We start from the raw sequence: 1,115,284 nt of genomic DNA, 5'->3' as shown, positions 1-1,115,284 counted from the left end.
ACAATGTCTTGGTGAGGCAGTTAATTGTTATTAAACTGGTTTATTAACTTACATAGACATGTTTAGCACACATCTCCATGGCATCTGGACATCTTACCTTATTCAAACATCTCTCTAAAATTAAACAATACTTTCCACATAGAGTAGGCAAATGCCCAGTGGCTACAGTGTTAGCCCAAATGATATCTCTTCATTGACATTTTAAAAGGTTCAATTAGCCTGCATAAACAAAGGCATCTTACTGAAGCTTGCCAGCCACTGGCTCTGGTGAACGTTTGTGCATGCATTTCACAATGATGTTGATGACCAATGATGTTGATGACCAGCGTGATGCTGTCTTTTATTTGAGACTTCACTTGACATGACACTCTTTGGTGAACTAGAATGTAAATACCAGACCCAGAAGGTCCCTGTAACTCTTATGCACCCCATCTGTGCCCTTTGCCACTTGGCACTATCAGGTTCCTGGGTCACATCTCTGCAATAGCTTTTGATGCACCCCATAGAATCTCTCATCATCACTATATAAACACCCTTTAAATCAATCAGTGTATGTAAATTTGCTATAAAAATCTGCAACATGCTACTCCAGAGAAAAGTGAAAGGCTTAATTCTAATTTCACGCAGATTTTGTATGGGATTTTTGTAATGGATTTACTCCTGGATTATACTAGCTAAGGATAGAATCAGACCCTAAATCTGGAGTCTGTGATGTTGTGATTTAATTAGGTGACAGTGAAATCAGATACATTTGGAAACAAAAATACTTTCTATTTACAAGCTGCCTTCCACAGGAGGTGCTTAAGAGACCTACATGTGGAGTCTCACAAGATGCCTGTGAGTGGGTAGAGGCAAGGCTGACAGGAAGCCCAGTTCTCTGTCTGTCCCCATCCGCAGGTGCAGGATAGAACAGCTCTAAACTTAGAGCAGCCCTAAACTGTTCAGTGGACTGTGATTCCCTAGGCCATATATATTACTTGAGGATAGCTGGAGTGCATCATGCTTCCTACCCCTGCATCAGAGACTGTGGAGTGGGAGGCACAGCAGCTGGATCCAGGTGCCCACATGGCTCCTGAATATTTCCACTCCCCTTGCCTTGGCTCACTATTATTATTCCTCCTGAGATAGTGAAGAGTTCTATGACTTTCTTATGCTCAGACAAGCTACCTATCACTGAGTGAGAAACAGAACCCTATTCTCCCAACTCCTTCTCCTGTGCCTTATTTACAAAACCACCTTTCCTGAGTAAAGAGCTATTAACAGAGGCTACTGGCACTGTCATTTGTAAAAGAGAGTTTTAAAAAACCAAGACTCTTCTTAGACAAGTGTCTCTAAGATCAATAACTAATGCTAGAATGTACATTACTGATACAAATTCGCAGTTTAGCTCAGGAATTATGTTACTAAGAAGGATTGTAGCATTCTGGAGTTAAAGTGCAAATAATCGTGCTTCCCTGTGTTGGATTAGATTTGTAAAGGTTAATCTCTTTACAGCCACTACCTTTCTATTTTTAATACAGAGCTAGATCAAGAGAGAAAGATTATCCCGTAGCAAAACTCACCTATCTTTATACCAAAATAATTCTGAGGAGATCTTGTAGACTCAACCCTTCGTGGTACAATCTGCATTCCCCCACGTGGATATTTTAATCACTAAAATTCAGTATCTGATTCCTATGCTGAGTATTTTTACTTGAACTAATAGTTTGCCTGAAATCTGTCAGTGAATCTAACCAGAGGGTGGCAGTATTCATTTCAACATTCAATTGCTCTGGAACTAAAACTATTTGTATAGCTGTCCTGCTTCTCACTCATAACCATTAAAAGTAAACTCAACATCTATTTGGCAAGGAAGTTTAAACCAGTCCACCAGTCAGTATAATATGAAGTGCTAGAGTCAAACATACAATAAAGGTCACCTCAAATAAGCAAGTTTTCAAATACCATTATTTATAGGCCATCATTAACTAGGCCACTGCTTTTTGCTGAGTGGTCAGGTAGTACAGGTTTCACTGTGCTTTCAAAATTAAACAAAATTGTTATTAAAATACAGAAGAAACAGGCATTCTGATGACATCAAGAACCAGGAGGGTGGAGCTTGAGTGCTTTGTGTAGTCTGCACAACTTCAAGATGGGAGGATAGTCCCATAATTCAGAATGATCATATTAACTTAATATAATAGTAAATTTTAGCATATATACAGTGCTTTATATCTTCAAAGCATGTAGGTTCATGTAGGTTCATGTCCCGGATCCACTGCCTTTCAGGATTGAAGCCTTTCTCACCTGCAGCCTTGCCCCAAGCTCCTACTAAAGGCTTCAGCCCAAATATTTAAAGGTATTTAGGCATCTAAAGATGCAGATAGGTGCCTAATGGGATTTTCAAAAGTGCTTAAGGGCTGAACTCACTGAAATCAATAGGAGTTTTGTGCCTCAGTGCTTTAGAAAATGCTATTAGACTCCTATCTGCATCTTTAGGTCCATAAATGCTTTTACAAATCTGGTTCCTCTGCTTCTTCATCTTCCTCTACTGCCTCTCCCCTAACCTTCCATGCACAAGTTGCACCTCTTTAATTTACATTGATTTTAAACCAATTTAGTTAAACTGGTGCAAACCCGTGTAGACGCTCTGATTTTTGTTTAACAGTGGTTTATTGGGTTTACACCTGTTCATAATTGATTTAAGGTAAACTAAAAGAAGACTGGTTCTAAACTAAAATAGGTGCTTCTACATGGGCTTCTGCACTAGTTTCACTAAACTGATTTAAAATCATACCTTAAATTAAATAGGTGTGACTTTCTTGTGTAGAATCTCATCTCTTACAGAGGTCCATTTTTAGCATAGGAATTGCCAAACTAAATCAGCTCTGAGGTCCATATAGTCTAATGTCCTGTCTCTAATAGTGCCCAATACTATACGCTTCAGAGGAAAGTGTAAGAGCCCTGAAGTAGGCAGATATAAGATAATCTGACCCACATATTAAGTCTCATTCTGATCGCTATTAATCAGATATTGACTTAAATCCTGAAGTTAAATATCCCTCTCAGAATTATTAGCAATAACCATTATATGTGGATAACAAGTAACTCCAGAGTTATATGTCCACCTCCTTTCTGAATCTTACTAAGTTCTTGGCCTCAACAATTTCCTGTGGTGGTGAGTTTTGCACTCTTATTACGCATTGTGTGAAAAAGTATTACCTTTTATCAGTGCTGAATTTGCCACTTTTTAATTTAATTGATTTGCCCCTTGTTCTCATGAGACTGCTGCTGGAATACCCCTCTATCATTCCTGTAGATTCATGTCTACTTTTGCCAGAGTAGCTATGTCTTACAATTATGGTAGTTCAATCACCATCACCAGAATAACTTTGCCATTCTGCTCCTGCAATATGACTGGCCTTTGGAGAAAGTACATCCTGCAACTACAAGGAGACTGCAATTCCCAGTAGCTTACTCAGTGGAACACACACCTTAAAATTTTCATGAAATTACATGTGTGAGAGCCTGTTTTGATGTTTGCAGAGGGTCTTGTGTTAACTTGGCCAGCCCTATCAAGCTCTGGTAGAGGTGATTTTTAATATGACTTTTTTTTTAAGGGATTTTTTCAGCTAAACAAGTCTGAACTTCTATGGCAAGCACCACTCTAGAAAAATACATTCTCAGCCACAGTATGCTCATGATACTGGACCCCTCTGATCTGGATACAAGAAAATTATAGGTATTGGTGGCAAAGATTTCAGTTGTGTTAGATATAAAAGAATCAAGATTTAAACCTCTATTTACTATTGGCTGATTAATTATTACAGAATCATTGCCATAGAAGTGAGAGAAAAAGTAAAATTGCTACACCTTGGATGAAACCCCAGGATCTGAAAGGCTGATACTAGCACCATTTTCTGAACAGCAGGAAGTGTGTATTATCTCATCTGCTCTTATCTCCTTCTCACACTGTAGTAATATTTTTGCAAAGTGGCAGAAAACATTTTCTTTCTTTATTGGTCAAAACACGAGAACTTCTTGGATTGTTGCACTGTGTTCAGAGAAGCAGCAGGTTCTGAACCAATGAATTTAAATGAAAAGAACCATACACCTGCAACCTATCATCAAATTTCAGTCTTCTAAAGTTTTTGGAATACTATAAAATATGAAGGAAAAATTCTGAACATGTAGCTTGGAGATTCTGGCCTTGAAATTTAACCTGTTTTTAATATCAAAATGTAAATTACTTTTATTTCACTTTTCATTGTACAATACATATCCCTAAAAAATCTTGCATGTAATAGCGAGACCTGTGACTGTAGAGAAGAGAAATAATATCTGTCATTGCAGGTGGGAAGAAAACAAGAATGTTTACAACTACTCTTAACAATCTATATTATATATTTTAGTGATTGGGTTTTGAAGAAAGATAGTGAAAACTGTCTTCAGCATCTGTTCAAAGGCTCTGCTAAACTCACTTGCCTCATAGATAAAGAAAACTGTGTTGGCAAATTTGGGGAACACTTTAAACTGTTCACTTAAAAGAAGGTGGCATCTACTGGAGGTGGTCCGTTGTACAGGTTTCACTGTATAGTACTTTCTGTGTGAGTAACTACAGGTACCGTGTTTTACCTGAGTATATCTGTAACCTGCATTCACTAGTGCCTAAAAAATAAGTGAGATAAAGGAAGCATATATTGATCTTTGCATATACAATGTTTAGACTTAGCCATTGTATTCTTAGGAGAGGGATGTGGTTAAATGTCTTTGTCACAAGGAAAAAGACTATTGATTTCACACTGAAACTCTGTAACTTAGCATTCGACAATGCCTAGTTACCCTAAAATGCTAATTGGCAGAGAGGAAGGAAACTGCAGGTTTTTCTGTCCTTTATAGGAACAAATGAAAGGAGATCACCTGAGCAGGGATGGGACAGATACACAGGAGGGGGGGTGGAACTTAGCTGTAATACACATTGCTGGAGAAGAGCAACAAGCTAAGTAGGTAGATGTGATCAGACCTGATAAATCAACTTTTTTTTCCTTTTATTTTTACAGTAGTGGAAGACTCTGAACAATTTAACAATAAAGAGAAAATTATACTATTCCTTTCCACTTCTACAACACCTTCTGCTTAAAAAGCTCGACACATTTGGAACACCATAAATAAAATTAGCCTGCTAATGCCTGTGAGGTAGGAATGATTATCAGCCCTATTTTACAGATGAGGAACCCAAGGCACATAGCACCAACTTTGACCCTCACAAACCAGGGCAGCACTGGACCCCTGGGCGATAAAAGGCCTGAGCTGCTGACATCACTGGGAAGATGGATCAGGCCTTCGCTCACTTATCCAAAGCACCACAGAAACATAGGGCAAATTCCCAGATGTGGCGGCCAGAAGGGCCACTGCATTGTCCTATCCATGAGCAGGGCTATAGCATGGGCCAGGCCAGACAGTTTGAGCCAGCTCTCCTGGGGCATCATCCCGTGCCTCAGCCGCACCAAGACGGCTCTGCCAAGCTCTAGCCCTGCGGCCCTCTATGGCAGTGGTTCCCAACCTTTCCGGCTCAAGGGTCAAAGACTCAAGGGTTGTCATTTTTACAAGCATGAAGGACCACCTGGTCTCTGCCAGCAGCCCTACCCACACTGCAGCCAGACAAGGAGTTCAGCCAGGGGGCAGCCTCCTCACTGATCTCCAGTCCCCCTGGCTGCAGCAGGGAAATCGCAGGTAGCCCTGTGCGCTCCACCTGGGGCCCTAGGCAGTGGCTCCCTTCTGCAGCCAGGGGGGCAGGAGATCAGTGCTCCCCTCCCTCTGGTCCAGCTGGGACCCCAGCACCTATGGGTCTAGGCAGAGCACTTGGCTGTGCTCCCTGCTACAGCCAGGGGAAGGGAGCACTTGGCAACCCGCTCTGGCTGGGTCCTTAGGCAGCGGCTCCCTTCTGCGGCGGACGGGAGCCCCCGCTGCAGGCCACAGGTCGGGAACCCCCTGGTCTATGCCCCACAGGGCCGGTGTCGTGGAGCGCGGCCCGGTTCGGTCGGGCAGTCAGGCCTGTGCAGCTGCCCACCGAACCCAGGCCTGGCCCGGGTCACTCACGGGTGTCCGCCCCCGGGGACACAGCTCAGCACAGCGAGGGTTAAACCCAGCGGGGGCCGAGGCCGGTGCCCCCCCACGGAGGGGCTGGCGCGAGCAGATGGCGGCGAGCTCCCGGCTCCGCGGCCTCTCTCTCTCTCTCTCTCTCTCTCTCTCTCTCTCTCGGCGGCGGGCGAGCTGCTGAGCTCGGGCGCGCGCCGCCTTGAAGGGGGGGAGGGGTGTGTGAGGCGAACCCGGAAGTGCATGTGGCCTGCGGGGGCAGCGCGGAGCGGCGGCCTGAGGGGTAAGAGCGAACGGTCCGGGGGGCACCGGGCGGCCACCTCCCGCCCGGAGCGAGCGGCCTGGGCCCGCCGGCGGGGCGGGGGCCGCCCCTGTGGCAAGCGCGGGGCAGGGCCTGGAGGCGCCGGGGGGCGGGGCGGGCAGGTGCTGTTGGGGGGAGGCGCCCTGGGGATGGAGGAAAGGGGCTGAAGGCGGGAGGGTTGGGGGCTGAAGGTGCCGCGTCGAAGGCGCGCTGCGGCCTGGCTGGAGTAGGAACCATCCCCCCCGGCTTCAGTGAACCGGGCGGAGACTGGGAGCCCTGGTGTAGACAGGCCCCTGGCGGCAGGGCAGGCAGCGGGAGAGCCGGGCGCGGCGCTGCCCTGAACCCGCCGCTGCCCGCCGCTCTCGGCTAGCACTGCCGGGGTGGGGGTGCCGCTCGCCCCAGTGCATCGAAACAGAGCTAGCGGGGGTGGGGACAGGCCGACACTGGACCTCGTTTAGACAGGATTTGACAGGAGGGCTGGACGCTGCTCCCACGGACTCGGGGAGGCTCCGGCCTGTGACTTCAGCGGGGGTAGTAACAGACCCACCCATGGCTGGAGAATGATCCCCGGCCGGGCCAGTGCTACATGACTTCCCCGGGTAGTTTGACTGCAGCCGATATAATCCCCCGCCCCTGCCTGTTGGCCGCTAGTGTCTGCGCTGGTGGTGACCTCTCCATATACATTTGCCTCCCCTAACTGAAAGACCAGCCAGGAGGGTAGGTGGCTAGCACTGGAAGCAGAGGCAGTCCCTACTCTCTAGGAGCTACTTCTATGGGTAACTTTTTATTCTTCTTTGTCCCAGCATCTTCCTTTTTAACTGAAGTGAATTTTAGTGCTTGTGAAAGGGCCTGGCATGGCCCTGGCGTGTGAAATCCACCCTTACTCTCCCATCACCTAGACTCTAGAGCAAGCTACTTCACCATCCTCCCTCACCCCGAGGGACCACCTCTGGGAGAAGGAAGTTCATTCTCCATGACCCCTTCTGTCCCTGATCTCTGCTGAGCCTACCTCAAGGGTGCTATTTATGGTAGTTGTTGGGGGACACTTGTCTGCTAGCTGTGACACTTGAATTAATTTCACACTAGCCCTGTTCAGTAATTTGACTATTGTTCCCTAATAATACGAGCTGGATTTGAACAGGTGTCCTACTGGATCACGGTAGTGTTATCTTGTGACCATTCCACTTAATGGGATCTATATTTTTTGCCTACCAAAAACGTCCAACAGTAACTGATTGCACATGAATATTCCACTAAAGGCACTATCAGTCATGGGGGTAGAAGTGATTTTAACCATCTGAACTTTTTACTATTATCTAATTTTCCTTAGAGCATCTTGTGTGGACTGTCCCTGTCTCTTGAAACTCTGTCAGCATTGAGATCTCTTGTCTGAAAGAATTAATCCAATTAGGGAACAGGCCTTGCCAGGAGCATTCAATGAACTTCTTGTGCTGTTGGAGGAGGGAATTACTTTGACTTGCACCATGACTGCCACTTACTAAATGTAGGTTTTCTTGTAGTACCCATCTCCATAGTACCTAAACCATATCTAAAATCATGACAATACTAAAAAACCACCCTATCACCTGGGAGTCCACACCAGACTGGAGCACTTTAGGTATATACTAAAAAAACCAAATTGCAAGTTGAAGTAAATCTTTGAGGCCCTATTTTTGCCACTCCTTGTGGTCAACTGGCTTTCCCCATTCCTCTTCAGGACTGCACTTAGCAGCTTTCTCAGCTGAGCGCTGTAGGATAGGTATTGATTTCTCCCCAGTCATCTCTCACAGGCGGTCAGAAGGCTCTTTCCTGAATGGACATATCATAATGACCTTGCCTCACAACAATCTGAAATTCAAATAATCTCATTAAGAACGGAGATAAATCAAACTAAAGCCAAGGAGACAGCACACAACATATCTAGCCCTGTACATAGGAGGCATTAAGATCACTAGATACAATTCATGCTGTTACAATTAAATATATAATAGCTTACATTTCTAGGCTGTGGAGCCTCCTTTCTCCTTGTTGCATGGGCAACCTGTAAGAAGGTAGCTTCTCCCCCTCTCAGTTGGTTGTCTTCTTCCTCTTGTCATTTAAAGTCCATGAAAGTGATTAGGTGATTAAGTATCAGGTTTAGGCACCCAAGTCCCTGTTTTGGCTCCACTGTGACCCACAAAATTCCTGCCATATCCAGTAGGCACCTAAACTTGCTCTGTGCTGAAATTGTCAAGGTAAAAGTTCCCTAGGAACCAAGTTTCTGCCTTATGGCAGCCACACTACTGCCTCCCTCTAAGCAGTTGAATGCCTTTCTCCTGCCTAAATCCCCAAATGATTCACAAACTGGGGGAAGATAGGTGACCAAACACTGAAATCATATGAAGAGCCTGATCTGGTAGGTGTACTCAGAGGCACCTTACTTAATGAGGTCCCATGCCATCTCTCTTCAGCGGAGGTGGTGCCACTGCTACCCATCTTATTTCTAGCCTAGTGGTTACAGCTCTGACCAGGGATGTGGGAGACCTAGGTCAGAGGTCTCCTCTCTACCAAAGGGGGAGAAAGGACTTGATCTCCCAGCTCTCAGAAGAGTGCATGATCCACAGGCCTAAGGGCTTTACTAATGTGAGGGCTCCCTCAGTCTTTCCTGTTGAAGCCATTCCACTGTGGTTAAATAATGAAAGCATGACTGGGGCAGAGGAAATTGGTCTTGGGTCTCCCACCTTCCAGGTTGGTGCCCTAGCCACCAGACTATAAATTAATTTTCACTCTGTCCCAATGACTATTTAAGTCAAATGGCATCAGAACATGCCATAGCTCATTGGTTAGAGCACACAGAGACAGGAGCCAGATACGTAAAACTCATTTTGTGTAGTGTCAGAAATGGTGTATATAACATCACCTAGTATAACTCCTTGCATAGCACTTGTCATCTGTACATCTCAAACCACCTTACAAAGGTGGGTAAAGATCATTATCCCCATTCCCCTCCCTCCCCAAAAGAAGCAGCTTACCCAGTCACTTAGCAAGCCAGTGGCACAACTGGAAATAGAACTCAGCAGTTCTGAGGCCCAGTCTAGTGCTCTGTCCTCTGGGACACACTACCTTTGTCTGACAGTATTTCATATTTGGTACTGATGCTAGGTAGAACCCTGATAGAAGAGTCACTCAGTTATATATTTGGATGATTCTAGCAGTATATAATTTTCTATACTACCTAGAAGAGATGTATTTGACCTGATTTACAGAGGTACTGAGTAATGACAACTCCCAGTAAAATAGGCCAATCTAGCCTATTCTACAACTTAAAAGTTTTGCTACTATAGCTATATCAGTAAATCCTCCTAGGGAAAATGCAGTTTACCATCAAAAAAGTTATTTTGATAGTATGGCTTACAGCAGATTCGTGAGCTGAATAAGCTATACTAGGAAAAGCACTTCTGTGCCAGTATAGAGGTTTAATGGAAAAATTACACCCCTAGTTTACACTAGACTCTTCTGACAGCATAGCGATGTCAACATGGCCTTACTTTTCTAAGGATTTATGGACCATAATGTTGCAATTTGTGGAAAAAGGGCACATGGTTATGCAGTGGCGTGTTCTAGATTATAGGTCTAGTGCACCTCAGTTTAGCCTTGTGGAAAATTACAGTCTGTGTTAAGGCAAGAGGTAGCAAAACTACAAAAGATAATAGTTTATCCCAAAGAACACTAGACCAGTATAGCTATGAACAGCATCAACATGGTTTGCTTTTTAGAATAGTTGTGGTTTATGCAATAAACTTCTTCTAACAAGAATATAAGTAAGGGTGAACCCCAATGTACCAAGACTATATATACTTTTAATTTCAGAAATTAATTCCAGTACTAGTCAGCGTTGCCTAACAAAGCAGTGAGCAGTTCCAATCTGTTTTGGCAGTAGTTCCTCAACAGCAGCAATGCAGTGCTCCAGCCTCTGCTCTAGCTGCTGCTCCATGAGCATACTGATCTTATTACCTGCGAGATAAGACCCTCATGCTAACTTCTCCAAGAGAAAAATCAAGCCCTGTTTCTTGTGGGTACTCTGATTCACTAGGCTGTTTCTTGCCCTGAGGTCAAGATCTTCTTCAAAATACATACACTCTGACTGGATACAAAGAGGTATTCCAGGAATAATAGCTATATAGAAGTGCTCCACTACAACTCCCTTTTGGGACTCTGTACATTTTAAACAATATTCAATCTCTTGAGCCCCTCTGTAGGTGTATCTTTCTCTTGGCTTGGGCTGTATCTCAACTAAGGTAATGGCTAAGAAAAAAGTTATTTTCCCAACTGCAGCAAGACCGAGGACTTGTAAATGTGATCAGGTGCTGGCATTTGTTGTAAGGGATAGGGACGAATGTGGTGGTTTTACCTGCTTTCCTGTTTTCTTTCAATGTGGGTTGTGGAGTCTCAGAAGTAAGACAGTTGACTGAGATTTCCCTGAAAGCTTATCGCCACTTAAATACTTGATGGAAAATCTAGAGAGCAACATATCTCCATTGTGTGTAAAGAAGACTGTACATACATTTGGTATTTTAGGAGATCAAACAAAGTATAAGCAAGTCAGAATTTGTTAAATTCCAGTACAGAGCATGAAGAGAGTTTTGGGAGCCTTAGGAAAGGAACACATCCTCCTGTGTAGAAAAATGGAGGTGCTAGACAATTGTCATAGGGTCTTGCTACTCACTGCTTGGCGGCACTGCCTCATGGTTCATCTGGGGAGTTAGCTCCCCACTGTCAGTACCCTGTCCGGTAGTCAGCTAGGCCATTCCTCAGTCACTCACTCAGCAGCTGCTCTCCTGCTAGTGAGAATCTGCAGTGCCTCTCCTTCATGGCTGAGCCCTCTGGCTAAGTCAACATCATCCTTCTCTTCCAGGCTATTATCAGAGTCTCCTTCCTCAAAGTGTCAACCCATCTCCACTGTGCTGACTGCTCCACTCCTACAGTGGTTGGTAGGGGAACCTGGTCCTTCCGCACCAAGTTCAAATCCAGGGGCCTTCAAACCAGCAATTCATCTCTGTCCATCTCAGGCCTTACTGCTCCTTCCCTGGACTGCTTCCTGCCCTGTCTTTCTCACACGCCTACTCTACCCCTTGTATCAGAGAGTGTGACTACAACCCAAGTCCACCCTCAACTCCTAGGCTTTATAGACACCCTGCCTGTTCCAACCCAGGTGAGCTTCATTCTCAGTCTTATTGCTCCTTAGCTCCCCAGCAGGTGCAGCCTAAGTCTGATTGGCCTCTCTTGCCATTTTAACCCCATTCATGTTCATGTGGGATGAATGCCCCATCATAACAATATTCAAAATAGAGGTCTCTGTACCAAATAAGGAGATGCCAAAAGCCATTATTGAGAGCCAAGCTCTTTTGAAACGGTCATTAGAAACAAAATTTGATCGATCCTTGAAAGTGGAGAAAGTTCATTAGATCCCACTTCTGGTGATAAATGTTTGTCTCAGAACCTCCTGCAGATGTGGTTTTTGATAAGCTGTGTAAGATAATGGAGGGGAAATGCAGAAGTATTGTTTATCCTTTACCACTCTTAAGAATTGTATAGCTCCTAAGGAGGCTGAATAAAAGGGTTTGTGTTTCAGAAAGGCTTTACTGTTTGTCCGGTCACTGGTATTAAAATGCATGAATTTGCTGTACTTGTGTGTGTGTGTAGAGTTTATCCATGTTGATGCAGAAGATGAATTACTTTAGGTAGATCAAATCCCCCTGATTTTCAGGGTTGGAAGACAAATTATTTGTGTGTTGGTTATTATGATGTTATGGACTCCTCCTACTCCTAAGGGATTCTGAGTTTGTCTTGTTTTTATAATTTTAAAAATAATGCTGACCAAATACCCGCAAGTACTGGAGACTTTTCAATTTGCACATAGACAGCCTTTCCAAATTGGCAAATTTTAGACTGCTATACCAGTTTGATATTTCCAGTTGCAGTAGAGTTCCATTTTTGGAGAATAACTCTATGCAGTTCTTCTTTTAGAAGGAATTTTAAAGTGAAAATAGGATATCCTATTTAAACACCCTTCATTGTTACTGGATCCCTGAATAGATCTGTATCTAGGCTTAATTTAATTTTCTCATTGAAACTGGTGAGTATCCAAAAACCATTGACTGGATGCCACTGTCATAACATGTGCATGATTTCTTCATATTTGCTACATCTATAGATATATCTTAAAACATCATTCCTCAGAGTCCAGTCCAACCTTTCCTGTTTGTATTAACCTCATTCTGAGATCCAAGGTTAATTTTTTAATCAATAATAATCCCAGTCTTGAGCCCATGTTATTAATGATTTCTGGACCAATCTCTTCACTGCAGGCAGTGTTTTGTTGTTAAAGGCTGCTTTTGGATTGCTGCAAGCCTGTTCTTTTCAGCTGGCTAAGATTGTGTGGTTTATCTGGCAAACTTGATTGGGTTAAGATCTATAGTTTGACTAACAGCATTTCTTTCTGTGTCATAGATAGATTCTATCAATATTACATTTCCTTTGAAGTTAGGAATATCCTATACAAATCCATCTGTGTATAAATGTCCAGTCTCCCAAATGCACTCTTGAATTCAGTGAGGACAATATACTTTGTGCTGTTAATCTTGATTTCTGGATCCATCCACATGGATGATTTTATATATTCATCCAAGCTAAATTGCAAGGATTTAAACTATATAAGACAGACTTACCTTGTATAATAGATTGTAGCCACGTGTATAAATTATTACAGTGTATTGAGCTGAGAGTTACATATAATTGTACAGATTTTAGACATTTCTTCTCAGTCCTTAACCAACCAAGCATTTCACTGGTACTATTCCTTAGCTAATATAAGGTTTGTATTTGTGTTAGTACAAGCATCGTGGTATATGTCATTAGGAAAACTCTTTTCCTCACTTCTTCCTTCAGAATATTTAAATATAGTTTTAAAGAGATAATTAGCATTTCCAGTTTTATTTTTAAGATAAATTATGGATTAAAAAAATTTTAGGCTGATTTAATGGTTGGTTTAACGAGCAGTAAATTAACCTATTTTTTCTCCTTTGTGGGAAGGGAAGATCTGAAGACAAACTAGTCCATACAAAATTGTCAGAACCCTGGCCTTGATGGCATCTTGGTGGAATTCCACAAAGGTTACAAGAACCAAAGGTTAACAACCAGTTTATTATACATTTATGAACCAGCAGTGAACGATAATTTATGAGCACTGAGTGTAGGAACTCATCTTATCTCACTGATTCCAGTGCTCACAAAGGACACCGAATGATGGATGAACTATAATTTCCCTGATAAAGATTGCAAAATCCTAGCTGAATTTCTTGCTAATATATTTTAGTCAAATCTGGTAAAACTTGTCCAGCTAACAAGGCTATTTAAGAACAGGCTATCCAGCAATTGTGTCAGATTGCTTTTAGATCTGATTAATTTACACATGATCATAATATATAGAGCAAATTATTATTTAGTAATTTATCTAACCTAGTACAAGTAATGTCTTCATTTTTCTTTTAAGTGGAAAAGAATATTGGTGTTAGGAATGTATTTAACTTGTCCCCATTTTTGTTTGGTTACTGTTTTTAACTTTTTCCTGTGTAGTTTATACACAGATTTGGGAGAATGTATTCCAGGCTTTGACTTACTGATCTCTCTTGAGGCTATGACAGGCATGTTGCAGTAGAATTTTGACTCTTGTTTTTATTTTAGTTTGATGATAGAAAATCTGGAGTTAGCATCTCTTGATCATGCATTTTACAGGATATATTTACTCAAACACAGTTTATTTGCATTGTAATTAAAATTATAGACTAGTATAAATTACAGTATAATTTTCTTAGTAATTTCATCTGAATGTTAAATGAAATTATTTCCCAAGAGACTCACTTACATTTTGCACTAGAGGATATTTTTACACTTTTTATTCCATGTCTTTTAGCTTAACATGGTTTTAATTATTTTTCTAAAGGGCACTGGACACAATGACAATCACTGTAGTGTATGATAACTCTGAAGCTATGGAGCTCTGTGCTTCTCAGCATCTGTATCTTAAACCAGTAGCAAAACTGACTATCAATGTGGTGTTTCCAGAACACACAGAATCTACCCGATCATTCTCTAAGTGGGAAGTGATGGACAAGCTGAAGAACATGATTTGTCCAGACCAGTTTACTACTGTTAGGGTTTCAAAAAGCACTAAGGATTTCATTCGATTTGAGGGAGAGGCAGAAACTAAAAGGTTGATCCTCACACTTAAGGAAAAACTGCATGGAAAGGTAATAAAACTGAATGGTTTTAAAGATGACTTGAAAGTGATGGCCACTGAGGCACATGCTGACTTTCCAACTCCACAAGAGTGGGCATCTTACCTGGATAAGAGAGAGAGAACAAATGAAGACCTTACTGAGCAAACTGGTGATATTCCTGATTGCATCTATTTTGAAGGGCTGCCATGCAAATAGTTTGCACTAAAGGGCTCAAATAGCGAAAAGCCAAGTGAAGATGTTTTAAGAGTGGTGTTCGAAAGTTTTGGAAAGATCAAGAACATAGATATCCCTATGCTTGACCCTTATAGAGAAGAAATGGTGGGAGGAAATTTAAATAACTTCCTTTTTGGAGGTCTACAGACATTTGAAGCCTTTGTCCAGTACCAAGAGTACACAGCTTTTGTGAAAGCTATGGAGTCACTTAGGGGAATGAAGCTGATGTTTAAAGGGGATGATGGAAAAACTCTGGCATGTAACATGAAGGTAAGCATCACTGGCTATATCTTTTGATACTGCCAATGCCATATTTGCCCAAATACACTACCATAAAGACTTCCATAGCAGTCCTTTATTAGTCAAAAACCACAAAAGGGACAGCAGAAAAGTCCCTGGCCAATCAAGACTTAAATGCTGAGACTGCTACAAAGGTCATTAATGCTAATCGAAATCTGCTTTTAAAAAAAAAGAAAAAAAAAGGCAATGTAGCCAGTGTAAATATTTAAGGGATGGATACTTGAGGAGGGAATTTATATACAGAAACAGAGTGCTGCCATTTGCGGGAGGAAGCGAATGGACTGGTACATCAGCTATTCATCCTCAGTTCCCATCTATACTCTGGCTTTATGTGTAGTCCATTCTCATTGAGTCAAGGACCACAGGTGAACCAGCCACAAAGCTGGTCTTTAGAAGCAGCATTCTGTCTGGTTTGTTTGCATAAAGTTTTTGCTTTGTATGGATTTGTTTCTTGGTTGAGTATTGTTGACCTCTCAATCCAGATTTTAATCCTTTAGTATGACTGACCTGGAAAAAGTCTTTGCATGTTGATTTCCTGAAACCTTTTTCTCCATTGGTAAAATAAAAGTAAAAAGTTATCAAGTTTATGAATCAATTGGATGGGCATTGGAGCTGATAGGTACTGGGCGGTCAGGACCTGGTGGAGCTGTTCTGAAGACATTGGTTTCTGCATTGGTAAACCCAAAAACAGTGTCAGCAACAGCCTTCCTTTCTCCTTTTTTACAAAAGTGTTTGTAGTCACTTTGATCTTCTAGTATGACGCATCCTTGCTCTGCTTGGCATTGTGCTTTGATTAAGGTAGATACAGTGAACAGTGTTGGAGGATGAATCAGTTTGGGGCAGACCCTGCGTTACATTGTGAAAGAAAGTGGGAGATTTGCATGCCTGCAAAAACTCTATTAGCTGCTTTAGCAGTGTTCATCTAAAACTTAGATTTAGTCATTGAGATATGCCTGTTTTCCCCAAGTATTTAGCTCAGCACAAAGCATGCAAATTATCTGTGATTCTTGAATATGTAGCAATCATTAGATAATGGTTTAGAAATCACGCTCCAAATGACTTGGTTTTCCAGCTTGGATAAAGTGCTGTTTGCTTGGATGTTTTCTTTCCATGTGCCCCCAGAATCACATTGAGTTAAACAGTTCTCAACAGACAGCCCCCTTGCTGAACCAACAAGCCACCCGTAATCCACTGATTGCCTGTAGTCAGGCAAATGCTTGACCAAGAAGATGTGGCTCACACAGTGCACTGAAAATCAGTAAACTCAGGCTCTGGCAGAGGGAGAGAATTCCACAACTAGGAACTCCCCACTGAAAATGCCATGTCTCCAAACCCCACAAGTAACACCTACGGCTGTCAAAGGCATGTTGACACAGTTTATGAGCCACTAATGGCACAGGGTAAGGTGACATTTGTAAGTAACGCTTATAGTAACATTTGAAAATAGGAGGTAGCTATCAGTGTAAATTCTGCAGGTTGTAGTCAGTGTGCTAGGCTAAAAAGCAGCAGAAATAAATGCTCATATTTCAAATATAATTGTGCAGAAATAGAGTGGAGGTTTTCTAAATTGTATACACTTTATGTTTTGTGTAAATAATGTGACCCAGTCAATTGACAAGTTCATGGTCTTTTTATAATTCATGAACAACCCTGCCTTCTGATTCTGTTTCTTCTGGAACAGGTGACTTTTGATACAACCAAACATTTCAGCAAAGGAGCTATCAAAAAGAGAAGGCTGGAAAGCCAAAAGCTGCAAGAGCTAGAGCAAGAAAGAAAAAGGGAAAAAAAGAAAGAGGAAGAGGAGGCTGCAAGGTGAGAGACTTGTTTTCAGTGAGTGTTCTACTTTCTTTAAATTTACACCCATGTCTGCTCCCAACAAAATCTCAAGAGAGGAACACCAAATACAAAATCCCCAAGCCTAGATAAGGGTAGAACAGAAATTGACACACACTAGAGAACTCAAACTGAAAACGGAATATTGTCTAATTCATCAGGTGTAACAAAAACAAAGGCAAAAAAGCATAGTATCTTCAATTATGTAGACATCAGATGAAGGGGACTAGATTAAGAGAGGAGTAGTAGACCTATACAGTGCGTGGAAAAAGAAGATTGTGATTGGAGAAGTGGTCTTAAGCTGTCTAGACACCAGCTGGACCTTCTCAATTACAAACACTGTGTGCCCTTGTTGCTCCCTCTGCTGTATCTCTCCTCTTACAGATCCATGGTTTGTTTTTCTTTCAGTCACTCTAGTAATCTATCAAATTCCATATAAAAGTTTGTTTTAAACCATGTGAAGGCCTAAGGAGTCTTTTCTGCAGTGGAACTGTAGATCAGTAAATAGCTGAGAGCAGATCATCACAGGAAGGTAGCAAATCATCATCCTGGCCCTGTTTCCAGTGGCTGAACATATAGTTACAGAAATGTATTGACTGCTCAAAGTTTAAAGGTAAAAGCTTAGATCAGTTGTATTACTAACAATGTGTGCTGTAGTTGGAAAGAGCAGCAAAACAGTATTTTAACAGTTTTAACAGAGAGGGTAGTCTGATGTCAGGTTAGATATGTGGTAATCATAGAAAAGTGGGGCTGGAAGAGACCTGGGGAACCCAGGAAGCCTGGTGGCTTAAGATCTTGTTTGTGGTATTATTTCATGATTGGTGTAACACCTCAAAGTAGTAATATGCAGCCTAGTTGTGTCCTGAAGTAAAATAAATATACAGTATAGAACACATGACAGCTAGGATTCCACATGCCTCAGTGTTGGCTGGAAAGTCCCAGTGTATTAAGTGCATCCTCCCTCATTGCTATTATCTTGAAAGCAGTGTTTTCAGATGTATCTGGACAATTATAACACAGTACTAAGTTCTTACTTCTATAGGGAGTTTTTGCCTGTCTGCCATTGGAAATTGTTCCAGGAACATACCCATTCATGTAGGAATGGTAGCTGAAATGGTAAATCTAGCAACTCTAATGCAATATCTTTAAATCTGGAACCAAACGTAATACCCATATTATTTGAATCTTTAAAACATTTAATTTTTATATGCATATATACATTTTTATTCCTGGAATCTGAGACACTGTTTTTTGTGTAGTAAAACTGTTTTCTGTAAGACTCAAGTGAACTTAATGTACAATCCTCAAGTTTCCAAAATGGTGATAATTTCAACTTGAATTCCTGGGAACTATCCTGTAGTCTTTAACATGAGCAAAACCCCTCTAACTTTTAGGAGAGTTTTGCTTGCATAACGACCACAGGACTGGGTCCAAAAGTTTGTGTTATTAGTGTTAACTTAGTTATTGGTGTTAACTGAAAATGAAGGGGAATGGTGCAAATTATCAGCTATGACCTGGAAGAGACTATAACATGAACAACCTCTGTGTTCTTTAGAGAGAGACAATTTATTATGAGAAAAGTCTAAGAATACAAGAGATTTCAAGAGAAACACAAACTGTCCTAAATCTCTGCATCTATTGGATGTATGTTGGATGAATGCCATTGACTTTAAAACATGCTACCCTAGGCACAAGGATTTCTTGATTGAAACAGCAAATAGATTCCTAGCATTGACTCACTTGCTGTTAGCATACTAAAATCCTACTTTTCACCCTCCAGGGGTTAACAAGTAAAATGAGTGTCATCTAAATTGTCCCATATTAATAATTACCTAGAAAAAGACGTGATGATGAAAAAAATGCTCGAGAAAGAAAAAGGAAGGCTAAGCTCAAGAGGAGAGAACACAGGCAGATAGATCGGGATGAGAAACGCCCAAGCAAGCAGCAGAAGGTAACAGCTGAAGAAGAGCAGTGGCCAGAGAATATGCCTGAATGGGAAGAGAGGAAATATCTACTAGCTCAGAGAAGAGTGGAGTCTATAAGGCTGCTTACAGTGCTGTTAAACCGAGTAAAAGTAAGAATATTTTTAAAAAAATATTCTGTTTTAAAGGATGTTTATAGTAGGGCTTGAAAAATTTACCAGACACCTGATGGCCAGAGGTTGATAAGAAGGATGGCTTGGAGTTGGGGAAATGCTAACAAGACCTAATAGCAAACTCCTAGTGATGATCTAGCCTTTCCTCACAGGTGCCCATAAGGGAAAATGTGTTGAGATTCTGACCAGAGAACTGTTTCTGGTCCCTGTTTGAGGCTACATCTTTTGTATCAGTCTCTGTCCATTGGGTCTGGTAAATTTGAATCAGCTCCCTGGTTTTCATTACCATGCTGAAAAGGAGAAAGGTTGGAAGGGTATGTATATCTACTATTATAATCCTTCCCCAGCATCCTGTGAGAGAGTCTCTGCTATTTTTGGGCCCTCTTCTCCCATGAATAGTTCCAATTACTGCCTCTGCTGCTCAGAGCTTCTCCAAACAGCAGAATAAAATTAACATGAATCTTGTCAGTTTCACTGCTGCCCAGAGAGTACAGCATATCCAAAGTGAGGCTACCACAGCTTTTGTCAGTTACACTCTGCTAATGGTGAGGAAAATCTGAGCAGCAGAGGCAGCACTGGAGGTGTTTGTCTACATGCTCACTTCGTTGATTTGCATTTGAAGGATTATCTTCTTAGCCACATGGACTAGAAATTTAATTAAAGGTTAAATACTGCAATAATTAACTTAGGCGCCTTCACTTGCCAGGGAAAGCTTGCTACCAGTCACTGGCAAGTGAATTTTTTCAACCCCTGATGTTTAATATTTCTTACAGTGCTTTGGAACATCCCTCAACAAGCACCAGCCAATCTGTGTGACATAGTGTTCTTTAAAGCTAACTGACAGCAGAACATTTTAAATTCTGCAGAAGGAGAGGGGTGTCTTAAATAAACCTTTTTAAAGGCAGAAAACATTTGGAGAGAGATGGAGGACCTTTTAATTCCTTGGTTTCATGACCTGTAAAGTTTTAAATTAGTTATATTTGCAGCTGCTACAAAATATTGTAATTTAAAGCCATTTATCTAATAATTCTTAGATAAATATTTCATTTATAAAAGTGCAGCACTTTAGCATAATTAGCAAAGTTAGTACAATGCTATAGTCAAAGGGATAAATACATAAAATGATTTTTTAGTGGTTGCAAATCAGTTAAAAGCAGCAAGGTTAGCCTAATAATGTAGCCAATGACATTTATTGTTAAGGGCAAATATTTTAGTTTATTAAGTGCCCAGTCCTGTGAGGTAGTGAGGACCCTCAGCTTTCACAGAAGAGCTGCAGAATCTTGTATGATCATGGCCCGAATACAGTAGATACAGTAGGTCAAAAGTCTGCCCTCAGTTACACCTGGACAACTGCCCTGACTTGAGCAAAATTGCATTTGCCTGCAAGTTAGTTCACAGTTTGGCTCGGTATAGTTTCTCTGCACAAATTTTGTCTGTTCCATTCAAGTGTAATTTTCTCTTTGATTTTATTTAAAGGATTTTGCACAGTTGACCAGCCAAAAAGTGGAGCCCTTGCTGGACCCTGAAGATATAAGAAAGGATTGCTTTCCTGAAACAGAGTTGCGAAACACACAGACAGAGCAGAGAGAATCCTGTTATCTTCTACACAAAGAACTGCAGGATAAGAAAAAGTTTAAGAGTCAGTTATTTCAAACAGATAAAACCTCTCTTAGTGAGGAAGAGGTGCCAACTAATCTACCTGCATCACCTTGTCATCTTGTGAGAACTATCTTAAATGATCCAGCTACAGCAGCAAGCACTGGTAAATTAACTGGCAGGGATGAGTACATCTTCTCTGACTGTGGGTCTTTACAGATTACAGTGACTCAAGACTGCAAGGTCATAGAATCCCTTGAGAGAGAGGACTGTCCTCCTTTGACCGTAGTGCAGTCTGGAAAAGCATCTGATACAGGGTACTGCAAAAAGCAAAAGATTTATGAAACGGACGAGTTTATACATTATTTATTAAACTATTATCAAACCCCAAGCTACGCACGTGTCTGCGTCGAGCCAAAAAGCACTGTGAGCAAGTCCTGGTGGCAGAGGGTAGTGTCTGATAATGGGAATGACTTTCAGATCAACTTGGAGAACAAACATGGGCAACGCTCTACAGAAGTGAGTTTTGTACAAAACTCTGACAAGGGAAATTGTAGCGGGGATGATAAGTATAAATGGGAGATCACGATTCGGAAATCTGAGCCTACAGAGAGTGTGTCAAAAAACAAGGCCTACGCTGGAGGGTTTACAAAAAAGTTCCAAGTACAGTGGAATGACTCATTTGACATTGCTAATTTACCATATGCTGAATGTAATAATTCCTTCTGTGGAGGCACCAATACTAGTCACGATAAAGAATCCAAACAAGACAATAACAGAAGAGAAGTTGCCCCACCATACAAATCCTCAGACTCTGCAAACAAATTAAAGGATTTACTGGAAGAGATCAGTAGTGATTCTGAGTACTTTAGTGAGGCACTTGGCAGCTCAGCAAAGAGAAAAGAAAGAAGATACAAAGATGTTTACAGTGATAGCAATAAAGCATGCGCCCTCTCCAGAGAGATGGAGAGAAAATTCCTTGTCTGTGTTAAAAATGTAGGTCAAAATTATCCAGAAAATGAATCCAGCAAATGTAGCTTCTGTTCAAATTCTACCCATGGTGGCTTGGCAAAGCAGTGTAGACATAAGCTTAAAAAATCACACAAGAGGTGCAGTAGTAAATTAAAACATGAAGGGCAAAAAAGTGAGTGGAAATCCAACAAAAAGGTGAGAAATACCCACAAAAAGAAGAGAAAAAAGTCCTCCCCTAACATTTTACCTGATGAACATGGCTTCTCTGAAACAGACAGTTGGAGACAATTGGAGTCACTAAAAAAGATACAGAGAAAATGTAGCAAAATGTTCCACCATAAGATGAAATTCAAAACATTTCATGTGATGGCAGCAGCATCAAAAGATGCCATCCATGCTGATGCCTCTCTGCTGCAGGGATCTCACCAAAGAGCAGGTGAGATGGGGGAAGTGAAATAGAACCAAGGTGACACACACCTCAGTTTGAAAGGTTTAAGGATTCTGTGCAAAATTAAGGTTACTGACACACTTGCTCTGGCAGTCAAGCTCACCTAACTGTTGAAAGTAGTTTAGGAGGAGGAGACACTAATTCCTCTGACACCTAGACAATCGTTTAGTTCAGCAGCACTCTTTGGGGCGGGGGGCTGCACCGCAGCACCATGCCTGATCTGTGCAGGGTTCCTGTTCGCATTTGGGCAGCTGTGAGAGCATGCTGTAACAATAACCGTGTGCAGGGCTCTTGCTCTTTATGCGCCTAAGCTGCCAGGTTGAAGGACAGGAGTGCAGCCCCCCCAGGGATAAGCAGCCTGGAGATCCTACCTTTGTCTAGGCACTGCTTCTCCTGGTGGCAGAAGCCACCATGATTCTTCTTCATCGTGAACCTGGGAACCTAAGAAATCCTTCTGCTGATGTTGAAGTGGAGCAAGAAGAGGCTCCCAAAGACCTGAGCTAAGGTTTAAATTAATGAAAGGAGAGAGCGAGGGGCCAATCAGCTCTCTTCCTCCTCTAGCTGGCCAATGGATGAAAGAGCCTCCAGAGGAGGAGGGGCTATCTGCATTCCCACAGCATCTGCTCCCCCTTTACTTCTGAGGCTGTCCCAATCATTGTCATCAAGTTTCCCACCTGTTGAGCGGAGTGAGTAGCAGTCTTTTCTTGGCAGCAAAAGATTTGCAAAGAAAGATATAAAAGCTGAAAAGTATTATCTTTGTCCAGCTAACTGGAGGGCAATGTCTGTATCTTGAATACATGCACAATAGCCAATACCTGCTATAAATGCCTATCTTGTTACTCCTGTTGTGATCTATTGGAGATAAATTGTGCACAATGAACAGCTCATCACATTTTGGAAGGAATATATGTGCAATTCTGAAGATCAGTAAAATAATGTGCTTGCTAAATAGTTCTAGAGCCATACTACTGTGGAAAAGTTAACTGGGAAAGAACAGTGTGCAGCACAGATGGGGATGAAAGTATTGTTTGAACTGACTGAGGAGCTATACAGTTGGCCTTCTGATCTTCCCACAGGAATGAAATTATTTTCCCCTTTGAATCCTGATTCAGTCTACTATGCTATAGTTAAATGGTGGTTACATGTCTGCCTCACTTCAGCATTTTTTTTTCGGGAAACCCACTTCAAATAACTTTTTTTTCTCATCTACAGGAGATGAGAGGAAATTAACGTTGAGGAAAGAGATGGATGCACATGTTGGAGGATGTCCTCTATTTCCTGTTGAGATAATTCAGACAACTCCGTACCCAGATGTTGTCTGTGGAGCAGAACCCAAAAGAGAATGCTGAATAGTTGCTGGTTAATGGAAGTGGGGTCTTGAAGCTGCTCATAAAAGCCAAAAAAAAAAAGGGGGGGGGTGAGAGAGGGGCTTTTATATGGCTCTAAGAAGGGAACTTTAAGGCCTGGTCTTTAGTGATTATAGGCAGTCTAAAATAGTCTATTTTGTTTAGACTCCTTTATGCATGCTGGAGTGGTAGGACAATACAAGCTACAAAAACAATCTGTATGGATTTGGGATTGATATGAAAAAAGACCAAAAAGTTACCCAAGTGCATGACACAAGCTATTGTGAACCAATTGCTAAGAGTTTTGAAGCTTAATGAGTTGAAACCTTTGAGTGGCACCCAGCTGAGTCCAGGGGAGCCATAAAACATTTGCATTCTGGTATCTAGTAATATACAGATAAATGGGTGGTGCACAAAACTGTTTATACATAGATGGAATAAATCTTAAAGGAACTATACATTCAAAGTGCCTCCTTTGTTAAGGTGATGGTTTGGCAAGAGGTGGTGTGGTAAGGGGACTTGCTCTTCAGTTGTCAGGAAAAAAAAACAGGTGAAAACTTGCTGTGTGAGTTTCCAAATTTGAGAACACACACCCTAGTACTTTGTAACCTTCTCCGAGCAGCTATACTAGCTAAGTTCCTCAGCGTTCAGTTAAAATTCTAGGAACAAGGCAGAAAACGTTTTCTTGGGCTGGTTTAAATCATTACACTGCTACTAGATTTAGCATTTCTGAGATGTTGAGTGAGGCTATTCCAAACAAAGCTCTAAACTTTGAACAATGAAAGGATGATTTCAGCATGCTAACCATCAGCATGAAGGTTACCTTCAATACAAGATGAAAACTGCTTGCAAGATTTTGGAAAGGTGCCTTTCTGGAGGCACAAGCAGTGAGATAGCTACTTATTCAAGGGAGCTTAGAGATAATTCCCAGAGAATACTACATTTTCAATATGTTGCTAACTTTTATAAATCTCTGCTGCATGCAGACTAGAACCTTGGCTTAATATCTACTTTTCTATTTAGAAGATTGTGCAAAAGCAGCTGTGGCTAAGTCCCTCATGAAGATGTAGATGGAAATGGAACAGATTCTGGTCTGAATTTAGGACAACATACTTACTGTTTTAGCTTTCATTTTAGTATGCTTTATTTATTACATGGTAAGATACTAAATTAATGTGATGTAGCTACCTTCATTACATGGCGTATCATTCATGTTGGTAACTTCTGCTCTAATAAAGTAGTAGTAAAACATTTGCAGTTATCATTCATGTTATATTGTGTTTTCCACCGCATCGTTCAATAATGGTGATTTCTACAGCCTTCTAAACCAGGTTTTACCCCAGTCTAGTCTTATTGTTAAAAACATGTTCATATGTTGAGTGCCTTTTTCAGGTTCACAGTAATCAATGACAAACGGTTGCTACTCAAAGTACTGTTGTGTATGACACCTTTTTGTTTGAAGACAACTTCTTGCTGAAAATATTGTCTGTATACTTTGGAAAACTTGGGCCTCCTGTCTCTTCAGATTTTGCTTTTTGCTGTTTTATATAGTTGTAATGAAGACCAACTATTGCAATTGTTTACCATGTAAATATTTCTTTTCCACTGTAGTGGCATAAGTGTTTTTTCTCTATGCAATATTTACAGCCACGAAAAGCAAACTTTTCCCCATTGATCCTGAAATGGCTATTTATGTGCATAGGTTTATGCACATATATAATTCACACACTTACAGGTAAGGAAGTGACTATATCTAGAACTGGAACTAAATATTTCCTTAAGTGTAGTTTTCTGATGTTTTTGCACCATTCTGTCATACTACTTAAAAGCAAATAAATATACTGATTCTATACATGCTCTTGCATCACTTATGTTCTTTTACAAACAAGCAAATCCTGAATTTGAACTTTTCAGTTTAGATGGTAAAACACAAATAAAGTGAATAAAATGTAATACATGCACTTTAAAATGAAAAATGCCAATCTGATTTGTTTTACTTCATATTAACCTATGAAATAACTCTAGGCATAATTTCAGCAGACCCTTTCCTTGGTAGGTTATAGATTGCATTCAGATTCCACCCCTACGTATTTTCATATTATCAATTTCCTTATCTTTCTTCTTAGGCACACATTATCTGAGCCCCTCTAGTTCCATAGTTTGGACAGTTCAGCATGATTTATTTGTGTTTCATGGCTTTTGTAAAATAACGACAGAATTTTCTAAGATTTTGCTTTTAAACTCAAAAGAAGTTTGTAGATGTTTTCTGGTTAAACATGTATATTGATGTTGCTCAGGAATAAGATGTAATGTCTTAATTATGGAAGTTAAAGAATAAAATATGTTTTTATTTTATGTAAATCTCTTAAATGTTAATTTATAATATATTGAACTATGAAAACTAACTTTCAGATGGCTAATGATCAAGCATGCACTAGTTTCTTGCATAATTCCATATAATTCAGTTATTTGTATTTCATTGGTGCCTATCATATATTAGAACCCGTCTGCTGTGTGCAGTAGAAACACAGAACAAAAAGATGATCCCTGCTCCCAAAGAGTTTACAATCTCAGTAAGATACTTGCATGAAATGGTTAGAATACTTGTACTCCTATTATAAATTGGGCATTAAGGACCAGCTGCTGAGGATTTGCCACTCCCGTTGTAGTCAGCTGGAGTGTCTAATGTTCAGCACTTCCCTAAGATAGGCGTGATCTACTGCATAATTATTGTAATAGCTAGGGTAATGATCCTGCAAAGATTTGTGTATGTTTAATTTTACAGGCTGTGAGTAATCACACTGAAGTCAATTGGACTACTCACAGTGTAATGTTAAGCTATAAGTCTATTTAGGAGAGCTGCCTAAAATGTGTTAGCTAGATCATAATGCATTTGAAGGCTAATACATCATTTTACACAGTACCTGGCTAGTGGGTTGTGCCTCAGTTTAAGATCAGATCCTGAAAGTATGAAGTCAGTGGAAATTGATGATCTGGCCCTTTTTAGAAGTGCAAATGGACTAAGCACATTACATACTTGCCCAGCTTGCTTTGAAATAAAGCTAGCCATGTACCAGAAAAAAAACTTGTTTTGTATATAAATAACGTGATTTGGGGTAAGGAGGGAAGTAAACCTAACAGACAAAAATGCTTACTGTGGTTCTGCCAGACACCAGCAAAGCTGTGACTGGAGTACTCAGGGACCAAGCAGACATCCGCTGTCCATCTGTACTGTAATCTCTTTGCAAGCAGCTGCACTCAATTTCTTGGCTGCTCCCCACTTGACTGTTGGTGGAGAGCTGGTGTTCAGCTGACGAAGAATGAGAGAACCTGCCTTCCGCAAGTCCCCACTCACCACTCTTGGACAGCTCTACTTGAATTATCGACTTAAATTTCCAACACTTGCTGCATGTTTTCATACAGCAAGGCAGCTGGTTAAATAAATATGATTTAAAACCAAGGTAGCCGAGAATCTTTTATTGGATCAAATTTTGTTGGTGAGAGACTAACTAGCTTTCAAGCTTACACAGAGTTCTTCTTCAGGCCTGGGAACCTAGCACAAAGTGTCACTGATAAATAGTAGTTTGTGTTAACTACTTACGCTAAACAATCTGTTCCATTTGTATTTAGCTGTGACACTCTGAGTAGGTTTCCCAGACTGGAAGAAGAGCTTTGTGTAATCTCCAAAGTTTGTCTCTGTCACCAACAGAAGTTGGTCCAATAGAAGATACTACCTCACCCACCTTGTCTCTCTGCTATCCTGGGATTGACACAGCTACCACACTGCATATTTTAAAACCAAGCAATATGATTATTTTTATTGCATTTCTGCTCTGCTTGAGGAGACATTTCCTTTTAACTTTTTCGCTAGTTCTGATAGGATGTTGCATGGCTCAAAGACAGGTGAATCCAGCGAGACAGAATTTAACCTTTACCTTCATTTATCTAGGTACAGCAATCATGTTCCCTTTGTGAGTAGCAGCCTGAGTATTGAAAAAAATGAGAAAGTAAGGACTAGAGGTGTGAAAAAGCACCAAGCTTACACTTGTTTGAAAGAAGGGAAAACTTAGTTATAATGAGGACGTAAGGTTAATGGCTGTGGCATTTGTTCTCATCTACCACTCAATTTACTAGTCAAAACTTTACAGACATTTAGATACAAGTGGGAAAACTTATGTAAAAATGACTGGCAAGATTTCTTTATCAGCTGTTGCTACAATGATTTAACCACCACTTTCTGAGTTGTCTTAGGCAGGAGAGAAGAGGGAAGAAATAATCCAGGTTCTTTCCACATGACCGAGTACCATTCGACAAACATTTGCCTTGCATTCAGACTCTGCCTCTTTGTTGATTTAGCAAAAACACTGGTATCAAATTGTGCAATCAGAGTACAAGAAAACATGGGGCAAAATGCTGAAGGGTAGCATGTCAAACTGAATTCATAGCACACAAGGTACTAGGAGGTCTGATAAATAAAGGAGGGTTTAGATCTCAATCCTTGTATTTATAATCCAAACAATGCATACAAACATCTAGCCTTTCAGTTCCACCTTACTCTGGTGTGACTACTTACATAACGTTCAGTGAGCGCATTCATTACTGAAGCATACTTTCTGATATAATTGAAAGCTTAAAGTGATGCCTAGTTACAGGTAATTAACAAGAGGTAGATTCAAGCTTTTGGAGGTTTCTGAACCTTACAGAGCAGCTGGAAGTGAACGAAGGCTGCTTGGTGACAAGATTCGAGGTAGTTCTCTCCCCCCAGAATTCCACAGCTCTATGTATATTATACATGCCCACATAGTTCTGTCCCCATCCCCCAACAGTTGAGACTAGGGTGATCATTAGAAAGGCTCAACAAGTGCTTTTCTGCACATGATGCTCTGCCAATATGAAATCTATTAAATTAGCTGGAGTGTTTCTTAGTGCTTAGTCATAGTAGCTGGTGATTGTTGTCTTCCAAATCTTCTCCCTTCCGTTGAATTGCCTTCATTTTGCTTAGACAGATCAATACTTAAATAAGTGCTTAGTTCTTCCAAGCACTTTACAGAATGAGGGTAAGTATCATCTCCATTTTATAGACAGAACTGTTAAATGACTTGTGTAGGTCTCTGCATACAGTGGTAGGCCAAACTACTTCTCACTGACACTACATTACACCCTCAGGATGATAGTTACAAAACTTGTTCTCATGCACATCACCATTCAGAAGGTTTTATAATTCTGTTGCAGACACCACCATGCTGGAATTGTGCCCTCAATTCACACATGCCAAACGTAGACTGGTCTTCTGTACAACTTACACAATTTAGGAGTACTACTCAAAAGCTTCTTACCTGCAGCCACAGGTTGAACGGGAAGGCTCTCCCACCCAAGAAACGATGGAGCAAGGCTGGGGAGTTAACTTTGGAGGTGCAACGTATCAAACGCAGAATAATATTTTTTTTGCATTTGAACTCTAAAAAGGGTAAAGTTAAAATCAAGGAAATATTTAGGCCCAAGGCAACTTCTTGGCCAGGCAAGTCCTGGCGCCAGAGCAGGGAGTTGCACACATCAGTCCTGCCAGCTCTGCCTGAAGTTTTTATTGAATCAGACCAGACAAGACTACAACTGGAAACTCATCTTTACAGGTGAGCCAGCCTGAGATGTTGGCACAGCTCTGAAGAGGCTTGTTAACAGCTGCTGAAAACCCAGGTCGGGAAGAGGACTGGCTTTGGTAGGTGTACATGGACATTGTGTTTGCAATGTTCATTCTGATTTTTGGTGATTTAGTTAAATTAATGCTATTTTCCTTCAGTTCTCTATAAAATCTGGCCTCCCCTCACTTCTTTAGGGGCTGTCAGCCAATTTTTAGCATTCCAAAACCCACTGTGGCCAGTGTGTCTTCTTCGAAAATACGTTATTTTTGCTTTAATCTATACACAGAAGTGCATAAAACTTGGTTTATTAATGTTTCAGCAGTGGCGTAGAAGCACATTAGATCACTTGGAAGTACCGACTCTTGGATCACATTAAGATCACTTGAAGGCATCCAAACCTTCAACTTCTATGTTTTTCCTGCAATACACAGTTAATGATTACTTGAACCTTTTTGTTGCAGTTGTACATCTGTAACAACAAAGCAGATTGTGTAGCAGTGCTGGAGTATAGTCTTGTCAACTGTACATTCCTCCATCCAACGTTCGTTAAAATTAGTATGTTTCAAATCCCATCCAGAGACATTCAGCTCAGACTGGCTCAGGTTGTGTCCAAAGTGAAGACAGCAGGTTAAGCATTGTCCCTGTTCACACGACTGACTGGGAACAATACACATGAACACCAGAAATTCAGAATGCTAGGGACTGAAAAGTTGCATTTAGTTCTTTTAGACAAAATAAAGAAATACCACCACCATGTAATAATTTTATTTTCTGCCTGTAACAAGTAAAAGCACTTTTCTGATTTGAGGTAAAACCATCAGAAGTAGTCTGCAAGGAGTATAAATGGCTTTAAAAAGCAACACAAAGCCCATGATTAGGTTTACATTAGCCTAGCTCCTCCCTAGATGGTTCATACAATAATATTTTAGCAAGCTACCTGTGCAAACAACTGGACTCTTTGTTTCAAGGCCTAGTGTTACTAAAAGACAAATGCCATCAAAACGGTTCTCAGAATAAGGACTGAGAAGAGTCATTCAGACTACACACAGTCTCAGGTGCTTTTACACACTGCACTAGTTTGTGTTTACAAAAGCTGCTGCCTCTAATGGAACACTTTCTATTTAAGAACAATTTTGCCTAGTTTAGGGACTGTTTCTCTTTTTGTGAGGGGTAAACAGCCACACTCTGCTCCTCTGCCTAAAGTTCTTGTCTACATTTGTAAAACATTGGGCTGCTCTGGCAAACAGGATCAACAGCAACAAAGGATTTTGCAACAGGCTTGAGCTGCCACAGAGCCTGTTTTCATCCAAAAATACGTAGTAGCAGCAGCACACATCAAAGCTGCCCGTGATAAAAAGCCCATGAAGAAGACAGCTAAGAAACTGCATAAGACTACTTAGCCGTTCCATGGAGGCTCTCTAAGCATTTTACATGAATGAAGCCAGGATCAATCCCTTGTGAAGTAGGTATCCATCCTCCTTTTACAAAAGGCGAGACTGGAGCACAGATAGTTGAAGTGACTTGGCTCAGCCTACAAATAAGTCTGACCCCAGGCCTGTGTTTAAGCCACCAGACTTTTTCCTTTTCAGTGCAGGAATGTGCCCATTGTAGATTAGGAACATGGTCTTGAAATATGGTATAAGACCCCACTTGCGTGCCCTTTACAATGGCACGAATGAAGAGCTAAAACACTACTGTTGCTTAAAAAAGAAAAATATGCTGCAGGCGAGTGGATGACTAGAGTTCTGCAAAATTGGCCTGCTGCAAACTCACACAATCTGGTTTAAAGTCATGCAAGGTAAAAAAAACCAAACACCTTACAATTACAAAAGTCAACTCAGGAAAAGACACCCCCACACCCCAGCTCAAAAACAGGTGCCTCTCTTGGGCCAGAGGCCTAAGTGAATAGATAACTTGAACCGTGTCCTGAAGGCTAATGAACTCAGGGTCTATTTGACTAAGAAGGGAAAACTAAAAATCAAGGGACCCGCACTGACTTGCTTAACTAAATCCAACAGCAGGAGCTGACAAAGAGGGAATCAAGGAGAACCACAGAGCACACAGAACAGCCAAGAAAAACGTTTTCACAAGGAATGCACTCCATGACGGATCAGTGGGTCATTAACTCCTTTACGCTGCCACTAACAACCTGAAATATTTCTTCAGTGTCCTGACAGCATGTTGACCTTCCTCACTAGGCAAAGGCATTCTCCATTCCCCCTGTTGGTACCTGACTTGGTTACTCAGTAAGGAAGAACCTGCTAAAACAAACCTGGATGTGAGCTATGAGACAACGTAACAAGCTAAAAACAATTCTAAGGCCAGCTCTACAGTAGAAAGGGTTGCTGGTGCATTCATGTCAATTAGAGGTTCCATGGGTTTTCAAGTGACATTTCTAAACCAACAAAGGCCCCAGGGTAGATGCAGTTGTACCAGCAATAAAGCGCTTTACTGCCAGTACAACTTAACTCTGTTCAGGGAACTGGTACAAACTGTACCAGATATAGCATTCTTTTGCTGGCATAAGCTGCATCTACATTAGGAGGTTTGCCAATAAAACTATAATCGATAAATCTTTTCTCATGTAGACTAGGCCAAGGAATCAACAGCAGTTGTTCTCCTCCTTTCCCCTCTCATTTAATTTCATCTGGATTAAATTTCAGGATCAGTCCCTAGAATAGTTTTGATCAGAGGAAAAGCGAACGAACAGTAGTCATAGCTGAGTCATGCCTCTCTCTAGGAGGGAGGTCCAACTTAGAACCAGTATCAAAACCTTTGTAACATTTCAGATATGCTTTAGAGATAAACTCAACAAAAATCATTAATCCAACGATGTGGCTGTAAACACACATGGGATATCTCTACACTGCAGCTGGGAGTTGTAATTCTGTGCCAGGTAGACATACACATGGTAGCTCTGAGCAAGCTAGCATGCTAAATTAACGTGGCTGCCTTGGCACAGACAACGAATGAGGCTAGCTGCCCAAATACATACCTAGGAGCTTGGCCAGGGGTGTACTCTGATGGCTAGCTGGAGCCACTATGGCCACACTGCTATTTTTAGCATGCTAGCACAGGTACATCTACCCGAGTTGGGAATTAGCTGCAGTGTAGACATAGCCTAGCTGTTCATCAGTCCTTGAGCAATGACATGGGGATCTGTGCTTCATTTGTAATGAGAGAGGTGCTGGGGCTCAAGCAACATTTTTGCTTTCATAACTGATGCGGCAAGCCCACGGGTGCCAAGGCTCAGTGCTGGCAAGTCCTGGTACACATTAAGCACTGATGAGTACCTAGGAATGATATAGCCTCTTTGAACACAAAAAGGATTTTAACAGCAATCACGTTCAGTGATTTGCCTGTAAGCGTGCGTGTAAATCTTTTTAAAATGTCTGCCACTAACATTATTATGTATATAGCACCATAGATATTTATGATGCTTTATGGACACAGTCCCTGCCTCACAGAAATTATAATCTAAAGCCCAGATCCTGCAGCACTTACACTACACTGAACTCAATGGAATTACTCACATGTGTAAAGTTACTCTTATGTTTAAGTGTTTGCAGGATTGGGGCCTTGGCCATTAAAGGAAAGCTTTTTTGATTTCAACCTACACTGTGATTGAATAAACAACAATAACCTTTTAGTACAAAACTGCAGTTCATTTTTTGCACTGTTAAGGTGCTTTTTGTCACACAGTACGTTCAGGTCACACAGTTTTTATGGAAGAAGGTCAATCTTGTTTATGTTACTAGTAAGTTTAGATTAAGAAGTGTTTTAAAAACTATCTAATTCACAGCAAGTCTGTACCTTTTCTAACTATTGTTGATGTTACAACTTGTAAAACAGAACTGGAACGTTACATATGGTCCTTTAAGATATAAAAACAGATTGTTCCTCACTGCATTCCCTAGTCGCTCTTTTGATCTTTAGCATCTTCTTTTTCTTCTTCTTCTTCATCTGAGTATACAGTGGGTTCCTCTCCTTCCTTCAGCAGTTTGCCAACGTAATGATACTTAACTGTAAATTGAGAAAAAGCACAGAATATAGGTCATTCCTTTGCCTTGTGCAACTTAATGTTTTCACTAAAGCAGAAACAGTGGTTAACGTAGCGCTAACATTAAAAATCAAGAGCCACCAATTCTACATTCATTTTGCACACAGACAAAAGTGATCAACTTGCCAAACTGTTACTGCTGTGGATTTTATGTGAGAAATGGGCAAAATGAATGTAAACAATACAATTCTTCTCCTATTGCCAAAATCAGGAGTGAGTGAACGTAAAGGTATTCTCTGGTATTTTGTGGTCTTCCACTTTTTCAGTTTCAAGGCCTCATGTCAAAAGGGAGCCAACTATCAAAGTCAAGAAATGAAATCACCATTTTGGGGAGGAGTGGGAAAGAATACTCTTCCTCCCCTCATACATTTGCCTACACCAGCTCTAAAGATCTGGAAGTTGGCATCCTAAGAATATTCTCAGGGAATTTCAAGAACCTCTCGAAGGGTTTATATTTTCAGAGATTCATGATGTAAACAGGCACTGGGAAAGAGGAAAAATGTTCTCCCCTCCTGCATTAGACATGGCACTATAGGAATTCTCCCACTATGCACCCAGATAGGCTTTATTCCCATTCGATATTTTGTTGTGAAGCATTTTGAAAAGTAAGACATATGCATAAGGAAGAAGGTTATGAAGCACAGCTCTCCAGATCATCTTATGCAAAGTCTTAGCAAGTGAAGGGAACTCTCTCACTATACTGCCTGCTGTATTATAGTTTTAAATATGAGTTTAAAGGCAAATACTTGCATAATCTGCTAGAAATTTGGGAACTAGATTGCAGTTGTTAAAGTACTACCACTTCACTCCTGGAAAGATTGATTCAAATGCTGGTTTTTGATCACACATTTGGTAGCTTAATTTTGGTCTCTAGGACATACATGTCATATAATTACCATTCAGCATGGCATGTTTAGTAGCTTTGTTCAAGACATGATGAGAGTAAAGGAGGCAGCAGCGTCTACATTAGGAGGTTTGTTAATATTGCAATATAGGAGCAAGAAACTGACAGCATTATTGGGGGAAAACTTGGCTCTTCATGTTGCGCACAGAATTAAAAAACATTTTTAATTCCCACTGCACAACAAAATACATTTCTGAAACTGTTCACAAATAAACACTGTTTTAGGAATAGAGGAAGTAATACTGTGGAAAAAGATCCTTGTCTAATTTACTTCTTCATTTTCTTTTAAAGGTTTTTATCGTAAGAGGATTATTCCCTTTCTCAACTATTTCTTTTAAAAGGGATTCATTACACTTAAGCACACTGAATAGATTATTTTCACATGTACTGGTAAGAAAGATCCTGACAGAAACACGAAGTACACAACATACAATAGGAACATATGAAAATTATTGACTTCACAAGTTGATGATAGTGAAAAATGTCTTGACACGGTACGGAACTGCCACCCTTGCTTCTCCGCTGCTGCTGGTGGTGGCACGGCCTTCAGAGCAGGTTGGCCAGAGAGCTATATACTATCTACTTAAATGGCTCTCTGGGAACCAATGCCTTACGGTTTTTAATATTAGTGAGATTTGCATGTTGATTTTTTTTAAAATTGGTATATGTACCTGTATGGTAGGGGGGATGTAAACTACTGCAGACATAGAGAAGGGAAGTGTGATCAAATGAGTTTGAGAAGCACTACTGTAGAGGATCATTATATAATAAATCAAACTGCTGGGTATAAGAGGCTAGCTGAGCAATTTTTTTTTTTTTTTTTAAACACAGTAATCATAAAAACCTGGACCACAAAGCACCTATAATTGCCATATTAACACTGAAAGTCTGTAACATTAAGAATGGCAAAACAAAACAGGAGAGTGATGACTATATTGCCCAGATTATTCATTCCTTGGATATAAATATACAATGATCTAAAAAGACAAGGAAAGGGATAATTGCTTTAAACTTATTTTGTTGGCAAAGTCTCCGGATGTGAGCACAGTTAGCAGCCCATCTCCCCTAATTCTGAGGCTGCCTTTCTTGAATAACGCTGCACAGTTAATTCAACATATACAAAATCTATTCATTTCACTCAGTATTCAAAAGCATTGAAATGATTTTTAAAATGCAACTAAGGCTTCTAAAAGTCACATCGGAGCTTTTGAAAATTTTATTTCTCTGAACCTTATTTTATAAATGCTCAAATGACAGGAAAAACAAAGAGTAACAAGTGGAAAACATCCAGTTTCCCAGCAGTAAGATTCCTTAATCCTTCAGGACATTAAAGGACCAGAATGCTCCCAAGCAATGCCACCTAAACTTGACTGCCTCAAAGAAACACTCTCCACTTGCAATCAGGTCAATTAAAAAGTTACAAGCACTTTCATCCTCTTCCTGTTTTTTGTAGGTTTACAGTTACATTTTACTGTCTGAAAAAGTAGTTTAGTCTCTTCTGTTGCTCTGTAAAAAACCAAAACCAAACAAAAAACCACCACCCAAATAAGAAAAAATGACATTTTTCCCCCTCTAATCTTTCAGTTCTAATAATCTTAGGCGTTACAACAATAAAGAGTACAATATGTTCAGACAGAAGCTTGTTTGCAATGTTGCTGTAGTCATGTTGGTTCCAGGATATTGCACCAACTCATGTTGGGGAAAGCAACAAGCTTTTGAGCTTACACAGAGCTTTTTCAGGTCTGGCTCAGGTCTCCCCAATAGAAATTGGTGCAATAAAAGATATTACCTCACCCACCTTGTCTCTCAGATAGAAATTTGATGTTTAAGTTGATGTGTCCCATTGAATGACTTGCACCATTATACATGGAAGTTCTCTACTTCACTGACAGTGGATTTGAAATAGCTTACAAGTGAATTGTGATTCCCAGTCTCTCAGGGTCTCTTGTTGCGTAGCGTTGAGATCAGACAGGTCATCATATTCGTCCTTCAGAGCCTCCTTATCCAGGCAGAAGGTGGCAAGACCTCTGGATGCATCCCTTCCAGCAAAAATTCCATATGGGCCCTCTTTGAAATAAAAAATGTCAGGGTAATTATTATATAGTTGACATATGTTGCTGTTTCTCTGAGGACCATGCACTAAGAATCAAATGACATGCTGATCCCCTACCCTGAGAACCTTATGTAGAAGTCTCCAGAACCCCTGAAATAAGGTTAATATTTTAAAATTTGTCCTATTTGGTAATATTGACCCAGATATTTTCCAGTACACCAAGAAACACTACAGAAAACAGAATCACTCAAGAAGATACTGAGTGTGCTGGGACATCCAGAAGAGGAAACAAATGCTGGCATGTAGAGGGCACAGCAAAAGAGAGCTAGGCACAGGAGATGACAAGAAGCAAATGGGTTTCCTGAAGCAAGCCTGAGACACACAAAATTGGGTGGCACCTGTGAAGACGACATGCAGGAGGAGTCAATTATGCGGGAAGAGAAAGGGAAGAAGAATTCAGAAGTCTGAGGAGAAGAAGTGCAAGGCAACAATATGGCTTTCTTAGAGATCTTTCTGGCTTAGAAAGTTGATCCCTGAAAGAAGAAGGACCTGAAAGGTGATTGGTGGGCTTGAGATGTGGAGGAGACTCTTGAGATGACATTACATCCAGGAAAGGGATTAGGCTAGGAGCAAGTGCCTAGTAAAGATAAAATTTACACAAAATGCATTTAAAGGACAGTTCATAGAGAATAACTCCAAGGGACTGATGTGTGCAATTCACAGAGGGTCAGAGGTAATCTTATCAAAAGGCACCGCTGCTAAACTTCATCAATCATTAATTTATTTATAATAGTAAGCAGAATGTTTTATCTGTACAGAGGTAACAGAAAACTGGGACAGCACATGTTCCAATTGTACATTAAGGCCTCTTAAGAGAGCTGAAATACCAAGGTCTGGTTACTTTAGAGGCAATGCCACCCTACACTGGGAGGGAAGGAGCCTTTTCAAAGTTTCAACAAATGGAATCACTTTTCTTTTCATAAAAGCAGAGACCCAATTTCATCATTACATTAATAAATATGACACACAGCCTCTCATGTTCTGACATGTAACTCATGAGGAGGTTTTTTTAAAGTTTTATGCAGAGAGAGAACCACACATCCAAATCAATCATGTATACTACCTGACTGGTCTAGGACTTGAAACCCCATCTAATCTTTTTTATTACACTTACACACACTCACACACACACACGGCTCTGATCCTGACTGAGAGCAACTATAATATAAAAAAGTAGCTGTTACTATATTATAAATGTTAAATGAATTAAATAACAGAACAGTTTCCATCGAAAAGAGGGAATGTAAGGATGAAATCAACAACAGACTCCACATGGTGCCATCTTTGACCTACAAAGGACTCCTGTGCCAGGTGAGTTGCATGAAGTAAGCAAACCTGCCTGCTCAATCAGTATGATCATTTAAAGAGCATGGAGCATGACACTAAATCAAAATAAAGTGATACAGGCAGAGTGTGTACAACTAAAAGGCTTGGTTCTGGAACCCCTGTACTCATCTGAGGAACCCTGATTATGCCAATTAGTTTACATGAGTAGGAGTTGCCAGACTGACTCTTGTACTCACAACTGTATGATCTCATTATTAGTTAGTAGTAGTATCACCCCAAATTAGGCATGAGTTTACCAATTTTAAAGACAACCCAAACTCCAATCCCTTAGAAGAAAAAAAAGAGATTTTCAATAGGAAACTAGAGAGATTAAGCATTAATAAAGAGCACATTTTCCCCACGTGTTGTGCAGGGAATACCATTCTAAATTGCTAGCTGTCCAACCTGCAGACAATTAGTGTCTATTGCAAAGCCCTGGGATAGGACACCTCTCGCCTTGGAGAGCACAAATGCCTTGGATCTCGGTCCTTGGTCCTGGTCTTCCCCCCATCAGGGTGAAGCTCTCTACAGGTACAGCCCTCAGTGCAAGGGGAAACTTTTCCCATGCTCCGTAAGTATCTTGTCGCTTGTGCTCTGGAAGGAGGCACTGGGTGCTGTGTAACTGAACAACAGCACAGATCACTGCCTTGCTCTGCCATCAGGTCCAGGAGCTGAGGAAGAGGGGCTGGTCTGGGGTCCTAAAGTGTGACAGAGCACAGAGGGACTTCCCCTCCAATTCAGTGTCCCAGATATAATCCTCTCCACAGACAGGATCCACTGGTTCCACAGGAAAACAATAAACAAGCAGCAGCTGGGGCATGATGGGTCAGGGAGCTCTGCCAGCTAGATGGGAACATACTGGGAAAGAGCCCAACACTTTGTGGTCTGATCAAACTAGGCCTCCTCACCACAGCGCTCCCCAGAGCCCCCCACCGCACCCCCTCCCTCCCCACACTTCCCCCAGAGCCCCCCACCGCACCCCCTCCCTCCCCACACTGCCCCCAGAGCCCCCCACCGCACCCCCTCCCTCCCCACACTGCCCCCAGAGCCCCCCACCGCACCCCCTCCCTCCCCACACTGCCCCCAGAGAGCCCCCCACCGCACCCCCTCCCTCCCCACACTGCCCCCAGAGCCCCCCACCGCACCCCCTTCCTCTCCCCCACAGTTCACCAGAGCCTCCCCCTCCCTCTCCCCCACAGCTCCCCCCTCCCCCACAATTACCCAGAGCCTCCCCCTCGCCCCCACAGCTCCCCTCGCCCCACACCGCACGGCAGCACCTCCCCTCATCCCCCCAGAGCCTCCTCTCCCCCCCAACTCGTTCCCCCTGCACCCCTCCTCCACGCTGCTCCCCAATCCCTCCCCCTTCCCCCCCCACTGCGCCCCAACTTCAGCCCCCCCGCTGCCCCCCCCGGCACCCACCGGGCCCGTAGAACTTGGCGGCCCGGCTGACGTCGAAGACCTTGCCGTTGATGGCCATGAGGATGCGCGGGTCCTGCACCCCGTCGTAGGGCCGCAGCTGCGCCAGGGTGAAGTCGCGGCGCTTGAGCTTGGGCGGCGGCGCGGGCTCGGCGGGCTGGCGCGGGCCCCGCTCGCCGCGCAGGATCTGGTAGAGCAGGAAGAGGCAGAGGCCCAGCAGGCTCAGGTTGAGCGGCGAGCCCAGGATCTCCAGCAGGAGCCCGCCGCTCTCCGCGCCCTCCGCCGCCGCCTCCTCCTCCTGGGCCATGGGCTCGGCTGGCTCCGTCCGTCCGGGCCGCGCCGGGCTGCCTGTGTCTGTCTGTCTGTCTGAGCGAGCAGCGCCGCACTGCCCGCACACACAGGCGGGGAGGGAGGGAGGAGCAGGCAGCAGCAGCCCGGCCCGCCCAGCCGGGGAGGAGCGATCTGAGCCTTCCTGCCCAGGCGGCTCGGGTTTCAGCAGCATTCTCCTCACCTGGGCTCTCCCAGCGCCTAGGCAGGGACCTCCCCACCCCCCCCCGCCGCTCCGGGTTTGTGCAGCGCCGAGCACGCGGGGGCCCTGCAGAGCCTGGGCTCAAGAGCTAACAGCCTGGCCTTGGCACGTTGCTCTGGCCCCCAGCAGGGCCAAATGCAAACCTGGGCAGCCCAGCCTGGGAGCACAACATCCACACTTAACAGTTAGCTGCTGGGGGCTGACACTGGTGCCTGCCTGGCCTGCTGAGTGAGGCTGGCTCTTCCTATGCCCTCCTTCCCCATGAGCTGCTTTGTCTGGGTTCTGGGACCCACCCAGGGCTAAAAGGCCCTTCTCCCTCAGCCTAAGGAGAGGAACCATTGGACCCAGACTCAATTGATTTTGGGGGACAACTAATGAGAAAACCGGAAAGGGCGTTGTGATGCTGGGCCCAAAACAGCCAAGCAACTTTGCAAGTTGCAGGGCCTAAATCTGACCTTTCACAATATATTGTAAGAAAATACAAAGGCAGTGAGAGGCATTCCTTATAAGTAGACTAAAGCTTTGTTATGCAGGTGTATTGTTGGTAGTTACTGCATGTTATTTACATATCTCTTGTTAGAGGTTAGCCAGGTAGATAAACTGCTTTCCTGTCTGTCTCTGTTCTATTGATTAAGAGTTCAAAGGGACATTTGAACATTTAGATGGAATTTTGAATATAACAATACTATTGTTTATATTTCTCTTTGAAGTTTAAGTAGTGAATACCTGTGAATGGTTGTAAATGGCCAATTACCTTGTGCTAATGTTACTGGTTACCGGTATGCTCAGGACATAGGAGATGGTACTTCAGAATCCCAAGTAATCATCTATTGATTGTTCAAGGAGATACCTGCTGCCAAGAAACTATCGGTCAGCCTGCATGGATCTATAAAAGACTCTAGGGGACTGATCCTTTTTATCTCAAATCTGTCCCAGCTTGTCAGGGAAAGTTTGGATCACAAGATTGAGATCCCAGCACCAGCCTGGAATCACCCTTCTAATTCTCATGGGAGAATTTGAACAAACTGCACATGGACTATTTAGTCTTCCTTCCTCTGGATCAATTCATCTATAACTGAAGCTGTGAATCAAAGGACTGAGACCATCCAGGTACTGGATGTTCACCAGAGGGACTATATAAGCCTGCAAACTCCACAATTCTCCTAGAAGCCTGATATATATGGACTTTCAAATCAATTGTATGTGTCTGATTGCTTTAATCATTTAACATTTCTCTTATAGTTTTTCTTTCCTTTTGTAATAAACCTTTAGTTTTAGTTACTAAAGGATGGGCTGGCAGTATGGTATTTTGGGTAAGATCTAAACTGATCTGGTACTGTGGCTGACTCTTTGGGGTCAGGAGAACCTTTTTGGTAAAGAGCAGGGAGTTTTAAATAACTTATCTCTTTACTGGACCTAGTGGCTGATTGGGAGCCAGAGACTGAAATGCAGTAAAAAGGGCTGTGTATATCTTTATTTTAGCTTTTTGATAAGCAGTGTGGGGAATCAAAAGCATTGTTTCTGTCCCCCTGCAGAGGACACAATCCATTGAAACTTCTCCCCCGTATTATTTTAGTATCCACCAATTAAACATGAGAACATCCCAAACTGAATTTATAGTTAATTAGGACATTTGCAATCAAAGGAACTTTCATATCTGAGGGTAGTTCAAGACATTGTGTGTTGTACTTAGTTACACTCTGTGTGGCAATCTCCAATAACTGTAATATACTTTTTAAAAGACATTTTTTAATTGCGCCACCACAATGCTATTCACGTCATATTATCCCCTAGAAAGTGATCACTTTACATGTTGAGGTTTATTTTGCTCTTAGCCAGTGGTTCTCAAACTTCATTGCACTGTGATCCCCTTCTTATCAGAAAAATTACTACACGACCCCAGTGCCCTCTGTTACTCAGAATAGTTAGTATTTTAAATAAAAAAATGCATTACAAGTCCATATCCACAAAAAGTCGCTACTAAATATTTAAATTCACAATATAATCTTTATATCCATCAGTTAAAAATAAGTATGTACCTAAGGGGAGGGATGAGCTTGTATTGATGAACACAAATCCTTGAAGTGGTATTCTGCATGGCTGAGGTAAAGACGGAGGTCATCTTCAACAGTGATACGTGCCCTGAATTTGTTTTTCAGCAAAGTCATCCAATCATAAGAATGGCCATACTGGATCAGATAAATAGTCCATCTAGCCCAGTATCCTGTCTTCTGACAGTGGCCAATGCCAGGTGCTTCCGAGGGAATGAACGGAACAGGTAATCATCAAGTGATCCATCCCATCACGCATTCCCAGTCAATGCTGAAAAGCCAGCTTCACACAGGAGGATGAAAATGGCATGAGCGCTTTCAAAGCTGCAGATGTATTCTTCTCACACACAAATCCCGAAGTTAGCAAGAGGTTGCTCAGAAAATCTCAGCATCAATGTCTTATCACAAGATAGGTCCATTAATGGTTTGTTTGTTTTTTGCTGTAAGTGACATAACAGCACTTGCAGTTGTTTCTGCATTAAAGGGATTTCTAATCCACACCTTTTTTTCTGATCCTGTTCAGGGAAGTACTTCTGTTCCAGGTGGCTGATGATAATGTGTTGCAAGTCACGCTTTAGCAAGGCATTTTCATCCAAAAAGGCATCTAGTAAAAAAAAAAAAACAACACTTCAAAACTCCCACTGTCCACACAAGCTTACCACAAGGAAAGTTTCTTGATCCAACTTTTGATTTTGTCAGTGAGAGAAAAGATGGAAGCGAGGTGAGGTATTTAACACATTTAGGTGTTCAAAAATGCCTACCAGGTAAGCTAACAAAGCAAGCCATTTGATATTCGCAAACTTTTCGGTCAGCAGGGAATCTTTGTCTGAAAGAAAAATTCTCACTTCCTCTCTGATTGAGAACTTTTCCCAAGACAGCCACCGAACGTCTGTGTGGTGCTCAGCTCCCATCTCATCACAAAACTCCAAACAGACGTACGCTTGTTGAGAGACTCTTGATGAAGCTGACTGCGAACAGCTTAATCAAGAACTCGTTTTAGAACAGGTGGCAATTTTTTGGCAACTAGGGCTTGCCTGTTGTAAAAATACAGTGAGTCCAATTTGCTTGCAGTGCAACAGCCTGCGCTTGGGTGACTGACAGAATCAGAGACAAAAGCATCCAAAAGTGCAGAGCTGTTCCCCTGTAACACGCTGTGGTAATGGCCAGCAGATCAGAAATTCGTCTTGGAATTTTTCCTCGTTGTCTAATTTCACATACGTCAGCATCTGAGACATCTATCATTTTGTCTAGTTGAATGGGAAAAGGAATGACTTAGCTTGATTATGGCATCACTTCAGTCATGTCATTTTCCATATTGTGAATACACCTGGCAATAGTGTCATTAGATAGGGGAATCAAATCAAGTTGAATAGATTCCAGAGGGTTAGCCGTGTTAGTCTGATACAGCAAAAACAACGAGAGTTCTGTGGCACTTTAAAGACTAACAAATTTAATATTTGCAGGCATAAGCTTTCGAGAGACTTCAGTTGAGTCACTGCACCTTGCCCCAACATAATCAAAACCATTTTCTTGGCATATGGAAGAAAAAAATGTCTCCGGTTTTAGCTATGTGGTATGACACAGCAAAAGATGCCTCAAGGGCTTTCTCATTCGCTGTACCTGCCATTCTCAGTAGTGTTTTATGGTCATGTAGCTCTCCCAGCTTCCACTGAAAAACTAGTGGTTATGTTTGCAGAGAACTGTGCTGCGTCTGCAAGTGCTGCAACATTTTAGATGGTTTTCAGCTCTCCAGAACGTCACCACCCAACTCCAGCCGTGGGTTCTCCTGAAAATCAGTCCATGTAAATCAATATTCCAAATATTTTGGATCGTATTTGTGGGTTCTTTGTGTTTTACTGCTGTTTGGATCCTCGTCAACCCTTCTTTTGCTGCAAGTGGCAATCGACTCTCCTTCATTACCTTCCTTTCCTCCACTTTTCTTCAGAAAATGGTCCTTTGCTAAAATTATTTATATGGCAATTTTTCAAACTGGTTTCAGAACAACATGTGCCTGAGTACAGGAGGTGCCTCAGTACAGGAAGTGAACAAGCGATGCACAGGGCTTGCAGGGGATGGGAAGCACCAAAGCGGGGCAATTGCCGGGGCCCCACACCACAGGGGCCCCCATTAAGCTAAATTGCTCAGGCTTGAAGTCCTACCCAGGTGGGGTTCGGGCTTCAGTCACCTGCCATTGCCAGAGCAATGGGATGGGGCTTCATCCCCCCTGCTGCTGCTGGAGCTCCTGCCTGCAGGCTTCTGCCCGGGCAACCCCATCAAAATGGAGTCTCGCGACCCACAGTTTGAGAACTGCTGCTTCTTAGCAATGATGAGAAGGAGAAGCAGGGAGAGAGCTGAGATCGGGCCCTAAGGCATTTTCTAGCTACATTGCCAAAAACTAACACTAGATGGTGTTGTGAGCAAACTAATGTTTGCAGTGTAGCTCGCGCTGTATTTTAGAACATCACCCTAGTCTCTAACCATAATGAATCAATTAGATTTCAGAGATGCTCACAATGAGGGTTTCATCAGAGCGCACTTTAATATGATTTAGCAGCCAGTAAATTGTAATTGCCTTACAAAACAATACAAAATATCAGCTCATTCTCAGACTGATTTGGTAAAATGGAAAGGCACAACAGCACAGATACAAAGTGCTGGACACTGAAATACAGAGATGTGACCTTACATACAGGAATGGAAAGCCACAAGTGGAGCATGGCTTGTTATATTACAACCCATCATGAAAGCTGCATAGCTAGTCTATTAGTAAGAATCAGACATTCTTTCTATGCATTTCCTAGCATTTAATATGGTAGAAGAGCTCTTTTCTACTGGTTTAATCTTGTGCAAGTGCATTTTTTTGATCACCTGCTTTAAAAATGAATGATCTATGTAGTATTTACTAAAGAGAGCCCAAATACACCTGCATACCTGCTTCTAAGGGGGCCGGTCCCCCTGTGCTCACCCTTTTACTATATGAAGAAACAAAGTGATACATCTGAGAGTGTCTTTTACAGGGTGCTCAGCAACAGAGAACTAGCTTGCACTAAGAGGTCCAATCTTGGAATTCCTTACTCAGTTTTGATTATAATAGGAGTTTGGACTAAGTAAGGACTTCAAGATGGGGCCCAGTGAGGCTTCTGGTATTACCAGTTCTGATTCCTCAAAATTGTGTGCTCTTTCCTTCTGCTCTATTCCATCCATTGATAGTGTTGTTAAAAAGGAACTACTGGAGTCTAGACCATCATTATGCACTACTAGTTGCCTATGTCACCAGAGAACTGAAGGAAGAAAAAAAGTAAATACCGAGAGGACTGAACTGTCATCTCCTAGCACCTGGTGTGGTACTGAACTGCCCTCAGTTTAACTGAGCATGGTGTCTACACATACACATTTTTTAAATCTTACTTTAGACAAAACTCTCTTGTGTCTGATGCAACCCTCCACCCCCCGGGCCTACTGCTGCCTGGTTGGCTCCCCTAGGTCTTGCGGCTGTCACTGAGTAGAGGTGGGACAGGCAGCAGCGAGGAGGAGCAGTGCCGGCTCTCCCACTGCACACTCGGGGCCAAAACTGAATGAGTGGCATTGAAACCTGGTGCTTGAGGGTCAGGCCCCACTGTTCCCTCATCATAATGGAGGGGCTGCAGGGCCATACCTGAGTGGACAGTGGGACAGCCAGCACTGTTCCTCCTTGCTGCTACGAGTGGGGTGGCTCATGCACCCATACCTGAACCAGACTAGCTGAAACTCAGGTTGGGCCCACCTCACGAATTGGGCCTGAGGTTGCCTATGCCTCCATCTGACCCTGGCCACGTATACACAGTGCATATGGCTGCGGGCATCACTGGGAAATAATTTTACCCTTCTGAGGGCCCCTAGGTTGCTATTAAAGAATACTGTATTTTGTAGGGCACCCCCGAGACTTGTCTAGGCATTAAAATGCCCAACAGAACTTACTCTATCCTTGCAATGTAGAGATTTTGCTTCCACCTACTGTCCAATTTGGGATGTTCATTTGTTTTATTGATCTGGATATTGAGATTGTTTGGAGACAGCCATCAGGTCAGTTCGTGTAATCAGAAGTGGGTCCTGAGAACACCATATCTCTCAAGGCTTTCAAACTTTAGAGTCATTTGAATCTGGAGCTGTATCACACAGATAAGGCCCATCACTGATTCTAACAGGTCTCCACTGCCATGCCATATTAGAGACAGAGGTAATACAAACAGAAACACAGTGTGAAATTTTCCTTGCATTGTTCATAATATACTTTCATTCCAGAAGAAAAAAAGCGAAGAAAGTGGAATCATATGTATGCCAGATGTTGGGAAAAAAACCCCATGCTTGTGCCTAATATATAGGAGAAGCTATTCAAAACCAATTCATCCTTAGATTAAGATTAGTCAGCAAGTATTGCTAAGATCCAGGAGAGACCTTAGGTTATCTGCCACATAACTACTAGCAGTGCATGTTCTAGATGCCCAACTTGAAACTTTTATTTCACTTTACAGTATACCCAGAGAGAAAGTTACAGCCCTTTCAGAAAGTGTCTTATTTTACACAAATAAAAAAGACATTTAGAAAATGATAAAATACAAGCTTATAAACCAAAGAGAGTGCCATGAAGTGCAAACCAGAAGTCTCTACATCCCTGGGGTCCTTTGTTTAATGTTTTCTCACTATCTGGCTTTTGCTTTGGTGATTATTCTCTTAGCGTGTAGATGATTGGAACCAAAGTTCTACTCACAATGGGTTCAGAATTTTCTTAGCTCCGGTTACATTTACACACAATTATTTTACTAGGCTAGGGATGAGGGCCCAGATCCTCAAAGGTACATAGGTGCCTAACTCCCATTGAATGAGAGAACTTGTGAGGTTGAGTTAGTATCAGTAAAGTACCATATAAGGGCTTTATTAGCACCAAAAACCCTTCTGCATCAGCCATGCTGAGAAGAGCCCAATCTTTCTGTCTGGAAGTAATTTCTCCAAGCACAGATAGGATTTTGATAAAGCCATATAATAATTAATAAAACCTAGCTCATTTCACGTTTAGATCTCAAAGGAGATCAGTATTATTATTGCCATTTTACAGATGGAGAAACTGATGTACCAGGAGAGACATGACTAGCCCAAAATCATCCAGCAGGCCAGTGGCAGAGTTGGGTATTGAACCCAGATTGCTTCAGTTTGCTCCTTTCAGGGCTTTATCCACTAGGATATACTATCTCCAGGTCCAACTTACCTCACAAGGAACATAAATGGTGCAGAAGCTCTGATCTCACTTTTCCCAAGTCACTACTGCCTACATAGACCAAAAAACCAGACTCCTTTCTAGTGCTACAAAACTCCAGGAGGTGGGATTTATTACAGGCATCCTGGGAAGCTTTCATATTGTGCTGTACTCGGTGGGTGAATTTCACCCCTGTGCAGAAGGCCGGCAGAAAGGCCTGTGCATCACTTAAATCACATTTAAGCCCTGCTTTGAAGTTTTCAGTGATGGATTATCCCTGAGTTGGGCCCTCTGCACAGGAGTGAGTTTCATCCCATATTCTTTCTTGGAACCATCCCAACTGATTATTCTTCAGTAGCATCCTCTCTCTCTCTCTCTCAAGCTGCTAATTCAAATGAACTCAATGGTGGACTACATGCCTCAGTGTTCAGAAGGGAGAAGAGAATGGTGATAGGTGCCAGAGAAAGCGAGCTCTCCAAAGTGAAGACTGTGAAATATCGACAGCTATCAGGATGATCTCAGTACTGGAGATTAATCAATCAGAACATCTGCATCCTGAGAAAGCTCCAGATGGAACCCATTACAGACTTCTGGAGAATGTGTCAAAGAGATGAGGACAGACCATTTAGCTGGAGCAGCTTGGCAATTGAATTTCCTTCCTGAGAAACATATTGGTGGAAGCTTGCTACTCAATCTGATTTTCAAACAGTTTTCTTACTGCAGTTGGCAGTTATGCTGCCAGGTCTGCTGTTTCTGAATTGGTCCTGCCAGATAGGTTCCTTTGTCAATCACTGTGACAGGAGAGCTGCTGGGCTAGTAGCAGCTACAATAAAGAGGTGTTTTAGGGCCTGGTCAGTGATTTTTAGGTAAGCACTATAGATCCAGATATGAATTCCAGGTACGGGCTCTTTTCCTTGGAGGCAGCAGATACCAGAAATGTTGTGCAGGGGATACTGCTGGAAGGCTTAGTGTGGGGCAGGGAGAAGGGAAAAGACATAAAATTTATGGCTGTTTCCTTGTCCTAACGTTCCCAGTATTCTGATGAGAACATTCACAGTGATGTTAGGGAAAGAGTAAATAAAATCCCTGCTCTTCCTAGAAAGTAACTCCTGGGATTTACTTGGAGTTGAGATGCACCAAGAAGGTTTTCCTAAATATGGAAAGTAATTGGAAAACTCTACATGAAAGACACTGAACTAGCGCACACACCTAGACAAGATACTGTTGCAGATGGTGTGAAATGCTAACAACTCTATTCCTTTAGTGCTAGGGATGGGGGAGAAGAGAGTACACAATGCATTTAAATGTGTTATGGGTTGTAGTCTTCAGAAGGACCAATTCCTACTGACGTGTAAGTTACTCACTTGGTCCTAAAATTTCTTAACGCAATTGTTGTCTGTACTAGTGCCATTGTGCCCCCAAAAGAAGGGCAAGTTATATCTGTACCCTTCTTTTTGTGTATGTCCCTACCATTATATTAATCTTCCCCATGAGTGAAAGAGGGTAAAGGAATACAAAGAAAGCAGGATAGAACAATTGTCTTCACACAGACTTGCACCAGTTTAGGTGAACTGATGTCACACACAGGCTGTGCAGAGACTCATATTTCAGAGGAGCACTCCGGGGAAGCCATGGAGCCTGGGACTTATTTCTGTTCAGCGTACATCCGTTCCTAATCTATTTAAAAGACAAAGCAAAATAAACCACTCTTAACCAAAGCAAGTGTGCCCACACAGCCTTTTGCATTGGTTTAACCAGATCAGTTTAAAACAACTTCTAGTTAAGCTAGTGCAGCTCTGTGTGTAGACAAGCCCAGAATCACCAAGAGAAGACAGAATGATGGCCAAGTTGAAAGTGAGGAGAAGAAGAAAAAAGTGGTGGCAGATGGGGAGGGGGGTAGCAACAGCAGAAAGAGTCATGTGGAAGGCATATCTTTCATTCTCTTAAATCATCTCAATGTCTAGTGCAACAAAATAAAATCCAGTTTTGATTTGACACATTTCTAGGTGCAAGCCAAATTCTTGTCTCATTCCACAAATGATCCTTTTTATCATCAGCTATCTGATTTTATCCATCATTTTAAGACAGTTAGCTCATGTTTGGTTTTGACACAAAGTCAGACTGCTAAGTAGTGGTCTGGGAGCTAGCTTTCAATGCACATCAAGAGAAGAATCAGTTACTTTCCCAGTCCTATTCACTTCCAGTTGATCTAGTTATACAACATCCTCACAGGGAAATTCTTTCAGCCTCTTAAGATCATCATCATTCATTTCTGGTAGGCTGCATGGGAAATGCTACAGAAGTTATAAATATTTAGAAGAAGCCTTGCCCCACACCCAAAATCCTCGGTGCATCTAACACAATGTACTTCAAAATATACAAAACTTGTAATGAAAAAAGGCAGCCAGGATTAATAGTTACCAGAATAGTTTGGAGGGCAGGGGAGGTTGTGGGCAGGAAGGGAACGAGACCAACAAACAAACAGAAAAGGCGCTACTACCAGCGAACCAGCAAATGTAACTTTGTCAGGTAGGAAAACTTTTGGTACTACTGAATATTTACTGGCCAGGTTTTCTTCTGCACCCGGCAGGGGAGCTCTCAATAAGCCAATATTGGCCCCCAAGTCTCTACCCCAGCCTCACCACAGATTAGAGCAGCCTGGAGGCTGCTCTAAATTGCCTGCTGGGAATAGCCAGAGTGAGTATGTTCTAGCTGCTCCCCAGTCTGCCTTGACATGCATCCTATGCAAGGGTCCATGGGAAGAAGGCACAGGAGCAGCTATGCTAGTTCTACACCTGCCGGGGACTCCACTCCTTTTGAGCTGTCTGAGAGGGGCAGATGGAGCACAGACTGCGATATTCAGATGTATTAATTATACTTTAAAATGATTTTTGGGGCAACATATTTCCATTTCTAACGCTCTGGTTGTGCTTTATTTTAGGAGCACTGTACCTTGGGAACTCCTTGCTCAATTGCCCTCAAATCCGTACTGATAATTCTACCTGAACCGTGGTGAGGCACGGCAATTCTCAAAACAATCTGAGGGCTTGTGGTCAGTACAGCGCCGCAATAGCACTTTAGTGAAGACGCTACTATGCTGATGGGAGAGTTAATCCATCTCCCCGAGAGGCGGTAGCTATGTTGAGGGGAGAAGTTCTCCCATCGACATAGCAGGGTGTGAAAAAACCACACCCCTGAGCGACATACGTTTTGCCCGCATAAGCGCTAGTGTAGACAAGGCCTAGCCCTGAGCTTCTCCCACCGACAGAGCTTCTGCTGCTGGCGGAGGTGTTTTCTTATGCCAATGGGAAAGCTCTCTCCCATCAGCATAGAGCATCTTCACCAGAAGCTGTATCAGTACAGCTGCGCTGCTGCAGCATGGTACATATGGACACGGTTATAACACGGTTATAGTAACAAATTAAACCAAGTTAAAGCAAATCAACCCTCTGGAAACTCTAGCCTGAAAAAGAGAGAAATGAGCTCACATCACACTAGAATATCATGCAATCAAAATATACAGCAGAGCCCAAAGAGAACAGATACAGTTAATATAGCCAAGTTATTCCATATAAAAGCACTTGTGGGGTTAGACCTTTAATTTCAAGTTCCTTGCCAGAGTTCTTCAAAATAGTTATTGTTCCACATGGTGAAACAGTACCTATAAGAATCAAGAGCTCAAGTTTATATTGTCCTAAGGACATACATGCTCATGACAAACAGGAAAAGCTATTAAAAGAGGAAGGTTACTGTACATTTGTCAAGTGAAGAATTCAGAAAGAACCATTACTCAAGACCTTTGTTTAACGGCCCAAGCAACACATGATATAGAACTGACTTCCATGGAGTGGGTAGGATTTTTGGATAGATGTTTAAAATCAAGTTTCTGGGTAAGCGTGAAAGATCCTATGGCACTCACTGTTCGTCAGAAATCTTTTCCTGGTGTTCTTAGCCAAAACTGCATCTCTCACACCCCCCTCCACCGTCTGCTGTTGTGCATTGTGCCCCAGCTGCCCACCAGTTCACTAACCACCACCCCAGAAGTGGCTGCATTTCAATGGCAGTTATAGATATCTCTGCATAAAATTAGTGGGAGACATTCTGGTTGACAGGCACTACAGACACGAAATTATTGCATGCTTCCAAGAAACTCACAGCTTATTACTTCAGAGGGCTTTTCCCACCATTTCTTCAGATTTCCTCTTGAGGAGACTTTTCCCACAGCCTCTTTTAGTTGCTGAGACTAATCGACATCCTTCTTGCTGCAAGTCCCACTAAAAATAATCGAACCTGTATAACTCAGCGCCTCAGAGGTACCCGGGGGAGTGATTCCTATCGTTGTAAGTTGCGCAGGGGAGTCAGGGTCAGATCAGTGGCCCGGGAATCAGGACTCCTGGATTTTACCCCCGACAGCCCCCCCCGGTCGTGGTGTCCTTGCGACTGTCAGTCACGTCTCGGTGCCAGCTCAGGGTCACCATTGGTAAAAGGAGGACAATAAAAAACACCCGCCCGGGGGCTTCCCAGAGCCCCGCCCCGGGCTGTTGCTGGAGTGGAAGTGAGGATCGGGAGCCGGGGCTGGGAGCCCCCAGGGGAGCAGACGCAAGGCTGGGGTGGAGCGCGGGGCTGCCGGCAACGAGGGGACGGACGGACTGACAGACGGACGGACTCGGGATCAGGCCTCCCCTGACTCCACCCGCAGCTGGGAGCCACCTTGGGGACACGCCCGGCTCTGCACGTGGGCCTGTGCGGGGGATCCTCCCGCTTTCCAGACGCTGCCCCGCCCGCTAGGCTGGGGAGGCCACTGGGCGGTGACTGGCCGCTCCGGCGGCGGGGACTGGAGCGCACGGAGCCCCGGCAGCGCCTGGGGACCCGGCCGGTGAGTAGGGGGCTGCGGGTCCCGGCGGGGCGGAGAAGCCGGGCTCCCCCGGGGGCACGGGCTGCCTGGGCTGCCAAGCCCCCTCCGGGGACCCGGCGGAGGGGCCGTGCCCCAGCCTGCGCTCTCGGAGAGCGGTGCCGGGCAGAGCCGGGCGGGCCCCCGCGGGAGGCTCGGACACTGCGCGGGGGCAGAGGGCGGCGCCTGTGCCGGCTGCAGGTCGGGTCTTGGGGGGGCCCTCGCCGGGCCGCAGGTGAGGAGCCCCAGCGCCTATGCGGCCCGCAGGTGGGGGGCTGTGGGGCCAGGGGTCCTGGGCGTGGGGGGCCCCCCAGCTCGGGCGAGGAGGCAGGCTCGGGGGTGAGCCGGCGAGGGGCCCGGTGGGTGGGGATCGCGGGTTCTTTCTTCACTCCGCCGCCTTTTCTGTTTCATCTCGGGGGAGTGCAGCCGGCTCCGCCAGTGTCAGGGCGTCCACAGGCTCCGCCAGTCTATTTTAAGCGCCCAGGGAGGCGGAGAGATTAGAGTCGGAAGCCACTGACACCGCAGGGCTCGGTACCGCGCGCCCTCTGATTTCCTAGTGCGGGGGGGGGGTGAGTGCCTCTCACTGCCTCTCTTGCGGGGATCCTCCTAATTTCAAGCACCCTGAAATTTTGAGCCAAGAAATATATGTAACCATCAGAAACCCATCTTCCGGGGTCAGCAAATTGTTCAGTGACAGGATCTCTCCCCCCCCCCCAACAAGCCTAAACATTCAAACCAAAGGAACAGAGAACAACTGAGAAAAAAAGTTCCTAATGTTCTAGCTGAAGGGCTATCATTTCCTCTGCTAGTCCTGCTAGTCCAATATACTTCAGAAGAGCTAAATGGCTATATCCTTATTCTCTCCCCCGCCTCCTCCTTCTCCATGGCCCTCTTTAGTGTCCCAATCCCACAATGAGCTCTGTGCAGACACCATCTAGGCCTTAGCGCTGTCAAATGTGGCTGTATGTACATGTATAATTGTGCGGTATGTCTGTGAGACTATATAATATTCTATCAAGAAGGCATTCCCCATCCTATGCCAAAACCCAGCTATGTTGACATAAACGTCTCATATTCATCTTCAGCCCCCAGGTGTGTATGCAAAGTTCATTCCAATTCTATTTAGCCACTGTTAAGTTGTCTGTAGGCTGCATCTCTGCACATGCTTATGCATGTGCTTAACTTTACAGAGGAGAATAGTCAATTGAAGTCAATGTTACTCACATGTGTCAAGTTACTTTCAGACAGAAGTGTCTTCAGAATTGGGGCTAGAGTTTGGATCTGAAGTTGGCCTGTTCATATAAGAAAAAATTGGCCCTTTCCCTAATTTGAAGGGGAAAAAAGTTTCAGAAATAATAAAAAGTCTTGATGAGTGATATTGGGCAAGTTGCAGGTATATCACACTTAACTTGCATGTGTGGATGTTACTTCCCTTACTGATTCAGAGCCCAATTCTGTAGCATGTACAGAATGGATGCAACGTCGGGCCCTTAACTAAACACCAAAAGGGGTTTAGTGCATCTTCACTGATGAGCACCTTATAATTCACACATGAAATCAGCCAGCCTTACAATTCATTCAAGGAAATTGGTGGGTTCCACCCACTCCTCTGCAAAGATTTAACTGTGGGTTACTGTAGTGAGGCTTCCATTAAGGCTGTTCTACTAAGATTTTACTTTGCTCATTACAGGACACTAATGTTTAAGTGCGATGAAGTAAAATAAATAATTAAAACTAAATGATATTTTGACAAATAAATGAACAAGGTACATCCTGTGAGGCACTATCCTTGCTTATATTCATTGCTCATGTATGGTGCTTGTTAGTGTCTCCCAGGGGTCTGTACTGGGACCAGGACTGTTCAACATATTCATAAATTATCTGGAAAAAGGGGTGAACAGTGAGATGGCAAAGTTTGCAGATGATACAAAATTATTCAAGGTAGTTAAGTGCAAAGCAGACTGCGAAGAATTATAAAGGGGTCTCATAAAACTGGGTAGCTGGGAAACAAAATGGCAGATGAAATTCAATGTTGATAAATGCAAAGTAATGCACATTGGAAAACGTAATCCCAACTATACATATAAAATGATGGGGTCTAAATTAGCCATTACCATTCAAGAAAGAGATCTTGGAGTCACTGTAGATAGTTCTCTGAAAACATCCACTTAATGTGCAAGGGCAGTCAAAAAAGATAACCAAATGTTGGGAATCATTAGGAAAGAGATAGATAATAAGACAGAAAATATTGTATTGCCTCTTTATAAATTCATGGTACGCCCACATCTTGAAAACTGCATGCAGATCTAGTTGCCCCATCTCAAAAAAGATCTATTGGAATTGGAAAAGGTACAGAAAAGGGCAACTAAAATGATTAGGGGTATGTAAAAGCTTCCATATGAGTAGAGATTAATAAGACTGGGACTTTTCAGCTTGGAAAAGAGATGACTAAGGGGGGAGGGATAAGACAGAAGTTTATAAAATCATGACTGGTGTGGAGAAAGTAAATAAGGAAGTGTTATTTACTCCTCCTTATAACACAAAAACTAGGGGTCACCAAATGAAATTAATAGGAAGCAGGTTTAAAATGAACAAAAGGAAGTATTTCTTCACACAATGCACTGTCAATCTGTGGAACTCCTTGCTAGAGGATGTTGTGAAGGCCAAGACTATAATGGGGCTCAAAAAAGAACTCGGTAAGTTCATGGAGGATAAGTCCATCAATAGCTGTTATCCAGAATAGGCAGGGAGTGCTGTTTGCCAGAGGCTGGGAATGGCTGATGGGATGGATCACTTGATGATTACCTGTTCTATTCATTCCTTCTGAAGCACCTGGCATTGGCCACTGTTGGAAGACAGAATATTGGGCTAGATGGGCTGTTGGTCTGACCCAGTATGGCTGTTTTTATGTCATTTGTGTGAATTACTGAGGTTTTATCATATGTAAAACTGGCACCATCTTTCTCAGAATATTGGTTAATATGTCTTTGAGTCAGCTCCTTGTACTTTATGCCCTAAAGAACCAGTGTTTAACTTATTTTAGCCCAGCAGGGCCAGTATGCTTATTGGTGAATGAGTTGGATTTTATTCTGCCTCATGCATCAAAATTATTCATTGTCCATTAAATCCCAGTTGTATAATCATTAATACCATTCTGTAGTACAATGAAGCAACCCAACTTAACTTTCAGATCTCAGGAAGCATTTGCCATGCAGATGTTAAGAAAAATCATATCATCCTGTAAACTGAACAAATGATCTGTAATCACAAATGCTATGGAATCACATCTACGGTGTCACGTGTTTAACCATCACTTTTCTGATGTGATCCCCCTGTAAGAGCTTGATCATTGCTAAACCACCCATTCTGTGGGTTATTCCTTAATTCATGTAAATTGTTTTATTGATTTCAGTTGGAAATGCTTGTGTGAATAAGAATTACACATGTGAGACAGGTCTCTTAGGCACATGTCTAAGTATGCACCATGTGTATGAGTAGCAAGGTCGCACAAATTTTCCTCAGTATGGCCCTACTTCAACCATTCCCTCTGTGTAATCATGTGTAGTTACACCACGTTCCTTAAAGATAGCACTTGAAGGGGTCCAACAGCCCTGACAGCCATTCTGATGAGTCCCAATGTCGCTTAGATCTTCCTGATTCAGCAAAGACCTCGGTGTGGGTGAACCTCTCGACCTACATGGAGGACTATGAAGACAATGTAGCTCTGCATTAGCTCGTTGCAGAACTGGGGCCTTATTAGTTTTGCGGGTGGTACACAGCTTTGGAGTGTGGGAGGGAGGAAATTGCTCCTCCAGGGCAACCCTGTAGTTTCCTGCCATGGCTTTTGTTACTTTCCTTTTGATCTTTGGTTTCTGCCTGCTAAGGCATTGGCGTCTGAAGCTTCTCTAGTTTTGCATGGCTTAGAAGCAGCAGGTTCTGCTAGAGGGGAAGTAATGGCACTAAAATTGCTTTTCTGATATTTGTATTGGCAGCTTCAGAGACTCATTATTTCCACTCTTTCCACCACAGAGGCTCCCCAGAAAAGCATGTAATAATCCCTTTGTATGCTTGCAGGTGACGTGCTATGTTATAGGAAATGTGAATATATAGGTGTTATATTGCTGCAAAATGAATACAATGAAAAACAAATCTGATTTGGGCATGGTCACACATGAGTGAAATCACTTTCTGTGAGTGGGTGTTTCCATCAGCAAAATGCTGTTTGATTATTTTTTTGCATAACACTGTACAATGTGCACTGCTGGGACTATTGTTGAACCAAATACCTTACTTTGGGCTTGATCCTGAAAGGTACTGAGTAGTGCCATTGACTTCAATGAAATTGTTCAAATGCCTCCAGTTAAATACATCTTCAGTGCTATGCTGCATCAGGTCAGAGTCCTCAGAACTTTGCAGGATTGAGCCCCTAAATACTTTAATCAAAAAGACCACATTCTCACAGACTGGTGTTAAATCTCGGTGTAGGATTCGAACCCATCACTCTTTAGCCCACCAGTGAGAAGAGCCCAAATCTGTGAAACTCTGAGTTCCCTCAATTCTTATTTGCTTAGTGGGGAATTGCTCAGCACATCGTTAGCTTGGGCTTTATACATGCATAAGGTAAAAAATGTACAATAAAGATATATTAACAGTACAGTGCAGATTGCACACTGATTGTCACCATGTAACTAAACTTTAATATAATATGTTCCATGAGCAGAGATTAAATATCTTCATGAGTTTATCACTATATCAGTTGAAAATGAGATGTTTTTCTCCACTGTTGTTTGCTTGAGTTTTCATCCCAGTGTGCAGAGAAATTTTCTTAAAACCAAATGTTTAAGATTCCTACATGCCCAATGCAGATTTGATTACGCAAAAATTACTTGTCCTTTGGGACCTGTAACACTGTCTTTTCAGCCATTTGCACATATTGTGCAATCAATTTCCACTCTTCCCGGTCTCTCTGGGATCCAGTAGTCATGATAAATTAATTTTGTTGGCTTAGTGTAAGCCTCAGGGCTTCAGAAGATTTACTAGTGCAAATATTACCACAGACTTCAGTTTCAAAATTAATGTTTGTCTGTTCTCCACATTTGCCTTAATTTATCAGTTAGTGTGTCTGCTCCAGACAAAATACAGCTACAGAAAGGCTGTTTAGCCTTTTCATTTACAGAAAGGGGCTCGGGGGGGGGGGGGGGGAGGAGATGGGCAGAAAAGAAGTGAAGACTGGTCCTAGGTTCAAAGCCTTTGTTGATTGATGCCAGAAAAGTCTATTTATTTGGAATGTTTCACAACAAGGTGCTGCTGACAAATGGAAATGTCAAGATCGTGAATAACAGCTGGGGAAAGGGTTAGAATGTTACTTAATTCTGAACAATGAAGAAAATTAACATTCACTGAACAATATTTGTCAGGTTCTCATTACATGATTATTCTGGATGGTTTCTATGGGAGAAAGTCTAATATGTTTGGTGCTAACAAATAAACATTCTCACATGTTTAATCGATATTGCCTAATCTTTGCTTTAATTCCTCTAAGCCTTTGAGTCAGGATTTTTCATCCGTATTGCTGAATCATTTTGAAACATTTGAAAAAAACTAAAGAAAATGAACAGTGTTCAGCAAGCCTGCTAAACTGTTTTTCTGAGGATTTTCATTAATCTTCATCTTTATGCGACAGCCTGTGTATACCATGTGGTTGGTTTCAAAATCTTTAGTTATATAATGTGAACATCAAGCTGTGTAATGACACATCAAACACAGGACACAAAGAAGTTTGATAGAGTCCACATTATACACCATACTGGGCCCTTTGGGCCCAATCCAAAACCCAGTGAAGTCACTTGAAAGACTCCCATTGATTTCACCGGGCTGTGGATCAGGCTCAGCCTGAAGAATCAGTGACTGACTGCATCAGAGTGCCCTCAGTGTTATGCTGAATCACGGGTGTGCACACACTCTAAATCTGAAAGAGTTTTCAAAAGCAGTGCCAATGACACAGGCATAGACTTCATTTGAAACTGATTTCAATCGTAATTAGAACAATTTGAATAAGGTTTGTTACTTACCATCGGTTTTCATTGTAAAGCAGTTGTTCCAATAAGACTCTAACAAGTTACTGTCTCTTAGTTAAGACCAATCTACAGTGCAGTTTAAACAGAGAGACAGATAAATTTGTCTTGAGCTGGGAAGGTTTATGGTCACACCTTTTGCTGATAACTTATGCCAGCGGTTCCCAAACTTTTCTCTGCCAAGGCACTTTGATACCTTTAATTATTTTAAAAGCACACCACCGTATAGTCTCCAAATGAACTCACGAATATTCATGAGCCAATTCAGAACTCTTCAAGTAGTTTTTCAAAAAATTCTGTGGCACATCTGCTCAGGCCTGACGGCACACTGGTTGGGAAACGCTGACTTATACATGCAATAGACTAAGTGCTACAGGTTACAACTGGAACATGCCTCCTCACATAGCTGCAGATGAGATCTGCAATTAACGTCAGTAACAGAAACCATTTTAAACAATATTATTCCCGGAGCGTTGCCAATGCCTACAATTTTATCATGTGTCTCTTGATATTTGGTGTTTTTCTTAAAGCCTCAGCTCTTCCACACAAGTGATTATATGGCAATCAGAGCTTTCATTAAAAACAAGAATATCTTAAGTTTCAATCCTTGTGGAGAAAGACTGCCAATGTGAACTGAATGTACCTTCCTAAAGGCTCAGAAACGAGAAGACAAATTCCACGCCCATGTTATTTATTTATTTATTTATTGGTTTAAAAATCATGAGACATTTTTTAAATCTCATAATTTTGTTGAAGCCTGACTCATGGTTTTTAGAGGATTAGAGTTGGCAGTATTGCTCTCCAGTGCTTTGGGCGTTTATAGTAATGTGGACCTAATTTCACAGCCTCGTTGTAAAATGCTCCTTAACTCTCCACAGGCAAAACGGATGCTGGTGCAGGTGAGTTTATTTTTCTGATGGCTTTGACCCCAGCCCCACACATGACCTCATCTGAGCTATGTACTAGTGAGTTATACAATCCGCACTGTTTTCGCAAAGCCATTTTCTGTAAATACCAGATTTGCATATCTGGCTCTATTCATTATTTTTCTCTGCTGCTATATGTCTCTCAGTTCAGTTTAAGTGAAATTGACTAACAAATGCAGGTGAACGTAATTCCTAGGGGTCGGTTGGATATTATTGCCTATGTTTGCTGGAAAAGTTGACGTAGCATTGGTTGGAAGTAGAGTACGTCCATCAAATCAGTTCTGCCACTGCAGTTGGCTTTTATAAGAATGGCCTAATGTTCCATTGATTTAAATGATGCCGCCTGCTAGCACTGAAGGGGTTAATTCACCTGACCCACTTTGCTGTCATTTATTTTACCAGTTTGAATGATATTGAATAGTTAGGCGGCATTTAAAAGATTCTCAGCTTCCCTAAGAGAGTTAGATGCAGCCTTGACCATGTAATGTTGGGAGCTTTGTCTAGTGTTACATTATGGAGCTAGGAGTCAAGCATTCTGGCTTCTTTTCCCAGCCCTGCTCCTAACTTGCAAATCACCTTAAGCAAATCACACAGGACCTGCTACTTTTCCCATGACATCTGTCATGTACTTCTTGTACATGGTAGGTTGCAGGTCAGACTCTGTACCAGTTGTGGGCTCACCACAGAGCTTCCATCCTAGAAAATTTCAAAGATACACAAGACGTTCATTCTAAGACCCTTTCATGCACTGCCCATTGGATGTTTCTCACTCCAATACAAAACAGAAAACAAAATTGTTTCCACCCAAAATGTTTAGTTCAACCCAAAATGAAATGAAAATGTTTTATTTGACAGAAAAGACTTTTTTAGTTTGGTTTTCAGTGTTAAAATGTTTTGACTTTAAAGAAAGAAAAGTCATGGTTTTTCAGTGAATAACCTTTCTTTGCAAAGCTTTGTCCAGCTCTCCTTAGAATACCCATCTGTAAACCCACAGCCACCACCACTGTCTGAGAGGCTTAAGAGGGAGACGTTCTCCCCTCCCCCTTTTTACTATCCACTTTGACTCTCTCAAACCAGTTGCAGGTGTTAAGCATTCTACTGCTACTATCCGAGACCCACGTCTCTTCTAGTTTATGTGGTAGGGTCACCTACCTCACGGAGAAGTGGGGTGGGGTGGTTTGCAGTGGTGTTGTAGCCATGTTAGTCCCAGGATACTAGAGGGAGATACTAGAGGGACAAGGCAAGGTAATGTCTTTTGCTGGACCAACTTCTGTTGGTGAAAGAGATGAGCTTTCAAGCTACATAGATCTCTTCTGGTGGGTGGTTGTGTGGCTTCCTTAGTGGTTGTGAAGTGCTCCGAGAGCCTCCTTTTAAAGGAGCTCTAACAGTGCAAAGTTATGCATATAATTATCCAGGAACCTGTACCAAACTGGGGAGTGAATGATGCTTTCTTGATGCCATTTTTGGTTCTCTAGCTATATGTTATATTCAAGTCTAGCATCAAATGATTTAACAGATTAGGGCACCACACAGGAAGCTGTAGATTTGCCTAGCTCTTCAAATCTCAATTTAAAAAAAGAGATTGGACCATGCAATACAGAGAGTGGGATGTGAAAAATCTCCTGTCCATTATTAGGTCAACAGAAGGTTGATTAGGTCAACAGAAGACACCACATAGTAACTGCCTTAGGACAGCACTTATGTAAACATCCCCCCAGCTTTTCCTTTCAGAAGAATTAAGAAAGACTGTCTACAGACTACCCCTCTGCACCTGGCCTTTTTAAAGTCTATCCCTTATAATTGCCCCCAGTGTCTGTTCCTTCTTTTTGAAAATGACGTAGCAATTCAACATTAGAGACTGGAATTGAAAATCTCAGCATAACACATTGTCCAACTGCACCATATTCCTCCTCTCCACTGTGTTTCATCGGTATAGGAACAATAACTACCCAGGAAGTGGAGGAATGTTAAACTATTTATACATGTATTATTAACTGCCAGCATATGTTTCTTTAAGGGTTTAGGTTTCAATACAAATTTCCTTTGCTGGAATTCATCTTTTGTGTTTTCTTATCTTACCATTTTGATGACTGAAGAGTGGATCTAATGAGTGTGAAGCCCCTAAAGCTGCTAGGCTAGTGGGTTCTTCAATAATGAAAAATGATAGCTTCTTATAGAAGAAAATATATTAAAATGTTAAGGTTCTTATTATAAGTCATCTTAAAGCAAGGGAAATCTGAGTTTTATCTCAGAAATTCTTGCTTTAGCTGATTTGTCAGATCTCTAGAATTATGTTAATATGTTTTTATATTATCTTTTTAATTAGAAGCATCTTAAATAGGGAGATGATGAGAAAGAAGGAGAGCAAGCCTGCCATTGCTACAGTAATGGATCTGAAGAATCAGCATTAGAAGTTATACCATCCCCATTTTTGTGAATGTGAGTGGGGTTAGAAAAGTTACTAATGAAAAATGGCATTCTTTTACTCACCAGATCTCCCCTCTCTGTGTATTAAGAGTCATATCCACTGACTTTTGCTGTCACTAAGGAGTCAATACAGCCATGGGAGAGTGAGCTGGATTCTATTTTAGTTCATGCATCACCATTAGAACTGTTTGCTAAGGTCCCAATCCTGCAAAGGAATTGTCAGTAAAGGCGTGATTTTGCACCATTGGAGTTTTGCCATTGACTTCAGTGTGCGCAGGATCAAGTCCTGAGCCTCCATCCAGGTGGCTGTAAAGATGGATGGATGGATGGATCCTAGGGTGGATCCCTTTGCAGAATCAGGTCTAAGATCAGATTGCAGAATCCTTTTTGCTGATGATGACAGAGCCAGAAAGCACACAGTTGGACTTTCAGAGCCCAGGATGAGTTAATAGGGTTAGCAGATAGGCAGGAAAACGTTTCTACATACAGAATAAATTAGATTTCTTGAGAGACTATAAACCAGCAACTTTTAACACGTCAGCAGAGCCACTTTTTCAGAGTGGAATCAAACTTTAGCTTTGTAAGAACTCAGACCATGTTGTCACTTTACATGATGTGCAGTTTTGTTAGTCTGTAACACTCTATTGTATTTCCCTGGGGGGTTGGAGTGGGTTTGTAATGTTTTCTGTTATATTTGGCAAGAATATATCAATTCATAGTGAGAATACTATGCACAATCCTGGGAAAAGGCCGGTATTGTTGCTGATCTGAAAGACTCATTTATTTAAGTTCTTAGTTACATATGTCTCAGTGAAACCTTGAACCTTACCCATTATGTGCAAATAGTATGATAGAATATTGCGATACCGAATGTAACGAGCAATAAAAGTCCTTCCATAACTTAACTTAGCAGTTGTGGGTTTTTTTGTTGCTTTAAAATACTAGAAGGGCCTACAATGCAAATGATATGTTAAAGGCCTTCAAAACATTGAGGATTGTCTGAGAATTTTCCTGGCATGGTGGGGAACTCTCAGCTGATGCAGAGCCAGCACACCTGGTTCTTGCACCACTTCCCATACCCGGCCTCTACATAATGGCATTAATACTTTGCTCTGTCTTATACCCAGGTGGTATATAGTCCCTCGAGGACCATTGCCAGCTGGCATAAATTACAGCAGCCATCAGGCTACTCTAATCTATGCAGGGAAGAGTTGCCTTGAGAATATGACTCCATCTCTCAGATGCACCAAGTGAAAACTTCTTGTGAGAGAGAATCTGGGCCTAATTTTTTTAATGGGAGCTAATAAAGCCTGAAGGAGGTAGAGGAAGACTCTCTAGCTAAATATGACACTAAAAACTCCTCCTCCTTCTGTTACCCTCAAGTTGATGGTTGAGTGGTATCTCACTGTATGGAAGTTACTTTATTAAATCTAGTAGAAAAGAATCTGTAGCTCAAGTCAGTGTAGCTGCAGCTAAAGTTAATCATGTTACCAGGACTAATTGAGCTGATTCCTGTGCATGCAGGGGGAAATTCACTTGGGGAGCTCGAGCAAGGCTCTAAGCATCAAGTAAGCCCCACATTAAGACACTGAAATACTAAAGCACTAGGCATCTAGGTGGAGTGATATTGATTGCAATCTTCTACACACAATACAGCTTCTCCGGTCAATAGCTAGGAACTCATTTCAGGAAGGTACTTAAGCACATACCTAGCTCCAACATGGGTAGTCCTATTGAAATCAGGGGCCTGAAATCAGGCATGTACTTGAGTACCTTGCTGAATGCATGCCCAAATTTGCTAAATAGTTCTAGGCTTTAAAACACTCCTGAAGTTTCTACTTTTCCTGCACCTGGAAATTTAGTAGAGTACTTTCTCTCCCCTTTACTGTGGGAACAATGCCAATTTATTTAAGAGATGGTTGGGAACAAACCGCTGATCTTTCAGGATTCCCAGAAATGGAATCTGACTAATCCAGCGTGCTGCTGTGTGAGATCCTCCATGAAGTTGTTTCTGTACAAGGTATGTTTTATTATATAACGACTTTAGAACTCTCAACGCAAGGGGACACTTGCTCAGATGAAGTAGGTCGGTGCTGCCTCCTTGAGTATAATTTAATTCAGCAGTTTGGTTAACTTTATTGGAACTATGACCCTTTCACCAGCTGGAGATCTGGCCCATAGACATAAATCTTTCTATCTGCTTTATATTTATACAGTATTTAGAGGGGGCTCATTTCTGAAATATCTCAGTGGTACATAAATCTTTCTGATTGATTGTCTGCATGGATGCAGGCATGATGGAAGAGGAGGTTGAGAGACAGCTATGGTCTGAGCACAGAGCTGGAAATCAGGAATTCCTTACTTATTCCCTTTCTGAAACAGATGTTGGGAAAGTTACTAAATAATTCTTCCTCAGTTTTTCCCATCGGTATCAGTGGCAAGGAGTAACCCTATATACCACACAGGGTACTTGTGAAAATTAATACTTGTAAAACACTTTGAAGATATAAAATGCTGCATCAGTGCCAGGTACTATTATTACCCTGTACACTTTATGTATTTAGCAATTTATAATATAGGCCAAGTGCTAATTTCTGAGCATGTCCAGAAGGAATGAAACAAAGAAAACAAGCCATTGTCCAACATAAACTAATTTGATTCAAACTTGAACTAGATGCAAAGGTTTAACTGTTATGTCTTTGCTCAATTCCTTTTCTCTGAGCAATAAAGCCTGACAGATGAGACTTTCTGGGAGCTTATTGCTCTTCTCAGGAGGTCAATGCTCACTTTATAGTCAGCTCTGGGTTTGCAGGAACTGGAGTTAGACAACCTTTCCCCAGAACTGAGCTTCCTTGCCTTTGTGTATTATTGCTTAAATCAAGGGCTAGTGAGGCATTTACTTGAGACATGACCACCTTTGAATACGTTTTTTCTTCAGTCCAGTTAAAATGCAGTATGTTGATGGTTATAAGGAGATTCCAGACACATGAATGGTAGGGAATTGATTCTCCACTCACTCAGACTGGCGCAAATCAAGAGTAATTCCACTAAAGTCAATGGGGCTATATTGGTCAGAAACTACTGTGAGAGGAGAAGCATGCCCATTAAACTTCAGATAGCCTTTTACAGAATTCCTAATACTTGCATGAGCATTAGCAGTATTAAGGGCCTGATTCAACTCCCAGTGGCATTAGATCTGCCACTGGAAGTGGAATTGGGAAGAAAACTTAACTTATTTACATCCTCAGAGACATAGTAGAGCCAGGCTAACCCCCAGTATAGACAGCGCTAGGTCGGTGAAAGAATTCTTCCATTGATGTAGCTACCACCTGTGGAGAAGGTGCATTATCTACAGTGATGGGAGACCCTTTTGGACTGCTCCACTGTAGCGTATTAAGTGTAAACATAGCTTCAGTATTCAGCTTGGTAGTGCCTCAAGACACTTGACTGGTCTCTCACAAATATGTTGCCTCTGACATTCTACATCTAGATTATGTAATGGTCCACATGCCTTCACCTATCTACTGCATTCTCACATTTCCTTGCAGATGGGCTTGATTTGTGTTTGACTGGACATCAAAGAGAGAAAGTTGTGTGGTTACAACGTAGTGGTTTTTTAACATTATATTTTCTTAAGAGAGTGTTGTAGGTGTAGAAATAAAGCTGCTTTGTTCAGACTCTGCCATACATATCTTTAAACAAAAGAACCATATTTTCCTAATGTATAGAATATTCATGGTGCTAGTATTTTTACAGGATATACTAATCTCTTTAACTGTGTCAAAAAGTAATCCACTTTTCATCAAGACCCATTAAAACCTTGGATTTTTGGATTTATAATTGTGTATGAAAAAACAGATTTCAGAAACGGAGCGTTTCTTCTTACTAGGACCTTGGCATTTTCCCGATAAGTTACGTTTTTATACATGAATCAATATTACTGAGTTTATCCTCTGTAAATTAATAAAATCCTAGTGAATCTACTAGATATACTTGCACGCACATATATATTATTTGTATGGAGATTAATGTCATGTGACACTGAGGTCCCAGGTTATATCTCTGCTCTGATTGCAAATCTAAGGGAAATTTCCGGTTGAATAACACATGGCATGACCTTTAACTCCAAATACTCCAAGAAGAGTTTGTCTGACAGCTCATGCATTGAGGAGACCCAGACTACACAGGATAGATTCAATCTGTTTTTCTAATATGTTTTAACAGTTCATTGATAACCTGGATAGGACCTGCTGCATTTATCTCAAATCCCTTGATGGAAGTCGAGTGTTCTATGGTATGTTCTGTAGCTGGCCATAGTAGATGGTTCATGCTTGGAAATAACTCCTGGCATCAAAGAATATTTTGCTTTTAAAAAAAATAAGTATCCTTGGTATTGAAGGAGCTTGTCTTACACAGACCCTTCCAACAGGGGAGTAACTGAAAAGACATCTTGCACTGAGACTAAGAAGAAGTGTAATTAGATCAATATACAGCAATGAGACTCCAAAGTAAATATCCTGAAAAATTCCCCAGGCTCATATACATGAATAAAGAGCTGATATGGACACGTAGTCTAAGAGACCCAGAGCTGGATTTTCAGTGACAGGATTTGATCTTGTTTTTTTCCAATATTAAGCACAGATGGATACCATAGTGTGTAAACTATGAAAGGCAGAAATCCTCTTATCTCCACTTGTTTGTTTCCCCCAGAACATTGTACCTTATTCCAGCCCTGCTTCTTTAAAGCTCTGTTGTTGCAGCATGTAAAAGTTATGCCTGCTCAGCTGTCTCTATAGTAATGAAGGGTTTTCAGTGAAAACTCCTAAGCCAAGCTCATTTGCCAGCAAGGGAATCTCACTGCTGGATCTGTTCCTACTTCAATAAGATGTTTCCTGAGTCATGCTTATGTGAGCATGCAGTTAAACAATCCAGGCCAAATGTAAAGAGAAGTGTGGCATGATTTGTGGAGAAAGCGATTTCCAAGGGTACATTTAGAATTCTGCACATTGTATTGGAAAGGTGACTGTATACGCAACTCCACTGGAAAGTCACATTTTAATAAATATTTTGGTAAGACCAAGAACAAGGCGAAATCCATCCTGAGCGTGAGGAGGATCTCTCCTCTGCCAGTCGAAGATATGATAATACTCAACTAATGGAGGCTAGCTTGCCTTGTGGTTAAGGTGCAGGATGAGAAGTTAGGGGACTTAGGTTCAAGACTTTGCTCTTCCATAGATGCTTCATTGGCAAGTGACTTATGATTTTTCAGAGAGGTTGAGGTTAATGGAAACAGCCGATGTTCAACACCTTTGAAAACCAAGCCATAAATTTTTCCATGCCTCATTCTGCAGCTCTCTAAACGGTGATGGTATAGTTAGAGCTAAATTAACTGAAGTTTATAAAGCACTTTGAGATCTTTAGTTGGAAGGTGATATACAAGTGTGCAATGTTGTTTGGTGCTCAGATATTATGATGATGCAGACATTAGAAATGCATATAGATTTCACATATTTTGCTGCTAATATTTTTGCTGCTGTAGTCTCACAACAGCAGAACTTAACAGAGAAAAAAGTCACGATATGATTTCTTTATTTTTCTTGATGAGGAGGAGGGGGAAACTAGGGGGGAGAGAGAGAGAGCGAGCTAATAAAGAATGTTCACCCTAAGGACTGTATAGATTACCAATGGCAATCACAAATAAACCCTGCAAAGATTATTGCAGAAGAGAGGTCAAGGCTATAAATGAGAGAGATCAAAGTCTGCTCTTTTAATGAGAAGCCATTTCAGAGATCCCAGAAAGCAGAAACGTTAAGGCCTGAGGATGAACGCCGGTTTGCTGTAAGGTTTCTGTTCCTCCCCTGGAATTGCTCAATGTAAAATTCACATGACATTTTGGCCCTCTCTACCAAACCCTCCTCCCCCAATGTTTAAAACGGTTGCAAAATATGGTTGTGGCCCAGCTGTGTCTGAAATGTGGTATCTTCTGTGGACATTTTAAAAAAGTTTTAACTATGTGGAGTTTTTTTGTTTGGTTTTTTGTTTTTTTTTAATCCCAGGTTCCCATAGAGAACTAGTTGCAAGAGGCTGCTAGGACTGCAGTACTTAAGTTGGATGTGAAACATATTTCTGATTCTTGGCTGTATTTGCAACTTCCAACACCTCTGTAGTAGAGCTTAAGGTGGATGTATAGGGTAGGAAGTGACTGTGGAACTAAGCCAGCATGTCTAGCTCTTTTTGGGTTCCCCTGTTGGATTTCATTTTGCTGCTTGATCTCTGACTTTGAAGAGGCTTCTGCTGTGTGTGCGCTGACATGTATCAGTGTGTGAAAATGCCCCCTCTTATTTCAGATGTTACTTTTTAATACAAAACATTTCTCCTTAACCCCAGATGACAAAGATGGGCTGGTGAGTAACTGGGCTTTGCCTGGACGTGCCTGCCTCATTCCCTCTGGGTTTGTGCAGAAGTTAAGAAATTTCTGAGTAAACTCTACCTCTGATTCCCCAGTGATGCTCCTCCATGCTGAGGCAGCATCCTTCTTTAAATTAGCTATGACTCAGCAACTTGCCACTTGGAATCCTTGTTCTGCTTTCACACGCAGGGAAACAACGCACTGATAGATTTGGGTGCCCAGTGTCTGTCACAGCACAGCACCTGCCTAGAGTGATGCTTTGGGGTCAGGCCACGGGGAAGCAGCAGCAGCAGCGAATGTTATTTTAATTAAACACAATGCATGCATGAAGGGTTGTACTTGAGTTAGCACAGCCAAGGTACTCCAGAGTCAAGTGTGGTACATCATTCTGAATTAAAATAGACCTGGACTGGAACACTGCAGCTAAACCCAACCCACAAACTTTGGGGAAATCCAGATTTGATTCTTGATGCAAATGTCTAAAATTGGGTACCCCCACCAGCTTTCATAGATCCCCTCAGCACTTCAAAGGTCTGCACGCTGCTGTCATTTGGCTAGTATGGTGCTCCCATGTGGCCAAGTATAGCATTTTTGTGAGTCCCAGTTGTGTTTTAAGGCTTGCTGAATTATTGGAAGGGGAGTGATCCGTTGGTAGGGTACCAAACAAGTGATCTAACCTCCGCTCTGCCACTGATCTGCCATGCAGCCTTGGGCAAGTAACTTACCCTCTCTGTGCCTCAGTTTCCTCATTTTAGAATAAGAATGAATACAGCATTTGTAAAGTGCTTTCATATCTACAGCTGAAAAGCTTAATATAGGCTCTCTAGATGCTACTCAGTAAAAATGATAAAGAATAATAGCAGTAAGTAGTGAGTACTGTTTTAAAAAGAAAAGGGTTTTACAGACATTGAGGCATATGTGTTTATAAAATGTCATCTTTTGGAAACTGGACTATATTTTGGCTAAATAAAAACTAGCAGATGCAGATTTTTGTATTATAATAAGTAACTTCAAGGCAACAGCAACAACAAAGGTATAGAAACACAATTTCCTGGGGGGGGAAGCTCATATCTTGGGAGGAAAGGTAAGAGGAAACCTACTTCATATTAATGAAGGGTCTGATCCATTGAGGATTATCAGCCCAATTCTGCATCTACTAAATGAATGGAGTTTTGCTATTGAGACCACTGGGAGCAGAACTGGGCCCTCCCACTGGATGTTGTCTTTTTTTTTTTAACTGAAATTCAAATTTCTGATGAGGTTATCTTCTTTTCTTCTTATAACTATTGCAGTTGGCAGCCTCTCCTGAACTGAATGCTAGACAGATTTCAGACAAGATCCTAATTCCAAGTTTTCATAGGGTAACCCACTCATAAAGTTTCATAGTAATCTCTTGGAATTCCTTTTTGGGTGGTTGCTAGTCAGTAGCCTGAGTTTTGATTTCAGCATTCTTTCTGTGCGCTTTCCATGCTAGGTGGAGACTATTTGTCTCTAGCCAACTCTTGTTTGTTTGAATTAGGAATTCAACATGGAGTCATCTTGACAAATGCACTAGTTCAGTGCAACAATTAAACACATTAGGTTAAAAATGTAACTGGCACTGTCCGTGTGTGTACATTATGCTTCTTCACATCCTCCCAAAGACTTGAAGCATCCACCTGCTGAGCATGGGTTTGATTTTCAATTCTGTTATGGATCATAGTGAATTCTGTTGTACGTAGCACCTTTCCCTTTTTCTGATAAATGGATTTTCTGCTATCACAGTGGGACTGGAGTGTGTGTCTGTTTGACAGAGCGGAACCTGTCTGAATGATTATTCATTTGTTATTATTTTAGCATTTGTATACAGCATCTTTGTCCCGGAAGTAGAAGGCACTGCCAGGAAATGATGCCCCTATGACTGAGTTGGTTATGAGATACATGCATATATACTCTTTACTTGGTGCATGGTGCCTTACAGAGAATGATGGTGTGAGGCTTGATTCCCAAATCCATTCAATGGTGTTGCACCATCATTAAACAGGTGTAACAGAGTGGGATATTGGGCCCATGATCCTTATCCCAAGGGACTTCAATTTGGGCATATTTGTCAACTCTCCTAAATTTGAGGGTGTGTGTTTTCTCTTTGCAAGTGGGGTGTCAAAGTAAATTTTGCTTCTCCACACTCCATTGTTTACTCTTTTCACAGGGGCTGGTCCACCATAGATCTATTATTGCCCAGCACGATTCTCAAGGGAAATGCCTCAGGAAATCCTATTTACAGCTCTGCCAACCTCAAGCTTCAAACACCACAACTCTGGCCTCTAAAAATCAAGGGGGGTGGGGGAAATACATGTGCAGTTCTTTATTTGCTTTCTGGCTTTTGATCCTTTAGTCATCACATTTAAATCTTTTCTGTGCAACGCTGAGGACTACAAACTTATTGTTATAAATTAAAAAACAAAAGTAAACTAAGATTATTTTCTAATCTCATGACTCCAGGAGCTGGGTCTTTAAAAAAAAACAACCAATTATCACAAGATTCATGATAAAATTGCAAGAGACAACATCGCTCTTCTGATCATTTTTTTCCATTGTCTGATACAAATATGCACTATGAGAAGATTGTCGTACATGTTAAAGGGCTAGTTCTGCCCTCAGAAATACTCTCACCTTCCTGATAACTTCAGTGGCATTGGGCAAGTATAATCAAGGGTGGAATTTAGGCCAAACATGGTTGTTTTTGTGATGATTTGTGACAACATCACCCGTTATGTCCATTCTTTGGGGTTGAAGTCCTAGCTCTGCTGAAATTGAAGGCAAAACTCCCATTGACTTTAACTGATCCAGGGTTTCTCCTGTTGGTCTCCTTTAATGACTTCAAGAAGTTTGTTCTGTGACTGGCTTCTGAGATTTCCCAAGCATGGGCATTTTAGGAGGTGACATGCTCAGGCAGTACTTGCCCTTTGATCTCTCTGCACCTGCTCTAACCTCAACATCTGGGTGCATCCAAATTTAGCAGACCGAGGGAACATTGGCAACTCTCCAAGATTGTGAGAGACCTGCCTAATTTGCATATAAATCTAAATATTATTTAATGTCGGAAATAAATACATACGGCTACCGTATCTGCTTGGACCTGTATCAGCCCTGATGGATGAAACTGCTTGTTGTTTGAGTTCTCTGGCAATAAAAGGCAGTCGTCACTGAACTGTGTCCTCCCTCACAGTGATGGTGGCAGATGCCCCTTGGCTACGTATTCATAGAAGCATAGAAGATTAGGATTAGAAGGGACCATAGGAGGTCATCTAGTCCAACCCCCTGCTCATATTAGGATTCCGTAGGCTGTGATTTATTTATTTTTGTCTTCAACTTTTTAAAATGGACCCTCTGGGACCCTTCCTCTGCTCAGGGTGTCTGTCCCATAAATTAAAATCACAACATAACTAAAGCACTGCTCATAAATATATCGGCCTCCGCCCCTTCCTCCACAGGGAGAAGAGAGGAAAAAAGAGGGGCTTTGGGTTGTGCCTGGAAAGTTAACAAATGTGGGGAAGCGATGGAGGAAATGTCTTCCAAAACTGAGCGAGAAGGCCCTCATTTATACTGATGGAGTTCCAGTGTGAACGGCCCTGTGGATCTCCACTGCATCAGTATGGAACCTGCGAGAGAGGTGTCTCTAAAGCATCCAGGTCCCAAACAATGTAGGGCTTTATAGGTGAAAATCAATCATCTGAATTCCACCTGGAAGCTTAATGGGAGCCAGTGCAGATCACGTAGCACTGGTCTAATGTGCTCCCAATACGCACCTCCACTTTCTAAGCAGGCCGCTGCATTCTGCACCAACTGCAGCTCCTGTGTGGTCCCAAGGTATACTTCTGTATCGATCAGAATGCAAAGGTATGGGTAGTCATGGCAAAGCCCACATGGGAAGAGATGGTTGCACTCGTTTTGCCATGCACAGATGGGGTAAGAGTGCTGGTTGTCACAACCACCACCTGGACTCAATGACAAGCCCAAATCTCTCAGCACACCTCTGTCTTACAAACAGTGGTCACGCTCCTTCAATGAGGGGTGGGGATATAACTTCGGCCCACTCTGCGACTTGCTTCTCACAGCCCAACAACATCTCAGTCTTGTCCGCACTGAGTCAAAGCCAGCCAGCTCTCATCCAAATCCCAAGTTCATCCAAGCACTGGGTAGTTAATTTAATTGCTCTGGCTGGAGTAGGTCTGATGGAGATGTAGAACTGGATGCTGTCTGCATGCTGCAGCCTATGTAACCCTCCCAGCAGCCATGTGGAGCAGAAGAGGTGGCAGTAGAGATCCCTGCAGGCCCCAGCACAGAGGAGTGAGTGTCCACAGCTACCCTTTGGGTTCTTTCAGAAAGACACGACTAGAGCCACTCGAGCAGCTTAATTCAGCCTGCTAGTGTCTGCAGTTGAATCTCATGGTCAGCAGTGCCTAAGGCTGCTGACAGAGCTAAAAGAATCGACGTAGACAGCTTTGGGCGACACCGTTCTACCGTTAGTCTGGCTGAATGATAGAAACTTGGAACCCACTAAAATAGTTATCTGTAAAATAATGCTGATGGGACAGAAAGCGAGACATTCTGGATAACATGATCACAGTTATTACTGCATCTGGCATCTATATTAAATGACTTTCATCATCAAAAAGCTTTTGAATGTTTTGGAGACAGGGAGGCTTAGTCTGAGCACAGGACTGGGAGCGGTGAACTTCTGAGTTCTATATTCCAGCTGGGTCACTGACACTCCCACTGTGTCTGAGTCTGGGCAAGTCTCAGCTTTCCAGGTTGAATACTGGGGAAAATGGGAATATTAATACTTCAGTTACCTCACTTTGTAATTGGTTGATTAGTGACCCCCCAAAAGCCCCATATCAGCGGTGATGAGTATAGTGCCATGTAGTGTGGCAGTGGAGAGATCCAGTACAGCTCCGAGTGTCTCATAAAGACCTTGGCAGGTAGTCCTTTTCTAATGTGTGTGTTTGATATTTTAAAGTCCAAAGTAAATTCTGTTAATATGCAAAAGTAAACTTTTTGGGTGAGTTTACAGTGGTGGCATGGGATTTCCTCATCACGTACCTAGCAGCTTGTTGGAATAGAAATGTGTTATACAGAGGCAGCATGATGCCAATTTTTGCAGTATAGATGGTATGCCTGAAAGGATCCCTTGCACCTCTTAACTGCTGGAGAGTGACTGTTTGCTTTTTAAAAAAAATATTATTGCTGTTCCTAAGCTGTTGACGCTGTTTTCCGGCTGCCTTTTTCTGATTAAAAAACCCACTGTTATCTCCTCAGGGCTTCTTCACATCCTAATTACAACCGAGTCCCTCATTAGCCTTGTAGGGAGACCCAGTCAAACAACATGTGGCATTTTGCACTGAGGATGCTGTGGTTACCAAGAGTTGGAGAGAGACAGGAAAGGGGGGAGGTAACATTTCATAACCATTTATGGAACAAGCACAGCCCTCCTTGGACCCAGTTCAGCAGAGACTGTGGGCCTCAGATCAGGAACTTTATCTGGCTAGTAATTGCATCGGCATGCTGGCTTTCTTGTGTATGTGTGTGGGCATTTGGTGAGCAGGATTCTAAGCTGCAGAACCTTTGTGCTGGCACCCACACGTGAATATGAATTAAACAGATCTCACTTGACGGACCATGGCTGGATTCTACAACTGCCTGAAAAGTAAAAAGTAAGTGATGTTCTAGCCCTTCCCCCTCTACCTTTTCTAAAGTTAGTTGATTCTAGGGGATATTTTAAAATTCTGTCTCTGATACACTGCATAAGACCTAGCAGCACTGAATAAAATCTCCATGCTCCCAACCAGAAGGGCCATTCTTAATAACGAAGTGCAGGATAGCTATTATGAGTGCAAAGTTAGATTAATGAGAATTGGAAATATTTTTTCTTTAGTGGAATAAATGTAGCTGTAAACACTTACAGGATTTTTCTTGTCCGATTATATTGAAAGACGAAAAATCTCTTCCTTCCAGATTAGCTAAATTGCTTGTACAGTCATGAATAAAAATAAGAAACACAGAAAAATGCACACTAGTTTCAAAAAGCTATATTAATTCAGCTACAGTCATAGTATTAGATGCTAGTTAAGAAATTCATGTGCACAGTTTTTGTACATAAAGGCTGAAGGTGTTTTTAATTTTTGCTCTCCATTGTGTAATGGTCCTTTTTGATTTTATTTAAAATGTCATTTTGGTGGCTATGCTGTTATGGTCTATGGGGCAAGCTGTGAAGGGAGAATAAAATGGAACACTGCATGCTTATATTTGTGCTTTAGACAACTGTGACAACACCTTGGTTTGTCCACTGATACTCTCCCTGCTAAGGAATGGAACAAAGTGGTTCTGAGACTGACATTTTTAGTGAGCAAACCATAGAAGGCTTTATGCTTGCAATACAGTAAAAGATGTACTGGAGGAAAACATAGCAGTAAAAGGCTAACAAAGTTACATCTTGAAGCTTAAGATATGCACTCATGATCCTTCTGTCATGCATGTTATGTTATGTTAAATATGTGAGTGAAATCCTGCTAATGGCAAAACTCCCAATGACTCCAGTGCGGCCAGGATTTCACCCTCTGTTCCTGCTCTTCCATTGGATTTTTAACTTCCTTATGTGCCTTTGACAATCTCAACCAGAATCTATAAAAAGGTTCTAAATATTTAGAAAAGAAAGTAATACCCACACAAAGAAAGAGAATGTGCCCAGAGCTAACAAAATAAGCTAAGAGGGAGACTTGGTGAAGAGGGAGATGTTTCCACTTGCATTTGTGAGAAAACTCCCTTATGTTGTCTTAAATTAGGAACCCCCAAAAATCTGATTTTTCAGGGCTAATATAATGGACTATTTCCATTATTAAAACACCACTCCCCATACTTAGGCTAGACAGTGATTTTTTTGTTTCATTGCCACTAAAACATTTTTCTCAGGAATCATTCAGCATCCAATGTGGCTGGGGCAAAAATGGATCCCGTAGCCTGGAAGAACACTTGCGAAAAGAATTGCCAGATGAGGCGTCACTGACATAGGTTATGATCACATCTGAATGTTTCCCATTGACTCTCTACCTGTGTAATGTGGAGTAATAGGCTGGTTGCATTTGTTTCCTTCAAAAATCCCGACTTTCTTTATTTTGGGTGCTGCACAGGGTTGATGTTTCGACTTCATTTCATAAGCTGTCATCTTAGTCGTGTGATCAGTGGCTGGGTGGCTTAGTGCAATTATTAGCACTTTGCAGTCTTCACTTTTGATGTTCATGTTCTACTTTGGTCTTGACTATTGCCAATTAAAACCAGTATAAACCTCCCCCCGCCCCCATTGTGATACAGTTTGGAGCACAAGATTAAGTTTTTATGTGGTTTGTTAGGATTTTGACCTTAAGGGCTTGCCTACATAGAGCAATTGAGCAGAATAGCTATTGTTGTTAGGAACAATATATAGAGCTCCCCATGTGTCCCCAGTGTGGAGACACTACTCCAGATTAAAAGTCACTGTTTCAGAACAGAATGTCTACTCTGGGAGCGATGCTGGAATAACAATTGTGGAATAGTCGACCCTGTGTAGAATAAGACTGGAATAGTTTTTACAGCGTTGTCTCACATCTATCCAAATGTAGTAACTTGTACAATTACTGCACCTCCTTCCCCAACAGTTAGACTGAACACACCGGTACATGTGTGTATACTTCTACTGGGAATTGTAAAAAGCTGTCAGAATACCTATGAGGAAGAATGACCATTAGATATCCAGAATTCTACTGCCCTGTTACCTCCAGCTGGAGGATGCAGCTAGTTAGAGGTAACTGTTTGGAATCACTCTGAAGCTACATTGTCTGAGTGGTCTAGTTAGAACCTGATGAACCAAAATCTTATCTTCTCCAGGTCTCTTTATCATCATAAGAGGATTTTTGAATCATGCTGACAGACAAATTCATAAAAGAAACACAATTGTAGATATCAGGGAATCTCGTTAGCAGTGGAATGGTATGTTGAGATGATTCTTATTTTATTTTATTGGAGGGGACCACGCCTCCCCACATTAGTTTCAGCACAGTAGCCCCTCGAGGCCCCAGCTGAGATTGAGACCCTATAGAGTGAGGTGCCGTACAAACAGAGAGAGAGAGACAGACAGACAATTCCTGCCCTGAAGAGTTTACATGCTAAATAGACAGGTTAGACAAAGAGTGGAAGCAGAAATAGAGACAAAGATAAGTGTCTCCTCTAAGAGCACATAGCAGGGCAGTGGCAGAACTGGGAACAGAACTGCGGTGTCATGAGATTGAGACCAGTACCCTGTTCACTGAATTGCATTAGAATTGCTGAGGCTTTGTCCTGACTATAAAGCACTCCTGGAGCCACAGGTATTCCTGAATGCATTTTGTTAGACTATCTTTGTTGCTATTTTACTGAGCGCCTATCATACTGCAGTGAGGTTAGACAATGAGACAGGAAGAAAATGATGGCAGGTTAAAATCTTTTTTGCTGAGCGCTATGTGTGAAAAGCCAGTGTAAAGTCCATAGTAAGGAGCCTGACAATGAGTCAGAAGACTTTTACGTTGCTGAGGCACAATCCAATAGCACACAGTGCCTGTGTGATCACAGGTGACCCTGTGAGTTGTAGGAACTTTTCCCCCCAAGACTTTGGGTTCACATAATGTCTCACTCCTGGGAATCTGTAAACATACATGAAATGTGTACGGATGATGCTAAAATAGAGCTCTGTGCCGTTTTGTCAAGAACAGACTGAGAGGAATTTGCTTTGAGTAAAGCAAGCCGATGAACAAGATGTATGGAGCTTTAATATTTGTTATCACACAAATAACTCCTGAGCCGTGGCATATAGCTACCTTAAATGTAACCCTTCGTATAGATACTGCTCCAGGAATCAAGCCATACACCCTGGAAGGCAATGGGCCAAATTCATTCCTGGTGTAACTCCATGTACTTCACTAGAATTAAGCCAGGGATAAATCTAGTCTAAAGTATCAATTATTTGTTTGGGGTCCTTCTCCCAATCTTATACCGGGGCTTGCAGAGCAGTAACTCACCATGTGGACAAGCCCTTAGACCAGTGGTTCTCAACCTGTGAGCCGCTTGCTGCCCAATCAGCACGCAGCTGCGGCCCATGTGACATCCTCAAAGCCATACAGGTAGTGGATATATTGTGTGGATGCAGCCCACATGACACAGAGAGCTGCATATGCAGCCCACAGTGGTAAATAGGTTGAGAACCACTGCTGTAGACAATGGGAGTTTTGTTATTGACTTCAGTAGGGCAAGAATTTTGCCCAGATTTCTCCTGAATATCCCTATGAAATTGCACGTTTCCACTTCACCCAGAAGCAAAGTCAGGTAATTAGCGTTATCCGGATGGTAATTTACTGTTGAACAATGCCCAGCATCACCAATTCCCCTCCAATGTTTGCAAAGAAAGTTAAGGGTGCACCCTTCCCAGAGTCACTGTGTGGTTTACTACACGCTCACATGATACTGTGACTGGACAGCTGCTACACAATCTAAGCGGATCTTTAAAATAAGAGACTTACTTGGTAAAAATCAATTGCTCGCAGCAGTTATAACAATAAAGTATTAGGCCAGCTAGTACGTTATGGCTCCGAAGAGTTTGTAAAAGATTGCTGCCAAAGTCTGTCTGTCTCTTAAAAGTCTTGATGTAACTCAAGTAGCTTCGTTCTGCCTGCAGAGCAGGCCAGCAGGAATTAGAGCTTGCAGGGAAAACACCCATTCTGCTGAGTTCAGCAATCTGAAGAGTTCAAAAGGTAAAAATGTGCAGCTTCCCACCAGAAATAAACTGTGAAACTGGTTCAGAAAAGTGTGATTGCAGCTGGCAATTAAGCCCAGTAGCCAGCACCTTACTGGAAAGCAGCCTGGCTGGGAACCGAAGGTCAGGGAATGGAAAGTATTGACAATCAGGGAAGGGGGAGACCACAGCTATTTATTGCAAATATTCACCATAATAGATTTTAAGCAATAGGGTCTTTTTACACCTCAGGACAGAGAACTTCTTTTTTTAAATAAAGACAATCCTGAACAGTTGGCTCCCATTATACCTGTGTGAAACCCAGATGCCTGGGTTCACTGTCATTTTGCATCGCCCCAAGTCCCTTGTTAGCATGAACTCCAATTAACAAAGGATGAAATCCTGTCCCCACTGAAGTCAATGGTAGCTTAGCCACTGACTTCAGTGCATTTCATCCTTAGGGTGTGTTGTTATGCTATTGGCTTATGCCTGCGGAGCACTGTTAGAATCTAATGCTTTCAAGCCCTGAAGAAATGCCTCATCAAGCTGAGAGTGGAGTGACTTATTGCTGTCGTAAGAATCTGGCTCATTAATTTTACTCCTTATTTTTAAAACATACTTTAAACATCATTTTTGCAGTTATTTGTGTAGAGCATTCCCCTACTACAAAAAGTAGTTCCTAGTAACAGGATGTCTCAGTGCATTCCTGGGGAACATTTGAGGCAGTGTTTCCTCCAAATCAGCTGTTGGTATGGATGGAAAATGGATAAGTGCGTTCAGCTGGCTGGTGGCTTTGTACGCCATGCAGATGTAAGAGAGGTGGGAGGGGTTCCCTATAGAGAGAGGATCTAGGGGGTGGGTTGGGTAAGTCCTGTGCAGTAATGCTCCCTCATCAACGTTTCCACATACACTGAAAATAAAAGCCCTAAGGATTAGTTGTGCGTGTGTCACTGAGGAGTCCCCCAGCTGTGCACAGGGAGTCCGTGACTTTCCCAGCTGACTGATCAGAATGGGGCTTTCACAATCAATGTTCCCAGCAACACTCTTAACTGAAATTAAACTATGAATGCTGATGAACTTTGAATGGTCTATCTGACAGTCATCTGAATGGGTAATGAGATGCAGTAACAGACCACAACTCCTAGCAGGGAAACACATTTTACCAAATGTCATAGAGCTTCATGGTTTTAGCAAATATGAAATAACACAGAATAAAACAGAAATATTCACCCGGCAGCAGTGGCTCCTGCAGTTCGCATCCCGTAGGGCTGGGCCCAGTTCCCCACTCTAGGGATTGCAACCTGGAGTACAGGGGCGCAGCATCCCTTACTCAAATTTGGCCATCGGGATGGAGGGGCAGCTGAGCCAGATCTGAGCAGCACTGCAACTCCATGCTCCAGGTTGCAACACAAAAAGCCTGGCCCAGCCCCGCAGGACAGGACCTGCCACCACAGAGTGAATGCAGGGTGGATTTGCTCTGCAACCTCCACCCTCACCCATGCCAAGGGCATCCTTCACCTCACCTCCCAGACCCTGCATGGATAAAATGAAATCACATGAAACTCCCCAAAAATATTTAAAAAGAAAAAGAATTTCACAGGCTTCAGTCATATTGGTATTATAACCCTTTTCCTCCAAGGATCCAAAATACTTTAAAAAAACATTGTGAACAATCTCTTAATCCACTTCTCTGCTGTCTTCTGCAAAGGCAGCGTCCAGGTAATAGTGCGAACACCACTTCACAACAATTTTGGATCTGACAGAGAAATGCAGTACCCTAAGAAAAGTGCAGGAGAATCAAGGAAGGCAGAATATACTTGCCCAAACTGGATTTTGGGCCAGGACATAGGGGTTAACACCCACACTCTTGTACTCTTGGAAAGCACTGAGAAATCTTCAGTGACCACATTACATGTGGACAAGTTGAATGCACTTAATTGTAGTATATTATAGAAATACTTTCTAAGTTGGCGTGCAGAACTTTCAGCCAAGTATTTCAAGTCACTTCTAACATCTTATATTTGTCTCTGAAAATTGCAAGTTTGCAGTGAGCCTCAGGGAATGTTACTATTCAAGTAACTAAATTATACCATGGTTAGCGTTACAGACTACATGTTTAGTAATATTGAAAACTCAAAGGACAGAGATATGAACCAATACCCAACCCGGGATTTACCGAACATGGTCACATTTGGCCCAGGGCTGGGATTCCTTATGGCACCACACTCAGGCCTGCTACAATGAAACTTTGCTAAATGAGGATGACTAGCTAGAGGCCTTTTAGGAAGAGGAACTCTGTAAAGCAATTCAGGCTACCCATACTCACCCTGTTAAAAAGAAACATTGTTACTAAGATCAAATGGAACTGTTCTCAGTGCAAATGGTGACCCGACCCTGCAAACAGCTACTAGTGAGCATTTCACAGTGAGGCTACTCACAATAGTGAGCACCAGGCCTGGTAAATAAGTATTCACAGTTGTCTTATATCAATATTAAAAGGGAGGGCATGGGGTAAGAGAGAAGGTCCTTTCGTGGATTAGTAACTGGTTAAAAGATAGGAAACAAAGGGTAGGAATAAATGGTCAGTTTTCAGAATGGAAAGAGGTAAACAGCAATGTCGCCCAAGGATCTGTACTGGAACCAGTGCACTTCAACATATTCGTATGTTATCTGGAAAAGGGGGGTAAATAGTGAAATGGCAAAATTTGCAGATGATACAAAAGTGCTCAAGACAGTTAAGTCCAGACGTGACCCCAAAGACTTACAAAAAGATCTCACAAAATCGGGTGACAGGAAAAGAAAATGGCAGATGAAGTTCAGTGTTGATATGTGCAAAGTAATGCACATTGGGAAACATAATCTGAACTATACATACAACATATTGGAGTCTAAATTAGCTGTTACCACTCAAGAAAGAGATCTTGGAGTCATCATGGATAGTTCTCTGAAAACATCCGCTCACAAAATGTTAGGAACCATTAGGAATGGGGTAGATAATAAGAAATTAAATATCATAATGCCACTATATAAATCTATGGTATGCCCACAGCTTAAATACTGTGTGTAGTTCTGGTTGCCCCATATAAAAAATGATGTATTAGTATCAGAAAAAGTACAGAGAAGGGCAACAAAAATTATTAGGTGCATGAAACAACTTCCAACTAAAGAGAGATGAAAAAGACCTGGACTGGTCAACTTACAAAAGAGACGATGAAGGGACGATATGATAGAGGTCTATAAAATCATGAATGGTGTGGAGAAAGTAAATAAGGAAGTATTATTTACCCCTTCACATAATACAAGAACCAGGGGTCACCTGATGAAATTAATAGACAGCAGGTTTAAAACAAACATAAGGAAGTATTTCTTCATACAACGCACAGTCAACCTGTGGAATCATGGCCATGGGAAGTTGTGAAGTCTAAAAGTATAACTGGATTAAAAAAAGAATTAGACAAGATCATGGAGGATAGGTCCATCAATGGCTATTAGTCAAGATGGTCGGGGGACGCAAGCTCATGCTTTGGGTGTTCCCAAACCTCTGACTGCCAGAAGCTGGTACGGGACAACGGATGGATCACTTGATAATTGCCCTGTTCTGTTCATTTCCTCTGAAGCATCTGGCACTGGACACTGAGAAGACAGGCTATTAGGCTAGATGGACCATTGGTCTGACCCAGTATGGCCATTGTTATGTTCTTATGTTAACAAATGCAGATGGTAAGGGAAATGGCAGAGTTGTGGCAGTGTAGATGATTAGCTACAGTTGGTACAAGGCATACTGTTTTAATAAAAATGAGGTCACTGGTATATTGTTAGTCACTTCATCCTATTTGCATCATCCTTCCACAGAATGTTCAGTTGCTAATCTAATGTAGGTAGTGAGTCACTCCATATCTCCTAATTCTTTCATTCCATTCACCCTCATTTCCGTGGATGGTCTTTGTGTTTGCAGATACATTTATTGGTTGCAGTCACAAACGTTCTAAATGGGTATTGTCTTTATTCAATTTCAGCAGTAAGGACATTTTCCTAACATCATACCAATGGAAATTTGAGGGATACACAACTGAAATAATCCTTTTCTCAGTTTTTTGACATCAACCACAACTCTTTCAGGTAGACACAATCCCAAAAGATGTGACGGTGATTCCCTGTACTCTGGCATCCTTTCTAGCATTTTGCTGTGAATTCTGTGTTTATCTTATTTTAGAAGACTGAGGTGTGAAAATATGTAATCATAGTTTCCCATTGGTGTTGTCTTCACAGAAGGGAGTTTGTATTGCCCAAAGGGTATATCTACATACAGTCAGATGTGCTCTTACATCTTGGATAGATGTACCTCTGGTAGCTTTAATCTAGCTAGCACAGCTCAAAAGAGCAGTGAAGATGTAATGGCATGGGTTAGCAATGCGAGTACATACCCAGGGCTCCAAGTGGGTTTGTATAGCCTGTGCCAGAGACCGTACCACCACGTCTTCACTGCTCTTTTTAGCTATGCTAGCTAGATTAAAGCTATCCTGGGTACACCTTCTTGAGCTACAGTCACACCTCCAATTTGCAGTGTAGACACGCCTAAAGTATCTGGCTTTGTATCCTTCCAACCAGCTGGAGAGATTTGATGGTAATTTCCTTGTCATATATACAGCCCCGGAGAATTTAAAATCAGCAATATGATGGCCTAGACTTGGCTTTAAAAGTTGAAACCTTGCCACAGCTACTTACAGTAAAGGGTTTGTTGGGTCCGATTTGCACTTCAAATGCAGGACTTGATCTTTCTACACTAATTCAATTTAAAGCCAGTTACCACCCAGCTTTCTTTGATACCAGAGTAAATCTATCACTGGGGAAAAGGAAAACAGTACCTATAGCATAATATGGGGCGAAGCTGTAATTCTGAAAGTTGATGCTCAGAGGAGTATAGTTATAAGAAAGTAGTTAAACAGAAGACACATAAACTCTACTCTGATATTAGACAACCTTTCAGTACTGAATCAAATCGTTTCCAGTTCACATTTCAAGGCTGGTAAAACAATAATGAAGGCGTTTTAATAGATAAAATATTAGAAAGACATTAATTTCAGGCCTGTTGGCTTTTCCCAGCTCTTAACTTATTATTTTATTGTCATTAATTATTGTTATCAGGGTAGCACTTAGTCATGGACTGAGGCCTTTCTGTGCTAAGCAGAGTACAAACACACAAAAATACAGTCACTTACAGTTTTATCTGATTTTGCCTTTGCTATTTACAAACTCTAAGCAGTGATTACTGATTATTATATTTGCAATTAAGACAGCTCCAGCACTTCAGCTTTTCCAGAATGACACAGATTAGAAAACAGAGGCACGGTCTACACAGAACTTTTATGCTAGTTAGGAGGATGTTTTTGGTTTTTTTGTTATTTTTAAATCTAATAGTTATACTGATAGTGTGCAGGGCCAGTATAGTTCAAGTGGTATAACGTTTGTATGTAGCCAAAGCCATGAGTTAGCTTTGGCATGAATGGTTAAAGAACAAAGAGGGTACTCCAGGTTACAGTTTTTGTTGGGGCTGTTTCTTTTGGCCTTGTAACTCCAGAAGTCTGGGGCTAATTAGTGAATCATGCTCTTTGACTCTTATTCCTAAAGAATTCACTAATGCTTATTCATTCTAAGAAATATGCAGCTATGTGTTTGCCAGACAATGTACGTATAACTCTCGTCCAACTGTGTAGTTCTTGAGTCAGACAGTCATTCTGATACAAGTGGGATGTATTTTGAGAAATGCTTGGCTCTAAGGAAAACGCTCAGAATTACACCAAAGGCAAACGTGTTTTCCATCAAACAACATGTCAGTGGCTAGAGACCTGATTGGGATGTGGAGTGATTTTGCTGATTCACTTTGGCAACCAGGTGAGGTTGCTTCTGGTAGTTACAAAAGGGGTTAAAATGTCTTCCTTTGAGCTAGAGAGAAATTGAGAGTGGTGGGTGGGTGTCCTGGTTGGTTCTCATGCTGTTGCTTGGACAGCATAGAGGTGGGTGTCCCTGGAGGGAAAAATTCTAGAAACAGCCAAGCTCAGGTGAGGTTTATGATTTGGTGTTTATATTAACAAGGTGAAATTCAGGAAGTGAATAAGTCTTTGGATCACACCCAAGATACAGGTGAACAGAGGATGCTGATGCTGTCATTCCACCCACAGGTCCTACCTTCCCTCACTGGAGTACTCTGGGCTGCTTGATAGACTAAGAGGGATGTCTTGTAGGCTGCTGCATCCTCCCAGTTAGTGGCCTGCTTATTGTCATGAAGTGGCGGCACTCTGAATTTCAGAAATCACCAGTGCTGCTTACAGTCTCAGGCTTTTGCCAGCAGGGTTCTTGACTGGCTATGTCTCTGCAGAGTCACAGCATGGCGTGTAGCTGTGTCAATATAGGGAAGACGTCACAATTCTCTTTTTCTGCATATTGCACCTTTAAATGTCTTTCTAAAAGATGCACTCCGGCTGAGCTGTGAGTTATTGGTCTTGATACAAGAATGACTGGGTGAATTTCTATGGCCTGCGTTATGCAGGAGCTCAGATTAAATGATTCTGGTGTTCCATTCTGCCTTTATAATCTATGTAAGGAGTGTGCCTGCCTGTCTGCTGAAATGGCAGTACTCTGAGTTGTCAGTATGAGTAACGCACTCTGTGTGTGTGCGTGCGTGCGTGCGTGCGTGCGCGCTCTGTCTCTCTCTGTCTGGTGACAAGGGCCATATAAGTATCTAGATAGACATCTTTCATAAACTTTTTCATTCTTTTCCTTGGGAAGAAACAAAGCTCCCAGGATGAAAACATGGCTGTTTTTTGCTTACAAGGAAATTATATGTGGCCTTATTCCTCGTTTTTGTGTCAGTCTGGTTGGTTTTGAGTTACTAGACACGACTAACAGGATGGCTGACATGACTGATCAGTCATAAGACCATTTGACTGGCCTGATCTTAAAACTAACTTCCGCCCACTTGCAGGGCGTAAAAGGCTACATGCCATCATTATAGTGAAGTTTAATCCGAATCTTTACTACATGGTGTGAGTGTTTGATATCATATGGAAGTGTGACCTCAGACACTTGTTTAATTCTGTGAGGCTTAAATTAGCCAGGCTAGGCTCTGGGGCATTTGTTCATGTTAGCATGGGTACGAAAGGCAGACAGCAGGAAAACATGGTCAGAGCTCAGTGAGCCATTGAGTAATCACCATGATTAAAAATATGAGCCTTCAATCACATCAGCAGTTTGGATTGAATCCTGTGTGCACCCCTTGTAGATCAACAAGGGGAAAATAATTTTAAGGTAAACAACTGGCTTTCTGTTTCTGAATTTTACTGAAATGAACAAAGTTGGACAATTTTCTCCTATTTCCCTACAGATGAGAGTTGGTCTATCTATGTGGTTTAGGTTTTATATTCTAGAGTATGCATGATCAAAGAAAGGGGCTGTGATAAGAAACAGCTCTCTGATCTTTTAGTAATTCTAAAAAAAAAACCCCAGAAATCAACCTATAGATCAAATGAATGTCCTCCTTCCCCAGACTGAGATCTAGTGTTTGTTCAACAGCAGGAATTTACTAATTAAATAAGACCATAATTAATGGTACACAAAGCCCTATAGTTAGAAGAATAGCCCACCAGGTGGAATCCCTCTGGCTTTGTAAAAAAAAAAACAAAACAAATGTTATCATTGCTGCCCACCTCATAGCCTGACCGCTAAGACTCTAGCATTCTGCCCCCACCTGTCCCTTCTTTTTCTAATGCTATTTATTTTCAGTTCTTATTTCCTCCTACTCCCTTTCGCCCCTTCTCCCGCTATTTGCTTTGCATTTTCGCTGATGCACCATCTACAGACTCTTGTTTATTTCCACTGCACCATGGGCTCCTCCAACTCTAAAACATACAGGGCCAGATTCTTACCTGGTATAAATCATCAGTGGTGCCATTGATTGACTCCAGCTGAAGATCTGGCCCCATTGTGCCCATGCAATGTCGCCCTGCTGTGTTTGCTTCTTCATTGGCCATCATCCCATCACCATTTACTGGGTGAAGTGATTTTGGCTCCCACTGATGGAGTTCTCACCTCCACATCTGCCTGTCCCTGGCCGAGCAATTAATTGTGGGCCCTCCCCACCCCCGAATGGATCCTGTCCCCATCCCCATCCCCCATCCTATTAATTCTGGCCCCTCACCTCTACTCCTCCAGGTGTTCTTCACTCACCCAGGCCTGGCGGCGCTGCAGCAGGGACCCCTCTCCCCCTTCCAGGCTGGGGGGCCAACTCCAGGAGCTCTTCACCCCGCCTCCCCCACCCCTCCCGCCCGTGCTCCGTCCCAGGCAAGGTGCTGCAGAGGGAGGGAGGAGAGGCAGTTGCCCTGTCCAGTTCCTGTTGCTCACAGGAGAGGAAGGGGAGCTGCCTTGAGCCGCTGGGCTATTTAGCTTCCTCCTATGAGAATGGCTGCTGAAGCGAATGGGAGCAGGACGGAGCTCTTCCAGGAGCAGCTCTGTTTAGTTCTCAGCCCCAAGGGGAAGGCAATTGGGGAAGGCAGCCAATTTGAGGGGGATTCTCCCCTCAGGAAGGGCCAAAACTCACCAGAGGGTTAGAGCTTCTCTGTCTTGAGGCTGGGCTCCAGACCCAGCCAAAATCCTGTCACGGTGAAAACGTCACCAGAATTGGCCACACTGAGGACTTGCAGTAGATGTTACCATCAGTTGGATTGTGGGAGGGCAGATGAAGAGAGATTTCCCAAGTTTACTGCCAAGAGCAGCATCTGAGACCCTCAAGCCTGCATTTTATTTGCACTCTCACAACCTGAAGAAGGCTGACTATATTTACTAGCGTTTGAGCCCGGGATTGAATTCTTATGGCACAGTAAAATCTCTGAAAGTATCTGCCAGCATCTCCTTTCCTCAGTGCACTTTGAATTCCTGGACCACTAAATATCTGCATGAAATCCTCTTGGATTCAAATGTGACCAGGGAAATTCAATCTATTTTCCCCTGCCCCCAGCTACTTTGTAACCTACCAATTGAGGGATAATTGACTGTTTTGGAGAGGATCTAAAAAAAGGGTTAGACACACCCTTAATATCACGTCTTAAAACTGGTATTTGGTTCACTGTTGTTTCAGTCCATTTTCCTCACCATTGTTAGTATTTATGAAGTTTAAGTCATTATTTAAAAAAGACTCCAAAATCTCTCTTTTGGGCCTGTGTACTTTCGATTTTGTTACCTAGAATAAGATTACGCCTTTCATTGAGATAAATGTGAGACTCAGACGTGTAGAAGTGGCAAGGATGTAGACCACCAATACAAATTATTTATTGTTGTTGCCATTTATAATTTATCTTGTGGTAAAATGCGTAGAGGCCCCAGTCAGGGGCTGGAAGACCATTGTGCTAGGCACTGTAATTGTTATAACAAAACCTAGCTCCTACATACTGCTTTTCATCCATAGATCTCCAAGTGTTGCAGTATCATTACCTCCATTTTACAGATGGGAAAACAGAGGCACTAGGTGATAAAAATCAAACCATAATCCAGTGGCAGAGGTGGGAATAGCATCCATGTCTCCTGAGTCCCGACCCAGTGGTCTATCTACTAAGCTATCATATAAAAGACAAATCTCTGTCCCAAAGAGTTGACAGTCTAAAAATAAGATGAGATGCAAGCGGTGGCACTAAACAATTGGGGTGGGGAGGACCAGGTAACAGTGGAAGGATCATATTTAGTACAGTAAACAACAGCCCCAGCATGCTCATTGTCTAGCCACTGGAATGTTTGTTTGTTTTTAACCATATGGAATACCTGACACAGGCAGTTGGTTTCATCCTGATACCAGAGTTTCTGGCGTTTCGACTGTTTTGACTCCGTTAGCATGAGGAATGTCTGCTGCTTAGCGATAGTGGCTTGACATTTCCTGTTGCTGAGCTCTTGAAACATCTCCATGGGCATCAGGTCTTTCTAGAAGTGTCCACTCCCTAACGGGTGAAGTCAACATTCTACAGTGTCCTCGATGATCTTAAATATATATTGGCCAAGCCATCCCAAAATTTCTTAGCATCAAGTAGCTTTGAAAAGGTCACGGAAGGCCAACAATGCACTTGAGTCTCCGTCCAGTGCAGTTGCTGGATGCCTCTGCTGATTCCCATCCTAAAATAATGGATGTTCAAAGTGGAAGAACAGGACAAGTGGGGGTGGACAGCCTCATTCCAACTGTCTCCTAAAAGTTTCCTGGTGGTGGTTTAAAGAGGATGAATTGCTGCGTGGAAAAAAGTTTTGACCAATTTCTAATTGGCTACAAATCAGCATAGTGCTACGGAGGTCAGTGAATCTGTGCTGCTTTACAAAACAGCAAAGGATCTGGCCCATGATGTTGGTTAAAATCCTGTCCACACTGAGGTCATAACTATATGTGCTTCGATCCTTTTTAAACCTGGCTGCAGCGCACTTTTCCTAACTTGCGTGGACAGGGTATTTTTCCCTGTGAAATGTCTCGGAGACAACATGCCATAGATTGTTATGGAGGGGGTTTGGCTAACCCGGTTGCAGCTAGCACAATTAGTACTAGTGCAACCAGCTCTGTGGAAAGGCTAGCGTTGAAATCAATGGAACTTAGGAACCTCAATACTTTTGAGGATCTGGGCCTAAGTGATTTAGCAAGTCTCATGGTTGGAGAGAGGGGAATGAACTGATGGAGATGATGCACCATACAACAAAGAGGCATTACTATTCCTCGTTCCAGTATTAACAACACTGGGTGTGTTTCCACCCAGTTTTTCAAGGGGAGCTTGTGAATGTTTTTGTCTCATTTTGCCCTTCCCCCCTTCTCATCCCTTTTGGCTTTTCACACAATTACAGACTGAGTCTGTGTGGCTGTATGAAAGGCATTTCCTCCTGTTACATTAAAAAAAACAAACCCTAGAATTCAGCATACCAGCTGCTTTCCATTAGTGCTACACAAACGCTCAGTAGGAGGGCAGAGTGTGATGCTTCTGACACTGTTGAGTAGCAGAAATCCTTCAAAAAAGCCTCCTGAACGCAAACTGTGTGGCTTTGGGCCCTGCTCAGCACTCTTTACTCAGGCAAACCTCCTCACTGAGGTCAAGTGGGGGTTTGCGTGAATCAAGAAGAAGAAAGTGGTGAATAGGGCCTTTTATATGAGCTGTTCCTTGCTCTGGAGATCTCTTTAGGGCTGGAGTTGAACACAGTCTGAGGCCTCGGAATTATGACCCCTTGCTGATCCTCAGAGAGCATTTTTATTGATATTAAATGTCTTACTATTTATCCAGATTTCCTGGTGGTCGTTATTACTTTATTATTTGGGATCCTTGGGAAAAGGTCTTTACATTTTCTTACATTTCAGGATGAAAACACTCTCTCTCTCTCTCTCTCTCTCTCTCTCTGCATGCAAAATAACCTTTATTTGGGTTCTATCACTCATCAGCTGTTACTAGAGGTTTTTTTCTTAAAACTTCCCACTGTCACTATGACCAGAGATGATTGCAATGTAAGTGCTAGTGGAAGCCACTGGTGTTTTAACTACCATGCTGTTATGCCTGCTTAGAGCAGCCAGTGGCCTTCTACATTGGTGCTCTCACTGGTGATGTTAGGAACAGTGGGAAGCATTTCACAAGACCAATCTAGTGTAGAAGAGGCTGTGGATCCATTTTTGATATCTGGTAACTTAAGGGGATCAGAACCTGACCCTACTTGTACCAGCAGCTGCCTGCAATAGGACTATTTGTGGAGTCAGATACTACTCAACATGAGTAAGCGGATCAGAATCTGGCTCTCAATGTGCAGGTTTGCTCTACTCATTGTACAAAGCGCACGGCGAGGTTTCACGTTTGTAGTGTTTCAGTAGTTTCCAGGTCTTGTTTTCTCAGGAGATCTGAAAGTTAAGCAGTAGTTTTGCTGGCTCCACTACGATTAACTCTACAATCCTCTTCAGGGGAGGGAGGATGCTGGAGAGGGGAAACTGAGGGCAGCATTTGGCCCTTTTGGTGGAATTTAGTTAACAATTCCGTTGATGGCATGTAAGCAAGAAGAGAACACAGCTCGGTGCCCTGTGTTAGCTCTGCTTGGCTAACAGGCGGAAAAGCAGCTAAAATGGATTTCTGAAACTAAAGTCAGTAAATGAAATGCTGAATACTCTTGCAAGAAGCAGATCTTTGGGGTAAGAAGATACTAATACTTCCACCCCCACTTTTCAGAGCTGAAATGTTAAAAAAGAAAGTCAGGCTGGAATTTAACCTACCTGTTATTTTCTGTTGAATAACACCATCTGAATTGCAATGATGCTTGAATCCCCCTTTCTCCTGAAATCCACCAAACCCCTCTCCATTCAAGACAGTGGAAGAGTGCATGGAGAAAAGGTACAGTGCCCCTTTGCAGAACAGGCTGTTCCTTAAAGAGACAGTATTTTCCCACCCTTGCACTCTTTTACATGGGCCTACAAAAATGGTTGAATTTTTCAAAATGGTTCTACTACAGCTCGACGAGTATTTTAAGGAGAGCATTGAGGGAGGTGACAGCATGGAGAGGACCAGGTGACGGGCATGACCCTCGAGTATGCGGCCCCATCTCATGATGCATGGCATGGGGCACAACAAGAATCAGAGCTTGACTAAAGCTGACATGTTTGTTATCTGAAGGAAAATGGTTTACAAAGCTGCAACCAAACCTTGTATCTCTTGTCCTGGGCCAGTTTGCAATCGTTTTCCTTAGGAAAAAGGTATCTATTTCCCAGGCCTGGACAGAATACGTCACTCTGTATTCATGAGACTTTATCCTGGAGAAAAGGGACACCAGGCAAGGGGTCAGGATCTCCTTTGCCTTGTGGATCTCTGCACCACAGAGACTTCTTCCAGCAGGTCCATTCAGGGTGTGTGGCTCAGGACAAGTTGAAGAAGGATCAAAGACCAGGCAGATGCATCAGCCATACCACCCCTACAGAGAGGAAATTGGTGTGGCCCTGTTTATTCCCCAAGCCCCAGAAAAATACAGTGCCATTTCTTCTTCAGACTTTTCTATATAAAGAAAATACTAATCTCATAGAGCACTAATGACACAGCTGAACTTAAAAACACGATACAGACATCAAGGAAACTGTGCTCACTTGTCCTTTTATTGTCTGTTTTACGAATGTGTATCACCTGGGCATGTCATGTATTTAGCTGGAGAAGAGGAGGAGTCTGAACACAGCACTGCTAGGAACCAAGAACTCTGGCTCTGTCACTGCTTCCCATTGTGGCCTTGGGTAACTCAGCTAAATGCTCTGCCCTCAACTGCACCCATTTGTAACATGGAGCTAGAGATCCTTGCTTTGCTCCTCCATCACAGAGGTGCTGGGAGGCCTCCTTAGTTCTTGCAGCTGGAAAGCTCTGTGTAAGTGCTGTTGCTGTGAAAAATGTTGCAGTTATTAATGGAAGCTGCATATTGAGGGGCGTGGAGAGCAGCAGATATAAGCCAGTAGACCCGTGTTGGCTCTGTAAACTTCCTACAAAAAAGATGAATGCAATGCTGATTGGTAGGCAGTTCCTATTGACTGCTTCAAAACTAAAAACTCTGCGTCTCAGCAGGAGATTTATTGGTTTAAATTATGCCCCTGTGATCTGCACGCCAACTGCAAACTGGATCAAATAAAGTCAGTTTTGTTTTAATGTGTACAATTATACAGGAAACTGGCTGGCTTGTGCTTAATGCAGGTAATTCATTAATTTATAGGTTTAACATTCTATCCCGTAGTTCTGCACTGATTGTGCCTGGAGTGTTCAAACTCCTTGCTGGTATCCTTAAGCCTTTAATACTTTCAGTTCTCTCTCTCCTGTGCCCATGGGAGCAGAGGGGCCAGGACATAGAGAAACCAATATGTTGTTACTATGCATTTTGGGGCTGGTTTCTGACAGACCTACCAAGGGGTCAGCATCTCCTTTGCACTGTGGATCTCTACACTGTAGGGACTCCCACCAGGCCAGTGCAGTGGGGGAAGGACTGTGGGGGCAAGTTGAAAAAAGATCAAAGACAAGGCTGGTGGATCTATAACTAAGCACATGCACCAACCATTCCCAACAGAGAGAGAATGCAGCAGCCATTGGGGCTCTGGCAATCCTGTGTCCCCATCAGCATCTGTGGAGTGGTTCTGCTGTTGCTCTGTCATAGGAGAGGGGAATTCCTTACCCCTGGTCCCTATCAGTCCTGGTTTGTCCCACTGTGGGGTTACTCAGAGTGTGCAATGGGCTCAGGACTCTCCCTTTAGTTCTGTTTGCCAGCTGAGGAATTTCACACAGCTCCAGAGAGAAGCTATGTCGTTCCTCTGTGAATTCCTTCTTTCCCCTGCACTCCGGTGTCTCATGACACGAGAGGTATTGAAAATATTGCTGGAAAAGGCAATGCTTTTATTTGAGCGGATATTTTTATCAGCAAAAATCAATATACATATTGTATTTTTAAAAACACTTTCCTAATGGGTTAGTGCCACGGGAAAGCTTGCATGTTGCACATGGTTAGTACAGCTGATTGAATGACCGGCAACGGTACATACGCTGTATTGATACACCAGCCACGGCACGGTGTCTGTCAGCTCTCATTACACTTTAGAAATGGTGACTCAACCAAGGATTCAATCAATTAATGCCTGTACTCTCACATGCATTTCTATTGATAGCTTGTCATTTTCTCTCTCCACATTACCATGGCAGATACCCAGAGTTCACAGTATATTACCCTAATCTTTGACAGCTGTTCTTTCTAAAGTTCAAGAAATTTAAAACACAGCCAGTGGACTACAACCCTCCTTGACTCAGATTCTTAAATTCCAACTCCCTTAAAATATTTCAACAAATATTTTTCTGATAAAGCTGATTGTTTTTCATTTAAATATTTGTTCACTGAAAGCTTGGAAAAACTCTTATGCTTCCCCTCCCTCCCAAATCACTGTTTTACACTTCAAACAATAGTAGCTATGTAAACTAGTGCTAGATGTAGCAAGCTTTTAGGTTCTAAATGGGGCATATTCACAGATTCTTTATGTGCCCTTGAATAAGACACTTGACCTCCATATGCCTCAGTCAGTCCAGCTGTAAAAATTGGGTAAATGCAAGAGCTGATTTGACTGTAGATGCTGCCTATCAGCTGCATTGCTTTGCAACCATAGCTGTACATTTTTAAAAAATTACCAAATAGGAAAAAATGGTTAAATTTAGAAGCAACAGTCAAAACTGTTAGAAGGATTCTTAGTGAGCAGATGAGATTATAAAGTGATTATGTAAATGTGTAACACAGAAAAACTAAGCAGGAAAAACTAGCCAGCATGAAATCAGCATTTGGATCTCATTTGCAGTGGTGTAAACAACTCAGAATCAGGCCCATTCTGTAAAAATGAGTTGAGACTGGGGGACCTGCAAGTTTGTCAATTTTAGTTTATTGAACACTTTCGTGATGCATCATTTCAAATAAATTTTCCCCTACTTGAAAGAAAATCTAATGTAACAAATGTTTTCAGTATATAAGATATACTTACAGTATATTTACAGTATAGAAGATATAAACTGGCTATCAGGAAGTTTAGACTTGAAATTAGCTTTATCATCAGAGTGAAGTTCTGTATTAGTCTTTCAAGGGGAGCAGTGCGGGCAAAAAACCTCGTTGGCTTCAAAACTGAGCTTGATAAATTTATCAAGGGGATGGTATGATGGGACAGCCTAGTTTGGCAAGTGACTGATCTTTGACTACTGGTGGTAGATATTTCAATGGCCTGTGAAGGGATGTTAGATGGGGGTTCTGGGTTATTACAGAGAATTCTTTCTTGGGTGTCTGGCTGGTGAGTTTTGCCCACATGCTCAGGGTTTAACTGATCGCCATATTTGGGGTTCGGAAGGAATTTTCCCCCATAGCAGATTGGCAAAGATGCTGGGGGGTTTTCACCTTTCTCTGTAGCATGGAGCACAGCTCACTTGCTGGTGGATTCTCTGTATCTTAAAGTCTTTAAACCATGATTTGAGGACTTTAATAACTCAGTCATAGGTCAAGGGTCTGTGACAGGAGTGGGTGGGTGAGGTTCTGTGGCCTGCTTTGTGCAGGAGGTCAGACTAGATGATCACATTGGTCCCTTCTGACCTTAGAGTCTGTGAGTCTATAAGGAGCAATGGAAAAATAGGACAAAACCTCCTTCAGTATGAATCCATGTGAAATCCTATTGATCATCTCTTTAAACAGAATACATGGGAAATGTAGACATTACAGAAGAGAGAACATGATGGAACCTTAGGAAAAAGAAAGAGAAGAGATGATCTGAAAGATATAATGCCTCTCCATAGTCTCAATGAAAATATCATGGCAGCCGGACTTGCATAGTAGCATTCAATTGTGATTATTATTGTCTAACAATTATTTGAAGACTTCCTCAAAACAGCTGTATTTTTAAAGAGGTTTAATTAAATCAGTGTCAAATACAGGACTTTTCTATTGACTTCAGTGGGCTGGTACGCTCACTAGATGCTCATACCTTTGGGGCTAAATGACATTAGTTTACCCATCTGTAAAGTTGGTATAAAAATTCTCGTCTCACATGATGTTGAGAGTCTTAACTAATGAATATTTGCGAAACACTTTCAGATAGAAAATGGCTAACTAGAGATCAGATTGAAGTCAATAGGAGCAGGTTTTGCGTCTAAATGAATATTATTATTTATTAATAAAGACTTCTTACTCCTTAAGTTCTGGCACATTGTATCATTTATCTTCCACAACACAAGACAAGCTTTTTTTGATTGTAGAGCTGTCTTGCTAAAACTGCCATATTTCCATTGTTCCTTGATGTTTGAACTGTGGAGCCATTTAACTTTGTATGATTTTAAAAATTGGATTTAACTTTTGTTTTAGTAAAGGGGAGAAATGATGCTATCAGCTAACTTGGTTGATCAATAGCCCTGTTTGCGATAGGCCTTTGAAGTTTGTGGCTAAAAGCTGATTGCACTGAATCCAAAATAGATTTGGTCTATTGGCTGAACTCCGCTTCCACGTGTATTGCATAGACCAGCATGCTCAGGTTCAGTGCTGATGCTTAATTTATTTTTATAATGCTGACAGGGTGGCACTGTGGCTGACTGCCGTAGGGAGACACCAAAGGATGGGAGATGTGAATTCTCAGCAGCTCATCTCTCTTACTCAAGTTGTGTTTGGACCAAAAAAAAAAAAAAAAAAGCCAAATTGGACCTGTTTGCATTATTTTGACAGGATTTTACAGTAGCATGGAGCTATGTCTGTTTAGTAAATAGCAATTGTAAAGATTCAATATTCTGAGGCAGGGAAATGTTATACTCTTAGTTGAGTATGTTTAATGGCTTCTTTCCTTTAATGCAAACTTTGACCCTGACTTCCTGAAAAGAGGGCTGTGCTGTGGAGAAGCAATGCTGCTTTGTTAGTTTTGGTGGCGTGGAGAGAGTTGTTATTGAAAAGTGAGGAAAAGACTTGTGGTTGGAGTGCAAAATATATGTGCAAGCCCTTTTTGGCGATTAGTATCTGGGATCATTCAGCAATGTTCAGTTTCCTTGCTGGGTAAAAATGAATCTGTGTCTCTAACATTGCTGAGTGCACTGACTAAAAATTAACAGACTGTTTTATCTTTATTTCAGTCACTATATCATGGCTACAGGGCCAGCAGATGCCATACAGCCACCAGAGGCAGGGGAGACAACTGAGGAATGTGCAGGTAAATAACTGCTCTTTACAGGTCTAGTTAATTTGGCAAGCTGTTGGAAAGCAGGATTTGTTTTTTTTTTTAAATGGAGCCATAATTGAACTGTTCTTTGGAGTCTCATGCGTTTTCGTAATGGGAAGAAAGAGCCATGCTTTGTATGCAGGGGAATCTTGTTGGAGAAACCAATGTGGAGTCCTGCAGGGTCATAAATGTGTGGAGGATATTAATCTCAAATTCTAATCTTGGGTGCCTAGCAAACAGGGCTGCATAGTCTGCAGAACTGGCTGCTGTGCATACTTTGCCTGGATCTTTCGTAGAATCTGGTCCTGAGTGTATGTTGTGGTGGTAGCTCCTGTGTAGGGAAAAGGTGATAGGCCACGTCACCACTGTAGCACTTCCTCATAGTTGTTGAGCATCCATGTTTGCTACAGACGTCCATCCACTTGCTTATTCTCCAGTCTAGGGGTATGGATTGGCACTCTTGTCAACCCCAAAAATGGGGGGATGGTTTAAGGAGAGAGGAAAATGTCTGGTCCAGTCAGAAGATCTGTCTGTCTTAAAAACAAAAATCCGTTTGCCTTTATTCAAGTTGTTCCTTAGGAGACGTGTATCAGCAGCAGTAAGGTGGGTGGGCTGAAGTAGTTCAGGAGCAGCAGTTGTAGTATCACCTATTGATGGATCATTTAGTTCAGTACTTCACAGATGATAACAGTCATCTTGCTTTATCAGGTGTAAATGCAGTTACATCCATCAGCATAGCCCAAACGGTGTGCTGCTGAGACCTGTATGCACACAGGGCACACCCCTGCTAGCTGTCAGAGCAAGGAGCGGTAATGTAGCATTGTAAAGGCTGCAGATAGGTGCAGATAAACACAGTGGTTATGTTGAAAGACTAGACAGCCTGGAAAAGGGACTTCATAGAGAAGCACATTTTAGAACAATAGAATGTCTCTTAATTGATCCATGAATGAGTGGTGGGGGTAGGAAAAAGGAAGGAGGATGGAGGATGGATGCTCAACCAATAAACATACTTTTTAGTTTATAAATCTGATTTGTGGAAATCATCCCAGGTTCCTCATAGAACACAGTGTGAAAGCCACCTACTGCATGGAAGGCCTAAATTCTAGCCAGCTTTACTCATTAATACACATCGCATGAGTGAAAGCCTGGACTCACTGAAGCCTGTGAGAATTTTGTCATTGATTCCAAGGAGGTCAGGATTCGGCCCAACGTCTGCAGCTGAATTGAGCCCAAATATATATGTGGGGTCTGAAAAAACCTCTGAATGTTTTTGTTTCTGGCTTAACCAAGCTCTAAAAAGGTCAGGGGTTGCTGTAGCTAATACTGAATCGTTTAATGAGACAGGCCCTGAACAGAGCTATCCCATTTCTTTGGTTTTACAAAAGACCCTTCCTTCCTTGGCTCCCTACAAAATGTAGGATTACATAAAAACCTCCTCTTTATAACTTTAATTGGGGTGGATTTCAAATACCTGGGAGACTGAGATTCCCAGCATTTATGCTCCAGTCAATTGAATTACTCCACAGGCTTCGGGTTGTTTTTTCCATCCGTAGCAGAGCGTTTTCAGTATATGCTGTTCCCTGTTGATGGCTGTGATGACAGAGAGAAGCCAGACAAGCTGACTCTCTGAGGCCTTGTCTACACTAGCACTTGTGCTGGCAAAACTTTTGTTGCTCAGGGGTGTGAAGAAAACACCCCCTCGAGTGACATAAGTTTTGCCGGCATAAGCGCCTGTGCGGACAGCGCTATGTTGGGGGGAGACGCTCTCCCACTGACATAGTTACCGCCACTCGTTTAGGTGGTTTTACCGATACAGCTGTGCTGCTGTAACTTTTAAGCGTAGGCTAGCCCTTATGCTTCAAGTCACAATCTTACCATTGCCTGCTCTTGCAATTTTATTGCAAATCTGGCAATCACTTCAGTGCTGACATCCTCCTTTGCTTCTGATCAGTCAGTAAACCCGCCGCAAAGAGATTCACTCCCCTGCCGTGGGGGTTGGGCAGAGCAGGCAGACAAATACCTCTGTGTCCTGCATTGAGAGAACAAGCCCCGTAGCTGCATCCTTGGTCGGGTGGAGTAGGAAATGCCTACTCTAGCCATTGGGCACACTCCAGTGCTGAAGGAGCTGTTGGGAATGTGGGAGTTGAAAGTACTGGCACTTGTACTTTTCTTTATAAATGCATATAATTAGCACCCTCATACGTGTACCTATAAATATTTCTGTAATGGTACACTTGGCGCTTAAGTCCTTTTTATCAGTACATATGGCAATACTGCAAGTGAGATGGCCCTGTATCTTCCCTGTCCCAGACACTAACTGCCCTCCAGGGACATCTTCCTTCCTCCCAGTGACTGCTTCCTTTGCTTCCCTGGGCACTTGGAATGGGGTAACAATTGCCTGTATCTTACCCTGTTTCAATGTAAATAAATCCAGTTACACTAGCAGAATACCCAGACTCCAAATCACTGATTTCTCCTCCAACAGAAACCAACCTGTAAGCCCCTCACATCTGCTACAGCTCAACAGGGGGGTGACAATATTATTATTTGCTATTGCATAGAGTAGAGCCTGGAGTCATTGTGTATTTTTCAAAGTGACTATTGTCTGATGCAAGATGCAGCTGGATGGTGGCACTGCTTCAGCCCCAATGCTTCTGAAATAAATTCCGGTACGTGCAGGGCACACGCTGAGACAAAGCATTGCTGACTATCTTATCGCTGAGAGAAGACAAATAATTGTACTGAAATAATGCCTTGTTTATGAAGAAATCCTCCAGCTGTGTATTACCCTGGAATATGAATTGAACAATGATTTGAGCTCCAGTACCTTGCACTGTTTTTGCATTTTTACTATGTCAGAGTCAAGTCTGAGGGTACTTAGTACAATGGGCTTTTACCAAAGAACCCAAACTGTCATTAAAGGGACCCTGTCAACTTAAAAGTCAATAATAAAGAAATAATAGTTAGGTCTTCTGTTCTAAACAAACACATGAACTATGCCACCCTAAAATACATTGGATTAGTAAAAAGTGAAGAAATGTAAAAAAAATTCTAATATGTGTCTCGCTATTTATGCTGTTTGATATTTTGTGTATTTCTCTGAGTTTGGACAATAAAACAGTGAAGTTTTTTGTTTGTAGCCAGTTTCACTATTGGATTCTTAGGGCTCCAATAAAAATTGAGGAGACTTTTTCTTTTGATTTTAGGATTTATAAAAGTGATTAAATTTGGGCAAAAATTTAAGGAAGTGTCCCTTTAAATGCTATACTTTTTATGAAATTGGGTGAAAAGTCCAGGGCTAAATTAAGCTAATTGAAGACTTTAAGAGTTTAAGATATTAGAACATTAAAATGTACTTTATCCTTCAGGGTAAACCAAATTCAATTTACATAGCCAATGTGCGGGTCTGTAGTGTTTGTTATATATAAGCTGTGTTCATAACTGAAACCTAAAGAAGTATCAGAACCATCTGCTTATTGTAGGGATATTTCACAGGCAGCGCAACTAAGAATTACAGTTTTGCCTTTCACAGGATTATTTACAAAGTTGCTCAGTTAAATGAATGGACTGCTGTGGCTTGCATCTCTCTAAAGGATCCCTCTGTGGTTTTGGATAGAACCTTCTCCATGGTAAGCTACGCCTGCACCCTTTGTAAGATTTTGTTTTCTCACATTGCAGGAAAGAAAAAATCCAAATTTCAGACTTTCAAGAACTTTTTTGCTAAGAAGAAGAGGAAAGAACCTCCAACTCCCAAGGGGGAGAGTAATTTAAAACCAAGCCAGTCCAGCAGCGATGTCAGCATCCCTGCACTCGACACTATTGTGCTTCATTCACCAACTGAGCCCGGGTAAGCTTGCAGTGAAACACAAAAATTGCCAGGTTGTGCAGACATTTTGCAGCAATAGAATGAAAGCATGAGCTGGCTCCTAAGGAGCAGCCTCTGTCCAAGTTTGTGCAAAACAAGTCCTAATGCTGATGATGGAATTTCAGGAATTTCCTTTTTCCTTTGCAACAGGCTCTAAAAGTCAGCACAGGAGGAAAAATATATCCAACTGTTTAGCCTGTAAAACTGCAGATAGACCAGACTTTATTGTTTGGTGTTTAAAATCCATCCCAGCAAGTCTCATCAGCAGTGACTTTAGCTTAAGTGGTGATTGGAGTACTGCCGGTTCAGAGAATGCACATGAAATCCAGTGGTTCGCTCTTAGCATAAATGGAGTCTTTGTGGATTAACCTGCTTCGTGACTGGGGCAAAGGAAAAGAATTTAGCCGCAGAATCTCTGCATTAGAGATCTTATGACAAAACTGCCAATTGGGGCTACTTTATTTTTTTAAAAGGCCTCTGATTTTGCACCTGCAACTAGTGTAGCAAGGGAAACACTACACATCTGTGTTGGCAGCCCCTTGCTTTGAATCTCATTCCGAACATGGTTATGTCCCTGCCCAAAGGAGTTATTATATTTTAGTTAAGGAGACATGCACAAATCTATAGCAGATACCAGTATCCTCAGGGAGAGGTATTGCCACAGTATCAGTAAGTCATACAGTAGGATCTAACCATCAACAACCAGCATGAAATTTTCAATTTCTTTTAAAAAAAACAAACAAACAAACTTGCAAAAATATTAAAATCAATGTGCCCTCTTGTTTCAATACCTATAAATATAAGCATTTAATCCAGGGGTGGGCAAATCTTTTGGCCTGAGGGCCACCTCTGCATATAGAAATTGTATGGCGGGCCATGCCGAGGGGCAGGGCTGTGCGGGGGGAGTGGCCGCTGCGCAGCGCTGCTTGGGGCCAGAAGCGGATCCAGTCAAGGTGCTGCTGGGCCCACATGGTGGGAGAGGGGTGGGGGAAAGGGGTGGACCTGGGAGGGGGAGCTGCCACCGCCAGGCCACAACCACTGGTTGAGCTGGAAGGGCTGATTAAAAGCTCGGACAGGCTGTATGCGGTCCGCTCACCCCTGAATCAGAACTCTGTTGAAATAATCCATGTCATTGTTTGCTTTCAAACCCATTCTGGAACAAATTAGTTAAAAGTCTCTCTTTAGGGGACCTGATGAGTTATGTATGCATGCACCACATACTGGGCAGTAGGCAGGAATTTTGGGATCTGACAGGCCTTCTCTTGTTAGCATAGAACCGACAGAAAGAGTGATGATTGTACAGTCCCGTGGGGTAAGAGGAATTATATCCATACAACAAACCTATCAATCCTTGTTAGCAGAGTGGAGATGGCAAAGAGTCATAAGAATGTTACTGTCTGTTCCAAATGCAAAAGCAAAGAAGAAATTTCTCTCTTGCAGTTAATCCAGCACACCATAGTCAAATGCTCTTTATTTCAGCACTACCATCCACAGATTATAAACTGAAGTTAATGTTGTGCAAAACGGGAGATTAGGAAGTGAGTAAAACTCTGTTGTTATAAGAAATAAAATTGAGTTGATTGTCTATCAAAAAATTAGGTGCTTTATAAATACCTAGAGAAACTGAACAAGCTAATTCTTTAGCTGGTCTGTTCTTGAATTTGCAAAGGATTCTGTTGAAGCCAATGGGAATTTTGCATGTGGAAGGCTTGCAGAACCTGAGTTTTATAATTCCTGGTATGCAGAATACTAAAATAATCCTGGCACAGTGGATTTGGTGGTGGTAGTTGTGGCAAAAAGTAGAGGTTTTCCTCTTTTTACCATGTCATCTTTTTTATAATTCAATTTAAAAAATATTAACTATGAGCTGAACGCTGAGAGGTGCCGAGTTTTTCCCATAAAAGCCAGTGAAATGGTAAGGGAAGTCCTGGCGGAAGAGCATCCCTAGCCCAGCTGTTGGTGGGAATTAGTGAGGCTGGCTGGCAGTGGGAGCCGAGGTGCCTATGTGTTGTTGCCCCTTGAACTCCTGAGGTTCATGGAATGAACATATAGGATGGGAACCCCTTCTTGATGACAGAATTTAAAAGGAAACTCCATGAGTTGGAGTTTGCTTAATTTCTGCTCCACTAAGTGGGTAAAACCAACAGAGGGGAGAATCTGGCCCTAAATAATCCTGCTCCAAATGAAATCCATTGGGCTCTTGAATGTGAGATGGTGGTTTAATCTCAGCATGGGGTGTGCGTGTATATAATGCATACTCTCTGGTGGGTGACTGATTGATGCTTTTATGAAAGCAGCATGTTTGAGCAGTGGTTGGAATGAGGAGAGGGTGGTGCACAAGAAAAGAGGGTGAACTTGCAAGAGTAAGGGGTAGAAGAAGGTGCAAAACAAAAAGGGGGGGAATACCAAGGGGATATTTGGGGTGGGGTGACATATTGCTAGCTTTAGAATTGGGTCTGTACATTCATGCTCTTGCTGCTTTAAGTAACAGCATCTCTGTGGGATGCATGTGGCTGAATGATAGATACATTTATGTAGGGAAACCAGGGCAGAAGTATAATGGCTAAAACATCTGGTTTCTCTTTTTGTGGCTAACAATGCAGCTTTAGTTTTGGATGCAAATATAAATACACTGCATGGGATTACACTGTGAATATACGATCTGCAGGAAAGCTTGCCCTATACTCATCTGTCCTAGACCTGCAATTAATTCTAAAGTTCCTTTTATCCTCCTCTCGTCACTGCCAAAAGAAAATGTAGTAAATCTTCTGCAATTACATATCTATTTTTTTAACTGGTGGTGGCAGCAGCGCTGTCTCCAGAACAAGCAAACATCTGCTGCTCTTTCTAAAGGAGTCCAAATAAATACAGTAAGAACAGCTCTGTTTTTAAAAAGAGATTAATACCTGGCCAGACACAGGATCAGTTCTAAATTAATAAATAAATAACAATGAGCATCAATATTAGTTTATATTAATTAAAAACCTAATTGAGGCCATCTTTCTAAACATAGCATAATAGCTTGAGTAGTATCTTGCCTTGGTATCGTCCCTTTCATCCAGAAAGCGCTTGTCTAAAAATCTACATACAGAGTGTAAAGCTTATGGATCAGCCGTGCGGCGAAAGAAGGCAAGTATTTATCAGTACACAGCAACACTACGCAGCAGTTCGAGATAGACATTAGCTAGCTGATAATGCTAAAGCACAGGGGAAGAACATGAGGTCTGGCTCCTGCTTTTTAGCGTAAGAGCACAGATTAGTTCTGCACAGGACAGTAACATGCAGCAAGATTGCTGCACATGTCCAGGGGGAATGTTTTGAGCCTCAGCCTAAGCATATGATTGGCTACATCTCAAGTGGCAATGTGAAGTTAGCCAAGCAGCGCTGCAAGTGTCGTTCCAGAGCAAGTGTTGGATCCAGTAGGAGATTTTCCCTGACAGGGTTTTGCGGGAAGTCAATTCCATTTACCCTGAGTCAAACTGCTAAAATGCAATTTGGCAGTGCTAGGCCAAGGGGTTTAGATCTGGGTTACAGGTGTGACAGCAGGAAACAGCTCTGTGTGTCTAATTAATTGCTGATGTGAAATTTTGGTGCAGCTCATGTTTGTCTTTTAGACAGGGAATGTACAACTACAACCTGTCTACACAGCATTTATAACGGAGAAACCTGGCTACAACTCTGTTAATAGCTGTAGCGTGTACAGGAGCTAATCATCACCCTTAGCCAGGCTAAACCTCTGGAGAGCATAGAACCAGACTCAGGAGGGGACCTAGGTGAAATTTTTCATCTGAATTTTTTTTTTTTTTTTTTTTGCAAAAAAAAATGTAGGTTTGGCAACATGGAAATTCTTCACTAATTTGTATCAATTTTCCCCCAAACTGTTCATGTTTGAGGAAAAAAATTCTGCAAAAATCAAAAAGTTTGTTTTTAATTTTGAAATGACTTTTTGTTTAGAATTTTCTGTCAAGTTTATTAAAAAAAACCCCAACAATTAAAAACCCAATAACCTCAAAGTGAAATGTTTTGTTTGACTTGAAATGATTATTTTTTAAATTGCCACCTACCTAAAAAATTGGTAATTCACCCAGCTGTACTGTGGAGGTGTAACTGGGTCCCCCTGGCTCTAGTTATATTGTAGATGGAGCCTGTTCATAGTTCCCATCTATGTTTTTAAATATACTTGTGGTCCATTCATGTTAAAAAATTTCTCTTTGCCTATGTGGACAGGAAAAAAAAACCTGTTAGGGGAACCATATTTTAACTTCTATATGTGCTAGGATTTGAGTGAATGAGAGAGAGAGAGACTGTGTGTGTGTGTGTGTGTGTGTGTGTGTGTGTGTGTGTGTGTGTGTGTGTGTGTGTGTGTGTGTGTGTGTGTGTGTGTGTGTGTGTGTTTTCTCCAAAACCAGGTCTGGTCTGACCCACACCCAGCTATGAAAACCCCAAGCGGCTTTTCTAGGAGCTACCAGACTGCGGGATGCCCTCAGTCCCCTGCAAGGCATGGTGTGGAGCTGCACACTAGCTTTATACCACTCAGAGATAACCGCTGTGCTGGAGGAGTTTCCCAATGGCTGTATTAGCTCTCTGCATGGGTGACGTGGCATTAAAGGTTTTATTGGAATGCAGTATTGGGCTCAGATCCTGCTGTTCTGATGAATTATGGGACGTGCAACCTGCTGGCCTGGACTCTGAAGGGAAGGGTTGCATTAAAGGACAAGAGTGTCTAACAATAGTGTAAATGTAACTTTTCCTCAAGTTAGGGGAGCAGGGCAGGGCAATACATGGAGTTGCCGTGGAGAAAACAAAAAAGCAAAGAAGCAGTGAGGAGGAAGCGAAAGATTGCAAAGAGGAGTTAGCCTCATGCTTGTCTTTGAAGCTTGCTGGCCAGGCCTAAAGTGTGAATCAAGGAGTTTTATTCATTATTAATTATTATTATTACTACTTGTATTCCGGTAGCAGCTAGAGGCCCAACTAAGGCCAGGGCTTTATGTGTGGAAGGGGCTGCACAAAGATATAGTGATACAATCCCTGCCCCTAAGAGCTTACGGTCTAACTAGACAAGGACCCACAAAAAGCAGGAGAGAAAACAGAGGCACAGAGAATGCCTTGCCCAATGTCACCCAAGAGGTCAATGGCAAAGCTAGGAACAGAACCCAGATCACCGGATTCCTAGTTAAACATCCTGGCCACTAGACTACTTTGCCCCTCTTAAGGTGTCTGAATACATGAATGATATGAAATTTTGGAGGAGTGTAGATAGCGGGCTCAAAGATCTTCCCTCCCTTTCAGATCCAAAGGAAGCATGGGAAACAAAGCCTTGTCACATGATAGCGTCTTTATTTTTGAATCTGCACCAGAAAACACGGCTGGTGACGTGTCCTCTCAGGAAAACATACCTGGGAAAGTGAAAACGTTACAGGTAAGAGCACGTTCCATGTTCACGATGCTGGCTAACTTACTGCTTGTTAGCTGCCATACTTGAAAACTTGCTTGGATCTGCTCTCCACTTGATTCCTCAAGGCGTATGGCAGAGAGTTGGAAAATAGATGTGCTGTTATTTGAACCTGTTCTGTTGCTTAGAAATACATATTTATTCAGCAGCACGTGTGCTTAACCTTGTGCTGGTAACACAGTGTGACGATCCCTGCTCCCAAGACTTCACGACTTATATTTTTCCCCACCGTGAGCAGTTCCTCTTTCCAAAGGACTTTCCATTCTTTATTTCATAGCTTCTGCCTTTTGGTTAAGGCTATTTGTTTATTGTGAAACATATCCATTACACTGATATTTTTTTAAAGGCATCCCTCTGCTACAATTCTTCCTTGAGATGTTTTTTAAATTGTTTTTATTGTATTGTGGGATGACAGATGAGTCAAGGCATTCTTAATAACAGCTTTATTTATATCATTATTCTTCCTATTGCTGTCAGCTGAGGACACTCTGTTCTGCTGGGTCACTTCCTTCTTCCAAGGCACACACTGAACCCTCCTTGGCATCCTCCTTATCAATCCTCGGTTACAGTAATTACACTTGGATAGCTGCCCGGCTTAAAACACAAAGATAAAAGTTTAAGGTTTTCCCCCGGGGTTGAAGCAAACTGTTGATAACGCAGACCAAGGCCACCTATAGGTCTTCATTGGTCAGCATGAACTGCTGCTGCAAAACAAGCTTGCATCACATGTTAAATAGCAGAAGATGCACGGAGGGACTTCGTCACAAAAATGCAGATGAGGCCAAGTTTCAATTCCGGATATTATTTGCACAACAATGGGAGCAGTGGGGGGAATGTTTTCATACATCAGGAAAAGCTTCTTTCCATTTATTTGATCTGATTCTGTTATCTTCATCCCCTTGACTCCTCTTCCCTCAGCTCTGCACTATGCTGCATAGTAACAAAGTGCTTCAAGGCACATTTTTATAGTCAAAGGGAGAGGGTCTGTTTCCTTTAACTTAACTCTCATATGGATCAAAAAGCTGCGCATCTATAAAACCAGATATTTTCTTAGTCACAGTAGATTAATTTCTGCCAGTGCAAGAGAGATTGTACATTTGCCATTTCTCCTATAATGTCTTGCCCTCTGCATTTAATACAGAAGGGAGAGTGGGGTTTGTAAAATATTAGGGAAACACATTTTACTCCCACTTAGGGAGTAGATGTGCAGATGTGTTTTGGATCTCATTCGCCTGCTGCATTAATTGCATTCTTTGGGCAGCTTATCATCTGCCTAGCTTTTGCAGATTGCCTTGCTTCTATTTCTCTGATTGGTTTAGGGTAAATTTGTGGTGCGCTTGAGCAGATGTGGGTGTATCTGAATAAAGAAGTTGTAGAACAGACGCTTGACTTCCTGTTGCCCTGTAATCATTTACACCCATACATATGAGAGCAGTGCAGCTGTAATATGCTACCACATCAGAATAGTAGCATTTTACATCCATTCTGCAGATGTGTAAATAACTATATAAGATGAAGGGCAACAGAGACTCAGCCCCTAAATCTTTGCTTTTTAAACCAGGGTTGGGGAGTTTACAAACGACCATAAGAATAGGTCCTGATCTCTGACAGGAGTACTCAGATGAGCCATTTTTAGTTGAAGGACCTTGTCTGTGTTTCAGCCCTAACATAGCTGACTCCAAGACCTTCAGAACTGGTGTTTCCTGAGATTTTGTTGTTGTTGTTGTGTGTTTTAAGAGGGAACATCTGGCCACTTGTGAGGTTGCAGACTTTGGGTTTTTTTCCCCTAGGATCTGATTGGTCCTAGCATTTTTTGGGCAGCCTGAAAAAACAATTCACATCCTCTCTTACAAAGAGCAGTGAGTCCTGTCAGCCACAATCAGTGCCACTATGCCCAGGAGTGTCCTGAGGTTTTGGGGGTGAGATGAGCGTTTGGAATGCCCCACCAATTTTAAATGACTCCCTTTGTATAAAATGTCTATGTGAGAGCGATTCTTTGGGTCAACACCTCCTTCTTCGTGCAGACGGGGGGCTCAGATGCTGGTTGTGCTGTATGTAGTAGTCATTATTTTTTGCAAAGAAGTTTTTTTGCAAAGGACAATTGTCCAAATAAATCACGTTTCTAGGAGCCACCAGTCCTCCAAACTCTGGAAGGGTGTGTGCATTCTGGTGAATGCCACTGTGACCATCTGTGCCTAGGGTAGCCCTCCTGAAAATGCCAAGATCAGGGCAGGCTATAAAAAGAGATCACATTCTCCCAGAACCGGTGGCTAACACTAAAGTTAGATTCATCAACAGTGCTTCTGATTTCCCCACACTGGTTACCAAGAAGCTAAAACAAGAAGTTACCCAGCCCGCTTTATTGCATTTCAGTCTCTGGCTCCCAATCAGCAACGAGGTCCAGGAAAGAGATAAGTTATTTAAAAACTCTATTAAAACTCCACATTACCAGATCAGTATGAATTTAGATCTTACCCAAAATACCACGCTGCCAGCCAATCCTTTAGTATCTAAAACTAATGGTTTATTATAAAAGGAAACAAACAAACAAGAAGAGAGACGTTAAACAATCAAAGCAATCAGATACATAAAATGACTTCAAAGTCCATATATATCAGATTCTTAGCAGTATTGGAATCTGCAGGCTTGTACATTTCCTCTGGAGTACATTCAGTACCTGGATGGGTCTCAGTCCTTTGTTTCACAGCTTCAGATATAGAATTGTTGATCCAGAGGTGAAGCAGGAATGAAGAAAAAATGGAGAAGATAGTGCAGCTGCATTTTATAGTCTCTAGTGGTGTGCCATGTGGCTTGTTTCACACACAAGCTCACAGCACATGGGGAGGGAAAAGCACTTGCAATCCCCCTGACCACAGGCATGTCCCTTCATGTCCTGATAACTCATAGGCAAAGCCCTGGCTTCTCTCTCTGGGCTCATTGTATAGGTGATGGCTCTCAATGAGTCATCAATGCTGACACTAATCTGCCTGGGGGGTGTAACCCAGTAGCAGAGCACAAGTTTTTGGATACAGATATGTCACACATATCCATAATTTATAGTATAAAGATGATACATGCACATAAACAATATCATACTTAGCAAATTATAACCTTTCCAATGGTACCTGACACAGCATACCTTGTAAGAATCATGGCAATTTTGTCATATTGGTATTAAATAATAATATTATAAATAGTCACCCCAATCCAGACAGTGTCACAGGCATCACTTGTAATTCTTTACCAATACTAGCTAATTAACCATCAGAACACCTCCGTAAAACAGGCAACTGATATCCCCATTTTAGTGATGAAGAAAGATTAGCAGCTTGACCAAACCTGCAGAGGTAGGTCTGAGAGTGGAAGGATGGTGGGAGTTGACTAGCGGTTGAGATATAAGCTGTGAATTCAAAACAGTATTGGGATGTACAGCATGGACATTGTGTGTTGTAGTAAACTGGCTGTGGTTCTGCTGGCAGCGGTGAGATGTCAATCTGTAATTATCTGCTGAATTAAATAGTTCTTTCAATATTTTGTGTAGCAGTCAATGTTCATGATGGGTCTTTGAAGAATGTAACTAAAATCAACTTTACTATTTACTAAGCTTTCTGGATGCCTTTTCCTTTGTATACATCTTTTCACTATAAGATTCTGTCTGGTAATTGACGTAGCTTGGGTAGAATAGTATATAATGAAGGTGTGTCTCCTACAGTTAAAGCCATTTTAAGATTGGGCATTATGCTTCCCTTCGCCCCACAGCTCCAGTTACAAGAGAACATCAGACTTGGATCTCCTCCTCTTGTTATATTTGGCAGAAAATTGGAGGATGCAGGTGCTGTTTCAGAAGATGATGGATTACCTAGAAGCCCTCCAGAAATCTCTACTCTTCATGAAGTTCTAACATGTTCACCAAGCAAGGTATGTTCATATCACCTCAGTACTAGAGGAATAAATAGAATTTTCTGTGTAGATTAAAGGTGGTTTGTTGGGTTTTTTTTTTTTAAGTCTGAAGTCAATAAAATGCTTTACCATAAATTATTACTCTTATTTCCATGTCCATCTTTTACATGTTCATTTGTACAAAACCAGCAGTTCTCTGATTTATCATGCATGCTGGTTTCCCTCTTTTAAATTCAATACCAGAATCAGAAAGAAAAAAGAGACCATCTTTCTTTTTATGTTTGCAAGTCAATGGAAGAGGAATATTATTAAAAATTGGTTTACAAAAGTTGTTATTTTTGGAAGCATAAAAACCAAATATATAAAATGATCAAAACTACTGTAGATAAAATCCAAAGTGGGTCGAGTGGGCACACAGAAATGATGATTGGTTTGGGTTTTTTTAAACGGATGGAACCTTATAGAATTCTAGGTCAACAATGGCCCCTGGTATATGCTTCATTGAAGACCCATCACTAACTTAGAAGCAGAAATGCTCAAGCTCCAGTGGTGGGAAAGAGGTTTGTGCAGCCACTGAATGCTGGTCTACACTGGCAGCGGCAGTCCACGGGAGATATGCAAGCTACGTTATGTACCAGCGCGTCTTCGTGGTGCTGCGTTGATGGGAGACGCCCTCCCGTCCATGCAGCTTTACTCCTTTCGGGGAGGTGGAACTAATTTAGTCGACCAGAGTGTGCTCTCTGATCGACTGAGCGGGTCTACACAGACCCACTCAATCGATGCTGCTGCATTGATGCCTGCTGCCATGGCAGTGTAGACATACCCTGAGTGTTTAAAGGCTATAAACACTTTAGTATTTGTGTGTAATTACAACAAATCCCATGGTTAAACAGATCTAAAGATAAGCAGGTATTTTCGGATACTTGTGGATGTGCACCTGCACCATATTTAAATCCTTGTCCATTTTTGTATATTGCTACAAAAGATATTAGTAATTGAGAGGATGCTCCTGATTCAATTTAAAATGTAAAAAGTCCCGTCTTCAAAAACCCTTTCTTTCCACTGTATTATATCCCAAAATATTATTATAATAACCATCTACATCTCCAAATGTGCAGGGATGGACAAACAGTCTTCAGAAAATACCAGCCATGTAATAATGGCCCCTGAAATACACAAGAAATGAGAATGTTCTCATTGTTCTGTGCTTATCTCTTAAAGAATTACTCAAAAGCGTTAAGGATCAGGTTAGAACAAAATGTGCTCCTAATAAGCTTGAAATCCAGCAGACACGCTGAAAGGTGAAACACTGCTAGGAAAGATTAAGGCAGTTGGCAAATTTATATAAAATTCATAAAGACAACAAAAAAGTACATTCATACTTCAGCTCTGAGTTAAATTAAGGCTGATGGGAAGAACCACACAAAAGGATTTATGTAGCTGATGAAAACCGAACCATAGCTTTTAATAACAGAAGACTCTTAGTCGGCTTGAAAAGCTATCTAATGAAACATGGCACTATTTGAAAACCCCTGATTTGGTTGATGCAATACATGAGGGGCCAAATTCAAATCTGGTATAACACAGTTGAAGCAAATGGGAGTTCTGTCTGCTTATGTCAGATCTGAACGTGGCCAGAAATCTCTAAATGCTGCAAGGTACTGGAGCAAAGACGTGTCTGTCAGTGGAAGGCCAGGGCAATATTCAATTTGAAAAGCCTAATTAGAAGATAGTCAGAGCACAGATGTGCTATCCCAGAAAGGGCTAGCAGGCCTAATTTGGACTCCTCTGGCAGTAGTCTACAATATATCTACTGCCTTAGAGGATGGTGGAAAAAATTCTGTATGTTCCCATCCAGTTGTGCAGTGATAAATGTAAGCATGGTAACTTCAGAAAAAAAGGCAGAGCAGGGAAAAAGAGTGGCTGGTTTGCATTAGGAGACAGGGAACACTTCCTTTACACCAGATACCGCATGAAAAATAAAGCAAACCCAGAAATGGAAAACATGTTTTAAGGAACTCAAGTAATAATGAATAGGCCACTTACAGATGGAAATACCATACATGTAGTAGAGGACTTGGTCTCAATGATGGGAGGGAGTAGCTAAGACTGTTAGTGTATGATGATTATCCACTGATCAGAGAAATATATTTGAGTCAAATCTCTTTGCAAACTTTGGACTGAATGATTGATCTGCTGTCATTCTTTGGTTCATTATAGTCTTATTCTTTCCACAAGTGAAAATGTCTCAAACTTCTAGAAGGCAATAGTTTTAAGCCTTCTCAGTTGTGTTGAATTGTGCAGTGGTTGTTCTTATGTAGGTCATCTAGGGAGAGGAAGAATGGGCCAGTGGTTAGGGGTCTAACGTGGGATTTGGGAGACTTGTGTTCAATTCCCTGCTCCCACCGCCTTCCTGTGTGACTATGATACAGTCACTTAGCCTCTCTGTGCTTCAATTCTCCAGCCATAAAACATGAATAACAGAGCTTCTGTACCTGACCAGTGTGTGTGGTATGAGGATAAATACATTAAAGATTGTGAGGTGCTCAGATGCTTCTGTCATGGAGGCCATAATAATTCAGAAAGATGATCTCTGTTCACTAGATTGAAATAGCACAGGGATGAAGGACACTGGCAATTTGGCTGAACCCATATGTGTGCTATGAGACATATTTTCATCTGAATCAATCCGATTCAAAGTAGTGGGTGGGATCTTTTTTAAGAACTTTCTTCCTACATTAAAAATGCTTCAACAGTATTTTAGTGTGGATGGAGGTTTATTTGAGTGAATATAATCATAGTTGTAAAGCTGAATATCTAACAGTGGCAGAAGGTCAAAGTAACTTTTAAAATATCAGAGGCTCAAATCTCCACTAAGATGTTCGCCCCCTTACTGCATATATATCTAGGCACTGCGCTTTTGTACACTGTAGCCCATCTATGCAATATGAATCTGATAGCAGGATACAGATATAAATGTACGTAAGTTCCTGTCACTTTTGTCTGATCACTGATGAGGAATGAATGACTGAGAGCCTATGTTATGAGTCAGAGATCCTGCGATGACCCCTCCTATGTTTTCCTTTTGTATTTTCTCATAATTATGCTTTTGTCTTCAGTCCCAGGTAACTGTGTGTAACACTTCCCTTGACTTACCCTTTTCCTTATTTTATCCCACAGTCCTCCAACCCTGTTCAGCGCCATAGCTCTTTGAGTTTAGGTGGAACAGACAGTGAAGATGAACAGGTAAATAGTCGCTCTTCCTGTTACTAAAGTTTCCTGAGAGAGTGCATGTAGGGTGTACATGAAGCCAAATACATGCCACATACTACTGCTATATCTCTTCTGGGTAGAAAATGTCAGAGTGAATTATGAATGTCCCAGTGCATGTGCAATCCAGAGAGTGACATGTGCGCACAAAGAGACGTGTCAGAGTTTTGAACAACAAACAAATTCATAAAAATTTGAAGTCTGCTTGCAGATAATGCACAAACAACAAGAGGGGCTGAATTGCACCGTAAGTTGTTCATGTGACTAGCTTAGCCGGCTCTAGTGACACACTACCTACCTGTCAAGTTACACAACAAAGTATTGGTCAAATTAGCAGGCACAATATAATATTGCAAAACAATTCATTCCCCTGTATACACCCTTACACCCTAACAGCAGCCACTGCTCAGTGAGTCTTGCCTGTCATCAGACACTTGTGGGGGGACACCCTACTCCTCTCTGACAAATAAGAATGCCTAGAGGGTCAGCTTGTGTAAAGCTCCTGGCGCTTTCTAAACACTAGGCACCCCAGGGAAAAGGGAGTGAGCTAAATTGCCGCTGGCCTTTAGTGTATGATCATTAGGAGCAGCTGGTCTTGCCAGCATAAGGTATCCCTTATGGGAATGGGAAGGGCTTAAGCCAGCTCTCTTCACCAGTATATGTACTCAAAGAACAGGCCCAGGTGACTTTCCCCCAGGCTATCCCTCCTGTCTTTTCCACTGACTGCAGCCTACTTTAGCCATTGAAGGCAGATCTATAATGATGCAGATTTGCCTTTCCAGCCACCCCACTCTCCAAGCAGTTAATAAAGTGGCTGGGAAACTATCCAACCCTTCCCAGGTGACCTCAAATGCCTATTATGAGGGTGGCCTTATAAATAGGGCTGCAGGGGAGCTTAGCTACCTCATGAGATAACCACTGCCTCATGGGAGGGTTCTTCCTACTCCCTTGCTACCCTCCCCAGCACCAGATAGCTCCATCCCACCCTGGTGGAGAAGAAAGGGAGGGGGCATTTCATGGGGTCACAACAAATGCTGATGTTCTGGCTGGAGCAGTGCTCTCTTCTGCACTGCCCACCCCATATAGGAAACCTGCCAAAGAAGAGCAGAATTAACTCTTCGGGTGTCCAGGAGGAACTGCCAGGCCAAGGCAGCAGGGTGGCTAGAGGATTGTGTACAGCCCCATGCACCCTGCCTGGGGGGTTCCACTCACAGGGCCCTATTCAGGCAAAGCAGTGTCTCCAAGGCCATACACTCAGTCTCTAATCAAATTGCTCAGGAGGCCTTCTCTTCCCTTATCGCCTCTCCTGCCAGCCTCTGAGAAGGTGAGACCCTTCTCCTCAGATGGACTCTGCTCCTCTGCCTGTGGTTGAGAGCAAGTACTCCCTTGCCTGCTTGTCTCTAGCTTTATGGCTTTCTGGAGTGGGGGGGATGGCAGGCCTCCGCTTTCTTCTTCCCCTCAGTTGCTGCTCCCCCCAGCAAGCTATTCCTCCTAGCGGGTCACAGACTGGACTGGGCAAATAATTCTAAAGCCAAAATGGCCCAAGTAACTTTCACTAGTTTTTTTAAAAAAATCTCATTATGTGTATTGAATTCTTGGTTCAGCTAATGTTTTACCAGCTCTAATCAAAATCAGTCGCTTTGCCCATTTTTATTAGCCAGACTATCTGTTCCGCAGCCTGGCTACTGGTTGTTCCTTTAACTGTTTCATATAAAATAATGTAAAATGTCTGCTTCTCACTGACCATAGCTGGCCATGAGCTCCTTCCCGCGTACTTTACCTGTTTCATGTCCTGGTCTTCTGTGCAGAAAGGAAGGAAGAAGAGAAGTAACTTTCCGTAGTGCAAAGAGTTCCACTACTTGTTAGCTCCTGCTTTCTTCCTCCTCTTGCCAAAAAGCTGTATAGGCTTTTTCTCCCTCTTTACAATGCAGCATCTGTCCCTTCCCTCAAAAGATTTTCTCAGCAGCCTAACTTGGTGTTGCATTTACGTTTATCTAAAACTAAAATGCCTTCCTTTAAACAATCATAATTTTTACAGTAACATTCTTACCCTTTGGTTTAATATCAGGCTATGAATTAGTAGAGCATAAACTGAACAGAATAACAATTATAAATCCAGGGATATTTCTGTTTAACAGAATTCCTTTTGTTTTGTGCTAAGTAAAGAACAAATAGACTTGATCACAGTCCTGGCTTAAGAGCATTTCACACAGCATGTAATGGTTTGATTTTAACAGTCTGCTGGGTTTGCTGAAATGGATGGTAACTTGACATTAAGGCTCCCACTAGTTTCCAGGATTCTCTGAGTGCTTCTGCTGCTGTCTTCATCTTTGGGAAGTTCTCAGATGGCATGATGTGTGACTCCCATCAGTGGCCAAAGTTTTTATATATGCACACTTCCTGACTGTTTAAAAGATAAGCATGGACTGTTGCTCCAAAAAACATCACAGCAAATTTTTTTCCCTTTCCCTCTTCCAGAACTTTACCCTGGGCTAAGCTCCTTTGCCAAATGGCTGTTACAGCAATCTAACTTCCCTGTTGGCTGCTTTAACTCTAATTAATTAAAGAGCAAAGCAAAGTCCCAACACACAAGGAAAGTTTCTTGGCCCAAACACTTCTCAAGGAAAATTCTCTCCAGTGGTAATATTTTCCTTCTGCTTGAATTCCAGTTACAGCACAGATGTCTTCCTGAAGTTCCCGTAATAATCTACTAAACCAAACCTCTCTCTTTTACCTTAAAACAAAGCACTAAGGAGACAGCTTTCTATCAACTCTTCTTTAAATTGCTCTTGAGAAAAGGAAATTGCCATCCAATCAAAGCTGGGGGAGCAAAACATCCCTTCTCCCACTCAGAAAGCAAAACTGCACTTAATGTCCCTTAAATATCAGGTTTACCATCATTGGAGGCAGGTCTTCAGCTGGTGTAAGTTGTCACAGCTATGAAGTCCCTGGAAAGACTTCCTGTGGCCTCAGGTTTTAGTGAAAGTTGATAGACTATGAAAAGAAGATGGGTCACTGTTTCTTACAGGACAAAAATAGGCAATTCCATTGTCCACAGATAAACTAGAGTTGCAGAGTTTTTGCCTCTTGAATATGTTGTCATGCAATACAGATCTTGTAAAATGAGGTACTGGTGCACATATAAGCACAACAGCTGATTTTGCTGTATAAAACAGCAGGTTACTGACTGCTGGATCAGGCCTTTCAGACATCAAATTCAGAATACCACAGTAATTTTAAAACTGTCAGAGGGAAGAACTTGTATAAGGGAAATGAGCAACAGGGTTACTGTTTTTCCTAAGATCTGCTGAATTTATTATTATAATTCTATGAACTAAGAATAGTTTGCTTCTTTACTTCTTTTAATTTCTCTTGAATTTACTGTGAAAAACAGAATCTAAAACTGACTTAATAAATTGTTTTGATTTTGTTTTAGCTCAATTAACTTAAAAAATCAACAGCAATTAAGGGGGACTTGCTTTGCTTTTTCTTAAAATGAGAAGCATGTAGTGTATGTATCTAGACTAATACTGTAGATCAGATGGGGAAAGCCTTTTATAGCACAGCTCCAATCTTGCATTTAAAAACCACGCTGAGGAGTACATTCTTACAATCAGAGTTCAAGGATTTTTAATAAATGTGTAGACAACCAGATGCAACCTGATGGTTTAAATTAAATCTGATGGGCCCTGGCACAGGCCAAGATTGATAGCAGATACTTTCGTAAAGTGGCGGTACTATGTACTGCTGGAGGATCTCATAGATTATGATTCTTCTTTAATGCAAAATATTGTATTTCATCAAGGTAACCAATATTTTCATCCCAAGCCTTAAATCTGACTTTCTGAGCACAGCGCATGTAAAAGATTCATTTATTAAATAGTTACCCAGAGGTCTTTACAGTGGAATTTTCATCTGAATGGAGCAATGTACCATCCTTATAAGGCTGTTTCCCCATGCATTCTCACTGTCTGATGTATTCCTCAAGCCCCGAGATTGAAGCTCTATAATAAAACATTATAACTTCCCCATATTATTTGTAATGTGGCAAACTCTGCACGTTCCCTTCAGAGAGGTCTGTAGGAACGTTTTATTTGATCACCTTAGATTACTCCTTCTTGACCCTGTTTTAAGTTCAAACAAAGCCAAAATCAGAATGCCAAACTCAGTCCAAACTGCCATGTTTCACTGGGTATTCAGGCTAGAACCATGGAAGAGGACAGACCTTTTCACACTGATAAAGTTTGCTTGAATTGTCTGTGCAGCTTTGTGAACCTTCCAGCACACCTGGCCTGAGTTTCAAGTTTGTAACAAAACCAGATGAACTTTGCATGGTTTTGGGTTTCACTGCACACATTTCTCCTGACTCCCTTTATAATAGCATCATTTCTTGCTCAGGCTACAAATATTTGGTCCTCCAGCATAGCAGTGTTGTGGGGGTGGCATCTGCATATCATATTTATCTCAACGCTTAATAGAGGATTGCTAGATGGAAAGGGACACGTGAATTCTGTTGTGAGTTTGACGGGGAGGGAAGAGTGAAAGAACAAATTGATTTACAGTAACTTTCTTAGAAATAGAGTTAGTGAGGAGCGGAGAGCAGTCCTTTTTCCGTGACCTTCAGCAATCATGCTGCTGCAGGATATCTGCTCGCTGTCTTGAAGAAAAGCGAGAAGACCTTGTTACAAAAACTGCAGCAGTGTCTCCTGCTGGCACAAGAAGATATTGCTAACTGCTCATTCAAACAGGAATTGGGAGAGGAATGATTGAAACTGTTACTTCTGTGTACAATGCCATCAATCAAACACAACTGAATGTAAATGTTAATTGCAAGTAGACGCTGATAAAACACACACTCTTCCACGAGGTGTCCATTGTTCTATGCCAAAATAAATTCAGCTGTTAATATTTTTATACATTCAATTTTGAGTGTATTTGCTTTCAAACCAATCTGGTGAGATGGGCAAGAGGACCCAGGATAAGATACATAGAAAATCTGAGCAAAATAAATAGTAATGTGTTTGTGTTTTGCAGATACCCTCTGAAGCGTCTTCTAGACCCATCAGCCCTTTGTCCTCAATGGTGCTTGTGATTCCAGCCACACAAGCCAGCAGCTTGCTTCCCGTTGACTTCAATACCCCTGCCAGTCCCCTGGGCTGCCTGGATACCTCTGCAGCTAGGCACAGGATAGCAATAAACCCACGGAAACAGAGAGTTTTTCCCAATAAGACTCACCAAACCCCTGTAAGTTCCTTCTGGAGGCTGAGTGCAAAGCAGAAGGAAATGGGTGCATAGTGTGTGCAGCCTTTGCTGTTCTCCCCTCCTCTGGAGTTCACGAATATATTAAATGGGAGGATAAATGTGATTAAAGCCAATGGGAAAATTCCAATTGCCTTTAATAGACACAGGAACAGACACCTAGTCCTGTTTTGGCCTTAAAACTCTGACTGATCAGCCGGGAAGGAGAGAATTTTGCTACAGTGAGAATTAAACTGTGGAAGTAGAATTTGACATGGGAATAATTAATAGAATAGAGATCTCTGTAGCTATGTCATCTCTGTAGCTGTCTTAGAGTTGGTCAAAAAATGGGAATTCTTTTCCAAGGAAATTTTTGAATGAAACTAAAATTTTTGTTGGGTTTGGAATTTTTCACTGTAATGGTTCAAAATGCATTTGTTTTGTTGTTTTCATTTAAATTGAAACGACATTTTCTCTTTTGTGTTTCCCCTCATTTCTCCATTGGAAGAAGGAAAAGAAAGGGGGGAACCTCAAAACCAGATTGGTTTTGTTTTCAATGCTATTTGATTTGTATAAAATGAAGGGTTTTTTTTGTTTCTAATTGTTTAATTGAAAAACTTCAGATTAAACTTTCTGTAAAAGAGTTTGTATTATTTGAAAAGCCAATTTACATAGTTTTTCTACTAAAAAATCTCAGACCACCCATATCTGTCAGAATTAGATAAGTTCATGGAGGATAGGTCCACCAATGGCTTTTAGCCAGGATTGGCAGGGATGCAAAATTATGCTCTGAAGTGTCCCTAGCCTCTGTTTGCTAGAAGCTGGGAATGGGTGACAGGGATGGATCACTTGATGATTACCTCTTCTGTTCATTCCCTCTGAAGCACCTGCCATTGGCCGCTGTTGGAAGACAGGATACTGGGCTAAATGGATCATTGGTCTGACCCAGTATGGCCATTCTTATGTAATCTTTTTCATCCCAAGGAGGGAGAGTAGTAGAGCTACTGTAAGCAGCACTGGGCTGATTTTCAGTCCTAGCAGCTCCACATGTCTGGGAATCTATTGCTCAGACGGATGCATGTAATATGTAGAGACTTGCACTATGCGAAATTGATGGCTCTGGGATGGGGAATCTGAGGGCAAAAGCAGTATATCTCCTCCACTCCCAGGAAATCCACAGAGCCATGAGAAATAAATTGTGGTGCTGTGGCCCATAGGCTAGGAAGAGAGTGATGGGGAAGAGTGGCAGAGATGGGGAACAGCTATTCTGTGCAGGATGCTCCCTTCTGCAACAGGAGCATTTCCCTTAGAAAACCTGTTCTGGATTTACTGCTGCTAGGAGGAGTATGAATTCCTCTGAGTAGCTTTCTGCCCCCCTGGAGACAGGAACTGCTGCCCTGCTGTGTGGCTAGGCTTCAATGGCAGCACGGCTCTTACAGACTCTTTATTTGATGCTCTTTGTGCTGCAGCAGATAAAACTACAACAGTGGAGAACAGCTAATTCTCCTGTGGCATTTCTAGTGACCTGATCCGTTAATGACATCTCTGACTTGTTCTGTTCTATACACCCATAAAGTTACAATACAGGGATTTTCTCTTGTGTCTGTATACATTTATATTTTTCAAAATGAAGTTACATACAGTATAAGTTTTGTGCACAAGTCTTTACTTTGAACCAACCAAAGTGTCTTTTTAAATTACACTAGGTGGAACAACTGGAAAAGGAACAGTGTCTTCCTGTAACTTCAGAAAGGAAGAGTACAACAAAATTCCTTGATGCTGACCAGGATGAAATGTGGGCAGGTCAGGCAGAATTCTGAAGGCAGAATTGTTAAGTCTGTTAACAGAATTCAGTTACAGATTATAGACTTGAATTTGACTGAAAGCCCCTTTAAAACTAGGCAGCTTTTATTTTTTTTAAATCCCAAACTCTGTCCCCTCTGTCTGAGAGTTGGCAGACTGCACTTGATAGCAAGAAAAGAATGATGTGTTCTGCTAAACAGAATGACGATGAACTCTTTGGAAGACATTAAAACAGAAATCAGACTAGGCGTAACATTTTCAAAAGCACCTATGTCACATGGGAGCCTAAATCTCATTGCATAGGACTTATGCTTCTAAATAACCTAGGCACTGTTGAAAATTTTATCCTAAGTCTGTAAATATTGCCTCAGCACTATACCTTTGGAACAAATCATCTTGTGAGATGGTGTGTCATGTGACTTAAAAGACTTATGTACAAGCAGGTCCATCTTTCCTCTGTTTGATAATTGATTCTCAAGGCAATAGTAAAATTAACTGACATTTCTCCCAAACAGCCCATTTTTATAATCCGTGATTTTGATCAGTGCGTTATAAAAGCATTGGTTGATTGTAACTTTACAGCATAGTAAGAATGTCAGTGTTTTGTTGTTAAACCAAACTCAAGGCCTGATCCTGCAAGAGGCTAAGTGTTGCCTATGAAGTGCTTAGTGTCTGCAAACCACATTAAAGGGAACAGGGATTGAGGGTTCTTAACATCTCACAGGAACAGGAGTAAAATTCAGGAGTGGACAAGCTCTGCATGGTATGTAGTCGGGCATTTCTTGGCCACTATTCCCAGTGTATTTGACGTTGTCCATGAAAGCGTTCGTGAAAGGGGGCAGTTCTAGAGGTCAAGGTTCCCTAGCCAAAGAACAAGAACAGTGCAGATATCAGCTGAGCAAGCTTTCCCATGCTGCCATTCCAGATATTGCAGCCCTGAGACTATCAACGGCTATGGTGATTTTACTGATATGGATACTGGTACACTAGGCTCTGAACTGAAAGCAACAACTCATTTGGCACACCAGCTGCTGAGCAGGCATCAAGCTACAGCAGCTTTCAACTACTACTAGCCTTGGCTATATTCCTGCTGGAAACCACTGTATTTTGTTACCAGTCTCCTTAGCCAACCAGTTCATCCCCCATTTTTAAGTGTGTTTGACAGCCTTGGGCTTCTAGTAAATGGCATCCAGATAATGGGAAACTATTAGCAGATGACCGTAGTACACAGAACGAATTACAGCCACAGGCGGGGTGAGGGGTACATGAGTCTTCATTGTAACCATAAAACATTGTTTTCTTTTGTTCAACAAAGGTTCATTGGTCTGGGAAGAGAATAATGGAAAAGGAAGTGGCCCTAAGGAGACAGAGGCCATAGCAAAGACCGACAGTTCCACAAGTTATCCTCGGAATTCTGTATCAGATACAGACATAGTTTGTACTTTGCTAGAAGAGGATGTATGCCCTATAGAAACAGCTCATCACTATGAAGTAACTGCATCCTTTCCAAATGTGCTGTCTTCTCTAGCAACATCTGAGGAGGAGAACAAGGCAGAGGACATACTGGTACCTTACTGCTCTGATGAGTCTATTGATGAATTCAAACTGCTTCAGCAAAATACTGATGAAGTAATTGAACTTGCTGAATCTCCACAGACTGAACCAGAAGTGATTGTTTTTCAGGACACATTAGCATCTGACTTATGTGGCACTTCCATGGAAAAGGAGGACATACATATATTGGCAGATGACACACAGGTATCCTTAAAACAATCTGTAAGCCAAAGTGACAAAGAGCCTAGAGACAGTGGTGTGACACTTGTAGGAAAAGTGGACGATCATCCTTGTATTAATGAGAACAACTTCATCTGGCCTGATTCTGATCCTGCCCTGTGTGATTCACAGGTTCATTTAGCCTCTTTGGAGACTTCCGCTGAAGTAGAGTGGGTGGCTGTTTTGGTGCCTGAAAATACCCCAGCAGCCAAAGACGATAAAGAAATGTGCAAAGTTATGGAATTTCAGCCATCCGAAGATCATATCAATTCAAAAACGTTCCTGCAGAAAGCCTCAGTTGTGTCTATGTCAAATATAGATTGCGTGCTGCCTCAGAGTAAAGTGAACAAGGAACAGCATTTCAAACCAGAAATGCATTGTCCAGTTTCAAAGGCTAGCCAAAGGAATCAAGAGATAGATGCATCCAACAACTTGGAAAAACTTTCTATCGAATGCCTTGCCTCCTTGAGTTTGGCTGGTTTCAAGAATTTTATCCCTCCTAGTGCTGACGGTAAGGAGAACCAGTTAGGCGGTGTAACTTTCCAAGAGAAAACAAGGAAAGAAAGCAAATCTCTAGATGAAAATGTGAAAACTCCACTGAAGTCTGCTGCTACAAAACCAGTTAGATTTACCATTGCTCCTGCCTGGCAAAGATCTCTTTCGGGGGTTCAAATACCAAGGAAGATTCCTATGCTAGAAGCTCCCCATCCTCACCCATAAGACCAGAGTTGTTTGAAGGAACAGCTTTCTTAGCTACAACCATGCAAGACTCTACAAAAAACAACTCAGAAGGGTTTGAGAGGGATAATAAGAGCAACGAAGCCAATTTGAATTCTTCCATGGAGGGGGCTGAGCATGAAACACAGAATGCTGAAAACCCATTTGGAGTCAGACTGAGAAGAACATCCTCTTTGCTCAAGTACCACACTGAATCTTCAAAGCAGATTCCATTAGTCATTCACACCACCCCTTCTGGTTCTGTCAAGGAGGATCAAAAATCAGTAGCCGTTGGGAAGCCACCTCAAGGCCTTCCAGGCAGCATAAAAGCTTCAGCTAAAAAATCAGCTGTCATGGAAGAGAAAAATGCTCCCAAAACAAAACCTGAAGAAGTCTCAAAAAAGCAACATCTTACACTTTCAGGTATTTATGTTATACATGTACCCAAAGACTGTTGAGAACAATGGCAGTGCAAGACCATTGCAAAAAGTGGCAAGCCAGGGGTATGTGAAAAGGGTATAAATTTCTTTAATAGCCTAGAACCCTATTCAGCCCTAGTGTAACTCAGCTAGTGTCAGTTTGGACCTGTATCCTGAGTTTAGGCTATTCAAGAGAATTCTTAGGTTCCAACATACAGTATGTTCAAGCTAGAATAGCAACAGGGCATTGGAAATACAAAATGGGCCATTTTGTTCATACGGAGGTGTTTTTGCCCAGATATATGGAATTTATTTTGCAGCTAATTGTCAGGCTGATGCAGTTTAGAATTTTAACCAGGTATCACCTTAGTGGTGGTTTTGATCTAAAATATTTGGGAATTGAAAAGGCAGTCTGTCTCTAACTGGATTATGTAACAGAACAATGGTCATCATTCTACACTGAGCCTGTTCTGGAAGGATGTTGCTTTGGGGGCTGAATCCTGCCCCCAGTAGATAAAAAGGACAAATATCCTTGCCAAGGAACAAGGACAGAATCCTCACAGAAATTAATGTTATCCTCACCCTTTTCAAAGTGTAGTCACTGAAGGATTTAAAACACAAAACTGTTTAGGTTTTGCCAGCCTAAATCCTAAATCCTTTCTCTACTTCCAAAATGCTTCTTTTGTAGAAAAAGTCTCTAGTCTGCATTTGGAAACTGTTTCCTCTGAACCGGCTTGGGTCTCCATGGCAAAACTAAAGCAGAAAGGTTTCCAGGGTCATCCTCTTGCCAAAGGACATAAAAGGAAGGACAAAACTTTGACCAAAACGGATCAAGAGGAGGTATGGTACAGCAGGATTTCTGGTGGCTGGTAGACTAAAACCATTGTGAATACTGTGACAGTCTGAATGGATTCCTGTATAAATAATAAATTCGATGTTCTTGGACAGCAGGTTTTTAGTAATGTGTATGGCCAAATTTTCAAAACCAATTTCTAATTCTGTGCCTATGGACAATTGCTGGTGCAAATGAATAGATGTGTATTTGACCATATTTGTAACTCAGGTACTTAGAATTTTGGAGTCAGATGCTGCAATATGCCTTTCCTACAATAGTGACCATTGCACCTCTTGATTTTGAACCCTGCAAGGGTCCTGCCCAACCCAATTTAAAGAGCCACAAAGCTGCTTTAAGTTATGGCAATTTTCCACAGCTTCTGTTCTGAAGCCTCTGAGAACAGTGGTTCTGGCACAGGACTTGGAGACAAAAAGTTTGTGGCTCATCCACAGATTTCCTGTGTGACCTTGGGTAGGTCATTTGACCTGTGTCTCACTTTCTTAATCTCTATATGGGGATAATTGCCCTCGTTGCAGGGCTGTTGGGAGGGTTAATTCATTAACATTGTAAAGGACTTTGTGATCCTGGGATATATGGTGCCACGGAAGGACAAAGCAATATTATTATTTCTGTGATCGTAAGTGTATTACAGGGTAAGTGGATACAATATCACAAGTAGTGATCGTTATGCCACTGAAAAGCGGTAGAAAGAGAAAAGCACCTGGCCTGCCTTGGTATATTCCACATAGCACTTGTGCCTATTTCTCTTTTGGTGAATTCTCAAAGTCCATCTCAAAGAGACGTGGTGGCAATATTAGTGGTACTGATAGAACTTCAAAGAGGACCTTCCTGTGTGCGTAGTTATTTACACATGCTGACTACCTTATTTGCATCCTTTGTTTTTTTCCTCAAAGCGAGTGACCTGTGCCAGTGAGCAGTTATTGAGAAAGAATGTAGCCCCCAGCCTGTGCGCCCAGGAGAAGAAATCACAAATGAAGATCACCATGTCTGCGGCAGCAGGTATTTTTTTAAAAGTCTCTCTCTCTCTCTCCTCTCCTCCTTCCCTCTCCCTCCCCCCCGCCCAAGATTTTCACCAATGACTAATGCTTTTTTGGGTGTGTTCGTTTTTGGCTGCCCAAACTGAGAAACCTTTCAAATGGGCACAATCTTCAGAGGGTGGATGCTCAGCATTTTCACCCATTAGGTTGGTTCCAGGCATGTAGGTAGGCAGAGCAGGTGGGTGGGGACTGAGGGGAGCCTAAGCTGCATCCTGAGCCCGCTTGCCAGAGTTCCTGAGCCAGTGTGTGGACGGGGTGGTTGGTGGTGCACGGGGGGCTGGAACAATTTGTATAGTGGGGGTGCTGAGCTCTTGAACCAAACTATAAACCCTGTATATGATGGAAACCATTTCAAGCCAGGCGGTGCAGCAGCACCCCCAGTTCCAGCACCTAGGGTGGTGTAATGACTCACTAGGGGTAGAGGCCAGTAATAAATTACAACCAGCAGGGAGAAACTGTGGCTCAAAGAGGTGTGTGCATCCTGGTGCTTTCGGAGGAGACTGCTGGGCTGATGCAACTTATGTTCCACCCCTTGTTCAGGGCTATGCCTAAAATCAGAGTCGAGCTGTAACTGTGCAGACAACACAGTTCAGACGTGCAGCTAAAAGTATATTTTACTCAATGAAATCTACTAAACTTCAAAGCTTTCTTGTCAGTAAGTGAATAGACTTTCTCGCTTTCTCCCCCCTGTCCTGGGTGGCTAACGTAGCAATGGAGGACTGGCTGAGGAATCACAATGACATAGCAGTGCTGGTGTTAGCTGCTCTCTCAGCAGTGTGTAATTCAGCTACAATCATTTTTTTCTTGAAGAATTCCATTATGTGCCAGCTTTCTTCCTTGGTAAACTCAGTAGAAAGTTAGAAAATAGTAAGCGGGTAGAAAATTTGAGAAGTCTCCTTTTGGAGTACTGTCAGGGATAGGCTGAAAATTAGTCCCATGCCTCTGCTGGAGTCACCCTCGCCGTTAGAGGCTCTGCCATATCTAATGGCAATCCAGACACAAGCTGTGTACTTCAGGGCCCTTTCACTTTGTACTGTCCCTTCTTGGCTGAAATTCATGCCACCCTTGGCAGTTGCAGCAGCACTAAACCTTTCTTTGCATTGTCTTGCCCTACGGATCATCCTGGTGGCCTGGTATACAATGTCTTTCCCCAACAGTGGTAGAAACTGTGGTCACTCAATTCTTTCATCTCTTGAAAGCTACAAATCTCTCTGACTAATGTTGATGTTCCCAAGAAAATCACCATTGCACAATAATTCAGAAAAACACCACACCCTGCTGCTGAGGGAATAGCCAGCATTGTCCCCACGTGATCAACAGAACAGGAAGACTTTCAAACATTAGACTCCCCTTGTTTTATTCCTGTTAAAGGAGCTAATAATTTGACTTGGCTAGGGGGCAAGGAGTGTATATAATTTCCAGAGCAAGTCTTAACCTTGGACACTCTTTTTGTCTCGTAAATGGCTGTCAAAAAAAGTTTTCTTCTATCCTTGATAAGTGATTGCGGCTTGTGTGTGTGACACACACAATCCTGCACAGGTGAGCAGGTGTGGCTTGGTGCATGTATAGCATGACGTAAAATGGGATGATTAGGACAGCGTTCTGAGGAACCAGATCCTGCCTGGAGAGCTGCTGCATTGCTCCTGTCTCAGGAATAGCAAATGTCAGACTTGAAAGGGGGTTGCTTAGCTAGGCCACCCATTAGCATGGTGAAGTTCATCCTTAAGCCCGCGTCTCCTCCGATGGGCCCATTCTCTGTCTGCACTCCACTACTTTTTTTGACCCTGTGCTCTTGAGACTGACTTTGGTTCACTACACAGGAACATGGGTATAGTCTTCATAAGTGTCCCAAGTCCCATTTTTAAAAATGATTTAAGCACTTCAGAGCCTAACTCCCTTTGAGACTTGAGGCCCAGATTTTTAAAAGGTATTTAGGCCTTGCTGCGCTCACTGTTGCCATACCTAACTGATTTAGGAGCCTAAAATCTTAACTGTCAGTGGGATTTTGGCTCCTAAGTGCCTACTTTCCTTTTGAGAAATGAAATGTAGGCTCCTAAATCACTTAGCTATTGCAACACTGAGTGCAGCAATGCCTGAATACCTTTAAAAATCTGGGCCTAAGTTGCTAAATCACGTAAGCACTCTTGAAAAGGTTATCCTACATCTGGAGCTTGACCTGCTCTTATTAAGGGAGTCTGGTCCCTTCCGCTATAGCCTGCCACCTGCAGGGTACAGCCAGGGATATCTCAGGCTGATGCCCAGTGACCTGCTGAGCTGATCTTGGGCCTCCCCAGCTTTGCCTACAGACATTATCAGCGTGAATGGGCATTTTTTTTAAATGATTTCAACACAAGCAGGATCAAGCCCCTTGGGCTTAACCTTGCTGGCACCCATAAATAGCCTCCATTCATGCTTGTGCTGAAGCACGGTTGCCTTGCCCCTCCTGCATGCTAAGCAAAGGCTTGTAGATACTAATTAAGCATAAGAGGTTTGGTTTTTCAGGCCCTGGTTTATGCCTCAAAATGAAATACAATCTGTTGGAATGGAAGGAGAGAGAGAGTGCCAAACGGCAAATGGCTTATGAATGAGATATTTCAGCTGCTTTATGTGCAGGGCTGCATTCTGTCCTGTCCCATTCCATGCAACCTATCTGAAGACATCAGTCTTGTATATTTTCTAAGATTGATAAATTAGGCCTCTTCTAAATAGTAACTCAGAGCCTCACCTGCAACAGTATCAACATTTCTTAGTCTTGACCAATACCACCAGGTTTGCGATAGTACTGGGTACTGGTCTCTGGACCACCCATCAGACCTAGTCTGGCAATTCCTCCTTTTGTCTCTGTTGCTGTATGAAATTGTGTCCCAGGCACTTTGTGTGTAAAGCTATTGGGTTTTGTTTCACCTCTAGGTGACGTCACTTTAAAGAGCAGGGGGAAAAAGTTAGCATAAGTTCTGTCTAATTCTCCTGTGTTCTGATAACTGACTGGTATTGTTCTCAGCAGTTACACTTGGATCTATGGCTCAGGAAGCTGCTGTGGTTCCCACCACTGAAAAGGAAATGAAACAATCCTGTAGTCTGCCAGTGACACCGTGCAGCTCTGTTGAACCACCCTGGCTGTCCTTGGCCAAGAAAAAAGCCAAAGCTTGGAGTGAAATGCCTCAGATTGTTCAATAGCAAATGACAAGCATGTCCTTGTCTGTATTGCCAATAGCTGTACTAACTCCATAGAGTAACTTCTTCACTGGAACCATTGGGGGGGGAATGAAATAAGCCGTAGAACTTTCAACACAGACTGTAGCTGTGAATATATGAAGAAGAAATGCCATTCGAGGGTCAACCTGCAGTAACCACCAGCATTAGGAAACTGAGCATTTTCCACAACAAAATACTATGAAATTCCAGTTGACGGATTCATACTTACTATATGTTTGACTAAAAGACAGTGGTGCTCTAAGAGGCGGCGCTTCATGACTTGGAAGCATTTCCTTTCCAAAAGGGGAATTTAAGGTACCCTGCACACAATTCTGCATGATTTCACTTTGAACATTGAATTTGTTTGGTGTCACAAAATGGTTTGAGCTCTGCACTGTAGCATCCAGCCTGGCTGTCGCTGATGTAGTAACTCTTATATCTCTAATGCTTGGTCTAGGGCAGGTCTCACTGTGTTTCTGATTTTTAACGTATCCATTTCATAATAGAAATAAGACAGGCAGCAGTGCAGGTTTAGGGGATTCTCATTTCTTAGGTGGTTAGAGTCACGGTGCCTCGGGCCTCGGGCCCTATATTACACCACCTGCTGCAGTGGCCCAGAGCTGCACTGCCTTTGTGTCCTATTGCTAAAGTATTTTAAAAAAATCAGTATCTTCTTAAGGGCTAGATTCTGCTCGGTTACCCATGTAAATCTGGAGTAGCTCCACTGCTCTTAATGTAGTTTGGAGATGCTGAATTTGGTCCTTATACCTAAGCTAAAATTTCTCTTTAATTTCTAACATATAGCAATTTCTGTTCCCGGGCCTCTTTAGTGAAGTGTTCCTACTAAAGGCAGAGGTGGGGAAGGTTTGAACCAGTCTTGTTTGCAGCCTAGAAGGATGTCTGTTTGCAGCAAATAGCACCACCTTCTCCATATTCTTGGCACTTTTGTTTTTTAGACTTTCCTTTACAGTTTAGAAAAAAAAGATGCACTTAATATCCACTGTTACCTCTCCATACATACCTGAAAGCTGAAGCTGAACATCTATCTAAAGACACACTGCTGGCAAACAGATGCTCTTTTAGGGTCCAGTTCTGCTGTCACTGAAGTCTCTAGGAATCTTGTCATTGACTTTTATGGGAGCAGAATCAGATCCTTTAAAAATAAACCTTGAAAAATGTCTTTGACATCAGTGTCATGACCACTGAGCTTCACCTGCCTGTACCTTGCACATTTGCAAAACATTTTCCATTTACAACCAATGCAAACGTTGAAGTCTGACAGATTGTCCTTAGCAAACAAGTTGGGTATCATTTTTAATTTTAAGACAAATGTGTGGCAGTAGGTCCAAATGTGAAATAACACATTTGACTTTTGAGGAGCTCATTACCTGGACTTCCACCTGTTGGTTGGTTTTGGCTTGAAATTAAAAACGTAACTACTTCTGAAGTCTGTACCCACTGCTAATGAAGAGTGTGCAACTCTTCTTCATCTGGCTGAACACTTACACACACAGTCCCACTTAAGTTAACAGGTCTGCTCTTACGAGTCAATGCTAATTAGAAAAAGTAAAAAGTTCCTCAATCGGTTCAGTAAAACCGGCCTGTTTTACTCCTTGTTTGTATCTGTTCTAAGAAGTGTATCTCCTCCTGCACCATATTGAAACATGTATTTCTCTAAAGTTTGAGTGTTATGTAAAAGAACAAACTAAACATTATCTACTGTGGTTTTCTACAGCTGACATAGGCTTACTGATCCTCTGTTTAAAATATTCACTTTTCTATATAGTGCAATTTCTCTCCTGTTCTTTGCCAGTCTGGATTGCAATCCCACACCTAAACTACTGCAAATGATACCAGAATCTCTCTCTTCCCTGGTTGCTTTTACTCTTGATAGTATCGCTCTCATTTTCTGTATGGTATGTATATATGTTTTTGTAATCCTCATCTTTGGAGGACCTCCTTTTGTATTCTATTCCCATATTTGGTTTACTATTAAACACTATTGTCAAGATGGAATTTTTCAGGGTTTGGATGAGTTGTGATTCCTGGAGGGGAGGTCTTGAAAGGTGGGCCTCATTAGGGAAGCAGACCTTTAAGAGGAAGTTTGTGTGCTGGGTGGGTTGATATACTGTATAGATTCCAGGCTGAGAGAACTCTGCCTACGGGGCTTTAGACTGAGCATCATGGGGGTGAGAGACTGTATTTAGTCTTCTTTGAACTCACGGGACAATTGGCGCAGTCTCTCTTCGGGCATGGGGGTTCTTGCAACGATTTCTGAAAAATCTCTGTGTTGTGCCTTGCTCTGTGGACCTTGAAGTCAGCAGACCAAGGGGCTGGCGCAGGAGCAGAGACAGGAATGGACGTTAAGGTCTTCATGATCTGGAACATCAGCAATTATTGGAGCTTTCTTTAATTAGTTGATGAGAAGAATTTGATGACCAGAAGAGACATTCCCTACTCCCTGCAGCAGAGCTGATGCCGTCTGGACAGGAAGCCACTCTAGAAGTCCTTATTATATGTATTTTAACTCTCAATGAACAGGATTCAGTAAACTGCTATAGTGTATTTGTTTATCAAAACCAAGCAACTGTCCCAACAAAAATCAGTGTATAGGCTTTATATTAGGCCTATCAGCCTCAATCACATCCCCTAAAAACAGCACATTTAAACATCCAGCTGCTACTGCACTTGCCAGCTGGTCATGCCTCATGATGCACTGTGGGGGACAACCATGGAGCAAACACCTTTGGCTGTCAAGGGGGATGGAAATGCTACAGACCGTTTATCCAATATGTAACTTTGCAGCATCATTGGCATCTATCTTATATGTATCACGGAGTAAAGATGGGAATACTAAACATACCATCCTCCTTGCTCATATCTTCAGTAGTTGTTTTGCTTCCTTTGTTACATTAAATAGAAAAATATAAGCTTGGACAAACATTTATCTACATAAAGCAAATCTCCACTATAGGGCATCATCTACTGCTGTTTGATAGCAAAATGCATGAAATTTCTCTCTCTCCTTTAGTGTATATCAGCAGATTAGGGCCCCAATCCTGCAAACATATACGCGTGCATAGTCTCGGCCTCCAGGAGGCCTACTTGCATGCTTAAAGTTGAGCACAGGTGGAACTGTTTGCAGGATTGGACCTAGGGGTAGATTGGCCATGCTGGACTCCTTGCTCCACCACGGTTTGTGAATTTGGCCCTGCTGCCTCTCTTCCCAGCCTCGGGTGTCTCCCTGGTCTTGGTGAACTAGACCATATTTAGCCTAAATGTGTCCCTTCTGATTTATGTGAAAGTTCCTATACACTAAGCTTTGCACACAGCTGATGCTACATTATGAGCTGTACAAGGCAATCTGAGTGGGATAAATGTGCCTTGGGCTGTCTGTGTTAACTTAAGATCTATTAGCACTAAAGTAGATTTATTCGTAGTGAGACATGTTGGTCCCTTCTGAACCTTCATACTCCTGGGCATAACAAAACGAATGGAGTTTCCTTTCAGCCACGCTTCTCCTGCTGATGGAGAGTGAGGCAAAAGATTGTATCCAAAACGCAAACACTCTGAAATTAGAGCTTGTCAAAAACTGAAAAATTAGTTTTTTGAAGCCTTACACAATTTCAGAGGGTTTGAAATGGATCCATGTTTTTTTCCCCAGCACTTGCTCTATGACAATAGAATGTGGATCCAGAACTGTGGCCATATTCAGCGTCACACAGCACACAATGCCACCTCTAACAAGGATACCATGTAAAGTGGCAGGTCCAATGAAGCAGATTGTAATAAGCAGATCCACTCTTATTTTTATATTATATAATTTTTATATACTTATTGTAATTTAATCAGTTTATGCCTATGCTGAGGCATTTTAAGTATGGCTCAATAAAATCAAATACAAAACTTAATCTTGCCCACAGCCTGTGAAATCTGCCACAAGGACATATACGGCAGACAGCCATCAAGCAAAACCATCCCCTGCTCCCAGAGATCAGATCCCAATTAGAGGGAGGACTGGGGAGACCAAAAGGTAGCCTATGGGGAAAAAGTCAATGGGTGGAAGCTTCCAAAAAGCAGTAAAAACTAGAACAAGGAAAATAAGACTAAGCGCTAGCGAGGGACACCAATGTCCCTCCTTCGTGGGGACTTGACCAAAACAAAAAGACCTGCTCCAGCCCTGTCCTCGTTATACATAGGGACCAAGAGCAGACTAACTCCCCTCCCCCCACGACTAAGTGCCAGGTAGGAGAAGAGGCAATCACTTCTGTATATAGTACCTAGATTATGAAGCACTTTATAAAGTAAGTCAGAGGTTCCCACACTTTCCCTTAGGACTTTTATTATAGAGATTACCTCAGGGAGCACGTCTCCTCTTTTGTGATCAGATAGGCCACCTTCCCATCAGTAATGAAATAATATCCCTCTGGTACTACAGCACTCGCTTACATGGAGAATTAAAATTAGGAGACTGGTATATTTCAGTTGTCTTGTAATGCAAACGAGGAGGAGCCAGCATCCTCTGACCAGCCAGCAATCCACTGCAGTGGTTCATGGAGTACAATTCGTAAGCCAATATACTGATCCGGAATATTACTGCACACAGGAGAACTGAGCAGCTATTGCAAAAAAACAGCATTCACCAAAATTCCTTGGATTGAAAGCCATGACTGGGCTCTAACAGTGTTTACAGCACTCTTAATGAGCCTCCTACATGCATTTGTGACTCTGGTTTTCTGGTCCTGGGAAACCTTGCAAAAAGTGATGAGAGTAGGTTTTGGTATTGCCAACTCCCTCTCCCCCCTTTAAAAAAAAAAAAATCATAGGATTGCCTTAAAAATAATGGGCTTAAGAAAATACACTTGGGGTTCATTTTATTTGCTTTCTGGATTTTGAGGTGCATATTTTCAAGCTTTTCTCCACTACTCTAAGGGATAGAAACTTGCTTTAAAAAAGTTGAGTCTCCATGTAATCACTTGACTCCAGTAGCTGGGGCTTTAAGAAAAACACCAAATATCACAAGATGAGAGCTAGCAACCTTCCTGTTCATGCAGGTGTTCATGCAACCATTTTAGTATCTTTGAGTTTCATTTTCTGTGCCCATCACAATCCTGACTGGGTCTTTGGACCTTACCTCTTTGCAAAGACCACATGACACAATAAGCTTACTTTGTTATTTTTAAAAGGTTAGGATTACTTTTCAAAGCTTGTAATTTAAAATAAACTGCATAGACACACAGAGATGATTGCAAAATGCAGAGGGTTTGTAACATGATGGGTAATTAGGGTTGGGGGCTTTTACTGACAGAACTGGAAACTTGTCACTGAAACGCCACATATATGGCACAGGTAGCTGGCTTTCGGCTGCCTCCTATACTGCTGCATGGCAGCAGAGGGTGCTCGTGCCTTCCCTCAAGAGCAAGGAAGCATTCCAATAACTATGAGTGGCAGATTCCTTTACAAACTTGGTGGCATTTATTACAATACGGAGGCTTTTGTTAGTCAAAAGAAGCATGGGTCTGAGAAAGGGGAGGGGCATTTCTATTTATGACTCAGTGTTTATTTGGGAAGCTACATAAAAAGTGTGTTGAAGGCTGCAGCTGCTAGAAAGACACTGTAGCCCCTGCTGCTGTTAGAAGCCACTGGGACCAGAGGAAGGTTGAATAAATCATCATACAGAAAATACAGGAAGTTTTATAAACAAATTATGTAAAGAGGGATATGATCAATTGTGAGGCTGCTATGTAGTTCAGTAAATCAGTCTGTAAACAAGCAGACACACAGGTGAGCTATATACTCAGCTTGTGGCCTGGGGTGAGCTAATCTATATTCAGAACATGTTAAAGCCATTAAATATGTTTTCATAAGAGCAAGGTTCCAAATAAGCGAAAGGGGAGTGGCTGGACCAGCCGCCTGTCCCCGTTTTCTTAGATGATTCACACCTACTGCAAGACCAGCCTACAGGATGTCAAACAAAAAGTCTCTGTTTTAAATAGCTTGGGGTGTTGGCGGTATCGTGTCACACTGTGAGGCTGTTGTTCTGTAGGACAAATCCTGAAATGTGGAGGGGAACAGACTGGCTGCTCACAGGCAGTGGCGATTGACATTTAAGACTTGTCTACATTAGAAAATTGTACTGCTTATACTGTATCAGTCTAGTTAAAGCAGTATAACCCCCTTCATACAGACAGTTATATAGATATAAAGATGCTTTATATTGGTATCATTTTTCTCATACGGGAAGGGAAATAGCTATATACATTTATACCAGTATTACTGCTTCTACATGAGAGATTCTACTGGTATAACTATATGGGTATTTAAAAACAAACAAACAAACAAAACCCCAAGCCTAAGTCATACCAGTTCAAAATGTGTGTGTAGACCAGGCCTTACTGAAAATAATTGTCTATTCAGTTTATTGAATTTTCTTTACATTCATAGTAAATTCATAAAAATCTTGAATTACATTTAACAGAATATACTAGTGCAACAGCACGTGCTTGACAAATATTCTGTATTTAAAAGTGTCATTTGCAATGTGACTCTCCAAGGAATGTCTTCCTTTTATCCATTTCAGAAGATATTTGTCAGTGCTATAACTTAGCTCTTGCATAGCACTTTTCATCTGTGGATCTCAAAGCACTTCACAAAAGAAATGTACATATAATCAGCCTTATTTTACAGGGATGTGAGGCACAGAAAGGTGAAGTGACTTACCCAAGATTACACAGCAGGTCAATGGCAGATCCCAGATCTCCCGAGTCCCAGGCCAGGGCCCTGTGCACTAGACCACATTGTCCAATTAGATCATCATCTAAATTGAGCTAATGAATTCAGACGTGTTCTGCAGTGGCCTCTTTCCAGAATAGAAGAGTGAGGCTGATTGTTTAAATTTAGAAACTTCCACAGCATTTAGGTAACTCTTTCCAATTTACAAAACAACAGCAGCAACCTCTGGGAAAGACTCCAAGTCATGGGGGTCTTGTTTATTTTAATGGTTTGCAGTGACAGCTCTCTGCCGATTACATCACCAAGTGCAGCTCACATCTGATGTTTTGGAAGAAATGTTTATTGTCTGGATTGCAGCGTGCAGAGTTGTTCCTACTGGGTTGGGTACATACTATATTGCCATGCCAAGCTGCAGCACATGCAGTCAGAAGCAATGGGCAAGTGGACATTCTTCCCGGACATGCCTTCCAAGGGGGCAGCATTTTACAGGTCAAACTTGGTGGGGTAATACCACAGTGGTTGATTTCATTAGCTGCAAAGATACCTCGTTTTATTGGTGGAAAGGAGTGAAAGAGTTACTTTGCGTGTCAGCTGGATATAAAACCTAGGACATATCCACACTGCATTTTTATCGGTATTTAAAGACAGTCTTTTCTCCATTTGAATCATGAACCTGATGCCTATTCAAGACCCATAATGCACTATGGTTTTTTTTTTTAAAGTTAGAATGCCACATTGAAATCAATATGAAGTTCTCAGTTCAAAAAAGTATCATGATGTGTACCCATGTTAATGGAAGTTATAGGTATTTGTTAAGTACACCCTCAGTGTACTTTTTTTTCAGGCTGAGGAAGTATTTTAATGTGTAAACATCCATAAATTTACACCCACCCTAATAATATATGTGACTTTTATAATATGGTCTTCTTACTGCATGACAGTCATAAAACAAAAATTCTGGTTTTAAGGAATAGTGTATGCTGTGTTGGGCTAATACAACAGAAAGATAAGTACAGTATACTTAAAATGACAAAGGAAAAAGGTGCTTTTGGTTAACTAATTACAACTGTTTGATGTTTTCTTCTCACTATACCTTCCCACCAACAAGATCCCGCTTCAGCAAAGCACTTGAGCACAAGCCAAATTGAGTAGTCTTTTTGGCTGCAATGGGACTAGTCACATGTTTAAACTTAGGCATGTGCTTCATTATTTTGCTAAATTGGGGCCTGTGGGCCCAGGCCTGCTCCCACTGAAGCTAAGGCAAAACATCCATTGACTTAGGTAGGAGCAGAATTGGGCCCCTAGAAAGGAAAGTTTAACTAAATTGATTTTCAGAAATGATTGCATTAATTTGGTAACCTAATTAGAAGCATTACTCAGCATGAAGAAAAACTGTTAATCTAAATATTGAAGTATGTCTGAAGCTCAGAAGATGACAGTCCTGGACTGGTTTAGCTATGTTTTTATTTTTCCACTTGATCCCATAATAGAGTGTCTCCTTCCAGCTTCATTGTTTACTTTGATGCTTGTTGAGATGCATCCTTTCATTCCTAAGCCTGTCTTCTGGAAGGAACACTATTAAATTGCATTATCTCAAAATTTGATCTTCTTTAAAAATAGGTGTGATACAGATTGCTTTTGTAAGTAAGTAGGCTTGTTTCCCACTGCCATCTCCAACAGTGACTCGTGGTGGGTTTGCTGCACTTTCCTACTAACGTGAATCTTTGTTTCAGAAAGTTTCCAAGGACTCTCAAAAGTGCATGCCTTCCTTGTGCTAGGAGAGCACGACTCTGCTGGTGACGCTGCTGACGTAAGATGCATTTGAGCAATCTAGCATGGGGATTACAAACTCAAGAATAACTGTAACAAGGTTCATAGTTGCAACCTTTAGTCCCGTTGTAAATGAAAGATGTTATGGGTTACCACTGACTCCTAGGAATCCAAGAGTGGTGATGGATCCAATATGGCTCTGAAACTAGGAGTTGGACAGTTCAGTCATATACCTCCAACAGAACATACACGGAAAGCCCTGGCCCACTCCCCTGCTATTTCCCTCTGCAGCATTTTAATGTCATGGATCTCACTGTCTGTCCTTTCTTGTGTAGGGCATCCTGTTTTAATAATTTGACAAATGTGACTTCACTATCAGACAGTATGGGATAGGTATTTTGTTTCTTTAAGGGCAGGTTTGGGGGGGGGGGGGGGGGGGGGGGGAAGAGAGCCAGCTAGCCAGAATAGCACAGTTGCATCCGTGCCAGAAAGAATCTTGGAAGCTATGTAATTTGCTTCACAGGTAGGCAGACAGACAGACACTCCCTCCAGCCACAGAAAGCAGAGGAGATGTGTCTGCAGCTTCCATCACTTCAGGCAGTTTCATGAGTGAGTTGCTGCTGCCACTAATTATCCAAGTGTGCTCCCTGGTTTCTTGTGGCGGTCAATTTATTTAGCAATTTATTTATTTTATTTAAAACAAAAAACTCCGCAGGCAACCTAATGACTACCGGCTACTAGCCTTGTACATGACCTAAATGTAATGAACCCCATCTAGCCTTGCTGTAAATCCATTGAAATCCATGGAATAATACCAGGTGTGAATTTGACCCTTTAACTACCTCTCCGCCACCCTCTGCATTTGTTTGAAGTTTTTCCTCCAGAGCCTTTCACACAGATTTCTCCTTTTGATGAATATGTTCTAGTGACACCCACTGTAGGTGGCGGAGGTGCTATCACTGGCTTCTCTTCAGACAGGATCCTCAAACGAACATCTGTCATGTAAAGCTGAAGAGCCAGGCACCAGTGGAGTGTTTGCACTCTGAAAGCTTTTAAAAAAAATAAAACTCCAAACAACAATTTAAGATTTACTAGCACCTACAAGTTTCAATGAAAGCTTCTGAATCTGGCCAACTAGCCTTCAAATATCTACACAGCTGGAGCCTTTGAAGTTCACCTAGTCCAGCAGTGCTGCTATTCTACTCCTTTAGAGGCCATGTGAGCCAATAGAGAAGCAGTGTTGTATAGTGGGTGGAGCACTGGACTGAGACTTGGGAGACCAGGTAAGATTTGATTCTTGGCTTTGCCCTGCTGTGAGACTTTATGCAACTCAAAATTTTCCTTTTCCTTTTCACCTCATCTTGTCTATTTAGATAAGTTCTTTGGGGTAAGGGCTGTCTTACAATGGGTCTGTACAGTGCCTAGCACCACGAGGCCCTCATTTTGGTGCTACTGTAATAATCCTTTCTGAGAGAGAAACATTCTTGAGTTAACAGGACTTACTGTACTTTCCAAGTAATGTAACAAAATAATTTAGCATTTTCAATACCAATTATTGCCATACAAACATAGGCAAAGCAAATGGCACCATTAACCAAGTTCCCATGTACTGAATTAAAATATAGGATCCATAATGTAAAGGTGCTGATCTACAAGAGATAATGGGCCAGATTCACAGCTGGTGTAACTCCACTGATTTGCCCCAGCTGAGGAACTGGCTCCAGTATATTGAACAAAATAAAAGGAAAAAATTCTCAGACACGAACAAGCCCCCTGAAAACAAAGAGTTTGTCTTCACTGCAACTTCTGTTGCCCCTACCTTGAGTTCCATCCACACACAAAAGTCCTTCACTTGAGAGTGGGGGTGATTTAACTTGAGTGGTTTGGCTCATTTGGGGAACAGGCTAAAGCTTGTGTTAGCAGCTGATGAATGATGCTAACTCAACTGCTCTTTGTAGCTGGAGTGTTATTTTGCAGTCTGGCTGCTCTTAACATGAGCGAGTCTAAATGTAGAGGAGTTAACTCTGCCATGAAGCCACACGCTAACTCATTTCCCCTGCTAAATAAATAAAGCCAACTTTGAACCTCTCTTGCCTCCATCACAAATCCATAAAAATGCACATATGACCAGCAAGGCAACAGGATTCCCCCAAGCACAGCCTGTTCCAGTCACATTCTCTGAATTGCCAGCCAGCTGTTGCTGAATCCCATGAGCTGCTAACCAGCCGGGCTCTGGGTAGTGACTGATCACTGCTTTTAGCTCTGGGTCACTCAGGCACAGGCCCTAGGTGCAGACCCTCTGTCTGACACCTCTTTTTGGAAGTGGGACCCACAATCCAGCCACCTAGACACTGGAACTAATGCTGCAGCTCTTTCATCAGCCCCTTGACCCCCTTCATCAGTGGCTTAGACCTAGTCTCTCCAGCATTCACGTGGCTGGGTGAGCTTTGTTTTCACTGTTTGCACCCTTCGGGGACCCCATGACAGTTAAAGGCTTTGTAAAGGAACTTCTAAACACACACATACACTTTATACTTAGCAAGCACAACAGAATGACAGATGTATGGGGGGAAGAAATGCTTGTAGAAGGGCTGACTCACCGCTGGGCATGACATAGCAGCTCTTTCCTCCTCCTCATCACTTAGCACTCCCTGCTGATGGTCGCTCCAGCCCAGCCATTGTTTGCCTCCTCTAGTGACTCTGCTCTCCAGCCAGATCACATTTTAGTTCCACACCCCTTTGGTAAAGGAAAATTAATTCTCTGATTCGTTTACCCTGATTGCCAGATCTATCACCGGGGAATTGACTGGAAACAGACCACTGATAGATAATGAAACGTGACTAAGGTTTATTGGGGTAACCCCAAAACACTGGTATTGAGAATAAGTGATGGGGAAAATGAACCCCAGGTCCCTTACCACGAACACAACCCTTGGTTTCCCACAGTCTGCAATAATATTTACAATTGTTCTTCGCTCCCTCCCAAGGGAGTGTTGGTCACGATCCCCAATGGGTTGGTCGAGCCGTCTCGATGTTGCCATCTGCTTCTCGGCCTGGTCTCGAAGCCGTGCAAATAAGCTGACACCCTCCACACTGCCACTCAGATGGGCAGCAGCGTGCTGTGGCGCTCACTGCCTTATATCACCTTGGTCTGGTTTTCTTTCACCCAATCAGCGGCCAGGGTTTTTCCCGCCTTGCCGGGTTGTGCACACGGCACTCCTGCCTGTGCACACGGTACTAATTTGTGCACTCGGCACTAGTCCATCAGACTTCCCGCCTTTTCTTGCTATCACTAGACAGATCTCAGCTCTTGGCACTTTGCCAGCATCAGCATCCTGCTTTTACCAACATGGACCCTAGAATCCAAAATGGAGTTCCAAATAACTCAACCAAAGCAGGGTTCCTCAAAACATTTAAAAACATTCTACCTAACCCCTTCAGGGTACTGCAGTCCCCAGTCCCATAAAACTACCTATTATCCAAAGTTCCAGTCCCTTCAGCCCCTCTCTGTGGCGTTTACGAAGAGTCAAAAGTCCTACCTGGTATCTTCAACGTGGACCTCTCAATTAGCTCTCAAGTCAAGTGCTTCTACTCCCACTCAACTCCCAACACTCCAGTCCTTGTCTTGGGCGTGGCAGGAGATGAAGGATTCTCACCGTAGCATCTTGTTTCTCCTTTGGTCTCAGCTCCATAGTGAATCTGCTTCTGGGCCCAGTACAGAGAGAATCACCGTCTCCAGAGTTAACTAGTGTGGGAGTTACACAACCTGTTCCTGCCTCTACGCCTCCCACCAAGTCTTTTGGTTCTGGCAATGGCCTGGGCCCCTCCTGGCTAGAGAGCAGTTGGATGCCTCTTCCTGCTTCTCTTACACTGGAATAGCCAACCTCCAACCCCTCCTTTGGGCTGCTGATCCTAGAGAGTCATTTACAGTCATTGGCTCTGCCCGTAGCCCTCATGTTCCACCCATGGAGGGCTAGTTAATCCTCTTCAATTTTCAGTTTCAGTTTCCTAGACTGAGGGCTTGTCTACCTGGTGATGTAGACCAGAGTATGGGGGTACAAACTGTAGGGTGCGCTAACGGATATGCACTAACTGCTCTGTGTAGAAACTGCTGGTGCACATTGATGTAGTCCTTAGGAGAGAGTTTATCCACAGAAAGGCTTGTTGAAATCGCAGTGAATGAACCCCCAGCAAGTCAGAAAGGCTTCTCAAAGAGTCCCATTATTTTATGTGACAGGATCTGTGACAGGGCAGCCCCCCCCCCCCCCCGCAGCAGCCTTCAGCACAACCAGTGCACCTGCCTCAGTTTCCCCTTCACTCAGCCATAAAAAGACAGTCTCTCTCTCTCTCTCTGTGTCCTTTCAAAGTCCCATCTTTGGGTATAAATTTATTCATAGACCCAAAATAATCCACAGAACCCCCATAATAAAACCATTCTTCCTGAAACACAACGGAATCTCAGCTGTTTCTCATGCCCCCCTCAGGGACCATTTCCAGCTCATACGCCTTAGAGGCCATCTCCAGTCTTTTGTTGGGGTTGCTCCTGGGCTCCATGCTCCAGGCCAGCCACCTGAGAGTGCCCAGATTGGAGAAAAATGGGTGGAAAAGTAGCCAGAGGAGCTCAAATCAGGTATGCCATGAGAGTGTTCCACTCAGCCAGGCCTCCCTCCCCACAAATTCCACCACTGCTCCCAGGAGCCACCCTCCAACATCAACCCCCTCGTGTCAGGCTTGGCTTCCCTTAACCAAACTGGTTCATTCCCTTGTTCCTAGGAGCCTCTGTACAAGCTCTCCTGTAACTCAGCAGGGTTCCTCAGCTCTTCAGGCCTCACCAACAACCTTCTCCACCCGTTGTTCTGCCCCACAGTCCTCTAGTCCAGCATCATAGCAACTGCTGCTGTTTTCTCTCTCAGGCAACTCTGACCTGCCTCTGTCCTGTTTCCCTTTTTATACAGCCCACAGGCCTTTCTTAAACCCAATTAAGCAGCTAAAGAGTCACAGGTGCACTGGAACCTCCCTCCACAGCCCTTCACTCCTGCTTAAAGGGGGCCAGTCCCCCTGTGACAGGATCTATATATCATCCTGCACCTTGCATCTAGATTAAATACAGTCATGGAGAAAAGGCGACACCCCTTTTCCCTCACAGAGTGCCCCAATGTCAGCGTCTCAAGGATACTGCTTCAGTGTATAATAGCGGTCCCCAAACTTTTGGGGTCATGTCCCCCCTTACCTGGTCCATGCCCCCCACAGGATTCGCAATCAGGAGCCGGGGCTGGGCCAAAGCCACAGTCGGGGGCCGGGATCTGGGGCCTGAGCTGCAGCTGGGGCCAGGTTGGGGACTGGAGCTGCAGCTGCAGGGCCTAGGGCTAGGAAAGGGCCCAGGAACAAGGCTGCAGGGCAGGGCCGTGAACGGGGCTGGGAACCAGGATTCCGGGCCAGGAACAGATCTGGGGCCTAGGCCAGGAACAGATCTGGGGCCTACATGTGGGACATGGTCAGAAATGAGGCCTGGGACCTGGCTGCAGCCAGGACCCAAGGGGTGGGGGCTGGAGCAGAGATGGGGGCACAGTGGGGCTGGGTTGTGCTTCCTCTCCGCCCCCGTGGGGGCTGGCCTAGGCTCTGCCATGCATCCCCGAAGGTTCCTCAGGGCATGCCCCACAATTTGGGGACCTCTAATTCAGAATAAAGGCAGTACAACTTGTTATTTTGGTTAAGACTTCCCAGTTTCATTGGCACTTGTAACTTCTTTGAGGCGAGCCGTGTTTATTTTTCATCTCCTAGATCTGTAGATGTGTTATTAATTTTAAATATGCACACTGTGGCATCATCTGGGGTAATGTGCTTTAACAAGCAATCAGTGTTAGGTTTGACCATATTAATTCATTCCCTGTAGGGGAAACTGAAGCAACTTTTCATATCTCTGCATTAGTGTTAGATCACCACAGGAAAATTCACTTAATCAGAACATGAAAATTAAAAAAAGAAATTCTGTGCTGACTGACACCTACATCATGAGTTCTTTGGGACACAGACCATCTTCTTACTTGTCTGTACAGTGCTAGTGCAATGGGGCCCTGATCCTTGACTGGGTTCTTAATCATATCTGTAATAATAACAACAAGAATTAATAAATAATTCAAAGCCATATTTTAAAAGTATTCATTACTATTTCAAAATCTCTAGTGATATCTGCTGAGCTGCCATTATAGTGATAACGCCAACAAACAAAGCATCCCAGTAACATGTATCAAGTCAAGAAGATGAGCATTTCAGCCAGAAACACAGGGGACAGCAACAGATTCCTACAATTCATTTTAGGTACGTTCTGTATATTTCTGATTAGGTTTAGTGGGTGGAAATCTGGCATTCTCTGTGTCTCTGGCTCCCAGCACTGATCTTCCTCTCTTGATGCAGTCTTCTCAGGATGACAAGATGGTTTCTTCCTGTTTTATTAGTTCTTTATAAATAAAGAACTTTGAAGACACAATTAGTAGAGATTTAATCCTGTTTACATTGGATCCAGGGCTTGGACCCTATTTTTTTTTTAATTGGTTTCCTGCAATGCAATTAAAACATGAACAAAAGAATAGCAGGTTGGAAAGGTCTAGTAATTTTCCACGGCGTAGCTATCGTGTAGCGTAGCACAAAAGGTTTTGGTCATAGGCATCGTTTCATGAGGGGCATCTCCCCCAACCCCACCCAACCATCTTTCAACTGGGGAGGATTATTAATAGATTTCGCCTCACCAACTTTCAGCCCCCACCTGGAGGCAGGGAGCAAGAGGGAGACAGCTCTCAGCACTCTCTCTCTCTCTCTCTCACCTTCCCCTATGATCAGCAATCTGTTGGGCAGGTGGAGGAAGCTGCAATGTCATATTCTGCTTCTTGGGGTTGCTATGTCCCTCCTGGTTGCTCTTAGCATCCATCTTAGTCCTGTCAATGGGCACAGGCCCTGAGTGCAGACTGAGGGGCCACTCTGGGAAGGCAGTGGGCTGGGCCGACTCCAGGGGAAAGAGCCCAGGTGAGCCCTGCCCTGCCCTGCCCAGTAGCTCCTTCCCTCCAAAGGAAATTCAGGTATGGGAAAGGGGAACTAAGGGGACCCAGGGTTGAGGGGAGCTTTGGGGGAAGAGAGCTTAAGGGAAACCTAGTCACAGAGATGGGACTTTTTGGGGTAGGGGGGCACAGTGTCTTGGGGGTCTGGGCATGAAGACACATTGTGAGGGAGGGGAAGGGCCCTGCGGAGGAGAGCTGAGGAGCTGTCTGCCAGGCATTTAGTACACAGAGCTGCCAGGTCCTGCAACTTTGTCACGCATATCACAGAAGTCGATGTTCACTTAGCGCCGTGGTTTTCAACCTGCGGCCCACACAATTCAATCAGCACACACCTGCGGCCCATGTGACATCCTCAGGGCCATACAGGTAGTATCTATCTATCTATATATATATTGTGTGGATGCATCCCACATAACACATAGAGAGCTGCATGTGCGATCCACAATGATAAATAGGTTGAGAATCATCTTAGCACCTCAGCTCCTGGAGTCATGTGATTACATGTGTGTCTTGGCTTTGGCTAAAAAAAAAAACGGTTTCTGGCCCTCCCAGTTACAGAAAAGAGGAGAAAATGTGAGCCAAAGGCATGCTGCAGGCCCAGAAACTCTGATTTTTAACTAGTCTCATGATGTTTTGGGGCCCAGCTCATGGTTTTGAAACATTTGAAGTTGGCAGGGCTGGATCCTCTAGGGGTCAGTGCATCCCCCATTGTGGCTGACAATATTACTCACTGTTTTGGCTGATCCTGTGAACTCTCAGGTCTTGCTATTCAAAGCCCCTGATTTTAGCTGTGTGAGAGGCTGTGCAGTCAAAACGAACACCAGATGATAGAAAGGACAACCCTGCCATCTTCTTTGCTCTAATGCAAAAAGAGACCACCTGTGCCAATATAACCAAGTCCATTGCATAATAATCTTATCCTCAAAATTAATTCCTCCTGGCCTGTAACATATGAAATAAGTAGGGCCTGATGATGTTGCCAAGTACCTGGAAGTGCAACCACAAGAAAGTCAGATTTCTGTGCATCAGGCAGGGAGTTTACTGAAGAAGAGACCTTAAGAAATCCTATTTGTTCTGGATTAACCAGATAAGAACAACAATTTTTCAAGTACGTAGCTAATATTTTTGCTAGAGTTTTGCATCCATCTTAATTAGTTATATGGGTCTGTAACCACATTGCTCCAGTGAAGAGCTTCCCTTCCGGGGAATTACTGCAAAAAGAAGAGATTTCATGCAATTTTCCAAACAAAATGTAAAATAACAGGAAGGATTTCAGAACTAAATTACACATTAGGCTTTCATTCTGATTTTACTAACAGTTCTGTCAATCAGGAATAAATCCACTGAAGCCAATAGAATTATGTTGATGTAAATGAGATTAGAATCAGGTCTTTCGTCTCATCGAGACTCAACAATAAACTCGAGAAAAGAATTTAGGGCCAAATTCTGCTTCCAGTTATGCCAGCATAAAACTGGAGAAATTCCACTGAAGTTAGTTGAAGTTATTCCAGATTTACACTGGTGTGTCTCCCAACAGAATTTCTTCCATAATGAACAAATGATTAAATCAGTGTCTGGGTTTTCTCTGTAGCACCTCCAGAACTTGGCCCATAATTAATGTCTTTTTCATACTTTAAGAGGTAATTCTGTCTGGTTTTTTTGTTTTTTTTTGGCGGGGGGAGGGGTTGCTCTAAAGATTGTCTCTCTTATGAAGACCTTTCAAATCATGGTTATTCACACTGTAGTATGATGGACCCACGCCACAAAGTTTGACTATGCACCGGGATACAAACATTTCTAAAATTCAGACAGGGTTCAGAGCCAGGCTGGTGGTTCTGCCATAGTGGACCTGTAGGCTAGCTGCAATGTTACATTCAGATCAGGATGCATGCTGCCCCAAAGTTTGGGAATGTTTGTAGCTGGGATTCTCAGTCATGCCAATCTCTAAATTATGCAGCTCCATTTATTTTGATGCCAAATATATTGGTACACATCTTAAATGGGGAGCTACTCCCATTAGTTATTGTAACAACATATCCTTACAGATATTTCTGCTAGTTGCCCAAGTCTGTCATTCTAACTTCAAAGTAATTAATCTCTATTTGTTTAACAATAAACTGTACCAGACCGTCAGTAGAAAAACCTTTCAGGCTTATGCAATATTTTTAAATTGGTGAAGCTGTTGAAATAAGGATTAACATTGCCCTAGGGCATCTATTAATCCCTTGTCCAAAAGAAGAGTAACATGCTGAATTTTTGAGATCTTCATACTAATTTAACATCTTTGTCCTTTTTATGGAGTGAAATGTGACAGTTGTTAATTACAGCATGGATACTGGCTTGGAACCTTTGGGTTGCTGGAAACTGTTTGGCACATGAAAGACAGTATTGAGGTAAGGCTTCCTTTAGTCCCACAAAGCTTCAGTATTCTGGGGTCTGTTGCACTGGTCAGCTAACAGATGTAGGATCAAATTGCAGATAATAGCTGAATCGCTCAATAACGCCAGTGACCACTTACTCTAACATGGGTTATAAAATGCTATCAAGTTGTTACTGTCATTTCACGTGTATTTGGAGATATAATCCTGGTGTTCTCATTTTGATCATGACCAGCTGGAAAGGGGTGAGAGTAAGAGACCAGACTCATTCTTCTTCCTAGAGCCATGGTTTGAGCCTTGTGGCTCCCCACTAGGTCTGGAGTGGACATAAAGTCCTTGCCCCATTTGTAGGTGACACACTTGCTTCCCTCTTCCCCATTCCCTTGTTGAAACCTGCCAAAGTGACTTCCTTGAGATGAAGGAGGGCTGCGCTTACTCCCCAGCATTGGGTCTCTCCAGAGGGGTCCCCAGAATCTTTTCTGCTGCCTTTACGCCTTGTGAGACCACACAAGTCATTTAAAGACTTGGTCCAGGATTCAGTTCTGTACCAGTAATGAGGGTTCAAATTCAATGGCATTCTTTCAATGTCACTAATAACACAAGCCTTTGCCGGGGGAGCTCCTGGAGGAATCTGAGGTACATTTGTCTTTAAGGAATGAGGGAAGAAGCTGAATTCTGGCACTGGCAATGAGACATTCTTATTTAAACATTGTAGAGCACATGGGTAAAGAGAGTGCTCTGATCTGATACACTGAAATACATTTTGAAAGAAACTAACCAAAGGGAAGATTAAAATACTGGAAAAAGGGTACCACTCCACTTGGAATTTAGTGTTATAAGTAGGCTTGGAAAACAAGGTTACTTACCAGTAACTACAACGAAAGTTCTGTAGCACTTTAAAAACTAACAAATTTAATTTCAGCAGGCATAAGCTTTCGTGAGCTTCAGCTCACTTCCTCAGATGCAGTTGGTAGAAATGATACAGCAAATAGGTAATATATATATATAGGAGGCAACATATACATATCCAAGGGCATAGATAATAATGGGGTAGGTGGATAAAAGCTGGGTACTTGAGGCCTAATGACAACCATTGAGTAGGAGGCGAGAATGGGTGATCAGAGCAAATTACTTCTTGTAATGAGATAGTTACCAGTAACTGCTATTCTTTGAGATGTGTTGCTCATGTCCATTCCACTATAGGTGTGTGCATGCACAGTTACCCGGAACTTTTTTCCCCTTAGCAGATCCCACAGGGCCGGCTCTGGAGCCCCCTGGAGCCCCGTGCACATAATTTTACTCAACCATGAAAAACGTAAATTGATACCAAAAAAGCTTAATAATAAACATCAATATTATCTGTCAAACTTATAAATAAATAAAGTTCTGCCAAGCCTCGTTATAAGCACTAAAAATTTGCTTACATAACTCAGTTATAAAATCTCTATTTCTATTCCTAAAGGCTTATTGGTCTATATTGAATTACACATTTAAAATTAATCCACGGAGGCAGCCCACTGAGATGCCACTTCTTATTTAGTAACTCCACCAAGCACTTTGTGCTTCATTTGGGGACAGCGAGGAGCGTGCTTTGTGCTATACACAGAAGCAGGACTGTCTTGACTATTCCATGGGATTTGAAATAACCACCCCTCTGCTTTTCTCCCTCTTAATTTCCAATAAGATTCTACTCTTGACTCTTATGACATTCATGCAGCTTGACTGAAACTGACAAAATCTAACCAAGGCATGTCAAATTCTTGAGGGGAAGATTAATGGATTTTCTTAAGGGATCAGGAGCATCTGCTTTCAAGGACTGCCTTGGCAGGACTGTGGGAAACATGACTATAATGAACAGAAATACTTAGAGGAATCAAGATTTTATAACAGGAGCAATAGAACAAGTCTTCAAAGTCTTTTGTCTCTGCAGTGATCGGCTTCTTGTTACCCTAGCCCCTTCACAGGTCTTAATAGCTAGGTGTTTACCCAAGACAAGGCTTTGAGTAATCTATGTTCTTCGCCTCTGAATTCTTCGAAGTGCGGTTCTGCTCTGAAAAGTGTCTGTAAATGGCATTGTGGGTGATTGTATATCCAGATGCTGATTGTATATCAAGATCAAATTTGATCAGGTTAAAAATAAAAACAGTACCAGCACTGTAAACTCATACCGGGATTTGAAATACAGATTGGGCCTCTTCCAGCTCCTGCATTACCACCAGGAATAAGGATTTTGCAGGGCAACGGCTGCCCTTAGTGACACCTGGGCAAACCTGTTGTCTTCAGAATCTGTTCTCAGTTGTACCTCTGCAAGCCCTGAATATATTTTAGAACAAATATCTATCAATAAATACTGGTACTGAGAATATGATCTCATCCCCCAAGGGTGCTCTTTCACTTTGTTTCTGTGTTTACACTCTGTGTTTACACAGCACCTCCACCGCACTAATATCTGAGAATCTCTTGAGTAATTAAAAACAGAAATAATGTAACAATCACTCTGTCTTGCTGTCATCCATCCCAGCCTGTAGGAGAATCTGTTTGATTGGTTTGGTTTCATTTACTCGTGTGTGTGTGTGGTGTGTGTGTGTGTGTGTGTGTGAGAGAGAAGAACTTACTGGAGCAAAGCTAAGTTCTGGAAGTGGTTAGTTCTTCTGTCGTTTTTATCTCTTGTGAGATGAGTTACATAAAATCGATCCAGCCAGTGTGAAAGGTAAGTCTCCTGCCGGTATGAGCCACCCCTATCGGTTGACAGTTTTGTAGTTCCGATGGAATGTTGTTGTCATGGAAGGTGAGGCTTGTGGAGGGAGATATGCGGTCCCTCAGCTAACTAGGACCCATCTCACTGAGAGCTTTGAATATCAAGATAGAGACTCTAATTGGATCCTATTTTCAATGAGAAGCCACTGCAGAGAGCATAGCACCTCTGTAGGTAACAAATTATTTTTGTGCCTGGGTATATAACTTGATTATTTTAAAATAGACTCAGCATAACCAGATCCACCAGAAACTGAAGTTACTAAACAATGATGAGCCTTTCTAGAAGAAAAACAACATTGATTAAAATCTGAGGGAATTTTTAAGAAACACTGCTTTAAGGATACGAGTAGATTTTTATTTATGCTTAGACTGATTTTGTTCTTTTATTTCCCCTTCAATGTACATTTTAATTTGTGAAAAAGCCATGAGTTATGAAACCTATATTTTTGTTCTCTGTATTCTGAACATCTGTGGCTATAGTCAATTGCAGTTTTCATCTTCAATTTGAAGAAATGATATTTAGCCTGAAGACTAAAATGATCTGTACAGTGAAATCAGCTAAATAATGTGGTTGAGGCTCACTTGTTAACAGAATTCACACATGTGCTGGGTTATGAAATTGCATTTGTTTACCGGGTTAAATATGGCTAAGAATATTCCAGTATTTTTAACACATTGAGGAAAGAGAAATAACACACAGGAATTTATAATGGTAGAGGAATAGGAGCATAGGAGTCGGGCCACATTGTGCTATCAATTTTTAAGCAGAAAGCCACACTGATTTCAGTGGAGTAGTTCCACTTAAATATTGATGGCATGATATGGCCCATAGGCAGGAAATAACAAAATGAGATTTGACCTGGAAAACAAATGCAAACTAATTCAGCTGAGGAAAAGAGAGTCAAAGAGAGAGAGATATAGTACTTGAGAAGAAATATTGTTTAAAAAAAAGCCCAAAGAATGATTGTGGACTGACAGCAAATTACACATGAGCTTGCAGTGCAATATACTGGCAAAAAAGGATGGGGGAAATGTAGAGCTTCTTATGAATGAGGAGTTCTGATGAGATTATACTTAAAATAATGCACGTAGTTCCAGGATTCTCAATGCTGAGAAAGGATCAACACACTGGAGGGAACTCACAAGACACAGACAAAACTAATGAAGGGTCTGGATTAATTGATTTACAGGGATAGATGAAAAGCGCTAAATGATGACTATCCTGGGGGAAAATAATATTAGTTTACATTAATGCTCCATTATGGCTTCTAATACCTGAGTTTGGGGTTTCCAGGCACCAATAAGTGGACCGGAAAGGGTTGTATAGAAGGCAGGATGCATATAGGAAAAAAGAAAGTACTGATGCTCCCCCAAATTCCACCTACCTGCCTGAGGTACCCAAATGAATCTTCCCTCACAATAAACATATATTATCCTTCTTGATTGATTTAATCATGATTTAAATAGCTTACAATTGCCATTAATCCAGGTCAGAGTTAACAACCACTCACACCATCCTCCAACGAATTATTTCAGGCTGCTTGCAGATGAGAGCAAGCATCACAACATCAATTTACACTCAAGTAACATCTTTCCAGTTATCTTTGCAACCATAAAGGCTGGAGAGTGTAGACTTGATTTTCAAAGGTTCTCAGGACTCACAACTCCCATTGAGTTCACGTCAAGTTGCAGCTGAGCCTGGGACCAGCTAGTCCCACCTCCCTGGTGGAAGGTGGTCATGGTGAGCAACAGAGGCCTAGCAGCTGAATCACAATTGGCTTGCAGTAGAATTACTTGATTGGCCAGACCATCCAATTGGCCAGGAGGAACCAACAGACCTTCTGAAGCCCAGCAGTAGCATTAGACTAACAGCTAGCTGTGCAACACTTACACCTGCAACAGTTCTCAGGCACTTCTGTGCCTGCCTTGTTCCCAGCCCTGCTTGGTTTTTGACCCTTGGCTCCAACGACTAGGCATAGCCGCCCACAGCTCTGATCAGTACGCCTGGCAGCTGATGCCCACCTCCATGACAATTCAGGTGCGTAGCACTGTAATTTGACCCTTAATTTGCATTTTGAAAGGAAAGTTTAGGTTAAGGCGTAGAAGATAGCAGCCTCCTGAAACAAGTACTCATTCACTACAGCTAGCCTAGTTCAAACCCTGCTGGCAGCATAAAGCTGTGGAGGCATTCTGACTCTCCAAATGAAACAGAATGAGTGAGACCATGCACATGAGGGAGGCCATTACCACACCTTTCACACATCATAGCATGTACATCCCCACCACAACGCCTCATCCTTGACGTGGAAAGGTCCTGTTGTGCTCCATCACACCTCCTTTCTGGGTCTAGCATTGCTGCTGCTGCAACTTGCCCTGTACTTTTGGAGAGGAAGAGGTTTCAGAATTAGAACTGGGAGCTAAATTTTGCACGTGGCCCCCGTATATCTGAGGGGCTGAACCAAAAGGTCAGAGCCAAGCACAAACACTCCCGAATGCTGAAGGCTTGAAATTCAGATCCAGATCCTAATCTGCATTTTGTGGTACAGAAAGGTCTGTAATCTAGCACAGTAATCACAGAGATGTGGGAGGTGATTAAAGGGCCAGGTGGAAAATTTACAGGGTGAGACTAAGGTATATTGCTCAGAGGGTCTTTTTGGATTTTTAAAATTTTAGGGGCTAAATCCTATTCTGAGGTACATGTACTCAGTTCCCTTCCATGTCACTCTATATCAGGGCAGAATGAATTTCTCTTTGACCATGTCTGCACTAGAAAAAAGGTGCATCCACTCATTGCCAATCTCCTGGTGAAGACAAGGCAAGTTGTAGTTTTAACAGATTAGCCTAGATATTAACTCAACCAGTTGTGTGCTCACCCATCAGCATAGATAATCCACCTTCCCAAGAGGTAGTAGCTAGGTCAATGGGAGAATTCTCCTGTCGACCTAGCGCCATCTACACCGAGGGGTAGGTTGGTTTAATTGCGTCGTTCAAGGGGGTGGATTTTTCACAGCCCTGCTCAATGTAATATCATAGTTTCCATCAGGCCTAAATTTCTTCCCAGCTGCTTCTTAAGTATGTTATCTGGAGATGTTTGCAACATATTGCAGGTCATTTCACATTAATGGCCTCTGGTGAACTCTCAGTTTGGCTCTGTAGATGAACAAATGAAGCAATAGGAAGGATTTTTCGGAATACAGATGTCATAGAAATGATCTGCTTGTGGTTGCCAAGGCCTCCCCCTCTTTCCTCCCTTTTTTAAGGGACTGCTTAAAGACATCAGCCTTAGAATTTCCAAAATAGTAAGGACATTTAAAAGAGAATAGATTATTTACTTTGAAGAAAATAGACTGTTCCCAAATATGGCAACAAATTGTTCCCCAGCTCTTTAACTTAATATGATAGCTGGAAATGCAGAGGAAGCACCACAATATCGGGTGAACCTGTTTCAGAACATTGGCAAAGGCCACAAAGCAAGCAATTAACAAGCTGAATGAAGCATTTAAGCCTACGCCTTATCATTTATGTAACTAACCTTTGAGTTCTGGACGTACTGATATGCTGCAGTGAATCCTGCGCAGTGTTTCGTTTATGTCTATGTACTGAACAAATGTGAAATTCATATTCTGCCATTTGCTTTTCTCATTTTCAGCACTTATCAGTGTTCTCTGCCTGAGTGATCGGATTTTGCAGAGATGTTCATCCTTCAGTCCCATGTCTGTAATGCACTGAAAAGCTAGACGAGTCTTTGCCTTGGGAGGTAGGAGGCATATTCTGCCCTTAAAGGTGCTTTTGAGCCTACGCTGAAGCGTGATTAGTAGCACCTAAAAGGAGTTCATTCCCTGCCATTGCCACGCTTCCCCAGAGAAGTGAGAAGCAATGAACTGGAGAGGGGTCCTGCAAGCTCTTTATTGACAACAGAGACGGCCTTTGCAAATAGCCTTGAAAACATAAAACCAATGTAAACCAGTCTAAGCTGATTGTAAAGGCTGAAGGGAAGTAGTCCCTTGACCTCACGGCTGCAGGTTGTCTCCCTCGTCCATGCCAGGAAGCACAGAGAGCCACACACTCCTGTGCTCCCAGGTAATAACATTGGGTCCACATGGCATCATTGATACTTAGTGGTGGAGTCACTCATCTCCACTAAGTCACCTCTGCAACTGGGGAATGAGTCATTTTGCTCATTAATTCTTTTTTTCCTTCTTCTTTCCCCCATCACTTTATAACCAGATTAATTTAGAAGCCTTTTAAGACAAACATGATTTCTCCTTAGCAGGAGGGAAATAAAATAGCATACATAACATGGTTATATAACACTGCCACTCATGCCTAGAACGAGGTCATTTTGGTTAATGTATTTATCTGGTGTGCAGTTATAGCGGGTGATGTAACTGTGATAAAAGCGCACCATTTTAGGCTTTTTTCAGCAGAGGCCTCAGCTTTTTAACTAATTTTCCCAATGCTGTAGCTTTACCTTGCATGCTCTCTCTCTTTAAACCCTGGGAAGCCTTTTGATCTCTAAGAAAAATACAGTTTTTGAGAAGTCAGTCACATTAGGGCTGTATAAATGTACAGTAAAATAGTCTGTCCTGAAAAGTTTACAACCTAAATTAAGCCAAGATGCAACAGCATGATGGAACATACAAGTGGAGGGATGAGAACTGTAAGAGGTACTTGTGGTTATATACACTGTATGCACAATTGTGAGGTTTGCCAGGGTTGTTTATAAAAATGCTATAAATAAAAAGAAATTAGTGATGGCATTAACCAATGCTTGGTACCTGCCTAAACATTGTTAGTGGGCAATTTACTATAGGTGTCATGGGAGCAGTGGGTTTTGTGGAATAAATGATAGGGTTGTTGCTTTACACAGCGTAGCAAGGTGAGCATAAACAGAAACATGAAAAAAAGTATGACGGCGCGATGTGGAAGAAGCAGAAAAATGGGCTTTCAACGCTGGCATTGTTAGGTGGCGTGGAGGGGTTTGGGTTGAGATGATAAAAGTGCATAAGGAGCAGCCACGTTGTGCCAAGCCTTAAAAATAAGGCCAAGAAGCTGTATTTGAGGCGATGATGAAGGGAGAGCCATTGAAGAGAATCAAAGGGCCGAGTGACATGGTTATAGTAATGGGCCAGAAAGAGAGTCTTAAGCAACACTGCTTTGAATGGGTCCATTCCTGCATCAATGTAAGATGAGGTCTAGTTCTTGCTTGTGGGAGTGTGGTGTGTATTTTTTTTTCCAGAGTGTTGAATTCCTATTCTTCAAAGCTTTGACACACAAACCTCAGGTTCTCTCTTAGTTTAGCAGCTCCTAACTAGCCCTATAACCTCTTGCTGCTGTGCAGCAGCTGGCCTTTGGAAATACTGTGTGTTTATTTGTCTTACTGGTTCTGGCAAAAAGCTCGTTATTCAATGGCTCACTCTAACCTTTAGTTACCTTTGTTACATAATTGGGCAGTAACTTCCCATGATGCACTTCTCTGATCCACTGGTGCCTTTCTATTAAGTGATTTTATGAGTTATGAAAGGTGTGTCTGAAGTTGCTATAGAAACATTTACTCTACTGACCCATTTTTTCTACCATTCAAAAGTCACTAAAGAATGTAGGACACAGAAGAGTGAATTGTGAGAAAATTGTCAGTGACTACTCACTTGAATTTAAAAGCAAATTTCAATTCAATTACATTCTGAACCCCCTGTGAATTCTTTCTGCAAACACTCTACAAGCTTGAGCTTCTTACTGATGCAAATATTTATGGAAACCACATTGACGCTTCAGAATTCCTCAAAATGCATTTCAAATTGTAGTGTACCCTTTGAATTTCAAATGGTAATAGGCCCAGTTAATGGGGTGTAAGTTAATTATACAAGTCACTCTCTCAGGGAAAGAAAAAATAGCATGTGACTTGTTTAACTAACCAACAGTTGAATTGTGAATAGTCACAAACTTTCTGCACACATCTGCAGCCCTGCAAACATTCCTTCATAATTTCTCCTCTCACCCTAAAAATCTTTCAGGATAGACAAGAACTGAATTTCTAATAGAGAAACCATACAGATAGTAATAAATATTTTATCATTGCTGTTGTTACTTTAAAACAAAACACTTTCCAGGGCTTCTTTGTGCCTTAAAAAAAACAAAACAAAACACATCCACCCCTCATCCACAAACAAAAAAGGCTGAAGCTCAATTTTTCTCTCTTTTCAGGTCACCTTTAAAATACATACATAGAGAAAGCCTGAGATTCTCCTTTCATTTACAATTATGTAAATCAGTAGTGCCATTGACGTTAAGGATGTTGTACTGGCACACTATGTATCCATGTTAACTATGATTAGCATCATGTGAGAAATAATCAATACATGACTGAAGAGTCCAAATAACTGTTATAGTAGAGAAATGCAATAGGTAGGACCACTGCTCCAAATTTCACATGTAAAGTGTAAATGCCCAAATTCCTATAACTTAGCAATAGAAAACACTGCAGCATTTTGAATCAGAGGTTCCAACATTTCATGGCATATAACTTTTGGTAATTAAAAGCATATCACAGCTGAAAGCTAGTGGTTCTCAAAGCAGTGGCAGATAACCACCAGAAGCAGTCCTATAATGTGGTATTCAGTTCACTAAGAAGCATACCCTAGGGTCTTTACCCAAATCACATTGAAATCAGTGGGTGGTTCTGGATCAGGCATTATAGCAGGACATGCTGTAGGTTGATTCAGTAATTTTACTTACGTTGGCTTGCATACATGGTGTTCATTAAGATGATCATTAAAATATTAGGCCTGATTGTGAGTTCACTTATGCGGACATAAATCAAGACTGATCACAATCATGATAATGGAGATACATTAGGCAGGACTTGGCTCACTTTACAGCAGTGTATGTGACAGAAGGGAAAACTATTTTTGAAATGGTATTGGACTCACCACTTATGGTCACACCATATTAGTCTAGAGCCTTATAATAAAATGAGTAGGGCTGGGCTCAGACCATACTCATTTAGGAGACCTACAAGCAAAGCTTTGGTGTTGTAGGAAATGATGTTGATGACTGAGTAGTTGAAACTTTTGGCTTTAACAGCATGGAGTTCTACACTGGGGCTGGTTGACTTGACAGAGCTAAAGGGTCTGACTTTTCCTTATACTTAGAAACACTTGTATAGCTGGTCATGCCAATAAAGTCTCACTGAATTGAAAATGGAGCTGGGGTTGCTGTTCCAGCATAGCATTAGGGGATGCTGTGTGAAGGGAAGTGCTGGCTGTTAACTGACATGTAAAATTGAGCTCTCTATCACACAGCCATTCAAAAGCCCCTGGAACTCTTTGCAAAAGGGGAGATATTAACCCTGCTGGCCTGTTCTCTTCAATCACAAAATCAGCATGGAGGCAGTGAGACACAAACCAACCTTTGTAAGGAAATTGAAGGCTGTTTTGATAACCTGTCCTTTTAAAACAGTAAATAAAAAAAATTCTTCATGAAACAGAGTGTACAGTAGGAGAGAACAATCCCATGGAATGAGCACAGTATTGGGAGCCAGGAGTTCCTGAGTGCTGATTACTGTGGTTTTATAGTCCAAACTGAGCTAGAGCGGTGATGGGATTTGCTAATGCTCATACATTCATGCAGTTTAAGGGTCATCAGGTCACCTAGGTCTGACCTTTTATTTATATAATATATACATAGATTTTTTTTTAACTATCACAGGGCACTAAACACCAACCACCCACCACACTTAGACTGAAGTATTATAGCCCTGAAGGGACTAGAGGGCCTAGAACACTTGACAGAACAAGAGAGATCAAGGCACGCCAGCGCATAAGGGCCCTGCAATGGGGCATAGGGTTTAAGCCAGCGGTTCTCAACCTTTTTTCCCCCCCGAGTACCACTCGGGCCAGGTACAGTCAGGTCAAGTACCACTTGACCCGACTGTACCCGACCCGAGTACCACTTGGGAAAAAAAAGGGAGGGGACTTGCAGCAGGGTTTCGCAGCGGCGGCAGCAGGGATTTCCAGCGGGGTTTCGTGGCGGAAACAATACCCGCCGCCTAAACCCTTCCGCCATTTCCCCATTTTCGGCACCAGAGTTTCGCAAGGGTGGGTGGGACGGCCCATCCGGCGGCGGCGGATTCAGCGCCACGCGTACCACCCAGCCCTCCGGTAAGTACCACCGGTGGTACGCAAACCGCTGGTTTAAGCAAATTACTTCCCATTTATGTCAATTTCCCCACAACCCTTGCCATGTTGAGTGATCTTGGACAAGTCACTGTGCTCCTTTGCCTTCGTTTTCTCATCTGTAAACTGGGAATAATAAATATTAAGCACATTAAGTGCTCACTTTTAACTCTGTCTGTACAGTTTTGAACATGGGAAGTATTAGGTACTAATCATTAATTATTTTTCATCCGCTAATAAGACAGCAGCAGTTTTAATTGCTCACTGTTTGAATGTTGTGAGGATTCTTATTAAAATATTATTGAATGAATAGCAAATTAAACTTTGAGGCAATACAGCAAACTGAACACATGCCTACATTAAGCCAAGTTTGTAGTGGACCTACTTTACTGGGCCTGCACATTTTGTGACTCATCTCATTTGCATGAGAAAAAACCAGTGCCTGTGTATGAAAAAAGTCACGTCCAATATTTGCATGGAGAGCGTGTGCGCATCCACACATACATTCATAAGCTAGCCTTACTCTACCCTCAAATACACATATACAGGTCCCCGGAAATCAACAGATGAATTCACCTATCTTATGCCAGAATTTGGCCCACTTTGTGTAGTCGTCCTTTGGGGATGGGAGAGTTACTCGACAGAGGAAAGTATCTGTCCTTAGAGTATAAATGAATGTCAGGATCTCTAGAGACTCTTGTTATAACCCCGCCCTCAGAAAAACTTCCCTATTCAATCCCTAGGAAATAAATGGAACTTAAGTAACTTTCCTGCATGGGGGGGTGTTGTGTCTGATTCAGTGTCCACTGCAGCCAATGAGAATTTTCCCACTGGCTGCAGTGGGGAGCAGACCTTACAAGTGTCATAGATTCAGTTAAGTTTTCTCTGTCTTTATAATTTCTTGTTATCAGACAGATCAAGAGGGTAAAGAACACAAATTTTAATTAGTAACCACACTATCCACAGAGACTTTGCCCATACAACAGTTATTAGTACGACTAGATACACATACAGGCTGACTGGACTATGAAATTTTTTATCTTGAACAGGACAACGTGAACTGGAAAAAAAATTAAAATATGTCAATGTCAGAGGTAGCAGAATAATACTGCTTTTCAATTGAGTTTAATTTCACTTCAAGTTCATTACAGTGCAAGAAAAAAAAGGATGCTTTACAAAAAATGGAATATACAAGCCCCCAAAAGTTTGTAAAACCATGACATTGTTTTTGCTACAGTGCTGCTCTGTAAATCTGTGTTCCTCAAATCTGGTGTAAAGAATTAAAAAGGCATGTGGGGAGGAGGTTGGGCTTAGCAGGGAAGAAATACAGGCACTTCTATTTTAAGGTTATTTTAGACCTTATGAAACTCTCAGACATGAGTTAATCCTTCTTGACATGATAAGCCCTCAGTTGTACATCAAGGTGTCTACCTGCCAGTGCAGTACTGACTACAGGGATGTGAACTGTAGACTGTGCTAGCTTGTGCTCTAACTGATCCTATGTGCTCTGCTGGTGTGAACTAAGTAGTACTTAGTCCTGATACATCTTCTAGTTCACACGAGCAGGGTCTATCTAGTTAGTGCTGCTCTAGTCCTGTTTCAAACAGGACTAAGTACTACTTAGTTCACACCAGCAGAGTACATAGGATCTGTTAGAGCACAAGTTAGCATACTCCCAGTTCACATCCCTATAGTCAGTACTGCACTGTCCTGTAGACAAGACCTCAGTGTAATAGTTTAGCTTGTTTATCATCAGCCATTTAATAATTTAATCCTGTATTCAACATGGTTTCTTGTATATGGACAGTATTTATTCTGCAAATCTTTGCAGAGTATTTCATTTACCAAGAAGGTACTTTTCTGCATTTTTCCTGATCTTGCAGTCCTTGCAGGCTTGATCCAATCTCTAATGAAAGTCCATGTGAATCTATTGACACGATAGATATTGTATTAGACCCTAAGTGCATATAATTCCCATTAAGTCTTGCACATAAAGGAACCGTAGACTCAACAGTTAGTTATATATATGCAAAATGCTTATTTTCACAAAGGAGTTGTGATTCACTCCCCCCATTATCCTCCAAACAACAATACATTGAAAAAACGCTTTGCCCTCATTAATTAGCTTATACACTGGTAAAATTCCAGTATAATAGAGAAGTTACTGTGTGACCATCTCTAAAATATAAAACAGTTTATAAACTCTAACATCTATACCTCACTATATATAATGGATTGAATCAGACCCAGTAAATACAAATCTGTCAAACTCCATTTTTACCAAGATTTTAATCTTTGGATCAACAAATTTGTGGTTCAAATAGCAGAGAAATCCCAGCTGTCACTAAGAGCAAATTAAAAAAATAGTAAAAAAAAAAAAAAAAAAAAAAAAAAGCAGGGAGAGTTGGACGGGACCCAGTGCTATCACCACACAGCTAACCAGGTCTGACTTCCGAAAGGGTCTGCTGAACCTTCTGCTTGATTCTGTACTCATCAGTTTTACGCTGGTGTAATTCCATTGCCTTCAGTGGAGTTGCTTCAGATTTACACTTATGTCAATGAGATCAGAATCAGGCTCTATCTACTCAATTCAGTTCTCACCCATAGTTTCTTGTAGTCAAGACTGAGCTGGTCAAGAGAAAAAAATACTGTATTTTTTCTCTCATTCATATATTTTCCCATAATCATTTTTGGTTAGTTAGACAAAGTAGCATACAAAGCAGGAAGGAGTCATTTAGCTTGAGTCTGCCTTGACCTTAGTGTCATGGAAAAATATAATTCACTGAAGAAACATGACATGAATATCAGAGGAGGGTGCATGTGTATATCATTAACACACAGGAATGTGGCATATGACATGACTAACATTAAGTTATTTATTTTCATGCATTTGCACGAATCACTTCTCCTCACAAATGGTGAAGGTCCCAAATGAACAAAATCACCATATTAAACAAGTGTAAATAAATCAAACTTTCAGGAAACCCATGCTAGCTTTGTGCTATGGCTTGCCCTCTGATGCTGGTATGGTGGATGGCTTTCATTTATCTGTAGTTTGATCTTTTTCCTCTCAGCTGATTGTCATTATTAGGGACCAATCAAACTCCCCCCTGAAATAGAACTTTTACTGTTGACTTCACAGCTGTTGAATTGAGCTTCAGTGGAAATTTAACTAGCAAAAAGGCTACATATTGTTTAAACCCTCAAAAGGGGGGCTAAATGGGATTTAAATGGACTTGCTTACACAAGGGTGAATTTTACCCTACACTGTTAAAGAACTATGAACCCAATCCTGTATTTGGTGTGCAGTCAAAAAAACTCCCACTGATCAATATTTTGGGTGCACAGGTAACAGGACTGAAGTCGTATGTTTTTATTCTACACTAGGCCAATAAGCCTAGTTATGGGGACAACTTGATGGCTGGAATATTAGAAGCCAAGTTTACTTAGATTAGTATACTGTTTGATCAATGTAGTGTATGAAATTTAAGTGAAGGTACTGCTAAAGGCATTTTTTCACAAGATGCCAAATTTACAGTGTATCATGTGCTCATTATAATAAAAAAAAAAAAAGCACTACACAGTGGTGTAACTAGAAACTGGTGGGTGTTACAATTAACTCCAAGAGTTGAAACTTGGTTTCAACTCACCTGAGGCTGATGGAAAGGACAATGCCTACTTTTAAATTCCACCAGTCAAGTGTCATTAAAGGACTCTCCCTAGTTATCTGTGAAACAAAGACATGAATCCATGGAACAGAAATTCTGGCATGCCAACGAGAGAGCAATAAAATCAGTGAGAAAGCAGCCTAAAAATACAAGAGATCCTTAGACTGAATCTTGTTCCCATGGATGTGAGGGCCAAAAGCACCCACTGACTTCTATGGGAGCGGGACTGGGCTCTTAAGTTGTACATTACTAATACAGAAATGGCTTAGGGCAGAATTGCATTTAATGTGACTTCTCATGGTTTTTATTTGCAGGTGAACTCATTCTTTGCTAAGTGACTCATCTGTTTTCTTCCTTGTGAAGACAGATGCCATAGCAGACACCAGCCACCATGCATTTTACTGTTAAACTGGTGTACACAATACATATATAGGGCTTCTGATTTTTGGTTTTGACACAGATAAAACACCCCAATAAAAAAGAAAAGAAATTGGTGTTTATCCAATAAACACTGGAAACAGTTTCACAATTTGTGTTGACTTCACCCCTTCCACAGTGCAATTTATTTATATAGGGGATGTCCCTGCTCCTTGGCTTAAGGATTTGCCAACAAAAAGCAGTAATATGAACTATGGGGAGCATGATTTCTGAAGTTCACTAACGTGTTGCACATTAAATGGTCTGTGTAGACCTGAGTTATTCACACAAAAGGTTCCCTACTGTCCTGTAATGTAATGCTGTTTGAAACACTACTAAGAGACAAGCCCAATTTTTGAAGACCTACACAGAACTCAAAACTTGCTGAAAACAAAAACGCCAATAAGTGAAGTTAATAAACCCTCAAAACAGAAGCCCTATGCCTATATTATTCACACAGTGAAGTGGCACTAACAGCATGGAAATGAGTTTCCTGTGGTATTTACAAACTAGCTAAAGCACAAACACAAAATGCACTTTCAATCTGCATCACTAGATTGTCACACATTTCAGTTTTCCATTTGTTTCTGTGGCACTTACGGAAAAGTAGTGTAAAATTTAATAGGGAATGAAAAACAGCATTCTACTGAAACTGGACAGGGTTGTTCATAAGTTACTCTATGAATTATAAAATTGAAAATATTCTCTCAAACCCTAAAATGGTTTTAAAAACCTAAAGGAAAGATGACAATATTCTATTAAATTCTATAGGCATCTTCCAGAAGGGTATAAAATAATAAATACTATTTTGGGCAATAGTAATCATGAATTTTCATCCATCCTACTTGCTCGCCAAAGACAGAAATCCATAGTTTAGAACAGTGTTTCTCAAATAGTGTTCCACGGGCTGAGTTGAAGGGTTCCGCGAAAAAGCGGAACCGCGCCGCCGAAATTAACAGAAATAGTGCACCGTGCAGAACAGCCTAGAGAGCGTGCCACGGAGAAGGGGAAGATTTCCTGGACTTGTCGGCGAAATATAATTGAGAAACTCTAAACTTTAGCAACAAAGACCCAAACCTGCTCCCCTTAAAGTCAATGGCAGAACTCCAATAGACTTTAATGGAAATAAGATCAGACCCAAAATGTTACACAAAGCCACAAAAGATGCAGAAGTAAAACCCACTTATTTGCCCCAGAAGTTTTAACCATTAGCTATGAAGCTGCTCACAGTCCCTCACAGGAGGGATGCAGAGATCAGGGAGGGGCTTGTGACTAATGGAAATTCTAGAGGTTGAATAAATTTGGTTTATTAAAATACCTTCCTTCTTGGGTGCCCTCCTGGAGCCCTACCTAGCAAAATCAAATCATAATAATATTAATTACCAATAGAACAAGCTCTTAACATTTAAGAGGATTGATATCAAAGAGTCAAATATCCTGAAGTGAAATAAATGCCCCTATCTGTAGTTGTCTTTTGTGAAAGGTTGCCTCACACACATCAGCTCAGTGTTTGTTGGTAGCCATGATCCTCTCATAAGAACTCAGATAAATACAATATTTTACTGCAAGTTGCTGCATAGTGCTACTCTTTAAATCTGTGCAAAATTAAGGGCTGGATCCTTCAGTCATCTCTCTGGGCAAACCCCACCTGAAGTTAATTACCCAAAGCCCCAAATCAACAAAACAAGCATTCGCTTAAGTGCTTTGCTTGATTGGGGACCAAGTAAAACAGTAGAATCAAGCTCTAGCCAACAACCATGAGTGAATTATTTCAGACAGAGCCTGCATATTCATGGGTAGCTATCTTGGGGGCAATCCTTCTTAGAATACATAACACTGGAGATAAGTAGAAAAAACATTCAAAGTACTCAAACACAAATGTATTGAAAAATGATCAAAGTAATAGCTTGTGTATTCCTAGTATCTTTTCCCCTAGTCATTCATACATGGTAAGACACCATAAATAAATAGAGCAGCTTACTTTCTGTGTAGAGAATGTACACATAAATAATTACAATATACATCTGGAAACCCCCCCCCAAAAAAAAAAAAAAAAGACATTGTAGTGCAAAATTAAGTGATCAAACAAAAGTCGTGGACAATACACAATTCTATATAAAAACGGAACCATTTGGAATAAAAGACTTTGCAGTTCATTGAAATAATGCATTAACATTATCAGTATTTCTGCTTCACATTAAACTGCACAGATTTCATTTATCTACTACTACAAAAAAAAAAAACCCCAAAAAAACAAACAAAAAAAAAACAAAACAAAAAAAAAAACCACACCCCAAACTTTCAAAAGGTTTATGGCAAACAAGATCACTTATGTTTTGTTCTGTTATATGACACCAATGCTAATAATCTAGCAGTGCAGCAATTGAATACTCGTCTCAAGAAAGTTTAGAGTTCCAAATGGATACTACTGAACAATCTGTGAATATCCTTGGCTCTTTATGCTTTATTTCCTTTGAAAGCAAGACTTCAAATTTGTCCTGCTTTGACACGCAAATCTGTAAGACATTATTGCAGTTTGATATAGTTACAAGAGAAACTCCACAGTCAAGTCAAGTATTGCAAGAGGCTTCACAGGTCTTTCTCAGCATCATCGTGACCTTGTACGGGACATAAACATAAGGACACGTTTGATGCCATTCAAGCGGTCTTTCAGGGATTTCATGGCAAGAAATGGGAGCTGAGCTCTGCTCTCAAGTGGAAGGACAGCAAGGATCCACCAGCACCAGGCAGGCCCATTGGGGTTAGCCTGCAATAGAGAACACCACACATACATTAAGATGCAGAAGCTAAGATTCTGTCAGACTGAAAGAAAAATCTTGGTGTGGAGCAATACATTTTTACTGGCAGTCTCTTAGTAAGAGATGCCTACTATATGGTCCCTTCAAATGCCATTTTAATAGCATCTCGTTAGACAATAGCCTGAAAGAGAAAGTTTACAACCAGATCCTAAACTTTTCTATAATTTGCAGTTGGATTAGACCCATTTTTTATTCTCAGGGAAAGGCTTTTGTCAATCAAAGGCAGTTTTTTTTACACCAAAAACAGTGGTGGTGTACAAAGCTGTCATTCGGCACCTGCTCAACCTGTTGTTGAAACATTCTGTGTTGCCATCCAGGTTGCTTGTGTAAGGTTTCATGAGTCTTATCAGTAAGGGGTAAAGGCTGGGTCTCCCAGGATCACTATGGGTATCTCGGCATTCCCCATTGTAATCTTTTGGTCTGGAAAGAAAGTCTTCGCTTGCAGCTTTTTGTACAGACCAGTGTTCCTGAAGATGCAACCTGAAGATGCGTGTGTCATGCACCTTCCCTGACCAACCCACGTTGATGTCAGTGAAACACTCACGGTGATCCACAAGCATCTACAGTACCAGAGAGAAGTACCCCTTTCTATTGATGCAAGAGGGCAGCTCTCATTCTGGTGTCCTTGCGCCGCACAGAGTTCCATGAAGATGGCTGTGCGCATTCAAAAGTTCTGCAGCCACTGCTGGTCATCCCAGAGCTGCATAATGATGCAATCCCACCACTCAGTGCTTGTTTCACATGCCCAAAACGGGCGGTGCACTGTGTGCAGATGCTCCGTGAATGCAAACCGTAATCCGGCATTGTTTGCATGGCACACAGCAGGTCAGGCGCATCAGATTCCTATTCTGAATGGGAGCTCATGATATATACTGCACGATCAGCCGTGATGTGTTCAGAACACAGACAGCAACAGTGGAGAGCAGTGCAAGCTCCATCTGAAAGGATGGATCCTATGGGCATCCTATGGAAATGGGTCATTGAAAAATGCCACAAAAAGCACTCGGAACGGAAATCATTGCATCATGGGACGTTGAGCCTGCACCCATGATGCACTATGATCCTCTCTGCCTTCCCACAACTCCTAGCGACAAGGTGGTGAGTTGCACAATGGGATAGCTACCCACAATGCACTGCTCTCACTGTCAGTGCTAGAGCACTAACTGTGGACATGCTTCAGCAGCAGGAGTGCTGTGCGAACAGGCACAAGCACTAATTCTAGCGCTTTTTGATCATTGCTGTAACTTGTGTCAACATTCTCTAGTGCAGACAAGGCCGAAGTAATCTTCATGCTAGGTCATTGTGGGCCCAATGCTATGAGGAGTTTGGTATCCTAAGTTCTCGGATACCTGTTATGCTCTTAGTACTGGGAGTGTAGGGTCTCCAGCACCATGCAGTACTGAGTCCTGTAACTCTAGCATCAGGTTTGTCCTGCAGTTGTCTATTTTCCACCTAACTTTGTGATAAATTAATTTACATCGCAAAATGGTGCGCATCCAGTGAAATCAATAGGGATTAATTTGGTCAATATATTTCTCAGCAAGTTAAAAATTAACTATGAATATTGTCTTGCTCAGAGTTACTGCCGCAATAGCTTATGGCAAAATAATTCAGATATGTAACAGTTTTTACAGGATCAACGAAGATGATTAATATTTTCTTCAACAAATTAGAAAATTCTCCTTGGTTTCAGTGTGTGATTGCCAATGCTCCTGTAATCAATAAAAACAATATGACCTCTATTCCTGGATAAATATAAAAATCACATACCTGTGGGTCAGGATCCTTAGTTGGCATTGGACCAAAATGACTGAGAATTCGACTCTTGAGTGCTTGTTTGAGTGAGTTAAACCACATATAAGCCTGATCATATACAGAATCATGCAGAGCAAGTAACTCAGCATAGTCCTCTCCTTGCACCTGGAGTTAACACACAGAGAAAAAGGGTGAGGCTGGAGTTAATTCAGTTTACATTTTCAAAAGGCACTACACACATTCTTAATTCTTTCGAGAACTCTAGGGCAGATCCTGAAAGTTTGGTCTTGAGTTTATTTTTCTGGAAAATATCTTAATCACAGTTTATCTCCACCTTTGTCATCACCCCTATATTCTAAAACAAAATCCATTTTCAGAACAAAATGTTTGTCAGGCTAAATCCAACCACCACTTACGTATATTTAACTGAAACATTGGTCCCCAAATGGTTTGTGTTGAGGTCTTTTTATATGAAGACTCTTTGGGGCAGGAACCGTCTTCCTATAGTACAGTATGGGTTTGTACAGCACCTAACACATTTTGGGTGTGTGTTATAGAATCTCTCAATAAGAGTGTACTTTAAACTATTAGGCACAATGGTCCCAAATCTTGCTCCCACTAATGTGAATTTGGTCATTGATTTTAGTAGGAATAGGGCTTGATCCAATCTGATTACTGTACAAAGCAGCCTTAAAGTATCCTATCAGGAGGCATGGCAAGATCCCATCCCGATAAACATGTTTTTTTATAAAAATAAGAACTCTAGGAAAATAATCTTAGGTAAACTCACCTTTTGATCCTCAATGTACTCGATATCTGCTGTGTTGTATCCATCACGCTGGCTGTGCTCGATCACCTTAAACCTCCTTTTGCCAATGCTGTCTACAACAGAGCGACCATCAGCAAAGAATTCAACATTTCTTATCTCCAGAATGCAGCCATAATCAGCAAACCTATTTAACCAGAACAAAAGCAAATAAACTGGCTGTATTCTTTCCAGCCTCAGTTCTGTAGATCTATTGTACAGCCACTCCAGTAGAATACAAAAATATATTTATCAGGGTCAATTTAGTGCTATTTACAACAACATTACTTTTTTTTTTATTATTCTCCGTCAGATTACACAACACTGGTTTTCAAAACTATCTGACCAGTTGAACATCCAACACCATTATTGTAAGGTTGACTTTTCTACGTTCTCTAAAATAGAGGTGCTCAGTTGGCTTCATTTGAAATTTGGCGTGTCTCAGGAAGGTGCACAGTAGACTTTGTGACCTAGAATTGGCTCTCCAGACCCCCTAGCCCAAATGACCCAAAACTCCCCTCCTCCACACCAATAGCCATTTTTCAAAAAGCATCTAGGTGGGGTTCTTTTGCATACAGAGCTAGAGATCAAACTATTAACATGATGCAGGTCAAAATGGTCTCAGTTTTACTCAAGGTAGTGCACAGCCCCTACTAAATCTTTGGGGGACCCAAATTGAGAACAGCATTTAAGAAAATGTACTTTTAACAGCACACATGCACCAATACAGAAAGGTATGCCTCATGGGGCACAGGGTAGAGTTAATGATCCAAATGTGGGGTCCTTTGACCGAGGGGATCCAAGGCCTCAAAAAACAAAAAGCACATACAAAACAACCCACCAAAAAACAAAAAACAAACAGTTTCCTTCTACTACCTTGTTCTGTTAAATTGAGACTTGCTAATGGCTGGATGAATCCTAGAGCTTGCTAATTGAAGGGTGAGTTCACAACCATCAGTCAGCATAAGCTAGAGATCAAACTATTAACATGATGCGGGTCAAACTGGTCTCAGTTTTACTCAAGGTAGTGCATGGCACTACTAAATCTAGTGCTATTAATCACAAGCCCCACATCTAAAGACAAAAAGAGATGTGGACTGAGTGGCCAGAGATGACTGCGATTTGTGAGTAACGGGTGGCAATTTTATTTTGTGGGGGAATGTAATCAAAGTCTGGGGGGGAGGGAGATGGGACGGGACATTAAACAGGTGAATGCTTCCTGGGAGGAGATGGCTCTTGGGGAGTTAAGGAATTGGGTAATAGATGAAGGGTTTGGGGCTGCAACAAGGGAAGGTTTATGGGGAGACTGATTAATGGGGATGGGTAATAAACAGCTAGTTCAAGGCTTGCCTGGGAAAATTTGTTTTTCACTAGCCGCTGGGCAAGGGGTTGGGTCAAGTAGTTACTGGGGCAGATTAGCGTGTGTATTTCTTTGGAAACAGCACAGAGGTTAGGAACGGACAGTGCAGGCATCATGTTTTGTTCACTCTGCATCCTCTAACCAGTGACTGAAGACTGATCTACTGGGCATTGTGGTGATTCACTCGGGCAGAAATAATCCGGGCCTTATTCCTGCTGTACATCTTATACTGCATCACAGATACATGGCCAGGAGCTAGGATAATTTTCTTCCGAGTTTTGTCCTTGAATAGTGTTCGATGGAATCCTGCGGGTGAGTGAATGGGATGTAATAAAGGAGGTGAGGAACTTGCACATTTTGGCAACTGTGGGGTTGGCAAAGTAAAAGGCATGTGTAGTCACAGGGCATATTGGGGCATTGCTGAAAAGTGGCAGGTTTATGGTTGCCTGGGTAACCTTAACTGGGCATTTCCTGGTTTTCAGAAGTTTTGAGTATTGCTCAACATTGTGCAAGGGGACGACATACTACGAAGCAACTTCCTTTCTGTTAATGTTTTTGCCATTACGTTTTAGAATACTGAGAATTTCTTGTGCAGTGGAATCTCTTATGTAACCACAACACTGTACTATCGGAACTGTTCTAGAATAGCAACTCACTTTCTATTATTTAATTTACATTTCAAAAGCAAAGAACTTCAAATGTTCAGTGAAAACTCTATGGCCTGTAAGATTGAGGACAGTAAGAACTACGGCAGGACAATGAAATCTATGAAGAAAAATGTATCAAACATTATAGTAAGCTTTGTAACTCCTATATTCATCATTCATATAAGATTGTGATATTTCATACAAAGCATGCCATGTAAAATATCATATGGAAGTTCATGATCTGCTGAAACCCACTGTTCTGTCATAACATGTATATCATTAGTGTGCAGGAAGATACGAGATTTTGCTCTATGATTAGTTCCAGAGGAGTAACCGTGTTAGTCTGTATACAGGAAAAACAAACAACGAGAGTCCTGTAGCACTTTAAAGACTAACAAATTTAATTTCTGCAGGCATAAGCTTTCGTGGGCTGCAATCCATTTCGTCAGGGTATGCCTCTGCACACTGGTGGCTAAGTGATTACAGCACCTGGAGGGGTTTGCTGTTTGTCACTGGCAAAGCAATGAGACAGCCCAGGCTGGAAAGTTAAGGGGGCACAGCGGTCCCACAGTTCCAGGTTGTACCCAAGGGGTCCCCGTCACACCATCATTGGAGATTTTTAAGAGCAGGTTGGACAGACACCTGTCAGGGATGATCTAGATAATACTTAGTCCCCTGCACTCAAGGCAGGGCTAAACTAGACAACTTCTCAAGGTCTCTTTCCGTCCTACGATTTTATGTCTATATGACCCGATGACAGTTTCTTTTGATAGTAAAATTAGTTAGCATTCCAGCTTAGCTGGCGGCACAAAAGAAAGAAATTTAAAACTAGTAAGAAAATACTTTCTCTCAAGCCATATCTAATAAAGTTCTGTGACCCTCTGCCACATATTACTGGAGCCAATAACTTAGTGGGATTAAATATTGGAATGAATAATATCTGTAGTTACATTAGATAAGATTATATCCCATTTTTTACCCTATCTTCACACTGCAATACATGAGCCCACCATTAAGCAACATTTTCAGGAAGAAACATCTTCCCCTTTTCTTCCCCCACCCCCGGCCTGTTATTCCACAGTTGTCCATCATGGGGCTTTCAACACCTTCCTCTGAGGCAGCTGGTACAGAGGCAGGCTACTGAACTAAACATATCTTTGGTCTGCTCTAGGAAAACTGCCACCACTGGCGTGCACCTGCTCACTCACCCCTTGACAGGATCGCCAATACACATTCCAAATTGTTTGGTGCCAGTCTCCATGCATCTTCGAATCATCAGTCGATAACATGGCTCAAAGATGTGCAGAGGGCAAGGGACTGTAGGATACGCCATTGTGCAGACAAATATGGGAACATTCTTATTTAAGCTGTAAGAAAAAAAAAACCAAACACCTGCTACATTTAGGAAAACATGCCATCTTCCAGACAGCATTAGAGAGGTACAAACCACAGACACATTTTATGCAGTATAATGCAATTTTGAGATGTTAGCAAGATAAGGCATCCTCTAAGTGCTTTACAATAATATTAAATAGCAATCAAGATTTCTATATTATACAAAGGCTGGTAACTATTTTTGCTTTCATCTTTCCAGATAATGGTAATTGATATTCCATTATAATTAATGGAACTATTTTTTTTTTTAGTTATTCTTCCAGCAAAGCCAGAAAGTTATCACCTCATCTTTCTAGGTTGCTTTTCAGCTCAGATGTTCCTCAATTCTCCCCCTTTCCCATACAAAGGTTTCCAGCCCTGGTGTACTGGTGAACCGCGCTCATCTTATGGAATTCCACTTCCAGCCACTGAGACATGTGCCAACGTCAACAGAAAGCAATGTCATTGCAATGCACCTCAGATTACTGGCCTGGATTTCCTCTTGTTTTCAAATACAATTTGAAACCAAATTATAAACCAGAGTCTGCTACCAGATATACACACGACTTAACTTCAAGATAGCCTGCCTTCTTGAATCATGTAATACAGAGCAAGTTCCTTTATCAGTACCATAGGACATGTTCCAAAGTGAAAGGAGCCATTCAGTAGTTAGTTAAACTACTTTTAAAGAAGAAAAAAAACCAAAAAAAACAGCCCACACAAACTGATTTCATACTTGGAAAGCTCTGCAATTTCCTCTTCATAAACCTTTCTTCTCTCCGTGAGTTCCTCTGGAAGATACTTCGCTATTAACTCCTCCATCAGTACAGTTTTGCAATATTTCCTCAAAGCCAAGCACTGCAAGAAGAAGGCATAACTGAGCAGTTATCAAACAATCTAAAGAAATGTCTGCCGTGCTAAATTTCACTAAAGCCTCCTCCAATGTAGCCTTTTAATTGTATTTTGTCACGTCCATTGTAAATGGAAATGGTTTCTAATCCATTTCTCACCTTGCTTTCTGACCTGCTTGTGACAATCAAGGTCCCAACACCCCAGGAGGAGAAAATGGGGTCTGGACTCCAAATTAGCAATTTAATGAACTGATTCTGTACAATATTATTGTACTATAAGAGTGCATTGAGTATTATCTTTTTACTAAAGCCAGTGAGACACTGATGATTAATGTTCTTGTGGGATGTATGTACAGTTAACACATCAAGTGTTACGTGGCTGTGCTGGAAATGTGTCCGGACCAAACAATCCAAGTACAACTTGGACCAAGGAATCTAAGTACAACTGATAAAGAGGTCTGCCCTAGACAAAAGAATATATATTGGCCAGTCTGCCTGCATCAAGCTCTGTAAGCCAGAGACAATTAAAGTACATTAGCACTTAAGGTAAACAAAGTAATCAAGCCAACAGAGCCAATTAACATGAGAATGAAAAAGGGTCATGGCACCTGCACCCTGAGGAACAAGCAGCAGGGGTTACTTTTCAAAAAACAAATTTCAGAGGCTCTCTCAACTATAAGAAGCAGGATGCCAAAATTATTTCCCTCCCCCCCCTCCCCCCAACCCCCAATCACCTAGGGGATAAAGGGAAAGCAGCATCCTTTGAGTGTATGAAAAGTGGATCCTGGGAGGCAAGAGTAGCTGGAAACTGACTATAAGTGAGAAACCTGCTTAGACAAAGATTGCAACTTGCTGAAATTAAGTTTTAGTCACTAGGAAGTATGTTTTGTTTTACTTGTAAGCAGATGTATCTCTTCTATTCTTTCTTATCACTTAAATATCTGTTCTTTGTCAACGAACAGGCTCTTGTTTTATTATAAAAACATCTCAGTGCTATGCTTCAAACTGAAGGGGAAACGCCTCAACTAAACTGGCATGCACCAGTGTGTCCTGTCTCTTTGGAGGCAGCAAACTTGACAAGCGCCTGTGAGGTTCCAGTGAGAAGGACTAGACACCGCAGGAGAGATGGTTGGGGGGGAAGATTTGGAACTGGATGGGATGTTGGGGTCACCCTGCAAAGGTGAACCAGGCTGGCGGAAGCCAGGGTGAAGCCACTGTGCTGTGAGCAGGCTCCTAGTGTCAGGGCTCTGAGCTGTACCCAGGGTTACAGGGTAGGCAGTGATCACCTCTCCCTACAATACTTGTGAAGACCTGGGAAGGGCACAGTGATTTTTGAGAAGACTGTTCAGCAAGGGGTTTAGTGAAGCAATATAGGAACAGCATTACAAGACAATGTCCTACATGAACTTTATGCAGTGAATTGATGTCCTGGGGAATTCCACGCCCGGAGCTTGCAGGATTGGGCCTCTATTATTCCTGTGCTTGGTATGGATAACCTACCCAGACAGTAACTAAAAAAACCAAAAAGGAACTACCATGTCACTTTTTTGGGGGCTGGCCATTCCTTATAGCTCTCGTATTTCCCAAAGACACAGCAGAAATGTCTGGATAGATGAGGAGCTTCAGCTTCATTATTTCATTCACAGTGGAAAAATTGAGTGAATAATTTATAGTTTCCTGTCTTTTACATTTATTCACTCAGAAGACAACTTTCCCTACTGATTTAGTCTGTGTCTCACATAATATTTTATATATTGATGTGTTTCCCATGGAGCTTGAAATTAACTTTACTCATTGTATTGACTTTTGGTTGATGCAGCAGCAAGTAAACACTAGTGCCATATACATAACTTATCACAGAGCCAGAAAAGGGAACAAAATATTATTGAATAGACTTTACGGAAACCCTAGCTACTCTCTTCCCCTCTCCACTACAATTAAAAATCGTTAGTCCCTGGGAATTTACCAGGGCTAAGCATTTTGAAAACCCTCCCCTTGAAATTTTTATATAAAACTTTTAAATAATTGCAAGTATGCATTCCTTCAAAAGACAAAGAGCAAGAATTGAACAGTAAACCAAACAGAAGAAGAAAGCATATCAAATCCTATCAGTGAAGGCCACAAATTTAATTTTAATCCTGGTAAAAATTAGCACCTAAGGTACTTGACAGTATCCTTTCAAGGCATGAATTATTAACATAACTGAAAAAGTTCAAGTGGACCATTGACAAGTAACATCTTAGCCCGGTCGTGTGCGCCACATGAGCTGACCAGGCAGTCCTGCTGACCTCAATGTGCATCTACCCACACTGAGCTCAGAGCTGGATCAGGGCTTTGGATCTTAAGCGTTTAAACATGTTACACTTATGCAATAAACAGCAGGATCTTATTCAGGGGACAAGGCAGTATGACACATTTATTATGTAGAGAAAATATTTTAAAAACCAAATGCCACACACACACAGTTCTGCAGGAAGGATATAATTACTAGCCTTTGTGTTGCTCGAATCACTGGCCAGGTGACTCAGACACAAGGATGGAGCCAGGCTCTGTCGGTCACGAAACGATGCTTCTTGGGGTTTGCAGAACGAGCCTAAAGTCCAAGTTTCTTTACCCCATTTTTATACTTATTTTTATTTGGGTCTATGGATTTTGTTATCTTAGATAGTTTTTTTGTTTGATGTAATTGTTAATTACGTTGGATATTGCAAGTATGACAGCTTTTTTATTATTTTTTTATTTTTGTTTTATATTTTATATTTCAAATACGTATCCATGGTCCAGGCCTGCTCTGGTTCAGGCCTACATCACAGTGCCAGGGCCTACAAACACATAAGACTACGTGAGCTCTCTGAGCTTTAGCAACACGTTTAAAAAGGTTTCTTCCCCAAATCACATGGGATTTACCAATGGATTTCTGAAAATCGCTCTAATTCCCCCCTCCCCTCCAGTTTATGCCAATTAAATTCATGCATCATTACCTCAGAAAGACCTTCTTTGCACAGGGGACATTTTGGGTTGTGATCTAGGCATCTTTCGAGACATTTCAGGCAGAAGGTGTGCCCACAAGGTGTGGTGACAGGTTCATAAAAAAGCCTGGAATGGAACAAACAACAAAAAAGCGACAATATCGTGTAGCAAGGATAAGATAAAAGGCTACTTCCTAACAGCTTCTTTTCACATCTATTCAGTTACAGTTCTGCACACTTGAGTCAGAAATTTGTTTCTCATTTTTCATGGCTTTTGTATTTATTCGGCTAAGGAACTTTGCTATTGCCAGTATAACAAAGAAGGCACTGAAATCCTGGCTCCACTGAGGGAGTTTTGCCACTGATTTCTGTTTGAGCAAGATTTCACTCATGCTACGGTGATGAACAACAGTAACATAAAATAATAAGATATGTTTTTCAAATTAAACTAAGGACTGATTAAAAATAAGGCCCTGATCTTGCAAACCCTAACTCACATGGGTAAAGTTAAGCATAAGTAACTGTTTGCAGTTTTGGGACCTATATGATTAATAAAACAGAAATATATTATTGTTACCATATCTACCACTGGAGAATTTAATTTCGTGTGAATTGATTACATGGCTTGTAACTTCCAACTGAATGTTCTCCCACAAAATAAAGGCACATTAGATTCATATTTCATCGAAGCATTGTACACACTGTAATTCTGCTTTTCAAATTTGTCATCATTTCTGGCTAAATCCATTGGAAGACTACACAATTCTAAAGAGATCATTTTTTTTTTAGGATGCTCATCAGCTAGGAAAGGAGGGATAATATTACCAAAATCTCTTTATAAACATTAAACTAGAAATGAGAATTCAAAACCAACTACTTTTGATCTTAAACAAATACTCCATATGTTGTAAGGCCTCATAAGTAATTATATCAAACTAAATAATATAAAAGTTCACTTTATTAAATTAAAGGTAATTTTTAAAAGAAAAACTTTTTTCCAAGAAGGTAAATCTGGGTGCTACTGTCCATGCATAAAAGTATAAAACTTATAATTTCAGACTTATTTTTTCAACATGCAAAGTACATTTAAGAACATACTGACTCTTAACGAAATAGCAATAGCCAGTTTATTGTCATTAGTTGCTATAAATACAGATATTAGTGAGGGAGCATATAAAGGAATATTTAAAATCCCGTTGATTGTTCAATGAGCAGAAGCTTTGCTGCATAATATTACTTGTTTTGTTTCAAAATAGTTCTAAAATATCTTTCAGTAAGTGTTTGTTTGCATATTTAATCATCTTATGATTTACTTGGACCAGTGGTTCTCAACCCATGGCTGCCTGCAGCCCTTTCAACACGCAGCCGCGGCCCACGTGACATCCTTAGGGCCATAGAGGCAGTATATATGTTGTGTGGATGTGGCCCATATAACAGAGCTGCAAATTGGAGATGGCTATATGGAGACCGATTTCTTGCGATCGCATGAAAAGTGCAGTATGACAACAGCAACAATATTCATCCCTCCTCGGAAATACCTGCTCACTTCCCAGCAAACACAGAATCATAGAAATGTAGGGCTGGAAGGGACCTTGAGATATCATCTAATCCAGCCACTGGGTTAAGGCAGAACCTAATATACCTCATCCTTAGCAATTTGTCCATGTTTCCACTTTTGTAGGGTTCCTTTTTTATTTTTAGGACATAAAAGAGCGCCTGATGGAGCCCTATTGGCCTCTTACTATTCTTTCTATCTTTTTCTTTCTTTCACATCAGGACAGCTTTTGCTCTTGCAGCCTTAATATTGCCTTAATATTGTCTCTTCAAAAACAGCTCTCCAGATCGGTTTTCCCTTATAGAAAGAGAACCTTACCTACCAGTTCAAGTTTGTAAAAAGCCTGCTTATTTGAAGTCTTTGTCCTTATTCTGCTGCTCACTCCTTCCTTTTCTTAGGAGTAATGAAATCTATCATGTCATGATCACTTTAATCCAAATTGCCTTTAGATTTGCAACCAATTCCTCCCTGTTAACAGAATCAAGTCTAAATCAAGGCTGTCCTGGTTACGTCTCCTCCACCTTCTGAAACAAGAAATTGTCCCAAGAATTTATTGGAAATTGGTGTTTTGACATATTACTTTTTAAAACAGATGTCTGGGTAGTTAAAGTCCCCCACTTCTAGCAGGTCTTCTGTTTTGGATAATTATCTGTTCTAGAAATGCCTTATCTACCTCCTCTTCCTGATTTGATGGTCTATTGGAGAGCTCTACCATGACAGCAGCCCTGTTTTTATCTTCACCCAGAGACTTTAATCTAGTATGCCTCTCACCTCTTTCTAGAGGAGTGCATACATTCTTGATGTATAACGCATAATTCATCCCTTATCCATTTGTCCTACCTGAGCAAGCTGTACCCCCACATCAATACTCCAGTCATGAGATTCATTCCATCAAGTGTGATGCCCATTAAAGCACAATTTAGCTAATGTACTTCACACTTGCATTTCTCCCTACGTAATCCCCATATTGTTTGCATGTGTGTATAAATGTCTACAATATTGAAGCAGATCCCTCCACTGTTTTTCCTCTTGTAATTTTCTATTCTTCACCTCTTCCCAATATCTAGCCCTATTAAGGTTGCCTTTGTTATATACTTACCTGCGGGCTTTTGTCACCTGCCCCCTTTGAACCTAGTTTAAAGCCCTCCTGGCTAGGTTGGCAAGAGCTCCACAGGTGCTCTTCTTGGTTAGGTGGATCATCTCTTCCCAGCAGTCCTTCCTGGAACAGCATCCCATGGTTGAGGAAGCCAAAGCCCTCGCCTTAATGCCACCTGTGCAGCCATGCATTCATCTCTAGGGTGCCTGTGTCTCTGCTGGGGCACTTCTCATCCATCCTCCCAGTTGAGGGTACCACTGTCTGCGCCCCCAGCTCTTTCACCTCACTTCCAGAGCCCTGTCGTTGCTGCTGAGCTGCTCAGGGACACCTGGCAGTATCATTAATGCCCACATGAATGAGCAGCATAAGACAGAGAAGTTGCTGAGGCTCATCTGACCACTGTGATATCTCAGATGCAGACTCTGAGCAGGCCACACACCTGTGTTTTTGCTCACATGCTCAAGGTCTAACTGATCATCATATGTGGAGTCAGGAAGAAATTCCCCCCCCCCAGGTCAGATAGCAGTGACCTTGGAGGGGTGGGGATGGGGGTTCACCTTCCTCTGCAGCAAGGTGTCTGGGTCACTTGCTGGGATTATCTGTGTGTAACTCATTCCCCCCCATGAATTCCAAGGCCAGAAGGGACCATTGTGATCATCAAGTCTGACCTCCCGTATAACACAGGCCATAGAACTTCCCCAGAATAATTCCCAGAGCAGGGCTTTTAGAAAAACATCCAACCTTAATTTAAAAATTGTCAGTGGATGGACCATCCACCGTGACCTTTGGTGAGTTGTTCCAGTGATTAGTTATCCTCACTGTTAAAAATGTACACCTTTTTTCCAAGTCGAATTTGTCTAGCTTCAACTACCAGCCACTGAAGCATGTTATAGCTTTCTCTGCTTGACTGAAAAGCCCATTATGAAATATTTGTTCTCCTCTTAACCTTTTCCTTGCGAAGCTAAATAGACTGTGCTCTTTGCATCTATCACTGTAAGGCAGGTTTTCTAATTCTTTAATCATTCTCCTCTGCACCCTCTCCAATTTATCAACATCCTCCTTGAATTGTTGACACCAGAACCAGACACACACATTCCACATTAGTGCCAAACAGAGGTAAAATAACCTTTCCACGCCTACTCAGGATTCCCATTTATGCATCCCAGGATCACATTAGCTCTTTTGGCCACAGCATTGCACTGGGAGCTCATGTTCTACTAATTATCCACACTAAGTTCCCCAAAACTTTTTCCAGAGTCACTGCTTCCCAGCATAGAATCCCTCATTTACATAAATATGGCCTACACTTTATTCCTCGATGTATACATGTACATTTAGCTGTATTGAAACACATACTGTTCACTTATGCTCATCTTACCAAGTGTTGCAGATTGCTTCGCATCAGCTACAGTATGACTTTTCATTATTTACTAATCCCCCAATTTTTTCAGGCACCTGCAAACTTTATCAGGGATGATTTTATATTTTCTTGCAGGTCATTGATAAAAAAAAATGTTAAATAGCATAGGGCTGAAAACAGATCTCTGGGAACCCCACTAGAAACACACCTATTTCCTATTTCCAATTACATTTTGAGTAAGCCAGTTTTTAATCCATTTAACATGTGCCATGTTAATTTTACAGGATGGCACAAAAATATTTGCAGGCTTTTCAGTCAAAAGAATGAAGCAAATCCAAATTTCTGCAGGCATGCATGCCCAGGAAAAAAACAAACCCCAAAACCAAACAATTCATTTAAAAGCTAAAATCTAATAGGAGATTAATCCAGAACACAGCTAACTGGTTTTGTGGATTTTTTTCCTGGAGTGTGACTGTGTACCTGCCAGAACCCTGAAAAGTCAACTCCAGTACATTTCTCAACTCCTCATCCTTATGGTCACATTTCAAAGTAATCATCCTAACTGAGAACTGATTAAGTAACTACTGAAATTACACAAACTGACATACCTGTGAAAGGTGCTTAAACTTTATAATGAACATTAGAATTGTGTGCAGGAAATGTATTCAGTTTTACTATATATATTTTAACAAAATCATTTTAAATCAGGTTGTTCTACGAGAACTAGATTAACCTCTTGTACCTGAACTCTTTTCATCTGCAGTCTACACTTGCTTTCTTATTGACCTATAGTAGATAAAGCTTAAAAGCCTTGTATGTTGCAACACTGTCATGCACTGGCTTGAAGACATGTCATTTGGAAGAATATTTTACTGTGTATTTCTAAATGTTAGTTTGACAGAGAGGTAAATACATCTGCCCACGTTTAGAGGAACATACAACACCAATAATAAAGCTGATGTGTTAGGCAACCCCCATTTTCATGCTCAAGTTAGAAGCATCTCCAAGGAAAAAAAAAATCAGTGATATTTAACTGTGTATAGAATGATGAGCAAGTGTATATTGCTCCTGTGTTAATCAAAATAAGTCAGCACAGGTAACCTAAGCACTAGAGACACACAAAGGACTTCTAGTCACTTATAAGGCCTTTACTATTACAACACACTACTTTTCTACACAGTGACACTATTTTACATCAAATAAAGTATCTTCATAGAAATTAACTTTTCAAATATTTCAAGCATAATATACATACATGGCCTATGTCTTAAATTAACTGCAAGGTACTAAGTGTGGACTTCCACATAGTGGCTGGTAAGAAGAAATCGTTCAGGTATGTTCACTAATCTACTTAACCTTGACATGATGGGTCTTTTGCCAAAATTGTCATTGGTTCGGGGCACATCAAAAGCTTTCAGACCCAGTCCCATTCACAGCCACTTTTCAGAACCAAATAACTAGAAAGGAGGGGGGAAAAAAATCCAACCCCTAAACAAACAGCTTCCACATGATAGAAAAATAAGGGAATAAATTAATTAGGGAATGCTGTAGAATAGAGATCAGTGAAAAGCAGCTTCAACATAAAAACAAAACATTCATTAGAAAATAATGCGTACCTCATACACAAAGAACAATCCAGGTCAGATGGGTCCGCAAATTCAAATGGAACTCTGTGTCCAGCACTAGATCCCTTGGCATCAATTGTATCTATTTATAATTATAAAAAACATATTAGAATACAGAGCTGGACACAGCCAGCCATATTAGAATGGTTTAAAATTCAGAGAGACTGTTTTATTGTGTGTTCACAAACAGCATCTGATTTTTAACATTAGGATTATGTGCAAACACCAAATTCAGCCTGACCATAAGCGGGCACAACAGGATTGAATTTGGTTTTTTATTAAACAGTGCATGTCACAACAATGTTGTCATTGTTGGAAATATATTAAAGGCCAGATTCTCCTGTCACACTACTGTAAATCCATTGAGTGGAGGAAGAATCAGGCCCAAACACTTCCATGATCTCAGTGATGGCATGAACAAACAATATTCATGCTTAGGAAGTATGAATAAAGCAAGTCAAAATGTTCTGAATTTAATTAATTAACTGTACTATTACTATTGACAGAGTGCCATAACTGTACACAGCACGGACACTTCTCATGACTCAAGGCTCAACTGGTAAACAAGGGCTTGGCCCAATCTCTTTTGTCCTCATTCTAGATTTATTAGTGCAGTTACTTTCACAGAGGAAGGGGCATTCTCTGAAGGGCCACAGCAGTTAAAGCCCTGACTAGAATCCATAATGATTAGGAGAGATAATGAAAGTCAAATTTAGAGCCCAGCCCCGCACTCTTTACCTACTCAAAATTCCAGCTAGAATTAAGGATCCAACTCCACATTCCTTATTCAGGCAAAATTCCCACTGATTTCACAGCACTGGGTCAGCCCCCAATTTTATTAAACATTTACCTTTCTTCATGAGTTTGCAGGGCACCTCAGCATTTCTCATCTCCTCAGAGCAGTGCTTTCTCTTCAAAAGGCTACATTTCTCAGAAATGAGAAGGGCAGACTCGGGGGTGGAGATGTGTTTGTTCTCATCTGAGCAGCCTTTTTTACTTTCTATCATTTGAATGGATTTTCTCAGACTGCCACAGTCAGTCATTTTTTGTTCTTCCTGAGCAGGGAAACCCTTTTTCTGTTCCACATTTACCTGTGCAAAAAAAGAGAGCGTTGTACATCAGGACTACTGTTCTCTAGCTTGGTGAATTCTGCAGCCCACTTTGTAAGAGATCCCCTCTCACACACCCACTATCCTGCCCAGCTCTCAAAAGTTGTCATATTGTGGATCACCAGGAAGGGCTCTGCAAACCAATGGACCACAATTTGAGAACCACTGTGTCAGGGCTTTATTTCAGTAAAAATCCCACCTTCCTACAATACACAACAAAACGAGCACACCACCAGTGTTGCTATTATCACCCTTCATTTAGAGGAGTCTATAACTTAGCCATGATATTTGATTCAGGCAGTAATTTGGTAAAGTCTCACCCTGTAAAAGTCATCCCCTGAAGTATGGAAAAATTCATTCGACTGATTTTAAGTTAAGAGTGAAAAATATTTTAACTAGTTGGTTTAACACTGCTGGTTTAAAAGACATATGTTCTTTATTCTAAGGGAGGAGTATGAGAATGCACAGAACAACTAATAAAAGTAGTAGTACATATAAGAGGCTGCTTCAGGGAGACTGATCTCTTATTCAATAACTAAAATGAGCTCCTAGTTCTTGTGTTTATAGCAGTCACAATATCCTGGACAACAGGTCATAAATTAAAGAAATTTTACTGCATTATCCTCAATCCCACTGTTGCCATATAACAGCCTGTTAGCAACCATTACATAGGACAATGCCTACCAGATTGCCAAACCAAATGGAGAGACTGATTCCCCTGGTGAATAGGGACGTAGATTCAGATGGCTCATGGTCCATGACCATCAGTGACTATGGTACATGGTCAGGCAGGGTGTAGGGGTTTAATTGTCTCCTCTTCTCCAAAATGACCTACCTCAGTCAGGAATGGTGATTTGAAAGGGTGGGAGGGGGGGGCACCTTTCAGGAGACTTAGGGGTGCACTTGAGCAGAGCTATGCAAAAGCCACCATTTAGTCTGCCGGAGTTGTGAATTCTCTCAGGAAAGCTTTCCACCTCAGAGTTTCAGGTTTGAGCGAACTAAAGATAATCCCCAGCCAACCCCTGGATCCAAAGGTCCACAAATATTAGTGAACTCTGGATCAAAAGCCAACCTTGTGGCTGGCCCATATCCTTATATTGGCAAAGGCCCCATTATCTCCAGTCTGAATACTCCTGAACTTTTGGATCTGAATCCAGGGATGAATTTGCTCACTGGCCTATCACCAATTATGGGCCAAACCAAAACCCTTGATCTGAACACCTTCCTAACTTTGGGACATCTGGATCCGAACTTTACAACTCAGGCCCATTTCTGCTGCAAACCACGTAGTAGATCTAGAATTTCTGTTAACAACGGGCCCAATAGGTAAAGGGATTAATACGGACAAGCAAGAAAGTAGTATCCAGTCCATAAAAGAATAAAGCATTTTTTGAAGTCCAACACCCTTCCTTCTTTTTATTCATCACTGAAGCTGAATCCAGTAAATCAGTTTGCTGCATCTTTTCAATCCCCAAAATGGTCTTTAGAGCTCATCTGTATTAAATATTCTGATTCTCAGCAAAAACAATCTGGGAAAATGTATTATTCAATGTCACATACAGCACAGCAAAATTAAGAACCACACATCAGAGTTTAGCTTTACCTTGAGCAACCTTTGTAGGTTATGGCTGGTGTCTGCAGATCCCACTGAATTTAGAAGGTTCCCCTTTAATCTAGAGTGAGGTGACAACAACTGCAGGATATCGGGTAAGTGTTCCTGAGCATTTCCCGGGATGGGTGAAAATAAACTAAGTAGAAGCTGTGATATAAAACAGAAAACTTCACTACTTAGTTCTTCCCTTGCAATCGCTAAAGGGAAAGTGGGTACGGTTAGGAAAGGGATGGCTGACAGTTGCAAAGTCACTCAAGAAGCTCTGAACAACTAATAAGATATACAGTGAACTCAAAAGGAACAAACAAAAGCTGGTGTGATGCAGGCTCAGAACAAGCAAGAGTCATTTTCAGAATTAGATGTGCTGATACGTCAACTGGTTTGTTCTTTCGGACACCACCACTGACACACATATGAATGATGTTCTACAGTCTGCAGAGTTCTATAAAACCATGTCTGCAGCTACTGCCTGAGGAATTTGATACAAGTTTATGCTATGCACCCTGAACTCCCACTGAAGTCATTGGGAATTGAGGGCACTAACCATCTCGCAGGTCCAGGCCTAATCAAATTTTTCTTATGGTACAAATAATGGGTGTGTCAAGAAAGAAAAATTGAGACAGTGACAAAAAGCTGCAGGCATGAAAAACATGCAATGGCTTCACATCAACAGAAAACAAATGAATTTAAAATCCACTAGCAAATTGTTAGCCATTAGCACAGTGCAACTCACTGACTGCATTAAAAAAGAAGAATTCCATGTGTTTTAAAAGACTGCAATAGTTTCACTGTACTCCAGGCCTGGGTCCTGCAACGCTTACATACGTCTGTTGAGCACATGACATATTAACAATCAATCTATGGTCCTGTTAAAATCAAAGAGGGACTCCTCTTGTGAATAAGACTGCAGGATTTAACCCTCAATGTCAAAACTAATTTCAATTAAGATGGTCAATTACAATGAGCAGAATGCCAAATTTTCACTTGAAGGACTTTCACAAAGAGTGGCAATGTCACTGTTATGCAATCTTGGAAATAATCAATAGAACACTACCATTGGATTCACTCTGTAGCGGACAGAAAGAGTAGTTTATCTTCATGAGCCTATTGCTTAGAAATTAACAACATTCTTGGATAAGGATACTTTGAGCCTGAATTTAGAAACGTATCAGTTCATTACATCTTGTTCTAGCCCACAGGAAGATAACATTACTACAAAAATGATGCATGAATCAATGACAATGCATGAGACTGCACTTTGGGAAAGGAACATGCTGGAAATTCAGGAAAGGGGGGAGAAGCCACAGAAACGGCTACCATCAGTCACACAATTTAAAAATAAGACTGCAAGACAAATGCCCAGACAATACCGTGTCAACAGTTATCCCCATCAATCGCACTTACATTAGCAATTCCACTCATTGTGCTTTTCGAAAATGCCTCCTGTTGTGGTACTCCACTGAACAGCCCTTTTCCTCAGTCCAAACCCTCCCAGTCCACTAAACCACAGCCAAACTGGGCCATGAACACTTTCTCACAATCAGAGCTATGTTTGTTTTCACTGCAGGGGCCACTACTGAAGTTATAATTTATATAAGATTGCGTGTCCCAGCAAGGATTACTTTCAACCACAGAGTGTCAAGCATACATACACAAACCCTAAGGTAAGTGCTAATATCTGGAACAATTATCAAACGTATGTACAGTAGGATTAGCAACCTTGGCAGCAGCTCTTTCGAGAGAAAGGGAACAGACAGCTGCATACTGTAGCTAAGGTCTTGTCTACACTACCATTTATGCCAGCAAAACTTTTGCCACTTGGGGTGTGAAAAAAACATCCCTCCTCCACCGAGCAACGTAAGTTTTGCCAGCATAAGTGCTGTGTGGACAGTGCTATGTTGGCAGGAGACACTCTCCTGTTGACATAATGCAGCTACACACGCGCGCTTACAGTGGCACAGCTGTACCAATACAGCTGTGCTGCTGTAAGTTTTAAGCGTAGACTAGCCCTTAGTTTGCTACTGAAGAGGCTCATTATAGATCTGTCACATTGCCCATTTATTGTTAATTATGAGCAACCTTTTGAAACAGTTTTTAAAGAAAGACTCTTCCTTTGTTTACTCTAGTCCTTCCATGCCTTCTCTGCTGGCTGATGCTCACAGCACAGCGGCTTTAGTGGCTTTGAAAAGAGCGATGCTGCTCCCAAGTGGAGGGCTGGTGGTGCTGCTCAGTGTTCTCACAGTCTGAGTCATCGAGCTGATACAAATAACTAGAGACTCATTTCTGTCCCAATTGATAGCATCAGTCTACCTGGTAATAGGCTAGGAAACAGATCGGAAGAGTGATTGCAGGGAGTCTAGGAGTGCAATACTAACCACTCATTGATATTTAACAACTCTGCTTTTATCTCGAAGTTATACAGGCGACTCTCTTACTGATATGAAAGACATAAGACAGCTTTTCCACACACCACATGCTGTATGTGTTTCTTGTTATCGCCACTGAAACTGTATTTTCAAAGTATAGCCATGGACAAAGAACAAACAGGATCCACCCCTAGGCCATCCCCATGTAATAATCTTTACTTTTAAAAAAATTTATTTACACAAAAGAGAAAAAGGACATCTTCTAATTTCATTTTCAATCATAACAGCGTTGCACAAGGTCTAAGAAACTCACCTTCTGAGCCTCTGATTTGGCCGTCTTGTTCCCAAAATCCAGGGCAAGGCAAAATAGAAACTCTCTTAAAGATTCTTCTATTTTCCCCACATTAGCTAATGCTTGTCCTTTCCTTAAGTGACCCTGAAAGCAAACAGATCCACAGTTCTAGTTTATTTCCTTTTACCACATTTGAGCCTCTTTATTAAAAGCAAGATTACTATGAAAGAAATTTGAAATACTCCAAAATAAAAATAGGCACAAGGAAGCTATTATGATAGTCTGCATTACCTCAATAAACATGAGAGAGAAGAGAGAAATATAAAAAGTCTGATTTCTTAACTGCAACAGGTCCGAAGATTTTTCATAGTTCGTTCTCTTCAACACGTATCACATCCCTACTTCCCCATCCCCCCCCCCAACAGATACACATAAAAGTTTACTCTCACATCCTCTGGATGCAGTTGAAGGCTGGTGTCGTTGAAGTCTTAGGGATCCTTCATCTCTTCATTGGACAAAGCCTCTTCCCACCCACCCACAACTTGATCTCCTAATTCTCTCCTTAATAAAGATATAAGCATTGCACTCATTTTTTGACAGGTCATGTGAGCCTGAGCTCCTTAAAGGTCAGTGACTATTGTCCATCAGCCTATGCCACCTAGCCCTTCTCCCCAGCCAGAGAACTCAATCCTATTACTGTGGAATGTGTTTGAGTTCTACTGATCTAAAATGTTGAGACATCTCTCAAATTCGGTTCTCCTATGCCACAGTATTTGCTAAGCCACCAGCCTGGCCAAAGAGGTTCTACCCTAAAAACACATTAGTTAAAATTAGAACTTACCTTTGACCAATATGGTTGGAGCCTGCATGCTGTTTCTGCATCATGCAATGCATCTTCATAAGATTTTAAAGTAGAGTTAATCTGGGACCGGTTGCTATATAATAAATGATCATTTGGAGCTGCAAGTAATGGAAACATTGACTCAATTACTAAAACATTGTTGACATGGGCCCTATTCTTTACAACTCTTTCCTTAAGCAAAAGCCTTCTTCCAATTGTCTCAAGGCAGCAAACACTCGTTATTTAAATAACTATGTACAAAAATCAGATACGACAATCTCACTAGGGATTTCCAGGCACAAAGGTGTCAGATTTGCATTATACAACTGCAGTAAACACTGCAAACATAACATTCACAACAGCTCACAAAATAAATCACCAGCTCAGACAGAGGATCAGATTGGTCACAGAAGCCTACCAGAAAGATTTAAGGTGTCATAACTGTATTATCATGGCCCCATTAATGCTGCCACAGTATAGACAGGAGTTTAAAATGAGAAACTTTTCAAAAGGTTTAGGATTAAAACTTGTAAATTGCACATAAAGGTCTTTTGAATTTATAACCAAAGGAAATTAAATGACAACCTGAAGAGCTCTGTGTAGCTCAAGAGCTTTTCTTTCACCAGCAGAAGTTGGTCCAATAAAAGATATTACTTCATCCACCTTGTGTCTCTAACAACAGCAACCATCAGATAAGTATTATAGCAGCATAGACCAAATGACCTCATTGTGCCTAGCTGTTATAGCATATAGTAAGTAAGTGAAACAATGTGATTTAAGAAAATATTCTGATTTCTAATTAAAGATTATCCCAGACCAAGGAACCTTTTTTAAAAAAACAAAACAAAAAAACCATTTTAGGCAATACTGCTTGTTTTGAAGCCAGATTATAGTTAACAAGTAATAAATCACAGTTTTCATCACAACCATGTGTAATGTTTATTACTGGCTTGACAGTGTTAAACTAAGCTGTATTTACAGAAAAACTTGTTTAGCTGTTCTGTATTATTTTAAGTTCCTGTTGGGTGGGAAATGCAAGTCTTCCATGGCTTTTTGCTTTGCTGTAGAGAGAATATAAAACCGACATGAGTTCTAAAAGTGACCTGTATATATCCTAGGATCTAGCACTAAATCTCCAACACCACCATTTGACAAGCAAATCCATCAACAAATTAAGCCAGGGTATTTTAAATCTTTTCACTCATTGCAACAATGTCCACTAATGATTCACCACGTGCTGCTTGAGTTAGATTTGTCAAGAGGGTGGGAAAGCCTTTTTTAGGCAAAAAGCAGCAACTATCTCTTGAAATAAAGCATATTCCACTGAACACCATGTAATGGGAAACCACGACAATGACAGTAGTCATTCTGATAAATAGGATCAAACCTCTGGGATGCTTTCAGAAACATGACCCAGTTACTTGTTACTTCACTGGTTATACAACCATTCCAGAAGAAGGGGGCAGGGAATCCAGACCAGAGTCGCAGGCTAGAAGCTTACGCAACACACTGTTCTCCTGACCTACTTTCACTTCGGATTTAAAAAAAAAACAAAACAAAAGAATAACACAGCTTCCTAAAAATTATCACTCCCCGCAAAAGAACTGGATGGAGAAGCGATGGCCAGTGATTTACCCTGTCGAACTCCAAATAACCAAACACAAAGAACACCGTTATGTCATATGTGCTCTGGTGCCCGTACCTACATGACCAGCCTGTGGTTTGCACAGGGCGAACTGTTTGGTAAGCAGATTCGGATTTTAAACCGGCTCTAATACACCCAGCCCTCTAGAAATTAATCACGTTGCTTCTTCAGAAAGGGTTTAGCTTTCTAACATCCCTCCGTACAGCATGTAAACGGGCTGCCACACCCACCCCAGCAGTACAGCTCCGAATCCCACCCAATGGCTGCGCCCGGGAGGAAAGGCTGCAACTTGCCCTGGCCAAAGTATTTGGCAACTAGGTTCAGATTTCAGAGCAAGACGGTAAATGACACACACAGCCGCATTGGAAGGGGAAATGTGGCTAGAAACTTGGGCTTTTAACATCCCCTCTGCCTGGCTGGGATCAGCCGGAAAAGTTGCAAATAGGGGGAAAAAACCCCCAAGTCCTACGGAGTTAAGTCTAGGAGCAGTAACCCCCTTAACTCTGACCCTGCCAGTGGGTCGATGGGGGATCATATGGGGAGGAGAGGGGGGAAGAAGGTCATTACCTAGGCCGACGGCTTCATTGTACTTCTGTAGGGCAGCCTGCAGCTTCTTCTCCTTATATAAGAGGTTCCCTTCGTGCCGGAGCTGCGACGCCTTCACCTGGCCCGGGAACCACTTGGTCAGCAGGTTGCTGAGGACGACGTTGAGGCGGAGGGGCTGCCCGGCCGCCAGGCTCCCCTCTTCCTTGCACAGGGCGCAGTGGGACTGGGGGGGCCGGTCCCGCTCCAGGCACTTTTTGCAAAACGTGTGTCCGCAAGGCAGAGAGACGGGCTCGAAGAGGAAGCCCTGGCATTTGCGACAGCGAAAGAGATCCCAGTCCCGGGGCGGCGGGAGGCCGCCCCCGCCGCTGCAAGAGGCGGGCAGCCCTTCCCGCAGCCGGATGCCCTGCGCCAGGCACGCCACCAGCTTCTCCAGCTGCTCGGCCCGCAGCTGCTGGTGGCGGCAGGCCAGCTGGTAGAGCGGGAAGGCTTCCTGGAGCCGGCCCCCGGAGGCCAGCGCGTCGGCCCGCTTGAGCAGCGCCTGCCACTCCGGCCCCAGGCTCGGGGCATCCGGCGGCAGCGGGCTCCCGCGGCGCTCGGCCGCCAGCTCGAAGCTCTGCGCCTGGAACGCCTCGGCGGCGAGCCGCAGCAGCAGCTGGCTCGGCGGGTGCGAGCCCATGGCCGGGCCGGGGCCGGCTCTACAGGGCCAAGGGGCGCGCGCGGGGCGTGCGCGAGGGGGCGGCTGCAGTGGCAGCGGGTGGGTCCGTAGGCGCCCGGCTGCGCCCGGGCCGCTCCATGCTGCTGCTGTCACAGCTCCCGCCCGGCACCCGCCTCGCGCCGCTGCCGCCACCGCTTATATAAAGCGGGGCGGCACGTGACCCTGCGCGGCGCCGCTCATTGGCCGGCGCCTGCAGGATGGTTACAAAACGGGCTGGTTGGTTTTATAACCGCGTGGTGGCGGCGGCCCCTGGTCCCCTGCCCCGGCTCCAGTCACACCCCCCCCCCCAACCCCACCGGGCTGTGCGGCGTGCAAGTGCTGCGCTCCGGGGGGGGACGGGACAGCCCTATAGCGGACAGGGCCAGGCTGGCTCTTACGTAAAGCCCGGCCAAGCTTTGCAGCGCTGCGGCCGGCGAGGGGGGGGGACAGGCGCCTGGAGAGGCGCCGTGCCCGCGGGAGGGAGCAGCCTGGGACGGGCTGGTGCAGGAGGCTGGCTGCCTGGAGCGGAGCGGAGCGGAGCAGCGCCTCTCCGGCGGCGGTGCACGGCAGGCTGTGGCGGGGCTGCCGCTGCTCCTGGAGAGGCTCCGCTCTCTGCTCCCTGCCGCCCGCGCTCCTTGCTCGGTGGCTGCGGGACTCAGGGCACGACGAGCCGTGGAAAACAAAGGGGGCGCTGGTAAAAGCTGCTCCGAGCCCCGGCCGGCGCCGCCCAGGGGGCAGGGGCTGTGGCGAGCTGCGGGCAATACGCTGATGATTTAAGTCATAGTGAAGGGGGGGGGGGACCTGGTGTGCCCCGCGGGCGCTGGCCTGAGCGATCTTCCTCTCTCCTCCCTGGGTGAACAGCGGCTGCTTCCAGGCCCGCTCCCCTAACCCAGCCACAGCGCCGCCGGGGCTGAGAAACAATGAGGTGGGGCCCTTCCGCGCAGCGTCTTTCACCAACACCCCAGCGCGCAGCACCCCGGGCCGGGGGCCCCCTACTGGCACACGTGGAGCGATCAACTTCCTAAGCGGTGCCTGACTAGGCTCCGATCAGTTTCCCCCAGTTCAGTTCAGTTCCCCTCCCCACCCCACCCTTCTGCGGGGTTTCGATCCACACTACAGAGCCTGGCCGGGTGTCACTGAACAACTTCTCCTTCCTCCGCACCCAGAGCTCGGTCGTTGCAAACGGGTTCATCTCAGTTATTGTATTTATTTTAACTGGTGGGAAGGACTATTTAGGAACATGTTAGGAAGAAAAAAAACCTCACCCAAACCACCACTGACCATCCCATTTAAAGCCACACTTCTGTAACTCCTTACCCACTGCACAGTGGTGGTGAGAAACCTGATCCGTTAAAGTAAAGATACAATGCCAACGACCAGCATCATTGCAAAACAAAGGAATCAAGTCCCCACCCCAGGACAGAAATGGAGTTATACAGAGTTTAATTATACAGTTCGGAGTAATTCTTTATAAACAAATCCACACAACTTTCAAGGAACTATAGAGAACATAGTTACATTTCACCACACTTAGACTAGCCAGAACATTAAGTGATAAGTAGCAAAATGTCTTATATACTTGGTCTTGTTCAGTCATGTATTATCTCATCTTGGATAGATATATGTATGACACATCAGTTTTTAGATGAAAAAAATTTAGGTATAGGTAGCTATTACAAAAAGCTTATATGAGGTTAGATATGTTGATCTCTTTACTGTAATTTGCAGTAATACCCACTGATTTGCCTAGATAGGTCTTTAGGCTAAATCTACCTCAAAGAATACTGAAAGACATTTTAAAAAATCAACTGTACCACCACATAATTAGTTTGTTTTTACATGCATTTGCTTCAAAGTAAGTTTACTTGATTGCGGGTTTTTTGTTTGCAATTGTTCATAGAGCTAGAGCTGTAGATTGCACATTTGTAGAAACTCACCTACATATGAATACAAGCCATTGTCATGTTATCTCCATTCAGTAAAAGAGACATGGATGTTGTCTCTCGGGGAATTGCAAGGATACAGCCTTGTACTTCCACAGATAGCCCTCCATTCCCCCACAGGTGATCAGGAGAAGGACTGAAATAATCAGGTTCCCATTTAGTATTCTTACTCTTATTACAGTAGCATCTATAAACCTCAACCTAGATGTGCTAGGCACTGTACAGACAGATAGCAAAAGACAGTCCCTGCCCTGATAAGTTTACAGTCTAAATAGACAAGACAAAAAATGGGAGGGGAAATAAAGGTAAAGTGATTTGTACAAGGTTGCACAACAGGTTAGTAGTAGAAACTCAGGGACAGATCCTCAGCTGTCTTTAATAAATGAGTTTAGGCTTGAAATTAGACAATGGTTTCTGACCATCAGAGGAGTGATATTCTGGAAGAAACTTCCAAGGGAAGCAGAGGCAAAAAAACCCAAACAAACCCCACAACAAGAAAGTAGCTTGTTTTAAGACTGAGTTTGCGAAGTTTATGGAGGGGATGGTATGACTTTGGGAAATGGCCCATCTCCATCTGCTCTTAGTAATTATCTCCAACTGGCAGAGATGAGACTGTAGATGGAGAGGGCTCTGATTTACTACAGAAAATTCTTTCCTAGGTATCTGGCTGGTGGGTCTTGCCCACAAGCTCAGGGTCTAACTCAGTGGTTCCCAACCTTTTTGGCTGGAGGGCCACAAATATCACTTTTACAACCCTGAAGGGCCACCAGTCTATCAGCTCATAAAAAGGGTATTGACTCTGGCTCCAGCAGGGACCCCAGCGCTTATGGACTCAGGCTGAGAGCTTTACCATGCTCCCTGCTACAGCCGGGGGGAGGGGGGAGCGCTGATCTCCTGCAACCTCTTGTAGTCTCAAGGCAATGCACTCCGCCTGGATCCTTAGACAGCGGCTCCCTTCTGCTGCAAGAGGGAAAGGACCGGCTGGCCACTTTGAAGGTCCCCACAGGCCACGTTTGGCCCCCAGGCCACAGGCTGGGAACCACTGTTCTAACTGATCGCTTTATTTGGAATCGGGAAAGAATTTTCCCCCGAGTCAATTGTCAGAGAGCTTGAAGGGATTTCACCTTCCTCTGCAGCGCAGGACATAGTTCAAACTTGCTGGTTTGAACTCATGTAAATGGTGGATTCTGTATAACTTAAAATATTTAAATCAAGATTTGAGGACTTCAGTAACTCAGCCAGAACTTATGGGCCTATTGAGGAGGGGGTGGGTGAGATTCTGGGGCCTGCAATATGCAGGAGGTCAGACTAGATCATCATGATGGTCCCTTAAAAATATATTTTTTCCCTTTAGAACTCAGGATAGCAAAGTTTCCTTTTCATTCTTGCAGTAGCTTTTATATCTTTGTGATTTTTATAACTATTGTCCTGAAAATCACTATGAGTCAAAGGGTTCTGTAAAGGAAAGTGACCTAGCCTTCAGTAACTAGCAGTGCTGTAATAATGACTTATGGGCAGTGGGACATGCTAAGAGTTTACATATAGTAAACACCAAAGTGGTAGAGGATAGTAAGGGGGTACAAAGTAGGCCTAAGGGAATGAAGCTAGGGAAGGGAAATTTTCATAACAGTGAGATCTCTTTAGGATGTGCTGGAAGTCCAGCCACTTGGGACTTTTAAAACTAGCCTGATGAAACACTCTGAAATGTAACTTGAGGAGCAATCTTGCACTAGCAGGACTATAGATGGAAAGCTCTAAAGAAGGGAGGGCAGCTATGCAAAGGGGCCACTCCAATGGTGGAAGCTGCATGCTCATAAACATTCAGAGCACAGACCCTGACTCCAGAAAACAGTGCCTCATCATGGAAGGCCTGTGGCGCAGAATCCATGTGAGTTCTGAGGGAAATCCCTACCATCTAAATCCCACCCAGCAATCCCTGTGCCAGCTCCAGGGTTGCTGGGATGTGCCTGTGCATACTGCCAGCCAAAATTTGGTACCTGCTAATGTGGTGCCTGGGGAATGATAAAATGAGATACGGAGATAGTCTTACTCGCTATACTTTCAAGTATTTGAATGGTGAAGATGTTTACTTCATTACTTACCAAAATGTCAGAGAACCACAAATATTTGGTCCCGAACCCCACAGTCCAGCAAAGCCACACCCCACATTAGCAAAGTGCAGCTCTACAAATCAAGCAGACACACCAGATTCCAAGATTTCCTGTGTAACAGAACCTGAAAGTACGATGTAGAGTTCTGCATTCATACAGAGATTCATGGATTCAGAGCAGCAGGAGGTCATGAAGTGCATTCTGGTTAGCAAGCAGAAGAGAAAGGGACCCCTGCCTACTCGCATTGCTCATGAGATTAAGAAAATGATTTATCCTATACTCACACAGAAAAAGTTGAAGCTAGCAGGTGACTCACTCTGAAAAACACAAATCTCCCTTGTATGATTTTTCTACTAGACAAAAGTAGTTTCTGTTTTTTAAAGACAGGGAGTACAGAACTGGTCCTTCTCAAGCAGTTAATGACTCGTGTACGATGAAAGCTATGAACTCTGTGACTTTATTCTTGAACTTTCTATTAGATTTATACTCTATTACTGTAATTGAGAACAGGAACGCAATATATACACTCCTACAGTGTTTCTTCTGTATTCAAGAGATTAAAGACAGGGTGGAATTCTGTCCCATTGAAGTCAATGGCAAAACTCCCACTGACTTCAAGGGGGACAGGATTTCACCCATACTGTTAGAGAAAGTCACCTAGCTATTATGTAACTGCAACAGCTTTTTTTAGTCTACACACTCTCTTTGTAATAACCAATAGGCATGAATATTTTTTGTCTGCTGACTCGGAGTTCAGCCAATGCATTTTTTTTTTAAAGGAGGGGAATAAGAATCATTCCTGTACATCTGATCTCATGTGATGGGAAGCAGCATGGACTCCTAATTAGATAGAGTCAGGACATGTTGGTTCTATTTATCTGTCATTCTGGCTCGTGCGACCTTAAGTAATTCCCTTTAACTCTCTGTGCCTCAGTTTCCCCCATCTGTAAAATACTTTCCTATGGTGTGTGCTCCTCAGTGCTATTATAGATGATGAATATTACTTATAGTAAAAACAATCAAGTCAAATTTCCATTTTGATTATTCCCATTGAGAAGAAAGGCAACAGTGGAAAAATTATTTAAATATTACGTTTCATTGTTAGAAATTTTACAATTAAAATCAATATACAGAAGTAAAGGCAATTGTGAAAAACAGTTTGAGTAGATTCAAGGGATCAGCAAACAAAAGACAATGAGAGAAGTGAGATTTGTTTATTCAGGGAAAACAAATGAAATCTGTGAAAATCCTTGTTACCTATTGATCCACGAACACAGTGTAACAAGTAAGAAGCAGCACCCTTTCCATGCAAGGCTCATATCTTCGTAACTGATGACTGACTAGTGATCATCTTGACAAAGCCTTGGAACTAGCAAAATGATCATTGCATTCAATTCCATTTTGAACTAGGTGATACAGAGGACCTCACAGAGTACTGTGATAGTCAAATCTAGAGCTGGACAGAAAATAAAATATCTGTTCCATGGGAAATCCCAATATTTTGAAATTGGATTTCATTCCAAAATGGAATAAAGTCAGTTTTTTGAAATTTCCCACGAAATAGAAATTCCAAAAAATTTCAATTCAGATACAAAGTGTTTTGTTTAGATATCAAAACATGAATATAAAATATCAATTACATAAATACATTAAAGTTAGTGTAAAATTAATCAAAATAAAGTTGAACCACAACATTTTGACATCAAAATGAAAAGGGAAAGTTTTTTTTTAACTTTTTCCATTAAAAGTGTTAAGTTCCAACAAAATCTTTCGATTGAAATGAAACTGCATTTTCCAACCAAAAACTGTTGTCAATTTTTTTTACCAGCTTCATCAAATCCCATTTGCAGTGCAGAAGATGGACAATCCCCATTTGTTTCAATACACCGTGATGTACAGATTATATTTTTGCTTACACCAAACCCTGCTTAAAATGACATTGGTCTTCGGCCAGTTAGACTTTTGGAATGAAGGGTCGAGTGTCTTTCAGGGGACTGTATACTGTGAGCTTGCAGAAGGATTTTCTGCAAGAAGCATTTTCATCTCTGTTGAACATGGGAGTGAAATCAGAATCAAGTTTGATTTATAAGTATCCAAAAGATTTTCATAGTTCCCTTGAGCATCCTTGTGTGCCTGTGGGTAAGACGGACCATCATGTGAAGCCCACAAGACTTTTGAGGTACAACAGAGTAAGTTTGAATGTAACTATCTCAGCATAGTTTATATGGGAGACAGGAGAAGCTTCTCATCCATAAGTGAGGAGTAAACTATTGGTTTATACTACACAGGAGAAGTATGAGAAATCCATAGAAACCCCAGTTAGGGCTAATCATTGGATTGGGGCATGGATGGCTGCAGCTACAAGAGAAACCACTGACACCATAAGGAAATATAGTATGGAAGGAAGAAATGATTTACAGATCCTTCAAATTTTGATGCTAACCTGTAGAAAAACTGCCCCATTGTCCTATTTAGAATGGCTCAAATAATTGCAGAATAACAGTTTGTACTGGCAGTTTTTACAAACGTGGGAGATATTGAAAAAGAATTAATTAATGACAGCTCAACTGAGATTTAGATTTTCACTTTAAAAGACATTTATGGCTAATATTCAGAGGGAAACAATTAAAACAAGAGATTGTAGGAACCCATGTTTTGGATGAAGATGTAAGAAACTTATTCCAATAATCAATCAGTTAGGACTATCTTAAATCAGTCTGTGGAACCAAAAATGAGACATTGATTTAACATAACCTATGGGCCACCTTGAGCCAGAGGGGTTTCCATGCTTCAGTGTCCAACTCCTTTTTTCTATCAGAGCCTGATTCAATGCCAGTTGGAATCAATGGAGAGACTCCCATTGACTTCAATAGGCTGTGGCTCAGACCTTTTGTGAGAGGTGCCTGTCAAGAGTCAGAAGGGCTGGATCTTAATGGAAAAAGGACAGTAGGTGGGTGGAAGGCTGGATTCTTACCTCCTCAAATCATAATCCACTGATTTGTCTGGCAACTTACAATACAAACAGGTATTTAGATTTCAATGACTTGGAGGATATTTTTTGTGGACTTGGACAACTCACCTTGGAATTCAGATTGTCTCCCCTCAAAGAAAACTCTTCCTACTCTTCTGAGACATTCTCCTCTAAAAGCATCAAAGACCTGCCAAGGTAGGTGGAGCAGTTTGGACTTGCTTCACTAGCCAGTTGGAGAGATAATTGTTCTATAGGGACTGTGATGGGCTGATATGCTGGAGTCTGGCACTGAAGGAAACTGATAAAAGAGCTAAATTTAAGCGGCATGCCCTCTGTTATTAGGGCATAGGACCAGGATACAGGACTCTGCTGTTCTGTTGCCAGCTCTGTCCCCAACTGGCTTATGACTTTGCACAAGTCAATACCCATCTATGACAATTGACCCATTTGATAAATGGGCCTACAAACACATACTGCCCTCGGGACATCATGTGTGGCTTGTCTGCAAAGTATTTCAAGATCCTCAGATGAAAAGTATTATTAACGTTATTAATATTAATTGTGGTGGAAATGCTTGAGACAGGCTACTCCCTATCAGCTATCACCGTTCTTTCAGTCAGAGCCTCAACCCAGTTCCTATACCTTGCACAGGGGAAGGGAAATCTTGTTATACTGCACTCATCTGAGATTTCTTGGGATTCAGAGGCACAAGACTTTCTTTTTAAGCAGCAGCTGTATATCTTATACCACAGAAAACGCTAATGCTTCAAATACATTTTTTCCAGTGAGCGAGAATTAGAGAAGTCAGGGATGTGATTTATTAGAGATAGAGCTGTACGATTTATGAATTCTGATTGATATTGTGAAGATATAGTCTGAAAAACTGTAGCAGACCAGGCAGGAAAAATGGGAAATACTTAAGGTTAATGACGGTACTTAGACCTCGCACAGGTTATGCTAAAAGAAGCTACATCCTTAGAAAAACCAGTTTAGCTGATTCCTCTGAAGGGATGGGGGGGAAGGTAAGAGCTGTGGAAAATTTACTAGGAGTAAATCGAGAGACCAGGTGCCCAGAAAGGCTTTAAATAACGAAATCACAGGAACAAGAGAAGTGAGACAGGAAGAGGAAGTGTGGGGCAGGAGCCAGCGAGATCATAGAACTTGTAAGGGGCTCCCACCAGAGGGAAACACCAGCATGCAACAACCTGTGTGAGGAGGGGACACCTTACCTGCCTGCCTTCCCGGAACCATCTAATTCTTCAAGGGCTCACCGGGGAAGGATGAGCTAGAAAGCAAGGGACATGGTAGTTTCAGATGTTTATTGTTTGGTATGATCTGTACTCTCCTGTGCCTCACATGAGTAAGTACAGAAGAGCACAAAGGTGCTAGACTAAGTAAAGTGTCTCTCTGTATGTTGACTGTTGCATAACTGCTGCATGGCCCTGAGAGAGAAACTCTAAATCAGAAACTTCCCACCTTTGGGGCTGAGTGCTGGGAGAGGGCTGTAGGGTACCTTGGGAGTCAGTACTGGTCCCTGTGGCCTACAGCAGGTGGACTGAGGAGCCCTATTTCCTTGAAGTAGTAACAGATGAGAGTCAGCATCCAGGAAATGTGTCAGAGAGACCCAGGGAGGAACCAGTCCTGCAGCCTGCTGAGGCTCTAAAAAACTTAACACACCCACAGATCTAGAGCACAGAGGTATGGATTCCCCTTCCAGCTGTCCTAGTGGCTGGCTAGCAGGGGACACTTGCTAGGATCTGGGACAGACAACAGCTAGAGACATTAGTCATGTTAGAATCCTTTAGCACCGAGCAGCAGGAATACAGAATGAAAGCTATTTTGTAAAAAGGGCTCATAACAATGTGGTAAATTGACCATGATGACTATAGTTGAGTCACAAACATGATACGGAAGCAGTTATACATCCTTCTAAATATGATCCTTCTCAAAGGACTGCACGTTCCCATCCATCCCCTGCGTGCTACTGTTAGACTTTTAGCTCTTATTTGCATTGGACTTTCAGGAGGAAAACAGAACATTTGGATACAGGTCCAGGTCCCAGATGTTATCCTGCAATCTGCAGATATTCTGATTCATTTTAGCAGGATGTCATGCTGTCTAAAATAATGCTAGTCTGAAGTAAGTCCAACATCATATTAGTGTATTTTTATGCCTATTGTGGTTCTGAAAAACCAAGAACCCAGTTGTCCTCTCCCACACACAAACCTGTGGGAGTGAAAAAGGCCTTCTTGAATCTCCAAGCATTTAATTTCAGCAGCAATCAAGGTAGGGGTGTGTGAGTGGTGGCGCTACTGAGCCAGAAGATCAGCAGGCAGCTAATTTAAACTAGCACTTAAAAAGTACAATACACGCTCTGTAAAATGCCTTTGACAGGTAAATCCCAGGGTTCCAAAGCCTATGCGCTGTGTTGTCTTCATGCCATTGCCCAGCCTCCACATCTCCACAGGCAGCAAAACTCACTCAAATCTGGATTCACGAACACATGCATTCCTACTCTGCAAAGCACTTAAACTCATGCTTGCGGTGCCATTGGAACCAATGTGACTTAAATGCAGGCCTAAAGTTAAATAGGTGCTTAAGTGCTTTTCTCAAAAGGGATGACTTAAGTGCTTTCCTGAATCATGCTATCAGGTTCCAGGGCCCTACCTTTCTGTTCATGAGGAGTAGGAAACAATGTGCAACAAGAGGCATGGATTTCTGCTTGGAAGTCCATCAGGTAACCAGAGCCCATCAAACAGCTGCCCACCTACGGCAACCTGGTGAGGGGCTCTTACAGGCTCATGTTCCACCCCCCTGCTGTTTGTACAGCTCTAGTGGGCTGTGCTAGGATTTCTTCCTCCTTGTTCCACAGGCTCCCAATTTTCTTTAAATTACCTTTTTTAACCATCACTGCACCTCACTCACTTACAGAAAATGTACATATTTTGAGAACGCAGACAGCAATCTGACTTGTATGAAACGTGCTCAATTTCATATATTTGTCGTGCTGTTTACAGTGAGTATTTTTTATTTCAAGCATTGCAAAGCTTTTCTTATGTTACATAGTGACAGGGCTTTCCGGTAGCAAGCTTTCTAAAATAATTAGAGAGATGAATCATAATCATGAAGCAATGGTTCTTACATCTATTAGGACAGTTATTTTTAAAATGTTTTGATGAATCATACAGAAGTTCTCACAAACAGTGGATTATAGCATGGTCATAAATATATTTCTTAGGAGAAAATAAGTTTGAGAAAACAGCAGAAGCTTTTAACATTTTAATTGAAAAATATTTACAGCAGATGTTAGAAATGTTATGTTACAATACGGATGTATGCAAAACGGTGCTGGTTCTTTATTTTGCATTTTGAGATTTTCCAACCTCTTCTGTTAATTTGCAGTTTGGAACTGTTCAGTCCTGGATTTTCAGAATGCTGCTTTTCTCCAGATCGTTCATTTCCTTCAGTATCAGGGCAACGTTGTACCTTAATTCTTGAAACTTTGCAACTGGCACCTGAAACATAAGATTTGTTAGAATTGTGACTCATCTGGCTAATCCACCCATACAGACAGAAAACATAGGTTCAGATAACAGTTTCATAGACTTTTAAGTAAAAGATTAGAGGCTAACAAAATGCAAGGTAATAAGAATGGCTGCAGTGGGTCAGACCAGCGGTCTATCTAGCTCAGTATCCTTCTTCCGAGTGGCCGGCGCCAGATGCTTCAGAGGGAGTGAACAAAACAGGGCAATTATCAAGAGATCCATCCCGTGGGCCAGTCTCAACATCTAGCAGTCAGAGGTTTAGGTGTCGACACCCAGAGCATGGGGTTGCGTCCCTGACTATCTTGACTAATAACCATCGATGTACCTATCCCTCCATGAACTTATCTAATTCTTTTTTGAAGCCGGTTATACTTTTGGCCTTCACAACATCCCTTGGCAATGAGTTCCATGGATCCATATGTTGTGTGAAGTACTTCCTTATGTTCGTTTTAAACCTGTTGCCTGTTAATTTCACTGGGTGATCCCTGATTCTTGTGTTATGTGAAGGAGTAAATAACACTTCCCCATTCACTTTCTCCACATCATTCATGATTTTATAGACCTCTATCAACCCACCTCAGTCATCTCTTTTCCAAGCTGAACAGTCCCTGTCTTTTTAATTTCTCCTCATATGGAAGCTGTTCCATATCCCTAATCATTTTTGTTGCCCTTCTCTGTACCTTTTCTAATTCTAATACATTTTTTTTGAGACAGGGCAATCAGAACTGCACACAATATTCAAGGTGTGGGTGTACCATGGATTTATATAGTAGCATTATATTTTCTGTTGTGTTTTCTCTCTCTTTCCTAATGGTTCTTAACCCTGTTGGCTTTTTTGATTGCTGCTGCACACTGAACAGATCTTTTCAGAGAACTACCCACAAAGACTCAAACTTTTTTCTTGAGTGGTAACGAGGTAATTTAGACCCCATCATTTTGTGTGTATAGTTGGGATTATGTTTTTCAATATGCATTACTTTGCATTTATTAACACTGAATTTCATCTGCCATTTTCTTGTCTGGTCACCTAGTTTTGTGAGATCCTTTTGTAACTTCGCAGTGTGCTTTAGATTTAACAGCTGAATGTGTGTTGGCCAAATCAACCATGTGACCATTACAAAAAAAATCATTACATTACTTCTGTGCAGGAAATCAGTCTGGGAATACAGGGGTGAATGCAACATATTCCCAATCAGGCATTTCCACTGGACAAGCTGAAGTATCCCATTTCCCTGAGGGGGCCACACAGCCAGAAAAGCAAAAAATATAGGAGTTTAAAAAGAATACAGGAAAGGAACAAGACAAGGCAGGAGAGGGTAGGGAAAGAAGTCTATGGACTGATTTATTTGGGGGGAGGTGATTCTGTAGCTTCTCATGGCTCTGTTAAAAGCAGCACCATATAATTTTAACAACATCAGTGAAGAGAGGAAAAATAGTTAATGAATTACTATTTTTTCAGGCACATATGGAAGTTGTGCTGTAGGAAGTGAAAGTTGTGTGTCCTGTTAGGGTGCTTTTGGCAAAGCCAAGGAATTTCTATAGAGAACATCAAGAAATGCAGGGTTAGCAATGACTAACAGGAGAGCAAGCTTCCAGAAAACACCCACTGAACAAAAGGAAAAACGAAAATTACAATAAGATCCATTTGCTAAAGCACAATATACAATAGGTGCTGCAGATTTTAAGGCTGGCAACAGCATTTTGCAGATGCCAGTGTAATTTGAAAGAATGCGTGAGCTGGTGACGGGACTGCTCAGTCCCCAGGAACTGGGAGAGTTGTGACACTGTGACAAGTAGGGAGGAGCGGCTCTAGGGAGTGGGCTGCTGCAAAGTGGGCCTTTTGAAGGACTGGGAAGAGGGTAAAGGTGGTGAGCCCAACTAGGCCACATCAGGTCAATCAATCATGATTTAGTAAGTTACGTGGTGCTTTGCACTATATTTGACACAGGTTTAGGCAAGCAGAAGCACACCAAAGCTGTGCCGATTATAAGATGCCTTTGTGGCTCTTCAAGGCAAGGATGCAAAGGAATCTTTGGGGGTTCCCTGGCGGCGCTGGGTTTTATGTGCCCCCGAGACTCACTTCGGTAATCTTACGACAGCACAGGAAGTTGGAAAAACCCACATAAACGGAAAGCAGGGCTGAAAGATTGAGCTCTTGGTGCCAAGAAAACATGGTCCAGACTGGGTACACCAATCCCTTGTGACGTTCCAAGACCAGGGTATCAGCTTAGGAGAGCATTTCCAAACCATGCTTCTTCTGTGTATAGAGAATGCCGAGTGTTCATAATGGCCTGATGACTACGACTGGAAGTTTTTTGCTATTTTCTATTTAAAACTATTGGCAAAACAGCTCCTGTGCATGCCTATAAACGTATCAGTAGCTTAGAGAAATCAATACATCCAAGCCCAGGATCTATTCTCAAGACTCCTCTTACTCTGCACTAATAGGAAGAAAGGGTGGGGCCAGGGATACAGCATAGGACTGGAAGTCAGAGAGACTTGGGTTCCAGTCCCAGCTCTGCCACTGGCTTGCTGTGTGAACCCAAGCTCTCTGTACCTCATTTCATCTCCTAAATGGATATTATTTATTATCTGTATTGCCGCAGTGCCAGGCAGCCCTAGTCATGGACCAGAACCCCACCTTAAGGACCATAGCTGGAAAAAGGACTATGCAAGGGCTAAGTATTGCTAGTTTGATCAAAGGAATGTACCTGGAAAGCAGGTATGGGGACATACTTATAAGCTGTGAGAAGGGAAAACTGAGGCAGTGGGAACTTCACAGCAAAATCAGAGCAACATGAGGACATGCTGTGAGATTATAGCAACAGGTCTGCCCTCTGCAAGGTACCATATAGTAAACCCAGATCTACCTAAAGAGAATTACCCATCCCCTCACTCTACTCCCATCCAGATGCTATCAGCACATGAAAAACATGAGAGTAGGCAGATTACTTTATGACTAAGTCATCTTAACTAACAGAGCAGTGTCAGAACCAGATGCGGGAGAAATGTTCCACTGCAGTGGATGATTAGCCTGCACTTCATACAGCTGGAAGGCATAATGAAATCTATGAAGCAGCGAGGGCAGTCCATGAAAATTGTACAATGCTGCTCAGCACTGTAAGAGACTTTTCCTTAAGCACTTTGAAGATCACATACTTCCAAACATCAACACACTGGACTATATGGAGGTAACCCAGCAGTACAGGAACACCATCCAGTACAAGCCTACCGAATGGAGAATTTCTAGTGAAAGAATATCCTTCAGAATTGCTTAGTTGACCAATGAAACATTCCAAGTGTGCACTAATTTTGACACTAGCTGTGGACAATAGAAGTTACACTCGTTTTAGACCCAAAGGATCCAATGTCAAAAGAAGAAATACTACCAAAAAAATTACATTTGCATTAGTGGCAGAGACTTCCAAGCAGACCATCCAATCTCAAAATATTTAACATACGTACTCTTCCCTGACCCCCAAAGGACCACAACCAAAACTGACATGACAACTATCTTTTCTGGTCTCAATTAAACCCACTCATGGAAATTCAGACTTAAGCTATTACATTTTTTGTCCCATCTACACAAATTTGATACATAAGTTAGTAAACACACAGACCACCAGCTATTAGAGTGCCACCAGCAACATGGAAACTCTATGCAAGAGATTTTTGGAAACCAGTTTCCAGACTCCTTTTTCTGCTAGTGTGACAATAAGAAGAATAACTTACATTTTGCTTTTTAAAATTAAAAGTTTTAAAAAATGTCAACAAGTTCACACACTTTGGGACTTTAAGGAATTCACATCCTGTTTTTAACCACCATAAAAACCTGACACTGGCCTCCACTATGCACAAAAGCAGCAACTTTTTATTTTTAGAAGCAAGACAATGACTCAAGAACATCAAATATATTTAAAAGCAAGGTTGTATTTTTTCAATAATTTACATTTTACAGTCTCAGCCAGAGAACTTTCAGACTGTTTGGATAAGTATTAGAGGTAAAAAACTCAGTCTATTCATGTTCTGTAAATTGGAAAGTAGTTATGGCAGATAATGCCTTAGGTATAATAATGCAATTACATTACAATGGTGTACTATTAAGGCAGTTATGAAAAATGTGGCTGTAAGATTTTATATAAAATACACATTCAGATAGCATTAAAAACTGAACGCTGGCTGTATTCCCATTTCCCCCACCCTTCTTCTAGAGGTGAACAAGAAGGTTAAACAAAGTTTTCAGATCCCACTCACTTAATAGGATGTGTTTTCAAAATACAACAAAATATATGAGAATCAGTTTCTCCTTCAAGTTATCTTCCAAGCTGAGGTTTCTTTGTTCCCTGCTAGTTAGAATCCTAACAACCAGAGGTATAACCACCAAAAGTAAAATCCGTTCATCAGATCCATGGGCTGGATTAGAGATAAGCTGCAGAAGTGACTACTTATCCTGGCTGAAATGTACTAGGATGGCTTACCCAGATGTTTCCATGCTCCAAATAAAGATCCTTGCAGCCTATGAATATTTCTACAGGCCCCAATGGATCTTCAAAAGGGCATGTGGTCTGGCTAAAACAAAGGGCATTGAGTCCATAATTAACTGAATTGCAGGTGGTATAGACACTACACTCCTTAAATCTTGTCTTCACTACAAAATACTATTGTACTAGAACACTGCTGCGAAGAGATTGATTAGGATGTGGACCATGATTTTGCACTTGGTGTACATAAGGGCAATTCATGTTCAGCGTCATGTCAGCCCCATCATGGTTAAACCTTGAGGCTTCACCATGACTAGTTGACATGATGGAGATGACTTAGCCTTGTCTCATATTCATGGTCAGCATTGTTAGCTAATTAGACTATTCACAGTCATATTCTAACATGACATTCACTAGTGAAGTGATGCCCTTAGAAAGAATAACTCAGTGGTTTTTAAGCTTTTTTCATTTGCGGACCCCTAAAACATTTCAAATGGAGGTGCAGACCCTTTTGGAAATTTTAGACAGTCAGATCACAGGCTGAAAACCACTGGAATAACTGATGTACAGTAACCACCTTAGATGCAAAGACCCTGGTAAAACAGACAGACAAATGTGTAATATAGGTCTGCTAATGTCAAGGTCTTACAGCAAAGGCTAGCCAAGCAGGTCATTAAGTAGGTTGCAGACTGATGAGGCTGAGGCTATGTCTACATTACAGAGCGACTGATGCAGCTGTGCCGCTGTAGTGCTGCTAGTGCAGACGCTCTAATCCGACAGGCGTGCTCTCCCATCGATTTAATTACTCCAGCTCTCCCAAGCAGCAGTAGCTTTGTAAGCAGGAGAAGCTGTTCACAGCGGTGCTTAGATCGGTGTAACTTACGTCACTTGCGGGTGGCTTATTCACACCTGAGTGACATATCTTACACCAACGTATTCTGTAGTGTGTACATAGTCTGTGAAACCTCACCTCAAAACCAAAACAGTTAAAGAGAGCCTACAGGCCCAGCTAGCCTCACCCTGCTATACCTGCACCCAATGCCAGGCCTGCAGTGGGACGAGAAGGAGAGAACCTGGCACAGAAACAGTTCAGGACTGACTGGCGAAGAGGCAGGAACTAGCTGCCTCCCTGCCTGAGGGGAGCATCACTAGTAGCCTGACAGCCACCGGGGATAGAAGCACTGCATCCCTGACTGGGAGACAGCCGAGAAGACCGAGCAGCACCCAGCAGTGAGTGAACAGAGTGATTTAATTATGGAGACTGTGGGGTTCAGCCCCTCTAATCTTACACCCTCCTCACCCAGAGCGACCCGAGGCTGCGGCTGGATACCACAAAAGGTCTACGAGGGAGCGATATTTCAGGCAAGTCACTACAGACCGTTCAGACTATAGGGGCTGCACTCCAAACTGCAGACTCAGAGGTAGGAAGTTGCCCTGGGCAGTAGACTTAGACTGTCTGCCAGGAGGATTCTGACAGTGTTTCTCCACACAGGGCCCTGCGCTGGGAACTCAGAAGAGAGGGAGGGCCCAGGTCCCTCTATCACACCTCCTTAAGGAGTGAGGCACCTTGCCAGAAAAGCCAGGGGCTGGAAGTCAGGCATGCCATCCACGAGCCCGTCCAGCCTTCCGAGCACCCTATTACACAGGCACTTCCCAGAAATCATCTTTTCTAAGATCTTGTGATTAAATTGGAAGGTTCATGCAAAAACTGCACCCTTGTGTCTCACTTCACTTGGAACAGACTAATTATTCAACATGAAGAAACAAATCTAATCTTTACCACTGCAAACCCCAAGGAGCCAAGTGAGGGCAGTGGCCTATTAAATGCTGCCATACCCATTGTGAGACTAAAAAGTTCGTTCCACAACATGAATCTCCTATCACACATTTACAAAGCATAGTATCGACCATCTGTGAAGTGAGAGGAATTCAGCACCTGATTGTGTAGTAAGTGTCATGTTCTTTTCACTTAAACGACACACATGCATTGTGCCACAAAATGTTGCGGTCCCCGCCTTTCTTTGTTTAACAACTAGGTGCCAGCAAACACAGCTTGACAGAGGGGTTGGCAGATCAAAGGGCATGCAACCTTTCTGTGTGTGCAATATAAGAATGTTAAAGCACTGTTCTTTTGTGGAACAATCCTTTGGATTAATTATCTTGGTCTGCCGGTCCAAACACAAACATGCCCCAGCTAACAAGTCACTCTGTGTGCAAGTTTGGGGAAGAAGAAAACGAAGAAGTGGAGAATGTTTGTCTGCCTGAATAAAGCATTTTGAACCAAGAGACAGATTTACCCCCAGATCTGGTACCACCTATTGGAGGGGCTCTGACCACGTGCAGAAATCCTGCTCACGGCCAGTTCCGCAGCACCCAGATCTAAGTGGCAGGTGGATTAGGATTCAAAATGAGATATGCTGCTTGTGCATGGTGATCTGCATGCACTGAGGTAGACCCAGCCATCAGATCTTCTTGACAGGATGGCTCCACCTTAAAAAAGGTGCAGAGAGTTGCATTGCTGACTGCCTTTTGGTGTCTGATGTCCGCTCTAGAAAGAAAAACATTGAACCCTGAATCCAATTTGGCAGTTAAGGGAAGGAGGAACTGATTTTCCAATAGATTTTTGAAAATAATTTGTAACTTTCAGTTGTGCTCATTTATTTGGGTATAGTGAAATTCACCCTTGTGCAGAGGGTTAGTACAAAGTCTATGCACCACTTAAATCCCAGGCGAGACCTCAAAGTAGGGTTTAAGTGGAGCACAGCCCTTGCGCTGAACTCTCTGCACAGGAGTGAATTTCATCCTTTGTCAGGTAGCATCTTAAAGACTTCACAATGCAGCAAATCACCGTTAGGCCTTTTCCAAGCAGCTTTATGTTAAGTCTTTATGTGAAACAGTTTTCCATGTTAAACACAGTGACACTAAACATTTAATCCAATACCTGACACACAACCTCCAGATAACTAACGTATGAACTGAAGCCAAAAGCACTAAAAGGTGAACTACTCATGCAACACAGTAGTTATGGAGGGCAGCATTCTATTACAACGGTTAAAAGTACAGACAAGTTCATGCCATTTTTCTGGCAAGGCATTATGTACGATGTCAAAAAGAATGCCCCTGCCTAGTTTGAAGTAACAAAGGCACCAGAGCTTTCTGCGCTCTTTCGGGAAGCAGGACGTGTACTAAAGACAAAATGAATAAAGATACCTGATAACTATCTTCTGCGGCAAAAGTAACAGCCTTAGTGGTGCATTTCATAAATTTCCAGCCATCAAAAACCATTGTCGTGTTTTAAGATTAAACTTGATGATAAAACTAATCATCAGAAATCATCATTAATCATCAGAAATTATGCAATAGTACTTTGGAGTGATTAACATTTCTTTGGAAAACAAAGTTTCAACACAACATTCCCAAGAACAAGATATGAAATTATTTTGTCTGGAGTTTTGTCATATACTGAGTGAGGCTGCACAGAACTCAAAATATTCTAAAGAAAAGAAAAAAAAAGCCAATGAAAATAAATTGTTCATGAAAGCTTTAACGTTTTTAATAGCAATTTAACTTTCTAAAAAGAATATAAAGTGGGTCTCTCTCTTTATCCATTAGGATAACAATACTTACTTCAAAGCGATGAGCTGTCCCATCCGAAAGTTTCAGCAGCATTAAAATGGATGGTTGCAATGCACGGGCCAATGAACTGAAATTATTGACATTATTAGTATTAAAATAGTACGCATTTGCAGCGCTATGAATATAGCATTATAAATTAATTCTTTCAGGTGTCAGAGAGGTCCTATATAGTCCATATGAATAATTTCCAAATATTTCAATCAAGCATTCACATTTGGCCGAGCAGGAAATTCAGAGGAACACAAATTAACAGAGCCCTATCAAATTCACTTTAATATTGAGGTAGCAGACTAAAAAAAGAGCTTTTGTATTTAAAAGGAAATTTGTTCAAACTTGGAATCATTACAGATGATAAGCCGAAGTCAACTCTGGTGTAATTCCACTGATTTCTGTGGAGATACACTAGGGATGAAAACAGCCCAAATACTGTAAGCAAAAAAGAACCCAGCCTATCTTCCTATGTGTCTTATGCCAAGCAGCACAAAGCCACCGTGCCCTAATGTGCTAAATGTTTCCATTCCTCCTGTGCTCTAAATTGCTGCCCCAGCTGGGGAATCAAGCTCTCCTGGAAACTGAGCTAAATTTGTGGCTTGCTATTTTATTTCAGAGTCTATTTGGTGACCCGAAGAGTGAGAAATGAGTCATCTCTGTGCTGCTTCCATCGGTGGAAGCTGCCAAAGCCAGGTCAGATGTTGACAGGCATCAGAGCTGGAAGTCTGGGATCACTCTGTTTCCACATCTCTTAAGCAGAGGTGATCACCAGATGATAAACAAGAATTCCTGGGGGGAGGGGGGAAGGTGGTGACTGGAAAGGAAAATAAAAGGGAAGAATCCATAAAGTCGAAGGCACACTGTTCCTGAGTTGTTTGGAAAGAGTCATGAGGCTATTATGGGGCCCTCAAGGCATTGAGGCTACAGTTATTTATCTGCATGTTTTGCTCTTAGAGAAAGAATTTGCAGTGTACTGGTACCTGAGTGGAACACAGCTCAGGGCACTTCAGTTGTACCTACACCCTGTCTGCTTTGTACAATTCAGTTCTGCCAGTGGCTAGTGCCTAACTTCCTCCTCACTCGGAGGAGTTGGCTGCCCAACTTATAGTTAAAAGTTGCTGGCTTCCAACAGTTTGCTGCCTCTATGGATGCAGGGTAATGTCTCGAGCAGACAAATGCTGTATCTTCTCTGGCTGCATTTTGGCCAATATCGCCCATTTTGGGTTGCTACAGTGCACCAGACCAATGTGCCTCTTGATTTGTAAAGGACATCAGTGAGACAGCAGGGCCACTGTTGGTGGTGTGCCAGTGTCTCTTTGAATGAAGGGAGGGAGACAGCTTCTCAGTGATGCACTGGGCCACTGCTAAAGAAATGATCTTGATCCCAGCAATCTCAGCTACTGACTGATATTGTATCTGCCTCTTTTGGGAAAGATTACCAAGAAAGTGTGGCCAAACAGCTACGCCAATGCCTCCAGACTCCATATTGCCTTCAGTCCGGTCAATCTCGGTTCCCTCTGGACTGAGGGACAGAAACTGCATGAGCAGTAACTGGTCACTATCTTCTCCTGGCTGCTGGTCCCAAGGGGCAATTATGGAGGATTGTTTCTCCACCCAAGGGCTCTCTCATGTAGGATACGGCAAAGGTTCCGATCTGTTGCCTCTCTTAGTCAATGTGTAAATTAAGCTGTAAGGAGGGTTAGTAAGGAGACAAGAGCTGCTGTGTCTACAGCGTGCAGATACTCCGCTCCACTCTTCTCAATCACAGTTGATCCCTCTAATAGACCTGAAAGGATAACCCCACATCCACAGAAGACTGGGGTACGGAGGGTGGCTGGCTGACCAAGGCTCAGTGCAGGTGAGACAGAGATAATGTTAGAAATTTGGGAGAAGCAGTCAAGTGAACTGGCTTGAGTTCTAGCTCCAATGTGTGCTGGGGCCATTATCTGTAAATCAGGTGTGCAGTTTAGACTGCAGTTGGAGATGCAGGTAGCAGCTGTGTCAGAGAGCATGTTTTCCCATCTGCTTGGTAAGGGGAGTTTGACCTTTAGTTTCAGATATGGATCATGATACACTTATCCACTCCTTTGTCACCTGGAGATAAAGAATGCCATAATGCACTCTACTCAGGGCTACTCCCTGACACCATTCAGAAACTGCAGCTAGTTCCAACGCTGGCAGCCTGCTTACTAATAATATACGCTGGAGCTCATAGTACTGGTGCTCCAAGAGCTGCACAGGTTGCCTGGGGGCTTCTAGATGAAAGTCAAGGTGGAAGTCTTGGGTTTTAAGGCCATAAATTGATAGGCACAGGTTACATGAGGGACCACCCCTCCCCTTAAACCATACAACCATAGTTGCAGTCAGTGGAGGGGCTAGAAGTGGAACTCCTCTGATACAAAAGGAAAGGGAAGTTTCCTTTTCTTCCATGCTTGGCCTGCCAGAGTCCAGATTTATCAGCCTTCTCCATAGACTTCAAAGTTCGTATTTCTTTGTGGCATTTGGGGACGGTGGTTAGCTGTTACATGATGTAATCACATATTGGATTGGATTACAATTATGGGCAGCTGGCAGGGGACTAATTAAGTTTATTACTGTGCATTTTTAAATATTGGAAGGGGTTCACAGAGCTTGGGAAGGGAGCTATTAGCATGGATGTTTTAGAAATCAAAACAAACAACAGAAGGCATAAAAATGCATGACTGTATTAACAAATGATGCAAGCATTTCCAACAGGCTGATTTTATGTAACAGTAGCCTTGTATATAATCTGATTTGTGTTACTCAAGGTTATCTCCATACCGTACCTTTTAATATTGCATGCAAATCTCTCATCGTGAGATATATTTTAACATTGAAAAGTGGCACAGCAATTAAGGTTTAGATTTGGGAAACCTTTCCACTGGCCCTGCACACTTTTATTCCTTACCTGGTGGATATAGCCACATCCACTCTCCACTTGATGTCATTAACACTTGGCAGCCTATTTCCTTGTTTCAGAGTTGTGGCTTCAACAACAGGACGTCTGGAAGATAAACCAGAGAAGGGATATTGTAATGCACATTGCAAGGCCAAAATCGAAAGGGAAAAATATCCCTCAGTACAAACACATTTTCCTTCTGCGTCCGGCATCATTCACAGCAGTCCAAACAAATGAAGGTCTTTTAAAGGGACTCCATCTTGTGCGCAGACTACACACATGCTTCTCGCCTTTCGTTGCACTTTTTAACAGAGAATTTATCGAGCTACAGAAGGTAATTTCAGTAAACTGAGGTCACATTAATGTTCTGCCAAAGGGTTATGAGAGAGACCCGAGTATTGTAATTGGAATCAGAATAATACATAAGTCAGTGATGCACAATTAACAACTGCCAATATACTTTTATCTCCATGTGAGGCCAGCACTAGCAAACAGGAAAGGAAAAGGAGGGTTTAAATACAGAAATTAGGATGTGCCAACACCCTTCTCCCCAATGCCCTCCATAGCTGCAGCAGAGCACGCCTAATGTCAATTAGCATCAAATTTTAAAAAAAGGTAATTTTAACAGCAGGGAGCAGTCTGAAGCATGCAGTAAAATGTCATCTCTGTGTTCTTGCTAGAGTATGTAAAGTGGATTTGGATTAAAGTTCCTTATGTAATGCTCACAGCAAGCCCCAGCATGGCTTTATTGATTTTGCCTAGTCTAATAAACAGAAATTTTGGCTTCTTAGACATCGTCTTTTGCAGCAAGAGTCACACATGCTGAGTACAAGTGTTACGTTTCTATGAGAAAATGCAGCTGATGGTAATTAAACTTCAGATGCCTGACAGTTTTTAAAATTTTAATAAGCATCTTAAACTCAGGGTAAGTAAAGAAGCCAAAGGTGATATAAAGACACCACCACTCCCATCCCTTTTTAGATAGTTTTTTTTGAGTATATCTCCAGAATGAGGTCATTCAGCGGGCCTGCTGGGGAGACAGTCTGAACTTTGTGTTACTTTTTTTTTTTGGGCTAAGCTTCTTGTGCCAGTGGAAGTTATTTATGGTACATTTCAAAGCTACTCCAGCCAAGGGCTGGACGATGCTTGACATAATCTAATTACATACTTTATTTCAGAACGGATTCCTCTTTTCACAAACTAGGATACATTCTGTGGATGGTCTAATGGCTGTCCCTACTCAGATACAGGCGTACCGTTTGCTTGGTAATCTGCTTCTAATTTGTCCAGAGAAATCAGCAATTATACAAAGGTGTGTAACACTAACAGGCTACGGTAGTATGATGCTCTCGTGTAGACCAAAAGCAAAAAAAAGAGTACCACGGGTTATTTTTAGAACTGAGAGGCATCCCTGGTAGTGTGGACAAAAACAAGAGCAGAGAAAATAGATCAGCTGGCTCTTACCCACTATCAGCCTGTGGAGAAGAAGTAGGTCAACACAGCTGGGTGCAACCATGAGGAGTCAGAACCTAGAAATGAGCATTAGCAGAACCCTGACAGGATTAAACAATATAAACATGCCTTTCCCTCAATGGTGAGCTGCCGCAAGGAGCTCGCCTCGAAAATATCCATGCTGCAGTTCCCTGCCTTTGTACATGTCAGTCGGTGGAAAACACTCCAGTCAGGCAGTCGAATCTTGGGGGGAGAGGTGGAATGGGAAGGCTTTTCCATTTTCTAGGCTAGGGGCGGTTGGTGTTAAAGGTTTATAGGGCAAACAAATAGGCTGTGAAAAGACTTAGCTTCTGACTCTCACTTAGAAGTCACAAAAACTCTTGGTCAAAGCTTAGACCTTTAACTTGGTGCTGAACTGAGCACTGAATAACACCCTCTTAGGAAAAGGTTAGGATAGATATTGATAGCTATAAACTTCTCTCTGCAAGATAGTTTCATTTTCAGTCAACCCCTTCTTAACCCTCTCTACCTAGTATATAAATGCAGCTGGAAGTGGAGAAGCAATGCATGAGAACACAGCAAAGATGGGAGAACACACAGCAGCCAAAGTGAAACAGAATGCGGGCATTGGTGAGCTGAAGCGTTTATTCAGACTGCAAACTAAGACACCTCTGACTTCATAGAGTCTTCACTGCTCCTGCAGGGACTCTCTCCAAAATTACGGTAATTAAATAAAAAAAAATGTTGGTAAAAAGTGCCCATCAGTGACCCCAAGTATTCTCAGTACACAACACTGCACACAGAACTGTCTGGGAACTTCTGAATGAAGGGACACTGGGCAAACTGGGATGCACCACGTTACACTTAGGGCATAATGGTATTCATGGCAAATAAGAGTGTCAGAGAACTCTAAGCGAAGTCCATTAAAGCAGGAGAGCAGAGTTCTGGAACTGTCATTTAATGTGCAAAATTGTGTGGATAGGCCAAAATGCCTGGAAAACCATAAAAATGAGGGGTCAAATGTTTATCTGATATGGATTCCCCTGGGATATATAGTTCATATGAGTTCTTAATTAAAAAATTCTAATACTTCTCACTCCATCCTAGTCATGTACTTAGAATGACCATACATACATTTATAATTCATTAGGAAAATGTAGGATTAGTGTTAGCTCATGCGGCAGATTTGCATGAAAATGAAACATGGTCCTACAAGCCTCTCTGTTCTGGTTCTCAAATGTGAAGCCAGATTGCATTGGATAATCACAGCTGGAGTTAACTTGTTTGAAATTAAAAAAGCTAAATTCTCTAATACAATACTGGCCTGGATGACAATAGATAAATCATGCACATTCCACCCTCCCTTCACATGTCTCTCCATCGCCAACAACATTTCACTTGGCACCTACATCTAACATTGTGTAATTCAGACAGAAGATTACAAAAAGGAAGAGAGAGGATAAAATCCATGCCTGCTCCCAAGAAGTCTGTACTTTGAGCAAAGAACCTAAACAAGGAAAATTAATAATATTTTGAATTTTCTCATTTATTTGGGGTGAAACAAAAATACCGAGAACAAGGAGAAAAGAATTACATCAATAACCACTCTGGGCTTGATTCTGCCAGGTGCAGGTACCCTCAACGCTCCGTGAGGAGCACTCTGCACATGCAAGATCAAGCCATTTATAAATATGGGGAGAGGTTAAATAAGGGTAGAGGATCCATCTGGGAGAAAGGACCCTGCAGAGGGAGAGAAAAATAGGCTGCTCTAATCCTCCTTGATTTGATGTAGCACACTAATCTATTAAGCTATCAGGTACATGAGTTCTGACTAGTGCAGCACCAGCTATTAACCCTTCTAGAGTATCATCAAATCACCTGGATTGAATTCTCAAGTCAATTTAATCATAAAGCTGGATGACTGAACTTGATCTAGGAAAGCCTCTAACAATTACAGCATACGGCAAGGTATATGTGGTTAGACTATCAATGAAGCTTGCTAATGAATATGCTCTGTACAATGCAAGTTATAGCAAACAATGATAAATAATCATAGAAGTGTAGGACTGGAAAGCACCTCAATAGGTCATCCAGTCCAGTCCCCTGCACTCAAAGTAGGACTAAGTAATAACTAGACCATTTCTGACAGGTGTTCGTCTAACCTGTTCATAAAAACTTCCAGTAATGGAGATTCCACAACCTCCGTAGGCAATTTGTTTCAGTGCTTAACCATCCTGACAGATAGGAAGTTTTTCCTAATGTCCAACCTAAATCTCCCTTGCTGTGATATATGCCCATTGCTTCTTTGTCCTATCCTCAGAGGTTAAGGAGAACAATTTTTCACCCTCCTCCTTGTAACCACCTTTTATGTACCTGAAAACAGTTATGTCCCCCCCACCACAGTCTTCTCTTCTTTGAAAAAATTGGGTTTGTTTAGTTTAATCTTCCCTCATAGGTCATGTTTTCTAGACCTTTAATCATTTTTGTTGCTCTTCCCCAGACTTTCTCCAATTTGTCCACATCTTTCCTGAAATGTGGCACCCAGAACTGGACACAATACACTGGCTGAGGCTTTATCAGCACGGAACAGAATGATAAAAATACTTCTTGTGTCTCGTTTACAACACTCCTGCTGATACATCCTAAAATGATGTTTGCTTTTTTTGCAACAGTGTGACACTATTGACTCATCTTTACTTGTGATCCACTATGATCCCCAGATCCCTTTCTGCAATACTCCTTCCTAGGCAGTCACTTCCCATTGTGTGTGTGTGTGTGTAACTGATTATTCCTTCTTAAGTGGAGTACTTTGCATGTGTCCTTATTAATTTTCATCCTATTTACTTCAGACCATTTCTTCAGTTTGTCCAGATCATTTTGAATTTTAATCCTATCCTCCAAATCACTTGCAATCCCTTCCATCTTGGTACCGTCTGCAAACTTTATAAGTGCACTCTCTATGCCATTATCTAAATCATTTATGAAGATATTGAACAGAACTAGACCTAGAACAGATCCCTGTCGGATCTCACTCTATATGCCTTTCCAGCTTGACTATGCTCCATTACCTTATCGGGTACTGAGGTTAAACTGACTTGTCTGTTATTCCCCACGATTTCCTTTTCCCCCTTTTTATAGATTGGCAATATATTTGCCCTTTTCCAGTCCTCTGGTATCTCTGCTGTCTTCCATGAGTTTTCAAAGATAATTGCTAATGGCTCAGTTATCTCCTTAGTCCCCTTGAATATTCTGGGATGTACTTCACCAGGCCTTGCCAACTTGAAGACATCTAACTTGTTGAAATATTTTTTAACTTGTTCTTGCCCTATTTTAGCCTCAGATCCTAGCTCATTTTCACTGGCGTTCATCGTGTTAGACATCAGCTTGCTACTAACCTTTTTGGTGAAAACAAACAAAAAAGGCATTTAGCACTTTTGCAATTTCCACATTTTCTGTTACTGTCTTTCCCCCCTCATTGAGTAATGGACCTACCCTATCCTTGGTCTTCCTCTTGCTTCTAATCTATTTGTAGAATATTTTCGTGTTACTCTTTATGTCTCTAGCTACTAGTTTAATCTCATTTTGTGCCCTGGCCTTTCTAATTTTGTCCCTGCATGCTTGACTTAATTTTGTCCTTACATACATAATGTTTAACTCTTACATGGCATTTCCATCCGTTGATCTCAATGCACTTTACAAAGGAGGGAAAGTATCATTATCCCCATCTTATACACAGGGAAACTGAGGGACAAACCCCAAATCATTCTTCCAAAGAAACTGCTGGCCTCCACTGTACCAGATTACTCCTGCTGGAATTCTGTGCCACTGTGCAATGCAGAATTTGTGCGAAATTAATGTTCCCTGCAGAATTTTATTTTTTTACGCAGAATTTGTGATTGCCACCAAAATGCTTCCTTTTTCTGTTTTTGAGTATTTCAAATGTATTAGTTATGTGTACACGTAATGTCTTTGCTTGCACATGAGTGTGAACCCACCCCGCTTCACTCCCATCTATCACTGCACCCCACAGCACACCCGCCCACACCTGGCACGGGGGCGCACATACCACCTCCAAGATGAAGAGGTGTTGGCTGGCGAATCATGTACCTGACCCAACCGACACAAACGAACACACATCCCGACACACACACTCTACCCTGGGTCTCCCTTCCTCATGCTAACCACATGCTGTCCTACAACTAAACTACTGCTAACTCATCAACCTCCCTCCCACTACAGTGGTGTGACCCCAAAACCTCACAATATACATAGAAGCTTGAACTTGGACAAGACGTGAGACAGACACAAAACAGTCCTTAATGACACTAACGCCCTTTGGCCAGGTCATTTCGGTACCTTTGTATAAAATACTTTTGTATAATGACTTTGTTTAAATGAAATATTTAATTTTACTGAAACAGAAGATAACTGTCTACAAAGATACATCAAGTTCTGTATTAATATGCCAAGTAAGGAATCTATTTGTCAAAAAACATTTCCTGAATCCTTTTTTGTCGTCTGTATTGTTCCAGACATACTTGCTGATGGGTATTTTGAAATAAATTATTAAAATAATTGAAATTGGTGTGATATATTGTGTTATTTTGACAAATAAAATATGCAAAATGTTGCAGAATTTTAAAATATCGTGTGAAGAATTTTTAATTTTGGGGCACAGAATTCCCCCAGGCACAAACAAGATCTGGGATTTCACCACTTGCCCTCAATTGCAGATATACTAGTTGAGATTTTCAAGGCATTTCAAGAGATTCAGTTACAACATCCTCTATCCAAGCAGTGCAATGAACTGTACCTAAATTCCCTGCACTGTTTTGAAAACCTCAACCATTATTTGAATTGACCACAGACATGCATGTGTTCATCATGGAACAGTGCATAAAAGTAAATATGACCCTGATTAATACAGCTTACAATGTAAATGATAGTACAGACCAAACAATCATATCAAGCAGAAGACAGACAAACTACATATATTGAAGACTGAACCTTCACTGGGGGTTCAGGGATTTGGGGGGAAAAAAAATTTAGATGTTCAATATTTGGGATAGTGGTGAGACATCAATGAAAGTCCCTGTGACAGCAGCATGCCTTGAGGAAGGGTTTAAATGTGGCACGGAAAGCACCTTGCTGCACAGAGGTATACTCTTGAACAGTCACCTTACGTAGAATCAGAGTTATAGGGGGAAATCCTGGACTCACTGAAGTCAATGATAATGTTGCCATTGATTTCAATGGGGCCAGGGTATCACCCAGGATTCTTTAGACCAACAATTTTCAATCTGTGCTCTGCGGACCCCCAACTATGTCTAAGATTTCCAAAGGGGTCTGCACCTCCATTTGAAATATTTTAGGGGGTCTGCAAATGAAAAAAGGTTGAAAACCACTGCTTTAGACTTCTGATGAGAGCATGAAAATTGATTTATAAAATTACTAACCTGTTACCAAAGACTACACTGGCAAAGTCCACGATGAACTCTTCTTGTATCCTTAAAGAAAAGGTCAACAATAAAAGACAAATGTGTAAGTATTCTGTAACCACAGATACACACCCTTCTCTCTCCAAGTTATGTAAACCATTATATATCTCAAAACAAATAGTTTTATCAAGTTTTTACATTTTTCCTCAAAACTGCCAACAGATTTTAAGTAATCACTTAGGTACAATCAAACTGAGAGGAACGCAGCCTAACAGGATTCCATTACCATTTATAGCAGGAGTTTTAGGAACTCCATTTCACCTTTCCCTCCTTCCTTGTGCAGTCTTTATTCTCTAAAGCAAATGGCTAGATATAGCAAGTGGAATTTCAAAGGTGCTCAGCACTGATCTAACTCTGTTCCTGGTGAAGTCAATGGGGATTTTACTAGTGTCTTTAATGGGAGCAGAATTATGCCAATGCTGGGGGCTTTGGAAAATCCCAACCAATACCTCTTTTTGATTTTACTTCCATCTTAAAGTTTGAGGGAAAAAGAAGGAAAAGATTTGCAAACAACAGCACCTCAGAAATTACATGGAATCTCTGGAATAGCTCAGAGCACTTATTAAAAAGCTGCATGTTACATGAAATGTGCAATATTATTAATCATTCACATAATGCCTTAATGCACAGAGCAATTGTACTAAAGATCAGAAAAATCAGGAAACGTCCCTGGCCTGAATGGCTTATTGGCGGGATAGAAACAAACAAGAACAAGGTAAGAATTTATACAGAGCTGGGTGTGGCCACTAGATCTTGAATGCTTAATGGAAAAGGTGGATTTTAAATAGTTTCTTTAAAGGGAAGTTTGATTTACATTAGTGGGGAGAGTATTCCAGGCATATGGAAACACATGGGAAAAAACACAGAGAGGGGGAAGTGGGCAAGGGACACAGAGGAGTGCTTTTCTGGTTGTGTGCGCATCTCCTTCTCCATGAATGACAAAGGTCCTACAATACAAACACTGCCTAGATTCTCTGGGCAAGCATTTCACCTGAAACACCCCAGCAAGGAACAAGGTCCCATATAGCAAACAACTCTTCCTAGCTGCTCCTTCATAAGGGCTGAACAAAAGGGACCTAACAGTACTTATCAGCGCACTGCGTTTATTACCTAGTGTGGATGACTCAAACACGAGAGGTACTAACACCACCTTTGCAATTGAATTATTTTTGCAATTCAACTTTTTTTCAAGAAACCAACAATGTGCAGTCACTGTCCCTGACTCAAGCAGCTTACATTTAGTGCAGTCTTGGAAGGAAGAGATCAGACACATAGTGCTGAATTAGAGACAGTGTAAGTATCTAGCAGTGATCATTTTTCAAAGGATTTGTTGAAAAGAATGTTTCAAGAAGGGATCTGTGGGACAAAGAGAAGGCTGTGAGGACACCGTTATCCAATGTTACTGGACAGTGTGCTGGCCTGAGCTACAAAACCACTAAGTATGCAGAGAAATATTCACGGCAGTGGTCACAGCCTCACTCCTCCTGGCTTAGCAGCTTCTGTATTGCCAAATGAAAGGTGAATTTGAGTGCCTGTGATTCTCTCTGCCACCAAGAAATGTATGCCTGGAGAAAACCTGTATGTTGTGATACTGGATGACAACTAGAGACACAAACAACAGTGATACAATCAATCCTAAATTGGCTTGCCCTCCCCGCCTCCTTTACCTCCACTAGAGCTATTGAGGAGAAGACCTGTGGTAAGGAACTAAGGACCATAAAAGTAGCTGCCAAGATGCTGAGAGTTACAGGATCTTTGCCTGTCTGATTCCAGCCAAAACAGTTTTCAGCCTCACTGAAGGAAATTGTAAAGGATATGGGAAGGCAAATGCAAATAATATGGCTCAAGCCCATAACCTCTGGAGGAGAAATGATAGACAACTTGCTGTCTCTCTGCACTGGCAGAATAGCATGCCTGACCAAATTCTGGCAGCTAATCAGTACAAGAGGGTTGTAGCTCAGCCAGGTACATGTATTCTTCATGTATGTGGTCATGGTGCTGATGAGAAATCTTGGCCCAATAACCAAAGCCAGTTGATGCAGATGGAGAAATTTCTTGGATAAATAATACATCCCCGTGGGAGTGAGCATGGGTTTTGTCTCCAGCTCTGATATGTTGTGCAACAATACAAATTCATTTCCCATAAGAATCACTGGAGTTGTGAAAAGAGCCAACACACCTGAAAAATAACTTTGAAAATCTCTCTGCACGCCATTGTGACCAGAAAGATGTTATTTACTCATTTAAAAATCTAGCCTCAAGGTGAGCAGAGACAGTGATTTAAAGAAAAAAAGTCATCCAGAGAGGAAAATGCTAAAAGACATCTCCTCTTAATTTAACTAGCATATCAGAATCTCATGAGTGTACCAGACAAGACTACCAGTGTAAACTTCTAGGTCTGAGGGCAGCATGAATGTACAGGCAAGTGAACTTTTATGGCTAACCACATTATCAGCACCAATGAGGCATGCGTATGGTCACTCCCATGTACTTTTTTTTTTTTTTTGTTAGTAATCCAGGTCAATCCTGTAACAAGAGTCACCTAGGTGGAGTAATGAATGTGGGGAAAAGGGTTGGTAACAACATGATTTATCTATTAATGGGAGGGGGAAAAAAACTTTACAAGTGTGAGGCAAAGGCATTGTGGTCAACTGGCAAAAGCAGGGGACTGGAAGTTGGGACTCCTGGATTCTATTTCCAACTCTAAGACTGACTTGAGATGCTTTGTAAAGTTTCATTTCTCAACCTCAATTTTCTCTGTACAATAGGGATAATATTTACCTACTCACAGGTGGCATGGCGGTTTTATTATTTCTTGAGCACCTTAATGCACTTTTTAACGTACCACAAAAAGAAGACAATGCTCATGCCCCATTTGAGGGCAGAAAGGCAACCAAGTTCAGACCTAGTACGCTAGATGTTCAAGGACTGGAAAGTCAAATATCCAAATGGTACAGATTTTTTTTTTTTTTTAAATATGGGATAATATTGACAAGGCTTCTCAGAAAAATGCAAAGGAGACAGGGCAATAGATTGGCCTAGAATGAAGATGGAGACTGTCTCAAGCAGTGGGGGTAGTAGCATGGAAGGAGACAGAAAGATGAAATGTGGACAGGATACAAAGGGGGTGGGGGGGCTAGGCAGGAAGCTTGGATGGCATTAGAGGATAACTGAGAGGTCAGCAAGTCCTGCTAGTGACTAGGATGGGATTGCCAACAACCTTGATGAAAGTGGCTCTGATGGAGTGAAAGAGGCAGAAACCAGAACACTGAGGAACTAGGAAAGAGAATGTAAAATAATTTGAGATCCTGGTACAAAAGGCACTATACACAGAAGCACAAAATATTAAAACAAACAATGCAGGGTACAGGTTGCATTTTCTCTTATTTCTCCTATTTCCATGTTCAACAACACACCACGAAGATCACAACTGTGCAGTGAGGATTGGCTTATAGATCTGAACTTCTATTCAAAGATAATATCTTTGAATAGACTGATATGGATTTTGACTAAGTCTTTGTAACAAACGTTGTGCTTTGCTGGCTAATTAGCACAAGTGATCACAGCTAAACAATGCAGTAGGCTTTTCATGTGTGTTATATCATTGTCCTTTCAAAGCAAAAAAGTAGGACAGTTCCTCAACTTCTGAAATGTTGCCACTGTCGTAGCAAACATACAACAACAAAATGTTGCACAGTGGCTATGCGCGCATAGATCATATTTGTATAACCTACATTAAGGAGTAAATTATGCTGTCTCCCCAATGTGTGAAATTTACTGCATGAGTTAAATACCAAATCATATCTTATACAATGCCTGAATAGTTCTCCTGGCTTCACCTGACCTCATTATCAAAATATTACATGCAGATTGCATCTGAACAGAACCGTGTTACGTTACACTCATTTCACACAGCTCAGTTGATATAATGGTAATAATCGAAGTGGTAATCAAGCTCTTTTAGGAAGGGGGTTGATGGATGGAAGGGGTGAGGCAAGGACGAAGTGGCAGATTAAGCTTTGTGTTATCTTGCATTTGAAGGTTTAATTCAATCCTTTAGAGAGTTCTCTCAGCAGGTCCATGGGTGTGATGTTGTACTGATAGCTCTGACATTTAAACACAAACCAACTCTGAAGAATTGTAATTTTTTTTTTTAAAAGTTAGTGTTTTTTGAAAGCTTCTGGTCTGAAACCCTGGAGCCCCAAATCCTCTATCTACAGAGCAGTTACAGTCAGACAGCAGCAACACAAGTTCCTTTATACCACACTTTTTCAGTGTGCCTCAGCCATGATCTGGAAAAACCCTGGCTATGGTGGTGGCTAATTTTACCTTTATGTTCAATCCCTGGAGTCTCAACACTGACGGCCAATCATGGTGGTGCTTTTGTGATGAGGTTACTTGTTCATGGGAAGCTGGACTGAGACCACCAACTCATTTCACAAAGGTTGTCACTAGATATTATCAACTTTTAGATTATACTGACTTGGACTGGCTTTCAACTGGTGACATAAAGGAGACTGGCTTGAGAAACTGGTAATGAGACATAGAACCTCTCCTCTCCCCCCCAAAGAGCAATAACATTTAAAAGGCTGATGACAGCAGCCAGTTCCCCTTCAGGGAAGCAGCTGTACAAAAACAGTTACAGTGAGCAATTTAGGTTAAATAAATGGACATACCTAAGATCCCGTAGATCTTCCTTAAAAACCTACAAAGACAAGGAACATGCAATTTACATACTGTAGACTTGAAAATTGATTGCTCCTGAAAACTGATTGTATTCTGAGCTAATAGTCCTGAAATGGCAGAATGGATGCTGGATCTAAGTGACTTCAGAGCAGAAGTCAACATTCAATGGGACTTGTGCACCTAAATCACTTAAGGTATAGTTATATTGCACATCATAGGCAGCAGCATGTATGGTATGTGCAGCTACCTGCCACAGCGAAAGGCAAGCTGTGTTCACAGTGTGATGTATAGCTACTTGAATCAGTGAGAGGCACTGGCGGGGGCGGGGGGATTGGTAGGCAGCAGGGAAAGGCTCTGGCGGCAGGACACTACCCTCCTAAAAACAGCAATGTAGATGAAAGAGGCACTGCTTAGACATGTAAAGAGCTGTATAGGGTAATTACCCACAGGGTTCAGGTGTCTTTACTATACTTGCCTAAACAGTGCCTCACCACTATTTATACCTGAGATAAGGGATGTGCAGTGTATGTAATCTACACACTGCCATAAAGAGTATGCTTTGTAGATGTACTCTTAGACACATTTGAAAACTCTACCCACTGGTTTTAAGAAGAACTTCTGTCATTCCATCTTTATTAAATATACATGTTTTTCCTTTGGGATCATTTTGTGATCTCTTGAAAACATATTAGGGGTGCTTGTTTAAACTAATAGAATAAAACAAAAGTTGCAAAAGAGAAATTCTGAGCACTGAAGAAACAGCCTCACTATAACCATTATGATGAGAAATCCCTTGACACAGAAGATGCCAGGAAGTTAAAAATAGGCACATTTAAAATAGAAAATAAAATTAGACAAAGGAAAAACATAAGTTAAAATTAAGCAAAAGATAAGGGAAACAAAGTAAAAAAATCATAAAGAATAATGAGGGGAACTGAGACAGAGAGATTAAGTGACTTGTCCAAATTCACATAGAACCTGTAGCAGAACCAGGAATAGAACTCAGGTATCCTAGCCATAAAATTATCCTTCCTCCAAGATACACATACAAAGAAAAGGAGGTGTGCAGCACAACTTCACAGGGTTTTTTCTACGCATATACGAATGGGTAGTGTGCAAAAAAAGTTGATGGGAAAATAAATGACAAATTACCAAAAAAGAGAGAGACTGCTACAATATGAAGACAAATAAAACCGACAGGCACAACAATGCAAGCTGCTGAAGTAGAAATGGATGCAAGTCTTTTTCATAAACTAAGCTTTTCCATAAACATCTGCTGTTAATGCAGAAGTATCTTGCAAATCTGTACTTCAGGTCTTTTTTTTAAAAAAAAAAAAGAACAAGATCAGTAACAACAAATGGGTTCCCAGCAGAGATCCTTCTACCAGTTTCACCTGACCTTTTCCAGTTGTGCTACACACCCCTGTATGCAGAGATTTATGCAGTAATTTTCAAGTGACACAACCTTAATTTATCAAGGTACTATGCACTCTCAGTACTTACTTCTTGTTTGAAAGTGGATATGGGAAGCCGCAGGGCTTCTCTGAGAAGAGTATACATGCCAGAGATGAGAGAAGTGAGCTGCTCTTCTGACAGATCAGCACTTTCTGCAATTGCCCTCATGGATTCTTTGCAATCTTTTCCTTCCAATGCACTAACAACAACTGCAACAAGAAATCAACAGAATGCTCCTTTAAAATGGGGAAAGCACAATGTGTGTGTGGACATTATACACATAAATATTTCCATAATTTTGCTTGGATGAGGAGGCTGGTGTTTCTCCCCCGTATGCATATATCACTCCATGTCTTTGTAAACAACTGATTGTCCACCAGGTCTGCTGTGCAACATTTTGCACACAAAGCTCAAGTTGATGGAATAAGAATTACATTTTAAAATGGAACTATCAGCAACAGTTGGGGAGCTTGATTCGCTCAGGGAACTGGACACGGGATACAAGCACTTTCATCGTTAGGTCACCAGTTTAAATCTGACATGGGTGTGTAGTGACTGAAAGTCATGCATGTCACAAGTCTGGCTGGTGGTCTATCTACTTTAGGATTATCTGTAACTCTGACACCTGTTTAGCAGAAGCAGGACTGAGAGAACTAACTTGCTTCTCATAAGCTTTAGATACCACAGAGAGTCGCAAATGACACCTGGTTGCAAACTCAGCAGAGAGGTTAAAGATTGAATGGAAATAGAGGTAAAGCTAAACTCTTACTCTTTTCAGCTGAACGCTCTGGGTCACTATCAAGACACATTTCTGGAGCAATTTGCACTGTTGCTGATGGTGCAATACCAGCACCAAAAGTCAGCTACTGTCAGCTAGTACAAGATTTCCCACACCGTCGGAAAATGACTCAGCCCAAAAGCCGAGGAATTGTCTGTAAAGGAGAAGGGGAAGATTCCTTCTTCACTGAAACTGCCTAAAAGAGTGACAATTAGTATCAATACTGATGATGTTTTCTCTGTTAATGTCTGTCTAGTAAGTGCGCATCCAGTCTAGAAAAACAGGTTGTGTTTTAAAACATATTAGCTAGTTGTGATCAGCCCTAGCAGGGGTATGAGAATGGGGGGCAGGTGGTGAGATCAAGCTAACACATTTTTAAACACAATTTATCCAATCTACACTAAGTGCAATGTCTTGTTTAAAACTGCGTCAGTTACAACATATTAGCTAATATGTATTAAAACAACCTGTTTTCCTCATTTGGACATGACTTATAAATTGGACTGAGATCAATAATCAAACAAGCAGCCACATGCCAACAAATGATCCAAGAAGTGAAAGGTTCCTGTTCTCATTTCCGAATCCTATGAATATTTCTCTTCAAATCCATATGATTTGTTTTATAATGTACATTACACCACCCTAAAATGCATACTGATTAATCCAGCACATTGTAAAGAACAAAGTAGCTTTACTGGGTTGACTGGAATGCTGGTAACCACTTTATAGGAACATTTCCAGTTGATACTTTTTGAAGACTGACTATTGATTGGTAGGCAGCATGTGCAGTGGACCCTGAAAGTGACTCACATGACTTCTCTACACTTTAGTTTCTCCATCTGTCAAAATGGGAGAACACTGAGTCCTAAAATCCCTTATGAGGTAGGTAAATTAAATGCGGATTAAGATCAATGAATGGAACAGGCTGTATAAGTGCAAACATTGTTTTCAACATGAAACATTTCGTCACACATCCAATGAGTCAGGGCTAACATGCCATTAGTTTATGCTCTCAGACTTACATTCAGGGGAGCTCGTAATCTTTGGCAGGATAACCTTGAGACTCTGGTTTATGAGATTTCCAAACCTTCAACTCAGGGGATGTATGTCATAGCATATTATACAGTATGATATATAAACAAATTCACCACACCTTCCAAGGCTGCCAATCCTTCAAAGGAATAATAGCTTGTAGTACATGTATGCTCACCAGCATGTCAACAAGAGGAAAAGACAGGTAAAGGGAGACTTGTGCTAGCTTTGCTTATTCTGAAAAAGTCTGTTTTCTTTGATTGTAAGTGAAAATTAACTAACAGTTTGGGAAGCCAATGGAAGATTGTTTACATGTTCTAGTAGTTTATGCATTTTTGAGAGACTGTTTGCTCCACCTACAGTAGGGAGGATGTACTGCACAACGAACTTACCATGAAATCTTTATGATCAAGTTAAACCAGTATGGGATTTAGGGAGAAGTGGAACATCTTTCTGGTGTTACTGTGGTTTCCTAATCTCCAGTCTTCCCTCAATAACAGTGGGCTGAACAGGGCTACAAATATGGATCTGCTTCCAATTTTACTTGGCTATCCAGTGAATCTGCCTATTTGTCATTCAGTCGCCTACGATTATTACATAAAAACGAGAGTTCTGTGGCACTTTAAAGACTAACAAATTTAATTTTTGTAGGCATAAGCTTTCGTGAGACTCAGCTCACTTCGTCAGATGCAGAGGTAGAATGATCATTACATAGCTGCAGATCTAGCTTCAGTCATGAGCTGGCTGCTCCATTCTCACCCCAGTACAGTGGCACGTTGAAGATCCCTAATGCCAACTAGGGCCAGATCACAATCTAACAGCTGTCTCCTGTCCACTCCTTGTTCTTCCTTCTATTTTATTTTGTATTCAGGCTCAACACTGGCAGTGACTGGTTTGATCACAAGAAAAAGCATGTGGCTTTTGGTGCCAACAATTGTTTAGAATCCACAACTGAAGTGATGTCGGTTGGATATGAGCAGTTTACACCCCACCCCATGGTGGGAAGAAGGGATGCAGGACCGGGGGGGGGGGGGGGGCAGGATCCCCTGCTCGTTGGTGGAGCGGTGCCGGACCCGGGGGGGAGGAGAGGGGAAGGGGATCAGGGCCTCTCTGCCCCTTGAGGGGAGGTGGGGCAGGACCCCGGAGGTAAGCCAGGTCTCGCAGCCCAGGGGGTGCGCTGCAGGATTCCGGGGGGGCTAGGGCCTCATTGGCCGTTGGTGGGGGGGGCCACGACCCCTGATCGTTGGGGTGGGCGCAGAACCCCCGAGCCCGTTGCTGCCCGTTAGGAGGCCCACGCAGAACCCCCCCCCCCCGTGCCCGTTGTGGGGGGGGGGCGGCGGCGCAGAACCCACCCCATGCCCGTTGTGGGGGGGGCGGCGGCGGCGCAGAACCCCCCCCGTGCCCGTTGTGGGGGGGGGCGGCAGCGGCGCAGAACCCCCCCCGTGCCCGTTGTGGGGGGCGCGCGGGAGGAGCCCCGGCCGTGCGGAGGCAGGGGTGGGGGGGGGGCAGCTCGGGCCCGAGGCCGGCCGTACCTGTCAGCAGGCGGCGGAAGGTTTCTGGGCCCAGGCCCCGCAGGGCCCGGACCATCGCCTCCACCTCGGCGGGCAGCCGGGCGCCCAGGAAGCTGACTCTGCCCAGGCTGCTCTCGCCATGCACCGGGTGGGAGTAGGGCGGCGACCCGGCCTTCCCGGCGGCAGCCATGGCGGCCCGAGCGCCCAGGCGGCGGCTCAGTCAGCTCCCAGCGGCCCGGCCGGCGGCGGGACTCCGGCCCCTGCGTGTGCCCAGCGCTCCCCCTGCTGGGCCGAGGCGGGAACGACAGCGGCCTGGCGCGGCCCGGAAGCAGGCGGAAGGGGGCGGGGCTGGAGAAGCGCGGGAGTGGGGTGGGATTGGGGTGTAAAATGGGGTGTAACACATAGCCTGGAGTAAAGCACTTGTTCCTAACCCCAGCAGAATATTCTGCAGCGTGCAGGGCATCGCCTGGGCGATTTCAGGCCTGGTGCGGATGTTTGCAGCTGTCAGCTGGCTGCAGCTTCCCCTTGAACCCAGTTCAATGTCCATTTTTCACAGCCAGTATTTTTAACAGCAGAATTACCGATGGGTGCAGGGAAAAGGCACTGTCTTCAGGTGCTGTGCAGCCCGGGCTTTCCCTGTAAGCTTTATTGGGGCTGTAGGGAAGGCAAATACGGAGAGAGAGAGAAAGACAAATGAGAAAAAGAAGGTGACCCCCTCTACAATAGCCTTGCAGCCACCTTTTGGGTCAGGACCCCCAGTCTGAGACACGTTATGCACTTTTGTAAGTATAGCATAGGGTAAAAGTACACAAAAGGCCAGCTTTCATGGGGGAGACCAGCTTTCACAGCCTGTGATGCATTTTTCATGGCTGTGAATTTGGTAGGGCCCTACTTATGCATTATTCCAAACAGTGTGACAGTGTGTTGTTGGATATAGGATGGGTGTGGGAAGGAGCCTGTTGTTGGGTATTGTGTGTGTGTGTGTGTGTCTGGGGGTGTTTGTGTTTGTCTGGGGTCTTTTTGAGTAGTGTGTGTGTTTGAGGGGGTGTTGTATACTTTATGAGTGTGCCTGGGGATGTTGTTGGGTACTCTGTGTGTGTGTGTGTGTGTGTGTCTGGGGGTGTTGCTGAATACTGTGTGTATCTCAAGGTGTTGCTGGGTACTCTGTGTATGTGGGTGTTGTTGGATACTGTGTGTGTAACTCTCTGTGGGTGTTGCTGAGTACTGTGTGTGACTCAGGGTGTTGCTGGGCACTGTGTGTCTGTGGGTGTTGCTGAGTACTGTGTGTGTGACTCAGGGTGTTGCTGGGTACTGTGTGTCTGTGGGTGTTGTTGGGGTACTGTGTGTGTGACTCAGGGTGTTGCTGGGCACTGTGTGTCTGTGGGTGTTGCTGAGTACTGTGTGTGTGACTCAGGGTGTTGCTGGGTACTGTGTGTCTGTGGGTGTTGTTGGGGTACTGTGTGTGTGACTCAGGGTGTTGTTGGGGTACTGTGTGTGTGACTCAGGGTGTTGCTGGGTACTGTGTGTCGGGTCCTGTGTCTCTCTCTCTCTCTCGGGGTGTTGATGGTCTGGCGGTCACCAGGCTGCGTAGGGTCCGTACTTCCCCTCCCACGCAGCAGGGGGCGCAGCCTCGCTCTCTCCAGTGTCCCGGAGCCGGAAGCGGCGGCTGCCCCTCCCGCCGCCTTGCCTTGCCCCGCCCCCTGCGCTGACTGAAGCCTGGCACCGGCCGGCCTGCAATGGCGGCACCCGCGGCTCGGCTGCTGTGTGTGTGAGCGAGCGAGGAGCGGTTCTCCAGGCCGGGCCCTGTCCACGGTGGCACCCGGGGCCAGCGAGCGCAGCAGGCACCTGAGGCTGCCCCTCCCCCCCCCCCCGCCGGCCCTGCCCGCGGCGCCATGAGCGAGGCGTTGTACGAGAAGTTCCTGGCGCCGGACGAGCCCTGCCCGCTGCTCTGCCACCAGCCCCCGCCGCGGGCCGCCAGCCTGAGCGAGGAGGGCTGCCTGGACGTCAGCGACTTCGGCTGCCAGCTCTCGTCCTGCCACCGCACCGACCCGCTGCGGCGCTTCCACTCCAGCAGGTGCGGGGCTCGGGCTCGGGGGCGGGCTCACGTCTCTCCCCGCAGCACGGCTCCCGCGGAGCCCCCTCTAGGCAGCACGGCCCCGGGGCGGCCCTCTTCCCCTGCGCGGGGCGGGAGCCCCCGCCTCTTCGTGGTGCTTTCCCAGCCCCAGCCCCCTGGTCCGTGCTCAGCCCGGGACCGTGCCTCTCCCTCCCCTAATCCGACGGATGGTGGTGTCACCTGCTAAATTGTAACACGTTGTCCTGAATCGCCCCCCCCTCCCCTTCGAGTTAGTGCCATGGGGTTAGCTTCATTGAACCAGGGAGATAGCCAGAGTGTAACTGACGCTTTAGCCTGTTTTTTGGCAGGCAGGGTGATAGTTTAGGCGGGAGTGAATCTATTTTAGTTGAGCCAGCTGGGTTGGGAAATAGCACCCATTTTCCTAGTGTAGACAAGGCCTTTCTGTGGATTAGTTCCTTTCTAGTCCACCTCCAAGAAATTTACAAATCTCTGTATTACTGCCTAGCCTCAATGGTATAGTAAGGCCTGTAAGCCTTCACTAAGCTAAAAAAACCTTACTGTGCTAATAACTACTTGCTTCTCCTCCACCCCAACCCCAGCATGCTTGTAAAACACACAATTGCTCCAGCCAGTGTACATGCCAAGTACTGTTTGGATTAGGCTTGCTTTCTGCAGGGCAAACTAGTTTAGTGACATTATGGCTGGTACTAATAGTTAACCTCTGGTGCGCTTGTGGCCTTTTTGAATCTTCTAGAAATAATTATTTTTGGGAACTGGGATGGTTCAGAGGGTGGTACAGCTGAAATAATTTAGAACAACACTAGTGTGGGCACAAAGCAAAACCTACAGAGGTTCAGAACATGAGTCAGAATGGCTAGTGTGGATGAATGGAAATGTTTCAGATTGAATTAGTGAAGTTTTCACAGTTTGGTTAAGAACTGTTTGATTTTGTAGCACAAACGCAGCCCTACGGCACAGGTCAGGAGGTGTAACTTCCAAAAGTGCACATGTAGTTTTCCTAAAAACTACTACTTCTGCTTATCACAAAATAGAAACCAACCAACCCTCAAAACAAACAGTTATGTCTGCTCAAGAAGCTGATCCTGTACACGTGTGCATGGAGGTGATTTTTTGTATGTCAGTAGTCAGTCACATTAAACAACAACTTACAGATCTGGGCCTTAGGTGTGAATTCAAGATAGCTTTGATGATGATTTTCAGTTTAGACTTAAATGTTTTTGCATTACACATGTGTATCTAATTCCTCACACTACATTTTTTGACTATTTTAGTGTAAATATGGTATATACTTTGCAAAGTTTGCACTGAGACTGAGCAATAACATACCAATCTTCAGCTCAGTTTACATTAAAATAAGTTAATTTAGAAACAATGGAAAAGCTAACAGGCCCTTAATCATAGCATTGCTAGCCATCAATCTAGTAAGTATTTACAAACGTGATCCTGTTTCCATTACTCAATATGAATTCAATTACATTTTCTCCCTCTGGGCTTTTGCACTATGCTATTGTGAAGTCTGCATGTGACCTGAACAGTAGGTTCATGTATTTCTGATCAATCTTTGGATGAATGTGAGTGGCAAACTTGTAAATTTATTTTGTGTAGACCATTTTTAAATGTTTTGCCCTATAACATACCTGTAATTCAAGTTTCTGAGCATGTTTAACTAAGCCTCTGTTAATTAATTAGCCAATGTTCTGCACCTTGAGCTGGTTCCTCATTTCTTCGGGAAGGTGCATAACTTGTCTTGATTTTTTTTAATTCACTTTGTCCTTCGCATTCTTTGGAGTATGTTACTTACTTCCATGTTGTCTGCATCTTTTGAGATTTCAAGTAAATATAGCATAATTCCCATTTGTAATGTACTTGCTTAGGTGTACTATGTTTAGCAGCTGCCACTGTTTCACTTTTCTCTTTATCAAGTTCTTGAACTATTTTGGTGTTTTTGTTTGATCAAGTGATCAAGGAGGTAAGCAATGGCAGCACCAACTTCCTGTAGGAAATGGCAATTACAGTATTATTTAGGTCACCCATTTTTAGTCATTAATGACTTAAGACAAATATTTGGCCTATTGGAAGTTGCAACATGCCATCCTAAGGGCTGGTCTATGTTAGAGAGTTTTGTCACCTGAAGTCAGCTTTTTTTGGCAAAACAGTCCTGGTGTACACACTGCAATCACCCCTCCCTGCCAACAAAATTGCCCTATTTTTTCAACAAAATAAAATCACCTCAATGAGAGGCATAGAACTTTTTATAGCAAAGTTTAAGCAACAGAGCATCAGTGTAGGCACTACCCTTGGTTATATTGCTGTAAATGGTTTCTGGAGGTTTCCCACAATGCCCAGTCCGGTAAGCAGTTTAAACTCTACTGCCCTGCAGCTATTCACCCCTCCCCTTTCAAAGCCCTAAGAAGTTTTCAAATAACTCACCATGGAGAACTCACTCCACAGCGGCAGCAAACACAGGCCTGCCTGCCTGCCTGCCCTCAACTACTGATGTGCTGTGCCCAGGGAAACTCCTGTGTGTGCTGTGCAGAGCCAGGTCTGTGCAGCAGGCATCAGGATTGGTTGCTTCCAGCTGCTGCTGTGTTGAAGAGATAATGTGCCAAACTCACTGTACCCAAACACAAACTGTGTGTCTCTCTCTCTCTCACACACACATTTTTATGGATGCCAAACTATGCCCATGGAATGATGGGACACAGATACCTTCATCATGTGATGCTGTGCCTGCCCATGAGGCATTGCAAACCCTTCCCAAAACACCCTGCGTGCAGTTGCACAGTGGGATAGTTACCCACGGTGCACTGCTTCTTGTGTCGACAAAAGAGCTGATAGTGTGAATGCATTCCACTGACACAGGGAGACAGTGAAGACACACAACAGCGATTTAATTACAGCGGTAGCTATATGCCGGCAAAACTTGTGTTGACAACTTTCCAGTGTAGACACAGCCTATGAAACAGAGGTGTTGACAGGCAAGCATGTGCGAATCAGGTACTGAGGCATGCTTCCCACATCAGAAGGTGTTGCTCTTCAGCGTCTGTGTCTGTGATTAAAGGGATATTCCAGTAATTAATATGTCAAATGACTAAAACTTCACAGGTTAAAGATAGCTTGTATGGCTTTGTACAATTAATTTTGGAAACCTTTGCATTTTCTAGACACTTGTGGGATTGGACCAGAGTGCAATTGTGAAACATAGTCAAGTCTCTGCTCATATTGGTGAAAAATAATTGAGATGGTGAAACAAATTTCCTGACCTTGCTAAACTTCATATGAGTAGGTCAGCAGAGTGAAAACCTGTTCCACAGCTTTCTTTGGGACCAGACAGACTTTCCAGTTGGAAATATTTTTTCTCTGATTAGCACAATTAACTAATTTGTAATAATGAAGCTGTGGAGAACATAATCCTTTTAAATTGTTATTGATTGAGGTATTGGATTTTTTTCATGTGGATCACTTTTTGTATTCTCTCTTGTCCTGTCATCTTTAGAATGAAAAGCTCGATATCCTATGTCTTTTTTGGTTTTGAGAACAGAGCCAAAAATATTGAGTAATTGAGTCCTAGATGTTTTCCTGGCAAGCACTGACTTCATGGGGTCTACTCACATGAGAGAGAGTTATGCTTGCTGAATACCCGTTCTGTCTTTTAAATGCAAGACCTTCCTCCTCCCTCATCTAGTATTGGAACCTTTTAATTTTATTTGTCAAGCTTATTATGGGAATACTTTTCATGGAGGCTTAAAAAACTGGAAATCATTTTTTAAAAGTAAATTTAATTAGAAATCTGAGTGAGACTCAGATATGAAGAAATTATGGCTCTCTGGTGAAATTTTTCATTACGCTTGGATTCGTCGTGTCTGAGTATTCATCTTTAACCTGGAATTTTTCATGATTTTGTGTGTTTAAATAAGATGCATTTTAATAGATATTAAAGATCAAATTAGATGAATTAACTTGTTTCCAGCAAAATCCACATGTAACAACTGATACAAAGATATGGATATTTTAATGTATAGCTTCAAAGGACAAAGCATTTTTCAGGATGAACTGTCTGTGAGTGTGTGCTGCTGTTGATTTGTTTGGTATGCTTTGCAGGTGGAATTTGACTTCTTGTGGAACAAGTGTAGCCAGCTCAGAATGCAGCGAGGAGCTGTTTTCATCAGTTTCAGTTGGTGATCAGGATGACTGCTACTCTCTATTGGATGACCAGGAGTTCACCTCTTTTGATCTGTTCCCAGAGGGTAGTGTCTGCAGTGATGTCTCCTCCTCTATTAGCACATACTGGGATTGGTCAGACAGCGAGTTTGAGTGGCAGGTAAGCTATTTCTATGGTTCACACAGCAGATGAAGTGGGATCTACCAGCTGCTGTTTGCAGTTTTGACTCAGAAGTGAATATTTGATGCTTTTCAATGGCATGATAAACTCCCACTGCATATACTGAGAGTCAGCAACAAAGGAAGTGTTTTGAGTAGACTATTTTATTACAAAGTTCCCATCTAGAATTTTGATGACAAAACACGATCAGCTTCTAAAATAGGGCTATTGCATATTATGGTCACGTTCAGTTTTAGTAATCAGCATATCTTGCAGCTTTGAGGCCCAATCCTTTTGTGTGGTGCATGTGCACCTGTATTGGAATCTGGTTGTGTATGCCTTGCATTGACATTTCAGTGTGGCTGGATTCAGTGCCACTGTGTTCTTAATTCCCATGTGTGATTTTGGTCCTGTGGGGCCATTAGTAATCACTGTGGACCAGTCCTGTGTTCTGTGGTCCAAGGAAGGGAAGAGTGCAAAGGTGAGCTTTGTGTTACCTTGGCTCTTTCTTCCCAATTTTTTATGTGTGATTCGGTCTGCCCTCAGAGTCTAATCCGGTATCTTTACAATTTGTAGTTTGTTTTTGCATATAGCAGTCTTTCATCTGTGGAACGTGCAAGCGTTATTTGTGATAGGTTTAGATTTGATTATTTTAATTGTAGTTACATTTATGGAGCATGCTGTTCTAGGATAAATATAACCGTCAATTAAAAGCACGATGCTCCCTTTATCTCTCGGGGACTTTAATCGTGTCATACAGTGTGTGTAATGCTCTGTTACCATAGAATATACCATCTGTTCCAAATGTGATTTAACTCTCCCTATCCCAAGTTAAACATTCCACGATGAATTAGGGATGGTACAGATATCCTGCAAAAGAGAAATTGTAAATGACACTGTGTAGGATAGCATTCGCTAAACGTAGCTCCATGTTTCTTATCGCAGTTTTAGAATCCCAATCTCTGAGTATATTTCTTCTACAAAAAGAATTCCAATTGCAGTTACAATGCAGCTTGTAGAAATATCTCCTCAGAAAATTACCTGGATGATTCACTGCTTCATTGAGTTGTGACATGTTCATTGCCTGGTGAACACAGTGGGATTATAATTTTAAAAGAAATTTTCCTGGTTATTTGATTAGCCGGCAGCTTTACTTTTTAACTAGCCACTGGAAATATTTTTATAAGCATTTGTTATAAGAGACATACTTGACTGGACTTGTAGAACTTTGGAAAAGATTTTTCATTGCTTTGACAGCCTTACAGAGCAAATTCAGAAAATGAGTAATTCAATTGTCACATTTAAATTTGAGGTGAGATCAGAAATTACATGTCAGTTGTACAAATGAAGCTAGTTAAAATTCTGCTGTTGCTTACAGGGAAAAAAATAAGATGCAGTTAATTGTCTTGTGTAGTTACTGTGTATAGTACAAATAAATTGGAAATCTATCTTGAAGAGCGCTTCCTCAAACTATACTTTTAGAATAGAATGTTTGTTTATTTTTTACAATGGAAAATATTCCCAATTATATCATTTCTATTAAACACCTGTAATTATGACAGGTTAATGATGGGTTCCTGAGTACACAAACTTGCAAATAATTAGAACTGCATGGTTCAGAATGATTTTTTAAATAAATAACTTCATTACAATAAGAAGTGTGATTTGATAAACAAAAGGTAGCAGTAAACTGAATTTTATTTTGGGTATCCCTTTGAAATTTTTTTATATGTGCATACATTTGTCTTTGTAGGATTTAAACTATCCTAAACTAATCTTTGTAGGATCTAAATTGCAAGCCTTAAAAATGAAAATAATGGCATTTCTGCCACATTTGGACCATATGGGTTTAAGTAAAGATGTAGTGCCATTTGAGTTTTATTTCTAAACTGTCAAATAGTCCTTTTTAAAATGAGTATTATTTATGCTAATAGGAATGAACAAAAAAAATTGTCCATCTTTTTAAAATAAGCCTCCAAAACATTTATGTATTAACACTTTTTTTAAATATGAAAAACTCAAATTCCACATGTTCCAGGAGTTGGTATATAATAACTAACACATGCAATTTTGAAAACCAAAACCTAATCAGAGTAAACTTAAATCCATAAAATCAGTTTAAACCACTTGCAGAAAGCATTTTAAAATTAATTTACTAATCTGTTGCTTCCCTGCTCTACATATCTGAGTACATTATTTTATAACAGAAATTAGTTATAACAAAATACCAGCTTTTCAATGTAAAGGTCAGCAATTAAGCCATGTTCCTCCACTTCCTATTGTTAAACTAAATAAAACATTCTGAGAAATTTGACTAAACGGATGTGTATGACACTGCCTGAAGCATGTTAAACTTGGGTTGTGGTGGATTTCTAGAAGGAACAAGTTTCAGAGGTACTGTGAATGCCTTGCCATGAGAAGTTTAAGCTACATAAATTGACAGCTCCTCATGTAGTGGAGGAGAGGGGAGGGAGAAATTCCAGATTACGATCTTGGATGGCACTCTGCACAGAAGTGAGTAGGTAGCTGTTGTGGACAACAGGTTTGTGCTGCAATCCTGCAGTAACTGAAGTTTTTAGGGACTTTCAAGGCTAGCCCCAAGTAGTGTTATGTTGCATAATGCAATCTGGAGGTCATCAACAAGGATCACTGTTTTGGAGATGCATTAAAAAAGAATGATCACAACATCCAGGCAGCCATACATGAAAAAAGATGGTATGTGCTACAGCTAATAGCTGAGATCTCAGGCATAGTGATAGAATTGTGATCTGCAAACTGTTGGCAAAGGTTGGACCTACAACCACACAAATGGAAGGTGTCTTTTTCACCTTTGCTTGTTCCGCCCACATGCTTCTCCTTAGCCATCAGCATTGCTTCCCTTGTAGTTGGGTTTGGCCTGAACCAGTTTGATTTGTGCTTACAGCATCTAGTGAAGGTGACAAAACAGACATATCGAGACTCAACAAAACACAGAGATATGTGTCAGTGAAACGTTGTGGATTGCAATCTGAGTTTTCAGTTATCTGCTTTATGGGGCTATGTACTGTATGCACATTAAACAGGAAGGGTGACAGAAGAAATCCTGCAGAACCCTATATGAGAGTGTCCTCGAGGAGCAAAAGCTAGTAATTGTTACTAACCTAGGGATTTTCAAAACTACAGGTAATGACATTGCTACTGTCCTCACCTCTGAAGCCTGGCATTAGTTGAGGGCACCCTCAACTTCAGTATTTGGCTGAAGTTTCTTTAGTACCACTCGATCACTGAGCTTCCTTAAAATGGTGAATAAGCAACTATCCAGTAATTGACTAGTGGTGATTTCCTGAGCAGGAACTTATCATATGCTGTTTAAGCATAGCTAGCACCCTGGCTTCACAAAGGGAAGCATTATTAATCCTCAGTGAAGGATTAAAACTCTTCTTCTTTGAATTTGTTAGCCATGTGGCAAGGATCTGAATTGATTTAGTAGGCCGCAACCCATCCAAAACCTCACTGAATGAAATTGGACAGAACTCCATTAGAGAAGGCAATGTGTTCATAGCTAGCTGTTCTAGCACTACTCCAATAGTGTGGGGTGAACCAGCTTGTATTTGGCTGATGTTTTTAAAAAATTCTTTCCGGTGTAAAAGGTTTGACTCTAATAAAACTAAAACAAATCAAGTTCACTTGATTTCCCTTCACACTGACCATTAATAGAGAACATACCAACATGTCATGTTAATGGATAAGGAAGAGTGAAATGCTGCATAATTCTGCCATTTCCCAGAATGCAAATTGAAAAGGGAAATCATGAAGTAGAAAGCAGTGTAGTTTGAGTTTGTTACACTACTGCAGATGGTTCACACAATTAAATTTTGTGCTTTGGAGTTGTAAATCATTGCTGGGCAGTTGTTAGTTTGCTTGGAACTGAAACTCTGCCAATTTGACAGCATATTTTGCATGGTTAATATTATAGGTCTGATTATTTTTCTACTCCTACCTAGCATATTTTGAGATTTTGTTCTGTTTCTTTTTATTTCTTTGCACACCTACAAGTTGCCTGGCAGCGACATTGCAAGTGGGAGTGATGTACTTTCTGATGTCATACCTAGTATTCCAAGTTCTCCATGCTTGCTTCCAAAAAAGAAAAACAAGCATAGGAATCTTGATGAACTCCCTTGGAGTGCAATGACAAATGATGAACAGGTAAGATTTTTATTTTTTTTGCATTGGAGAGAACCAGAACAGATGTACAAAAGAATGAAATTGCTAGCTTTAAAAAAGTTCTGTTGGTTACAGCAGTGTAAATATTATTTTGATCAATTGTATATGACTATTGAAGTGAGAGAGCTAATTCCTTGTCAAATTACATGTAGAGAAGGCTAACTTTTTCCTTTACTTTTCATGCTGAATTTTTATCTTAGATGGTACTCAACTAGGTTGAGTCAAGAATCATAGGAAGTGCAACATTTGAGGGCATTTCTTTGATCCCAAGTAGTACTGGTTCCTTCCTTTTACTTCTGCTTTGACTCCTGTTAAGAGCTAGTGGTTTTTAATAAGTTTGTGCATTTTGTTTTTATTAGGTTGAATATATTGAATACTTAAGTCGGAAAGTCAGTACTGAAATGGGTCTACGAGAACAACTTGATATTATTAAAATTATTGATCCCACTGCTCAGATCTCGCCTACAGATAGTGAGTTTATTATTGAATTAAACTGTCTCACAGATGAAAAATTGAAACAGGTAAGTTAAGATGTTTGTGTTTCTTGAATTGGAATGACCGTTGTCCACTGACATGTCATATGCGTTGATACTTGTCTTGGAAAATCATCTATTAGGTTGTGACTAAATTTTTCCCCATGTTTACTGAGTACCATTGGGCAGGAGTATGTTGTTGAGCTTTGGCTTTCATGCTAGTATATGATTTGGGACCTTGTGTGAAACACATTAATTACATAAACATGACTGAAGTGATAAGTTAGTTCCAACACAGTTTCAGACAAAATATTCACCAAGTAACTTTCAAGATTGTTCCCAATCCTGCAAATGTTTACTCTGGTGTGTAACTTCACTCTTATGAGTAGTCCCGAAGTAGGGGTACTGCTTGTGTGTAAGTATAGTCACACCTAGATAAGCGTTTACAGGGTATTTAGCTGAGGTTAGTCCTGCTCTGAGCGGGGGGTTGGGCTAGATGACCTCCTGAGGTCCCTTCCAACTCTGATTCTATGATTGGGGCCTTAATTTGCTTGCAAAAACTAAACTGAACGTTAAAAAAAAAATTACAAAGGCACATATGGAGTAGCAATGGATTTAAAGGCTAGATCATTACTTTGGAAGTAGCTTACCCTTTTTCTTTTGTGTTTGGATTTCTTGTTCTTACAAAACTCATTCTCATGAAAGATGATGTAATTCTTCTGATTGATTTGGCAGCTTTCTAAATGAATATTTTTTGGGAAAAATCTTACTGATATGAGAGGATTATTGGCTTTAGAAAACAGAGCAAAAACAACTCTTCACTGCGTGTGCAGAGAAGCTACTTAGCAACACTTAGGCCTTGTCTACACTCGTGGTTATGCCAGCCAAACTTTGTTGCTCAGGGGAGTGGGGCCTTCTTTTATCGTAACTTTTGTTTTCCTTCCATTTATATTATTGCTAAACCTATTTTGGGGCCTGATTCTGGCATAATGACAAACTCCCTCAGCTTTTATTGAATTCTATCAAAATTGAGAGCACTCAATCCCCTCACAGGTTCATGCCCATTTCATATTTCAAACACTTAAAAAACCCTAATCCTAACCTAAATGGGTAAGAATCTACTCTGGATATGTCTATGTAGCAAAATAAGTTACAACTGTAATTTGCTTAAACAAATATTAGTCTTTTTTTTCCCTACTATGGCTGGCCTTTCTACATAGTGATAACTTTTGTTTTCTGCTGTTTTGTAATGCATTAACTCAAAGGGAAAGCATGTTTGTTTATATTAAAGTAAAAAGAATGTCAGGCTTAGTTAACTTTCCTATCTTAAAAAGACAGCCAAAGTGAAGACATTAGTAGTGGTCATTACAATAAATAATTTGAACTGGTTAACTGAATTATTGTTGGACTATTCTTGACTTCCTAGAACTTGTCATAATAAACATAAAATATATAGCTTTTCCATTAAGCATACTGTCACAAACCAGTGCAGTACCTATGAAGCTTTTACCATTTTTAATGTTTTGTTCTGAAGGTCAGAAACTATATCAAGGAACATGGTCCTCGACAACGGTCTGCCAGGGAAAGCTGGAAGAGAAGCAGCTACAGTTGTGCGAGCACCAGTGGCGTGAGTGGTGCAAGCGCCAGCAGTAGCAGTGCCAGTATGGTCAGCTCAGCAAGCAGCAGCAGTTCCAGTGTTGGCAACTCGGCTTCAAATTCCAGTGCCAACATGAGTCGAGCGCACAGTGATAGTAATTTATCCACAAGTGCTGCAGAGAGAATCCGGGATTCAAAAGTAAAACTTCTAATTGTCTGTCTGTCTGTGTGTGTGTGTGGGGGGGGGAAGCATCAATTGTTTCTTAAAGTCACTTCTGTGAACTACTATTTTTACTGAAAGGAAAAGTATTATTGGTAGTCACGGGACCTGAGGAAGTTATTTAACTAAAGAATTGCCCCATGACGTGATGATAAAGAGTCTAAAGGTGTACTTATATTTCTCCTTATCACTTTTTACAGGTGAAGAATTATTTTGAGATGTGTGTATGTGATGGGGCTTAGACCAGTTTGACCGGTTTTGTTTGTTTGAATAGGGCAAATATTTAAAGAGCTGATAAATCAGCTTGACCTTTTTAATGGTAAAAGCATGTGTTTTTTGAAGGTAAGATCCATTTAATCTTTCAGAGCACAATGCAGGAATATTAAAGAATATCTTGATCTTTGTGATAGAATTTGTCTGGTTTCCTAATTTCTTTTTGTTTTTCTGAAGATTACAAGTGTGGTCATACATTGAGAAGTGATTCTTTAAAAGTAGCATTGCGGCATCTGTGTCTCAATGATTTCTATTATGCATGTGTGATTTCTTTCTTCCAGTTTTGCAAACTCAGACTGACTGGGTTTTAAAACTGATTTCTCTTGGTCTCATGGCTCATCACCTATAATTAAGGTTCTTCATGTCTAAAGCTCAGTTTTACCTATGCATCCTCTTCCAGTGGCGTTGCATGAGTATAACTGATAGGTACTTAAACAGTTTAGATGATGCACAACATAGAATAGATTTTGCGTCTTGCTCAATTTTAGCTGCATTGGCTCTGCATGGCTAAACAGTAAAAAGCAGTAAAAATTGCTAATTTTAGTGACAAAATTGAGTATGATTTTGAATACCATTTTTAGTCACTTCTCAGAGCAGAACCTAACTTTACACAAATTTGTTACCTTTTAAATGTAGATTTTAGTGAACGTTTCTAATAAAGGACCATTTATTCCAGTAGTCTAGATATATAAGAACTCATTTTGCCATTTGTCTTTATTTTGACAGAAACGTTCTAAGCAACGGAAACTACAGCAAAAAGCTTTACGCAAGAGACAGCTGAAAGAGCAGAGACAGGCTCGTAAGGAAAGACTGAGTGGATTGTTTCTTAATGAAGAAGTGCTCTCTTTAAAAGTGACTGAGGAGGACCATGAAGGAGATGTGGATGTTTTAATGTGACAGGGATGAATTTATCAGTGTTCTTTCTAAGCCTTAAATGTATTATCTTTGTTTACATACATTTCTTGACCAAAAGTTTGATTAGGGCTGAGCTAATGTTATCTCAAACAGAACCCTCTATCAAGTGTAATTTTAATAATTTGAACATTTATAATTTATTAGAGTGAGCTAACTTTTTAAGACTAACAGTTTTGACTGACTAATTGAGACTTTCAACAGACAATTTCACAGTGACTGTAACAAGTTGCTGAGAAGATAGTGTGTTTATATAAAAAAAAAAAAAAAAAAAAGCCATTGAATTAGGTTTCTATGGTATTTGCTTTGAAGAAGCTAACTGCAATGGATTGTTCTGTTAAATGGGTTGGGATTCTTAAAGACACACTGGTACTGATAGCAAATGGAAAAAACTTGGTATTTAGAAACAACCTCACTTTTATCTTATTCCATGTGTTCCCTTATTTCTTATTAGGAGGTCTGTTTTCATGAAAACAGAATCTTAGTTCTATAAAATACTCTGTCCTTGACCCTCCGCCCATATCAAATCCTAATACTTCATGAAAATAAATTTTTCTTTTTTGGAAATGATGGTTATGATTTCACTTAAAGAATTATGAAGTCATTGGGGAGTATTAAGCAGAGGCAGACTTCTAACCATAAAAAGCTGTAATGCAAATGTCAGCTAGTAACAAAATGTAGAAGAAAATGATCTTTTTCAGAAGTAGAATATTTTCTAGGAGGAATTGACTGTTCGTTAAGATGTGAAGCTTAGTTTCTAAAAAGTTATCTTGCTCAATGTTTGAATGGTTATTTTTTGGTTCCTTTGATAGTCTTATTTTTGTTGTTAGTGGTTAATCAGAACATCCTCATTCTTGATAAGAAAAAAATGAAAATCTCTTAATGCATTATGATGATATTACGGTTGAGTCATAGGATACCATTCATATTCTTAAAAATGTTACTGGAAACAACTGATTCCTAAACTTGGTAGATATTTCTTTACAGCCAAAACCATATGTAAGAATAACTTCATGCTGTTGCTGTTGGCAAGAGAACCTAAATATTGATGCAGCTGTGAATTATATGCTGCCAATTTACCACTTCCAGGTCAGTTTAAGGTGATGAAACTTTTTTATGAGGTGTATCATTGCTAATCTATCACACAGAGTTCTGTTTTTGTTATGTAGCATTTTGAATAAATGTTGCTGAGGAGAACAAGACAAACCTTTAATTTGAGTTTTCAGGTACTTGAAGTAAAAACTGAGATGGTTTTATTGCATTACTACTCTTGACAATTTGTAAACCAATTTCTGACTTTATTATGGAAATGTTTGTTGTTTGGTTAATATTTTGTTTTGGATAAAATTGCCGTGTTCATTCAAATGTAACTATTAGAGGTGAAAAAGGTGACTAGAATTACCAAGTTCTGAATTCAGAAAGGTGACTTCTCTGATTATATTGGTACTTCATGAATATTATTTAGATTTGTTCACTCTGAAGGCAATGAGTTTTACTGTCAATTTAACATGGCCTCAGAAAACAGTACTCCTGAAGTGTGCGTTTGCAAGATTGGGCCCTAACTTTGCTCATGAATATCTTTACACATGTGAGTAAGTCCTATCAACTCAATGTGACTATCTATCAGCTTAAGTGTTGGCAGAACTGGGCCCTAAATTATTTCTGATAGCAGAAGCAATAAAATTCTACTTAACTTTATTTTAAATCCTGGTGGGCTGTGAAAGTTAAATTAAGGAGAAAAAAATTGGGGGACAAAGAAAATGTTAACAATGATACTACAGTTGATCACACTTGAGTGGAAGATCAAAAGTAAAAACTTTACATGTATGTGACGACATAGGTTTAGACTAGCATCTTTGAAATTGTTTGATAGTAAATGACATAGGTATATTACTGTTCTGACTACAAACTCCAGAACAGGGACCCACCTGTGGGTTGTTGTAAAATATATTAAACATCTGAAATGTCTAGTAAGTATTTATGCCTCTTAAGAATTTATAATGCCGTGAATCAAATGAAAGAGCTTCAATAAGAGAAGGTTCCACAGTCAGAATAATAAACGTAAACTCTTCTTCTACCCAGTTGATTCTTCAAAATCACTGACAAGTTTGATTGCCCACTGTCTTCAGTGGCAATGAAAAATACCATCTTAATTGTCAGTTTTAAAATTCAAATACCTGCTATGCCATTTCTCTCTGGTCATTTGAACATACTGGTAACTTGTGCTGGATGGTGGGCTCTTTTTTTATTATTATTATTTCTTGAGTATTATACACTGTTGCAATAGCAAAAACACAAACAATTCACAAAGGCTAATAGTAAATCTTGTTTGTAGTGTTAAATGTAACTCAAACCAAATAATCCTTTATACTTTCTATTAACAAGCTTATAAGAAGGAGGATAGATTAAATTGTATTATTGTTAATTCTGCTAATTTCAGGGTCCAATTATTGAACACTTGTAGCAGAAGTTCAAAAATTCATCATGAAACATTTCACGTAATCCATATAGACATCTATCACAATTCAGTAATACAACCTTTATTTTCTACAGTGGCTTTGAGATGTGCATCTTTATCTAAAGAAAATTGTACATTGGTTGCCGGAGAGAGCATTGAAACTCTGAAATTAATTGTAAGAAGGGTGCAATACCTCAATGTGGGGGTGTTTGAAAGTGTTACTTTATTATTCGGTCTACTCTTCAAAGTGTAAAATCCTTAGTTTTTGTTGCAAGTGGTGACCCCTCATTTGATGAGATGCAACTCTTTTGAGTCACTTATTACCAGCTTCAGAGTAAATGTTAATGGTAGCTCCAAAACAGTTTATCTCCTTGACTTACCAGAATGGCAAGTTAGAATGGCAAAAAATGAACTAATAGTTAATTTTTCTAAATAATAAATACCTAAATCTAAACTTCAAGTTGTAGAGCAACTTTAGGGGAAGACCTTGCTATTGTGATTATGTGCGGTAGCAGAATTCCTATGAAATGGGAAGCTTCACTGAAAAGAATGGTGGCCTGAGGCTTTCATATTTTTAATCCGTTTGTCGCTTGGTACATTTAATGAAATGCTTCACTTATTTTTATAATTGTTTTGTACTGGATGTCATTCAGAACATTAGTTTTTGTTTAAAAATATTAGAATATTAAAACAAGACATGCTGTACTGGTTCCAAACTTTAACTTAAGTTCTCACTTCTGTATATAAGGATGTGTATATCCCCATTGATCACAATGAGGATATATCACTTTAAATGTGCCTTAAAGTGAATCTCTGACATTTGTTTAAAATTATGTATGGAAAAAGGAAAATATAAAATTAAAATTATTATAAAATTAATAGTTTTAATTAAAATAGATCCCTCCTATAAAAAATCTGTCAAATCTTTAAAAACAGAGCAGAACGAGTCATCAATTTAAATATTAACCAATATAACTCTTCGTTAATATTTTACAATACGAAATGAGAAGAGAAGAAATAGCATTACTATCCTGGTATGTTAGTGGTCCTATGTAAAATAAAACGTAAATCTAAATTTAAGTTTTAGTGGTTAAATAGTTCTCGTTTTCATCAACTTGAATGAATAGTTTCCACAATTATTTGGGCCATGTAGTGGTTCACCACCATCTGGAGACTTCAGATCCTCATTGTATAATTCGATGATGGTAATCAAGAAAGGTGGAGGAAAAAGTGGTTTCCAAAAGTTGCCCAAATGGTGCTGCTTTAATAATTTTTAGCATCCTGTAACTAAAGTAAAGCCTTACCTTATTGGTTGTTCAGTTTTAACTTTGTGGTTCTTTGGTCACCAAATTGAACATTCTTAATTTCTTTATCTCATGTACCTAAATGTTTTGACTTTCTTATCTCTGTCTTGGAAGCCAGTCCCTGGGAGGTTGAGTGCTCAGCACCTCAGAAAATAAGACTCTGGGTAATTTCTTTGCTCTGAGATGCTTATTTACACTTTGGGATCGTGTATCTGAGTTAGAGGCATAATAGCTCGAAGAATGAAGGGTGTAATAGAATGCAAAAAGTTAAATACTTCCATCCCTTCATAGATTTCATTTCTCACATTTGAACAAACAACTTTTCCAGCACCAGCATTTTTTGTCAATGATTTTGTTCTTTTCTTATAAAATGCAGTGTCATTCTCATCAGGTTCTTCCCCTGGTGTCAGTGTAACTTATGGGTTTGTAGTTGAAAAGAATATTTAAATTTTGCCACATGGATATTAGGTACTACTGCTGCAATTTGTCATCCCATCAGGTCTTTGCAGGACTGATATCGTAGATATAGAAATAAGCCAAAGTGTTAAAATTTTAGCAAAAACGAGAGTCCTGGAGCACCTTAAAGGCTAACAGATTTCTGCGGGCATAAGCTTTCGTGGGCTAAAACCTACTTTGTCAGATGCATGAAGTGGAAATCACAGATAGGACGTATATATATACATCCAAGGGTAAGAAACAACAATGGTGAGGGCAAGCACTAACAAAGTCAATTCAGTTAGAGTGGATGAGGCCTATTCACAACTGTTGATCAGAAGGTGAGAATGTGTGAACAGTGGACCCACGGGAAAGAGTCCCTCGAAGAATTCCATCGGGATTTCAATATTTTCCACCTCACCATCAACCTCAGCCTGGACCAGTCCACACAAGAAATCCACTTCCTGGACACTACAATACAAATAAAGGATGGTCACATTAATACCACCCTATACCGAAAACCAACTGACCGCGATACATATCTTCATGCCTCCAGCTTCCACCCTGGACACATTACATGATCCATTGTCTACAGCCAAGCCCTAAGATACAACCAGATTTACTCCGATCCTTCAGACGGAGACAAACACCTACAGGATCTCCATAAAACATTCTTAAAACTATAATACCCTCCTGGAGAGGTGAAGAAACAAATTGACAGAGCCAGACAGGTACCCAGAAGTCACCTACTACAGGACAGACCCAACAAAGAACAGAACACCACTGGCCATCACCTACAGCCCCCAGCTAAAATCTCTCCAACACATCATTAAGGATCTACAACCTATGCTAGCAGATGATCCCTCACTCACTCACTCAAGCTGTGGGAGGCAGACCTATCCTTGCTTACAGACAGCCCCCCAACCTGAAGCAAATACTCACCAGCAACCCATAGACCATACAACAAGAACACTAACCCAGGAACCTATCCCTGCAACAAACCCCGTTGCCAGCTCTGCCCGCACATCGACTCTAGTGACACCATCACAGGTCCTAACCACATCAGCCACACCATAAGGAGCTCATTCACCAGCTTATCTACTAATGTAATATACGCCATCATGTGCCAGCAATGCCCTTCTGCCATGTACATTGGCCAAACCGGACTGTCACTATGCAAAAGAATAAATGGACACATCAGACATAAAAAATGGTAACATCCATAAGCCAGTCGGAGAGCACTTCAATCTCCCAGGACACTCTGTAGCTGACTTGAAAGTTGCCATACTTCTACAAAAAAACTTCAAAAACAGACTTTAGCGAGAAACTGCAGAGCTGGAACTTGTATGCAAACTTGACACAATCAGACTGGGTCTGAATAGGGACTTGAAATGGTTATCTCATTACAAGAAGTAATTGTCACTGTTCACACATTCTCACCTTCTAATCAATGGTTGTGAATAGGCCTCATCTACTCTAACTGAATTGACTTTGTTAGCACTTGCCCTCACCATTGTTTCTTACCTTTGGATGTGTGTGTATATATATATACCTCCTATCTGTGATTTCCACTTCCTGCATCTGACGAAGTGGATTGCAACCCACGAAAGCTTATGCCCGCAGAAATTTGTTAGTCTTTAAGGTGCTACAGGACTCTCCTTGTTTTTGCTGTATACAGAGTAACACGGCTAGTCCTCTGTTAAAATTTTAGTTCTTTGAACTGTTTTTTTTTTTTTTTTTTAAAGTCCAATCCTTGCTTTTTTTAATCCCTTAATGAAAAGTTAAATTTTGGAAGCAGTGTAAAAGTGGAGAAGGAAATACGGATAGCCACAGTGCCAATACTCCTGTAACCAGATAACTATCTTGGGCTTTGTAACAGCTGTGATATAAATGTAATCCATTTAAACTCTGTAAGAACATTAACAGTTTGCTTCCCTGGGAATCATTTCTCTATAAAGGCTTAGAAGGAGCACTGAAACTGCAAGAGGACTGTATTTAAAAAAAAAAAAAAAAAAGAGGTGCGGAGTCTTTAGCATGATGAAATGTGAAGAAGAAAGAGCTGCCTGACAGACCTGTTTACTTTTTGTATATGTAGAGCTAACTTCATCTTCTGTTTTGTTTGAAATGGATTCAGTATTTTCTTCCTTTAACAGTCTAGCAAACTTAATTAGATTAAAAAATGATGGTAAATTTATGTTCAGTACAGAATGCTTATTGAGAACAGTGAACAAAAATCAGATATGATCATCTCTTGGTTCAATATTTAGTAGTTTTTTAATGTAAACTTTTTTATATTGTGGTCATTAAAACCTGTGGAGATCTTTCTCTGGAAAATACTGCTTAAATTTAGATATATGCATTTAAACTATTCAAGAGTACATATTACATGTAGAAGAATGTGTATAAATTTGACATCAACTTACGCTGATCTGAGTTGTTTATATTAGATGGCCTGAAGTCTTTACTTTTCCTATATGGCTGCTTGAGCTTCAAAAGTAAGTTGACATCTTGGCCTTTAAATATTAGAGATTTCTAAAAATTTGTTTTAGGTGTCTGAAGCATCTTGTTAGGCCACGGTTCTCATGGCCAGCATTTAAAACTAGCTGGCCTAATCATCACTACTTTATTGACTATTAATCCTGCAGTTCTTGTGCATTGAAAATTGAGATGAAATGGGTTGTGTGCCTAAAGTATCTATTATTGCAGCCTTTAATGTGTGAAGTGCAGATTTTAGCCAAACCCAAATCTGATTTGTTTGACAGTTTGGTCTGAATGCATCCTAGCCAGAGAAGAGAAATGCAGAGACAACATTTCATAATGTGGTTTAAAAATTTCAGATTAATTCATTTTTAAAGGTCAGTGATTTTGGAACCCTGAGACTGAAGGTTGTAACTAAAGAATGAGGAAGTTGTCTCATTTGAAAAATCTGCTTCAGATAGTCTTAAGAATTATCATGTATAGAACTGGTAAATCAGAGCTATTTCCAGGCTTTCTGCTACATGTATTGCTGCAATGCACTTTTGTACATAAAACTGTTCTCTATATATTCTGTACCTTGCCACAATGTTTGTAGAAAGTTTTTTTTTCTGAAGTTGTGAAGGACATAACACTAGCTGCAACACTGGTGACTGACTTTATTTTGAGCTCTTCATTGTATTTGAAAATAGTCATGTGAACATCAAAGTACGGGTCGGAATTAAAAATAACAACATAGCAAAGATGTGCTGATGAAACTGAAAATGTGTCTTGTTTTGAGCAATAAACCCTAGGTCAAACTCTGTGCCCGTTGCCCAACCATTTGGGCACATGGCACAAGTGCAGTGTGTTTAAAGTGCCTTTGGTAGTAGGCAGCGTATAAAGCTCTGGTCATCCCTAATAAATAACCCAGTGGAGGTTCCTAGTAAAACATATACACTTGATTAAAGCAGATGTGCTTTCAGTTGAAAATTGATGGATCAGAGGAAATGAGGTACGTAACCTGAGACCCTCTACCAAAAATGTTTTGGCTTTAATTATTGACTTTGCACCTCAGACTATTACCAAAAGTTCTCATTTATTCACTGTGGTCATGGTGGTGTGCATAGGGAGAGCAAGCCTGTGTAAGAGTACATCTTCACTTCAGAGTTAAACCATCTCCTCCTCCCTCACGAACCTCTGATCTGAGTTTAGTGTTGTTTTCAACCCAGGCTAGTTGACCCATCCTGGGGTATAGGCTAAAGACCAAGAGAGGCTTTCAGTCAGGCAGATAACCTATCTATTTTACAGTGAGGACACAGGCAAAACCACTTGAGGGTTGATAGTCCTCCATTGCTTTCCCACAATTCCCCTTGTATGCCCAGAAGGACAGACAAGTTCTCCCACAATTCACTGGGAAAGAATCAGTGGCTGTACTGTGCACAAAGAACTATGGGACAAACCTCCAGAAGTTCTAGTGCCCCACCCTGTTGAATACAGCACTAATGAGGATTTTGCAGAGTTGCTGCTCACCTGTGGACTAGGCTAACTTGGGTGCTCAGGCCTGGCTGCTGATCACTCAAGTTAACTCTGTAATGAAGACATCCAAAATAGATCTGTTCAGAACCATATCGGCAAGGTCTTGTGTATTATGCCATAGTGCAGAATTTGTCATAGAACGCACCCCTTGTCACAGAATTGGAGCTCCAGCATCTGTTTTCACTATTTTTTTAAAAAAAAGTTACTAAGTTGCTAGAATTCAGCGTTTTTGTTATGGACTTTGCCTTTTTTCTGCAGCCAGACACCCAGTTTGTTTTCTAGTTGCCTGCACCTGCCTCTTGCTTTCCCCACCACGGGGAGTTAATTGGGTTACAATGATATTCTGTGCAATACTACCATGGAGCCAGACAACAGATTTCAGATCCAAAAATGGAGGAGTCCAGCTTGAAGCCAGAAGTGCAGACTGGCTAACAGGGCTACCTATAGAGCAGCACAACTGGTGAAGCTATCTACAAGCTTCCCCACTCGCCTAGCATACGTGACCAGAAGAAGGTTCTGAGCAGTGCTGTCTGGATGATATGTAAGCTGAGGTTTAGAGAATGGAGTTGACGCCTCTAGTGATTATAGTGAAAATATCCTTAAAAATAATCATTTGACAAATGTTGAGTATTTAAGCTGCAAGTTGTACTTGAGGGGTTTCTCTGGGGTGGGGGAATGGGAATGAAGGGTATTTCATGATACTAGAATAAACCAATGTTGCCATGGAATTTGGCTCATCATACTGTGGAACTCACAAGGCTCTGCATATAGGACTTTATCAGCTGGTACCAATGACTTAAATTACATCTGGAAGCAGATAGGAAGCCAGTACAATTCATGAGGCACAAGTGTAATGTGCCTGTTCCAACAGTCTCACTAATCACATGGCAGTCACCACATGGTGCATGATCTAAAGCTTCTGAGTGGACTTCCAAAAGCTATCCCTAAAGATCACATCGCAGTAGTCTCTTAGGGAAATGATGACTGCATGGGTGATTGGTGAGATCTACATCACGAATGTCTGCTTACCAGTAATAGTGCAAATATATGACAAAAATAAAGCACGCTTTATAACTTTTTTTTTTTAAGATTCTTCTCCACCACCATTTTTGCTTATTTTACGCTTTCTAGTTATTTCCTCTCCCTCAGTGTGGATCAAGCTGCAGCACAGCTGGTTGCTCCCTTGTATGAGTTCTAGTAAGAGATGGACACAAACTGAATCATAGGTTTGAAACCATCCTCTTCCTCCTGCGAAGCTTTGGAGAAAGGCTGCTCTGGTTCTGAATTTGCTGACTCAAACTTCCCTTCATATTGGCCTGCAGAAATTCAGATTTGGCTCTCATTTCAGTTTTGTGATGTATAGTCCATCTCCAGTGCTAACCTCTGCATTGCACATGCCAACCGGAATAGAAAAAGGTTGTTTATACCTCTTACCACAGAGCATCTCTCTCTCTCTCTCGCAAGCGGTTGCTTTGGTTCCTGGGTAGCTGAAGCTTCCCACATCAGTGGATATACATTTCTAAATGGGTGCTGCTGAGAATGAGCCTCTGAAAATGAATTCTCCATAGGTACTGTGATGATTTATGCTGGCAATATGACTTACATAAAACATTGTCAATCTCTTCTTTCTGATAACTTAGCTAAAGGTGAAATCACTACAGCCTGGTATGTCTGGGTTATTCAGCTTGGTTTTGGAGTGTTATTTCACACTTCAACTTTATGATGTAATTTATTACTATAAAAACCTAGGTGGGGTCAAGGTAAATTGACTCCTTGGTTTACCAATTAAAATATAGCAATTCATCTCCAAGTATTGCCATTGCAATCTAGAAAAGTGAAGATTTTAAACTTGATTTAAACGATCATCTGTTTCCACTAGGGGGAGTTCTGTGGTTGTATTATCTACCTTCTCTGACAGCACAGGTTAACAGACTTGTTCTTTAAACAATGTTCTTTATTCTTCAAAGAGAAAAATTATACTTCTTGTTAGGATGACCGATTCATGCTCTAGAATGTTTTAGTAGAAGAGAGAAGCCTATACAGAATGTGCTGTCTAGCCTTTTGTGTGTGTTTTTTTTTTTAATTTACACATTTCAAGTGCTTTTTGTAGAAGTTTAATTCATTTTTTTTATGAACAAGTGATATAGCCATTATTTTTCTCTGTTGATGGCCCTTGTGTTTGGGAGTAGGCTGTGTATCCTACCTGTAGCCTATAGGGAACATATTCTATAGATAGATGTATATTAAAAACTTTTAAATCTCTAGGTCTTTGGTTCAAATCTAGCACTGCTAAACACTAACTGAATGGCTCGGGGTGGACGTGAAATGAAATAGTCTGAATCCAGTTGCTGCTGGGCCGGTATCTACATCAACATCACACAACTCAGAACGTGGCAGTTGGTGCCTTCAGAAGAAGGGCAGGAGTGCTGACCTTTACTCTCTCACCCTAGGAATGACTATTCCAGGTAAAGTTTGGGGCACAGTGGTGGGTGATGTGGGGAAACTGGGATTGCTGCCTCTGCTGAAACCCGCATTTTAACAAAATGCTTCACTTTCTCGTTGGGTCCGGGGGGCGCCCTTTACCCACATTGAAAATCTTTTCTTGATATATACAACAAATGCTGCAGAGAGTGTTTTTGCCTGGAGTATCAGGGATGTGCTTGGAGATCATGGCCCTGCTGTTCTTGTACAGTGTTAGCAAGGCGCTGTGTGTTAGAGGGTGATTATGCATATGCACCAATGGTTATATCGTTGTACTCAGGATGCTGCATAAATGGCTAGCTTAGCAAGCTAAACAAAATTCAGGCAGCAGAGGGAGATTTTCTGAGGGAGAGACTTGCCCAGAATCCTTGCTTATGCAATGCTTATGAGCTCTCCGTTGCTCTTCAACCCCACAGACCCAGATCAATTTAGGTGCCTAACTTCCTTTGATTTCAGCAGCCCTGAAGTGCAGAGATGCTCCCACCTGGTCACCATCTACTGTGGAGTCAGGTCAGGTTCCTGGGGGTGAGCGTGGGGCTGGCTGCAGCCAGGGAGGTTTCTGCCCATGCAACACCTAAGCTCCAACAGAGCAAAGCAATGTCTCGCCGTCTGAGAAGAGTTTGGGTGCTCCACACAGGGAAGACCCCACCTGCTTGAAAGCCTTGCCCCTCTGGTCAGGTTGGACTTTAATTGCTACTTGGCAGCAGGCCAATTCTTACGCCTCTTTTCACTTGGACTTAATTCTTAGGAGACCCCCTAACTTTAAACACACAGACCCCAGTCCTGGTTTCTACAAGGAAAGGAGGGAGGAGCTTAGATCCTATTAGTAGCAGCAGGCTGGGCCTTACTGCATGATTAGAGTTGGACATGCTGCATGTACGAAAGGTCTCGAACACAACACACCCTTTAATTTCATGTTCAGCTGAAGTGCTTTTAATTACCTTCCATTCTTAAATCCCTTTGGATGAATGGGCAGCTTGGTAGAGCAACGTGGGGGAACTTGCTTTAGCTAAATTATATCTGGCTGAGGGACAGAGAACTCTAGTCTCCAAATCTCAGTCCAGCACCCTCCATGAGCACAATATATACCTTACAAAACTTGGGAACCATGCAAGCCTATGCCTTCAAAGTAGCCTAAACTGATCCTTGCTTTATATCATGCAATCAGATAATATCCTTAGTGTAATCAACAGGAATGTGAGTGCTTTCTAGCAGTGGACCTGATTACCAACTAGAGTTGGTTGAATTATGAAAAAAATGATTGGCCTAGTAATCTATTTGAAAATATTCTACTAATACACTATCTGTTGACTACTACTTGGCCATCTCTGTTTTAAATAGAGTAGGAAGTTGGCTACCTATACAGTGTACCTAAGCTACACAGTCTCATGCCGCTCTAAACAGTCACTCTTGTAGGTATGGAAACAATATTACCAAAAACCATTTATATTGGTTTATTTGGTGGGCAGATGAAAGTAACATGTATATAAATATTTTCATTAATTCCAAGAGAAAATGTATATTGACATGAAAAGGAGCGTGCCCTTTATGAAATCTGAAAGACAGCATCCCCATCTCTGTTAGCGCTGAATAAGGTGAGTTTGTTTACCAAATAGAAGCCATTCAAAGCATAAGTACGGCTTACTAACCTATTACTCTTAACAAATCCATGCGCTTCCTCCTGAAAGGATTTAGATTGTAAAACTGTTTGTTTGAAGTTACAAATGTTAGTCAACCGAAAATGAAGCAGCAACTAAAATCTTAGTACAAACCCATTTGCAGGCTGATAAAATGAGTATAATTGATAGTTCTAAATACCTTATTGGCATATGTATTAAAATTCTAGTATATGTCTATTTTTCTTAGTATTGCATTAACCATAATTTCTATGTAATGCTTGAATTCATTTATATATTTGCACAATACACTATCAGATAAAGAAGTGCCAAAATGTGTATAAGGAGGCCATCCCTTTAGCCTAATTGCACACAAATTTCCTGCACACTCTGATGCTTAAGACCAATAACGAGACTGCTACAGCTAGAATAAATGCATTAGCTTATAAATTTAGAGCTTCTACCTGCTTTGCAGAGGGAGAATCGTCTCTAAATGAGCTTAGTAACATTGATTTGTGATTAATCATTTTACTTAGTGACTCATCTGTGATCGCAGTACAACAAAAATGCCATGTTTGCTTAGTGGCATTAACTCCATTTATCTTCTGTGCATTCAGAGAATTGCCTTGTTGTCAATGTGGGACTGGGAAGATGTCTGAACAATACAGTCATTAAAAAATTTGATGTCAGAGTTTTTGATAGCACAGAATTGGGGCTGGGTTGAAAAGGCAGTTGATTTAAAATAATATCCCAACAACCAACACCACCACCTTCAAATTTAATAATTCCAGTTGGGCAAACCAAAGTAGTATTTGAAGTAATGCTCTTGCATTTGCAAAGCCAAATAATTTTACCCTGAAAGTGAATGCGTCTTCCACTCGCTGCTGAATTCTTCATTTAGGTTTTTCATAGTGGGCCCAATTCTGCAAGCTGAGGTGTGCTCTCAACTGTCTTTAGATTTATTAGATCAGAATTGTAGGGTTCACTTGCTACATTAGCATCACAATTTTACCAATGGTTTATCTGTGTTCCCCTTGACTCTAATCCAGCTGTGTCCTTGCCCTTCAAACATAGGTTTCTGAAAACGCATATTGGAAAGGGAAATTTGATGAGTTTATGGAAGAGGATTCTGTCACCTTCCATAAGGAAATCTAGGTGGAGAACTGCTACACGTTGAAGAACGTTGCCAGAAGGAATAAGAGAGCTCGAATATTGTCTGATAACTTTTGCGTTGGCCAAAAACAGAACATTTTTATAGCACCTCTTATCCACAGATGTTATATTAATGGTTATCTTCATCCCATGTCCAGTGGATGGGCCACAGACTGAGTGTCAGGCTATCTGGGTTTTCTTCTTGGCTGTCACTCTTGATGTGCATCCTCCAGCAAGTCACTTCACCTTTGTCTACCTATTCCCATCTTTTGTCTGTTTTGACTCTTCTAGGCAGGGACTGTTTTTTTCTGTGTATTTGTACAGTGCAGAGCCAGTGCCCTGCTTTCACCTGAGGCCTATTGGCACTACTGTAATGCAAATAACTAATAATCCTACTTGTTACACATCACCCCAGACAGATGGAAATAGTGAACATGAATGCACTTCTTAAAGGCAGCACTGAGTTTTAAAACAGACTTGCAGAATTCTACTCACCTAGGGTAATTTTTTTCTTTTTTTGAGGGATGAGCAAGGCTATATCTACGCTGATGGCAGCAAACTCGCCGCCGTCAGATTGACTAATGTGGATCGCCTGAGCGGCCAGTGTAGACCCGCTCAATCGATCAGGAAGTTGACGTACTAAAACCACCTCATCAAATGGTGTAGCGCTGCGTCGACAGGAACGCCATTCCCGTCGGCGCAGTTCAGTGAAGACATCGCGCAGAACAGAAGTACAGCAGTCTACGGGAGTTATGCAAGATAACTCCCGTCGACTGCGCTGAATCACCGGGTAAGTATAGACCAAGCCTAAGATATTGCTAGTTTTTATGCTGGTTAAGAGAAGGCAAATAGATTTTGTGAGCTGGCTGTTAAATTTTCATGAGAATTTTGCTGGGCTGGTTTAAGGGCATCTCATTCCTATCTTCATAAGCAAGAGAAAATAATAGTGTGAGCAATGGCCAGCACAATAAAGTTCTATTTAAAAAAAAAAAAAAAAAAAAAGATCCTCCCCATGACACATGTGCAGAAAGTTCAACAAGCAGCATGTTGGTGAAATACACACAACCTCATTGTATAATTTTGATGAACATTTAAGTATTAAGGAATAATGAACAAGGATTGCTACCATATTCCCATTCGGCTAAACTATTTCTTTATGGCTGACCTTTTCTCTCTTGCCTGGTCTGAAATATTGCACAGTGCTTTCTAAAGTGTAAGACTGACCAAACACAGCTGAGTAGAATAGTCACCTTAAAAGTGGCATAAGACGATAATGAACATCAAAATTGCCATGGTAGCCAGTGATTTGACAAATATAAAGGTATTTCCTTTTCTTGTGTGTCAGGTATTCTTAGCACACAAACAGCTTATGCGGAGCAAGAGCTCATTGTGATTGGTGGCCTAGGAAAACATTACTTACAAACATTCATGCAGCTAGACACCACTATCTCCAAAATGTATTTCTACTGCTGAGAGTATACTGCCAAGAAGATGAAAGGACATGTAGTGAGTCAAATCTGGAACCTCTGAAACCCGTTGTGATGTATATCTGGATTAACAACCAACATGTACACCAAGATCTTCAGCAAAGTCACAAAATTCACAGCTGCCCTGTTCAGAAAGATACACAGTATTTCCAGCCCAATGTTAAAAAATCATGAACTAGCATTCAAAATCATATCAACTTAAAAATCATGAACACTTACAGATGTGTGTATATGCTGTGTGTCATATATATAATATAAAATAGTGCCTTCTGGCTTTTAAGTCAGTAGGGTTTATAGTCAAACTTTTCTATGCAACCATGAGGTCTAAAGAACTTACTTTTTAAAAAAACAAAGCTCTCTGAAAGTGTCACGTTACCTCATGACTTCAGCATCTGGGGTTTTAATAAAAACCATGAACATAAGGAAAGTTGGTGACCCTGGATACTATATCTGGAGAAGGGCTTTCTCTGTGACTAATCCTGATTTTTAAAAGGAACTAGTTGTGTACACTTTCAATACTGCTGCTATATTTTCTGCTGATAGCAGTGCTTCGAGTAGGCAGGTTGGAAATCAAATGACTCTTATTCGGCTTTTCAATTAAGACTTAACCACTTTACATGCACCTTAGTGATGATCAGGAGGAAAATACTGACACCTAGAATTGTTTGGATAAAGTAATCTGAGTCATTGAAGTTAATCTACATTTGTTTGACAAAATGGGGCGTCTTGCCATCTCATGACTAACATGACATCATGACGTTAATGCTCAGTGTGTAAGCATAAATCATTAACTGTTTAGTTTTGATTTAGAAAACTGAGGAAACTAAATGTTTCACCAAATGTGTATGTTTCTCTCTTTCTATTCTGAGCCAGCCATCTCCAGGGGATTTAGGATGCAGTAGAAAAATGAATTGAACGAAGTCTAGCTTCCATGGTCCAGAAAAACTCTTGCAAGCAAAAAGCTAAGCAAAAAACCAAAATCCCATTGTGATCGCCTCCCTTGCCCGCTCCAAACTATGAACAGGTGAAAGAGGAAAATGAGTGCTGCTGTCTTAAATGCTGTCTTTCTCTATGCTAGGGTATTAGATGCTACACTGCAACTTGGAAAAACAACAAAAGTTAAGAGGAACACTGAGATTTTGGTGTTTGGAGGGAGGGCAGAAATTATGTCCCGATCCTGTAGTAGCTTTGGCATATGCTTAATTTTACTTTCTTGAATAGTCAAGAGGTTTACTCGCATGCTCAAAGCTACTCACGTGTACAAGTGTTTGCAGGACCAATTCAACCCAGCTTTTCAGCATATGCTTGAAGTCACTGGGATTTAAGTATGTGCCTAAAGCTAAGTGTATGCTGTGTTGAAGAGGGATGAACTGGTGAATCAGTGCTGAAGGGAAAAAAAAAATCTCACCAGTGTGGGCATATCCCACACAATCACGTTCCTTCAAGTGCTTGGGAAGGAATGTGCAAGGTTCTTGTTATGGCTGCCATCTTCCATGTTTCTAACAAATATTCTTAGGCAAGGAATAAGGGCCAAGTCGTCCCATGTGCAGTAACGTGACATTACAATGACACTAATGTGAGTTTCCAAGTCATGTTACTCACTCCTGATTAATTCACTGAAATAATGGGATAACTCATACTGAAAGAAAATATGATAGTTGTGAAATTTGAGGTTAAACTGAAGACCTTTAGGATTTCCTTTCTTTGTTCCGATTCTTAGCAATAGGCTTTGCATACCTCTTCTTAAAGTTCCCAAAAGACTATTTTGACTTTAAGACAGGACTAAGGAGAGATTATAAAGCAGAGTGGGTGGGAAAGGCAGATTTTTTTAATGAGTCAGAAACAATTTTGTTCCCGAAACTTGAGGCTTTTGAATTACTAAAATGAATGTGTGTTTTCATTTTATAATACATTGTACTTATATAGAAATTAAATCTCAGGTGATTTCCAAAACCCTAGTTAAGCCTCTCTTCATCCCTTCAGGAAGTATGAATACCCTGTTTTATAGATAGGGAAATGGAGGCACAGAGCAGCTGTGAGCTGACCAAGGTTACAGAGCAAATCAAGCAGAACTGGGGACTAGAACCTGGGAATCCTGCTCTGATCTGACCTGACTTGACCTCTTCCCTCCTTTTTTAGAGTGTTAACACATTCTCACGGAGGGCCTTCTTGTTCTCTTTCAGGGTGCTCATTTGACAATGCTGATATGAACAGCAGCAGCATTAGGTACACGTAAGTAAAACCTTTTATTTGACCCATTTCACTACTCATTCAAACTCTGGAAGCATGTTGCTAATGTTCATTTTGGCTGTTTTGGAGGAGCAAGTATTTAAGCCAATGAGATTTCCCATTTATTAATGAATCCCCCCCAGATGGACTTCAGTTTCTTACAGAATTTATCAGTTCAACCCAGTTTTCCTTTTTTTCTGAGCCTATGTTGATCCAGGATTTCTATTTTATAAAGCACATATTGTGTCTTTTAATATTTTATTGGTTTTTACACATTTGAGGGAAACTGATCCACCTTTCAAGAAAAGCTTTGCTTTGAGATGTGTTGGTATTACATATTAAAGTGCTTCAGTTATGTCCTGATTAAATATATTTGCAAACTTTAGCACTAAATATATTACACTCCAGCTCTATTAATTGAAAAAGAAAACTAATTTGCTGTTCCAGATTTTCATGCTGAAACAAAATTGGAATTTTTTTTTGCAAAATAAAATATATTGATATATTTCATTCCTCCTTGCCTTTCTTTTCATGGATACTGCGAAGGAATTAGGATCTATTTTAAATATGAGACAAACCATAACAATATTGTCATATTTTGGCTCAAAACCTAGACAGTGACGTTTGAGGGATAAGTTCAATATTCTAAGAAAGATTTGTTTCACTTCATGTAATAACTTCATATAATAAGTTACGTGGTATAATAAAACTCAGCAATTATTTTTCAGCTAGCTTTTAGGGGCTCTGTTTACAATGAACAATATATTCTTTGGAATACAAAAGTTCCTTTTCAGAAAGAGAATTTTCATTTTATTTTAAACATCTGAGTGGCTGTAGCTCTAAAGAATTCAATACAATACCAACCTCTGCCCAATTCAAGCCAGTAATCTAAGTTTTTACAGTTGCTAATAGCAACTTATGTGGCGAACATAATTACAGCAATTTAGAGGACACTGTGGCAATATGAATTTCTTCAAGTAGTTAAATACTAATGTCTTTCACGACAACATCAATGTCAGCCCCCTCCAAGTCAAAAAAGTGAAGGACAAATGAACTTACCGTTTTTATTTGCTGTTTTTGAAATGGAAGGTTTTCAGAAAAGTGACAGTAGACCGTCTGGTCTGTAATTTGAACTTGATTTATTTGAATTAGTGAAATCTTTAGTAAATACATCCCAGTGCACATCTTAAATATTTCCCCCTATAGATCAAACATCCATTACGTTTTAACTTCGCCTAGTGCTCATACACTTTAATTGCTGTGCCTGACAATCTTCTTGAAAGAAAGGAAAAGATGAAAGAGAAGGAAAAGGTCACTTATGTACCAGAACCATTACAGCAAATGGGGAGCATTGGCTAGCACATTTTACCTACTAATCTAAGCGATAGGCAGAAGTGTTGATCCAATGAGAGGTATATCTGAACTGTTTACTTTGGGATTTTTTTGTGCTGATCAGAGTGAAGAGATGGGCTTTTGCTTGGGAAGCTATTTTCCAGTATATTATCTCTAGCTGTTGACTCATCTGCGTGTGTATGCAGGAGTAGGTCTGCATTTATTAGTTATTCACAAAGAAACATTAATCTCAAGTTAAAATACCTGGGCAATAAGGAAGAAAGGTCAAGGCAGTACTGAACTGCGCTTCTGGGAAGGATGTGGAGGGATCTTGGGAGTAGAATGCAGGCCTGACAAATGAAGAAGAAAATAAAATGACATCCAATAGTTAATGTGCTCTCTTGGGGTGAAATCCTGACTTTGACCTTGATCCTGACTTTGATGAAGTCAATGGAATTTTTTCTGGCCTGTGTTTGAACCTAGGATGCTGGCATCCACACTGCGGTGCACAGACCTGAGCCAAAGTAACTATATCCCGGAGTCCCTAGCGCACTCCCCCTTCCCCACCGAAATGTGGCTGCTCTAGCCCTCGGAACATGGTGCACTGTAGGAAAAGTTTACTGCCCAACCTGCACATTACCAGGAAACAACTGGCTTTGCAAAAGGCTTGATCTGTTCGCTCTCTATTGCAAACCCCAGAGACTCTCTGATAGCGTGCTTGCAGACTGGTGATCTGAACAGACCAGGTTACTGCTGAGCTGAGCTGCTGCAGTTTGCCAAGGGGGGGTGTGCTTCTGTTTTTAATAGTGTGGATTGCAGATCGTTAGGATAGAGAGGTCTAAGGAAGGTATTGCATGGAATTGTGGGATGCTTCTGAATTACTGCTGGGACCTGACTTAAACGGGACTGCGAAGCAATAGGGCTTAGACTCTGGATCCCAGCTTGACTCGAGCTTGGACCCTCCAGCCCTGCAGGGTGCTGGAACCCTAGGTCTGAGTCCTGGGTTAGCACAATTGCAGTGTAGACACGAGGTGGGATAAGCCTGGAGCCTGTGCTCAAGCATAAGCTTATATTGCAGTGTAGACATGCCCTCACAGTATTCACAGACCACTGCTTGCAAAAAACCAGCACAAGCCAGTTTACTAGTTCCACCTCAAATCACTGCTTCATAAAGATCTATAACCTATCCTAGCAGATGATCCGTCTCTTGCTCAGGCAGTGGGCGACAGCCCCCCAACCTGAAGCAATACTCCCCAGCAACCATACACCCTACAAAAAGTCCAACCCAGGAACCTATCCCTGCAACAAACCCCGTTGTCAGCTCTGCCCACACATCGACTCTAGTGACAACATCACTGGTCCTAACCACATCAATCACACCATAAGGGGCTCATTCACCTGTACATCCACTAATGTTATATATGCTATCATGTGCCAGCAGTGCCCCTCTGCCATGTACATTGGCCAAACTGGACTATCACTATGCAAAAGGATAAATGGACACAAATCAGACATAAAAATAACATCCATAAACCAATGGGAGAACACTTTAATCTCCCAAGGCACACTGTCACTGACCTGAAAGTCGCCGTACTTCTACAAAAAAACTCCAAAAACAGACTTCAAAGAGAAACTGCTGAGTTAGAAATGATCTGCAAACTTGACACATTCAAACTGGGTTTAAACAGAGATTTGGAATGACTCTCTCATTACAAGAGGTAAATTGCTTTGCTCTCCCATTCTCACGTCCTACTCAATGACGGTCATTAGCCCTCAAGTACCCGGCTTTCATCCACCTCCCCCATTGTTCTCTATGCACTTGTATATCTATGCTTCTTATTTACTGTATCATTCTACCTCTGCATCTGACGAAGTGAGCTGAGTCTCATGAAAGCTTATGCCTACAAAAATTAAATTTGTTAGTCTTTAAAGTGCCACAGAACTCTCGTTGTTTTCACTTAACTCAGAGCACTTAGATTTGTTTATAGTGAAATCAAGTATACATTTATTTAACAAAGTATGGAGATTCAAGTAATAGCAAGTAGATATATTGGAAACAAATGGTTACATATAAACCAAAATCATTACATGCATTCTGGAGTCTAGACTTGATTAACAAGATTCTCTTATGTCTAATAAAGTATTGCTCTCCCAAAATCCTTACAGTGCTTTACTGCTAGACTGGCTGTAACCCTTCTTTCACGAGGCAAGCTGTCAGCTTGCCTCCTAGGTGTGTGTGTGTCTCTTTGCATTCCAGGTATGCCAGACCAGTTCTTTGTCTTTTTTCAGAAGCAGGACAGCCCTCGGCTGTTTATTAATTCCCATAGATTCCCTCTCTTGAAGATTTTGCAATCTCTCGATTTGCACCTGCGTCAGAATGCAGATAGGCTTACAAAGCAAGGTACACAACACAGATTGGCCAGACAGGGAGATAGGTGTTAGTTACCTTCAGCCTGAAAGGAACATCTCCCAAGGTATGTCCCAAGATATGTCACCTCTTGGTGATCTGTCTCAACTCCAGCACTTTCAGAACATAATTTTCAGTAGAGATACACAACTCCTTAAATATTATCCATACATATATTTTGCAGTGATTTTGATGATCATTGGGCTACTGGCTCGCAATAGAGACATCACATGCAAGTCTTTGGTGAACTATAATACAGATACCCAACCCAGGGAATCCCTGTAAAACCCTATATGCCCTCTGTACGCTCTGCTAGTTGGTACCAAGGGGTCCCGGCTGTGACAGGAATGTATCTAACTTCAGGCCATTTCAGATTTGTACTTCCAAGTCTAAAACCATTGAAAAAGGGTGGCAATATGATAAATAGGAGAGAATGGCTTCCTTAAAAATAGAGTTTGGGCTCATTTTCAATTGAATTTTAGACTAAATCACATTAATTAAACTTCCCTGATCATTAGACTCCCAAGTAGGGCTTTGTGTTTTAGCATTTTAGCTGGACATTCACGAAGATGAACCTGGATATTTTCAGGGCTCTCAATACTTGCGAAGTTCACAAATACATATACATTAAACTATTTTAATTCTGGTTAGAGAAGAGTTGGATGCCAAATGCAGATACCTTGCAGAATACTCTCTCATGCTTTTATTTTGATGTCACTCACTGAATTTCCACCTTCTGGAAGCAGGGCTTCCTGGAACAAAGACTTAGTAGCAGCCTCTGTGTCTCCAATGTTGATAGGTCATTTCTGGGAATAACTTTTTCGGTTGACACTTTCATGAATCATGGCCAAAGATAGTAGCTCCTGCAGTTGGGTAAATGTTGCATAATAAATCACTGAAGCTCTCTGGTCCACAGCCATTTTGGAATGTAGCCACATTTTTCGAAACCTGTCCGTCTCCCTCCAGTTAAGATTAGTGATACGTCTCAAACTTGACTTCCAGGCATAAGAGATAAATAGGGCAGAGCAAAATTTTTCATTTAGAACTTTTTTTTGATGGAAAATTGGTTTTGTGACCAAATGAAAATTTTCCTGGGAAATGTCTGCTTTCCTCAAGAACTTTTCAATTCTTATCAGAAAACTGAAAACCCCAATCCCAAATATTTTTTATCAAAAGTTGAAATTTGTTTGGTTTTCACAAAAAAACTTGAAATTTTCAACAGAAAATTTCAACAAAAACATTCCCTTCCACTTTTGTTTAAATTTTCCATGGATGGGGGAAGCCATTTTCTGATAAATGTCTGAGATAAATCATAGGTTGAGATTGTCCTTTCTCAAGTCAGTTTAAGCCACAGACCAGACAGGAGTTTCCTTAGCCACTAGGGAAGGTTTCTTATGCAGTCACCTCTCTCTAGGTGAATGTAAGGACTCTGCTGTGGTCCCTGTGGTGATCCATGACATGAGCTGCTCCAGGCTGAGGTCTGTTGGCATTTCCAGAAAGAATGAATTGTGGGAGGCAGGGAACTCTCTTCTTTGGAGCTTCTTTAATCCTTTTGGCTTTGGCTTGAGGGCTTTCCTTCCCTTGGGATAAACTAATCTCTCTGAAGAGGCAGCATCCTGGCTTCCTGGGTCTTGTTCAGCTCAGAAGGCTGTAAATGTGTTTTGGCTGGAGAATGATCAGTTCAATGGAATAAAATCCACTTAAAGATTTTTTTTCCCCCAAGATAGAGAAATCAGTTACTCGGGAAATAACTATTCCAGGCTGGAGGTTTTCATGTCAGTGTAAGAAAGGTCTGCAGATGCTGCAGTGTTCTCTACTTCCCCTTGGGAGGGTTATTTACAAGTTTTGATTTACAGCAATGAGGAATAGGCCTTCCCAATTCAGTGTGCTGAGGAAATCACAGCCTCGAGATATTGCTCCTAATCTGCTGTGTCCCGAGAAACATGTATTCTCTGTGCCTGTGTAAGGTTTCTAAACAATCCCCATGCATGCTTAACTGACATTTCTTCCTAGTCTGTTACAGTTTCCAGAATTTTTAACTGGGGAGGAGTTGCTTGTTTCTCCATGGCCAGTATTTTCAGGTATAATTGGGGTAGAAAATGTGCATAGCATTATACGTCTAATTAAAACCATGTCAATAAAAAGCAGTTGTGTGCTACATAAAAGATACATTTGTAGAAAATTGGCCTGAATTACAACTGCTTTATACACATTAATTTGCTTTGTCCATACAAAATGGAGTTGAATGAAAAGCATGATTGTTTGACGAGGGCTGAAAAGCAGCGCTTGCCGTAAGTAATTTAAATTGAGCACTATTATCATTTACGGATTTATTCTGTTTAGAATCAATAAGATGAAAAAGCCCTGAAAGCTTTACACTAATGCTAATCACTCTTGGTTCAGTAATTCCTTGTGTTTGTTATGTATTATTTTTTTTTCTTCTCTCAGTAATTGTGGCTACTTGGCAAGCAAAATATTTAAAGTATCTTCAACTGGGGAGAATCCCCCCTTCCCCTCACTTCATGGACAATTTGGCATCTTTAAATCTTGTTGTGATAGAGAAGTTCCTTTAGAGGTTAGTGACGCCATACAGGAGGACAAAAGAGACGTTCTGGAAAGAAACTGAGCTCAGCTTACATGGACAATGTGTTGCTTTTATTTTTGGTTTACAGGGACACCTCCATGGTGGTTGGAGACTCCCGGACTGAGAGCTACTGGAACATGATTTTGGTGAACTTCTGGGCTTGAATGCAGCCCTGGGGTAACTTCAATAACTTTACACATGGTTCCACCACCACTGAATGTTGTTCCTTTCTGTTTTTGTTTTTTGTTTTGTTCTCTTATTTTAGTCAGGGCAGAGGCCATTTGTCTGCAAAAAGGAAATACCAAGGGGAAGTGAGACAAGGGCGGAGGACAAAAGATTAAAAGGAGGGCAGGAGCTAGGGGTGCTCCAACATGGAGACTCTCTGCCAAAACATTTAAAGGCAGTAATAAAGCCCCTGTGCTTCTGGGTAAGGTGAACTGAAGATGACCAGGAAAGATTAATTAACTCACCAAGTCAATCAATGGGGCTGCAACTGGTCTCTGTGGCCCAGTGGAAAGGATCTACTGAGCTGAAAGTCTGGATTTTGCAAACTGAAGGAGAGAGAGCAGGGCAAGCAAGTTCTTGTGGTGAGAAGTCCAGAGGGGAGTGTCAGTCCAAGCAAGGAGCTGTTGAAGTAGTGGTGTTGGGCCCATCCCCATACCTTTCTCTTTTCCTTTCCCAGTGAATTTCAGGTGTAATTCTGATAGATGCTGCCTAATGCCAAGAGAGGCTGGCTTTAAGTGACGTTGGAAAGAATTTGATTCTTGCCACAACAAAGCTGGGGTTGTTGATTTAGGGATAAGAAATTATTCATAATTTTTGTGCGTCACTTTATCTCCCCCAGCCTGCAGCAAGATTTGATTCCATAAGGACAAAAGCATTGTTCACAAAATGTCGGGCCAGAGAAAAACAGATCTCAGACATTCCATCTGCTATACTAATTCCTGATACAGCATCCTGTTATTGACAAGCAATGCACACGCACTGTGGGGTAGACTGCTTGAGCTACACTATGTACCAATGGAGCAGATCCTTCTACCAAGTTAGCTAGTGCTTTTGAAGCCTCAGGTCTATTCCCAATTACTCACATGTACCATTAGTTGAAAACACTGGAGTCTGAATACACCCAGAGAGGAATCAAATGAGTAGAATGGTACATGGCTGAAGAATGGATAAAAGGACTTTGATTGAGCTAGGAGCATGTCAGGTTGGGAAGAGAAGCATGTTAAGTCAGTTTGCTTTAGGGAATCTGGTTTATTGATGCCACTGCTAATGTCACTAGTATCTGAAACCAGTGTTTTATCTAACCGACTGGTGGAGAGATCACAGGTATTTCACCAGCAACAGCTACCTGTAACTAGAGCTGGCCGGGAATTTTTTTGACTAATTTTTTTCTCAAAAATGCCAGTTCATCAAAAACAAAACTGTTCACGAAACAAGGTTGGGTTTCATAAATTTCTGAACTTGAAAAAGAAGAAGAAGAAAAACAAGGAAAAAGTTTCATAATTTTTGCCTGCATGTTTCATTCTGACATTTTCAAAATGAAAATTCCAGTTTTCTGGTTTGAAATGAACTTTTGCTCCAAAATTTAGGCTAATTAGAGCAAAACAATTTTTCTTTTTAAAAAAAGAAAGCTTTGAAATCAAAACGAAACATTTGGATTGAACCAAAACAAACACAATAAAAGCTTCCCCCCCACCATTTGCCAATATTTTTGAGATTTCAACTTTTTGTGCAGACTGAACATTTTTTTCAAATTCTCCAAAATATCTGTAGGTCTGGAAAACCACTTTCCACCCAGTGCTGCCTGTGAGTCTAGAAGTGGTGATGCTGCAGAGGAACAAAGAGTGCATTGGTTACTTAGAATAAACAGAGCTCTCCAGAGATACACAGGGGAGGTTGATCCAGGCCCAAGACACTTTAGCAAAGCATTAGTGGAGTCAATAAACAGAAAAAAGAGAGCATGATTGACTATGCAACCATCCTAGGTTTTGGGGTGACATTTTTGGGGTGACATTTTTTTGGGGTGACATTTTTTTGCACTGGTCAATATCCTTGTACACTCTTTATTATCCACCGCCTTCTAATTCACAGTACAGGGGACAGTTTGTGTTACAGTTACTATGGACACTAAAGTTCACTTTATAAGTATTTTATTTGCAGAAAAAAAATCTAAAAACTGTAGAAAAAACTAAATTAGCCAATCTAAAAACTTCCAGGGATCGTATTATTTATGTAGTTGCTCTTCAGTAGAGCCCAGGGACCCCAGTCATAGACCAAGACCCTATTGTGCGAGGCAGCGCATAGTATAGATGTGTTAGTCAGGTTATGTAGAGCACTGTCCTGCTCCCATAGGGGAGTCAATGGCAAAACTTATCTGGAGGCTGTCATCGTCTCTGTTAGAATGTCTCTCGTTAATACAGCCTCCCAGGAGATGTGTACCTGTAATCAAGCTGCTGGCTCTTTCTTTCAGTGGGTTGATTGCAGTGCCCTCCGTGGTCTTGAAACGGCAGAGCAGACTCAACTGTAGGATTTCCATCTATTCTGTCAACATGTTAATTTATAAAGGGTTAGACTGGGGGGGGGGCATAGTCCAAGTCACGAGAAGGAGTCAGAATCCCCATTGCACCGTCTACTTGGAGGTTGGGTCCAGTCCAGAGCAACCTACCTGCTTATTCTCCTCCCTAGATTGAGTGGGTGCAGTTGCTCGTAGTAGCTGAACCAGTGTGGGCTGGGTGGTAATACGTTGTTGGCCTGTACTATCTCACAGGACTAAGGAGGAAGACAGTTGTTCAGAGTGGTGTCTGAGTCACATTACCGCCTGGTGCTACCTCTGGGTTGATGGCACTTGATACCCCGCCTCTTTGTTCAAGACTGCACCAAAATTCACAGCAGGTCCTCAAGTGCACCCAAGGGAACGAAGGTATGGCACATTTGCTCGTCAATAAGATGGCCAGTGTCTAATGCTCTGTATTACTTTGTGTAAGTGACACTGATTTGCTGTGTGTTATTGCAAAGAGCAAATTTGAAGTTGGGGATTAGAATGACGTTTAAAAACAGCTTTTTTTTTTTTTTAGACCCACTTCCTGGAAAGGGAATAATAAAAAGCCTGTTAATTAGGGTTATTAAAACAAAATGCCCTACGTTTAAGTACGACTGGAGGCCCAAGAAGCACTCGTTTTCAATATACCATTTAAATCTTATCGTTGGCAAGATCTGGGGAAACATACGTATTGGCCATGGCCACAGCCATTAGACCAGGTAATGTGGAGGGGCCTCGCCTGCCCTAACAGAGCTGTGCTGGCTGGGGAACTTTATGGAGGAGGCCCAGGGCTTCAGTGTGGATGGACTTTTTGAACCTCTGGAGATCCATGGGTTTGGGGGTCAACTCCTCTAGTCAATGCGGAAGTGTCAGCGCAGGCTCCGCATGCAACAACTCATCAGGAACTCAGGTCATGGGCACTTGTGGAGTTTCTGGTCCCTGCACAGGACTTGCTGATATAGGGTGTGATTGTTACTGGTATAACGGTAGCACCCGCAAGTGCTAACCGAGATCAGTGGCCCACTGGTAGGCACTGCACAGACTCTTAGTGAGAAACAGTTCCTGCTGCAAAGAGCTTATGGTTTAAATAGACCAGGCAGAAGAAGGGTGCTGAGAGAAGTGAAGCAACTTGCCCATGGCTGCCCTGAGAATAGAATTCAGGTCTCCTGAATCCAAGGCCAGAGCCCTAACCATTAGACCACGCTGCCTGTCTAATCAAGCCCTCAGAGGTGATTTATGGATGATATCCAATGATTAAATACCCAGTGCTTTTAAAATCTCAGTACATCATGCACACCACTGTTACTGCTGGTTGCAGGGATGCCTACTTACCGAATCCTCATTATTTTATCAAAAAGTGTCTTTCCCTCCCAGCAGTTTCTCTCCCACACATCTAGAACTACTACAACTGTTAACTTTTTATGAAAAAGCATTTTAAAAAATGTGTTTAGCTTTTGTTCGTATTTAAATGGGCCAGAGTAGCTAATACAATCTCTTGCAGTAAATAGCTATAAAAACATCAAAGGTTTTGATAACCGTTAGCTGTATATTTTGTAATGCATGCCTGTTGTATTTCCATTTTGTTAGCTCTGGTTAAAAAGCAGTATTATCATGCCCCATTTCCTGTTAGATAGCTCTATTTGTCTGCTCTCCAGGAGGCAAGAGATTTTAGGTCCAAAAGAAATTATCTCTCAGTAAATTACTAACTCCATTACTGAATACTAAACATCATCCTCCATTTACCATAGGAGCAGCTAGAATAGATAACATTGCAATTTATTTATTTGTTTTGTCTTGTGTGCATAGGTGACACACAAACCCATCGGAGTAGAGAAGGTGATAAACTGACAGATACATTAGATCTGCCACATATAGTAAAGTTTACTTGGATTATGTAGTGAGTGTCAAGATGTACAGTAGCTGATGTCAATTTGATCACTCTTATAGTATATAAGGGCTCAGCTTTTTCATGGTTGATTGGACACTAATTTTTGTCTAATATGTAAGCTATCAGTTGAGTGTTTTAGAGAGTAGCCAGAGTTTTTTTTTATCTTACTGAAAGGGAAACCATTCGTGAAATTATTTTAAAAATTGTTTGGATTGCTTGTTGTATGCATTTTTCTCCTCCTGAAGTCTCCTGTTTGCTTCCAGTAAGCACTAACGGGACACTGTTTCCCAAGGACCTGCTGTGATTCTGCCATATTATGTGTAAGAGCCTTCCCATATTAAAATAGCAGCACAAGATTGAGTATTTTTGTTTATCTTCTTTGTATAGCTACCCAACTGAAAAGTCCATATCTAACGCCTCCCCAACTTTAAAGACACGGGAACAATAATTGTTTTCTTTTCCACATACCTCTTTTGTGTGTGTGATATAGTGAAGTACAGCAGTTGTTAAATTTGTAAAAGATGTTTTTTTCCTATTGCTATGCAGGTAAGATTGAATTAAAACCAGGTTTTTTAAGAGAATCTGTTAAATATGCAACGTACTACATTAATTCTGGTGATTAAAAGTTATGCCAACAGATGAAAAAGAGAAAAGAATAATAGAAACACTTCGTGAAGGCGCTATTCTGTCCTAGTTTATAGCACATAGTCTCACAAAGTGATAGGGCAATGCCAGGGAAACAGGGGATACAAGGAAAATGGTTAATTCTTAATTTCTTTGGGTTTGTCAGTTTGTGTCACAACTTTGCCATTACTTAAGTATAGCTCCTCGATCCCATAGTCCATCACACAGATCCCTTGAACCTGTTTGTGCTAATAGTGTAAATACATAATGTGATGGGATTCAAACTGTTTTTTACTAACACAGAATATTGTCATGGCACTTTGGTATAGTTAGATCTGTGGATATATTTTAGGACTTTAATATCCTTCATTGATGGAATACAGCCAAAATGAATCAGTCATCACTGATCCATAATCTGATCCTATGTCTGCTGAGGGCCTTCAACTCGCATTGACCTCAGTTGTAGTTAAGGGTGTTTGGTACTGATGTAGAAAAGTGTTCTGTTTCTAAACTTTTCATTGTGAACACATGCAAGTATTAAAGCTTTTTATCAGGCCCAAGGTTGGATGGAGCCCATCTTGTTGAATCTATCACCTAACTACTATTTTTAACATATAATGTTGATTTCCTAGCTCATTTCTAGATAAGGTCACAAATAGGGCCTCAACTATGAATTTACTCCACACACTTATGACCCTCTGTGTAAAGAAATGTCTGCAAACTCCTTTAATGCAAGATCCTTTCCTAGAGCCAAGTTCTGCTCTTATATATGTATGCATTGAATTTAGTGAGAGTTACCTAGATATCCTTCCTTAGATATCTATATGTATCTAATTGGCCTGTGCTTTTCTTGTTTCTGAACTTACACAGGCAAAGCTCCCATTGAATGAATCATTGTATGTAACCTAAATCATCTTACTGGTGCTCATCTGTGCTTCATGTCCACATACTTAAAAACAATCATAAAAGGTTTGCTGGAAAAAGGGTGAACACACATGTGCTATTAAAATGAACAATAAATTGGAAAGCCATGTTTTTTATCTACTTATATGGCCCTCATCACCATAATAGCTGAATGCTTTACAAATGTTAATGAATTTATCCTTGCAACACCGCTGTAATCCTTGTTCATAAACATATCAGACTCCATCTGAAGCTTAGTTTGGTGCTGTGCTCCCACAACGCCTATTGGGAGATTGTTCCAGAATCTCACTCCTTTGATGGTTATAAACCACCTTCTCATTGCCGGCCTAAATTTCCATATTGAAGCAGATTCTCTCAGGGTATTTGGGTGGCCTGTTCCATGGTGTGATTTACTTCCCTGGTAGAGCATCCTTGTTTAGTGAAGGCGGTTTTAAATGCATTCAGATGTATATCCCGGACTTTCTCCTCAGAGCATATTTTGTGGTATCTGAGCAGCTGGCTGTAGATAATAGATTTCTTCATGTGTCTGGGTAGTTACCAGATCTGTGAAGGTAGGCGTGGTGATCCATGGGTTTCTTGTAAATTGTTGTCTGTAGGGTTCCATTGTTGAAATTGACCATGGTATCTAAGAAGTTGATACTAATGTGGGAGTGTTCTAGAGAGATTTTAATGGATGGGTGATGGTGGTTGAAGTGTGGTGGAAGTCTATGAGGGAGTTTAGGTTGTCTGTCCAGAGGATGAAAATATCATTGATGTATCTCAAGTATATCATTGATTTTGTGGTGCATTTGTCCAGAAATTCTTCCTCAAGGTGGTCCATGAAGAGGTTGGCATACTGGGGATCCATCCTAGTACCCAGGGCTCCTCCCATGGTTTAGACAAAATGTTTATTGTTGAATGAAAAAATATTATGGGTGAGGATGAAATGGATGAGTCTGGTGATGGGTGTGGGGTGTATATCTGAGTGTGGTCCATTATAGAGATCTGAGCAGGCAGCAATGCTGTCATTGTGAGGGGATGTTGGTGCGATACCACTTCTGTGGTAGCAAGGATGGTGTTCTGAGGGAATTTGTTAATGTTGTGTAGTTTCTCTCAGTCCTCATTCTCAAAGGAAATCTGGACACTTTCTAAAAACCAACTACTACCTTTCTGACAATCTTCAGAATACACAGGACTTGGTATATAGCTCTGCTGTTGAAGAAGGTTGTCATTGTTTGCACAGGAATGAGATCTCTGCTTAGCTTTCCAAAACCAACACCAATATAATTAGATGCTTTCTTATGGACTTGGGTGCCATTTTTCTTGTGTGATTTAGGTAAGATTGGGCATATTCATTGCAATACAGGATAATAAATGTATGATGTTTCAATTAACTTTAATGGAGCTGAGTGAACCACTTACTAAACAAATGTATCCTCTATTTTTACTCTGGAATATCCATATTTTGTCTCTGACTTCCTTAAATGTATTCATTAGTCAGATGTATTTGACTAACATCTTTTTTAATGTTTTACTTTATGGTTTGATTTTGAACGCTCTAAAGGCAAGTTGCATTGCTTCATTGTCACTTAAGTCCAATTATTTTGTTTCTGTTCTCTGATTGGATAAGGGTACAAGCACTTCTGTCACAAATCCTGAGATGTATTCCTCACACTAGTATTTGGGAATCTTACAGTCTCATCTTACAACTCCTCTGTGAGGTGGGAAAGGGAACTGAGGCACAGGACAAAGACTATACATTACCCAGCGTTACACAGGAACTCCGTGGCTGAGCCAGGAACTGAACATGGATCTTCTGAGTCCAAATCAATGCCTACCCATTAGACTGTCCTTCCTCCTTTGCTCATATTAGAGGTTCCATTTTTAGCATCCCGCCAGTTTCAGTTAACTGGGCCCTGAATCTTTCTGGTAATTTCTCTACAAATAGGGTAAAATCTTACAGAACATCAACGAAAACATCAAATAAAGGTCTTTGTTTGCTGTAGTCAGCAACTTCCCTGTTTGTTCAGTTTTTGAGAGAGCACTAACAAAGGTAAGACTAGATGTTTCTGATCACTTGCTGATGAGCAGTCTTCAGGCTTTCTTCGTACATTAATATTACAGTCTGCTTCTCTTTCTTTTCCTTATATTTACTTGGGATATATAGAAAATAAAGCTATAATGATGCTGTCCTTTCTTGTCTTCTTTCACAAATATTAATCCCATGATTTTTTATCAGTATGAAATAACCCTGTGGATCAGCTTCTCTGAAACTAGAAAACTGAAATTATTTTGTTTAATTGTGTGTGAAAGTCAACTTTTGTCAAAATCTCTAGCTGTGACTGGGTACTTACAAAATGCAATATATTCTTTTCTTTAGCAGATCACCTAAATACATTTTACTAGCAACCTTTTTGAACTAGATGAAACTGTAATTCAAGCTGTCTTGTCGTCTTCTGCTTTAGTTCACAATAATGTCACTATGCTGTTCACACCAACTACTGTTGAGTTTTTATCTGTAATACATCAAGTATTTTATCCCAGTTTTTCTGCAGATCATTACTGTTAAGGTAGCTTTTAAAATTTTTTTTCTCTTGCTTCTATTCAGTAAATTTTTAATGTAAAAGTTTTGTTATTCTGGCAATGTGACTTTGCACGCTTGAATTGTTCTTCATTTCCCTCCTCCCCCCGCCATTATATATTGATTACTTGCTCACTAATTTGAGAAATGCTATTTCAGCCAACACAAAAAGATAATTCAGAATGTTATGTTCCCACCAGGAACTGGCATCCAGTTTTAGCACAGTCATGAATCCTGGCATGCCACTTGATGGGTACATCTAGGATTCTAGAAGGCTTACATTGCATTCATGAGAAGATTGATGGGGGCAATATGGTATTGTAGTTAGAACAGAGAAGTAGGCATCAGAAGACTTCGGTTCTTGCCCAAGCACTGCCACTGGTAAAATAAAGTCTATCACTTAGCTTTTCTGTGCTGTAGTTACTTCATCTATAAAATGATGTAACATTCAGTTCCATAACTTTCTGCAGTGTTGAAGGCTAATGTGCTTGAAACCCATGAAGCTTCTAGGTTGGTAGATAATATATACATGAAATATTATTGTTATTAACAAAATAGAGCCCTAAACCAAAATCTCAGCCCCAAACATCCCTGAAACCGTGCAGTAGTTCTGGATTCAGGTGTGAAAAATGATTTGTGGCTTAGTCAATTAATTGTCTAATTAGTCAAATGTCATACCAAATTTAAAAATGTGCATTTATACTCTTTACCAAAAACTTTCTATACCAGTTTAATAAGTCCTTAGAAGATAAAACCGAAGGCATTAGACATATGTTGGGTCAAATTCAGTCTTTTTATGCCTGTGCAACTCTTGCTGACTTCAGCCTGGCTTACTCTATAGGGTTTTATGGTGAAGTCAGTAGAGCTGCACGGAAGTAATTGAAGACATAATTTGGTTCAGTGTGTATAAAGCCAAAAAAAAGCAGTAGAACAGTAGATGTTACCAAATACTGAAATATCATTTTTCAGGCCGTTTATATTCATGTAATGTGATCATCAGCTGCCAAAAAGAAGAAGAAGAAGAAAAAAAAGATGAAAGTGAGCCTTAGATGTGCCTTCCACAAATTCGTGTCTGAGGATAGAAGTGTGAGATGTTGGCCACCTCTAAACATGATCCTAGTGTGTGCTTAGTTGGCTTGATGAGTTGTAGTTTCTCCTGCAATAGCAGACTGTTTGGACAGCCCTCTTACCACTTACCATATGAAATCTGGGAGCAACAGGCAGCATTGCAGCTAAGGTTCAGATCTGCTTTATGTTAAACTTATATCAGTCTAGAATTAGGCTCAGATTTACAGAATTGTGTCTGTGCATATGCATAATAAATACTTAAAATTATTGCATTTGTTGGCCTAACTTTTTGTTAGATATCTAACTGGTATTTGCATACACGTTCACTATGATAACTCATGAATTCACAGTGATTCCATGTACAATCATGTGAGCATGTAACACTTATGTTAGTTTCATTTCTTCACAAACCACGATTAAAGGTGTTTGATATCATGGTGGAAATTGAATGTAGATGGCCCTTATTCCCAGGAAGATGATTTTTATGTAATCCAAGCGGTTTACGTAGCTCAAATAAGTTTAGTGTAGATTGCATGGTATGCAATGGTTATGGAAGGGTAGTAAAAAAGTCAGATAGCCCTTGTATTTATCTTGAAGTGTTAGCCTCTGATTGTCCATGACACAATGAGTCACACTCCTTCTACCCTTCTGTTCCTGTCTCTTTCAAATTGAAGGTAAATCACATTCTTCTCAGTTACAATCAAGTGATATAAGGCCAGAGTACAGCTTCATTAGGGGGAGTCTAGGATGGCATTGTCTACTGTACATATTTGTCAGGTTTTAGTGTGACAACAATGAAAAATGTCAAGATATGCTCCTTGAACTACTGTAGTCATTCTGTATTCAGTAAAATGGGTGTGCATATTGTGATTAGGAGAGTTACTATGGTAGTTATTCATTGGACTCGAATAGATAATTAAATAGCCTACTTCATGGGATAAATTAAGAGCCAAGTTCATCGACCCCATGTTGTTTTTGGCTCAATATTCTTGTTTCTTGTGGGTACATCGCTATTTTCTAGTGACAGAAGAACCTAAGACATTTCCAAATAATTTGAAATCTGCAAAATTAGCAGGAAATTCCATAAGGAAAGGTGTTTATTATGAGATTCCAGCCAGAAATACACTAAGAAAAACCTTTTTTGACAATATTTTGTCCCTTCTAATTCTGATCCTGGCCAAATGTTGGCAGTGGGAAAAAACAAAAAACCTATACACAGATAATTCAGAACCTTAAAAAAAAAAAAAAAAAAAAAAAAGTTGAGTTCTTATTGGGCAAATCATTTGGAACTTGGGAATCTAAACTTTCTCCAAGCTCTGTTGATGTCCCATTCTCTGACTTAATTTCTTATATTTTTCTCAAGTTACATAATTCACAGGTGTGTAGTGGAGAAAGGTTATTCCTTGCATTTGGGGACTACAGGTTTAAAGAGTGGTATGCAAATCAAGATCTATAAGTGAAGAGATTCCTGTTATCTTTTTTAGATTAAAAGAAATGCCTCTGAAATAATGGATGCCTGCCCTTTTTGATGTATTCAGTTTTATTGTTGAGAAGTTGAGGAAAATTAATTTTCTATTAATTAAATCACACCCAGCAGTTCACAAATTTGCAATGGGGACTAAATTGCAAATTGGTGGGTTACATTTAATGTAGCTTGAAATAAAGGAATCGCTCATGCATTCACGATCAATACAATCACCACTGCTTTACATGAGTTAAGTAATTTGTATGGTATTGCTGTTTAGTGCATTTGTATCCCTATTCAGTGCACTTCTTCAGTATTTCAACCCCTCTGATGGTGAAGGCAGGTGCATGGCAGTAGCCCACAAAACCAAGGAAAAGCTCTATGGGGAAACTCTTTTATGTCCATCTATATTTGAATTTGTAGTCCCTTTCCAATTACTGCACTAATTGTTTAAGAGATTGCTAGAATAAAAAAGTTTTTAATCACTAATCTGTTTTTCAAAAGACTTATGGGCTCAAAACCTGAACTACATACTTTTTAAATTAATTTTCTTCATGAATACTTCTTACTCAATACAGATTTGTGAGTCAGAACACCCTACTGTGCTCATTCCTTTGTCTTTTCTTCAAACACCTGGCTTATTCTCTCTCTCTCTCTCGCTCTCTCAACAATAAAATAACTCTTTCTTTGTAGACAAGGTTCTGATGATATTACGCCACTGGAAATATGGAAATTTATCCAAACTCCTGTGTTATCCAATCTGAACTTGAGGTAGAAAACACGCTAAACAAAATTGACGGTTGTACACTGTTTCAGCAAAGGAGAGAAATCCATTAGAAACACTTGCCTGTTTTTCTTAGAGCTATGCCAGCGTTCAGCAGGATTTTAGGACATAACTCTCCAAACACATGGTAGTTTAATGGAGATGTTTAATTCTAAGACTGAGGTTTTTATAATTGATCCAGGGGATTTACATAAATGAAGGGAAGAGGTCTAAATTTCTTATGCAGCTTTGAAAATCTCCATCTACGTATTATCAGTGTCCATTTAAAAAAAAAAAAAAAAAAAAAAAAAAAGATAGAGACCAAGGGCTCCGATCCTGCTCCTCATAAAGTTAATGGCACAACTCCCATTTATGTCAACCAGAGCAGAATTATGCTATAAATATAAGACTTAAATCCTAGAGCCAACAGAGAGGCACAGGGCCAAATTATGCAAAGTTAATCCAGGTCAACGGGCGTTTTGCCTAAGAACGGACTGTATGATTTGGTCCATAAGGCAATATCAAGTGTTGGAGAATACTTCGGATGTGGACTGTGACAATTCTTCCATGAAAGGGCTATACTGTATATGGCATGCTTCATATTGTATTGAAATACATTGTAATTGACATTGAAATAAAATGTAAATTGGCATACAGTCCCCCCCAGTAGTGCAAATGGGAGTTTAGCATAGTGGACCTGATCCATAGCTTATTGATGAAATCAACGGAAAGGCTCTCATTGATTGATAATTGTCTTTGGATCAGTCCCTTAAATCCACCTGTGGTTTTGAGAGGATGCATCTGTATGTTTTTAAAAATGGAGGTTTAAGGACAGTATATATATTCACTTGTATTTAAGCCTCTACTGCCTCTGAAAACTTAAAATGAGAAGGATGGTTCTAAGCAAACCCTCCTCCTTTGGTCCTATAGTTAATAACAAAACATTGAATCTGTAACAACAGCAAAAGAAAGCGTTTGGGAGTTCAAACAAGGCACAGTTTTGGTTACAGATGTGCTATGATTCCTAAGTCGGTTTCAAGTGTTGCACATACATATTGACTTTCATAATGTTGTTAGTTCTCACCGCTGGCTTTTCAATTCACGCAGTGGAATGGAAACTTTTTGAAAATCTCACTAAAGCAGAGCACCTGCCAGGAAACATGTAATACTTGATGCACCAATTGCCATCTGAATGCTCTGTGGACTCTATTACATCTCCCCATAATTCCTTTAGCTGGAGGCCTCTCCCATCTGTGGTATAATTAAATTAATACCTAACAAAGTAATATTTAAAATTATAATCTGGAGTGAAGTAACTCCTGGAGGCCACAACCCGCCTGTGTTCAGCACTGCACAAATGTACATCAGCGAGATGGGCCTGGACCCAAAGAATTTACAATCTAAGTAGAAGACTGTACTCTACAGGTGGATACGAGAAGAAGACAGGGGAGGGCACATGCAGCCAGTGTGATGGCACTGCTGAGGAAGATGGACAAACCAGCTGCCTAGTTCTTATTGAGCTATGCAGAGGCATGGTGGCCGAGAAGAGTTTTAAGGAGGCCATTGAGGTGGCTTTGCAATTGTTGACAGGGAGCTCCTCCCGCACACAAAAGGCAGCAGGGAGGAAGGACAAAGGAGCCTGCTGAAAACAACTGTGACTTTAGTTTTATTCAGAGGCGACGCATGCGGGAGGAGCACGTCGGGTCACGTCTCTCTCCGCCCTCTCCCCCCCTTCGTTGCTTGGCTTGTACTGAGCATGCTCAGTAACTTCTGCTGAAGCTGCTGCCCTTACTGTGCCCGCCCCGCCCACTACTGGCAGGCAGGGGTCATGTCTGGCTTTTATTTCAATAACAAAACTGCAATTTTAAGTGGTTGAGAGGGCAACTTTTCTTTGCCGCCGTTGTACACTGTGTTGGTTGAAATCCAATTTTGCGTGAATGATGGGAAAGTTGCGTGATTACAGCTGTGAGGCTCTGACAGAGTAGCATGGAGTAAAGCAAGCCCAGGACTGGCAGATAGGCATGTCAGCTTCCCTAGGTGTTGCAGCAAATCAATACAGCCCTGTTGATCCGAGATGTTAACGACCTGGCTCCACGTTCAGACAAAGAGGGATTCACCAGTCAGAGAGGACGTGTGGTCCAGCTGGACAGGGCTCTAGAGTGGGACTCAGCGAACTTGGGCTCTAGTCCCAGCTTTGACACGGACCTGCTGCGTGACCAGGCGTAAACAGTTCTGCCTCCTTGCCGTTTGGTTTCCGTAGCTGCAAATTGGGACTAAGGATACTCACTTTGCTTTGAGATCCATGGATGAAAAGTACCCTATAGGAGCTAGGTGGTACTATTTTTTAATTTACATAAAATAACAGCGTTTTTCTGTCCAGTGAATGCCTGTGTTGCCAGACTTCAGCTGAACAGACACTGATTCTGTAGAGAAATGTAGGAGACCCTTGAAACTCATTGTATGGTAGCCAGACTTAATTGAACACAAGTATCTACAGAGGAGGGTAATCCTGTAAACTACTGAACCATCAAGCTGCCCTGAACTAAAAAAAGAATACTGCTAATTTCCTCTTTTGTTTTACTTCCCACCGGGAAAGCCCGTGACTTCACATTACCATAGGCTTTCTCACAAGAACGTCCTGTCCCAGTTCACTTTCTAAGCTTCTCTTCTTTCCACACCCCGGCCCAGTTCCTTCGTTTGTGAAACCTTTCATGGTCCATCTGCAGATACTATACTTCTAACCAAGTATGCCTGAAGGACTCATTGAAAAAAACGTGAGCAAAGTAACTCACTTCCTGGCATTGTTTGTTTTGCTAAACTAATTTTTACTTAATAATTGTGAATATGCATGGGAGTTATTTATGTATGGGAAAAGTCTAAGGACGCGCTGGGCTAAATTCATCCTTCTTGTACTTACTGAAATCCATGGAATTATGACCTGAATTAGACCCCGTTGGTGAAATCTTGGCCCCACTTATGTTAATGACAAGAGTCTCATTGACTACCATGGGGCCAGGATTTCCCAGTATGTTGAAATGCAGGAGTGCCTTCTTCAAAAATGTTTTTAGACACTATTTATCTTCTGGACATTGCTCTGCAGACTGATAATTAACAGGACCAGCTGGGGTGTTTTTAAATAGGCAAATTGTTTTGAAGAGCTAGTGGACAGGTTCACTGAGGCAATGTATAGAAGATGAATGTGTGGAGATGAACATAGGAGTTAGTAGCTAATGCACCTACCCTTTTCAAAGAAGTACAGAATGTGCTTTCCTTGCAGAATTTTCTAGCATTTTCAGGAGACTGAGTATTAATTACAGAGGAAGAACACAAGGAACCGTGTGCTGAAAAAAGAAACACAACTTGTGAAGAGACAGTTTCCAAACTATTCACCTACTTCACAAAAAGTTAATTCAGCACAAGGGTTGGAGTGGCTGTGTTGCCAGTTGGCAGCCTGGCGGGTGGGAGTGGATGGGTTGAAATGAGGAGCCATTGTGGAAGAAACACACTCAGGCTTTTGTCAGAAAAGGTACACATTGCATCACTCCTCAGGTTTCCTGCTAGTTGACTCATAGAGCGAGACTGCATTACTTTGGAAGAAGTAGTTTACTTTTCCTAGAGATAACATGCCACCCTGTTATAGCTGCTGGTGGGAGAACAGTTACGCTGGTCTACAGCCGGAAAATATTTCTGCTCTCTCACTCTCATGTGAAGGTGATGTAGATATGTATGCAGATTTACTGCCGTCAGAGTATAAACCAGAATAAAAGCAGTTTTGGAACGTAAGGGAAATAAACAACTGATCAGTCTAATTAACCAAGAAGTCTTGTGTGTAATGTACAAAATTTAATACAATCAAAGTTTAGAGAAATCTACAAAAGCAGAAATTAAATTACCTCTGATCCAAGCTTATTGCAACAGTATTGAGAACATTATTGATCACATTCAGAATAAATGTGATCAAGAGATGTTACAGGGGCTCGGGTAGGTTGATTGTAGTTTGAGTCAAGACACAGTAGCCTGATCTTACAAAGCATTAAGCAGATGGAGGGGAAAGCCTTACAGAGAAGTGGGGGATACTGAATGCTTTTTCTGTATTTTCTAAGTGACATTAGTGCATGAAAATGGTCTCACTGAAACAGGAAAAGCCCGGGCAGCATCAGTGAAAGATTCTCCACATTGTCCCACCACTGTACAGTACTCAAAGTCTCTTTGGAGGGACCTCTAGGGATGAGACGAAAGTTCGATCTCCATGTCGGTTCAGTCCTTGGTGGTGCCTCTGCTGTGATTGCCAATGAACACACAACCTGAGCACTTACATTTGCACAGTGTTCTGAACATTTAATTAGTCCTCACAACAGCCCTGTGAGATAGGCAAGTGATCTGTCAAATAGGGATGATGATACTTACCCTCCTTTGGTATACCACTTTGGTATTTGTGGTGCGAGAGCTAGATAAGAGCTAGTAGTCATCTTCTCACCCCCATTTTACAGTTGGGAAAATTGAAGCAGACCTGTTAAATGGCTTGTCCAAGGGTTTTTGTAAATTTAATGTCTATTTGCTAGGATCTCAGTTTTTACTCTTCCCAATCATCATTTTAAGGACTTTTTTTTTTATAAAGATTCATTAATAATTTTCACTGCAAATCAATCTATTTAGGCATACAATATACTTTTAAGAGATTTACAAATAATGAGAGTTAATTTGATGATAATGGTCTGATATGATTTGCCATTAGTCACACTAAACACATTCAGAAACCTCATGGTTAAAACTAGTAACTACTCACGGATATATATATATAGAATTACACACAATTTACTGCACATAAACAACTATTTTTTAGAGGACACAACTTTGATTTACAAAGTGATCTCTGATCAAAGGCTAAAGTTTAGGATCTAGTTATTAAAACATTGCCACATTGAACATATAAGCAAACTTTTTTTGTTTATTTTAGTTTGAAACGATACATTTTGTACAAACCTAGTTTTGAATCAGTGACCTATATTCAAAATATTTCATACTTCTTTCCTGATCATTCTGTTTACTTTGTGAAATTTCACTGGCATTTGTACTTCAACATGAAGCATGATCTTTAAATTAAGAACATACCATATATTGATTCTTAGGTCTAAGCTATTGTAGTTACACAGATCCTTCCGAGACATCATTTAAGGATTGTTTATAATAATCCAAATTATTTCTACAAAGGATTTTCATTCTTTATACTAATGTCCAGTACATCGTGGGGTTTCACAGCAAACTTTCTTTACATTAGTTTTATTTATGTAGAAAGAATCAATTCCTGATGTTTATCTTTTGTAATGTCAAAAATTCACTGTAAATAGTCATTTATCAATTTGCTACAGGACCACAAAATTTTGTGTTATAATAAAGAAAAACTATTTTTATCAGGACTAAAATTTCCACTAGTCCATTTTGCAGATGGAACATCTACAGATGGGTGGTTTTTTATATGCCTCTGTATAACTGGATCCACTTATAGGAGAAGGCATTTGCTTTCTCCTATGCTAGTGCAGTCTGCGGGAAAGTTCCTAACAAAGTTCTTTGTTAGTGTTTGTAAGACTGGGTGTGAGGTTTAATTGAGGGATTTGTGCTGAATGTTCTTTCGCTTTGAGCCGTAGTGCGGCAATGCTCGACGTTTTCCTTTCAACTGCTGCCGGATCAGTGAAGGCAGTGAGAGCAGGGTCTGACGGGGTTCCTGGAGCTTTCATTAAGACTGAAGCTGTTGTCATGAGAGGATTTAAAGCACTGAGAAATCTATATTTGGAGGGGAGGGAGAAAAAAAAAAAAAGTCAATACTACCCAAACCAAGACTATTTTGGAGAAGAAATATTTACCTTATTCATAACCACAGCACTACATTGTGTTGAACTTTTTTTAAACCAAAGTTCTTATTTGTTCCAAACATATATTTTTTGGTAAGCTGGAAATTGACTTAGCTTTTTTTTTTTTTTTTTTGCAACGCGCAATATGCAAATCCATTTTGCACCTGATAAATATCACTTACTAAACTGTGGATACAGCATAGAAAAGAGATGTTCATACCACTGCACTGCATGCAGCTAACTAGAAAAATCAGTTTGATAGATTTACTGTCGTTCTCTTAACAGGTTAAATCCTTTGTAAGCAAATCTCGTAATGTGGTAGATCAGCACGCTCTGAGGAAACAACAGAACACTTCATAAAGGGAACAATTTTCAGATAGGCCTTTGTGCAACCAATTTGTTGTGACAAGTTATTTCATGTGAAAAGCAGCATAAATCAGCATGGCAGAAAGGTCTGCTTGTTAATCTGAGGCTAAAATATAGGCTGTCATTTCAGGAGGGAGAGGACTATACAGTGCTAACACGGCAGCAACTTTCTGTTGCTAAATTTCAGCATTTGGAGCAAGCAAGACTGAGGAGCAGATCCTCAGCTCTGACAATTTAGACAGGTTCAGGATCTACCCTTAGGTCTTTGAGTCTGGGGAAGAAGACAGCTCAATCCTGTGCTTATTGTAGTCAATGGCAAAACACCCAGCTCTAGGCAAGCAGGTTTGGGCGCATGTGGCTTCAGTAAGGGAAATGTCAACTGTGCCAACATGGCCCTGAAATTAAAGCCAATGATACCAGCTCTGTCACTGGTACTCAGGAAACCGGGACCATGTCCTGCTCTCCTGTCTGGGAGCATCCAGTATAATTTTGTAGAGCCACTTTGAGAGCTCGTATCTGTATCTGCTGTAGCAGATTTTAAGATGTGCAATAGACAACTGTGTATATGAGAACAGAATAGAGTCCATCGTGGGTCTACATTAGAACAATCATGAAGACAAGGGCTTCACTGGGGCCAGGATTTCACCCAATGTACACAATTGTCCTTTAAACAGTAACTATGTAGAAAGACTTTCATGAGGGTTTACAGCTAATTTAGGGCTAAATCCTGCTTATCATACTCAAGTTGTCCCAGTGAGTAAGACAAGACATGCGAGAGCTGACCTTTTAAATAACTTTTTATATTATTTCTTTAAAGAGACAGAATCCACTGGAACACTGGAACACACATTCAATTAGGGGACCTGTGAATTGCTGACTGATATTAAGCTTTTGTACTACCCTGAGGTTTAAATGAAAAATGCTTAAAATACGCTCTATGTACCTTCCAAAATGAGGACTTAAAATTGAATTTCTGAAGAGAGATGTCCAGGCAAGACTGCTGAGACCAAATGGCCCTAAGCTTGCAGGGTTGAATGTTGGAGTTGCAGATGGCATAGCGATCGTTGAAAGTGGCATTGATCTCCAGGCGTGGTCCAGAAGAGGAGACTGACTCAATGGGACATCCAAGAACAGACCCAATGGATGCGTTAAGGAGATTCCTGGAACATTCCCTAACATTTCCGTTTTTTCACGTTTCCTCCACTTTGCCCTTCTGTTTTGAAACCAGACCTTCAGAGAGAGAATGCCAAAAGGGTTAGCTATACTGCTTTTGTTGTTTCTTTGATCAGCTATGGTAGGCCATTATGTAAATGGCATAGCAGTGACCTTTATTTTAAAAGTACAGTTTCTGTATAGAAAGGCTCTGTTCATAAAGTGTTTATTAATTAATAGATGTCAGAAGGCATGTTATGGATTTGAGAAGTATCTGTTGGAGGCATATCCGTAAAAGGTGTTATTGGTTATAAATCATAGCAATATGCAACCTATGACCTGTTGGACTCTAACTATTCATTATCTATTAAACAATGAAAACAGTTTAGTAATTTATTACCCCTTTATTAGTTGAGCCTTAAAATATGACCTCCCACCCCTAAAAAAAATCAAATCAAAAGGTAGCTACCTCAGTCCATGCAATTTCAGAAGCAATTTAATCGTAACTAAAATAATTATTTAACCAAAACAGAGTGATTTAAATGCTTAGTTTGACTAGCTACATAGAAGTATTTAAAAAACATTTTTTTAGATATTTATTATTTGCCATTGTTGATAAGTGATTGACTCAAACTGATGTCACACACCATTATGTGAAACTGATTAACTCAGTTGTATTACAATAGAAATCCATGTTATTCAAGATACCAAGTATGTTCAGATACTTGAGTTCTGATAACCAGGAGTCAATAAAACAGGGACTCATGCTTGCAGTTTCTTAGAAACGGGGCTTTGAATGGTAAGGATTCTATTATACAATGTACTTTTGTGCAGTAAACTGCTTATTACATCAACTTCTTTTTGCAAAGCTGCACTATCAATTATCTTAGTCTACTGACTATATTAGAAAGTAACAGAGTGATATTAGAATTTAATTTACTCTGACAACTGATACCACATAATTTTTTCTGTAATTTTGACTCTATTTTGGAGTATTCTCTCATGGGGCCCTAAATAGAAGTGTGAAGTAAGGTGAAAATGCATTGTAAAATATACAGCAGAGAGTGGCTGAAACCAGAACCCCATATATGAATGCTCCCAAGCCTGAGGATTCAAAATCTAAATTTTCTCAAATGTTGAGATGTTCTAATTCAGGTAATTAAAGAGAGACGTTCAAACTGAGTTCTGGACATTGATCAAAGATTTTCATTTGGGCTTATCTTTAACACAAATTTTATATCTAGACTCGACTGAAATTCAATAAGCCATTAGCAGAAGTGGTCAGATAGCATAAATGATCCTGTGTTAATTGGTATATTAATAGCCCCCAAAATAGGAATAAATATTTACTACGGAGAATGCTGGGGCATAAATAGACACTTCTATTTGCAGATGCAGTATTATAAAACTAAACAGTCTGGTGCGTGGAGAGAATTATTATTTTTTTAAAATGACCAGTGAGTCACAGTACCAAGCATTTTTGTAAATTTTTTTTTTTTTTAATCAGAGTTCTCTAATATTGGAGCAACTCTGGTCTGGTAGTTAGAGCAGGGCTGACTGGGAGTCATGGACTTGCTCTGATCTTGGGCAAGTTGCTTACCTTCTCTGTGACTCAGTTTACCTGTCCATAAAGCATCTGTTTCATAAAGAGCTTTTTGATGTTTAATTAAATAGTAATTGTACAGTGCCAAGAGCTTCTGAAGGAAAGCTCTATAGAAGTGAAAAGTTGTTAATACCCAGAGTATATTGCCAAATGGTGTGTGTTGCAAGTCCTGGTCTTTTCCCTTCAAATCAATGGCAAAACTCCTATTGAGTTCAAAGGGACAGGATTGGGCCACGCATTACTCTCCCTAAAATATATTACATTATATATAATAAGGAGCCAAAGAATACTGTAATGAAATACCCACATGACATAAGTCTTGTGACTGTTTATTCACAGTGACTTGAAAAAGCAGTGACTATTTGAGCACATCTTTTGTTTAGGTTTTTTTTTTTTTTAAAAGCTAGCAATATTCTGTGGAAAACTCTAGTGACTTTGTTGCAAATATAATGGTGTCTTTTTCCTCTGGGCAACTATTGTATACTTCATGTTTAGGTCAGTTTCCAAGAGGATTGGTGTTTTTGAACCAAGATTTGATAGTCTGGCACAATAATCCTGAAAACAATAAATAGTCTAACGCATCAAAGATTGTAAATGGTCAAATTTCTCATAGGGAATAGATGAACTAGTGAAATGCTGGAAATCTATCTACAGATGTGAGCCAGGTGCATGAAAGAGACACTTGCAGTTGTGTTTTTCGGCTTTAGGCATCTGCTAAAATAGATTTTAGTAATTTAATTAAATTTTTTACAAGGATTACTGGTTGAATAGAGGCTACCAATCACTTGTCAATAAGCATCATAAATGGAGCTACAGCTGGTATCTCACAAGGAAACCTCCCCCCCGACTAGGTCTAAGCCATCAGTGCTCTGCTCTAAAATGGAGTTCCAAGGACTAAAAGAGGGGTGAGAATATTACATGACACTTGTGCCTTATATGCAGTGTTGCCAGTTTCTTTATCCTGTACATGCATTTGGACCCCTTTCCTAAACATAGCAAAAGACAAGTGCTGTATGTATAAGAGAATATATTACCACTGTTGTGAAACCTATTTAAGCATTTTTTCCAGTCTGCTCCAGCGAAACGGAATGAGGAGTGAAATGTTTCCTACCTTGAAATGTTAAAATAATTCCTTTAGTTTACTCTTATGCAGTCTGTAGAGTTGTCTTTTATTATTGCAATATTATTGAATGTCTGTTACGCAGATTGTAAATCCAGTGTAACAATTGATTTCAACTGGCCATCAGCCATTGTATTTATCAAACTTCCTTTTAAAATGTAAACTGAATTTGGACTATCAGCACTGAAAACCATAATTTAGGTCTAAAAGCCCAACCTTGAACTCCTTACCTGGGCAAGACTCACATTCATATGCGTGATAAATGGGGCATAAATACATATCTTATCTTACAGTGACATCATAAACAGACAGTGCTTTCAAAATTTTAGCATGTATATTATTGCAAATAACATTTAGATTTAATACAAGCATCAAAATGACTAATTTGTATTTTTGCTACTGATTAAGAGAAGTGTTCAACTGCCTTTTAAAAATGGTTTAGCTTTACCATTTTAGATCATTACATTTATGTCAAGCTACCTTAGTAATGTGCATCTATACAGAGAGGTGTACAAACTTATAGTATGGAGCATGCTATGTATACTGTTTAGCTGACCATATCCTCATGGGCTAAATACCCCCAAAATAATGTGTTAGAGGTATGTAACACAGAAGAGTGAGTTGTAGACTCCTAGAGTCATTACACTTCTGATTAGTTTTAAAATTTAACACGAATGGTCTATAAACTAGAGTATATTAAATATTGCATATGTGATTTTTGTAGCTATTGATAGACTCAGTGTATCCTGCAAAAATTATTCCTATGTCGAGACTTTAATTAGAAATTGAAATTATCATTCATAATCCAAAGTTAGAAGTACTTGGTGTTTTGAAAATAAGAAAAACTTTATGCAATTTTAAGAGAGAAGCCTAGTGAATATAAAGTCAGTTTTCAATTTAGTCCTCCCTGGAGACTTGAAATCCCTTCAGAATCATGTGAATTAAAACACTTCCTTATACATTTTTTAAAAGTTCAATTATACATGTGGCTAGCCATAGTGTATCTTTGTTGCTAAGGTTGATCTCAGGATCATTAGCAAATAATCTCAGAAGGATATTCAGTTTGCAGTAATCCTTATTACTTTATAAGTGCATGCTTTATCAATGATGCCCATGGTGTTGAATCAACCAGCTGATATTTCTAACTTTTTCATGTTAGAAAGAACTTTTAAAGATCTGTTCCTATTTTTCTCTCCAGACCAATGATCTTCACTAATAATCAGAAGTACAAACTTGTTAACAGAACCAAAGTATGGACTCAGGCAAGAATGCTGCTGGAAGTCCATAAAGGTTGGTTTCAGACCAGACTTTTGTGTTTTTCCTTTCCCATGGTATGGAAAAAGATGAGGTTCCGTGATACATTTTCAAAAAGGGGTTACAGGGGAAATCTCCTTAGATGGTGGAAACAGCTGAAATAAGTGGGTACATTTTGAAGTGAGACGTGAATAAGGTAATTGTTCACTTTTCTTTCTTGCTGGGTTACTTCCAATTAGGACTCAATGAAATGCAACCGTTTCTACTGACTCTGGTAAGAGGAAAAAATATTGTGCCTGTTCCCTATTTTATCTGGGCTTGCTTCTACTTCCTCGGGAAGAGGTACAACAGGTGTCTCCCCAGAGAAGCAGTTTGAAAAGCAACAGGCTGATGTGCTGCCAGTGAGGTACAGAAATGACAATCTGGCATTAAATTAGCCTCACAGAGTGTTACTTTCGATCAGGTCAAGGAGATACAATTGCTATATATTTTAATAATGTCTATTGAGATACCATACTATTTGAGCGCCTCAGAATCTTTAATGTATTTATCCTCAACACCTGTGAGAGCTGTTATCTCCATGTTACAGTTGGGGGAATGAGGCAGAGAGACCAAGTGACTTGCCCATGTTAGCACAGGAAGTCTGTGGCAGAGCAGGAATTGAATCTTGGTCTCATGTTAGTAACCCAAACCATTCTGCCTGTGACACATAATAGTCTAGTCTCTTGAGGGCTGTAATACTGTGGTCTCATTACAGTTGTTGGGTTTAGTGTATGGCTGATGGTGATGGTCTGTGACATATAGGAGCTCACACTAAATATTCTGGTGGTCTCTTCTGGCTTTAAATACTGTGACACTGGAGCATCCTTCCTCTCAACATTTGCCTAGTACTCCTATGTGGCTATGCCACTGAACGTTACCTGTCCTTTTTCTGACATTCACAGGGCACTTGAGTTCAGATCATCTACATTATCCCTTTTGCCATATACCTGTACTCCCAATAGCTCCAAAAACAGACATCATCTAACAGCGCAACCACTGCATGCAATATAAGGAGGTGAGAATAGGATTGGGGAAGTAGGTGGGTTAACAGTTTTGCATCCACGTTCATTTTATGGGAGAAACGTGGTTGTCATGCGTTATGGTATTTTAGTTACTAAGAGCATTGGTGATATTTATGCTGGCTGTGTAGGGGGCCACTTATGCTGGGTGTGTAGGGGGGCATTTTCTTTCCTTAAAGGTCATATTTATCTGTGGGATTGAGATGAAAAAGGTGAGAAAGCTTGCTCACATGAATAAAATCATTGAGCACTGGCAGTAATATATACATTGTCTAAGAGTCTTCTCTAATGGTTGGAAGTTTTTTTTCCCCAGTCACCAAGGCCCAGATCCTCACAGGTATTTAGACTCCTAACTTCCACTGAAATTAGAAGCCTAATTATCTTTAAGAATTTGGGCCCAAGTGTTAAGATATGGACAGATGAGGAAATTCAAGACTTCTGGGGCCAGATCCTCAGCCAGTGTAAACTGTTATAACTCCATAGACTTCAACCGAACTACAATTTACACACACTGAGCATCTGGCTCCGATGGTGTAATGTGAGTAGAAAGAGAGCTACACAGAGGAGCCTCTGAGTAAGCCTGTTAAATCAGGGGAGAGGCTACAATGTATATCATACTCATGAAAAATGAACAGTACATTCTGGGAGCCAAGTAATGACCGCAGCTTGCAGCTGGACTGATATGCAAAGTCATTCATTCAATATCTGATGTACAGAATGCACTGAGGTTAGTATAATTTGATTGGTTTTGGGCTAATTTTGACCCTTAATTGTCTGCTTGAAACTAAGTTTTTAACAAGATTTAATGGTTGCTATGTAGAAAAGTTTAAAAAAAAATCTTAAGAGTAAATGAGTTAACACCAGAGTCAATACTTTTTAAAAGGGACTGTTATGTGTGTTTAGAAGCAGGATAGGCTATTCAAGGTTTCTTAGTTACCTGAACATATATGTTTCTTTAGAAAACTGCAGTTTGGTGACCAGTTACACAATCTTTGTCCCTGTGCACTTAAGGTTTTGTCTGATGTTCCATTATAACGGCCCAACCTAGTAATAAAAATTCCCTTCAAGCAGAGATTCTCATCTCAGTCTCCGAATAATCTTTTAATTTATTTAACCCATTAAAAAAAATAATGTAGATGTTTTCATGTTAAATTGGGGGCAGGTGATGCTGCATGAATGCTTTTGTGAACTACATAAATAATTGCTTAGATTTAGAACACAGTGTTCAACTAAGCATTAGTTCACAACGTGATCTAACCACTTTGGGTCTTTTTATCGTTTTGGTCAACAGTCAAAACATTAGTTTTTGGCACTTCAAAAGAAACTGTATAAATATTTTTGCACTGCTACTGTGGACTTTTATAAAACCAGATACAGAGAGTAAAAAAAAAAATGCCCGTATGCATTTAATTTTGGACCATTACAGACCATTGATAAATATGCATTTTTAAGTGTACATTTAGAAAATGTTACTGTCTGAAATGTTATGGTTAGGGTTTCTGTCTCAGATTTGATAATGGATGACATGTCCAGGATATTTCTCCTTTCTTTAAAAATCAAAAAGGAAAAAATATTTAAAAGTTGCAGTTGCAGCAGCTGTTGACAAAAGCCAGAAAATTACAAATTTAACTACATTCTGAACTCGTATACAATATTATTGTCCCCATTTTTGTTTTTAAATATTTTTTCCAGCGGAGGAAATTATTGTGACAAATTTTATTGTGAATCTTTAGGCTTTTGTTGGTTTGTTTCAGAACTTTAAGATTTAAATATAAAATAGTATTTAAATAATATGCACACAACTCATTCAAATCCACTTCTATATCTGTAAACAGACATGCATGCAGATGTTTAACTAGGTCAGACAAGATGCCGCTTATTTTTAAATGATCATTTCATGTTTGCTGAAATGTACTAATATCGTATCTGACCATTACTATATTTCATGTTGATATTTCTGGTTTTGTGAGGGGTGGGAGAATAAAAATTGCTTTATTTTAATTTGAATAGCTCTGATCACATTTGGTCCTCTTTTGTAGGATAATATGAGATTACAGTCCCCAACTTTTTATATTCTTTACAGCCACACTTCTCAATCTGAGTGAGCTGGAACAATAAAAAAAAGCCCGTAGCACTAAGGAAACACTTACCACTTAATTTAAAGCGAAGAATGTTTATACATACCAAAAGGCAGTGTATTCAGTCAAAACTAGATCCACATTCTTTAGTATCTGTTACTCACCTGAACTCTGGCTTCTGTTAAATCCAGCCGCATTGCTAGCTCCTCTCTGCGGAAGAGCCAAACAGCATTTAGTTTTTGGATCTTTAGCCCCAAAAAAGGGGTTGTTGGCTTCATCAGAAATGGCCCCATCCCACAGCGAAAGTTCAGTAAAAGCCCAATCAAAGGCCCTGCCCTTTAGAGGTGATTTCTAATCCAGCAACCTCTCCACAGCGCCTGAGCCCCCAGCCCCAGGAACGTCCACCTCGGACTTGTTCAGAACCGCGCTCAAGTGGCTGTAAGTTGTCAGACCCGCACAGCGGCGCGTCCTGCCTTCCCCTCGGTCCTTCCCTGCGGGCGCGGAATGGGCCACGGCTGTTCCTCGAAAGCCAGCGCGTAGCGTCCGGGGGGGGCGATCGCCGGCCCCTGTCCTTGCATCCCCCGGGGACTTCCAGTGGGGTTTGTTCCTTAAATCACGGAGGGCCGTGGAGGGGGCAGGAGCCATTGCAAGGTCTGCTCCCCCTGCTGGGGGCGTGGGGGGAAGGGATCGCCCTTGGGCCCGGCCCGGTGCACCCCACCCGGTGGAAACTTTGGGGAGAGGGCGCAGTCCGGGCCCGATCCTCCACCAGCTGGGCAGCGCCTGCCGGGGGGAAGGGCTAGGGCCGGGCTGGGGCCGGGCCGGCTCCTGGCGGCCCCCAGCGGGCGCTGCTGGGTCCGGCCCCGAGCTCCGGGGCGGGGGCGGCCGGGGCCGGGCTCGCTCCTACCTGGTGAAGACGTCGGGGTAGTGGCACTTGCGGAACGCCCGCTCCAGCTGCTCCAGCTGCAGGTTGCTGAACGTGGTGCGGTAGCGACGCTGCTTCCTCTTCGGGGGGCCCGGCGCCGCGGCCGCGGGGGCTGAGCCGGAGAGACGGGCCCCCAGCGCCGCCGGCTCCCGGTCCCCGCCGCTGCCCCGCTCCGCCGCCTCCCCGGCCTCCGCCGCCGCTTCCTCCGCGCCGGGGATCGGGCGCTTGGCCGCGGCTGGCGGCTCCGGGGGGTCCCCGCCTGGGGGGAGGGAGAGAAGCCCAGGAATGAGGGGGGGGGGGGGGACTCCGCACGGGGGGAGCCGGCAGGGCGGCCCGACCCCATCCGCCCGCTCCCCGCAGGTGTGGGGCTGGCCGGCGCCCTGGTCTCCCCCGCCTCCCCATGCATCCATCCCGGGCGGGGTGCCCCGGTCCCCGGGCAGGGCGCCGCTCACCTGGCCGCCTGGCGGCGGGGCTCCGGCCCAGGATGCTGTCTATGAAGTAGGAGGTGAGCAGGTGCAGGGCGGGGGCGGCCGGCCCGGGAGCTGCGCTCTGCATGGCTGCGGGCTGGCAGCGGGCAGAGCCCCCGGCTCCGCGCCGGGTTTTATTGGAGCCGGCGGCGACCGGCTGGGCGCCCCCGGTATTAGCATTTCATTAGCGCGCTGGCGTCAAGGGCGGGGGTGGGACCCGAACTGGGGCCGGGATCGCAGGCTGGGCAGGCGGGGTGGGACTGCCAGGCCCTGCAGGGGGTGGTGGGTGCCAGCCCCCTGGGAGCCGGGCGGAGGGAGGGGCCTGCCAGCACTCCCTCCCCGCCTCTGCCCGGGGCCGAACAGGGCAATCCCCTGCGGCCTCGGGAAATGGGTGCCCCGCCCAGTCTCCAGGGAGGGGGCACCAACTCCCCCCGCCCCAGCCTGTGCCAGGATGGGATGAGAGGGAGGACGCCCCCGCTGGGCGGAGCGGGGAGTGGATGCCAGCTCCCACCCTCCGCCGGGGTAGGGTAGGGGAGGGACCTGCCAGGCAATGGACTCTCAACTCCCCCCCACTTGAAGGTTGTAGGCCGGGCTTTATTTGTGCCAGGGCTGAGCCCCCGGCACCTCTTGGCTTGGCGGGTCCTAGCCCCTGCACCTCTTGCTGCCTCCGTTCTGAATGTAAAAAGAAATGGCTTGAGCCCCACGCCTCTTTCATTACAAATTCAGCATTGGTTTTGGGGGGGGGGCCAGGGGATGCTTTTATACAGGAGACAGGGCGGGTGACTTGTCATGGGATTCTCTCTGTGCCATCGGCTACACGTGGCGGGTCAGATTCTGAGCTCCCTTTGGCCGGCGTGAGGCCAGAGTGACTTTCCTGGGGTCACAAAGACATGCCCGGCAGATGGGAGACTAGAACCTGGCTAAAGGCTTGCTGCTGAGATGGGCAGGGCAGGGCTGCGGTATGAAATGTCACCCTGCGCTCTGGAAGCAGAATTCTCTTCCGTTTTTTGCACCTCTCAACGTTTTGGTGCCAAACACCCTTGGGTGCCATTCCACTCTCTACTTCTGCCCACTGATGGAATCTGAATTTGGGCCTTGCAGGCTGACTCCGCACAGTGCGGTGTGCCTTCAGGTCCCCTAGGAGCACAGAGCATCTGGCAGGATCGGGCCCCCCCTGGCCTTTGCTCTCAGGCCTCCCCTCCTCCGTTAGTTTTCCTCTTTGCTGTTACAGCAACAATTCCTCAGCAGCAGGCGGGCGGCAAGCCAACTCCAGCATGCAGCCGCTCGGCACTGCCAAGACCTTACTACAGAGCACTGCGAGAGACCTACAGACATTAGATCAAGAGGTGACTTGATGACAGCGTATGAGTTCCTTCACAGGGATAAAATCCTGCCTACCAAAGGGCGCTCTACTGTAGTGGAGAAAGGCGTAACAAGAACCAATGGCTGGAAGCTGAAGCCAGACAAATTCAGATTAGAACGTCAAGCACACATTTTTAACCGTGAGGGTGATATCTCTGGAACAAACAAATAAACGGATCGGCTCTCCAAAGTCAATGCAGCTCCGCTGATTCACACTGGCGGAGGCTCTGGGCCTATCATTCTTTTGTAATAAAATCCTAATACAGTTAACTCCCATTTATCCGAACCTCCCCATTATCTGAATCCTTTCCTTGCCCCTCATATCGCTCCTGCTGGGGGGCAATGAAGGAATTCGGATAATGCGGAGCTTTGTATAATAGAGCAGAGAGCCCCGGACAGGCCAGGAGGAGGAGGAGGAAGAAGAGCCTCCAGCCATGAGGAAGGCCACCCTGCAGGGAGCTCTCTGCAGCCCCTCTGGCACAGGAGGGCGTGAGCAGGGCCATGACAGGAGGAGCTGCCGAGGGCTTCCTGTTCTGCCGGAGGGCAGGACACACCTGATCTCTGCAGACGCAAGGTGCAGGGGAGGCTCTGGTCCTGGCCAGAGGGTACCCACTCTGCCCTGCTGCACCTTGTGCCTGCAGGGATCAGATGTCACCCCTCCCCCACCAGCAGCACAGGGAGCTTTCCGCAGCTCCACTGCCTTGGGGGTGAGTGAGTGCCAGGGGCAGAGCAGAGACCCCCAGCCAGCAATGCAAGGAGGAGGCGGAGGAACCCCTGGCCATGGGGCAGGAGAAGGCCCACTGATGATTGGCTGAATGGCTCATGCCTTCTCAATTATTCGAACTCCCAATTATCCAAATCCAATCCATGTCCCCCATGCTATTCAGCTAATTAGGAGTGCACTGAATAGTGTTTGCCTTCTGGGTTAAGCTAATAACCCCAGAAAACATTAGATCTGTCTTTTGCTGATAGAAACAACTGACTGCTAGAACAAATGACGTAGTATACAACTAATCGGCCTCTCTTACGCTGCATATGTTGCATGTTGAAGAGTGCAGTAAAGTATCAGTTACCAAAGAGGTGAGATAAAAATCAGTGCCCTGCTGGTTAACGCCGCAGATACCGACAAACAGACCTGATATGCCATACAGTCACTGTATGCATTCCAGCAGGGGGGAACGCAGCAGAGTCCCTCTCCCAGCACTGGATTGTAATCCTGTTCCGTTTGCACTCTGGGTTCCAGAACTGCTCAACTGCCTGTTGCAGGTCTCTTGCTCCATCACTCGAGAGACACAGATAACGTGGTGCTCCTAGTATGCCCTGTTAGTCTGTGCACAGTCGATTTTTAAGGGCATTGTTCCCAAAAGGCAGCCGTACGGAGAAGGCTCCTGTATAGAATTATACAATGTGAAATACAGGGAGAGGGACCTAGAAGAACCTATGAATGTTCTTTGTATCAGCTTTGGTAACTGGATGTTTGTTTCCCAGCCACGCTAAGGCCTGGTCTACACTACAAAGCTAGGTTGACGCAAGTCGCTTGGCCCTGACTTAGTTGTGCCTGTGTCTACACTCAAATGTCTTCCTCCCGATGGAAGTGCCCCGTTACGGTGACACAATAATACCATTGCCCTGAACGGCATAGAGCCATGGGCCGTACGCCGTGGTCGATGTAGCGCAAGTGTAGACATCGTGTAACTTACGTTGATCCTAACAGTCTTCCAGCAGCCATCCCACAATGCCTGACACTGAGCGCTCTGGTCACAATTGTGAACTCTACTGCCCAGGGGTCATGGGGACTCGAAGCCACCCCCTCCAAAAGCCCCCATGTATTTTTTTAAATGGCTTTTCATAATTGTCCAACGTGGTGTAGAATTGCCCAGCCAACCACACAGGCTCCATGCTCTAGATGTGCTCCAGCCCAGACGAGACAGGAGGTATTGGATCTCTTGGGCCTGTGGGGAAAAGAGGCTGTGGAGCAGTTGTAGAAAGGTGGACATTGAAGAGCAGATTGCCTGGGGATTGCTGGCCAAGGGGTACGACAAAGATCCGCAGCAGTGCCGTTTGAAAGCAAAGGAACTGCGGCAGGCATGCCGGGAGGTCAGGGAGGCCAACAGTCAATCTAATGCTGAGCCACAGACTTGCTGCTTTTGCAACAAGCTGTGTGCATGGTGGAGACCCCACCAGCACCCAGCAGTGCGCTGTGGATACCTCGGAGGAGCCTGAGATACAGACCCCAGCATGAACAGCAAGGAAGATGATGGGGGACGTGCAATCAGGGAATCCAGCCGTGCTGTAAGCCAAGGTCTGTTCGAGACTCCATCGCAGTCTCGTCAGTCCCGGCAGCTGAGCCAGGCGAGCCCGATGCAGGGGAAGGAACCGTGGGTAAGTGTGTGAATGCGTTTCCCATTACAATGTTTAAATGTAGATGATGCCCAACCCCAAAGTAGCAGGGCACAGGTATCGACTTTGCATTAATGTACTTGTACTAGAAGAGGTAGCAGTACAACAAACAGAGGCAGAGTTGGTATCTGCTTTTCATTCCCCAGTAGAGATAGGCAGGGAGGGTGTGTGTGTGTGTGTGTGTGTGTGTGTGTGTGTGTGGGGGGGGGGGGGGGGGGGGGGGGGGACACGACGACGACGACGACAGGGACATGCGGAGCAGTTCGTTTATGTACACAGGGCTCTCCCTTCTGAGAGAGCTGGATGAAACTTTCACGGAGGTGTTCTGCAATCCTCTCCCGAAGAGATGGCAGCCTTATTTCTTCCTCCGTGGTAGGACATTTCCCACACCAGTCCATGATTGTGGCATACGGGCCCTGGTGACCTCAGGATGCCAGCAGCAGCTGTGTTCTCTGTGCCTTTGTTACCCTCGGGTGCGAGATGATAGCTAAAATCACCACTACCTGTGGAAAATAGCACTGCCAGTGCTGAGCACCACGGCCCTGCACTCGTACCCATAGAAACAGGGGCCAAAATTGTATTGTTTCATGCAACTGAACAATTCCTTCCTCATTCCCCACTGGACCATGCTCGCCATGGCTGGGGCTGGAGAACGGTGATGTATACATGTGTGAAGTGTCAATAAGCGTGTCTTGCTTAAAACATTAGGGGACCAAGGGAAGGGAGTTCTGAAACTTCACTTTTGCTTTGCGTTTTGACTGCACACACAATGATAGCGGGGTGTGTTTTATCTGTAGCTTCTGCCATTGTGGCCATGAGGGGTTCCCCCCTCCACATCTGTGGAACACCCAACCATGGTAAGAAGGAGAAAGAAGAGGACACAGGAGGATACGTTTAGTGAGATCCTGCAGGCCAGTGCTGCATCAGACAGTGAGCAGAGAGGGCCTGGAGGGAACACACTGCTGACAGTATGGACGGCGAAGGGCGACAGGAGAAAGGCCCAGGAGTCAGAGAGGGAGACACGCCAGGACATAATGGGGCTTCTCCTGCAGCAAACACAGGTGCTGCAGACTCTTGTTGGCCTACAGGTCCAATAATCATGGTCTCGCCTCCCTTTGCAGTCAATGGAGGACGCCATCTGACCACATCCCTACTGCGCCCCCTCCCCAACATTCCACATGGCATCAGGGGCCGCAACCCTACCCCCACCCCTCCATGCTGGGGGCCGTTAAGGACAACCACAGCATCACATACACTGACCGGAGAGAGCCACGGTTGCTGTATGCGTAGCCAATCTGAACTGAGCTGGACAGGAATGTTCTTTCCTCTTCTCAAGTTCTGTTCCATTGATTTCATTCAGAAGTCTTCATTGTCTTTGGTTTTTAATTGCACTTTGGTTTTTAGCACTGGTTTTGGTAGGCAATAAAATCTATTTTTTGGTAAATAATTCCTCTTTATTACTTCACAAGTTCACAACATATGCTGCAGAATGCCTAGTGTGACTGGAAGCACCCACTGCTTGTTATTGTACAGGGCGTCAGAACTCATAGGATCAGTGACGAACACAGAGTAATAAGATTAATCGGTGCATTAACAGACAGGGTTATATTCGTAAACGTACACCAAGCACCACACGATTCCTAACAGCCTCCAGAACCGCAGGGCCAGGCACAGCGCAGTTCACCACACGGCATTACTGTGGCTGCCTGTCAAAGTGCTCTTTCAAGACCTCCTCAGCCGCATAGCTCCACGCTGAGCTCTCCTAATAGCCCTGCTGTCTGGCTGTGCGAACTCAGCAGACAGCTGCTCCACCTCGGCGGCAACTTTCACCCCTTTGCCTCACAGATTTTTGGGCAGGACACAGCATGAAGTTGTAACCACTGGGATAATTTTCTCATTGAGATCCAATCTGGTGAGTAAACAACAGCGTCCCTTCAATCTACCAAACACACATTCAAGTGTCATTCTGCATCTGCTGAGCCGGTAGTCCAATCTTTCCTTGGTGCTGTTGAGGTAGCCGGTGTACGGCATCCTGTGCTTAGGAGACCAAGGGGTAGACTGGGTCCCTTAGGATCACTATTGACATTTCAACATCCTCAATGGTAATCTGCTGGTCGGGAAAGAAAGTCTCTGCTTGCAGTTTTCTGAACAATCCTGTGCTCTTAAAAATGTGAGTGTCAAGCACTGGCCCTGACCAGCCAACACTGATGTGGGAGAAGCATCCATGGTGATCCATCAACGGTTGCATAAGCATAGAAAAGAAGTCCGTTCTGTCGATGTCCTCTACAGGAAAGTGGGCTGGTGCCAAAATAGGGATGTGGATGCTGTCCAACACAACACTGCAGTTCAGGAACCCATTGCTGCAAATCCATCCACTCTCTGCCCATTACTGAGTGTCACAGTCCAGGCCAGTTGCATGACAACAGCCCACTGTGGATTTTCCAACTCCAAAATGATTTCCCGTTGACCGGTAGCAAGCTAACATTGCAAACTTCCACAAAGCAATCACCATTTGCTTCTCAGTTGTCGGAGCAGCTGTCATTCTGGTGTCCCTGTGCTGGAGGGCTGGGGTGAGCTTGGCTCACGGATCCAGGAATGTGGCCTTTCACATCTAGAAGTTCTGCAGCAATGGCTCATCATCCCAAACCTGCATTACGATGCGATCCCACCGGTCTGTGCCCTTTTCTTAGTCCCAAAAGTGATGCTCCCCTATCTGCAGCTGCTCTGTGAATGCCGCCAACAGCCCTGAATTGGTTTTTGCTAAGTCCCACAGCAAACCGTCCTCCCCAACACTGTCATGCTCCCCACTGCTGCAGTTCTTCCTGTGGCTCTGCAAATACCAGAGGTTTGTTCATCCTGTGTTTGCAACGGACATGACAGTAGTGCAGAGCTGTATGGGCTCCATGCTTTTGTCAGAGATGGCAGACAGCGAGACGTTCCAGGTGGTTTTTGTGAGATGTTTTAAAAAAGGCGTGAAAATGATACGGATGGCATTATGGATGGAGAAAGTTGCATGATGGGAACTTGCTCCCAGTCTCTCCTGTGCAACTCGTTTGTGCCCCACCATGAATTGCCAAACTTTCCCAAAAGACAGTGTGCTGAGCGATGGTGAGTTGCACACTGGGATACCTACCCATGGTGCTCTGCACTGTGCATTGACACACACACTCCTGGTGAGTATGCGCATGATTGTCTGAAGGAGCCAAGTATGCATACTTGTGCAAAAGTGATTGTGATGGGTATATTAGGCTCAGAGGCCCGCCTACTGGAGACCTCCTGGTCCCGCTGCAGCCAGTCCCAGAAAGGAGCAGTGGAAGTGAGTCCTCCAAGCAGCCCGGAGAGGCTGTGGGGAAAACAGCCAATCAGGGCCCAGGAGGGCCATGTAAAAGGATCTGCAGAGCTAGAGACAGTCAGTTGCTCCCTGGAGCTGGAGGAGTGAGAACTATGTTCCTGGCTGGCTGAAGGAGTGGCAGGACCATGGACAGATCAGTTGCTGGTAGGGACCAGGGGAACAAGGGGAGCTCCTGGCTGGCTGCTGGGAATGAGTAAAAAACTTCAGCCCTACAGTAAGGGTGAAACATTTGTGAAGGTGGTGGGGAAGTGGCCCAGGGACTGTAGCAGCAGAGTGATTAGTAAAAGGGGATGCAGTGGTACGTGGCTGCTATTCACAGGGTTCCTGGGCCTGGTTCCGGGTCCCTGCCACCAGCCACTAGGGAAGTGGCTTAAGCCATGAGAAAGGGAGTTAAAAAGGCCCAGAGAAGGGGCTGAATATTGAACTATGAAACATCCCCGGACAGGGATTGGATGGTTTATTGGCCCATCTGGAGAGAGGGCCAGAGTGGGTGAAGACAGTGTCTCCAGGGAGGAAGCCATGTGGGTACAGCCCCCTACCAGGGCTGGGACAATTTAAAGACTGAGCCCGGGGAAGGCTACAGAGATACCAGTGGAGGGATACTAGGACAGGCCCCTGTTGAACTATATACCCAGGAAGGGGTCTGTTTTGTTTCACGTATAGACTGTGTGTGTGACTCAGCTGGAGAGCTGAATTGCTGAAAACCCACCTGAGAAATCACAGACAGAGGTCACTGTAGATTAAGAGAGTGCAGCCACACATACCTGGTCAGGGGGTGCTCACGAGAGGTGGTGCCACCCCGTTATAGTGATATACGAACTGTGATGGCTTTATGCCAACTTGACTTGCGTTGACCAAAGTTTGTAATGTAGACACGGCCTAAGTGAAACATGAAGAGCTGTTTGCAGTTCCGACCACTCATGCAATTTTATCACAAGTCTCACAACATTTGGTGTTTTAAAGCTTGAGCTCCTGGAGTCAAGTGATGAGGTGAGAATCATCCTCAACTCAGGGGCCTCAAGCTGCATGCTTTTATTGTTCTGCATCTCTTCCTGGACGTGAGTTTCTCATGATGTTATAAATGACAATGGAAAACATATATATAAGGGGAAGAGACATACACGCATGTGTGTGGCAAACATTTTTATAGAACGTCTTCTGCGAGCAGACAGCAAATTCAGATCTTAGAGCCAGATTAGTATCACTCATCACCGTTATTTTACTGCTTTGAGATATATATGAGCTATTTATTACTTTTCCATGCATTTTTATATTCTGAACATGTTTAGTTTTTGTGGCTTTCCCTCTGTTCAGTGACAAAATTATTCTTCAGCTGATAAAGTTTTAGTTGACTAAACATACCAGCCATTCAAGTATAGGCCACTCTTAAATACTGATTTGAAGGGTTTTCCTAAACTGAGATAATTTTGTCTTTACTCATTAACACAGCAAAGCCATTCTATTAAACTTGTTAACATTCCAAAATAATGGGATGATCATCTGTATAATGATTCTTGTGATGCGTGCAAGTAAGAAAGAGCCTCTCAAATTCCTTTCCACTAGTGAATCTAGTTCAATCTTCAGAAGTGAAAGGATAGTTTAACCTCTTTCTCCATCTAACCTATTGCAATAAGGGTGTTTGAGATACAGGAACCCTGAAATATAAAGACAGATAAGTGAATACAGCTCCTATTAATGTTAACGTGAGTTATGTGTGCACATCAAGGTGAGCGTATGGGCATGACTCTCTCTTGCCCTGAACTAAGTGTTGTCATTTACACCAGTGCAAAATAGAGACTCTAATTTTGGGCAGTGTTTTCTTTTCCAATGAGAAGTTACCAATAGTCTAGTAACTACTAAGAGTGATGCATTTTTAAAATGACGAATGAATCAAGTATGAATACAGCCACATAGAAAGGTGAGAATTGGATAGTTAGATTATATTTGGTTACTGTTTATTCAATACTCTTACCTGCACAAAACCTATCACATTTGAAATTATGTTGGAAAGTAATAAGTTTAATAGACCATCTTCACTGGTAAAGCCAGAATGATCTTTCAGTATAAGAAAAATCTTGGGAAACATCATGCCCAGAACATTTTCAAGATGCTCTTCTTCTAATGTGATAACGTAATGCAATGATATAATCACCAATTTGTTCTAAGGTCCTTTTTATAATGGCTTAGTGGCTAGAGCACAGGACTGGGATTCAGGAGATCTGGGTTCTGCTCCCAGTTCTGCTGTTAGCCTGCTCGGCGACCTTGAGCAAGTCACATCACTGCTCTGTGCCTCAATTTCCCCATCTGTAAAATGGGGCTAATGACACTTCATTTGCAAAGTGCTTTGAGTTCTACTGATGAAAAGCACTATAGAAGAGCTGGATTTTGTTATTATTATAATATTGCTTTTCTGATACATGCACAACCTTTTATAAAATTACTTATGGTTCCTAGTTTTTTTTTTTTAACTCCTAAAAATAAGCCTAGTTTTGCTTCAGAATAAACACTGAAAATGTGTTTCTCTTTTAGGTGAACCTTTGGTTTTTTTCTAGGAATAAATTATCTAGTTACAGTGGCTGTATTTAAAAAAAAAAAAATCCTTTATCAGCAGTTGTCACATAGTGTTTCCCTATACATAGAACAGGAAATAACCATGCCATCTGAAATGCTACTCTACGATAGTTTTATCCTTAGGCCCTGATCCTGCACGCACTTTAACTTATGACTTCGAGTAGTTCCATTGACTTCAGCGTTTGTAGACTGGGGCCAAAGACTGTAAACTCTCTTGGGAAAGGGACTTTTTTGGGTCATGTATGCATGTAAAATGCCTAGCTCAATGGGGCCTGATCCCTCAGAGGGGCCACAATACAAATGATGAAGTTTGGTAAACATGCTGGCTTTTATTCTGTTAAGGTACCTCTACCCTGCACAAAAAAACCCACGTGGTAGCAAGTCTCACAGCCCTGGCTAACTGATTCAGGCATGTGGGGCTTATGCTATGGGACTAGAAATAACAGTGTAGAATAGATATTCTTGCCTGGGCTGACACCTGGGCTCTGGGATCCATCCCTCTCGCTGGGTTTCAGACCCCAGGCTCCAAGCGGGAACATCTACACTGTTATTTTTAGTGCCATAGAGTGAGCCTGAGTCCATTGACCTGGGCTCTGAGACTCGCTGTGAGTGTGAGTGGCTTTTTTTTTTTTTTTTTTAAGCTGCAGACCTACCCTGAGGCACTCATCTGACCCCCCAGGACTGTAGTATCAGAGTGCCTCACGATCTTTCATGTATTACTGTTCACAGCACTATATGCTATTATCCCCATTTTACAGATGGAGGACTGAGTCACAGAGAGATTGTGACTCACCCAAAAAGTCTGGCGCACGGGGGGGACGTGAACCAAGCTCTCCCAAGTTAGCACCCTCACTACTGGACCCTCCTTCCTCTCCTTTTAAGGCCAACTTAATAAATATTAATATTAATTAACTTTTAAATATAGTTATAATAATGGTAAACATAGTCCCCTTTTTTGTTAATCAACCTGGTAAAGTTAAATGTAGAACAGTCTACTGAACAGCTTCAAACATCTAACTGAATTTCTTTCATAATAAATCAATAAACATTCATATGACTACAATTAACCTTACACCACTTGTTACAAGTTGGAAAGGTTATTGCAAGAAGGACTCATTTGTTGCATTTAATTGGATTTTTGTTGTGCCATTATGAATGTTGTATTTCTGAGTAATTACTGTTCCTTTATGCCTCTTTAATTAAATGACTGTTGTGAAGCGCACGCAACACTTCCATTCGTCTTGCATTTGTAAGCTCCCTCTGCTGGGAAAATCAAGGTATTGAGACCGAGTTTCCTCTTCCATCAGTTTTATATGTGTAACTTCGCTGCATTTACTTCTGATATACACCAGTGTTAAGTGTGAAGACAATCAGGCCTACTGAAGTCTTAATTTAGTTTAAACTCATGTCATACTGAAAGGTAACACAAACCCATCTCAAAGAAGCCGGGATCTGGAGGCTGCTATTTACAGTATTTGTGAAGGTTGTTTTTAATATCTAATCTAAAACAAATTGGGCCTAAAAGTCAAATTGGCATCTCACATTTCAACAGGAAAATGACAAAAGAAATGGAATTTGTCACAGGTCTGTCGTTGTTTAGAGCACATTGTTTTGTTTCATAAGTTTTTCAAAAACGTGAATAGCCATTTATCAGATGCTGAGTTGATTTTCATATATATACCAATTATGTGCCAATGATCAGAAAGGAAATGAGCACATGAATAAGCAGAGCTCTTAATTTTAAGCCTGTGAATAAATCCATCCCTATCCAGCAAAGCACTTAACCATGTGCTTAACTTTAAGCATCTGATACTATGGGCATGAGTGTGGTATAAGAATCTGAATGATTTCAGTGGGACAACATAAATTGATTCTGTCCTACTCCAATCTTCTTAAATGCTTAGTCATCATTCTGCACCAGTGACATCAAAGCCATGTCAATAATAGTCTGTAAGTGCTTAGAATGGAGATGTTTTATCGTTTTCATTTAATGGCAGCACTTAAAAAGAAAAGCCTTAAAAGAGTATAGAAGAGAGATGATTGAATTACCAGGGAATTATTCCAGACATGGAGGGCTTAGTCATGCATAACTATACAACAGGATATTCAGGGGACTGTCCTTCTAGGGGACTCTTTATAGGGAAATGTATTTCTAGGAGATCATTGTATGTTTGGGTGGTTGAAAGGAATCTCACCTTCTTCCTCCTCCTCCTTAACATATACCCCTCACATACAACAGTTATCTACACCTGTGCACTTCTCATGTCTTACTACTGCAGAGAATCAGGAAGTTCCTTAATATGAATGTGGGTGGGTTTTTGGGCAGCCCAGATAGTCTAGAAAGATGGACTCTGCCTTTACCAGTTAGCCAGTCCTTGTATGTGTTTTGTTTTATTGTATGCACATAAGCAGTATGCATGGGCCCAGCTAGCCCTGCCCTTCTATACCTGCAGCCCATGCCAGGCCTGGAGGGGGAAGAAAAGGAGAGACCCTGGCTCAGGTCAGGACTGACTGGTGAAGAGGCAGGAGGTAGCTCTGCCTTTCTATGAGCCTGACAGCTGGGATAGCCCCTGAGGGAGAAGCACTGCATCCCTGAGTGAGGGAGACTGGGACGCATCCTGCAGTGAGTGAACTGTACTATTTGACTATGAAGACATAGTGGGCAAGGCCCCTTCAATCTTACATCTGTGCTGCACAGAGGGACCTGAGGCCAGTGCAGGATGCTGCCAAAGGCCCACGAAGGGGGTGCCATTTTGATCAAGCCACTACAGACTGTGCTGTAGGGGCCGTGGCCCGAACTGAAGAGACATAGGTCTGAAGTTGCCCAGGGCAGTGGACTTGGACTCTGCTGGGAGGACCGTGTGCGTTGTTTCACACAGGGCCCTGGGCTGGCACCTGGTGGAGAGGGAGGGCCCCGGTACCGCTACCACACCTCCTTAAGGGCTGAGGTCCAAATGCAAGTGGAGGCCAGAAGGTTCCCGGCCTACGGTCAGGAACCAGGGACCTCTGCCAGGGAAGGAAGGGGTGGCTTGCTGGGTGTGCCAGCAGCTGGGTCATCTGAGCACCTGCTCACCCTCCACCAATGGGGCGCTGTGTAAACGAGGGCATTGTCAGCTCTGACTGTGGATCTCATTGTAAATAATTATGGAACGTGAGCATCTTAACTTAGCCAGCTCTAGTTAAGGGATAGAAAGCAGAAGGAAGGTGAATTCGGTGCTCCCTCTTGTGGTGAATGACAGGAAAAGAAAGCTGTTTGCAGGATTGTTGTAGTTGTGTTGGTCCCAGGATATTAGAAAGACAAGGTGGGTGAGGTCTTTTAGAAGCTGGTCCAATCGAAGATATTACCTCTTCCACCTTGTCTCTCTCAAAAAAGAGAGGGAAAATAACTTGAGGATTGAGCTATTCTCCCGATAAAAGTAATGGAAGTTGCAAATGTACATTTTCATCCTCATCCTATTGCCACTGAAGTCAGTGGTAATTTTGCCCTTGACTTAAATGGTAGCAGGTTCATGCCCATGAGATCAGAACATAGCCCTTCAGTCAACATAATTTTAAAGCTACACTAAATGCATCACGACGTTCTCGCCTTTGGGTTTCCAGCAAACACACACACATGAAATGTGGCTTCATGTAAAACTCGCTCGCTGTGCTCTTTGTTTACTGGGAAAAGAATGGTCTGGCAGAAGTCGGTCAATAACGCTCATAGCTGTTCAACCCAAAACGTTTTACTCTCCCTCTGACACTTGGTTCTTAGATGGCTTTGTGGGTTATGTATTACATCTGTGTCTCTTACGTGGCTTTGTGATCCAGTGATTGAAAATACGGTAATTTTAATTACTATTACTATTTCTAATCTCCTACAGTGCACCAGGCATTTAGAGACAAGTGTGGAGATACGATTCCTGCCCAAAGAAATTGCAGACTGAACTATTCCCATAGAGGTGGGGTATGCGATGCGGCAAAGAGCAAACTGAGCCCTGCAGTTCACCATGTATCTTGTAAGTGATGGCTATTGCGTAGATTTTGTAATGTCTGTTTCATTACAGCTTACAGTGAGGAGAAGTAAGGCTTTGCCCCTCTAGAAGAAAATATACTGCCTGTGTCTGATGTAGTGGACCAGTAGACAACAAGGGACTAAGATAGTGCTTTATCCTGCATACACATAGACATGTGGGTAACTTCAGTCAGGTGAGTAGTTCTGCTGCAGTCAATGTTACCTGTGTGTGAGTGTTTGCAGGATCACACTCATAGGGTAAAAATTTATAATTTGGTTGAACCAAACCTTCATCATGAGTGAAGAGTTGCCCTTTTGTGAGTTATAGGCATGTGGTGAGAATAGACTATTGGAGTCAAGATCCCCTCTGTGATCTGAGAGCAGAGTTTTGTGCTGAGTGTTTATGTAGTTCCTCATTAGCGTCGGTACCTCATGACACAGTATACAGACTAAATTGAAGGCTGCAACACTTAATATCCTGTTTCTTCCTTAAGTGCATGCTCTTGCTTGTTTTCCCTTCTTCTGTTTCAAGGGAGTGTGTTGTCCAGTTGTTAGAGCAGGGAGACTCAGGGTTGAACTCTTGGTCTATTTCATGCCTTTATTACTCACTCCCTGTGTGTGACCCTGGGCAAAACAGTTTACTCATTTATAAAATGCATAATACATGAGATGCCTATAAGGTATGTATCTAAATTGAGATTTTGAAATCATGTTGGGGATTCTGGGATACAAAGTATTTTTTTTTATTTAAAGATTATAGCATTTATGCTACACGGTGGTGCAATATACATAAATCTCAGGCTGTTTTGAATATGGCCAACTGAAATGAGTTTTGGTTCTTCTGTAAGTTTTGTTACTTGGGCATAACTTGTTTAAAGAAAAAGAAGAGCAGATGTAGCTCTTTGGAGCAAAGGCTGTGTTTGCACAGTGGGGTCATGACCTGGTTGGATGTTAGCACACCCATAATATGTATAATAATATCACCTGCCTACATTTTACATCCAATTTAAAAACCTATAATTCTGTACTTTACAAGGAGACAAACTTTGAATTTCTTTAGGGTTCTATTGGATATTTGATCCATCAAAGCAGGACTGCTAAGGTTTGAAAATGTATGTTTACTTCCACAGTTACCTGTCAGGTCCTGATTAGAGCTGGTGGAACCATTTTTGATGGAACAGTTTTTCCATTGGAAAATGCTGTTTTCTTGAAATTGACAAGTCATGTCGTCCGTCCCCCCCCCGCCCCCCCCCCGCCCCGATTCCAATTTCAATAACATTTTCAACAGAAAAAGTTTTGAAATGATTCATAAGAAAACAAGAACAGCCATACTGAGTCAGACCAATGGTCCATCTGGCCCAGTATTCTGTCTTCCAACAGTGGCCAATGCCAGCTATTCAATTCAAAATTGAACTGAAGTGTTTGGTTTCAATTCTCATTTCATTTTGACGTATAATGTTTTGGCATTACTGAAATGAAAGACTCTGACAATGCTGAAATTTTTTGTTTTGATATGTTCTTTTCCATGTGTCCAAACTGAAATATTTGAGAATTTCCATTCCACTAAATATTTCCAAATTTTTGACTTTTCATCCTGATTTGAGACAAAGCCCTTTACAAACCCTTGAAAAAGCCCCGGCTGGGATGATTTAGTTGGGGTTGATCCTGCTTTGAGCAGGGGGTTGGACTAGATGACCTCCTGAGGTCCCTTCCAACTCTAATATTCTATTATTCTAAAACCAAATTTTGAAATACTGAATTTCCTGAATGATGAAAATTCCATTTCTGACATGCTCTAGTCCTGACACCAGCAATGGTGTGCATACGGGGTGGCGTTGGGGCTGGTCAGGAGATGGGAAGCATTATCTGTGGAAAATTTCAAAAGAATGGAAAAATGTTATTTGTTGTTGAAGTGAAATATCTAAACTAAATTTTGTTTTCTTTTTGGTGCTCAGTCTTTTGTTTCTGCCTCCCTTTCTCCTGTTTCTCTCCCCTTTGAAACGAGGGGGCGGGGATGGAAGTAGGAAAAGCCTCAACATTAAAAATATTGATTTGGTTTTGATTAAAAAAATCAAACTATTTTGATCAATAAAAATTGTCATTACAAAATCTCTTTTTGTCCCAAGTCCCTCTCCCCCACTATTTTTCAGTCAGGGAAAAAAAAAGTCAGCCAGTTCTAGATGACATAAGGCCACCCAACCCAGTCCTTGTCCCAAGAGCAGGACTGGAATAACTGAGTGTCTGGCCCACTGAATACAAAGTCAATGCATCTAGTAGCCCTGTTAGGAAGAATTCAGTGCTTTCTCTTCATTCTTAAATGATCCTCAATATTGCCAGCTTCAAGCATTGAAACGTCAGGAGTCAGGCTCCCAACGATCACGAGCTTGGCTTGAAAATCCTGGGGTTTTTAAAATAGTTCATTTTGGGTTCCTTTTATTCACCTTCTGGTTTTTGAGCTTTTAGGGTTCTTATTCCAAGCTTTTCTCTGGAAACATTAGGTCTGGAAACGTCCCGCTTTTCTTTCAAATGAAAGCCAAGATTTTAATGTGATAACAAGACGCCCAGCAGCTGGGGCTTTAAGATAAAACACCAAACTTTGCAGAGCTTGAGATAAACCATGAGAGGGCTGGCAACACCGGATCTTCAATATAAAGTTGCTGGACACTGAATCCTACTGGCAACTTCATCATAATTCTTTCGGTACACTACGCACCTAGTTATTACAGCCTATTAGATGGCTGGGTCCCCCCAAAACAGTCTTTAAATGAGGAAGAGCTCTGTAACTATAAGGACATTTAAAGCACTGCGGTGAAGCACATGTATTTTTATGTTGCGTTGGAATGTAAATACGGTAAATATCTTCCATCTTGGAGGCCTCTTCCACTTCTCTAATTAATGGACTAACTTGCTGGTTTGTCAGTTTATCACATTGATAGACCTGTTGAATGAAACCTGCAGAGGTTAGACAATTTAGTGTGATGGTCAGTCGCAGCCTGTCATGGCAGTAATTTCTAGTAATAGCGTATGTGCCAAATGTCCAAACGGTTATCAACATTCATTATACTTTTTGTTGACTTGAACCATTCATAACCTGTCAGATTAGGCAATTAGGCTGTCTCGATTTGCCAGGGGAAATTGCTTTCCCCTAACTGATGGTATTGGTTTTGCGCTTGTGCAGATAAGCGCTTGGTCAGACTGCTCTATACATTCCTAGCTGGCATGGATGATGAATGCTGACCTGGGGCTCAAACTTGAGTGCTTGGTAGCAGCAAATAGCCAGTCACCAAGAAGAATATCTGAGGCATCTTCACGCGAGTTTTAAAGGTGCACTATTAATGATGCCGCCAACCCTGCGAACGCTCAGTCATGTGCTTGGGTTGATGTATGTGAGGAGTCCCACTGATTCCAGCACTAATTTTTTTACACTGTTTCCCTCTCCTGAATTAGGGTCGGATCTGAAATCCATTGAAGCCAAGAGGAGACGTTCTACCAGGTTTCAATGGGCTTTGCAACGGGGCCTTAAACAATCACAGCTGTTGTTGGTGCTTCTGCCATGTGGTGGTCCTCTTCATGTTGACATGCTTCTTTGGCAATTGTCTGTCCCGAGGTATGTCAAGCAGTTGCTGTGTCAGTCTGTAAATGCGTCAAAGCTTCTGTTTATTCCCTCGGAGACTGGAGTTGCTGTTCAACTTGCTCAGTCAAATGGCATTTAAGAGCTTTTAAGAGCCATAAATCCTTGACCCCAAAAGCCTGAGAGGTGCAGCATCCAATCCATCAGGCTGCAGTGTCACTTCAGTTGCTTTATGACTTTCAGTGGAAATAGACAAAAAGATGAGTTATCTTGAAAAGCCATCTTATGTCCTCTGAGTGGCTTTTCCTTTTCAGCCAGTTTACAAGTGACACAAAAAGTGAATGCTGGGGAAAGGCAGGGAGCTGATTGCATGAGCAGATCATCATTTTTAAGGGGAAATTTCCAAGCTGCTCTCTTTGAATTGTACTCAAATCCCTGAATTGGAATGACATTCAGAAGGGAGCAAACTCGTGGGCAAATAATAATGCAAAGACTCTGATCTCAGTTATGCGCATGAACTCCAACAAACAGCCATGAGATTGATAAAGGAGAATCCGAAGCGGTCAGCTGAGCCTCCTTTAGCTATGTGGTCCTATGAAACATTTGTAACATTTCAAAGAGATGTGATGTCCCCTTTACTTGTGTTGAGGGGCTGGTAGGCTAGGGCTGGAGGACTTAGAGTCATGATAAAAAGTAGAGGTTGCAATGGTGCCAGGAGACTGCATGAATACCAGATAGTGGCTCATTCAGTTCATTCTATGTGTTATTCTGCTGGGATTTCTGGAGGGCATTGAGGAAGATGATACTGCTGAGGGGCCACAGTTCTTTGCCAGCCCCACCCAGCAACCTTCCTCTCCCAACCCCACACAGTCCCCGTTAAGAATCTGCTTTTATCTTTGGGCTTGCCTTCCCATTTCATGCTCATCTGTTATCCCCTCTGTGGCCTTGATCCTTCCCTATCTAACTGAAAAACAGGCAGGATAAATAAATGTGCACTGCAGAATCCTGGATAAATAAGCTAGTAGAGGGGAACTGCATTAACAGCAGCGTTAGAACCTTTAGAGGGGTCCCTATGCAGAGTTTAAAACTATTACCCCGAGGGAAAGACTTTCAGCCCAATGCACATCCAGGTGAGGCGTTTCATGGATTCCAAGGCTGGAAGGGCCCCTGGTGATCATCTAGTCTGACCTCCCGTATGATACAGCCCACGGAACTTCCCCCAAAGTAATTCCTAGAGCAGATCTCTTAGGAAAAACATCCAGTCGTGATTGAAAAATTGTCAGTGATGGAGTATCCACCATGACCCTTGGTGAATTGTTCCCATGGTTAATTACTCTCACCCTTATACACTTTATGCCTTATTTCCGGTCTTAATTTGTCTAGGTTCAGTTTGCAGTTTTGGATTGTGTTAATCTTTCTCTGCTAGATTGAAGAGCCCAGCATTAAGTATTTGTTCCCTAAGTAGGTGCTTATAGACTGTAATCAAGCCACCCCTTAACTTTCTCTTTGTTAAGCTAAATAGACTCAAAGAGCTCAATCACTATGTGGCATGTTTTAATCATTCTGGCTCTTATCTGAACCCTCTCCAATTTATCAACATCCTTCTGGAATTGTGGGCACCAGAACTGGACACAATATTCCAGCGGCAGTTGCATCAGCGCCAAATACTGCTTCCCCTTGAGATTCCCCTGTTTATACGTCTCAGGTTCGCCTTGGCTCTTTTGGCCACAGCATCACACTGACAGCTCCTGTTCAGCTGATCATCCACCATGACCCCACATCTTTTTCAGTCACTGCTTCCCAGGATAGACTCCCGCATCCTATAAGTACGGCTAAGTTCTTAGATGTGTACATTTACATTTGGCCATATTAAAATGCATGTTTGCTTACGCCCACTTTACCCAGTGATCCAGATCGCTCTGAATCAGTGACCCAGCGCCCAAAAGTGTTAGGCACCCAATGCCCAGTAATTTCAATGGGAGTTGTGCACTTCACCACCTTAAGCCTGGTCTACACTCAATGCTTTTATTGGTATAATTTATGTTGGTTAAAATTGTGATTTTATTTTCTGATGTAATTATACCAGTTAGAATCCTGATATGGATACTTTTATATTGGTATAACTGTGACTTATCAATACAGTTCTTCCTCTTCCCATACAGGAATAACTGTCCTGGTATAAAGTACTGGCATATGGCTATAACTGTTTACACACTGCAGGGGTTGAACTGTACTAGTGTAGTTAAAGTGGTACAACTTTCTAGTGTGGACAAGATCTTAGATACCTTTAAAACTTCAGGCCATAAGTACAATTCCAGTGCAAAATCCTAAACCAGATAGCTAGATCTCCCTTGCATAGCTGCACTTGAGAGTATAAACTTGTATCAGAAAATCTTGTTCCAGTGCTCCGGCAACTTTGGAAGATTTTAAATGTCTGGCCTTAGTCATTTAGCTGACAAAGCAAAAGAACAAAACGATCCCCTCCAAAAATATATATTGAAGGAGATGAAAACCTCTTTGAAAGATGGACATTCCCCAGTGAGAGTTTTCCTTTGTCCCCTGATGCTTCCTTTGGAAGCTCCACAAAAGACCATTATCCAGATGAGGGATAAGGTTGGAAACTGCACGGCACATGTGCAGGCATGACCTACTGAACCTCAAATGACTTCCAGGAGTCTGCCACTTATGTTGTAGGGAAGCACACTTCTGCCTTTCTCAGGGTATAAGGAGCAGCCTGCTTTTTGCACTTGACAGGATAATGCAGATCCTGATTCTAAACCTCAGTGCGGAAATCTGGCCAATCCTCTATACAACTAGAGGCAGGCTGTACATTCCCTCTGAGATTTACTGTCTGAACTTGTTCAGGGTCAAGCTCAAAAGCAGCATCAAGCATTTAATTTACCGTGGGTCCAAGGCCTTGAGGCAGTTGGTCTCTAGACACTGATCTATTAGAAGCCGAAGTTCTCCATCACTCTCAGAGGCATTCAGCCACTACTCGTGTCCTGGAGGCTGCGGGAGCAAACCGTAATTAGGGTTACTTTGAACTTTTCACTTAAAAACAAGATTAAAACCCCTCCATTTCTGAGTTCAGCAATTGAATTTAGTCTCCTGATTTATCAATATTTTTTCTGAGGACAACTGAATTTTTTATGTAGTTTTTGAATAAAATAGTTACCAATTTTGAGAGAGACAGATCCAGGCTACATTTACCAAAGAGATTGATTGTAATTGTACTTACCTCTTTGTTTGTACAGGCCCTTGTACAACGAGGACCAATCCTGACTGGGACCCTCTAAGTGCTACCCCAGCACACCTTCATGACAATAATAATGATGTTCTCACTTTTGTTTGGCTAAGCAATCACAATTGCGTCGGACTCAAAGCTTCCCCCCCCCACAGAACCATTATCTTGACACGTTTGACGTAGGCTGTGACAATCTCTCTCATGCAGTTCTGTTTTCTGCTGCTGGGTTCCCAACCCTGCTCAAGACCGCCCCTCCTCTCCCTGAGTCAGCCCTTGTCCTTGGGGAGCTATGGAAACAGGTTGGGTAACACAGCATGTCTCCTTCTCCTGGCTCCCCAGCCCCACTTCCTTTCCCTCCCCAACTATTGCTAAGCTACTGTGCAACTGTTGCTGCCTGGGTTGCTCAGACCGACTTCCAGCCAGCCTTGACTCCCCCATCATCCATTGTCCCTGCCCAGACGTCCCTAGATCTGCCCAGGTTTGCCAGTAGATGTCCAGAGGTCTGAGGAACATGATCAGGTTAGTTGGAGCAGGACTCCTCATTTGGGAAGCAACAGGAAATTCACTAGGAGAAGATGCTGCCTCCATAGCAGAGCTACCACTCTGTTTTCCAGGTCACTTTTCCTGCAAGTGGTCCCAGGGGACAGAAAGGAGTAGGTGGGATGGAGACTCTTGGAAGCCATACTGCCTTGGCCTTCCTGCTAGACCCTGCCCCAAAGACATCCCTCACGGGTCGTGGTTTCAGTGTACAAAGGGGAAGCAGCACAGAATGTTATGGATGCTTCTGGTGCGATCTTGCCTTGCACATTTTTAAAGGGGTGAGCCAGGGGAGAGATGCTGCCCCTGAAGCCCTGATCCGGTTGGATACCTGTAAAGAGACTTTGATAGGATTGGGTGACAGGGTGGGGGAACATGCCATGGTGTTACTGTGCTTTCATTTGTGCGCCTCACCCCTACTTTTGCACCTTCTCCTGATGCAAATGGAGTCAGCGATCAGGTCCATCAAAATGACAGTGAGTCATTGATTGTGTTAAATACCAGTAAGACGGTGAGCTGGAGTGTAAACAGTTCAACACCATGACAGTTTTGCAGTGACTACTTATGGCTCACAGGTATTGTAGAGTAATGTGCTCCTATAACGGTCTGCTCTTACCTTTGTGACAATCAGCACCCACTGAGCAAGCAAGACACCTTAGTGCTTCCACCAGATAGAACTGGATTTTCCATGTGATCACTGAATGGTTGGACCTTGTGGCACTAGGTTAAATACTGATGCAGGTATGATCCCGAGATGTTTGTGTTTGGTATTAAACGGAGGGTTTAGACCAGCTCTCAGCTTTAGATTAAATAGCCTGTGTGTAATTCAGCTAATGCACAGTAAATATGCAACACCAAGATGTTTCTTTGCAAAGGTCAGTTTTAGAAATCCTAACCTCACCGAGGGCCAACAGACATTGTTCACCTACATGTAGTTATCGGACTTATTTACTGTCCTGAAATTCAGTATCATGCTGAGTGGCAGAGATGAGGCTTAACTCCAATGTGGTTAAAAAAAAAAAAAATCCGCTGACAGAATATTGTCAGACTCAATAAGTGTATTCTTGATGAATAGGGTCATTTGTGGGCTGGCAGAGAGTCAGGGGCACAATAAATCAAAGACAGGGTGGGTTTTTTTTTTTTTTTTAAAAAACCAGGACTCTTGCATTTGAACTCACAATTGTTTAACTTTCATATTGGAGCTAGTCTTGGGTAATTTCCCCCCTCTCCTCCCCAACCCGAAGTCGTACTCTGTGAAACCTTGGGAGAATAGTTGAAAGAAAGGGAGGAGGGTGAGGTGAAAGTAAAAGAGTCACACATGTACGGGCTAGAGGTAAGGAAGGAGGAATTCAAACAGCATTTTTTATATCCACAGTTCAATGGTGATTTTTTTCCCACAGAATCATCTGCTTAGGGCCTGCAAGTCTGTAGATGTACCACAGTCATATCCCAGGATCTTTTACGTGACCGACTATAAAAAACCTCTGGCCGCCTAGGCTTTTACAATGGACACACCATGCTCGCTGCAGCCTTCCAGGATAGAACTCCTGCTCCAAAAGCAGGAGCCCCTGCCTCTTGAACTAAACAGGATTCTTTGTTAGCGCTGGGGCGTGTCGGGGTCCATGACACAAAGTGGAGCAAGTCTAATTCAATCCAGCAGAGGGCAGTCTCTCTCAGACACAGGCGCACATGTTTTCTCTCCCACGCCAGTGTAGTTTTGCTCCCTTCCCCAATAGGCGGAAAGCAGTGTTTGCCGCAGAAGCTGCTGAAGTGCTTTGCACTTGGTGAAACCTGTGTGTCACTGCAGAGGGTGGAAGCTGAAAGTCAGAAGGTAAATTCTCCTTTCAGGAAGGCTGGCCATTGCCCCCATGAGTTGCACTATTTATACCCACAGCAGACAGCACCTGGGTATGCAGGGAGTCTAGAAGGGGATGTTGGGAGAAACATGCAGTGAAATCCTATAAAAAGAATGTGCGCTTAAGCAGTGAAACCAACTAAACTGTCCCACAAATATCCTGCAGTAAACAAGGTGCATAAATGGGGATTCTCAGCTGTGATGCTGCGGTTTGCCACAAGGTGTCGCTAGCTGTACAGACTTACTTGTGTGTGGAAGTGCAGACATTAAGCACAGGTCTGTAACAAAAGCATGCTACACATTGTCCATGTTACCCAGGTGATTAGCGGGCTGTCATCAGAGGGGTAGATTTACAGGGGGAAATGTGCAAGCCCAAGACATCAGTGCAATATTGCACAAGGACTTTCTGGCGGCTAATGTTTTCAACTCTATGTCTAGACTCCCACTGGACAACATGGGTCACTCAGGCGAGTCACAGACCTGCCACCCCGGTTTCTGCTGCAGGTATTTGTTGCTTCTTCCTCTATTGTCTTTTATTTGCAGTTGCATTATGGTGCACACTGAATTCTGTCACACAGGGCATCCAATCCTGAGCAATGAGAATTGTGGGCCTCTGCCGTGTGTTTGCAATCAGAACCTTGCTAATCTGCACTTCATGATACCATACACTTTATGATCTCCCCTGGAACTGATGCGCTCTCTCTCTCTTTTTCTCACAAAAGATTTGACAGCAAATGTAGCCAGGGCTCCCGTGACTAATATTCCATGAGACTTACAAACTACGCTGTGGTACATTTACAAGTGTTACTGTAAATAATTAGTCAGTAGGGAGAGCACCCATGAACAAAGCAGGGATGCATTCACCCTGCTTTCTTTATTCTTTCTCCTCACTTAGGTCCATGTGGGGGAGCTGCTATGCCTATGTAGAGCCCCCTGGTAGTCAGTTGGTTTGTTTATTTAGATGTAAAATGATAGAGAAGACACCTATCCAAGGCTCTAGGTGGCCTAACATATCATTAATAATGCAATCATCTCTCCACCGCATTACAGTGATTACTTCAACAGGAACTCAGCCAGCAAGACACCTACTGAAAATCCTTTCCCCCCCCTTCTTGTTGTGCGGTGTGTATGCTCAGCCTTCTCCAAATCCCCTCTTTAACAGATGACTTTAGCTTGTGTGCCGGGGCAGGGGGCAGCCCGGTTCCACCAAGGCAGAGCTCGCTGCAGGATGGGGCTCCTCTGCTAATTTAAAGTCGATTGTAAACTCTCTGGGATGCTGCCCTGGCTACAATTCTCAAAAGTACCTAAGTGTCTTAGGCGCTAAGGCTGTGGCTACATTGTGCTGCAGCGCAGCCTGCAGGGGTGTGAATGGCAGAGCCCGACACAGGGTTGCGTTGTAACTGCCCTGTGTGGACGCCTCTGGTGCTAACTAAAAGGTACCTCGTTGGTGTGAAATCTTCTTTCTGCCGGTCTTGTTCAGAACCAGTGTCCAACTTCAGGGTTAACAAGTGACAATGCACTTAACATTGGCCTCCAGTTTGTATTGTGTAGTATCTCTTGCTTATCTAGAAAGTATGATGCGACAGCCATGTTTGTTCTCGTAAACTGTGCTGTGTGTCCAGCATTCTTAACAGACTCATTAAGTACATCTAAAATTGGCTTTGACAGTGACTGGTTTATAAAACTTTCTGCATGTCGATGGAGTCCAGAGGCTTGGTGTTTTATGGCCTTTTCATGTAGGTTGTCTGCATTGGCTTTGCTGATCGGTCTGGCAAACCAAACTCCTCCACTTTTACTATATAAATCCATGGTGCGCCCACCTCTTGAATACTGCATGCAGTTCTGGTCATCCCAGCTAAAAAAATGTACTGGAATTGGAAAAGGAACAGAGAAGAGCAAATGAAATGATCTGAGGTACGGAATAGATTCCATTTGAGGAGAGATTAAAAAAGACTGGGACTTTTCAGCTTGAAAAAGAGACAGCTAAGAGGGGATATGATAGAGGCCTCTAAAATCTTGACTGGTGTGGAGAAAGTGAATAAGGAAATGTTACTTACTCTTTCACATAACACAAGAACTAGGAGTCACTCAATTAAATTAACAGGCAGCAGGTTTAAAACAAATACAAGGATGTATTTCTTCACACAACACACAGTCAACCTGTGGAACTTTTTGCCAGGGGATATTGTGAAGGCCAAAACTATAACAGGGTTCAAAAAAGAACTAGATAAGCTCATGGAGGATAGGTCCATCAATGGCTATTAGCCAGGATGGGCAGGGATGCAAAACCATGCTGTGGGTGTTCCTAGCCCCTGTTTGCCAGAAGCTGGGAGTGGACAACAACGGCTGGATCACTTGCTGGATGCCTCTTCTGTTCATTTCCGCTGATGCCCCAGTGATTTGTAACCCAGTACCAGCCAATATTGATCACTTGGGCAACACAGCGCTGTCTGCTGGATATCAGGGCAGAGCTAGTGTGTTCATGTCAATACAGTCTGGTCCTGAAGCCTTCCCTGCACTCTCCCCGCAGCTCATCATTCGCCGTCAGGGGAGACTCATTCAGACCTTGCTTACAATCATCATTTGAAATTATTAGGTTGGCCAACGTCACCAAAATGACTGCGCCGACAAGGTCATAAAAAACAACAATGATGCGAGGAAGCTAGTCTTTGTTCATACTGTTCAAACCTTTCTCAGGTACAGGTATTTTACCATGTACTGCATATGCTTTAAAGTGTCTATTAATGTCTCATTTTCAATTCAAACATCCAACCAGTGGCTAAATTGGCAACACTGCATGTACCTAATTGACCATTGGGGGGTGTTGGAGAAATCTGGGGGAGAGGGGCGGAATCCCTGGTTCACCCCACATCAGGCACTCGGATACCATGGTGAAGAGCCTTATCTATAAAGGGGTAACAGAAGCTCCATTTTTCTCTTACCAGTGCAGGGAGACCAGCTGTGTCTTTGCTGAGAACTAGACGGTGATAACACCACTGTTCCCTGACAATGTTAAATGAATGTGAATTAGCAAACTGTCTCCTCTGCCCTGAACACTTCAGGCCGCTGGGATCAGTGTGACCCTGCATAAGGACTATCACGCTGTGTTTCAGTTTGCAGAGATGTTTTTCTTCTGTCATCAGGAATATGGATACTTCTGCCCAAGGAACTATATTTGGCAAATCTTTTGCTAGGGCTTAGCTACAGCAATAAGACACAATCCATGGCCATCCTCCCACCTTAGTTCCACGGATTTCCAACCAGCTGTGGCTAATGATGATTTGGCTTTGTGGAAGGCTGCTGTGAAATTCAAACCAGTGGCACATGTGTACAGTGAATGTGGCTAATGACAATATGTGGCTCTCGTGCAATGCTGTTCATCTTCAAAGTGCTCACGGCCGCCCTAGGAGGTAGGAAAGTATTCTGGCCCCCATTTGACAGGTGGGGAAATGGAGGCAGAGAGATGAACAGAGCGACTTAGTCTCTGTGTCCAGACCATGCTTTCGCAACGGTGAGACTCACTTTTCTTATAGTGAAGTAGATCTGATGGGGAGGAGGCCCTTAGAAATGCACGTGTCACGCAGAAGGCGAAGCAGGCCGAAATCCGGCCGTGTTCGTGTGTGTGACAATGTACCAATTTCTGTGGCCTTCCAGGGGAAATTGTTCTGCGTGTGAGAGGCAGGAAACAGGACCTGGTTCCACTCTGCGTAGGTTCCAGTTTGAGTGTCTTGTTAGTCCTGTGAGCAGGTACCGTGCGCCATGAGGGATACCTGTGTCCCTCACTCCCTTGGTGGAACATGGATTACCCCAGCTGGTCTGTGACGGGGGGGTGCTCCTCACACCAGCTCTGCAAAGCTGAATTAGGCCAGGTGGGCCCAATCAGCTAATTAGGCTGCAAGCAGGGGAGCTATAGACTGGAAGCAGCTAATTAGAGAGAAGCTCACCTGAGGGACAGGTGGGGCTTCTACAAAAGCCAGGAGGCTGGCAACAGAAAGGGTGGCCAGAGAAGGCTGCCGTCACTTCCTGAGGGAAGGCAGGGATGTTTGAGGGGCTGCAGAGACAAGTTGCCTAAAGCTACTCCCTGGGAGGGAAGAGACTGGCAGACCCAAAGGAGAGGGGAGGGCCAGGAGGAATGGAAACAGCTCAGGGAAAGGTAGCAAGGTGCAGGAAACGGACCTTGGTGGTTGTGTAGAGCATGCCTGAGCCAGAACCTGGAGTAGAGGGTGGGCCTGGATTCCTTTGCCAGCCACTGTGGGCCAGAAGACTGCCGGAGAGCAGGCACCTGTCTGTGCTCCCCTGAATGGGGAAAGCACACTAGTGACTTGGCCAGAGGGCTGGGTCATGAAGAGGACAGCTGCAGCTCCTGAAAGCGAGAGAGGAGCTGCAGAGGAGATACTGATGGGCTGTGACAGCTAGACGGGGCGTTGGCCTGACCCAGCTGATCCCCGGAACCGCCAGGAGGCAGTGCTATCCAGCAACGAGGCGCGCACCCTGTCAGAGGGTCATGCATCGTTTTGCTCTCCCACCCGTCTGGCTGGAGAGTGCCATTGAAATCACATTCTGGATAACGTTCTGCAATTTGAAACTTCATTCCGGTGAATTAAAGCTCTAAGCATGATAACAGTGCTGGAGATTTGAACCTGCATGAAACTGCCAGTCAGCTGGGATACGTGGTGGTGCTAGAAATAATGAAGTCTCTCCGTAGCAGACCACTGACAAGGCAATCAGAATGCATGTGGGAGGATGCATTAAGTAAGGTGATGACATTCATGCACTAATGGAAATTAACCATTAGGCGCACAGGGGGACCAGAGAGGGCTAGGCAGCAGGAGGATGGAAATTGCTTATTCAAAATCTGATTAGTGCTGAGATGGGCGAGGAGAGTTTGCCACTGGACTTCTGTCGATGGAAACATCTCAGGGGAATGAGAGCAATTTCCTCAAAGTGCAGTGATGGTCAGAACAGTGACTCTGTTAGAAAGGCACCTGCTTATTCAATGGGTCTGCTTCCCAGGGGCCTGATGCATAGAAATCTCTTCATTAACTTTCAGTGAACTTTGAAACAGATCCCTCCCCAAGTGTATTCAGATCTATGTGATTATTTTACTGACTAGAACAAGTCTGTGTGGCAGAGCTAACACAGCTGGGGAGAAAGAGCTCATGAATTGTCAACTAAGTCCTCACTGCATTATACTTGTTACGTGTGGATTATGATGATGAATAAGCCAGCAAGAACCCAGCTTGCCTTTCAGATCCCAGGGAGGCAGTTGGGGAAAAAACCATCATTTTATTTGCAAGCTGGTCGGATTTGATCCAAGACTCCGCAAAGAAAGAGGCCAGCAATGCCTTTACGACAGGGTTGCTTTTTAGATCAGAACCAGACATTTAACCCCAAAAGAAACAGGAGGAGACTTAGCAGTGGAAGCCCAAGTCATTCCCCATAGAGAAGGCCAGGAAATATATGGATTTCCACTGAATCATCCACTCAGGTGGTGGGGTTTCCCCTCTGCTTGGAAATGAAAACAGGGCCTGGTGTTCCCAAACCTCACTTATCCAGTGATCTATACAAATCTCCAGGGAGCTGGTGGGAGCAAAGACCATCCCTGGGAAGCCATATCCTGCCACCCTGGTCTTTGTCAGGGGTCCCTATAAGCTGCTACCCCCCCCCCCCAAACCTCTACTATAGCTTAAAGGGAATCTAAGTTTTTAGGCTGATTTGGGATTTGAGGATGGAGAATTCCCTGTGGGTTTGGTGGTGGTGGTGGGAGGCGGGTGACGTACAGAGAAGGTCTGTTCTCTCCTGCCTATCTCTCTCAAAGCATGGATTCCAGTGGAGGGACTACTGCAGGGTCTGGGGAAGGTGGCATGATGCTGGCACTTCGCTCCTCTGTGGGCCCCCCTTCTTCAGGCAGGAATTCACTAACTTTTCATCCATCCTGTCCAGGTCAGTGGAAAGGACAATCAGATAGTACAGCGCTGAGTGTGGTATCAGAACCGATACAGACACTGGGTCAGATTTGCTGTGGATTTAGGATGTTAGGCTCCAAATGAAGAAACTCCCATCACAATTGTTAATGGGCTGAAATGCTGATAGTAGAGGGGGAATATAAACAGGACAGAAAAACTAAGGGCGCAGGGGCAGACAATGTGCCTGGCGACCAGGGCCTTTCTTGGTTTTTGCTATAGAAAATGTTGTTGTTTTGGAAAACTAAGTTGGCTGAGGCAAAAAGCTACAGGCATGTTGCTAGAGAGCATCCTGCTGTACTCAAGCCCCACAGAGGGGTAGGGTGTGATGAAGCATCGATCGGTTTTCCACTCCAGTACGGTGGAACATGTCACCTGCGTGAAATTATTGATTCACTTGGGGGTCAATATTTAGTCCTGCACGGAGAGGTGTCTCTATGCACAGAAATACACTCTGTGCCTTAGCTTACACATGTGCCTTCTTGTTCTATTGGAATAAATGTCTCCTTTGATTGGAGACCAGCTCACGCACTGTTGGTAGCACCATCCTGCGGTAGATATTCCCGGGGGAGCTTTGTATGCTCCAGGAACTTCTCTTTTATGACCCAATCCTGCAAGGTACTGAGTGCCTTGAGAATTGAGATGGCTCAGCACCTGCCAGGACTAGGTCCTGAATCTCCTATTCTCTGAAAAATTCAGACCTAGTTTTCATAACCTTTTAGGATGACTAAGATTTCCAAGTCCCTATATTTTGCTGCGTGTGCCTTCTGTTGTACTTTCTTCATCTCTGTGCTATCCTTTTTGTATCTGAGTGATTTGCATTATGCACGGTGCTCTAAATGTGGCCTTATTAGTTCCTTAAATGGTGCTAGCATAATCTCTTCCTAGTTACATTTGCTAACTTCCTTATGCCCGTTGCAATTGTATTTGCATTCCACTGGTATTAGCACATTACCGAATATATATTAACTTCTGTCCAGGGGACTGGAATGTGTGGCTATTGAAGATATACTGAATTCCCCTTATCTTTTGGCCCCCAGACAGAGCACTTTGTTTCTTTACATTGCACTGCAGTTTAGCCCCTCTATATTCCTGTCCAGAACTTTAGAATAATTAATGAAGAGACTGAGCCCAGAAAATGCAGGCGAAGATTGACATGTTGTGACAGGAATTTGGAAGTTGTGTGGATGCTCATATGAAGCCTGATTCAAAGCCCATTCAAGTCAATGGGAGTCTTTTTCCGTGAAGTCAACGGCTTTTTAATCAATCCAAAAGTGCAGACCTGCTTGACAAAGTTCATTATTATGGATAACCCAAGTAGGAGTGCTTTGATTTATGAAGCTCCTGGTCAACTGGAATAAAACAATGTCTTTTTCTCTTTCAGATTTGCCAGAGATGCTCCAGAATGCATCATTTAAAAATGTCACAGATTCAAGAAGAATCAATAATTGCATGAGATTTCTGATATTGCTCTTGCCCCAGAATCCTAGAAGCATAGATACTACCACGTCACGACTAATAAACCCATAAGTGCACTTTAATTTCTACAAGCCTAAAAAGAACATGTTAAAAAAATTGAGTTAAAATTTATTTCTGTGCTGCATGCCTGGTTACTGAAGGCATTTATCATATGACTCTAGGCTTGCCTCCCATTTTATTTTAGCTTTGTAGTTCACTGCTAAATCCTTATATTCTTTACGGTTGCAATCCCTGGACATATCAGTGTCTCTCACACAAGCTGTTTTAAAACTTCAGAATGGAAGTTGAGGGCGAAAGTCCAGTTTTTTAGTTCAGAGAAAGACTAGGGGTATAATTCCATTTATATTAAATTGAACAGCATATTGCTCTCTTCTTCTGTATTGATTGCATCCTCCAAGTTTCTGATCATGAGCAATTTTTCACCATTTCTTTCCAAATCACTGACATCTAAACAGAAAAATTCAAACAGCCGCAATCTGTTCCAAACTGTTTCCACTTAAATGTGTCCTTAGTTTTTCAATAGTCTTTCATTATTTCACCCACTTAAGATCCTAACTCACTAAATCTCAACGTTTAGTTACCTTGTGTTACATTCTGAGTCAGGTATTCGTTTGCATGTGTCTGTCCTGTAGGCAGCTGCTATGCCCCTATCAGTCAGACCTGTGTATCAAGAACAATCTTTATGTGTGTAACATCACAACTTCCAAGAAGAACTTCACCACACGTAAGGAGCCTGACATACTCTCTGGGCATGATTCTGCATTGCCTTATACCTCAGGTCATCATTCAGACCCGTGCAAGGTGAGCAGAAAACTCAGCCAGCTCAGACTTTTCCATTCACTCCTCTTTAACGCTCACTGTTCATAGGCATAAATGTCTAGACAAGGTGCAAAAAGACTTGGGCCCTACACTTATTTCTTCTTTTCCTGATCTGGAGGAAGACAGCGAAGGCAGTGATTTCAAAACTGATGTGAAATGAACCAGAATGATTAGGGCGGGAAAGCACAGACGCTGTGACTCCTTCCCCTCTGCACAGCCTCCCTGCAGAGTGTTTCCTGACACCTGTGTGGGGCTGAACGGATCCAGGGCTTCCTTCCTGGCCCACACCAGAGGGCAGGACAAGGACCCATGCTGCTTCATGAGAGAGGACATCAGCACAGAAAGTTTCCCATAAATAAACATACAAATAAATAATGGGTCAATGACTTTTATCAACATTGATTCATCTGTTTTTTTTTTTTTTTTGGAGTGGGAGGGCAATATTTTGCAAACAGCAGCTGCAGTTATTATTACTGACTATTCATGGCCACCCATCTGCATGGCCCTGACAACACCTTATGATTAATTCAGTGTATGGGGGTAAGGCCTACAGGCTCAGCACCCGCTTCTAGGAACTTTTCCCCCACCTCACCCCCATCTAAGTCAATAGAAAGCCTCCTATCAAGTTCACGGGAGCTGGACCAGTCTTCCCAAGCAGACAACGGGGGACCTGAAGAGGAGCTCTGTGTCGCTTGGAAGCTTGTCTCTTTCACCAGCAGAAGTGGGTCCAATAAAAGATACTGCCTCAGCTGCCTTGTCTCTTGCCAACACGGCTGCAACAACACCACAAATCAGACACAGCATGCACTGGGAGACCCAGAGGAGTGTTCAGTCTGCAAGCAGCTTTTTTCTCCTTTAATGCGTGCTAGGTCGGTGACAGTGTTATGTATGGGAGCGTTAAATAATTTGTACATCGTTATAAATATTTATTTGCTTACAAATCACCATGAGTAAAGTACTTCAGTGCCAGGGAGCGAAGGAAAGGAAAGGCCTGCAGCACTGGCACGGTGTGTGCGCCTGCTGAAGCCGTGTCCTTAATCTAGAGCTCATGTGCTGTAATCAGAGACCGGAAGGTGTGAGATACATGTGTCATGTAGGTAAGGTAACGAGAAAGACATAGCCCTAGTTTTATTATTGCTATCGCAGTAGCACCAAGAGGTGGTAGGTACTGTAATAACAGAGGGACAGTTGCTGTCCTAAAGAGTTTGCAATCTAAACATAGCAGGCAGGGCGGGAAGGGAGTATTATCATGTCCAATTTCAAAATAGGGGACTGAGGAACACAGAGATTAAGTGCCTTGCCCAAGGTCACACTGGACATTTGTGGCAGAGTCAGGAATTGAACGTAGCTGTCTTGAGTTCTAGCTAATGTTTTAATGACAAGATCATCCTTTCTGTGCCTACTGTTTCATAGTACTACATGGGCTTTGGGTCCATGGCCTCTATTAAAATCCTCTGGCTAAAACGCTACATATCTAATGTATGTATGAACACATACTCCTCACTTGCAAACCCTAATGACATCCTAAACCCAGACAGGATCGTGCCAGCAGTTTAAAGGAAATGGCAATGGCGAGAGAGTGCAGTTTCAGCAAATGTACTTCAACGTAATCAATGTGCAGAAGCTAAAACTGGAAAAGCTTCCTGCAATTCTGACTGGCAAAGGGAGACAGCCACCTCTGTCATGCATGTCAGCAAGAGAGGGCAGGCGAAGCCCTCGGACATACTTCTCCCACTTCTTGGCTCCCTCTGTGAGCAGAACAGTCCTTCACAAAAGCGCAAGGTGCAAAGTGAAACCAACAAAAAGCGCTTGTCAACTTCACTTTCTGTAATTCCTAAAGATTAGAAAAGCTTTTGATGCAGTTGTATACGGAGAATTGCTCTACTGGTCATAATATTATCTGGAGTCACTAGACGGTGCAGTTACTGATAGACCTTGTAAGACGGTTTCACTGAATGGACAGGCAGCAAGAACTCGGAGAATTGCTATTTTATTTGAACAAGCAGATGAAACTCTCCCTATCACAGTCCATCTTCCACATTTTAGGGATATTTATGGGTTTGCCCCAAGCAGCCGAGTAGCAAAGGAGGGATCACATCCAGCGTCTGGGCTAGATTATCTCCTGCGCACACTGGGAAATGTACCATGTGTCAGTGTCTGTCAGTTTCCTTTTCTCCTGTGGGAGCACTGAGGCAAATAATTCATTGAGCTTGTTTTAGAAAACGTCATTTTGCTATGTCAATACATTAGCGTGGCTGCAGTGTCTTCGAGCCAGGCAGTCTGCTCCACTTCCAGCACCCCAGGAGTCTTCTGGCTGTGAATATTTTATTATTATTTGTCTGAACATCTTGCATTATCTTTTATTCATTCGACCTCCTTTGTTTTTTCTTCTCATTTGTTCGCCGTCTTCAACTTCAGTCTTCAATCCTGCCAGGCTTCTCAATACCTGATGTTTAGTGTCCATATGCCTCCTGGATGCTCTTGAGTGCTCTTTACATGTCTTTATCTGCCCACATTGTCCTTTCTTTCCACATTACCCACAGCGCTTACACAGTCACTTATCCTTAAATCAAGGTAGGCCACCGCATCTTAGTTCCACCTCTTGTGAACGCCACAAAACTTCCGCACAACTTGTCCCACCTGTCTGTCTCTGCTCAGGGTGGCTTGATTGTATTCAGTTTGGCTCGTCCATAGTTGCCTGGAATATGTTGTGCCATCAGTTTGAAAATGTGGAGGATTTGTGTCTCCTGGGATCACTTCAGATTGTGGGATGTTCCAAATGTCCCCGACTCCTGTCTCATCAGAAATGCTTGGGGCATGACATTACTCAGAAAAAAAGAGCAAAGCATCTATGTGAACTTTTTTTTTTCTTTTTCTGCTCTTACACAGCTTTTTCTCAGTGTCTTGGAGGGCAACCGAGAAGCAGCACAAGCAAAAGGGCACCTTCGTCTGGTGGAAAGTGACACAGAGACTGAGGTTGGTGGGGGTGTGTGTGTGTCTGTGGAATGAGCAGATGGAGGAAAACGTGGCAATCAGGATACACAGTCTGGATGAAGTTAGTTTATAGACAGCTTTGAAAACCAGTTTGGGTCTCAATAATAAGCCAGGGGAGGAGATGGAAGATGGGGGGTGATGGGGAATTCTGGTTTTGCTGCTTGGAGTGGAAGCCTCATCTGGCTAGACTAAAGTTTAGATACTTTAGATTTAAAGTGTAATTCCACCCTGTGAAAATGTCATCTTCAGTCTCAACAGATCAGCTCCCTGTGCACGTTCCGAGCCTGACCTGCCATCTCTAGTGACTCATTAAATTTGCTCTACTTTTAACTCCTATTAGCCCTGAGAAGGCATCACAGCTGCAGGAGAGGGAGCTGGATTCAGTCCTTCTTGTGTGCCTCATCAGAGTTGTTTCCTAAGTTCCAGCCAACCACATCTCTGCACTGGAGGCAATAATGTTGCACAGGCATCTCCGAGAGCTTACTTTGGCCTGTAGGACCTTTATGATGAGGCCAAAGAGGGAAAGAGTGGTTGATTCTCAGAGCCCAGGTTGAGTTTGCATGGATGGTAGTTTTAAAAAGACGGGGTGTTTTTTCCCTTTGTAAACTGAGGACATTTGATTAGGAGTCACTTGGAGACAATAAACATGAAGCAATTTCAGGAGTAACATTTTGGAGCAGGTCTGCACCTTAAAACTATAAAAGATCAAGGGGTGAGGAAGGATTTCAGTAGAGAAAGAGTCAAGGTAAATATGTTCAGGGGGAAGATGGCAGGCCAGGAGGTTGCGGGAGGAAAAATTCAGCTGATATTTAAGGATCAACCTGACACTTCTGGGGCCTGATCCTCTGCTGATATTTGTTTTAAAGAATAGAGTTAGGATCTGACTTAAGGAGCGTGATGGCAGATATAGGAAGCATAATGCAAAGAGAACATGTTAGCCAAGAGGATTAAATTCAATAGTAGATAGTTAAGGTGTAGCCAGCCGTTGACTGGTTTGAGCGAGCCAGCTGAAGGGATCAGATAATGAATTCTACCCAGAGCTGTAACTCATTAGTGTCACAGGAGTGACCGGATTGTGTAGGTCAGTCTCTCAGGTGGAAGTGACGACGTCTTGTGCTGTTGGAGAATTTCTGTTTGAAAAACTCTTCTTCTGAGTGAAATCAGCAAACCCACCCAGAACTGCTCTAGGGGATTAAAGATAATGCGCTTCTTCAGCGGGATCGGGTATAAGGCAGCATATGAACATGGATTCTGCCTGCGCACCTCATGAGTGTGCAGCAATCACCCCTTTGTACAGCCTGCTGAAGGGCGAGCAGAATTGCAGCCTCTCTTCTCTGGGGAGGGCAGGGACTGCTCCATCCCTACCTCACTGGAGGCGGAGGGTGCCTTAAAGAGAGTGGGGAGGAGCTGGAGTTATGGCCAGGGCCCAAGCATCATTTTTCCGGGCCCAGTACAAACTTGTAACACAGGTCCCCTCCCACACATACCCATGGGGGTTGCAGCTTGGGCCAGGCCCTCCAGGGCCTCTGGGCCCCGGTACAGTGTACCCTTCTTCTCCCCCATGTGGGGGCCCTGGTTATGGCTTTCCCGTCTTTCTGCACCAGCCTGTGGAGTGGGACTAGGCTGGGCCCCAGGAAAGGTGACGTGTGCGTCCCCTACAAGTGATGGCGTCTGCCCAGTTCCTCCCAGGACTCGCCCAGCTGCTCGCACCAGGCTGTGCCCAAATGGCATCATGGAGCCCAGAGTTATTGCTGATGTCACTGATTTCCTAGGCGCTGAGGGCCAGCTCTTCAGCTGGTGTAAATGGGCGCAGCTCCTGGGAAGCCAATGCAACTGTGCCCACTGACACTGGATCTAGCCCTGAACAGGAATCCCGTTAACCCAGGACAGACTGAAAGATTGTCTAATGCTTGGATGGCCGACAGCTCTTGTGATACACGTTCTGTGCCTGAAGTGAAAGGCCAGCCAGTCACTTCTAACCCACAGGATGCACTTCATGGCAGACCTGATAATATGCAAGTAATGCACCGCTCCGTAACAAAGGGCTGTTGGCCTGTAATGTAGTAATACATGCAAGGCAGGACTCACTGTTGTAGCAGGTAATAAAAGACACATGCAAGGAGAAAATCTGTGCTCTCTTTTCTCTTCCTTCCTCTCTATGTTTTCCTCACCTAAAGGGCTTTTGTACCAGTAGGTCCTCAGTATATCTTAGCTTTGTCTTCACTGGGGAGAAAGGGATATTGTTAACTAACAAGCGGTAAAATCCTAGTGAAGGCAGGGCTGTTGTACTTTTAGCAGTTGAGGTCTGACCTAGGGACCATAGTCTTTAACTTGACCTGCTGACACGCGTGAAACTACAGACCATGTAGTTAGCGAACTCGCATTAGTTAATGCCCGAAGACTAAGGAAAATCCTGAGCTCATTCTGAAGAATGTGTTTATACAGCGTAGCTCAATTTCCAGTCATTTTCTTTGCTCTTTTTTCAACTCAGGTATGTTGTCTCCAAAAGGGGAATCAGAAACAAACTGATCTGGCTGCTGTGAGTGCTGAGTGATAGAACCAGTCAAAAAATGGGAACAAAATTTTGTGAAAATCCCTTCCTTTACCCTTGATTTTTTTTTCCCGTCGCAATATGAAATTTTGAAGGAAATTATGAGAAAATGTGTTCTGGTAAGTCCCAGCAGGTTCCATGAGATGAGTGAAGCATTGAGTGGATATTCTGGCAGCAGGAAATATTTATACAAGACTCTAACCCATATGACTCCTATGAAGCTGGTTGAGTCAGGTAGGCCACAGTATCCATTGAGACAAATTCTGCTGTCCAGTTACCGGCCTGTGGCTTAGACAGGTGTAAAAGGAGATCAAATATGGGCTCCCGTGTCGGTACTGGAATGCTGCTATATGGGGAATGAAATATCATCCCTCACTCTGTGACCTGGCAGAAATCCCAAGATCATGGACATATATCTCAGCTTTTCAGAACTGGTTCCAGCCTGAGCTTTAAAAACCTAAATTGTTCCTTCATGCTCAGAGCACATGCAAGTATCTCAACATTCGGCGTGCCAGGAATTAGTTTGAAATCTGCTTTTTCTTTGGTGTATTAGTGCTTGGCACTGAATACATTGCAGTACTCCAAGGTACTCAATGTAATGGGATTTCCATAAATTTTTTTAATGTTGACTTCAAAAGTACAATATTTAACTACTACATCAAATGAGGTTGACTCTTTCCTGAAGTTAAAGGCCTGAGGCAGAGCAAATAGATCACACTTAACTGCTACAGCATCATATGGGGAAAACGTAGTGCTGTAACATTTACAGAAATACATCGATCACAGAACAGATATGAGGCCTGACTATGATTCCCTTTGATTTTAATTGTGGAAGGGATGAAAGGAGTAAAAGGCTGCTCAGATGTGCAAAATCTGCCGGAGAGGGAATCCCCGTTTCCCTCTGATCCCACAAAACCCCACTGTGAGAAGTGCATCCGTTGGGCCGCTGTGGATGTTTAATGGGGAGAAGGTATGGCTAAGCAAGGACGATCAGGAGCTAGGAGAAATTGGCTGTATATCATATCATTCTTTGGCAAACCAGTGAGCAAAATTCCCGTTCCAATTAATGCTAATGCTGTTATGTTAACATGTTAATTTCACTCTTCAAACAGCCTTGGGGTGGAGACAGGGGTTCATGGGACAGTTTGATAGGTAATTTGGACTGTCTTGTCTAGCAGTGGCAGTCAGGTGATGTATGGATTATAAAGCAACAACTTGTTAAAAGGTACCTCTATTTTGAGACTTCCCAAACTTTCTGAACCAGTTCAGCCATTCATTGTAATTGCAGGTTTTGTTGTCTAACAGAACCCACCTCATTGCATAGTCTTGCTGAACTAGACAGTTTATAAAGGATGCTTCAGGGTAGTGGTGAATTAACTTTCCCAGAGGAGGGATCGTAAAATGATTTTTATTACATATGCCAATATTTCAGTGTGAGGCTAGGATCACGAAAGTTTCTCTGATGATTGCTCATTCTAGAATTATATAACCTTCTTTGCATTAATGAGCGCTTTCTAGTCTCACATAAGTAGGTTTATTTGTGGACAGGCTGTGTTCCAGGGATTTTTTCCCCCCTCATGAAATAAAGCAATGAGTGGATTTGGGCCAAATTACTAACTACAGCATATCACTCTACCTGCTAATAATGGTCTATCAATCATCGCTAAACCAATGTTTATGAGGTGGCTGGCTACCATAATGTGAATGTGAAGTTTGCCAGCTCTTTATTACCTGTATTATGTACAATGCAGCAATTTGTCGAGCTATTCAACTGGAGAGAAGAATTTTAGGGTAAACATCAGGGATGGAAAACAGAGCCAGAAGGTGTAGAGGCATGATACATTAAACAGAATGCTAGTGCACAAATCATTAATTCTGTACTACTTTATATAAAAGCATTGAGAATAAACTTAATTTATACAGATCTTGAACATTTGAAGAATTTTTTGGGGGAGGGAGAGTTGTGAAGTGAAGCTACGGCATCTGTCAAACAAATATTTAAGATGCTTCTTGAAAGGAACAGAAATTTTGCTCTGTAAGGTGGAACACACGAGGAATTCGTTGAAGATGGGAGTGGATGTATTGGGACCTGTTAGCATGAAGTGAGTAAGCCCCCTAACATGGAAAACTGTTGTGACAATTGGGCCTACAAATGTATCTGAATTGTAAAAAGTCTAAAAGTTTATAAGATGTTACAATAACCTATAATAACAAATGTTAACAAGAAAGGTATGAAAGGGAGACAGAATAACTGAATAGTCTAAACAAAAAGGCCAACTTGCTATGATTCAAAAACTGTATTGAAATTATGCTTGTTAAAAACAGGAGATGTGGAGCCAGAAGTTAATGAGCCAAATCTGGTCTGTTGGATATTAGGCCTAAGGGGTGGACAAAATACTGTAATGAGGGGATGGGCTTTTCCACCCACCACTCCCTCTCTGGGTCCTTAAAAGAACAAGAATTTATGGGGAAAGGACCAAAGAACAAAAAGAAGAACAGACAGAGGCTACTGAAGTGAACTTCACCACCATGATCTAGAGGAGTCATTTGATTTATGGGATCTAAGGAGGGATTTCACAAGGAAGGAAATACTCCTCTATGTTGCTATGTATACCTTATTCAGGGCAGACAGCATGCTCTGGGCTGTGCTAGACACCAATACAGATCCTGGCCCAGATGCTCAGTGATGTTCAGAGGCCTAATTCCCATTGAGAAGCGGGGCTGTAGTCCCTCCCCCTAGGATCATATGGTCTAAAAGACAAACCCATTGGGAGAGCCAGAGGACTTGAATGAAGCCCTTGGGGCGCTGAGCTAGGGATGGAATTCCAGGCATAGAGGTCTGCACAGAAGAAAGAACAGAGATTAAAAGAGGAGAAGGAAATGAAGGGCGTAGAGAAGCTGGCATCATTGGTGGAGCAAAAGGTCAAACTCTGGTGGATATGTTAGGACAGTGGTTCTCAACTAGGGGTATGCATACCCCTGGGGTACATACACAGAGGTCTTCAGCGGATACATCAACTCATTTAGATATTTGCCTAGTTTTACAACAGGCTACATAAAAAGCACTAGCGAAGTCAGTACAAACTACAATTTCATACAGACGCTGACTTGTTTGTACAGCTCTATACACTGAAATGTATACAGTATTTATCTTTTAATAGATGTATTCTATAATTATGTGGTAAAAATGAGACAAGAAGCAATTTTTCAATAATTGTGTGCAGTAACACTTTGGTATTTTTATGTCTGATTTTGTAAGGAAGTAGTTCTTAAGTGAGGTGGGAGTTGGGGTATGTAAGACAAATCAGACTCCAGAGAGGGGTACGGTAGTCTGGAAAGGTTGAGAACCACTGTGCTAGGAAAGGGAGCAGGGATGGTTTCTGCAGAGCTCAGAAGGCAGTTACACTTTATTGAAATGACTTATTTATTCCATCTTCCTCTTTTATTGACCAGTCATCCCTTTCCTGGGGAAGGCAGCCTGAGGGGAGGATTAAGTCTATATGGGCCTGGATTTAATCTCCCCAGAGAAGCCAGTAGGCTGAGCCATGCACATCAGGAGGAGGAGGTTGTCATGTGATTGAGTCACGTGATTGAGTCATGTGATTGTCCACGTTGAGGAGATGTCATGTGATTTGCCATTGTCACTGGCCTCTACATTCTTCTAGTCATGTCATGATGTGAGACTTCAGAGATGAAGGGGCACTTGGCACCCACAGTGCATTTCTTCCTCCCTAGAGCTCTGCCCAAGGCCTTATGGGTAACCAGCTGCAATCATCTCTCTGCCATCCCATCTGCTGCCCACTGGCTCACTACTGTGTTGGAGCTTCTTTGAATGGAAGGCCAGAACTCTAACGATCCAAACAAACAAACAAACAAAAAGAATCTTGCCTTAATTCTCCTCTGGATGTATTGCTCTACTGATGCTATAATGCAACGATCATTATTGCTAACTGGAGTTAAGTATAGGGCATTGGGAAACATTAAAATTTGTGTGAGGTTGAGCCTACGAGCTGCATTTGAGAAAAAAAATAATGGTCCAAATTCTGACCTCAGATGTGTGAGTATGTCTTCTGTTGACATTAATGGGGCTTATTCATGCTCAGGTGAGGGCAGAATTTGGCCCTATGTGTATAAAATGTTTATTAAGTAGCATACCAGGGTGAATATTTTATATTTTAGTCCAAATTAGTGACAGAGGAACTTCAGAGTTTGGGTTTGGATGAGACCTATTATGAAGACTTAGGTTGACTCTTAATTTAACTTCAGAAGTTTCCCCAGGACCGCTTCTAAGGATATTTATGATCTTATATATTTAGAGTATTTCTGCATCTGAACAGAGATATGGGGCTTAACTGGAAACCTGGAACTTAAACCTTCTTCTGGACTTAGGAAAGTCCAGCTCAGGATCTAAACTTCACGTTTAGACTTAATTTCTACAATAAGCTGGAGTCAGTACTCCAAATTGGAATGCCCCTGAACTCTGGATCTAGTTGGGATCTGGGTCCAGACTTCACAGCTAGAGCCTGCCTCTAAGTACTGTTTACAACTCCTTAAAGTTAAGACAAAGCTAAAGTAAACCCGCATATTGAATTTTTTTAATGCTCAATTTAAACAGCTCAAATTATGTTCTAAACTTAAATTAAAACCTCAGCATGAATTGGATAGTGTGTCTCTGTGTGATGGCTTTTATATTAAATGGTTTACAGGAATGCTGTTATTTATCTTGGAAACAGGTTGGCATGCATATTAATGAGACCCAGGTGTTAATGCCATGCTGTTTCCTTTCCAACTAAGAAAATCTTTACATTAACTTAAAGGATTTTTTTTACAAGTATTTCTTGTAATATTTACAAGGCAATGCTTTGTGCAGCCTTGTGTTCGTTTATCACGTTTCCTGCATTTTCTCTTCTTTCCCCTCCACCCAATCTTGTGTCTTTTCCTTTCGCACCAGTCAGATAAGGCAGTAGTACTAAAGTTCTCATGTTACTTGCAGCATTCCTATAGCCTTTAACAATTCCAGCTCCTGTTCAGTTATATACTGTGCAAGGTCATTTTTATTTACTGTCTCTTGGCTCTTCCGTCCCTAAGAGAGAAGCAACCCAAGAAATTTCTCTGTTACAGGAAACCTAATTAAATAGCTGTTGGGATTAGAGCTGGGAGTCAGGAACTGGGAGTCAAGAAAGCTGGGTTTTATTCTTGGCTCTGCTTCTGATTTGCTGGGCAAGATACGTCACCTCTCCATACATCCGTTTTCCCATCGCATCCTGTGTCTACCTACATTTATATGCTCTTCTGGGTAGGGACCGTCTCTTACATGTTTGTACAGGGCCTCATGCAATGGGGCTTCTATTTAGATTGGAACTATCCATTCAAATATGTAATAAGTACAATAAAAGTACAAAGAAGTACAAATAGCACAAAGAAGTAAGAATAAAAGAAATTCTTATTTCAAAAGAAGAGCTTCAGACTTCAGAAAACATGAGAGAGGTCAGCACAGCCCCTATGGTAATCATTTAGCCTTTTCACACATGAATCCCACCACACCGCTCTCGCTGTGGGATTTGATGGGTGGCTCAAGAATATGTAAAGATCACTGAGTTCTTAAGTAAAAGTTATAGCAGGAATCGGCTGGTAAGTGGACAACAGAGGTGGGCGGCTGTGGCTGAGAGGGTCTGAGGAGAGCTGAATTATAGTTACCGCAACCGAAGCCTGCGCCAAAGCCCTTTAGCATCCACGGAAAACCTTTGGTTGAGGTCTGTGGGCTTTGCTCAGGCCCGAGAGCACCTGCAGGATCAGACTCTAAGGGTAGGTCTACACAGGAGTTAGACACTTGCGGCTGGCCTCTGCCTGCTGATTTGGGTTTAGGGGCTGTTTGACTGTGGTGTAGGTGTTCAGGGTCAGATGTTCTTTGACCCTCCCCTCTTGCAGGGTCCTAGAGCCCGGGCTCCATCCAACCCCAGATGTCTACACTGCAATTAAACAGCCCCTTAGCCCAAACAAAGTGAGCTTGAGTCAGCTGGTGTGGACCAGCCACAGGGTTTTAACCACAATGTTGACATACTTGAAGAGGTCCCCTTGCCTGTGACGGTTCTGGCTTCGGTGGCGCCCAGCCACAAGCCCAGCAGCCCTTAATCCGTATTTGGTTTTAAGACCCGAAAAGGAGGAGTACTCCTAGTGCTGAATACGTCGTTACTCAGCTAACAAAAGGATCGGCCTCTTACTGCTTCAAGGAGATTACTTAATACCAACTGCACACCGGTGTCTAGATGCGCAGGAGGTGATGCATGACGCCATATACAAGCGTTGGACAAGTCACTACTAGTCTTCCTGAAGTTTGCACGGACGTATTTCCACCTAAATAGAATTCAGAAAAACTTAAGAACCTTGCCAAAATGGCAATACAAATGGCTGGGTTCTCTAATGGCTAGCTGGAGCATAATCCCTGTCTTTTGTCTGCACCCTCTGGCACAGTGAACATTCATGTTGTATTCTTGGCTGCCATGAAACAGAGGCAATTATGCTGCGCAGTTCGAACCAGATACTAAGCGGCCCGAGTGACATTTTACAACTGCCCACCTAGTGGGGTCTTGCTGGGCTAAGAGGAGACCTGGTTCCAGCCTTCGCTCTGCCACTGACTTGCTGCATGACCTTGGGTAAAGCACTTCACCTTTGTCTGTCTCTGTTTGGGCCTGTATCTCACTGTGTTTATGTACAGTGCCTAGCACTATGGGGCTTTGATCTCTGTTGGAGCTTTTGTAATGCAGATTAATTGTAATCAGTATAGATCTTATCCTAAGGTCATAATTGGGGATAAGACTTTATCACGGAGGTCACGGGGACGTTGTGACTTCCAGAGACCTCCTTGAAATTAGCCTTTTCAGCTTCCACCCTGTGACTGTGGGTTGCACAAGTCTTAATGGCTTAATTTACATCACATAAAAACAAGCCACGTGCCTTACTTTGTTGGTGCCTTGTTCATTAAAGATTTCCTCTATAAAAAGCCCCCTTTCCTTAGGGGTTAGGGCCCAGATCTGAAAGGCTGAGCTGAGCGCCGCATTGTCTAAATACTTTTCTTTAGGCATCTGGGCCAAGATGCTGAGGGCCTGAGCCAAAGCCTTTTGAACTCAGTGAAAAGACTCTCAATGAGCTTTGGATCAGGCCCCAATCCCTGGCCCTGCTCCATTTGCACAGAGCACATTACAGAGCTAGGGTCTAATCCTGCAATTCTCACGCAGGCAATCTTGTACTGCAGTCACTTGAGTAAAAAGGGCTGGATCAGACTTTATGATATGCGGCGGTGGGGTGGGGTGGAGGGAGTCCCCATTAAAAAATTAGCATCTGTCAGGAGTAATCACACAGTGACATCTGAGATAGCAGCTTCTGCTGTACAGTGGAAGAGGTGTGTCACAACTACAGCTAGCCCCAGGCTAATGTTTCAGGGCAGATGGGCTGAGTGTAGATCTGATTGAAAAATTGGGGAGGGAGGAGTTAAAAAAAAAAAAAAAAAAAGTTCATCCACATTTTGAAAAGTGTGACAAGCTCTCATTGATTGTCCCATCATTTGAGACATTGACAATTTGAGGGTGATACGGAGGGACCATTTCCCCTGTTAGAAATACCTTTACAAAAGTTTCTGTGAATTTACTACTCATGAAAGGTGATAGATTCACAGATCTAGGGATGAACGTCTACCGTTTTCTGCAGAATAGGTACAAACAGAAAGCAGGACTTCAGGCTTTCTCCTGCTACTCCCCACGAAACAGCCATTCATTCCCTGGCTGCTGACAAAGATGCCAATTCTGGTGGTGATTTTTCTGCTGGCGAAATCTTTGCATTGGGAACTGGATGGAGACCTTCCAATTCATTTTGCTATGGTCCCTGAACAGCCATCAAGCAGTGAATTTTTTTAGTCGCCATGGAGCTGGGCTGGAGAAAATAGGCTTTCAACCATAATTCAATGTACGATAGCTATCCAGGAGGATTGTAACATTTGATTATTTTAAATCTTCCCTACTTCTGTCTTACCAGAGTGAAGATATTTTTGTTTTTTTTTCCAGTTTGTGGCAGGAAAGTTCATGAATAGCTGGTATGACTGAAAAAACATCCAGAGTGAAAAGTAATTTTTACGGCTATGGCCTATGATAAGTCTGCAATATTACATGGCTGACACAGTGACAAACTGGGTAAAGTGCTGTTAATGAGTCTGCTTGTAGTCTATCCTCTGTAGACCATGATAGTTCTGAAACAGAGTTCACAGAGCTGCTTCTGTCATAATGATGAAGCATCTATTAATCCTCAAGCAGTGATGTTACCAGTCCAAGACTAGTTGACAGTATGTACTGCTTTTTGTTTTAATCTATTAAGCTAAAACGTGACCTTTCTTTGTGCCCTGCGCTGTCGCTTCATGTTTTTCTTCTTTTGGAGTGTAGCTTTGATGATGTTCCAACCATAATCAATTGTGCAGCTGACACTTGAATTAGAGGGACAGCAGGGTATGAGAAACGTGGAACTGCAAAGCCTCCTCAAGAGATGACAGAAGGGGGCGCTGCAGGCTGCAGGGGGGCAATTCAATGCGGTCAACTGAAAAGCCCCACAGTCGGCAAGAGAAAAGAAACAGCACGAACACAAAGCGGGGGGGACATAACCAAGCGGGTTGACTCGCTGCATTCATGTGAATTTCTTTTCAGCTTCTTTTCTATTCTCTCCCCAGTGCCCTGCAGCCACTGTAGTTTCAAAAGAGAAGGTGAAGAATCAGGAGGGAGTGGTTGGGGCAGGTGATGTTCTAGGAGACAATCACTGTGTTAAGAAGAGGTCCACCATATGAGAAAGCCCAAGAAGCTTTAGACCTGGCAGCTACTTTCTTAGTGCACTGTGTGTGAATCAGGAAACATTCTAATCATTTTTGTAAGGGAAACAAATGCTGTGCACATCAAGGTGTGCAGTAGAAGGGAATTGCTCTGTATAGTTTACAATAAAGATCTGACAAAAGGTTACATATTCATCAAACTCCATAACCAGATATTATAGGTGGGGCTGGTCGTGCTGCCTGTTATTAAGGTTGCCTGACACTTCCCATTATAAGACCCTGTTTTCAGTTGCTTATAACTTTGCCAAACTTTAACTATTTGGGCAGAAATTTTCCATGCCAGGTGTTTGTTTGAGATTGAAGCTTTTTTTTTTTTCTTGAAAATTCACAGCCCTGGTTCATCCCCAGAGTAAGACCCTCCTGTGCACTGAATGAGGGGTATAGCATACACAGGCAACCTTAATTCTGGCATTTCCTAACTTTTGAATGCTTGACTTTGCAATAATGTTCTTTTAGTGTTGTTTGCGTGTGTGTCTAATTCTATTGATACTGAACTAAATGCATCTCTTTTGTGACTCCATTGATGTCCCCCCAGATGAAGTTGGTCCATTGATTCTGGAGATGTGTGGAGATGCCTTTTTGCAGTGCTTTATTGGCAGCCGTGTTTCTGACACTGAACTGCAATACTGTTGGGAGTGCCACATCCAAAGCACCGGAGGGATGGACTCCGGCTGTTTATATAAATAGTTTTTATTGTCCCCACTCTGCAGACTCCCTTTCACAAAATATCATTTCTTGGTTAAAAGTCCCTACGAAGGCCACCGTTTTTAAAAGTCAACAAATGAACTAAAACTAAATGCATGTGCATGCCTGCTTTGCGGGACATGGGAGGTTTCTGTGGGAGGGCCATGGGTAGGGTGAGGTGGTTGTGATAATTGCTGATTGCTCTTAAATGACAGTGTGATTTCTGTAGGGAATGCTTACATGGTTTGCTGGTTAATGCCATCCAGACATGCTCTCTGTTGCAGGGTTTGTTGTGCGTATATTCAGATGAGCACTCCTGGCTTGCAAAATTTATTTATTTAATTTATTCATTTTCAGATTCTGATGCATGAGTTTGGCAGATGTGAAGGGTTCTGCCTCCATCCCCGCCCAGTTAGCAGTAGTTTGCAGGGAGCTGCTGGTGAATTCCTGCTGACTCACGGGAGTGGAATTAGACTGAATACAGAGAAGTTGAGAGTAGCTCTTTGGGAGAGAAATTTAAGATCTGGAACAGGCAGGTCCTCCTACAGGGTCTGAGGAAGAAGGCTTAGACAGGAGTTTCTGTTCTATCACGAGTACTTTGTTGCTAATATCAATCTCCAGGAAGGGTGCAAGGATTGACCCTATGTTAAGGGGTCAGTGGGAGTCCAAGGTGCCGCTCCATCTAGCAGCAGTATCACCCAGTGGTGAGAGTCCAAGAGGCCTGCTTTACTTCAAGGCAGGATCAGCTGGTGATGAGAATGGGTAGAGTAGGAAACCCGGGGCCACCCTACTCCACCGGGGCCCTTCGAAATCAGGTACTCTGTTACAGGGTTCAGGTCTCCATATCCCCACACGCGTCCCCTGGGTTACTTCCTCCTTTTTGCTCTGTCTCCAGCAGCTCCTCTCCTGGTAGCAGCCAGTTGTCCCCTTTGGTTCCTGCGGTTGACCGGTGGTTGGCCCCAGAAGCGTGGAGTCCCTACTCCTTGCGGCTTCTCAGCAGGAGGCTGCTCTACACAGCCGCTCTCCTCACCAGCTAACTCAGATTGAGCCCAGCTGCTCCCTTTTGAACGCTTCCTCTCCTGGGAGCATGCCCAACAAGGGTGAGGGGGCTTGGCCTCTTGGCCCCAAAGCAGTTTGTTAACCCTCACCTCGCCAGTGCCAGATTGACACATCCCATCACACTCTATATAATGTGTGTGTAGTCTTCATCGGGAGCAGGGTTTATACTGAACAATGGAAATGTAGCCATTAGGAAAGGCGCCTGGGATAGATAAAAGAATACAGGTATTTTACAGTGAATAATGTTAACCTTTGCAACCCTTACCTTAAACATGCAGCAGACACCAGACAAGGAAATTCTGAATTGAGCTGGGCCAGTATCAAGACCTAAAACCCAGACTTGATTCCAGATCTGTTGCTGCCTTCTACCTCTGAACAAAAACCTGAGATCCAGAGCCAGATTGGCTCTTTCTGACTTCTCGAATTACAAGGTTGTGTTGTACTTTGACTGGAAGCTTCTTGGAAGAGGGGGCCATCTGGTTCTGCACGTAGCACAATGGGCTCCTGGATGCTAGCACAATACAAATAAATAATAACAACAATGGCAGCATTTTAAACTAGGCCCTAGTAAGCCTATTCAATGGAGCATAAAAAAGGTTCCTTAAAACATGTCAAACCAGGGTTATTTTGTATGCCAGATATGCCGCAATATCTGGATTCAAGAGAGATGACTAAATGGGGGGTGGTAGCCTTGGCTAGGGATGTCTTTGCTTTAGTGGGTTTGTCAGGACGTAATGGAACTGTAGCATAGCGCAAGGTTTAATCGGTGTAAATTTCCCTGTAGGGTTCTTCTTCAGCTGATGAATCAAAAACCTGATTTTTCGACGTAAGAGTCCTCGTGTTGCCAATTTTAACTTGGCAGTATAACTGTACCACGTAGTTGTTCAATCAAGATTTGGATTTGAGAAAATATCTGAAGGCAGCTGCCTTGCTTCCCCTTTGGGCGTGTTCAGTTTCTGCTTGGACTCAAATCAGAAAGATTGGGGGGGGAGTGCAATAGTTTTTTTCTTTTTCCTCTTTAGTAACCTTTTCATCAGACATGAGGAACTACGTGTCTTTATGCCTAGAATAGTGTTATCCTTAGGCAACAATAAGTAGAAAAATGTGTTTCTGCCTAGGAGATCTTATCACTTATAAAATTGCTCTCAGGTTCTTCACTAGTCTTTTATCTGCCTGCTTGTCTATGTGTCCTTTGCGATTGTGTATGAACTGTAGCAACATTCCTTATGTAAAATGCGGAAGAGTGACTACTGTGCATCAGAGGTGTTTAAAAGAGGATTCTAATTCAATAGAAATCAAGCATTTCTTTTGATTAGAGCTCTTTGAACAATGAAAAAAAATGGCAAAAGGTCTTGACATAATCTTTACTTCCTTTTCCTTTTCTAAGTATTTTGTAGAATGTTTATTGAAATGTTCGGGGTTTTTTTTTTACATTTTTAAGTAAAATGTATCATTTAACACCTTTTTAATAAGAAATGTTTTTTAAAAATGAATTTCAATTGGCTTAATCACATACTATTTCCAGAAGACGAAGAAATTCAAATTGTAAATTTAAAACAAAACAAAACATATTTTGGGTTTTTTTTCAGAGTGTGAGGAAGAAGGTGGTCATTACAGAATTGTTTTCCCTAGACAATGATAGTTTGGTGTCCTTCTGGTAATAAATTTATATGAAGATAAATATTTGAATTAAGTGATCCTTTACAAACAGATTGCAGCCCATAAAGCTCAAAGCCAATGGCAGTTTCACTGATGTAAGTAAGGTTAGGATCACATGCAGTATGTGGTAGTGTTGGTTTAGTAGTGATTCTGTGGGGCATGTTATCGACTAGTGTAAATTGTGAGCTTGATTGACTTCAGTGGCGCCACAACAATTTATATCGATGAAGGATATGTATGTTCTGTAGAGAGTTCCTTTGTGTGTTGCGTCAGCTGGCATGCAGCCACCCTTTTCAAATGGGGAGTTGATCTACAGAAAGGAGGTGAATTTATCCTCTTCTCAGCTTTTTTGCAGAGCTTCATGAGTGAATGTGAACATCATGTCACTGATCTATTCTTGCACTGGGCTGATTGATAATTTTGCAGCCTACATTTTGAAATGTGGCTCTAGTCATGTTCCACAACTAAACTCCCTTGAGATATTTCACCAGTCCTTGGAGTATGAACCAGCTGAAAAGCCTTTGTTACAAAAAAGGAAGCTCCTTGGTGTAAGAGTTTATAGGATTTGGGTTGTATTGCTGTAAATAATTTGTGCACTCCTCTAGTGATTCAGAAACCGGCCAGATCAGCAGTGTGTGTATATGTAGGTAGGCCATGCATGTTGTGCCTAATTAGTAAATGTGGTTATTTGGACCCTATTGTGCCTACTGTTTATTTTGTTGTGTGAATGGCATGACACAATCCTTGGCTTTTAAATTCAGACTGTAGTTTTTCAGTCAAGGAAAGGAAGCTTCAGCAGGTCAACGATGCAAATCAAACAGACAGGAGGATCTAATGTACGGACCGTCTCTGACGTCTTACACCCTTCAAATGCACACAAGTTGTTCCAGAAGCTGCTACCACACATGATAGGTAGAGTTCCCCTGGGTTGGAATGTCCTACCTCAGCCGATGTTTGCACAAGTTGTATTTTTGCCACAGCGGGGCATGTTGAAGCTGCGTTTTTTTTTTAAATATATCCTTGAAATGTTCTTTTGGTTTGAAAAACAGAGCCGTCCAGCCATCGTGTGTAGCAGTTTCAGAAATACTGTGTCTTTATTCCCCCACTGGCTAGTGTGACATGTCATGATGTCACACATTCAGGATGCATCAGTAAGACCACAGAGCATTGCAGAGAAAGGATGGGCTGTGACCTGTCTTGGTTTGAGATGTGGGTTGGAAAGTTGTTTGAAAAGCAGCTGTCTAGGTTTTACACAAGCTCCAGTATCTGTTAGCACTCTAGTAGCCCTGCCACCTTTGGATGTTTTTTACTGGACCGGTTAATTAACTCTCCACTCTGTTTTACACCGACCCTGCAAAGGACTCTGTACCTTCAGCTACCAGTGAAATGGAAGGGAATTGAAGGCACTTCCACCTCACAAGACTGGGCTCTTTGAGGCAAAGTCAATGTCCCACCTAAGTATTTCAACCTGATGCTTGGGGAAAGCTGTGGAGAAGTAGAGCAGGAATCCTCCCCGTGGCTGTGGTGTGGTAGCCCAGTGCTCTGTAGTCTCATGGCTGGTCTTCATTACGTGGGCATGCTTCACTTAGTGCACCCCATCTTTGGGCAGAGCCTTGGGATCGCAATAAATCCTCTCTGCCCCTGCCTCCCCCAGTCCCACCTGCAACATCTCCTTGCAATGCAGGGAGCCCCCCCACGGCTGGATGACGGCTGTGCTTCCCCAGCCAGAACCACACCATTTCTGCTACCAATGAGCGCTCTATTACTGTGGAGGAGGGGCCAGACTGGTAAGCAGGCGCTGGAAGGGAACTCAGTTTGGGTGGTGCTGTCAAGCAGAGCAAGATGTTTGCCATGTCTCAGTGTATCGTCTGTTACAATTCCAATGCCTTCTGAGGTACATTTAAGAAAATATCGAGGCATGCACCTGTTGGGTGCATTCTGCAATAGGTAGTATTGGGCGGGCATCTTCCCTCACCCCAGAAATCAAGGACTGTTGCACATGAGTTATGGACCCGTCTCGTGTTCTGGAATCATTTAGCGTCAGAAGCCTGCTGCTGCATCTTCCGTTCCTCTATCCCTTCACTAAGCGTATAGCTGTCTTATTGTATGAGAGTGTCATAAAATATTGAATCGGGGATGCAGGCCTAATGGTTCCACCAGGTACTCTCAGTAGCAAAGCAGGATGATTAATGAGAACAGGCTCCAGCTCTGTCAAAAGCCGTCTCCGTCGGGCTGAACGGTTTCTTTCTTTTTGGAATATTACACTCAGTAGCTGTGCAGCCTATTGAGCAAGTGAGGAGCAGATGGAGCAATGACACATTTTACTTCTCAGCAGCAGGGACACTGTATGTGTTAGGAGATTTTAAAAAAAAAAAGTTAGTTGCATGCAAAGCGTGCACTGAAATAAAAGCTACAGGAGAGTTCTGTCTCTGCAGTGTTGCAGATGGACAAATGAGGGGGAAAAAAAGAAGCAGTTGACCTAAATAAGCATTGCAAAGAATGAAGTTTAAAATCAAATCCATGATACAGGAAGTACACAACTCTATCCACAATATGTATCCAGCTGTTATTCTTTGACTGTCAGAACTTTGTTTTGCTGTTTAAGATAGTACCCTGGTGATTAGCGCTTTACAAATGCCAGGGCTGGTAGATAGGGAGAGCTACTGGATAGCTGTCATTTAAATCCCTGATGCTAACTTTCACTTGAGTAGTCCCTGTGCAGTCACATCCCTGGCCTTTTATTAGTAGATTCATTTGTTCCTATCTGTAGCAGACGAGTTGTTCTAAATGAAAATTAGAATTGAGTTACTGGCTCCCAGGCCTGGACTTGGATGGCTGTGCCACACCTGCGTCTCTGCTATAAACACCATGCTTCATTGTGTTTGCTAGGGTGTCTGGAGTTTGGAATTTGAAAATACTAACTTTGAGGCTCAAATGCCTTGATAAAAATGTTGGACTGGTTCCTGAAGTCAATGGGACTGTTTGCATGGGTAAGGGCATGGCAGGGGCTTTCCTACTTTTTCTGTACAGTTTGTAGCACCATCAAGCCCTTATTTTGTCGGGGGTCCCTGGGCACTACCATAATAGTAATAAATAGGATTTGACTCATGCTGTAGGATTGTTTGTTTTTTACTAATGCACAGGGGACCTGTCCACTTAAGCACATAAGAAGACAGCACTGTTTTCTCACTACCACTGTTACATTATGCCACTATTTTATCATCTGATGGCTTTTACTAGTGTTTTTTTGCAGAGAATGTAATGATTTACATGCATGGAAAGAGCACATGGACCGGTGCATGCGGTGAGAATTGCTGTATGCCAGGTCTGAAGAACATCTGTAAACATCAGTTTGGTGTGATGACACTATGCAACATGGGGGAATGTTGATCAAAGGCATCAGAGACATTTTCCAAAGCTCACACAGTCTACATTTGTTCACAGTGTCTTGTTGCTGTAATGCACCATCAGAAGACGTGATTAAATAGCCTATCTCGCCTCACTAGTCCTGTCTTGCTACTATTCTAAGAGACGAAGGATTGTGGAACATAGCAGTAGACGTGTGTTGGGAGAACTCAGTGAGGCATTTACCCTTAAACTGTAAGAATGCCTCTGGGTGATCCATTGGCAGCAGGCATCGAACTTGGGGCCTTTAAATGGAAAACCAGAGTTCTCTACTGCCTGCGCTACAAAATTTAGCTCCGTTAGGTAAGGTTGTCGCAGGCTCATCAACCGCCACATGTGTCCCAGCTACCACTGGAGGGCACCTGAGTCCCACACGGAGTGGGTGTAGATTCCAAAGGCCCAATGCCGCCCGGCTCTCCAGCCTGAGCAAGGCCGCTGTGTGTGTGAAGAGGTGTCCCCTTTGTCTAGCTCTGCCCCAAACCCACGTCTGACTCCAAGGGTAGAAATGGGAGCTTTATGCCACTGGAAAGAGGAGAGTTCTTGCTTTTCAGCGGGACTTGCTTGAAGCATTGGCTGGGCCCAAGATAACCGACCTTGAAATGTGTACATTGCTCTGAACAGCAAAGCTGTGTGGGTCATTTACAGACGTTTCTAAGTGGTGTTAGTTATCCGTTTCCTCTCACTGCCGCTCGACCAGAGTGGTGCTGTTAGTCGAGGGGTAGGAAAAGGAGCTCTGCATAGACCAGTGGTTTCCAATCTTTTTGGCTCGAGGGCCACAGATATAATTTTTACTACCCTGAAGAGCCACTGGTCTCCACCAGCATTCCCGCTCCCCACCCCCCTGCAGCCAGACGGAAGGAGTTCAGCAAGGAGGCTCTCCCGTTCTCCTAGCTGCAGCGGGGAAACCGCATACGTTCTGTAGCCCCATGCACTCCATCTGAGTCCCTAGACAGTGGCTCCCTTCTGTAGCCAGGGGGACCGGGAGATCGGTGCTCCACTTCTTCTGGCTCCAGTAGGGACCCCAGCACCTAGGGACCCAGGTGGAGCACTTTGCTGTGCTCCCTGCTACAGCCAGGGAGAGGGGAGCGCTGATCTCCTGTCCCCTTGGCGCAGCAAGGCGCCTGCACCGGATTTTTAGCCTGCAGCCATGTGCTCTGCCTAGGTCCTCAGGCAGCGGCTCCCTTCTGCAGCCTGTGGGAGGGGGGTGATGGGCCACTTTGAAAGCTCCCATGGGCCACTTTTGGCCCCCGGGCCACAGGTTGGGAACCACTGGTATAGACACTTTAAAAAATGCTATATCGTGTTTCTAAAGCAGCTCTTCTAGAACACAAGCACATACACAGAATACTATGGTGCTGCTTTCCCTGGACCAGTCTGCAGTGGTTGTGTAGCCACCTAGGTCCCAGGATATTAGAGAGACAAGGTGAGTGAGATCATATCTGTTATTGGACCCACTTCTGTTAGTGAAAGAGAAGTTGGTATTTACCTGCCCGCCTTGTCTCTCTCATTGGTACCAGCTCAGCTTTGCCACTTCTGAATAATGTGACCTTCCTGAACTCATGCTGATCAAAACTTTACACTGCCACATCATGTTTCATGTCAGTCTTGTGCTGCTTCCCTTTCTTTCTATGCATGTATAGGTTTAGATATGGAAGTGCACATAACCAAGGGATCAATATGATGCTCAGATACAGGAAAATTGAAAATGATTGGATGTCACTTTGAAATTTATGAAGAATATCTTGAGAGGAATCAATGAAGAGCAAGTTTTTATTTATTTTTGTTCATTCCTGCAAAGAACAAAATGAGCACTTTTTTTTTGTTCAGTCCATTCCATTTTTGTTTTTAAAAAATTTCCACTAAAGGCAAACTGGAGCCCCTTTGACCTCATTTTTGAAAACATTCAACAATGATGTTCTTATGACAATCTTATAAGTTCAGATATTTTCAGCTCTCCTTTCTCTTTCCCAAAGATCAAAGATCTTTTAAAGACAGCATTAATGAGTCTCACACTGAGATCTAGATGCACATTTTAATAGATCACCAATGGAAAAGACAGTCATGCTTCCTATTGCAGGAGAGAGGGGAGGAGGGGGGCATTCTGACAACAGTCAGCAGTTTTGCTATGCTGAAATGATCTGTTGAAGTGCTGGTCTTTCTTGTCACACCTGATTGGACTCTGCAGGGCTAAAATAAGATGACTCATTTTCTTTTCTGAAATCTTGAGATGTTATTTTTTCCCCCCAGGAAAAGGTGAGTGGCAGTTGTTAAAACATGTCTCTTTTACATCTAATGAAAGAGATGTCACTTGTTTTTTTGGAGACAGTCCCAAGGCTTTGAGAGCTTTGGCTGCTAATCAAAAGGGGTTCCTGGACTTGGTTCTTGGGGCTCTTCGTAGATGGATGAGTCCGGGTTCACTATCGCGTAGTTGTATTCTCGTGTTGTTGCTGGCTTCTCTTTGGATGGATGTTGGTAAGATATATGTGAGGATGGGGAACCGTGCTGTCAGTACTGACTTTATCACTCCTGTGACAAGTCTGACAGCAGCGTTCAATTGCACATCTACAAGTTCCATATGTACGCTGCCTGCCCCTACTGGTGCTCAATATTCAACTGTTGAGAAGACATGGGCCACGGTGGACTGCAGAGACAACTGTTTTTTGAAGACTTGGTCAGAGTCGTCATAACTATTAGTACTTCTTCATTTTTTTCAGCTATTCTTTGAGAATACAGTCCACCTGGGTGAAGGTGTTTGCTTGAATGGCAAGCACAAGACCATCCGTGTATCCAAATTTCCCTGATTAGGTCAATGTTATTATAAATACCAAAGAGCTCTGGTGCCAAGATGAATCCCCGTGGGAGCCCATTGCTCAGCTGATTAGGTCTGCTGATCTGTTCCATTAGATGTACATGAAACTTGAGATGGTTATTCTTCAAAGCACTGTTTCTATCACTTTCAAGCTGTCCTGCCAAAACATGTCATATGCCGAGGACAGGACCACAAGGGCCGCTGCTATTTTGAGCCTTGATAGCTAGCTTCAAGATGGGTTCTCATTATAATTACCTGCTTGCTAATGCTTCATTCTGGTTTGTAACTGGATGGCTCTTTGGGGATGTAGCCCTCCAAGTTGAGTATAAGTCTGGAGGAGTACCCTTTCCAGGAACTTATATGTGATGATCAATGTACTGTTACACTATCATTTTTTGTGAGAGAGGGGAAATGGGGTGGTTCTGTAACCTGATTAATGAAATCACTCAATCGCAACTTTCCCCAACCTTCCTACGTTGGCCGATTCCTTATATGTGTTGCAGAAACAGTGGTTCTGAGCAGGGATTTGGAGGAGAGGACAAGTGACCTTATGGATCAGTGCAGGGAGGGCTTTCTGTACCCTAGGAGTGGTGTGGAAGAAAGCACAGGACACTTATGGGAGGACTGGACAAGTGGGTGGCTGAGGCTGGTTTTGTTAATGGAATGGAGGGGAAGATGGGGGTGTGGGTGATGAGAGACAAGAGTGTCTAAACTGTGATGGGGCAGATTTCTGAAAGGCCTTGAACGCACACTTTATTAATGGGAAAATAACTAAAAATCCTTTGCCGAGCAGAATTGGAAACCTAGCATGCAGCCAATCTCTATCTAGTTACAATATGTGATGAACGGAGCAATATTTGTAGTATTTAATTAATATTATGCACACACACGTGTATGTGTGTGTTGGGTTACCTGCTATGGGATGAGATCAAAAGGGGTTGTAAAAGGAACCAAGCAGGAAAGGCAAAACAAAATGGCAAAGATAAGGCACTATCATAGGGGATGGCCACACTGCCATGTAAGGCCAGGGTTTGAACACAGGGTCAAGCCTAACCCCCCTTCCATCTACATGTAAGCCATGTTGACCCAGGGCTTGGACCCAGGGTCCCAAGATCTCACAGGGGTGGAGGGTCTGAGTCAAGCCGGGACCTAGGGCTCAAGCCCTATTGCTTTGCAGTGCAAATACAGCCCCACTGGACTCGTGTTCAGGAAGTCTGCCAAAAGTATCCCACAATCCCATGGGCCAACTTTCTTTGTCCTCTGGACAGGCAGCTTTGGTGGACAGTCAAGTTTTCCCACACTGCACCATGGACAAAAGGCTAGAACGGCCACATTTGAGGCAGGTGTTAGGAAGTCTGGGATATAGGTGTTGGGATTCAGGTCCACATAATGTAGTGTAGATGTTGGAGCCCCAGGTTGGGACCCAGGGTTCAACAATTCCTACGTTGAGGTTATAAATGAGTGTAGACGCTAAAGCCTAGCACCTATGTTCTACTAACCCAGGGCTTAGAATAAAGTGTAGACATACCCGGAGAGACTACCAAGGCCCCTTAAGGGAACAACGGGAGAGCTATCGATTGGGGAACACCCCTGCTTGATTCCATTCAGGCTGGCAAAGTGTACTCCTCCCAGAACAAACCTAACATCAAAGGGGATACTGTACTAACGCCTTAGAGGTGCTAGCCTAGAGGAAAGGGGAGTTGAGTGGGCTGTTGGCCACAGTGGCTGGAGAGGAGTCTGTGGCAGAGAGAAAGAGATACAGAAGCTGCAGCGGGTCAGCCTGCTTCACTCAGCCGGAGATGGAGGGATCTGGGCTGAGGGGAGCTTTACAAAGCTTTCAAGGAAAGATTAAGGTGTAGGTAAGAACCTCATGCCTTTCTTGTTTGTATGCTTTGCTTTACATGCTGTGAACCTTCGGGTGAATAACTAATGGCTTGTTTGGAAGAAGCTGCTCTGGAGTCACTTTAATCAGCTCACAGGTCCCTGGAGAGGAAGAATTTACAGATGCCAAACCAAGCAGGGCCTGTCAAACCGGGGCTTTGGCCCAGAGACCCGGTCTGAATGGCGGGAAGGTGACGTTTGCTCCTGTGAATGCGGCAGAGGAAGCCATGCTGTGGAGTGTACTTGAGAGAGAATGAAAAGGGTCTAAAGTGCAGCTTGCCAGGTAACTGTGGATTTACCTGTCTCCTGGTGCTGTTGTGCAACAAATCTCCACACTTAACGTACAGAGGCATCTCGCTGTCGCATCACCTGCAAGCTGCAGTGTGAAACATAAAGCATCAGGAAATCACTCTCTGAGCAATATGTCATGTCTGAAATTCTTTAATGGGGAAAACTCCCACTGAATCCAAAGAGACTTTCCTTATTCCCTCTCTAAGGGCAGCACGTCACAGCACGGGAAAGATGGGGGGAGTCAGAGTGTCTTCCATAAACATTCCCAGTGTCCCTTTCTCCCGTTTAAGAGTAACACTTTTAGATGCTAGTGTGTTATGAAAATCCCCTGCAAAATAGAGAGACACCTTAACGCTGTCATTAGCATCTCTGCGATGGTTGGGCAGAATGAAGGATGAGCTTTAGCTGAACATTAATTGCAGATTAGTCAGTTTGGAAAAAAATGGAAATTGCCTCATTTCCGAATATCAATGAGCGAGGAAAAAACCCTATTTATTTGCATGTAAATCCCTTTAACTGTTACTCAGTAGCCCAAGTTTAGTTAATGTTGAATTTGTCGACTTAAAAAAAAAAAGGACGTCATGGGCTAATGCTGCTTTAATCATTGTGCTTTATAATCTTGTATATTTAGAACACGTAGAAATCCTACCTCGTGGTAGCACTATGGTGCAGTCTGAAGGCAGAGGGGGGGAATGTTTGCCTGCTAGTGCTTGCTTTGAACTTCTGAGCTTATTAGAGCACTGAATCAATATTCAGCACAATTTCATTACGAGCCGAGCAAATTTGGACTTTTCATACAATGTGATTATTTCCCACCCTCTAGCTGGCAGGGAAGTTCTTAGACACTCTTTTTCTTCCGACTGATCAAAACATTAGCAGAGCCTTGTGATGTTTGGATATGCTAGTCAGCACCAAATTCATTAATCTTTTGGGGTTCTGACAGATGTTAAGTAAAAGCAGCTGTACGTTAAGATTTTCCTTTACCAATCAACACGTAACAGTGGTTGGAGCCTGGAGGGATAACATAGAATACATTGAGTTATGTGCCAAAAATGTATATTCAAACAGATCAAATAACTAGAAACTAAAATATGAAACTGGAGCCTGACATTATTAGTTATAACAGTTTATTTAACAGTTTAATTTTCTTAATGATTCTGAATGTTGGAAGGATAATTAAAATTATCCAGTATAAAACCTCTCCATAATTTAAAAATATACAGTTAACGCTTCTAATGCATATTCACGGAGGATATAGAATTAAGCATTTATATATCCAATATTCCATTAATATGGAATTAATTCGTAAGAAATTCCTCCAGTAAAAAGATTTGTTAAATACTCCTGTTGCAGACTGTGCCAATTCTTTAGAAATTTCCACAGTTACCAAGAAAAATTGCATGTATTATGAGACAAGTCTAATAGATCATACAGTTAGTCACTTAAACCTGCAGGAAACCCTTTTATTAAGGTTTAATCTATATTATTAAGTACTCCTGGGGAATTACTATTAAGTTATAAATCATTGTCACTGATGGTCTGTATAAAACAATGTGTCTTGCCTGTGATTTTATTGTCACATTTAAGCCTTCGGAGGAAGGAAAAGAACATAAAATAGAGCATTTCAAAATCTGTGTGCAATAAAGAGGAAATAGCCCAGGGTTAGGTTGTGTGGTCCTTCTGCAGACTGGTGAGCACTTACTCTAACTTGGGAGTGAGCCTCAGCACCAGTGAAGATGATGCAGTTTAGCTGTATGTACATGGGGTTTGATCCAAAAGTCTATTGGAGTCAATGGAAAGTCTCCTTTTAATTACATGGCCTTTGGATCAGACCCATAGGCCTATATTAACTGTTGCATATATGAGTAGTTCCATTTATTTCAATGAGATTACTCATGTGAGTAAATCTAAATGTGTATATGAGGACTGAGGCCTTAGGTTCTTTTTTTTTTGTTTTTTTTTGCCATGGCTCACTGATATTTTTAAGGGTGCTTACTTTTAAAGGCTATGACAGTGGCTGGGTCTCCCTGTGAATTGTCAGGGTTTAACCAACTAGTCTGGAATCCTTGGCTATGGTGAAGAGTATTTTGGTAGTTAAATCTCATACCTGGCATAGGAAAACCATTGTTACAGTATGGAAACAGTAACAGCAGGAGAGGATTAATGTTATTCCTCAAAGATTAGGGCCCCAACACATAGTCTGAAAATAAGATACTTGGCTACATAGGATTTTGTGTGTGTGAATTTTTTTTCCTTTCACCTTTATCATTTTGACTTGTAAGGTCAAGGTATGTCATTGACAGTCTCATTGTCTTCAGTGGGGCTGGCTATATTGCAAATGAGGGCCATCTGTCTATTAATGAAGTGACAAAATTCCTTGTGAAATTCCCATAAAGCATATGGGCTGAGGACTATGTTCAGGGTGCCCTCTTTCATTTCTACGCAATCCAGTTCCTCCCAGGATCATGTGCCATTCCTGTGAGGTTCTTGGATGCGGCAGTGAGTTGTTCATGTTAGCAAATGTATTTGTAACGGCACACGTTGGTAGCTGGCTCCCTAATAGCAAAGGTTCGAAGTGCCAGGAAAGGGGGGTGATTTCACGTCTGAATGTGACATGGACACCATTGAAGCATTAGGCGTTAGCTGGCAGTGTTCTGATGAACACAACACTCTTTGACTAATACGTACTGCCATTTGGAGCTTCCCCACGAGAAGGGGGCCTGCCAACACTTGAGAGCTATCAGAGGCATTTTTAATGGGGAATAGACACACCTTTGGAATTGTACGCAGTTCCATTGGACTCGCAGAGATCTATGGAGGGACAAAGTGGAAAATGGTAAATATTTTATTGCTGTTCCATCCTAGCTAAATGCAGGAGGTTGGCTGCATGCATGGAGCAGAGCAGCATTTGTGTAGCATCCTCCTAGGTAATGGTTGGGGAGTCCTTCCCATATATATCCCTGTAGAGGGGTCAGCTCACTGCTTGGCACCACCTCATGGCCGGGCATGGCGTGACAGCGCTTTCTCTCCTGAGGTCTGCAGCAGCTGGCTGCTTCGCTTCACGGTAGCTTGCCTCTTCCTGTGACTTGGCTCTCCGGCCAGGTAATTTCTAAGTCTCTCCCTGTGATGGGACTCCTGCCCCTCATTGGGCAGGAAAGGGTTAAGAGGGCCCTTGGAAAGGCTGCACGAGACGAGCCAATAAGAAGGGGCTGCACAGCAACGAATCAGGGCCCAGGAGGCCAGTATATAAGGGAGCTGCAGAGTAGCGCAAGGACAGTAGCTCCCAGAAGCTCAAAGGGGAAGGACTGTCAGCACCCTGGACAGAGCAGTGGCTGGCTGCTGGGACTTGACTTAGAGCCAAATGCCCTGAAGCAAGGGCGGAGGAGGTACTGGGGCTGCGGGGAAGTGGCCCAGAGAAATCAGCAGAGTTATGTAGGAGGTGCAGCGGAAGGACCCAGAATAGTGGGTGGGCCTGGATCCCCCTTTACACCCCTGATTGCTATAGGACTGGTGGCAGGGCTGCAGCAGGAGCTGGCCAAAATGGACTGCAGAATCCCCCAGAAGGGGGCGAGAGCATGGATTAGGACTCGACCGGAGGGCCAAGTCATGAGAAGGAGGGCCCGGCAGAGACAGGACTGAGTGTGAGACACCGCAGAGAGGGGGCGTCTGCCTGGCTGAGAGTTGATTTCCCGGATAGCCAGCAGGAGGTGCCCCGGTGGTGAGCTTGACCGTGTACACTCCATGCCGGAGTAGTCCGCGAACAAAAAGCAATGGGAATTAACACAAACTGAACTGGTCTGAAAGAGGAGAAGGACTCCCTCTCAGGGTGTATCAGGCTCTCCCTTCCCTCAGGGAGGGGTCTGCAGGCAGTGGCTGTCAGGGAAGTTCCTGCTTTCCCTTGGCCCTTTCCTCAGGGACTGAGGGTCTGTGCTGTTCCCTCACGGGCCCATAAGCGAGCTGTTTTGCCTCCCTTGTAACTCCTACTCCAGCCTGTGCATGTCTTGCAGGTGTGGTGGGCAGAACTGGCTGAGTCCAGAGCAGAAACAAACAACTCCTTGCCCACTGTGGGGCTTGTAGATCCCATCACAATCCCCTACCAAAAGGGTGCAAAGCTGGTACATTTTACCCTGCTTAGACTATTAAAAGGCCTTGATTCTCATTTATCCTAAGACTTTATTTACACTGCTTTGACAGCATAAAGAGGCCATAAAGTACCCCCATTTTAAGGCTTCTTTATATTGTCAGGGGCCGTAATGTAAATGAGAATCAGGTACTTTCTGTATGATTCAAAATCTGAGTGCTGACCATATAAAGAGCAGCTGCTGGATACAGTTTGTCCATAACAGGTTTCTGTTAAAGTAAATGTATCCATGGGACAGTCACGGCAAAGTAATATCTAGGAAGACATATCACCTTCTAACACAGGAACCTACAGAATTATAGAAGTCAGAGACTGAAAATCTAGGACTTTTTCACTGACTGTAATAGGAATAGGATCAATCCCTGAGTCCCTGTCTTTGTATGTTTACTAAATCCTGGTCTTTGTTTTCTTTTTCTTTGATCTTGTTTAACATGCCCATAGACTCTTTTACAAGAAAGAAGAACTTATTCTTCCAAATAAATAAATTTAAATTAAAACTGATTCAGAATAAGAAAGTACAGAGCTATGTAAAATTTAAAAAAGATGCAGAATTATGTATCAATTTCAGATCCAAAGTTATACTTCTACTGGTGCATCTTTCAGAAAAAAACACTTGGTCTAGCTAAATAGGGATGTAATATATTGACATCAATGGCATAGGTATTACGGAGAGCTTTGATTCATATGCCTCGCACAACTATTTTCTTGGATCTGTATTTCATTTCAGTTATTTGATTTGGTGTCGCTGCCACAGATGGTAAAGGGTCCCAGGATTTTATTGCTCCTGCCTAGATAATATTACTAATGTTTCTGGGAGTGTTATAAAACATGAAAGTGAGGCATAAATCTATAAAGTAGCCTAGCTGGTGTAAAACTATAAAATAAAAAAAGGCCTTTTGCATTTTCTACTAGGATGATAGGAAAAGTGCTTGACCAATCAACTGCTAATTATGATGATTGAAAACGAAGGATAGACTTGATTAAATCTATTAGGCAAATTGTCCCGTTGCTCTTCAGCAATGTAAATATGATTCAGTAAAGAGGAGTAGAAAAAAAACAATGTAGGCCTATTTATTTTGAGCAGACATACCTGTATAGTATCAACCTTACTAAATGCAATTTGAAGAACCACTGTGTCCTACAATCCCACTACGTTTTGGGAGACCTTCATTCTATCTTCCTTTCTCATCACAGGCACAAACCTTGCAGCCTTTACTCCCATGAGTTATACTATTTACTTGATGGTCTCCTTTGGCAACATATTACATGTACTTCATGGAACTTCAGTGACAGAAGGATAGTAGAATTCTGGACCCAATTCTGCTCTTATTTGGTTAGGTAGCACAATGACTCACTATGTAAACCTTTCTCCTCTGGACACCGGAGTCCAAATCGTGTTTCACAGCACCCAAGAGAGCATCAGTTTGGTGTCCCCATTGGTGGACATCCCTACGCCACATTGTAATTTGGCATGTTTTGCTGTCAGTTCTTAAGAAAGACCTCCGACTACAAGTCAGACTGAAGTGCATTGGCAGAGGTGAGCTGTAGTGCACCTCTCTGCCTCCAGGCAACAACATTAATTCCTCACTTTCCTCCGCACACTTCTAAAAACACCCTCCAGTGTCTTAAAGCTTTGCTTCCTTGCTTTCACTCATGCAACGTTCATTATGTTGGTTGGGTGGTTTGGCATCTAAAAATTATGATCTTGCATCTTTAATAAGATTCATCCTTGTCAGTTATACAAAGCAGGGAAGGTATTCAAAGGATACTTAAGGATACAAGTTGACTTAAATTCTCATAAACTGATTAATTCCATTGCCATTTTAGAGCCACTTCTTCCAATCCTGCAAGGTGCTCAGCATCCTCTACTTCCATTGGCTTGAATAGACGCTGAGGGAACCGAGCTCCGCCCTGCAAGTCATGTGGTCACACAAGGCTCCATCTTGTCTGTTCAAGATCTATATGGGAGGATCACTGAAGAGACATGGGAGGGGATGCTTTCAGTATGCTGAGCACCCCATAGCTCTACCACTCTCTCTCAGCTGACCCAACCAGCTTTATTAGCAGCCTCAGCAGGGTCTGGGTGAGATGGGGGCATGGAAGAGAGCTAGTTGGCTGGATCTCAATGTGGATAAGATTGAAGTGATGTTGGCAGGTTGGGGAAAGCGAATGGATGTTATGGTGAGGATGATATCTGCGCCTGCCCTATGTCACTGCAGTTCTGGGATTGATTCTCCCTTCAGATATGCAGGTATACTGGGAGTTGCACAGGTGTATCTGAGTGAAGAGCTGGGCTCTTGCACTGTAATCATATCACAGCAGGGGCTTCCCCTTTGGTGCAGGGGGCCTATTATGCAATGCGCTATCCACTTACAGCGTTACAGCAATGCAAAGAGTGGAATAACATTAAGGGGCACGTGCCGCTCTGTGCTGACTCAGGCACTGCTTGCGTCTCATTCCCTGGTGGGACATTTTCCTTCTTTTGAGTTTTTGGGATTGCAATCCCTGGTTTAAGTATCTACTGGCCACTGGCTCTCACATCACAGGAGTTGGCAGGCTCAGTTCATTTCCTCGTGGGCCGACGTTCACTTCAAAAACAAAAGAGCTCACACCACTCAGCAAAAGTGTTGTCAGTCTTGGAGGAAGCTGAGTCTAAAGGCTGGATGGCAACAGGGGCTGAATTACCTTGCAGCCCCCAAAGATGGTCCCTGCAAAGCAGAGGAGAGGCCTTGTGGGGAAGTTTGCAGTGTCACTGCCCCGGCTGTACATGCTGACTGATCAAGTAGGGGGGACTTTGTTTTCCAGCACTGTCACTCTGGGATCTTTCATGAGCACTAAATCCTCTTTTTTAAAAAAATAAAATCCTTGTACGACTGAGATGGAGACAAGCCCAGGAAATAAATTGCCCCGAGTTAGACAGGCGTAAACATTCTAAAAAATGACACAAGTCTGCTAAGGAGAAAATAAAAAGCCCTGCTGTTGTAGAAGAAGGAACTCGTCCTAAGGGCCAGTGATGACAAATGGAGGCTTAGCCAGCCATAGCCCTTCTGTCTCCTAGGCAGTTGATAAAAGCCAACAAGACCTGTGTTGGGTCTCCCTCTCCAGGCTCGGTCTCTATCAGTAGAATAGACAAGGTCTATAAAATCAGGACTGGTGTGGAGAAAGTGTAAAAAGGAAGTGTTATTTACTCCTTCTCATAACACACAAACTAGGGGTCACCAAATGAAATCAATAGGCAGCCGGTTTAAAATGAACAAAAGGATGTATATCTTCACACAATGCACAGTCAATCTATGGAACTCCTTGCCAGAGGATGTTGATAAGTTCATGAAGGATAGGTCCATCAGTGGCTTTTGCCAGGATAGGCAGGGGTTGCTGTTTGCCAGAGGCTGGGAATAGCCGACAGGGTGAATCACTTGACCTTTTCTGTTCATTCCCTCTGAAGTACCTGGCATTGGCCACTGTCAGAAGACAGGATCCTGGGCTAGATGGACCATTGGTCTGACTCAGCATGGCTGTTCTTATGTACTGCTGGTCTGGGGCTCCCTCCCTTTCTATTCACACCATTCTTTTCTACGTCTTGCACTGTTTTGCTGTGAAGTGAAGGCTTCCGCCAGGCGGTGCTTGCTCACGTTAGCTCTCCATCACGCACAACAGTTTGCTGCAGACTTGCAGCAACATCCTTCACAAATCCAGTCTCAGGTAAGTTCTTACCCTGCACAAAATCGTGGCTCTGGAGTATGTGCATTCTCTTCCCATCCTCCACCTAAAAATTGTTGCCAGGCTCTGCTGGGAGTTCAGACAAACCCCAAATTTCCAACATGTTCACCTGATCACAGCAGCCTAGAGAAGGGTTCTCAGTCTGGGGATTGTGCCCTCCATGGTATTTATTATTAGGTGTTGGGAGTGGGGGGGATCATGGCTACCTTGCCCACCCCATTCTGTTATTGGCTGGATCCCTGCTAGATGAGAGGGTGGTCCCAGGATGGAATAGGCAGAGAACAGCAGGTCTAGAGATATTGTCCCTTTGTTAAGGATTCAGCTGCTCCAGCTCTTTCCTTCTTGCTGCATGAGGGCTTCCCTATTTTTTTAGATACAAAGAATGTAGGCAATCTGGTTTACTTCCTTTTGGCACACGAGAAAGGTCTGTCGAGGCTCTGCTATTAGCTGCTAGGATCCAGCCATCTCTCCATTCCACAACGGCAAGCTTTTATCCTGAGCTTTACTGTATTGACTCCTTTGCGATTCAGTTTTGCCCCTGTTGCTACTGGCTGCTGGGGAGTTGCCTTTGGCCTGGCCTCACCTGCTCTTACATAGATCCTAATTTCCCAGTGGGGTTGGGCGAATTCCTTCAGATATAGCTCCAGTCCCCACCCCTGCCATCTGGAACCCTGTGACAAATCTGAACCTTGGCTCCTGTTTGGCATAGAGGAGGCTAAATATTAAGAATTAATCATATAAGGATGTAAGCCTTACATAATTCTTACGAGCAGAAGGCTCTGACTTCAAGTTGACATCTCCATCCAAGACAAGCATGGCTGTCAGGCCTGAATAAGAAGCAGAGAGCCCCTGAAGGATTTTGGGAAGGCAACGCTTATTTGGGGTGATAAGAAGCAAAGATAGATGGAGAAACAACTGTTGCAGATCTACCTCTAAAGGGAATTTATTTCATAAAACTGGGCTGTCTAAAGCAGGGAATGCACTGCTAGCACACAGACAACAGCCATTGCATGATCAGCAGTTGAAAGCACTACCTTGGAGGGTATGTCTGATATGAGAGGTACACCAAAGCAATCTGAAACATCTAATAGGACAGAGAAGCAGGTGAAGAAAGGAGGATGACCTAGGACCTGAAACCAAAGGCTTGTGGTCTTCTAGTTCAGAGGTTCTCAAATGGGGGCGGGGGAGCAGTCAGGTGCAGAATGTATTCTTGGGGAGGAGTGAGAAGCTTTAGGGGAAATAAAACCTGACTGCGCACATTTTACCCATAGCAAGGATTAACTGGCAAATCTAATTCCTCCACACATACCAGGTCCTCAGAAAGCACTGTGCATTTGACTGTAGATGGCGCTGTGCATTTTGATGGATTTCTGTTACGCTTGCATAGCATTATACAAAGTCACTGCCATCTGTCCGTTAACCCGTTTGCTACAATGCAGTGTGCACATTTAATTGTAAGCATCGACCATAATTGCAGTTTTCCTTTGCTCTTATTACAGTTATATTACAGAAATATTATATTTCTCAGAATACCTAAATTTATTTGCTCAGTGTGCAATCGATGAATCTCTAAGTTACTGTGAGAGACACGTAACAATTATTTTACTTAATGCTTTGGGTGGTCACTACTGCTCGAGGGCATATTCAGACTAAGTGCAGATCCATTGGTTTCAGAAGTTATGCTGCTAACCCCAGGCCTGAATTCGGCTGTTGATCTTTAGCAGCACTAGATATAATCATACAGCAGTTGAGCATTTAATTAACTTCATGTGATTGTGTGACTTGTAGATTCTGAGGCAAATTTGGCTGCTATTAAAGAGAAACACTTACCATGCTTTAATATATATTCATTCCAACAAAGGACTGGAGGAACTTTTTAATATTTATGGAGCAATAATTGATCATTTACCACTGTCAAAAGTTGTTAAAGACGTAGCAGCTTGCTATTTCAGCACCATATGCTCTGTACAAGTTGCTCACCATGTCTCTTTGCTGTGCTTTAGGGAAAGAACATTGGTAGAATATCAAAATAGAAAATTATTTGAATTGTATCTTACCCTGGCACCAGCAAGTGACTTGAACAGAGAGTTTTTTAAACAATGGTGTCTGTGTAGGCATGGATACATTGGAGCCTGGTCCTGTACATACAAAACTCCAGTGGAAATCACTGGGAGGAATGGACAAATCAAACCCTCAGATATTATCTCAGCAATGAAGATTGTAAATTGTGCCGTTTGATTTTTTTTTTTTTTTTTTTTAAGATGTATTTAGGACATTTTGCTTATCCTGTAGTGCAGAAAAGTTTAGTGCAACATTGTTATAAAATATGGTGAAATATACAGCCCTGGTGATATTTCCTTGGTGTACAACACATGCACTTGCCACAAACAGAAACGGCACCTTTACTATACTTAGGTTTTATTTTAATCATTTAAATCTTGATATTTTATGCTTGAAATTATTAAATTTACCACCATGAATATGTGGCATTCCTCATCCCAAATATAGGGAATACCACAGAAATGGTAGGTAAATGCCACAGTGCAATAAATGTTAAGATTTTAATAGCACCCACTATATCTGACTTTTTTTTAAGTAAACCTCTTCTGCTTTGCCTAAACGCAAAGGTGCAGTACCACTTCGAGGTGAATTATAAAGGAATACATCTTGATTATAAAATATTGTGGGCCAGATTCATTCCTTGTGAATGGGCTCTTTTGTGATCCTCTGGCCCTTGGCCAGCTGAGAACTCCCCCTGGGAAGAGAAACTATCAGCTTGGTGTGAAGTCAGTGTACCCAGCTCCTATGCCAACTGTTCCCACATGGGGGCTTCTATAAAAATCCCAGACTATATTTATCAACTTATCCACCATATAAAGAGGATATTCCTTTCCTTGTACTTACAGTGGAAAATGTGATTTGGAGTAGCACGGGGAGTTTACAGGGTAAAATTCTGGGATTTACAGGATTACATTTCCAGACAGGAAATTGCCTTGTGTGATCCTAGGATGCATTAGCAGGGGAATCTCAAGTAGGAGTGAAGCAGTTATTTTATCTCTGTATTTGGCACTGCTGGGCCAGCTGCTGAAATACTGCATCAAGTTCCGGTGTCCACAATGCAAGAAGGATGTTGATTAAATTGGAGAGGGTTCAGAGAGGGGCCACAAGAATGGCTGAAGTATTAGAAAACCTGCCTTATAGACTAAAGGAGCTCAAACTATTTCACTCCACAAAGAGAAAGTTAAGGGGTGACTTGATTACTGTTTAAAAGTGTCCACATGCAGAACAAATATTTAATAACGGGCTCTTCAGTCTAGCAGAAAAGGCTATAACATGATCCAATGGCTGGAAGGGTGAGGTGGATTCTCCATCACTGACAACTTTTAAATCAAGGTTGGATGTTTTTCTAAAAGATCTGCTCTAGGGATTGTTTTGGGGAAGTTCTAAGGCCTGTGCTGTATGGGAGGTCAGACTAAATGATCACAATGGTTTCTGCTGAATCTATGAATCAACTGTTGTGAAAAGAGCTCCAGCCAGCCCCTTTTATAATGGACCGGTAAAGAATATCCGAATCCTCCTATCTCAATCTCTCAGGCATGTTTCCTTCGTTATCAGCCTTTGCCAATCTGACCATGAGAATTTTAATTACCATAATTTAAAAAAAAAAAAAAATTGGGAAAATGAATCTATAATCCAGATCAGGGTGGGCCAGGACAGTAAGAGTCAGCCTTAAATTACAAAATTGAAATAAAAAGAGAGTAGCCCGTTTAATGATCTTCCTATGTCACATAATGACCAAGAGAAGAGACTTTTTTTTTTTTTTTAAAAACAATTTTAAAAAATTGTTTCAGAACAGCCAGTGAATTGGAAAAAAAAAAAAAAAAATCAATTATTTGCACCATTTTGAAAGAAAAGAAGTCCTGGGCATTCAACTCTCTGAGATTTCCAGTGTGAGTTGGGAACTTTACTCTTTTATGTTCCTTTGTAAATCCCATACCAAACACAGTAACCATACCAAACACGGCAACCTCAACTCTCATTTTCCTGGCTTTACATCAGATTTTAATTTGACTTAAATGTACTTTTTGGTCCATGTATTTTTAAAGATGTTGTATCTATCAGTTTAATTTTTAGTAGATGGAGAAGTGGGTGGAGGGTCGGAGGGGTGCAGCAGAGACTTAGATGCTCAAACTGAAGCTCCAACAAATACCGAGGTTCTTTTTCGGTGCTGATTGTTGCCTTTGTTTCATTTTTGCTGCCTTTTCATCAGGTTTCTTCCCCCGTGTCAGCCTATTCTTTCTTGAACAATGTCTAAGAGTGGTGTAGGACTCCTAGGACTCCAAAGATGCTTGAAGGTTAAGAAATGTAGTGGTGATCTTTGCTTCAGTTGTCTCTCTTACCTGACTTTGAGACCTGGTCAGCCTTTGCAGGATGACAACCTGCCCTGACCCACAGTTGACTCTCAAAGAGGCATGAGAGACTTTTGGAACCACTTGGAACTAGAAGTTATTTACAGTGAGTTTTCTGACAACTTTGTGGTGATGTTTTGGTTTTTTCCCCCAAAGGCTTCCTGTGTTTTCAGGACTCTTTGAACTGAACTGTGAATGCGAAACAATTTGGCCTGTTCCATGATTGGTAGCCTGAGGCCGGAAGAGAGATTGGAGATACAATGCTCTTTGACAACGAGAGATCTGTGGCACTTTAAAGACTAACAAATTTAATATTTGTAGATATAAGCTTTCGAGAGACTTAGCTCTCTTCTTCAGATGCAGTAATACAGAAAATAGTTAACACAGAGTTGGTATCTTATAGGTATCCAGGTGCATTGAGAACAATGGGGGAGGTGGAGTCCGGTAACGAGAGAGACAACAGAGAGTCAGTGCTTTAGTGGCAGAAGAATACTTAAACCATGCAGCTGAGATGGAGCATTCTAAACCTCTGTAAGAGGGGAGAGCTTGTTTCTTAAAACATGAAGTGGGCAAGGAAGCCATGAAAGAAGTCTCTGGCTTGCAGAGTAGTGGAAGGGAGTATCTATTAACAAGACTAGCAGGAGGAAGCTGCAAAGATGAGTACTATGAGTGCTTAAAGAAAATGATAAAAGCAGGAGAAGTCAATTAGGGTGAGGCTTTTATAAGGAAGGACCTTATGAGTCTACTGAAAGTTGGAGGTAGTCATGTGACTAACTCCATTAGGAAATCTTGAAAATTCCACCCTCAATGATCTGCCCAGTGGGGCCACACATGGCATGACAGACCACGCTGAAGTTTGGATCTGTTGACCCATAAGGTGGAAGTGCATGGATTTAAGACTAACAGTGCTTTCAGGCGTCTCCTCCATTATGTGGCTTATTAGGTCTATTTCTCATGTTTAAACCATAGTATTACTCTCTGACTGACTGCATCCGTCTGTCATCCATAAACCTGTGTCTCTTCAATAGATTCTTGAAGTTCAGTTATTGAGAGTATAAAGTAAGTTTCTCACACCCACAGCTCACCATGATCATTAGTTTCACCAGTCTCTTGAGAAGAGTGTTCCTTCTGTCCCTTTCAAAGGCCAGAGACTGTGGGGCAAGGAGGATGAAGAGAAGGGAATTTAGGAAAGGTGAAAAAATTATCCGTACAAATAGCTTTATTTCTGGTGGCTTCTCGTGGTACATGGTCTTATCACACAATGATAGGATAAGGAAATGGACTGTCAGTGCCAGACTCAGTATTGTGTGATGTGAATTCAGATCCCTTGGTAAAAGGGTAGTGCCCCAATTCTACAATCTTTGTGCAGCCCAAAATCCCACTGACTTCAACAGGAGTGTGACAAAAATGCAGAATTCAGCCTCCGGTCACTCTACTAATAACTTAAAATGTCAGTCAGCTGCATATTTATGGATGTAGTATACCAAAGTATGGCCCAGTATAATGACTGTGTTTTGGCAGTGCGGAGTTGGGAGGGATTTTAACTCTGCGTGTTCTTTGCCAAAATTCTCTCATAGTCAGGCTAAATTATTTTAGACTGTATTCAATTTTCTGCCCCAAGAGTGTGAAGTGTTGCTAAATATTGGTGAAGAGTGCTTTTAAAGGATATGCTTGCAAATTAGGCTGCTGATCCAGAACGGTTAGACTGTTAAAGTTAATGATCCGATTCATTACGAATTAACTCGCCATTCAATGTAACTTAACTGAACTCAGTGAAATATGGAAGAGTGGAGCTGACAGGCTGATGCAGTCCATGTCACTGCCATTAGACAGGATGGAAAAAGGTTTCTTTTCTGAAGGCCTAACCCCACACATTGCCAAGAGTCTCAGGTGCTTTGCTGCATGCCCCTCTGCTGCCGTTGACATCGATGGGACACTGATTGACATTCCCTGTTTTATTGGTATTTAAAACTCTTAACCCAGAATGACATCACAAAGCAGGGCATTGTGATTCATGTCAAAGAGCATATCTCAGAGCCAAAGTCAGCTGTGTACCACTGGTACCTTGTCCGTAGGGAAAACCTAATGCGAGTCTTCCCAGACAGAAGAGTTTGAAAGCGATATTCATATTCAAACAATACATTAAATAAGAACCTGCTCCTGTAATCACTGAGGGTGATCAGCAATGTAGTATCAGGCCCTAAATTCCTCATGCTGCTTATAAATATGGAAGACTGACTTGGTCCTAGATTCAGAAACAGAATACAGTGGGCAAATGTATGCCTCAGTTAGGAGTTACGCCGGGCATGAATTTGGCCCTTTATTGTTTTACAAAAATTCTCTCTCAATTCCCATGTATGATATAGGGCTGGCAAGTGATTATTCCATGAGCTTGGGAACCTCTGCAGACAGGCAGCTCTTGGGACCAGTGGAAGATGCAACCCACCACTTGAGTTCTCTCTCTCTTAGGGCCTCATCCAATGCTCACTGAGGTCAGTGGGGAATCTTCCCCTTGGTTTCAGTGGATATTGGATCAGGCCCTAGGTGGTGGTAAAGGGGGGGAAGTAGTAACTTGTGTCTCATCCTCCCTGCAGAGGTAGGCTCAGAAAGGGAGGAAACACCTGGTCCTATCTATCCCTACCTCATGCCTGAGAGCTCAGTGCTATGCTTTATTTATTGCCCCGCAAACTGTAGGGATGGGCCTCTTGTTGTTAAATGTACGGAAAAGGTGAACCTGGGCTCAGATTAGACACATTGTGTTTGTTCATAATTTGCATAATGTTTTCTCCTTCTCTTCAGAGGCTGTAGACCTTCTTCCTGGAGTGTTGTGGGAGATAAAGTGGTTGTCTTGCATTCTCCCTAGTGCAGACCCCCTTTTTAAAAGGGGAGTGTAAGACGGGCTCCTGCCCGGTCCAGTCCTGGCGGCCCTTCCGTGGGCCCAGGCTCGGCGGAAGGCCACTGCGCCTTCCTATTTCAACAGGAAAATGTTAGTTTTTGCAGTTTTTCGCCCCGGCCCCTCAGGCAGGGCGGGCGAGCAAGCAAAGAGTCTTTCGCCCCGGCCCCTCAGGCAGGGCGGGCGAGCAAGCAAAGAGTCTTTCGCCCCGGCCCCTCAGGCAGGGCGGGCGAGCAAGGAGCAGTGACCTCGAGTCAGGGGAGCAGTAGACACGATCCACTCTTTGGGGTTGGCAAGGATCAAGGGGGAGGGGAGGGGGACGCAGGCCCACCCAACTCCACTGCGTCCCAGCCCAGGGCCCTAGCAGTGGCACGGGTGTTGCCACTCAGTCGGCAGGGCTCCTGCCGCAACACGCTGACTGGGCATTACCCCTAGTACAGCCACACCTCTGGCTGTCCCTGGGCTCCTTCCTCCCCGGGTTCCCCGGTACCTGTGTTCGTCGGTTCCTCTGGGTCGTCGGGGTACACCGCACGGGGTAGGCCGGCCAGTCCTTCCGCATCCACGGGGGGTAGATTGGGAAGCTCCTCAGCGAGGGGCAGCTCCTCCAGATCACAGGGCTGGGGGTAGGGTTCAGTCTCCGGCAACTCCTCCAGGTCGGGTCCTGCCTCCAGGGGTTGGGCGTCTGGCAGCTCCTCCAAGTCCAAACCGGCTTCTGGGTGGAACTCCCAGCTCTCCGGTTCAGGCGGCTCGTCCCAGCCGCTGCGGGCCTGAGGCTGGGTCCAGCGCTTCGGGCCGGTAGGCCTCGGCCAGTCCAGGGGGCCCAGGGGCCCAACCCAGGCCTTAGAGGCGGGTCGCCCCGGGGCCCTCAAGGCCAGGAGAGGGTTACCTGAGGCGGAGGTCTGGCGTGGTTCAGCCCCTTGCTGCAGCTGGCGAGGCAGTATGTCTGTCTCCACCGGCAGCCTCTTTCTTTCTGAGCTGCAGGGCCTGCTTTTTATGGCTGCCGCCCTCCCTACGGCTCCGCCCCCCCCTGCTGCCGGGTTGGCTGCCTGGCAGGACCTATCGGGGCCCAGCTGCCTGGTTGCCGGGCAGACTGGGCTGCCGGCGAGTCTAGAGTCTGATTGGGTGTCTGTGGCCCTTCCGCGGGCCCGGGCTCAGAGGAAGGCCACTGCGCCTTCCTGCAGGGAGGTATCATCCCCTTTTTGCTTGGGTTAAGGACCTGATATCTGTGGATATGGGTGCATATTTATCGGGCTTTCAGCAGGGTTTCCTTTATTTGGCGTGCAGCAATCCCAGTCTCAAAGGCCTGTATGATGAAGACCTTGACTCCAGAGGTGCTAAAAGGTTCTCTCCTGTGTTTCTTCTCCGTATCTATAACAGATATAACACATGAGTTCAAAGTGTTGCACTGTACAGCAAGAGCCTGAAATTACACAGTGCAAAGATGGAGAGAACATGCTCTAACAATTCAGAGATTGATGGGTATCCGTGTCAAGTTGCTTTCTCACACTTTTACTGAGTGATGGAGTAGCAGTGAGAACTTCTGTACAGCTCAAAATAGGGCTCTGACCCAGTGCCTACAGAGGTCAATGGAAGCATTCTCCCTGATTCAATGGGCGTTGAATTAGGCCCCAAAGACTGGTTGGCACATTGCAATCCACCCTGAGTGAGGGGCAGTATGGAGCTGTGCCCCGCCAGGTGCAGAGCAGTGATTGAATTGTGGCTCTGAGAATTACAATTTGGTCCCTTCTTCTTGCTCCACTGGGGAAGCTGCACCAGCCCTTTTCCTTGTACAACTTGCTTTCCTCTCTGGTTTGAGCTCAGCTGTGTGGGTTAATGCTCCGCCTACTCCTCTGCCCTTGCCTATCCACTCCTTGCCCAGTTGTGCAGGAGTGGTACTAGCTGCACAGAGAGGATGAAGTCACAATCCTGAGCATACTTGCAAACTAATAATCCAAACACATTTTGAGATAGGGTCAATTGAAACAAAATGTTTCAATAATTTTGAAGAGTTTGGCCTTTTTTATTTTTTTACTTTTTTTCCCTAAAAATTAACTACGATTTCAAAGTGAAAAGTTGTTTGGAACTGGAAAATAAAACTTCTCCGTTTGAAAATGCTGAAAGGAGCTTTTTCAACAACTTCAAACTTCTTTAAAAAATGTTCAGATCTGGAGAGTTGTCAACACTGACCCTTTCCTGTGAGCAGTTTCAGTTTTGACAACTTGATTTTCTCCCTCAGTAAATATTTTATTGAAAAATTCCTGATCAGCTCTACTCATGACCGGGTCCAAAATAAACAAATGTGGCTGCTTTTAAGTTTGGGATAATCAATCATATGCAAAGGGCATAATTGTTTTGTGAACCAGTTTCCTCTTCTGAGAAGAGAAATATTATATTTTAGTTTTTATTTCCTGTGCTCCAATTAATATATATTGCTCATAAAATATATAAAGTATGCTTTCTATACAGTATAATTTTAGATCTACACATATCAAGCGTATATGCCTAAATCTTACAGCAATTGCCTCTTTTTAATATATTATTAAGCATGGGTTTCTAGCATGGTACTACAATGGGGGGAGTGAACTCACACTAGACATAGCATTAGATGGAGTGAACACCATAATTTCTGTTCAAACTGATCTACTATTAAGCAAAGTGTAAAGGTTTTGTTTCACGCCTTCACTAATTGAGAGTTCTTCTTTCATTAGAACTGACTATGAGATGCTAAGCTTGATACGAAGCTGAAGAACTAGATTCAATTGCAAAAGGCACATTGAAAGAGAAAAAATCTTAAATTGCAGTTCTGCTTTAAAAAGTAACTGTAAAAATGACATTGGGGATTCCATGTTTATCAGCTCAATGGTTCACATGTCACATCTGGTCAGTTTACAAGTAATACAGTACTATTCTAGCTCTCAGTTTTGAGAGTCAAAGTCCCATTCCCCTCACCTTCTGGCTCCTGGATTACTAGGAAAAACAATTCTGTAACTGGAATTTAGTGGACTGTTCTCATCCATCTCTCACTTCCAGTGCTAAAGGAGCAAAATTATATTTTTGTCTCTCTGGGCTAAATCATGGTCCTGTTGCATATTGGATAGTATTACCAGGATTGGGCCCTATAAGTATATGGGATTCTGAATATGCCTGTGGAGTAGATCTGTAGGATAAGAAGGTGCCACTTTTTTCATACTCTTCAGAGTAGAACAGTATTTTGGGCCTAATCCAAAGCCTGTGGAAATTCCTGGAAATTTTTCCATTGGCTTCATGGGGCTTTGGGTCAGAACTTTCCAACTGTCTTGAAATTTATCTTGTACAAATCGATTTTGTTTCTAGACCCCCGCTCTGACCTTCTTCCAGTCAACAAATCCAGCACATTTATTTTCATTCTCTCTGATCTCAGCTGTAATGTAGGAGGGGAAAAAATGGTAGGATGCTAAAGGCTTCCTTGGAGCTGCTGGTTGATTAATTTAAAATTGGTAGCTGTCATTTTGTTTTTGCATACAAGAGCATTTGTAAGAACAATTGGCTTTGTCTGTCCATCACATTATGATTGGACTGTCAGATCTGGTAACTGCAGAAATCTAGTATACAGAAGAAAAGTAACAACAGCCAGAGGGGACAGTTCAAGCTGAAAGATGTCTGATTTGTGGCATGCAAATTGCCATACTATTGACAATCTGTCATTTCAATCAGACATATTATTTGTTTTTATTCACTGACTTTTTTTCAAATGTTATAACTCTGCCCTTCCTATTTCTCTGGCTATGGCCCATAAGCATTTCTGAATCATTTTCATGTTGCGTCCTACGCGTGGAATATATTCCCTTGCTCTGACCCATTAAGTCACTACCCTCTCCTAGTTTAAATCCATGATGAAAAGTCAATCCCCTGATGGCAACGGTAAGTGAAGCAATAATGATCATTGTATTAGCTCCTCAGCTGGTGCTTAAAGTTAATTATGGGCCCTAAGTACTTTGCTGATTCTTGGCCTCGGTTCAGTTTTGACTCTGGTCCAGTTGTGCACTGTTGTGCTCAGATGCTCTCGATTCAAGACGTGGGTGATCAGAAAAGGATTTGTTTGGTTTTGTACATCTCTTAGGCATCTCTTCCCACTGATAGGTTGGATACACCCAAGGACTATTAGTGCAGGCCCTTTTATTTCAAAAGTAAATTAATTTTTTTCATGCTCCAAAATATTAGCCCCTTCCATAGCTACAAGATTGGGACTCTAAAATTGCAAAAGATGCTAATTTTCTAAATTTCATATTGAGGTTGATTTTTTTCCCCCATAAAAATTAATAAAAAGGAACCTTATTATCTGTGTAGTCTTTAATGCACTCTGTGATTTCTTAGTAGTTCAACTTCTGCTACTTGAATCGCTTACAATTCTTCAAGGACAAACAGGTTGAGAATGGGTGATCAGCTACAATTGGTGTCGTGCTTTATTGTTCTGCATGAAATGCGGCCTTGTTACCTTCAAAAATCTGTTTTCTTTCCAGAGCAGTGGTTCAAGATGATAATATAAAAAGGAACATTTTTCTATTTAGCCACATCCACATAACAAGTAGCATGAATTGCACTAAGATTCCTCTTCGGGATTTCTTGCATAATACGTTCAGGATAGTATGTCAGTTCAAACTCTGTCTGTACTAAGGCCTGCCACTAAGGTAACAATAATAGATTATAGGACAAAGCCAGGGGATATCAACCGGAGACTAAGAACCTTCATTGCCTTCAGTTTGTCTCTTTCCCTGGACAACTCTGTTTCAGCGAGATCCTGAACAGGCTTACATAGCTGCATACGGTCCAAACACAGTGGAAATGCTGGAATTGTAGGGCCACAGAGGGAAGATTTGTGACAGGTGACTCTAGTCCTGGCCTCCTCAGTGGCTCTGCACGCTGCAACACAGTGTAAGGGAAATTGTGCGTGTGGAGGGTGTGGTGAGCAGGTTGACACACAGTAAGCAGAGCTGGATTTAGTATTGTGGGTTGGGCCTGTGAAATCTGTTTTGGTGCTCCCTCAAAACCATGATTCTTCTCTAACGTGATCACTCTGCTTTCCAGAGCAGCAGCAGTAGGATTCTAGGGGACATCAGTGTTACAGTATTGATTAAGTGATCTGACCAAGGCCCCATTAGGAATCAGAGGCAGAGAGAACACAAGTCCCTTGCTCTGAGCCTCAGGCACACTGCCTGTCAGGCTATTGACCTGCACGTCCTTCTGTTCATAAGCCACATTAGCTGTTCTGCAGAAGCTGGCTTTGCTGCAAGCAGAGCACAGCCTTCCATAATTGCATGCACAGTCATGGTTCAAGCTCGTGACCCCCAATCCACATATTTGGGGATACATGTCTGGGTACGTTAGCCAGGCAAACTTTGTGAGCTGTTTGTCTAAAGCCAAGACTACATGCGTTAAACTCCTGAACTATTAGCCTGTTACTACCAACCTATGCATCATGTCCCAGATTCTCTTCCTCTCACAATGGTTTTACAGCAGTGTAACGCTGACTTCAGTGGTGTCAACCCAACTTCCCTTGATGACACTGAGAAGAGAGCCAGGCCCCACGGTAGCCAGGTATATATATGAACTACACTGTATATAACATTTGTTCACTTATTTAAGTCAGGATGGAAGTTAGACATACAAGACTATAATTCAAGATCACTCTACTTTCCATGAGAGAGACTATTTTAACAGAATCCCGGACATGGCCCAAACCAAAAAGTCCTGGAAACCTCACAAGAAAGCCTCTTCTCCTGAGATTTCCAGCCTGCTTTAAAGCCCAAAGAGATTCAGATAGACCATATAGGACAAGCCTCTGGACCAATCTTTTTATGGTCCATTATAACTAACTGATAGATCTAACACAAACATGATAAATCCTTGTGGGACAGAAAACATAAACTGTATAGATAATCCATAAAATGCTGTCCTGATGCGAGGAAAGGAGATTGCTGCTTCTTTGGCTTGAAGGATCTGATGATAACATACCAAATTCTGTAACTGAATGACTTAGTGTTTCCTAATGTTATGTTTCATTTAGGCATCCTAAATGGAATTAATTATGGACTAATTAAAAGGGCCTCCTGCTTCCTTTCAAAATATCTTTTTGGTATTGACTACCGTGCGTTTAGCTATTCACAAAAAACTGTAAATCGTTCCTCTGCTTAAAGAAAAATTGATTGCTGTTCTAATACTTATTGACCACCTATAACAGATGTTTAAATCTCTACAAGCTTGAGATAATTAAAATAATAAATCTATAGTCATTTGACAAGAACGTTAACAGGAATTAAAGGTATAAATAACCTGGGAGAATGGGGAAAGATTATTCTGCCAGACATTATGATCATGTTCTTATGGATGGAAATATTGAGCTTGATTCCTTAGTTGGGCAAAGCTCCCATTGACTATCAAACATGATTGAGCTGAATGGGGTACATGACCGGGTAATGACCAGAGGAGCAGGGCTCTAGAGTGTAACAAAACTTTATTAGAATTTCTGGAAGGCTCGCTATGCAACTCAATGTCATGGCTCAGCGCTCAACCACATAACTTGAGTCTTAGTAGGACTCAAATATTCTTGATAAATGTGTAGATTTCAGTGAACATAGGGGAAAGGTCAATTGGTACCCAGTAAATTAGTATAGATTTCCATGGACATAGGGTATAGGTAAGACCTTTCATTTTCAGTTTTTACAAATTTTTACCCAAAAATTTTCCATGTTTTACAAAAGCTATTGTTTGTTACTGATTTTCCCTGAATTTTGGACCACTCAAGTACATGAAAATACTGATTATGTTAAGAAAATCCAATGCATTACATTAGGTAGATATGGCTATGTTAATAATAAATTAGTCTGTGTAAATGTGAGGCTGTCTGTTAAAAGTAAGGCAACATAGTGGAAGAGACACGCATACATGTGCATATGTGTATGTATTGTTAATACACAGTTCATGAAATAAACCAAAGCATTAAACTGCTTATACATTCAATATATTTATTTTTCTCTATTTGTTGCATTTTTCCTGTCCTCCTATTCCCCAATATTAACCCAGAACACTGTGAAGTTAATTTTTGGTACTAATTTTCACCTGTTTTTTAATTTTTATAATAAAAAACTGATAAATTCCTGCAACATTTTAAATAAAATAAATACTGAAAATGAAGGGCTTTGGGTATAGGTCAACTGGTACCCAACAAATTAGTATAGATTTCAGTGGATATATGGTATAGATCATTTGGACCAGAACAAATGAATATAGATTTCAGTGAAGCCCATTAGAACTTTGCCTGAGAAGGGACTACAGAATCAGTCTTTCTGGGTGGTTAAAATTTCTGCTGGCTATGCTTTCCCGGGGCACCACTAATCTCTGGCACCTGATCACTTTATTCCATCCTGTTATCAACTACTTTCCTGTCTGCTCAGAGCCTGGCATTTGCCTGTTTAAGACCTGCAAGGGTCCCATGCTGAGTGTTTCCTAGATATTCCGATGAATGCCTGGGAATGAATCAACAGCCATGCCAAAGCTGGTGAGTGAATGAGTTATGTTCAAGGCAGGTTTCACCAATAAGAACCGCTAGCATTGTAGCTATTAGTCCTTTCCGGTGGATTCGAAGGGACAGACAATCTTGATTTCATCTGTAAGACTTGGGCACAATAACTGGACAGAAAATAAAATGATTTCATTATAACGTCAAAGTGTTTGCTTTCGTCTTATCACAATGTTAATTTTATCATGTTAAATTGTGATATTGTCGAGGTCTTAGACTAATCTAATATTACACTGTTTCCTATGTAATTTCTAACACCATGTGAGTCCTCTCTTTTTGCCAGCTACGTAAGGATCGTTTGAAAGGGAAATCCATCGGAAGGTGACAGAGCCCATAGCACAGCTCTGACAAATATTTTTTCAGTTTCTTTTCCTTATTTGTTTCCTTCCTGTTGCATTTTCTTTCCTGCTCTAGCAATGATGATGATTTGCTAATAAGACTTTGCATTGGTAAATATTAGCCAATTATGTTCAGGCTTTTAATACACAAAACACAGATTTTGGGGCATTAAATAATTCAAGGTACTGACGTACCTGTGGATTTGTGTGTGTGGTAGTTACTCTGATTCTGGCTCAGGTCTGATGATACGTTCTTTGCAGTCTCTGTGTTATCCTGTTGAACTGTGCTTTAGTGTGCTATTTTCTACTGTAGGTTCTCTTTGTACTGTACTTTTTCCCCATCCATAATACAATGCAACTCTGCACCTCTGTTAGCCAAAGAAATCTACCAGCACTTCATTCACTAGATTTTTCTTCCAGGGGAAACCCCCTCCCCTGCACTTTTTTTCTTGTTAAGGGGATCCATCTGATGTGTTCCTGCATGGATAATTATTACTTTCGTGTCAGAGAAATGTTATAAAAATTTTCCTTTTGGGAACACGCAATAGAGATTTTTTTTCCTGGCGGGCGGATATTATACAGAAGTTCTTCTCCAGAAAATACAGCTGAAATGTTCTCTGTAAGATAACCTGACATAAGTGCTTCCGTTAGGCTGACGTCTGTGTCAGTAAAAGACCGTGAATAGGGTCCTTGGAGGAGAATGTAGAAGGAAAATATTCTTCAGGTGCCTGGTTCTGTCAGGATAATGCAAATGAAACATGCTGAAGTGTTTTCTGTGTTAAATGCATTGGCGCTCCAATTCAGCAAGGCAATTAAGCATATAACTTAAGTTCAGCCCTATTCAGCAAAGCACTTAGGCTCATGCCTAAATTCTCGACTGAATAGGGATGGACTGGAACTGTGCTGTAGGTTTGGTGAGTATCTACAGCTCAGCTAACTAGCCCATTGAACATAGCTGTATGCATACACAGGGGAACTGGAAGGTTTACTAGGCAAGTTACCATTGTTTATCTGGCACTATCTTGTTTCTGACAGTATCAGTGTTACATCAAACCCCTCTATTCATAGAAGCTGGACCAGTTACCTGACCAAATAAGCATCTTTTTTGCTGTCCCAGCTTTGGTGTGACTAATAGCTGATACTTGAGAAGAGGGTAACCCCTCCATCCTCTAAATTGCACCTGGATCATTTGGCAACATGCAGTCCTAAGCCCCTGTGGTTAGGAGGAGTATTTTGAGGATAACTGCAAGCGATGGAATATCTGTCCAGTTGTTTATTCTGTGATGTTCCTACATAAATAAAATATTTTAGATGGGGAGCTATTACCCGTCTTTCCTTATAAACATTAACAGGTGCCCAATTAGTTGCTTAGTCTAATGCACTTACACACGTTTTCAGGAATGGTTGGTATGGTTGCCCAGACAATAGACCTGTCCCAGTGGAAAGTGTCTGCGTGCTGGCAGTGAAGTGCTATGACTGTGTTGAAAGTAGTTTTCAGGTCTGATTCTGATTAACCCAGCAGATGTATGTTTGACACTTATTTTTTTTCTGATTGTACCTTTCATTATTTAATGGCCATGGGGCTGGGTGCCTGGGGAGAAGATATTTTCATTGCTTTGGAATCCAGGATTGCTTGGTTCTGAGTTAAACAGAATCTGACGTCATGTAAGTATTGCTCACCCCATTTTCCAGATGGAGAAACTGAGGTCGAGAGACTGTAAGTGACTTGCCCAAGGTCACAGAAGCTTTCAGTGGCAGAACAAGGACCTCAAGTGTTCCTGACTCCTGGACCTGTGCTTAGCATACTACTCCATGCTCCTTCAAAAATTTTTATTACAGAAGCACCTAGAGGTCCCAATCAGAATCGGGGTCCAACAGTGTATGGTGCTGTGCTAGCATGTGAAGATACACTCCTTGCCTCAGAGCATACATAGTTATTTCCTTCTGGTATATCATCTGTAATAGAAGTTCTGCAGGACATATTCAGCCCTCAGTTATCTCCATGCAAGCACACTATATTCAAGTGAAACTCAAGTGCAGTGAGACCTACTGTTGAACAAGTGCTAATAAGAGTTAGGTATTTATTTATTTATTAAGTATCTGTGCAACCTCATTGCTGCCTATGAATTTCCATGTGTGTAATCAAGTGAGACTCAATAACCAATTCTGCCTATGGTGCACAAGAAGAAACAGAATCCAGCTTTCTTTCTGAGCTGTGTTGTTTCTGCAATGCTATCAGGAGTGAAAATCTGTAAAATTATGATTATTGATCACTGAAGTGAGTAGGTTGGACTCTGAATATGCACAAGCAGCTGATCTGCTGGGTAAGGCACTGATCCTACAATATGAGACGTGTGGGTGGAGCTCCTGTGGGTAGCTCCATTGACATCAGGGTGGGTCTCTCAGGTGTAGTAGGGGGTCTCCCTTCCCGGATCAGGACCTAAGAAGGTGCCATTTTTACAAGGTCACTTTCCCGAGCAGGACTTGCAAGTTGAATAAAAATATTTAGGAAACTCGTATTTTATACCTGCTCTCGGAACTGGCCTTCAGGATTCACCGATTCCTTTTCATCAATAGATGGCAGCAATTTTCCTCGTCTTACTCGGACACGATCAGCACATTAATTACTGTAAAACAATCCAATTTACCTAGAGAAATCTATTTATTTTAAAAGCTAAACGTTTCAATTGCTCTTTTCGATGAGCGTTGTTATTGCCTGTTAACTAAAATGCAAATCCTATACTGCTCCTGTGATTGGCATAGGCAGTAAACTAAGCAGGGGGTTAGTCAAATGTGCAGTGACAGCTGAGACAGGAGTGTGACAGATATGGCAATTTCCTGCAATATCCTTGAAAGACCTTATTTATTAAGTATATGTATTGTGGGCTGGGATAGTGTGTAGCCTCCCTGGGGGGAGATGTGACAGATATTGCAACCCCATGCAGTAACTTTGGGGTTCATTTGTTTTAAATGAATTCTTTATGGGAGACTGTGTTCTCCTCCATGGGGGAGGGCTAGCACAGACCCTCCAGAAACTGAAAACATTGGGTGGTGTTTCAAACGCTCCCCGAGAGGATTGCATATACTAGTTTCTCCAGAGACCAATGGACAAAGAAAGGACTTTTGGATAAATAGCTTGACTCAGGACCTTCTTTCAGATGGGCCCCCAGTGCTTGCAGAAGGGTTGGAAGATTGTGACCGGCTAGGGTCCCATGAGACTGAGTGTGAGCGCCGGTTGGCTTTTTAGCACGTGTGTAGGTTCTTTTATTGTTTTCTCTGTGATGCTTTCACCTTAAAAATAAATGGGCTTGCTTAGAAAGAGCTGTGCGGTAACTTGTAACGCTGGGCACCTATGCAGTTTGTAGCCTTTGTAGAGAAAGCAAAGGCCTCTTTAGGCAATCAAGCTTACTGGGAATATCACATTTTAAAGCAGGGATCTGTGCAGCCTGGGAAACCCCTGGTCAGGAAAGAGCGAGATGTGGGTCTCTGCCCAAAGAGAGGTGATAGCCAAGTTCTGGAAGCCTAAATGTGGATGCCCTTGGTGGACAATGGAGGGGGAATACAGGTGCAGGTACCCTGAACTGTAACAAGGAGGATGAAACTTCTTATCTGAGTCACTTCTGAACATCTCAGCCATCATCAAATACTTTCACCAATACAACCTTGGGACTCGCTCCTCAGCACTGGCTCTGGTTGCAGAGAGAGCTGCCTGCAAAGAACAGCTGAGGATTGCCTACAACACCGGGGAGTCCTTGAGTGGTGCAAAGCCAATTTAGCTGGCTCTGTGCCAACCATCCTGCCCTGCCCATGTCAACATAGGAGGGGGCAGGGGAGTGCATCCAACAGACACATCCCCAACCGGTGCAACAGTTTGCTGCACTCAGTTTAACTCCAAGTAGCCTGCGGTCTGCTCACAATTACCATTATGCCATTGTGTCCATGCAGTGGTCAAAGATTTGTGCAGTGGAATGGGATAGAGCTCCAGCCAGGATTTTCCCAAGAAGGCAGTGGTATTGTCCTTTGTGCTTACTCTAGTAAACAAAGCTAGAAGAATTCTCCCCCCTGGGATCCCCACACACAGACAGGACGGAATAGTTTAATAGCATGTCCAGGCAGAAGCTCAGTTTAGTTCAGAGGTAAAAGTGCTAAGCATAGAAGAAACTGGAAATGAGCCAGTTTAGAAGCAATTCATTTGTACGTATTACTTTAGGCTGATTTTTCTCATATGCGCTGGAAATGTATTTCCAGGAGACAGTCATTAAGAGACTCATTTTTAAATGAAATTTTCGTGTTCAGTACAAAGGTTTGCAAACAGGAGATGGAAAGTAAGGGAAATAAATCAGGCAAAGCTACTTAATGAATCTAAAATATAATGGCTCTGTGATATGAGCATAGAAATAATGATGTTGAAATTAGGAAAGCTTCATGAACTTCAAATGAATAACCAATCTCCATTGAACAGAGGGAAAACTGATTTTAATTACTATTTTAAGCTAACATTTTTGTGTGATAAATATTTAATGCATTTGCTATATTATGGAATTAACTGCTTTTCCGCCCCTTAGTCTTGGCAGAGGCTTTGCCTGCTATCATACGCTCCATCAGTTATCTTTTCCTGAATAGCTATCTCAGTCTTCAATCTTGCAAGATTATTTCTAAAAGCTACAGCCAATTTTTAAAGTTTACGGTCCATTTCATAATGGCTTGTAAATCAGCCCTTGCTTCTTTTTTAATGTGTCCCAGAGGCTTGGATATACCACCCTGAAATTTATATGCAAGGCCAAGAATTGGACAACTTTATAAGAAGATAATTGTTTTAAAGCCTATTAAGGTCTTTTCTTTCTTAAACATTGCTGAGATTATGAACAGTAGCTTCCAGTCCATTTCATGTAGTGCTTTAGGAGCCTGTACAGCTATTTCAGTTTTATTAATATCCCTTCAGCTTACTACAGACCAATAAAGGACTCTGAGCTGAACTGAATCAGAGTAAGAATTAGAAGGAGAAAAAGAGTGGCCCCAGAATGGTCTAGGCAATAGATCCATCAACCTGACCATTTTCGAGATCTGACCTGCCGCAGCTGGACACATTGGCAGGGCAGACTGGAGAATTCTTAGCAGTCATCAAAGGAAACCAGTTACAAACATACGGCCTTTTCCTGAAAAATGCTTTGTCCATGAATATAGATACTCCCACGCGGAGTCCCATTTAAGTCAATGGAACGTGAAGAGGGGTAGCTACACTTGCAGGTATAAAAGTTTGCAGGATGAGGCCCCCAAATTACACAACCTGCAATCTACCGTGCTCTGAGTTATGTTGGTTATGGGGGCTGCCACACAGGAATTCTTCCTGGGTTGGAATTATGAATAGAATTGGCTGATGTGTTATTTGTGGTTGAATTAACTACAGCAGCTTCGCTGAGACAGCTCACTCGTTTATTGCAGCACCTTTCCTGAGCTGTTGTGAACTCTTTATGTTCTAGATATTTCCCACTGTTTACCATTGAGACCATACCCCTCTGCCCCTGTGTCCACTTAGACTAACTAGTCCGTGTAATCTGAACACGCAGGGTGGTGTTTTCAAAAGCACTTTGCATTAGACCGACTCTGCTCCCATGGAAATCAATAGGAAAACTCCCATAGACTTCAGTGCAAGAACAGTAGGTCAACAGAGAGTGCTCTTGAAAACGCCACCCATCAAGTCCTAGTTAATTTATTATTATTATTATCCCTTAATTGGAAAATAAAGTCCAGGGCTGTGCATGATCTTTATGCTGAGTGCAGACTTTTACCTAGCTTGTCTCACTGATCCACTTACTAGTTCTACAGCAGGTTTACGCATCCCTTTATATTTTTTTTTAATTTATCTTTTAAAATCCCTTTGAGGATGAGGGAAGCTCACAGCAATCATGTTCTATCAGTGACCTTTCATTTCAGCAGCTTTGCCACCTCCTGGGCTGGCCACAGAGTACATTTCCCAGCAGCTTGAAGGTGAGCTTTTAACACCACCGAGTGCTCCACCGTGAGCCTCGTAATCTTGTATTTGTGCTTCCCTGGGGGATCTAGCCTCCTAGGCATGCACCATAATACTCATGGGCTCTGCTTTCTGGGATTGGATTCGTTCACTCACTGCCAGCGCTTATTTTTCCTTCCAAGGTACACAGCTGAACTCTACCTCCAATGAAGCCTGTGTGCATATTGAACATTAGAGGAACGATAAAGGTCCTGGGGAAAAATTTGAAAAGCAAATTTGGAGGCTAAGATCTTCACTTTTGAAAATGGGGCCTAAGCCCCTAATTTGCTTAGTTACTTTCGAAAAGTTCATCTGGTGGCTACAACCTCAAGTCGGTTACAGGAGTTTTCTGCAAATAGGATGCTCGGTACCTGGTGCATGTTCCCCCCATGTCTGCATCAGTGATTTCTGACATTGGAATGTCTTAAGGCATATCTACACTAGAGTTAGGTCGACTTAACTGAAGTCGACATCTAGCTGCTGCAGTAACATTGTTGCGGGGGGAATGGCCACATGGCTTCAGCCTCTCATGATGCAGTTTCCTCCCTCCCTACCCTGATATCAGTGGCAAACAACCCATACTTTTTTGTGCCTTTTTTCGAAAGACTGGCTTATCTGCATGTACGCCTTAGCCCGATACACATGGATCCCGCTCAGCTGTGCACTCCTGTTGTGAGCATTACAAACACCTCGTGCCTTATCCTGCAGTGTTTCCAGAGCCAAGACAGGAGTCGCCGTGCGGCACATTGTGATGTCATTCAAGCAGCCCTGCTGCAAGCCATGGAACGGAACAATTCCCGGTTGCTGCTGGCAGTCGCACAGCAGCTGAACATGGTGGAGCGCAGTTTTTGGTCCCAGGAAGCAAGCACTGAGTGGTGGGATCACATCGTTATGCAGCTAACGGGGGACGAGCAGCGGCTGCGTAATTTTCGAATGCAGAAGGCCACTTTCCAGGCACTTTGTGCAGAGCTTTCCCTACCCCTGCAGTGCAGTAACACTAAAATGAGACCTGCTCTGACAGTGGAAAAGCGAGTGGCGATCGCTCTGTGGAAGCTTGTACTACCAGACTGCTACCGGTCAGTGGGGAATCTATTCAGAGTTGGTAAATCCACCGTGGGAGCTTTTGTGATCCAAGTATGCAGGGCCGTTAGTCGACTTCTGCTAAGAAGGGAAGTGACTTTGGGCAACGTGCAGGACAGAGCGGATGATTTTGCTGCAATGGGGTTCCCTAAATGGGAATGGGGTGATAGATGGCACGCATATCCCTATTTTGGCATCAGATCACCCTGCCAAAGAGTACATAAACCAAAAGGGATACTTTTCAATGGTGTTGCAAGCGCTAGTGGATCATGGGACGTTTCACCGACATCGCCGTGGGATGGTCAGGAAAGGTGTATGACACGTGCATCTTTAAAAACACAGGTCAGTTCAGAAAGCTGCAACCAGGGACTTTCTTTCCAGATTGCAAAATAACCATTGATGATGTTGACATGCCAATAGTGATCCTGGGAGACCCAGCCAATCCCTTGCTCCCATGGATCATGAAGCCATACACCGGCCACCTGGCCAGCAGGAGAGGTTCAACAGTAGGCTGAGCAAGTGCAGGGTAGTGTTGGAATGTGCCTTTGGATGTTTAAAGGGTCGCTGGCGCAATTTGTTTACTAGGTTAGACCTCAGTGAAAGCAATATCCCCATTAGAAGAGTTCCAGAGGGTTAGCCGTGTTAGTCTGTATACAGCAAAAACAACGAGAGTTCTGTGGCACTTTAAAGACTAACAAATTTAATTTTAGCAGGCATAAGCTTTCGTGAGGCTCAGCTCACTTCGTCATATCCCCATTGTTATCGCTGTATGCTCCATAATATCTGTGAGCCAAAGGGAGAGAAGTTTCCTCTGGGTTGAGGTGTGGAGGCGGATAAGTTGGAAGCTAATTTTGAGAAGCCAGATACCAGGGCAGTAAGAAGAGCCCAGCGAGGAGCTCTGAATCTCCTGGAGGCTTTGAAAACCCCTTTCAATAATGAGCCACAGTAATGTGCACTGCTTATCTGTGTTGTGTCTTCCCCTTCATTGCATCAGTTTCCCTATACCTCCCTCTCCCAACCTCCATGATTGGAATAGATAAAGAATATTTCATTCATTAAATATTGTCTTTTATTGCATAAACAAAGAATCTGAAAATAATTTAACCTTGGACAAATAGTATGATAAAATGGGGAATGGAGAAACAAATGCAGCTTGTCTGTGAAAGCATAGCAATCTTGTCCATCAAAGGTCTTCAAATGACCATCTTTTGTTCTTAGTACCCTCCCCTGGAGTTGAGTGGAAGGGATACTGCACCTTCCTCGCTCCCCCGCCTCCTGAAATGTTTGGAGGAGAGGGGTTGGGAATAGGGCAACATTGGCAGGTTGTTCTGCAGGGGCTGCAGAGGGACTCTAGCCTCAAGCTGTTTGTCTTGATGCTCAACCAGATGCCTCAACATGTCTGACTGGTCCTTCGTAATCCACAGTATCTCATCCTGCGTGGCATGCTCATGCTCCTGGGATTCTCTCCTGCTCTCCATGTCCATGTCCAGTTTTTCGGACAATGAAATCCTCCAGGCTCTTGGCTCTGTATCTGCTCTCCCAGATGTGTTCATTATCTCGTTGAACATGTCATCATGCATTCTCTTTTTCCGCCTTCTAATCTGCAAAAGCCTCTCCGCCAGTGTGTGGAAGATGTGCTGAAGGCCAGGCTTTCCACTGTAAGACATGCAAAGCACAAGACAGCCACTGTCTAGGGCAAAGTTGCTATTTAAAAAACACTTCCCTTATTACACTCGAGTGCAAGCCAGGACGTAATCCAGAGGTGCCTTCTCCAGCATCATGGTCGGTCACCATGCTGTCCTGCGACCGGCTGGACTGCTCCGGGGTTAAAAATAGCTCCTGGCTCTCGGGGAGAAGGTCTCTCCCGCTCACCTGTCTCCCATTCTCCTCCTCCTCCTTGTCCAGAATGTCCTCCTCATTGTTGCCTGAGGCTCAGACTCTGGGGAGGTATCCATGCTGTGTTTGGGGGAAGTGATGGGGTCGCCGCCGAGAATCGCATGCAGCTCACTGTAGAAGCAGCACGTCTGTGGTGCAGAACTTGAACAACTGTTCATCTCCCTTGTCTTCTGGTACGCCTGTCGCAGTTCTTTGATTTCTCACACAGCACTGCTGCGTGTCCCTGGTGTAGACCTTCTCCACACTGCCCCACACAGTCTTTTCATAGATGTCTACGTTTCTTCAGCTGGATCAGAGCTGTGCCTGCACAGACTCTTCTCCCCTCAAACTGATAAGATCCACTGCTGTGTACTCCAGGCTGGAGCACGTGTGGGGCATTGAGTTGTCATGATCAGCAGGGCTGGCGAACTCTCCACGTGGATCAAACAAGAAATGGGAATTCAAAATTCCATGGGGCTTTCACAGGAGAGGGGCTGTTTCCTGTGCACCCAGCTGCTGTACAGTGGAGTTGAAAGTGATCTCCAGAGAGGTCACAGCAGAGCATTGGTGGAACATCTTCTGGAGGCCACTTCAGTCGACTTACACAACCCTGCATCTACACTCCCTCTGTTGAACCATCAACATTGATTTAAGCGCTACGTCTCTCGTGGAGGTGGAGTAATTAAGTCGATGTTCTAGGCGAGTTAGATCGGCGGACGGAACCTGGTAGTGTAGACACATACCTTATTAGGTCAACGGAAGCTGCCTTCCGTCGACCTAAGTTTGTAGTGTAGACCAGTCTTTAGTCTCTTAAAAAGATTGATAAATGATAGCACAGAGGTCTATGTTCTCTCAGTGACTTCCACAGCAAATCAGCTGATGGCACAAGCCAAAACTTTCTTTCCTAACTGTCAGCATGGCAAACTCCTCCTTGGATCTGACAATCAAGCATTGTTCTTTTCACAATATGCAGATGTAGACGTTGCAGAGTTACTTGCAGTAAAGTTTGCACTGAGATTTGCCATGACAGCAGGGCCTGAATTCCTTTGTTATACAGGTAAAATAAATCCTCTTGTTATCAAATGTACATCACATCTTCTCAGAGTACAGCTTGAATTTTCTGAGAAATTAGAGGTAAATTTGTTCAGTGGTTTATGAGTTGTAAATCTAAGCCTACAAACTGAGGAAACTAAGTTTCTTTTTCCAGATTCCTCTGGCTTTGAGAATTCTTTGGGTTGGGACTGTTATGTACTATATGCACAATGCACCCGTCTTCCTACAAACCTCTAGATACTATTGCAATATAAATGTTTGTTAACATATGGGTCTTCCTACGTGCTGTTTTCCTGTTGCTGGTCCCTGTCATTGCTGTTCCTTAGCAGCTGGAGAAATAGATGCCATCCCAAAAAGGTTATGGCAGAAATAAAAAAAGAGCCAGCAAAGGACAACCAAAATAATGAGAGGCATGGGAGGACTTTCATATGAGATTAAACGAGTTTAAGACTACTTAGTTTTGAGAGAAGACTAATAAGAGGCGATATGACAGAGGCATAGATAATAATGAATGGCACAGAGAAGGGCAGTCAGGCACTGCTATTTATCCTCTCTCACAACAGAAGAAGGGAATACTGAATGAAATTAAAAGGTAACAAGTTAGAGACTGATAAATGAGGTGGTTTTTTTTTAAACCCAATGCAACATGAACCTGTAGAATTCACTTCCATAGGACTTGATGTAGCAGGATACAAAAAGATTAGCTGTTTGCAGAAATAAGAAGACTATCATCCATAGCTGTGCTATATATTTATTTTAGGTTTACATAGTACATTAAAACATATCTGTCTATCCGTGGCTCTCAGCATCTTTGTCATACATTAAAAATAGAAATCGAAGTAAACCCAGCAACTTCCCCTGAACGAGGAAAGAAAACAAAATTGAAACCTACCCCAGCCCTCAACATTCCCTTCCCTCCTGATATGCTGGAGAACAGAGGAACTAGTTAACATGTATGAGGCATTATATACCCTCATGTTTTAGAACCAGCTGTCTGGGGTTAGGAAGACTTAGGCACACTATTACATAAGGGGGATTTGAAGCAATGGGTGTTAGAACGATGACACTGGATTAGAAGGATTATTGGTCTGATCTGATATAGCAAGTCCTATGTTCTTTTCATCAGTGTAGATTATACCTATGCTTCTGTGTAACTGAGTAAGCCATTTGCAATCAGGATTTAGATGATGCATGAGGCAGAATAGAATCAGGGTGGATCTCTGCTAGCTCCGTTGTCTCTGTGGAGTTGTGAACACTTGTTCTTGGCGGCAGAGGAAGCAGATCTGGTTGAAAGCTCCACACTGGGTGCAAATAAGAGGGTTTATTTTATAACTGTGGCTGTACTTCAATAGGTGTTTCTGCTTCCTGGTATTTGTCGAAAGATTCTTGCCACTGGAATGAAAATGTTGGTGTTAGCATAGCATATGCAATAAGACAATGGGAGTAGTTAATACAGAATATTCCTTAGTTATTTTTAGATATTACTGAAGTAGGGACGATGACTACAGCTTTGACTTGTCTTTAATATAGGTATTGCTAACACTAATTAAATCTCTTTCCATGTTTGGCATTATCTGTTGGGCTTTTAGCCACACAGCAGATTTAGACAGTAACCCTGAGGTAGCCTGTTCCACCTGCCAGCACAAATGCTTGAGAGAATTGGACAATGTATGTGTTAATATGACAGAATACAAGAGGACCCAAATTACATACAGCAAGACAAAAATAATTGAACCACCAAAGCCTGGGACCTTTGCAGTCTGTTTGGACTCTTAAAAATCCCGTGGCAAGCTTCTGTTCTCAATTACACCAGTGGACATCCAGTCAATGGAGTGACTCTGGATTTAGCACCTGGTCCAAAACCCATCAATGTCAATGGGTTTTGGATTGGTCCCTTACTTAAATAATTGGGATCAGATTCTGGCCATTAAGAAGATGCTTATCCTGTCTAAATTACACAGGATGTTCAGAAAGGGTGCATGGGCACATGCGAGGGGACCTATTTAACATTTACTCAGCTGCTAATGCAAAATAAATAATATCTGTTTGCATCATCAGTTTTCTGCACAAAGCCAGCTGGAAGCTGCCTTGCTGAGTGCTGGGGAGTGGCTCCAGGAGTGGAAGGCTGATGCATTGCAAATGAGCTTCCTGCCTCTTGCTGTCAAAAGCTGGCTGGCCCTTTAAGGGGAAGCAGGCTCTGGCTCATCTTTGCCTGTGAGAATCAGCTACTGTCCTAGCTGGTCCTAACTGGCTAGGAATCAGGTGGCTTCAGGTAATGATTGGGCCCAGCTGTGAGAGTTTGCACAAAAGGCTGAGAGAGGCACATCAGGAGGGGATTTACACCGGGGTGCTTCTGAAGTTTAAAGCCTGAGAGAGGGCAAACCCACAAGCAGATGACCTTGGGGGTAGACTGGAGCTAGGGATTCAGAGTAGAGGCAGGGATTCTAGGGAAGGAGCAGGGGATCAATGGCTTAGTAGGAGCTGGGCCTCCAGAGAGCATGGGTGGGGAGTCAGTGCTTGACAGGAGAGTGGGAAAGGACTCTGCAGAGCCTGGGAGGGGTGAAGTGTCTATGGAGGAGTGAGCCTGGGAAGAGGCCTAGAAACTGACTAAGCAGGGAAGTAGTCCAGGGTGGCAGCAAGTAGATGGACCTTGGCTGTGTTCTACAGGCTCCCTGGACTAGAACCCAGAGGAGAGGAAGGACCTGGATTCCCCAACTGGCCACTAAGGAAGGGGGTATGAAACCACCTGATTAAAAGGGGTATGGATTATTGGCAGCCCTGAGACCAGGGGTGGAAGGACCACTGGGGCCAGCGAGCTGATGTAAGAACATTGCACTGTTGTTTTGTGGGACTTCTTTGTTACCTCAGAAGGGGTGAGATTGAATGTGAGCTGGCTAGACGACTGAGTCCGAAGAAGAAGCAGACTGCCGGGCTGGAGTAGCTGGCGGCACACAGCACCAGAGGCGTAGAGCCTGCTATGCAATGCCCAGCCGTGAGGGAGCGCACCAGCGGTGAGTACATTCTTCTACACTTGCCTGCTACAACTCTCTATTCATGGTCCGGTCCAGTCCATTGTTGCTGTTTTTTCTCTCTCCCTCTCTTCTCTTATTTGATGAGGCCATGCAACATGCAGCCTTAGGACCTGAGTAACTGCCCTGCTCAGACCCATTAGGAAGAGGGTGTCTGGTTGTTTACTCCTTCTTGAAACTATCCTTCGATGCAACTTTGCTATTTGGGGCAAGAGAATCACCTGGCTAGCGAGGGTTATGTGACTTTTACGTCTTGCCACATGCTTGGAAATAACATCTCCGTCAAATAAAATCCATCCATAGAGAGACATTAGCTAATCCATCAGATGGTATAAATATTTGAGGTGCTCCAAAATAACAAGAAAATGATTTACCTTTTTAGGATTACGTGAAATGATTCTTGCTCTTTCACAGCAGCTCAAATATTTACACAACCTTATTAAATTGCTCAGGGAAGGGACCATAGTTGTCCAGGTAAAACAATGTGGCTTGACTTCCTGAAGGAAACAAGGAAAATAATGGATTTTTAGACTGCTTTTGGAGACTGTGGATCAGTTGCACATGGGAATAAGAGGCTCTATGCTTTCTTAAAAAGCTATCCCATCTTCCCCCATCCCTGAACTTCATCTCAAGAAAGTTAGTTACTCTTCACACAGATAGTTATGACTTCCTTAAGTGCACTGCAGATAGCCTTGTCCAGCTGATTCAAGTAAATGTTATTTACAGATGGCTGAAAGACTGGATTATATTCATTTTCCAAAAAAACCCTCTCTTTTTTTTTTTTTTTTTGCTCTGGGCAGAAGGTTGGTTTTTTTTTTTTTTTTTTAAATTGTCAAAATAAACTAGATGCTGTATACTGCTATTTGTGGCTCTTACCCATGTTGACTGTCTCTTTGTGACTTTAAATGGTAACCCCTAAAGGTATCGTGCACATAACTGAAGGAGGCAATCTACTTGTTCATCCCTGTTTGCATGTACCTGTTTAACAGAACCTAAATTCTGCACCCTCACACCCTGCCCTGCCCTCCTGGGAAAACATAAGTCACGCTAGCGGTACATCTGCATTTGAACTAGGGGGTGTGATTCCCATTGGGTATAGATATGCCTAGGCTATTAAAAATAGCAGTGTGTCGTCGGGGTAGCATGGGCGGTGGCTGGAGCTAGCCACCCACATGCCTAGCTGTGGACCCAGATGGGTATGCACTCGGGGGCGCTAGCCAGCGCTGCCTCCTGTGCTTCGCTGACTATGCTGCTCTAGCTAGCACAGGTACATCGGGGGGAGCTCGGAATCACATACCCTCAGGGGGCAGTCCTACAGTCCTTAAGTAGCCTATAGCAGGAAAAAAATTCAGATGGTGAGATGTAGTATAATTTGTTCCACAGTCTCCTAAAAGCAGCAGTGAAACCCTGTTGCTTTAAATCTCTGGCCAATGGACCAGAAGTGAAGCATCCCATGCTAGCAGGGAGCTGCACTAGATCATGGAGAAGGCCTCTTTGGTCTCTCATTGCTATGGCAGTGAAGTCCCAGGGAATGTTGCCAGTGTAAGGACTGTAGGATTTCTACATGATACAGACAAAGACGATGTTTGCTGTGATGGGAGGCTAGTACACGTACAGATGCCATAGTGGAATCCACAGAAGACTGAGGGGCCAGCTTGTGTGATTCACTTTGTGCCATTTGTGGAGCTGTGCTTATACTAATTTTACCACTCCCTGATGTAACCCCTTCTTTTTCTGGGTTACTTGGGAGCAGGCAACACTCACCAGTGTGCAAGGGCGCCTTTGGTTGCTGACAACAAAGGAGATCCTGAGTCTCCCAGTGATGATGTAGGATAGGTGGGAATCCTCTGTCCACCCCTCTGCTGCAGTCCCTTTACTCTTAAAGGAATTTAAAACTGGGGGTGCCTCCACCTGGCTGGCCCCTGCACATGCTCAATAGTGGCCTTGGGAGCTTCCAGGACTAAACCTAGTCTAATAATTATAATAATCTGTGACCTAGATCTAACTGAACAATTGCAATTATGCAAACTAAACATCCAATATACTTAACGTAGAGTTAACACACCTTTACTTAACAGACTAAGGAAATATGGCACAACAGACTGAAATTAAACACCACTATTATTTTAAATCCACAGGGGCAGTTGAATAAATCAATTAATAAAAATAGAATACAGTAATCCGTGAAACTGGTCTAGCTGGCATTTACACTGCCACGATCTATCCCACCTGCGGAGTGTGCACTCCGCGAGAGTTACAGCCCTAACCCCTTGCTTGCGTGGGCGCGCTTGCAGAGGGGAAGCAGACAGCGTTCTGCTGGGTCTGTCTGAGTTCAGCCAAAGTATCAAGCTGCAGATTTGGAGTTGGCCCTACCAAATGTCTGCAGTCCTGGCCCTGCTTAGAGGGACTCTCTCTGCCTCTTCTCAGGCCTAGTTAAAGTCTCTCTGCTGTGCCCCTTCCTTTGCAAGCCCTGTCCCAAACAACAGAGGGGGGGAGGACACTCACCCCACCGTCACTGCAGGCCCATCTCAGCCAGCTCCAGGCTCAGTCCCTGCCCTGGCTGGGGCAATGCCACCAACCTCCCTGGTCCATCAAAACTCCAGCAGGCTCTCAGCCGCAGCTTCGGCACCCCTGCAGCACCAGCTGCGAGACCCCGGCAGCAGCAGGCAGCTTCCAGCCTCGGCCGCACTCCACCCCAGCACCAAAAGGGAGTCCCCCACATGCTTTTCTCTGACTCCCTGGACCGGGAAGAGTCTCGCTCCTTTTTCCCCAAGGCATCATGGGAGTGTAGTCTGCCAGGATCTTCCCAACTGTAAAACTCCCAATTAAGTTCCAAGGCCCCTGAAGTACAGGGGCCCTAGACTGAATTTTCAGCCTCTGTATCTTACTACTCAATCTCCCCTTACACTGCTGGGTGGTGATTCCATAGAGGTCATTCCCAGGTGCTTTGTAGACACAGGTTTTCTTCATTTACTACAGTTGCAGCTGACTGGATTCTCCTCTCTCATTGATTTTTTTTTTTTTTACACGGTGTAATTCCACTACTGAACCAGTTGCTGCTGGTTTACTCCAATGCCAGTGGAAAGCAGGCCCAAGGAGAGGAATTAGTATCTGAGCACTCTCCAAGTCACTTCATTCAATAAAGGCTGACTCCAGCTGTTGCTGCCGCCTCAGAAAGATCTAGCAACCTGAAAAGTTTCAAATTGTAAAGTTCCTCCATTTCTAAGGAATGGGAATGGAAAGATTCACCTTTTTAATGAGTGAAACCCCCCAGAAGAAAACTGAGAACAACTTGGCTGATCTTTCAGACAGTAGAAAAAGTTAATTGATTTTAGCCTTGCACAACTCTGAAAGAATGGATTCTGCTCAAACTTATATGGATGCAGTGAGACCAAGCATGGAAAATGCAAGCCATACAGGAATTTTCATAAAGGTTTGAAGATCGGAAAACAAGAAGTAGAAGACTAGTGAAGTCTTAAGGATACGTTTTGTACACTATTTTGGAGGCATTAATCTCATTAATTAATCATTTAATTAATAGCAATTAAAGCTTGGCAAATATACTTATAAAAGCCCTTTAGTACATATCAACACTGAAGGACAGAAATGGGGAAAAAAATTAGCTCCATTAAAAATGAGGGAGGTGAAATCAACCTGGTGTCTACAATGGCTGTGTTGTTAAATTGCTGTTCTTTAACATGAAAAATAAAGAGGCCAGCATGTGGGCAACTAGGAAGTAATGAAAACTATGTCAATATAGGTGTTGATGAAAAGTAGGCAAGGGAATCTTGGGAGAAAAAATTAATACATGCAGATGCATTCCAGGGTCCTATGGGAATTAACTAATAAACTTACTATGAACCACTGGCAATTATTCTACCTGACAGCGACCACCTGGGTAAGCACCAAGTCTTGTCAGCATTCAGCCTCATGCTTGTAACATGACCGTGAAAAAATACAGAAGTTGGGGGTGGGGTGGAGAAATGTGAACAATATCTGATTTCCTCCCTCCCCCCCATTCCAGTGTAACTCGTCTTCGGGCGAGCTATTCTTGAGTTGTGATTGTAAATGAAAGGAGAATTAGGAGTGAGAGCCTTTTAAAATGTAGAGGAGCCTAACATGCACTCTCACAAATCAGTGGCAGGCAGTATATTCAGCAGCTGCTCAGAGGCACTCAGACAGTATAGATTACGATACATCTGCTGAAACTTGCATTTATTAGCAAGCAGCTATATAGTTAGAGGCTGGGCTAGGTGATCACCAACCGTCGTTTCACAGAAAAGGTTTGTGTGGGTCTAAGTACTATGTGTGCTGGTATAATATTGTTCGATTAATTATATAGCTCCACGGTGGCATACAAAGCCGGGGAGGGGAGGCAGTGTGGAGTTGCACCCCCACAGCAGAAGATCCTAGAGGCACACAGTAGCAGAGGCAAGCCCAGTGGGCTTGATCATGCAAGGGGCCAAGCACTCTGACTCAGAATCAGAAAAGCGCTTAAGCACATGCTTACAGGCAAGCGCGTGCTTAAGTGTTTTGCAGGATCAGGGCCAATGTCTCTATAAGCCCCTTGGAGCTCAGACACTTCGCAGCCTCTTCAAGGGTGGCAGTGCCCTCTCCCCATGAGGGAGTCTTGTGTTGGAGGTGGGAGAGGAGAGAGGATAGGACCATAGCCCCATGGCTGCTAGACATGAAGTCCTTGTGTGTTTAGTGTGCAGGGAAGAAAAGCTTTGCTTTATCACTGCACAGAGGAGCAGCATGTCATGGTTACAGGACTAGTTGGACCTTTGACACCTCTTAAGCGGTTACACTCAGAGACACTAAGGGTCTAGTCCTCTCGTCTTCACCGGTCCCACTACCTCCCCTGCCTCCCAGCCAATGTTCCCTTGAAGATGCGTGCATGCGCAGCCATGCAGCAATTGGGTACCTACTGGGCATCTCATGTAGCTGGTAGCATGGCTGGTACCTGGGCCCGTAATCAGCCAGAACCTGCAGCAGCATCAGCCTGGGCCCTGCTCTATCTGCCAGGCCCTGCTGCTGGAGCCCAGGGCCAGGGGAAATCTCCAGGCAGCAGGGAAGGCTAAGGGGTGGGCTTGGAGGGCTGGGGGCACAATTTAGGTAGGGTGGGGAGGCTGTTCAAAGGCTGGCAGTGCTGAAATGAGCCCCTGGCCAAGAGCCACAGCATGATGGCGGGGTGGGGGTGGGGGGAGGCAGAGAGCATATTACTGCTGAGGTGGGGTGCCCGTTCCATGAGATTCTCTCCAGGCTGCGATGGCAGCTTCCTGGTGGGGACCCAGGTGTGTGTGGGGGGGGGGGGGGGAGGGGGGAGCAGGACTGGTTGTGGGACAAAGAGGGACAGACTCTAAAACCCTTTCTCCCAAGGAAGTATCAAGCCTGGAGGGAGGAGTAAGGAGTGGGATGGGGGGAGGCAGGAGTTCCTGGGAGGGGACTGTGGGAGGATCCCTCAAAAGCTGAGTCTCCTGGGAGCGGGTGGGTGGATGGTCTCATGCGGGGGGAGGTGGGAAGAGGCAGGGACTCCTGACCGGTGAGTGGTTTTTAACACTGCGTCTCTTGAAAGCACTGAACCCCCCGATATGTGCGCCCCAGATGTGTCACGGACAGCTCACCTCAAAACTAGCTTGCACTGGACTGCTTTGAGCTGGCCCAAGTGTGAGCTGGCCCAAAGACATATACATGCTCAAAGACATACATGTCATGCTCGGTGGAGTTCGTAGCCCACGCCAAACAAACGCATTTTAGAGGGAATGCTGGTCCCAGCCGTGATTTCTCAGCAGGTCCAACTGGGCTCCGCACCTGCAAGTCTTCCCTTTGGGCGCTGGGAGCAGAGGCTGACGCTGTGACCAGGCAGCTTTCTTAAAACAAAGCATTGTTTGGTCTTAACGCTACAAACACCGCAAAGCATAAGCGACTAAAACACTCAAGACTCACGTCTCTCACCTAAGCTTTCAGGGATAAGCCTCAGGAAGGCCCAGCTGCCTATCAATCCCTCCACAAACACTCTCTCTGTGTTGCTGTGTTCCTTATGAACAACCCGACAACCACGTCCCTCTCCCTTGAATGTTGCTTATACACCCAAAGCCCTTTGCCTTTGGTTCCTTTGCATCCACCACCTATGAGCCCCTCTTCCCCTCCAAACCTTGCCAGACTCATCTGCTGAGCTTGATAGTGGATCAGAGAGAGGACATCAAAGCAAACAGGGCTAGTATTTGTCCCTCGTGTGGGTAAATGGTGCCTAGCTAAAGCTCTTGTCCTCTTTCCTGAGTGTGTGCAATTAACCCCTTGTACTTCTATAGCAAACTCTCACAGCGGACAAGCAGAACATAGATTGATATTACATAATGCCCTGTTTCTCTCTCTCTCTCACCCTTGTCTCTTTTCCCTCTCCCTGTTGCTTTGAGTAATATTTCTTTCCTTGGGCATGTTGCTTGTCTGCAGTGACAAGACTGCAACCTTTTTGTTTGCTGGACTGCTTCAGTAAATCAAACACTTACTTTCTCCCCCCTTATTCATGTTTTGAGCAGCCACAATGTTCAATCTGAAGCAGAATAAAAGGCCTTTTAAATAGGGGAAGCTCCTGTAAGTAACCACTTTACTAGAGACCTAATGTCAAGGTATGGTACATCTAGCAATCTTGACAGGGGCCATTTAAAACAGTTATCTACTGTGTGTTTTAATGGCAGGAACATAATTCAAACAGCTGAATGCATACCTTGAATGAAAACTGCTTCAGCAGTTTCTTATTCTGCAGTCTGTTTTATTTCCCCCCCAACCTTGATCTGAGATCTTTTGGGAACACAGGATATTGTGTTCACCACCAAATGGATCGCTTTTCAGTTTGAGTCAAGGCTCATCTTTGCACAGCCAACTACAGTATATGAAATTAGAGCCAAGGCTGGTGAGAATTTGCACGTTAAAAGGGCATAAAATTATATTCAAGGATAAGAGAATTCTTTCCTTGTCATCAAAGGAAAGCATTCTTTCTAATACTGGTTTACACCTCCTGCCAGGTGTTGCCTCAGCAAAAAGCGCTGGGTTAAAAAAAACTGGAGAAACAGCACTGGTTTGAACGCCCCCTTCCCCCAAAAGTTGGAAAACTAAATTACCTCCCATGGGCATCCTTGATAGGCAAGACTTCCCCACTTGGCAACACAAGGAAAACTTTATTAGGGGATAAAAGGGCCACAAAATAAACTTATCGAAGCCAACGATAATAAAGGAACTGTGTCTGTGTGCGACTCCCACCCCACAGGGTGTCTTGGCAAAAGTCTCACACTGGGAGAGGACTGAGTATAGGTGCCCTGCAATAGCTACTTCCTTTGTGGTACCTTCACGTGCTGTATGTTGTCCAGGGTTGGTGGAGTCCAGAGTTCAGGCAGGTCTATCTCTAGCCACTGGAGAAGTGCTGTTCTGGTCTGCTCCAGGGGGGCTCTTAGTCTTTTATTAATAGCTGGGTAGGAAGGCCCTTCCAGGAGTTGTTCAGCAATGCTGTTACATGCCGTGGCTTCAGCGAAAGCCCCGTCAGCATTGCCACTTGCTCTCTCTATGCCATCACCCACCTTGACGTTACCTGTCCACTTGGAGCTCTGACACAGCTCTGGACTGCTCTTCTTTCTGTTCACCAATAGGTGGCAGTAGCTAGCTTCCTAGTCCCTAGGTCCCCTGACCCCAAGGCTAGGGGTATGTCTGGCGTGCCAGCGGCACCGCTGGATCGATTCTTCGGGGTCGACTGAGTGGCAGTGGAGACCCACTCAATGGATCTGGAAGTCGATGGCGTTAATCTACCCCCACAAAAAAATGAATGCTGCGTTGACGGGAAGGCATTTCCCGTTGGCGCAGTTGGGGGGGGACCCCGCGGTAAGTAGAAGTTAGGAAGGAGATATCTCCCGTCGGCTGCCACCGAATTTCGCCGGCAGTGTAGACCAAGCCTAAGGCTGGCAAAGCTCCTGCTTTAAGACCTCATGAGAGTCCTCTGTAAAGACAGGAGTAGCTGTCACTTGTGAAAGTCAACTGTTCTCTGTGGGCGAGTACAGGGGCTCTCAATCTTTTCCTGAGACCCACCCCAACACGCTATTAAAAATTCCAGGGCTGGGGGTGGGGGCTCTGGGCTCCAGGTTTCAGCTAGCAGGGGAGGGGGTGCCGGGTGGGGGCTCAGAATTTCTGCCACCAGGGGGGAGGGGGGCTGGGGACATCAGCTGCCAGACTGGGGGGATAGGGGCTTCTGCCCCGAGGGGCTCCTGACTGGGGGGGGGGGGGTCTCTGGGCTTTAGCCCCATGGGGCAGGATGGGACAGGAGGGTCTTGGGGCTCCTGGCTTTAGCCCCGTGGGGTGGGGGGTCTTGGAGCTTCTATCCCAGGGGGTATTGGGGCTCAGGACTCGTGGACCTCCTGAATTGGCTCATGGCCCCCCTTTGAAGGCCACGGACCCGCAGTTGAGAACCGCTGGTCTAGTAAGTATGTCTGCTCCCTGACCACTCCAGTAATGTGCATTCCCCCAAACTACGGGTTGATTAAATCAAAAGAGAAATTGAGTATTTCTGGTCTACTGAGACTCTCTTGAATACTGTTGACTTTTGAATGGTGACAACTGTATTGTGGAACTGGAAGAGATGCCTTAATCCAGCCCAGGGCATGTTTGGCAGAGTCGGTTCAGATGAGGACTCCCAGAAATGGAATAGCATGTGAGGACTGAAAGGTGTGTGTAAGTCTGAACAGTGTATTTATCTGCACTATGTCTGATTTGTGGCAGGGAACCATGCGCACCAGCTGGAGAAGTATAACAAAGTCTGTTTAAATATTAGCTTTAGCAGAGGTCATCTCTTTAAGATAGTAATATAACTCTAACATGTTTTGTCATTTCAAAGTACTGGAATTTTTTATTAGGGAAGAAATGTTCCAATTCAAAATACACTGAACACATTCTTGCAGAAATTCAAGCCACATTTTAGGATATTAAAATATTATCATAAGGTAAAGAATTTGGAAATCACAATGTTTCTTGAAGCCATTAGCTCTCATTCCACTGACTTATTTTAGTTTTTCTTTTTTTGGTAATGTTAATTGTGGTATAGAAAACACTGACAGGTTGTATGACAAACTTGGCTTTAGCATATTGGAAAAAATAAAATGTCAATAACTAAAACCTCTCTGTTTAATCTTTGATTCACAGATTACAGCAGTAAATGAGTAGGATTTAAACACTTTTCTTCCCAGATGTCCTAGGTGATGGGAATTAAATGCATAATGGTGGCTTTGAAGATGGTTTTTAAATGTCACAGCTTGAAAAAAAATAATGCTATGAAATTTTGACTTTTGGGCCATCAAAGCAGCTAAGTGTGGAATGGGAAATGGATTTCTAACAGACAAGACTTTTGTTTACTACACAAAAAATACAGCCAATATGTTTGATTGTTCTGGAATATCCGCACAATGAGAATTCACTCAATTGTGCTTAAAAATGCACTGAAATTTTGTTTGAATGAAATTACTTCGTATGTCAAATTTAGAACTACTGGAAACTGTCCCACCTGGTGTTAGTTTGTCTGGATCAGCCTAGGAATGTGTGAGACTCCCTGGTTTTTGCCAAGAATACGCCACCCGTGTACAATGTTCCAGCAACATAGAGGGACTTCATCTGCATCAAGGATCCTTTGGGCTGCTGGTGCAGTGAAGTTTCATGGGCCCTGTGACTATGTAACTGTGGAGACTACTTCTTGTTCTTCTTCTGAAGAGGACTTCCCACGTGAGTGACCACATAAAGCAGATTTAGGCATCAGGTGCTGCTTAAAACTTCTTCTTTCCCAGGCAATGCACTATACATGCTCATTTTATCATCCTTCTGGTGTGTGTAATGTCCAGAAAAAGAGCTAATTTTGTATATTAGCTTTCCAAAACGGCTAAAAAGAGCACTCAGAGGTATGTTTAGGCAAAGTGAGTCTCTTCTAATGATGCAATGATCCTTGCTTGGTTTTTTTGTACTGATTTACTGAATTGTCACTTGCTATCCCGCTGCGGAGGTTTAGGGGCAGAATTTGGAGTCATTTTCCACCTCGAAATAGCTTGTTCCCCCCCCCAAACTCATCATGCTCCATCTACCTACCTGCATATATACTGCATTCAGTGCTAACTGTTCACCCACTGGAACCATTGCTACATCTGCTCTTTCAGCTGACCTCTTATGCAAGGTTGTGTATACCTATTAAAGCCTGGTGCTATCGTACCTGGGATGTGGCCCAAACTCTCCTTTTTGCATGTCAGCCTTGCTCTTGTCTGAAGAACAGGTCAAAGCTCAATTATCTTTTCAGAAAACATTAGAGAGAGTCCAACTCCAGGCTATGGTGTTCAATCCTGCCGTTTAAATTGCATCAATAGCATTGATCTGCTCGAAAGAATCATTCCTACACAATTGCTTACAAGAGTATACAAGTATATGTATTTAATATAGGACATACCTATGAAGACGCTCTTTCAACAACACTTAAAAACATGCTTATGTTACTTCCATATGAAAGCTATCAGGAGTTGAACTAACAGTGTGGCCTGGATATACAGACTGTCTTGGAGATTCATCTCGCTGCTCATATATATGCAATCGATGTGAGCTTTGACACCTAGACCCAGTCTTTCAAAGGTATTTAGGCACCATTCAATGAGAGTTAAGCATCTAAATCCCTTGGTGGATCTGGGCCTTGGTGACTAAACTGGAGACATGCATAAGACAGTGAGAGGGGAAGTCGGGGGGTTGAAGGAAGGAAAGAGGAAGTGAGATGCCTCAGTTTATGAAAGCTGGCAGCTGTTTACAAATTTCATTGGTTTTACTTAAACAGTTTAAAACGACCAAAATGAAAACAATTAATTTTTTTTACTGTTTGGCTGAAAATTCAGAAAAAAATCAGTTTTGGGTTGACCCTAATTTTTTGTTTTTTTAAGCTGCCATCAAACTGAAAAATCAGTTATTTACTCAGCTCTGGTCTTAACCTCATTTGAAAAATTGCCAGTGGGGAATGGACATACATTTCATTTGTCTTAGTAGATTTTTGTATCTTTTTATCCTATTTTGGACCCAATCCCACAAACACTTGCATGAGTGAAGTTACACACGTGAATAGTCCGATTTATAAAATAAAGTTGCATATGTCCACAAGTGTTTGCAGGATTTAGACCGAAGTTAGGATATGGGTCTGCTCTTAATTAATCCTAAACTCTTCTCCTTACTTCTACTCTTACCAGTAAAGAGAAATTGCTAAGTGGTCAATATATGCTAATTAAATGCTGTGCTTGGGTACCCTGTTTTACAAATAGAGTGCTTATTGTGTGAAGGTATTACTTCTCCTGTATTCTTGTCATGTCATTCGGAATTGCAGGGCTTTCACACGTTTGGAATAAATGCCTTTTATGCAAAGCAGCCATTCCACTTAAACTCTCTCCATGCAAAACATTTGATATCGTATCTCTAGCTTTCAAGCGTGTAAGAAAGGAAATATTCCTATTCCAAATTTACCAACCCTACACACAGGTAGCTATCAAATAGGATTACTGCTTGGAAGGTGGCGCATTGATCTTTCACTTAAAATTACTCATAATGTCAAATGCAAGATGACTTCTGAAGTCTAAAATTGTAACTTCTTGTCAGTTAGTGCTTTTATACTGTACATAACTTTGCAGTAATGCTTCTTCAAATCGAAAGGAAATTGCACCCTATTAAAGGTGCAATAGGAACAGCTGTATTCCTAGAGCTGAACTGGAAAAATAGAGTACATCTGTTTATCTGTTCAGAATCTGGGTCACTGCAGAAAAAGGTATGCCGTCCCACCCTCTTTCCATGCCAATTTATGTCCGAACCCAATGTGACTCATCCCTCACTCAGTTACAGTTGCACCCTTTTGCAGCAGGGTTCTTCTCCTTGGGTCCTTTGCAGGGGCCAAAATTACCATTGACTTCAATAGAACAATGATGCAGCCGAGTGGAGAAGGTATGGAGGGAAGATATTTGGGTTGAACAGAAGTTAAAGCAGTTGCGTAGAGCTTTAAGGGGCTCCATTCTTATCTGGTGCTTAGAGAGTGGCGTCCTTTGTAGGAGACTTGGCCACAATTGCACTTCCTCTTTGTAAGCCAAATGCCCGTGTTTCCTTTCGATCTCACACACAATGTGCAAGCCATTGGCACTGCATTGTGCTACCCCCTCATGGCCCTGATCTAGCAATGCATTTAAGTATATATTTAATTTTAAGCATATGAATAGCGCACTGACTTCACTGTTTAAATTAAACATATACTTAAATGTTTTGTTAGGGGAAACATGAGCAAAGTGTTCCACCCAGTTCTCAAAAGGGCCTGCAACTTGCATCCTTTTTCTCAAATGCATACTGTGCATGTCACTTAGGCCTACATCTTCAAAGGTATTTAGATGCAGAACTCCCATTGTTTTCATTTGGGAGTTAGGCGCTTACATGCTTTTATAGGACTGGGGCCTAATCTCTGTTTCAATGCCCAATCTGTGAAATAAGGATAATACTTTTTCTCTCCCAGTCTTGTCTATGCCGATTGTAAACTCTCTAGGGGGTGGACTGTCCCATGCTATGTATTTTTCAGCATGGAGCACAATTGGGACCTGATTGCAGTTGAGCCTCTGGGTGCTACTGTAATACAGATGATAGGACTCAGAAATAAATGGCAAAAGAAGTCGCATTATTGTTTTAAATGTGTAAGAAGCTACTCCTTGGCACAGTACATGGCAAAGGGGAGTGCTTTGTCTTCCCCTGGAAGGCTGCTGTCTTCTGCTCTATAGTCTAATGCATTAATACATATTTTGTATCTTCAGTCACTGCTAAACCTGGATAGAGACTGCAGCTGTGTCCTAGCAGTGTCTGTGAAATGGGCTATTGACCATGTTGGTCGAAGATGAGACCAGAGCACAGGAACTAAAACTACTTTAAAAAAACTGAATTTGCATTAGGGTTTTTACTTCCATTTTTATAAATAATGTATAAGCTGTTACCTTAATTATGCTATTCTGTATCTTTGATTTATTGTAAATCATTAAAGTGTCTCTAATGATACTGCTTTATCTGTTCATTTAAAATTACAATATAAATCAAAGGTATCATTAAATATAATTTCACCTTATTGTATACTTCAAAGTCCCTGGGGATGTTTTATTTCTATGCTTCTAATCTCTTAATTCAGCGAAAAAGTGACTTTAGTAAGTGACATGATAAATAATGTAAAACGTAGCACTTTCATACCATAATCATGCCAAGAGAAATGAAAGAGTAGCCAAGGTGTCAGAGGATATAAATTGCTGCAAAGGTATTAGCATCCCAGGAAGAAGGTATGTTGCACGGAGAAGTAAGGTCTACTGTCCACATATTGACTCTTTCTAATTAGTTGGAAGATTTATAGTGGCTCTAAAAATTGGCTATTGTTTTTTGTCACATCCCTGCATTGCAATCATTTTGCTCATTGACTGTACATGTAAGAGCCACCTCTGCACTCAGGGCGTGCAACGCTGCTGGGGTTGCAAAAGGTTATTTTATTGTATTGTTCTCCACCTGCCTTTTCAATATAAAGAGCCAGGTTCTGCTCCCTTACGCTAGTGCAAGCGCCTGGAGTCAAATGAGGATTTAAAGTATACTCTGAAAAGCAACTGTTTAAAAAAAAAAAAAAAAAAAAAGCATCCTGGGGCTCTCTTTATTGTCTCACAATGACATCAAGAGCCGACTGCCTTAAAATAGTCTTCTTTCTACCTGTGAACTAAGTGCCAGTCCTGCGTACTCACCTGAGGATCCGAAAACCAAGCTTGGCTGGGTTGGTTTTTGGTTTTTTTTGCCTTTCACATCCTGTAGCAGCAAAGATTCTGCAACTGCAGCATAGTTAAAAATTCTGTGTCTCCTGTGAGAGCCCAGATAGAATCGAGCTCATGCTCCCATAACCGTGGTGGCTGTCGAGGGATAACAGGAGTTAAAATAGGGAAAACTTACCTTAGTAGTAACAAATAGAAAGGCCTCTGAAAAGATCTACTACATAAGGTGCTGGTTTCACACAGCTGGCCAGATGCTCTGTTGCATTGCGCCATATTCAATTAGCTTGCAAACTTGTGGGGGTGGGAGTGTCTTCCTGTTCTGTGTCCATGCCTAGCCCAGCGGAATCCTGTTATGGGAGTGGGCTATGAGGTGCTATAGCACTACAAACACATCTACAGCAGGGCAAAGTAAGTATAAATGCTACTCAATCAAAATGCGTAGATGTACTTGACTACACTTGGTAAAGGGCAATGGAGAATCAGGCCCAGCAATTTTTTTTCTGATTGGAACTGCAGTTACCTAATAAAATGTGGTAACAAAATAATACCCAATCATCTGAGGCACAGCAGGAGACTGCTGAATGGAGCTCTTCCAAGATATTTAAAACAGTAGAAAAGCAACATCAGTAAACTAAAAATAACATTGCCCAGCTGCGAAAAGGGTACCCGTGTCCTCTTAGAAACGGAACTAGGACCATATATAGCACTGAGGGAGAGAATTTAGGCCTGATCTAGGTTTAATTTGAGATGTGTTTTAAACAGATTTAGTTAATGTGGTACAAAACCCCTTGAGGGTGCTCTCCTATGCTGGGTTTGAGTGGCTTATATCATTGAACGTACGTCAGTTCGATCTGATATAAGCCACTCTTAAACTGAAAGAAGAGTCTCTGGAGCAGGTTACAGTAAACGTAAACTGATCCAATTTCTGCATGAGAGAAACGCCTGAGTGTTGTGGAAAGAGGCATTCTTATTGCTGGATTGGGGGATGGGAAATATATCTGGGCTCTGTGGTTCAACGGACACATGAAATTTGTCCTTCTCTCTATGTTTTTGCACAGGAAGGGGAGCACATAGGCTTATTACTGTATTAAGTTCTTAGCCTGGGTTTTTATCCTGGTGGAGACGACTTTCCAGTTTGAACCAGAAAAGCCAAGTCCTGAGACATCAAATAAGTTAGAAGCATCTGTACTTTTCTGCAGAAATTTACTGATGCTCCATATTTTAAGCTGGATGTTTCTGGGCAATCATAAAAATAAATACATTGGCTTTCTTTTCTTGTGGAAGGTAGAAGGCAAACCTAGTTTTCACCTTGCATCAAAAAAATTGGATTGGGAGGGGTGGTTTCCTGTTTCTCTGAGAAGTAAAATGGAAGTGCCTGTGATACAGTTAAGTCCTTGCCTGAGCTCTGTAACTTACCTATGCAGATCTAAAGTTACTTTTGTGTATTCAGATCTGTGGGCCTAGTTCTGGAAAATTCACCCCGGTGGATGTGAGCACAATTCTTCTGATAGTGTATTATACCCACTTTGCACAGATGTAAATGACTCCACAGCACTTTCACTCACCCTATACCAGATTTTTGAATTGATCGTGCACATGTTGTTTTGTTTCTTACAGGCTTTTCTATGGCATTCAGTGCCAACCTTCCACAGCCCCTGATGAACATTAGTGGATTCAGTTCCCAATACCCGAGTGGCGTACCATGGGTCTCTGGTGCCTGGGGGCCAAGCCTGCATTTGTGCCCCCTTGGCCTTAATGCGCGCCTCCCCCACCCCACACGCAGGGCAGGCGGGGTCCCCAGCTCCCACCAGATGGCACCGCTGGCCAGATGCTTTGGGGAGGGGGGTTTGTACCTGCTGGGGAATGGGGACATGCTGCTTACCTCCTCCTGTGGGAGGAGAAAGTGCTGTCTAGTTACTGGATCAGAAGGAAGGCCCCGTGTCAGTTCAAGCTCATCCTTTTATATCAGAGACCCTTTCCTTATCTCTTACTCCCTGGAAAATCCGACTTGAACCATTCCAAGAGGTGGAATGTCTCTGGAGTTGTTTACTATCTCGGGGGTAATCACTTCCTACTGTTTTAGTTTGTGTAAGAGCTGTGGTAATCCTCCCCAGTGGAGTAGAACACAGACAGTCATACATAAACCATTAATAAATGTAATGCAATGCTCCCTAAAGATGCTACATAGGGTTGCAATGTCTGTCGCAATGAATAAAAAGTCTTCCTGATAAAACAGTTTTGCTGAGTTAAATATTTAATTGTCCATAGTTTGAAGAAGAGGCTGTGTCCCCTATATTTAGGCTAGGAAGAACTGGATTTTTATCAGACAACGTGGTTAAAGGTCAGTTTCACAATCCACACTACTGCAACTTATTTCCATTGGTAATAACTGGAATTGACAGAAAGGCAAAGTAAGAAAAACGCAGCTTGAGAACTTAGAGTTTGATTTAAGGATATTTACTCTGTATATTGTTGACATGTGATGTTGACAATTTATTTTAAGGGTGATTAAGCTCTAACCTTTTGATGCCCTATCTCTCCTGTCATTACATAATTCCTGTCTGATTCCCCTCTCCCCAGAATTTCCTGCAACTATACAAATTTTAATTGATTTAAAAAAAGACATTTAAACCCTGCAATTTTGCAAACCTCAAACTTTAAATAGACAAAAATTGCAAAAAGGTTCCACACTAAACATGGCTCTTAACCAGCCTTCTAACCCACTTTAGAGCTGAGTTTACCCTGGTTTAATTGAAGACAGATTCTCTCTGGAGCGATGGGTTTCCCTCAGTGTGTGCCAGACGGGTAAGTCTCCTGCCATTTAGGAGCCCTGCTTCCATACCCTGCCTTGTGCCCTCTGGGGTTTATTCCCCGATTGCCCCTTCTTGCACTGCTTGTCAGTGTTCGGAGGTGGTAACAAGCAAGTGCCCCTGGGGTGCACAACTCTCCAGCTTCCCTCCACTTGAAGGCTAATGCCAGAGCAATCAGCGTGCTCTGCAGAGAGAACACATGTACCCATTGCCCCTCGCCTCTGATTTATGAGTGGGTCTAGCCTCCTCCCCCCCCGCCCGCCTACCTTATGGCTTTTTGACCTAGCCTAAAGTCACAGAGCAACGTGGCCACGTAAGGCAGGGTGGTGAGTGACGCAACGTGCCAAGTTCCCCAACAAGTGCCTCCATTGCGGGCTTCCTGCCCAGTGCCATTGAGCCTGGCCCACTGGTGCAGTCCTGGGGTGAATAAATCAGGGAGTTCTGCCCGACGAGGGGCTGCAGGATCCGGCCCTGAGAGTCACAGGCCCTTGAGACTGATTGGGGCCCTCCGCAGTTAGTGCCTTGAAAGCTACGGGCCTGATGCTACTCCCACTGGATGCAGTGGGACTTTGGACAATGACTTCAGTGATATCCTGCACCTGCACTGCAGGCAGGACTGGCCCAAACTGAGAGACAGTAGGACCGGTCCCTCAAGGCTCCAGCTTTACCTAGCCCATCACAGAAGCTGTACATCGTCTCCTCAACTGGCTGACGGTATAACAACGGTTTCTTTCCTCTATCCATTTAGGGAAGCTTTTTATTAATCCTTCCATGTGTACAAACTGTTCTTCCATCAGTGACTTTCTGAACTAGGTATCCAAATCCACCTTATACCTGGTCACCAAGGATGACAGCTGGGGAAAGGTAGCCACCGTGACCTGCATTCAGTAAGTGACCCCCTCATCCTCAGCTCCTGATGTTTGCTTCAAGAGTTGTTAGGGCTTAATAAACGGAACAAAAACACCTTGTTGCAAGCCCTTTATGCCGTTATCTCAATAGGAAGCCCAGGCCTGAGGCGGTTCGGAAAGATCAAGCTTGCTTCCTAGAGCTCAGAATATTTCCTTCCTACCTGCTTGGAAACATCTAAATCCATTTTATGTCTCTGTGATTTTCTCTCTTAACTCAGCCTGAATTATTGCTGACATTTGACCCTGAAAGCTTACTGCGGGGTTGCTGCAGCTCTGTTGCTCCCAGGATATTAGAGAGACAAGGTGGGTGAGGTGATATCTTTTTATTATACCGACTTCTGTTGGCAAGAGAGAAGCTTTCCAGTTTACACAGAGCTCTTCTTCAGGTCTGGGGAATGTAGTCAGTGTCACAGCTGAATACCAGGGGTGGGAGTAGTTAACACACATTTCAAGGGCCCATTCAAAGTGAAGTGGTCCCTTAAACACTTCACCTTGCGTTTAGCTTTCACTCTCCCATACACTTCCCAGACCTGAAGAAGAGCTCTGTGTAAACGCAAAAGCAGGTCTCTCTCCCTAACAGAAGTGAAGTCCAGAGATCCCCTCACCGCCTTGCCACTGAGCATTTAGATCCATTCTGCTTAAAATGAGGAGGGAGAATAAGGGGATAACGCGAGGAGGGGGGGAATCTGAACGTTGAAAATCCCACGGTCTGTTCGTTTCAAGACTCCAGGATCCATCAAAACCCACGGGCCCGCGGAGCCGCTTGTTTTCAATAAACCCCGCGCCCGCAGGTTCGCCTCCCCCCTGGTCTGACATAAAACCGATCGACTAATGAAAACAACCCGCGTCTCAAACACCACAGGTGTGTGTGTGTGTGTTCGCCGGCGTGTAATGCCAGCCCCGGCCCTCCTCACACTTCAGTGCCGCAGGCTGGCGAGGGCTCCCCACTCGCGTCTGTCACACACGCGTGTGTGTGCGTGTGTCACACGACTGAGGAAGGCAGGAAAAGGGGCAAGTGACTCTGAAACCAGCCAGCAGCCGCGGTGAGGAGGCGGCTGGAGTGAAACCAGGAGTCAAGCCGGTTCAACGCCCTAACCAGCCTTAACCCGGGGCAGCTCCTCGCCGGCCAGTCACCCCCCGCTCCCTCTGGGGCCAGTCGCCTCTGATTCCTGACACGTGTCAGCCAGGGGCCGCCTCCCCACGGAGTCACCCCCGGCTGGCCCGGGAGGGGGGGCAGCCACGTGGCCTTGGCCGGGTTTGATTTCTAGGGAGGCTGAAGCCCTGGCTTCGCTTTGACGCCCGCCTGCAATGAACCCCCTCGCCCGCCGGCCAGGGGCAGGGCCCTGCGGGACCCGCCTGGGGGGGAGGGGAGAAGCCCCGGGCTGGTCTAACTAACCCGTGCGGGCCGGAGGGGAAACGCCGCGCCCAGCCGGGACACGCGGGGGCGCGTTTCTTTGCCGTGCGCTGCCCTGCAGAGTGGGCGGGGAGCGGGGGAGCTTTCCCGGCTCCGGATCAGGCGGGGGGGGACACACGACCTCAGCCGAGCCGGGCTGCCGCCGCAGAAGCGGGCGATCCGTCCCTGGGCCGCCAGCCGGCGCTGCAGCCTCGCGCGTCCCTCCCCCGGCCAGGTAAGCGGGTGCAATGCCACTTGCCCGGTGGCGAGTGGGGAGGGAGGGAGTGTTCGAAGCCCGGCTCCCCGCCTCTCCCGCACCCCCCGCCGGCAGAGCGGGTAGTGGGGGGGGGGCTTCGCTTCTTCCCCTCCCGTGGGCAGCAGCCGGGCTGGGGAGTCCACCCGGGCAGCGGGGGCGCGTGAGTGCGGCTGGAGCGGCTCCGGCAGGGGGTGCAGGGCTGCGGCGCGCCCGGAGCCAGCTCTGCCCGGGGCCAGCCCGGCCAGTCCCGCAGGGCAGCTCAGCGGCTTCCCGGTGCCAGCCAGCGCTGACGGAGGGGCGGGATCCCGCCTCCCCCGGGGGACCCGCAGCTTTGGAAGCAGCTTCCCCGCTCCCGCACCTCTGGCTCTCCGGAAGGGAAGCTGCCCCGCCGGATCGACGGACGGCCAGGCGGACGAGGCGCCCGGGGGGGTGTCCTCCGAGCAGCCTGGGACGGGGGAAGGCAGCCCGGCGCGGGGAGTTCAATCCCCGGCAGCTGCCACTTAAGGGATTGGCTGCAGCGCGGCGAAGTTCTTCCTCCATCCCCCGTTCTCCGCCCGGCGGCGGGAAGCGGCTCCCCGGCCCCAGAGCCGAGACTCGCTCCGGGGATGGGAGGCAGGATTTCCTTCGGGGTGGGGCCCTGAAGTTCTTTGTGGATTGTGAAAAGGGGACAGAAACCTCCCCCAGCCTGGGATGGGACTTGGGAGCTCCCCGGCTGCCTCCTCGTAGGTAGGTACGCTGCATGCGTTTATGCTGGGCTTTGCTGGGCGCTGAACAATTGCATGGGATTATTTTTTGGGGTAGGAGCCTCTCTCGGGTTGTTCCCCCCCCCCCCCCATTAGCGAAACGTTCCCTTCAAACTTCCTTAGCAGGCGGCTCGAGTCATCTTCTTTCTAAGGGCATCGCACGTTTTCTTTCCTGCCACGGCAAAGTTGCTCTGTAATGTTAAAATGATGGCTTTGGTTGGCCTCTGTCATTTGAGTGAGGGGCTTATACCCCCACTGCTTCCGGGGATATTACTGCTGGTCTATACCTTTCCAGAAAGAGAGAGGACAAGTTCTCTTCTCCCCCTGGCCCTTCCAATACATGGACAGCTAAGTCAAACCCAGACTATGAAAAATAACTCCCTTCTGCACACTTGTGATCTGCTCTCCTGTGATCCACACTGATCTTTTCTCTCTCTCTATCCCACTCTCTTTATCTCCACCCCAGAAGGGGGTTTGAATGGTGACAGTAGTAAACTGGTCACTAATTCTGCCACTAAACCTGCTGCTCTAAGGATTGAAGAACACTGATTTCCGCCTTTGATAACTCCATTGATTTAGGGGCATGACTAGAGATGGGCTCTCAGCAAAGTTTATTCTAAAGTCTGGGAGGCTGAAAGAGGGATAAAAATGTCTGGAAACTGGCATGTCTCTTATGCTGGCTTTTCCCCCCTTGTTCCTTATTTTTTTTGTTTTGTAAGAATAGCACAAAGAAACTTGAAAGTATATATCATGTGACATGCAACGAATGTGTGTATTATGTATGGGGCGGAGGGTACGTATGTGCCTATTCGTATATTGTATACTGGAATTATTTTTTACCATCTCCTCTAAAGATGTTCATCTGGGGCCTGATCCAAAGCCCACCGTAGTCCATGAATTCCTTGCATTGACTTCAATGGGGTTTGGATCAGGGCCCTGATCCGTTACTGTATCCTTGGTGAGGTAGGCAGCAGCAGGCAGCACAAGTCTGGGAGCTGCTGCCCAGGGTAAATGACAATATGTTCATCAAATGATGATGCAAACCCCAGGGAGGAAAACATTCACCGGCTGGGAAGTTACTGAGTGCTTGTGGAAACAGGTGGGGAATCTCCTGGCATCTCCCCTATAAATAGATCCGTGCCCCACACACCACATGGCCATCCTTCTAAAGCACCGTTATTTCAATAAAAAAAATCAGAGTCTCTCCTCATCCCCTGTGCTTTCTATTTTGGGTTATGTATTGTCCTCCCACTTCCTTCTGAGCCCTCAGAGAAGGGCTGAATTGCTTGACTGTGCTTGAAAGGTAGTTGCTGGTAACCACACAGATCAGTTAGCTCTCTCTGCAAGTGGCTCGTGGAGTTTAGATGGACCCGGGGGTGGATGGCTTAAAAGAACTCCCCCAGGTTCATTATAAAAGCAAAGGGTCTAATCCGGATAGGTAGGGGAGTTGCAGGCACATGGTGCCTTACGGGATCAGGCCCCTTTAGCTAAAGAAACACTTGAGAACATTTGTACCTCAAAAAAGGGAAGCCTCCATCACAACTGAGATGCTGGTTCTTTAGCACCATAACTGTGCTTAGTAGGGGTTGGGCTTTCAAAAGTGAGTAGTGATTTTTTTTTTTGGGGGGGGATAGGCCCGTTGAAGGTGCCATAAAGGGGCCTGGTTTTCAGACTACTGAGCCCCAACCCTCTGGAAATCAGCCCCCTTTAAGGTGTCTCTAGCATGTATGTGGAAACTAGTCAGGTGGGACTAACACCTGTCGGTGCTTCTGTATCTTCATTGGGGCCTAATCCAGCGCCTGCTGATGTCATTGTAAAGACTCATTGAATTCAATGGGCTTTGCTTTGGGCCCTTGGTGAATGTGGATGGTGGGGTCCGGCGCTATGGGTGTTTCCAAGAGGGGCCTCATTTGATGATGTACAGTAGGATTGAAAGAATCTGCCTTGCCATTAGAAAGCCTGGAAATCTGCCTGTTTCAAAGGGGAAATCCTAGAACAGACAATCAATGTGTACTTTGTGGGCTAACCTAACAAGTGTTCAGTTGTCCGAAACAGACACCTTGGATTACAATGTCTAGGAAAACCTTGACTTCCAGTGCTTTCTAATGGGACATCATTCGTTCAGTCCTGTTTTGCAGCATCAAATTGTCCTGTTTGCTCTTGGCTTTTAAAAATGAAGACACACAGGATCCCTTTGTATGAGCGATTGGAATACATTGTGTATGTTATGCTGTGATTTGCCTTCTAGAATCTGAGCCTGCATTCCTCGGAAATCCAGCGCTCAGACTGAACTCACTGGAATGCCAGACAAGGCTGTAAGGGTGAAGGAAAGAGAGAAAAGGACAAAAAGGTGCCATGAAAATCCATGGAAAGGTTCCTGTTGAAGTCAATGGGCTTTGGGTCAGGCCCTGTATGAGCGTGTTCCCAGGAGCACTGTCCTATGTGAGGCATATACTTGAGGTGCTCCCTATAAGCTCTGCTTATAAATTAAAATCCCTCTTGCAATGATAAAATGTGGGTGTAATAGGCTAGCAGTATCTGCCTGAAACACATTAACCCTGACTTGTTACCCTACCTGGACATGAAGGAAGTAGGGAGGAGCACTCTCTTTCGAGGAGGATCTAGTGAGTGGGCTGAGCAGACCTGAGGTAGGAACTATAGGAGCAGCCAAGCCATGGAGAAGGCATCTGCTGATTGTTGACTAATTTTGTTAATGCCAGACCAGAGGCAGGGGTGAAGTTGGGAAGACGCTGTTTTGCAATGAATCAAGTTCTCCTTCATAGTTAGCTATGGGAAGCTCAGGGGATGCTGAGGTTTCAGGTTTTATCGGGATTTTGAGCTATCTAATCTGATGGAGCTAAACCTGCATAAAACAAGTGTCTGGCTGGGTAGAGGTTTAAGAGACAGTGAGAAGTGATTTTTTTCTACTTACTGGTATATATCCTGCATTTTTCTACCCTTTCAGCATTGGAAGGTCCCAGGTTAGATGTTAGTGGGTAGAAAATCAATGGAGTCCAGGGTAGAAGGAGTATTGCATAGTATCTTATACCATCCCCTTCCAGCTTGGCTTCTCTGTGCATTGTAGGAGTACTGGTGCCTATGCTGATTTCTCTGCCCCTCTGAGTCCCTCTGTGTCACCAAGCAGCAACTTGCACCTAGATCTCCGTAAGGACGGAGCGAGACTGTCATGTACAAATGAGCAAGCAGAGACCATCCATACACACCAAGAGAGATCCTTTCTAGCTGTGGCTGGTCAAAGCCAGCAGCTAAACAAATCCTTTACATAAGGGTACTGAGTGGAAGGTAATGCGTATAATTGAAAGCCCTTTAGCCTTCCTGGTCTATTCTCATGAAGGAAAAAGCCATTGGAGCAGGTATCAAGTTGAGCCTTACAACTGTTCTTGCTTCTTGTTATTCTGATGTATCTGAGCGTCCCTGATCCTAGGCTTGCTCCTACAGCTGCAGTATCTTGACGTCCTCAGGACCTGGAAGCTAGTCTCGGTGGTTGCCACGGACCTAATTGCCAAGGGGGAGGACCTCCTCGCGGAGCCTCTGCTACACAACCCCCAGCTGGGTGTGCAGGTGGCAGAGTCCGCCTTGGTGCGCCAGAGGTCGGTCCTGGCAGGTACCACCGGGATTGCAGATCTCCTGGACTATGACCAGGGGGACTGGGTAGACACTGTGGCTCTTGGGGCTCTCTACTCCTCTTGTCCTACTCAGGAGATGGGGGGCTGCCCTACCTCCCGCCTCTTGTGTTTTTCTAGAGTGGGTCCTGTGGGAGGTTGCTCCCCGCCTGCCCCCATTGTTGGCCTTCCACACCTTGCTGTTGGGCCGCTGCCCCGTGAGCCTCCCTGGCCTTCCCACCCTTACCCCACCCCTGTGCACCATGCACCAGCTGAGCTGGCTGTGAGACATGCAGTCGGTCCGTCTCCAAACCATGCCCAGGACACAGCTGTATGCGCATGTGCTCCAGACCCTTTGTTTCCTCACCATCGTGTCCTGCCCTGACACCAAGCGGTAGGACCTTTGACCACGCAAGGAGGGCAAGGGATGCCGGTGGGCCAATCTGCATGCCACCCTGGTTCCACGGCCCGCCGCGTATATTAGTTGGCGGCTCCTTCATGGAGCAGTGAGCACAGGCATGTACCTGGTGCGGTGTACGACCTCCTGCAACACCTGGTCCTTCTGTGGCGAGAGAGAGACCCTGGGGCACATTGACATCAAGCGTGCCAGATTGCGGCCCCTCTTCTGGCTCCTCCAGAGCCATCTTCTTCGGTTCTGGCTGCACTTCTCCTTGCACCTCCTTATTTACGCGCATTCTCTCTGTGGCCCCAGAAAACAGTGAGACCTCCTCGTCAATCTCCTCCTGGCCAAGATGGCCGCTCACCATACCGGGAGGAGGAAGCTGGACAGGCGGTGCTCTGCGACAGTGGGGCCTGCTTCCGATCCGTCCTGAAGTCACGTCTCCAGGCAGAGTTCCTTTGGGCCGTGTCCACTGGCTCCCTGGACGCCATGGAGGAGACGCAGGTGCTGTCCAGGGTTCTCTGCTCAGTGTCCCTCTCTGGACCCCTGCTATTTTTTAACCTGTGCCCCTCCCTCCCACCCTTGTTTTTGTCATTTGTTGCCCCCTGTAATCATTTGACACCTGGGTCGGGTGGCTCCTCCCCTTAGGCTGGAGGGAGGGACCTTTAGATGTGGGCGGGCTTCCAGCCACCCACCCCAGAGCTTCGAGAGGTGAAGTGGGTGGTAGGTGAACACCGCTGAGGATGAGGGGCTTCATCCTCCTTTGCCTTGGATCACGTGGGGTTATTTGCATCGGTGCAAAGTGGGTGCAAAAGGCTGTCCTTGTGCTGGGCACAGGGGTAAATGACTCCAAACAGTAGTGCAGGGTTGGGCCCAAAGGTCTCTGTGGGTACTGTAAACCAAAGAGATCTGGGATTGAACCTACAATCTCTCCGCTTTCAGCATTCAAAAATGGCGGTTGTATTTTCTTGTTCCCACGGCTCGTCTCTGTTCCTACCCAACCCCCACACCTCAAAATGGGATTGAGTAGGCCCCACTCCTTCTGACGCCACCCTGATGTTGGGTGGGTGGGCGGGCTGCAATCAGAGAGATGCGCATTAGCAGGGGCACAAAATCTGACCTCTGGAGACGTCTATTGCACAGGTTTGTTCAGTTGCCATTTACAGGTGACTCTTGAGCCTGGTTCCACAAAACATTATTTGGTAATTCTGGAGAACCTTGACTTCACCAAACTGTTGGCACCTGGCGTTTAGGGGTGTGGAGGGAGGGAGAAATAACCTGCCTGAGGAAGTCATCCCACTAATGGTGCCTGGGCATTTGCTCTGGAGTGAAAGTGCTTATTCATTTTTTTTTTTAAGCATGCCATCGGTGCAAAAATATTGGCTCCTCTGATAGGGTAATTGGCTTTTCAGCACAGCGCTTTGCCCTTGGGGGTTGGATGGTGCCTGTCTGTGCATGCACACGCTGGAAATCTCAAGGTATAGTCCAGTTAAAGCCTCCGGGAGCAGCCTTTATCTTCTTGTGGGCAGTGGAACAGGGTGGGCTTGAGTGTGCTGCTGCAGGCTAGCTATGAACCAGGGTCTTGTCAAGGTTCCATCTCCTCTGGGCTTTGAAATCCTGGTGTGAAGGCACCGATACCCGAGGGGAACATCCCTCGTGTAAAAGGGCGGGGAGGGGGGTCATGCTCGTACTGTAGAGTGCAGGCATTGGGCACTCATAAAGGAGCGGGTGAGGGGCAGGGCTTTGGTTCCCAGCTGCGTTGGCACAGAGGGTGAGGATCACGGAGCTGCTGGTTGATGCCGCAGCGGCTGCCTGGGAAAAATTCTAGCCAAGTCCCGTCCGCCGCTTCAGCACGGCCAGTGGTTTAGTGCCAGGACTTGGCTCGTTAGGTGTGTCCGTGCTGCAAGCATAGCTTTAACCTAGCTAGTGTGGGTAATAACAGTAGCATAGGCTTGGAGGCATCGGCTAGCAACCGGAGTACCAGCAAGCTAAGAGCCCGGGTGCGTACTGTGACTGCGAGCGGGTGCTGCAGGAAGCCTGTGCTGCCACGTCGATGCTGCTGCTGTACGTCGTGTGAGCTAGAGGAAAGCTAGCACCGGTATGCCCGCCTGTGCCGCAACCGTCTCTTTAGTTCCGGCGTAGACGTGCCCAGCAGCTTGCTGGAATCAGACGAAGGGTGAGTCCTCTTCTTTCCTGACACTCGTGCGAGTGCTTGTGGCGGCTCCAGTAAAAATCCCAGCCTAAAATGTACGACCCCCTACAGGAACCAGTCCAAGAATAGATCCTAGGGAATGCCCCGAAGGAACATCCTTTTGCCCGTGCCACTGAGAAGAGCTTAGGTACATCTTGCCCAAATAGAGCATGTTGGTGATAAACCCCCTTTTCTTCTCAATGTCCATTTACCTGAGCACTTCAGAGGTGGCCAGAGAAGGTGGTTCATGACCAATATATTCTACTCAGGGAAGATTTAGCTGAACCCGTCCTGACCACATGAATGGCACGTAGTTACTTCTGAGCTGGGCATTACTGAGTGTAGTACAAATGAAGCATTTATAATGTATAGGGTTTCCCCGCGCGCTAGTACATTTGAGTGCTGAGTAACCTCTCACTTCAAACTGAAGCTGACGTTTGACAATATCAAGGGATGCTAAATCATGAACCAGTGTAAAACAGTCCTTAAGAGCAGCTGTGCCTGGTGTTGTTTCTAAGCCCTCCTCAAACAAGGCGACGTTACATTAAGCTGTTTATCAGGAAGTCTTTTTAGTGCTGTAAGGGAAAGTAAGAATTGTCTGTACCATAATGCAAGGAAGCAGTCTGTGATGGCACTTGTCTTTCAGGGTGTTCCATTTAAAATACAGACTATCGCTTTTTTAAAAAGCGACGGAGAAATCTGGGCCCTATTGAAATTGATGGAAATCTTGTCATTGATCCCAGTAATATCAAGGCTTCACTTCCAGTGTTTTCCTAGGCATTAATTGCCTCATCCAGGTGAAATCCATGGAGGCCTTGTTTGCTTCATGATGAAGAGCCAGGTTATATTTTTCTGTGATAAAGCCAACAGGAGGCAGATGGGGAAACTCTGTAGGGGTCTCCTGGTGGCATTTCCTGCTAATCCCGCCTTCAAGGGAGAGGGCAGTTTGGGGGCTGTGAAGGAGACTGGGGGTGTATGTTCCTCCCAGGGACGTGGAGGGAAGGAGACTGCATCCAGTACCTCCATGCAGAGGCCCTGACTTCTAGAGCCGGTCTGAACCTCTCTCTCTCTCTCTCCTGAGATGTGGAGCCTTAGGTTCAAGTCCCTGGTCTGCCTGGTTCAGAGCAGAGTTTTTCATTCTGGATCAGGTAGAGCCTGGACTTGAACCTGGGTGCCCCACACACAGGGCAGTGCCCTAATCACCAGGGTAGATGGATGACGCTCCCTTTCCAAACTGAAAAACTCGGGTTTAGATCTGAAAATGGACATTTCTGGCAATTCCATTTGCATGACGAGTTTGAGAGGTTTTGGTTTTGTTCCAATGAGGAATGAAATGAGATTTCGAAAGCTCACAGCCGCAAAACAGAATGGTCACCCTCTGGTCAGCTCTCTGGATTTCTCCACTCTTTGCGCCTTGTTTAGACCCTTATTCTTGAGCAGGATGGGTGTACAACGGGACCATTTCAATACGGTGTTACACTAACTTTGTGCAACTGACCATCCCAAGTGGAGGGCAGGTGGGGGTGAGGGAGAGTGTGAAGAAGTGCGCCTCTGTGGTGCCCCACTACTCCTCTGTAGGAAACCCCGAGGAGGGGATTCTTCAAGAGTTAGTATCATTACTTCCCCCATGGGGGAGCTGCTTGTTGTGATACGGTGCCAGCAGTGTGCTGGGCTCTATATGGACAAGGATAAGGACCAGGGATGAAATCCTGGCCCTATTTAAGTCAAAGCAAAAATCCCACGGACTTGCCCCTCCTCCATCTTGTAGTGCAGAGAGCATTGGGACTTGTATAGGATTTCTGTAATATTGTGCGATATTTCAGTCCTGGAATACGGCAGATCCCTGCTTTGGAACACAGTCTGAATGGACAATGTACCAGCAATGGAGGCTGGGTGGGGGCAGAGAGGGACACGCGGAAAGAATAAAGTTAATGTGGACTGCTTATGATAGAAGTTTTGCTTTCAATATGGCCATGCTGTAAAGCCTATTGAAGCCAATGTGATTCTTTCAGTTGACATCAGTGGGTTTTGGGTCAGACCCTAAAATGTCTCTGGGATTATGTCCTAACTCAATAGAACTGCTCACATGAGAGTTCTACGGATCAGGCCCTTAATATTTATAGAGCCTGCGATCCGTACTCATGTAACTTCTCCTTACTCATGCAGGTGGAGGTTGGTGGAACTACTCAGAGTTCAGAGTTAGAGGACTGGACTCTCGTATTATAAGTAAACAGACATTGGGAGTAAGACTATTTCTCTAAGGTGCTCTGAGTCTCTATTGTAAGATGGTGATGAATGCAATGACTGCAACTTGCCTTTTGCTAATGGCAAAGCAAAATGGCTTATCTTTTTTTCTTTTGTGTGTGTGTATGTAAATTCATACAAGTTGTGTCTCAAAGAAGAATGGCAACTGGCATATCAGTGTTTCTGCCAACTCCGTCTGCTTTGGTTGTTTTATATTAGAGAGAAAGCCATGTGGTCACAAAAAAGATCAAGGAATAAAATTTCAAGCGTGATGTAAGGCGGAATTCTGTCGTCTTGTCATTTGTTTCATTAACGCGTGTGAACAAATGCTGATCGGATTCTCCGTGAATTGCGCATTGTTCTGTAACTTTGTTAGACAACTATCAGAGGTGTATACAAACGTGGGAATGACTCAACAGAACCAGCAGTGCTGATATGCCAAACACCTGTTACATAGACTGTGTGGAGAAAAATGGACCTTCAAAATAGGGACTATTGTAAGAATCTATAAAGCATGAAACTAGGGGAAACTCCCAATGTGCAGATGGATGTTTGGTCTGAGAGCCTGATTCTGTAGGTGCTGAATGGCTCTATAGTGAGGTCTCCCTCATCCCCCCAATCCAGTGGGAATTGAGAACAGTAGAAATTGAGGAGCTCATCACCTTGCGGGATTGAGTCCTTACTTGGTTTCATCTGTCTCGCCATATTTTTTTTTTTTATTAACTTTTTTAGCAAAAGCTGTTCAGTGGAAAAAAATTGGCATGACTTCAAAAGGATGCAAAATATCTGTATAAAGATGTTCACTTAAAAAACAAAAATTGGGGCCAGTGTAACAGTGCATACAATCTTTTTAAAAAGGAACAGGACCAGTTCCCTGTGGCTAGGTTGTTGCCTCTTGGTAGGGCTGATTTAACCCACTTGAGTACACCTGGCTCTACCAGTCCCAGCGAGGTAGGGGCCAGGACCACATTATATAATGAGGAAGCTGTAAGGAGAAAGAGGTTGGTGTACAGGGTTTGCTGGGGTAAGCGAGGCAGAACTGCATGGAGCAGAGGCTCAGGCAGGGGCAGCTAGGAAGGGCTGTCAGAATCTCCCAGAGGAATGAGTTACAATTGTTTGGGACTAGGGTTTAACCTCAGGATGGGAAGGAGGGTTCAAACTCTTTATTTGTCCCCAGGATGAGGGAGAAGTGGTGTTTGCCCATCAGGAACGGGAGTGGCTGGATGCTTAAGAGGCTGAGTGAACAGTCAGCGATAAGTCACTTGAGCTCATTTTGGACTTGTGGACTTTTTTGTGAAGACTGGTTTGGGGTGGGACTAGAATCCTGCGAACCAATAAATGAGCCCTAATAGGTTTCAGGGGAGGAAGGTTTTGATTCTTGCTGGTGTGGATGAGGGCAGGATTTGTCCCTTTTATGTGAAAACCTGGCTCTCTTTTGTTCCTGGAATTCTAGCAGAGAGAACTTTAGGCCATGGGCAGGTTTTCAGAAGTCCTTGGCATTGCCCTACCTCTGCTCCCTTGGAAGTTGGTGGCTTCAATGGGTCCTTGACTGCAAGGGGATCAGAGTTAGACCAAAGTTATAGGCTTTCAAAAGTGCCAGGCCATGATGATGCTAAAGTCTAAGGATTCTTCCCTGATACCACTGCCCCCCCTGACCTCCACAAAGCCAGACCTTTTCTTGAGAACTTCTCTCCTGAATGGGAGGACTTGCTAGAATGAGTGCAGAACATGGCCCATAGGTGGATCTTCAGGCTTAGGGAGTCTGCTTTCCTGGGATGATTCTCCAAGAGCTTGTCTACACTAAACACTCTTGCTGCTTTACTCATGCTCCCTCCTCCAGTGTGAATGCGGTTATACTGGTATATTCTATTCTGGTTTGGGAACTGAAATAAGCTATGCCAGGGCCTGGTGACTTTGTACAGTATAACTGCTTCCCTACTAGGGCTTATACCATATATCTATACTGGTAAGAAGTCACATCCCCTACCCGACATAGTTATACCAATACCTCTTCTAATGTAGACTAGCTCTAAGTTTCATCCTCAGTCTGATGTGGCTAGCTTCTAAACACCTTTGACCTGCCAAGCAGTTAAATCCTATCAGTGGTCTTAAAATCTCTGGGTCTGATAACCCACATCATGCATTGCCTATGGTATTTCACGTTGCCCGAGGTACTGTATTGATTGTCACATTTTGAAGCAGTAATTATATATAGAATATTAATAGATTCCACTCTGCACACAAGGGGGTCAATTAATAGGGCCATTTTGTCGACCTCCTAAAGTTTCCAAGAGCGCTTGACGTTCAATTGTCAACGTTCTTCCCACGACCATATATTTCACTTTGAATGTCTGTAAAATGGTTGGGTTGAAATTTAAAAGCTGCAACACAGGATGCACATGTCTGTAGAACTTGTGACAGCTGGGGGAAAAGGTTGTAACTGGGACATGCAAAAGCCAGAGATTTCTGTCATGTAGTCATTTGATTTTCCAGCACAGTAGTTCTCTATGGAGCTCAGTGGAGTCTAATCAATGTCACAGCCATTGGAAGTGACTAATGCATTCCCTACCACCACTTCAATTTGGTGCTTTTCTGAAGCTTAAAGTGCTACAGGATCTGGGAACACGTAGAGAAGAGCAGAACTGGGGAGTTGGATTAGGATAGCTAATTGCCACAATGGCAAACTTTGATCAAAGTACAGTTTCTTAGTGAAGGGACTGGAGCCCCGTCTGTGTGATGAACTCTCAGCGCTGTGTCTAGCTGCAGTACAAGATGCGTTGGTTTTTTTTTTTTAATTAGTTTTGCTGACCTGTTCAGAACTGCCCACGGTTATTGCTAGAACATTTTAGAAAAGTTGCAGACAAGAGCTTGTAATGGGCAGACACGTTAACATTAGCATCAAAATCCTAGGAACACTGGAGTCCTTAACAGTATCTGGAAAGTTAAATGTCTTTATTATTTTTTCCATGATTTTCAATCATTGCTGCATTGCAGGCTGTAATAGGCAGCCATCAGGTCACAAGGTTACCCATCCACATGCTCAGGACTTCCTTATGTAGTATAATCCGACAGTTTGCTCATCATGTAGGTTTTTTATTGTTGATGCTTTAATATGACCAAAACCAGATCTACTTTTTGCAGTGGGGAGGCTGTTCTTGTTACTTGGGCCCATAAAATCATCAAGGCACAATCCAGCAAGCCCTGACTCACCGGTTCCTATGAATAGCCTGATTGCCTTTGTTCCTATGAATAGTCTTCCTAAAACTAAAGGAGTTATTTGCTTGAGTTCAGGTCTGTAGGATTGGCCACTGTCCTTTCAAAACTCTCTTAACCAGGAATGCAGTCGTTGCATAACAGACCCTTGGGAGCACTTGGGTAAAGGAATCTCTCTGCGTAACTACTTCCTGCTCCACTATTTTGCTTCTTCCTCCCCTGCACCTCCATCCTTCATTCTTCCATCATAGAGTGTCCTGCACGCTATCGTTTTAGTCTGAGGATCAGCATCATTCTGCAAAGGAGTCATTAGCATGTGTGTTCACCTGCTCTTCTCAGAACAAAGGGCGTGATCCAAAGCCCATTCAAGTCCATGAAAAGACTCCCAATGACGTGAATGGGCCCTGAAGTCGGCACGACGAACATGACATTCAGAAAGCAAGACCCACCTTAGCCTTGTTCACTTCTGAAGAGCTACTCGTGCAATTATGCTGCCTTAGATGTATGTCTTCTCATCTGACTGTTTTAAAAGGGCTTTTTGCACTCTTATAATCAGCAAGCTGCGGTCAAACGTGTGGCAACTATTTTCCCCCAGTAAAAATCTAAATTCGCTTTTGTTCAGATCTCTCACGGTTCAGGCCTCAACCCAAGTTGAAAGAGTAAAATGTGTCTGTTTTTACTTTGGAAAGGCTTGTCAGTGAGTAAGAAACATTTAAAAAAAAAAAAGAAAATCAAGACGACACTCCCCAGGCAACAAGAAACAAGAAAGCTCAGCAATCTACAATGCTATCGAAGGTTCCCATTAGCCACCTAGAAGTGACAGGTTCCTTAGCTGATTACTAATCCCCTGAGTCATCCTGTGCGAGTAATTATTAATGTTCACATTCAATTTGCATTAAAATCTGGGGTGGGGTAAGAAGTATCTAGAGACTTGCACTGCAGATCTTTCTGTATTTCATCCCGGGCTAAAGAGAGACATTGCTGGAATGGAGTCGCTCATGGCTTGTAGTGTTTTTCAAGGTAGAGAAGAGATGGGACTTGGCTGTATTGAATGCAAAGGTGATTCTTCTATTGAGGCTGCTGAGTACAGATTGACACTGTAATTTTCACTGGTGCACTGCTCCAGTAGGGTGTGATTCTGCCAGATGCTGAGCATGCTGGTTCTGATCCAGCAAAGTACTTGCTCACGTGCTTAATTCCGTGCCTGGGGCTGGCGTGCTCAGCACGTGGCAGGATTGAGCCCATACTGACGGTCTCAGCTCTGCTTCCATCCTAGTGTCACCTTTTCAGAGGAGCTCCCTAGATCCTGGAATATATCTAGGTGGCCCGGTCCTGTAGTCCTGACACACTCAAAACACCCACTAAAATCTCATCTATTCTATATAGGTTTTTATACTGCCATAAGGAACACTAATTTAATGTAAAAAAACGAAAATGAATGTGAATCCCGGTTTTTTGCATGGCATTTCGTGCTTCCTGGTGTTTTTCATATCATCCATGTACTGTAAGAAGCATGCTGTTGAGAAGCATCAGCTGGATTTCACACCACTGTCATGTTTGGTAGGTTAAGGGATGGGAGATCCTAAAGAGCTGTCAATGGCTGTTCTTAATGTTCCAGAGAAATGGTTAAGTTTGACCTTTGCTGTTAAATTTGATGCCTGAGGTAAATTAAAAACGTTAACAGCACTTGTTCTTTCATAGGAACACAGTCATGACTACATTTGTCTCATTCAATCCGTTTTTTTTAAAACGACATCTACGGTGTAACTAAGGTAAAGGACCTCTTCAGGCTGCCACAAACCGCAGCTCGAGTCACGGACAAGCAGCAGCTTTTAAATGGCAGCATGATTTATTGCCAGGTGAATATTGAGCGTATGGTAAGGGCCAGCTTTGCTCAAGAGTTTAAAATGTAAGTGAATGTGGTGAGGTTGATTGTCTGTGTGTGTGGGGGGAAGGGAGTGTGTGACTCCTTTTCTCCTGTGGTGGAAGAATTGGGCCTGAAGCTTCTGTGAATTGTATGAGTGAATCTTGAGAGCTGGGGGATTGGAAAGAATCCATCTGGGCTGAGAGGTGGAGTCATGAGCTGCGGTTTTCTAACGTGACTTTAGGTACCCAGGGGGCCTGACTTTTCAGAAAATGCTGAGCAACCGCTCTCTGACAGATCAACATAAATACAAACACTTCTTGGCCTCAGGCCACTGGGGACTCCTAACTTATGACTAGTGAACTACATTCACACAGTGGAGAGCGGTAGGAAGGGTGTGTGTGCGTGTGTGCGTGTGTGCGTGTGTGCGTGTGTGTGTGTGTGAGAGAGAGAGAAAAGAGGCAGGGGTGGAGGAGACTGGGAGAGATGGATGTTAAAAAGGCTTCTTTTTCTGTAAGGTAGCATCCTGTGGTCCCTATTCATCTCTAACTATTAGGAACCGGCCCCTGAAGTCATCGCTAGTTGACACTGAAAGACTGCTTCACCCACACTCACTAAGTCTGAACTCTGGATTTCAATTGACCTTATTTGCTGTCTGGATCTCGGAGGCTGGAAGTGGGTGGAGAGAAATAGACTATTCGGTGAATGAGTAGACGTGCTGTGAGGGGGAGGAGGATGCTGTGTCACCAAAACAGGGAAATGGGTTGGGAAGTGCTAGGAAAAGCAAGGCTAAGGATTCTGGATGAGCTGTCAGGCGCATGATATTTCAGAGAAACTACTTGAACATCTGGGGGGTGTTTCCAGCTAAGCTGAGCAGTATAAAAAGGGGCTTGGCAAAAACACTGGGGAGAGAGCTTTAGAAACCAGCATGAAACTGGGGATGAACCTCTTCCTGACATGGCAGACTGAAGAGGTAGCCTATGGAAAGTCTGGTGCTAATGCCCACGTAGGCAGAGCTGCCAGGTGTGCAGCATTACCATTTCTGTTGTACTGTCATGGTGCGTTTCCCCCACACATGCTATGAAAAGGTTAATCTGGGCCTAAGAGGTCAATTAACCAGCCTGCAGCCACCTGGGTGGGGAGAAGGGGGTAGGACTGATTAGAAATAAAGCCCAGCTGGGGGAGCCTTCCTTCCATAAGAACTGAGTGAGCCAAATTAGGGGAAGGAAGATCTGGGGTGGGGAAAGGTCTGGTAAGCAGCCTGAAGGAAGGCTGAGAAAGAGGATGCCGAGCAGCCAGGCCACTCCAGGGGTGAGCTGGCAACCTGACTGGAGACCGGGGTCCTGCGGGGCTGCAAGCTGGGTCTCTGAGTGGGGGAGGAGGGCGCCAGTCCCCGGTCAGTGGGGCTGCTGAAGGAGAGGGGCCTGAGACAAGTGTGGGGACCAACTGTAGTTGGTGAGGGTGCACTTATGAGGAAGAGACAGCCAGCTTAGCCCAGCCAGGCTGAAGGTGGGTGGGTGGATGGGTGTGTTTTTGTTGGACTTCACTAAAGGACGTGAATGCCCCAGAAGGGGTTAAACGCTATAAAGTGGTCGGGCTGGAGGGCCAGTTTCCTCCTATGGCTGGAGTAAGCCAAAAGAAGATGGGGGAACTGAGGCAAAAGGTTCTACAAGAGGAGGGGACATGTTGGGGTGTATTTGCCACAGGCACTGATTGCAGTAATCTAGTAGTAGAGAGGTGTGGGTGTGTGTGTGGGTGTGTGTGGTTTTTTACCTTAAAGGAATGAGAGCAACTAATGAGAGTCTTCAGAGGTATTACGTGACTGGTGGGAAGGCTTGATGAGGACCAGAGATGGCCCGGCATCATGTCTGAAAACATGGAGGTTTGGGGAAGCTTGGGTCTAGGTCTTCATCTGAACTCGGTGGCTTAGACCCAGCTGTAACGAGGACTCTTCACCATATTGTCAAGCCTGATAGCTGGAAGTCTACGTGCAGCGATCTGCCCTCGGTGATGCCGAAGCAGTCACAACCTTCCGAGAGCAGAACTAGATTCAAGCTGTTTACTTGAAAGGAAAGCGAAGGGCAATTCAAAATCCACAAGAAAGGGAAGGGAAAATAAATTCTCATTAGAGGAGAACGTTTATTCAATACATGTGCTGAAGATTCTCTGCCAACAAAAGGGGTCTAATCCTGGTCCAGGGTCCAGCCCAATACCAACATCTGAGCCCTGGTGCAATAACTCTTATACGGACCAGTGGCTGAGTGCTGAGAGACTGAATATTCTCAAACCCACAAAGATTTCATCGAGGACTTGCTGAGTAGCACCATGCAGGATCGCAGAATTAAGGGGCTATAGAGCTTTTGCTCTCCATCTCCAAATCTTTTCTCCCTGGCCTTTAAAAGAGTCCTTTAAAGATTTGCACCATGACCTTTGAAATGGATCTAGTTCTGGATGTGGAGCCAGTGCAAAACCCAGAGCACCAATGTGGTACGTTCTTGCCCACTTGTGTTACTGAGTAGTCACTATTGCGACTATCATAGAATATTAGGGTTGGAAGGGACCTCCGGAGGTCATCTAGTCCAATCTGTTCAAAGCAGGATCAACCCCAACTAAACCATCCTAGTCAGGGCTTTGTCAAGCCTCACCTTAAAAACCTCTAAGGATGGAGATTCCACCATCTCCCTAGGCAGTGCTATTCCAGTGCTTCACCACCCCCCTAGTGAAAAACATTTTCCTAATATCCAACCTCGACCTCCTCCACTGCAACTTGAGACCATTGCTCCTGGTTCTGTCATCTACTATCACTGAGAACAGTCTAGCTCCATCCTTCCTGGAACCCCCTTTCAGGTAGATAAAGGCTGCTATCAAATCCCCCCCCTTCATTCTTCTCTTCTGCAGACTAAACAAGCCTAGTTCCCTCGGCCTCTCCTCATAAGTCTTGTGCTCCACCCCCTAATCATTTTTGTTGCCCTCTACTGAACTCTCTCCAACTTGTCCACATCCTTTTTGTAGTGGGGGGTCCCAAAACTGGACACAATACTTCAAATGAGGCCTCACCAGTGCCAAATAGAGGGGAATAATCACTTCCCTCGATCTGCTGGCAATGCTCCTACTAATGCAGCCCAATATGCCGTTAACCTTCTTGGCAATAAGGGCACACTGCTGACTCATATCCAGCTTCTTGTCCACTGTAACCCCACTGTAATCCTTTTCTGCAGAACTGCTGCCTAGCCAGTTGGTCCCCAGTATGTATCAGTGCATGGGATTCTTCCATCCTAAGTGTGGACTCTGTACCCTCAGCAAGTTTGCAGATGACACTAAACGGGGGGGAGGGAGTGATCAATACGCTGGAGGGTAGGGATAGGATACAGATTTAGACAAATTAGAGGATTGGGGCAAAAGAAATCTGATAAGATTCAACAAGGAGAAGTGCAATCCACCCCATATTCCAGATCATTAATGAAGATGTTGAACAAAACCAGCCCCAGCACCAACCCTTGGGGCACTCCACTTGTTACGGGCTGCCAGCTAGACATTGAGCTATTGATCACTACCCATTGAGCCTGATAATCTAGCCAGCTTTCTATCCATTTTATAGTCCATTCATCCAACCCATACTTCTTTAACTTGCTGATAAGAATATTGTGGGAGATCGTATCAAAAGCTTTGCTAAAGTTATGGTACATCACATCTGCTGCTTTCCCCTCATTCAGAGAGCCAGTCATCTCATCGTAGAAGGCAATCAGGTTGGTCAGGCATGAGTTGCCCTTAGTGAATCCATGCTGACTGTTCCATGATACCATTTAGTTTGTAATGATTCTTTATCCTGTAACTCTGGATTATTGTTGTGATCACTGAATGCTTGCAAGTAGCACACTCCTGGAGCCGCAAGACATCTAATTTAGTCCTAATTTAGCCATTAATGTTTATGGCTGGAAAAAGAGAATCTGAGTTTGCCAGATGATAACTTAGTTAAGAGACTGAGCCCAGTGGAGCAGCAGTGATGTAGATTTTCAAATACAGATGTACGAATGCTGAATCCAAACTTTGCTATGGAATTAGTTATGTGGTATTTAGATGACTTAAGAGGCTGGTTAAAATGTTGAAGATGCACATTGAATTAGACACAGATGAAATCTTATTTAGTGTTCCTTGAGCAACAGACCAAAGAATGTTGCATGACTCATACCAAGTAGAGCAGAAGACCTGGTATATTAAACTAGTACGACTCTGTGTGTGCATGCACGTGCTCTCTTCCCCTGCCCCCTCCCCTCTTGCTGGTAAGATTCAGGTGGTTGTAAAGAGAGGCCTGTGGTCTGAAGTCCGTTATAGGAGACAGTGTGACATAGGAAACCAGCAATGAGAGAGACCAAGTCTGAGGTAGCAAAAGGAGAGGAGCAGGATGATAGAAAATCCTCATTAAAATTAAAAGCCTTAGAAAGTGGGAAAATAACATCAAAAGAAATGGAACATAAAACGCTATCTAGAGAACTAGCAAAAAGACAAAAGAATTAGTGTTGCCAGTTCATGCTTTATGTGGAAAAATAGTAATTTATTTCCCTGAGACTTCTGAGCAACAAATCCTGACAATCGGAGACTGCCAAAGAGGTGGGGTTTTATTTTAATGAGCACCTTCTACATCTGAACTACTGTGGAGAAACCAGAGCCCATAGAGCCCCGTGGAGCCTCAGCAAATCATGTTTTGCATCTGAAAAACAAGACACAAAGAGTGGAGTTACTAATCTCGTTTTTAAAATTGCATTCTTATACAAAGATGAGAACAAAACCTAATTTTATGGAAAAACAAGGACTTTGTTTTTATACCGACCACCATCAGTGTAGGTATCTGCACAGAATATTAATGGCCTATCCCCATTTAAAATACTTCTCCTGATCACTTCTCTGGGGAACCTTTGAATCCTGGAAGTTGCTGGAGCAGGGGAGATCGATTTCACCAAAATATATATATATATTTCACTAGCCTGTATTTTCAAGAGGGAATAGAGTTAGGAAGAAGAGACCGAGTATTTCACTGCAGGGGGGTGGAGACTGATATTGAGCAGAATATCAGATTCAAAGTTTTGTCAGGAGAATGGGTGATACGTAGGCTCCATTTCAGCTTGGTTCTCCAGGACTTGCTGGTTGCTTACAACTCTGAATTGGACAGCTGCCTGAAGTCTGTGGTCTGCTCTAGCACATGGTATGGTGGAGGGGAGAAGAGAGAGGGGTAGAATTGTTCTATACCAACTTAATGGAGAAGCTTGGCCAATTCAGTCATTTCCCCTTTGCTCTGCAACAGATGCTGGCAGAGAGTTCCTTCCCGTATGGGAGTCCTATCTACCTTGGAGCTCTGAGCTGCTCTTCTCCCTGTGCACCAACAGGTGTCAATAGAGAGTTCACTTCTCTCTAAGTCTTCAAGTCTCGTGGTTTACACAAACCATGAATGATATTGGGAATAACTAATATTGCCTCGTTGGAGCCCTTCCTCTCTGTACAATACTGTACTCCTGGTGCTACAACTAGCACTTAATGCCACTGCAGTGTTGAAATTAAATGGACCTAATCCTGACGTTTGTGGTGATTGCAGTAACAGATAAAGCAATGTACTATGCCCAGAGCATTAACCTCCCTCACAGCATGATGCAAAACCTTAATGGCAGCATTGGCAACGTTAGCAAATACAACGAGCTGCAGTATGTGTGTGGCTTGGTGGGAGTAGCACTGAGGTGCATTACATTGTGGTGATCGGTTGTGTGTGTGTTGTTCATTGGGGCAGAAGTCAATTCCTTGTGATGATGCAGCCTGTGGTGTATGTGCCTTAGGTTATGGCTAAGAGCTGCTCCGTAGCTTGGTATTTTCTTACCTTGTATTTGTGTGTTTATGGCATAAATAAGGTAAAATCCACAAGACTTATTGGATCTCAAGGCTGAATTTCCACTTTTCTTTCCATGTAAATGTCGGGGGAAATCCTACCACGTAGTTTCCCTTTCTGCATGGATCAGTGGCTAACCTTGATTAAAGGGAAGTCAAATAAGATAAAAGTGGAATCTTAGTTCTTTTTTCCACCAGTGTTGACCTGAATAGAAATAAACTTTATCTTTTTATTATGGGGAAATTACATTGAACTTTAATTGGCTTGTCATAGCTAATATTTCTGCAAATTAGCATCATCCAGTCAAGGCTGATCTCTTACCTCCCCCCATATGAATCCCATGAAGAAGAAATGTTTAAAACTAGTCCCTATGTTGCTCCAAAGGGGATCTTGGCAGATGCAATAACCTAAATCTCCCCACATGCAGTTTTTAGTCAGACTTGGACGACTTAATATTTTGGATACATGGGGACCCCAGTGGTGCAAATGAGATGAGAATGCAGCTAGTGGGTTTTCCTTCCACAGTGTCCTGACCCACAGGCCTCGAAGCCGGGTCCACAGGGATTACCATGCCACACTGCAACCCTCAGCCAGGCAGCCTGCTCACAACAGCTGCTACAGGACCAGCCCCAGTTTGAGGCTCCGCCCCTGGCATCCCATTGGCAGCCCCTGAGCAGCTGATTGGCCTGCTGGCCCTACTGAAGCCAGCAACGGGAACAAGAAGCTGTCCAAACATCCGGAATCCTCCCGGCTCTGGCTACCGTGGCATGGTTTGCATCCTGCTTCTGACCTCCTGGTATCCCGACCTAGCTGACTACTGATGGAGGACTCCAGCTCTGACCAGTAGGTCTAACTGCCCACAACCCAGCCCTGACACACGTCTTCCATCTGGGAGGCAGGGGAGAGAGGTTCAGCTGTGGGCTTTAACTCCTAAATTGATGCATCTTTGGGCTCTACACAGTGTGGACATCTGTTCTCCTACTCTAACTCCCAGCACGCATGTCTCTTTGGCACATGGACTGCTATAAGAATTCTACTTCATGACTGCCCTGGCTCCCTTTTTTGGGGCAGGGGTCACTCTGCAATATAACTCTGATTTCCAGGTTTCACTCTTTGTGTGTAGAAAAAGGCCTGTAGCTGCAAGAGTGGTCAGAGGAGCAGGCTAAGGGTTCAGGTGTGTTCTGGGTTTGTGAAAAATCCTCCTTTTAAAATGTTGTGGGGGCAGTTCAAGCCCCGTGTTGTAGAATAACAGGACAGAGAAACTGCCATGTCTTGTGTATATACAAGAACATAGATTCAGCTTGTGGAGTATGATACATGGAGATGGCCAGAAAATAGAAATCCCTTCCTGTGAAAAATCCTTTGAGATGTTTTTTTTCATCCCAAATTGGGACAAAGTCAAACGGAAAAGTTTTTTTCATGAGAAGGGATTTCCTGGAAAAATTCTGTTTTGGGAAAACCAAAATGGAAGCTTTTTTTAACTTGCTGGCTGCCCACTTGAAAGGCTTTTGACAATTTCACTTTTTTCCCAGAAGGGAAAAAGCAAAATTGACAGGCTTTTCAGGTGAGCAGCCAGTGAGCTGTTATCCAGATTTTTCTGATGAAAAACTAAAAGTTTTTGGGGAAAATTAAAATTCTCCCATGGGAAAATTTTTCTTTGTGAAAGAGCATCTTCTCTCAGAATCATTCAGCAGGGAAAATTCCTAATCAGATCTGGTGATCTGGCCATTCCTTTGGTAGGTCTCAATCAGCATAGAAAACTTATTGCCACTATCACGTTTGATGATAGCTGCATCAATGACTGGTCTGATGTACAAGGATGTGTGTGGGAGGTCCAGGCACGTACCCTTCTCATGCACTTCACATGTGCATCGTAGCGAGAGCACTAGGGAGTTAAGTGTCCGCATTTTCTTTTTTAATGCTTCAAATGTCTTGCTTTCTTTAAAAACTCTGGTCTAGATCCCCAGCCGATGTAAATTGTCATAGCTCCATTGAAGTCAATGACAACTTACATCTGCGGAGGATGTGCCCATGTCTGTGAATTGTCAGATCCCACTTTGTGCATTCAGTGAGGTGTATGCATGACCACTGGAATAATGTTTGATGCTTACCCCTTGCCTGAGGTTTGCCTTCATAGTTAAATACGAAATGATACATTCTAATGTAAAACATCTCCTGATCTTGATGTCTGCCTGAGGGGTGGGGAATCTCCTTTTCTATCCCTGCCTCTACTTCCTTTGCTCCCCTTAGAGAAAGATACTAAGTCTTCTATGCCTCGGAATGCAGCTCAAAAAATCTTAGCAGAGTAACCTTGTCTCCCCTTGCCAAGTCCTAAAACATGACATCTGCTGAGATTTGTTCATGTAGCCCTCTCTACCTTCCATAGCCTAAAGAGGAGATAGAACCTGAAGTCTCACATTTTAGGACTTTCTCTGAGTCCATCACTGACATCATCTAACTTTGCACAAGTCATTTCACCTTTTTGGTGTCTGCTCTTGCCCTTTGTTTTGTCTCTTTACGGTTGGGATTTTGAAGGGGTCTAGGGAAGTTAAGTGACAAACTCCCTCAGGTGCCTTGGGAAATGCTTGGATTGTAAACTGTTTTGGGGCAGAGATTACCTCTTCTGTATTGCTACAATATCTAGCACAAAGGGACCCTGATCTCAGCTGGGGCCAGTAAGCATCACTATAGTACAAATAAATAGTGATAAAAAAGAATTCAAGAAGCTTATTATGTGGGATCACCTTAAGCACAAACAATATTTCTTATAATCTGTTCATTGTTCAAGTTTTCAGTTGTAAATAATTTTAAATCTTAAACATTGAGATACCTAAAGGTTCACCTGGCATGGAGGTAAATATTACTTATCAATGGTTCTTCCACAACAACATGAGAATTCTGAGAGGTAGAAATCCATTGACTGACCCCACTACCTTGCTTCTCAGTCATGTAGGATTCCTGAAGCACCTTAATTGCAACTGGTACTTCTAAAGGTGACTGCACAGGGATGTTCAGTGCTGTCTAGTATTGCTGATTCTGCCACAACAGTCTCCAAAGTGCTACTTTCCAATGGTGGGACTTAAAGGAATGATATAAAGCTACCCTCAGAGGCTTTCAGTCTCTCTGAGTAGACAGACTGATTGGGAAACACCTATGGTGATTGAAATCCTGGCCTAACTGAAGCCAATGGCAAAATTCTGCCCTGATTGAAATCAATGGGAATTTGGCCTACTAACTCTAGCATGAATAATACATTAGTAAGTAGGATTTGCTTTGTTTTTTGTCTATTTGCTGCGTAGTTAGTTTAAAAAAAAAAATCCAGTGTGAAACAAGGACCTGAGCGTTACCTACCTCTGCTGTGATAACTGAAGAGGCAAAGTGGAGAAAGCAATTTGCAAAGCTACACTTGAAAGTCACTCTAACATAACATCATCATTTACAATTATTCATCAAAAGATTTGTTAAATTACATTTTTTAACTGTCTCATCAAGATGGCCCTACTTGTATCAGAATTTGGTACTCCAAGGAGAGGTTAAGAAAAAAGAATACTAATTCTTTCATTAACCATTGTGAGACAGCCTTCACTTCTCATAATTCATCACATAGCCTTTTGGTTCTGTAACACTAACTCTGGGGAATCAATAGTCATAAAGTACTCAAGGGAATATAGAATTCGGGAGAAAGAAGCACTGAATATTTATAGCTATAATACTATGGTGGAGGGGGGGAAGGAAGGAAAGAGTCTTTAAATGAAGTGGTAATTTTGAAATAATAGAATAGCAGTATAATTGCCATCATACAAGAGATTATACGCGGTCTCTTACATTTTCTTCACACGACAGTAGGCTGGTAGTAAAATTACAAGTGGGAAAAGGCGTAATGTAATAAACTCAAATTAAAATGTATGATTTCCAGAGAATCACAGGCTGTATACACCCTTTTGGTATCTTATTATTTAAAAGAAATTTCAGAGCTACATGCAATCATTCGCTTGGTCCCATAGTTGATGGTGCTTTTGACCCATGAGGTGAGAGGCAGGGGGTGGGGGGCAACAAAGGCTATCCACCTGCATATTTTACTTCTGTGTATGAATTTAAATAATTATTTTTTTTGCCTTTAGCTTGATTGTTTTAATATATTACTGCTCTTAAAATAATTATTGCTATGAGATGTCATTACGTTATAAGGTGTTGAGTATTTATTCTTTTAATGCCTGTAAATTCCTAATACTGATTCAGACAATCAAAAATACAGTTTAGCTGAGAATAGAGGACCTGTTTCAAAGCCTACTGAAGTCAATGGGGGTCGTTGATAAAATTATAGCTTTCTAAGATCCTGATTCATGTGCTTCTGTAAGCATGTGAGTCAATGGAACTATTAGTGCTTAAAGCTAAGTGCATGTTTAAGAAGTCTTACTGGATTAGAATTTAGTATAACTTTTTTTAATATACACATAAGGGACTGAATTCTGCTCTGTTGTATATTTGCAACCCCACATTTCAGAGTGATTTTGATAAATGAAAATGGAATTTGGCCCAATAATTATATAAATTAAAACTGTAAATTTTAAACTTGCTTTCTCCTTCTTAAAGTAGGTAATATAAAACTGATGATAAAATTCACAGAAAGACTAATTTTCTCTCTCTCTCATAAGAACCCTGAGACTTGCATTCATTGACTTCTGAGTTGCATTCACCTGTCTTTAGTTCATTTTATAAATGAAATCTCTAAAATAGAGCTGCGGCCATGAATTAATACTTCCAGTGTTACTTGTGGAGAAATATGGTTTCTAAGAGAAACTGTGCAAAGAACTGCTCTTATATCTTGTCATGTAATGTGGGGGATCAAAGTATTTAAAAAGACATCTTCTCTTTGTAGGAGAAAGCTCTGATTGTGGCCACGAGAATCTCCTGGCTAGAACAGACACAAATCTAATGGATATAACAGACATGTACTATTTTAAATAACTAGTTAACTGTTTCTAAAGGGGGGAAAAGTTTGTAAGCTTGATTTTTATTAAACTTTTTTCTGTTACTCAGATAAGTTATACATAGACAGTTACTTTGAACCATTGCTTCCCTGGCTCTGCATGAAGACTCTCCTCCCGAAGTCACTAGATTAAGCCATTGTTCTAAAATGGTTCTTTGAGAAATCATAGGACTGGATGGCATCTCGAGAGGTCTTCCAGTCCAATCCCCTGCATGCAAGGCAGGACTAAATATTGTCTAATGTTCGACTATAGCTATTGCTTTATTGTAGCAAAGGGCTGTGATTCAGACTTCATACTATGTTTGCATTTCAGCTGTCCACTAGAGTGAATGATGAAGCCTCCCATTCTCCTGGTTCTTGTGATCTGTACTGTAGTCAGCCCAAATTTGAAGCTGGTTTCAAAGAGAAATTCTGGTAAGTTGCAGGAAATATTTTTATCACTTTATATTTAAAGAAGTCTGGATTTGGAGATCATGTCATAGACCCCATGGATGTCCAGTTTTTGTTCTGCATGTATGATCCTTGTTGATCAATTATTTAAAAAGGGTCGTATCCAACACCAACTGCCAACTAGCTGTGCAACAGGTGAAACTTCATTGTTTAGTATCTATGGGATTTCTGAGGTGTGTTCTTTGTGTTTGACATATAATGACATTAAGTCTGAAATGATTTGAAAGTGAAATACCATGAAAAATGCTGCTACGTCTGTATTGAGTATCTTGGCAAAAAGAGCCTTTTTTTTTTTTTTTTTTAATTAAGGGCCTGATTCTCAATTACACTAAGATGCTCTCATGTCCTTCTGGAAATATAAAAGCACCTTAAAAGTGAATATAAATGTAAATACAAATTGGGCCCAAAGTCTTTAAAATGTCTCTTTTAAAAAGTATCTTCTCATTGTTTCTCTGCCAGCTATCGTATTGCTTGAAAACAGAGACCATCTAACCCATATAATTGGCACTGGCACCAAAAATACCTTCTTGTCCCGAGGATCATTTCTACTTAGTGTTAAAGTGATCTGAACCTACTCTCTTTTCTCAAGCAAAACTCTGGCCTCAGAGGGATTCATTTCTGAGGAGAAAGAGCAGGATTAGGCCTCAAGATCTTGCATCCAGTTGTGAGTCTTCTGAGCTCATAGTAAGTAGGTATGAGATAAAACTGAACACATTGTTGAATGTGCAGTATGTGCCTTATTCGGTTATTGTCTAAACTACTTTTTTTGTGATAATTGCATGCCATGCATATGAGCTTAAGGGCTCTTAATGAGCTGTCTGCCTTCAGTTTTTCAGTTAAGGTATTTAGCCATACAGTCGTGTGAAAACAAATGACTTGGCTGGTGTCTGTTGATTTTGAGTTCAGTTACTACATTTCTCAGTGAGAAGGGTACAATTAATTTCTCATTATGGACTTACACACTTCTGGACAGGAAGGTTAATATTCGTTTTTGGAATGGACACATGCTAAAAATATCTATTTTTTTTAAACAGTATCTTCTCTATGGGATTTAGATCAAATGAAATGTAACTATCTGATCGTTTTGCTAAATAGAATTCTTGCATCATTAGCACATCAAGGGTCAAATCCCACTTCTCTTTAGGCCAGCACTCTTGCTGAACTCAGATGATCGGGATTTGACCATAATGAGGTCAAAATTCAGTCATGTCCAGTGTCAAACAAGGTTCGGGTTATGGTATACTGAGATCTCAGCCTGCTTAGCACCATGGCAAACATGCCATTAAACGTCCTTTTAACCTTGTTTTTTTTCCTTTTTTTCTTTATCTTTAATACAGTCAAAGCATTTAAAACGTAAAATCTTATGTAAGGCTTTCATTATAACAACATTTCTTGTCCCTTTCCCTTTAGCTGGAGAGAGTTTTTAGAAGGAGAAACCCTCTTGTATGACAGTCTCTTAGATGGTATCAAAGACAGTAGTAACTGCCCTGTTGGGGGAAAGAGATGAAGTTAGTTGAGATGTGTGGAGCTGCTGTTGCTGTTTTAAATCCAATCCAATTTCACTCCAGATGACGGTTGGGATTCAGCTGGAGTGGATAGAAATGGCAATTTCATCTGGGGTCCCTCTATGACTGGATCAGGATGATGAAGTCCTGGGATCCCAGGAGACAGGGGTGGCAGCCATGATGGTGAAGCTTGCTTCAGTAGCCAACTTTTCTTCCAAAGTCTCTTTCTTTTAGGACTCCAAAAGGGACTGATGGGCAGAATAGCTCATTCCTTCATTATTTTGTCTACTAATTAGACTTACTTTCTGACACAACAATTTAAGTTAATTAATTTCCAGTCCCCCCACCCCCCACTTTTTTTTTTTTTTTTTTTTTTTTTTTTTTGTTTAACCGAGCACAATCTTAATGCAGAACTTGAGTTATATTAGTAAGCCTCTTTTTTTGGAATAATTCAGTCTACCTCTCTTTTGTACATTTTTCCATCACCATTTGTTGTTATAGGTTATTGTGACATCTTATGAACTTATTCTACTTTTTATAGTTGAGCTTACAATTAGGGTAAATTTGTAGGCCCAATTATCACAACACCACCACTGCCCTTAGCATGAGGGAGTCCTGTCCGTGCCTGCTGTAGATCAGTTCCTTGACACTATCACTTTCTGGCAACACAGGCACCGCCCTCCAGGTCTTTACAGGCCTTTCTTTCTTAGTGATAGGCATATGCCAACCCCCAAGGCCTCCCCTGAACACTCACAGAATTACCAGGTCTATTGTTCCCAAAGGAAGAGTACACCCCAACTTACTAGTTATACCTTACAACACAGATCTGCTCAGCACACAGCACTAAAACTTGTTCCTGTTTTTACTATAAATATATTATCAATGAAAAGAGCTTCAAGTGGTCAGTGAATAAGAATATTGGTCAGATATAAAATGGCTACATATAAAACAAATAGTAACACGTTTTCTAGAGAGTAAATGTAACTAATAAGGCATTCCCCTATCTCCTACAAGAAAGCTTACTCTAAGTTCTTTCCCCAGTGTTTTCAACCACTTTGGTTGAGACTCTTTTTCAAAAGATCAAGCAACAAGCATGCTGACAGCTTGTCTTCACAGATTGAAGGAATACCCAGGGATTTTTCTGTACCTCAGATATAGTTTCAAAAGTTCATTGTGTTACCCGTAAACAGGATAACTCCTGCTGTTTACCTCTTACTGTAACAATCTTTCATTTGCATTTGGCTCAGATTTATGACCGGAGGACGTTTGTGAACCACACAATACTTTAATTTACATGTAAATGGACAAACGTTTCTTGTCTGAAAGAAAACTTGCTTGTCACCTTTGCTGGTGACCAGTCCCCAGACACAGGCCTTAAGAACACAATTTTGTGTGTGCGTGTGTGTAGCTCCTTCTTCAACATCCATACATGTGTTTTGCAAGGATAGACTGCCTGTGTCACACTGATCATCACTTTCATTAGAGACCTCCCATGACAGTCTTTGGTGAACTAGAATGTAAATACTAGACCAAGGGGATTCATGTAACTCTTATGCCCTCTGCCAGTTGGCATCAAGAAGTCCCTGGGCAGGAGGTAGTTAACAATGGGATGAGAAATAGGGTGAAATCCTGGCCCTACTGAAGTCAATGGAAGCTTTGCCATTGAATTCAAAAGGGCCAGGATTTCGCCCATGGTCCATGGAACTTGGCAGTATTATGATTTGTATAGCATCAATAGAACCTGGATGGGTAAATACAAGCAATGATATTGGCAATTCCTTCGTTTAAAAGTGTATAGGGGGTATAGTTGATCACGAATTGAATATGCCAACAGTGCAATGGTGTTGCAAAAAAGGCAAATGTCATTCTGGGATGTATTAACAGGAATGTCATCTATAAGACATGAAAAGTAGTTAAAGTCTACTCAGCACTGGTGAGGCCTCAGCTGGAATATTGTGTCCAGTTTTGGGCAGATGTGAACAAATTGGAGAGAGTCTGGAGGAAAGCAACAAAAATGCTAAAAGGTTTAGAAAACCTGACCTGTGAGGAAAGGTTGAAAGAACGAGGCGTGTTTAGTCTAGAGATGAGAAGGCTAAGGAGGGAACTGGTAAGTTTTACATATTTAAAAAAAAAAAGTTTGTTGTTAAAGAGGACAGCGATTAATTGTTGTTCATGTCCACTGAGGGTAGAAGTAGTAGTAATTGGCTGAGTTTGCAGCAAAAGAGATTAAGGTTAGATATTGGGCGTGGGAGTAGGGGGGATTTGCACACTGGAACAGGTTACCTAGGAAGGTGGTGGAAAACCCATCATTGGAGGTTTAAGAACAGGTTAGACAAAAATCTGTCAGGGACGGTCAGCACAGAAGGAGGAACTAGATGACCTTTTGAGGTCCCTTCCAGCCCTATATTTCTACAGAGTCTACGAAACCTAAAATACCTGCAGGTTTAGTATCTTCCAGCTGATTGTGTACCACTAATGGTATTTTAGTACATTGATCTTGACTGCTTGCTTTGACTTACCTTGCAAAATGCCTTGAATTATTGGCAATTTTTTTCAATCTCTATTCAGGTTGAATACCAGAAGGGTAAAAATCCCTTTAATCTGTTAGATTGCCTACTGCTAAATTTAACGTACTTGAATACATAATTTCTGGGCCAGTGTATCCTAAGCATAAGTCTCTGCAGACAAACAGCTTAACTGTTATCAAGTTAAATGGTTCAAGGTGTTAAATTCTGTTGACGGAATCACTACTGGAACCGTGTCTAGGAGTTGATGTAATTTTTTAGATTTTTGGCTGAGAGCTCATCCTGACTACTATGAAGTCCTAAATTTCAACACCCCTGAACTTCAAAGTGTCTTAGACTCACACTGCAATGGGGATTTATCTCCGGTTAGTACAGTATCGGTATAATGGGCTCAGAACGTTAGAACAAATTTTTGTTTGAAATATTTCAATGAAATTCTTACAATCTTTTGACAAGTCTGTAACAACTTTACATAGTACGGAGCACAGATACCAAAGAGATTGTTGTGTGGGCCACCTCCCCTGCCACCATGATTTATACAGTGGAGGAGATTTTTTGAAAGGCTAAAATAATTGCAAGTCCCATTTGGTATCCCTTTGGCAATTAAAACTATTGTTCACATGACAGTGAAGGCCGAACTTTCAGAAAGCTTAAGTGGATTTGCAGGTCTCCTCAAGGGGACAGATTCCCAGGGGGCAGGTGAGGTGCCTAACATTTTCTGAACAACAGACACTCTTAGGGGGTCTCAGGTTGGACACCCAAGATCCCTGATTGCTTTTGAAATGTAGATTCAAGAATTTGTATGGTCTTAGTCAAAGCTGGCCTTGGAGATCCTTCAAAGCCCATGGTTACGGGCTTCACTGAGCTTGGAGGACCAAGAAACGTCAAGGAGAATCTCAGTTTTCACTTTCATATTCTATAAAATGGAACTTTTTTTGAAGAGTGCAACGTAAGCAATGCCTGCTGATCTCTAGGGAGGAAAAATATGCCACTTGCTCTTTCCCTAAAGATCCCAGGTTATCCCCTCTCTGCCAGTCAGGACTCTGCTTTCATAGCCCTGGTACAAAATGTTCTAAGCTGTCATCAGTGCTTAAAAGTGGTGTCCTTTCCGTGGAGAGTTAACCACACTGTCTATTTCTCTCCTCATTTCCTTGCTGCCTCCCATCTGTTCAGTTTCTAGCAGCGTGAAATGAGGAAGAGGAGCCAGCACCATGTGAGCAGTCAGCTCTCTGTGGGCCACTAGCAAGTAATCTGCGAAGCACCAGAGTCCATGTTCCTTATTAAGGGAAACTCTGCCATGGTTATCTCTTCTCTAGAGAGAATGGAGCATTAGAGATCTAGCACTAGCCAGGTGACAGCTGGCAACATTTCGACATTCTCTTTAGCAGTGGAGAGGAATGGAGATGTGTATATAGAAAAGATAAGAGCAAATAGCAAAACTTATTGCAGGTTTAGCTCCCTTGCTCTGACATGGCTGAAATACTGAGCTTTGCTACAAATTGGAGCCAGTTTAAATATTGCACTTGGTTAAAATTAGCTAATGTATAATGAAAACATTAGAAATATTGAACTGATTTAAAAATGAAAGCCTAGCTCCTTCCCAATAGGAGAGCTGTAGTACGAAATGGATTAAAAAAAAGGGAGCGCAAATCATTCCAGAGCTCAGTGAAATGCCAAGGTAGGATCTCAGGGCGATTCAAAATAAGAAAAACGTGGAATGAAAATGTATAAACTTCTGAGTTACAAGTGACGACACTCCCCCTTCCTTGTCGTGTTTCTGTCTTGGAGCAGATATGTAATGTGAGCTGTTAAATATTAAACGGACCTCCACATTTCAGAAAGATGGCTGTTACTGGTAATGTATAAAGCACTGTTGGGTATGCACAGCACTTGACAGTTGGTCAAATAAAGAAAGAGGCCTTTGCCCTGGGGATCTTGCCCTGGGGATCTGATTTCATCTCTCTGATAACATTTAAATCCACTTATAATGATCCACCTGTAAAGACTCCTACTGTTTTACTAGATTAAGTCCAAAAGGGACCGGGATGATTCTCTAATCTGATCTTCTGCATCAAGCCTAGTGTCTAGTTTCAGTTTCTAGCCATTGGATCTTGTGCCTTTCTCTCCTAGGTGTATTTTGGATCAGGCTTTATGGCCTCCATTCTGCAAAATACTTAAACACGCGAGTAGTCTCATTGACACCGGAGAGTGTTCTCCCGTACTTGAAGTTAGGCTCATGTGCCGAAGAATCTTGCTGAACAGAGCTAGAGGCCCTGAAAGTGAGGGATTAAGTGTCCTATTATTGGTATGAAGGAATGAGTGCCAGGAAGGAGAACATGCAGAGGTGCCTGGGGAAAGCTGTGGAACAAATAGGTTTTGGGGAGCTTTTTAAAGGAATGGAAGAAGGGTCTTTAGACATCAATTTGAAACCTCTTTCTGAAGTAAGTGGTGGAGTGGAAGGAGTGGAAGTGTTTAGAGGCCCCACTGGGACGAGCCAGAGGACTTGGGCTGGGATATACAAGAGATGGGTGCAAACACCAGAGTGCCTTGGAAGCAACTATTTGAAAACTGAACTTAATATGGAAGCAAAAGGAATGTCCCAATGCAAAGATTCCAGAAGGGTGGGTGCAGGGCAGCTGTGAAGATAATGTAATCCATTTCCAGGACACACAGAATCTTTATGGATTAGTTTATAAATATTATGACAACAATCACCGGGTCTTAGCGACACCCTAGCAGATGGCCTATAAAACACTTATTTTGCAAGAATAAAATTGTATTTTGTTGCAAAGGACTATTGATGTGTAAAGGCTGATTTCGTCTCTCTGATAACATTTAAATCCACTCGTAATGATCTTGTTCTCCCTAGCTAATTTCTGTGACTGTACAGATCACATTATATTGACACTAAAAACACAAACTCCATCTTGCCCCTTTACTGGAGTCATATTGTGTTGTGAAAGATACCAACTTTGTTCAAACCATCACTTCCTTTTGAGCTGCCCTTTTGTGTAACTAGGTTATTTAATATTTTTATTTGCAGCTATTGGATAATTAAGTGAGCTCCCCACAGCAGCGTTTTGTGTACGAGTGAATTGACAGAGCACTTATTTAACAGCATAGGCTTCTTCCTGAATTCCCCTTACTCCCTTCTCTGTGGGAGCAGGTTATTGCTAGTGGGCTGAGACCACTTAGCTCAATATGATTTGACCTGTTTGTTCATCAGTAACTCTGGTCTACACCCAACAAGTCCATTTAAAACATCCAAGGCATAAACCAAGCTAAACTTAACATGCCGCATCATCTTACTGAGGGGTAATTCTCATCCTCTTGCCTGTTTAAGAAACCAAACAAAAAACCTCTCACAAACGTACACCTATCATGGGTGCAGCTGAAGTCAATGGGAGTTTTGTTAGCTGATTTTAATGGAGTCAGGGCTTCACCCAGTGTTTGTAGCAATCATCATTCCTCTAAATGGAGGACTGTATCCTGCCATCTTCACTCAGGTAAGTAAATTGTGTTTGGTCAAGTAGTTTTATTATCTTAATGTTTATTCATAAGTATGGACAATGCATATGACTAAGAGTAAGCCTTCATTCTTGTAATGTAAACTCTTCAGGGCAAGTATTGTGTACCGGTGTATGGAAAGTTCGAAGATGCTTATGCTGTTGTACTACTACTAATGGATAAATATTTACATTAGAGCTTTTCTTCCAAAAAAGGAAGATAGTCAGGGTTCACAGAAGGCTGTGGGTTTCCAGGTCTGCCTCTGACTTCTTGTATGATCTAAATCGTGTGAACCCAAATTTTCAAAAGCGTCCATTAATTTTGGTTCCCCAGTTTGAGATGAATAGTGCCTGCCTTGCAGATATGCTGAGCAATTGCCACTGTGATGGAAATCAGCTAGTCTATCTTGATCACTGGAGCCAGGAGTTAGGGCATTATAGTTTCTGGAAAGATATTGGAACAAATTATTATCCTATCATCCAGGTGCTTACAAATGGATTGTAAGGAATCCCCACCATGGATTTGTCAAGAGCAAGGGAGGCACCTGATAAGCGTTCAAATACGTTAAGGGCTATTATAAAGAGGCTGATGATGTAGATAGGACAAGAAGTGCAATGGGTTTAAGGAAAAACTTTCTAATTATAAGAAGAATTTCAGTTCTAGAACGGTTCCAGAGGGGTAGCCGTGTTAGTCTGTATACAGCAAAAACAACAAGAGTCCTGTAGCACCTTAAAGACTAACAAATTTCTGTGGGCATAAGCTTTCGTGGGCTGCAACGAGCACCTGAGGAAGTGGGTTGCAGCCCATGAACGCTTATGCCCACAGAAATGTGTTAGTCTTTAAGGTGCTACAGGACTCTGGTAGTTCTAGACCAGGCTTCCAAGGGAGGTTGTGGAACCTCCATCATTGGAGGTTTGTAAGGACAGGTTGGACAAACACCTATCAGGGATGGTCTAGCTTGCTTGGTCGTGTCTCAGTCCAGAGGGCTGGACTTGGCCTCCTAAAGTCCCTTCTAGCCCAACATATCAGTGATTCAGAGGGACTGGAGAACCAATAACTCTTTAAACAGATCGAGGTATTGCCATTATAAATTAAATGAACGCTAGGTCTTGTATTTCTGTCCACTGCATTTAAAGATTTGGGTTCTGCTTATTGCTGTGAAAATCACACTGGCCGTGCATACTGCATTGCAGTGAGGAAAGCTGATTTTAAAAAGTTGTAAGCAATGAATGCCCACAGTACTGCCTCAGATGCTCCCTTGTTTTACATGCAGTCTGCTAAGAAATTCATTACTGACTGCAGTTTAAAAGTAATAAGCAGTAACATTGTGGGGGATGAGAGGGAGTATATTAAATGGCTATGGGGAAAAAATTGAAAAATATGATGTATGGTTTTTTTTCAGTAGTTGAAGTAAGTTATATGAACTAAGTATAATAAAGTAAACCTTAGATTGCTCTTCAACTCTGAGGAAGTACTGGGTTAAATATTTTCAAATTATTGACTTCTGGCAAAGGGAAGCAGTTCTTTTAGTACTCTGTGCAAGGGATGGTATATAGACCTGTGTGGTGTTCTCCTACTATGGGACCAGCTATTACTTGCTAAAGTAGAAATGATTGTCCGTCTATGAGCTGAAAACTAAATTGATCCCAGTAGCAATGTCACCCGTAGGGGTGTATGTTTTATCATTTTATTATCTCACCCTTTCAAAACCAATCAATCCTTCCCCATGAGAAGCATGATTATTACTTGTAATCGGCTGACAGGAAGACACATAGTACACTGGAGATAAGCTAGGGGGAACGTGTGGTTAAAGGTTTTATGTTTTTTATTTTCAGGCAGTGGTTGATCTGTCATTCATTTACTAGTGGGGGGTATCTGTGAGTAGTGGGTGAAAGTGACATGCATATTTTGCTGTTACTCCTAACTGTAAGAGAGCCAATTAGAGAGCCTTTCACTGGGGTGATGAATGTGAAACATACTGACAAATCCTAGAAAACTTAAGACCTGTGCTGTGTCCTCATCTCTTGATATGAGACCTGAACAAAATCCCTTCAGGGTTTAGTTTGGAAACTGAATGCCGCAGCTCACTTCCTCAAGGTTTGGTACCCTCCCAGTTCTGCCATGTACGCCAAACTCAACATCCCACTACATCACGTCCTCCTTACTTACCCTCCAGTGAGGCTCTCTGCTGAGGGAAGGAAGGGCGACTGTTGGACAAGGATGTTCCAGTTGGGATGGCCTCTTCCTACATTGTTTAAATGTTCTCCCTATATGTTCATATAATAGGAAAACTAGCTATGCTGCAAACTTCCTATGTGACCTTTAGTAAGTCACTGAGGGTATGTCTACACAGCAAGAGCTGTGCATAGCTAGCTCAGGTACGCTAAGCTTGAATCCAGCTAGCAGGTAACAATGGCAGTGAAGATCTTGGGTACGCGCTCCGCTTGCTAGCCTGCTCTGGAGCCCATGTGCTGCGCTGTCTTCGCTGCTATTGTTACCTGTGCTAGCCAGATTGAAGCTAGCCCATGAACAGCCTTCGCTGTGTAGACTTACCTCGAGGGCCAGATTTTTTCTGATGGTATTTAGGTGCGTAAGGATGTGGATAGGCACATAGGCGCTTCTGAAAATGCCTTCATCTCTTGGCATCAGTTGCCCCATGTATAAAATGGGATAATAGCGTGAAACCTTTATTCGGTGACCACCTGACCTAGAAAGCTAGCCCAAAGCAGGGGTCTGATGGGCCAAATATAAGGAGCAGTTTTCACCCAAATTATGCTGATGCTGCAATATCCACCAGCTCATTACTCTAAAATGAGTTGCCATTCCGAGTAGATTATATGGATTTTCATTATAGGATTGCCCCTCTTCCTTGAGTATCCGCAGTGAAAGAGTAGAAAAACATGGATTTTAAGTTGTTTTGGCAGAGTTCTGTGTACTGCTACAAAGGTGTTTGTTTGATTGTTTGTTTGTTTTTTTATACTAAACCACCAGACAATAATTATACCCAGATCTGGGGCAGATCAATGTTTCAGTATCAAATGATTTCTTACACCATTTTTTTTAAAGACCATAATTGACAAGTATATTATGGAAAGGCAAAAAAGCAAATATTTTGTATATTCAATTTTCTCCTAATAAAATGCTTGGCATTGAGTGATTTTCATCTCCTCTTTGCCCGCTTTATTACTACTATTATTATTAATGCTTATAGAACACTTTTTTTCCTTATAGATTAAAAGGTTTTTTGTTTTTTGTTTTTTTTTACAAAGGAGGCGAGCATCATTATTCCAATTTCACAGATAGGAAAACTAAAGTAGAGGGAGATGAAGTGAATTGCCCAAGGTCATCCTGTAATCCATTTTCAGGTTGGGAGAAGAACCCATGTCTCTGGAGTCCCAGTCCAATGCGCTAACCACTGGGAATACTGCTCCCCATTTAAAGATCTCCATATTTTAGGAGACCACTGCTTGTTGATTCCTTTGTTCTGGTTTCGCTGTCCTTGCCTATCTCACAGAGAAGTTCTGAGGGTCAGTTGGTGAGTGTGTGCAAAGTACTTTGAACTCCTCAGATGAAGGTGCTATGGAAGTAAAAGTGATAGCAATTATTATTGCTTTATTATGAAAAATAGACCATAGGTCTGCTTGGGACAGGGAGACTCTGGTTGTAGTATGGCTGGCATTCCACACTAGCTGGCCTTCTCGAGACTTTGCTTTGAATGTCTCAAGTCTCTGTTGATACATAAAACAACAGTGTCACATAACCCTAGTTTTGCATTTAAAAGTTGGAGGTAAGACATTTTTTTTTTTTTTTTTTTTTTTTTTTTTGCTGTTGGGAAAAAAAAATGCATTTGATTTACCCGAGGGGCTGACTGAACTGCTCCTTTAGAGCCACCCCAATCTCGTGGGCAAATAGATCTTTAAAAACATATGTGAATTACCCTAGAGATCTAGAGTGTCTTTCTGGGCTCTCTGGTAAATACCCGTAGCTTTCATAGACTGCAACAACTCCCCTTGAGCCTTTCCAGGCTGCTGTATAAATATGGATCTATCTAGACTTTATTTTTTGCTTTTTGCAAAGACAGCCATCTCTTAATTTCCTCCTCCTCTCAAATATTAGTATGCCAGAAGTCTAGAATGGCCCTATCCAAGGACACTTCAGTATCTGTGTAAGTGTTCGTGTTCTTTTTAACGGCATATTAATCCCGTCATCCGGTTGTTCAAATATATATATTCAGAGTTCAAGTGCCCTCTGTAAAATGTGCATTGGAAATGTGCCGCTGTGTTAAGTAAGGGTGGAATGCTACCCACTCTACTTCTAGTGTGGCCCTGTTAATAGGGCACTAAGCTGGGCTTGGGAGACCTGGGTTCTAGTCCCAGCTCCGCCATTGACCTGTTGTGTGACCTTGGGCATGTCACTTTCCCACTTTGTGCTTCTTTTCTCTTCCACCTTCTGCTATGGTGTCTATTGTCTGTAAGCTCTTTGGGTCAGTAAGGTGTGTGTTACATACACAGTGCCTACCACGAGGGGGCCCAATTCTTGGGTGGGGACTCGAGGTGATTGTAAGATGAGCAATAATGTAGTAAGATGTAATGTAATAAGATCACAGGACTTGCTCTTAGGAATTCAGTCGAAACCTCTCTAGAGGTTTGACGGATTTCTCTCTCTTTTTTTCCTTTTACTTTCACTGTCTGATATGTTCAGGCCTCTCTGCGCCTCCAGGTTTTGGACAGAGCTGTTTGGGAAAATGAGCAACATAACATGAGGCTATTTTTAAAGTGTCTCCAGTCCAGCAGGAAACACTACAAATCTACTCCTCTTCTGACTGCCTGCATGACCCTGCAACGTTTCGTGCCCGATTTTACAAAGCTAAGGAGGTTCAGACGTTTTGGATATGATTCAGAGAAGCATCTGAAAATATAGCTAGAAAACTGTAAATGACGCTTGGGATGTAATGCCTGCATTGAATGTGACATCTCTATTTGTAGGCAAATCAGAAGACTAAACTGGAAACCATGCTTGAGGTGGGGCTTTTTAGTGTCATTGAAGCAGACGGAAAGCTAAAGCTTTTTCTCTGATTTTGGTCTAATTTAGGTCAGCGTCATTTTTATTAACACTGACTTTGCAATCTATTTTCAGCATTCTGCTTTTTTCATCCGGCCTTGCATGATTCAATCTGTTCTCTCCTGCTCAGCGCTAACTGTAAATGTTAAGCATGTTGCTGACTTGGGGAACCAGAGAGAAACCTGAATGTAGGCTAGGTTGCCAGGCTCCTGGGTATTATGGTCCTTCAGAAATGTGGAATGAATAAATAAAATACAAACTATGGAGAGAGGGGCCCTTATCGAAGTCCTCATTTATAGCCCTATTTAAAGCGGATGTTCCATCTATTGTCATGCAGAAAGATCTGAATTGTTGGAGGCTTCCTTCGGCCTCGGGGGATTTGGAGGTTTGATATGAACTTCTGGCTCTCCAGCCTGCATTTAGTTGGAGTTATTTGTAGAACATCAAGATTAGACTGTGACCTGAGCTCAAAGGTGCTCATATGTAGAGCTGGGCAATTGTTTTTTAACAAATAGTAAATTTGTCCCAAAAATGCATTCTCCCCCCCCCATAAGGTATTGAAACTATTCATGAATTTGGGTAGAATCTGGCAAATAGTTTCAGCTGAGAAAAATCTGGAAAATATTTTTGAACCATTTTGAAGTTGCATTTTCATAGTTCCATTTTCACAATGAAATGTCAGGTTAAAATGACATTCACGAGTTTCATTTGACTCAAACAAAATTTCTAAAGTTTTTTTTTTTGTTTAGATTTTTTTTAGCCTAAAAGTTCACTTTTGGCTCAAAACGAGCAGACCCTTTTTGTTTGGTTACGGACCCCCCAAAATGAATTATTTGCTCAGCTCTACTCCGATGCCCATGGCAATGAGGGTCAAGTTAGTAGCTGGATGGGTGGATAGACCTCCCATTGGTATTGAACTGGGAAAAGGGAAATATATTCCCAACTACCACGAAGGAGCAAAGACTTCGTTGCTGGATTTTTATCTCTAGAGAGAATGAAGTGATAGGAATTTGCCCAAACTTGTCTGTCCAGGATATGATGTTGCCACCAGAACAAAATGTTTAATATAAAATCTTGTGCAAGCAAGAATGAATTTAGAATCCTCTCGAAGGCCCTCTAAATGGGTTTCTCTAAGAGTCCCATTATAGCAAAGATCTGTCTCTGACTTTGTTACAGGAACTGGCTGATAATCTCTGGAACAATCCTTAATCCACATGTAGTTGAACATGGTGGTGAGAGTGTAATTTAAGAGATCCATATAGTAGACAGTTTCATTGCCCTTATCGGTGCTAGTTTGTTTTTAGGTTTGCACAAAACTGTTCACATTTCCCAGTTGTTGCATTGCTCTTGCATTCAGTATTACGACCTATAATTTACCTTTAAAATTCCAGATCTCCTTTAATGGTTTTTGTTGCGCTCCTGGAGGTTGTGCATTATCAGTGTAATTAGCAGGATAATCTAATACTCACACTGTGCTTTACTACTGTGCTTCCCAACAGGGAGTGTTAAAAGGTAAGTTTGATCTCATGCTTTTTAAGTTGTTAGGAAAATATTTTTAGAGGCAGTAGACTTCTGTTTTTGCACAAAGTAATGGCCCCTTAGGGATCTATTCTTAAAACAGCATCAGTCTGGTCAGGAGGATGATGGCAGAGTAGTCAGTCATATTGTTCCCGTAGTGAGAGTTCAGTGATTCACTGGGACTCAGAGTTCCAAGGCAAAATTCTCCAGCTAAGAAGCTTTCCAGTACTGGTGGTGATCAATGTCAAATTTTCCAAAAAAGGCCTCTCTTTGTGGGGAAACTATGCCACTGGTTCTCAACCAGGGGTATGTGTAACGTTGGGAGGGGGACGCAGAGGTCTTCCAGGAGGTACATCAACTCATCTAGGTATTTGCCTAGTTTTACAACAGGCTACATAAAAAGCCCTAGTAAAGTCAGTACAAACTAAAAATTTCATACAGACAATGACTTGTTTATACTGCTCTATATACTATACACTGAAATGTAAGTACAATATTTATATTCCAATTGATTTATTTTATAATTGTATGGTAAGAAAATGAGAAAGTAAGCTATTTTTCAGTAATTGTGTGCTGTGATACTTTTGCCTTTTTGTAAGTAAGTAGTTTTTTAAATGAGGTGAAACTTGGGGGTGTGCAAGACAGATCTGACTCCTGAAAGGGGTACAGTAATTTGGAAAGGCTGAGTGTCACTGCTCTATGCAAGCAGTTTCTCACATACTGTAGTGTGTGTGCTAACGCTATAATTTACATATACCAACCCAATTTGTGTAGGCAATTAAGAACATGTTGGCTTTGTGTGTGCAAATTGATTGGAAGTCATCAGAAAGGTGTTGCTGAGTCTTCCAACCTATGTGGTATTTGGGGAAGGATGCCAGGTGCCCCAAATCCTCTCACTGGTTCAGTCTTGATCTGGAAGAGTGCGGGACAGAAGTGGGGAATTTGGTTGTCCCACTGTCCTCTCCCACTGCAGCCCATTGTCTTTGCTGCGGTCATTCAGCAGCCTTTGCCTCCTAGAGAAGATGCATCTTCTATGCTGCCCTAGAAATTAGTAGTGAAGCTCTGTCCCAAGTGGCCCTGTTGAGAGGTTGGTAGAGCCGACACCCCACAGTGATTTCTTGGTTCTGATCTAGTCTGGGAAACTGAATTTCAGCCTGGATCGTGCTACAATCCCTCTTTTCTTAGGGTGAGACTTTTCGCTCCGGTAAGCCATAGCCTTATTAATAGGTTACTAGCACTAACCAGAGCAAGCTTCAACAAAATGTGAGGGGCTCATTAAGTGCTTAGAAATTAAGCAGTCTCCATCCAACTAATCAGTGTTAGATGACTGGCCTTCTTCAGCAGATGCAATAGCTCATTAGTAGAATACATACAGATGGAAATGTGCTCAAAGGTATTTAAATATATATGTGGGCACAGAGCTCTATTAATAAGGCAGACCTGTCCTTGCTCTTCATGACTGAGTTCACTATTCCTGCTGCTGTCTGTAGTATAATTTGGTAAATAAATGTATGAAAATGCCTTTACCTAATGATATTTAGAATGTTCACATTTCGGTGCCGATATAAGATTATGATAAATACTGGAAATATACGGTTAGTGGAAAATAAAGTAGAGAGAAAATGGGCTTATAACGGGTTTATTTATTCAGTAACTGGTTTACCCATATATAATTGCCTAGAGGGAGAGATTTATTCAAAGCCTAACACAATAGTGTTTACTTGGAATAACATTTTTGGGGGGTCTGTTTCTTCTTTCATCAGATGCTTTTACGTATGTGACTTGCTCATCATTTATTCAGAGCAGGACACTTTCAGTGCTGAAAGGCTGGCTTTCTTTGGCAAGTGTTACACTTGTCCTCGCGTGCCATCTCCTGCATCGGCGCACAGGGCAATGGAGCACAAAGCATTTTCTAATTCCCCCAGTGCTGCCTACTGGGGGAGGAGTCGTCCTCTGCAGGGTTGCTGTTTTTCCCCCCTCCTGAGCAGGTGGATAGGAAGTGGGTAGAGTTTTGGCTCTATCCCCACCAAACTGGCTAGCATAGCTGAGTCAGCCTGGCACGGAAAGTAATCTGCTATTGGCAAGGACCAATAGCAAAATATATTTTTCTTCCGTCTCCCCTAGAGCAACAGGGGAAGCCAGGGGCCAAATTGTGTCTGCTTTTTCCAGGAAGAAAATTTGTTTTGTTCCATGTGCAGCTCTGAAGGGACCAATTTGCCAATAGAATGTGTTCTCTACCAGGAGAATGCAATTTTCCTTGCAACTTAGAGATCGTAACGATAGCATGTGTGGTGGACCCAAAACCAAAGCCAGATAGCTAACCACATGGGACGCTTGGATCTGCTTGGGCTCACAGCAAGTAACCAAAATGTATGCTGGCATGTGATCGTGCTACAGAAAGACCCAGGGGGTTCCATGACACTTCAGCTTGTTGGTCATGCTAGGCTATTGCCACGTCTCAAGGGGTTATTGCCTTCGGTGTGATGCCCAACAACTATAGTCCAGCACAACGTGCATACTGTTAAATTTATTGCTTCATGGCCTAATCCAAAACCCACTGGGTCTTTCTATTCACTTGATTGGGGTTTGGGTGAGACTATAAATGAACAGTGTTTTCTGGTTTCTACATGTATACAAACTTATTTTTTTTTAATATAAACCCCTGTATAAAGCACAGCTTATGGTTCCACAGTTAAGACTGACTTTTGGACCTAAAGAAGGGATTCAACACTTCGTTTGTATGAAGAATAAAACTTATCCTCAAAATTATGTCACTTGATTTTTGTATGCAATATTTTTGGGAGCACTTACACTTACTCAAACTAGACAGTTTCCTTGTAACTTTTTAAAAATGGGTCCTTGAAGAAATTGAGCACTTGCTGTCAGATCGCTTTCTCCCAAATGATTATACGTTTTCAGACTTTGCACAATGAGCTGTATTATTCCCCATAGTATCTGGAGTTTATCTTGGGCTACTGTGTTCAACAGGGTTTGCATATCTCTGGCAGGAAAGATAATTTCTCATGGAAGAACCCTAAGAATTTCCCTGGTTGATCTTTGGCTGAGTGTTAAATGCACTTTACAAATTCTTTGGGTTTGAAATAGAGCTACTAGTCTAAGTGGTGCACATCTTCTTCATGAAGTCCTGACCACAGTTAAGTTTGTTATGTAGTTTACACTATAGCTTCAATCCAAGCTTTCATTTGATTTAATTCTAATGGATTATTATGTTTATTATCAAAGTTTGAGAGAATATGGACTCGTATGACAATCAGCAAAATTGTTTTTTGTCTCGATCCTCCTTTGGCCTCACTGCGCACTTTGAAGATACACATCTAACCGGGACAACTTGGAAAACCCCTCAACATGTCTGAACCCTCATGATTATGGAGTGTCTTCATATTTTTTAATGCAAACCAGGTAACCCTCAACAGGAACAGATATAACCTTGTCTATGAAATTTTTAAAAAAACAACCACAAATATTACACTTGTGGCAAATATTATGGGGTCACATGTTTTTATGCTATACCAGTATCTCTAACAATGCATACGTATTGTGGAGGTCCAGACATCCTTAAATTACTTGAGTAATGCTGTATTCATTTTGAGGCCAAATCCAATTCTTGGATGTGTGTGCATGGCTTCCGTGGCCTTCACTGGGAGCCCCCCCGAATGCACCCTTGTTTCAGCCCAGGATGTGTCTTCTTGCAGAACCCAAATAGGGTTGGGGGAAACATTTACTGAAGTGTGTATCTTGCTTTCGGAGGTGGAATTCAAATTGCTTACAAAGCCATTTTAACAGATTGCGGTTACAGTTAGGAAAACAAACCAGGCACTATGGTTCATCAATAGGGGATGGAAGCAGAAGATGTCATTGCTGAACAAAGAGTTGGGGTGACCACATCAAGAGAACTGGGCTAAGCTTTAGATATTGCACCTGACTCTCAGATGCTGAAGTATTGGAAAAGGAACTTTTTTTTATGTGGTGAGGGCCATGGGTGGCTGCACCTAATAGTGCGGTTAAGAAAATTAGGGATTTGCTAGAAGAGAGGAAAGTACAGCAATATACAGCCAGTGGATGGCATAGATTGTTCAAAGATGGCAATTTACCACCAAAAAAACTAGATTAAAACTAAGGATTTAAGTTTAAAGAAGGGTAAAAGAAATGTCAGTAACACTTTGAGTTACTGTGCACAATTATCGTGAATGCTAACTACTCATTAATTGCAGGATTACTTAATAGGCCTTACTGGTACAAACCCTGGGCCCAGTTAATCTCTGGTGTAACTCCATTGACCTCAGTGGAACTAAATTAGGGATTAATTTGGCCCAACACAAGTACTTGGCAATTGCACATTCCTTCATGCTACTGTGTACTGTAGTTCCAATTAGTCAGCCCGATCCCATAAAACTTACATTGATTTCAATTATCCGAAAGTTAATTACCTTGTAACCCACACTATTGTAAAGCAAAGCCTAGTTATTTAGACTGTAACAATCCAGATCTTATTATGGTACCCAGTGCTGTTGCCAATTACTGCTTGGAAGTCCCCTTGACCTCCATGGCAGTTCTGCCTGTGAACAGGCTACAGAATTTATGCAAGAACCCCACCACTACAGTGTGATTACTGTGAAATTAAATGGACAACAACTGCCATTTAAGTAATGAGTACTTAACGGGTATTTGTACTCTATAAATTAAAGTATTGCTGAAATTCCTTTGTGCAAAGGGTAATTAAAGTGTGGCACAGATTACTAAAGACAGAAATACAGGCTTCAAGAATATAAATCTAGAGGAAAGGAAATTACTAGTTAGATTCTTATAGCCCATTTCTGCTGCTAATGCCCCCAAATGTTACTACAAGAAAGTGAGAATTTTGGGGAGAGAGAGATAAATGTAATGTATTGCATATATATACTGTGGATTTTCTGCCTTCTATGTATTATATCATGATGAATTTCAAAGGAAGTGGATCTGCTTTAACTGAATGATAGAGAGATAAGCCTGTAAATATGGTAGGAATAGTAGCTGAAATTCCCTTAAAATAATACAGCATAGTAGTATGCCAAACCAACAGTAAATAGTTCAGTATGCTCTGAACTGAAGCATGCTGTGCAAAATGCTTCAATGCATAGACCTCTAATCTTAATCTGTTTGGATATCACAACATTTCCAGGCCATAATTTGAATTTTAAATGAAGCTTTTAGCCTGCAGAAGAAAAGTAACACATCATCATTGTTCCTGAGACAATTCTTTGGGGAAGCTCCTGCGATTCTTCAAGCGTCTCTAAATTTCCCAGTAAGGAATCAATGTTTCCCCTGCAATGATGATTAATGGAAAATATTTCAATTAGATGTGGTACAAAGAAGAAAAGCTTTGGACGCTTCTGATGGCTCTGAGCTTTTGCCACTTTGTGACTAAAAAACGGAATGAAATCTTGAAATGGTGGCTAAACTATATTCTGATTGGTGGTCTGTTCTCAGGTATGTGCATGTAACTACCACTGAAAATGGCTGTACATGCATACTGAGATTGTAAATGCTTTGGGACAGGAACTGTCTTTTTTTTTTCTGTGTTTGTGCAGCACCTAGCACAATGGAGTCCTGGTCCATGACTGGGGCTTCTAGGTGCTACTACTATATGCATTACTAATATTCAAGGACGGAATATGGCCCACTAACCAGCTAAAGTGTTTATTTGGACACTTGCATCTACAATGGTCACAATAAAATATTAATCATTAATATTCTGACTTCTATTAATAAAGAATCCTCAATATTTGCCCTTCAGGGCAGAGATACAGTAATGATGGCAGTGTTATTTTTAACTAAATTAAGAAATAAAACTACTTGAACCAGTGATATTAATCGGTGGCTAAAGTCTTAATAGATTTATTAATGGGGAAATAGAATGGCTAAGAATAACACTTCATGAATAAAGATTGCTCTGTAATTCTTCCCTTAGACTCCCATGGTGTAAGTGTTGAGGAATGGTACATAACTTGTGCTTTCACATATGTAACTTTACTTATCTCTCTAGCATCTGCTGAAAGAATTGATATAAACAAATCTGTATTTGACTGTTTGGTGATCAGATGCTTATTGCTACGAACCTACAATAGCATTACAGTCACTCGAACCCCTTGCTTATTTATTTTTTGGCAACAGGAAATCTGCTTTGCTAGTAGCATGGCTTAACTTTTTTTCTCTCCTCCCCTTCAATTAGTTCATGATATTTTTCCCATGAACTTTCATTGTCCTTTACTATCGGACAGTTGCAATCTGCAATAATAGTGGGGAGAGTGTGGCTGAAACAGGGATTACCCCTCTCCAGCAAAAGATCTTGCCCTGCATACCCTCCAATTCATGAGGGATTGGAGAAGGAGGGAATGGAAAGTAAGATCCTTAAGAAGTTACCATTCTTACCAAAACTATCAAGATAGAGTGACCTAGTCTTAATACACAATTCCTTCACAAGCACTTTAACTTAATCCAAACACAAACCAAATTTAAAACATCCTGTGCACTATTAGGATGAAATGCTAACAAAATGTTAGAGGCACCTATCCTTTCTTTTTTCCCTCCCTTCTCATGAAAAAATGTTGAATTTACTGAGCCCCCTTGCTTCAAATTTAAATCTTTGCTATGGTGAAATTTCCCTCTCCTATTCCACCTCTCCCCACCCCCTACAATAGCTAATAGGAGGTTGAAAATAGAGATTATAATTTAACCATGAACTTCGTCTCCTGGGGATGTGACTAAACTCTGCAGTATTTTTGTGAGTGAAACCAACCAACCAACCACACTTTCACGGAAATTCCTGTAGGTTGTGGCAAGCATCCTGATGGTAATCATAGTTATTAGGAAAAGATTTTCAGCAATTTTACATTGGTCAGTGGTAAACCTGTTCCTCTACTTCAATGACTATTTCCCATCTCCTTTTTATACTGGTGGGGGTATGCACTGTAGCAGCAGCAGTAATAATAATACACACCTGTACAGTTAAGACATATTCATTCATGAGCAGTTAAAAGTAATTAAATCCTATTGCAGCAGAAAGGAAAGGTTGAAGAGTCTCCTGAGGATGTACCATATTGCATGTAATCTTACTTACAGATGAACGAGGGAGCACAACTCAGTTACACTGTACTCCTGTACTTCCTCTTGTAGTTAAGCCTTTTCTCTTTGGGCTATGTTACCGCAGCTCTGGCCTCCCTTGCTCAGATTATGATTGGAGGCGGAGGGAGCAGGGGTTAATCACCTGATACTCCCTCCTGTCTGCAAGTGGGCAGGGTGTAAATGGACCCCAGCTTTGTTGTCCTTCCACTAATTGCCAGCAAGAGTAGCTCCCTGGGTGAATAGGTGGGAGTAGCTTTAAGGCCGCCTCCAAAGCAAAAGGGAGTAGGGGAGGAATTGTGGCTGAATCTCAACTTGCTCTCTGACCTCTCCTTGGGGTGGTGCAGCTACATGCAGGTCATTACGCCGGGCCGATTGTAAGGATAAAAGGCGGAACAGGTCCAACAATTGTGCAGTAACTTAATACCCCTTAGCTTAATTTTCTGTACAATGTTGATTGTCTTTTCCCTCTCCTTGCTCACACTCTCACTATCTTTGTTTTTAAATGAAATTGGAAATGGTTTCTATTTTTAGGAGCAGAGCTGAAATTTGGAAGAGTTCTGCCAGCCCTTTGTAAATGGAGAATAGGCAGAGAAAATTCACTATATTGGGTTTTTAAGAAATATTTGAACATTAAATAAAAAGGCTGATTCTCATTTTATTCCGGTGACTTTGTGCACGTTGACAGAAGTTTCAACAAAAATCCTGGCTGAAAATGATAACTTGATAACAGACCCAGCTTCAAATACCCATGCATGATAACCTCCTCTCTGCAGTCCTGTCACATACACACAGCTGCCCTTCAGTGGGAGTTCTACATGCAGGAATGGCTAAAGAATAAACCTTAAGCAACTCTTTTGATCAATTACAGCTGCTTACCCGTCTCTTCCTTTCCCCTTAATGTCATTGGTTACAAAAAAAGACAAGGCCTCAGGAGAAGGAAAGGTTGGTTTTGTGGCTAAACTTTACAAGATTAGAAATCCGAAGATCTCAACTCTTGCTAGATTTGTATCCTTGGGCAGTGGTCCTCAACCTTTCCAGCCTACTGTACCCCTTTCTGGAGTGTGATTTGTCTTGCGCTTCACTTAAAAACTACTTGCTTACACAAAGACATACAAATGTAAAAGTGTCACAGCACACCACTACTGAACAATTGCTTACTTTCTCATTTTTACCATATAATTTATAAAATAAATGGGCTAGAATATAAATATTGTACCTACATTTCAGTGTGTAGAGCAGTATAAACAAGTCATTGTCTGTATGAAATTTTAGTTTGTACTGATTTCACTAGAGCTTTTTATGTAGCCTGTTATAAAACTAGGCAAATACCTCGATGAGTTGATGTACCCCCTGGAAGACCTCTGCGTACTCCCAGTAGCACGCATACCCATGGTTGAGAACCACTGTCCTTGGGTAAACAATTTAACCCCTTGGGCCTAGCTATGCTATCTGTAAAGTGGGGATAATAAAGCTGCTACCTCAGGGAGGGTGTGTGTGTCTCAATTTGTTAATTTCTATGCAGTACTGTGTTATCCTCAGTTGAAGGGTGCTTTCTAAGTACTAAGTAGATTGCTTTTACTAAATCTGTACTCAGTTTTGCACCTTCTATTATTTGCAGTTACACATGGGATTTTTCATGTAGCCATCTGATCTTCATCGGTTTAGCATTTCCAAAGACTTGTTCAAAAGATTTGATTAGCTACAAGCAAAAGCTGTATTTAAGATTACTAAATGCAAGAGGCTGCATTATTGCACAAGAACACACACACATCAGGAAATGTGTAACTCTAAGGATGAACACGCAACTTAAACTAAGTCTCCTTTTGCATATGTGGTCTGACACCTTCTTTAATTACATAATTAGTCTCTCAAACACTATGCCAAAAGTTAATGTTCCAACATGTCCATGCTGTTCCTTCTGTATGTTTCTTACAGCATATATTTTTACAAGATAAACAATGATGCATCAAGCTACACTTTTAACCAGAAAAGCAGGAACAGAAAAATACATACGCAATGCAGCGGAGTTAGTATTGCCAAGGTTAATGTTCTAGCAGCATGATAAATAACATTGGGTGAAAGTCATTCCTGTGCAGAGGGCCACCACAAAGCTTATATGGTACTTAAGGGTTATTTAGAGCAGCTATTTAGAGCATCCTCAACCAGGGGTACGTGTACCACTGGAGGTACCTAGGAGTCTTCCAGGAGTTACCACAACTCATCTAGATCTTTGCCTCGTTTTCACAACAGGCTTTAAATAAAAAAAAAAAAAAAAAAAAAAGCCCTAGCTAACTCAGTACAAACCAAACCTTTATAAGGACAAAATAAGAAAGTAAGCAATTTTTCAGTAATAGTGTGTATTTGTATTTTTGTCTGATTTTTGTAAGCAAGGTGAAAGTTGGGGTGTGCAAGACAAATCAGACTCCAGAAAGGGGTACAGTAGTTTGGAAAGGTTGAAAACCACTGATTTAGAGGACTTGTATATTAGCATTCTGTTGACCTGCTACACAAAGGTGAATTTCACCCATACTAATATTAACTCAGAAATGGGTTGAAAAGAGTATGGTAATGAATCAACACTACATGAACCATTGGTCTGACCCAGTATGGCTGTTCTTATGTACAATAGTTATTTTTCCTGTCTTCCTCACCTATGCGACAGTGGATGGATTAGGACAATCTAACATCAAAATAAATCCAGTCAGTGCCGTCAGGGGGTGAGATTTCTCAAAATCGCTCAGCATATGTCTAATTTACTGAGGTCCCTGGTAAAACTCCCACTTACATCAATGAGAGAAGTCATGCAATTGTTTGAAAATCCCACCATGCTGCTTTTGTGTGATTAAAACCAATACTAAGTATAAATTGCAGATTATTTATACAATACAATAGAAGGATAACAGCTTTTAAAAGCCCCTTAACTTGTAAACAGTTACCTATTAATGATAAAACTTGCAAATCCACAAAGCTAGGAAGTGCTGTCTTATACCTGTATTTTATGGAAGATTTTTATAATAAAGAAGTTGAAGAATGGAATGCAATTAAATTTTATCTTACACAACATCCCTACTGCCTAGGGAGATTATGTCCTTAAAACAAGATCTCACTAGCAATAATCTTATTTTGACTTGTGGCTTTATTATTATGGGGATATCCTGGCTAGGTACTTTCTCTGTACCATGATACTTTTTGAAATAAAGTAATTCCCCTTCCAACAATATGAAAGAGAGAATTGAATAAAAAAAAGATGTAAAGAAAATATTTTTTGTAAGGTCTCTAGTATTTTCCTTGCCTCCTACCTCTTCCTTCCTCTTTTGGGACATGTTTTGTCATTCCTTTTGGTTCTCTTTTGATGTTTTTCCTACACAGTTTCTCGCATTGCATTGGAACTACAAACAGAGATGTAAAAGAGAGGGAGAATGAGAGGAAGTCATTGCATGACTTCTCAGAGGTGCTGAGTACCTACAACTTTCATTAAAGTCTGAGAGCTACTGGAGGAAAGCTGGGCAGGAAACTGTTTTCCCATTCTGTGAAACTTCTGGAGATCTCAGAAGTTTTCCTGTTCTGCATCAGGACAAAACCAAGACATTTAGGGAAAAACAAGAGAGCTGTCCCAGAATATCCAGTAGTCAATTGGTCAGGGCACTCAGCTGAGGGGACACCCAAGTTCAGATCGCTGTTCTGCCATTCTCCCCCATCCCAAGTGAGTGACCTAGCCATTGGACTATTGGTTATTCTGGTGTGGGTCTCTCTCAATCTCTCCTGCTGAAGTTGTTCCACTGTGTATAGATAAATATCCACTGGAGCACTGGCTGGGAACTGGTTCTCCCGCATCCCAAGTGCGTGGTCTGTTTAAGCACTGGGCTATAGAGTGAGTCAGCCTTTCTCTGACCCAATGAATATGGAATTATTGTACAAGGTGAAACAGCTCCAGCAGAAGGGGGGTGGTGGATACAGAGACTGTCCCTGGTCAAATCATTCTGGACCAGCTCTTGCAGGAGCTAAGCACTTCTGAAAAGTAGGCCATCAGTCTCCCTCCTTCCAAGGCTTCAGAGCCCCAAGCTCCAGCCTGACTCCACTGCTATTTTGAGAGCAGTAGCAGGAACCCTGCTAGCTGAAGTGTGTCGATCCAGACTGGGAGGCTCATTCCTGTGGGCTGTGTAGACATACCCAAGTGCTTCCAGAATCAGGGACTAATGTTATTTTGCCAGGCCTAAAAGCTGATTGGAACAGTGCTTGTGTATCTGGTAAGGGTGAGTTGTGTATTTCAGCTTGTTGTTTGCTATGGTCTTGATCTGAATCTTATCCAGCTGATTTAGCATTGTTCAGGGTCTCAGGAGGGGACAGCTGGAAAGGAGGAGGAGAGGGTGGCAGTGCAAATTGGAAGAAAAAAAAATCACATAGAAAAAAACCCCTATTAAACAAGTGGCAAAATCAACTTTAGTGTTTATCCTTCCACATCAGAACTTGCTCCCATTAAATGCAGCTGGCATGTTACCATTAACTTCGATGGCGCTGACCTCTGGTTTTATTGTTTCTTTGTTTTACCAGACTTCTGCTTCTTGCAAAGTTTATACAAGTCCTAAATTCAAGCAAACTCTTTGTTTTGGTGGCAATGAAGAAAAGATGAAAAATTGAGTTGTGGGGATGAGTGAGGGAAAATTGGAAAAAAAACAACAACAAAATACCCCGGTACAGTGGGAACAGGCTGACAGAATGCAGGGCAGGGAGAAGCCAAAGCAATTAGAGATGGAAAGTGAAAATATGAGGTAGCCAACAAAGCAGGTCAGACATCCTTTGTAAAAAGAAAAAAGCAAGAGGCAAGGCAGGGGCAGGAACTGAAATATTTACAGTGGCATCTTGTGTTTCATATGTGTTTGCAGTGCTCGTATTCAAACTGCTTTTTCTCACTCCACACAGGCTTGGAGTGCTCATGTGGAAATCTCAGACTGTACGCTTTACTGAATGCATGTATGCTGGTGGGGGGGGTGTGTTAAAATTTCCTTCAAATTAAAGAAAATATAATGCCCCCAGAGCTCTGGATTCTCCAGATTTCCAATCTGCATTTATAACTAACTGCACTCTTGTACCTAAGGATCCTGACACACAATAAGGGGCGAGGCATGCCCCAAAACTCAACCAACACCTCCCCGGCCTTTGTTTGTGTTGTATTTAAATAGAAAAGCTCCTGGTTAGCCCAGCAGCAGCCATATGTGAAATATACTAAAATATTCAAAGCAAAGCTGCTTTGTAACTCTTGCTCTAATGGGGCCTGATCCTATTCTCTCTGGCTTCGCTGACAGGAAGATTGGCTTCTTGGAGTTTAGGTGGTGAGACAGGGCTTAATTCTCCACAGCCTTATACGGTGAGCTTATACGGTGAGCCTTATACGGTGCTTACACCTAAGCAGAGTGGGTGTAAAATGTTCATATGTTTTACACGGGTGTAAATGACCGCACAAGGCAATCCTTTGGCAGTGCTAAAGGAACAATCCTCCAAGCCTTTCTTACATGAGTATTCCCGTTGAAATCAATGGGGCTAGACACACAAATAAAGGCTATTCAGATAAGCAAGACTTGCAGGATTGTGCCCCTATATTTCCGCCTTCAGGGAGATTCTCATCTTCCTTGAAAACTCTGGGCTTATTCTTGGAAAGACAATGGATGGCTCGCATGCTTTAAATATCTTGCTGAAAGGACTTCGAAGATTTTTCCCCCTCATCATCCATTGAAGGCAGACACCAAAAAAGAAGAGTGGTTCTTTTTTTTTTTCTTTTTTTTAAATATATATATATAGTGCTCTCGTTTTTGGCCTAAGTTTGCTTGCTCGTTCTCAGGACACCTCAATATTTAACTTCTCATTGACTTGAGCTGGTGACTGATACTAAAACATATAAACCAAGGAAAGTTTACAGCTGTATTTCAGATGCTAGTACTGCAGGTTTGCGACAGAATCACAGATGGATTGATGTCACGGAGGAGATTTTGTATTTGCTGATGACAAGGTGAGTGAGGGAATATCTTTTATTGGAGCAGCTTTGGTGAGAGAGACCAGCTTTCCAGCTTACACAGAGCTCTTCTAAAGGTCATGGGTGGCTTTTGCGATATTTTGTTGTTCCTGGTTTATTCATTTGAATATGATGATAATGGTTCTAATTTCCTTTTTGGGAGTATGATAGCTTATTCTCCTGCACTGCTCTTATTCGGAATTGTTTCTGATGCGGCTCTGGGACTTGTCTATCTGGTTTTGCATAGTGGACGTTCTGTCATCTGTTCATTTATTTACATAGAACCACAGCAGGATCTCTACTGACAGGTAGAAAGACAAAGATAACAACCTTGAAACACTGAGGCCTAAAGTGAGTCTCCTAAATCCACATTTAGGCACCTAAAGAAGACTTTGACCTGACTTTAACAGGTGCTAAGCAACAGGGCTGGTCCAAACAATTCAAATTCTGATGTAATTTCAAAAATTGCAGGGTTTGGGGCAAATGGGGGAATTTCAGAGATTAAAAATGAACAGATTTTTGTTGGTTGTTTCCAACCAGCTCTACTGAGCAGCGCCAGCAGGCATATGAAATCTTTAGGGGTTGCAGGTACTCAGCACTGTTTGCAAACCAGGCCCTTTCTATATCAGTACTCCTAAATCCATATTTAGGCTTAACTTTATACCATCAGGTTTCAAAATGGTCATCCGAGTCCTTTGTCCTGAAGAGTTTACTGTGCCTGCAGCACTCAATGTTTCCAATAAAGATGGACAACTGTTTTGCTTAGAATAAGCGTCACCTCGGCCATCACTGAACTTAGGCCCAGTCCAATTATTTTTAGAAGTTTAGGCAAGGTTAGGTAAGAAATTCCACAATATCTCTCATCTGGAGAAATGGAAGACGTCTAAAGTAATGATTACACGTGTATCATAAGTGCCTGTATTGGACAAACATGGTCCCATTCCTCTCCACTCTCCCTATGTGCAACTTGCTCCCCTATTTGACTCCTAGTGACTTTAAAGTGCTGACTCAGGTATCCCTGTGTGTTATCCCACAGCCTACTTAGGTGCCCTCTTACTGTGTTAACCAGACATCTTGCTCCCATATTCTAGGGTAGCAGGACTCAGGAATTTCTCTCTGGTGTCCTACAACTGTCTCCTAGAATTTGTTATAAAGCACTATGAATAGGGTGACCAGACAGCAAGTGTGAAAAATTGGGACAGGGTGGGGTAAGGGGTAATAGACGCCCGTATAAGGTAATGCCCCAAATATCGGGACTGTCCCTATAAAATCTGGACATCTGGTCAGCCTACCTATGAAATGTATACCCCAGAGTGCCTCTCTTTTCTTCTTTCCCCCTCATGTCTTGATCCAAATCACAGGAGCAGTTTGATCAACTGGGTGGAGGATATTTGCTGATACTAATGGGTGGTTTTTGAGATAATTCCTGTGGACTTATGCATATTTATCCCTCATGATGTTGAAGGTCACCCCATCTCATGCTTGAGGATGTGTAAACTGCTTGGGTCAATGAGGATTCACTTCAACTTTCCTCCCACATCAATCAGGGCATTACACAATTGTCATTGAATGCCATCAGACTTGAATGTGACATTATTAGGTATCTTTGTACATTAATGGGGGTGAGGACCACTTAGCTGGGAAGCGAATAGATCCCCAGTCCTTAAAACAAAATAGATATATATAGTCAACTAGGACTGAGAGCAAGTTATGAAGCAGCTAGCTGCCCCAATGGAAGATGAATGTGATATTAAAAACGTCAGTCCTTAGTTTTAAAAGGGATTTCTTGGTAGTGTTGAGATGATCCATATGTTTAATCAACTTGTGTCTTTTGAGTGGGAAGAAGGTAACACACTGACTACTTGTGCGGGAGAAGTTAGTCAAAAGAACTGTTTTTCTCCTCAAGAATTGTTGGATTCCGGAATCTTTCAACAGTTGTTGTAGTATGAGTGAACAGTCTAAACAAATGTAAAGGAAGGCCTTGTTGTTCTGTAATATCTAGATATGCTCACTAAGATGCATCGTAATGCAGGCACATGCCAAAGAGTGCACTTGCCTCTCCTTATATAGTTTTGGGTTTAATTCACAAAGGGGCTTTAGGTGCTGCAGTACTGAATGGTGCATTGCCTGACTTTTAGGTGTCATGCCACCCAAGGGAATTCCTGCTCCTGAAATAGATGCCCAGGCTCCCTATAGAACACATGGGGAAAGTTTTAGGCACTGAAGAATGGGATTAGCAAAAGCCAGCACACTGAGCAGAGAGCTATCTAAGCTAGCCAATAGGAAATGCTGAGAAGAAGGGAGGGACCTAAGCTCTGTCCCGCAAAGAGGCAAAGGTGCCTAAATCCATGCAGGAGCGAGGCACCTATCTCCGCTTGGGATTCATGGCTCTGAACTGTCTACTGGAGTTAGGCACCTTAGTGTTTTGCAAGAAATGCAGCAGCAGGAGTAGGTGGCCTTCCTTATAATTTTTTAGGCCACTCTTGTGAGATGTTGGAGATGGGGGTTTAATTCCCCCCTCTGCCTGATGTGGGGAAGGGATTTGAATTTAGGTGTCCCCCATCCCAGCTGAGTGCCCTAACCATTGGGCCAGCAGTTATAAGGGAGGCCACTTTTTTCACTGGCCACGCTGTGTGGGCTTAGACTAGAGCATGCTTATTGACAAAGACAAGGAAGGCAGGGGATTGTCTAGGGTGTGAATCCAGCTGGGGCTTGGGCATGAATGACGTGCCAAGGTACTGGATGGTGTCAGTACCGAGGTGGCTGTGTGCATGCTACTCTGCTGAAACTCCGTGGACTTCAACAGCGGAAACTGACGGGGAGTTTTGTGAATGCCAATGGCACCTAAATGCTGGAGTTAATGCCATTTTAGGCATCTAAGTCCCTCTGTGAATCCAGCCCTTTGTGTTCTCATTCTGTTCCCAGCTATAACTCTGTGGATGAATTAAATGACTTCCCCGTTTTGTCTCCCTATTTTATAAAGGAGGAGGAGGATGTTTACGGAACTGTTCCTACTTCTAGCTTTTTGGCAGTGCTGTTTCATAGAAGCCATGCTGCTGAGGGCTGCCCTCTTAGCGCTGCTCTGGGAGCCCACAGACCAGGGAGCATGAAAAATGTGCTACATCCAGAGACTGTATTGGCTGTTAGGTGGATTCTCTATTGGTTCTTGAGAGAAGACGTGCTCAGTGCACCTATTCTTATGTCCCTGTTCTACCTTGTGATAATGGCAGTAAGTCATTGTCTGGCCTCATGCAGATCCGGAAGCCCACAGAGGGCCCTCCATTGGATCTGGGAGACAAGGGGATGTCACTGGTGAGCCAGCTGATGCCCCTTCCTCCTTTAAGTTCTCCCTGATGGATCTGTGTGCAGAGAGCCCCTTATGCAGACAGTTCAACAGGGCATGAACTGGCCCATCTGCTACTCATTGGGGAAGCACTTCTGCCAGAATATAATATCTTCACAAGGAATGACATGCTGGCTGAGATTTCATAATTTAACTGATTATGAAGGGATGTTGGCAGATATTGTAGACCCTGTCAGACTTAACTGCATGTACATTTTATTAGTATGCAAAAACCAGCTTTGGAGATTAGACCAAAACTTAATTAGTCAGTACCTTGGGTCTGTTAGCATACTCTACTGGGTTATTTATATGGTACGTGAAGGCTGTGGTCAAGTAATTAAAAGTATAGGGTCTGATGGTGTGTTAGTCTGCATGAAGGTTGAATTTTCTCATCAGTTTTTAGAAAGAGAAGAGTTTTCACTTATAAAAATTGTGCTGCCTTGAATTTATCCAGTTCCATTTAGAGGATCTAATGTGATGTCATCATCATCAGGAACATCCCAACTATGATGGCTACACACCTGAATCAGGAAGAACAGGGATTTGAACCTGGGTCTCTCACATCCTAGGTGAGTGCCCTAACCCTCTGGGCTCTTGGCTAGTCTGTGGATGTCTGTTTGTGAAATTTCAATTTTTTTTTGATCTCCATTGCAGTGTGGAACAAAAACAAATTCTGAAACCTGAGAATTTTTCACAAACCAGAAATCTTGTTTTCTCTGTTGGTACTAGCCTGTGGCAGTTGAACTCCAGTGCACAAATAGAAGGAGAGGTGGAAAAGGGCTTCTTTAGCCATCTTTTGCCCTCTTGTGCACCTGCACATTATAGACACAATCTGGCCCTTAGCTGGGGAAGCAGCATGGTCTTGTGCGTTGGGCACTGGATTTGGCGTCTGAATGCTAGAGTTCTGTTCCTGGCTCTGCTGTTGACTTGCTTGTTGTGCGACTACAAGGAAGTCACTTCTCCTCTGTTTCCTTCTGCCTTGGCTACATAAGTTGTTAGCTGTTTGGGACAGGTACTGTCTCACTGTGGGCCAGTCTACCCTGAAAAGTTACATCGGCATAGCTACATCTCAAGAACATGAAAAGCCTGCACCCCTGAGAGACCTAGTTGAGCCAATCTACCCCCAGAATAGACAGTGGTAGGTGGATGGAAGAACAGGAGAACCTCTCCCATCATGGTTGTAATTTTCTACATTGAAGCACGATAGCAGCACCACTGTTGCATTTTAAGTGAAGACATAGCCTACATCTCTGCAGTGCCTAGCACAATATGGTTCCAGTTTTGGTAAGGTCACTACTGCAATACAAAGAAGAAACTAATACTAACTAGTACAAGTTAAAGAGAAAAATAGGAAAAGTACAGTAAGGTTTCCCTGAATCCTTCCCCTTATGTGCTGGGCCTGGCTCTGGCAATCTATCAGCGACTAGCAAACTTGAGGATCACTAAAAACAATGGAATTCTGTAATAAAAGAAAGCTGAGCATTCATCAACACAACTGGATACAGATCAAACAGCAGTCGTGGTACTTTACCCTTCTCTACTTTCTTTACTTCCAAGAATCTTAATGAGATTGCCGCAATATTTTTTCCTTAACCCTCACAATGCCCCTGTGAATGGTTGTGCCCATTTGACAGATGGATCCAGCTGAGGCATGGAGAACTGTGATGACTTTCCTTGGCTCTCACAACAAGCCAAAAGAAGAATCCCACTTCTTAGTCCCTTGCTTTCCCAAGCAGGCCACACACTATCCATCCTGGATGGATGATACATGAACAGTCTCTCGTCCATCTCTGCTATTTTGATTTTAGTCCCTTTTTTCAGAAAAATAGTTTTGATTTGTTTTAACTTTGCAATCTGTTTTAGCAACTTGTGTATATAATATGTAGCGTGTGATCATCGGCCAGGGGAGGTGCAGAGTGATGCCCTTGCTTTGGATAATATACTGTGAGGGAGCACGTATGCAATGGCAAATGACCGGGCTTTATCAGTGAATGATTGAGAGAGGGAATGCTGAGGAATCTGCTTCTTGAGCATCCTAATCAAAGGTCTCTTGTTCCAAGTTTTCTACTGTATGAACTAAACACTAAGAGTGATGTCAGAGTTGCTGAGAGATTATGTACATGTTGGCTGTCCAAGTGAAGGGGATACCAGTCGGTTGCCTACCATTTATGTTAATGCAGCCTGGAAGAAATAGCAGACGTGGTAGCTGTCTAAATGGAAGATTGTGTTATTGTCACCCACTACTTTAAATGCGGGCAGAGGGAAAGGGGAGGGTGTGTGTGTGAGAGAGAAAGAGATTAGTATAAACACAGGACTACCTATTGAGAGGGGTGGGGAGGATGAATCAGTGTAGTAATATGACTCAGTGCTGCTTGCTTGAAAGACATGGAATGAGAATTAATACCACTCTCTTCCTACAGAATTCGTGTTGTTCATGTATGACACCAGTCGCATCCTAGCAAAGCTCATTGTCATCTCCCGAACTGTAAAGCTGCTTTTTGTTTGTTTGTTTTCTGTTTCAATTCTGAATTGCTGAAAACTCCTTATCCCATGACCTGTGTTTGGAAAAGTCCTCTCTGACAGTCAGCAATAACTAATCCTGACATGGCAGGACGTTCTGTGACGTTCCGCAATGGACTAAAAAGAAAGAAATTAAAACATGCAAATGGAGATCATTATTGCTCTATGTATGAAGAGCCGCATGGAGTCTGCTTCTGTTCCCTCTCTGGATGTTGCTATGGTCCACAGTCTTCAGACACATCCTCAGCGTGGTTGAGGGGAATGGCCTTGTTCCATAATGCCGTGGAAACAAGGAAACATTCCCATTCCTGCTGCACTCATTTCCCTGAATAAGCGGGGCTGAGACACTTCCTATAATCCCTAATCCAGTACCTGAGGGATGCCTCGGGGTTTTCTAGGAGGTGCATTCTGGGAGAGATGCACTCTGGATCCAATCTCTTCTGGGGAACTGGCATGTGTGGGGCTAGGTGGGATAGAGGCAGGGAATGGTTGGCCCAGACTAGCAGATGGGCTTGGGGAGTGTGAGGAAAGCCATGTTACCCTTCTCCCTTTTCAGCACTGTGGTGATTACCTGGGAAAGCCTGGGGCTGTATTACTTGAACCATAAATGCACCGTAAACTCTTGTTCTAAGGGCAGCCTTGGTTAGTGGAGGTGCTGGGAAGTCTATGGATAAGAAGCCCTCTATGATAGCTGAGTGGTGGTGGTGGTGTTAGGAGTATTAGCCTGGCTCCAATGGAGCTGTACTCCAAGGATATGGAGTGAGGACATAAGGGCACAGAACCAATGCAAAAGGAACAGGGCTCTGTCTCTTCGGTGGGCCCCCAACAACCACAGGGTTGTGGGGAGGAATTGTGTCTCATTCAGAAGAGGAGCTACCAATCCTGTGTTACCATGACTTTGTGAAATCCTGTACAGTTTTCCTCCCCAACCCCTCTGGGTGTTTTCACAGGAGGATATGCTTACTAGTTATGTGCACTTGCTGGTGGGGGGAAACAGGAGTTTGCACCAAAACCTGTGAATGAACATGTTGTCTGGATTTGATTTGTATCCCCCCTGAGTTTCACTTTGAGTTCCAGTGAACCTGAAAGATCAAACCCATCTGGAACCACTCTGGGTTCTCTTTCACACCCACAGATCAGCCCTGGTTCATGCTGAACCCACACCGGCTTTGCTCAATGGTTTGCAGACTTGTTGCAAATCTCAACTGAGTTTGAAGCTTGTCACAAACCCAGGCGAATTGTCCATGCTCTGGGTTTCGTTGTGACTATTTAATATAACATGCACACCTGGGCTGAAACCACAGCCCCAAAGAAGTCAGTGGGAATTTTATCACTGATTCCATTGGAGTCAAGATGTCACCCCTGTTTCCCTTATGGACCTACGTGCTGATAAAGAGTAGAGCTATGCAAATATCTAATTTTATTGGCTCACTGGGAGTTGTGAAAAATATTCCCTTGCTCTCCCAACCATTTCTTTGGGAGTTGTTTTGGCGTTTTTTGGAATTACCAATGAATTGGAGGAGTTGAGGAAAAAATTGTTTGGCATAGAATGAAATACTTTGTTAGACCTGAAAAGTTTTGTTTTGATTTCAGGCTCCAGTCGTAAAACTGTAGTAGTATCCCTGTTTTATCCATTAGCTGAGTCAGGGCCAGATTTAGGGGCAGGTGACCCAGGTGGGTTTGGGGGGTGCTGGGCTCAGGGTGCTGTTTTTGTTGTGAGCGACAAAAGGGAAAATAGAACGTTTGAAATAAAATGTTTCAGATGTTCTGTGTGTGGATTCATTTTTCACTAACCACCTAGAATGTTCTGGACCTTTGTAGAATCTCGCAGAATCTTCCAGACTTTCTGAGAACTACCTTTCAGTTATACTTAAAATTAAAAAGTTTCTATAAGCTCAGAGGAAATGAATTTTTTCAATTTCTTATGTATGGCATGAATGAATACAGATTTACAGATCCTAGCTTGCAAATTTATCATCTTCTGTGACAGGGATAAATCATGCATGCAGATCGTGCATCAAAGTTGTGAACGGGCTACGAATGCAATCAAAATGAGGTATTCAAAAGTTTTAACAAATGGAGGGGGAGGGGTGCCTAAGATGCTCTTTGCCTGGGGTGCCATTTCTAGGGCTGGTCCTGAGTCCAGTGATTAGAGCACTCACTCAGGACGCAGGAATCTTGTGTTCAAATCTCACCTCTAGCTGATGTTTAGCAGGAAGTTGAAGCCAGGACTCCCATAGCCCAGCTGAGTGCCTTAACCATGGAGCTATAGAGTCATTCCGATTCTCTGACACAGTGAATGTTTAGTTATTGATACAAAGTGGAACAGCTTCAGTAGGGGAGACTGAGGGAGAATAGCTCATAACCTGGTGATTAGAGCACTCATCTGGGCTATGGGAGAGGTGGCTTCAATCACTGGCTCCAGAGCCCAGATTCAAACCTGGGTTCTTACATCATAGGTGAGTGGCCTAACCAGTGTGTAATTGGGTATAAGCCACTAGCTCCTTCTTTGTTTTGTGAATGCCACCTAAGTTTCCTTGTGAATCTAGCTTAAAAAACCCCACATATTGTTTTGTTTTGGAAATGCTGAAATGGAAATGTCAAGACGGTTCAACAAAAAAAAAAGTCTTTGACTGAAAAAAATTGCCCAAATCACCATGAATTCATGCAATGTTTTGGTTGATCTGAATCTTCACTTTCCGACAAAAAACTTCACCCAGTTCTGATATGGAATTCAGTCGAGTGACGAGGCTTCTAGGAAAGCGTCTACATATGGTTGTGTCAGGTTCATTTAATTAACAGAGACACACCATGTACTGTAACTACTCATTATGCTGGGAGACCGTAGATGCACTGTTGGTGAGCCATGGGTAGGTATTTGATTTTGCTACCTGTGGCTAAACATGTGCTATCCCTGTTACTAAAAGAGCAGTGTTCCTTTAAATGCTGTAGGTGATGCAGAGTAGCCCATGTCACTTCATTTGTCAGAGGAAGTCCATCTCATGATGTGACCTAACGTGATGTAATGTGATCCAGGCCACGTTTAGTGATCGGTTTAACTGAAATACTTCACGGAGCAGGCAGAATGAAGTACTTGGCTGCTAATCTTCCCAGGTAGAAGCAGATGGTGAACGTTGTGCTACTGGCACCCATGGTATATAATCTGCTTTTTCAAACAGCTATGGTCACAGCGTGTTGCTTCTCCATGGCTTTGAAACATGAAACCACTGTCTTGTTGGCTATAACTATTGTACAAGTCAGGTGGGTGTACTCAGCGCAGGTGTTGTGCGGATCAAGTGTTTCAGTGATTTTTGGGAACATTATCTGTTGTAACGGTGGCTCTGTTGCTTTTAAGCTAGTGCAGCTGAGCCTGTAGTTCACTGCAGGGTTTTTTTTTTTTTTTTTGAAAGGCAGCAGTGCTGGTTCTTATCCTATTCAGAACCTCTTCTCTTAATGGCAGGAGTTTGTGTGCATGCGTATGCTGTGATCGGCTGGAGAAGCGTCTGGTGCTGTGTTATTGTTTGTTCGTGGCTGTTTTTTTGTGGCAAGCTTATGTATAAAAATACGCCTGTTCATAGGCTGTGAAACATTATAGCATATCCAGTAGTGTCAATGTGGCATGATTTTTGCATTTAGTGCATATTTTATTTATATTTAATGCTTGAAATGTCACTTTCCTCTCAATTTTGGTGCATCTTCGAAGCAGCAAATTGATTGGAATGGGATTTGTATCTCGAAATTAAGAGCACTCATTTATTTGGTCCATGTCTCTGTTCCCCTTTCAAAGAGCGTTAAGTGTTAGTTCTGTGAACCTACTCTGTTATTTATCATAAAGCTCAGCCATACCTTTAATTAGTTTTGGTTCTGTTCACTCTAACTGTAATAATTTGATTTTTGTCTAAAATATTCAATCATGCTTACCATATGGCGAACATCATTTATACATAAAAGCTACTTGCTGTTTTACCTTTGGAAATAGTGATAGCTTTCTCAGTCAGAGCTTCCTAACCATCTGCTACCCTCTCAAACCTTGTGTTAATGTAGACATCTGCATTTGTGACTCCAGGGTTATTAAGCAGCAATGTCCAATTGAGTGCCCTTGTGCATGGCTTCCCAAAAATCAGCACCGCATAAAGCGATCACTTTAGCTGCAACAAAAGCCATTAAGTTGCGCACGTGGCAGGCAGGCGCGTGTACTCACGCACTCCTTCTGGTACTGCAGCAAGTAAAATGACTGCATTTTGACTTGGGAATATCGCCCTCCCAAATTAGCTGCAAGTTTAGATTGATGCCCTCTAATCCTCTAATGCTAGATTGACTCTATCATTAGACCCCTTTTATAATCTTTTTTTAGAATGTGCATCCTGTCCAAAAAAGATTTCGCTCTTTCAAGTGAACCAGTTATTTGTAGCTAATCACAATATCCCACAAATTACAGAAAGAAAAGACCTAGGGTGAAATTTTAGCCTCATTGAAGTCAGTGGCAAAAATCCCATTGACTTTGGTAGGGCATCTAGTCGATCACCCAGCCAATTTGGGATTGCTCCCTGCGGTAGATTTCCTAGTACATTGTCCCATGTAATTTTAGATAAGTAGGCCCAGCCACTTGTGCAATTTACATCTAGCCCTGAGTTGATGATGGAAAAGGAAGAAGGTTCACAGTGCCAACAAACCCAGCAATAGCCAAAAACAATCTAGTTAATATATTTGAATTTCTAACGTCTCCAATGTTTAATTATGTTATCCATATGTAAGACTCATTGAAATTCTTGTTTTGAGTGTTACACAATACCTTCTGTTGTGTTTGGCAATCCCATTTAAAAAAAGGATTTTAAAAAAACAGTCTAATTGCCTTATGTATATTAATACAAATACCTTTAAACTATTAAACCTTGACATATTTTTACAAATCTCAATTAATAGTTACAAATAATGTTGCCTGATTACTTTTGTCATTATTCTCATTGCCCAGGTTGAACGTAAACTTAACAGATTCACTTTGTTTCTGGTCAGTTTTCACTAAAAGAAAATGCTTTTATTTATTTTTATTTATTTATTTTTAAAAAGTACAATTCTGTTATTGAATAAGCAGCAGTTTTGATCAGTGAAATATTTTCTCTCCATAAATGTTTCAGCTATATCAGTTTAAAGCTGATTCTTAACAAAATTCATTGTTAAAGAATGTCATAACAAAACTTTTCTATAATGAATTAATATAGAAATTAAACGCTCTGATTTCAGACAAGATTGATATTCTTATGACAACATGTCAAAGGTCCAATGAATTGCAATTACAGGGTAAGAATTTGAGGAACAAATTATTGCCTTAGAAACATGCAATTGTATTGGGCAGGTTGAAGGATATGTAACAATGTCCAAATGTGGGATGCAATGTGTGTGAAAGACTTAAAATGAGAGATACAAACAAAATATTCATGCAGGTAACTTAAAATATAGTGGGATTTTGGAATAAATAGTGTGGAGGACTGGGAGTTTTTGGAAGCTGAGATGCAAAAACCCAATCCATCTGATGCTTAGTCAATGTAACCAATGTAACCAATGTAACTGTTGCATGTATGTGATTTGTGTTAGTAATTGTTGCATTTGTGGTTGTTAACTTTTGATATCTGAAGACCAATTTAGGCCTCCCCTGAATGGAATGAATTCCATTGTGCTTGGGGGGAACCTTAGATTTCTTCCACTTTAGGACCCTCCCATGGATTTTACTTAAGGATAGAGCAATTTGGCCTCTCTTTAACACATGATTTTTTTTCTTTGCTGTCAGACGATCCATTCTGTTGATGGTTGGCAATCCAGAGATAACACCATAAAACATGAGGGCGGAAATGGGGCGGATGTAAAGTGCTAGAAAAAAACTAAAGGTTTTATTTTTATTGAACACTTACTTAGCTAGTTGAGTCAGCACATGAGGACAGAGAATGCATTTGGCGAATATAAAGTGGATTCTTTTTCTATCACGGAGAGGGCTACTTGTTTCTGTCGAGAGGTAGGAACATTCCTTGCTGGAATGAAATCTGTTTCTTTTTGAAAAGCCTGACAGAAGCGTAGTCTAAGCCATTTTTCCCCCCTGCAGACTGGTGTAGTTCTTGGAACCAGGTAGTGACTCAGTGGTTTGTTTGAGAGTTCAATTGACTTTGAAATGTAATGTAAGAGTGAGTTTGTCCTCCTTAATTATGAGAACTTGTTTATTGCCAGTTGCAGCATGTTCTTGTTCTTTCTTAATTTAATTTCTTTCAGATTCTTCTTTCAATATCTCTTAAACAACTCCATGTAGAATGAGAACACATGGCAGTTAAGGGTTCTGCTTAAGAGTGCCCTTTCTCATAGGAAGGGATGTTTTGAATTGGGAATACTGTAAATGCCGAAAAACCAATGGCTCTACTCCTATGAACATTTCTAGCCATGGATAGTCCCGTTGGCCAGTTCCTAAAGAGCACAGCCGAGTAGTCCCACTGGTCAGGAATGAGGGGAAACCATGTCAAGAACTTTTTCTCAACAGAGAGAAATGTCACTCATGCAGTTGCACACAGCTTGTCATTCCTATCCTAGTGTGATTTCAGAATATTCCTTGCTGGTGGTTCTAACATTCTGAAATAAAGTAGATCAAAGCTGAATGGTGCTGCTGCTCTGTCCTAATTATACTACATAAGATAGGCTTTGTCCCTTTTCTGATTTAGGGATAGGAGCATATCCTTACCTGTAGCCTTTTTGCAAGTTTTGTTCTTAAAAGTTTGGCGAGGGGATAGACACAAAGTAGTGCTTATAGAAGTCAAAAATGCTAAAATGATCCATAAATAATGTAACAACCCTGTTCATCTAGGATTTCTGGTTTTGCTACGCTACACCCCACGGCCATTTGGAACTACACAGTGACAAAAGGGGGAGAACTTTTGATCCTCTTCCTCCGGGCAGTCTATGCTCTAATTTTACAGATGGAAATAATAACACTTCCCTTCCTCAGTGGGGTGTTTTGAGGATAAATACATTAAAGATTGAGGTGTTCAGATGCTACAGTAATGAGGGGTCATGTAAGTACCTCAGGTGGGATGCCTGGAATGCCTTTGATGGAAGAGCTGCTGCACAAGCCCATGCTCTACATCAATTTCCTTCAGCAGCTGCTGTTACTTGGTAATCCAGAGTGACAGAATCTGGAGGTCTGATCAAATCTTTTCTGACCAACTCTGGGGTCGTGTGTCACTTCACTAAAGTTTGTGACAACTGAACTTAACTCCAGGTAGCTCACTAGCTGTCTTTGAAATGATGACCTCTGATGACTTAGGGTTTTTTTTTTCTTCTTTTGTTTAATTTCTAAAGAAGCCATTGTCTTTGCCACCCTGACAGCCTGCTGCTCAACCAGACCCTTCCAGGAAATCCTACAGATTAGACTGTGTGTGTCCACAGCAGTATAGGGGATTTTAAAAATATGACTTTAAAACAATTTCAACTCATTAATATTAATGTAATCTGTAAAAGAAAAGGTATTTGACCTGCTTTGTAACTTCCTATTGCAAACAACTTTCTGTGAGTTTCAGAATTTTAGTAAATGAAATTAACTGTTTTAACAAGTCTATAACCTAACCCATTTTTAGCCATGGCAGACAGCATCCCCATCCTTCTGTTTGTACACCTAATATACTTATTAGGCTCCCATTCCTGCAGCATCTGAACGCCTTATAACCTTTACTCTATTTACCTTCACAACACCTCTGTGAGATAGGGATGTCCCTGCTTTGCAGAGGGTACAGAAAAGCTAAGTGACTTCTCTAAACTCACACAGAGGAGGGACTTGACCTCAGATTTCCCTAGTCTTAGTTTGGTGCCTTAATCACTGGAATGTCCTGAAGTGCAATAGCACTGCCTTATTTGTCCCAGCCCCTTTCATTTTGTAGTGGGGCAGTTTATAAAATCTAGCATCTCTTTTATCCCAAGGCAGAGGGAAGAACTGATCTGTTGAACTTACCCATTTTTAGCTATGAGTACCTCTACACTGTGATAAAAGGCCTGTTTCCGGCCTGGTTCAGCTAGCTTGGGTTTGCTGAGTTCAGGCTGTGGGGCTATAAAATTGCAGTGTAGATGTTCAGGCTCCACAACCCTGTGAGTGGGGATGGTCTCAGAGCCTGGGCTCTAGCAGGTTTTAGCTTCACAATCTGACCTGGGCTCTGAACCGTGGTGCCACAGGTTTCTTATTGGAGCATAGACATACCCTGTGAGGACAGAGAGACTTCTACACAGCCCTGCAGAATAGTAAATGCTTCCATTGCAGTTGATCCCTGGAGTCCACCTCCATGCGCCTTTTGAGTGCAGTCACTCGTTTTTCATTAAGCAATGATTTGATTAGATAAAAATAAAAAGTTGCTTGAGCATTCATTTTTCGCAGTGATGCATAGCAAATTTATGCAGATTCAAGTAGGACTAATCTGCATGCAAAATATAAAAGTGATTCCTAACCCGGTGCACCTGTATTGAAGTTTAATCGGCTACATATATTAATGGGAATAATAAAACTTAACAAAATGAATAGCTCTTTTAGGTTGGATGTGAATTTAGTGCCAAGAGATCCTTAGTGTTGATGATTCAGGTGTTTCAGGACTAAACAAATCTTTCTGTAATTGAAGAAAACTGTTATTCTTTTACTTTGACTATATTAAAATATATTCCCTCTTTCTTTAAGCTATTCACTATTGGTCCTCTTCCCCAGCTGCTGTGACCTCGTGACATCCTTTTCAAGTCCCTAAATCCCCCTGAAAGCACAAGTGACTGATTCCGGTCTAACATGCACCAGTATAAATCAGGAGTAACGTCACTGACGTAAATGGAGTTTCAGCAGTGTATAATCAGCACATCGTGGACTCAAAATTAAATGTAGAAGGGAGCTTTGTGATCATCTAAGATAACTTTCTGTATTACACAGACCATAGATTTCACACACAGATCCATTAATCTATTCTACCCCAACCACTTTCAATTGAACTAGAGCATATCTATTCACTTTGAAGGTTTTGATGCACAAAGCAAGTTGGATAGCAATAGAGTGCATTTTGCCAGATGGATCTGGCATGCTGGTTCAGAAATGATATTCAGTCCAATTGGTAGTAATGAAGAAAAAGGTGAAGAAGTCAAATGGTGTCATTTTTATTCTTTGTGTTTATAGCACATATCTGAGAAAAGGTAGTGTCCTTTTGTGCTCATGTATTGGTCAAAAACAACTGAAATCAGTTATTGTACAAAGGAGAGTGAATGTCGTGTGAAATGCTTTCCCATCATGCCACTGCCAACACTCTGCTGAAACACTGAACTCTTTGAAGATTGGGTTTTTTTAAACATATTTTTAAATTGACTGTAGTGCTCATGAAAGCTGTTTGATGGACAGCACTGGAAAAGGAAGTCCTCTGTCCATCTGCAGAAGAGGCATGGACAGTAGCAGCACAAATCAGTGTGACTCAGCCTTGTCTTGAAGGAATCCCCTAGAGACGAGGGAGAGTTTCAGTCTAAAGGCCCTTCCAGTTCTTGGCTTCTTTATAGAGCGTTCCAGCATGGGGGCTCAATAGTGCCATCTGTAATGACATTATTTGTCTTGTGAATCCCTGTCTATTGGGAACTAAGACTATCAAACACCCGCGACAAGGTCAGATGGTAACTGCTGTTGGTCAGTACCAATGTCGCCCTACTAAGCCTTATGAGTAAGACTATTTTTTTAAACCAAAAAGATTGGCTATACATTTTAAAGAAAAGCAAATGCAAATACTGGAAATGCTTTAAATAAGCAAAGTTGACACCAAATAATCAAAACCACTTAACACTGTGACACAAACTGACAAGAGCCAGGAATTTCAAAATTAAAGTTGACACTTTGTCCTTCGCATTAGCAGATATGAAAACAAAGGGCACCACGACGTGAGTTAAGAGCAGAATGTTGGCTTTCCCTCGGAGTTGCTGGGAATCTGTCATACTGTGCCTTAACCTTTATGTTGTTTAAATAAGGGAGTGGTTTTGTATATGAATTACCTCCTTGTTGTTTAATGGCACTTTCTTTTTATCTATTTATAATAAATCTTTCACAGAAGGATTAAACACTTGATTTTTGGAGACAAAGGAGTTGTTTTGGGTAATAACCACATAGCTTCTCCCTCCCCCAATAAAGAAGACCTCTCGTCATAGAGCCCCCAACACTCAAAACCTGCCAAATGTTGGAACATTTCCTGTTTCATCTGAGCTTTGTATCTAGCCCAGATCTACCTATTGGGCCAATCCAGACACACCCAAAGTGTTGTAAAGTTAGGATCAGGATCAAATTCTTGATGTGGCGTCAGCCCATCTGCACTCATGTAAACTCTCCAACACCAGCTCCATGGAATCCAGGCCCCACACAAGGCATGCTGCTAGTTAGGTGACGGCACACGTTCTCCACTTATTCAGTGATAATTGTGGCAAAAATGTCAATTTTGCTCTTTAAAAATACCTATAGATTTGTTTGTTAGTTCAGCAGGAGACACATCCTGTCTTCTGGAGATGGCAGACATGATGGAAGGAGGCAAAACAGAATACAGCCTTTGTTGTATAAAACATAAACCCTTATTATGCTTGGGGGAAGGGGCGGGCACAGGGCATCTATGGATAGAATGGAAAACCAGGCCTGATTCAGCAAAGCTTTAAATGCTTTCTTGATTTTTGAGACCGTAACACAGTTCTGAAGGAAGCTTTGCAGGATTTGGAGGCTCCTTTAAGAAACTTCGACAGGAAGAGAACGAATTGCCCAAGACATTTATGCACCAAAATACAGTGGGGAATCAGCTTTAGCAATATCCTGATAAATCTTGGAACCAAATGCTTTAAACTGCTTTAGCAACCAGATGGTGAATCAGTAGGAAAGGGTTTCATCCAACAAGACCACCTGTGAGGTCTCCCAGCTTTGAGCAGCAGGTTTAGGGAAGAGCAAATGTTCTCAAAGCACTTAAGGTTCTCAAAGCACCTATAATACCAGGAAAAATGGCTTAAGAAAAGTAGACCAATTAGAACCTCCATGAGTCACAGGTGACAGACTCATGTAGGGTTAACGTTGTAGGAAACTGATTTGGAGCAGGGAATTGAACGTGGGTCTCTTACATCCCAGATGAGTGCCTAAATGACTGGACTAGAGAGTCAGTCTTTCTCTCTCTCTTTCTTGCCTAGTGACTATTTAACTATTTGTACAAAGTGGAACAGCTCCAACAGCAGAGACGGACTAATTCTACAGCTGATGATTAGGATAAACAGCTGGGATGTGAGAGACCCAGGTTCAAGTCTCTGGTCTGAATCAAGAACAGGCTGTAAGCGCAGGTGGTTGAACTATTCATAGCTAAACTCCACAAATAAACTGTTTCTTCCCTTTGTGAATTGTCCAGGATCAAATCATGAATTATTTGATTACCAGGTTGTACAAACATGCTGCAGAAAGAATGGAAAATACCTTAGGATGGTGCAACCCTGAGCTCTTTGGGGTGGGGTTTGCAGCCCCAGGTGTGGCAGCTGATCCTGCTATTATTTATTTGGATGGTATAAGCATCTAGAGGCCTGAATCAACATTGGGGCCTCATTGTGCTTGGTTCTGTACAATTGTATAGTAAGAGGCTGTCCCTGCCTCAGCACTAAGAAGACAGAATAACTAGAACCTGAACTAGAAAACAGAGATGTGAAGTGAGTGGCTGAAGTTCATACAGCAGTTCAATGGCGAGCCTGGAATAGAGCCCAGGTTTCTCATGAACTATTTACAATGCCCTATCCACTGCCCTGTGCTGGAGAGACTGAGGGATGGTAGAAATTCCTCAGTAGCCTCTTTGCTGGCACTTACCGGCAACAGGCCGGGAACAATCTCTCTCTTTAATAAATCCCCACTGTGGCTAGGGTTTGGAGCTGGGCCTGAACTAGAGTCTAGAACCAGGTGCTCTGAATCCCACTCTGGATCTCAACTCTGTGCTGAGGCCCATCACTTGTTGTTGTGATGGGAAAACCCAAGTAGTGCAAGATGAATATTGCTGCATTTGAATTGTTTTTTTTCTGTTTGGTCTACAGAATACTCCTACACATCAGAATTTATTGGGTACATTTAGGAAGATTGCCAGAGATTTCAGAATGTCATTGGTGGAAGAATAAAACAGAGAGTTTCTTGCAAAAGGATCCCACTGTTAAGCACCGAATTAGCTTCTGCGAGGGAATGAGGACTTGTCCCTGCCTGAGAATAAGTTCAAAAATCTTAAAGGCTAGTGGCTTAGATCTCACAAGCTAGTGAGGTGTACCTTTAAAGAGATGTAGTCACTAATTAATCACTTGACTGTCTGTAGATTCATCCTGGCACAGCAGATGGCTTCCTGCCAACTGGCTTTTTCTAAAGCTAATGTTTTTTGTTTTATTTTTTAAAAGGCACCATTACGTTTTGTAAGGTTAGGGAAGCAACTGAAAGAAAGACCTGAGCCTTTGGATGGTATTTGCGCAATGTAAGGCCTTATCAATGTTCTGCTATCACAACAGTGCATCAGAAGACGCTACTTTTTTGTGTGGTGCATGTGTGCAAAGTTTGTAATGAGCTGAAGGCTTGCTATAAACCTGTAGTCTAACAAAGCATTAGACATTGCTGGAGCTTCTTGTTTTCATAATGGCAATTATTTTTGAACTACTCCGCTAAATTACTACCTGTAATGCCAAGTGGCCTCCGGTTAGATAACCTGGTCAGATAACAAAAGAAACTTCTATGTGATTCAGGACCTGTATTTAGATTATTGTGGATTTTTGTATTTAAATGCATACATGCTATTTGTGACACCAAATGACAATAAGTCTAATTTTTTATGGTACTTTTTCACCCAAAGGTCTCAAGCATCTTGTAAAGATGAAGTTAGTTACGCTTCTGATTTTCTGCCATTGTATTCCTCCAGGTGCAATCTAATTTTATTACCTCTTCTGTAGCTGCTTCTTCTTCTTATTCATTTGTTTTTCAATAGAACCAAGAGGCCTCAACTGAGACTGGGACCACATAGTGCAAGATATACAAAGAGTTAGACATTCCTTACCTCACTGAGCTTACAGTCTAAATGGGCAAGACAGACAATGGACGTGAGAGAGGCAATATTATTGTCCCCATTTTACAGATGGAGTGTGGGAGGGACTGAGGCACAGAGAGAGACTTGCCCAAGGTGATACATGAAGTCTGTGGCAGAGCTGGGAATTGAACCCAGATCTTCTGAGAGAGATCCTATACAGACCATTTTCTGTAGAATCCCTTCCTTTATGAAGAAAAATGGAGCAAAAAGGATCAGTCATTGTGCACGGCTAGCTCAGGTGTTCTCAGGGGGTAGCAGTGTTTTCAAATTAAAACTTCTGGTTTTAGAGCCTTTCTTGACCCCCTCTTGTTCTGCAGTCTCCAAAACGGGTCAATTTTCAGGATAGGCTATGTACTGAACAGGAATCCCCACAGAACTGATTTGAGTTTGTTAGCTCAAACATTTGTCCCCCCCCAGAAGTTAACATGCAGCAGCGCACAATGTGAATTCACATTCAGAATCTTCACTCCTTTACCTAAAGTTCTTGTAAAGGCAAAAACAGTGATTGCTGTACCCTTGTGATGGAAGGAATTAGGAAACTCTGCAATATGCTACTTGACTGAATGAAATAATGGCGGCAGTGAAGTCCATGGGAGTTTTACCATTAACTTCAATGGAGCCAGGGTTTCACCCTGTGAGTTATATTTTTATTGTGCTCTATTAATGTGGGAACTTGTAAGATACATCCTTGAGGTGTTAATGGCCCTTGAATTTGATTTCAGTGATACTGACTTTGGGGAGTACATCACCCTTCAGGATGTTGCTCTGTGATAAGCCACTGATATTTTATAATGAATTATAGGTACAGTGAGATGTGCACTAAACTGCATCTCCACTAAGCAACTTGCTGCCTTGGAAGATCATTTTGAATTATCCCCAAGGCTTCCAGCACTATTTTGAATTAAAAGTCCATCCCCTAGCGAACAACCAATTTTTCTTGGTATCCTGGGTCGTCACTTAAATCCAGTTTCATTGTATATTAAAATATCCTCATATATAGTCCAAGTACCTAGCCCTTCGATGCTTAACAGGAGTTGCTAATTGCTAGGTGTCTGGCTTTCAGTTTCCAGTACTGACAATGATTTCACAATGTGCTTTTTTTTAAACTTTCCTTCGTTGTTATAATCCGGTATGCTTGTGGGTTTTGTACCTAAAGAGAAATGACACACATGAGTATTTGTGTATTTCAATAATGCCACATGGTTTTATTGAAAGCTCCTGATGGACTTTTCCCCCTTGGCAATGGCTTTCCAAAGCGTGTGTGATGGGATGTATAGACCCCATGCTGACCAGGAAGAGGGTAATGAGCACCGGTGGGCCTAATCAACCCCAACCGGTTACACCAGTGCAAGGTGTCAAGTTCAGAGGGGAGAGAAAAAGCCTGGCTCAGGGGTGGCTGACTGGAAGAGGGCGTAGATTTGAGAGAGCCTGTGAAGGAAGGACCAGCTGGGGCAAGAGCTTAACTAGAGACTCCAGGTGTCAGAGCTGGCTTGAGGCATGTAGGTGTAGGCACCCTGTACTTCAGGGGCCTTGGAACTTAATTGGGAGTTTTACAGTTGGGAAGATCCTGGCAGACTACACTCCCATGATGCCTTGGGGAAAACAGAGCGAGACTCTTCCGCTTCTAGTGAGTCAGAAAAAAGCATGTGGGGGACTCCATATTGGTGCTGGGGTGGAGTGCGGCCCAGGCTGGAAGCTGCCTGCTGCTGGCTGCTGCGGTGCTCCCGAAGCTGGTGCTGAGAGCCTGCTGGAGTTTTGATGGAGCAGGGAGCTTCGGAGGTTGGTGGCATTGCCTCAGCCAGGGCAGGGACTGAGCCTGGAGCTGGCTGAGATGGGCCTGCAGTGAAGGTGGGGTGAGTGTCCTCCCCCCACACTCTGTTGTTTGGGACAGGGCTTGTAAAGGAAGGGGCACAGCAGAGAGACTTTAACTAGGCCTGAGAAGAGGCAGAGAGAGAGAATCCCTTCAAGCAGGGCCAGGAGTGCAGACATTTGGTTGGGCCAGCTCCAAATCTGCAGCTTGATACTTTGGCTGAACTCAGACACAGACCCAGCAGAACGCTGTCTGCTTCCGATCTGCAAGCGCGCCCACGCAAGCAAGGGGTTAGGGCTGTAAACTCTAAGGGAGTGCACACTCCGCAGGTGGGGTAGATCGTGGCAGTGTAAATGCCAGCTAGACCAGTTTCACGGATTACTGTATTCTATTTTTATTAATTGATTTATTCAACTGCCCCTGTGGATTTAAAATAATAGTGGTGTTTAATTTCAGTCTGTTATGCCATATTTCCTTAGTCTGTTAAGTAAAGGTGTGTTAACTCTACGTTAAGTATATTGGATGTTTAGTTTGCATAATTGCAATTGTTCAGTTAGATCTAGGTCACAGATTATTATTATTATTAGACTAGGTTTAGTCCTGGAAGCTCCCAAGGCCACTATTGAGCGTGTGCAGGGGCCAGCCAGGTGGAGGCACCGCCAGTTTTAAATTCCTTTAAGAGTAAAGGGACTGCAGCAGAGGGGTGGATAGAGGATTCCCACCTATCCTACATCATCACTGGGAGACTCAGGATCTCCAACCAAAGGCGCCCTTGCACCCCGGTGAACGTTGCCTGCTCCCGAGTAACCCAGAAAAAGAAGGGGGTTACATAGGCTTGGCACTGACCCCTTTTGTTTGTCCCTCAACTAATTTTGATCCCTTTTGTGTCCTGGAGAAGAGGCTCTGAGAAAAGCCTCGCTCCAAGTGATGATAGGAAGCAGCCCAGGGATACAATGGAGGGTCTGAACAAATAGCCCTCATCTGCATCATACATGGTTCCTGGATTGGAACCCTCAGTAGAGGGTGGGCCTGGGGTTCTCCTGCCAGCCCAGCTAGGGCAGGGGTGTGAGGACCCTGGAGCCAAGAGCTTGGCAGGCCATAAAGCTTGAATTGGCCTGCACTTCTGGGATGCTGCTGCCAGACCTCTGGTGTGTTGGACTCGGGTTTTCTGGAAGTGGTAGTACTAAAAGTGAGCTGGTCGGAGGGCCAGCTCTCAGGAAGAGGCAGACCACTGCAGGAACCAGAGTGACTGTTAGTAGGAGACAGGCACCGGAGGAGGAAGAGAACTACTATGCTATGCCCAGCCATGAGGGAGTGTGCCTGTGGTGAACAGACACTTCCACGCTACTGTCATGGTGTGCTTTGTTTGTTTGTTTTTTAAATACACTATTTAATTGAATCAGCGCATGTGAATGGCAGTAGATTCCTGATTTGCATGCCTTCACGGTTACGGATTTTGAAATAGCACACAGAGTTCTAACACAAATCTTGTCCGTGGTGTTATATTAAAAACATGGCACTGAAATAACATTTTTAAAAACATTGGCAATCAGAAAACATGTTGGCATTTGGGCTCGTTTCGTGAGAAGTTCATGGTGCTCTGAAATTAAGCATTGATTAAATGATGAGCTGAATGGAGAGAGAGGCTACTTAGGAAATGGGAGAACCGGACGTTTTCACTGCTGGACTAGAAACACTTAACAATATGTTAATGAATCAAGACAGCTGGAGAATTCATAAAGGGCAACATCAGAGATGATTGCTTCCATTACAAGGCGATAGGTGGGTCAGTGGGCATTATAAGATACTCATGATGGTATCCTTTGTAATACTGAGCAAGGAAGATAGTTATGTAATGGAAATCATGTTTCACAGCTATCATGAACTCATTAATAACAATCTACTGTGTGGTGGCATTTAGGGAGAATTGCACGTTTTCTCATGCAGGATGGAAACAAGATTCAAGTGTAAAAGCAAGGAATATTCTGAAATGAAAGTGTTGCAAACAGCTCTTTGTGTTAATCAAAGAATCACACGGGAGGCCTGTACGGGCCCCTTGTTAAAATCCCACCACCTAGTTGGAGGGAGAGAGAAAGCCAGTCCCTCTTAAAGAAAGCTCAGGTTCCTTCAGTATATACTGCTAAAATCTGGCCAGACAAGACTCGCCCCTGAAGCTCAGAAGCAAAACGATTACTGAGTAGCAATTCACATTTTTGTCTCTAGACCAAATGGAATTGCACCAAATGTCAGTTATTTTTTAAAAAACTGTGTACGGGGGAGGATACACCGTGGAGCCCTTCCAGGATTTCAAATGCTCTCCTTCTAACTGTACAAGAGGAACACTATGAGGTTGTGTAGTCTAGTGCACAGGGCTCTGGAATGGGGGTCAGGAGACCTGCCTTCTGTTCCTGGCTCTGCCACTGAACTGCCATGTGACAGTGGGCGAGTCCTTTTCCCCCTTTAAGAAAAGGCAGAAATCTCACCAGAGAACCAGATACATTTCCAATGAGTCTCTGATACTTATCCAAATTCTGAAGTTCTTGAGCTGTACTCATCACTAGTTACGGTGACACTAATTTTCCTCCATCCTGAGAAAGAGACAAGGATGTTGTATTAAAAACAGCCCATCACCAAGTTGCTCGGTACGTAACATGCATAGCGCAACCGTGTCAGATTTTCAAAGGTTATAGTTTGGGTTCTGCCAGTGATTCCATTATGAATCACCAGTTAAAGGACTAGGTATGTCTACATGGGGCCAGAGCTCAGGCTCCGGCCTGAGCCCAAACATCTACACAGCCATTTTTCAGCCCTGCTGCCCAGGCCCTTCAAGCCTGAGTTAGCTGACCCTGGCCAACCGCAGCTGTGGAGTCCAGCTAATGCTTCTCTTCAGGCTTGACTGCTGCTAGTGTTCCTTGATCCAGAGCTGCTCAGCTCACCTCCTAGTCCTCTTTCACCCAAGATCTCTCTGTCTCCACCCTGAAGCCTGCTTCCGTCTCTAGGGCTGATATTGATAGCTGTTGTTGTCAGGGATGGGAACAGCTTTACTTTTCGTTTCCAGGAGACATCATTAACCGCTTCTTGGCCTGGCCAAATGTGGGTCTGACCACCCCATCAGAGTGGTAGTATCAGGTATGCTCACGTGCTGATAGCTAGATGGAGACATAACTGCCTATATACTTGCACAAATACTGATTTGCTTGGGCAATTGCAGAAATTGCCTCTGTTCCTTTTAATCTATAAAGTCTGATGCTAGCTCATAACCATACCAAAATCCTATAAATTCAAGCACAAATGCAACAGTTCTGTGGTGTTACAATTTTTAAAAGGCCATATTTCATGGATGTGATCAGACAACTGTGAAATATTCTTCCCTTTAATTACGAGAGATGAGCCTGAAGCAAGCATGCACAGCCACACAGCCCCACATTTTGAGGAGAGGGGATGAAATTTGAACTCTGAATCAGATCTGTACTTTTGTAGCTGATCCTCATCTCATGACTGAACCCCCAGTGACTTGAGGTTTGAACCCCCCAACTCCCCTAAATGTAGGGATTAATGCTCTTCAGAACCTTTTTTATGATATCACCCGTGTAAAGCAGGGTAGCTCTCATCTCACTGGTAGTGGGACTTCATCTTTTTTGGTAGAAGGTGTATATATTGATACAGGCGAATAGATGCAAATTGATGCTGAATTACTCATGTGTAGGTGTCTGTATTTTCCTCATATTGTATTCAACTAAAGAAGGAATTTTCATTGCTGTATAAATTGTTGAGCCATTGCCAATTCTGGTCTTTTTTTCACTAGGAAAAAGCCATGTTGGCATCAAAAATTGACTATCAGCTTGATTTCCTCCCCCCTCCCCACTTTCTCCAGGGATGCATATGATCAGCATCAGAATGTCCAGGTTATTTCCCCAATTACAGTGGTACTGTGGAAGGAAATATACAATAATGTACAAACAAACTGGAATCTGTTGGATAAACACTTAATTGCTGGCTACTTATTTCAATCCCTAATCCCAAAGGTTACTTTCTTTATCACTGAACCAGACTTCTTTACAATTTTATCTCTGGTCCTAGAATAAAATCAAAAGCATTAAGTAACTAGACATGTGCCATGCTACTTGTGATAGATTCAGGTAACTACTAATTGCAATTACCTACCAAATTCTAGTGGAACATGAGCCTTTTGTTACTTGTGGTGGTCAAATAATTTCGGAGTGCAGAAAAGTTAATAGCAACCAGTGTCATTTTTAATACACAATACAGAGGAGTAAGCTGAAAATGAGTTGGTAATGTTTGCTGCTTACATTGTTTTGGTTAGAAATAAACTATGTTGGAGAGAACTTAAAAGAAATATCTTCCTGCACATGCATATGATTACAAAAGTGAATTTTGGTTTGCTCCTCTTTGATTTTATGTTCACTTTCCATTAAACTTAAGTGAAAGTGAGAATTTCTGTTCAAATATGAGTCAAATGTGAATTTGAATGATATATTAAATTGTAAAATTCACAGTTCATGCTATATTGGTTAATTATATAAGTAGCATGCTATTATTTTCAGATCCTTGATTGGATGACTTATGTAACTAAGAATATTACAATCAAATACACAATTTGAAATTCACTTGCTGTTTAGCTAAATTGGTTAGATACATTACATAAATTAAATTATATATGTTACAGAACAAATTGAAAACTTTATATTTGACTGTAATAGTCACAATTTGCAATTCAAATGACCTGTAAACCAAGAATTATTTGCTGACAAAATGTTTGAATAATTTTGAATAATGAATAAATTAAATAATTTTATGATCCGTTCATAGGCAATTACTGAAGAGGAGAAAAAGCAATATTCATCAGATATATTATGAACTATTCACTTAGTTTTTCTTTCTCAAACTAAGGCTATGTGGATTATTGTGAAAGAATCCAGATGGATTTAGAGGTGTTTCAGGACTGGGTGAGGTGAAATTCAACAAGTATAAATAAAGCATCATTTCAAAACCAGTGTAAGTGTCTCATATGACATGATGCTCTTTGAACTTGTAGGATCCTCCAAGGAAATAGACTTAAGAGAGTTCAGGGATAGTTTAGCAAAGAAGTATAGTTAGTGTTCAATAGCACTTGCATTAAGCAACATACTTGGGTTTATTTTTTTTAAAATGATACATAAAGTATGATGTCATTATATCTATGGACGGGCAAAATGATTTGCAGATATTCTAGGATTGGTATCATTAAAAGGCAAAATGGGATGTGGCTATAGAATCTGCGTGTGTATATGCATACGCATCCACTAGACCAATGAATGGTTCCTCAAATGCACAACATTCCTATGTTTACTGTTGTAGTAAAATGTGTGAGAGATCAAACTGGTGTTTGGTATGCAACTGATGCCCGTTAGCATTGCTTTTGCAGCATACATGCAGTGCTGCTGTTGGATGTGTGAGATCTTTTGTTTATGTTTTTAAAGGTGGGTTTGAAACTGTGAATTTGTCTGCCTCCTAAAATGGGATTTATAATCAAGATGCCATCAACAAATCAAAATGCCATCATGGTGGTCTTAACTATAGTGGTGTGAACATGTCAGAATTCTGTTTAATATTTTATAGGACAGGACAATACTTAAGATCTGCTCCATGTTGAATGGCTCTAAGGCCTTCTTATCTTTCATCTTAATAAAATGCTTCTGAAAAATGCAGAAATGGCAAATAATATTTAGCAGGTACAGAACAGAGTGCATCTCATGAATATGAGCTAACCCTTAAAAGCCTTCAGGAGATAGGTCAGTAAATACTATTCCCATTTTACAGAAATCAGGATGGAAAGGCTAAAAGCTTGATCCTGCCTGGGGCTGAGCATCCTTCACAGCCACAGAGGTTAGCTTCTCAGTCTTTCAAACCATAAGAGACTTGCCAGTCAATGTCTGTTCTGTGACTAGAACACATAAAATCCTGGCTTCCAGTCCTGTATTCAGACTTTGCTGCTTCTCTCTATATGACGCATATTGCAAAGATGAAGCAGACTCAGATATCTGCATTTTAATTAACTATATTTATAATAGTTAATTAAATGTAGTAATGTATAAAATATACTGTGAAAATACATGCAAAGAAAACAAATAGCTTCTTGTGACAAGTAAGCATCTTTTCCCTGGCAACGCAAATTTGTGCTGAAGACAAATCATCATGAAGATAAAATGCAGTCATACAAATTCTACTGCCAGTTAAACAAGTGTAAATCTAGAGGAACTCCAGCCTCAAGTGTGCATATTGTCTGTCTGTATATTAATGGATGGGCCTTCACCTTTATTCATGTGAGAAGCCCTGTTGACTTCATTGAGAGTACTTGCATTAAGTGAATAAAAATGCTTGGATGAGGGTTGCATTTAGGAAACAAAATCCCATTGATAGTCAATGGAATTTAGGCTCTTAGTGCCTAAATCCCTTTTGAAAATGAGATTTAGGCTCCTAAATCAGTTACACATTGCAATGCTGAGTGCTGCAATACCTACATCACTTTAAAAATCTGTGCATTAGATTAGATCTTTTTCTGGGTCTCATCCCCTTGGGATCCAGGCTGTGTGCAAGGGGTAGATGACAGTGCTAAAATACCAAGACCAGTAGTATGGGTACAGCTGCACTGGGGCTGAAAAAGGCTTACAAATATTTCTAGAGTAGCCATGCCCTACACATTAGCTTCCTCATGCTATTCTAATCAATTACGTGCGTATCATTGATGCTTTCAGAATTTGAATTCCCTGTCTGTAGGCCTGATCCAAAGCCAACTGACATCAACGAGAGTCATTCCATTGACCTCAACAGATTTTCAGGCCTTTTCTTTGTACGTTTTCTGAAGACTTTGTATTCTCTGACAAGCTCTGTCTCAAGAAGATTCAAGGACAAAGGTTAAGGAGGAACCCCCTATTTGGCTATACAGCTGCTTCTACAAGATAGTTTAACTTCAGGCTGGCTCGTACAGCAAGTCACTAATTTTTAAGTGACTTGTGACAGCTCTACCCAAACTCCGTTGAAAAGAACAGGTAGATTAAATGTCTCTGAAAGAACTAAACCCAGTCTGACACACACATTACGGATTTGATTGCATTGTTCAAGACCAACACCATGGCAGTTAAATAGTGCACCACACACAATTTTACAATCCACTTTGAAAGTGACACACGGTGATGAGAGATGTTTAAAACAATGTCTTGTTTATAAGGAGGATCCTGTAAATGGATGGAGTGTCTCAAAATCTGTCATCATTTAAGCAGAGTTTATTGATGCAGACAAAATGACTGGAGTACCACATCAGTATGCAGTGCAGTTAGGTAATACATGAGCAGAGCAAAGCAAATTCTGTCTAGCGATACTAGTTTTGGGAAAAGTGTTAGAATGTGTCCTACTGACATTAGTTTACTCTCCCACCTGTTAATTCCTATTACATTCAGTGGGTTTATTGGATTCAATGGAATTGCATAGGAACATACACTGAGGGCAGATTTGACTTGAGGTCTATCTGTGTTCAGTTATTCTGATAGGAAATGATACCTTGAGCCTGGTTCTCCACTGCTTTTCACCTTGTATAGTTACTGACACTCATGCCCAGTGTACGTGCCCTACTGATCTGATACAGCTCTGCACCCACTTTTCACAAGTCAATGACTCCATGTGGTGCAAAGCCATGGAAAATCGAGACTGCCTTTTTCTGTGGAGGTGGGATGTTTTTCCTCCCAGTGATGGCATGGTGCATTGTGTTTCACAGTTAGATATGGTTTTGCTTATATTTATCTGGTCTTATAATCACTTTTCTCTCTCTTTCCCCCGTCCTCTCCCCCACACCTTTTCTTGTCTTTATTTTTGTATCACATTCATCACTATGGCAAGATTCCTCATTTTATTTTCATTGTGCAAAAGAAATAGTTACATGTAGCATTTTAAAGTTATTTGACTAAATTAAGAATAATGGACTAAAAGTCAGACTACTAAAGGCCTTATTTGGCCATTAGCAAGCTAGGGACCTGATTCTGCAAACCCACACAAAGTGGTCCCATTTTTTTGGGTACGCAGTTGGCTGTAGCATTTTAAAATAGGCCTGCAAAACAGCTCCCACCTACAACCAAATTAACTTCTCTCCACTTTGTTTACACCACTAAGTACAGTGCTAGCCTCTGCTTTTTGGGAGAGCTAGTGAGGTACTGTAATACTTTGTGACAGCCCTAAACTTAGCTAGTTATTTTTATACAAAAGTTGTGTGGGAATCCTTCCGTTTTCTCTGCTGCTGAAGAAGTGAAGCTCAGCTGCTTTGGCTGGAGTTTGAGTTGCAGTTATCTTCACAAGTTTACAAGAGATATTTATCCAAAATAAATTGGGATTCTGCGAGCCCCTACACCCACAGCCACTTGATGGATGTGTGCGTTTCGGTTAATTATGATGCCTTACAAACATTAGTTAATTGCCATGAGATCCCTGTAGAATGGGTATTACACCCTCCACCCCCACCTTTGAGAGACTGATGGACAATCTAAAGCAGAAAGTTTGACTACAACAAGGGTACGCATGGAGTTTGTACTGGAGCAGGAGTCCCTGGCTTCCTGCACATTCTCACTAAAATTAGCTACCCTTCCCTTTTCTCTGAAGGCTTTCAAGAGAGGAGCTGTAGGCAGGAAGATGGGAACGTGTGTCCCATGGGCGGCAACAGCCTGAGGAATCTCACAGTTCCCACAGCAGCAAGCAGATCTGTGGTCCCCCAAAAGCAGGGAATTAAAATGGCAGGGTCCTTTTTGTTACCCATCTCCCAAAGAGAAGCCAGTCATTGCTGCTTTCTCCACTTTAATGTTGTTTGGTGTTGACACCTTCACTTTGGAGAAATGGGCACTTATGCGATGACTCAGCCTGTGTGTAAGTACTTTGCTGAGTCTGTTCTTAAGTCATGATAACACAACTTATCTCTTCTCTCTCACCTTTTGAAAAATGTTTTCTTTCTGTCCCCAGAGACATTTGGAAACTCTGTTTAAAGCCCCAGCTGTATTCAGCTTTGTTTTAACTCCCACACTTCCTTTTTGGGTAAACTTGTTTCCACCACTGATTGTGCAAAAACAACAGATGTTTGGCTGATGCGCTGCTGGAGATACCCTCGTATGGTATTGGTTATTTCATCTTGCAGCCTATAAAGTATTATGTGATAATTGGTTTTCTCTCCAGTCTTTGAGGCTAGAAGACGCAATTAGCATCTTGACGTACTTTCTTTTATAAATTCTCAAAAATGTAATTGTTTTTTTTTTTGTTTTGTTTTTTTTGGGGGGAGGGGGAAACAGCTTAGCACTTCATAAGATTTTTTTTTTTAAAGTTAGGAGTCAGTTCTTCCATCTAAAGCACTTGTACATCTTTAGCATCAAAAGAAATTGCTTGCTCCTACAGTCTCTTCATGGGTATATTTGGATTAAATTCTGCTCTCACGTACATAACTCCAACTGAAGTGTACCGAGACGTTAAAGATGGCCTAGCGAAGTTCTGAGATTTGGAGCTGTTATTGAAGGTCAGAACTGGGCCCTTAATGTCTGTCTTCCTTCTAAGATAGTTTTAAGGTGGGTGAAAGGGGATATTTACATGATACATGATACTATGCTAAAACTTAGTAGTGTGCTGAAAAATATCAACTTACACTGCACTTTACAGTTTACTGTAAGAGGGCAATTATTGGTACCTAGCTATTTACTAGTAACTGACACAGCCACACTGCACTGCAATCTAGCTGTCTGAAGGCAGATTTTATCTGATAACTGTAAAGAGAGAAAAACAAAGTGATTTCTGGGAGTGGTGGGAAGAGCATGGGAGCTTCTCAAAACCTAGACACAAAGTGTATTAAGTTCTGTGCTACGGATCAGTTTCATGCATCTACTTTTTAGGAAGAACGGTTTTCCAAGTATATTGTCTAAAAGTTGTTGCTGGCCTAAAGCACAGAAAAATAGTTATCACTGATTGATTCATAGGTTTTGCTTTCCAAACTACTTGAGATGGGATAGGGCCTCAGGGGAACTGGGTTCCATTTTCAGCTCTGCTAATGGCTCAGTGTGTGACACTGGGCAAGTCCTTTTAATATCTGTGCCTCAGTTTCCCCTTTTATACAATGTTGGGTAAGTGTCGGTGGTCTAGTTTTAAAGTGCTTTAATAGTTATTTAACTGCTAGGTGGTATTACAATACATTTATTATTACTAAGCCAATTAGTATTAGTATGTCTTAACTGATTCTTGTCATAAAATTATTTCAGGCCATTTTTAATACTGTTGACATATCAACAGTAACTACCTGTGGCCTTCACTCACCCAGGTAGCTGTTATATGGGACACATCTGGGTAAGGGTTGCAGGATTGGATTCCTAGTTTTGCTTGAATAGGTCACAAGATATAGCATCCAATACTGCCAAACCCTTACACCTAATGGTAGTTCTAATGAGTCTAGTTGTGTAACAGTTTGAAGGACTGTGAGAACACACTACACTTGTATCTCATTTTTGTGCAAAGTAGCACAATGTGTGTTAAACTTGAATGACATATTTTTATTGTGTTTAACTGTAAGATAAAAGATGTTTGTTTGATCTAGCATTAAATTAGAATAATGGGCTTCATTTAAACAATTCCACCCTCCACCCACACACATACATACAAAAGCTACATTCGCACTTGTCTTATCTCAAAGAATAGGTTTTGTCTGTTACAATACAGTACATTTCTTCTTGTTTGTAATAGCCTTGTGACTAAAAGGTGTAGGGCTGCATCTGTTCCCCAGTAAGCAATTGTATGTGTTGATTTTTTTCCCCTAGGGAATTAAAATGGATTTTAATAGTATTGCTGGAATCTCGTGGTACATGTTAGAAAGCTGAGGTAGGAACAGTATTTTGCATGATCATGGAATGGCAGAGAGAGCAAGTAGCCTGGCTGGGAAGTCAAACATGGAGTTGGCTTTTTGGAGCCCTAAAAGTGTGTTGCTATACCTGTGGATGGATAAACTGTTTGTGTTTGTCACCTAAGTTTGTCTAATCAGGAGTGCACATAATTCTAAATTACTTAGAGTAAATTAGGATACAGTAACCTCGTGGGGGGGAGGTGTTGTATGTGTACGCACCTTTCTGTCCAAATGAGATAACCTGTTCCTGGAATCCAGCCATTCTGGATCATCGGGGGATCATCATGAGAACATAACCAAAGCTTTTTTCAAAAGATGTGTAAAGGTTTGGCAAACCTCAGAACTTATTTGGATTATCCTGCTCTTGGAGTAAATGTCAGAAAGTAAAGATGAAGGGAGTCTTTCACCTGACCCATGAATAGTGCTCGAGACATTCTCAGAGTTTGTTACTTTGCGAAGTTTAACATGCTTGCTGACAAACAGAAATTGATTTGTATTTATTATGCTATGTAACACCAAGAATGAGGGTAGTAAACATGCATCCTGGGGACTGTAGACCACTAAGAATTTAACATACTCATATTTTCTCTGCTTGCATGAGCGATTATCCTATACTCATATTTATTTCACATTTTCAATAGCTGTGTAATGTTCTTAAACCCTACAGGCAGCCCAGGCTTTTCATCTGCCAGCTGTATTGTAGTTTAGGAATCTATATTCTGCCCTTCTTTTACTCATCCCAATGGTCAGGTTTTCCCCCTTCACTTGCTTGGCCTACCTGGATCTTGGGTCCAGGTCTGGTATGGGGTAGAGCCGCTGCTTTTTGTGCACTCCCTGCTGCAGGTGAATGTGGGCGGGGAATGGGTTCCTTCCCCCTCCACTTGCTGGAACAGGTGCAAAAGGGGAAGTAAGCTGCGTCCATAAGGGCTGCAATAACAAGAGGGGGCTATTAGTCACAATTCCTCCCAGGGTCAGAACACCGTTCCTTTCGGCAGTAGTGCAGCTACACACTGCCTCTTACAGAAGGCTGAGCCTAGAGCCTCCGTGCAGTCCTTACGCATCCTCTTAGCGTAGAAGAAACAGGAGGACCTATGGGACAAACTCAAATACAGATCTTGGGGAAATGCCTGCCAATATAGGTTACTACATGAGTCAGCCAGAGCCTAGAGCCAATCTGGCTCAGAAGGGTGTCAGATTATTTAGCTCTGTGGTGCTGCTTGCAGATATTAAAAAAAAATTATGTTCCAAATGATATGAGAGATTAATCTTCTGTTTGCAAAAACCTAATCTATGTAGTAACAGATATAAGAAAATAAAAATCCAGTTGAAATTGAGAATCAATGCATTTTTTCTAAATTCATTTTGCTGAAATTAGATTTCACATAATTTTTCTTTCCCTCTCTCTCTTACCAGCTCTAGTAAAACACAAACAACTACACAACCTTCTTTTTAAAAAGTCAGCATTTGCCAACAGCTACCACACGCTTACAGACACGAGCTGTAGTAATTAGGACAATAAGTAACTGTTATACTCACATGCTACTCTATGGAAACTGTTGTCAAATGATGACAAATAATGGCAACCAGGATTGTAGGGGCTTCTAAAAATACACCATAAAAGTCAGGTTCAAACCTGCTATTGCTATAAGCACAGTTTTAAAAAACACCTTTCCCTGTCTTTGAATTTCATATTTTATAAGAAAAAATAATATCCTATAATAATAATAAACAGAATCCAAATCTTTCACTAGGAATAAAATATTATATGACATTGTTTTATCAGTTGGCTTTTTAAGGTTATTACTAGCAAAGGAAATTTGGAAGGAACACCTTTAGGATTTCTCCTTTTTATCTATGCAGCCATAAAACTGGTACAGAGCCCCATTAATTTACCAATTTTGAAAGGATTTTTATCTAATAAAAAGAGCAGCGAGTAAGAGTCTATACTTCATTCCAGGCACAAAGATACAGTTATGATAATATAATCTCAAGCTCATGTGATACAGCTTAGAAATTCAGTGAAGAGGAACTGATATGAAGCCATTCTGTGGAGTTCTTCGTTCACAGAGCACCACAATATATATAGCCTACGCTTCTTTGTATTTGAGTATTTGAAAAGGCTGGGGGTTTTGAGCTCTACCCTTCTGTCAGTGTCTGTCCAAGAGTTAGCATGCACAACTTCTAGCTATGCTGGTGAAGATGGGGGGGGTGGAACGGACTCCTTGTCTATATGCTTACAAGATCAAAGCGGTTACAGGGTGGATTGTGAGGTAACGGAGTTCCGGGTACTAAGATACAGAGCCTGGGAACTGTGCCTCACCAGAAGGAATTCTTGACAGGTCAATACAGACTGAAAGTCATTCTTTACTCACAGCCAGGGTCAGAGGATCTCTAGAGGCTGGTGAGGCTAAAATCAACCCAAATTTTCCTAATCGTTGGTCCCGCTCCACACATGAGTGTGGCTGGACCGTCCCCAGCCCTTGGAGGCGCCAGGAGCATCAATGCTCACTCGGTTGCTGCCAAGGGCACCCTTGACGGGGTGGCCGTAGCTCTAGACCCCCCAGGAATGCCTGCAGCACATGGATCTTGGGGAGCCAGCCCAGAGCAGGAATTTTAGGCCACATGGCCATCTGCCCCCTCAGGGCTAACTGCATGTGCTGCCTCGTACTTCAGGCCCAGAAATAGGTTTCTGAGGTGGGTGAGGGAGCACTGAACGGGGAAGCGGGAGTGTCTCAGTGGGGCTGCTCTGTGGCACCCGCTGCAGGGCCAGGCGTGGTACTGCAAGCGCTCCCTCCTTTAATCCGCAAGCTGTGGCCGCCTGTTTGCAGCAGGGTGGCCTGTGTCGTAAGCTCGGCGTCAGTCTCGGCACAGTTAAATACAGATGACTCACCCAGAATTTGGCTGTCTTTGCCGTTTAAATAAACAAAACCTTGAAGGCCTGCTGGCTCCCAGATGGTCACGTCGATCCTCTCCGTTCCAGGCCTCTGCAGAAGTCTTGCTGGCCGCCCAATGTGTGCAGTGGGTATCGCGTGCCGATGCTTCCTGCAGGGGGCAGAGAAGACCTGATGGGCCCCATCACAGGGATGTCTAAGTCCGGAGTCTGAGGGGGTCGAGTGGGAACAAGAGGTGTGTGTGGGGGGGTCAAGTTGCAGGGAGGGGTTTTGGAGGCAGGGTAAGGTCCTGCACTAGGGCAATGCCAAGTAGGAACACACCTGGGGGGGAGGGTCGGAGCGTTAATGCCAAGCGAGGGGACGGGGGCAGGTTTCATGTGTTGAGATGGGAGGGAAGGGTTTCTGTGCGGGAGGGTGTTGGCTTACAGGGAAGGAGAGAAGGGAGTTGGAGAAGGTGGGCTGAGCTGGGTGGGAAAGGAGGTGGGCTGAAGTGAATGAATTGCTAGATGAGAGGGCAAACAAATGGGGTGTATTGGGGGGGGGAAGACAATAGTGGAAGATAGGAGAGTCAGTGTGTGGAAGGCAGGGAAGAGAGTATCTAGCAGAGCAGTGCGACATAAATACTATTCTCTTCCACTCTGCCCTTTCTAGGTGTCTTCTGGTTTTCCTAATGAACACAGGAGGTTGGTGGGTGGGAGGGGTAACAGAAGGCTCCTTTTCCTTCTCACTTTCCCATCAACTTCTCTCACGCATCCCTCCCTCCTCCTCAAACCCCTGGCTTGTGATATCATCCACCAGTGTCCCCATTTTAACTCTGATCGGTCTGCAGGGCAGGTGGTGGGGAGACTGCACTGGCATCATATGGTACCTGCAACCCCACTGCTTACTTCAGGCTATCTGGTGGCTTTTGTGAAACGAGCTCAGCACATTGTCTGACAAACAGAGCTCATATGGAGAAAAGGTTTGATCTCAGTTGGCACTACCGACACTGTGGTTGACAGTCTCTGCACAGCGGTGAGGGACTGGGTCCTTCCTGGATGATCTCTTGTGCAGGAGAGTCATACCGTGCACAGAGTATGTCTACACAGCATGCTGAGGTGTTATTGCATCTCGGGTAGAGATACCTACACTTCCTTTACCTGGGCTAAAAATATGAGGGTAGATACGGCAGCTCAGGAGCAGGCACTAGCCACATGAGTACATACGCAGGTCCCTGGCTTGTGTACAGCCTGCCCTGAAGTTCATGCTGCCGTGCATCTACACGGTTATTTTTAGGCATGCTCACACAGGTGAAGTTACTCGGATAGCGGAGTAGATGTGCACCACTTCCTTTTACTTTGAATCTTCACCTGCTAGAATTTCTAACACTGGCCGCCGTCCCTTCATGCACATGTGCACAAGCGTTAACCTGTGTGCTGTAATACCGTTGGCACCAGTGGATTTGATGGGCACAAATTCTAACACTGTGAGTGCATGTCCTGGACATTTTAAAGGCCACATTCAGCTCTTAGCGTTTTTAGCAGGTGTTTGCACCTGCTGAGGACAGACACTGGCATATTGATTGCCTTCTAATACAGAAGGATGGGATTTATTTCGTTTCCACCAAGGATTATGTGTGCTCTTTGGATTTTTCTCAATATTTTTTTTTCTAACTGTGTGGGCTGGAATAGCTCTGAAATGCAGCCAACAAGCGGGCAATAAACCAACTAAAGCAGTGACTGTACAAAGAGAAAATAATAGGAATTCTAGGGAAAGCAGTATTTTGCATGCACATCTTGTGAAAGGGGAGGGATGTATCTGTCAGTCCACCTGCTTGTCTTTTAAATTAGCTAACCAAGTGTTCCATTGCCAGCTAAAGCTGTCCGTCCATCCAGCAGGTCTGGCAGTTGCCAATTATTACCTCCACTAATTTTGACAAGTCAACACCGCTGTTGGCAGTGATGTGATATTGCCGAAGCCTTGGCAATCATCCTTTTGTAGCTCTTGCAGTAGTTTGTCACACTGATATCGGTGCGTGCCACAGACAATGCCCTGCAGTCAGAGATTGGGCAATCCATTTGCAAACATTACAAGAATGCGAGTCAACCGCTATTTCTGCCATCATATTATTCAGATCATAAGTATGCCTTTAAGCCTGACATGCTCCATCACTGTCTCATTGGTCGTTTTCTCTTGTCAAGATAGTCAGGATTCTCTCATACTACTTTACTTCTCACGCTTGATCTTCTTTTGCCTAACCATTTTTGTTTAAGATTCATAGACTTTGGCAATGAGTTAAAATTCATGCATGCACCTAAATCTAAACTGAATAACATTCTACAGTCCACATTCTGTCCATAAATTTCATATTCTGACAAGGGCTTGACCCTTGGAGATACCTCACTAGCAATGCAAGAGACATCTGTATCTTTTTATCTCTGCTTTTGAAATCCTCCTCCTGTGCTAATTACATTTGAACAGGTTAGTACCTCACTGATTAATACTGATTTGCATAGTCAATGGAATCTTCTTTGCTATGAAATGGGGGGAAAATCATGTTCCTCTTCCTTAGCGGGGTCTCGCCAGGTAGAATAGGATTTGTGAATCATTTGGAATACATTTGCAAAGAACCTGCAGAAAAACTCCCAATATTAGGAAATTAACTAAAGCCTGGTTCTTCTCAGTGTAAATATTTCTTTCTTAACCTTAGAGTGAAATTGTTAATTCAGTTGACCGAGTCATGAATCCTTGTTTACACTACAATTATTAGGTTAAATGCTGTATTAATTGACTTCAATCTCTATATTTCCCCCTGCAATGTACTGCTAAAGACAGTCCAATAACGTTCTTCTACCGTAATGAAGCGTCAGCTAATACTGAACTGCAAGACTGCTAGAGGTGCTATAAAGAATTTAAACAGTAATTGCACCCAGCCACATCTTATTTAATATTAGTGATGAAATCTGCTCACAGACTTTTTTTGTGGGGAGGGGGTGAGATAGTTTGATTGTTTTAGCGGCTTTGTCTCATTGTGGCATATTGTTACTTGTAGCATGGTGGAGTTACTGGGTCTTTACTACGTTCCCCCTGAAATTTTAGCATCTCCCCCTCACCCCCAATGTCGGGACTTTGCATTATCAATTTAGAGTCTCTTTTCTTTTGTTAATTTTCTGAGTAATGTGCAATATCTACATTTTCTCAGCTGCTATCCATAAGGTCCTGGGAATCTGGCGTTGGGAAATTACAGTGCTTTGTCCTGGAGTTCTTCACATATTTAATCATCTATTGTTCTTTGTTTCTGGTTTGTGTTCAGAAATCATCAGTATCTTGAGGATTAGTGTACGCAAGGGAGTGTTTCTGTGAGTGGAGAGTGAAATCGAGGGAGGATGTTCAACAGCAGTACTAAAGTTAAAATCTCGGGGGGGGGGGCCCAATCCTTATCTAGGCAAACTTTCATAAACACCAGTGGGAGTTTTGCTTGCATAAGGGTTGCAGGCTGAGGTCCAAAGACACCTTGATTATTAATCTGGAGTGATGGGACTGGGCTGTAAATGTAAATTATTTGAAGTAATGGAAGTAAGCAGCACACTAGAGTCTACCTTAATGGCAGCATCTTATGTTACCACTTGGGGGGATCAAACATCAGGCTAGAGCTCGCTCTGCTGGCATTAGAAGCTGAGTGAGTCAGTTAAAGGAAGAGGGAGAACCATAGCAAGCAGCTCCCTTTTAGCTCCTGCTTGCAGGGGTATTTGGCTCAGAAGCCAGGAGTGTTTGTTTTCAGGGAGTGGCACTACAAGGAAAGGACCTACTTCGGAGGCTGTGCAGTTATGACTGGGGTGCCGATTTCACACCCCTGCGCTCTGCTGGTTTGGCACTTGTGTATGCGCCAGCATAATACTGTGTGGCTGCTTGGGGCAGGAGTACACATACCTAAGTTGGACACACATCTCTACGCTGCCCTTCACATTATCAGCGGATGCCTACGCCCCACACCATCTTCCGAATTGCCCGTTCTGTCTGGTGTTCCACCCCACCTCCTGAGACAGCTGGCTGCAACCAGGCAGGCAGCATTCAAAGCTGCCAACAGCCTATTCCACCCCCTTCATGAAAGGATCTTCCCACTTCTGCAGTTTCAATGCCTTAGGAGCTGCAGGCCTTTCATAAGAGTGGCTCAGGCCTTCATACAGGTAGATAATGGCCAAACCCGGAGCGAGTGGGTCATGAGCCAGTGCAGGAAGGAACAACGCTCTGGAAGATGGCAAAAACTGCCTTCCACCTCACTCATAGGCTGCAGCCTGCCATGAAAGGAGTGGACGTGCTTAAACTGCCTAAGGACGGGTGTCGGGTGGTTTAACTCCTGCATGCACAGCTGGGACCTTTGGGACCTACCGCCGCCTGTGAGTGTGGAGAATACAAACAGCGGACCATCTTGTGGAGGAATGCCCCCTCCACCACCTCGAAGGAGGTTTCCCACAACCTCCTGGCCGACAATGCACTGGAATGGCTGAGGTCTGCCCCATACAATTGCTGAATGAATGCTCGAATGGAGCTCTACATCACATGCAAGAAGAAGAAGAAAAAAAGGACCTATTGATGGCATGGCCATGGATGAAAGTGAAGGTGGGAGACGCTACCATGGATGATCCTCTGGAATGAAAAAGGCCAAGCGCTGCTTGCCGGACATGTGTAAGAAGCCCCATTGAAATGCATGGTCTTCCCTTCCCAACTGAGGCCATGGGCGCCTCATGTCCAGCACTAGCAGCAACCTGAGATGTAGCCTATGCGGCAGGAGCGTAACATGGCACAGGACAGCCTCCCAGGGTCCGGTCCCCTCACAACAATTTGACACTGTCATAGAACTCCATTGACTTCAGAGGCGTTGCTCCCAGTTTACACCAGCGTGACTCTTCTGAAGTCAGTGGAGTTACATGGCCAGTGGTGCCAAATGGGTGGAGGGGGGCGGGGGTGTCAGGAGCAGGCTGATAGTATTTAGTAGAGAGACAACATTTAAATATTGCCCTATTGCTCTTTTAAAAAAAAAAGAAAGAGCAGCTAATAGATTCCTATTGAATATGAAACGTGTGATGGCTCTGTATGGTCTGATCTGTTTCATTTTGGTTTAAATCTGTTTTTATTACTTTAATGCTGTCAGAAGATATATTATCTGTACCTAGATGCCTACTGTTCAGTGTATAGGTTATCTCCAGTATGACAGCTCTGTATCTTCACTGTCAGATACACAGCTCTCAAGTCATAGTAGATTTACAGATTCTATTATACTTCTATTGAACAGCTCTTACTCTGGTCGGAGGGAAACATGCTACAACCAGCACATTTTATCCCTTGCCTTTAGTACTAGAACCATTTTGGCAAGGTTGGACAATTGCATTAGAAATATTCCAAGATCAAACCAGCTTCTACTACTTGAAAATGTAACCCGGTAAATGCTGGACATTTTTTTTCACCCAACGGTGTATGAATCTGAATTAAAAACTAGTGATTGAATTAATTGCAGTTATAATTGCAGAGGTTAAGATGCTTAACCTCTAAGTATCGTGCCTTGGTCATTTTAGGCTACAGTCTGCTCTTTATGCTGTGTTCTATTAATGTAGTATACATATTATTACAACCTCCATTTAAAAATGAGTTCTAAATCTAATGAAGAAGCTGTCTACAGACCTTTTTTGTTTTGGCAGCTTTGCGTCTTGACATCCATGTTACTTTATTTAGGTTTATATGCGTGAATGAATGTAACTATTCATGAATGACATTTGCTTTGCTTTGATTTTTCCCAACTAAGTAAGCAGAGTTACTGCTTTATTCAGTCTCAGTGGAATGCCTCTTTTGTGTGCAGGACAATGCACAATGAATCTCCTTTGCCTATAAAAAATGGCAGTGTGATGGCAGTTGTCATGTCTGACACCTAATTATAATTAGTATGGTTCGTTATATAGCATTTGTGGTTGTAAGCAGTATAACAGCTAGGAGCTTACCAGCTACTGCAAGAATGTTGTGCTATGAATGTGATTTTTTTTCCCCTGTTACACAGAGTTTCTCCCACCAGCTGCTTTGACCTTGTATCTCCCTTCAGATTCACACTTCTTACTACTTTTCAATTGATCCCTGCTGTTAGTGCTTTGAATACCATTGACTGTACACTGTGGCTATTCCTACAGCTCAGCAGTTCCACTTTGTTGCAGCTGCTGTAGTCTTCTCTTCTATCACCTTTAAAAAAGAAAAGAACAGAAGCATGGAATCCATCATCGGGAAGTATACAAATTGATTTCATTCTATGTGAAGCAGGGGAGGTTGGAAGGGGGAAATGCAGTGGTGCTTCTCCATGTGGAGATGTAGGTCATGAAAATGTATAATCAGCTTACATTTGTATCCACACATTGCCGGAAAGTAATCCCGCTTAGTGTCACTTTATGGGTTTGGAGTCTTTCTGAAACTAACAATCCCTTATGATATTTAAATAAAGCATTGCGATCACTGATTTGCTTAATGCATGCAGAAAGGACATGATCTATATTTAGTAGGAATGTATTTATGTATGTGTGAGGGCAGGCAAAATAGAAAGAAAAAACTACACTAAGGGCTATGTTCTCATTTCAAAGCCCCAAGGCAGTTCTTTCTGGGAGATCCATATATCTAGCAAGAAAAGGTTGTTGGGATAGTGATCTGCCATGTGGTACTCAGATCAGGAATTTTGCACTAAAGTTTCAGAATCACCACAACTGTCCATTTTCCACAGCTAATGAGAAGATAGCACTCACCTTTTATCCTAGGTGGGATGAGGCAGCTCTTTGTTTCAGCTTGTTGATTTGTTAACAGAGATGGGCCCAAACTGCAGCTTCACAGTACCCCCAACCCCAAATGTTCAAGAATCATGAGCCAGGTTTACCAAAAATCACGATTGGCTTCAAAATCATGAGATTATGTAAAAAATAATAGATTTGGTGGTATTTTTTATTTGCCTTCTGCTTTTTGAGCCTGTAGGCTGCACTGGGGTCACATTTTGAAGCTTTCTTCACAGCCACGAAGGGCTAGAAATTTACTTTTTTCTTTAAGAATGAAGGCTGAAATCATCACCATGTCCCCTTGACTCCAGGAGCTGGGGCTTTATTGAAAACAATAATTATCACGAGACTCATCATGACAAACTCACGAGAGTGGGCAACACCGTTTTCAGGACTTGAAAGTACCTTTTAAGAACGGTTGTGAAGAGCAGAACAGAGAACTCTTCATGCATTGCACATGGTTAGTTTTTGTCAGGCCTGCACACCCAGGAACTATGCTATGCACTCCTGAGCGCAATTTACTGGCACTGTAACTATTTCCATATATACACGCACACAGAGCTCTCTCATAATGGTACCCAAAGTTACTGGAGGGATTGGGGCATGGGATTTTGGCTCAGTGCTTTGTAGAGCTAGAAGCTGACTATGAAAGCTGGGTTTAGATCTGAAATTCATTAAGTTAAAGGGAATGTTTGGGTTCTTCTCTAGTCCTCAATGCATTACTTCCTACCTCTGGGATGGAATTAGGAATAAAAAATAATCATCCTCCAAATCACTTTACCCATTTCTCCACCAGCAACCGTGAGAAGTGTTGGATATACCTATCAATAACCTCAAATCTGGCTTACTTCTTACTTCCTAGGGGATTTACTCAGTGTGTACTTGACATATTTGTTCAGGGCATTGGAGCTACTATGCTTCCAAATTGAGCAATGATCCTGCCATCCACATGCTCCTATTGTCAACACACATCCCATTAATTGGAGCCTGTATGAAAAAAAAGAGCAGTAGTACTGAGTCCATCAAAGGCCAGGTCTGGCAGGCAATGCACTATTGTGATGCTTATGGCATCTTGGGCCCCGAGTTTCTTTATAAAGTGATCCACAGGAAAATGTGGGTGCTCTCCCCAGTGACACGGTGGGTGGCTACACTGTTTAAAAACCCAAACAAAAAACCTGCAGCAGTGAGTCTCAGAGCCTGGGTCAGCTGACTCAGGCTCATGCGATGGGGCTAAAAATAAGCAGTGTAGACATTTGGGATCTGGCTGGAGCTCAGACTCTGTAAGCCAGCAAGGGAGGTGGGTCTCATACCCTGTCCACACACCCTTAGGCTCCAGTCTAGCAAAACACTTAAGCAAATAAATAGCCTCATTGACTTACTGAATGACTCATGGTTACAAGTTCAGCATGTACACCAATGCTCTGTTAGACTAGAGTCATAATTAGAGTGGGGCAACATTTTTTACCCAAAACATTTTTGTTGAAAAATGTAGATTCAGCAACACCAAAATGTTCCATGAATTTGTGTCAGTTTGGTCGGGGCAGTGGGGAATTCTGAAATTCAAAATGTTTTGTTTCAACACCTTTGAAACAAAATGTTTATATTTATCAATTTGAAATGATTTCATTTAGAAATTTCCTTCTATTTAATTTTTTTAAACGGTCAAACCATATAGAATCTCTTTTTTTGTTTTGGGTCAAATGACCTATTTATTTGACTCAAAATCTTTTTGATTTTTCAGTTTTTAAAAAAATTTTGGATTTGAAACTTTTTCAGAATTGCCCGTGAATTTAACAATCAGTTATTTACAACTTTAGTCTGGATGTTTACTAGCCAACCCAGTGTAGTTAGCATTACTAGATTCAGAATGGCATATGTTTGCAAAAGCACGTCTCAAAAATAGCAATGATATCCCTAGTTCCAGTTTAAGAGCACTAATTTCAGATGCACAACGTACATTCAAGATTAGAATCTGATCCCTAAAACGGTGGTATTATGAGTACATATTAAAAGTCCTTTCTACTGCCTTGAGAAATCATTATTGCAATAACACTCATTCTATTGTTGACGATAATTGAAAATGATTGAATGAGAAAATACTAGCTGATATATAAACTACTACTTATTATCGAATCAAAGTTTCTTAGCTAAAATCACTTAATTACGCTGCATTCTATTTGTTAAGAATCCAGATCAGTATTCAATAAAAAGAGGTAAATAATGCTCGTGTAATTTAAAAACCAGCCTACATATTCATTTCATGAAGTATTATTACAGTAACCAGCATTTTGTATATTGCTGTTCTGCAACCATAAATTGATCTGTTGCAAATTGAAAAAGGATTATTTGTTTAAGCCAAATCTACAATTAACCAAAAATTATCCCCAAACCTCCAGCTGCTATGCTGTGACTCACAGGTTCTTTTGTCTCTTGAAGTTATTATTTTGTATCGTGAAGGATATTGATATATGGAAGCTTGGATTATTTCCTTTTAACAATCATGATTAAACAAGCTGATATTGTGAGTTATGAATGAATTGAAAACTCCCTCTTGTTGCTGTAAGGTTCATATGGTTGCCCCTCTTTGCACTGAGAAATATTTAGTGAGGTAACGCATGTCGCCAGGATAAGCGCTCTGCAGGGCAGTTCATTTTTCATAGCTGTCTGAAGGATGCTCCTGGATGGTGACGTTGTTACCCTAAAGAATTTATAGCCTGCTGAATGCATGATGAATCTTACTGGACTGTAATTCAGTGATAAATATAGGGAAGCAGAGCTTAAATAACATTAAAATTCTGACAAAAGAACAATCGATGCTAATGCTTGGGACCTGATCCTGAAAATCCTTGATCATGTGAGTAGTCTTGCAGATTTCAATGGGATTATTTCCAGGAGTAAAAGGTTGATGGTTCATACCCGTGGCCCCCAAACCTTTGTTGTGATCCATGCAATTGGATTTACGTGCCCACTCAGTCAAAGCCTCATTTAAGTCAATCACAAAGTGTATCAGAGCCTTGGCTATTAACTCTCCCGTTTGAATAGAGCAAGGAGGAGAAACACTGTGGCAGAAATTCAATTGCGTTGTTGTGTGGTGTACCTTAGGAACTTAAAAAAATATAGCCTGTGTCCTGTTTTCAAGTGAATTAGGCACCTAAGTCATTCTGGTAATTATGAAATTTGTGCTCGGTCATGTTGTTAAGCAGAACTCACCAGTGGATTCTGACTGTATCGTGCTGCTAGTTCTTGAAATAATAGTTTTTATGTTAAGTCTTTTATTTTAGTTTAGCTTAAAAATACATTTTTTGCTTGCCATGTTTGGCAGAAGATCTATTTACTTTTGAAAGTAGAACAGATACAACCCTTTATTTAAAATATACTGTGCATCTAATATAATGACTGTAGCACTGATTATTAGTACCCTTTACATTTTCATACTACATTATTTACTTGGTCTTGTTCCGTAGGTGAGTGCTACTGCTTGCCTTTTCTCAATTAATTAAAGCTGATTATTCAAATGGGTGAATATAGCAAAAATGACTTGTTCTGTTGTATTTCTAAGATGTTTTGGCCTCTAATAGAGTAGATATGTTTTTATGATATCCCAGTATCCTGGAGTCCTTGTATTAGAGCTGTTATGTTCTATGGAATACTCATAATTTCGAATGTTTAAAGGAAATGTCTAACAATGTGGTTAGGATGGGAACTTCTGTGCTAATGAAATTACAACTAACAAATTAGCTGTTTGTAAAAACTCCTCTGGGATTACAGTAATTGTTCAGCACCTTTCAAGATCAGGCCTTACATTTTGCAGAACAGGATAGAAGTTAAAGGACTAAATGACACAGTTTAGCTGCAGAAAACATTGAATATAACACTTCCAGTGGGGGAAGCCATAGTCTTCAGAGAAGATGAATTCTGGATGTCTGGTCCTTTGAGTTTATCATTGGTGCCACTAGAAATGGGCCTCAACAAAAACTGATGAACTGAACTCTCAAGCTTTGAGGGTGTTCAGATCTGGATCAAGGTTTATATCTGGTTTATGCCCATTTTCAGCCATAGAATCATAGAAGTGTAGGACTGGAAGGGACCTCGAAAGGACACCTAGTTCAGTTCCCGCCTGCACTCAAGGTAGGACTAAGTAATAGCTAGGTCATTCCTGACCAGGTGTTTGTCTAACCCATTCTTAAAAACCTCAAATGAAGGAGATTCCACAATCTCCCTAGGCAGTTTGTTCCAGTGCTTACCTCCTCTGAGAATTAGGACAGGAAGTTTTTCTTAATGTCCAACCTAAACCTCCTTTGCTGAATTTAAGCCCATTGCCTCTTGTCCTATCCTCAGAAGCTAAGGAGAACAATTTTTCACCCTCCTCCTTGTAACAACCTTTTATGTTCTTGAAAACTGGCATCATGTCCCCCCGCAGTCTACTGGGTTGGCTAGTAAACAGTCTGACAAAAGGTGTAAATAATTGATTAAGTTCACAGGCAATTCTGAAAAAAATTGTTTCAGGTCAACTCAAAACCAGTGAGCTCAACTAGAACCTAGGGTATATCCCCTCCCTCTCTCTACACACCCAAGCAGTATGTTTTCTGTCTACACTACTATTTTTAGCAGTGCAGTGTCCCGCTGTGTCCCTGCTGCCGGAGCCTTTCCCCAGTGCTTCCCCATGCCAGAGCCTTTCACTGCCACATATGGCTAAACATTGCAATGTGGATGCAGCTCGCTTTTCATTGCCACATGCAGGCTGTGTAGCTACGCATACCCTACACGCCATTGGAAGCATAGGCAAAGCCTAATATGCACTTGAGACGGTAGGTTAGAAGCCGTAGCATCACATAAACACACACAGTTCTTATTAATTAGCAATTATTTACTACTTGTATCACAGTAGCGCCGAGAGGCCACAATCATGACTAGGGGTCTTATTGTGCTAAGTACTTTGGAAACACGTAGCAAGTGTCAAAGATGTTACAAGCTTAATATACGTGACAAAGGACAGAAGGGGAAGCAGAGTGAAGTGACTTGCCCAGGGTCACACAGTGAGTCAATGGCAGAGCTGGTAAAAGAATTCAGGATACCCTGTCTACTAGTCTGTACTACCTGTGGTTCACCAGGGTGACCAATAGGGAGGGAACACCATAGTTATGTCTAGAGCTGTGTGAATAACTGACTTTTCAGTTCACGGGCAGCTCCCAGCAAGTAAAATAAAATAATTCCCTTTGGGCTGAATGAAATGTTTTGTTTGACCTGACAATTTTTATTTACATTTTGACTGAAACAACTTGGGAGATTGTTTTCAAGTTTTTCACCAATTTGTGGAATGCTTTGGATGACCCAAATGTGTTTTTCCTCCAGTCCAAAAAAAAAAAAAAAAAAAGTTTCAGTGGAAAATTTTCACCCAGCTCTGACTATGTCTACCTTTGTTTTTTCTGTACAATTGTATAACATTTCCAACTGCAGAAGGGAAGACAGACTCTGTAGGAGAAAAGTTCCTTCTGCCAAGTGCGCGAGTTATTGGAGGCTGAGCCACCCACAAATACTAAGAGTTCGAGTAATCATCCCCAGTGATAAGAGCCTTTTATATGTAAGGAAAACAACAACAACCCACAATCTTAAACAAGAGTAATTTTAAGAGAAATAAGATGATCCCTCCTCTCACTCCATGCATTTGTATGTAAGAGTAGCTGTTAAGTGTGCAGTTGCTACTTTTACTGGGAGGTCGGTAATGCACCATCCAGTGGCCAGTTGACGACATTGGTACGTTAGTGAATTAGAAGAAGAATAGATTCCCTCACAAACAAGCCTCCTTTCATTGTTTTTGCGTTTCTTCCTCTGTCAATACCCCTCTCCCAAAACCACTGAACCAACAGAGTTGAATATTAAGATGCCTATACTATGTGCACCATGATGGGGTTTTTATTCCCGTCTCTCTAGAGTGTCTCTGTGATGGGTAATTCTTTAAAAGTCTCCTCAAACTCTAAATGCTGAATTAGAGGTAAATCAGTCACAAATCAAGAGGACCCACTGCGTTTAGTTTCAGTAGCTTCAAGGCTGCTCTTTGGCCAGCCCCTTTGCTTGTCTAGCCTGTAGTACTTGAGCACAGAAGAGTTAGAGGCAAGAATTGGTTGGCACTTAGGAGACCCTAAGGAATGAGGCAAGGGCTTGCCCTTTTTAACGGGTGTCTTCTGTCTGCATGTTGCAGAAGTGCAGATACCACTGAGGCAGCTAAAAGAGCTTCTGTGCCATGACAGCTGCCAAAAGGGGCAAGGAGCGGTGCTTACTTTTTGCTAGGGCTGAGCCTCGGCACGTCTAGGCTTGGCAGTTCATAGCCCTGGCACCTCTGGGCCTGCAGAATCAGTTATGCGAGTGAAAAAATGGCTTGATCCCCGGCATTTCTTTCACTGCAAATTAAGCACTGGTAAGGAGTACTCCATTGCAATGCATTGGCCTCCTTGTGGCCATCCATTGAAGCTGCCCTAGTGGGTTTAGGGCAGATTTGCTTTTACTGCTTTCCTGTTGTAATTTTTTTCTTTGATTTTTATGCACCATCTCTGACATGTACCACAGCGTTCTACAGTGTGTGCATGGATTACTTGACTCATCACAGAAAATCAGCCCCCAATACTAATGAAGAGTGCAGCTCTGCTATAAATTTGTGAATCTGGGGACTGGTGTACTAAGCCAGAGGTGGTAAAAAGGGGCCCAGTTGGAACTAACTTTCCCCCAACCCAGCAACTCCTGTACCCAGAACTGTGCTGGGAAGATTCCTTTTTGGGGCACTAGGACCCATACAACATCCCTCTTCCCCCCCAGTCATATGGCCTTGAGGAAAGAAACTGCAGGGAGCAGCCCACCAGAGACTGAAATCCACTGAAACTGCATCATTTTAGTCCTGATCAATAGGCTAAATTTTGTAAATCGTCTTGAAAATGAAGTCCAGGTACTAAGCATCATCGAGTAGGAGAATTCTTTTCCAGCTATGTTACAATACACCTCAGAGCGTTTTGTGGGGGTGGATGTGGGGTACGGGGAGAATGAAGAATAGTTTGCTTCACTAAAGATAAAGGAAGAATTGTAGGTTTCCAGAATCTAGTTACCCATGTTGTGACACTGCTAGGACACTGTTACGCCATACGCATATTGCTGAGAAGTGCCGTGGGATCTGCAGTGATCACAACTGCACACAGTCACAAAATTGATCTTTCAATGTCATTTCCCCCCCCCAAAATCAACGTGTAAGTAGACAGTTCTGACATTCATCTCGCCTATTCTGTTACTCTGGTCATGTGAGGTGACAAATTACATTTCCTCTCATGGTTGAGAATCTGATTTCTTAGAACCCACCTCGCCCAGGAAAAACAAGTTGAGGGGAAGAATTACAGAAGTGCTTTTGTTTTATGTCTTCCTAGTGAGTTGGTACTTCCATCATCACAATATCCCCTAACTACCATGCTAGGGCATTGTTTCAATACTGATTTGATGGAAAAAGAACCATCAACACCACTTCCTGTAGCTTTCTGGATTTTCCTTACCTGTCTTGACTAAGCATCACCTTGTCAGTAAGATGTGTAACAGCCTGAATCCTGGTAAGCAATATATTGTGCATATTTAGATACATCACTATCTGAAATGTAGATTTATACCGAAACAAACTTTATGGAAATAGACTAACTCTTTCCAGTATAAAGGAGCTACCATGTGTTGATGAAAGAGGCAATACATGCAGTTCTTCTGTAAAGAAAACCTCTTTCATCTTCTCTTCAATTTTGTGCAAGCAATTTTTCCTTTAGGGATTTGGTAAATGGAGGTGGTGATAGCACTGCAGGTTTCCTTTGTGAGAGATGATTATGCATAGTTATGCACATAGCTGAAGACATAGAATAAGTATTTGGTATTGATTAGATTACACTTGAATTAAAGGTAGGTGTGTGTGTGTGTGTGTGTGTGTGTGTGTGTGTGTGTGTGTGTGTGTGTGTGTGTGTGTGTGTGTGTGTGTGAGAGAGAGAGAGAGAGAGAGATGAAGGTTTTGGATTGTTTGCAAAGTAACTGTTTCTGGGAGGTTAACGTCTTCATTCTACACCTATGTCATGAGGGGACGTTATGGTGATTGGAAAGCTGAACTGTAGCTCTGATTCAAGCTTTCACTCGAATACTGTGTGTTATCTTTCTTTTGTAGACACATGCATAGTTGCCAGCGCTCCTGATTTTACTGCATGTCTGGGGATATTTGGTGACTTTTTAAAAAATGTCCCAGCTCCTGGAATCATGTTACTATCTTGGCATCTCTGAATTCTTAACAAGGGTGAGTTTCTAGCTCTCATGGTGTGGAGAAAAGCTTGAAAACGTTAACTTAAAAGTTCACATACCAGAAGGCAAATAAAAAAAACCAAAACAAATGTATTGTTTTAAAAAAAAATCTCATGATTGTCATACTTTTGAACCCAGGACTCTAGAAGGTCCATTAAGTCCTACTGGGGCTGGGGCTCCATTTCACCCTCTGTCTTATAGCACGGTCTTTTATTGCATTATTCATTCTTCTCTAGTCCTTATTTTGCTATTTTTCATTTGCTAATATGCAAGTTGATCACCTCTCTCTCTCCACATATAGATGCAGGGAGAGTTCTGAATAGAAAAGGAGCTGTTCTTTCTGGGAGAGGGAGAGAATCGTATGATTTCCTTCACTTGCTTGTTCTGATATGCACATATCAGATGGAAGGACATTATAACAGTGAACTGGAAAAATACCTTCATTCAGACAAAAAAGACACTGAGGCTGAATTAAAAAATGAGTTCTGCATAACATCTATTCTAATGCTATTCAATTTATTTTAAAACAAGAATTGCCTTGACCTCAGTTATAGGGTAGGGGCAGGTCGCATTCTGCCGCAGGGGCTCAAGACAGCCACAGTGGAAATGTTGCTAAAAAGAGCCAGGCAAATGTCTCATTGTTGCGGGGCAAAGGAAACCTTTTGCAAACATTTTTGTGCAGTCTGATGTTGTCCCTGCTCGTCCCAGGTTGTTGAATTTAGCTGCCCTGGTTGGAGCTGAAGAGGGGACAAACTCCATGAGAAATCTACCCTCCTGCATGGGTCTGGTGTGGAGGGAGAAGGTGGGGGTTTTCTGCTCTGCAAAATGAGTCAAAGCTCTGGCCCCGAAGCTCTGCAGAGTCCCAAGAGCCCCTGTTTTCTACAGTGGCTCTCAGTTCCTGGCAGTCAGTTTCCCCTGGAGCAAGGCTCCATGAAGTCCTCCCACTTTCTATGGCTGACCCTGGAAAATTCTTTTAAATGAGCATCCCGTATTTTGGAGTTGGGGGCATAGGAATCATAAGGCAGCTTCAAGATGTAATTTTATTCCATGGCCCCTGTGAAATCAGAGCAGGGAGCTAAGATGAATACGTATTTCCTGACCCTGGCCTATCTGCAGCCAGTGTGGGGCCCCCCAGCTTTGTCCAGTCCTCTCACTCCATCCCTCGTGCAGATCCTGGCTCTTCTGAGAGTCCTTTCCAAGGCTTGAGGAAGGGGCTGAAGGAAATGTTACAGTGCAGACCACTGGCTCCTACCCCTTCATCCATGCTAGAAGGATGGCATCCAGGCGTGGAGGTTTCCTTCGCACGTGCGTGTGTGCACACACAGATGTTAGAAGAATTCTATTTCCAGTAAGCATTGTCTGTTTCAATAAGGGAGAGTTTATGTGTTGGTGTGAGATTCCTTTTGCTTTAGTTAAATAGTGCTACAGTATGTTGCTGTGCTAATGTGACTGTATTAGATTTCAGCCAGAACTAGTCAAGTGGGGGTGGGGAGTGCCCTCAAGAATATTAAAAAACAAATATTATGGGTTTTGTTATAGTTGGCCATGTTCAAGCCCTTCAATATTTATACATTTGTGAAACACTGAAAATAGTCTTTGAGATTCAGTTGAATAACCATATTTAACATCAAATACATCTACTTGATTATGAATGCACCTAGGCCCTGTTGAACTGATTATATTATTATTATTTAGTTGCATTGCAGTCGCACCCACACTCCCCAGTCAAGAATCAGGACTCCACTGTACTTGGCACTACACACACGCGCAACAAAAAAAGATGGTCCCTGCTCCAAAAAGCTGGCCAGTAAAAATGTATGTTCCATTTACTGGAATACTCCGATCAGTTCTGCAGTGTGATTATACCAACCTTAAATGCCTTGCTTTGATGCTACTTGCTGCCACTGGTTTGCATATGGATAGTTTTTGGATGTTTTTGAATGCCATACAGGTTCTCCAACGGCGGGGCTAGCTCGCAAATACTTTTCAATGCCAAAATTCACGGAGCTTTGTATTCAGTGAATATTATTTGATCAGCTCTCATTTTTGACCTTCTTGTTGATCAGAGGATTCTGAGATAAAGGAAACCAGATGAGATGTGTAGCCGGTAGTGGTTGCTCTGTCCTAATTAACTGTATATAGCATGACTCACTCCACAAAGATGCACAAATGAACCATGAAATAGGAAGAGATTGGCAGGCAGGAGTGTGTTGATTTGATTAAAACAGCCCTCTGCTGGGATTCCATTCAGCTTCCTTCCAACTTGGGCTATATTAAAATGTTGCTGAATAAGGTGCTGTGCAAATTGGAGCTGTCATTAAAAGATCTAAAGTTAGTAGAGTCAGATCGTATTAGTTATTCAGAAAAATGCAACATGCTACATGAGTGTCCTGCTTGAGACACTATGGAGTCTGCTCATGGAAGGTTTAAGGGTCAGACCCTTCCAGGTCAATTCAGAGCCAGAGAGGAAGGATTTCCAAATGGTTAGAGATTTGGAAGATCTGGATCCAAGCCCTGGTTCCACTGCAGACTTTTTGTATGACCTTGGGCAAGTCAATTAGCCCCTCCTTGACTCAGTTCCCTATCTGAGAGGGGGATAGTAACACTTCCATGTCTCTCAGGGTTGTTGTGAGGTGATCAGATACTGTGGCCATAGAGGCCAGATCTGTTGTTTTGATGGAATCAGTCAGGGCACAGAGTACAATTCATTGCACATAGGCTATAAACATCTGCTTACGAATAAGGACAATAAATATTTTTCATACTTTCAGTTTTTTTGTGTCCATTATTTTTCTTATTTAGAAAGCAGTACAAAGCTGCCGTATCTCCTCTAACAAGCGACCTAAACCATTTAAGTTGAAACATATGACTCAAAGAGGAAGTGTTTTGCAAAAAAGCAGGTGCATGGAAAGTCAATTTCCTATTCATATTCTACTCTGGCAATTGGTAGTTTAAAGAGATGGCAGACTTAAATTAGCTGGAAAAGTGACATCTTTAATTAAGAGAGCCTCTCTGCCAGCACACTGAACGGTTGCCAGTTTCTGAGCGTTTAGGGACTGTTGATTGCCAACAATGGTAGCTAAGCTGCTTCTGTGTCGAATCTAATTGAATTTTCTCAAGTTTAAGCTTAGAATCATAAGTTAAAGCTAGAAGAACCCCTTGTTTATTCTGACTTTACTTATAGCTATTGTACTCTGCCTTCCAAGGACTCTGTAGCATTTGTCAACATTTAGCAATGTGGGGCACAGCTGAGAAAATCCCTAAGGTCTCTGTAGCTCATCATGCTTGGAATCTGATATGCCATTTATGGTATGCAAGGAGAAGCTTGAGTCCCTATCACTGGTGGTGTAAGATGCGGTATGTACCTCTCTGCATAGTTACGGCCTGGGCCACTCGCCTCACCGAGAGAGTTAATTTTATTTAAGGCTGTGGTTCCAGGAGCACAGCTGGCAGAGGCTGCGTGGGAGAGGTCTTGTATACACCCTGGCCATGTCTCCTCCCACACCAGTATTTCCTGCTTTTGAGGTGGGCTTGACTGGGCGTTGTGGGGGCATGCACACTGCAAAGCTGCCTTCCCCATGGTGCATTTACCAACCAGACTCCCGGGGGTGAATTTGCAATCCTGGCGTCTTTGGTCCTCGGACTGTTTCTTTTGCTATGAATCTTGGCGCTGAGGCTGAGCATGACTGCACCTTAAGATAAAACCCTGTGGTAGGTCCTGGTAAAGGTTCAATAGCAGAACGTCTGCTGCTGCCCTGTCAGACGCACAGCTAGGAGAGATGCGTCTGCTTTTTGCTTGGCAGTGGTATGTGTTGTGGAGTGCCAACCCCCTTCTGCTGTCCTTCTTCTTCAGTTCCTATCTTAGGCTCAGGTGCAGTTTCTCCAGGGCAACAGGCCTGGACTTCAGCATGTCCATCTCCATTGAACCCTAATGTGGGCTAATTTACTCTGAAGCAGGGGTGGTGGCAGCGGCTGCTGCTTCTGCTCTTTCTGTTGACCATGGCCCCAAATTTAAATCGATCCTGGCTGACTGAGTTCTCTGCTTCTTCTCCCTCTGTTGCTATTACATAGACTGGTGACCGTCTTCAGACTTTCTCCTCCACTGGGCTCTGCTGCATATGTTCCAGAAATATTCCAGGCATGGGGGTTTGCTTAGACTCCAAGAGCCATAACTCCTGCAGCTGTGTCCTGTCTTCCACTTTATTTAGCCACTGCTAAATCCAGCCCCCTCGGGGTTAACTCCTACAGCTGCCTCCCCTAGCTCTCTGCTTAGAGCAGTAGGAAGCTGTACACATAATTCAGGGATTGCTAGATGCTACTTGCTTCCTTCTTTGCTTTCCGTCCCTCTCGATCTTCATCCTGATTATCTCCCTTTGCCTTTTTCTGGGCTTTTAGAGGGGGTCTTTGCTTGCTTGCTTTGCTGTTTAAAATATAATGCTTGCGGGAAGTATTGGATGAATCACACCGCTGGTGGATTGCGTCTTTGTCTGTTCAGACCTGAACGCTGTGCATTCAGTGTCCCTTTGATAGGGCCCATTCAGTCCTGCTGAATGTGTACATTAGTGCTAATAATAGAGCTGGTTGGAATTTGTTTGTTTGCACAAAAATGTAAAATTGTTTTGTCAAAATGAAATAGCTCTTCATTGAAACTGCTGAAAACCAGAAAAGATATCACTGGGAGTGGAGGGGCATTGATTTGCTGATGAAAAATGTTTTGATTTTTTTTATTCAAGGAAACCAGACTTTCTGCATGAAAACTTTTGTTGTGTCAAAAATCCAATTTCCCTTCAGTAAAAAAAAGTTTCAGTGGAAATATTTTGATCAGCCCTGCTCAATAGCTAAGGAGGAGTTTAATAAACATTCTCATTAAAATCTGGGCTGAGGCCACCAACTTGCTTCCCATGGGACACCAAACAGTCATTGGATGGAAATAACTTTTAGCTTCTTGGGCTGGATTTGAAATGCTGCTGAAGAAGGGAGAGGCTCCACATCTAATTGCTGACCCAAAACCAGTTCCTTTAACTGCCCCCCCCCTTCAATTTGCTTTACAAAAGGAGGTTGTTTAGCACATCTCTCTGGTTAATACACAATTTTATTCTCCACAAGTTTCTTCATGTAAAAGCGCATAGAGGAACACAGCTGGTTGGCAAAAAATTGGATTAGGAAAAAACCCCTACATTTTTGCAAAATATATCGCAAAAATTTTGTTTCATGGTGTCACCAACTCTGTGTCTGAATATAACCAAAATAAATCAATTTACCTTTCCAACCTCTGCTTTTTGTCCAGAGCAGAAATGTTTTGCTGGTGAAATGTACATGCTACTCTCAGCAATAGGAAGCAAACCAGCTATTTTTACACATGTTTTATGTCCCTTTTCTTTTTTTTTATGAATACGGTGGAAATGTAAAAAATTGCCAAATATTTTATGCATGAAACAATTTGAACAACTTAAGCAATCAGCAAGCAATTTTTCTTGATTTGCATTGTAGCGTTAGTTATGAGAAAGATAAGGAACACTGAGATATCTACAAAGGGGTATTATCTCAGTAAGGGATAGTAAGGGAGGTTCTCTCAGCCTAATATAAAGAGGGTGGCTAACAGTTGAGATCTTAAATATGCTAGAACGGCTTAAAAGAAGAGGACAAAGATGCTGTAGGTGAGATAAGACAGGAAGAGTTCTGGGAACAGTATGCATTGAAAGTGAAAGGGACAGAGGCTTGGGGAGTGTTTGAGATTGTAAATGAATTCTGTGAAACAATCATTGAATTGTTACCAGTGAATGACAAGATCATAAGATGTAACGTGTGAGAATAAACATATTCTACATATCTGGTAACTTCAGCAACCAGAAATTCAGACCAAAAGACCGCATCTGTTGCTCCTCAGTCTGTGACTGCACTAAGTCAAGAACGGAGAAAAGGAGAGATGAATGGGAAGCTGGTGAAACGAGAGAGGCAGGCGCAAGTGACACTGAAGAAAATGGAATGAAAGTTAGGGAGATTGCAGGGAAGAAAGCCAGAGAGCGTGTGAAATAGCTGCCAAAGTACTAGAGGGATCCTGAAGTGGGGGAATGGTGAGAGGTCTTTGCTGTGTCATTCATCTCATCGTTCACTGGGACTGGATGGGGAATGTACCTTGGCTTATGAATTATCATTTAAAAAAATCTCAAGTATGTGCAAAGCAAGAACAAGGGAGTTTGAATAAACTCTGGACGATCTGGTCTGCTAAGTGGGTTTAGAGAGTTTCTCAACAAGAGCCAGGGATGGAGTTGCACAAACAGTGGCCTTGGCTCATTGACATCTCCGTGCAAGCCAGATGGGTGAAAGTACAAGAGTTGTGTTTGGGGTTTTTATTTTGTTTGGGTTTTTGAAAACAAAGGTGGTGCAGGCCATGCTGCCTGTAGTAAAGTACTTTCCATTATAAGATACTGTTTTCAGTTGCTTATAGCTTTGCCGACTTAAACCATTCAGGCTGAAATTTTCCATGCTGGGTGTTGGCTTCCGGCTGACATTTTTGTTGGGAGGGAGGAAAGTGTCAGCTCAAATGGTTCAGCTGTTTCTAAGAGCAAGATTAGGGAAGACGACATAACTTTTTCTGTGTTTAAAAAAAATTCTTCCAATCATTTTATTAAGAAGCTGTAGCATCTTGTGATTTGGACCAGGGTTTGGATTTGACGTTTGCCCTGGTGTCAGGGATGTGCTTTCTCCTAGTGGGAAAACAGCCCAAAGAGGACTGAGTCATGAGCCTCTGAAAAATGTCAGTTTCCACATGCTAAGTAGAAATGTGTTAGTTTTGCAGCTAAATTCTCCGAAGATTCCATCTGCACTGAGCACGCTCCAGCCTCTCTCGACTCCAACACGCCGACCAGAGTGCACATCACCATCCCCGACTGAGCATGCTCCCGACCAGGTCTGAGCAGAACTTTGGGTGCTGGGCACAGGAGCCGAGAGCAGAGAGAGTCAGTCAGTCACTCTGGAACTCTCCATGCTCCCCCTGCTGGAACTAGGCAGCATGAGTGAGTGTGGTGCAGAGCAGAGGGAAGCGGGGTTTGGAGCAGGAGGAACTGTGATGTTGGAGAGAGGAATGGGAACATGGTAAGGAAGAGGAACAGGAGCCAGGACTGGGGGAGATAGGCATGGGGAGAAGGGACATGGGGAGGGGGGAACAGAGCAAAAGGGGTCAGGGAGAGGCTGGGAGGGGCAGAAGGCTGTGTAACTGCTAAAGCCCTACGGAACCTGGAACTGACACTGTTATTCCTGTCTGTTTAAATAGCTGTGAAAGTAGCCGGGCCACGGAGAAGATAACAGCCTGCTACTGCTACCAGTTACTCAGTTAATAGAGGACTATTCTGTGACTCTAAAGACCACAACTCTGTTGATGACCCTCGGGAGGGGGATTAATCTGGGGGATTAACATGGACATTTTTGTGTGCTTGTTTTGATTTTTCCAATTTTTAAACTTTTAAAACACTTAGAAAATTACATGCAGAACACGAACATTGAAAACTCAAGCACCACAAACGTTAGTGAAATCCAGAATTCAGGTTGTCTGGGCAACTTTAATTTGTCCCCCACATGCATGAAGATATGATCTTTAATTGCATGATCTCATACTCTTTGTTTTTTCTACAGGAAAATAAATTTTGATGGAAACATTTTAGCCAGCCATTGGGGTTTCCCGGGTATCACTGAGGGCACAATCGGTGGGGCTTCACAACTGTTGTTAGGGCCATAATATGGCCTAGCCAATCTTCATTAGTGGCTGTGGTGCATGATGAGGAAGAAAGCTAGTTGGACTCTGAGCTCAGGTTGAGTTTGCAGGGTTCACAGAAAAAAAAATCTTGTATAGGTAAACTGAGTGTGTTTTAATCTGGAGTCCATGAAACATAAAAAATATGGAGCCCCACCATGCTATTTTTACTTAGTCACTTTTCAGAGTAAATTCACACTTTAAAGTAAGCACAGGGAAATATCAGACATGGAGTTTTCAGGTTGCTAGACTTCCAAAGGACATAAAAAAAGGAGAACAAAGGCTTTTGTGATGATTGAAGCTGAAATTGGGATGCAACCAAATCCAATCTGGCATATCTTCTTGTGCATTAGAAAAGTAGTCCTGAATTTGTCATAAATGAATTGAGTAGAACCATCAAAGAAACAAGAGTTTGAAAGTTTAACATCTGTAGGGCAGTAGCTGTCAAACTCTTTCTACTTGGGCCACACCAATTAGCTGCAGTTTCTTGATAAGATCCCAAATCTTTGCAATTGGCCAAGGAATGTAGGATAGGGGACAGAGTGCAGAACATTTGTTTGGGGGGAAGTGTTAAATGGTTTTTCTTTGCCCAGACCATGCTGTGTACTGGGGAAAGGTCTGCATGAGGAAAACTACCTCAAAAAATTAATGGTAATGAAAGACTTTTGTCCATAGTTTGAATTAGCCCCAGGTGCTTACATCTTCATATTCTTCATTCTTCTTTTAGTTTCCTGTAACGTATTCTTAACATATCCACCAGGCACAAGGGGAAGAGTTGGGGTTGGTGTAGTCTGATACGTAAGCAGTTGTTTGCAAACCCCAAAGGATAGATGATGTGGATAAAACAAGCAATAGTTTGGCTACGTCAGTTGCTATACTGTGCAAACTTCTTTAAAGGGACAGAGTTTATTATATGTCAGTGTGAGGAAAACAAAACCTAAAAGCCTAGTGTGTGTTTTATACAGTGGTAAGAAATTAAAGAAGGCACAATGGTTGAGGCTGGAGGCTTTTGGATATCTTGGCCAAATAACTATTGGAGTTGGCTAGTGACATTGTGATGGTGCAGTCTTGTCAATGTTTGCAGCTTGATTGTGTTGAGAATAAATGGCTTCAATTTACCCAATGTATATGAACTCCTCATCCATTGATGAACTACAACAGAATGACACTGATATTAACCTTTAAAGGTATTATCCAGATGGTGGTTTTAAGATGCTTTCCACGATGTGTGGGTAGTGCAGAAGTGAACTGCTCTAGAGGGGTTTTTTAATAACAAAGGTGGTGCAGGCCATGCTGCTTGTAGGTGGCCCAGTACTTTCCATTATAAGATACTGTTTTCAGTTGCTTATGGCTTTGCCAAGCTGGAAAGAGTGCCTGAATCGGGGAGTGTGACTCAGAGCAGCTCCCTGCTGCATCATTGTAATGGATGCAGTCTACATCAAATCCATCCTTCTCCTTACATCGACCCATCTCTACCGGTCAATGTGGAGGATGGCTTCAGGTTCAAGCTTCTTCACTTCTTTCAGGGATGATTAGCATGGAGCAGTCCATGTACTAAGCAAGCATATGGACTAAAATGTTAATAGCCCTTTGACGGACCAGGCGTGTGCTGCTTGACCCATGTTCTCCCCTCCTTTTCTGTGCCCACAATGCATTTTACATGCTTCTCTCTCAGTATAAATATTGGCTGAGCATCTGGTAATGCTGCAGAATTACTCATTAGTGTCTGTGTTCTCATTATCCTAGCAGATTTTACACTTCTATAGGAAGTTCAGCCATGAACTCTGTGCCCCCCCACCGTGAGATTTCCTTTTAAGCAGTAACGTTTTAATAGGCATCCTGCCTCTAAGGAATATAAGAACAAGATCCTGCCTTAATATGAGAAGTAGGCATTTTACATCTTCTTAACCTTTTCCCTGGAAAAATTGCCTGTTTTTATCACAAATGTGTTGTCCATTGCTTTAAACTTGCTTATTTTTTCAGACCAAATGGTGTCCTTAAAAGAGAGATTTAGCAGTAAATAGTCAAGGAAATTTCAAAGAAGCAAGGTGGGTGAGGTAATAACTTTTATTGGACCAACTTCCACCATCCAGTCATTATAGATACATTTCTTTCGCAAATAAATGTAATAAATGGCTTTGCTGTCAATGACCAGTCAGTTGAGCTTACACAAAGCTCTACTTCAGGTCTGTGTAGGCTCAAAAGCTTGTCTTTTTCACCAAAGAAGTCCGTCTAGGAAAAGGTATTACCTCACCCACCCTGTCTCTTTAATATCCTGGAACCCAATGTGGCAAGGAACACTGCAAGGAATTTATTCAGGAAGAATAAATTTTAATAAGGTCCCTAGATCCCCAATTAGTTCCGTTTTTCTATATATCTATAGATATAAATATATAGATATATATAGATCTAGACAGATAGATATTTCACTAAACAGTTGTATCGAGCTTCCTTTTGAAAATAATTAATGCTACAACCTCTAAGTGTTTTTCAAGGTAAATAAAAGTTTAAAGTTGAACCAAAATAATTACAAACAGAGAGGATGTTGCTGTCAGCATTAGGTGAAGATAGGTTTACAAGACATTTTTTTTGGAACCAGATCTTGTTGAGGCTGTGATTTGAGATAGAGGTCACATGAGGACTATGGTTTTGATTAGAACTGGATGACCCTGAAATCATGTGAGCTGTTTTCATGAGGTTTGACTTCCCCCCACCCGCACTGGAGGAGCTGGACTGCTGGCTGAATATATGGTCGATGCTATCGCAATAAACCCATAATGGTATATATCCGTAATACACCATGCATAACACGTGCGTATGAGGGGAGCACCTGGATATGGTCAGGCCTTTAAAGTAAAGAAATCTGTGGAATACAACATGTAATTAGATAAAAATCTCTCTCTTGTTACATTTCCCACAATTAAACTGTAGGGGTAGGATATTCAAAAAGCCCTCATCACTGAACTGTTTTCATTAAAGTCAATGGGAGCCATATTAGGCCAGTGTTGAATGCCATTGAAATTCCCACCCTAGGTGTCTGCAGCAGATGTGTAGAAAGGCACATTTCTTTCAAAGCTTTGATTTCAAAGTGTGGCACTAAAGCCACAATTCGTATAGTGAGGGGGGAGGGGGGAATTCTATGGGCTCGCAATATTCTGAATATTTAAATAATTATGAAACTGCACATCCAAAGTAGTTGTGTGTTTTTGAAGATGTATAAAGAGGTCCATTTCAAAAACCATGTGCTGTGTTAACCTCTGAATTATTCGTGTGGCTTCATGTTTTTTATGTAAAAATTCATTTTTCCCCCCTGAAAGCATGAGCTATATTCTTCTCAAGAGAGAACTTCTTGCTTTTTGTACAACTGCCGAGATATAATGGTGATGGGCGTGCTAGAGATTCGTCTATAGATGAGAGAGACTAAATTTCTGTATTCTGCATAACTAAATCAAAATTCATTTTAATAATGTGATTTGTCTTACGTTTACAACTGGGTATAAGGCACCAGACTTCTCAATCCACCATCCAGTCATTACAGACACATTTCTTTTACAAATAAATGTAATAAATGGCTTTGCTGTCAATGACTAGTCAATTAGTCAATGACTAATAAATGGGTTTGCTGTCAAATTTCAGTGTACACAAACACTTCATTTTCACCTTCCATTGATTTCAGCTTTAGTGGATTATGTAATGTCACAGATTTCACAACTTCAAATATGCTCTAATCTCTGCAAACTAGACATCAATCAACATGGTTAATTTGACTCCCTTGACATTTTCATCGTCTGCCTTTTTGATGTCTATATAACTAGTAAAAACAATTTCCATTTAGAGACTTCAATTTTCAAAAGGTTAAAAATCTTGGGGAAAACTCAGTTTTTCTGCAGAATATACATACTAGATGGTATATTTGTTTAAAGATGTGTAAATGAGCTTTTAGAACATTTGAACCTCTTCTAAGTAATTTATTATTGTGAGAATGTGTAAGCTACACTGTTTCCCCCCAAACCAGTTCTTCCATTCTTAACTGATTTTATTTTAGTCATAAAGTTCAAGCAGAAGTGAATGCCTTTGGAAAGGTGAAGGAAACGCTTTTGAATTCTGCATTTGTAATAAAAGTTAAGTTACAGAATGACGGTTCACATCAGCGAGAACCTGGCTGTTTTTTCTCTATCTCATTTTCCCCTGTCCCCTTGAAGTTCCTCAGCATTTTTACTGGCTTCATTCAGGCTCTTTCTTGTCGGACCTCTTTTTTACCAAGCTGTATGCAGTAAGGGGCCTGATCCAAAGTCCACTGAATTGGATAGGAAGACTCCAAGAGGCTTTGGAGTCAGGCCAATGTGTCAAAACCTGGCTATTTGTGCACCACGGTCCATGGAAGCTGAAATAGTATCCATGCTGAAATATCCACTTTTGATTGTGGTGCACATGGCAGAAGATTGTGGTGTCAAAGCTGGCTCTTCACAAACCTATGGAGAAGATGAGATGCCCATAGAAGGGCTTTGCTGGTCAGGGCCAAGGAGTTGGGCTGTGGTCACACGTTAATGCTCTCAGTGAGAGGTGGGGGACAGAATCTCCACTGTTCTCAACGGGAGCTGCTGGGTGCTGAAGTTGGCCTCAACTGTGAGGGCTGAGCAGTTCTGAAAATCTTGCACAGAAAGTGTAGTGAGACGCTGAAAGGGGCTGCTTCCCCAACATCTCTGCCTAGGCATTAACGCTGGTTCAGCAGCATGCACAAACTGCTCCTTTTGGTGCAAAGACAGGGAACTACCCTTGTTTCCAGATACCTGCTACAGCGTGCCCCCAAAACGGCGTAATGTTAGTGCTGAACTAATGCCCCTTCTCCATCTTGTCATAGTACAGTGGTTGCTATTTTAAAACTCTGTATTTACCCACAGCTGACAGAAGCACTTGAAATATCATACTGCTTTATTTACCTATACTTAGAATATAAATATAATATAACTGCTGTGTTACAGGTCCCATTGTGTATTCGAGTTAAGTGTTGACATTAATCCTGACCATTGTATAATCTGTGTGATTTTGTTTTCCTTTGAATGTTTCTTCTACCAGATGCTCCATTTCATAGTGGTGTTTTGTGAAGGGTAAAAGGACACTGACAACTCTGTGAATACTCTGTGAATACCCTTTTGAATGCTCGCAGACTTTTGAGGACTAAACGTCTCAAAACTGGTCTTATAAATCTCCAGATTTCAATTGAGAAAAAGGTAGAGTTGCCCTGACAATGCATGTAGTTACTAGTAGTTAATCACAAAACTATGAGCCACATTCATTCTTGATGTAATTCCCTGGACTTCCCTGTAGCTACATCAGTAGCAGAAGACGCTGAGTAAGGAGCAAACCTCAGGCACTATACGAGTGTAACAGAGTGAAGCTGTAATCATATGAGGTGCCAATGGTAAAGAAAAGGACAGCTTCTTTATTTCAGTGTTAGTGAATCTGGGGCTTGCCAATTTCTGATTAATTATCAGTGCATATGGCACTTGTATGATAAAATGCTGTGTTTCCCGTGTGCCAGAACTTGTTTTCCATGTAAAAATGCTTGTTGCCTGAACTCTGTTTACATGGCAGTACATGATATGCAGATGTAATAATGTGTGCTGAAGAAGTATACACATTATATTGGCAAACCGCCAGACCTTCCACACTCCTGTCCCCAAACAACCAATCCATCCGGCACATAAATCCCTGCCGTTGTTTTTTTAGACTGCTCTCCAAAGGAACACGATTATTCTTAGCAATGACACCAGCATGAACTGGCACTTAAATATGTTCTGTTCAGCCGTAGGCCCTTGATCCACAAATGAACCTCAGTTACTAGACTTACTCATGGTACAGAACTCTGTCTGTCTCTCCTGAGGCTTTTTCAGCATTTTCCCTATTATTGGCTTAGCAGGCCAGCAGATTCTTTTGCAATCAAAGCCTGGGCCATTCTAATGATTGGCTGTATGCTGAGCCATAGAGACAATGGGCACTGGGTCCCAATGCATTGTCTGTTTGGAAATCTCCTCAGCCACTGCAGCCTGAGGTCTGTGGTTGCATGCCTGCTTCTAAGGGCACGGCTAGATTAGAGAGTAATCTCTCTAATGTAGTCACTCTGAACTGATGGGAGAGAGCTCTCCTGTTTGCTTAACTACTCCAGCCCCGTGAGTGGTGGTAGCTATGTTGGCGAAAGAAGCTCCCCCACCAACCAGCGCTGTCCACACCAGCGCTTATGTCAGTGTAACTTACGTCACTCAGGGGGGTGGTTTATTCATGATGCTCCCCTGAGCAACATAAGATCTGCTGACATAAGGTGTCGTGTAGCCATCGCCTAAGTGTGGGCTGTCTGTTTGGAGCCCAGTCTGCTAGGTAATGTTTGACAGCTAACGTTTCCCCCGCACAAATGTTATGCCCTTTCTGTGAAACGGAACTGATACCCCTTTTATTCAAAGTTAAGCAGAGGCGTTCACAACTTATTCGTTTTACGTTTACCCATTGGTGTCTGTCAATAATTTCTCCAGGTTTGTTACAAAAGTTAAAACCACCTGATCCAGTATGATTTTCCCATTCCTGTATTCTTGACGGTCACCAAACAGGGTGCTAGCAAAACCACACCAGGTCCCCATCTGAGAATGTCCAACCATCGGTCCCCTCTTATTTAAACAGGGGAGGAGTTTGGGCATTGCAATGCACCTAAAACTGTAGTCATGGACCAGGACCCCTTTGTACCAACACGCAACCAAAAAACAGTCCCTGCCCCAAAGATCTTGCAATCTAATAAACAACCGCCCTCGTGTTACATGGCAAGACAAGCCATGTCTCTCAAGTAGACAAGACCGACATGAGTCCTGACTAGTCACCTATGATCCTTCAAAGCAACCTCTCATCTTGGTATCCATAGGGTCACAGTAGGGTTTGGTGGTGGTTGTGTGGTGGGTATTTTTGTTTTTAAATTTTTTCCACTGTCCTAAGTGTTGGAAAGGACTCCTAAAGGAGTAACCACCTTTAAAAAAGATGGATGTAATAAAATAAATATAGTAAAAAAAAATCTAACCCCCCCATAGATTTGATAAAATATTTACCCTATTATAATGCTTTTCTTAAAGGATAAAACACTTAGGTTACTGATGAAGGAAAGCACGGCAAATATAACTAGCCCTTGCATTAACCTGGGTAGTTCAATATAACAGACAAGAGCATGGCTTGGGTTTTTTCGTAGCTTGTTTTCTACTGGTTTGACATCTTGCCTGAATTAATGACAAAGCACCATGTAACATACTAATTGAAAATGAGGTTTTATGTACTGCAGCTCAGAAACAAAAATTCTTTTCTCCTGAATCTTTTGACCTAACCTTCTTTACTACATTGATTAGTGTGTTTAATTTTTAAAGTAATAGTTTTGCAGTTATTCAGTCGAAAGAGGCTGCTGCACCTGGAGACAAGAATGGGGGTCTGGATGCATGAAGGGCTCACGGATCATACATGGACACATACAATAGAGAGGAAGCCCTGTTGTTACAAGACAGTAGAGCTAGGTAGGTACTGCATACATTTTTCATGAGTATGTGTTTGAATTTTAAAATATACTTGCTTTTGGGCATGCCTACACTTTTTCTATTCTCTTTCCATGCACATTTGAACTACCTCAGTTTTAGTTGCATGAATGTCAACTAAATGTAAGTTTTAAGCTTATGTGCTCAAGAAGTGACATTAGAAGTAGTTCTTTTTTTAGAGGGGAATCAGCCAGTGCTTACAAACACAGAAGAGAGACAGGATTCCCCAGAATAGTCACAAAAGAACAGATGCAGCAGTGATTTCAGTGAGATAAGGAAGGATCTGATTCAGTCCTTCGCAGGCAAATCCTGCTGTGAACGTGACGAGAACAGAATTAAGTTTGAATTCTAAAGCCAACCTACACATTTTACAGTAGCCAAATATTTTCAGGAATGACACATATATTATCTCTCTCCCTAAACTGTTATCAGCTTTCCCCTGCAGTCACACTTCATTCTGTTGTTTACTTTGCAATTTTTTTCAAATTTTGTCATGATTTTAAATTACTCACTCTTTTTCTTTAAAATGATTTTTTTAAAATGATTGTTTTCTCTGTCAATGGTTGCTCGTGGATTGACTGAGTATTCGAACCAGGGTATTCAGAATCGGAACTGTTGTCTAGCTATTGAGTGCTCATGTAAATTGACTGGAAATATTTCTGTTTCCCACATTCAGTAAATACTATTTTATTATTGGTATTTATCTGTATTGCGGTAGTGCCTACAGATTCCAGTGAGACTTCAAGGCTCTATTGCACAAGACGCCTTACAAACACAACAAAAAGACCGTCCCTACCTCTAAGAGCTTATAACTGAAGCATAACTTTTACAGTAAAGATGAAATCTTGAGAAACCCAGTGGTGAATATCCAATAGGGAAGAACCCAGGGATTGCAAAAAGAAAAATATTGGTTGTCTTGACTACTTCCAACTAATAGATTGTTATTACCTGCCTCAGTTGTAAGGGTAACCCATATCCGGTATTAGAATAAGAGGTACTTTGAACTCAAGATTCTGGTAGTAGGTTGGGTACATTGACATGATGTACTGACCCCGACCTGTTATTGCAGATCCATAGTGACCTTCAAAATTCATATGCGTGCTTAAATTTCAAAAAGAGAAATCACTGTATCACTGGCTGCTTTCTTTGTGACCTTGAAAGGTCTTGCCTTATTAAAACATCTCTTAGGAAGTGCAACCTAGTTTTTTTGAGCTGTTATTTTTAAATGCCATAGCCACTGTGGAATGTAGTCAGAGAATCATTTAAACTATTTATTCTGCATCACTTAGTTGAAGAGATTGGACTTTTCCCCTCACATGTTATCGTCTTCATTAAAGAAATAATCATACTATGTATAATATGATGCTGTGAAGTTAGAATCAAAAAAGTTTAAATAGGCTTGTACTATACTTGTAGAAGAGTCATTAAATAATTAAATATCATGGGTATGATACTGATATTTACAGAGCAATATGAGTTAATATAGTGGGTACTTTAAATTTATAAGGATCCTAAACAAAAAAAAAAAAAATTGAAATAATATTTATGGACTCAAACAATTATGAATTTAGTAGCAAGTTCTCTATATATTAGCCGATATATTGCTAATACTGTTTTTGCATATACCACACAGTATTATAGGAATTAATTAGAGATGGATCAAATTTGGAGATTAATCTATCTCAAATATTCTGAATTTGCAAGTGAGGGGTATAGATAGGAAGGAGGTCTTGAACACACTGGGGCTTAGACCCAACTTTCCCAGCTTTTATTTTTGGTTTAGTGGTTGTTTTAATAGAGTTGGGCAAAACCCACAGCTGTTTATCTCACCCAGGCCCCAAAGCATGAGGGTTCAGATAAAATGGGATCTGGATCAGAATGATGGTTTCATGCATTTCGGTTTATGCATTTATTTGCTAATATTAAAGAAATAGTGTTTGCATCGGTTTTAGGTTTAGGCCATGTTCTGAATTCATGATCAAATCAGCCCTTGCATTCGTAATCAGTGATGCCAATATCTCAGGGCTCGACAAACCCCGGGCGCCAGGTCGCCTAGAAATTTAAGTCTGACACCTAGTATTTCTCCGTGGGGGGAGTGGCCTCCGCACTCTGGCCAGGGCGCCACTGTGCCCATGTGCTAGGGCTGGAAGGGGGAGTGCTGCGGTTGCCGGGCTCCAGCCAGGGCGACCCGCCATTGGGCCGATGTTGTGGGAGAGGGGCGGGGGGAAGGGGCGGGGCCGGGAGGGGAGAGCAGCTGCTGCATTCCAGCCAGGGTGCCCTGCCGCTGAGCCTACGTTGTCTGGCTCCTTAATTTTTGGGCTAGCTCCTAGGTCCAAAACAAATTTGTCGAGCCCTGCAATATCTCACCAGCAATTTCAGTGAGACTTCCACTATGTTGATCTAAATATCTCTCAAAAGAAGCTTTTCACATGAAAATATGGCCACATCTAAATTGGAACCAGTAAACAGGCGTGTTCTGGTTTTGGACCTCAATTTGAAGTGAACCGCGGGACTGTGATTCAAATCTGAACTCCTCTGTAATTTGCAATAGTTTGGATTCCAGGGTCCAGTTAACCTTACAGCAATACAATTTAAAGTCAGTGAGTGACTTGCATTGTCATTTTATTGGAGCCACAGAACTGGGGTGACCTGTGCAAAGTGTGTTGTGCTGTCCGAGACCATTTATCTGCAGGCTTTACCCAGTGGCATATCTCCAACAATCCCTGGTGAAAGGAGGTGAGCTGCGGACCACAGCAATCAGGAAGCACTTTGAGTTTGGGGAGGAAACCTATTCAGTGTGGTATGGCGATGCTAGAGCAATGCAACTGTCATCAAGAGGTCTCTATGCACCCACAGCAGCAGCTACTTTAAAAATAGATTGAACACTAGGAGGTTCAGGCTGATGTGGTAATGGCTGATCAGGATTTTTTTTTCTCCCCCCCTTGTAAAGCTCTAGCAATGTACAATGAGGCTAAATAGTAACAATTGGTTTCTGCTTGCTGATGGAATTAAACATAATAATGTGTTGGTTTAGGTTTCTGCCTGCCGGATCTTGACAGGCTCTGAGGTTGGGATAAAAAAAAAAGTATGTCTTCTGATATTTCCATCTGGATCAGATTGCTCAACTAGATTACAAACTCTTTCTGAGAAACCAAGTGAAATTACTCCTGCTGCCTCTTCTGATCACAGGGGGTAGGGACACTATAGAAATACTATGTGACTTTCTGTAGCAAACCAAGGTTCATACTCAAACATGCACAGCAATAAAGCTAAATTCAGAGGTTTTTTTTCTTCCATGTTAGATAGATTGCAGACACAGCCAAAATTCTAGCAGACTCCCCCCCAGTTAGTTGGTGAATACAGAGCATATTTGAACCAAGGCTGATTTCAAGTGCGGAGAAGGTTTATATGAAATGTTTTTCACTTACCTGCCATCAGCTTAAAATATATCATGGAGGAAAAAATGAAACAGTCGGTAAAAAAATATGTGTTCTGTTAATGCCAAAGCAACAAAATAGCATCACATACATACAGAGAATGAAAATGGAAAGCTTTTTTCTATTAAACTATTTATATATATATACATAATATAGCATATTTGTATAATATTAAAAATATGGGATCATTATCATTTGAACAGGTAAAAAACTGGAGTGAATGGACAACTGACCTTCCCTCAATAAATTAGTTTTATACTAAAAAGATAAGTTAAACATTCAGCATAAATGAGAATCATAATTATACTCAAATTACACTCAACCAGGAAGTTTCGTTGCAAGAATGACACATACTTTTTATCTTCTCTTAAGCTCTGGTAGATGGTTTAGAGAGATGTAATATTTTTGGTGAGCTAAAATACAGAACATTTATCCTGTATGTCACCTTTCTGGATTGAAATTGTGGCACTTCAGGCATACTAAGAGTTAATGATGATTTGCCAGGGAATAATTGTTGTTAGCTGTTTGTTTAAAGGACATTTAAAAGAAAGCCCTATTTCATAGGCCTGACCTAGAACTTTGGATCCAATTCTGCTGCCCAATTTGGACCTGAACTTCACTGCTTGGTCTACCTACAGTTAGATTTTTAATCTGTTTTCTCATTTATCTGTGCATCTGCCTGGTTTTTGTAAATCCCCATGGTTTTATTTCTAAGTCAGTGACTCATTTGAAGAATATGGTAGAGCTAAGTACTTTGAGCTTTCCCATGCAAGCCAATAATGTACAAGTCCCAGTTTACATAAATAAAACTCTTTACCACCACTAACACAGAAGTAATACAGTGTAATCCAATGGGAGCATCAGGCCTCAAAATCAGACTACTAGGATTTACTACTGCATTGCATTTTTAGTGAAATAGACAGCCCGAATGTATTCTAATTTTATAACCTGACCTGCTGGTCATTACTTAAAGCCACCAAGTCATTTTTAATCTCTGTGCCTTCCTTTTTGCAAGTAGATGCCTGAATGGACAGCATGTCATTTGCTAACTAAATTTCAGATTTGAAAAAGGCATTTAGTCATATAACTCAAGATGATAAAAAGCCCATTTAATAGGGAATGCTCTTTTGCTATGGACTTGATCAATAAATTAAATAGATTAATTAAGTCAAACTGTCAAGACCAAGGACCGTCACGAAGTAAAGTCAGTGGAGTTAGCCATTTATCAGAGGCAGACACTCAACAAGAAAAGGCAGTCTTCAGTGGGTAAATTCCATAATGAATGCTAATGAATGGGTACAATAAAGTCTAGCAATGAGAAACTGTGCCAGTCATTTGATCACAAATGGTATAAAAGGAGGCAGGTACGTCAATGCAGAGAAACATTAAAGTTACTTATTGAATTCCTTCCTGTGAATTTTGAACTATTTTAATTTCCACGTAAGTGAGGTTGCTCATGGAATAGTCTTAATTATTTTTGGTTTTTAACCTTTCTGTGGAATCTCTTTCACTGTTTTTTATTTAGTGTACATGTTGAAAATGACTTGAAATGAAATATATACCAAGTTCCCAACTACTGAAAAATAGTTTGAAAGCTTTTTACAAAGGACCTAGGAAAACTTACTTTTGCAGCTGAGTATCATAGAGTTCAGACTTTATTGAGTCCACCTAATATATCAGCCAAGGGGCTTCACCATGCCAGATCTTGTTAGCTACGCAGAGCTTGGTTTGGTTGGGTGAAACCCAAGAGAAAAACCTAGGTGCTGCAAGTCCTAGTAGGTGGGCCTGAGGATTGAAACCATGCTGCATTATGCTGTTAGGTTGAAGTGTGTTGTGAGAGCTGCAGTTTTACCAATGAGATGTAAAACCAATGCCATAACTTTTCAAGATTCCATGTCACTATAAAAAACGTGCATGAGCCCTATTGTTCTGTCCGCATTCTAGCATGGAGTGTTGCATTCTATTTACCTACAATAAGTTCTCCTGTTCCTTTATTTGAATAGTGTGTTCTTTGCTTCCTGTCTCAGAATGACCTACACCTGGTTGCTTCCAGCCATGAGATGGTCGAAGGGTAAGGCACCTATCTTTTCTCCTTGTATTACTGAGACTAGACTGGATGGTTCAATTAGCCTTGTGCTGAGTCAGCTCGCCCCAGACATCTCTTCTGACCAGCATGGGCCTGAAAGATTGCAGTGATTCTGACTCAAGAAGTGAAATCAATTTTCCTTGTCTGTGGGCTCCATTCCAGGGCTCAGACAGGGAGGCCAGGAGGAGTTATGAGGCTATAGATTATTCCTTTCCCCACCTCATCTAAAAATGGCAATGGAGAGTCTTCAGGATGCTGACATTGTAGGGAGAGCCTCTTTTCTGCTGAGACTCTTGGAGCTAACCAGGGCTGTGCAGTGAAATCGTCAGGAATACAGAGAACCTAGAACAGAGAATACTGGAGTGTGCATGGTGGGAACTCTCCTCACCCAGAAGCTCACACACAGGATCTTCCCTGAGGCTAGTTTATCCTGTCACGGCATCCCTTGTGCCTTAATTCACCTTTTGGAATTTCACCTCGACAACCCTCCAATTTCTATGATTCTATAGTGTAGCCGTTCATCCTCATGTTATTCACACGTCTGCATAGTGGTAGGGGTTTTATAACAAGCAGCAGTCAACTGACAGATGCTGTCCAACAGCAAATGTTATGCCACATCACCATACGAACATACACAAAAAATATTACTTGCCCTTTAAAAAAGTTGAAGTGGTCCTTGATGGCAACAGAACATTGTTCATGTAGCAAAGATCACATGCCTGATTAGCACTGTGCTGATCATCTGGGCTGTTGGGGGGAGATGGCTGCTTTGAGAGAGTGGGGTACCGGGCTGTTCCCAGAGTCTCTTATAGTGACTGGGCACCCTGACCCTCCTCCTAGAGCTCTCATCCTTTGCCCTGAATCTTGGTACAAAGGGGCTTTCCACAAGCCCCAGCAGACCAGGAGGAGAAAGGGGACAAAATACTCAAACCATAGCTAATGCCAGCAAACACTTTCTTTGCTCTTCAGAAATCAAGTTACTCTCAGTTCTGGGAGATGTCACGAAGTGTGATGTGCCTTTCCTTGTTCTCTGCCCTGTCGCTATCAGCCCTGAGAGAGCCTCCTCGCTCACCCACTGGGACAGCACACCAGCTCTGAGGATTGCTAGATATCTACTCCTAACAAGAAGCACTGTAAACATTGGCAAGCCAAACTCAAACCTGGCGTAAGTGGGTGCTATTATGGTAAAAAACCTTTGTCCCCTTGCCTTGGTCTCTGCCTTCTTATTAACCAACTATCCTGCACTTTGCCCATGTATGTTCTAGGAGTTGGTCTATACAGTTCCAGGATCCTATACTGAGAGAGTCTGGCAAACAATTAGTCATTGGCTTTCAAAAAACCCCCAACAACATAAACCACAACTCCATCTGTCAGTAATGCATCTGTGAAAATGGACAGTCAGTGCAATTTGTAAACATGAGTGGAAACAGTCAGCCTCACTGTTTAGTTAAACGCGGAGAATTCACTGATGCTGTGAGTTTACATTAGAAAAACATAAGAGGTCCGCGTTCTTGGAGTCCTTTTCTTTGTTTTCACTCTGTTATCGTTCAGGCAATCTCACACTGACATCAGTGTGAGGCTGCTGGATTAAGGACTGTCTAAAAGCTAAAAAGCAATCTCAGGATTTGGCCCTGTGAAAATAAAAGATTCTTGGGCACTTAGAGTTGGTACACATTGCCTTTTCTCTGTAACTGAGATTCCTGCTCACTGCTTCTCAAAGCAATCTGAGCTGTCTGAATGATCATTTCGTCCAATTGCCTTTTATTGTCCATGGGCCGAATCTGGAGGCAGAAGTATATAAACAACAGCATAGATGCACCATGTGATCAAAGCTGCCGGGGTGCTTCTAATGGCAGATCCAGGAAAGGCTTCAACAAGTTCCTCTGGTTGAGATGGCTGAATGCAGCTCCCGCAAAGAGGTTCAGATGAATGCAAGGTTCAGATGAATGCAAACGAAAACCTTAGGGAGGGGAATTGAAAACCACCACCCGTGTTTTGCTAAATTAGAACTAAATAGTGCTGTAATTAGCTTTTTGATATCTACTGGACTGTCCGGACTGTTGCCATGTGCAACACTTAACAACCATCAGGCAGAGAGAATGAGATTATACACACTCCTGCGTCTGCCCCCAATGCACACAATGAGGAAACAGCCACACCTGCATTAAAATTATGCTACTACTTTTGTACCTCCGGTTCTGCTGAAAAGCTGTGATCATATGGCCATACTCCTACAGCCACCCTGGAGAAAGGCTAAGAATAAAATGAGGTGTAAGCAAGTGCTAAGAGCCTGTATAAACTAAACATTCCTGGCGCACGCGCACGCGCACGCGCACATGCACACGCACACGCACACACACACACTTTTTGTGTATAATAAAAATGATCTCCAGGCTTTGAAATCTTGGCTTGTTAAATTCAAGTCCAGAAAGTAATTCTTACTTTAAAACAGCAAGGAAACAAGCAACCTTGGTGCCATATTTCTGAGAAGAAATGCAGAAAAATTGCCTGGAAAAACAAGGGGATGTTGGGTTTTGTGTGGCTTTGGGCGTCTTTCTGAGTTTGCCTGTGTCTAATCAAATCTCGCAGCTGACCTAGAGGAGATGTTTGTGCAGGGGACTGAGAACATCTTCCACGCACATGTCCCCACGCAAGTTACCAACATTCTGGGTCCAGGTGCTTTAGGGGTAAAAGGAGCTAAATGCTTGCCTGCTTTCTTCCTTCCTGGGGCAGGTGGACAGAGAGAAGCAAGGAACAGATGCAGCCTTGTCTTTCTGCACCCCCCGTTTCCCTCCAAGTGCTAGCCAGCAGAGCTGAACCAGCATGGGAGTGAAGATTAGGAATGGCTGCTGGTATAGGCCCAGAATACATGACCTCCCCCTTGGAGCAAGAAGGGAATTGTGGTTTCTTGAGCTTTCCCTGCTCCTGGCATGGTGCAGCTACCTGCTACCCCTGGCTAGGGGTTGGATCTTAAGGACATAGGGTGAAATTTGCAGAAGTAACTAAGGGAATGTCTACGCTTTGAGCTGGGGTAGAATTCCCAGCTCATCGAACTAGCACATGAAAATTTGAATGTAGCTGCAGCAGCATGAGTGGTGAGAGGAGCTAGCCACCAGTGGGCATGCCCATCTGAGATCATAGGCATGTACTCGGGGCAGCAAACCCCTCCCACTGCTGTGCTGCCATGACTACAGTCTATTTTTAGCACACTAGCTTGAGGAGAGCTAGCCTATGTCTCCTCGAGCTCCAAGTATAGACACCCCCTTAGAATGACTTTGGAGCTTAAGGCCTATTGAGTTAGGAACTTAAGGTCCTACATCTCTTTGGGAAATGGCCCTTCGGCTCCTAAATCACTTAGGCAGCTTTGAAAATTGTATCTACTCTCTTTGCTCTAAGAAAACCACTTTCCTTTATTTTTTACGTTATCTAAATTGTTATCGGCAGCTATGAACAGTGATGCAATAAATATGCCATATGGAACTCCTATACATAAAAATATGACACATGGATGCTGAGAAGTTCTCAGAAGATTCCACACGGCTGGAAATCATCCACATGTTATAAACATTCTCTTTGTGAATTATCTGCTAAGATATTATGTGAGATTCCTGTTACCCGTATCTGAAACCAGAAAAATTGTTACCTTGGAAATGTTAATAGGTGAGTCATGACTGAGGTGTCCTCTTTGCACCACATTCACACATAGCAAACTTCTAAAAAGATGTATTTCACGGACATTTTCAAGTAGCTTAAGTCTATGTATGAGAGGCTTTAAGGACCCCTGTGATCTGTTCGCGCAGTGATTCTCAGCCTTTTCCATAGCAGGGCCCCGACTCCCTCTCTATGATTCACTTCTCAGCTAGCTGGAATCTAACCAGGATCTCACTGTTCTCATATAGCAGCATGCTAAGGGCAGAATGGCTGCGCCCCCAAGTTTAAAAGGCAAGTGTAAGAGTATGTCTTCAGGATTCTGTTGCATCTTTAAATGAAGCGTGTCTCAGTTGTCCTATGGAAACTGTCTGATAGCCACTGTTTATATGGGATCACCTACACACAAATAATGTGTTGTATTCAAATACTGCAGCTGTTCATAACATCATTCCCAAAGGTATGTGACTGTAACTGACAACTGTTATCGTTCTATCACATCCTCAGCCTGCTGTAGGACATGTCTCATTGCTACTATTGCAAAAAATGTTGGCACCCTCGCCTGTGAAGAGCCCTGAACTCGCCACTTGCACTGGGTGAGGGGCCGGGATGCCCAAGAGCAGCCTCCAGCCTGTGTCCCCGCACTCCGGGGTGGGCCACCAAGGACAGGTGGAGGGTCTGGGATTCTTGGCGCGGCTCTTAGTACTTTTTGGCTCCGGCTTCTGGCCTGGCTGGAAGTAGGGCCTCAGGGAGAAGAGGAGGAGCACCTCAGGCCCACCTCAGACCCCTCCCCCCCCCCCCAACCAGGAAGAGGTTGGCACCGCCTCTGAGCTTCAGGCAGGCGCAGAGCAGCGCCGCAGGGAATTTGGGACAAATGTTGTCCTGGCGTCACTCAGCCCGGGGCCGGGACTTCATTTTGGGACTGTCCCACCCAATTAGGGACGGGTGATCACCTTACCTGGAAACGGTGTAGCTCCATGCTGCTTCTCACTAAGGAACTGTGACTAGTGACCTGATCTGTCTCTGGATGTTTATATCTGTGTTTAACTTTCCATTAAGAGTCTCAGACTGTCCCTCTGCTCTCCCTGTTGGTTTTGTTCTGGAGAGATGGCAGGAGATCAGCACTGATTTGAATTCCACTTTCTGAAATGCCTAGATCAGGATTCCAAACATGCAAAAGCAAATAGGGAGCCCTGATCAATTTGTGGCAAAATTTAATTCCATTGCCAATAAATATCCATGTCTATAATCTGAGAAACAACTGGCTGAGAGAGCCATTAGCATGGCATCTGTATGTCCCATTAATGTACAATCCACCCATTAAGAATGCTAGTTCATGGCAGCTTCTTAAAAGTTTGCACACACTCTGCTGAAATAATGAGGATCCTACTTGGAAGAAAGGAATGTATTTCTTGCATTTAAAACAAAGGACCCTCATAAGGTTCATGTCAATTACAGAAATCCAAGCCCAAACTCAAGTCTCTATTTCAAAGCGGGGCTCATGCACCATTAAAATATTACAACTTCACATGTCCTAGACAGAGGCTGGCACAGAGTAGCAGCATGGTAGCTTAAAAGATTCCATCCCTACTTTGAAACTGACATGCTTTTGAAACAGAATGTTAAACTTGTGTGTATGGGGGGGGAAAACAATTAATCTCTTTCTTCTCTTCCAGCCCTCTGCCCCGGCGCTATGCTTCAAACTTTGTCTGAAAGTATATGCTTGTCTTTAGTCCTATTCAGTCTGCATTATAATTGGGCATAGCTGGTGAAGGCACAACGGAAAAGTAGTAAAATATTGTGAAAAACTTGAAAACTGAGTCGAAGACAATCATCCTCTTTTTTGTAGAGATAATAGACACCAAATCTTTTGACATGGATGCTATTTCATGAAAAGAGTGCGCAAAAAGTGGAGAAAACTTTTAAAGGCTATGAACCTGGCCCGGGGGTGGGGGGGTGGGGGTTCATAGGCCTCTAGTAATTATAACCAGTGACAATATACATCTTTCTGTGTTATATAGGGAACAAACCTGCAGGAGCAGGTGATGGGTTAAAAGACCTTTCCTCCCATAATTTCTAAGATAGCGATACACATCTTGTCATTTGCAGGGCCTCCTGTATTTTTTAAATTTTGTTTTAGGGGTGGGCGGGGGTGTGCGTATAAAAGATATAGTAGGTGTGTAAGCTCAGAGACCAATTGAATACAATCAATGAATCACTTGCTATATATCTTGCATTAGTTATCACATGTGGATCTGATCCTGAAAAATGGAGTGTTGTGCAATGTGAAAAGGGAGACACAGGGCAGGGTTCATGGGAACCAGGTCCTCCAGGTCCAGTTCATCAAGGTAGTAAAGAAGGTGTCTATTGGATTTGGATTGGAGCCAAGCTGAGAACGCCACTGTATGCTGTTGAAGTATTCCTGCCTAGTAGCAAGAGTAACCCCAAAGAGGGAAGTATGTAGCAAAGTGGTGGTTCTATCTTCCAGGTGGGTTTCTATCTCCAGCCTCCCACCAGGTGAGCTGGCAGGGGACCTTAGGCCTGCCAGTTTCTGCAGCTCTGTGGCAATCCTACCATGCCAGGGCTTCCAGATTTTTCCAGGCTTCCTGCTGGGGCTCTAACTGGGAATTCCTGCCAGGGCTCTAACTGGGAATTGGCTCCTGAAACCTGGAAACCATGAAAATCTCAGCTTGCTGTGAGGGTCTCAGGGCTTCTAAGCTTGTTGCTGTGGTGCAGGAAGTCTGGAGGTGAAAATGACAAGTGTCAATTTCAGTCAACAGCAGCCAAGGTCCTGGGGAGCACATTTTGTTTTGGAAATGCAGATGCATGGTGTTTCCAAAACAATTTTTCCCCGGGATTTCTAGTTCGCAAGTTCTAGTTCTAGTTCATTCCAAATTGGAACGAAACCATATTTTGAAATATCAAAATTTCCCATAAACTGGAAATATCAAATTTTGGTCTTCCCTCCTTATGAGTAAGGAAGCAAGTGCTTAAGGGGTCTTTAGACTTCAATGTGGTTACCTTTGGGGTAACCTTTCTTGCTCATTCTTGCACCAGAACATAACAGTCATAGGGTATGTCTTCACTGCTGGGGCTGCACAGATTGATGCAGTGGGATCGATTGAGTGGGCTGTGGAGACCTGCTCAATTGATCCTGAAAGTGCTTTCGGGTCAATGCATTAAATCCACACTTCCAGAAAGAGAGAAGCTGCGTCAATAGAAGGGCATCTCCCGTCAATGCAGCGCAGTGGAGACGCCGTGGTATGGCAATGTAAGTCAATCGGAGATACTCAAACTACATAACTCCTGGCGATGGCCAGCGGGAGTGTAGACCATGCCTCAGAATTCCAGCTTTGCTCTGCACCAGGTCTTGCAAGATCTAGCCCATTATTTTTTTTATGATTTATAGTATGATAGTCCTCAGGGTCCTATTGTGCCAGGTGCTGTACAAATACATAGTAAGAGAGGATCCCTAACCTAGAGCACTTACAAGCTAAATAGACAGAACAGGTAAATGGTACTCAACCCTGATTCATCTCCAGAGCAGGAGCTTTCTGTGCATTGAATGAGGCAGAGGTCCTGTGGAAAATATAGTATGTGATCGTGTAATTAAAGACTGCATCAGAATGCCCCAAGAGGGGCTGAATTAAGGCTGCACAGGTGACAAGCTTATAGATTTTCATTTCACAGTGAGGTTTATTTTTCTGTCTATTCCAGAACATTAGGTTTCCAAAAACATTAGAATTTTCCATACAGTTATAGAGTATCTTCAGGTTCTCCTCCTCTCTAATTAATAGCAAGAATTTTCATTTTATGATTAATATTTGGATTCAGGGCAAATTGCAAAATGATTGAAAAAGTAAGATTTATCTCTATGTGCTGCTTTCCTCTCCCCTTTTTAGTTTGCAAATGAATCTAAGGTCTTCTCAAATCATTTGTCTTCTTAGAATTCTTGCCAGTTTTAATTCAGTAAAAAGCAGTAGTCATTTCTCATATTTATCTGTAAATTGCATTGAATCTTGTTGCAGGCATATTAGGTGGTAATGATTTATATGCCTTCTAATAATTTATCTGATTATGCAAGCTATGTTCCATTTTTAAAGACTTATCGAATTAATGCTTTTATGTATGGGACAAAGAGAAATAATTTCCATAGATCCTGCTTTGCCTTTCCGCAGTCTGGCTTAGTTTTGTATGCACGGTACATTAATACAGATGTATGTATTAATCAAGCTAACAATTTATTACACACATTGGATATTGTCTGACTTGAGCGCATGAGAGCTGCATATTTACTGAGTGGGCTTAACTGCTGTATGTATGTTAGTATTTTTGTGATTATTAGATGTATTTGATATTAAGATTCACAAAATACTGCAAGTCTAACCTTCTATTTAAGGAAATGTAGCGGTACCGCACAAATGGAATGAATTTGTAGATGTGTCCCTTGTGATGCCAGGATGTGTGAATCTGAAGGAAGAAAGCAAATACATGGTTTAAAAATGTGTTAAATTCTTCAAAATTTTGACTGGTTCCCCTCCCCCGCAGTGTTTGCCTTTTGCCCAGACAAAAGTTAAGGGTAAGACTTATTTGGCAATAAAAGGGACATTTTAAAAATCTATGGCAGCTTTGAGAAAATCAAAATTTTGTGGGAAACACTGGCTGATCAGGGCCTGATTCAGCAAAGTACTTAAGCACAAGCTTATCTCTAGGACTAAAGTAATCCCGTTGATTTCAATGAGGACTAGTGCTCAAAAGTAGACACGTACTTAAGCATCTTGTCAAATTGTGGCCCATCTGATTGGGCCTGAAGAAAAGTGAGTATACATTGTGTCTTTTTAGTATATTCAGTGACTATATAAAAAATACCCACTCCTGATCACCTGCACTAGTTGATTCTATCCTTTGTGGATTTATGCTTCCCATCCTGGCTGATAAAGCAAAAACTAGGAAGAAATCATTACCAGCCAGGAAAAATCCAGTCTTAATTTAAAAAAAGAAAAAAAAAGTGATTTCCCTTCCTCTCCCCTTTATTTTTCACATATTTGGATAAAACAATAGATGAAAAGCTGCAATTTCACACAGGCAAAACCAACTCAGCCCTCTTTGCTGAGAAATAGCTCTTTGAAAATGGTGGGCTTCTGTCTGAGTAAACTGGCATAAAATGTGAATTTTGGCCCTGTGATTGAGTAATGTTGTTTTTGCAATTAAAAGCGGTATTTCTCTGCAAAAAAGTCATCTTTTTGCCCTGAGTGAAATCTGAGAATTTATGGAAATACATTTTGTGAATATTCTGGATGAGAAATTGGTGCTTTCCCTAAAGAGTTCATAGATGGTTGTGGAGTGGGAGGGAAAAGAACACAAACCGAAAACAAAGCAATGGAATTAGAGAGGGAACATGTGTTTTCATTCTAAATGGTAATGTAGAACTTAATAAAAATCAAATAATAAACAAATGAGTTTTCTCCTGACAGTTTCAATCAAAGCTTGTGTCTTGGAGCAGTGCTTGACAGTTTGCAATTGCAATCCTTAAGCCGCTAAAATGAGGCAACACCGCTCAGTGTGTGAGAATCCCAGAATGGAATAAAACACCACTGTGAAAAACTGCTGTTCCTATAGAGAGAGAAAAGGATTCAGACAATGAAATTTAATACCTAGAGAAGCATCTTCCCTCTTCCCGTTTCAAACCCTGTTTTCCTGAACATGTAACTTTTAGGGGAGAATTTGTGTTGAGCCCATAAATTGCTGAGCTCCATCTTTGAAGGACAAAGAGCCTTACGCTCCCTTTGAAGTCAACAGGCCAGATCCTCAGCTGGTGTAAAACAGCATAGCTTCCCTGTCTGTTAAAAGATGCTTAATCTCTCATGTTATCAGGCCCGTTACTGTCTTCTGCTTCATCTTTCTTATTTTTGTGTCATTTGGTTCATGCTGCTAGGAAGTGTCACTATACGTAGGAACTCCTCCTTACCATCTTTCTACTTTTTTTTCTTTTTGACATATTTACATATTAAAGGCAGATGTGGGCAGATGGAAACATCTGTGAATTTACTGAACTGCAAAGCCTCTTTTCATCAATATTTAATTTACACTGATGCATTTTCATTTTTACATGATACCTGTTTGCAACCTAGCATGTATTTTGGTTGTGCAGTATTATGTGGATGACAAGTACTAAACAGGGAACAACAAATAGCCTTCTCCCATGAATGTCATTGTATGTGAATATGGGTATTCATAAAAGAGCCAGCTATTCCTCAAACAGTTGTATGACCAAAAACCTTCTAGTAAGGGTAAAGGAGTATGAATGTGGTTGAATTGAACAGCCATTGGGACTTTACATTTTTGATTGTAAACACTTTTTTTCTCCTTCGGTACTTAGCAATCTCTACTCTTTTACACTCATTCAGCCTAGCTGTTGTCAGTGAGGAGTTGATGTGTATAACTGGGGACTGCTCTCAGGCTATTCTCTTAACAAACAATGCTCAGGAAGATTCCATCCTATCCCAGGCAATTTCTTTCAGATTGGGACCAATTATTGTGCCAAAATCTCCACTGCATTAGGCAGGCACAACTCCTTTATCGCTAGAAGTAGTGTCCACTTAATTAAGAGGTGATTTTGGCCTTTTGTGCCTGTTTGGGATTTGAAACTCAGGTGGTGAAAGATTCATGAGAGTGATCCTGCTTGTATAAATCCTCTGATGACCTCTAGCTATATGTTGGTCTTGACTTAAGAGCACTGTATATGAGTTCCTTGCCGGTTTCTCTGGTATTAGTGTTAGGGCCAAGCCTATAGCTGGTGTAAGGTAGCTAGCTCCATTAGCCTCATGGGAACTAGGCTGATTTAAACCAGCTAAGGATCTGGGCCATAGCATAGTACAGTATGTCTAAAGCAGAGAAAATTCTCTTGTATGGTTAAATTGGGCATTTTTCCCCATGTCATTCTTTAGAACCAAGCTTACTATCTGCTTTCTCAAGGCTGACTGAATCCCTGGTGTTTGCATGAATACACTGCAACTCTTCCTTTGTTTGTTGTGACCTTAGGGTTGAAAGTTTTATTTTTCCATAAGAGAGGTGAAATATTATATTCATTTCCTGAACACACTGGCCTGCATTTTCTTAAAAACCAAGTGCAGAAAGCTCTGCAGTGCTACCAGTTCACCTGTTGTTGATTAATCTGTTTTTCCACGAAGAGTCTTTTATGAGAGAAGATTAATATTAAGAAGAAGAAGATACTTGTTTGTTTCAAATATTTAGTTTCTTTTCTCTGTTGGGAATACTAGTATAAACACCAGGCAATCTAAATTTAAATAGCTAAAGTATTAGTCTTGCTATTCCAATTGCTTGTCATTACACTTGAGGATATGGTTACAGCTGATTATACAAAAATACCTGAGCCATACATTTTATATTCTCAATCAGTATATTATAGATGAACTGTGAAAATTGGAGATAGCTTTTTACGATAATTGGAAGATGTTTTCCTTGAAGTATGTAAAACCCTCGAGAGAACTTGAATTGCTTGTCAGTAATTTTGTTATAAGCTTTACTAGTATTTATTTAACATGCAGTTTATTGCGTCTGAATATATTTTTCTTATGTCTCTCTGTCAAAGGATGCATTTTTAATTGTGCATATTCATAGGGTCGTGTTTTTATTTAATATTATCATCCAAAGCTGCTTGCTTGCTCTGCCAATTTTGAAGCACCCTTTTAGAGACTGATTCATACAAAAGGCTTTGGTGCACTTAAATGAGCAAAATGCAAATCATTATTGCCTGAGTGAGCCCCTTCAACTTTCTCTTGATATGCCACATATAATCAGCAGGCCCCAAAGGCCATCATTAAATAAGAACTAGCTCAAGATTCCATCCATCCCTCAAACCAAACTTTGGGAGGGGGGGGTTTGGAGATTCCCCACCCCAGAACCAGGAACCTGTACCATCACTTCTGACCTTACAGTAGCTGGTCTTCCCAGGACGGGGCTAGGTAGTAGCTAATAACACCACATAGGAAGACAAACTGGTAGCTCATCCTACTTCCTTCAAGCATTGGGTTCAATCAACTACAGAGGCAGATGGGCAGCTTGTTCCCCCATTTCAGTACTTTGTCTCTCAGCCAGGCAGTCTACTCCTGAGAAGCCTACTAACTCTTTGGCCATGTTCTCGCCCCGTATTCTTGTAAAGGTTTCCCAGCGTGAACGCACAGCTTATGCCCCAGAGTGCACCACAGCATTATAAAACAATGGAGTGCACAAGATCCTGTCAGATAACTGGCTTTTCTGGGGTGAAGCAAGGAAGGAACTTCACACTCTGGGATTTTGTGTGCTGTTGAGAGCAAACGTCAGAAATGGCACTAAATTTGAAAAGAAGAGATCACTGAGAGAGGACACCCAGATTCTTCTTGAAGAGGCAGGAGACTCACTAGAGGAAAAGAAGAGGAATCTGGTTGGTTGCTTTCACCAGCAGAAGACACAGTGGAGCAACAAAGGTGTCACAAACAGGTCTAGATACCCTGAGATGAAATGGTCGTTGACACTTGCCGACCTGCCAGATCTGCTGCTTTTCCCAGTAGGCTACAGCTTGCTGGACTTTTCCAGCACGAAACCTGCTCAATCAATTGTTGTTTCTGGTTCCCAGATCCAGGCTTAGAGTGTGCCAGGGGATTCCATAAGCAGTGAGATCATGCACCAAATATGGAGCTGCTGAGCAACACCAGAAGGTGGGTGGCTGGCCATGCAGGACATCTCTGTTCCTAAAAGGACCCGGACATGGCTTCCTAGGACCTCTTAGCTGAGGAGGTTGGAGCTGATAGGGGAATGCTGTTAGACGCTTAAGACCCACTTGCATGTCTTCCCTTTGGCTCTTCCTTTTCGTTGGGTATAAAAAGAAATACCACCAGAGTTACTCAGACTGCCTCACTCAGTTTTGGATTTAATTCTGTTACGATCTGCAATCCTTAATTTAAATGAGACTCCCACAGAATTTCTGGCCTTGCCAGAGGATTTGGGTCCAACTGCCTCAGAATACATGAGGCCTGGAGTGTAACTTGAAAAGGGGAAGGAATGTGGATTATGCCTGAGTTTGTGCAAATACTGAATATGAAAATCTATGCAAATTTAGTAGGTACTGCATTTTTTTGGAGTATGTTGGACATAGGAGTTGTGAGTGTTTGCAGCTGCTTCCAGGTTCTGGCAGAGAGTTGACTTCGTATCGTTTAGTTGCATAAGGTTACATTGCACAAACTCGGTGCCAGCATTTCACTGTTTAAACATAACCTAACTTGATAATGATTAGAGGGGGGGAGACATGCCCATTTTGGCCTCCCAGAACGTTCACAACACAGATTGGAAATTTTGAGGGCCAGGACTTCAGCTGGTGAAATTGGGTGGTGTTCCTCTGCTGAAGTTGGTGGCGCTGTGTCGTTTTACACCAGCTGGGGATGTGGCCCTGAGATTTTAAGGAAAACGTGCAATTGTGAAAACTTGGGGTATTTCTGAGGTGTTGGTTTGTAGCAAAAGGGTAAATGGATAACCAAATCATGTGTCGTCTTGCTGGTGGAAAAGAGATTGTGTGGGTGGCCAGATGTGGGTGTTCAAGGAGGTCATGGTGTTATTTGCTAGGCAGCACATCAGGGAAGGCATATAGGGCAAAATTTGGCTGTGTTCCATACTGTTCAGCTCTTAACCCATTTCCCCAGGCCCCTGCTTTTATCAAGATCTTTCCATTTTTGACAGGGAGCTCCCGCTCATCACAAGGGTACATTAGATTCGTGTGGAGAGTTCGTGATCTAAGTAGCAAGCAGAAGTTGAACTTTGACTTCCTATCTAGCCCTGTGCTCAATCACACGGATTTCAGTTTTTCTAAATGAAAAACAATTCTTGGCTGGCGAAGAACTTTTCTTGCTTGCTAGATTAAACAATAATTGAAAAGTTCTGAAATTCTATTTTTTGTTCTTCCCTTTCCCCCCCACACCGCTTCCCGCACATATTGCCCTGGGCAACCTTCTAATTCCATTAAACAAGACTATTTTTTTTGTCTTTGAACTTTGACATTTGGTCAGCAGTCACTGAAGGGGAATGCAGAACGAATCTCTCTAGTCCTGCCTGTCCTGACCTGCCCACTTTTGGGACTGTGCCAGCTGGATCCACGCACTCTGGCGAAATGGTGACTGCAAGCAGATTGTATTTCTGAGACCCCATTCCCGGTGTGAAACTGGCCCTGAATAGGCCCTCTATATTATAAGCCAGTATGCTAACTTTTGATTCGACCCTAAAAATGAAATACACATACTCCTGAAAGCCTTTGCTGGTGCCTTGAAGACATCACTTTGTAGTAGGTCTGCTTTAATATTTTCTCAGTTAATAAGAGAACACAGCAAATTAGCAATTTCCCTGTATTAAACCTACTAGGCCATACCTACTGTTCAACACAATGTGGCTTTCTACAGCAGTAATTCCAAATCAGCAGTTTTGTATCAAGTTGATAAGAATGTAGAGGCATGTTCTGCCTGTTAAAAATTGGAGGAATACTTTAATACAGTAAAGTTAAATAAAGCAATAAAGCCATGGGCTAAAATGCTGTTTAAAAACTTAAACATGAAAAGAGGCCTGCAGTCTGCAATTCCAAAGATTTTTAAAAAGTAAAATACTACTACATTTAACGTCGATCACCAAAAGTAACATTAAAAAGGGTGTAATAGTTTTCAATTTGATAAATCCCTTGGCTCTATAATTAAGTAAAGAATATTGTAAAACCCAATTCAGTTAGGCAACCTAAATAATTCTGAAATTAATTGCTTAGACTACTGTATCTGGGTGGACTGCAAACTATGTATTTTTATTATCTCCACTATTCACAGTCAATAGGCTAGCAAAATTTGTTAAATAATCTCATTATGGACAGATCCAAATGCCAATGGCAAAATGTCACTGGTTCTGATGGAACCAGAGTTTGGCACAAGGGCCTCTGTTCAGGAAAGCAACTTTTTTTCCGGAAAGTACTTCAGCATGAGGTAAATGGGACTTAAACATGTACTTAAATTCTTTCCTGTGTAGCCCAAACAATTGTTACATTTATAAGATTATGTATTGGGGTGCAATATGCACTTGTTGCAGATACCATCTTCTTTTTCTAGGCCTCTACTTAGAGTTAATCGACAAGATGGAATTTGGTGAAACACATGGAGAAACTTTATTTAATACAGACAACTATAATTGTAATCATAGGAAAGGATCAATATACATAAATATAGGAATAAGATAAGGGTGGTAAAGTGGTTTTCTGTATTGTTCTTATTTACAATCTTGCATTCTGCATACTTACATTTTATGAGGACCATTGGAAACAAAGATAGAATGGAAAATAAGTGGGGCCGATCAGAAGGGAGGTCCTGATTCAGTGTACACAGTCCTGGGGACCTAACAAATCCAAAGACACAGGAACTGTGTGTGGTATTTTATATCCTTCCTTACAGTAATAGTACAGATATATGCCACATTTGATCTTTTATTCTGATTATAATAAGCTACCCCTACCCAGGTGTGGCCTTTGGGGTATCCATAATTAAGCTTCGAGTATTAATATTCATGATTTACATCACTTATTTCTTAATAATTCCTGTATGTAAATGTGGTCTTACTGTTTAGATACTGCATAGCAACCTAGTTGCTAAAGTGCTCCAAAACTCCCTTGTGAAGTTCTGTGGTATAACCCATTTGTGGTTACTTGTTTGTCTCTCGGAATGAGAGTGCAAAATATCTGATCTGCGGTTATTCCCTTAGGCCTAGGCTATTGAATTAAATCCCAGCCTTTAGTGTAACTACTCCCACAAGGCCTCATACAATTACAAATCATAGCATGCCTAATAACTCAGTTATTTGTTGTCCTTCTTGCTGTTATACCTTTCATAACTTCCATTAAAAATTGCTTAGCAAAGGAATTATATGTTATCCCAAACTATAAACCCTCCAAGATCAGATCAGATCAGGGGTCAATGGTAAACACCTTTATTATGGTCTGCATACATTAAGGCTTCAAGTCAGCAAGGTGCTTATGCACATGAGTAGTCCCACAGACCTCAGGTAGTTCTCACGGAAGTCAGTGGGACTTCTCATGTGTTTAAAGTTAGCAAGGTACTTAAGCATGTGCGTGAATGGAGGCCCAAATGTTGCCAAACATATAGCTCTGCAGTGATAATAGATTTTCTAATAAAAATGGTATTTAATACAACATCAGAGATATTTTATTTCAATGGAGATCTTTCTACTGAACTTCAAATTGGCTAAAAGGAAGAAAATAAGCCGCTTTAAACATTGCTATCTAATGGCTAACCCAGAAACGTTGATGTCTCACTTCATTGGTGTTACCAAATGATAAGCCAGTTATCATGGAAAAGAACCTACTTGAGCTTGTAGGGTAATATATATTGGTTGAGTTACTGTTCCATGTACAAGATAAGCAAAAAAGAAAGAAAAAGATCACCTGCTAAAAAACCTGCTACATTAGTTTTAAACAAAAAGAGAGGCAAAGAGATGTTATTTAAAGCTGAATAAATCATGCTGGACCAAATTCAGAAATTGTGTAAACAGCTGCAGCTCTGTTTACTAAATTGCAGCTGTATCTCTTCAAACCAGGTCTGAATTTGGCCCAATAATTATTCTCCTTTTTAATTAAAAATATTGACTGATGTTTAATAATATCTCATGTGATATCTTTGTTTACAAACAGCTTTGGGTTCAAGGCCAGATGAATGATAGACCGTGTATCAGTCACTCTCTTGTTGGTACTGTGTACCCGCTAACCACTTTCTTGCTGACTAAGTATAGAATTTATAACCAAACCTAGATAAGACACAGTGTGTTACACTGGCTTTCCAACAGTGGCACAAACCCCTTAAAACTAACTGTAATTCTGTACTGCCCTGTGGCCCACACAAGATTTATTAGGTTAATGGGCACACACCCCATCTCAAAAGCTGCTACTCACCACCAAAAATGCACTGTAAGCTTTTAAAAATATTATAATGATAGATACAATGTACTGTCCATTCTTGACATGTGACGCCAAAAGCAGCCAATATTCCAAATCTATTATGTGCCCCAATAAGATGTCTGGCATCGGAGCCAAGTGCTTCTGAGACTTTAAAAATATTCTTGGAAGGTTGAAGAACTGAGCCAGAATTAGCTTTTATATGTTAACCTGAATGAGATGAGCAACACTTGAGAAATCCATTAGCCTGTGGTGAGTAGGCAACTCTTGCAAGTATGTTGGCGGTTGATCATCAGTTTCTGCAGAACTTAAACTTCCCCCTAAAATATGATGTTCTAGCTCTTATGGGTGAGAAGGGAAACCTGAATGTGAAGTGAATGGAAACATGTAAGGACTGTGCATCAACAGAGCAGGTTTCCTTGGCATCTAGGGGTGTGCAAATCTTTCCTGGGATCACTGAATCCTGCCCCCACGTCTTGTACAGCAGAATTACACTGGCTTCACTATAAGATGGTTCTTCTAAGTTGTGGATAAGTGAGCATGATTTCTCCCATTTTAATGACTGCTACAATCTGAAAGGTGCAGAGGTTCAGACTCTTAGATTTTATCCTGCAAAGCTGCTGTATATTTGGAACCTCTGAGTTGCTTCAGACATTCCTATATTCCTCCCATGTTCACTTTAAGAACAGGCAGGCTATATCTCCTGGTTTGTGAGCTGCTGAATGAAGATTTATGGGGTTGGGATATACTAGTGATGGTATAAATGTGGAGCAGAACTGGGTCCATGCGTGGCAGTGGGATAGATCTATCCCTATCAATAAATGATGCATCATGGGATCCAATTTACAGTTCAAGATAGATTTGTCTTACAAGTGAACTAGTTAGGATAGAATCCTTTGAGTGGAAGAGTGAGAGTGGAAATCAGAAGTTAAATCCTCAGATGGAATAAATCATCATAGCTGCTGTTACTCAATAGTGTTTAATAATTATATTACAGCTATCAAAACCTTTTGAACTCTGTAATACTCCAAAACCACTGATGAAATGAAAGAAGATGCAGATTTTGGAGGGTCTTGTTCTCTCCACAGCGTGTGTCAACTTTCTATGGCGGTGTCATTTGCCTTGAAACCACTTCTGAACGGCAATAATTTCCTTGAATGTAAGATGATCAGACTTTTGGGTAGAGTGTTCAGGGCTGGACAAATAAATACAAAGCAAAATCCTGAAGCGTGTTGAAATCTGTTCTGATTTGTTCTGACACATTACTCCTATTAGTGGCTTATGTCTGTACATAGTGATTGATGTTAACAGGGATTATGCCGGTAAAAACAAAATTAACCTCTCTCCCACCAAAAACTCAAACAAACAGCATTTGCCAAGAGGTGTCACACAGTATATTTGAGTTAAGTTTTCCATGAACCCTAGAACAAGGGAAAAGCAAGATGCAGGAAATGTAGAATACAGGGCTTTATGCTGTGGTGCCTCTTTGGAAACCTAGCAGATGTTGGACATCTACTGGTGACTACTGCGTCAATGAAGAACTGATTGTGTAAACTTGCAGCGTGGGGAAAATGCTGAGTGCATAACGTTTATGGACTACTGAAAGATGAGTTATAATCAGAACTATTAGGAGTTTAAAATAGTACTGTCTTCTGGGAAGAAAGATATGGTGGTAGTACGAATTTATACATACACCAACAGTGTGCTCTTTTCCTCTAGGCTGGGCAGTTTAATTATAGCATACTGCACACATGACTATAGACATAACTAGCCACAGCATGCACAGTTATCAGAATGAAAGTATAAAACACATAAGGCATGGGAATATTTTGGAATGCAGCGAAAGGGGTGGGTAAAGAGAATGAGGACTGAGTATTTAAAACAGCATTTGTATTGTAGCACAGCCAACCCAAATTTAGAACATTTGTGTGACCCAATATCAAGTCAAAAACATTTTATGAAAATGTGTAATCAGCTCCAAGTGGATGCCTTGTAAATCTCAAGAGCAGAAACTGGCCTTAGGCTAATGGCCATCTCTGCTGCATCTTTGCTTGAACGATCTTTAATTTAACTCTTTATCAGGAAAACAACAACAGTGTGAGTTGCAAACCCTCCCTCCCCCCAATAAATTCTCTTGGATAGAAGACTGGTGCAAAGAGTTTGACAACACCCCAAATGAAAAACAAGGGTTATCTACAGCATTTGTAAAAGCCTGGATGAGAGAGAAGTAGAATTCACAGGAAGGTTCGTTATCTCTGTTCTGTTTATGTGTAAATTAACCGGATCATCTCTTCCTGGATCACACGAGGAAAGAGTCCACTCTCAAGAGACAGTTGCAGAAACAGAATCCTCTCTGGAGCTCTTGTCAGCCTGGGTTTTAAATATACACTAAATTCTGCCCCTTGCAACACCTGTGCAAGTAAAGTTGTGCAGGTGTCATTGAGAGTAGAATCTGACTGGATGACCCACATTAATCCCTAGATTTTAAATGAGCTTTTTCTAATTTTTGTGTAGGAAATGTTGGTTTTTTATCAAAACTTAAATTTTTGAATTTTCTCATTTTGAAATAAAAAATTTGTACAAAGAAAAAAATTTAAAAATTGTTTTTACTCATGAGTATGGCCATTAGTGAGTCCAATCTATTTCCTTTGAGCCAAACACCACAAAATGGGTTCCTAAAATGGGAATAAAGAAAATATTGGAAAGGAAAAAGGATTACTGTTCTAATAAGCAAAAGATGCTGGAATACACTTGCATTGGTGAAACTATATTTTCCTAATCTTTGAGTGCTGTATATCTAATTAGATTCCTTATTTAACCAGCAACATCACTTTTATGAAAATTGAACTATATTGAACATACTGACACTGTCTATAATTCATTTATGGCATCTATCTGCTATGTTGGCATGCACTTAAATGGTTATAGACAGATAGACAAATAGCTTTACTGTCATTAAAATAGGTTTTAATGCTAATTATGGTAAAATACATAAATTAAGGGGAATCTGTTTGAAGGAGAATTGACACAAGATGCTTGAAAACAGAGATGGGCCCTAACCAATCTGTGAAGTCGGTGTATGAAGTAACTTGCTTGGTATCTAGATCTGAATTTGGCATATAGTGCCTATCTTAATAATGGACATTTAAAGTGTTTGAAGTTCTTATTTACCTCTGAATTTCTTGGCTTGGTCAATCTTTACTTTCAGATAAAGAATGGTTGGAAGCATTTAGATTGGAAGAAGTTGCCAATCTCTGAAATTATCTCTGGAAGAGGTTAAAAAAGCCTCACAATATATCATCCTATGTTTCTGTACAGTTTCATTCGTTTAGCTCTGATGGACCTGCCTGAAGGTAAATGAGAGCCCTGTGCTCTTTCAGGGAATGGGTTAAGGGAATTAAAAAATATGGCATAATGGGTGACCTGATATAGATCACATTAGTGTGACTTTTACCAAGTATAATACTTTGATCTTTGAGTTCAGTGTTTATGAGGGAATGTAATGGATCTTTGAAGTTTCCTATCTCTGAGCTCTAAGACATTTTCCTTACTCAATGAAAAATAAAATGCAGTGGTTTTCCCTAGAATAGTTCCTTGTAACGGCTTCGAGGAAGTTACTTTTAAAGCTGAAAGCTTTGATGATGGATCCCATTGGGATGGTCATTCAGCCAAGGTGAGCAGAGAGGAAGAAATGGTTTTGCTGGTGAGAATTATTTAGGGCCTTAAAGAGTATAAAAAGCTGAACAAAATACTGAGGAAGCAAGTTTCCTAATTAAAAGTGTTTTATATTAAAATAGGACATTGCTAATCTGCCGAAAAATACCCCAAACCCTATTCTTTTTGCCATAAATGAATAGCAAGTATTGAATTCCCTTATTTTTGCAAAAAAAATCATACATGATGATGATTATGAATAATTTAAACTTCCGTTGCCAAAGTAAATGAGCTTCTCATTATCTTGCATGTAACAAGCTTGGCTGTGATGTGTTATTGCCCTCTCTTTTTGATTGGTTGTTTACTCAGGGGATGGAGAAGGTGGCATGGTGGGAATTTGATCCTTAGCTGCCAGAAACCCCTGGGTGAATCTCTACTATCCCACAGAGCTCTTCAAAATGTCCCAAAAGTCATTGTTGGCAGCATGGGACACACTGAGATACCCAGGGTGCCCCATACTTTAGATCAATGCAAGCACTCCTGGTGAGTACCTGTAGCACTGATACAAGCAGTGAAGCATCCATGAACCTGGGCAACATACAAACTTTGGTGGCTGAATGTTGATGTAACTTGTGTCAGCCAAACTTTGTAGTGTAGATGTGGCCTAACTCAAAGAAATACAATAACTCACAAAGGGTCTGGTAGTGGTTCATGCAAACTAGCAAAGTTCTACTGCATTAGGACTTGGCACACTGGTTTTCGAAAACATAAGAACTGATCTGAATCTCAAAATGAACTCCCCACCCCTCTGTAGTAATCAGCAATTCCCTGATATCCAACAAAAACTCCTCCAAGGTTCAGGCACACTGCTGGGCTTGGCTGCTTTTCTTCATTTCTCAACTGTACTGGAACTTCCCTGGGGAGAAGTGTGTATGGAATCCTGGGTGATCCTGGAGGATAGATGATAACTAAATAGAATTGACTGACTCTGGATTAGCAGAGAACGTCAGGGCAACTGAGCCTCTGTGGTGGGAATTACAGCAAAATTAAGGAGACCTAGGATTTCTGGGGAGGTGGGGTGTCAGAAAGATAGCGTATGCACTACTTTGACAGTTTCTTCCAGTTTGAGAGAGGCTACCTATACAATAGTGGGAAAAGTGCATTGAAACCAGAAGAACCTGTCAAAATGAAGGTATGGGTAGGGTGAACCTTCTAAAGATCATTCACTCTACACACGCGAAATATAACACAGGCATATATGTAGGCAAAATTCAATGACAATGTTAATGGTAATGTTAGTTACATCTCAGTAAATTTGGGATAATTTCCAAACGGGACTGAAGGCAGGGTCGTAAGAGGAAAACTATTCAACAGAAGAGTGTAAGATAAAGCGCCCATGCCCTCACCCTCTTTACAGCTTTAAAAGGTTCTAAGAAGAGCTTAAACTTGATTCTGAGAAGTGAGAAATTTAAAATTGAAGACTGAAAGAGTTTAATCTCTTCAGTTTTTCAAAGAGAAGGGTAAAAGGCGACTTGACCGTTGTCTAGAAGTGCCCACAGAAGGAGATGTCTGATACTAGGGGGCTCTTTAATAACAAAATCCAATAGCTGAAGCGAGACCTATTGAAACTGGAAATAAGTTGTAATTTCTTTTTTATCAGTCAGGGTAATTAACCATTAGAACAGTGTGCCACATTCCTTGGTTAAAAAATATCCAACAGTCAGTCTTTAAATCAAGATTGGATGCCTTTTTAAACATACCTTTTAGCTCAACCACAAGTTACTGGGCTCAGTGCAGGAATTACAGGGTGAAGTACTATGGTTTGCCTTCTGCAGTAATTCAGACTGAATGATCCTGATGGGTCTCTTCTATGAATCCAAAGCATACACTGCAGAGTGGAAGCATCTGTATGGAAATAGGCTATCCGAGTCTGGGAATGCTGCCCTTGCCCTGGGCATAGGAGGAATCCCTCTCAAGCCCCTTTTCTCAGTTGTAGGAATGAAAATGTATTTAGCTTTAAATTGCTTTCAGATCATTTTCCATTCACGAATGAAAAGATTTCTCACCTCTCACAATGTGTTTTATTTTTACTTCTAGCTTAATTTACATAAGGAAATATAAACCCTTTAGGCATGTGGCTTGGCACACTGGAAATGTAAAATATGATTTTCACCGCTTTTCATCCATAATGCAGGGTGCTGAATCCTACAGTTTATAGTTTGACTCTCTTAATCCCACTTCCCCAATTGTAGCAGCCAAGCCCTTGATCCATGTGGGTGGGTTTGTCTGCAGGGACTGGCAAACTAGATTAGAAGGGAGAAGAACTGACCTGCAATTCATCCTTCCTCTATGCAGGCTGATGAGCCCAATAGCCAAAGAAGCTAATGGTCCCTCTATCTGCAGAGAGCAGAAAGTTGTAGATCAAACCCATCTGCCCTTGTCCGACTCCTCCGCAGCCTGCCCATACCCCTAATTCTTCTGCCAGGGATCCTTACCCTCATGCCATATTTCAAAGCCTATTACCTTTTCCTTCACCAGAAGTACACTGGGTCATGATCTTCTGCCTCTATGGAGGAGTGGATGGAATTTGGCCCTAAAGCAATATAAAGGAAGCCAGAATTATTTAATACTGATGCCACAAAGTGTGAAAAACATGTTTCAGTTAGCAGCAACCGTTTAGCAACTTAACGCCTTCTTTATCGTGTTGGACTCACTGCCTGGAAGAGTCTGTGTTGGTCCTGTAGTTTCTATTGCACGTTAAAAGCATCCTATGATAAGCATGTGCAAACGCCATCTGGTAGCTGGGTTAACCCTTTGCCTCTGGTCAGAGATAGGACTAGGCCTGTCCTGAGTGTCGGGATTCACATAATTGCAGAGCTGGGCTAGATACAGGCAATTAATGAGCCACCTGGCAGATGGGAGGAGCTGAGGGACCTCGCGGGGGCCTGGTAATGACGGACTACAGACGTCCGAAAGAAGGCTGCCGATGAGGAAAGACTGAAGCTACGTCTGCAGCCAGGGGTGTAATCTGCAGCTCAGATAGACATATCTGCTCCAGCTTTAACCTAATCTAACCAGTGCCGCACAAAGTAACTGTGAAGATGCAGTAGCACTGGCTGGCAATGCGAATAAATACCCCAGGGGGCCAGGCAGGCTTGCACACCACTGCGTCCTCATGGCTATTCTTAGCCGTGCTAGCTAGATTAAAGCTACAGCAGCTGTGTTTACACAAGTGGCAAATCATAGCTCCATTTACAGCATAGATGTAGCCTCCAAAGGGTTTCCTATCCTCAGTGAGGTGAGCTGCCCTCTAATTTATGGGCCCTAGCTGAAGGAACCCACCTCTTCTACTTTGATCTCTGAATGAGGAAGGCAGTTTTTCCATTTCTCTTTAGCCTTTCTTTTTTTCTTATAGATATGCAGTAAATCCCACCATGGCAGTATCTATACCATACCTGTTTGCAGAGGGTTAATTGTTGGATTTGACATGATACATCATACATTCAGTAACTGTCTTGGTGTAAGACTTAGCTGGTCAGTCACGAAAAGAGCCTACTTCCCATTCTTTGGAAAGCAAACCCGTATTAGTCCCCTGATTGTCAGGGTATCTGAGCATGAAGAGTGTAGTCTAAATGTGCTCTTAATAAGTCACTTCTGTTCAGAATAATTCTTTAATCAGCAGTTCTTGTAGCATTAATAATTAAAGCTAACTTCACGCTACTTATTCTGGTTCATACAAGCTTTGTCTTTATACCCCATACGGCAATTGGGCAAGTCTTCATACGCACGGTAGATTTTACATGTTATCATCTGAGAACAGCCTCCCTCAGTGTATTTTGGACAGGGACAGATATGGTTCATAGCATGCTGTGTTGAAACTGCTTCAGTACTGTTTGCTGAGCTGGATCCTGCTACTTCTGCTATAATGCAAATGGCTGATTTCACATATTCTGCTCTGGGTGTCACTATATACTCTCAAATAGTGAATCGAGGGCAGCCCACCAGCTTTTGTATGCTAAGAAGGAGAAAAAAATAATTTTTAATCCCCAGGAGTGGGGCCTATGGGTGCAGAAGGTCACTAAAGATTAGCAATTGGTTTACAGCACTGAAGTCTGTATAAGGGATCCAGGGGGGAAAAAAAGATATGTTTGGAACAAGATCTGTACTGCATCACTGACTTGGTATATTATTAGGGGAAAGCTCAGAATCTCCAACACAGCTGGACTGTGTATGGGTGCGTGTGTGTTGGGGATGGGAAGAATTTGTTTTGCATAGTGTATAATAAATGTGTAAAATACGGGAAAATAAAGATCTGCATCTGTTATTGAAAATATTGGGCTCAAAGCACAATCTTTAAGCATATGAAGTTCTAATTCATGTACATAGTCCTATTGAAATGTCACAAGGAAAGGTTGGCAGAGATGGGCCTGGTGTTTGTAAATATGCTGGAAAAACTGGGAACTATCATAGACTTCATGATACTGGCAGAGTTACCGTCTGTTTGGGTGAACTGCAGCATGCAGTGATATGCAGTCACCTAAGTTAGAACTGTGTGGCGCTATAAAAAATATTTAGTTTTTGCTATTGGATCAGGATTCTATACCTTACAGTGATGCTTTCATTAGCCCCTTCTCACCTCACCTTTTGCTTTCCTATTTAACTGTTTTTAATTCCCCTTGTGAGTTTGTATGTGGGATGTAATCCCAGAAGAGAGGTATTTACCTGCAGGTTGTTGGTAAGAGACTGATCTCTCTGAATGAGACCATTGTTTATAATATGGACACACAGACATTTTAAAAGTATTTCTGAAAAAAATCCAGTTATAAGCTTTTATGCTGTGGGGAGGACAGAGTACTGATATAGCAGCAAAAAAAAAAAAAAAATAGCCGGTGTCTGTTGGCACCAGAAGGTACCAAAGTAATTATCCAGCTGTCATTAGTAAACTGGCCGCTAATAGTTCATGAAGATTCAGGTTGACTCTCTGGCGACTGAATCTAAACCCTTGAACAAAGAAAAGAAAGGAAAAAAAAAAAAAAGGCTGGTTTGAGTGTAAAGCATTTCCTGTGAAAATCAAAACTCAGTAATGGAGGGGAGGGGAGTTCAGGCTCTTTTTCACTTTATATTACATATCTGTTAACGTCGTTGTGCGTTAAATGCATGTATCAGAGAGCATGAACCCCCTTAGCTTGCATCTGAGCCTGTCACACATTCATTTTCAGAGCAAAGCCATTGGTGAGGAAAAGAAGCTGGACTGTAAGCTTCCCCAGGTGAATGATTATCGTTGAGCTGAGATAGAAACTAAGTGGTTTCTTTCAAGCAGATTTGTTTGTGCCTTCAAGGAAAACATTGATGTTTAACAAGTCTCATTGTACAGTGTCCAATTTAGGACGTTCACAGGAGTCAGGTATCTTAACATTTGCTTTCAAAAAAATCTAAAGTCCAGTTCCCCATCATACTGTAAATATGGCTTTGAAAATGAAGGTTCATGTGGGGAAACTCAAGAAATTGAGAGAGACTCTATACTTGCCTGGCTATAGAAGGGCTAACCAGTTCCTCCCTCCCCAGCTACAAGAGCTGAATAACTCCTCCTTTATAACAGAAATAACTGTAAAGTAACTCTTCCTCTAAAAAAACCTAAATTGTTCTATGGCTTTCCCCCTCTCCCCGCCCCCTGTTCTTTTACTATGCATCAGAATGTACTCCAATATTTGGACATCAAGGGGATATTAATTTGCTTGAGATAACTGTTGGAATTAAAAAAGAAAAATGCCTCTTGGTTTTAAGGTTCTGACACATACAGCTTCACTTTTTTCTTTTTCTTTTTTGGTATTTGAAAACAATGCAATTTAATTAAACTTCATTTTAAAAGAATTTTGACTGTGTGATGTTTTAGAAGTGAAGCAAGAGTAAGGGAATTAGGTGGAAAAAAATTAGTTTCCTGAAAAGAAAGAGTTTAACAAAATTCTACCCAGAAAAGAAAACTCTTTTAAGAGTAAATGTTTAGTTGAGTGTGCTGGGAACTATGGAAAAGGGATGTCATGTATATTAGCTCTTTGCTTAACTCAGACATAGATCACTCCCCTGGGAACCTGGACGCCATAGAATCATCCCATAAACTATATATAAAAACATTTTTCCTAAAGAGACACTAAAGGTTTAAAAATATTTTTAAGATCAAATTCTGTACTTGATTTTCTAATAGCACTTTATATTGGTCAAGATAAAAGACTTCTAAGTTCTAAAATGTACTTTTATTAATTAATGTGATTGATTACTTCGCATTTATCTGGGCTCTAAGTTGAGTTTAGACTAGTCATTTTCTATTTTGTGTCAAGTCAATTGCAATGTCTGCTGAGGAAACTGTTTATTCATTTCAGGTAATTATTTGCATTTGGAAACTTTAAAAAAATGGAAAAGTTTCTATTGTTACTACTCAAGAAAGAGGTCTTGGAGTCATTGTGGATAGTTCTCTGAAAACAGCTCAGTGTGCAGCGGCAGTCAAAAAAGCTATCAGAATGTTAGGAACTATTAGGAAAGGTATTGATAATAAGACAGAAAATATCATAATACCACTATATAAATCCATGGTGTGTCCACATTTGGAATTTGCATGCAGTTCTGGTCATCCCATCTCAAAAAAGATGTACTGTATTAGAATTGGAAAAGGTACAGAGAAGGGCAACCACAGAATTAGGGTTATGGAACAGCTTCCATATGAGTAGAGATTAAAAAGACTGGGTCCAGAGGGTCAGATCCCCCAATGGCTGTTCTTTGCCTCAGCCAGGAGTCTCGGGAGGCATAGATTGAGTTTTTGCAGGGCTCCAATAGGGGCCTTGAGTCCCCCTAATTGAAATTGCCTGGTTCAGCAGGGAGTCCAGACGATTGTGTGACGGGGTATACCAACCCTGCACTGGGCCAAGAGGGGCAGCCCCACTCAATATGCAGGGCCCCCCTTGACAGAAGTGTTGTTTACCCTTTCACGTAACACACAAACCAGAGGTCACCCAATGAAAATAATAGGCAGCAGGTTTAAAACAAACATAAGTAAGTACTTCTTCACACAGCACACAAGTCAGCCTGTGGAACTCTGCCGGGGGTGGTGTGAAGGCCAAAGTATAACTGAGTTCTAAAAAGAACAGAGTAAGGTCCTGGAGGGAGGTCCATCAATGGCTATTAGCTAAGATAGTCAGGGATGCAACCCATGCTCTGACTGCCAGAAGCTGTAACTGGATAACAGGGGCTGGATCACTCGTTAATTGCCCTGTTGTGTTCGTTCCCACTGAATCATTTGGCACTGGTCACTGCTGAAAGACAGGTTGCTGCGCTAGACTGACGATTGTTCTGAAATAGTATGGTCCTTCTCCTGTTCTCATAGTGGTTTTAATCTTTTTACAAAACGTAGTTGGCCAAATTTGATTTAACTTTCAAAGCAACTAAGTAGAGAGACGAGGGCCTGACTTTCTTCTGACATCATTATAAATCAGCAGTAACTTGAGTAAAAATGTAGTCATACCAGTGTAAAAAAAATGGCATGAGAAAAGAATTGGGTTCTTGATGCCTAAATCTGCTTCTGCTGATGTCAATGGCAAAACTTGCATTGGTTTGAATGGGAGTTGGGTTAAGTCCTTGTTCTTAAGGCATTTTAGATCAGATTAGTATCCTTTACTGATGCTGCAATACAGTGTGACTAGACAGTTTCATTAAAAGTAGGAAGTCACGTACTCTAAGACATTCCTTGGATCTTTGTACTGTAGCTAATCAGTTAATCAGAGCCAATTGTAAGGAACGGTGTTCACTCTATTCCAAGGGAAACTAGCTTTCACATTACAAGAGAGTGACTGTTCACATCAAGCTAACTATAAAATAATGAATAACAATGTTAAAATTCAACTCTATTCTTCAGGACCTAACATACAAATACCATGAATTTCTACAGTATGAGATGCCCTGACATTATAAACGGAAAGTCATAACACCATAATATATTATTCTCTATGGATTATAGTTCTTCCATTTCTTAATAACAGTGGAAGCAGTAAAGTCCATTTAACTCTGTTATACTATAAAGACAAGATTCCTACATTTTTACTCATATTGAGTATCTTACTTAGAGTAGTTTCATTCAATGTGATTGGAATAAGGTTCTGTTTGGTTTGACTTTCATTGTTTCCTTCTGCTCTCCCATTGGTGACTGAATTCACCTGTTGCTTCTTGTTTTACACTTTGATTATAAGCTCTTTCAGACAGGGACCACCTTTTTGTTCTGTATTTGTACACAGTCTAGCACAATTGGATCTTGGTCTATGCCTTGGACTCCTAGGTGCTAATGCAATACAGATAAGTAGTGGCAGAATCTGCCCCTAAAAGAATAACTTTTGTGTATCACTTTTCAGGTCAGAAACTGTTGGTTAATTTCTCCTCTAGAGCAAATTTTGATTAGACAGGGATTTTGCACAAAGTCAGGCATTTTATTTTGCAAGTAGTGAGAAGTAATTGAATCAGCCATGCTATTGTCTGTCACTTGTGGTGGAATTCACCTGAGTGGAAGGTCAGAAAGTGATTCATCAAGAACTAAAGAAATTTTTAAACCGTATGCATTTGCGGCTTTTATTTCAAATTTAATTTGGTTTCCCACTGCAAACAACTCACAATGGTTCATTTGATTGCTAGTGCTCTTTTACTACCACAAAGGGACGCTTAGGTTTTTTACACTCATTAATTCATGTTGATCCAGGAGTTTTTTAAATGAAAAATAGGTACATTTTATTTTATAGTTCTAAGCCACTGCTCACCAACATCAAGGCCGGTCATATTTGCATGTTCAAAATAGCTTCCTTGTTGTAGCTCAGTGGAAATTCAAACACCAATGAATTGCCATTTGAGCTATGTACTGGAAATTTCCCAGTATTCCAAGTGATCACCCACTAGGTGTGCTGATAGAAATTCTGATGCTATACAATTTCAGACAATTTTCCTAGCAGAAAAAAGCAGTTCTTGAGGGGAAAGAAAATGGCTTGTCCTAAATGTCAAGTGTTTCTGGTAAAAATGTTTACTGTAAGAAGTGACTTCCTTTACTGATAGTTTAGCAACTGTGCAAACTTCTTCTTAAGTTCTCCATATAAAGAACTTGATTGTGTGCAACTCTTACATGCAGTTGTGACCACTTTCTCATGAGAGTAATTCCACTGAATTCATTGGGACTGTTTACATGAGCAAGTGCTAACTCAAGTTGGTTGAAATTTTTCTGACAATTTTTCATGAATAAATGGAGTTTCATTTACTTCAGGGTAATAGGTGCCAATAGTTATTTGGGCATAAATGAAGGTAGAATTAGATTCATCCTGACGGTAATAAAAATTGGTTATTTCCAGTGGTCCAACAAGTTAGGTGGTAGAATAATGGTCCTGGGGTTGCCACCATTTGGTCTTCTGATAGTCGAAGAGGATTATGGGGATAATTACTTCACACTACTCCCTCCTGATGGCAGCATATCATGGCCTGACTTCTTGTGGTAAAAAAACAACTGGTCCCCAAAGTCGTTCAAAGCAGCCTGATTTTCACCATCACCACCATCTTCACCAACAGTAGAGTGATCTGTAGAGTAACTTTGTCAACTCAATCCAGCCCTGGGCAGAGTTAATTCATCATCATTCCTCTACAGTTTGCCTCCCCAGTTCCCACTGTTCTTGTATTCTAATTTGAGTATGTCTTTTGTTTCCAGGCCAAACATTTCTTCTTTGTATTTTTATTGCTGACAGTGTTTCATCTTTGCTTTTATTTGATTTGACTTCAGGTAGTTTTGTTCACTCTGGCAGATTAACTGGCTTGGATTTTTGTGCACCAATAATCTTCATCCGTGTTGACATTTTCATCAGTTCTCACTAAAGCCAGATTTACAGAATCTCTTAGCCTTAGTATTTGTTATGGATTTGCCTGTGTAATGTAAGCCTGGCACCTGGTTCTTCTTTGGGCTTTGTCTGAATAACACATCTTTCACTGCTACCTATCTGTAGCCTTTCTCATGCAGAAGGTTTATTGTTGTTCTCACCCTTCCTTCTCCCCCCCCCCCCCCAGCTTTATCAATTTATTAATTAAAATAAATTCCAGCATGCCAGTTACTGTTTGTATTCCAGTAAGGCTTACAGACTTCAACTAAGCTCAGGGTCCCATTGTGCCAGGTGCTGAACAAACGCGTAATAAGAGAGAATTCCTGCTTTTTGGACTCTACAGCTTAAATAGACAAGAAAGACAAATGGGAAACAGAGGCACAGAAAGGAGAAAGGCCTCTTTCTCAGTCAAACAGCAGGTCAGTGGCTGATCCAGGAGTGCCTTACCAACATTGCTCCTGTTTTGTTCTAAACCTAGCTATGTTTTTATAGATTTACTAGGAATCAGGTAGATTTCAGTAGTCACAGGACCTGCAGAGTTTCTTCCATTATTGTTGTATTCTCTGGCATAAGCATCTCCGTTTCATTTGAGACAAACCTGAACTTCCCACTCCAAATTCTGCTGTTTGAGGTAAAATAAAAATCAGGATCCAAAACACGTCTGGGAAGGGAATGGGATGTGGAAGTCCCAGGTTCCAGTACCTGCTCCAGTTCAAACAGGGACTTGACCCTGGGTTTCCACATTGCAGGTCAGTGTCCGAACCACTTAGCTATTATCTATTCTGTGATCGTGCTCTTTCTTTCCCTCTCTGACCAGAAATTTCTTCCTACACCTGGAAAACACCTGTGTGAAACCGATACCTCTCCATGAAACGTTAGCTGTAGCAAGAAGTGGGCTGACCAGGTTTGGGAGTGGTGGGAAGGTACACTGTCTACTTTTCAGCCCTACAGAGATTCTCTTTCATGCTGCCTCTGGGAGAAGCCATGGCAGGAAGGGTCTCTAATTTTCCCTTGCTTGATGGTTAAAATATGTTGCCCCCTATTCCAGCCAAGGCGCTGTCCACATGCCTGTGAAGGAGTGGGAGTTAGCCATGCAGGGGTGGCTGCTCTCCCCTTGCATTAAGTTTGGGAATGCAAGTAGACTGCATGGAGCAAAAATGAGTCTCCCATTAGGCGTTCTACTGGGTTCATGATTAATTTCCTAGAAAGGTCATCTTGCTCTTTCCAATTCCTGTAGCATTTTAGACTAGATGCTACATAAATGTGTTGGTTTAATCTCTATTAGAATCTATAGCCCCTCTCGATTCATGCTTGTTGGATTCTGGGAGATGCTGTTAGCATATTTCGGTGAGATTGGACCTTCGCAGGCTTTTTACTTGGTTTTCAAAACAGATGGTTGTCTTCTACCGCAATAGTCAATCCCAAACATACTAAATAGCAAATTAATATTCAGTGCAAAGGTCATTCCATTTGCTTGGCCAAACAGTGGACTTTGTGATGCCTTGTCCCACTTTCAACAGTACTGTCTGTGCTTCCTCTTCATCAATCAGACAAAAGGAGTGTAATCACTTTCTCTGCCTCCGACAGTCTTTCTCCTTCCTCATTTCTGTTCCATTCATCTTCTTCCCCCCCAAACATCCCCAGACGGAAAGTATCTTCCCATCCGCACACAGTCCCATTGCTCCTCATTCACTTGCCCTCAGCTGTCTGCCTTATCTGCTTGTATGCTGCCACTCAGGGCTCCATGCCAATTCCCTCTTCCCTGGTTGGATTTCAGACTGAGAGGGCAGTTGAAGACTACTAGTGATGGTAGCGAAACTAGATGCATCAGGTGTGGAGGTGGGGGGCAGAGGAGGGGATTGCATAAGAGAGAAGGCATGTCAGGAATTGTTCCAAGATTCCTCCAGTCCCACCTTATCTGTTGTCATCCAGAAACCTTCCCTTTTTTTTGACACAGTGGCCACCTAAACACTAGAAAATTAGCTGCCAGGGGACACCCCCTTAAATGATCCAGTTTTCTAAGTACCAACTTTTAAAGTTTTTGGGGGGGCTTTAGCCTTGAAAAAGGTTTAAATTCTGTAAGCCAATGATGTTCACAACATCTTGAATCTGGATCAGGTGTGTCACTGGTCTGGACAATACAAATCTATGTGTGTGCGGTTTACCTCCTAACAGCAGCTTTAAGAGTGCTAATGAGATCTGATTTTTGCTTTAGGCTAATAGCTATCCAAGTGTTTCATAGCTGTGGGTAACAATTGTTTGCAAATGCATTATTGCTTTATCATCATAACTGTCAAAATCTGAAGGATGCTATTATTGTAAACTGAATATAATAGACTGTGTCTGATTTTCTTTTAATTAGTGAAATATTACATCCTGAAATATTTACTAATGCCAATTAAGAGTTCACTTTAGCATGTACCGATTGTGGTGCTCTGGTATTTAGATTCCCAGGGCACTGCTCTACTGAACAAAATGAGAAAATAATGACAAAGTAAAATAAATTCACCTTAATCACAAGTCTATGTACTCTTCCAGTTCTTAATTTAAGAAGTGGGTGAATGATCTATTGGGATAGCCCTTTATTCAGCAGAGCACTTAATATGTCCTGAAGTCCCCATAACTTCTGGGACTAAGAGCTTTGCTGGGAGCATATGTGCATATTCCAGTAAGAGCCGCCAAAGCTCCAGAAACTGAAGTAAGGGATGTTTTCTGGTGCCTCACCTAAAATTTTAATATTGTTTAATATTGAACAGACCCAATATAGTTTCCCAGAGCTTCTAGCTGTACCACCGCAGAATAATAAAGCCCTGCAGTTATGGTGGCTGCCATATTGGCTAACAAAGTGAGGATTGAACCTAGGAGCCCACCTGGGCGCTGTAACACACTTGTATCCTTTGTGGATTGGGCACAAAAGGGATCCTGTAATGCACACTGACCAGTAGGTTACACAACAATTATGTAACGTACTCTAGGAAAAAACTAACAAGGAAAAATGTTCAATCTACCCTGCTGTGATTCTCACACAAGCTTCAAGGCAAATTCTATTTATATAGCAATTTATTCTCTCCTGCATTCCTTTCATTCTTGCTTTAGCTAGCAGGTTCATTAGGAACTAATGTTAAAATTCCTGGAGTATACAAAGGAATGGCTCATGAGCCATGGATTAAATGGCAAGGTGTAGAGGGCCAAGGCATTTTACTGGAAACACCAGCTCTATTAACTCCTTTGTTTACTCCAGCCAACTCAATGTTGTTGTAAAGGGCTATTTTTCTTAGTAAACACTGTATTTTCTAAGAAATTTTATAGCAAATATCCCTCCAGCCTCTATGAAAATAGGGTGCTCCATTTTCTCAGCAGGAAAGGGCATTTATGACAAAACAAAAGTGCTTGGAATATAAAGGAGAATAAATATCTTGATTGCTTGTAAGTGAGTGGATGATGGATAATGTACATTTGTGCCCAACTTGGGTTGTTTTTGTAGTGTCATCAGTGTATTGAGAAGCACTTAGCACTGTGTCTTATATTTCTTTCATGGAAAACTGGCATCAAGAGGACAGCCTAATGTATTCTAGTGGCCTTGATTCAGCATCTCTTAATGATAACGACTTGTATTTCCATAGCACCTTTCATCCAGAAGGATCCAAAAGCACTTCCAGACTGATTATTCTGTAAATATGGAGAGAGCAATCACTTTGTTAGCTACTGCAATGCAGTCACCCAGCAGATTTTTAACAGCACCTACCATAGAAATATACGATGGCTGGGCAAGTGGTGAGTTATGATTTCTGTTCCAACTTGGCTAGGAATTGCTCACATCCTATTTTTGTTACTCCGTCTTCTGCAGCCTCTATCTTGACCTGCTCAATTGTCTCATCCGTCTTTCATAGCTTCTCTTCTGGATGGCAAAGCTCATTGGGGCTCATTCTCTATTTGCCTGGTACGATGGGTCCCAACCTGACTAGCTTATAGGTGCTACCATGATGGAAATATTATAGTAATACTATACAGAGGTATAAGGCAGGTAAGAAAGAGGAATTCATTGTGAAAGCAAGAGAATTGCTTCTTGTGTTTTTAGTGGAAGACTACTATGAACCAAGCTCGGAAAAGATACCTTCAAAAAACAAATGTTTGAATGTTTAAAACTACTGTTATGTTTTGTATGAGGTACATTGGGCAAAAAGTGAGCCTCTGGCATAGCAGGGAACGTCAGTGTCTCGTCCAATCCCATAGAATCTTTTAATTATAAAACAGAGAGAGAGAATTTATAAATATATAATACCTGGAAGTCACTGGGCTACTCAATTATTCATGTCCATTAAAAAATGCATTTACTTTAACAAAGGGGAAGAACAAGACGAGCACTTTGTATGGGTAATTTGTTAATATTAGATCTGGATAAATACTGCCAATAAATAAATACATTTAAAATTACATTTTTTCAACTAATTTGGTTGTGTTCATTTTCTCTGAATTTTTAACGAATCTTTTTACTGTCAGTTACAGTCTGTGCGATTTGTGACTTTTGAGTGAATGTTGCACAGCATTTGTGGGAAACCGGTTCTAAATGTGTAATCATGTGTATTCTCACCGGAACAGAAACATGCCACATGACCTTGATGTCCAATCAAAACAACTCATGTCATAAATATTGAATATTTGATACAGTCTGCTTCAGAATGAGATGAAGGCCAAGAATTATTCAAAAAATAATTGTGAATAAGAATAAGTTTGAGTAAATTGGAGTCTGTTAAGAAATCCCATGAAGAGGAAAAGGTGAAATTAATTAAAGCATTGATTATGAATTATTCACCCAGCTTTAGTTATCAAGTCAAATTCGCTACTGGTGTAAATTGATGCAGCTTCATTACCTTTGGTGAAGCTGAGCCACTTTATGCCAGTCGAGAATTTGACCCGTTATCTCTTTATAACATTATTAGCCCAGAGACGATCTATTTTTCTTCTGTTTGGCAATGATTATCATCTGGAGAGGGATGAATTGCCAAATTGACAGATGATGTAAGCGGGTGCAACATCACTCATTTTACCAATGGAGTTGTACAGCAATTAATCTGAGTCGTTGCATTGTCATGAGTCTTCAGAATTGGCATTCTAGTTCTGTAGAAAAGGAGAATGTTTGTAATAAAAAGCATTAAAAGGACCGGCCCACAGGTCTGATGCTTCCTGTGCCATAGAGGAAAGTTCTGATCCTGACCAAAGAGAGCAGCTCAGGGTCCCCTTCCACGTATAATTGTTAATGATGAAGTACCCTCACAGTGACTCCTCCACATTCTTGTTGCTATGCTCTCTCTTTCTGGGATTACTGAAAGAGTCTCATAACACACTTGTGCTGATGTACAGGTATAACTTGTGCAGACCTAGACGTGAAAGCGACAGTTAAGGATTCAGGATGTAAGCTGAGAGTTCTACCGCTCACTCTGAATTTCTTTTCTTTTGTAAGAACTATGTAAGACCTTTAATGCTGTTTAATGTAGCTTTCCATTTATGAATTATGTAACTATACATTTCACACACTCTAAAGTGGTTACAGTCTGTGGTTTTTCATCAGCTGTTTCTATAGCTGTTATTGGTTTTGGCACTGCATAAAACACCCCTTGCTCCTTCAAAACCAAAATCAATCTTCATCTGAAACTGGGACACCCATTTTGGTCCTCTCCTTTTCCTTCATCAAATTATATTCATTGATCTTTACTAGGAGAATTCAGAGTTGAATTTTTTTTTTTTAAGCATAGCCTCTTTTTAAGAGTCATTCTTCTAACTCCTTAGGGAAGAATACCCTCTCTCCTCAGCATATCTTTAATATATTTATTTTATAGTTTTATTTATTTACTTACATGGCCTGTTGTCAATATTAGCCCCCTCTTTAAAGTGTTTTGGAGGTGTTGATGTATAGGACCTGATTCAAAGCCCAATGAAGTCAACTGGGAATCTTTCAATTGACTTCAGTGAGGTTTGGATCAGATTTACAGAGCTGGGAGAATCTTGCACAAAACCTTTCACCAATATTCATTTAAATTCTAAAGCTAATTCTCTTTTAATGTGATCCCCTTCCATGTTCGTTTTCTAGAAGAAGTGTTTTCAGAAATGGCCGTTCCTTATTAAACATTGTAGAATATTTGTGGAAAACGATTTTTGAATTTGTAATTGCTAGTATTCACATTGAAAACCTGATTGTCAGAGTTGTAGTATGTATCTCTTCTCTGCTTGTATGAGGCATGTGACCTAAGTCTCCAACAAAAAAGGTTGAATTTTTAATATTCTCAACAGTGTGAACAATATACAGAGCAAAAATTATGTATAACAATAATGTAGTAGATTTAGAATAATGAATAAAACAGAGAAAATCATAAGTTGCCAGTGGACAATCTGAAAAGAGAAATTGGCAAAATGTGAGCCTATGGGAACCCAGGTCCAGTAATATTAGATTAGTTTTGATTTTCAAATGTGGATAGCAGTGCAAATGCTATCTATACATATGTGTACATCCTTGCATGCATGTGGATAAAATAGGAAGTGACCCCCAAGGCTCTATGTAAAACCCAAAGCAACTATTCAATCATAGAAATGTACGTCTGGAAGAGGCCTTGACAGGTTGTCTAGTTCAGCCACTTGCACTCAGACAATCCCTGACAGGCGATTGTCTAACCTGTTCTTAAAAACTTCCAATGACAGGGATTCCATAACCTCTCTTGGAAGCCTGTTCCAGTACTTAACTTAACTAATATTTTCCTAACATCTAACCTTTGCTGCCAATTAACCCCTTCACTACTTGTCCTACTTACAGTGGACATGGAAAACAATTGATCCCCGTCCTCTTTACAACAGTCCTGAACATATTTAAAGATCGTCATTGGGTCCCCATATCCGTCTGCTTTTCGCAAGACTAAGCATGCCTTGTTTTTTAACCTATTCTCAGAGGTCAGGTTTTCTAAACCTTTTATCATTCTTGTTGCTCTCCACTGGACTCTCCCCAGTGTGTCCACATCTTATCTGAAATGTGGCATCCAGAACTGGACACAGCACTCTAGCTGATGCCTCACCAGTGCCAAGTAGAGCAGGACAAGTGTCTTACCCATGACACTTTTGTCAGTACACCCCAGAATTAAATTGGCCTTTTCCACAGCTGCATTGCATTGTTGACTCATGTTCAATCTGTGATACGCTATAACCCCCAGATCCTTGTCAGCAGTACTTCCCCCTCACCAGATATTTCCCATTTTGTAGTTGTGCAGTTGAGCTGTTCTTTCCCACGTGTAGTACTTTGAACTTGTCTTTGCTGAATTCCATCTTGTTGATTTCTGACCAATTCTCCAGTTTGTCCAGGTCATTTTGAATTCAACTACTGCCCTCTAAAGTGCTTGTAACTCGTCCCAGCTTGGCGTCATCTGCAAATGGATAAACATACTCTGCACTCCATTATGCCAGCCATTAATGAAAATATTGAATAGTACCAGACCAGAGACAGACCCCTGCAGGACTCTGTTGATACTGGACACTTAGTGATCCACCAGGGAGTCAGTGGCCTATGATCCGACCGCCAGCACCTCCCGTGGAGTCAGGTGTTGATAGAGCACGCCCCTTTGTCTAAGTGGTGACTTCTTATACCCGTCCATAAACAGATTTTAGCTAATTACCCCTCTACTCATTATCATATATGCTAATTACCTACATTGGGTTTTCACCCTTAACTACTTTCCATTCTCACCATGATAACTGGGGTTGTCAAAACAACATCTGGTGACAGGAGGGGCAGTGTAAAAATATGCCCCTTGGCAATGAAAAAGTGTACCCCCAGGCGTTCAAGGATAACTTGTTGTTCCCATCACCGTTATCTATGTGCAGCTGCAAGCATACATGTTGTGTAGTATGTCTTGTGATGTGCCGTGGTATGCAGAAACTGAGTCATCTGCAAGGTTACTCAGTGATCCTATTCATCCCTGCCAACCGGAAGATGTCGTGCTACAGGGGTCGGAATAGCCAAGCAAGCAACTAAAGCTATGCTAGGCCTGTAGGACAATGGTCAGTCAACTCACATTGCACTGGGCCTCCAGCAGACTCCACTGGATACATCCCCCATTTGGATCAGGCCCTGTGTAAATGAAGTCATTTGAAAGACTGCTGTTTAGCTTCAGTGGGCTGTAGATCGTGTTGTAAGAACCACATGCTGTTGGTCACGTGAGTGGTCCCATTCACTTCACCCAGGCCACTCGTAGTCGGCTTTGCAGCGATTGGCCCTACATTAGTCAAAATACAGGCAAAGGAGGGGTGGGATAGTTTTGTGCATAGGGGAGAGAGGAAGTAAGAGGCGGGGGAGGCGGGGGAATCCCTTGAGTTTGTGTGGTTGGCATTGTATCATATTAGTTCATAATGTTGTAAACTTTATTTCATTTAGTTATATTTTAAAACTATCAATCGGCCACAATTCCCGTAGGTACATCTCACTGTGAATAGCCAGGGTAAGCAATACACTCTGAGTTTATAATGGAACATACTGCCTTTTGATTGAACGTGACCTCCAGCAGTACATACGGGATGCTAAACATTATAATCCTATTTTGCCACTTCTCCTTTTTGCCAAAGATTGGGGAATAATTATATTTCTTTACTTTTGTAATGAAGATCCATGTTGGGATGATGATACCAATACAATTTACTGTGTTATATATTTTGTTCTCCTATTCTATATCAGATGCAATTTTATAAACTGAGAGAGAGCAACTGCCACCTCCATTTGCCCCCAGAGTAGATTTACTCCTAAAAAACCAAGGCAGTGCTTCATAATTATTTACTGATGCTAGAGAAAGCACAGAGGTGTATTGTTGCACTGAAAATCCTTGAGGCTGTTCCTGCAAGCATTACTGAGATTTTCAGAACATAGTTTCCTTGACAGTGCTCTAAGGTCCTGGTGCTTGAATATGGTTGAATTAATTTTGTAGACAGTCCCCATCATAAAAAGCAAGATAGCATCAGCACTATGTAGAGTATTCCAGTTAGTATGTTAATTTTAATATTATGAAAATAAATCTGCTTCACCCTGATAAGGTAAGTGTTGTCATTGCTTTAGATCGTCTTGGATGTTCTCCAGAGCAGGTAGGTTAGCTAAGTTTAACATGTGAACAGAAAGCAGAATGTTATTAATGTCCCCCAAAGCAAAACCATTTATCACAGTTTGGAAAGGAAAATTATAGACTGCAAACCGTTGATATTGTTCACACCTAGAATTTACAAGTATCTTTTTGAATAAAGTAGTAATAGTCACTTTTTTTACATTTCCATAGCAACAACAAAATAGTAGCACAGAAGTAAAGTGATAGATCAGTGACACTACAACTACTGTGTCTTTTTGCATTGACTTTTCTCCTCCTCTTTGGTTTTTCTGTAATGTTTAGTGCATTTGAAAGCGAAAAGAATATTAGACAAACGGCTTTGTTCTTATTGCTCCTTTATTTAAAAGCATTACGAATCAGAGCTACTACAAGAACTTGAACATGCTTGTAGCATCCACTCTGTGTTGTGACTTCTGTGAGACTCAGCGTGGCGTAGGGGTCTGGACTAGTGGGCCATCATCCAGGATGGGGTCCCAAACAGATTCAGTAAATGCGGTGCATAAGCGGCTGTAATGCTTTCTCGGGGCTGACCAAGACTGAGAGTCACCTTGTTACTGCATAGCTTCCTGGAAGAGGAAGATTTGCTTGTGCTTTACTGGATGCTAGCTCTTTGACACCACTGCTCAGCTCCTCAGGGCTCTGCCAGTCCTTACTTTGCCTTGCAGGTTAATAATAGGCACTATTCTTTTTACTTCTTCAGCGAAGGATAAAAAAGGCGTCCTCTGCCACCTTTCTGTATCCCCAGAGTTGATTATTTTGTCCTCAGTGTCAGAATGACAACCATGGTTTATTCTCTGATGTGCCTTAAAGTTGTATACAAATGGGCTTCCATTGGGTTGGTTTACAATGTATATTTTACACAAGAAGCGAGGCAGACAGGTGACTATACATCCTTTGTCTGGTCAAAATCTTGACAATCCTGCTTTGACTCAGACTTTAAAGCATATTTTCCAGTATATAGACACAACTCCTTAAATATCATCCGTACTTGCATCTCTCAATAATTATGAAGATCTTATATTTTTTGTGCTATATCCTTTTGGAGACCGTCTGACCAGAATTAACAGGACACCTTCACCCTTTTGCATGTATGTACTCTTCTGCTCTTTTAAAGTACACTATGAACTCAATGGTTCTCACTTCGTTTGCAAAGGAAAAACGTGCATTCAGCTGGGCACAGACAGTATCTGTTTTGAACTGGGCAGATTTATTTTTCCTTGCAAAGACTTTGGCATGTCACTTGCAATCATGTGTAAGACAGTGCCAGTAGCTTGCAAGTATTGTACCAAATGTGAAAGTACAAGCTATTCTTGAATAATACATTATTTATCATGCATTAAGTTATTAATAGAGTTAGAAGTCCATGATTGCCTAGGACAACCTTCTGGGCTTGAGTTTGGGTGGAAATAGTTCTGCAAAGTGAAATAGTTCTCTGAATTTATAGTGTTTTCATGCACTTTTGCCATTTGACCAGGCTTCTTGTGTATTATCCTATCATTTTGAAACAGATTTCAGTTCTTTGGGAGGAGAGTTGGGAGTCTTCACTTCATTTTAATTCCTTGAAAAGCAGAAACATGCCTCTGCTGGTAGAGGCTTCTCTTTGATCACATTTAAGAAAGATATGGTCTAAAGCAAACTGATTCACTGATTAACTGTACCATCTTTCTTAGGGTTCTTCGAAGTTCAGTTTCTTAACTAAAGAAAATACCCAAGAGTTGAATTTAATTTTATAGTTTTAACAACTCTCCTCAACAATAGCAATTTAATAATTACAGTGTATAAGAAGGCAAATATAGTACTGGCCTATGATTTTGCTAATATAAACTAGAAAATTGGTCGATCCAAAGAGCGTCCTGATTTAAAAACGAAATAACTCAATCACAATGGAAAATAACACTTATACTCAATATTCTGGGAAGGTGACTTTGGCTAGATTTTTGACAATCCCTCAAACTAGGGCCTGGGTTGTGCCAATTGGTTATCAATTCCAGTGTTCCTTGATACAACAGAGGAAAAGTTACCTAAAGCTAAAGCATGAGGAAGTTTGGTCAATTATTTACATGCCAATTCACCAAGTTCTCCTGCCCAATGGATCAATAGTAGTCAACCCTTTTAATGTACTTCCCTGTGAATTATATTAGTCCCAGGATCTGATTAACACTCCTAACTATCTAGCATAAACTCCTATATTTATGACACACTGTACAGATTTAATGCAGTTCAAAAGACTTGGTATTGTTTTCTCTCTATGTGCACCTCAGGGGCGCTGGAACAATTTTTTTAGTGGGGGTGCTGAGAGCCATTGAACCAAACTGTAAACCCTGTATATGATGGAAACTACTTCAAGCCAGGGGGTGAGGCAGCACCCTTAGTTCCAGCACCTATGGTAAAGCTGGGACTTGAAAGTCAGTATGAAAACTTTAACTATGGTAGACTTATGTACAGTGTTACACAATCTTGGTTAACTGTAACTTAGTTTCCAAGCTAGTTTACAACAAACTTGACTAGAACTTGTTACAAAACAAGGACACCGTAATTCTGTGATTTAAAAAAACACATAGACAAGCATATGCACTTCCTTACTAATTATTTCACTGACTGGATAGCATAAGCATGCTTGACTGCAAATATTCGCCTTACTTTTCACTTTATCACTAAACTAAACCAAAACAATATAAACACAACCCCCTTCTTGCCCTAAGAGCATGGAAAAAGAAGTCTCTTCAGTTGCATTAACAGTACGTGCTTGTGAAAGGCTGCAGAAACTCTCAGATGCCTCAGAGTATTTGAAAGTCTGAGGAAACTCAAGAGGTTCTACAGCCTTTTACAAGCTTGTGCTGTTGGCACAGCTGAAAAGACTTCCTTTTTTCTCTGTCTGAGCATGAATTAATTGAAATACAGAGAGCAAATAATAAGTCTAACTTTGCCAGACCTCTAAGTCGGTTTTTTAATTCTCTCAGCTCTCTCTCCTATTTTTTCTAAAAGGCCTGGATGTCTGGACAATTCTTAAATAATAATCATTCATAATTTTGGGGCTTTAGTCACTACAACAGCAAAGACCATGCAAAACGGGACAGGAAAAAAGATATTTTTAACCTGTTCATGAAAAATGTAGTATTCCAAAAAGCATAATTCTGGTTATTACCACCTATGTGTTTTGCAATTGTAACCAACGCCACTGGGGCCGACAACACAGTTTAAACTCGAGACTTTCTCTGTTAAAGCCATGAGCCTGTGCTACTTGAGTTAGAGGACTAAGTCCCCAAGCGATGAGCCATAGGAAACCCATACACCTTTACAGATTAGGCACTAGAGGTGGACATGGAACATTCTGAACAGTCAGGTAACGTGATTTTTTCAGGAAGCTCTCTTCAGTCCCAGTCTGCAAGGTACTGAAGGTCCGTTTGAAGTCCTATATACATGAGATGTGGGCACTCAGCACCTTATTAGAGCAGGTCCAGAAGCTGCAAAACGTGAAATATTTTTGCAGAATACGTGATTTAGCCTTGTTTCAGGTTGCTTTAGTACATCGCATGCCTCTACACTCTCCGATTCTGTAGCTGTGCCATGCTGACTGTCTTTGAATTCTGGGTGGCTGTGTTCTTTGTGTATGTAGCAGTAAAAATTAACTTCCCAAGATCTGATGTGATGAGGCTGAATGACAGTTTTAACTTCAGGTTATAGGTCTTGTGCTATTGCTAATACTGAAGGTCCTGTACACAATAGACCCATACAAATTAGATCTTTGGAGTCCATCTCCCTTCCAGTGCTGGATAGTTACCCAAGTACACTGTGCTGTTAAATCCACTCTAACAGAAATAGATCATGGCACTTTGTTTCTCTAAACGAGTTGCTTGTTCAGTTTCATAATGCTTTCCTAACCATTAAGAAAAACCCATATCTTTTTGTAGTACTCTTATACTGTGTCTTGATCCCACTAACGTCAATGATAACACTCTCCTTGATTTCAATTGGAATTTAGATCAGTCTTAGTTTTAAATGAAAAAGCTTACAGCATTTCTTATTTTTTCCGGTAAGAATGATTAACCATAAAAAGGTCTTGTTTTGTTTTCTGGTTTTTCAAACCCTCCCTGCCCCAAATCTCTACCAATTGTTGCACTGTTGGATCCAACAGTGTGATTCATACAATCAGTGTAACCTCATATTTGACAACAATACCAGAAAAATTAAAAATTACTATTGTGCACTACAAAATAGCTGAGTTCTAGGAACTATACCTGTTCTAAAGGGTGCAGTAGAGATTTATGCAAACTATCTTGGCATGGAGACATTTCCTTTTGACACTAATGAGGTTAATGTCTTCCCCTGCTATAATGAATTAGAAATAGACATTGGCTTGCTTTTAGCCTGGGGGGCTATTAAATGTAACCAGTGCTGCCAACGTGAGAATGAAGCTTCAGTGACTTCCTTTTACCATTCTTTTCCCTAATAAAATAATGGAACAAATATATAAAGGAAATTCCAGACAACTTGAGGCTAACAGATCTATGGACAATAAGGAGCATGAGTTTGTAAAGAAAAGGTCGTACCAAACAAACTTCATCCATTTATTTTTAAAATGTATATATACAATTATATATAATTTAAACATCTTGCCCAAAATTCATACTGTCTCTCACTCTCACTCTCTCTCTCTCTCTCACACACACACGTGCACACACACACACACACACACACACATTATATGGAATATGTTTGAGGCCAGATTTTCAGCCTGAGGAGGCCTGTCAGGAAAGGGAGATTCTTAACAGCCCATCAAGTTGTCAGAGGTTTCCTATGCCAACCTTCTCTCTGCTCCACATAGGGGTCATATTAGAGGAGGTGAGGGAGTATGATGGAACAAGGAGAGGGTGGAGTGGGGGCAATTTTCACATATAATGGCTTAGAGACCAATTTTCACATATAATGGCTTAGAGACCAATCCAGCTGTTTGTAAACTAAAGCAGCTCCCCACTGATCTAAGTGACATCAGGACTGGGGCTGGAGCTGTTTGAGAACTGGATATGTGACAACTTCTGTAGAGTTATTTCCAACTCACATTGGTGTAACTCAGAACATAAATTGCTTGTAGAACTACAGAACATCTGGGTAAACTCAAGGATTTGGTGAAATGACACTTTAACAGGTGCTGATTGAAAGTTCACTGTGGCTTGTGAACAGTGGTTGTCTGCCTATTCCAGGTCTTCTTTATTGCTTCCAGATAATTACCTTGAATGCCATGGCAATGAAAAAGGGTAGGAAGCTGGAGAAAATGTCTGCATTCACTCAGTCAAAACATTTAGATCTCACTTATCTCTGCACTTGTTGGGGCATTTGCCAGATACATGTTTCTGGAGTCTAAATGATTGTCTATGAATCCGATTCCAATCCCACACCCCCAAACAGTTTGAGACCAGAGGAACATGGTGCTGGTTTTCTCCTGGGAATGTGTATATTTGCTTAAAATATGCGGTTTCTGCAAATAATCCTGCTACCAAACTAACTTGTAGAAAGCAACCACACATGATGTGAGCACCATCATATTAAATGGCTGTAAAAGAAACCTGAATGAATGTTTGCAAAAAAAACCTGCAGGATTTTCCTAGGCCTTCTCTCAGTACAAAAGCAACTTCCATTTTCTGTGATTTTTCACATAATCTTGCCTGCATTTTTGTCTGTAGGGAATTTTTCAGCATTTTGACATTGCAGTTTGGCAAATGCTAATTACTGTAATAAAGATTGTTTTTATATGCTGATTAGGAGATTGTTTCCTCATTAACCAAGGTAGCATTACACATCATTGTCATAATGGGTAAGGCTTGTGGAACTTGACTGATCATTCCAAAGTGTCGTTTCATATCATACAATATTTTGGTACACTAAAGAGGATGTACATGATTGTAGAAACATGATGAATAGAGCAGTATAAATCTTTCAGAATGAAGCCTAAGATGAGCTGGAAGTCCTCTGGAATCCGATTTTGCAGACATAGCTTTCAATGGTGCAATCACCAACAGAAAATGTGAACTGAAGCCCAATTCCCAGTGCTGCTTCAAAAATTTGTCAAAATTGTTTTTCCACAAGAAATTAAATAACATACATTTTTTTCTCACAAAAATCTGTGTTCCATAGAAAGTTCTGAAATTTTGTAAAACAGAAAAAAAAAATGTTTTGATTCAAAATGGACTCCCCAGTGCTCCTGGGAGTTGTAGTTCAGGTTCCTTATACTCCCATTTTCTTCCATGGTTCAGGCTCTTCAGCAGAACTAAATCTCCCTGATTCACCACAGCCACAGACTATTATGAAGCACCTTCTCCCTACTGTCATTAAAAGAGAAACAAATGGTGCATCCTGGGAGATGTAGTTTGGCTCAGAGAGGAGAACGTGAGTAAAACTACTAGAACTTCAACTCCGATGACACATCAAGATTCCAGTTTAAATGAAATATGTTGGGTTTGGGCTGGAATATTTTACAGAAAGTCAAATTTTCCTTTGAATGAATGTGAAAAACATTTAGTTTTTGTTTGTTTTCCATGGAAACCACCCTCCCTTTCCTCCCATCAACTATATTCTGAGCAGCTTTAATAAGCACTAAACCTTGTGATAACAAATGGGCATCTGGGTTCAGGTTTGATACCAATCTAAAACCCAGCTCATCCTCACCAGAAGTTTTGCTTGTGTTTTAATTCTAACAGGAAGACGACTTTCCAAGTGGCAGTCACATGACGTAACTATAAACTTGGCATCATTAGTGGAGGGGTGGGCTGGGGTTTGGGTGCAAAATGAATCCCCAATTCCTAACAAAATATGAAGAGTGTGAACCAAAACTGATTTAAATTGTTTCCCAAATTCCTGCAAAATGAAGCTGGTGATTTTCACCAGGCTTGGATAAGTAGCTTGATTTTTTTTTTTTTAATATTTTTAAAGCCCTGTCTTTTTTCTTGTTAAAGGTAGCAAAATAAATACAGTAAAATTAAGAGATGAGTTAGTCATTTAACAAAAAAGGGCATCACTTCATTTGTTTTAAACACAGTTCAGGAATGTGCCAGGCACAGATGCAGTGCCCTTACAAAAAAGGGATCCCAGTCTCTTTCTGATGAATTCAAAGGGGCATGTTTAATCATTTAGGTGGATTTTTCATGACCTTTACTTAGAAAAAGTACTTTTGCAAAATGCAATTTTTGAGAAAATATGGCCTTCGGCTGTCTAGTAATCCCATTTTCGCTGATGCACGAGGAAATGCAGTGCTGGTTGTGGGGTACATAATCCTTTAAGAGCCCTATACAATGTAAAAAAGAGACCAGTTTCAAGTATGCTGACTGCATACTTAGCTCTCCTGCACCCAGGGAAATGATCTGTGACCTTCCATGTAAAATAGTCTTAGTACATGCTCCCCTTCTGGGAGAACAGGAGAGCAAATGCTGGCTGGCTGATGCCGGTGTACATAGAAAGGAGGAGTTGAATGCTCTGTGGCTGGAAGTATGAGCATGAAGGGTACTGAACTGGAGAGCAGTCCCATGGTGTGTTCCCGTCTGTTCAGCCCACTTCCAAAGTATAAAGGAGAAATAGAAGAGCAAAACAGAGCAAAGAAAATGATTAGAGGTATGGAAGGACTAAGGAAGTTTAGAGAGGTTAGTGTAGAAAGGGAGGAGACAAATTGGGGGTGATGTGAGCAAGACCGATTTAAAATAATAAATGATATATAGAAAGCAACTTGAGCACTTCTGTTTCGCCTCTCCAAACCCAGGAATGAGGTAACACCCAGTAAGCTGAAAGGCAGCACATTTAAACCTGGTTAAATTATCACCTTTGCATCCTGTATAATTAACAGAGCTGGCTAAGAACCAGAATTTCCATCCCACAGAAACTGCTGAGATTTTTAAATCTAGCTTTGCTGTGAATAGAGATGAAAAAATCAAAATTTCTGAATTTTTCATAAAATGAAATATTCCAAAATACTTTATTTCAAGTTTTTTGAAATATTTAGTTTTGACATTACTGTACTGACTTTTGTGCTAGATTTTGAATTCGAATAGAACATAAAAATCAAAGTGATAAAGTCAAACAAAATAGAGTCCAAACTAAGAGTTTCAACCTTAATTAAATGTCAGTAATTTCCTTTTGAAAATTTTACAAAACTGATCCATTCCTGTGAAACATTGGGATTTAATCAAATCAGCCTTTTTCCAACAGAAAACCGTCAGAAACATACAACCAGCTGTAACAATTAACTTGTGAAAATCACTGCCCCAAACATAGCGTTTGTAATATTCACAAAATATTAGAAATGTATGTGGCTTAGAATACCCACAGTTATACTAGGTGGGATAAAAATGTATATGAGGCGTCATCCCTCTTTTTTAGGGATGTAAATGAGTCAGTAACTGACTGATGTTAAGCAAAAACTTTGGTCCATGGGCATTTATGGGGGTCTTACACCTTTCTCTGAACCATCTGTTGGAGAAAGAATACTGGATTAGATACACCACTGGTCTAGTAGTTCCTATGTATACAGTCTCCAGAACATGCCACCGGAGTTACTGCTGCTCATAGCAGTGTTAATTTCCATTCCATGCTTTGTGAGCCATATTGGAGGGGCCATGAAGTAGTGGCTTGGCAGAAGAACCAATAGCAGCAAAGCCAATCCATATTCTTTTCATCTCCTATCCTAAATGAAATATATAGTGTGTCTGAAATATTTATACAGCAGATGAACAAATTTAAGGCAGGAAAGCATTCTATTTATTTTTTCCCCACATGTATATCAATCATGCTAATAAATAGTGCTTCTCTTGTCAGTGGTTTTATTAACATCTATAAACTGTTCAGTCTGTATTAAAAAATGACAAAAGTCTTATCATGTTAGTGCTGACCTTCCTGCTAAAACTGATGTGACTGATGACATAATAGGTAATATGGAGAGATGGCGTATAAATATTTAATAGGGATAGATAGGTTTATTACTGAAACATGTAAAATGCTCTCAGAGCTGTCAGCTGTAATTACTGCCTCTGCCTAAAAGGTACGTACCCATTTGTGTATTTATGGAATTAAGTTTAGAAAGTCAAGATGATAAAAAGTTAAGCAATTAAATGGAACCATTTGTCAACCCAAAACCATATTGGGTTTTTTTTTTTTTTTTTAAACAAGAGCATGTTTAAATGATGATGAGGTTATGTAGTTAGGCGGACCTTCTATTTTGTAACCATTTCTAATCCAATGTGGTTGCCTGGATGGAATAGTCTTCAGCTGTCAGGCCTGGTGCTGACCTCGGACATGTCTGCTTATTTCACAGTAGATGCGGTAATGCCCACTACTGAATCAGATCAACATTGTGTCATTTGGATGAGCATATCACTGTTGACCACTGGGTTTTCCTAAGTAGCATTTTACAAACCTGTCTAAATGAAAGCTGAAACTTACCTGCTTTTCTGGTTTTTTTTACGAATTTGGACCTCAAATCCCACACATACAGGTGGTTTTGCATGGTTTTCCAGCAAACCTTGACAACGCTTGCTGTTTTATTTTGAATTTTGGTTATTTCAAACTCAAAACTATAACTGAACTCATGAGGCCCCTACTGAATTTGGTGGGAGAGACATATATCCCATGGTGGGAGAACAGGGCCCAGACTATGTAATTTGACATTCACAATGCTTATAGTTAAACGGGGAGATGCAGAGTCAGGATCCTTGAAATTCACAATGAATATACATGAATATTTAAAAAGTGGTTTTATAAGGAGCTAGCTTCATTTTCTGTTCAAAGTTCAAAACAATTTGTTTCACCAAACTATATGTTTTATACAAGTGTTTAAATTCCAACAAGTCAATATGGGAGAGCTTACTCAATGTTCTCTGTTCTCTGCTTTTCAGTGACCTAAGGTGAAGTCGGGCTTGAGATTTTGAGCAATCTTTCAGCTACTGTAACTCAACATAGCTCTTTTGGCTACAGTGGATCTACCTCTGTTGATGATCAGTTCTCTTTTTCCCCATGCCATTTCATTCTTTCCTCCCAGGGAGAATTCTTGTATGTGGTTCTGAAAACAAAGCAGGGAAGTTCTCACATAGACAATACCACATTGATAGCGTGAAGCATTAGGGCTATATTCTAACATGCGTGTATTTCTCTCAGGCTGTGCTTAACACAGCCTTTCATGCAGACTAATCAAGCAAATAGTACCGCAGTGGATTTGTTGCATAAATAAGGCCATTAGATTAGAACACTTTTATGTTTGTTTTGGTTCCTGTAGGTTCACAGCCCCTGAGTTTCACATTCAAATGAACGTCAAATCTCAAAGCAAATCTCAGTCCAGTTTGGCATGGTTTCCATTGGACACCATAATTTGGCCCTTGTTCTTGTGGTTTTACCTAGTTTTAGGTTTTGTTATGGAGCGTTCACTGTGTTTTAAACAACGTTGGGACTCTGTAGAAAGATGGACTTGCCTATAGAGGTCAGGTTCAGGATTGGATCTGAACTGATGCAAGCTGTCTGGACGTTCAGCTCTTGGGGCCATCTGTAATGGCATGTCTACACTACAGTCGGGGTGCGATTGCAGCTGGGGTAAGGTTACCCACACTAGCTCCAATCTAGCTTGTGTGGCTAAAAATAGGAGTGAAGATATGGTGGCACAGACCCTGGCATGGATAAGGAACACGAGTATGAATCCAGGCTTCTGACTGGGCTCGTACAGTTTGTGTTGCACCTCATGCTGTTCTGCCTTTCACTACTTCTAGCCATGCTAGCCAGAGTAAAGCTAGTGAGGGTGTGTATACATGAGTTGCGATCAGATCTGTGACTGCAGTGTAGACATACTTTCAGAGAATGATGTCATCAAGAGACCATCTGAATGAGATCACACCCCCAAACGGGGATGTGATCATATTTTACTATCAGTTACATTAGTGTAAACCCAGAGTAACTAAGTTGACTATAGTGCTCATTTCTTTATGGAAGAATGAAATTAAATGCACAACTTTTTTATTGAGGTCTGATGTCATGCGCTTCTTTCATGCTCATTCATTAAAGGGATTTACCTAAGGCAGCATTAGTGAGCAGAACCATCAGAAAACCTTGATTCAGCATACAAACATACATGTACAGGAGCTATCCAATAACATACCGCACACTTCCTCAGGCCCTGATCCTGTAAACACTTATACCAATGCTGAAATTTATGTGCACGGTAGGTCCCACTGAAATATATAAAAGTACTCCTGTGAGTAAAACTTGCAGCATCAGGGCCATGGATGTAAATCTCATTATATTGGAATTCTGGGATTACAGAATCTGGTTGTATGTCAATGTTTATAACGCACAAAGTTGGTTTTAAGACTGCATTCATTTTAAAAGGCCCAACAAAAGCCTGTTATCTGCCCCTAGCTTCCTTCTGTGCAGTGAACAAGTGTAAAGATTTAACCTTGGTCTGTTAGTGCATCCTCTAAATTGCTACCTAAGCATATTTTTGACAGCTGTCAATTCAGAAACAGTTTATCAGAATAGAAGGATGACAGGAAAAGCTGAGCTGATATGACAGTGATGACAAAAACTCATTAAGGCATGCATCCCTGTAGGAAATGTTTCAGCACTACAGCAGATGGCCAGTGGACAGGGGGAAACAGTTAAAGCCTGAACTGTGGAAATTGGTTAACTCTTCACAGCAAAGATAGCAGAAAGAAATAAAAATTAAATAAACTTGACCAAACTTTATGGTCCTGGTGCTGCAAATTTTACACATGAGTACTTTTATGTACTTCAGTGGGACTTAATGTGCATAAAATTCAGCATTTGTATAAGTGTTGCAGGATCAAAGCCTTAGGTAGAATGCTCTATGTTATTGAATACATCCAGAACATGTATGCTGAATCAAGGCCTTTCTGATGGTTCTGCTCAGAACTAGTGCCACTCGTGATTTAAATATTAAAAATGTTGTTAAAATGACAATAAGGGAAGGCAGAGAGGGATATGCAATTTATGAAGCTATGCAGTCAGTGGTCAGATAGGACATGACAAAATCCACCCATTTTGAGAAACCAGAATGATGTGCAACTCATGGCAGACTGTATAGATTATGATCATCTTTCTCTTGCATGATTTGATCAACATTGGATGCGTTAACTTGATCTTGCTGAAAAATGAAAATATGTTTTTTGGGATACATTTAGCAATTTTGAGGTGACTCGTTCATTTTAATTTATTAAATTGGGAAGTCTTTATATATTTTCAATTAATTTTATCAGGAACATTATAAAAGTACTACCAAATGCTTAGCAAAATTTCTCCATTATCACTAAAACAATTTTAAGTCAATAAAAATGTTAATCATTTTCATGTTTTTGAGAGGAAAAAATAGAAAACAAACTCAACAATTTTTCACAGAATAAATCTTCTTAGAAAAAGGCCATGTTTGTTGAAAAATTTTGTTAGAAATAATTTGCTCTTTTGTTCCAGTGTTAAGGCAGCGGATAGTTAGCTCTGAACCACAACGATGGCATGTTAACGTCAATTTTAAATGAATATGGTGTGGTTCACAGTACATATAACTCAGTGTGTTCTTGGTTGCCTCTGATCAGGGGAAATCCTGAATGTGAGATTTGAATAGGGAAGCTGGCCAGAGCCCAGAGGGAAGGTGCGGAGAGAGAAGAGAGAGAGTTCTCTAAAGGCAAAGGGCCTACTGGAAGTTGAGAACCTCTTAGGGAGGAGGTTTTTGGCGGGAGGTAGTTTGAGGCTTAAATTAGGAGGTGAAAGAAGGATGTCACAATTCAGAGGACAGTGGGTTGGGAAAAACAGAAAGATATTGTGCTAGTGTGATGGCTGCCATCTTGGCTGACCTAACAGGGATCTCCAGACCTAAAAGTATGAGTCTTTACAGCTTGGGCTAATGAGCCAGGCTCTCAAATGGGCTATAACAGGCTCATATCTTTTGTGAATCGCAAGGAGGGGAGCTGTGACACACTAACCGGTGTATTACATATTTCCTTCAGATCAAAAGAAGTTTGTCCTGAGTGTACAAGGCCCACAACAGTTCAAATCCAAGAAACACCTCTAGAGTTGCCTTAATCTTGGCCAACACAACTGATTAAACCAGAGACCTCCAGACCTAAAAGGATGAGTCTCCAGAGCTTTAACAAAAAAAGCCAGGCCCTGTAGCTTAGAGCTTTAATAGACTTGCAACCTCTGTGGATTGGGCCCTGACGGCAATATGTAATGCCTCTGATAATTGGGTTACACTAGGAGGAGGGAGGAAGAAAGATTGGTAAGGCAGTGCTAAAGGAGAATATTATCTCAGCCTATCCAAAGCTTTTGAGCATAACTGAGAGGGACTTGCCCACATCAAACTTGAGGTTCATTGCTAACTAATTATAATATGGTTAAAAGGGAGATATGATAAAAAGCTCCCACAGAAACTCCTCCATCGTGTCATGTTTGATACAATGTGCTTACACTCACTCACATTATTAGTAGATTTTTCCCCCCTTCCAGTTTGCCTGTGGATTTAAAAAAAAACACAGCACAGAAACGAAAATTACTCTATTATGCAGTCTTGGGAAACAATCAGGGAATCCTGAAATAAAATAACTAGCAATTTGAAACATAGCTTTTTCTCCTAAGTACTTTACCTACTTGCTTAGACATACAATTTCTCACAAATTTACTAGATTATCACAGCAGTGTTCATGCTGCCATAGTTAGGATTGTGGCAGCATTTCCCTTCGAAACCCCTTTTTATATGTAGACATTTCCAGAGGAACTAAATTATAAACATTCACTTTGGCTGAAACTCGGTATTCCACAAGCAATATATTTTCAGTTTTCAAAGGTATGTTGGTCGTCTTTTGAGTCATACCAGGATAACCACATTAAAAGGTAGACGATCACTATTTTTACCAAATTGGGGCCAGGTTAGCAGTGCCACTCCAACCATTCTGTGCCATTCAGACAGTGCAGGGGAGCTGAATTCTGGCTATAAGTGGTCAGCAAAGAAATTCCCTGGTGGAGTGGGACTCTCTGCTGGTAGAGCTGGCTCCATTGAAGAGGGATCAATGGCGAAAGAATGGTGTGAAGAGAAGCTGAACTCTGCTGCATCAGTCACTTACTGGTGTAAGTTAGATTGTTTCATTGCAGGCTGTTGCCAAGTTGGCATTGATCCCATGCCTGTGCCGACTGGAACTTGGCTGTAAAAGAAGAATTGAGCACCTATGTTTCAGTGTATAACTTAGAAACAGGTTTGTTTTTTACTCATATTTCATAGGCAATTAGACCATATCGATAATTAGTGAAAGATTGTAGCGGGGTGGGCAAGAGGAACCTTGGAACAGTATACAAGGAAAGATAACATGTAGGAAGAGGAAGTGCAATGAGGGGTAGAGCTGGGAGGTCAAGAAGGGGGTGAAACAGAAGATAGGAATGGAAGGGTAGGTGGCCCATTCAACTTACTGTAAAGAGCGAGGCATAATTAGGAGCATTCTGAATTATGGATAATGGGGGATAAGGGACAGGATGAGAACCCTCTTTTATGTGAAAGCACAATAACAGAAGCAGGATGATCAGACAAACAAAATGACAAGGAGAAAAAACCAATAGTGAACGGAAAAATTAATGGACCAATCTATGAATGCACAGGTTCTGATTCCCAGCCAGGCATAAGCAGAGCTCTCTTCTATTTGAAGTTCTACTCCCTGCTTATACTTGATACCTGGATACTTTGGTGCCCTAGGAAGAGAGAGAGAGAGATGCAGATGACCAAAAAAAAAAAAAAAAAATGACAGTGAAACAGGAGGAGGGAAGTGGTGAGAGGACAGAAGTAAGGACAGAATAAAGAGCTGATGACAATCTGTCTTATGAGAATTGCGTGCCCCATGTCAATCACTGAAGGCTGAGGTCCTGCCTCAAGAATTTCTGATTTAGGGTTATGAAGGTCTGAAACACCTGAACCAAGAAAGGGGAAAATAACAGTTAAAAAGGTCAGGGTGTAATATCTTTTGGCATTAAAATGTTACCTGGTGGTTTGATTTTTTTTTTTCCATTAGTGATCGTGAGAGAAAACAGATGAGCTTTGCAGTGATGGACACTTTTTACAAAATGTCAGTGGACAAATAAGATGAAACCCCCCACTAAGCTTGCAATTCAAAACTTAGAGCAAATTTTACTCCTCCTTATTCTTGTCAGAATTTATATTGGTCTCTGAGAAGTGCCTGGTGCTGCATTTTCATTAGCTCAAAGCAAAATATAAAGCTTGAATAGATTGTTCAAATACGTTTATGGCATCCCCAACCAGCATCCAACCCTCCTGGGACCCACCTCAGAGTTCTTTTTCCCCCAGCTCCTATGGCATCTTAAACCCTATTTGATCTATCCCACTAACAGCCCTGTCTCTTGGTATCTTTTCTTTCTCTCTCCCTTCCTTTTTAATTTCCAAATCAGTGTCTGTCTATAGCTTCCTATCAGGGTTGTGTTACTAGATCCCTTCTAATCTTTAGAAGTCTTTGATCTCCCTCTTTCCCAGCAGTTGGTCTAAAGGTGGGATATACTTCCAGGTGGAATATAAAGACCACAGTGACACTTGGCCATGCCAATATTCCCATGCTCAATAATGCAGATTATCCTGGGTGTTGTGAGAAACTCAACTATTTCAATTCACATGGGAGATGGGTGCAGGACTTTTATTCTGGTTTTGCTTTAGATGAGATTACCTATCCTGGATATTTGGGGGTTGGGGGGTTATATGGAAGAGTTTCCTATCAACTAAAACCAAAATTCAACAGAAACTGCTAATTTTGCCTGGTTTGGACAAATGGAACAGGTACACTTGATCTTGTGTGAAACTTGACCCAGGATTGATGAAACAGGTGAATTTGGCCCATGTTTAGGGTTAAGAAGTACGTGAGTTATATTTGCTCTCAGATTCCATGGGAAAGTTCCATGCAGATCAGACAACCATATTTGCAAAATTCTACAAATCATTTTTGGTCACATATTATATTAAGGCTCCACTTTTATAAATGATTGATAAATGATTAATAGATGTGTTATAAGCCTCCAAGCACATCAGTAGAAGATGTTATAGGTGATTATAAGCCAAGTTGTTAAACTATTGACATGTTGGACTCTCTAATAATTGATTAACCATTTATTAAAACAGCTACTAATCATGTACGAATCTTTTATAACAAAGATATTACCAAAGGAACCATAATATAAAATGACCCATTTTTATAACCGTAAATAAATTCTGACAAAAGCAGGATGTTAAAATAAAAATTGTGACTGTTTTCAGCTGGCTTCTGAAATTGCACGCCAAATGTTTGGATGCACATAAATTTGCAAATATATAACCCTGCTTTGGAACATGAACAGAGAGAGGAAGTGGTAGATAAGAGGAGGCAAATGTGTGTCCTTGTAAGAGACTCAGGCCCTTCCCCAAGCAGTCACGGCCACTCCCAGAAGTTCTGTGATTAACTGTCACCATTGATCAGGATGTGTTATATTATCAAATGTTTATGTCAACACAGACTTATTCTAATTCCTCAATAAACTTAATTGTTTTTAAACTAAAATCTGTCCCTATAGTAATCTACCCCAAGGTAGAACTTGATTATATGCTAAAGTGTCTGAAAGTTGCAAACTGTTCCCTTATTGCAAGAAGAAAGTGATTTCCCGCTCCTCCACCCTACCCCTCAATTCCAGTGGATCACTGTTCAGACTAACATTACAGGGTCCATAACGTCTATTAACTGCCTTGCTGTTAGAGCTGGAAGTAAAATAGTGAAAAACTGAGCTTTGTAGAAAGCACTGTCAACAAATTCACGCTGTTTTGGATTGAGCAGGAGAGCAGGCTCCAAAGTTTATGGAATGTTAAAAGGAGAAAGTTGAATTTTCTGCCTTTCGGACTTTGCTTTTCAGTCTGTAAATAGTTCAAGTCTTAGTGTCAAAACTTGGTTCCATTGAAGTCAATAGCTAAATTCCTTTTGACTTCTGTCAAATCAGGATTTAGCCCTTAGTTAGGTTTGAGAGACTCATGATGTTTTAAAATACAAAAGACTTGATGTGTGTGGCAGGTAGGACACATTTCTCTGAAGACTTTATTACAGGAGGAGACAAGAACGATCTATTTTGTCCTTTCTTTGATTAAGGAAAATTATTGGGAGATAAAATTACCATGAGTAGGTGGAATCATTTATTAATTAATATCTACTCTTGAGAGAATATCTGGTATTTCCAAGAGAGATGTCACATTTTGGGTCCAGTATTTGTGGAAATTACCATACTTGTGGAATATAGTAATGACCAGGTTAGAGGGAGGAAGTCAGTCAAATACTAAACTTACCCAGGAGGCTTTCAATATCCTTTGGGTTCTTCCGAACAAAGGTTGTTGGCAAAAGATAAATTCTACATCTGACTGTTAGTTCTCCCTGTTCTTGACATCTAAGCCAGTTCTTAGTTCCCGACTCAGCCAAATACCGTATCTCTATGGTTAGAACTAGAAAAGATACAAGAAACCCCATAGTGGAATAATTTTGTGTAGGGAAAGTTTTTTCTTCCACAGTCCCATCATTTAGCATTTGGTTTATGCACTGAAGGCTGGATGCCCTGGTCCAGTAATTTTGCTTTGCATGACTTATATTTATGAGGTGCAAAGTGACTCTAAAGTGGTTGGAGAGTGCCACTGGAGAATTCCCCCTGTGCAGTGGGAGAAAGCTTGCTTAGTCCTGTTTTGGAAATATTCATAGGCCCAGTATAAAAAAGGAGGAAAGGCACATAAGGGCATGCCCACGTGTGGGAGGGCAGAGTGATGCTCTGCTACACCTGATTCTCCCTGGCCTAAGGTCTCTGATGAACATTGTCAGCAATATAAGTTAAAGCTGCCCTGTGGCAGTTCTGCCTTGTTCTGAGGCCAACCAGCTGAGAATCAAGGAGCTACAAGTGGCTCCCTGACAGTCCCCCACTCCACTGAACCTGAGCGCAGTGAAGAATCAAACCAGATAATTAATATCCCTTTGAATTTAAAACAAAACAAATTAGGCTGTATAATGAAACCATGAATGTTTTCGTTATCAGTATAAGCCTGTCATAGCCTACCTGGCCCTTTAATAAGGGGACTCAGGCTCCGTCTTGCCTGTGACCCAGCAGCTGACACCGGTTGATCCTGATAGGGACCCTGTTACAATCAGTAATCCGGCTGTGGAAGGGTCAGGGAGAACTACACAGAGAGGGAAGAAACCTCAGTGTGGGGGGAGCAAGGGGAAGTCCCTCTCTCTGGGGAAGGCCTAATGAAGGCAGCAGGCCTCTGTGGAGGACCCTGAGATAAGTCAGTAAGTGGCAGGGAGGTTCCTGGGAATAGCACCACAATCCTTGGGGAGGGGAAGCAGGGAGAAACCAGGTAAGAAAAAGAAGGCCCTGCGAAGGGGAAGGCCCTGTGAAGCAGCGTTCAGCCAAAGAAGGAACTCTACAGTCCCTGGCAGTAGGGGTGAAGAGCAGGGAATTTCAATACAGCCCAAGATGGGTGGAAGCATGGTTTGTTTAGCTGATTTTTTTTTGGTTGTTCATCTAGACTTTCATTATCCCAGAAGGGATCGGGACGAGACAAGACTTAGCTGGAGGGCTAAGTTGTGGACACAAATGGGCCATTGCAAGGCCAAAGAGGAGACCACCAGGGGGCGGTAGAGGCAAAGATCCCACCAATGCCATGACCTGATGCTAGTGGTGCTATAGGGTGACTGAAACGTTTTAAACAGCCTCTAAGTCTGAAAAAACGTAAGCACATTTGTAACTTTACTTGGATGTGACGTCCCACAGGGACTCCTCGCGTGAGTAAAGGATTGCACGTGTTAAAGTGATCTCAGGATTGGGACCCAAGGGATAATCTTTCAAAAGCTTCAGTGATTTAGTTACTCAGGAGCCAGGTTCCCATTGGCTTCCAACGAGCCTCAGGCACTTGTCACTTTTAAAAAATAGGGCTATGTCTACACTACCACTTAGGTCGGTGTAACGTATGTCACTCTGGGGTGTGAATGAGCCACGCCCCAAGTGACATAAGTTACACTGACATAAGTGCCGGTGTGGACAGCACTGTGTTGTGGGAGAGCTTCTCCTGCCAACAGAGCTGCCACCACCTCTTGGGTTTAGAGCGGCTCCACTAGAAAGCGGATTGCAGTGCCACTGCAAACTCTTTTACGTAGCCATAGCCGTAGCCTCTTATGTTACTCAGGTGCTTTTTGAAAATTTTACCCCAAGTGACTCATCTCCTTTGAGTTTTACTTAAACCCTGGCCTCAGCAATGTCTCGTGGCGGTGCGTTCTACTGGTTGTTTTTTGTTTTAAAGTAATTCCTTTCCCCATTTTAAAATGTGTTGCCTTTCAGCTTAACTGAACATCTTCCTGTTATTGTATTATGTGGCAGGATAAACAAAAGCACCTGGCTGACTTTCTCTAAACCATATTTTAGAACACCTTTGTTGTGTCTTTTTTTATTGACCTCTTCTGGAAAATTTTATGCTGAAGTCTCTCTATGCTTGTTAGCATTTTGTTGGCTGCATTTTGACCCCCCCTTCTGTCTCTGTTATATCATTGTTGAAGTATCTTTGAACAAACTGTCTGAACCCTACAGTTAATTTTGAAAGAATGAAATTTCATTGTCTGTGAACAATAGTCTTGACACTTCTTGGAGAACACTTTAAAATATATTTAGCAATGGAATACCATATTTCAATTACATTTACCTGCTTTTCATGAAGGAGGAAAATCCATATGGTTTTCATTTGGTAGTAAGGTCATATTTGCAGTTCTGAGAAAGTGGAGCCAAATCTCATCTTTGGCATCGCCGTCAAAGTTTGGATTGTGTTTTGTTGGTGTCTTTTATTTTCATGCTGGCTTTAAGCATCAACTCTTTTTCTTCAGTTAGTATGATATCTGCACAGCCCAGTGACGTTGCAATCTGAGCAGAGCACTTCTGTGGATAGCCACTCTCTTCCAAATTCTCTAAGATTACCTACTGGGATGCTTTTCTTACCATCGTTTAAAAAACTAGTGGTTTGCAGGGAGAACTGTAAAAGTAATTGAAATGATATATACCTTAATCTTCATAAAGTCACACAATGTTTGTTCAGTTTAGGTGTAGAGTAACAATGCTTGTTACAATGACCATATTGAAAAGTTGACCCTATTTTTAATATTCGTATATAAGCTATACTGTTAAGGGGAGCAGTACCAATTGTGAGCTGGAAAAACAACTCACTGGTTTAAATGCTAGCATTAATTTAGAAGGCAATTTGATACACCAGCCAGCATTAACAGGGTAAAACGGTAAAAAGATTGTACAGTAAAGCTTGCAGTGATAGAAGTGCTGAGCTTTTGAGCAATGTTTTCACTTCATCTTCTTTGTTTCACTCTCACCTTTGCAAACACATTTGTTTTCATTAGGCTTTTGATAGTGTAAATGGTGCATTCCCAGCAGTAATAGAACAGTGCTCAGTGTAATAAATGGATTGCATTTTTCTTGTACATAAACAAACATTTTAGCCAAATAAAAATCTTAGTCACAAGTATTTAATCTCTGTCCCTAGAATTTGTACCAACCTGCCTAGGACTGCAATCAATTCCATTGATTCGGTTTGGTATTGATTAGGAATATTATTCCTGTCAATACCAGTTCAGTTGCGTCAGTGGCTGTGAGTATAAAGAAATAATGATCGTATATGAAAACAAGTCGCATTTGTATTCCACACTGCATATGAACTTTGACATAGGAATTCCCTGAAATCATATGTAACTAATGTTTTGTTTATGCTGCCAAACATTGATTGGGGGTGATAGCGGGAAATCCAACTTTGCCTGAGTTTTATGTAATTTCTTAAAATATTATATGGATGCTAAAATTGATTAAAATGGAAGCAGCTGGATTTTGATCATCATTGTCTAGTTGGTTAAATACAACCAATAAAGTGTGAGGATAAAATTCTGGTCCCATTGAAGCCATGAGTTTTGTCATTGAGTTCAGTGGAACCGGATTTCTCCCTTAAAGTTAATGTTTTTCAGTATCTTAAAATTGCATCTCTTTCACAAAGGATGTTGGTGTATCTCAATATATACCGAAGCACAGAAATCCTACTTTTTATTTGGTAATTCTGCAAGACTTGTTCTTGAAAATACAGAATTTCATAGTGAATCTTCTGAGCCAGTGATTCATGACTAACAGGGTGTCATTCGCTCCTGCCAAGAAGATTAGAGCAACACACAGTGAACCAGGCAAACCATTCCACATCCATCTCTATACAGAGGATCAACTCAAAAGCCATTCACCACTTGTGTCTCACTTCAGCCCTGTTTTGAGGGCCTAAATGTTGCATAGGCCTTGTGTTATCCCTATACAAAGAGGTGATTTTCACCCTTAATGAGGGTCTTAAATAGAGTTGGTTGGGAAATGGTTTTTAATCCCATGAATAATTTTTAGACAACTTTTTTCTTTGTTTTTTGTTGAAAAGTTCCTTAAAAAATTTGTGAATTCTGTCATTTGAAACCAAACAAACTTTCCAGTTTTTGGCAACTGAAAACTGAAACATTTTGACTGATTGGACAACAAACAAAAAATCCCAAACTATTAAAGCAAAGATTAATGAATGGATATTATACCTGTTTGAATGAAACCAGTATATACACCACTTTCTGCAAGGGACTATTGCTAAATAAGTTTTCTAGCAATTCTTACCAGAGCTTAAAATTGATTACATGAACTGCAGTATGTCAGAACTAGTGAAAAACTAAATGTCACTGTAAAGAGGTTCATGGCATTGGTAGCTTGCAGGGAGTTTGACTGACTGATTCCTGCAGCTCAAGACCAAATTTATAAAACCTTTCAAGAGCTCTGTGTGTTGGGAGAAAATGTTCTGGAAAGTATTTTAACAGTCTGGGATAAATTTGGGTAAATTGTGAATACCCGCTACAAGAAAGGGGTTGTTAATAAGGTAGCAGCTGAAGAGGATATATAGCTGCATTAAAAAGTGCAGAAATTATTACAGTGTAATTTACACTGAAAAAGCTGTAGAGTATCGCAGGCGGGTCATGTACAGCCAGACCTCGTAGAGCCAGAGTCTGCAGTCACAACACGGCTGGGTCAGTCAAGATACCAGGAAGTCAGAAGCAGGGGACAAACTGGAGATCATAAACATGAGTCAGGAACCAGAATCAGTCCAAGTTAGGACACCAGGATGTCAGAGTCGGTAGACAAATCGGAGTTCAGAACTATGAATCTGTTGCCAGGAGTCACACCAGATCAGGATGCTAGGAAATAGAGCCCGGGGAGCAGATGCAGGAAGCACAAAGCACCCAGTCCAGAACAGGGCGAAGCCCAGTTCTTTGGTCAGCTTCCTGTTCCTGCTGTTGGCTTAAGCAGGGCCAGCTGGCAATCAGCTGCTCCGGGACTCCTCCCAAAAGGACAGTAGATGTGGAGCCTCAAACTGGGACTGGGCTGCATGGGTCCTGGGTAAGCAAGTCTCAGCAGTGGTGGATAGGTCCATCGATGGCTATTAGCCAGGGTGGCCAGGGATGCAGCCCCATGATCTGAGTTTCTCTAGCCTCTGTTTGCCAGAAGCTGGGAGTGGATGGCGGGGATGGATCACTTAATGATTGCCTGTTCTGTTCATTCCCTCTGAAGCACCTGACGTTGGTCACTGTTTCTATGTTATCAGAGATAGGAATCATTGATGAATCATTGCTAATTGTTTTGATAGTTTTTAAATTTCATAAGTCCCCAGATTGATTTGTATAAATCAATAAAAAAGAAAGCAATGTGTGTGAAAACATTGTGTGTTATATATTCTCTTGTGAGTTTTTGAACTGCAGAATTTAATTGATCTGCAGCTGGTCCTGATTTGTGAGCAATTCACTGACTGACTGGTTGTTGTTCTAGTTGTATTTTATTGCTCTTTCTTCCCTTTTCAAATGTATTTCTTTGTAGAGTATTGGAGAAAGTCTGCTCTTTTACACTGGTATAACTCCATTCACTTCAGTGTAGTGCCTCTGGATACATGATTGCCAGTATTTGGTCCTTCTAGTGATTTCTTTTTTTTTTTTTTTTTAATGAGACTGCAAATCATAAGTTTCCCTTCCATTATCTCTAGGTCTTTAATCCTGTAAATGCGAAGATCTGGATTTTGCCACTCTACTCCACATATGGAAGGCATAAAAGTTTCACACGTGCAGCAGAAGATGGGATCATGAAAAATGCAGAAGGGTCTAGAATACATTAGTAGATGAAGTGGCTGGGTGGGGACTGGATTACTGATGGATGAGACAATCTGAAAGGATGGCAAAGAAATTAAAATCTCCTTGAAACCCCAAACCTGACAGTGCAGGCATAATGGGGGTGAGGGCAATGCAGTGTGACACAGTTCCTTGGCAAACATCCCTACTTGAGGATCGATCCTACCAGTGCTTTGCTGCCAAGCTTGGAGAGTGCTTTGGGAGCGAGGCAGAGAACAGATAACCTTGCATATGTTTTGCATTACACAGGAAGCACATAATTGAAACTGTAGAGATTGAGTGGCACCTAATCAGTGGTAACCATATAGAATGAATTTTAATGGAGTTGAGAGAATAATTAGTTACTAACAAGTCACCTATAAAATAATCTTTGCCTTTGGGGGTGAAGTTTGTAAAATGGCTGAAAACATATTGTTATGTTCTCTGCTTTATCATACAAAAGCACTTAGATAATTGTCGTGACTAATTTTTGGTCTGTGGCCCATTCACAGAAAGGTGATATAGTATGATATAAGAAAGATATATAGTATGGGATTGGGCATGTACAGCAAGTAATACGGTATGTTTTGTTTCCTCGACAGATGACTATAATTCATGCAATCAGATCTGTGGTGTGAATACTCACATTTCTGAATTAAAACTTTATTTTTTACAAATATTCTTGTTTATTCATTTTAAAATTAGCTGTTATGGCATTTCTGGCATTAGATTAATCCTGGAAAATGCACCAAAATAAAGGGAATCCATTAACATCTTGAGCAAATATTTTTTGCACTAATCATGGTAAGTCTTGTAAATTGGCCCTAACGTGAAAGCAAAAATAGTCTTTTTGGGACAGATACTGGGTTGTACAAATAGTTGCATGAAACTGAATGAGAAAAAGCAGTAAAGGACACAGAATAGAAATGGGAAAGTGTGCAAAGATATTTGAATAGATTCCCAAAGGTTATGTATATCACTTAGCAATAAAAGATAATGGGAGTTAAAAAGGGACAGTGTGCCTGAACAAGGGAGATGCAAAAAGCAGCCAAGGGAGAAAAGAAGCATATTTGAGGAATAAAAGTTCAGGTTTTAAGGAAGACAGGATATATTACAAAATGGAGTCAGGAATGTAAGATGGCCATGTTCAGTGACGAAAAACAGAGAGTTAACATGGGATTTCAGACCTCCATCCTGCAGTATATCTAATTTATGGGTGAAGTATTTAAGTTCAACACTTACTTACTATTAGTGATTGGAAGTCATGCCATACTTCAGCAAAAAGTGAATTTCCACTAGATTTGCAACAAGGCATCAGACATTGACTCATGTCTTTAGTTTCCATAAGATGCTAACAATCTCCATGAAGGTAATATATAGTCAAATACATTTTAGTTTGTCCAGGCTTGCTAGATATAATAATTTAAAAGGACAGATCTAATTATTGGGTCAATGATAGAGGACAGTTAATTAATACATTTAACTGATACTGAATGTTCCTCAGAACAGGAAATGCTACTGATCAGGAATAAGTTAATCAAGGAAATGGGGGACATTTAAAAGGGTGGCAAGGGTAGTTCTTGAATACAAAAGGATGATGCGGCCAATAAACTAGGGTCCATATCATCCTCTGCGAGTCTGTGCACTGAGGATCCTTGGGTTGTGAGAGGTGGGCATGCTGCTTCTGCAGAGAGCCTCAGCAGGGATTGGGCTCTGAAAGGTAGAGACATGATCCCCACCAGATGAAACGTACTGGGTAAACCAGCAGCCATGACTCCCACTCAGCTATGAAATGTTCCCTTACTCCAATAATGTAGAATTTGGGACGCTTCAGAGAAATACTTTCAAACAAGATGACTACCCAAGGGCTGACTGTACATGTGCTGTAGTTGAAGAGCTTCAAGGAATGTGCATTGGTCTTGATATATAAGGGTTCCCAGAGCTAATCGGTGCTCAGATTTCATTTTTAAGTACAAGCTCCAATCTCGCCCATATGAAATCTCTTTCTCCTTCATGACTAACTTCCTTTTTCCTTCTCTTCATGGCTCCAGTCGGGGGCTTCCCTAGCAGAAGGCACCCTAACATGTATTGTATTCCAGATTCCTCCCTGAAGGACTGTAGCATTAAGTATACTTGCTCTGTATTAAAGACAAAGGGGTGCTTGTAAATTGAAACCACCCTGAAGAGAGGGACTGTGGCTAGAAGGGTGCCTCAGGATTAGTATTCTGTTTTATCGTCCTATCCAGAGCACTCTACCATGGTTTTCTTTGAAGTCAGGACCAAATAGGACAAAGGTGTAATCCTGTGCAAGGTAGCAGAAGGGCTGCCAACCTGTCTCTTTCCTAAAATCACAGCTATAAAATGCACAGATGTTTCAAAATCACATTTCAACATGGTGAAAAGTTCCAGAGGGGTAGCCGTGTTAGTCTGTATACAGCAAAAACAAGGAGAGTCCTGTAGCACTTTAAAGACTAACACATTTAATTTCCGCAGGCATAAGCTTTCGTGGGCAGCATCTGACAAAGTGGGTTGCAGCCCACGAAAGCTTATGCTTGCAGAAATTAAATTAGTTAGTCTTTAAAGTGCTACAGGACTCTCCTTGTTTTTACATTTCAACATGTTATCTGGTTGTTTTTTGTTTTTTTTCCCTGGCTAGTCATTCCTGAAATGAAAATGAAAGAGAAAATTGGTATGGCTTCTAAAATCAATGAGCCATTAAATAGGTGACAGTAATCTGGATAGGAATTTAGAATGTTTAATTGGCACACAAAATACATTTACAGAACATCATTTCAGGCTCTGATCAAAATATCAGCAGTTTATGCCATGTGTGCGAAGTTCAATGAAAGATATCCTTTTAATGGGGGTCAGCACCCAGGAGGAGACACCTTTTTCAGCAGCATGTGGATTTCAATTCTTCCATTCTCTTTTTATGATTTGATGTCTGTAGTTGCTGGGTTAGATTCTCAGCTAGTGTAAATTGGCATAGGTCCCTTGACAATTTACATCAGCTGAGAACCTGGTACTTTATTGTTTTGTAAAGTGGGAGAGGCTGTGGAGAGTAAAAATAAATTAAAAAACCCCCCAAAAAACGGGCTTCCAGGCTAACATCTGAACAGGATAAATCTAGCTGAATGGTTCAATAACTCCTCTTGGAGCTTGTACTTTCTGGAAAACTGGCATGTCTGCTTTTAGCATCACCCTTTTGGAAAGCAGAGATTAGATTAACAAATGGTGGGTCATGACTCAAATTACAATGGGCATAAAGGATACAAAGTTTGAAAGCTTTTGTTTAAGATTATACAAATTCTGTATTTTCTTCAGATTCTCCATGGTCAACAAGGCCTAGCTGTCATGCATTTTTTACTTAAATTGACATTTACCAAAAGTCTTGAACTATTAATTAACATGTTGGGAGTAGAAGAGCATATGTTAATTAAGTCACTTCAGTAGAGTGACTTCAATGGACTTGCACCAGGAATTAATTTGTCCCATTCTCATATAATCTAGTTGTCAATTTGATCAATGCTCTGACTTCTATTACTCTGTAACAAGTTCCACTTCTCATAAAACTGGACAAGACTTCATTTTTTTTCTCGTTTCCTCAGTAAAGTGGCTCTGTATTTCACTCAAACATTTGTATATTTGAGGAGATACACAGTACCCTAACAGTGGAAGGGACTCGTTCTGAGGCCTTTATCATGTAAGGTATTTTTATCTTAACTCATGGGAATTTTGCATTGCATTATCTTCCCAGCCCTTTCTAAAAGCAACTGCTTGTGAGTTTAATGTGATTATATGATGGCATAAGTATAATCACTTAGTATTCTAATTGTTAGCTGTGATTAATCTGACTTGCTCTGAGAAGCTGTGAGGTTTATTTTTTAACCTCAGGGTATATCTTTATGCATTTATGGTGTTCTCATATTATACGCTGTGACAAGGGCTGCTGTATAATAGGAGACAAAAGCAAATGAGGAGTCAGAATTATGGTAGTTTTTCACATGATAGACTAAGGTTAAGGTGAATCACAGACGATATCGTAGATGGAGTCGACCCAATGGATCCATTCTACCTCCCTGCGAATACAGGATTATTTTTCTATATTTTCTGATGTCTTCTCCATTCTAGGCATAAATGTCTGAGGGGATAGGATTTGCACTGCTTTCCTGAAGAGATGGTTTTCTAGTTTAAGACCTCCCACTATCAGCAAGCCTTTCCAGATATTCAGATTACATTTTCCCCCTTTTTCTTAATTTCATTTAATCAGTGCTAATTCTTCTCCTGAGCACCATCCTTAATACTCCCTCTCCGCCTCATCACTTAGGGTCTTTAATTTCATCTCTGGATATGGGGCAGCATATATCAGACCTTCCAACCCAGGAAGAGTCCTGGAAAGCAATTCTGCTTTAAACAGGCACAATCCTTTCCTAGGATCCCCTCCTTCACAGAGGGGAGGGAACAATTTACTACATCCCTTCCATGTCCAGCTCGATCCACTGGCCAATTTATGGTGCGGTGACAGGACATAGCAATGGCTCCTCCCATTTGCCATTCTTCCTTGCCCACTTGCTAGGGTATCAGGAGCACGGCCTGCTCTGAAAACTGTTGGTGGATATTTAAATGGTTAATTTATAGATAAGGGCCCATAGACCTTGCTTGACTATGTAGCATATTTCCAAGGTTTTGTAGTACCAATAAAACCTTTCTTTCTGTGCACTGCCTATAGCTGCTTCTCCTTGTGTGCAGTTCTTTACATGGAGTTCTTAACACAGTCCCTTCTCTCCCTTCCCTCTTTGTAGCCAGAGCCGTGATTCAGGTAAGTCCTATGCAGCCGTGGAAGGTGGGTCGTTCTGCTCTGTGCAGCTGCGCATGCCAATGCACAATCACGCCCTCAGTGACTACATCCTTCAGACGCCATAGACTGTAATACTCAGTCTCTTTACCCCTCTTGCCCAAATGGTACAGACCTCTTGTAATGTTTCCATATTGTAGATTTTCCCCCCATTGTGCCTCGCAATGCACAAAAACACACTCAGAGATGGTCACTGCCCCCAAAAGCTTACCGTCCAAATAGATGAAACAGATTAAGGCTGGGACTGGAAACAGAGAGTTGAACCCCAAGTTCAGATAGCAAGATGAAGTCCGAATATGAGACCCAAGTCTCCTGATTTCCAGTGCAGTGCCTGTGCCACTAGCCCACGCTGTCTCTCAGTGAACAGCCTGGCTTTTGGAGTCTTTAATGACCGCTGGCGAGTGGGTAGGTGGAATCTCATTTTTGTTTCTTCTCCAAAAGCAGAATGCCTTTTCAAAAAAATTTTTTGCACCGTTGCTCAGATCCTGTTAGTTACATGTACATATTTTTGATGTTGTTCTTATCTGTGCGTGGCTGCAAACATGAAAGTATTAGGATACATAATCATACAGAACTAAGAACATAAAATATAAAACTCTGAAATCCAGAGGAAAATGGCATGCAATATAGGTTAAAAATTAAATAAACCAAATTCTTGGCAGCATTTAAAGGATCATAGGCAAAAAAATTATTTTGCACAAAACTTAATCACACAGATGAAACAGAGAATTGTATTCTCCCCTAAAGCTGAATTTTCAAACTATCACTTCCACAGCCTTTAAACATTTTGCCACAAGTCTGTTGCACTGTGCTTCTGAAAATGCTCCCCTTGAATATGCAGCACCCATTTATTATGATGCCAGATTATTTTAGCAATCTTGTTTTCCGCATGTACTCTTTTTTGGCATCCTATTTGAAAAGCAGCCAGGTCTACAAGAACAAGTAATGAACTGCAAATGTGTATGTCTTGTCAAAAGTTACCGTACATTCCTTTAACCCAGAAATGCCAATCTGACACAGTGCAGACAGTGGTTCTTCCAAGAAGATTTGGCTTCAGCACACTGTTGGTGGAATCATTTTGTACTGTTTTAGAATACTGTACCATGATGCCAAATGTGACTTAAGTGCTAAACTACAGTCACGGTGGTACTTCTGGAATCCCACTCATCAGTTGTGGTACCAGCATACCAGAGTTTCAGCTCTTTATAGCTTTTTGCTGTTAGCATCACTTCATATTTTCCATGGTGTCCAAATAACTTCTCTCCCTTTTGTCATCCACATTAATGTGATCGAATGAAACAAAAAGTAACTTGGTAGGAACTAACCATTTCCAAACTTGGGTCCTCCAATGATCTCTGAATAAACCTCTGAATAAACTCCATTTGGAGCCCAACTGACTTCAGTGGAGTTCCTTGTGGGCACAGGTGCTGTGTTTCCAAAACAAGTTTCCTAAGTTGATGTGGGCTCAACTGCAAACGGTAGATCGAATGTGCTTGAAGGTGGAGGGGTTGTGAAACCAAATCTGAATGCAGTTAATTTTAAGTACACATGTACGTCGTGTTAGTTGAAATGCTTTCATAAACACGTTTTTTGAATGAGGATTAGCTTTTGGACCAAAAATGGAAATGTTTGTGTAACTGATTTGTGTAATTGCTTTTCTCCTGCTAATGCCTCTTGCTTTTCGTTACTGTAATGCTATTTGGACAGGTGACCACTTGTGAAATCAGGTGCTAGATGTACTCACAGAGCCCAAGCATAATTTTTTTGGGCCCAATACAAACTTGTAACACGGGCTCCCTCCCACACACATACCACAATCCCTCATCCCATACTGACAATCTCATGAGTCATGAAAAAAGTTTGAATTCTGAAATTACTGTTACATATTCTACATTTCTGAAAAATGCCCCCCTCTTTGCTATTTTTGTTTAACATAACACCCAGCCTGAGAGTCCTACAAGTTTGCTGACTATTTTGTAACTTTTTTGTCATTATAAAGGTATTCTATCCTGTCAGCGTCTTGATTTTTTTTTATTTTAATGGACCAATGTGACTGCAAACATTTTATAATTAGGTCAATTAACTTTAAAGCTTTATTTTTCTGGCCTTTTTCATTGCAAAATCATGAATTAGCCCCCCAAAGTCAATTTCTCACGTAAGTTCACACTCAATAGCTAGGTGACTTAACCGTTCTTGCCCCATTGTAGAACGCCAAGATCTGGAAAATAGATACATAGATACAGGGAGATAAGTTTCTATAAATATCCTTAAGCGTGATCTACAATTTAGCCTCAATATTTTTCTCATGGTAATGGGGTTGCAGCCTGGGCTGGGCCCCCCAGGGAAATCTGGGACCCGGTAAAGTGTATCCCTCCCCCGCCATGTGGGAGTCCTGTGTACTCATGAAACCCAGTTTACATCCACAGAGAGTTTTGTCTGGCCCAGTTTCCTTTGCTTTCTGTCTTTAGTAAGTGCCAGGTTAACCATACCCATATCCTCCTCTCATGGGACTTTGGGGGTTCTGGATAGAGCCATCAAACCATTGCCTCCTCACCCAGGCATTCTGAGAAGATGGGGAATGGGGAGTCAGAGTTTCTCTCCCACCAGTGCAGCAGGAGCAAATATACAAATCTATTCTTGTTGCAGCTGACTAATGCGCTAAGGAACATATGGGGTAGCCAGGAAATATACTGCGGTTCCTTGTGGAACCTAGCATTCCAGGTGAACCATCAGGTTGCCATCTCCTACAAATGGACCCATCTAAACTCAAACCTTCAGGCTCCTTCATCTTGAGACTGAATGCCTGTACACTCTTCTTGCCTTCCTTATACGTTAGTAGAAATAAATTGATTTACACATACTATGCTGAATGTAAATCCAGCATAGATCTGTGCTATGACTGGTTGATGATTCATAAAGGAAGAGCTAGAAGAGTCAAAACATTGAGGTCTGTGAAGCAGCCTTGACCCACTTATTACAGTACAGAGGCTGCCACTTCTGTATAATTAGTACTAACATGTACATTAGCAATTAGAAAGTCAGGGGAACCTATGAATCAACAATAGACCATCTGTTCGATAGAAATAACTGCTAAGATTGGTAGCAATTTGAAGGTTCTCTACTTTTAAAACAACTCTAATAAATAACACTCTAGTGGCAGAAATCTCTTGTTGGCTAATGAAAATTCTGTGGGAATTCCCCCAGGAAGAACACTTACAAAATAATGGTCAAAATTAACTATTAATTTTTTTAAAAATGTATTTTCTTTAATGTGACTTTTAAAAAAGTACTTAAGTATTTCCCAGAAATAACTGGAATTCAATTGCTAATTTTATACATAGTGATTTGTTAAAGTAGGTTATAATACAATAGAAATTACCACTAAGTTATAATTTATAAAATTTAAAAAATGTTAGCATGCCATATAGATGACAAAATCTTACCCCCGTGCTAGACTTGTAGGTACCAATGTTAGCAAAGGAAATGCTATGTCAGTCCTATTGGATTAAATTATATATATTTTGCATATATTTAGATGGCTGTGTTTAATTTATGAACATTTCATATCCAGCCTTTTTTCCTGAGTATTTTATTAGCAAAACATAGCTTTTAACAGCTATTGACAGCAATCTAGTTAACCATATATTTGCAAGGCTGACCAAAGCCTAAATAATTGTAATAGTCAAAAAATATAAATCATTTTCTACTCACTTGAATAACTGTTCTTCTGTTTAATTACCCTTTCCCATTATGAACCACAATCTTTTTGTTTTTAAAGAGAATAATTTTATTTAAGGACGTGGCAGTGGGAAAATATATATTTGAAATATGACCTGCAATTATGTTTATGAAGCAAAGGACTATTAAAGTGAACCTTTATATAAAGCATGGTATTATTTTAAAAAGTGTTTTTTCATTAGTAGATATCAGAGTGCTTTACAAAGGAGGTAATTATCATAACCCCATTTTACAGATGGGGGAACTCAGGCACTGAAGGGTGAAGTGACTTGCTCAAGGTCACCCAACAGGCCAGTGACAGCACTGGGAATAGAACCAAGGTCTCCTGAATCCCAGACAAGAGCTTTAAGATTAAAGAGTTTATCTGGAATCTACTCCAATTTTTAGGGCCCAAATGTGCAAGGTGCTGACAGCCCTTAGCTTCTGTTGAGCACACTTGGTACCTCAGTCCTTTATAGGATGGGGCCTGTGGGTTATAAGCTATTTAGAAGATGTACCTTGTCTTTTGTTTTCCACACAAAGTAGTATGCACTTACTGCACTGTAGTATTATTAATAATTGCCTGCTAAAAAGCACTCTTTTCTGTCAATACTTTAAAAAAAATTAATATTTCTTCTTCATTTAGATTAGTAGATTCTATCTTCGAGTGATTGCTCATATCCATTCCAATATAGGTGAGTGCACGCCCCGTGCACTGGTTCCCGGAACCTTTTTGCCCTAAGCAAGCCCCGTAGGGTCGGCTGAGGCGCCCCCTGGAGTACCGTGCTCATGCTGCGGTACATAGGGCGCCGCCAACCCCGCGGGTCCTCAGTTCCTTCTTTCCGCCCGTTGATGGTTGCTGGAACATCTGCCCCTTGCTCTATTAGCAAGTAGCAATCACTGTTTTTCTAGTTGTTTGTTAGCATTAAGTACAGCAGTTAAGTTAAGTAGATTAGAGTTAGAAGATAGATTGTTAGCCCTTAAACCTTTATTACAGGTAATGATGTGTGAGCAGAGAAGAGACCAAGATGGGATTGTAGCACCGACAGAAAAAAAGCATCTTTTTAGGTGTCAGCTGAGCACATTTGCTGCAGAGACATTGACAGGCAGTGAACAGAATGCTCCATAAAGCCATTTTTTGTAGTCACTTTTCAGAGTACAGCTGTCAATTTACATCACCTGAGGATTTGACCCTTGGTTTCTGCCTTCATGATCCTTGACTCTCTTCCCTCTCCTCCCCCAGTCCTGTCAGTGATTTTCTCTGTGGAGACACTTTAAAAAGAATTTGTAGAGTTATTTGCTTCACTGTGTTTTTGTGGGGATTACTGAAGATGTACTTTGTTGTAGGCCTTATTTTCCCACCATCATTTCCAAAGTTTTGTGTTCTGTTTTTTCCAGCAAGTTCGAGCACCTGGCTATATAGAATTGGTACATTTTAAAATATTTGTTCCTCAGATAGTTTGTGTCTAGTGCTTAGGTAGTTTGTTATTGTGCAGAAGACATACAGCCTACAGACAGAAGACAGACAGACAGCGGGATGTAAGGATATATGAACAATGTTATGTTGAATAAACACTCAAGAGAGATGCTAACTTCTTGAGCATTCAGCTCAGTGTGAGTGTGTTGAAGCTTCTGAAAAATGTCATGGGTAAGATTCTCAGCTCTTACTCCAGTCTTTTATGACAGGTAAAAGTACCTGAACAGTGTAAAGGATTTGGAGCCAGTCAGGGAGCACTCCGTCTGTGTAGGAAGTAAGGAAGTCAGATGTAAGTCTGCCTTCTGGGGATGTCTTTGCAAACCTTGGCATAGGAAGCGTATTGATTGGTGTTGAAGGCAGAGTTACAACGTGCAGTGCTTCAGAGATTCCAGGTACCACTATGGCTCGTAGGCAGCTGGGGACTAGCACCTGTCACTTAGGCCAGGGGTCATGGAGTAGGTCAGGTTTGGGAGAGCACAAAAGTGTCTTAATGCCCCATGTGCCTCTTAGACTGCGAGTTCCGTGCTATGCCTCCAAGAGGTGCAGCTAGCTAAGGTGGGAATTTTCAAAAGCATTTTACGCAAGTCCCAAGTCAAGGGGACTTGTGTTCATAAGTCACTTAGGGTCTTTGGAAAATTCCCCCCGCCTCCCACTCCCTTTAGTTCATACTGGGTATTCTCAGAGACCTAACACAAGCATTAACATAGCTGCCCCAATATTCATATTACATCAAGCTATTTGCATAGACCCCCCCACCACTACCACCATGATACCGTTCCTGGCTCTGCTATATGCTTCGTCTATGACCACGTGCAAGTTGTTGAACCTCTCAGCGCCCTAGTTTTCCCATTTCCTATTATACAGATAAAATGTTTACCTACATCAAAGGGCCGCTCATGGCATGCTGAATGCTATCTTTTCTTGTTGGACGCTTAGATACCATAGTGACAGTTGCCTTGGGGGAGGGGAATATGGGGGTGAAGTAAACTTTACAGTAAGCCATCAATGTATGTAAAGCACTGAGAGATTCTTCAATAGATGGTGTAATGGTGTAAAGCATTAAAAACAGCTTACACTGCTTTAAAACTTGATTACAGGCATGTAGTTCCATTTATAGTCCAGCATTCTTGTGTGTTTTGATGGTGAAATTTGCATCTGAAAATTGAACCGAGTTACTAGGACAATAGACAGTTTTCAGCCCCTATTTCTGGCCAGGGGTGGGTTTTTCAAAGGCACTCACTGTTGTCCCGACTCTTCTCTCACTGAAATCAGGCCACTGGGAGCAATTACAACAATGCTAAGCTCTTTTGAAAATCCTATTCTAGCTTGATAGTTTTTACCGGTTAGGAACATGATCAAATTTCATCAGCACAATCACCACACCACAAGATATCAGGGCTGCCCCAAAACTTCAGAAGCTTTGGAGGGTTAATGCAGGAAATCCTCCTCCTGTTTTAGTAGAATTAGTGATATTGCATACCGTGGTTTATATTCTGTAGCTCTATGAACAATAAACTTTATTTGATTTCTGGAAGCAGTAAAAACCAACCTACATGTATCACAGGATGTAAGTTGCTTGAACAGGAAATGTATAAAAAATGAAGAAGGGCTAGGGATACTTTTTCCCCCCCTATAGTCTTCATGAATTACCAATTTGAGTGCAGCTATTTGTGTCATTTTAATTAAAGGGTTGTCAGCATTTCTAAAGCCACCCTTCCTTTTTAAGGGATTTATAAGAGCCATAATTATACAATCCATAATGAAACTTAGCAAAAAACAGCATTAGTTTGGGAGCTATTTATTTTTGTATGATATTGGGAGCCATGAGGTGGTGAAATGGTTGGACTGTACAAGTGAATAGAGTCCATACATAATAGCTTTGTGGGTGTGGGTGTGGTTTTTTTAAACCTGAAAGTTTAGATTATTATTCCACTATGTGTATCAGTCTTTAGTGTATTGCAGTGAATGGTAGAACAAAACTGAGGAAATAAGGATTTCAAAGCACTTCACAAATGAAGCAAAGTGTAATTATTCCCATTATACAGATGAGGAAATTGAGACATGGAGAGTTAAAGTCGTTTGCCCAAGGTTACAGAGTAAGACTATGGGAGAGCCAAAAGTAGAACCCAGTCCCTTGACTCCTCCTGTAGTGCTTTATCCACTACATCATGCTGACTCCCAGGAAAGTGTAATCCCTATATTTTTTCATAAGGATTTTCAGTGTCACGGTTTACCAATCTAGCAAACCATTACATTTACCCTATAGACTTTAAGGAGTTGTAAGTCTGTGTCAATAATCCACAATCTAAAGCTCCCTAAATTCTCATTAATATGATGGACTGTAACAATTCCACAGAATGACTTTAAAAAGTCTCTAAAGGCATCTTTATAAAATTTACTATGACAGTTCATTTGGAACTGTTACAACTGATCTTGTTAATAATACACATTTTAAAAGCTCCTGAAAACGCATTCATGTTTACAAGATGAGACTTTTTTAGCTACTACATAAATGGTCATGGCTTCTAAGGAAATATTATCATTGATGAGGTCAATAATATATGTCTTAAATGTGCACTCTCAAGATATTCATGTATGCAAAGGGACTATACAAACCCTTCACACCACTTATGCTTTCCATTAGCCCAGCATTTAGAAGGGGGAACATGGGCAGAGCAGCTCTACAACGGTGTATGGCATGGATTGGTCACTGTGCTATTCCAAATAAGATGGCAAAGAGTGGGCCATTGAGGTGGGCTATGGATGGTGTCATTAGTACCCTGTTTAGGTGGATCCAATGGCTGAAAACCTCAGCACATGGGGCTGGAATAGCAGTTGAAGTGGGTCTGTACTGATGCCTGTTAACCTGTCGGGAGGTTAAACTGGTCATTTTCACTTACTGATTCTCGTGTCGTATCATAAAACCATTGTGTGTTTGGGTTTCCTAAACTGTAGAAAAATGCTTACATTTAAAGAAGAATATTTAGTATTTTAAAGTTAATTAAAACTTTATATTGGATTGAACCTTTATACAATCTGAAAACTTGGGCCTCAACTATGTTGATAGTCTCTTTAACAAATCTTTTAAGTGCATATTTGCATGATTTTCTCAACCTGATGGGCACCCAAATAGATTGTGAATTTATTTTTAGATGTATGTTATTCTGTGACACCAATGATTCATGAACTCTGATGTTTCTCAGAAGTCATTGATATGCAGAGTCATTAAATTATGATCTATGGGATCCATAAGGATGTTCAACTAGGTTTAAAACTAGGTTCAAGATGTGGAGTTCCAATCTGAATCTAAAAACTTCGCAGGAGTTTGTGGTAACTTGTTTGGAACCATCTCTAGATGTAACCAAATTGACTCTCTTTCCAGGGAATCTTTTGGTCCAATAATGTAGCCCTCATTCAAGGCAAAATTCCAACTGACTTCCTAGTCATAACTTTCTATATTTAACCTGTCAAAGGAGTGCTTATAATAAGTTTTTACATATTATTTGCTTTAAATTACTGCCCCAGCCTTAGTAACTTGTATTTTCATAGGGGTAGAGTTGGTTGAATACTGCAAAACTAGTTTTTGTGAACATTTGCATGATTTCCAAAATCCCTCAAAATTCCAAATTTCTTCAGTTTATACTTCTTATCATTCAGTATTCACACTTACAGATTTCTGTTCACACAAACGTTTGGGGAATGTATGTTCTTCTAATTAATACTCAGATTCTCAAAAGAACCAGATTATTTATGTGCATACAAGAGTATTTACTGCTCCTTTTTTGTTGTTCATATTTTTCCTCCAGTTATAAAGTCTTTTGGAAGGCAGACACAAAACCATGCAAGTCTGATGACTAATGACACCCTACCAATACCCAATAGTAGAGCTGGTTGAAATGTTCTGACTGAAAAATTTTCATCAAAAAAAATTGTAGGAAAATGTTGAATTTTGACAAATTTCCAACTTTTTATAGGAAAATTCAGAATGAAGTATTCTAATTTCAAATCAACATTTTGAAACAAAATATTTCATTTTGAACTACCATGTTGAAATAAAAAGTTTAGTTTCAGTTGAAACAGTAGACTTTCACCTTCTGATTTCCAAATAAAACTTTTTCAAAGCTTTCATTTCAAGAAAATTTCTGATGCTTTGACATTTTGTCCCATTTTGGGACAAAAACAAATTTCCTGTGAGGCGGAAATTCTGTTTTCCAAACAACTCTACCCAACAGTGGATAGTATTAGTCAAATGAACTATTTCCAAATTAGTCACCCAAAGTGGTGAGTACTTCAGAATAACAAACAAATACATGTGCAGGCTTGTTTCACTAAAAGGAGGGAAAAAATCAGATAATTTATACGCAAAGAATCATTGAAAAATTTCTAGCCAGGACTTTTATTTAACTATCATCTATTCTTCTATTTTAGATGTTACGTTACTTCAGTCAAGAAAAGACTTTTCCTTAACATGAGAAAAATTCAGCTCACCAGAACAGATTTCCTTCCAGATGATCATTTTGAATGTTCAATTCGATGTAGTGGTTTTCATGCAGCTGCCACTGCTGTCTTGTTTCTACACTCTTGAGAAAAATTTTTAAAAGTAATTAAGTGTGAATGCTTATGCATCAGCCTGTCTTTTATCCTAAGGAGTTTTTGTTTGTTTAAATTTAGCAGCTTCTCTCTTCACACTAACTCTTCACTACAGTGTGACCTTTCAGGTCACAAATTCAATTATTATTCAATCCTTACACCTCTGAGTGTGAGAGAGAGGTAGAGAGAAGGGGACGCTAAATGGATTTGGGCCTGGAATGTATATTCATTGGGAAGTCCTCAGTGTAATGTATTGGACTGCCTCATAGGTACTTGTGAACCAATTGACCAACCTTAGTGGTAGCAATCTATGTCAAAAGTAATTTCTTTGTTGAAGATCTAGTCCTACATCCTCAATTGTTGTAAAGCAGGACAGTTTCAATGAAATCAATAATTTACCACTTGAGAAGCATTAGTGAAGTCAATGGAGCTGTGCTGATCATTTGGTCCTTAGACTCTCTGCAAGGCAACTGTAATCAAGTGAAGTACCATGTCTCATGATGAAACATTCTCTTGTAATGTATATCTTATCTTCAGCCATTGGTTACAGTAGTAGTAAGGCTAAAGAAAAAAATATGTCATTGACTTATTCACTGCTGAGAAAATTGGTGTAGGGGAAGAAGACTGATGCAAAACATGATTTGAAAAGGTTGAAGAGACTATATTTTTAAGCTATCCCAGGAACCCTTTTATTTACACTCAGTCATAGGAATCTGCTACTTCTAGGCTTTTCTGCATTTTTCTCTTTCTCTGAGGCACTCAAGAATTGACCTGGGTGATTTATATTGGCCAACACTTTTATTTCCCCATCAAAATGCATATTTGAGATAAGCAAAACATTTTTCAAATTTGTCAGATTGTTTTGTACCCCCTCGCCACAAAAAAAAAAAAAAAAGAAAGAAAAAAAAAAGAAAAGGCAAAACAAAACAAATCCAACAATTCTGAACAAGTTGAACCATTTCATTTTGCTGTTTTCAAAACACAATTTTTCAATTTCAAAGGAAGTCATTTTTTTAATTTTATAGTTTGAGATTTTTAAATAAACCCTCAAATGAAACTAAACATTTTGGATTAAAAGAAGTATTTTTGGGGCCTGAAATAAATTTTAATCAACATTTCATTTTGCTGAAAAATTTGAAATATCTTTTGTTTTGGGTCAACTTGATTTTTTTTTTTGTTTGACCACTAACTCAAAAAATTGGTTATTTGTTCAGCTCTGTGTCATGTCTGACTGTCAGCATCCTCTAAAACAAAGCTGGCGAATTGCACTAATGATGCTCCCTAATTTTTCTGTCTCCATGCTCAGACTGAGACATAGATTTCCTCAGAAGTTCATACTGAGGGCTCTTTACATCAGGAATTTGACCATCCTTTTCCTTCTCCCTCCAGCTGGATGTCTATCTGACAAGAAAAGGGTTTTGGGGGGAACTCTGTAAGGAAAGATGAAGAATCTAACAGCAGTGTAAGGCTATCTGGCATTGCTATAATATTTGTGGAATGTGCAGCTTTGTACTAATAGAAAAAAAGAGCAATACTTTCCCTTCCCTTTCACCAACATTTTAAGAATATTTTCCCACTGATGCTTTCAGAAATGTTCTAACTTGGTATTTGCAAGTCAATGGCAAAAAGTGCAGAGTGCTCTGGGAATTACATAGTCACAGACAATTAGTCTTTTAAAAGGTCTGCTGCTTGGAAATTTGCCAATAAGCTCAACATAGCCTCAGTACATAATATAAATTTTTAACGATTATGACTTTGCTAAATTCAGCCTTTAACAGTTTTTGGAGTTGGGTTTTCAAACTTTCAAATCAAATATAACCCAATTAGTTTAGTTTTGGATTTAACTGAACTGCCCCATCGGTAAAGTGTTTAAATAAATCAGCATTAATATACTTTTACTGCAATAAATAAAGTTATGTCTATATAGTTCAAATGTCAATAGTCACATGGAGCTCTTGGAAATTAAGTACTTAGGGCACTCCATATGTTTAATGCTGTGTTAACTTCAGGAAATATACACTTTATTGATCTTTTTAAAGGTTCAGATGAAGACTCTCATAAGGATTTCAGCCAATGTTTTTTAAGATGGTAAAACAAATATTTATTAAAATGCATGTAATATACAAATTGGTATATATTACTGCACATCTTACTCTGGAAAGGCAAAGGAACAGAAAGTCTGCTACTAAGGGAAGATCAGGAGCTATTCAGGAACAAGAGTGTGCTTGAAACCCAGGGAAGGAGAAGAACTATGCCAGTCCTAGACTGCAGGGTGGAGTGGGGCACAAGAGCCTGAGGACTAATGTGGAGATGTTGCATTATAGCTAAGGCTCACCTGGGAGAAAGAGGGGAAGCCAACTGAATGAAGAGTTAGTTACCTTTCTATTTTTGTTGGGTGTATTAAAGAACTCTGTGGTCCTGGAAAGGAGCGGACTCCTGAATGTGTGCTGGCCAGAGGTTCAAGCCACTCCAATGGCTAGAATTGGCTGAAGAACACCATGGAAACTGAGGCACAGCTGCAGCAGTGTCACATCCAACCATGAGGGGGCACGTTGGGGCTGTAACACTGCTATTGGGAGAATAGATTGTTCAATGGAGTACACTCTTAAAGTACTCTCTGTGTAGCTACACCCGTCCCACTGCCAAAAATGGGAGGTGTATGACTTCCAAAGGAGTATTTGTACCCCTTATTGTCTTTGTGATACTTTTCCTCCTCTTCTATGAGCATGTGCATAAAACACACAGCTCAGATTATGCATGAGTCTCCACTTCGGTCACTTCTGCTCACAGGGGCAATTTCACTGCGTTCCAACATCTTTTGATAGAGAGTGATAATCTATAGGCTGAAGGGATCACAAAGGTTCAGCAGGGACTTCTACAGTTTCCTGGTGGCTCTGCTTGTTGGCAGATTGTTGTTGTAATTGGGCACCAATCACTAAACATGACAGCAGCTCTTAAATCTCCCAGTTTTGTGATACTAAGTATAGAGTCTCTCCCCCCATCACCATCCCTTCTCCCCTCCCCCATAAGGTTATTTGTCACTCACTTTCTGCCCTGTTTTTGGTTTGTATTGTGCAGCCTCAAAATAGGAGCTTTCCCAAGAAGCTCTGTAAGGAGAGTGCATCCTGGATTTTCTCCTCAGGTCTGGCTCTCTTTGTACAGCAGGCTTTATTCAAAGCCTACCGAAATTAATCGGAGGTCTTTCCTTTGATTTGACTAGGCTTTGGATCAGGCCTTAGTTGAGGCAGGGATAAATATTTGGTCCCTTGTGGCAGCTGAGCACAGTCTTTATCCAGAAGCAGCTTCAGCACAGTTAGAATTAGGTGTGACTGAGTCCCTGTCAGCACTCTTTGGCGTAGTTACTTTGAAACTTATTTTGCCAGTGGCCATTGCCATTGAGAAAAGACTTGAGGCTGCATTTGACTTTTACAGCCCATAGACTTTACAGTGGTAAAACTTGGTGAACTCTGTACAAAGATTTCCATACAGTCAGTAATTCATAGGAGGAATTTAATAACTGAAGTGACCTTTCCCTAGGTGTTTCAATTATGTTTATTAAGGAGAACATCTTGTCAAGCAACTAAAGACTTTACAGAAGCAGGTTGAATCTCTAACGTCCCTTTGGGATTGTAGAAGACATACAGTTGCAGAAACCATTGAAAGGCTCATGGAATTATGAGACATTAAATTTGATCTACTTTTCAAGATTAGAAAATGTACTCCAGATCTTGGTTCTTTACTCTCTCGGACCTACCAAGCTGGAGGAAGGAGTCTAATTTATACCATCTTACATATTACCTTTTACTTGGCCCTAAAATGTAATCATCTGCTAAAATAAGCAATTTAATAAGATTAACCAGGTCATCCAACATCCAGACAAAACTATAAGATGAAAATGTAATGGCCACTATTTCATTATTTTCCAGCACTTAGCAAACTGGGATGCTTTCAAGTCTCTTACTTATTGTCTTTGATCTGTATAGTACTCAACTTCTGTTTTTTTTGGTACCCTCTTCCAGGCAACAGCCTTTTATCATCTGAAAATCTTGTGCTTGAAGCCTACATCCTGGGCCCCTCAAGTTTTCACCCACGGATACCATCTTCCAACATGACACGGCACCCCAAACCCCTATACTAAAGTGTTCTGTAATTGGACTTGTCTTTACATCATAGATTCAGAGAATGTAGCCTTTCTGAGGCATACTTGGGCTCTGAACTCAGGACCTGTGGCATGATAGGTGAGGGCGATAGCCATAGGTTGTCCAGTCCCTGGAGAGATCAGCCTTATTCCCACTATCAGCTTTTCCTCAACCTTAACCTAGCAATAGCTTTATTGTCCCACTCTGCAGCAGCCCTAGGGAGAATTTCATCAGCTATTCTCTCTGCATATGTGTGATCATCTGTGCTGCTTTGTGATTTCTTTGTGAGGTAAGAAGTTATCCTGAGGTTCCTCATTTTTCTCATATTTCTTTGTGAAGGAAAATCAAGGCCCGATCAGAATTCAGTTGCTAGATTTATTTTGAGATACCAGCTAAAACTAAGTGAGCGCAGTTCAGCCCTCTTTATTTTCACTAACTATGCTCTTGTCTGGTTCTAGTAGTGCCCTGTGCTATCAGTCTAAAGGCAAAGCCTTAACATTAAAGTAGAACAGAGATTTGCTCCTTAGTACTCCTCTGGTATTAATGAACCAATAAAATCCATTTTTCCATGGAAATGAATGAGATGTGCAATAAATATTCACAGCAAGGTAATGTAATGAAAAATATCACCAGATACAGTTACTAAACAATTTGCTTGTACAATTATTATCATGTTACCCGCAGTTACCCGTTAGTCTAGGCAAGATATACAGTAAACATTTGGAAGAGTGACCAAAGAATGAAATACTGATTGTCGGTCCAAATAGCTGCACTATTTAGCCAAAAATGGAATAAATTAAATAACTAATAATTAAATAATACAGGTTTCCCTTTTCCCTAGTTGCTTTTTTAGCAGGTTACTAGTGGAAACAGTACACTTTGATACGTTCTGAGGGCTTTGATTTATTATTCAGTAAATTGCCTTGCATTTCTGGGAGCAGGAGCTAAAATGACTAATGTGGTGTTACATTCGGTTAAATCAGCTTGTAAGTTAAGAGTGAAAACTTCTTGTTGCTTGTCAGCATGTTCCCTGTTTTCTGAACATTAATTTATGATGAAAAGCACATGTGCAGCGTCATTTTCCCCAGACAGTCTGTTCTTCCCTTGACTTGGCGCTTTTGCCAATTGCCTGTTTTTAAGAAAAAAATCCCTTATTAGCTTACTCTCTCGATTATCTCCTGTACTTATCTTGCTTAGTCTAGCTGGTTATTTTTCCTTACCCAGCTTCTACCCTGTTCTCCATGGAAGTCCAAATGTGGTTAGGCTTTCCTGTACTCAGAACATCTAGGCATGCAGAAGAGAGAACAATCCTCTTCCTAGCCTCTGTCCCTAAAAACTACTTGTGCCTGCTGCTACTCTGCAATGGGGAGAGAATGAAGAAAACACTTGAGTCATGGTGTGTTTGATGCTCAGGTAATTGAATGGAACGGTTTCCTTCCCAATTAAGTATGCAAATTGGCTTCTCATGGTTGACAGTAGAAAAACTCAGGCATATACCTAGATCTCGTTGCTGTAAAGTTTTTTCCCAGCAGAAATTGCTGGGAGAGGCACTTTTGTTTAGTAGACAGGATAAACAGGAGACGTGGGTTCTGTGCCCATCTCAGCCATTCACCTGCTGTGGGACATGGGACAAGCCACATCATTACTCTCCACCTTTGTTTCCTTTCCCGCTTTGTCCCCTCCATCTTGCCTATTTAGATAGCAAGGTCTTTCAGATAAAGACTGTCTTACTATGCGTTTGTGCAGCAGTTCTTGGGGCATTTAGGTGCTGTCATACAATTAATAATTTAAGACGTCTGTATTTCTTGCTGTCCTTCCTTATACAGAGCTTTAGCTCATGTTTATTCTCTGCCCCGAGTCACAATGAAAAAAAGTTTAATCATGCAAGGACCATGAATCAGCTATGGCAGATAAAGCCTGAGGTTTTGGATCTGAGTTTTATATCACACTTAATGGTACAATAGTCCTTTATCTTCCTAAATTTGATTGTGGGTTAAACCAAAACAACTTAGCCTTGACCCAAACCTCAGTATTTTCATCTTATACTCAGTATCTTGTACTTTACTCAGTATTGTCAATGTGAGTCTTTCCAGTGGCCTTTGGATCAGGACTCAATTTGCACAGCTATCCGCAAACATTAAGGTAAAATTCAGGGGCAGATGGATCTGGATCTTGTCTCCATTGCTAATCATAATCTGATAACTTTGTTGTTAGCCTGGGAAAAAACATCAGCTACAACAGTGTTTTGTATGTATGGTTCTGTTCCATTTGATAGTATCTAAAGAGAAATAGATGGAAAAGTTTTGAGACAAGAAGTGGGGGGTGAGAGAATATTGCCACTGTGTCCCATTAATACAAATTTGTGTGCAGAGGATTTAATTCCAATTAATTATTGTAACAAACTTAAAGTTTGAGGCATTATTGTACTCTGCATCTGTGTGGACAAATTCATATTGTGGCCCATATTACAGTTGTGTCAACTGCATCTTCACCATTGATCATCTTCTGATCACCCATACTGAAATAATCTGGACTTGTTCCAATGTATTCAGTGAAGCACTTTCAATTGAATGAAATGTAACATGGCCTCTCTACATAAGACCAATGGTATCTAAAGACAGTGGCTGGTGCCAGATGCTTCAGAGCGAATGAACAGAACAGGGCAATTGACAGTGATCCATCCCTGTTGTACAGTCCCAGCTTCTGGCAGTCAGAGGTTTAGGGACACCCAGAGCACACAGTTGCATCTGAGACCGGCTAATAGCCATTGATGGACCTATCCTCCATTAACTTATCTAATTCTTTTTTGAACTTGTTACACTTTTGGCCTTCACAACATCCCCTGGCAACAAGTTCCACAGGTTGACTGTGTGTGTGTGAAGAAGAACTTCCTTATGTTTGTTTTAAACCTGCTGCCTATTAATTTCACTAGGTTACCCCTGGTTCTTGTGTTAGGCGAAGGGGTAAATAACACTTCCTTATTGACTTTCTCTACTCCTTTCATGCTTTTATAGGCCTCTATTGTATCACCACTTAGTCGTCTCTTTTCCAAGCAGAACACTCTGTCCTTTTAAATCTCTCCTCATATGGAAGCTGTTCCATATCCCTTCTCATTTTTGTTGTCCTTCTCTGTACTTTTTCCAGTTCTAATATATCTTTTTTTTTTTTTAGATGGGGCAACCAGAACTGCATACAGTATTCAAGGTGTGGGCATGCCATGGATTTATATAGTGGCATTATGATATGATCTGTCTTATTATCTATCCCTTTCCTAATGGTTCTTAACATTCTGTTAGCTCTCTGGCCAAGGTTTATGGTGCTTGAAGGATTCTAGGCCATTGCTAATTTCCAAATTAATATTTAAATCCCTTTACAACTTGTCTTTTAGATTTATCAGCTGTGGAAGTGCATATTTCTAATCAGGTACTATACCATATGATTTAGAGAGGAAATGCGTGCTAATATTTTGCTTTTATCAAAATGCATGGAAAAGGGGTGGTGATTTTGTAGATGTTATATCTGAGTTTTATACTGCATGCCAATTGCAAACATTTCCACTATTATTTCTATCTCTAGTATATTTATCTTGAAATTGTATAAGATCATAATAACCAGATCCCTAAATTCTCCTATTACTTCATGAATACGCCTACCTCTTGCTAGAGAAGCCAGTTAGTGGGTTTGTCTCATATTTTTAGATATAAATTATTCCAAAATGAAGAATGCATTGATTTTTTTTCTTAGATGGTGAGAGGGTGACGTATTTAAATAGTCCAAATATCTTTGGTAGCAGTTGGTTGCTATCTTGGTGCAGTGATTTCACTACCAGTGCATTAACTCTTTCATTTAACTAATGTGGCATATTTTAAAGAAGCAAGGATGACAAATAGCCTGAATATGTGCGATGTGGCCCATTGTTCAATCTTTTGCATTTCCCCATCTAGTGGCTGATCCCAAGAGGATTATCGATTTGCTATAGGGTTCAGTTAGTCTTTCAGCTGAAGCAGTAAAGTCTCGTGCTTTTAGTGCTGCAGGTTCCAGGTTTGAACCGTACTGTTACCCCAAGGAGGGTCAGCGACACTAGGAAAATTACTAAAGGCTTAATTGTGTCATTTAGGTGTGACTCGGCATTGGGGGAGGTGCAGAGCTCTGTTACCTCTGGGGTAACTCAAGGACATAGAATCCCTCCCTGAACTCCGTCATACAGGGAGAGCTCCGCTTTGTATACTGCTGCAGCTATCTCCTCCTGGCATGCTGCTCTCACTCTATAGACTGAGACACAGTGGTGGAGGAGAGCATGGCCCCCTCCGCTGTCTCCGGTGCATTTAGGGTATCGGGCACCCCGTGTTGCCAGCTGTCATGATTTTGTCATGAGTCTCATGACAATTGTTGTTTTCCTTAAAGCCCCAGCTCCTGGACTCGAGCGGATATGGGGTGATTTCAGCCTTCATTCTTAAAGAAAAAGTCAGTTTCTAGCACTCATGGCTATAGTGACCCCAGAGCAATCTAAAGACTCGAAAAGCAGAAGGCAAATAAAAAGAACATCAAATCTGTTATTTTTACACAATTACAGGATTTTGAAGCCAATTTCATGATTTTTGAGGTCGGTGGTACTGCCCCTGGCAGAGTTGAAAAGGGCAGTCCTGTCAAATGCACTAAGTAAACACAGGCAGGGCCATGGAGGGGAGAAAAGGTTTGGAATCTATACTATCCTTGGGAATGAGTTATATATATGACAGATAAAACACCTTCAGATAGAAGTTGTGTGTGTGTGTTTGTTTTAAGATGACAATGCCGCCTTAATTCCCAGGCCAGATCTGTGTTGGTTTCAAAGTCATTTTGCTACATTCTTCTTCTTCTATGAGACTCTTAATTTTTCCAACTCTTTTATCTTAAAACTCCCCTTTGATTGTGGGCGTAACGCTGTCCTGAGGCAAAGTCTTCCAGGAGAAGCAGCTGCAGTAAACAAGTATCTTGTGAGCCACTGCTTCTCTCAGAGTTTGAGGAAGGAGGCCAGCAAAACGGTGCAGGGTGGCATGAAATGCCCTGAGTGTTTTGTCAGTTATGTAAATGAGTTAGAAACAAATTGAGGTGGTTGCAGAAATGATCTAATCTGGTGGGGCTGCTCTTCCCCGTTGATTTTAAATTGGTGATTTTAGAGTGGATTCTGCAGTGAGATTCAGAGAGGCAGGTCTGGCTTTTAAAGTAGGCCAGTGCTAGTGAATTAGGAGCCCACACAGGGACAAACCTACATACACTCCCCCAGGGTAACGCTTTTCTTCCAGACAATTCCTAGAACTCTATTCTAAAATAATTGTGCCCGGAAAAGATGGTCCAATGGTTAGGATGCTAGCCTGGGACATGGGAGCCATGGATTCAGTTCCCTGCTCTACCACAGACTTCCTGTGTAACCTTGGGCAAGTCACTTGTTTTCTCTCTGCCTCTGTTCCTCAACTGTAAAATGGGGGTGGCAGCACTTCCCCAGCTCCCGGAGCTGTTGCAAAAATAAATACATTAAAGTTAGGAAGGTGCTCAGATGCTACAATAATTTTTGGGGAGAGGGGTAGAGGACAGAATAGGTGACTCCAAACAATGAAGTGTAGCAATCTTTCATCTCATTTGGTTGTGGGGGGACACAGGAGGAGGAAGAAGTACTTGGGAGTAGAGAGGGTACAAATATCTTTGTTCTTTATCCCATTCCATCTCTTATGCATGGGGGCAGCTTCCTGTAAACACCTGCAAAACCACCACATTGTACTTAAAACTCATCTCTGTCTACACAAAAATGCAGCAATGATTAGACAGCTGGTGTGTTGTGACCACTGCTTACTGTAACCGCTGCATTATTACCTGCAACTCCCGTTGATTTGCTGTATCCACTTAGTGCTTTTCATCTGATACTCAATTTGTATAAGGAAGGGACCATCTCTGTTATGCTTGTACAGTGCCTAGCACTGTTGGACAGGGGTCTCTAGCTACCACAATACAAATAAATAATATGCTGGCAGGTCATTTGATTGAACTCTGAAAATTACCATACACTTCAACATGGTTTTATGGATTATAGGTCTTCTGAAACAAACTTGATATCAGTTTATGGTGAGATTATAAATTTGGTTGGTAAAGGTAACTGTGTTGGCATAATATACCTACATTTTTGTGGGCAGTTTGACTTAGTATTTTGATCAGAATGTGGTGTCATATTATTACTACACAAAATCTATATTGCACATATTAAATGGACTAAAAATGAAAGAGGAATGGCCATCCATTGGTTGTGTTTCAAAAGGGCTCCCTCAGGTATCTGTTCTTGGCCCAGAGCTATTCAGTTTATCAATGATCTGGAATAAAATATAAAATTACTGCTGATACAGTTTGCGGATGATATTGAAACTGGTGGAGTGGTAAATAATGACAACAGGACAATTATACAGAGAAATTTGGATCGTTTGGTAGGCTGGACTCATTTGAACAATGTGGTTTTTAATACAGCCAAAGGTCAAATCATACATCTAGGAACAAAGTATTTAGGTTATGAAGTACCTGGAAAGCAGTACCTCTGAAAAGAATTTAAAGGGTCTCATGGATGATCAATAGAATATAAACTCTCAGCAGTGCTGTGGCTAAGAAGACTGACAATGACCTTTGGATGGATAAGCAGGGGAATATCATGTAGGAAGAAAAAGGTGTATACAGTATTAGTGAGACTGTTACTCAAATAATATGTCCAGCTCTGAAGTCCAAATCTCACAAAGGATGTTGAAAAATTGGAAAAGATTCAAAAAGAACTACAAGAAAAGTTTGAGCTCTGGTAAACCTGTCTCACAAAGAGACACTAAAGAGGCTTTATTTAGCTTATCCAAAGGAAGGTTAAGAGTTGACTTGATCATAGTCTATAAGTATCTACATGGGGAGAAGGTTTCTGACTTTCAGAGCGTTATTTAATCTAGAAGACAAAAGCATAATGAGATCCAGTGGCTAAAAACTAAAGCTAGACAAATTCAGGTAAGAAATATGATGCATATTTTTAATAGTGGAGGTAATGAATCATTGGAACAACTTTCCAAGGGGTATGGTGGATTCTTATTTACCCGAAGTCTTCATATTGAGATTAAAAGACATGCTCTGCCTCAGCCAGAAGTTATGGACTTGATTCAGAAATTACTGGGTGAAGTTTTAATGGCTACTGTTATGCCGAAGTTCAGACTGGATAATCATAATTAGGACTGCAGATTTGTCATGGCTTTTTAAACCAAAAATTACAGAGCAGTTACAGTAAACTTAGTAAAAGGCACATGATCTTGGGTCTATGAATCCTTATTCAGGACTGCACGTAAAGCACATGTTCAACTTTGAAGTCAAACTTAAAAAAAACCACATCTTAGGTCCCATTGTCTTAAAAGTTAAGCATATCTTTTATTGCAGTCCTGAAAAGGGATGTTTTCATCAACCAGGGCCTTAGTGCATAAAGTAGGACATGATTCAGTTCAATAAAAAAGAAACCTTTCTTAGCCACTTTCATATGACAGGCAGGAAGATATACTAGATGTTCACAGGAATGGAATCCAGGATCTTAATTTTTGTAGGTTTGGCTCTGCTACTGATTCTGTAGTCTTGTGTGAGTCACTTAACTTCTGTTTCCTCATCTGTAATAAGAGGATATTATTAACGTACCTACCTCACTCAGATGTTAGGAGGCTTAATTAGCTAATGTCTGTACTTGTACTTTGCTTTGAACTGAGCAATGGGAAACTTTCCTTTAACAATTGTTACACACAGAAGAGAAAAATAATACCAATTACCAAGAATAGGTGCTTGCTGACTGTAACTGCTCAAAATAGAGATCTCCTTAAAGAGTAAATAGGAGTAATAGTAGGTAGGTAGGAACTTAGCTACCATTGGTATTTTTCTGTTCTCCTTTTAAGCAGAGCTGAATCTGATATTTGTAAAGTCCATGGAAAGATACTCAAATTTTCTGTTTTAACACATCAACAACTTTGTTCATCCCATCCTGTCGTATTAGAATCGTATTGCATTAGTGTTAGTTGTCTTCATTAAGGGATGAAAGACACATCATATTAGAAACTGTCACATCATATTAGCCAGAATAAATTCTAAAACAATAAGATAAAAAATGTACCACTGGTTGAAAAAGTATCTTATTAGCTATTTTCTTCTTCACACTGCTCGTACACAATGTGAAATTCCATGTTCCATTTGCACATGATGCTGTTCTTATGATAACAAAAAGGGTGTCTTCCCACAGATAGCTCCTGTGATAAAGTGCACTCCTGCTTTGGTGCCAACTCATCTTTCAGATTGCGATTCCTGTTTGCTTTATAAACTAAGAAGCAAAATAAGGCACTATTGTCTTAGAATAGACAATTCCCATTGAAATTATATCTGTTTCCTAGGATTTCTTAAAAATCCAGAATACCAAAGACCAGGGGTGGCCAACCCGCGGCTCTTTGCTGCTCTTTGAGACTGTAAGTGAAATTGACCAGCTGCCGCCGAAATTGACGCACCAGCGTGAATTTTCCGTGGAGGGTAAGTGAGGTGTGGTTCTTTGCGATATCTACATCTATTTTTTGACTCTTCATCTCTGACTGGTTGGCCACCCCTGCCAAAGACTTTAGTCCAAATTTGGGATGAAGATGTGTGAAAATAATCATTTTAAACACCACGGCACTTTCCAAATAACAGGAACACCCAGGCAAATGTTTGAATATTAGCAAATAGCATATCTTGCTTTTTCACTCCTACCTTTCAAAAATAACCAGCATGATCTGTCTGAAAAATTGGTAAAACATTTTTTGATTCTTGTTTTTATCTTTGATTGCCAAAGGTCAGCGAGGATGGAAATTTTAATTGAGTTACATAATAACCCTAAAAACAAGACTGCACTGGAAATGAATAAGGGCATTTTACACCTATTTTACCGATCTTATGTTGGTGCAGCTGCAGGCTCCAGAAGATGACTGTATTTGCAGTTTTTATTGAATAACTGGCTTATTTATTGCATGACGATTATTTCTTGTATCATATTTAGTCACCGGTAAAATAACTACATACGTAAATGGATTCAATTTATTGATTTAGGGGCCCAAGCTCCTCCCAGGCAGGCTCACAGATCTACATATTGGGCCCAATTCGCCTCTGACTTGCAGCTTGTGTTCATGTACAGTGCTCCAGAGAGAATAGAGGCAGTAGCTATGTTGATGAGAGAAGCCCTGCAGGGGCAGTGAGGTCAGCATAACTACGTCACTCAGGGGTGTGGATGTTGCAGGTCTGTAGTGTAGACCTGGCCTTAAACTGCTGCAAATTGGGTCAGATCCGCAGACAGGTTGGAGGAAGTAGCTTTTCCTGGCTTCAGCCATTTCATAGTCATTCAGGTGTTTCTAATAGGTGATCAACACTTTATTGCCCATGGTCAGGCAGCAACTTGCTTACTGCTTTGTCACCAATGGTGGATTCCACATTTATAGACGGCTGTGGCGTCAAATGTCAGTCTTCACAGTAACAACTTCATAAGATCAAGTTGTACAGACAGAATCCCCTATTTGTCTCACACTTAGTAGAGTTACACCCATGTCAAATTGGCATAAGTCAGAAGAACAGACCCAGGCCTGGTATCTGAGGTCTGCATGAGGTGCTCTGGAAGAAGTGTAAAATGACGTAAAAGCTGACCTCTCCCTGTTGACTATGCAACTGAAATGGCTCATGTGTGTGGCTTATTACAGCGAGTGTTGAGCATTCGGAAGACACATGCATGATGCATCTTTTTCTAAATAAATGGGATGACATGGGGGCTGCAATGGCACTTATTTTAGGTGGCACATGGGGGATAAGAGGAGAGCCCTGAGAATTAAATGCTTAGTGGCTATTTAAAAAAATAGCTGCAGTTAATCTTCATCAAATGCAAAATACGTAAATAGATATGTGAAAATGTTAATTTTGGTTATTAAATCCCACTTTAGGGAGAAAAAAGCCCTTAATACTCTGGCTAAAGAGTCTAATCACACTAGATTAGCACTGTTGTACATTAATAATAAAAGTAGCTGGCCTGATTAGTGTCACTTAAAGTTTTCTGAATGAGAGATACAGCTTTTGGAATACAACAAGTTGAATACCAGCTAAAGATTCCCAATGAATAATTCGTATTAAAAAGTTAAGACTTTCACTTCTTTTCTAAAGGAAAATCTATCATTGGTTTAGCAATCACATACCATCCACTTAATAGTATGAAATGGAAGGAACTTCACAGATCATAAAGTGTAATAAAGGAACATCTAAAGTTCATTTTCATATAAGTAGATTACTAATGTTTTCCTCCTGAACAGGAAAAAGCTTTCTCTAATCTCCTTTACTGTTCTGAGTTACAGCTACCATTTTGATCCGGCTATAGAGGTCATGATAAAATATAATGGCCAATTTTTATCCAGACACACTCTTCAGTGGGAGCTACATCCATGTATTAGCAGGCAGAATTTGACCCAGGGAGGCCTAAAATTATTAAAGCAGGGGTCTAGGAGCCAAGACTCCTTGGCTCCATTTCTATATGTGGCACTGATTTACAGTTTGACATTGGGTAAATCACTTAATTCCTGGGTGCTAGTGTATCCACCTATAAAATAGGGGCATAGTAATACCCTATTATATAGTAATTAGTTGTGAGGCTTCTCTGATAATGTTTGTGAATTGCTCCAGGATTGTCTCCTCAACACAGCAGACCACTGTAAGTTAACCACTCTTTTGCTTAACTCTTTGCATTAGTTCATTAGCTTCAGGTGCAATTCAATGTGTTGGTGGGTTTTTTGTTTTTTTGAAAACCCTTATTTGTCTGGGACCAAAGTATCTGAAAAACTGCTTCTTACACATCCTGGCAATTACGATTTTGTTGGCTTCTCCACAACTGATTGCAATACTCCATGGCTGATTGCAAACTTTATCAGATGAGGTCCCTTGCCTTGGACATCCCCCACTACAGCTAAAGTCAGAGTACAGCATAATATATGTTTTCATTTCACTTCTGTCTGATTAATTTTTCTCTCCAGTTTGATTTTATTCATGACAAAAGTACCATGGTTTTTGATTGCACCTGCTGTAAGTATCATTGTGTTAAATTCTATATTGTAAGTAAGTGCTTCCCAGCTCTCTAAATCTTCAATAATAATGCTGGTGCAACAAACTGATCCACTAATTGAAAAATTCAAAGATGAAACAGCCCTTTGTGTAATGAGCTAATTGTGTAGGGATCAAGGCTAAAGGGTTGTGTCAGTAAATTCTGAGAAACGTTAATGGCAAAATGACCAAAAATATTGGTATTGGACACCTTAGTAGTAGTATTGTCCCCTCCTGACTTATAGAAAATAAAATTCCATCTAAATCTTCTCTTTCAAATGTGACCTGAACCTGTGGTGGTTTTTGTTTTGCTGGAGAAGAGGGGTGGAAGAAAATAAGTTACCATTAGATAATTATTCAAGGATTTGTTCAGAGAGCTCTGAATTCAGATCAGGGTATAACTGGAGATGTTGTCCCACTGGGGCCTATGGTCTTGCTGATGATCTGCAGATAGGCACCTCATTCAAGGTGATTCTGTGGGCACAATCTCACAGCTGTCAATGGGCGAAGAAAATGAAGCCATGAATGAAGCCTAAATTCTGGATTCAGGAAGATCTGGAAGATGGTTCTTATGAAGCAAACTGAATCCCAGAAATGAAATACCAGGTTGGGAGGGAAGAGTAAGAAATATCTGTTTGCCATTTAATAGTCTAGATACAGAGGACTTGCAAACAGATAAGACCAAATCTACTTGAAGAGTAAAAAGAGATGGAAACAGAATGCGAAGAGCCAATCAGAAAACAGTATGAATTAAAATGTATTGCTGCTTTTTGAATTCTGCATCAGCAGCATCCTTTGATTTTTAAAGCTGACTGGCCATCATTCTATCCTATTTTTCTCCCTTTGCATGTTACTTCTTGCCATGTGCTCTTTCTCTGCTAGGTGTCCTTTGGTTCCTGCTCCCACTGCTGCGATACATTGTCTGTAATCTCATGAAACTTTCACAACAGAGCAGTTACTTTTGTCCTTTTTTGCCCATCTCAAGTGTCTCCTGCTTTCAGCAGAAATACTGAAATGAGTCAATTACGCACTATTTCTGAACCTGCCAAAACAATTAAGTACTGGTAATTGCATATGAAATCTGTCCTTTTGAGGTTTACAGCACTGTTTCCAGAGCAAAGAGGCATGAGTAGCCTGAGGCATAGACTAAAGCAGTCAGCAGCCTACGGCCATTTGTCTGAGGAGATTCCACAATAGAATCTGGATCCTTAAGGTCACTCACCAAAAAGCTGATCCCAACCTGCACTGCTCTGGCTGCACAAATTCTACTCACTTGATCCTCAAGCATTGCTGAGCGCACAGCTGAATTGAGCATCATCCTGACACTTTGGGGAGGAGAAAATGATGCAAACAAGAACTGTGTGGGAGAGGCAAATAGTGAGAGATGCCAAAGCCCGTTTTGGGTACAGTGCAATCGTTGGCAAACTTGGGTGCCTCTTGATCAAACCTCAGAACTTCTGGATGCTCATCTGAACCTAACTTATCTTTGAGTTTTGCCCATTACCTGTGACAACCTAATGACTCTTGTACACTCGAAATTTCAAATCATTTAACACTTCATTATCAAGAGCTGGCAGAAGCCCCACGGCTTAGTCTGCTCAAAACAATCAGATTCTCTCTCCACTTGTAGCAACTCACCTTTTTTTTATCAATTTCCGCTTGTGTGGATTCTCCTCTTTTGAATTTGGCTTCAGATTTTTGTTTGTGGAGGGTTTTTTTGTTCAAACCGATATGATGAAGGGAAAGCTCTCAGCACAATACGTAATGAAACTAACCCCCAGGTCACAAACTCTCATAAAGCAGTTTGCAACACCTAAACACACCTGTCTAGAAACAATATTACGTAAAGTTAACTGGTTCCTTGAGTTCCTTCAGAGACTTAGTCAATCCCCATTCACCTACCCATTTAAGCTCCTTCTCTCTCCTTACCTACCCACAATGAAAAAAACTGTGTGTGTCTGAGATTTTTGACCTCACACTGCTTTGACCACTAGTGCTCATTTCTGCCTTTATACTTAGGGCCTGGGATTTCAATGGGAATTGTGAGTAGTGAGCACCTTTCAGGATCACGCCCTTAGAGTGATGCAAGCCACAGTTTGGGCTCTGCCTCCTATGGGCATTTTGCTGGGAGACAGACAGCATATGAGGGAGGGGTGGCAGGTGCAACAGAATGTCTCTGGGGCCTGCACTGATCACTGCAGTGCCATCGCTGACTTACGCTTTGTAATCACTAAATCTTGTTCAGCCGTTACCATCACAACTTCAAAATGTCAGGTGTCATGGATCGCTATATTTTTTTAAAGACATGAAGAGTATGGAATCGGTGGCTCCCATGAGTCCTGACAAAAGCCTAGCATGAGTGCTGCTGTCTTATATAGCCAAATAAGCACAGATTCACCACTAGTCTAACTGTGTCTACTTATTTTTCTGATAATTTCTGTATAACTCAAGCTAACTGTATTGAAACTTGGTAAAGAAAAAAAGGGCTTCCAGAGTTGTAAAGGTTAATGAGCAGATGCACAGAGTTCGGTATCTTCCCTCCTGCACAAATACCCATAAGACTCTGTCTGGTGGGTGAAAATGACCCCTTTGTGGAATGTTCATCAAACCCTTCTGCTTGGTGGGTGGAGTTTGCTTGAGGCAGAAAAGATGGGGCTGCACTCCCAAATCTTGCAGATCCTGGGGATGAACCTCAGGTGATAACCATCCGTGCGGAGACCCCACGCCCGTTGATTTGCCAATGTGGCCATCTGTTGCTGCATTGGAGCATGGCTTCCTCCATCTGTCACTGCTCCTTAGATCTTTAATTGGCGGCTTCCCTTGTGCGGAGACAGCATTTGAATCTCCACTGGACTTTTGTGGTGCTTTAGGATAAACTCATGGCCCCTTCATCCTATCCTTGGTCCTCTGCCACTCGATCTCGTTCTCTGTCTTTTCCCAACAGTAGATCTCCAAATAGGTGGATGATCTTCCGCAAGGCCCATAGAGTGGAGAGGAAGGGAAGAAGAGGAATTGTTGTCACAGAGACAGCTGACTTCCAACCTGCATTTGGAACAAAAATGGGCCTGTGTGGAGAAGATCCTTCATGACTTTTATACAGTCCACCCAGTCTGGCCCCAAATATATAGGAATCCTCTTCTCTAAGCCTGTGCACCATACAGTATTTTGAAGAAACCTTTATGGCAGGCTTTCACCACCAACCTATCTATCCCACACTACTTCTTTTCATCTTGAACAGAGATGACGCCTGAGTCAAAGATTGCTTGGAGTGCATTACAATGGGGAAAAAAAATCACGAATATGACTGATGAATAAGGCAGCCCTCACTGTTCAGCACCTTCAGGCCTTCTCCTGTCCAACTTAGTTCCTTTGTTGTGCTGAAGACAAATCTCTGAAGCATAAATCCCTTCAAAAACTAGTTTTGTGGATACTAGCTTTACAAATATTTACTGGTGCAATACTCCGCCACTTCAAATAGTTCCCTTTGGGCACTTCATTTTGGTTGTCATTAGTGATGATGAATTAGATGCAACATGAAGCGCTGGCTTGAAAAGTGATCCAGACATTTATCTTTAATACACTATTAAAGAGTATATAGTGTGAAATTCACTGGGTTTGAATTCAAGCATGGAGAAATACCAATAAATAGTGCTTTTTCCAGGGTTCTGAAATAGCCACACCTCTATATCAGGTTACTAAACTATTCTTAAGGAATCGTATTAGAATGGTTCCGTATAGTATGTGTATGTATTAAAATAAGCCCCGTTCCCTTCATCGGTTATACTTCTGTGGGAATTGATATGGACATTTTTAATTCACATTTAAAGGCTTCCCGACTACCCCTTTCTAAAGGAGGCAGTATCTATAATTAAGGAGCAAGAGAGTGAAAAATAACATAGAGCAAATTTCTCCTGTTAGTTATTTGTACATACTTGCATCTCATCCCTGTATAACCCCTCATTTAACCACTTCGCTTCCAGTCCTCCACTCAGCATCTCTGTTCCAGTGTTGGTCTAGTGAGTGAGAATGTGGGCTAGCACATGAGTTCTCAACAGTTCAATGGGTTCAAGGTATGCTTTTCCTCTCCCGCTGGTAACTTCTAGATCTTTTCTTTATGGCTAGATGGTAGAGCGTGTCCCAAAACGTTTTTCTGCTGTAGCATGTGGTCACATTATGGAGAAGATTGAGGATCACTAGGCTAATAGTTGTTTGGTGAGATGGGTTCTATTCCTGTCTCTTTCACTGACTTGTATTCTGATCCAGCAAAGCATTTAGGCACATGCTATAAGTTGCACCTGTATTTATGTGTTTTCCTGGATCATAGCTTTGTCGTATAATGCTGGACATGTGACATAACTTCTCGTGTGTGTCTGTTTCTAGACAGCAGAGTCAGATGCTGGCCAAGGAGCAGTGCCTTTTTAACACATCTTTCCCTTTGCCAGGGCTTCCTTCTGGCAGAATGAGCTAGAATACCTCCAGGGACTGCCTCTGTCTCCTATCTCCCAAGGAGTGCCCTGGCTATATAAAAGCTGGACTAGCTACTTAAATATTTCTCTTTACTCAAACCTGAGCCAACCTGGAGAATTTCCCTCAGAACATGTACGCTGAGGGCTGCTACTCCCTGTTATCAATACAGTCCTGCATAACTGATCATTCTGACCTTGACTTCTGCCTGAATGAACGAGCGGAGATTTTTCTTGTGATGAGGCATGGCAAGTTATTCCTGTTAAGTTACCAATTCAAGACCCAATAAAGCAAATGGGAGATTTCTTAATATTTGAACCTTCCATTGTCCTCTGAATATGCAAGAAAAATCAACATGGGGTATGGTGTGTGTTCATGCTCCTTTACAGGTAAAGAAAGCCTCACTAGTTTCCATTGTGCTGTACCAGAGGCACTGTGTTTCAGATTGTTTGCTTAAACTTCTGATGTTATGAATTTCCCAGTTCAAGAGTACATGAAAATCTATTTGGTACAAAAGAAAGCTAATTGTATGAATCATTAATGTTAGCCTGACATGCATTTGTTTGTTCTGTAGCAGTAATTAATTATAACGAGAAAATATTCTATCAGCTGCTTCTCTGAGAGCTTAGAGCAGTGCCCTATGTAGCAAGTTTTGAACACGCTTTAGCCTATGTCTACGCTTGCCGCCAAATTTGGTGGCAGTCGACAGGAGATATGCAAGCTACGTAGAGGAGCTTGCATATCTCCCGTCGACTTCCTAACTCTTACTTACCGCGGTGTCTTCAGTTTGCTGTGCCAACAGGAAATGCGCTCCCATCGACGCAATGTTACTCCACCTGGCGGAGGTGAATTAATAGCATCAGTTTCCGGGTCGATTGAGCAGGTCTCCACTTCCGCTCAATTGATCTGGACAAATCAATCTGACGGCGGCGAATTTGCCACTGTCAGTCTAGATATAACCTTAGTGAATGGCCCAGCACCTCAGGGTACATACCACATTCAAGACTGACCTCCAGACACCTGCTCTTGTTGTCAGCTGGGGCTGGGAGTGTCTCTGAGATGTTTTTGGTCTCTAGAGATCATTAACGGACAATTTAACCCAACCTGCAAATCAGGGGCATAGCCAGAACTGATTTTTTGGCAGGGCCTGTGGTAGACACAGGTGGGCCAGCCGAAAAACAAACGCTTCCTGAACTTCCAGCTTCCGGCCATGTGACCGGAAGCAGGAAGTTCGGGAAACAACCAGCCGAGAAACTAAGCAGCCTGACCCTCCAGTTGCCAAGGTAGCTTAAGCAGGGTATTAGCAGCAGAACTTCTGCAACCGATTGTGTGGGCCTGCTTTCAAAGTGGGTGTTCCATGGCCCACCAAGGCCCACCCATAGCTACGCCACTGCTGCAGATCTTTGTGAGCTGAGCGGCCTTTTAACCAGTTGCTCAGGGTCGGTGCCATGTTTAGATGCCTGGCAGTGTACATGTGTACACACTCTCTCTCTCCCCTGCCCCACTCCCTCCTTGCAGTCCCAAGCATTTAGGTACATTTTGATCTGCCAGTATTTCCCATTCTATCAGGGCTTTGTATGAAATGAGTGTGCTTCACAAAGCATCAGAGTGAATACAAGAAAATCAATAAGCAATCTGTGTGATAATTAATTAGGGTGCCAGAATGCATTACTGTTTCTTCCCCTCCTGATGTGGGTCAGAGTCGCGGTTGATTTGGGAAGATGTCCATTTTTCAATTATAGCTTGTTGAGTGGTTTTTTTTTATATGACCAGAATGGAAGACTGGCAGATAGGCAGGGTTGTATAACATGATTTCCTATCATGGGAAGTTGACAATGTCAGGCTCAGTGTCCAGAAGAAGCCTTTGCCAAGGAAGCACATTGTATCTGCTATGGCCCAGAAGAATGGTTCTCTCTAACAATCTTCATACTAGGCAATGACCCAACCAACATAGCCTACAGAGCTTCACAGCTTTGTGTGTTTTATGATTGGTTAGTTTTTCTCTTTGTGTGCATACACTGGATTTTGGTTGTACCACTAGCCCTAAGTAAGGGGTGGCGTGTACCTATGGCTTTGCCCAGTGTGGTGCAGGGATTGTTACTGTCAAAAACACGATCCCTTACTTGGTTCTCCTCTGTCAAGTAGCAGACACCTTCCTTTTTTGTTCTCCAAAATAAATATTGGGGAAATTATCTTGCTGAGTGACATTTTAATTTTCTCGCTGATTCCACCAGCTTCCTCGTGTCTCAATGCACCCCGTGTAGGTGTGTGTCTTTTTTGGCAGTGCATCCTCTTGTACCCTTACCTATGTTACATACCCAGCCACTTGGGGTGAAACCTTAGCTACAATGAAGTCAATGGGAGTTCCCTCACTGACATCAATGGGGCCAGAATTTCATGCCTGGAAGGTACAGCCTGTTCAGCTTATCACATGGTTTAATTAATATTCATCCACAGTGATCTCAAAATGCCTTAATAAATTCAGCCCATGCTCACCTCAGTTTCCACCACATATAACATCAAGGTTCTCAGAAATCAATTCCATCCTTCATTTGTCCTCTCTTAGGGATGAAGCCTGGAGTCCATGTTACAATTTTCCAGAGCTCTCCTCATTCCAATCTGCGACCCTATTATTAACTCTCATGCATAAATACTTGTCCTGCTCGTCTATCTCCTCCCCTTAGTCATGCAGAAGACTAATTACACAGACTAGCCTAGTGAACTCACTTCATAAGTGCTCCAAGTAAGGAGAGGATGCCTGCTTATCTTTTTCAATGAGCTGCAAGATCTCTCTTTTCCTCCAAGAAACTGATTGTCATATTAAAGAAACTATATTCTGAAAACATCTCTACAAGTCCTCTAACGATAACAAATAACCATTCTTTCTACTTCATAGTAAACAAGACAAGAAGTACTGTACTTCTCACCACACAAGTATTTAATGAGGAGCACCTGTTGAGATAAAAAGACAACCTATTTAGGATGACTGGGTGACAAGCAAAAACTATTATTTTGCTGTCCTGAAGGCTTGATGAAAGATTAGATACATCTTTGATGCTTTCATAAAAAAGAATTTTTACTGCAAAATGCAGTTCTTTTTTTTTTTTTCTTTTTGCTCCATATATTTCAAAGATTTTTCAGATGACTTTTTTTTTTGTTGTTTTTCTACATTTTTGGCTTTTTAACTTTGGGGAAGATGGAATTTATTTCACTTGATGTCTCCAACAAAATATTTTCCAGTGCCACTTCTGTGGCACAGCAATAGGCTAAATTGCTTGTCCTTACTGAAAGTCTGACCCCAGAAGGTACTGAGTGCTTGCAACTAATGTTATGGGTGCTCCACATTTTTCAGAATCAGGATGTAACTCTCAAGAAGTCTGATCAATTACAATGAAAATTGTTTGCTAGGGCTTTGCAAAGTTCATGATATTAATGAAGAAATAGAGGCAACCTTGTGTAACTTGTACTCCTACAGATAACATTATTGGCTTTTCTAATTTATGTATGTCTCCCTAGACATTCATGTGGCTGCCATCATCATAGTATCTGAGCATCTGAATGCACATGGCAGTGTGGTGGGGTGTGTGTGTATGTGAGTGTGTGCGTGTGTGTGGGAGAGAGCTTTCATTCATGGTGTCAGCAAGGGAACCAGTTGTATTGAGTAAAGATTCTGAAAGCATCCTGAGTGCATCAGTGTTTTAGGATAACATCTGTTTCAACAACAGAACAGTTATCACTTCAAAATTTATTTTCTATTACACTGGTTCAAGCCTAACTTTCCTCAGGAGTCCTGGTGCATTTAGTAAATTTGTCCCATTTGAAAACTTGTTGCATTGTTGCATTTGTTATCCATGAGAATAATTTTAATTGGGCTACACACACAACCAGAAAAGAGACCCAAACATTTCATAATCTCAAAAGCAGGTATGGTTCAAGTGTGATCACAAAGGTGCAGCAGAGGCAACAACTTCCTATTTAATCTGAACTATTCTGTCCATCCCTCATTGATACACCACATAAACCTTTTAAAACACACAGTGTCTCATCAAAACCAGCTAAATTGCTGGACGATTTATAAGAAATGGTTCTACATTAGGTTAAAATTTGTGGCGGCTTTTGGGTGAATACATTTACATCATTAAAAGGAAGTTCAAGTTTGTGTTTTTCTCAGAGTACAGTTTCTCTTCAGTTTCTCTGTTAAGCCCTCAAATACTTAGATAACAATATAAATACAATGGTTATTTATAAAGCACCTTTCATGACAAGCAACTCATCCAACACACATTAGACAGGTTCAGCAGTTTTTTAAGTAAATTGCATTTGCCAGAGGTTGACTGGAAGGCACCAGGGCTTAAATGAAAGCAATTTTATTTTAGAAACAAATCTAGTAATTGCTCACTATCCTCAAATGAAGAAATAGAAAGTGAAAGACCTTGGGAAGAGAATAAAATGCAATTTGTGGTATAAAATACCACTGCACACCAGCGTAAGCAATTACAAACAAATCTAGAAAACACTGTGGTTGTTCTAAACAATGATGGACTAATTATGCTGAAAGGACAAGGTGGGTGAGGTAATAGTTTTTGCCAGTCCAACTTCTGTTTGTGAGAGGGACAAGTTTCTGAGCTACACAGAGCTGTTTCTCAAGTCTGAAGTCAACTGTCAATAATTCTGCATTAACAAAGGGAATTGAACTCTGGAGTGTTGTAATTGACCAGATTGACTTGGTTCACATCAACAAGACCTTGTAAATGAACTAGTGTCTTCAAACTCTGATCAGTTTTAAGATGAATTACGTTATCTCCAGGCATTATATTTCCAAAAATACACTAAAACTAGATATTGGGTAGTTCCTATAGTTTAATAATAGATATTTGGTTGTTCCTTCATTCAAATTACCTGTTGTGATGGGGTCCTGGGGTGCAACCTTAACTGTGGGACTGCTGGAGGCCTCTGTCCCACCAACCTGATTTGCCTCTGTCACTGTGATGCTGATGTCAATCAAGCTACAAACCTATGCTAGGCACTGCACTAACACAGACATCCACAGGCAGGGACACCCCCAACTATGTTACATGAATGATCTCCCAGTCGCTCATGAACCACCAATAGGAAGGATCCAGACAATTCCTCCCAGCTCCCCGGTTTTGCACCGCAGAACTGTGCTGTCTTGCACTGGTCAGAAGCCTGACCAGCGTAAGTTCATTAAATTCACTGCTCTCTCAGTGTGGAGTGGACACACACTAGCCTTTTAAACTGAGCTGAGATTTCCCAAGCACTTCAACCAAAACACAGTTTTAGGTAAAATATAAAACAGATTTATTAACTATAGAAGGGCGGGGAGGGGGAGCGCGAGCCCAGCTGCAACTACCCCCTGTGCTGGGCTCCACGCTTCCCTGCCAGCAAGAGCTGCCCAGCTGCAGCTACTTCCCCCAGCATTTAACCGTTTAAACGTTCCATTTTTAGAACGCTTAAACGGATTTTTGATTAAACTAATTTTGACATCCCTAATAACAATAGATAGAAACAGGAGGAGTAACGTACTATCTATTTTACACGTTTTGCATAGCATTCAGCCTCAGAGCATCTAAGCAGTATAGGCACCCAAGTTTGAAAATGTTGGCCAAAGTGGGCGTCTACATCCATATATATCTGTGTAAAGAAGTGGCTGAGCACACACATATTCCAATAAACTATTTATAACAGAGCTGTACAAATAGCTGATTTTTGAGATTGCTGGCAGTTCCAAAAAATAGCGTGTGTGGGGGCGGGGTTGGGGTCAACCCAAAACCACATTTTTTGGTGAATCAAAACATTGGGGGAAAAAATCATTTAGTGCTGACCAAAACGTTGGTTTTGACTTGGGACATTTTTAATCTTTTTTTAAAATAAAAGGCTAGATTCACAAAAGAGAGAGAGAAGAGGAGTTGGTACTGCTCTCCTTATCCTCGGTAACCCAGTGGTTAGGGTGACCCAGGCTGGAATTGAGGTCTCCCACATCCCAGGTGAGGGCCCTAACCACTAGGTTATTGGCTATTCTGGGAAGGGTCTTTCTCAGTCTCTCCTACTGAAGCTGTTCCATTTTGTATAAATACTTACATAATCAGTGGGCCAGAGGGAGATGTGGGTTCCAGTACCCTACTCCTTTGAATATTTAATTATGTACGTGAAGCAGAACAGCTTCAACCGAAGAGATTGAGAAAGACTCATGCCAACCGATATCTTGGTGCTTATGGCTTGTGGGATAGAGGGTTCAAGTCTTTGCTTCCTACCGGAGACTCAAGCCTGGGCCGTTGTCACTAGCACCACAACCACCTCCATCTCCTTTGTTTTCTGAATCTAGCCTAATGTTTCTGAATTTGTTTTGACCAAAACAATTTGCCATCATCAATTGTTTCCAAAATGGCACAAATTCAAGAATAGTTTTGGTTGACCTGAATCTGCATTTTTGGGGGGAAAATTTTGTTTGGACAATTTCTCCCCGTGTCCCCAGCAGTAATTTATACTTAAGGTATTATTGTCATGATTCACATTGATCATGTCCAGACGTTGGGAGGCCTTGTTTGACAGAGGTCTTCTCTATGCCCAGTAACATAAATAACATCATCTTTTATATTCTTTACAACCAATCTCCTCTGTGCCATGAGAGATGCTGCACCAGAAAATAAATAAAGTCAATGTATTAAAGTGTCCTTTTCAATAATCTAAGCAGTTTTGTTTTCATATATTACTTTCATTAATGGCCTTTGTCAGGTTGAAACTTTCCAGGATTACCATTAAACATTCTTGCTGTGAAAATTTTGCTTAGCTCTGAATCAGTATTAGGTAAGAAGATTAGCTCTAAATACTTTCTTCCCCCACTTTTTTTCTTTTAGATAGACAATCTAAAAGTTCACAATCTTCCAGTCAAAGTAGGAATTAGTTGTTGTTGACAAATGCATTTGTAGGAAAACTGTGTTTCACCTATGCTTTTGTGGAGTAATTGAGAGAGAATTTCAGAGAGTTCTCTTTCAAGATTACATTTGTCTCTGGAGAGTAATTATGTACAGTGGTATCTTCTTGAAGCTGTATTTGCAATCATTTTAGGGCTTGCAGTTCAGTGAAGGCGTTCTACTGTCATGTTCCATTAATGTGTTTGTAGTTCATCTCTCATAGCAAAACATCGCTATGTAAAACCGTCACGTGATATAAACAGGCAGGTTTTCAAAGAATACTTCAAGACAAATGTGAATGAGAAATCCTATTATTTTTGGTTTATCAAGCTTTGTTATATAAAACTGTTATTACCATAGTGTTTATATGTGCCACTTATATATGTTATAGCAAAATTATACATGGTATAATATATACAAAATTATACATGCTATAGCAAAATGACTTCCGTGATATTAAATACTGAATATTAGCCATAAAACGGTACCGCATAGAATATAGATATCATAGGTATTTTAAAATATAAATGTAATTTTGTGCCTGTAGAGAAAAGTATTCTGTTTTTTGTGATCTTCTGATTTTTGTATGGTGTTTGGTTTTGCAGGTTGGGAGTTTCAATGGGACATGGCCACCAGCTCCCTCGGCTCTTATAAAAATAATTCGAATAGTGGGATATTTGGATCTTTTCTCTCTATCTCCCTCCTCTCCCCCCATTTAGTTGCAATATTATATAAGTTTCTACTGAAAAAATTCCTAATCAGAAACTTAGACTTGAGCCAAAGCCAGAATCTTAAATCCAAGCATCTTCACATTTTGTGGCACATTTGGATTCAAATCCTCGAATGGGGAACTTCTTGTTGGTTCCAAAACCAGTCCAGATGTGACCAAAGAGAGATCTACTGTTCTTAAGAAATTTTGGCCCAAGAGGGGGGGTGTATTTGGGGCAATAAACTTGAGATTTCAGCACAGCTGAACCCAAACTCTAATCCTCAAACCCAAAAGCCTAATTCCAGTTTAATTCAAGGTATGATCCTCACCTCCTATGTCAACTAAAATTTTTATTTTTAAAAATTAGGTACCAGATTATATAGCTGGATGGAATTTCTGGTAGTCCTGATGCACATAACTAATTGTTAGCTTTCACCATCACAATTTTAAAGTAGAATTCCATCTTCACATCAGAAGGTAACTCTAGCATCATGTAAAAGTTCCACAGATACCTCTGTGGAACGCAGATGGAATAGACAAAGTGATTTATGCTTGTCAGAAAGAATCAAGAGTGGGCATTTTTGAATTTCTTAGCTGTAACAATATGTGCAGAGCTTTTGTTCAGATGTAGCTGACATGGAGTGAATATTAAGATGCAGGCTCACATTTGAGTATGATGAGGCCACATTTCTAACTGGATGTAAGTGAAACTTAAGGAGCGCTGTGTTGGGAAGCTTGTCACACATCAGAATGTGAATGTTCATAATTCATACTCTACCTGCCCTTTGTCATTTCCTTTCCCCCTTCTCCTTGTTTTTTTCCCTATTCAGCATTCTCATATAAAACACATCTGCTTCTGGCTGTTCTATGTATCAGAGCTGTGTTTGCTTTGGATTCAAATCACATTACTTACAACATGCTCTCTGGCCCATAATGGGTGCTGGAGGCAAAGCACAGAGGGATCTCGTCTCTGGAGTTTGCTCCAACCCAAGACTGGAAAACATTTAGAATAAAATGGAAGTATGTCTACCCTGGTTGCAAGGACCCCTAGGAGTATGTACCTCCTTGCCAGTCTGTGTAATGAGGGCATTTCCTGTACAGAAATCAAATTATGAATTATTAACAACCATTCATTTGTTAGCTATGATTGCAAATTAAGTGGTTCAACTGCACTTCATTGTGTTAGTCTAGCAGTTTGATAAACTAGCCCATTAAATCTGACATTCTGACGTTGTTAGATAAGTGAAAACTTCTTTTTATAGGAGGACGTAATCTACTTTAATTTTTTTTATCCTTATCTTTTTGTTTAAATTGAGTTTGTCTTTAATAAAGATAAAGATTAAAGTTAAAATTTGGAAGACAGCTAAGCAACTTAACCACACAACTCCCACTGAAATTAGTCCCAAAGTCAGCTTTGGAAATATCAGCTTAAGTTCCTTGGACCGTCTGTGTCCAGTATTGTGGCTCTGTTGTGATTTGCCTTCTTAGGACTTGATTCTGTGCTCACTCAAGACAGTGGCAAAATGACGGTCCTCTCTAGAATCTGGGCTAGCATATCACTGTGTCACCCCAATTCCCCACTCCTGGAGCATGTCTCACTCCGCTTTGCATTGTGAACCCCCGCTCCTGGGCAGCTCACGCAGAGGCACCAGCAAGCAAGTTGCATGCTCCAGCCCCTTGACTGAGTGAGTGAGTGCCTCTAGCTGGCCACTCGTGGGATTATGCAGTGGTGTGACCCCCAGCCAATATCCCCAGTCCCAGATGCATCCCTAGGAACTGCCGTTTTACAGATGACAGCTGCCCACTGGATTCTGCAAGCTTATTTGTTTGTCAATTTATTAAAAAAATTGATATGCACTAGCTCTGTCACTTTAAATGAAGTCTCTACACACACCCAAACCACAAGCACTGCTTTAGATAAAACAAACAAATGAGTTTATTAAGTACATAAAGATTTTAAATGATTATAAGCCAGAGGAATATAAATCAGATTTTATCATGATGAAATAAAAGCAAATCGTATTCTAAACTAAACTTAACTCTTTCAGTAGCCGTACAGTCTTAGATGGTTCTCACCATAGGCTTGTTGGTCGTCCTCCAACCAGGCTCTACCCTATGGTCAATACTTCAGTTGCTTGATGTTATTCTTAGCTGGGTTGCAGGAGAAAGAGCGAGCAAAATGTGTCTCTTATCAACATTCACTGCCCTCTCGGGCTTCATGCCCCCCCTTCAGGGTCAGGTGACCAACAGAATTCTTGCATGGTCTTCTCCACATCCTGTGTCAATGAGCATCACCTTATCAGATGTTTAGGTTAGTTCATTGTTCTGGAAGAGCTGGGTGGTTTTATGCATGCCTTAGTGAGGTGTGAATTACCTCTCTGCTTTTAGTGTTTGCCTTGATCTGCTTCAAGCCATGTGAGACGCATATTTGGGAATATTACATAACAGAGCTTTATAACCATACATATGACGTTGCAGGAAACATAGTACCATAACAATAATGTTCAGTACATCATAAACATTCCAAAAACACCTTATATGACATACTTTGCATAAAACAATACACAGTTTAACTATAAGGGTGAACATGAATGATATACAATCACACCGTAAGGGTGTACATGGGAAGCAGTGTGTCACCGGCCATTGATGTGAAAGGTGCAAATCAGGACGTATGGCCTCTGTAGAAGTTCACTTAAACTACAGCTAATAATGAGGCGCTGGTCAAAAAAATTTCAACAATTTTTTTTTAAATCAGAAAATGGGTTTTCAATGACAATATTTTCAAGGGGGGAATGTTATTTTTGTTGAAATTATTAATTTTTCAATGAAATTTATAAATGAAACGTTGAAAATTTTCCAGGTTTGTCAACACATTTTTGTCTGGAAATTGTGGGGGAAGTCACAATTTCATTTATTTTAAAATCTCTCTTCCACCTTGCGTGCGTGTGTGCATGTGTTTAAAAAGTAAAAGAAAGGGGTGAAATCCTTTTGCCCCCCACTCTTTCCTACTCTCAAATGTTGAAAAAATGTTAAATGAGTGCGATTTTTCCACAAAAGAATGAAACAAAGATTGTGATGAAGACTTTTGAAAATTCTCTATATTTTTGTTTGTTTTTCCTCCTGCATAACATAACTTTTTTCACCCAGAACAACTAGTAATATATTATTCTGTATGGCCCTTATTCTGCAAAATGAATTGCTTAACTTTAAGCATATGAGTAGTCCGAAATAGATCTAGAAGATAATTTTGACCACATGGAAGAGTGTTTTCCCATGACAGTATTTCACAGTCTATTTTATCTCCTGCAGTCACATAAATTTCACCCTCATGTGCCAGGCCTCCAAGTCTTAACTTGTTCAACAGTGTTGCATATGACATGTGTACTGGATTGATAGTAAAATTGTGTAATCCTGGGTTTTTAGTGAATTAGACCAATACTCTCAAAAAATGTTGCTTTGAGCTGAGATTTAAAAATACATGTTTCGTACCAACGCTAGTAAAACCCACACAGTGATAAATGACCTTTCTGTGTTTTGCAAACTTGAAAGACCCAATGACTCCTGCAAACCAAGCGACCAAGATTTTTTTATACAGTGCTACAAAATATAACATCTTGGTGTTCTTAGGCTAGAATGGCTTTGTTCGAGGCTGTGCCGTCATAAGGGACCTGACACAATTACTGCTGAAAACAATGAAACTGGATGAATATGGGTATTTTGAAAAGGAACTCAGACAAAATATAAAATCCCAATTCTACACTTCTTTGAACATTAACAAGAATGACATTGTTTGTAATTGGTAAGAAAGCATGACCTATTAATGTACAGATAAAAGTGATTAAATTATAGTGAAATATACATATTGAAGATCAAGTAAACCCAAATGAAGCACATCGCTGAATTTATGTGCAAATAAGGCAACTGAATAAAATTCTACAGTACATACCAACTCCATGTGCCATCTTAGTAATGTTATAATTAAGCCAAAGCATCATGTCAAACTGGCCTTTTCCATCTGCTCTGTGATCTGTTCAGGGACCAACTGAAAAAAAAAAAAAAAAAAGACAGCTGACCTCAAAGAGAGAGAGACTTTCTAACAGCTTTTGCTTAGAATATTTTACCTTCCTGCATAAATGAATGTGAATCATTTTCTATTTAATTGGGCAAATCACACCATTGTGTTTTCCTTTAATCAGGCATATTTTAAAACCACTATTTTGTTTCTTGAATGCTCCTCAATATTAAAGAAGCAGCAGATTTGATGGTAGAATATTTTTGAGCCATTTTATTTCCAGCTATGTAAACTACTAAGATGATGGTGACAGTTTAAAACAGCAGTGCGCTACATTTTTCTTACTAGATCTCACCGAAATAAACTTGTTAGGGAAGTCTCAAATGTTTGGTATAAATAATTGACATGTAAGACAGAAGAAATTCAGGCTGTATTTATGGTACTAATTGGTTTCATTTATTTTGCATCCCTTGTGAATTTTTCACAGTTAGTCATGCCATTATCCTAATGTTGTTGTTCCGAATAACAGTCACAAAAGTCATTCTAATGGCAGGGGGTCTTTGAGCACAGATGCATCAGGTGTAAAGCTTGCTTTTCTTCTGAGACAATCAAATTGGCTAAAGGAAACTCCATGGAATGTTACAGCTGAAAAACCAGGGTTTGTCCATCTGTTTGTATCCGTTACCTTGTGAAAGTCTGTTTAATGCTTGGTCCCATGCGTGTGTTCATACAGAACAGGCATATTTTTGTTACAACTGGGTAATGTGAAAAAACGTTACCACTTGGAATCAGTGTAATCTTTAGAAGGTCATTGTCTTTTAAACAGAAGGGTAACAGGACTTCTCTGCCAACAAGGGTGATTGCTGCAGTCAGTTCTCCATACTGAGGTATTTTTAAATAGGGAATTTCTGCACTTTTAGATTAGGAGAAAAATAGGTCTGTCTAGAGCAGTGTTTCTCAACCTTTTAAGTAGCAAGTACCCCTAACTTCTGAAAATTGTAATAAGTATCCCACCACACAATTTTCCACGGAATTTTATGTTTACAGACTAATGTGAGCCATATGTTGGAAGAAGGGCTGAGTATATAAGGCCGTGATTTGACAGATGTCAGATCTAGTGTGGGTAGGGTTACCACCTTTACACCAGGAGTGCGCAACTCAAGTATGTACCCAGGCTAGAGGTGGTGATGTCCAAAGCTAGGAGGCTTTGAGTGGCATGACAATGCTGGGGAATATAAAGCACCAGGCCAAATTTTTTGCCATTGATTTCAGAGGAGGAAGGGAGAGACAGGGAAGGAGGGTGAGAGAGACAGGAAAAGAGGGTAACTGGTAAAATCTGGGGCTGTCGTAGTTGTCAATTTGCTCAGCTAGAGCAGTGAAATTGACAAGTTTTCTGGGCACTGGGCTGTGAACCCCAGGGAGGGGGGCTGCCACCTGGGCAAGTTGCAGGTGGCTGCCACCTGGCTGCCAGCCCGGGAGGTGGGCGACTGCCACCTAATCCAAGCTCGGGCAGAGGAGGCTTCTGTGCCGGCTGGGAACCCGGGATGTGAGCAGGCGGCTGCTGCCCGTCTTCAAGCCAGGGCGCTGGATGCTGTCCTTCGGCTCGGAGCCGGGGTGCAGGTGGCTGCCACCCAGCTGCGAGCCCAGCTTGCGAGACGCAGGAAGCTGCCACCGGGCTCCCACATGGGAGCTGGGACCCAGTGGGAAGCGGGGGCTGCTGCCTGCCTCCCCCAGAAGCTGAGGGCTTCTGCTTGCTTCCCAGCTGGGACTGGGCGGGAAGTGGGGGGCTGCTGCCTACCTCCCCCAAAAACTGGTGGCTACCGCCTGCCTCCCAGCTGGGAGCTGGGACTGGGTGGGAAGCGGGGGGCTGCCACCCGGCTTCCCCAGAAGTCGGCCTCCCCTTCACTCTGTTTTTCCCTGGGTACCCCCTGCGTATGTCTCGTGTACCCCCAGGGGTACGCATACCACAGGTTGAGAAACTATGGCCTAGATCCTGAAAGAAAAACGCAGCAGCTATGAAACCTAGAAAACCAATCCTGTTTTAAAACTGGAGGCAAACATTCCTGAGCTTCAGAAGTATTCAAATCCATATCTGATCTTTGCACCTGGCAGTTCTACTGGACCTTAAGCTGGTGTAAACAAAGCCAGTTGCTCACTACAAGTTAAACGGGCTGGCTCCAAATACTGCAAAAGTTTGGGGATGTTTGGAGCGGAATCTGAAAGTAATGTCTGGGTCCTATTTCTACTCGCATATACGACGGGAGTGCCTGAGGTTCACCAATGTCTGCTTCCCTTCCGTCCTTGCAAATTGATTTGATTAGAAATGCCTGATGTGATTCCTGCCACACAATCCCTGTTGGCTTAGAATAAGACAGGGAAAAGTTCATAGCCAATATATCCAGGACAAACTTAGTTGCTGACTTCATTTGGTGACTAGGGTAAACTTGTAAAACTTGATCAAGTTAACCTTAGTTTCTCATGTATTGCAATTCCCTGGAGGTGAATACTGCCTCTGTGGTGTAAGAAAATCCCAAAATTGACTGCCGGCTGAGGAAAAAAGTGATTTGTCAGCAGTCACTCGGGATGTCAGTGGCAAGACGGGTGACTGCACTCAGATCTGTTGTGTCCCAGGCTAGTATCCTAACCATTGGACTATTCTTCCTGTTGAGGATGAGAGTCACCTCAGTTGTAGAAATCTCTGTGCCAAACTTACTGTGATCATGTTGTCTGATACTGTTAAGGTAAATCAGTGACCTTATCAGAATTCGTGGAAACAATTATATGGCAAGTGGTGAATGGGAAACTGAGGAAACCCAGCAACTCAGATAGTTCCCTTCCCACATCACCTGAGCCAGTCCTCAGATAATAATCAAGCCACCTCTTTTGACTGTTTCCACCTTTTTAGCCAGGCTCATTATGGGCTAGTACTTATACAGCATCCCAGACAGAGGATCCTCAAATGCATGCATTAAAAAGAAGTCATTGCTGGAGTTAGTTACTAGAGAAAATGCAGTCCCTTTCTAGGTCCTGTGGGCTATTCCCATGACAGCAATGCAAACTCAGCTTTAATAGAAATAAAGCCACTGAAAAATAGGAAAAGAAAACATGAAAAGCAAGCACTACCAGGGCAGGGGAAGCCAGAGCTTCTCTGTAGGTTACACCAGCATCTTCACTTCTTGGGGCTCCTACTTGGATCTGGGGCCAGAAAGAGAAAAGCAGCATAAAGATAAAGAACAGAAAGTCCTGGAGTCAAGCTTTGTGCGGGAAGATGGAAAGCAGGAGGAGAAGTAGGAGCACACACACCCTTTATCTCAGTTTCTAGTTCTCAATAATTATGTAATAAATATGAACACTAAAGACCAAATTTCCTGCATTGCATCAGTCTAAACTTGGAGTAACCAACTGAAGTCAGTGGAACTATTCCAGATTATATCCATGGAATGAGGGGAGAATTGGGCCCTATATTAGCAATTTGAGGTACAGTAACACCAAAGGGTCGCCACTGAGACCAAGTCCCTATTGCACTAGATACTGTATAGACACACAGTGAGAGACAGGCCCTGTCCTGAATTGCTGACAGTCTAGACAAGGCAGGCGAAGGGTGGGAGGGGAAACAGAAGCACAAGGGGAAATGACTTGCCCAAGGCTACGGAGTAGGTCAAGGACTGAGCAAGGCATAGAACCCAGGTCTCCTGATTCCCAGTCCAGTGCCTCTATCAGTGCTGCTTGTCATGACAACCCTGCTTGTGCTTGTATGAATCCTGGATAGTCCATATCACTAACTCGAGGTATCCATTTATAAACAGCATTAGATATTTGTGTAGGTGTATCTGAACCACATGCTTCTCTGGTTCCCACAGGCCACAAGCTATTTGAGGAAAAGGGAAGCCTACTTATTGGTGTAGCTTTTGAACTTCATGTCTCTCCCCCTGTCCTTTGATGCAGGGCTCTCAACCTTTCCAGACTACTGTACCCCATTCACGAGTCTGATTTGTCTTATGTACCCCAAGTTTCATCTCACTTAAAAACTACTTGCTCACAAAATCGAATATAAATATTACAAAAGTGGCACAGCACACTATTACTGAAAAATTGCTTACTTTCTCATTTTTACCATATAATGATAAAATAAATCAATTAGAATATAAATATTGTACTTACATTTCAGTGTATAGTGAATAGAGCAGTATAAACAAGTCATTGTCTATTTGAAATTTTAGTTTGTACTGACTTGGCTAGTGCTTTTTATGTAGCCTGCTGTAAAATTTGTCAAATAGCTAGATGAGTTGAAAACCTCTGCGTACCCCCAGGAGTACATATACCCCTGATTGAGAACCACTGCTCTGATGCATTCATTACAAATATGACCTCAGAAACACTTTGCATATGACAAAAAGTGTCACATTCCAAGAGAGCATGACACTATTACCACCTTTCTAAATGTTACATTTCCTTTCACCAGCTCCCATCTGTGCCGAAATGTAATCAACATTCAGCCAGCTCAGTGGAGCCACTTTCTATGTTTCCCAAGGCTTGCTTTCTGCTGATCAAGAACAAGTAGCATGAGGTGAACTTTGGGCAAACTTTCACACTCTAAGTATCTTTCCTCCTCTCCCTCATTCCCTCCAGTGAGAGATGGTCAGTTGGCTTTGTGCTTGATTTCCAAAACAATGACAACCCCAGCACAGTTAGCTGTTCTTTCTCTTCCTCTGCTGTTGTTATTGCAGTGAAATGGAAACCATGACCTACTGGCCTACCTTTCTGGCCCCAGATCCAAGTAGGAATCCAATATGCCTAGATAGTCAGGAGATAGGGGTAAGAGCTGGGATTTTCAAAGGGGCCAAAGAGAGTTGGGCCTAAGGGAACTGGGTGCGTTTCTGAAACTTCCAGCTAAGGTTTCTAAAGTACTGCATGTGGGGATATCACAAGTGTTTGTACAGCTCCTAAAACAATGGGGATCTGGTCCATGACTAGGGTTCTTAGGTGCTATAGTAACACAAATAATAAATAGTAACCACTTGACTACTGTTCACTTCCACTTCCAGGGATATGCTACCGACCACCTGACCAGGATGGTGATAGTGACTGTGAAATGCTCAGAGAGACCAGGGAGGCTATAAACATAAAAAAATCAATAATTCTGGGGGATTTCAACTATTCCCATATCGACTAGGTACATGTCAAAGCAGACTGCGAAGAGTTACAAAGGGAAAACTTGGTGACTGGGCACTAAAATGGCAGATGAAATTCAATCTTGATAAATGCAAAGTAATGCACATTGGAAAACATAATCCCAACTATAAATATAAAATGATGGGGTCTAAATTAGCTTTTACCATTCAAGAAAGAGATCTTGGAGTCATTGTGGATGGTTCTCCGAAAATATCCACTCGATGTGCAGCAGCAGTCAAAAAAGCTAACCGAATGTTGGGAATCATTAGGAAAGGAATAGATAATAAGACAGAAAATATCATATTTCCTCTATGTAAATCCATATTACTCCCACATCTTGAATATTGTGTGCAGATCTCGTCGCCCCATCTCAAAAAAGATATATTGGAATTGGAAAAGGTACAGAAAAGGGCAATAAAAATGATTGAAACATTGAACAGCTTCCATAAAACTGAGACTTTTCAGCTTGGAAAAGAGATGACTAAGAGGGAATATGGTAGAGATCTATAAAATCATGATTGGTCTGGAGAAAGTAAATAAGGAAGTTTTATTTACTCCTTCTTATAACACAGGAACTAGGGGTCACCAAATGAAATTAATAGGCAGCAACTTTAAAATGAACAAAAGAAAGTATTTCTTCATACAATACACAGTCAACCCTGTGGAACTCTTTGCCAGAGGATGTTGTGAAGGCTAAGACCATAACAGAGTTCTGAAAAGAACTGGATACGTTGATGGAGGACAGGTCTGAGACTCTGAAGCACCTGGCATTGGCCACTGTCAGAAGACAGGATACTGGGTTAGATGAACCATTGATCTGACACAGTATGGCTGTTCTTATGGAAGTTGTGATTTTTGACTGATTGGGGCAGGTCACCAAGGGACAAAATTCAGTATTTCTCTGCACTGTTTCCCTACAGAATGTTTTACTCAGCCAGTTATATGGTAAATATACCACTACCTAGCTTCAGATGAATCTTTAGTGACCATGTAGCTTATCATTCAAAGTCTGTTAATTACAAGTACTAGAGCTTGACCTGTCTGGGAACAATGGATTTCCATTGAAAACCATCGTCAGAGGTATTATGCGATGTTCTATTATTTCAATGAAGTATTAAATAAAATTGTTTCCACATCAGGAAGTAGCAAGATGACCTGCCACCAGCCTTTAGTTAAACTTTCAAAGAAGCCTGAATCTATTGACCTTCAAGATTATCGTATCAGGCTCATCTCTTTTCTCAGACTTTTCCCTGACGGGAGAGAGTTTTAATGCTCTCATTATCTTTTAAAAATTGGTCAGAGCACCTAGACCTCAGTCATGGTGGGTGTTAAAAGGTTAGTAAATATAGCCCTCCCAAATCCATCCTCTGCTTCTCTGAGCAGAGGGGACTCTGTATAACAGACACTAGGAGAACATGGATTTTCCCTTTTCTAGTGGTATGTCCACATAAGAGTCTGTTAAAACTTCCAGCCAGAGGAGAGAGACTTCTGACACAGAAGAAGCTCATACTTGTTGGTTCAAACCCTGCTGATGACCTGTGTGGGGTTCATTAGTCTTGCACTAATGGAAAGTGGATCATTACTGGAAAGTGGTTAAAGAAAGGGGAAGTGCTGCTTATGCAACATGCTCCTTTGTCCCTCCAAAACCCCTGCAGTGACTTTGTCAGTTCCAGATTCTCTGGGTTGGGAGGGGTCGAGGAAGGTCTCTGCCAAAGTCCTCACCCCACTAATCTTTGAGCTCATGGGCCGGTTGTTGACCCTGTTGTTACTTTTAGATTTTTGCGTCTTTGATCCATGGGCTCAGTGCCTGGTGGGTGACAGAGGGGGCTCCGGATTGCTATGTTCCACCACATGCAATATGTCGGCTGTGCAGCTCCCCCCAAAATCTCACCACTGCTAGCAGAACCCTTTGCAATAGTGGGGGAGGAGGCAGTGAGTATAGAGCAGTTTCTCAGGAACCAATCAGGCAGTAGCTCCTTGTCTAGGCTGTTTCCAGGCTCCCCTAGTGCTATTGGAGAAGTTAAAAGTGGAAAGGAAATATTTCACTGACCAGGAATAATGGTTGACCGTTTTCTTGCTATTGATCATGATGCTAGGGAATCCATGGCTTTTAGGACGGATTTCTTTATGTTGGTTCCCAGCAATGTTTCATGTCTATTCTGTGCTTTAGCTGAGCCAAGGAAAACAAAAGTCAATTAAGTTTTAATGGGAGTCATGACCCATTTCACGTGTTCATTTCCCACCAAATGTCACTGCAAGTATCCTGTGGCAATGCAGGTAAGCAGCTCGTCTGCAATAGCTCTTTGAAATCCCTCTCTCCCTTCCCCGGTTCTGTCTGTTTCAATGTATCATGTTCAAGTTTCATGTCCTCCCCTCCAAGGCCCTGCCCAACTCTGCCCCTCCTTGCTTGCCCACTTCCTGTGCTTCACCCACTAGTCAATTTCATCACCACCTCCGCCATGACACCAATAAGAAATCAACCAGTTAACGACGGCTGGGCCAAGGGGCAGGAGGGAATAGTTGACTCTTACTTTAACTTTTTATAATAATGTTAATAATATGTTTCATTGTATCCTTCTCTCCATATGCCTTTCAGTATAATTCATCTGTTTGGATTATAAACTGTTCGGGGCAGAGGCCATTTTGTTCTACCATATGTGGTTGTACTCTGCATGACGGAGCCCCAATTCGGATCAAGTCATCTGAGCACAAAAGGGATATAAATATTAAATCATAATAGTAAAGATGATCAAGTGGCTCACAGCACTCAATTTGCAAATGAAAATAAATATGAAGAGAGAGCAACCATTTTCTTGAGAGATAGCAAGTGATTTTTTTTCCATAGGGCCCCTCCCCCCCACTGCTGAAGTACAAGTACAGTGCAGCGGGGGCCAGGATAGGCCAAAAATGCAGATGCGGGTGAAGCGTGTACAGCCAAGTAGCCAAGAAGAGTATTTAGTCCTGCCTCTGTGTTACCACGTTGCAATAGTCAAGACAGATGACCACCTCATATTTCCTGGAAAGGATAGTGAGACCAATGCTGATGCTTATTAGTTCCCTCTCCAAAAATGAAAATACATTTTTAAAGCAGCTATTTGTGAAAGGTAAAGGTTTGGCTCCTAGACCTCATAGCCAAGTTAAATTAGAAGATTTGGAAGCTCATCCATAAATTAAATATGGCCAAATGTGGAATTATTGATAAGCCTTGCCCTGAATTATAAACTTTTGCTTCTGTGGCTTCCCTGAACAATTTTCAGGAGTACTAAGAAGCTTCACAGCTCAGCAAAATGCATATACAGTAGTTGGCTTGCTGTGTCTATCTGCATGAAAAATTTAGGTTAGCTATTTTCGGTCTGAATGTAAAGGGTCTGTCTAATAAAATAAGAAAATGTAATTGTTTGTACAAATACCTTTAGGGATACAGTGCTCCACACACACACACAAATAATATCAATTATTAAAAACACATAAATAAAATAAAGTAATACATTGAAGTCTGAGTTTGAATGAACTTTTTATAACCTTTGGGGGATCAACAAGGCTAAAATACATGGTGTGAAGTCAATGATATAACAAACCGAATAGTAGGTGTTTATGAAACATGCTGGTTTAGCAGCTCTGGAGGTCTCAGTCCTTTCTTTATTCAGAAGATTGGTACAAGCTGCAGTGCAAATACTGTGCTGTTTTGCTAGTGAGTTTCAGTCTTGACAGGTGGAGCCATATGGCATAAAGAATCAAGTACGAAGGAGAGGATAGTTATCTACATGACTGGTTGGTTGCTGGCCTCTCTGTTAAAACTGCAAAGTTAAAAAAACAGGGTGCACTTTAGTGCCAATATTGGTGGTGGTGATGGGGACACCTGTCCACTAGGAAATGGATTTAGATCACCACTTCAGCTCACATAACTTCCCTCTGCAGCCCTTGTGCGACTGTTGGACAGCCTCAGTCAGATTTCAACCACTGAAAGGTTCAGTTTTTCCATATCAGTCTTTTCGGTCATGTAGCCTCCTAAATTAGGAACTGACTGAAAAAAGAAAGGCATGTTTCCAAAAAGCCAGGAGCAATGCTCTTCATAGAGAAGGTACTGCGTTCTTCCAGAATAATATGGAACAGTTTCTTTATCCATTCATAGAAAGGACTAGTAGAAAGGACTATTATCCGTTTATGTGATAAGCATGCAGTGAGGAGGTGCCTATCTAGAACCGGGCAGAAGTGCTGCATAATTGTTGATGGGGGGGATGGGACATATTTTGAACCCACTCTCTGAAAAATAAAAATATAAACTCTGTCAGAAATCCAGAGGCCAGGTAACCCTGCGTGTCCCACCCATGCGTCGCCTCTGGAACCGGGGATAACGAAGAAATCATCGGTTAGTTCTTGAATATTGTCAAAGGCAGTCTTCTTCAAAGCAGAGGGAGGCCAAAACCAGAACTTCCAATCCGAACCCCTTCAAATCTGGGTTGGGAGAGTGGGGATTTTGGATTGGCATCTAAATTCATCCCCATGCTAATTTTTCCCATGGTAGTTCCAAAACAGTGAGGCATCTTTTGCATGAGTTTTCAACTCAAAATTCTGCATATCTTATGAGTTCAGCTCGCAAGATTTCAGCATTATCATATATGAACAACAAACTTAACCTAAACATTGTGTGGGTCCTTACCTGAGCACTTTATCTTTGGTCCATTTGTGCTTTAAACGTAGGGATGAGCAAATTTGTGTTGCCAATTTCAAACAGGATCTGATTGGGTGGGTTTGAGAGTTTGCCTGGAACATTATTGGTTTTCGTTCTGCTTATAGATTGAAAACAGGAGCAAAAAATAGGCAGAAAGGGGGAAAAAAAAAAAGTCTAATGGAGGGGGAAACCCAGAGTACAAAAAGTAGCATACTATAGCTGTGTGAAAAACAAATACAGAGACTGAGAGAGGAAAACAGCAGAGGGGGTGAAATTCTGATGGAAGAAATAAATTGTGGTTATAGACATTGAATACAGGGCTCCAGGAGGGACAGTCAATCTCTTCTGGAATTCTTCTGTTCATAACACATAGCACAGGCTTCCATTACCTTCTCTCAAAAGCATATTCTTTTCTGCCAGCCTTCAAAGAGTTGAGTTTAAACTAGAAGGGGAAACGTTAATGATTTCAAACCAGGTTTTTTTAACCCATAGACAGAGAGGAAGGATGGTTTTGTGGTTGCAGCCCTGAACTGGGACTCAAAAAGGATTTACATTCAATTCCTATCTGTCACAGACTTCTTGCATGACTTGAAGCAAGTTGCTTAGGCCCTCATTCAGAACAGCTCTTCAGCACATGTTGAGGATGTGCCTCATGGCTCTCTTGGATAAGGATGTTTTCCTGAACTGGAGCCTCCATGCTCCTCGGTCTTGGTTCTCCACCCGTGACGTGGGACTAACAAAAATATCTTTCACCCCTTGTCTGGGTTTTCCACTTAAATTGTAAACTCTTGGGTCGTGCATGTTGTGTTTGTGTAGTGCCTACCACAATGGAGCACCGATTTCAATTGGGCTCTTTAGGCGTGATTGTAATCCCAATAAGTAACAATAATAATTGTAAACTGTTCCTTTAAAGGTTCATGTAAAGTCCACCTGACCTTGCTGATGGTGGAGTTTCATTTCCCTTCCTTCCCATCCCTGTAGAACATAAGATGGTTGCACTTTAAGTGAAGGAATATAGGTGCCTCTGGGGATAACACTGATAAGAAAAGGACAGTTGATTTCCCCTCTTTTATATTATAACTATGAGATTTGTTTGACTATCCTGAATTCCCCCAAATCCCTCTGCTTACACTCAGCTTCTTACAGGACTTACTATAATGATAGCTAACATTAGCAGTAAGCTGAATAATTAACTTTTTTACTTTTACTTTTACGTGTGTTAAAATGTATACTATAAAGAGGTGTGGAAGCATGGACTATTTCCTGGGTCTTTGTAGTTGTATAGGAGCCCAAAGTAGTTTGATTCTAATGTGCTAGCATTATAGTCACTTTTAATAAACCAACATCATAACAAATAGATTTCTGACCAGTTAGCATATTCTTTGTCATTTACTCAGTTTACAGTGCTGTTGCGCTATGCTTCTGTTATAAATGACAATGAATTGGGACACTGATAATAATATAAAAGCAACTTCCACAGATGTCATATGGCCAAATATTAAGAGTTGTGAGGGGATCGTCATGGTTCATTGTTAGGTGGCATGAAAGTGCAGAACAAGAGGATGAAAAATGTTGTATTAGCATTGTTATTTTGCAAATGTCAGTGTAAACAAAGCTCAGCTGACAAAGTCTGTACAAGACCATTTTTTTTAACAAAAGGAAATCAAAGTTGAAAGTGCGTCCTTAACGGCCATGGAATTTCATTAGCATGTTAATCTTGGCAATGAATGGTGGACGTATTTCTTTTTCTCCTTCCAAAAGATAGTCTTCACCATTTTAAGATAGTCTTCACCATTTGGGCAGGTAAGCCCTGAAAAAGATTGGAATTGCCATAGGTGTGACCTGTCCGTGCCTAAGGTAGCCACCTGAAAATGCCAAGGTCAGGGCAGGCTGTAAAAGGAGAGCAGATTCTCCCAGTACTGGTGGGTGACACTGAAGTCAGACTTCCCAGCCAGCCACAAACAGTGCTTCCAATCCCCCACACTGGTTATCAAGAAGCCAAAATAAAAATATACACAGCCCCTTTTACTGCATTTCAGTCTCCGGCTTCCAATCAGCCACTAGGTCCAGTAGAGAGATCAGTTATTTAAAACTCTATGCTCTTTACCAAAAAGGTTTCTCCTGACCCCAAAGGGTCAGCCACAGTACCAGATCAATATGTTTATATCTTACCCAAAATACCATGCTGCCAGTCCATCCTTTAGTAACTAAAACTAAAGGTTTATTATAAAAAGAAAGAAACAAACTATAAGAGAAATGTTAAAGGATTAAAGCAATCAAATGATTTGAAACAAACAAATGATTTGAAAGTCCATATATAGCAGGTTTCTAGAAGAATTGTGGAGTTTGCAGGCTTGTATAGTCCCTCTGGTATACATCCAGTACCTGGATGGGTCTCAGTCCTTTGTTTCATAGCTTCAGTTCAGTTCAGTTGTAGATGAGTTGATCCAGAGGTAGGCTGGAGTCTAAAGACAAAGACTGAAAGACAAAATGGATCTCAGGCAGCTGCCTTTTATATCCTTTGGTCTTTGCCATGCTGCTTGTGGAATTTTACAGGAATAAGATGGAGTCCAAAGTCACATGAGTAAGTCCTGGTGACTCATCAGGTATATCCCTGGCTTCTCCCCCTGGTCCCCTGTACCTGTGAATTTCCTTAATGGGCCATTAAGCAGGCTAGCGCTGCAGCCATCCTGTCTGGGGTGTCGCCCAGACACAGCACAATTTGAAATACAGATATATCAACCATATCCTTAACTTCCATTACACATATAACACATGAACATAAACATCATCATCTTACTTAGCACATTATAACCTTTCCAACAGTGCCTGACATGGCATATCTCATATGAATTATTATGATTTTGACCTACTGATGTTAAATAATATAATAAATGCCCCCTCCCCCCCTGAATCCAGCCAGCATGACAATAGGTATAAGAGATTCTCTTGGAGTTACGCATAGGAGGAGTCGCCTTTTAAAATTCCAGCATGCGGCTTTAAAAGCACAATGCTAGGTTTAGTCTGAATATGAACTTCTGTTGGAATACGTAATGGACTTGGCAAAATCTGAAGCAAAAGTAATACTTGAATGATTCAGCCACTTATTTATGCACGCACCCATGCACATACATGATCTCCTCTCCCAAACCCCCAAAGAAAGTACTTTTCTCTTGTAAAGCATTCCATTAGGAAAACAGAAAAAATATTCTTACTTGTAAACATCCTGAAATAAGAACTATAATGCCCCTATAGATAGAAAAAGGAAAGGGTACGCTGGTTGCATGACTTCCCCCTGTGATGATTAAAGCAGAGCAAACACGCATCCAAAAGCTCACCTGGGAAAGTCAAGCTAAGTTTATAACTCGGTTTGCAAGTTTTACTGGTTTGCAAAATACAAATGGACATCAGAAAGTTCAGTGGGGGGAAAAGCAACAGTGAAAAACATTGTTCAGGGCTCACAAACGTTGCATCCAACCACACTGGAAATAACTGAGAGTTACAGAATTTGTTGAAAAGTCCCAGAGGGGTAGCCGTGTTAGTCTGTATACAGCAAAAACAATGAGAGTCCTGTAAATAAACTAACAAATTTCTGCGGGCATAAGCTTTCATGGGCTGCAACCCATTTCATCAGATTCATGAAGTGGAAATCACAGATAGGAGGTATATATATTCATCCAAGGGTAAGAAACATAACAATGGGGAGGGCAAGTGCTAACAAAGTCAGTTCAGTTAGGGTAGATGAGGCCTATTCACAACCATTGATTAGAAGGTGAGAATGTGTGAACAGTGACAATTAATTCTTGGAATGAGAGAACCATTCCAAGTCCCTACTCTAACTGAATGGACTTTGCTAACACCTACCCTCCCCATGGTTGCTCCTTACCCTTGGCTGTATATATATACCCCCTATCTGATTTCTATTTCTTGCATCTAACGAAGTGGGTTGCAGCCCATGAAAGCTTATGCCTACAGAAATTTGTTAGTCTTTAAGGTGCTACAGGACTCTCATAGAATTTGTTGAGATAACCTTTCTTCATAAAGTGGTGGGCATTTTGTATATCTAAATCTAAGTGAATGCTAGTGAAAGATACTGATCTTGAATCCGTTTCTGGTTATCTCAGTGATCCCTTTGTACTAAGACTGCCAGTTGTTATAGTGGATTGTGTCCTATTCATCAGAAAATACACTTCAGATGACCAACGCATTTGATTTCCTCTGTGAAATGGTAACATTGGGTCACTACTGATTTGATCTAAATTTGAACTGGTGGCATAGATGTGAAAGTCTCCATTCCCCAGTATCATTCTCCTTAGCTATCTTGGCTTCTTAATGAATGTTTTGTCTTATGTGACATTATGTATTTGTCTCACTTGCAAAACCACCACCTTCACAATTAAAAGTGCTATTTGGAAGCCAAGATCCACCCCACCCCTCACGCATTTTATTTCTTCTTTCACTTTCAGTGTCTCAGACACTTTTAGAACATGTATGAGTGCTCTTTTAGACCTTTGCTACTTTCTTCAGCATAAATTCACACATGCTATGTCTCTATCTTGGTGGATAGCGCTCTGGACTGGGACTTGGAAAATCTGGGTTCTAGTTCTGTCACTGCCTGATGCCTCACTTTCCAAATATTTAAAATGGGATTAATGATACTGACCCGAAGCACTTTGAGAGCTACTGATAAAAAGAGGTATTGTTATTACTACTACTTAATCATGGTGCTTATATGGTGCTGTAGTATCTGAGCACCTCATAATCTTTAAATGTAATTATCCTTACAACACCCTTATGAGAGGACAGTGTTGTTATTCCCATTTTGCAGATGGGGAACTGAGGCACAGGAGAGACTAAATGACTTGCCCAGTGTCTCACAGGAAGTCCGTTATGGAGCAGGGAATTTAACTCAATCCTGCAATTCCCAAGCTAGCATCTTAACCAGTGGACCAGCCATCCTTTCTACTACCTATGTTGTGAAACTACACTGGCAGAGTTAACTGTCAAGATGTATCAAGTCGACAGTGAAGTCTGAGGAACAAGCAGGATTTATATCTCTGTTTCAGCCTTTCATGATTGAATTTACTTTTCATATTTGGCATGATAGCTCTTCAGAGGAAAATCGGATTTTTCTATGTAACTGGTTTTAGTAAAATATTTGCTAACTTTTGCAGAGGAAAAAGTGAAAACCTGAGTTGAGATTCTGGCTTGAGTAGAGGAAACGTAATTTAATCTCATTCTTTCCCATTCCCTAGTGGACACTTGACCATGGCAAAAGAGGCAAGTTTGGTTTGATTGGTTTGAGAGGGATAAGACCAATGATAAAGCTGTTGTAGGCTAATACCATGTTCAAGAGCAGAGCTGTGTAGTGAAGGGAACTTGTCCAGCATAAGTGTTAGGCTTGGCTCTTGCTGTGACTGTAAGTCTTTTGCTTTCATATGCACCAAATTCAACCAATTGATAAAATGCAAATGTGAATAAATGCTTAAGGAATGTGTAGTTAAATCATCAAACATATGAACATAAATTGTGCTGATACGTTTTACTGTGAAGCATATCCTTCTTTATTATTATAAATGAATCTCTAATGCAGCTCATGCTATCTGTAAATGAATGCCATTCTTTTTCATTAGGTAGCGCTTTAAAATCGATAATGTTTTCTTTTAAGGGAAAGCTTTGGCCGTTACTAATTTAAATCTCATTAACTTTTGACTTTATTTTCCAAGGTTCAATTTGAACTACATTTTTCATTTAGATTTGAAGCTACAGGTGACACGTAAATTCCATTTAAAAACCCAAGGTAGGCAGGAATAATGTTTTGCATGAAGTTTATACTTGTAATTAGATCTAAATCCCCCCAGCATGCAGCATCCATAAGTCTATGGAACATCTATCTCCAGGTAGTCAAGGTTGCAAAACCTATTTTTACTGCAAAACGTTCCTGATTTGTTGTGTGTGAAAGACAAGACTGATGGATCCACATAGTAGATCCACCAGCCTTTTCCCCCCCAACTCCTTCCAAGCCTTGCCCCCTCCACTTTGGTCTTTTGGATGCAGTGGGACACTGCCGAGATATGTCCCATAATCCAGAGAGGTTGCGTACCCTCAGTGCAGTACGAGGGATCTTATCTTCACCTGTGCAGCAGAAGCAAACTTGTACAGGATCCTGTATGTATGCAGGGTAGGTTTTTCTTCTTTCAAGAATGATTCGTACACAAGTGGCAGTACTAATAGCAACCGTGACTTTAATAAAGCTTTTTGCTATCTTAAGCTTGTAGTTCATCAGAGTTGAGGTTATATTTTCCGACATTTATTACCTAAGGCGCACTGATCCCTCCCAGAGAAAGGAATTTCATCTGTCATCATTTTGATGACATATTTTTGAATATTTGGTTTTAAACTCTGGCAAAAAAAATATATTATAAAGGGTTATGCAGCATTAGGGAGGCTGTCATGGAGACTGAAAATTTAGCACAGCTTTTCAAAATAGCGGTTGGCTGGAAGGGTAGTTCTGGCACCCTATTATTTCCCTTGCATAAAAATTAACACATCACAACCACTGGTAACTTTCAATTATGTGGAATCAAATGCGTCTTAAGAGAGATTATAAAATGAGATTTGCAGAGGCTTAGAAGAATTCTTAAAATTGACAGCTTGACACAACACGATTTCCGATTATGCGAAATCTGACATAAGTATGTATATGCTGTTTGCAAGGAATTCTCTTCAAAGTCATCATGTTGGAAATATTTACAATGAAGGAGTGATAATGTCTTTAATATGCAAATCATTTTAATTGCATTTATTACAGAGTCAAGACTAAGAAGAAATATAATTTCTTTCAAAAGTGACATGAAAAATTAAAGAAAATGATTGCTTTCATGTCACTTGTATTTCAATAAAAAAAATCAAGTGTTTTCTTCATCCGTGAAGTTCTTCTCTGTCTCAGCAATTTTCCTTCAAAAGAGTTTGGCTGACATTTACAATTTTTTAATTTTCTTATTTATATCCCTATTTACATCTCTCTCTTTCTCTCCCCTTTCCCATTTGATCCAGCGTCACAACACAGATGTGCTTCCCAATCTACTAGGCCTGACTCTGCAAGGTTCCAGAGAGCTATCAGCTCCTGTTGACCTCAAAGGGAGTTGAAGGCTGCCAAACACCTCATAGGAAGCATGCAGCACCTTCTAGGACAGGACCCTTTGTCTATAAACGAGAGAACTGATCCTGCTGCCATTGAACTCATTGGGGGTTGTGCCATAAACCTTAATGGAAGCAAAATTAAGGCCTGATTTTGTAGCACAGAAACTTGTGTATTTTCCAATTTGTTTTATTCCTAGCTGAATCTTTTCAGTGCCTTTTCTCCGTTGTCCTTAAAGAACCACAAGCTTGAGGCTCTGAAACATCACAACTACTTATTTACCCTACCCATGCTCTTAGCCATCCTCCTCTTTTCCACCAAATATATGCCCTCAATCAGTCATTTCCATTTCCTTCTACTCAGTTCCCCCTGCTGGACAGAACATTATGTGAGTGTGCTTGGGTTAAGAACCAGGAAGTGAATCTTACTAGAAACTGAGCACTCTCCTTTCAGCGCCCAACGGAAGTGTAGCCAGTCAGTACCAATGGTGAAAAGCAAATTTAGATTTTGAGAATTCTTTCAGTTTTAATAATCTCCCGGATTATCAGGAATACAGCCAATTCATTTTTAAATTTTATTTTCAGTGTCTTTTTAATTTGAGCAACGAGGCCTCCAATAACGACTCGATGACTGATGATGCAAGTGGAGAATGAAGCCCCAGCTAATGGGCTGGGATGTATAATGAATGAAACCTTAAAAACCAAGTGCTTGGCGTGGATATAAACGACCCCATGGTGCTTTTCACAAGGACTGGGTTTGGCGCGGTGTCCTAAATTAAAATTCTCCTGCCTCTTCCCATTGCCCTGTTGTGCCGGGTGCTGACATCCTAACCCCACAGAGGTGGCTCAGTGCTTTGTAAAGTGCTTTGGTATCCTTCAGGATGAAAGGAGCTATCGAAATAAGATACAAGGTTGCTGTTTGGTTTAGGATGCTGTGAGCTAAAAACAAATGACGTATTAATAAGTGCAGTTAGTCACTTTTGTTTTACTAATAAATAAGAGACTCTGGATGCCAGTCTTGCTGTTTGGCTCATTGTTACACAAGAGTGTGAAAGATGCCGTACAGCTTTAATATCTATTGCCATTGTTGGAGGAGAGCAGAAGACACAGGAGCATGATTATGAGAGTGCACATATCTTGACAAGAACAAACTTTACCTAGGGAAATAATCAGATCCGGGTACTAAAGAATGTAATTGGGAATATGGTACAGAAAACATACTGTGTTGGACATTAAACAGTTACACAGGCTCAAATGCAAATATTTATTATATGGTGGCTCAGATAATTAGATTAATTACTTAGTCTAATTAAAAGATAACAACAGTTATTCTCTAATAATTGTCCAAACCACTGCAGATTGTTTTGTTTTCTCGTATCCATAAAGCATCTGTGTACTTACGTCTGAAAGGCTTTTAATTTAAATTAGGAAAACAACAAGAAGGAACATAAGTATCCACAAGAGAGAGAGAGAGCACTGGGAGTGTTTGGCTTTGTCCACACTACAAGCTAGAAGTGTGCTTCCCCTGCTTGCATACGGACACTCGCGCTAGTTATTAGCGAGCGAGTGTGAGTTTGAATAGCAGTGGAGCCCGAGTAGTGGCAGCGAATGCACAGCTTAGCCGTGCGGAGTACATACCCATAGGCATCAGATAAGCTTGCACTCAGCATGCCTGAACTGTACCTCCACTACCGCTATCTATGTTACCCCAACTGTGCTGCTCGTTATACTCACGCTCGTCGAGCTAGCGCCAGTATGTGTGTATGAGCAGTGGGCTTTCGCTCCGAGCTCGTGGTGTAGACGTAGCTTCACTGAGTCCTTTGTAACAAACTGCAGCAACCTTGAGAAGAAATGGCTGCCATCTCAGCACAGGTAGAATTCTTAGAAATGTAAAGGTGCAGTACGCCACAAACAAAGTGACACGCTGCTATTGCAGGTCCCAGAGCTAACACTGCAGTATTTACTGTAGACAAATCAGAATGTGACACTCTATATCATATTTTTAAGGGAAATGCATATGCTGAAAATGTGCTTACCATCTGTTGTCAATGGAAAAGATAGAGAAGATTAAATTACACTGTAGGTTGGCAGATTCAGTTTTAATATAGGCATGTATTATGAAATGTTTCATGAAAATACAGAAGCATCATTTTCCACAGTTAACTTTCCTCCATCTTTCCTACCATGCATTTTAATAATATTATTATGTCTTACAATTGGATTATTTTATATTTGTGTAGTTGTACAGAAACTTGTATATATTTGTGAAATTTGAAAGGGCTTCTATTATTTAAAATGTCTTAGTCTGAAGCTACTTGTGTGTTTTTAACACATTATTGGCATTTTCTTTTTGATCAAATAATCCTCTAACAATTCCATTCCTTATTGTCCAATAAAGGCTAATATTGCTTTGATTTGTAAGTGTTCAGTCTAGTGAAATGAATTATACATGTTCTGTAGCTCTGAAAGGGAATTTCATATTTAAATTCTACTGCATGCATGCAGCTAATGGATTGAAATGAGTGAGAAAATTACAACTTAGATTGGAACGAGGGTCACCACCTTTTCAAGCAAAGGTCTACCTGTCATTCAAGTGGAAATACTAATTGGCTGACTGCCATTTAAACGATCCCTGCCAGATGATGGAAGGAATGTCATGGGCAATAGTAAAATTGTAAGTGTGGTTAAATATTCAAAGTCAAATGGTGACAAAGAAAAGGACTGCAGCTAGTTGAATTACTCATTGCAAATAAATTCATATGAATTTAGCCTCTCTTTTTTTTTTCTCCTGTTCATGAGCAGATTCTAATTTCAATTCATGTATTTGTTATTCCCAAGTACTCACCAATTAGTTTATGACTGTACAGGATGAAAATTGTTGATTCAAAGTGTTCACTCTACGTACTGTAGTCACTATTTATGGTATGGAACTGGTTGCTTAAATCACATGTTGTTCCCACTCCCTGATTGGATGGCTAAACTTTTAAAGCAGGAGAATAAGGAATAGTGATTAGTAAGCAATGTATATGACATAATGAATAGTGAATACCCTTGATCCCATGCAGATATGGGTAGTCATATGAAGTATTAACCATTTCCCAAACATTCCTCTGTACAGCAATCATATACATGAATATTTGCAAATTGTAACTAGTAAGGGGCATGAATGTGGTTGGGATTAGAACAAATGTACATGAACAGGAGTCCCACTGCATAGCTGCCTAAAATCTTCCACCCTATCAACAAACACCCTCTTGCTGATCCGCAAGGTGTAAGTGGTGCAAAATGGTCACAAGCCCTCCACAGTGGGGTGTTCTGACAGTCACAGATCCCCAAAGCGCAGGTTGCTCCCTCCACCTCATCCCTGTTTCCTCCTAGGTGTGGTCCCTTCCCCAGGAGAGAGGTGGGATAAAAGCCAATATAGTGGATCTATGCCACTGAAGGTTCCCTCTGCAGGTAAGGGGGTTACCCCAAAGATGAATTTGGTTCTGTATATTCAACAGGGAACATGCCTTCCTACGCTATTCCAGGGGAACATGCCTTACACTGACTGACTGATTCAACTCAAACAATCCCTATATTCCAAAGCCAAATGGAAAATTCATTGCATAAAGGCCTCTGTCCCTGGGGACAAGCAAGTTAATAGTTTCACTCTCCTTTCATTTTAAATTCTTATTATTCAACGTTCCCCTGGACTGTATTGTTTCCTCCTGAGAATAGTGGGCAGCGTATATAGAGCTTTCTAATTGTGTGATTACTTGAGACTGCAGCGACCTGAGCTGGGACCTAAGTTTCCATTTACCTTCAGTAACTTTATTCAAAGGGACTCTAATGGAAAGGACTCATCAATTATTGAAGTGAATTCTGCTTTGTTTCCAAAGTTTGTATAATGCTAACAATTTGAAAATGGGGCAAATGAACCCCTCCTCCCTGGGTTAATGTGAATGCCTGGAGAATATCAAAACTGTTGCAGAGATTCTGCATAAATAGACATCACATAGTCAGAGCACTTACAAAAATAACTATATACACTTCCAGTTTTAAGAGCACGTTTCTCTGGTATTGATCCTTGCCTGGAGTTTTCAGTGCGAGAGTTTCTATTCATAAGTACACGTGAATAGTTTCAGTCTGCTTTTCTTATTTTCTCAGTGTTTTTTGCTTTGTTTTGTTTTTATGGTTCATTTGTTCCTCACAATTATTCTGATCAGTCTTTCTTTTACTCTGGAAAAGAATACAAGAGATATTAGCATCTCTCTCTAGTTCGGCCAGTGATGTTAGTGGGCACAAAAGTGGGAAAGAGATGGCTGGGCAGACTGAGTGGGAAATTATCTGTACTGCATTTGCTTGTTATGAGGAACATTTTGGGGGTAAATTACACAGGGTGTGATTCCCTGATGTCTTCAGTGCTGATCTTTGTTCTTTTTGTTTCACATAGAGCTGGTCAAAAAAGGTAAATATTATTGGTGAAAAAGTTTGGTATCAGCTTCATTTTGCAGGGTTAGAAAATAGGACAATTTTTCATTTATTCATTTTTTGTGAATGCTTTTGATCAAATTTGAAAATGTTTGGATTCAGTTTCCCCCCCCCCCCCCCCGTTTTTCCTCCCTATCTCTCGCTCTCTTTTTTTTTTCCCTGTTCAGTTTTGCCACTGAAAAAGTGTGTGGGAGCAGGGAGGAAAAGGGGAGGGGAAAGGAAAAAATCATTCTCGTGGGATTTTTTAAAAGGAAAATTCAAAAAAGTGATCTTTTTCATGAAAATGTTAGTTCTCAAAAAAAAAAAAAGTGTCTATTTTCCAACGACAAGCAAAATAACTTTTAAAAATTGACCAGCTCTAGTTTTCAGATTGCGGAGAAAGGTCTCACAAGTAATTTTGACTATATTCAAAGACTTTAATAGACTTTACATCTAAGCTGCCTTTGGATTCTGACCTGTTGGGATGATTCCAGAGAGACTTTTACAAGCCAGCAGCTTATTCCATCACTGCTGTGATCCTGAATTATGAACACTGGAAGTCACTTGTATGTATATTGATCTTTTAGCCATTTGCACCTCTCTTCTTTCTTTTTCCTTTTATTATTAAACCTTTAGTTTTTAGTTACTAAAGGATTGGTATCAGAGTGATTATTGGGTAAGATCTGAGGCTCATATTGACCTGGGGATAAGTGTCTGGTCCTTTCAGATTGGTGAACCTGACATATGGGGAATAAGGTTTTCAGTAACCCCTCAGTATATTAGACTTGGTTGTCTAGATGGGAGTCAAAGGCTGGAATGCCTAAAGGGGACTGTATTTGGCTTCTTATTAACCAGTGTGATATTACAGAAGCTATTTTGTTACTGGCTTGGTAAATCTAATTATAGAATAAACCATCAGTTTGGGTGATTGTCTTCCCTATTTCTTGCAGTCTGCCCTGAGTGTCACATTCTCAGTGTGGCCCAGCCAGACATCCCGGTCACAATTTGAGATCCAGTTTGTTTGTGGAAAGCAAATTCAGTATTCTCACTGGAAGTTTTGATTGTTCTTCCAATCAGGACAGAGATGTTCCGTGAATGGAAAAAAGATGCTACATTGATAGGATAATGTTTTCATTACAAATACTGCACTCTGCTCTAGTTGTGTGTGAACAAAAGCTGGGAAATAAATTTATTTAAAAAAATTGTTCTAGGTCTCATAGCTCCAATGCAGCATTATTAATTAACATGATTCCTTCCAAAATCAAATCAAATCTTTCTTTGAGCAGGCAGTACAGAAAGGAAATCTTAGGTGGAAAGGAGTTCTTTTAGAAAATTACAGAGGGGCCTCAAAATTGGGCTTTGAATAGACTCCGTCCTTTGAACCTGTGCTCTGGACTCACTTTTAGGGCTTGATAAAGTATACAGAAACATAAGGAAATGAAACATAGTGCCTTATTTCTGGGTGACCTATTTGTATAGTTTGTTAATTTCAATGTGCCTTTTACATTATTTTATAAAGTGTCAACCATAAAGAGGCAAGCCATTAAACTAAATATTTTAAAACAACCAGCTATACGGTATACACGCTCTAATCTCTCTACCATTTATTTTAACATGCATTCTTTAAAACTTACCAAATTTGAAACTGATTACAAGATCAAAATCATCCAGTCTGTCAATCTGGGGTGCAGATATGCATTTTAAACTGCTGCTGTTTGGCTCTCGCTTTTTAATTGCTAAGGATACAAACCAGCTGAATGCCAACAGCACAGCTTCAGAAGGAGAGTTTATTTCAGGTCGCTGTGTCTCCAAAACATCTGATTTAGAAGAGGAAGAAAAGATTGTTATGAGACCAGTCAGAGATTCCCTTTCCACCACACAATGTGTTACAGACCTCCCTGTCTTAGGCACACATTTACCTGCCAGCTCCCATTTGCTTTTCTTTCTATCTGCAAATATTCTTGAAAATCCCAGTGATAAAATGCCATGTGAAAAAGCTGGCATTGGAACCATCAATTTGCCCAGCAGATCTAACAAGTGCCACTGTATGAAATGTCCCTGTCCAGCAATGTCTACTGAGCCTACTTTTACATGTACTTTTTTCTGTTTCAAAAGGAATTTCCAAGTTCAGATCTCATGAATACGTCACAACTCCCAGAAGCTAAGAATTCACTGATGCTTCAAAGCTGGACTTGGATTTTCAGATTGGTCATGTGTGTCTAATAGCTGCCATCTTTAGCATTTTACATAAAAGACTGGATTGCTTCTAGTCGTGCTTGATTGCATAAGTGGGGCCAGAGTAAGCGCAGCAAGGAGTCCGCCCCCTCATTTCGACCTCTGGTACTGTGTCTTTTACAACTCCTATTGACCTCAAATGGAATTGTGGGTGTTCAGCACAAGGGCTGGTTGAACTTTTTATCCAACATGGAATTTGGTTTTCAGTTATGCTAGTTTTGCAGGAAGTGTTTGATTTGCTTGGGGAAAAAAATTGAATTTGCACCGGAAACGAGTTATCTGCTGAAAATTCCAAATGCTTTCATTTTGTTGGAATTTTCCCTAAGAAGAAAGTTTGTTTTGTTTTGTGTTTTGTTCCCCTGACCCACTGTATTCAACACCTTTGAAAAATCAGACCCCATATTTTTGTGTCTCTCAGGTGTCTCTCCTTTTATGATAGGTAATCCTACTTCTCTAGCAACTCTTCACTCCATAAATATAAAGACCACATCCTACAGCAAGTACCAGACTTAAGCAATCACATTAAGTAGCTCCCATGAAATTGTGTTTGAGCTTTAATAAGGACTATCACTACTGGGCAACTTATTTTGACTGATTCCTTTTGTGGCTACTTAAAACGGATTTCATTACTGTCTTCTTTTCCTTATGTGCTTCAATGCTATAATCTAACAAATGTTGATGTATTTAGCATCTATTTCCCTCTCCTGTTACTTGTTAAGGGCTTCTCCAAAAAATTAGCCAGCTTCTCTTTCCGCTTACACTAGCGTATGTGCATGTATGCGTGTCTACAAGCAGATAATAATTTTTTTCAAACTTATTAATTATTCAAATTGTATCTGACAAATTTAGAATATTTCTCTTTTCTAGACTGAGCATTACTATTTGAAATGTGAGCAGGGTTGTGGTTTCATAGCTGGTCAAAAACCAGAATAAAACTTCTGCAAAATCTTTCATGTAAATTTGGGCCTTTTTTTTGGTTGAAATGTTGATGTTTGATTTTCAACCAGCCTTTCTGTCCATTTCTGTGCCCTGATTGAATGACAGTATGATCTCACTCAATGTGTGAAGTTAAAGTGCATTTTTTCTGAGCACTTCAGTGTTGAAATTTTGCAGCATTTGCACTGTTTGAAATTCACAAACAGTTGTACCAGTAAAACTCAGTTGCTCAATTATTGAGGATAAGCGCACAGAAACGGGGGTGAATCTGAGTGAATTCCAAGCTTTTGTGAGTTAGGACAGTTTTTTTGGTTCTCTGTTTGTACAGCACCTAGCACAAGGGGGTTTTGCTCCAGGACTGAACTCCTGGGGCTACCATACTACTACTAATAAAAAATAACTATTATTCCATTTTAAATTCAAATAGGTTGTTAAAGAAAAACTTTTGCATAATTCACCTAACTTTAATCATAGCAAAGGTATTTTTTTCCGAGCAGTGTAGGAGGTGGATCTCTAAAAATGCCTTAATCTTTTATGGATATATTTTTTCACTTACTGTATGCATTAAGGGAACAAGTATTTGTGTCCCTTTCTGTTGAAATGCAATTTAAGATGAGAATATAGTCAGAATTAAAGCCCATATGTATTTGATTGAAATAAAATAAGAGCAAACTGTAGTTCCTTAAATCATGTCTGACAAACGCTGCATAGAAAAGAAACATCACTGATTTCTATCGCTCGGCTGTTGTGTTTCCTCCTCTTTTCCTCACTGCTTCACGTGTCTGGGCTGGCACCTCTCCTGCTGGTATAGGCAATACTCTCAAATGCTCTTAAGTGCCACTAGTGAAGACTTTTGTTATCTGTCTTTCTCTTTTCCCCTCTTAGCTCTTGATCAGCTACTTGTAATTTCACTGATCATAGCTGTGATTGCCGTTATTCAACAAAAGGGCTTGAAGTGTGGTTGTTTTCAAGCTGCACAACCTGAAGACCAAGTTTCTCAGTGCAGAGAATACTTGCTTTTAAATAGCATCTTCTGAACTCTGATAATAGAGGGATGCAGTGCCAGTACATTCTAAGCTCATGACTGAGGCCCTGGTGTTCTGTAACAAAATTTACCCTGTTGCTTGTTACTTGAAATATGAAGGTCTTTTTTTCTTTGTTTTCCCTGATGCTTTTCATATATTTATGTATCATGAAGATATTGTACCTATTAATGATGGAAATTGTCTGATCCAATTAGTTCAGTGGTATGTAGGGCTAGCTTTATGATCGGAGTGTAGGAACTGACTCAAATGTCTGTACCAGATTTGAAAAAATAGTCACAGACTTTCTATTCTGCTAGTCAGGCTATATAGGGTCGGGGTTAGGGTTGAGAGTGAGAGTAGGGGTTGGGATAGGGGTGGAGGTGGGGTTGGGTTTAGGGTTTGGAGTTAGGGGTCGGGGTTTAGGGTGAGGATGACTGGACAATATGCTGAATTTGTATGCCCCCCAAATAGTGTGTCCAAGCACCCTTCCTTGCCATTTCTGCCCTTTTAGAACTGGTGGCTGGCTGTAGGCTACCTACTGTACTTTCCCTTCACTGGAACCAGCATCTTAGGTTACGTTCCCTATTGAGTATTCAGGTACCACAGTGAAGGGAATGGTATAAAAACCTGAATAAAACAGAAGGCAGCATTACCCAAGAAAGAATCAATCTGTCCCTAAGATCTATAGTTTACCTTTTTGACACTGGCTTTCCAAATACAGGAGACCGCATGGCCCAGTGGATAGGAAACTCTAAAGACTTCACAGCTCTGTCACTGATCTGCTGTGAGACCTGGGACCAGTCCCTTCACCTCTTCTCTGTTTTCCCTCCTACCCTTGGTCTATTTAGATTGTAAACTCTTTGAGTCAGGGGTAACATCTTACTAAGTATCTATACAGCCCAATGCAAAATGGTTCCCATCCCATTCCAGCCTCTACTGTAATACAACTAGTACATAAAAATATTACTTTTATTTCAGAGGAATGTTGTTCTTACCAAATAATTAGAGTCAAACACATACTGTTTTTGCCTGCCGTGCATTAGTGTGTGTGCAATAATAAATTCAGTAAATTAGCTAGTTCGTTCGTTTTTTATATTTTTAGTTTACGTGAATTTAAAATTAAATTTCAGATAACTAGGTAGCCAGACGTGTACAAGAATCCTGTGGTATGAATTGCTCTGCATGACAGGATGTTACAGAAATGATTACAGGCAGATTCACAATGCAAAAATCATTTATATGACAGGAAGCAGAAAGACAAATTACTCAGAGACTATGTACATGCTCTTCTATAATTGCTCATAAATTATTATGGTTCATGTTAAAATGCACCCAGATTCCCTAAACCACTAGGTATATTTATAATAACAATCATGTTAAATTACTAGAAAATGGAGGAAACGCAATACACATTGTAGGGTGATTGTTAACACAGAAATACAGGAAATCGTTGGCTCCAAAGTTAATTTGTAATTCACTATGTATATTTAAAGCCATCCCTTTCACTTCATCATTGAAGGGATCATCCAGTTCTTCATTATGGAGATAACATTAGGCTGTGTTGATTGGATCTGTTCTGTAAACAATTTCACCAAGAAAGCAACAAGAGCTGGGATCTTCAAAGGACTCTATGGGGTTCAGGTGCCAAATCCCATTGAAAGCCAATGAGAATTAGATGCCAAACTCCATTAGGCCTATATGAAAATCTCAGCCTTAGTTGTGCAAAGATACCCATCTTTGCTGCTTTGTTGTCTCTTTATCAGGGCTGGCTGGAAAACAAAAATTCCATTTTGAAGTTTCAGCATTTCTTATCATTCCGCATTGGATTGAAAACAAATCCTTTCACAATTCTGTGTGGAAAATAATGACAGTGCGAGAGAGAGAGAGACAGACAGACAGACACCTGCCCATCCCAGAATAGCCAATAGCTATGCCTGATTTGGAGCAAGAACTTGAACCAGGTTTTTCACACCCCAGGTGAGTGCCCTGACCACCAGACTATTAGTTATTCCAGGTTGAGGCTCTCTCTCAGTTCACTCCTGGATCTGAGATTTTTTTTGTTGAAATAGATGTTTCCATGAAAAGTTTAGGTTTTGATGAATCAACAGTTTTCTTTGGAAAACTTCCTGATCAGCTCTACTCTTCTCCCACCTACTGCATTTTGTCCTAATCCTTGATCATGCATTCTTTGGGACATGGGTCCCCTCTGTTTTGCTCCTTTATACAGGCCCTATCATTATGAGACCTTGATTCCTGACTGGGGGTTCTAGGTCCTATTGCAAAATGAATTAGGTATAGTTCGACAAAGTTGATGTAAAGATTAGTGTACCCATTTCTAGCTAAAGCAGGTAAACTACTCCCCACAATTAATTGCCATTCTATGTTATTCTATAGAACTTCTGTCATCAATTTGGTCTTTAAAGCCAACACAGTCAATGAAGACATAATCCTATTGCCATTGAAGTTGATGGGGAAAACTCCCATTGAGTACTGAGAGCAGGATCAGACCCTTACATTGTTCTGCTTGTACATGTTGGGTTTTGTTATGCTTAGGTGGACTAAGTTAGTTCATGAGTAGTTAACAAACGATGTGCGTGCATGAATTGGGGTTACTGCCCAGCTCTGGAAGTGATAGGAAATGAAACAGAAATAAAATTTGTTGTATTATTAAAAAGACGATAAAACAGTATAACCTACATGAGAGAGAATTTGGAATAATCGCTCATGTCTTTCATCTCTTATTGACGTCCATTCCCTGAGTTGGTGCTTGCTGAAAATTGACTTAAATCAGATCTAATGTACAGCCAGTCAGCATGGAATAATGTAGTGCATTGCACAGGATATTGCAATGGGAAGTGGAAGAAATTGATTTGACTCATGGAAACCACCAGAGCTCAACTCTCTCCAACTCCCTGTCTCCTAACCACAAGGGTTTTCCTTGTTTAAAGTTAACCAGAAAAGCTATTCAACTGTGACTTCAAACATGCCACACCCTTCCCTCCCCTATTTTTCTTGCTAGAGACCGATCCACCTAGAATCTGAAACGCTGTACCAGACCCAGTGACCTTTAAAAGGTCCTCACCTCAGCCAGTGGGAGAGAGGCTGGTTTTGACTGGTGATTATTTCTGAGGAGCAATGGGACAAAGCCTCCCCAACAGGAAACCAGTCTTGATTGTGGGTCTTTTATGCCACAGAAATGCAGCCATCTTTGTGGATCATGGAATCAGCACACAGCAGCTCCAGCTTCCCGGAAGCGACTTGAGAATGGGTAAAGAGCTAGGTTGTGATCGACCTTAATGAATCACTGTGTGATTCAGATTTATTATTTTATGAATGGAAAATAAGACTGTACGAAAAGACACAGTTTGTAGTTTCAGTGCATATCACTGACCTTCCTGTGAAAGGCAATATACAGCATTTGTTGCGCTCTCAGTATTCTCCCACTGCTCTGAATGTTGGAAGGATATTTTAACTAGCTCTCTTTATTGTTGTACTGCAAGTGTCTAAAATACACCTTCATAGCAAGTTTACCATTGACTTGAGTGGTCTTTAGATGAGGAGCAGTAGATTATTTGGTAGTAAAGTTTACATGTCATATACAATTGTTATATGACAAAGTGCTTCTTCTTGCTGTCCTCTGTCATTCCCCCCCCCTCCCCCTCCTCACCACTGTGAATATATCACATAGTGAGAGCAAGTCCAACACAAATGATGGAAAATGTCATTCTTTATAATGGAGTGTCAAACTCCGCCATAGCAGCTCCAGTCATTTCTAATGACGGTTTTGAGAATGCTCCAGATTAATCTAACAATTCATACACTTCAGTGATTGACAACAGAGCAAGGAGAAAAATTCCAGTTACACATAACCTTAGACAGCCTGACCTAGATTTTAGCCTCTACGGCTATCTAAGAGGAAGCATTCCTGATTCTGCTTTTTAACAAGAGGAAAAATGGTCAGGGGGAAAAATCATCTTCTGTCTGATTAGTCTTTCTTTGATAATTAAGATTTAGTCCATGCTCACTGCAAGATTTTTTTTCTAAATGTCATCAAATGTTATCAGCCCCATTATAAATCATTACCTCATTTTCATTCAGTTCTTGAGAATTCTCTGCTCTCCATAATTATCACCTTACAGAATGCTTCTTTGAGCTAGTTGGCTATCTAGCCAAAGAAATGAATGAAAGAACCCCCAGTTGGGCAGAAACAATGGCATGGTGTGTCACATGCACAAACATCTCCCCTTCCACCGCTGCATCTGGTGTCTGTGACTAGTCTCGTCATTGGCTGCTGCTCTCAGTGACGGATTTGATCTTTGTCGTATTTCGATACAATTAGAGAAAAAATGACTCTAGTGTAAAGTATGTTTTGCTTTCTTTTTCCTTTTCGTGCACAGATCCTCAGCTGGTGTAAACTGTCATCGCTTCTGTGACTACTGGAGCTATAACAATTTATAAATGTCTGACAAATAATGAGACAATATTGTCTTGATAGTAATAATAGCTCTTTTATTACTATCAAGACAATATATGGTCTCTCATAGCTCATTTTTCATCCATAGATCTCAAGGTGTTTTACAAAAGGAGGCCAGTATCATTATCCCGTTCTTCCAAATCTATCCAGTAGACAACACTGCCTCCCACTATTGGTTCTTTTTATTTGTCTGTCTATATCTATCTAATGTCTCTCATATAGATTGTAAGCTTTTTGGAGCAAGGATTGTCTTTTTGTTCTGTGTATGGACAGCACTGAGCACAATGGGTTCCTGGTAAATGACTGGGGCTCCTAGGTGCTAAAATAATACAAATAATAACTGACACCAGCTGCAGCTCTGTCCTATCGTGTCTCCAGATTATTATACTGCTGTAGATAAGTTTCAGCCAGTTTTCTTCCTTTGTAACTTGGCTATGAACTACCTCTTGGCTTTATAGTGTCTTTCATGCACACTGCATTTATTCCAATGTGCTTTGCAGAGTTAAACTAACTTCCAATTCCAAGCTAAAACAATAGAGGGAGGGAGAAATAACAAAAAGAGGGGAAAAATAGGCTCCAAATGAAATTGGAAAATAGAGGTGTTGATAATGTGGAGATAAAGGATGCTTAATGTTTGTTTGAGTTGTACAGTGAAGAGTTAGTGGACATGGAAGAATTAAGAGACAGGATAAAAATAATTGAAAACGTCTTCATGGAAGTAGCAAAAAAAATGATCTTCAAAATTCAGTTTTAGAAGCTGCATTTTCAGATTTGGATGAGGTTCTAAATGCCAGCTCTTCTTCATACCCTTTAAATTGTAACTCTGCTCTGAAAAATGACTGTGCAAAAATGGGACCGTCCGACTCACCTGATCTGCTTTCCGTGTGTATTCAGAGTGATGGGTGTCTATTCGTTTTTACTGTGGTCAGCTTTGCTGAACCAACCCATATGGGAGCATGTGGGATTCTTTTCTGGCTCATGACCAATGATAGAATTAACTGTTCCAAAGCTCACGGAGGTCAATGAAAAGACTCCATTGGAGGAGTGTGGGCATGAAACTTGTGTGTCTGTGATGGCGGGGAGGAGGAGGAGGAGAGTTGTAGTAGAGAAGCGGGGAAGGGGAAGAAGATCTGAGGGGAGGGGCAAGGTCACACTGTGTTTTTTCAATTTTCTCTTGGAAAAAATGGGTGAGATCCTGTGCAAAGAGAGAAGTGGAGAAAGGAGGAGGGGAGGATTTAAAGAGTGAGTCAAAGGTGAAGAAAGATTGTTGAGGTTGTGGGTGCAGGACTCAGCTAAGTGGGAGAGGGGGAATTGTTGATCTGAGAAGAGGGCAGAACTGAAGGAGGAGAGAATGAATGTCTAATGGAGGAAGTCAGCTTGGTCATGGGATTTCCACCAGAGAGGCTCTGCAGTGTGAGAACAGAGAAAGAAGTGGATGTGTTGGGGATGAGCCGGGGCATCAAGAGTGAAGCATGGAGATAATGAACAACCGTATCAAGGGATGAGAGAGAAGAAAAGGCAGGGAGGAGGGGGTTGAATGCAAAGGAGAAGTCCTCAGCGCTGATGGTCTGGAAGTCTCAGAAAGGTAGAGTGATCAGTTGTGAATGGAGTAGCAATAGGTGAAGCTAAAAGATACTATGTGATAGTCGGAGAGGGGCAAATCAGCAATGGAAAGATTAGGGGGAGAAAGCAGTGCTTGGTGAAGACCAAGTCAAGTAAGCAGCCCATTTTGATGACTGAGAGAGTTGAACAAGGGCTGCAGATTAAATGAAGAGATGAGGGTGAGGAAATGTGCAGCCAAATGACTAAATGGGTCATCAGCATGGAAGATGAATCACTGAGTTGCACTGTCCGGAGGGGCTGGGGAGTGATTATGGTGTCCTGCTCTGGTCACTGTAAAATGGGAAGGACATTATAAAGATTAAAGAAGTTGGCAGGGGGCAAATAAACTGACTGAGTATTTTTAAGGTATAATTTACAGATCATGATTACCACGACTTGCCCTATGTTACGTAACTGAGGCACATTACGCAGAGTAGGAATGATCTTGCGGATAGACAGTGGAATAAAAAGAGAATGATGGATTGATGCCAGTTTGTCATATAAGCAAATAATTGTGGCTTCTGAAGTCCAGAAATAATTATCATAAAGTGTAATCAGGGGATTTCTTTTCACAAAAGAAGATTAAAGTACACACTAAGGGGCCAAAGCTAGCAATTGAAATATGCACAAATATTGGTTTAAGTGGACTTTCCACCTTTGTTTTCTTCTTTAAAGTAAGCACAACCTCTAGCTACATTTTTCCTCTGCGTGTTTGTGCGAGTGGTAGGATCACATTGGTTGATTTGTATTTCTGAGGAGAAGTACGGGCTATATATGATCTTCCTTTGATAATAATATTCACGAGGAATAATATAACTTACCTACAGTTTTTCACATCAGTTTGCTGTTCCTGTCTATTGCCACTTGAATAAATGCTTTTTCAAGGTCTTAAAAAGGAAATTAAAATGACCATCAGTAAGTATAAAATACGTTTCAATTGCTTGGTTCAAGAGACCACAGTTTAATTAAATTTGATATACTGCAATTTGGAAATTAAAGCATTCTGTTTACCTGGCTTGGATTTGAGAGAAGCATAAACTAAAGACAAATAATTAAGAGGTAGTAAAAGTCATTAGAAAGGACTAGGTTTGAGATCCTGGCAAATGAACAATTTAAGAAACGGCTTTGTACATTCACTTAGGAAGGTAATAAAAAATAATAGTTAATGTGTCAGAGCAGTTAGAGGTATGCAAGAAATAAAGAATAGCTGAAAGAGTAAATGAAAGAAATTAACATTTACTGCATGGAGATGGGTATTGGAGACACACAGAAAGAGGCCACATGGTTACAAAACATATTATACAGGCCAACCTGCAGTTGATTTAAATCTGTGTGGCTACATCGAAGTCATGGATCTAGCCTGAAATATATCAGCTGAGGAGATATACCAGCTGGCCTGTGGATGATATCCATCCTTGATGTAATCCTACAGAATTCAATAGAATTACATAAAGGATACATTTGATCCAGTGTACCTATTTTAGGCACCAAGCAGCAATTTGTGGACCGCTGCACCCTTGCAAAGCCCGGTTGATTGCTGTCAGCCCATAGGCAACCAAATGCTGGATTTGGACCTTCATGTTTTCCCAGTAATAAAGAAGATTGTAGTGAAAGAGATTGAGAAACATTAGTGAATTGCATTCTTAAACTGAATTAACAAAGCTACAGAGCCTGGAAAACCAGTTAAAAGAAGTTTTAACTAAAGAACATCATCTGACATCAAAAGGAACCCCTGCCACCTCTTCCCCATTGCTCTGTTAAGCATGATTGCATTGCACAGTTTACAGTAAATGTACCATAATGTATAGTACACATACAGGCAACTTGATTAGTACCTAGAAACAACCTCATGCGGTTGTTTTGAAAGTAGAATAATAAATCCTGCGGATTACATCCCATCTAATCTTTCTTTTTTATGTAACTGTGTTGGAGTGTGTGCCGTGCTAGGGCCTGAGAGGCTAGATAGGTTACCTGTCATCACCTGAGACAAAGAGAGCCAGGGTTAATTGGAAGCGAAGTCTAACTGGGCAAGGGCTGCACCAGCACTATAAAGCCAGGAGGCTGAAAACAGAAGGGGACTGCAGAGGAAAGAGACTGCAGTCACTCTGAGATGAGGGAGGTTGTCAGGGACAAGGTGAAAGTCCAGGGCGAAGGTAAGCCCTGGGATCCTGCCCTAGAGTATGAGACTAGGAAGGGGTGAAGAAGCCACAGGAAGTAGAATAAGCTCCAGTGGTAAATCCAGACAGCAGGCAAGAGAAGATAGAGAAGTTGGAGCCCAGGGAAACAGTGGCAGGGATGGGGACTGGGAAGATTTGGTTTGCTGATTAGAGGATTACTGGGCTGGAACCTGGTGTGGTGGGTTCCCCTGCTAGCCACTGGTATAGTGGCACAGAGACCAGAGCCGGGGCTGAACACAGCCTGGAGACAGCACTTGGATTTTGTAACCCCAGAAGGGTGACCTGGCATCAGGGAGAAGTTACCAGAAGAAAGGTTGTGTGTGTGTGACCAGGAGACTCTCTAAAAATAGGCTAGGCAGCACAGCTCAGTGGATAGCTGAAGAAGCCGCTTGTGACAGTAACAAAGATAATTAGAAGAGGTGAGTAGAGGAGGGTTGGGGTGGATTGAGATCAGATGCCAACATGAATTTTCTTTAATTACAGAACTCTAACCTGTTTTTTCAGGTCAAGTGGTTAAGGTAAAAATACTTATTTATTAAAGAATGAGCATCTTGGGGTGCAAGTAATGAAAATCTAAAGAGGAAATAGAACTGAATGGAGCTAAAAACGCACTCTACAAATCACTTTTTTTTTGTTTGTTTTTACATCAAACTAAAATCTATGAAAACCTTCAATTGTGTTTAATTGCTGCAGGTGGTTCACATTGGTTTAAGAATAAATATCCTTTTCTTTTTGATCGATGTCTTGCTTTTCACAGGCCGCTGTTCCCTATCTTGAAACATATCTCTGTATCTAATATCTCTTCTATTGTTTTCCTTTCAGTTGATGGCTGCATTGACTGGTCAGTGGATCTCAAGACATACATGGCTTTGGCAGGTGAACCAGTCCGAGTGAAATGTGCCCTTTTCTACAGCTATATCAGGACTAATTATAGCACGGCCCAAAGCTCAGGTCTTAGGCTTATGTGGTACAAAAACAAAGGAGATTTAGAAGAACCCATTATATTTTCGGAAGTCAGGATGAGCAAGGATGAAGATTCAATATGGTTTCATTCGGCTGAGTTGCAAGACAGTGGATTCTACACGTGTGTTTTAAGGTGGGTACTGTGTTAAAATATAGCAGTACATTTCTATAGTTTGTCTTATTTAAGGCAGTGCTTAAATTCAGCTATTTCTGGATTGAAAGGTACTATCCGTTAATATATACTCATTATCCTTCTTTTCCTGATCATGTTTGTCAGATTATTGCATTGTCTCAGAATTACAATTTCTCAGATGATCATGATTACCTGTTCCAACAGCTATAAATTAAATATATCTTCACTTCCTTCATTGAGACCAATTTTCAAATGTTTCTAATTTAGCCACACACACACAAAAAGGGCTCAGTTCTGAAGGCTTAAACCAAAACAAACATCTTGATCAAATAAAACTGTTTGGCAAATCAAGAGCAAACCCCACAGGTGACAGACAACAATAACAGATTATAATGGTGTTTTTGTGACCTCTAGATCCCCCCCTGTATCTACCAACAGTGAGTTAACAGTGAATTAACTTTTTTTAATTGCCTAACAGCTCATAACATGATCTGAATGGCTCTGACATTGTGGGAGTGGGCAGTCAAACTTCTGTCTGATTTTGAAAAGTGTCGATTCTAATTTGCCGCAATACACGTTCATCAAATGTTTAGTGTGACTCCAGAGGCCTCGATTCTGCAAGGCACATACATGTATGCTTCCCTGTAAATCGGTTGGGACATAAACGTGTGCATGGAATTAAGCATGTTTTTAAGAGTTTTGTTGAGTAGGGATGGCTTGCTGATTTGGGGCCTTACCTTGTATAGTAGTGCCTGTCTTAAATGCACATTTATAAGGTAAACTAGGAAGGCTCTTTGATTTTTTTAAATGCATAAATGTTCCTTTAACTGGTTGAATTTTGAAATACGAAGGAGTTTACAAACACTGTACATGTTTTCAACATTGCACCACAATTGCACCAAAGAAACAAATAGAAATGTCTCTGGTCATGCTGCTGAGATGATTCTGTCTGTCCTGTGTGTCTCACTGCTTCTGCATCTCAGACCGTCTGCTGAGCACCTCCAAGGCAGTAGAATCTTTTTGTTCAAACCTAACAATCCATGTCTGTTGAAATGTCTTTTTTGATGGAAGCTTGGTAGTGACAAAATGGAAGATTTTGTGGAAAGTATTGGCTTTCCATAGAAAGATTTGACTTTTTTGCAGAATATTAATTTAAAAAACCAAAACCAAAACCAACCTGTGTCTGCAATTAAAAGCATCAAGGAACAAGAAAGGGGTGGAACCTAAGAAACCCTTACACGGGTAGTCCCATTGAAGTTACCCACACGGATAAGAATTATTTACATGAGAAAGGGTTTGCTGGATCAAACTTAAAATGGTTAAAGCTATAGCTCATGTGATTCACTTTCCTGGAGAACTTGGTAGTCAGAGCTTGATTTTGTTTAGTTAGCAGGATGTGGGCCAAAGGATCATACCTGTTGTGAGGGGCATAGGTGAAGATTTATATGTTGAAGACAGCTCAGCTGATGTATAGTAGACACAGTCCATGAACAGAAGTGCATTTGTAGTCAGGAAGACCTAGCACCTAGAAGTTCCCGTTTACCATAGAGATGAACAAGAAACATGCATTTCCCTTTTAGCAATTCTTGTAGTTGTGAAGATGTAGCCGTCACTCCCAAAATGTGACCTCACTCTTCCCTCAGCACATATGTCGTTCAGCCTGTTTGATCACAGAAGGATGAAATTCCATGATAGCGGCCGAGGCCTGACAAAAATTCTGTGGGCACGGAAGGTAAAGACTTTTACCTTCTCAATCAACCTATGGCTATGAAGCTCACTGAGAGTCCATGGCTGAAACCCCTGAATAGCAAGTCAAAAAATGTATTTGTACCCACTGTAGTTTAAAATCATACATACATTTGGTGAACACGAATGCTTATGTTGGCGGCAGACTAGCAAAACTGGAAAGAGCCCAGAAAATTGCACAGCTCCTGTCTGCATCTCCACAAGTGCATACTGACTGGCTTCAACTGTATTTTATTTGCTTCTGATCCTGGTAGAGGCTACCAGCTCTTGCAAAGTTTTGATGGTTTTGAGATATGGACTAACATCCAGTTTGGACTAAAGATGAAGCCACCGAACTCTATTGGTAGGAGTAGCAGGAGTTAGTAGTAAGAGTAATAATAAACATCCAAAGGCCTTAGTCGGAATCAAGGCTCCATTGTTCTGGGTGGATGCAATTGTAGCCCCTAGTTCTGCAAAGAGAACCTTACAGGCAGATTCCTTCACCTAGGGTGATCAGATGTCCAAATTTTTATAGGTACAGTCCTGATATTTGGGGATTTTTCTTATATAGGCTCCTATTATCCCCCACTCCCTGTTCTGAGTTTTCACACTTACCATCTGGTCACCTCACCTGCATCTGTGAGCAATCTTTACATCGTCAGAGCTGGAGATAAGAGACAAAGCAACTGATAAAATATTCACTTGAATTCAAAACTGTATTGAACCTGGATCTTCAGCAGTTAAATGGTAACTCTCAAACTTGCATCTGACGAAGTGGATTGCAGCCCACGAAAGCTTATGCCCACAGAAATTTGTTAGTCTTTAAGGTGCTACAGGACTCTCCTTCTTTTTTCTCAAACTTGTGATGACATCTTGGCATCTGTTTTATAAATATTTTCCAGGAACTATTAAATGTAAAGATAATGGTTACTATTAGAAAGTCAACATTTGAAAACACATTTCAGAATCATTTACTATTGGATGTATAGCGTGAAACACTCTTAGCAAATGCTGAATTTGTAATGTTACCTCTGTAATTAGTATAATACAATTGACAGAACCATTATTTTTTATGACAGTTGCATTATGGAACAGTTATGTAAAGACATTGAATTACATATTTCAACAGACGCATACATTTTTCATGGAAGACAGTCAAGACAACTTTACAAAAGCAAACATTAGCAAAAATCCCATGAACTCAAGTTCGGGGACACATTTTTATACGAGAGATTTTAGAACACTTTGTTCATTTACATCGTAAGAAATGGGCAATTTCTCAAATAAAAAAAGCGCTGCTCTCACCCCCAGATAAAAGACTGTCTGACAGACTTTTTGGAAGGTATTCTGCAGCAGTAATGTCTTCTGCGTCAATTCTACAATTTAGTTGTTTGGGCCAAAACAAATGATATAATTAGAGATTCCCCCCTCCCCCCATTTTCAGATTTACATGGGAGTACCGTGTTTCACAGCATTATGTCTTTTAATTCTAAAAGACCATATTTCTTGCTTGAATGAATTTTTTTTTCTTCCAAAAATTTGGTAATGTATCCTAGGGTTACCGTACGTCAGGGTTTTCCCAGACATAACGTCTTTTTTGAGCCTGCTCTCTCTGTCCGGGAAGGTTTTCAAATAACAAAAAATGCCCAGATTTTTTGCAGATCGGACAAGCTGAAACTCAGAAAGATTGGTCCGCTGCCAAATTGACCCCTCCCCTGCATCAGCTTCCTGACTGGGCCCTTCCCCTGCAAGCCACAGTTGCCGGATCCCGCCCATCCAGCTCTTCCCCAGCCCTGGGGAGGAGCAGGGAGGAGCTGACATATGGCTGTCGCTATGTCTTGGGCTTGTGCCAGCCACTCTGCCATCGTGACAGGGAGTGACATTGCCCCCACCTCCAGTGAGTACCGCTGCTGCAGGTATCCCCACCAGCTCTCCCAACTGTACCTTCCCAGCTCTCTCCTCCCTCGCAATTCCCCCCCCAACCCAGTGTCCTCTTTTTGGGAAATATGGTAACCCTAATGTATCCTTGCTTTTGTTGTTTATAAAATCAGAGGTAGCTTTAAAAATAGCTGAGGAAATAGCAACAGTAATTTATTTTCATTTAATTAATATTGGGTTAGATGTAATATCTGAAATATAATAATGTTTTTGTGATGGACTATCCACACCACGAACTGTGTAACAGGCTTGAATTAATAGAGTTACAATTAAACTTCGATGGTGTTTGTTTTTGTTTTTTAAGCAGCTGTTTGCATTTGACAATCACTAATCAGGATCACCTGGTTTGCAAGCACATGAAGGTCACAGTTGATAGACGTAATTTCAGAAGATGATCTTGTAGAAGCGTTGATAATTTGTTACAAGTATTGCCTTTTATAAACTGTCTGAATACAGAATCGTACAGTAGGATCAATGCAGTGTAAGTAATCCGGTGTGCAGCAATGTACTACGTCAAGGTCTAATTTTGCAAGAAGCTCTATGCTCTGTTGTGGGGGCTCTGAGTGGGTTTGGGAAATGTCTCCTCAGAGTTCCTTGCAGGGTCGAGGCCAAGTGTATTCGAAGCAACCTGGAGGGGACATTGTGGAGGGCGGGTTGAGTAGGTGGCAGTGAGTATATGGGGGAAAGGCTGACGTGATTGTGGTGATGATGATGGGTAAAAATAAATATTTCAGTGACTGGATAAGAGTTTATTATACAGGGGTGAGAACTGTAATGTTCATAATGTCTTTTTCAGTGTTTGCAAATGGGCCCAGAATAGGGTGTGACAGACTGACGACAGCCTGAACAAACCTTATGGAATTAAGTTAAACGTGGTTCAGTAAACTTTAACATCTTTGCAGTACATTGTATTAAAAAGGCAAATGTTTAGGTACTATTGTGAGATTGCATGGAACTTCTTCAGCAGGGAGACAAGATTAATGCACTCTCGGGAAGGTATTAGGAACTCCCAGTATGTGTGTGGGGAGGGTTTGAGCAATATGTGTGAAGCGGATTTCCTGGGAAGTACCTTGGGGTGAAGGGAATGCAAATTTGCCCCAAAGCAATTTATCTTTTGAAGATACGCCCTGGAGAGAGAAACCCATTGTGTACCAATTACCTGCTTCTGGATACTCCAGATCAAAGACCCCCTGAACTGTAAAAAGGGGGACCAAATATGTTATGAGCGTGCTAATTCTGAGCTGAGGCTGGGATGAATTCGTGACCACAAAGGCGTTGGGGCGTTGAAGGACTGCTCCTGCCAGAGCCCTCGTGAGAGTTGGGGTGATGTCTGGTAAGCTTATTAGCATACATGTATGTTCTTTTATTGTTTCTGTAATGCTTTTTGCCTTAAGAATAAAGTAGGTTTGCATCAGAAGTCCTATGTGGTTCCTTACAACTATAGCAATTTCACCTGTTCTCTATCAGAAGAGAGAGAGAGTCTCCTCAGGCAACCTGTCTATGCTGGGAATAACACAGTGAAGGCAGGGAACTGTGGAGTCTGGGAATACTGTGGTCAGGAGTGAGAGAGACGCAAGTCTCCACCCAAGAGAGGTGACAACCAGCAGAGCTGGAAGCCGGAGAGTGAGTGCTCTTGCTGGACCACTGAGAGGAAATACAGGCTCAGTAGCCCTAAACTGTGATATAGCTGGGTAAAAATAATATTTCAGTGATTAGATAAGAGTTTTCAGTTATCACCCTTGTAGAATAAAGATCATTTTCAATTTCCATTTTTTGCAAATGGCCTCAGAATAGAGATGAAATAAAATGGAGCTTTTCATTGCAGGAATTAGGTTATTTTGGTTTTTAGTTTGAAAGAACAATGTCATATTTCTATATTTCAGCTATCCAATTAGATTAATAGATTCTAAAGCGAGAAGGAACCGTTGTGATCATCTAGTCTGACTTCCCGTATAGAACTGGCCATAGAACTTCCCCCAAATAATTCCTAGAGCAGATCTTTTAGAAAAACATCCAATATCGATTTAAAAATTGTCAGTGATGGAGATTCTATCATGACCCTTGGTAAATTGTTGCAATGGTTAATTATGCTCGCTGTTAAAAATGTATACCTTATTCCAGTCTGAATTTGACTAGCTTCAACTTCCAGCCATTGGATTATATTCTATCTTTCTCTGTTAGACTGAGGAGCACATTATTAAATATTTGTTCCACATGTAGATACTCACCCCTTACCCTTCTCTTTGTTAAGATAAATAGATTGAGCTCTTTGGCCTACCAGTGTACAGCATGTTTTTTAATCCTTTCATCATTCTCATGGCTTTTCTCTGAATCCCCAATTTGTCAACAACCTTCTTGAATTGTGGGAACCAGAACTGCACACAGTATTCCAGCAGCGGTCACAGCAGGGCCAAACACAGAGATAAAATTACCTTTCTTTGCCTACTCAAGATTCCTGTGTTTGTACGTCCCAGGGTCACATTAGCTCTTTTGGCCATAGAGTCCCACTGGAAATTCATGGTCAGCTAATTATCCACCACAACTCCCGAGCCTTTTTCCAAAACACTGCTTCCCAGGATCGAGTCCCCTATCATGTACACCTGGGCTACACCCTTTGTTCCCATATAGATACATTTACATTTCAACGTATTAAAAACATTTTGTTGGCTTGTGCCCAGTTTACCAAGTGATCTAGATCATCCTGAATCAGTGACAGTACTACATATACATGTCTGTGTGTGTATATATGTGGGATATAATTTATTCCAGCAGTAAGCTTCTTTTCCTTTTCTCATAGCATTGCAGTGTTAAGTCAATGACACAATGTACTAACTAAAGTAATTTGTTTTTCCCTGAAATGAGCATGCGTCTAGCATGTTATTGTCTTGATGCTGCAAACACTTAGATGTGTTTAGCTTTATACATGTGAGGTGTCAGTGGGATTGCGTATGGGAATAAAGATTATCCCAGGCAGAAGTGTTTGCAGGATCAGGGACTAAACCAGCAACAGGATCTAATTAAGCGTGAAAAGGGCCTTGATTGACAACATATTTGTGTCATGACAGAACTCAGCTGAGCATCATGACTACAGCGCAATATGGAATGCTGCATTGTGGAAACCCCTATGAAGCCCAGGACCTGGAGGTAGCATTAAACTTCCACTGCCTGCTGATGCTACTTTAGTTAAGGTTGTCAGCACTTCCTTTATAGAGCTTTATTTTTCAGGTACTTACAAATCAACTATAAAAAATTTACTCTGGACTGAAATATTCCATGCGTGGTCTCAAGGGCTACACCACCAAAACAAAACATATAAACTGAAATTGGACTAAATCAGAGTAACATTTATAAAGTCACGAGTATGGAAAAAGTTTAAAGGGCAGCTCCCGTGCTACTTTGCCCTCTGACAAAAAAAAAAAAATTGTTTTGTTTCCCAAAGTTATCCTGAAAGTATTCAGGGTTTTTTTGGAGGGGCAGCAGGGAGGAGGAAATAACTGGACATTATTGTCCGACCTCATGCTGAAAACCCAAGGGAAGGTGTAATGTGGAAGAGGTCTCAACAACATTTACTAATTGTTCCATCAGTGGAAGGGCTTCCCTCCCGTATGTCCTCCTCTTTCCTCCCCTGACCAGGCCCAAACCCAAATCAAACAGAACTACAGTGCATGTTTGTCTGTATGTACAATATGCAAGAGTCCTGTTAACCCCTCCCCCCCAAAGAAAGCACCCTCCTCTGCAAAATAAAACACTTTTATCCTTAATGTTAGTTGGTAGAAGTAGTGTGGGGGTGAGTGGTGAAGGGAAGGTGGGGACAGATCTGCTTGTGGTCTGGACCCTATTGCCTGGTACTTAGAGCACTAAGTGAGTGGGTGCTTCATTAATATGTACATGAAGAAATAAACCCACTAGTCTCCAGTTCTGCACTGGACTTCAAACCACCCCCAAAAGAAAAGTGGGGTTAATGAGCTTCCTTTATACCATCCTTTGTCTTGTCTATACAGATGTGTAGAGCTCGGTAGAGCTTGCAAAGTGCATGTACAGCACATAACACAATGGAGTCCTGACCTTGGCCTGGGGCTCAATGAGCTATCGTAATAGAACTGCTGCTACTACTAAAACTAAATCAATTGACAGCTGGTTGTAAACCTCTGGGTCTTTGAGTCTGGAGCATATACACAGGCCGTTCAAATTTAGAGGGTTTTCCTGTAGGGGGTATCAGCAAGACTTCTCTCAGCTGATGGCCCCTCACATTACATCACATTACATGCATGGAGGAGTCAAGCAGAGCTAAAGAACCCACCACAGAGAAGTTCTGACAAATCGTCCATCTCAGGAGTGAGCTGAAATCCAGGCTTTTCTGTCCAAAAAAAAAAAAAAAAAAGCCTTTGAAATTCTGGTAAACAATCAAAAGACAGAAGGAGGGTTATACAAATTCTTTGAGTACAGAAAACATAGAAGGGCCAAGACTATCATGAGTACATGAAGGTTGAGGCCACTTTCTCTGCAGACCCCTTTTAAGCCTCTCTGTTGTGGGATTAATATGGTCCTCCCAAAGCTAATGAAACCTCCTTTTGAAGCACCTAAATCTCACGAGCTAAGTTTTTTAAATGGACATTCATTTTGTTGGCAGCTGTGTCTTCGACTTGCAGAATAATTCAGCTTCAGATTTTAGTGACTTATTCACTCTATGCTATATTTTTCATGGACGTGGGGGAGCTATATCTTAAATCCCTCTGAAAGGTTGCTAGAGTTTCAACTTAATCACGCCATATATGCTTCCGTGTGCCTATTTGGCAAGTACCTTCTCTATAATTTACTGTGAAAAGGTTTCTAATTTACTATTTCAAGTTCACTAAAGTCTTTAGATTTAGATTGTTCATCTAGTTTATTGTTACTTATGATTCTGGAACAATAAGTCAAGCATTATCCAAGAGATGGCCATCTAAACAGTTGTCTGATTGCGCCTATCCATTTTAGCACACACAGATTTGCACCCCTAAGTCATGTTAAGGCATGTTGTCAGTTTCCTTAGCCAGCCCATCCAGACATTTTCCTAGCAGTCGCATGGATTTCACATACTCTTTTTACATGGAATCAGTCTTGTAACGTATTTCCAGGCATGGTTTATTCGTCTTACAGGATATGAATGACCTGACCTGAATGAATGACCAAATCTCTTTCAGTTATTTTAGTGAGTGGTCATGCTTCGTTCCCCTATACCATTTACTTTCAGTATAGGGTCAGAAATTGGGGAGGAAGGAGCAGGACACAAAGACACTACTCACTCCCCACCACCAGTACTTCCAAAGGTGCAGGGACCATTCTGTCCCTTGCTTTTCCCTACTTTATGGTGCAGAGGGGAGAGTGTCCTTTAAGAGAATAGATTTGGCCCTCATGTAACAGTCAATTACGTTTTGTGTGACTGAAGGAAAAAAGGAAATGACAAAATTCACAAAAAGACCCAAAGTTTGTAAAAGGGAATTAGGATGGTCAAAATGTAGAGTGCTGGGTCCTGTAAATTGGCTGGTGAGTCTATTAACTTTATCCATTCTAGTGTATTTCTTTTTTACTGATGAACATTTTTCATAAATCACTAACAGGAGGAACATCAGCAAGACTTTGTTCGAGCAGTTCTCTTTGTAAATTAACATAATTAAATGCACATTATGCTTTCTTCATGCATATGATTATACTATCAGATAATAAATGATCTATTCTTTTAGTATTTCCAATTGTCTGTATTTGAGGGGGCTTCTCTATCTCTCATTGCATACACTGATGGCAATTGTATGCACCAGGAAAGACTGGTGGGTCTTTATTCCCTTAGGCAGCAGAATTGGTCAGACATAGCAGTGCTTGTGCAGAGAGCACTTAAGGGATCCATGCTGTCCTGAACTTGGAATTTAGTTTGCTTGTTATGTGTCTACTTAAGCTATGAAGAGGAACAGATGCATGAATTTGCCCACAATGTGGAATAAAAGGAGAAGGTGGTCTACGTTCTAAAAAGCAGCATATTAAAATTACAAAATGATTGGAGGGGGATCTCCTAGAGAGTGGTTGTTTCTGGGCCTGAGATTCCTGAAATGTAACTTTTCTAGAACAGAATATATTTTAACAAAAATATCCAAAGATCATATGGTAAATATTTAAAAAAAAACAAATTAATAACAGCTTTGGAAGGTATATAATCTCTCTAGCTTCATGGCATAAATCAATCTCTAACTATTGGTGGTTATGAGGAAATTTCCCCTGGAAGCATATGCTGCCTATTGCAGAATTTCTTCCTCTGAAGCAGCTGGTGATGTCTACTATCAGAGAAAAAATATTGGACTTGGATCTTGTCTGATAAAGCATAGAAATGTTGATGTTCCTTGTTAACTCCTGCAGTTTGCTGCATTCTGTATACTCTTACCTTGTTTTTAGAGGTTTTAATGCTTTCAGAGATTACCTGTCTGAAAGGACAATTGCAGTAACATATTACCAAAGGAGAAAAAGACTTCCTTGGTTTGTCGTATTGCCCAAAAGTGGAGGGCAATATGCACCATCAATGTAACATTATTTAACTCAAGTCCCATCTGTTTTATCTCTATTTAACCCTGAGCAGTCCTTATTTATATGTTCTTTGGGATTTTTATCTTCTTTCTGAAGAAGACAGATGGACAGCTCCTATTAACAGCATATTGGGCTGCATTAGTAGAAGCATTGCCAGCAGATTGAAGGAAGTGATTATTCCCTTCTATTCGGCATTCGTAAGGCCACATTTGGAGTATTGTGTCCAGTTTTGGGCCCTTCACTACAGGAAGGATGTGGACAAATTGGAGACAGTCCAGCGGAGAGCAACGGAAATGGTTAGGGGGCTGGAGCACATGACTTATGAGGAGATGCTGAGGGAACTAGGCTTGTTTAGTCTGCAGAAGAGAAGAGTAAGGGGGGGATTTGATAGCATCCTTCAATTACCTAAAGGGGGATTCCAGGAAGGATGGAGCTAGGCTGTTCTCAGTGGTGGCAGATGACAGAACAAAGAGCAATGGTCTCAAGTTACAGTGGGGGAGATCTAGTTTGGATATTAGGAAAAGGTTTTTCACTAGGAGGGTGGTGAAGCACTGGAATGGGTTACCTAGGAAGGTGGTGGAATCTCCATCCTTAAATGTTTTTAAGGCCCGGCTTGACAAAGCCCGGGCTGGGATGATTTAGTCGGGGTGGATCTTGCTTTGAGCAAGGGGTTGGACTAGATGACCTGCTGCGATCCCTTCCAACCCTAATATTCTATGATTCTATTGAGGTGATCAGATCAGTAGAGCCAGTCAGTTCCTCTGGGGACAATAAAGGTGAAAACTGGCTCCTCCTACTCCCTGCTATGGATAGACCTGAGGACAGTCAGTCTACTACTGGGGGGATCCTGTGATCATGTTTTCTGGTTTTCTTGAGAGTGTTCTTGTCAATGATTACGTTAGATGTAGTCTACCCTCCAATATGTGCTGGTCTCCTCTTGAGAGAGCATTTGCTAGTTTGGGATTTATACTACCTAAATATTGGACACATAAGGATAAGTTAAACTAATGTATAAGAGATCAACCCAGACCAAGATACCCCCTACCCTCACTCTTGTATTTGGGAAATTCAGAAATTCTATTTGTTCAATCAAAAAAAAAATCCATTTTCCTTAATGAGATGAATGAGGCCATGATGAGAAGCAGATTACTCTTTTGGATGCCATTGTTAAAGAATGTATATTTCTGACTGTTGATCTGTGGAGATGTCTCTGTGTATCTAGTATCTAAATCACCATTCATACTCATCTTTATGTTGGCCTGTAGTGACTTTGCCCAGGACAAGTTTCTTCTCATTGGCAGTTAGCCAATGGTATATCCTTTCTGCATGTTGAAGCACAGGCTACTGGGACAGCTTTTATGTTTTATTCAAGATGAACCTGCCTTCTGACTTCAGAATCCAGTGCATATGACAGCAACCATAGGGTGTAATGAAAAAAGCATACCAGGAGAATGGAGAAACTTAAGGAATGTTGAGCTAAGCAAAGCACAAATAGATCTTCTGCTTGAAGGAATAGGAATTTGCATGGTGTCTCACTCTGGATTAAGGCCACAGCTCTTTACTGGATGACCCATGGAACCAAAATCTCAGAAAACGTACAAGGTATAGTAAAATGGTCTTGTAACATGATGCAGTTGTAACATACTGCACCTAATTTTCTGTGATAATTTTTCTAAACTGTTTTTGTTTTTATTAGTGAGACCCTGAGGGCCATTCAGAAATTCAAGGATGAACCTGATGAGCCAAGTAGCATCCAGGTTTTTTATATAGTGCAAAGGAGTTGGGATTGGAATTATAATAGTAAGAGAAACAATAAACTGCTCTTCAGAAATGGTTGGAGTTATGCCAAGCCAAGGTAACATACATTGAGGAACAGAAGGAATAGATACTCTTTGTGTATGGTTCAGTAGATAACTACAGTAATGTCAAATATCTACCCATTTTTTATTCCTGCAGGTATTACCCTTTAACTTGATATATCAACAAGGAGAAAAGTATACAACAAACATGAGAAGGGGTCAATGTGCATCACATTTTGGGGAGAAAGAAGGGCTTGCACATCTAAGAACTTAGAAAATGCAAATCCAAGTGTGATTTGCAACATCTTTCAATGGTCAGAATCTTCTGCTGACAGTGACCGGAAGCACACAACGGCAGTGTTAATGGAAGAATAAAGTAACAACCTAGTGAAGATTCCCATAGAGTAAATAATATCATACATTAAACACTTTTCCAATCAAGGAAATAAACAATACCTGTGTTCAGAATTGTATGATGATAGTAAATGTTGCTTTTCTCTCTAAACAAATCAGCAAGCTATAATTTCATGGAACTGGCGTAGAACAACTTGAGACGCCACCTGCGGACACAGATGAAACCACTAAATAGTGATGGACTTGTAATGCAAACACTGACAGCATGAAATTCAGATTCTGGAATTTATTGATTGCCTAGATAATTCTCCTGGTGATGACTAGAGGGGAAAACAGGAGACTGGCAGGGTCTGATAGCTGGTAAGAAGCAAATTCCCACATATAGTTGTTAGCAGACCAAGTGCTCTTGACTTTCAGAGGGAGATAGATGATTGGCTGGTATTCTTTGTAAGTCAGAAGCTGCTAAGTTCCCAAGTTATGGAGACTCGATTAAAGGGACTGGACCGACAAGGTTGAACTGCACATACCTGCTATTAGTGTTACAATGAGCCAATGAATGTGCCATAGATTTAGTAGAGTTCAGTGATTAAAATGAGTAGGCAGCATGTTCCAGGCCATTAGAAGCCTGATTCTTGTATTCTTTCTTGGGCACTGCTTCCATGAACACCCTTTGTGGTATTCACAATTGCATCAGCTCTTAGATATGGGACCAAGCTATAGCCCTACAATTTTAATGAAATTTGAAAAAAACACCCAGTGGAGTTGGAAACCAAGGAAACTGCAGGAAAAATGCTGCATGACCTGTTGTGCAACAATGTATTTACAGTGCTGGATGCCTCTTGGTCTACCAAATACAACATATCCAATCTTCTTACCTCTCCTTTTTTTCCCCGTCTTCTTCATAAAAAACAAGGTTGATAAAGAGTCAACACTTCAGATCAGTGATACTCAGACTGAGGCTCGCAAGATGCAAGTGGCTGTTTAATGTATCTCCTGTGGCTTTTGCAGCATATGATATTAAAACACTGTGTGATTTAATTTTTAACCAGTCAGGATGCTTTTACTATGTTATTAACCGATTGTAGTTGATAAAATAATAATAGTCAGTCATTTTGCTGTGAGAATAATATATATATATATATATATATATTATTATTCTAAAAGCTAAGAATTTTCCCGTCATACTGTTTAAATACCACTATATAGTACTATAGTAAATGAAGCAATAAATTCACACTGCTGTGGCTCCTTTGGGTAATGTTGGTTGCTAATTTGGCTCCTGAACCACTGAGGTCTAGATTCTTCTCCTCTTGGGTTGTACCCCGTTTTACTTGTATACCGTATTGTATCAAAAAACCACTGCCTGTGAATCTAGTAGGATTATAAATACGCCCAGTAACAAACTCCTGTGTGGTGGGGGAGGGCAGAGAGTGTAGTGAGTGGAGGCACAGGATGAGGTGGGGGTTGGGTCGTGCAGTGGGAGATTGGGGAGCACAGGTGTGGGGATGCACAGGGGGGTGGAGACCAGAGCATGCAGTGGTTGGGGGCGCAGTTCCACACTGGGATGGACAGTGGGAATTGAAGAGAGGGCAAAGGTGTATTAAGAGATGGGGAGAGGGGACCAGCATATGCAGTGGGCAGGGGGTTGCCTGGTGGGTGCTAGGGCCAGAGCATGCAGTGGATGGGGCGGCATGTAGGTAGTGTTTGGGGTAAACATTGGGAAACTGAGTCACAAGTGCACCCAATTCAGACTTAATCAATTTTGGCCTTTATTTATACAATTTCAGACAGAATTATTGTCACTTAGAGTTTCTGGAAATTGATTTATGCCAGACAAATAATAACAGGCAAGACAGATTTGGTAAGTTTCCCAGTGCCCAAGAATGTGGAAGTTCTTCCACCTTCCATAATAGTTGTTGCCCCAGTGGCAGTCTCTGATCCGTTGGTCTGGTCCTTCAGTCCTGTTCTTTGGTTTCTGGATCAGTGTTTCTCCAGTTGGGGCCCATGTTAATTTAGATCTTTTATGCATTTTAATATTACAGATTACTCACTCTTTATCCAGTTGGTTTTTAGCATATCAACCCTTTGGATTTTAGGTAACCTATACATTACACGTGCGCAAGCTTCAGTTACCCACCTTCTGTATTTTTCCTACTGGTTTTGCAATTTCTGGGTCATTTCCTTTTAAGTCACCACATCCTGGGTCTTCCCAGAAAAGGGGTGTTTTTATTTATCATTACACATGTGTGAATCTTTTACTTACATCTTCCTACACAACATGACTGTTTTGTTCTGTCCGCAATAACATCATTTTAAACAAATCTCCAGTTCTGTGGAAAAGATGAACGGGCAAGACGACACTTCTACCAGCTAGGCCTTGGCCTAAGTGTTACCTCATCTGTACTCATTCACTATTTGTAATTACAAATCATTAAAATATAACTAACGAAGCTTTTAATCTTACCATTTGCCATTCTTCATTTTATATTTCAGTGTTATAAGTCAGTACATGTTGTTCTGCCCTAGCCGTAATCTGTTAAAAAGGGGGAGAGGGAAGAGTCATGGAAAACATGATGATTCTTATAATGTCATCATTTCTTATCTTTAAACGTGAGTTTTTCCATCAAAGTCCAGTTTTATCTGTGAATCTTTACCAAAAAAGTTCATTCAAAATTTTCCTATATGTACATTTTGAAGGGTGTCTAAATTTTATGTCCTTAATAGTTAGTTGCTTTAAATCATACCCCATCGTAGTGAGTATTCCATCTCATTTAATCATGCTTTAGGGCTGATAAGTTGTGTTGAATACAAAGCTAGAAAAAAATTAATTTAGGGGTTGCCACTTCACTTTAAAATTTCCTTCTTATCCCTTTTTCTTTTCTTTTCCCATTCCCCCACCCTTGAACTTTTTCTTCAGAATGAACCCAGATTCACAGATTTGTTTTGTTTCATTGTGAGACTTCTTATATTGCTGTTTTAACCATGTTTTCCTTTTGGATTCTGAGTTGTTTGAATCCGTAATTCCAAGCAAAACTTGGCTGGTATGAGGATTGCAAAGACCCAGAAATCGTGATAAAAGGACTTACTTTCACAAACTCCTGCAAAGCAAAACTGTTGTGCTCTTCACTTTTCCAGTCCAGAGAGCAGACACATGTTACAATAGTGCTTTGAGATAAGGAATCACAACTCCTGGTGCCAATCCGTTAACGGTTTCAAATCCTTTCTGCTCCTTCCCTTCTTTGCTACTAGCACTCCCTCTTCTTAAAGAAACTGAAACCTGTGGAGGTCAACCCAATGGGAGAGTTAGCAGCTTGACACCCTTTAAGAAGTGAAAATGCTTTAGAAGATGTGTTTTCAAGGTCTCAAGTTTATTTGTTACCAGATGTGTTCTCAATGCTGAACCTACCTTTTGTCTATTAAATGAGTGTTCTAAAATCCCTTCAAGGTCTAAGATCATTTGAGTTGTAGTTCATCAACAATTGTTTCTACTGACTTGCAAACTCCCTGCTAAACTAGTCTATTTTCAAGGTCACATCTGCAAACCTTCGTCTTGCAAGCTCCCCATCCACAGCTGAAAACAAATTATTTTGTCAATTTCACTTATCTACTGTAGCAACACCAGAATAGTGAATTTTTTTTGTTACTTGTCTGTGCTCTTTGTAAGTACATTCCTCCCCATGTACTCTTTTTATATAACCTTCCGTCCCAGTTCTCTCTGTGCTTGGGGCCTCGTGCAACCAGCCCACCTCCCAATACAATATAAAGAAAACAAAGAAATTTCTCCTTTCTATAATACAAATTAACGAGATGGACCATTATTTTTAAAGAAAAAAAAGGAGGTAATAAACATAGAGCAGTCTATAAAAGAGGTCAAGCCAAATGCAGCCAGTGGATAACACTCCATCCAGTTCTCAAGCCTATTGTTGGTAGCGTAGTTAGAGCTTTATTTACTGTGAGTGTGAATAGACTTATCCTAGCAGTGCGGTGTTTAAAAAAAAAAAAAAAAAAGGGGGGGGGGGGTTGTTTTTGGTGGTTTTTAAAAAAAAAAGTGACGTTAGTCACCAGTCAGTTTTCTCAACTCTGCTCAACTCTAATTGTAACTAATGAAAGGAATATTACGTTTTTAGGGAGTAAGCGTTTTAAATAGAACTAGCCTCAGGCCCTGTTCAAAATGCAATCTAAATAATGCAAGAATGTTAGCAGAAAATATAGCACTATTAACTTACACCAAATAATGACTAACAACCCCAAAGTCATTATCTTTATGAGCCTTGATAATTTCTACTGGGTATGTGATCTGTCTTGTAATCAGAAATATGTGTAATCATCCAGGTAAGTTCATAATTACCAATTGCTTAATGCTGCTGATTATGTACATAGATCAGTTGTAAAACACATGTATTGCTGCTGTGTGGGTTTTTAGTGCTCTATCACGATACGCTTAACATTTCTTTAAAGCTGAAGTTTGTTTTCCCCTATGCAAGGAGCAAAGGGTAAGATTTTCAAGAACACCTAAGTGTTTTAGGAGAAAATTGACTTTTACCATTAGGTCAGATAGGGACTTTTCAAAACCCCTTCCAAATGTTTATTTTTCAATTCTGATAACTATACTTTAGGTTAAATAAAACAACAACAAAAATGTAGAAAGTCTCTCTAGGAAAGTTCTTTAGTGTATTTCCAGCTGCACGCTCCACATATGCTGGTCTATATGACATTTTATTGCCACAACGATGTGCAACAAAAGATTTGGATTGGGATAAACTGGTATTTGTCTTTTTCAGTTGAAACTCATCCTAAGTCTAATTTGAGGAGTCTGAGGATCCATTATCTTGATGTTAGTGACCATTTGGTGGACTAATCATTTTCCAGGTGCATGGGGCAAAATGTACCTGAAATGCTGCCCTCTGTTTTGTACCAGATAAAACAATCTGAAGCACAGTAGCCACAGAAGAATACAGAAGCAAAGTGGTAATATCTTCAGCAGCAGCCCCCCAGGACTGCCTGTGATGTTTGTAGACAGCCAGTGTATCAGTCTTATCTCAGACCTCTTGGTTCCAGAAAACTTAAAGTGACAAAATGATGCATGATGGGAAACAGAGCCCTCATCATAATGTCTATCATACTTTGTAGTCTGCTTTTAAAGGACTGTGTTTCCCATCCCGCCTAATGAAAACCATAATCTGACAGTCTGAGTTGCAACACTCTTACACAAACTGTAAATGCTTGACAGTAACACCATGATAAATATCAGCATGAGTTGTTTTTGTGGTAGCTGCTAACTCTGTCAGAATTGTGAGTCTGTAAGTATATCTATTTTAACCCCATTTTCACAGTCAGGAAGCATGTAGCTTGGTTATTAACGTTTATTCTGGACTGACAGCAAGAAAAACGAGAAAATTTGGAGTTAAGTAATTTCTGCACATTTTCCTGGACTTGACCCTCTGTGTTTTTGTGGGGACTGAGGAAACTGTGATCTTAGGTTCTATGAGGTATTGTGGGTTCATAGATTTAAGGCCAGAAGAGACCACTATCTCCATCCAGTCTGATTTCTTGCCATAGACTTGCATCAATGATTCCTTCAGTGGAAGGAAGTATTCCGGCGTACGATGCATGATTTAGTACCACTGACTCGGAGGAGTGCAAATTGCATCCCACTCTTCCAGTATAAGCCACTGTACTCTAGGTTGGAGCCATCCTGAGGGGAGGGCAGGAAGTGTCTATGGGATCTATAGGAGATGTGCCAGTGACAGCTGCCTGAAAGTGGATGTGCTAATTAGTGTATCTCTCCGTTGCCTGGTTATGCTTCCTCCACCCACTTTTGAGGCTGTGCTGGGCCCTCAATGGAGAGGTGCTTGCAAATAATAAATATAAATTCCTTCGCTCCAAACCTAGAAACCCTGCATCCTTACAGTCAAAGGAGCTCGAGTAGGATGGGATTTCTTTCAGTGCCTCTCAGATTTCTGAACTATGATACTACCTACATATACGCCCCTTCCTCTAGCTGATAGCATAGTAATTCCTGCTGGGGTGGTGAAACCAATTCTAGGAGCTGGACGCTGTTCTCCAATTCTAGGAGCTGGACGCTGTTCTGGACGCTGCCACTGAGCTAGTTAAAACAAATTGCAGTGGTGAATGTAAGTTCTGTGTGATGCTTCATATTGAATTAGGAATGAATATTTGCGTCTATTTAATATTTTCTTAACACCTCAACTGTACAATCTTACGGTGACTTACTTGAGTGTGTTCCTGAATCCTATAGGTGAGATCTCAATGGAAAAGCCTATACTCTTGAAACAGACATGGTGAAAACTAAGACATCCATTTTTAAAACTCTTCTCCATTCTTGCAGAAACTCGACATATTGCATGAAGGTGTCAATGTCCTTGACTGTGGCTGAGAATGAATCTGGGCTTTGCTACAACAGCCAGATCCGATATTTGGAAAAATCAGAAGTCACTAAAAGAAAAATAATCTCCTGCCCAGATATTGAGGATTATAAAACAGCAAATCAAGAGCCAGATGTAGTATGGTACAAGGTAACATGGCCATCGAATTAGCATTTCAGTGAATTTATACAATTACTTTCTTTGTTTTCAGTCTGACATTCAATTATGAACTTTTTGTGCATCAAGTGATGTGTGACTGCTCTGAAGGATCAGCCAAAGCCCAACAGTTCTGATGCATAAGATTTATTTTTGTGGATGCAAAATTATCCAGCATAGCCACTGACCGACAGCAGCTCCACATTGGTGAAGCGTGCTCCCTACCAAGGCCCAAGCATAATTTTTCTGGGCCCAGTACAAACTTGTAAGACGGGCCTCCTCCCACACACATACCACAATCCCTCATTTCATACATCCAATCTCATGAGCCATGAACATTTTTTTCCTCATGGTAATGGGGGTTGCAGCCTGGGCCGGGCCCCCCAGGTAAGTGTACCTTCCCCCTCCCATGTGGGGGCCCTGTTCCCTACTGTAAGGAAATTTAAAAATCTGCTCTAACAACTGGAATACTAGATCATATGTTCCACAGCCTCCCTCACCCACCTATGCCCACCACAGTTTCACTGCTGGAGGAACTCCGCCTTCTCTGAATATTGCAGTCAACCCAAATGGAGGCAATACTGTTTCACCTGGCATCAGCACCACAATGTGGTGTGTGTGTGTGCTCTGTATAAATAATACATGTGGAGATGCTCTGAGTTTTGACTCGCCAGACACACAGTTGCCATGGCGTGTCAGAAAATAACAATTAAAAAAAAAAAGCCATCAGTCTATTTTTACAGGAATCTTGCATATTCCAGTTGTCCATATTCCACTGACAAAACATGTACTGTAACTCACTGTTAGTATGAAAGCCATAAAAGCTTCCCCCCACCCCCGCCATTATATGGGCAGATATGTTTAAAGCTGTTTACATAGGAAATATTCATATTCAGTAAAGCATGAAATTTTACAGAAAAGAAAGTGCCTGGGCATAAGTGTCTCATGTCCTACCTGTGTACCCGTTGAATCCCTAAAGGCTGAAGAATGCATTATCATAGTATAAATTCGCATTGCAGAAATTGTCTGACAGACATAATCCTCAGCAGTCATGAAGCAGAGTTGATCATCTTAAAACACTCCAGGAGAATGAATGCAACAAAAGTGCAAACCAAAATCAGTGAGGTGGGGAAACATGCTGACCAAAAATGGGAACAGAACTTTCATTTCTTTTCTTTTTTCCCCTCTCACATATACATGTTTTCTGTGTCCAACACATAGATTGTATAGCACCAGCTATCGGTCTGACAGCTGACTGGTGAGTTGTCACAATGATTAAATTGACCAGAACTGATCTTGCACTTTGAAGATAACAGTGCAGAAGCAAGATAATCAAAATGGACTTTGTCTGCTTTGCTCAGAAAAAGAGACATTATTGAAATAACCTACTCCGTATTCCTCCTTAGTCATACTTAATGATAAGTGTCATTTAATAAGTACGCTAACAATTGTAGATTAGATGGCAGGATCTTCACTTCTTAGATACCACATACATCATCTGTATCAGACCTAAAAAGTCAAAATGACTCAGTCACTTGGAATTCCAGTCTTAATATTGTATTATGCATGATTTATGTAGGGCAGGTTATGCCTTGAAACCCATTTGTGGCAAAGGTTTTTGAAAAATATGCCAAAGAGAATTATGTATTAGCTGTAATAGACATTCACTTTTCTCACTCTAAAGAAAGGGTTAGGACCAGATACTAGAGAAGACGTGTGTCTGGTACATCCCTTTGATTTCAGAATAGTATTATTACAATTTATTATTTGTATTGCCGTAGCACCTAGGAGCCCCAATCGTGGACCGGTCTGTTGTGCTAAGCATTGTACAAGCACATAACAAAAAGATAGCCCCTGCTCCAAAAAACTTACAGAATTTAGTCCATAATCTCCACACACTCCGCAGCTCCACTGAAGTGGATTGAATTATGATGACTTACACCTGCTGAGGGTCTGACCCTAAGTTTCCAAAAAGGGTGTGTGATTTCAGATTTAGCTGGCCTGATCCTTTCAATCTATCTCTAACGTCTCTCATGGGTTCACCATGGATGTATAGACACATAGTGCACAGTGTCAATCACTTTATCAATGATTAAGATCCTGGTGAGGCAAAGGGACTTTCAGCACTCAAACACTTTAGTGTGCCAAATGCTTTGGCCATACCCAGGATACTCCTGGACAGTGGAAGTTTTACAAAATATGAAGATGATAGTCAAAAGAGGCCAACATGGCCCCCAGGAGTCTTCTCCTTCCCTTTGGTTAAGTAGAGTCCAGCTCCCACCCGAAAACCCTGTGATCATGATAGAACCTGCCGTTGACTATTCTCCCTTGAAGGTCAGGGAATTTGTGCTTGTGGCCACTAATCTACTATGAAACAATGGATCCAATGCTACAAACCTGCCCGGAACAGACTTCTCAGTCACTTCTGTAGGAGGCCTACATGTGGAAAGATTACAGAATCTGGTCCAATAATGGCATGAAGCTGCATGAAACCTAATACAATTTGAGCATGTCCTTAAGAGAATTAAGCACGACTTTATTTCTACACCCAAACTCTCTAGGAAATATACTTACACTGCAGTTAAGAATAATAGTTTTGATAGCAAGTTTCATTTATAGCAGAAATTATACTGATGAAATGCCTGTTTTAAAGACTTACACTATTAATGTCAATATTACTGTTTTCACAGTGCCATCAGGCCTAAAGAACTATTTTGACAACACAAATTAAGGATTTTTTTTAGATAAATGCAGGTGTCAAGGCATGATTGAATGAACAAGTCTTAAGAATAGAAGTAGTCTCATGAAAACTAAACTGGAGAAGAAAAAAAGATGTATCTAAAAAGAAGAGCCCTAAACCCTTCTTTCCCCCTCCCCACCACCACTTTGCTATTACTGTATTGAAGGAACAGCTATGAAAATCATTAGAATGACAGGTGAAGGACAGGTAGTAGTTATAATAGTCTACAGAAATAGAGTTGTTGAGGTGCTGCCACTTAAAAATTTCAAGGAAGAAGAGAGAAGCACAGTAATGACCAGCCTAGTTACTCAAGTGACTGTGAGCACCAAAGACTCATAAGAGAAATGTGCAAATAAAGGAAAGAGTTAAAACTACCCTTTTGAGACAGACACTGGTGAAAAAATAGAAAAAAAATATGACCTGATTAAATAAGAAATAATCATACACTCAAGGACTGATTATTAAAGGGAGTTAACATCTCTCTGACAGGGAGATCTAGTTTAATTTCTTCCAAAATGTGAAGACTACTTTTTGTAGGGGATTTTTTTTTTTTGTTTAAAATACACATTTTTGTGATTTCCTACTTTCCACCGTTCTGCTCTTGTGTCAGTTCTATACAATGAACCAATCCATATAAACTGAATCTGGGCAGACTAAAAGCCAGAACTTTCCATTTACATTGCCATTAGAAATGCCGGGTACTCGAAATAATGTAAATTAGCTAAAATCTGGGGGAGTTGTAAATTATTTTTAAACAGAAAATGTTTTGAAGTAGACAGGAGAGAAACAGTATTGAATAATTAACAAGTTAGTGTTACAAACCTCTCTGCTCAGTACAATTCTGAATAGACAACCATGATAGATACAAGCATTGTTTCTTCTACATCATTAATCACTACAGTAGTAATGATGTGACCCTCTTTATGACAAATTCATAATATGTGAAGCAACATGCTGTGAGAGAAAAGTGATTTATTTGTCTTGTTTGCTCTGATATTTTTTAAAAAACCACCAAAAATCTTATGGTAGGAGCTATTATGAGACATGGGACTTTTACTACTGCATTACAGAAGAGATGCAAATCAGTTACCTACTTAAATACACTTACTGGTGCATTCTGGGAATTTTAGTCCTTTTTAATTACAGCTGAAAAGACCTAGATCGTGTTCTTTGGACCAGGTTCATATTCAGTCATGCAGAGGCAGAGAGTCTGTTCAAAGTTGGAGCGCCTATAAATGGAGCTAAAAATCTAAGTAACTCAGAAAGGTATATATGTAAAAATGCACTTTCTTTCAACAGATCTGTTCTCTGCATGCAGATAGGGAGCTGGATTCAGTTCCTTTTCCTGCATTAACTAAATTCCAAGAGCAAGGCTGAATTTCACTGTAATTCATGTCTGGGCAATCAAATGGAGACCATTGAGTTTCACTAGTGTCATTCATGGATGCAACGGGGTTGTGCAGATGTCACTATGAGTAAAATTTGGATAGAACAACAGGACTGTACAGGATCTGTCCTGTTAAGGGTAAGATTTGCTCCTCAGTCTTTGCTACTAATGATGCCTGAGAAGGAGAGGACCTATCTTGAGTTTCAGAATCTAGGGTGAGTTTGCTGGGCTGGAAGTTAGATAGCCCATCTTTTTCCTGGTATATTGATAACATTTTATTTGACAATTGAGACACGTGAAACATGGAACTTTCATGATTTCTCATGGGGAATAGACACCCCCAATGTCACTCTGTTCTGTGTTAACTGTATTCTATTATTAGTGTCCAAGTCAGAGCCAAAAAATAACACAACTTGATTCAGATTTTAGCCCAGATCCTGGGCTGTCCTGCACCTGCTTTTTGCCACACAATTGACCCAACATGCCCTAAAGCTGGTATAGATGCCCACCAAAGTGCAGGGAGTTTGTTCAGTATCATAGAGTTGGTATAATGGCTCCTATTTAATTCCATCTCCCTGCAGTTGGTGTAAAGCTCACGACCCTGGTTTTAGTCCTATTGTAACCTTCCAAATATTTACAAAAATGATAGGTTTGACACATTACAATGCAAACAAAGCATTTGAAACAAACTCCCAAGGTTCTTATCTGGCCCTCATCACTGTAATATATGAACACCTACTAATCATTAATGGGTTTTATTCTCCCAATAGTCCTGTGAGATGGGAGATACTGTGCCCATTTTAGAGCTGGGGTACCGAGGTAGAGGGTTGATTAAGTGACTTGCCCAGTCTCTCAGGATATCTGGGCCTGAGCCAGGGATTGAATCCAGGTCTCATGAGTCCTGCTGTGGTGTCCACTAGACCATCCTTCTACCTAGTCAGGAACTGCCTGGAGTTTTTGTGCAACTGTAACGTCATGAGCCACATGAATTTTTTCTTCAAATTTTCTTCTGGGTTTTTTTTTGGGGGGTGGGTGTGGGGGGAGGGATATGTTTACATTAAGACCTTGTGTTAAGATTCAGCCTGGCGCCAGATTTCATGAGAGATATATACACACACCAACAAGGGTGTATATTTAGGGAAATACTGATGTATCCTTAATTAAAACAATGGTTTATGATGAAAAAGTGGAGATTTTTTTTTCTCTTTGGCCCTGGGGAGATGATGTCTAACACACTGAACATGCAGTACAATGAGAGTTAATTACTGTAGCTTGTTATATATACATCTGTTAAATTTTAAACAAAAGAGACTTCACCTAAACCCCAGTTTTTCAAGCAGTGAATATTCAAATCTCCATGCTGTCTGGAATTCGTATCTGCTCCCATATCTGATACCCATACTGAAAACTAAATGGATTTTATTTAATGAAACCTCAGTTTTGTAAAGGTGTTTCCACTGAGATCTGTGTGAAGTAGGGGTTTACTGACATAGGATGCTTTACCATATCAGCTCGTTAATTTTGGCAACTAATTTTTCTGTGCAGGAATGTAAGCCAAAAATGTGGAGAAGCGTTGTAATTCAGAAAGGAAATACTCTTTTAATACAAGAAGTCCAGGAAGAAGATGGAGGAAATTATACCTGTGAACTAAAGTTTGAAGGCAAGCTAATACGAAGAACAACTCAGTTAAAGGTGACAGGTAAGAAACTTCTTGTATAACATGAGTTCTAAAATGAAGGAAAGATGGCTTCACACAGCAACTGGTAGAACCTAAGCAACCTCAAATTTGGGGAAATTCAGATTAGTCTCCAGGTGAAACATCCATATGTTGTGTACAGATCAAAAGGCACAACAGAGCCAAAACAATAACCCAGATCCAGGCACCCCAGAACTTCGGAGGAGTTCAGGCCCAGATCTGGACTTTGTGACTTGAGCCTATCTCTAATGTTGAATAGGAGGAATATTGGCTGCAAGTGTAAATCAAATAATTAGCAGTGATTAATATATTGCCCCAGAGAAAAAGACACAGTGGAAAGAGTCAGCATGAGTAACTGCTTCATGGTTCCAAGTACACAATTGTTCCACATCTTTTATCTTCTGATTCATTTCTGGTAATCAAATACTCTCTTGTAGGTCTGGCCTTCAGGGAGGCCTTCAGGACACCTATCCCAAGAATAAAATTAAAAAGCAATATTATAATAAAAAGTTTTCACTAAGTAGTTTTCATTTATTCTGGTGTGTGGGTGTGGGAGTGTGTTTCTCAAGAGAGATAGTAAGGATAGGAATGAAAGAATAGGACAGCATTATATACCCATTCGTTCCTGATGCCTTTCCATGTCCCTTTTCAGATAATGTATCTGTAATTATCATTTTGCCATCAGCAAGCATCTGAAATCATTGTTTTCTCTCAGTTCTTCACAAAATACCCTTTGAGAAAATGTTTAGCAATATATAGAGAGCCAGATTCAGTCCTGGTGTAAATAATGGCAAAATCAGTAGTACTGCACCTGCTTACACCAGGACCAAAGTTCATATGCTATTTTTAATGTGCGTTCAAAATACCATTGTTCTGATTATTACTTTACGAAGATACTATGATGTATACATATTAATTTGCCATTAGTTATCATTGCCCCTTATTTGAAATGAGCCTTTTCCACTGGATATCAAAATCATATAGTACATGATTATTTGTAGTCTGCTTTTGACCATGGACAGATCTCTGTACCATCATCAGTCTGACCAACCTAAATCAAAAGCTATCAAATGAACCCACATGACCTTCCTTGGAAGCAGTTGCTATACCAGGTAGCATGCTGGTCTTCAGTCAGAATACTAACTACATTTGACTAATAAAGGTGAATACATTTGTATCAATTCCACATGGTGGATGTTCTTTAGCTTACAGATTTCTCTGTCTCTCCGTCCTCTCTAGCACCTGCAAGACCTTGTTAGCTGTTCATTATCAGCACACTATACAGTATGTTCAGTACTTTAGATTTTAATTTATTTGCCCTGAACTTCTTGTAATATTTGCTCATATTATTTGTTCTGTTAAAGGGGCTTATGGCCTCAAGTATTAAAAATGTAAGTAAGGGATACAACACCATTCTTCTTTGTAGAACGCTTGAGGACCAAGGGATTTTTATCCTTGCAATTTGATGTGCAATTTGTATATTCTCCTCAATTTACAACAAGCAACCCATTATTCCTTAATAATGTATGTAATCAGCATTGTGAACATAGCAGCAAAACAAAAGTGATCTCAATTTACATGAATTTATAAATAGGTACAGGCTTTACCTAATTTCAAACCCTACTTTTAAGTGGGGTTTGAGACCCAGATCAGAATTTTTTGGCTCAGGTCTACCTCTATAGAATATTATATTTGAAATGCACTGCCAAAGTTTTATGAATGACAACCTGTGTAGACGAATAATAGCGATGACTTGAATTCAACACATGTAATCAGTTATACCCAAAGATGTAATGGTTTGGTGCGGCACAAAAGCTCATTTCTTCTGTTTTCAGTCCATGATTTTATGTGTAAGTAGCTTTGAGATATTGTGATATGTTCTGATGTTACGTATCAGTTTATAGAAAAACCTTTCAACAATATAGCAGTGGTTTATCTGTCTGTGCCCATGACTGCACTGTAAAGTGGGGATTCTACAGGCAGAGAAAACCAAAGCTGGGAGTAGATGCATGGTACGCAGTAACTGGAAGATAATGTGTGGCTATATGTGTTGTCCCCGGAGATATTAAGAAAAATACATGTATTAGTATAGTGAATGGCAAACATTCTGAAAGTTTTCTTCCTCTTTGACTAATTCAGGTATAGGTTAATTTATATTGCATCTCCCATTGCATATACTTTGGAGTGGATACAAAAATCAAATAAAAACCTTACTAATGGTTAAGTAATGTGGCTACTAACACTTGATTTTTCCCCCCCACCATCTGAAGTTGAATACTACAGATTAAAGAAGCGACTAAACAGATATAGATTTAATTGCGTTTTATAAAACAATATTTATTAAGTTTTCTGATATATATATATATATATATATAGCATGCTGAGGTTATTGCTGCACAAAAGATCTGACAGTCTCCCAACAGCCTCGCATGTATGTCAAAGAGAAAGTGTGATAAGAGGGAATGCCTTCAGTTTACTAAAGAACCCTTTTTTGAGGATGACTAATTACCTATTACACCCACTCCTTGGTTCTCCCTCAAAAGAATGGGTGACAATGTTCTGAAGCAAATGTTGTCCACGCTGTCAGGTCCCATAGATGTCAACAATTTGTGTTTGGCTGTATCCAAGCCTGTTAGACTCATAGACTGTAAGGTCAGGAGGGACCATTATGATCATCTAGTCTGACCTCCTGCACAATGCAGGCCACAGAACTTCACCCATCCACTCCTGTAATAGACCCCTAACCTAAGACTGAGTTATTGAAGTCCTCAAATCATGGTTTAAAGATCCAGTCAGATATTTGTGAACAACACCTAAGCTTTGGCCATCACTAGTGAGAAGACCATCATCCAAAGATATCAGAACTATGTCCTACCCAGGTCTGGATCCACACTGAGAAGAATCAGGTAATTGCTGATCAGCCGTTACCTTCTGGATGTTCTCCCCCAAAACAGGAAGATCAGTAGAGGATGGAAACTGGTCATGTTTATGTCAACAGGTTTTTTTCTCTATGAAGACCTAACCACTACTTCTTGTAGGTGACTTGGCCTGATACCTTCAAAGAGGGAGGCATTAACAATCTGATAATGGAGTCCAGAACTCCCTTCTGTTTTTTTCACTGACCATAAGGGACAAGAATCCATTTTGCAGGTAGTTCTCTTAAGGCCATGCAGTAAATCTAAAATTTCCTTCAGCAAAACCAGGAAAAACTCATCCAAAAAGGACTCTGCGTTTGCTGCCTGTTGGACTGACACTATATTAGTGGAACATGACAGACTGTCACAGATCTGGGCAATCTTATCTGCCGAGTTAATGGAAACCTCTTCACAATAGCAAATAGTCAACTCTCCCTTTGAAAAAAGGCCATCTGGCTCAGTCAGGCTACTCTTCTCCCGCAGTCCCTCTGACCCTGTGGCACGTTCTCTGATCCTGACTTCACAAATGTTGTGGTGAAGGACAAGAATAACTTCCAGTAAATCCTGGGTATAGAAACATAAGAAAATGGCTTCAATCAACCTGAGAACATGTCTTTTGCTACCAGTGCTCCAGCCTTCTTCCCGACCACTTCACCTGTTCTGAAGGCCGTCTGCAATCAACAATGACCTTTAAGAGACAGGGGCATTTAGAAACAGGTTGCTGCTGGCTGTAGTAGTCCTCCCACCGGTTGATGCAGTGGGCGGCATTATCCCACTTCCTGGAAGTGAATTCTGCAATCCAGCTGAGTTCCCATCAGAACAGATTTACCATGTCATGAGGAGTGAGAACAGAATCTGAGCTCAGACTGACAGACTGCTGCTGTATGTAAGTTACAGTTAGTAAATATGGCTGAAGGCTAACTGGAAAAGCAATAGCTGTTAGAAACAAAGCCCTAATAGAATTGTAACAGCTGGTGTAAGCTGCAGATGTGGAGACAGAAATCTTTTCTACTGCTTTCAAATGCTTTTTTCTTCTGCAGGGTTTTTCTAATGCTGATGCCACTGCTGCTGCTTCTCAACATGCTTAACTGGCATTTGGAAATCCCAAGCTTTTCTGACAACACGGATTCAGAGCTTCAAGACTCTGATGGCCTTACCTAGAGGCCATGGTAATCTGAAATTCTGTATTAGAGTAAAGGATTAGCCTGACACTGAAATAAGCAACACCTGGGCTCCCTTAAGCAAGCACAGAGAGAAGATGCTTGACTTAGATTCTGTTATCCTTTACAACATTCACTAAAGTAGACAACACTTCAAATTGCAGATGAGCAGATGTATTTATTTTAATTCACATCTTCCTGTGTATAGCCAGGGACATTTCTATGACAGACAGGCAGGCAGGATGCAGAGTGCAGAGCTAGTTTGGTGGTGAATTAGTGTTGGGTATTCCAACCCCAGAAGGCAGTATACCCTGGATGCCACATTTGATGTAGTAATGCCCACTTTACATTGGTTATTCAGAGTCAGTACTGAGAATGAGAAAAAGAAGCAGGCGGCCCTTCCTGTGAATAGGTTAAGAGCTGGGTACTTAAAAGTTTAATGCTCTCCAGAAGTTCAAAGAGCCTTGCTTTATGAAAATGTATTCAAACCTCTTTATTCTAGAAATTGCACTAGTAGTCTTCTGAAAACAGATATTGCTGAGATTTCTGGTCTCCCTTGTGTTGCCCTGCTTGGAAATAGTAAAAGAATATTGCACTATTTCAGGTTGCTAAACTTAACAAGCAGGTGGCCACAGTCTGTGTTAGCAGCGGCTTCCAAATAATCTTCATGAACAGCTCCCAGTAGGGGGCCTTTTGAGAATCCATCTGGGAAGTGATCAAGGCATAGATAACTGTGACAAGTGAAAGCTAAACAGCTGCAGCTTATTGGCCAGAAGAAAACAAGAAGAGGCATTTTGTGTCTCAGCTAACATCTGGGAAGTGAACATCAGCAATGGAACCAACAAGATCATCTGATTGTGGCCCATGGAGAACCAATGGTAGGGACACCTAGAGTTGTGGGTGAGGGATGTGGTTTATCTAAACTGAACTGGGTCATCCATGCATAATAAAAATATCAGTTTTTCTTGGAGGCTGGTTGGTATTTTATCTTAGATTTCAAGTTCTCAGGGCAATATCCTTGTCTCTATATGTGTTTGTGTTAGACATGAGCACAGCAAGGACCTTATCTTTATATGTATTTTCCTTTGAACTGAATACAAAACTGTTTCCCTGTCCCATTAAAATTTTCAGGATTTCAAAATGTTTTCACTATTCTGAGGTGGGCCTCTATGATGACTAGGGTGTATGTGTTGAGACTGTTGTTCTGGAGTGCATCAGCGCTAATAGCCTTTTCTTTTCTTTCTCTGGTTTTGACCCGAAATTCTATCCTGGACCTGAGAAACCTTCCCATTGAAGGTTTAGTTGCAACCGGCCCCTTCTTGTGATCAGTTTCAATTTTGATGAATCACCATTTTCCAACAAAAAAATCCCAATTCTTTCTGGCTTTGCATAGTACCTAGCACAATGGATCTCTGTGCCTCTTGGCGCTACTGTAATAAAAATATGAAATAACGATAGTATTCATATGCAGATGTAGTGTGGGCATCCAAAATGGTAGAAACTGAGATCAGAATAACTAAAAACAGAGTGGGTACCAGGAAGGAAAGATCCTATATCACAGAAAAGATTGGCAAAAGAGCCAGTAACAGTATTTTAATTTCAAATGTGCATTAAGAAAGGGTAATCAGGGTACAGAGAGCAGCAACAACTGGGTGCAGCAACAATGTTTAAGATGTGATTGCATGAAGAACCGCAGAGCTGCATTAAATGTGAACAAAAGAGAAAAAACACATGGGCAAGTGTAGACTGGGCAAAGAGATTTGGCAAAGATTAACAGTGACAACTATGTATTTGTTGTTTATCTAGTGGTATTTATTTTATGTAGTATTAGCCCTGTGGCACTTTCAATTAGGGAGCAAAGCCTGATGTTCTTCCTCAGTTACATTCAGTCCTTATTCAGGCAAACTTCCACTGAAGGCATCAGAGTCAATGGAATTGTTGATGGTAACTGAGTGCGCCTGAGTCAATACCAAGGACCCTGCCACAGGTATGGAAGGACAAGGGGAAAAAGTGAAAAAAGCCCCACCTACACCCACACTTCCTGTCCCACTGCATTCCCTCAGCTCAGGGGAGCACAGGAATTGCTCCTTCTTACTTCTCCGAGCCCAGACTCAAGGTCTGGGAGTGGGTAGCCCATTTAGGGCTAACATGGGTGTTCTTACTCCCCTATTACTTCCTTATGCATAACTCAAGTCATAAACCAGCCATACAAAATCACCCACTACAAGATATTCGTAAGGAAAAGGCTCTGGAGTAATGGCGGACAGAAGCTTAAAGCCATCAGTGCAATGTCTGGCTGCAGTTAAGAAAGCAAAAGGAATCTAGGATGTATTAATAGAAAAATAGAGCACAAATCAAAATAGGTCATAAGGGCATTGCAGAAAGGGCTAGTGAGACCAGACCTGGAGCACTGCACACAGTTTATGGGCGTCATCTTATTTGAAGGGTACTGACAGATTGGCAAAGTTATAGGAGAAGGCAGTTAGGATGATAAAATGTCAGAGGTTTTAGCTCTTTGGAGGACTATTGGGAAAAAACGCCTACAACCTAGGATATATTCCAAAAATATTTTTGATACTATGTATTTAGAAGGACTTAATACTGAGTTATGTTCCCTTGTTGCAAATACATAACTCCAATTAGCAGTACATAAATCTTTGTGGTTCATTGTGCATTTGTTTTAATAATAGTAATTTGTCAACAAACCTCATCTATTTCCATCATTAGTTCTCCTTAGTTTCATTATATTCTTCAGATGGAGCTGGACCAGATATTGCCACCCTTATTCATGGAAGAAGTTCCACTGAATTCAGTTTGGCTCAAAATCTCTTAAAGCATCATCTCTAACCATTTATGATGTGCTCACACGAAGTTCCCTTAGGCTATATGCAAGACATATTTATGTATTCCTGCATTGTTTTGTTGGTAGCTTTATTGTGGATAAAGAGGTGATTAGTAAATGTCTTTATATATATAAAAATAATTTATGATCTCTGAAGTCTCTAAAACCTAAAGATCTACCAAAAGCCCTCAAAGTTTAATTGTAGCTTAAAATTAGAATTTGCCCATGTACTGTAAAATAAATGTACTAGGATTAATTGGTAGATACCCAGTAATGTCAAAATTACATCTGGAATACAGATGGGTCTATTAACGTTCAAATACATTATTCAAGCAATAAAAGCACTTTAACATAAGCTATATTTAAAATAAAATTCAGCCAATCTGAACTCTCTTCCTGGAACCACTTCAGTCTCTGATTTTATAGCAATGTTTTGATGGTTTTAGGGTGAGAGATGTACAATTTAAAAATATACCTGTTACACTTACCTGTAGCTTCCCATTTTTTCCATGTGTGCCTGCCAGCCTGCTGTGTTGGAAGGCCATTCATGGAGTTATATGTTTGGAATACAGTTCAAATACCAGGAGGTATATATTTTTGGTGCTGTTAAAACATACACAGAAAACTCACCCACAGGTAAGTAGTACACCAGGTAGATGATATTGCAACATGGCAATGGACATAGCATCTCTAACAGTAGTATTATAATGGGGAAAAGAAAATTCACTTTCCCTGCAGGTCAGCAAGCACTTCTGTGTCTAGTAGTACCTGAATCTTCACTGAGATGTCTCTGACATCTGTCTGCAATGAGATCTTTCATGGACTACTATGTTAAGAGAGGAGATTTCTAGTTGTATAATGTACTCCCTGTACCAAGACATGATTTATGAACTTGAACAGGTGAATTATTTCTCCATTTGACAGTAGAAGCAACCATTTAACTGCCTTTATAAACTGCTAGTGATGAATTGTAATGACATAAGGAATTACTGGACAGGAAAAGACCACTTTGCCCAATAAGCTTTTCCTCTGAGTTTATTTCAAGCCCAGCTCTTTTTCAATCTCCATCAGACTCTTAACCACCATTAAAATGCACAGTTGTTTCCAAAAGCCATTTCTATAACAATATTTGCTTTGGCCATCTTACATGATGGATTATTCCACATGATAACGTGAATGAAATGATTCTGTCTCAATTCACTGTAAACTCATGTTTTTTGCTTAAATTCTTTTAAATCTCATTACATTTCTTAGTTTTTAATTTACACCTGTGTAATTTACTCTTGTCAGCCACTCTTGTCAGGCCTCTTGTGACATCCTCACTACACCTAATGCACTGTGGTCATAATCTGTATCTACAAGGTAGCATGTAAGATGTTATTGGAAATCTAATAACTCACAGATCATTAATATTCTTGTGTCGTATGTACAGGATGTGTATTAAAAGTTATGGATATATGACAGAATTATGATTAAAATGTGTTTAAAGAAAGCATGTCAGGGCAGTTGGTAAACAGGTCTGCCCTAGTCAAAGGAATGTGTATTTGTTCATCTGATCAACCCAGTCATCAGGCAGAGACAATTAAGGGCCATTTACATATTAGGTAAACAAAGCTATCAAGTTAATAAGCAAGGGAGGAGACAGCTTGGCATCTCACCTCAGCAGGGAAGAGAAATTTTATCTGGGCTATAAAGATGGAGGATCTGAACTTCAAGAGATAAGCAATTGAATCAACTGATTTATAATACAGTAATACTGTATGCAAAGTAGAACGAGTGAGATGTTTTAGGAAAGTGTATGACACACATGATTAATATCATTGTGAAATATATGTATTAAGGAATTATGGATTCTCATTGATATTATGCTTTACAGTCTTTGAGCAAACAAAGGGAGAAACAGGGTTTACCCGGGCAGGAGGGAAGGTGGCTATGTACCTGTCACCAGTGAAATCAAGCAAGGTTGTGACCAAAAGAGTGCAGGCCCCATTTATATTCAAATCAACAGGGGGAGAGGAAGATCACAGGAAGGGGAAGAACAGCATGAGGTCATCCTGCCTCTTGAAACAAGGTTGTTGAACTCTGAGAGAGAGAAGCACAGATGGAAGGCCATTTTGGCATCCATCATTTAGACAAGCCCAAGGGGCCAGAGCTCTTGCAAGCTTAGAAGGATCAGTCCTTGAACCAAGGAGGGGTTGATGTCTCTGGGGACTGAAATATAGGTGAGAAACCTGCTTAGGAAAAGGTCTTTCCCCTAGGAAGATAATGGAAGCCAGCACTTAGTACTTCTGTGGAAGGTCCTGGCTGAGGAAAGGTCAGCTGTGACTGGGAAGAAGAATGACTGGTGAGAAAACCATCTTGACCAAAGTCTGTATCTTACTAAATTAAGTTTGAGACTTTTAGATGCATGTTTTCACTTTATTTGCTTGTAACCATATCTACTTTTATTTCTTTTACTTGGCATCACTTAACCTATGTCCTGTTGTTAATATATTTGTTTTATTTCACTATAAACCAACTCAGTGCTGTGTTTTGCGAGGAAGAGTGTATTTACTCAAGTTACAATAATAAGCTGTAATGTGTTTTTGTCTCTTTAAAGGTGCAAACAATGCTTATCATTTGTCTGGGTGGTCCAGAAAAGGGCTGGATGCTTCAGAGCAGATGGTTTGGGAAAATTCAGGACTGGGAATGCTAGTAGTAACCGAGACTGGTGGAAGCCAGGGTCAGGCTTCCACGCTATAGGCAGGCTTCTGGAGTCAGAGTTGCTAATCCAGGAAAGTACAGCAAACAGATTCTCAGGGGGTGACCTGCATGCTTGGCTGCTGGGGTCCAAGTTGTGAGACATAGCAGCAGGGCATTTCAGGCACCCAGGCTTCCAGGGCGGATGGTGAGACAACCCTTTATGGGCCTGGATTGCACCCCACAAATGACAGACTTGTACACTAGTCATGTGCAGTTTTTGTCTCCTCTGTGCTTCTACTCTGTATGGAAATGAAGAGATCTGATAAAGTCTTGTGTGTTTGGAAAGCACCATCACTAGTCTGATATATTTCTTCCTTCGTGTTTTGCTGAAGGGTTGTTTTTGTTTTTTTTTTTTTTTTTTTTTTGTTTGAACCTGCACAAGTGAGAGAGGTTACCAGTCTCTTTGGTGGAACACACAAACTCCACCTCCAAAATTCCCCATTAGGCAGATCAAGTTGTAAGCGTTACATCACCAGGGCAAACTGTCATTGGCAGAATAGGACATGGTTACTTAGCAACTTTGATGCTTACCTTCTTTTTCACTTGGAAACACCTAGCATATTGTGGGGGCTACCAGAAATAAAATAATAGTACTGAGAGCTGCTAGTTTACCAAATTAACCCTTTCGTAGGCTGTGTTACCACTCTCTTCTTTCTCTTTCTCAAACTAAGCTATAACAGGGTCAGCTAGATACAACCCAATTAACAACTACCATAGAAGAGAGAATAGACATATAACCTAATCATTAGTGCAGGCTGAAATATTTTTGACAAAACAATTTTCCATTGAAAAATGCAGTTTTGTCAAAATTAAAATGTTTCATGGGAACATGTCAATTTCAATGACATTTTTCATGGGAAAAAGTAAAAATTAATTGTTTTGACTTTCTCATTTCATGTTGATAATGTCGAATCATTTCATTTCGAGGATTGTTTTGATTAATATCAGTTTGACTTTAATATATTAAATACTAATTTCAGTATTACGTTTCTATGTTAAATATAGAATCAGAGAAGTGTAGGACTGGAAGTACTCCTTCCTGACAGTCATTTCCCATTTTGGATGTGTGCAACTGATTGTTCCTTCCTAAGTGGAGTGCTTTGCATTTGTCCTTATTGAATTTCATCTATTTACTTCAAACTATTTCTCCAGCTGTCTAGATCATTTTGAATTTTAATCCTGTCCTCCAAAGCACTTGCAACCCCTCCCAGCTTGGTATTGTCCACAAATTTTATAAGTGTACTCTCTATGCCATTATCTAAACCATTTGTAAAGATATTGAACAGAATTGAACCCAGGACAGATCCCTGCAAGACCCGGCTTGATATGTCCATTCAGCTTGACTGTGAACCACTGATAACTACTCTCTGGGAATGGTTTTCCAACCAGTTATGCACCCATCTTATAGTAGCACCATCTAGGCTGTATTTCCCTACTTTGTTTATGGGAAGATCATGCAAGACAGTATCAAAAACTTTACTAAAGTCAAGATATACTACATCTGCCACTTCCCCCCATCCACAAGGCTTGTTACCCTGTTAAAGAAAGTTATCAGGTTGGTTTGACAGAATTTGTTCTTGACAAATCCATATTGACTGTTACTTATCCTCTTATTATCGTGTAGGTGTTATCGTCTAGGTCAAGTTGATTACTTGATTATTTGCTCCATTACCTTTCTGGGTACTGAGGTTAGTATGACTGGTCTGTAACGCCCCAGGTTGTCCTTATTCCCCTTTTTATAGATTGGCATTATATTTGCCCTCTTCAAGTCCTCTGGAATCTCTCCCATCTTCCATGAGTTTTCAAAGATAATTGATAATGACTCAGAGATCTCCTCAGATGGCTCCTTGAGTACTCTAAGATGTATTTCGTCAGGCCCTGGTCACTTGAATACATCTAATTTGTCTAAGTAATTTTTATTTTGTTCTGCCCTATTTTAGCCTCAGATCCTACCTTATTTTCTCTGACATTCACTGTGTTAGATGTCTAGTCGCTGCAAACTTTTTGGTGAAATCAGAAACAAAAAAGTCATTTAGCACTTCTGCCATTTCTACATTTTCTGTTATTGTCTTTTCCCAATCATTGAGTAATGGGCCTAGGTTTTCCTCTTGCATCTAATAATATATAGTATGTTTGTTTCAACATTATTAAAATGTTTCAATTGTTTTTAATAGAAATTTTTCTGAATTTTTGTTTGACAGGAAATTTTGAAATTTCAGCTTTTTGTGGTGATTCAGAACAAAAACATTAATAGAAATGTCAGCTTTTCCAATAGAAAAAAAAATCCCAATTTCCAACCAGCTCTAATCATTTCACCTATTTCTTGTGGACTGGTAGGTGCCCTGCATTGTTCTCCTGCTGTGATCTTTGCCACTGAGAACTGTTGGGACCCGTTAGCCTCTGCCATTTAATTTAAATTAATTATTTCAAACATGAGTCAGGCTGCTTGTTGTCACGATTGAAGCAGAAAATATTTCATCTAAAGCTACTAGAAATTTTTCTGATAAGACCGATTGAAAAGCATTTTAAGGTGAGAACTCTGTGAGGGGGTGAGGCAGGGTTGCATTGTCCTTCATGATTTTCTGCATGTTCCATATTTGCATTGTAAGTGCTGAAGGGAATGGGAAGAATTCTCTGCATATGGAGCTCATTCCCCATCCCTTCAAGACCATCCCTTCTAGGGATAACTTCTTATCTCTGTGTCTCCTTTTAAGGAACACTTTTCCTCATTAGGAATGTAACAAATCATAAGTGGTATCAAAAATGCCCCAGGGCAATTATACTCCAGAACATCCTCTTCCCTTTGAACAGATTTCACCCTTTTCCCCTGCCTTGGAAAATTTTCAATTCATACTCAGCATTTGTCACTCACTCTTAACGTACGGTGTGGGATGCTTGTCCCCAGGTGAGTGCTTTGTCTTATTACACTTTCTTGGCAAGGAATATACTGTTTACAGCCAGAGGCCTAAGTTCCACCCCCGCTGACTAAACTGGGAGCTGTAGGAGCGCAGTGAGAACAGATTGGCACTTTCCACTTTATAGCCCAATTTTGTATCTAACTAGCTATTTTTATCCCCATGCCCTAACTCCCTCCCTTGGTCAATAATACAGATTTTAAAACCACCGTCCAAAATAGTTTTTTGACCAAGTATATAATGGTCACATGCACCCCATTTGCCTTGGCTACCAGGAGGCCAAATCCTGTGCCCTTACTCAGGGAAAACTGCCAAGGATTTTAATAGGATTTCCCATGATTTCACTGGTAGTTTTGCCTCTACAAGGATCCAGAAACTGGTCGCTAATATCTTCGTATCGCTAATATCATCAAAAATTCAGACACATCTATTAAGCAAACCCTAGTGCTTATGAATCCAAGTTGACTAGCTCCAGCCAGAAGTAAACATTTCAAGATTTTCATGAAGTCTCACCAGGCATGTTAAACTGATGTTAAGCTACTAAAAGTTCTACAATGACTTATTGTTCAGTATCCCATATTTCCTTTTTGAACGCATGGTCTCTCTCTCTTTCCCTCTCTCTGTACCATGGTTCAGTTCACAACACTATAGTGTAGCATTACTGCAGTGTTTGGGGCTATTACTGCAGAATAACATGCTGGGTTTTCTTTGTAATAAGGGCTGTTTACCAATTTCCAGGCCTAGAAAACTGATTTGTTAGAACCATGACTATTAAGGGAAAAAATGAGAATACAATCAGAGAGCAAAGAGGAATAAAGAGAATTTCTAGTTACCCCATCCATACGAATGTCCCAAACTGAAACTTTTTTTTTAAATCGAAAGGGAATTTAAAGCTACAGTGTCATCAGAAGAATGAGCAAAATCTTGTAAAAACTCCACACTTCCAGGAACAAAGTACACTTGGGAGCAAAGAAATTCTTTCTCCTCATTCCTTTTTAGCATGGACAGCTGAAATCTGCTAACATGTATTTTTGTATCTGGAGTCACTCTACCTTGCTACTGCAGTTGTACACTTCCATGGCAAGACCGCATCCGTTCTCCGTGTCTGTAATCTCCCAAAGTGATCGTGGAAACAGCTGATCAGTAAATATGAGGGGCAGAGAAGAACCTACCCAAATTAGGTTTTTGCTGAGAGCATCAAACCTAAAAGGGCCTTTACTGAGTGCAGATATTGTTCTATGCATTTCCGCTGCTACACTTTCATGTAAATGATGCATCACATTTTACAGTACTTTGATTTTCTAAAGGAAATCTTCCTCTTTTGATAATAAGAGAGTCAGAAGTAGGTCAAGTGCTGACACATACGGCACTAAAGGACCATGGAATGAATTCCACAGCTGTGTTTTCAAGCCGTTATAGAAATGACAGAGTATTTAGAGCAACATATAGGAAGTGCCAAAAATTAGAGCTTTCCTGTGACATATTTAAGTTGATTGAATTAATGCTTGTTGAGGTTCTCTTTGTAAATTTTTTTTTTAATATTCATTTTCCATCTCTTACAACAAGTGTTTCTGCATTTGTGCTAGAATCCCTAGCCATGAACCGGGGGACTTCAACTTATCTAGCCAAGAGCCAAAACGGGGCAGCTGAAGCTGTCTGAATGCACCCTTTTCAGCTGGACTCTTCACATCCAGCCAATAAATCTCACCTTAATTATTCTAGTCATCATGCCTCATCGAGTCCAGTGTGAACCAGGACGGGGAAGGTAATTTCATAATCCTGCTGTCTCTCCCAGAGAGTGATGCAGACCCAGTGGCTTCTTCAAGGGATACTCCTGATTTTAAGAGCTATCCTCATCTATTCTGGGCACAGAGTGTAGAACTGGGTGTGAAACCAGGGCAGTTTTCCTGTGCCATGGATATTTTCAAGAGTCCAAAAATGTTTATCCTCCTGAGTCAGAATGAAAAATAAAAATCTTGAAAGGTTTTTCATTAACTGAAAAACTGAAAACAATGGTATGGATCAATCAAAATGTTTTGTTTTACCTTTTTTTTCCTTTAAATTTTTTTCACTCTATCTTAAATTTCAAAACAAAAAAATCGTTTTGCACTGGAAAACCAGTTTTTGAAAATGTTGAAATGAAATATTTTGATCATTTCAAAACTTTTTTTCAATTTTCTTCATGTTTGGGTCAACGAATCAACATCTTTTGATGAAACATTTTTCACTGAAAAATTCCAGACCATGTTTAGCCGTGTGACTACTTGTGGCCAATCACAGCTAATTAAAGCCACAATCATGCATGAGAATCATGTGGGAAGACCCTTATTGAAATTAATATGTCTCCATTCAGTTTTCAGTGTAGGATGAGGGCCTAACACAAGTGTCAATTCTGAACATAGGGTGACCAGATAGCAAGTGTGAAAAATCGGGACAGGGTGGGAGGTAATAGGCAGCTACATAAGACAAAGCCCCAAATATCAGGACTGTCCCTATAAAATCAGGACATCTGGTTACCTATTTGAATATCATGTATCAAACACTCACAGCCCAAATTCAACAGGTCACAATCAACTCACAGAGAAAAGAAATCACCATTTTTTTTTTAATTACTGACTCATATTGACTTATAAGTAAATTGGTGGGAAATTGCTATTCAGCTACATTGGGTAACATTTTTCCTAGCTCTGGTTAAAACTCAAGACTTGTGAAGGCATTGTCATGTATCAGTTACAACAAACAAATAACATGCAGATCAGTATTCAGTAGCTTTAATTTAAATAGGTGTGAAGTTCTGAGACAATTGCAGAGGTGTGATTATCACCATACACAACCAAGTTCTAATTCAGCATTGTCGATACTGATTTCATAGCTTTTGTGTCTACAGCACATGATAAAGCACTCTCAGCAAATTGCAGTTCTTGCTACTTCTCGAATACAGTATGTGCTCCAACAAAATCTATTTGGATTTGACCCCTTTTGGAGGAAGGAGCAATTTACAAAAGCCTCTTTCAGAATTCTCATTTTTTAGATCGCGCAAGAAACAAAACTAAACCTGCCGGGTATCAGTGTGTCAGCTACAAAGGCTGATAGGAAAGTACAAACCAGAGAGAGAGACAACGAAGGTGACAATTTACCTGAAACCACTGACACTGCCAGTCATATTTTCTATCTCTAATATCTCCTCTTTAAATTAATCCCAACCAAGGTCTCAGCTGGTGTAAATTAGCATAGCTCTATTGACTTCAATAAAGCTACACTGATCTATACCAGATGAGGATTTGGCCATGTATCAAGCCCGTCCAGGGTTGCTCTGTGACTTGTGTAACCATTAAAATGGCACTGCTCCAAATGAATCCATAAGGAAAACAGTTCTTTAATTTTCAGTCCCCAAAAGTGATACAAATTGATGGCTGTACCATTGACCAAGGAGAGTTGTTCAGATACTCAAGTGAAAAATTAGTTTGGAAGACAAACATTAAGTGTTGTGCCATATTTCCTGTAAATGTACAGTAAAGATGCAAACTTTACAGGCTATGAGAAATGTAGCAATATGCTGCAGTCTATGAATTATATATTGTGTCAGCACTCCCAGCCCTTCGCTTTACAGCAAACTGCCTTCCTAGCTTATGAACATGCAAAGTAGTTAAAATGGCAAATAACTTCACTTTCTATTGACCTACAATGGCCCCTCGTTCTCTAGCATCTTCTCAAGCATCAACTAGTTTTTTTCATCCAGTCTTAAATCAGCAGATTTCAGTTCGTAGCATTGATTATTTGCTATTGTCCACATCAAGAAATGTAGACAGGCAGGGCTTCCACACTTCTTTTCAGCTCCTCGTTTATCCACTGATCTGTCTTTGTTGCATAGCTACCGTACCTTGCTGAATCACTTACCTGGGAGTGTAAATGTCAGCCATGAGCTCCTCCTTTGAGAATTGCCTTTTATTTTGTGACCTGCTCAGCTGCAACTATATTCTCTGAGTATGCTGTGCTTTGAGTAATGCAGGTGGTTTAGTAAATGACTGATAATATAAAGGCTTTGTTGACCACAAAAATGAGGTAAAGTATGGCCATTGAAATAAACCTGGACACTGCCAATGCTTATATACAAAAGGCTACCTTAATTAAAAAAAAAAAAGTACATATATATATTCACACAGTGAGACTCATCCTGAAGGATTGCCAAGTACTTTGCAAATCATGAAATAGATAGGTGCATAGATATGTTTATGGATTATTTCTCCATCCCTGAAATGCAGCCACTTCTGGGGTGAAACACAGCAACTGTTTAATAGTGTTTGGCATAGCTAGAAAAGTATTAGTCTTCTTCATTTTCTACCCTATCTTACCCATTTATAATGGCAGGGGAAATTTTAATAGCTGGACTGTAATTACTTGCTTTGGAATTTGTCTATGGGTATGAAATATTGTAGTGTAGAGGGAAAAGGGCCCCCTACTGAATTGTCAGCCCCATTTACTGCAGCACATGAGTGATCCTCAGAAGCTTCCTATCCAAGTAGCTTCTTGGCCTGACCATGCTTAGCTTATATGAGATCTGACAGGATCACAGCACATGATGGTATTGCTTCAGGCTGTAATGTTATTCTTATGATGTTTACCACAATACCTAAGCTAGTAAATTACAGATGTTTGCTCTGTCCCTTGCAATTTTAAAGTTGAAAGGACATATGGAAGACATGTTTTGTGTTTCATCACTTGAGTATTGTCTTTTTCCATTAATACCATGTAGCACCCTTGTATGCATTCTTAATTTCTTCTTACAAGAAATTAAACCGTTCTTTATCTTTTGCAATTTTGATCAATTGCTTACAAGTGAGAGAAAAATAGCACAGATTAACTAAATTTGAGGTGAAGTCTATACAACTTGAATAGAATTAAAAAATGCATAGCTACTTGGTTTCAGGAACTGACTTGTTTATTGCATGTGCCGGCTGGTTTTTGCAATGCAAGGCTGTTTCAGTAAATAAAATCAGGTTGGAAATAATGGGAAGAGGAGAGTAAGTAGTTTAATTCTTCATCTTTTGCTTTGATTTAAAAAAAAAAAAAAACCCTTTAATTATATTGCTTGTGAAAGATGCTTGAGTTGACAGTCCTGAAGGCGACAGTGCTTTGTCTTAGACTTTGCAGGGAGGAGATGGTAAAGCTAATAGATGACGTGTCTAAATCCCGAAGACTGCTTTGCAATCTAACCTTGGAGAGAAAGTTTCCTCCCACTACCTTGCGAGTATGTCCTAGCTGTGACCTAGAAAGAGCAGGTTAGCCTCCATCCAGCTCTGATTCTCTGCTCTGACTGCCCATATCTGTGCCAGCCGTAGTAGTGCATTTTGTGGTGTGCCCGCGTGTCCACCGTGAACTGGACCAAGAGAATCAGTTCATTTCATGCCGGTTTGAGATGGTAAAGGGCCTTTGATTGCTTCTGTCTTAGACTAGATTCAAATAATGTGGACCGCTTTAGGAATGAACGATTCCACAGCTCATTAGCAATCCTGTTGTGGCTTATGGAGTTGTCTGGCTCTGATATGAGTTCAGCTTGAATAAAAGCAGCTCTAATTTATGCCAGTGGAGGATTGAGTGCAGAGGAACTCTGCTTCACCATGTCCAGTCTATGCCCCACCTCATCTGTGGTGTGCCCCAACATGTCCCTCTCTCCTCTTAAACTAGAAAGGAGGGGCAGAGAACAGCTGTAGGTTGTGCTACCTCCACCCCTGTTCTCTGGCAGAGACTTCCTCTGTGCTTATGTGGCCTTAGCAGAATAGAGTATGTGGCCCATTGTTTTAAAGGAAATGCTCAAGCTTATATGATAATGTTCTGTTTTCTATATATGTGTGTGTCTTTGCATGACAATCTGTGAATAATAAATTATCTCTGAGCTGAGTTTGACAAGTGAGCAGTCATTTGAATCACGTACTTCTAAAGGCGTGCAGGGGACCAAAGAAATGTTGGATCTAAGATTTGGTTGTCAATGGAAAAAGAATTACCAAAATTTAATAAATAGGCTTGCAGTGTAGTGTGAATTACGGTAAAGGAGGAGGGGACCGAAGAAGAGGATACTGATGACTGGCTGATTTTACTGATGAAAGTATCAGCATGACACACCAGCCATCGGTGAGAAAATGGATCTTTGTTAGTTTTCCCAAGAATTCTTCAATTTCATCCAGGGGTAAAAATTTGCAATTTTTTCCATCACACTTTTTTTTTCCTAGCAAAATTCTGCCCAGAGGAAATCACAATTTCCTTTTTGTGGTCTCCAGAAGGAAGGAAACAGCTATATTTCTACAAGAAAACCTCGTTAATCAATTGACAAAGAAGGTGCAAGAGAAGCTTTGGACAAGGCTGCAGTCAGAGAAAGAATTCCATGATGGCACTCAGAGAATGGGAAGTAAAATATGGGCAATAAAAGTCAGTCCTGAAAGGTGATATGGCCAAGAGTTTGTACTGTGTTTCTTAAGACATCCAGCAGTGACACAGTCTATGGGGCCATCATCTTTAACAGCTTTCACCTCGCCTATGCAAAGAAAGGTTTCATAGTTTACCAATGTACTGAAGTTACTATACTTGGGATTGTCTGAGGCAAACTTATCAAAGAGAATTTCAAAAGTTTTCTTCTCGAACATTAGAGGAGTTCCATACAAGAGGGTTCAGGTTATGAACAATATAGTAATAGTAAAAAGCAATATAGTAAAGCACAGAATTGTTTCGGAGTCATTCCCTCAAGGATGGTGATCAATGCATTAGTTACATAAAAGCAGACATCGGGGAAGCTGGGCACATCTAAACTGTGAATAGTGCACTGTATATGACTGGGGAGAGAAATACCTTTTTGTTTTCAAATTATGCCCTCCATGCTAGGAGTTCAATAATTCATAGCTAAGATGTTTAAATTATTTATTGCATAAGTAAATATTGATGTTTGTTTCAGCTTAAATGAATCTCATGACTTGGGAGATAGATTAATATGATCCATCAAACTCTGAGGACTGGGAGAGGGAATCGCATGTATTAGTTTAATGTACATGATGTTTGCTGGAAAGAATGAAAAGATTGTTCCTTTTCATTAAGTCTAAGGAAGAGGATAGCTACAGCTTTCAGCATCTTAGGAATTTCTGGTTAGCTGCCACAGATTTTGTGTCCCCCATCAGCCCTGAACAGGCTTTTTAATATTTAAAATTGTACCTGTTTTTTCAGGGCTTTCATTGCTCTGCCAGTGCTCTAGCTGCTACAGCTGCTGCTGTCACATTTAATAAGGACTTTGCAGAGTGTAAATATTGCATTGCTGCACCAGCTTTTCTTTGGCAGAGGGAAAGGTCTTTGTTCATTAAGATGAGGTTTTCTTTGCTAGCTCTGCTGACATTCGCGTTTCAACTCAAGGTGACAAAGATCCATAATTCACCCACTGTGTACATCTGATGTCACTAAGGTGAATGTTTGCGAGCTCAGATCCCTCCCTGACGCCATAATGAGGTCATGGACAAAGGCTAGTAGCTTGTCATACCACATGATAAATATAGGCTAGGGAAAATCCGAAAGGATCAAATTATTCTTGGACTATGTCTGCTGTTTCAGATGTTACAAATTATAATTTTGCCTAAGCTAAATTAATAACTTCTATTATTGTAGCAATACCATGAATCAGACTTTGTAGTTCCATATTTCTCATCTCAAGGATTCATGTGTACAATAAAACAATAACATACCCTTCATCACTTGTGGATTCTACAGGAAACAAAAGTATGAAATGGAAAAAAACTCAAGATACAGTAAAATATCAGAGGGGAAAATCAAACTTGATGCCTGTCCACCTATCATAACAGTTGTTCATTGTAATGCTTTTCTCCCCAGCCTACTCTTCTGTATATGTCAATCAAATTAAATATAATTGGTGCTGTTTACTTTCAGACAGTCAGAATTTAACAACAACATAACGCTTTCAGCAGACAACACATAACATCATAACTGCTATATGTATGATATGTATGCCAAAATGATGCATGCTATGTATTTTTGTGACAAACCTAGAAAACTCAGTGACCCTATGGGAGAAGTTTGCAAATTCGGACACCAAGATGCACCTGCCAAATTTGTATGTGAACCAACCCTGTGCCCAGATAATCCCATATTTGCACACAGACGCACATGATTTTCTGTGTAGCAAATGGGTTAATTGTGCATGTGAAAACTGATACTTGTGTGCAATTACCCAATGGAAAGCAAATATAGAATCTGTAGCTTGAACAGGCATTTTTCAAGGACCACTTTAAAAAAACTGCTTTGGAAAATTTCATCCTGTATATTTCACAAAGAAACATTCCATGCTGTTTTCATTTATGTACGATAGTTTATTACATATGAAGTGCCCAGTGTTCTCAGCAGCATACTTTACATAAATGAAGATGTAGTCCCTGCCCTAAAGAGCTTACAGTTTGACAGGTAGTGCAACACATAATGGCTGGTATAGAGACGATGAATCAGATGCTCCTATTTATCCTTTCTGGTGACAGCAAAATTATGCTGGGACATTTTGGGAAAATGAAAGACAACAAATGTAAAACTGACAAAAGGAAGTCCATTTCAGAAGAATTTCTCTACTGGACCTATTGGCCTGGGTCTTGGGAGATCTGGATTCTATTTCTGGCTTGGCCATTGGCCTGCTGGATGAACTTGGGCAAGTCATGTCACCTTTTGTGCCTCGGTTTCCCCATCTGTAAAAAGGTGATAATGATATTGACTTCCTTCATAAAGCACTTTGACTTCTACTGCTGAAAAGCAATGTATAAGAGCTAGGTATTTTATTTATTTATTACAAAGTACAGAAGTAATCTGTGGAACTCAGACCAAGAATTTAGTAGGATGGTACACAAGGGCACCCACAGTTACGTTAGGTAGGATTTTTAAAATAGGGATATAAATCCCATGCTTTAAGGTGTAAGCCAGCCATTAACAGCTTGGGAAGACACTTCCCCTTTGGGAAGGTTTCTCCACAATTGTCCAGTATAGAGTTTGTTGTACCTTATTCTGAAGTTTCTAGTACTTGGCCCTTGCAGAGAGAGGATACTGGAGTAGCTGGATTACTGCTGTCATGCAGCATGGCAATTCCTATGTTAGTTACTTTTAATTACTTTTTTAAATGACTGCTGAGATTCTCCTGCATTCAGCCAACTGTTGGATCTATCACATCAGTGCCTAATCCAGCCAGAAGGTAGCAGTAGCATTAACCTTGTACTATCCATGTAACCACAAAGCCCCTCCTCCTCACACGCATGCATTCCTTAGACCCATAAACCTGTTTACAGGAGGGCAAGGAAGAATCATGTCTTGCTTCCCACAGGGCCCCACAAAGCTAAGATCTGTACTGGAAGCAGGCCAAGGCTGCATACTCCTGGACTTTAGGGGGAGAAAGGGGACTCCACCCTATTGAGAAAACATTCTAGAATGTTACTTTTGTGCTCAATGTTAAACCATACATTTAAAAAAAACCAATGTCTTCCCCGAGCCATCCTTCACCTTTACTAATGTCCTCTTCCTTTGACTGTGGCTCACACTGATGCTTTCAGTGTGATGTAGGTGTGAACCCTTCCTGTTATGATTTTATGTTAAGTATCCAGTTGTGGAAAGAGATGACTTGTGAGGTGGAAAGGTCTTGCTAAAACATGTCATTTTTAAAATCAATAATAAAGACTAAGCAACAACAAACAAAAGGCATTAAAAAAAGGATTTACTGTGCAACACATTTTTTCACCTAAATATTATAGGCTATCCCTATGTTTGAATTCTCTGAACTACGGAGGGAGGAAAATGTACTAGTGCTCATTTCGGTAAAATTACTACACTCCAGAATATTATCATTCTCACTTTTGGACCCCTTGTTGGGTCTGATCGGCACTTAAATAGGCTTATTCTTGGCTTTGTACACTCCTGTTATTCTGGTTCTGTTTGAGTTCCCAGCGGTTTATATATTTTTTTGCTTTCACCCCGATAGCAAGCTTGTCTAAGAACTGCTGGCTAGATTTGTATTATGAAGAGAGAGAAAATGAAATAAAAATATAGCGCCCAGGTTTCAAACAAGGGCATCTTAGTTATAGCAACTAATACTGCATTTGAATTCTAAAAATGGCTAAATACTCGACATGGTCCCAAACCCAGAATCAGAGGTCAGAAAGCTCTGAATTATGAGCAAATACAAATCCAGATCTCAGGCAGGTGACAAGTGCATGTATCTGTACCCTGAATCCAAGCAAAGTTAAATCTTGGGAAAGTATGGATGCTTATTTAAACTTTGTGACTCTGCTCCATTTCTGCCACCTACTTTAGTAACAACACTGTTCGTGGCAACGCAAGTGACCACACAATGGCTGGGCTGCCTGGTATAACTTCTGAAGTTTGAAAAGTGGATATCTCAGCTAGTGTAAATCAGCAGAGAACAGTTGAAGTCAATCGAGCTATAATTCACATCAGCTGAGAATTTGGCCTTTTACGGTTAATTCTTAGCTGCTTGCTATATGAGAAAGTTATATGAATTGCTCCTGGTTGTTTAGATTTGGCATGTAGCTTATTGTGTATCTCAGGGTTCTGCCATTGCATAGGGCAATACACAATAATGCCAATATAATAAAACAAATTCCTTTTCTTGTATCTTTTGATGACCTAGCCTATTAAATATTCTTTAAAGTCAAATGGTATTTATCATAAATCCTGCAACAGCAGAGCGGTTTTGAGATATAACGTTCCATTTCTCTTTGCTGATGAAACATGGAAGGGGAATATAGATTGAATCACCTGAAAACATTTGGCTACAATTTCTCATACAAAGCTTATTTGTCAACATATCGGATGCATTGTTGCAGTGATGTGGGACCCTGATGTTTTGTGGTGTGCTGTATATCACTCCAGCTAGAATGGGAACATAACGCAAAGCAATAGAGGTGTGTAGCTCTGCTATGGTTGTCTCTCAGAACGTTCGTTATTGGGAGGGCCTTTAAAGTTAAATTGCAGGCATTAGTTTGTATTGACAGCCCTGTTTTCTACCTCAGGCATGAAGTAGTTGTTGTTGTTGTTATTTGTATACCAAAGAACCCAGAGGCCCGAACTGAGATCAGACCACACCACTAGGTCAGATGGGCCTGATTTTAATCACATTTACACCAGTGTAAATGAAGAGCAATTCCATTGAAATAAATAGAATTGCTCTGGTGTTAAAACCCTGGTGTGATCAGACTCAGGCCCCAAAATATTTCAATATATATTGCATCTAAAATTGCTCTTCTTTTTGAGTATCTGACCTTCAAAAACAGCTGAACAGACTTTCTTCCAACAATAAAACAGGACTGTGTTCAAGCCTGAGAAATCTCAGCCCCAAAGGGAAAGTTTTATAAGCCACTGACTTGGAATGAAAGTGCCATCTTGTCTACACAATGGTAACAACAATAGCAACAGCTAATGTGTAAGTACCAAGAATAAATAAAAATGACAAAGCCTGATGGGGACAGGGCAGAAGATAGAAAAGTAACCAAGTGAGTAAACATCAAAATGATTATCCTGATTTGCAAGAAATCCAATACAGAACAAGGATATTTACAGACTTATTGAGTTGACGGTGATTCTGCTCTTGTCATAATTGATGTCAGTTGCAAAAATCTGAATCACAAAGCAAGCGTGCAAAACAGACTCCTTTCTTTCTTGGTGGTCTTCCATCCAAATGGTGACTTAGCCAAGCCCTGTTGAACTTTCATAAGCACTAAGATCAAAACTAATTAAAGCAGTTCAACCACAGTGCTGCAAGCATGCATGCTACTTCAATTACTGCTCTCAATGGTTCCACTACTCCGTTAATTCCAGGGTGTGCTTATCTATATCGGCATTGTAACTGAACAGTTTTTAATTAATGGGGCCTAATTCTTGCACGTACTCTGTGGTAAAACAGAACTAATTCCACTGAAGTCAAAGGTGTTACTCTCATGTAAAACTGGGAATCAAGCCCATTGCACACACATTGTTCAGGTGAACAACTCCCCATAGGCACAAGTTGAAAAGGTAGGTTTATTGTTTGCGAAACAAAACAAAAGTGGTGTTCAACAGAACACAGTTCAGCTTCAGTGAAAAGTGATCACATTTTAGCTGATATGTAAAGTTTGCTCTCCAGGTCTATTCCATTGTAAAGATAATTTTCATAGCGGTGAGTGCATATATTTATCTTGCAATCAAATAAACTTAAATGTCCTAACCATCAGTTCATTTCACAACCGCATTTTTTTCCAGGCATGCTATAGCAAAAGGCCCTCACCCGTGATTAAGTTCAAACTAAGTATGAAGTTTTAAAACTGAAGCTGTTTTTGAGTTACCCAAGCATTAAAAAGCCTCTAAAAAATTTAACAGCTGCAAAATTTTTATTTAAGTTCAGCAGAGTTTATTGAAAATGAAGGTTTTTTGTGTTTTGGTTTTGGTTTACTGTCTTAACTCACCAACAAAATCCTTTATTTTCTTTTGGTCACCAGTGTAGAAAAGGAAGAAATCTACGCTCTCTTCTTGTGCAAAGAAAATGGAGAGCCTTACATGAGATGAGAGAGAGAGTGTGTGCTACGACTAGGAATCTATATGTGTCTATTTTGGGGTAATATATCATTGACATGATTCTGCCTGTTTGAGTTCACTGATGGCCACTAGTTCTATATTGCATTCTATAGCCATCTACCTCCCACCCAGTTATCTGACTGTGCAAAAAATTTTGTCAGCTAGTTGAACTTTACACTTCAGAGCCTTAGTCCTACTCATGTGTTCACATGACTTCAGTGGGACCACTCTTTGATCTGAATTGACTTCCATGAGCTCAGGCTTAGGCTTCATATGACAAAGGACTGCTCATGGTCTTGGTCCAGTGATTCATTCCCATTCAGCAAAAGCATATAAGCATGTGCTTAATTCCCTTTGCAGACCATGGGATTGAAACAAGTGCTTAAAGTTAAGCACATGTTTAAGTGCTTTGCAGAGAAGGAATGGACCCAAATGATTTGCTGATTTGGGGTCTGTGTGAGTAAGGGTTTGCCACATCCTTCTTTTTTTTTTTCCTAGCTGTGTTCATACACACCACAGTTCTGCTTGTGTTTGCAGGCCTACTTGACAAATGCAACAGACGATGGTGTAGTACCTTTTCCTGATGTGCTAGTATTGGGAGAGCAGCTATGCCATTGTCATCATAATGGCTACAGCCTTTTTTTGTTGTTATGATGAAATCTCTTTAATCCCAAATACTTTAAGGCATGTATGAAACTGACAATGACTCAGTATCGTACGACTAAGGAAACTACTTCTTATGCAGTTGATGATGGAAGTCAACTCATGGCACTTGTGACAAAGAAAATCGTGCACCAGTTTCACCTCCAACTGACATTTATCTTAAATAGTAAAAATGTATGTGGCAGAAAAACACTGTTCCATTAAGGATGTTGAAAAATAAGATCTTTATTGGCTACATGCAGCAAATACAAAATATACCTCAAAAAAGTGCAATTGCTTGAAATACACACATTTGTCCCATTAAAATATACAAGCATATTAATTAAGAACAGCTTATCTCTCATGTAAAGAAAGGAACAGATTAATAACGAAACAATCCCTTTTGTTCCCTACCGGCTCCTGTGTGACAGTCTACAGCCAAAAAGTGATTTGTTCTGATCCTTATAATGGGTAGAATAATTAATAACAATGGCATCCATCACTTCTACAACAAGCTTATCTCAGTACTTTTTCATTGACATGGGAGAAAAGTAGGAGCAAGTCAACACAGACATTGCAATAAAAGCAGATAATACTTATAGCCTTTTAACTTGGTATATCTAATTAGAGATTTGATAAATAGATCTCTGCAGTGATCACTAGAAAGTGATGCTTAATAACCTGTGCAGAATCTGGAATCAGGTGTCTATCACAAATGAAGTCTACAAGGGCAAGCGGGGGGAGGAAATAAATTATAACTCAAAATTGAATATGGAATTTGAAGGCTATTGAATATATTTTTAACAGCTGGTTTCTGCATTCTTTCCAGATAGTTTATGCTCTAAAATAGTATTGACGGTCTTTGGAAAAGTTTCCAAAGTTTAATGGATGGTGGTTTTGCTCTCAAATAGCAGGTAGAAGAGATGAAATTTCTTGCACGTAGTGAATATTAGTAGACGAGAAGCTGCATCATTCTCTAAACATAGCACGTGGGGGTCAGTTCCTCGGCTGATGTAAATTAGTATAGTTCCAGTGACTTCAGTGGAGCTATGATAGAGTGACCAAATGTCCCAATTTTACTTTTTAACATATCAAGTATAAACCTTCCATTTTGGGGGATTTCATGTTCATATCTGTAGCATCCAGGAGCCTATCAACCTTGCTAGATACTTGTTCCCATCAGGAGGTTAAATCCACTCTGGTAGAATGTTAGTCTTTGTCCGTGTAAGCCGGCAGCATGGTCCAGCTGGTGCATCGCGACCCTTCCTCGGGCCCAGGCTCTGAGGAAGGCCACAGTGCCTTCCCCTATGGGAATAAATGGTGCCAATTACCAGTCTTTAGCCCTGGCCCCCAGCGGGGCGGACTCCTTTCCCAGTCTGTAGCCCTCCAGCCCTCCCGTAGGGCAGGTCTGTAGCCCCGGCCTTCCAACAGGCGGGGCGGTCAAGCAGTCTATTGCCCCAGCCTTCCCACAGGCAGGGCGAGCAAGTGGTTTGGTGCCCCCGGCCCCCAGGCAGGGCGGGGCAGGCAAGCAGTCTATAGTCCCTGGCCCGCAAGCCGGGCAGAGCTGATGAGGTAATCAATAGCCTCCGGCCCTCCAGCGGGCAAGGCAGGCAAAATAGTTTGTGGCCCCCGGCCTTGCAAGCAGACGGGGCTGGTAGGGCTCGGTATCCTCGGCTAGCCAAACGCAGAGGATGTCAAGCACTCCCGCAGTGGTTAGAGAAGGCAGGAGAGGGACACAGGCCCACCCGACTCCACTGCGTCCCAGCCCAGGGCCCTATCAGTGGCAAAGCGTTATGCCACTGAGTCAGCGGGGATCCAGCCGTAACACGCTGACGGGTTGCCCCTGACTCAGCCACTCACTAGTTGGCTGCCCTTGGGCTACTTCCTCCCACCCTGTCCCCGGGTACCTGCAGCTAGCAGTCTCCCTCTGAGTTGCTGGTGTAGAAGGTGAGCGGCAGTCCCAGAAGTCCCTCACCGTCGACTGGCAGCAGGTCCGGAAACTCCTCTGGCTCGTCAGCGGACGGCAGCCCCTCCAGGTCCCAGGGTTTCCTCCAGTCCACCAGGTTCAGTCAGCTCCAAGGGGTTCACGGTGTCAGGCAGCTCCTCCAGGTCAGGGCCGGCCTCCGGGGGTATTTCCCATCCAGTAGTCTCGGGTGGCTCATCCCAGCTACTAAAGCTCGGCGGCCCTCTCCGGTCACCCGGGCCAGGCAGGCTTTGGAAGCCCCGGTCGGTGGGGTGGTGGCTCCAAACAGCCATTGGGCCGGGGTCAGGCCTAGGCCACAGTCTCTGGGAAGACACGTCTGTCTCCAGCGGCAGCTTCCTCCCTACTGAGCTGCTAGGCCGGCCTTTCATATTTCCCTTTCCTGCCTTTGCTCCGCCGCTCTGTTTCCGGGCAGTTTGGCTTGTAGGGCCCTGTTCTGCCCAGCAGGGACATCGCGACCCTTCCTCGGGCCCAGGCTCCGAGGAAGGCCACAGCGCCTTCCTATAGTCCCCCTCTAGTGACTGATCCATGTAAGAGGCTAGAAATATACTACAGCTGCTTTAGCTCAAGTGAGAGATGTTCATAGTTTTAATGTTGAAAGGCCTGGTTTCAAGCCCCACTGATAGTCCAGGCAGGGGTTCAGTTATGAATCCGACAGCTTTCATGCTGAAAATATTAAGTCTTGCTCATCCCTTAGTCACAATCTAGTTCTTCTATTCCTGGTTCTGCCTGGAGCAATTTACTTAACTTCCGAATTCCATTGTTTCCCCTCCTGTAAAAAGAAAATAATAACTTACCTAGTCTGTGTTTACTGACTGATGAAAGTCTGTAAAGCATTTCGAGATGGAAGGCTAGACCTGTAACAACACAGCCATCGTTATTTATCAGGTATTGCAGAACCCAGTGCTACCCACATTTGACTGTAGCTTAATTGAAAAGTGTAACATATTTGCATGAGCCATTGCCTGACACGGCGGGGTATTTTCATCTGAGAGTTTAGCAGCAACTGTAAAAGTGATGAATAATTCTAATGTAATCAGTAATGTGCCAAGGAGATAGTTTTTGAGACGGAATAGATCTATGCTTGAGGTTCTGGCTAAATTGGGGCTGAGACCACACTCAATGTCTCTGTAATCTTTTAAGATGTCACCATGAGATGAATACAACATCCAAACCTGAAACACAAAATAGGCCACATCTAGCGTGGCTCCCTTCTGGAATCAAGGCCACTGGGGTAGATGCAGACAAGAGGATATGAAAGCAAACCCCCTGAAGTTTGAAGAGGCTTAGATTAGATGTTCCAGTTTTGGCATCTCTCCAATAGTTCAGATGCTCCTGTAATACACTGTGCAGCCTGCTAAGCTTGGCATATATCCACTTCACATACAATAAAAGATGCTGCCTATAATGATAACAGCTCGGAGTTTTTTCCTCCTGCTGTCCTTAATATTAGCACTTTTATTAGCAAGCAGAATTGTACACGGACTTTATTCAGGTCTTTCAATAGTATCCCTTTCTCTATCAAGGAGTGAAAAGATCTGGATGACAAGTAGATGATTAAAACCCTTAGGGAAGTTATTCCTGACAACAACAAAAACCTTCCAGAAAGTCCTGCTGGAGCTAAAGCCCTGTGTAGACACTGTCTGGCATCATTTTATTAACAGACTAGATGTGTCATTAAAAAATAAAATCATGGCTCCATCCCAGAGGCATACATTTGGATAGACAAATAGAGCTGAAGTGACAAAAGGGATTTGTCCACTCAGACATGCTGACGGGCCTTGAGATAAGACGTAAGTCTCACATAAGCAGTTCTTGAGTTAAAATATTAATTCACTCTTTGGAAATACTAAAAAAAATCGGAGGGATTTCCATGGCTCAGACTTCTCGTTTTAGAAGCTTTAGCACTTACCTTCCCCAGCAAGAGCTTAGAAACCCATTCTGTGTGCCCATGTTTGCATCCTGTAATGTATAATCATTTCCCGAGTAAGAAGTGTGTTGAATACAGCAGGACTGGAAATGGCTTTCGGCTTTCATTATGTCAGTCCTCCCTTTGAGGTTGCTGGGATTTCATGTTATTTGGAATTACCTACATATGCCCCAATTCAGCAAAGCACTTAAGCACAGGCTTGGATTTTCAATGGGACTTAACCAAGGGCTCCTGCGCTTTTTGGAATAGGGATGCGTTCCTCAATCAGGGCCAAGCATCTTCCCATATTTTAGGCTAGTAAACATACGATGGCATTTTACCCAGAACGGTGGGTGTTCGGGACCTTGCAGGAGCAGCCTTTGGGCTTGATTTGCTCCTGCGCATGCGCTCTATCAGGGCGTCGCTTCCTGCTCCCTGACTCGCAGAGCCAGTGCTGGCCCCAACAAAGGTTATAGCCGCTTCTGGGGATCTCTGCCTTGTGCCACCAATACAGGGGACTTCACGGACCCTCCGCCAGTGCAGGATAGGCATAGCGTCGCTCTGCCACATTCCTTCCTACCCAAGTACACCCCTGGTGACCCTCGCATGCCGCCTACACTGACAGGAGCAGTTAGCAGGCAAAGGGCCTGGAGCCAGGGCCCTTGCACCAGCAGGGAATTGAATTCTCTAGGCACTTCCTGAGTGATACAAAGGGGCCGGATCTCATTACAGAACCTGTCCCTTTGTATTTCCTCTCTAACAGTGCTTAGCATAGCCGCTGTATGTCAGGTGGCGCTGGGGCAACGGGTTAGTTAATGTTTGTGAAATGTTTGGCAGATGTAATAAGTGCAGCAGTCCCAAGTTTTACAGGGATGTTATCTTTTTCTGCGAGGTCACGTGTTCCTCTAAGGCTCTACGTCAGATTGCATCCGTTAGCACGCCTGCTGTACATGTCTTTGTACAGGATTGTTAAATGACATTCTTCTGTCTGACAAACTACAGCAGATATCTCCCTGGCCTTTTATCATTATCTGGTCCTGCAGCTGGCTTTCAGCTCACATGTCAGCGTTCATTTCCAAAGCACTTTAAATTAATTTGTAAAGCACAATATAAGATACTTTACTAACATCCAAATGTATTGTCTGTGCTGCCTCCATCCACTCATGCTGTAATTCTATCAAAGAGCAATCACGTTTGTGTGGCAAGATTTATTCATGATGAACCCATGCTGCTCATTGCTTGTATATCCATTATTCTGTAGATAGTTAGAGGGTTTTTTCCTCTTATAATTTGTTCATTTGTTTGCTAGGGATAGCAAAGTAAATACATGATGCTAATATAGGACCTGCCACTCAGCTAGACATGGTCATTCACAACTATACATTAACGGAACCCAGGGATCTGTGTCTGTCCCTTTGAAAAGTCCTCCCCAGTGGATAGGATACTTTTTGTTCATTTTAAGGAGAAGCACACTTGATATGACAGAAGCTAAAAGGATTCCAGGACTACAGTTACTAAGACCTCTTTTCTTCTTTAAAAAACCCCCACCCTTTTATTTTAACAATTTTTCGTACATTTGGGTTATTGCCTTTTTAGCACAGAAGACAGACAGTGTCGGAATCACATTTGTGTCTGTCTTCTTGAGACTGAAAAGAAAATGTTTTTTTAAAATTCGTTTGTTTATTAAGAAAACATCATTTCTGAGAAAAATTTGGCTTTTTTTTTTCCAATTAACCAGGCTACCAGGGACTAGCTGCGGAGGACTCCAAGATGTGGGCTGTACTGAGCAGCACTCTTGATTTACCCTATTATGAATATCTGGTGCTGACCTTGAGTGCGTCAAATGAAAGAGAACCATTGTCAGAGTTCCGAGGATATAGATATTTTCCCCCTAATGTTACATTTAAATTCTTTCCATTTAACAGGAACTTAGAAGAATTTCACTAAAAATTATCTAGGAAATTAAAAGTTTCCCCTTCGCTCTTACACTGTTAAGAGGCTACTGTTTATGGGAAATCAAGGCAGCCAGTGAAGTACATAATTTCCACTGCCCAGTGATGAAAGTGCTGTTGCATTTGGTGAGATGCACCCAATAACATCTCCTGCTTTCTTTCTGTTATTTTGCTATTCTCTGCCTTAACTCCCCAACCTGCTAGAAATATGAAATTTGCCTCTGGCCCTATAGATTTTATATTAACCTATTTTTCAATCTTTAGCGAACAAAATCCTTTTTTTCCGCTGCTCTCTCTTCAGCGTGCTGAAAAATGGCATTGGTCTGGTCCTTCTCACTCTGAGCCTACTAGTCAGCTTTTCTCTGATTATTGCAAGATTTTGTTCTTTATGGTATAACTTAGCCAGAGACTCCTTGTTGGTCCTAAAAGACCATCCATAATGTATGACAAGCTGTTAGTGTCTGCAGTGCTGTACGCTACACTATATGGTGTCCCCCTCTTCTGTTTGCATGAACAGATTATTCTTTTTTATCTGCTAACAACATACGGTATTGTGGTTGCACACAGGACTATTTTACTCACCTTATGTTGGGAATGAGAGGGGCATAGAAGCTAGTGTAGAAAGTGCCATGGGTGGATCTGCAACAGCTCTGAGGTCAGCGTGCAGCTACTAAAGGTTCAGAAGCCAAAGAAAGGGGTGGAGAACTTGGGCAAATGACTGATCCTCCATGGTACCAGCCTATCTTTCTCTCCTGAGGATGTCTTATGGGTCAGCCACAGTGTCCTCTTAAAGCTGTCATGGGGGATGACTGGGAAGGGGCCCTGGGAAGGGAGGAGGACTTGGTGGTTTTTGCGTGTGCAAACTTCCAGTGTGTATATGCCTGCTGCATATATGTGTACAAGCAGAACAGATGCATAATTACTCTATGTACCCAATTTGACACATGTTGAAGTTTGCATGCCCACGTGCACACGAGTTCTATGCGTGCAAAAATTGTTTATCAATAATTGTATGCTCAGAAATATAGACTTACAATATAATTGTCCCTGCAGTTTTAGGCCCTGATCCCACTTTATTCACATGAGTATTCTCCACCCATTGACTTAAAGGATATGAGCATTCCAGGTAGGTAGGAACATCTTTGAAAATTGACCCCAAGGGTCCAATAGTGTAACATAGTGTAACATGAAGATAATAGTGTATTATTAAGATAATAGTGTAACATTAAGATAAGTCCTCCTGTACAGAAAATTTGGTTACTCAGACGTCCTTACTTTTGTCCCACATCACCTTAAAGGTCTCTTAATGTAGTTTATATTACATGAATTTCCATCATTTAAAAATTTTATTATAACTTATTAATTGACCACTATGTATCACTAAAATTACATAATTACTAAAATATCTAATTATGCAATTTAGTTTGGGTAATCACATACTTACAATGTGTAATTTTCTCATTACGACTCGTCCCTGTAATAATATTCTTATCCATTTAGTCTTCTATGTAAAACATTTTGTGCCAAACAGAATGGGATGCGCCATACACTAGTTGAACAGCCATCCTGTGTGGATGAAAGTACACGTGTAGGTGCCATATGTGGCATCCATTTTTTAAATGACCCATTTGTTACTAACAGGTTTGATCATATTGATTTCACTCTGGGGGGACAGTTTGTTTTACACAACTCACCTGAGGGCCACATTGACCTGCACCGGACAACCTTGTGGAACATCCGACCAACTGTACACACATACACGGAGTGCATGCACATACAAAGTCTACGCACGCACACACCCTGCATCCTGCACAGAGACGAGGCACTGTCCTGATCCTTTCACCAAAAACGTCTACAAAGACATTGAGGAATCTAGTGCTGACAGTGGCACTAGAGTCTTTAATGGGGGGATGGAAACAGCAGGGCCATGATCCTGGCAGCCCTCAACACTGGCGGTCTGAGTTGTGTGTGAATAGAATGGAGCACCCTGTGGAAGAAAGTAGCAGAGGGTATTTCCTGTGAACACTTTCCTGGCATTCCCATGGGCATTGTGTTTGCATCAGTTATAACAGACCTTCCTCCTCCAGCTCCCAGTGTAGACTGTACTGTTCGCAGGACAATCCCCATTGAATTCCTCTTGGAAGCCAGTCTATTACTGCATTCCCTTTCCACTAACAAAATGGGAACAGTAAATAACATTTCAGATAAACCAATGACTCTGACAGACTGCATCGTGCAAATGAAGTGCTAAGGATGTTCCAGGGGAAATACTTTAAGAATTGAGACATTGAGAACTGATTTTGTCACAGGCCATAGGCCCTTCTAACTCCCCTCTTATTTTCATTTTGGAAGTGATTAAATGGCTTTCATATTTTAGGTGAATTATTTTGTGATTATCATTATTCATGATTTGTATTACCATAGGACCTTGGACCATGGCCTTGGCTCCTGGAGCCCACAGTGCTAAGCATTGTAGGCAAACAGAACAAAAAGACACTCTCTGTCCCAGAGAGCTGACAATCTAAGTATACAGCAAAATTGATGTAGATGGAGGAGTACAAGGAAACAATGATCATTTTGGTCAGCATGCTAGGCAATGAGTTCAGCACACCAATGGCCTAACCGTTGTCAAGTTTTTTGTGGGAATCACGGCAAAGGAAAGTTTTAAGGAAGGATTTGAAGGCGGGTAATACAATAGATTTGTGGGTGTTCATGGGAGCCGCTGTCTAGTGTGAGGGGCAGCATGGGGGAAAGAATAAGGTTCTTGTTTGACAATTTAACAAACGGGCAACACAGGCTGACATTGTTGGACAATCAGAGGTGGGAGTTGACGAGTGCTTTATCAGTGTGGGTGGGTCCCTATATCTCAGGGACATTATGCAGAAAGAATCTGCGACATTTACACATGGATGTGAGGGCCTCGAGAGGTCAAAGTCAAAGATGATGCCCAGGTTACCGCCTAAATGACAGTCAGGATGATGGTAGCTGGGGGTGTTTGTGGGGAAAGATTAAGACCTCTATTTTAGCCATGTTGAGTTTGAGCTAATCTCTCTGACATCCTCTCGAGGGGATGTCAGAGATACAGGCAAAATTTCAGTCCCTATAGAAATAGACAGGACTGGAGCAGAGAGGTAGAGCTGAGAGTCATCAGCACAGAGATGATGGTTGAGTTTGTGTTTGCAGATGAGTTTAAACTGAGATAAGGTGTAACGGAAGAAGAGAAAGGGAGCAAGGACAGATCCCTGTGGAACTGCTACAGGAAGTTGGATGGGGACTGAGCAGGATCCTCTGAAGGGCATGCTGAAAGAGCCATTAGAGCAGTGGTTCTTAACCTTTCCAAACTACTGTACCCCTGAACCCCACGGGGCTGAGGCATGTAACTTAGTTTCATGGCGCCCCTGTGGCTCCAGGCAATTGCCTTTCTTGCCACCCCCAATACCAGCTCTGCACTTGCGACCCCTCTAAACCCCCAGGTTAAGAAACACTGCATTAGAGAGTATCGGAAGCCAAGAGAGGACAAATTTTCAAGAAGAAGAGCATGATTGAATGTGTTGAAGGAGGCTGACAGGTGAAGGAGAATGAGAACAGAGCACTGGGAGCTTTGGCTAGGAAGAGGTCATTGAAGTCTTTGGTATGAGCAGTTTTAGGAGAGTGCAAGGGTTGGAAGCTGGTTTGGAGAGGATCTTGAATAGAATTGGAGGAAAGGAACTCCAGACTGCGACTGTAAACAACTCATTCAATGAGCTTAAAAATGAAAGGAAGAAGAGAGATGGGGCAGTAGTTGGAGAGGCAAATGAGTCCAAGGTACAGAATTGTTTAAAATGGGAGAGATTAAAGCATATTTGTACGTGAGGGGGAAAAAGCCAGAGGAAAGTGAGAGGTTAAGAAGCAGATGAGAGTTGGTCTGAGTGAAATCAGGAAATTGAATGAGATAGGGTAATTGGGAGCAGTGTAGGGGTTAGAGAAGGAGAGTAGATGTTACACACTGATTCAGATTTCCAGATGGGCTTATGCTATACATATAAACACCATTTTTTTGATCCTCAAACATCTACATTTCAGGTTCATCTGAAATTCAGATTAAAATTGAAATGAACCTTTACAAAGGTTTTTGGATGTCCCGTAAGACTTCTGTACAATCAGATTTTACCTGCAGTAGTGCTCTGTTCTAGGAGCTATAGCGTAACCTGGCCTTGCTCAACTCTGCCAGCCAAGATGAGTAAAATACAGTTTGTTTGTTTTTAAACAGCCTCATAATCAGTGTAGAAAGTGAACAGTGGCCAAGCCATGTGGGGCCCAAAATTTTAGAAGTTCTGCTGGCCAAGATGTACATGCACGCACCCGGCTGTTTGAGTGCCTATTTGGCGTATTGCACCCACATCTCAAATGGACACAAAAACAAGTGCACATTTGAGGTGCAGCCCGGCTAAAATGCGGGCCTTTCCATTTGGGATGGTACATTTCATTGACAGTTTTCCAAGGCTGAGTCAGACTCATTAAGGGTCCAGCTCTGCCACTTTTTGTCCTATTGAGCAATACCTAACTCCACAATTAGCTCTCTTGAAACCAATGGGACTGTTGAGAACAAAGGTACTACTCAAGGTGAATAACAGTGACAGAATCAGGTTTATAAAAATGCGACCCGTTGTCTGACTGCCACATCTTATTAAAACCATGTCTGGCTTGCTGCTATGAAGTGTCACTGTCTGCTGCCTGGTTGCTCTCTGTTCCAGGGGAATTACTTTATATCAACCCTTATACCTGATGCAGGGTACGTCCCCCAGTGCACTGGACAGTTGCACTGGCTGCTGCATTGCAGGAATGAAGCCACGGCTCCTACCTTTGCCACCCACATGTGCAGGAGGAGATCATAGAATCATAGAATATTAGAGTTGGAAGGGACCTCAGAGGTCATCTAGTCCAACCCCCTGCTCAAAGCAGGACTAACCTCAGCTATATCATCCCAGCCAGGGCTTTGTCAAGCCTCAGCTTAAAAACCTCTAAAGATGAAGATTCCACCACCTCCCTAGGTAACCCATTCCAGTGCTTCACCACCCTCCTAGTGAAAAACTTTTTCCTAATGTCCAACCTAGACCTCCCCAACTGCAACTTGAGACCGTTGCTCCTTGTTCTGTCATCTGCCACCACCGAGAACAGTCTAGCTCCATCCTCCTTGGAACCCCCTTTCAGGTAGTTAAAGGCTGCTATCAAATCCCCCCTCATTCTTCTCTTTTGCAAACTAAACAAGCCCAGTTTCCTTAGCCTTTCCTCATAAGTCCTGTGCTCCAGCCCCTGTAGTCGTCCTGCAGAGGCTGTTTTCCGGTTTGCACTACCGGCCGCAGTATGATGTGCTAACACAGGGTGGTGGGTAACCAGGTTCCACATGCCTCTGACTCCCCTATATAGCATGCTACAGTGTCTCCAAAACTATCTAAAGTCTTTCAACAGGTATTAAATAAAAATGAGAAGGAAGATTTATCAGGAGCTAAAAAGCTGGATAATTTAACACACATCTCGGTTACCAGAGCAAACCCAGACTTTTTTTTTCCTCTTCGCTTTGTCACTTTCAATGAATATTTTAAAGTTTGAAACAACCCATTACTTAGGAAGAACGCTGAGGGTTTTGGATGTTGTTTTTGTGTTTTGAGTTTTTTTGCATAGAGTATCTTTCTTCTCCCAAGTCTTACTTGCTGTTTTGCTGTCTTTAATACCACCTGATTGCATCTTGTTATCATCTTGTCTTGATTTGCTTTGCGTCTTGTTACACAAAAAGGGCGCTAATCTTTGGTAATTAGTTCCTTATTAGAGTCAATTGAGATTTGTAGCATGAGAAGTGAGCTTGTATTTCTGATTTTAAAAATTGGCTGCCGAGGAATTCTTAGTATCATGTATTGGCAGTCTAAAAGATATTTTAATATTTTATGCATGTTTACATGTGTTTATTGCCAGCTGCTCTTCCTTCTTGTCAAAATTTCTCTCTTGCTCCATTGTTGTGCTACTAGTTTGAATGGAGCCTGAACTTCTAGAATATTTCTTTCATGCGATTCTATTACTTTGTTGATACAGAGGTTAGGTTGTTCAGCAAATTGTGTTCTCTAGGTGGTGGTTAATATTTGTAGAGCCTTTCATACATGTCTTTATTTTGTAGTGATATTTAGCTGTATTATATATCTGACCGGATTTTATATGGTCCTTGTAAAGTAGTAAAAACAGAGTCGGTTTTTGAGTCGATTGGTAATGGGATATGGAGGGTGAAATTCTGACCCTATTGAAATCAGTGAGAGTTTTGCCATTGACTTCAAATTAGCCTGGATTTCACCCAGACTCTTTAACCTCTAGGTCATTAGTTCTATTCTATGCCTCGATGATCATGACTAAGTCTTTAGCATGCAGTGCTGTTTGGCATCTGATGATATGAGCTGGAAGCTTAGACCATTTTCTAGGGGACCTACAATTTAAAAAAGAAATTCAAGCTGGAACAAATTGAGCTCTAGAACCCAGTATAGCCTAGTACATTTAGCACTAGCCTGGGACTTGGGAGACCTGGATTCTATGCCCAGCTCTGCCACTGGCCTGTTGGGTGACTTTGGGCAAGTCACTTTACTGCCTCATGCCTCAGTTTTTCCATCTGTAAAATAGGGATAATGATACTGCCCTTCTGTGTAAAGCACTACTCATGACAAATGCTATATAAGAGCTAGATCTTATTATTATTATTATGTATTAGAAAGCTCAGCAGACAGGCTAAAGTTTCAAAGGGAAATGAAGCCCCTCTTATCCCAAAGATAGCTCTTCTATGCCTGGGTTTTTGCATATTGGCAAGATGGTCTGGGGAAAGCTGCGCTGTCATTGTCCCCATATGCTTACTCTGTAGGCCAATCAGACTTCCGTTTATTGGCCTGTAAATATGGCAACAGGAACAGGGTGGTTCCAATGATGGATGTCATTTGTTGTGTGTGTGTGTGTACACAATGACCCCTTTTATTAAATTCAGTTTTCATTCTAAAGATAAATATGTCTATGTCTCAAAATGGGCTCCTGCTGGGCTTAGTAAATCAAAAATAACAGGGGTGAAGTGTTGGCCATGTGGAAGTCAATGGGAGTTTTGCTTCAATGAGCCCAGGATTTTCACCCCAGGTGGAGAAACAAAGGAAACAAACAAACCCTGATGTAATACTGTATTTAACAGGGATATTCTGACTATGTTTCTTGTCTGGGGATGTTCTTATAAATTTTATGTACCCTGCATACATTATTGAGAAGAAAATAAGAAGAAAAAAAGTCTGGATGTTTCAAAGGGATACCCTGCTCCCATAGGTTTAAAAGTCAGTGGGAGTTGGGTTCCTAACTCTCTTAGGACCTTTTGGAAATTCCCAAAAAAATCTTAATTTTAAAACAACATTCCAATGGCTCCAGGAGACGTTATGAGTAGTAGTTGGTGAAATTTTTTAGAGAAAATAATTTTTTTGCCAAAAAAAAAAAAAAAAAAAAGGCAAATTCAAATTGACCGAAACATAGCACACATTTGTGTCTATATCAGCAAATTGTTGCAGTTGAAATGAAAAAAAAGAATTGTTTTTGAAATGTCAAAACAATTCATTGAAGCAGTTCCAGTGGGTATGAATACTTAATTACTCACTGGAGTGAAGACTGGAATGCAGGTGTTCCCCCTCCCAGGTGAGTGCCCTAACCATCAGGCTATAATCATTCTCATTTGTGCAGGCCCAGTGATTGTTCAGGTATTTTATACAAAGTGGAACAGTTTCAACAGGAGAGATTGATTGGTGGGTGGGGCACTCAGCAGTGTGGGGGGAATATCTGGCTTCAAGTCCTTGCTCTGGAGCAGATTCAAACCCACATTCTTCCATATTCCAGGTGAGTGCACTGGTCTAGATGTTATAAAAGGGGACATTGTCTCCTTCTATGGTCTTGTGAATCTAGACCAGAATTTTCTTTGTTTTTTAAAAACAGTTAAAAATGCCCCAAAACTAAACATTTTTCCCACTTTTTCAATTCACCAGAAAATTCCGAAAAACGTCAGTTTGTTCAACCTGAACTGATTTTTTTTTTTTAATTTCAGAAATGTCAGTGAACTGAAAAATCAGTTATTTGCTCAGTTCTAATTATGAGATATTTACATGTTTTATTTTAAAAAAGACTTCAAATACAGTGCGTTTCTGAAAAATCAATATGATATTTCTATCTTTAATTTTATGATAAACAATGTTTTCTCATTTTCACACCCCATGAAAAGATTTTAGAATCAGAGATAGACAGGCTGGATGGACCTGGGGTCTTATCCAGTATGAAAAGTCCTGTGTTCCTAGAAATTCTGTCTATCAATTTAGGGCCTGGACAATGCAATGAGATGTGCATGCACTTGGACCCTGTCTCCAAGAATAGCTCCATCACCTCCAATAGGATTTCATACCTTCATCTGCCTTAGTGCATCCCACTAAAGGATTGAGACATCTCACTTATATGGCATCCAGCATCATAGCACTTATTGCCAGTAGTAATATCTGACATCTGAATCACAGAGCTGGCTAGAGAAGCAGAGTTTAGCCGATTGTTTTGTTCAGTCTCAATAGACCACTGCCTATCAGACTGATCAATACTGTCTTATTGTTCCGCTGTCCATTTGTATTCAGCTCTTGTCTGTTGTCTTATACTTAGATTGTCAGCTCTTTAGGGCAGGGAATATCTTTCTCTTCTGTGTTTTTATAGCACCTAACACAATGGGGTACTGGTTCATGACTAGGGTTCCTAGGGACCAGGGAAATACAAATCATAAAAATGATCAATAATGGCATGCTGATCATAGAAAAAATATTGACCAGTTCACAGATCCTGAAACTCCAATTTACCTGAGCGTTGCCATTAATTTCAAGAGGACTGCTCAGAGTTGCAAGCTTCACGCCCTATAAAATACTTTGTCAGTTAGGTAGATTATAGTTTTGTGGAAGGAATCAGGCGATGCTGGAAATTTTGATGATCTAAACACAAGCTTTAAAAATGGACAGGTTTATTTTCCTGAGGACCAAATGAGCAGAAAAGAACAAAATGACAACTTCATAGATAAGAAGGAGTTCATGCCTTTAGGGGTAGTGTGTTTGCCTGTATAGCATGGTGACAGCAGGTACAAAGGAGGGGCATAAGAGTCCTAAATTGGAAGACATAAGCGATGGAAGTGCCAGGTGGAGCCATAAATTATTCAGAAATCTGTGCTAGTGGATCTGCCTGCAGGTTTATGGCCTGATATTAATTACTATATTTTTTTGCTTATTGTGCATATTGATTGGGCAAAGACATATTGGAAAAACCAAGCAATTGATTTTTCATTGATGGCTGATTTTTAAACGTTTTGGATAATTTATTGAGTGTTTTTCATGATAGATACATTAAAGATGGAGTCTAGATACAGTCTTAGAAGACAGCTATAATTTAGAATTTTTTATTTGTTATGATCTTATAATAGGTATAAAACCTACCATTGACCTGAATTTATATTCTCTCTCTCACCCACTCACTCACACACACACACACACACACATTATTTTATTTGTATAATAATCATGGACAAAAAGTTACAGTTGAGCCTAGTATTAAATTTCCTTTAAAGATTCCTTTAAAATGATTGAGTTGTCTTCAGAAAGGTTACAATTTCTGGCTCCATACCTAGTTACCTTATACATCTTAAATGTAGATGAGCCACCAAGTTTCTCATTTTCCATTTTGCATAGTTCCAGCTCTCAAGAGCCAAATAAGTGTAGAGATGTCCTGTCAATGAACCTCTTGACCTTTTGCTTGGCTGTAATCTCTTTGAAAAAAATCTCTCTGCAGGCACAGAGGAGGCACAGTTCCTGGATGGTTTTATTATTTTGGAGGTGACCGATTGTTATGCTCTAGCTGGTATAATTTTTATTGAACTGCATTGAAAAGATGTCCCCACATAGTCTAAGGGGAAAGAATAGATCCCCCAAGAGGCCCTTTCTCCTAGTTCCATGTATGAATATTTCCCTTTTATCAAGGACAACATGTCTTCAGTCTAAACTCTGTGCAGGCTGTCAGCATGCTTTTGCCAGCATGCTTGTTCATTGAATTTGCTCTCTTCAAAATGCTGTGGTCGTAAAAGAAGCCCATAATGACTTCAGGGAAGGTGTGGAGAGCAATTGTGTATTTAGGCTAGTATTCTGTTTTTGACTGACCTTGCTTATTGCTTGCGAGACAGAACCCATAATACACCTGACTAAGGATCTGAACCCACAGTCCACTGAAGTAAATGGAAAGTCTCCCATTAATTTCAATGCACGTTGGAGCAGGCCCCAGTTGTGCAGTAACAACTTTACCACGTGTGCAAGAAAAAGGGCAAAGTAAAGCGAACTTACAGTGAGTATGCACGTATATGGCAGGAGTGAGGAGTCTGAGCCAAAGCCTGTCGAAGTCTGTGGAAGTCTTTCTATTGAATGCCATGTGCTATGAATCAGGAAGTGGGAGACCAGAGGGTTAGAAGACCAGAATAAGAGTGGAAAACCACTAATATGGCCCAGGAAGGCTGCCAGAAACAGGAAACTTCCTCATTCACTCAGGGGCTCACTCTAGAGCTCCCAGTCAGCATGAAGCATTTCATAGCTCACACCTCAAGGCACTTTAGCACGAGCAGTAAAAACCACACTAGCATTTCAGTTGTTCCTGGCAGGGTAGGGTGTGTGAGCTGGGCTAGCCTCCCTGTAACTGCAAGTTGGGCATCATTTTCCAAATTAGCACTGATACCAGGAGTTTGATTCTCTGCCTAGTTCTATAATTCAATTTAAAATTGCTACAGAAAGGTCATATATCCACTCTCTGCAAAACCCTCCTGGACACTTCCTTGAAAGGGCTGCAACTACAGTCTTCATTTTCTTCCTCTTGCCCCTTTCTCCATAAACAGTATTTTATAGTCATACTTGAAGTGCATATTGAAGTACGAGGAAAGCAATGATTAGAACATAGGAATCAAGCTGTAGGTAATGAGTATCTGTTGAGCTTGTTCCCTTCAGTACAATTTGCATATTATTTTAAATTCTAATGTGGCCCCCCCTTCCTCCCGTTTATCACGTGAGAACCATCAGGTGCATTAAATACGTGCATCAGAATATGTGCCATTCAAATATTCTCCTTACCAAATAAATGAAGTAACAGTGTTATGGACTATACATAGGAAATAGCTCCAGTATTACAGTAATTACCAGTGGTATGTGCTGAGTGGTAAATGTTGTGCAATCTAAGAAAACTGTCATTCAAGTTAAGCACATATCTGTAGGCCCTGGAGATATAAAATCAACTCTAGCTTTATTCATGTGGATACAATTATGTTCTCAAATACTACACTGTCCATAATATATAGCCTTCTGTCCCAGTCTATCTAGCTAGCTAGCTATCTCTAATCTGTACAATGTAGTATATACCTAATCAGTTAGAACTGTGATCTTGTCATTGAGCTTGAAATCACACTTTGTAAGATTTACAATTTTTTGCCAGCAATATAATTTCACAATTGGGCTTAAAAAAACCTAAGAAATGAAATGCTGATGAATAGACTAACCTTTGGGCATTTTGTTTTACTGCCATAGTTTGAACTCAAGTGAAAAATAATGCCTTGTTATAGCTCAAGGATATGTGCTGATGCCTGAAACAGTGCTGGTATTTGAATTACCAAAGAATCACAGTATATATCAAAATGTTTTTCACATTTGAGCCTCTGTGTGTAACATAATGCAGATTTAAATAGCACATAAGGTACTTTGACAATGAAATATTTTAAAAGACATGAATTGTGTGTGTGTGAGTTATGAGGCCTTCCCTCAGTAGTCAGAATAAAGCATTTATTCCCATTAGTGAAAGAGAATTCATAAATCTAGAATGGCAAGATACAATACTCTCAAATTCATGTGTGCAGGTACGTGTACTCTTCCTTTCTTCCACTGCATACTTGTTTTCTAGTTCAGCATTTAAAAATATGGTGCCAGATACTGACCTGGTGTAAATCAGCATAGCTCCATGGATGTTTATGGAACTATGCCAATTTATCCCAGCTGAGGATCCGGCCCATAGACATATATGTGTTCTAGTGTGTGCTCATGATGTCTTGATTTTTGTAACAAGCAGATGGATTTGTGGCAGTTGCCCAAAGAGTATCGTGCTTCCAATAGTTATACAAACTGTATGAAACTTTTAAAATCAACAATTTTAAACACACTGTATCCCTTCCAAAGATGAAGTATTCCAAATCCATGTGCTTGGTAGGGCATCATATGTTCTGGAACACTAGAGCATGCAAAATTTGAAATAGAGCTGATCTGTATGGCTCAAATGCATGTCCACCGGATCTCCAAGTCTAGCTTGGCTGCTATTTTGATAGAGGATGATGATTCATGGTTGGACATGAATGGCAGCGGAGTTCATCTCAGGGATACCTACTCTGTGAGACCTGAATCAGCTAAACCAAACAGATTTTCTTCATGCTATGAAAAAACCAAAAACCCTAAACCACTTATATGATAGGACCGATCATGTCACATTTTATACGAAATGGTATTTTTTAAAGAAAGTATCAGTTGCTTCTAAAAGCCTTCTCAGCCATAATGAATCTTAATGGCTACATCACTAAAATATTAAACATAAAATATAAATTTAATGAATGGAGCATTGATGAATGTGTCCCATGGCAAAGAACACAATATAAGTTTCAACCCAACCAAGTCTTTCTATTAATGACCAACTTGTGAATTGTATCATAAATAGGATTTCACCAACAATGCATCCTTCAAAAGGCCCATGCATGGACACGCAAACTTTTCTGATAAAACGTCCTAGGAGCTAAGCCCAGTGGATCCTCTTTGCTCAGTTCATTGTCTCTTAACGATTTGTCTACGCTGCAGTCAGGCGGTGCAACTGCAGCACATGTAGACCAAAGCTAGCTCAGTTATGGCTACCAGTGCTGCCATCACACCTCCCGATTGCAAGGTAGACATAGAGGTGATAGAGAGAGAGAGAGAGCTAGGAGGAGGGCAGGAGGTCCTGCAGGGAGAAATCTTAAGAGTATGTTCACATTGCAATTAAAAACCTGTGGCTGGGCTGGCTGATTTGGGCTCAGGCTAAGAAGCTGTTCATTTATGGTGTAGACATTTGGGCTTGGACCGGAGCCCAGGCTTTGGGAACCTCCCACCTCGCAGGATCTTTTCTGTTCAAAGGAATCGTGGGTTTATCACGCAACTAAGTTAGTGTCTGGCCTTACTTCAATAGGAAAACTCCCATCAATTTCATCTGGAGCAGGATTCAGGTTCTTATAACTTTACAGAGTCTTTTGCCATAAGATAGAGAGATGACAGTGATAGTTATAGGGAGAAAATGTTTTGAGAAATTCTGCATTATGTATTTTTATGTCGCATTTATACATTTTTTTTTGCTTTTGTGCTTTCTTTTGAAGCTTGCTATGAGGTACCCCCAGTGTTGGGTTGATACATATCTTGCATTAGGCAGCTTCATCCAAATTTAGGAAGTGCCCTGAAACCAGACCAACAAGCTGTTAGAAGAATTTTTGATGGGTTCCACACTTTGCATGCACATTCTTTTGTCAACAGTTGATGCATGAATGGAATTTACTGCACTGTGTGAGAAAATGCCACTCTCTGCTGAGTGAAATGTCCTCTTAATCCAAGATTAAATGGTAACTAGCGTGACAGACCTGCAAAGTGAACAAACAGCTGCTGTCCCTCATACTCCCGGAGCCTGTATTTCCACTGACTCTGGATTTAGCTCTAGATGAGGAACCATGTGCGAGAAGTGATCATTATGGTTCACAGATCTAATGGAAGGGAAACTTGGAAGCTAAGGTGTTGTCAAGAGAGATCTAATCTCAGTGATCGCAGTCTAGCAAGTTCCAGAACTTTTGTGCAGTGAAAAGAAAGAATTAAGTACAATACAAGATAAGGTTGCTGTATTGTGAAAGAAATATTATACATTAGGACTAATATTTGAAAGAACTGATGAATCCTAAACTGAAGACTATCTGGACCGCCATGACTGAGATAAGGATGCAGCCCTCTATGAAATACTTAAATGGATTTGAGTAAGACCTAGAAAATATGCCTTGAGCATAAAATGACAGAATAGATGTTGGAAAGCCTGGAATATATATGCTTCTCAGCTTTGTCTTTTGCCATTGTAATTCAACCCAAGTATTGTATTTAATCTTCGTTTCTCTGCCTTCCAATCTCCCTGATAATTTTTTAAAAGTTTAATTACTAGAAAAGATGTAAATATTTTCTATCACATCTAAAATGTTTGAAGTTGCACAATTAAAGTTTTTAAAGTTGCTTTTCCAATAAAGGATAATGAAATGGTTCATAGGAACCTAACGTCCCAGATGGTCCATCAATGACATGTCAAGAACAGTTCATTTTTCTGCACTTAAGAATTTATACTTGGACCCTTGAGGGCGTAAAAAGAATTGATCTAGGGATCTGTGTTACACTTGAGGTGCACTGTGGGCCTGATCCTGCAAGGTGCTGGGCACTCTCATCTCCTATTCCTACTCATAAGTTTTGATATCAATGGGAGTTGAAAAGGCTCAACACTTTCCAGGAGTGAAATTCACCCCTATGGGGAGGACCAGCACAATCTTATACACCACTGAAGTCTTCCAGACACCATAAGTTTGAGGATCCCAGTGGGACTTGGTCTGGGATCCTCAAGGGTATTTAGGTACCTAAGTGCTTTTTTAATCTCTTTTTAGCTCTCTGCACAGGATGATTTTTTTCCCTAAGTGCCACAGATCTTGCCTAGTGAGAAAGGATTTGTGAGCCTGTCTCTTCTGCTCCACTCTGAAATTCTGTCTCTGCAGGTTTAGACACAAATTTACAAAAGTCACCATTGATTTAGGGATCTCAGGTTGGGTACCCAAACACTGGTCACCAAGAATGACTGGCCACTTCTGAAAATGTTGTCAGTAACCTATAGGGTGCACACTCTGAGTCTCTGGAACATTACAATGTACTGACATAGAATGACAATAAATATTCAGTTGGCTTGGGTCAGATCATTCTTAATTGGCACCACAGTGGTAAACCCCATACCTGACACAATAATCAGTAAGAAAGGGTGACTGTAATTATATTTGGATTATTAACTCTCTGAGGCAAGGACTACCTTTTTGGTTTCTGTTTGTACAGCACCCAACACAATGGTGTTATGGTCCTTAAGTGGGGCTCTTAGACCTTTTTGCAATACAGATACATTATAATTATAGCAATGAAGATTTTCCCACCTGTTTTCATAGTACCATTAAAATTCTATTGTATTCAGCTTTTGTCTCCCAGAAAAATTGTTCCTTGTGGCCATTTTTCTAACTAAATGCTAGTGCCACTTTTAGTCAGATCCTTTGCATTTCCACTGCAGTAACTGGTTTTTATATTTTTATGATGATGGGGAAGACATTTAAAAATACTGCCTTATTCTTGTTGCAGGAGGACAGATGGTGAACCCCGTGCAGGATTTCTTTGGCTTTGATTAAAATTAGTGTAGAATCCAGTTCTGAGCATATGTCTGCAGCTCTGTGTGCCCCATTAGTGCATTTAGAACGCTTTAGCCTAACAGATTCAGTCATTATGTGCTTTTCTTGCTTATATAAAATATTAAGGTTGATAAATACGTTTCATTAGCATGCTCAAGATGACAAATACATTTCAGCAGCCTTAATATCCCACTATAATTCTCCATAATACATGGCATTTGTGAGCTCTCAGTGAAGAAATGAGAAGTTAATATTTCTAGCTTAGTTTTATTTATATTTCCCTTATTATTTCTAGGACTGAGACCATCTCAAATACTAAGTGTCTCTCAAATCTGAGTGAAATGCCATCAATAAAAACACATGATGATCTAGAAGAAAAGAAAATGCAGACTTGCTTAACTGTGTGTTTCATGTACATTTGATTTTTAGGTCTGGTACTTGATGTATCAAAACTCAGTTGCTTAGGCTATTTGGGAGTATTTGTGTGATCCACTATTTATAGAGTGTGTTTTGATATACATTGTTCTTACATGTTTAAACATCCCGTAACTTGTTTACAGTAGGGAATTCCTTGAAACAGTTGGACCTTAATGTAACATTTTTATTGCAAAAAGCTTGCAATAAAGAAATAATATAAAAATGCACAGTTTATTAAAGAGATTCAACAGTGCCAGTCTCCATGCTGCTCTCAAGCAAGCAAATTACATTTTGAAATATTAGATTTTAAAATGTATGAAAGACACTCCCCAAAATGTTATATAAAATCAAGACTATCTTCTGCTTGTATTACCATCTTGATTCCCGACTCTGTGAAACTGCTTTATGAGGTTTACTGCTACAATTCTTCTGCAGACAATCTTGATTTATAAGAAAGTTCATGGAAATAGACAGATCTGTATGAAGATTTGAAATGAAAAACAACAGGATTATGTGGTCACTTCAACTAGATAACACGTTAATCATCTTTTTTGTTGTTACTGTTTAATAATAATAATACTTAGGATTATTTCTTAGGGCTTAAGTCACAGAGTTAAGGGTGGGATTTATTTATTTGCACTTTAACTGGAAAAAGTATAGAAGGCACTTAAAGCTTCTTCTCTTGCTGAGTTTTGCCCATTATTCAAGAGAGAGAGAGATTTTTGGAGGCATCAGAATGAGAGTTGATGGAACTTCACCCTACGACTGGCCCATCATCTTCTGACCATATCTAGTAGTCCCTAGAAAGATGTTTTGGTAAAATGGTACGGAGCATCTGCTGCATATGTGGGTGGTTCCATTAATATTGCCTGAGATTATGCTTCTTTATCACCTTCCACTGCTCAGATAAGTATAAAATAGTGAAGTCCAAAGTGAAATAGAGTGACTTTGTGTGCCTCCTACTACAAATTCAAGTACCAAAGACTGAATGATGGAACAGATGTTTAGTATAGGAGAATGAACAGTAAGCATAGCAGCTTCATGGGTCAATAAGGTTGCATTGGGTGTAAGCCAGCTCACAACTTGCCTCCTATTGTTCCTTTTCATGGTGGAGCATTGGTCATTGCTGTTGAAAGCGAGGCTTCCTGGTCTCAGTCTGGGGTTTAGCTGCACAAGCCAGTATGAAGAAAAAGGAACTGCTGATTGGTTTCCTGTTGGCAAAGAGCTTAGAATTGCAAGTTGTGCCCATCCTTTGATCTAATTAAATATGTCCCTGGAGACTGTGTTGCTGTTGAGGTTGCTGATGCAAAGAATCAAAAATTGTGGCTGACATCAGCCAGTCTAACATTTTTCCCGTTAGATCAGAGCCCAGTTTAGGAAATCCGCATGCCCTTTGCTGGAGGGAATGAGTGAATTACAGTGGGGGTCAGAACTAAAGTTTACTCACTGGACAATGAACCCAGTGGCACAGGGCGAAGATTTAAAGAAGAAACTTGGCCTCATATCGTTGTTATCACATCACATGCACTATGTGGAGACAGTCTGTTACAAAGAGAGGTGCAGAAATCCCAACACAGAAAGGAGTTAGAGAATGTAAAATGACACATGTATTTTCAGCGTTCTAAGTCCCATTCTGCTGCGAACAGGGTGGGATTCACAGGGAGGATTTAGGTACCTAGCTGCAACTTTAAGGGCTTAAATTCAAAATGTAGATCCTCAGAAGCATTGTTCAGCTGTCACCTCAGTCTAGGTGCCTACTTTTCCATTGGTAAACTCCCCAGGGCACTTCCATTTCTCTTTATGAGCACATGCACAGCTGGCTCCATGCTGAGCAGCTTGGTGCCTAACTCAGGCCTAAGACCTCACAGAATTCACGAGGTGGGGGGTGGCTTCATACCCATCTCTCTCTCCTGTGAAACCTGATCCAGTAGATGTCCTCAGAGGCTGCTTTGCAGGACATTTACTTATTAGGCTCTGCACACAGCATAGGGAGTGGTTGTCCCCTTTTGCCCAGAGGTTAGCTCACTCCCTCAGGGCATGTGGGAGACCCAGGTTCAAATCTACAGTCTGCCCAATGTAGTGCAGGGATTTGTACTGGAGTCTCCCATGTCCCAGGGGAATGCCCTAACCCTGGTGCAATTCGTGAGCCCTGGCTCAAGGCCTCTTTAAGAAGTTAATACAAAGTGGAACAGCTTCCTCAGGAGCAATTGAGCAGCCCGCTCCCCCAGAATGCCCCAGTGCTTAAGGCACATGCTGTGGCAGTTAGGAGACTTGGGTTCTAATCCCTGCTCCACATAAAGCAGAACAGGCATTTGAATGTTCTAACCAGTGGACAATTGTATTAAAGGGGAAGGGGTGGCTCCTCCTCCATTTTTTTTTTTTGATAAAGAACTGCCCTGGCAAAAGCACCCAACTCACAGAGGGTGCATGGCTGTGAATCCCAAGAAAAGAGAGGTGCCTAACTCCCTTTGAGAGGCAAGGCATAGGCCACATCCCTCACCTCAGCATTTCACTCCTGGCTAAACCCACTCTGCTTGCTGGCTTCTGTGAATCCCTTTCTTAGGCACCTAACTCACCCTATGCATTGTATAGGGAGCCTGGGCCCTTCATCTGGGACGGTTAATTCCACTCCGTGGCAGGAGGCCAGTACATTAGGCTCTGCAACACTCTGCTGAATTCCCTCCCCATCCCCCAAGATTATGAAAGAAAAGTTGTTACCCATTATTGCTTGCTGCAATGTATGACATCAATAAACAGTGCACAACCAATTTGCCTTGGTGCTTTTACACCACTAAAAAAAAATCACATCATCAGACTTAATTCAAAATACCATTTAATCAGCTGCTTATCCTACTCCTGTGTGTGTGTGTGTGTGTGTGTGTTTGGGGGGGGGGGGGGGGGGGAAAGGACACCATTTCCTACATGCTGTGGAGCAGACCTCAAAGCCTTACTGCTTTTTAGTCTACTAGAGGGCCTAAGAAGCGTCCCCACCAGACTTTATCATGTTCTGGTGATTAACTGCCAGCCAGAGTTTAGAGGCAAGTCTGGGAGACACACCCACCTGGGAACTAATTTCATGCACCTGAATCTGTTCTGGCTCAATACCTTGATAAGAAGGGTGTGGTGGGGATGAGCAAGAATGAGAAAGACCAAGGGCAGAAGTCTTGTCACAGCTTGAGAAAAATACAGAAAGTGCTTTGTACTTCTTGCTGTTGCAAGGGATTTTTCACAAGTCAGTGTCCCTTTATTATGGGGTTTATGATGATAGTACTTAAGAGCCCACCAGGGTTGTGGCTTTATTATGCTCGATGCTGCACAAGCATAGAATAAGAGCCACCAAAGAGTTTATAATCTAAATAGAAAGACAGTGAGTAGGGGAAAAGACATAGGGAGTAGATGGCAGTTTGCAAAGAGGGGGTGACTTGTGTTCAAATCTGAATTGTAGGTGAGCTGTCTGCCCTGGCACTGCTATTTAACACTCCATGTAGGGTATCAACAACCTGCTATCACCTGTATGTGTGCCAGCCTATTCCTCCCCAGGCACTTGGGGATAATGGTGTTAAGCACCCACATGACTGAACAAGGCTGACGGAGGTGGTTGGGGTGAGTCTCTCAAGTACTTGTAGATTATGAACATTTTGCTTTTGTAATTTGAAACCAATTAGGGTTTTGGTTTTTTTTTAGTGATCTAAAAGCCTCCATCAGAGGGGTAGGAGGAACTTTATATATGGGGTGCTGCTTCCTTGTGGGAATTCCCCCATGGGTAATGCAGCTGATGTTCCCACTTCACTTTCCCCTCCTGGGTTGTGCTGGGTAGGAAAGAAGCTGTACCTTCAGCCAGGGCTCCATTGGGGCCTTACAGGCACAGAGCTCTGTGCAGAGGATGGGTTGACTGAGTACATCTGAGGCCACCCTGATCATGCTCTCTCCCTAGCCATTTTTGGGTTGCCCTGCTCTGCTCTCTGGCTTATGCTAGCAGAAGGCCACACAAACCATTCATAAAGCTGGCCCAGTGCACTGCATTGGCTGTTTTTTATGTCTTCATTCAAATCCTCCTCTCTTTTTCTCCCCGCCTCCCTTTCCCTCAGTCTCTCCTTATTTGACTTTTCTCCCTTTGGGCTCTGTTCCTCATGCTCCATTTTCCTTCGATATTTTTCTCTGTTACTTCTCTCGCGGCTCCTTTTCTCCCAGTCTAAGTACAGCATAAACCCAACAGTGTTTTTATTTGAGTTAAACATTTCACCCATCATGACTGAATGGATTTGAAATGAGGAAAGCTGAGTTCACCCATGCATCCATGGTCTTTAGTAGCCTGCATTCTGTAATTCATAGGATTTTTGGGGGGCAATTTTTTTTTATTTTATTTTATTTTTAAGTCTAGAAGGGATTTTCATCTAGTCTGACCTGCATAACCCAGACCAGAGAACCTCACTAGTCATTTCCGATTGTGGGGCACAAAAGGCATCCGAATGCCAGGTACATATAACTAGATTATGTGAGTAAACCAATGCCTGCATTCACTAATAGTTCAGATGAAGTTGGACTATAATATCTCCATGTGCACTTGCAGTTTGTTTGCCACAATATATGGATTGAAATAACATTCCCTACTTGGCACTCAGGCTTACAAATTCTCAGGGGGATAATGAGAAACTGTAAGAAATATTTATAAGCAGCTTCTTATGTAGCTGCTGCACAAATAAGTGAAGGAAGTCACTATACCAGCTGAAGATAGGGGTCATTTTACCTTCAGCCTCAGCAATTCAGCTTCACGTCCTTCACTTTCATATCTATACTGAACTGATTCCTGCTTCCCCACCATGGAATACCTTGAACTCAAGTAGATAAATTGCATTGTTAACAAGGACCCTCCCCGTGGCATATAGACTGTTTGCTCGGCACTAGACTCAATTATTTTCTTGTTATCTCACCATCTGTCTGGTGGCATGTCTCGAAATAAAGCCTCTCTTACAGCTTTGGTATGGGTTGATGTATATATTTTTCTGACTTGAGGCATTGTTTGATACTTGATAGGGTTAAAAGAATTACCTCAGGCTAGAATTACCCTCAATGAATGTATGTGCCTCTGTGCCTGGAAGGTCATAGAAAACTATGGCTAGGTTGGGTAAAGCTGTGCAAAGTGTTTGTAACAAACAAACCTGTTCTTCTGTGGTGGTGGTCTCAGAATAACAGGTTCTCTGAAAGGTCCCTGGGGTTAGCTGAAAGTGAGATTGGGCTATGTTTCAAGCAGTCTTGGGCTGATTTATGATTTTGTGTGAAACAAAACAACACTGGAGGGGGTTGGCTGGGCTTTGATTAGTACCCACGTTTCCATGCACGTTTGAAGGGTGTTCAGATCCCATATGACAGTTCCTACTTGATCCGGGATATAGGGAGGTAAGAACTGGGTAATGACAATCACTTTGGGTTAGGTATCTTCCATTTTTTTCCTCATTCTACCCTGCGTGGATGGTGTTTGGTAACCTGTCAGATACAGGAGGTCAGACTTGGTGAGCTGGTAAGCTTAAATCCCTTCTGACCTTAAATTATGACTCATTCCATCCTGGTACCATTTTCAGACTGAACTTCCTATATTCTGAATAAACTGGAAACAGCATACATCTCAGTATGCACCATGTAAACTAGGAATTCAGAACTCCTGTTCCGCAAACTTTGTGGAAAGGACATGATCCAGCATGCCCTTACTGTAAGTATACCTGTCTTTTATGAAATACGCTATAGGTTTGTATCTGAAATTTATAAGCTAATGAAAAAGACTTTCTCCATAACTGAATATCACACAGGCTAAACGTGGGCTCCCCTGTGTGCTCCCCACATGCTGGTAAATGCACATCTGCATGATCAAGCATAAAATATAGAGCACCAACCCACAGATGAAAGATCCCAGACTAATTTACATGATGACCCGCACAGGCAGCTTATTATGGAAATTGGTCTATGTCTCAAAGCTACTGTGTTAAACAGCTAATGGAGTTTAAAGCACTGTGTGTAGTGAAATCCTCAGACCTCAGTTAATCAGGCTTTGTGTGCCTTTCCTTCAGGCAGAGTGATGAAAACATAACCCAGCACCCACTCATGCAGGCAGGCCACAGGACTTCTGCAGCTACTCCACATCTGTATCCATATGTGGGATTTCCTGGTCACTTAATCCAGCTGAGTGCTGGTGTGTTAGCCCTTTCCTTTCCACAGTCAGAAGAGAACTAACTCCATATCAAGGGGTACCATGCCCTCCTGCCCACCAGACTCCTTTCACAGCAGTTCTGCAGTATCGAGAGCTTCACGTAAGCACTATGCTGATGGGAGAATTTTTACCCCCTATGCACAGCTAAATAAGACTTTTTCATCAAACCAGTGGCAACAGGCGTACTGCTGCATGTGAAGTTCTATCTCTAAATCACATAGGCATGTCTCATCAGGTGTGTCTCTCCACGTTCTCCTCGCTTTAATGGTTTTCTCGCTAGCCAATTGTTGAAGTCTGAAGTTTAGAGTGAAATATTAGCAGCCCTTACTCAAAGCTTTGGGTCCATCTTCTTTCCCAACTGCAGGGTTCCCACAGGGAATCTGGAACATTTGGGGTGGAAGCAAACTGGTGCTTTCTGAATACACCCGGATATTGTGGGAGGCTGTGTCACAATTAACGATAGGTGAGCCAGTTCACAAAGAATTGGATCATGGCCCAGCATGCAGGGCCGGATTAATGCTGGAGCTTTAGGGGCTGCAGCCCAGGCCCTCGGGCTAAGGGGGGCCCTGTAAAAATAAATCCCTGCCCCTTTGTCGCCCCCCGCCCCTCTCCCAGGTGATGTGGGCCCAGCACCCTGGCCAGGAGCCGCTCCCAGCCCCAAGCAGCACCATGCAGCAGCTGCTGCCCCCTCCCGGCCCTGCTCCTTCCCTTCCCCACCTCCCCCCAGTCCTCCCCCATGTGACATGGGCCTAGCGTGAGTGCCGCTCAGAATTATCTCGCGTGCCACAGCAGGTTGCCGACCCCTGTTCTGCATGTTTTAAGACTGAAATGCACCCACAGAATGGCTTTATGTTCATTAAAAGGCAAGTTTAGTATAGCATGAATAGCCTCGCTGCCGTCATTGTGTTCATTTTTAAAATGAGGAAAAAGACTTGTATACGGGGGCCCCACAAAATCTAATAGCCCAGGGCCCACAGGAGAGTTAATCCAGCCCTGCCAGCATGCGCGGGGCACAAGGGACTAAGCAGGCAGCGGCTGCCTATACCAGGAGCTGCAATGGGGGGAGGACAGCAGCCTCTGCAAAGCTGCCATTTCCCCTCGCCTTCCTCTCCTCCCCCCCACTCCCACACCGGTGGCTGGAAAAGGCTGCCGGGGGTGGGGGAATTACACTTATTACACACTGTGGGACTGCTTCCCTGGCAATGCAGCGGGTTGTTGCCCCTGGCTCAGGACTTGACCTTCAGTCATGGCTTTGCCACAAAATATCAGAACCATCAGTAATGCAGACGTTCCTTCCGAGGGGAAAATCTGAGCCCAGATCTCTTCAGCCTTGGCTGAAAATAAACCCCATCTTTCCGAGTGGCGAAGGTCGTATGTATGACTTCCCCTTCCCCTCCGTCCCCCACACACAGACCAGGGCCCTTCCCCCAGTGCCACCCTGTGGTGGAACAGGAAGCATTCGCTGCTAGGGAAGCGATTCTTCCATTTTGCCTCCTAGCCAGCCTGCTAAGCTTCTGCAGCCATCACAGAATCTGTGGCGCTGGCCCTGTGGTTAGGTCACTAATCCGGGCAGGGGTTTAGGACATCTGGATTCAGTTCCCTACTTCTCCGCACACTTCTGGTGTGACCGTGGGCAAGTCACTTAGTCTTTCGGTGCCTCAGTTCCCCCTCTGTAAACTGGGGATAGTAGCACTGCCCCCACCGCACAGGGATGTTGGGGAGACAAATGCATTACACACTGGGAGGTGCTCAGCTTCTGCAGTAATGGGGGGCCATAAGCACCTAAGAGAGTTTCTACTGAAAAGGTCCCTAAACAACGTATTTAAGGAAGTGGGGATAACGATGACAAATATTTGCCCACGCTAGTAAACTGAGACAGTCTCCAAAGGGCAATGGAGATGTTTCCCTTAGGGGGGATGTTAGCTTTTACAAATAACTATTTTTAAATGAAATAAACTTGTTCCATTGATCAAATAAACAATGCAAGGCAGGCTTTATAGCTGCTATAGTGGTGAGGTTTTTATTTTTTTTAATTTTTTTTTTTTTGTGTGTACTAGGAAGTTTCTTTTCTCATTGAAAATGTCACACAGCTTAAGCTTGGTCTTTCGTAAGTATAAACTCAAGTTAAACTCTTCGATCTATGTTGCTTCACTGGGATGGTTTTTAAGTTAAAGTTAATCGTCCTATTAGCATTTTAATGGGGAAAAGAATTCTACCACTTACTTAGCAGAAAGTTACAATCTGTATTCAAAAGGCAAAATTGCACAGGTCTGACAAAAAGCCAGTTCTTTGCTTATCAGTGTTTGCAAAGTTTTTTTTTTTTTTTTTTACCATGGCTTTTTCTCTTGATCAACAGATCTGAAGGGGATTTTTAAAAACTGTTCTGTTGGCATATTAACTTTCCACAAATCTCCCCATCATGCAAGCTATTCCGCCTGGAGGTGCCCTTGCATTTACATGGACTACCATTGCAGGATTAAGTCTTTATTTATTTGAGCAGATAATATTAACATGCTGCTTGTTATCCAAAAATAAATAGTGGAAATGTTCTCACAAAAGAAGCAATTGTTAATGGAGGTTAATCTTTGTGGAAACAAAACAAAACAAAAATCTGTAGAACTGTTACAGATGCAAGTATACTTATTTATTGAATGTACCAGAGTCAGTAAAGATTTTTAAATGTATTTGTAGCATTGCTTCAACCTTCCCAGAGCATGCAGAGCATTAGATAGTAATTTAATTATTAAACATTAATTCACTTTATTATATGATTTTTGTCTTGTTGAAAGACCACTCTTGATCAAAATAAGCTTTTCTTTACCGAACAATCTTATGGGTATCTTGGGGGGGAGAAGCATGTAGTGGATGTAGATTTTTAGCTACATTAGCACTCAAGGTATTAAATCTCTAGGGCAGGGATCAGCTCTTTCTCAGGAAAGTGTTTATTGTTACAGAAGTGTAACTGTGTGGAAGTGAGGGACTTTAACATGGTGAGGTTGGTAATGGAATACAAAGCTCTTCACTCTAGTTAACAGGTCTGAATATGGTACAGGCTATGCCATACATCACTCCTGTTTGATAACACTTTGGTCTGTGTCCCTTTCGTAGTGGAAAAGTGTCTATATTGCAGGAACCATCATTGCCGCTCACATGCGTCATCCTCACTGGAAGGGGTAGATTAAGGTAATCCTAGGCACACCGTAATATGGGGACCACATAACTCTACCCCGTAGAGTGGTAGTGAAGCCTCCCTGCTCCACTAGAGATGCACAGGGCCCTTTTCTCCCCCCCCACCCCCCAAGAGCCCTCTTTCACAGCCCCAGAAAGGAAGAGATGTAAGTGGGGGGGACCCCTTGTACTTCTTTCTCCAGCAACTTGGGGCTAACTGCTTTCAGTGAGTGAGCCAGATCCATGGTGCTCTTCTCTTCCTGCACCATGTGCATAGTCCTTTGCTGGGGTGACTTTGATACTCCCCACACAAACCAGTGGGTCTGGACTTTAATACCGCACTGCAAAGAATGGGGGCAGTTCTTCCCATCTGTGCCCACTCATAAGGCATCGCTGCCCCAGTTCCACTCCGGTCACATTTTAAACCTTTTATTCGCAACTATGAAAGCTAGAAACCTAGTAGCTGTGCCTTAAACTGGCCTTTCCCGCTGGCAGTTAGCAGAGGGCCAATGGACTAACTAAACAGACCCTAGAGGCTGTATTATCTTCTAACTCCTATCGTCTAGCGCCTGAGGCCTATGGGCAGAACACTTTGGGGACATTGTATTACTACCTGTCGTGTGGTGAGCAATGAGGCAGATTAGCAAGGCAGGTGTGGAGAAGCTTGCTCTGCTAGCGTCCATAGAAGGGAGAGGGCTTCTGCTTCTTTCTTGGTTGCTGTCAATATATCACCTTTCATGTACAATACATTCATTAGCAAACAAAAAACCTGTGCCTTTCTTCATGTGGGTTTATATAAGTTTAATACAGAGTAATAATACCAAGATTTGCTAGGCAAATTCCTCTCATGAAGCCATCACTTACACAAAGGAAGACATGACAGTATTTGGAAATCTTGCTGGCCATGCCGTAACTCTACATTAAATGACGCATTCTCCTTAAGCGTATGAATAATGTCCCTGTGCATAGGTAGTATTTGTGTATGGGCTTTTTCACATACATGCTGGAAATTCCCTGAGTGTAAAGCTATCTTCTCCTTGCAAATCAGCTGAAAACAATAATATATTTTGCAATGCCTATTGCATCACACACACACACACACACCACCTTCACTGGAGCGGTTCAGAAGGGCAGTAGGTTCCATCTGTTGATAAACAAAAACAGTTCAGTATTAGTTTCAGAACAGTGATGCAAAGCAACTATCATGGCAAAACTGTGCCAAAAATTACATACATCCCTTTGTTGAGAGCAAGGTCTGCAGAGCTTCTGTGGTGCAGAATCGGCAGCTGTAATGCAGCAGCACCTCCAATCAGAGGACAAATGTTGGGCCAGTAAATGAGATCTAGTGAAAATATTGCACTCTTCTGGCCAGCTCAGCAGGGAAAAGGCACTTGTAGTCATCACTGCTAGCTGGGAATTTCAGGGAAGCCATGGTAAGCCCAACAGAACCGTTGACTCACAGGTGCGTATAGCTTATTGGAAATAGAAGAAATGTCAGGAAAAGTAGGCGTAGAACTAAACACTGACCTCTCCCTTTTCCCGAGTGAAGAGAAAGATGGTTTGAGCTGTTTTTGTATCCTTACAGTTCCATGTAAAAGGTGCACACACAATGTCCTAAAGACTTGCAGTCCCAATGTATCACAAACATTGTATGTGCCATCTTGCTTCTGGTTGTGGTGTTTGATTAGTAACTGAGTCAATAAATGAATACTAATGGGGGGGGGGGGTCCAGATCTTTTCAACTGACCCCATCTCATGGTTTGTTTGGAGGGGGGTTTAGTTTTTCCCCCCCCTCTAGCCCAGATTTACAGTGGAGGCAACACAGGTTAATTTCCTACCTGTCTCCATGTCTCATGATGGATTGTTGTACAGTGTTACTGGAAGTAGCTTCCATTGGAACTAATGGCTCCTGATGGCTCACGGGAATAGGCAATATAGTTTTTTTGTGAGATCCCAGGAGGGGAATAAAACTAATGAAGAAGTAGATGGCAATGCTAGTTTGTCTTAGTTGCACCACTGTAGCACACAGTGTGTCAGAGTCAACCCCCTTTTCTGTATGGGTTCATTATAACTGCACCATTTTGAATTGTTCAACCTGAAACATTGGTATTTTCTCAGTCTGGGAGCAGTAATATTTTTCTTCCTCAATCTTTTGGAAAGAGATGATGAGGTTGTACAAATTCCAGGCATGCAAGGGGGGGAAAAAAAAAAGGAAGGACTTATGGATGTCATTTTAGGTTCAATTCAGCAAAGCATTCAATCATGTGCATGACCCTAAGCACCTAAATAAACTGATCTCAGTGGGTGTTTTCTGAATGGGAATAGGATTATTCCCATGACTAAAGCTAAGCATGTGCTTAAATGTTTTGCTCAATAGATGGGATGGGCCCTCAGTTTTGGAAGCAGCATCACATACTTGTCTGCCAGAGCAGGTGTCTTGACTTTCAGAGTGCAGCGACATCTCACAGAAATGGCATTCGGTTTAATGGGACATGACAGGCTTCCTTTGTTCACACTAGCCAGCAAGTTATTTTTGCTGTTAGTTTCCATGTGCCTGGTAATATGAAACAATGGGTCTAGTTCTGATTTTGTTTGCACTGATATAAATTTGTAGTTAACCCTCTTTCCATTAGGGCAGCTATACTGGTCTAAAATTGGTTCAAGTTTGACAACAATCAGAAATTCATGGATTGGGCATTTTTATAAAATAAAAAACAAATAGAAAGTGTCTCCCTCAGTTTGTATACAGACCTCAAAATACTGCTGCACCTGTCTTGTCCATGTTACCTCATAGCTCAGCTTTATTACCTGGCATCTGTGCTGATGCACACCCATTTACACTAAATGTCTCTATAAAACAGATTATGCATGGGCTAAATGCACAGGGAACACTGAACTGCCCCTCTTCACGTATTTTTCCATCTGCTCTTGTGATGCAGGCAGTACCTCACAGGCACTAAGCTGTAAGTGTAGGAAATGCCCACATTTAAATCGAGGGTTTTATCTCTGTTCTCGTATGTATTCATATGCATTGTGCCTCTCTTTCTCACCCCACTTCACCTTTGAATGGCTATTGTATGCAGGATCAAACCCTGGGAGAGCAAACCTTTCTCACACAAATATTGGCTCTGGATTCCGTAGGTGAATGTGTGAGAGTAAAGGCTGCTCATATCAGTGAAGTTGCAGAACTGGGCCCATAATTCAGTGTTTCACAAATTGTGGGGTATTCCTCTTTGGGAGGGTGTAAAGAACTAGCCAGGGGATGAAGATAGTTGTCCTAGTTTTCCTTGAGTGTCAGCTTTCATTTTAGTAAAAGAAAGAAAGTCTCTAGCTGTTGTGGTTCTGAAAAAACATTTTGGAGAATACCTCCCCATGTTATAAAGGAGAAAAAGTTTGTAAATGTAAACCTGTTTGAGTCCGTAGAAAGTCTAAAACAATAAATCTGAGGGTTGAATGGCCCCTTCATTTAAATTAATTTTAACTCAGATGCCAATGATGATACTTTAAATGTCAACGTGGTTACCTGTTTCCTTGCTCATCAAAGCATGCAAGGAGAGGAAGTGTCATATTATGAAGATCTACCCCAGTGCTACCTAAATTGGGGGGGTGAGGGGCACAAAAGACTGGTGAATGGGCAGGGGAAAGAGTGAAGTGGTTGTGATTAGCCTCATTTTCCTGAAGTGGGGCTCAACTCTTGGGGGAAAAACAACCATAATTAGTCTTCTAACATGTAAAAATATAGTTCGTTCCACTAGTTTATTCTATTTTAACAACACTAATGAAAAAATATGGAGAAAAATACACAGCAATGATGAAATAAAGAAATACATACCTTGTGAGGAAAAAGCTGAGGGAAGGTCGTAAGACAGCCAATATTCCTAACAGAGATGGATTGTGAATGAAACGACTAACTTGCCCAGATATGAAGTACCAGCAAAAATGAAATGCCCACAGGGAATAAGATAATTGAGCTGCCAAGCTATTACACAAAAATGTTCAGACTGGATGTCAGCTGCCCAATTTATATCCCACTCCTACCCTCCCTCCCCCCAAAATGACTGCCTGAAGTTACAGCAAATATTGCCACATCAGCATTCAGAAAGCCTCCTTATGTTTTTACGCTCTTTCTCCCACTCTGTTATTTATAGAGTATAATGACAAAGCAGGGGAAAGAGCCTAAAAACACGAGGAAATAAAAAGAGGGCCATGCAATGAAGAAGAAAGCAGTCACACAGATGCTTTTGCTTGTACAGAATTTGCTAACTAGCCAGCTGGCAGAGAGATCTCTCAGGTGGCTCACCTTCAAATTTTTCAGAGGAAAAGAAGTCTACTCACTATGAATAAACGTACTGCATTAGAGGGGCAGATGTACAATCTGGGAAGTTTTCCAGATTAATGGTTTGTGGGGGGCTGTAACTGAGAACCCCATGCTCTCTACGTTAAGCTGGGTCCTTCTCTGAATGACCACGTCTCCACCAGGAAGGCACTGGAAAGGAAGTCCTTTGGTCACGCATTCTGGATGGCAAGCAGCTCACTCAAAACAACAACTCATGTCTCAATTTCCAGTATGGCAGGACTCCTGGTGGGAGGCCCTCCATACTGGAGGTACTCCAAATATTGTCCTGTGTCAGTTCTTTTTCTAGGAAATGTTGCCCAATGTTCTTCCCATCCAAAAGCAGTCTAGTTCCAATGAAACCCTCTTTCAATTCTGGATTTCAAGGAAGAGCTTCTGATTCATGATTCTCCATTGGAATTGTCTGTGGGTGAGGTATGGAAAGAAGAGGGGAAATGGCAATGATTTCCTTCACTTAGATGAATGGAAGGATGCTCTTATGAATTGTGTACATAACTAATTTTGCATTCCAAACCTTCCACTGTTCTGGAATCTAACGTCAACTTATGCCTGGTCTACACCGAAAACTTAGATCGACCTAGATACGTCACTCAGGACTGTGAAAAATGTCACATCTTGTGTGATGTAGTTGTCACCCTAACCCCCATTGCAGATGTAGGTAGGTCAATTGGAAGACTGCCGATTCCTGAAGAGGTGGATTTACTACATCAGTGGAAGAGCCTCTTCCGTTGCTGTAGTAAGTGTCTGTACTATAGAGCTGCAGCAGCATAGCTGCAGCAGTGCCGCTGTGGTACTTGTAATACGTATCCTTAGACAAATTTTATTAATTTTTCCGTGGTTTAGGAGAGGTGAGGGTGTGAGGAATGAAAACTCGGCATACCCTTCCCAGTTAGGAACTTTTAAAGTGCTATGATACCATGGAGATGAGCATCATCTAAAAGCTTAGATCGATCAATCCGTCAAAATATATATAAAAACTGTCTGAGCCATAATTACTCACAGCAGCCATTATCCAGGCCAAGACGATCAAAATTCATGATTTAGGATCCAAGCTCACCTGTGGGAATCATAGAGAAAGGCTTCTTCAAGTACAGCCATTTAGCCAGTTTATCTTCCATTGCCCTTACCTTCCATTGGCCATTGTTGGAGAGATACTGCTTGACTAGATAGACCAGTGGTCTGAAGAGCTGTGTATTACTAGCAATACTTCTGCCCTACTCATGACTTACATCGTGACTCTACTAAATGAGGTTCTTTAATCTAAAAAACTGTAGAATAATCCATGTTCCTTCATTTCAAATGCAAGTAAACATTAATATCATTGCCAAGTAATTTATCATTATGCTATTGGCGTCTGGATCCTGGGGAGAGCTGTAAATGGCTGAGACGTAGTTCAAATATTATTAAAGGAAACTTCGAACTGCCAGCAAAACATGGACGGATGGTAGTTTGCGATAGGCAGTTGGTTTAGTAAGATCTGTGTGGAAGGTAGGAAAACGTTGTAGGTTAGACATCAATATAAAAAAAATGAAAGGGCAGCATTTAATATATCTAGCAGAAATATGTATAATTAAAGAATGTACTGTTATGAATTTATATGATGCAACTTTGTAGTGTTTGTCAGGATTTCTACTGAGGAATAAATTTAAAAAAATCTGTGTACTATGTTATTTTATGCAGTATTCTTAAAGGGTCCAATTCTATTTCCATAGAACTTAGTGAATGTTCTGCCATTGACTTCCATGAAAGTAAGATTAGACACAAAATGGACAATTAAATAGGTTTTGAGTAATAATTCACTGTTCAAAATGTTCATCTATAGCATCACAACGTTCTTTTTAATTTGGGTAGACATGCCTTTGCAGTTAAATGTGCTGTGCTCTAAACAGGGAGGCAACATGGTAAGGATGCATCAACTACCTGGTCAATAATTATTTTCAGTCAAATACTGAATCTGAATCAAAAACTGCTCATTGATAGGGCTGGAGAGTTAAAGATTTTTTTCCAAATATAAATCAAGGTTGACTGCTAATATTTTTCTTATAAATGTCTAACTACTAAATTGCAATATCCAGACTAATATTTTTCCCACAAGAAAATTAATGTAAGTTGGCTTTTCCTAATAAAAATACATAAACCAAATTGAAAACAAACGGAAGGTTAATCCTACTGGGAAAAATAATTCAGTTATGAATCATCTATATCATAGACCTTGAAAATCTTGACTTGTAGCTTCCATTGAAAAATAGAGATGTTTGATGTAGTGACAGATGATATACGGTACTATATTTTCTCCTTCTATTGCTATTTAAATTGTATATTTAGTGAATTAGTTTTGATTGATGATAGCGATTTAAGGATTCGCTAGTTCTTCCAGGGGAAGGAAAGCATATTTTAACTATATTAATGGATTGAGACTTAGGTAGAGCACCATATATTTTTGTAATCCCTCAATAGTGAAGCTGCAATTTATACAAATGGCTTCACTATGTCTTTAGTCCAAGCAACTCTGACAAAAAGATGTCATTTGAAGTAATGTTGCTCATCATTCATAGATGCAAAAGCTTAAGGCTACGTTGCTTTGATATGAAATTGCTTTGGAACTTTCAACTCCTGGAAAAATCCGTATCTGCTGCTAATGATAATTTAACTGGTTTGTGCTGCCCAAGCCCAAACTGTTCTTAATAATAATAATAAAGGCAAAGTTGCCAATTTACCAACAGTTATGCTAATTTTAGAATGATACTAGGGAAGAGGAAATAGTTTAATTGGCAACTGAGTGTACTAGCTGTGAAACGTTTAAAGAACATGTTTTAGTATCTCCACTAGAAAGTGCTTATGGCAGTTTACAGTATGGTGTATTAGTTCCCTTTATGGTACTTTGGTAATGATGTACTTTGTTGTGAAGAGAAGTAGAATACTGTAAAGTGCTGAGAAAAGAGCTTTGATTTCCACTTTTTCATATTCCCTCTTAACTGCAGCATTGGGCTCTATTAGTTGCATAAAAATACTCCTGTTGACTTCAGTGTGAGTAACATATACAGAAGGACTGCAAAATAACACTAATCAAAAGCAAGGTGTTATGAGTAGTTATTAGACATGATCTCAGAACCATACCTGCTCTGTATCACCAACATACTGTACCTCACTGGCTCAGTCACTGTGTATCACTACTGTATCATTATTTTATATCACGACAATGATTCAGCACTTCCATCACATTATTGTGCTTTAATGATTAAAATAGCCCTTCTCTTTCTTTTTAACCCATTGCTCTTGCACAAAAACAATGATATGATGTACGGTTTATAGATAAGCCATCAATCCTTATTTAATGCTTACTTTAGAGGTGTACTGAATCTGACACACAAGGATTTTCTTTAGCTCGTAGCTAAATCCAGAAAGAGGAGGTAGGCATATTTTCCCACCTGTACTCACAAAGATTATCTCCTGATTACCCTGCTAAATTGTAAAGTGTGTAATTATTAATCTAAATATTGTTCTCATCCTGAGAAACGGTAATGTTTTTTAGCTATGTATCCTAACCCTTGCAGTTTCAGTTGTTCCTTTTGAATCTGGAGAGGGGTGCTTAGGATTAACTACAAGCCTGTGTTAATGAACAAAACATCATCTTTTCTCCTGTCATAAATAAAACATGACTGCACAAGATCTTCTATCATTAAGGAGTGAGCAAGGTTTGATGTATATTTAGATACAGATTAGAGAGAAGCATGCACCTTGAATGGTGCATTTTAAAGAAAGCAAAACCCATGGGCAACTTCATTAAATGGATATTTGGATGGTATGTTGGACACTGAAATGTAGCTGGAAACTGTGGGATAAATATCACAAGTAAGGTACCCTTAAGTAAGTGCTTAGTACACAGAAAGCCATGCTTAACTTCTTCAGTATATATCTGTATTTCTATCACAGAGGGCTAAAGTAACTAGAGCTGGTCGAAACATGGGATTTCCATAGGAAATTTCAACATTTCATAATTTGCTTTCATTCCAGATTGGACTGCAATCAAATATTCTTGAAATTTCCCAGAAAATGGAGACATGGGGGAAAAAAATCCATTTTCAAAATGAAGTCTGTTTAAAATTTTTTGTTTTGTTTATTATTTTACATGACTTCATGGCATGTACTACAGTGCATATTATGACATCATATCATGTCAGATTACGAAATTACATCATATTATGATATGATAGCAAACATACTGTTTTATTTTAAATTTTAAAACAATCAATAAGGGCAGCTGTTACTTATCTGATTTTCTAGAACAATGTGTCTCCTCTTTGTGTTGTAATGAAACAGTTGGATATTTTGACCCTATCTTATCTTCCAGCTGGAAGAGTCCAACTGTTTCATTACAACAACATAATATGATTTTGTAACAATTTCAGTTTTGCCAAAACAGCATTTTCTCATGGAAAATAGTTTTGATTAAAATTCTCCAACCATCTTGGAAAAATCAAACAAAGAAAGCAGATCCCCAGCTGGTCTAGTGACTAAAACAGGGGTTCGCACTAAGGGTCATGACCCCTCAGTGGGTCGCGAGGTTATTATGGGGGGATCATGAGCTCTCCGCCCTCATGCATGCTGGTAAGGGTGGCATGGCACGGGGGAGGGCGATCATCACAGCCTGAAATGTTTTCAAATATTTTCAAATATTTTTGGTCCCAGCAAAAAAAGTTTGAGAACCCCTGGACTAGAGGATAGGACCGGTTGTCAAGAAAGTGGGCTCTGTGCCTGGAAGTTTGTCACAAAAATAGCTCATCGGCTCTGGCAAGGAAATTTCATGGCAAGGATATGTGGTGGTGGTCCAACTATGTGCAAGAGGCAGTGAAGAAGAAGGAAAAGTTAAAGTGATGTCAGAAAGTAAAAATGGTGGAGAGTTATGAGGCATACAAGCTGGTAAAAAAAAAAAAGTGAAAGGAGCAGTTGTGGAAGCCAAGGGACAGGCACTTAAAGCTTCGTGCAGGATTACTTATGAAGGAAGGGGAAAAAGGAAATATACAGATTAGCCAGGATCAGGCAAAGAGGCCCTCGGGCTTTGGAATCTGTTTAGTGTGTCAAATACGAAAAGAGAAGAGTACCGGTGGAAGATGGCAAAATCATTAGGCGATGGCAGCATTGTTTTTGGAGAAACTGTTCATTGAAGAGAATCCAAGGAAACCATTGAGGGAAGTATGCACAAGCAACAACTTCACGAGACCTATTACTGTGGTGGAGACTCAGACAACACTAAAGGTGGTGAAGTGAGAGAAGGCAATGGGATTGGATGGTAGACCAATCAATGCATTTAAAGCATTTGGCCATAAAGGAGTGGCAATGACAAACTTTTCACTTAATCCTCTGAACTGGAAAAATGCCTAATGAGTAGAAGAAGAGCACACTGGTCTCTATCTTCCAGCATAAAAGGGAAGTGCAAGAATGTAATAATTACTGGCCCATCAAGTTAATGAGTCACACGATGAAATGGTTGGAAAGAATTATTAAGAAAAGACTTTGAGCAACTAGAGCATGAAGTAAGTGGCAACCAATTCAAATTTATGCCAGGAAGGTCAACATTTGTTGCAGTGTTTGCAGCCCAAATATTCCAGGAAGAGACATGAGGAATTGCATTTAGTGTTTGTAGATTTAGAGAAAGCTCATGACAGAATTCCTCGAGAACTGATAGTTTGGTGCCTGTGCAATCTGCCAGAGACGTGTTTAGATTATCACGGACATGTTTGAGGGTAGCACAACGATAGTGAGACATTCATCAAAGTCTACATCAAGAATCAGTCTTAAGCCCTTTCTGTTTGTGACTGTGATGGACATCTTGATGTAGGGGATTAGGGGAAAGGGTCCATGGAGCATGATTTTGCCGATCACATTATATTGTGCTGCAAAGATAAACATGAACTGGAAAAGTGATCTAGAAAAATGGAGGACTGCATTAGAAGAAAATAGTTATGAATCTGCCAACAAAAGACTGAATACATTTGGTGTTTTGTTGTGAGAAACAATGAGAAACCAAGTAGATAGTATAAAGTCTGTGCAATAATTCAAATACCTAGCTCAACACTGAACCGATGATAGGGATGTGGATGTTCGGAGTTGCACGAAGAGTGCTTGGTGCAAACAGAAGGTGTTGAGAGGAATTCTCTGTGATAAGAATATGCCAAGTAAACTAAAGAGCAAAGTGTATAAGACCGTGATTAGGTCAGCCAGGATGTATGAGTCAGAATGCTGACCAGTGAGGAAGTAGAACAACCAGTGCACGTTGCTGAAATGAGACTGCTTAGGTGGATGCTGGGTAAGATGAGAGCTGATCGCTCATACCACTTCATTATGTAGCCTATGATGAAGGTGGCTCCACCCACAGAAAAGAGGAGGGAGCATCAACTGAGATGGTTGGATCATATAAGTAAGATAACAAGATGTGGGATACGTTGGTCAAAGTGTGCAAGATATAGCAGTTACGGGAAAAAAACAATGAGGGAGACACAAAAAAGGTGTTTTGAGACATTGAAGGAGGACATGAAGAAGGTCCGGGTCAGCTTGGAAGATGCTCTCACACCAGAAATTCCTGTATGCGAAGAACAAGAGCTGCTAATCCTGCCAAACATGACAAGGCAAAGGCGAAGAAGCAGCAGCTATGCTATAGTGTCATGGAGCAAGGCGGGGTTTTGTCCTGTCATCTGAGAGAAAAATGAGAATGTGGCCTAGCATTGATATGAGGAGAGCTGGGGAGGGTTGGCCTGGCCAGGAAAGCAACGGTCACAAGGTCCCCATTGATTTCATGGAGGAGCTCCAGGCTATCAATGTTCCTTGAGGGAAGTTCCTTGTTGACAGCAATTCTTGTGATGAGTCATGGAGCAAAAGGCAGTCAGAGGTAGCCAGAGCATCAGAGCAGCTATCTATCTATAAGGTCAACCCTCACTGTGGTATCTGCATGCCTTGCGGAAATAGTAAGCAAGTTCCTCTATGTACAAAGGCTGTAATGCCAGGCGTATGCTGATTTCCTAACAGAGACTGCTTGAACTAGGTTCCTGTTACCTCACATTTGCATGCTATAACCCTAGAAGAAAGGAAAGTTGATGTTGATTTATTAACACAGATGCAGGTGGTATTTTCATTTATTATTTTAAGGAGGGAACCCTGAAGTTGGGGGATGTTTTGAAAGGCTTTTTTTTGGAGGGGTGGGGGGTGGCGGGGGAAGGGGGAGGGTTGCTTTGCATGATTTAAAAATCCATTTGGAATGGTAGGAAGAAATATGCTGAAGAATTAAATCTTTATCAACAGACTTGTGAAGTGGGAAATTTGAAGCCTGTGGGAGTTAAAAAATCATACGTTTCTGGGGATTTTGAAGGTGGGCTTCCTGCAGCATTCGATTTGTATAGTATAGCTCGTGCTCAAGCACACTGTGAAATAGATACAATCCATCACTAACCTGGCTGTCAAGTTTATTTTCCACTCCTGTGATATACACCTTTGGTATGTGGACAGCAAATTTAGTGATGCTCACATAGATTCAATAGTCTTTACTTCTAGTATTCATTCTTTATTCACATCTCTAACTTTTATCGTCTGTTCTATAATCCACTTAGCTTCCTTCAGTTGATTCACTGTGAAATCAATTTGTTCCTTCTTTAAAATATGCTAGAAAGAAATGTAGCAGTTCACACACTGCTATGCAGAGATGCACAAGTGTACACTGAAGCAACACTTTGACCAAGAATTCTTACAAGCGGCTGAATGTGCAACCTTAGGTCACTTCCCCTTCTGAGGTTTGCTGATGGTTGTTTGCATCTGTAATGTGTGTTAGACATTTTTAATTAATATTTTGGTCTTAAAGCATTGTGCACTTGTTGTGTAAAACCTCCTGCAGCAGGACTTCTGCATTGGGATGAATTTCCCACTAATGCTTTAGGATCATAATAATTTATATAGAACTTACATTTATCAAAGCTTTTTAGTTCACCATGGCGTGTCTCCCTCAGAAGTAATGTTTGCTAGATGTTTGGTTTGCTTTTATCGTAAGATATTATGAACCCAGAATTGCCACACCAGATATGACTACTGATCCGTCTAGTATCCTGTCTCTGCCAATGGCTAATACCTGATTCTTCGTAGAACAGAGGGGAGGCGAACCACACTATCATATTGGAAAATTATGGATTATTCAGTCCAGAGTGGAAGCTGGTTTGACAATGTTGGTTTATGCCAGGAAGAGTGAAAGTTTACATTTCTTGCCATTTTTAAAACCATATTTGAGGATTATCCAGACAAATATCAAATACTTTTTTTGGATCCTTCTAAGCCCTTGGTCTCAGACACCTTGTGTCATTGAGTTCCATAGGGTGATTATCTGCTCTATTTTTTTTAAAGTATTTCCTTTTATCAGCTTTACATCTGTTGGCTTTCAGTGTCCTTAAATGCCCACTTGATCTTGTATTAAATACAGGACAAATAGCACTTCCTGATTTACCTTCTCTATATCACTGGTCACTTTGCGTGTTTCCCTCATACCCACTCTTATCTGTCTTCTCTCTAATCCAATATTATGGTTTCTGCCCTCTTTTGTCTTGACAATGCTATATGTGTGCAATGAATAAGACAACTCAACGCTTGTGCAAGGGAAGCAGAGAAGAGACAAAATAATAGTAAATCCCTGTGAATATATTTAGTAGCTTTTCAGGGAAAATGAAAGAGAGAACCTAAATAAATATTGCATGAACTTTTATGAAAAGGTTTTCCTTGTCAAATACTCCAATACTTTTAATCATTTTAATAAGCCATCTCAGGCAGGTTCTTAACCCAAAAAAACATAAAAATTACAAGGCTGTATAGGAAAAAAAGTATCTGTGCATTTAAACCCACACAGAGAGAAATCCATTAGCAAGTAATGATCATAACAGAAGTATCCGTCTTTCTCTCTTGCAAATGTTGTTAATATGTAAAATCTACAAATGAAATTCCACATAAAAATGATTTGACGTATAGAGGCTTTGAAATTCTGGTGCTCTTCCTGAACATCAAACGAAGTTTTGCTGTTCGGCTGTGCAACAACTAATTATCCAAGGTACAATTTGGATATACAACTTCCTTGGAGACTAAAAGTAAAATGTGTTTTTTTTTAATGTAAATTCTCTGTAGCTATGCTACACCTTCCTTCCTGGAAAATCTAGGCACAAATCCCTTATGGGGTAGAAAGGCTTTAACTGCTCTAACTTAATAATTTTAAATCAATGGATAAAAATGGATAACTCTCTTTCCACTGTGTCTCTAAGTAGAATGTATTAATCACGTAAGGAGCAATTATCCACCTGGTCTCTTGGAAAATCTTGCCAAAAGGGGATATCTTTTGGACTCCACAACAGTTTCCCAAGGGAATTGGTACAACTTGAATCATTTAAAGCTGGACAGGACAAAGTACGAGGGAATAAGCTGTAAGGAATGATCTTGCATTGGCTGAAGAAGAGACAAGGTGATCCAATAAGTCACATCCATAGCAAATTTCTGAAATACTATGAATATGAAATGATCTCTGGCGTTTAAGGCATTAAGATTAGCATTGCACTGAGATCTGTCAGAAAGTCACCACATTGTATGGGGGTGTCAGCATTAACTTCCTGCTTTTCTAGAATTTCCCAGTGCTGCTTCCACTGGTAATACCAATGGCAGGTGCGCTAGATTAGACTGGATATCAGGAATTCAACTTCCTCATGTTTATCCCTGATTAGAGAAGGTCTAGATGACGTGGTGGTTGAACTACTAGCACATGTAGTGTTTTGTGTACAGTTGTGCTCCAGCATTGCTGTCATCCATTGAGGCTTTGAAATAAGCAATTAATATTAAGACAATGAAAATTGTAAGAAGACAAAATAAATACTGTGCATCTTCTTCATGGATTTTGGAGGGATTTGCAAAACGTATGAGTATTATCCCCATTTTACGGATGGGGAAATGGAGGTACAGAAAGGTTAAATGACTTTCCAATGCGCTCACAGTCAGGCAGTGTTAGAGCAAGGAGCAGAACCCAGCTCTCCTCACTTGCGTTAACTACTGCAAGCAGGGTGATCAGATGTCTGATTTTAAAGGGACAGTCCCGATATTCGAGTCCTTGTTTTATATTACCCCCTATTACCCCCACCCCATCCCAATTTTTCACACTCAATATCTCTTCACCCTAACTGCAAGTCCAGTCCAAGTCCCATTGAAAGGCTTTCCATGGGCTTTGATGGATGTTGGATCAAGTCTTAGGTATGCAGCCTCACATAAGTGTGAAAAGTGGGATACATTACTTGAAAGAAAAATGTGTATCTGCAATTCACTTTTTACTGCAAGGAGAACTTCCCTTTATGTACTTTCTCTCCTGTAGATGAAGCCACAGTGACTGCATAGATTGGGATCAATAACTGTGCTGGAGTTTGTATAATATTTTCTCTATTCTATAACAGTTGCAATCACAGTTTCTAATTTTTCAAACTCATTTCATAATGTGGCTTAATAGTCTGTGGAGGAGAAAACAATTAGGGCCTGCTACCAATTGCGCTGAAACCAAAGGCAAAGCTCACACCGAAGTCTGTGCTACATGATCAAGCAAGAAGGGTGAAATTCAGTCCTGTACAGACCACCTGTGTACAAAGGGAGGATGGTTTTGAGATTGGGGCACTGGCCCGGGGCTCAGGAGATCTGAGCTGAATTCCTGACTCTGCTACCTTGGAAAAGTCACTTAATCTATCTGCTGTAAAATAGGAAGTATTATATTATTCCCTTCTCCCATCCTTTGTCTGTCTTGTGTATTTTAATATTTTAAGTTCTTTGGGGCAGGGACTGTCTCACTTGTGTATGTGGAATGGGTCCCTGATTTCAGATACACCACTATAGCATTATCACATAAATTTGCCCCCTATATACATTTGAAAATGAAGCAATAGCAAAGAATTCTCTGGGCACAGTCAGTGGACTTTCTTATCCCTGACATAATTATTATGTTGGCTATAGATCAGTGATTCCCAGTGACAGAGATCTGGCAGGTCACATGGTGCTAATTCCCCTTGTTTTCAGCGGGGAGAAAGAGAACCGATGAGAAGGGGGGCAGATGAAATGAAGAGCAAGAGTAACACAGGGTGATTGATGTACATTTTTAAAGGACCAAACCATGATTGCATTAAAGACCACTACAATACATTATTCCTTTTACTTTTCCATGGCATAAATTGCTGTTATTGCCAAAAAGATGTAACACAATTGCAAATGAAAAGGGTGATCAGCAGGGGAGATGGTTCTATTAACGTATGGTCCACTCTGTGAAAAGGTTTGGGATCTCCCACCGGTGATGCCACATGGCCATCCCATCTGCAGTGGCTGTTCCAAAGGATTTGCATGGCTGCAGGTGGCACAGCTGAAAACCATGACTGATATTTCAATTCGCTCTGAGTGAAATTCACCCCTGTGTAGAAGGCCAACGCAAGGTCTACGAACCACTTAAATCCACTTTAAATCAGGTTTAAGTGGGATTTGAGTGATGTATAGGCTTTGTGCTGTTCCTCTCCACAGTGCTGAATTTCATCCTTTGGGAAGAAAAGTGAATCAGGAGGATAGACTCTACAAGCACTGACCTGGAAGCTCAGCGCGAAAGAAGCAATCAGGTTCTTTTTTCTGAGACGAGCAGCCAGAGATCTGAATAATAATATTAATAATCTCCGATTATTTAGTATTTATAGTTCAGCTGTCTTCCTTTGACCAAAATAATTCCAGCACCATATATTCTATATATTTAATATAAGGTTTTTAGTTTAAATGAATAGCGGCGTGGCTTGAGTTCTATGAAAATAGCACATTAAGCCCATACTGTAGCTAATAAGTCTTGTCACTGGGATTACATTTCAGTAGAGGAGTGCCTTGTGCATGAGTAGTCTGATTGGTCATGGAATATTAATTGGTTGTGGACTGCAGACTTTGGTGCTCTGCCTTCAGGTTGACAAGAATGATAGCTTTCATTTGCATGCAAAAGCTCCAGCTGTCCCTTCAAGATGGATGATGGAATCCTGCTTCATTCATCACTATTCTTTATTTTTTTATAAGATGAAAAGGCAAAAAAAAAAAAAAAAATTAAGAATCCTGAAAGATAAAATGTCAGAAAATGTGCTTTGCAGATCTCCTTGAAATGAAGGGTAACTTCAAGCATCTTCCCTCTACTCAAAGTCCAAGAGAAATATTTTGTGTGCAGATGAAATGGGAAGTCCTTTGTGTGAAATGTATCTTAAATAAAGTGCACTTTAGATTGAGATTTTAATTAATTGCATTGGGGGAAAATTAATATCCTTTTTATGCTAATTCATCACACTTTTTTCCCACCTCATAGGAAATCTTACACTTTTTTTCATGTAAGAAGGATGCCCAATCCAAATTTTTATTTCACTCCTAAATGAACATGCATAATCTAATCCAACATGAGAACTTTAAAAAATTAGCAGAAAGAAGGTGTGTCAGCAGTGTAAGAGATGGATAACTACACAGCATTCTGCTAGCATGATAAGAACCCTGCCATTACCCAACAGCACCCACCCAATAACGCACATTATGACATCACCTCTATTAATCCTTTGAGAGGCCCATCCCATCATGGGCATCAAACCATTTAGTGTCTCCCCTCAGGAAATCCCGATTCCCAACTGCTGCTATTATTAATTAAACATGTATATTGCAGTAGGACCTACAGGCCAGCTCATTTATGGCTCCATTTTGCTAGGTGCTATACAAATAATTGAGATGGCAGTCTTTATCTCAAACACTGTAAATCTGTAAATCACTTTACAATCTACAAAGTGTTAATCTTTCCAGATCATCTCCCCACCGCCCGCCCAATCCACATTTCAAGGTGTACATTCCACAAAACTCCCACCGTTTATTTTTCCAGTGCACTACAAAACTTGGTTGCCTCTTAAATGGGTAATAAAAGACCTATCTGAGTTGTGCACCAGGAGCTACAACCTGGAAGATCTAACTGGCCAAGTTAGTTATTTATACACCTTTTGTCTTAATTTTTTTCATAAGACAAATAGAGCTTTTCTACTATCTGAATTGAGCTGACTGTGCTGCTCTTCTGCCGTTTCTTCAGGAAACAAAACCAGCCAGATAGTTGCTCAGGTGCCATGGTGACTGGAACAATCTAGGATGGAAGATTGGCAGATGAGATCCTTGTTCAATGGTGATTCTCACCCAAAAGCTATGCTGTAAATTTCATATAGGTGCAGTCGATTAAATCCTCAGCAGCTGCTGCTCCTGCTGCTTTTCCATTTAAAGCACATTTTAGATCAGGCTTTGGAATGTCCTAGTTTGTAGAAGGGGTTCCGGGTGCAGCCCTGGTCCTGCCAGAGGCAGAAGCTATCAAGACTGCAGGAAAGAGCAGCTGTGGCTGCCTATGTGTGGAGACAAGGGACCCACTGCCAGGTGCTGCCTCTTTTCTGTGCCAGGGGATGCGGTCTCTACAACAGGCATGAGTGCCAAGCCATTGAGGGCTTTATAAATTAATAGTACTACCGTCAGCTACTGACCATTTGTATGCCACAAAAATACCTCCCTTGGTCTGCACTTCAGTGTATGTGCGGCATCTTTCTTAATCCTGTAGTCATGCCACATCCCCTTCCTATTAATGAAGAGTTTGTAAGAAGATCCATTTATTTACTGTTGACCTAGTCATATTAATGCTATCTACAATCCTCTTTTCAGAGGTGCAGCAAGGAAATAATTGTGTTGTGGGTACTATCCAAACTCTGAAAATTGGTGTATATATGTGGTTTTAGATCATGTTAGCAGGAGGTGGCATTGTGGGTTCTTGCACATACAACGGTGGCTATGTTGTTTATCTCAATCAGTCCAATAGACGTATTTCCTACTTGAGTGAATAATACCAATGGAAGAGAACTTTGTCACAGGATAATGATGTCTGGCTTCCAGGCAAATGCCGAGACATTTATTGAAAATAAGATGTTTATTTTCAAAGCTGGACACATCTATCCTTTGACAACATTGTATTACAATGACTTTATTTCTGTTATAGCAGAAGACTGATGCATGTATAATCATTTTTGTCAGATTGCCATTACTGTGGTAGATGGATGGCAACAAAACGTTCCAGTTCTGAATAACTGCATTTTGACTGCCTTGTAGAAGTCTCTACAACTAATCAGAGAACAGTGCCTCCATCTAGACAGAGCTTCACAGAGCAATATTTTTGTGGACGAGCTGTTTACCTGATTCTCCACTGCCTCACGCCTTGTGTGGTGGCTTACATCTGTGCCAAGGATGTACAATATTAAATGGTCCTGGTTCAATTCTGATATGGCAGACAAAATGTGAGCTGTCATGGTAGCATTTTACACCCACTGTGCACTTACATTTGCATAGAATAAATTACAATACAAGCTGTGGAGAATCGGGCCTGAAGTGGATTATTGTTTCAGTCATGAAGAAATCTGAGGTTTTCAAAGGAGCCTAAGGGAATTAGGTGCATGTTTTCCAAGTGGTGTAATGCTGAGCTTCACTTAGCAACAGGTGACCTCTGGTTAGCACATTGATTTATCATTTTGCATGTAGTTCTATATTCATCTATGGTATGAATGTTATAACATCGCTGCCAAGACTTTAGATGCCAGAATAGATCGAAGCCATGTCTGAAAATAAATGTATTTGAATGAGGAGTGAACAAAAGATTGATGTGAGGTATGAGTTAGTTTCATATCGAGGATTTGGCATGCCATTATTTTCTCCAGAGGATGCTATTCAAACAGACCCAATCTGCTGTCAGAGGTATTCCAGATTCTTGACTGGTAATGGATGCTTTATGTTAATTAATGGTGGGAAATTGCCAGGTCCCTTGATTTTTAAGGAAGCTGGCATTTAATTGTCTCATAGAAGAAATGAAGCATTTTTCTCTTGCTTCCTCTCATTCTGCTACATATCCAGATAATTTACCCTTTCTTCATTTTGAATTACATTTACAAATACGCATCTTAGCAGAAGCATCGTGGCAATACAATAGACTGCCAAATGTATTTATTGGTGTTCATCATATCTATTAGTAGAAATCAGCAGCAGCAGCAGTAAAGGGGGAGGCAAGATCAGAACAACTCCCGCCTCAATGAGAAATTAATATGTTTAATCTCCTTCCTTCTCCTTTAAATACATTTTTAGAAACATTTGTTCAGCAAAGTGTTCCACCTGGATTAAGTCACTTCCAGGATGGGGGCTTTCAAGTCTTAAGCAACTAGATTTCAGTGTACAAGCCTCATTTTGATTGCACGCTGGTTGACAGTGTAACTTTACTGACTTTAGTAGAAAGATTCCTGATTTACACAATCTGATTCCACAACCTGAATTTGCACATTTTAAACACAAAATAAAACACACATTGTGCCAAATAAGTAATTGCTAGACAGTTGACATTTAATTGACTCTGATGCAATGTGACTTTTCTTTGCAATTTTTTTTCTTTATTTGGACTACAGCAGATTAAATTTGTCTGAGTTTAGGAAAGGATGAATCTTCCTTACCTGGTCAGAGAACAATTTCATAAGGACGACTAAGCTAAGCTCTTCCACACAGGAGAAATGCTATCTGTTCAATCACTTGGCGTATTATACATGTGTATCATTGATATCAATGATAGATTAGCATCAGTACTTATGGAGGAATTTCTACATAATTGAATGCACTCCACCCTAATTTAATAGGGAAATTTAACACCTTGAGTAAAGTCAGTGTTTGTGGGAAGTGCATCCTTAGCTGATTTAAACAATGCTTTATAATTTCCTGGAAAGTTGACACCAGCCCTGTCTGAGTGTAGTTAGCCCAGAGCCATCCTCCCCAGCAAATGTTTTCATGTACTTGCTTTTGAAAAAACGGTTCGAGCACTTGTAAAAGCTCCCTCCAGTGTCTGTCTGCACTGCTGTCTGATATCATTGCTTACCAAATCAGCTGATGTTGGTATTCATATCTATAAGGGAGTTTCCCCATCACTGAACCCCATTGTTCATTTGGAACCTATAATGTCTCTCAACATCCTAGAGTCACTGTTTCCAGAAAGACCTGTTCCAACCATTGTTTCACGCGTCTCACTGTTTCACCCATCTCCTTTTCTAAAGCACAATCCCCTTCTCATGGTCGATCTGTATTTGAGAACAGATTTGTGATGAGGACAGTTGTTCGCTTCAGGCTGAATCATACTATTGCAACAATTCTATGTTACTTTGATTGGCGAGGGCAATGTGGTCTTTGAATAGCTGTCATTTTTACATTATCTGAATAGCGTGATATTGAGGAAATAAATCCCTTTAAATATGGATGAAAGAATGAGACACTAGAGATCATTGTTTTTATGATCAATTATGGTAGAAGAGAAGTAGATGGAAGAAAAGGCTCACGACTGCCTATAAATCAAATGGAGTATTAAAAGGACCACATTCTCCATAACTTCTATCCAGCCGTTCACCTGCACCCAGTGAAATGCTAAACTGAGATTTCCAAATCCTTTGTTGTTTTAGCATTTCCCATCTGAGTGTCCTGCTTTACAAACAATAAGGAAATTGAATATCTCTGTGCAGTTATTACTATTATTTGTACTACACTAGTGTCTAGAGGCCACAATTAAGATCCGGGCTCCATTGCCTAGGCACAGTAAATACACATACAAAGTGACTGCCCCCAAAAGCATCCAATCTAAAGAGAAAAGACAGACAGTTATCTCCTTTATACAGATGGGAGCTGAGGCACAGGGAGGTCAAGGGTAAAATCCTGTTGTAGTGAACAAGAGTTTGCCATTGACTTCAATAGAGTCAGGACTTCAACCTAAGCTATTTACTCATGGTCTATACAGAAGTCTGTGGCACAGCTGGGAATGGAACTCAGATCTCCTGTATCCCGGCCCAGTGCCTTAATCATCAGATCTCCTTTCTACCCAAATAGAAATTCAGCTGGCTAAATATTATCCTCCCCATTTGACAGGCAGAGAGGTGGTGATTGGTCAAAGCTCATGCACTAATTCATTTACAGAGCCAGAAACCAAGCTCAAATCTCCTGACTGCTAGTTCAGTGCTTACAGTGCTCTGTCTCTGATCACAACATGTTTTGTGGCCGTAAGACAAGAATTAAGAGTTGATTGCACAAAGTGAAGGAAAGAGGAAATAAAAATAATGTGAGCCCCCGAGAAAGAAATTGCATTGTGCAAGGTTTTTGCAAGCTGTGCAAAACGGTACACCTATGTCGAGATTTGTGCAAGATAATTAAGTCCTCTATAGAAGAATCTTGTCGTGCATCATTGAAATCATACTTGAGTTTATTATTATTTAAAAGTTCATCTGTTACTATCAAACAGGAGTGAAAATAAATACGGGAGGAAACAGCACTTCAAACAGCTTTCTGGTAAGCAGCACGAAATAGCCATGGGGAATGTCCATTAAACCCTGAGGGGAGACAAACACATCACCTCTGGGTAAAGAAACGGTTTCTGATCTAAACTGGTGCCTCTGGGTAAAGAAATAGTTTCCAGAGCTTGACATCTGGCACCTGTAACTTTAAGCTATGCTCTGGGTAGTGTCAATGGTGTGTTGACAGTGCCATCGAGAGAGGTTGCTCCATTCAACCCCTCACCCTCATAGCTCGTTATACACTGCAAAACCTACATTTGCATAAACTATTTCAGGGAAAATCATTCTTATTCTCAGGATGAAGTTTCAGAATGTTAAGTAAAGGCAAATGAGCCCCTTAATTTGTGTGCTGTCTTACCAGAGATAGCATCTCGCAAAGGGGACCATATGGTCCTATGAATGTATGCATCTGGGAATTCTACTATACTCATTGCAATGGCTTTACCATAACTGATGTTGCCCTGGGCAACCTACAGGCATGTGATATTCATAGGGGGTTAGGAAGATGGAGGCAGTACTACTCTAGCCACTCCAGTGACAATTAATGAGGGTTATCTTCCTACTTTTTTTTTTTGACAGAGGAATAAAAGTAAATTGAATAGCAGTATGTTAAATAATAGGAAGCATGCTTGTCATGCATATAATTGGTTTATATAAAGTGGATTGGTGGGAGTTGTAGAAAGGCCAAAACACTCTGTGGTTCATTAAAGACATGTTGGTTTATTAAGTGCACTGATTTATTTGTTTCCATTTTAAGAGAGGGTGGAAATCAGAACAACTTTCTTCTATAAAGCTGTTGAGGGAATTAAAGACATTGCTCAGAGAGTGAGGTATACCTAAAATGAGGAAGTGTTGTTTATGGACTTACATCAGGAGCAGAGATCATAAGCTTTATATGAGAATTCCTTGCAACCACAGAGATTTTCTTATTGGTTGAAAAAGACAAAAAGCAATTTCAAAGGTCAAATATATAAATTGATACTAGGCCCTTAAAATGAGACCATATCTTCAGTTTGTAACATGTAAGAGTCAGCATTCTGCTACATTTTATACTGAAAATCCCTTTTGGCCACTTCAATTCATACAAAAAAATGTCGACACACTTCTGGTTCACTATAATGACTACCTTCTAACAGCAATATGGAAAAACACAACCATTTAAATATGTAACCCACATGAACACATTAAAACAGGATTCAGAGAGGCTGCAGCTTTAACTAAGCCAGAAAAAGAGAAGCTAACTCATTTCTCTGTGTGTGTGTTTGTGTGTGTGTGTGTGTTTGTGTGTGAGAGAGAGAGCATAAAATAAAACAAAGCCAAAACACATTGGAACAGCATGTGTGCAACTAGAAAAGCGAATGTACTGAAAGGCCTATGGTGCACAGGAAGCTAAAACACCATTTGGTACCGGAGGTGAACAGCAATAGCATGAGGGAACCCTAAAGGTAGCAATGCAAGTTAGAAAACCTAAGCAGAAATGAAGTGAGGATAATAGACGAAGTATGGACAACTAGTAAGACTGTTCTCAAAACATAAGGGGGCAAATTCAACCATGATGCAATTTCATTGATTTCACTAGACTGATATCAGGAATGAAAATGGCCCAATGGATCATATTCTGAAGTCACATAAATTACCCTTTGGGCATAAATCAGTCAAAATATGCTAATAAATGGCAATTTAGTCTGATTTTTTTCCAGAGGACAGAATGAGGATTGAGAAACAAGCCCTCACTCCGCACCTAGAGCTCAATTCTGCAAATGCTCCGAAACTGGGAGGATCAAACCCTTAAGGCCTGTTGCCAAGTTCATTGAAGCCATTGAGCTTTGCAGTGACTTCAGTGGGCTTTGGAACAGACCCCTAGAGAGACTGCAACAAAAGCAGCTTCCCTTTTAACTCTGGCGATAATGCTCCCATTTTTGACACTGAGTATCCTTGGTGCTACAGACTTTTCAAGCACAGGCCAACAGGTTGCTGTGGGATTGAGGCATGAACTGTTCCTCCTGGAGAAAATGTATTTGCAAGGGATCTCCTAGATTCTTTTTTAAGAGATTAATGACCTCAGCTGAGCCTTCTGCATCTGGAGTTCTGTTGTATTCTTCCTGTTCCTCTTAAGAATTGCTTCCTTCTGCCTCTTTCCAGTAGACCTTTTCAGTGAGCCTACCTAGCAAGTATAAGAACCAATAAAGAAACTAAACCAAAATTGCAGAAAAACAATGTTATCAGCTTGTATCTCTAGTGATGAGGTATCCTCCCAGCAAATGCTAGGGACACAGAGTAGCACATCTAATCTTTAAAGTAAACTACGACACCAGCAGAGAATTTCACAACAGGATTTTTTCATGACTGATAGCAGATTACATTTCATTTTATGTACTCTTTTGTCAGTGGTTTCTAACTGTTTCTAACTTATTTATTGACAATTTCAAGAGAGGAATTGACGTAAAAGAGAGGAAATCCTAACAATGATTGAATGAAAGATATAACGCCTGCAGTGGGAAGGTATAGTCTGCCACACTCTTTTACTACACAACTACCGATCATTGTTCCCTTCTTCCGAAGCTCTGTCTATTCATCTGTATGTCTAAGCAGCTTTGAGGCTGCTCTGCCTGCGTGTTAGGAAACCATTTAGCTCACAATGCAGACTGCCATGAGAGCTGGGTGAAATTTTTGATGCACAATCCTATTCCCCTTCCCTTCTCCCCCCCCCCCCCCCAAAAAAAAAAAAAAAAAAATGCAGAGTCAAGTCAACCAAAATAATTAACAAATTCAAGTCAATATCTCTGAATTCTTACGGACAAAAAAAAATGTTTTTGGAAAAATCTAAATAGTTCATTTCAACATTTTTTAAATGAAATGTTTTGACTTTTTATTTTGGAAAGATGTTTCATTTTATTTTTAAATAAATTTTAAATAAAATGAAACATCTTTCCAAAATAAGTCAAAACGTATTTTTAAAACCACAAAATTGAAACAAAATATTTTTGTTGCCAGTCGACCCCAAACAAAACTTTTTTGACATTTTAGTTAATTGAACATTTCAAAACATGCTCGACTCTTTGCATCTTCCTCCAACCCAAATATTCAGTTACTACCAGAGCCATTGCTACCATGAATAAATAGTAAGTGTGTGTTTCCTACCTGGGCTGGGATTTTCAAAGAAGCCTAAGAGTTAGGTACCTAATCCAACTGAATGCCAAATTTAGGGGGAGATTTTCAAAAGCATTAAAGGGATTTAGGAATACATATCATACTGAAAGTCAATGGGGACTTGTGCTCCTAAATCTCTTAGGTGCTTTAAATTTTTTTCCCTGGGTGTCTAATCCCCTTAAGTGGAAGTTTTCAATTTCAGTTGGAATTGACATTCCCAACTAAATGCGCAAAAGCAAGGATTTAAATTGTAGATGGCTGGGTAACACTCACAGCTCTTCCTTCTCTTTCTTTGTTGACCCAGAGGATTCAGGAGAATTAGCAAAGGAAATTAATTATTTGTTTCTATCAGCTACTTTCTACTCTTAGGCTAATTCACAAACAGTGTAATTGTCCTGGTAGTCCTGATGTCATCTCTGGGTCAATCTTGTGGCTGGGCTTTGGATGAACTCTCTTGAGAAGCTGTGCTCTTGTAAACAGAATTTTCCATTTATCTTTCATTCTGAGCCATGCTTGGTGTTTTAGGCTTTAATAAGATGCCATGTGGATCACTTAGGAAACCCCTGCATTGTCCTCCTGTGTAAACTAAACAAGGATGCTTTCTTTCCAGATACACGTGGTTTTGATCTGAAATATCAGATACTCACTGCTTGGTACTGAAATGCCCATTTTATCCCAAGAAAAGAATAACCATAGGCGGGGCAGAAGAGATTCTATTTTTGTAGAAAATGAAATTTAGGAAAAGGATTGTTGTGTAAACAACAACACTACTCAAAGTTGTTTAAAATAACAATGTTAACTATACTCCAAAACCAAACAGGCAGTTTATTTTCTTTAATACAATTCATGATTTTGTTTAGGTGTTTTGATTTGTAAACACTTTTAATTTGTCTCGTTTGTGCATATTATCTCAAATTGTACAGCTATAACAGGATACTTCACCTAACACACTGAGCTACTGGGAGTTTCAAATGGGAGTATGTCAAAGCTCACCACAGAGCTTTTAGCATGCAAGGGCAAAGTCCACATAGTGACTTAGTGTGCAGCAGGCTCGTGTGGTGCAGGTTCACTACTAAACTGCTGTGTAGACAAGCCATTAGGTGAACTTGGGGCTCAGACCTGTGAAATGCTGAGCACCCTCAATTCTCTTCAGATCAATAAAGGCTGAGGGTGCTGAGCTCCTTAGTGAAGGCACTCAGTACCTGCATCACCACCATTGCCTGTAGCTGCGCTTTCCACTGAAATACCCACAGAGACAGGCTGTGTTATGGGGAGGTTTAAAAACCCACTGGAGGGGAAAGTGCCTGTTTCTAATGACAATTCTATAGATCAACGCCAGCATTGACTGTTGATGGCACTTGCCATGGCAACATCTCAAGGCTCCTCCTTCCCAGACAGAGGGCTGGTGAATCTGAAGTGTTAATAATCAGGATTGAGAGGTGAAAGGGATTATTGAGCAGACCTGTATATATCAGTCCAAAGCAGAAGGAACAGAGAGAAACAGATGATGTAATGGATCTAATCCAATCTCAGAGGGGAAACATTGTTATTTATGATTTTGTTTATGTACTATTAATACCGAACACTCGTGTAATGCTTTACATTGTACATATCGGAATTCTTTACATACTGGGAAAATATCATTTTACAGATGCAGAAACTGAGGCACAGGGACTGACTCTGTGCCCCAGATTAAGTGATGCAGCACCAGGACTGAAACCCTAGTCTCCTGATTCTCAGTCCTGTGCCTATGACTTCAATAACTGATTTCCATTCTGTGACTTTCTATTTTCATTCTGGAATCAGGAAACTAAATATATCTTCAGAAAGGAGAAAAAGAATGAAATCTCCACAAAAATGTAAAACCTAAGAAATATAAACGGGGGGAAGAGGGGCAGGGAGTATAGGTCTCCTAACATTAATAATGCAGAATGTGTGTATTAAAATACAGGGACTCCTGCCACGTATTCTACACTTGCTGACTTCCCTATATCCTATTGTGCCATAAAGAAAAGCCACATATTTCCAATAGCAAATGTCTTTTTTACACATACACACAACAAATTAGTGTTACATTGAACTAAATAATGCTTAGATCCAGATCCAAAGCCCATTAAAATTACTGGGAGCTTTTCCATTGACTTCAATGAACTTTGAATCAGGACTTAAAGCTCCAATCCTGCAGAGCCATAGCTATGACAGCATAACCCCATAGGATAGACTCCGCCTACAGCAGTGGAAGGGGTTTTTCAGTCTGTGTAGGAACACCACCTCGACAAAAGACGATAGCTTTGTTGACAGGAGCATTCTTTTCCATTGCTATAGCTGTGTCTACACGCTGGAGGCTAGGTTGGTGTAGTTCCATCCATCAGGTATGTGGATTCTTTTCACGCCCCTGACCAAGGCTTGGTCTACACTTACCTCGGCAATTCAGCAGCAGTCGACGGGAGTTACACAAAGTACACAAAGAACTTGCGTAACTCCTGTCGACTTCTGTGCTTCTCTTCTGCGCGTCGTCTTCACTGCACTGCGCCAACGGGAACCGTGTTTCCATTGACACAGTGCTATGCCACTTGAGGAGGTGGTTTTAGTATGTCGACTTCTGGATCGACTGAGCGGGTCTTCACTGACCGCTCAGTCGATCCAGATAAGTCAATCTGACAGTGGCGACTTTGCCACCGTCAGTGTAGACATAGCCCTAGGTAGTTATGTCAACCTAAGGCCTTAGACATGGATTGACCAGATCTTAGACATGCTCACCTTTTGAGCAATCCAGTTGATTACACACTGGGAGTGGTCTCATTGAAAAGTTAGGCATGTGTATTACACTTGACAGGATCAGGACTTAAACACTTAAAAGAAATTAATTCTGTTCAGTTGATTATTATACAACAAAAAGAAGAAGAGGAGACACCACAAAAAAGGAGTCAATTTATTGTATCCTGTTTTAAAACGACTCAGTGGGCCACTAAAACCTGCTAGGAAATTGACACTTTATCGACAGCATAGTGGCCAAAGCAGCAACATTGTGTAATAAATGTTTACACACCATCAAAGCAGCAAATACTCAGTAGTTTGTGTGACGGAATCTTGCTCTAATTGTAATTTGTCTCAATTTTTCCATTACTTTTTCTCACTTTCTTTTCTAGCTTTGATCACTGACAAACCTCCAAAACCATTGTTCCCCATGGAGAACCAGCCGAGCGTTATAGATGTCCAGCTGGGTAAGTCCCCTTTTGGGAATACATTCTAAATATCAGTTCTGCTAAGAGATGGGGAAAATTGAACATGGCGAGGAAGGTTTATTGCCACTGTTATTACATGCAAATCAATTTGCTGCTCCTCATTTATAATGGTAGAATTTACTGCAACAGCAGTTTAAGGAAATGAGTTTGTGTAGCTTCAAGGAATGGCAATGCTAATTGGTTACACTGAGTATTAAATATGCAGGGCAGCCGATCTTTTTAGTGTGTGATTGATAGATTAATGAATGCCTTCATTGGTGCCTGCGCTGATCAGTCAGTGTTCACTGTGCGTAGGACAAAAATATTTTAATAAAATACAGGACGGTAATTCTTTAAAAGATAAAGGGAAAGAGTGCATTGTAAAGTGGTTGTGAATGTTTATTGAAAAGGTTCTATGATGAAAAATGTGGGTTCTTTCATCTATCTCTTGCATTTTCTCCTTCTGCCCTGAATGTGTCTGAATCTAAATCAGCCACAGAAACTTCTTGTTAGGAAGAATCTTTATAAGAGAGTTTTGCAAAGTTACCTTTTGGAGAGTATTCAGCTGGGGGACGCGTGGTTGCTATGAGTTATTGTGGGGTTTTGAAGTTCTGGTGGAAGTCTTGTCATCTTGGAAACATATTCTGCCTAAAGTACCCTGGGCCAAATCCTGCCCTCACATACGCACACTCCAAGTATCTTCCGTCGGATTAGTGTGCCTGTGTCTGATGATAGAATTTTATCCTTAGTGATGAGAAAACACGCACACACAGGTTCAAAGGGTATCATCCATGTTGTCAATGTCAACACACCCACTGACATGGGCTTTGGATCCTCCCAGCAAGCTGCATGCCAGTTCAGTGCCATTAATTATTCTCACAGATTTGCCTTATTAAAAAAATCAGAATTAATGAATCCTTTGAGGTTAGCAAAATGTCCCCAAGTACATCAGTGAAACAAACTAATACAAAAACGTGCACATCATTGTTTCCTATATTCTTATTGGATCTTCTTTTCCAGCCTCAATTCCCCCACCTCCTCTTACATATCTAGCCCCTGTAGAATATTTCTTTGACGGGCCCCCGCTATGTGAAACCATTTTTTCCACCTACTGGTAAAAAGTGTTGATACAAAATATATCTCCTACCCCTGGGAGATATGTTGCAATAATAGGATTTCAGAATATCTCTAGAGGGAAATAAGTCTTGCATATTTTTTTGGGTCCATAGTATAATCCATTAGTTGTCCCCTAGGATCTAGGAATTTACATGCAGTATTTTTTTGCTGATACAGTGATAAGTTTGGTTATTGCTGCTAAACTTTCATATTAGGCTGAAAGATTAATGTTTATAAAACAACAATACCCTAAATATAGTTCTAAAATACACAGTGGAGTTCTTCTAGCTGTACCCACCTTGTCTTAAAAGGCAGGGAGCTGGAGATAGAGAATTCTCAGGGAGGGGCCCACAGCTTTAGAACCTACCACCTTCCCCAACTTGATCTGGAAGAGTTTGTTGACCTTCAGAGCAGAACACAAATTTTCTCTATACCAAGGAGCCTGAGAGGGGCATGGGGTGGAGCGTTCCGGTGAGAGTTGTGGGGTTAGCTGTTGGCTTAATTTGATTATTTGCCTGTCTTAAAATGTTGCCTTCAGGCACCAACATTATTTTATTCCTAATATATTTATTAGAAATCAACATAAACATTCTATTCAAAATCATCTTAATTTTACAATGCCAGTAACTCCTGGAGATTAACCTATTCAGCCAACTTGTGTGTGCCCTTTGCACTGTCAGGGAAGTATGAAAATGCTACTACATACCAAAGAAACTGCATTCGCTCCATCAACACAGTCACTTTAGTAGAAAGACCAATTTAGCTTTCCAATGCCAAACTAATCTTTAATTGTCTTCTCTGTGTAGGCACAGGAGAATAGCAGTTATTTATTTCCTAGATTCTTAAAAAGCAACATTTACACAGGATTTGTTAAGAGCAGTTAGTGGCCTGACTATATATAGCATCTTATGTGACCTCATTGCAGACTTCAGTACTCACCTCTTAGTTTTCCCTGCTATAAGAAAATTCAAATGAAAGTGGGTTTGCACAGTTCTTATTGACAATGAACAAAAAGAGTTCCTTCGTGCTTCAAATAAGCCCCAAAACATGTCTTGCGCTTCTTAAAGAGTGTGAATGTGATTTTTCTTCTTCCATTCTTTGAAATTTGACACACATCAAAACAGCCCTGTCAAGTTCAGACAGAAGCAGAAACTACAAATTGCTACCCACTTGTTTTCTCTGTTTCTCTTCTTGTTTTCTCTGTTTGCCTGTGTGGGGGAGAGAGATGAAAAGAGGACCAGAGAGCATCACACAGAAATGGTGTGATAATTCAAAACAATTTAATTATCCAAGACTCTTGTCTAAACCAGACACTCATTTCAGCCCTGGACAAAACTAGAAAAGAAGTACAATAGATTGATTTAATTGCTTGCTTTGCTTGCTCATTTTCATCCAGAATTTATTTTAATATTCATAAGCATTGTGGATTTTTGAGGCCCTTATGAATCATGTACTCAGTACATAATATGCAGCAGATTTCACCCTATCATACATTTACATTATTTTAAAAAAATTAGTTCTTCAAATACATCAGTTTCTTCTAATAACAGTCTTATCTGTTTTTTAATGAGGATAGTTTAAGGCTTTCCAATGTATCAAAGCTAAATGTTAAAACTGGCAAAATGTTCACAAACATGAGTAAATACATATTCATCCTTTATGTCAGATGACTAGCCATGCAACCCATTGAATCTGGCCATACTGTCCTGTATTTCTCAGGAGAAGGCATGGTCTTATGTCTACAGCAGATGCCTAGGCGTCAGGAAATCAAGGTTCTTTTCTCTGCTCCACCAGTGACATAATAGTGCCCTTGGTCAAGTGACATAACTTCTTTCATCTCTAGTTTTCCCACCTGCATAATGTGGCAATACCTCTTGGAGGGTTCTATGGATGAACTTATTAAAATTTGTAATGTGCTTTGAGATTCTGGCTTTCTACACTCGGCCTTTGCTTCTGCAGCAAAATATTAGACCTTATTTAGCCTAAATTGTCCCATACTTATCACAGAGGTTACAGAATTCCTACTATATTTTTTTTTAAAATCAATGTGTACACCTTAAAACTTCAGGTTCCGATTCAATACGTTTTAGAGACCTGATTCCATTTCCAATATGACTGTTCATACCATGGAAATAAAAATCCACTTCTTTTGGAAGCAGGCCATGGTAGACTTCTAATTTTGTGGCTATGGTGACTGTAAGTGAAGTATGCTGTGCTTATCAATCTTGTGACAAGCTGTAGGTTCATTACTTTGCTAATTTTATTAAAAAATTATTTCCCCACCCCCCTTCCTGTGTACCTTTGTTTACTGGCTCAACATGCTGAGAATCTGAATCTGAAGATCATCCTCACTACATCGATTCTGGATGGCCAAATGCCTTTGAGATATGTGCCAGTCCAGGAAAGAGGACCTTTGCACCATTCAGGCTGTTTGAAGAGCCACAACCTGCCTGGAGCAAGACAGCAAAGAATTCCCCCAAGACAGGGGTGCTCTCAGCTAATGTAAAACTGGCATAACAGGCTCCTTCACACACCCAGGTGTAGGGGGCATTTCGGGTGTGTTCAGAGAGGGAGGGTGAAGCACAGCTCTGCTGTGCTAATTCTCTGCCGGACAATGGCTTCTGAGGGGGAAAGCTAGCTTGGTTATGACACAGTAGCTCCTAGACTCATCTCACTACCATTGGGGCTGGGGTTGATGCCTGACTATTAGAGCTGGGTGAATAATTGATTGTTCCGTTTCACACAGTGAACTGCAAAATCAGAAAAACATTCAGATCAGTCAATGTTTGGAATTTGTCAACCATGTCTGCTTTAGACTGGCAACCTGTGTGTGGGGGGGCCCTGCCTTAGCCCAGTGTGTGCGCATGTGTGCAACTCCTGCTTTATAATCTTTACTCCAGCAGTTAGGGCACTTGCCCTGGATGCAGGAGAACCAGGTGTGAATTCCCACTCCAGAGCTGGGACTGGAACTCAGATTTTTCCTCTGTCAGGTGACCATCCTAACCCGCATGGTATAGGCCATTCTAAGATAGGCTGCTCTCCGTTTCTCCTGTTGAAGCTGTTAAATAAACTATTTGTCTGAAAAAATTCACCCAGCTCTAATCACAGTTATGTAGTCCTTAGAGGAGCTAAAGATCTGAAAATGCCACATGCAGATAAAACTAAAGACTTGCTGTGCTCTTAATTTCTTGGCCTTCATTGCAATGAATTTTAGGTTAAATCTCCTCTTTATGGATATTTAATGAGAATTAGGTGGAATTTAAATGAATGTTTGCATGTTAGTGTACAGTAATTGAATCCATCATTTATGTATCATCTGGTTTTAAAAGATGTATTTTCTTTGATCACAGAAATATTGTAAAAAGGGTGACATAAGCATTACTTTCAGAGGGGGAAAATTTCTCAGTTAATTCATTTTTCAAACAAGGGAAGTGTCAAGGGATTTACCTTGCCGAGGTTCATGGTAGTTAAGCAAATCAATGAAGTAAGTGAAAGGGAACATGCAGAGTTATGGTAACTGCTGAGAGGTGTAGAAATCAGGCAGAGATGGTAAAATAATAAGGAAAGTTCCCTTGTACTTGAAGCTGTGACTGGGAGGAGTTCTATAGGGCAGCTAAATGCGTGCACATACTGACGCGTATAAAATAAGATTCAGCTACATTTACTGTCCAGGGTGCTGAATTTTGTTTTTAGACCTTTTTTTCCTTCTAAATTCCTGTGAGATCTTCCAAGGATGTTAATTTTAGGCCAAAAAACTGCCGATGAAAGAACAGCAGCAAAATGGGTTCTCATTTATCTAATGTTTACCTTATTACCAGCTGGCTGTTTTCATTCTATTCATTTTTAAGGGTGTGGATATTGAGAAGAGCCCTGATGAAATAAGACGGTGTTTCCTGAACCAAAACTCATATAGAAAGCCTAAACTTTAAACCAATCAATAGGAAAAATGAGTTTTCAAGAGGATTATGTGTGCGATAGAAATGCACAAAAAAAATCTACATGAAAAGACTGTTATTAAGGTTGTGAAGCCAAACACTGAAAGGTTAGGAAATGCTAGAATTAACATTGTCTGTACAATCTTAATTTGGCCACCTTGTGCATATGCATTCTGATACAGGATCATATATTATTTTTGCCGCAGGACTCTACCTTATGCAGTGCACAGACTGGATGATGCTAACTTAATGAGCAGCTGTTCAGTATTTTGTTTTATCTGCATTGTTCAATATGTGGCAACCCCGTGATGAACACAGAGTCAGTGATGGCCTGTGAAAAGTTTGCTTTAAGTGACTTGCCTAGCATCGCACAGGAACTTTGTGGCAGAGGCAAAAATAGACTCCAATTCCCCTGGGCAGCATTCAACTCCCTTAACCATAAAGTAGCCTCTTTCTCCAAGTTGGCTGAGCCCAGCAGAAGGGTTCTCTGAAAGCAGAGGAGAGAGAAGCTTCCTGCTCTCAGTTCAGGTGCCTGGACCCAGACCTGGCACAGCCTGCAAAATCCTCAAGCTGCAATTACACGGATAGCCCCGCTGAGCCCCAGCGTGGAGCATGCGCAGTGCACATGGAATCTTTGGGGAACTTAGCTGCTAAAATCTAAGAAGTTTCTACAGAGCATGTGTGAACCGTGATTTTCCAGACGCTTATAACTTGACCAAATTTGGGCAGGTTTTCACAGCGATGGCAAAAGCATATCCCTGACACCACCCTGCTAAATTTCAAATCCTTTTTCCAAAGCAGGGGCGCAGTAGAGCTTTTCAAGGAAACAGTCATCTTTTTTTTTTTTTTCCTTAACACTGGGAAAATACTTAGTTTTACCCAAGACTTGTTCTCTGAGTTGGCTGAACTGTTTGGAGAAAATTTCAGGTTGAGGCAGACACCCAGCATGGAAAATTTCAGCCCAAACACTTAAAGTTTGGCAAAATTATAAGCAATTGAAAACAAGGTCGTCTTATGGGAATTGTTGGATGATTGCAGCCCCACCTATTATACATAATAAAAGAAGAATTCTGTGTCTTATATTGGGGAAATACACTATCTATAATGTTAGTTTTACAGCTGAACCAATGCATTTTTATAGGTTGCAAAATCTTTCATGCCAGACTACTCTGTAGATACCCATCCTCCTCTAGCAATATTCAATAATACTTGATGGTGGGCAGTGTAATTTACCCTACCACCTTCAAGTCCTCTTCATGAAATTGAGTGCATTATGTATGCCACAAGCAAGGTTAAAAACCATTCTTTAGTGTTTTCAATTCTTTTTCCTTATGCAAAGTCTGAGAGCTCCTCTACACTGCGGGCACCGTAGGACCGCAGCCATTGACGCTGTGGCAATTGAGCCAACTCCAGAACTCCACCAGAATGAGAAGAGTAAGCTAGGTCAATGGGAGAGGAGTCTCCTGTCAACATAACTTAGTGAACACAAAGTGGCTACTCAACACAAGATACGTCGATGTTCGTTACATTACTTATGTAACATAACTTGTGTACCTTGCATCGATGGAGCTGCTGCCCAGTGTAAACAAGCCCTGAGCAAATGCCTAGATACATAGTGGGGGACAGACCTTGCCCCAAACCAAAACCCAGATACAGAACAGCCATGGAGCCTACATCCCATGGCTACATCTGCCATCATTCCACATCTCCGTCCAGAAGCTTAGGACAGTGGATCCATACTGACTGCAGTACCACTAGCTACACCTCACCTCTCCATACTCCCGGGGAGGAAAGCAATCAAGGTGCTGTTCTCCACAGGGAGTGGTGTGTATAGCACCCCTGTGAATAAGCTCTCTAGCATGCGTCCAGTCTGAAGCAGAAATGCAGGAGTTCCACTGCTTTCCAGGCCATGCATGCCTGTGCAAGGGGAGGTAGTGTTTGCATCTATTCAAATAGTTTTTTGTACTAATCTGTAGGGAATAGTAGAGACAAATTGTCTGCCTGACATTTAGCTTTAGAAAAAGTTCCCTAAATACTCTGTATTACAGCTAATGCTTTGATGCTAATTTGGTGCATTAATAGCTTTTCCCAGGGATAAAGCCAAAATGCTACATCTAAAAACTAGATGCCAGATTCCACCATTAGGCTGGCTTAAATCCACAGTAACTATCAATTTCAGTACGATTAATCCAGATACACACCAAAGTAACAGAGAACAGAGTTTGGTTTTTTGATATTTGTGACTTTTTTATTGATTTGGGGACACTGGGCCAAATTCTGCTCTCTATCCCACATGGTTAATGTCCATAGACATCCATGAAATTTGCACTAACATAGCAGAGAGCAGAAGTTGATTCATTCTATACTTACATATTTCATTACTTTTATGCTTCTACTGAAGTATTTTATACTCTTCATTGCAAACCTCTTTGATTTCAATGGGCTTTGGATCAGGCTTCTTAATATACAACTCAGGACACAATGATTTTATACTGTTGATGTTTATGGAACAATATCCATCGATAATAGACAGATACTCTTAAGACGAAATTTTCAATAGAGGTGTCTTAAAACTTTAATCAGATATCTTGTATTATCTTTCTTATCTGCACTACCACAATGTAAAATTGTTCAAGCATAAGCAGCTGAGTACATAATAGCTTTCATCCATAGACATTTACGAACTGAATGTAAGTAAACCTTATGGAACAGACCCTGAACATCTCATGCAAAGTTCCCTTTGAAGCCAATGGCAACTTTGTCAAGTGACTCGCATGTGTACCCACTTAGCCTCACTCAGACAAAACTCTCATAGACTTCAGTAAACGTGTTACTCCACCCACCATTTATTTGCAATATTTATTGCATTTGGATTGTTCCCAACTAGTATTTCCTCCAGAAAATGGAAGTGCAACCCACACGACTAGAAGCAGAAAAGATGATCATCTGGTTAGGATGCTGGAATGCAACTCATGGAAAACAGTTGTATTCCTCACTCTGCCATAGTCTTCTGGTGTGACTTTGGGCAAGACAGTTAATCTACGTAGTGTCTCGGTTCTTCATTTTCAAAATGGGGACAATACTTCCCTACTTCAAAGGAGTTTTTTACCTTCTCTGCAGCATGGGGCCCAGATCACTTGCAGGTTTAAAGTACTGTAAATGGTGGATTCTCTGTCACTTGAAGTCTTTAAATCATGATCTGAGCATTGCAGTAACTCAGCCAGAGGTTAGGGGCCTATTACAGGGGTGGTTGGGTAATGTTCTGTGACCTGCAATGTACAGGAGGTTAGACTAGATGATCATGATGCTCCCTTATGACCTTAAAGTCTGAGTGTGAGGTGCTCAGACACTTCAGCGATGGGGGAAAGAAATAGTAGATAGATAGACAGAACACTGAGGATTAAATATTGATCCAAGTTTTCCCTTATCTTTGTTAGGTTCTGATCATGAAACTAAACTTACACATTTGACTAGTGTGTATTTATTATACTTATATGTATGAGCCCCACTTTCAATTGCATAGTAGATAGCCACAAGATAGGCTTAGGACTGGGTGGGTGGGCCACAAGATAGCTTTAGGACTGTAATAAAAATGGGCAGTTTGCATCATTTTCCATGCTTGTTAAAACAGTGTCATTGGAATGCTTTCACGCTATGCCATTTTATGTTTATTTGTCATATGACTGAGTTATTAGAAGGTGAATGCCTCGTATGTTCTGTATATTACAGGACAGTAATGTTTGGCTGTACTATTTTGACCTTTTCAACATTCTGTAATCTGCTGGGTATGCCATTCTACATCTCCATGTATTTACAGCTTCACTAAAATATAGAGAAGGGGCAGAATGGCAGGCAGTCAAAATATACAATATTGAGAAAGGTCTAGAACATCCATACTGCTGTTGGTTTTTTCCACAGTGGATTTCAAAGATTAAAATCTGGATTAATCATTTTTATGAATCTTCCTTTTTATGAAGAACAGAAAATGGGATTTCATAGTCTATTCCAAAGGCAACTACAGTGTGGAAAATGAAGAGTGATACCATAATTCCTATTTATTAAAATCAGAATACTGTAATCTCAGGATCTCAAATGCCATAGAAAGGAAGGCTGCCATAGTTATATAGCAACAATGTTATAAAAAAAGAGAAGAGTTAAAGGTTTGGTGGCTTATTTTTTTTTAATTTAGTCTATACTTTGATTATTTTCATACTTAACTTTGTCCTAGGTACTCTTGTATTTATTTTTATCTTTCAGGAGTGAATTGTTTGTATTACAAAAAAATGGTAAACATTTTATATGGCATTAAGTGTATAAAAACACACCCCACTACTAGACAACTGCAGTTATTTACTACGAAGCTGTCTTGTTAAACTAAAAATGTGCAATAGGAAGTGATGGGCGTTCCAACTCTCTTTCCACTGATTACTACAGTGGAAATGTCGCTATTACAACCAGATTGCTTTACTGTTCTAACCTGAGACATTGCCTACAAATGAGGGCGTCTCAAAGGGAGATTTCTGCATAATACACTGATACCTTTACTATCTACTGAAAACATACGGTACGTGGCTTTTCAGCCCGCAAATATCAAATGGAAATCAAGAATACAGACTAGTAATCAGTGGAAAGACAGCTGAAACATCCAGCACAAACCACCTTCATAGTAAATAACTGCAGTAGTCTGGTGGTGGGTGTGTTTTTATATACTTAATATCATGTAAAGATTTACCAGTTTTAGCATGTTCAAGCAGATGAATAAATTTACACATGTGAGTAGTTCATGAAATCTAAATGGAACTACTCTACATGTATAGCATTACTCAGGCAGTAAGTATTTGTGGGATCCGGCACTGAACATTTTGCTGTTTTCAGCAATAAAGCGTATTGCTCAAACTTTGCTGATAGACTTGCAAATAGTACTAACATAAAGGCATAAGTAAATATCAATTTAAATTTAGCAGATCTAGGGTCTAAATGAACTGCACACTCGACTAATAGAGTCTCAATTACATGGTTTGCAAATGGTGCTGCATGCTTTATTGGTCAAGCTCCACACAATTCTCCCCTGACTCAAAGCATTTTCCATACTTCACTGACCAAGCTGAGTAGTTTATGGCTTCAGAATTTACATACTTTGCTTTTCAAGTTACAGTCATCCACGATTAGGCTGCATATCATAGCTTCCTTATCCGGAGCCAATGACTAAAGGTGGGTGAATAATTAATAAAATTTATTCAATGAATTCCACCTCTTTCTCTATTCACAAATTGCTCTCATAAATTAGAGAACCTTGATTTATTTCAAATAACTTTCACAAATACTTATGGGTTTGTAGCTCTTTTGTGAGTAGTTTTGTTGCAAGTCTTCAATGTGCGGAATTGAGAATTGCTGCTGTTTTGATTAGACACATTTAGGGTGACCAGATGTCCTGATTTTATAAGGGCAGTCCTGATATTCCGGCTTTGTCTTATATAGACAGCTATTATCCCTCATCCGCGTCCCGATTTTTCACACTTGTTATCTGGTCACCCTAGACGTATTAGTCATGTAGAACCATAAGTTCTTTGGCTGGACAAGCGTTGATTTTTTTATAATCAAGTTTCCAATTTAAATACCTGCACTGATGAATTTGAAATCCACTTTCAATGAAAGATCTGCTATAGTCCCTTAAAATTATCTGTTTTGCTAAGCATTCCTGGCAGAAAACTATTTTGCTAGAAAATTTATATAAGGAAAAAATGCAGAAAAGGGACAAAAATGGTTTAAATACATTTGTTTAAAAATGCAAACTAATATTTCTGGAAAAGTGTTTTAATCATTCAACCAGCTCTATCACTAATCCACTTGAGGACTATATTGTAGAGACTATACAGCTCACAATAGGAAATCAGTTTTACCAGGGAACATTGACTGAGGGGTTCTCTTTGGGACTGCAGTTTAGCTTTTGCAAATTTTACATGGCAAAGTGAATGCTAATCAGGATCAAATTGCTATTCATATTATAAGTGCTGTGCTTGATAAAGGGGCTGCATCCAATTTTATCATTAATTCAGGTGCTGACAAATTTCATGTTCAGATACACTGGGAGAGAATGTGCAGAATAACTCCTATCTGAAATATGGCTGCTATTACAGTGGAATTTGCAAGTGAATTCATGTTTATCAACACCTTAATTTTCAACAGGCATGTGTAATGGGGCATGGAAACCCCCACTGTTTCCCACTGAAAAACATAGGAAATCCACAGGTAAATAACAATCTGTAGTGCACAAGAACAGACATTCAAGTATTAAACAAATTATATTATATCAGGTTTTTCAGATGAAAGATCAGTAGGTCTTCATTGGTAATATGCAAACCTCATTTTCTGAGCTAATTTTTAAATGGACCCATCTGCATGCATACACCTCTTTGTTTGTTTGTACTGAGTGTGTTAGGTGTCTTGTGACTACTCAATGTTTGCGAAAAATCCTATTAACACCCACAAACAAAGGCATTCCTACATATAAACAGTGACCCATGTCTGTGGAAAATGGCTCCCAAAATTGTGTGTGTGTGTGGTTAAAACAAACAAAAAAGTATATTCAAAGAAGGGGGTGTCCTTTTCTAACAGTAATACAGTGTGGCATATTTTTCAACTATGTACATATCATTTTTCTGGTTTCCTGGGGTGCGCATATTGCATTTATTTACCTTATTGGGCTACCTACTGAAGTCCAGTTTTAGACATTCCATTCATCTAATTATAGAACCTGTTCCACATCAGAACTCTCAGAAACCCAATGGCAATGAAAGTATGTGGAAGGTTTCCACCACTAAGTATTTTAAAACTGGATACTGTGATCCTTCTTTACCATCTCAAAGGCCCACCCCAACTTGATGGTATGGGTACAGCACTTAGTTTTCACTGGTAATTAGCTGTCCTATGTCTAAAGTGCTCATTGCAATGATAGCTGTCAAACCACTTTCTTACACAGTACCGGGTTTATTACGTTTGACCTGGGTAGGTAATGGATGGCTCAAAGGATTGAGCCACTGGGCTTTTTATTCCTCAATTTCAAGAGTGGTCCAGTTTGGTAGTAAGTAGTCACTGCAGCCCATTACTTTTGGTGGCCTCTGTGAGATTACGTGGTGAACTCAAAAATATACCTAGTGGACAGGTCTCCACTATTGGCATTAGGTGACCTCTCATCAGAGAGCCTAAGGACTTAAATAGAGAGGGGAACTGAAATAATTTTTAGACGCGGTATCTCCAGGTTATGGTTGAAGCAAAGGAAGCACGTACTACTTCTGCTACCCATTCTTTATCTGTTGGGTAGGTGACCAGAGAACTTCAATCTGTGGAGTTGGCTCTTTGACACTTGTCATTATCTCTACATTCACTAAACAGAAAAGGAAAAATGTGCTGTTTTGTGTTCCGATACTCACTGATGTGAACAGTATATGCTGGTTCTTGGCCTTCTGGAATTCTGGCAGAATATTTTTTTACAAAGGCAACCAGAAGAATCTGACTTTTTAGGAGACAATAATAGATTGTGATATTAAATAGAGGGCAACTGAACAGCTGGCATGTGTACAAACTTTTATTTCCTCACTACGCCCTTGATTGAAATCATCAGTTTTCAAAGCTGATGCTGACTCTCTTGAACCTAATTTAGATCCTGTATCAAATCAGATGAAACAAGTGTAACTGGGAAGGAAACTGATATTCTGTAACTCAAGCACTCAGCAGAATGCCACATCTGTGGTGTCAGAAATATGATGAGTTCCCACAAACACTTGCTTTTAATGAACCTCCAATCTGCTAACAGTGGGTCATGTCTAAGAATAGCCTGGATTGCTAGCTAGTTTTCTACCTGTATATAGCATCTTGTTTAACCAAAGGCTCTGTGGCCTAGCTTCTCTGACCCAGTTTCCATCTAGAAATGGGAATTACAGGTTCTACATTCTACCCCAGCTACCTACCCACCTCAGTCTTACTGGAAAAAATTTGTGTTTTTCCATGTATGCAAATGGTAAACCAATCAAAATGCAATAAAAATATTTTGCTACAAATACAAATACAGCAGTAGGGGATTTTGATGTAAAAATAATAATAAAAAGAGAGAAATTTTAGGGTTCATTAGTATTATACCAAACTTCCTAGGTTGCTCATGGTTATGATATTGCTGGAATACCTGACCATGCCAATAGGTGGACCATGCCATTTTGGAAGCGTAACAAGTTACAACCAGCAGCAGCATATCTAAAAGAGCTCCTATCACTGGTACTGTGACGCTCTGCAGCAGTATTTAGTAGGATCACACAATTCAAGAATGAAATGGCCTCCAGTTTAAAAAGAGGTCACACTGCTGCACAATAGGCCTGTCTTTGGAGGGAGAAAATATGCTCCTACTATTGCTCAATAAAACAAGAACGAACACGGTTTTGAGCAAACCTTGCTTCGTGTCATTGATGGGCTAAATTCCGCCTTCATTTGCATGCACAGGGCTCCTGTGGACTTTTGATGGGAGCTGTATACACATGACCAACCTAGAATTTGCTTCACTAATTTGCTTCAACCAATTTCAAGTTTTTCTAAATCTACATCAAGTGACAAATTGTGCTTTCACTTAAACCCTTGCACCACTAATGAAGGAGTAGCTACAAGCATATGTAGTATAATCTCAAATAATATCCTTCCTCCTAACAAGATGAAAGAGTAATAACAGAGATGAATCTACACTTCTCTGCACCACTCCTCTTTACTCTGGAGCTATAGAAGAAACAGAATCCAGATATGAGCTGCTATTATTTGTTGTTTAACGTTTATATTGGGGTTGCTTGTAGAGGCCATTGTGCTAGAGGCTATAAATTAAAAACACATAGTGACACTGCCTGCTCCAAGGAGCTTACAGTCTAAAAGAAAAGACTTAACAGCAGAATGACGCAAACCAGCAGCGGTGTGAAGTGGGGGAGACTGGATAACACAAATAACAGATATGTGCAATTCTTAGCCTGCCAGGAGCAGCAACTGCAGCTTGCCACCTGCCTAGTTGTGATCAGATGGCAGCCAACACCAACGGCCACATCCAGGCAAGAAAAGGTTTGTCAATATAGCTACAGCAGCACACACGCCTTGTATAGAAACAGCTCACACAGGCAAAGTGCTGTTGCTGGAGGAGCTTATAATGCTTTGGAGAGCAAAAATAAGAAATATTGCAAAAAAAAAAAAAGAAAAAAAAAAAAATCAGAGCCGAGCTACCATTGCTGTAGCATTTCTAGTGGCCATCTGACCTAAATTTTGGTTTCAATTTTGCTAAGCTGCCCTTCATTGCCCATTAGCAGAGTTGGGGCAAAACCAGAATCTTTAGTCCTCCATCTTCCCCAGGATATGATTAGCCAGGTTCACGGAGCCCATTTTCTAAACTGCTCATGGCTTGATTTTTGTTGCACAAAAACTTGTCCAGCAAGGTGTTTGGGAGAAAACCGTCCTTAACCAGGGTCTGATTAGTTATATTATTTAGCAGTATTTGTATTGCCATAAGCATCTAGGAGCCTCAGACATGCAGCAGGACCCCATGGTGCGAGGCACTATCCAAACCTAGAACAAAAAGAGAGTCCCTGCCCCCAGAGGCTTACATTTCTGGTATAAGACACATGACAACAGAAGGATATGAACAAAGGGGGGAGTCTGGAAACTATGGTATGTCTACACTGCACTCAGTAGGTGTGATTTCAGCTCAAGTTGACATACTTGAGCTAGCTAGTTTGGGCACCAGAGCGGTAAACCCACGGCAGCGCATGCTTGAGTGCAAGCTATGTAAACATGCCCGAAGCCTGACACTCGTGCAGCCGCGGTGTTACTGTTTCAGGACCCGATTAAAAGCGAACTCAGGCATGTCAACTCAAGTTGCAGTCACACCTGGTGAGTGCAGCCTAGGCATACTCAATGAGACCATCTTAGTCAGCATGCTGGGCAGTGTGAGTGACCTATGTACCCACCAATTTTTCACTTTAATTCCCAGATAAGAAGATTTAGTGCTCGCCGTACAGATTTTTACTTTTTCAATTTAGCTGTCACAAGGCAGGAACACAGGCACTCAGAAGGAAGTAACAACTGAGTCTTAAGTCTGCTAACTCAGTCACCAGCCGTGCAGATGTTTCCAATACGTAGTGACCAGGGAGGTCAGCAGATAGGAACAGAAAGTAATTAAAATTAAAACGTAATAAATAATACCAAAACAATTGGAAAAATATTGGAGTGTTCTATTTTTATTTTTGAGGCATCTGGGCTCACTGGGTTTTGCTGAATATGTCTCTCACAGAATCACATATTGAATACTTGGATAACAAGTAACAGTACAGAAGGGATTTGACAAGCATCATCTCTATTTCTGTGTGCACTGAGCAGGGCTTTTTCATTTCATCCATCATTCACAACTTGCAGTGCCTCCAAAAGTCACTTAAACATATCCTGCACAGGAAACTATAGGATGGAGTGAGGCCAAGAAATCTGTTTGCACTGTGTGTACTTTGTTATCACAGTAATTCTGAACTGAGTGATTTCAAGCTGGCTTGTAGTTGCCTTTCTTGCATACCACACGATACTGTGTCACGTTTACACTGATTTAGGACATACAGAGTCGCCAATCACAGACATCCACAAATAATGAATCAGGCCTCAAAAATGATGAGATTTCATTTAGAAAATACATTTTGAGTTCTTGTGGTCGCCTTTTGATTTTTGAGCTTGCAGATCTTAAGTTTTAAGCTTTTCTCCATAATCATGAAAACTAGAAACTTCCTTTTTTATTAAAAAAAAAAAAAAAAAGTGGGGGGGAGTGGGGGGGGGGGAGAAAGAGAGCTGAGATTCTCACATAATCATGAGTCTTCAGAAGTTGGGGTTTTAAGAAAATCACTAATTGTCATGAAATTCATGATAAAATCAAGAGATGTTGGCAATGCTGGGAATACATGCAGGTTTCTTCTGTCTTGAGACGTTTTTTCCCTATAAATACTAACTGAATTATGTTCTATAAACCGTTTAATTGCTTGTGCTGCTGTTTTGGATTTAAAACAAACAAAATAAAATTATTTTAGTCAATGGCTTTTTTCTTGGCTTAAATCCATTTATGATCTTTGCGCTTATATTTATCACTAGCTCCATTAACTGAGCTTACTTTATTTAGTCTCAGAAATATGGTCACACTTTATATTAAGGATATATTTATGAATAGTTTATAAACAGTTAATAAATTATTAATGGATGTTTAAATAGCTAGTCAGTTATAGATTGAGTCCAACAGGTCATTATGTTGCCTATTACCATAGTCTTCTATTTATGGCACCTTCTTCTGATGTGTTTGTAACTATCTATGTCATACACTGCTCTTGTCTGTAACACCGTTGAAATAGCCATTAACCCTATTATTAACCCTATATAAACTATACATAAAAATCTTTAATAGAATGCGACCAAAAAGGTATTTACTTCATACATAGACAATTGACGTCATTAGGAGTCTTTCCAATGACAGGCTTTTGGATCAGGCCCTTAAGTATTCCTTTTGCCTATGGAATATTTAGGACTTCAACAGGCACGTGACTGTGGCTGGTCTCTTTTGCATCCACTAGCCTAACTATTCAAAGGCTAAATTAGAATGAATCAATCACTTTGCATTTGTTTTCCACTAATGAAATTGGTCTGCTTACAGGAAAGCTTCTGTTATTGTAGGGTTTGACTTACTTTGGTTGTGAATTGGTATGAAAGACTTTTGTCAACTCTGGTACTTCTGGTTTTAAATGTTGTCATTCAAGAATTTCTTTGGAGACAGACAATGTAAATGAATACAAACAATGGAAAACCCTGCAGTGCCAGGTGGTTTAAAGAGAAAGTTGTGCCTGCATTGCATGAGAGAAGAGCTTGTTGGTATGCACGGCTAGGGTCATTGATTTTTATATTTTCATAATTGTTGATTAAGTCTGATGGATGTTACTGAAGTTGTGAAGCTTTTAATTGAGAATCTATTAGTTCTGAAGGAACCAAATGACTGGAACTGATCATTCCATTTACCTTTTCATCACTCTCGAGCAGTTCAATGCTACTGTGAGTACTTACTTAGGGCCTGATTTTTCACAAATATCTTTACTGAAAGGCTTATGAAATGTGCAGCTCACAGGGAACCTTCTGGTGGTCACAGTATTAAATGAAGGGAGCCCCCTGTGTCTTTCTATTAAAGAACATCTTTGCTTAAAGGCATGTTCATTCAAATGCTGGAGACCAGCTTCTAATTTTAAATGCTCTATTCCAAACCTGAATGACGAATCCAGACTCTGGAGAAGTTCAGGTTTGACCTTTGCGGCTAGTCTTTGTATCTCAAAGGGGCTGAACCAAAACTTCAGCTCCAATCAGATTGGATTTTACACATCACTTTATTTATTTACTCACCTCTAGTGACAATGCTAGTTTAAAACTGAAAGCAACAGATAGTCGATGTGCATGTGGCCAAGTCAATTATCTCAGGATGATGATTTGAATGTGCTACTCCATTTTGCTGTTTGCAGTCCCCATTCCTCAAGAGATTAAAATTGAGCTTAAAAGACTCATATTCCAAAAAAGAAAGCAAACAATGATTTAACAAGTCTATACCACATAATTCATGATTCAGACCTTGGACAACTGCAGCATTTTGTCCCTGTTTCAGCAGTGAATGTGTCTCTAAATTCGTAAGTTTTAAGTGAGATAAGTGAGGCAGCTTGTTTCTGGTTGTCTTTGATAACATAGATAAATGCTTGGATACTTACTTTTTAATTGCTTTATTGCCAGAAGTTTTCAATGGAGCCATAAAAGAGGGGGGGAAATGAACAGTCTAATTGCTTCAAGATGGATATGTAATGCATAAATCTCTGGTTTAATGGATCTAGTAATAGACCACCTGTTTCAGTTGCCTTTTCCCATTCAGAATATGAATGAATAGTTCTCTCAGATGTGCACAAAGAGAAATCACAATCTCACACTTGGAAATTCTATGACTTTTTTTTTTTTTTTATATTTGATCCAGGGACATTCATCCCTTATTATGTAGATTAACCAATCTCATTACAGTTGGTTTGGGGAGGGAGAGAAGCACTCTGTCCAGTATTTGGATGGTGGTCAAATGTTAATGCGTTTGCTATATAATCAAGGTAACCAATAAAAAGATGGACCCACAGAACAAAGCATTAACCGATGCTGAGGGTTCAGTGAAGGGTTCTATCAATTCTTCTTTGAGGTGCTGCTGCTTGCACCCAATTCTGGACTATCCTGTTCCCCTCTCTTTTGCTGTCATTCAGCTTTTGGCCATGCAGGGCCCCTTTGGGCCTCCCAACCAACATCACATGGCCCCACATGTGATAAAAGGGCTTCACTGCCCCTCACTGACTTCCGCTTCTTCCTACTAGGGTAAAGGGGCCTCTTCTGCACACTCTGAGTTGCTTCAGGAGGCGGAAACGTTACTAAATGATGTCCTCTTGTTTTTACAGTGTTCCTAGATTACTTTAGCCTCATTTTCAGGTAATACACACAATTACACCCTTCATTTTTTTTAAAAAAAAGATGATCTTCAGTTAGCTGTGTGTGAGGGGGATAAAAAGAGTGGATTTAAGCGACATGGGCTAGGCTCTTCTGTGTTCCCTGAGGCTGACATGCAGACTCACTGTTTATTTTACCAAGGGGAAATCAATTCCATGGATCACGCCTCAGAACACAGGGCCATCACTGCTCAGGCCCACCCCAACAGGCAAGGGAGGCTCTGTGCTTCTCACAGCAAGGAGGCCTCACAAGCCCCATTCCTGGTTGGCTACAGAAGTCAGGAGGGCTGGCAACTCGCAACAAAAGGGGAAGGTGAAAAATGGGAGCAAACGAGCATTCATTTAGCACAAAATTGAGCTGTCAAGAATAAAATGAATCAAACCACCCAGGGATGTGAAGACAAGAAAATCTTTAATTGCCCATACACCAATGCTAGTAAACAAGAGAAGCTGGAATTGCTCATTTATTAACATAAATTCAATCTAAGTGGTGCAACTGAAACCTGGTGGGAAAAGTCGCATGATTAGAATGTTAAAATCAATGGTTCTAACCTATTTAGGAAGGATTGAGTGGGCAAGGCGGAGGGGAAGTTGGCACTCCATCTCAGAAGTGGCACTGCCTATTTCCAAGTCACTGGCAATTCAGAAGCAAATGATCTTGAATGCTTTATGGATCAATGTTCTAACAGATAAAGCACAATATTGGTACTAGCTTGTGTCAGCCACAGATGACCAAATCACCCTAGGGAACAGGATGCCTGGCTCTTGAAGTACCTATCTCTAATATATAAGGGGGGGAAAGCTACGTTATCATGGGAGACTTCATTCTGAGTGACATATGCTTGCAGGTCTCATGCTTCCAATACTAAAACTTCCACAGAGTTTCTAAAAATTATAGATGACTATTTTCTAACTTTATGTGTTATATCCAACACAGGAACATTCTATATTAGAGCTTGTATTGACTGACAATGAGGAACTGATCCCAAACTAAAAATTAGTGGTTGCTTAGGTGCAAGTGATCAGTGCGTTGATTACATTTGTAATGGTCAAATAGAATAAAGTCAAAACCAGTGATCTATATATGTGGTGCTTTAAAAAGGCCAATTTCACAAAGCTTAAAACAATTATGAACCAAATCATCTGGAAGAAATTATTTCAACAAAAAATGTGAATGATGATGACGACAAACTGTTTCAGAACATTTTACTAGATTCGCAGAAAATCACAAACAAGAAAAAAGGCTGCACTCTTAATAAATTAACATGACTTAGAGGGAAAGTGAAACCAGCTATAAAAAAATTAAAAAACAGTATATAACAAATGACTGAAAGGAAAATTTTTTAGGAATTAATATAAATTAGAAGCTAGGAATTGTAGAAAATTGATAAGAGCAGCAAAAGAACTCAAAGAACAATCTATGGTCAACAGAGTTAATAAAAATGAGTTTTTAAATTATATACAAGAAGAATGAGGTTTTAAAGTATATTAGGAAGAAAAGAATCCTAGCAATGGTATGGTTCATAAATAGACACAGGAGAATTGTCAATAATAATGCAGAAAAAAACAGAAGTGTTCAAAAAATACTTCTTTTCTGTGTTTGGGCAAAAGGCAGAAGATGTACGTATATCACATGATGTTGAAATACTTTCCATTCCAACAGTAACTCAGGAGGATGTTCAACAGCGGCTACTAAATTTAGATGTTTTTAAATCATCAGGTCCAGATAACTGGTATCCAGGAGTTTTAAAAAGCTGGCTGAGGAGCTCTCTTGACTATTAATGTTGATTTTTCAATAGGCCTTGGAACCCTAGAGACGTTAAAGAGGACTGGAAGAGAGCTAATGCTGTGCCAATATTTTAAAAGGGTATACGGAAAGACATGGGTAATTATAGGCCTTTCAACCTAACATCAATTCCACACAAAATAATAGAAAGACTGATATTGGACTCAACTAATAAAGAATTAAATGATGGTAATATAATTAATGCCAATCAACATGGGTTTATGGGAAATTGATCTTGTCAAACTAACCTGGTATCATTTTTGATGAGCTTACAAGTTTGGTTGATAAAGGTAATAGTGTTCATGTAATATACTTAGACTTCTCTTAGGCATTTGACTTGGTATCGCATGACATTTTGATTTAAAAAAAGAAATAGAAAGATATGTTTAATGTGTGCCATGTAGATTTTGTATTGAAAACTGGCTAATAACAAGCCTCAAAATGTAACTGCATACAGAGAATCATCATAGAGCAGGCGTGTTTCTATTGGGGTCCACTTACGCTGTTTAGCAGTTTTATGAACGACCTGGAAGAAAACATAAATGAGTTCACACTAGGCATTGAGCTACATTAGCAATGCTGGTATAGTCAAAGGGGTACAACTTGTGTGTGTAGACCAGGCCTGTGATAATATAATTAAATAAAGTTAAAAAGAAGACACTAATGACAAAACAATACAAAACTAAGTCTGTCAAATGATTAAAAAATGAATCACAATTGATCGTGAGATTAAAAAAAATAGTTGTGATTAATTGCCATTTTAATTGAACTGTTAAACTAATAGAATACCATTTATTTAAATATTTTTGATGTGTTCTATATTTTCAGATATATTGATTTCAATTACAACGCAGAATACAAAGTGTACAGTGCTCACTTTATATTATTTTTATAACAAATATTTGCACCACGAAAAAGATAAACAAAAGAAATAGTATTTTTCACTTCACCTCATACAAGTATTGTCATGTAATCTCTTTATTGTGAAAGTGCAGTTTACAAATGTAGAATTCTTTTTTGTTACATAACTGCACTCAAGAACAAAACAATGTAAAACTTTAGCACCTACAAGTCCACTTGGTCCTCCTCCTTGTTCATCCAGTCGCTAAAACAAACAAGTTTGTTTACATTTGTGGAAGATAATGCTGACTGCTGCTTGTTTACAATGTCACCTGAAAGTGAGAACAGGTATTCACATGGCACTGTTGTAGCCGGTGTTGTAAGGTATGTACAGGCCAGATACGCTAAACGTTCACATGCCCCTTCATACTTCGACCACCATTTCAAAGGACATGCTTCCATGCTGATGACAGCTTCAGCTCGATAACAATCCAAAAGTTTGTTCATTGTCATCGTCTGGGTGAGATGCCACCAAAAGATGATTTTCTTTTTTGGTGGTTCGGGTTCTATAGTTTCCGCATCGGAATGTTGCTCTTTTAAGTCTTCTGACAGCATGTTCCAAAATCTGAGAGAGATGAGGTGCAGAAGGCACTTCAGATTCTTAAACCTTGGGGCGAGTGCTGTTGCTATCTTTAGAAATCTCATGTTGGTACCTTCTTTGCGTTTTTGTCAAATCTGCATTGAAAGTGTTCTTAAATCAAATGGCATACGCTGGGTCGTCATCCGAGACTGCCATGAAATGAAATCTATGGCAGAATGCAGGTAAAACCATGGAGCAGAAGACAGACAATTCTTCCCGAAGGAGTTCAGTCACAAACTTAATTACTGGATCAGTAACTGGTTAAAAGATAGGAAACAAAGGGTAGGATAAATGGTCACTTTTCAGAATGGAGAGAGGTAAATAGTGGTGTCCCTCAGGGGTCTGTACTGGGTCCAGTACTGTTCAACATATTCATAAATGATCTGGAAAAAGGGGTAAACAGCGAGGTGACAAAATTTGCAGATACAAAACTACTCAAGATACTAAAGTGCAAAGCAGACTGAGAAGAGTTACAAAGGAATCTCACAAAATGGCAGATGAAATTTCATGTTGATAAATGCAAAGTAAACCACCTTGGAAAACATAATCCTAGCTATCCATTTAAAATGATGGAGTATAAGTCAGCTGATACCACTAAAGAAAGAGATCTTGGAGTCATTGGTATTCTATTATTGTTTAACAGTGCAATTAAAACTGCAATTAATTTTTAATCAAGTTAATTTGTTTTGAGTTAATCGTTTGAGTTAACAGTGATTAATTGACAGCTTGTACAAAACAAATAACAGATTAACAACAAATATTTATCCCTGGTTCTTGGTTTTGCTTCCTCATGTATGTTGTATACATGTCTACATTCCTGTGCATTTTATACTTGAAAGCTGATAAATAATATATTGCTTTAATAACTTCCTCTGAATTTGTGTTTGCAAATACTTATGAAATGCTTTATCGGATATCAGATCATGCTGTCTCTGTGTGTGGTGAATCAAAATCTATAAATAAAAGGTCAAATACTAGCCATATATATGCTTTAAGTGCCTGTGCAGAAGAATAAGAAGGGGGTTGATAATGCTGTATTAACCATTAGTTAGACCTGATTTTTGCGTACTATATACAGTTTTTATTGATTTTTAGCATAGGAAAGAAATTAGCTTGACATGTGTGCAGCTCCTAGCAGCCAGAACAATCTAAGGAATTATAGTTTGCTCTGTTCTGTATTACTGAGGAAACAGCTGAAAAAGAAAATTAGTTGGAGTTTCTCCCAAGAAACTGTGGAGACTAAGGCTGAGCCTGCATTTTGCAAAAATCTTGAGGTATGCCAAGAGCATGAAAAAATCTACTTAGTGTTGCGAGTCTTAACCCTGCTCTGCAACACATGAAATACATTTAGCTGTAGCAGGAATGGAAGGAGGGCTTCCCTGGAGATGCTCATCTCTGCATGTGATGTGTTTATATCAGTCTCCAACTTGAGGTGTTGGGGAATGGTGGTAAGAGGAAACCACATGCATGTAAGATTTTATCTGAATTTTACTCATGTGGATGTTTTTCTTTTAACTGGGAGGATGTTTCGGTGCTTAGGGCCCTGGCCAAGGACTTGGAAGACCCAGATTCAATTCCTTGCTCTGCAATATAGAGGTTAAAGTATGACCTTTGGGCAAGTCATTTAGCCTCTTTGGGCCTAAGTCGCCCATCTGTAAAATCGGGTTACAAGCACTTGCCACACAGAGATGTTGTGATGATAAACACATTAAAGGTTATTCAGATATCACAGTGATGTGGGCCAGATACAGGCCATAGACTATTAATGTTTGGGTTTTTTAATACATGTTAAAGAGTGATCATCCGATGGTAGAAATATAATAGCATTATGGAAGAAGATATAAGATAAATAAAGTTGGGTTACCCACTGAACCCATAGTAGTTGTATTAGATTACAGTTCAGAGGACGTTAAGGACTTCTGGAAATACCCATTGATAAGACAAATACAACTAGCAGATGTGTGATAGCTCATTTTAAGAAATGGATAGAAACTCCTACATTAGTGGCATGGAGAAATAAAATATTGGAAATCCTTTCAATGACAGATAGCATTACATCAGGATCCTTCTCATGTGTAGTTACCGTTTTTGGAAGTTGAACAAAATAAACCCATAGGCAATGATAAGAGGCTGATCAAAGAGAAGTGGGTCTTTTTTAATGATAATCGATAGAGGTGGTGAATAAGATTTGTTATTTCTTGTGTGGAAAGCTCAACTATGTTTATGAGATAAGTTAAAAAAGTAGAATCTGCCAAACCTATTAGTCTAAACAAAAACAAGCTATAAAACAAGATATAAAGTGTTGATAAAACCCAATTCACAGGACTGATTGTGGCGAAGTCGGTAGTTGTAGGAGATGCTATGATTTAACAGATACATACAATCAAGGCTTGAACTGGACCAGGTTATGTGGGTTGGCAATCAATTTTTTTTTAAGGCTGCCATCTTGTTCTCTATTATCTCAGCTTTCATTGTTTAGGGGGCAAAAAGAGAGTAAGTTTCTAACCATTACAATTGTGTAGAAACTTTGAAGGTGTTTGTGTTAGACATATTCGCTGAATAACTTTTGCACGTCATTATTGGCCTGTACTTGTTTGACATTGTTTTCATTGCTCCTGTTTACTCAGAAAAAATGTTTTATTAAAGTCTGAATAATTTCCCTCAATTACATTTCCAACACTAGGGTTTGTGAGGCATTAGCACACTCTAACCCTGCCAAAAGTTCTTCAAAACTCATAACAGAACCTTTTAAGAACTCTCCCCACAGTCGATTATTTATTTATTTGCAAGTTTGTGTCTGTTTGAATTAATCCATATGGGGTGTATGTAAAGGGAAGTGCATGTCTAAATGTACATATCTGTATGCTTCCCTAAAGCTGTGCCATAAGTAGGGCAATAAGACTTTCATATGGCTTGATTTTATAACTATCTTTATAATGAGTTACAGATAATCTCTCCAGTTCTGTGCTTTGAAATATGCAGTATTATAGTTGATTATTGCCTGTGAAGTTGAGCATATGGTTCTAAAAGGGTTCTAAATGATTTTCTGTTTTCTGTTTTATTATTATCCATCTGATACTTAGAACCAGGCAGCATAAGGCACTTAATTCTCTTCCCCGGTCCCTTGTGCACAATATTAAAACAATTCAAAGTAGTGCATATTTCAGCTGTCTTTTATAGATGAATTATCACTGAGGCAGCCTCAAACAGAAGCGTGGAGGAAGCTTTGGAACAGATTTCTGCATAAATATGTTATTTTGCTTCCAAGTAAGGATTTAAAAAATATAGTCGAGCTTATTTGAGTTTTAAATGTAAATCATACTCCATTTGTTCAATTGTGAGCTGCATCCTTAATTATGATATCAAGAGTAAATCTGAAGAGGAGGAGGGAGTTGAAAGACCCAGGGTAGATTTGTCGTTCACAGGGTCTTGTTTACCATTTCAAAATGATGCCAAACATTGGAGGAAAATATCAGGATTCAGATTGGAAAATTTCTTTTTAAAACCCTCTAATGGAATGATTGTATGAATCTTTCACCATTGTTTTAATCATCATAGTTCCAGTAGTTTTTTTTTTTTTTTTTTTAAATGCACCAGAAGAGTCTTGGGGGTCTGTGAGATTCCAGATAACATTGGCCTCATGTATGATCTCGATCGTCCAGTAAACTGAGTTTCTTTGAAGATAGCATGGTCAAATTGATTTTTCTAGGAAGCCTACATTTGCTAGGGAGAGTTTCTGGGGAAGCCACAATTGTCAGGTATATTTTCTGGCAAGCTCACACTTGCTAGATGCTGTGGCTGGGGCAAAGACTCAGTGTTGCATTACACATGTACATCGCATGTCTAAATGCCTAGATTGTTTGGATTCTTGAATTGCACGCGGCATAATAAATCTCTGAGTAAAAGAGAATGAGACAGGAAAACACACCCAAAATGGGCAAAGTGTAAAAACTGTGTGTGTTCAAAGCCTACGTCACTCGTGTGCTCCATTCATTCAAAGCAGTAGACCAATTACTGCCACTTTGCTGTGTTTGTCCCTTGGATGTTAATGTTGCTGTCTATTGTCATGGTCAGTTCAGCCCCGACATCTGGACAGTGTGTAGCTTTTTTTAAATGTGTTGGATCCTGGGCTTGGGTAGACCCTAGCACAAGTACGACGCGGTGTGCTTCTGAATTTAGGAAAGTTTTAACTTCTTCAGAGTTTTATAGTTCACTGGTTACAACAAAGTGCATTTTAAATTCATCCCATGTGGTTCCTCCTCCCCGCCCCCCCCAATTTTTAACATACTAGGGGCCTCCAAGATCCCAATCTGGAAATAGTTGGATGAGTTTTGGTCCAATACGAGGAATAAATAGAGGATGCTGCCAGCAGTAAAAGCACATCATCTAAGAGTACTGGAGCTCTATCCTCTCCTGTTAATTCCCTGTTATAATTTGGGCTGACTATTCAGCAGCAAAAAGTTAGATGTGAAATCTTGGTTCCATTGATGTCAAAGGCAAAGCTGCCATTGACGTCAATAGGGCCAAGAATTCACCATAAGTCTCTGTCTGAACAGTGTGTCCCAATGGTCTCTTGAGTATCCAAAACCCTGGATGAATGCAGGTTTGGGCTCTGTGTTGGGCCAGGACATTTCAATTTCAGGAGATTTCTCCTTTCTGCCTTCTCTTACTCAGCAATAAATTGCATTGCTGCTCAGAGTGAGTCCATAAAGCAGAGTTTCCCAACCTCTTTCATTATTTTTTTTAAAGGACAGACAGAACACGGATAAGAAAAATGAGTGGGTAAATCACAAAAATTACACCTTTTCTACCTTTGTCCTCCATAAGTAAAGCAATTGCAAATCCCCTTATGTCTCTTGGGCTCTACTGTGTTTCCTGTGTTTCTCTCACAGTGTTGTAATCTCTTTTTCTGTGTCACTTACTAAAAATTCTGACTTTCAAACTGCTCCCAAAATTTCTTTAAACATCTCCTGACTCGATAAAAAAGGAGATGAAATTCGACACTCAGGCTATATTCCATTGTTTATCTCACAAGAGTGTTCAGATAAATGATGAAATAAATCTTACTGTCTCATCAGGTGATTTTGATGGCTCGGATATTATTGACAGTCCCGTCCATATGATCCTTGTTGTTTTCTCAGAAGTAATCAGAAAGCTCCCCCCCAGTTTCCTTCCGCCAGCTTTACAGGATCCTTAGACATGAAAAGAGTCGATGCATTCAACTAAACTTCAGTGTAAATAATGGGTAGAAATCAAATGAGAACAGAGAATTCAGCAGTTCTCTGCCACGACGCCTGCAATGTTGTTTGTTTCTGATCGGTGAAATGAGGAATAGTGAACACAGTCTGTGTTAGCGTAGGAAATAAGGAAAACATGGCCAGTGCGTGACGCTCACTCACCAGTCTGACTGAGGGTGAATGCCATGTATGGTCAGTAATGGCTGTGTTATGCATCTCACGCACCTTGCTGTGTTTGCCGTGTGCTGGAGGCAGTGAGGGTGCAGAATGCCCAGTGGAAGGTTTGGAGAGCGATTGTGACTCATGAAGGTGTAGTTTCTCTAGGAGCTTCCCAATGTACCAGGTGAGAACATAGACTATACCGTATCCTTCCCCATGGGGTGGAGTGGGAGAGAGGACAGCCATGACCCTGCTTTCTGCCCATCGCCGGTTGGGGTTTTTTCAGGTCCCAAGGCTCAGTGCTGGGACTGGCTCTTTGGCAGGAGGACTGCTCCTCCACCACGTTCCCATGCCAAGACCAGTCACCAGCTGGCCCATAGTGGGCCCAAGGAGTGGACAGAAATTCCTGAACTTTGCAGCCCGTTTCTCGATGTACGTGGACATTGTGTGGATTTTAGTACGGACAAACTGAAAATGCACTTTCAAAGAAACCATGGTTCTCCAATTTGTTTGCCAATCTGGCCGCCCACCTGCAGTGCCCCGCTGTTTATCCCCAGTGCTACTGAACTTATTTGTTCTGTCTGCTGCCTGGCCAGCAGCAGCAGCAGCAGCAGCTGCTGCTTTAATGCACCCCAGCAGGGCTTGCCGCTGTCACTTCTAGTGGAAGTGTTCTTGTGAGCTGTATCTCTGCTGCTACCGACAGGCCGTGGAAAATAACAGGCGCGTGAACTCCAGGGACACAGGAAGGCAATCTGTTCAAATTAGAGGGAGCAGGAACTGAGAGAAACTTCCCCTGTGTCAACAGGGAATCTTTCTCCGTTTTCGATGGCAGAGGAAATGCTGTGTGAAGAGTTCATAGAGTCGTAGATTCTCAGACCAGAAGAGAACATTGTGAACATCTCATCTGACTTCCTGTATTACACAGTTGGGAATGGCAGAAGCAACGTAAAGTCAGGTGGTAGGGGGCTAATTTCTCTCTTCAGGAGCTCAGATGCCACGGTGATGGGTGTGTAACAAGAACCTAAACCGATTAAACCAGGATGCATGACTGCTTTATTTTCTCAACTTTATTCTCATTTATTCGGAGCTGGTTCAGGGACAGTGATTCTAAGTAGAGCTTTGTTCACTGGACTCTCAGAAAACCAGCTCCTACATATTCTTATAATACAAACTTCCAAAGGGAACACCCCAATCTTTCCTACGTAGTCAGCCTCCCTCTGTTCCCCTCCCCATGCACACGGTCCCTGCTACTTTCAAGCCCAACCCCCAGAATCCCCATCTCAGATTTGTCTGACTCTCCATGAATGTTCTGAGGCTGCTAGTTGATGGAATATCCACCTGCAGCAACTCCGCTTCTGTTGCCCAGGGCCTGGCAGGCTTAGGAAAAGAGTTCCAGATTTAGAGAGACAGAAGTGTGTTCCTGGCATTTTACCCAACTCTATACACAGCAGTTTTCACAGAAAGAAGACTACATTTATTCTGAACAACCATTGGTGTGTGTAATGTTGTTCTGAGCACTCCATCACCCCTTACCACACGGTGTCCCGAAACCTGGGATGAACCCCAGGGGAATGAAGGACTTGCCTGGGGTGTGGCCCGGCCTCTCGATTGTTCTCCATGGCTTCAGATTTCATTTTTTAAAGTAAGTCTCTAGCCGTTACGGCTGCAAAGGGAACCTTGAAAATGTGAGGTAAGTGGAACTGATGCAGTGCTATCTGCCTGAGTCTACAGAGAGCCTGAAAGAATAGCTCAGAGTTATGAACTGCATCATTCCTTTGTTGGGTGCTAATTCAGATACCAAGGGCAATGTTGTTGATTATTTCACTGCTCATCAACAGGGGGAAGGAAGGAGAGGAATTATCATATTAGAAAGATCTCCACAATCTTCTCTGAATGACCTTGTTTTGAATAGTCCTTTAACAGCATGTGTCAGGGCTGAAGGAAGCATGATTGCTTTCATTCTCCTGAAAGGGAGGTTCAGTTTTCAGACATTTGGGAAACACGGCTCTACAAAACTGGGCTGTTAGTCCTTTCATAATGTATGCTGACCAGGATGTTTATCAGTCTTTCTGAATATAGGTTTAATTAAACAACAGCAACAAAAAACCCCAGCCCCTCATTTGTTACTGTAACTCAACATTACATAAGTTAATACTGTATTAGCACAAGAAAAATACAATCTTTTGCTACAGATAATGGGTGGGAAATAAATACATACTCTTGTCCTGCTGGAATAATAAATACTTATGATAGATTTTCCCCTTCATGCCTAAGAAAAATATTATGGTCTCCTATGTGAAAAGACTTGCATTGTGTGGTTTTAAATGTCGAGTCTTACAAACACTTTTAAAAAAAATCAAATCTTATCACATCTGTTCATTATAGTTTGGGAAAGTGTTGGGCAGCTTTTCTGCAGGTGTTTGCAGATTGCTTTTGTTTCTATTATCCCAGTTTGATTTTGTCTGAAAATCTTCCAATGTAGTGTCTTCATGTATGTTGTGCGGCTGTCTCATTTCTGTTGTCTAAAAAGCCGTGTCACTTAACCATGTACATGAAGGGAGAAGTTAGAATCAGTCAATATAATCCTAGCCACCAACTCTTTTCCCAGCTCTTTACAAAGAGAAACAATATAGTTTGTCCTGAATATTTAGACTCGGACAGATCACAAAAGAGAGAGACCCTGTACCCTCACAATATGGGGTAAATTGCATTTATAAGTTACTTAGCTGATAATGGAGAGAAGAGGACTGCTTGTGTCAGGGTTTTTGTTGGGAGGGGGGTTATTTTATTATGTAAAACTGAGATTTATCTGGCTAATTCTTGACTCTTTTTGGTTATTCAACAGTAACATACTCTGGATAATTGCCTTTTTTACAGGAAAGCTGTCTGCTTTGCCATATAACAGCCTAGATTCTGTCACTCTTGCATTCTGGCACCTTTGCCCTTAGCATTAGATTTACAAATGTATTTAGGCACCTAAAGATGGAGGTAGGTGGCTAGTGGGAAATACAAAAATGCCTAAGTGAGTTAGATACCTAACTAATTCCCATTGATTTTTAATAGCTATTAGGCAATTAACCTGTCAGCTGCTTCTGTGAATCCTACTATCTGCGTCTTTGTGCACCTAGTGTAAATTTAGTCCTTAATCAAAGCAGTCTTATTGAAATCAATAAGACTATTCACAAAGTAAGGAGCAATTCAAGATGAGTCAGGATCTGATTCTATAAATAAAAAGTCTTTCTTTTTATTTATTTCAAAAGAATGTGGAAACTTTGAATAAAACCCCCAAGCCCTCATTTAATTTTTTCTCCATTTATTTCATAGTGACTGTTAATTACATACAAGTTCCTGCTCTCTTCTGTGGCATCTATTTTCTAGCGTTTTGCATGAAAGTGGTAGATAATATGGTATGTGTATCTCCTTGGAGACTTGGCACTTCAGAAAGCAGAACTGTAAAGGGATTTGGTGGTAATCCATATTGTTTTGAATAGTTTATGACACTGGTAAAAATAGTTATTATGCTTTCATGGAAAATTGCTGTGTACTTTATACAAGTGTTGAATTTCTAATAAGCAGTACCAGCCTTTTGCAGGATTTGAACAGATGTCTTGTGGAAGGAAATAGATCATTCAGTATCTCTGATGATTTTCTTCTCTGTAAAATACATTTAAGATCAGAGTGTAGCATCAAGCGTATCGGAGCAAAAAAGGTGAATTAAATGGAATTAGAACAGGGAATTTCTGTCTGACTAAATATTTTGAAGGTTTTTTTGGGGTGGGGAGAGTGGGGAAGGAAATTGTCCCATTTTAGGATGAAAAAGCAAAAACTTCAACATTTTTTGTGGGAAAGAAATTCCAAAAAGTTCCATTTTGTGGGAGAATCCAAATGGATCTTTCTGGTTGGCGGCTGGCCTGGAAGGCTGTTGTCAGTTTCACTTTCTACATGTAGGGAAAAAACATGCAGGGAAAGAGCCTGGCAGAAGGCAGCCAGAGGCTGAGTGGTGAGCACCCTGGTTCCCTGACTCCTCCCCAGATTGACTGCCAGAGAGCTGGGGAGATGCAAAGCTCAACCTTCCCACCTTGCCCCTACCTAGCTGCTGCAGACAGAAAGTGAAATTGACAAGAGCTATCTTGGCAGGCAGCCTTGGTGTTACCATTGTGATTTTCCTGATGGGAAATTAAACATTTTTGGCAAAATATGAAATTTTCCCACAGACAATTCTGATTTTTTGCTAAAAGGACATTTTCGGTCAGAAAATCTTACCAGTGGAAATTTCCCAACCAGCTCTAGATGAAATACTGGCCCCACTGAAGTAATTGACACAACTCCCAACAATCATTCAATGTAGCCAGAGCCCTCACACAGAAAGGCCTGTGTCCTCTAAAGGCGGCACCACACCCAAGAATACTTAGGGCTTGTCTACACTTAAAAGGTCATGGCACAGCTGCATCACTGCTGCTGTAGTGCTACAGTGTAGATGCTACCTATGCTGATGGGAGGAATTCTCCTGTTGATGTAGGTAATCCACCTCCCCAAAAGGTGGTAGCTAGGTCGACAGAAGAATTCTTCCTTCGTCCTAGTGCTGTCAACACAGGAATTTAGGTTTGCTTAACTACACCTCTCAGGGGTGTGGATTTGCACACCCCAGAGTGATGTAGTTAAACCAGCCTAATTTTCTAGCATAGACCAGGCCTTAGTCTTTCTCTTTCAATTCACCCAGCCTCTCTCTAACTCCACCCACCCACAGCCCAGCCAAGGAGGGTGGAGAAATCCTTTACACTGTTAATTGCAGAAATGACAAATCAGATTAGGCTCTCATTTTCTCTGTCTCAACTTTCACTTGAAGAGACAAACCCAACCTTTGACAGATGATGCCCCACAGAAAGATCAAGAAATCATCTGGCTTAAAATTTAGTGTTTTCTTGGAATTATCCAGAGAAGAGGTGTGATTTTGCTCATTTTCTGCTGCTTTCTGGGGACAAAAGTCATTCCTGTGGAGATTTCCACATGCATTTGGAGTTGGATGTTATGACAGAGAACAGCCATTCCTCATGTCTGCTGCTCTTTAGTCCAGAAATAATGCTGACATACTGTAGATCCTGGTTCAAACCCTCTTGAAGTGAATGAGTCTTTCACTGACTTCTGATGTAAGAGTGCTCTATGTCCATATATGCAGAAAAAGTTAGATAATAGATAAACAGCTTGTTGACTGTGCTCAAGAATATGCAGCATACTTCCTGGTGTTTGTAGGATCAATAAAACTTCCTGTTGTTATGCACTGAAAATGTTTTTCTTTGTGCAACTCTTTATTTCGGTTCTTAACACTTTGGCGGGCATTGGATTAGTCCATAAAGAGGCTTCAGATCGGTGGTTTGAGTTATACCAAAGTGACAGTGGGAATTGATGTTACTTTGGCATAACCCACTGTCTCTGACAAAAAATCAGAAAGAGGATTTCTAGCAAGGCTAACTCCATACAAAGAAAATAAGGGAATATTTGGCCCATCTTTTCAAATATTTTTCTACAGAGAAATACCTGAGAAAATGTCCAACACAACTGAGGGTCTGGGCCTAATTCTAAGTTTTTTGAGGTTGACCATAAATAATTTCATTGTTCAATGAATGAAAATGGCACTGATTTACTGAAGGGCATCATATTTTTCTAAAATAATTTTTAAATGTTCTGCAGGGTCTCACAAAGGTTACTTTGGAAAGGCAAAGAAGGGAACACCAATATAAAATCACAACCCACTTGTTGGATGATTATGCCTGTGTCCTAAATGCTGTAGTTTATTAGCTAGAAAGAAACCAGAAAACTGGTGAATACTGAATGACCTTCAAGTAACCAACTACATCAACCTTTCAACTACCAAAGGCATCAATGTTCTGGGGAGTCAGTTTGACATGTAACAATAATTGATGGATATAATGGGAAAGATGAAGGCAAGCTACTGCTGTCACTGGGATCTCATTTGACCAATGTGTGAAACACCTGTAACCTGACACATCATTGTATCTTTCAGTTTACTTTTTAATTTAAATTTATGGGATAGTCAGTAGCATTATAAGTTTAGAAAATCACAAATTTTGTTTGATCACATACAAGATGAGGCTTTTAACATTTAGGAACTGAATTCAGATTCCACAGGGCAGGCTAAGTCCTGCCCCAAGTTGCACCAGTGTGCTGGGGGAAAGTCAGCACAGGGAGCCGCCTCTTTAATATCCACTCCTGGAGGTCCGGATACCCTTCCAACACCTTTGAGAGGAGATGTACCTACAGCACAGTAGAGCTTTCCACTTCCAAGAGGCATGATCTGGCAATCTGAGAGTTTGAAAAGGCCTATAAACACATGCTGTAATTTGTACTCAAGCTTTCTTTTCAAAGGAACTCCATGGTGCACTACACAGAGCACAACTTCTCACCAGCCTTCTGACCCATCCTGCTCATGTGATGACTCAGGGCTTCCCTACATGGCCAGCAGGACTCCTGCTTTCCCAGCCCCTGCCCTATGTTTTCAAAATATTACTATAGCTAACGCGCAAATCCTGCGAACATGCACGCATACGAGTAGTTTTACTGAACTCAGTGGGACTACTCGCGTGTAAAGTTAAGTGTGTGTAAGTGTTTGCAGGAGAGCAGCCAGAGTGAGAAGGGACTATGCAGAGAAAAATAATTTTCTTAGAGTCTGTCGCAGCTTCTATGGGATCTATTCTTGAACGAAAGTTTTAAAATACCCTATCCAAGTCCAAAACATGTGTTGAGGATAATTAGAAATATTAATATACTGCAGATAAGTAGCAGCAGATTTCTGAGTATCCCTTGTACTAAAATAGATTTTCTTCGACATTAAAGGAATAATCTCTGAGGTATTTGTTATTTCCAAAGAATTAATGATCATTTTGTTAGCTAACAGCCCGAGGCAAAGCAGAAGGGTTTTAACGTTCTGCAAAGTGGTTGTTTCACATAGGAATGATTGCTTTCAAAGAATTAAAGTTATGCTAAATGCTTTAATGATATGCCAAGCAGCTAAGTCGGTTACAGCTGTAAAAGGCTGCTTGGTTTTCAAATCATTTACCCTCGCAGTTTAGATACTGCTTCTTTAGATTTAGAAATCTAATCATTGCTTGTAGTGAACTGATGATTATCCAGCCTGTTAGACAGTTGGACTCGTTAGTTTAAAAAATAGAGGCACATAAAGCTAACATTTAAATATATTTAAGGATGACAGTATTAAATGACAGAGTGACCCTAGTTAAAAAGGGCTCCCTGGGTGGGATTTTCACAAGAGCTGGTCCAACTCTGGTCCCACTGGGTATGTCTACACTGCAATTAAAAACCTGTGGCTACTGGAATGTAGACATTCAGGGTCGGGCTGACACCTGGGCTCTAGAATCCTGCAAGGTAGGAGATTCCCAGAGCCCGGGCTGCAGCCTGAGCCTGAACATCTACATCTCAGTTAAACAGCGCGTTAGCCCAAGTCCCACCAGCTTGAGTCAGCTGGCCCGGGCCAGCCGCAGGTGTCTAATTGCTGTGTAGACAGACCCAATGAAGTCAATTCAGCCCATCTCCTAAGGGCTGTGAAACTTTTGTCTAATTCTGGTGGTTGGGCTCGGTGTGGGGATGTCTGGCTGTTGTTTAGTGGCCTGTGATACAGAGGTCAGACTGGATGATATGGTGATTCCTTCTGGCCTTAAACTCTTAAACTTTGATAACATTCAAACTCCTGTATTTGTCAATATATCTATGCCCTTTGTATTTGAGTTACACATATTGTACCATCCTATGGAATGCTATGGATGAATAATATCCTTCTCTGGCAAAAGATTGGGACAAAGTCATGGGTGCAGAAAGATTGAAGACTGGTGGCTCTAAAGCCCTTGTCTCAATTCATAAAACTTTAATTTGCCGATATATTCACACTAATGTGGTATAATATCCCTCATTATCTCATCCATCTCACAAATTGAATACAATCAGCACTGCTATATAACTGTTGAAAATATCACTAATCCACTGCAACTCAATTTCACTGTTTGTAGGAAATATAACTTGTAGGTGCTGGGTGAAATTTTTCAAACAAAGCTTTTTTTTGTTTACCAAAAAATGCTGGTTTGGCTCACTTAAAATATTTAGCAAACTTGTATCCAATTTGCCAAATTGTTTTATGCAACAAATCTGAGTAACTGTCCCAGATTGAGGTGTCATTAGAGAACATTTTGGAACAAGTTGATAAATTAAACAGTAGTAAGTCACTAGGACCAGATGGTATTCACCTAAGAGTTCTGAAGGAACTCAAATGTGAAATTGCAGAACTACTAACTGTGGTATGTAATCTATCCTTTAAATCAACTTCTGTACCAGATGATACCAGATGGAAGATAGCTACTGTGACACCAATTTTTATAAAAGGCTCCAGAGGCAATCCTGGCAATTACAGATCGGTAAATCTAACTTCAGTACCAGGCAAACTGATTGAAACTATAGTAAAAAACAGAATGATCAGACATAGATGAACACAATTCATTGGGGAAGAGTCAACATGGTTTATGTAAAGGGAAATCATGCCTCACCAATCTACTAGAATTCTTTGAGTGGGTCAACAAGCATGTGGACAAGGATGATTCAGTGGATATAGTGTATTTAGATTTTCAGAAAGCCTTTGACAAGGTCCCTCACCAAAGGCTCTTAAACAAAATAAGCTGTCATGGGACAAGAGGCAAGGTTCTCTCCTGGATCAGTAACTAGTTGAAAGATAGGAAACAAAGGGTAGTTTCCAGATTGGAGAGAGGTAAATAGTGGTGTCCCCCAGGGGTCTGTACTGGGACTAGTACTGTTCAACGTATTCGTAAATGATCTGGAAAAAAGAGTAAACAGAGAGTTGGCAACATTTGTAGATGATACAACACTACTCCATGGTAGTTAAGTCCAAAGCGGACTGAGAAGAGTTACAAAGGGGTCTCACAAAACTGGGTGACTGAGCACCAAAATGGCAGATGAAATTCAGTGTTGATAAATGAAAAGTAATGCACATTGAAAAACATAATCCCAACTATACATAATATAAAATGATGGGGTCTAAATTAGCTGTTACCACTCAAGAAAGAGATCTTGGAGTCACTGTGGATAGTTCTCTGAAAACATCTGCTCAATGTGCAGCAGCAGTCAAAAAAGCTAACAGGATGTTGGGAATCATTATTGATAATAAGACAGAAAATATCACATTGCTTCTCTATAAATCCATGGTACGCCCACATCTTGAATACTGCGTGTGGATCTGATCACCCCCTCTAACAAAAAAAGATATATTGGAATTTGAAAGGGTACAGAAAAAGGCAACTAATATGATTAGGGGAATGGAAAAAGCTTCCATATGAGGAGAGATTAATAAGACTGGGACTTTTCAGCTTGGAAAAGAGACAACTAAGAAGGGATATGATAGAGATCTATAAAATCATGACTGGTGTGGAGAAAGTAAATAAGGAAGTGTTATTTACTCCTCCTCATAACACACAAACTAGGGGTCACTAAATGAAATTAGTAGGCAGCAGGTTTAAAATGAACAAAAAGTCCATCAATGGGTATGGCCAGGATAAGCAGGGATTGGTGGTTGCCAGAAGATGGGAATGGGCCACGGGATGGGTCACTTGATAATGACCTGTTCTGTTCATTCCATCTGAAGCACTCGGCATTGACACTGTTGAAAGACAGGATACCGACAGGATACTGGGCTAGATGGATCATTGGTCTGACCCAGTGTGGCTGTTCTTATATTCAGTCAGAAAACAAAACAAAATATATGCTGAAAAAATCAAAATGTTTCATTTTGACATCTTTTTTAATAAAAAAAAAAAAATCAAACTATTGCATTTAAAAAAATACTTTGTTTCACATTTTGTTTTAAGAGTATGTAACCTCAAACCAAATGAAACATTCAATTTTGGGTGAAACAAAAATGTTTTGTTTGCCCCAAACTTTTTTAGTTTGCCGAATAATTGAAAATTTTTTATTTGGCGTCAAACTGAAATGATTTTTTTTTATTATTATTATTTTTTCAGGTGGGCCACCAAGCCAAAACATCAGTTATTGGCACCGCACTACTGCTACGTCCAGGTTCACATTTATTTTATAGAAATGACACGTAGCTCCATCCCTTTCTCTCCTGTTCTGTTTTTGGTATCTGCAAATATGATAAAATCAGCAAGAGTGAAATTGATGTTATCAACATGTTTGCACTGAGAGCAAGAAGGCTTATCATATTTTCGTAGATATCTAATGCAAAACATGTTTGACACCTGGAAACCAGAACTAATTGATTACCTTAAGCTTTTTAAGCTTGCTTACTATCTTTGAGGACAACACAACAAATTTTATGCAGGATGCTTCATTTAATCAGACTATCTTAACCTTGAGAACTAGACTGGATCATTGTTCATTTGAGAGAACAAGGACTGGCCAGCATCAACTGACAGGGTGATGAATATAAAAACATCCCCAAGCTGAGACAAGTATCTAGCTCTACCATAAGCTAAATGTACAATCTTCCTCCAGATGTGAATGTATAACATGGACCTTTCATGTAATGGATTAACCATTTCATGGATACTACTAGTCCTTCCTTTCTGATTCTTAAATATTTGGGATACTCTTCAGAGTCTGCAAATTTTCAATTACTGCTAAAAAGCAATGGTGTGTGTATTTGTGTTATAGAAGACATTGATAGCACCATCTATTATTAAGCTTGCCCAACACATATCATTATAAGATCCTGTTTTCCGTTGCTTATAATTTTGCCAACTGTTTAGGCTACAATTTTCGATGCTGAGTGTTTGCCTCAGGGTGAATTTCTTTTTGGAAAATTTCAGCCAGAATGGTTCAGCCATTTCTGAGGATGAGGCTGGGCTGGGGACGGGGGGAGAAATACATCGTTTTGCCCGTGTTAAAATCTGATGATTTTTTCTTTGAGATGCTTTAGCACTCCTATGCTTTAAAGCAGGGACATACTTGGCTTGTGTGTCAGGGCTATGACTTTTGCCATCCCTGTGAAAATCTGCCCAAAGTTGACCAAGTTATAAGCCTTTGAAAAGTTGCAGCTTCCACATGCTCATTAGAGTCTTGCTAGAGTACTGCAGCTAAAAGTGCTCAAGAAGCTGTGTCCACTGAGCATGCTCCAGCTTGCAGCAGAGCGAGAGTTGCCCTACAATTGCAGCTCTGAGCTGCTGCAAGCTATGCCAGAGCCAAGCCCTGTAACTGCAAGCAGGGTGCCTGTCTTGCCTGTGCTTTCAGTGACCCTCCTGCCCGTCGGTGCCCAGGAGGAAGCTGCTTGATTAGAAGGCAGCAGAAACAAGAGCTGAAGCTAGGAGGCAGAAGGAGTAGACTGGGACAAGGAGCCTGGAGGCAGTGGGGGAGGATATGTGACATAGACTGGAGGCTAGCTGGGGAAGAGAAAAACTGGGGCTGGGAGTTGGGGTGGGAGGAAAAGACTAGGACTGGGAATCAGTTGGACAGGGGAAGAGGGTGGGTTTGCAGTGGTGGGGGAGAGAAGATGATACGAGGAGCATACTGTGAAAAATCAGGTCCTAGCTGTCTGACTGGACACCCAAAATTAATGGATTCTTTTCACCTGAAACTCTGTGCGCCTCAGTTCTCAGTCTGTAAAATGGGGATAACCACACCTTCTCATCTCACAGGGGTATTGTCCAAATACTTTCATTCTTGTTTATGAAGCACTCTGATTCTCTAGTGATGAGCACCATAGAAAAGAGCATGAGGAAATGAACAATCCTGTCTTCAGAGCAGGGTGTGAACAGTGTGTACAGCCTAGGGCCACACATTGAACAGTTAGGATAAAACAAAAGATCGACTAGCTGCTCATTAAGTTTGCACCCTCCCTCACGTGCACTGAATGAGGCAGGGGTCCTGTGGAACAAAATAGCATGTGATCGTGTAATGTATGATTATATCATAGTACAAAGGCATCCTTAAATCTGGCATTTCCTCATTGCTTAATCCTACTCAAATGGGTGCTTTCTCTTGAACAATATTGCCCTCTGGTACATCACCCACAAATGGGACAATGAACAAGCTCCTGGTGCTAGCTCTGAGAGATTTCTTTTAGATCAAGTAGCAGAGCACCTTCTGGGCAGGTTCTATTCTGGACTCCCTGGGTTTCATTTATGTAACAACTATTTTCATTGTCTGTAGCACAAACGATCTGAACCCAGTCCAGGTTTCCCCTGAGAGGTCTGATCCTCCCAAATAATTACCAGTTGTGAAACATTGCTTCTGGTTTTCCATGTTACCCTCCCTTGCCAATTTGTATTTGCCTGATCACATTGGCACCTGTGACATCTGGCTAGTGTGACATGTACTATACTAAGGGCCCCCACTAGCCATGTAAAAGAAAATCATCTTAATATGGGAGTGGGTTCTACTTAGCTAAGGGATAGTAAAGTCATTTTTTAAAAGGCCTTAACAAGGAAATAGGCCAAAAGCCAAAAACTGTAGAAAAGCTGGATTGAGGGCAGGCAGCCTCATATTTATTTGAATAAATTCCATGGCTACACAGTGGAATTAATCCTGAGCCGGATTATCCGTCTTTTCAAACACACTCCTTTTGTGGCTGCAGTTTAGAGTTTAGATTGTGTGGTAAATCTGGCTCCCCTCCACCCTAGGTCTCAGAACGGTCCAGACTCAACTAGTTTAGAAAAGCTTCCTGAAGCAGGTAGACTGACCTTCTGGCAGCACAGATCTGTACGATCCATGATATTCCACTCTCTGAACGGCCCCCCAGAGAGCTATTACACTTCCAGATGCCTTTTGTTATCACTTTTATGCAGATATACCTTCTCCAGTCTTTTAAATATACTCATTTTTACTTAAATCAGTCGGATGAACAATTAAATGTCAGTGCTTCAGATTTAAAACCTTTCCAAGTTTTCCCCACTCCAATGTTGCTGGCATCCTCATCAATATCATATTATTGATTTTAGCTATTTCTTGAATGCAAAAACATAGGGTAGTTTAAATGCCTAAGACCTCATTTCAAATGTGTGAAATTTTAAATGACATTGATGTTTTTTGCATTTTCCCTTTAAGTATCAGTTGTATCCCAGGCAAGCTCTTTGTTTCTCTCCCTTTTATTGTTTTCAAAGCAGGCTGTAATAAAGCTTCAGTCGTGTGCTCCCAAAAAGGGCGTCTTTTATCTGGTTGGTACTGCTTTGTTTTAGGAAAAGTGTTCAGTATTACAGTTCTTCATATATCTGATTTGGATACACAACCATGTATTCAGCTTTATATAGTACAATGCAAGAATTAAAATACTGTGTGGAAAAATTCAGCAAAAGAACACACACAGGACCTCATCCAATTCCATGGAAGTCAACGAGAGTCTTCCAGTTGACTTCATTGGGAGTTGGATTGGGTCCATACTTTTCCAGTAAAGGTTATGGTTGCAAAAGGGGTTTCAAAGAGGCCACCAGCAAAGAGATACTTATTGTACAGTGGGGGTGGGATTTTCCAAAGCACAAGATTCATTGACTTTGATGGGACTTGTGCTGCTAAATCTCTTAAGTACTTCTGAAAATCCCAGTGTACAAATTTTGCATTGGACACAATAGAATCTTCCTTACAAACTGCATTGTATTGTTTTCTGTTATCCTGAAATGACTTCAGTGGGGATTTTTTCCCTGAGTAAGGAGTCTGTCATCTTTCAGAACCCACCGATCTACGCTGCCATTGAATGCTTTAAAAAAGGGGCTTTAAGAATTATTCTTTAATCTCATTAAGCCACTAAGAGAGACAGCACAAACCACATTTTGCTACAGCTAATTAAACTCATATTTATTAAACCAAGAGGAGATATTTTGGCTTTTCCATTAATATTTTGTTATCGATTGAGGATGACAACATGAATTTCCAAATAAACTTGTGGATGGTTCCAATACAACTGAAATGCATATTATGGTATTATATCTGGGATCTGTGCCCCAAAGCACTGATGTTAAGACAATAGTTAACAGTACATAATAGCAAACATTTTTTGGGGGCCTCACCTGATATCCATCAAAGTCAATTGAGTCTTTCCATTAACTTCTCTGGGATGTGGATCAGGCTCTTTGTGAATTTAATAATGGTAACTGCACTGGATTCATTCAGGCCCCAATCCTGCAAAGATTTATGCATGTGCTTAGCTTTACACACTGTGATTACCCCCAGTCACTTAACCTTGTGTACTGAGAGTAGTGCTCTTGTAGTACATACTGTGACAGACATGGCTCTGCTCTGCAATAAGTGAGGAATAGTGTATGTTGACCTGATTATTGGGATGTTTACTTTAATAGGAAGCTGTAAAGAAAAACAAGCTGGAAGGAGAAAGTATGGCTCCAGATAGACCATCACTTAGCAAACACTCAGCAGAGCAGTGAAATTGACAAGTATGACAGCTTCTCCACCACTCTAAGGGAACCCAGTGTCTGCCGACAATGCCTCTCATCTAGATGGTTTTATTTTGTCGACAAAACAGGGCTGTTTTGTTGATGAAACGGTCATTGCAGAGTGTACATCAGGACTGTTTTGTCGACAAAAGCTGACTTTTGTTGATCAAACTTGCTAGTGTAGGCAAGGCCTAAAAGGGGGAGTGCCGCAGAATTCCACCCCCGGAGAGGTAATGGCACAAGACCTGACAGTTGAGGGGGCGCTCTCAGTGAGACTGGAAAGGACACAGAGGGGCAGCTAGTCCTGTAACTGTGACACACATGTAAAGCTTTGCCGGATTGGGGTCTTAGCAAAATCTTTGCTAAATTTAATCTCTAGTGGGTAAAACTAAAGAAGTTTGATTTCTGGGTAAAGGTTGGTTAAGTTTGGATTTAAACGTTGCAGAAGATTTGGAGCAATCCTTTGTCTGTGAACTATAAAGTACAGTCACCTTTTAACAGGCAGATTTCGGCAGGACCTGACAAATATTTGAATTGTATTTGTGCATATGTATTAAGATTTGTATACTAGTGACATCTGCTATTGCTTAATCAGCTTCCTAAAAACAACAACAAATAATCACAGAAAGTGGATTTAGGAAGTCTATGCTTTAATTAAATCTGCTCAGTGTCAAGTTTTGTTACAGTACTTTCACTCACTGCTTGTAAGTTTTGTCCTATCTCTTAGGATAGAATTAATCCGTCCCTCGAGTAGGATTATAACTTACATTTACTTTAGTTAACCTGCGGCCATTGACTCAATAAGCACTTTAATTTCACTCATAATCAAACTTATCTTCACGAGTTACAAAGATCCTGAAGAATTCAAGGCCAGAGTTTACCAGCATCCTCCTTCACACGATAGTACCCAATATAAAGCTCTTCAGAAGCAGTGCTGATGCCCTTCCTCAAGTAATGTTCTCTTCAGCACACCTGTAGAAAGCAGCATTTTTTATTGAAAAAGACTTTTGCTATTTAAAGTGTTACTTTTTTTGCATGTCTGACTCTAGGTACTACCATAATACAGATCATAAATCATAATAATTTCATTATTTGCAACTAATTGCACCAGGAGGCTGCAATCAAGATTGGGACCCACTGTGCTAGGTCCTGTACATACACATAGTAAGAGAGAGTCCCTGGTCCAAAGAGTTAACCCTCTAAATAGGCAAAAAAAAAAAAAAAAAGAGGAAGTAGTATTATCCCTATTTTACAAATCAGATACAGAGCATTTAAGTACATTTTCCAGGCACATAAGGCAGAGTCAGGAATTGAACCCAGGTCTTCTGCATCTCAGTTCACTGCCTGAACCTCAATATCACCTTCTTCTGGATCTTGGCTCTAAAAATGTTGCTTCTACTTTTAGAGTAGGAAATTGTGTTTAACAAGATTACGTCAGACATCTGTGTGTCCGATAACCAGCTTTACCAGACTGCTGGTTATGCAAAGTGCAAATATATAAATATATGAATCCTTCTGGATTGTAACTGTGACCAACAAATAGATAAGAGCCTGGCATCCCATAATAAAGTCTCTTTCTTGCTGAATAGCCGAAATGTTGGCGTGAGTCGCCCCTACTGAGCATGCACCGCAATGGCCTTTTCAAATTCAGAGACTAAACCCTTTAAATCTATTTATAACATTGGCTTTAAAACCCTTACTTGTGATTGATTTAACCCGTCATGTGACCATCTGGTGACTCATGCATTTCTTCACTGTTAGGGACTTTTTTTTTCCAAGCAGGTCACCCCATCAGAGTAATAAAAATAAATATGATTCAACACATCATACACGGGTGACTGATCTAAAGTAGCTGAAACATCCCATAGAGGGATTTTTCTAGCCCCTTTTACAGCACTGACTCGTTTGTCAGTCTCCGTGGAGCCTGATCTGGCACTCACTGAAATCAGTAGAAAGACTCCCATTGACATCAAAGGAGCTGGGTCAGACCCCTAAGCCCTTGCTTGTGTCTTGTTCTCTTTTATGTGGCTTTTGTCCCCTCCCTCTAGTTGCAGAGGTCTTCGTCTCCACCTGCTACGTACTAATATTCTGTGTGTGGCTTTGCATCAAATCATTTTTTTTTTTTTTTAAATTATGGGCTGGCGCCCACCACTTTAAATCTGCCCCTCGGGGTAGGGGAGGGAAGGTGTTTGTTGCTGACCTGTCGCTGCTGTGTTTCCTGAGAATGTCCTACAATGGACACTGTAGTGGCTCAAGATTCTGTCTTTACCCACCCCCATAGCAGTTCAGTGCTCGCCCTCTTCCCATTGCATGGAATTCCCTTCCATCAGTTGCTCAGGTCAGATCTCCCCATCCCCTACAGCTCAAGCCTCCGTGCGCACATGTTGTTTGAAGCAGCTTTCTGTCAGCAGATCTGGATCTATCCTGTCCCTCCCCCATCCATCTTCTAGGTCTTGGATCCCCTGCTTGCCTCTCACTGGAGGTTTTTTAAGTAAAATGGAATTAATCCCATGATCAGGCTGCTGGGAGGCGTCTTCATTTGAATACCTCAGATTTGTATCCTCTCTCTTCTGGCCAGGCTAGGCCATGAGCCACGGTAACCCTTCCTGTGGAGCATTGCTTACATCTTTCTCCATGTTCAAAATGCTTGACTATAGGCAAAGAGAGAGAGTTGTTGTTGTTTGCTGTCTCGTTTTTCAGATGGGGAAATGGAGACAGGGAGGTTACGTGGTTTGCCTCTCATCACGATGGGGCAGTCTCCGTAAGTAGGGGGGAAAACAGCTTTTTGGGTCCCCACTCTCTGAGCCTGGATTGTTGCTCTGGTTTTAAGGCTGGATTAAGCCATGTGGGCTTAATGGAGAGCGAGGAAATGGGCAGGGAACTCATTTGCAAAATCCATTTTACACATGAATAAAATGGAGCCAGGTGACTGGCCTTCTAGTCACCTTGTTAATCAGTAGCAGAGACAGAACTTGTGGCCTTGTGGCTCCCTAGCCCTTAAACCACCACCGTCACATCTCTTCCACTACATCTCACTCCTCCAGCAATCCGCTGAGTGTATTGTCTTGTGTGTGCTGGCTAGGCACTTAAAGGGCAGAACAAGCAGAGTATGACACTTTCAGTCCACATAAGAGGCGTGGTGTGCTGTCTAAGTCAGGATGCACATGTACACAAGGGGCTCTTGATTGTGTTGAAAGGTTGGAATTGGGGCAAAACAGATCCAGATCTGAATTCTAGCAGCAGCAGCAGCCTTCCATCATATGACAAATCCCAACAATAGGAAGCTTTTGGAAAGCTGTCATCTTACCATAAATATCTGTTACCTATTGAGCTACTACCGTAATGGATTTGAGATTACCTGCTGACAGAGAAGGAACAGAGAGACATCAAAGGGAAAATATTCTTTATAGTTTTTCAGTCCTACAGCTTTAATTCTGATGGCAGCTAATCACTTTGAATCAGCTGTATGAGGCAATGCCAGAGAGGCAGCAATGTAAGGACTGCTCGGTATTAAAAGAAAACGTGCAACTCATTTAACTACTAGAATGTACCAACCTCCAAAACACCTTTCTCGCTACAGGCCTAAGAACCCTATTTTGTGGCTGGCCTCTTTAAAGAGTAAATTTCATCCTTCCCAAGCTTTTTCCTTCTAATGATGGCAATAGTCTGGGGAGATAAAAGGAATGCACGCTGATAGAACTTCTTTAATTGAGAGGCTTTGAACAGGTTTTCCCACGTGTGCTGTGAGAAGATGGAGATGGGAACTGTATGCAGGATGACCTTCCATAGTTTCCTACCATGTATCCCAACTAAGGCCAGTTCTACGATAGAAACTTTTGCCCACATGTTTTGCCTTTTCTTTTTTTTTTTTTAAAGATCATTTCTATAATGGCAAAAGCCCTATTGTAAATGCAGTTATGCCAACCTAAACGTTCTTTTGCCAGTATAGATTGTTTCATTCCAGAAACTGGTATAAACCATACCAGCAAAAGAACTCTTTTCTCAGTATCAGTAGCATCTACGCTAGGAGGGTTCGCTGGTACAGCTACACCAGCAAACATTTTCTGATGGAGAACTGGGCTAACTTAAAACAGCTTTTCCTTCTGTACAACTACGCACCAAGGGCTAACCCACTCATAGGCACAAATCCCTGTCCAGACCCCGCACAGTGGGTGGCACAGCTGAGACTTACTTACACTGTTCAGCCCAGGCTCTCCTTAGAGCAAGTGGGAACAAGTCTTTTGAAGAAGCAATCAGAGAAGATTGTTCATCTGATCTTCATCTCCAGCTGTGGGACCAGAGGGGAAGGCGTGAGAGCTTAGCTTGCTTGCCTCTAGCCTTGAGGTCTTTGGATACCCACTTGTTCTTCGGGAACACAAATTATAAATCTGATCTTGCCCTCACCTGTTTTAGTCTGAACCTAAAACAAAGCCATTTGCATGTAACCCAGGCATTTGAGGACCCGGGACTCAGAACCCAGTACTGCTCTCATTGAAGGGAATGGGAGTTTGGGTCCCTAACAGGTACAGATGAAATATACTCTCAGGGAAGTTATGGAGGCTGTAAGGTGTGAGAGCCACCTTTAGCACACTAGCATGGATGATAACAGAAGGCTTTCTGCCCAGTTAGCCTTCGCACCTTGTCCCCATGTGGGGTTAACCTGCAATACACTAGCTCCAATTGTTGAAATCTGCAGATAGGACAGAACATCATGGCTGTACATCTGGGTTGGGAGAACTGATCCACTCAGGGAAGCAGGGTGGCCTGATGGAGAGAGCGCCGGACTGGGACTCAGGGTTTTGTTCCCAGCTCTGTTACTGGTCTGCTGTGAGACTTGGGTCTGCTGTGAGAGTTGGGCAGGTCAATCCACTGCTCTGTGCCTCGGTTTCCCTTTTTGTAAAATGGAGATGGTGATAACTAACATCCTTTCTAAAGTGCTTTGAGATCTCTGGCTGAAAAGAGCTATGTAATAACCAGGTGGTATTATCATTAGTGAAAGCTTCTGTTAAGTTATAGTGCTGGACATAGGCATTCTGAAACCCAGCAGGTTGTGTATGGCTGAGTTTCTAGGCCAGTCATATCTTGTGTGCGCAATGTTGTTCTGGTTTTTTTAAAGCCTTCTTTGTAATCAGTGGGATATATATTTTTCAAACTACCAACGGGCAGGGAAAGAACCGTAACAACCCCGGTCCCCTTCCCAATCCCCCCTCCCCAAAAACCCCTGGAAAAGCCACAGACATACAAAACCGAAACCTTGCATTGGGAGTAGTCTTGTCTGTAAGGACGTTCACAAATTCCAGCCAGCTGCAGGATCTGACACCAGTAATCCCTATGCCACTGTATATTTGTTAGGGCAAATAAAATATTGCAAATCCTGAATCAGTTTCTAATGACGTGTAGGGAAAAGAAGTCCCTGTCCCAAAGAACTACAATGGAAGCATAAGGCAAGAGACAACAGGTGGGGGACTACAAAGAAACAATGAGACAATATTGGTCACCGTGACAGGCAGTGGTCTCAGCACATTAGCAGCCTAACCATTGTCAAGTGTTTTGTAGCCATCATGGCAAAGGTGAGTGTTAAGAAAGGATTTGAAATAGGCCAATGAGGCAGCTTTGCAGATGTTTATGAGGAGCTCCTTCCAAGTGTGAAGGCCAGCATTAGAGAAAGCACGAAGGTGCTTGTTAGGTTTTCAAACAAGTGGATGATGGAGTCTGACATCATGGGCCCTATCAGAGACAGGAGTTGTGTTGATACTGAATGAGAGAAAGGCCGTGAAGGGCCTTGAAATTCCATTCTGGTGCATGATCCTAAGTTTAAAGCTTTGAACATCAGGTAGAGATGTATGATGATTAAATACATCACTTTCTGTAGACACCAGAGCAAAGAACAGAATGAACTTTTTTTTTCATGCATTTCCCATGTGTTGGTAGTCAAAAGAATACTCACTGTACTGTGCAGACAATAATAAAAGGGCAGTGGAGTCAGATCTAAGATGTTTGATTTACAGATAAGAACTGCTCCTATGGATCCAATATCCCGGGGGGAGGGGACATGAGAATGGGGAGGAATCTCAGAGATGCTGTATGAATAGTCACAGTGAAGTGAAACAATTGGAGGCACCTTTCAGTAAAATTATTGTTTCTTTTTTTTAAATAAATATATCTTTTAACTGAGCCTTTATATTCAGAGGGTGAAGGAGGGACAGCTGCAATATATCACATGCTGTACAGTACTAAGATTTGCAGAAATCATTTCCCAGAGGTGTAGATTGAAGGATATAGCCTTCTGCTAGAAATCAAGGAAGAAATGAAAATTTCACGTTTGATTGAAAAATTGGTAAAGAGTTGGGAGGAAAGAATAGCCTTGGATGTGACCCTTTCATTGCATTGTTAATATCCTAGTGTCCCAGAGATCGGAGCTTTTGCAATTTGTTGGGATGAGACGAATAAACAGAGTTCTGAAGACCAAAGATTGCCAAGGGCTCGATCCTGCTCCCATCCCAGTCAATAGGAAAGCTCTCGTTGACTTGAACGGTGCATTATCAGGCCCCAGGTTGCACAGGAGTCACAGTAACTCATTCAGTTTCAGAGCAGACCTGCAGTGGGTCGTGCTTAGTTTGCTGGAGACAATAAAGGAAATGATGAGACTTGAAGCAAAGAATAAAAATAAGAACCATCTCCTAAAGAGAGAGGCACCACAGCTCAATGCATGGGGAGAGTTATGGATGAAATCCTCCCTAAACCCCACCACCTGATGGGCAGCTTTCGGAAAGGAGATACAGATAATGCAAGACGATGTGGAGAGAAAGTAAATCTAAATCAAAGGAGATGGTATCTGTGATTAGGGATGTGACAGACACCCAGTCGGGAAACCGGCGCACTTGCAAACAGTGATGGATGTGAGGGCAGAAATAGCAGGAGCTCCTCAAGCAATGAAGCCCTGAATCTCTTAACGTTAGATTTAATCGATCATCTGCGTTCTGTCTCCTAGAAGGGGACTCGCATGAAGTGTAAACCATTATTTGCATTGTACTGAGTCACACTCTCCTAAGTGATTTCTTTATGCTCCAGATTGCAGTGCGTTCAGGTGTTATGCACTCAGGGCTTAAAGTGACAAGGCTGGTGAGGTAACGCAGAGGGGGGCGTATCAAGAGCCTTTCCCCCCAACAGGAGCAGACTTTGGAGAGAGACCTTTGGAAAGGTTCATCCCAATAGCAGCAAGAGGCTCCTGTGCACAGTCACATTGGAAAAGTTAATGCTAAATGACACTAGATAGATCATTCAGCCTGGCTGTGATTTGGTTTGGTGATGCAGGGGTTGTATGATCTTTATTTCAGATATCATTTTGCTTGCTCTGGGAGCTACAGTGGATTTTCATCTGTGTAGTTGTGATACCTTTTCATCTGTGTAGTTGTGGGGAAAAAAATAAGGTGATGCATATGCAGATGACATCTCCAGCTATCTATTGTATATAAATTAAGTCAGCCTTTGGATTCCACCTGATGAATTTAAAGAATGATATGGTTGTGGGAAACACATAATTTCATTCAGTGCACAGGCAAGTTTGCCTTCAATTTCTCTTAGAATTAATGGTAATCATGTGCCAAATTTAGCACAGAATGCTAGAGGGGGACTCCAACTTGCAACAAGGATGCATCCATTCAACATCAAGAACAAAAAGCATATGAGACATAGAGCCATGTGCCAAATAACCGGTATAATTTGCACATGAAATTTGACTTACACTAACAAAATTGTGGATGCGAATAATTATAGACCCAAAATGTTGGTTGTTTTATTTATTTATATATAACTGCCTTCGTTGCAAGTATTATTAGCAAGTTTCTAAAGAAGCTATAGTGTCATGGATGTAATGGTGTGTGTCTCGCTCCAGTACAGCCGGCTAACACATTTAAATCCCACATGAACTCTCAAAATAAGGCTTGAATGGTTCAGAAGCCTTGTGCTGTCTCTTCACATTGGAGTAGATTTCACACAGAGGGGAAACTGATTTCAGTGTAAGGAAAAGCAATTTAGATGATATTTCTGCTCTGTTGCATGAAGAGTTACACAGCATCTTAGTGGAGGATAGATCCCTAGGTCTCAAGGGTACTTATTGTGGTAGTGCAAAGGTGCCTGAGGTTGCATCAATCCTCTAATGACAAGTCCCATAATTATTAAACTCCTCTCCATGAGTGACTATTAAAGAAATTTGAAACTACACATTACACGGTACCATAGGCAGACAGGCAATAGGAGAAAAGCAGTTTGCAAAATGCCAAAGATCACAAAACCATCATTTCAGAGCAGAAAGGGCGGGCAGCGTTGTGGGGTGTTGACATGTTCACTTGGGAAATAGGCCACAGAGGATTTAAGCACTGATTTAAAAAAATAAAATAAAATACATGTAAGAGAAGCTTATTTCTATGATAATACAAAATGTTAAGCATAGATAAGAACTCAGGGCACAAAGAGAGCAGAGCTATTGCACCGGCAATGGTAAATGGGCAAAAGAGACAATCTAGCTAGTTTATACTCTCCTCCCCTTGCTCCTTGTATCCTCAAAGGAATTACGCCATCGTCCGGGAGCCCATCTGAAATGAGCTTCCAAAAATATCTTTTTATGGCTACAGCTCTTTCCAAATACTCCCATGCCACTGATAAAACTGTGACCTCACTGTGAGATGGTTTTTCCTGGCGGCTCTGCCTCAGAACTGTGTGGTCACAGCAGTAACGTGTCTTCGCTACCGTACCCCCCACCTCACACCTCCCCACAGCACTGTTTTTAAAGAGAGGCGCTTCTGGGAATGACCCAGAAAACATGGTGGGATTGACTCTTGAGTTAGGTAGTGAGGGAACCAAACCTGGTCCCACTGAAATCCAGGGCGGTTTGAACTATGGCTGTTAATACACTTAGTTGGTGCAGGTGCTTCTGAACACCCATTTCTTCAGCCCACCTTCAGTTTAACCAGTTTGCTGCTGATTTTCCATATTGGTCTGAGCAGCAGTGGCATTAAGACACTCCAGAGTCCCTCTGAAATAGTACTGAAGCGTCTTGTTATACTCATTTCTAGTGACATGACAGTCCCGCAGTTAGGTGTGCTTACACAGGAGAGCATGCAGGGCAAAGCAAAAAAATATTAGGTGTGTTGTCTCCTCTCACTCATGTGCTTAGTGTACTAAAAATTCCTTTGGTGCTTATTTACTATAACAAACCCACCCAGCAGTAAAAGTTAAACCTGAGTCCCCAGTTCAGCAAACCTTTTAAGCATGTGCTGCAGTCCATCAGCCAAACACTTAAGCACGTGCTTAAGTGCCATTGGAGTAATTGAACTGTACGCACCTAGCTAACGTTACACACAGGCTTACATGCTTTGCTGAACTGAGATGGAGTGTTGAACGGGGCCTAAGATAAGAGTCTGTCATCTGCAGCAGAAGCCTTGTGATACCTGGAAGGAATCCCTCCATTGTTTCTAGTCATTCCACTGGAGCTTAATCCTTGGGAACTCTCTATGGGATTGAGACATACATTGGACACAGAGGGGAAGACACCAGATTATCTTCTAGACAGAGAGACGGGCCTTGCTGAGTCATCAGTTTTAAGCAGCCTTGTGTCTACTCGACTTACTCAAATGTGCTCTGTCGTATGATCAGCTAACCAAATGGAAGGGAGTACCACACAAACCAAAGGCCAGGTTTTCAGCTGGTGTAAATGACATCCTGCCATTGACTTCAAAGGAAGGACGTCGATTTACAGCACTGCTAAATGCGCAGAATATCCCTTTTTGCTGACGTTTCTCTAATGATTATGCTTCCACTGTTTCATAGTTCTGTGGCCTCTGCTATGCAGGCAGTCAGACTAGATGATCGTAGTGCTCTCTTCTGCACTTAAAGTCCATGAATTTCCAAAGCTGCAGACTACCTCTTTGGTTACAAACCCAGGCTTATAAAGATAAATATCCTCAGCCTGTTTTCTAAGTACTTGTATACAAAGCATTTCTTTGGCCTGGGTGGTGTCTCTAGCTTCTCAGAATAAGGAAGGTTCATTCATTTAGAGTTAGATCATGTTTTCAGGTGAAGGCTTCTCATCTGACTTTTGTAAACAAATAGCAGCTCTGACCTCCCAGCCATCATTGCCATGAGCGCTTCCATTTTGTGAGAGTCGAAGAGGGGGGAATTGTTAATTTAACTGTGAGTAAAATCAGTTGGGTAGATGTCCGTTTCAGTTTTACTGTTTGTTTTTCTTGCTTCATAATAACTGCATCACAATATTAATCTTAACTGAGTTATAGGCTGTTTATCCACAATACTGACATGGTGGAACTAGTCAATTCTCAGCTTCATGTCAGGGTCCAAAGTCCAGTATCTGAACTGGTTGTGTGGCATCACTCTCAGATGCCACAGAGAAGGGCACATTACATATGAGAGGGACAGATACTGTCATATTCCTGTGGTTGTAATCTCAGGGGCACTCCTCTTACACACTTAGGGTGAAAATCCCTGCAGGTGGTCAGCACAAGAAACCTTATACAGGCCTTCCATCCAGGGATGAATGTCGCCCATACCACATAGTCTCTGTACAGCTCCTGATATAGAATAATCCTCCTGAATTTATGGCAAGACGCATTGCTGCAGTAATATTGGGATGAGAAGGCATAAAACACAATAGTCAGTGCAGCTTTACAGACTTAATAAAGATGTGAAATGGCTAAGCAAACTCACATTGTCTTTTACGGGTCGCTTCTCATTCCAGTTTGGTATGATATATTTGTAAATGGAGCTAATTCAGACAAAATCGGTTAACTAGCCCTTTGAGTCAAGGCAAGGATCAGAACACTACAGCATGTTTCGTGTTGCAGGGACATTCCTGTTCCTGTTATGCAAGACCTAGTATAAAAACAAATGATTACTGCTTATTTCAAATCCTGTGCCAGAAATCTATCTGGATTTATAGTTGTGCAAACCCCATTGAAAAATCATGGAGTTTTCATTGAAGACAGAGGTTGTAATTCTCGGCAAAATCTGTCCCTATAAGAAAATCAAACGAGATTCTAGGTTGAAAACATCTCTCATGGTTTCTGGGTTGCATAAAAGATATACTGCTACAGATCTCTCTCTCTCTTACTTTTATAGTGTTCACCAAACTGCTGAATACGTATAAATCTGAATACGGGGTGTTAAAGCAGATTTTCCCTATTACCTGTTTCATAGGTCAGCATCCTCTTCCTACTTGGCGAGCTGTCCTGGATTCTGTCCTCTGATGATGCCCCAACTACTATGAAATGGCAGTGGAGCCAGCCTATAGTGGTATAGCAAATCTGTTGGCCTTCCAATATTATGCAGTTGTCTAAGGTTTTTAAGAGCTAAAAAATACAAATGCCCGGGAAACCTTAGAAAACTGAACAGTGTTGGAAACTTAGACTTATCTTACTTGGTAGACTTACCTTACCTTCACAGGCAGAACCCAGTGCAAATCGGAGATCAGACCAGGTTATCACATCATCCATGCAGGGCATTCTGGGGAGAATCACCAGGTAGGAAGCTAGTGATTTTAAATTAAGCTGTACTTTACAGAGCCTTCAAACAGTATAACAGTAAGTTTAAGGGTATAATTTGATTAAATGCCCCCATCATCTTCCTATAACATTTAGAAGTTAACCTTGACTTTTTACTGTACGTGACAGTAGCAAAGTGTCCACATACATTTGTAGTTGACTTTATCACTATGACTTGAGCTATTTACATTATTAATTAGTTATAGAGTATGAACTTAATCTAAGTGACATTTCTCCTAGACCACCTCTATTAATTTAACAAGAAATTTAAAGGTGTGGTTTCTAAATGTATCTAGGGGAGCTGGGTGCTAAATTCCCATTGACTTTCAAAGGGATTTGGGTGCCTAACTGCCCTTTGTGCTTTTGAAAATGTCTTCCTACACCAATAAACCTTCAGCCAGTCAGAAATCGGCAGATTGTTATGAATGCATTGTATACATCCAGTTTTAATAATAATCTGTTTTTTAAGTGATAGAGGCGGAGCTAAAACTAAGCATATACAAATCATGAAGTTGCAAATTTTGTGGAGGGTACGGGGTGGGAGGAAAGGAGAGAGATTGTAAGCTTTGTCGTATAGAAATTGTGCATGGATTCACCTGTATCCCTACAATTTTAGGGCCTAGTCCCGCACATTAAGATCATTGGGAGCTTTGCCACTGACTTCAGCGAATGTCCAAGCCCTTCCTTAGATTGCACATTGTAGCCCTGCTTAAACCTGTGATCACGTAGTCCACTCATATATACTCCACTTTAGAATCGTTTAGGTAAAAAGATTCATGTGTTTAAATATTTCTAAAGCTACCAATAGAACAAAAGACTCAACAAACACTCAGTGGAGACTAATGTATAGAAGACCTTTGACCTTGACAATTACATTCTTTTTACCTCTGGCTTAATAACAATGGGCCAAATTCTGCTCACTTTACTGATTTCCATGGGATTTACTCAAATCAGTGAGGTGAGCAGAGTTTGAGCCAATGCATTTGGCTGCAGCACAGGAAACTCAAGTTTTGAGACAACAAAAAGATCTTTTTCCCCCCCAATATGATATTTTAAAACTATGTATCCCAGCTTTTCTAGCATTTTGTAAAGCTCTCAGCACAGTGAGAAGTGCAATACCAGAAGGTAGGTGATAATAATACCTGGCTTTTATATAGCACTCTTCATCCATAGATCTCAAAGTGTTTTATAAAGCAGGTGAATGCCATTATCCCCTTTTACAGATGGGGAAACTGAGGCAGGGAGCTGTGAAGTGACTTGGCCAAGGTAGAAACCTTTGCAAAACCAAGGTTTGCTGAGTCCCAGTTAAGTGCTTTGTCCACTATGCCACAAGATAGAATGATGATTTTTTCTGTGCTTCAGTTACATCAGTTATAAAATAGGAATAATAATAATAATTGCCTGCCTCACAGGGGTGTCATTAAGATAAATTAATTGTCTATAAAGCAAGTTGAGCTCTCTAGATAAAAGGCACTATAAAATGCAATGTATTAGTGATATTTATTCTTATATTGATTTTTTTTTCAAACCCGGCCATTCTTAAAGAGTTCTTGGCACTAATTTCCTCATAAATCTATAGATTTCATTCATGATCCTTTGACAATATTTTATAACTCTCCTAATGTGGGTTCCCTCCAATGAACCTGCTCATTAAGCATTTAACTGCACACATGAAACTGCTGTATCTGTGTAAAGCGCAGTTTAATGTTAAGGGACGTGTAACTTTTAGCAGGGTTACAGTTTCATTCTCTGGGATTAACGACTGTGGCAATAAATATTTGTTTAGGGATTTGGGAATGTTCACAACTTCATTAACACGGATACCTCCTATTTAAAGTTTGGGGCAAGGGAAAACTCCTTCCACTGTGTTTAATATTTCAGTAATAAAGAATTAAATCAAATGACAGTACAGTTTTCTGTCAATGCAGCAATAGTCTGGTCTGCCCCAGTGCAAGGTTGATCAGCCAACTTTTAGGTTCAGGTCAGAAGTGGCCTTTAGTTTTCTCGTCCCAGAGTATTGAAGGAAGCGGCATGTTTAATGCAGATGGATGGAATTCTGATGATGGACTCTTTCCAGCTCTCTTTCAGACAGATGGTGAGCAATGAACAGTGCAGAGAACTTGCACTAGATGTGTGCCATGGCTGGCATTAAATTGCCAAATAGCATTTGACGCACAGATGTGCAGAAGAAATAGAAAACTGAATTATGTTTTGCTAACGTTTGTGAAAACTTTTGGGGACCATAACCCTTCTGAGCTCAAAAACACCAAAGGAAATGACGTCCCCCTGGGAACTCACCAAGTTTTCTACAAATGTCTCATTCAACCTCTGATTCACAGCCTCGCCCTCTTTCCCAAATACATTTAATTGTAACTAAGCTGGCGGCCTCAGACTGTATGTCAGCAAACCCCCTACCCAACGCCCAAGTAACAGATCTCAAATTACCACCAGTCGCTCAACTGCATAACACTGTGGTAACATGCAACAAGTATTGTAGATGCCACAGGCCATGGAGCTGGGGACACCAGCCTGACCACTCTTCAGCTGTGCCAAACCTGAGTGGTGATGCAACCCCCATGCTCCAGGTCATAATGCCACTCATTCAGATTTGGAAGGGGTGGGTCTAGTGGTTTATGGGCTGGGGTGGGGGTCAAGCTGCTAGTGGGGATGGGGTGCCTGAGAAGGAAGAGGAGGGCTAGGTGGTGGTGGGAACGGAATCTATGGACATTCCCGTCCCCGCCTCCCCCCCACACACACACTTTAAATGGTGCTACACTGCCCTGGGAGATGCTTGGAAACAGTAACAAATATATTTCTGAATGTATTATAAAACTTGCCAAATAAAAAGCAAGGCCTCAATCCTGCACTAAGCACCATGAAAGGGAAACCCTGTGCCTGCACCGAGCCCCACTGGGGTTCTGGCTGAGTACCTGGGTGTCCTTGCCATGGGTCTGATTGCTGGATCGGGGCCCAAAATCTCCCACCAAAATGCAGAAACACTTGAGCACAATTAAGGGGTGTGTGCGAACACATGTGAATGCATGTTCGGATGGAAGGACGCTTTCTCAAGACATTGGGACCTCAGGGAATGGAGAAGACCCAAGTAATTAGGAAATATTTTTGAAATTATCCACTGATTTTTGACATCTCAGTGTTGGCTGCTCACCTCAGAACATACAATCATATAATCCTAGACAATTAAGGTTGGAAGGGACCTCAGGAGCTCATCTAGCCCAACCCCCTGCTCAAAGCAGGACCAACCCCAACTAAGTCATCCCAGCCAGGGCTTTGTCAAGTCATTCCTTAAAAAAGATGGAGATTCCACCACCTATTGGAAACATCCCAAACATCTAGTGCCTTGATTTACAGATGTGTTGAGCACCTAAAATTCCTACTGAGTTGAGTCAGGAACGTCAGTGCTCCGCAGCTCTGAAAGCCAGGCGGTTGTGTCTTGAGTTGGGCAACCAAAACTTGAGAAAACTTAAATCAATGGACAGTTTTTGAAAAGGTTGGCCTTAGACATCAGCCCTGTGATCTGGTTCATGGCTACAACTTTGAAGCTGATGATGTCAATTTACATCCAATGAGCCGTTGACTTCAATGGAGCTGAGATCATTTACACCACCTGAGGATCTGCCCGATAGTATTTCTGCATTGCAGAAAGGTGTATATTTCATAATTTCATTGGCATTGCTTCTGTTGATATAACTTCTTTTGGAATGTGATAATGAGAAGAATTACTAAATGATAGTTCCTCAGAATGAATACAATAACTGTTTGAATAAAGCACTGAGTTCTCTAAAAAGCAGGTTGAATTCCCATGAGAAACAGTTGTTTGCTGAGTGTAATTTGTGAATTCAGGTATAGTGGAGAGAACCGTCTTTTACAGAGGCATTTAGTGCAAATTGTTCATTGAATTAACTTTGAAAACCAAATAGACTGTTATTTTTTAAAAAAATCATGAACTTCAACAAGATAAACGAGGAAATAGTTTGTGAACCACAAAGGCAACTTGGAAATGTGCAATTCGGGGTCAAATTCATCCCAGGTGTCCAATTCAGCCCCCTGCTTTTTCTTATTTGAATGTTATGTGTATTGTACCAAGACAAGTGTTGTTTGAAATTGACTTAGCACTTCAATCTTTCAAAGTGATACGGTTTTCTCTGTAGCTTATCATAGATTAGTTGTAATTCGTTACAATTTTCACTGGGCACATCACTACAAAGCTTTTTCCACAGTGTAAAGATTTTTTTAATTCACCCTCATCAGTCTATTTAGCTTACCTCATTAGATTTGTTTGTTTTAACATTTAGGTCTAAATCCACCCATATGATTAATGGGAGTACATCTCAGATAAGAGGCAGATATGAAGGGTATTTCAGCTGCTATGAAAAAACTTTTTATGGATGCTTCTCTGCTCCAAACAGGGAATTTGTTCCTCATGGAAAATGAATCCAATAGCATTCAATAGCTATTACTTCAAAAACAATAGAATTTTAGACAGAATTAGACTTTTTTGTTGTTTGTTGGTTTTGTTTTTAAATAATTGCCCCCATAGAATTCTATACCAGGGTAAAGATTCTTTATTAAACTCTACAGGATGGTTCAAAAAGGTAAACAAAAAATTATTAAATTCTATAGGAATTTTCTATCAGGGGTTGAAACATTGGGTTAGATTGTCATCTGCATCCCATTTATGCTTCAGCAGAGGAAATATACAATGTTTGGTTCTTGTGTGGTGTCGTGAACACATATCTAATGAATGAGATTGCAGGGAAATTTCTCTAATAGCGAAATGATGTGAAAGTCCCAAATATCTTCATCACATTTACAAACACATATAACACCTACAATGCACTGTGCTTATTCTTTTGGAATGAAGCAACTATGCTTTTCCAGAGAGGCAATAAATGCTGTATCCTAGAAAAATGATATCAACTCCTCCTCCTCAGCTCACATTAGTTGCTCTTTGCTCAAATTTCCACTGTATGGGGGAAGTCGGGGAGGAGGAGAAGTAAGAAGGCATACTTGACTCCCTGTCTTGCTGCAGTTGCTCCCAGCATAAAGCGAAAAAGAGCTTGGACAATCTCGTTACATCTGCTCCTCTTTGAGAGGGAAAGTATAAGCTTCCAGAGGTCCTTGCAATTGTAGATGGGGCCCTGTCATCACTCCCAGAGTGGAGTTAGTGGGGGGAGGGGGCAATATCTTTTGATAGCTAGACCTTCCTTTGTAATAAAGAAACACAGTGGGCTGAGAAATAAAAATCTCAAACACTTCACTGTACAAGGCTTCCAACATATATAACATTGAGAAAAACATTGCCTGGGATTAGGGCTGGTTGAAAAATTTCCATCTAAACTGTTTTTATGGAAAATTGGTTTTTTGACTAACTGAAATTTTTCACAAAGACTGTATGCTTTCCATGGAAAATTTCAACTATCCACACACAAAAAAAAATGAACACCCAAAACTTGAAAAATTTGATTTGGAAATGTTGCCACCTGCCTCATGGAAGTTGTCATTTTGATGCCTTATGCTGCCATTCTCCATTATGGACCAGGCTTCCTTGCCAGACTACGTGTCCCATGATACACCTTGGCCATGTAACTACCACAATGTACCACACCAGCTCTGTAAGAGGGTAAACCAAGTTATATCATGGAAGATGTAGTCCAATGAGAGAGCGTGGGTCATAGAGGAGAATGAGCGCGAGAGCCATCTAAATTACCGTTCCCATGAATTTACCACACCAGCATTTCCAAATGGAAGTTTTTGATTTTTCAGCTGAAAGTTCTCAGTCTTTATGTTTCTTCAGAACGTTGACAATTTTTGTGGGGCAAAAAGAACATTTTCTGACTACCTGTATGTGGGATAACTCAGTAATACCAACCCCAAGCATTCAAAACCCTGAGATGGACTTTAGAATCATGAGCATTCAAATAAATATATTGGGAGTTCTTTTCTTTTATCTTCTAATTTTTGAACCTTTAGTCTGCACTCAGTCCAGTCACATTTTTAAGCTTTTCTTCACACTTTTGAGGGGTAGAAACTTACTTTTTTTTTCTTTTTTTTAAATTAAAGCTATGATTCTCACATATTCCAAAGTTTTCTGGACCTGGGGCTTTAAAAAATACAACATATAGCACAAGACTTGCAATACAATTCTGAGAACTGACAACACTGGATAACCAACATGCCTTAGCCTGTCCAGTTTGTTGTTCTCCTTGTCTCCCAGCACAGATAATCATTCTCTCGCTCTAAATTCATGTTTGAGACTAGGAAAGGAAATAAATCTATAACTTACAGCTGGAACGAGACATTTTTGAACCAACATATTCACACATTTTAAACACTAGTGGTGAAATCCTGCATATTGAAGTCAATAGCAAAGTTCCTATTGTCTTCGGTGGAGCCAGTATTTTACCCTAGATACAGCAATAGCTGTTACATGCCCACTGGCAGTGTGTATTTGTACACCACAGATCTAGAAAACCTTTCCACACTGAACTCTAATAAAAACGCTAAGGAGGTAACGTGTTGGTTTCTGTTGCAAATACACAATCTCCCAATATTAGTATTTAGTCCTTAATGAGCTTTCTGTCAGTGCTGCTAGCTCCAGAATATTAAGCAGGAACTGCCAGGAAATTTTAAATTTTATAAACATTTGCTTATATGAAAACTGTAGTTTGTTCATTCCAAGGAAGTTAGTGTGTCATTACCTCAGGCTAAACCGAATCTTGAATTAAAGTAATGCAATACAAACATGATGTTTTGTGGCAGTTAAGACTATTCAGCAGCTGAACTGGAAAGCAAAATACTGTAATTGCACACATGGTTATTTAGAAAGGTCTTGGCATAAAAATAATGAAGATAAATGGGTAACTAGTAAACAGTGAGTTGTGTTTATAGATGGAATCAATATGCATCAGTGAATAACAGATAAAGTTCGAATTAGTGGGACCTGCTTTGATTTGTCTCATCTTCAATCACAAGAGATACCATGGCTGTGTTTGTAACTACCAGAGCTCAGCACAATACACTGAAAAAAGAGACCTTATACTCCTTTAATCTGCATTCAGATGAAAAGATACTTGTCTTATTATTTTTAATTCCTTCACAAATTTGGAATGACATTGCTTTCATGACCTTGGTATAATTAGCAGCAGCTATTTCTTATTAATGAGCTATTACCTGCAAATCCATATAATTCTTCTGACAGGCTGACAGCATGACTAATTAACAAGGTTTGACCAATATCTCTCATCCACCGGAAAGGATTCTCTCCTCTGACACTTAAAAAGGTTCTCTGAGACGGTATATAAATATATCACAAAATCGCCATGAATAGAAGTTTGTCTGTAATATTAACCTACTATAGGGTTAAAAAAAATCCTATTTTGCACCATGTTCACACTGGGATTTAAACTGTGCACGCAACAATGATATTTATAAATCCTAGGAAAACGGGGGGTTTCCACATGGTTTGCAAAAAGATATTTAAAAGAAACGATCAGGTTATGCTGTTCAGAGAAACCATTCTACATCTATGCTAGCAGAAACCACATTAGAACTTCTTAAAATTGTTTTAGCCACAATGTGACAGAGCTTTTAGGACATGATCTAGCTTCCAATAAAGTCAACTGGAATCTTCCCCCTTTTTGGTAGCTGTACATCCTTGCCTACTTAATCTTCAGTAACTTTTCATTACCTATATAAATAGAGGTAAATACATTTCTCAGTCATAGCAACTTTAAAAAAAAAAAAAAATTATGGCCATGCACATCTTAATAGTGTAATATTCAGAGCAGTTAAGACCTTTTGTGATATCATTATTTCGTTAGATAGCTCCATTGGTATACATGGCATTTTACAGATAAACGAGAAGGTCAATTCACTGCCGCAAGGAGTTTCCAATCCTAAATAGATTTTGTAGCTATCTTCTGTATGCTGCAGGATAACTCACTGTAATTTCTTCTCAACACAATTTATAGAAGAGGAGTTTTCTTCTGTGAATTATATCCAAAGACCAGAATTTACATTGTAAACTTTGTGGAACACATTTTAAGAACTCTGGTTCTACATGGAGAAATTATAGGTGGATGCTTTCATATATGTTTGGGCAGCTGCCAACTTGGCCAACACAATTTTTGAACTGGAGACCTCCAGAACTAAAAAGCATAAGTCACCGCAACTTGAGCTAAAGGATCACACTTTCTAGCTGCTTGCTGTAACAGACTCACATTTTGTGTGTGTCAGCACATAGGTGAACACACATAATGCATTGTTCTATGTGTTTATTTATACACACAGACCAACCTTACATGACCAACAGTGGATGAACAAACTACTTCTTGTAAAGACAATCTTTTATGAGAAATTCCCGGCTACATACAAGTGTTGGTGGAAATGCATTATCGTGCCAAGTTTTGAAAACTTTGTCTTCAAAAGACTTTGTAGATGTAGAGAGCTGGGTACTTCATAAACAAGGTCCTTATGGAAAGAATCCTGTAGAGAAATGGTTGGGGTCAATTGTTCCTGCCACAAAGAGTTTAACAATCTTAGTATAAAACAAAGAATTTGCACCCTTGTTGAAAAAGAGGAGTTCCTTTTCTCTCTCACTGCAGCCCATTGTTGATGTGATGTCTGTATTTTAACTGACGGCATGTGCCTAAAAGTATCATGGACACGTACAAGTCTGAATATTAATGGAACCTATTTGGCCTCTAGAGGAGAAGTGAAACTGTTTTTGCTTCCTTTGGATCTACTGCCATATTCCATGCCTCGTTAAATCAATGATAGGTGCTTTATTTACTCCATCAGTTCTCAGAAGTGACTCTATGTCTTCACTGCAAAAAGTGGCTTGTTTTTATATCAGAGGTAGCTTTTACCTTAATGTAGCTAGTCATGGTCCACACTGTGATATTTAAGCATATGGTAGTCTTCTTGATGTCAGTATTTGTTTACACACATGCTTAAGCACCTTGGTGAATTGAGGTGAAAGGGAAAATCATTGTGAAGAAGAAAAACAATTTGAAGTTTTGTGTAGGATTAAATCTAAAGTTAACTGAAAGTTCATATGCTGTAACACCTCTCACATTTTCTGTTTTCTGACTGTACTTGGCTTTAAAGTCCTCAAAAGTTTTAAAATCATGGAGCAGGTCTCAAGGAATCTATTTTGAAGCACTTGGAGGAGAAGAAGGTGATCAGGAACAGTCAGCATGGATTCACCAAGTACAAGTCATGCCTGACCAACCTGATTGCCTTCTATGATGAGATGACTGGCTCTGTGGATGTGGGGAAAGCAGTGGACGTGATATACCTTGACTTTAGTAAAGCTTTTGATACGATCTCCCACAGCATTCTTTTCAGCAAGTTAAAGAAGTATGGGTTGGATGAATGGACTATAAGATGGATAGAAAGCTGGCTAGATCATCAGGCTCAATGGGTAGTGATCAGTGGTCGATGTCTAGTTGGCAGCCGGTAACAAGCGGAGTGTCCCAGGAGTTGGTCCTGGGGCTGGTTTTGTTCAGCATCTTCATTAATGATCTGGAAGATGGGGTGGATTTCAACCTCAGCAAGTTTGCAGATGACACTAAACTGGGGGGAGTGGTAGATACCCTGGAGTCTAAGTATAGGATACGGAGTGACCTAGACAAATTAGAGGATTGGGCCAAAAGAAATCTGATGGGGTTCAGCAAGGACAAGTGCAGAGTCACATGTACTGCTACAGACTGAGGATTGACTGGCTGGGCAGCAGTTCTGCAGAAAAGGAGCTGGGGATTACAGTGGACAAGAAGCTGGATATGAGTCAACAGTGTGCCCTTATTGCCAAGAAGGCTAACTGCACATTGGGCTGCATTAGTAGAAGCATTGCAGTAGATCAAGGGTAGTGATTATTCCCCTCTATTGGGCACTGGTGATGCCACATTTGGAGTATGGTGTCCAGTTTTAGGGCCCCACTACAGAAAGGATGTGGACAAATTGGAAAGAGTCCAGCGGAGGGCAAAAAAAATGATTAGAGGGTTGGAGCACATAATTTATGAGGAGAGGTTGAGGGAACTAGGCTTGTTTAGTCTGCAGAAGAGAAGAATGAAGGGGGGGGATTTGATAGCAGCCTTTAACTGAAAGGGGACTCCAGGGAGGATGGAGCTAGACTGGTCTCAGTGGTGATAGATGACAGAACTAGGAGCAATGGTCTCAAATTGCAGTGGGCGAGGTCTACGCTGGGTATCAAGAAAAGCTTTTTCACTAGGAGGGTGGTGAATGGGTTACCTAGGGAGCTGGTAGAATCTCCATCCTTAGAGGTTTTTAAGGCATGGCTTGACAAAGCCCTGGCTGGGATGATTTAGCTGGGGTTGGTCCTGCTTAGAGCAGGGGGCTGGACTAGATGACCTCCTGAGGTCCCTTCCAACCCTAATCTTCTATGATTCCATGATTATGAGTTCTCTCATAGGCTTTTAAAATAAGTAATCGTGTAATCATATTTAAATTGGGAGCTGTTCCAGCAATCCAATGTTATGAAGGTTTCATTTAGAGATGCCATATAAATTAGAAGGATTTTAATCCTTAGGACAGACATCATAAATGATCTATATTTCAGCTAGGAGCCTGAAAAAGAGCACCTGGGACTGCATGGATTCTCCATAGATATCACTTTAATACAGCAGTGAGTCCTATGTTGAGAATGCACAGCTAAACACATAGCAGCTGTCAGACTGCAGATGTAACAGCAGGAGCATGTTTCTCTGCTGGAACCAATCCGTCTTCAGTTATTTAAGTTCTGAATATTGGAAATGACATACAGATTTGCTTGAATCCAAGTGATGGCTGCTCATTGCTGATGGAAGTAAAGGCAACAAATCCGAATTTGCTAAAGATATCCAGTAGGTAAACTGTGTTTTCTTATTACTATTAGATGATCAGAATATATTGCAGAAAAAAAATGAACTTCCCTTTACTACAGAGAGGCAGCATGATTAATGTGAGATTCACCGCTGCCAGCCACTAGCACTCAGAGTGCACTTTTTGGCTAAACATATCATTAATCTTATCGCCAAGTACTTCTCCATTTGTCTCAGCAGAGGAGCTCCCACAAATTCCATGCATTTAAAATTCTGGGAGGCAGCCACACTCTGGCTCCAGCGTGGTTTTCACCTTCAGCTTCACCAGTTTCCTCGGTGAATTACTGTTGTTGTATTTGTAAGAAACACTGCAGAGAATTTACAAAGCAGCACGTTTACTAAAGCTTCTGTGTAGGCTTTAGCACCCTGAATGTATGTAATCTGTTTAGACCCTAGAGAACAGCACCTTCTATTCTCATTTCTTCAATCTCTCTCTCTTCCCCACCCTCCCACACACACACACACACACAAACCCCTCTGTCTCAACAGCCACTTAAAAACAGTGCAATCCTCAGCTGAGGGGGTTGGAAGCAAAGGTGGCTCTAAGAGACGTTTACACCTCCTCTGATCCTGGGCCAGCCAGGGGAGGTTCTAGCACAACCACAGGACTGCTTCAAGTCACACCAATAGAACAATGCTCCAGGAACTGAGCACATCACACTCTTGCCCCAACACCTGCTTGCCATGGGTGCTTCTTTTCCACCTTAAGCTGGCCCCAACAGAACCTTGTAGCAGGGGGGCCAGTGGAGGATTCCCTATCAATCCAGAGGTGCAAAGTGCGGCTCAGGATCTGGCCCATGCCTGTGATAACTAATGTGTTTTACCAAGTACCCAACAAGCAACTCCAAACCATTCAGTAGGAGGGACACCATGCGACTGCAGAGTCCTCTGCTCCTGTTCAAACAGAGCATAGCCCAAAATAGGCCTTAAAAACTGTACTCACAAAAGATGAAGACGGAGCAGCTTTTTAACTAACATAGTTTGTGTGGGGCCAGAACGCTAAGGCTACTCCATTCTCTCACTTCAGCCTGACAGCAGGAACTGTGAGATGCCACCAACTATTATCACCAGCCATTCAGTCCCCAGGCAATTTCTAGTGCATAACAGCCAAAACACTGCAAAGTGCTGTACGTTTTTATACGGTCTGAAAGTAATTACAGAAAGGCACATTACAAAATGCAGGAAAAAGAGTACGACCAACATTTACTCTCCTTTTAAGCAATTAAAAGCACATAAAATGCTGATTGATACCACACTGAGGAAAGTTAGTATAGGATCATCTAAAAACACTCAGGAAGGCATATTCTGAGGTGGAAGAATTGATCTCGGCTGCGCATCATATACATTATGTAACAATCAGTTCTTCAAGTACAATTTTATTGGCCAAAGAAAATCCTGGACAATAAAAATATTCTACTACCAGGCTCTATTTAGAGCCAGATTAACACCCTGGCTATGCTCCTAGGCTGGGAGCAAAGGTTAGAAGAAGCCTCCTTACCATTTGTGCAGCACAGGGAAAGAGCACTCTACAATGAACCACTAGCCAAGTCTTCTCCGCTTACCAATGCATTGGTCAATGCAGCTGAGCCAGCACTGCAGGGGAAGCAATCTGTGACATGTAAGGGACTGCTGTAGATTGCAGTACCCCCTCCAGAACAGATGGGGGAGTAAGGGATCAGATTGTGACTCTCTGATCAGTCTGGTTCTTGGACTGCTTCTGGGGCTATTGGTAAAACCAAAATTAAGTCCTTAGTGAACACAAGTTGAGGCCATGCAGAGAGATCGCCAGCATTTGAAGATCAGAGAGATGTGTCCAGTATCTAAGAACTGTCCCAAAACTCCTTTTTTATATTGTCAAGGTGTTTCACTTAATAACATGATTAAAATATTCAGCGTGATCTTGTTAATTAATTGACAGCATAGACTATAGTGTTTAAACCAGTACCGCATTAATACAAGAAAGACTCATAATAGACTCGCAGAACTGCATAGCTTTCAGCAGAACTGCTGCAAACTTAAATCAGCAGTCAAGCCCTGAAGGATTTCGCCATCCCTCTAGCCATATTTGTGAAGTGATTGTGGCTTTAATTTTTGAGTCAGCTTTCTCCAGATTGTGAGCTGTGTGCCGTATCGTTCGTTAGCGAAGCGCCTCGTGTACTGGCAAGCACATCTGTGAAGAACTTGATGTGGAAGTGAAAGAAGGTGAAGGCTTTAAAAAGGCATTAATGAGTTGGAAACAGGTCAGCAATACATTCCTGGCTCATTAAAGATATTCTCTTCATTCAAAATAATTGCCAACTTGGGCTGACGTTCTCAGAACGTCAAACTTGGGTGAACTGGGGAATTAGAGATGAATCAAAGTGCCAGCTACTCTTTCCTGCCATAGAGAGAATGGAGAAATATCCATTTTTAAGTATCTCCAAAATTAAAAATGCATGAATATTTGCATCATTATAGGCCTTTTTAAATCCAAGCCCCTTTGTAAAGAACTTTTTTCAAAAACATATATTTTTAAATTAACATACATTGGGCTAGATACTCCGCTGATGTCATTCCTGGAGCTTCACCCATTTACACCGGATGAAGATCTAGATCATTGTATTTTATATCTATACTAGGAAAAGCCTTTATCATTCTACACCTCCCCTAAGCCGGAACTACTGAGAGAAGAAGCAAAAAGGGATGATTTATAGATGAGCCTGTTTTCATTCAAGCCTTAGGATCATTTTTGTATTTGTTCTTGTTTTTAACCTAAAACCAATTTAGGGGATTTCCTGTTTTGTATTTCAAAAAGCTTTACTTCTGTTGATTAAAAGCAAAAATGACCTTTATCCAAATCCTATTAGTTAGCCATAAATTGGAGGTGGGATTTTTTTCCCCATTAAATCATGAGAAAGTGAACAGTGCATACTAATAAGAAAGCACGTTTCACAAAGTGTATGACGAAGGATTTGCTCAGTAAACTTAGATGATGCTTGACATAATCTTCCCTAACCCAACTCCGCTCCATTAAAAAAAACAAAACAACATGACCACCACAACCAAGATATAAGCAATTTTATGGATTTTATTATTTCTCTTTTTTTTCCCATGAAGACACAGGTCATCTTGCATTGTCAAGGTGTGGGGTATAGCATGGGTGACATCCACCGAAAACTATTCTTACTAGCAACTGGCCCAGTGATGCAAACTCTCACCTGTGGGAATTCTTTTCTCATGGAAGGAGTCCCATCAACCGCAGCTCACAGATTCATAGAGGTTAAGGCCGGAAGGAACCATTAAATCATCTAGTCTGACCTCCTATATATCAGAGGTCCTTAAATTTCACCCAGTTACCCCTTCATTGAGCCCAGTAACCAGTGTTTGGCTAAAGCATATGTTCAAGAGAGGCATCTCATCTTGATTTGAAGACATCAAGAGATGGAGAATTCACCACTTCCTTCAAGAGTTTATTCCAATGGCTAATCACCCTCACTGTTAAAAATGCATGTCTAATTTGAATTTGCCTAGCTTCAACTTCCAGCCATTTCTTTCTCTGCTAGATTAAATACCTTTAATACCAGATATTTTCTCCCTCAGAAGGTCCTTATACACTATAATCGTCACCTCTCAATCTTCTTTTTGATCAGCTAAATATATTGATCTCTTTAAGTCTCTCACTCTGAGGCATTTCTGTGGCTCTTTTCTGCCCCCTCTTCAATGGTCGTGACCAGAGCAACAGCTGGAGACCCTTGAGTCATTGTCTTTAATGGATAGGGACAGGACCCAAACTGGAAACTGCTGAATTTGGTTGTGAGTCAAATAACATTTATAATCTGTATATTTCAGACCTGATCTTGCACCATTGAATTCAACGGGAGTGGGATCATACCCCTGATGCATGCACAGAGCAAAAGCTGTATGGAAGAAGGGGAAGCCTTGTTCAGGATTGGCTAATATCAGGTAGCTTAGTTAAATCTGCTGCAGTCAGTCAGTCCACACTGAGCATTCAAAGAAACTGTACACCAATTGCTGAAATGTAGTCACTGAGTCACATCACTGAGTGCTTAATCTCTAGGAAAGTTAACTTTCTTGGCACACGCTAGATCACATCAGGGGGATTTTTTTTTCTTATTTATTCCCAGGTGCTGTTTGTGCCTTCTGCTTCTTTTGCAAAAGGGATGGCGGACTATCCGGTGGGAGCCACTTTTGATGTCATGTCACGTTGCTTTTACTGCACATTTCAAAAATGCAGAGGCACAGCTTGCTTACTGTAGCTCAACAAAGGAGCAAATAGATTTAAATCAAAGAACTTGCCAGTACAACATCTGCATGTGTGGGCTCCATTATTAGACAGATCTTTTCAGGGCTCTGGTAACTGGTGTCAGCCAACAAAATCTGCACATGCCATAAATGGGGCTGTTTCCCTTACTGTACCTGGCAGGAATCTGTGAAATGAGCAGCTGAGTCTTTGGTAGCAGTACCAGCAGAATGAGATAAAATGGCTATGCCCGTATTTACTGACCACATTGTGTCTCTGCCTGGAAATGCAACTCAGTCATTTCTTGACATGCCTTCTGTGACAATCAGGCTGCTGCTCAGCATCTTAATTTCCTCAGTTCCCTCTTCCCAACGTGCGATGTTCCTTTGAAACAGTACTAATTATTCACTTAGCAGTCGCAGTGTCAGTGACAAGGAAATGGAATACGCCGTGGTAGCTCCACAAAAAAGTTGAAAGTGAGACGGGAGAGGTCCCTGTTGGGTTTACACTTTACAAGCCCTGTCTCCTGTCTAGGTTCCTCCAGCCTGCAGATAACGAGTGATTTGGTTAAATGAGTCAAATACATTGGAAAATAAGATGTTATGCATATTACAGGGTCCCATTCCATACATCAGCATTGTACTTTTTCTGACAAATGGGGACAGTGGAACGTTCTTGGGCAGAATATAGAACTTCTGCCACCCTTTGCCTCAAAGACTACAATGGTAGCATCTTTCAGCAACCACTGTTCCTGTGATAGATCCAGTTTCTTTTGGGCACTGTTAGTGTCCTATATTTTGCTTCAGTAATATTTTCTCTTCAGTCACCTGATTTGTCATCTGCCTTTGCTGAGTCTATGTCAATAAATCACTTATTGATTTGGAGTTGAGTGGCATTTATCACCTCCGTTTCTATGTTGAGTCTCTGATACCTCTAAAGGGGTGATCAAAGCACTGGAGAAGCTCCTTGCTTCTAGTCCTGGATGAACTGTGGAAGGTAATACTCTCACAAGGTTTTCAAAACCTCTCCCTGCCTTACACAACCCACCCATCTCTAGTTCCTGATACTGAAGGCCAGGAAGAAATTTCCTGGGGCAAGTTCTGAGCATTCACTATTTTATCTCCCTTTTCCAGGAGACCTAGAATCTTGAATTTAAAATTCAATAATTTAGCAGGATTGAAAAAGGGATTTGAGTCCGGAGGAAAAGTTTGCTGGGGGCAGGTTATCCCATAATTGCCTATTGTGGGGTTCCTTGCACTTTCCTCTGAAGCATCAGTGTCAAGTCACTATTGCAATATCTATATCTATCTTCAAACTCACACTCAATCAATATATAGAAACCCAAATGGAAAAAATAAGCTCTAAATATGATTTGGAGGTTCAGTTCTGAAATTTGTGTTTACTAGACAGATTATTTGATTTCAAAATATTAGTGGCTAAGCTAGCTATTCATCTTGCTTCTCCTCAAAACAAAAACAAAAAAAAGAAAAATCAAGTTATGTTTTTCTCACATTCTTAAAATCCTTTTGAGGAGTCCATTCCTGGAGTGAAACTCTGAGTAAATACAGAATTTTCCAAGTGCCAGTTGTTTAAAGATCAGAGAAGCAGGACCACCTAACAGCTAATCAGTGGTTGGAGGAAAGAATGTTAGCCACATGGGACAACTGTTGCCACTATTCCGAGTCTTACTTCTGTGGTGCCGTACCCAGAGCCTCCTCTGAAATTGTCGAGTAAATGTTCTAAACGGTGCATGGAAGTTCAACACACACATGTCGTTAACAAATACAAGGATTTGTGAAAGCAGCTGTCTTCCAATGGAGATGTACATGCACATGGGTAAGTGGGGTACTCACCAAAGATTCTACGTGAGTTTTAAGTAGGATTTCTAAAAAAGTCTTGAACAGTCTAGAGTCACGTGTATATATCACTACCAAGGGGACTATAGCACGGTTTATATGTGGTGGTGTTGTTACTGGAAAGGTCAGTACTGTCCATTCAAATCCAAAAAGCAACACAAATAAGTGGGTGATCATATGCAATACAAAAAGGTCAAATTTTTAAGCCACAGAAAGATTAGATTGAAAATGAACAGAAATTTGCTGGCATCATTTATTGCTCTGGAAACAACGTATTGGCTCAGAATTAATTTTTTTTCCTAGTGATTGACAATACATTTTCTTAAGATCTTGATCTGTACAGTTTCCTAAAGCACTTGTTTCAGTTAAATTAATGTACAGTAGCTGCTGAGGCTTTGATGCTGCATGTCTGTGTATCTGATATAGAACAAGAATGAGTTCACAATGGTAGTCTAATAATATTAACAATCATAAGCCAAATCCTCAGAGGTGATGAACTCTTGCAACTACCATTGGAATCAATGAAAGTTGCAAGGGATCAGCACCTCTGAAGATTTGGCCTATTGATAATGTTTTGCTCTTTGGTAGTGCCTTCCAGCCAAGGCTCTCCACAGATATATATGTGTCTCAGTTAATTTAGTTTTCCAACATTGCTGTGAGATAGGGTATTATCATCTCTGTTTTACAATGGGGAAACATTGCTGAGACAGAGAAATGCCTAAGTTTCAAATACTAATACTAAACAAGGTTGACTGATTTTCAGAGGCACAGGTCACTCACAGCTCCAACTGAAGAGATTTGAAGTTGTGGGTGCTCATCAACTTTGCAAATCAGCCCCTTATTTACATGTCTGACTATAGATTTATGTGCCTGACTTTGGGCTTCTGAATTTTAAAAGCTTAGCCTATTGATCTGCTTATTAGAAGTACTGAGCTCCCTCCCCTCCCATTTTGAATTCTAAGAGAGTGTAAGTTCTCAGCTTCTATAAAGATCAAGCTCTATGTGTCTTGACCAAGGTCACAGAGCAAGTCTGTGGCAGAGCTGTGGAACCCATAACTCTTGACATTCAGTTCTGAATCTTAGCAGCAGGACCATATTTCCTCCATGAAACAATACAAGGCCAAATCCTGATATCCAATTCAAATTGTACTTCATCCTTACTCAGGCAAACCAATGGATGTTTGCCTGAGTAAGGACTAGTCAAATTTGAGTAAGACCCTCAAGGTAGGGTCCATAATTACATTTTTTTTTCTTTAGATTTATTTCCCGGAGCACATAAATTCAAAGAGGACTGCCAATAGACGTGTCAGTATACTCTTATTGATAGCCTACTAATTGTTTGCTTGGCTGTATCGATCTTTAAATTACATAAAGTCGTGAGCCATTTCCCAGTTCATGCCTGTAACGTCTGTATGCAATACCAATGTAATAGCTTTGATCTGAGGTCGTCTTGTTTGGAATTGACAACATTGTAAATGCCAGATGAGCAATCCTTTTCCGACAGATTCTCAGGGGAAAAGGAGCTGTCTGTTTCAGAAAAGTGAAGCAGCAGAGAGCTTTCTAATCCAGGAAAGGGTGCATTAGCCGCTCCCCAACCAGTCCCACTAAAGATGTTCTTTCTGCACTGACAAAATGCCTCTGATTCTCAGCCACTGGTTCCCTTTGCCTCCGAACTTCCTCCTCCCCGCAGGAAAGAGCTTTCTTGGGCTGGGATTTTCAGAAGAACTTAAAGGCATTAGGCAACCACGCTAATGGTCTAAAAGAACCATAAGTGACTTGCCCAAGGTCACAGAGGAAATCTTAGATAGGAATAGAAACCCGATCTCCTAACTCTTCTTCCTGCTTCTTAGCCACAAGGACATTTTCCTCATCACTCAAACCCCTGTGATAGGGATCTATTCCCTTTTGGCTTTAAAGGATGTCATCCTTCTAAAAACAGAACATGAGAGCTTTATTAATAATTAAGAACTGCCCAGTTCTCACCAGTAAAAGTAATTTTAAAGCGGTTACCTCTTCCGTAGGGCAGAACCTTGCCTTTCTGGGGCCTGATTCTGGAACCATTCCTCAGGCTGAGCCGCATTTACTCCCAAAAGCAGTCCTATTGGCTTCAATGAGAATACGCATAGGAATTAAGTGCTGCTCCTCCTCCAAGTACAGATTGCAGAACTGGGCCCATAAAAACACGTGAATTGTGAACCTAATGATTTAAAGCTATTAGTAGAAGACATTGGTATATATTTTTAGTGAAGTGGTGTTTAAAAATTGTAGATTAACATTATATAGACAGTTAAAGGGAAATTCCATTGAATTTAGCAGTTCTTTCTGAGTCGTTTGTTGCAGTGGTTCTCAACCTTTTTCCATACCGGGACCACCCAGGTGAAATCAAGGTAGGAAACTCCCTGCCCATTTAGAGATACAGGAAATACAAAGTGGTCATGATTCCCTGCCTAACACCTGAGCCCAAATCTTGGGCTGAGAAATCCCTGTATTGTTGCATGCTGATCATACTTACCGAGAGGGGAATCACTGGATTTTGTTTGTTTTTCTGTGCTTTTCCAATATTTCCAACCCCGAGAGTTAAAAAATTGTGGGTCAGGCCGAAAAACTCATAAGATTGTATTAAAAAATGTTGGGTGCCCTTTATTTGCTTTCTCGCTTTTGAGTCTTTAGGGTAAACTTGACAAGCTTTTTTTAAGCTTTCTTCCACAACCATGAGGGCTAGAAATTTACTTTAACTAACCAAATAAATGAACAAGTAAATCAGATCATCACCTAATCACATGCCTCCAGGAGCTGGGTCTTTTGAAAAACACCAGATATTGAGATGCGCGTACTGCAATCACAGGGATGCCTGCTTGCCAAAATATAAACTGAAGCAAAGCAATTATTATTCTTCTACTCCACATTTCACCCCCAGCTCCAGATTTGTGGGTAAGATGCCTGACAACCCAAGATAAAAGTATATATCTACAGTATGTGACAGTCTTAGGTGATTCTGGACTCTGTGTTAATCCTGATCTGTCTTACTTCCTCCCTTATTTTCTGTTAGGAGGCTCTGATGCCTTGTTTTGTCCTAACAGAAACAAATTCGCTAAAAATGGTGAACATGAAAGTGCTTCCAGGCTGCCTGGCATGTTCTTATTGTTAATCAGAGTCTAGATGCTTACTCAGGCATCTCATGCCCAGCTGAAAGTCCCAGTGGGTTCCGAGGGAATTTTGGATATGCCAGGGGGCAGGACCGGACCCTTAGTTTTTCAGTCCGGCTGCTTTATCAAGACTGTTCACAGTTCTTCTGGCTCATCACTTTCTTGCAGTAAATATCAAGAGCCAATCTGGATTTTGACTGAGCTCATTAAGATAAGCGATAGGCAGTTGTGTGTCGGATAGCCTTCTGCTCCCCCGTGTCAGGGAGAAACCTCATCGACAGCCGGCACTTCGCTGCCACCCACTGATTGATTTGCTCTGCTGCCATTTGATTTAATTTACTCTTGTCATTTGAATAACCTCACTACTGCCAACTGATGTAATGCTGCCTGCCTGGCCTCACCGTACCGCCTGCATTTGTATTCTTGATCTTCCCCTCCAGCCATATCCCCCTCGGTCTTCCCTGCCTGGGACTTCTTCTTTCTCCCTCCCTCCTGTAATCTCTCATGATCTCAGGAACCCGCCCAATAAAAGGTTGCGAAACAGACCCAAGTGATCATGTGGCCTGATTGTTGTAACCCTTGACCTCTCTTCCCTCTTATCCACCTGCCATTGTTTGTTGCTGGAACCTGTTATAACTAAATTTCGGGCTCAGCACACTTCCCGGGTTACTGGCCCTTAGCAACAGTGAGCCTACCTGAGCCTAAACCACCTATAATCCTTACTCCAGCAAGGGGCCAAGAGCTTCTAAAGCAAGCAGGGTTAGTCTGTGAGGGCTTGGAGTTAGGAGATGTCGTGGAGTTAGCGCCCCTCCCAGACAGCATCCACCACTGGGGCCATTAGGGACCAGTCCTTCAAAGTGCTGAGCATGGGAGTGGATGGGGCTCAGCTATTTGGAGAATCAGGCCCATGTGGAATCAACGCTGTCCTCCTCTGGCAGATTCATTGTGAAAGGCTAGTAGTTGCTACCATCCTGAGAGTGAATGTCTCTCTGGGGCAGCTGCCCCGGTTGGGATAGCGAGTCGTGTGAAAATTTTGCACCCACGGAGATAAAACTAGTTGTAAGCTCTTCAGCATAGGATCCGTGTCTCCTGTTTGTAGAATGCTGGGCACCTTTCCGAGAGTTCGTAAATAACAATAATGTGCTGTTGATACAGATCAAAGATGAGAGCTGGCCACAAAAAATTTGACAAAACTCTTTTCCATCAAAATGTTTGATGGAAAAGATACTTGCTATATATAGCATGGTGGTTAGGGCAGTGGAGACCCAGGTTCCAGTCCCTGCTCTGGAGCACTTCACATCACTTCAGAGGAGGTAGCACTAGGCCTTGAACCTGACGCTCCAATATCTCAGACTACTGCCCTAACCACCAGATTACATAGTGTCAGAGACTTGCTCTTTCATTGTTTTCCAGCCAGCTCTACTCAAGATAGAAATTTTATCACTATAAGCAACAAAAGGTATGAAACACATCAGAGAACAGAAAGGTCATGTACTTCGTTTTAAAGGAACAATTCTTGGGAAATGCCAAGAATGACAAAAACTGAAAATACCGTGTAAAACTGAAAATCATCTTTCCCTTTTCTTCCTTTAAAAGCCGATTGGGTCGCTCAAAAAGAATGAGGATCATTATTGGACAGTAGCCTTTATTTTAGATTAAACATCCATAAGTGGTGGACTTTTTAACTAAAATCTCTAAGAAACAGGAAGAACTAAATGTGCGGAAAATTCCCCAGACAAGAAGTGAATGGATACTAATGACAGGTACTGAAAATAGTATGTTATCTGGTGACACTGTGCAGGTTGGTGCAGGTTGGTTTCTTATTACTACAAGTCAAGTCATGTAGAATTCACAGCTTGCCCTTTACCATAATTTATATCCACTAAAGCACTAAACAGATTCATGAAAAACTGCAACCAATCCATATCTATCATGTTTTATGTCTGGAGGAAGATTATGGGAATTACTTTCATTAAGTTTCATGAAATATCTGCTTTTATTCTCAAAATGATAACTGGCACTTCCCCAAAGCTTATTCATGATGGTTTTTGATGGGGGAACAGGGTTGGTGATGCTTGTTTTATTGGTGGGGGGGAGAAATCCTTAACCTTTTCTTTTGATGTGGAGGGAATGATTAGTGGTAACAGGTGTGCCTGAGGCTCTTAGGAGTGGCCAGAACCACTCATGGTGGGAGACTATTTCCGGCGAGATGCCTCAAACATAGCTGTGCCAGCATGAGTCAATCCTGATATCAATCCCCCTCTGATTAGTTCAGTTCTTTCCAGAGACGAGACTGTTAGCTATTGTGAATTTTGCCAAATTTACAAATATCCACTGAGAACGGGACAAGGTAGTATCTTTACAAAGTAAGACATTATCACTGCATGTAGTTGTGCTTCTGTTCTAACATCTATTTACCTGCAAACTTCAGGACCACAGATGGCTGTTATACCTTTCTAAATGCTATCGCTTGGGTTGTTGTTTTTTTTAAAATAGCTATACTATGGAAATAGTTACTGCATGAAAAGATAAAGTAAACTGGCAAGTTGGTATTTGATTGCTACATTAATATGGCACTGCTTCTTTCTTTTAAAAATATGCTTCAGTGTAGCTAGTGCTTAGGAAAGTTTCCAAATCGATAGGCTCAGAGACTGAAGTATGGAATGAAGGTACAAAGACATTGAATGCAGGCCTCTCAAAAATATCCCCTCATTCTCCAACTCCAAACTGGCCATTCCTAGGGCTGTTTCTCTACCCATTTGCTCCTTTATTCCTTAGCTGAAAGAGCCTGCAATTGTGCCAGTCTGAGTGGGAGTTTCAACTATATTATATACCTGCCCATGAGGAATTAATGTGAGAATGCAAATCCATTTCGCACAGACTCTCAGACAGCCATTAGTGAGCTACTCCACCAAGTTGGAGGAGGAGCAACCTCTCAGCATGCTCTGCTTCCTCTCCGCCTCCGTTTCCTCTTGTTCTCTGCTGATCAGTGGATGTATTGGAACAAGCAATTTAAAGATGAAAGACTCTGCCAGCCATTAACAGTTCCCTGAGCCATCCAGTCACTCAGAATTGTTTTATACTTACTGGCATTGGAATAGACTGATTAAAAAGGACATTAAAAATAGGAGAGGCTTAAAGAAGAGTTACAGAAATGACTCGAGTTATGGAAAATGTGACTTACCACAAGAGATTTAAGCAGCTCAGTCTATTTGGATTATGGGTGCGAAGGCTAATAGAAGATTTCATGACAGTCTAAAAGTATCTTGACATGCAGAATCTATAGGATACTAGAGGCTTTTTAGTCTAGCAGACAAAGCATAATGAGAACCAATAGCTTGAAGTTCAGCTACAAAAATTCCAACTGGGAATAAATGGCACATTTTTAACAATGAGGGTAATTAACTGTTAGAACAGTTTACCAAGAGATGTATTGGCTTCTTCTTTGGTTGAAGTCTTTAAATCAAGACTGGATCTCTTTCCAAAAGATACACTCTGTTCAAACACAAGTTAATGGGCTCAGTGCAAGGATTAGTGGGTAAAATATTATGGCCTGTGTTATGCAGACCAGAATGGCCCCGTCTGGCCTTAAAACCTATGAATCTCAACAGATTTTTGAGAGGACTGGGTTAGAGCATGGTAAAAACACCAGTGCACCATACAGTAAATATAACAACAGTAAAGATACAAAAGCTCCAAAAAAGATGCAATTTTCAACTTGTAGGAGCTTATAGGAGGCCACGTCCCATGGTTTAGTTGCCCGCAGTTAGATACTATACACACATTTCCAAGACCTCTTTTTGAAATTGGTTTGAAAATTATCTTAAGTGAGCCTAATTCTATTCTCACTTCTACCAGTTCAGCACATTTGCAGTTTCATTGACTCTGTTGGCATTACTTCCTTTAACACCAGAGCAAGAGAAAAATCAGGTCCAGTATCTACCAAAGGCCAAGGTATCTGAAACGCCATTGTGCTGTTTCTGAATTCTAATATGTCACTCTCTCTCTCTCTCTCTCTCTCTCAGCTGTTCTGTAAACTTCCTAGGATAGTGCCATGAAACAAGCCTTGAAATTGAGAAATGGAAAGTGTTCAAGGAAATTCAGGTTTCCAAATATTGTTAGTAGAATAGAAATGTAAGTGGGTGGGATGTGAGAAGTGGCCCTGTGGAGTTGAAGACGGCAATACATGTGGACCATCCAGGGGAATAAAGCTAACACTTCTGATTCCTGCATGGCTGTGTTGGACAAGTCACAATCTCACCTTTAAATAGAAGGGACTTTGCTCCAACCCTTTCTTTATGACTAGATGATTTAATTAAGCCTAAATTATGGCTGACTGATACATAGCAAGTTTCGCTTTATAGCTCTCCAAAATTGACATTTACACAAGCGCCATCAGCCACTTATTCAGTTAGTTAAACTTCTATGGATGATGCAGTTTTCCGTAACTTTCAGTCCAAACATTTTGTGCCTCATCGTGGTACCATTACTATTTGTTTACTGTCATTAGTGAATTAGAATAATTGATCCATTGCTTCTTTATCACCTCCATGTCTGTAGCTATAGACAGTTAACATATGTCTTTGGGACTTTGGAGTCATCTTCATTTTCAAAACTGAACAAGTCCAGTTCTCCACAGAATCGATTTTCTCCCTTCTTTTACAGCCTTGTTATTTTCCAGTAACCCATTTCCAGTAATCATCTCCCAGAATCATTGCTTGCATGCAAAACTTGCACACCTATTGTGACAACCCCATAACCTATTTTGACAGTAATCTGAAACACACAGGTTTCTCATGGCCCATGCACACAGACTTAAGAATGTTGTGTAAAGCAGAAATGGTATTTCCAACAAGCAAAACTGTTTATTTTCTTTAAAAGCAATTTGTAACTACAAATCCTTTTGAATTTTTAAGAGAGAGAGGACAAGCTATTGGCGCAAACTGGCAATCCTTGCTAAAGACAACAAAGCCCGAATTTGGTCCCTCTGGGTCAGGACTGAGATTCAACACCCAGCCACTAGTCACTATGCAAAAAATGTAAAAAGCACTTGTACTTACAAATTGCTTTTTAAGTAAAGATACAGTGTTTGTGTCTTGCAAGAGTTCCAACCTAACCAGGAAAGAGGCACATTTTACTTGTACGTAAAGTAAAAATTCTAGGTGTTGATTGCTGCAAAATATCTCTAGTCACTGTTCACTGTCCAAGAGGTCTTGGTCTCTTAAAAAGTTCTGTGAGTGTTAGGAAGATTTTCTGAGGAAGAATGAAGCCTTTGTGCTTCTCAGCAGCATGAGTGGCATTCTCAAATTGGCACTGACACTCTTTGCTCCTCTTTGGGAGATGTGTTTTTGTTAGGAGGAGCTCCAGTGAAAATGAAGAGCAGCAGTAGGGGAGTCAGCAGGCCCGTATATTTCCGGTTTGGTAGATAAACCTAAAGAACCCAGCCAACCCAGTGAGAGAAGTTTTTGTGGTTAATTTTCTCTTCGGTGTTACTGATTTTCCTTTTTCATTAGGTTTGAAATTGAGAGAGCTTTGTTCAATGTTAGTAGCCGCTGGCAATAAGCTGTAGAGATGAGATATAGGGCAGGAGAAAAGAAAAATGTGTGAAAAATTGAAATGACACGGTTATATTGGTGACTTGTAATATGGAGAAAGAAAATGTATATCCAGTGTGCTTTGCCAGTAGTAAGAGGAAAGGATTGTATTATACAGGAAGGTCTTTAGAGACCACAGGAAAGACAAAGCAGGGCTTGAGTCCTGATGATTTAAAACAAAAATAAATGTATATATTTTCATTTAAAAGGAGTGTATTTTGGGGACAGGAGAGGATGGTTTAATAAAAAAAAAAAGTAATTTCTCTTTTCAGGTAGTCAGCTTAGAAACTTTGGAGTATACTGTCAGCTGAGGGGAGACCAATTCTGGGGTGCAACTTGCATCCTCATTTCTGCACCCATAACACAAAGTGCCAGAGTAAATCTGAATAGTTCCACCTCTATCGCCCTCAGTCTCTTCAAGGCACAACTACTCAGCTTTGCACTTGAACCTGAGCTCTGTGAAAGTGAGACCATGCTTCTGAGACTCTACTTTACATCTTGTCTACACACACAAGTGGTGTCACTAACTGGCAGAAAAGTGCTTCTACTGGTAAAGATTATTCTTCTGTGGGAAGGAAATAAGGCACCTTTATATCAGAATAGCTAGGTTCACACTAGGAATTGTACAGGTGTATAACTATATTGGTTCAAAAGAAAAAATCACACCCCTGACCGACATACTGCTATAAAAGCTATGTGTAGACAAGGCCTTGGAGAGGGAACTTTCTCTCACCTTTTCCCTCAACAAATGCCTTCAACACCTATGAGAAGAGATCCTTCTAAAACTGTCATTTCTGGGTGTCATCCATCATTTAGTCAGCTGATCCTGAATTCTGAATATGGATTGTACCTCATCACTCATCAATATCTGCAAATACTTGATTTGTTCCTGTACCTGCCCTTCCCTCAGGAACCCAACCTATGTCTCATAGTTTGAAAAAAGACCAACCTTCCTACATAATGGGGGACAAAGAGAGAGACTTGGAGCTCCTTTTGTGCTCACTTAGAAATGTTATATGGTGCTCAGACACTACACCGCTGTGACCAGAATAAGGCCACAGACAGAAGCAGTTCAGTCCTTCTCTACAGAGATCATACATGGTCTTTTGATTACTTTGTGTTTGAGGTTCGCTTTTTCCCTGTAAAAACTTGTCAGTACAATCTTGGAGTGGAATTCACTCCTGTGTACCATTTAAGTCTAAACTGAGCCTTGAAATGTGACATAAACCTTTGTGCTGGCTTTCTGCACAAGGATGAATGTCACTTTCTTATTTTATTTTATTTTTTCAAGTTACAATAGAAAGCATCCATAGACAGCCTCTGATCACCCTGCTGCTTATTTAATATCACAGACGCAAAATGCAAAGCACCCACGCAGGGGTGAACCCATAATCAGCTGCTAACACCCCATACATCACATCGGCCCATCTGCTAATCACAGAGTATCGGGGGGATACAACCCCATTACATGTGAGCATGTTATCAAAAGTATAAACCCATTTTAAAGCACAATCCTGTTAAATAATGACATTCATCGGTGTAGTGCAACATTTTTCATTGAAGACACAATACTGAGAGAGCAAACCCACTGATGGACTTGTTTGCATTCTTCCTTGACACATGGCTCTTATTTTCCTTTGTTTTATCCTTTGAAACTATGCCTTGCTATAACTTTTCTCCTGTACCCCACTCCCTCAGTTTCTTCCAAGAATTTTGGCCTCCATTACAACTAACATCCATGTTGTTGACACCAAAATGAGTATATTTCAGTGTGGGGTGGACAGAGAATTCAAGACGGGGAGCCCTTCTCATCTCAGGAATAGAAATTAGCTTCCCAGATAAGGATCAAACTAGGTAACACTGCATCATGCTCATGCACACCCCACCTTAGGAGGTGGTCGGAACCAGTCGTTTGTATCCTCTCAGTCAGATCAGCTTTCATTGCACAAAAGGCTCTGTGCCCGCCTCCCTTCAGATCTGTAGGGAATGTTGGTCCACTTTTGCAGTGAGGTTAAATTTCTAGGCCTCGTCAAGTTAGAAAAGGCCTGCTACTCCTCAGCTTGCTGGCAGTTGTCCCTCTGAAACGTTCTGTCTGGAAGGCAGGTTAACATTTTCCACCCACATCTATCCCCACCAATCCTACTACATTCAACTTGCAATCCCCTCAGTAGATACAGGGCCGTGTGTACTGATGCTGTTGGAGGCATACGGAAGGAGTGTCCAATCTGCTCACCTTCATGTGGGAAGGCTGGGAGGGAGGAAACGGCCCCGCGGACACTGCTTGGGGCCAGGAGCGGCTCCTGGCCAGGAGCAGGGCCCACATCATGTGGGAGAGGGGCAGGGGGGAGAGGAGAAGATGTGGCATGCCACATCCAAACCGACCCCTGCCCTAGAAGGTTGCCGACCCCTGCCCTAGATGATGATTTGCTGTACAATGGGAGAATTTTACCCAATCTCTTCTGTATCCTGTCTTCTACTGGCCAGAGAACCCATAAGCTGTGTAGACATGCCTCTCAGACTCCAAATGCAATGGTCATTATGCCTACAATAACTGACTATGTCTGCTATGCCACACTTACACCTGTGTGTATAGCCATATAGTAATGAACTCTTGTAGCTATATACAGCTGTGGGTAAATTTTGACTGTTTAATGGTGCCTACTGTCTAGGGTGCTAGAGATATTTCTCAGTCTGGAAACTGTACTATGGTATTCTCCCCTTGAATGATACACGTTGTATCAGATTTAAAATCATTCAGAGAAACGTACACAAAAGACTAGGTTTTCGCGCCTCAACACATATCAGTTTTTGCCCCCAGGGGGTTATTTCACATCCATAGATCTGACAGATGCACATCACCATAGGTCAGGACTGCAGTTATGCCACTACAATTTTATGTGAATAGCCCATCACACTTTAAGTTTATCACAATTATCTGGATCTTTATTAATGCCCCTGATGGTGGCTGTAGCTACCCCAAGGGACAGTGGAGGAAATCTGTAACCATTTGTGGATAACATGGAGTGATGTCTAGCACCAGAAGCAGTTCAAATAACAAACTTGACACTGAAGTGCCCATGGTCTCATATTAGATCTTGCAGAGAGCAACTTAATTCCTTTCTCAACACTATCACAGCGAGGAAAAGAGATAAGCATAAGGAAGGGCAAAGCTTTTCTCAGGGGAAGCGTTTTGGAAGATTCTGCTCTTGCCTCCTAAGTAAGATACTGTCTTGTATCCAAATACAAGGCAAGGCACCACATGGGGCATTTCAAGGCTCCAGGACTATATATCATAAAAGTCACTTTCTCTTTGGTAGCCAGTTCTGTATGCAAAGTGCAGTATCAGAAGAGCACAGTTTTAGCTGCTGCTGGCTGCCAGCACACTAGAATAAAGTATAGTCTTAAACGGATGTAGAGGTCAGTTTGTGGATCACTCAGGCCACATCTGGTATGCTTAATACTATTGATTATCTTGTCCATGCCCTTAAGTTTTTCCCATGCCTTGGAAAATGCTCTCTTTTCCTAGCCTCCTTTATTTTAGGGTAACAAATTATTGTTTTTGCATGACATAACCACATAGGTTCAGACAATATTCTCAGAAGATTGCTCTGGATTAATTGATAAAATAGCTTTCCCAAATGGAACAAGAGTTCATGAAGAGTTCCCCACAACAGGAAAATATTACTTCCCTTTCTGTTCTGTATTTCCGATTCAAAGCGGAAGCTATCTTCTTTTGAGCTTTGAGAAGGACGTGAGCCCTTTCTCCCCAAACAGGTATTTTTTAGGGTCTCGTCAGAGCCACATGACCTCTGTGTATGATTCATGGGGGCCAAGACTTTTTTTCACCATTTCAGGTGGAATGCTTTAAACCACATGGAATTAAGCCTCAGAATTAAACTAGCTGTCACAGAAGTGGCTGGCTGATTACTAGCCATGGCCCGGATGCTTATGATTTTTCAAACTCCTGTTGAAAAAGAAGAATCTGGTCTGCTGCCATTGCGGTGTGCTTTTCCACAATACCAAAGACTCAATCTCTCAGTCTGTGAGCCCAGTTCCCTACCACAATATAGCCCATTTATGCCACTAATCTGGTCCAAAGGGAAAGGGGCCAGCTGATCTGGCCACCTGGGAATTCCCTCCAACGAGGGGAATCGCTGGGCAGTGTGGAGCTCTCATAGGACTGTGCACCATTTCCCTTCCACACCCAGGCCTAGGGAGCATGGCCAAAGGAAAGGGGTGTGACCCAAGTATTTCTGCATCGCATTGTGGCGATAGGCCATTGGGCATAAATTGGAGCAGACCAGAGAGTTTTTTAACTTTTTGGGGGGCTGAAATCAGCCCTAGCCTGCGACAGAACCAGAATGCTGCGAAAGTGGCAGAGAGTCACCTTTATCACTCCTGCTCCTTTGGTACTGGATGCACAAATCCAGCTTCATGTTTTTGTTGTATTCCTCTCTCTGCTATTTAAGGATTTCCTGATAACATTTGCAGTCCTCGCAGAGGTTTCCCTCATCCTCCTCCCCTGTTTACACATCAGCAAATTCATTATCCTTGGAAGATTTCCCTGTTGTGTCATTAGAAATTGCCTTTCCTTTCCATGACCATCTGGGCAGACACACATGCCTGGAATCACCATGTAAGGTGCACTGAGGATGGGAAAGAGTTTGCCTTGCTAAAGCAGAATTGTCCTTGGGCAAGCAAAATATCTACAGGGTTGGTTTGTTTTGTTTTTTCCATTGTCATCAATCAACAGCGATGATACTGACAAGGGTAGTGAGTGGATTTTGTGCTTGGGCACATAAATTTTCCTCCCAGCTTTACAAGCCTGGCTTAGCCACCTCCAGAGTTAAAAAAAACAAAAAAACCCAAGTGATGGTGCAGACCTCAGGAGTTCTGAGTCACAAAGCCTTCATGATCTGGAACCCATCAAGCAAAATTTTGGATGACTAGAGCCCCATGTGCCTGAAATTACATTTAATATGTGACTAATGTGAGTTTTATCAACTGCGTGTGAGGCAAGAGACTCGGAGTAAACTGGAGTTCTCGCCACTAATCGGTTTAGGGCAATTAGACTATTGCCTTCAGTAAATCACATCTGTCAAAGAGAAACCAAGGTCATTTTCAACATGACACTTACCTGAGCTGATAAATTATGGCTCAAGTCACTGAGCACAATGGGTTGTCACAATATCTCTTTAGGAATGAACAGCTTTAACACCTGAAAATTGTTTGAGGTTTTTCCTATTTATTATGATGCTTTTAATTTCATTCAGCTTTATTCCCCCATTAAATTCTTGCATGCCTGCTTCATTTAGATCTCATCTTTTGATTAGATAAATGGACCATAAAGTATGTTCCCCAAGGTTCTGAAAATAAAAACTAAAGAACCAGAGAAAATCATTCCCTTTTTACCATATTAGCGAGTGTTTTCAATGTGCTTGACCTTTTTTCTAAATTCTATCCATCTTAATACTATATAGGTTTTATACCATTACGTGGTTTTTTTATGATAAGAAGGACAAATAAAAATGTTTTCTTTCATTTTCACAGATTAGAAGAGATTAAACTTCACTGTAAATTGTTTACTGGATGACTGAAATACAATATTGATTCACTTGCTGGGCAAAACACAGACTGTATTTATTGAACTCTGCTTTACAATTTTACTCTCCTTAAACATTCTCTCTAAATTCAAATAAATATATGGAAATTATTTACTGGCGTGGGCTTGGTGCAAAGGTCAGTCTGTAACATTTTTGTTTTACTTCTTGAAAATAGGTACTGTGATATTCACTCTTGCCCTGATTTGTCACAGTACTTAAGCATTGCTTAAGTTTAAGCATGTGAGTAAACTCATCTCCATTCAGCCAAGATAAGAACATCATGAGAATGGCCATACTGGGTCAGACCAATAGTCCTTCTAGCCCAGTATTCTGTCATCCAACAGTAGCCGGTGCCAGATGCTTGAATAGACAGGAATGGATAGACAGCAATTTGTCATCCAGTCCCAGCTTCTGGCAGTCAGAGGTTTAGGATCACTTGGAACAAAGGGCTGGGTCCCTCACCATCTTGGCTAATCGCCATTGACGGACCTATCCTCCAGGAACTTATCTAATTCTTTCTTTGAAAGCAGTTATACTTTTGAACTTCATAATACCCCCTGGCAATGAGTTCCACAGGTTGACTACGTGTTGTGTTAAGAAGTAAATCCTTACATTTTTTTAAGCCTACTCCCTAATATTTTAATTGGGTAAATCCTGGTTTTTATATTATGTGAAGGGGTAAATAACACTGCTATTTACCACTTTCCATTATGAATACTGACCATTTATTCCTACCCTTTATTTCCCATCTTTTAACCAGTTACTGATCCATGTGAGGACCACCTCTTACCCTATGACTGCTTACTGTGCTTTAGAGCCTTTGATGTGGGACCTTGTCAAAGGCTTTCTGAAAATCCAAATTCTATTATCCTTGTCCACATGCTTGTTGATACCCTTAAAGAATTCTAATAGATTGGTGTGTCATGATTTCCCTTTACAAAAGCCATGTTGACTGTTCTCCAACATATTATGTTCATCTAGGTGTCTGATAATTCTGTTCTTTACTATAGTTTCAACCTATTTGCCTGTTACTGAAGTTAGACTTACTTGCCTGTAATTGACAGGATTGCCCCCTGGAGCCTTTTTTTAAAATCAGGATTACATTAGCTACCCTCCAGTCATCTGCTACAGAGGCTGATTTAAGCAATAGGCTACATACCACGGTTAGTAGTTCTGCAATTTCATATTTGAATTCCTGCAGAATTATTGGCTGAATACCATCTGGTCCTTAAGGAAAGCACTTAAGCACATGCTGACTTTAAAGAACAGTAAGTTCCACTGAATTCAGTAGAGCTTAAGCACATTTAAATAGCTCCTTCTGTGTTGTATTGCTCAGGAGGGGGGAGCGGGCGGGATTGTATTATTTTACCAGGGCACCAAGTGCTGTATGAAAAAATTGGACTGTGCAATCTGATGCCTTCTGCATAGCAGAAGCTGGCAAATATATTGCTGTGGGTGACTTTTGTGGATTCCGTCTTTATCAGAGGTGATCAGTGGCTTCCACCCCTATTGGACTCTCAGGGCATGCTCAGCACCTCACAGCATCAGCCCCTTGGCCAGGCCCCCAGATTTTTTCTCAGGAAATCCAGATAAGTTCTCTGCCTCTTTGATGTGCAGATCTGGACAAAAAAGGGCTGCATCTTCAGCTAGTGTCAATCAGTGTAACTCCATTGACTTCCATAGTGCTACAGTGACATCTGAGGGTCTGGCTCAAAGAGCAATGCACCTCACTATTAACCAGAAAAACTGCTTAATCTGGGCATCTAGTGCATCGTCTCTGTGAAAATAAATCAGTCGTTCTCCATGAACGCAGAGAGCAGTGAGGTTTGAATCCTCAGTGAAGGGCATCTCAGCTGGAAAGTGTCTTTGGCAAAGTGGGCAAAGGTAAAACACTTCTGCCAGTATGAGTGAAGCAGTACTGCACGAGCTGCTCTTGCTCACAATCACGGTTTTTTCTGTCTTATTTTTTAACAGTTTTTAAATAACTAGAACTGTTGGCAGCTGACTCTGAATTGGCCTCGGTGAATGTTCTCTTATTTCTTCTTCTATTTCTTTGATTCTGTAATGCAGCATTTCTCCAGGCCATATTGTGGCATGGAGAGGATATATAACTTGAGATTCCATACATCTGGGCTGGAGCATTCTGCTGAAGGTTCCCAGAAAACATGAAAATCCTGATTTGTGGTTAGTCTCCACCAATACCAAGTTACCAAACCTCTCCCAGTGAGAAGCTGGGAATTTTACCTGAATAACACTTTCCTTAACTGCTGGACCTGTAACTTATACCTGGTAAATTCTCTACTATGTCATAAACAGGGAAAAGTCACACAGTAATTCTTCTTAAAATTAAATTTACTACATCACAAATTGCAACTTACCTTCTAATTTGTCTGTAATGAACGTCAAATAGTCCGTAACTGTTTCCTGAATGGTCAGGGGTGATGTGGAGCTACGTGGCTGACAGAAAAACACAGAAAGAGGATTTTCTGTACCTTGTTAAATGAAGTAACAGTCACAGCCCTGCACTCCTGTCCAGTTGAAATCAGCACGATGGGAGTTATTTCCATCCTGTTTAGGGTACGAGGTTTCCTATTAATTATTATTATTATTTTTGGTACATTAATGAGAAAATTACCTGTTGGGTTGCAAAATAGATATGTTAGTAAAAATTGAGAGTGATCACAGTTATTAATTTTATTATTAAAAACCACACATACTGTGTAGTGACATAAATGTACATAGTGCTGTACAAACCTAGACGAGACACTCAAAACACATATACATAATAGCAGCCTAATTTCCTGTCGTGTACTGAAATTTAAAAACTCAGGACCTGAATTTTAAAGGGCCTTCTCTTTCTGTGCATGACATTTTGCTTTTTTGCCTTAGGAGTGCTGGGCAGTGAGGGGTGGGATGGGCTGGAGATTAAATGGCTCTTCGCCTTGTTGTGAGGCAGGTTTTTTTTTTAAGAAATTCATTCCCCAGATGGAGTTCTGGGTTGTGAAGGGGCAGACCAGACAGGTCTCCAGCTATAGAAAGAAATGGCTCCTAGTCATAGAAACATAGAAGATTTGGGATGGAAGGGACCTCCGGAGGTCATCTAGTCCAACCCTCTGCTCAAAGCAGGACCAATCCCAATTAAATCATCCCAGCCAGGGCTTTGTCAAGCCGCACCTTAAACACCTCTAAGGATGGAGATTCCACCACCTCCCTAGGTAACCCATTCCAGTGCTTCACCACCCACTTAGTGAAAAACCTTTTTTCTAATATCCAAACTAGACCTCCTCCACTGCAGCTTGAGACCATTGCTCCTTATTCTGTCATCTGCCACCAGTAAAAACAGCCTAGCTCCATCCTCCCTGGAACTCTCTTTCAGGTAGTTAAAGGCTGCTATCAAATCTCTCCTCATTCTTCTCTTCTGCAGATTAAACAAGCCTAGTTCCCTCAACCTCTCCACGTAAGTCATGTGCTCCAGCCCCCTCTTTGTTGCCCTTTCCTGGACTCTCTCAAATTGGCCACATCTTTTCTGTAGTGGGGGGCCCAAAACGGAACACAATACTCCAAATGTGGCCTCACCAGTGCCAAATAGAGGGGAATAATCACTTATTTTCAGTAAGTTTTCATAGAGAAATATTAATCTTCAAAGTTCAGATTCTGGAAAGTTTAGCTCCTACTGGAATGCTTCCCACACAGGTGGGCAGGCAGGGGTGTATGAAAGGAAGTCTTGGTTCTGTCCTGTCAGTGTGTCAACTTTCCTGGTATAGAGGGAAGATAATCTGTTACTGGCATATACCAATAGTAGATGGATTCCCCATTGGATCAAGAGGGGAATCCAAAGGAGCAACTGTGACTCTGAGTCACACTTTCCTCCCCGTTCTGCTCCTGGGGCAACACAGCTCCATGCTGCCCCTGATTCGGGGCAGATTGAAAAGTGACAGTCCAGACCCAAATGGTTATGAGAAATGGGCTTTCTGACTGTGTTGAAGTCTGACTGTGTTAAAGGCCTTGAGCATGCACAATGTGAAGAGCAGACACAATTCTCCCCATTTCGTTCATTTGACTCTGGATGCGGCAGCTCTGTAAACTTTCGTTCTGAACCTTTGGTTGATTCAGATGCAAATGATAGTATAGCACAGAACTCTAGTCGCTGGTGAAATGCAGGCTAAGTGTGACAGCTTAATTAATTAATTAAGCAAAAGGGACTTTGCTACAACTTTTTACCTGCTATTTAACAGAAGTTATTTCACAAAGTGTTTTGCCAGAGGCTGGAGGATGTCGTGTAATTCTTTATGCATTTGCATAAGACTGAAGTTGTTGCCCTTAATTGTAGGGGGATAAAAGGACTGCCTTGGTTTGGGTGAAATAGAGACAGGGATAAGGAATCGAAGACGTCTGTAACAAAAGGAAGGCAGCGGCGGCAATCCCTCGAGTTGAGGATGATCTCTTTCTCAAGTTTTATTTTATATGGGTCCATTGGTGACCAAGGATTCAATCCTTGAGCCACACTCGTTGGCAGATGGTGCAGGTGGTGGTAGAAGGCAGAGTTGGGCCATGATTACTGCATGAGAGTTGTCTGTCCTTTCCTTTCTGGCATTTTTTCTGAGACCAGGGTGAGACGATTTTCCTCAAAAATGATCAATCCTTCTCTGACAAGTCTTCACCAGTTAGTCTTAGGCTACTGTCTCCCAGTGTCTGATGTCAATACCACATCTCTTGATGTTTGTCTTGAGGGTGTCTTTGAAGCATTTCTTTTGGCCTCTCCGTTTCCTTTCCCCTTTGGTGGGCTGGGTGTACAGCAATTGTTTTGGTAGGTGTGCATATACAGTGCCCACTCTACCTCAGCTGGTGCTCGATAATCAGGGCCTAAACACTGAAGATGTTGGCCGTTAGGATGGCGATCCTCCCACTTTTATGTGGAAGATCTTCTTGAGAAATGCTGGTGCTGGTGTTCCAGGTTTTTCAGGTGTTTTCTGTAGGTCACCCAAGTCTCACAGCGGTAGGGGAGAGTTGGGATTACCATCTCTTTATAAACTAAAAAGCCTAGCATGTGTTCTGATATCCTGGTTGTTGAACACCCAGTGGGACAGTCTGCCAAAGGCAAGGATGGCACAAGGGATTCTATGCTGAATCTCAACATCTAAGTTTGCCCTCTGTGAAAGATGACTGCCAAGGTAGGCAAAGTGTTTTACATTTTCCAGTTTCTGTCTGTCAGTGTAGATCTGATGGAGAACTTTTGTTTTCCCGGTGTTCAGGATTAGCCCTAAATTTTTGTAATCTTCTGAGAAGCAATTGAAGGCTGTTTGTAGATCCTCCTTTCAATGTGCAACGACAGCACAATCATCTGCGTACTGGAGTTCTGCGTTACTGTTGCCAATGTTATTTTTAAGAGGTGAGACAAAAGGAAGTGAGCAGTTGGCAAATAGTTGTCGTGACAAATGTCTGTCTTTCCTCCAGCTGTCAGATCAGTATCAAAGACACTGTCTTCTGCAGTGTGTGATTAATGAGAGAAACCCCAACTTTAGTTCAAATGCTGATAGGGTGGTATGAGATCAGAAATCTCCAGCCTATAACAGCATGTCATTCCCCTGGAAGAAAACATATCCATGTGCACATTTATTGTGTGTTATAATTATCTGAGCATAGACTCACATTAGGAGCAGGGCTTCTGTTTCAAAAATATTCATGACAGCTAGTTACAGTTTGGAATACTAACTCCTCTTCTCCAGTTGCATATAAAAGTTTCCACTAGACTGACTGAATAAAACATGACAACTTGACTCCTAACCCTGGTGTAAATTTCCACTTCATTATTACTATTATTATTATTATTTGTTAAGTGCCAACAACATGATCAGCCCTGTTGAACAGACAGACACCAAGACAGTTCTGGCTTCCATGAGCTTATATAAGATGCAGTTTGGTAAGTGAAAAACATCACTGAGAAAGTGCTGAAAGTATGTCACTCAGTGACTCTGTTCACATATGGGTAGCCAGATGCCAAATGTTCTGAGATCTTCCCAGTGACCTGGATCTGACCTGTTATCCCATATATTCTGCCTTGTTGGCTTAAAATAAAAACCACCCCATTGCTGTTTTGTCAAGAGAAAGAACAAAATGAAATTGCAAATAGGACTTGCCCAAAAACAAGAATTTCAGTTTTGCAGAAAAATTTGAGGTTGTGGCTCGCTTCGGAATGAAAACAAGACTTTTCAGATTTTTGAGTGGGTGTGTTTAGTCCCTGCCCTGCCTCATTCAGATTTGGTACTTCAACTTGAGTTCCCACTTCCAGGGTGAGTGCCCTCACCCCCAGGCTTCTGCCTATTCTTGGGTGTAATGTGGATTCGCCCTCTCCCCTCCCTTGACCAAATTCCCATTCTAGACCCGAGTAATGTTCCCAACAAAAGTTTGGTCGAAATCAATCTGTTTGCATGACAAATTTTGGTTTCCATTAATCAACGTTTTCCAACAAAAAATGTTTTGTCAAAAAATTCCTAACCAGTTCTAGCTGCCCGGCCTCCCCAGATGTTCATTGAGCAGTAGTTCAGTCTCAAGGCAGTTGTGGTCTCTGAAGGACCCTCAGGTACTTACAGCTGGGAGTTTCAAAGCTACCTTGAAATGGGAGTTGGGTAACTAATTCACTCAACCTCTCTTGAAATTTCTCGCTTAGGGCTAACATTTTTAAAAGAGCCTAAGGACCAGATTTTTAAAGGCATTTAGGAATCCAAAGATGCAAGTGGGTGCCTAGTGTGATTTTTCAAAAGACCCTTGAAATCAGTGGGAGTTAGGCACATAATAGCTTTTAAAAATTCCACTAGGAGCCTAAATATATTTTAAAATCTGGCCTAAAGTGACTTAGTATCTAGGACCCTATGTTCCATTGATCTTCAATGATACCTAGGCTTCTAAGTGACTGTCACTTTTGAACACAGGACTTAGATCCTAGGTCATTTAGGTGCTTTTGGGAAAACTTTACCCTAGAAGATTTGATTCTACTTGATCCGTTTCCAGAGAAATTCAGAATACCTGACCACTTTTTTGAAGCACCATGTCAGCCTTTTGTGTATTTTAGCTTGGCTTTTCTGTTCTTGCAAGAACCGCTATCAATAAGCAGAGCCACAAGCACTATTTCCTGTGGATCATCATTATTTACTGTGAATTAAAAATGGATAAGGGTACAGTGAACACTTTCAGCTGCCTGCATTCTTACCTACAAGCTCTCTAAAGTTGTTCTGCTGCTTCCTAGATATGCTGTATGTGCTGCTGAGTCTCATGCACATATATTATGGAAAAGCATAGCTATCTAGCAGCCACATGTGTGATGATGTCTCAGGACATTAAAAAAAAGAATAGAATGGAACAAAAGAATCAGAAGCAGCACAGTAAACTATAAAGGTCAAGGCAGGACAAGCATGAGATCTTTTACATTTTCTTCTCTGAATCCTTGCCTGGGCTTTTTCTTATTGCCAAAAAATTGTGTTAGCGAAACAATCTATATGTAAGTGAATATACAAGTTCATAAGTTAACTTGTGTCATGTACAGCAATTTCTTTTTCACACCGCTCAGCACAGATGCCAAAACGCCATTTGTATGCAATTCTTGAATCACAATACAATTTTGGTGACCTTCTCTAGATTTTTTTTTTCTTTGTAGAACTCGGGGAAATAACAATCCAGCACATGAAAAAATATTAGTCTTAAATTCTGTTTAAATTAATTTAACAAAGCTGGAAGTTAGTTAGATAATTATCTTTCACTCTAAAATGGCTTTATTAGAGCAATCAGTGTTGCTACATACAGCAGGTCTCTTCATTTATTAATTAAAAAAAATGCTTTCAGCTTGTTAGTTCCTAGCTCATCATTTCATTATTCAAACATTAGACAACTCTTGTAAGGATTCTGTCCAATCAGAAATCGACTAGCTGCTGGAATGAAGAATTTTGAAATATGCATGGATAGTTTTTTTCAAAAAGCAGTGGGCTAGCCTAACGCAGCTCCCACCGAAGTTTTACCGTGAGCTTTAATAGATGTGATTGGGCCAATGCTGCGGGCTTTGGAAAATCCCACCGGCCACCTTTTCTGTGTGTTCTTGCCAGGAAAAATAATTTCCTTTTAATATAGATGTGGCTTATTTTCACAAGGCCAAATAATGCAATGTGTGCTTACTCAGGCCACACTGCCGTTGGCTTCAATGAAAGCGTTGTCTGAGTAAGAAGACCAGGTTTTAGCCCATTGCTAGGATTCCACTCTGTAACATAATCAATTAACTGAAAGGGGGGGAAAAACACACCTATAGTAATTAGCGTGAATGTTGTAAATCTTGTTATACCAAACAAAACATGGTTCCTTTGATCAGTTTACTCTGGGGAATGGTTATAAAAAAAAAGAACGAGAAAGTTGTTAACGTGCCTCAGCTGTGAAATCTATTTACTGCAGCTGCCTCTTCCGTTATCAGCAGAGTCAATGTGAAGACACTTGCAGTGCTGTATTAGCAGATTAGCTAACTGTAGGGCTAGGAGTCCTACGCCACCATGCTGCAGGGGTGCTAAAATTCCCTCACTTTTGAGTGCAGCAATGGCAGAAAGGATCCTTGGGCCAACTGCAGTCCCAGCAACAGGATCTTTGGAGAAGTGGAGAAAGAGAGGACCCAGGAGAGAAGCAACATGGAGAGGATCTAAACTGTGGGGTTACCTTCAATGGGAACAGCAGGGAGGGGGAAGGTCTAGAAAGTGGGTGAGGTGAGAGTCATAAAGTTGTGACTCACATGAATGCTTGGGAAAAGAACTCCTTTATTTCCCGGTGACAACCAAATAGTGGTTGGTATCTAGCTGATGTTACAGGGGAAGCAGTGGGGAGAGAACGGAAATATGGGAAAGGGAGGAAAAGAAAGCATTTGGTGGGTGGCCCAGGAGAAGTGTTGGGGAATTGGAGGGTGAGGAAAAAGGGGGGAAAGAATGGAACTCAAAGCGTAAAAACAAGGAAAAGGGAAAAGCGAGCTGGGACCATAAAGTGTATGAAACCAAAGGGAACTGCCAAGAGAATAAAAAGTGGGAGAGGGGAGATTTTGTGGAGGGATGGCCATATTGTGAGAACCAGATGTTAGGAGACAGAACATGAGGGAGAGACAGGAAGAAACTAGTCTTAGGAAAGAAATCCAGCGTGGTGAGATGGGGAGACACAGAGGAGAAAGGCAGAAAATACTGAAAGAGAATGAGGGTAAAATGACAAAGAGGCCAGCAGAAAATGATGGAATAAAGGTAGCAGAAAATAAAGTAGTGAACTAAAGAGCAGAAGGATTGGGATGAGGAATGGAAAACAGAGACAGCCAAAAAAAAAAAAAATGCCCAGCCCCACCATGATCAGTGCAATAAATGTTATTTTCATTGGCATGTATTCATTTTCATGAATGAGGCTTTATTTACCTTTCATGAGTTTTATTTCATAATGGGGCCTCTGGATGCCATATTAGGGCACACAAACTGCCACTGATGTGTGCAAAACGGGCGTCTAGTTACCAAAGTGCTGATGTGAGCATGTGAATCCAGGATTTGAATACCCCATTATGTGTTCTTGTGTGATCGATTATGCCCTGGATCTCCAGTCTCCAGCTTCCTCTGCCAATTACACTAACGATTCAGCATCTATAATCAGGGTTTGTTCAATGAATCCAGTATGAGTGGGAAGTATCCATTTTTAAATCAAACTGATGTTTAGTCGCCACATGGGACAAATCCCAAGAGGTGTTGAATACCTGCATACATGTTCCATTGGAATCAATGAGAGCTATAAGTGCTCAGCACCTCTCAGGATTTGACCCATGACATGTATAATTTGAAATATGGGAATGAGGAGAACATTTGCTGACAACAGCGAAAGTACAAAAGTCCTTTCTTTGCCCAGTATCATACTGTTGAATATGCACACTCAGCAGAGATTGCCTACCTAAATCTTTGATTAACTGATCCCTTTTAAATGTAACCTTGTAAACTTAAAGAGCAAAGAGACAACCTCCTTCAACAAAACACTTGGCACAGTGTAGTTTTTTGGGGGTTTTTTTTCCCAGAATTTCAGACTGAGAGGGTTGGTCTTAGATTGCAAGCCTGACCTCTAGTGTAAAACATCTGCTATAGTTTACTGTCATAAAATCTACGGATCTTATTCCGCAGATATTCAGCATCTGCAGGTGCTGCTTGCATAGGCCCCCTGCGTTCCTGCAGCTCAGCAACTAAAGAGCTAATTCTTCCAGCAACCCGAAAGCTCTTACTCTTCATTTGGGCTACAATGTACGAGTGTTTTCCTGGATTCTGTTATTGCTAATTGTAAGAGAATGGCTAAAAGAATGTCCTTGGAAGGACCTTGGAGAAAATTGACATTCTCTGCAAACTAGATATAAGCCTGTGCACAAAGATTGTTTTTTATGAATCAAGGTCTGTGTTGCCCCTGGCATTTGTGATGTGGGTAAATTGCAAGTAGAAGCTCTGTCTCCTTATCCGAGATTTCCTTCTGAAGTAAAGAAAGTATGTTCCTTCCTTTATTGTTCTGTTCAGTTCAGCCCGCTTTGCCAGATGAAGATAAGGCAGTCTGCTCTTTGGTTAATTCCAGAACTTTTAAAGTTCATTATAGCAGTCCAGAGTTCTGGGCAGTGACAAACCAGTGACAGGATGATCTGCCTTGCAAACCTCACAACTGGAGAGTCAGATTCAGTCCTGTAGGCAGTCTCTAGAACATAGTTTCTCAACCTGTGGAACATGTACCCCTGGGGGTACGCGAGACACAGGCAGGGGGTATGCAGCAAAAAACCAAGTGAAGGGAGGCAGACGGCAGCCGCCGGCTTCTTGGGACGCCGGGTGGCAGCCGCCCGTGTCCTGCCCAGTCCCAGCTCCAGAGCTCTGAGCCGAGAGACAGCCTCCCACATCCCACAGCTTGAAGATGGGCAGCAGCTGCCTGCCGCCTGCCCACATCCCCGGGTCCCAGCCTGCGCGGAAGCCTCCTCCACCCCAGCTCGGGCTGGGTGGCAGTCGCCCACCTCCTGGGCTGGCAGCCAGGCGGCATCCGCCTACACCTTGCCCAGGTGGCAGCTCCCCTCCCCGGCTCAAAGCCCGGTGCCCAGAAAGCCAGGCAGAGAGCCCAGCGGCTTGCCCAGTCCTGGAGCCGGGCTCTACCCGCAGGTGTACTCTAGCTCTTACTCTTGCTCTAGCTGGGCAGTGAAATTGACAACTACGACAGCCCCCGATTTTACCAGTATACAAACCTCAAGGGGGCCCATACACTGTGATTTGCCCCAGCCCGCACCCCCTAGGGACGGCCCTGGGGAGCACTGCTATCCACTCTGGTGGGCCGCGAGTGCCTGCTCAGACCTCACAAGTTCCCACCTGTGTGAGGAGAACACCGCGTGACCCCGCCATCGGGCCATGCTGGCGTTGACCTTTGCTCCTGTATGGAGGAAGGGGAGGAGGAAGGAGGGGAGAAACAGCAGGGGGTTTGTGATCTGCCACAGCCACACAGAACGCAGAACTCTCCTGCTTTACGAGAAACACGGTCGTCCAGTGGTAAAGGGGGAAAAGATTGTATTTCTCAGAGTGGAAAATGGAGTGTTGGGTACTTATTACAATTTTCAGAAGTTAGGGGGACGTGCTACTGAAAAGGTTGAGAAACACTGCTCTAGAAGACTATTAGTGAGATAGGCTAAAAATGTCCTTCATCTCCTCCCTTTAGTAACCTGTTAAAGTAATGGATGTATAGTACTCATGAAGCGTGCCGCTACATTCGCACAGTTTAGAGAGGAATGTAAAAAAGCTAGAGAGAGAGGTCATCAAAAATGATACAAGGATAAGATAAGAGGAGACAAGCTGGGCACTAAACTTAAATACACAAAAGAGACAAGCTGGAGAATATAATGAGTTGATGAATAAATTTTTTAAAAAACAAAGGCAGGGAATTATTCCCAGGGCTAGGTAGACAGAGGGAAAAATTAAGACCAGTTGGGTTGTGCAATAGACTCTGTCCTACTGGAGCTGGTCAAGACACCATCATTGCAAGGCAGTTAGAGTGGGCATGAGATAGAAAGTCGTCCTGCAAAATGCAAGGGTCTGACTGGGTGACTAAAATATTCCTGTCTGTGGTTCTTTAATAATCACAGGCACTGTGTTCTGTGTTTGAACTGAGTGATGTGATGTACATTCTTAGCTCATGCTTCTGGTATGTCCTGTGAAACTCTGGCAAGAAATCTGAAAGCCACCTCAATAACGTGGGTCCTCTCACTCTCCCTCCCCTGGCTGGCTGAGAGCTCTCGAGGTCACAAAATGCTGATGTTTAGCCAATACCTGAGAAGGCGTTGGATGTAGAACTCCTTGTCAGCTGCTGGCCCAACTGCCCCTGCATCTTTCCCAAGCAATATGATGCCTTTCTGTGGAGTAAGACACTTGTGTTGTTGTAAAATGTGAACCAGTTAAAACTTAAGCATTGACGAGAAAGACCTGGAACGAGAGAGTGAATCTGCAGAGATGCACACATCTTCCCTTCTGCATGTACACAATAACCATTACTGAGGCAAGGAGGAAAAAATACCATATAAAAGGCATTAGTCAATAGTATTAATGCCCACAAGTATCTACAGATCCAAAAAATCCGGAAAATGAACCATGCAGAACTAACTTAACATTGCTTGTCCCGAGAAGAGTTTTCTTGCAGAGGAGGTATCCTTTATTGCATCCTGCAGACCACCCTCTTCAGTCTTCTGTTTGCTAGCCAGTTTGGCACCTTAACCCAGTTGAAACTGTGTTTCCCCTTTATGAGAGGGCAGAATGCCACTAAAGCAGATGAGTGTAACAACAGACATGTCAGAGAAGCAGTATGTGCGTCAAATGGGTATACGAGTGGTCAGATTCTTGTCCAAGAATGCTGCTGTAACAGTCCAGGAATCCCTGCACAGATTAAAGAGAGATGCTGTCATCAGTCCAGCAAAGTATTGACCTGACTTTGAAAAGCTTTACCTCATTTCCTATGGTTTGAATGGGACGTTTTGTGCTTTAGTGAATAAGGAGAAGTGTTTCAGGAGGAAGGGAGACTGAATAGGATGGTAAGGTTGTGTGATGTAAGCAGTTCTAGAAAGGAAGCACCCGTAGATCTTATCAAAAATGATTTCCCCATCAAATCGAGTTTCCTACAAAATAGGTGCAGAGACCAGATTATGACCTTCCACAAATACTGTGCTGATTCAGGCTCAAGAGTGCCATTTTATCATTTCAGCTCTTTCGGGTTATTGTTTAATTGTTTAAATGCAAAAATCAAAACCACATTATTGCCAAAGGAAAAACATCCCCTCTCCAAGTATCATCATGTTTAAAAATCAGCCTGATTTATTTAGAAAACAGCTCTCCAAGGACAGTACATTTGCCAGGCCTCATCAGAAATCCTCTTCTATTCTGACAGGATATTCCACACACACAGAGCAAGTGTACCATCAACCTACATTTTCAAACTTGGGTGCCAATATTTCGGGACCTAAAACCCATGCATTGGCACCAAAGAAATATAGCTTGCTTTTCAGCAGCAGTGAACATCCTCATCTCCATGCGTGGCCTGTCTGGGGCTTTTCCTCTTTTCTCCACAGCCCTCCTCCGCTAATCTTCCTAGTTATATTGGACTGCAGCAGGATTACTTAGCTCGCAGGGAAGACAGAATTCTATCATTTTAAATAAAGGTCATAAAGCGCGACACAGATGGAGCATCTTCCATCCAAGGGTCTCAAAGGACTTTAACAATAATTGATAAAGCCTCTTGACACCCTTATGAAGTAGGTGTTACGTCCATTTTAGAGAAGGATGAATTGAAGCACGGAAGAGTTGTGACTGGCCTGAATTCACACTGCGGATTCAGTGCCAAAACCAGAAACAGAATCCAGCAGGCTACACTGATCTAACCACCAGAAGTGGTAACTATTGGGGTGGGAAATTGGAATGGGCTAGTTAGATTTGAGGGAGGGAGTTGTGATGAGGTCATTATTAGCTTTTGTTCCTCTGACCTGTCACTATGCAGCAGTGGTGAAGTTGTAGACCAAGTAAAATCGTGTGTGTTGCTAAGAAGTTTGTTCGGAGCCGATGGTTCCATCAAGGATGAGGTTAAAGGGAGATGTGCTGTAGCTGCATGTGCTGCACAGAATCTGATGAAACGATGGACTGATAAAAATGTTATGTTTGGTACCAGACTGAACATTCATCAAACCTAGATACTAACAGGATTACTCTATGGCCTGGAAGCAGCGGCATTAAATGAAACAGACGTCAGAAGGCTGGAGGCAGTAGTGAGGAGAGCTCTTCAGAAGATGGCATGTGTGCAGTGGAATGATACGCAGACTTTAGAAGGAGAGGAGGGTGTGGAATCGGGGGCTGGCTACAATAAAAAAGATAACGATGGTGGGGACATTGCAGAAGACAAACAGATGATAGATGCCAAAGAAAATAGTGCAAACACAACCCAGGTTAGTCTGATCACTGCCTAGATGACAGGACATCACATGCAAGAACATGACCAACTGGGTTTAATGGAGGAGCAAGCCCTGGACCAGAATGAGTGGCGACGCCGTCTGCTCCCCATGCCTGTAAAGATGCTTTGGGATGAGGAGGAGGAAGAGGAGAGCAAATGGCACTCTACTGAAAAACTAGCTGACAATTGTTCTGTGTTTTGATTGGTTGATAGCCTCTGGTTGTCGTATAAGGAGAAACTGCAGTAGCAATAATTGGGCTTGTTGTGAATGATGTCCGAGATGGTGCATGAGATGCATGAAAGTACAAGAATCGGGAAATCCACGTGTTTCAAACTTTTGAGTTTTTGGCCAAAGGATAATGATGACAAAGAGCCTCTTTAACTGTAGTGGGCTTTGAAGCAGGCAATTTGGGAAGAGAAATGTAAGCCCTGCCTTGTCCACTGGAGGAAAAGATCACTGTAACAGGGTGCCTCACTCTTTAAGGACTGGAGGGCTGGAGCTAGTCAATCCCGGTTGCAGACTGAGCCACACTTTGAAGAGATCAGGGTGATTGCCCTATAAAAAGCAGCCAGAGGCTGCAATGAAGGGAGAATGCTCAGAGATCAGAAACTGCGAGGAATCAGCAGGCTCTCGCAGACAGTCCTGGGAGTTAGGACTGAGACTTCAGCCAAGTAGGAGCTGCCGAAGCAGGAAAAATGTCCCAGGCAGGAAGAAGAGAAACCTTTGTTTTGTGTAGACATTTGGATGGACTGGAAAACTTTATTTTGAATGTTTATTAATTTAGTAAAGCAGAACCCAAGAGAGGATGGGAGTGGACAAAAGTGGATTTTTTGAGTTTATTGAACAGTCCAAGGGGGGGAAACTGAGGCAGGCTACCTGTAGCATAACCATAGACCATGGGGGGAGGAGGAGGCACACAAAGGCATCTTCCCTGGTTACAATCACTGTGTGAATTGTCTGCAAGTGCAAATGACAACCCAGTAAAAAGGGGTGGCAAATAATCCACCTGCCAACAGCACTCCAATGCACATCAGTTGAATACTGTGATCTGTCTACAGCTTTTGTTTTTGTGTGCCAGTCTCCAAGGCATTCATTTAGCTGTGGTATTTCAGTTTTTAAATGATGTAACCCTTTTTGCAGAATTATTTTATTATCATTTGTTTGAGGCTGGGAGGGTGGAATACTCAAGACAACATGTGATACAAAATATGCCATTTACTTTCACAATATGCCAGACTCACAGTAAGCACATTCAAAATCACACAGGGCCATATTCTACTGCATAACCTTTCTCAATCGTTAGCCCAGATTCTCCAGGAAATCACTGGGGTTTTGCTTCAGGAAAGGTCTGCAGGATTTGGCTAACTGTTTTTAGTTGGAATTCTCTTTGAAATGCATGGGGAAATGTTAAAATGTGCTGTCGAATTCATATACATTTATTGTGAAAATAGTCAATAAGACTTAGCTATCAAAAGTCATTCCAGTTGCCACCGGTTATGCCTTATCAGCTGAGAGTTTACAACAAGCATGTCTGATAGACAGAGTAGGGGAAGAAAGCAAAAGTAGAGATGTCTGCTTGGAAGCGGAGTTTTTAATGTAACAAGGTGGCCCCAGTTAAAAAAGGAGAATTAACAACAATCTTTTCTATTCTTTCCTCTTTGTTACTTAAAACGCTCCATTAAATGTTGATTTCATTAGGAATCTCTCTAATCATTCCCCCAGTTTTAACCAAAATATTTCATTTTAAAAACTGTCTATCAGCTTTAAACTGAACACATTGGCAATTGGGGAATCCCACAAATTCTTTGGACCTTTGATTTTTAATTAAACGATGTAAGAGAATTTACAGTGAAAAGTAGTTACAATTTTAACTATTTTGTGTAATGCATCGTGTGAATAACTACATGCAAATCTCTGGGCTCTGACTTAGATACGTCACCAGAGTCATATATTGTATGTAACTGTATATTAACTATTACTCCAGTTGTCCAAGAAGCTCAGTTCAATACGTGATCATTATGATTGGCTGGCTCGGAGCCAAATCCTACTCCGATGCTGGCGCAATGAGCAGCCCTCACGGCACTACCCAGTCTATCCCTGGATTCAGGGATTCTGCTAACGATGATAGGACTTCTCCAGATGGGGATGAGGTGCTATGGAATACGCTTTGCTTCTCGTCTATATGAGAGTTGGTTATAATTCCCAGAAAGTCCGTGGAATAGGCTTTAACTGCAGCCAGTTTTATCTCAGTATGGGATGGAAGAATGGTGGGAGCTCGCCCCATAACTGAGATTTGCATGTGGGTATAAAGCTTTCTTTTAAAGAAGCCTTCTTCTTAACACCTTCTTTTCTGGCCCAAGGGTATGTCTACACTGCAGTCAGGAGGGGTGATTGCAGCACATGTAGACATACCTGAGCTAGCTTTGATCTAACTAAATCTAACTGAATCAAAGGTAACTTGAGTAATAATAGCAATGAAGCCATAGTAGCAAGGACGGCAACCACCCCATTATGTACCCAGGCTCCTGGGTAGGCGGAACTAGCCCATGCAGCTGTCATGGCTTCCCTGCTATTGTATTACACCTCCCCACTGCAGTGTAGACAGACCCTAAGCCTGCAAGGTTCTGCTAGGCCACTAGGGAAATCTGGGAGTTAGAAGACCTATAGACACCAACCACAATAAAAGTGAAATTACTCCATGTGGGTCCAAGGCTGTGTGAAATACTGTACAAAGCCATTGCATAGATTTTTTGCTAACGTGTGGGGAATGGGTGGACTCTGTGTATGGAAGTTTGCAGAAGGTATTTCACCCTGGGTGTATTTGTACCATTTTTGATAGTGCTTTGAAAAAGACAAGTTGTTCCATCAAATAAGTTCTCTTACACCTTCCTCTGACACGTCGGCTACTGGTCACTGTCAGAGACAGGATACTACATTAGATCGACAACTGGTTTGATCTGCTATGGCCACTCCTATATTCCTAGTTGAATGCAAATCACAGATGCTGTTTCTTTCTTCTAACCAAACTTGTACATTAACAAGACTAGTGTATTTTTCAGTTTTGTCCATGTGGCAAAGCTGTGAACTACAGCCATAACTTGCAAATTCCGAATGCATAATCTGTCAAGGTAAAGCATGCCAACACCATGTACATACATTATGTATGTTTCACATTCAGGAATGCTATACTGCCGACAGCTATTTTTTGAACCTTTCCTGCTTTGTTAAATAACTCTTTTTGATTTCTTCTAACCAAATGAATCACTTCAGGGTATTTATTTTGCACTTACAGAAATCAGACATCTCTTCAGAATATTTTTGTTTCTTTCATATGTTTCTGCAAGAATCTGCTGAGTTAATTGGCAAAAAACATCCTGAAAAAACTGTTCCAGCAATACTTAATGCCCAACACAGTATGCCAAGGAAAGGGCAGATACTGTCATTTTTGATAAACCACATCTAGCCTTTTCCTTTTTTCACATTCCTATAATTGTCTTTTTCCATTAAAGTCAAACCTGGATTGAACACCCACATGCTAGGAATCACAAAAATGTATTTAAATTGATGTGTTTCGTGACTGCTTGGCAAAACAGCACAAGAAAAACTTACGCCTGACATTGGCCAGATATAGAAATTGCAAACTGTATATAGCCAGAGGACCAATCGACACTTATACCAGTTAAGGGCACTAGTCAGCACCTCACAGAATTGGTTCCTATGCGAGAATGCAGACTGGCCCAGAGTCATTTCCCTTGATATTGTCTTGTAATGAGCGAGGCTGAGCAATTCTACATATTGTTTGACTGTTCGTTTATCAATCCTTTGTGTACCCTCGTTATGCCATCAGTCAGGTTTGTAGAAGTGTGCAAATAAATGTAGATCTATCATCTACACATCAAACTACCAGTATATAATCTATATTTATAAATATCAGTACGTTCTGTAGATAACTAAAATTAATAAACACACTAACACCAAATAGTGCCAATTTTCATGAGACCTTGCTTAGCACACTTTCATCATACGGATTCCATGTTCCTTTCCATTTTTAACTCTCTAGATTTTCCGGAGAAACAGTCTTTTTCTCAGACAAAATCTGCACATTTCTTTCCCGCGCTGTACCCTAAATTTTCAAAGTGACTAGTGATTTTGGGAGCTCAACTTGAGACAACTTAAAGGGTCCTGATTTCCTGAGACCACGTATTTAGCATTTTATGAAACTCAGGCTCCTTTTAAGGTTTCTCAGGCTGAGCTCGAAAAGCGTGAGGTGCCCATTCTATTTCAATGTAAAAAACTGTCTACCGCTAGAATGACTGGCACAATGAGACAATTTTTCTAAATATAATTTAGTCCATTTTCCTGCTCTTGACCCAATTTCAGTTGAAAGTCTTTTCATTAACGTCAGATCAAACTCCAATTGCTCAGCTTCTTTCTTTGGAGCTAGTGACTCCAGAGCTTCTTTAGCAACATCCACCCGCAGTGCTGGGATGACATATGCACACAGAAAGAGATCTAACAGCTATATTTGCACATTCGGGGAATGGGCAAGATTACCCAAAATTCACTGACGGCAGCTGCTGCTTCAACTACAACTGGCAGGCAAGCAACCATCTGGCCTGGCAAACCAAACACTTGAATGATCCTTTTGACTATCTAGTATAGCTAAAGTTATGTCTAAACAAAAACCTATCTAGAAGCTGATTCCTTGGAGAGAAAAAGAGAGTCAGCATAGTATCTGTGTTTTGGTTTATTTCCTTAAAAAATTATTTTTGGAGAGCAGAAAAAGAGGCTTCTTTATTTTAATTAGCTGATCAGTAATTTGAATTTTAATCATTTCCCATGAATCCTATTGATATTAACATTACTCCTATTGTTGCTACCTTGCAGTTATACACAATCTTTACTTGAGGATCTTTAAATGCTTTATGAACAGTTCACGATGATTTGATTAACACCCATGTGAAGTGGGAATTATTAAACCCATTTTGCAGAAGGGGAGACAGAAGCACAAAGGTTTAGTGACTTTCCTGCTGTCTCATGATACTGGCCAGTTTTGGAATACAACCCGGAACCTTGCAGGGAGGAAGGCCTCTTCTTTAGCAACTAACACAACATTACTTCCATTACCACCGTTTCTAGTGGCTACCATCTCACTGTCCATGTGATACTGCTCTGAGAACATTTAAATGATGGATATTATAAGAGTTTTATATTGCTACTATCCACTGTACATTTAAGTTCACACAGTAATTTCCCCTCATGGCTATTTTTCCTTATAGCCTTTTACAGGGAATCTTACGGAAAGCTTTTAGCAATAGAATTTTCACAGTTCTTTTTTTCACTGACATCCCTGCTTATTTGTCTGATCTCCTCTCTCTATGTTATCCTCAGGTAACCCACTAAACATTGCCTGCAAAGCATTCTTTGGATTCAGTGGAGAATCAGGCCCCATGATCTACTGGATGAGAGGGGAAAGATTCATTGAAGAACTAGAAGGTCACATTAGAGAAGGGGAAATCAGGTACTGTTTGGACTATGTATTTTACTGGTAAGGTATTTTACTGGTATGGCCCAGCAGGGAATTCTTTTTAACGGGTTTTTAATTTGAACCAAAAATGATTTCCTTGTCTAAAAAGTGATGGATGCTGCGAACCAGTGCAATCTTAGTTCATTCTCCTCCTTGCTTTTCCGTAAACGCTAAAGACACAGCGGCTATCAATGTGCTCTGAGGATATGTCACCAAATTCCCTAGGCTATCGCTGACATGCTTCTGAATGCCCTGGGGGTTGTTTTTAGCCTTTAACTATAATGATACTGGCCAGTACATTTGCCCCAAGTGGCTGCTCTTGGGAAATTAATGTTATTTTCAGTATCGATGTTAATCCTAAAGATGGGTGGCCACCTGCCAGAGATTTCCACACTGTTTCTCTTCTACTTAACATGTTGCCCAACCAGCATAGAGCTGTGTACAGTACACACAACATAACTTAACTAGTGCCTTCTCTAAGCGTGTATTTGTTCCTTTGTGCAGAGAAACAAGTAATCGTGAGGTTGTTGTTACCCATCTTGTGCCTTTCTTATTTCATCAGACATTCAGATTGCTGACTATTGCTTGCTGTAAAAGTTGTAAAAAAAAAAAAAAAAAAGAATCCTTCATAATATCTGTCTCCATGAATTTGTATGAGTCCAAATGAACTTCATAATTCATGGAGTTTGTACTTAACATTCCCTTGTTGTCCCTAGTTAACAATTACCTGACTAAAAGCTTTTTTGGGTAGGACCCACATCTTCATCTGTTTGCAGAACACACAATGGTACTCCTAATTCTCATTGACAAATAATGAATAAAAATAATATAAGAACCCTGGGTTTTTTTTCACATTTTCAAACTTTCACCTACTTAAGAACCATCTTTAACTGCAAGTTATCAAAGAAATCCAAAACAACGGATCTAAAACTTCACCTTAGTCACATGTAAGATTCATCACAAAATGTAAGAGAAGTTTTTTGTTGCAGTCACTGCGTTGTCTAATGACCACCAATATAAAATTCTTGCAAACTGCTGCCTTTCCAAATAATGAGCATTTTAAAAGCCCCGCATATGAAGTTCCTTTATAGCAATAGAATGATTTTGTCACTCCCCTGGAACATATCTTGGTTCCACACTAAGTCCCAAATTCTGCCCCAAATTTATGTGAATGCACCTTCCACTGACTTCTTTGAGAACTGCATTTGCATAGAATTTAACCCGGGAGTGCCAATATCTTTCAGTAGAAGTACATTGGGCTAGGTTCCCAAGGGCTGTGGATTTCTGCTCAGTGTAGCTGGGGGGAAGTGGGAGTCAAAATTGACTGCCATGCATCCTCACACTTACCAGAGATTGCTGGAGCATAGCATAATCTGAGCATGCTCCCTCCAGCTACTCAGCATGCACTCTACCCCGGAGGGCAAATTAGAGATCTCATTAAATTCGTTGTAAACCCTTAGCCCAGGTTACAATCTGTTTCTTTACCTGTTGGCTTCTCAACTTCTTTGACTGAATCTGAGGTTGAAAAAGTTGCACTTGTGTTCCGTTGCCCCTATCTAATTGTTCCTCTTAACTAGTTTCACATTTTCCCCCCAATTAAAATAGTTTAACTCAGTTTACAAACTCATAGCAATTCAAATGTCTTCTCTTCAGTAACTCTAATAGCACCATATATCACTCTTGTTTTTATATACTATGGTCAACATTAAAAGCTCAGCCAATGGCTACTACGCTGTTGTTTTAGGTCCTATAGTTCACGTCTTTTCTTTGATTTGAAAATAACTGCAGCCAACCACATGGTAACTATTTGCAAAGTTCTCATGGTGACCACTGTTGTCTACATCTCAGATTTACTCCACACTAAACACTGCGGTCATGTTAACAGCACTGCAGACCTGTCCATGTCTTCCAAGCAGTCTTTGTTATTGATGTTTTCCAAGATAAAAGGTATTCAACAGATGCTTAGAACTTGATTAGCAATGGTAGGCCTCTTCTAGTTGAGACTTTTCCTTCCATTCTGCTGTTAATGCAGCAGCATAGGTATGTCCCTTTTAATATTGCGATCAACTTGGAGTAACTTGGCATTGATACAATCAAACCAAAGAGTCTTCAGGCATTTTTCCATTGCTACGTGTCAGAGCTTTAACTCTACTACTTATCTTAGACAAGGCTAGAAGAACAACTCTTTGGTTTTCAAGCTTAATCTGAGTCTTCTTTGACTACTTCAGATATTGTCATCTATCCAAGATTGAAGCTACTCCTTTCTGTTCTGAAGTGAATTTAATATAGCTGGTTGAGATCTTTTGTACACTGTCATGTGACACTCCAGAAAATCTGGTGTCCATTTCCACTTCTCGTATTGACAATTGACAGAGAATTAATCTGTGCTTCCTTAGGAGAGCAGTACAATGTGTACTCAGGCATATTCCTCAGGTATATTCCTTTTGAAGTCATATCCATGGGACTATTTGCATGGGTAACTGCTATTCAGCAAGGTCTGGAGAACTGTAAGGGTCTGGTCAGTAAGGGTCTGTAGAACTGGGTCTGGAATGATTTATCAAGGGGTTGTGAGATGGCATGACAAAGAGGCTGAGGTCTGTTCACCATGAGGTAGTGATTAGCAGTGCAGGGGCAAATCAAGGGTAGGGTAGTATTTTTCCAAGTGAGAAGCTCCCTCTCCTTCCTCCCTCACCTACCTTCCCCTTGAATTAAGCTTACCAAAGGACAGAAAACTGTAGGGAAGAGATGGGGGGAAGGGAAGGAGGATAAGACCTTGGCCATGTTCTTCTTCGCCAGGGGTGTGTTTTTCACACTAATAAAAATGTCATGTAAATTGAGCCAGTGCTATTAAACAAGGAATAACAGTCTTTAAACCTGCCTGCAGAGTTGTGAATTGCATCTGATTGTCCAAGGAGTTCACAGAGAATTTCAATTCCATTCCTTTGCCACAGCAAAGAAATATTGTCCACTATAATTCTTATCTTGCAAATGACCCTATCAATTGGTAATTTTTTTGTCCTCATGTGACACCATAAAACAGTTTACAAATCCCTTACAATGTTTGTCTTGGAAAATATATTTGTCTTCCCCGCCACCCCCCTCTCTCCCCGCACAAGAAGCTTCTCAGTTTTTAAAACGGAAATAATTTAATTCCCATTCGATGCGTGAAAAGATGTGAATGGGGACATTTTCAGTTGAAACCCTCGTTTTCCCTCACTGATTGATCTAGCTCTCGGCACTCTCACCCACACAAGTCAAGTAGCAGGTGCAAAATGCTCCAAGAATACAGGAAGCTTGTATTCCACTATGCGTGGAACCAAAGTAAGAAAGCAAAACTACTACTGCTATTTAGCTAGTGTGTCTACACTGCAATCACAGGGTGTGACTGCAGCTCACACAGACAAGCCTGAGCTAGCGTTAATCTAGCGAGCTCAGGACCCGGAGCAGTGAAGACATGGCGGGGCACGCTTCAGCGTGGGCTAGCCAGCCAAGTCACTGGTTCCAGGTAGGTTTGTATAGCTCATGATGACGCCCAAGCTGCTTCAGCTTCACTGGACCCATTGCAGTACAGACATCCCCTTAAGTGTTTTATAGACAAATGGGAAGATAATGTCCGTGCCCTGAAGAGCTTGCAGTCTTAAAAGACTCTATACAGGCAAAGAATGGGGAATGAGGTGCAATAAGGAGCAAAGTGATTGAGCAGTGAAGCCCACCATACATCTTGTTAGTTCAATGGCTTCTGTTTGGAGGGGTACACCTATGTATCCTGTCATCTACAATCTATATCTTTTTGAGGGAACAACTAGGGGTTTTGTGCATTTTAGAAATAGCAGCCCAAATCCTCAGCTAGATATGAGAAGTGTACAACACAGGGCAGGAGTTTGCCTACAGATGTGGCTATAGATCACATGTTGATTAATGAAGGCCCTGATCCTGCAAAGAGCTACACCTGTTTGTACACTTACTCCCATCTGGTCTCATTGACTTTAGACACATGGCCATAGCAATCTGCATCGAAGCCAGAACTAGGAGCAATGGTCTCAAGTTGCAGTGGGGGGGTCTAGGTTGGATATTAGGAAAAACTTTTTCACTAGGAGGGTGGTGAAGCACTGGAATGGGTTACCTAGGGTGGTGGTGGAATCTCCATCCTTAGAGGTTTTTAAGGCCCAGCTTGACAAAGCCCTGGCTGGGATGATTTAATTGGGCTTGGTCCTGCTTTGAGCAGGGGGTTGGACTAGAATGACCTCCTGACGTCCCTTCCTACCCTAATCTTCTATGATTCTATAGGTCATTATATCTCAAGCTGTTGCATGAGAATTCGGATCCCTGGGTAAAGTCAATGGCAAAAATTCCACTGATTTCAATGGGACCGGGGTTTCCACCCTATGTATGTGGATCCCTTTGGAAGTTTAGGGCCTACATTTGTTAAAATTCTTCTGTTCTTCCCAGAAACCATACTTCTGTCCATTCATGGGATCAGCTACAAAATGCAGCCACTTAGAGACGGCACATCTTGTAATAAGCATTTATCATGAGCTCTATTCTGCTGGTAGAACGCAAATGAAAGGTCTAACCCCATTAGGAGCTTCCTGCAGTTTGCTGCCTTTATCCCAGCCCACCCCAATATTGAAGTGTCTCTCCCCTTCTGCAGAGTTTATTTCTCTGCCATTTTAATCAGCATCAGGATAAGTGACAACAATTCTCAGTCCAAATGCAAATCCTTTTTTTTTTTTTTAAAGACAGCTCTTTTTTAAGACGATTCTGCATTATTTAAGTGTACGGTGAGTGGCTAGTACTTTAATTTTAAACTAAACTATTATTCTGAATCTATTTATCATGATTCTGATCTGCCTTTATAATTGTCACGTTGTGTAAGATTTGCTGATTATAATAAATCTAAGCCTGGGAAACCCTGAAAACTCAAGAAGTGCTCCTGATTAATGTCCCAGATATTTTCTTTGTTAGTTGTTTTCTTCCTTCCCTGCTGAGTGATTTGTGGACCAAAATGGGGAGCATATTGTTTGCCAACAGAGAAGAAAGATAGTCCAGGGGTAACTATCTCAACAAAGAATATTAATAGAGAAATTGGACTTAATTCATTGGACATGTAATGACTCAGACAGATGGAATGCAAGCAAAAATTTGAGTCTGCAGGCTGAGCGGCCTCTCTCTGGAGGTTTCCATTCTGTCCAGAAATGATGCAAATTCAGCTTTCCTTGCAGTATTTCAGCACTTGTAGTCTGCGTCAGAACCAGGAAATGCAGAAATGCACAAGAAGTGGGGATGATTTTGCAAAAAAGACGCAATTCACACTTTTCCAAAGCTCAAAGACATGCTAGGTGTGGGACAGGTCTTAGTCTAACAGCACTCATACATGCTGTTCTCTGTGCAGATACAGTGTAACTAGATAAAATGTTGAGCATCCCGCCAGCAGGTTTTCTGAGAGTTTATCAGATCACATCAGTGTCTTGGGTTTATAGGCAGAATTTAACGGGATTAACATACCCTAAAGAGGTGGGTTAGAGAGGAGTTTAGGTCACAAAATCAGTTCACGCCCAAACTGAAGGAGTGGTCAGAACTGAGATGCAGATTCAAATTCTGGCCATGGGCTTTGTAATAGTCAAGATCAGGACCCTGAATCTAAACACCCACAATTTTTGGGAGTGTTCAAACACACAGTCAGTATGTTACAGCTGAAACCATCTTTCGCTTTGGATCCGGTTTTTAAAAAGTTGTCAGCTCTCATTTAGGCACCAAAATTTGTTGCCCAATTTTCAAAAGATCTCAGTATGTTGTGTGCATGTTAAGTGCTGAACTCTTTTGCAAATCTGGCCATGTCACAAGAGGAGCTGCCAGGTGCCTCGCTCTTTAGAAAATTTGGCCCCAGTGATGGTTGCTTAGCACTTGAAAAATCTGGTCCTGAACTCTTCTGAAAATCTAGCACCGAGTACAATGGGGCCCCCATCCTGACCTGTACCTGGTCGGAAATTGTCTATCTAAATTGTTTTTCAGTGGGGCAAAAACCATGGGTATTTTTAATGAAATGAGACACTTTCCATGGAAAATTTTGTCTTTTCACTGAAAACCCCAAAATCAAACCATTTTTTGTTTCAGTCAAAAGTTTTCAGATTTTGTTTTTTGTGGGTTTTTTTGTTTCTTTGTTTGTTTTTAATGAAAAGTCCAAGTTTCCCTGGGCAGGGGAGGGAGGCGTTCCCATTTAGCTCTGCAATACAGAGAACAAACCAGTCTGTTGTTGTCCCTTTTGTGATTTGCGCTATGTCTACGCTGCTATAAGGGCTTCCATGTAGCTGCTCTATGCCGGGGGGAGAGAGCTCTCCTGCCAGCATAATTCAACCACTCTCCCTCCCCACGAGTGGCAGTAGCTATGTCGGCAGGAGAGCGTCTCTTGCCGATATAGCACTGTCCACTCTGGCGCTTCTGTCGGTAAAACTTATGTCGGTCGGGGGTGGTTTTTTGCACACCCCTGACCAACAGAAGTTTTGCTGACAAAAGTGCCAGCGTAGACATAGCCTTATTGGGCAATGTCCTTGGGGAAAGGATTTTGTTCTTTGGTGGACTTTAATTTATTTGAAAGGTGTCTACGCTGTAGTCAGGGGCTGTGATTGCAACCTAGCTCAGGTACCAAGCACTGAAGCCACTCCAGCATGTGCTAGCCATCCAGGTAAGTAACCAGGATCCCAGGCGGGTTTCTTCACTCATGCTTCCTTGGCTTCGCTGCTCCACTCTCCGAGCTAACTAGATTAAAGACATGCCCCGAAGCCCTTTGCACTATACATTGTGCATGTAAAAACTGTGCTATAGGCATAACAATAACACATTATTTGTGAGTGCTGTGCAGAGTTCCTGGTATTTTTTTCTCACATATTACGCAATAATACACTAATAGGGCCATCCTCCTGGCTGATGTGACTCCATTGGCTACAGAGATGATCATGTTGATGCTGCATTTCCTGTTGTGACCTTGTTAGCTGTCTTTTACAAGCAGCTGATAAGCACCCTTCTGAATGATGAGGCACTTGATTTTTAGTCCAGTGCCATCATCAAAACCCATCTGGGTTTCTTTGTATTGGTTGGTCTGATTTTTACACGTTAGCACTAGTACAATTACATGAAAGGAAAGGACTCGTCATATCTCTGGCCTGAAACTCTCCTTGGCCAAGCCTGCCAGCCAGTTGTCACATAGAACTGCCCATTCACGTTGCTGAAAATGCTGCTACTGCAGGATTTCTGCAGCCCAAACCCTTCCCCTTTGTGCCTTAAAACTTGGGAAGTACTGATCCCTAAATCCTTGACCCGCCACATGGCGTGGCCATCAGAGGTGCAGAGGAGAATCCCACAGATCCCTGGCTGTATACCTGCTTTCATAGGTTTTCCACCAAGGCACAGCACAAGACCCTACCTCTACAGCACAGCCTCATAGCTCAGATCCACTCCATCGTGTTGAAAGGTTGCGGAGGGGAGCTAGTGCTGCTTCTGAAAGGAGTAACTGGTGATGCTTTTACCTGTAGTATGTTAATTCCTAGTGGAGGTGAGCTGAATATGTCACATCGAGTGACTGTTCCTCTGACTGCCACTGCTCCCACCACTGCTTCAGCTCCTTGGAGCAGCCATGGAGTTGACCGAGGTAGCTAGATGGCACAAGGGGGCAAGACCACATATCGAATAGCTGTCTTTCCCTCTGCATGATCTTCCCATTTCTCCTCCACCAAGCAAGGGCCCTTTCATGTCTCTTCCGTGCTGGGTAAGTGGAAGGAAGCCTTTGTCCTCTTGTACACTGTCTGGCACAGGTTGATCCTTTCGTGGGCTTTCTGTCCCTTTATCCATCAGACTAAGAGGAGACATCATTCTTTCTTTCAGACTCCTCAAAGAACATCTTGGAGAAAAAGAAGTGGAATTAACATTAACCTTTGATGCTGTTGGGGAGGCAGACCTGGCTAACTATACCTGCCACGTGGAAAACAGAAATGGACGTAAGCATGCCAGTGTCCTTCTGCGTAAAAAAGGTATTTGTTTTAACTCTCATGTGCCTTGGAGGTTGGGGTGAGATCCTGGCTCCTCTGGTGTCAATGGCAAATCTCTCCTTGACTTCAAGGGGCCAGGAATTCTCCCTGTGTGCTTATTGCAGCTAAAATATATGTGCATTTTGGCATATACATTTACCATTAAAGTGTAACAATGTTTTAGAGAATTAGTGAACTCTTCTTTAGGCTCAGTGATAGAGTAATATGGCCCCAGCTCCAATGAAGTCAATGAAAAGATTTCAATTTAAACCAGCTGCAAATTTGACCCATAGAGTTTACTGGAAACACACAATTTAATATTGTAGTTTGTTTTTGTATTTCTCCTTTATCATATTTTCACTGATTCAACTGAGTGTTTTAAACAATCCAGGTGCATACTGATTTATAACAAGAACAAAAACACTGCTTCAGACAAGGCTGTTAATCAATGGACCATTACCTCAGCAGCGTATTTACTTTTACCATGATATTTGCAGGAAACCACTACAGGTGCCATGGTACTTTTAATACTGTTGGTTGTAAATGACTGGAAACATCCAAATTAGTAGTATCTTTTAATAAACGGTGTGGTTTTGAACAAGCCATTATCTCATACAGACTGTAAACAGTATCTCATTATAATCCTTCCTATGTTGTTAATTTCAACAGCCTCTCATGGTTGTAAGTAGGGTGACATTTAGAGGGAAAGACTCCGGCAGCCTTTCCCGGCTGTCTCCCCGCACAACGTGTGGTGTCGATGTAGCCTTATGGAGATATCCCTATTCAGTCTAAAATGCAACCTTCCAGCGGGTACAAAAGCTATGAAATTGTATCTATTGGAAAAGCAAAACAGAGGTTATGTACACCTATTAAGGAGAATAAAAATATATGGAAAACAAAGCAGATTTTGCCACAGGAAGCTCACAGAAGGGTTAACAAATTGGCGCATCACTACTATCACTTGGTTGTAAATGCATTTACCAGAAAAGGACAGTTATGTTTATATGTGCACCGGGAAGCTTCCATATAAAGGTTGCTTAAGAAGTGTTTTGTTTTCTTTACTGAATGTTTAGGATGCACAAAGAATAGTAAGAAAACATGAGGCATTTCAGAATGCTCATGAAGTACTTAAGAAATATTGCTGAGTACAGAATTTGAAGTTGGAAAGAACCTCTTTTCAGTTATTCTTTCATCTCCCTTTGCGTTGTGACTGGATAAATTTCATATTCTCCCTAGAGTACTGCCAATAGCTGAATGTCAGGTCTTGCTTTGATGGTAATTCCAGAGTGACTCTTGGCTGCTTGTCCCATTGCCTAACTGTTGGGTTATTTATAAAGTTCTTCTAATATTTACCCTAAATTTCCTTGTTGTGCTCTAAGCCAATCATTTCTTCTCCTGTCCTAATTGTCCTTTGTCTCCTTGTGTGGACTTGTAAAGTACCCACAGACCTGTGAGTATAAATCATGATGCTCCAACTATAATGTTAAGGATCAGAAAGAAAGTCAAACTATAAACGCTTTCTGGAGTGTCTGGATTTAGGCGCTATTCCATTAAAGCACATGCTTAATAAGGAAACTGAAGCCAACCAAACTGTTCACAGGCTTAGATTAAACTTGTGCTTAAGTCCTTTGCTGGATCCATATTTTAATTGTCTTGCAAACAGGAAGGTTAGTTTCAAAGGATAAAAAACACAGCTGTCCCTAAAAATCAAGAAATACTAGTATTATATCCACACAGAACTGGTGCTATATCTAGTTATTTAGTATTCAGTGTCATGCAGAGCAGGCAACTTTGCCTACAAATTAAACAACTGCAGAGGTAGCTTTAGACACGGAAACCAGTCTTATTGTCCAACATAGGTAAACAAAGATATAGGTGTGCTCCTGAGCCATGAATACCCCAGGACATTCTCTATCACCTCTTTCCTTACTGGTGTCTTTCAAAGACCCTTTATTGTTTGCTTTGATGTATTTTAAAATGTATTTTCCTCACAATCTTTGCCTCCATGCTGCCTTAGCATGCCTGTTACTTACGAGTCCATGGAGTCATAGGTTATGCAGACTTCATTCACCTATCAGCACCTTCCCTCAGTAAATAACAAGGAAATAGCCTAGAATTCCCTTTAGATGAATTTGAAAACAGTCCAGGGCTTTTCTGACAAAAAAAATCTAAGTGCACTATAAAATGAACATCTTAGAACAGGAATAATTTGTCAAGAGCTGCTGAGTCAAATCAATCAGTGGTCCGAGTTGCAAGACACAGTAGGCTTTTTAATGAAAGGATATTGTGCAACAATATCAACTCAACACTTATTTTAAGACTGTCTTCTTCATGTCAGACATAAAAACACTGAGCTATTGGTTACCTGGTATTTCTAGTTCTCTTAGCATTTAAACCAGCTCAGTGCGCCAAATAATATACCATGGATGAATCCTTTTTTTCATTATTTTCCATAAGAAATTTTCTTTGCACCTTTTCCCGTTATTGATTTTCTTTCAAATCATAGTATAAGAGCCAGATCCTGAGATTCTTCATGCTCCGTAACACCCTACTCCACGAGTTATCCCATTGACTTTAATGGGACTACTCAAGGAGACAGGGATTACTTGTTGTGACTTGGGGCCTAAATGAATGCATTTTTTGGTTTTGATAGAAGTAATGAGCTAGATTGGGAACTGCACCAAGTTTGGAGACAGTGCAGCTGAAGGGGAAAGGTCTCTAAGCCACCCTTTTGCTCCCTTGAGTCTAAGCCAGCCAAGCACTGCACCAGCCTAAGTGTAAAAGCCCAAAGCACACATCCTACCTAGTCCATGGGAAATTCTTCTTCTTCAAAATATTCTTTCGTCCTGGTTTGGAATAAAAAGTTGAAATTTCAGAATTTTCTGTGAAATGAAAATGTTTGTTTGGCAAAAGTCAAAAAGATCTTATTGATGAGCTGCATTTCAATAAGGTCACAGTGCTGTGTTTTGACTTTGTCTTATCTAACAGTATAGTATGTTTGTGATAGTATATTTCTATAGAAAGGATAAAATCAAAATGAAGCACTTCAATAATTTTTGGTCAAAAATTAAGACAAAATCAATATGTCCCTAGGAAACTTTTGATTTGAATCAAATCGGCATTTTCCAATGGAAAGCTGTTCTGTAAGAAAGTTTTCATCCACCTCTAGTCCCTTTTAAGATATGGCATGCGCTAAGCAAACGTTTGAGAACTCCTGTCTTATGCACATTGGTGCCTTTAGTAACCATCACATCTAAAACAAAGTGGCACTTAGCTGTGTGATGTACATCCCTGGCTTCCCATTGGCCATTCATACTTGACATAAACATTACATTGTGCACTCTAGAGGCTAAATCAATTCTCAAATGAGTTAGCTGAAGCCCTGGCCTACCAGATCAAATCAAGTCATCCGTTGACTTCATAAATATCAAAGTTTTGTCTGGGGGAACTAGAGTCTCCTAAATAATAATGAAGTACGTCTAGTATAATTACTTTTACAGACGATGTACGGTATTTGATGCTTGTGCCAAAACAGAGGATGCAGTTAGACTCTGTAAGTTATTTAGAGACTGATTAATACTCTGTGTAAATTCATTGTATAATTCCCTTGTGGAAGAGTTATGACTATAGCCTCAAATGCATTTTAGATGGCCATTTTAGACTGGCAGTAAAAGGAGTGAATGGGTAAAGTATAATAATAGTTAATGAACTGAAAATTAGGTAGACTTAATAAAGAGGTAATAAAGAGAAGCTGCATGGTTGTACTTGGAATTGCACACTGAATTACTGCACATAAAGCTTGGAAGGATCATAACCTGTCTCTCTTTTCCTTCTTATTCTAGATTTGATCTACAAAATAGAGCTTGCCGGAGGATTGGGAGCTATCCTTCTCCTCTTTATTTTGCTTGTGACTATCTATAAATGCTACAACATAGAGTTAATGCTATTCTATAGACAGAATTTTGGAGGTGATGACTCTGTGGATGGTAAGTACTCTCTTAGGGAAACTGACTGACTAACCAAAAACGATATCATGGGCCCAGTGTTGAGCGACTTGATTTTAATTGAAGCCAAAAGTTGCCTAAAGTCAATTGAAGTTGAGGATATCTAGCACCTTGAAGGATAAGGCCCTAAAATCCTGTTTCAAAATCCATTCAAATCAATTAGATTTCTATTGACTTCAATGAGTAGGCAATAAAGGAATTGTACTGAAGCCTCTTTTATAAGCCTTTTATTGAAGACAAATTGTGAATGGATTTCTCAGAAGAATTCAGTGAGGTGAAAATCAGTTCTGACCCTTTCTCAGATTTCTAAATTCCATTCAAGTTTTGCAACACCACACCCAACTAAGAACAGTCACCAGTAAGGCGCATGCTGCAGACTGGAAATATTTCTTGCTGGACAGTTTTCACTATATTTGCAGATTTAAAAGAATCAGCAAAATATATAGTAATTATTTCGGTTAATTAATAGGTAGGTGCCATTTCTCCCCATCAAATACTAGTGGGGAGCCTGAAAATAATTTAATGCAGATATGCGGACTCTTTCAGAGAACTGATTGGAATGGAAGTTTGGTGTAAAGCAGATTTTTTTTTAATGTTTTCCCTCCAATATCTAAGATAGGCGCTTAACTTTTTCAGCAGTCGGACTACTCATGCTTATTAAGCATGTGCTTAAATGCTTTGCAAATCAGGACTTTAATTGCTAGACCCATGAGGTTTGATTCACCACTGCATTGTTCTGAGATCCTGTAAAACTGGAGTAACCCAGATGTGAATCAGGTCCCTATAATTCATTCCATACTACTACACGCTCTGTCTGCTAAAAGTCTAGAGTGGCATTTTCAAATGCTCTTATGCCACTTGGGACCATAAGTCCCACTGAAACTCAGTGCACCTGAATCACGTAGGCACTTTTGAAAATCCTACACCTTAAAAAAAACAAACACGTTTTGGAAAAGGAGAGGGGAAGGTTTTTTTGTCATATGCAAAAATAATCAGTTTCCCCTGAACTACTCCTTGGGCTCTGTGCAGCATCAGTGTCAAAATAATTATTCTTTCTATTAAACGCTAGATGGATATGTTAAGTGAAATCCTGGCCTTTTTCAATTTTGCCATTGACTTTGATGCGGCCAGAATTTCATCTGTTGGCTTCAAGAATGCGGGATGCTACATATGAGGCAGGGGAAAATAATTTCCCCCTTACTCTGTCTGATCTGCACTAGTAAGAGAACTTGGAAACTATGTTTAAATATCATGACACAATACAAGTCTCTTCTAAATGGTCAGTATTCAGACTGAAAAATCCATTAGGTAAAGACAAAGGGCCAGGTTCTTAGGTGGTGTAAATTGGTGTAGCTTTATTGACTTCAATTCTGACCAGCTGAGGATCTAGCCCAATTGATCCAGCCTCAACTCTGAATTGCCTGGGTTCTGTTGACTTGGGTTTTCAACATCACATTATTGCTATTTTTAATGGATTTGTTTTTTTGTTTGGTTGGTTTTCATTTGAAAAACAACCTGTTTCCTGGAGGTTTAGCAAATGCCCCTTAGGCACACAGGTAATTTTTTTACCTGTTAATTTTGGAAAAAAAAAAAAAGATTGTATTTCTAGCGGATGTTCCAGTTTGTTCAGAGCTATTACAGGCTAAATTATCCATCTCCTGCAAAGCAATCCATAGAAACAAAGAGTCTTAGTGAAATCAGAGGTTCTGTATGGATATTCCTTCTGCCTGTGCAGTTGCCTTGGGAATGTGTACAGGCATAAAGGTACTCTTGTATAGATCCAGTTACACAACTGGGTCCTATCACTATTCTAATTTCTCATTTATTTATTTTAAATGGAGGAGTTGAATCCAGATAGATTTGTTTTATTCTGCTGTTAAAAAAAAAAATCTTGTGTAAGTTTTGTTGGATAAATTCATATTCCATACAGTGTGCAGCTATATTTTTAAAGAAAACATTTTGACAATGCTAAGGATTCAAAGGCTCTCATTGGAGTTAAGGGCAGCCAGCCTTGGAAGCCTTTTAGAAACTAAAAATCAAAGCCAAAAGAGACAGCACCAGTGATGAGGTAAGGGGAGAGGGGCTCTGTTTACACACATGATGGATCTGGTGCCTGTGAACCAAGGGATTCTGGACTGCAGCAATGTAAAGTACGTATGCACATGCGTGCACACACACACTTACGCACACCCCACACACATTAACTTCAGTGGGTGCTGGATTCTGCCCAGCTTGCCCAACGATTGGAGAAGGGATTCTGTGAATTAGCTATGTCCATCTTTATGTCTAATACTAAATGACACACAAAGGCCCACAACAACTTATTCTCTTTGTCTTTGTATCATCCCAGGCTCTTTGGTTGCCCTTCTAGGCCAGAATAACTGTGGTTCACAACCACTCTAGGCATAGATGGGTTTAGTGGCCTGACAGCACATGGGCTCCAGCTCATGTATTTTATTTTAAATACAAAAAATCTGCTTCACAAACTCTTGTAGCTCTTGCATCTTCCACCTTTTCAGCAGTGCTACATTTGGGGGGAGGGGAGGAACAGTATGATGCTGTGCTCCAGCTTTTCTCAGCTTCCCCCACACTCCCTTCTTTCTCTAATGAGCAGCATTGAGAAGCGTGCATCATTCTAACCGTTCAAGCACTGTTTTTTCAAGAGAGACACTGGCATATTTTCAAACTACAGTGGGCTTAGCCCCCTCTCTTTTTATGACTTTTGATTTCCTCTACAGCCTCTCTTCTCCCTTGTTTTGTTTTTGGTAGCCTAGACTCACTCGTAAAACAGCAAGGACCCAATTCTCAAGCAAGTTAGACATACAACTGCCTGTTTCGTTAGCCCATGGAAATACCCATAATGTGATTGAGCTTCAAAAATTGGTGATTGTATACCAAAGTGGCAGTATTGCCAACTCAAATATGAATCAGGCCTAAACAATCATGAGATTTTTTAAAAAATAATAAATTTGGAGTCTTTTTTTCTATGACTTCAGGTTTCTGAGCCCTTAAGTTATACTCAATTTGCACTTTCAAGCTATTCATTGCAAACACAAGGGCTAATACAATACTTTTTTTTTAAATTAAAGCAGAGTTTTTATGTAATTCACCTGACTCCAGGAGCTGGCACTCTAAGAAAGACACTAAATATCACGAGGCTCATGATAAAATCATGAGAGCTGACAATACTGAAGTGCACAGTTAGATGCATAAGTAGTCATTGGTGCACAATAATTTAATTTGTGTGTGCAAATTAGATGCAAAATACATGCCTAACTTTTTGGAAAATCAGACCCAGAAAGTCCATGTGTGTTAAATTCACACAGACACATGCACTTGTGTTTCCCGACACAATAATTTTTCTAAATAGCAAGTAAGATTTAAAACAAACTTCAGAAGTTTGTTAACCTTGAGTATTAACCTGATCTATATCTTGGCTTGATTGTTTTGATTTCATTCTACTTTAGAACCAACAACAGTGGCCATCCACGGGGCTTGCTTTACTACCTTTGCAAGGGTCTGAAATGTTATCAGTGGCATCTGCCTCCTTGATCATCTGTTGGCTGTCCTCTGAACATCTTTTGCCAGGCTTCATTGTTGCCTGGAGTGGCAGATTTTGGAATTGCCTTCAGACCTATCTGGCTTTAATTCTTTTGCTGCTGGTCTTCCTGACTGATGTGCTGCCCTCATCACCACTTTAGTAGTTTACTGATACTGAAGAAATGTTAGGATATCAGTTAGACTAGATTCCACGCTGCTCTGGTAATTAAATTCTTTCTGCTAACTGAGCCATTGAAGATAATCAGGCAAGACCTTGTTCATCATATCAAAATGTACCAGACTATCTTCGAACCAGCAATAGTTCCCTTGAGCACCCTGTTGTCAACGTGAAATCAATTCCACAGCTAAATAAATAAATGCCTACACCTTGTCTGCTTTGGCTCATGAACCACAGTGGACTAGATTTATCTAAGGAATACTAGGAAAATAGCCATCATTTATAGAACATCAATTAATAAATCACATTCTGGTCTACTATTTATCTTCCTTTAAAACAAAATGTTGATGAACATTAACTCTGCTGTAAAGAATTTTTCCAGTTGTTCTTTACAGAAAATTGGTGTTTAATAATCCCACTTTCACATATTTCTGTCTTCACTACATTAGCTGTTTGGTTTTTCATTTTCTGTAAGTAATGATCACTTGTGACCATCACTAGAGACCTAGCTGTTAAAACTTGATTCTTTCCCATATGTATTTTCCCCAATATTTCTGAAATATTGTAGGGGTATAATGAGGGTAATGACCATTAACTAAGACAGCATTACAAACCTCAGACATTAAAAATCATGAATCAGGCCCCAAATCCCCCCTGAGATTATTTTTTAAATCATTAGATTTTTTTTTTTTTTTAAATTGGGGTTCTTTATATTTGCCTTTTGGCTTTTTGTATTTACTCAAATCATGTTCTCAGGCAAACAGAAAGGCTAGGAACATTTTTTTTAATGAAAGCTCAGATTCTCCCCTACTCACATGAATCCAGGAGCTGGGGCTTTAAGAAAAACTCCAGATATCATGAGACTCAAAATAACATTACAAGAGTTGGCTACACTATGTCACTTTAGTATGGTGTGAATGAGGTTGTCCCCACCTCGTTCTTATGTGGGTGTGTAGGCAGTGTCACGATCAACCTTACTCTCTGTTATGTCCCTGATTACACTGCTTCTTCCTAGTACCACTAAGGGTGCAAGCCATCCATAGCCATGCCAGCATTCACCAGCAGAGCTGGCCAGCGGCTTAGGGAGGAGCTGAAGTGATTCAGGCACTGTACTCCCCCGAACTCTGGGAAACTCTGGGTTTGATTAAAGCACAATAACAACTGGCATTTCCCTGGGGGTGGTGCAGCTCTGCACTTCCCCCCGATATACACCTGTACCAATCAAGCACAATCTGGTCCTTCACTATGTATAAAGGAGAAAGAAGCCCAACCTGCAATGTTTGGACTTTCCCAGAATCTGTCCAGGTGTGGGACAGTCTCCACTGCACCCATTTACTTTTTGCTGAATCACACAAGGCTATAATTTACCAACTCAGCATGCCGAGGGGAAGCAGGAAGTGACAAACAGGTGTTGTCTTCTTAAAACTTCTATAAAAAGAGTTAGATACAATGAGGATCGTGGATACCCACCAATAAAGCCGTATGGACGTGAAAGATATGCTGCCTGGAATAATTCACTCTCTATTATGCAATATGGAGCACTTCCATGAAAAGGTTTTGGTTTTTAAGTGATTTTTAAGCTTGATATTGAACAACCAGGAAGAACATATTTTCACCAGTACTGCGTTCCTTACCTGTGCAAAACTCCCAGTGACCCCATGATAGGAGTTATGACACACAAAGATTTCAGAACTAGGCTACAGGACAGTTTACCTCTTCCCCGTATGTTTACAAACAGATGACTGTGAATAGGCTTTTGTTTTTCTACAGACAACAAGGAATACGATGCCTATCTCTCTTACACCAAAGTGGATCCAGATGCATTAGACTGTGATAATAACGAAGAGGAGCAGTTTGCACTTGAAATACTGCCAGATGTTCTGGAAAAACACTATGGATATAAACTCTTCATTCCGGATAGAGACCTGATCCCTAGTGGGAGTAAGTACTTCTGAACTTTGGGCTTAATCCTGTCTGATGCTATTGGGAAGGCACGGGCTGCATGTGAAGTACTGTCCAGGGATAGTTAGTGTTCCTTCTCTTTGCAAGGCTGCTCTCAGACCCTTAGAGTTTCCTAAATACAGCAAGGTGTGATCTCCATCTTAGGGTCTGATCTTGCACCTGTGAAGTCCATGGGAATTTTGCCATTCACTTCAGTGGAAGCAGGATCGGAGCCTTCCAAAGGGGAGTTCTACAGAACTGTAAAAAAGGAGTTCTCAAACTTTTTTTTGCTGGGGACCCCTTTGAAAATATTTCAAGATATGATGACCCTCACCCCAAAAAAGTGATGAACCCCCCCCCATCATACCACCTTTACTTCTGCTCTGCTGCAGGAGATGGCACTGCCTTCAGAGCATCCAGTCAGCAGCCATTGTTCTCTGGCCACCCAGCTCTGAAGGGCTCTGGCTGTCAGCCATGCTCAGGGTTCTACCAGGGCTGCTATCAGAGGCTGCTAGGAAGGGTAATCTGTACACTGCCATTCCTATTTTATCACTCAAAATGGGATTCTCTCCAGAATTCTCATTCAGGCAATGACTTATTTGTCCACAACAACCTTACAAATAAAACATTTCCTATTGTCTTTTTTTTTCTTCTGATTTTACAGTGAGCAAATATTAGAATTACTTTAGTTTCCAAGTTAACGTCATCAGTCGAGCCATTTTTAAACTAGAGTTTTGTCCAAGTGCTGCATTTGTAAATGTAATTTGTATTGTGTAAGTAATCCTAATTTTTTCAACGAGATGTGTCCTGTTCAGTTATCTGATTCTGTTGCCCATTTCTAGTTAATGAAATGCAGTTGTCCATTTCAGATCAATTTCACTGCAGTGTCCAACTATTCTGCTGCATATACTGATGTCTGTAACCACACTGACACGCTGTGGTTTTTCCTGATTGGTTGCAGGACAAGTAAAAAAAATCCATTGTAATGTGCATAATGTTCATGGATTCTTCATGCACCGTTTGTTCGCATTTATGCCATGTGGTTTTGCCAAATAGTTGAGATGTTCATGTGAGAAACATGCATTTGAATATTAATTTAATTTGCGATGTCTGTATTCAGTTAGCGTCCATTAGATAAGAGGAATATGCGCCTCTGTGTATGTGTTAATGTAAAACAAATATCAACAGAGAACCAAACTATGTTCGCTCCTATGTGGATGTACAGAAAGCCCTGCCTCATACTGAGGCAGTTATAATTGGCTACTTTAGCAACCAGCCAGCAAAGGAACCCAATAACATTGCCCCACTACCGCCAACCTTCAATGCACAACCCAAAAATGTGGGCATCTTACCCCTTCATCCAAGTATATGGATGAGTTGGAGACAGATGCACTAGTCAGAGTGGGCATTGCCTTTTTGTTACGCAAGGGGCAAATGCTTCCCTGGTGTTTCTGAAGACATTATAGCAGTCCCTGCACTTGCAGCCTCTAAACTATGGCTACTTACCCCGTCCCCACCGCAGCACTCCTTTACCTCTACAAGCTGGCAGCGAGGGTCCAATCTTACACCACTGAAAAGCATTGCAGAATTGGGGTCTCAGCTTTGGGTCCCTGTCAGCACCAGCGTCTAGCACTGATTCTAAGCAGGAGTTAGAAAAGTCAAAACATTCCCTCCTCTCCATCAAAGAAACTGTTACATGGATTTGAAAGGGTTAAATGCCTCGGCAAGGTTCTCTTCTTTCCTGGCTCAAGGTGCAAACCAGGAGGGTGTACTCCTTCCCGTCTGAGAAACGATTACATGAACAGTTGAGATATTGCTAATAGAAAACACAGATCTATTTGCCTTAAAAACCCCAGTGGGCTTGATGACTAGCAGGGATTATTGTAAATAACTGTGTTTCAGATACAGTCCATACAGCAGTGGTTTTTAATGCAGTATTAGTACAAAGTGAATTAGAGAGAGTTTGCATGTATCCTTTTCATGATAAACATATTGAAGGTGAAGATCTATCTGTCAGGAGTCTGTTTCTCCCAGCTGCTGCAATTTTATTTTTGACGACCTGTCATTCAGACACTCAACAAATATTCATCATCATCTTGGGTATTTAGTTAATGTCTCCTGGAATGCTCATTTTATGAACATTCACAGACGTAACATCTCTTTTCTCCTCTCCATCCTTTCTGCTTCAGCATTATGAAAGGGCTTGATTCTTTCGTATAGAACTTTGAGAATGCTTAATCAAACTTAATGACGACAATGCAGAATGAAATATGTGCTTGAAATTAGTTTGATTTGTGTGCCTGGGATTTGGGGGGGGGGAAAGGAACTGTATTTCTAGAAGGAAAATTGGACTAGTTGAAAAATGTTCAGGCACACAAACATACATGCACCTGCATCTTTGTATGGAACATACCTACATGGATGTTCTATTTAATATTGATATTACATTAAACAGGGCTAGCTATAGTAGATTAAAAACAGAACAAGCAGAACAGACTTGCATAGGCGCTCCAGAGGAGTAAACACGCAATTCATTTTTTTAACGAATCTCTCAAAAGAACAGTTCTGTCAGACTCCTTGGCACAGATTCCTTCAGGGGGAAAAAAGGATTTATTTTTCTAGCGAAATGCTTTCATGTACTGTATTTTATCATCTCATAGTGGAAATGGCACTCAATATACTGCAGCACTTTCCCACAAGATGTTCTGGAGTGTTTCCTCATATATCTTTCCTTGTGTATTTAAGATTATAAGATTCCGATACTGTAGTCAATAGTGTATCCTTTGGAAGGCTGGTTGTTTCAGATAATCTCTGCAATTGTGAACTGCTGCCACCGGAGGGTGTCCATTATTGCTCTTGCTTCTTTGGGCTGGGAAGTATTCAAGTCTAGATTTGTTCAGTAGGTGGTTTATTTTGTCTCAGGATGTTACTGAAGAAACTGAAAAGCTTACCTCAGTACAATCAAAGGGCAAGTTTGATTATGGCTTAATCCAGTTGATTCTTAGCTAGCCGTTGGAGAAAAAAATGTAATAGTCTCTCTACAAGGAGGTCTTTAAGAACAGGTTGGACAAACATGTCAGGGTTGGTCTAGGTGCACTTGGTCCTGCCTCAGTCCAGGGGGCTGGGCTAGGTGATCTCTCCAGCCCTATAATTCTATGATACTGTCTTTATATGCAGGATGTAGAGCCAGATGTGCAAGCTACTCAGGGGGAGTGAAAAGTCAAAACATTCCCTCCTCTCCATCAAAGAAACTGTTACATGGATTTGAAAGGGTTAAATGCCTCGGCAAGGTTCTCTTCCAGCCTCAGAGCCCAGCAGAGAATTCCCCTGTTGGAGAGGGAACTTCCTGCTGGCACATCTGTGCCGTATTCAAGCCCTGCACTTCCACCCTTGCTCTTGATTCAGGGAGCGTGCTGGGGACGGGAGGGACCATATGGGTGGAGCATATGTGGCAGCTGTCACTGTTATGCGGGTTCAAAAGGCATCTTCCATTTTGGAAGGCGGGGAGCTGGCCTCCAGAGGCCAGGTCAGACCAAGACAGATTGCTGCTTACAGCAGGCTCTGCTGTCTGTGTTACATGATGCTTGAATAAAACCATCATCCTCGCAAAACACAAGTGATCTGTATCCTTACAGAGAGAAACACAGGGACGGAAGAGGCTGGATGGAGTCAGCTATGCCAATCCTCCCCTGGCATGGGGACCATTCAGGACCCTACAGCAGTGACATAACTTATTGCTGCATGGCAGCAGTTCTAAATGGCATTGGCACGGGGGCTGGCCCTCAGAATTAGGGAGTTGGAAATGGATTCCTGACACTGTCCGATGCACTGCGGGGAAGCATGTGGCCAATAGAGTCTATTATATATGAACACACAGAAAAAAAGGGATGGGAAAGGATATACACAGCATAGGGTGGAGGTGTGCAAGGTATTGTGTAGCAGTAGGACCTAATTTAACATTATAAACAACGATTCTTTCTTTTTTCTTACTACATATATCTTTGGTCTCATCCAAAATTATTTTCTTTCTTCCCACAAAGCAGCAATAGTGATGACCACTTTGGGAAGACAAAAGTGACTGCTTAGATACCGTTCGGCTTTGGTTCCTAAAGGGTAATTGAACATGCCGGTTATATAACACGACTGCAATCACTTTAAAAAAAAAACTGTGGTAGTTGTCTATTAGTGGTCCTGAGTTATAATTTCTTCCATCCTATTATTTTTACAAGCCTGCTCCTCCAGCCAGCCAGACCAGCAAACTTGTGAGATTTCTAACCTAGTTTAGTGGACCTGAGAGGTTTGAATAGTTTGGATGCACTTTGGGTAAACCACTAAAACGCTGAGTGCTTCTCTGACCCTGTTGAGATTTATCCATGGATAATACATCTACAGAGAGAGACAGATACATTTTCACTCTGTAAGCTGGCCCAGACCATGTCATACTCAGGAAAACATTCTCCTCCCCATGTGGCTGCCTCTGACTTTATCCTCTTTGAGAGAGTCAAGGCTGTCAGGCTGTGGTTTTACCACCAGCAGCACGAATCCTTCAGGGCATCGCTCTGCCGCTCTCTTAGTGTGTGTCCTTGATCTCAGCAGGAGGGGTAAGACATCCAGTGTCCATTCCACCCGTGCATAGAGTATACAAACCTGGCAATGAGAAAAGCAACGACGATGGAACCATTAATATCCCTTTGGTTTCAAATGAGACACAGGATGGTGGCAAGACGTAAGGAAAGCACACTAGGAAAAGCCTGCCATGGATATGCCCAGTATCCAATATTACACTTCTGGCCTTCTAGGGTAGGTCTACACTGCAATTAAGTACCCGTGGCTGGCCTGTGCCAGCTGACTCCGGCTTGCGGGGCTGTTTTATTGCAGTGTTAGACGTTGGGGCTCAGCCGCAGCCCAAGCTCTAGGACCATCCCACCTCGCAGGGTCCTAGAGCCTGGGCTCCCAGACCAAGCCCAAACAAGTAGACAAACCCTTAGCCTGAGCCCGCTGGCACAGGCTAACTGCGGGTTTTGAATTACAGTTCTCATGTCCTGCTGGGGATTTCCAGGCTGTATAGTGAATTCCAAACGTCTTGGTTCCTGTTTTACAAATAAATGACATAAATTATGGTTGGTGTTTTCAAAGGAGCCTAAGTGAATTAGGTGCCCAAATACCATTGACAGTCAATTGAAATTGGATCGCTACCGCCTTAGGTTCCTTTCAAAATCCCAGCCTGGCCTGTGTGGTGGTAAGTTCCCCATACAGCACCAGACCTTTTAGCAAATCCACCAGAACAGAATCACGGAGGAATTACAATTGCAAGTTAAAGAAAAAGCAGAAAAACCCCCCGAAACAGTTATATCTCAACTAAATGTTTCTGATGAAATGCAAATTCAGAATAACCGAGTATACTCTGGATCACTGGATGTACTGGGGTCTGGTCTAAGATGTTGACAGGCAATAGCCAAACCTTTCAGAGTCCTGGCAAACTGAAGAGGACTCAAATGTTAAATTCACTTGACAATGTACACAATGTGTGTGTGGCTAGCAGATGTAGTGAGTTTGTTGCCTAGTGTTTCCATGGCTAAAGACCCAGATTCAAATCCTAGCTTAAGTCACAGGTGACGATGAACTTGGTGGAATCTTCCCAGTGCCATAAGCCTTCACAAAATCACTGTGCTGTTTGATACACTGTTTAAGAAATACCCAGGAGTTGGATTGCAGGCCAGCCTTCCCTGCCGTCAAGAAAATCCATTCTGTGCCAAATGCGCAGTGAGGGTGGTTATTTTCGGAGTGTCAGCGGCAGCATGGGTAAATGTGATTGTACATTCCAATTCCTACAGCTGCTGGTGATTTCTCTGTTCAAACAAAATACACATAATGGCCAACCTGCTACGTAGTATTTTCTTTCTTGCCCTCAACTTCTTCTGGAGTTCAACTGAATCCTGCTAGGTATCGTTTGTTGCATAGGAACCTCTTGGCATACATTGTTCATCACCTTATTGTCAGTCTGTTTGCGTGTGAGAGTCTCTGGATCTCCCTCCAATCCCAGCATGTGGTTAGTGCAGCTCATTCAACATCTAAAACAAACCACAATTAGATCCTTGTATTTGTAATGTGGGCCTCATAATTCTTCATTGCTTTAAAATTAAATCCCTGGTTACGACATGTTAACGGTGTCTGGTGACTGCATTTGCTGTCAGATGATCTGTTGTCATTGTGATGACAGTGAAGCAGTGATTCTATAGTGAAGCAGACAGACATATTTGTACATGGGTCTAAAAGTGCTTAATCCATGTAGCATCTTGGCAATACCATGACATTTTGGACATCATGCAAGTAAGCTATCATTAGAACTGGTCAAAACTTGACGTTCCTATTCTGTAGGAAAGTCCAACATTTTGAACTTTGTTTTCATTCTGCATTGGAACCAATTCAGCAAATTGAATTCCAAAAAAAAAAAAAGCAAATTGAAAAGCAAAAAAATCTGAAATTCCCCACTAAATGAGATTTTATAAACAAATTCATTATAGGCCAATCAATACCTTCTGTTTCAATAGAATCAAAACGTTTCATTCCAATTTTGACTTGTTTATAGTATAATTTATAACATATTGAACACATTACTAAAGAAGTCATTTCAAAATGAAAACTCAAAATGTTCCATTCCTCCTTAGCAAAATGCTTCGTTACAAATTTTTTAATTACAGTTTATTGAAATTGACCCATTTCTGCAGAAAGTTTTGATTTTGATGAAACGACATTTTCTAATGGAAAAATGTTCTTATGGAAAATTTTCCACCAGCTCTAGCTATCATATGGATGCAATAAAAGCACAAAATCCTGACGTTTTTGTTCAATGTTTTACTCAGCCCTTACTCTGAACACAGTCACTGCCTGACAAAAGGCTAAGTAACTGAACAAAGACCTCAGGAGTTGGACCTGAATGTTCAGTGGGATAAGTTCTATGACCTAGAAAACTTCATGTATATCTAGTTGCTTGTAAATCAAATTACCCAGAGAGGGGCTCCAACTTCATCCTAACCTGATGAAGCTGAATAATAGCACAGATGACACGGAAGAACTCTACAGCCATTGCATTATACAAGTAGGGGTAATGTAGGATATTAAACGTTGGCTACTGTATATTGCAAAGAGGAAGCTGATGTTGATGGAATTATAATTATCATAGAGGAAGAAAAAATTCAGCTTTCACTTCTGCGGTGCTGGATTGGTTACAATTCAAGATCAGCCTGGACCAGAATGTAGGAACATACCTCAATGCCTTTCTCTCCCCATCCCACACCAAAACTATAGAAATGTCTTGATCTGTATCTGAACTTCATAACGCTGGTCCTACCTCTGTGGCAGGCTGGACTGGAACCCTGGATACTGATGCCCTCAAATGCTAGGGAAGTTCATATCCAAATCCAGACTGTGGATCCAATCTTCACAGCTCAGACCCTGCTCTAATTGCTGCGCAAATTAATTTGTTGATCCCGTTCACAGTAGACATTTGTCCACATCAGTCGGTGTAATTACCACACAGTTTGACACAATTTGAACAAAAGATCCAGGGCTGTAGTAACTGGCCAACCTGCCTCCCGCTTGTCCTCTTAACCATTTAATACAATCCCTTGAGATGTCAAAAACACACAATCTCAAATCTGTCGAAAACGGGATGAACTGGTGACATTTCATCCAGATTGTAGAGAGGAGTCTTGGGGCATGGACACTGAGCTGTACCTGGCTCTGCCAATCTTTGCAGCCTTCGTTAAAGAATTTCATCTGACTGCTCCAAATCTACTGTTTATCCCATGTGAAAGGAGAGAATATATCTCTGCCCTCACCCTACCCTTCCACTAGATGTTATTGCCCTGTTAATTCCCATGTCCTTTTCCCCGAGGTTTGTGCTGGACCACTGAAAATGGCAGGCCCCATGCTTTCCCCAAATGTCTGGCCTAACATTAAACAGGGTAGCCAGACAAGTTTTCTGAAGATAACTATTAGGAATAGGGCTCCCAAAACACACATGATTTGGGAGCATCTTCCTGCCTGATAGAACTCTGACCACGTACCAGGGAGGATCTATTAGCCCTTTTAATTCACATGTAGAGTGACAAAAGGGAAGCAGCTCATTGAAACCAACACAGCTGAATGATAGCAAACCGAGAGCTGTAGGTTAAGGTAGCAGGTCTAATGTAATGGGGGATTTCCCCTCCGGCTTGTCTTATTTTATTTCATTTTTGTTCTAGCACCAATTAGCAAAGCCATTTTATAAAATGGAACTAATAAATACATTAGTAGAGATGGGCACCGTATAAGGCAATGTTGGCTTTGGTATTTGAACTTTACTATTTCTTTTAGTGTCTGAGGTGAGAGACGAAAAACCCGTATGTAATAATACAACATTCAGAATACATACATAAGTGTTGCTGTATTTACCTTCCATTGTGTTCCTCTTTGCTTGTCTGTGTCACTTCCCAGTCAAGGTCTGACACAGATGCTACATGGGAAATAACACAACTTTCACTGTGAGACTTGATGCTCTCCCTACCCTTTTTGTGATAGCGCTTGCTCTTTTCTTTTTCTACAAAGGGGAGTTCCAATTCTGCAAACCAAACTCCCGGGGAGAGTTTTGCCTGAGTGCGGAATGAAGGATTGGGCCAGGAGACTGTGTATTCTTTTCACCTTCTTTAACTAGCTTATCTCCCACTAAAGAAAAAATCCCGTGTCTCTTTAATTGTGTACGGTTTGTGTACGGTTTCTCATCCTCGTCTACAGTATGGTACCCATCAGCCAAAACAGGAGATAAAATGGACCGTTTTGTGTTGCCTGAATCAAACTCATAAGTAAAACTTACAAGATGCCTTTTGCTTATTTTGATCAATGTTAATCACGTCTTCTTTTTTATTTTGTATGTTTGTTTTTTGTTTGGTTTGGGTTTTTTGGGTCCATCCCCATGCTCCCTCACTGCCTTTTGAGAATCTTTAAGGTCACAAAATGCTGTTGATCATAGCAGGTTCAATTGAACGAGACGGTGAGAAGAATTTCCCCTTTGAACCTCACAACCTCCACTCCCAATACCACTCAGGTTTGGCCAATTCCTCAGCTGCTGTAAATCCGCATCACTCTGAAGAAAATGCGGCTACACTCATTTACACCAGCTGAAGAATAGTTTTGCCGCTCCAAGAAATACAGTTTCACCGAAGTCGTTTTCTGTTGCTTATGACATTTGCAGAACTTTGAGATTATTTTTTCCTTCCAACGGGTGGTAAAATTGGCAGGGGAGAAGTCCACTGCTTACATTTCATGTCTGAAATGTTTTCTCGGAGCTCTGCTTCGCAGATGGCGTAAGAGAAACAACAGAACATTGTGCGGCTGTTGCAAGAGAATCCCAGCCCGCCTGTTTCACCACAAGCAGGGGCATTACAGAGAGGGCAACAATGTTTGCTTTGTTTTCATGCATGTTTTCCAAATCACAAGGCAGCCTAAAAAAATCAACATGGTAGGACTTATCCTGCGTTAGGCTCCAGTCTCTGTCCACCACTACATGGGGGGCTGGATTCTGGCCATAACTTGACAACAGAAAATTCTCCAGGCAAAAGAGATCTTCCTGGTGGTGTGAAGCTGGTGTGCCAGCTCCTGTACCACCCACCCAGCCTTGCCCTACATGGTGTGGGCTAGGGTAGGGCTACGCTGATCCTCACTGGCATGAAGTCATTTAGGATCATAGCAAAGTGACATAAGTCAGGACAGCTCCAAGGTTTCCTGAACTCATGCAGGAATCTATCTGGCACAGACACAGGGAGTCATAACCAGCTCTCCCAATGGCCCCGGCCACCTCCCCGTCCTGCACAGAGAGGAGCACAGGTGAAGCAGATAACTGAGCCCTCGGTAAACTGGATTTGAAAAACCCCATAAGCGTCAAAAGGTATTCAGTAAAGGCTAAGGGTCCCATCCTTTAAGGTAGTGAGAAGCCTCTAATTCGAAAGCAAAAGGAGGTTCAGGCACTCTCAGGATTAGGCCACAGATCTGGTCCCATGGAAGACAAAGGCAAAAGTCCCATTAATTTCAGTGGGACAAAGATTTGATCCATTTGCCTTGCATAGCAGAAAGGCTGAACTAGATATATTTGAGATATTCCACTGTGCTGCTAGCAGAGCTTCCAGTTCCTCACAAGTTGCCATCTCTTTCCTTCCTTTCAATCCCTTCTCTTGGGCAAAAGAAAGGCATGTTTTCAAACACTCATTTCCTACTAAGTTTCCTGGTAGTCACGGGCTGGAAGCCTGGAACTGTATGTACTGCTCTGAAGATATTGGGAAGATGTATATTTATGGGCCGTGCTGTTTCAAAACCTGTTTGCCTTTCCTTTGGGATGCATAGAAGGGTGACTCTAGTTGTGTGCAAGCTACTGTTCTCAACTTGATTCCCACTGCACCAAAGGAGTAAAGACCTGTTGTGTGCAGCTCCTGTGTCTTAAATCTTCATTTGTTCACTGATCAGGTCTGTTTGTGACCCAGCTGCAAACTTGAGGTTTGAAAAAGGACTTTGAAGGTAACATTGTAAGGGCTAATTCCAGTCATCTGTAGAAAGAGCGCTAAATGTTGCCATGTCCACCAATTAAACTGCACCCAGCAAAATAAAGGAGAAACGCAGAGGGGGTGAAGAGCTCACATGGGGAAACCAGAGTGTCTTTTCCCCCTGAGCACCTCTTCAGCTATAGAGGATATAAGAGCTAAGTCTGGTGAGTTTTCAATTGAATTGATATGATATTAGATTTATTATTTCAATTAACGATATCACCACAATTTCTTTTAAAAAGATAAGTGGAAAGGATTAATTGATTGATTGATTGAGTAACATACATGCATAGTACCTTCATAGCACTGAACTGGATATGTGGGATTTTCTGGTAGTGACTGAACAATATTGTGTCCTGTGGAATAAAAATAGTCATGTACACATCCTTATGCTGAATCTCTTGAAGGAGGAATGAAAAATGTATCAGGAAAGATGCATGATGGTTTGTTGTTTTACTGTATCTTGCAGATCCAACCTCTAATGATGAAGCTTCCCACCTAACTTCTTTCTTTTTGGGAGCAGAAAGAAAGGAAGAAAATGAAGAGTCTGAGCTGTTGATACATTGGGATAATCTCTTTCCATTGTATTGAACATTTCTACCTTTCCTAAAGTTTTGTTTCACCAGTTCTGCTGATAACTTTCCCATTGCTGCTGATTTTTTCCCCAATTTCAATGCTGAATTTTCACTTCAATAAGTCATCATTTCAGATAGAGCAATGTTTTTTCCTTAGAAAATATCAATTTACGTATATGCTGCATGAGTAAACAATCAGAAAACTTTAACTGAAAAGATTGTTGCATAAACAGTTGTACTGTATGTGTATGTCTTGACATTTTTGTTTGTCTGTAGGGGGTATAAAAATTTGCTTTTTTTCATATGTGAAGTAATTTTTTCTTGCTGCTAAGTGGTGAAATAAAACGCTGGTAAAGGCAGATTTTATGCTAAATATACCCTCCGTCTCCTGAAAGGAAGATATTTTTGAATGTTTGTTGGCTTATTTTGTAGCTATGCATTTGATGGGAAGTGGTGTTAATAAGTATGCTGCAGCATTAGGCCTGGAACTATAAAAATAAGTATGACAGTGAAAAAGGTTGTTGAACAATGAAGTGTATTGTAACCATTCTTCCTGCTAGAGGTCAGTATGTGTAAGGCAGATCTTGCTGAGTAAAGACCTGTTGTGTGCAGCTCCTGTGTCTTAAGTCTTCATTTGTAACACATGCTTTCGCTCCTTTCCCCGACTGTGTGCTTTTGAGTAGCATAATTGCGAAAGACACTTTACTTTTACTTCATATTAAACAAAGTGTTACCACCAAAATGAGATGTAACCAAAGCCCTTTTTTTTCTGTTCTCAATAGCTTTATCACTGATTCAATGCCCATTGAAATCACTGAAAGGCTTTCCATCATTTTGAATGGGTTTTGGATCAGGACCTCTGTAAATAGACATAAAGAGGTCCATGTTAGATTACTTTAATTGGCCTCTCTCCCGCCATTCTCCTTTGGGCATATCAAACACACAAACAAGATCCAACCTCCAGAATGTATCCTGGGGTGATAAATGGATATGGTGAAACAGGAAGAAGGTGTACAGCAGCTCTACTCGCACCAATACCTTGCAATGATTAGATACATAAATATCACAGAATATACATTTTCTTTGTTAAGTGGTGCCTCAAAAAATAAACACTTTTGAGTAATTCTACATTTGCTTACGTTTTCCATTTGTTTGGGGAGGGATCCCCCTATCATCTAATGAAGATTCTGTTAATGATCTTGTGTCCGTCGAAGCCTAGATTTGCAATACAAACACAGATCATTGCACCTCCAAGATTGGTATCCTGTCTTTGTGGTCAATATGTGTAGAAGAAGGCAAAAGCTGCCCATGCCACACCTTTCTAGTAATACAATTGGTACATGTGGTGATGAAGGATTCATTCCCAAGCACCTGATAGCTGCAGTCCATACGCCCCAGAGCACCCTCACATTTTTCCGTTCTTTACACCTTGAAGCATAAGTGCTGATTACCTTAACTTGCATCCCAAGGAATTTTAGTAATGGCCATAGCATGTGTTGTGAATTTTATACATCACATGAAAGTTCAATTGATCCAGAACTACAACTTTTCAGTAAATGAAAAACCAATATTGTCATGTGTAAGTCACTGAAATGCAGCTGAACAGTGAGGAATTTAAATCGATCTTAGCTATACTATGATTAATATGAGGAAACCATTAGAAGCTAGACTTTTTTTTAAAGAGTTTTCTAAATTTTTTGTAAATATAGATATGTTGTACATTAATGTCCGCTCATATTTCTATTGTAAAGCTCCATTAAATGGTGCGGGATCAGACCCTTAGTGAACTGTGGTATTTCAGTATACTTAATTGCAAGTCTAATGTTTTAACACAATCGACTTCTTTATTTTATTCTTTCTCTCTTTCTGTAATTTGTAGCATACGTTGAAGATCTCACAAGATGTGTTGAGCAAAGCAGAAGACTCATTATCGTGCTAACTCCAGACTATGTTCTCAGGAGAGGATGGAGTATTTTTGAGATGGAAAACAGACTCCATAACATGCTAGTCAGTGGAGAAATCAAAGTTATTTTGATTGAGTGTACTGAATTAAAAGGGAAAGTGAATTACCATGAAGTGGAATCTTTAAAGCACACCATCAAACTTCTCTCAGTCGTCAAGTGGAAAGGACCAGGAAGCAGCAAACTGAATTCTAAGTTTTGGAAGCGCTTAATCTATGAAATGCCAGCAAAGAAAAGAGAGGTTTTATCTCGGTGCCAAGTCCTGGACTCTGCAGAACAGGGACTTTTTGGAGACCTCCAAACTGTTCCCTCTATTGCTATGACAGGCGCCTCTGCCACTTTGGTAGCACCTCAAGCAGATTTAGCCGATTACCATCCGACAGATTCCATGCCAATGAGACATTACTGCAGAGGGTATGAGTATGACATGTCAGCTGCAACCTTGCCAATAGCTTCCATAAGTAATCACCACACGTATTGTAACATACCCTTGACACTACTCAATGGACAGCTACCTCTTAATAATACCATGAAGGACCCCCAAGAATTTCACAGGAACAACCCATTGCTACCTTTATCATCACGGGAGCTTAGCTTCACAAGTGATATTTGGTAGTGAAGAAGAGAACATGTTTGAGCTGCTTTCTGAGCACCATGGAGACACATTTTAAAAAACATTAAGTCAATGCCACGGGGTGCTGAAACACATTTCAAGCAGAGGCACATTTACTCACTTTTGTACCTGAACTTTTTTGTTTACATTTCCAAATTATTGACAATGGAGACCTTCTTTTGTAGTTCAATATGTAGTTCATATCTTTTCATGTACAGTTTTATTGATTCTTTAAAAGGGGGGAGGGGGAATGTACCCTCTGCGTTTAACAAATGTTTTACAATCTGGTATGGATGGAAGTTCAATACTGTATCAGATCTCCTACACCCATCTCTATGTAACAATATTTCAGCTATTTACACAGAAAATATAAACTTTAGTACAGATTGCAAATTCCAAGCTTAAAATGCTATAAAAGAAAATGTCTTTGTACAGCACACTGGATGAGCCAGTCCCAAAAGGAAATAGTCGGAAGCAGTTCCCATAAGGTTGTCACAAATACATTTTAGAAGATGACCAGATGAAACAACAATGTGGATGAAGAGCTAGTAGCTTTATCAATAAAGTGCACAGAAGCTGCGGAGTAAATCAACTGCTCACATTAGCATCCATTCATTTTGTTATTGAGGCATATCTTCTTTCTAGTTGATGGTTAGTGAAGTGTTTTTATTAACAGATTCTTAGAATGTTGTCAGATATTTAGGATGATTTCAAACAACTTTTCTGTGGTTTATTAGACTATTTCACAAATTTTACAGATTTTTAAATGGCATTTTTTAAAACAAACTTCATTGTCTGTTAACAAATTCACGATTTCTTAGCTCTCCTGACCTATTGTAAGATTTGTACTAATGGCCATGTCATTTTACGTATTTTTTTCCAAAATTAAAACAGTTGCAATTTAAAGGTTATTGAGAATATTAGCAATAGAAAACAATGAATACAGCAATAGTCAGAGATGAAGTGCTAAATTATTCAAGATTACTACTAATATGACTTCAATTGCAGCGATAATCATCTGAAATGTAGTTATGAAACAGACAATATGCTGTCTCTATAGCTACCTGTCAATTTATATATCTTTTCCTATGGCTCAAGCAGAAGTATTTCTTTTCTCAGTGCTTCTAGCGATACACTATGTAGAATGGGATGCCTAAGCACCTCGTAAAGTCAGATCCTGCATCTCTTACTCATGTGAGTAGTTTATCTGTCAAATGAGAATAATGCTACTTATCCTTCCTGGTAAGCATTTTGAGCTCTATGGAAGGAAATCATTCTCCAAATCCTAAGTACCATTGATTAATTAAGGAGTCTCATGGAAACCATGAAGATTGGGAAGGACTAATCACATGATTTAGGGTTATAGAACTGGGCCCATGGAGACCACAGCATTTGAAGAAAATGTTCTGAATACCAGAGGCAGGAAGCAAGTCGACAGTTCTTAGTGAGGCGAAATTCCCATTGACTTTAGTGAGAGCATATCCAACATGAGAGTTTTGCCTCCATAAGGTCTGCAAGATCAAATGCAGAAATATTTTTATGGAAGGCAACGTTGCCCACATTTCAATATCTTTTTTTAGTGTTGCTGTGTTTTGATTGCATAAGTTAAAGTTTGCACTCTGCATACAGCTGCCTGTAGTTCAATCAGTAACCAAGGTACAGTAAATTCTCACATTTTGCAAGTGTTTCTTAAATCGTACGTGCAGTAAAATTAAAGTGAATACCAACTCAAGATGAAAATAATTAAGTATTTGCCCAAAGGTCATAAGAATGAACTCAAATGTGCAATAATCCATAAACATTCTGTATTTTTCCATTGCTTCTTTCACAATATTTATCAACTTTCTCTTGCACCCCTTCATATTAGCTATGAAATGTAATATTTTCATTCTGTTCTTAATCATACAAGTTTTTTGTTTTTCTAGACATATACATGCCTTTGACACTAACATTAAACATGGAAACCTAGAAATGATAGTAATTTATTACAAATGTGGAACTATAACTTACTGTTTTGTAAAGTTAAGTTCAACATACGTAGGTATTTAATATAAATATTTTTCTATTGAGAAAGAAGGTGATTTTACCTCTATTATAAATACATGTATTTAAAAAATGAAATTTACAAAGTTTGCACTGTTTTATAAGTGTTACAGATTGTGTTTACACTGGTTATGTTCTTTAATGCAAAGTGTAACTTAAAAAAAACTAAAAGAAAATTCTGCATGAAGAGAGTTGCATATGTTTAAGTGAAAAGCTGTACTTTATTTTCACATTATTCTAAAATCTTCTTAATTCACATAGTGTGTGTTAGTGAGATTTTTAAACCTACTAGTTCTGTATTGAGCATGCAAACTCTGCAAACATATGCAGATCTATCTGCTTCTTTTATTTACAATGATTAAACATGGTATCAATTTCAGTTGGTTGGCCACAATATCTCAGAACAGTAGATACTCAACAGCAAAATGCATACACATTTGCATTCGGGTAACATGAAAAGAACAGTTTTTCTGTAACTTTTTAGAACACGTGGTATGTCTATGTATCTATATATTTTAGCATTAGATGACAAATCACAATCTGGATTTATCTGAGTTTTAAAATTGTGTATCACATACTGCTACAATATATACATAACTTGGAACCTACTATATCCCTCTGCTTCCAGTATGGAAAAGGTGAATAGCTGTTGCAAGGGATACCATTCATTTCAATTCATATTACGAAGAAATTACATGGTGGAATTCTAGTTTTTCCTTAACTAGGAAATTAAGATTCTGGATAAATTTTGTGAAAAGGTAGAATTTAGAGGTAAGTTGGACCTGAGTGGTGCATAGACAATTTGCTGCACCACTGTACCTGGGGTGAATTTAACCTAAAGGGCCCTATCAAACTCACATTAAAGTCAATGACAGTCTCTCTATTGACTTGAGTGAGAAATGGATTGGGGCCAAAGTGGCTTTTGCCCTAATACGTTCCAACATATCCATGAAAACGTCATTACCTGGAATAAGGAATTGCACATAACACATGGGTTAGCTTTACTTTCCTTAGAAAAACAATAGATTTGTTCTATGTGCTTAGGGAAAGAGTTTTTGGCTGACTGAAAATAATTAGCAGTGCAAAATGGCAATGAAGAGATGGGAAATTAAAAAGGAAGGAGGGAAAAAGCAGCAAACTGAATAACGTACATGCTACAGAATCAGACTGGCTCTATGGATAAGCAAATGTCTAAACAGTAACCACAAGGTAATTCTGGTTTGGGGTGACAGCCATCTTTTCAAAGCGGTGTAGATAGCATAAGAGTGTTTGAAAACTATTTTACATACATTTGTTCTTTTCTGTGAAATACTTTCCAGAAAATCAAAGACTATGTATAAAAATGAGATTCATAAAGCTGGAAATATAAATCTGTTCAGTCTTTCTACTAATTCTGTTATGCTGAGGGAAATTCAGACAGAAGACCATTTAATGTGCCAATTCAGAGTGAATATTGACTGCTCTTGGAATTATTTGTGTAAGTAACAATGAATCCTACTATGTGGTTTTTTTTTTTTATGGACCAATGTTTCAGGAGCTAATATCCATTTTGCTAGATGGTGAATGAAGAGGCTATATAATTATATGTTGCCATCCTCTGTCTATACAGGTCTTATCCAAAGTCCATTGAAACCATTCGAAAGACTCCCATCCACTTCAGTGTGCTTTGGATCAGGCCCTAAAGATCATGGTTTATTGGAATAATACAGAAAAGAAATCCAGAGAAACAAAGAGGCTAACAACCATTTGCTTATTTAAGCTGCCTACAATCACACTTAGGTTTTGGTTTTGCTTTGTTTCAGTTCAATGCTAACACAAGCTGTGGGACTTCAGGGCTATTTAGCCTTGGGAAAGGAATCTGGTGTACCTCTTAATTATAAACAAGATAAGGACTTGGGGGAAAAAATAACAAATGACTTTTAAAAAAATCACAACCTTAAATGCTTGTACTCTGCTCTCACCAGAGTTTCTCCTGTCTGTCCAGCCGTATTCAGCAAAATGCTTAAACACATGCTTAAATCCCATTTGCTTCAGTGGAACTTAAGCAGGTGCTTAAAGTTAAGCACATACTTAAATGCTTTGCTGAAGTCACATTGGTCACTTTTAAAAAATGTCCTTTAACTGGTAATAGACCTTCTGAATAAAACCCAAGAACTGGACTTTATTATACCATGAGGCTGAACAAGCCATAGAGGCTTTTTACATATTCTGGGATTCCTCTTTCTAACAGATCGTCTCTCCGGGGCCCAATCCTCAGAAGTGCTGGTGCTGAGGGCACTCAGCAGCTCACAGGATTGAGTCCTCATGCTCATAGCTGGGCTTTTAATTGTCCATCTTCTAAACTGATCTGAGTACCTTGGCAGGCTCGCCATTAGCAGCTTCCATACTCCAGGCTGTAGAGATGAGAAGGTCTTCAGGGCTTGCTAACCTTGGACTGAAATGTCTCCAGGAAGTCAGCAGCTGATTTAAGATCAGAAGTTTCTTCTCTGCTTACAAGGCCAGTTTGGTACGTTTGTCCAGCCACCCCATCTGACACTGTGTGCAACAACTCTGAAGCTATGCCATAGCTCACAGATGGGCTGTAGTTCTTCAGTGCATGCCAAGGGTCAAACCATTGGCCCTGGGGTATGTCAGTAAGGGGTGAGAGAGATCCCTTTATTGCTGCATAACCCAACTCTGTATCAGACCAATCAATCCCAAGAACATTGAAGTCAGCTGCCGAGGGGATCTGCACCTAATCCAGAGGTATCTGCTGTGGAACAGCTTGGTGCAGTGGACCAGGAATGTGCTCTGTATGAGCTCTCTGCCCACTGAGCTGTCTTTTATGCATCTTTACCCTCTTTCAAACACCTGCGGGGGTCCCAGAGGTTACTGGAACATTAAGGAGTAAGCACCATGCTAGTCAACACAGGCACAAGGGAGGAGATGAGACTGTAACAGGGTCCTTGTATTCTTGTAATCCAGCTGTGACATTTGCAGGTTCCTAGAAGGGTTACGGAGGAGCTCTGATGGTGGTAGAGTGGGGCCAGTAGAGGTGGCCCCATCTTTAGTTAGTATCTGGCAGACAGCAACATTTTGGAACTGGCAGGTGGAAGCTCACTCTGGGGCCCATTCAGTTTCCTCAGTTATTCAGCCTAACAGTAACCTTCCCATCTCTCCTTCCCCAGAGTTTCCGATGCCATGTACGGTGGTTAGGGCACAGCTTTTACAGACTCCACCTCTGGGGAGACAGCCACATCGGCATCAAATCAAGGGATGAGGGAGCACAGGATTCTCTCGCTCCGTTGAGACTGACAGCAGTATGGGCCTATTGCCAACTCCATGTCAGGGATGCAGGTAGGAACAGGATTGGGCCTATTAATCTATCTAGATGTTGGTTCTGCACCTATCACCATGATGTCTTACAGCCCAATGCATGCCAAACTCCTGTTAGGAGCACAGGGTTAGAAGGGACCTCCTGGACACCCAGTCCAGTTGCCTTCTCTCGCAAGCAACTCCAACATATAGCGCATTCATAAACTTAGCATGCGCCATTTTAAAACTCGGTAGATTGTTTGACTCCACTAATCCCATTGGAAGGCTCTTTTGCTGGTATAAGCTGTCTCTCCACTGGGAGGGCTGGCAGGTATAGTTTATTGTCTATTATAGACTAATGTCTTTCTAGTGTAGATAAGGCCTTAGACTCCTAAATACCTAAGTCATTCATGAAAATGGGGTTGTAGGCTCCTAAGTCAGTTATGCTTTTGAAATGTTTACCTTGGTTTCAGAACTATCTGGTAAAGGCTGGTGTGTGCTTTATGCTGCCAGCAGGAAAAGAAGTACCTGAAGTTCTGAGCTTTATAATAGAAGTTTTATATTATAAAATAATAATGCACATGTTTATTTAATATGTGCAAATATTTATCTGTTTATAAGTTTATGAACAATTCAGAAAATGCCCCCTCGAATAAGCTTTGGGAAGTGTTTAACATTTAAATATTTCAAAAGTAGTCATGCCATAATATTTACCTAGTTTTGTGCACTGATTCGGATAGTTAATATTAAAAACCACACGATTTTTGAATACTTTATAGGTTACAGAAAAAAAATATTAGAAAATGGGAAAGTAACAGCCCGCTTGTGTTTCTGCAAACATAAAGACAGTGTTGGTTTAATTTTTCTTGCTGTTGAGATGTATTTAACCTTACTCCCCTGAAGAACTAAGCTGAATTGTCTGTAATGCTAAAATTAGGATGTCTTTTTCAATAATTAGAACAAGAAGATATGTGATCATTTTAATGGTTAAAAAACTAACTACCCTACATGGAGAAAAGCAAAATAGGGTTTAATAAGCACAGTCTAAAGAGAAATATAGAAAATCTGTATAAAGTGGAAAGCAAAAGCTATTGAATCTTGCCAAACATTTGTCATTTAAATGATCAAACAGTAACCCTGCCAATAGAAGCAGAACACAAGCTGTCAGCATTTTCACTTCATTGCAGTATAACCGCACAGCTACAGACCAAGTAGGAAAACAAATACATAAAAAATTCAGTTTTCCAAGATGAGCCAGCTTGTTATGGCAGATATACTGTAAACTACTCCCCTAATTCATTTTGTACCGGTGCCAGAGACCATGTAATTGGTTGTATTAGGTTGTAAGAGCTTTCTTTTCTTCAGTACAAACAAGAGCAAAGTCCAGACAAACTCTCTTCTATTAGCTGAGTGTTATAAGCTTCCTTAAGGCTTTCAAACCATTTCAGTTGCTGGACTATTGAGTGGTGTAGAGCGTGGTCTGAATTATCGTTGACCAGAATTTTCAAATATGGGTCTTTAAATTTAGATCCCGAAACAGGCATAGATTGATTTGCAGCTCTGAGTATCCGCAGCTGTCACTAAATCCATGGGACTAATATTATTCAAAACCAGTGGCGGGGGGAATTGAGTTCAGGGGGATGACTAACGTACTTAATGTTAAGTGTGTGCTCAAGTGCTTTGCTGGATAGGGGCCCAGAGGGCGTAGCACCTTGTTGGATTATGCTCCATATGTATGCAGTGATTTGTGCAACGCTCTTGCCCTGTGCTTCAAGAAGAGCATAGCAGATCCATGGTGAAGATGAAAATTCTCACAGGGAGGAGCCGTTGTGTGTTTTATATCTAAATGCGACCCGTGTGGAATTCAGAACTTGGCACCGGCCTTCATGAGTTGGAGGAGTGACTTTCATGCAGAAAACTCAAGGGCGATTACTTTTGCTACCGAGCCACGTCTCCATGCGAAATCCAGAGCCTGACCCGGCCCAGACTTTATGTAAATTACCATTTTAAGAGGATACTCAATAAGAATCATGCCTAATGAGCTGTGAAAAGGCTGTTAACGTACAATATTCTGTGACCATTGTCTATGGGAGTCAAATGTGGCGACAAGGGGGCATAAAAAAATGAATCCCCCAACAGACGGGATTAAAGAAAGAAACCCCAATTTTCAAAAACAGCTTTTTACACTGTGCCGAGGGAATGCAGAATTGTCCCACAAATACCACCACCACTTAGAACCTCCATGGCCCTTTGAACAAAGGACCTCTAAAGCCCTTTGCAATCATGAAATAAACGTGTGACCACATCACGAGGCTAGGAAAATGTTGCCATCCTCATTTTAATAAATGGGAAACAAACACAGAGAGGTTGAGGTCATCCCACAAATCATGAACAGACGCTAGATCGCCCAACTCCCAGTCTTGTTCATGAATCGGCAGCTAATCCTTCCCCTGTTACAATATGTACAAGCCCAACTGAGAGTTGGCGTCCACAAAAAAAATGTAGGAGACAGGCTTGCAATACAGGTGGCCACTTTCGAAGAGTGGGCCAGGATTCATTGGAAATCAATGAGATTGAGAGTTTGGCTGTTAACGTACAGTACTGTTAAGAAAGAAACAACCAAAGCTCAGTAGATGATTAGTTCTGTTTATTCAGCCATTTAGACTAAGGGCAGAGCCTGGAATGCACTAAAGGAGAAATTCACCTCTGTGCAGAGGGAGTGGTGCGTAGGCTTTGGGCTGCTACACTCCAGTGGGGCAAATTTCACACTCTAACAGACAGAACGGAAAGTGAGGAAGAGCTCCTAGGCGCTCAGCTCCAGCACTCTCAGTCCTCTCCACAGGCGCTAAGCATTCAAAAGGAAGTTTCTTACTGTTTCACTGGAAGGCGGGGGGAAAAAATAGTGAATACTGGAATTAAGTGGATTAAAATTTGACCAAGAGGAAAAAAACAAAGAAACTCTGAGGGAAAGAATAAATCAGCTGACCTTCCTGCCAACACTCAGTCCTGGGTTACCCTAGTGCTCTGGTCCCTGCTTCGTACCTTCACTGTGCAATTCTCCCACTTTGAGCACTGATACCATGTAGAATAAGTGCAAAGCAACAGATTAACTCAAAGGACCAGTAAATCTAATTCAGTAGCCGAGGCATGGGTTTGTAGCTGAGTTGTCTCTATAAGAGTAAAGCTTGTGCAAGTCTGCATGACCAACCACAGGATTTGTGGCTTTTCCCCTGGTTTGGGTCCTTTCACTATAGCTATCCCATGGGACAACAGACATATCTTGGAGAGGGAGCTAATTTTGCCACTTTCATTTGGGATCAGCAACCGCTGCTGAGGGAGGAAAACACAGAGGTTTACCATCAACTGTGGGACACACAATGCTTTGGTTTGTTCTCTGGAGGCACCCAACTCCTTGACTACCAGCACTCCTAGCCTACGGAAAAGACTCCAGTCCAGATCAAAACTTTGGCCAGTTAAAGCCTATTTTTATCAGCTTTTTTTCCTCAAAAAGTGCCTGGTACCAGAGCACAATGGCTTCATCTTATTGCACTGTGAATTCAAAACAACCAGTATATCACAGAGCGAAGGTCTGAGCATGAACAGGAAAAGGCATGAATTTTAGCAAATCCATCTTTTAGTATCCTGAGATGCCACCAGCCCAGACCCCATATACAAATAATGGGAAACAGTAAGAAGAGTTAGGCATATGAGCGATTGGGTTAGGGTTAAACAAAAACAGGCAAAAAAATGACAGACAAAATTAGCATCAGCTGACCAACTATCAGATGAACAAGCGCTCAGATCCAAATGCAACTTTGAAAGGCTCAAGTACCTCCCCGGGGTCTCCCAAGTGTAGGTGAACTGGTTGGTTCCCCCTTTTAAATAGTTTGCAAGTCATGCAGGTCTCCCCATTTTCCATTGGGGAAACTGTTCAAAGGTTTCCTACCCAATTCCTATACACTACAGTCTCCATACAGGCGTACATTCTGCCCATGCAGTTTTCGTTGCAGCATCAGGGCATAAAACAAAAAATAGGTCTTGATGATAAATATAAATGAGAAAGACCAGAAAGGAAAACACTTCAAAAAAATCTGGCATTGACTCACTTCCCTTCTTCCCCTTTAGCTGCATGCCATACGCTTGTCAGGGCCAGGGCTGGTTGTCTTGCATGACTTTAAAGTATTTAACGCATGTCTATATAAATACTGCATGTGGCAGACACCACGCAGTTACTCTATTAATAATTAATGTATTATGCTAATGATATATCTAAAGTGGGGCGGAGCCTAGCAGAAGGTGTGGGCTGCGGTTTTCAAAGCTGCCTAAGAGATCTGGCTATCTGATCCCAAGTAAAGTGAATAGGAATTGTGTTTCCAAGTCAACTAGGCAGCTTTGAAAATCTCAGCTGTGAACATTTTAAATGGCAGGAACTAAAGATGGAGGAATACAGATTTACCATATGGTACCTACTGATGTTTAATGTGGCCATGGAAAAGAGTGAAATGATGTTGCACATACCTGAAAGCTTCAGGAGTCAGCAAAAGAGTGGCAAGGCAAAATGCAGCAAATCTAACCTTTGGGCTGCTAATCAGTCTTCCTTTTTGGCAGCCAAACAAATGTTACGAAAGACTAACTTTCAGTGTGCATTGTGCCCCGAGGGTTAACAACCATGTATCAGAACAGATGCGGAGACAGGGCTGAAATTGGCAGCTGATGGTTCCTCTTTTGAATGAGTGGAGAGCTATAGAGACTCAAGTGATGATGGGAGTTGTCTGTCTTGGAGAAATAAGGTCACAGAAATTGTCAGAGGGGCCTTAGGAGTGATTATAGCAACAGCACAGAAGACAGCTGGAGAAATGTCTTGACTTTAGGAACCGGATTCTTGTTATTTTACACTAACCACTTTCCACTAATTTTTAATAATGATGGGAAATAAAAACAGGAGGAGTGACTTGTAAGGGACTTATGGGAACATTAAGCAGAGACTACAGAAAGAGAGGAATTCCTATGGAGAAATAAAGCACCAGCTCTTCTGTGTGATTGTTAACAATGGGCAAATCGCAAAAGGTTCACTGCAGATGCATCAATCCAATGTGGAATTGGCACAAGGTATTGCTAACAGGATGAGACACCCCTAAGCCAGAGGTTTAAATCCAGGCAAGTTCAGCAGGAGGCTGAGATCCAAAAGCCATTGCCACCTGATGGCCATTAGTGGCCTGTGTGAAGTGAGTTGTTGATTGCTGTCCAGTTCCTGGTTGTCCGGGGACTACGGCATATTTGGCAACCGTTTTAGTTATCTCAGCAAAATGCTCCAGGACAGAATCGGCACAGTGACCGAACTACTGTCTCAGTCTCTAGTGGTGAGTCCGTCCCAGACAGGATGTGGGAGAGCGTACACTGTCACTGTGTCGGGTCTGCACCACGGATAGCTGATGTCAGTCTGCACACTTCCCCAGCTGTAGAATTACTAACATCGAAATAAATATAGTTTGCCCAAGCCGCCTTCGTTCAGAAATCTCATTAATGCATGAGCTTTCCGGTACTTCTTGATTGCAAGCAAGGTGGAGACATGCCACAAGAATAACTCTTCTTGCGGCATTTAGGGCAAAAAATTGGAAGTGCAAAAACTGGAGTAGTGCAAACCATGTGTGGGTTTGGGTTTTTAAATTGCCCCAAGCAGTCTTGAGAGCAGTTTCGTGTGAGAGTTGGCTGACCCGTCAGCTTAGTTCAGCACAATCCCTTTCCAAAGGCACAAAGGGCAGTTGGGACCCCAACTCCTATGGAACGTCAAGAGTTGTTAGATGTCTTGCTCCATTACCAAAGCAGAATGGAGGTTTTGCCAGCTTAGCGTGAACGACTAGGAAATGAGCTAGGAGTAATTGTGGCCTTAATAGCATTACCATTATGGCTACAATAAATGCTGCTTTCCTTAATACAGCATCTTTGGAATTCTTACTCTCCTGTATATTGATTGCAGACCCCCCACATCCCTGAATTCCATCCGTTCAGGCTGTTGAGTGCCCAACATCCGGCGCCGTAACAGTCAGCTTCTGCTCCATGCCACCCCTTGTTCCTCCCCTCAGGAGTTTGCCAGGCCCTGAATCTTCCCACCCCTTTAAGACCAGCTGCAGTGAGTCTCCAATATGGTACATCAGTCAGCAGCCATCCAGTGAGCAACAGCCCAGAACACCCTCTATGTACAAGACTCCCTCACTTTGGCAACTAATATCGTCCAGAAGCACCTGCTGCTGTCTCATCTGAGAGAACTCACTGCTACACTAACACAGGGCAGAGTAATGACAGCACAAATGTGTGTGCACAGGGAGCTGAGGCAGCTAAGTGTCTGCCATGCTGAACTGAGCACCAACATAGCGGCAGAAAAATTCCTTACGACACCCAAAATGCATCCAGCGAATATTTATCTTACTATAGTGGAGGCTACCAGTGGATGGCCCTGTGTTTTCTTTAACAAATGAAGTTGGGGAAGGGGGGATTCCTCACTAAGTAACTGAGAACTAGAGAGAGCACCTAGATTGCTGAAATCTGCAGCCTGTGTAACATTGCGTCTTTGCCCACCAAAGTGAGGAAATAGAATTCTCCCTCTCGGACATGCTTTGTTCCAAACAGCCCATCGCTACACCAGATTTACCGTGAGCTCTGTCTGCGATCAGAGCGTTTTAAACCTCCATTCACAGAGGCTGCCTTATTTTTCCACTGAGGGCATGACTCAGATCACACCTTTCAATGGGCCTTTGTGGACACCCCGTTTGATGTCAAAGAGGGGAAACAACTTACAGAAAGAGAGCTTGAAGTGGCGAGTTTGAAAGGCTAGAAATCATTGACAGGCCAGCTCGGCCATTAACACATACTGTAGCAATTAGAATTAACGTCCCCAATAATTTCGGCACCATTCCTAGCTCTAAAACAGACACTTATGGGCTCTAATGATCCCAATGATCTGGAGTTGGCAGGAAGCAAATGCCTAATAGTTTTTCATATGCAAACTACGTAATTAAGCTTAAATGCGAGTGGTGAAGCAATGGCCTAAGCCTTTATTAAAACCTAGCATCATTTCATTGATGTCACTACCGCCCATACATCATATTGAGGGAGTCACTAACTCCTCAGAGGACAGTCAGTGTATGGAGAGGAACAGGTAATAGATTTCACGTACCTGTTGAAAGTCACAAATGTTCTGTTCACCCTCCCCTCATCATACAACCACTTCATTCTGACCCACTGCAACACCACTCCCTCTACGGTATAATTCCCAAGAGGAATCACAGTTTGCCAACTTGAGCTTTATCTTGGTGTTCTCTTGCATGTGGACAATAAAAAGAGGGCTCCAGCTGGGCTACCAGTTTGGTAGATGAATAAAGAGATGAATAAAACCTGAAAGAGCACAGTACACCTGAAATGATATAAACATTCTCCTCTGATTTACATCAGCATAATTCTGGAATAAAACCATCGAAGTCAACATACGCCTGATGGATTTCCACCAGCTTCACTTAGAAGAAGATTTTGCAACATTAACCCTTGAATCTTGAAAGGAAATATAAAATGACAGTCAGCACCTGACTGCTTTTGGGCCAAAAACTCTTTTAAAACCTCTGTCAAGGCCAAATAAATGTCACTGATGTTTTTTTGTCCAAAGGACTTATGCATATGAAGTTGAATGACAGAAACTACATTTCTTCTGTACACCGCTGGGACTTAAAGAACATATTTTCAGACTGCTACACACGGCTGAAATTAACAATGACAAAACTTAATTTTACATGGGTTTGACATTAAAATACTTTACCAAGAATTGAGGGAGCAACATGGGAATGTGATGAAAACGAGTGAACTGTACTCTTTAAAAAAAAACATGCAACCCATTGTGCAATGCCACATGGAGGGGGAGGGAGAGACGTTCCTTCCTGACCCCGGCAGCAATCAGTTTACAATCCAAAGAATGAAATGTGATTGCCCTTATCATAGTGTGCATCACTGGAAAAGCCCTAAGCAAATAGCCAGTGCGAAGCTACCAAAGAGTCTCCACACACCCTGAATTAATATTTTATAAACTCATAAAGAAGCTACGTGGAAGAAAATCAATTCAAGAGTTTTAAAAAATATATAGCCAGTAGAAATACTAGGATCTCATCCAGAAATCTGTGTCATTTTGATTTTTAAGTGGGATATGTGGGAAAAAATAATGGTCTTGAAAGGAAAAGCCGGTCCTCCCAAACTCAGTTAAGACTAAACAACGCTACGGGGCGCACACACAAAAAATAAGTGATGAATAGCCTAAAGGCAGTTACAACACAGAAATGGGGCCAGGACAGTGGGCTGTTTAATACCATCACGTGCACTGGACATGGACAGTGGAGGGGATTAAATAGGACACAAAAAGCACAATTACCTAAATACAGGCGCATCAGCAAATGAAGCCCCCCCCACCAAAAAAAAAAAAGCGGGGGGGGGGGGGGAGGAAACAGGTGCATAAAATGCAGACCTTTGCTACATTGTTCACGCAAATGTCAAGAGAAAACACAAACCCGTTCACCCATATGTATGTGACGTAAACCATTATCTGGCAGAGGGACATGTCTGGATGAAAAAACTAATCAAGCTCTGTAGGGTGAACCTAAGGCCAAAAAAAAAAATATGATCAAGTAATGGCGTTCACTAGTGCTTTTGTGGCTTGTTAGTTTAAAAACAAAAACAAACCAGAAAAACATCTGAAAACTACAGCAACTCAGGGGACTGATGGTGGGACCAAAGCAAAGAGGCTAGAAAACAGGCAGAACGGAAACAGAGCGTGTCCATGCAGTCATCATCTTCAGCCTTTGAGCGTGGATTAAGTCAGAGCAAGTCCAGGCCTGAATGGGAAAAGTCTTTTGAACAGCCAAACTAGCAATAGTTGCATGAGAAACAATTTTATGTTGTAACTAAAGAAGCTGTTCAATGCATGGGCACAAGGCAGAATAAAATTAAACACAGGATAACCAACCACGTGTGACTAAAGTCATCAATAGCCTGGACCATATCACAATCAGCTGTTTGGTAATATGACCCTGGTGGAGTTCACACCCAATTTAGGAATTATGACAGTCTGTCCCCTTGAACCCAAGGGAGACTCACGAGGGATATCTTCTCACTTGCAATAAAGGCTTCAGAACAAAAGATGCCTGACTGGAGCACTGGGTTTGACACTAACTGCTCCAGCAACCAGAAGGCACCTCTTCAGAAAGCAGGCAATGGAGCGTGAGGAAAAGTCATCCCAGAGCTTTTGCACCAGTGAGAAGTCTTAGAAGAAAGGGAGCAAGAGGCTGAGAAGAGGCAGCAGTGGAGTTTGTGAGCTTTGGATGAGGAGCTCCAAGAGGAAGGAACAAAGAGCTCATCCACAGCGCTTGTGATTTAGGCATTGGACCAAGACTCGGGGTTCATTTCCTAGTTTTCTATCACAGGCTGTGCCTTTAAGAGCAGGCTTTGATCAGCACAGTCCTACACTTCTAAAGACAGGCCTTCTGGGAATTGTAGTCCACCAAGGTCATGTGACTGCAGACTGGCCACAAGGCCTGTTGGGGGAAGGGAGCCAGGCTATAAAAGAGCTGCCTGCCAGCTAGACAAGGGGCAGATTTAGGCAGGGTTAGGGAGTTTTTGCACAGTACAGGCTTGGGAAAGGTGTGGTACACCTGCCCCTTCTGCTGTGTAGTAGTGTCCTAGGTGTACCGTGAGCTTGGAGGGAACAGCAGCAATTGCTCCAAACATGAGGCTCACCCCATAAATGCTTGCAGATTTTGAGTACAATGGCGGTTTCCTTTACTAGTGCTGCAAGAAAATAAAAGGTGCACATTACCTGCGACATTAGGCTTTAACAGTTATAACCAATCACCCTTAGTGGCAGGCCAGAACAGGATATAAGCTATGGAGCTATGGGAGTCTTCAGATCATTGCCTTGTAGCTGCCTGCTACTGCTATTAACTTCCTGCAGTGACAGGTAAATGACTGCTTCTCCGTCCAACCCTTAGTCCCATCTCTTGGGCTGCCGGGAACTATGGATTCGTTCCACAGCCAGCGCGCAGGCTATTGCCTCTGGCTTGTTGCTCCTGCCTCCTGGTTGGCTCTGACTTTGGGATGTTTCCTTTTCCTGCATCGCAGAGCTTCTAGAGACCTCCACTGGCTCAGTGATGCGTGGGGGAGAACAGTGCCAGTAGGCTCATTATAGGAACCTATAGAGAGGCAGTGGCTAGGAGCCTGGACAGGCTCAGGGAGCTAAAGGAAGAGGCACAACCTGGAGCAGAGTTATAAGGAGCGCCGGCAGTGGTGTGCAAGGTCCTGGGGAGAGGAAGCCAGGGAAGGACGCTGGGAGGGGGCTCTGTGGAGGACTGCTGGGATGAGGTGGGAGAAGGCCTAGACAAAGATGGGCTCAGCAGGCAAGTGGCCCTGGGAAGCAGTGACTCGGAGTTGAAAAGGCAGCAGCCTCCCACAGTCTATGCCCCTCGGGTGGGAGGACCCTATAGTGGAAGGAGGGCCTGGGCTCCTCCATGTCACTGCTTAGTGGCGGTGGGAAAAGGACCCTGCTGCCAAGGGGACGTGGCAAGGAAGCTCTTGCAGCCTGGGGTGGGCAAAGTGTAGTCACACCCTGGAGAGGGAAGATGGTGGCTCGGCCCTGAAGGGAGACGCATGGCCCAGTAACCAGGCTGAGTGGCAAACGATGGCTTTTTGAAAGTAAATCCTTTGTAATTTATGTGGGACTTTTTATTTGCCCCAGGAGGGGAGAACTTTTGCCGGATCCCCCTACCCAGCCGGGGAAGAGTGTCTTTGAAGGGCTGCTGAGCCAGCGGAAGCATCACCATGTTTCAGAGGTAAGATGCCTCTTATCTGTGTGACACTGGACAAGTCACTTAGCTTCCTTCTGCCTCCGTTCCCCACCAGTAAAACTAGATAGTGCCACTTCCCTTCTCCCACCCTATGTCTGCCTTCTCTCTTCAGGGCAGGGCCTGTCTCTCCATAGGTGGCTGTACACCACCTGGCACAATGGGGGGCCCTGATTACACTTGAGGCCTCCAAGCACGTTTATAATACAGTAATATAATACAATACAGCCTCCAATCGCTGCTGCTGACACAACAGAACTAAGCGCTTGTTTATCGCCTGTGAGGGTTATGGGGAAAATGCCAGACCAGCGTCAAAGGGAAGGGAGGCTAAGAGGGAACTCCTATGGGGATCATGCTCCTGCTTCCTCGGGCGCTCAACAGAGACGGCTGCAACTCGTGAGTGGATCCTGGTAACCTCTTGCCACAGTGTAAAATAGGTGTCACCACCTCCCCTTTACAGCCTTTGAGGTTCCTGAGAGATCCCCATTCTATCGCTGCTTTGTGTGCCCTCTCCGACCCCATCACCGCAGTCCCTTACCCACGGCAACAGGGCCCACCCTTCGCATCTGTGTGCTTAACACTGAGCTTTTTGTAACTGAGTCATTCTAGGTAACACCTTATGTATACTGAGCCTTTGTCTGGTACTGTAAAAGGAAAAAGATACTTTAAGGTCAACAATTAAGACAAGTCCAATTGAGTCCGTAGGTTTTTGTAGCTACTGTGAAGTGAAAACTGCTGGGAATTACAACTGGAAGTGACCTCAGCCGGGGGGCAGCAGGGAACTGTTTAGATAATAGGTTGTGAATAGGTTAAACTTTTCCTTTAGATTCTGATTGTATGTTTGCAATATTGCCAGCCCAAACAATCACAAATTGGGAGTCAGACACCCCAAAATAATTAGTTTGGTTTAAAAATCATGATATTTTAAAGGTAATAAATGTTGGGTTCTTCCTTTTTGGCTCCTGGTATTTGAGCCTTTAGCGTTCATGTTTTCTCTGCAACCACGAGGGCTAGAAACTTACTAGTCCTTTTTTTAATGAAAGCCGAGAGTCTCATGAAATAGCAGGACCTCAGGATCCAAAACTTTAAGAGAAAAAACAAACAGTGCAAAAGCTGGCAGTACTGTATTTGTAAGTGAATCAGATAATGGGGATAACCCTGAGCAAGGCAACGCCTGCGTACTGAGGTCAGAGAGCAAATAGATAGATGGAATAGTGACATCTAAACGTGACAGCTAGAAGGGGTGACACTGAAATAAATAAAGGCCTACTGATATTGCAGAAGAAACAGGGTTTTTGGCCTAGTAACCCAGCAACAGCATTAGTGTTTCCAAATACTATACCCCTTGCAAAATGGTCATGAACATTTATCAGCCGAGGCATAAAATCTATGCCCGTCCTGCCCTTACCATAATGATAATGTAAATACTAATAATATTTTACTCGCCCATCAGAAAACTCTTTGCTCCAGGTGAGTGGGTGAATACAGTGCTTCAAGGATGAGTTAAGGAGACAGTGAAAGCTTTAACATTGTTATTTTTAGGAAGTTACGTTAACACCTAAAGGACCTAATTCACATCAGGGCTAGGCACTGTACAAACACAGTAAAAAAGAGTAAAAGTTAGTAACCTCATAAGGTGCACAAGATCTCAGATCATTTAAATCAGCATTAGCTCCTTAAAGCCATGTAAGCATGCAAACTGCCATAAGGATATGTCTAGGAGCTGATGGAATTCAAGTATTTAAGCAGTGATGAAGCTTAAAGCAGCTAAATAATTTTAGCTGCTAGAAAGAGTGAAGTTGGTTTAAATCTTCCACCCTTAGAGTTCTAAGTACACGTAGGCTGCAGGTTCCAATTCTGGGCTGGGCCGGGGCTCAGCTATTGGACAGAGGTCAGAAAGCTGGCTTAGCTGCTGCTCGCACAGAGATCACCCAGGGGGTGCAGACCTGGTATAGTGTGGTGGCCAGAACACTTTCTATTCCAGTTATTCTGGGCTGGCAAAGCAGCCACTGAGGCCATTCAAAGCACCTGTACCTTGGATTAGCCTCAGATCCTGCTTTAAGTTACTCGGGGAGCCCGTCTCATGAGAGGCACCTCTCTGAACTGGGTTCTAAATTCAGAGATGGAAGCCATGTTTCCCATGCTGCCATTTTCTCCTCTTCTCCCAGCCTCCTGACATTGTCCTCTCCCTCTTCTAACTTCCCCCACCTCACTGGTCTCTTCAGAGCTCCCTCTAATAATAACCAAGCTCCACTGACTACCTTCCGAGTACAGAGTCACTTCCTGGCTAGTTCTCTCAATCCTTTAAAGCTACCTGCCTTCTGCTGCTTCCCAGCGTGAGCCAGGAGGTGGGACTAATATCAGGGAAAGAAGCAGCAAGGCTGGCTGGAGAAGGCAGGATGTGACAGGCTTCATATCAGGAATCGCAACCTCGCTACTCATCGTTCCATCACAGACCCCAGCCTCCTGTCCCCCTTCAGGTCAGCCCCCTCTCCCCCTCCAATCCAGGAAGTTGATGGTATTTATAACAGCAGGACTCACCGTCCATAAGCTTAAAGCATCTGCAATGTTTAGCCCCCTGAAGGAGCTGAACCAGTTTAACAAATTGACAGCTTAGCTCCTTAGCGTGGCTTATTTGTATTTAATATCTAGCCAAACTGGCTCCTTACTACTGGTGTTTAGCACTCATCAGTTACCAAAACAGTAGAATCATCCCGTAGCTACTGAGAAGTCATGGAGCTTTCCTTCTTCAAAGCACTGGAAACACATTAAGGAATGAATCCTCCTAGTACCTCTGTAAGTCACAGGGAATACTATCTTCATTTTACAGCTGGAGACACTAAAGCAGCGAAGTTAAGTTGACTTAGACAGATGACCCTATGTCTCAAAATGGAGAGGAGCCTAGAGAAGCCAGGGTGTAGCAATACCTCCCCCAGCATGCCTCTTGCATTGATGCTATGCAGTCAAGAATTCCTCCTACGCCAGGGGTAATTCCCTGGGGTGCACCTATGCCTCTTACTGGCATAGCCAGGATAAAGGAGTCTTGTGGCAACAATGAATTGGGTTCGGCGAGATGAAGTGACTTGTCATGCGTACTATGGCGGAAAGCCCCAGTCTCTTGAGTCGCGGTCCAGGGCCTTCACCCCAAGACCATCTTTCTTCCCAAACGTCTGAACTCCTTTGATTAATTTAATTGTAAAATGTTTACAGTCAGGGCTGACAGCTACAGTGAAGAGTTTCAGCCAGAACATAACCCCACTGCCTCCCCGAGCTCCACATATGATGTGAAACCAGGTTTGCAAAGAAAATGCTGCCAGGCCCTTAATTACAGCGGTTTTAACTGCTATCATAGACAGCACAATGTTAAGGACATAACTGAATCTTGGCTGGAAGTTATGTGCTGGTTATTAATATACAAAGATACAGATTGTTTAGATGAGACAGGCAGGGATATACAGGAAAAGAAATAGATTTATTCACAAATTAGTATCAGATGAGGCCAATATCACTGAGGGCTGTCCCATCAAGTGATCATGAAAGAAACGGTAGGCAACATCCCAAAGACAGGATTGCATTTCCCTTGAGGAAAAGAAAAAGATTTAAAAGGCTCTGGAACTGCACTGGGACAGCTGAGTGCATTTGAAATGTTCAAAGTCCCGAGATGAAAAACAACGCCGGACTTTAAGGAAGTGGGATTGAAAGCAGGAAAGACTTTAATGGGGATGTTTAATAGCTGGCTTTGGCCTGCTTTTGTGCCAAAGGTCTGGATGGGGGCTAATGTACTGTAGTTCCTCTTTTTTTTTCTTTTAAGAAAAGGAGCAGCAAGGGACTAAGGAACTATAGCCATGCAATTGGGACTAGCAGTGAGGCATATAAAAGCTTAGAAACCTTTAATTTGGTGAGCCACAGAACTGATTTATAAGGAGAGGGTCATGCCTGAGAAAATAGTTTAACCTGTTGACTACATTGCCAAATTTGTAGATGGCATTAAAAAGCAGAGATGGGACAAAACTAGGACATTTAAGTACTGCTCATACTTTGGACGTCAGCCCTGCTTTGAAAGTTGGCTTTGAAAAACCAAAACCACCGTTTTGCTTTGTTTTGTTTGTTTTTCAGAACAAAAATTATCTGACAATTCCCCTGCCTGTAAACCTTGGGTGATTCAGATACGAGTTCCTTGTTATCCAACCTGTCACACGTCAGAGGCGTGGATAAAAGGGAACTCTGATCTGAGTCATCTGTGATTTAATATTTGGTTTTTTGCCAAACCAAAACCCTACTTACGTGATTTTAAAAGTCTAAAACCACAACCAGGCTGTCAGAAGTTAACATCATTTGTCTGAATTTCAGAAAAGCAATTGCTGCTGGGCCACACAACAGATTAATTTATAATGTCAGTGTGGAAGCTATGAAATTTTTGGTTTCTTTGTACTGCATTTTTAAATGTCTACAAACTCTGTGTTTAGACAGCAGCTATTTCTCCCCTCCCGCCCCCTGAACCCTCTGCCCAGAGTTGCTACTAGAGGAGAGAGAGAGATGTACTGTGCTGAAATTCACCAGAAAGCACATAAAGCCCACCAGGATCTGAGAACTAGTGTCCCACACCATATCGGGAAAATTGTCTTTTGCTAAACGTTTGCAACTGTGGGGACCCCAGTAGAAGCAAGTGGGCTCCACTACTTCTGCAACAGGAGTTTGGGGAAGACCTGAAGATGGATGGATGGATGGATGTGCGCACAAACTTTTCACATAAAATTAGGGAGTTAAGTTTTGGGGTACCCATTAAATCATCTTGTTCTCCCTCCTGCATATTCTTAAGCCAGCATGATCACAGTGGTAATCCATGGATCACAGGGGCAAGAGTTTAAAAAAAAAAAATTGCCAGGCCAACCAAAAAATACTAAGATTGGCTCTATGAGAGTATAGTTTTATAATGTCGTCAATTACATAGTGACCCAGAATGGACGGGTGAAAGAACTAAACTAAGCAAACAAATTAAAAAAAGATTAGGTAAATGACGCTCGTTGTACAGAAGTAAAAAAGCACTACAGATGAAAAATGTAAAAATCAAGATGGAAGAACTCAAACTTGAGTCAAAGAAATTCTGGCACTTTTCACCAAGCTCAGGGTGCATCATTTAGAAAGTCAGAGTCCCTTAACATGGGAAATCTGTTTCATTCTTCTATTTTTATTCTTTGCACCGTTGAGGAATTTGTTCTTACTATCTCTGTTACAAGCACTGCCAAACTAAATCTGCTTTGACCCTGATGTACTGGGGAGTCAGCCAGATATGTTGGTCAGTCAATAGTACTTAAATAGAACATGTCAAGGTGTCCAACAGATAGCTGCAAGCAGCAGTAAAGAGCGAGGTTGGCAATGTTGCAGGGAAACCAAAGGAAAAGGCAGATTTAAAAGGCTGTCAAATTCAAGCTGAAACCAAAATATAAAGAGTGACATTCTGGCCCCACTGAAGTCAATGGGAGTTTTGCCTTTGACTTCTCTGGAGGCAAGATTTCACCCCAAGTTAGCAATGTCAGTTCAGCTATTGCATGAAACTATCTGTGTGAATAATCCATAGAGCAAAAAGATGTGGGTTAAAACACTGACCCCAGTGAGTCAATGGAAGTTTTGGCCTTGACTTTAATAAGACCAGGATTTCACCCAGGGTTTAATTTGCTTTTGGGTCTGGACGCCAAAATTGTTTCCATTGGTGAATGGCGGGTGAGTTGTATGTAAATATAGAGAGATGAATGGCTGTGTAAATCAGAAGGTGTTCAGATATCAAGGTGATGGGCAAGGAATAACAACCTGAGTGAAAAGGCATAGAGGGGTAAAGTTTATGTTGTGGAGAAAAATTAATATAGAATACCCTTTGTTGGGTATGGACATCAGCCATGTATGTGTGTAATTAATAATTTAACACATCGAATTACATGCAAATGACTCAAGCTCAGAGCCCAGTAAAAGAGAGATGAAAATACCAGGGATTCCAGACGTTGCATGGATGTCGTCTGGTGTAGTAGAGAAATGTATTGGATTGAAAGGAAACAGGAAATCTTCAGCGGCTAGCATGACTTGAGATACTCAGAACTGCAGTGCTGAAACAATACTATGAAATCATGGGTCATGCTGGAAATGAGAGGGTTATCAGACTAGTAAGGAAGGGTTTTCATTATGTACAAATGTACAAATATATCGAGACACACATTGCTCAAAAATGCCCTTGTGCAAAGCCAAAAGGAACATTCATTTCTCCAAGCGCAGCCGTGAGAAGCAGTCTGACTAATTAGTGGTTTGAGTGAGACCTGTATCATTAGCTTTACCATGGGTGATAAGAGCACATGGTGGCTATGATTAAATTATTAAGAGGCACTTTTTCCAACTGGCCTATCCATTCAGAAATCATTCGGAAAGGAAACTATTTGGTCATTTAATGTCTCATTTTGGATATCCTGTGAACTAAACTATCATCACCACCAGGAACTGAAAAATGAACTTTTTAAAGAGATTAACATTTCTGGGTGTATTATTGAATGCTGTAGGGGCTTGTTTTGGTGGGGGAAAGGCTATTCCTAGGATGCTAAAAGTAGAGAGAGATCCAAACTCAGTCTCTAGATTCAAATACCCTTAAACTCTGGCGAGTTCAGATCCAGAGATGTTACCTCCTGAGCTGATCTTCACATTTATAAACCAAGGTGTAATAATAGAATTCTCAGTAGTTCAGATATTGGAAGGGATGAAAAATATTTAGCACTTAGAACCTGATCCAAAGTCCACTGAAATTAATTGAAAGACTCCCACTAATGTCAGTGAGCTTTGGATCAGCCCTTAGCTACTATGGTGATGAGTAGTGTAGAAATACCTTAATTAGACAGTTCACAGATTCTGTGATCTCTTAGGTAAATGCTAAGTCTAGGTATCTTGGTGCACCTCACATGGAACTGAACAGTCTCTTTCCCCTACAGGACTGCTGCAGCAGGCAAGAGAGAAGGTACACTTACTCAGACAATAGTTCCCCAGACAATACATGTCCTTAAATCCAAGGAAGGATGAAGCTCTTTTTCACTTTGCTTTGATTAACAAATGGTGCATGTTCAACACGTTGGGTGGGTAACTTAGTTCAGTTTGCAAGAAGCTGGAATGAAGACATCCACAGAGCACATACGTCACACAGCTGATCAGAGACACTGTCTGCAACGTGTAGCCTTATGGCAGAGAATAGCAAAAGCCACCCACAAAAAGAAAACCATGTTATAACTGGAAACTTAAGGGGACAAGTTTGTAGTTAGAGGATGGTCAAAAGGAGGTCTAGTAAATCAAGACCTTAGCAGCAGTGACTTTGTGTTGTAGGACATCATATAAATGATTGGCAGCAGTATATCGTTTCTAGAATGATGTAGTAACGGGTTAAAGAATCCAAGCATTGGATTCTCAGGAGCCCCATTGATTGATGTCAGTTCTGTTTTCTTTAACACTCTATTAGTTATTGCCATTCATTTATTCAACTGTAATTTGTGTTTAATCAATCTGGCGTCTGTTGTCCTCTGCCCCCGTGCAGCTCCACACAGTGACCTCGGCCGAGCACAGGGCGAGCTCCTACACTCGCCATCCCAAAGCAGGCAGGCCCAATGCCCTGCCTCTCTTCATGCGAGCCCGCAAAGATAGTCCGACTCAGAGAAGAGCACCCACCTCACCCGCTGGAAGGGGGCGGTGCAGGGGGTGCAGTCACCAGAACCTCCAGGAGCCCCATTCATGTTAATGGGAGTTGGGCACCTAAACACCTTGGGTTTCTGGGCCAAGGAGCTTCTGCAGGCATTGTGCACCTTGGCATCGCCCCCTAGTGCCGGGCTGTGCCTTAAAGACACACTAGTGGGTTATTTTACATCTCTAGTTTAATATTACAAAAGCACACCACAGTGAATTCGGTAAAAGACTCTGTTACTTCCGAAGGAATATTCTGATGTCTGAATTTCAGAAGCTGCACTGGTCCTACTATAAACATCACTTACGCTAGCAGAGTGCAATTTGCACTGGTGCAAGCCATGTCTGCACTAGGATTTGCTCTGGTTCAGCTACACACCAGTGACTGAAATCATCATGTAAACAAGGCCTACCAGACACAAGCTGGGCGGCAGTTTTAAACATGCTCTTCCTTTAGCAAACGTCACATCTGACAGCGATGATGATGATGATGAGCCCAAATCTGAAGTCAGTGGGAGCTGTTCCAGACTGTGGAGTTCAGGATTAAGCCCTTTACTTCTTGGGTACAATGGTATTTCCTTTGCTGAAACAAAGGAAGTTCCTCTTCCCCCTTTACACTTGAACTTCCCTTTTAATACAAAACATCCTTTGCATGAATATGGCTCTTTAACAGCCATTCGTGCTCAGGGCTGCAGTGGCTGCTGATGGATTTGGTTGTGGTGCCTTGTACCTTGCTGCAGAAGGAGAGCAGGAGGCTGTACCAATATACGCCAACCCATGCCACCAACTGTCCGCAGTGGCTTTTTTTTTTTTTTAATTGACGTAATTCTAGAGGGAGTCTGTTAACTTTTTCATTGTTAATAAGCGTAATGTCTTTCTTTACTGCTGTAACATTGAATTCACCGATCCCTCGGGGGTTATTCTGACATGCAGCCTCAGGCAGAAGCGGAGTGCAAGATACGATAGCCCAGGCAGTAACACAAGATAGCAGACACCCGTCTCTTCAGGTGCTTGCGGAGGGACTGGAGCAGAAACAGCCTACAGAAACAGCACTCCTGCCAGTTCCTGTTTCTGCAGAAACAGACCTCGGATTGGCAATAGGAAGATAAAGGATTTAGGGCTTGTAAGTCTGCTTGTACTCCAAAAAGTAACTCTGTATGCATGGCACTTTCTTACTCCACAGATCTGCCTCCTATCTATATTTACAGTAAGATCTGCTAACATTCAAGATAAAAACAGCTTCCCAACGCCCTGTACTGCTGTGAGGCCTGCAAAGCCAACACAGCTACGAGACAAACTGTGAGCTGGAGTTTCTCTCTTCTTTCGCATCATCAAGAGAATTTCAGAGGGGTAGCCGTGTTAGTCTGTATACAGCAAAAACCAGGAGAGTCCTGTAGCACTTTAAAGACTAACAAATTTAATTTCTGCAGGCATAAGCTTCCGTGGGCTGCAACCCACTTCATCAGATGCAAGAAACAGAAATCAGATAGGGGGTTTATATATACATCCAAGGGTAAGGAACAACCATGGGGAGGGTAGGTGTTAGCAAAGTCCATTCAGTTAGAGTAGATGAGGCCTATTCACAATCCTTGATTAGAAGGTGAGAATGTGTGAACAGTGACAATTACTTCTTGTAATGAGAGAACCATTCCAAGTCTCTATTCAGACCCAGTTTGATTGTCAAGTTTGCATACGAGTTCCAGATCTGCAGTTTCTCGCTGAAGTCTGTTTTTGAAGTTTTTTTGTAGACGTATGGCAACTTCCAAGTCAGCTACAGAGTGTCCTGGGAGACTGAAGCGCTCTCCGACTGGCTTATGGATGTTACCATTTTTTATGTCTGATTTGTGTCCATTTATTCTTTTGCGTAGTGACTGTCCGGTTTGGCCAATGTACATGGCAGAGGGGCATTGCTGGCACATGATGGCATATATTACATTAGTAGATGTGCAGGTGAATGAGCTCCTTATGGTGTGGCTGATGTGGTTAGGGCCTGTGATGGTGTCACTAGAGTTGATGTGGGGGCAGAGTTGTCAATGGGGTTTGTTGCAGGGATAGGTTCCTGGGTTAGTGTACTTGTTGTATGGTGTATGGCTGCTGGTGAGTATTTGCTTCAGGTTGGGGAGCTGTCTGTAAGCAAGAATAGGTCTGCCTCCCACAGCTTGAGCAAGTGAGGGATCATCTGCTAGGATAGGTTGTAGATCCTTAATGATGTGTTGGAGAGATTTTAGCTGGGGGCTGTAGGTGATGGCCAGTGGTGTTCTGTTCTTTGTTGGGTCTGTCCTGTAGTAGGTGACTTATGGGTACCCGTCTGGCTCTGTCAATTTGTTTCTTCACCTCTCCAGGTGGGTATTGTAGTTTTAAGAATGTTTTATGGAGATCCTGTAGGTGTTTATCTCTGTCTGAGGGATTGGAGCAAATCTGGTTGTGTCTTAGGGCTTAGCTGTAGACAATGGATCATGTAATGTGTCCAGGGTAGAAACTGGAGGCATGAAGATATGTACTGCGGTCAGTTGGTTTTCGGTATAGGGTGTTATTAATGTGACCATTCTTTATTTGTATTGTAGTGTCCAGGAAGTGGATTTCTTGTGTGGATTGGTCCAGGCTGAGGTTGATGGTGCGGTGGAAATTATTGAAATCCCGGTGGAATTCTTCAAGGGACTCTTTCCCGTGGGTCCAGATGATGAAAATGTTATCAGTGTAGCGTAGGTAAAGGAGAGGTGCTTGGGGACGAGTTTTGAGGAAGCGGTGTTGTAGGTCAGCCATAAAAATGTTGGCATACTGTGGGGCCATGCGGGTGCCCATAGCTGTGCCACTGACTTGAAGGGTATAGATTGCCTCCAAATCTGAAGTAGTTGTGGGTCAGGACAAAGTCACAAAGTTCAGTGGGATTGCATGGGCATCACTGAAACCCCAGTTCTTGCTACTGGACCTTTACTCTTGGCAGGGGGTTAAAGGACAGGGAACATGGTGATGGGCAATGGTAATAGCACCGAGAGAAGACATGTCTGCCACACCAAAGAGTGCTCACAAAAATATTGCAAATCAGACTGTACACGGGGACCCAGATTTTTAAACAAGCTAGGAGTACAATTCCATGTGCAAAATGTACGTCGTAACATGCACACACAGTTGCTGCAGTTGTGCTTTTGAATGGCATACGTGCGCAGGCAATGGCCATCCATCGCTATTTGTGCCAGCAGTGACCCCATGTACATGTTGATTTGTAACAGCACGTATGAATCAGATGCACTGTTATGAGCCCAACTTTATTTTAACTCACGCATTTATCTTTAATTTTCAACAACTATTTCCCCTCCTGTTGTTACTCTTGTGTTGCTGGCCTGTAAGCTCTCTTTAACAACATCCTGCTGTTACAGCAACTTCGCTGTGGGCTGATGATTGCTCTCATGGATGGAAATGGAGGGGGGGCATGACTTTAGAGTGAACCCACCATGTCGGCATAGTCCAGTTGATAGTTGTCTCATCTGTCAACGAGATGGTTCTGGGTTTGAGATCCAAGGTAAAGCCACATCAAAGAGCCAAGCAGATAGAATAGATGCCTGACAACCATCCATCTATATTTTTTAAACGTAAAAACTGCCTTAAAATACACATTAGGTCTGTAACTCAAGCCAAAAAGTCAAAGCTGTTGCATCATTAAAATTCTCATTATGGCAAGGATGCCAATCATATTTCACCTTGGGAAGCTGTTGATACGTTTACCTTTTTCATTTTACTTTCAATAGGATCAGTCTGCATATCTGCGGGTTATTCCTTTACAACGTTAAATTGTCCCACCGGAAAGCCAGTACAAACAAAGGTCTGTAGCTAAGCCTTGGCATCAGTGCCAGATCTGAATGGGAACTGAGAACAGCCTAAGGCCCTGAAAGCACGCTGCATATAGAAACATACAATTTAAGGGCACCCTCCTGCAAATCCTTACATGGGTCTTTGCTTTGGAATGGCAGCTCGAGAGGTTTGGTTTTACTTGTACATTGCAAACAAGGTTTTTTCCGGTTGGTTTATGTTGGTTTTTTGTTAATTGATGTTTTATACTGAATTAATTTTCAGTTCCACTGAACTAAAAAAATGTTGGATTTTATACTGAAAGCAAAACATTGACAGAATGACAGGAATTTTGTATAATTCACCAGCAAAACTAGTTCAGATGAACTAGAATTACGCATTTGAGTGGTGTTTTTATTGGGCCTAATCCTGAACCCACAAAGTCTATTTCAGTAGGACTGAAGCCATCAGGAGCTTTGTATATTCCAAGGATTCCCAAACTCTTTCATAGTGTGGACCACATCTTAATAGAGAGGCCTCAGAGACCCCCCTCTATGCCCACTGGTCATCACCTAACATACTTGGGGCAATGACAGCAATTGCTCACATGGTTAAGCAATAGAAAGGAACTATTTTAATTTATTTTAATGCAGGTTAGCAGCTGGACGACAGGAACAAAAGCCAGCACCATGTGACCAGCCTGCTCTCCATATACCACCAACAAATGTAGATGGATCACATCTTAAGAACCAATAGATCATAATAGTTCTAAATTAGTTAGAGGAAGGCAAGATAAAATTCATACTTATTTGTACTGTGGTAGCACCTAGGGAGTCCAGTCATAGATAGAGACCATTGTGCTAGGTGCTGTACAAACATACAAAAAAAAGATAGACTCTGCCCTAACATGCTTACAGTTTAAGTAAAAATATTACTGACCTATTTCACTGAGGGCAGGGCAGGGAACCAGTGGAAAAGATAGAGATAAGGAAATGGCAAGAACTCTCTCTCCTTGGGATTACTGCTAAACTCCCTTTTACAGCCTGCTCCTGCAATATTGAAATAAATGAGAGTTTTGCTTTTGATGTCTGTGGGAGCAGGATGATATGGGCAGTGGCTGCTCGGAGGCCAGAAGTCAGGAAGGGTCCATAAATGATTAGTGTTATCCTTAGTCATTTATAAAAACATTCTTTGCTTTGTAAAATACTACGTACGTTTGTGGTGAGACATGTTTCTTGCCCTAAAGAGCTGATAATCAGTGAAAGACAAGACAAACAATGGGGCGACAGTTCAGAGATAGAAATGTTTGGAGAGATTATCTGGGAGGAAAACAAGGCAGGTAGGATTCACTAAAGAATTATGGGGTTTTAAAAGGTGGAAGACAGAGAGGGCACTTAGCAGACAAGAACTGGGAGACTCTCCCATGTTGAGGAACAGCATGAAAGAAAATATGATGCTGAGAAGAGAAGAGACAGCCCTAAGGATAGAGAATTGCGAGGGGCACAGGGAGCATGAAGGAGTGGATGAAATGACAGTAGAGATGTAGGCTGAGGTGAGACTTATATAAAGCCTTGCAGGTGAGGACAGGCATCCAGTAAAAGGATTCGAGGGGCAGGCTGGCACAGTCAGAGTGCTGGGAGGTGATGTAAGCGGTGGAGTTTTGGATAGACTGGAGGAGGGTGTGGAAGAGGACAAAGGCAGGAGGAGATGGATAGAGTAATCAAGGTGAGAGAGAAACAGGGGCTGGAGGTTTCTGTGCAGACAACAGATGCTGGTTCCCAGGTATATATTTCAGCTCCTTGAACAAACTTACACACACCGAAACTCTGAATACAGCCACCAGCCCTAAGTTCATAACTGCACTCCTACAGGCTGGCACGCAGAGGAATTGGTTGTGCAAACTCGGGACAGCTTCAGTGTTAACATATTCTGCTAGGAATTATTTGAAAAGAACATTTTCAAATCAAACGAGCACTCAGCATTTCTTCTCAAGGAAATTGCTAAAGGACTTTATTTCAACATTCTGTCCCTCAGCAGCTGGCCTGGCATCCGCAGCCATGTGCTAATAGATATTTGAAACACCGTGACTTTGTTTCACATGGAAGATTATAAAATGACTATTTCAAAACTGACATGAGTGTCTCAACCCAGCTAAACCCTTTTCTGGTGGACCTCTGCTCACTCCTAAGTGACAGAGTGTGACATTTTGGCCCAGGCGTCCTAAGGATGATTGAAAAAGTTCAGGGAGTTTACCAGGGAATAAAATATATTTCCCTGGATTTGTGGCTTTATGTATAAGAACCAGAGAGCCCCACAGCATTTAGACCTCTTCCATCCCACAACAATGCAGTCATACATTATGTTCTTTCTGCATTTGTAATTACAGGGCAAAACAGATTTGTAACGGGGGCCGCATGGTTTATAAGCACATGCCCATCCTCAGAGTCAGCCATAACACTTTACAGCAAGCTTCCCAAATACATTTTTGCCATCCTGCCCTAAAGTGTAAACTGATTCCTCTCCACCATGATCTCACTGCTGTGCACCAAGCCAGCTTAAAGATTGGCTGGATTTCCCTTCCCTCCACAATGAAGGACTCATTTTTGTGGAATTGGGTGACCAGATGTCCTGATTTTTATAGGGACAGTCCCGATTTTGGGGTCTTTTTTCTTATATAGGCACCTATTACTCTCCACCTCCTGTCCCGATTTTTCACACTTGCTATCTGGCCATCCTGTCCCAGGCTCCTGCTGCAGCACTGGAGCTCGCACAATTGTCGCCTTCAGCATTAACTACCGACCTGCATTGATTCATGCCTTCAAGGCTGTCACCACAAGGAAAGCATCTAGAAGCATCTCTAACAACAGAATAAAAATTGAAATGCTCCTTTGCATCCCTCGTTACTCTAGATCAGGGAGACGCAGGGATGTGGGTTTTGCAGGGCCCAAAGGTCAGCTCTGTCTAATGCATCCTTCTCTGCCTAGTGTAATTTCTTCTTTCCCTTCCTCCTCCATTAGAACACAGAATGTGTTCTCTAGACCGGGGAGTGAAACCCACTGGAAGGAATTTGGGTGCTAAAATTATATGCCAAGGAACTGATGTGTTTTTATTTAAATCTCTTCCAAGTTTACTTTTCATTGAGGTTTGCCAGGTAGGCAACCGGGGATTTCCTCTGGGATAGAATCACTCCAGTGACCTCACTGCCTCTCCAGCAACCAATGCTGACAACCCAGAGCTGAAGCCAGAATTCTAGTTAGAAAAAGAGACCAAGGACTGACTGATGGCGTGGAGGACAGGTTAAGCTCTCCGCCCTTGCAGGAGTTTAGGGAAGCTCGTGAAGTCGCTGCACGTGCCGTATCTAGGAGTGCCACTCTGAGAGGCACACTCCTGCGTTGTCGTGTTGTGATGCTGTGGGCTATTTCGGGACACTTGAAGCTCTTGAAAATCTACCTGGCGGCACATAGAACTGCCCTGCTGAAATCAGGCTTGGAGGGTGAGGGGGGGAAACCCACGCTGTCTCTTCCTGCGGACGTTGGCAGGGCTAGCTCCAAATTGCTATGGGATCCCACAACTTCCAAAGCTGCATCTGCATTCATTACCGAAGGCAACTTTCCAAAGTGGCTGCCTGTCTTGTGCTGCGGCTGCTGGGCTGGTCGCTGAATGGTTACAGTGTTAGAACCACCGCGCGAGTGTGTAAAATCAAGGCTCCCATGTGGGCCTTCATATGTATTCGCAATTAGCGGTCGTTCTACTGGAAGACCATCTGTTGGTGTGGACAAAAAGTTTTCTGTCCTGCACAGGGCTAAGGGAAGGTAGTTTTTCCCAGGACCCAATATGTCTTAATCTCAGGGCATTGACACAGAGTCTGTACAGAGGGGCAGCCAAATAATGAGCAAGAAATAACATTTGTCAATGCTCCTTGGCCTCCTCGGCCAACTGGCCATCAATTCCCTGGGCCCCGCATAAGAGCCTGCAGCTGGTGAGAACAGAGCCGCCAAAGCAGGGATGGCTGCACTGCGGGTGACGAGGTAAAATAGACCCAGCGAGGACTACCCCTCCCCTCAGCTGCCCTGACCCAGAACTGTGCAGAGGAGACCTCCCCCACACTCTGGGGCACTGGGATTCAGGTCGTACCTCCCCCCACTGCCCGCCATGGGGCTGGGGTGGGGTGTGGAAATTGCAGAGAGGAGCCAGGCAGAGTCTCCAGCCAGTAGGGGCTGAATGAGCCAAAGCAGGGTCCTAGGGACAATCCACTCAAAGCTGTAGAAATGTTCTCTGGCTTCTCTGTGATCTACTCTTTGTTCCAACCTGCCCCCACCCACACAGCCTCCTGCCCCGCTCAGCTTCACTGCACACCTGCCCCTCCCCCCCTCTTCTCCCCTACCCTGCCCTTTTCTTTCCATTTAGCTGATTCCCTCCTAACTAAACCCACCAAACCCCCCCCCCCACCAAACCCTGGCAATAACATGCCATTTGCCATCATCACATTTATTCTCTCTGTTGGCATGTCCTTCCCCTCCCCCATCCTGTGTCTGTCTTGTCTGTTTCGACTGTAAATTCTTTGGGGGCAAGGACTGCCTGCTACTCTGTGTTTGTACAGCACCTAGCACAATGAGGCCCTGTTCTTGGTTGACCCTTAGGCACTACCGTAACGAAAATGATTAATAATAGCATCCTCCTTGAGCCAAGAAAGGCAGGCGTTAGTGGTGCAATGCCCTGCATTGAATTCCACATGAGATGCCTCTGCCATCAGGCTTGCCATGGGAGAGTGTAGTATAAAGCAAAGCCCACGGATGGGTGCCCCGGCCCCAGTGCCCATGAACGGGTGGCCTAGCCCTGCCGACTTTGCCGGGAGAGCTTCCATGGGATCTGGGAAAGGGAGAGAGGACCACTCGGAAGCTGTAACTCCCAGCCCTCTTTTATTAGGTGCCGGTCATTCCCTCCCAGGGTGAATCCCTGGGCTTGTCTTCACTGCCGAGTTAACGGGGGTTATACCCTGAGGGCTGTACCTCTCCGAGTCCTGTCCACACACAGCCCCTCCCCAGGAGGGTGCTGGTGCTTCTAACAATGGGCTCGCCTGGCAGGGGTACGTGCTGCTATCAGAATCACTCCATGCCACTCCCGGGTTATTTCACAGCACGGCTGCTCCTGCTGGGGCAGCGACGCTCACCTGAAAGGCCAGGCTTTTGGATAACTCCAGTTGGCGCCACAGCGAAGACATGGCCTGCTTATGAGGCCGAGGCGTGACTTGGTGACTTGAGTGTCTGGGGGGACGTCTACACTGAGCCCTCCGCCCCTGCAGCTGCGAGTCTACAGCCTGGGGTCTGCGGGGCTCCGGCTACCGTGCTAAAAACAGCCGCGTAGATGTCCTCGCTGGGGCTCTGAGACCCCCCCCCCACCCCTTGCCGAGCTCCAAGCCCAAAGGGCATGTCTACACGGGTGTTTGTAGCCGGGTAGTGCAAGCCTTGCGGGTCTGTACGCCCCAGACTCACTGCCGCAGAGGGTTTCCCTGTAGTGTAGACATTCCCTGGCTTTCTCCAGCTGGCACCAGTGCTCCCTCTGCCAAAGAAAGGGAGCAGAGCCTATGGACCCCTGCAAAAGAGCAGATTTCCAAAGATGGGGAAGAAAATGGCTGGGGGGGTTGTCCCTGAGCAGAATCTCTGCCTGCATGGCCTGTGGGAACCTCCCACCTCCCAGCTGTCAGTTTCTCCAGCAAAAAAAGACATTGGCTGACTCTGTGCAAACTCCGAGGAGAAAGAAAAAGCAGAGCAAAGCGGTGACCCCTGGGATCTGCTGGGGCGGGCACCTGCAGGGTCCAGCCCAACGTGGGCTCCCGTTTCCCTTATCCCGCTGCTGACAGGAGCCGGGGGGAGGTGGGTGCAGCAGGACCCAGCTGGGATACGCTGGTGCCTTCGGGAGCAGCCGGCCTGGCTCTGCCTCTGCCGGGCGTGTGGGGCCCACCAGACCCCGCTCCTTCCCTCTGCCCCTAATCAATCCCCTGCCGCTCCCTCCCGCCCCAGGCGTGCTGGGCTCCGGCTGCAGCATCCAAACCAAACCAAACCCCCCCGCCCCCCCCGGGCACGTCACTTCCTTGCAAACTTTTCCCGAGGAAATGTCTCTGCAAAAGTTGTTTTTCTTCAAAGAAGGCCGGCGGCGGGGCTGGTTCCTCGCCCTCTGACTCGGGAGGCTTTTTCCGGCCCTGCCTGCTGCTTGCCTGTCAGGTTTCCTGTGTTTGTCACACACAGACAGACGGACGGACGGACGGACCGCTCGCAGCCATGGCCGGAGCGGGGCTGAGCGCAGGGCCGGACCGTTAGCCCCGGCGCTGTCACTCCGCAGCATCCCAGCCAGCCCGCGCCGCTCCCCGCCCGGAGACGCCCTGCAGCGGCAGCAGCGGCGGCTCCCCCCGGTCCCCGGTGCACGGCCGCCGGGAGCATGGCTCGGGACTACACCGCCAAGAGCCTGGACAACATCGACCTGGCCGCGCTGCGGGTAAGTCACCCGCCTGCAGCGGAGCTCGTGCCGACCCGGCTGGGTGCCTCTGCCCCGTGCTCGGTGCACGCCGGCTGTGGCAGACCCGCTCCGTGCCCAGCCGGATCGGAGCCGTGCATTCCTCCCCCCGCCCCATGCCTGGCCTTGGCTGCCTTCCCCGGCTTCCCAGCTCCGAGCCCGGCTCCCGCCTGCCCGCTCGCCTGTTGCCTCTGCTCTCCGCGGACTGCCGGGCGTGCCGGTGTTTTCCCCTCTGCCCGGTGTGGAGGAGTGTTTTCCCCTCTGGCGGCGGTGTTTCTGGGCAGGGCCGTGGTCCCCTGCTGCAGTGTCCAAGCTGAGGGGGGGAGGGTCCGGAGCGGTGTCAGTCTCACGGGCTCTTGCCCTGCACCCACCCCGTGTGTTTTCTGCCTCTGCCTTATTCTGGCCGAGCCTGGACTGTGCACAGCATCTGGTTCTGAGCTGTGGTTGGCAAAGGATTCCCAGCCCTGCCGAGTTTGAGTTGTAGTTGGGGGATGTTTTCCCCCCTGTAGCCCTGGTGAATACACGGGACTGCAAAAGGAGCAGCGAGGTGGAGTCTGCGGGGTGCATCTTTCAGGGCAAAACAGCTGATGCCTGGTCTTTTAAAAACGGGTCTGGTTATTTGCCTGTGAGCTCTTTAAAAGCTCACTCTAGGTTGCCTGGGCTGGGCAAACCTGGGCCCAGTCCTCCTTGCGTGACTTACCGTCAGGGGGACTGGACTCCTTGCATGAGCGAGATAAGCAGGGTTTCTCCCAGTCTGTGTAAATCTCTCAAAAAATGGGCACAAAGGGTCACCAATGGTGTAAATGGGTGAAGCTCGATTGAAGTCAGTGAAGCTGTGCTCAATTCCACCAGCAGAGTATACTCTCAGACACACCAGCGGGGACTGAATGCTCCTCCCCTCACTCTTGCGAGAGTCCTGGTGAAGTCAGCTCACAGAGATAAAAAAAAGCAGGATTTTCGTGTCCAGTGGTGGTGTTTTATTTGAGTGAAAAGACATCCCAATGTCAGCTCTGTCCCACCTCCCTCCTCTTGTAAATAACTCCCATTGACTTCAATAAGAATTACTTTAATCCTGCAAAGGTGTGGCAGGAAAGTGGGTGTGATAAATAGGGCCTCTGTGATGAAGTGTGTGTGTCATATTTTTGCAAGGGCAATCAAGCCAACATGAATATGGTTTATTATAAATACTAGCATCGTGCCTGCTTTTGCAGCTTCCAGGTTTTAATGTAAATCAGCTCTGGCTCCACACAGCTAACCCGGTTCAGATGTCATGCCCACAAACAGTTAACATGGTTGTGCACAATACAGTTTAGGTGGCCAGCTTAGATTTTAAAAAGACAAGTGGAAATATCAAGGCTAGTCCAGCCACAGCGCTTCTTCTAATGCACTCTTCTGATCTGGGGAGGGGGAAAAAATAGTTAAAATGTGGCTAAATGCATTCAGCCTCAAACAGCGAAACCAAAGCAAGATATTTGCTAAAAATGACTTAAAAAGAGGGCTGGGAAAACCCTGTGCAGAAATGATATGGCAGGGGCTTCCAAAACCAAAAGGCAGGAAAAAGAAAGGCCTGCGGTGGCAGGGGGATGGCAGTGATGGCACAGGATCCACTGACCGGGCCATGGCCCGGAAAGCTGGAATTTAACCTGAAAGGTAGCTACGCTTGGAAAAGCGAGACAAAGAGATGAAGGTTCCTTCTTAAAGTTAAGTGGATGGGTCTTATCTTCTTAAAGAAATAAGAATCCTGTGTGAGCAGGAAGGAGAATACTATGTAAAGCAGCCTTCTGCCTTTCAGTGTCAGCCAGATCTCCCACATGTGGTTTCACCCCAGAGATCCTGAATACTGCAGATCTAGGCCTCACTAGGGAAGCATGAAAGGGTCCCAGGGTGTCCCCTTGATCCACATATGGGACAGTGTTCAACTACCTCCACAGAATGGCCCCCCACACCCCAGGTCCAGCAGAGGCCACAGTCTTGGGTCCATGCTGGAGGCGAGGGTGGAGATGGGCTAGGGCCAGCAAACAGCATTCCTCCTCCAACCCCATGGAAATTAGGGGTGGAGGGGAAAACAAATTTGACCTGAGGTCATAGTACCTGTTTTGCAAAGCCCCCTCTTGGGATCCCTGGGGGCCAGCCGTGGCCAAGGGAATGCCAGGTAGTATGATTCCAATGGAGCCATGCTATCACGTTGTTGTGAGGGGGTAGCCAGTTGAGGGCAGAACCAGTGCAGAGGCAGGATGGCATTAGTTCCCTGAAAGTTAGCCCCACCTCCTCCAGCGAGATGGTATGAGGGGAGTCTCACAGAGATGTCCTCCTCCCATAGGAAGGGATGATCTGGCCCATATGTTCTAAAAGATCAGGGAGCATCTGGGTGGACTTCCGAACCAGGTTGTTACCCTGTGCTGCCCAGGTGATATAACAGTGGAAGTTTATATTAAAGACTTTCCATGATGGTTCATTTAAAAGGCATTGTAGCCCTCTGGTTGCCCTTATGAATTTTTTGTTTCTGTGAAGAGGGACAGAGGCCCAGCAGAAAAATTAAAGATGCATACGCTTGTCTCTTGTCTGGCTGCAGAATCTATGAAAAACGCATTTCAGTCTGTATCCGGTTGCGTGCAGCATTTTGCATGCCACCCTGTGGAGGGGTTACATGTTGTTCAGGTGGCATCCAGGTCAGCAATCTTGCTGTTGCCTTTTGAATACTCTGCAGATGATAACGGAAAGCAAGAAGATCAGCATGTGGTAGAGTGCACTACAGTAATTGACCTCAAAGCGATGAATGTTTAGGTCAGGATTTTGGCATCCGTCAAAGGAAACGGAGCTATTTGGCAATGGTTAGGTGGTGAAGGGTTATATAGTTTTAAAATGTTAGCAGAGAGGAAGCACTACATCAAAGAGGATACCTACCTCCGAGACAATTAAGAACCTGGCCCAGTGTGCGGATTTAACCATAATGTGCCAGCTGAAGGTGCAGTGCTGATGTTCAACCAAACAAGGACAGCACATGGATTTAAGTCAGAGCCCAGCATTTATGACTCCAGCAAGGCCTGGTTTAATACTGTGTTTGATTATCAGAAGAGAAATGGCCAAGCATGTTGGCTGCAGTTATTTCTTTGGAGACTTGAGAGAGAAAAATCTAACTGGATACTAAGGGTAGTGGACAGGGTTTTTTTGCTATATCCGATCTAATGGTAACATTCATTTAAATGGTGGAAGCCAGTAGCTAGCTGCATAGGTTTTCCTAATGTGCTCAACACCTTCACAAAAAGATCTGGAGAGGGTGGGGAGTAAGGCCCCAAATGGGTTGATAAAGCTGGTTTTGAGGCAGATAAATCCTGTATACGTTTACATTTGCATAGAAAAGAAGTTCTCTGTTTATCACCCTACTTATAGGCAAAGCTAGTTTTACCATTGGGTATTGGATGCATGAATTTAACTTTCCTTCATCCAAACTGTTGTGTGCCATTCATAACTGCTAATTCAGCACCTCCATCCTCCAGAGATGGGGCAATTGCTCTCTAATGCACATGCCACAAAAGTGCTCAAACTCAGTAGAATTCCAGTGAGTATGACTGAACATTTGCGCGGACTGCCTGGCAACCAGAGCGCAGCATGGTAAGATCCCACGGGACTAGAACCCAGGCCTGCCAAGCTGCCAGCCCACAGTTACTATAATCAGCTTGCCACTCAGCTTCCTACAATCCACTGCAGACTTGGACCATGGGAAGTCCCGCCTCAAGGGGACTGACAGGCACCAGTCTCGTGGCTCCTGATTGGCTCCCTGCTCTATGTTAACCCAAGGGGTGATCCAGGAAGTGTCCAGGCAACAGCGGTTCTGCTGTAGCTGGATCCGGCTGTCCTTGCTCCTGGCTTTGACTTCGGCTTGATTTGTATTTCACCTCCTAACTTGAACCCTGAGATCTGACTCGAACTCTGACCCTAGGTATTGACCCTGGCCTGGAACCTGACTCTGAACTCCTCCACTCTTCCCAGCCTCAGGTTTGCCCCTGCTCTAGACTCTTAGTTCTGATTGTGCTTGTTGGGGACCAGCCACATAAAATGTTGCTTTAGATCCACCAGTGGCAGTAGGCTTATTGCTGCCACTAGCATAATTGAAAGAAGGAGTACAACTTATTAGATTCCAGACCAAAGGAAAAGAAGCACTTTACAAGGGACCCAATTCCACAAAGCCTTTTATATGCATTCTTAACTTTATGTGTGTGAGTAGATCCCTTGTAAGAATTTGCAGGATCAAAACCAAAATCTGGAGAGAGAAACTCAAGTTGTGTCCTAGCCTCTTATATTAAAACTAGAAGAGAAATTACACACATTTCCTAGTGCCTTTCAGCTGAGTATGTGCACAAGTGAAAAGTCAATCTGAGCTGGTTCTCTCTTGTTAGTTAAATAAAACAAATCTACAGCCAGTTGGAGGTCCTGAGAAAGACATGACTGAAAACAATCTGACTACAAAGGACTGAAGATGAGTGAGTTGAGAATTACTGTCAGGGAACATGGAGAATTCAAGCAAGATAAAAATAGATCCTCGTGATTATAAGGAGGACTTGTGCTTTGCCATGGCTAGAGATATTTGGCTTGTGGAATAACAGCACAAGAATACAATGTAGAAGTCTATGTTACATTGTTCTCCTGACAAAAATCTATTGCATGCTGATCAGGACACCTTGCTGACAAAAAGCCTAATTCTATTTCATTTATGCAGAAAACTTCTTGTTTATTTCAGGGTTGCCCAACTAAAGTGTGCTGGATCAATCCCCAGGTGGACAGTATCTGTGCAAAAAACATAAGATTTACTCAACAAATAATCTTCAACCAGATAAACATTTTTTCCGTGGTAAATAATGGCCTTTTCCGGCCATCGGCACAGAAACTGGACTTCTGAATGAATAATGTGATTCTATAGCACATCCCTCAGTGGTACCAAGAGATACCAACCAACATGATAGATAGCTAAAACTGATGGTGAGAAACAGATCCACGGAATTAATAATATTTCATATAACCTTCTCAAAGATAGCATCCAAAGAAATGAGCAAGAGTGATCAATTGCTCGGCCAGCTACCAAGAAACTGGTCTCTTGAGTTCTTAATGGTTTTATATAAATCTCTCCAGTACATTTTAACAACAGATTTCGTAACATGCTGAGTTGCAGGAGTAGATGTTTACTTGTCCATACTCTTCTGCAGAGTACTCCTGCTATTTGAGAAATGCAACAAGATCTCAACATCAGCGCTGTGAACAAGGGTGGGTTTTAATGGAGTGAATGCTAAACCAGTAGGAATTGTGCTCATTTCACATGGGCCCTGGATCATCCATTAGATGGCAATTGCTTGCAGTTAATAGCGATCAAGTCTGAATTTAAACCCGTGATGTATGGGCAAAAAGCTCTTTATCTTCCAGTCCATCTTTGCAAAATGAGACAGTGTGCATTTTAGATGTAGACTTGGTATTACGATTGTTTTGGTGAGGATAGATCTAAATCAAACACAGATGAGTTATAGAACATTTTCTTAATATTTTATAACTTTGGTTTGTTCTTTCATAGACCGCTAACCTAAATATTTCATAGCAGAAGAAAGCTGTCCACATTAATCCTCTAGATAGCTCAGTGGTTGGAAAAGAGACTCGGGACTCCTGCCTCTGCCACTACATTGTCATGTGATCTTGGGCAAGCCATGTAACTTCTCTGTATTTCAGTTTACCCATCTGCATTTAGCTATCATATTGGTGTATTTGAACCTTCATTGATTAATATTTATATAATGCTTTGAAAATTGTATTAGAAGTGCATTGTATTTTTACTATTGATGATGATTTTATTACTATGTCGTTTTTTTTATTATTCTCTCTCGGTTTGTAATATAAATCATTACGAGAAAGTATGTTGGATTCTTGCATTCTGTTTGTGACCAATGAAAAGTGAGTGAATAGCCACTTTGCCATGAATAACAGAATTTACTGTACTTTTTACAGGACCCAGCAGGGATATTCGAACTGGTGCAAGTAGTTGGAAATGGGACATATGGACAAGTCTATAAGGTTTGATGCCTTTTTAATGTACTACGTCTTTCCTGCTAAAACTGTTTCCCTATAGCAAAAATCAGGCAACATAAGATGTGGGAGTGATTGATACCATAATAACTTGCTTTGTCTTTCTGCATAATTGTTTGTGCCCAATCCTGAATAATGGCAACTGTGAAATTCTGTACATTTTCCTCCAGCGACACTTTCACGTTCTGGGGTTTTCATGGTCAGTTTACCATGGTGGTCCTCACGCTGATTTGCCCCCGCCCTCGTCTCTCTATCTTGTAGTCATTTTCACTCTAAAAATGTTTTTCATAGATTGCAGGTTCAGTGCAGATATAGTGATTACATTTTAACACCAGTAATAACTAGTATATTGCTGGATCAAGTGGAGTGCCTTATTTGGGGGAGAGGACACAGAAAAAAAATTCACAAAATTAGCCATGCACTGTAAAGCGCTGGCATGAGTGATACTTGTCAGCCCTTCTGAAGAGCATGGTTAAGTATCTGACTCTTCCCATTACAACAGTTCATTGCTGGGAGACTAGGGCAGAACTACCAATCGGTTAATTTTGTCAATGGATAATTCAACAAGCATAAGATAGGTATGCTATGCAGTGCCAGGCATACTATGCAATAAATAGTTTGACTTAAGATGGGAATAAGTTCAGCTGCTCTAAAGAAGTGGATTTGGGGAAGGAGTACAGAAAAATAAAAATGGTCTTTCAGTCATGAGGCCTTCTTTAGGAGTGTTCTGAAAAGGAGAAATAGAGATAATATATAGCAAATTTAGATCAGTGTTTCCCACCAGGAGAAGGGAAATGGAGGAAGGGGCAGGACACCAGATGTGTCCAGTCAGGGCACAGGGCAGGCGGAGAAAGTACCTAAATCTTGGATCTCCCACAACTCCCACCAGAAACACGCTCCTGCAGCTTGGGGTAACGTGATGGCCTGCTCTTTGAAGGCCACTTTCATCTGTCCCTGCTCCTTGCAGGGTAATGCAGTTGGCCACGGGATAAGGTCACATATGGAGGACTCAGGCTGAGTTTGTATCTCATGAGCATAAGCTTCCCTCCTCTGGTCCTCACTCCGATTTGAGGGCATATGTGACCCTGCTGTGTCCATCCGCCAGTGGATTGTCCCACCCCAAGCAGCGGGCAGTCTTTTGGTTAGCGGGGAACAGGGAAGGGAAGCAACAGCAGAATAAAAAACTAGAGAATGAATAAGTGTGTGTGTGTGTGTGTGTGTGTGTGTGTGAGTGAATACACACACAGCGAGAAATGGGAAAAAAAAAAAGAGGAAAAGGAAGAAGGATCAAAGGCAGAAAATGGGCATGCAGGGGAGGCACCAATTGTATCAGGACGGGATGATGGAGACTGGGGTTCTCCTTCACCTCACCCATCACAAGGGGAGGGGGCAGGTCTTCACTAGGGAAAGGGCTTAGAACCTTCCGTGTGGATAGCACTTACCATTCCTTATGATGCCCACTGGTGGAAACACTGTTTTCAAATGTATTTTAGTGTTTAATAAGAAACAGCTGGTTCCATGCGTACAGTGCAGCTATAGAACCGTGTCACGCTTTGGTCCCCCTTCCCTCCCCTTAAAGATCTGTGAATACCTCATGGAAAAGTCTGGGACACATTGTCTGTAGAGAGAGTTCTGCTGATGCACACTGTATTTTCTGCCTTTCCATGCTTCAGTTTTTATTGGAAATTTTTATCGTAACTTTTCAGCTGCTGCAGTTGTTAAATATCACTTGTTCGGGACAGTGCAGTTCAGTTGCCGTGGCGAGGATTATGAAGTCAAAAGTCGAGAATTCCGAGTTCCAATAGACAAATCAGAAGCTGATAAACTTTTAGAGCCAGTGAAATCAGCGGGGTTGCATGGGTTTGACAAAGGACAGAATCTCTGTCTGCAGAAATGAAGATTGCTACCACATAATTTCCTCTCATAATATAAAATAAACCCAAATATGACAGAGAGAGAATTATTTCTACCTAGATAATCTTTTAAGGATTTTTTGGGTTGGAGTTAATCAGATGTTCCTTAATCACCCTAAAACAGGAAGGAGAAACCTAGTTCAATTTATTTTCTGAAGAAGAAAAGGTTTTGGGAGATCATATGGTTCAGTTGAATGTTAAAGTAGAAAAGCATGTAAGAAATGTTGATAATACTAATTAAGGGTAGTGCCTGAGGCATTTGTTCCTAGGAATGAAGGAGAGCCTTGTATTTGGTGGAATGTGTGGTACAAGGATGAATATGACTGGGTAACACTTCCAAGAACCAGAGACCAAACAGTAAATTGGTCAGTTTTAGATATCTGGGAATGGAAAATAATCACTGCAGCATAAGAATTTAAATGAGGCCAGTGTTAATAGGACAATACAACCAACTTTATTGTAGTAATTTGTGAAGGCTTTTTCAAATCTGCAGCCTAGGGTGAGATTTTGATGTAACTGAAATCAGAATCTGGCCCTTAAAGTGCTAAGATAGCAAAGCAATTCCAATTTTTTTAGGCCTATTTGTGAATAAACTGGATTAGAACCCTGTTTTCTATTCAGCCTATTTTGCATTGCTTAATTTTTGGCTGTCTGTGAACATTTTCACTACTAACCTTTTTTTATATCAATATTTATGATTACTGAATTTTGGACCCATTGACAAGATCTGTTTCATCAAGAAATAAAAATTACTCTAGGTGGAAGTGTAGAGTTAAGTCATCCAGTCAAGGAATGTGAACAATATGATGTGATTTAGGTGATCAGACACACAGCTCCTAGCAAATTCCAGATATTAAGTAATCAGCCAAATACTCAGTCTGAGCTGTTTTCACATAATCCAGTGCTCAAATGTGTTAAACAAATTTGTTAAAATACAATCTCTGTTGGCAGACACCTTGCAAACGTGGGGGGTTAAATGCATAGAGCAAGCAGGTTAAATGCATAGAGCAAACAGTTAAATGCATAGAGCAAACAATGGAAATATTGCATTTAAAATGACTATTACAAAGTCGGAGTTATGGTCTTTACATATTTTATTCTGATGTATAATTTGTTTTTTGGGCTGTACTTAGCTGGATTAGTGGATGCTGGCATCATTTTTTAGTTTAGTTTAGTTTGTGTCTAGTCAAAGCATAACCTTGTGATCATAAATATTTTAATCCCAGCTCTCCAAATACTTAATTATGTCATAGGAGCATGTATTCATTCTTCAAAGGCAGCAATAACTTCTATACATACAAAAATAGCTAAAGATGCACATAAACTGCAATTCAGGCTCAACAAACTGTATCCAAAGTAGTTAAGCAGACCAGTCGGATCTAGAAAATCAGTCATTATACTGTTTTGTTTTGTTTTTTTTTAAATGTAACTCTCTGTAAAAACAAAACTAGAGTTTCATCAGAAAATGCTACGTAACAGACTTTGAGGGAAAAATGGTATCTGTACTGGAATGTTATAGACCGAGTTTCAGTTCTTTGTCAATTAAAATGGAAGTTATAAAGCCACTGTACTGCAAAGATTGTAACAGAAACACCAGTTTACATATGTAGCTGACCCACAATAACATTAGAGCTGCAGAGAAGAGCTATAATGTTAGGATCTGGATACTTTAAGTGAATAAAAGCTAGAGGAGTACATATTCAAACAACATATGGGAGGATTAGGTTTGCAGATCCCAATTTTGGCAACCTCAAGCATTCAAAAATCATGAGTCAGACACACAAAATCATGAGTTTGGCTTAGAAATAATGAGATTTTTATAAAACGATACATTTGAGGGTTTTTTTATTTTCCTTTTGTCTTTTTTTTAGGCTTTAGCGTTCACATCTTCAAGCTTTTCTCTTCAACCATGATGGCTAGAAACTTAGGTTTGGGTTTCGATTTTTTTTTTTTGAATGACAACTTTGATTCTTGTGAAATCACATGACTCCGTGAGTGGAGGCATTAAGAAAAACCAGATCTTGCGTGACTCACGATAAAACGGGGAGAGTTGGCAACACTCTCTTCCCATGACTATTACCCAGGGTAGCGAATCTAATGGCATTTTAAAAAGGTTCACCTTTACCCTTTCCTTCAACTATGCCTCCTGAGGTTTTAAACACAGAGGGACAGATGGAGTCCAGCCCCTGCACACAGGTTTCCATGGGACAGAGGAGAGGTGAGAGCTTCCCTCGAGCCCCCTGTGCATGGGCAGGTTGGCACAATGAAAAGCTCTTCTACTTGGGGAGTTCAGAGTGAGTGGTGCCAGTCTCTGCAAAGCGTGCAAAGACGAGGTGAGGTTGATGGCTCCTTGCCTGGCCCCCTCTGGACGAAATTCCATACTGCGCCCCCTTAAAGTGTGGTCCAGATTCCCTGGAGCCCTGGAAGTCATTGTCCCAGGCTGCATCACAAAGCTGCTCCAAGCTTCTCCTGGGATTGGATACTTTGATCACCTTCACACCCTCAAGTAGGGCTATGTCCATGTGCCACAGGTTAGCCTACAGTGTGGGTGGGGCAGGCGGGTGATATAGTCCTTCCTGATAAATTGACTCTTTTATTAATCAGCAGAGCCACTGTTTGGTTGGATTTGGCTTGATCTCGTGGGGAGAGGCTGTGTAGCTCCAGCTGGAGTGTGTAAGAGCTCCTGATCAATAAAGCCTCCCAGACGAGCAGAGACTGCAACCCCTTTGGATTAATTGTATTGCACTGCGCAAGGACAAGCCCGGTCAGGGAGGAAGTGAGAGTGATGTAGGCTGTCAGTGTCACACTCTGATTTCAGTTCCTCTTAAATCTGCAACCACATGACCTCAGGCTTTGGTCTCGCAAGTTTGAGCCTGATGCAGCTTGGCTGGAGGTTGACTGAGGCTTACGTAGCTGCTACAGGACATGGTGTAGGAGAGACAGGACATGCCAGGCCACTCTTTCCTATGGCTCAGTACTGCACAGATGCCCCATGGGGAGGTCCAGGGCGTCGTACTGTTGGGGGTGGTATCTGGCCGAAGAGTGGTAAAACCAAGGGTCTGTTCTCCTGTGGGTATAGAATCCCAGGTCGCTCTTTGCAAGGGTGGATGCCGCACTCTTAGCGTCCGGGCCCAGATTTGTCAAGCTACTTAGGCATTGCTGTGCTCAGCAGTTGCAATGCCAAACTGATTTAGGTGCCAAAATTCTCATTTTCAGAAGGGGTTTAGGCACTTAGGAGCCTAAATCCCATTGACAGTTGATAGGAGTTAGGCTTCTAAGCACCTAAATCTCTTCTGAAAGTGAGAATTTGTCTCCTAAATCAGTTAGGTATTGTGACACTGAGCGGAGCAATGCCTAAATAACTTGAAAAATCTGGACCTTTGTATTTGCCTACTTAGATCCATCCCCCTGCCCCCCGGTTCGATGGTATCATCTGTTCTTCACTTTCTCCCCTAAACTGTCGTATTGCTGTGATCTGCTAAACCCTAGCCGTGTTACATCCCAGGTGCGGTCCATTTCAGTAGCGATTTGTGTGTGCGTCAATGGTAATAGCTAAAGTGTTTGGATTGTTTGGGATGAAACATACTGTCTGTTTTATTTATTATAGCTTTATGTCTTAGTGTCAGGTCATTGGTGGCTGAGTTTGCAGGTGAGATCTAGGAACAGAGTCGAGGTCTTCTGACTTGCAGAAGGAAGGGCACCCCAAGGGCACTCTTCCAACAGATGTCACCTTCGGGAAAAACACTGGGTAGCAGATAGGTGGGGCACATACAGTAGGTGTCATTTTTAAAAAGTCACTTGTCTGACCAAAACCACTCTCTCAAGTGTGATCTGCTCTGAAAAGTGACTGTACTCATGGCATTATGGGACTCTACATGTATTGCCTCTCTGTGATTTTCAGTTCAAATGTTGCTCATTACAAGTAAAAAAGACATTTTGTATTTTGACTGCCAATCCCGCAGGCTCAACGTGGGCTCCGAGAGTCAAGCTGGGTTCTTTCCATCTCACGCATCACCACCAACACGGATGCTGTAGGCCGAATTAGGCCATCAGTGACACCCATGCAGCCTTGTTTTCTTCTGTGTGACACCTTTGATGGGGGCCTTTTGACTTTGATATTCACTTCCCTATCTTGGTCCAACCTATTGGCTTCCTTTCTGAGCAGGCTCTTTCTGTGGAGGGCTGGCCAGGGGCTGAGGAGTGAATCTCTTTTTAGGACATCTCGGAGACAGGGTGATTTTTGTTCTGGAATACGTGTTTGCAGGCTGGTGGTAAATTGGGGAGGTCTTGTCGCTGTTTTGTGTTGCACTGGTGGGTAAGGATTGTGTGGTTAATAGATCACAGGGGCTCCCGGAGCTTAGGATGGGGGTTCCTTTTTGGTTGCTGAAATCTAAATGAATAACTGGGTTTACACAGGGGTTACTGATTGAGACTCAGGGTATGGTTTACGCTGCTGTCAGAGGCGTGACTGCAACTCGTGTAGACACACCCAAGCTAGCTTTAATCTAGCTAGCGAGAGTACCACTAGGAACTGCTTCAGTATGGGCTGTACAAACCTGCTTGGGACCATGGGAAATTACTTGGGCAGCTAGTCCATGCTGCTCTGATCTTGATACCTGAGATAGCTAGGTGAAAGCTCTATGTCTACAGTTGCTGCCATGCTGCATCTCCAGCTGCGACACAGACATGCCCTCAGTCAACAGCTCTGCTGGTCTCCAGCTCATTCTCCTGTAGCTTCGTTGGCTCTGCAGGACTAACAGGAGTGAAACGCCAGTAAATGCTTATTTTTATCTCTACTCTGATCAGAGGTGACTCTGAATACATACAAGGAGCAGGTCTGATGAGTTTAAAAAAAAAAGACTATTTTTACCCAGCTGCTTTTTGGAGTTGAACCACCCTTCAACATTGGTGTGAGTTGTGAGCTACTGCAATGGTAATGGAGAGTAGTCAAGGTGAAGTGAAGCATACATGTGTCTTTTTAGTTTCTCTTAAACAATTTGCAGGTGTTAAGTTCTGCATACAACTGAGGCCCTTTATCCAGAAAGAACTGCGCAGAATCACAGTTTATTTGTCAGGGAAGAATTGGAACTGCATCTAAAGCATCACATGGCCTTGCTAAATTATGAAGTGTGAAAGCCAGTGGACTATGCTGAAAGCCTTAATTGATGGTAGTGCCTTAGGCATGTACTTGAAGGCTAAATTGAAGAAATGTTACTATTATGTTCACTGTAAGACAGCAATTGAACGTGCTCAGGCACAAGGACTGGGCTGTAATCTTTCAACTGCCTACCTCTGAGGGCTGGGCGGAGGAGGCTGCCTTCCTTGAAGGAATGTTAGTCCATTATCACTAATGAATTGCAACATTGGAGTTCCCAGAGCATGTCCTAATCACAGTTCTTTTTAGAACCGCCGATAGGCACAGTGTATTTTAATACCATAGTTGCTTATTTTTGGTCAATTAAGGTTTCTAGGCCAATTATAGTCATCTGGGCTCTGGGGTTTTCACAAGGCAAATAGTGACTGCTTTTAATTTTTAGAAAATGGTGAAATATAACTTCAGATTCCAGCGGCGGTTGGTCATCATATTGTTCTGTATTTTGGTTTTCTTTGTAAAGGTTTGAGTGTTTTCAGAGTTCCATTGGCCTGGGTCATTATCTTGTCACTTACTAGCTTTTTGTGTCCTCGTCCGGTTAGCTAGGGCATACAGTATGCGTACCACTGTCCTCTATGGGATGCAATCAGAATTGATCAAGTGTGTGTCATCAGCCCTATGGTGCAGCAGCTAATGGAGATTATCCTTTAGCTCCAGTGGTAGGGGTCTGTGCTTTAGGAATGGGAGAATCTAAGTTCCATCTGTGGTGTTGTGATGGGGTTTGAAAAGATGTGGTGAGCAGCTGAAGGACAACCATGAACTCCTAGTGCACACGGCCATAGGTTTGTTGCAGTATCATTATATACACACTGGAGTTCTGCGTGGGAAGGATTGTAGTATCATTATATACACAGTCCTGCGTGGGAAGGATTGTAGTATTGCACACCGCATTTAAAACCACAGATACGTGATTTTAATAAAATGTGTACACCACACACAACTGGTAGGCGTGTTTCACCCTCTCTATCATTTACGATATATGCGAGTTCTCCTACATACACACACAATCTTCATGAGGCTTCTGCCTTGCCTTGCTTATTTTCTTCCTGTTTAGAAAAGAAAAAAGATATTCTAGACCTGCTTCTTCATTGTACTTTGGCCAGTGAGAGGGTGTCATGGTCAATGTGCTACTGTGCTTTCACATGTTCCTGGGACGGTTTGAACTCCAAGAGACTTGTTACTCTTACTCCTTTCCACAGATCATGCCACAGGGGAAAGTTTCTTTATTACTAATTGCCAGGTTCTACCGTACCTTTCACATTTAGGGTAAGATTTCCCATAGGATTACCTTCCCTTTGGTGAGTGCAGTTTGCACCTGCAATTCTGTTGCAAACCTCAACCAGAACCTTTGCACCTTGAAGTGGAGAGCCAGGGAAGTTACTTGGAGGCACAAGTGCTTTGATTTGTACTCTGAAGCTGCCATTAGTGCCTGAACTCCAGCATTGCCAGCTCTCACGATTTTATTACAAGAGTCTGTAATATTCACTGTTTCCTCTTAAAGCTCCTGGACTCCTGTGATTAAGTAAGAATTTCAGCTTTTATTTAAAAAAAAAGATATGTCTCTAGCCCATGTGGTTTCATGTTTTCAAGCATGTTAGCCCTAAAGGCTTAAAAATCAGAAGGCAAATAGAAATAATCTAAAATGTATTATTTTTAGGCCAATCTCATAATTTTTGGGGAGCCTGACTCTCAGTCTTTGAAGGCATGGGCTGGGCTATACTGGAGTCCCCGTGTTGACAATCCTGCTAGATACCCACATCTATGGTGGGAACCAGAAAGAGGACGTGCAGTAAAGGCACAGTCTGGGGGGGGAGAGTTTGGGGAATGCAGCAGATGGGGATCCTACAAGAGTGGATACCCCATGCTTTCGATCATGCCCACCTGGAAGCCAAGTCCACCACAGTCCACTGTTCACTGTATTTGACAAGCTGATAAACAGCAGAAAGGGGATGGCTTGTAGTGTGAATATAGGAAAAGGCAGCAGTATCCTGCATGTACAAGCACCCCCGGCTGAATTCAGGAGCAGTTTTTTTTCTCGTAATTACTTGTTGAGTATGAGAGGTGGGAGGTTTTCTTTTCCTTCTCTTGGCGTATCTCCTAAGTGACCTGGCAAAGCCAAATTGTATTCAGCTCTTCAACTGAAAACAGTGGAGCAGACATGTGAAATTAATTAGCTAGTCATAAAGTACTGGTTATGGTTAGTAAATATTTAAGAGGGATTCAATTAAGATTCTGACCTATCCCATCTAGTGTATCAAAAATAGAACAGTTTGTACATAAAAACCCTCAGCAGTGGAGGTGATTCTAATACAATAAAGATGCTGTGACTGAACAGGGCAATGCAGTAAATTAGAGATGCCATTTCAACTATTAGCGGATAGTAAAATCCTCACCAGTAATTAGGTTTGCCATTTCCAACTTGTGTGTGTATATATTGGGTCTGATTCTTCATTACTTCGCAACTGGTGTTTGTCGGCTACACCTGTCGGAGAGGGTGTAGCATGCGACCATTCATATCTGGTAACATTTTGCTCTTGCCTTGCACGAGATGCCAGGCAGTGGGGAATTATACCTATTATCTTCAAGTGGGAAAAGGGTCAGCAAATGCATTGATTGATTGATTCACTGGCTATCTTTTGGACAGTAGGGCAAGGGGCTGGGTAATTATCTTGAGATGGGCTTGATCATGCAAATACTGAGCACTCACACTGCTGAAATCAGTGAGCCTACTCCTGTGCTTAAAATTAAGCACATGCTTATCTTTAAGTGCTTTGCTAGGTCAGGGCCAGAATGATCAGCACGTTGCTCAAATCCTTACCCGCTCATTTATATTGTGTCAGCACCTAGTAGCCCTAGTCATGGACCAGGATCCCTTTGTGTTAGGTGCTATATAAACACAGAACTAAAAGATGGTCCCTGCCCCCAAAGAATTTACAGTCTGATCTGAATTATACTCATGAGAATATGGCCATAAATTTTCCACCGTTTTTATTATAACGGTTCTTTATTATCTTATATGGTTCTGTAGAAAGAAGCACACCATGCCTATACGAGTCAGGAGCTGGAAAAGAAAACTCCTGTTCCAAAGATCTTAAAATCTAATGAATGGATGGCTTTGGTATGAGTAACTGACAAGGGACATGAAGGTAGCTAACCTTCATAGGTATATGACAAGTGAGTTTGGTGATCTCATCTTTGGGTCTGATGTACCACTGTAATACTCTCATTGTTTAGTCAGATATCAGACAGCAGCCACAGTTATTTGCTCTTCCGTCCCATACCCACTGCATGAGAACTGGTCATAAATGCTGACAGAGCTCTTAACAGACACTGTCTCCCTCCTGTTTTCTTGCAGTACTTTAATGTTGTTTCTGTCCTTATTCTTATGCAAAGCCGCACAGATATTTAAATAACACATTCAGCTGCATAGATGATTCTCCGTCAAACATTCCATCTTTTCTAGAGGATGAATGATGAGAGAGCTTGTCATCCATTCAGTTCGGCTAGCAGATAGTACAAAATTAGAGATAATATCGAAGTGTAGGCTGAGATAAAGAACATTTAATTGACAATAATAGCTGCTGTCTGAGAGAACAAGTATATTTGCAATTGACTTCAGTTGAACTACCCCAAGATACACTAGATGACGATCTTGCCCGTACACTTTAAACACCTGGTTTTCAGAGTTGCCGAGTACCCATGTCCCCAAATGCTCAGTACTTGAGCTGGGCAAAATATTTCAGCCAAACCTATTTTTGGTGAAAAATGCAGATTTGTGCTGGGGGAGGGACCAAAGCCCTATCTCTTGGGTGTCTGCTAGGGTCCTGGTTCAGCCTTGGTACAGTTCTGTGTCCAAGCCTGAGTTTTTCTTGTACATTTGTATTCTTCTTCAAAAACAAGTCGTCCCCCTCTCCCCCACCTTTTGGGATGGGAAAAAGGACATGAAGAACTTTATCTGGTGTCCTTTAAAAAAATAGTTCCATTGAAATTAAGAAACTTTCTGGTCTATTCAGTTAACTTTTATGATGGATTCTTCCTAGCATTAAAAAAAGAAAAATTAGGGAATACACAATTTACAAATTATTTCTGCTACGGTACCTTTGTCTGCTTAAATCTCTTGTTTTTACTTTTTGCTTTAAACCTGTGAATAATTCTGCTAAAATATATCATGAAAACATTATAAAATAAATATGCATTTGATTCAGATAATGGACTCTGAGATGTATTATTTAAGCAGATTGCCCATGATTATAACTTGGAAGATAAAAGAAGGAGCCTGGGAGAAAATGACATTGCTTTAGTATTTGCCCCTTCCAGCTTTAACATGAAAGATTTATTAGAAGAGGCATCCTTTCAAACATTCCACATCCACTGGCCAAATTCTATCAGCAGTTACGGGATTACTGTGTATTCGTGTGTCAGGGCACCGGGGACCAAATTCTACTCTGGTGCATCATAAATTCATTACTTCAGTGCAGTTGTTACAGATTTACCCATTGTAGCAGCCTCCAGAATTTGGCCCGATATGTGCAGTTTATAGCTGCTTTACTTGACCTAGAGAACCGTGCAGACACTATTGCTGCGTACTTTAGGTATTGGAAATTGTCCATCTCGTAGGTTTTCCTTTTTGATGTAGTGTGATTTTTTTGTTCCTGAACCACTAGACCAGTGATCTGCACTATTTTTCCAAATGGGGACCTCTTTGGCAAAAAAATCTTCAATATGAGAGCCACATCAACTACTAAATGAACACGTTGGTTGCTATAGTGATATTATGGTTATCACACAACAGATATACTTAGATGTACCGAGTGGCTCACGCCGTACCAGGTGGTCAATGTGACGTGTAAAGAAGGCGGACTTTGATAGGCTCGGTACATATCCTAATATTAAAAATAAAATAAATTGGGATATAAACAATCAGTCCAGGAGCCACATTTAGGGTTGATGGGAGCCAGTGGTGGCCTTGCCATGAAGAACACTGTCCTAGACAATAGTTCACCATCTGTCTCCAGAGACAGAGCTGGACATGGAGACGGGAAGATGGAGAAGAGATGGGTCAAGTTCCAATCTCTTTGTAGTACTTTCCTTGCTGGAGAACATCGAGAAGACGTAGACAAACGCCTTTCAGTGGGGGCAGTAGCAAAACAAAGATTGGAAACTTCGGCCTCCCATCCAACAGGCTGGAGAATATCGATGGGAAGCAGATTTCTTTCACCTTTCATCTTCTTTCTAACCTGTATTCTGTAGAGAGGACCCACCTTGCAAATGACTGCCCATGGGCAGAGCTCTGGGCCCACCTGGAGCAATTGAAATCAGTGCAACTCCACGAGGGCGGAGCGGGTTTGCTATTTTGATCCCTGCAGCCGGAGCCGTGTGAGCACGAGTCAACTGACCCGGGCTCCGGGACTCACTGCTGCAGGTCTTTTTTTGCTATGTAGACATCCCCTAAGACTGATTTTTTTTTCTCTCTCCCTGGATTGAAATTCTCCATTATTCAGAGGCACTTTTTGTTCTGCGCGTTTCTTCGGTGCGCAGATGGACGTGCCAGCAGCCCCTTTAAAAAGAACAGCTTCTGCAAAAGAGCTCATGTCATCCTCGTGGCTTTCGGGTCAGCAAAAAAAAATGAAAACACGAGCCCTGTGAGGCAGAAGTGACTTTGAGGTTTTGCAGAGACACCCTTCCCCTCCCAAGTAGGTGCACTGTGCGTAGCCTGAGCTTTGTGTGGGGTACGAGGATTTGGCCTCGTCTATGTGGATTGAAAGGCTGTTTTGCTTTCTGAGCTTCTGGATTTGTTTTGTACCGCAATGTTTACATGACACGCTCTAACCAGGATTTTTATTAATGTGAAACACGAGGAATTCTTCATTTTAGGAATATGGGCATCTAGCACAGCATGAACAGGCTTTGTGTGGGGCAGCGTGGGCTGAGTGACACCACAAAGGGTTTTATCCCACTCTCACTAAAATCAGTATGAAGGCTTCCTTTGACTTCAATGGCGGCAGGATTATCTGAGTGACACTCAGGCCTGGACAGTGACTTTGTGGAGTATAAAAATTGGTTATTGATGTCGTGTGTTAATGCTGCCTGAACTTGTGATATGGAGATTACAAGTGCCTAGGCCAGTAATGGGTTTTCTTTTCTTTCTGGCTGCTTTCAGTGCCAGGCATGTAACATGAATCTCATGAACTAGTCTTTTGTTACATAAGCCATTAACTTTTTTTCTAATCCTCGTGCACTGTATAAAAGCCAGTAACAGCGTGACTTATTAGCAGTCATAACACACAACAGGATGTGTGGTCAGCAACCTGTGTGGATAGGCTTCATAGTCAGACTTTTTTCAGCAACAAAGATCTGATTACACTTGTTCTCCAGAGTCTATACCGGCTTTCCAGGTGGCTTCTAGGTGCTGATTTTGATCTATTGAACCACCTGTGGCTTGGGTCATGATTACCTTAGAGACGTCTGTGTGCCAATCAAGATCACCTGGGGTGGTTTTGGTACCAGTCCCTTTGGCTGAATTTTGTGGGACCAGCGGTTGGGCCTTGCCTCTGGAATTTGATCCCCACATCGGTCAGTCAAGATGTACGCATATTTTGCCTTCAGTGTAAATTTCCTCTATTGGGATTTCACTTCAGTAAGAAGATAATGGAATCTACTGAGTTTGTGGAGTTACTTTTGGATGACATGGGTCCATCAGTTGTTTCCTATGCTGTATGGTTACGTTCCTCCAGAGATTTAGCAATGAGAATCCATTTCATCAAGGACAAAATAACTGAGATTCAGTGCATGATTTGACCTTCAGTATCTTCAGCCCGCTGAGAAGCCCGTGTGTTTATTTTGTGTTCTTGAGCCCTCACAAAATTCTCACAACAAAGGACATTTTAAAGCTACCATGGAGAAAAGGTTCTGGGTTTGGCCAATCTGCACTTGTGTCTGAAAGCTTTTATTGTTGAATGGGTCGTCGGAGATTTATGAGAAATGGTGCTCAGACCAAAGGGCTTTGGGGCAGGGACTCCTAGGTTCGATCGCAATGCAAATAATCAATAATAGTGGCCAGGCATCTCTGAGCGTCAGTATTTTTGCCTCAGTATCACCTCCCACCCTTTGTCTATCTTGTCCATTTAGTTGATAAACGCTTCAGGGTGGGGACTGTCTCTTAATATGCGTCTGTACAGCACCAAGCACAATGGCTCCAATTTCGATTGAGGCCTCTAGACGCTAACAACAATAATTAATAATGGGCAGGCTAGAGAAAGCTTTAACTGCCACTCTCTTTGCTGAACCTGTTGTCTAGGAGAACCTCAGCTTCGTGGTGCCTTTTATGAGAACTAGAAAAAATAAATTAAAAGGAGAAACCAAGTAAAAATAGTTAAAACATGCAAGGATAACCGAGAGTTCCAAAGAGTAGGCCAGAACCTGGGCAGGTATAATGGACACAGTTTCATTGAGTGGAGCTGCGCCTGTTTACATCAGCAGAAGTCCTGGCCCACTCACTCTAGAATGGTTTATTTGGCTTGGGGCAGCCAGTGCACAAGTAGACACACTCTGTGTGTCTGTCTGTCTGTCTGTCTGTCTGTCTGAAGCAGGAGAGGAGCACATTTGAGGGTTTGGCAGAAAAAATAATTATTCACGCCTTGCTTCTTGGCAAAAACAAAAGGAAGTTTTAGCAGGTGGGAAGCTGTTGCTTTGACACAGAACTACGTTCTCACATCTGGCTGCTGTGAAAAGCAAAACCACTAACTGCACCCAGCCCTAATTGTGGTCAGGGTTTACTGCTGAGGTTATTGATAAGACCTGCCTTCTGATTGGATCAGAGTACAGATGAATTTGGGGCTTCCACCCATCAGAAGCACTTTTACTCCGTGGTAAAGCCAGTAACTGCCAGCTGAGCACTTCTGAAAATCCCATCCAAAGTTGTTGGATGAGCCAATATTGACACAAGCAAAACTGATACAAGCCAGGTTTCAATCCTATTCAGAATGTCCATTCCTACTGAAATTGGGTTAAAAACACACTTCTGGTTAAACTAGGGCAACTCTGGGTATAGATCAGGCCTTTGAAAAATAAACCTTTGGACCCTGATTCTTCAGTGTCCAGCACGAAGTGTTGTCATTTATACCTGGGTGTAAAGAACCACCAGGTCAAAATGATAATGCTTTACACCCACCTTGCACTTTCTTTGGCTACAAAGAAAGGTGCAAGGACTGGAGAATCAGGCCCTAGGGCTCAGCTTCTATGTTTAGTTTCAGTAACCATCATAACGTCTTTCTAGCATATATCTAGCAACAGGCTCCTGTTAGCCACTTTAATGTATAGTTATTTTTTCTATGAAAATAGATGCACAGCTATACATGCTGGACCTGAATCTCATTTACACTAAGAATGCTTTGCCTTATCGTACTCTAGCAGTGTTATTGCCACATGCAAAAGTGGAGTGGCCTTCATTTAAATTAAATTTAAACTCCCATTTATCCAAAAGTATTTTGTGTCCACCAGCTGAAAGAGAGACAATTATATCCTTCCACTGCATTGCAAAAATCCCCCATGTGTATTAAAGCAGTGTTGCCATGATGTTGTTATGATGAGTCTCATTATATTTGGTGTCTTTCTTAAAGCCTTAGCTGCGGGAGTCATGGGATTCTTTGGGAATCTCAGCTTTCATATGGAAAAACAAGTAAGCATCTAGTCCTGATGTGGCAGAGAAAAGCTCTAGAAAACATGAACCCAGTTGAACCCTAAATCCTCAAAAACCTGAAGGGATATAAAAAGCACTCCAAATATTGTTTGTAAAATAAATCTCATGGTTTTTAGCCAGTCTCATGATCTTGAAGGGTCTGACTCATGATTTTCGAACATTTGGGATTGTCAATATTGTAAAGTTTTGGCTGTCCCAACAGACTTTTTTTTTTTTTACAATGGAGATTTACTTGCATGGAAAATAATAAAACAGAGACCTGAAGAAGAGCTCAGTCAGGGTTCGAAAGCTTTTTTTTCTCTCTCTCTCTCTCCCTCCCTCCCTCCCTCCAAGAAAAAGCTGGTCCAATAACAGATATTACCTCACCCCCTTGTCTATTTAAGCTTTGAAAGTCATTGTTAATACTAATACCATTAGGAGGAGATGTTAAAACGATGATGCCAGTTTTTTAGCTTATTTTATACCATGAGACATCCTCCGCTACTCGGAATTTGTTTCCACTAAGTCCCTAATACAACCTAGAGACCTAGTGGAATGTTCAAGTTGTTTACTGCCCCCCTCCCCCACCCACCACACACCCCCATCCAAAAATTGCTGTTTTGCTACGTGATGCAGCTGGTAGGCTTGGGTATTGTTAAAACTAAAAATGGGTTGAGGAGGCAGTGACCAGAGGTAGGATAAGCTAGAGGTTGAGAACTGGGTTTGAGGCTGAATCAGAGCTAAAGTTTATGGTTCAGATTAGTACAGCTGCAGTCTTAGGAGCTGGTGAGATTGAAATATCCTGGGTTTTTTATTATTATTATTATTATTATTATTTTATTATTACTACTATTTCATTATATCTTTATGTTCCATACTATGCGGGTGTCCTAGTCAAGATCAGGGCCCATTGTAATAGGTGCTATATAATTGTATACAACTGCCACTGGGGGGGTGTAATTCCCGCTTGGATAGATGTACACTAAAAATGGCTGTGACGGCTTGAGCTAGCTCTCCAAGTACAGTCCTAGCCGAGATCCTACATGCATATTTGGGCTAGCGCCAGCTGCCACCCACGTTGTTGCAGCCACACTTCTATTTTTAGCGTGCTAGCTCCATTGGAGCTAGTGCATGTACATCTACCTGAGCTGGGAATTACGTCTGTAGCTCCCAGTATACTGTACCCAAAGATGCAAGCCCTGCTCTGAAATGCTTACTATACCATATCAAGTGACATATTAAGGGTAAAGGGGAGAGGGATACAATCAAATACATAGACATTTAACCATATATACTTTTTAAAATGGCTGAAAATAGGTAAAGTAAGTACCACCTAGTCATTTCTGCCCCACACAACCCAGTCATTTTGAGTGACTGATTTCTTATAGGCATTACACCAGAGGTGTGACATAATGGATCTTAAAATGATAGTAAAATCTTCTGCTTAGACAACACTGTGGTCCATTATCTGTTAGTGGATCCCACGTCAGCAGAGATTTTAACATAAAAGGTGGACGAAGAACAACAGTGACATAGGTTAATTTCTTCTGTCACAAAATCCTACGAGTTCCTACTCCAAACCATGGCAGCAATCTTGCAAAGGGATCCACTTGCATAGATATTTACTCCCTAGGGGACTTCATGTGGAGGTGAGGGTCCACAAAGGGGGATCCCGTTGCAGGAATGGGTCCTATGATACCACAAATCTGGGGTCACTGAAAATGGCTCAGAGAGCAAGAACAGTCTAGCTACCCTGCAAAAAGTGAAGTGTCAATGGACAGGATGCGTTGAAGGTTAATGGAAAATGGATTGGAAACCAGTCTGGTAGGGCCAACTACATGACAGTGAGGAAGAGGTGAAATTGTAGCCTTTCTATGAGCTATACATTCACGCTTGTCACAGGTCAGGAACTCGTGGCAATTCATAAGCAACTCCTCCATCCTACATTGAACAAAATGAGCCTGGGAGGATAAGAATGTTGAAAGAGGAAATAGTTCAGGGCTTTAAAATGTGGTAAAGCAATTCGCTGTTAAATCCTAGAAACTGGTAGCCCCTTCTTTGATTCATTCTTCAAGTAAAATGAAATCTTGCTGTTGTTTAAAGGGTTTTGTAAAAGAAGCCAAGTCTCGCATTTTGGCCACAGTGTTTTCGCTGTGTTTTAACAGGTGAATTGCTTTATATTGAAATGGAAACATGGAACCCTCAAGATTATGAAGTTCAATAAAGCCTCTGGCTTTTGGAAAAGTCGTAAGAGAGTATTAGAAATGCACCAATGAAAAATGTTAAGAGAACACTTTGGAGCTGGTAAAGGGGCGTTTTTGTTACTGTTTTAAGTTATGCTACTTTTAAATGCAAATGCGGGAAATTTTGGTTCATACGAGACTTCGTAAGGGTCAGGATTCTAACCATTTTCAAAGGGGACCTAAGAGAATTGGGCACCCGACTCCTACTGAAAGTCAACTCGTGTAAACCCTTGTAGCACTTGTAACTGGCAGGGAACTATTAGAATAAGTGTGACCTTTAGTTTATTTGAAGAGAGAACCTTTGCCAAATAGACGTCTGTCATATGAAACAGATTAGATTAGTTTAGAAAAAATAACAGACTCGGCTCAATTTAGAATTTTTCTTTATGAAAATAAACTTTGAGGCAGGGTTTCAAAGCATGATAGAAAAAGTAAATGAAATACAACCTGATTTGCCTTTTTTTTTTTTTTTTTTAAAGTGCTAGTCCAAATAAATGTCTGGTTTCATGTAAGTAACCAGTTTATTAATTTTGAAAAACCCTATTCAGAATGTCAAATGTCGTAGGCCATGGGCATGGGGACCCTTTGGTCAACAGGGCTATGGGTGGGCACAGGAGTCTGCTTACGCAGAGCTCATTGCAGGTATGGTGCCTTGCAGATTACCACCTACAGAGCCCAATCAGAAATCAGGAGACCAATGTTTTGCGGTACTGATCTCACAAACTCGAATTGTGGCCACCAGATCCTTCTTTCTTTGTGTAGATGATAGTCTGCTAGAGATGGCTGAAAAATGTTGAGTTGGTTTTTTTTTTTGTTTTTTTTTTTTAATTTTCATTGGAAAAATGGGACAATTATGTGCAAATTTTTTTCCCAGAAGTTTGTCCCTTTTTGAACCAGTTTCATGGCTAACTCTGATGACTTAAGGTGGATGTCACTGAGTTTGTGGGGGTGAAGTCCTGGCCAAAAACTCACATTGACTTCACTGGGTCCAGAATTTCACCCACAGTATCCACATCAGGAGGAAAGGGTTGTAGGAGGCTGTTTATCAGCAAGTTACCCACTGGGGAAAACAAAAAGGACCATAAACCAGATCCATCAAATGGTTGTCAGGCAGAGTTTTGTTGTTTGTCCCACTCTGTATTTCTAGACACGCATTCTAATTCTTTTCAACAAATAGTTTCGGAGCCTGCTGTATATGCACACACACCCATCTAAGGCCTGATCCACAGCAGGTAGAAATTGACAGCTTACCCCAGCTGAAAATCTGGCCCTGTATGTATAGCTAGAAAGAATACGTGGAGCTGTGGTGTGGTATCAAGGTTTTACTAGCATGCATGTGGGATGGATGCATTACTCACAAGCTGTGCAGCAAAAACTTAAACAAGCAACAGAAAGAGTGAACAGCAAATCAGATGTTAAAAAATTCTTTTAGTTGTGATGATGCAGGCTAGGATTTTCAATAGGAGTTGAGTGCCCTAATTCCCTTAAGGTATCTCCTCACTACAGTGTAAGCCCAGGGTTCAAACTCCGGCTCAAGCTTAACCCCCCTTCCGTCTACACACAAATCACACTTACCCAGGGCTTGGACCCAGGGCTCTAGGACTCCACAGGGATGAGGGTTCTGAGCCTGAGTCAAGCCAGGACCCAGGGACAAGCCCTATCGCTGTGCAGTGTAGACACAGCCCCACTGGACACGTGCAGGGAGTCCACCAAAAGTATCCCACAATCCCACGGGCTGGCTTTCTGTGTCCTCTAGACAGTCAAGTTTAGTGGACAGTCGAGTTTTCCCATGCTCCACCATGAACAAAGGGCTAGAGCAGCCATATTTTGGGAAGACCCTAGGCAGTCTGGGATATGGGTGGTTGGACTCGGGCCTGCATAATGCAATGTAGATGTTGGAGCCCCACATTGGGACCGAGGGTTCAACAATTCCTAATCTAGGGTTACAAATGAGTGTAGAGGTTCAAGCCCTAGGTTAACAACCCCCCTAGGGTCTGTTACCTCGAGTTTTACTAACCCTGGGCTTGTCTTGCAGTGTATGCAGACCATTAGGCTCCTCTGAAATTCCAATCCTAGGTGTTGCTATGTGTTATATAAATGAGATCACTTCTAAAAAACCAGGACATGATTTAACCTGAGATTGTTTCTTGTGCATTCTGCATTGTAATTCAGGTAAACAGAATTCACAATACACAAAGAACCAGGGACCTGATCACCCTCTTAGAAAAGTCAGTAGCAAAATTACTTGAGAGGGAACATGCATACGCACGTACGCACACACAATATTGGTGTGTGTATGAGAGTATAAATGTTTTAGTAGCATGAGGGAAGGCAGCATTAATCACAGATATATTTATTAACTTCATGGTTCTCATTGATCTGCGCCACTCAGAGCTTTGTGGTGATGATGGCCATAAAACTCAGATTCTTCTGCTCCAAAAGCCCAGGCCCCAATCACTGAGCTAAAGGAAAATCTTCACTTTCTGTCCATTGTATAGGGCCTATGACACACAGTTAAACAGTTCTGATTTAATTCAGAAAAGCATTGTGATGCATGTACACATTAGTTAGTCCATTATGTTTCTCAAGCTCGATAAAGATCGCTAAAGTCAGGAAAGAGAATTCATTGGACTGGAGACATGCTTTTCCACCTCACCCCACTTTAAGTCTCTGTGCGGGCCTCAGCCTGTAACATGAGAAGAGAAGCTTCCAAAGCCTGAGTTTTTCCTAAACTGTTTGTTTTTCAGTATGAATGTGCTGCGGGTGCCACAGAACTTCGGTTTCATAAATCAGCATTGGACTCCACAGGTGCTGAGCAGCATTGGCCTTATGCCAGGGCCTTTGAGGTCTGAGCCCTGGTAGTTCGAGAGTGCGCCCTGGTCAGGCTAAATGAAAGTGGCCCCCTATTCCTTCCCACCCAGTTCTTTCTGGCAGTGAAATCCCAGCACTGCTGCTGACTCATGGAAGCCTGCAGACCTTCCGCCAGCAGGCTCCCACAGAGTCAGAAAATCTTTAAGGCAAATAAAGCCTTCTGTGTTTGTGAAATCACCATTTTTTTGGCATGGAAAAATAGCTGTATCCTTCTAGAATTGCTTTCCTGAGGTTGGAAACCCTACAATGTGTTTCAACAGATGTTCAGAGGTGTGACAAATGTTTAAATGGGATGATGAATGGGAAGCCTGTTTAAACCATTATTTATGTAAACAGTGAGATTTAAGCCTAAAGAAATCAGGTTTTATGTCGCAATAAATAAAATGTGAGGAAGGGGAATAACTGAATAGCCTTCCTTTTCACACCTTTCCTTCTGCTCACTCTCGCTCTGCTGTGTGGCTGTCTAAACCTAGATCCGCGTACAGACGTGGAACCTGTCTTTTCTCTCAACCCTAAGGATGACGCCCATTCAGGAACCATGCCTAAGTACTTGCTCTGTTTTAAGCACATGCTTAAATCCCCTTGGAGTAATGACACTTAAGCACATGCTTAAAATTAAACACCTGTGTGGTTTTTCTTAATTGGGGACAGCCAGAGTTTCAGAGAAGCCTTAGTCTAAGCCTAAGGAAGACTTGCTTTGATTTCCTTCAGGGCCCTTGGATGTAAAGCACTCAAGGCCCGTGCCAACTCCATTAAAGTCAGTACGAGCCTTTCCACTGACTTCAGTGGATTTGGGGGTCTGGCCTTCCTCGAGCATAGATTCACCTGTACAGGCCTATACGTGTGCCACCTAGACCACAAGTGCACACCACCAGACTGGCCCTCACTGAGTTGAGCCTTATTAACTGTACATCATAAAATGTGCGGAGACTTACTATTTCCCTCAATTATCCACAGAGGGCGACAGCCAAATAAGCCTTGAGAAGAACACGCCCCATTTTTTTCCCCCCATTCATCATTCCACACGTTGGCTGATTGCACTGGTAGGAGTTCTGCCAATGGAACATTACCTGCGTGCAGAAAATGAGAGCACAAAATGGGAGTAAAAAGAAAACGACTCTCGAGCGAATTCTGCACGCCTTGCACATTTGTGCTAGCACAGCTGCCGTGTCGCTGACGTTCCAGGGGGCTGCCCCCAAAGAGCACCAGGACTCAGGGGCATCTCTCTGCATTTCACTGCACAGCTAGGAAGCCACAGAGGAGGACAAAAGGGCACTTTCTAAATGCCCCATAACAACCACTTGGGCAACAGTGGGTTGAACTAAAATTGTTTCTGTAGCCTTCATTGCTAGCTACCTCATTTGCATTGATTGATCAAGCATAATGCAATCAATCATGTACAATAATACATAATACAAAGGTACAATTTTTTTAAATGGTACCAATAATGGCAGTTTGGGCCCCATTTTCTAAGTAAAGCTCATTCCTTTGTTGTATGTCTAGGGTGGGATTTTCAAAAGTGTGCAATGTTTGGCCTAACTCTACCTCCATTGAAGTTAATGGTACAAACCCCATTGACCTCAATGGGAGCAAAGAGAAGCCAACACTTCTAAAGTCTAGAAAGGAGTATTTTCTTTGTCCTGAACCCTAGTTGTTTCATAGAATCATAGAAATGTAGGGCTGGAGGGGACCTCGAGAGTCCAATCCCCTGCACTGAGACACTAGCACCAGAACTGGAGAGGCCAGGAGGCCATGGCTCCCCCACTTCTTAACAAAAGAAAGATATGAGCTGTGGGGAAAACATGATGGTGCTGCTAAAGGCCAAGGTGCACTATGGGATCGGATCGGATGCATTCCTCGATATCCACTGCAATCCTGGACAATCGCATGAGCAAAAGTGCATTGTTTACGTTTTTTGCTTAACAGCTGTTTTGTTGCTGCTACAGCCCCTTGATGGTGTTTGTTAGATTTTCTGAAAATATATTTTTGATTCTATTTTTTATAAAACATTAGAAAAAAAATCATTTTATATGGTGACTCTGACATGGGGCCACATTTACCTTTTGTCAAAGTTGTTGGTGGTTGTTGTTTATTTTGCTGACTCTCTTTTCCAAGGAGATTTACGGTTTAGGGTTAGAATTGTTAAAGTATGCATTACATATAAACAGGGACGATTCCATTATAATATTACAGGGTTGCAAGTTACCGTTCAACAACAACAATAATAGCAATAATAATAATAGTGGACTAAAGTGGTCTTATTTTTGTTTGTTTGTTTGTATTATAATTACACCTTAACTATTATAATGTGGCTACATATTATTTATATGACAGTTGCACTCTGTGGGATATTTAAGTAGTATTTTAATTCCCCCGCCACCTTGGACCCCTCACTTCTACAAAGCTTTCCTCGCCCTTGCGCTGAGGCAGGGCTAAGTATACCTTGACCATCCCTGACGGGTGTCTGTCTAACCTGTCCTTAAAAACCCCAGTGACGGGGATTTGATAACCTCCCATGGAAGCCTATTCCAGTGCTTATCTGTGCTTATAAAGTTTTTCCTAATATCTAACCTAAATCTCCACTGCTGCAGATTAAGCCAGTTACTTCTTGTCCTACCTTCATAGAGAACAGTTGATCACTGTCCTCTTAACATATCTGAAGACTGTTATCAGGTCCCTCTTCGGTCTTCTTTTCTCGAGACTAAACACACCCAGGTTTTTTCTTAACCTTTCCTCCTAGGCCAGATTTTCTGAGCCTCTTATCATTTTTTATTGCTTTCGTCTGGACTCTCTCTTCAATCTGTCCATATCTTTCTTAAAGTCTGGCCCCTGGTGCCCATCGCCTGCAGTTCTGCACAAGTGTTATCTGAAACAATCATAGAAATGTAGGGCTGGAAGGGACCTCGAGAAGTCACATTCATGTTTTGCATTCATATTTTGCCTGGGGACAGTAATCTGGTGTTCGTACTAATACTGCAAAAATGTGGATATTCAAATCTGTGTCTACTAAAAGGCTTCAGGTCATTCTTTTGTTTTGGTTTTTCTTTTCCCACTGGCCTGCAGTCAAACACAGATGAACATTAAGCAAAGCATACAATTTGCATTTCCACTGGTACAATGGGAGGAAACAGGAACTGTAAGGATTAAAAAAAAAAAAAAAAAGCTGGACACAAAAGCTACTTCTGGTGGCTGAGTGCCTCTTGGGTTTTACAGCTAGTGTGGCTCATGGTATAATCAATTGCAATATGGGTATAAAGTTGTCTGTTTCCTCCCACCACTGTTTGATCTAGTCATTTGCTCTGGAAAGGTGATACACACACACACACATACCCAGGATTTCTATTGCATTCTAACTAAATGGAAAAAGATACATACTCTCCTCTTGATTAACGTGTTGCTACTGCTCTTTTTCAGCCCAAGCAACTAGTCACATTTTGGAACTCTGGGGACATTCCAGTTAGAAGCAGAAATTGATGCAATCATGGATTTACAAAATCCTGTATCTCTGAATGCAGAAGAACCAAGAACAAAAGTAGCAATTTCTTAGCTTGCAGCCCCAAGCCACTTTAGGCAACAGATCCCGAAGCTCACCCTCTAGCTTTTACTAGGGTCCCACTGCGCACACAAGCTACTGCTTGACTTCTTTGCTTTTTGCCTGTCTGCCTCTTCGTTCTTCTCCATTTCTGCGTGTTCTGTCACACACACACTCCTGCACTTGCACACACACCTAGTCACCATGCCCGGTGGAACCCCGTGACCCCAGGGTGCTAGCTTATGGGCGATCTCTAACACTGCAATGCAACACCCGCAGATGGCCCATGTCAGCTGACTTGGGCACATGGGGTTTGGGCTATGGGGCTGTAAAATTGTGCTAGAGATCAGTGTTTCTCAACCTTTTAAGCAGTAACTTCTGAAAATTGTAATAAGTACGCCACCACTCAATTTTCCACAGGATTGTATATTTACAGACTAATGTGAGTCTCATGTTAGAAGAAGGGCTGAGTATAAAATGCCATGATATGACTGTCAGATCTAGGGTAGGTAGGGTTACCACGGTTAACAAAACTCAAGTATACACAACTCAAGTATGTACCTGGGCTAGAGGTGATGTTGGCCAAAGCTAGGAGGCTATGAGCAACATGCCAGAGCTGGGGAATATAAAGCGCCGTGCCAAATTTTTTGCCATAGATTTGAGAGGAGGAAGCAGCGAGAGAGAGACAGAAAAAGAGGGTAACTGGTAAAATCTGGGGCTGTCAGTGAAATTGACAAGTTTTCTGGGCACTGGGCTTTGAGCCAGGGAGGGGGTCTGCCACCTGGGCAAGTTGCAGGCGGCTGCCACCCAATCCGAGCTGGGGCAGAGGAGGCTTCCGCACTGACTGGGGCCCAGGGATGTGGGCAGGCGGCTGCTGCCCATCTTCAAGCCGGGGCGCTGGAGGCTGTCCCTCAGCTCGGAGCCAGGGTGCCAGTGGCTGCCGCCCAGCTCGCGAGACGCAGGAGGCTGCCACCGGGCTCCCACTTGGCAGCTAGGACCCGGCGGGAAGCAGGGAGCTGCCGCCCGCCTTCCCCAGGAGCTGGGGGCTGTCATCCGCCTCCCAGCTCAGAGCTTGGACCCGGCAGGAAGCGGGGGGCTGCTGCCCGCCTCCCCCAAAAGTCAGCAGTTGCCGCCCACCTCCCCTTCACTCTGTTTTTCCCTGGGTATCCCCCGCCTGTGTCTTGAGAACCCCTGGGGGTACGCGTACCACAGGTTGAGAAACTATGCTATAGATGTTCACACTTGGAGCCTGACCAATGGGACCCTGCGAGGGGGGAGGGCCTCAGAACCCAGGCGGCAGCCCAAGACTAAACATTGACACTGCATTTTTACAGCCTCGTAACCGAGTTCTGTGGTCTCCAAATCTGCTGACACAGGGCAGTTTAGATGTATGCTACACAGGCCTTGTTTTAGGTGTGGCCCCTTAACCGTCTCTTACAGCTCTCTGAAACGAAGGATGTGTTCACACATCAATTTGTACAAGGTTTTAACTCGGCCATAACAAGGTTTCACCCAGCTCAGAATGCTACTTTATCACAGGGAAAGTCATATAACTTAACCACCTGTGCATGAATGGTATGAGTGTGGCTGATGTGACATAACAGTATTTTTTGCTTAAACATATGGCACACTTAGTAGGTGTGAGAGAAATTCACAACTTTTGTGTTTTGCCTATTTCGTACCCCTCTCAAATTTTGATAAAATGGATATTTTCACTTCAGATGCATGCAGACTTTCTACATATATTTTGAATCAAAAGCCACCAAGGCAGGGGAACCAGGAGCCAATTTCTGTTTAGAAATAAGCCAATATTTGCTAAATAAAAAAAAATTAAAAAAAATAAAAAAGGGAGCTCATTTTTCACTAGAGATCGACATAATTTATTCTATATAAATTTGCTAACCTTAGCAAAATTATCCATTTTCAAGTTTGGAATGAAATGTGAGAAATTTTTGATTTTTGAGTGGTTTTACAATTTTGTTATGATTATTTCACCTCTCTCTGCTATAATTCATCATATTACTAGAACTGCTGTGTTTTCATACAGTATGTTGGATGTCAGTAATTAATCTCTGACTCTTCATGTATCAGCATGCGAGAATGTTAGACTTTGCCATTGTTTTACATCTTGCTGTTCTGTAGCGTAATATGCAGTTGTTCAACTTTATAGTCTTGCCTGTATTTCCCCTTCAAAGGCTAATAAATCTGAGCTGACCATATATTGTGTGGCACATATATATTCACACGGTCGTGTGTGAGTTACCATATAAGAATAACAGCATGAACCATGAAGAACATTTTTTATTATTTACAAAGCATTAATAAGCATGTTTTTCACTGGGGTTGGTGGGCATAGATAATCTTATTCTGTAGAGTCAAATGAATGTGGTTTTACTGACATGGTTGCAGCTAACCCCTCTATCTGGGAAAAGACTCCTATCACCAGATCCAGAGTTGGTAATAAATGGTGTAGCTCCATTTAAGTCAGCAGAGCAATGCCAGTTCACCCCAGCTAAGCCTCATAGCTCAGAGTCTCTAATGTTAGGTCGGTCGAGAGATGGGGAGATTGTTTAGTTTGCTGAAGTAATAAGGAAGTTTTCTCACATTATCCTCATTCCTCATGCTCTCACTGTAGGACAGGGGTGGCCAACCCGCGGCTCGCAAGCCGCATGCGGCTCTTTGCTCATACAAATGCGGCTCGCGGCTCTTTGCATGCGGCTCTTTGCTCTGAGCATTGTATGGGGTGCCAAAGTGAAATTGACAGGCTGTTGCCGAAATTGACGGATCAGCGTGAGTTTTCGGTGGAAGATAAGGTAAATGTGGCTCTTTGCGGTATCTATAGTTATTTTTTGGCTCTTCGTCTCTGACTGGTTGGCCACCCCTGCTGTAGGATATAGCCACAGTGAGTATTCACGGCGGAGGCAGCTATCTAGTTACCATTGAAGGGTGATGTTTATGGAGGGTGGGGAAGGGGAAAGATTTTATCCAGCTATTGGCTGCCTTGGTGGGTAGCATCCACAGGCAGGCGGTGCCACTGCCCTCCGCAAAGCATCTTGCCCTCTCGGAGTGAAAGCAGTCACTAGAAGGAAGGAGGTTTGCAGATGAAAAACAGAACTGAGGGGCATCCCAGAACTGAAGTGGAATAAAGCCTGTGCTCACAGGCCCGAGGGACTCTCGCCACCTCAAAGGATGGCAAATCTCCACAGGGGAACATGCCATTTCTGATCTACATAATCAAAATATGACAGACAAACAGGCAAGGCTGTGAGAGAGCTGCCACAGAGGGTTTATAACGTCAGCCAGAGTGGGCGTTCCTCAGCAGTACCTCAGATTGCATAGTTAAAATGAAAGGACTGGGCCGAAATCAGAATTATAAATCCATCAAGGAGTGTCATGAATGCCTGATGGCCGGGGGGGGGGGGGAAGCCTGGTAATTAATTGCCAAAGAATGATGGATTTTTCTAACCCAGCTGTCACAATTGCTGTTGTAAATCATTTGCGATGGTTTATAATGGTGTAATCCTCAAGAAGTCGTTCATAACTGCAATTCAGTGCTAGTTTTTTTAGTGCATTAACCACCCTGAGCTCTGCTTCAGACCATTAACTAACAAAAGCAATCTATAAACTCCTCAATGGGACGGGAATGATTTCTCGGTAATTATTCCTGTCCCATGTAAACAAGGATTCACATTTTTTGCAGCAGCAAGGCTCAAGACATGCTGCAGCCTCCCCTTTCTGGTCCTCTGGTACCAGCCAAAAGCAGAGAGGGCTGAACTGTCTGCCTGGGAAAGCACATCACATTAACACAAGCAGCCCCCAAATAGGTACACCATGCGCTGTTGCTGTTCACTGGTATTACAGTAGCGCCTAGAGAGCCCAGCAGAGACTGGAGCACCCAAACCGTCAGTCCCAAAGAATTTACCGTCTAAACAGAGAAAATATACAGAGGAAACGAGGAGTGAAGTGACTTGCCCGAGGTCACCCGCAGAGCCTGGAGTAGGCCCTGCGTCTCCTGACTCCCCGGTCTGTGCCCTATCCACTAGAGAACACTAGCACATGCTTTCCGGCCTGGTAGCTGCAGGAAAGCATGTGAGAGAGAGTGTTTCTAGTGGATAGGGCAGTCTGTAGGACACACAAGGCTCTGTCAGCCACTTGCCTGGAGCCAGAGGGCCACACACAGATTTACTAGAGACGGGCTCAAGTTCAGATGTGGGTTTTGAAGAGGGACCTTGCTTGTTTAAGTTCACCAGCAATAACAGTCTGCAGCCGAGCAGCTTTGCCTTCACCTGGCCCCAGGGCCCAAGCATAATTTTTTCGGGCCCAGTGCAAACTTGTAACACGGGCCCCCTCCCACACACATACCACAGTCCCTCATCCCATATTACAATCTCATGAGCCATGAAAATCTTTTCCCTCATGGTAATAGGGCTGGGCTGGGCGCCCCCAGGGCCTCCAGGCCCTGGTAAAGTGTACCCACCCCCACGCCCGTGGAGGTCCTGCCTGGCACTTATGAGGAGTGAGTGTGTGGCCGTCTGTTTCCTTTGTCGTGCTCTGGGCTCCCTTATACTAGGATCAGGCACTGCCTGTGGCAATACCACGTCAGGTCAAAGTTGGTGTATGACCCAAAGGGTATGGATCAAAGTTGGTGAATGGGTAATTGTAGGGCAGACGTGCCCCGGCCTTTCACAAGCTCTTCTTCTTGCTTCAGTTTAACTGGGGCGGATGGTGGAGCAGAAGGACCCAGTGGAAGTAAATGAGCGCTTGGTGCCAAAAAGGACGTGGGGGTAGGAGCTACAAGGGGCAAAGTAAATCATCAGTGAGAGAGAAAGAGAAGATGGAGCCAGAATCAATCACTGGACACTTGCAACCTGGAGCCCTTGGCTCAGCTCTGTTCCAAACCAGCTGGAGATGCCAGCAGAGAAATCCCCATGTGCAGAGGGAATCTCCATTTGTGTAGGGCTGGAGGAGGCACCTTCTACACCAGCTGCCGCTCCATCCTTGGCACAGGGGGTAGAAAGAGGCTTTTTGGGATTTGGAGGGTGTGTGGCAAAGCTGAGCTCCGCTACATCTGCTGCACTGGCATAAGAGACCACGCACTACCAGCCGAAGTTAGAGCAGGGGTCAGGTGGCTGTGAGCCACAGCTGACTTGGCATCCATCCCTGTCCATTGCCCGCAAGCACAGCTCAAATGTAATTGAGAATCAAGACCTCCGCCTGTAACTGCTGCATGGCCCACAGAAGCAAACCCATTGGCTTGCTCCTGATACGGAGCAGTATTTGCAGTAATTGTTCTAACCAAATGAATCTCATTGTGAATCTATGAAATTACTGCAAAGCCCTTTGTCCAGCTCAGAGCCTGATTGCTAAATGTCGGCGTTCTGTCCCCGACTAGAAGCATGTACATTGTGTCTGCCACTCACGAGAGGATGCAGATTAAGGGCACCTCTGTCTAAATTAATTGAGAAGATCAATACCTCCACAACTGAAATAAACATGGACTAATCTATTCCCATTCCCTGCCCTGCTGAGTGAATGCACAGCTGGAGACGACAGAAGTGCAGAGTGGCTTCCAAAAATGTAGCTGTGATCAGCGATAAGTAGATTTAAGGAAATGTGTAAACTAACCTCAGTTTTGCAAATTATTATTACAGTGACTTTAGTTAGACAGGAAAGTGCAACAAAGCCTTCTTTGGAAACATATTTATGACCAGGATAGTGCCATCTTGATCCAAGCTTGTTCAAGTCAATGGGAGGATTGCTTTAAGCCCCCGTGGCACCAAAATGTTGGAGAGATCTTGAAGAGAAAAGTCATCCTGTCTGAGTACTGCTTGATGTCCAGGCTACTGCTGAGCTTGCTCTTATTTAATGCAGTGTTTGAGGTGAGAACCTGAATGACTCTCAGACGGGAGCTGATGGATAATTTGACTGCCTCTCAACTGCCATACCAGACTGACAAACTCTGAGCGCACGGCCGAAGGCTGAAACTTAAACAAGCCTCTTATGAACGACATAGAGTCGCTCCCTCGGCCCAGCTCCTCTGAGCCTGATGCCTGAGAAAATAGATCCGCCTAATGCTGGACTCTGCCACCCCAAAGCCTGTAGCTCCCGTTGAATTCTCTGCAGAAAAATGGCTTCAGAAATGAACAGTTTTTTAGCGTCTGTAGTTTGAGGGAGGAGGGGGAAGGAAGCGCTTTAACCCTTTCCTGCTCTTGGGATGTGTTTTCAATGCAATTTCTTTTTTTAAGGGCCTGATTCTGCTTGCCTTACTCACTGTGGAATACTCACATATGTGGCAGGCACAGAATTGCACTCTAAATGTCTGGGTTGTTAAGACGTCCCACAGCATAAACACAGTGGCTGATATTACTCAGCAGTGGAACGGTTAAAACAACCCAGGAGCGGCTCATAGGGGCTTTAAACCAGAATAACACCTCTTAGAAAACACACACTCCTTTGGCCAGGCTTGCTGAAACAGACCTTGTGGCTGCTAGAGAAGTAGCAGTGCGCAAGGGTTCCCATGAACTCTGCATAACCCTTGATAGTTATCGATAAAACAAAACAAAAAAAGAGGCCAAACCCCAAAGACTTTACTCGGTCCTTACACGGGCGGGTTGCTTGAGCGAGAACTTCAGGGTGGGGCTGAAAATGTTTAAAACCACGGGTGAAGCTTGCAAGGAAAATAAACTTGCCACAGCTGCAGAGACGGTTTAAAACAAGGGAGCACTGATTTGATTTGTGTTATCGCCTCTGTTCTGCCAGAAACAGCCACACGTAGCCTTTTCCATACATCGAAACAACTTGCACATGCAGGTTCTGGTAAGCCTCGCTGCTAAACTGCACAATCATTTATACTAACAGTCCCTGCGTGAAAATGGACACTCCAGAATTTAAGCAGGGTTAATTAGAATTGCCGAAAACATTTTTAAAGAGACGTCCCCGTGGTAGCAAGCTCACCATATAGTTTGGAGGTTCTGGGTTCAAGTCCTATGCTGGGATTCTGGCTTGAAGCCAGTGCTGATAGCCTGGGGACTGTTATTCATTGGATAAAGCGTTGAGAATTCCCTTGGGCCCCTCTCCAGTAAGTGTCCAAATGGATGTTAACAATCTCACTGGCTGTTTTGAATAAAATCTGGGAGAGCTCCTGTGTCCTCTCTGCCCTTCCCTTTGTCTCCAGTGGCTCAGGCTGTATGTGTGTGTGTGAGAGCTACTGTTGGGTGCATAATGACGGTCATGTTTTCTCTTCAGTTCTATGTGGTGGGAAAGGCCTGTTTGTGCATATTTGGATGAGGGTGGCTTAGATTCATGTGGAAAGTGTCTCTTTGTCATACGTATAATGCATCATATATCAGGCTTATTACAGAGGTTAGTGTGTGCATAGACTATGCTATGGAGGAGCCACTTACCTGTCAGGTTAAGGAGTTTAATCTGTCAACCTATTACTTATCTGTTTTGGGAAACGTGCCACTAAAATCACACCCACAAAATCACATTTCACTACCAAGAGCGTCACAATTAGTGTCTCATGACTATATTTAAAAAAACACTTTACTAACATGTTGCCAACTTCTCTAAAGTAGTCTCTCTGTTTGGCCTCTCCACTTTTTAAATGATTGCAATCAACGCAAGTAATTAATAAATGGGGTTTATGTTAGCCTTTTCTTCAGAACTTGGAAGGGCTGAGATTATCTGCTCCAATCCAACCAAAAACATGATAAAGCCAACAGCGAGGATGAGAACAATATTAAGAACAAGAGTGCATCTGTGGGAATGACTTAAAACTTTTCATTTACTCTCTGCCTTCTCCTGTCCTTTTCTTGATACGGGGAGGGATTCTCATATACACTGAGGACTCTCTTTATTACCCCTGAGTGTTCCTAAATCTGGCACTGGACAACAGGAGATGGATCACTTGAAATTGCTCTGTTCATTCTACCTGAAGCATCTTGCACTGGCCACTGTCAAAAGACAGCATATGGGCTAGATGGACCATTGGTCTGACCCAGTATGGATGTGCTTATTAGCTGTGCCTTCCGCCAGCGAGTTTCATGCTCACCTAAATTAAAGATCACTTTGTACCAGGGCTGTATTCTTCCAGCAATATTTTATGCATTTATGTCAATAGGGACTGTGCATATGGATGACAGGATTTGGCCCTACATGATTCACTTAATCTCATAATGACTTTGTATGTTTATCACATGATGGACACCTGTGGCCAAGACAATGGAATATTTATGAGCATGAGGCCGGATCTGGCACTCTTCACTCAGACTAAACTCCCATTGTTGCCTGTCCAATTGCTGCTATTGGTAGTTTGTCTGAGTTTGAAGTGCGGAACTGAGATTAAGATTACATGATAATGAGAACATATATGTCAATTCGTTGAGGTGGATCAAGCCCAAAAATGAGACTCACAAAGAAAACAGGTATAGCTCCAGTGGCTTAAAATGACATGGGACAAATTAGTGTAGTATAAACCACATTTTTCCCAAACCACATTTCCAGGATTTAACTTTTCTGATTTACAACGATAAAAGTAAGCGAGAACAGCAGGTTTGCATGGAGTGGAGCTAATTCTAGCTGTAAAGTAACAGCTATCTTTTATACAAAGAGACAAGTGAATTGGACGGATGTTCTGAAATCAAAGTAAAACCTCAAACCCTCCCTTCTTGTCTATTCTGTTGAATTTTCAATAACCCCATGCACTGCTGTCTTGATGTTAAACTTTTTGTGTTATGGTCTCTTTACCCCATCTCTATCCTCAATCCAGCTGTGAGACTGCAGTCATGAGAAGCTTTATAAATGCTCAGAGGCAAACTAGTGTCATCCTTTTTGCAGTGCACACGGCTGCCCTAATAGCTGTCGTCACCTGGAGAGGTTAGCTGCCTGCTAGGTACAGTGGCTAAAGACCTGACTTTATCAGCACGTTTAGTTCCAGACAAGCTCTGGGGTTAAATCAGGGTGCCAGCATGTCTAGCATTACTGTACTTTGTGGAAGGTCCTCTCACTGTATTGCCAAGACATTCAATGCCTGGAAACATTTGCAAACAATGGCCTCCAACAAAGGAACAGTGGCTGCTAAAAGGAAGCTTACTAACCATGATTGACGTCAGCTGAAATGGATAGTGACCACAGGCAGGCATCTGTCTGGAGTAGCACTCATCACTAGGGGATGTGTAGTCAGGCATGCTGATGTGTGTGTCATGCACATGTTTCGGGTGTGTCTCATTTATCTTCCTCTTAAATTCTCTGATAAACTAGAAAGATAGGATTTCTTTGTTATGAGAGGAAAAAAGCCCTGCAGTCCCCCAAGTGCATCCACGGAAAGAGAGCACTCAGCAATATACAAAAACTCAACAGGATTGATCTCTTCTAAAAGAAAACATGACTTTGACATACTGCCTGATATTACAGAAGTCATTTTTCTCAATGCAAAATTGCGTCATTCCCAAAATAATTCTCGCATGGAATTTTGAACGTATAGGGCCTGATTTTTTTAAAAGGATACCAGCTCAGCTTCTAATTTTGCAGGTGTCAAATCGCAACTGCACATCATTGTGTCCGCAAATTATAGCATTGCATGTTGGACAACCTGATTTCCTATGGCTTACCTGCCGCAGTTACTTGTGGGAACAAACTTGCAGACAGTTATTTGCAGGAGAGAAATTGCACTCAAAAAGCAGGAGTCTCGTTCTGAAAATCTGGCTCCTGGGAAACATAATTGGAACATTTAACCAATATGGTGTCGAGCCGTGTAAATTGATACAATCTTCAACTACGAGATTAGTGCTGGCCAGCATGGTAATATACCATACGTTCCATTGAATTCTTCTTCTGAGTAATGTGGTCTGGCCATCCTAATGAACAGGTCCGTTTTAAAGTAAGGCTGCTGCTTGTCTCAATTTCTAGGACCCAGCACTGCACACCACAGTTAGACAGTCTCAGAATACATTACAAAACCCAAAAGGTTCCTTCATATCAGCAGAGAGCATTATTCTATAAGTGCACATGCTTTTCAGGGTGATAGCTGACACTTGGTTAACTATAGTAGCACTGAGCATTCAAGAGGCTTATTTAACAATATAGAACCTTTGGGGGGAGAAGTGGGGTTACGAATGTAGTCCTTGATTCCTGTGTAAAAGTTGCCAGATTGACAGCTCTGGAACTGGAGTTCTCTGTTTATCCATGTGTTGGGTACAGCATCCCCACTCATTGTTTCACTAACATGTCTCCACCCTGATTTGGAGGGACGAAAAGGTCATTTGGGCTCTGTGGTCATTGAATCCTTGACGGGATGGAGACACCTGTCTCCTGAGAGCTGTATTGAGACCTACAAACTAATGCCACATTGGGCACTGAAAACAGGAGTTTTATATTCTTTACCTGGTCTGCATTCAGGGTGAAATTCATCCCTGTAGAAGGCCAGCACAAAGACTATGTACCCCTTAAACTCAGAACTCAATCTGGGCACAGGTCTAGTACTAGCACCCTGTACAATGGTGACTTTCACCCTCTCGGTTTTTCCATCGTTCAGATGTTATTCTCATTGCCCTAGTGAAGCTGAACAATAAAGTCTTGCTGTACAAAATCTATGATTAATTGAATTATTTTGCTTGCATGGATACGTAACCCTGGCTCAACGTGGGGATTGGACAAGATGACCTCTTGAGGTTCTTTACAGCCCTACATTTCTGTGATTCGGTGAATACTGTACATACGGTTTACATACATGCCTGTTTTACCTACCGCATGTCATTATTTTCACAGGGCCGCCATGTTAAGACGGGACAACTAGCAGCAATCAAGGTGATGAATGTTACTGAGGTGAGTGAGTATCTGTGGAAAAAACAGTTATCTGGATATAAGCAAAAAAGACATATAAAACAACCAGCCAGATCACTAAAGAGTATGGATAATTTATGAGAGAAGATGATCTGCTTGCAGAAGTACTGCTTGCTGGGCATTGGGTTTTTTCCCTAAAGGATGGTTGTATGAGCAAGTTTCTTTGTTTTCAATCACATTTGTACAGTGGCAGCAAAGCAATCAGGGCCAGTGATTCTGTATATTTTTTACTAGTCTATAATGTTGAAGAAAAGAACTTTCTTCCTGCTTATTTCTAGTTGATTATCTGTTTCCAGAGATAGCAAATAGAAGATTTCCTGTAGCTCTGTGCTGCCCCTGCTGTGTTTCCTCACATCCTTTCCCCTCACACGCCAGCTATTCCTCTGTGCTGTACAAAAAACTAGGGCATTGTAGTCACCCCGACAGCAAGCAGGAAAGAACATGTTAGAGTTGCAAATGTTGCCTTTTTTAAAAAAATCTGATAGATGAGAGAAGGAGACAGCTTAATTGGCACAGTCCCTGCTCACATTAATAAAGTGGTGTCAGAGTTAGAACGTAGTGTCACAGAATTTGCTAAGCATTGATTTTTGTTACCCTTCTGATCAGTGCAGCTGGTTTATAGTACAACAACTTGCCGCCTCAAGACAATATTAGCATGAACACGGGAAAGGCCAAAAAGATTGTACCCCGAGAGTTTCCTGCAGTTCAGTTCTTGAGTATTATGGGCCCAGTTCTCATTTACACTAAGAGATTTTTCTACAGATGAAAGTTAATCCGGAATAAAGTAGGGTGTGACTGTAAAGCAGAATAGTTATATAATAACTCCAGGTGTGGACACTCTTATTCTGCAGTAAGAGTGCCTTTTTCTGGTTTAAAGTAATCTACTTCCAAAGTAGATTAAGATAGAAAAGAAAAAGGAACTCTTATTCCAAAACAGTAGACATGGTATATAGTTAAAATTTACACTGGCATAGCTATGTCAGTTAGGGGTGTGGATTTTTACCAGCATAGTATAATCCCTAGTGTAGACACATTTATAGTGGCATCAAAATGTTTTTGCCAATATAGTTTGTGTCTCTTGGGAAATTGATGTGAACTATGGCGACAAGCACTTTTTTACTAGTATAAATTGGGTCTTTGCTGCCATTATTGCTATCCTGGTATCATGATGCCAGCAAAACTTTTGTAGTATAGACAAGGCCGAAGAAGAGTATCCTCACATGTTGTTGTTCCAGTAGAGCTATTCCTGGATAGTTATTCCAGAATAACTCCGGATGTAGACAAGCTCTAAATTCCTTTTATGCCATGATGGTAGCATAGAGATACTATGGCAGTGGTTGGCAGCATAAATCTCTAAGGCCTGGTCTATGCCTAAAACTTAGGTCAACCTAGCTGCATCACTCAGGACTGTGAAAAATTTAGTCCTCACTGTAGATGCAGCTAGGTCAATGGAAGAAGTCTTCCGTCAACCGAACTACCACCTTTGGGAGAGATGGATTTACTACCACGACGGAAAAACCCCTTTCGTTGTTGTGGTAAGTGTCTACACTGCCGTGCTACAGCAGCATAGCTTCAGCGCTGCAGCTGTGCCGCGGTAATGCCGTCAGATCGATCTATCCGGATCGATTGAGCGGAAGTGAAGACCCGCTCAATTGATCCGGAAGTCGATCAATTAAAACCACCTCCAAAAAAAAGCCTAGCACTGCATCGACGGGTATGCATTTCCTGTCGGCGCAGCGCAGAGGAGACGGCGTGCCAAATGGAAGTTACGAAGTCGATGGGAGTTACGTAAGCTACTCTGTGTAAAAACCCCAGGAAGGGAACTTTACAAAGATTTCTTGCTTTGTGAACATAAGAACAGCCATACTGAGTCAGACCAGTGGTGCATCTAGCCCAGTATCCCGTCTTCCGACAGTGACCAATGCCAGGTGCTTCAGAGGGAGTGCACACAATGTGATATTCTCCACATTTAAATAACAGTGTATAGTGTGCGCTAGTGCACAGCTGGAAACCAAACTTAAATGAAAGATAACCCAGAGGGCCTGATTCACACCAGTATCTCTGTGTGGTTCTGCAAACACAAAGTAGCCATAAACTTGCTTAATTGATTGGTTAATTCTGGTTAACAGCTGCATTGCCTCACTGTAGCGGCACAGAGCAGCTGTGGTATATTGATGGATCTGACCCACTATCTGGGGAGCTGAACGCCTTCTTCATTTGCTGAGGGTTCACCCATAACAGATCTGGTTGGTTTTGGTTTGAATTATTCCACGCAAACGTGACTGTCTCTTTTTAAGAATTCTGCAGTGCTTCAGGCAAACTCTATACAGCTGGTGCAACCCTCTCTGGGGGATTTCCCTGGTGCTCTCCCCTCTAACCCCAGCTTAGCATAAACGCTCTGATGAGTTCATAGCTTGTTGCAGTATGACTGCAGGCAGCCGTTCCATGGATCTCCGCTGTGAAATAGCAGACTGATAAGGTTCTAGTGGTCAGGGTGACAGTCTGGTTCTTGGAAGATCAAGTCTGCTTTGCCAGTGAGCCTGTATCGTGAAAGATCAAGTCTGCTCTCCCTGGGTGACCTTGGACAGGTCACTTATGCCCAGACCCTCAAAGGTACTGAGGTGTCTAACTCCTGTTGAAATCAAAGGGCGTTAGGTGCCTAGTATCCTTGAGGATGTAGGCCTTAGTCTCTCTGGGCCTTAGTTTCCCATCTTTAAAAAGCAGGATAATAGTTCTTCCCTACCTTACAGGGATGTTGTGAGATTAAGTGAGCTGCTCATATGCTACAGGTGGGGCCATAGAAGTGTTTTAGATAGAACTACCTTCATTCTCCAAGAATTCAGTGCAGTAAAATTGGTTGCCTTCTAAAGGTTCAGTTCAAGTTAGTTTAACCAGGATTAAGTTATTTTCTACTCCTTTGGGCTTGAAAAACTGGTTTGAAACTTTTTAAATAAAGTTTTCAAAAATGTCTACATGCATTCCCTGTAACGTGATGAATTTGCACTGCATCTGAGGGCTAATCTCACAGGGAGGCCGCCTTGTAATAGACAATGGGGCACTTTCGTATTAAAAGTATTCATGTGAAATGAAAAGCTTCCTCCTGGACAAGCCTCCGTCGTTCTCGTCTTTAGAATATATAGACTTTGATTATTCGATTCTGAGGACAGTGGCAACTTGAGAGCTGAGTAAATCTGTTCTCTCTCTAGCATGAGCTATGAGATTCGGAGCTGCTTTCTTATGATAGCAGCAGGATGCGGCGGTCAGGGTGGGGTCGTCTTCTGGACATCTGTCAGGATGTGCTGCAGTGTCATGTTACTGGGAGGGGCGGGGGAGCTTTAAGTGACTACATGAGCGCTCACAGTAATGTGTGCTTCTCTTTACACAGTCTCTGCTTCCTGTTATCTGATTGCACCGAGCAAACAAAGTGTTTGCAAAGAGATCAGATTCTTGCTGAGTTACTCTCCCTGAGGCTGTCCCTGTGAATTTCTGGCTGTCAGTCTTTCCAGTCATCTAAGTGCTATTTATTTAAATGAAAAATTAATATCCATGCCATAATAGTCAGCAGGGAATCTCCTGGCAGTGTGTGTAGCAGCCTCCCCTCTTGTTTCCTCTTGAGGTTAGAGGTGTGTGCTGTGTAGCTGTCTCTGCCACCTACCAGCTGGGGCCACAGTTTCAGAAATAGCCTTTGAACACGAGCCTGTAATTTTGTGCGTGCAATCATCTGTGCCCGGTTTGTGTGGGAAAACAGCAGTGGCGCCTGCACACCCAAGAGCTACTTTTATTTCTTTGCCAGGAAAATTTACGAGCAGATTTCGAGGCCTTTTGGAAATGTTGCCCATAGTAATATTAAGAAGGAGAAGATCAGGACTGAAACATGGGCATCTGGATGTATCCAACCATTGAGGCCACTTCCCACTCCTTCTCCATGACTCCCCAGCACTCCCGTCTAGCGAAGGGCCCTCATCGCGTTCCTTTTGCTGTGGTATCTGAACACCTCCAAGTCTCTAATATATTAATCTTCACAACATCCCTGTGAGGGAGGGAAGTGCTGTTGTTCCCATTTTACAGATGGGAAACAGAGGCACAAAGACACCAGGTGACTGGCCCAACGTCATGCAGGAAACCTGCCACTGAGCAAGTAACTGCACCTAGGTCTGCCAGCTCCCAGGCCAGCACCCTGTGTCCAGGCCATATATCCTCTCTCATCCTCCCCACTCATCCTACCAGCACCTCCTACCATCCTCCAGCTTTCCAGTATCTCAGCTCCCAAACTGAGACCCTCCCTCCCCCCACCTTCTGTCCTTTACCTTCTGAAGACCTGTCCCTTGCACAGTTCCCACCTCTAGCTCTGTAGGGGCAGAAGAGTTTAGTTTGCAAGGCTTGTTCAGCCGTGGCTGGATCTCAACAGAGAAACCTGTTGTCTTGTCACTAGAACAACTGAGCAGCATACCACAGTGTCTGAGCGTCATCCTAGATGCTGGACTCTAGCATAAGGACATCTGAAGGCAGTGTGGGGGTGAAGAAAAATCCAGAATGGCAAGGAGGGTGATTGCAGGGATTCTGGGAAGCTAATAAGGACAAGGGATGGATCTAGGGGTCATATTAGCTGATTATAGGAAAAACATGTACCTACTTACATACATGGCTTCCATGACACTGGTGCACTTCACAAACATACATTTATTTACAGTCTCAATGCCCCAGTGAGGTAGGGAGGGTTATCATGTCCATTTTACAGATGGGAAAACAGAGGCACAATGACTTTGCCCAGTGTCTCCCAGGAAGTCTGTATCAGAGCAAGGATTTGAACTCAGAGCTAAGCTCCAATCCTGAATGCCCTGACAGGGAGAGGAAGGGAGTTTCGGAGTTTCATCACCCCCCACAAAAATTTGTAGCTGGGGTATGAATGAACATACAATTTATTCTGCCCATCTTCGGTTATAACCACATACCCATGTGTCTCAGTTGTTTGAAAGAAACACCCATGTCACAGTGGAGTATCTGGGACCCTGTAGAAAACATTTAATACACATTTTAAAGCAAAACTGGGCTTGCTTAAATACAGCAACTAGCAAACAAACCTGGATACAATAAAAGATCTGAAAGAAAGAGACAGCAATTAAACAGAGTCAGGAATGCACCAGCTCAAAGAGAAGAGCTAGCACAAGGTTGGCAGTCACTGGAGGATTCTGGGAAACCCGTCTGGCCAGGGAGTGACATAGACTGGAGCCATAAATGATCGAGTCTCTGAGGGGAGAGAAGGTCATAGAGTTTAAGGCCAGACGGAACCGCCCAATAATCTTATTTCTCACAGGCCATTAAACACCACCCAACCACCCTCACCTAGACCTGACCACCAGAATTAGACGGAAGTGTTAAAGCCCCCAGGAGCCTAAACTGTTGTGTGCCATTGGCAGAGAAGCATGTGGGTCTAGCTGCAGCAATCCCTGACATCCCTGCTTGGGCAGGGAGTTAAGTGAGATAGACCCAGATAATCTTGGCAAGTGACTTGTGCCCCACGCTACAGAGAAAAGTGAAAAAAGCCCCAAAATCCCTGCCAATCTGACCTGGGGCAAAATTCCTTCCCAGCCCCGTCTTTGCCCAGGATTATTAATTCGGTCATTAAAAATCACTTCTTGCTGTATATATGTATCTGAAAAGATCATTTGAAAGGCCAGGCCCTGTATGGGTGTGCAGTGGGGCAGAGAGCTTTATCCTCGGACTTCCCCCCTTCCCCCCCCCCCCCCGTTTCCATCCCTACGCTGGTGCTGGCTAGAATCCCAAAGGAAAGCAAAGATCCTCCTATCTACTAGCATCCTTATGAACGTTAGGAACTTTTAATGGATAAAGAAGGGCAGGACCATGGCTCCACTTGCTGCCATTAGCCATCCGAGCTGGCCAGTTTCCCATGCTCAGTTAAATGCAGAAACCTCCCTCCCCGACTGCCGGCTGGCTCAAGATGGCGGCCAGGCCTGGAGAGGGAAGCATGACCTTCCAGGGCTGTGCAGCAGAGGCTCTGGTGTATACTGCCTGGGAGCAGCTGGGAGGAATTCTGGCTGAATTTCTCCTGGAGGCTGCAGCAGCTATGCCCAACTCCTCCTCACCCTCTTTAATTACCTCAGACAGCACCTAGAGCGCAACTGAGCCCAGAGGTGAGAGTCCTCCCTTTCCTCTTCATTGCAAATATAAGACAGATGAAGTAGATGGGGCACCGAACTCAGCTTTGAGCCGTGTGTTCAGCAGAGCAGCTGGTTTAATACTTGAGCGTTGATTTTGCTTTGAGTGGAGCCATTTCTCGTTTCCTCAAGCTTAAGACAATTATTTTGTCTGTATTTATGGTCTGCCAAAATTTCTCTTCTGGATTAATGTCACTGGGTAACCACTTGGCCACCGCATGTCTTATGGGAGTGCTTTTCGGTGCTTTATACTAGGATACGGCCCACTTTTAGGACCTCTTGAGGGATTTTTGGCTCCAGATTATCATTCCTCCATGGCTCTCACCCGTCCCCACCATAAAGCAGTGTCCCTGTTTTGTTCTGGTAGTTAATGGAATGCTTTAATGGCAAGGCTACTGGAAAATTGTGGGAAAAGGCAGAAAAATGTCCTGCAAGTGCCAGCCATTTTTCTCTTCCAACAGATCATTTTTTTCATAAGCTACTAAGTGCCAGGATGTTTTACAACAAAAGGTAAACTAATTATCAGCTTTGTTTGGTTCCTTTTAGCCAATACAGACGGACAGCTCTTCAGCACAGGTCACATGTAGCTGTGGTGTTCCCATTATGGCAAAGCAAGCAGCTAAATCTATATGTATTTTACTCGGAACCACGTCCCATCTCTTGAGGATGCTAATACAGACAGCTGAGTTCATAAAGAAGTCTGCCAGTCAGAGACAGAAACGTCCCAGCTGGCTAGTTATAAAGGAGCCTGGATTCTCCATTAGATGAGAGATTTCTGTTCTCCAAGAAAGATAATCTCATGGAGGATGCCACTAGATGCTACCTATGTAGTTAACTCTAATTCATTGTGTTGTTGTTGTTCATTTGTGTCGGGGTAGCCGGCTGGAGTCCCAGTCAGAGATCAGAACCCCATTGTGTTAGGTGCTGTACAAACACAGAACAAAAGATGGCCTGTGCCCCAAAGAGTTCACAGCCTAAGTAGAAGACAAGAGACAACAGGTAGATACGACAGACAAACGGGGGAGCACATGGAGACTGTATTGCTCAACATGTTAAGTGGTGGTCTCTGCACGCCGACTGCCTGACTGTTGTCAAGTTTTTTGTAGGCAACTATACCGTCCAGTGGACTAAACTCAAGACGAGGAGAAAAGAACAGGGGCTCTAATCCTGGCTTGGCCTCTGAATTCCTTTGTGGCCTTGGGCAAGTTACTTCCCCTCTCCTAATTTCAATTTCCCCAGCAGCAGTATGAGGAGGAGAATCACTTCCTCAGGGGTACCAGGAAGATGGATTAGATGATGTATGTACAGTGCTTTAAAATGTGTCAAGCTCTGCTTAAATATGAAATGTTCGTGGTAGTATTTTATTACACTTAAATCTGGTTAACTTCTCCCTGACCTAATTACTACATATGTAGCCTACTGATGAGTGAGTTACCCCTGTCTTTCCAGTCCACACAGGATATGAGTCTGTTACAGCCCCAGTTAGACAGGTGTGCCTATTTAGCTCATGATTTAGGTGCCAGGTTCAATCCCTGGTGCGTCAGTCTTCATTCTTCTTTATAAGAGCTTAGGCCTGTAATTGTGGGAGGGCCTAGCCCTCAATTTCAGACAACTAAGGATTATATGAACCATGCAATGATCAATACATTGTCACCATTACTGTGTTCTTCTCTCTCGCTCGCTACAGAATGAGGAGGAAGAAATCAAACTGGAAATAAATATGTTAAAGAAATATTCTCATCACCGGAATATTGCAACATATTATGGAGCCTTCGTAAAGCAGAGCCCTGCAGGTCAGGATGATCAGCTCTGGGTAAGAGTTTAATCCTATTTTTATTCATCAGATTTCCCTGGGGGAGCACATCTTCATTGGGAGCTCCAGAGTGCTTAGCTGTCAGTCTAACTCAGTGATCCAGATTTTTACTTTGAGGACCAATCTGTAAGAGAGAGACCCTGCTGCCTACCTATCTGCCCCACCTGTGATTGAGAATTGAATTGGAGAATGCACACAAGTGGGACTTGCTACATTTTATTGTGGCATGGTTCCTGTAAGACTCCTAACACAACATGGTTTTGAAGATAAATCGCTTTTTTTCCAAAACAAAAAATTCCTTTTTTCTCCTGTGAAAATTAAAAAGCATGCTTTCAGTTTTCTTGGTTTTGATTTCGATTGATCCTTTTAGGGTTTTTTTTTTTCCCCTTTGGCTCCTTCTTTTCTTTCCTCCCCTTTTTCCAGGGGCAAAATGAAAAAAGCAAAAAGTGGAGTTAAAAATATAGTGAGAAGAAGGAAAAATAAATACAAAAATAGGTTCAGTAAAAATATTTGTGATAAATCTTCAAAATCAGTTCTTTCTGAAAAATTTGAAACGAAAACATTTTCTGAATTTTCTCAAAATTCTCACCCCCCATTTTTCAACCAGCTCCAGTAAGGAAAGAAGTGTCCATGGGATTTTAGTAAGTGAGATGCATTGCTGGATTGTTTTACTCCAGCAGCAGAGTGCATCATTCAGAAAATGAAAATTTACACCACTTGCAGTCCTGGGAGGTTGTGTTCAGCACCGCACATTTATAGTTGGGACTAACGGTGGGAGACTAGAACTTGCACGGTGTATTTAAATGGTGGTTGTGTTAAGGGTATATACTGTGTTTACGTCCCTGTAGTTGGTGATGGAATATTGTGGCGCTGGCTCTGTAACAGATTTGGTAAAGAAGACAAAAGGTAACTGTTTCAAGGAGGACTGGATTTCATATATCTGCAGAGAGGTTCTCAGGGTGAGTCTTGCCGCTTGACAATGAAAAGATAATAACCGTAAGATGTGGCAGCACTACTGCTTTCGTGTTAATAAAAGAGGATGTGCCAAGTTACTTACTTGGGCCTTTCTTTCATTCTTAGCTACGTATTTCTACGGGGTGGTATGGAAACCAAACCAATTTTTAACTTTTTTGTGAAAGCAATACATGCATAGTAATACAAGCCTGGTAGGAAGTGTTACTTAGCAAGCCGGGCTGAAATTATGTGGGACCCAGTTATTCTAAGATCCAAGTTCAACAGAGAGATATTGATCTATCACCACGGAGTTTTGCCCTTTTTTAAATAACAGTAAGATAAACGCATATTATGGGAACTGCCATTCAAATGGCCTATGTGCAAAATAGTACATTTAAGGCTTCGAAAGCCTAAAATCTCTTTTATTTGTGTGGTGACCGAGATGGGCGGTCTGTTCGATAGAACATCAAATATCCCACTTGGATATGGGATTGGACTGCAGATTTGAATAGATACCAAATCCATAAATCACTGAGGGCATCTGTTCTCTTGTCGGGAATTACTATTTCCCATGAATGGGCTGGCTCCCTGATCACTTGAAAGTTTTGTTGTTGGGGTACCTCAGCTTGCAATCATTACCACGGCCCTTCTACTTTTTACATTCTGCCCCCATGTGGGCACACGGAAGGTCACATTTTCAATGGAGGCGTGAAAGCCTCCCATCTGTCCGCATCAAATGGGTAACTGACTATGAGACGGGCACGTAAGCAGGTGCTCACTGTTCATGTGCAAATGCAAGCTGCCAGGAGGACAGTTTTTTGTGGATATGTATGCCATTTTACTTGCATAGCCCTTGCAAATCCTCACTGGAAAATGTTGGCTTTATAAGCCCCCTTTTAATTTAAATACCGCAACTTAAACTTAGAAGTACACGGTAGTGTAGGACAAAAGGGAATGGCCACACCCCTCTTCCTGTGAAAACTGATGAAGAGCATGTGTGGAGGGTGACTTGTCGGCATATGGGACAAGGAAATTGTGAGAAAACATCAGATTTTGTCAGAAGCTGTTTCGCTAGTCATTCATATTAGAGAGGGCAAGCATATTAGATGGGCCTTAGGCTCCTCATCTCCATCCGTTCAATATATTCCATTATTTCTAGGCTACTTTAACTAACGTTTTGAAACTAAAATAGTCTCAGGTGGAGATGGGATCATCAATCGTTGACTTCTGCGGGAATCTGGCTTAATGTAGGATTTAACCATTGCAACCAGTCTTTTGTTCTCTGCATACTCCATACACAGCACTCTGAGCGCTGTGCAAACACATTTTTTGTTCACACCTTAGTTTCCTCTTTTGTGTGCCTTTAACACATGCTGTAAATGGGCATCCCTCTGATTTTGAAATTGCAGTATGCTATTTTGGGGCCTCTTTCTCCTCTGACTTGGCATCAGAGATGCTGTCCTGCTGTCAGGCCTGTGGGAGTGAGAAAAAAATCAAGCCCATTGTTGCTTTCTTCTCTTATTGCTAAAACTGTGTCAATGAACACATTGCTGCCAATCTCAGCTAAAAAATTTTAGATCAATACATTTTAGTCTCTCTTCTCCATTAATATAGCCAGAAGAAAGCAACAACTTCATGGGGCAAAAATTCCAAACCTATGAAACTGATAGAAAGAAAAAAGCTAGAATCATGTGGTTTTCTTGCAGGGCCTAGCACACCTTCATCTTAATCACGTTATCCACCGAGATATTAAAGGACAGAACGTTCTCCTTACAGAAAATGCAGAAGTAAAACTAGGTAAGTTTCCCTCCGTTTTTTTTTAGAAACCTGTTAGTTAAAGAAATGCTGGGGTTTCCATGGTAACCTGGAAAGGATGTTTAATAACCCACAAGTGAAAATATATTCAATATAATTGTAAAGACTTATATTTATATGGTGCCTTTCATACCAGAGGATCCCTAAGGTTTTTACATGCTCTGTGCATGGAAATTGTTCTCCACATCTGAAATACAACCATCTCGATGGAGTCAAACCAGAACCAGTTTAATAGCCCACAGCAACACTACATTACGCATAAGTACCAAATTCAGAATGTAAAAAATTATCCCTGTCCTGGCCTTTCTGCCCAGATAAGGTTAGTGGACTGGTCCTTTTACTGGACCAGCTTCTGTTGGTGAGAGAGACAAGCTTTTGAGCTTACACAAAGCTCTTCTTCAGCCAAAACTGTTTAGAAAAATCTGTTTTGAGCAATAAATTGCACTAATCTGTTTTTCTGCTAGAAGTGGGCTGGGAGATTTCAATGAAACTGATAATGCTGAGGCTGAGACAGGTACTTTGAAATGTCGAAAGGTCACCATGAAAAAGTAGTTCTGTACCAACAATTTCCACCCAAGAGTATTTGAGAGCCCTCTCTTTTCCACTTCTGAGGGTAGGAAAACAACTGGTGTGTCGCTGTGTGCAGACAGTTGACAACTTTTAGCTCTGTAAGTGCAAACAATGTCTATAGCACAGAAAGCAGATGTGGACAGTTAGGGGGTTTTATTTTTTGTTTTTGTGTTTTGAAAGGCCATCACAGGGAATACCAGGTAATTTTTAAAGAGAGCGTATCAGGGACAGTGTTTTTCTCATGTAGGATTTTTCTTTTGTTTTCTCTTTTTCATTGTAAATTCTCTCAGGAGTTCAGAAATCAAATAAAAATTATTCTCTGTAGATACTGGGTGAGATCCTTAAGAGGGGTAAATCAGCATAGCTCTTATGCCTGGTGAAGATTTGATCTATGTGGTGAAATGCTGGCTCTGCTCAAGTCAGTGGGAGTTTTGCCACTGACTTCAATGGAGGCAGGATTTCACCCAGTCTTTTTTACATTTGGCAAACACTTTTGCTGTACTTCTTGAAATAGCAAGGCCTTTTGTCATTTGTTTTTGCTTTGTTTACTGCCTTGTTTTCCTGCTAGCAACGTAATTCGTGTCTTTTTGCCTGTTAGAAAAAATAAAGCTGTAACTCTGTATTTTATGTGAGTAGACAATAATGAAACATTTCTATAAAGTGCAAAAGTAAAATGAAAATATTTCCAGAGAAATTTATCTAAAAGCCAAGAAGCTGGAAAACTCAGACTTCAGCGATCCAATGTCATTCAACCTTGTTAATGGGCTTTATGTAAAAGACTTACATTTCATATCCAAAATACAAAACACATGATGCTTCAAAGAATAGACTCCCACCCCTTATTAGATAAGGTTACTTAATTTAGTGCCACAATAATTGCATATTGCGGTATGGTACTGTTTATCAGTAGATGTACCAGAAGTTGTATGCAAATAATTTGCTTAGTTGGAGTCAAGCATGAAAATCTGCTCATTGGTGCCATGAGTAATAATAGGAGTGTACCCTGCTTAATCTTTTTTTCCTCTGCTGCTTACACTAGTTGGATACTACTCCAGCTATTCTATGAGTAACACTCTTAACTTTATTTATACCCTTTGATCAGATTAATATATTGTGCAGGGTTTTTTTTTTTTAATTAATACAAACACATAGAACCCACATACAATAACTATTTATTATCTGAGCAACGACATCTGAGCAATCTTGTTGAGATGCACTGCCCGTTAGCCTGAAGGAGCACAGCACAACTTATTCCTATTAATGCATTTAATGGGTGGATAAAATAATGCACTCCTCCAGTGTATTCTGAGATAGGAGTGCAGCACAAAAGGTCCATTCAGAACAAAGCAATCCATTTCTTCAATAACATGCTGAACCTGGCCAACTTTAACAACCAGCAGCAATAGTAGAAATCTCCTGGTCACACCTGAACACTTATTTGTAGGTTTTCATTTGACATAAAATATTATTTGAAAATTTTTACCCCCCCCTCCAAGGTAGTGCTGAGTCCAAGTATATATTATATTCCATAGTATCGTATTATAAAGCACTTTGAGATCAATGTTATGTAAAAGTTAGGTGTATTATCATTATCGGGGAGTACATCCCTACAGTAGCCATTCTGCCTAATATAGCATGGATTTATTATCCTGTTAATTTTAAATGTTCTGTTTGGACTGTCCGATATAAATAGCAGAAAGCGGCTAATTCCTAGCATCTCTGGAGAAGGCTCCATTGGAAACCCTGTATTATAAGAACTGGCACCTGTTATGCATTGCCACCCTAGAGTTTGCGTTCCAAGCAGAGGCAATAACATATCAGACATTTTGTCATGTGAATTCAGTACTTGGCTCATTACTTTACGCTTGCTTTACTTTGCAGTGGATTTTGGGGTAAGCGCTCAGCTGGATAGGACGATTGGGAGAAGAAATACTTTCATTGGCACTCCCTATTGGATGGCACCCGAGGTCATAGCTTGTGAGGAGAACCCAGACTCAACATATGATTACAGAGTGAGTATCGTTAAGATTTTAGACTCAGTAGTAAAATAAACGAGTTTTTGCTATAGACATCCTTTTTAAGTACTTACCCAAAAGAACTGAAAAGGGGCGTTTCCCTCCCTTAAAACCACAATCATGCAAAGAGCTGTATTTTTAATATGCGGTTTGTGACCCAGAAGAAAAGGAGTTTCAATATGAATTTATTTTCTTTGTAAACCGTTAACATACCAAATGAAATGTAAATATGTTTAGAATGAAATGTACTAAAGTATCACTTAATTCTCTGAAAACAAGACACAATATCTGAAGATGGCTAGGGAGAAAAGACCTACAAAAGGTGATTAAGAAGCAATGGATCATTAACATGGCTTCTTTCCTCTTTGATACAGATTATTTTCCTTTATGCTTATTGCACAATCCCTGGAGTAATTTACAAGAATATCACATGTATAACTTACTAGCAAAGAACAACAAAAGACTCCTCACTCCGGAAAAGATCACTAACCATTCACTACGATCATGCTCTTGGGCGAAAAAGTCTGAGTAAATATATGGACCTTGTCCTTTATGACTCTGTCCATACTGTTTTCTATATCCAATGCTCTCTCAACTCATTCATATCACTGTACAATCATGAACCAAATATCCTCCTCACAGACACCAAAGAAATAGATAGAGTTTTTGTTATTCTTTAGAGGCCATCTGGACACACTGCAATTTGGATACCAAATAACAGCTATCAAAAAATTCTCTGGCTGTCTGCCTTACTGTTGTAATATGCTGATTCCGCTCTAAAAGGGCATGTGATACCGTTTGTCAGCCTTTGGTTGAATTGCTTGCACCACTGTCGTCATTTACATATCTGCACACACCACACAGAGCAATTTCAAAAGAATGCTTTCTGAGTGACTGTCCTCTCCAAGTCCTTGTGTTGGGTTGATTGCCTTCTTTTGTGTATCTTGTCCTTAGAACAACTTTGTAACACAAGGATGATCAAAATTACACCTGTTATTCCAGCTGTGGCGTATTCAGAGCTATTACCACCTCTATTTTCTATTGCGTCAGAGGGCCTGATTCTGATTTACACTAAGGCTCCTTTGCATTGCTTTGCCACTGTTGAAAAATAGCCTTTCACGCATTTAAAGACTTCTTAGCGCAAGGGAGAACCAGGTGCAAAGAATACTCTGCCTTTTTTTCATACTGTATAAACCTTTTGCCAAAGACTCAAGAAGTTTATCTATTGGCTCCCATCCATACCACCAGTTTTATTCCTATTTAACACATTTTCTAGTATACAATCACTAAAAGGGGATCCCCCATTTGTGTGGCTTCTCGGTGTTGTATAACATTTGCGGTGCCTCTGCCCACATTGCTCTGGCTCCAGCCAGACTCCACAGGCTGTAATCCAACGCTAATCAGCCGGGGGTTTCCAAAGCGCTGATTCAGATGGTGTTGTTGTTCAGAAGGCTGGACTGGGGCAAGTATTTATAAACATTGCTGATAAACTGAGTGAAAAGCAGGAAGCTGTTGTGCTATGCCCATGACTTCTCACTGGGCCTGCTTTTACTGGCATTAAAAAAAAAAAAAAAATACATCCAACACAAAAATGCAGCCCTTCCTATCTCACTAGCCTGGTTGCTTCATACACTCCCAAGATTCAGCCCAAGGTTATCTGAAGCTTCGTGTGTGTCCCATCATCACCAGAGTCTAACTGTGTTACAGTGGATAGCCATTCATTGAGCACTTTCTCTGAAAGACTTGCCTTTTCTTGCTTTCAGTCTCTAGTTAAATGACACAGGGCCTAATCCTGAACCCTCGCCAACTCCCACTGAAATCCAGGGTTCTCCTCCGGATCAGACCCACAGTCTGCAATGCAAACGGTTCTCCAGCCTTTGTAAAGCACTCTGGGTTGGCTTGCACTGTGAAGGTGTCGTCTCAGGGCCAGATATGACACGAGTAGCTTTCCATTAAGGACTCTTGCTCCAAGTCTCCAAGGATTTGTCTTCTGCCTGCATTTTGTCTCATTTTCTGCATAGGAAAGTCCTATGAGACTTCAGGGTGTCCTTATCCTTTAGATGATAATTCTAGAGCACTCCCATAAATTTATTGGGATAAATATATCTGTCCAGATACATATGTTCACAAAAAGAGAGAAGTGTTGCACACCACTAAGAAAGTGGAAGCCTGGTTTATGCCCTAAAAGTCAATAGAGTTACTTCTGATTTACACCTGTGTGATCAGAATCTGGTCCTTATCATCCACTTGGGCTTATGATGCCATGTAATATTAATAGAGGAGACTCCAGTCTGACATAACTGAGCTAAGTTTATATATCTATGTAAATCTGAATACCCAGTTCTGCTTTTCTTCCCACTCGTTGGAGACTTGTTCATGGATTGGAATAGTTTCCATGAGCCTGACTGTTCTCTCTCTTCCATCAGTGTAGGAAAGCAGTGAAGTGAGAGCAGTATGTGGCCCCAGTGAGGTCTCACCTAGGCACCTCCTCTGTAACAGAGATGGGAATCTGAGCCATGGGTTGTAATGGGCCCTTCTATATTCTAGAACTTTTGTTTTAAAGATGAAAGGTCTGTATTTCAGGGCTGGCTATTTAAATGATGAATCAGCTGTTCCAGATAGCATGGGAAATGGAAAGCTTCTGGCCATTAGCACATTTCCTACACGTTCAGCTGGGAATGGGAGGGAGCAGAATGTATATCACTCAAAAAACAAAACAAAAAAAAAAGCATTGGAAATCTAGAGAAGCATTATGGTTTTTTAACTCTCCATGCTACAAGTTACATTATTCACGGTTTCTTTTCCTACAGAGTGACTTGTGGTCTCTGGGAATCACAGCTATAGAAATGGCAGAAGGAGCTCCTCGTAAGTGATTGGGTAGAGTTCTTTGTTAAATAGTTAGCCTAAACTTCCTGGACACATTCTGTCCTGCTAGATTAGATCATATCATGCTTGCCTAAGGCGTGCATACTGCATTCAGTGCTGGCTGCCTCTTTTCAAATATGTAGTTATTTGACTCTTCATATCTGTGCTCCTTTGCTGACCCTTTTTTCTTTTAATTCTCTCCTTCTGTATCTTCACTCCTTGTCTGCATTTGGGAAGATAGGGAAGCCATATGTTTTCTTCTAGAGCTGAGGTTAGTGTCACTTCATTGATTATTGCATGTGGATATAAAGGAGGGAGAGTGATTAAAGCTTCAGCCTAAATGTGTGACAGAAGAAACTTTGTTTTAGTTCTGGGACTTCTCCAGAGAAAAACATCCCTTGAAAATGGCAAGAGGTCCCCCTTCCCATTGTGGCACAGATATTCACCCTCTAATTCCAGGTGGAGGATTCCTCCAGGAGGTTGGAACAGGGGCCAATGTCAAGAAAGAGCTATTCACCTTCACAGTATCTCAGTGAGCTAATCCACCTCTTTGGCCTTCCCCCCAAGGGAACCAGTTCTCCCTGGCACTGCGCCCTGTGCTTTCAGGCAAAGTGGAAATGCTACTGAAGCAAAACACGATCAAATCTGAATGGGAGTGTTTCACACCCACTTTGCACAGGCATAAGTGGCTGTCCGAGATGTAGTGTAATGGAAAATGGGGACCCAGGGATATAATTTTGGTCTGGGGTTAGTGCCTTGCCCTCTCCTGAGTTTCCAAATGATTACTCCTCTTCCCCTTCAAAGCAATTTTGGAGATCTGTGGAGTGGGACCCCCCTCCCCCAAACTCAGAACAGCAAAAATACTTTGGGAGGACCCTCCAGCCACACTTCCTGATTTGCTTCCATCATTTCCCCTCGTCTATGATTTTCTTGCTCCTCCAGACATTCTCCTTACAGCCACATGGCACCACAATAAGCTGCCCACATGCTTCTGGCCTTAAATTTTCTTTTAACATTATCTACCAAATCTAGATACTCCGGATATAAGATACAATTGTAGAATGTCGTTTAGATGCAGGATCCCGGTTATCTGGCATTTCTGGGGAGGAACTGTTGTTGTAGAATATTACCCCTGTGCAATGGGGTAGTTTTGTGTGTAGGAGCACAAGGCATGTGGGATGGTCCACGGCGTAACAGTGGGAAGACACAGTGGGGTGTTTGGTAATTGCTGAACATGCTGGAGAGGATCCTTTTTGCAGCCTAGGACCTGGCCTACTCTAGAGAGGGCATGGGCTGTGTTTATCAACCAATCGAGATACAAGTCACACGTGGCTCCCCTCCAGACTGGTTTTGAATGCAGTTGGTCAGCTGTTGGTGTAAGTGGGGCCGAACTGAGTTCTAAAGCATGTTCATAAATCATACTCCAGTCTAGCTAGAGCTTAGTCTTGAGACGCATTAGTCTTAAAGGACACTTTTTATGAAAGAAACATTATAGGTTCGCAGTGTATTTCCTCATTTTGGTTGTATTTCTTTATTATATTTTCACACCGGCTAATTTTAGTAGGTACATTTTAGGGATGGTGTTAGAGTGTATTTATTAGTTCTATTGAGGTAGCCCCAGTCACAGACCAGGACCCATGGTGTCAGGTGCTGTACAAATACAGAACAAAAAGATGCTCCCTGCCCCCAAAGAGCTTACAATACAAGTATCAGATAAGAGACAACAGGTGGATACAGACAGACAGATGTCAGAACACAAGGAAATAATGAGCCAATAGAGGCTGATTCCTCTCTCCCTGGTGTGATTCCATTGCCTTTAATAGGCTACATTTACATTATGAGCTAGGGTTATGATTCCGTGCCAAGTGGCAGGTTTGCATTCAGCACGGCTAAGCCGCTGCTGCCCATGCAAACAGTATACTGCTATTTATGCTCTCATCAGCTCTGTGAGAGCTAGCGTGAGTATGTGTACGCAAACAGAGGAATCTCACCTCTAACTTGTAGTGTAGAGGTGGCCATAAGGTTACTTCTGACTTACACCCATCTGTAACTGAGATTATCTGGCCTGATAGTTCCCGTCCGTGTCATTCAGCCTGCAGTAGCATTTTGAGGGGGAAACCCTCCGCCAACATTTCTACTACACACCCATCAAACGTGATGCATTTGTAATGCTACATACAATGTATGGGATGGACTATAGGGGCTAGGACAGTATTTACTTTTTAGTGTTGGTTTCAGTGTTGACTTTCTACAACAAAAGCAGGAATGAGTGTAGAGAGAAAAACCAGCGTACCAAACACAGTGGTGGAATCTGTTTAGAAAGCACAGATTGGTCTAATGAGTGGGTACAGATCCTTAAATACAGTATAGCCAAAATAGCATCTTAGCCATATGTACAGCTCCAATGGAATAATGTATCAGTTCTCATGCCAGGTTTTTCTCTTCTTTCTTTTTCCCTTGTGCTGCATGCTATTGAGCTAGGAGGTTAGTTAACATTTAGCTTGTTGTTTCTTTCAACTGTAAACCGGGCATAGTATAATAGATATAATAGATAAGCATTTTGATCCAGAGTTTGACTTTCACATTTAGGTGTAAATGTCCTTTCATACACTATGAAAATGAGCTTGTTTTATAATCCAGTCAAGCATTCTTTGGCCTTTTTTTTTTTTTTTTTGAACTGAGGTATACAGAGCCTTAAAAGTCTGAAGGGCTGCACTGATCATTACAGTGGAGTCCTTCCTTTTCCTGAATCCCTGCATCTCAGCGAAGCAATGTACAGTCTGGCCCACTCAGAGCCCTCCTGCAAAGGTTTTCCTCCTCTGGGCGGTGAATTCCATTGAACAGCATTGAACCCCTGTGAAAGACACTTCCGTCCTTTAGTACAGGAGGAATTCAAGGGCTGGATCTGTACTTCTCCTACCCGAAAGAGCTATTCCCGTCACCCTGGGTATGCCAAAGGGGTCGAAATACAGGAGGAAGCTAGCACTGCTTTAGTGTACTCTTTAATAGCTTGTATTTTCCTTTGCAGCCTTGTGTGATATGCATCCCATGAGGGCTCTCTTTCTCATTCCACGAAACCCTCCCCCAAAACTGAAATCCAGAAAATGGTAAAGATTTTTTTAAAATATATTTTAGCAGCCTCAGGCTTCTGTGGGTTTTGATGCCTGCCGCTCAGAATCTTGTGGTCTTCTCAAATCTTACAACAGGAGGTCTTGTCTACGCTGGCATTTCTGCTCATGGTATAATCCCCTCTGCTACTGAGGAGAGCGCCAAGTGCAGACACCATTGATATTTGAGAAGCAAGATCTGCACTGGGGCAGATTACCCCTATTTGAAACCCAGCTAAACTGCTCCGGTACAAATTGCACTGCCTTGATGTAAACTGTGTCAAGGCGAGGGGATTGCACTGGTGGCTGAATTTCCAACATAGACGTGGCCTACGTGGGGTTGCTTTGACCAGTATTTGTCAGGAGACCTCCCAGGAAAACCCAGGGTGCTGCAGGAAGTAGTGTTGGGGGGCCAGTAGGTGACACTGGCCTTGTATTCAGATACATCAGTAATAAACACATTCCCTAGCATGGACTTAGGAAGAGTTGTGTTTTGTCTTTCAGATGAGACATAAAATTGTGGTCTTAGCCATGTATAGTCATTAAAGAGCCCATGGGACTTTTTGTAAGAGGAGGGGTGATCAGTCCTATGATTAGAACCAAAATCCAATTTAGGTAATTACTGCCTCCTTAAATTTCCCCTGCTGTTTCAACTGGATACAGGGGGGCAAATTCTGCCCTCAGTCACACTGGTGTAAGTTCACAGTAATGTCACAGAGAGAAGAATTTGTCCTAGAATTCTTCCTTGCCCCTTCTCCTAAACTTTCATGTAGTCATGTGATACACTGATAGAACTCCTGCTATATTCCACCCCAGAGGGAGGCTGTGTTTTAGGGCTGTCCAAAGCAAACTTGACAAATGCAGCACCTTGGGATCCTGCAGGGTGAACGGTGCTATGTAAATTGAGGAGGAATTTTATTTTTATCTGATTTTGTTTGTTTTGTTGGGTTTTTTTCCCCCCAGGTCCAAGAAATTTCTTAATTTTGTTGAAAGTTGCCTGGTTAAAAATTACTTGCATCGTCCATCCACTGAAACGTTGCTTAAGCATTCCTTTATCCGAGATCTGCAGAACGAACGGCAAGTGCGCATCATGCTGAAGGACCACCTGGACAGGACCAGGAAGAAAAAGGGAGAGAAAGGTAAGGTTAAAAATAATGCAAACATAGGCCCTCATCCTGCACAGAGCCTTGCGGAAGGCAGTGAAGCTCTGTGCAGACACAGTGAAATTCTGGCCCCACTGAAGACAATGAAGGTCTTGCAAGGGACTTCAGTAGTCCCCGGATTTCACCCACAGTGTGTGTCTGAATGGAGCTGATTGCGAAGTCAGGCCTGAAGCTGGAATTTTCAAAAGGGTTCAGGACTCATAGCTGGGCCCAGATTTTCAAGAGAAGTCAGCTCCCATGAAATCACTTAGATAAATGTCCGGATTTTCAAAGGAGCTCAGTGCTTAGTGCGTTGGCTGTAAATATCTCTGTAAGAGTTGCCAGACGCTGAGCTTTTTTGAAAATCTGGGCCCCAAGTGACTAAATCACACAGAGGAAATCAGTAAATCCGTTTCCTTGTTTTACTCCTACTTGGGCTTCCAACCTACTGATTCGTCCATTTCAGCCACCTGTTGCATCATGTCGGAAATCTAGTTTGTGAGTTTTTTGGGGCAGGGACTGTCTTCTTGCCACTTATTGTATAATGGCTTGCAGAAAGGGGTTCCCTAGGGGCTAATAGAAATAATCATCAGAATTAATAAATGGTCTGTTTTATAAGTAGATTAAAGAAAAACAAGAATCTGAGTTTGTAGCAACTAAAACAATCTCTAGCTTTGTTCTCCAAAGCAAAATTTAGAAAAGAATCTGTTTTGGAACGTTTCAGTGGGGTAGCCGTGTTAGTCTGTGTACAGCAAAAACAACGAGAGTCCTGTAGCACTTTAAAGACTAACAAATTTAATTTCTGTAGGCATAAGCTTTCATGGGCTGCAGCCCACTTCGTCAGAGTGAAGTGCTACAGGACTCTCGTTGTTTTGGAACAAATGATTTTAAATAAATGACCATATGTTACATGATATTAGCTATGCAACATAGAGGACGAGCCATGGTCTAGTGGCCACTCAACTTCTCTGCCTCTCTTTCTCCATCCATATAGTTATACCTCATAAAGGCATTAGTTGAATATTGGAGGATGTTTGTAAAGTGTAATGAAGATTAAAAGTGCTGTATAGTCTAAGTATTGGTTTGACAATGAGGTTTTTTTTTAATTTGAAATGAAATTATTGCTGCAAGGTGCAATTTACTTACTGAAATAATAATACCGCTACATTCTAAAGCACCTGTCATCTGAGGATCTCAAAGCATTTTTGAACAGTAGCAAACATGAGTAGGAAGACAACTTATTAAAAAGTTACGCCTCTGCCACTTGTGAAAAAGCTAATAGTAATTCTTACGTAAATGCAAGAAAATTATATTGGGCCGGAGGAGGGAATTCCTACTTATATCCAAAGCTCACCTGAAGGGGAGCAATGTTGTGAAATTACTATTCATTCTAGACTTCAGTGACTTTAAAAAAGTTGTGTAGACCCACTTTCACATTGTGCCCAGCTGGAAATAAAGATGCTGATCTTGTTGGAGTGACATTTAGAACCTGACTGGCCTTCATGATAAAAGTTTGAAAGAACTTTAGAGATACAATTTTACTTCTTTATGAAGTATGTTCATGCTGAAGCTCAAATTAACCAGGTGTTCCTTTATTGTACTTAATTTTTAAATTATTTTTAATATGAATTTAGAGCTGGATTGACTGAAAGTCTCTGTTCATCCACAGAACAGGCATAATAACATGGCAGGCAGTGGCAGTGCCAGCTTCCTAACACCCTTCCACCAATGTGGCTCAGATTCCGCTCTGAGGCACCCCTCTACTGCCACTGTGTTTTGGCGTCTCTTAATGGGTTTCAATGTGGACACCTGCTTACTGAAAAGTAGACTAGATCCATGAAACCATTTCATCTAGGCCACTCGATGGGAGCAACCTTTACGCTGTGATTTTCAAAGGATCCTACTGGAATTAGTTTCCCAACTCCCGGTGTCTTTCCCAGATCTGAGCTGGATTTGAATGGGTGACCTAATATTGGAAAACTTAGTAGCCCATCCAAAATCCCCTGAACCATTTACTCCTTCAATAAGGGGCTCCATTAATGACCAGATAAAGATGTCTCTTTCTTTTCATTCCCCCTATTACACTTTTAAAACTCTTCAGATCTGATACATAAAGGGACCTGATCCAAAGCCCACTGAAGTCAAAACAAGCCTCTCATTGGCTTCAATGGGTCCTGAATCAAACGCCACAGTCATTCAGGAGGTAATGTACTCCTAACTTGGGTTTGTATTGTTTTCTTTTTTAGAAGAAACAGAGTACGACTACACTGGAAGTGAGGAAGAAGATGATGAACTGGATGAAGATGAAGGAGAACCAAGGTTAATTTTATTAGCTGCATGTAAAATTGGACTAGCCAAGGCATTTTCATCAAAGGCCTGTCTCCTCAGCTAGATGGGTTTTCTTACCGTATTCTAACATCCTAATCCTCTGTGGTGCCTAGTTAGCAATCACTGGTTTGTTGGGTGTAAGGTGTCTGTAATATGTTGTTTTCATAATTCCCCAGCAATGGGGAGGGAATATCTCAAACAAAGAAGCAGATAATCCGCTTCAGTCTGGGGTTTGCGGTGTAACAAGTACCGAGGCATGGCCAACATACAGAGAATGATTCTGTGGAGATTTATTGGAACATTTAAATTTGTTAGCACGGGCAGCAAGCCATTTCCCAGTGCCATTTTGTACTTGCTCTGCAGCTTTAATGTTATGGTTGGTCTGACAGAAACTTCCCTTTTGTTTCAGCTCCATAGTTAATCTCCCTGGTGAATCAACGCTCCGTCGTGAATTTCTGAGGCTGCAGCAGGAGAACAAAAATCGTTCTGACCCTCATCGACAGCAGCAGCTCCAGCAGCAGCACCTCAAGGACCAGGAGAAATACAAAAAGCAGCTATTGGCAGAGCGGCAGAAACGAATCGAGCAACAAAAGGAGCAGAGGAAGAAGCTGGAGGATGTAGGAAATGGCTCAGATTTGTAATCCACGTACATGAATCCGTGACAAATAAAAATGTGCCCATTTCAAGAATAGGTTTTGAAAGAAAAAGAAGCCATGTTAAATTCTCTTCACCAGCTGGTTTGGAATCTTTAACCCTGGTAGAAATTTGTGGCTTCTGAACGCTGAGATTAATCAATTTTTTAAAAAAGGTTCTATCCATTTCCTGTCAACTCCCTGCCCATGTGCTCTGGGAAGTAGATGTGTAACCCCACTTATTTCAATGTGATTGGACCCAAGGAATGGATAGGCAAAACAGAGGTGGAATTCTTATTCCCTTGCCCTTGTGCATAGTTCAAGTTGACGCTTTTGAGTCCAAACTACTGGTACCTGTGATAGGATTGCCACCTTCTCAGCTCTGCTGTTGTGGTGCTGCCTTGCAGTTGCTAAATCACAGTCATGTCTTTTCATAGGCCTCTGAAGCCATGATAGGACAGGTGAGCATCCCACAACTGATGCTTGTGAAATATCAGACTATTCCAACAAAATCTAGGCACTCCAGATAATTCTTCCCTTTCAAAATGCCATGTGCTGAAATAAGGAATTACACTGATGGTGAAATCATGGTCCCATTACTGTTAATGGCAAAACTCCCATTGACTTCAGTGGGGCCAGGGTTTAATCCCTAAAGATTTACAGTTATTTTAATGCCAAAAACAACCATCAACTCCTGTTGGGTCGGATTAGAATATATAACAAGTGTTTCCCCCCCACTGATTGTTGTCTGGGAATAGGGCCTTTTGGCCTTCTGTGTTGGGAATGTCTCATAATTATGAATAAAAGTGTATAGCTAATTGCACCTTTGACTAATAACCTTTAAGTAAAGAAGTAAAATTGAAAAATAACAATGTTATTCCCTGGCACTCATTCAGCATCAGAAGAGAGAAGAGAAGCTCCGAAAGCAGCAAGAATGTGAACAGAGATGGCCAGAGATTAAGGCAGTTCACCGGGGAGACGAGAAGTGGGAAGATGACAAGAGGATTGTTGAAGAGGAAATGTGCAAGGCGGATGGACAGAGGAAATCTGAAAGGAAGCAGGTATAATTCTAGGACTCACTGATACAATTCATGGCTCCTTGTTTCTAGGGCTGAAATCTTTCTACATTTATTAGTGGTGTCCTATTCCAATAGGTCAAGAACCACATAGATGGGCTTTTTTCATTTATTTACTGGTTCTTTTCCTCACCTTCACAGCCCCTCACAACTCTGTCCCTCTCTACTTGTATAGTAATGAGTCATCTCAATTCCACCACCGATGCCAGATCTCTTCTCTCCTAAGTGTTGCACTTATTACCATGCTGCTCCTCACTTGTAGAACTTCCTCACTGAACTGGTCTGTAAAACCACAACCCTCTTCTCCTTCAGGCCTGCTCCACCACGGTGCATATGGAAAATTACTAAGAACGGCCTCATAGAGGCTGTGTTTTGGCCTGACATTACTGGAGCACAGCTTCTTCCTACCCCCAGCTCCTACGTGCCTTTTATGCGGGGGAAGGCCAAGAGAGAGTGATGTATGCCACATCTGGCCTACATCTGGGGATCTCTCTACGTAAGAGGATGTACCTGCCTCTCCACAGCAGTTTTCCGGCTTCTGTGTGTTACCTGAGCAGTGCAAATCTGGCCTTTTGTTTATGGGCATTTCCTGCTGATTTAGTTTGGAATATATTTCCCAGTAAAGTCAGAAAATTTGAAACTCCCAATACATAAAATACGATACTTCCAGAAAGCATCAGATCAGGGATATTTCTTCTGTTCCTGAAAAGTAAAATAGAAAGTGATGATTACTTAAAACAACCCAAGGGTGGGAATGGAACACAATACAGATCTTTCTGATCCGTCTGAGCAATAATATGTGAGATGGGCTTGAGTCTTCTCTCTCCTATTTCATCGTGTCCTCTTGGAAAAGAAGCTCCAGGAACCCACACACACACACCCCACACAGACTTTCTGAATAAGTTAGTGAACTTGTGTACCCAAGAGACCATATAATGTCTGGTATACCATTTAAAATTAAAGCAATCCCAGTCAATTCCCATTGACGTGCTTGAAAATGTATTTATCCTATATGCTTCCCACAAACACCATGTGAGTAGAGATGGCCAAAGATTAATGCAGTTAATCTTTAATGTAAATCCCCAACTCCTTAATTTTCCTTCTGAATACAGCCAACCCCATCTCTCTCACTCACAAAATGAAGTTGAAATGGAGCTGTTTCACCTCCTGGGTCTTGTAAAAGAAGCCAAGTCTAACATTTTGGCCACAGTGTTTTTGCTGTGTTTTAACAGGTGAATTGCTTTATACCCAAATGGAAACATGGAACCCTTCAAAACTATGAAGTTCAATAAAGCCTCTGGCTTTTAGAAAAGTCATAAGAGACTACAGTATTAGAAATGCACCAGTAAAAATATTAAGAGAACATTTTGGAGCTGGCAGAGGGGCTTTTTTGTTAATGTTTTAGGTTATACTACTTCTAAATGCAAATGCAGGAAGTTTTGGTTTATACAAGACTTCATCAGAGTCAGGATTCTAGCCATTTTCAAGGGGAATCTAAGAGAGTTGGGCACCCAACTCCTACTGAAATTCAACTTGCGTAAGCCCCTCTAAGAATTCCAAAGGGAATTTTTTATAAATAAAAATGTTAACGTTTGTTTTTAGAAAAAGGTGGAAGAAGTGCAACAAAATAAGAAGTTACACCGGACTCTGCCCAAAGATCAGACGCAACTGCTGTCTCTTCAGCACGACCACAAGCAGAAGAATAAAGGATTTCCAAAGGGCTCGAGTTCAGTATCACAGCCTCCGCCAAGCAGTACAAGCAAAGAGGTACCCATATAACAGATTGTTATAGTTACATTTTGTGATGCTCCAGTAACTCAGAGGAAGAGAATTGCCTGGTCTTTTGGATAAACCTTAACCCAAATCTGGCCAGAGATGCCTGTCTTCCTATGTACTGTATACCATAGTGAAGCCTCATTGGCTGCCACCTCTCTGTAGAGTACAGATTTTGTCTCCATTACTTCTACTCCAATTCAAAGTGGATTTGATCAAGGGGAGGAGAATAGTGAGATCCTTTCACACAGCTAGTATGACCCACATTCCACCATGGCATGTAACCCATCTAGTTTCCTTGCCTTCTAACTGAGGATGAATGAAACTTGTGGCGTGTGAGATTTGGTGAACCTCTGAGGCTGATTTTAGGTTTGCAAAACTAGTTCAGATTCACACATTTTTTCCTCTGTAATTTAAACCCAAGCACAGGTCTCTAGATTCATGTTGTCAACAAACAAACCAATGTGAGATGCTTTGCCATGCACTGTACTTAAAGATCTTTACCTAGTTATTTGCAAGGTCGTTGTAGCTGTGTTTGTCGCAGAATATTAGAGAGACAAGGTGGGTGAGGTAATGTCTTTTATTGGACCTACTTCAGTTGGTGAGAGAGACATGCTTTCGAGCTACACAGAGCGATTCCAGACCTGAAATAGAGCTGTGTGTAGCTCAAAAGCATGTCTCTTTCACCAACAGAAGAGGGTCCAACAAAAGATATTACCTCCCAGGCCTTGCTTCTTTACCTAGCTAGTTCAGATTTGATGGCTAATGCATGACCATGTGGTCAGTGACTTACTTTAGACAGTGTTTTGTTTCAGTTCTTTTTGCTAAAAATGGATTCTTTAGCTGTTTGTCCTGCTGGTTGTTTGTCTTGTGTCATCGAGCCAAAACTACTGGCTCCTTTGCGTCCCTCATTGTATACATTACCCCATAATAAATATCCCCGTTTGCCTTTTTTTAAACTTCCCTACTGGGGGCTCAATCCTCCCGCTAATGGAACTATCACCCAATTAAAGTTAAGCACGTACTGAAGTGCTTTGCTGGATTGGGAACAGTTTGTTCAACATCTTGGAGAATCGAGCCCTGGGGATAGCTGAGTATATGTAAAATATGGGGCGTGAACAGTCTGGGGGATATTTGTAGCAAAGCACCACCCAAAATATTCGAGTAAAGGTTTTATGAAAAACTGTGTGTGTGTGTGTGTGTGTGTGTGTGTGTGTGTGTGTGTGTGTGTGGAAGCAGAACACTGCTGATGAGCGTACTCTGCTCCAGTATCTAAGCAAGTGAATGCTGACGTTATCAGTGTATGAGCTCTAGATTAAGAGAGCTGCAGATGTTCACAAGGTGGACTTCCTTCTGTTGATTAAAAAAATTAAATGAACTGTTCGGCTAGAAATGTTGAAATGGGACATTTTAATACTGAGGGGGAAAAAAGGCAATGATATGAAACGAGACACAAAAGACTTAAGCATGTTATTACAGCAGCTGTTTGTGAAGACAGAAGAATGCATAATTCTGTTTGAAGTACAATTTAGCTATCGAAAACAAATGTCTCATCTCCAAGAGGTTTATTGCAGTAAGTAAATAAATAAATAATTAGTGAATTATCAGTGAATAATCTGAATTAGCTCTTTTTAGAAGTCAGCGTTTCTTTTGGAAACCTAGCCAAGGCTGTGTCAGCAGGTTGGGCCCAGAAAGAGAGAAGCAAGCTGTTTACTAAATACATATCTACAAGGGTCAATAAATATGTTGTGCTTCTGCTAAACTTTCTGAGGGGGTGTGGAAAACTCTGTTGAGTCTATTTAACTGCCTGCTTGTGATAAGCCAAAGGAAAAATGCACAGCAAAATGTCAGCTCAAATATTCATCTCCATTTTTGGCATGTGTTCCATAAATGACTTCTTCATGCTGGAATAAAATGTGTTGTAGAATTTAGTTCATATGGTTACTGTTAAATTTCAAGCTAAATATTGAACCCTGACATTATCGGTTGTACATAGCTACACTGGAAATATGCAGCTCTGAGGAGAAAAGATAAGAGTTATCAGATAAATATGCAATTACTTCACAGGAACTAATTGTCTCTTGTGTTCTCAATACCATACTGCAGCCGTTTATGTATTCTGTTTTTGACAATAGATTATATTTAATCATATTTGTACATCACTATATTTCTCAAAACTTGTTGGGAGAGAATTGCAGGGGTCTCCCAGCTAAATAAAAATCAGTGTAGCTGATAAAATATATTCTTTTTTTTTTGGCAAAATTTGGAATTTTGGGGAAACGTCAGTTGCTTTTCAGTTCACCTTTTGTTTGTCGTCATTTCAAAAATTCAAAATGTTTTGACCATCTCTAAAAATTAGGTCTCATTGAATTTATCAGTTGTATCGATCTTTGGTTAATAAAGAATGAGAGAGAGCAGCTAGCTTCTGCACTACAAAAAACATGGATACTGACAGAGGTTTCTTTCTCTTCCAGAATTCATTCTGCAGAAATCGAATTTGTTAGGTTCATTAGTACTTTTGTGAGGCTTAGTTAAATGACTGTTGATACACACTCATGCTCCAGCCTCACTGGCTTTACAGCTGAGTTGAGAGAACTAAAAAATTTGTTCTTCATGACCTCGGAAGCGACTCTTGAGAATTCATTAACTTGGCTTAAAAAGGGATGATTGTCTTAGAATCAGCTAATGGTCAGAGCTATATTCTCATTCCCACGTTAGCCAAAGTACTTTAATATTTTCATTTTTCCTTGCTTGTGGCTGGGGGATTGGGTGGGGAGGGAGGGAACTTGTCTTTTATTGATAAAGGACACAAAGGATGAAAGCCTAGCCCCACTGCAGTCGATGGGAGAGATGCCATTGACATCAGTGGGGCCAAGATTTCACTTGAAGTTCTTGGGATACTTGAGAAGTTCGTTTGTTTGTTTGTTTCTAATGAAGTCCCTTTTCCAATACAGATCTTTGGGACTAGAGGGAATCATTCTCCTTCACAAATCATCAGCAGGTTCCCAGAATATGTTCAGAACAATGTTAATGAAATTATTTCTGCCCTTCCTAACATAGGTATAAGCACCCAGATACAGTGATAGGTGCGTTCAAATGCCCATCTAAATAAAATAAAATATCTAGACACAGATAGCTAGGGATGATATAGCATTAATCTCTGGGTAGCTCTGTAAAACTGTTCCTATACTGTTAAATCAGAGGATAGGTGAAAGGTTTACACTAAAGAGCTGGATTTAGTTCTGTTGAGTAAAACCAGAAAGAGCTGTGGGGTCAAAACTGTGGGAAAGCAATTTTGTAGTGAGCAGGGCCTTTGGAAATGAAAGGATCTTTGTACGGTTTAAGGTATTTTCATCTGCCAATTTATGTAGTGTGGTTAACATTCCAAACAATATAAAATGCTATAAAGTATTTTAATGCAGAAAACCACCTGTAGTAATATCTGCTTTATCAGGTCAGGTGACTATATAGCAGGATCAGTAGACTACCCTTTACACACACAAAACACACACACACACACACAAAGGAGGATGAAGGAAGAAATTCAATGCAGATTTTAAAATCTGCTGAATGACATAAGGAAAAGTCTCCTCCTCCTTGAGATCCCAAATAATAATATATTGGTGGCATGAAAGAAAACAAATTGCAATCCAGGCATCTCAGAGGTGAGGCTTTTATGTGGCAGTGCCATGCTGCAGTGAGTTTTGTTGCAGATTGGAAGCTTGGTGGAAAAGGTGAGGTTCAAATTAGGGAGAATGTGTAGGTATCGATCTTGCACTCGGATCATCATAAGCAGATCGTACACTCACACAGGGTCCCATCAAAGTCAGAGGGGCTCTGCACAGCCGTCTGAGTGCACCCACATGAATCTGATGGCAGGATTGAGGCCGTTGTCTGCACTGCGTCTGTTTTTTTTTTTTTTTTTTCGTCTTCTTCTTGTTTTCAGGCTGAGGACAGAAGGAAGGAAAATGATGGGATGCAGACTCATCTCAACTGGGCAGTAGTTCTTGGACATGAAGCCACACCACATACTAGACTAGGTTCTGGCAGTAGTTCTAGTCCTTGCACCCCAGCTTTGCAAAGAGCAGTGCTAGTACAGGTAGAGTATCATTATTCCATATGCAGTAAGTAAAATATAGGATGAAATCCTGGCCTCACTTAAGTCAATGGCAGTCTCAGCAGAGGAGGACAAAGAGGCCTTCTTTCCTCTTACCCCCCTGCAAAGCTGACTAAGGGCTGTGACAATCTAGTCCTAAAACGTCCTTGATACCGTCATTTCCTTCTGAATTATAAATGGGATTACACACAGGCATTGAAGATTAGGGCTAGATAACAGCTGTTTTCAGATACGTTGATGCCTGACTGCACTGATTCTCTGATGTTACTCTTACATGTGTCACAAAAAGGCCGGACCCCACTCTGCTGTTTTATTTCCCATGGAGAGATTTTATTTTGTATTATTTATGTAGCACCAGAAATGTACATGACACGTTACAGAACAAGTAGCCAAAATGGGGAGTCCCTAAAGGCCGTAGACATTGACGAGAGAGATGGCAGCCTTGTGGAATATTCTGCAAGCACACGGAGGTGGAATGAGGAATAATTATCGACACAGGGTCAGATTTTGCTCCTGTGTGGAGCCTGGAAGATCTGTGGAGTTCCTCTTGTTGGGTTTCCTCTGTGTTTTTCCATAATTGGCAGAAGATTTGCCTCACCCTGGAAGAAGGGTCTGTGCTGGGGCCGGTTTTGTTCAACATCTTCATTAATGATCTGGAGGATGGGGTGGGTTGCACCCTTGGCAAGTTTGCAGATGAAACTAAGCTGGGGGGAGTGGTAGATTCACTGGAGGGTAGGGATAGGATACAGAGTGACCTAGAGAAATTAGAGGATTGGGCCAAAATAAATCTGATGAGGTTCAACAAGGACAAGTGCAGAGTCCGGCACTTAGGATGGAAGAATCCCATGCACTGATACAGACTGGAGACCAACTGGCTAGGCAGCAGTTCTGCAGAAAAGGACCTGGGGGTTACAGTGGACAAGAAGCTGGCTATGAATCAACAGTGTGCCCTTGTTGCCAAGAAGGCTAGTGGCATATTGGGCTGCATTAGTACGAGCATTGCCAGCAGATCAAGGGAAGTGATTATTCCCCTCTGGCACTGGTGAGGTCTCTGGCACTGGTGAGGTCTCATTTGGAATATTGTGTCCTGTTTTGGACTCCCCACTATAGAAAGGTTGTGGACAAATTGTAAAGAGTCCAGCGGAGGGCAACACAAATGATGAGGGGGCTGGAGCACATGACTTATGAGGAGAGGCTGAGGGAACTAGGCTTGTTTAGTCTGCAGAAGAGAAGAATGAGGAGGGATTTGATAGCAACCTTTAACTACCTGAAAGGGGGTTTCAGGGAGGATGGAGCTAGGCTGTTCTCATTGCTGACAGATGACAGAACAAGGAGCAATGGTCTCAAGTTGCAGTGGGGGGGTCTAGGTTGGATATTAGGAAAAGCTTTTTCACTAGGAGGGTGGTGAAGCACTGGAATGGGTTAGCTAGGGAGGTGGTAGAATCTCTATCCTTAGAAGTTTTTAAGCTCAGCTTGACAAAGCCCTGGCTGGGATGATTTAGTTGGGCTTGGTCCTGCTTTGAGCAGGGGGTTGGACTAGGTGACCTTCTGAGTTCTCTTCCAACGCTAATCGTCTATGATTCTAAATAGGGGTTTTGATCTAGAAGCCTCATAAATCCCCTAAAATCTCTGGGAACCACCTGGGGCACCAAGTTTCTCCAATGATGCCTTACACCTTCACATCTAGAGGATAGTTAATAGTCCATTAACTGGGACTCCACACGTGCATACAGGTTCTTCACAGGCTCAGGACCTATGTTCTGAACACAGCATCCCAAAGGACACAAGGGCGCTGCTCTTTCTAGTACTGCAGAGGGTTTCACAATTTCCAGAATTGTTTTTTGTCCATCGTAACCCTCAAAGTTATTTCAAATTGAGATGTGTACCTCCTGCTTCTATTGCTGTTGCTGTCGTCTGCTGTTCCTGCTTCAGGCCCCAGCTTTCCTGAACTAATACAGTCTGTTTTGGAGAAGCATCTCTTTTGTGTTTGTGTGTGTGTGTGGTTATGGGTTTTTCTTAAGATGTGAGACTAGTTTAGACACAGTTCATCGTCTTTTTCCGTCACCTCTCAGGTTGCACACCACATTCTACTTCACTGTGTTTGGCCAGGAACCATTACTGTTAACTTTTTCATGATGCTTTTGATTTTTCCTTCCTTGTTCACATGACACTCCATCCGTATACCTATTTTTTTATTCCTGTCCTTGCAGCTTGTGCCTTTGTCACTACCATAAAAAGTTGCTCAACTCTCTGTTGTTAGACTCCAGTTTCTAATGTAACTGTTCTAAAACTGGAGGTCGGCTTAAAGATTCCTGTATCAAAGGCAGAAATTATATCTACAGAGGGTTTCCAAAATGCATGTTTGGAAACATACTGAATAAGAATCCTTCTCTTGACATGGCTACATCAAGACGGTCTAGTTTTGCAGTTAGTCTCAAGGAGAAAATCAGAGTGGTGTGTTTTAATTCCATTTGTGAACTAGATTAATATATACACTGGAATTTAGCATTTGGGGGCAAGGTGGAATGAAGCAATGCATTTATTTGTGTCATTCTTGCCATGTGTCATTGTGGTGCAAGATGGCTCAGAGACCAGTTAGTCATCTACAACATACACAACTCTGCACTCACTTTGCACGTGATGAGGTGCAAAGCTGCAGTGAATCAAGCCCCATGGTTACCTGTGATGTCATAGAATGATGCATTCTGGGTTATCTTCAGGATTTCATAGTGCCTGAGAATTATCTTTTTAAAATCACTTAGTTCCCCTCTTTCTGTCTCCCACAGCCTGGTTAATGGAAGACTTTAGCGCATAAATCTGTGATTAAGTCAGTTTTCATTGGCTCTGTGGTCCACCTGTAAGGATTTGTTGGACATATGTTCTCAGCTGTATACATTAAAATGTATAGAGCACTATTAATGTCCTACTATTTGCTAAATTAGAACCAGAAGGCTAGCTATATTAAAATAATCAACTGTGCTTTAACTCATGACTTTATTGATCCAAGCTCTGCAATAAATGCACCAGTAATTTAAAAAGAAAATCCCCTTCTGTGATGACATGTGGACAGTATCCAAGAATGATATGGATGCATGCCAAAATGTGACTAGGGACCTCCCCACAAAGCAAAGCAGTGTATCTTGTGCTCCCCCTCTGGAATCTTTTTCAAACAAGCATGGCCTTGCTGCTGTGTTATGTTCTGTTCGGTCATAATTCACATGCAGAAAAGAGCCCATTACGTCAACCCCTCCATTCTTTGGTCTCAGTGCATCTTTTTTAAACCAACAGGGGAACACTCTTCCTATCGAGTGTTAGGTGTGGGTGCGGTGCCCTCACTTTTGCTTATAATAAAACCACTATAGGATTGAGCTCTGTTCAGTTCAAAATCATTAACAGCACTTTTCCCTGTAAAAACAATTCAGTCAGACAAACGCAAGGCGATGCAGTATTAGCTCTAGGGCTTAGTGTGACATCCACCTTTACGCAGAGAGCCACCACAAGTCCTACTTAAGTTCTGTTGGGTTTTGGTTTGCAAAAGATGTCACGGGATGATGGATTCTGGGCCATCACCAATACCTCAGGGCTCCACTGCTTTCGCATGTATAGGCTGTCATTCTGGCCCCATTGAAGTCAATGGCAAAACTCCCTTAGATTTCAAGGGGACCAGGATTTCACTCGTCAGTCCTAAGTGGGACTCGAATGCTACATTAGCCTGGGGCTGGCTTTCTGCACATGGGGTAGATTTCACCCTTAGAGCACATGGTTTGGATTTGTCCAGTCATTGACACCCTGATTCAGCAAGGCAGTTAGGCATGTGCCTAATTTTAAGCACACGAGTAGTCCCCTTAATGTTAACAGAACTACTCACATGCTTAAATTTAGGCCTTGTTGCATCTGGGCATGGGAGAAGATGGAGAAAAATATTCCCATGTATTGATAACATACTTGTTATAAACCTGTACCTATCCTCAGGGTAAGCCATTTTAGGGAACACCATGCAGCTACAAATAATTCTGGTTAAATAAAAACTATTGTTAGTGGCAATCATGTTGGACAAACAAGTTATTTTTGACAAAATGAAAGGACGCAGATTGGAAAATTAGTTATTTTAAGTGCAGATTAAGCTATTTGCTGTAAAGAGAGTCAACCTAACATATTCCCCCAAATGTGAGAGAAAGCACCTTGAATCTCTAAGCAGATGAAATAGATAAGACTGTATTCTGCATCTAGTTTTCCTTTCCCGGCCTGGGAGGTAGAGATGGGAAGTATAAAGTGGGATGTGCTTCTTTTCCTTTTCTTTTATGGTTTGTTCTTTTCAATATTTGTTACAGAATCTCACTAAGGACCTAGTGTTCCCATAAAGTAATTAGTCAAGGAAAGGGTATAAAGACGTCAGAATCATAATTCGTTATGTTACTGAAATTCTATGCCTGGTTCTTAGTTATTTGTTTTACTTGTATTTTTTATATAAATTACCGTATTGCTTCTTGAAAATGAATGAAATATTAAGTAAATAGTAATCAATTCTGTTTATAGTATCTTTCTACTGAGGACTTTAAAGAACTTTACAGACTTCAGTTAATTAATCTGTAAAATACCAGTAGCAGGTTTTGTAGAGAAAACATTTGCAAAGAAACTTCACTCGTCGTTGAAGTACAGCTATCTCTGAGGTGAATCACAACAGCTGTTTAACTGACCATAGCAACACAGTATAGCAATTTGGAACAAGAAGATCCCACTGAATGCACAGAGGGATTTTAAGCAGGCAGCGTGTAATTTGGTTAGGACACTGGTTTAGTACTTTTATTCTTCTAAAAAATTGCAATGGTGTCGCTAAGGACTGCAGATGATCCTGGTTTTATGTTGCTTTTGAAAGGAGGTACCTTGAAAGGAGGCAACAAGGTGTTAGCATGCTTGGGCATTGCTTCAATCCTGACTCAAGGGGAAGAAAGTCACCTAATGAATAACTAATGCCATTTCCTGCAGTACCTTGATGCCCTCTGGAGAGCTCCTGTCATGCTTAGCATGTGAGATCTGACAGGATAACAGCATGAGAAAGTGTAGCTGAAGGCATCTTTCTAATATTACTAGCAACGCCAAATGGATTGCAACATAGAACCGGCTCGCACAACATCATTTCCCTATATTCTCCCTTTATTCTTTTCTTGAATCCAAGAAGCTTGTTCTTTTCAGAGACAATCATCACTTTTTCAGCTGACTTTTTTTGGCTTCTTTCACCCCCCGGATGAGGGTAGTTACGCTGGGGAGCTAGATTAATAGTTTTTATAGAATTCGAAAGGATTTTTTTTCTTAGCCAGAAACCCTAAGGAGCAAGTCTTGAGTATCTGGTTCTTTTGAAAGTCTGAGTTTTTAAGTTTTTCAACGTTCTTCCATTATGGAGTGAAGAGCACATAAGAGAATGTTTTCCTGCCAGTTCAGGACATCTGCAGGTCAAATACAACAACCCACTTTTATCACAGTGCTTTTTTAAACAGAGATGGGCCCCATTTAGCACCCCTTGATCCAATTCTCCCCCCTCTCCCCAAGCTTTGGTGAAATTTTAGTTTCAAATCTGATTCATGGCTTGGTCTCAGCTTTAATTTATAAAGCTCTTGGGGAAAACTGTTAGTTACATTTTGGGAAACGTGTTTATGTCTGAAAATAGGAGTATTTGGGTGCTTTATATGCAACATGCATACTTGAAATTAATTCTTGTGTGAAATATTCATTTTGAAATCTGTTTGATTTGCAGCATGTGTTTTACACCATCCAGTTAAGCAGTTGGCCATGTATTACTAATGAAATATTAACTTTTTATGGGTTTTTTTGTTTTTGTTTTTTTTTTTTGAAGATGTATGTGAAGTATAAGAAATTTTTACTGGCAACATATTTTATGGTATCCATTATCATGAAATCTTGGTGTCCCGCATCCTGAAAATAAAAGCTTCCATTACAATGGTGAAGATAAATAAGGCCGTATCCATGTGCCAATGGTTCTTATTTAATGCAATATGTCCGCTTTGCTAAATACCGTACCTGGCTATACCAGTAGGGTGGTGGTGGTAGTATTTGTAGAGTTATTCTACTGCATGGGGTACTGTTTTTGACATAAACTTCATTTGTTTGAAGAGTGAAAACCTTCGGACCAGCAGAGACATATACCACAGCAGTTCACTGTCAGACATGGTGATAACACCAGTAAGCCCGGTACAGGATGATGTGTTCTGGAGTGTCTGTCAAAATGAAGAGCAGCCACCAAAGGTACTGGAAATTGAAGGGGTGGCCATTATTATTAGCTCCTGATTCAGCTCCATTGAAGTCAATAGGATTCATTCCATTGACTTTCTTCATTAAGCATTGAATTGGGTCCTTAACGCCTATACACACTTGCCTAATTTACATATATGCCTCGATACCACATAGATGGGCACATGACAAATAGACAGAGCTGCATCAAGGGGAAAATTAGACTCCTGCTGTTGTTTTTTTCATCTCACTATCCATTTCTTAATCTAGAGGTCACTTTACAGTTGTTAGGAATGGCTATCGCCGATAATACCCAACTCACTGACGAAGGGGCTGTATGTGTGTGAAATCTGGGCAAAACTCCCACTGACTTCAGTGAAGCCAGGATTTCACCCTATAATTCTGTCACTCTCTTCTCTTTACACCTCTACAAATGTGTTAAAATAGATTAGTTAGAATAGATTGATAGGATATTAGTAAAATCTCCCAGGAGTTTAAAAATTGGTGTGTTGGCCGAAGAGATTTTGTTAATCTGGAAAGCATAATGTTCTAAAAACATGGGTTTGGGTAAATATAACCATATCTGGTCTCAGTGAGTGTATGCTATGTGTGTCAATACATAAAATATGTGTGTGCGGTCTGTGTATGTATCTACACTTACTTAGCTAGACCAACTATTTGGTTTCTTCCCTCCTTCCCTCACCCACCCCAACCCCCCGCTTTGAAGAATCTAGTTACGAGGTTGCAGAGCTAGATTATTAGTTCACATAATTCAAGGGATTTTTTTTGTCTCTTTTTTAGCCAAAACCCCTAAGTACAAGTGTTGAGTATTTGCGTATATATGTTCTACTGCCTCATGGGTGGATGTGGTTTTTTTTGTAGCAATTCAAGGTAATTCATCCTGTAGATTGGTAGTCCCTGGACAAGAACACGTATACATGACCAGAACTGTATTTCCCCCTTCACTACAAAAACTGACCCAACAATGTAGTTTCCAATAAAAAGACACATTCCTAGAACGTCCCCCGGGAGCATTTTTCTTCTATGTGTATTAGTCTGTCTTTTGTATTTATGCAGGGCATATTGGGATTATTAACTGAGTATATGAACTGAAACATTTGGTTAAATCTTTAAGGTTCCAGAAAGAACAACCTCTAAATTTTACAGCAGGGATCATCTTGACCATCAAAGATGTCCTTCAAGGTAAGCTCCTCTGTGTTTTGTGCTTAAACTAATGTTGATTTATTATCACCAGGAAAACTGAAGCCAGTTTATTAAAACTGAAGCCATAACTTCAAGAACTCCACTGTCACCGTCGGTGCATACTTCATTTAATGACAGTTACAGTTATTCCCTCTCTTGAGCCAATTTACCCACAAAGAACCCAGCCAAATTTTATGACCTTGAACCTTAAAGAAGCTTCTAAACCAGCCTCACACTTCTCCTTTTAACAATTTACAGGTGTGATTTTAACCCAAAGAAAATCTGCTCCTCTTCTCTCTTTGTGTCAATGTAATTTTTCATCTCATATTGTCAGTCCCTAACTCCACTGATAACCGGTGATATGTAAGGGACTGATCCTGCAAACTCGTCTATAGGGCCAGAAGAGGACTCCAATTTGGTCCAGTTTATCTGTGTAGTTGGAGTCCAATGAATATAATTCAGTGGGCCTGATTCTCCATTGCCCTGCATATTGTGCCGTCATTCACACGAGTGCCAAATGGTAGCAACATCCTTCCACGCTGATTTGCTAGCATCTGCCTTGCATTGGTGTAAATGACTGCACGAGAAGTAGGCTAATGGAGAATCAGACCCATGTGTGTCACACTGTGGACAAGGGGTAGAGGTCGGTGATTTTTTGGCACTGATGCTCCTCGTTTCTGTCCCTGACTGGGTATATGCAATTTAGCTGTGACTTGCAGTGTTTGTGCCAATAGCTTAATTCCTGAATGTGCTCTATAAGATGCAATACAAAAAGTAGACATGGGCTAGTGGTTAAATCCCAGTGTTTGGAGTCAGGAGTTTGACCATGTTTATTTTGACCTTAGGCAAGTCCCTTTATCTTCCTGTGCAATCATTTCTCTGTTTGTAAATGGAGGTAATGATACCTACCTCCTAGGGGTGTTCTGAGGCTGGATTAATTAAAGTCTGTACATGCTCAGAGGCCCTGGAACAGAAATGCAAAATATTCTGATGTGATTTTTGTCTTTGTGTTTAGTAACGTGCACCGGCCATCCCCGGGGGGACATGCTTTGAAACTAAACAGCAGCAGTAGCTCTCCTGGCAGCAGGCAATGCGAGATGGGATCTCATCTCAGCAAAAGATCAACCTCAGGTGATTCCTAGCTCAACTATTTATCAACCAAGACGTGTAACATTCCTATCCCTAGAAATCTGGCACATGTTGAGTCCGATACGTTAAAATCTTGCGCACACATTTGTATTTGTGTTTACTGCATGTCTTTTAGTGACACGATTTTGATTGCTTTCTGGATTGTACAGTCTGTGTGCCAAGCACGGAGTTAAAATAGAAACAATTCCTTTTTTGAGTGCAAAAGTGACTGTGAGCATGTTCCCAGATGGAAAATGTAATAAACTGTCTCAATTAGGAGGTGAAAAACAAAATCAATTTCTTTTTACTCACTGGCACTATTGAAAGTCGGCAGATCTGGTATTATGAGTACATTGGCCTGATACAATACTAATAGTAACTCATCAGAGTTTTTCTTCATGACCTTTACTACTTATTGAATTGCTAGCTAATGAGATGATACAGTTTAGCAGCTGTTATGCATTAACATTTCTGCACTCTATTATTGTTTTGGCTGAGGAAGACATGAGACTCCCCATTCAGCATCTTATGAAACATTCCTTTGGTATATTATTATTTATTGAAAAACATAGTGAAACTTTAAAAAAGGGCCAGAAGCAAATTATTAGATGGAAACAACCACGTCGAGTAAGCAGAACGTGTGGTGGTGTGAGGGGTTCTAAGCTTTGTATCACTACTTGTGAGTGAAGACCTGTATAGCTCTCTTGGGTTATGTTAGTTCTTTCAAACGTGTGGCCCTGCAAACTTGGATTCCTCTTAAATATGTGCTTTGAAGCACCAGCAGGCAGAGGTCACTGAGGGGGAAGGAGATAGCCTTATTCTTCTCTAGATACCCCTCAATAGATTATAATTAAGCATGTGTTGTTGTAGCCATGTTGGCCCCAGGATATTAGAGAGACAAAGTGGGGGAGGTAATATCTTTTATTGGCCCAACTTCTGTTGGTGAAAGAGAGAAGCTGTGGAACTACAGCGAGCTCTTCTTCAGGTAGCTCGAACGCTTGTCACTTTCACCAACAGAAGTTGGGCCAATAACAGATATTGCCTCACCCACCTTGATGTACTTTAAAATACATTTAATTACCTTCATTCATCCCCTTGATGTTAGAGTACCAGTTACATATATGAAGCCTGATTGGCCATTGCTTTGCACCTTGTGTAGCTCTTTGCAAAACGGTAGCATTTGACACACTTTGCACTAGTGTAAAGGACTATTAAGGCGGGGGAGGGAAATCAGGCCCACTGGTGTTAAGGCAGATACCATGGCAATGAACGTCTTAGAAATACATTTCATAATAATATGGTATTTAAAGAAAATTTTATTTTTAAAGTGGAGGTCATGTTAATTTACAAACAGTTGACAAATGACGGCCGAGTTGCATATTTATTGCAGTCACACATTCAAGGAAACTTTGCTTTAAATAGTCATAAGATGTAGGAAACTTTGCTTTAAGAAAAACCCAAACCACGCTTTAAAATGATTGTGCCTTGTTTTCCTTTCCTTTGATGTCGTTTTATGTTTAAATAATAATTTAGCAATAAGCAGTCTTGTAGCAACCCAACTCCAGTTTGCAGTCTCTGTATGATGTGTAACGCCTGTGCTATTCTGGTAAAGGGAAGTGAAACCCTCACCAGCCATGGAAAGAATAGAAAACCTCCCCTGTGGTTTAAACTGTCTCCTTGGGTTCTTAAGTGTAATTGAATGACAGCTAGTTCTGACATGATATTTAGGAAAAAGTTTATTTTCCCAAATCGAAAGGAACAGTGAATTAGATGTATACGGGCTAAAAATACATTTAAACTAATATTGCAGCATAGTTGCTTTAAACACTCAGTGACCAGCAATGAGTTCTGAATCAAAACATCTTTAGAAAATGCTTAAATCCACATAGTGATTGTAAAAAAAAATGATGTAAATTCCCAAATAACTACCTGGGTTATAGAGTCCTAATCTGTAAGGGCCAGATTCTGCCATCCTTACTCTTACTGAGCAGTGCCTTACTCTGCAAGAAGTCCCACTGATACCACTGATAGCAATGGAACTGGCCATGTGATAAGTTATTAAGCAATGAGCTGAGTTGTGAGCTGCCTTATATGCCCATGCAGAGGAGTAAGGGGTAATCAGGTGCCCATGTACTTCCCTTCATGGCCCAGTTGCATCAGTAGACCATCTGTGGAGGAGGACGGCAGCTGTCCTGGACAGTTCTGCCCTTCCTATGTCATTGCTTGGGAAGTAGGCAGGCGTGGGTGGGGAAAGGGCGGAGCCTCATCTCCTCCCCACTCCCACCCACCATGTGCCAGACAGCCCAGCTAAACCAGCCATCTGTGCTGACGTGGCTTATGACTGCCGAGGAGTAAAGGGAGGCAAGACCTGAACCGGGACTTTCCAAGGGGAGCTTTTCCTGCACCAGCCGAGGAGGAGGAGGAGGAGAAGCTGTGGAGGGAAGAGGGGCAGCTCTCCTCTGCTTTTAGCGGAGGGAGCTGGGTGGTTAGACACACCGTTACTTAACTTCCATGGGCATGTCTGCGCCGCAAGTGAAGGTGCGACTGTGGTACCGGGAGGCCTGCCCACACGAGCTGTAATCTAGCTGCGACGGGTAACCGTCGCGAAGACGTGGGCGGCGGCCCAGGCTTCCGCCAAGGCGAGGTACCTCAGTATGTGCACAGCCTCCCCAGCAGGTCTGTACTTTGCTTGTTTGCCTGTGCCACCGTGCTGCTATTCACACCCGTGCTGGCTAGGTTAAATCGAGCACAGGGCCCGTGCTACAGCTGCCCCTTCACTTTCAGTGTCAGCATACCTGGGCTTGCACAGGGGGCTGAAGTTTAAGAGATCAGAGCTCTGAATTTTGGACAGTGGCAAAATGTCATAAGACATTCTAAAAAAAAGTGAGGCATGACTCTTCTCCCTCTTCCTCATGGGAGCAGAGCCATTGGTTGTCGTGGGACTGTCCACGTGAGTAGAGAATATTTACCTCAACACTGGCTGTTTGCAGGATTGGGCCCTTTATGCTGTTTCCGCTCAACAGTCATTTGAAGGCCAAATCCTGGTGTTGCATCTGAGTGCTCAGGAAAACATGCACATGTGGTTTGGGGCGGCTCAGGGTTTCCATCCTCTGCCGGGGCTGGCAGCCAGGGGAGTGCAGCTGGGTGGCACCCACTGCAATGTGCTGAGCAATTGCTGATGTGATGAGCTGTTTCACAGCTTTGCCCCAGCCCTGGCATGTCCACTTCCTCCAGTCTATTCTTGTGCACAGAGCTGCTGCTCCTCCACGGTACACAGCGCTTGTGCAAGCCAGCTGGCTTCCATTCTGCCAGCCTCACCCTCTGCAGCAGAAAGGCATCAATATTAGCTGTGTTTGGGAGTTACATAGGCATGCAAGGTCGCAGGGAGGGGAAGGTGGGGGGGAGTTCACCCTGAATAATCAGACCCAGGAAGGCTTCCCTTTCCATAAGAGAGAAAACTGCACCATGTTAGCAAAGGAGGCCTATGCATGTGTTGGGATTGTTCAGTGTTTTAATGCTTTTCTCTCCTTTTGGGAAATCAAGGATTGTCCAAGACAGGAAGCCCACGGTCTCAGAACCTCCCGCAGCAGTGTAAGAAGAAGTCTGAAAATGCTCCACACCCTGCCCGGTTTTTAGTAGGTTCTTTTACTGCCAACACTGTTTTGGTCACACTTTCTAGTAAGAGTACATTTATAAACAGCATCAATGTGTAATGGATGTTTTAATAAATGGTTAACCAATTGGTATAGAGTCCCACAAGTCAACAAGGCGGCTCAGAGGCCCAGCTTATACCTAGCTGTAGCACAATCTACGGCTGTCCTTATAACCATCGGATCACATACCCCTCATGGCTGTAACATGCTTAATAATGTATTAACCCTTCAGGAGCTGTGTATAAATGTGCCCATTAATATAAAGTGTGACCGCCGTTTCTTTATCTTTTTTTATTAGTTCAAAGTTTGTTGTTTGTCCATCAGTGCAGGTAACGGGCGCTAAGCTAATCCCTGAGCCAGAGATCATGCGTGGAGTGTTTGGCGTTTTTACAAGTTGCAGTGAAGGGCCTAGCTAGCTGGGAGGAATGCAGAGCCAGAGACCAGGCCAAATCTAGAGCAAGATAGGAGCGACCTAGCATTTTTAACATCAGTTAGCGCTTCGGTGGTCTGCGTAAGATGGGTTGGGTGGAGAGGAAGGATGGTCCAGTGGTTAGGGTAATAGCCTCGGACATCAGTGACTCAGGTTTGTGTCCATGTGTGACCTTGGGCAAGTCACATAGTCTCTTTGTGTCTCAGCTTCCCAACCCTAAGAACGGGGATAGTAGCACTTCCCTACCTCACAGGGGTGTCTGAGAATAAACATATTAAAAATTGTGAGGTGCTCAGATACTGCAGCAATGGGAGCCATAGAAGTACCATTGATAGATAGATGGCAGTCTCACTTCATTTCCCAGTGGACTTATATCCACAACCTCAAAACCACCATCAGAATTAGCACTGATTGTCAACTTGAGCAGACTCAGTAGAGGCCAAGGGCTCCAGTTTAGGGCTAAATTATGGCATTTAGCCACAAGTCCAAGAAGGCAGCTGTGCAGAAGCTCCTTGAAGCATAATCATGCCTCAAACTGCTTGGGGGAATGTGCATATCAAATTAAAGTGAGAGGTTTGTTTTTCCTGTGTATAATACCTCTCTATACAAACATTTGCTAAACAGATATTAGAATCCACCCCTTAAATATCGTTGAGATTAAACCTAACCTTTTCCCCAACATTCAAAAGTAACCTTTTTAAAGAGCTGAGATTGGATGAAAGGTGCTTATACTACTAGTGAACGTTCACCCTGCTGAACTGTGGTTAGATGTTTGAGCCTAAAATTAACAGCTCGGTTAAAATTAACCACACTCCATTGCTAGAGTAATTCAGTCATTTTAGTTTAGCTCATTATTCTTTGTGAACTGCCTGGCTCCAGTGTTCGATAGTGCAAAAGTATTATCTGCATAATAAATACTTTTAGTTAAAAGTTGCAGTAACTGTTTACACTGGGGCAAACTAAAAGTGGAATAAGATGACTGCTCATGTGGTTTTGAAGTGGATTCTTAAATAGGAAAATGCAATCAAGTTTTCTTTATTCAGAGTCCAGCCTCCTTTGCCAAGGGAAAAGATGGTGCCAACTTGTTCTCCACAGTAGCAGAATATTCATCATCTAGTGATGAACTGGTCAGCAGTGATGAGGATGATATGAATCATACAAGGTTAGCTTTTTTTTTTCTTTTTTTTTTTTTCCTAGTCTTTTAACTATCAGCAAACAAGTTGGGTCAGATCCTCAGCTGAGCACAGCTCTATGGATGTAAGTGCCACTCATTTACACCAACTGAGAATCTGGCCAGTTATATTTTTGATATTGCAGCTTTGCAGAATCACTACAATTATCAGATGATGCATCTCAGATATGCATACTTTTACCAAACTGATCTTAAAGTTACGCATTCTCCTTTAGCTTTCCAGTTCTCCATTGCTGGTTTTGTCAGCATTCTTACCCGTCATTTAAAATGCCTATTTTGCAGAGAAATAATTGCTTGTGCATTATTTGCTATTCCAAATGAAAGGGAAAAGTAAGAGTGATGGGCTCAGCCAGTGATCCAGATTGTTGGGAACTATAAATATAATCCTTGTTCTAGTATCAAGGAACAATATTTCTGATTTGTTTGCAAAGAAACTATCTGTTAATTCATGTTCCAGGATGTTTCCAAAGTGCACCACAGTACCACAAAGCTTTCTGGTACGAGGCTGCTTCTGTTCTAACATACAATAATTACAAACATAATTTTCTCAACCTGTAGGAGGAGATTCACAGATTTTTAACATACTTGGCAGGCTAGTGCTTTGGCCTGTTACCAGTTGTTTCCAGTATGCACATCTATTCTGTCCTGCTCTGAAGACAAAGTTTTCATGCCTGCATGTGCTACTGATTTGTGTTTTACAGTTTTCAAAGCACTGGAGGAAAAATGTTGAAAACTCTCTAGCTTGTTAGCTTTTTTTTTTATATAAGGCCTTATTTTTCTTTAGTGCCCCTCTTCCAGACTGCCCTGTTGTGATCTGAAAAAAGGAAGTTTTTATCAATTGTAGATTAGAGTGCATTGTATACATCAGATAATGGGAAAAAAAAAAAAGGCTTGCTTTGCTGTATAACATTTAACCTATTACTTAATTTTTAGAGTTTTGTGCCTGTCATGCAGTAATAATTCTAAAGTTCCTTGTCACGGTCATTTTAACTACACACAATTCTCTTCTATATCGGAGAGTTACAGGGCTTTTTGTAAAAGGGATTTAACAATATGACCCCCTCCTTCCCCCCCGAGGTTTGCCTTCATATACATAGAGGCATATCTGGAAGTTTTGTGCAATCAAAAGTATCATCTCACCTATTAGCTAAAAACCCAATTTCAGTTGAGCACCATTTCAATTAAATGATAGATCTTCAGGGAAATATGTCCTGATTAATGCTAATTGGATAGAGGAAACTCTAGTGGTCAAAGTGAAATCTGCAGCTAGTAATGAATCTTTTCATGACCTGATAAAGGATCCATTGCCACAGGTGTCAAGAGTTTAAAAACTTTTTCTTTCCTGTCTAATATCGAAGTGCCTGGTCCAAAGCCCAATGAAGTTCATTGGCTTGCATCGGCTTTAGATGAGACACCTAGGCCAGATTCTAACTAGCCATTGAAAATAAGCATATTTCCTTATTCCCAATAGGACAACTAAGAAGCTTTGGTATCTGCTTCTATTCTGGCTGAGAACAGGTGAAAAAGAAAGAGAGAAAGCCACAGCTTGCATAATGTGTCCTCTCTTAGAGTAGGCATACATTGCCAAGGAGCTGAAGGCTATGCCAAATATGGGAAGAAGTTTCTTGTCCCCTTGTCCCAACCCCATTAACTGTACCCAATGTGGAGGATCTGAGGAGACATCTCTGTGCAGGTTTTCAGGGGAGCCAGGGCAGGGGCAGCCATCTTTTGCCATGGGCTGTCCAGCAGAGAAGGTGCGAGTGCTATTTTCTGCTCTGCTTATGTGCCAGATAAAATCAAAATTTCCCCCTTGTTCTTTTAATAAAGGATTTTAATGCATGTGATCTGCACGTGTTAAACTCTCTATATGCTTGCACAGTATATGTGCATGTGTACTGTAGTCATGCATATTTATTCCACTACAGTGAGAACACATCTCCTAGGATAATCCACAATGGTCGAATAACACCAATTCCCCCTAAATCAGAGGATTTCTTGTGGCTCATTTTTGTAGCTCTCATCTCAGCTCTGAAAGTGCACTATTCACATACAAAATTCAAACCCACCCCTCCCCTGGATTTGTATGCAGCTCTTTGCTCACAATTAATAAAAGTGGATTTCAGTTTTCCTTCAGGGCAAGTCCCACTCACCTCCTTCATAAGAACAGCCAACAATTCTCAGCGATCCCTCTGCTCTCCTGTCATGCTTCCTTCCAATTTTATTATGTTTGCAATGGTTTAATTTAATCCTTTCTGCAGAAGCAAATCATTGCCCTTCTTCATGCAGGTGTAGCAATTATTTCCCACCCCACCAACATGCTGCGGGAGGAGTTGGGTGGGTTATAGGTTTATTAAATGGACAGGTTATACATATTTTGTCTAATCTACTGCAATTTTCTTTTCTATTGGGGCAAACTCAGATAGCACATGCATACCTTTTTGTGATTAGCATGGTTACTACTCTTCAGGGTCTCGTTCAGTTCTTCCTGGGGGATTTAGGGTTATTGTTGCCATGGGACATTAACATCCACTAGTACGAACTTGCAGGGATAGGCTCAATGACTGCTCTGTATGGAGGCACAGGTTTAAGGCTTGTAGTCCATACCTGGCATCTAAGCTTCAATGGGATGGAAGGTTTCATATCTACTAGCGGCCCTCTGTGTGATTTTTAGGGCAGTAAACTGCAGTTGGATCAAAGGGTAGCCTATGGTGAGGATGATCGGCCATGGCCAACTTTGCTGTACAAATATATGTTTTCCCCATTTGTTTCTTTAGTGTTATTTCCTATTTTTTTAGTAATAATTGCAGCCTTTGGACAAATATTCACTAGTGTGGGAGATGTTTTCCTTTGGAAGTGGAAGAGTGGGCAAAGTACATAGTCAAGCCTGTCTGAAGTGATTACTCCATGGATCAAATATCAATTGCCTAATTGAAGTGGTGTCTGAAAAAAATTATATTGGAGTCCCTGGGGAAAATATAAAGTAATCACTTGGTATTTGGGTGGTGGAGGGGGGTGGCCTATTGCAAATCGTGTTACTTTCAGCATAAAGTCTATGTAGATGTGTACACAAGCTAATCAACTTGCTCCTGTACAAAAATAGCAAAGTGTACCAGCTACTGTTAATTCAGCAGAGTTAGTTTATCTTAGAATGCGAGTGTCTTGTTTTTACCTGGATTTGGAACGTTCATTAATTGGAGTTTGTTACCAGGCAACTGCTAAGTAATGGAATGGCAGATTTTTCAAGGACAAGAGTTCCAGATGGAATTGAACTGAAACCCCAAAGCACCATAATAGAACAGAAGGTAATTTGGCCATTTGAAGGTGGGGGCAGAGGGAAGGCTATGGGGAGTCAAATTACCTATCATGGCTAATGTACATGATAAACGTTATTTCCATTTCTTCAGCAGTCACTCATTTACTGTAAAGTTTTGATCTGCAATTTCAAATTACAGCTACAAATATTTAAAAGATTTTTTAAAACCATTTCAGGTTTTGTGCCTTCCTATAAATCCACTTATGGTTAGGTACCAAATCGTGGCTCTTTATTTGTCTTTCTTACTTACTGAGTGGAATAGAGTCTCGAATTTACAGATTTGTTAAAGGACCTAAATAACACAATGCTATCAATTATCATAGTACAGAATTTGGGTCCAGATTTTTTACCCACTTTATAATATTTATAATTTAGGGAGAAATATCCTCTCACTGTTTAAAACATTACCCAATGAAAAATACTTTCATTCCTAGGAATTTAAAAAGTCACAAAGGACCCCCACAAAACCAGTATGTTGTGTTCTCATGCTTCATCTTCTGGCTCAGCCCCAACTGCATTAACTAGCAAACAGTTTTCCCCGAGTGCAGAGGACTTTCCTGTTCATATGCCTGGTAATCCTGGTGCACGAGAAAAGAAAGCAAACAAAATAGAACCATACTCTCCATTACTGCCTTGAAAACACAAAGTAATAATAATATTACTGGAGTACCTGTAGAGTACTTGTAGAGCACCTGTTATCCACGGACCTTGAAGCACTTGACAAACATAAATGAATTCATTCTCATTTCACAAATGGTGACGATGAGTCACAGAGAGAGTGAGTGACTTGCCCAAGGTGATACAGGCAAACCGTGACAGCCAACACGAGTGTGCAGGTTCCCAGACCCCAAGCCTGAGCCTCAATCACAACAGAATCCTTCTTCCCTTGGAAAGAAATCAAACGTTGGTTCGCCAATGGAAAAAGCAACAGATCGGTAGGGAAAGAACTCCTCGTATCATGCAGCAGAGGCAGGATAACAAATTACAGAAATGTAAGGCCGGAAGAGACCTTGAAAAGTCACCCCTTGGGCTGAGGCAGGGCCAAGTAAACCTAGATCATACCTGACAGGTGTTGGTCCAACCTGTTCTTAAAAATTTCCAGTGATGCGGATTCTACAACCTCCCTTGGAAGCCTATTCCAGAGTTTAACTGCCCTTATAGTTAGACAGCTCTTCCTAAAATCTAACTTAAATCTCCCTTGCTGCAGATTAAGCCCATTACTTCTTGTGCTACCTGAGTGACATGGAGAACAATTGATCATCATTCTTGTTATAACAGCCTTTAACATATTTGAAGACTATTATCAGGTCCCCGCTTCAGTCATCTTTTCTCAAGATTAAACGTGCCCAGTTTTTTTAATCTTTCCTCGTCAGTCAGGTTTTCCATACCTTTTATCTTTTTTTTTTTTTTTTTTTTTTGCTCTCCTTTGGACTCACTCCAATTTGTCCACATCTTGCCTAAAGTCTGAAGCCCAGAATTGGACACAGTAGCCTGGCTGCGGCCTCACCAGTGCTGAGTAGAGAGAGACAATTGCCTCCCATGTCTTACATACAAAACACTGTTAATACACCCCGGAATATTAACCTAATGGCAAGTTTAAAAAAAAAAAAAAGTAGAATAAAAAAGGCTTCATCACATCCCTTTAATTTCCAATTAGTTACTTGGCTTTTAAATGGCAAACAGCTTCTATTTAGAATTCACTGCTTGTCATCAGATATATTGGCCAGCATTCACAAAGGCTTAGTTACTTCTGTGGGTTGTTTATCAATCGGCAACCCACACAGACTGCTGCTTCTGATTCAGCCAGCCATAAAGAATGTTCTTTTTTTTGCTTTAGTATAACTCAATGGGAAATTTCTAATGTAACACTTAGCATCCCATTGTTTCCTACAGCACCTATGATCCTCAAATACCATCCTTCCCCTTGATCCTCCACAATAGACAGATCCTTCTGCACTGCACTCACCGTCTAGAACATGTATCCGTACCTCAATGTCCCTATACAAATCCCGTCTCAAGATCCATCTCTCTCTCCCTGGCCGATGGCTCCTAGCTCTGCTTTCCCTAAGTTTAGTTATTTTCCCTGAAATTTGGCCATTGTACACAACGTCCTCTGCCTTACCACATCCACAGATGCTACTTGTGTGATGTCTTATAATCCACCTAATTGACATGTATTTACCTATACAATTGTCTGTGATCCTATTAAGGAAGGTTACAGTACAAAAATGCACTGTATTGGTAAGACTGGTCTTAGGCTTCCCAGTCTTTACACTGTCCCATCACTGAATGCGATTATTCTGCAATTAAATGTTACGACTACAGTAAGTGAAAGTTTTAATGACGAGGACCGTAATGAGGCATGGTCTGAGCAGAAGGCTGGGAATCAAGGAACTCATGAGTTCTGATCCAAGCTCTGATGCCGACTCCACCTGTGCTCTGGAGCAAATCATTTCATTTCTGGGCCTCATTTCTCTCCCTGAATGATAATACATCCTTACCTACCACTTGGGGTGGGTGAAGATTTACTAATTAATTAATGAAAGCTATTTTGTAAATAAGGAGCATTATTGATGTTGCTTAAATGCTTGCCACACGTTAGCACATCAGAGCACCGTCATTTTAGTTTTAATATTTTTGTAGGGTTGACATTTGTGCCATGAGCTGATTTTCTTCAACCAATGTACCACATACAGTACTGTGCCTCCCCACACCACCCCAACAGTACTTACTGTCCTAACTTGCTAGGGCTACACAATGAAACAAGTATGTTGTGATGAACTTAACTTCCCAATCTGTTCTCATGTGCAGGATCATATTGCAGGGAAACCAAGCTGTAGCACCCAGGAAGGACTCTGGAGCATACACAGCCAGAACTATCTCCTGCCAGATCTCCTACAGCAAAGCCAAATGTCGGACTCCACAGTGAACCAGCAGAAAGTTACACAGAATAGTCAAGGACCTCAGAAGAAATCTGTAAATAATAAGCGTCAAATAATAATATAGCTTCAAACTGTGTTGATTAGATTCATTGCAGTAGCACTTTCCTCCAGCCCTTCCTTTTCCCCTACACAGGCGCCAAAGGTTGATGTTAATCCCATGGTTCACGTCTCTTTATGAAGAAACAAGTCTCTCAAAGAGAAGAGCTCTTTGGTCCTCTTGTTTCTCAAAGAGGCTTGATCCAGGGGCCAATAGAAAGTCTTGGGCCCTCTAACCCTATCTCTACTTCCTCTCCTGTTCTCCATCTGTTCCTCATCTCTCTGTGCCCCCTCCCTTACCCTTTACTCCCTGCTTTTCCCCTTCTTTTCCCCCCTACGCAAACAAACAAACAATGTTGAAGGGTTTCTTGCACTTTTTCCCATGGTGCGGGACTGCTGGCAATGCTCTTAGATGTCTGCCGTCAGCCCTGTCCTAGGGTGTGACTTTAGCTACTCATCCTCTCTCTGCTTTGCCTATGATGCAAATCAGCAGCATCAAAGGAACATCACCAATACTGCCAACACAGGGGTTTGTCTTAAGGGAATGCAAGGAATCCCACTACAGGTGCAAAGAAGTAATAACTCTCTCAAGGGACAGGTCTTTAAAACAGCCCTGGTTGCTGCAACAGCATCCTCCTTGATGCAGAGAGATTTGAATAATGCCCTGCTTCAAATCAGACAGCAGGGAGTGATCTAAGAGCAAGGTGCTTGTTACTCTTTCTCTTGCCCTAGGGACCAGTTACTTCACTTCTGTGCTATATCTCGTCATGACTCTCTGCTCAGGCTACCTGCATTGTGGTTCAATTCGTACCACAAACGTGTGCTTCAGAATTGTTGCTCATATCTAATTATGTCACGTACAGTTTCATATACACCTCAGAGGCCTTTCTAGATACCAACACTGATGCGTAATGTCTGTCGCTCTATCAACTTCCGAAGTGAAAACCGACCTTCTTTTTCATTGTAGACATCAAGTACAGAAAGTACGCCCTCAAAAGGCAGTTCATCCTCTACAGCATCCTTTACTTCATTCATAGATCCTAGACTGCTACAAATCTCACCTCCCAGCAGTCCAGTTGGGCCAACTTGTAGCTCTCGTGAGTATGATTACTCTTATTATAAATGCATCATGCCTGGCTCTTTTGTGAAAAGCACCGGCCTTAATTCTTGGAAATTAAGATTGTAATTTTCTGCTGACTTTTTGAAACTCTAAATCCACGTTAATAGTGTTGGATTTCACTGCACCGCTTCTGCCCATGTTCCTGATGAAGTGCACACTACTCTGTTATTGTGTGAGCCCAATGTATATTCATGAATCCATCAGAAACTCGGCAGACATATGGTTCTGCCTCATGCTACGTTAAGTTTTGCAGAGATTATTCCCTAGGTGTTGAAACATGTAGCTTTCTGGAGTTGCTTTCAAATTGCAATAAACAAGTCATATGTGAGGTGTGACCAAACACTTACATCTCTCCTGACTCCTTATGTCTTTTCTTCCAGCATCTAGCCCCCGACCAGAGCCAGTTAGGAGAGAGAATGCAAGGAAAGGCTCTGTTGTCAATGTCAACCCGACAAATATCCGGCCACAGAGTGACAGTCCGGAAATTCGCAAATACAAGAAGAAATTTAATTCAGAGATCCTGTGTGCTGCTCTGTGGGGTAAGCTTAGAAATAGATGGGCAAGTGTATAATTAGACAATAGGGACAGCATATTTCTGATAGCATAGGCTATGCTAAGAGTTTGCATTTGTAGGGCATTCCAAGTGACTCATTGACTATTTACCTACGGCAGCACTCAAATGAAGCCACCTTAGAGGCGGAAGGTGACTGCCAGATAAATCATCGTTGCAGAACATTCTGTGGAACAGGGTAGGAGGACGTTTTAGTGAGGGCACCAAATTAAAATCTTTCTCACAGAAAGAGCCAAGAGATTATAATGCCCTCCCAGCGCATGGGGACCTGCGTTTTTAAGGCCTTGCCAGAAAGATTCCCACACAGTAAGCTGGCCAATATTTAATATATCTTCCTTAGTTGAATGAAGTGCTGAGTTGACTGTGCCAAGCTTTGCCAAATTATCCTTCAGGTTGTAGGGAGTGGAGATAATTCCACACCTGAAGCCGAATGGGTTAAGCCATCCCCTCACATGTACTAGAGTCTTTCCATTCCATAGAGTCTTCCTACGGGAATCTTCTCTAGACGCTAAAACAGATCAAGACATCAATTCTACAAGAGGCTTAACTCCCTCAACTTCCACTGGTTTCTCAAGAGGTACTCAGCACCTTGCAGGATCAGCCACTTACAGAGAGCCTCAGTTGGTATAAATCAGCACAGATTTATTGACTCCGGTGGCACTACGCCAGTTTAGCCCAGTTGTGGCCCTGGCCCCTATTTCTTAGCGCCTTAATTCTCAAATTGTTTGAATCATCCATCTGTTTCATAAGACGAAAAAAGATGAGCTCTGTGGTGCTGACATAATATTTACCTCCAGTCAGTTTGAGCCTCAGATGGAAAACAAAATAAATGAATGAAATAGGAGAAACGTTATCCAAAGGAAATGCCGATTTACAGTTTACAGCTTCACGGGTTTTGTTTAATGTATGTTTAAAGGAGGCCAAGATTTTAAATTAAGAACAAAGCAGTGTAGCAAAGTCTGTAATTATATGTACATGGAGATTGAACAACGCCAGGTCCTCATCGGAGCATTGCCTGTATAAACAACAGTTTCGTGCAGTGTGATACCTTATGCTGTTTTATTTCCACTAGAATTTACTGATTAGGAACCTTACCAATCATGCCAGCCCAACAGACTCCCCATCCAGTGGATGTCAGTTCATGTCAGCAACCCATTGGAGCCTTTACTCCTTGGGAATAATTAGATTTCAGGTGGATTCACTCCATTCATTTGGCATTCAAAGGCATCTTTATAAAACACAGAAAATTTCACTCCTGAATAAAGTACTTCCTAGCATCATTTGTTTCTTTTCTATTGTGCCATATACTTGGTACTGTTACCCGTCATTGAATTTGAGGTTGGAAGGTGATTCATAGATTTTAAGGTTAGAAGGGACCATTTGACTGTCTAATCTGACCTCCTGCATGACATGGGAGCATTACTGGTGTTGGCGATTTTGCAATATTCAAAATCCACTTTTGGGGTTACAAAACCAGTTTGAGTTCACAAAGCATTTGCCATGTAGTTTAAATCCACATTGACTTCAGTGGGACTGCTCATGCTTAAAGTCAACGTGTGCTTAAGTACTTTGCTGGATTGGGGCCTTATTGCATTGTGAAGCAGTGAGAATTTTTTAATTCTCTTTTCAAGAGATCATCTGCACAGTGACAGAGAAGGTATCAGAGGCAGTTAAGATAAGGAAGTCCAAAGCAGAATCAGTTATAGAAAAGCAATTAATGTTGAAATGTGCCATGACTCAGTAGACGATTTACAGTGATTTTTATTCATTAACAGGAGTAAATTTACTGGTGGGGACAGAGAACGGGTTGTGGCTGCTGGACCGAAGTGGACAAGGAAGGGTTTACTCGCTGATCACAAGGAGGCGATTCCAGCAAATGGATGTTCTGGAAGGACTCAATGTGCTAATTACCATCTCAGGTTTGTTCAGTATCTAAAAGTATCTGACCCACTGTGGGGCTGGAAGCAATGATAAAGAGGAATTAGATTATTAATTAGGTTACAGACTTTCCTCTTGTAGGATAATTCAGGACAGTTATTTATATTAATAGGACAGCAGTCTTTGGCTCTCCGACATTTGCATCCTCATTCCAAATTCAGATGTGACCTGAGATATGTCATTCTGTGCTTAATGTGTAAAATGGCTTGTGGGATATAAAAGCGTGTTGGATCCTTAAAACTGACTGGTTCCCATCACTTCTTTACTTCTTAGGAAGTCTGTATTTGGTTAATTGTTTAGACAAGATGGGAGCATCGCTCTAAGCAGGTTTCCATGAAAAACATTGTTAAATCACATCGCTGTATGGCTGACGAGGGAAAACCAGTAATGTGGGGCACTGCTCTGCCAGTGCTGAGGTCCTCAGCTCCCATTGACTGCAGTGGCAACTGAGGATGCTCAATACCTCATAGGATCTGAGCCCTAGATGGACAAGATTGAAGTGGCTTCTATTTATGCACAGGTTGGACACAGTACATTTGGCATAGCGGAAGCCTCTGCTTCCTGGATTACCTCATTCTGACTTTCCACGGGATGCAGCATCCATCTTGAGCCATTCTGTTGAATCTAGATTGCTGTTTGCCTTATACAGTATACGTCTAAAAACAAAATTAAAAAGACTTCCTGAGGGGGAATCACGAAATAAATACCTCCCCAACAGGAGGTAAATACCTCCCCAAAAGACAATAGGTGCCTACAATAAAGGCTGCCAATTAATTGGAATTGAAGAAACTTCTCCATCCACCATGGTTGTTTCCAGACAATAGCTGTAATCCTCCCTTCAGCTTGGTGTGACAGATGTCAGGTGTTCTGCTCTCCCATCCTGCATGGATCTAGGGGCAGCCATTCTGCGGGTGTAAGGGAAAACATTTGTGTAACGTCTGACCATTAGGAAAAAAGAACAAAATACAGGTGTGCAAGAGCCACAATACAACTGGCGTGTCAGTCCCATGTCAGTCATCAGCACCAAATAGGGTCTCCTCTTCTGCACTGCTGGCCTCATTTCTCACAGGACTTAGCTGAAACGACACAAGCCTTTTTGCACTTTAGGTCATTACAATCCCAGAGGCTGAATCCATGAGATTTTGTACTGCTGTGAATTAAAATGTGATGCTTCTCTTTCTGATCTACACACGTCAGGCAAAAAGAACAAGCTGAGGGTGTATTATTTATCATGGCTGAGAAACAAGATTTTGCGCAACGACCCGGAGGTGGAGAAGCGACAAGGCTGGGTGTCCGTGGGAGACCTGGAAGGCTGCGTGCACTACAAAGTTGGTGAGTCTCGTTAGCCTCTTTCCCAGGCATCGCTATGCAGTCCTCCTTTCCCATCTGATCACACACGTTGCCCACACTTGCCTTCACCCTTATTGAACAATTATACCTGGGCTTGTTCGTTTCTGAGCTTTCTTCAAACCTGCCTGCAGTACATCATGGATGCTCCGCTCCCTTTGATTCCAAATCCTCCCCCCTTTGCTGCCATTACCAGCAGGGCATACTGCGAGGATTTGCTGCGAAGGCTGGCTGAACTGGAAGGTAGGACGCTTCTGTTGCTCAGTCAGTGATTCCAACATTTTGTGATTGGCTAGCATCCTCGTAAATGTTAGTGACATGTTTCACCTCCATCATACCAGTCTCCTCTTGTGGCCCTGGGTACCTGTGGGGTAACAGTATCAATGAGGTGCCTACAGATGATTGATCGGGTTGGGTGTCTCACAATCCGTTCCTTTCTTTATGTTGTATAAGCCTTAAATATATATGTCAGTCATAATCAAGTTTACAATAAAATGCAGTTGTGACCATAGTAGCTGAAATATCTGGCTTTTATTCAGCTTCTGGATAGAATACCCTTGAAGATAAACACCAGCATATGTGACAGTCATTATTACTTTAGCACTTAAGACATTTCAGTGATGAATGCTGTAGTAGAACATAAAATAGAACACAAAAAGATGCTATATTACAGCCATGTTTTCCCAAGCAATATAGCAAAAGAGTGGGTGGTGCGTGGATGGGTGGGACGGCAAGCTTTTTGCCTTATACTCTGTTTTATTGCTTTGCTTTTACAACACAGTGCTTTAAAATTGGCATAGTTAAGGTTGGAATCAGAGAGAGGAAGATAAATAGATCTGTGTGAACCTGTAGTTATTTTCTTTTGTAATTGCATTGTAGTGCAACTGCATTTATATCAACTCTAATAACTTATTTTTAGGTTTTATAAAGAAAAGTGTGCATAAATGTAAATGTACACTTATGGGCATGAGACAGAAAGATTCTTAAGTAATTTGACAAAATGGTCATACAAAAGACTCTCCCTGAGCCATAGAAATTAACATCTGGAGAACCCCCTGCAAACCTCAGACAAAAAGCCTCTCTGAACAAATGCACTTTGAAATTTCCAGTTTACCAAAACATGGTTATGTCTGCGGGAGTTGTACAAATACCCTTGGACTTTGCAGACTGTGCCCCCTTTCAAACTGGCTTCTCAGCTTTGACCTTCAACCAAAATGCAATGTATTCCTCTCTCACAGTATCAGATAAACATGGATTTACTCTCTTACTTTGCTGCTTTGGAAGAGCAGCTCCTATTATTTCACTATTTGCAAATCCTTGCATATTCTGACCTTTGCCCATATGGGCACTTTTCCTGTAGAGAGGAAGAAAAGGCTGTTTTTTATTTACTCTGCCTCGGTTGGCCTTTCTCATCAGTATACCATCCTTGTCCAACCCCACCCCTTCACCAAGTTGCCATTATGTGTTGTGCAAGTGTGATTTGTTCCTGTACCAGTGGCATGTGCTGAGCACATCCTTACTCCACAAAAATGATCCTTAGCTAAATTGTGTAACACCTGCATCTTTTTAGAGAACCTGGCTGTATATTTGCCACACAGACACTGAATGTAAAACGAGGCAGGAATGTGTAGGAATGTAACACCCTTGCATTCTGTTCTATTTCCAAGGAAAACGCTTGTGTCTGGCAGAATTAAAACAAAACATACAAAAAAGCTGTCATTTTCGGTGCACAGCTCTGCATTCACTGTTCATAATCCCAACAGGAGCTTAACCAACTCAAAGAAATGGCTCATCTCTGAAATGCTCATTCAGCTCAAAACACGGGGAGGCCCTGGCCACCCGTATGCGTGGGGATTTAATTGCCACAGCACATGCTGAGATGAGAATCAAGCCTTTAGAGTTCTGCTTGGGAGCTCAGCAAACTACTCTCCTTCCTTTTGTAGCTTAGAAAATATCACAACCTGCGCATGATAGCATCGCTAAGTAATACTTATGGGAGGTGGTTGTGGGACAGCAAATCCTTTCAAAAAGCAATTGTCTGTGGGAAAGTTTGCAGAGCTGTTGGTGTGGTGGTTTCCCCAGCCTCTAGCAGCGATTTGAGGCCATCTCGTTTGTATGCAGACAAAAGTGGATCAGTAAAGGTGGATGATTGAGACTGTCATGATAGGCGTTTTGTTATGTGTTTGTGCAGCACCTCGATAATGAGCGTGGGGCCCCAGGCTCTCCTACAATATCAATAAGAAACATAACCAAAAGGGTATAGAAATGGTGAGGGCCACTGCCATAAAGTCACAATAGAGCCTTAGCCTCTCTGAGACGAGGGGCAGTGTGAAGACTGTTTCATTAATTTCGGTGTAGTGCTTTGAGACCTGTACAATGAAGGTGCTGTATAATGGTTCAGTTCACTGCCCATTGAAGGTAGTGGAATGACTCCGATAATGGACATTGGATACTCAGGTACAAAGGACTAGGTACAACGTATCACTATTATAATTGTCAAGCATTCATGCCAGAAATCTGACTCTAGAGTTTCTCGTCCAACCCGGGAACAGAAAATTACCATCTGACCTATACGTCTGGACTAAAAAGCTTGACGTCCCATCACCAATGCTGCTAACGAACTGCTTGCAAACACTGCACAGACCTTTCTGTGCCTCAGTTTACCCATCTTTAAAATACCCCCTTTGTAAAGCATTTTAAGCCATAGATAATGGCATAGGCCCAAATTTAGACTTCAGTAATATCATAATTTTGCATTGCTTCCTTCCTCTCCCGTGTCTGTGTAGTGACCCACGTAAGCTCCAATCTTCTCTGCACTTATGCATGTGACTAACTTTACTTACATGCAAAAGTACTTGCAGGACCAGGGCCTTAGACTGAGTGCTTTTCAGGGCACTGACCTGTCTTGATTATATGTAAGATAGCTGGCATGCATTTGGGTGCTAAATAAATAATAAATATTAGTAATAATAAGCATTGGCTGTTACTGAAAGTTATTGAACTGTAGGTTCAGAGTAAAAGAGAGATTCTTTGTAAGTAGTGTTAAATATCAAGGACCAGCTTCTAATACCGTTAGTCATTGAACAGTACTTTACTCCCAAAATAGCCCCACTGAAATTATTGGGTGGGATTAAGGACATCAGAACCTGAACTCAAAGTTTTTTTTGATTCATGTGGGGCCACCTGAAACCTAAATAATTGTTACCTTTGTATTGCAGTGAAATATGAGAGAATCAAATTTCTCGTTATTGCTTTGAAAAACTCCGTGGAGGTGTATGCGTGGGCTCCAAAGCCCTATCACAAATTTATGGCTTTTAAGGTGAGACAGACCTGATGTTGGTTTAAACATATCATTAGCATCTCGTGCTTTATCACCCACCATTTGCTTCAGAGTTTGTGGCTTTGTGTAACATTTTATTTTTAATTTAGAAGTAAACGAGTAAACTTTTTTTTTTTTTTAATTTAGATCATTTTGCTTAGCATGCAAATGCCACATGTCAAATGGTCTCTTAAACATTTCAGACACGGGTTTACTAGCAAGCAACACATTTTTGCAACAGCTTGTCTAAAATATGGGTTTGGACATTTAAACAAATGAACTGCACCAAAAATAAGGGGGGAAAATGCTAAGGGTTGGCTTTTCAAAAGTGCTCAGTATTGGCCCAATACCCTTTAATAATCTGGGGCTTTTAGGGCACCTAAAGGAGTTGGGCACCCAGCCTTTGAGATCAGTGAGAGAGCTCCCATTGACTTCAACCAACACCGAGCACTTTTGGCAATGTAAGCTTAAATTAATACAATTTTCTACTCTGTTGGCCATCGTGCACAGCTGTATAGTTCAGTTTGCATACACTTCAGTAAGGCACTGCCAACAAAATTTAATTTCAAGTATGAGGAAAGAAATACCTAAACCTTTCCTTGAAATAGAGATAATTGTGACACAGAGACTGAGTACATTTTTGTGTTTCATCCAGTCTGAGGGAGTAATAAAAAAATGTACAGTAGAAAGTTGACTGGAGAAGAAGTTTACTCTGGGACAGGAAATTGCATACTCAGATCTTCGATTAATAGAGAAATGAAATAAGAATGCTGAAGTACTAGAAAATGATATGGCTCAGATAAGGGACTAAATTTTGTTTGATTTACACAGCAGTTCATAGACTTAAGTGGAACAAATCACCTGAGTTAGGTAAGCAGATATTTGATAGATGTTAGGACCAAATTCTGCTCTTGTATATAGAAGTCATTGGGATTACAAGTGTAACTGAGAAGAGAATTTGACCCTGTGTCTAGTGTAGGTATGTATTTTTAATAGACTGGCTCTTTACAATATACATTAGAAGTGATAATTTCCTTAAGTATATAATTAATATATATAATGAATATATCATTGAATGTACTAATTCACAATCAACCAGGGTCAGGATATAAAATGCTGCCTGTGAATATCTTTACAGCTCCAGTATCTTTTGAGATTTTGGTATGTTTATCATCACACCTCCTTCTGTTATTCTTTTACACTACTCAGTAACTTGCACCTTTTGATTGAAAAAGAAAAATAACAAGATTCCGTTTTAAAACAGGAGCAGGGACCCTGATGTAAATGTGACATATAATACATTTAACCATCCAGTTTTTGAGTTCTAATAAATATTGAAAAAGATCCTATTTGTAAATGTAAAAAGAAAAAAACCCAGAAACCAACAACTCAGTTAGCAGTTATTATATTCATGTGTTTATAATTTCATCTTACTTTTCTCTTTCCAGTCATTCACTTCACTTCATCACAAACCACTGTCAGTTGACCTGACAGTTGAAAATGGACAAAGATTAAAAGTGATCTATGGCTCACTAGTGGGATTTCACGCTATCGATGTGGACTCCGGGTCTGTGTATGACCTGTACTTGCCAACACATGTAAGATGTTACTTCCTAAAGCTGAAATAATTGAATCATTTCCATATTTATTCCTCATGGCTACAGGTTAATGGTGATTAGATGAGTATTTTGGATCTAGGTTGTCTTCTAAGAACATGGATAATTTAGGTAGCCAACAAAATGTTATTGTTCAAACACTTTAGAAGCTCCAATGTTCAGTTCTATCTATTTCCTTTCCCTGATTTAGAGTTACTGCCCCTACTGATATGATCAAAGATTGATTTTTAATATATATACTACTGTTTATTTTACTGGGGCATTCAGTAGGTTTGTGACTGAATTTAAGACATGCAACGAGAATGCAGTATCTAGAACTGCTGTGTTAGTTTGGGTCTTTTTTTAACAGTTGTTCAGTATGTTTTTGAGCATTGATAAGAAATATGCTATAACTGAAACCTGAAATTTGGTCCTGGTCACAAAGGACGTCATAGGAATTTATAAAAATAAGTCATTTTGATCTTTTGGAGGAAAGTCACCATTGTACTAAAAAGAATACAAATTTATCAAGCGGGAGAATCTAGGTATATTCTGATTCTCTGTCAGATGGGTGACTTAAGCCCCAGTCCTGCATACAGTTAGGTATATACATAACTTTGCACCCATGAGCAGTCCCATTGACTTCTCACATGAGTAAAATTATGCTCGTATACAAGTGATTACAGATCAGGGCCTCACTTTGTAAAATGGTATTTGCCTTTTAATCATGCCACCACAGAGTCTGAAATCCTTGTTCAAATATGTTCACTGGCCTCCTTAATGCTGAGCACTGTCCATTAAATATACCTGGGAAATTTAAAAGAAGTCTTACTGAGCCCTAAGTATTTACTCAAAAGTTCCCAAAACAAAGCTGACATAGAGATGTACAAGTGTTACCAGATCACAGCTGTTTAACCTATAGGTAGATCACTTAAATGCACATATCTTTCCTCTTACAGAACCGTATGTGTGTGTGTATGTTTATCACAAAACACACTCGTGAATGCCTAGAGTGACCACTTAAAAATCCACTCATATAAACTCAATTCACAGAACTAAACAGTTTTCACTATTAAAAGTTATGACACATTCTTAACATCCACTGGTTTGATTTTGTCCCAAATGAGGCGATACTTGGACAATCTCAGCTAGTTGCAGTTTTGCATCGGTAGAGAAGACGACGATTGTAATGCTGGGGTAATGCCCAACGTGCAGAAGAACATACGCTTTAACAGAAGATTGATAGAGCTGAGGTCAAAGGAAGTAGTGCATGGAGCTAACCACAATGAGATTGAAAGACACAATTTTGAGTATTTTAAGAAGCTTAAACCCTCCCACGCTGACTCTTGCCAAAGGAAGAAAGACGTTCAAGGGACCATTCAAGATGGAAGTCCATTCTGTGTGCCACCTCTACTAGATCATGGCCATGTGAATCTGCTGCCACTGCTGGATCAGCACAAAAAAACCCAAAAAACCCTGCCAGAAGTGACCAAAGGGCCTGGTTCTAGCCAGTGTGGTGTTTTTGTTTTGTTGTTAATCTTTTTAGTGACGATGGCTGCACACTGAAGCAGTAGATTCAGACACCTACAGAAGTTTGGGAAATTGGAACACAAATGGCTTCTAAGGCTCCAGTCCTTCGATGGGTTCCATGCCTGTGGGCCCTTGTGCTCACAGGGTCCACTAGTATGGATTTCAGGGCAAGGCTGGGGCCTAACTCCAAAATGGGCCAGACCAAATCCCCTGAACTTTGGGAAACCAGCCCTATGGCAGCTTATCTCTGGAAACCCACGTAAAGACCACCCCAACAATTAGCACCCACTGAACTATGCCAAAGCAGTTTTTCCAGCAGCCACCATACTGTTAATTTTGTAAACTTATTTCATTAAAATGTAACTCATGTAGATACTTAGATATTGAAAACAATGTTTCATCTTGCAGCTAGTAGCTTCATTGATTATGGCACCATTCAAAGTTCACACCAATTTACACAACTAAGCAGGATTGCCCGCACACTGTATGTGTAATTTGGTTGGTAAGCATGCCAAATGATTTCTTGTCAAAGAGATCATTAGTGTAATTACCACAAAAGATAAAAGGTAAGGGGAAAGGTGAACCTTTTTAAAGGTTTTAGTTTTGCAGAACACTTCAGATATAATGATGTACATCAGGAAAGATATTTCCCAGGTGAACGCCCTGAATATGGGGCACCTGTAGAAGGGCTGTGACTCCATTTGTGTGCACTCTTCCACTAGAAGTCAGCATGTGCTAAAAATTCTTTTTCCCTTGAGAGTGTTGGATCAGAAATAAATGTGCTGCTACAGTGGGCTGTATCTCTTAGGGTGTTTTGTTATTTTAGGGATTGCCTGATAGACGATAATTATCTCGAGGAGGCTTTCAGTGTTGGCAGCCCAGACTTACTCTAATCTAACAGACTGAATTTAGACACGCTTGCTTTCTGTACCCACTTTGCCCTGTTCTCTCTCTGTCTTGTCTGCTTCAATTGCTCATGAGAATACCAAGGCAACGCATTAAAATTGCTCTCCGACTCTGGATACCTATTTTAGTGTTACGGATAGTAGTTGCGGAGACACGGACTCAAGTGGTTGACTTGAGTGTATTCAGTTTGGCAAGTACAGCTTCTGTGCTTTCTTTTCTGTTCATTGTGCCGTTTTAGTTTGCATAAATGTATTGGGTTGAGAAAGAAAGATATGTGTGTTACTGGCTTGTGAAAAATAACACGACGCTCCACTTGTCTATCTCTTCCTGTGAAAATGCTGTTTGCTGGGCTATTTCATTTGTTTAGATAAAAGGAAAAGATCCTGTTACTGTTTTAGAAATGCTTAGTTATTGTTTTGTTTTATATCTGAAAGTACCTTCCATAAAAACTCACCTACATAGCTGTATGCTTCTTATAAATCCCTTCTCACTTGGGAAGTGTGTTGGCAGTTGAGAGAGAGATTCTGGAACCCATACTGCTGTTTGAATATTTTGTTGTGTGCAATGCATCATTCCTGTGGAGTAAGTGTAAAATGTACACCCAAAGGTATTTAAAGTAGCACTTTGTATGTTTAAGGACCAGTGTATGCGAAGTAGAGATGCTTGCATTTGGAAAGCTCTGGTGATGCTTTCAAACTACCCTAAATATTGTTTCATCATAAGTGCCAATGAATCATTGTTGTAGCTCATAAGTTATGCTAGGTCTGTATCACAGAAAATGGAAGCGTTGGGTTGCTAGAATAGGGAAGACGAGTAAGTTGTCCCCTATCGTCTTCTAAAATCATCTTTGAATTAAAGTACTGCTCACATTCCTTCTGTCACTTTATATAATACAAGCATTTCATGAACAAGCCAGTAAATCTCATTGTATCTCAGATGCTGCTTGTCTTCTTTCAAATAAGAAATACTTGTAAATATAAAGTGAAATATTGAACAGTGACTTCTATACAAACCTAGTATAATAATATCTAAAAGGGGGGAAATATAATAGCCCATTTCCAAGGTTAGCTAGCAAAATATACAGCCCATTTTAAATCAGGTATTTACTTTCTGAGAGCTGTGAGTCAATTGTTTTTATTACTCTGCCGAGCTACTTAGATGTGGTCATTAAAATTGCAGTCCATTTTCTGATATAAATCTTAGTAAAATATGATTCCAGATCCAGGGGTCTATTCACCCACATGCCATTATCATCCTCCCCAATACCAGTGGAATGGAACTTCTACTCACCTATGAAGACGAAGGAGTCTACATTAATATATATGGGCACTTCACAAAGGAAACTGTTTTACAGTGGGGAGAAATGCCAGCATCTGTAGGTGAGTATGAAAATCAGCACTGTGTTGACTGTAAGATCCTGTTGTATGAAGACTGAGTTCGTTATTAGGTTTGTGTCCACCTGAAAGGAGTTGTGTGGCATATCATGCAATTTCTGAGCAAAACAGACCTCTAATGAGCAGATAGATGTACATGTATTTCTGTATGTGCTTTAGAAAATCAATTATTATAAAAGGGTCTCTGCATTTCTTTGTATTCATTTTGTGGTGTTTATTCCATAAAGGGTTTACTGCACAGCCAGATTTTGTATAGTAGGAGGCAGGCCTTCCAATATGTACATTCTTGGGTCTGGTAACCACTTTAGTGGGTTACAAAGGGATGAAAAAGTGCTGCTGTTTCCTACTTTGAATCTTTCGTATTCCAGTGTTTTGTATAGAAATTCGCAATGTGTAGAAAGTACAGTAATTCTATAAACATAACAGTCTATCAAATGGTCCTTTATTTTTATCATCCTCCATTCAGAGTACAACAGATCAGATATAGCTCTAGATAGGCTGTCTGACTATCCATATTTTCATCTGGCCTCATAAATGCTGAAAAGGAGGGTCTGATTATTTTTCATCAGGATTGTTTTTTTCACTTCAGTTTCCAATTGTTAATGTTGTAACTGAGAACAAAGGAAACCCACATCTAGCAGGTTTTTGCATTTGTAAATTTCACCTGATTCTTTGGTTTTTTATTTCTGTGAATTCTTATTTTTCTTCATCCTTTTTATTTTTTTAAAGTCATAAGCAACTCTTAGCAAAACTATCCTAACAATTTGGCAGCAGTTCGCTGCAGGCCACAATGAGAGACTGAGCATATAGACCCTAAGTCTTTTCTGATTTATACTGGTGTAAATCTGGAGTTACTCCAGTAAGTCGGTAAAATTGCACCTGAGTAAAACCAAGATAAGCGAGAGACCCATATTTTCTAGCGGGCTTCCAGCCACTCTTGAAAGCATGTGACCCACCTCTGTCTTGAACTCAGGCACGTTCATGGTACCATATTTGCTGTACTGCCCCATAGCTCTGAGCAGCAAAATCACTTTAAAAATCATTTTAAGAATAGGTTCACTTTTGTATGTACTAAGGACGTCCACACTAAAAAGTTAGGTCAATCCTGCTACATTGCTCAGGGGTGTGAAAAATCCACGTAGTTAAACCAACCTAACCCTGGGTGTCGACAGCGCAAGGTCGATGGAAGAATTCTTCCATCTCTTGGCGAGAAGGAGAACCTTGCGCATCACTGTAGTAAGTGTCTACACTGAAGCGTTGCATTGGGGCGGCTGCAACTTTCTCGTGAAGACATCGCCTTATGGGTATGGAAAAACCATATGCCTGACCAAATCCGCTATGCCAACAAACTCCCCCAGTGTAGACACAGCTATACCAACAGACTAGGTACTGTACCTTCCTTCTCCTCTGACAAATGGTATCTCTTCGCTTTTCAACCCAAATCTCGAGCTGTAGGGTAAAATTAAAACATGTCAAGTACATGCTCCTCTATGCCGTATTAATGTTTAATGCCATAGTAGGACATATTGAGCCCCTACATTCCTCAAGCTAACGTCAGTAGCACAGTACAAAACAATCACTGATAAACGAACCATTACCCAGTGTGGTTAGGAAAAGAAAAATTCTCTCTGGGAGTAATTGGAAACTGGATTGCAAAATGGGTTGCAAGGACAGAGGAGCCTGCAGGAAGCATATGATGCCATGGAAAGTATATTTCTTTAGCGTGAATAGGAGCAGCATGCTCTTAAGAAGGGCATAACATTACAGTTTAAAAAGCAATCGTAATGTTTTCTCCAAAGTAATGTTGGGGCATATATAATCAGCTTCAATATTTAAGCCCTCTTTTCTTCTTCCTATGAATGCTCCATTGCTTTGCACTCATTTTTCCCTTTGGGAAGCAACAGAATTTTAAAACTGGCTTCATTTACCTTCCCGTGCTGGCAAACATGGTCCCAGATCTTGTCTCTAATGATTTTTAAAGCATGGATGAACGTGTAGCTATTATGAGATTGTCTGATTGTATTACTTTAATACGTGGTAAGTGCCAGCAGAGTGCTTGGCTCGGTATAAAACACAGTCCTTGTCCCGAGGTGTTTCCGTTTAGGAGATGAACAAAGATAAGACAGAATTACAGAGGGAGCCCCGGAGGCAGAAAATACAGGGTGATATATAAGGAATTAAGGGCTTTGTTACCTTGAGCTTCAGAAAAGAAGTTGCAGAAAGGTTTGCGTACACGACAACTCGTAAGGCATGCTTGGAAATGCGGAGTTTGTGACTTTGGGCACCTGTAGTCATCAACAAGAATATTCCCGGCTAATCCGGAGTTAGAGGGAGATTTTCCGAAGCTCAAAGAACAGTCAGTGAGAGTTGTGCTCCTAACTACATGTTGTGCCTTTACAAATCCCCGTCGCTTAAAGCGGTGAGTCAGAGAATCCGCAGAAACGTGCTGGTGGTTTGTAAAGATCTCCTGTGCACTGGGCGGCTTTGTCGCAGATAGGGATTCAAGGCAGATCCCCCCTGGATGTAAATGGAAATCTGTGGAGCTAAACAGATTTATACCAGCTGGAGACCTGGCCCTTCGTGCTAGTGAAACGGCAGCTGACATTTCTTCAAGATGTTTGCTGTGCAATAGAATGGGGATGCGCCAACTTTTGCATAGGGTGGATAGCATCATAATAAAAAGATAGTCTTGGGGCTATTTCCCTTCCCAGTCATGATCGCAGGAAAGTATTTGAATGGATTTTTAATTATTGTTAATGGAGCCGGGAACAGCAAGGAGAACACAGCTCTGCAGACAAACCGTGCAGTCTATCCTTGGAAGGAAAGCATTCTCTCTCTCTCTCTATTCCCCTTCCGCTGGCCAGGGCTCAGCCACTAGCCTCCAAACAGCCCTTTCCATCATCACTTCAATAAGTCCACCTTGAAGCCACTGCACTTCCAATATTACCGCTGAATCATTGTCTGAACACTCTTGACTATCCCAGCACAGGGCGTTTTGGAGCAGAAATTGTCAATCATAACAAATTGGACAGCGATCTTGCCATGTGGCACCAGATGTTCCACTTGTGATTGGAGTCAAAGTTCATTTAGAGGCAAACTGGACCCAGACCTTTACTTCCAGTTCAAACCAAACCTTAACTTTGGGGTTGTCAAAGAGCCCCATTTAGTATTTTCTTGCAAGTGCACGTTTCCCACCAATGCTCACTCATATTCTTGTTCCTCTGAAATTCTTGGCTCAGGCCAAAAGCATTAAAATCTTATTGAGAGAAGCTCAGGATATCACATCTCTTGCTTGGCCAAAACTAGGAGGAACTTGCAAGTTTCACAAGAAATCCTGTTCCCTTGAAACTTCCAGGCTTAGCTAGGTTCTGACAACAATCCGTGTGAACTATTTTGTGAAGTTAAGTTATAACTTCATAATGGGAAAACTTGGGTTTCCAGAAATAAGCTGCCAGAGGTGAAAGGCTTGTGTGTTAATTCAGGGTTCTAGCTAGCCATCACTCGCTTGAGTCTCAATATATGTTCTCATTTCTTAACGAAATGATTTTGGATGGTAAACTTCCCTAATCTGTTAGCATGTCGTAAGTGATTGAGAAAGGTGGCAAATTCTTGCAATATAATTGACAGATTTAGGGCAGGAATAGTAAAAATAGCAGCCTCTTGTAGTCTTTAAGGTGGGACCTGGATGGCCAATCCACAGATTAATCAGAAATTGGAATGAGGAAATGCAAATCCAGTGGGAAATAAAATTGTAGAGCTACTCTATATTTAATCAGTGAGATATTTCAGATATGTAGTGCTAAACACAAACAGAGATATCGTGTTTTCTTTATATAACACACGACCTTAATAAAGGTACAGGAAACATGAAGTTAATAGGATTCAGGGAACCTTTGTCCTTTCGTTTCGTAAAGAATTATTAAAAGCATCAATTTTTTTTTGAGGGGGGGGCGGGGGGGGGGCTGGATGTCCTTTCTCAGGTGCATTTAGGAAGCGGAAATGATGCTGATGCAGAGAAATGGAAAACTCTAGCCAAAGCATCTTAAAATGACATTGCAACACACTTTATTGGTTCATGAAATAATTGCAGCCCAGTTCGTGCAAAGAAGTCCTCTGCCCATTTCAGAATGATTCTTACTGTCCTTAAGAATACGACTGCGTGGACCTCATTTCTGTACCCATAGTGCAACCTCAAAATTACCTGGGCTCTGTTTATACACACTCAAGTATTGACTGAGGAATGAGCAGCTACTATGAGCCTAGAAGCTTGGAATGTAGATACATAGATATTTATACATGTTTTAAAGTCTTATTGAAAACACACTATGTTGTGTGTAACTTTGTTTTGGTAGGGACACGCTGCATATCAGAGCATGTGCACCTTAGCTCCTGTCCAGTGCAACCTAACCAGGATGTATATCAGAAGAGCATTTTCCTTCCCTAGGTAGTTTCTTAAATAATCTGAGTTGGTCCCAATGTGACTTCACCCAGCATTTAATTTCTTTCAAGGGCCTCTTTTTCAGTTAGACACGCTTAGTCCTCTCTCATTCAGCAACTGCTTGGTGCATACCCTGCACTCAGCCTGTGGCTGGGAAGCAAACTATCCTTTTCAGGAGCAGCATGTCCCTCCGACTTCTAGCGTGTCAGAGAATGACCAGGTTTTACCCATCTCACCAGAGACTGTACCCACTGCGACATCGCTCACTTTCTCTGGGCCACGGGCAGTGACATTGAATGCAGCTCTAGCCTCAGAGCGATCATTTACAACTGCTGGGCTGGACATGACGTAACTGCACAGCATAGGCAGAGTCCATAGGATCTGCAGCCACAGACACTGCAGTGAAAGGAAGCACGGAGCAGTGGCTAGAGTGCTAGCCTGGCACTTGAGAAACCTGGGTTTATCCCTGCTTGGCCACAGGCTTCATGTGTGACCTTGGGCAACTCACTCTCTGGGCCTCAGTATCCCCATCTGTGAAATGGAAACTTGGCTGCCTCACAGGGGGTTTGTGAGGATAAATATGTTCAAGTCTGTGAGGTGCTCAGATAATATAGTGATGGGGACATACTAGTACCTTAGATAGCTATAAATTCACTCCTGATCACTGAATACCATTCTTTGTCCTGACCCTAGATGGAGGTGAGGCAAGAGTAGGAATAAGAGTCCTGAACTCCCTACACCAGTCCTCGGGCATAGCTAGATCTCTCTTCAGGGCGCGACCAAATCTCCTTCCGTCCCACCGAGCAAGCACCAGTAATTGCCTGGGAATTCAGTTCCAGGCTGAGCCAGCTATGGGACCGAGCTTCATCACACCACAGAACGTTGCAGGCAATTTTCCCCTCCTCTCTCAACAAACATTTTTCCCTTTGATTGTCTAAAAAATATTGCACATTTTTCCAAATAAGTGGGAAAGAAGTGAAGATCCCCATTCCACGGGGAGGAGGAGGTCTTCCCAGGCCACTGCTTTTGTCGCTTTTGGGACAGCAGTGGTCATCGAAAAGCATATTCAGTTAAGATCTACATAAACGCTAGATGTTGACCCTTTTTACTCTGAGCAAAGTTGTCACTGCTCCTTGTCCTTGCTGATGTTCATGCCATTTGTGCATTTGCCTAAAGTAGCTCTCCCACGTGCTTGTACAAAAGCCAGCCTCCGTACGTTTTCTTCAGTGAGTTTAAAGTGCACATTGACTCATTCCATAATTGAAATGACCTGGTCAAAGCAGTGTAAATGCTTTTTTGCTCCTAAAGTGGGCTTTTGATATCTTGATGCAGACATGCAGAAGTGGAGTCAGAAACTCTCACTGCATACTGTATATATTTAGTTTGTTAATTTCAGACTTCCTGTTCTAAACCACTCAGAAAAAGGAAGTTGTAACAACATAAAATTATTGGGCCTGATTCTGATCTCATGGACATGGGCGTAAATCAGGCGTGATTCTGTTGAAGCCAGTGGAGTAAAACCAGTGTGAGATCAGAATCAGCACCATTGGGTATGGAGGATATAAAAGTAAAGGGCACAGATATCAAAGAAAGGAAAGGAAATTGTACTAACCCTGGGCCTGCTTCTGATTTCAGTTATACTTACGTCATTCACATTCCAGTAGAATATAATATTGGTCGTAGACCATAAATGGAAACTTTATTTTGTAGGCAATGGCTCAGAGCATGGTATCAGTTTCAGTCCACTGAAGTTAATGAATCTACACTGGCTGAATAGATGGCCCTATAATTTCTTTCACTTCTTCTTATGTCCCAGACCCGCTTTCCATTTGAAGCAGATGTTTCCTTTGATTGGGGCTGAGTGACATATCCTCAGCTTAACGTTAATGCTGCACTGCAGATGATTTTGTGTAAGGCACACCACTCAGGTGTTCCCTTCTCTCCTTTAGACCATGCCTCTCAGCTCCACAATCTATTAGGGCCCTGATTCTGATCTGAGTCACCTGGTTTAAATCACGGGTCGGTCCACTGATGTCACGCTGTTTACGCTGTTGTAAAATGGTGTAAGAGGAACTACAATTCACTCACAAATATAGATGTCTTTCAGAGGTCAGCAGCCAGGAGCACAGATGGCTAACAAAGATCATTTTAGTTACAGATGGCCAGCACCACAATACACAGGTAGAGACTTGCGGAACCCCAGTCAGGGTTTTGCATGTCCCTGGCGTTTGGGAAAGAATTTCTCTGTTCCACCACAGAGATAGGTTTGATGCTATTGGTACTTTGATTGAAACGTGCCTATATCAATTGACAAATTTAAGTTCTCAGGTACGTTGACTTGCCAGGAAAAGTTCAGTGGGTTGATTTAAAGAAGGGGCCTGGTACATCTCCTTACATTGTGCCTCCATTGTACAATACTTTGGGGGAGGAAATCGGGTCTCGCATGAACATGATAGTAAGTAGGGCTGTGTCCAATCATCCAAGAATTCTTATCTTACATGATTTGGAGGTTATAACGAAGTATAATTAAGCTGTTATTGACAACATTAAGGATACCATCAAATTGAGCTCTGCCAAATACAGCTGACTGATATGCAGACATGGGATATTTGGAAACGCCAGTGAAGAGTTCACATAGTCTGAAAGATTAAAAAAAGAGGAGTGTGAGTGGATTAAATCTTTGTTCCTGGACCTGTATGGTTAACATTTAAATTAACAGCATACCTATATAATGGTTTTGTTTGATTTTTGTGTTGTTATTTGCATATGCCTGTTTTTTCTCCCCAATACAAGGTGTGTATTAAGCGAAAAAGGTAAAAAGGAATGTTAAGGATGCAAAGTCAAGCACTCAAAAGTTAGGAAATGCCAGACTTAAAGTTGCCAGTGAAAACTTAATTAGGCCCCCTGATGCCTATGCATTATTATGTAGTCGTCAATTACATGATCACATGACCCTTGTCTTTCGGTGCATGGGCAGTCGTACAACATTTCTTTGTATCATCCTTTTCCATATGTGGCCCTGGGGCTTATTTACTTTACACCATCCAAACCTTGCTCTGAAGACAGAATTATTAGTTTTCTCCTGGGCATTCTGTGGCACTTATCCCTATAGTATTAAGAATTAAGTAGAGAATCCAATCTCTCACCCCTCTACATTTCTGTCAGGCTGTTTCCTCCTCCTCCTCCTGGATGCCAGCAAGGGACTGTTAAGAGCACAGGTGAAACAGTTTCCCTGCTCTCAGTGCCCACAGTGGCCCCGACAACCAGGAAGAGCAATTGCAGAGAAAGTCCAGTTCAGCCCCAATTTGTAGCTTGCTTAGTCACTCTGTCGGGATGGTGCATGAGCAGCCCAGTCATCACATAGGAGTGAGGGGATGAAAAATGTTCAGCACACAGAATCTCCAGAGAAAATAGCTGCCAGCCTCTACAAGTATCCACGGAAGATGTGGAAACCGAGATTTTTCGGATGCTCATCGCTTGGCCAAATTATGGGGCACTAGAGACTCTCAACCATGCAGGATTTTCTTAACATGGGCAAAATAACATATTTTCCTCTAGCCTTGTTCTCTGAAATAGCCTGGCCATTTTAGCTGAAATTTTCCAAAAATCTTGAGCCTGAGGCAGACATCTAGTATGGCAAATTTCAACCAGAAAGCTTAAAGTTTGGCAAAGTTATAAGCAAACGGAAAACTGGGAATGTGTAATGGGACGTGTCAGACAACCCTAACTATAGGCACCACTACCAGTTCCACCTAGAATTTGAACAAGACAAAAATGAAAAATTAAGATCTTTGCAGCCCAGGTGGGAGGAGCATTTCACTGAGGAGACAGAATTTGCACAAGATCATAATTAGAGAAATTTGTTTGTGCAAAAATTGTCAAGCAAGTTTATATTAGCCCATTAACAGGAAGAAGTAAATGGAACTTCAGTACAGTCACGTTGGCATTGTCCCTGGATCTACTGAACTAGTGAACTATCGCTGTGTCCTCCAACTTCATACATCAGTGTCTAGTGGACGGTAAATCTTTAAAACGTAAACCGACACAGCAGGTTTTAAGGAAAACACTAATGCTCACACTAACTGGGGGGCAGATGGGAGTTTTGGTGAAGCTACAAAAGCAGTGAAATCCAACCTTTTCTCTAGATAATTTCACAGCACCCGCATTCTTAGTCTAATGAAATCACATTTCAGCGTTAGGAAGAAGCGCCTATTCTGCATGTTGAATATCTAGAGCATAAATAATGTGTTTTCACCTTGGAAATGCCTATGTACACTAAGTTCAGGGCTTTCAGAAAGGCTTTCCTTGAAACTGCCTAATTTGAACTCCCATTGGAATAAACTTCTTGAGCACCATGCTAATTTATAAACTGTTTGCCAGATTTTAAGGGAATATTATGGCAGGCTTCCACAGCGCTGTATATGCTGCATTTCCAAAAGGCAATAATAGGTTCACATGGAAACAGAGAGTAACCAGAAAATGCTCTGCTGTTATTTAATAACAGTATTAGAGTGTCGTTCCTCTGACACCAGAGGCAGAATTTGGTGCCCCATGGGTTTAGCTTTTTAATTTGTGTATTTCTAATTCTGTCCTCAGATACATGCATGCCATTATCCTTGTACCTGAAGATAGAATTTGGAACACAATAGTAAATTGATGGATGATAAATGGATGACATGTGATTCTAAAACATATCGAACTGTATCATTTCTAGCGCTTTCAATGTAAAAGGTGGTGTCCTACCTCCCCTCCCCATTCCCATCCAAAATGCAAAGTCCTAACAATACCTCTGCTTAAGGAAATCTTGGAAGTCCATTGAGTAACTTACAATCAAAAGGTAAACTCAGTTAGTTCTCTACAAGGTTAACCCACTGTGTCCATGTTTGTGTATATATCTCTGGGCTTGGCAGCATTAGATTTGTATCTGTAAATGTTGGTGAACATCGATTTCACCGTATACTCAGAAACTGACTAAAAAATTATTCCCATTCATAATACAGTAATTGAAATTTCCAGCTAGGCAAAGTCAGAAAAATGCTGCTCGAGAACTTCTTAGAGTTTGAATCACTTTGTATATTTTGACGTGATGTGTTTTAAAAATTGTAAAGCTTTACACTTTTTGAATCTCAGCTTCCACTGTCATTAAATTATTGTCTAGCCCTCCCACAATTTCCCGCAGCTGTAAAAATTTAAATCAACAAAAACTGGGGGGGAAAAAATGCTTAAAATAAGCATCAATATTGTCCACAAAAAAGAAGTCAAAATCTACTAAGCTTATATATAAACAATGCCCGTGTGTCTACTTGAGCAAGTAAAGGTTTTGCAGTTTCAGGTCACGAGGCAACATATTTAATTAGTATTGTTCTTAAAGGATGTGAGCAAAGCCCTGAGGACAGGGTTGGACATGTCACCAAAATCCCTAGAGAAAAGAACAGCCATTGCTGAAGCAATTAGGCATATTTTTGCAGTTTTAGGATGCTGAGCATGCTAAATTATGCCAGCAGAACACAAATTAGAGCTCTTTCTAAAGTGTGACACTTTTATCTAGCCGTTAAACAATAAAGCACAGCAGCAAACCTGGGTGCTCTGATCTAGCTGCAAATTTTAAGAAATTCCTTTAAAAATGTAACATTTACGGTGCAAATGTCCTAGAAGAACATACAGTAACGCTACACAATAGCGCCTCGCACAGGGAGAGAAGACCGTGTACGAGACCTCTGTATATTAAGTAAATTTAGAAAAAGACTTTCTGGGTAACTAAAACCACAGGGCCAGATTGTCCTTCCAGCAAGATGTGAGAGTGAGGGAACCCTCAATGAGTTGGGCTCCCCACTTCCACATAGAACGGGGACGCCTCCCTCCATGGCACCATTCCCTCCCTACTCCCTCCCACCCACTGGGCAGTGTCCTCACCCACTAGCCCAGACTTCACGAGGAGAGGGACTGAGCCTCCTGTGTTAGGAGTAGCAAACCCAGGGGCTTGCAAATCATCCCCCTCTGGTGCCATGAAAATGAATCTCTAAAAGTAATACACGCTGAGGCTATACTATGCTTCCACAAACTCTGGCTGAGGTTTTGGGGGTGGCCATTGTCAGAAGGAGGCACTGCTACTGGGGAGGTGGGGGCCAGAACCTGTGCAGAGATACTGATCTCCTATGAATCTCTTGAAATTTGCCACATTTGGGGTGAAACCTGTGGCATTTTCCATGGGGCAAACCTCACGCTCTTGACAGGTGGTGAGATCTGGCTGGCAAAGGGATCCTTGCAGAGATTTCCTCCCAGCTAGCCTGCTCCCATGGGTTTTCCCTTGGGGCTGGGGGTTGAGTTGGACTAATATACTGCAGCAGGCATTGTAACAGTTGAGTATCTTCCCAATTTTGTTCTGGTCCTAGCCTCCATAATTCATTTAAGAATATGTGGAAGGGAAGGGAAGGCCCATAGCGCATGAAAGTTTGAGCATCCTGTGGGTTGTGAAGGCCATGCTGTCAAGTTAGAAATTAATTCTAATCTACTAGAGCACAGCCAGCATAAAGTATTGATTTGCATCTCACCAGCATGTTAATTACCTGATGCTTTTTTATTCTTGATAAGTTATTAGAGCCCTGTTATCTAAAAAATCCAGGACCTATTGTAGGCATAAGGAAGCCAACTTCCAATCTATATTAATCAACCCTCAGCCCCCTTTAAAATGAACCATTCAAATCCAGGGACCATCAGACGTATTTGGCGCTTCAGTCAGCAAAAAGGCTGGATGCTTGCCAGACAGATATTGAATGCAGGGCAGCATTCACCATTTTGGCCCCCAGTGCAGTGAAGTGGCCAGGGAAAAGAGGGTGGGATGGAGCATCACTGAGCCCCAGTCAGGAATCAATGACTACCCGAAATTTGCAGCTGGTGTAAACTGTCCCCTCTGGCTCGATGCTGCACAGATCATATCCCATGGCAAGCTGAGTCCAAGATTTTCCTTTGTGCGTGGAGTTTTTAAACTTTTCCACCAAATCTCAGTTAAAACATGAAGGGCCTGCTGAAATGCTTGATACTGAGGAATATTACTTGGCTTCATACCTACCTTTTATTCCCAATGTCAATAAATACAACAACTCGGAGTGAAACCCAGGGCATATTGAAGTCAGTAGGGGCTAGATCCTCAAATGGAAATTAGGTGCCTACATATCTTTGCTATTGACTTCAGTAGGGCCAGAAATTAAAATCAGCAACCTCCTTAACACAATCCTCTAGTAGCAACACTTATTTATTTTCCATATATTGTCTAATTACCATGGCACAAGTAATCTAAGTGCCATGTGATATGGGTGTGACCCATCCGTGCCTAGGGTAGCCACCTGAAAATGCCAAGGTCAGGGCAGGCTGTAAAAGGAGAGCCAATTCTCCCAACACTGGTGGGTGACACTGAAGTCAGACTTCCCAACCAGCCACAAACAGTGCTTCTGATTCCCCACACTGCTTATCAAGAAGTTAAAATAAAAATATACACAGCCCCCTTCACTGCATTTCGGTCTCCGGCTCCCAATCAGCCACTAGGTCCAGTAAGTTATTTAAAACTCTTTACTAAAAAGGTTTCTCCTAACCCCAAAGGGTCAGCCACAGTACCAGATCAATATAAGTTTGGATCTTACCCAAAATACCATGCTGCCAGCCAATCCTTTAGTAACTAAAACTAAAGGTTTATTATAAAAAGAAAGAAACAAACTATAAGAGAAATGTTAAAGGATTAAAGCAATCAGATACATACAATTGATTTGAAAGTCCATATATAGCAGGTTTCTAGAAGAATTGTGGAGTTTGCAGGCTTGTATAGTCCCTCTGGTGTACAGCCAGTACCTGGATGGGTCTCAGTCCTTTGTTTCACAGCTTAAGTTCACTTCAGTTGTAGATGAGTTGATCCAGAGGTAGGTGAAGACTGAAGACGTCTGAAGACAAAATAGATGTGGTACAGCTGCCTTTTATGTCCTCTGGGCTTTGCCATGCTGCTGGTGGAAATTTACAGGAATAAGATAGAGTCCAGGGTCACATGAGTAAGTCCTGGTGACTGGTCAGTTATATCCCTGGCTTCTCCCCCTGGGCCCCCTGTACCTGTGAATTTCTTAATGGGCCATTAAGCAGGCTAGTGCTGCAGCCATCGTGTCTGGGGTGTCGCCCAGACACAACACAATTTGAAATACAGATATATCAAACATATCCATAACTTCCATTACACATATAACACATGAACATAAACATCATCATCTTACTTAGCACATTACAGCCTTTCCAACAGTGCCTGACACAGCATATCTCATATGAATTATTATGATTTTGACATACTGAGGTTAAACAATATAATAAATGCGCCCCGCCTCCCCCCCCCCCCCCAATCCAGCCAGCATGACAATGGGCATATAACAGTATTTTTAAAATCAGACAGTACAAATCTTACTGTGCCATCTTTCCAAAAAAGACCATGCTCACTTGTTTAACGTACTTGTGGAAGTCCAAACTGCTCTTGATTTTTCTTTAAATGACGTTTAGTAACAACTGGCTGTTACTAAGACCTTTTGAGTGAGGAAGAAATTAGAGTGAATATATATTCAGAGGCAACTTCTGATCTCATTCAGGTCAATGTAAATTCAGAGAAACTCCATTGGGGGTTGTTACTTCAATGTATGTTGGTTGTACCTGAAGTCAGAATCTGGCTTTCAACTGTAAAGTGGCTGTTACATACATAGTAACTTTCCATAGCCTTCTAGCATGCAGTTTTAATATCTGTGGTACACATTAGGCTGAAGGGTTGTTTAACCAGAGGCAAAGCTCTAATCTTCTGGGTGAGTGAATGCAGAGTGAATTTCTTGCCTTGTTAATCCACAACACTGTTCTTTTTTGCACCGTGACGCAGCAATAAAGAACAATGGAATGGCAGGAGTGGGGCCCCAACTGTATGGACACGCTGACCAAATGCAGTCGGAGGGCAAAGCAGGGGCAGATGCTGCTGAAGCTCAAAGATTGTAGAGCAGCCACAGAGTAACTGTATGGGCTGGTGTTGCTTGACCTGCTATTGTGTTCAAGTGGAAGGCTCTGTATAGCCAACAAATGCCCTGCAGAGGGCACCCCAAAACTAGGATTTACCGCTTTAAATGTATTTGCTGTACAGTATTTCAATATAAGGTGTGTTGGATGCATGGTATTTCCTTCTCTGAACAGATATAATCTAAATGGATTCTGCTGGATATTTAAATACGGGGTGTGTCTGGATTTGGTTCAGTTATACAGTCTGTGTTATTATGTGGGGGGACATGGAGCTGCCAGCTTATTACTAGCAGATGAACATTTCAGGCTCCCTTTGTTTCTGATTCTCAAATCTGACTTTTTTTGTTTAGCATATCTTCAGTCTAACCAGGTCATGGGTTGGGGAGAGAAGGCTATTGAACTGCGGTCCGTGGAAACAGGAAATCTGGATGGTGTATTTATGCACAAGAAAGCACAGAAGCTAAAATTTCTATGTGAAAGAAATGACAAGGTACACATGTGACTCAACTACAGTGATTTAACAAATACGGTTTAACACAAAAAGGTTGAGGCCATTTCATTTTTATTTAGAGTGCACAGTACTTTCTTTGGGATAACCTCTCAATTAAAAGCAGACTTTGGCATGGATCCCACAAACTACCCTTCGGGGTGGAATTCTGTACTTGCACAGACCCTGACAGAGGGCAGCCAGACCCTAGCCACCTCTTCCACCTGCTTTGTGCCGCAGATGGAAAGTTAGTTTAACCCAGTGGTTCCCAACCTGTGGCCTGGGGACCAAAAGTGGCCTGCAGGGGCTTTCAAAGTGGCCCACTGCTCCCCTCCCCCTGGCTGCAGAAGGGAGCCACTGTCTAGGGACCAAGGTGGAGCGCATGGGGCTACAGGATGCATGAACTACTCCTCGCTGAACTACTTCCGTCTGCTGTGGGGGGCGGGGGCGGAGAGGGGAACTGCTGGTGGAGACTGGTGGCCTTTCAGGGTAGTAAAATTATATCTGTGGCCCTTGAGCCAAAATGGTTGGGAACCACAGTTTTAACCAACTGGTTGGGGAATCCCCAAGTGGTCTGGTTTCAGCATAGAGAATGTTGGGGGGTGGCCACTGCACTCCAATAATCCCTGGTTACAAAAGTCTCTTGAGAACTGCTACAACCAGGTGTGATTTAGAGTGGCTCTGAGCAAGGTATCACACACCAATATTTGAGATACATGGGTATCTCCTATTTTAGGTGTGGTGAAAGGAGTGTCATTTGTCACACATGGTATGGTTACATTAGTGCATTTGGAATACTGTAACCAGAAACTGTTTAGTTTAGCTAATTGTTTGAAAATATGCCCTGATTTCTTTTCTGGTAGAAAATGTATGCACTATAACTTATTGCCAGAACATAGACTTGCAAGCATCAACCCTTTATTTTCCTAAGAAAATGTTACTAATGGCATTAAAATTGAATTGTGATTTATGTGTCGGTGTTCTAGCCTGTATTTCTCTCCGCTTTCAAGTATGTTTAAAATATTCTCATACATATAAACTGACTGGCCTGTTCTTTTTCCTTTCCAAGGTATTCTTTGCATCTGTACAATCTGGAGGCAGCAGTCAAATTTACTTTATGACACTTGGTCAAAATGTCCTCTTCAACTGGTAAATCACATCGAAAGGAAGGATGCTTTGCAGGTTCCAGAAGATACAAGCAGTGTAAAATGCTAGGAGGTTATTCACCTAAATTTGCACTTTTTATCTACAAGAATCTGGTCATTATTAACTTACCAAAATTCATATTCCTTCAGTTGTGGAAGAATTCCATTCTATTGTCAAACTATTGCAAATATATTTAGTTCCGTCTTTTAAAAATATGGTGCAAATCAAGACTGAATTCACAATGTAGCAAAGAGCAACTGTCACGGAAAACGGAGCCAACATAATAGGTTCCTTGTGCTCTGAAAAGCGTACAATTTATTTTGCACAAATATTGTAATTTTATTATTTTGAACTCTAGTCTTTCTCTTTGGACAGCAATATCTCCATATAGATTTATAGTATAAAGCACACAGATACGTTATGAGCTGCAATCCCTCTGATTTTGAATTATTTTTGCTTGTTTCACTTTTTGTCTTTTAACAGTTTCACACAGAGGCAATTGTCCAAATCTCAGAACCAGTGAAACAGCAACTATTCACAAAGGGATTTAATGCAGACTTGGATGGTTAGGGATTGATACTGCCCTGAGAGGCATGGATATGCATCACTGGAGAGCTTGTAGAGTCAGTTACTGTACACATAGGCTCCAGTACAGTAATGGAGCTAACAGAATGCATAAGGCTGACTTTTGTATGCCTCAGGACAAGATTGAGCCCTTAGACACGGTTACTGTAGAAAGTGTTTGTAAAAATATTTTAAATAGCCATTTGTCCAGACATATATACATATGAAGCATTATGGGCCTGATCATGTAGGTTTTACTCATACAAGTAGCCCTTACTCGTGCAAGTTGATTTCAGTGAGACTATCCATGTACATAAGGGTGTAGGATCATGAACTCTGTCTTTGCACGATTCCCATTCCTGCTGATTCAACATCAGGCTTACCGTTGTTGGCTTGTAAATATGGTCTTTCCGAAACAGATGTCATGATTAACAAAAGTATTCTTAATATAGCTATAAAAATATCCAGAGAGCCAATTTATTATAAAGAGAAAAAAGACTTAATTTCAGGCACTCTTTCTAGTCTAGTTACTTCTGAATAAAGCTGCACCCACTAGTGGCATTCATTTGAGTGTTTCGGCCATTATATGCTATTCTCAGGGGCTTAATATCAGACACGCTAGGGTCGAACTTTAAGGTTTAAATGTACAATCATTACTTAGCTAATGTTTGAGCGGTGCTTTGAAAATGTAAAGCGCACTAAAAATGGAAAGTGCTAAGTATGACTATATATAATAATACATTTAATACACAAGTGGTGAGATACAGTATAGATCAAACGGTGTGTAAAAAGAAAATCATTAGCTACCGTATTTAAAAACTATGACCATTTTTAACTTGAACTGTGTGGGACTGGAAGGGAAGGGGCATTGCAATATCTAGTCTTTCTACCTCTACAATGATGATTGAAATACGACCAAGGTAGAGAGCAAATGAAAGTTGTTGCCAACTGATGGTTATTCCGCAACCTATGTGAAATGAGGTTAGTGGTCTCAGTGACAGGTGTTTGTGTAGCAAAACCACCATGATAGGCACCCTTGTATGTACCCTCAACAGAGAGGCCTAAGACTAGATGGGCATGGAGGCTAATCAGCACTCTCATCCCCTGATGGTGATCCCTCGAGGGCTGAGGTACACAGGCAGGGCAGTGCTGGCAGTGCATGTACAGCTGCTGTCCATCTTCTTTGGCTAACTGGAGGACTGCAGTCCCTGTGGCTGTCAATCTAGCACATTTTGTAATCATTAGTTTTACTCAGAATATATAGTGGAGTTTTAAAAATTAAATATTCACGTCTCGGATAGGTGGGTATTGATTTACAAAACAGTTCAAAGTCAAGGCCATGCCAAAGATGGGTGTGCATTTGCACACCCAAATGGCCAATTGGGTGCCAAATTTAGGCTCTGATCAGCAATGGGTTGGATTACTATGCCCAGGCAGGGCTGCATTTAAATCAATGGGTTTCTGTATGGACACAGCACTCCACCCATCTGCTATCAATTGCAGGATGAGGCCATAGTAAGTGCATGAGCAAAATAGACATTTTTTGCATGTGGTCCCGGGCTTCTCTGCTACTGAACAGTAGGCTCTGTTTTGCTCAGCTTTCACCAAAAAGAAAACGCTGCAAGTTTGTGTATATATATAAAAGATAATAGACCAGCAATAAGTCAGAAATGTAATTTACTTGCGTTTCATCTTTTAAAAGAAATGAAATACTGTGAAGAGAGGACATCTTTCATTATGTATCCCATGGGTGTGCAAAGCTCGCTATTAAAATGCTCTTGCTATAGCACAAATCAGTGATCTGGGCTGCCCTATATACTTCAGAATGTGTGCTTATCATAGCAGCTTCTGCATTATATGGGAGGCATGTCATTTCTTAACATCTTGGTGCCAAGAGTTAGGAGGCAGGTTTTCCTGACGCCAGGCAGTAAGGGTTTAGCACATAACAGTGGGAGCTTGGAACAGCCCATACGAAGAGATAAAAGAAGTGAATGTGATTAAACTTTTTTCACATTATTGTAAAAGAAAAATGTGATAGTAAGTTGACATGCTGTAAAACTGTTTAGAGCCATACCAACAAGAAAAGATGAGCTTTTGAGCCTGCAAGAGAGCCCATAGCTGCATGAAGTGTTTAATCTCACATTTGGTCTCCACTCCATTAGTTCAAATTCTTCTGTATGTGGTGGAAGACATTAAGAGCCAGGTTCTCCTCTCTGAGTGCAACTCCACTGAACTCAATATGGAGAAAATCTGGCCCTAACAGAGAAACATTTTTAAGGGATTTAGAAGTGGAATCCCAATTAATAATGAGAGCTGGGCTTAACATGGAGAAAATGTGGGTGTAAGAGGCCAATGAAGACCAAAGAGAAGATTACTGTAGCTGAAGAGGAGAGGCGAGAGAGTGAAGATGTCCAGGGCAGTGAGTGAAGAAAGAAGAAGGGAGAGTAGCTGAAGAAAGTGAGTAGAAGTAGCTGAAGAGAAGAAATAGAAGATGTCCAGAAAAGTGGCTAAAATATGAGGGTTTGAAGAGGTTTGATATAGTTAAGGATAGGAGAGTAAAGTGTCTGAGATTAAGAGATATTCACAGTGGCTAGAAGGGTTTATTTGGAGGTAGATACTGAATGGCGGCTGCAGCTCAAAGCGAATAAGATTTAAGAGATTGAAAACTTAGAGACCCAAAGTAATTTTTAATGCCATGAATTTAACTATGCAGAATAAATCTGATTCTCAAACACTTTGTTGGGAGTTTCTCAAACGTCATTTAGTCATTTGCTTTATTTTGTTAATTATGTTCTTAAAGGCAAGGAGGTGAGCTGTTAGCTTGTGTTTCTTTTTTGCACTTATTTTGTTATGAATAAATACTGAAGAGGGAGATAGCCAACACATTAAGCAAGAATCCGTGTGACACTGATTCTAGCTGTGCAATCAGTTTTCTTATGACACATAGGGTTCCCAATATTCATATATGCATACAGAAGTCTGAGCTAACATGCCATCATCTTATGTGGCTACAATAATTTTAGAAATTGTAAACCATATTCTTCTGTTTACACCCTGACTCATGACTTTAAAAATTGGGAACAACCAAGCTGACTATGTACTGTACATTGTGTGTGTGAGTTTTTTCTTTTCATTGTTATCTGATGTTCAAACTGTACATTTGAAAAAGCAATAATAAAACAGTACACTGAAAAACAAAACAAATGTTGTGACTGTGAAGTTCTGTTCTATTGGTGTAGACTGATATAAAAACATACCAAGGTATTTCATTCAAATCTCTTTCTTATATAAACCTCTCAGAAGATGTCTAGATCTGTGTGTCTATGTCTGCCTACAGAGATAAAGTGAAATCAGTATTTTACATTTTGCTTACAATGGAAAAAGGTATTTGGGCAATGAAGTGAGCGCCTACACTACACAGAACTTTTTGTAACAGTGACACATTGCACTATGCTTATGTGCCACTAATCAGCCATACAACCAAAGTTGGTACAGTATTCAAAACACAAACATCAGAAAAGATAGAATTAGGGTTTGCCTCCAGAGGATGGTACCGCATGGAACCATTAATACGATACAAAAACTGGTTTTTGCTTTTATGGGTGGTGAGGAATATTAATGCCAATGTATCCTTTAGTACCTCTCTTGGTTTGAGACAGATTACTTGTTTTCTCTTTGTTACATCCTGTAAAATTCATTGCCACACATTACAGTACAGTTCATGATAACCTGCTGTGACAATACTATTTAAGTGCTGAAGGGCATAGAGGTGAAATCCTGACTCCCTTGAAAGTCAATGGGAGTTTTGTCATTGACTTCAGTGGGGTCATGATTTTACTTTAAGTGTAAAAATAAAGTCAAATGTCCTTTCATTGAGGTTTGTCCTCAGATTTTGGCTGTGCTTCCCAGACTAGCACAGCACATCCCTGCTTGTGTGTTTGAGCAGGGCCTGCAAATAATTGTTTGCAGGTAGTGATAAGAAATCAGAAACTCTACCATGGCCACTCACTCTCTGCTCCATGGAATGCAATTTCCAGGTAGTGTCTCATGCATCCTATAAACACAGTGGGATTGAGTCTCCAACCCCATTAACTTAAATGGAGTTACACCTGAATTACTGCAGTGTAAGTAAAAGCAGACTCAGGCTGAGTGTCAATGCAATTCTATCTGTGGGCTCACTGCAGTAAGAGACAATGATTTATTTTCTGTACTTTTTATTTGCTCCACAAAATCAGGAATGGTTTTAGCATGTCCTGGAATTCTGTGTTCTAGACCCAGCTTTGCCACTGACTGGTTGTCACTTTGGTCAACACACTTCACCTCTCTATAAAAATGGGCGCAATGAGACACACCTACCTCTCTGATGGGTTGCGAGGTGTAATTAATGTTGGGAAAGTACGCCGAGGGCTTGTCTACATGGTGGGATAATGCCCTCTACAGGAGTGTGATTTCTAAAGCACACTAATCAAGCACTCAATGTCAGTCACAGTAACTGCACCTGTATACACCCTCCATGGTCCACTTCAAGAGTGCCTAGGCAGGGCTCAGGTCTCCGGCCATCACCTGTCTCTGGGCAGGGACCTTACAGTGCAATATCCCAAGCAAGCCAGTCTGCCTAAAGACAAATGCCTGCGCCTTGCTTTCTCTCCAATGGCTATGAACAGTGTATTGCCAGCAGTTAGGAGTTACCATGCAGCTCTTTCTAAGCATGCACCTTTATTCTTAAGGTATCAGAGAGAGAACATGAAAACAATGAACAGATTTAAACACACACTAAACATAGTCACCCATCAGCCTTATGGGCCACTAGTAAGCCAAAGTCCTTCCAACCCTTCAGCAAGATTAGGGCCCCCTTGTACAAAAGTTCATGTCCATTTACTGGATCGGAAAGAACACCCTGTGTCAGTTTAAACTCAGCCCCTTTATACCAAACGCCCTTTGCTTGTCTCTGTAAAACCCACTTTGAACCAATAGATGCATATCTCCCCAGAGTGTTGTACCTATCAAGAGCTGTTTAGTCTCACTAATTCACCTTAATCACCCCCAGTTTTTAGCTCCTGGAAGAGCTGTGCTAACCCTCCCCCAGGGAACAGAACACAGCCGGGCATAAAGCAGTCAGAAATTCAATACTGTACAATGAGCCTCAAAGATACTGCACAGGGCTGTGATATATCTGCCCCAGCCAGAATCACGGTTGTCTGTGCACCAAGCGCTACAGCAGCCAGCAAAAGTTGGCATACAGGCATTTCCCCTGCCTCCTGCCACCATCCCCTTCCAGGGATGTGCCTTCTGTGCTGTGTCTCCTGCATCTGACCCGCAATCTCGAACAGCAGCAGCAAAATGCAAAATGCTGCAGTTGTGTCGCTCCCGATCTTCTTTATCATGAGAAAGTATATGACTGCTGCAGCGCTCAATAACTTCTCAGCCAACCCTGCTTGCTTTAGCCACTAATCTGCAACCCCTTCAGCTATGACTTCAGAGAGGCTAGGTCTCTTGGACCAGCTCTCCTCTCTCCTGTAGAAAAATTCTTGGAAAGAGCTGAAGAGGAAGGGGTGGAAAAAAAAAAAAAAAAAAAAAAAAACCTTATGAAATTTTCTTTTGCAGCGTTTTCCACAGATTATCCTGCCGGAAGTGAAGGGGATGCCCATCTCCAGAACAAACAGGATTTTGCCCCCAGAACCTGCAACGCTCCCAAAATTTCAGGGAAAATATCATACACAGAACATCCTCTGTGCCGCCACTGAGTCCAGAGCTCTCCAGCCCTTCCCTCCATTTCTAATGGAAATGCCCTGCTAGGGTTTTTCGTCCACCTACCACTGCCCTTGGAACTTCCCTATGGCATGGACTAAGTGATTTATATATATCACAGTCCACAAAAAATAGGCCTCTGCAAACCAAACAGTGCAAGCCCGAAGTGTAAACATTTATTTTTCATTCAAAGCTGGAGAATGCAAAATACAAAAACCACAGGGAATGATTTCTCATTCCTTTTTAATGCACAACAATTTGCTAAATAACATAGTTAGGTACTGATAAATACATATGTTTTTTAAATTGCACAGTATACAGAATACACTGAGTATAGCTTACATCAAGTTGTATTACCTATCTTCAGTGGAACCTAAATGAAACTTGGCATTTTAATTTTAATCTCTGTTTTATAATGGGGGGGGGGGCGAAGGAGTTCTATGGTGTTAAATTGCTCTGCAATGAGATTGTTTCTATAAGAAACATCATAACAACCAGTTTACAAGTTCAGGTTCTGTGCTTCAGCAACTGTATTTAAGGTAAATGAAACATGAGCAAACCTGCAATCTATTAAAAAAAAAAAAACCTGTTCTCTATAGATTCTAAAAGCTGAGCAATAAATCAAACTTCCACATAACAAAAGTACAATCCTGCTCATAGCCTACCACTTTCTTAAAATGCTCTTCACAGTGCATAGGGCTGATTAAAGAGCAGGAGGGTATCTGCTGGGTAATCATCTCAAATGATAGTTTAGCATTATTTAGTTTCCTGTTATTTTAGTTTCCTGTTATTTTCAAGGTAGGGTTAACAAAAGCCCCTAAGAGATAATGGTGAAAGAAATATTGAGACGGCTATTTTTTGTCCTCAAAATAATTTGTGACAAACAATTCTTTGACTACAACATGACAGTGTATCTTTTTGTGCCTGTCATTGGTCCAAACTACTTGTGTTCAAAGTGATTTTTTTTTTCTACAACAGATTTTTTTCCCCCTATTTAGTGCAGTTTGGTTCTCGCAGCTTAGGTGTTTTCAAATGGCACTGAAATAGAGACTGATACATCACAAAAATCAATTATGCTGTACATGGTAACCAAGGATTTGAGCCTGCAAAGGGATGCAAACACTCTGACCCAATCCAGCTAAGTACTTAAGTACAAGTGGTGCCATTGACTTCAGTGGGTTACTCACATGCTCAACGTTAACACATGCTTAAGTGCTTTTCTGGATCAGACTCAGCACATTGCAGTTAGCCACGTTTCCATAGTCCAAAGGAGGTTGTTATTGAGAGTATATTTCTCCCTCCATACTGACTGGGAATGTGTTTCTGCAGCTTTCAAAGACTGTAAGTTTTCCATTATGATCAAACTCCGTCTAGTCCACTTGTCACATAGTGTATGGCAATCAGTGCTCCTAGGGAAACTCGGATATGATCAGTCACAGTAATATGCTGACATGAGTGGATGGGCAGATTCTTCCACTGCTGACAATTGCAGTCAGCCAGGAGAGAGATTTAAAGGGTGTAAAGGAATACTAAATTGTATTATACTGTTTAGCCACTAGGTGGCATTGTGTAAAATACCTTATTTAAACTAACCTCAGCCGCATATGGCAGAGCATTAAAGGATCTTATGATGAACACATCTAATATGCATGAGCAAGTTCGGTAGCCAGTCCCTATCTGGTACTGAAGTACATGGCATGGTGTCAAAACAATAACAAAGGTTGAAAACTGAAGGAACAAAGCAACTACAGTTGCAGGATCTCATCAACATGCCACATTTCCATGCCCCAGGGAACTTCAGCTTTGCCAAACATTCATAACGGAGAGACTGGAAACATATTGTGCAAGATGTTGAATTGCAAACAAACTCTATAGAGAAACTGGAGATATACAGGTATCGTCTTCAATTTATGCTATGGGGAAGCAGGCACAGCATATCTTTAAATCCTTTGACCTCACTGAAGCAATCACCAAAATGACTATGAAAGAGTTCTGGCTGTTTGATGCATACTTTATGCATCAAAGAAATGTGGTTTATGGTCAGGCTAAGAGGGACTAATTCCAGCCTACATGCACATAGTATGGAAAAAGTCATAGCCCAGGAGGAGAAGCAAGTCTAGCCAGTGTAAATCATGCATGAAATATGGACATTTTGCAGCTGTTTGCTGCACTAAAGCAGTCAGGGAGTAGACAATCCCTATTACAGACAATCAAGAGCCATTGTTTCTCGGATCTATCATTTGTGATGACACAGAATCTGCCTGGAGAGTGAAACTGAATATTCATGAAAAGACTATTGACTTTAAAATTGTTCTAGGAACTGATGTGACAGGCATTGCAGAAGACACTTACACCTTGTCCACACTTAAAAAATAAGTCAACCCAATTATAGCTGTAATTACAGCGGTGACTGAGGTGACCTTCCTTGGGTTGACTCTGTGGAGTGTGTCCTTACCAGGAGCACTTCCACCAACCTAAGGGGCAGTGTGGAGAGCTGAAAGAGGCTCCTGGGCTCCCTGTGGGCTGCCCCCACCCCCCAGTCCCAGCCAAGAGCCTGAGGAAGCCACCAGGGACTTCTTCCTTCTCCTTTCCCTGCCAGGAGCAGGGGGAAGCCACACAGGGCTTCTCCATTCCCTGATCTCCTCCAGAAAAGACAGCCATGTCAATTTCGCAGCTCAGACATGTAATTGACAAGGCTGCCCTAGCAGGGAGCAGGTGGAGAAGCACCAGAATTTCAGGGCCAGAGCAACAGAGACCAGCAGCCAGGGCTTCTCATCCTGCTCCCATGTGGGAGTGGGGTGAGAAGCCCAGGCTACTGTAAGCCTGGGCGGCTGGTTCCCACTCCCAGACAGAAGCCCTGGCTGCTGATCTCTGCTGTTAGTGGGGGCAGCTTTGTCAATTACACAGCTGAGCTATGAAATTGACATGGCTGACCATTCCAACCTTACAGCAGCCTGGGCTTTTCACCCCTGGTCCCAGCTGTTGTAATGAGGACTAGGAGGTGTCTATGACAAGACCTCTCTCTTAAGAAGTGCATAATATGCAAATTTGAGAAGCCTGTTTTCCCCAAGAACTAAGCCATGCTGACTAGTATATTGTCTCACAGTATTCTCCATCTGTTTGTCATAGCCACCTATTGTCTTTTGTCTTATTCTTCAATTGTAAGGTCTTTGGAGAAGGATCTATCTTTCTGCTGTTCATTTGTACAGCATCTAGTAAAGTGAACCATGATTGGTCCCCGTAGGTGCTGCTACAATACAAATCAACAGTAATAACAATAATAGTAGTTCTTTGTAGATTCCTACACTTCTCTCATCACTGTAGTATCTGAGTACCTTCCAGTAGCACATTAAGTGGTGTGACTAAAAAATTGTCATATGTGGTTCATTCACTCATCCTCACCCTAGCAGAACCATACATGTAGTGGAATGTACTGTTATTTTGTGTTGGTGCTGGGGTTTTGTTCTGTTTTGTTTAAATGTACACACTGCTGTGTGTTTATGACCTTGCAGGTAAGGTCAAAGAAATGCACCTTGCACTTGGGACAGAAGGTCGGGAAGTTTGTGATGCTCCTGATTTCCTGAGGGAGCTCATTTCAGTCTCAGACCACTCGTACCCTCCAGAAAGCTCTGTCTCTCCCAGAGATGAGTGTCACCCTCATTGTAGAGAGTCCTATTGTGCCAGAGGAGCACAGCTGTCAACCATGGTCTTCATCCCAGAGATTCAGGCTCTTTTACATATCCTAGGCCCATGCCACGAAGTGCCTGGAAAATAAGGACGGAGCCCTTGAACTTGACCCAATATTCTATGGAAAGCCAGTTTAGAGAGGTTTGATATGCCCCAGTAGCCCATGGCACAAGGAAGACATGCTAAATGACTCCCCTTTGCCATATCCTTTCACACCTCAAGTACTCCTACTGGTCCCACTTCTCCTGCCAGCCCTACCAGATCCTCAGCCTCTTATTCCCCTCCTTCCCCAGTATCAAATCCTCTCTCTACCACTTCTCCCACACCAGATTCTCCCCCCATCCTTCATCCTCCCCTTATCAGAGATTCCCTCTGCTCCGCCCCCTCCTTCCATGGCTAACTCCTCCCTCTGCTCCGCCCCCTCCTTCCATGGCTAACTCCTCCCCCTCCCCCCACCCCTTCCTTTCCCTGCTAGCTCCTCCCCTTCCCCCACCAGTTCCACTCCCCTGCCAGAGATTCTCCTCCCTTCCAGCACTGACCCCACCCCCTCCGTCCTCTGCAAGCTCCTCCCCTTCCCTACTAGCTCCTCCCTTGCCCCACCCCCTGCCTCCCCTGAACTCCGCCCTTCTGGGCCGCGGTAAGTGACTGTTCCTTGCTGCCCGGCTATCTGCCAGAGAGCCTTCCCCTCCCCCTCCCCCAGCGCAGCCGTTGGGCTCTTCGAATGGAGCGCGCGGGCACAGCGGCCGCTGCCTCCGGGAACCGTTACCGCCCCCAGGCGCGCGCAACATGGCGGCGTCCGGGCCTGCCTAGTGACGGGCGGAAGGAGCCCAAGCGGGCCGCCGCCGCCGCCGCCTCCCGGGCCCAGCTCTGCTCGGGGCTGCGAGGTGCCCAGCAGCGCCATGCAGGACGCGGCCCTGGGGCCCAGCGCCGGCATTGCTGAGGAGGGGGCTGGCCCCACCCCGGCCTCCTGGCTCCAGAGGCTCTGCGAGGAGGTCCTCTGCTCCTCCCAGCTGAGCGTGTCGCTGGCGGACGCCCCGCCGGTGGCCGTGGTGGCGGTGGAGCGCTACGTGGCGGAGAGCCCGCCGCCCAGCAGCAGCAGCAGCGCCTTGCCCAAGCCGCCCGCCCCGGCCTACTGCTACGACGTGACCCTGGCGGACGGCAGCCGCCGGGAGAAGTGCTACCTGGCGCCGCCGCTGAACGCCCTGGTGCACCGCAACGCGCTGCGGGCCGGCTGCCGGCTGCGCCTCGCCCGCTGCTCCTACCTGTACGACGAGAAGAAGCTGAGCTCGGGCTTCCTGTGCCTCGAGCGGCTGGAGGTGGTGCCGGGCCTGCCGGACTCGGACCTGCCCCCCGGGGGCCGCGAGCCCGGCCAGCAACGGCGCCGGCCCCTCAAGGGCGGGCGGAGCCACTACCTGCCCCTGTGGAACAGCGAGGATCCCTACGGGGACATCTGGGTGGCGAGCCGGCCGCCGGAGCGCGTCGACGTCGATGGTAAGGAGAGGGGTCGGCCTCGCAGGAAGCGACCTGGGGGCTGCCGGGCTTGTGGGCAGTGCAGGCGCCTGGAAACTGACCTGGCCCCCTTGGCCCTGATGCTCCTTTTACTTGGAGATGGAAACGGGGTAGCAGCACTTGGCCATGCTGGGCCAGACCCGTGGTCCATGGAGCCTGTCTCTGACAGGGGGTACTCCCAGCTTCTGGCAGAGATTTAGGGACACCCGGAGCATGGGGTTGCGTCCCTGACCATCTGGGCTAATAGCAACTGGTGGAGCTATTCTCCCTGAACTTATCGAATACTTTTGGTGCCCAGTTATGCTTTTGGCCTTCCCAGCATCCCCTAGCAACGATTCCGCATGTCTGGGTGAAGAAATACTTTTTAGTTTAGTTTAAACCTGCTGCCTGCCTATTCATTTCATCCGCTGACCCATAATTCTTGTGTTATGTGAAGGGGGAAATAATGCTTCCTTTTCATGTTTGCCACGATGTTCTACAATACATATGAAATCCTGTCTGCCTGATGCATGGTTAGCTGCAAATTTAAATATTAATAAATTTCCATAATCTACTGAAGCAACTCATGCAGCGCATGTATCACTAAAGAGGTATATTCAAATTCAAGGATGTGGACTATTTTATCAGTTAATTTTGGGGTTTTTTTTCCCCCCTGCTTTCTATTTTTTCACTAGTATCCAAATTAACTTCTCTTGGTCATCTGGAAATGAACTGGAGGAGCAGAATACACTTCAGTCCATTGCTTGTGAGAATCTTGCACAAGGCTAGACTAAGGTACTATGGGAAACCTGACAAAAAACTGGATATACCGTATCAGGTAGGGGAAAAAATCCAATGTGGGTTGGAATGCTTGTATGAGTAGTTCTGAGGTGTGCAGAAACTTGTTATTCCCATACAGTAAGGGTACAGCTAAAGTTCCTACAATCAGCAACAAATAAACAATAAAATTGTTACATTTGTAAAAGTACATTTAAAAGTATGGAAATGATAAATCCCATAGTTTGTGTATACGTGACTGAGCCCAGAGATTGGTGCATGACAGTTACTATAGAGCTTCATGTGTTAAAACTGTGATCATGTGGTTTTTTAAAATTCTGTCTACCTCAAACATACATTTTTTTCTTGGTAACTTTATTATAAGAGTCAGAGTTGAGGTTGTTGGAATATTTGTTAACTTTTACATGTGTATATTTTTGTTAGAGAATATACATGTATTTAAACATCATTTATGATACTTTATTGTTTCCAAATGGTTAGGTGTTTCTATACCAGTGATTCCCAACCTGTGGCCTGCGGGCCATTTTTGGCCCATGGGCTCTTTCAAAATGGCCCACCGCTCCCTTCCTGCTGGCTGCAGAAGGGAGTTGCTGTCTAAGGACCCAAGCAGAGCGTGTTACCATGAGACTTCAAGACAGGTGTAGACTCCTTGCTGAAGCCATGGGGATGGGAGATCAGCACTCCCCTCCCCCTGTCTGAAGCAGGGTGTATGGCAAAGCGCTCTGCCTAGGTCCATAGGCACTGGGGTCCCTGCTAGAGCCAGCACTGATCTCCCATCCCCTGGCTGCAGAAGGGAGCCAGGTGGAGCCCATGGAGTTACAGGTCCCTATTGCAACCGTGGAGGAGCTGCTGGCAGAGACTGTTGTCTCTTCAGGGTTGTAAAATGGTATCTGTGGCCATTGAGCCAAAAAGTTTGGGAACCACTGTTTTATACTGTAATATTCTTATTAGTTTTTCAGGTGTTTGTTTTTATCATAGAAATCTTGACTTTAAAGGAGTGTTTTTGTTTGATTTTTTTTCTTTTAAATAAAAACAAAAGCATGTTTCTTTTCTAAAAGCTTGAATTAGGCCTGCATGGATTCTTTCAAATGAGCAACAGAACATAACATTTTGCATGATAAAGGGTCTCTACAGACCTATTTTTCCAAGCTGCTGTGGATGGAAAAAGTCTGAGTCTCTTGTTGGTGCAATATTTCAGCAGACTTAGCCCAGGTGATGCTCCTAAATTGCTCAGGAACAAGGGCGAAACATCAGTCACAGTCCTTGGTATGAGCTGTGGAATCAATACCTAGAATTGATTCAGGTGGAAGAGTCAATGGCAGCTGAGGAAGAGGAAAGATCTAGCACCATTAGCTCATTAGGTCTTTTCTTTTATTAGTCTGCATTTAGACCATGATGCACTGAAGTCTTCAGGTTGTGTAAAATGTTGTGTGCCTGAATATATATATTGAATTATTTTTAACACACTGCATTATTCTGCATGTATCCAAAATATTCTGGCATATAATAGCTTAAATAATTTACCTCAAGGAACTTGCAGTCTGAGGACAGACAGACAAGTAATACAGCAGTCAGGAAAGGGGAACCACAAAAGGAATATTCTATACTTATCACCAAGATTCACTATAGGAAGTATGGCAGAAATAGATTTTTAAGAGGGACTTAAAGGGAGGATGTAGAGGCATTGCAGGTGATTTCATGGATGACCACGCACAGGGGGGTTGTATGGAAGAAAGCATAGTTGTTGGAGGTTAACAAATAGGTGGACACGGGTGGGAACGTCAGTAGAAAAGAAGTTTGTTCCACTGAGTTGGTACTTTCTGTAAGTGTCCTGGAAGATCTGAGAGGTATTACATGGATTGGGTCAGCTGGGCAGCCATGGTCCCCAGACATGATTTTATCTGAGTAAAGGAACGACAGTGGGGAACCATTCAGCATATGCGTTTTGTGTGTGTTAAAGTCCATTTGTAGGATGTTACCTAGAAAGCTTTTCCTGCTTTAAACTGCTGGCATGCAAAGTTTTCCCAGTTTGACATACGAAGATTTCCCTATGAAAAGGGTTCACATTATTGGCTTTGATGACAAAATATCTCCCTGCTAGTAAAGTATTTTTGCTTGAAAACCAGCCTATGCACAGTTTTATGACCCATGCTGTTTACCAAATGATTCCTGAGTTAAAATTTGACCATTTTCAAGAGAAGTTCTTTACACAGCCATTTTAAAGTATTATCTTTATAAAACCTATTTTTAAGAAAACTTCTGATTTTTTTTTTCTTTCTTTTTCTCTTGCTTGAGCTGAGGGAAAAGAGTGGAAGAGGCTCAAAATTACACTTCTAATAGAGCCCTGAGCGAGAGAATCACCCTGCTAATTATGATTTATTATGTATCTATTTGAAAAAATTGCTGAAGATCCCACATCAGTAGCAAACTGAGAGTTTGACCTTGCAAAGACTAAACATGCAAGTAACTTTATGAATGTGAGTAATCCCACTGATGTCAATAGGACTACTCATATGCATAAATCTTTGCACGATTGAGATCAAGAGAAGTGAAATTCCCTTATGAGCTAGTAACACATTCTCACTTGCTTGTTTCATCTCTTTTCCTGTAGTTCTACAGTTCCTGCCCATAGTATTTCCTCAGCAACCCAGAAGGTTTATAGTGTGAAATTGATTCATGACATTTTTACTCTGCTTCTGCTCCGTACAGCACTTAGAAATGCTATGGACAGGAGCAGCTGCATAATTGGGACTGTCATGCAGGAAAATATAGGATTCTTGCACTTCCATGTTGAATTTAAGCTTTTGGAGCTTCCCATGGCTTTAAGTTTATAACGAATATCAAAACCACTAGGCAAATTACTGTTAACATGACAGGCATTTTAATAATTGTCCAAAACCAACATTTGTGGTTTATGTAGTTAAAGGTCAAATACATGTTTAATTTTTCTCTTTTAGGCTTATTTTGAAGTTGCTGATAGTTCAGGCATGATGTCAATGGTTTTGTGGAATTCCTTATGTCCTGAGTGGTATAACAGTATGAAGATTGGTACAGTACTTCTACTTGAACAGTATGGTATCAAAACCAGTTATCCATTTAAAACACAACCAACACCTGGCGATTCACGGATGAAGAGATTTACTACAATTGGTTAAGTATCCCAAAAATCTGATTCAAAGAAGTATTGCTGTTAAAATAAGTTTGAAAATATCATTTCAGATGACAGTTACAAGAGCTGCAGTGAAATTAGGTAGCCTTTCAATAGATTTAGCTCCAGTTCCCATTTAACGGCAGGTGAAATACACAGGCCATTTTTGGGAGTGTTGGTGGGGTCAGTCAGAGCAGTGGCTCTTGGTGCTTCACCCACTTGAGATGAATGAGGCAGTTTAAACCTCTCACAGTTGTTGTTTCAGGTTGTCTGCATGCTCAGGCAGATATTGCTGCTTTGGTTACACTTGGGTCATGTTTACAAGCTTTTTTCACCTACAACCATGAGATGAGGAACGATCATTTTTTTTTGTAAAAGACAGCTGAGAGTCTGGTGTAATTACATAATTCCAAGTGCTGGGGCCCTCGGTACAGGGCTGTAGTACCTATAGTGTCCTAATTTGGCCTTGCTTCCAAATTAGTGTCTCATACAAATATAATTAAAATACTGTTTACATCCTTATCTGGATCATTAAAGAAGATGGGATCTAGGAGCCAGATCCTGTAGCAATCCATGCAGTTGCCCATGCAGAGCTCCACTGAAGTAAAAGTTTGGTGCTTCAAGATCTCATTTTGAATTGATGACTGCTACCAAGTGCATTAAAGCATCAATATCATGGTCCTTGATGTACTGATTCCTCAACACAGAGGAAAGAGGCTTCCTTTCTGCTGTTGCAGTGTGTGACAGAGAGCGAAGGCAGCCCTAATACAAGAATGCTAATGCCTCAATACAAGATAATGGCCTCCCCATAACAGGCCTTGTCTCCAACAATTCTTTTTCCCTGAATATGGACTCTTCTTCCCCACATACGCATATTCTGAATTAAACAGCAATCAGAAAAGCCACCATTTCCTTGCTACAAACAAAAATGCATGTCTTTGAGGGTTGATGTTTACATATCTCATTTTCTTCTTAGTGATGACAGTTTTGCTAATGCAGTCACTATAGTGCTTGAAAATAAACCATGTACTGCACTGCTCAAAGCCATGTATTCGGTCTCATGCATTTTGCTTTAAAACCAGATCTTAGCAACTGAAGTGTTTATGATGAGTTGTCAGGAGAGAGAAATGTTTTGCCAGGCAGGGAGATTTGGGGGAAAGACAGTAATGAAAATTAATAAGGCTTACAAGCCAGCGTAATAGTAATTATAACTGCCACACACCAGCCTGCAGCAAAGAGGCACTGTCAAATATGCTAGTCTGATTCTCCTTTTTGTATAAGCAAGAATCACTAAAAAATTTTAATGGCTTGGTGAGTGACACTAAACGGAAGATTTCCACAAGTGTTATTGGGGGTATAAAAGGTTATGAGATCAAAAACAACTTGGAAAATAACACCACATATAATAAAGGGTAATAGATGCACAATGCAAGACTAAGAACCATAACTCAATAATGAAGTATCATGGGCCATCTGCAGAATACAGATGTAATGTTTTTAAACAAAATATATATATCTCCTCCAAAATGTGTATGTTATTCTGTGTTTTTCTCTTTTTGACAAATAGCTCAAATATTTTTCTCTGGCACGAACTTTAAAAAAAAAAATTACATGTCATGGACCAATGGATGAGCTATATTCATGAGTCTGTAAAAAGACAGAATAGTGTTGTAAACTACAAGAATATCAGAAAAATTCTGTTAGATAGCAGATATGATCCATTTTCTATAACTATTTGAGCGTGCACTAGCTCTATTTTCAGAACGACATTGAAAGTGAGATGTTTCAGTAAATTATCTCCAATGGTATACGAAATAAAATGTATAAATAAAGGCCTGATCTAAATACTGTCACTCTGTATCAGGATATGTGGCTATTTATTTATTTTAGAACATGCACATTATCAGTGCACTTTCAATAGTTTATTAAAACAGAATAATCAAGAATTCCATTGAACTGCTAAAATAACTGACCATTGTCATAATACACTTCTATTCCATTATATCCCATCTTCCAAATAACCAAATACTCTCTCCTATCCTCATTCTCTGATTCCCAAAAATGAGTCTCAGGGTGTGAAAGATTTAAAAAAACAAGTTTTGTCAGACCGTGGAGAAAAATGCTTCCCAGCGTTGAGGGACCTTTGCAGAGATTACCCGCTAGCAATTTTCTATATTCTGTCACTTGAGCGCTAGGTTGTGTTCCTCTGCTGGTTGCAATTTTCCTAGTATAGAACAAGGCGAGTGGTGGTTTGTCAGGACCTGAACCATTTAGGGCTTTAAATGTTAAAACCAATACCTTGAATTCTACCCAGAAGCCCCCAGGCAGTGTGGGTATATCACAGTTCACTGAATTCGTGTAGTCCTAATGAACATAGTTCAGTCTGTTTTCACAACAATCTTCAGTTTCTGAATGGTCGTAAGGTATAGAGTGTTTGACAGTAATTTAATCTCAGGGTGACAAAGGCATGGATGAGTGCAACAAGGACCACTCTGAAATGGATGGTCATACTACAGCAGATGCATTCTCCAAAACTACTGCCTTTTCAGCCCAGGGTATAACAAGATGTTCAAATTACAGACCTGAGTTAAAAATAATAAATATAAATATATGTAGTTGACATAACAAGATAATACTTTGGGGTTGCTTCCAACAATCTAGTAACTATCTTATCTGGATTAAGCTTCAGCCAAGTAGCCCTCATCCAAACCCAAATCTCTGGTATAGACTGGATCAGTCACTGTACTGCACCTGCCAAATTGCCTGTAATGGAAATATACAACAGAGTCATCTGCATTAATGTAAACACTGTAAACCATCTTTCCACTTACTGCTCGACTTTGTTTCCAGGAAAAATCAGTTCGATTAAGTAAGGTATCTATTGCTTGGAATAGTTCTGCTGTGTTTAATTTTGCAGATGCTAAGGAGTTAGAGGCAAGAAAACCTTTCTTTGTCTGCTGCACAGCTGTAGCATATTTTAAAACAAAAAATCTTGATCATAATCACTTGGAGTCAAATCAGACTTCTTCCACTGGCTCTTCAGCTGTCTTCCCTCATATTTCATCCCTTGCAAGTCATCTGAAAATTATGGTGATTTTGAGAGTGTTTAGGAGCCTATCAATAGTGTTTGACAAAAGGTTTTTAAAATATCCAACTGATCATCAACAGACTGGCCCGTGCAGGGAACTGGACAATCCAGCAAGATTTTTCCTATAATTTGTTACACCCTTCTATGACATCTTTACATTCCTCACTTTATCCATATAGAGACCTAAAATCAGAGAGACAAATTATATTAGTAATTTCAAAAGCAGTGGGCCGAAGTATGCATGTTTCATTTTGTTAAGCAAAAATGTCACTTATCTTATCCAGATCAGAAAAAGAGTCTGTGGCTCAAAAACTTGACTCTCTCACCAGCAAAAGTTGGTCCATAAGAGAGATTTTCTCACCCACCTTGTCTCTACTTACCTTTCAGAAAGTCAAAGTAAAGGTTCTTGTTTTGAATACATTTTATGCTTAAAATGCTATTGCTTTTTTCCCCACCAGAAATTAGCCTGAACATTCGAGATCCTCCGACTAAAATTAACATTATTCCAGAAAAAATGGTTAAACCAGAGTGGAGATTACCTGAAGTTAGATATCGGTTTGTCACAAGGTAAAATAAAGGTTTGTCTTCTGTTATGTGTGAGCTAATGTTTTGCTAATTTATATTGAATTTTAAATGGGACTATTACAGGAAAACATATTACACCTTGTTTTGTCTTCCCTACTATTCTGCTCTGGGCACTATTTAGATATTTTTTCAGAGCATGTGAATTATAGGTCTTCAACAAGTACCAACAATTTCTCTTTAATTTTGTTTGTAGGTCAGAACTGGATTACTTACCGAACAATCATTGCTGTGATATTATTGGTCTTGTAATATTTGTAGGAAGGGCTGAACGAACAAAAAAGAGAGGTTTCTATAAACATTCTTTTCAATATTTATCAAATTATTACAATTGGGTGGAATGTTGTTTAATTTTTTTTTTTAAATTTTGTTTGTGCAGAATATGGTGAAGATTTTTGGCTACATCGCTGGGCACATGTTGTTGATGGAACATCAGACCAACCATTCGTACTGGAATTGTTTGCCACTTCTCAGCCGGATATATTTGAACATATTCACCCAAGTATTTATCATGCAATATTCTGACTATTAATATTTATTTCTGTTTACAGTATTTTTGTAGAAGAGCACCATTTTCAAACTCTAGGCATCTTTGCCGTGAATTCAAATTATCACTAAAACATCTCATCCCAAATCAGAAAATAAATGAGCAGTATGAAAATAGACCCAAACCATATCCACCTAAGCAAAAAATAGTCCTCATCATAGCAGTAACCTAGGTAAATAGATCTGGCCTATTTTGAACCAAGTTTGAGTGAATTCCAATTTGCAAGCCCTTTGCAGAAAACACCCTGCTGGTAGCCCCCTCTCTCAGGTCAAATGATTCCTCTGACTAATGGCGACAGTACTGTCCAGGGAAATAGACAGTCTCTCAGGCAGGCAAGTCCTAAGCCATGTAGAACTTTACAGATCAAAATTTACTCCTTAAACTCCAACCACAAACCAACAAGGAGCCAGTGCAGGTCACAGAGCACTCATGAGGTGTTCTCAGCATGCCGTACAAGTTAATACGATTGCTGGACTGTGCACACTCTTCAGTTTCCAAATGAAGCCCAAAGTAGAATGCATGATCTGGAGGTGATTGAGGCATGAATGATGGTATCAACATCTGCATCCAAAAGAACTGGTTGCAACCTCTTGGCCAGATGGAGGTGGAAAAACGTCTTCCTAGAAACAACTGCTTTGTGATTGGCTAACAAAAGCTGTGAAGTGGATTATTCTCCCTATACTGTAACTTTTAATATAAAATGGGCAGGTGTGTACCCTCAGTTACATGGACTATATTTTCCAGTTGCTATCAGCATCACCTCAGTTTTACATGCACTGCAGTTCTCATCCATGACCCAATTTTACCTAACTTTGGCATTTGTGAGAATAGGCTGGTTCTAGTCAGAGAGGGAGAGTGCTGAGTGTCATCAGGATGCGTGTAGTACATGCTGCTCTGCCCTTCCCAGGCACTCATGTACAGATTGAACAGGAGGGGTGTCAAAGTTGAAACTGTGGAACTGGACCTTTGAGTGTACTTATGGATGATGAGCAATATCCTAAAATTCTGGGATCTCTGAGCAAGTAAGGAACAGCCCTCTCCACTCCTGCTATTAGGGCCTGATCCAACACCCAATGGGAGACTTTCCATTGACTTAATTGGACTTTGGACCAGACTCTACTCACTAGAAAATAGTCTTAGCATTAAGGATATACCCTGCTCTTTCTCCTCTTTTTTTTTTTTTTTTTTAATTCTAAAATATTTGTAAAATAATACATATTAAGGCCTGACTTTCCAGTGATGTTGAACACCTATAACTCCCATTGAAGTGAATTGGTGCCACACATGCTCAGCACCTCTGAAAATCAGATATCTTATTTGGGTGTATAAATATGGATTTGTGTGCCAAACTTCAGTTTGAAAACTTTGGTGTAATTGTACTATGTGCTGAAGTATTAGACTGGGTAATAGAATACAAAGTATTTCCACCTTTAAGTCACTAGTTTATGTATAGAGCAGGTTGGGAAAGACTGTTAATTGGTTTGTGTGACAATGAGTTGGTGGCTTTAGCTCAGTTGCTGCCAGATAATTGTGCACACCATAAAAACCACAATCTCAGGTGGTACCCATGTTAGCTGTCCAAGGATTGAATGAACATTGGGAATTAACTATGCATTCACCCCAAAGAATTTTTTCCATGCCAAGGAAGAAACATATTTTTGGGGCAGCATGGGAAAACTTGCTCGTATTGGTTCTGTGGATACAGGGCTTCAGTTTTATTTAACATTGTGTTAGCTTGGCTGATATACCTTATTGACAATCTTTTTCTGATTGCTTCATCAAGATTTTTCAGACAATATCCTATTCTCTCATTTCTTCATTAAAGACTGTGAACTATATATTTCTCAGGGGGTGATGCTATTTCTTTTTGGACCACTGATTGTAACATCTTTTCAGAGGAACTTTTTTCCTCTGGTTTTTGGTACTTGTTGTCTCTTCTGCTTTGAATGCAGCTGAAATTGACAACTTCTTGTTTTGGCTATATCAATTTCAGTATCACAGAAAAATCTGTGATGAGATGACAGTTCCAGCCAAAGTAGCATGAAACCTTGAGAATAAATGGTGCTGTAGGGGGGAAGAAATTAACAACTATTTCTTGCACTTCGTGTGGCTTTTGGTTAAGGAGAAATGAGTTTGGAGGATTAGTTAGTAGGGCTATCCGGAAGATGAGAAATTCCATTCCAGTGCAGGCAAAAACGAGACCTTTCAAAATTTTTCATGGGAAAAACATGAGCGAGACTGACCCAAAAATAGCCAGTAGCCTTATACTTAGGGCACTCCATCTGGAATGTGGGAGACCTGGGTTCAACAGTTCAGCCTGGGTTCATATCCCAGAGAAGTGCCTGAACCCCTGGGATATACTCAGTCTCTCTCTCTCTTCTGAGTAATATTTAATTATTTATACAAAGTGGAACAGCAGCTCCACATATATGTGAAAGAGAGAAACTACTTGGGAAAGTGTTTTTTTTTTTTTTTTTAAATGCATCATTTTAATGTGAACACAAATCTTCGAGACACATCTATAGTGTTTAAAATTATGAAATATAAATTTAATTGTATCATGGGTCACCAAGGCCTGAATCCCACAAACACTTTACACACACGCTTAACTCCCATTGAAATCTTATTGCTTTAACAACTGTGAATCCAATAACATCTCCAAATTGTGAGGTCTAACTACAGAGTGAAAGTTTGAGCACATGGTTACGTGTTTGCAGGATCAAGAGTTAAGATACTTTTTTGTAGTGCATATTTAAAACTATTTTGGTATGGGTCAGCTTTGGAATCTTGATATACCACAAAAAGCTGAAATGATTTCTTTCTCTCTAGTGACATATTTGGTGTGTACACAGATGAGAGTGGTGCAGGACATCACTGAGAATACTCCCAGAACACTTTATCTTACAACTTCCAATGAGAGTCAGATGTTTATTACAGGTAAATAAAATATTCCTTTTAAATTAATTTTACATGACATATACTACATGGAGGTGTTATGTTCCTTGAGAAATGAGGTATTTCAGCTTGAAGATGTCCATAGTATTCCTAGATACAGAGGGAAAAACAATTTAGCTTTTAAAGTGGACTCCAATATCACACTGAGGCACGCCCTGTGTTGCTCCCTCCATGCAGAGAGGTATTTTACCAAAGCACCGCTTTTAAAATCCTCTGAGATTCAATACATTTTTCTCTTTTAGAACTCCAGGTTTCCTTCTTTTTTTTTTTTGTTTCTCTCACTCCTCCACGCCCACACAAAATACCTGTAATATTTAACTCCACTGGCTGGATTATAAACTTGAGACCAGTCCAGTTTCAGCATTCATAAATTGGCCTGTCCAGGAAGTAGTTAGGTTTCCTTCCTGTCTAAGGGAGATGTGCACAAGAAGACAAAAAGATTTGTATTTCTGGATGGAAGAAGTAAATTGAAGTAAAACTATTGAAACTTCATTATGCTGATGTCAAATGGACTCTAAACAAGCTCTGAGGAAAATATATGAGCCAATTGATATTGAAAGCCGGATCAGGACAGTTAGGAGTTGAAAGTATTGAGATTGAAATTAGAACAATGCAATGTATTAGCTGAAAGATGAGGTGCCTTTCCTCACTAACTCGAAACAGTACATTTTAAGAAATTATAATAATATAACCAGCAATTATGCTGTTGTTGGGCTGGTCTATCTGAAGACTCATTAGTTGCTTTAATACAGAATATTTTAAGAATTTGGCATTCCTACAACATCCAAGGAACCTTTTTAAAAATTGTAATTCATCTGTTGCTTTTTTCATAGATTCCAGCTTTCCATTCTACTGCAAAAAGGTCCAGTATAGCTATTAATCTTAAATTTAGACCAGTAAACATTCTTCCCCTGACACATGTTTTACTATCCAGTTTGTTCTTTCTTCAATATTCCTGATATGTCAGCCCATATAGGCAGATGGAAACAAGAAAATACACTCAAGTCATTTCTTTATAAAAGTATCTGGATGCCTCAGCACAGTCAGTTGTGTCTTCAGTAGAAGCTTCCACTTGGCTGAATCCGGTGTTTAGATTGTTAGCAGGATTAGCTACAAATCTTACTCTTGGCACAGGTATTTAGTTCTAGAGTTCGTTTCTCCCAAATGAAGGGCTTCTGATTTTTAGTTTCCTCTCACTTGCTTCCAGTATGTTAGCTACCGTGTTTTATATCCACCTTGCTCCTAAACCAGAGCCTCAGCTAGCATCTCAAAATCATCAGCTGAGACTGTTTTCAGCTCAACAGTCTATAAATTGGTCTATCTTGCTGCAGACACATTGGCAATAGGAAAATATTGGTCTTCTCTGATGAGGAAAAGGTAACTTTTTATGTTAAACACTGCTTCTTGTTCATCTTTTTTGTACTGTTGTGTGGAGAGAATATAACTAGCTAATTCTAGAAAGAATGTTTCACTGTTTTACTACACAAATGTTAGTATTTACGGTATCTAGGGTGAATGAGTGAGAGAGAACTCAAAGTGCCACATAAGAGTCCGATGACGCTGTTCAGAACTGGTAGAAGGGACATTTTTGTAGCAACTCTGACTTGGCTTTTTGTGTATATTAGTCTCATAGACTATAAGGTCAGAAGGGACAGTTATGATCTGCACAACCTGGCCACAGAACTTCACCCACCCACTCCTGCAATAGACCCCTAACTTAAGACTGAGTTATTGAAATAATAATGATCAAATAATGATTTAAAGATATTATTTAGTGTTCAGATATGACAGTTTATTAAAAAAGAATTTCCTTAATCTATTTGATCTTTTCATTTGAATATCCAAACCTTTTGTTTTAACAGGGTGGCACAAAGGCCAACCATATACCAGAGATGCTAAAGTGAAAAACTTTATCCAGTGGATTAAAACTCAAAGTGAAGTTGATCAAATGAAGAAAACTGTAATTGGTGGATACTATCCTTTCCCACCAGCACCAAATACTTTTTTGAAGTATTGTAAAAATAATAAAGGTATCCTACTCTGTACAAAATAGCTCCATTATGTGCATGCCTCTTTCTACTTGAGACTTAGTCACAAGTATTCAAAATTAGCGAGACTGATTGCTTTGCACCTGGATCATATCAATGGTTATATATTGGAATGTTATTCAAGGAAAAATCATTCTGTAGCTGCTGAAGATAGACTCTGACCAAGGCCTCTGCTGGTGTAAATGGTCATCTCTCTGTGCAGTGGAGCTTTGACAATTTACATCAGTTGAGAATCTGCATCTCTGAGTTTATACTCCATAGATGTTCTGTACCAACATCTGCTTCTGCTACATCTTCAGGCAATTTGAAAGTCTGTGTGAGATTGAAGAGCATAAGATGTGATAATGATAAATAACTTCAGCAGTAGTATGTTTAGCAGAACCTTGAATATTTAAGGTTATTCAGTATTAACACTGAGCTGGCTAAAAAGGTTTGCACCCCAAATATTCTGCAAATGAGAGATGAGAAAGCAGGAGGATTTAATTCCCTGAGAAATTCAATGTTAAGACAATTTAATCATTTAAATTTAGCAAGCAGGTCTTTCCAATTTTCTTTCGTGAATCCAACATTCATACTTTTTAGTGGTTTTGTATTTCTTTAAAACTCTTAAGTTTTTGGGAATTGCTCTTTTGCAGTTGAATCAGTTTTGAAAGCCATAAGTGAAATGGAGAGGGAGACTGAAGACCTGCACTACAGGGAGCACAAGCGCATTGCTGTTCAGGGGATAATTAGTGCTATAAGATATGTCAGCAATGCAGCTGAAGATGCCTCAGGAGTAGAACCAATTCAGGTACAGTACTTGAGAATTAATTGTATAGCACTTAAGATGCTGTGATTGTAATTACAATTGAGGTCTTTTGCACTTGAATTCAGAACCCACATACATTGTCTCTTGATTAACTGAATTTACCATTATGAGAGCAAAAGAAGTTTGAAAGTCATCGTTTAAATTTTAAAACTTAATGATTTACTTGTTTTCTGAGAGTGTTACAGTCTTCAATAAAAGTACGTGCTGTATAAAAGTTACTGAACTAACTGATTAAATTGTATGATTAAAGTTAATTTAGGTACTACTTTATTATAACCTGTCACTGCTAGACAGAGGTGGGTTTTTTTTTTTTAAAACTTGATTAGAGAGGATTTTCTGGAAAGCAAATCTGCAAGACACTATGATGGCGATACAAGATTTGAGATTAGGTATCCAATTCCTCAAAGTTATTGCAGGAAAACCAACTAGATATCAACCTTTTTGTAATTGAAGATGAAATAGCTGTAATTATTTAACTGTTGTTACAGGAAGATAAATTCCAGTCAACATCTCAAACAACTGTAAAAAACACTGGTATGTCAAAAAATGGTGTTAAGAAAGGAAAAAAGCAAAACCATACAAATAAAGAAGCTAATTCTGTAGTTGATTCACAGTGTGCTTCCCTGGAACAACAGCAACATCCAAGTATGTTAACCAGAAAGAGTCGAATCAAGAGAAAGATTGAACGCCGTAGAGAGGCTGAAAAGTAAGGCTTTTGCATAAAGTGTGGTTATATTTATCTACAGGAGATTAGTGAAATTAATTGTGTGTGTGGGTGTGTAAAAGAGAGAGATTTTTTTAAAAGAACCTACATGTTAGGAGTACAAGTCCTCTGAAAGGCAACTGACTGCAACTGTAAGCAACCCAATTTAAAAATGGTAATCCTTCTTCCTTATAGATCCAGTCTTGTTCCCATTAGAGTCAAAGAAAGTAGGATTGGGCCTTAAAAGCCTATATGTGTGAGATTTTCCAAAGTGGCCAGAGTTGACAGGTAGCCTATTGTTCATGTTCACAGTGGTCTGACTAAAACGAAATGCATGTGGATGGGCCTGCACTACTTTGCTATCAGACAGATTTTGACATAAAAGGTAGTTAACTGTCAATGAACAGCTGAGGAGCTAATGCCAGTTACAGCAGTGAAGAAAAGTTTTTTCCAAAGTATGTAGAATCAAGAAATAGCTGTGGAAGAAAGTAAAGATGCTCAGATCTTTTCAAAAGCTGTCTTGAAAAAGATAGATGTGGAATTGATTGAAAAACCTTTATGAAGAAAAATTGATTGGAAAACTGAACTTATATGTTTGCCAACAGCAGTAGCAATTGTTAGGATACAGTGTTCTCTCTTCTAAAAATGTTTGCACTTGTCTTTTAATTCTAATTGAGATAAAATTATGAAGTTTTGTTAGTAACCTGAGGATATTGACATCTTTATATCAAACAGATGAACTTTATAAAAAATGATATTTTTACTGTTTTAAGGAAGAGAGACCTGTCTGTTTTTGTGTCTACATGTCCATATTTCACACGATCTGCAAGCAAGAAAGTCAAGTGAGTGGTGTAGTCTTCATTGTTTCCAGTAATTGTATTGATAAGATACATTTGTATATAAATTAAATTTGCAAAGGACAAGAATTTGTCACTAAATTTTAAATGGAAATAAAATGAAAGAAAGGAATAAGAAGGCATTGATATCTGATGTTCCCCTCCCAGACACTATTTCTAGTTCTAACATACTGGAGCACTTTACTAAGAAAGAAATGACTTAGATTGTGTTATTATGTTTATTATAGTAGTGCTTATGGACTACCCAAATATGGGGCTCCATTATGCTAGTCACTGTACAAACACAGTAGTGAAGAGTCATTACCCAAAGAGCTTACAAACTAAGTAGATGAGATACGCAGGGTAGGGGATAGGGGTATAACATGCAAGTAGAGTGAGCAATATGATGGTGTCAAGCATCACGTTAGTTCCACAATATTGGTGGGTGAGGTTTAGTTAGGAGGGGATAAGGTAAATGGAAGGATAAGTAAAGGGAGGGTGGGCATTGGAAAAAAAAAGGTGACGGGAAGTAGGAGGCTATGAAGAGCAGGTATGGAGGCAGGCTGAAATGAAGGGTCTATATGGGAGGAGATTGACCAAACAGCCAGTCAGCACAGTGCAGTGAATGTAAACTGGTTATGTCTGGAACCATGTCCTTGATGTTTAGAAAGCTCCAGGCATATTGTGTGTACTACCATAAATAAATAGCATAAATACAGTAGCAGCCTACTTAATTTTCTCATAACTCCTCTATACTGTTCAACATTATTTTCACTTCCTGATAAATACATAACTGTTTACAGCTTCTACAGATGTTACTTTACGATCTTTCTTCAGCTAAAGTACAGGGGTGATGCATCACATAACACAGTGAGCACTTAAGAACTTGACTAGCTCAGCTTCTTCCTGCCATTGCAAAGGTGTTCAGAGAAGAGTTATAGTAGCTATTTGGGAGACTGAGGTGGGGGAAAATGCCTTTGGAAAGGTTGGACTCCACATGCAGGCCCATCAGGCTGAGTTGAATCCTAAGCTGGGAAGTTTTCCTGTATTACTTTCTGATTTGTTCATTTCTTTTACTTTCTTGTTATATACGCTATCCCTTGAGGAAAAGACCTTACTGACTGTAACTTTGTAAGCTAAAGGAATGATTCTGCAGCTAATCATCCTCATTGCCTCTTGCTGTATTCTTGCAACTATTATATTAGTTCTCAGTCATCTGAACTGCTGGTTCTGAATTTATTTTTTCTCCAAAAACATACATTTCAAAGGATTACCATTCTTTATTATATACTTGTGACATTATCTAAGGTGCAATCTGGACTGTTGAATAGCTGTTCCCTCAAGTCTCCAACCTAGGGAGCCTTTTACACTGCTTTGTTGTAAGAACAATCACTCCTGGTCTGCTCACACACTGCATCCAGCGTGTAAATTACTCCCAGCTACACTGTGGGAGTGCTGTGCTTGCCACTCTTGTATTCAACTGCAGAGCAAACCAGCAAATTCCCAGTCCCAGACTTTCCCTCAGAAATGTGTGTCTTGTACTGCCCAGCCCTCTTCTGGACAACACAAGCTTGTATACAGTGTGTCATTTTATTAATCGAAAATGATTTGCACAAATTCTGTTATCTCAAATGGAGTTACCCAAATGCATCGGTCCAAGCACACTGGTTTAGATAAAACAGTAAAACAAGATTATTAACTTCAGAAAGATAGATTTAAAGTGATTACAAGTAGGGAGGTGTAAAAGTCAGAATTGGTTACAAAAAATAAAAGGTAAAATGCAACTAATACGTAACTTAACAAGCTAAGTGAATTCACAGCAAAAGTCTCTCTCACCACATGCTTCAGCAGTTTTACTGGCTGAAATCCTTTCATATTGGATTTCTCCCTCAGTCCTCAGGTGTCATGGCTGCCATGGGTAGAGAGAAAGAGAGGAATAACTTGGGGCATCTGTCCCCCATTTTATACTTCTTTGAGAATCATTTTCAGCTGGGGTTCAGGGACAAAGTCTGTGGGGATGGGAACCTCCAGCTGTTTCTTTGCCAAGATGTAAATTTCTCCTTACATCATTTTTCCTGTCAAAGAATGGCCACTTAACCAGGTGATGGTTCATTTAATTTCATTGACACCTGGCTGAGGCATCAGTTTGCCTTTTGTTTTTGAGGAAGGGGTTTATGGCTATTTTTCTAAAATTGGAACACGTCTCAATAATGTCATACAGTAGAATTTTATGTATTACAATGTTGCCACATATATTTTACCAGGACAGTAATGATCAGCAAATTGAGTTTTCAAATGATACCTCACAAGGCATACTTTGCACAAAATTTATAATAGTGTTGTAAAAGGGGTGAACATAGTCTGTATCTCTATCACAATATTCCAGCATCAAGCTTAGAAGGAGCTCTCACAACTCTAAATTTCTGCACCATTGGACCTAGCATGTGGCATCATGAATGCTCTAAGAATCTTGAGAGACGTGGCAGTCTACTTGTCCTGATTAAGAGTCAGTTGGACTACAGTGCTTTTTATACACAAGGAGGAACAGGATCATGCCTACTGAGTGCAGAAGCTCTGTGGTTTGAGAACAGTCCCACAAGAGACATTCCTGGGGGTCACCTGTCAGGAAAAACAAACACTAAAACACAGAACATGCATTAACGTGCATTAAAGGTGTCTTACACAGGTTGTGTAGATCAACTCGTAGTGATCAGATATTTCTGGAGTTGGGTGACAGTCAAGCTAGTTCTCTTTGGAGAATAATACTGATGTTCTGAACAAGCATTTCTGCATTTGCTTGTGATGAGAGGATCGTGTGTGCCTTCCCACCAATATCTGTGGTATCAAGGGTCCTGACTAGGCTGAACAAAAATAAATGTTTATTTATAAACTCATAGATTTTAAGGCCAGAAGCTATCATTGTGATAATCAAGTCTGACCTCCTGCTTATCGCAGGCCATGGAACTTTACCCACCCACTGCTGTAATGGATCCAGAGCCTGTGGCTGAATTACTGAAGTCCTCAAATCATGATTTAAAGACTTCAAGTTACAGAGAATCCACCATTTAATCTAGTTTAAACAAGCAAGTAACAATGCTGCAGAGGAGGTGAAAAACAAACCCCAAAGTCTCTGCCAGTCTGACCTGGGGGAAAATTCCTTCCTGATCCCAAATATGGCAATCAGTTGAACCCTGAGTGTGTTGGCAACACCCACCAGTCAGACACCTGGCAAAGAATTATGTATAGTAACTCAGAGTCTTCCCCATCTAGTGCCCCCTCTCCTGTCATTGGGGAATATTGTTACTAGCAGTTGCAGATTGCCTACATCATACCATCCTTTCCATACATTTATCAAGCTCTGTCTTAAAACAAGTTAGGTTTTTTGCCCCTCACTGCTCCCCTTGGAAGGCTGTTCCAGAACTTCACTCATCTGATGGTTAGAAATCTTCATCTAATTTCAAGCCTAAACTTGTTAATGACCAGTTTATATCCATTTGTTTCAACACTGGTGCTTAACTTAAGTAACTCCTCTCCGTCCCTGGTATTTATCCCTCTGATGTATTTATCAAGAGCAATTATATCTCCCCTCATGCTTTGTTTAGTTAAGCTAACCAAGCCAAGCTCCTTGAATCTCCTCTCATAAAATAGGTTTTCTATTCCTCTGATCATCCTAGTAGCCCTTTTCTGCACTTGTTTGAATTCATATTTCTTAAAATGGGAGACCAGAATTGCACACAATATTCCAGATGAAGTGTCACCAATGCTTTGTATAATAGCAAAACACTTCCCGATCTCTGTTTGGAAATACCTCGCCTGATGTATTCTAGGACTGCATTAGCTCTTCTTCACAGCTGCCTCACAAAGGTGGCTCATGGTCATCCTGTGATCAACCAGTACACCCAGGTCTTTCTCCTACTGTCACTTCCAACTGATATGTCCCCAACTTATAGCGCAAAATTCTTGTTAATTCGTAAATGCATGACCTAGCATTTTGCACTATTAAATTTCATCCTATTTCTATTACTCCAGTTGTCAAGGTTGTCTTGTATGATATTCCAGTCCTCTTCTTTATTGGCAATACTTCCCAACTTTGTCATCTGCAAGTTTAATAAGCGCACTCCCGCTTTTTGTGTGAAGGTAATGAATGAAAATGTTAAATAAGATCAATTCCAAGATCAGTCCCTGAGGAACTCCACTAGTAACCTCCTTCCACCTTGACAGTTCATCTTTCAGCGTGACCCATGCTAGTCTCCCTTTTAACCAGTTCCTTATCCACCTTTCAGTTCCCATATTAATCCCCACTTCTCCAGTGTAACTAATAATTTCACATGTTTTATTTTTCATGATAAACATAGGTTTATTATTTTAATGACAGTATCATGGTACCATTTAAATCAACGTTGACATAGGCATAGTCTTAGAATATAGCTGTCAGTTTTAGGTGTATTTCCTGAGGCTCCGCAACCCATTTGATCATGCTGACATTCAGTCACAGCTACCTACTTTTCTTTTGATCACATCCTGTCCCACTGTTCAGGAAACAAGGAGTATGTGGGGCATGATTACATTACACTAATGCAACTGCTTGATTGAGTCTTTCATCTTCCTCTATCTAATTGAATACTGTTTTCTTTGACAGTACTTTTAAAGTAAATTCTGTGTGCATGTGGATTTTTTTAGCATTTTGAACTATTGCTTCTTAAACCGGAAGCTTTGCTTTCAAGGCAAAATTTTCAATAGGAGCCCTGGCTGAGGACAACTAATGTGTGCAGAACAGTTAAGTAGCTACTGTTATAACTGCTCAGTTTGAACATCTGAGTTCTTGTGCGCCTAAAGTTAGAAACCAAGATTAAGATCACTTTAATACTTGGCCCACAGGGTGAAGGTATTGTTTTATTAAACATGTTTTTTCCTTTTCCTAAACTCCTTAATGAAAGTAAAGCTGAGAAGACTAATGTATACTCTCTTCCACTCTTAAATAGCATTAAAGGGTATTTATTAAAAATATTAGTCATACAAAATTTTGAATATTTAACCTTTGGTCTAAAATGTTTAAAACCTCAAAGTAAGAAAATATTACCTTTTTATTTGTAACTTTGAAATTCTTTACCTTCTTGGATCATTTTGACCCTTAATATTACCATAACATAATTGTAGCTTTTGTTATTAGAACTTCTGTATAACCTCATAGGTTGGCATTGTTGTTTACATAGCAAATAAAGACAGTCTTTTTTTTGTAAATTTATCATCTAAATTGATTGATGGTTGGCTAGATAAAAAGTGTAGAGACAAAGCAAGGGAGAAAGGAATACACAGAACTAAGAGCTGGGGTTAGTGTGGTACAATATGTATCATTTAGTTCGCTAGGGGTGTGTGTGTGTTTTTAGTTCTTTGTGGGAGGGAACTGTTTAAAGGAAGTTAAAGGATGGTTGTTGGAGGATTAGTTTAGTTTTCACAACTAAGTGAAATTATGATTTAAAAAAAAAATCAGTTCACTTTATTGAGATTATTGTCATGGCAGGATAACATGTAAAATCTGAGGGAATGTTTATTTGGAACCTTGTTTTGCCATTTTAGATTCTAGAGTGATGTTCTGGCTCCAGGTTTTCATTGCTGCTTTGTGCCTTCAACCACTGATGTGTGCTGAAATTAAAGTACAATAGCACACCCTGGAGCCTTCCTAGAATTAGACCATAAACAGGTTTCTGTACTTTGACATTCAGCTCTGCTTCTGTCAATACCAGACACGCAGTTTTCAGCAAGTTTCCGCTAGAGGGCGAGAAATGCTGCTTTTAATGTAAAACATTTTCCTGTAGAGTTCACTGATTCACATAGTAAGAAATGCTTTTAGCTTTGAACTTTGAGAAGGTTATGCTGAACAAGATGATTCTAGTTATCTCAAATGTTCTGTAGCTCAATGTCCAAGTGATCTTTATCAATAAAAAGAACTCTTATCAAAGTCTGGAGTTTGTGCTTTCTAATTATTAGAAGTTATGGGTTTTTTATAATGTGGTCACCCAAATGCACACCTTTAGTTTTAGCTGAAGCCTGAAAACCTCAGAACTGACTCTGTTTTTTTCTTTATAGCTTGCATGAATTTCAGCAAAAAGATTCTGTTCCAGAACAAAATATCCTGGCTGTGCCTGACACTTTACAGCCAGATAGAGGTATGTGGCTAAATATTTTGTTATGCTATGATCATTTTAGTATTTTACAAAAGATGTCGGGATAGACCCTCTCTGCTCAGGCCCAAAATGGGGGGACAAAGGTAATATACCACCTTTACATCACTTGTCCCCACCATCCTAGAGCTGGTTCAGCCCTCAACACAATTTAGAGAAGCCCCAGATCTGTTCTTTGAATCCAGCTGCAAGTCTCTAAGGAACCATTCTGGCAACTAGGTATTGTGCCTTTTCCCTCTGATGTGACCCTGACACATGCTAAAGGCTGGCTGTAGGGGTAGTATAAAGCAATTGTATTGCTCTATGCCACTGTGCAAGAGGAATCTTTAATGTCTCCTTAAACTGGCTTTGAGTCTGTTGCATCTCTGGAGCAGCCCAAAGCAGAGCAGAGGATCTCGTCTCTGTTTTTGTTGGTGGTATTGTAGTAGTGGTCCAAATTATTTCCAAATGCAGGAAAACCATCCTTGGTCATAAGAGTACATTCTTTAAAAGTCTCACTAAGTATGGGGAAAGGTAGTAACATACAAGCAACTAATCATGATGATAAGAGTTACACATTTTATTAGCTATATGTTTGGGGTTTTGGTTTGTTTTTTTTAAGGTAAACACATTAAAATTTCCCTATCTCGTTCTTCACCTATATTTGAAAGTTAAATCTAGATATTTTAAACCGATATTTTCTCAAATTATATTTGTTCCCACTGTGGACTTAGTAAGTTTACTGTCAACACATGTAGACTCTCTCTCATTCCGTGTGGATATTTTGGCTTATTTTCTTTTGTCTACATCTGTGTAGACTGAATTTAGTCTGAGTTGTGATATTTCTTCTAGAATCTGCCCGGTTCTGATGTCCGTCTCCAAAGCTAACATCCCTTCACTTTCCTTCTCCTTCAAAACATCTGTCGTGTTTTGGTTTTTTTTGCATTTCAGGCTTCAGTTCTCTTAATATATTGTACGCATATCCTTCATAAGTTGCTATTATATAGTATATTGATGATCTATCCCATTCTGTTACTTTACTGATTTTTGCATCACTGTGAGCTTTTAATATATTAGAATTTTAAATGATATAGAAACCTCCAAATTATTGTAAATCTAAAACATCTAACCAGGCAAAGTAGAATTCTGATCATTTAAAAACAAACAAACAAACAAACAAACAGCATCCTGCATTATATTAAGATCTGTTCTCAAATAATAAAAAAAACCTTTTACCTTAAGCAAGCTTGAAAAATTATTTTATATTTTTATTCAGATCTGATTTGTTGGGAGATTGACTTATGAGCATTCCCGCCTGTCATTTTTTAGCAGGAATTCTGGATAGTTATAGGTGTTAGTTATGGTGCTATCAGGTAGATATAAATACAGTATCATGAAAAACATAACTTATTTGAACGGTTTCAATAAATGTTCATATTAATACATTAGATGTAGAAAGGACAAATAGGCTATTTGAAGTATGAAATACTGCAGTAGAATGTCACAGCATGATACCTGTTTACTCGTCATCTTAAACAAAAATATTTTAGGTCTGTCATTTAGCTGCATTGACATCCTTGCAAGCCATAGGATCAGAGTTCTACAGGAGATGGAGAAAGGTAGTAAATGTTCCTGAGTTATGATTGTATTTGGAATTCCGGAAGTAAGTCAGATGTTCAGAGTCTTTGACATAAATCCTTTCATCACTTCCACAACATGGACTTTATGTAAGTGGATTGAGTCAGTTACTATTTTGAGTGCAATGTGTAAGTTAGTGAATCTCTACATCTTTCTCTCCTCTCAAAAGTGTTCTCAACTGGAGTTACTAGCTCTTCAAAACATGGTCTGTTTAGCATGATACACAACTAAATTGGGTTCTAATAAACATACAGTAGCTTAAATGAAGGCCACTTCTGTTTAAACAAAACAAATCATTTCTGTCCTTTATGTGCAATAATTGAAGTACAGTAACCTTGGATATGGAGCTAGCAATGCTAATAGATGGATTGGGATGGGAGCTGTAATTTTCTTCCATTGTCAGTCCCAGTGGAATTATTAACAATATACAGTGTGAATTTGGGGCCTACCTGGAGGTTTTTTGTTGTATAAACCCACAATTATTTAGACGGTGTATTATCAATGTATATCTGCTACTCTTTCATGGTATATGTACCTTTTCATTTATACATTCCTTGGTGTTTCCAATCTTCTAATTCTTCAGTCTATCAAAATGACCAAATGATTACTTTTTTGTGTGGTTTTTTTTGTTTTTTACACAACTTCTGAGAGAATGCAGCAGAATGGATACTGTTTGTCCAAAATTGCAATGTAGTTTACAGTAATCTGTACCATGCATGTCAATAAATTAAATATCACTCCCTCCCTTTTCCCTTCACTGATACACATGAATCTCAGTTGCCACATAAAAATGCAGAGGAGCTGTTGTGAACCTCATTGTGCTATTGCTATGGTCCCAGGAAAAATGAAGAGAGCCTTTCTGTAGCAAATACTTGCAGGGGAAACAGCCAGTGATTCAGTGGCCACTAAAGAAGGCTTTTCTTCCTCCAAGGTTATTTAAAAGCATTAGCTGCCACTTCCATTTGTTAGTGGCTTCTTTCCCTCATCTTCATCTTGCGGTGCCCTCCAGCTACAGTAGGACTCCGAGTGATCTTCCTGCTTCCACAAATCAGCTTCTTGGATAGGAGGGCACGTTTACATTTAATGTACGTGAAAACCCAACCTAGAAGGTGAGATTTGGCCTGTCTGCTTGCTATGTGTGCACTTCTTCCCCGGATGTCATCAGAGCAGTGCTCCCTAACCCTTACCTCAATTAGGTAAAAAATAACAAACAAACCAGTTCTCTAAAACTAAATAATTAAATCATTAACAAAACGCTTAAAAGATTGATTGAACTTAATCTTTTTTAAAAAGCGGTGTTGAGTTGAAAAATTAGCATATCTCATTTTTTGCTTTTACTATTTTACTGAACATGGTACAATGGAAAAAATGATGGCAGTTCAAGCTTTAAACAGAACCTGGAACATAACCTTAAAGCTGACACTGACTTGATTCAACTAACAATTGGTGGTGAGACTGGTATTTTTAGTAGCCATGTAGGTGGAATATCAAATTAAATGCTAACCTTTCTCATGAACAGAACATCTGTTATGTATTATAAATAATTATACTGAACCTTTAAAAAAAAAAAAAAAAAAGCCTTCTATGCACTAACTGCAGCCAAAATGTGCTTTACTTTAGTTGTTTTTAGTGACAGATCATGCAATCAGATGTTCATGATGGCATTTGTATATATTAGACTGGCAAAGAAAGTGTGGTATCTGCTGCAGAGAGCTCTCTCCGGCCAGCTGGGCTTCAGATATTTACTTTTTCTTTTTAAATGCCATCATTCTCTTAAATATGGATTTCAGCATCTCACCATTCAGTAGCAAATGGCTGTAATTTCTGTTGTCCTGTCCTAATTTTCACATCTATTTGTGTTCATTCAAATATGAGTGTACAAATAGGACAACATGCAAATTACAGCCCCAAGATATAAAGAGAGGAAAGTGAGAGAAGGCATGCTTGAAGTTTGAGAAGGAGAGAGATTTTTAATCCTGGCATTTACATCCTAGCAGTTTTTAACTTTAATACCATAAAATCCTGCAAATAAAGTCTTCACACTTATTCTAGAGGATGGTAGTTGCAGTACTTTTCTTTCTTCTCTTAATGTAATTATATAGAATATCCCAGTAGAATTTCTTTTCAGCCAGTTATCTTTCTAACCAGATGTGGGTGTTTAATTGCGCAAAATTAAAAACGGCAATAGAATTAAATTTAACAGTTGGTATGCTGCACCACTGATACAACGTAGCACTGGCAAAGAGATGGAGTTCTAAGAGCCAGGATTTTCATGGAATGTCCAGCAATGTACATTTTCCCAGTGATAGTTCAATATGCTGCTTTATAAATGTAAAAGGTGAAAAGCAACTGTTCTATAATCAAGCAGCTAAGTGTTCTTTGTTAGTTTTTTGAGATGTCATGGTTTTCAATTTCATTTAACTCATCCATATTTAATAGTAATTTTTCCCTGTCCAATGCATGATAACCTTAATCATCCATATAATAAACGGAGAGAGTTTATGAATGGGGGACAATGGTGGTTGTAAACTTACTATTCACTCCAATTTTGTGAGAAAAGTCCTGCTCTATGTTCTGCACAAGTATTCTCCAGACACTACTCAAACCTTTTTGCAGTTTCTTAGGCCCACCAGTTTTCCTTACTTTTCATCATAATTCGTTGTCTCTCATCTAATACAGTAATGCTTGTGTTGTACTCTGCTTGTTTAATGTTCTTCCTCTTGGGTGTTGCTGTTTTCAGTTTAGCCATATCCTGGTGTTTTCAATTCTTTGGCACAGCTAAAGCTCCTTTGTAATAACTACTGCAGTGCTTCCTGTGAAGCAGTGAGGAAATTTGCACATTCATTTCTTGTTACTGAATTAGAAATAGGAAAAAAAAAAAGTTTTCATAGTATTGTATCAGGATGGAAACACTATCTGCGGGGAGGGCAAGAGAAGATGGGGAGAACGGGAAAAATAATCGGATATTTCAGAATGGGCCTTTTGTAAGCTCACAGAATAGGGACTTGCCTACAGAATTGGGAGTAATGGTTTATTTGAAGTTTTTTCAGCTCTTAGTCAGCAGGTTACATATAATGGTAAAGACATAGGGACTACAGTTAGCTATATAACTGGGACACTGCACAATATACATTTATAAGGTAACAGCCAATAGTCTTCATTGCATTCAGATATATTGTACAAAAGATAGTAAAGCACAGCATCAGAGAGTACCTAATTTTTACACTTCCAAGTGTTGGTGAAACAAAGTGACTGAGGAGATGACTGATCCTTACCCACCCAAAAGCAAACAATAAATGGCACCCTTCAACCAATAATTATTTTTACTACTAGTCTGGTCTTCAGACTGTAGCTGGAAAAAAACCTATTTACTAACAGTCCAGCCTTAGCTTAATTCTTTATGCATTCTTTGTTTTGATTTTTCCACCTATATTTTCATGTTTGACTTAAGTATTAATCTCTCTGTTACATTTTTGCTTTTCCTAGTAATTGGTGAGGTGGTGTGGTTTTTCTCATTGCATATTGATCAACTAAATATTTAATGTATTTATAATAGCAGACAAAGAGGGAACGAGTGACACACCTGAAATAGAAGAGATGGGAAGGACTTGTCATGATTCATGGCAAAGTGATCTGTGGACAATGGTGAAAGACAACTTAATAGATCACTTGCATTACTGCACTGTGTTCCTAGAAAGCATCCCACGTAAATTTGATTATATGCACAAAGAATTCCTTATGCAGCAATACAATCTACATCCAGCAGTACACAAGCCAAACGAACACAGAACAAATAAAAAAATTCATGAATTTAAAAGTGCCAGTGGTCTTGGGCACTATGAAGTGACTATACTGGGTAAGTGACAATTAGTAGTTCAATTTTTTTTTTTAAAGAAATCCTAGCAATTGTTAGCATTCTTCAACAAACTTGTTAACATGTTTAACAGATTGCTGTTTAACTTTCTGTGAAGTTGAATGGATACTTTAGTGTAATTTGCACATTATGCTAAATTAAGAAATGAGTTTCTTTTTATATGCAATCTTGTTAAAAGTACAAACTATGAATTTTTTTAAAGGATAATATTAAGGAGACATCAGTCCAAACTCCATAGTTAAGGCTGAGCTGAGTTTTGCACTAAAAGCAGGGATTCTCCAGACTTGCAACGCATTTTGAGAACAGCATTAGTTTTCTGATAATTAACAAATTTTCTTTTGATTTGAGTTAGAAGACCCATTTTAAAATTAATTTAAAGAAAGTTAGAATTTGGTGTTGGATGTTTCTTTGTTTAAAATAGAACAAAACAAATTCTTCAAACTGTTCAACATAGCAGTTTGAAAAACAGCATTACATTTTTGTGGAAAATATCCTGGTTTTTTTACTTGAAATTGTAAACTTGAAAGTTGCTTACTAGCTTTACTTTCCATGCAGTTAAAATTCACTTAAATCTTGTTTCTGGGCTACATTTGAAGAAACTGGGTTGCAATTAAGATATTACCATTTGTTTATATGGCTACGTCCGAATTTTCCGCCATCAGATCGATTTCCCTGGATCGACTGAGCAGTCAGTGAAGACCCGCTCAGTTGATCCAGAAATCGACATATTAAGACCACCTTCTCAAGTGGCGTAGTGCTGTGTTGACAGGAATGCGGTTCCTGTCAGCACAGTGCAGTGAAGATAGCGCACAGAAGAGAAGCAGAGAAGTCGACAGGAGTTATGCAAGTTTTTTGCGTAGCTTGCATAACTCCGGTCGACTGCCGCCGAATCTTGGAGGTAAGTGTAGACAAGCCCTATGTAAGTGTTAGGATTAAAGACTGGCCTGGTTCAGTAGGTCAGATCATTCTTAAGGGGGGCTATTTTGACAACAGTGATAATTTAACCAGTCATCACGCTTCTTCTCCAGCTAATTTATATGCTGGTGATCTGTTCGTTGAAATTAGTTGGTGTAAAAGGAACTATACATGTGTTTCAAGAGTAATCCTTTGACGATTGGTTCCAGCTGTCATTGCTCTTAATCGTGGCTGCATGCTAGTAAATTAAGGGCTGGATTCACCCATGTTTTCCAGTGACTTTTTGCTACTTCAGAGTAGCACAAAGCAGCCAAAATATACTAGTGAAATGGTCCTCAAACATTTAAAATTAAATATTTAAAGTTCAAAGTTTAATAGTATCATGATGTTACTGTTGTCTTTGCGCTTATTCCATCTTCATGTATTATATTTCTAGTAATTAAACAAGGAAACTCCCAGGTAAAAATTGTTAAACTGAAATTCAGACTGAGTATGTATTAGTAACTTAAGAGTGCAACAATAATAATAGGTTTGGGGTGACTATAAGCATTACAAACCTAGGAAATGGAGTTAAGGTTAAATTTAAAAGATATCCGAACACATTTATGGGCAGGATATGTATAGTTAAGATACCCAAGCAACCTTAACTCTCGGTCTTGCAGTGACATCATGGGGACAGAGAGGGAAACCTCTTTGAAAATTGGTTTCATGTACTGAGACTACAAATATCATAAAATCCCTTAATGCAATAACCATATTTTTATGATGGTCTATTAAAATATAAATTACATATAACATGTAATGTTAGTATGCATGTATAAGTGTACATATTGTATGGTTATTGCATGGCATCAATTCAAATATACATGTTGTATACATGTATAACTGCATATTTTTCTGTTGCAGTTTACTTAGTTGATCTGAGATTGCTTAACACATAATGGCAACAGAGGGTTATGGGTGAATATCTTATGACTACTTGCATATGTTCAGACTGGAATAGCTTGGTTTAAATGTAGTAAATGGTTTTTAAAAAAAAATGTATTGAAGAGAAGTAGGTGGGGTGCATGAAACTATTGCAAACTGAAGGTGAGATATTCTGCTAAGGTAATTATCTCTCAACAGGTATAAACCATGATGTGGCTATAGATGTTGCATTCCTACCTATATTTTGTCCTGAAGATCCCCATTTATTTCGAATAGAGGATATTCAGAATGATACATTATTATCCTGTATGAGTTGCACCTCTGTGTGTCAGCAGGAAACCACTAGCAGTGAAAGGCTTTATGACACATTTCCACTTTCAAGTAAGAATTGCTATCACTGGTATTACTCATTTATCCTTTTCTTCTTTTATCTCTAAATTTAAGCATTGTTATTGTATACAGGTCCCTGCTTATAAGTCAGGCATCCCTTCTCATAGGATACACGTGTATTTTCATTTAACACCTTGACTAAATACTGTAGACATGAAGCCAGTCTTCACTGGGCCTACTTGTTTGCACCCATAAGTTACTAGGTATAAATAAGGACTCTAGGAAGTTAGATATCTAAGTACCTGCTACACACACATTGAAGCACTTCTAGATGACCTGTATTGTGCCTGCAGTTATTTGCTTGTACAAAATTGTGCCAGCAGAGAAGCCAGGTTTTAGTAATATTTGGCCCAGAGTCTGATCCATAAATGGAGCACTACAGCTTTCAATCATTCATTCCTAGTTCAGGGGTGGCATTTCAAGGAGCCAGCACTCAGCTAGTGCAACTCACAACAAGTAAAAGCTTTTTGTACTGTTAATTGTCTTTTAAACTACAATTCCATGTTCTGTCTGCCCACAAAAAATGTTAGAGAGTTCATGTTTGTACCACACTTCAAACATGTAAAGTGCTCATGTAAACGCTGGGGATTATCAATCACAAATAGAAACAACACTAAGTCCATCTTTTTGCTTGCCCCATACCAAAGTACTTGAATACCTTCTACATCTAAGGATTTATGACAACGTTTCTAATTTGTTTATCTACGATTTCAACTTTGGTTCAGTCTGTATAAATAATGAAGTATCTGCCAATCTGTAGTATTTCATCTTATCAATGTAAATTTTTCTTTGGAGTTTTGTCCCAATTATTCTAGGTAAACATGTACAGCGTATTGTACAAAATGCTAGCTAAATATTTGTTTTGCTATACACGTGTATATACACACTATCTGTGTTTGGCTCCTAGATGAAACTATAAAAGCGGCAGTTGACCTAGACAGACAACATGTCATCTGTATCTTGGACATCTGTCATTTGGGTGAAGATAAAGTGGAAGTCTTTCTGAACAAAATTTATAAAGTAATGGAGACTGATGTGAACCTTGTGTAATTTAATAATTTGTTTTATTGACATTATCCATGTATTGTTGGAGGGGAGGAAAATAAAACTTTTGTAACTTACAATACACGCTCTTCATACTGCCACTTTCTAGAGCTGAGAGAGCTAAGCAGTTCCAGTGTTATGGCGTGTTCTGACAGAACAATTGTAATGGTAGTCAATACAATTGAGAAGGAAGGTTCATTGCCTTTTATCTGAAGGCATTGGAACACAGTGTTATAAATGTGGCTTAGTGCTAATTATTTTTATACCTCTATTGCTTTTGTGTAACACATTGAGTACTGCAGGCAGCTCCCAAGTGGCAGATTTTTTGTACATGTTTCATCATTAAGCAAAGAGAATGGGGAATGGAATGTACAACCAAATTCTGTCGTCTGTCAATGGGAGTTGCCTGCATATATGCATGGGAAGAATTTGGCCTTAAGTCACTTATGTGACTGTGTCCCTAGGTGGTAGGAATTTAAAATCATTGCCATCTGACAGTTCGTCAAGATGGTCATGTGAAATGAAATAGCAGTCTCAGTCCAGTTCCTAAAGAAAACGTGGCTGCATCACAGAAACTTGCCACGTCAGTTGTACCCTTATTTGTAATTTCAGTAGAGCCAAAGGACTTAATTTGCACAGATTGAGAATTATCTTTGCTCTATAAAAGAGTCCCTCTGGGCAGTTTGAGACATCCATAGACAGTTGGTGGAGAGAAGTTTGCCCAGACAGTGGCATACCTGTTCTGTGGATAGAAGCCACCTGTTTTCAGTACTCTCAGTTCTGCTCCATAACATTAAATTAACTAAAAAAGGAAGGCACTTCTTGCACATATTGTTAGATTTTTAGAAGCATTATTGGACACAGGGCCAAAGTCTGAATATTGTTTGTTCACTTAGAACGCTATTGTGTGCTACCACATGGGTATCCAGTAAGGTTTTAGTGTGTCTTAACGATTTTTAACATTTTATTTGTAGAAGAATATTAATATAAATGTCCTGGTTAGTGAAAGTTAATAGGGTAAAACATTTGTGCTTTATATCTTTCTGTACTGTATTTTGTATTTATATGTATGATATGGTATAGGCTCTAGGGGTCTAATAAGAGAGTCTGGCACCTGTACTTGCTATTTCAAACTGAGCCATGCTGACTATGCCAGCAGATATTTTAAAGTAGATATACCTCAAATAGAAGCTTAATTATAAGGAAACCAGCATTTCAAGATCAAATTTGTAAAGTAATTATGATTTTGTAATAGAAATGACACAGTAGACACTTGTACAGAGTTACCATATTTTATTATTAGTTCTAGTCACTCTGCCCTCTTCCTTTTTGTTGTTTCACAGTGCTTCCATTGCATGTAGTAAAACCCAGCAACGGCTCTGCCTGCTTTGCCTCACTGCATAGCAGTGTACACTTAATATTGTACTTATCCCTTGACGCTTGGTGTCTTAACTGTTAAAAGCAAATTCTAAATTATGTACGCTGTGTGGTATTTAAAGTATGTCATTTTATTTTAGATCTGTGATATCTGAAATGTATCAAAAGACAACACAAAAAAGACTATAATATATATATATATAGGCAAAAATGGGTAACCTCCATTCTTTGCAAATAATCCATTCACTATTTTGTTTCATAAAGTGCAACTAACTGTAAGATTAAAAATGCTAAGAAACTACGGTCCTGTTGATAAAAATCATAACATTTTGTTAAGCCTCAAAAACAGGGCTTTGTAGAATCTTTTCATACCCTAGGGATCATTCGTTCACCTTTGGAATACAGCCATTACAGAAGTGGAATGTTACCAGAGCCTTGTGTATTCCCTAACTCTGGAATTCACACTCTATATATCAATTGTACTCCACAATCTTAGCTCTTATTTTCTTTTTATAAATGTTTCTACCCTTCATAGTTACAAAGAAAAGCATAGAAAGGACAATTGAGTGTAAACCAATGCAATGAGGTCTGCCTGTATATGGAGAAAGAGCTATTGTTTTAGGCTAACAGGTGTCAGCTATGCAAATTTATTTGTGTGCGTGGTTAACTCTGAAATTTAAAGATTACATACAGTCTGTGGAAAATTGAAAATGAGGACAGCTTAAGTAAAAGAAATAATAGAAGCCTTTGTTATTTGCTGTATTTATTTAATTTTATTGTATAATTGAATAAAACAATCTGGTTTTTAAATGTATCCGAAGCTGTTGTAGAATTTCCACCAGAGAGCTGCATAATCTAAGAATCTTGCAGGAGAATTTTAGGTCCAACTTGCCTCAAAGTATGCAAGGCACCTAGTATTGCAGCCGTTCTGGGCCTGCAACACTACCTTTTTTTTGCAATGATTTCCAGTGGCTTCATCTATTTTCCCTTGGTTTCATTGCCTTCATTTTCCAATAGACCATTCTTCGAAGAGAGCCATTTTTTAACGTGTTTCTATGTGCATTTTCCAATGATGGAGGTAATCCCTTTGTAGAAAAATCCATTGGAAAGCATAGTGAAGAATATATGTGTAATTGCAGCATACGTTGTGTGGTATTGATTCTGCTCTCCATTAAATATGCAGTACTTCTCCATCCCCTATTGGCTTCAAAGGGAATTACAGAGATTTATCTGAGGTCAGAATTGGCAGGCAAATACTCCCTGACATTGGAACTAGAAAATAGGAACTTTAACTAGTCATAGTAGAAAGGGACAAACCCTGGGGCATGCCACATTGGGAAGTGGAGTCTGATATAATAACAAGCAAGACACATCAAAGAAGTTAAAAGGTATGACAATGATATGACAGAGAAATTGTGGTTTAAATGAGGAATAAGTGATTTTTAAACCAGTTCCAGTACATCCATATTATTTGTCTGCACTGCTGCAACTAAATTAGATTTTTTTTCTAAAAATCAATCCAGTTACACCAGTGTCAGCTTTTTAATATAGAAAAGCCCTGAATCTCAGGCAGGCTGAGTGAGAAAAAGAGAAATGCAAGGCTTGGGGGAATCTTGGACATATTCTATCTCATTTAATTCTTCCACTGTATAAGATTAGAAAAGTTATGCAGACCCTTTCTTTTTTAAATCTTGTTTTTAAGGAGATCTTTTAA

At 41.6% G+C, this 1,115,284-nt stretch overlaps 10 protein-coding genes and 4 long non-coding RNA genes across 19 annotated transcripts; 8 read left to right on the top strand and 6 right to left on the bottom strand.

Annotated features, from left to right (window-relative positions):
• Positions 1-7,959: 7,959 nt before the first annotated feature.
• On the bottom strand, positions 7,960-22,754 carry LOC137153096 (uncharacterized). Its single transcript, XR_010919696.1, has 3 exons — positions 22,484-22,754; positions 21,912-21,961; positions 7,960-8,224 (listed from the first exon to the last, which is right to left on the bottom strand). It is a non-coding gene; the product is annotated as an uncharacterized lncRNA (long non-coding RNA).
• Positions 14,349-25,779, top strand: LOC137153095 (A-kinase anchor protein 17B-like). The gene is given in 5 exon segments (XM_067548155.1): positions 14,349-15,138; positions 16,850-16,980; positions 18,838-19,075; positions 20,573-22,100; positions 23,325-25,779. Coding segments are annotated over 5 exon segments (2,802 nt in total). The 5' UTR covers positions 14,349-14,370; the 3' UTR covers positions 23,462-25,779.
• Positions 25,780-29,846: 4,067 nt separating this feature from the next.
• PGRMC1 (progesterone receptor membrane component 1) lies at positions 29,847-39,291 on the bottom strand. Its single transcript, XM_067548154.1, has 3 exons — positions 38,920-39,291; positions 35,973-36,128; positions 29,847-33,120 (listed from the first exon to the last, which is right to left on the bottom strand). The coding sequence occupies exons 1-3, from the start codon at positions 39,221-39,223 to the stop codon at positions 33,011-33,013; spliced, it is 570 nt and encodes a 189-aa protein (XP_067404255.1). The 5' UTR covers positions 39,224-39,291; the 3' UTR covers positions 29,847-33,010.
• A 33,683-nt stretch (positions 39,292-72,974) lies between these two features.
• On the top strand, positions 72,975-128,494 carry KIAA1210 (KIAA1210 ortholog). Its single transcript, XM_067548153.1, is given in 13 exon segments — positions 72,975-73,149; positions 94,868-94,944; positions 98,632-98,800; positions 104,108-104,237; positions 108,030-108,188; positions 111,351-111,416; positions 116,475-116,684; positions 118,385-118,481; positions 119,797-120,918; positions 120,921-121,394; positions 122,079-122,230; positions 123,140-123,245; positions 126,285-128,494. Coding segments are annotated over 13 exon segments (2,973 nt in total). The 5' UTR covers positions 72,975-73,114; the 3' UTR covers positions 126,461-128,494.
• A 27,935-nt stretch (positions 128,495-156,429) lies between these two features.
• On the bottom strand, positions 156,430-186,865 carry LONRF3 (LON peptidase N-terminal domain and ring finger 3). Of its 2 annotated transcripts, XM_067548151.1 has the most exons (12): positions 186,075-186,865; positions 183,863-183,981; positions 183,043-183,165; positions 180,355-180,510; positions 178,493-178,733; positions 177,634-177,724; positions 172,019-172,133; positions 168,923-169,044; positions 168,021-168,179; positions 164,791-164,953; positions 164,016-164,165; positions 156,430-162,193 (listed from the first exon to the last, which is right to left on the bottom strand). In XM_067548151.1, exons 1-12 carry the CDS (start codon positions 186,727-186,729, stop codon positions 162,035-162,037), a joined length of 2,253 nt encoding a protein of 750 aa, XP_067404252.1. In that variant the 5' UTR covers positions 186,730-186,865; the 3' UTR covers positions 156,430-162,034. The 2 variants fall into 2 exon arrangements, with proteins under 2 accessions (XP_067404252.1, XP_067404253.1); XM_067548152.1 differs by lacking the exon at positions 180,355-180,510.
• Positions 186,866-197,036: 10,171 nt separating this feature from the next.
• On the bottom strand, positions 197,037-225,036 carry COMMD5 (COMM domain containing 5). The gene is made up of 7 exons (XM_067548150.1): positions 224,779-225,036; positions 221,485-221,645; positions 219,972-220,000; positions 215,254-215,304; positions 208,355-208,450; positions 205,426-205,501; positions 197,037-197,287 (listed from the first exon to the last, which is right to left on the bottom strand). Exons 1-7 carry the CDS (start codon positions 224,945-224,947, stop codon positions 197,186-197,188), a joined length of 684 nt encoding a protein of 227 aa, XP_067404251.1. The 5' UTR covers positions 224,948-225,036; the 3' UTR covers positions 197,037-197,185.
• A 1,422-nt stretch (positions 225,037-226,458) lies between these two features.
• Positions 226,459-242,414, top strand: FAM199X (family with sequence similarity 199, X-linked). Its single transcript, XM_067548149.1, has 6 exons — positions 226,459-226,831; positions 230,954-231,173; positions 235,209-235,358; positions 235,736-235,897; positions 237,384-237,644; positions 238,665-242,414. Exons 1-6 carry the CDS (start codon positions 226,650-226,652, stop codon positions 238,833-238,835), a joined length of 1,146 nt encoding a protein of 381 aa, XP_067404250.1. The 5' UTR covers positions 226,459-226,649; the 3' UTR covers positions 238,836-242,414.
• A 35,575-nt stretch (positions 242,415-277,989) lies between these two features.
• On the bottom strand, positions 277,990-290,309 carry ESX1 (ESX homeobox 1). Its single transcript, XM_067549702.1, has 5 exons — positions 290,020-290,309; positions 289,550-289,826; positions 288,810-288,855; positions 281,321-281,607; positions 277,990-279,943 (listed from the first exon to the last, which is right to left on the bottom strand). The coding sequence occupies exons 1-5, from the start codon at positions 290,120-290,122 to the stop codon at positions 279,718-279,720; spliced, it is 939 nt and encodes a 312-aa protein (XP_067405803.1). The 5' UTR covers positions 290,123-290,309; the 3' UTR covers positions 277,990-279,717.
• Positions 290,310-381,445: 91,136 nt separating this feature from the next.
• LOC137153900 (uncharacterized) lies at positions 381,446-382,307 on the bottom strand. Its single transcript, XR_010919939.1, has 2 exons — positions 382,168-382,307; positions 381,446-381,846 (listed from the first exon to the last, which is right to left on the bottom strand). It is a non-coding gene; the product is annotated as an uncharacterized lncRNA (long non-coding RNA).
• Positions 382,308-382,888: 581 nt separating this feature from the next.
• On the top strand, positions 382,889-396,539 carry LOC137153899 (uncharacterized). Of its 2 annotated transcripts, XR_010919938.1 has the most exons (3): positions 382,889-383,465; positions 393,004-393,239; positions 396,317-396,539. It is a non-coding gene; the product is annotated as an uncharacterized lncRNA (long non-coding RNA). The 2 variants fall into 2 exon arrangements; XR_010919937.1 differs by lacking the exons at positions 393,004-393,239; positions 396,317-396,539 and adding an exon at positions 386,537-387,238.
• Positions 396,540-403,116: 6,577 nt separating this feature from the next.
• IL1RAPL2 (interleukin 1 receptor accessory protein like 2) lies at positions 403,117-916,253 on the top strand. Its single transcript, XM_067548147.1, has 11 exons — positions 403,117-403,390; positions 428,118-428,218; positions 669,247-669,520; positions 688,238-688,424; positions 694,103-694,256; positions 779,319-779,393; positions 883,860-883,989; positions 891,874-892,019; positions 895,859-896,002; positions 901,509-901,679; positions 914,708-916,253. Exons 2-11 carry the CDS (start codon positions 428,134-428,136, stop codon positions 915,403-915,405), a joined length of 2,064 nt encoding a protein of 687 aa, XP_067404248.1. The 5' UTR covers positions 403,117-403,390; positions 428,118-428,133; the 3' UTR covers positions 915,406-916,253.
• Positions 916,254-930,653: 14,400 nt separating this feature from the next.
• LOC137153898 (uncharacterized) lies at positions 930,654-939,110 on the top strand. Its single transcript, XR_010919935.1, has 3 exons — positions 930,654-930,730; positions 931,505-931,598; positions 938,576-939,110. It is a non-coding gene; the product is annotated as an uncharacterized lncRNA (long non-coding RNA).
• Positions 939,111-949,271: 10,161 nt separating this feature from the next.
• Positions 949,272-1,074,000, top strand: NRK (Nik related kinase). Of its 2 annotated transcripts, XM_067548145.1 has the most exons (31): positions 949,272-949,589; positions 955,596-955,661; positions 990,829-990,885; positions 998,767-998,892; positions 999,741-999,851; positions 1,001,553-1,001,643; positions 1,004,113-1,004,243; positions 1,007,057-1,007,111; positions 1,010,140-1,010,218; positions 1,011,182-1,011,357; positions 1,013,607-1,013,679; positions 1,014,098-1,014,305; positions 1,015,217-1,015,381; positions 1,016,999-1,017,163; positions 1,021,116-1,021,268; positions 1,027,416-1,027,547; positions 1,028,668-1,028,735; positions 1,029,751-1,029,866; positions 1,033,407-1,033,498; positions 1,034,990-1,035,108; positions 1,038,347-1,038,440; positions 1,041,263-1,041,427; positions 1,042,397-1,042,526; positions 1,042,930-1,043,088; positions 1,044,896-1,045,039; positions 1,046,256-1,046,390; positions 1,049,624-1,049,724; positions 1,051,173-1,051,322; positions 1,054,975-1,055,134; positions 1,068,962-1,069,101; positions 1,070,168-1,074,000. In XM_067548145.1, exons 1-31 carry the CDS (start codon positions 949,533-949,535, stop codon positions 1,070,249-1,070,251), a joined length of 3,702 nt encoding a protein of 1,233 aa, XP_067404246.1. In that variant the 5' UTR covers positions 949,272-949,532; the 3' UTR covers positions 1,070,252-1,074,000. The 2 variants fall into 2 exon arrangements, with proteins under 2 accessions (XP_067404246.1, XP_067404247.1); XM_067548146.1 differs by lacking the exon at positions 1,021,116-1,021,268.
• A 7,012-nt stretch (positions 1,074,001-1,081,012) lies between these two features.
• RADX (RPA1 related single stranded DNA binding protein, X-linked) lies at positions 1,081,013-1,114,384 on the top strand. 3 transcript variants are annotated; one of them, XM_067548144.1, is made up of 15 exons: positions 1,081,013-1,081,734; positions 1,082,427-1,082,569; positions 1,085,487-1,085,679; positions 1,089,224-1,089,332; positions 1,089,544-1,089,635; positions 1,089,727-1,089,849; positions 1,092,724-1,092,831; positions 1,094,712-1,094,879; positions 1,095,533-1,095,687; positions 1,096,320-1,096,411; positions 1,097,182-1,097,250; positions 1,103,332-1,103,411; positions 1,108,600-1,108,899; positions 1,110,958-1,111,140; positions 1,112,057-1,114,384. In XM_067548144.1, the coding sequence occupies exons 1-15, from the start codon at positions 1,081,143-1,081,145 to the stop codon at positions 1,112,197-1,112,199; spliced, it is 2,550 nt and encodes an 849-aa protein (XP_067404245.1). In that variant the 5' UTR covers positions 1,081,013-1,081,142; the 3' UTR covers positions 1,112,200-1,114,384. The 3 variants fall into 3 exon arrangements, 2 of the variants coding, with proteins under 2 accessions (XP_067404245.1, XP_067404244.1); XM_067548143.1 differs by having other exon boundaries at positions 1,096,194-1,096,411; XR_010919695.1 differs by lacking the exons at positions 1,110,958-1,111,140; positions 1,112,057-1,114,384 and adding an exon at positions 1,104,956-1,105,132 and having other exon boundaries at positions 1,096,194-1,096,411; positions 1,108,600-1,108,733.
• The last annotated feature ends 900 nt before the right edge of the window (positions 1,114,385-1,115,284 follow it).

Source organism: Emydura macquarii, unplaced genomic scaffold (genome assembly GCF_026122565.2).
Source record: "Emydura macquarii macquarii isolate MOO-44397 ecotype Brisbane River unplaced genomic scaffold, CSIRO-AGI_Emac_v2 contig_1253, whole genome shotgun sequence".
Classification (NCBI taxonomy): domain Eukaryota; kingdom Metazoa; phylum Chordata; order Testudines; family Chelidae; genus Emydura; species Emydura macquarii.
Note: the sequence above shows the minus strand (reverse complement) of the source record. Positions and strands in the feature narration are given on the sequence as shown.

Coding starts and splice junctions, on each gene's coding strand:
- PGRMC1 (XM_067548154.1), bottom strand. CDS start 39,223: ATGGCCCAGGAGGAGGAGGCGGCGGCGGAGGGCGCGGAGAGCGGCGGG. Junction 36,129..38,919: donor CGCCAAGTTCTACGGGCCCG/GTGGGTGCCGGG, acceptor TTTATTTCAAAG/AGGGCCCATATGGAATTTTT. Junction 33,121..35,972: donor CTGGGAATCACAATTCACTT/GTAAGCTATTTC, acceptor CTCAATTTACAG/TTAAGTATCATTACGTTGGC.
- LONRF3 (XM_067548151.1), bottom strand. CDS start 186,729: ATGGGCTCGCACCCGCCGAGCCAGCTGCTGCTGCGGCTCGCCGCCGAG. Junction 178,734..180,354: donor ACCTACAAAGGTTGCTCAAG/GTAAAGCTAAAC, acceptor TTTTTTGCACAG/GTAAATGTGGAACAGAAAAA. Junction 164,954..168,020: donor ATTGGCGATCCTGTCAAGGG/GTGAGTGAGCAG, acceptor CTGGTTAAATAG/GTTTGCTGATTATGGCTGCA.
- COMMD5 (XM_067548150.1), bottom strand. CDS start 224,947: ATGGCTGCCGCCGGGAAGGCCGGGTCGCCGCCCTACTCCCACCCGGTG. Junction 221,646..224,778: donor CTTCCGCCGCCTGCTGACAG/GTACGGCCGGCC, acceptor TTCTTGTTGCAG/TTGTTGTTAGTGCATTGGAA. Junction 208,451..215,253: donor AGTGTAGTCTTTGGTAACAG/GTTAGTAATTTT, acceptor TTTATCTTCCAG/ACGTCCTGTTGTTGAAGCCA.
- FAM199X (XM_067548149.1), top strand. CDS start 226,650: ATGAGCGAGGCGTTGTACGAGAAGTTCCTGGCGCCGGACGAGCCCTGC. Junction 226,832..230,953: donor CGGCGCTTCCACTCCAGCAG/GTGCGGGGCTCG, acceptor TATGCTTTGCAG/GTGGAATTTGACTTCTTGTG. Junction 235,359..235,735: donor CAATGACAAATGATGAACAG/GTAAGATTTTTA, acceptor TGTTTTTATTAG/GTTGAATATATTGAATACTT.
- ESX1 (XM_067549702.1), bottom strand. CDS start 290,122: ATGCAGAGCGCAGCTCCCGGGCCGGCCGCCCCCGCCCTGCACCTGCTC. Junction 289,827..290,019: donor CCCCGCCGCCAGGCGGCCAG/GTGAGCGGCGCC, acceptor CCCTCCCCCCAG/GCGGGGACCCCCCGGAGCCG. Junction 279,944..281,320: donor TTAAGTCCTCATTTTGGAAG/GTACATAGAGCG, acceptor CTCCAAATATAG/ATTTCTCAGTGCTTTAAATC.
- IL1RAPL2 (XM_067548147.1), top strand. CDS start 428,134: ATGATGAAGCCTCCCATTCTCCTGGTTCTTGTGATCTGTACTGTAGTC. Junction 669,521..688,237: donor TTCTACACGTGTGTTTTAAG/GTGGGTACTGTG, acceptor CCATTCTTGCAG/AAACTCGACATATTGCATGA. Junction 688,425..694,102: donor CAGATGTAGTATGGTACAAG/GTAACATGGCCA, acceptor TTTTCTGTGCAG/GAATGTAAGCCAAAAATGTG.
- NRK (XM_067548145.1), top strand. CDS start 949,533: ATGGCTCGGGACTACACCGCCAAGAGCCTGGACAACATCGACCTGGCC. Junction 999,852..1,001,552: donor TCTGCAGAGAGGTTCTCAGG/GTGAGTCTTGCC, acceptor GTTTTCTTGCAG/GGCCTAGCACACCTTCATCT. Junction 1,004,244..1,007,056: donor ACTCAACATATGATTACAGA/GTGAGTATCGTT, acceptor CTTTTCCTACAG/AGTGACTTGTGGTCTCTGGG.
- RADX (XM_067548143.1), top strand. CDS start 1,081,143: ATGCAGGACGCGGCCCTGGGGCCCAGCGCCGGCATTGCTGAGGAGGGG. Junction 1,089,850..1,092,723: donor ATTTGAACATATTCACCCAA/GTATTTATCATG, acceptor CTTTCTCTCTAG/TGACATATTTGGTGTGTACA. Junction 1,108,900..1,110,957: donor CTATGAAGTGACTATACTGG/GTAAGTGACAAT, acceptor ATCTCTCAACAG/GTATAAACCATGATGTGGCT.